Raw genomic sequence first — 1,116,498 nt, 5'->3', positions numbered from 1 at the left:
AAGTTCAAGGCAGCATGGAGTCTTCTAAGAAAAGGAACCTAAGGTTCACCCAGCAGGGCTGCTTTTCTCTGAACCTGAACCTACCCTGATCCTATGTCTTCCCATAATTGTCTGATGGGGCCCTGAGTCTTCCCTTAACCTCCTGAACCTGCCCAGGGTGTTTAAAGATCAACAAAGGTGCATCCCAAAACGGGGGGTAGACAATGAGGACAAGGAATTCTAAGCTTATTCCAATATATACCCTGCTCTTGACTGCCCACGCCACTCTTATGGAAAATACTGGTTTCCAACAAGGAGGAGTTACATTGGGTTCCTCAAACCAGTATAGGAAATACATAGCCACGTGGAGCCAGTGCCAAGAGTTTCCAATCTTCCTCTGTATAGTGGAGAGAATATGCCTTCTTCATAAGCATTCTGTGACAGCGTAATGTCTGAAGTCCTCCGCACAGGAAGGTCGTTCTACAACAGGGATCTGTTTTCTGTGGGAGCAAAGGCTGGGGGGAGGGGAAGGGGGCAGCGCTATAGGCAGGCATACAGGCTGTCCCCGGGACATTGTCAGAGAGGCAGTGGACAGCCCCATCTCAGGGACTCTGGGGAGATGCAGCTTCCGTTACTCAGTCAGTAAGGTCTGTCTGAGGAAGCGAGACACCTGCTAGGCTCCCCACCCGGGGGGCCTATTGCACCTGCTCTTGTTCTCTCACTGGGCCTGGGCTGGCGCGGCTCTCTCCCGGGCTCTGGGAGGCAGCACTGTGCAGAGGAAAGCAATAAAGAGCTGGAAAGGCAGGAGGTCTGAGTTCCCGGCATCTGATCCATTAGGCATAGTAGGCGCAGTGCCGAGTGCCAACAGTATTTTTAGGGGCCCACAGAAATGAATTTCTTATAAAATCAGAGGCAAAAAATAAACCTTGAGGTCAAAGACAATGTTTTCGTATATAATATTAATATTTTCTTCCTTAGGATAGAAGCTGTGGTCTAGAAGTTGAGATGCCAGTTACAGACTCAGAAGGGAGGGTTAGGAACTACAGCACAAGGCTGCTGTCATCTGGTCTCTCCACTTCATCCTTGTCTCTTGTGGACTTCACAATGGGATCCGAGTTTCCTGCCTTCCTCCCTTAGGGATATTTCTTCCTACCTATAGTTTATAAACTGCCTTAAAGTGGACATATCTTCTGTTTAGGGGTAGGGCCCGATTTTTTTATCCTCTTATCATAAATGAGGATGTCAAGGCTCGAGAGGGTGTATGGTTTAGTCAAGGTTAGACTGCTAGTGAAGACAAAATGCTGTTCAGGCTCAGGTCTCCTGGCCTCCCACCCTAGGTCCCTTCCATCTGCACCAAGAAGAAGTCAAATAAAATCAGGTGTGTAGAGGACAGAGCAGTCTGCTGCAGCAGAGGCCCTAAAAATAGCATCTGGAGCAATGAGTGGGTCCCCTGGCTTTTCACGGGGAGAATGTCAAGACCGGCGTGCCGCGTTGCGAGCAGCGACGGGAAGGTGAGCGCAGGGGAAGGTAGGCATGGAAATTCTAGCTGTGGTGATTCAAGTCCAGATTGGCGATGGAGGGACCCAGAGTCTGAAAAAATGTGTTGTGGTCACGCACACTGAGGACTGCCGGCCTCCCTCGCCTTTTGTCCTTTCTAAGCAAGGGGAGCAAGGCAGAGCCACTTGGTGCAGGCAGAAGTCCATTTGAGTTCAGACTCCACATCCTTGTTTATTTATTTGAAAGGCAGAGCAACCAAGAGAGAGAGACCTGGGAGAGAGAGAGAGAGAGAGAGAGAGAGAGAAAAGAAGAAGAAGAAGAAGAAGAAGAAGAAGAAGAAGAAGAAGAAGAAGAAGAAGAAGAAGAAGAAGAAGAAGAAGGAGAAGGAGAAGGAGAAGGAGAAGGAGAAGGAGAAGAAGAGGAAGAGGAAGAGGAAGAAGGAGAAGGAGGAGGAGGAGAAGGAGAAGGAGAAGGAGAAGGAGAAGGAGAAGAAGAAATGAGAGAAGAGAGGAGAGAATCCATTTGCTGGTTCCCTCCCCAAATGCCCTTAACGGTAGGGGCTTGGCCAGGAGTCAGGAACTTCTTCCAGGTCTCCTATGTGGGTGACAGGGGCCCAAGTACTTGAGCCTTAATCTGCTGTTTTTCAGATGCATTAGCACGAAGCTGGATCAGAAATGAAGGCGGGACCAAATCCCAGGCACTCCAAAATAGGATGCAGGCATCCCACGTGGCATCTTAACTCGCTGCACCACAACAACCATCCTTGGATGTCTTTTTTTTTTTTTTTTTTTTTGAGATTTACTTATTTATTTGAAAGGCAGAGCAACAACAGAGAGAAGGAGGGATCTTCCAGCTGCTGGTTCACTCCCCGCATGGGCCAGACTGAAGCCAAGAGCCTGGAACTCCACGCAGGTCTTCCACACGGGTGGCAGGGATCCAAGTACTTGAACCATCACCTGCTGCCCCCCAGAGTGTGCATTAGCAGGAAGCTGGAGTCAGAAGCAGAGTAGCCCAGACTCAAACCAGGCACTGTGATACGGGATGCTCGTGCCCCAGGCAGCAACTTAATCCCGAGTCACACGCCCACCCCCACGTTGGATGTCGCAGGCAGCTCATTTCACCATTCTCAGCCCATTGCCTCATCTGCCAGATGGAAATGGCAATAACACCCAGACAGCTGCTTGTTGGTTGCAAGAAGAAGGTGGTGCAGTGAGGTGCTTCGCATGGCAGGCGCATAGTACACGGGAGTAAGTGGCAGAAGTGCCATACTGACATGGAAAGCCCCTCCCACATTTAGGCAGTTAATGGTCGTTCTTGCCCACCACTGGGCAGGGAAAAGAAGAGTCTTCCAAGCATCCTGTTAGCCGCTATGGTGCCTTGAACATGTTACGTGCTTGGACAAATTTGAGACAAGAATTTTCTGCCTTTCCTCCCAAGCAAACCATCCACAAAGGGGTTGCTCTTGTCCTCCACCGTAAGTAATTTTCTTGATGACTTTCAAAGGGAATCAGAAAGATCTCTTTCTGCTTGTTAGAGAGGATTGGTTCCCTGGGGGTTGCCCTCTGACCAAAAGCCAGAAGAGATATGGCTCAAGAGAGTGATTCCGCGGAGGGACTGGCCGGCAGCCAGGTCAGAAAGGGTCTGGAGGGAGCTGGAGTGTGGAAACCGGAGATCAGGAGGAGAACACGTCCAGTCTGCTGCAGATGCTTTGATAAGACAGACAGGAGTGAGGCAGAAGCAGGAGAAAGATCGAAGGCAAAGGCAATCTCAATGTTGAGATCACTCGGATCTGCTTGATGGGAAACAGCTAATCGGAGAGACCTGGAGAACGGGGATGTGTGGCTATGGTCTTGTCGGGAGGAGGTCAAGGTAATAGGCTGGCATTTGAAAATAGGGGGACTTTGCGACAGCCCCTTCTTGAAATAGGGAGGAAAGGAGACATCAAGAAGCTAAAGGGTTGAACCTCTGTCATTTAGAATTCTGTGACCGTAAGCTACAGAAATTGACTTGAGCTATCTTAAGTCTAGAAGAAACTTTCTGGAAGGATATGATCCAGTGGCTCACGTAACTGAAGGGAATGCTGGCGTAAACAAGCTTGAAAAGGCGAAGATCGGGCCAGCTTTGGGAGCCATTGAGAAGCTCACCAGGGCTTTGCTGCCAGAACCAGCAGACCCCAATTCTTCTTCTATTTTTTAATCACTTCTTCTCAACGTAAAGAGCCCAATTTGCTTCCCTCTTGACCAGGGAAGGGTTCAGTAGGAGCCCCCTAGTGTAAGCCCGGCCAGCACCACACATCTTGAATGAAAGAAATCAGGGATGTTGTCAAACGGAAAGGCTGTTAAAAAGACCCCAAAGAACTGGCACCGCGGCTCACTTGGCTAATCCTCCACCTGTGGCACAGGCACATCGGATTCTAGTCCTGGTTGGGGCACCGGATTCTGTCCCAGTCACTCCTCTTCCAGTCCAGCTCTCTGCTGTGGCCCAGGAAGGCAGTGGAGGATGGCCCAAGTCCTTGGGCCCTGCACCTGCATGGGAGACCAGGCTCCTGGAAGCACCTGGCTCCTGGCTTCGGATCAGTGCAGTGCGCCGGCCGCAGCGTGCCAGCCATAGCTGCCATTTGGGGGGGTGAACCAACGGAAAAAAGGAAGACCTTTCTCTCTGTCTTTCTCTCTCTCACTGTCAAAAAAAAAAAAAAAAAAAAAAAAAAAGACCCCAAAGAGCAAATATTCACGAAAAGGGCAAACAAGTGCTTGGGCATTCACAGCGGACTCAGAACCGCTGTAAGGGTCTTCTTTCTTTTCTTTTCTTTTTTTTTTTTTCCAGACTTTATTTTGCAGAGTGGTTTGAGAATTATAGAAAAATTGAGTAGAAGGTACAGAGGTTGCCCATGCACCTCCAGACCCATAAACAACATTCCCTACCCGAGTCTTTGTAACAGTTCACAAGCCTGCATTAACACATCGTTATCACCTGAAGCCTGTAGTTCACATTAGGTTCACTCTTGTTGTATACTTTATGGGTTTGGGCAAATGTATAACGGCATGTGTTCACCATAATAGTATCATACAGAATCGTTTCATAGCAAGTCTGGCACTGTGGTGCAGCAGGTTAAGCTGCCACCTGCGACCCCAGCATATCGTACTGAAGCACTGGTTGGAGTCCTGGCTGCTCCTCTTCCCATCCAGCTCCCTGCTAATGCACCTGAGAAAGCATCAGAAGATGGCCCAAAAACTTGGATCCCTGCCACCCATGTGGGAGACTCGGATGGGCTTCCAAGCTGCTGGCTTCTGCTTGGCTCAGCACCAGCTGTTGCAGCCCTTTGGGGAGCAAATCAGCAGATGGAAGATCTCTGTATGTCTGTCTGTCTGTGTGTGTGTGTGTCTCTGCCATTCTTCTTTCAAATAAGTAATTTTTTTTAATAAAAGGCTAGTTTCAGGGTCATAAAAATTCTCTCTGCTCCGCTGATTCATCCCTCCCCTCCCTCCACCCACCCCAGGCAGCCACTGATCTTTTCACTGTCTCCGTAGTTTTGCCTCTTCTGGGATGTCATGCAGTTGGGATCAGACAATTTATAGTCTTTCCAGATTGGCTTCTTTCCTGTCGTAATATGCACTTCCATCTCCTCCAGGTCATCTCACAGCTTGGTAGCTCATTTCTTTCTAGCACTGAGTGGTATTCCATTGTCTGGATGTACCACAGCTTGTTCGACACTCAAGGACATGGTAGCTGCGTCCAAGTTTCGGAAATAAAGAATAAAGCTGATGTAAACTGGGGGCAGGTGTAGGTGTTTGTGTGCACACACATTTTGAGCTCCTTTGGGTAAATATCAAGGAACCTGCTTGCTGAACTGTATGGTGAGAGTATATTTAGTTTTATAAGAAATCTGCAAACTGTCCTCCAAAGTGACTGCACCATCTTTGCATTCCCACGAGTAATGAATGAGAGTTCCTGTTGCTCCATATCCCCACCAGCATTTGGTGATGTCAGGGTTCTGGACATTATAACAGGTCTGTAGGCCAGCTCATTCTTCCTTGTAACCTTCTTGGCTGTGAGAAATGGTGAAAGGACCGGGTAAGCCCCAAGAAAGCAGCAAGAGGCTCTACAGCTACAGACAGAAAGACAAACATTGCCGGATAAGATCACTTCTCATGCTGGGGTTGGTGTAAAGCCGAGTGACACTTCATTGTCACCCAAAGTCTGTAATTTACATGAGGGTAAATCCATATTGCATTACAAGGGCAGACTTTGTGTGGATTTTCTACAGCTATGAGCAATGCTCAGGAATGGGTAAATTGTGCCAGGGAAAGAAATGCAAAAGAAACGATATCCTTGAATGTTTATAAAATGTTGCAGAGGGATGGAAAGAGGTACCAGTGTAGGGAGAAGAGGCATTAGGCCTTGGGGAAGCAATTCAATGACTGCAGGTTTACCAGAAGGTTTGATATCGACGTGTCCATGTGGGAAAGGGAAAGAGCTCTCAAAATAATGTGTCCTGCTACTTTGGGGATATTTAAAAGTCATGCCCTCTCCCCTCTCTCCCTCTCTCTCTCTCTCTCTCTCTTTTTTTTTTTTTTTTTTTTTTTTTGGTCATCAGAAAGAAAATGCAGTGGTTAGGGCTTATGCAGTGACTCACAAACACCTTGAGTCAGAAAATAAAGAACTCACGATTCAGTGATTATGTGAATTCATCCATAAAGCATCAAGACGTTAATGTGAGTGCACCAGGACAGCCCAGAAAATCAGCGCAGGTTCAGGTTCATAAGTCCAGCGATCTGTCACAAGGGTGAAGGCCAGTGCTGAGGAAGTCAAAGCAAGAACGTGAACACACATTGAGACCACACCACATGGTTGTGACTCTTTTAGGGAGTAGAGTTGGCTCTATTCCCTGAACCCTGGGGAGAGCCCAACTCCACCCCCACCCCTGACTCTGCTGCTCCCATTTCCAACTCAGCAGTCAGCCCTGATGCTGGGCAAATGTAAAAGAATTTCTGCCTTGGAGATTAAAACCCGAAGCCCAAGCTGGTCACCTCCCGTCTGTGCCTCCCTTTGCCGGGACACAAGGAGCTTAGCAGTCTGAGAGGGACAAAGGAGTATTGTTAAGGCGCGCCTGGTTATGAGAAGGCTTTGCAGCTAGAAGCTTTTATGCGGCTATCTAAGCCGTTCTCCCCCCGGGGGGACACTGTGTGCCTGTCCCAACCTCACCATATCGGTTCAAAGAGAAATTTCAGCCAGACGCAGCGATTGCACCGGATATCTTGGGACTTGGCAACATTATTAAGTTAAGAATTTCTATCGCAATGTCTCATCCAAGCCCCAAGCCCCAGCCCCACTAGGTCTGGGATTGGGTAGAGTAGAAAACTTTTTTGGAGAGTTGAGTCCAAACGTTTCTCCCATAGAAGCTGGCAGAGGAGCAGCCCAGGGTGGGGTGCGGCGGTGTGAGGACTGTCGCAAGGGTCGGGGGCAGGGGGTGAAACCTGTCCCAACTCCTTTTGCCCTCTCAGTTCTGGCCTTCTGGGAGAATTCTGCCACCTTCTGGAAGGGCTGCCTCAACTCAGGTTGAGGACCCCAGCCATTCCACCTGGTCGAGGTGTCCCATTAGTGTCTCAGATGCTAATTAACTAATCAGTGTGTGGGGGGTGTCTTCTCTTGTCTAGTATTATGCTGTTTTGAGGGCTCTCAACTTCAAGGAACTTGTTACGTCAACAGCCTTTAAGGTATCAAGAGCTGGGCTAAGGTAACAAAGATTGAGACCTACAATCAGAAGAGTACTTAAAAAGTTTGTTGGGGTGTGGCCGGTTGGGGTGTGGCTGGCCCCGTGGCTCACTTGGCTAATCCTCTGCCTGTGGCGCCAGCACCCTGGTTCTAGTTCCAGTTGGGGCACCGGATTCTGTCCCGGTTGCTCCTCTTCCAGCCCAGCTCTCTGCTGTAGCCCGGGACTGCAGTGGAGGATGGCCCAAGTGCTTGGGCCCTGCACGCGATTGGGAGACCAGGAGGAAGCACCTGGCTCCTGGCTTCAGATTGGTGCAGCGCGCCAGCGGTAGCAGCCATTGGGGGTGAACCAACGGAAAAGGAAGACCTTTCTCTCTGTCTCTGTTTCTCACTGACTAACTCTGCCTGTAAAAAAAAAGTTTGTTGGGGTGCAAATTTTTGAAGTCTATACAGTTTTTGTTCAAAATATGCATTTTCCATGAACTTTCTCGTGCCTCCTGCATGCATGGATTTCAAAGATTTTGCACCAAACTTATCATTGATTTGTTTTCATTTTATTTGAAAGGCAGAGAGAGAGAGAAGGAGGGAGAGGTCATCCATCCACTGATTCACTCTCCAAATGACTACGACAACCAGGATGGGGCCAACATAAAGCCAAGAGCCCAGAACTTGATCTGAGCATCCCACACACACCATCACCTGCTGTTTCTCAGGGTGTGCATTTGCAGGAAGCTGAATGGAAAATGGAGTAGCCAGGACGCTAACCAGGCCCTTGAATGGGAGATGCAGGAGTCCCAAGCAGTACTTAACCACTGTGCCAAACGCCCACCCCTAAACTTATCTTTTATTTCCAGTCCTCATGAACTTTCTGAAGTGTCCTCGTGTGGTGGATGAGACCCATACAAGATGGTCTATAATGAAGTGCTACCCCACGCTCCAACTGGTGCCTTGAAACTCCACATCTTCTACGTGAGGTCTCTGATTATCTGTGTTCTACAATGAGGCCAAGTCCACGGCCAGGCTTTATTTCCACCATACTTTATTTGTAAATTAAACTCAGGCTTTGGCTCAAAATTGACCAGTGTTTATAAATTTACCCACTTCTTTCTGTCAAAAGACTCTAGCCCCTCCCTCTTCTTATCCACAGCTTAGGTCAAAGCCTGCTTTCTCTTATGTCCTTCAGCAAAGGCCAGACATGGGAAGGAAACAATGGCATCTTTGGCAGAATTTTTTCATATTTGTGAGCAGGGTGGTCAGGCACAGTTATGACTTTCCCAGGGAATATGAAAGGGACTTCAAAAAGTTCAGGGAAGATGGAATGAAAAGATAAGTTAACCCAGCTGCAAATAAAATTTGAAATCCATTCATACCATACGAAGGGTCTTGAAAAATTTCAAGGAAAATTGTATTTTGAAACAACAGTGCATGGAATTAAAAATATTTTATACCTAAGTAAACTTTGATTCCATTTTTCCACAAACTTTTTAAAAATAGATAAGAATAGTTTTTAAAAGATATTTATTTATTTTGAGAGACAGAGACATACAGACAGACAGACTGACAGAGATCTTCCACCTGCTGGTTCACTCCTCAAATGCCCACAACACCCAGGGCTGGGCCAAGTGGAAATCAGGGGCCTGGAGCTTGATCTGGTCTCACACAGACGGCAGCCAGGGCTGGGCGAGCCTGAAGCCAGGAGCCCGGAACTCCATCAGGATCTCCCACATGGGTGACAGGGACCCAACTACTTGAGCCATCACCTGCTGTCTCCCAGGGTGATTAGCAGAATGCTAAGATTGGGAGCAGAGCTGGGACCAGAACATAGGCACTCTGGTGTGGAATGTGAAGGTCCCAGGAGTGTCTTAACCACTTTACCAAATGCTTGTCCCTTTTCACGAACTTTTGAGAGTATACTCTTGTAGAGTAAAAGGACCAGGGAGTAGGGAGGGGAGAATAGTGGGGTTTCCAATGACACGAAGGGAGAACTCAGAGGGGATGAGTCCTTCGTCCTGGAACTGCATGTCTGTGTTCAGAGTGGACTGGCTAAGAGGGGAGTGTTGCTCAAGGGCCCATTTTGAGTAAGGTGCTGTGTATGAGTGCCCTGTGGTTGTATCATGGGAGATTAATACTCTGTCACATCCTTGGACTCTTACCATTGAAGTCCAAGTTCATGTTCCAGTAAGAAATTGGACCCATTGGGTCCCAATTCCTACCGTAATGGCTGACTGATCACCAGGCTGAATTGAGCTGGCCAGTGCCCCAGTATTCTCTAAGAAGGTTCAAGGAGGTCCTGGTGCTGCATTTAGGAGTGTGGATACATGTGGTGGCTGTGGAGGAGTGACCAGGAGTAGGGAGAAGGAAGACAGGAAAGACTTCCCTCTCGAAATCACTCGCGATGTTGCTCCCACCCAACACAGTCAGGCCTCTGGACCACACCGGCTCTGCATTCCTTCTTTCTTTAAGTGCAGAAAATGGCTGAATACATCATTTCCCTTGCAGGATGTGAAATGGGCTTGGATTAGAAGTATGGGCCCAACTTAACTCTGTCCCCAGACTTGCGTCTGTTCCTTCAAGACTTGGGCAACTTCCAGACCACAAGAACATACTGTGTAATAGGAATCCGGTAATGCTCTTGTGGTCATCACTTAATTGCTTTGAGGAGGGATATATATAATGGAGATCCAGACAACATCAAGAGCATGTGTGTCCTCTCTGATCTGAACACTTATCCCCCAACTCCCCTCAGTCCCTACTGCCAGCATCAGTATCAGTCCCTACTCCCCAGTATCCTAACCAGGATTCAAAGTGCGGCATTCAACTTGAGGGATGGGGGGGGGGGGTAGAGTGGCACAGAATGGCCCTTGCACTTGCTGGTTGTGGTTTATTGAGTTAGTTGTCAACTTCCCTGAGTCTCAGCTTTCTGCCTTACTCATGGGATCAATACTTTTGAAATATTTTAATAGTTTTATTAGAAAAATGATTCATACTCCTTGTAAAATGTTGATATGATATAGAAAAGAACGAAGCAGAAACTGAAAACACTCTACTAAATCCCTACACCCAATGATAGTCACTGTTAATGTTTGGAAAAGTATTTATTTACACATAAAATTATATGTATATAATTTTATATAAAATAAATGATATGTTCCATACTTTTCTCTCTTTAAAAACATTTATCTATTTGTTTATTTGAGGGGCAGAATGACAGAGGCAAAAGAGATCATCTATCTATTGGCCCACTCCCCAAAATTCCTGCACCACAATGCCAGTCCTCATTCCATAATTTTATAGAAATTGTTTCAGTTGACATTAAGTGGTGATATCTTTCCATGCTCATAAAATGTAATTCTTAATCATAATTTTTTAGATTGCTATTTATTGGCTTAATTTCAAAGACAGAGATTTCCCATCTACTGGTTCACTCTTCAAATGCAACAACAGCCAGGAATGGGCCAGGCTGAAGTCAAAAGCCAGGAACTCAATCCAGGTCTCCCATATAGGTGGAGGGGCCCAAACACTTGAGTAACCATCACTGCCTCTCAGGGTATGCATTGGCAGGAAGATAGAATTGTGAGTGGAGCCAGGACTTGAACCCAGGCACTCTGACAAAGGACATGAGCATTTCAAGGCTGCATATTAACCATTGTGCCAAACGCCCATGCCAGTTCTTCGACATAAAGTTTAACAGCTGCATAGTATTTTACCCTCTAGATGAATCATAACAATAATACTTTACTTACTAGATCTCAATAGGTATACACTTAGGTTCTATACTTTTTTCTCCCTTTCTTTTGTCATTATTTCTGCTTTAAATATTGGGGACACTGCTTAGCCTTCTCCTAACATGGATGGTGAAAAATATTCAAAGATGTAACTCAAGGAAGGACACAAAAAATCTAAAATGAGGGTGGATGGAGAGCCTAGTTAGGATGTCCCCTGTCCCATACCAGAGTACCAAGGTTCGATGCCTGCCCTCCATGTCCTGACTGGAGTTTCCTGCTAATGTAGACCTGGGAAACAGTGGTGATGCTCAAGTAATACACATGAGGGAGGCCTGGATTGAGTTCCCAGCTCCCGGCTTTGGCCAGGCCCAATCCCAACCTTTGCGGACATCAGAGAATGAATCAGCAGACGGGAACTCTGTCTGTCCTTCCGTTTCTCTGTATCTTACTCTCTGTCTGCCCAATAAATAAAAAGCTTTTAAAGATTTCATTATTAATCAGAGATGCAGAGTGACACAGAGAGAGGGAGAAAGAATCTTTCAACCTCTGGGGCTGAGCCTGGCTGAAACCAGGAGCCAGGAACTCCACACAGATCTCCCATGTGGGTGGTAGAGACTCAAAGATTTGAGCCTTCATCAACTGCCTCCTAGCGCGCACATTAGTAGAAAGCTGGATCCAAAACAGAGGATCCGGGACTTGAACCAGGCACATCCACAATACAGAGTGTGGGCATCGCAAGTGGCAGCTGAACTAACTGTACCACAAAGCCAGTCCCATAAAACAAATATCTAAAAATTGGGGCTGATGCTGTGGCGTAGCCTCAGCACCAGCATCCCATATGGGCACCTGTTCAAATCCTGACTGCTCCTCTTCTGATCCAGCTCTCTGCTATGGCCTGGAAAAGCAATGGAAGATGGCTCGAGTGCTTGGGCCCCCTGCACCCATGTGGTAGACCCAGAAGGAGCTCCTGGTTCTTGGCTTTGGATCAACTCAGCTCTGGCCATTGTGTCCATTTGGGAAGTGGGCCAGCAGATGGAAGACCTTTCTCTCTGTCTCTCCCTCTCTTTGTCTGTAACTCTACCTGTCAAATAAATACATAAAATCTTTTTTTTAAAAAAAATTGCCATGTCAGTAGAAGGAGGAATTTGGAGTGGAGAAGATCTTAGACAATGTTAGAATCCCTCCCCTCTGTACATGGCTTCCACTCTCATGTCCATTGTGTTGCATGTCCACTACTATTCCACTGGCTTCAGTAACAAGGACATCAGGGGAAATTTATTCTGAATATTCCAATGGATTTGTTTCAATGCTGGAATTTTTGCTCTGCAGTAGAAGCACACTCTTCTCAAGAGCGTCTTGTTCTGGAGATCCTGAGTCCATACCAGCAGGATCCCCTGGGCCCTGGAAACTTGTCCCCAGGATCAGCTTGTTCCAGAGGCTGGGGGTCTCTGACATGGCCAATGATCAACAGGAAGTGTTTGAAAGGAGCAGGGACCCTGTGTCACATCCCCCTGCTCCCAGCACTGTCTGTTAGTTTTCCTGCCTAGGAATCTGCCTGTTGTGCCCCATCACCAACCTCCCCGACCTTTTTTTTTTTTTTAAGATTTACTTATTTATTTGAGAGGTAGAGTTACAGTCAGAGAGAGGGAGAAACAGAGAGAAGGGTCTTCCATCCACTGGTTCACTCTCCAGATGGCCACAAGGGCTGGAGCTGGGCTGATCCAAAGCCAGGAGCCAGGAGCTTCTTCTGGGTCTCCCATGTGGGTGCAGGGGCCCAAGGACTTGGGCCATCTTGTACTGCTTTCCCAGGCCTTAGCAGAGAGCTGGATCAGAAGTGGAGCAGATGGGACTCGAACCGATGCCCATATGGGATGCCTATACTGTAGGTGGAGGCTTAGCCTACTGCAGCTTAGTGCCGGCTCCCAACCTTCCTTCTTAGGCATGCGACGTGTCTATGTGCTCTACCTGCTTGCCTCGGGTGGACCCACTCCGTAGAAGGAAAAGGACTTGTGTTCCCTCATGTGGACCTGGACCTGGATATGCAGAAATTCCTTTCTGGGAGATTGCAGTGTCCCAGTCACCTCTCTGAAAACGCCTAAGCTTACGTCTACACAGAGCACAGAGTCACACGGTGAGGTTCCGACTCCGTGGCCCACTACTTCATCTGTGGCAGAGCACAGATGATCCTTAACCTGCATCTTGGGCATTGTCAGAGGAGTCTCCTTCTGCCTCCACCTGGGTGACGTGGCCCAGCAAGGTGTCTGCCTGCAACCTGTGCCAAACTGATAGGCTGTGCATGCTGCTTTGGGTCTTGCACAGTGCAGAGAAGGTATGCACTGATTGGAGCCAGGGACTGGGGCGGGGGGGGTGGCGGTGTTCTTCCCATTTGCCCTGTTACCCTAGTCTTTAATGCCACTAAGTTTCACTGAAACGATGCAAAATTGAATAGGAACATAGTATGCAGTGGTTAAGGTTTCCCTTTTAGGCAGTACATAAAGCTCTATTAACCACCAGATGACCAAAGCACACAGAGGTCAGGCCAGAAGGACACAGGAGTGGCCTTTTGACACAGTGGTTAAGATGCTGCTTAGGGGGCTGGCCTGTGGTGCAGTGGGTTAAAGCCCTGGCCTGAAGTGCCGGCATCCCATATGGGCGGCTGGTTCAAGACGCAGCTGCTCCACTTCCGATCCAGCTCTCTGCTGTGGCCTGGGAAAGCAGTGGAGGATGGCCCAGATTCTTGGGTCCCTGCACTCACGTGCAAGACCTGGAAGAAGCTCCTGGCTCCTGGCTTTGGATCAGCGCAGTTTCATCCGTTGCAGCCAGTTGGGGAGTGAACCATCAGAGGGAAGACCTCTCCCTCTCTCTCTCTCTGACTCTCCTCTCTCTGCGTAACTCTTTCAAATAAATAAATAAAGATGCTACTTAGGGTGCCTACATCTCATAGGAGGGTGCTTGGGTTCGAGTCACCACCCTGCTTCCGATCCAGCTTCCTGCTAATGCACACCCTGGGAGACAGAGACGATGGCTCAAGTTGTTGGGTCCCTGCCACCCACCTGTTTGACTTGGCTTGAGCTTCACACCCTGGTTTCAGTCCAGCCTCAGCTGTTGTATTGGAGGAGTGAACACGGATGCACAATCTCTAAAGAAATAAATTTAAATTTTTATTTAAAGAAAGAAGATCGGGGCTGGCATTGTGGCAAGGCAGACTAAGTCACTACCTGCAATGCCAGGACCCCATATGGGTGCCGGTTCGCGTCTTAGCTGGTCCACATCAGATCCAGGTCCCTGCTAATGTGGCTGGGAAAGCAGCAGAAGTTGGCCCATGTCCCTCCCATGTGGGTCCCTGCCACCCACATGGGAGACCCGCATGAGCTGTTGTGGTCATTTGGGGAATGAACCAGCAGATGGAAGATATCTCTCTCTTTTCCTCTTTCTCTCTCTTTTTGTATGTCTCTCTCTCTCTCTCTCTCTCTCCCTTTCAATTAAATAAAACCATATATTTAAAAAAAAGAAGTAGGGGCCGACGCTGTGGCTCAACAGGCTAATCCTCCACCTTGCGGCGCCGGCACACCGGGTTCTAGTCCCGGTTGGGGTGCCGGATTCTATCCCGGTTGCCCCTCTTCCAGGCCAGTTCTCTGCTATGGCCCGGGAAGGCAGTGGAGGATGGCCCAAGTGCTTGGGCCCTGCATCCGCATGGGAGACCAGGAGAAGCACCTGGCTCCTGGCTTAGGATCAGCGTGATGCGCCGGCCGCAGCAGCCACTGGAGGGTGAACCAACGGAAAAGGAAGACCTTTCTCTCTGTCTCTCTCACTATCCACTCTGCCTGTCAGAAAAAAAAAAGAAGAAGAAGAAGAAGTAGAAAGGAGGTTGGTGATGGAATGAATAGACAAGGTAGATTGCTAGGGCTCAGGTTTCCGGGAAACAAAACAAAACGAAAACCCAAACCACCCTGACCACCAGATGGCGCTGAGAGACAGCCTCCCACCCCCTGGTGGGACGTGCCCAGGATTTCAAGAGGCTGTGCTACCTGGATGAACCCCCTCACAGGGAGGAGCCGGCAGACTTCCCACAGGTAGGAGGCCTGACCCCCCTCCAGGGAATCCCTAGGTTGGGCGTGGCACGGTGAATTCCTGAGCGTCAGAGGAGATGACGCATCCACTGATTTCTGGCCAAACCACTGTGGGGAAAGAGAGGGGAGCTGACATGGCCAAGTCCACTCATTCTGTCCACACTTTGCCTTTCTCCGCTTTTCTGTGAGTCCTGGGGCTCTTGGGGCTCACTCATGGTGACCACTCGGCCTGGTCGCTGCAGGTGAACACTTGCTGCACACAGTCAGGAAGAACAGGGTCGAGTGCTGACTTGGTCGCTTATTTTCTTCCTGAGCTTAGCCGTGTCACTTGGCCTCAGTTTACTCATCCATAAAATGGAGATTAAAAAGAAAAGCTTTGGGGCAGGCCTTGTGGCACACCAAGTCTAACCCCTGCTTGGGATGGCTGCCTCCTATTACCAAGAGCCTGGTTTGAGTACCCCACTTCTCTGCTTCTGATCCAGTTCTTACCAAGGTGCACCCTGCAAGGCAGCAGATCATGGCTCAGATACTTGAGTCCTTGCCACCTACATGGATTGTGTTCTTGGCTCCTGGCTCCGGCCTGGTGCAGGCTCTGCTGTTGCAGGCATTTGGGGTGTGAATTGGGGAGTGAACCAAAGAATAGAAGTTCTCTCTCTTTCTCTACTTCTCTATTGCTCTGCCTTTCAAACAAATAAAAATAAACAGACAATTTAAAGAATCAAGATGATCCCTTATAAAATGTCCAGCATGTTCCAGGACAAAGCCAATAAACATTGGCTTTAAATGCTTTATTTTTCAGTTAAGGTGTTGGAGAGTTTTCACTTGTCCACAGCACCGTGCAGTGGCTGGCTGCATCCCAGGTATGTTTGGTTAATATGGCCAGGTCCTCTCATGCTGTCCACACATTTCACTTCTCCTCCATTCCCATCCCACAATTCTGACATCAGCCAACCAAGCCAACCTTGTGTTCTGCACGGTAGCAGCCCGTGTCCCAGATCATGGACATTGCGAAGCGTCCATCGACTCTCTACCCCAGGCTGAGGGCAGCCACCACGCAGGCCCTGCTCCTGTTTTGGCGTGGAGCAAACAGAGGCACCAGGAGTTCCTAGACCGTCCTCAGACCACACAGCAGTGGTCAAGCAAAAACTCACACTCACTGCCCCTGGCACTGTCTCTTTCTGTTGGGGAAGCAGCTGCCTGGAGTGGGGTGGTTCAGGGCCCTAGAAGAGGCTCTCTAAGGTCCAGATGCCCCGGCCTGAGCCACCTGCTCCTCTACACTCCTCCTCTCCCACACTCTGGCCCACAGCAGGCATGCAACACACATGTTGTCCAACCCAAGATGTCCCCTGTGGGGACACAGGCGCAACCGGTTTTTAGGGATCAAGTCAGGGTGGGAGAAAGACTTTTTTCTTTCTCTCAGCCTGGATCCTGTCATGAGCTGAAGAGGAAATAATAATGGCCAGCATCTATGGAGTCCTTACTAAGAACTGAGCTAAGTGCCACAGCTGGAATCTGAGTTTTGGGAGTGGGACCCCAGAGGCCACAGCCGGTCACCCTGAGTACCCGTGTGTCTGGAGCTGCCAAGCACATGTAGCAGAAGAAGAGCAATGCCCTGAGTGTCTCTGGCTTCTTGGAACTCCCCAGTCTCTCGTCACGCTGGCTCCCCAGGTTACCAGAGGACCTGCCACCTGCTGGGAGCTGGTGCCTGCCCGGCTCCTCCTTCCCCTGGTTGTGAGCAGCCACTGTATCCACCTTTGATGAAAGGAGAAATCAGAGGACTGGATTAAACTGATGATGTTATGATGTTATATGATATTATGATGTTATATGATGTTATGATGTTACATGATGTTATAATGTTACATAATGTTATGAGGTAACATGATGTTATGATGTCACATGATGTTATGATGTCACATGATGTTATGATGTCACATGATGTTACATGATGTTATAATGTTACATAATGTTATGATGTAACATGATGTTATGATGTTGCATGATGTTATGATGTTATAATGTTACATGTTGTTATGATGTAACATGATGTTACAAATTCTCCAACGCTCAGGAATTCCAGTTAGACAGCTGGACTGACCAGGTCCTCATTCCCCAAGCTCCACCAGCTCCCAACTTGCCCTCACTTTTCCTCCCTCTCCTGCTCCCATCCCTTTGAGTCCCCCTCCACCTGGCTCTCTTCTGCCCTGGACAAACCATTTTGTCTGCTACATACTGGCACAGCATCTGTTCCACCCTGTTCACCCCTCACCAAGCTGCCTGGCACACCAGTCAATACCGGTCAATACAGACCCTATAGAGGGCATGAAAACACAGACCTCCAGGCCTGCTGAGCCCAGTGGCCAGGGTGCAGCCTGCAATGCATATTTTCAGTCAGTGCCCCGGGGATTTTATGATGTGAGGGTCGAGTTGGACTTGCTGCCTGCCACTTCACAGGAGTCCTTGCTGACCAGGCCCTCCCACTGCCCGGCCCCTCCCTGTTAGCTTCCACATCCCTAACCTTCGGGCACTCAGCAAACCATTTACTTCTTTGTAGCTTCCAGTGCCTTCCTTATTTAATAATAATCCCTAGGTGTCTACAAACTGCTTGGCCCCCTTTATAATAACCCTCTAAGGAAAGAACTCCAGTTACTGCTTTACCAAGGAAGAGCCCCCTGCTCTGCTCGGCTCTCTGACTCCACAGCCGCCATGAGCTTGCGTGTATGTGATACGTGTGCTCACTGCCTCGTGTCTAGCCCCCTCTGGGAAGAGCCGGGAGTCCAGGGAAGGCAAATCTCTTTGTGTAGATTTAATTCACTGCATCACACTCGCCACACTTTCCTTCCAAGCACAGGGCCTGGTAAACAGCAAACAGTAGCTATTTGGCAGCCAGTGACCGAATGACTACATGAGCGTAGTTAAGACATTATCCCCGACTCACAACACACACACTCCCACTGAGGGGTCTGCCTCTAGGCTGCCCCGTGTCCTTCCTTCGGCACACCTCCCTGCACTTGGACGGGGCCTCTGAGACGCTGAGCCTCTCTGCCCCAGACCAGGGTAACCCCGCTGCTACCACACAATGCACGGTAAGGAATGGCCTGACTGCCCTGACAATCCAGGGGCTACAGAGCTCTCCCCGCGCTTCTGACGCAGAGGCTGGACTGGGAACTCCTGGGTGTCTGAAGCCCCCTCCCTGTTTTCCTCTCCCCTGCTCCCTTCTTGTCTGTGTATCAACAGCTAAGAACCAGGCCCAGAAGGAGAAGAAGGGGTGCTTTGATTTGGGGGAGTTTTGCTGAAGCAAGAGGGTCCATTCTAGAGCCCAGGGCTCTGCTCAGAGAAGAGAGGGGAGGTGGGGAGGTGGGGTTTCTAGAAGGAATAGGCAGAGGTGAATTGCCAAACATTCCGCCCCTTCTCCTAGAGTTAATCCTGACATCTGTTTATCCACTGCAATCTTGCAACAAAGGGAGCTCCTGGAGAGCAGATACAGTGTCTTGGCCATCTTTATCCCCCAGGAACCTCGCAGTGTCTGGCAAACATCAGACCTCCAGCAAATATTTGTTCAGGGAATGGGTAACAAAGGCTACCTTTTGTAGATCCCTTGCTACGTGCCAGACACCATGCAGTGTCATTTACAAGGTGGGTTTGGCACACAGGTAGCCCTGGATCAAAAATACTTGGAAAAAATTTCAGGAAAAAAGTTGCATCTGTGCTGAACAGGTAGTGTTATATTTTTTTTGTCATTATTCCCTAAGCAATAGAGTATAACAACTTCAAAACAGCACTTATTTATTTATTTGTTTGTTTATTTGAGAGACAGAAAGAGTTCCCATCTATGGGTTCACTCCTAAAATGTTTGCAATGGTTGGGGGTGGGGTAGGGTGGGGGGAAGCTAGGAACAGGGACAGCCCAGGTCTCCCATGTGGGTGACAGGAACCCAGTCACCTTAGCCATCACTGCTGCCTCCCAGGCCCTGCATCAGTAGGAAGCTGAAGTCAGGAGCCTGAGCCAGGAATTGAACCCAGGAACTCTGACAAGGATTCTAAGAGGTGTCTTAAATGCTAGACTAAATACCCATTTTTTAAAAATAGTTTTATTTATTTATTTTAAAGTCAGAGTTATGCAGAGAGAGAGAGAGAGAAGAGAGAGAGAGAGAGAGAGAGAGAGAGAGAGAGAGAGAGAGGTCTTCTATCCACTGGTTCACTCCTCAATTGGCCACAACGGCCAGAGTTGTGTCAATCTGAAGCCAGGAGCCAGGGGCTTCTTCTGGGTCTCCCACATGGGTGCAGGGGCCCAAGGACTTGGGCCATCTTCTACTGCTATCCCAGGCCATAGCAGAGAGCTGGATCAGAAGTGAAGCAGCTGGGTCTTGAACCGGCACCCATATGGGATGCTGGCAATTCAGGCCAGGGTGTTAACCCACTGTGCCACAGCACTGGCCCCTAAACACCCATTTCTATGACAACGATTCAGAGAGCATTTACATTGTATTTTTATTGTAAATAATCTAGAAGTGACTGAAGGTATACAGGAGGATTGTGCAGGTTATATACAAACACTACTCCACATTATATAAGGGACCAGAGAATCTGTGGATTTTGGATGCATAGGGAAATCCTGGAACCAACACCTGCCGATAATGAGGGCTATTGTACTTCTTTCCACAAACCCCAAGGGACAAGAATAATTACTATCGTCATTTTACATGTAAGAGACTAGCGTAGAAAGTGTAAGCACTGAAGTCCAGTTTCAAGGGACGGACACTTTCTTTCCCACAGCACTGCCCAGAGAACCAGGCCTAAACCAGGATGATGTTTTACTGACTGTATAGGAATTTAAAATGTTTACTTATTTATTTATTTCACTTATTGAAAGGCAGAGAGAGACAGAGACGGGGACAGCCAGAGATCCTCCATCTGCTCATTCACTCCACAAATCAACCTACAACAGCCGGGGATGAACCAGGCCGAAGGCAGGAGCCAGAAACTCGATCTGGGTCTCCCATATGGGTGGCAGGGACTCCAGTGCTTCAGCTGTCACCCACTGCCTCCCAGGAAGTGCAATAGCAGGAAGCTGGATCAGGAGAGGGGCTGGCACTCAAACCCAGGCACTCTGAGATAGAATGTGGACGTTGCAAGGAGTGTCTTAACTGTTGTGCCAAATGCCCAGTCCCTTAACCATTTTTAAAAATATTTATTTATTTATTTATTTGAAAGGCAGAGTGAGTAAGAGAGAGAGAGACAGAGAGACAGAGAGACAGAGAGACAGAGAGCGATCTTCCGTCTGCTGCTTCACTCCCCAAATGGCTGCACTGGCTGGGGCTGAGCCAGGCCGAAGCTGGCACTCTGATATGGGATGCTGATGTACAAGCAGTGGCCTAACTTGCTGTGCCACAGTGCTGGCCCCCTCTTAGCCATTTTTGATAGCCCACTTGTAGAAGGTTATAGGCAGGCGGACATAGGGCCTGTGCTCACCTCTCAGGCCCTGTGACTGTGAATACAAGACCCTGCCCGTTGCCGCAGGGCCAGCTTGGTTCAGACCAGTTGACAATGGGCGCCCACGCAGGCCTCACCTCCTCTCACAAGAGTGCCCTAACTGATCTTTAGCTCAGAGCACAGGAGGGCTTTCTCCCCATCTTTCCACTCCATCCTCTGTTTTCCATCGTCAGACCACTTGTTATAAGCTTGTATGGTTTTAATGTGACTTGGCTCCAGAGCCGGGGCAGATGTTTAAACTCCAAAGATATAAGTTAATGGTAATCAGAGGGTTGAGGTTTAATCCAGTTATGGTGTTTAGGAGGTGGGCCGTGGGAGGTCCTTAGATCACTGGGGGTGCACCTTTGGAAAGTAGTTCTTGCCAGAGGGTTGATTATAAAAGCCAACTTGGGTCCAGCCTCTCTCTCTCTCTCTCTCTCTCTCTCTCTCTCCTTTCTGGCTCATCATGCAATCATTCCTCCACCCAGACTCCTTCTTGCCATGTATAGCTCTGTGGCACCTCGGGACTCTGTCAGCAAAGAGGCCATCCCCAGAGCCAAACCAATGGGGCCGTCCAGTCTTGGACTGTAAGCTCTCAAAACTGTGGCCACAAGAAGAAACCTTCTTTCTTTCTTTTTTTAAAAGATTTATTTTATTTATGTGAAAGACAGAGTTACAGAGAGAGGTAGAGACAGAGAGAGAGAGGTCTCCCATCTGCTGGTTCACTCCCCAAATGGCCACAATGGCCAGAGCTGCTCCAATCCAAAGCCAGGAGCCAGGAGCTTCTTCCAGGTCTCCCATGCAGGTGCAGGGGCCCAAGGACTTGGGCCATCTTGTACTGCTTTCCCAGGCCATAGCAGAGCTGGATCAGAAGAACAGCAGCCGGGACTAGAACTGGTGCCCATATGGGATGTCGGCGCTTTAGGCCAGGGCTTTAACCTGCTGTGCCACAGCGCTGGCTCCCAGAAACCTTCTTTCATAAGTAGATTGTCTTAGGTATTTTGTTGTGACTAATACATAAGCTAACATCCCACAGAAATGAGCTTTAGGTGTTTGGGGGCCTTTTCCCCTGGGATCCCTTGAGGATTCTTGGGGCCTATCCAGCAGGTCTCTGAGGCCTCCAGCCCTACCTGCTCTCCTCCCTCTCGCACCATTGCTCCAGCCAAAGATGGGGCCCAGCACAGATTTTGTGGTGACTCACTTAATCCTGCCTGCTTCTCCAGCTCTCAAATGTTTTGACCTCAAATTTGCTATGCTGGGAAATAATTTTCCCATTTTTCATTAGGACAAACTGAGGCAGGAAGCAAAGGGCCTACCCACGCTTATAGTCAGGGGCATCTAACAGAATACTTGATGGAGCAACTTAGAAGTCAGTTACAGTGAATGAATGAATGAATGAATGGAAGGGAAGAGGGATGAATGAATGAGAGAGATGACTGTGTCATTGATGCTATTACCTGAATTTGGCCCGTGGCCACCGTACCCACAGTGTGACCCTCATTCTCAGTTCCATGGGCAGGAGGGAGCTACACAGAAAATGTCTTGAGACAGATTATCAAGGAAGAGAGTGCCTGAGATATCCCGATCCTTAATCCTACGGTCCAGCCGGAGGTGGGCCAGCCTGGGGATCCATAGGGAGTCATCCTATGCTGTGGGGGGTTGTGGTTGAGGGGCCCCCAACATCAGGCTCTCCTAGAGCCACAGCAGTCTTTGCTGTTTGAGGACCAAGGGGGTTGGGGGTGGTGGAGGCACCAGAGACCCTAGCAGAGAGGCAGGTGGGACCCTTCCCGGGTCGCTAGCATGGGGTGGCCAGGATCAGGCAGAGGGGACAACGTCAGCCAAGAAGGCTGGTAGGACAGCCCCTAGTGTTCCATGGGAGGCTCCATTCTGCCCACAAGTGACCTGGCTAGTGGCCTGGTTACGCCAGGATCCCTCATTGTGGAAGTCACTCTCTCTGAAGCAGGCGGGAGGGGGATGGCCCATTCTCCTCTCCAAATCTATTCACTCTGTGAGCACTAGGCCGGGCTAACAATAATAAATAGAGGAGCTACAACACAGGGCTACAGAGGACGCTATTGGGACAACCAGGGAAATTTGAATATGACCCATGTATAAGATGACAGTATTCTATCCATGCTAAAGTTCCTGACAATATAATATTAGGACACTCTTGTTCTTAGAATGTTCCCGCTGAAGCACTCAGGGTAGAGGATCATGCTATGTACAACTAACTCAAATAGTTGAGAGATGTGTGTGTGTAAGCAGACGGGAGAAAGAGAAATTTGACAAAATGTTAACAAGTGGTAAATCTAGATGAAGGTTATATGGCTTTTTAAATACTATTTTTGCAACTTCCGTAGGTTTGAAAATTTCAAAATAAAAAGTTGAAAGACCACTTATTGAACAATCATTGGATCCTAAAATTTAAGTAACTTTATTATCTGATTTAATCTTCAAACCAACCGTGAGACCTTGTGATTCTCACATTGCAGACAAACAAACTAGAACTCCAGAGAGACTAAGAACTTGCCAGCTTTACAGAACTGGGCTTAAAGCAGAGCCCAGGGGCAGGCATTGTGGTGTAGCGAGTTAAGCTGCTGCTTACAATGCTGGCATCCCATATGGGTGCCGGTTTGGGTTCTGGCTGCTCCACTTCCCATCTAACTCCCTGCTAATGCACCTGGGAAAGCCGTGGAGGATGGCCCAAGTCCTTGGATCCCTGCATCTACATGGGAGACCTAGATGAAGCTCCTAGCTCCTGGCATCAGCCTGGCCCAGCCATTTGAAGAGTGAACCAGTGGATGCAAGATCTCTCTCTTTAACTCTGCCTTTCAAATAAATAAAATAAATAATAAAAAAAAAAAAAGAAAAAAAAATGAAAAAGAGCCTGAAGCAGGAGAGGTCACATGAGGATTGCTGTTGGGACACTGAGGGCCAACACTTGCTTGAGCCCTTCTGTGTGCTAATGGTATTTAAAAATCTTCCATGGATGTTAATTCGTTTAGTTTTCCTTTCCTAAAAGATTTGCACTTTTGTGATAGATGATTTTGTTGGTGCAGGTTGGAGGGAAGGGAGGGGAGCTTAAACACAGGGACGAGGGTGTCGCTTGGTGCAGTCTCTTTCGCCGGCCATTTGGCAGTATCTACTGAAATTTAAAATTCACATTGTATGGGGCCAGTGCTGTGGCATAGTGGGTACATCTAGGGAATGAACCAGCAGATGGAAGACCTTTCTCTTTGTCTCTCCTCTTTGTCTGTAACTCTACTTCTCAAATAAATAAATAAATAAATAATTCACATTGTGTTTAGAGCCAGTGATTCTACTTCTAAGGTTTATTTTGTTTAAGATTAGTTTAGGGGCCAGCGCTGTGGCTTAGTGAATAAAGCCGCCGCCTTAGTGCTGACATCCCATGTGGGCGCCAGTTTGAGTCCCAGTGGCTCTACTTCTGATCCAGCTCTCTGCTACGGCCTGGGGAAGCAGTAGAAGATGGCCCAAGTCCTTGGGCCCCTGCACCCACATGGGAGACCCATAGGAAGCTCCTGGCTCCTGGCTTCGGATTGGCATAGCTCCGGCTGTTGTAGCCATCTGGGGAGTGAACCAGCGGATGGAAGACCTTTCTCTCTCTCTTCTCTCTCTCTTCCTGCCTCTCTTTAACTCTGCCTTTCAAATAAATAAACAAATCTTTAAAAAAAAAAGATTTGTTTATTTATTTGAAAAACAGAGTGACAGAGACAGAAGGAGAGACAGAGAGATTTTCCACCTGCTGGTTCACTTTCCAAGTAACTACAACAGCCAGATCCAGGATATACTGAAGCCCATAGCCAGGAACTCCATCTGGGTCTCCCATATAAGTGGCAGGGGCCCCTAGTACTTGGGCCTTCTTCCACATTAACAGGAAGCAGAGGAGCCAGTACTTGAAACAGCAGTGCAATATGGGATGCAGGTGTTGCAAGCCAGCAGCTTAGCCCACTGTGCCATAATGCCTGTCCCAACACTTTTAAATTTCAGACCATAAAGACAGGCACATATATGGATTGAGAAGTACACACAATGGTATTCAGTGTAGCAAGGTATATAAGAGTCAAAGATGAGAAACATCTTGAATAGCCATCATGAAGAATATTAGGAAACTTTAAAAAAAAGAAGGCAGCTCTAAGACTGTTGATATGTCACGCTTAAAGTCAACAGAGAAAAAAAGAGATGCTTCCTTTGTAATAAGTGTGAACGTGGATACATAATGCGCATTAACATACATGTACAATTTGTAAGAGGGTGCTTCAAAAAGTTCGTGGAAGAATAAAGTCAGATAGTTTTATTTTCATGCAAAAAATGTGAAATCCATGCATAGTTTTTTCATAATAAGCATTTTCACAAACTTTTGAATGGTCCCTCCTATGCATGGATCTCAGAATTTTTTCCATGAAAATAAATGTATCTCGTAATTCCATTTCCCACATTTGGAAGTACCCTCCTATTATGAAGACATAATATTTCTATATGCATAAAATATCTTGAAAGGATACAAAGACTCAGAGCGGAAGCTGGGTCCTGGAGGAGTTACATGGGGGCAGGAGGGGAGGAAGCCTGGTATTTCACTGCTGGCTCTTCCGTGTTTGAAATCTAACTATGTGCACTACCTGACCTAAGTGAATGAATGAACGGGTGGGTGTCCCTTAGCAAAACCCAGAGGACTTGCTGTTGGGCTTCTTAGGCGACTCCTGGACTGGTCAGTGTCCCACCGAATGGGGCTAATCTATCCCGGAGGTACGAGGTCCTGGTCTCCTGCAGGTCCACCCTGGGCCTCCCGCACCAGCAGGAACAGCTCTCCCAAGGGCCTTGGCTCCCAAAACCCTGCCTGGGGTTGGCCAGGGGAGCTTGTCAGCTGTGCAAGTCCCCCAGTCCGCGCACAGAGCTTCAGTTTCCAACTTGGGGTGGGGACAGGGGGCGGGGCGGGGGGGGCTTCACCGGTGCTTGGGGTGAGTCTCACCAACGCCCACTTGGGGAATGGGGTATTGCTTCCCTTGCAGCCTGGGCTGAGAGGGGCTTGCAGGACTGGAGAGAGAAATCTCAGCGCTCACTGCCCTCCTTGGGCATCTAGCCACCTGAGCAAGTGCTGAGTGTCCCCGTGCCCTCAGGGTGTGGGATTATATTGGGTGAATGGAGGAACAGCGAGATAAACACTCTCTCTCTCTCTCTCTCTCTCTCTCTCTCTCTCTCTCTCTCTCATACAGGTTCTTCCAAAAACGTGTATGGATCTCAAAATCAGTTTCACACCAAAATAAGCTTATCTTTTAATTCCCTCTTCCCCCTGTTTTTGCAGTCCCCTCCGGACGGCGGGGACTTTTTTTCCCCCCCTTTTTTTCTCCTCCAAATTACAAACCAGTACGTTTGGCCTCCCAGCGGGACGCAGTGAAAACAGGGGCTGCCAAACATCCGGGCGTAACAGGTCTCGCAGGTGGCCTCGAGGGGGCGGGGGAGGGTCTGCGTCGGCCCCCACCCTGCGCGGGTGCCGCGCTGCTGGCCCGCAGGTTCCCTAGGGCGCGCGGCCCGAAGCAGCCCCCGCAGAGAGCTCGGGGGCTCGGTCCGGGAGCCCCTGCCGCCCCCGGGGACCCCGCAGCCCTCCACGCCGGCCGCGGCTCCAGCCCAGCGGTGCCGAGAGGTGGGAGGCTGGAGCCTGCTGAGGTCATTTCCTGTGCCTGTCCGCGAGCCCAGCCCGGCGCTCGGCCTTTAAGGAGCGGGAGGGGAGCCGGGGGCGGAGGGAGCCCGGCGCGGGCGCTGAATGGGGCGCTCGGAGGCACGGCCGAGCTCTGAGCCGCGAGCCTGCGGGCAGCCCCACGGCTCCAGCCTCCCCCCGCCCCGCCCACCGCGACCCCTGCTGCCGGGCAGCGGAGACCCGGCGGCCGCTCGGGACGCCGGCGGGAGCGACGCAAGGTCAGCGGCGGCGGCGGCGCGCCCAGGGCGCGCGTGAGCCCAGTGCGCGGCGGGGACGCACGCGAGCTCGCGGAAGGTGAGCCGGCGGGCGTGGGTGTCTGGCGGGGCGGCGGGGGCCGGCTCCCCCGGGTCGGGAGGGCAGTTCCGGAGCAGGTGCCTCCCTGCCTGGAAGCGAGCGCCCGGCGGCGGGGAGCGCCGGGCGGGCTTGCGGCGCCGGGAGCGTCCGGGCACCCGCAGGGGTAGCTTTGCGGGGAGAGGGACCTGGCGCTGGGGACTGGAGCGATCCAGCTGCTCTGGGAAGCAGACGCGCAGGCTTCCACCTTGTGGGCGCTCGCTCGCTTCCAGCCCTCCCACCCCTTCCTCTCCTCCTCTTAGGTTATTTCTCCTGTGCTTTCTGGATGGTTCTCTCAGGGGTCCTCATGGGTCAGGCTGGACGCCTAGGGGCAGGTCAGCCGAGCGGAAGAGAAAACAGGTTGGGCGCCGAATGACATCAGGGCTTTGTGCCTTTTGAGTTGGAGAGAGGAATCGGTCGCGGGGGCGGCAGAGGCAGTGACGCCCCCCACCCCGCCAGGACTCCCCGTAAGCTTTGCTAGGAGTCCACCCCGTGGGCTGAGCCTGGGCGCTGCGGACCGGGGTGGAGGGTGATCGACGGAGCTCTTGCTGTGCAGGACTCCTCAGTTCCTTCGTGAAACTTTTCGGACTGGGTCTGCGCTCCAGGCACAGTGGGTGGTGCCGGCGCCGCGACTTCTCGCTTCCTAGAACATCGGCGTATTACTGTTCCCCTCTTAAAAAGAGGAAACCGGGACTCCGGAGAGTTGCGACTGGCCCAAGGTCATTACAGCCGAAGAGAGAAGAGGCAGGACTCTAGGAATCCTAAAGGCGGAGCTGGGTCCACTGCCTGCTCAGAGCTGGCTAATGGTCAGGTGCTCCCTGTGGTGCCTAACTGGAAACTAGCAGCTGAGCTGGGAAAGCGTGGTGGCCCTTTGCCAGCTATGGGGGAGAAGTGTGCCCCCACCACTCCACTCTCCCCTGGTGCATTCCTGTCTACTATCCCCTCCCTCTCTCTCGATTTACTTATTTGAGAGGCAGAGTTAGAGAGAGGGAAAGAGATCTCCCATCCTCTGGCCCTACTGTTCCTGTTCTTACCTCTGTGAGGCCACGCACCTGTGTGCTGAACTCTGGATTGCTTATATCTGTGGCGGTTACTGCACCGGGATTCCCTGGCCCCGGTTTCAGTGGACTTCCAGCGGGCTAGCTGTTGAGCCGACATCCTGCGTTTTCTGGGCAGTCCAGCCGAGCCATCTTGGCCTTTTATCCAAAGCTGGTTCAAAACTGACCTCTTGGCTAATCCTCCGCCTGCGGCGCCGGCACCCCGGGTTCTAGTCCTGGTTGGGGCGCCGGATTCTGTCCTGGTTGCTCCTCTTCCAGTCCAGCTCTCTACTGTGGCCCGGGAGGGCAGTGGAGGATGGCCCAAGTCCTTGGGCCCTGCACCCGCATGGGAGACCAGGAGAAGCACCTGGCTCCTGGCTTCGGATCGGCGTCGCGCCGGCTGAGGTGGCCATTGGGAGAGTGAACCAATGGAAGGAAGACCTTTCTCGCTGTCTCTCTCTGTCTATAACTCTTTCTCACTGTATAACTCTGCCTGTCCAAAAAAAAAAAAGCTGACTTCTACACTGCTGACCCAGGTGTGACTTGGGATGGCCTCGGGGGAGGGCGGCTTGGCTTCCTGGAAATTTGAAATCACATCACTTAACCCTACCGATCTCGTTTCTAGGACTGTCCTTTGGGTACCCTCTGGTGTACTGAGAGGATGTGTATTCGTGGATGTTCACCGCAGCATTGTTTATTTAGCAAACGGCTGGAAACCACCCAACTATCTGTCAGTAAGGGAGCCTTAAATAAGACATGAGAGAATACATCACAGCTGTTACACAGCCTTGGGGGTAGGAGGTAATGACATTTGCCAGAGTGGGACACCTGCCTCATATCAGAGTGCCTGAGTTTGAGTCCCCTGCTCTGCCCCCAACTCCAGCTTCCTGCCAGCGTGCACCCTGGGAGGCAGCAAGCAATGGCTCAGGTAGTTGGATCCCAGCCACCCATTGTGGGAGACCTGGATGGAGTTCCTGGCTCCTGGCTTTGGCCTGGCCCAGCTCTGGTTGTTGTGGGCTTTTGGGCAGTGAACCAGCAAGTGGGAGATCTCTCTGTCTCTGTCTTTGTGTCTGTCTTTCAAATAAAATAAAAATTCATTAATTGCATTTTTTAAAAAAAAAAACTTAAAAACCACTTGACCTTTCCCAAGTGAAGCTGATAGTGTACATATCTATGGGCTGTATCTCCTCCATGCCCAGGTCGTGGTTGGTTTTCCTTATGTTCACTGATAGTCACAATACCTATCTTTTATTGAGTGCTTACTGTGTGCCTGGCTTTTGTAATATCTCCATTATTTCTCAAAATAATTCTGTATGATGGAGTCCATGAAATTGTCATTTTTGAAGCTCAAAGAAGTGGCGCCATGCTGGCATTTTCATATGGTTCCATCGAATACCTTTTGCCCTCATTTTGAAACATTGCCCTCCATTTCTGACCTGAGGGTCAGAGCAGTTAAAGAGATGGTGCGCCGGCGCCGCGGCTCAATAGGCTAATCCTCTGCCTGTGGCGCCGGCACACCGGGTTCTAGCCCAGGTTGGGGCGCCGGATTCTGTCCCGGTTGCCCCTCTTCCAGCCCAGCTCTCTGCTGTGGCCCGGGAGTGCAGGGGAGGATGGCCCAAGTGCTTGGGCCCTGCACCCGCAGCGCGCCGGCCGCGGCGGCCATTGGAGGGTGAACCAACGGCAAAAAGGAAGACCTTTCTCTCTCTCTCTCTCTCTCTCTCTCTCTCTCTCTCTCACTATCCACTCTGACTGTAAAAAAAAAAAAAAAAGACGGTGCAGTGTTCACATCAGACCAGTTGGATGCCTGAGTGTGGGGTCATAGGTCCTACACGCTGTTCCTCTGTGCTGTTTTTATTCTTGAGGGATGCTGTCTCTGGTTGTCCTGACTCCTTTTGGTATTTAAATCTTGAGTCCTGGGACACACTCGCTGTTTCCTTTGTCCCTTCCCGTCGTTGTGTGCAATGTGTCGCTGACCCCCAGTAGAGGTGGAATGTGACAGTGGTGAATTCAAGGGCCCCTGTGCAGGGGCCCTGCGCACACACTCCCCCCTGCCCAGAAGGAGGCTCCTTTCCCAGCACTGGGGCAGGTGGTCAGCCTCGTGCAGGTGAGCACTGTTAGAAGATGCTGGGAGCTCAGCACTAGCAACGTGGCATAGCCAACAGGTGTTCACACTCAGGGCGTGAACACAGGAGAGCGTGGTGGGAATTATAGGATTGTACCCACCTGGAAGCCCTGTTACCGTCTAATGCCCCCTCCATCATCCGAGTGATGTGCTGTCCTGGGGCCTGTCAACCTCTTCAGGGAGATCCTAGGATGTGCAGACTTGGACTTGAGGCTCGTGAGCCGAAGGGTCTTTATCCATCATTTGTATCTTCAACCTTCCTTGTCGGAATCGCGTAACAAAAGCTGCTTGAATTAAATTGAATTTCAGCCTTTTGTCAGTTTCTGGTCGGAGAGCTCCCAGGTCAAGTTTGTGTTTTGCTGATGTTCCCCCCCACCCCCCGTGTGAAGTCACATCCCTGCTGACCTCGGTGGCATTTCAGTCTGGGTGCTAGAGGATTTGGGGAGCTCCAAAGCCAGTGTCATGGCCATGGCAGCCGTTTGATTCACCTGCCAAGTGGTGTAGCGTCTGGGCATCACAGGACTCCAGAGAACAGGGATCACAAGAGTGGCCGTGAGTTGATGAGAGCTGGGGCTGGCCAGGGGCACGGAGGGATTTATCGTACTATTCTCCTGACTTCTTGTGTGGGTTGGAGCTTTCCAGAATGAAAGATGAGGGGGGAAAAATCAATTGAGCTGTAAAACAACTTTGTTTACTTGAGGTGTAGAAAAACAGAGAACTCCTGTTTGCCGGTTCACTCCCCCAAATGCTTTTATTGACCGGGGCTGGGCTCAGCCAAAGCTAGGAGCTGGGGATTCGGTCCCCTATCTCCCACTTGGCTGGCAGGGACCCAGTGACTCGCACCATCACTGCTGCCTCCCAGGATCTGCGTTAGCAGGAAGTTGGAATCGGGAGCTGCCGCTGGGCTTCAAACCCAGGCGCTCCGTGTGGGGTGTAGGTCTCATTTCCCCATCTGGTTCTGCCTTTAGTAGTCTGTTTGTGATAGGCTCGCCTTGGGGCGTGAGACATCTGCTACCACTGTAGCACCAGCATCGTGGAAACAGGACAGTTCTCCATAGTGGGAGATCAGATTGACGGCCCAGCTCCGCGCGCTCTGCTTCATGGCTCTAAGCGGGCCACAGATGCAGTGAGTTTTCCTCACCTGTTTGTTGTGAACGCAGAACTTGTCCTCTAAAATCACACACACGTGACAGTACTTTGTTTGAAGTATTAAAACCATTCTGCAAATGGAAGGGTTTCCCTCCTGTGCAACCTTGCATGTCTTTGTGGGAGGTCGGAGGGCAAGCTGCCTTAGCAGGTGAGGTTCGACTTAACTGGCGTCTGCCCTTAATATCCCTGGTTTTATAGCTGTTGCTCTGACCACCTGCAGCTGTCGGAAGAGCCTCTGGGCCTTGGGCTTGGCAGCAGGCACCTTACTCCAGATCTGTTTCCAAACCGCTCGGCTCTCCCCACATGCCGCGGCAAGCTGTGGAACCTGCCAGCACCTCCAAGGCGGGCAGAGGATTAACCAGGCCACTTGATCGGTTCAGAAACGTGAGGTCATGCAGATGCTTGGCTGGAGAAAATGCTCCCTAAAGCCCGAGTGTCAGCTAAGCTATCAGGACGAGGCAGAGACCAGGGACAGATCTTATTTCCAGAGATGTTTGCTAACTTGGGTTTTCCCTCTGTCCGTGGAACTCGGGCAGCAGCTTTGGCCATCAGTGAGAGCGAATTACGGTGAATCAAACTTAGCTCTGCAGTTCCCCGGCCCTTTGGTTTCACTGGGGTACTTTTATTGGGATTTCTTAGCCCTGGGGATAGGTCGCAAGGCTCCCAGGTCCTTGTCTCAGATCTTTAACTTCTTCTGTTTATGCAAGGAAAAGCAAAGTCTCCTTGAAGGATAAAGAAAATCAAACACGGAGCTTCCCGCCCCAAGGTTTTGTTTTGTCTCTCAGCTGTGATCCTAGCTCAGCAAAGGTCATGCTTTGTTTTTGTCTTTTGTCTTCCTGTCCGTCCCAGTTGGTCCCAGTCTTTTGAGGTGGGGATGGCCGGGAGGCCACAATGTCGGGATTGTTTGGGATGACAGCTCTGGGAGAGCAGGGCTGAGGTCATGTGTCCAGTGTTCGGAGGAGCCCAGAACTGAGTGCCTCAGCCACCAGACCCATCAGTGGCTTGATTGTTGGGCTGTTGTCTTCAGGCCCATGGGCCCTGTTTGCTATTTTGGTTTTATTTGATTAATTTTGAAGCTTGTGATTTTTATTTTTTAAGTTCATTTACTTATTTATTTGAGAGACAGAGTTCCCGTCTGCTTGTTGGTTCCCTGCCCAGATAGCCACAGTGGCCTGGGATGAGCAGGGCCAGGCTGAAGCCAGGAGTTGGAAGCCCAGCCCAGGTTTCTCAGGCGAGTGGGGGGACCTGAGCACGTGCTGAGTGCTGGCTGCATCAGCAGGAAGGTAGGCGTGTGGGGGGACCTGAGCACGTGCTGAGTGCTGGCTGCATCAGCAGGAAGGTAGAATCGGAATGGAGCTGGGACTTGAACTCAGGCACTCTGATGTCCAAGAGGCATCTTAACCACTAGGCTGAACACCCACTCCAATAGACCTTTTATTATTATTATTTATTTTATTTATTTGAAAGGCAGAATACAGAGAGTCAGAGGCAGAGAGAGAGAGGTCTTTCATCTGCTGGTTCACTCCCCAGATGGCCGCAACAGCAGGAGCTGGGCCGATCCGAAGCCAAGAGCCAGGAGCTTCTTCCGGGTCTCTGCAGGGGCCCAAGGATTTGGACCATCCTCTACTGCTTTCCCAGGCTGTAGCAGAGAGCTGGATTGGAAGTGGAGCAGCTGGGACTTGAACTAGCCCCCATATGGGATGTTGGCACTGCAGGCTTTACCCGTTAGACCGCAGCGCCGGCCCCGACCTTATGTTTTTTTTGTTTTTTGTTTTGGTTTTTTTTTGACAGGCAGAGTGGACAGTAAGAGAGACAGAGAGAAAGGTCTTCCTTTGCCATTGGTTCACCCTCCAATGGCCGCCGCGGCCGGCGCATCATGCTGATCCGAAGCCAGGAGCCAGGCGCTTCTCCTGGTCTCCCATGGGGTGCAGGGCCCAAGGACTTGGGCCATCCTCCACTGTACTCCCGGGCCACAGCAGAGAGCTGGCCTGGAAGAGGAGCAACCGGGACAGAATCCGGTGCCCCAATCGGGACTAGAACCTGGGGTGCCGGCGCCACAGGCAGAGGATTAGCCTGTTAAGCCACGGCGCCGGCCATTCATTCTTCTTTTCTCATCTTCCACCCAGTGTGTCTTCTCTGAGACCTATCCAGAGGGCATCTGGGTAAATCTCCCTTCTATTTTCTTTGCATTCTTACCCCAGCTAATGTCTGTCGTGGTAGTAGGGTCAGAAGTAAGCAGGAAGCAGGGGCTCTGCCCCCAGTTAGCTGTATGACCCTGAGCGATTCTGTTACCCCCCTGGAGCCTTCCCCAAGCACCACCCCCGGCACACTTCCCTGCTTCCGTTTATGACCACATTGTCATGACCAGTTGTGGTGGAGTTGCACTTGCTTATCTTGTCCTCTCTCACTTCGCTGGTTCCTAGGCCTCCTTGGAAGATCCAGAAGTTGTTTCCATCATGGCGGAAGTCAAGGTGGAGTCGCGGGCTAGCGTGGACTGGCAGAAACGCTGCCTGGCCCTGGAAACACAGCTTTTCCGGTTCCGCCTACAGGCCAGCAAGATCAGGGAGCTGCTGGCTGACAAGGTGAGTGCTGGCGGGCAGAGCACGGCCTCATCTCCTTGCAGAGGGGGCCGGAGCCAGAGGGGAGAGTTGGGGAAAGTCAGCGTTTAATAAGATGCTTTTGCACACGTGCCGGTGAGACCCGAGGTGGGGCTTTGGTTTGAAGAACAAACTCTTGAGTGATTTGCCAAGCTGTCATCTTGCATTTTTCTCTGCTCTGCCTCTTCTTGGGACACACCCAAGAAATGAAATAGATCTGAGGCAGGCGTTTGATGCAATGTTTGAGATGCCAGTTTCCGTATCTAAGTGCCGGAGTTCAGTGCCTGGCACCGGCTTCCTGGTAATCCAGACCCTGGGAGGCAGCAGCTCATGACTCAAGCAATTGGATCCCTGCCACTCGTGGGGGAGGCCTGGGTTGAATTCCCAGCTTTGGCCCCAGCCCTGTCCCAGCCGTTGCAGGCATCTGGGAAGTGGACAAGTAGATGGAAGCTCTGTGTCTGCCTCTCAAATAAAAAGACTAAAAATAATTTTTGAAAAAAAGGTAGAGATCATCTTGGTCTTCCATCACCTGCTGAGTGGCTGTGGCTCCAGCAGAGGTTCTGTCATTCCTTTTAAAGTTTCTCCCTCCATGTGGGGCAGAAGAGAAATCTTCACCCTGCTGCTTGCCAGTTCGTCAGCATAGCAGCCACAGAAGGCAGCCTGGTTTCCTGGTGACAAGGACACAGGCTTCGGAGCCAGGCCTAGCAGGCCCTGCTGCGGGCCAGACCCCGCAAGTCCCTTTGCCTCTAAGGCAGGGACACAGAAATCTACCTCTCAGAGTTATGTTGAGAATGAGATCAGATCTCATATGTAAGGGTCCTGGGGTGGAACAGGTCTTTAAGGGGACGGTTACTATCTTGGCATGCCTGGATGGGCGGTTCTGGCACACGGACCCCCTTCTGTATGTTTCTGTGGGGAACTGCTTTCTAAACAGCTACCTGCAGAAGCATTTTGGAGAATAATCCATCTAGAGAGTGGAGATCTGCTCTTAAAGGTATGTGCATACCCACAAACAGCCTTCACGAAGTTCACAGAAAATGTGACGGGATGCCATATGGGATGCCATATGGGATGCCGGCACTGTGGGCTGTGGCTTCACCTGCTACACCAGAGCGCCGGCCCTATGGCTGTCATGTTTAAAAGTACTTCATTGACTCAAGTGTGGCACGTGACAGTTTGGAAGAGGAAATGAAGAAGTGGTCAAGAAAGCAGATGCACAGAAATGAATGATGAAAAATCACACCTGATAATAGCTTCTTAGTACATTATGTAGAAAAATGCATACTTTTGATTGCTGGACAATAAAGTCTTAGAACAGTTGCCAAAAATAAATAAATAAACAACCAACCAACCCCGAAGTGGAGACTTATATGTAGGATCTGGATTTTCACGTGGCAGGTGAGATTTGGATGTGCGAGGCAGGGGAGTGCGTGGCTAACAGTGCCTGGGACTATCCCAGCTTTGAATCTCACTGTGACCTGTGACTTGACCTCTGTGCTGCAGTATCCTGCAGGAATACATGTAGCACCTGCTTTCTGGGATTGTTGGGACATCTTAGTGGTTAGTACGTCTAAAGTGCTCCCAACAGCAGCCCCATGGGCTCTACGCACAAGTCTTTCCTCTCTAGGCTTGTGGTCAGCATCCTCTGGCTTGGACCCATTTTTTTTTTTAAGATTTATTTATTTATTTATTTGAAAGTCAGATTAACACAGAGGAGAGGCAGAGAGAGAGGTCTTCCATCTGCTGGTTCACTCCCCAAATGGCCACAACGGCTGGAGCTGTGCCTATCCAAAGCCAGGAACCAGGAGCTTCTTCTGGGTCTCCCATGTGGGTGCAGGGACCCAAGGACTTGAGCCATCTTCTGCTTTCCCAGGCCATAGCAGAGAGCTGGATCAGAAGTGGAGCAGTCAGGTCTCGAACCGGTGCCCATATGGGATGCTGGTGCTTCAGGCCAGGGTGTTAACCCGCTGTGCCACAGTGCTGGCCCCTTGGACCCGTTCTGTCTCAAGGTGAATTGTCAGTGAGATGACCATGTGATCTGTCCGCTAAACCAGGACACCCTGGAGAGAAAGGGAGAGGAGGCTTTGTCGCTCATTATGCCGGGACAGCAGGTGAGCAGCAGATTGTCTCTGGCCAACTGGTCTGCCCCCTTCTAAGTGTCATCTTTGTGTAGGAACAAGTCAGCAGGCAGCTGCTCGTGAACTGCAAGGCCCAGGCCTGGGGCCTCACATGTCGTGTTCACGTCAGCCCCAGGAGGGGGATGCTACCTTGCTCCCCTCCTTGGTGAGGGAACTAAGGCACAGAGAATTGAAGGGGTTTTTCTCGAGCCACAGAGTAGTGGGGTCAGCGAGGTCCCGAGCCTTCGCTGTCACCGGTACCATTCTCTCCACTGGGTGCCAAGCAGTGGGAAGACGCACCTCCTTGCAAAAGGGAGAGTTGAAACCCGGGATGGCGTGGCTCTTAGCTCAGGCCCCTGCTTGGCGTGACGGGACTCTTCTGGGAGGTGTAGGAGAATGCCCGTTGCTCCTGTCACCGTGGGGCTGATGATTCACAGCGTGGCCGCATGTGACAGGGAGCTGTGGACATGGGGTTAACTGCCAGGTGGTGCCAAGGGCCTTTCATCAGGTTGCTGCAGCCAGTTCTGGGACGCTTGGGAATCTGCTGTGCAGCTGCTGAAAGTGGATCCCGGTCAGCCGCCGGAACCTGACACTCCCTCGGCTGGCACGCCGCCCCAGACCCACACGCCAGAGGACAGCTGAGGACGCGGTCCTAGGGAGCCCTTTGAAGGAACCCAAACACGGCAGCCCTGGCCATAGCACCAGTGTCTCAGGGCTGAAGGCGTGGCTCTTTATTTGTTTATTTATCTAAAGATTTACTTATTTGAAGGGGAGAGGGATACACACACACACACACACACACAGGATGGTCCAGGCCAAATCCAGGGATCCAGGCCAAATCCAGGAGTCCAGAGCTTTATCCAGGTCTCTCACTTGGGTGGGCCATCCTTTACTGTTCTCCCAAGCACATTAGCAGGGAGTGCGATCAGAAGTGGAGCAGCCAGGACTTGAACTGGCGCTCTGATAGGGGATGCCAGTATCTCAGGTGGCAGCTTAGCTCCCTGTGCTACAACATTGGCCTCCAGGTGTGTGACTTTTTTTTCTTTTTAGGATTTACTTGAAATGCAGAGTTACAGGGGCAGGTGGGCATGGACAGGGTGAGACAGAGAGATCTTCCATTTGCTGGTTCGCTGCCCAGATGGCCACAATGGCTGGAGCTGAGCTGATCTGAAGCCAGGCAGGAGCTTTTTCTGGGTCTCCCACGTGGGTGCAGAGGCCCAAGCATTTGGGTCATCTTCCACTGCTTTCCTAGATGCACCAGCAGGGAGCTGTTCAGAAGTGGAGCAGCTGGGACTTGAACCCGTGCCCATATGGGATGCCAGCACCACAGGTGGCAGCTTTACCCACTATGCCAGAACACTAGTCCCTGGGTGTTTGGCTCTGTAAGCAAGGTTACAGAAGAAAGATATGCCCTTAGGGCCAGCGCCTGCAGTGCCAGTATCCCATATAGGGCCAGTTCACGTCCTGGCTGCTCCACTTCCAATGCCACAGCCTGGGGAAGCGGTAGAAGATGGACCAAGTCCTTGGGCCCCCGCACCCATGTGGGAGACCTAGAAGAAGCTCCTGGCTCCTGATTTCGGATCAGCCCAGTTCCAGCCGTTGCAGCCATTTAGGGAGTAAACCAGCGGATGGAAGACTCCTCTTTCTCTCTGACTGCCTCTGCCTCTGCCTCTCTGTAACTCTGCCTTTCAAATAAATAAATACGTCATTTAAAAAAAAAAAAAAGAATACTTCAGCTTAAAAATGCATAAAGCGGCAGGCATAGGAGTTAAGAACTTGGTGCGTCTGCATCTGTATCCTATATTAGAGTGCATGAGTTCGAATCCTGGCTCCACTCCCAGTTCCAGCTTCCTGGTCGCATAGACCCAGGGTAGCAGCAGCAGGTGATGGATCAGAGGTTGTGTTCTCGCCTCCCACATGGGAGACCCAGATGGAGTTCCTGCTTCTTCATTCTGTCTCCTTTTTTCTTTTTAAAGGTTTAATTATTTACTTGAAAGGGGTGGTAGTGCTGGGTGGTAGGGGAGAGGGAGAGTTTGCATCTGCTGATTCACTCCCGAAATGGCTGCAACAGCAGAGGTTGGGCCAGGCCGAAGCCAGGAGCCTGGACCTCAGTCTGGGTCTCCCATGTGGGTAGCTGGGACTCAATCACTTGAACCGTCATCCATTCCCTCCCAGGTGCATTAGCGGGGAGCTGGATCAGGAGTGGAGGAGCTCGGACAGGGAAGGGCAGCTCCTCGATGGGATGTGGACGTCGTAGGTGGCGTCTTAGCCTGCAGTGCCGCGCTGCTGGCCTCTCCTCCACTCACGGACTCTCCCCACCCCCGTCACTGACTTTCAAATAAAAATAATCTTTATTTTTAAAAGAGCAAGTTTCTTTTGGTGCAAGTTTTGAAAAAAACTTTTTTTGAAAGTTTTGAAAGCATACATGGGAGGATCTTCAAAAAAAAAAAATCCATGGAAAATACATATGATGAAAAAACTGCAGAAATTTCAAAATTTTTCACCAAAATGAAATTACTTTTTCACTTCATTTTTCCCCTAGTGTCCTTTTCCTGGCCTAGGATCCCACACACTACACTTTCGTGTCTCCTTAGGTTTTTCTGGTCTGTGCTAATTTTCCAGACTCCTTATTTTTGTCATTGTCATTGTTTTCCCAGGACCTCGATGGGCTTTTTGTGGCACTCCCATCTGCTAGTTCATTCCCTAAGTGCCCACAATGGCCGGGGCTGGGCCAGAGGCAAAGTTCCAAGCTGGGAACTCAGTTTACATGGGTGGCAGGAGCCCAGTTACTTGAGCTATCACCAGGGCCTGCATTAGCACAGAGCTGGAGTCAGGAGCCTGAGGCAGGAATTGAACCAGATACTCTGATGGGGGACATGGTATCCTAGTCACTAGGTTAGCCTCCTGCCCCATCCCATTTTCCACAAGTTTTTCTGAAGCCCTATCTCGCCAACCAGCATGCCCGATGCCACCCTGCCCACCACCGCCAAGTAGAATTCTTTTTGCAGTGGGCAGCAACCCCTGTAACTGTAAGATTGGTTTGCACTGTGCTGTTATCTGCCCCGTAGCTGCCTAGCAACTGTGTGAAGGTCAGGAAACTCTTCTAGGGCAGGCCCAAGGACTGTTTGACCTGAGAAAGTCCACCTGCCGCTGATGGATACATGAATCTGGCCGGTCCCAGCATAGCCCTGAGCAGGAGCTGGGAAGGAGATCCCGACTGTGAAGCCCAGTTGAGGAAGGGGAGGAGAGGGCATGCAGGTGCACACCAGTGCCTGGCAGAGGCGGTCTGGCTGCTGGGAGCGCCAGGGGCAGTTTGTCCCAGGAGTTCTGAGCCTTGAGTTTTACTTGGGATCTGCAGATGAACATGGCTCCAGCTGTCGCTTAGAGGGACATGAACAGAAGCTCCTATGTCTCCCCAAGCCCAGCGAGGAAGCAAGGACACAGGACGTTACCTTAGGAGGAGAACTCTGAGACCTGAGGTGCCGTTGGCCAGCACCAGGCTCGTGCTCGTCCCCCCCCACCCCCCCACCCCCCCATCCAGGGAAGCAGGATTGCAGCTGAAAAGAGAGCAGGGGTTGCTCTTCACCAGTGAAGCCAAGGCCTGGTGCGGGCCCAGGGGCGGAGGCTGAGGGGCTGGCGAAAAGGCCAAATCCGCAGAGATGAGAACTGGGCGGGAGCTGGCACAGCGCCGGACTCTGGCCCATCCAGCTGGGCGGAGGACTGGGCGGGAATACTGTGCTTCTGGTTGGTACCAGGGCAGTTCAAAATTGTATGGAAACATGAATTTAAAAATGTTAATCTTGTTACAAAATTTGGAATCCATGCATATATATTTTCTGTGAACTTAATTTTTTTTAAAAAAAAAATTTATTTATTTGAAAGAGTGAGAGAAAGGTCGAGACAGAGACGAGAGGTCCTCCATCCACTGGTTCACTTCCCAGATGGCCACAATGGCTGGAGCTGGGCCGTTCCGAAGCCAGGAGTCAGGTGCTTCTTCCGGGTCTCCCGCTTGGGTGCAGAGACCTTAGCACTTGGGCCATCTTCTACTGCTTCCCCAGGCGCATTAGCAGGGAGATGGATCAAAAGTGGAGCAGCTGGGACTTGAACCAGTGCCCATATGGGATGCTGGCACTGCAGGCAGTGGCTTTTTCCTGCTATGCCACAGCACAGGCCCCTTCTGTGAACTTTAAACCATTCATTCATTCGGAGGGAGAGAGACAGACAGAGATCTCCTGTTTACTGGTTCATGCCCCAAATGCCGTCAACAGCTAGGACTGAGCCAAGTGGAAGCCAGAAGCCAGAAACTCTGGGTGTCAGGGATCCAAGTACTTGATCCATCACCTGCCGCCTCCCAGAGGTGTGCCTTAACAGGAAGCTGGAATCGGGAGCGGAGTCCGGACTCGAACTCAGGTTCTCCGAATGTGGGAAGTGGGCATTGTGACCACTGGCTCTGTTGCCAGGTCACATGTCGCTCCTTCATGAACTCTTTGAAAACCCCTCGTGTGCGTGGATTTCAGAATTGTTTTACATGAAAGTAAACTTAGCTTTAGCTTTTAATTTCGCTTTCCGCAAACGTTTGAAGTAGCTTTTTGCATGCACGAGGAGTACATAGTGTTCTGGGACAGGGCTGGGGAGGAGGAAGCCGTGTGGCTGCCGTGAGGCCTAGAGTTGGCTGTGAACTTGGCCCACCTGTGCAGGGCCGCCATGTGACGTTGCGCAGTGCAGGCAGCGCATGGTGGTGGCCTGGCAGCAGGAGGATGGGCGCCGACGTCCAGCCCACATTCCACCCACCCAGCCATGCGCTCCTGAAGCTTACAAGAGATGTCGTGTGCGCTGCGGGCTCCCGAGCAGCCCTCAGGGCCGCAGCTGAGATCTGGTCTCTGGCGCTCCCCTGTGCAAGGCCGTCGCTGCCTTTGCGTGGGCTGCGTGATAGGAGAACCCAACACTGCCAGGCTCCTGCGGCCTGGAGGCCACAGCTCTCCTGGCAGCAAGGTGGAATTCTTTTGAAACATGTCTTGAGCCTCTTTCTTTTTCTGTAAGATTATAGACATCAAATGAGGTGGCCCCATGCAGTCACAGGCAGCGATGTCTCAGAGTGGTTGAGGGAGTATTTGTCCCAGCCACTGAGATAGTCTGAGTGGAGAGGAACTTTTCTTAAAAAAAAAAAAATCTGTCTATTAAAAAGGCAGAGTGACAGAGAGAACGAGATCCTGTATCTCCAGGCTCACTCCCCAAATGGCTGCAACAGCCAGGTCTGGGCCAGGCCAAAGCCAGGAGCCAGGAATTCCATCCTGGTCTCACACAAGAGTGGCAAGGGACCAAACACTTGGGTCATCCTCTGATGCTTTCCCAGGTGTGTTATCAGGGAGCTGGATTAGAAACAAAGCAGCCAGAATTCAAACTGGCACTTTTTTTTTTTTTTTAAAGATTTAGTTATTTATTTGAAAGTCAGAGTTACACAGAGAGAAGGAGAGGTAGAGAGAAAGAGAGAGAGGTCTTCCATCCACTGGTTCACTCCCCAGTTGGCCACAATGGCTGGAGCTGCACTGATCTGAAGCCAGGAGCCAGGAGCTTCTTCCTGGTCTCCCACGCAGGTGCAGGAGTCCAAGAACTTGGGCTGTCTTTTACTGCTTTCCCAGGCCATAGCAGAGAGCTGGATTGGAAGTGGAGCAGCTGGGACTTGAACCAGTGCCCATATGGGATGCCGGCACTGCAGGTGGTGGCTTTACCCGCTATGCCACAGCGCTGGCTGCTTGAACTGGCACTTTGGTAAAGGATACCAGTGTTGCAAGCAGCGGCTTGCCCCACCGTAGCACAACACCAGCCCTGAAGAACATTTATTTACTGTTTACTCGAAGTGGACTCATGTAAGAGCGTGGTCCATGGTGGCACATGGGCAAGCCGCCGTGTAGTGCGGCCTGCGACCTGGAGCTGAGAGGAACAAGGCCTTGGGGACAGGAGGCTGAAGGCAGCATTGGGACTGCAGCGCTCAGGGAGCATGGCCACCCCGCTGCCCTGCACGAGGGTGAACGAGCCAGCAGCGTGGGCAGCAGCCATGCCCCCTCCTCCTGCCACATGAACCTGGCGTCAGGGAGCCGAGGAGTGCGTGGAAATCCTTAGCCTGACACCTCTGAGCCCCTGCAGACGGGTGGTGGCGGAGCCTGGCTGTGCACAGCGTCTGCACGGTAGATTCCGGTGCACTTGATGACATGTCCACAGGAGGGCACCCCCAAACCCCCTTCCTCTTTGAGCAGATGCAGGAGCTGGAGCAGAGGCTGCTGGAGGCGGAGCAGAGAGCAGAGAACGCGGAGACCCAGGTAACGGGGGAGGGAATGGGCAAGACGTGCAGGCAGAAGGACTGTCAGCCTCTCCCGGCCCTTCCCTGGGACACACGTGCACACACGCACGCCACGGAGGTGCCCCTTCATGGATGAGAAAAAGCAGCAGTCATGTTAGATCTGAACAGAGCAAGGTGTGCAGAGCTTTCTGGGGGAATGAGGAGCCTTTGCATGGGAGTCAGTGCCGAGTGGGCGTGGGAGTCCAGGTGGGTGGGGCTATGTGCCGTAGCAGATAGGTCTGAAACCTCAGTGGGTTATCTTGTTCCTTCTCACTCATGGTGCCTCTCCACCGAAGGTCAGCTGGTGGAAGATGAATTCTTTCTTTTTCTTTGAAAGATTTTATTTGTTTGAGAGGTAGAGTTACAGACAGACGGAGAGACAAAGGTCTTCTATCCACTGGTTCACTCCCCAAATGGCCACAACAGCCAGAGCTGAGCTGATCTGAAGCCAGGAGCCAGGAGCTTCTTCCAGGTTTCCCACGTGGGTGCAGGGGCCTAAGGATTTGGGTCATCATCTTCTGCTTTCCCAGACTATAGCAGAGAGCTGGATTGGAGGTGGAGCGGCCAGGACCCAAACCAGTGCCCATATGGGATGCTGGCGCTGCAGGCAGAGGCTTCGTCCAGTATGCCACAGTGCCAGTCCCCCCCCCCTTTTTTTTTTTAGATTTTATTTATTTATTTGAGAGGTAGAGTTACAGGAATTATAGACAGAGAGAGGGAGAGACAGGAAGGAAGGATGAATGAATTCTTCCAGTCGGGCCTGGGCAGGGGGATGCCCCATCTTACTGCAGAACATGTGGAACTCACAGCCACGTGGTTGCTGTGGCAGGGCAGGAGCTGCGTGCGTGTGTCCAGGTGTGGATACTTTAGCCAGAAAGGATGTGCCATTTCCACCCAGATCCCATTGGTGGGGTGAATGACAGGGCCTCGTCTAGTGATAATGGGGTTGGGAAGCAAGGGGCAGCCCGTGGATAGCCAGCGAACAGCAAACATCTCGCCACAGCAGGGTGGAAAGTCACCCGGGAGGCTGCTGTTTGTCCTCCGCTCATCCCAGGCTTAGCTGGTTTCTGCGGAGTAGCCCCAATGAGTTCCTCTGTTGCCCACATAAGGGTTTACTAATTGCCCAGACCGCCCCGGGTTAGGGCTCTGTCTGGGAGTCATGGGCTGGTGCAGCAGGAGATATGGTCCCTTTACCAGCCGTAGCCCCCACCGCAGGCGTGGTGGGAGCCCCTCGTGACGTCGTGGGTACTTTGCAGGTGGGCGTGATGGAGGAGAAGCTGAAGCTGTGCAGCCTGAAGAACGTGGACTGCACAGGCAGCCTGCCCCGCAAGTACCAGGAGCTGCTGAAAGCCGTGCAGTGCAAAGATGAGCTCATTTGCCAGCTGCAGGCCCAGCTGGAGGCGCAGGTAAGGGCTGATGGGCACAGGGCGCCAGCCGCCTCTGGCAGCCGCACCAGCTGGCCCCCGAGGTCCCCCTGCTTGCGCCCTCAAGTAACGGGGAAACTCCCTGTCTCGGGTGCTCTTTTATGTGGAGATAGAAAGCCTTTCCCTCTCACACCTGTTCTGTAGAAGCAGGGCACGGGGTGTGGCAGGAAAAAGGCCTTGCAGGCAGACCCCCTGGGCCTGGATCCCTGCCGCTGTCTGGCTGTGGGCATTTGCTAAGATGCTGCTGGTCATCTCACAGACTTAAAAAACAGGTTCTAAAACTTCATAGAGAGTCGGAAGTGGTCGCCCAGGTCAGTGGCGTGTAGTGTCAGCCGTGGTCAGTGCTCAGCAGGGGAGCCGCGCTGTGCCCTGCCAACCTGTGGCACACGAGGCTTGTCTGCTGAATGACCGGAGCGGCACAGCTGGACGGCCAGACTGGGTCATCTGGTTGACCAAGTTTCTCGGTGAACCTGAAAAAGCAGACCAAACTTGCCACCTCTTCTGGGATCTTGACCTCTCTGAGCGAGTGGGAGCCCAGAAGAGGCCGCCGGCCAGCGTTTCAGCGCCAGTCAACCCCTCTGCTCCGGTGAGGACTTCTGAACTCGGCCTCTGCCCAGCCTTCTGGCAGTCGCCTCAGATACCTGCTGGTTCCGTCCCGTGCCCCTGCCACAGGTCTTACCTACCCAGCTCTTCCCTGGGGCCAGAGCCCCATCCCTTTCCAACAAGGGGACCCACAGTATGGTCAGATGACTATAATCACTTAATTTATTTGAATGACAGAGACTGACAGTGCATTCCCCAGATGGCTGTGAGAGGTGGGGCTGGACCAGACCAAAGGCAGGGCTGAGAGCTCAATCCAGGGCTCCCACCTGGGTGGCAGGGACCCAATGATTTGAGCCATCACCTGCGTCTCCCAAGATATGCATCAGCAGGAGGCCTGAATCAGAAGCTGAGTTGGGACTCGAACCGAGGTGCTGTGGCATGGGATGCTATGCCAGATGCCTGCATGGTCGGGTGATCTTTAAGTTCCCGTGTCAGTGTTCTCCATCCTGGCAGATTCATGGGCACTCACTGTGCATTCCCTCGGTGGTTGTGCCATTGTATGCTACGGAGCACTGTGTATTCCCGAAAAATCACGGGGGAGTTTCGGCCTGCGGAATCTCTCCTCAGTTTTCCTGTCTTTCTCTTCTCTCGTGATTGGCTCTGAGAAGTGGCAGCATCCTGGGGATTGGTGGACAAAAGGATGCCTGCTAAAGCATCTTAAGCTAGGGAAAAAATCGTTTTATAGTTGCCATCAGTAGATCAAGATTAGAAGAGAAGGAATGCTGAATACATGAATATAAGAAGCCATGAATATAAGGGATCTTCAGGATGGGTGTGGGGAATGAGTGTCATGGAGATACTATGCAGAGGTTTCAAAATGTTTTTTTTAATGTAAGAGGGAAAGACAGCTGCCATCTGTAGGGTCACTCCCCCCAGATGGCTGCAGTGGCTGAGGGGCCAGTGCTAGAAGGCAGGAATTCAACCCAGGTCTCTCATATGGATGGCGGGGACCCAACGACTTGAGTCGTCACCACTGCCTCCCAGGGACTGCATTAGCAGGAAACCAGAGTTAGGAGCTGGAGCCTGGGTTGAACTCAGTTACTCCCATGTGGGGTGCAGGGATCCTAACCATGAGCTAAACCCTTTCCTGCTATGAATTTTTAAAGTCTGCTCATTGTGGAACTGATGGCACTGTGCAGTGCATTTGCTGTTTTAGGGGTGGCCTGGAGGCTCATGGGGATTAGATTGCTTTCCTAGTGTCCCACAGCAAACAAGCCCCGTGTGTAGGATCAAAGTCTATGTCCCACTCTGTCCTAGGTCACTCTTTCGATTCTAACCCCCTTTACAGTCATCTTCCACCCTTGATTATTCTGATGGACCTACTTCAGTATGTGACCATTGAACCTTGTTTTTACTTGTTGTCTGTACAGTTAATACAAAGATATTGTGCCTTTCAAATAAGAAATCAAAATTATTTAAAAGTTCATGGAGAGGCCAGCATTGTGGCGCAGGGGGTTAAGCTGCCACCTTGCAATGCCAGCATCCCTTATGGGTCCTGGTTTGAGTCCCGGCTGCTCCACTTCTGATCCAGCTCCCTGCTAATGTGCCTGGGAAAGCAGCAGAGGATGGCCCAAGTGCTTGGGCCCCTGCACCCATGGGGGAGACCTGGATGGAGTTCCAGGCTCCTAGCTTCAGCCTGGCCCAGCCCCAGCTGTTACAGCCATTTGGGGAGTGAACCAGTAGATAGAAGATGTCTCTATCTCTCTCCCAGTCTCTGTAATTCTGCTTTCCAAATAAAACTAGGTAAATCTTATTTAAAAAATCAAAACGGATTTATTCTTCTGTCGGGTCACTCCTCCCGCCCCAGTCACTTGCTGCTTCTTCCCAGGACTTCCCGCCGGTAGCTCTTCACTCTGCTGGTGGCTCCTGGCTAACTCAAGGCCCTCTCTTTCTTCGCAGAAGCAAATGAGAGCTGAGGAAGCAAAAATCGTTCAAGAAAAAGCTGCAAAGATCAAGGAGTGGGTGACACTAAAGTTAGCAGAGGTGAGTCCAAAACTCCCCTGGGGGCTGGGCCTGGGAGGGGGATGAGGCTGCCCCTGGTCCCCAGGGCTCCCTGCCGCCCCCTGCTGGTGCCCGGATGTTCACCATCTGCCCTCATCAGCCTGGACACAGAAGCTTGTCCGTCTGCCTTGATTGGGTTTTCCTATAGCTCCTGATGCACTTTGTGTCGCATGGAAGCTGGGTTTCCTTTGAGTACACAGACACCCCCCCCCCACTCCTACTTTCTCCTCCATCTTCTTCATCTTTTTATTTATTTATTTTAAAGAAATGTGTTTATTTATTTGAAATGCAGAAAGAGAGAAAGAAAGAGATCTTCCCACCACTATTTTACTTCCCAGATGGTCGCAAGGGCGGGCTCTGGATCAGGCTGAAACCAGGAGCCTGGAGCTCCATCCAGGTCTCCCATGTGAGTGCCAGGGGCCCAAGCACTTGGGCCATCTTTGGCTGCTTTCCCAGGCACATTAGCAGGGAGCTGGATCAGAAATGAACCAGAGCTGCAATGTGGGATGATGGTGTTGCAAGTGGTGGTTTCTGCTGCGCCACAGCACCGGTCCCTCGGAGAACCTTGTGAAATGCTCTTCTGTACACACAGTTTGCCATTCTGTATTTCAAGTGTACGCCTCGGCCAGTGGTGTGAAGTACGTTCTCAGTGTCCTGCGGCCATCATCACTGCCTGCAAAACTCTTCACCCCACACAGAAACTCTGTGCCCACCAAATGCTGATGATTCTCCATTCTTTCTCCCCACCAGCTCCCCAGGAACCTCTGTCTCCCTTTCCCTCTCTATCCATTCATTGCTTTTTTTTCCTCCCTTCTCTTTTTTTTTTTTTTTTTTTTGACAGGCAGAGTGGATAGTGAGAGAGAAAGAGACAGAGAGAAAGGTCTTCCTTTGCCGTTGGTTCACCCTCCAGTGGCCGCTGCGGCCAGTGCGCTGCAGCCGGCGCAACGCGCTGATCTGAAGCCAGCAGCCAGGTGCTTATCCTGGTCTCCCATGGGGTGCAGGGCCCAAGCACTTGGGCCATCCTCCACTGCACTCCCTGGCCACAACAGAGAGCTGGACTGGAAGAGGGGCAACCGGGACAGAATCCGGCGCCCCGACCGGGACTAGAACCTGGTGTGCCGGCGCCGCAGGCGGAGGATTAGCCTAGTGAGCCGCAGCGCCGGCCCCCTCTCATTTTATTTTTTGAAAACTTTGAATTTGGCCAGTGCTGCAGCTCAGCAGGTTAAGCTGCAGCCTGAAGCACCTATATACCATATGGGCACCGGTTCAAGTCCTGGCTCATCCACTTCTGAACCAGCTCCCTGCTAATGCGCCTGGAAAAGCAATGGAGGATGGCCCAAGTTCCTGGGCCCCTGCACCCATGTGGGAGACCTGGAAGAAGCTCCTGTCCCCTGACATCGGCCTGGCACAGCACTGGCTGTTGGGGCCATTTGGAGAGTGAACCAGCAGATAGGCGAGCGTGCTCTCCCACTCCTTTCTCTCTCTCCATAACTCTACCTTTCAAATAAATCAGTCTTAAAAAAAATAAAAACTGAATTATGGGGCCAGCATTATCCATATGAGCCCTGGTTCGAGCCCCAGCTGCTCCACTTTGATTCCGCTCCCTGGTGATGTACCTGGGAAAACAGACAATGGCCCAAGTACCTGGGCCCCTGCCACTCGCGTTGGAAACCCAGATGGAGTTCCAGGCTCTTGGCTTTGGCCTGGCCCAGTCCTAACCGTCGTGGCCATTTGAGGAATGAACCAGTAGATGAAAGATTTTCTCTATCTGTGTGTGTGTCTTCCTCCTTTCAGTAACTCCGCCTTTCAAATAAATAAATATTAAAAAAAAAAAACCCATTCCAGTTAACATGTAATACTTACATATTTGTACAGTACAGTGTTCTAGCATTGTATAAACAATGTAAACCACTCCCGTGGCAGCCAGCCTTTCCAGTTCCTTATCTTTTCTGTCTGTGTGGAGCCTGCCAGCTCCTCTCTTGCAGTTCCTCACACAGGATAGAATACAGTATTGTGAACTGAAGTCTCACACAGCACTTGTTACTTCTTCCCGACCATTGTGGGCCTTCTTGTCCAACTTCCCTCTGTCCCCCTTCACTGCTTCCCACCGCTGGAGACTGGTTTTCTAAGTTCAGGGACCCAAGTACTTAACATTTTTCTAACTTCTGCAGCTGAGAGAGAACAGAGAGTGGTTTTTTGTGTCTAGCTTATCTCGTTTAATGATTTCAAGTTCCATCCATTTTGCTGCAAAAGTCAGATTTTTGTTCTTTTTGTGAGTTGATAACAGACTGTTGTGTTTATAACTGCGTTTCCCTGATTGGCTCATCCTTGGGTGGACACTTAGGCTGATTCCGTATCTTGCTGCAGTGAATGTGGGAGTGCAGTGCTATGAACAGACGGACGGACGGAACAGCGTCTTTCTGGAGTGTGTGTTTGGTGCAGCAGTTAAGGCACCGCTGGAGATACCCATGTCCCTCATCAGAGTCCTGGGGTTGGAGTTCAGCTCTTTACCCACCTAGCCTCCTGCTTACGTGCACCCTGGGAGGCAGCAGATGATGGCTCAAGTATGTGAGCCCCTGCCACTCCAGCCACCTGGATGGAGTTCCTGGCTCCTGGCTTCAGCCTGGCCTCACCCCAGCTTTTTTGGGCATTTGAGGAGGAAACCAATGGATGGGAGATCTCTCTGTCAGTCTTCTCTGTCTTCCTGCCTTTCAAAGAAATAAAACTAAATAAACAAAAACAACCAGCCTCTTTCTAAATAAAAGGAAAAAGGTCACAAGACTGGAAAAGGACCGACGTGATTCTTTGCTTCCTCTTCCTCTTGGTCAGGTGGTTTGCACCTGCAGGGGGCGTGGCCCACTTTGCTGCCCTGTCCTCTCTTTCAGTGCACCTCTCAGGTCACCTGCTGGAGTGCAGATTCCTGGGGACAGAACTGACACCTGCTTTGCCTCCACATTCCCTCAGCACTGACTCCTGATACTCGATGCTCAATAAAATGTTGATTTAATGTGGAGGTACCTGCAGGCAGGGCAGTGAGTCCAGTAAGCTTAGAAGCAGGCTGCTGTTAGCACAGAGAGAAGGATTTGTGATTGCACAGGGGCAAGGCAGGGAGTTATCTTGGCTGCTGGCGAATTTCTGTTTCCTAACCTGGGTGATGTGCCCGTGAGCATTCATTTCAGAGCACATAAGCTATTCAGTGACGTGGGGTGCAGTTTTCTGTGTTATAGGAGGGTTTTCCGAAAAGTTCGTGGAATATGGAATTCAAAGATAAATTTATTTGATGCAAAACATTTTTAGAAATCCATGCAAACCAGGGATCTTCAAAACATTCATGGAAGCAGATAAAGAAAAGCTATACAAGCATTTCAAAAATGGAATTCCAGTCTCCACCAACTTTTTGAAGTACTCTCATATAACACGATTTTATTAAAGGTTAAAAATAGCTAGAAAAGGAAGTGTGGGGGCTGCCAAATGGAATTCCATCCCCACGCAAACCAGTTGGCAGAGAGGGAGGGAGGAGGCCAGACTCCCCTCAATGATAGGGGGGTGGGGACACCACCTGTTTTGTTTGTTTTAGAGACTTGGGCTTTTAACCCTATTTTGAATTATGTGTCTGAATTTGTAGGATGGGTATTTTTATTTTTTTAAGATTTATTTATTCATTTGAAAGGCAGAGTTATAGACCGAGAGGAAGAGACAGAGAGAGGAGAGGTCTTCCATCTGCTGGTTCACTCCCCAGATGGCCACAGCGGCTGATCTGAAGCCAGGAGCCAGGAGCTTCTTGGTTTCCTACATGAGTACAGGGGCCCAAGTACCTGGGCCATCCTCCGCTGCTTTCCCAGGTACACCAGCATGGAGCTGGATCAGACGTGGAGCAGCCAGGACGTGAACTGGTGACCCATACCATATGGGATGCTGATGCTGCAGGCAGTGGCTTTGCCTGCTACGCCACAGCACCAGCCCCAGGATGGGTATTTCTAAATCTTCATTTTTCTTTTTGCTTAGCTTGAAACAGAGAATCAGCACCTGAAAAGTTGTAATCGGCACCTGGTGGAGCAGGTGGGAGCCCTTCAGGATGCACTAGAGGGTAGGTGGGTGTGCCTGTGTGTGTGTGTGTGTTGTGTGTTCAGGATGCACTACAAAGTAGGTGGGCCAGGGTGTCTGCATGTGTGGGCAGGAAGCACTAGAAGGTAGGTGGCCGAGTGTGTGTGTGTGTGTTTGTATGTGTACACGTGTGCAATGTGCTTGCACACACGACAGGTGGGATGTGGGGCTGAATCAGAGGAGTTCTCAATATGCCTGGTTTTGTTCCAACCACAGCTCTTCGGATGGCGCCTTCAGGGAAGCTGATGTCCTCCCAGAAATCCCCAGAGCAGGATTCTGTCCCTTCTGAGCCAGGCCCCCAGCCTGTGGGGCAGGACCCTGGTCCCCAGGCTCAGGGTTTCAAGCTGTCTGTGCCTGCAGATTCTCCAGGGGCCCTGCAGAGCAAGGACCTTGTTTGTGAAGCAAGAAGCCCCTCGGACGATTCTTGTCCCAGTGTGATCCAATCTGGGAAAACAGCAGAGGCCCAGACCCTTCAACCCCACCTGGGAAGAGAAGGCTCTCCCAGTCGGCTGTGCGTGAAAGCTCGCGCCCCGAGATGCGGCTCAGCCTCCTGGGGTGAGGGCCTGTTCATGGCTCGGGGAGGGCTGCTCCCTGGAACCAAGACCTCTGTCAGGGAAGGTGGTCCTGGCAGCAGCCTGACCCTTCCAAAGGCACGGGCTCCCGGCACCCCCCGGGACAGCATCCAGCTGGCCAAGAGGCACCACAGCCAGCCCCAGGTGGGCCCTGGACACTTGGACCACACGGTGCGCATTGAGATTGGGGTCCTCCCGGTCCTCCATCCTTCTGGCCTTCCGAAGCCGAAGACTCCAGCTCAGATCTGGGAAGAACCAGAGAAGATGGAGATGGAGGAGCCGCCACCAGCAGGGAAGAAGGAAATAAGAGCGAGCCTGAAGGCCTCCGGAGCCGAGCTGGAGGAAGTGGAGCTGGGGAGCAAGCCACCCACGCCGCCCCTGCACCGGTTTCCATCCTGGGTAAGAGACCACCTTAGGGCTGGGCACAGGGGCAGAGCCGGTGACGGGAGCACCATGCCTTGAGCATGTCCACACGCTGGGCACATGAGGCTTCCATCCTCACATGGTCCCGGGAGGTGGGGCCGTGGGACCTGCCCCTGAAATGAGGTGGGCAGTGGCAGCTGTCACTTCCTGAGTGCTCATTGGGTGCCGCCCATCGAGCTGGGTCCTCACGGACTGTGCACCTTTTTTTACGCAATTCATCTTTGTAGTTCTTTTGAGTGGTGTAGTGTGGTGGTGAGCACAGGTTCCAGGTGCCACCTCTGGGGCTGAATTGCTGAGTGACCCTGGGCTTGTTATTGAACCTCTATGCCTTAGTTTTCCTTGCAACAGCAGTTCCCAGTGAGTGGTCTGTACACGCTGGCTGTTTTAATTTCCTTACTTTTAGCATTGGGTGAAGTGACACTCAGTGGAATTGCTTCAGAATCATTGAAGAGGGCTGGCGCAAGGGAGATAGGGATGACCTGACTGGCTAAACTGGGCGGGGCGTGGTCACATGAGGATGTTCTGACATCACGAGATGTCAGCTGCTTTCTGGCTTGTGGTCTGTCTTGATGCTCCAGTAGCATCAGGCAGTACCGCAAGGAACATGTGAGTGCCCACGCCTGGCAATACAATAACTGGAGCAGCCTGGGGGAATGAGGGTTGCAGCAGGTGGCACCACCCCACACTGCTCCTGGGAAGCCTGCATTGCAGCAGCACCCTCGGGGCCTTCCCTGGAAGGGCTGCTTCGGGGACACTCTTGGCCCCTGTAGGCTTGGGACATGGGAGAGTGCAGCGGCTCCAGGGCCAGCCAGTCTACAGGCCATGGCTGCTGGCTAGCTGCTTTCGTAGTCAGAGTCCTAAAGAAGAGACGCGGGTGAGCCGGGGACAAAGGATGTGGCAAAAGGGCCATAGTTGTCGTGTTCTGTCGAGACAGAATAGGATGTGGATAAAGGTCTATGCAGGTGGGTTTATTAGAATTGGCTTGTGTGATGACAGGGGCTAAGAAGTCCCACGACAGGTTCTCCCTAGGCTGAGACTGTGTCTCGGACCCAGCCAGGGCCTCAGAGCCGGGAAAGCTGAGGTGTAACTGCGTTCAAGGCCAAGGGCCTGCGTCCAGGAGTGGGCCGCTGGTGCAGGACTTGGAGCCCAAAGGCTAGCAGCTGCCGTCCAAAGCGGGAGTCGAGCAAGCCCCAGCTGCCGGAGTATTTATTCTGTCCAGACCAACCCCTGCCTGTCCACGGGGTCGCCCATGTCGAGACCGGGCCTCCCACCTACTTCTTACGCACTAGTCTGTCACACTGGGAAACACCCTCACAGACACTCCCAAAACAACGCTTTTCCAGGTTCCTAGGTATTTCTTCATCCAGTCAGGTGACAGCACAAAATTAACGTCACTAGGGCGCAGCGGCTATCACCGGAAGTGTGCTGCTCTCGGCCGCCATTTTGCCGGAAGTGGTGCTGGTCCTGCCCTGTCGGGTCCAGAGCTTGGGGTGGGGAGGGGAGAGAGAAGGACCCGGATAAATGTTCTGGCGAGGCAGCGCGCATGAACATCGGCCGCCGCAAGGGGCAGCGTCGAGCCTTGCAGTTGAAGGAGAATTTGTCTCCTGTTTTTGATCTTCTGTTTGCCCCTGAGGGAAAACCAGAGGGCGTGGGGAGGACAGCCGGGTCCCTGAGGATGGATCTGAGCCCAACGGTTCCAGGGAGGCAGGTTTAGCTGTTTGAGGACCCTTTTTTCTGAGGGTCCTTTGTTTTGCTTAACCTGAGCCCCTCATTTCCTCTGCGAGGTCAGAGGCCTGCCCTGAGTTTAAGGGCAGAAATCATCATTTTGATGCCCGCTTCCGTGCACTGGCCCAAGGCAGGATGCCCTTCCTCTGCCTGGTCTCCTGTCCCGAGATGCCTCCGGATACCGGCCCCCAGCTGGGAGCACCCTGCCTCTGGGTACCGGCCCCTGGCTGGGAGCACCCTGCCTCCGGATACCGGCCCCCAGCTGGGAAGACCGGTGCCTCCCAGGGCCTGACCTCCCCTGTGTGACTCACCCGTCACCTGAGCAGGCTTTGTATTCCTGCCTGGAGAAGCCTGGATGGTCTTTGCGGGTTGTTTGGGAGAAATCAACTCCCTGGGGCTGTGGGGCAGAGTGTGGAGGGAAGGATTCTCTCATAGAAGCATCCTCTATGTTGAGGTTCTGGGGTCCCTAGCTTGACCCTAAGACCCAACCAGAGTGTGTTCTGGGTTCCAAATTGCCAGTTTCCAAGGGAACCTCAGCCTCCTAGCCATCAGCACCCCCAGCAGCTGGAGTGGCACCTGCTACTCCAGGTCTCTGCAGTTGGTGCGATTCTGATCTGCTTGCCTGCTGACCTCTTTTTTGTTTTTTTATTTTAAGATTTTATGTGAAAGGCAGCATTACAGAGAGAGGGAGAGACAGATTTTCCATGGGTTTTGTGAAGTACCTGCCTGTATCTCGGGTGTTAGATGACTGCTTGTTTTATTTGACTCTCACAGCAACCTGAATGAAGGGTCAGTGTTGTTGCCTGTCTTAGAGGCTCAGAGATGACAGAACTTGCCCAGGGTTCTTCTGCTAGGAACTGGCCAGGCCTGTGCACTCACTTCTGCCTGCCTCCAGAGCCAGGCTTTAACTTCCAAGTGCCAGATGGGGCCGGGGCCTGACCCTCCTGGGGCCTCTCATTCCAGGAGAGCCGGATCTACGCTGTGGCCATGTCAGGCATGCAGCTCTCGGATGTGCCCCCCAGAAGTAATGCTGCCTGCTGCGGTGAGTCCCAGTGAGGCTGGGAGGGACTGTGCTGGGTAAGGTGGGGAGATTCTGGAACCTACTCCTTCCCCAGCAGGTATAGTCGCATGGCAGGGGCTCCCTGGGAGGGGTAAGGAAGGCAGATCCAGCATCAGTGACTCTCTGGGATGGGGAAGAGCTAGGGGGACTAGGGCAGCCATCAGGGCTGTAGCATTCATGGAGCTGGGAGGTGTCTAGGGGGGTGGGGGTCCTCCAGCCCAGCTCCCCACCTGCAGAGGCTTCCCTGCTGCAGGGCAAAAGGTTGTGGGGCAGGAGGAGCCCCAAGTGCCTGACACGGGTGAACGCCAGCCTCTGGCCATGGTGGTGGGAGTGCCCTGTGGGCGCAGCATTTGTAAGTCACCTCAGAGAGGGAGGCCCTGTGCAAGCCTCGCACAGAGAGCAAACTGGTTAAGGGACAAGACTTTTGGAGTCCAGTATGGTGGATCCTTGACTGTGTGGGGACCGTTGTCCCCTAAGGAAGTCAGTGGGGAAGGGAAAGAGGGAGAGGCCTTGGCCCCTTCCCGAGGTCTGCCACCCAGGGTGCTCCTGAAGGGCCCCCTGGCAGTACTGATCCGCCAGCCCCTGTCCTCTTTTTTTTTTTTTCTTTGACAGGCAGAGTTAGAGACAGAGAGAAAGGTCTTCCTTTGCCGTTGGTTCGCCCTCCAATGGCCGCCGCAGCTGGTGCGCTGCGGCCGGTGCACTGCACTGATCCGAAGGCAGAAGCCAGGTGCTTCTCCTGGTCTCCCATGGGGTGCAGGGCCCAAGCACTTGGGCCATCCTCCACTGCACTCCCGGGCCACAACAGAGAGCTGGCCTGGAAGAGGGGCGACTGGAACTAGAACCCAGTGTGCCGGCGCCGCAAGGCGGAGGATTAGCTTATTGAGCCGCAGCGCCGGCCATTCCCTGTCCTCTTACAGAGTGACGCCTTTAAGTTCATCTCTCCCTCTTTCCCCACCTCAGCTTCCAGCCCTCCTGCCCTCACGTCTCCTGGGCCTTTCTCTGGCCTTGTCTACAAGAATGTCACTGTGCCTGTCTACACAGCTCTGAAGGGGGTAAGAAGCCACTGTACAAAGCGGGGCATTCGGGGAGGGCATTTGGCATAGCTGTGCAGACACTCACATCCCATGTTAGACTACCTGGGTTTGAGTCCCAGCTCCTGCTCCGGGCTCCAGCTCCCTGCTAATGCAGACAGACCCTGGCTCAAGTGATTAAGTTATTGTCACCTGTGTAGCGATCCCGGGTTTGGCACAGCACAGGTTGTTGCAGGCATTTGGGGAGTGAACCAGTGGTTGGGAACTCTCTTTCTCTCTCCCCCCCAAATACATTTATTTAATTTTTTGAAGATTTCTCTATTTATTTGAAAGGCAGAGCAAGAGAGAGAGAGGGGGAGAGAGCAAACAGGTAAGCATGAAAACTTCCATCTGATGGTTCATTCCCAAATGCCTGCAATGGCCAGGGCTGGACCAGGCTGAAGCCAGGAACCCAGAATTCTATCCAGGTTGCCCACGTGGGTGGCAGGGGCCCAAGCACTTGGGTCATCTTTCATTGCTTTCCCAGGCCCGTTAATAGAGCTGGACCGGTACTGGCTCAGCCAGGACTCAAGATGGCATACCCATCTTTTGTGCCATAATGCTGTAATGACTGTGGTGGGGTTCAGGGGTCAGGCTTCTGCACACAGTGGCCCTGGTCAGGGAGCTCAGTCACCCACCATGTGAGTTTTGCTTTGCTGTTTGTTAGATTTGTATTGTAAAAATTGTATCTTGGAATTAGTATGAACATGGGCAGAGTATCCCCCTCCTATCTTCTCTCATGTCTGTGGCACCCCTGGGTCCCAGAGCAATGTGGCCCCTTCCGAGCTTGTTCCTGTATGTGCAAACACATTTCCAAACATCAGCTATAACCGCAACACAATGTTTTCATACACATTTTTGTTTTCTCATGATTAGTTTTTGAATCAAAATAGTAATACTTGATACAACTCTTTATAGAATAGAAAAAAAAAAAAAGCAAATGTCCTCTCACATGGCTTTTCCCTAATTCATAACCCCAGAGGCAACTTTATGAATGGCTCGGTGCTTATTCTGTAGATCCCCTGATGCGTTTCCAAATACGCTGTTTCTCTGTCACACACAGGGGTGGGGGGTGGGGCATCATAGTATACATACAGTTCTGTTAATCAGCTGTTCACCCAGCCGTGTGTCAGGTCATCCTGTGACTGTCCACGCACAGCCCTGCCCTGTCCCTTGTATATACACTGCTTGCTTTAGATCCAGGGTGGGGAGCATCCAGCCCGCAAAGTCATTTGGTCTGACCACATGCAGGACTCGAAATTCAATAAGACTATGGCAGGCTAATGTTTTCAGTTGATCATTGTGTATGGCCCATGAATGATGTTATCAGTGTCCAAATGGTCCTTGGCAGAAAACAGGTTCCCCAACCCTGTTCTAGATGCACCATAGCTACTTTGAGCTTTCCTGCACCAATTACAATTTCCTGTTTCTGTCTAAAATAAACATTGCAGGGGGAGGGCAGAGAAGAATAAGTGGTGCATTGAACATCGTGCAAATATCCCTGTGCACTTACATACACATATTTCTGCAGGACAGTTCTAGAGGTGGACTTCAGGGCAAATCTTACGGATGTTTTAGATGTTGACAGGTGCTAACAAATTGCCTTCTAAAAACACCTTGTTTCCCTGCAGTATCCTGTTTGCCACATTCTCCAGTTACCCTCTCCAGCGTTGGCATAATTGACCTTTTTAAATGTTTGCCAATCATGATGGTCTCTCACTGTTTCATTAGTCCCCACCCAGTGGTAAAGCTCCTGCTCCACGCTTGGCCCCCTAGTGACCAGGAGCAAGGGCCAGAGCCATCAGATGTTCAGTCTGGATGGGGCATTTCCTTTGGGGACCGCAGCAGAGGACATGTGGGGGAGGCAGGCCCGGGGAGGTGTAGACACCAGAGTGAGGACAGGAAGGGGCCCGTCGCTGTTTGGAACAGTTGTGTGTCAGTGCTCCAGCTGGAGGGTGGCCTTGATGCACCTGCAGGGTGGGAGGGGCCTGTCTTGCAGCCTGGGCTGCAGCAGGTGAGGAACCTGCCTTGCAGAGAGCCATGCAGATCAGCAGTGTGCCCTTCATGGACGAGTCCTCGGGCTCCGACGATGACTGCAGCTCTCAGGCGAGTTTCCGGATGTCCGTCCCCTGCTCTGAGTCGCGGAAGACCAGTGGGCTGGGCAGCCCCCGGGCCATCAAGAGAGGTAGAGAAGGGGAGTGGGAGAGGAGCTACTGGGGGCTCCTTGCTTCTTCCCAAGGGCATTTGTACACGTGGTTGGGGGAGGGGTCCATGCTAGATCTGTATCCAGGACCCCCAGCAGCTCCAGCCTCAGCCCTAGCCTGGTGATGCTATAGGGGAGGGGCAGGACCTGGCCTTGACTCCTCCTCCTGTGGCAGGTGTCTCCGTGTCCTCACTGAGCTCCGAGGGTGACTATGCCATCCCCCCTGATGCCTGCTCACTGGACAGTGACTACTCGGAGCCTGAGCATAAACTGCAGCGCACCTCGTCCTACTCCCCTGACGGGCTGGGCCCAGGCACGGTGAGCTGGGGGCACAGCCCCTCCTGGTGGGCATGGCAGGGTGGAGCAGACCACGGCTCCGGACACTGGTGGCAGCTGCGTGAAGTGGGGGCTCCCTAGGGTGGGCGGAGGGAGGGGGGAGGGGGTATGGGGTAGGGAGTGACAGTTGTGGTCAGACACACAGACCCCCAATAGGCAGGACTCCTTGGCTAGCCAGGAAGGGCTGGTTACTGAGAGTCCGCCCCCAGCCCCATGGCACGTTTCACAGGTATGAATAGTACCTTTCTGCACCCCAGCCCTGGGATGCTAACCACGTTCCCATCTATTGAGCCCTTGCTCGGAGCTTCTCGTGCTGTGTCTCATTTGTCCTCAATCCTCTTGGATTAATGCTCCATTTTACAGATGGGAAGCGTGAGGCTCAGAGACATGCTTCTTCATGCCAGGACCAGCAGTAGTAAATAAACATCTGTCTCACTCCCCAGCCCTGGCTCCACACATCCCTGTCCTCACCCCTGCATCCAGCTTGGCTGTGCTGCACGCTGTGCCCCACACCTGCCTGTCCTCGCTCCCTCCCTCCTCTGCTCATCCTGGAAGAGAGGCTGACCTTCCTTCCAGAAGCTCTGTCCTAAAGCCCGCCCAGGCCAGCTTCTCGCAGCCCCTGGCGCGGTGACCCTTCCACAGCAGGTCCCCGTGCTTTGTTGGTCCTCTTTATGGTCGGGCACAGGGCCCTGAAAATGCACAGTAGGTGCTCAGGCATTTTTTAAAAACTGATGACAAAGACAGGACTCTGCTGGACCCTTGTGGCCAGGAGCCCCAGGTGATGTCCCCGTTCTGCGCCCCCGGCCCCCTCTCACCCCTCAGGAGTCGCTGGAGAAGTCGGGCTACCTGCTGAAGATGGGCAGCCGTGTGAAGACGTGGAAGAGGCGCTGGTTTGTCCTGAGACAGGGACAGATCATGTACTACAAGTCCCCGGTGAGACGCTCCAGGCCCAGAACTGTGCAAGAGGGGTGGGGAGGCAGGAAGCCGGAGGGCAGAGGTCTGGCAGGTGGGAGAGCAGCACGCGGGCCCAGCAGGCAGGCAGCGAAGGCCGTTCCAGGCCGGTTGGCCCGGCTCCCTCTTCAGAAGCTGATTCCTGCCGTGCCTGGTGCTGTGTGAGAGCACGGCTCTCAGGCCGCCCTCCTGTCGTCTGGGTTGCTGCAGCAGGCAGGGCCATTGCCTCTGGACCTCCCTCCTCTGCTGTTTGGAATTAAGGAGGCTTGGAAGCTGGCAGCTAGTCTGACAGGACCTCCCTGGAAAACCAGTTTTAGTGTCTTAACGAAGGCAAGAGGGCTTGCCTCTTGTGCAACTCCGTCTAGTTGGTAGTGGCTGTCTCCAGTGCCATACTATAGATTCTCAGTCTGTATTGCTCCATGAGAAGTGTGCCACAATTGATTAGTCATGTCTGTAACGGCGCTGGAAAGAATCACTGAGATAGATGAGGGAACTTCAGAAATTTCATGGAAAATGGAATTAAAAGGTGTTTGGATGTGAAAAAAATTTTGAAACCATGCATGTGTTTTACTTAATACATGTTTTCCACGAATATTTTAAAAAATACCTTTTGACACACCACTTATTTTCAATATCTGATATGATGGATATAGTAGAAAATTTAGTAGCTTTATAATTCAGTAATAACTTGATGACTTCTGACTCAATTTTTTTATTTTGAGAGAGAGAGGCAGAGAAACTTATAGAGAGACAGCTCTCATCTGCTGGTCCACTCCCTAAACACCCACAACAGCCAGGAGGCTGAGCCTGGAGCTGGGCCCTCGGCCTAGGACGCCCACGTGGGTTGCAGAGCCCCAGCCACCTGAGCCATCCCCGCGGCACCCAGGCTGTGCGTTCTCAGGAAGCTGGAATTGGGAGCAGAGCCAGGACCCAACCCGAGGCACCCTGATATGGGATGCTGGCATCCTAATTGCTGTCTTAGCCGCTAGGCCAAACGCCTGCCCCTGCCCCCGACCCGATTGTAAAGGCTCACTCTGTCCTCTCCGTGCCTGTGTCAGGGGGACTCACGTTTCTAACTGTGGCTCCACTCAGCTAGACCCGGAATCCAGGGCGGGTTGTCCACCACACTGTGGCTTTTCCCCTTGCCTGTGACCTGGAGTACGACGTGAGGGCGAGTGACACACAGTGTCCACGCTCCGGCCGCTATCCCCGGTCCTTCCTTTCCAGAGTGATGTCATCAGGAAACCGCAAGGTCAAGTGGATCTGAACTCCCGCTGCCAGATTGTCCGAGGCGAGGGGGCGCAGACGTTCCAGGTGAGCGTGCCCTAGCAGCCGGCGTTGCCACTGGAAGAGGTGCTGGTTCTGACCATGGCTGTGGCTATGGCTGTGACTGGGACAAGGATGGGTGCACGTGATCAGCGCCAGTTTGGGAGTGAAAGGGGAATGTGACAGGTGTGAGAGACGAGCACTGGGGGCAAGGCAGGGAAGGACATGTGGAGGGGGAAAGGGAGGGAGCATCGGGAAGCAGGAGGGCCCTCCCCACGGGTCCCTGACGCGTGCTGCCCAGCGCCGCTGTCTGCTGTCTCCCTGGCCTGATGCCTCCCCCTACACAGCTCGTGTCCGAAAAGAAGACTTACTACCTGACGGCAGACTCGCCCAGCCTGCTGGAGGAGTGGATCCGCGTGCTCCAGAGCCTGCTGAAGGTGCAGGCCACGGGGCCTCCAGCCCTGCCTCAGGGCGGCACCAAGCCCACCGTGAAGGGCTGGCTGACCAAGGTACGGGGTCGGGGCCGCGGAGCGCCGGGCTGCTCTCTGCAGGAACGTCCTCCCGGCGGTGAGCCGGTCGGCCTCAAACACCGGCTGACCTGGCGGCACGAGGTGACCGCGGGTGACTCCCAGCAGCTGTTCTAACAGGGGAGGGGAAGGAACGCCTGTGCCCCTGTGGGGCTCATTGCAGGCTGCCCAGCCACCACAGCACAGAATTCACAGCGGGAAGGAGAGACCTAGGTGAGGGAGGGAGGCAGGGAGGGGCACTTGAAGACTTGGCGTATCCCAGGCCTGCCCTAGAGGCTTTTTATTTAGGGCCCTTCTGGTTGCAGAGCGCGGAGGTGCACTCGTTAGCCCTAAGGTGAGGGAAGTGAACCAGGAAGCGCCTCAGCTAGACCAGAGCACCTGCAGGAACTCGCAGGCTCTCTCTGCCACTCCCCCCACCCCTTCCGCCGGTGCTCAGGTCACCACTGCCAGTCTGCAGCTTCTTTTCCCTCTTGATCGCCCTGGGGCTCAGCTTCCTGGGGCCCCGCCCGCCCTCTGGGCGTCCTGTGATCTGTGGCCTCCACCAGCCAGCAGGTTCCTCCTATTTTCCTATTCACAGAGGGGCCATCTGATTGGCCTGGTTTATCTTTTTTTTTTTTTTTTCTTTCTTTAAGATGTATGTATTTATTTGAGTTACAGAGAGAGGGGGAAAGACAGAGACAGATCACTCCCCACACAGCCACAATAGCTGGGGCTAGGTCGAGCCGAAGCCAGGAGCCCAGAATTCTCTCCAGGTCTCCCACATGGGCACAGGGGCCCAAGCACTCTGGCCATCTGCTGCTGCTTTTCCCAGGCCATAGCCGGGAGCTGGATCAGAAATGGAGCAGCTCGATCTCCAGTTGGCCCCCATATGGGATGCCGGCATCGCAGGTGGTGGCTTTACCCACTATGCCACAGTGCCGGCCCCTGGTTTATCTTTTAATTTATATAAAGTAATCACGCTTATCTGTTGGGCACAGTGTGACATTTCGGTGCTGTGTACTGTGCGTGGTGATCAGATCAGGGTACTTAGCACATTTATCGCCTCAGATGGTCGTCATTTCTTTGTGTGGAGAGCGTTTAACGTCCTCTCTACTAGCTGCTTTGAGACAGTCGGTTAGTTGCTGTCAGCCGCGGTATCCTGCTGTGCTCTAGAACACTGGGAGTTATTCCTTCTTTCCAACTGCACCCCAGTACCTGTTCACTAACCATCCGTACTCCTACCCTCCCTCCTGCAGCCTGGATAATCTCTTATAACTCATTTTCCATGAACTTTAAAAAATCTCTTACTTATTTTCAATTTTATTTGAAAGGCACAGAGACACAGATGGAGGGAGCGCTTCCATCTGCTAGTTGATTCCCCACATGCCTGCAACAGCCATGGCCAGGCCAACCCAAAGCCAGGAGCCTGGAGTTCAGTCTGGATCTCCCACACGAGTGACCGGGACCTAAGTATCTGAGCCGTCATCTGCTGTCTCCCAGGGAGTGTGTTAGCAGGAAACTGGATCAGAAGCGGGGCTTGAACCAGGCACTCCACTGTGCGCTGCGGGCATCCCAAGTGGCACGTTAACCACTGTGCCAAATGCCTGCCTCCTAGCTCATCTTTTAATGGCAGATCATGGGTCACAGAGTACCCCAAGGAGAGCTGGGGTGCCACCTGGTACCTGCACGGCACCCTTGTTGTGAAAGGAGGTTTCAGGGGTGCACGTTTGGCCTAGCAGTTAGGATCCAGTTAAGGAGCGTGCGTTAGGTGCAGTGGTTAAGATGCTGCTTGGGACGCTCGCATTCCATAGTGGAGTGCATAGGTTCAAGTCCCAGCTCCGCTCCCACCACCCTCCTGCTAACGTGCACCCTGTGAGACGATGGCTCCAGTACTTGGGTTTCTGCCGTGTACACGGGAGTCCCAGATGCAGTTGCTGGCTCCTGGCTTTAGCCTGGGCCTGACTGTTCTAGGTATCTGGGGAGTGAACCAGTGGCTGGGAGCTCTTTTTCTGTCTCTGTCTCTCTGCCTGTCCAATAAATAAAAATGTTTTAAGGGGCTGGTGTTGCACAGCAGGTTGGGCCACCACCTGCAATCCTGGCATCCCGCACGAGGGCCAGCTTGGGTCCCAGCTGCTCCACTTCTCTCTCTCTCTCTCTCTCTCTCTCTCTCTTTTAAGATTTATTTGAAAGGCAGAGTCACAGAGAGAAAAAGAGACTGAGAGACAGAGAGATCTTCTATCTACTGGTTCACTCCCCAAGTGGCCACAAAGGCCAGGGCTGGGCCAGACTGAAGCCAGGAGCCAGGAGCTTCTTCCAGGTCTCCCATGTGGGTGCATGGGTCCAAGAACTTGGGCCATCTTCTACTGCTTTCCCAGGCTGTAAGCATGGAACTAGATTGGAAGTGGAGCAGCCAGGACACGATCCCACACTGGGATGCCAGTGTCGCAGGCAGTAGCTTTTACCCACTATGCCACAATGCCAGCCCCTTCTTGCTCCACTTCTGATCCAGCTATTAACGCACCTTATAAGGCATTGGAAGACGACCCCAGCGCTTGGACCCCGCTACCCATGTGGGAGACCAAGATGAAGCTCCTGGCTTGGGCTTCGCTCCACCCCTGCCATTATTTGGGGAAAGAGCCAGCAAGTGGTTCTGTCCCTCCCTCTCTCTAACTGCCGTTCAAATAAATAAATCATTTTTAAAGATTTATTTATTTTATTTGAAAGTCAGTTACACAGAGAGAGGAGAGGCAGAGAGAGAGAGAGAGAGAGAGAGAGAGAGAGGTCTTCCATCCGCTGGTTCACTCCTCAATTGGCCACAACGGCCGGAGCTATGCCGATCCAAAGCCAGGAGCCAGGAGCTCCTTCCAGGTCTCCCACGCAGGTGCCGGGGCCCAAGGACTTGGGCCATCTTCTACTGCTTCCCCAGGCCACAGCAGAGAGCTGGATCAGAAGTGGAGCAGCCGGGTCTCAAACCGGCGCCCATATGGGATGCTGGCGCTTCAGGCCAGGGCGTTAACCTGCTGAGCCACAGCACCGGCCCCAAATAAATCACTTTTCTTTTTCTTTTTTTTTTTTTTCTTTTTTTTTCTTTTTGACAGGCAGAGTGGATAGTGAGAGAGAGAGAGACAGAGAGAAAGGTCTTCCTTTTTTGCCGTTGGTTCACCCTCCAATGGCCGCTGCGGCGGGCACATCTCGCTGATCCGAAGCCAGGAGCCAGGTGCTTCTCCTGGTCTCCCATGCGGGTGCAGGGCCCAAGCACTTGGGCCATCCTCCACTGCCTTCCCAGGCCACAGCAGAGAGCTGGCCTGGAAGAGGGGCAACCGGGACAGAATCCGGCGCCCCGACCGGGACTAGAACCTGGTGTGCCGGCACCGCAAGGTGGAGGATTAGCCTGTTAAGCCATGGCGCCGACTTTTTTTTTTTTTTTTTTTTTTTTTTTTTTAACTTTTTGATAGGCAGAGTGGACAGTGAGAGAGAGAGAGAGAGAGAGAGAGAGAGAAAGGTCTTCCTTTTGCTGTTGGTTCACCCTCCAATGGCTGCTGCGGCCGGCGCACCGCGCTGTTCCGAAGGCAGGAGCCAGGTGCTTCTCCTGGTCTCCCATGGGGTGCAGGACCCAACCACTTGGGCCATCCTCCACTGCACTCCCTGGCTACAGCAGAGAGCTGGCCTGGAAGAGGGGCAACCGGGACAGAATCCGGCGCCCTGACCGGGACTAGAACCCGGTGTGCCAGTGCCGCAAGGTGGAGGATTAGCCTGTTGAGCCACGGCGCCAGTCATAAATCACTTTTCAAAAAAAGATTTAAAATCCATGGGGCCAGCACCATGGCTCACTTGGTTAATAATCCTCCACCTGTGGCGCCAGCATCCTATATGGGCGCCAGATTCTGTCCTGGTTGCCCCTTTTCCAGTCCAGCTCTCTACTGTGGCCTGGGAAGGCAGTGAAGGATGGCCCAAGTGCTTGGGCCCCTGCACCCGCATGGGAAACCAGGGGGAGGCACCTGGCTCCTGGCTTCGGATCAGCACAGTGCCGGCGGTAGCGGCCATTTGGGGAGTGAACCGATGGAGGGAAGACCTTTCTCTCTGTCTCTCTCTCTCTCACGGTCTATAACTCTACCTGTCCAAAAAAAAAAAAAAAAAGTTTTAAAATCCAGAGTGTCCTGTTAGGAGCCAGGTGGCATCTCCACAAAGGACTTGAGTTTGCCTGTAAGTGAATTCTCTCCTGTGGCTCCTCTTCCCTGGTCCTGGGTTTAGTTCCAGGGCCGTGAGGTTCTGATAAGGCCAGGTCGTTTCTGTCTTACAGGTAAAACATGGCCACTCCAAGCTCGTCTGGTGTGCTCTTGTCGGGAAAACCTTCTACTACTATCGGAGCCATGAAGACAAGGTAGCCCCTCGGCCTCCCACCAGCACCTAGTCTCCTGCCTGCCCCAAACCACTGGGCTGCTGATCCTGATGGAGACGGCCGGCCTCACCCCAACCCAGTCCCACCCCACAGCAGGCACAGAAGCCAGCCTTCTGGACCCCCACCCCCAGCCTGCATGGCCCACGTGTGTGGCCTGACCCAGTGCCGCAGCCACGGTCCCCAGCCCTACAGAGCTGAGAGAGACTTGCCCACCCCGCGCCGGCTCTCTGTTCACGGAAGGCTGTGTCCACAGCGACCCCTGGGCCGTCTGCCCGTGCGGGATGCGCGCATCGCGGAAGTGGATCGCTCGTGTGACTCAGATGAGGACTACGAGGCTGGAGGGACTGGCCGGCTGCTGTCTTCCCACTGCACGCTGGTGATCCACCCCCCAGAGCACAGCCCCACCTACCTCCTCATAGGCACCAAGCATGAAAAGGTGAGGGAGGGGCTGGGCCTCCACAGCTTGGCCTGTGGTTCTCCTCTTCCTTTCTCTGACTCCCGAGCTTCCTAGAATTTGAGTTTATTTCCCTCTGAGACACGTGGGCAGTTGATATTATTATTTGAATGGGAATGTTCCATTATACTGAGTTCTCTGCATTGAGTAGCATCTCTTTCCTGGGGCCGTGAGAAAGAACCACAGACTTGGAAGCTTGGATTCATGTTCCCTGGAGACCAGTGGCCTTGACTCGTGCCCGTCCCGGGACGCCTCCCCGGAGCCCTTCCTGCACTCTTCCCGCCCTGTCCCCATCCTGTGGTTCTCACCCTCTTCCAGGACACGTGGCTTTACCACCTCACGGTAGCTGCAGGCGGCAGCAGTGCCAAGGTGGGCACTGCCTATGAACAGCTCATTGGGAAACTGATGGATGGTGAGGGGGACCCAGGTAAGGTGAGGGTGGCCATTCCTGCTGGGGGTGGAGGAGGGTGGTTGTGTGCTTGCTGCTTCAGAAACCAATCAAGGCACTGTTGTATCCTGAGGCTGCCTGAACAACATCTGAGCTGCAGAAGGACGTTCGCCTCCCAGGCTCCAGGGCCCTCTGTCTGTGGCCAGCACACGGAGGTCACCCTGCATGGGGTGGGCGGGTTTGACCCGGGAAGCAGATTCTCCAGTGACCTGGGTAAATGTTTTACTTTGTTCAGCCGGCAGCTTCGCCGACTGGGCGGAGGGTTGAGCAAAGAAGGTAGCTGGTTAATCTGCAGTTGGAGTTTGTTAATCAATAAATGAAGGATACATTGGGATCAGGCTAACCTGGGCCTGGGAAGTTTGGGCTCTTTATTTTACTGCTGATGTCTTGGGGCCCTGAGGAGCTAACCCAAGGCCCACGCCCACATGCTCCCTGCTGCTGCTCCCGGGTTTGTTGGCTCCAGGCCGAGCTCGCTGTGCTCCAGGCAGACGTGGTGCTGTGAGGAAGCGGCTGGCCCTGCACACACATGCGTGCACAGACACTTGTACCACCCAAGCCCCCCGCAACTGCAGCTCTCTGTGCAAAGCAGTGGCTGCCTTCCTGTGAGCCATGATGTGTGTGTATGTGTGTGTGCATGCATGCGTGCGTGCTCACTGCAGTGCCCACTGCATAGCCACCGCCAAGGATGACAAGCCAGCACAACCCAGCTGTCCCAGCCTTCCCCATGGTGTGAAGTGGCGGGAGGGGGGGGACGGGGTGGCAGCAGGCTCGCTGCTCGGCAGTAACTGCGCCTGGCTTTGGCAGACTCCCCACTCTGGAGGCATCCCACGCTGTGCTACACCAGACACGGGCTGGCCGCCTCCCTCACCACCCTGCCCTCCGAGGCCCTGCAGACCGAGGCCCTCAAGCTCTTCAAGGTAAAGTGGGAGCGTGGCCCACGCCCCTCGGCTGGCAGCAGCCTCGCTGTGTATCCTGACTCTGCCTGCAGGGGCCGTGGGTGCCCCAGTGAGACGCGGGTGGAGGAGACGCACACAGTGAGGGGAGCCCACAGGGGGCTCTGGAGAGGGTGAGAAGGAGAGTCCCACAGGGTGCCTGGAGTGTCGTCCTCTCACTGGCAGGTGTGGGGCACCTCTGCCTGGGAGCTCCCCTCCTCTGTGGGTAACGGCAGGGGAGTCCAGGTCCGTGTTGCTCTGGACACAGAGATTCTGACCTATTTCAGAATGTTCTTTGTACCCATCTGAATTTTCTATTTTTTATTTTAAAAAATTTGCTTATGTAAGCATGCTTATGTCTTGCTTATGTAATGGAACCATCTGAAGAAGGGAAGAGTCTATCCCAAAGTCACCGTTTTCAGCAAGCACAAATGCTCCCCAGCACGAAGGGTGCTGGCTCTCTGAAGGGGCTGTCTGCCCGTGAACTTGAGCCCCAGGGTAACGGCCTCCTCTGTCCACCCCTCTTGGAGCAAGAGACCCCATTCCTGTATGAGGACAACAGCAAGGGGTGTGGGTCTGCCCATGCCCACTGTCGCCCTCCTGCCAGTCTTGCCAGCTCTTCATCAACGTGCCCGTGGAAGCTGCCTCGGTGGACTACCACGTGTCCCTGGCCCAGACGGCGCTGCAGGTGTGCCTGGTCCACCCCGAGCTTCAGAGCGAGATCTACTGCCAGCTCATGAAGCAGACCAGCTGCCGCCCCCCTCAGAAGTACTCCCGCATGCAGGTGCGCATCCCCTGGGCACGACAGTGGCAAGGGCTGCCCAGGAGGCGCCTGGGCCATGGTGCTCTGAGCCTCGCCAGTGGGCAGCCTCTGTGCCCCGGGCTGCCCCAGTGCAGTGAGAGTGTGCATTTTCCATCCTGGAAGAGCCTGACCGAGGTGGCCTTCCCAGAACCCGTGAGGGTCGGGTGGAAGGCTGGGGGCACACGGACCCAGTGCTCACCCCCGCTTCGTGCCCTGGCAGTGCTGGCAGCTCCTGGCTCTGTGTGCCCCCCTCTTCCTGCCTCAGCATCACTTCCTGTGGTACGTCAAGCAGCAGCTGCAGCGCCACGCAGACCCCCGGTGAGTGAGCACCATTCCCCTGCCGCGCCCGCACTACAGCAGGGACAGGGCGGGGCCAGCCTGTGGCACAGCAGGTTAGGCTGCCACCTGCAATGCTGGTGTCCCCACGTCAGTGCACCTGCTGCCTCGCTTCCGATCCGGCTACCTGCTAAGGCATCTGGGAAGACAATAGAAGGTGACCCAAGCATTGGGCCCCTGCTGCCCATCTGGGAGACCAGGATGGAGTTCCTGGCTCCTGGCTTCAGCGTGGCCCAGCCTTGTGGCCATTTGGGGAATGAACTAGCAGGTGGAAGAACTCTTTCTGTCTCCATCTGGTTTTCAAGTAAATAACTAAACCACTGGAGAGCAAAGAGGGGCCAGGGATACCAGGACAGAGCAGACTGCTCCTCACGTCTGCTCGGGGTGCAGAGACCTCCCCCAGGGGTGTGCATCATAGGGCATGTGGAGGTGGGGCGTGCTGAGGGATCGCTGCATACCTACCATGTGTCCATGGGCGTTTTGTGGGGCCCCTCAGGTGAAGCCACGTTGTCCCAGAGTATCCCCAAATGTTCGTTCTGTTGCCACGTTCTGGCTTCTGGAAGAAAATGATCCAGGTCAGCAAGCTGCCACATACGGGTCCTGCGTGGCCAGTTAGCACCCGCAGAGCAGCGTCTTCCGGGCTTTGCTCACAACCTGTCCCAGCTAGTTTTCTTCTAGCTAAGTCTGGGTGGAGACCTCAGTGCCTTGGTAGAGACTCCAACATACCCCTCTTCCCGTCCTGTGTCTTCAGGAATGAAACTGGCCAGTACGCCACCTACTGCCAGCGGGCAGTGGAGCGGACCCTGCAGACCGGGGAGCGAGAGGCCAGGCCGTCGCGCATGGAGGTGGTGTCGATCCTGCTGCGGAACCCCTTCCACCACTCCCTGCCCTTCAGCATCCCCGTGCTCCTGGCCAATGGGACTTACCAGGTGAGGGCTGGGTGCACCCCCGCCCCGCCCCGCCCCTGTGCCAGAGGAGAGTATTTCTAGGCCTCGTGGGTGCTGCGCCTCCTTAGAAGTGATGGGTTCTTCACAGGCAAACCAGCACAAGCGACAGGCCTGGCTTCTAGGCCTGGGAGGAGGGTGGTTGGAAGAAGAGAGCTTGACACAAGCGTGTCGTTGTTGGGTGCCCCGGAAGTAGCTCTTTAGAACCCATTGCGTGAACAGGAAAGCAGTGACGGTGACCATGGAAGGGCCCCCCGCAGACTGACAGCAGAGGAGGAACCAAGCCTAAGTCTGGTCCAGGGCGGGCAGGCTCAGGCTCCTTGCGTGCTGGCCCTCGGCGTGAGCGTCCGGAAACCAGCTTGCTCCTGCCTGAGCTCAGGGCCCTCCACGGCCTGGGGGCTCCTCGGGAAGCCGGCCTGGGTGAGAACGTCTCTCCCCGCCAGGTGGTCGGCTTCGACGGCTCCTCCACCGTGGACGAGTTCCTGCAGCGGCTGAACCAGGAGATGGGCATGCGCAGGCCGTCGCACTCCGGCTTCGCCCTCTTCACGGATGATCCTTCCGGCAGAGACCTGGAGCACTACCTGCAGGGCAGCGTCAAGGTGACGGCCTCCCCACCGGGCGCAGAGAGCCACACGGGGGGGTGGGGACAGAGCCCGGCGGGCAGGCGTCCGCTGTGGAGCAGCCCGTGTGGCGCTGAGCCCAAGGTGCTCCCTGGGCCAGGACTTCTGTGCCGTCCAGAGCTGCTGTGTGCTCTTGGCTTAGGAGACGAGCTCTCTGTGGCCCTGCCTCCCCGAATGGCTCTGTAGCACCCAGGGCATAAGTATGCCCCTTTCAGCTCCAAGTATGGACAGGCAGACCCCACCAAGCCTGCCGCCCGTCACGTCCACCTGCTCCCCAGCGGAAACTCTAAGCCTAGACCCACAGGCGTGGCACTGTATGCAGGCCCCTCCCCTCTGCCCTGCCAGGCCCATGCTTACAGGTGCAACCATGTTTTAAGGAGGTGGGTCTTTATGGTTCTTCTCTATAAGTAAAGGCCCTTGACTGGGATGTAAGGCTGATCCCGAGTGTGGCCTGGGTTCTGGGGCTGGGAGGGTGCTGAGTGTTGGTGGGAAGGTTCTGGCAGGTGTATTTGCATCATCTGCCTTCTTCCCTGCAATGGGACAAAGCCTTCTATAGTCTTTTCCTTGCCTGGGAAAGCCACGCCCCTCGTCTTCTGAGTGCCGGGGGCATCTATCAGGCTCTGCTGCATGGCAGCCTGTATGTGCATCTGCTGAAGCGGAAACGGGCGGTCAGCGGGATGGAAACGGAGCTCCGTGAGCGGCCGTGGTTGCTGACTGGGGCTGCCCCCTCGCCAGTGGCAGCCGCCTGCCTCGCTTTGCTGCTCCCCTGCCCAGGGCTCCCGCCCCCTGTCTGTCTGCAGGCACCCCGGGTGGGATCCTGGAAGCCTGAGGCCCTGTCAGGGAGCGCACAGGCCAGCCCTGCTCTCCCACTCGCTCCTCTCATGAGGAACTTTTCCTTTGCCTCTCCAAGATCTGCGACGCCATCTCCAAGTGGGAACAAGCGCTGAAGGAGCTGCACCCCGGAAAGACGGAGGGGGGAACGCGTGTGGTGAAGCTGATGTACAAGAACAGGTCCTGAGCACTCTGGGGGGGGGGGGCAGGCATGGGGGGCCGCTTCTGGGTGCCAGTCCACCTGCCTGGATGGACGGTCTCCCCTGTGGGCTGAGGGGTCCACAGATACCTGCTGCACGGTGGTCACAGGTGGGGCCCAGGCTGGCCCTGCTCCCGAGCCCCGCGCACTCCTGGGCAGCTCGGACATTGTCTCTGCACGGCCGCACCCATGCACGTGTGCACACACCTGCCACGGAGACACGCTGTGTGTTACCTTGGGAACACACGAACCGCGCGTGCCACCTTATGAGAAGGAAACCGGGAATGAGCACCAGGTACTTACAGCTGAGTCAACAGCTCAGATTCCAGGGAAAAATGAGAGGTCTTTAAGAGTTTATGGAAAAGTGTGTATTATTTAAAAAAAAAAAAAAAACTATGTTTGCATTTCAGGGTTTTTTTCCACCAAAAACCTTATCTTTTAATTGCATTTTCCACCAGCTTTTTAAAGTGCCCTAGTAGGAAGTAGACACCTTGACTTTCTATCAATTAGAACAGAAAATTCCATCCCGGTGTATCTAGGCAAGCACTGTCCATTCGTCTGTTGGATCCGCACGCCTGCAGTGCCCTGATGGGCTGATCCACGCACCCGCTTCCCCACAGCAGGTGCAGCAGTCCCGTGGTATACGCAGAATCAGCCCCGGGAGCTTCACGGCCCGTGTCGCTGTCCCCCTGTGTCCCAGCAGGAGCAGGAAACCGGCTCACTCATGATCCGATTGCTGCTTGTGTGCATCGGGGAGGCAGAGCCCTCATCCGGGTTCGTGTCCCGTGGGGGTCCTCACCACCCCGCTCCTCCCCGCAGGCTGTACTTTCGGAGTCAGGTCAAGGGGGAGACGGAACGAGAGCGGCTGCTGCTCGCCTGCCAGACCAGCGGCGAGATCGTGGCCGGGAGGTTTCCTGTCAACAAGGAGTTGGCTCTGGAGATGGCTGCCCTGATGGCCCAGGTGAGAAGGGAGGGTCAGGACCGCCTCTGGGGACTGAGTCCCTGCGGGGAGTGCGCCTCCCAGGCTCAGACTGGCGGTTCTGCAGAACCCACGGTGCCCAGGAGAGGGCGCTGTTGCTCCTTAACCCTGCGGGGCTCCTCACCCACTGCAGACAGATGCGCGCCACATGCGGAGTGCTGGACCTGGAATTCAAGTGCGCAGTTTGCGCTAGCCACCTTCCGCTGCGAGAGCTTAGCCACATCACCTTAGGAAGGTCTACATACTGAAAACAGACTTCCCTGCCCGCCCACAGGGTTGTCCTAAGTATGATAGTTGGGTAGTGTGTGTCGCATGTCTGTGTTAAGCTGTATAAACCACCCAACATCACACGTGGAATTAGGAAGGGGCACACACATGCAGCCTGTGCCGCGCCCTCTGTTGCCCCTGGGAGGCCATGTTGTCACAGGTACCTTCAAGGTGCCTCTACGGGAGTCTGGATCGGCGTGCTGCAGCCAGGGAGCTAACAGTGGGCCTTCTCCCGTACAAACACCGATACGAATCACCTGTCGTAGCCCTGTGCGAAGAAGCAGTGTCATCCAGGCACTTCTCATCCCCAGTTGACAGACAGGGAAACCGACGCTCAGAGTTTAACTCCGTCAGGAACACAGAGCTGGGATTTGAGCCATGGGTCTGCCTCCAGAGGCCACACTGGGAACACTGCTGTCCACCAGGATCGGCAGCATCCTTCCTCCCGGGCCCCTGTTTTGGGGTTAGGACCCAGGATCACCAGTGTCTCCCTCACCTGTCTCTGTCTTTGGATGAGGCCCTTGACCTCAGCTGCAATGGGCAGGTTGGTCTAGACAATCCCTGGTACCCCAGGACTGCCCAATTGTCTGGTGTCTGTGAAACCTGAAGTAAGGGGTCTCTTCACAAGCGTTTCCCACGTCCGTTCATAGTTTGCCAATGAGGTGGCTTATTGCAGACCACCAGCACCGTCCACTGGTGACTCCTGACCGCTCTCCTCATTGCTTCTGCCGCAGGTGGAGTATGGAGACCTGGAGAAGCCCGTCCTGCTGGGCTCCGGGGGCACACCCCCAGCCAAAGCTCAGCATCTCCTCCAGCAAGTCCTAGACAGGTTCTACCCACGGCGCTATAGACACGGGGCCCCCCCTGAACAGCTCAGGTAGGGGGGCTGCAGGGCCTTGTGGGGAGGCCTCAGACCTGCCGTGGGAACACGCAGGCCCTCCACTGGCACCTTTCTCTCCACCTGCCCACACCAGGCACCTGGCAGATATGCTGACCACAAAGTGGGCAGCCTTGCAAGGCTGTTCCGCTCCTGAGTGCATCCGCATCTACCTGACTGTGGCCCGGAAATGGCCTTTCTTTGGTGCTAAGCTCTTTGCTGCTCAGGTAAGTGCCTGTGGGAGAGGGGCTCACATCCCCCACCCCATGCCCATTTGTCAACACTGTAGCTCCTGGCTTCACCACAGTAACCACAAGGGGTCGCTGTCCCCGCTGTATCTGACCCGTTTTCCTCAGTCTGTCTGTAGCTCCCGCCTCCACCACAGCAACCACCAGGGGTCGCTGCCCTACTCTGTCTGACCTCCAGATTCCCATGGTGCAGAGCAGTCGTGATTCATTGCTTATACTGACTTCTTAGTGTTAGCCCTGAAAGGAGAAATAGGAACAACTAACTAATTTACACACAAAAGGATCCAGCCTTATACATTCCTCTCAAGATTAGTGCTTTAGGCTGGCACCGCAGCTCACTAGGCTAATTCTCCGCCTGTGGCGCCGGCACCCCAGGTTCTAGTCCCGGTTGGGGCTCCAGATTCTGTCCCGGTTGCCCCTCTTCCAGGCCAGCTCTCTGCTGTGGCCCAGGAGTGCAGTGGAGGATGGCCCAAGTGCTTGGGCCCTGCACATGCAGGGGAGACCAGGAGGAAGCACCTGGCTTCTTGCTTCGAATCGGCGCAGCTCCAGCCATGGCGGCCATTTGGGGGGTGAACCAATGGAAAGAAAACCTTTCTCTCTGTCTCTCTGTCTAAATCTGCCTGTCCAAAAAAAAAAAAAAAAAGGATTAGTGCTTTATTTATTTTTAAAGATAGAACAATGTATAACCTAAAAAATGTGAGCACATTTCCACAGTGTTGGGGAAAAGTTCATTTCCCTTCTGCATGAAGGCCACGTGGCAAGTGCTCATTTGAGCTGGAACTTTTCCTTATGGGCACGTGGAGTGCATGAACTTTGTGTAACCACAGGCGTCATCCTGTGCTCAAGCAGGATAAGAGCCTGTTCTACTGAAGCGACAGATCAGAAAATGGACATTCTCTCATACACCCAAAAAATGGTGGTTAGGCTCCTATTCTGTCTGGTGGTAGCTGAGGTTGTAATGGGTGAGTGGTTCGATCCTTGCCTTCCGGAAGCTTCCCATCAGGCTGGGGAGATACATGTGCATCAGATAATGGTATAGGAGAGTGCTTCAGAAAGTTCATGGAAGGAGCTGGTGCTGTGGTGCAGAGGTTCAAGTCCCAACTGCTCCACTCTGGTCTTCCCACTACTGCACCTGGGAAGGCAGTGGAAGATGGCCCAAGTCCTTGGGCTCCTGCACCTGCATGGGAGACCAGGAAGAAGCTCCTTGCTCCTGGCTTCAGATCAGCATGGCTCCAGCTGTTGTGGCCAATTGGGAAATGAACCATCGGATGGAAAATATTCTCTCTCTCTCCCTCTCCCTCTCCCTCTCCCCCTCCCACCCCCCCCCCCGCCTCTCCTCTCTCTATGTAACTGATTTTCAAATAAAGAAATAAATCTTTAAAAAAACAAAAGTTCATGGAAAAGTTGGGCATTTGGCCTAGGTAAGATGCCTGTGTTCCATATCAGAGTCCTTGGGCTTGACACCTGCCCCAGCCCCTGACTCCAGCTTCCTGCTAATACAGACCTTGGGAAGCAGCGATGGTGCAGGCAGTTGGGTTTCCGCCATCCACGTGGGATTGAGTTTCCAGCTCCTAGCCTTGGCCAGGCCCAGTTGATATGGGCATTTGGGGGTGGGAGTTCAGATAAATATATAAAACTTTGGAATGTTCATGAAAAATAGAATTAAAAGTGTTTATTTTGGTGGAAAAAATTTTTGAAACCCATTTGTAGTTTTTTTAAATAAAGATTTATTTGTTTATCTGAAAGGCAGTGTTACAGAGAGAAAGAGGAAAATCTTCATCCACTGGCTCACTCCCTAGATGGCCACAATGGCTGGGACTGGACCAGGAGGAAGCCAGGAGCCTCAGGAGCTTCTGCTGGGCTTCCCACGTGGGTAGCAGGGGCCCAAGCATCTGGGACATCCTCCGTTCCTTTTTCCAGGCCATTAAGGGGGAGCTGGATCGGAAGTGGAACAGCCAGGATTTGAACTGGCGCCCATATGGGATGCCAGTGGCACAGGACTTCACAGGCAGTGGCAGCTTTACCCACTGTGCCACAACACTGGCCGCCGTTTATAGTTTCTCCATAATACGTATTTCCATGGATTTTTTTAAAGTTTTTTTTTTATTTTGTTTTTATTTGAAAGACAGACTTAGAGATCTTCCATCTGCTGGTTCACTCTCCAAATGGCTGCAGTGGCCAAGGCTGGGCCAGGCCAAAGCCAGAAGTCTGGAACTCCATCTGGGTCTGCAGTGTGGGTAATAGGGGCCCAAGCACCTTGGCCATCCTCTGCTGCTTTCCCAGCTGCATTAGCAGGGAGCTGGATTGGAAGTGGAACAGCTGGGACTTGAACTGGCGCTCATGGGATGCAGGCAGTGGCATAACCCACTGTGCCACATTGCAGCCCCTCTATGAATTTTTTGCAGACCCCCTCATATGCATGGATTTCAAAAAAATTTTGTACCAACATAAACATCTTTTAATTGCACTTGACCCGCATTTTAAAGTACCTTCGTGCATGTTCTACCCCGCCTTCCCTTCTTATAGAAATTGTTTTATAAGCTGTCACAGGCAATGCAGGGACAGTACAGGGGTATTATAAAGACATGTAACTGGTCTCACTTGGTCTGGGTGTTGGGAAAAGCTTCTAGAATAGGTAATGTGTCCGTCTCTCTCCCCAGCCTTTTGAATAAGAAAAAGACGTGGATTCTCCTACTGCAACCCTAGCAGGGAAAATTAGTTACTGCAGGGAATGCCACCCTGTAGTCCCTGTCTCACTGCTGGGACCCAAAGTCCTTAAGTTTGCATTCTTGCTTTCCCATGTAGTCTCTAGGAAATTGGCTGAAACAAGATGTACTTCAGCCAGGAGAAGCCTTGGGTGGAATTCAGCCCAGAGCCTGCAGCAGCAGCCAGGCTGGCCTCTGTTCTGAGCTCCCAGTCCAGCTTCTGTGGCAGGATGGGTTCTGGGTACACCGAGGCTGAGCCCCCCCGACCCTGGGATGGATGATAGGTGGCCAGAGCCCCAGGCCAAGTGCTCCTGCCACAAGCAGCCTTGTGTATTTCCGATGCTGTACAAATGCCATTGTGTTCCCCAAGATGAGGGCTCGCTGCCTCAGGTCCCTGCACACGCCTTCCTCCTCAGCAAGCTCTTCGGAGTTCAGAATCTCTCGGCATGACTGATGGCGTTTTTCTGTTTCCCCAGCCTGCCCAGCTGTCTTCCAAGGAGGAGAGCCCTCTGGTCTGGATCGCCGTGAACGAGGACGGCGTCAGCATCCTGGACCACAGCACCATGGTAAGGACGGGTGGTTGGCTGCCTCTGCCCCTGCTCTGAGCACTGCCTGCTCTCTGGACTCCAAGGGCCCCTGCCCCAGCCCGCCCAAGCCCTGCTGCCCTCCCTCTGGACAAGCTCCTTGACCTTCAACACGCAGACCTCCGAGAGGACCACTGTGGGTTCTCCCTCCTGGTTGAGGGTGCCTGTGCCTGGAAGAGACGGTGCTGGCTCCCTGCTCAGGAGACAGGTGGGAAACTGCCCCAAACTCACTGGCTCCTCTCCACAGCAAGTGCACGTCACTTACCCCTACACTGCAGTGACAACCTTTGGTGGCTGCAAGGATGACTTCATGCTTGTGATTCGATCCACTCCAGACCAGAGCTCTGGGAAAGGTCACATTGAGAAGTTGACCTTCCGGATGGCTGCTCCCAAGGTGGGTCTGCTGCTGCTTAACCATTTTACTCTGCCCTGGGGTGGTGGGCGGGGCTTTGGATGGTGCTGACAAGGGCCCTGCCCCCCTCCTTTGTGGCCTTGTCTGTAACCAGTAGTCGAGGGTTCAGGCAGAGTTCCCTCTTCGTCACTGCTGAGCTGGTAGGGAGAGGGCTGGTGGGGAGGAGGTAACTGGTGCAGATACTGCACTGTCTTTCCTTTGTTTTTGAATTCAAGCCCCAGCACGTGCTACTCGAGCTTAGCGTCCACTTGCTCTCCTCCTTGCAGCAGGCCCAGGGCAGGGTAGCTTCCTCTTCAAGGTGCCTGGGTTCTGCTGCGCCAGCACTGGCCACAACGTGAGACGGGCTCCACACTGTCCCTTTGTTTGTGGCCCCGAAGACAGCAAAACGGCCTTTGCTGTTAGGGCTCTGTACAGGAAATGGTGACCAGCAAAATAACAAAGGCTCAGAAACCAAAGTTCTGATTTCTTGTTCTCTTTTGAGAGTAACTAGACACTTGTTCTCCTTTTATTGTTTCTGTAGCCATTTAAAAATGTTCTGTTTATGAATTTTATGTGAAAGGCAGAGACAGCATTCTGCCATCCACTGGTTCACCCCCCCAAATGCCTGCAACAGGTGGGGAAGAGCCACGCTGAAGCCAGCAGCCCAGAACTTCCGTACGGGTGGCAGGGAGCCGACTACCTGAGCCCACACATGAGCAAGAAGCTGGGATCTGGGGCGAGCCAGGGCTCGAGCCATGCCGTGGATGCAGGAACCCCACCCAGTGTCTCCACTGCTCTGCCGACACCTGTCCCCGAGCTCCACTTTATCTGCAGAGAGGAAGCTGGCTCATTCCCCGGATGCTGCAATGGATGGGGCTGGGCCAGGCTGGAGCCATGAGTCTGGAACTCTATGTGGGTCTCCCACGTTGCACACTCGGGCCACCTTCTGCATTAGCAGGGAGCTGGATCACTGGTGTTCTGATGTGGGGTCCCAGTGTCGCAAGTGGCAGCTTAACCCATTGCACCACACCACCACCCCCCACTTTTAATTCTGAAGTTTGTCAGACCTCCTCCCTGTAGTGCCACCTTCGCCAGAGGCAAGGCTGTGCAGATCTTTTCCCAGGAAGGCCCCTGCCTTACTGAGAGGGAATGTGGTTCTCTTTACCTCAGGAGGGCTCTGTGTAGCTCGGAGGGCCTCCAAACAGGTGTCCAGTTCACTGGGCCTCTGTACCTCACAGGAACGGTCCCTTTGGGCTTTGCTCTTGGATGGCTATTTTAGACAGGAAGATTATGCACCTTGTACGTGGAAGCCCAAATTCGAGCCCAGGTTGGTTTACTTCCTTCGCTCTGCTCTCTCCTTAGATTGCAGAAGCTACCTTCATCATGGCCAGCTACATGAACCATCACTCTACAACTGTGAGCCCCCCCACAAACCCCCCTGCCGCCCACCAGCCCTGGGACCTGGATGGACGACAGCTCTTTGCCTCTGTTCCCTGTGCCACCAAGGGGCCAACGTTGCTGTGACTGTTTCTCCTGCCTCCTCCCCACCACCACTGGTGCCTCTGGAATTGGACATGTGTGTCCTGGGGTGCGATACTACTGTGATGGGTCTCACGCCCGGCCTCACTTTGTTCTGTGACCTGTGTATCTCGTGTCTGAGAAGCCTTTACTCTAGGTGCCTTACTTGTCTCAGAGCCCAGCTTTTAAAAATCCAGACCCAGTGTAAGAACCAGTTAACCTTTTATTCCCCACGAGAATACTAACTCTGTATGCTGCCTGAATAGAGACCTCGACAGGCTGGTGCACCGTTAGCCAGGCCTCAGTGCCGACGTCAGGGCAGCTGGTATTTCTCATGCACGTGGTTGTTACGTAGGGGTTTATACTTGAAGTTTTCTCAACATCCCTAAACAGGATAGGACAAAAACTCTGATTTACCTGAACTGACAAAAGCCTGGAACTCACTAAAACTGGACTTTCTTTCCCAAGTGGGAAAGGGCTAGCAGGGCTGGAGAGAAAGAAAAGCACTCCCTCTCCCCCTTTCCTGGAGTACAGGCCGCACTACTCAGAGGGAAGTGCCTCTCCCCGGCCCCGCACTGTCCCCAGTGCCACACGGCCAGAGCGAGGGCAGGGGCCGGCAAGCCTGGCCTCATTTAACAGCTGCACCGGGCTCAGGGCTGCAGGATGAGGTGGTCAGTTTTTCCTGCCCTTCTTTTGCTGCTCTGTGAGGCTACTGGACACACAGACTCACTGCGCTCAGGGGCCTCGAGACTTCCAGTGAACTTGCGCTGGGAATTAGTTTCCGGGCAAGGGCGTGTGCGTGGTACCTGCACATGAGCATCAGGTGAGGAAGCCAAGTTGCTTTCACCTTTTCCCTTCCTGACTACACTGTGACCCGAGTGCAGAGGAGATGGTCTTTGTTTACACCCTCCCTGACAGAGGAAAAGAAAACGAGAGTTCATGCTCGGATTTTCCAGCATCTGAGAAAGTTTTATTTCCAAGCCCTAAGACAGCCTTAGCATTTGTCAGTAAGGTGCTGGAAACTGTATGGGTTTGGCAGTAGCACCCAAGATCCACGCCTTTACCCCCAGCAGTGTGTGTGTGTGTGTGTGTCTGTGACACTGGCTGGAAGTTGCTTCCGCGAACGCCTCCGCTGCTCAAAGCTCCCTTCTCACCCACACACTGACCAGGCAGATGGAAAAAGAAACGTGCCACTCTGACTCTTGTACATGACCCTGACTTTGCAAGACGGGTGGTTTTAAGGCCATCTTTGTTCCCATCTTTCCCTCTCAAGATTTGGGGATCTAGCTGGGACATCTCTACCTCGCACAGGGCACATGTTCCACTGGCTCCCAGATAACCCCCTCCCCCAAAGCCAGCATAAAAGGCGACGGTTCTGATTTTATAGTATCTTGAGTGTCTCTTAGGCCAGCAAGGATAATGTTGTATACCCATGGAGTTTCAAAACCAGGTTTCCAAAGATAGGGCAAACATAAACGAGGCAGTGCTCGTACTGAACTTGGGGGTCGAACTATTTCTCCCACCCTCTGCTTCCCAGCCCTTCAGGAGACACTGCCTTGGAAACAGAGGCTTCGATTGTTTGCTTATTTATCCAACGTTGACGCAAGGATTCCACGTCTGGAAACCAGAGTCAAATTTCCGTCTTGCCTTTGTCTCACCTGTCTTGGCAAAAGCAGCTTTCACAATGGTAAAAAATGCTGAGTAACAGAAAAGTGTTAATGTGCTTGACACCCATGACTGAAATGCCAGGATCATGTCTGTCAATAAAAAGCAGCTGTGACCCAGGCGATTGTGGTGAATGTTTTGAACAAAGCTGTTTATTAAGAAAATCACGAGGTAACTCGGCCCAGAACACAGGAGCCGGGTGACAGAGGTTCGTGTTGGAGGACATTGCTTCCTGCTCACCCATGCCCGAGGGTCTTGGCTTTTTCCCCCTTAACTTCATACAGGGACCATTATGAAACTGGAAACTATACCTCTCTCAAGAGATCTGATGTCAGCTTCCCGTTGTCTTCACAAATCTCAACACAAAGTAAGACTGAATGTGCTTAGGAATTTCACAAAGTGCTCTCTCCTGAATCTGCTTTTGCCACGCACGTCGGAGTCAAGATCTCCCCTGAGCTGGGGAGGCAGGCAGCGCCTCACCGGGGGAGCACTACGAAACACAGATACCGAGCGGTGTTTGCATCACTTGCTCTGCAGCGAGCGATCCACTGCATCCATACTGTTTCCGTGGGCTATGTCCACTTGACGCTTTGAGGACAGAAGACACAGTAGCCGACCTGGCTTAGGAGTCTGCCCGTGGGAGACAAAGTGGCCTCTCAATGCTGGGACTCACGGGCCTGTGGCTGTGGCTTTCTGGTGTGCCAGGATCTCCTGGCAGCTCCTGTACACCTCAATCAAGCAGTCGAGCCGAGGTTTGGCACTCTGAAATCCAAGGGGAGAAATGCACAGTGAAGACGGCCCTGCATGCCAAGCGGTGGCCACCTGAGTGCTGACAGGTGTCCTCTGCCCTTCAGCCAGCACAGTGTCAGCTCAGAGACAAGAGTGCAGGCCTTGGAGAGTCAGGCCAGCAGGGGTCCCAACTAGGCCCTCAGCCCTACCTGCAAACTACAGATTAAAAGACAGCTTTTCCAGCTAATGTCATGACCTCCATCTTAACAAGCAAGCAGCCATAGTAACAGGGATAGACCCTCGAGAAATGTCATAAGTTGTGAAGTAGTTCTGAGACAAGAAGTGCAGTTTTACATGTCACTATTGAAAAATATTTTACACAGTGAAATAAAACAAAGTTAAAAGCCACAGAATGGGAAAAACAGATGTGGAGAGTGTACATAGTAAAAGTTTGCTGCCCAGTATACAGAATTGTTACAGGGGTACAAGGATAATACAAGTAAATTTATCATTTGAAGAGAGAAAAATTCAAGGCCAGCATCATGATGTAGCAGGTAAAGCCCATGATGCTAGCAGTCCCTATGGGCACTGCTAGTTCAGGTTCCAGCTACTCCACTTCAAGTCCAGTTCCCTGCTAAGGGCTTGAGAAAGCAGAAAATGGCCCAACCACTTGGGTCCCTGCACCCTCGCGGGAGGCCCAGATGAATCTGACTTCAGCCTGGCTCGGTCCTAGCGGTTATGGCCATCTGGGGAGTGAACCAGCAGATGGAAGATGTCTCTGCTGTTTTTTTTTGTTTTTTTTTGTTTTTTGTTTTTTTTTTCTGTCTCACTCTCTGTAGCTCGTTCATATATACAAATAAGTCTTCTAAAGAGAGATATAAATTTAATAACTTACAATGCCTTTCCTATAACTGTAAATCCAGCATTAGCCAAGACAGTAGAAAAACAAGGACATTCTTAGCAAAAGTATGCTGAAGTTGTCCAATCTCTGAAGCCCAATCTCACACTTGAAAAATTTATAAAGCTATTTGTTAGCTGTAACAAAGTAATTTTGAACCCTAATGCAAAGGAAATTTTTTAGCTTAGTCTTAAGTCATCTGTGAGAAAGGAAGGACAGTAAGGTGAGGTGAACTATAAATGCCTGCTGGGATTTATTATAATCATGTTCATGTGTTTTTTAATAAAAACAAACTAATCTGGACATGATGTTAAAAGCCCAGTCACAGGAGTGAGTACTTGGCATAGGGGTCAAGATGCCACTTGAGACACCAGCATCCTACACCTAAATGCCTGGATTTGAGTCCCGGCTCTGCTTTCAATTCCAGCCTCCTGCTCATGTGCACCCTAGGAGGCAGCCGGTGATGGCTCAAGTACTTGGGTCCCTGCTCCCACATCAGAGACCCTGATTGAATTCTGGGCTCTTGGTCTCAGCATGACTTAGCCCTGGCTGTTGCAGGCATTAGGGGAATGAACCTGTGGATAGAAGCTCTCTGTTTCTTCCTGCTTTTCAAGTGCAACAGATAAACCTTATGGGAGGAAAAAAAAACTAGCAATAGTATAGCTAAATAAACTGATACTTCAACATGATCGAATGAAACATTATTTAAAATAGTAACTATAATGGCCTTTGTGGAAAATATGCATATTAAATGATTTAAAAAACCACAAAACAGCATTATACATGTGGAACAATAACATCAATGTAAAACTAGATGTTGGTAGACAGCAAATTACTGTTGAGTTGTAGGCAGAGTTGTTATATATTTTTTCCCTAAAATGTGGATTCATAATATTTTTGAGAGCTTATATTTGCCTCAGAGAGGAACTTCTAAAATAACTAAAAATCTTAATTTGCACTAAAAATAACTGTCCGGCATCTTACATGCTCTGACCACAGAGATTTCCATCTCTACTGAAGAAAAGTCGCAGTGGGAAAGCAGAAAGAACAGGCGGAGGGTTGCACTGGAGGGAGGGCAGGGGCTCTGTGCTCACCTGGAAAACAGGCACTACTTGGGACACCCCCTGCGGCTCCACCGGGTCCTTCAGTAAAATGCAGAGGTAGTAAATCACCTTCTGCTGCAAGACAACAGACAGCTGACAGAGGTCTGGGAGACGCACTGGTGCCCCTTTTCTTCCACGGAAGCCGCAAAGCCTCACACACGCTTCTCTCGAAATAGGCCTGCACTCAATAGCTCTGGAAGTGGGGGATAAGTATATGCTCATCCTTTAGGTAAAAAATGGCAAACCCACAAACTAAACATGATTCTGAAGCTGGGCTACAAGGTACAACTGAAATGCTGACTCTCTCCCCATGAAAATCTCTCTCTCTTTAAAAACAAGAGGACTTGGCCGGCGCTGTGGCTCAACAGGCTAATCTTCCGCCTTGCGGCACCGGCACAGCGGGTTCTAGTCCCGGTCGGGGCACCGATCCTGTCCTGGTTGCCCCTCTTCCAGGCCAGCTCTCTGCTGTGGCCAGGGAGTGCAGTGGAAGATGGCCCAAGTGCTTGGGCCCTGCACCCCATGGGAGACCAGGATAAGCACCTGGCTCCTGGCTTCGGAACGGCGCGGTGCGCCTACCGCGGTGGCCATTGGAGGGTGAACCAACGGCAAAAGGGAGGACCTTTCTCTCTGTCTCCCTCTACTGTCCACTCTGTCAAAAATAAAAAAATAAAAATAAATAAATAAAAACAAGAGGACTCATCTTTTCAACATAAGTTTCACTTTTCTGGTTTATTTATTTGAGAGGCTGGCCAAAAAGGAAACTGGAATAAAGAACTAGAACAGAGGGTCCCCAAGTTTAATTCTGGGACATACCCCATATTTTAGGGAGTAAGACTTAGTTTAAGGGCCGGTGCCGTGGCTCACTTTGGTTAATTCTCCGCCTGCGGTGCTGGCATCCCATATGGGCACTGGCTAGTCCTGGCTGTTCCTCTTCCAGTCCAGCTCTCTGCTATGGCCTGGGAAGGCAGTGGAGGATGGCCCTAGTGCTTGGGTGCCTATACCTGCATGGGAGACCAGGAAGAAGCACCTGGCTCCTGGCTTCAGATCAGCGTAGCTCCAGCCATGGCGGCCATTTGGGGAGTGAACCAACGGAAGGAAGACCTCTCTCTCTCTCTCTCTCTCTCTCTCTCTCTCTCTCTCTCTCTCAACCAACGGAAGGAAGACCCCCCCCCCCTAACTCTATCTGTCAAATAAAAAAAAAAAAATAAAAGTTAAAAAAAAAAAGACTTAGTTTAGATCCAGGATCAACCATGGGCTGGGGACCCCCGAAGGAGCCTGGACACCCAAATACTCACCATGTAAATAGCCTCATTGATGACAATATCCTTGACCTTGCTCATCTCTATGAAGGTGGTGCTTTCTTTGCCTGAAGCATAGGATGAGGTCATCTGGATGCCAAGGGAATCGATGATTAACAGAGTCTCCTGATCGATCTTCACAAAATGAAGATAACCGAGCAGGCCTACGAGGGTGATGAAGATGGCGGCAGAGAGGATCATGCTGTTCTGAAGACAGAGCCAGACACAGGCATAAGATTACCAAGCAGTCTCGGCATATACTCGTATTTGTGCTGTACAGCACGTCAGCTCTAGGCCAGGCAGGAGAAAAGCCTTTGTTCTGTGCGCTGGGCTCTGAAGTGCCACAAAGTGACCCAGAGCAACAGATCACAGGATAAGAGAATAGGTCTGGAGAGAAAATCCACGAGCCAAATTTCCACCGTCACACCAGTTCAGACATGGTCTTCCAAAACTGCAACATAAATACCCGGGTCTCCTCTCTTACTCTCAGCAGAATGTATAGTACAGAATCATAGCCTGGACAAGTGCAAAGGGTTTACAACGAGCAGATACTACTCTTACCTGATACACAGCCATCCACCCTCCCTAACAGAACCTGGACGAGTCACCACTGGTTCCCACTCCTGCCAACGACTGGTTTAGAAACTGGCATGTGGGGTCGGCGCTGTGGCACAGTGGGTTAATGCCCTGGCCTGAAGCACCGGCATCCCATATGGGTGCCGGTTCGAGACCTGGCTGTTCCATTTCCTGTCCAGCTCTCGGCTATGGCCCAGGAAAGCAGTATAAGATGGCCCAGGTCCTTAGGTGCCTGCACCCATGTGGGAGACCCAGAAGAAGCTCCTGGCTCCTGCCTTCGGATCGGCACAGCCCTGGCCATTGCGGCCATCTGGGGAATGAACCATTGGATGGAAGACATCTCTCTTTCTCTCTGTGTGTGTCTCTGTCTCTCCTCTCTATGTTTAACTCTTTCAAATAAATAAATAAAAATCTTAAAAAAAAAAAAAAAGAAAAAAGAAACTGGCATGTGACACAACCCTGGCCAATGAAACGTGAGGGGAAGTCTGCTTGGCACAGCAAACTTAGTCCACCTTAAAAAGAGACCCAAGGAAGAGAAGTTTCCCTCACTGTGAGGTTTAGATGTTTGGAACTATTGCCCTGGCCAGACCAAGTGGAGAGCCATGCTGAGGACAGAGTACACTGAGAGGGTATGGGGGAAAAATCATTGATGACCTATAATTAAAGGAATTCAGTAATTCTGCCACACATCCCCGGAGGGCAGGGAGTGTGTTACTATTCTTTATACTAACAAGATGCTCCTCTAAGCCACCAACTCTGGCTGTTGGGCCTTCACTGCCCAGATGTAGCAGGAACCTTGGTTCTCACTAGGTCTTGGTGTCAGTACCCTGCCTGCCTTCAGCAAGAATCCTGTCGAGTCCTTTCAGCTAGAATCCCACCTTGTCCTCTAAGGCACTGTAACCGCATTAAGTTTCCAGCCTCCTATCAATTAATTCATGACTTTCGGGTTTAAACTTACTGGTTTTAGGGCTTTGGGTAAATTATTACTCTTCCAGAGTCTTGGTTTTCTTCTAAATTGAAGTAAGGAATTCAGTAAAGAACCTGGCACTCAGTGGACACTTAACAAATATCTGTTCTCTCTTCCTCACTTGATCACATACTAGGCAGGACTCAGGCTAGTATTTAACTATATCAAAAACTCCTGTTTGGGGGGAGGTACTGTCAACTTAACCATCATTTTAACTGACTTATGAACAAACTTTTAGATACAATTTGATACAAAGCTGGGCAATCTTAATTCTGTGTATTTTTTTATTAATTTTAAAAAATTTATTTCAGGGGCTAGCACTGTGGCGTGATGGGTTAAACCGCCGCCTGCAGTGCCAGCATCCCATATGGGCACTGGTTCGAGTCCCAGCTGCTCCAACTCTGATCCAGCTCCCTGCTGATGGCCTGGGAAAGCAGCAGAAGATGGCTCAGGTGCTTGGGCCACTGCCACCTGATAGGAGACCTGGAGAAAGCTCTTGGCTCCTGGCTTCAGCCTGGCCCAATGCTGGCCATTGAGGCCATCTAAAGAGTGAACCAGCAAACAGAAGATCTTTCCCTTTCTCTCTCTCTGCCTCTCTGTGTGCATGTCTCCCCCGCTCTCTCTCAAATAAATAAATAAATCTTTAAACAATTTTATTTTATTTCAGAGGCACAGAAAAGAGGGAAAGGGAGAAGAGGAGAGAGAGTGAGAGATACTGGTTCCCACCTGCTGGTTCACATCCCAAATGCCCAGGACAGTCTGGACAGGGCAGGAGGGACTGGATTCAGGTTTCCCACTTGGGTGGCAGGGACCCAAGTACTCAGCCACCATTGTGACATCTTCCGGGGAGTGAATTAGCAGAGAGACGGAATCAAGAGCCAGGCCCGAGACTTGAGCCCAGGTACTTCCACATGGGATGTGAGCATACCACGGGGTACCTTCACTGATGTGCCAAACGCCTGCCTCAATTCTGTGTTTCTGTGTGAAACTACCATGCACTGAAATATGCTTTGATGGGGGGGGGAAAAAAAAAGGTAGCAATGGAAACAATATCCAAATTACAGAAATAAACAGGCTTGCAGTACTTTGCCCTGATCGGATCACTGCTGAAATAATATACGCAGTTCAGAGCCCTACAACTGGAAGTCACTCTGCAAATGTCAATCAGGATGCTCCTTCGGATTTGACTCCCCTCTGTGAAGCTGGCATGGCAGATACTAACTCCACTCCAGAGAAGGGAAAACGGAACCTCGATGAGTCTGGAAATTGGGCATAGACAGCATGCACACAGGGCAGGCACTGCGGAGCCGCGCGTGAAGCTGTCCTAGCATCCCATATCAGAGCGCCTGCTCAGTCCAAGCTGCTGCACTTCAGACCCGGCTCCCTGCTGAGCGCCTGGGAGGCACTGGGTGAGGCCAAGTACTTGCGTCCTTGCCTCCCACGTGGGGTGGCCCAGTCTGGGCTGTTGCAGGTATTTGGGGAGTGAACTAGCAGACTGAAGATCTCTGCCTCTCTCCCATCTCTCTGCTCTTGAATAATAATCTAAAAAAAAAAAAAAAAAAAGCATGCATGTCTCAAGTTTAATAATTCTTTAGAACTTGAAATTGGAGGGAGGCGCTGGGAGGAGGGAGGGTTAAACTGCGTTGAAACACAAGAGATTAGGAAGAACTACAGCTGGCGCCATGGCTTAACAGGCTAATCCTCCACCTTGCGGCGCCAGCACACCGGGTTCTAGTCCCGGTCGGGGCGCCGGATTCTGTCCCGGTTGCCCCTCTTCCAGGCCAGCTCTCTGCTGTGACCCGGGAGTGCAGTGGAGGATGGCCTAGGTCCTTGGGCCTTGCACCCCATGGGAGACCAGGAGAAGCACCTGGCTCGAGAAGCACCTGGCTCCTGGCTTTGGATCAGCACAATGCGCCGGCCGCAGCGGCCACTGGAGGGTGAACCAATGGCAAAAAGGAAGACCTTTCTCTCTCTCTCTCTATCCACTCTGCCTGTCAAAAAAAAAAAGACTAAATAAAAAATTTAAAAAAAAAAAAAGGAAGAACTACAATACTCCATTCACAGCAGATGCACACGTGCTTTGGGGACAATGACGTAAGGTGTCAGCAGTGACACCTCTGAGCGTGACGGAGAGAGGGAGCCTCGCACAGGCTGCACAGTTCTTGCAGCTCTCGGAACTTAATCGCAAGGACACGCAGCACACAGGGCACGTGCGAGGTACAGTTCCAAGCTTGGGGACCAGCTGCGGGCGGGGGGCCCCTCCAGAGCACAGCGATGTGGGAGGGAGCAGGGACCCCAACACAAGGTTCCCCGGACGCTCGGCGCAGAGCCAGCGACCTCCCGCCCTACGGCCCCCAGGAGGGCCAGACCCCAGGCCCGAGCCCCAGCAGAGCCCCCCAGAGACCCTTTCGAAGCCGATCCCAGCTCCGAGGTTACCTCGCAGAGGGTGAAGAGCCCGTAGGCCGCCAGCCACACGGAGCAGGTGACAGCCGTGAGCGAGCGCAACGAGAGCCGCGGACAGCTGAGGCAGAACTCCCGGCAGCACGGCGAGTAGTAGCGGCGTTGCAGGGCCAGGCGGCCGCCACAGATATCCGAGAAGCTCTGCTCGTCCTCCATGACGCGACCGCCGGGGCCCGGGCAGTGCCGCTGCTCTCGTCCGCCCGCCAGTCCGCGGCGTCCCGACCGCGCCAGGCCCACTTCCGGCAACCCTGGCGCCAGGCCACGCCCCCGAGCTCTGCGCAGCCGCAGTCGCGCGCCGGCCTCGGTGCAGCGCTCCCTGAGATCGCGGCTCGGCTTGGTTCCTTCCAGAGGCTCTTAGGGGGCGAATTCCGGGGGAAGAAGGGGGCAGAGGGGGTGAAGGGCCACGCTGGCTTCGGGGGGCCCTGGAGGAGGGGTTTGCCAGTAAGGACCAGGAAAACCGAAGCCGCCGAGACCGGAACGAGTGGGGCAGAGAAGTCAGGGGTCGGATCTAGAAGGTTCCTGTAGGGCCGGCATGGGCCTTGGGTTTGCCGCTTGGGAGTTCTCGCTCCCAGACAGCCGCCTGGGGCAGTAACGGGGTGAAGGGGCGGGTAACAGCGTTCCGGAGCGGTAGCGCCGCGGTCTGGGGCGCCCACGTTGCGGCGGCCGTGGCCCGGGAGGGGCTCCGGGGCTGTTAGAACCCTTGTGTTGCTTCAGCCCCGTGCAGCGCCTGTGCCTGGTCCATGTGTGTGTAAGAGGTTCGTGGAGCTTTCAGTCCTGCTAAAAGTTGTCCATCTTCCTGCAGGAATCCTTTTTTCCCAATGGATTTTCTAGAAGCATTTGTTTTTCCCATTTCATCTTGTGGGCCCTGAATCGGATCACGTGATATACCCCTTTTGTTTTTGTATATACCATTTAATATGTTTTTTTAAGTATAAAAGTCAATGGTGCTTGTTGTAGGAAATTTGAAAAATACAGATCCGTTTTTAACCATCTGTATTTCCACCTCTTAGAAATGAACAGTTAATGTTTTGGAGAAACATTTTATTTTGGAGTTTTTTAACTCCATGAATAGAATCAGAGTTTTTGTCTTTGGTTTTTTTAACTTGTTCTTTTAAAAAAATATATTGATATTCATTAGTTATCTGAAAGGGAAACAGAGAGAGCTGTCTTCTATCTGCTGGTTCACCTCTCAGTTGCCTGTTAACAGCCCGGGTTGCGCCAGGCTGAAGCGGGGAGCCAGGAACTCAGTCTGGGTCTCCCACATGGGTGGCAGGAACCCCACAGTTTGAGTCATCACTGCTGCCTTCCAAAGTCACATTAAGCAGGAAGCTGGAATCCATCAGAAGTGGAGCGAGGCCTGGAACCCAGGTACTGGGATATGAGTTGTAGGCATCCCAAGCATCTTAACTACAGAGCTAAATCCCTACCCCTCCACTCACTTCCAGTTGAAATTCAACATTTCTTGGATTATGAATTAACAAACTAATTAATATTGTTACAGTTAACTCAAAATTGTAATGGTTAACTCCAAATGTCATTTCTAGTCATCACTACTTCAAAATTGCAGTAATTATCGGACCCATTCCTAGATCTTTTTAAAGTGTCAATCAAAAGATATGTATTACGTATTTTTATTTGAAATGCAGAGAGAGATGGAGAGAGACCTTCCATCTGCTGGATCATTCCCAAATGCCAGCAACAGCCAGGGCTGCGCCAGGCTGAAGCCAGGAGTCCAGAATGCAATCTGGGTCTCCAATAGGTAGCGAAGATCTAACTGCTTGAGCCGTCATCTGCCTCCCAGGATATGCATTATCCTGGAGCTGGAAACGAGTGGGGCCGGGACTCAAACTAGACACTCTGATGTGGAATGTGGTGGAATGTGGGTATCCTAAGGGACATCTTTTTTTTTTTTTTTTTTTAAGATTTATTTATTTATTTGAAAGGCAGAAGTACAGAGAGAGGAGAGAGATATTTCATCTGCTGGCTCACTTCGCAGTTGGCCACAATGGCCAGAGCTGTGCTGATCAGGAGCCAGGAGCTTCCTCCAGGTCTCCCATGTAGGTGCAAGGGCCCAAGAACTTGGGCCATCATCTGCTATCCCAGGCCATAGCAGAGAGCTGGATTGGAAGTGGAGCAGCCGGGTCACATACTGCCGCACATATGGGATGCATGTGCTTCAGGCCAGGGCATTAAACCTCTGCACCACAGAGCCAGCCCCAAAATAAATAAATCATTAAAAAAATTTTTTATCTTTAGTTTTTACAAATTTGACTATGATATATTGGCATACATTTCTTTGGGTTCATACTGTTCAGTGTTTAATCAGCTTTTTAAAAAAAACTTTTTCTTAGCCGGCGCCGTGGCTCAACAGGCTAATTCTCCACCTGTGGTGCTGGCACACCGGGTTCTAGTCCCGGGCGGGGCGCCGGATTCTATCCCGGTTGCCCCTCTTCCAGGCCAGCTCTCTGCTGTGGCCTGGGAGTGCAGTGGAGGATGGCCCAAGTCCTTGGGCCCTGCACCCACATGGGAGACCAGGAGGAAGCACCTGGCTCCTGGCTTCAGATCAGCGTGGTGCGCCGGCCATAGCTCACCGGCCACGGCAGCCATTGGAGGGTGAACCAATGGCAAAGGAAGACCTTTCTCTCTGTCTCTCTCTCTCTCTGTCCACTCTGCCTGTCAAAAAAAAAAAAAAAAAAAACACGTTTTCTTGTTTATTGGGTCCAGCACTGTGGTATAGCAGGTAAAGTTGCTGTCTATGATGCTGGTATCTCTTACGGGTGCCATTTTAAGTCCCAGCTGCTCCACTTCTGATCCAGCTCCCTGCTAATGGCCTGGGAAATCAGTGAAAGATGGTCCAAGTGGTTGAGATCCTGCCATCCGTGTAGGAGACCCAGAAGAGGCTCCTGGCTCCTGACTTTGATCTGCCCCATCCCCTGCTGTTGCGGCCATTTGGGGAGTGAACCAGCAGAAAGAAAACCTCTCTCCTCTCTCCCCTCTCTCTCTGTCACTCTGCCTCTCACATAAATCAATAAATCTTATGTGTTGTCAAGTTTGAGGAAATTTCAGCTAATGTTATTAAAAAGATTTATTTTAGGGCCGTCATTGTGGCATAGAGGTTAAGCCACCACCTGCTACCATCCAGGTGCTGGTTCAAGTCCCAGCTGTTCCACTCCTGATCCAGCTCTCTGCTGTTGGACCTGGGAAAGCAGTGGAAGATGACCCAATTACTTAGTCCCCTCCCATCCATGTGGGAGAACTGGATGAAACTGGCCAGCGCCGCTACTCACCAGGCTAATCCTCCACCTGTGGCACCAGTACACAGCTCACTAGGCTAATCCGCCACCTGTGGCGCCGGTACTCCAGGTTCTAGTCTTGGTTGGGGCACCGGTTCTGTCCCAGTTGCTCCTCTTCCAGTCCAGCTCTCTGCTGTGGCCCGGGAGTGCAGTGGAGGATGGCCCAAGTGCTTGGGCCCTGCACCCCATGGGAGACCAGGAGAAGCACCTGGCTCCTGGCTTCGGATCAGCGCAGGGTGCCAGCTGTAGTGGCCATTTGAGGGGTGAAGCAACGGAAGGAAGACCTTTCTCTCTATCTCTCTGTCTTAACTCTGCCTGTCAAAAAAAAAAAAAAAAAAAAAACTGGATGAAACTCCTGGTTCCTGCCTTCAGCTTGGCCCAGCCTGTTGTGGCCATTTACAGACTGAACCAGCAGATGTAAGTTCAGTCTTTCTCATCTCACTCTCTCCCTCGCTCTTTCTATATCTTTCTGAATATTTTACTTATTTGAAAGGCAGAGTTAGAGGGGAAAGACAGGCACACACACACTCACTCTCTCACACACACAGAGAGAATATGTTTCATCTACTGATTCACTTCCCAAATGGATGCAACAGCCAGAGCTAGGTCAGACTGAATCCTGGAGCCAGGCACTCCAGCTGGGTCTCCCACGTGGATGCTAGGGGCCCAAGCAACTCAGACCATCTTCCACTCTTTTCCCAGGTGCATTAGCAGGAAGCTAGATCAAAAGTGGAGCAGCCAGGAGTCAGACTGGCGCTCACATGGGATGCTGGTGTTGCAGGTAGGTGGCTTAACTATGTTACAGTACTCGACCCATGAATTTGTTTTCTTGAGGCCTACTCGCCATTCAGTAAAATGCAGTCTGTATGTTACCTTTTTATCTTGTTAATAGTGTCTTTTGATGAAGAGGGGTTTTAATTTTAATGACTTACAAATTATCAATCTTTTATGGTTAGTGGTGTATTTTGTTAAAGAAATTGGGGCTGGCATTGTGGCATAGTGGGTAAAGCTGCCACCTACAACACTGACATCCCATGTGGGTGCTGGTTCGTACATTAGCTGCTCCACATCCGATTCATTAGCTCCCTGCTAATGGCCTAGGAAATGCAGTGGAAGATGGCCTGATTGGGCCCCTGCCACCCACATGGGAGACCTGGATGAAGCTCCTGGCTCCTGGCTTCAGCCTGACCTAGCAGTGGCCATTGGCAGCCATCGGGGAATGAACCAGCAAATGGAAGATCTCTCTCTCTCTCTCTCTCTCTCTCTTTCTCTTTCTCTCTATAATGCTTTCACATAAATAAATAAATCTTAAAAAAAAAAACCTTTGTCTGCCTTAGAAATTTTGCTTGCGTCAGGGTTGTGAAAATATCCTATTCCTTTTTTTTTTTTTCAGAAATTTTATTTTTTACCTTTCATATTTGAGTCTGTAATCTATTTTGAATTAATTTTTGCTTGTTAGGGTTTAGGACCTTTTTATTTCCCAGCAACATTTGATGATAAGACCACCCTTCCTCAATTACATTGCTGCAAATTTTGTAAATCAAATGACCATTAAGAGTGACTTCAAAAAATGCATGGAAACTGTACATTGTTTTGAAAAGTTCATGGAAAATATGCATTCCACTTTCCATTAACTTTTTGAAGTCCCCTATATTATGTATCAGTCTGTGTCCAGACCCTGTAGATGACCTGTTCTGTTTTGTCTTTCCTTCTGTTGTTAGCAACCTGTCTTAGTTACTGTCACTTTGGTAGCAGTCATATTTGTCCCTGGGCTGCAGGCTGGGCTGCCAGAAATGATGGTGCCCTGGTCTCTGTAGTCATCTGGAGAACTTAGGAAACCTGGAGAGGACCTGTACCTAAATTGGAGTGTGTTTGCAAGTGTGTGGCTGCATTGGCCCCATGTTAGAAGGATCCTAATGAAATTCCTAGGGGTTGTTATTCAGAATCCCCAAGGATAGAAATTTGTTTCCCCATGGGAGTGGGCCCTAAACCTCACTCAGTCACATTATAGGAGCCAGTTTAGCTGTGGAGTTTTCTGAGGAACTCAAGCTTCATAAAACATTCATGTTTAGGAAAAGAAAATAAAAATGATGTTTATTTTTTATAGTCACTAATAAATGTTGTACTTGGTGATGGTCAATCATATAACGTGTCAGCTTTTTGTTTTTGTTTTGCTGGTTTTGTTATTTATATTTCAAAAAATCTAAATCAATATTTTTAAGTTTGAAAAAATAATTTTTGAATTTTGAGGTGCTTTGCTCTCTCTCACAAGACCTGATTGTTCTCTGGAACTTTGGGGAGAGACGTGAGCCCTGGAATTGGAGTCTGCAGCTCTGGAGGTGAGGAAGGAGGTACATTCAATTTTTTTTTTTTTTTTTTTTTTTGACAGGCAGAGTGGACAGCGAGAGAGAGAGACAGAGAGAAAGGTCTTCCCTTGCCGTTGGTTCACCCTCCAATGGCCGCCGCGGTAGCGCGCTGCGGCCGGCGCACCGCGCTGTTCCGATGGCAGGAGCCAGGTGCTTATCCTGGTCTCCCCTGGGGTGCAGAGCCCAAACACCTGGGCCATCCTCCACTGCACTCCCTGGCCACAGCAGAGAGCTGGCCTGGAAGAGGGGCAACCGGGACAGGATCGGTGCCCCGACCGGGACTAGAACCCGGTGTGCCGGCGCCGCAAGGCGGAGGACTAGCCTATTGAGCCACGGCGCCGGCTTACATTCAATTTTTTTAAATAGAAGATTTATTTATTTGAAAGGCAGAGGAACACACTCACACACACACACAGAGATTTTCCATCTGCTGGTTCATTTCCCAAATGGTTGTAATGGCCAGGACAAAGCCAGGAGCCTGTAACTCCTTTTGGGTCTTCCATACGGGCGCCAGGGGCCCAAGCACTTGGGCCATTTTCTGCTACTTTCCCAGCCCCATTATAAGGGAGCTGGATTGGAAGTGAAGCAGCTGGGAACCAGCACTCATATGGGTGCCAGTGTCACAGGTGGCTGCTTAGCCTGCTGCACCAAAGTGCAGGCCCCTGATATGCGTCATTGTAGAAGGACAGCTCCGTGAAACACATGCTGAGGACGGGGCTGGACTTCAGCCGGGCGCTGTGGATGGGGCCAGTCTGGCCAGGGTTGGTGCATCAGAATACAGGATGGGGGTTAGTGGTGTTTGTAGTTGGGAACTTCCATTTCTGTGTGAGGGCAGAGTTAAAGAGAAGTATTTTGTTCCAAATTTAAATTCTGCCTGGTACTCTATCTGATGTAAACTGTCTGGTGAATTTGTTTGGACACTTAACCTAGAGTAAGACTTAGGTCTTTGCATTCTCTACAAGTTGATGTCGTGACTCTAATGCATTTTAGGAGCTTCTGGACATCAGATGATCAGGTATTGCAAAGTCTTTAAGAGGCCGGGAAGGAACAGATGAAGCTGTTGCAGTAGACCCTAAACTGGATAGGGAGGAGATATCCTCAAAGTTGATATGTTGTCTAACTAAGCTTGTTTCAGAAGACATAAGTTCTTGAGGTCAAACCCCTACCCTTCTTTTTTAAATGTACCATGTTAATAAAAGTTTTCATTTGGTTGGGAAAAAAAGAAATAAATACCCAAAGACCATATGTTTTTATGTTTAGCATCAAAGGAGGAGGCACAGCTGGGCAGAAATGTGATTGCACCAAAGCAGTACGATCTGATGGCGATATACTGAGGTGGAAACCCAGCAAGGCCTCTCCGTGTGGGAGTCCCTTCCTGTTTGTATGGAACAGAACATTGGTCACATAAAGTCTTCTATGGAGAAGTTTTATGGCTTGCTTTGGTGAAGAAGAGACTAGTTTCTGTGACTCACTTTCAAGAAGAAGAATTCCGGTTTCTTTTTTATTTATTTATTTAACAGGTAGAGTTATAGACAGTGAGAGAGACAAAGGTCTTCCTTTTTGCCGTTGGTTCACTCCCCAAGTGGCTGCTATGGCCGGTGCTGCATTGATCCAAAGCCAGGAGCCAGGTGCTTCTCCTGGTCTCCCATGCGGGTGCAGGGCCCAAGCACCTGGGCCATCCTCCACTGCCTTCCCGGGCCACAGCAGAGAGCTGGACTGGATGAGGAGCAGCCAGGACTAGAACCCCGCATTCATAAGGGATACTGGTGCCGCAGGCAGAGGATTAACCAAGTGAGCCACGGCGCCAGCCCCAGAATTCCGGTTTCTATAACTCCCTACAGGGAGTTGTACTTGTCAGCTTCTCATTACTATAATGAAATTCCTGAGACAAGCCATTTTTTAAATTTATTATTATTATCATTATTTTTGACAGGCAGAGTGGATAGTGAGAGAGAGAGAGACAGAGAGAAAGGTCTTCCTTTTTTGCCGTTGGTTCACCCTCCAATGGCCGCTGCGGCCGGCGCGTTGTGCTGATCCTAAGGCAGGAGCCAGGTGCTTCTCCTGGTCTCCCATGCGGGTGCAGGGCCCAAGCACTTGGGCCATCCTCCACTGCCTTCCTGGGCCACAGCAGAGAGCTGGCCTGGAAGAGGGGCAACCGGGATAGAATCTGGCGCCCCGACCGGGACTAAAACCCGGTGTGTGTGCCGGCGCCGCAAGGCGGAGGATTAGCCTGTTAAACCACAGCGCCGGCCCAAACAAGCCATTTATGAAGATAAGAGGTTTACTTAGCTCACAGTTTTTGAGGTTCAAGGTCATGGCACCTGCATCAACTCAGCTATGGTGAGGGCCCCATGGCAATGGCAGTAACACATGATGGTTGCAGCCAGGAATCATTTAAAGTAAGGAAGAGTAATGAGGAGAAAAAGAAACTAAACATGAAAGGAAAAATAGAAATTTAAAGAAACAAATACTGGCACATTAAAAGATAAGTTTATTTTGGTGCAAACAAAATTTTGAAATCCATGCATACAAGGGGTCTTTAAAATTTATAAAATGCAAGACCAGCATTGTGGCGTAACAGGTAGAACTGCCGCCTGCAGTGCTGGCATCCCAAATGGGAGCCAGTTGGAGACCCGGCTGCTCTACTCCTGATCCAGCTCTCTGCGATGGCCTGTGAAAGCAGTGGAGGATGGCCCAAGTGCATGGACCCCTGCTTGGGAGACCCAGAAGAAGCTCCTGGCTCCTGGCTTCAGATTGGCTCAGCTCTGGCCATTGTGGCCATTTGGGGAGTGAACCAGCGATGGAAGACCTATCTCTCACTCTCTCTCTCTCTGTCTCTCTGTCTCTCTCTCTGTGTCTCTAGTTCTCTGAAACTCTGCCTTTCAAATAAATAAATAAATAAATAAATAAAATCTAAAAAAAATTTATAAAGTGCATATTATGGAAAAAGTTATGCATAGGTTTCAAAGTTTTGCCCCAAAATAAAATTTATTTATTCATTCATGCATTCATTCTTGCTTGAGATCTTTATTCACTGCTTCACTCTCCAAATCCCCACAACAGGGCTGAGCCAAGCCAAGGTCAGGAGCCTGGAACCCACTCGGGTGATGGGTGGGGACCCAGTAGTCAAGCCATCACCTGCTGCCCCCAGGATGCTGAGTCAGAACTGGAACAAAGATGTGAACCGAGGCACGCCAATATGGTGTCCCGTGCAGCCTCCTAACTGCTGCACCACAGTGCTGGCCCCAAACTTAGTGTTCTTTTTCTTTTTTTTTTTTTTTTAAAGATTTATTTGAAAGTCAGAGTTAGAGAGAGAGAGAGAGAGGAGAGAGGCCTTCCATCCACTGGTTCACTCCCCAGTTGGCTGCAACGGCCAGAGCTGCACCGATCCCAAGCCAGGAGCCAAGAACTTCCTCTGTGTCTCCCACGTGGGTGCAGGGGCCCAAAGACTTGGGCCATCTTCTACTGCTTTCCTAGGCCATAGCAGAGAGCTGGATTGGAAGTGGAACAGCCAGGACTCAAACCAGTGGCCATATGGGATGCCAGCACTGCAGGGGTGGCTTTATCCATTATGCCACAGCACCAGCCCCAGGATATATATTTTATAACATCCCAGGTACTAATCCCATTCATGAGGCTCTACCCCCATTATCTAATCACCTCCCTAAAGGCCCCACCTGCTGACAGCATCGCTTTGGCAATTAGGATTTCAACAAATGAATTCAGGCCATAGCCCTTACCTTAACTGTCTCCTGGTGTTAATTCTTCCCAGCTCCAGTATCAAAGAGCAAGAAAGAAGGGAAGTTTTACTAAGTGCCCAATGTGGTTTCAGACTAATTGTTCTTCTGGCTGTGTGTAAAAAATTCACAATCTGGGACTGATGTTGTGGTACAGTGAGTAGAGCTGCTCCTGCAACACTGGCATCCCGTATGAGTAGTGGTTCGAATCCTGGCTGCTCCACATCCAATCCAGCTCCTGCTGCCTGGCAGGCAGTGGAGGATGGCCCATATGCTTGGGCCCCTGACAACCATGTGGGAGACCCAGATGGAGTTCCTGGCTCCTGGCTTCAGCCTTGCCCGGCCATATGAGGAGTGAACCAGTGAATGGAAGATTCTCTCTCTCTAACTCTGCTTTTCAAATAAATGCAACAAATCATTAAAAAAAGAAGTCGCCCTCTGAAGTTCACGCTCTTTGGTGTTGCCTCGGTGAGCTGGTGGCTTCCTACCTCCCTGACTCCCCCTGTACCCGCCTTTGCTCTGCGTGTTTGGGCTGCACTGGTATTCTCATTCTGCCTTGGATCCACAAATGCACTTCCACCCTAGGGCTTGTGATTGGCAGTGTTCCCTTGGTCTGGATGTCTCTTCTCCCAGATGAGCTGGCTCCTCATCCTTCAGGCCTCTGACTCCATTGTCATTTTGGAGAGGTTTTTTTTTTTTTTTTTTTTTTTTTTTGACAGGCAGAGTGGACAGTGAGAGAGAGAAAGGTCTTCCTTTGCCATTGGTTCACCCTCCAATGGCCGCCGGAGCTGCCGCGCTGCAGCCGACGCACCGCGCTGATCCGAAGCTAGGAGCCAGGTGCTTCTCCTGGTCTCCCATGCAGGTGCAGGGCCCAAGCACTTAGGCCATCCTCCACTGCACTCCCAGGCCACAGCAGAGAGCTGGACTGGAAGAGGGGCAACTGGGACGGAATCCGGTGCCCCGACTGGGACTAGAACCCGGTGTGCCCGCACTGCAAGGTGGAGGATTAGCCTATTGAGCCACGGCGCCGGCCAAGAGAGGCCTTTCTTAGCATCCCATTGAAAATAGCATCTCCTCCCCCATTGCTCGGCTTTGTTTTCTCCATTGCATTTACTATGGGCTGAAATTATTCATCTGCCTGACTGTCTTACCCACTAGAATGTAAGCCCTGTGAGTGATGAAGTATTACCTGCCTTTGTTCCTATCCACAGAACATATAGAACAATTCACACTCTAGGTGCTTGGCAAATACTGGCAATGAGTGAATGAATGAATACTACTTTTTTTTAAAGATTTATTTGAAAGGCAGAGTTAGAGAGAGAGAGAAACACACACACACACACAGAGAGAGAGAGAGAGAGAGAGAGAGAGAAAGAGAGAGAATGTTTCTATCTGCTTGTTCACTCCCCAAATGGCAGCAACGGCCAGAACTGAACCAGACCAAAGCCAGGAGCCAGGAGCTTCATTCAGGTCTCCCATGTGAATGCAAGGGCCCAAGTGCCTGGGCCATCTTCTGCTGCTTTCCCAGGTGCAATAGCAGGGAACTGGATCTCAAGTGGAACAGCCAGGAATCAAACCAGCACCTATATGGGACGCCAGCGCTGCAGGCGGTGGCTTACTTGCTACACCACAGCACTGGCACCATGAATATGTTTTTAAAATGAAAGAGAGGTTTTCAACTTTAGATCTAAAGTTGGGATTGATATCAGAGCCATAGAACAAAGACCGTGAGTCTTCTAAGACTGGAAGCCTTGTGTAGTATTGACCGAGTTCCTGCTATGTTCCATGCACTGTCCTTGGGACTTGGTGAAGTGGAGCTCAGAAAGAGTCATGGTCCCTGCCCTTGGAATTTTGCTCTTTAGACTTTTCTGGGTTCCTTTGAATTAGCAGTAAACAATGATGTACTGCTGATGTCTGTTCTTAGCACTTTGCAATTTTCAGGAATTTTGCCAGCTTTCATTAAAAATCAGATTATAGGGGCTGGTGCTGTGGCACAGTAGGTTAATCCTCCGCCGGCATCACCTGTGTGCAAGGATTCTAGTCCTGGTTGCCCCTCTTCTGATCTAACTCTCTGCTATGATGGCCTGGGAAGGCAGTAGAAGATGGCCCAAGTTCTTGGGCCCCTGCACCCATGTGGGAGACCCAGGAGAAGCTCCTGGCTCCTGGCTTTGGATTAGCTCATCTCCAGTCGTTGTGGCCATTTGGGGAGTGAACCAGTGGATGGAAGACCTCTCTCTCTGTCTCCCCCTCTCACTGTCTGTCACTCTACCTCTCAAACAAATAAATTAATTTTAAAAAATCTTTTAAAAATCAAATTATATAACCTTAAACTAAATTATATTAAAAACAAAGATAGTACACTCAAAGCTTAGCACTGCCTAAATATTTTACTGTGCCTACTATTATGTATGCCCTTGGGGCTCTCTATGGTGACTGGATCTGTACAGTGAAAGTATTCCATGATGAGCACCTCTCCCCAGCTTCACGTTCAACCTCCTCGTGATGGGAACTGGAGTCAGCCCTGGGGGTGGATTTACATAGAAAAACTCTACATGGAGATTTTACCCACTCTCATTCCTTCGCAGCCTCCCTACCACCATTCCCAGCAACATATCAAGGGATGAGGAAGGGGGAGGTGTTGCCAGCCTCAGAGGATTGGAACCCAGGCACTCCAATATGGGATACAGGTGTCCCAAAGCAGCGTGTTATCTGCTGCACCAAAGTCCCACCCCTAATTTGAATTTTAAAGAATACTACTGTGGGGACTCTGTACCTGAAACTCAAGAGCATAGCACCTTGGTGGGCTGAGTAATTTGAACTGAAGGACTTTGTGAGGGCCTTTGAAGCGAACTTTCTGACCATCTTCTGCCTTTCATTCTCCCCTGAAGCAAATCATGGAAACCGGAATTCCTGTTCCTCAAGGTGAGTCATAAAAACTAGAAATCCGGGGCCGGTGCTGTGGTGCAGAGGGCTAACGCCCTGGCCTGAAGTGCCGGCATCCCATATGGGCGCCAGTTCAAGACCCGGCTGCTCCACTTCTGATCCAACTCTCTGCTATGGCCTGGGAAAGCAGTAGAAGATGGTCCAAGTCCTGGGGCCCCTGCACCCATGTGGGAGACCCAGAAGAAGCTCCTGGCTCCTGGTTTCAGATTGGCACAGCTCTGGCCATTGCGGCCAACTGGGGAGTGAACCATTGGATGGAAGACCTTTCTCTCTCTCTCTCTCTCTCTCTCTCTCTCCTCTCTCCTCTCTCCTCTCTCCTCTCCCCTCTCTCCTCTCTCTGTGTAACTCTGACTTTCAAATAAAAAATAAAGAAAACAAAAAACTAGAACTCCATCTTGAAGCAAGCCGTACAACCCAGAAACCAAAGCAACCACTCCTGTTAGGAAATTCAACAAATATATGAAAAAATACTCAATATCATCATGGAATTCAATTCCCATCAGGGAAATGCAAGTCAAAACCACAATGAGATGTCACCTGACCCTTGTCAGAATGGCTGTTACGCAAAAGACAGCTACAACTGCTGATGATGTAGAGAAAGGATAACTCTTATGCACTGTTGCTGGGAATGTAAGTTAGTGCAGCCACTGTGGAAAACAGTATAGGGGGCCAGCACTGTGGCATAGTGAGTCAAGTGGCCACCTGCAGTGCCGGCATCCCACATGGGCACCGGGTCAAGTCCCGGCTGCTCCACTTCTGATCCTCTCTGCTATGGCCTAAGAAAGCAGTGGAAGATGGCCCAAGTCCTCAGGCCCGTGCACCTGTATGGGAGACCCGGAAGGAGCTCCTGGCTCCTGGCTTGGGATTGACTTAGTGCTGGCCATTGCGGCCATCTGGAGAGTGAACCAGCGGATGGAAGACTTTCTCTCTCTGCCTCTGCCTCTTTGTAATTCTGCCTTTCATATAAATAACTAAATCCTAAAAAAGAAAGAAATAGGCCGGCGCCGTGGCTTAACAGGCTAATCCTCCGCCTTGCGGTGCCGGCACACCAGGTTCTAATCCCGGTTGGGGCGCCGGATTCTATCCCGGTTGCCCCTCTTCCAGGCCAGCTCTCTGCTATGGCCCGGGAAGACAGTGGAGGATGGCCCAAGTGCTTGGGTCCTGCACCCCATGGAGACCAGGAGAAGCACCTGGCTCCTGGCTTCGGATCAGCGTGGTGCGCTGGTTGCAGCGCGCCGGCCACGGCGGCCATTGGAGGGTGAGCCAATGGCACAAGGAAGACCTTTCTCTCTGTCTCTCTCTCTCTCTCTCTCTTTCACTGTCCACTCTGCCTGTCAAAAAACAAAAAACAAAAAAACCAACTTGACAGTAGGGACTCCATTCTGGAGAACCTGAGACTCCATTCTGGGAAGGTACCCCCACCACCACCACCGTGAGACTCTGGTCTGAAACTATGATCTAAAACAGTCGAACAATAGCAGTGTACTACACCACACTTGGCAGAGCATAGAAACCCCCTAGCATGATCGCTCAAGCTTGGAAGTGGATAGGCTACACCTGGGTTAATGATAAAAATGTACTTTGTCTATGCTCTACATATGATTAAAACCAGTACCTGGATTAATGTCAACATTATAATTGAAATTGTTAAGATTGTAACTGGTATTGTCAAGATTATAATTGATACTAGTTTCGCATAGGTTTTAGGTCAGCTTGACCCCGGTAACCATGTATTCCCCCCTGATCCTAGCAACCATGAATTCCCCTCCCAATTTGGTGGTTTTTGCCTTTATAAACCCTGTTACTTTGGGCTTCAGGGTCGAGAGTTCTTGAGGGCATGAGCCCACTCTCCACTGCCAGCAATAAAGGACCATCAGATTTTATCAGTGTGTGGTGCTCCTTTGTTTACACCTGCTCAGCTACAACAAATCCAGCTCTCTGCTATGGCCTGGGAAAGCAGTGGCAGATGGCCCAAGTCCATGCCACAGCACCAGCCCCTGCTGAATATATTTTCATTTGGCTATTATTTGTAGCCTGCACTTATTTTCCTGATCAGTGACTATAGTCTTTTTATTTGTTGAACTCTATTTATTTAGTTGAGCCATTAAACCTTTAACTATAATGTAAATTAAAAATAGACTATAATGTAAATGAAAATATGTTATTTCAAAAAATAAATAAAATGCCATAAAAAAAACAAACCAGAAATCTCACTCTCTCCCTTCTCCCATGAAGACCCTCTGCTCTGCCCCTATGCAGAGAAGTTGAGAAGAATCTGGACAGGCCTCGCTGAGCTCCCCCTCCATCTGTGCCATAGGGCATACCCTTTTGTGCAGGCACGGTCTACACAGCTGTCCATTCTTCATTGAGTCTAAGCAGAAAAACAGGTGGTTTTCCTTGTGCCTTTTTTTTGGTGGTGGGTGAGGGGATGTCTCCATTTCTGCATTTCTGAAGGCTCTCATGTCATATAGAACTTTGATTAAATAAATTTGCTATGATTTTTTCTCTTTTAAAAAATATTTATTTATTTGTGAGGCAGAGTCACAGTGAGAGGCAGAGACAGAGAGAAGTCTTCCAACCACTGGTTCACTCCCCAAATGGACACACTGGCCAGAGCTGGGCTGATCCAAAGCCAGGAGCCAGGAGCTTTTTCCTCATCTTCTATGTGGGTGCAGGAGCCCAAGTACTTGGGCCATCTTTTGCTGCTTTCCCAGGTGCATTAACAGGGAGCTGGATTGAAGGTAAAGCAGCCAGGACTCGAACCGGCACCCATATTGAATGCTGGCACTGTAGGCAGAGGCTGAACCCACTGCACCAGAGCGCTGACCCCGATTTTATTTTATTAACCTGTATTTTGCTTTAGGAATGTCAGCTATGACCCTTCACTGTTCTTGCAGTAGTAACAATGCAATCTGCTGTTCACGGCTCCTGGGCACAGTATATGGAACTAGCTGCTTTCCACTAACTAAACCACACATTGTGGAGACCACGGGAAGTGATATGCATGATTAATATAGTGTTTTTGAAAGGCCGGTGTGGGGACCCATAGTAGGTACTCAAAAAGCAAGAAGGAGGTGGGCGTTTGGCCTAGCGGTTAAGACACACCTCCTCTATCAAAGTACCTGTGTTCAATACCTGGCTCTGGTCCCTTACTCCAACTTCCTGCTGATACAGACTGTGGGAGGCAGTGGCCATGGCTCAAATAACTGGGTCCCTGCCACCCACATGGGAGATGGACTTCCTGGCTCCTGGTTTTGCCCTGGCCCAGCCCAGGTCACTGCAGGCATTAGGGGAATGAACCAGCAGATAGGAGCACCCATGCATTTCTCTCTCTCTCTCTCTGCTGAATGAATGAATAGAAAAGAATTTTTGCAGTAAGTGAGGAGGGCCTGAGACAATCAGTATCAGTTTTAGAAAAAACACAGTACATATAGTAAAAGGGAAAAAAATCGGAAAACAAGAATGAGAAAAGTCCCAAGATAACTCTAGTGTACTGAACAAGTGTGGCTGTATCAGTGACTGAGTCTTGGACCACACGCTCACCCATCCTGCTCTGGTACCAATTCAGCATATTTGGGGGTGGGATACGAGAATTTGGATTTCCTTTTCTTTTCTTTTTTTTTTTTTTTAAGATTTTATTTATTTGAGAGGTAGAGTCACAGACAGTGAGAGGGAGAGACAGAGAGAAAGGTCTTCCTTCCATTGGTTCACTCCCCAAATGGCCACAACGGCCGGAGCTGTGCTAATCCAAAGCCAGGAGCCAGGTGCTTCTTCCTGGTCTCCCACATGGGTACAGGGGCCCAAGCACCTGGGCCATTTTCTACTGCAGTCCCAGCAGATAGCCGGCTTGGAAGAGGAGCATCCAGGACTCGAACTAGTGCCCATATGGGATGCCAGCGCCGCAGGCAGAGGATTAACCTACTGCGCCATGGCGCCAGCCCCAGATAATTTATATTTCTAACAAGTATCCAGGTAATGTTGCTGCTGCTGGTCAGGGAGCCCAGCTGCCTCACAGCAGTGCTATGCTTATTTTGTTAAAGCCACAAAGACATCTTTGTTAAAGCAGCAGGAGGAGAGAAGTATACAACACGCTCACTAAAAATAAACTGCCTTAGAATACCAGTGCTCCTTGGAGATACGGTATTGCCATGGAGACGTCTGAGCTATGTTGGAGAGCAGCCTGAAAACTGGCATCAGGTGAATTCAATCTCAGTTGTTTAAATGCAAATTTCTTTTGGTAGGAATAGCATCTCCATGCCTGCCTACCTTCGTGTCACGGTCAGGAAACTGGAACAGGAAGTCAGACAGCCCTGCCACTCACAAGCTATGTGACTGTGGGAAGGTTGCTCATCTTCTCTGGTCTTGTTGTCTCCCACTTTAAACAGGTGGCCCTGCCTCACCAACTGTCTGCTATTCCCGCCAGGAACTGTGGTACCCGAGCAAGTGCAAACAAAGGAGCACCATACATTGATAAAATCTGATGGTCCTTTATTGCCAGCAGTGGAGAGTGGGCTCATGCCCTCAAGAACTCTCGACCCTGAAGCCCAAAGTAACAGGGTTTATAAAGGCAAAAACCACCAAATTGGGAGGGGAATTCATGGTTACCGGGGTCAAGCTGACCTAAAACCTATGCGAAACTAGTATCAATTATAATCTTGACAATACCAGTTACAATCTTAACAATTTCAATTATAATGTTGACATTAATCCAGGTACTGGTTTTAATCATATGTAGAGCATAGACAAAGTACATTTTTATCATTAACCCAGGTGTAGCCTATCCACTTCCAAGCTTGAGCGATCATGCTAGGGGGTTTCTATGCTCTGCCAAGTGTGGTGTAGTACACTGCTATTGTTCGACTGTTTTAGATCATAGTTTCAGACCAGAGTCTCATGGTGGTGGTGGTGGGGGTACCTTCCCAGAATGGAGTCTCAGGTTCTCCAGAATGGAGTCCCTACTGTCAAGGTGCTACTTCAGAACAAGTAGATCAGGAAGCTGGGCCACGGCCATGGCTTTTTTTTTTTTTTTTTTTTTTTTTTTGGACAGGCAGAGTGGACAGTGAGAGAGAGAGACAGAGAGAAAGGTCTTCCTTTTGCCGTTGGTTCACCCTCCAATGGCCGCCGCGGTAGGCGCGCTGCGGCCGGCGCACCGCGCTGATCCGATGGCAGGAGCCAGGTGTTTATCCTGGTCTCCCATGGGGTGCAGGGCCCAAGCACTTGGGCCATCCTCCACTGCACTCCCAGGCCACAGCAGAGAGCTGGCCTGGAAGAGGGGCAACCGGGACAGGATCGGTGCCCCGACCGGGACTTGAACCCGGTGTGCCAGCGCCGCAAGGTGGAGGATTAGCCTACTGAGCCGCGGCGCTGGCCCATGGCTTTTCTTTTTCTTTTTTTTTTTTTTTAAATTTTTTGACAGGCAGAGTGGACAGTGAGAGAGAGAGAGAGAGACAGAGAGAAAGGTCTTCCTTTTGCCGTTGGTTCACCCTCCAATGGCAACCACGGCCGGCGCACTGCACTGATGCGAATCCAGGAGCCAGGTGCTTCTCCTGGTCTCCCATGCGGGTGCACTTTTGGCCATCCTCCACTGCACTCCCTGGGCCACAGCAGAGAGCTGGCCTGGAAGAGGGGAACAACCGGGACAGAATCCGGACCCCAACCGAGACTAGAACCCGGTGTGCTGGTGCAGCAGGTGGAGGATTAGCCTTGTGAGCCGTGGCGCAGGCCATGGCCATGGCTTTTCAACATATCAGAAAGATGCCTGTAGACCCAGGTTCACCCAATTAGCACCACCCTGAGCAGCCACAATGTCATATCCCTGAAGGTGTGTGCTAGCTCCATCAGAGGAAAGGAAAAGAATCTCAGCGTGAAAGGAGCAGTTCAGATGTCTCCTGAGACCGTGAAAATCACCGAAGAAAAGAACGCTGTGGTGAAGGCTCTCAGACGGGGGATGGGTTCCAGGTGAGACTGATAAGCAGATTACTTCCAGAAGTCCAGGTTGCAGACGCCTAAGCCAACTACTTAAATATTTTATAAGCCAACTATTTTTCTTTTTTTTGACAGGCAGAGTGGACAATGAGAGAGAGAGACAGAGAGAAAGGTCTTCCTTTACCATTGGTTCACCCTCCAATGGCCGCTGCGGCCTGCAGATCGCGCCGATCCGAAGCCAGGAGCCAGGTGCTTCTCCTGGTCTCCCATGCGGGTGCAGGGCCCAAGAACCAGGGCCATCCTCCACTGCACTCCCGGGCCATAGCAGAGAGCTGGCCTGGAAGAGGAGCAACTGGGTCAGAATCCGGTGCCCCGACCAGGACTAGAACCTGGTGTGCCGGCGCCGCAGGTGGAGGATTAGCCTAGTGAGCCGCGGTGCTGGCCAAGCCAACTATTTTAATACACTATCTATTGTTAAATAACAGATGGTGTGGGGAAATTAGGCACAGGAGGCAATTCAAAGATGGCACCTGTGGGGAAATTAGGCACACGAAGCAATTCAAAGATGGCGCCCAAAGGAAGTAAGGTGGGCGGTACCCAAAGGTCATTTACCACCAAAGCTGATTGGCTGAGCAGCATCAGGGGAGGTGACAACAACTGATGACGAGTGTACAGGCATATGGCTGGTCCTGTAAGAAGTAGCCCAGTAAAATGACCTTTTAAGTAATTGTTGGTCTTGGCCGGCGCAATGGCTGGAGCTGAGTCGATCCGAAGCCAGGAGCCAGGAGTTTCCTCCAGGTCTCCCACAAGGGTGCAGGGGCCCAAGGACTTGGGCCTTCTACTGCTTTCCTAGGCCATAGCAGAGAGCTGGATTGGAAGAGGAGTAGCTGGGACTCGAATGGGCGCCCATATGGGATGCCAGCATCACAGGTAGCAGCTTTACGCAATAAGCCGCAGCGCAGTCCCCCATCAAATTTTTTTTAAAAAGAATTTTAAGATATAAACATTATTATTAAAACCCTAATTAGTGGGGCCTGCATTGTGGCACAGCGGGTAAAGCCGCTGCCTGCGATGCCCGACATCCCATATGGGCGCCAATTCTAGTCCTGGCTGCCCCACTGCCAATCCAGCTCCCTGCTAATGCACCTGGGAAAGCTGCAGAGGATGGCCCAAGTGCTTGGGTCCCTGCACCTGCGTGGGAAACCAGGTGGAAGCTCCTGGCTCCTGGCTTCGGGCTGGCCCAGCCGTGTCTGTTGTGGCCGTTTGGGGAGTGAATCAGAAGATGGAAGATTTCTCTCTTGTCTCTTCCTCTGTGCAACTCTGACTTTCAAATAAATACATATTTTTAAAAAAACCTAACTAGTTACTTAGTATATTTAGCCCTGGAGCCTCCCTAAAATTTTGAAATAGCCCCAGTGTCACTGTATTTGGTTTTTAGTGGCCAATACTCCGTTTTCCAGGTACATAGTTGAAAACATCTGGTCTCCCCGGCCAGCAAACCCAAGGCGGGTGGATCTTTATTAACTTGCCAGTGCAGAGGGTTCTGATCTGCATCTGACCTCCCAGATGTCCACGCCCAAAGTGAAGGCCACAGTGTTTTCCGGACTTTGAGCTTTGAGATGGAACGGAGCAGATAGATGGTCCCGGCCTTGTCTGCACCTGGGGGCTGGCCCGCCCAGCAGCCCGGCGGTGCAGTTAGCACCTCCAGGGGCGCACGATCGGGAAGACTGACGGCTCTCGCCGACTCGGTGCGGCGTGGAGACACACCTGTCCGCCACGGCGCTCCCATTGGCCAGACCGCGTCCCCCCCCCCCCCCCCCCCCCCGGCCTCAGCCAGCTGCAGCGGCAGCACCGAGCGCCCAGAGCAGACGGGGACGCCGGCGGGGCGTGTCCCGGGCCCGCGGAAGGTGTGCCGGGGGCCGGCTGGGGGCGCGGGGGGCGGGGCCTGGCGGTGACGTCACGGGGCGGGGCGGCCGCGCGCGCCTGTAGGTGAGCGCCGCGGCGGGGGTCCGCGCTCGCACTCCAGGCTGCGAGCCGCACGGAGCTGGTCGCGCCTCGGCGTCCCCGCGCGCTGCTAGACCATGTCCTACGGGAGCTGCGTCTCGCGTCTGCTGCGGACACGGGTGCAGTCGGTCCTGAAGAAATCCGTCCACTCTGTGGCAGTGATCGGAGCCCCGTTCTCGCAGGGACAGGTGAGAGGCACCCCCAGCCCAGCCCCGGCGCTGGAGAAAAGGGCGGTGGGGTGCGGGGCACCGGGGCCGGGGGAAGAGGATGGCGAGAAGCGGCGCGGGGAGGGAGCCGGTCGGCTCCACGACTGGGCGCCGGGGAGCGGGTGGGGTTCCCGGGGTGGAAGACGGGCAGGGAGAGCGCGGGGCGCGGGGCGCGGGGCGGTGCGGGCGGGAGCGGCCCCGGGAGGACCGTGCGTGATGGAGCCGAGGAGGAGGAGGAGGCCGAGCCGGCCGCAGTGCTCGGAGCGGAAACCCGCGGGCTGCGGGAGCGGCCGTTTTGTTCTCTCCTTAAGGAGAGGACCCGCGGCGGCGCAGGAGGCGCTCGCCGGCCCCACGCGGGGCCTCTGCGCGCTCTTCTCACAAAGAGGGGTCCTGAAGCTGGAGTCCCCGGCACGCAGGCTTTGTTCCCTCTCGTCTCCCGCAGTGGTTAGCTGGAGCGGCCGGGCCTCCGCGGGGAGGGAACGCGAGCGCTGATGCTGCCGCACGTTTGCACCGGCTGCGAGCTGAGCGCCGCCGATTGCTTGGGGGGGGGGGGGGGCGGGGCGGGGCTGAACTCCCCGGGCCCCCCGTCGTCGTCCCTCGCCCCTGACTGTGTCATTTGTGTGGCAGAAACGGAAAGGAGTGGAATGTGGTCCAGCTGCCATTCGAGACGCCGGCTTGGTGAAAAGGCTGTCGGATTTGGGTAAGTGGTCGCGGTGCAGGGCCGGGGGTCGGGAACAGGCTGCCACGTCTCCCCTTCTCCTCTGGGTTCCAGCTGCAGCCTCAGACCCCCGGAGGCTTCGGGGAAGTCTTGCCGTGGAGAGTGGCAGGCGGGGCGGTGGGACGCGGCGTGCGCGCCCCGGCTCGGGCTGGGTGCAACCCCCACCCCCCAGTCTTGCTTTCCTGGCTCACCCTGAGGTGCTTGTGACTCATCAGTCTGGGTGGTTTCCGCTCGTGACAGCGTTCATTTCCCCGACAGGGTGACAGCTTGATCTCATCTCGCTGTAAGCAGGGCTTCCATCGGTGGCTTTCAAAGCTGCGGATCATGACAGTCCCCTGTGTTGCTTGTTAAAAATACAGGATTCCTGGGCTCCTTCATTGGGTCTGAGATAGGACCCAGGAACGTGTGTTTTTACAGGCATCCCAGGTTAGCCAGAATCAAAGTTGCGTTCTTGTAATTAGGATCCTACACTAAGTTTTCAGAACTAGAAGTAGATAAATGCCATTTCTAAAATAACAGAGGGGGCTGGCGCCATGGCGCAGTAGGTTAATCCTCCGTCTGTGGCACCGGCATCCCATAAGGGCGCCGGTTCTAGTCCCGGCTGCTCCTCCTCCAATCAAGCTCTCTGCTATGGCCTGGGAAAGCAGTGGAAGATGGCCTAGGCTCCTGGGCCCCTGCACCCACGTGGGAGACCTGGAAGAATCAACGCAGCTGAATCGGATCAAGGCAGCTCCAGCCATTGTGGCCACTTACTAGTGAAGGGAGGACCTCGCTCTGTCTCTCCCTCTCTGTCTGTGACTCTGCCTCTCAAATAAAATATTTTTTTAAAGTAACATTGAGAACCCTTTTAATTACTTGAGAGTGCCGCCATGCTGGTTTACTTCCCCAAAGCCTGCCGTGGCTGGCTGGGCAGAGAGACTCGATCCAGGCCGCTCACGGAGGTGGCAGGAATCCAGTTACTGGAGCCTTCACCACTGCCTTCCAGGGACTGCAATAGCAGCCGGCTGGAGTCGGGGCTGGAGCGGGGCCTTACACCCAGGCACTCCCGTGGGGGATGCAGGTCTTAACCGTGGGCTTCCGACCCCAGGGAACCCTTAGTAACAAGGCACCACTTCTCAATATGTTGATAGGAGGAAGGCTCTGCCTTATATCGAACCCACATGTTTCTGGCTGCAGGTCAACGCTGTTTCCTCCACTCGTCCATGTATTTTTTTTTGGCACTGTAAGTACAGCGCCTGTGGAGGCAGAGAACGGATACAGGATCAAGGTCTATGGCAGCTCCCTTCCTACTGGCTCTGAAATCTACTCCATCCTAACAATCTCCTTCCAAAAACCACAGGAATAAGGAAGTCATTGGAATCACCTTGAGTTGAGGCTTTTTGTGTTTTAAGGCTTATTTAATTGAAAGGCAGAGTTAGAGCGCGGGCCTCGGAGTGCTTCCATCTGCTGGTACACTCCCCGTGCAATCTGGCATGACCCCTTAAAATCTATACAAACATGTGGCCCTCTAAAGTTCCCCAGAAGCACCATCTGGGTGCCACATGTACTGTTAGGAAACTGGTGCAGTTTTATCTATGGCGCGATCTACACCCTGATTTACATCCTAGGCCCCGGTTCCCGCGGCCATTGCTGAAAGCCAGGTAGCCACATGGCTCAGCCACCAGTGCCAAGCTCCACCCCCAACCTAATGGGATTGGCTATTCCTGCTTCCTTGCCCGCCCTCCGGCAAAGTTTTAAAAGGGCCTGTTCCTGAACACGTGGCTCTCTTGGCTCCTCTCCTCTGTCTCTTACTCTCCTTCTCTCCCTTTTTCCGTTTTCGCTCCTTCCCTCCAGTCTGCTGGATTTTCCCCAATAAACCCTTCCCCTTACTCCAGTGTTTGTGACAGCATAACACTACCGGAATTTGGGGTGCCATACGACTTCACCATATGCTTATTAATAAATCCCCAATATTAATAAGCCCAAGAGGGTTCTTGCCTAATATTTAGAGAAGAATTCTAAATACCAGCACAGATAAATGAGGAAGCATGGTACATTTTAAGCTTTTATTTAGTGCGAAGAGTACCTAGGAAAGTGAGGGCTTTAGTTCAGGTTGGAGAGAGGGGAAAGTCTGGAAACTATGGTAGTGTCCATACCAAGTGCCTTGAGCTGCTATCCACCGGCAGCCAAGCAGAGGCAGAGAGCCTTTTGCAACACTCCTTGCCTTTTTATATATTTTCTACAGGGGCGGGGCTTGTGGGCAGGTGGGCGATCAGGTATGGTCAGGTAGATGTCACATGGGGGCGTGGTGAAGGTATCAGGTAGGGCGTGAAGTCACACAGGGGCGTGGTGAAGGTGTGGTCTCCCAGCTCACACACCTAATCAATTTTAACCTATATGCCTGCCTACCTCACCCACATGGCTGCAACAGCCAGGGCTGGGCCAGGTGGAGCCAAGAGCTTCATCTGGGTCTCCCACGTGGGTGGCAGAGGCCCCAGCACTTGGGCCATCTTCCTCTGCTTTCCCAGTGGGAGTGCATGAGCAGGGAGCTGGATCCCAAGTGGAGCAGCCAGGAGTCCAAATGGCACTCCCATGAGATGCTGCTGTCTCGCGTGGCAGCCCAACCCAGCTTGCAACACTGGCCCCAGCCAGAGGTGTAGTTCATGTTTGTCCGCTTACACGTGGGTACGGTGACTTGGATTAAATACTCAAACCTCTTGTCTCTGGTAAATTAACTCCTTCAATAGGGCGTTTCTCAGTCATTTTAGTGCCCCTTCAAATTCGCCAGCAGAGATCAAAGATGAATGCTAGGATTCCGTCATCTGTGAGTGTGTCACAAGTTACCTAATGGAGGTTTTGTTCGTGCTTAGTAAAGAAGATAGGACTATGGTCCCTTAAAATAGCTTGTACGTGAAAGAATCATTTGACACTGAAGACAACAATCTCTGTAATCACTATTTTTAAATACTGGACGAACGTCTGTGGCCCACTGATGAGCTGGGCCAGGCACTGCTCAGGTTGTCTCTGGCTTCTGCCTGAAGCAGCTTCAGGCTTTTACAGAGGGGACTTTCACGCCATGCAGCTGAGGCCGAGGAATGTGGGGGTGGGGGAGGGGGAGGGCTTGTTCCCAACAGCTTCTCTTACTCGTGCTCTCCTGTCACAGCTCTTGGTAATTTTCCACTCTAACCTGGGGTAGCCACGCTCCCTTACAAACTATCCGTCTTCCTCTTTAAACCCCCAGCCTAGCGTGACGGTGGAGCTTCAGCTTATCCCATTGTCCCTTTTTTTTTTTTTCCCAAATATTTCTAGTTGTGCATTTATATCCTCATCCTGTAGCTGATTGGTCGCCCAGTGTCCACAGCTGTTTGAAATAGAATCTCATTGCATATTAATAAGATCAGCCCATGTCTAGCGTGAGGTTTTGGCCAAATCTCCTGGAATATGCTGGAGAAAGGTACCAAGAGAAGTTTCCATCGCTCTCTTCCCAAACAGTACCAAAATAAGTCCTTCGAGCACTTTCAAGTAAGTAGCATGGGTCGGATTTCAAGGGAGAGAAAGCCCGCAGGAAGGGCGCTCTCTCTTGCAAATCTTTGCCTTTATTCTGTGCGTTGCAACAGAGGCTGAGGTGTTGCCATGGCATCGGTTAAGCTTCCTGTTCTCCTGCATGAATGTTTTTAATTTGTGCCTGGGCTTGTTTTTTTCCATCTCCCTGTCCTTGGTGAGGACATTCCGTGCGTGGTTCTCTCAGGTAACTGTTTGTTTTCGTTATGTAAAGAGGGCCTAGGAGAGATGAAGAGGCATTGCTCCAGCGAGGCTCAGGAGCAGTCCATCTGCTGTGTGGTCAGCCCTGACAGCCACGGCCACTGGCCCTCTTTCCCCTTGAGAAGCAGAACATGTGCTCTTTGGGTGACGGTCAGCCCTTACCTGAGATCAGCACCTTGAGGTCTCGATCTTTGACTGCGGTCACTTGATTCAGCCGTGGTACTGAGGAAGCCCCAGTTACTGGGACCAGGCCAGGGCTGTGGGGTCCAGGAAGCCATTGGGAGCTGCTCTAGTTCCTCTCAACTACACTGAGCACATGGATTCTTCCATGTGGTGCTCTGTCGGATAGCACAGGAATCCCCTTGGTTGAGATCCAAGAATCTGCTTGACTTCCCCAAGGACTGCTGATGGAGGGCCTGAGCAAGTTGTTTAAACTTGGGATCTTCGGTGAATAGATCGGCGCGTGAATTTAGGGACCTGTATTGGCTTTGGTGGCTAGGAGTCGCCAGTCTAGTTGGATGGACAGTGATGTTTTAGCCTGGCTTCCGTCCCATCATCCCACTGACATTACCTTGAACGGGTTCACGGATTCGCAGCCTTCGGCTGGCTGGTCTTCATCACACAGCTATGTTCCTGAAACCTGCTCCTCGGTGAGCCAAGGCTCTGCTCTTTCTTGGGCCTCCTTCCTGGTGCCTTTGTGGGATCCTTCTCTTCCTGACCCTCAAATGTTAACGTCTCCAGTGTCCCATCACTGGCATCTTCTCACAGATGCCCTAGGTGGTGGAGCTCATCCACTCTCCATGTGTACAGCTTTGCTCTGACCTTCAATTAGGATGCCAGGCGAGTTCCTCCACCTTTGCCCTAAGTAGCCTGATCTCATTCTCCCACTTCAAACTTATGCACAAAACAAAGATCATTTTAGCTTCTCTGATCTTCCTCCTGCTCTCTCCCATATTGCTAACACTGGTGCCCATGATCTGGTTACTCTTAGCTGAATTCAGACCCTCAGCCTCTTCCCTTTCGTCCCTTACATCTGTTGCCTGTGAAGGCTTGTTGGTTTTACCTCCTAAATGATTCGAGTTTTTTCGATAATGGTACTGCTCTAGTTTTGTTCCTCTTCTCACATCCAGTGATAACTTTCAAATGATATCCTTTCCCTTAATTCACTTTTTTACTTTTATTTTATTTTTGACAGGCAGAGTGGACAGTGAGAGAGAGAGACAGAGAGAAAGGTCTTCCTTTTGCCGTTGGTTCACCCTCCAATGGCCGCTGCGGCCGGCGCACCACGCCGATCCGATGGCAGGAGCCAGGTGCTTCTCCTGGTCTCCCATGGGGTGCAGGGCCCAAGCACTTGGGCCATCCTCCACTGCACTCCCGGGCCACAGCAGAGAGCTGGCCTGGAAGAGGGGCAACCGGGACAGAATCCGGAGCCCCGACTGGGACTAGAACAGAACTCGGTGTGCCGGCGCCACAAGGCGGAGGATTAGCCTGTTGAGCCACAGCGCCGGCCTTAATTCACTTTTTTAAAAAAGATTTTATTTGAAAGGCAGAGTTAGAGAGGCAGAGAGAGAGAGAGAGAGAGAGAGGTCTTCCATCCACTGGTTCACTCCCCAAATAGCCGTAACTGCCGGAGCTGGGCCGATCTGAAGCTAGGAGCCAAGAGCTTCTTCCGGGTCTCCCATGTGGGTGCAGGGGCCCAAGCACTTGGACCATCCTTTACTACTTTCCCGGGCCATAGCAGAGAGCTAGATTGGAAGTGGAGCAGCTGGGACTGCTATGCCACAGCACCTGCTCCTAATTCACTTCCATTGCCACCACAGTGATCTTTCTAAAATGTTAATATGTCTGTATTTTTCTATTACTTAAAATCTTTTCAAAATTTTGTTTTGAAAGATTTATTTGAAAAGCAGAATGACAAGGGGGTGAGGGGGAGAGACAGAAAGAGAAATATCTTTATTTACTGGTCTACTTCCCAAATAGCCACAGCAGCCACATCTGGGTTAGGCTGAAGCCATGAAGTCCATCCAGGTCTCCCATGTGGGTGTCAGGGGCCAAATCCCTTGGGATACCTTTGCTGCCTTCCCAGGCACATTAGCAGGGAGCTGGATTGGAAGCGGAGCAGCTGGGAGTCAAAACCGACATTCTGATATGGGAGACTAGTGTGGTGAGCGGTGGCCTAACCCACTGTGCCACAACCTTGGCCCCCATTTTCATGAACTTTTTTTTTAAAAAGATTTATTTTATTTATTTGAGAGACAGTTACAGAGAGAAGTAGAGACAGAGACAGAGGGAGAGAGAGGTCTTCCATCTGCTGGTTCACTCCCCAGATGGCTGCAACGGCCGGCCGGAGCTGAGCCTATCCAAAGTCAGGAGCCAGGAGCTTCTTCCAGGTCTCCCGTGTGGGTGCAGGGGCCCTAGGACTTGGGGCCTTCTGCTTTCCCAGGCCATAGCAGAGAGCTGGATCAGAAGAGGAGCAGCCAGGACTAGAACCGGCGCCCATATGGGATGCCAGTATTTCAGGCCAGGGCTTTAACCCACTGCGCCACAGTGCTGGCCATCATGAACTTTTGAAGTTCTTGTGTTTGAACACTATTAAGTTCTTGGAGAACAAAGCACATTCCTGTTGTCGTAGAACTCCGATTCTAAGGAGACAGAAGTGAAACATACAAGCACGTCAGATGGTAACGAAGAGGGAAAGCCAGGGGTGGGCGGTGACAGGTGTTGGACAGTGCCAGCATTGCAGATGTAGGCAGGAGTCCTGGTGACGAGCTGCTTTGTGGGCGGAGCTTGAGGAGGGGAAAGAAAGGCATTTCAAACACAGGGAACGGTACATGCAAGGGCCGTGAGGCAGAAATGGGCCTGGATTGGGACTAAAAACCAGTCCTGGGCTTTAGTCAGTCGCTGCCCTCTGGGAACGGGTGAGCCTTCTCATCTCTGCTGTTTCAAGGAAAACCAGAAACCCGCATGTTGTTCGTGGGAACTCCGAGTTACTTTAAATTAAATAGCAATGTCTGTGAAAGTGATGGAGTAAGATTGCCTAAATTCTCTTTCCTAAAAGGAATGAGAGATAGACTCAGCTTTTTCAGAACTCTGGAAAACAATGAGAGGTTTGCAGCGATCTGGGGAGCGTTTATCAAAGAGGAACAGCTGAGTCTAGAGAGAACAGCATGCTTTGTGGCACCTGCACTTGCTCTCCCTGTACGTGCCCTGCCCAGCTTGGCTGCAGCCTAGAAAGCCCAACAGCCGGTAGCCACAGGGCAAACCAGGAGGGGGGGGGTGTGTGTCTTCGAAGAGGAAGACGATCCCCAGGGAATGTCACTTGGCTGGTGTGGCGCTCCTCTAGCAGGCCCCACTTGCAAGGCTGTCTTTATTTGGCCAATTCAAGTCAACAGGAAAAGAATACTCTCAAGGGAATGGTTCTGGGCCGATTGGAGATCCACTTAGAACACCTGAATGGGATACTTGCCTTGTACCATATATAAAAATTAATTTAAAATGGATCAAAGTCCTAAATATGATGCTAATAACCATAAAACTGTTTTTAAAAAGTAGGAATGAATCTTTGGGACCTTGGGTTATGCAGCAGTTTCTTAGATAACCCACCAAAATCACAAGTGACCAAAGAAAAATTGTACTTTGTCAAAATTTCAAACTTCTGAATTTTTTTTTTTTTTTTTGACAGGCAGAGTGGACAGTGAGAGAGAGACAGACAGAAAGGTCTTCCTTTGCCGTTGGTTCACCCTCCAATGGCCGCCGTGGCCGGTGCACTGCGGCCGGCGCACCATGCTGATCCGAAGGCAGGAGCCAGGTGCTTCTCCTGGTCTCCCATGGGGTGCAGGGCCCAAGCACTTGGGCCATCCTCCACTGCACTCCCGGGCCACAGCAGAGAGCTGGCCTGGAAGAGGGGCAACCGGGACAGAATCCGGTGCCCCAACCGGGACTAGAACCCGGTTTGCCGGCACCGCAAGGCGGAGGATTAGCCTAGTGAGCCACGGCGCGCCGGCCGCAAACTTCTGAATTTCAAAGGACACTATCAAGAAAATGGATAGCCCATAGAGTGCAGAAAATATTTGCAAATCATATCTGATAAGGTTCCGGTGTCTTGAATACTTAAGTAATTATAATAATCTGAATTTAAAAATCGGCAGTAGATTTTAATAGACATTTCTCTAAAATTATACAGGTGACTGGTAAGCAATCATTAGAGAACCGCAGATAAAAAGCACAGTGGGATACTTCACAGTCAGCAGGAGGCTGTGAGGTACACAATGCCGTGTGCTGGTGAGAATATAGAGGCTGGCACCCTTGGGCACTGCTGGTGGCAATGGAAAACTGTGGCCATCTTGGGAAACGGTCTGGCAGGGCCCAAAATACGGTTACCACGTGATCCAGCAATTCCACGCCTATGTTTATACTTAACAGAAAACATGAAGGAACTCCACAAAGTTCATGCAAATAGAATTAAAAGGGAAGCCTATTTTGGTACAAAAAGTTTTGAAGTCTACGCAGTTTTTTTTTTTAATGGTATTCATCTTCCATGAACTTTCTAAAGTCTCTTATGCCTGAATTTCAAAACTTTTATACCAAAAGTAAACTTTCCTTAAAAAAAAATCATTTGAAAGAGTAGCACAGAGGAGAGAGAAAGCACGACCTTCCATCTGCTGGTTTACTTCCCAGATGACTGCCATATTCTTAATTGCACAAGGGATCGTACTGTGAGGGTGAGAGGAGACAGGTTATTCTGTTAGGAGAGCCTTCATAAAAGGTTTAATGCTGTTAACACTGTGGAGTTGGGGATTAAGTTTCCAACAAGTGCCCTTTGAGGGGACATATTCAAATTATAGCAGGGATTCAAAGAATGACCAAGCACTCCACTGCTTTGGGCCTTGTCTGTGCTACACTCTCCTTGGGGGATGGGCACCTGTTGGGGAGGAATAGGAGCTGAGGCCTGAGCTGAGAAGTGGCATCTTTTTTTTCTTTTTAAGATTTATTTGAAAGTCAGAGTTTGAGAAGGAGAGGCAGAGAGCGTAGAAGTCTTCCATCACTGGTTCACTCCCCAAATGGCTACAACGGCTGGAGCTGTGCCGATCTGAAGCCAGAAGCTTCTTCCAGGTCTCCCACGTGGCTGCAGGGGCTCAGGGACTTGTGCCATTTCTACTGCTTTCCCAGGCCATAGCAGAGAGCTGGATGCGAAGTAGAGCAGCTGGGACTGGATCTGCCACCCATTTGAGATGCTGGCACTGCAGGCAGCAGTGTTACCCACTATAAGTGGTGTGTCTTTAGGCCTCCATCCTCAGTCTCACCAGGAAGGTCAGTAACAGTGACCAGTGCATTGGATTTGGCTTTGTGTTCCTGGCCTCCTTTATATTGCAGATTCTTTTTAGAAGATTGTTCAGTAATCTCCCAGTGCCGTAGAAAAAGCTTCCATCGCTGATGATGCCCCTGGAACCATGCTGGGTCCATAGCAGGCTCTGTTGGGATTTGGCAAATTTCAGTGTCTTTGTTTATAAAGGCAGCAAAGCAGTTACCTTACCCTCTTAAAAGTTACTTCGTATCTGACATTCAGCATGTTCTAGATGCTGTGCTAGACACTGGCCATTATCCCATTGTATAATTTGCAAAAAGCCAATTATGCCTACCTCACACGCATTAGGATGGCTACCTTCAGAACAAAACAAAAGTCATTGTTGAAGTGTTGGTGAGGATGTGGAGAAACTGTAGTAGGAACATAAAATGGGGCAGCTGCTACAGACCACAGTATGGTGTTTCCCGAAACATTAAATACAGAATCACCACACGGCGATCCCACTTCTGGGTCTCTACTCCAAGGAGCTGAATGCAGAGCCTTAGAGACTTGTACACCCAGGTTCAAAGCAGCACGACTCACAGCAGCCAAAAGGTGGAAGCAACCCAGTGTCCACTGAGGCGTGAATGTGTACACACACTGTGGCACGTTCAAGGGAGTATTACCCAGTGTTAGAAAGACAGGAAATTCTAACATGTGCTCAATAAGGGTGAACCTTGGACATTGTGCTGAGTGGAATATAAATAAAATATAAATATATTATGTATAAATAGTCTCAAAACGACAGACACTTCACGATTCCATTCACTTGGGGTCTCTAGAGACGGTAGAGTGGTGGTTGCCGGGGGGGGGGGGGGGGGACTTGCAGGAGGACAGTGAGGAGTTACTGCTCCATGGGGACAGGTTGGCTTTGCCAGGTGAAAAGTTCTGGAGGTGGTGGCGGGGATGGCTACACAGAGGTGTGGAGGTACTGTGTGATGCTACTGAACTTCCCAGGGAACAGTTAAGATGGTAACTTGTATGTGTATCATCACACTTTTTAAGAAATTAAAAACAGAATTTACAAGGGGGCTTCAGAAAGATCATGGGCAATGCATGTGCTCTTTTGAGTCCCTCTTTCCAGAAACTTCTTGAAGTCCCCACATACTAAGAGCAAGGATGGATGGTCACTCGATGATTGGGCTCCTTGGGGACGCGACAGCACTATGGATTTGGAAAGTTCTTTCTACCCTGTTTCGGCATGTTGTTTTGAACTGTAAATAAAAGTGAGACTTAAGAAAGGTAGCATAAGATGTGTTCCAAAGTCGTGGAGGTGGTGGAAAGCCCCACTTCCTGCCATTTAGAACCTGCACCCTGGCTTGGCCCAGACGGCTGGGTTCTCGGCTCTGACCAGGACTACGGCTACTTGGAGCAGCGCTGCCTGACTGTGAGCGGTTTCTTGTTAATTTTTTGAAAGATGCAGTGAGAGGGAAGCACAGATATTCCATCCACTAGCTCACTCCCCGAATGGCCCAACGGCTGGGGCTGGGCGAGGCTGAGGCCAGGAGCCAGGAAATTCTCACTCGTTGGTGGCAGGGGCCCAAGCATTTGAGCCATCATCTGCCTTTTCAGGCACATTAGCAAGGAGCTGGATTAGAAGAAGAACAGCCAAGACTTGATACGGGATACTGGCATCCCAAGAGGTGGCCTAGCCCACTGCGCCACGTCAGCCTCAAAATATGTGGTCCTGAACTCCAAACATTTGCTTAGTGTCTTCATCTTCACCTTCCTCATGGTGGCCCTTTGAGATATTTTCCCATAATCCTCAAGTCTGTTTTTCTTTTTTTAAAGATTTGTTTACTTGAAAGGCAGAGTTAAAGGGGGAAAGGCACACACACACACACACATCCACATATCTTCGATCCTCTGGTTCACTCCCTAAATCCTAAATGGCCTCAACAGCCAGGATTAGGCTAGGCCAAAGTCAGGAGCCTGGAACTCCATCCGGATCTCCCACGTAGGTAGCGGTTCCAAGTACCTGGGCCATCTTCTGATGCCTTCCAAGGCACGTCAACAGGGATGCTGGGTCAGAGGTGGAGGAGCTAGATCCAATGTGGATGGGCCAGGACTCGAACCAGCACTCATGGGATGCTAGCATCGCAGGCAGCATCTTAACCTGAGGCCCACCCCCAGTCTGCGGTTTTTTTTCCCAATCCAGTGTGAACTCCCTTCCTGTTGTCTCCTTAATTAGTTGCGTCAACAAAGCATACCCTCCTCCAGTCTCCTTTTTTTTAATTTATTTATTTTTTATTTTTTTATTTTTGACAGGCAGAGTGGATAGTGAGAGAGAGAGACAGAGAGAAAGGTCTTCCTTTTTGCTGTTGGTTCACCCTCCAATGGCCGCTGCGGCCGGCACATCGTGCTGATCTGAAGCCAGGAGCCAGGTGCTTCTCCTGGTCTCCCATGGGGTGCAGGGCCCAAGCACTTGGGCCATCCTCCACTGCCTTCTGGGGCCACAGCAGAGAGCTGGACTGGAAGAGGGGCAACCGGGATAGAATCCGGTGCCCCGACCGGGACTAGAACCCGGTGTGCCGGCGCCGCAAGGCGGAGGATTAGCCTGTTAAGCCACAGCGCTGGCCAGACTCCTTTTAAGATTGCAAATCGGAGTCCAAAGGTATGATGGGTTATGGAAAACGGATCATCTCCCTCTCAGGTAGAAGGTAGAGGGATCCAGAGCTGTTTGGGTGGCTCTGTTTCTTGAAGTTCAGGTCTAGATTCTTGTGTTACTGCAAGGCCTCCGGCTTGCTGGCAAAGTTCCCTTCCCCAGTTGCTGCAGGGCACCTGTGCTTATCCTGTTGGCCAGAACTGGTCATGTGGCCACTTCCACTAGAATTTAGTTTATTTTACATCATGTTCCACTTAAACATCTTGTCTCTGCAGAAGAACAGATAGTGAACAATTAACTTTCAGCCACCTGAGGGTACTCAAAAGCTTCGTGGAAGAATAGAATTTAAAGATAAGCTGATTTTGGTGCAAGAAAAGTTGAAATCTATGCTGGATAAGGGTTCTCCAGAAAGTTCTTGAAAAATGAGTATTAAAAATTACACGTGGCTGGCACCACGGCTCACTTGGCTGATCCTCTGCCTGCAGCACCGGCACACCGGGTTCTAGTCCTGGTAGGGGCGCCGGATTCTATCCCGGTTGCCCCTCTTCCAGGCCAGCTCTCTGCTGTGGCCTGGGAAGGCAGTGGAGGATGGTCCAAGTGTTTGGGCCCTGCACCTGCAGGGGAGACCAGGAGGAAGCACCTGGCTCTTGGCTTCTGGCTCCTGGCTTCGGATCTGCACAGCTCACCAGCCGTAGCGGCCATTTGTGGGGTGAACCAATGGAAGGAAGACCTTTCTCTCTCTCTTTCACTGTCTAATTCTGCCTGTCAAAAAAAAAAAATTACACATGGCTTTGAAAACTTTTTAATTTTTATATGACAGAGCAAGGGAGCTGCTGTTTGCTGGCTCATTCCCTAAATACCCACGATGACAAAGCCTGGAGCTGGCAACCCAGTGCAGGTCTCCTATGTGGGTGGCAGGGACCCAAGTACTTGAGCCATCACTGTTGTCTCCCAGGGTCTCTATTAGCAGGAAGCTGGGATCAGGAGCTAGAGCTGGGATTTGAACCCAAGCACTCCATTAAGGGATGCCCATGTCCTAGCTACTAGGCTAAACGATTGCTCCCTCAAAATATTTTTGCGAGGGCTACACCGTGGCACAGTGGGTTAAGTCACTGCCCGTGACACCAACAGAGTGCCAACCGGAGTCTTGGTTGCTCCACTTCTGATCCAGTTCCCTGCTAATGTTATCAGGAGAGCAGCACAAGCCTTGAACCCTTGCTTCCCATGTGGGATACCTGGCTGGAGCCCCTGGCTGTTGTGGTTTTCCTTCCGTGTGGTTCATTTGTAAAGGAATTGATCTCACCTGTCTATAGGGTTTCTGTTGGGGTTTTGCGTTCACATCCCCAGATGTCCTGGGACATTTGTCTTCCCTGTTTCCTGTAAGCAGGTCATGAGATCCAGACCCCTGATCAGGTTCAGGTTTGTGGGTTGGCTGTTGGCAATTCTGCATCAGAAGGCGGCAGTGTACACTTCCATCTGTGATCTTATCGGCCACCAAGTGTCACCTAGAGTTGACCCGTTCACGGTCTCCATGTGTTTTCAGTGGGATCGACCTAACGCCTCAATGCCAGCGTAGCCAAATGTGAACTTAGCATCTCTTCCACTCCCTTCCCAATCTCTAGCCAAGCCAGAAAGCAGAAGGGCAGGCCTCTTGTCTTTCCCCCGTGCCCCTCCCTGCTGCTGTCTGCCCTACTGTTTGATCTAGCACCCCGTGGAGCTCCAGGCCTGTCCATTCCCGCACTGTTCTGGGTGGTCCGTCTGAGATGCACATGAGTCACCACTTCCTGACCTGACAACCTTCGCAGCTCCCCAGTGCATCTGGGCCCTGCCTGTGTCCTCTTGCCTCATCTCTCCAGCCCTCTGCAAGCACGCTGGCTTTGTTCTGCAAGGCTGACGCTACCGTGTGCCTCTCTGGCAAGCACTCCTCCTTCCCCTTTCCTTCTTGGCTCAGATAGTGCCTCTTCTGAGAAGTCCTAGCGCTTCCTTTCCGGGTCCGTTCCCACCATACCCTATGCCAACGGTGGACTATTGGTTTTCCACCTGTCTTCTCCCACCCGTCTGCTCCGTGAGGCTGCCTCTAGACCTTGTCTCTGGGTCCCTCGGACTGAGCGGGGCGCTGGGCAGCACACAGCAGCTTTTGTTGGGACCAGAGTGGGCAGAGCTCACTCCTGCAGCCTCAGACACATCCTGACTCCTGGGACACCCCCCCCCCCCCCATTATGAGTTCTTTTCTCTCAAAGTGATTTGCTGGAAACCACGTGGTTTCCCAGATATTTAAGAATGAATGCTTCCTAGGGTAACTTTCTCATTTCCAACTTTAACTCTTGCAAGGCGACTGGCTATCAGCTGGCAGATCCAGGCTAGATGCTAGTGGGATAATAATGAATGGCCAGTTATCGCCCCTTTTTGAAACATGTTTTAAAGCCAGGGCAGGACTAAGGCTGACTTCTGGTCACTTCCCACAGAGGCTGTGTCATCCCTTCAGAGACAGAAGCTGAGGGCTTGGTTTCAATAATTCAGCCTTTGAATATATTTACCTGTCGCTCTCTATTAATGACCAAACTCTCGTGGTGTCTGAGGATATGTGAAGCGTGTATGGGAATGCTCGGATGTGAGAAAATGTTATCTTCCTGGCTCCCTCTCCCTTGCAGAGAGAAGAGAATAGGAAAGAGGCGGAAACCCCTTCCTCTGTGACCTGGGTTGAGTCCCAGCAGGGAGTGAGTGGCCTTGTGGCTGTGCTAAGGGAAAACTGTCCCTAGGGACTGCTGCAGATTCAAGTTGTGAGTGACAGCTGGACTCTAAGAAGATTTATTTTTACTTATTTGCAAGGCAGAATCACAGATTTCCATCTGCTGGTTCACTCCCCGAATGGCTGCCAGGGACAGAGCTGGGCCAGGCCAGAGCCAGGAAGCAGGAACTCCATCCGGGTCTCCCATATGATTGCAGGGGCCCAAGCACCTGGGCCATTCTCTGCTTCTTTCCCAGGCGCATCAGCAGGGAGCTGGAGCAGAAGTGGACAGGCAGGACTTGAATGGCACTCTGATTATGGGATGCCACAATGCCAGCCCCTGAGGGCTCGGCTCCTGACGAGCCGTTTCAGTGAGATCAGTGGGCTTAGAGTAGTACTTTACCCCTAAGTTGCTGCTCTCTCTCTGGTTACATACTGGAACAAGGAAGTTCTGTCATTGTGTTGACACTAGTAGGCCTTCGGTGTTCAGAGCCGCTCAGCAGTCTTGTCCTACTGACTTAGAAAGCCAGCAAAATCCTTCTCTTGCCTCCATCCTGCCTGTGCCAGAAGCAAGCCGCTCAGCTGCCAGTCGAAGAAACTGCCCTGGCTCAATAAGTGGTCCAGAGGGCTGGCATGGGTGTGGGTCAGAGGGCCACCCGTTCCAGAGCTCATCTTTAGAAGATGACACCACCTGATCGCCTGGGGCCAGGACAGATGTAGCTGGAGGACCAATCAGTAGAAAATGTAACTGATGTTCCAGGTCCGCTGTTGCTGTCTTCAGCTAAATCCTCAAGTATGGTTTGCTTTGGTTTGGTTTGGATTTGTTAAAACTCAAGGATCAGAGTCATGCTAAAGCATCTACTGACACCATGTTTATGTCTGCTCCTGAGATTAACTTTGGTGGATGTAACACAGACAGATCCCGTGACTGGCCTGGATCCTCAGGTCCTGTCCATCCTGGAGCCCCCAGTGCCGATCTTTGCCTCTCTTCCTCAGTCATGGTCTTCGCTGCCTCCAGGAGCACCTGCCTGGGGCGGAGACAGGAGATACGGAGCCGGCCCCATCTCCTCTGGGACGCTGAAGAAGTGTCTGCTTCCTGGCTGTGCTCTCCTGCCCTAATGCACCTGGTTTCCTCTGCAGACAGGGCTAGGGGAGCAAAGCGCTGACTTGTGGATCGTTCAGAACACCTGGTTCTTGCGGTTGTACAGCCTGTGGACATGAAATGCCCTAAGTCTAGATCTCTGCATCTTGGTGGTGGTATCCCAATGAGTGCACCTCGGTGACAGTTAACAGAGATGTTAGAGATGAGACAAAATTCTGGTCCGAATTACTACTGCGTTTTTCCAGGTTTAGACCTCCAGTAATACTGCAACTGTTCTCAATAAGCTGGTGTTGCAGGCTCAACTTTGACATTCTAAGGATTAGCAATGCATCCCTTTAAATGACCAGGAATTCTCTTTACCTAGTTCCACATACGGTAGCTGAATTTGTAACTTTAAAAGCCATCGGTACCTCTCGGCAGGAAATGAGATCAGTCTTTTTCTTCAGGTTTCATGCTGTTACAATCTGTGACAAGTCCTGAACATTTCCGTCCTGAACCAGCCGCACACTAAGAGGCACCTTGCTTTTCTCCTAATCTGTTACTCTGCCCATGCTCACTCTCAAGACGGCCACTTTCACGCCCAGCTTTCTGAACCTGCTGAGTCTCGGTAGCAACCGGAGCCACCTGTGAAAGTCAGCACGGTAGTAAGAATGGGGTACATTGATGCTGTGGGAAACTCCTGCTCATAACACTGTCTTGTGTGGGTCTCTAACAAAAGGGTCATTCAAGCTTGCCCTAAATAGCTGGAGCGATTTGGCTTGTGGAGTTTCCTCTGTCACGTGTGGACAGTGGTGCCAGTGGAGGATGAGGGGGCCGACAGGCGTCTGTAAGGTGCCCAGCATGGCGTGGTGTGATGTGTGGCAGTGGACACCTATGACATCCCGCTTTCTTTCCTGTCCCTGGCATCTTTCTGGGACTCACTCGCTGGCCCCAAAATAGAAGTGCCAGTCATAGATACTGCTAAGGTCGGGCAGGGCTGTTTTGATTCCTTCCCCACCGCCTGGTTGCATCATTGTGTCATGTACCTGTGTTCTCTTTCCACTGGAGTCCGGAGAGGTTTATCAAGGCCCAAGGCAATGTCTGGGCCGGGAAGAGCGGAGTAGTAGTTGGTGTATTTCATTACCAGACTTGAGACAGGACTAGTGAAGCTGTGCCAGTGTATAAACAGCAAGTGAAAAACAAGAGCCCTTTCAGACTGGTGCCAGATCTGACATGAGAGCTTCCTTGGTTTCAGGCTCATCTGATCTTAGAAGAAAGAACAGCTGTGGAATACCAGGTCCCACCGGCCCTGTATTTGCGGATGCATTGGGCTGAAGCAGAACTGGAAGGCACAGCTTCCTCAAGTGTGACAGGCAGACACCGGGGTTCCCTCCCTATCAGTGCTGGCTTGCATTATGGCTCCAAGAGTCTAAATCAGTGAGCCCATTGCTTATGCCCCATGGACCAGAAGTTGCCCTAGTGTTGTGGCCAACAGGGCCCCCAGGCGGGCTTATTCTAGGCTCTTGTGTACATATGTAAAAGAATTGAAGTAGATGTAAGGTGTGCAGGAAAGCAGAATTTATTTTTATTTTTTTAAAGATTTATTGTATTTGAAAGGGTTAGAGGGAGAGACAGAGAGCTCTTCCATCCACTGGTTCACTCTCCAGATGGCCACAACGGCCGAGCTGCGCCAATCTGAAGCCAGGAGCTTCTTCCAGGTCTCCCACATGGGTGCAGGGGCCCAAGGACTTGGGCCATCTTCTGCTTTCCCAGGCCATAGCAGAGAGCTGGATTGGAAGTGGAGCAGCCGGGACTAGAACCAGCGCCCATATGGGATGCTGGCACTGCAGGCAGCAGCTTTACCCGCTACGCCACAGTGCTGGCCCCAACAGGATTTATTTTTAAAGGGATAGTATACACTCAGATGTGAGAGTGGACAACCTCTTCATGAGGAAGAAAGGATGGCTGCCCCCACCAAGCTAGGGTCATCCCTTTATAGGGCAGGAGGTGGTACGCTAATTGAATATTCAAGTAGGGCAGAGTTTGGGGGGCATGAATACCACTGGCCTCTGTCCCCCTTTTTGGGGGGAGGGGAATCTCGGAAGTTTCTTGGTGTTTTCAAATGGGGCTGCAGCATACACGTCATCCCGGCACCTTGGGCGTGATGGGGAATGGGTGTGCTGAGCCTGCAGCTGTGTTGCGTCGGCATGAAGGGGCTGGGGTTGGTGCAGTGCTGGGCTGCAGCACGGAGCCTGCTGGCCGTCTCCCAGCTCCTCTGCTCTCTAGTTCCTTGCCTGCCCACATCACCGGCACTCTGATAAACCAATACCTTTTTCTTTTTGTTAGGAAAAGATTTATTTATTTATTTATTTATTTATTTGAAAGTCAGTTACACATGAGAGAAGGAAAGGCGGGTGTGTGTGTGTGTGTGTCTCTTCCATCTGCTGGTTCACTCCTCAGTTGGCCACAATAGCTGCAGCTGCGCTGATCCAAAGCCAGGAGCTTCTCAGGCTCTCACATGGGTGCAGGGGCCCAAGGACCTGGGCCATCTTCTTCTGCTTTCCCAGGCCACAGCAGAGAGCTGGATCGGAAGTGGTGCAGCCGGGACTCGAACCAGTGCCCACAGGCGGCGGCTTTACCCGCTACGCCACAGCACCAGCCCTAAACTAACACCTTTAATGTTACTCAGTTTATCCTACTCTTGGAAAAAATTAACCTCCCATCAGCCTCCCTTCTCTCTCAAAAAACTAGTCTACTGGTTACAACTCACGTTCTCAGCAACCTCATATCACATTGTTCTAATATTAAAACATTTTATCTAAGGGAGAGGGGGAGATGAGTGAGCTGACTTACCCCTCAACTACTCAGAGTGGGGCTGCGCCAGGAGCTGGGAACTCAATCCAGGTCTCCTGTGTAGGTGGCAGGGACCCAACCACTTGAACCATCACTTGTGGCCTCCCAGGGTTTGTACTGATAGGAAACTGGAATTGGGAGCAGGACTAGAACTCAGACCCAGGCACTCTGATATGAGGTGTGGGCTTCCCAAGTGGCTTTGTGACAGCTCTGGCAAAGGCCCACTCCACTACTCAAACTTTTCATTCCTATTAAGTTGGCCAACTCTAGTCTTATGGGTGTCTCAATGCTGTTGGTACAGTGAGCACTGGAGGAGCAAACTCCTGAGAGCTACATCGTGATGATATAATGCATTTGGCAATTCAGCTCTGTAATGAACTAGAACAGTTAAAAAAACAGTAAACACTGGTAATCCTGGAGCAACCAAGGTTTCAGTGTTTTGAGTTGTTAATTACTTAAAGGGTTACGGCATTAGAATTAAACAGTCCTTGTTGGGCCAGAGTTTTTGCCTATCCACCGAAATCCACATTCTGCCTCTTCTGGACATAAGCTAGATCTGCATTTGCTGGCCAGTGCCACATGAGCAGGGGCAATGTGCCCCTTTAGGCCACCAATGCTTTCTTCCCCTCTGCAGCTTTGAGCCTGGGAAGCCCTAGCCTTAGCCACAAAGCCCTAATCACCAAAGCTTCCTGCTGACCTGGAATGCCTGTCCTGGGTGTTCGACTTTGGGGTGGGCGTGCTGCAGCCGTGCGTCACGCGTCACGTTTACACATAAAAGTCTGTGAGAGAGCAGTGTGTGGGGAGCAGGAGGGCTTTCCACCATTACATATTCAGTTTCACAAATAATTCCTGTTGCCAGTAACGAGGGTGGGAAACAGCAAAACAGCCCTGATAATAAACTTAGCTTGCTGTAGGAGTCGTCACCTGACACTTACAATTATGGCAGCTGCAGGACAGATGGAGTCCTGTGGGGTGGGCTGGTTGGCCAGGCCTGTCAAGATAGTCCCTCAGCTCTGCGGGTCCAGGAACACAAGGCTTGCTGTGTGCAGGGGTCGTCAGGTGTGCAGAGCCTGAGGCCATGCTGCATAAACCCAAGTACCCGTGCATAGCTATGTGCAGCAAATAGTTCTTCTAGCACCCATGGGCTGGAAGCTCTGGTTGGCAGGAAGGCATCTGGGAAATAAAGCAAATAACCAGGGGCTGTGTGGTGATGGTGAGAAGGAACCCGAGTAAATGGGGTTGGATAATCTTGGGGGAATCCACCATCCAAGCTGTGATTCATTTGGTGAACAACCCCAGGGCAGGGTTGCACATTAACTGACCAAAATCCTTTATAAAACTCTCCTTTGGAGAGTTTTGACCATGAGACAACCAGATCTCTGGTGACTCCTTTTTAGGCTTTGTGCAGCTTTCTTCTGATAAGTGTGACAGAAGATGGTACTCTGCTAACTTGTCTTTTACTTATCAGAGTTTATATCTTAGTATCTGTGATTGGACTTGAGTGTTCCCCAAGTTCTAGTACTTATCTTATCACTTTAATTTCCTGCATTTCTTATTGGTCATGTGTGGTTTGGCAAGTTCAAGTACCTGGAAAGTGGTTCTGAAAAGTTAATATTCACATAATTTAATTAGATTATAAAATCTTTCATGACTGTAGATCTAAAAATATGACAACACCGCAGACATGCTCTGGTGTCTTCTATCTAGTGAGGCCTCAGTGTTGATCTGGTCTAAGGAGACTGCTGATAACTGTGGAAGCAGGACGCCCTGGGATGAGCTGCACTGTGCTAGATGCGCCCCGTCCAGGAGCGTGTCGTCAGCAGAAGCAAGACCTGATGGTGACTTGAAGTTAAAGCTGCTTTTCCCTGACGTCCAGAGTATCCTCCCAGATTTTAAGACTGGTGAAGTCTATTATGACTTGCACCTTTTTTCATGTCTTAAGAATATTTTTATAGATGTTTTATTTGGTCATTTTTCTCTTGGTACCCCATGTCTTTGGCCTGTTGTCATATTCTCCCACCTCCTCCCTCCCATTCCCCCTTCTTATTTATTTAGTTCTCGGGATCTTTTCTGGTCTGGGGCCTTCCATATGATTATTTCTTACAATGCAATGACAAAGACTGCAGCTGTAGGTGTGTCTTTCCTTCAGTCAAGAACAGGATAAGCGTTTCTATTTTGCTTCTAAAATTCCTTTTGGTAGCAGTCACCTGCTTGGGTTTACGTTCCTTATTATTGCTTCTCAATTTGTCACATTCCTTTAGAAGTTTGGTTCTGGACTCAGTTTGGGTTCAAGAGTTAGAGGTCAGTCTGATTTAAATTCATGATGAGTCCCATGCTGGTTTTAACCCTTTACGTCCCATCCTTCATATATATACATATATATATATATATAGACACCCATAAAAACTTTAACTGAGCAATAAATATACCACCTACTACTCTGAAGTACTGTTTTTAGAATTCTTTTTTTTTTTTTTTTTTTTAGAATTCTATTGAGAAAAGTGATAGGTGAATGATTACAGCATTTGAAAATTTAAAACTCACTGTGACAGTGGCATAGCTATACTGCAAAAGCTAGGGATATAATCAATGATAACATTTCCTGATAATTCAAATCCCTTTTTGATACAGCTGAGTTATTTATACGTCTACCTAAAAGTAGCAGCCAAACTGGGTAGGAAAATATTCAAAGCTCTCAGAATACTTATTAGTTCTTAATGTGCTGGAATCGGGAGGGATTCTTTGGGAGACAAAATATAGTAAATACAAACTCTGAAGCCAGCTGGCCTAGGTTTAGATCCCCGATCTGGCACCTAGCAGCTCTGTGTGACCTTCAATTTTCTCACTTATGAATAGGCATATTTTAGTGCTTTATACAACTGTCCATAACATGAGTAAGAGTTTGTTGAGGGGCTGGCGCTGTGGCATAGTGGGTAAAGCCACCACCTGCAGTGCGGGCATCCCTTATGGGCATCGGTTCGAGTCTTGGCTGTTCCACTTCCGATCCAGCTCTCTGCTATGGCCTAGGAAAGCAGTAGAAGATGGCCCAAGTGCTTGGGCCCCTGCACCTGCATGGGAGACCTGGAAGAAGCTCAGGCTGTGAGGCCATCTGAGGAGTGAATCAGCAGATGGAAGACCTTTCTCTCTCTCTCTGCCTCTGTGTAACTCTACCTTTCAATGAAATAATCTGTTGAACAGACTAGTGCTTTGGATGATGTAGTTAGGTGAATGTTAAGATATTTCCCTTCTACAGTGCTTTAGGTTCTCAGATTTACTTTTTATTTAAGAAACAGTGTATAAGAATTTGTGTTTTTATAGTAAGTTCATAGTAAATTCTTCAAGTCCTATTTTTTCTTGGTATTTTACTTCCACCGTATAACTGGGGTATCTGAAGTCCAACTGCTACTGATTTCATGATTGTTGGCTAAGTCAATTAAAATCTCTGGGTTTCACTTTCAAAAGCCTAGGTTCTTTTGCAGAATGGTGTTCCCAACAGGATCCACCTCTAGGGGTTGCTGGGAGGAGCCAGATGATCCTGCTGCCGTCATGGGCCACTCATTACAAAATGAGTCTGTCCGCGCTTTGCCACAAGTGACTACTTTGGCCCAGGCCTGTCGCAGTTGGAATAGCACATACAATTCATCTGTCCTCGTTTGTTTTCAGGCTGCCGTCTAAAAGACTATGGAGATTTGAGTTTTACTCCAGTCCCCAAGGATGATCTCTATAACAACCTGATAGTGAATCCACGCTCGGTGGGCCTTGCCAACCAGGAGCTGGCTGAGGTGGTTAACAGAGCGGTGTCGGGTGGCTACAGCTGTGTCACTGTGGGAGGTGATCACAGGTAAGCTGGGAGCCTAGTGGAGGGCTGGCTCACAAGATGCTTTGACTGTCCCTCAGATCCTCTAGCTGTTTCTTCACGTGGAGGAAAGACCCCATAGAAAACTTAGGGTATGATGTACAAGTATATAATAGCATTTTGAAAAAAGATTTATTTATTTGAAAGGCAGAGCAAGGGAGGGGAGAAGAATCAGCTCTTCCATCCACTGGCTCACTCCCCAGATGGCTGTAATAGCCATGCCTGGATCAGGCTGAAGCCAGGAGCCAGGAACTCCATCCAGGTCTCCAACATGGGTGGCAGGGGTCTCAACTACTTGGACCATCTTCCACTGCTTTTCCAGAAACATTAGTGATCACAAGCAGTGGCTTAACCTGTGTGATAGCATTTTCTTTTTAAACTACTTTGAGGGGCTGGCACTGTGGTGTAGCGGGTAAAGCTGCTGCTTGCAGTGCTGGCATCCCATATGGGCACCAGTTCAAGTCCCGGCTGCTCCACTTCCGATCTAGCTCTGCGATGGCCTGGGAAAGCAGCAGAAGATGGCCCAAGTGCTTCGGCCCCTGCACTGGAGAGACCTGGGGGAAGCTCCAGGCTCCTGGCTTCAGATTGGCCCAGCTCCAATCATTGCAGCCTTTTGGGGAGTGAATCTGGATGGAAGACCTTTCTCTCTGCCTCTGTCTCTCTGTAACTCTGCCTTTCAAATGAATAAATAAATCTTTAAAAAAAAATCTCTTTTGAAAGAGACAAATGGGGAGCTCTGATCTGCTGAATCACTCTCTAAGTACTTGCAACTGTTCTGGGGCTTGGCTGGGATGAGGCTGGGCCTGAGAATTTGATCCGGTGTCTCATGGAGGTGACAGGTGCTCAGTTACTTCAGCCATTATGGCCACCTCTCAGAGTCTGCATTAGCAGGAAGTGGAGTCTGGATCAGAGCCAGTTATCAAATCCAGGAACTCTGATATAGGGGGTGGGCATCCTTACTGGTCTTAACCACTAGGCCAAATGCTTACCCCTACAGTAGCATTTGTTTTTTAAAAATTGTTTATTTGAAAGGCAGAGTGGCAGAGAGAGGGAAAGAGACAAACACATCTTGTACCTGCAAGTTTACATCCCAAATGCCTGCGATAGCCAGGGACAGGACAGGCAAAACCAGGGAGCCAGGAATTCTATCAGAGTCTCCCATGTGGCTGGCAGGAACCCATGTGCTTAGGCCATCATCTGGTGCCTCTCAGGCACATTAGCAGAACCTTGTACCAGAAGCACAGAATTAACTGGGACTCAAACCAGGCCCAGTAATATGGATGCCGGTGTTCCAAGTAGTATCTTAACCTGCTGCACCAGAACGACCCGCAATAATAGTATTTTTATGCCCAAGATGATGAGCTACTGAAACACAGTGGGTTTTCCCTGTACAACATGTTGTATCCACAGCAAGAAGATATGCTGTATTTGTGCGTATCTAGTGGAAAGGTTTCTTAGGTCTTTCACTTAGCACTTCTGAAAACTTGGCAGTGCCCATCAATAGGCTGAATGTAGGCATTTTTGTTGGCATTTCTGCAGATTAGTTTGTTAAAGATTCCCTCTTGGCATGTCAAAAGATTTTCTACCTCCACAATATGTCTCCTAGGTGATTAATGCAATCCTGCGCTCCTTGGTCTCTTAGTCGATCAGTGTGTACTTTATCAAGCACTGTTCTGCTTTCTCAACAGTACTAGGGATTGTGGGAAACTGATCTATTAGAACTAGATGAAATAAGTCCATATGGAATGAGGGGGGAAAAATCTCTTAATACTGAGTTCTACAGAATTTGAGAAGGGATCAGGAAGACTTCATAGGGGAGTGTGATCTGAGCCAAGTGATGATTTTTGGTAGACGAGGCATTGAAGTAATGAGTACTTCTTACATATTTTATTATCATCCTAACAATGCCACGAGGTAGATGTGGTTTTATCTAATACATTTGTTAGACAACTTATCCAGGGCCTATAGCCAGGAAGTAGCAAAGTGGGGAATTCAAATCCAAAGTGTCCCCCATGGCAATGAACTTCCTTTTCCAGATCCAATTTAGCAATTTCCACTGAAGCTCTCAGAGGTTTTCAGATCTCTAAATAGAAGTCAAATCCTTGTTAGAACTGGAGAGGCAGGTAGATTCCTCATTAGGAATACAAATCAGGCACAATAAGAGTGCTCAGACCCGGCTGCAGGACTATTGTCTCTGGAAGTTTACAGTCTTTCTTCTGATCAAGTCTCATCCCCTGGGGATCTCTTAGCAATGTGATTACCACAGGCCTTGGTTCTTTTTTTGCCTGCAGCTATCTGTACTGTAGCCATGTGCTATAGTTTGGATAACTGAGTGTGCCTCAAAGTCCCATGTGTTAAAGGCTAGGCCCCCAACATCTTATGGTACTGGTACTAGGGGTGGAAACTTAAAATTCAAATAAGGGTAGGGCCTTTGGGAAGTGATTTGGTTGAACTAGATTAAACCGAGCACAGCCCCAAGGGATCGAGTCATGGTGGCTTTTCAAGGAGATCACAGACTCAGATGATGAGCTTGCTCCCTCTTCCCACTTCCTGGCTGATCATGTATTCCTTACTCTGCATACATTCTGCCAGTTAGTACCCTCAACAGGTGTCAGACCAATGAGATACCCAATCTTGAACTGTCAACCTCCAAAAGTGTGAATCAAAACAAACCTCCTTCTTTCATAAGTAGCCTGTGTCAGGGATTTAGTTAAGCTAACCAATACACCGTGTTACTATTTGCTTATTTCCTATTCAATGCTAAAAACTAGGCAATCGAAGATTCTAAAGAGAAAGGGATAAGTATATAACTTGAACAACTGTTAAACATTTTAAAGGAAGAGATTTTGTAGGTTACTGCTTCTTTTACATAGTAAGTATATACTGTCACCTTAATCATCAAACGAGCTCTGATATTATCAGGCTAAAAGTTTTATTTCCCTACCTTACAGAAGGGGAAACTGAAATCCAGAGGAATTCAGTGTCTTTTATCACACAGCTCTTCCTGGACCAAAACTCCAGTCCACTGCCTTTAGTGTTAGATGGTAGTACCCCTGAAAAAGGCCCAGTGTGGGGGACATGGATCCTAAAATGCTACCTCATGCTATGTGGACCAAGGAGGATGGTTGCAGTTAGTTCCTAAATTGCTTAAGCTACATTTCTTATCCACGTCCATGTATTAGCTTCTGTTACAATACCTCAGGCAACTAACTATACAGAGAAGATTTATTTATCTCACAATTTTTGGAGATGGAAGTCCAAGATAAGGTGGCCCCTTTGGTTGGGTACCCAGCAGCAGATAGTGATGGCAGAGCTCACACAGAGGAAGCATCACAATGGTGACCCAGGAAGCAAGGAGGCTGAGCCAAACTCAGGCTTTGATAATAACCTTCTCGTGCAAATTATCTTCTGAGGGCAAACCCCCCATGACTGAAGGACCCCGCTACTAGGCGTACCTTCTAAACAGCATAATAGGGTTCAACATCACCACCTTCCTCCCATTATTTTAGGACTTTGGGGTTCAAATATCTAAGACTTCAGGAACCAAATCACAGCAATCTAATTCCTTGGTTACTAGGAAGATGGACAGCTTGCTAATGTAGACCAGAGTCCAAGGCCAAAGAAAGGCAAAAATAGACACTTAAAAGATGTTTGAATATTAATGCTAATATGCAACCAAATAAACTTGTGTTATTCAGTGTTCTAAGTAATCTTTGATTGAGTTTTCCTGTTGCTTTCATATCTTTACAAGCCATTTCAGGTTTAAGAAGTATCACATAGAAGCTTCCTTAAAACCTGTAATGCTTTCTATTTTTATCCTTAAAAAGTTAATATAATTCATTGTTAGTAAGGTAGGTCTTCCAGGTCTCCCTTAATATGTTGTAAAGACTCCTCATTTTTAGGGGCCAGCAATATGGTGCCAGCATCCAAATGGGTGCCAGTTCGTGTCTTGGCTGCTTTACTTCTGATCCAGCTCCCTGCTAATGTGCCTGGGAAAGCAGCAGAAGATAGCCAAGTTCCTGAGCCTCTGCCACCCATGTGGGAGACACAGAAGAAGCTCCTGGCTCCTGGCTTCAGCCTGGTCCAGCCCTGGCCATTGCAGCCATTTTGGGAGTAAACCAGCAGAAGGAAAATATCTGTCTCTCCCTCTCTCTGTAACTCTTTCAAATAATTTTTTTTTTAAAGCCTCATTTTATTTGAAAGGCAGAGTGACAGGGAGACAGGACTTCGATCTGCTGGTTCACTCCCCAAATGGCCGCATGCATTGGAGCTGAGCCAGGCTTGAAGCCAGGAGCCAAGAACTCCATCTGGTCTCCAGTGTGGATGGCAGGGGTCTGGGTAGTTGGACCATCTCCCACTGCTTTCCCAGGCACGTTAGTAGGGAGCTGGACTGGAAGAGGAGCAGCCAGGACTCAACCAGCTCTCTGATATGGGATGCCACTGTCCGAGCACCAGCATGACCCACTGTGCTACAACGCTGCCTCCCCACCCCACCCTCCAACATGCTTTAAGCACTAATTTTTGCTGTTGTTGAGTTGCTGCTTATAGACCACATCATTTAACTGGACTTCATTCACTGAACAAATACTTGGTTCCTTTTCTAGGACAGGGCTAATGGATGACAGTAGAAAGATTTGGAGGCAGCACTCACATGTGTCAGGGCACACTGCAGGGCAAGCATCAATCAGCTTTGAATCTTAACAGCTGTACATCTTGTGCCCTCAAACTTGCTCAAGGTTAACCTTTGGGAACTACAACCCCCAGGACTTTTGTGTCACCCAAACCCAGCCTCAGTCTAGCCCCCGACTTTGCCCTAAGGACAGAGTGTAAGCTGTGTAATGCTGATGTTTGCCAAGCAGAGGACCTTGAAGATTGTATTTGTTCTTTACAGCCTGGCAATTGGTACCATTAGTGGCCACGCCCGGCACTGCCCAGACCTTTGTGTTGTCTGGGTTGATGCCCATGCTGACATCAATACACCCCTCACCACCTCATCGGGAAACCTCCATGGCCAGCCAGTGTCATTTCTCCTAAGAGAACTACAGGACAAGGTTAGTGGACTGAAATAAAAAGCAGGGTGAATGACTTACAGGGTTGTCCTGGGCCTCTAGGGGTCTAGTTCAGGAAGACTTTGGTGAAGGGTGGGTTGAGTGTAGCTCACTGCTCCTTCATTGGTCATTAAATGCTATTAAGGGCCAGCCAGTCTGCTAGATGCTAGGGGCGTGAGATCACAAGGACAGGGTCCCTGTTCTTAGGGGACTCAGTATCCTATAAGAAAGGCAGGAGAAGATAGTAGCTGTAGTGATTGCTACATCCACAGGACTTCCTGGCTAGAGCTCCTGGGCCACCATGTCAGACAGCTGGGTCTAAAAGACAAGTAAGATCAGGACTGCCTGTGGGTAGTGTTTTCCTGAGCTGTTTGTTTGGAATATACTGGGAATCCATGCTAGGCACAGACTAGAATCTGCACTAGGACCATACAAATTTGTGATGTGGGGGTTGGCAGGTTGAGGTGGCAACTGAATTAGCTCAATAATGTTCACAAGGATGGAGAAGGGGTATGCAGCAGTACTCATGCTATTTAGGTTACTTAATGGGAAAGTGAGGCCACCTCAGGAGAGACTGTTTTATTCTTCTAGAGAAAGCTGCCCTTTTCCCACTCCTGTCAGCTCTCATTCCCAAATCAGGTATTTTCCCTGGACACATCCTGTGCATAAGATGAGAGTGCAGACTGTATACCCTGGGAAGAATTCACGCCTAAGAATTCTTGATTAATCTTGTTCATTCCCCTCTTCATAGGTACCACAACTCCCAGGATTTTCCTGGATCAAACCTTGTATCTCTTCTCCAAGTATTGTGTATATCGGTTTAAGAGACGTGGATCCGCCTGAACAGTGAGTTGCTGCCTTAGGATTAAGCCTTGGGTCTGTCTGTACTAGCTACTTATGTTCCTGTTGGAAAGGAACATCATTTAATGCTTAACTTAATGGGCTGTAAGTCATTATATAAAGGTAAATTTCTCCTAAATGTACATTTGTTACAAATGCTGGTGCAGCAGGTTAGGCTGCTGCTTGGGACTCTGCGTTGCGTACTGGAGGGCCTCGTTCCATTCCTAGCTACTTTGCTCCTGCATCTGATCCAGCTTTCTGCTAGTGTGCCTGTGAAGCAGTAGATGATGGCCAAGTGCTGGGTTCTGCATCTCCTGGGAGACCCAGAGGTCCTGGCTTCAGCCTGGCCTACTTCTGGCTCTTGTGAGCATCTGGAGAGTGAACGGAAGACATTTCTGCCTCTCCCTGTCATTCTGCCTTTAAATAAATACATTTTTTAAAAAGAAATGCTATTGAAGGTAAGGACTCTTCCTTCATCTCTCACCACAGTTTTATTTTGAAGAAGTATGATATCCAGTATTTTTCCATGAGAGACATTGATCGGCTTGGTATCCAGAAGGTCATGGAACAGACGTTTGATCTCCTGATTGGCAAGTAAGTAACTACAATGGATGTCTACTTCTCCATCCCAAAGGGCAATGGGGCAAACTCCCAACAGGCAGTACGCTTTAGCCTGTCCTTGAGAACAGCTCTGCTTTTAAAATAAAAGCAAAACATGTATATAGCAAAACTTCAGGTAGTTCAGAAAGGCAGAATATGAAACTCGGGTCATTCTTCCTCCTGGGCTCCGGGGAGTGGCTTCCTTTCAGTTGCTGACTGGATCCTCTGTCTCTCAGGCGTTTCTTTTTATCTCCACTGTAAAGCTTATCTTTTGATGTCGGTCCAGCTGTCCCATTCTTACAGTCTTGCTATTGCTTCATTTGAGTTTTTATATCAAGTAAATCCTGGGAGCATAGAAAGATGGCAAATGAGGCCGGCGCTGCGGCTCACTAGGCTAATCCTCCGCCTTGCGGCGCCGGCACACCGGGTTCTAGTCCCGGTCGGGGCACCGATCCTGTCCCGGTTACCCCTCTTCCAGGCCAGCTCTCTGCTGTGGCCAGGGAGTGCAGTGGAGGATGGCCTAAGTCCTTGGGCCCTGCACCCCATGGGAGACCAGGATAAGCACCTGGCTCCTGCCATCAGATCAGCGCGGTGTGCTGGCCACAGTGCGCCTACCGCGGCGGCCATTGGAGGGTGAACCAACGGCAAAGGAAGACCTTTCTGTCTCTCTCTCACTGTCCACTCTGCCTGTCAAAAATTAAAAAAAAAAAAAATTAAATTAAATTAAAAAATTAAAAAAATAAGAAAAAAAAAAGATGGCAAATGAATGCTAAAAAAAAAAAGCTTCAGTCTCTGCTTCTGGGTGATTAATGTCAGAACTGTCATCTGTTAGTATGTCATTTCTTAATTAAGCTGTTAACAAATCAAGTTACTTGGCATGTAGATATTGTATGCTAGTTTCAGCCACTGGAAACCTGGGTTAAACTTAACTCAGAAGATAAGATGCAGACATAAAATCAGAATTAAGTCCAGCTGCTGTTATCTTAGAGAATAACTGCAACTAGAACCTAGATCAAGCCAACTTAAATTAGAATGTGTCAGGCCCCAGTGAAACATGGAAGTGAGGAATTCTTTCTCCTGACAGTTATTAATGTAAAAGGTTCCAATGCCCAGGGTAAGCCAGAAATATACAGTTTGAGGCATGTGAAACAGTATCACAAAGTGGTATACAGAAGCAAATATGATAGTAATAGGATTATTAATAGTAATTAATAATGGCCAAAATTAATAGGAAACCTGGAAATAAGCTGTAATAGCAGCAAAGTACCAGGACCAACAGCAACAAACGTAAGGTGCTGAAACCATGGGAAGAATGTGCATCCCAGCACAACTGAAGTATTCTCATATCCTCTTCCTTTCCAGAAGACAAAGGCCAATCCATCTGAGTTTTGATATTGATGCATTTGACCCTACACTGGCCCCGGCCACAGGAACCCCTGTTGTGGGGGGGCTGACCTATCGAGAAGGCATGTACATTTCTGAGGAAGTACACAATACAGGTATGTAGCAATGAAGTCTGAAGCCTAGTAACTATGATGTAAAGACGCTGAAGTCTCCCAGCTGCAGGCGATCTTTTCTAACACTCCGTGCCACTGCAGACTTTTCGTTTTTGAGCTTTTATAGATAAAAATCCTAAGGCTGGCCTAATAAAGGATGTATTTAGAGTCATGTTTGAATCTGAGCTATATCAAAAACTCCTATGTCTTCTTGAACACTTTTTTAAGATTACTGATTTGAAAGGTGAGTGGCAGCTATCTTCCAGCTGCTGGTTCACTCCCCAAATGGTCACAACAGTTGGGACTTGGCCAGGCCTCAACCAGGAATAGAATTCCATCGGAGTCCCCAACATGGGAGGCAGGGACCCAGGTGCATGGGCCATCATCTGCTGATATCTCAGGCACAAGAGCAGGAAGCTGGATCAGAAGCAGAGAAACCAGGATTCGCACTAGTGCTTTGATATGTGATGCAGCAGCTTAGCCCACTGTGCCACAGCACCCATCCCTACTTAAACACTTTACTTTTAAAGATTTATTTTATTTGAAAGGTAGAGAGAGACTTTCCATTTGCTGATTCATTCCCCAAATGGCTGCAATTGTTGGAGCTGGGCAGATCCAAAGCCAGGAGCTTCATCCAGGTCTCCCACATGGGTGCAGGGCCCCAAGCACTTGGGACATCCTCTGCTGCTTTCCCAGCTGCATTAGCAAGGGGCTAGATGGGAAGTGGAGCAGCTGGGACTTGAAAAGGCACTCTACTACGGGATGCCAGTGCTGCAGACAGTGGCTTAACCTGCTACGCCACAGCACCAGCCCCAAATACTTTTTTTTTTTTTTTAAAATATTGATTTACTTGAAGGCACATAGGGAGAGATCTTCCAGCCACTGGTTCACTCTCCCAATGGTCTCAAGGACACCCCTAAACACTTCTTTTAAAGATTTATTTCAAAGGCAGAGTTAGGGAGAGACTGAGAAGTCTTCTATCTGCTAGTACACTACCCAAATGGCTGCAACAGCCAGGACTAGGCCAGGAGTCTAGAATTCCATCCAGGTCTCGCATGTGGGTGCAGGGGCCCAGGTATTTGGGCCATCTTCTGCTGCTTTCCCAGGCACATTAGCAGGGAGCTGGCTCAGAAGTGGAGCAGCTGGAACTTGAATTGACACGCATGTGGGCTGCCAAGTGGTGCGTGCAGGTGGCAGTTTAACTTGCTGCACCACAGCACGAGCCCTTTAAACATTTATTTATTTACTTATTTATTTTTGACAGGCAGAGAGAGAGAAAGGTCTTCCTTTTCCATTAGTTCACCCTCAAATGGCCGCTATGGCCGGCGCACTGCACCGATCCGGAGCCAGGAGCCAGGTGCTTCCTCTTGGTCTCCCATGCGGGTGCAGGGCCCAAGGACCTGGGCCATCCTCCACTGCGCTCCCGGGCCACAGCAGAGAGCTGGACTGGAAGAGGAGCAACCGGGACAGAATCTGGCGCCCCGACCAGGACTAGAACCCGGGGTGCCGGTGCCATAGGCAGAGGATCAGCCAAGTGAGCTGTGGTGCCAGCATCTAAACACTTCTTAAACCCAGTGGTGAGGTTCTTGCCACCCACATGGAAGACCTAGATAGCATTCCTGGATGCTTTGGCTCCTACATGGGCCTTTTTTAATCAACAGCCAAGAGCTTGGTTTACTGGAAGTTGGGAATTTAGAATTATAGCTGGTCTAAAAATTTGCAAAGTGGACTGTATCTTGGATCTTTTTATGTAGGATTAATATCCTATGAGGGTACTTAAAAAAGTTTTGTGGAAATTGGAATTAAAAGGTATTTATTTTGTGTCAAGAGCTTTTAAAATCCATGCATACAGGAGAGGTCTTCAAAAATGTATGTTAGGAAAAAACAATGCATGATTTCATAATATTTTATACCAAAATCTTTTCCATTTTTTTCCCTAAATATTTTGAAGTACCCTTGAACTATGCTTATTTGATAGGAGCTTTAATAAAGGCAGATAGGTGAGCATTTGGCACCCAGAATCCCAGCTCCACTCCTGATTCCAGCTTCCTGCTAGTACATACCCTGGGAGGCAGCAGGTGATGACTTGAGTAGTTGGGTCCTTGCCATCTACACAAGAGACCTAGAATGTGCCTCTTGACCCCCGGGAATTTAGGGGAGTGAACCAGCAGAGGGGAGCTGTTTCTCTCTCAACTAACAACATTAGGTGACTGGCTGACACAGAGCCAGTCTAGGGTAGGCACAGAAAGGATAGAGGTAATTACAGGGTAAACACAGAAGGATAAAGCACATATTTAAAGGTTAGGGCTACAGGGAGCCCTTGACTTGTGAGAAACTGTCTCCCTGACTCTGGAGCCTGCTAGAACCGAAAGCAACACAGAAAAGGAGACAGTGTTGGTCCATCAGATCGGATAGTGGCCAGTCTAATTCTGAGTCACAATCTTAAAGTGTTGCCAGTGATCCTATGTTTAGTGAACAGATTCCAAGAGTTCAATGTCACACTTTGCTTCCAATAACCACTCAGAGCAGGGGTCAGGCCTTGGCCTTCCCTTCCCTCGCTACAATATTTTATTCCAGAAGACTGTCACAACACTGTCGGCTAGATACACACAGCAGTTTGCTTAAACTAATTTAAAGGGTAGCAGTAGTCTGGAATCAGGTAATACATTAATAGCACGAACATTCTGATTAGTTTTAAGATATGTTCGGTTTAGCCAGTGGAAATCCAGAGTGACAAATCATCAGGGACACAGGTCCATGTGCAAGAAATGATAGGAATGCTACCGTACCAAGCCTGCTCATTCTAAGTTCACACAGTACACTCGTATGCACTGCTAACGAGGGAAGACACTCTGACACTGAATGGATGCAATGGCACTAAGCAGTGGGGAATGTCTGGCCCATCTGGCAACGACAGATGGAACTCAAAAGTCAACAACTATACAGCAGGTTAAATTTTAGGCTGATAATTTTGTATGGCCTGCGAATGATGTTATAAATATCCAATGGTCCTTGGCAGAAAAAAGGTTCCTCACCCCTGTAATAATGTATTGTCAATAAACCATTAGGGACACCTAGCCATGGTTCTAGACTTTGATGCTACCCTAAATACTCTGATACTTGTATTTTTGAACAGTATTTGTTCAAATTACTCTAGAGGTAGATTAGCTTTACCCAGAAAACCAACTAAACGTAGGAAGTAGAACATGTAGGGTACAGAGGACAGGTCTAGATAGGTTCTGGTCTAACCTTTCCTTCCCCTCAGCGTACCTCAAGCCAAAGGAATAGTGCTGGGAACTTTGGCACCCGTCTGCAAAACCTCATAGAAGGTAACTGGAGTCCAAATTAAACACATGGCTGAATCCCAACCAAGTGCAAGATACTGGATCAGTCTGCTAGGAGAGCCTGCACTTAGAGCTCAGGCCTGCAGGGGTGAGAGTAAGGTTTGTAGTAATGACCGTGGTTCAGGGCACATGGCCTGGTGCTGTAAGAGATACACACCACTGAGTTCCCAGAATGAGATTTCCTCTGCCCTGATACTTCGAGGGCATCTGGAAGGTTTTTGGTCATGCTGGAAACAGCACACATTTCCCCAACAAGCAGGTGAAACACCATTCTGTCCCCCTTTGCTTATTCAGAAAGCCTAACGGCTACACTACTACGTTAACAGAAAAAGAATGATTTATTTCCTTAAAGTCATGGCCAAGAGGTGACTTTACAGTAGAAAATGCTTCTCGTTTTCCCCGGGCTTTTCTTCCTGCCCAGGCGCGATGACCCGCATGAGAGTGGCAGCCAGGGGACTTTCTGAGGTTCTGTGCACTTTGCTCCCCCAGGGTTGCTGTCAGCACTGGATCTGGTTGAAGTCAATCCTCGGCTAGCTGCTTCAGACGAAGAGGCGAAGGCTACCGCTAGCCTGGCGGTGGATGTGATTGCTTCAAGTTTTGGTCAGACAAGGGAAGGAGGACACACCGTCTATGAGCAGCTTCCTCCACCCAGCTCACCACACGAATCGGAAAATGCAGAGCGCGTGAGAATTTAGGAGACACTGCACTGACGGTCTTTCACAACGGGCATTCCAGAACCGCAGCCATTTGAGGGGACAGACTGACGGGGCTGTCTGGGTCAGCACTGCCTTAATGAGCACGTCTGTGCATTCTCACAACGGTACAGGTGCCCCTCTGCATTTTGGTGACCAATAATCCTACTGCAAATGTATTTTTCCCAGTCCACAGATATGAACATGTTATGGTACTATGTACATTTAAAGGGGTCATAAACAGCATTTATTACCTTGGTATATCACTCGTCTTGTCGCTGTTCTTCCCCCCTCCTCCCACATTCTGGCTACACAGCATGTTCACAGCCGCAACATACTTCATTCACAGGGTCAGAGTTCTGGTCCACACTCCTCCACTTAGAAAGTTCAATGCTTGTGAAAGAATTTGTAATAGATCAGGACTCCCAGGATGACCAGCTCCAGCAGGATGACAATGGAAAGTAGCAGCTTGTTGGTTATCACTCTATGAAGAGAAGCCCAGAGGGGAGCAGTCAGAACCCTCATAACCTTATTTCTTCCTATCTGAGTATTCTGGGGTTGTAAGGCCCTCGAGTTTGATCATGCAGCCACTTAGTGCTAAGTACTTCAAAGGTTCTTTAATGAGCAGGCAACACCTCATGAGGCTTGTTAGCCATAACTTAGGGATAACTTGTGGTCATGAGGTAGACAGCACTAACAAAACACAAGAATGTCTTTTTTTATATAAAAATTCTAGGAACTTTAATTTAAAAATTCCTTTTCTGGCGCTAGCACTATGGCATGACGGATTAAGCCACCACCTGCAATGCCGGAATCCCATATGGGTGCCTGGTGCTACTCCACTTCTGATCCAGCTCCTGGCCTGGGAGAGCAGTGGAAGATGGTCCAAGAGTTGGGCTCCTGCACCCACACTGGAGACTGGGAAGAAGCTCCTGGCCCAGCCCTTGCCATTTGGGGGTGAACCAGCGGATGGAGAATCTGTCTCTCCCTCTCAAAATCTTTTTAAAAAAATTGCTTTCCTGTAGGGTTCTGTTTTAAAGTCTAGTTCTTGCTCATAAGGCAAAACTTTGAGAAAAGGGGCCAACTCTCATGAAGGGCAAGCAGAGCCAAAAACAAGGACTTAACAGTAGCAATGAACACTTTTCCAATCAAGCTGTCACACATACAGAGCTGTAATTCCCAGGTGTCATCTTCTGTGAGGAACATAAACTGGGACTTAAGTCCCGCCAGCAGTCAACATGTACACTGCTCCAAGTCCGAGTGGGTTACTTTTAATACAGGATCTTATCCTGGGATAGCAGACTGCACAAGACCACAGCCCCTACTTTCTCATGAACTGCTGGTGGTACTCAGGAGAGGGGGACTACATGGCATCAAGTCCGAAGATGCTTTATTTGTAAGTTACTGTTTTAAGCTTTCTTGGTTGGAAGGTAAGAGTTAAATTGTTACTCCTTATTTTAAAACTTACTTTCTGGACATTGAACGGAGAATCTTTCGACTTTTGCTCAGGTTTTCACTTGTGTTTACCAGCTGAGAAGAGAAAATAGCAATTACTTCCTTTTCAAAAGTGCGTGCTGTAGAACTGAATATTCCTAAACTAAGAGTAGGCACTACAGGATTTATGTTAAAATCCCACCCCCAAAACAACAGTAAATAAATAGCCTGACTGCCTCTGAATACCGGCCGGAAAACCTGGACAGGACAAGCTGCTCCAGTGCTCATCAAGGAGATCCCAGTGTTGCTGAGGGGGTGGACTAAGCTAACCCCGTGCCTTGGCTCTTCAGAACAGGAAGGTTTCAATGTACCCAGCCAGTGACTGATGCAACCTGTGAGCAATTTAAGATTTGAGTTTCATCAGCCAAATTCCAGGAAAGCCTACTGAGTGATTTTTTTTTTTTTATAAGTTGGTGGGCTACCACTTTTGGAATCTGGTTTTCCTATTTTTTTTTCTTTGCCTCTTTAAGATAAAGGTGCACTGAACTATAAAAGGAACTGGCTCCAAGAACCTTTCCCTTTCAGCTACCGTTCCTAGCCCAGAGAGCAGGAGGGTGTTTAAATGGATGCCATTTGCCACCTGTTCCCATTCCCAGTAGCTTTGGTAAGCTGATCTCAGATTTTAAATCCAACCAGTCCACACAACCTGTAAGCAAGCTGCATTCCCCAAAGCTTGTGAATTTTCACTGCTCTAAGAATGGAGAATTGTAGGTAGTACGGAGATATTTTCCTGTCCAAATCTTGGCTACAATTATGTTTGTTTGAATTTTCCTCATGCTATTAAAAATTATAGCATTCCAATGGCACTAGTTAAAATTCTGTATGGATTGGCCGGCGCCGCGGCTCACTAGGCTAATCCTCCGCCTTGCGGCGCCGGCACACCAGGTTCTAGTCCCGGTCGGGGCACCGATCCTGTCCCGGTTGCCCCTCTTCCAGGCCAGCTCTCTGCTATGACCAGGGAGTGCAGTGGAGGATGGCCCAAGTGCTTGGGCCCTGCACCCACATGGGAGACCAGGAGAAGCACCTGGCTCCTGCCATCGGATCAGCACGGTGCGCTGGCTGCAGCGCGCTACCGCGGCGGCCATTGGAGGGTGAACCAACGGCAAAAGGAAGACCTTTCTCTCTGTCTCTCTCTCACTGTCCACTCTCCTGTCAAAAAATAAAAAAATAAAAAAAAAAATTCTGTATGGATTAACTTGTTCGTGGAAAGGAAGAAACAAGTTATTTTTCAGAGCTTCTTAGTAACAGATTAGAAGTCCCTGAAAGTTTTTGCACCAAAATAAATTCATACTTTGACTTTCAAATAAATAAAATCTTTAACAAAAAGGGAGTTCAGAGTTAAAGATTCTCTATCCGCTGGTCACTCCCCAGAGGGCCACATTGGCCAGGCCAAAGCCAGGGGCTTCATCTAGGACTCTGGTGTGGGTGGCAGGGGCCAAACACTTGTGCTGTCTTCTGCTGCTTTTCCCAGGCCATTAAGCAGGGAACCGGATCAGAAGTGGAACAGCTGGGACACCAACCAGTGTCCATATGGGATGCTGGTGTTACATGTGGTGGCTTTATCTGCTACTCCACAATGCTAGTCCCTTTTTAATTCCATTTTCTATGAACTTTTTGAAGCAGCCTTGTAAAGTAGATGTCTTCATAATAGCAGGCTATACCATCAGATGTATAAGAAAATAAGGATTCAAAGCTACCTATCTGAGATTTTTAAGTACTTTTTGACATTCTTGTCAAAGACAGACAATACAGAAACTATAGATATAGATGGAGTGGCTAAGATTTTTATAAATGCAGAATCGGGTTCCTTCCATCTTTTTCCCCTTCTATAAAATGATTTCCAGTGACATCTAAATATTAGGGGTAAAATTACTCCTCAACTAAACAAAGCCAAGCTGAAAAATTAGTACCTAAAAATTACTCCCTAAATCTAAAAATGTACATCCAGGTGTACTGCGCCCACCCTACATTCCCCATCTGCCCAGACTTACTCTGCCTTTGGTACGTTCCAACTGCTCTCGTTGCTCCCCCAGCTCTTCTATGATCTCTGAGCCGATCTGGTCAGTCTCTGTGGCAATCCGATGAGAACGCTCAATACTTTGGGTGGCTCGGTTCAGACTTTCAGTGCCTTGCAGAAGCAATGCCCTTTGAGACTGAAGCCGATTCTGACAGGAGTAAGGGAAAGAAAACTTACACTTTTTCCATTATAAATTAATGCCAGCACATTCCTTATGACCTTCCTTGTGTAAGAAAGGATACAGTGAACAATAATTTTCATTACCCTGACGATGGAATTCAAGATGCTGCTTCTAATGAACTATAAGATCCTGTTCAAGGTCACAGCTAAAGCAGAACCTGGAATCCAATCCACAGGATCACAGTTACCTGCTACTCCACTGCTTGTTACACTTACAACACAACTGTGTCTGTGATGAGTCTGAACTGGTTCACGTGTCGCCTGGACCAGCACCTTCTGAGAGATAGCAGCCCAGATCACAGAGGTACAGGAATTACCTGAGAACGCATGGAGCCTGTTAACTTTAATGGTGCCATAAACAAACCAACTAAATTCTGCAGCCCTAGAAAAATAATTCACTGAGGATCCCATGGCCATGAGTGAATTATTCTCTTGCACATAAAGAAATCATTCAGAAGTCTGGGACACTCCCACATTCTAGAAAATTATGTGGCTACACTCTTGGTGTGCTCAAAAGTTTTACCTCAGGCCAAACAACAACAAAAACTTGGGGCTGCAACTGTGGTGTAGTGGTTAAGCTGCTGTCTGCAGAGCCAGCATCCCATATGGGAGCCAGTTCCAGTCCCAGCTGCTCCACTTCCAATTCAGCTCCCTGCCAGTGCACCTGGGAAAGCAGTGGAAGATGGCCCAAGTGCTTGGCTTGCACTCACATAGGAGCCCTGGAAGAAGCTGCTGGCTCTGGCCTGGCCCAGCCCTAGGCATTATGGCCATTTGGGGAGTGAACCAGAGGATGGAAGACCTCTTTGTAACTCTGCCTTTCATATAAATAAATCTTAAAAAAAAAAAAAAAAAAAAAAAAAAGGAGTTACAGAGGCAGAGAGAGATCCTCCATCCACTGGTCCACTCCCCAAATGGCCAGAACTGCCGGAGCTGGGCTGATCCAAAGCCAGGAGCTTGCTCTGGGTCTCCCATGTGGGTGCAGGGGCCTAACCACTTGAGCCATCTTCCACTGCTTTCCCAGGCCATAGCAGAGAGCTGGATCAGGAGTGGAGTAGCAGGGTCTTGAACCAGCATCCATATGGGATGCTGGCACTGCAGGCAGCAGCTTTACTTGCTATGCCACAGTGCTGGCCCCTCAAATAAATCTTAAAAAAAAAAAAAAAAAATTTCAAAGCTGCCAAACAGTGGATTTGTAAGCTCACATAAGTTTCCCCAGCTGCCCTAATTTCTCCAGTGCCCTCAATGAAGATTTTCTCTATCTATAATCCAAAACACGGGCAGCAAGAAGACAAAAGTAGCCTTTGTCAGCCAGAATTAACCACTGACCAAAAAGGGTGCAGCTCTAAGTCTTTAGCTACTCAAAGTGCAGTTAAAAGGAGCTCAGCTCACAGGGCCTATTACAGAGCAGGTGACAACCAGCTGAACACCATCTAGAAGCCAAAAGATAAGCCCAGAGCAGAAGGGACAAGACGCATTTTCACACAGGAAAGTACACAGACCAGTGGACGAGGAAACCACTGAATCAGGTCCAAATAAGCCACGTTATGTTAGCTCAGAGGAAGAAAAAATTTTAATGAAAGACAGATTTGGAACAGTTTTGGGGCCGGCATTGCAGCAGAGCGGGTAAATTAGTATTATTATTATTTTTTTTGACAGGCAGAGTGGATAGTGAGAGAGAGAGAGACAGAGAGAAAGGTCTTCCTTTTTGCTGTTGGTTCACCCTCCAATGGCCGCTGCGGCCGGCGCATCTCGCTGATCCGAAGCCAGGAGCCAGGTGCTTCTCCTGGTCTCCCATGCGGGTGCAGGGCCCAAGCACTTGGGCCATCCTCCATTGCCTTCCTGGGCCATAGCAGAGAGCTGGCCTGGAAGAGGGGCAACCAGGATAGAATCTGGCGCCCCGACCGGGACTAGAACCCGGTGTGCCGGCGCCGCAAGGCGGAGGACTAGCCTGTTAAGCCACGGCGCCAGCCTACCAAAGTCACTTTAACAAGTTCTACTTGCCCACCTCTTCCCAGTTTCCTAGGTCAGCTGCTGCTGCTTTTTAAAAAAGTGTTACTTTGAGGGGCTGGCACTGTGGCACAGCAGGGTAAGCCACCACCTGCAGTGCTGGCATCCTGTATCAGCGCCAGCTCCAGTCCCAGCTGCTCTGCTGTCCTCCAGCTCCCTGCTAATGCATCTGGGAAGGCAGATGATGATGGCCACACGGTTCTGGGTTCAGCCATTTGGGGATTAAACCAACAGATGGAAAATCTCTGTATCTTTCAAATAAGGGCTGGGTTGAAGCCAGAAGCCAGGAACTCTATCCTGATCTCCTGTGTGGGTGGCAGGGACCCAAGTACTGGGTCATCACTTCTTGCTTCCCAGGGTGTGAATGTGTAGGAAACTGGGTTGGAAGCAGAAGCAGGACTCAAACCCAGACGTCCAAGATTGACAGCTTAATCCATTGCACCATAATGCTCATCCCTCTAGGTCAGTGTGTGATGCCTTGTGCATGCACTTAAAATTTCTACATCATTCTCATAATGTCTTAAAAAGTGTATATATTTTGTGGCCGGCGCCGCGGCTCACTTGGCTAATCCTCCGCCTGTGGCACCGGCACCCTGGGTTCTAGTCCCGGTTGGGGCGCTGGATTCTATCCCGGTTGCTTGTCTTCCAGTCCAGCTCTCTGCTGTGGCCCGGGAAGGCAGTGGAGAATGGCCCAAGTGCTTGGGCCCTGCACCCGCATGGGAGACCAGGAGGAAGCACCTGGTTCCTGACTTGGGATCGGTGTGCTGGCCGTAGCGGCCATTTGAGGGGTGACAACAGAAGGAAGACCTTTCTAACTCTGCCTGTCAAAAAAAAAAAAAAAGTGTATAGATTTTTGAAAGATTTAGAGAGAGAGAGACTGAGACTTCTATCTGCTGGTTCACTCCCCAGATGGCCACAACGGCCAGAGCTGGGCCAGGCTGAAGCCAAGAGGTTCTTTCAGGTCTCCCACGTGGGTGGCAGGGCCCCAAGTACTTGGGCTATATTCCACTGCTTTTCCCAAGCACATCAACAGGGAGCTAGATCAGAAGTGGAGCAGATAGGACACGAACTAGTGCCCATATGGGATGCTGGCATAGCAGGCAGAGGCTTTACCCGCTATGTCACAATGCTGGCTCCACAATGTCTAGTTTTAACAATAGCAGTGTCAAGACAGTATCATTCTGAATGTCTCAAACTACAATCCGGATGCATTATGAAATGTAATTTGTTTATAATTACATTACCAGCCTTTCTACACATGTTCAGTCTGCATTGGTGGACTCCCTTTTCCATTTCTACTCCATGCTACTTGCCAATTTCTATCCTGTACTGCATTTGTAGAAAAGAATCCAACTGTCCAGAATCTCTGGATGGTTTTAGAATACAGATTTTTCAATGAGTCCAATTTTATAAGAATTTTGAAGGCAAGAAAGGCAATCTGGTTCACTTCCCATTACAACAAAACGAAGTATTAGTCCCTCCTTAGGAAGCATCCTGCATTCTCCACTCTATGTGTCATCTTGATATTAATGTGAAGGAAGGCTTGGATTAGTTTTATAACAATACTCTGATAAAAACCTAAATGAAGCAGGTGTTTGGTGCAGTGGTTAAAATGCTGTTTGGAATACCCATATCCTATATCCAAGTGCTAGATCTGAGTCCCGACTCCCCATTCCAACTTTCTGCTAATGTACACACAAAGGCTAATGCATGAGACGGGTCGTGTGCTTGGGTTCCTGCCCCCCACATGGGAGACATGGATTCAGTTCCTGGCTCCTGGCTTTGGCACGGCCCAGCCCCAGCTGTTGCCAGCATGGGAGATCTCTGTCTCTCTGCCACTCAAATCATTAACATAAGAGAAAAAGTCTAACTGAAAATTTTTTGGCATATTTGAGAAAGTGACTCTAAAACTCATTTGAAAACATAAAAGCTCAAGAAGAAATTACGTCAATGGGTCAGGGATACAGAGTCCAGATATAACAACAGGTAACACTTACATGCTGCTACACACAAAGCATTGTTTTATATATATGTCTTCAAAAAGTTCATGGAAAGCACGTACTGTGAGAAAACTAAGAAAACTTTTATTCATTGAGGGGCGGCACTGTGGCTCACTTGGCTAAACCTCTACCTGTGGTGCCGGCATCCCAAATGGGCACTGGGTTCTAGTCCTGGTTGCTCCTCTTCCAGTCCAGCTCTCTGCTGTGGCCCGGGAGGGCAGTGGAGGATGGCCCAAGTGCTTGGGCCCCTGCACCCGCATGGGAGACCGGGGGGGAAGCACCTGGCTCCTGGCTTCGGATTGGTGTAGCTCCAGCTGTAGTGGCCATTGGGGGAGTGAACCAACGGAAGGAAGACCTTTCTCTCTCGCTCTCACACTAACTCTGTCAAATAAATAAATAATAAATAAATCTGAATATTTTATATACATATATATATTTATTTTTTTGACAGGCAGAGTGGACAGTGAGAGAGAGAGACAGGGAGAAAGGTCTTCCTTTTCCATTGGTTCACCCTGCAATGGCTGCCATGGCTGGCGCACCGCACTGATCTGAAGGCAGGAGCCAGGTGCTTCTGGTATCCCATGCGGATGCAGGGCCCAAGCACTTGGGCCATCCTCCACTGCCTTCCCGGGCCACAGCAGAGAGCTGGCCTGGAAGAGGGGCAACTGGGACAGAATCTGGTGCCCCGACAGGGACTAGAACCCGGTGTGCCGGCGCCGCAGGTGGAGGATTAGCCTATTGAGCCGCAGCGCTGGCCTTGAATATTATATTTTATAAAAAGAAAACTTTTATTCCTTTGAAAGGCAGAATTAAATCTTCCATCTGCTGGTTCAATCCCCAAATGTCCCCATCAGCTGGAGTTCAGATAGGCCAAAGCAAGAAGCCTGGAACTTCATCCAGGTCTCCGACATACGTGGTAGGGACCCAAACGCTTCAGCCACCATCTGCTGCTTCCCAGCGTGTGCAGGAAGCTGGGTCAGAAGCAGGGTAGCTGGGACTCAAACCAGGCACTCAGACACGGGACGTGAGGACTTCACTGCACCACGACTCCACTGTTCATGAACTTATTGGAGATCCCTCATACACGAAGCATGGAGCTAAAAGGATATGTGTATGGTTTAGAAAGATTTGTTTAGGTGGGGACCCGTGGGGAGGAGGAGACTGGATACAGGAAAAAGGAGAAGGGTATACACAACAATCTAGTTCATATCATGTAGGCTATGCTCTACAACGTGGTTCATTCTTGTCTCCCAGACCCTGATAAAGAACAGCTGGAGCTTACCATGTGCTCGTTCTCTGTGGCATATGTACCATACTTCATGTCTCCTCGGCCCCCAGGCGTGGCTGTCAAAGGTGTGCTTCTCACTTCCCGATGGAGTTTGGCAAGGTCTTTCCGGTAATCTCGAAGCTTAGACATCATCGGGTTACGGAAAGACAAGGGTGCGTAACGTAATTCCTCTTCCATCTCTGCCAGCTGGGAAGGTAAAAAGTCAGTCATGAGTAGATGGCCTGGTTCATGGAGGGATGTGCCTGGTTTAGAGTAATCAAACCACAGAGTGCCCCGAGTAAGTCCTCAGCCAAACGCTTCATGAGGCAGAACTGTACGTGGCATGTTTAACTCATTCTGAGTATCTCACAAGCATAAAAAAATCTGATGGGAGCTGGCGTTGTGGCGCAGCAGGTTAAGCCACCTGCAGCATCGGCATCCCACTGGATACCGATTCCAGTCCTGGCTGCTCCAGTTCCGATCCAGCTCCCTGCTAATGCACCTGAGAAGACGGAAGAGATGGTCCAAGTGCTTGGATCCCTGCCACCCACATGGGAGATACAGATGGAGTTCCAGGCTCCTGGCTTCTGCCTGGTCTAGCCTTAGTGGTTGTGGCTGCTTGAGGAGTGAACCAACCGATGGAAGATCTTTCTCTCTGTGTTGCTCCCTCTAACTGTGCCTTTCAAGTGAATAAATCTTAAAAAAAAAAAAAAAAAAAAAAAAAAATCTGATGAGAAAACAAAACAGAAGCACCTCAAATGGCCAAAATGCTGGGCTGGGCCAGGCCGAAGCCAGGTGCCCAGAACTCCATCTGGGTCTCCCACAAGGGTGGCAGTGATCCAAGTATTTGTGCCATTTTCTATTGCATTTCCAGGCACATTAGCAGCGAGCTGGGTGGGAGGCAGACTGGCTGGGATGTGAACTGGCACTTCGATATAGGATGACAGCATCATAAGTGGCAGCTCAACCACTGTGCCACAACGCTGGCCCTCCTACAGCTTACTAAATATTATTTACATTTTGTCATTTAATCCTCAATAAATCGATTCAATAGGAAATACTCTCTCCATCTCACATATAAGACTTTTAAAAAAAAATCTGCTCAAGATTACACAATAAGAGGAGTCAGGAATCAAAAATCAACTTTCTAGCTCTTCTCAAATATACTAGGTTTTCAGCCTGGTTGGCTCAACAGTGCTGCCTGCAATGCCAGCATACCATACCAGAGTGCCAGCTCAAGTCTTGGCTGCTCTGCTTCTGATCCAGCTCCCTGTTAAGGTGCCTGTGAAGACAGCCAAAGATGGCCCAAGTGCTTGGGACCTGCCCCGATGTGAGAGACCAGGATGGTGTTCCTAGCTCTTGGCTTTGGACTAGCCTAACCTGTTTTGGCCATTTTGGGGGGGTGGGAGAGAAAATCATGAACCAGCAGAAAGATCGATCTCTCCCTCTTGCTCTGCTTTTTAAAAATACGTTAAAAAGAGGAGCACTTTGCGGTCTACAGTAAAAATGACAGGGTTTGGCATCTGCACTATTCACTTCCTCCTATTTCTGAAAAAGTTATGTTTGTCTTCATGTAGAAGATAACCAGGGACCACAGAGCAGGCTGCTTTCCCCTTTGTGGGACAGATAAAACACCTAGCTAGGTTCACAAGAGGGCCTATATTATTCATCAGCCTGGGTGACCAGAGTAGCTTTGTTAATTTTTCTAAGTTCTGAGAAATAAAGCATCTAAGCACCGAACAGAACAGTGGTAGGGAAAAGATTTTTTTTTTAATGCTACCAAGAAGACTGGTCACAAAACAGGTATTACGGGTATATTCACCTGTACTAGGAAGGTATTAAGAGATTCTAGTACTCCCATTATAAAGGAGATGGTCTCCACAGCCTGGTGGCCTGGTCCTTTTTAAAACTGATTCAGTGATCTTAGGCTGGCGCCGCGGCTCACTAGGCTAATCCTCCGCCTTGCAGCGCCGGCACACCGGGTTCTAGTCCCGGTCGGGGCACCGATCCTGTCCCGGTTGCCCCTCTTCCAGGCCAGCTCTCTGCTATGACCAGGGAGTGCAGTGGAGGATGGCCCAAGTCCTTGGGCCCTGCACCCCATGGGAGACCAGGAGAAGCACCTGGCTCCTGCCACCGGATCAGCGCGGTGCGCCGGCAGCAGCGTGCTACCACGGCGGCCATTGGAGGGTGAACCAACGGCAAAAGGAAGACCTTTCTCTCTGTCTCTCTCTCACTGTCCACTCTGCCTGTCAAAAATAAAAAAATAAAAAAAAAAAACAAACAAACAAAAAACTGATTCAGTGATCCAACATGGGAAACAGGCCACACAGCAGACTTACAGAATGACAAATGCCCTAATTAACACTCTGACCTCAGGATCAGCCCCTAAGGCATTTGGATCTGGCTGAAAAGCCCATGAGAGCATTTCAGACATGGAAAGCCAAGACACTGTGGTAAAAAATGATCTACATGAAGGATCTTTGTGAGTGAGATCCCAGGGGAAAGAAGGAGCCATCAAAGAAGGAGGTACCTTTCTCTGAAGGGAGGAGAGAAAGTCCACTTTGCTTATGGTCCCGTCTAAATACTGATGGAGTTTGTGGACTCAAAAGGCTTCCATAGCCTTGGTAGCTCATGACAAAAGCCTTAGGTGATCACTGATGTCACAAATAAGAGTGTTAATTGTTAAATTAATAACGCTGTGCACTTGCTCCATATTTAGGACCTCTGTCCTTAGTGAGTTGTACTATGACAAGCTTTGGATCCTATCTGGGAATTCGTCCTATTAAAGAACCACATCTGGCTACTACTTTGTCTTTCAGGAAAGGACGGAACATGGCTAGATCCACCTGTGGGCCACAGCGTCTGTGACAGTAAAAGTTTAACAAAGAACAGTAACTGTGGTACACTGGGTTAAGCTGCCACTTTCGATGCCAGGATCCCATGCTGGAATGCTGGTCTGAGTTTCAGCTACTCTGCTGCTTCCAGTCCAGCTCTCTGCTTATGCTCCCATGCCACCCACATGGGAGACTCCGATGGAGTTCCTGGTTCTGGCTTTGGCCTGGCCAGTCTAGCCCTGTTTATTACAGCCATTTGGTGAACCAGAGGAAGAAAGATTTCTCTGCCTTTCCAATAAATCAATTTTTTTTTTAAAAAAAGCACAAAAACAATGTTAAGGGGCTGGCACTGTGGCATATTGGGTAATGTCACTGCCTACAGTGCTAGTATCCCATATGGGTGCCAGTTCAAGTCCTGGCTGCTCCACTTCCGATCCAGCTCTCTGCTATGGCCTTGGAAAGCAGAAGAAGATGGCCCAAATCTTTGGGCCTCTGCACCCACATGAGAGACCCAGAGGAGGCTCCTGGCTTTGGATTGGCGCAGCTCCAGCCATTGCAGACATCTGTGGAGTGAACCAGCGGATAGAAGACCTCTCTCTTTCTCTCTCTGCCTCTCTTTCAAATAAATAAATCTTAAAAAAAGAAGAAGAAGAAGAAGAAGAAGAAGAAGAATAGTCACCATCTTAATGGCTACAGATTTAAAGAGACCATGCACATAAACGCTTGAGAATACCCTTACTACTCACATCAGGAAGATGTTATCAAACTCTACTTCAGGAGAGTATTCAAGTTTCACCCTTTTGTGTTTGTCAACTCCTTGACACCCACCCCCTTTAGTTGCCTCACTAATTTAGTAAGAAACAGTAAAAACCAAAATCAATAGATAGTGACAGTTAATCTGCAATCAGGTCATAGCATTCCTTCTGGAAATATCAGGTAGAAAAAGAAACAAGGACTTGTTCTTACGGTTTCATTTGCTTCTTGCTGCTTTTCATCAAAATCTCTGATCAACTTCTTCTTCTCTTCTAGAAAAGACAGGTAAGTTTCTAAGTCTCATTACTGCTTCCATACATTTGTAAAGGTCATTCCTTTAGCTTAGAATAAACTTCCCATTCCTGGCCTGGTGGGGGTAGCAGTATTTATTCACCCCAACGGCATTTAAAAACCTATGATTGGGGCTGGTGTTGTGGCATAGCAGGTAAAGCTACCCCCTGCGATGCCAGCATCCCTTATGGGTGCCAGTTTGAGACACAGCTGCTCCAGCTCTAATCCAACTCCCTGCTATTGCACCTGGGAAAGCAGCAGAAGATGACCCAAGTGCTCGGGCCCCTGTACCCATGTGAGACAAGGAAGAAGTTCCAGCCTCCTGGCTTTGGCCAGGCATAGCCCTGGCAATTGTGGCCATTCAGGGAGTGAACCAGCAGATGGAAGACCCCTCTCTCTCTCTCTGCTTCTCCTTCTCTTTCTGTGTAACTCTTTCAAATAAATAAAATAAATATTTAAAAAACAAAAAAAACTCAGTTACTGCTTTTCTGCATGTCTGCGCCTTTGGGAGGCTGCAGGGTGTGAAGCTTGTCTCCCCCTGGTGGTGGCATGGGTAATGACATGCACCATGAGTGTCATTCCCTTTTTCAACCCTAAGTTATTTTGGTGCTGGTATGTCTTCATATGTAAAATTACTAATCTCCTCCTTTAACAAATATAGGTTCCAGCTCCAGAGCAGTAACTAAGTAAAACAGTGTTCTTTTGCTTTCACTGTAATTTTTCTAATAAGATTATACAGATTTTCCATTTAAAATATGATAGTTTCCTTCTAACTTTACATGTTAAATAGATGTGTTTTATGTGAAATAAGTTTATGTAAAGAAAACAATTAGGCCGGCGCCTCGGCTCACTAGGCTGATCCTCCACCTGTGGCGCCGGCACACTGGGTTCTAGTCCCGGTCAGGGCGCCGGATTCTGTCCCAGTTGCCTCTCTTCCAGGCCAGCTCTCTGCTGTGGCCCCGGGAAGGCAGTGGAGGATGGCCCAAGTGCTTGGGTCCTGCACCCGCATGGGAGACCAGGAGGAAGCACCTGGCTCCTGGCTTTGGATCAGCGCAGTGCACCGGCCACAGCGGCCAATGGAGGGTGAACCAACGGTAAAAGGAAGACCTTTCTCTCTGTCTCTCTCTCTCACTGTCCACTCTGCCTGTCAAAAAAAAAGAAAGAAAGAAAGAAAGAAAACAATTAAAAGTAAAAATGGTACTTGGACATGGCAAAAATACGAAGAGGATACTGGAATGCTGTTACCCAGGAAACATCTGGGGAGAGTGATCAGTCACAGGCTTAGGTTCTGGTACTAGCTTTGGGCCTGCCTCAACATGTAGGCTTGGATAGTTTTCTTCAGCTCTTTGGAACCTGACCTCTTTACCTTGGCTATAAAATGAGAGGTGGGCCATCTCTTTATTCATGGGCACTTCAAAAAGTTCATGGAAAATACGTATTATAAAAAAACTATTCATGGATTTCAAATATTTTTTGCACCAAACTTTAAAAAAAAAAAAAAGATTTATTTACTTGAAAGAGTTACAGAGAGAGGCAGAGACAGAGAGAGACGTCTTCCATCTATTGGTTCACTCCCCAGACAGCTGCAACAGCCAGAGCTGCGCTGATCCAGAGCCAGGAGCTTCTTCTGGGTCTCCCATGCGGATGCAGGGTCCCAAGGACCTGGGCCATCTTCTACTGCTTTCCCAGGCCACAGCAGGGAAATGGATCGGAAGTGGAGCAGCCAGGTCTTGAACCACCGCCCATATGGGATGCTGGCACTTCAGGCCAGGGCTTTATCATGTTGCGCCACAGCGCTGGCCCCTAAACTTATCTTTTAACTCCATTTTCCCATTTAATTACTGATGTACCCTTATATTAACAAAAATCAACCCATTGCGACAGGTGTTTAGCCTAGTAGTCAAGAAGCCATTTCCCACACTGGAGCATCTGGGTTCAACTCCTGACTCCAGCTTCCTAGAAATGCCAACCCTGAGAGGCAGCCATAATGACTCAAGTGACCCTGACACCGTGTGGGACACCTGGCTTGTGGCGCTGGCTCCTGGCTTTGTGTCTGATCCAGCCCAGCATCACTGTGGCTATCTGGGAACCTTCTCTCTCTGCCTCCCAAATAACAATATAAAGGCAGCCCATTTAGAAACAGCTGTGTATGTTCTTTTTTAAATGGACACATTCAAATCTAAGTTCTCCCTGGAAATCTACCCACAATCTACTTATTACCGCAAAGTCACCTTCGCTTACAATGTTTTTTGAACTCATCCTTTGGAATTACCTTCACAGGTTTTTATTTTCTTAATGGTACTAAGACTGACCACTATGACCATTAAGTACATAACTCAGTGCAACTGAGTACACATTTCTGTGCAACCATCCCCAATTATATGTATCTCCAGAACTTCTTCACCATCTCAAACTAAAACGCTACACCCATTAAACACTAACTCTGCTCTATGAAAGACTAACCTTAGGTCCAACATATTAGTGGAGTCATTGAGACTTGTCCTGAGTGTCTGACTCATTTCATTTAGCATGCCTGGAAGGTCACCCATGTTAGAGCAGATACAGGGTTATAGTCTTTTAAGTTATGGATTTTTCTTCCAGTGTGACTCCTAAACACATGCCAGCACAGTCACCAGCTGAGGAGCAACCGATGAGCTGGGCGTATGGAGAGATGGCATGTGGGTAACTGTGCTGCTGTCCTGAGACTTTTCTTGGATAATTTTGCCTATCCTGATTTCCATCTTAGGCCCTGACTTTTGAACCCAACCCTACATAAGAAGTAATGCTTCGTCTACGGCCATACCACCCTGAACGCGCCGGATCTCGTCTGATCTCGGAAGCTAAGCAGGGTCGGGCCTGGTTAGTACTTGGATGGGAGAAGTAATGCTTCATACGAGTGTACATTTTGTTAGTCACAACAGCAACTAACAGGCCAGCTGTCTGCTGGTTTTCAAATGATCACAAATGATTTTGGGTATATTTGTTTTATATTCTCAACTTGACATCAGACTCCTCCAGAACAGGGACATCTGCTCTGTCCACAGTTCTGGAACTTCAAACCTCCTTAGATGCTGCTGCTCTGCGAGAGAGCCTTTGGCCCTGTACTCTGACCCACTCATCGTCACGCGACGCTGCCTGCACACACACAAGGCGCTCCAGGTGTACTATCTCTTTACACTGCTTACAAACCCATCACTTCCTGGTTTTTTTTTTAAGAAAACAGAAGAATGTTCAGCCAAGGCAAGTGGTACATATCAGCAACACAGCCATTACCGCTCCTGACGGGGCTGGGTCCTCAGCCACCAGCAATGAAACAGCGACCCCTGCAGTCCCGAGTGGTGACTTCCAGGCTGCAGCACCCTAGCGTTCTGCAATCAGCTGTCACGGCAGCGACGCCGACTGCCAGCACTCTGAATCGGCACACCTCTGAACGCCAGCAGTTGCTCTCCCGACCCAAGCCGATCAGCACGAAGCAGTGCTGCACACACACTCTCCCAGGCTCAGTCTCCTACAACTGTTCCTGAGAAAGTCTCCTTTATCTCCTTTGTTCATGGATAAGAAAATCGGCATTCCACAAGGCAAATTCTAGAAACTCTCCTTGACTGGCCGCCCTGTGCCGTCTTCTGAAAGTTGGAAATATTCCGCTTTCTATCTGATTTTACAGAACACACACTTCCTCCTCTGAAAACAACACGAAGAACGTCACATTTATGGGATCCTTTATAGGCGCCTAAGATTTAAAAGAAAAAACAGATGATGGCAAACCATCTTGAGTTTTGTACCAAGAAGACTCAAGCTGGAGAAACAGAGTGTCGCGGCCACAGGAGTGAGTCTACAGCAGCACTGGCTCTCAAAGGAGACTCTCCTGACCCCCACGCCCATGTTTCTCCACGCTACGGCACACAACTGACAGGCACGTCTGTGTTCCTGGGATATAGCTTTTAGAAACTGGTATAATTTATTAAAAAATAACATTAAAGAACCTTTTACTTTTTTTTAGAGAATGAGAATTAAGGCTGCAATCAACTTCTAAACAGCAAGACTCCATGCTGGGCGGCATGGACTACGCCAAACAGCACCATCTCCTGCCCCACAGGCCTGGCCAAACCAATTATGTGTGAGGGACTCACCCTGGGAACAACTATCTTGTTTGGTAAACTGGGTGCATCTCCTGGATCTGGGATAAAAACAGAGCTACAGAAAGCCTACCGAAAGGCTTGGCCACGTAGGCAGCCTGTCTTCCTTGTGGAGATTCGAATTACCAGCTCAGAAATGCTCTCGTCCCTTTCGACTCGTGGAAATAACTTCAGTTCCACAAGGAACTCAAACATACGTGGTTTTTTGCTGTTGGTGCCCCACTGGGCATTTCTAGGGCCTACATCCTCTCTGTAGACCACAAGAGGTTACTTGATCTCTCCCACCACACAGGAGTTAAAACCACCAGGTCTTTCTTAACCTGTTTCCTCAATCAGTAAAAAGGGAATATAACAAGGTTATATAACCCTGACCTTACAGGGTTGTTTGAAAGGGTTAAAAGAGAGACCACACATAGCAAGCACTTATCAAAGGCCAGGCATGGTAAGGGTTCAATAAACAGGAGCCACTGATTTTGAAAGTAAATCTTGAGGGGCCGGCGCTGTGGCGTAGCAGGTAAAGCCACTGCCTGCAGTGCCGGCATCCCATATAGATGCCAGTTTGAGACCTGGCTGCTCCCCTTCTGATCAAGCTCCTTGTTCATGGCCTGGGAAAGCAGAAGATGGCCCAAGTGCTTGGGCCTCTGCACCCACATGGGAGACCTGGAAGAAGTCCCTGGTTTCTGGCTTCAGATCAGCCCCATTCCAGCTGTTGCAGCCATTTGGGGAGTGAACCAGCAGATGGAAGACCTTTCTTTCTAATTCTACTTCAATTAAAAAAAAAAAAAAAAAAAAAAGAGGCTGGCGCCGTGGCTCACTTGGCTAATCCTCCGCCTGCAGCGCCAGCACCCCGGGTTCTAGTCCCGGTTGCTCCTCTTCCAGGCCAGCTCTCTGCTATGGCCCGGGAGTGCAGTGGAGGATGGCCCAAGTCCTTGGGCCTTGCACCCGCATGGGAGACCAGGAGGAAGCACCAGGCTCCTGGCTTTGGATCGGCACAGTGCGCTGGTTGTAGCGGCCATTTGGGGAGTGAACCAACGGAAGGAAGACCTTTCTCTCTGTCTCTAACTCTGCCTGTCAAAAAATAAATTAATTAATTAAATTAAATAAAAAAGAAAGTGAATCCTAGGCAGCAAGACCCAAGAGCAAAAACAAAATTCACCAAAGAGGGGCCGGCACTGTGGCATAGCGGGTAAAGCCGCCACCTGCAGTGCCAGCGTCCCATATGGGCACTGGTTCAAGTCCCGGCTGCTCCACTTCCAATCCAGCTCTCTGCTATGGCCTGGGAAAGCAGTGGAGGATGGTCCAAGTCCTTGAGTCCCTGTACCCATGCAGGAGACCCAGAAGAAGATCGTGGCTCCCAGCTTTGGATCAGCTCAGCTTCAGCTGTTGCAGCCAATTGGGGAATAAACCTAGCAGATGGGAAGACCTCCCTCCCTCCCTCCCTCCCTCTCTCTCTCTCTGCCTCTCCTTCTCTCTGTGTGTAATTCTTTCAAGTAAATAATCTAAAATAAATTTACCAAAGAATATGAAGAGAGTAATTAAAATTTGGGGCCGGTGCCGTGGCTTAACAGGTTAATCCTCTGCCTTGCGGCGCCAGCACACTGGATTCTATCCCGGCTGCCCCTCTTCCAGGCCAGTTCTCTGCTATGGCCCGGGAAGGCAGTGGAGGATGGCCCAAGTGCTTGGGCCCTGCACCCACATGGGAGACCAGGAGAAGCACCTGGCTCCTGGCTTTGGATCAGCACAATGCGCTGGCCGCAGCTGCCATTGGAGGGTGAACCAACAGCAAAAAGGAAGACCTTTCTCTCTGTCTCTCTCTCTCACTATCCACTCTGCCTGTCAAAAAACAAAAAAAAAAAAAAAAAAAAAAAAAAAGGCAGGCTATAAGAAATTAATGATTATTTCTTCTGGCTCCCAAAATAATGGGGTCCTGGGTAGAGATACTGAAATGTAATTGAATGAAAATGTAAAACGTGTAAGGATATTACCATATTCATAAAGACGGGCAGAGAGAAGTCTTCAGAAACTGCAAAACCAAAACTAGATACCATGACTATAGGCACTTAACCTATTAATTAGATTAGGGAATTACAGCACTGGGCCGCAGCTGTGGTGCAGTGGGCTGAGCCTCTGCCTGCGGCGCTGGCATCCCATGTGGGCACTGGTTCGTGTCCTGGCTGCTCCACTTCTGACCCAGCTCTCTGCTTATGGACTGGAAAGCAGTGGAAGATGGCCCCAGTGCTTGGGCCCCTGCACCAGCATGGGAGACCCAGGAGAAGAAGTTCTTGGCTTTGGACTGGCCCAGCTCCAGCCATTGCAGCCATCTGGGGAATTAATCAGCGGATGGAAGACCTTTCTCTGTCTTTCCTTCTGTCTGTAATTCCACCTCTCAAATAATTAACTAAATAAAAATAAAAAAAAAAAAACAAAAACAAAAAAGTGCAAGAAGAAAAACAAAAAATAACCACAAACAAAATAAAAAAAAAAATTACAGCACTTAGATATATGGAGGGACTTCTTCAGATGTTGCAAAACACTAGAAATGACAGCTGTGGGTGCTTACTGTAATAGTAAATGGATTGACAATTATCACACTAATGGACCGGCATTGCCGGTGTCTTTTAAGCAAAGACGACTTTATTTTAAGGGAGACAGAATGGGAAAAGGGGGAGGTTAAAGAGAGACTGGGGTTGAGCCTGCCCGGGCAGAGGGTTTGAATCTGGGCTTCATTCCCCAGTCTTAATTACCCTTCAAAGGCACAAACTGAATGTAGACTATGAGGGAAAAAATCTCTCCTGTGGTTTTAATGGGTTTAGATGTCCGTCTTAACAGTAATGAAAACGTGGGGCGGAAACAAGTCACTGAGCCTCAGCAGTCATAACTGAGGACCTTCTTCGCAGCAATTATATAACCAACTGTTCACAGCTATTTACGGAGCATCCAGTAGGCACCAGACACCGCTTTAAGCGCTTAGGACACATAACACACGAAACACAGCACTGACTTCACACAGTGACTCAGTGGTTTGCAAACAGGAGCTTCCATCAGAGCTCACCCAGCGGGCCTGCTCCACCGTGCTCATCACAGCAGCGCTCCCGACAGACAAAATAACGACTCAAGCAAGGTGTCCGCCATCGGACGAATGGATAAAGAAAATGTGGAATGTACATACACTGAAATGTCACTTTTAAAAAAGAATGAAATCTTGTCATTTGTAGCAAAATGGTTGGAATCGGAGGACATCATGTTGTGTGAAGTAAGCCAGACACAGACAGATACTGCATTGTTCTCCCTTGTATGTGGGAGCTAAAATTTAAAAAACCAACAAAACCAAACCAAACCTCTCAATCTGAACACAGAATGTTGATTACTAGAGGCTGGGCATGCTGGAAGGGATAAAAGGAGTTTGGGTTTAAAAACGAGGGAAACTGGGTATGAGCTCTTTAATTCTGACAAATATAGTAATAAGACATGTTCACAGGAAAATGGAAATGGAGTGAGAATATGGTAACTTCTTGGGGCTACTACACAATTTTTCTTTTGTAAATTTAAAAAATATCCCCAGGTGGGTGGTTAAAACAAACTGCTTGTTAAAACGGTTTCTAGGGGCCGGCGTTGTGGCGCAGCAGGCTAATGCCCTGGCCTGAAGCGCCGGCATCCCACATGGGCACCGGTTCGAGACCTGGCTGCTCCACTTCCGATCCAGCTCTCTGCTATGGCCTGGGAAAGCAGCAGAAGACGGTCCAAGTCCTTGGGCCCCTGCACCCACATGGGAGACCCGGAAGAAGCTCCTGGCTCCTGGCTTTGGATCAGCGCAGCTCCAGCCGTCATGGCCAGTTGGGGAGTGAACCATTGGATAGAAGACATCTCTCTCTGCCTCTCCTCTGTGTAACTTTTTCAAATAAATAATATTAAAAAAAAAAAAAGTTTCTGGGGGCCACATTGTGGGGTAAGCCACCACCTGCCACACATCCCAAATGAGCATGGGTTTGAGTCCCGGTTGCTCCACTTCTGATTCAGCTCATTGCTGTGGCCTGGGAAAGCAGTAGAAAATGGCCCAAGTCCTTGGGCCCCTGCACCCACATGAGAGACCCAGAGACTCCTGGCTTTGGATCAGCTCAGCTCTGGCTGTTGCAGCCACTGGGGGGTGAACCAGTGGATGGAAGACCTTTCTCTGTCTCTCTAACTATGCCTTTCAAATAAATTAATTAAAAAAAGAAAAAAACTACTCTGGGGAAAGAAGACAACATACTGTAACTATCACAAACATGCCGAGTGTCTAGGCCGCTGTTAGAGACTAAGCGATCTGGGGGAAAACGCAGAGCAAGCTGAGAGAGGTTGTGTACAGGGCTGGTAGTCTCGTCTTGCACTCACACGAAACACTCAGTTTCCCACCTATTAATAACAACAAACTGTCTACTATCGTCAGGGCGTTACCCTGATTCACGCATTTATTCCTCACAAAAACCCTAGAAGCAGATAGTACAGTTTATCCCCATTTTGCAGGGGACACTGGTTTGGTTAAAGAAACGCGTCCGCGGTCACACAGCTGAAGTGGACCTGAACCCCGGGCAGCTGCTCTAGGATTCCTGCTGTTAACCGCTGTTAACCCACGGTCTGTTCGTCCCAGCGGCAGACCAAGTCAGGCGCCCCCGTGACGCGTGCTCCACAGGCGCCCCCACGCCCTCACGCACACACCCCGGCAGGTGAGCGCGCCGGGCGGCGCCCCGAGCCCTGCACGGCGGCTCCTCGCTCCAGCCGGTCAGCTCCTGCTTCCGAGCCAGCTTGGATGCGGAACTCCCCAGAAGCCCGCGCACCCCGGACGCCCGCCACCAGGGCTCCCAGCCCGGGCCCCTCGCTCTCGTGCCTCTCCTCTGTCCAGCCACCAGCACCCTCTTTCCAAAGTAAAATCCGCATTAACCAGCCGCCCGACACGCTTCGCCCGACTCTCCACATCAAGCCCAAGTGTCTGGCGTGGACGATCCGCCCACGTCCTGGCTGACTCCCTCTCCCCCACGCACCCCCGACCCCACAGCTGGAGGACGCGATTCCGCGCTCCCTCGCAGCTTCTTCCTCCCTCTCCCCTTCTCTCTGCAAACGCCCGTTCCACCCCCCCAAATGCCAGACTGATAGAAACGACGGGCCTCCCCCAAGAACAGGGCCTTTAAATGCGTAAAACAATACACAGGGAGAGGGGGCACAGATTTAAAGACCTCTCCCCCCCACCCAAAATGCGAATTTTAAGAGCCACAGGGGGGTCCCCGGGAGGCGCGTCTGATGAGGGGCGGCGAGACGGGCGCCCGGTCCGCACGGGGCTGCACTGCCCACGGTCTGTCCCGCCCCTGCCTCACCGGTCCCTGCCGTCCCCAGCAGCCGCCCGGGCACCGCTAGGAGGTCTTCATGGAGGCCCCGGAAGATCTCGTGCAACTTTTCGAAATGCTCCGAGGAGGCGGCGGAGGCAGCCATCACGCAGGCCGAGCCACGGCCGCGGCCGCCGAGGCTCTGGGCTCTGAGTTTGCTCCCGGCCCGGCGGTCAGCCTCCCAGCCCCACGGCCATCACGGCGACCGCCGCGCCCCCGCCGCCGCGGACGAGGCGCTTCCGGGGCCGCGGCGGGGTCCTCCCGCGCCGGCACGCCCACGCCCCCCGGCCCAACGCTGTGGGAGCGCCGTGCGCGAAAGCCTGACGGAAAGTCGGGCGGGTTTCGCTGCCGAGCGGGTCCTGAGGGACAGCGGCACCGCGCGTTAGAGAGCGACATTCCCAGAGCGCTTAGAATATCCGGTTCGCTGCTGGGGGAAGTGGTCACAGCGGAAGGGCCCGATGGCCCGCGGGTCGGGCAGCTCGGCCGCCTCCTAGACGGCCCTGCCCGTGAGGGCGGCGCCGCAGCGCATGCCGGGAGTTGTAGTTCGGCGCAGTGGACGCGCCGGCTCGGGCGTCACGTGTTGCTTCAGCTGGCGTCTCCTCGCGCCCACTTGCGCAGCGGTTTGGTATCTACTGGATGTGGGGCCTGCGCGTGGCTGTGCTACCCGGGCTTCCACAGTTAAGTGTCCTCATCAGGTGTTAGCTTTCAGCCTGGGAGAGACAGCCGGGCCGGGGTCCAGCCTGCCCTCGGACTGGGGAGAACTTTTATAGGGGATGTCAGGTGGCTAGGGTCACGAAACCCCGGGCAGTGGACCCCAGAGTGTGTGTTCTTGGTCTCTAGGTTGGGCCCGCCTAGTTCACTGGGCGCGTGTTGGTAAACAGAACGGACTTGCTCTGCCCTCCGGGGCCACCGAAGGCGGGGCTTCCCCAGCTGGTCCACCACTAGGCGGACAAAGCCCTCTCCGGCACTGCGTGCGTGCAGGTGCCCCTTGGCGCCGCCTTCACGCTTCGCTCTCGCTTCCTGGGAGCCCAGTTTAAACGCACGCGCGTTGTAATGCCCGCGAGTGCTGAGAGGATAATGTTGGTGACTTGCGTCTCCCGAGGCCTTATTTCTAGTAGATTTGAGGCTTGGTTTAACAGACACTTGCGGAGCTCTCAGTGCGTGGAGGTGACACCCAGCACGGAGATGACAAGAGCTGAGGGTGGCGGTGGCAGCACTGTGCTACAGCACACCGCGATCAAAACACGAGGACAAAGTGACCTAGGCCGTGTCGGCAAAGCAGGCAGTGGGAGAGCCGTCAAGTCAGCACACAACCCAGGTTACTATCATCTGCAGATTGTAGCATTACCGCTCAACTCCGGGCTAAACTGCCCTTAACATGAGAAATAACTGCCACGCTGTGACGACGAAGTGTTGTCTTCTTTCGACTATAATTAAGCTTGTGCTTAATTCTTACGGTTCTTATTCTCATAAATAAAAACATGACAAACAACTGAAAAGGATTTTTATTTGTTATTGCATGTTCAATATAAATTAAGTAAACTATTAATTCATCTGTTCTACCGTATTATCAAAAGTTTGCCAATTTTTCCTATAAAATGACCATTTCTAAATATATACAAGTTTAGCGGTCAAAACAAGTGCAACCGAAGATTTATATTTACTTACAGACAGACGTGAAGACGGTAGTCTTAGGACTCTTTGCCCTACCAAGGTTAAAATTCTCAGTCCAAGAAAATCACAAACTCTGTTAGAATAACATACTCCAAGCAGGAGATGGCAATGTCACCAATTCTTTAGACTTCCTTGAGCAGCATCATTCTAAAAAATATTTATTTATTTGAAAGGCAGAGATATAGAGAGAGAAAGAGAGAGGTCTTCCATCCACTGGTTCACTCCCCAAATGGCCCCAATGGCCAGGGCTGAGCCAGCCAAAGCTAGGAGCCAGCAGCCTCCTCCAGGTTTCCCACATGGGTACAGAGGTCCAAGCACTAGGACCATCTTCCACTGCTTTCCCGGGCCATAGCAGGGAGCTGGATTGGAAGTGGACTGGCACCCACAGGGATGCTGGCACTGCAGGGGGAGGGGGTGGGGCTTAACCTCCTAGGCCACAGTGCAGGCTCTGTAGTATTACTTTTGGTAAAAGTTCTCCAAATAAAACACAGAATGTAAGCACATAATCATTTAAATCTTGTCCAGATACCATAAGGAAATGCCCTGGAAGGCTGCTAGACCGGCTGGAATTACCAGTCGGAGGTTTTAAGATACCACACTGATGGACTGGTGTTTTTAACACAGTGCCTCATCAGTCCTGCCAGCCCCGGTGCTGTCTGCCTTCCATTCATTTCAGTCCTTACCCGACCCCCGCATTTCATGCATCATTCCCCAGATGCGGGTTTGAGGGTGTCCTCCCCACAGGGCATGCGCTTCTTGGTGAGTGGTCACCAACATCTGTGAGCACGGAGTCTGCCTCCCTCTGCGGCTCCATTCACTGACATCAAAGACTGGTTTGCTCCATCCCTGATCAAATACCTGAAGCACGGCCTGCTTTCATGCTGTTCTTTGTGGCAGTTTGAATTTCCTGCAAACACTACCAATTAGGTAAAAACACAAGGAAACATGCAGAAGATACACACAATGACAGTGACCAAAAAAGCCTGTCCTTTCTTTGTCTGGTCTTCTAAGAGAAACTACGGCACGAAAGGGAGGCCTCCGTGGGCCTGCAGCAGCCTCGGAAGTGGCCTGCCTTCTCAGAGTTCACGGCCTCTGAATTGATCTGAGAAACAGCAGGAAAATGAGCCTGAGCTTGATATATCTTTTTTTTATTTCTGCCTTCCCAAGCCCCATACACGTCTTAGCAGAGGAAGCCCCTCCGCAGTCCAGACGGGGAAGGGTCCTCTAACGGCACAGGCTTTGGGCTGTCACAGAGAAGGTCGTGCCACAGTCCTCCAAGAATCCAGATGCTGGCGCCCTGACAGGTGACGAGACGAGGGACGAGCCACGCTCTGCACATGGCACTGCAGCCATGGTGTTGGGCAGAGGCTGTGGCGTGGCCCTCTCTTCGCGGGGATCCGGTGGAATGGGAGGAAGGACGCTGTGAGCGAGCAGAGTGAAAAAAAAACAAGTAGCTTAGCTTCCCCGGGGTAGGAGCAGCTCCAGGGCAGGTCACGTAAGGGTCCTCACGTCCTGTGATACAGCCAGCAACTCTGCTAGCCGAGTCAGTCCAGGCCATGAAAGGTGTTTAGGCAAATGCGGCAGTGGATGGGGTGTAACCGGAGGCCAAGCAGGGAAGGCTGGAAAAGCTTTGCTCTCTCCGTGTTCAAGGCCTTGGTCACCTTGAAGGAGAATCATTTTGGCAGGGAGTACTGCACAGTCTCCAGCAGTCTTCTTTTGGGTCCAAATGCCCTACCTGTCAGTCCGTGGGGAGGCCCAGCAGGTCACAGCTGACATCCCACAGCCGCCTTGCTATCGTCTCGTTCCGAGCCTGGGCAGAGACCCACGCCAGATGGCAGTCGCTGCAAGGGAAACAGAGAGGCGTGAAGCAGAGGGTGAAGAAGAGAGTCTGCTCTCAGCCGGGAATAAGAGATATGACAAAAATAAACAAAACAAAAACCCCGGGTCCCAGGGCCTCCAGGGCTGCGCAGGGCCACTGCTTGTCTTGGGCCTTCCTTCTGCTATATTTACCCCAGAGAAAACACAGACGCCTCCTTAGATCTGCAGTGTGTCTGAGATGTGCCTGTATGTATTAAGCTCCAATATCAACACCTGCTGACGCCTGCGCAAGCCCAAACGCCTCACCTAAGTCCATAGGTCCATTCTACTTGGCCTTGGACAGCGTCATGTTAACTGAGATCCTGCACTGGCCACACAAATGCTTGGAGTAGGGAAAAAACACCAATTAGTTCTGGACCGCCTGAACTCATAACAGTTTAAACTCATATTGATAAGCTGGCATCATAAGCCAAAGGCGCTAAACATAATAGAAAAGATGTGGTAACAAGGGACTGCATGTGTCCTAGTCCCTTTTGTGCTACCGTAACAGTACCACAGACTGGGCAATTTATAAGGAACAGAAGAAATGTGCTGGTCCACGCTTATGGAGGCCCAAGATGCAGGAGCCAGCATCTGGTGAGGGCCTTCTTGCTGAGTCATCACACGGCAGAAGGCATCCCGTGGGCCACAGAGAGAGAGGGAAGGATCCCACTCGTCCCCCAATACCTTCTATTTATTTATTTGAAAGGCAGAACAACAGAGAAAGACAGAGAGATCTTGCATTTGCTGGTTCTCTCCCCAAATGGCCCCAACAGCCAGGGCTGGGCCAGGGCAAAGCCAGGAGCCAGGAACTCCATTCTGATCTCCCACATGGTAGCAGGGATTCAAGTACTTGGGCCAGCTTCTGCTGCTTTCCCAGGTGCATTAGCAGGAGTTGGATCAGAAGTGGAGAGGCTGGGACTCAAACCAGCATTCTGATAGGGGATACCAGCATCACAAGGTGCAGCTCAATCCACTGGGCCACAATACCGGCATCCCCAACTCATTCTTGTATAGGGAATCCCCTCCTGAAATAATGGCATGAATCCATTTATGAGGCTGCCCTGGTCACCTACTCACCCGTCTCAGCTGCAACACTGCGTGGGCATTAAGTTTCCAACATGTGAACCTTGGGAGATGCAGCCAAACCATAGCAAGGCGTTTCATGTGCCCCTGCTTCATTGTTGTAATTCAAGTATTAAATGCGGGAGGGCTGTCCCAACTCCACACCACTCAGAAAATTCTCTGACTCATGTTTTAATTTTCTGTATCTAGTACACAGTAGGTATTCAATGAAGATTTTTTCTTTTTTTAATGACTGAGTGGACCAGTCTTTAAAAGTCATGTGAGAAGCCTTTTTTTTTTTTTTTTTTTGACAGGCAGAGTGGATAGTGAGAGAGAGAGAGACAGAGAGAAAGGTCTTCCTTTTGCCGTTGGTTCACCCTCCAATGGCCGCTGCAGCCGGCACGCTGCGGCCAGCGCACCGCGCTGATCCGATGGCAGGAGCCAGGTGCTTATCCTGGTCTCCCATGGGGTGCAGGGCCCAAGCACTTGGGTCATCCTCCACTGCACTCCCGGGCCATAGCTGAGAGCTGGCCTGGAAGAGGGGCAACCGGGACAGAATCTGGTGCCCTGACCGGGACTAGAACCCGGTGTGCCGGCACCGCAAGGCAGAGGATTAGCCTGTTAAGCCACAGCGCCGGCCGAGAAGCCATTTTTAAACATACACTATTTCAAGGAAGCTGTGCCCTGGATATTTTAAACAAATTCTGAAGGCAAAAGGAGACTGGACAAGTCTTAATTAACCATATAAAGCAAACTCCTAACACTATGTCCATTAAGACGCTGTTACCCTGTGGTGTCCTGCAGAATCCCTTCTGTGGAATTGCGTGTTCTCCCTGGATGTAGGTTCATGAGACTGTTCATCAGCTGCGTGTCTTCCCTTGGCCAAGAGAGGGGAGGCAAAGGGATAGGAAGGAAGGGGAGCCAACGCATCGCCCTTGGAGAGTGGACGGTAAGCAACAAAACCAAACTAAATCGGGGCAGGTGTTTGCCATACGGTGGAGACGCCACTTGAGATGCCCACATCCCATCCGGGAATGCCTGGGTTCAAGTCCCAGCTCCTCGACTTCTGCTCCGGCTTCCTGCCCACGAACACGCTGGGAGACAGCATGTAATGGCTCAAGTACTTGGGTTCCTTCTACCCACATGGGACATCCAGGTTGGGTTCCAGGCTCCTGGTTTGGCCTGGTCCAGCCCTGCTGGTTGTAGGTATTTGGGGAGTGAAGCAGCAGAAAAAGACCACAGACAGCTGGCACTCACTCCAGGAAAGTGCCAGAGTCAGCGGACTGGCCAATCCAATCTGACGTCCCTTTGGCCCCGCAGGCACCCTTCTAATCAAATTTTGATACATTTTCTTCTTAAGTTACCCAGAAGCCATCCCCACTACTTTGGAATCACCTCAGCCACGTTATTTTCCTGTGTCCGCTGTCTCAGTTGAGGTCATCACCAACCTCCTGGTGACTCAGGCCTGAAGCCCAGGTTACCAAATTCCTCCTCCACCCTCAATTAGTGATGAGCCAGGGATACAATGCCTGCCTCTTCAGGGCCTCTCTCAAACCATGATTTTTATCTAAACAAAGTCACCCAGGAATGCCCTGAAACTGTGGCTTCGCCGTAAGTCTGCCAGGATAGGTCTTCCACACCAGAGTTGCCAATCCCAAGGCTGCTACAGCCCTTCCTCCAAGACTTCAGGTCATTTCAATAACATCTTCAAGGTAGAAGTCAAAACATGGTAAAATTTTGATTTTGTGTGCCGTATGGGCTTTGCTTTGAAATACAAGAGAAGAAAAACATGAGAGGGTGTAGGGTCCAGGGGTGGGGCAGGACTGGACATGGTGGCTGAGGTTGGATCATTTGACATTTTCTTCACAAGAAGAGGTTTGAAGTCCTGGGGTGGTAGAGTGGGCTAAGCCACTGCTTGTGACACCTGCATCTCACATCGGAGTGGTGGTTTGAGGCCTGCTGTTCCACTTCCTTTTTTTTTTTTTAGAGATTTATTTGAAAGGCAGAGTTACAGAGAGGACAGATAGAGGTCTTCCATCTGTTGTCTGTTGGTTCACCCCTCAAATGGCCACAACGGCCAGGGCTGGACCAGGCCAAAGCCAGGAGCCAGGAGCTTCATCTGGGTCTCCCATGTGGGTGAGATGGCACGTGGGCCATCTTCCACTGCCTTCCCAGGCACAGTAGCAGGAAGCTGGATCAGAAATGGAGCAGCTAGGACTTAAATCAACGCTCATATGGGATGCCAGCATCACAGGCAATGGCTTGGCCTGCTGGGCCACAATGCCAGCCCCCTGGCTGCTGCTCCACTTCTGATCCAGCTTTAGGATGCTAATGCATCCTGGGGAGCAGCAGGTGACAGCTCAAGTGCTTGGACCCCTGCTACCCATGTGGGAGACAGAGGTGGCGTTTCTGGCTCCTGGCTTTGGCTTGGCCCAGACCTGGCTGTTGTGGGCATCTGGGTAGTGAACCAGTGGATGGAGGATCTTTCCCTTCCTACCCCTGCCACCCCACCCCAGTCAATCTGCTTTTCAAGTACGGGAAAATAAACATTTAAAAACGTTTTAAGGGGCTGGTGCTGTGGTGCAGTGGGTTAGGCTGCCGCCTGCAACACCAGCATCCCAAATGAGTGCTGGTTTGAGTCTCAGCCACTCTGCTTCCAATCCAGCTCCCTGCTAATGTGCCTGGGAAAGCAGCAGGGGATGGCCCAAGTCCCTGGGCCCCTGCACCCATGTGGGAGTCCCAGATTGAGTTCCAGGCTCTTGGCTTCAGCCTGGCGAAGCCTCAGCCATTGCTGCCATCTGGGAAGTGAACCAGTAGATGGAAGATCTCACTCTTTCTCTGTGTAACTCTGCCTTTCAAATAAATAAATCTTAATAAAATAATTTTAAGCCGGCGCCGCGGCTCACTAGGCTAATCCTCCGCCTTGCGGCGCCGGCACACCGGGTTCTAGTCCCGGTCGGGGCACCGATCCTGTCCCGGTTGCCCCTCTTCCAGGCCAGCTCTCTGCTGTGGCCAGGGAGTGCAGTGGAGGATGGCCCAAGTGCTTGGGCCCTGCACCCCATGGGAGACCAGGATAAGCCCCTGGCTCCTGCCATCGGATCAGCGCGGTGCGCCGGCCGCAGCGCGCCAGCCGCGGTGGCCATTGGAGGGTGAACCAACGGCAAAAGGAAGACCTTTCTCTCTGTCTCTCTTTCTCTCTCACTGTCCACTCTGCCTGTCAAAAAAAATATATATATATATAAATAAATAAATAAAATAATTTTAAGTCTTTACTTATTCAAGGCAGGAAATTCATATGTAACATTTCAATCTTGAAGACAAGAAAAAAATAGATTCAAACTCTTTTTAACATAAAAAAAAATAGAGCTAAGAATCCAGAAAGGAATAAAGAAAGCTAGACTGACAAAAAATAAATAAATAAAAAGAAACAAACAGAAAGCGAAATTATCAGTATAAAAAGACAACATGAAGGCCTGGTTCTGTGTGTAGGAGGTTGAGCCTCCGCCTGCAGCACTGGCATCCCATATGGGCTCCAGTTTGTGTCCTGGCTGTTCCACTACCAATCCAGCTCCCTGCTGTGGCCTGGGAAAGCAGCAGAGGATGGCTCAAGTACTTGGGTCCCTGCACCCATGTGGGAGACCAGGAAGAAGCTCCTGGCTCCTGGCTTCTGATCAGCCCAGCTCTGGCCATTGAGGGGAGTGAACCAGCGGATGGAAGACCTCTCTCCCTCTCTCTCTCTGTAACTCTACCTCTGAAATAAATAAATAAATCTTGGGAAAAAAAAAAAAAAAAGATGACATGAGAGAATCCAACTTTAGTTATCAGAACACCGTGAATGGGTGAATGGATCAGTCCGCTCCCAGTGATTCCACCACTGGGCTCAGGTCCGAGGGAAGGAAGTCAGCGTGTTGGAGACACCTGCACCCTCATGTGTCTGCAGCATTATTCACAGCAGCCAAGATAAGGCGCTAACCTCAGTGTCCGCAAATGGGTGAGCGGACAGAGAAAACATGGCTTGATATACACGATGGAGCCCTAGCCAGCCATTCGTGGCAACACGGGGAAGCCTGGGGAACCATAATGCTAAGTGAAATACTCAAGGCTCAGGAAGACAGCACTGCGTGTCCTCACTCCTGTCTGGAAGGTAAAGATGTCGATCTCACGCATGCAGAGGCTGAGGTCGGTGAGGAGGGAGACAGGCAGAGGCCAGATCACACGGCACACAACTGCATTTAGATGGGAGGAATAAATTCTGGTCTCCAACAGCACAGTAGGGTCAGTATAGTAAGCTACAACTTACTGTATGTTTCAAAATAGCTACAAGAGAGGGCTTTGCTCCCAACACAGAGCCGACACGCGCCTGGGGAGACGGCTGAGCTAATTACCCCGATTTGTCCGTTACACATTGTGTGCATGTTGCAAAATATCACCCTGCACCCCACAAACAGGCACAATTCTTCTGCATCCATGCAAAAATAAAAGTCCTAGAGTCAGAGACAAAGCTCTGTTAGGCAAGGTCCTCTCACACCAGACAGATCCAGGTGACTTCCCCCGGGCCACGACATCCCCTCTTCGGGAACAGAAACGCCCCTACCTGAAGTGGTTCCCGCTGAGACTCTCCAGCCCTTCGGTCAAGGCGCAGTACAGGCTGGTCTGCGCCCCCTGCTGGGGAGTCTTGATGAAGAAGGAGAAAAGCCGCCACATCCATCTCATGAGAGCCGAGTGCCGGACCAGCTCCGAGTTGACCGTGCCCGGGTGCACAGAGTACGCCGTCACGCCAGAGCCTGGGGGGGGAGGAGAGGACATGCCTTGATGTTTTGCTGAACAGCCAATCAGAACAAAGGACGTGAATAAAGCGGTGACCCCCACATGCGGACCCCTGCCCGTGGCAGCGCTGCTCTCAGGGGCTGTTACAAAGCAGCAGAGCCAGGGGCCAGCCTCTCAGGGGCACGGTACACAGCTGTGGCTTTAAAGGCTTCTTCTTCACTGGCTTCCACAACCCCACCCCTCTCCTGGTGTTCCTAGCCTTTCTGGCTGCCTTGTCTATTTCCCGGAGAGTCCATTATTGTTTACCCAAATTTTAAATAAAAAAAAAATTATTTGTTTATTTTCATCTAATTTAAAGGTAGTCAGACAGACAGACAGAGGTCTTCGATTTGCTGGTTCCATGCCTGCAGCAGCCAGGTCTGGGCCAGGCCAAGGCCAGGAGCCCAGAACTCCATCTGGGACTCCCACATGGGCTGCAGGAACGCAAGTACGTGGCCCATCACCAGCTGTTTACCCAGGGTGTGCATCACAGGAAGCCGGACTGGAAGTGGAGTAGCCAGGGCTCAAGCCAGGCTCTCAGATATGGGGTGCTGTCAACCAGAGATTTAAGAGCTGCACCAAACACCTGCCTCTCTTCTCAAACTTTAAATTCTGTTTGTGCTACATGGAAAAGCTGGAATTTCAGTTCCTCTGTGTGATGCACACACATGGAAACGAATGGAAAGGGGCACAAGAAGTTGCTGATGGTGCAGAAAGAAGTGGAAAGAGAGAAACGGGGAGAAATGAAGGGGGGGGGTTCACCTTTAACTCTGCTTCCACACTATTTGTGCTTTCTACAGTGAGACTTGTTCATGTACTGCTGGACTAGTTTTACACGTGACACTTAAAAACATGACTTGCTAGTTACAGTGAACAAATCCAGGGACCGATCGTACCTGTCCTGCTCACCATCGCATCGCCAGTCCCCTAACCTGGTGCATGGAATGGCATGGGTGCTGACCGCGTGCCTGCTGGAGAACTGCATGAGTCTCCGCCACGCCTGGGTTCTTTCCCGGCACCATGGCTATCTTGCACCTGGTCCTCACAACTCAGCGAGGCTACCTCCCTCGTGTACAGCCTGCTCGGATCTGCTTCTCACAGCTGGGCCCACCCATGCACCTCCAGATGGCCCTCGTTCCCTGACCACCTGTGGGGTGGGTTTCATCCCTCAGTGACCGCCGTCTGCTCCGCCAGATAGGAGATGCCAAGGCCTGGACACAGACAGGGCTATCGGCGGCCCTGACCACCAGCTTCCTTCCTCATCTTGCAGCTGCCTACGTGGCCTGGAGGCCTTTTTCCAACAGTGGCTCTCCTGTGCCTGATTCCTTGACCATGACTTTTGCCTGGCTAAAGTCCTAAGCACTGCCCAGCCTTGATTTCCCTTCTCTTTATTGGAAACCCAGAGGAGGCAGCGCTAAGGCCCTCTGTCTCTGACAGGAGACTCCCTTCTCAAGCATATGTTTCCCTCTATTCAGCCCTTTGCTACTGCTTAGCCTCCCACCTGTGTCCAGAGTTTTAGGCTAATAGTTGTGATGGTGCCATCCCAGGTTCCCCCTCCTCCCTTCCACTCAGTCTTGCTAGGAGTAAAAAAAAAAAAAAAAAAAATCCCCTGTGTTGATACAAGGCTTGAATTAATTATGACAATAACCCTTCAGATAGTCTAGTTTTATATATAAGAACTCATAGAAAAGTAAAAGTTTACTGTGTTTCAAAAAAAAGGCGGGGGGGGGGGATTTGTATCTACGAGGGGATCTTCAAAAAGACCATGGGAAATGTGCATTAAGAAAAACCTGCATTATGGATATCACCAAAGCAACACGTCTTCTCACTCCATTCTCCGTGAACCTTTGAAGCCACCCTTGGAGGAGGATGTAAGCCTTGAAAGCTAAGCAACCTGCTGCAGGTCACGCAGCTACCAGTGCCTGTCCCCAGTCAGCCACCTCCTAAAACCACCTTGCTAAAAGCATACCCACTAACAGTCACGGGGGCAGGTCCTGCTTCCACTCCCACGGCTTTCAGCGACCCCCACCGCCTCCCGGTCTCCACGCTCGTGCCCTGCAATCCCACCTTTCAGCCTCCGGGCCAGCTCCCGGGTGAAGAGAATGTTGGCCAACTTGCTGTGGCAGTAGGCCAGACCCGCGTTGTAGAACTTCTCGCCCTGCAGGTTATGGAAGTAGATCCTTCCCAGGTGATGTGCCAAGGAAGACACATTTATGACCCTTGATGGGGCTGATTCCTTTAGCTTTGCTAACAGCAGATGGGTCAGGAGGAAGTGACCTGTTGAGAAAAGCCAGAATTAACAGAGTTCAGGGTCAGTGTGGGGGTGTCAGGAGTGCTGGTGAGTGGGGCTAGGCTCCAGGAGGCAGAGAACCCAGGAGTAACGTCTTAGAACCCAGCTTTTCATTGTCAACTCGGGAGTAAGTTCGGTGAGGGTTTGGGGAAATGGGAACAGCCAAAGACATGAGCCACCGTCATACGCGGTAGGTCTGGACTGTGTGAGTATGAAGTCCTATCTTATTCCAGCTTTGGTCAGCATCACATGGCCTCTGGCCACAGGATCATTACTAAGAAAAGCAACCCAGTGCCAAATCCAATTAGACTGTTCAAGATGTCCCAAGAATGCATTTGGCTGGTTCAGGTGCCTGCACCCCATATCAGAGTGCTTCGGTTCAATGCCTGGCTCCAGTCTCCAATTCTAGCTTCCTGTTAATGCAGACCACGGAAAGCAGCAAGAGATGGTTCAACTAGGTGGGTCTTTACCCACATTAGAGATAGGACTCAGTTCCCAATTCTTGGCTTTGGCTCAGCACAGTCCTGGCTGATGCTGGCATTTGCAGAGTGAACCAGTGAATGGGATCTATCTCTGTCTCTCTGCCTCTTGAATAATTTTTTTAAAAACATGCTGCCATAAGCCGGCGCCGTGGCTCAACAGGCTAATCCTCCGCCTTGCGGCACCGGCACAGTGGGTTCTAGTCCCGGTTGGGGCGCCGGATTCTATCCCGGTTGCCCCTCTTCCAGGCCAGCTCTCTGCTGTGGCCCGGGAGTGCAGTGGAGGATGGCCCAAGTGCTTGGGCCCTGTACCCATGGGAGACCAGGAGAAGCACCTGGCTCCTGCCTTTGGATCAGCGCGGTGCGCCGGCCGTGGCGGCCATTGGAGGGTGAACCAACGGCAAAGGAAGACCTTTCTCTCTGTCTCTCTCTCTCTCACTGTCCACTCTGCCTGTCAAAAAAAAAAAAAACAAAAACCATGCTGCCAGGTAAACTGAACCTAATCACTGATTAAAAAGTGGGCAGAATCTGGGGCAGCCCTCATTTATTTCTTAGCTTTCCGGCAAGACCAAACTACTTACTATTCACACGTGGTCTGTTATGGGCCTGACGTTCAGTCACACCATAAAGTCCCAGTGTGACCCTAACTTTCCCAAGGAGAACTGTAGGCCCCTCTAGCTTTGTGATGGGGCCAGATTTCTTACCCAAGTGGTTGACGCCCATGTGCATCTCAAAGCCATCTGCTGTCTTGGAGTAGGGACACATCATCACTCCTGCATTGTTGATCAAAATGTGGAGCTGCTTCTCTTCTGCAGGGAAGAGAAGACGGAGTGTGGAGGTGGCCAGCCACAGCTGTCCCATCTTAGAAACCTGCCTCACCCAGGCCAGCACTGAGGCATCGCAGGTAAAGTTTAAAGCCTCCGCTTGTGAGGCCAGCATCCTCTATGGGCAACCGGTTTGAAACCCGGCTGCTCCACTTCCAATCCAGCTCCCTGCTAATGTGCCTGGGAAAGCAGCAAAAGACGGTCCAAGTGCTTGGGCCCCTGCACCCACGTTAGAGATCTGGAAGAAGCTCCAGGCTCCTGGCTTCAGCTTGGCCCAGCCCCAGCCATTGCAGCCAGTTGGGCAGTGAACCAGCAGATGAAAGATTCTCTTTCTTTCCTCCTGTCTAACTCTGCCTTTCAAATAAATAAAAAATAAATCTTAAAAAAAAAAGTGCAGAGGCTGGGTTTTCATCTTCCTGTACTTCTCCCTCACCCTTACTCTGTGGTGTTTCTCACTGTAAGACTTAAGCTGAATCCCATCTACTTTTACTACAAAAGCTCATTGTCAACTACCGAGTGGCCTTTCCAATCCTTCCAGTCTTGGCGCTACGTACGGACTGCTTTGGGGAAGTGTTCTGTTTACCTCTCCCGACAGAAAGTCTCATTTCTTGCCAATGACTATTTATCTATCTCTGTCCTGTAAGCTTCCATGTCATGTCCCTTAGCTGGTGGCCAGGGTTTGTTTTTTGGCCACTATACCATGGACCAGATGGTTCCTTGTGAACCTCAAGCTCACAGGAAGCCTCAGATACGAACAGACCCAGCTCTCAGGGGCCCAACGGCTTCACCTCCTACCCCTGTATGGGCGTTTAAGACCCTGGACCTGAAAATGCCCACAGTGAGTTCTGATTTTCCCGAGAGATTTCCAGCTTCAGCTTTTGCTCGCTGCAAGGGCTTTTCAAATTCCCTTTCTGTTTCTGCCTCCGGAGGATGTGCCTTTGACAAAAATCACATCCCAGGTGGTCATAGTGAGTTCAGCTAGGTCTCCAAAGTGCTCAGGTGTATTTTTTTCACCATTCGTATGTATTAGCAGAAGAGCAGGGTTTTTCCTTTTAGATGGGCCTGCCATGCCGGTCACGACTCACAACGCAGTCTCTGGCTCTACACTTACCTGCTAAGAAGTCCTCAGCAAAGGCTCGGATAGACTTGGTGTCGGCCAGGTCCAGTTTCCGCACCAGCACCTGCTGGTTCCCTGTGGTGCTCTGGATTTCTCTGGCCACCAATTCCCCCTTCTGCACATCCCGGCAAGCTAGGTACACGCGGGCTCCTGACAACCAACATTCCAGAAAGAACACTGTCAGCTCCATTTTTTATTTTCCTTGTAGGCTCGTGGCAAACATTATTTTCTACTGATTTCTTAAAAGACAAGAATTTTTAACCCCTACTTTTATACTAGAGGTATCTAAATGGGCAAATCAGGGAAGAAAAAGAAATCACTCTTATCTGTGATGTGACAGTGTTATGTAGAGCATTGGACTAGGCTCAGACTAGCCAATCAATGGGACATTTGGAGCGTTCTTGAATTCCAAGACTGGGAAGACACAGCACAGTCCCTGTGAGTAGCAGTAGCAGGAGGGGGCAGAAGCACACGACTTGCCTCTCTGAGCCAGCTCTTTGGCTGTCTCCTTGCCGATGCCCGTGTTAGCTCCGGTGACCACCACCACCTTCCCGGGAAGCTGGACGGTTGACGTACACACCCCACTGGATAGCATTTTTCTGCAGACAGGGAGAGCTCATCAGTTCTTCATTGCTCAGCTCAGCCGGGCCCTTCTGTAACTCCCTGCGTCTTCAGATCCCAAGGCCCAGGTTTGCTTTAGTTCCTCCCACTGTCATCATTTCAGTGGATGCAAGTTTAAAAAGAGTAGTTTTAAAAGGCAATGACAGTTTTCTGCTCTTGCTCAAAAACAAAACTGATGTTCTGTTACAAAGGCAATGCCTAGAGGCCCTCCTTGCAGTACCAAAACTGGATGACTATTTCATTATCCAGGCGCCTGACTTCGGTTTGAGCTCCCCATAAGGCACTTTGGCTTAGGAAATCACAAGACTCAGCTTAGAACAAGAAAGAACTGGCCTGTGCAAGGTCAATCTGCCCACAACCGGCATGAGGAGCCTTGAGAAATGCTAACGTAACACACGGAGTGAAATTAACAAAGTTCGGGGCCAGCTCTGTGGCGTAGCAGGAGAAGCTGCCGCCTGCAGCGCTGCCATCCCTTGTGGGCGCTGGTTCCAGTCCTGGCTGCTCCTCTTCCAATCCAGCTCTCTGCTATGGCCCGGGAAAGCAGTGCTTGGGCCCCTCACCCATGGTGGACACTTGGAGGAAGCTCCTGGCCCCTGGATCTGATCAGCTCAGCTCCGGCCATTGTGGCCATCTGGGAAGTGAACCAGCGGGCGAAAGATCTCACTCTCTGTCTCTCCCCCTCTCTAACTCTGCCTTTCAAATAAATAATCTTAAAAAAAGAAATTATGAAAGTTTGTACACCTGTGACGAAACATACAGAACCACCTCTCCCCAACACACACTCACGCACACACACACTTAAAAATTAGATAAAGGAGAAGCAAGTGTTTAGCCCAGCGGTTAAGATGTCAGCATCTGCAACAGAGTGCCAGGGTCCGATGCCTGCGTCTGGCTCCTGAGCCCAGCCTCCTGCTGATGTGCACCTGGGAGACGGCGGTAACAGCTTAAGAAACTGGGATCCCAGCAGGCGGCGTGGCTTAACAGGCTAATCCTCCGCCTTGCGGCGCCGGCATACCAGGTTCTAGTCCCGGTTGGGGCGCCGGATTCTATCCCGGTTGCCCCTCTTTCAGGTCAGCTCTCTGCTATGGCCCAGGAAGGCAGTGGAGGATGGCCCAAGTGCTTGGGCCCTGCACCCCATGGAAGACCAGGAGAAGCACCTGGCTCCTGGCTTCGGATCAGCGCGATGCGCCGGCCGCGGCAGCCATTAGAGGGTGAACCAACGGCAAAAAGGAAGACCTTTCTCTCTGTCTCTCTCTCTCTCACTATCCACTCTGCCTGTCAAAAAAAAAAAAAAAAAAAAAAGAAAGAAAGAAAAAGAAACTGGGCTCCCACCACCTATGTGGGAGACCTACACTGAGTTCCGGTTCCCAGCTTAACCCTCAGCCCCTCTGTCACTGTGGGCATTTGGGGAGTGAACCAAGCGCCTAGCTTTCTCCCTGCCTCTCAAATAAATATTCTAAAACTAAGACAAAGAAGAGTTAAATAAGCACAAAGGGGAACTGGAATCGAGTCCTGGTTCCTCTAGCCCTTGTTCCTCAGCACTCCATTCACCACACCACCTTTCCAAGCGAGTGAACACTGATATGCGGGGACTTCAAACACTTCGTGAGGGCTGGTGTCGGGGCACAGTGAGGCCAGCAGCCGCTTGTGATGTCAAAATCCCACACCCTAGCGCTGGTTCAAGTCTCGGCCGCTCTGCTTCTGATCCAGCTCCCTGCTAATGCACACGGCAAAGCAGCAGCTGATGGCCCAAGTCCTCGGGCCCCTGTCACCCACGTGGGAAACACAGATGGAACTCCTGGCTCCTGGCTTTAGCCTGGCACAACCCTGACTGTTGAGGCTGTTTGGGGAGTGAACCAGAGAATGGAAGATCTCTCTCTGTCCGTTTGTCTTGCCCACTCTGTCACTGCCTTTCAAGTAAATCTTTTTTTTTTTTTTTTCCGACAGGCAGAGTGGATAGTGAGAGAGAGAGAGACAGAGAGAAAGGTCTTCCTTTTTGCCGTTGGTTCACCCTCCAATGGCCGCTGCGGCCGGCGCATCTCGCTGATCTGAAGCCAGGAGCCAGGTGCTTCTCCTGGTCTCCCATGCGGGTGCAGGGCCCAAGCACTTGGGCTATCCTCCACTGCCTTCCCGGGCCATAGCAGAGAGCTGGCCTGGAAGAGGGGCAACCAGGATAGAATCCGGCGCCCCAACCGGGACTAGAACCTGGTGTGCCGGTGCTGCAAGGCAGAGGATTAGCCTGTTAAGCCATGGCGCCGGCCTCAAGTAAATCTTTAACAAAAATAAGAATCATGCTTTTAAATCTAAGTTTAAAAAAGTTCATGAGAAAATGGAAGTAAAAAGTTTATTTATTGGTGCAAAAATGTTTTGAAACCCGTGCAGTCTTCTTAACACACATTCTCACAAACATATTAGCTGCCCACAGACTGTCCTTTCTCTTCTCTGCAAATTTGGGCCAGAAGCTATTGACCAGGAGATGCTTTAAAAAAAAAAAAGATCTGGCCGGCACTGTGGCTTAACAGGCTAATCCTCCGCCTTGCGGCGCTGGCACACTGGGTTCTAGTCCCGGTCGGGGCGCCGGATTCTATCCCAGTTGCCCCTCTTCCAGGCCAGCTCTCTGCTATGGTCTGGGAAGGCAGTGGAGGATGGCCTAAGTCCTTGGGCCCTGCACCCCATGGGAGACCAGGAGAAGCACCTGGCTTCTGCCATCGGATCAGCACGATGCGCCAGCCGCAGCGGCCATTGGAGGGTGAACCAACGGCAAAAAGGAAGACCTTTCTCTCTGTCTCTCTCTCTCACTATCCACTCTGCCTGTCAAAAAAAAAAAAAAAATTATTTATTTGAAAAGCAGAGAGGCAGAGGCAGAGAGATCGAGAGAGGTCTTCCATCTGTTGGTTCACTCCCCACATGGCCACGACAGCCAGATCTGTGCTGATCCAAAGCCAGGAGCTTCTTCCAGGTCTCCCACATGGGTGCAAGGGCCCAAGGAATTGGGCCATCTTCTATTGCTTTCTCAGGCCATAGCAGAGAGCTGGATCGGAAGTGGAGTAGCTGGGATTTGAACCAGTGCCCATATGGGATGCCGACACTGCAGGCGGTGGCTTTACCCACTATGCCACAACACTGGCCCCCAGATGCCTTTTTGAAAGGCATTTCGGTCTTTTTCACTGAACTTGAAATTGCATGGTACACACAGCTAGCCACTGAAGCCATCTGCTTAATGCAAACAGGCTCATAAGGATGCAAACAAACTCACAGGGCCCATCAACACAACTGATACCCCTCTTCCCGGGGCTGTCTCACTTCCCTTCAGCTTGAGCTCCTGGACCCATGGCCACATAGAGGGACCTGTGCTTGGCTCCTTCTCCTTGACCAGCAGGAAGGAGAAGGAGACACTCAACTGCACAGTCCAGCTGGGGCCAGCTCCCATGACCCAGCTCCCACGATACAGCCCTTGGCATAGGATCTTCCTCCGAAAAGGCTCCCTGCGTTAGGAGCACTCTTTTCGGTTCAGCTTCAGCTCACGTGGTAAGAGGACTTCGTGGTGAAAAGAGAAAAGTTGGGGTTTTCATCTGAGGGTGAGCACCAGCGTGTGCCTGGAGTTGGGAGTAGTGTCTTGGGGGGAGGGGGGGAGTACCAGGGAGGGAAGTAGTGAGTCTGGAGAGAGAGACAGAGAGAGAGAGAGAGAGAGAGAGAGAGAGAGAGAGAGAAGGGTACCAGAGAGAACAGCGCGACCCAGCCACGATCCAGCCTGGCTACAAGCTCCACGCGAACCGTGACCCCACCTCCTGGTCCCCCGTCACTCCTGGTGACTCATTCAGCACCAACCAGCAGGCGGCCCGCCGTGCAGGCGGCCGCTGATTGCCAGGCGGGCAGGGGCAGCCTTGGGCCGATCTATCGCCTGCTCCGCAGACCCCACCCCTACCCGGCTCTCCCACGCGGTTCCCGCTCGGATCCCGCGCGCTCCAGGGCGGAAGGCAGCCCCGGCTCACCATCACACACTTGCCCTCTTTACTTCTCCCCTTCTCGGCGCCTAAGCAAACCGACAGCCCGAAGTGGGGCCGCCCCTTCGAAGCCCCAAAGGCCGGGTCAAGGCGCAGGGGGTTGCGGGGGACACAGTGTCGGGAGCCGCATCCCCCCCACTCCAGGGGTGAAACTCGCCAAGCTGCAGACCCCAGCATTTGAGGCAGTCTTGCTACGGGGTTCCCGGGAGCCATATCACATGTCAAAAGGGGGCTACGGGGGTGGGACCCTGGACTCGCGGTTAGGACGCTCGCATCCTGTACCAGAGTGCCTGGGTTCGAGTCCAGCGCCCACCCGACGCCAGGAGGCAGCAGGTGATGATGGCTCGTGTGCTTGGGTCCCTGCCACCCACGTGCGAGTCCCGAGGGAGCTCCTGGCTCCGGCTCGGCCCAGCCCTGGCTGCTGCCGGCATCTGGGGGGTGAAGCTGCGGATGGGAGCGCTCTGCCTCTCAGGTACATACATTTTTAGAAAAAAAAAATAATAATAATTTAAAGGAGAAAGGGGGGTCAGGGAGAAGCAAAAGCGGGATGCCTCGGGCTGCAGCCCCTTCCCACAGCCTGGGGCCCCTGGACTCGCCCTCCTCGCATCCAGGATCGCTACGCTGGGCCTCCAACCCACCCAACTCCCGGCCTCGCCATCTTGGAGCCCCCCCAGGGGAGTTTTCCCTTTCCCTGCTTTTGAAACACGAAGGCGCGTCCTTGGAGATTCGTGTGCCTCCGAGATCTTGCAAGAGAAGGCGATGCATTCGCACAGACCTGATATGGGGCGCCGCCAAGAACAGGAGCAAGGGGACAAGGAGGAGCAGCAACAGGAGCGCGACCATCTCTGCCGGTGGCGGCTGCAGCAAGCTGAAGCCCTGGCGAGCGCCGCGGACTATGGCTGCCCCGCCCGGCCACGCCCCTATGCAAATAGCCACGGCCCCGAGCGATGCCCTCTGGGAAATGTAGTCCCGGGCTTGGCCGGCGACCGCCAGGCTCCAGGGAGAGCCTGGTGAGAGGCGAATGGCGCCCGACCAAGCTCCGGACAAGGGTCTGGGGGCTGTGGGGTCGTCCAGCCAACTCTCCCACAGCCCCAGGCCACCAGCGGGTCTTGTGAAATCTTCCCTGTTCTCTCTCTCCCCGGGGCCCAAGTCCAGTCCCCGGGTCAGCTTCCCCCATGGTGACCAGGCAGTTACCGCATCGTTTCTGCTGGAAATACTGGCATCCTGGGAAATGTCCCAAGGTCGATGGCACCGCAGGGGAGCCGTTGGAATCTGACGGTTGGTGACCCTTCCTCCGCAGGAATTCCTCGACCCAATGGAGAGGAAGCAACCATTGGTCCCTGAAGGCATTCCCAGGACTCGCTTTGTGCTGCTTTGAATTATGATGGCCACTGCCATCGTCTTGCTGGTGTCTGACTGATGGTCGACTACAGTTTTCCTCCTGGCTTGGCTCACTCGTATGCTAAGTGCCTTGCTCAGATTGGCACCGTTGGCTTTGTCAGCTCACCAAAGTATTTAATCCTGTCTTGACCGAAAGCCATGAACACGTTCTCTGGGAACAAGCAGACGCCTGCCCAATTATTCCTTTCATCTGAGGCCTCTTACCTGGGGGTGAACGTGGAGGCTGTATTATCAAAATATTGTCTGTGATTCCCTGAAAATATACTGTAAGAGCTGGGGTTATTTTTGCCTACCTCTTTTCCATTTGATTGAATGACACATGTTCCAGTATATTTTATAGCAATTAGGGTTACCTTCTTACGATAGAAATTCCTACTGTTTAAATGTTAGGTTGTCTGGTAATCGGCAGATTTTGTCACACTCTTATTATTGCCACTTAAACTTTGTATAGGATTTTACAACTTTTTTTTAAAGATTTATTTGAAAGAGTTACAAAGAAGGAGAGGCAGAGACAGAAGTCTTCCATCTGTTGGTTTGCTCCCCAGATGGCTGCAATGGCTGGAGCTGGGCTAATCCAAAGCCAGGAGCCAGGAGCTTCTTCCAGGTCTCCCACGCAGGTGCAGGGGCCCAAGGACTTGGGCCATCTTCCACTGCTTTCCCAGGCCACAGCAGAGAGCTGGATTGGAAGTGGAGCAGCTGGGACTTGAGCCGATGCCCATATGGGACGGCTGTGCTGTAGGCGGCGGCTTTACCTGCTACCCCATGGCACCAGCTCAAGGATTTTACAACTTTATAAGTGCTTTTCATCTGTTTTTCTCCTTAATTGTGTGACTAGTGTTTCTGCTTTTACTGTGGTGTACTGGGCCCTGTGCTAGTTCTGGGGTCCAGTATAGAGCCAGGCAGACACTACCTCTGCACCCCCAGAGCTTCTGGGCTCTCAGGGAAAATCTTAGATGAGAGACCACTGTAAATAAATCATGATGAAGAAGGGCAACAGAGGCCGGCGCCGTGGCTCACTTGGCTAATCCTCCGCCTGCAGCGCTGGCACCCAGGGTTCTAGTCCTGGTTGGGGTGCTGGATTCTGTCCCGGTTGCTCCTCTTCCAGTCCAGCTCTCTGCTGTGACCCGGAGAGGGCAGCGGAAGATGGCCCAGGTGCTTGGGCCCTGCACCCGCATGGGAGACCAGGAGAAAGCACCTGGCTCCTGGCTTCGGATTGGCGCCGGCTGTAACAGCCATTTGGGGGGTGAACCAACGGAAAGGAAGACCTTTCTGTCTATCTGTCTGTCTGTCTCTCTCTCACTGTCTGTCAAAAAAAAAAAAAAAGGAAAAAAAGAAAAAGAGGGGCAACAGAAAGCTTTGGCAGTTACAGCAAGGAGGGCTCTCCTAGTCTAGAGTTCAGCATTTGAGCTGAGGCCAGGGGCAAGCTCAGGAATTAGTGGACGAGGAACGCACAAGGCAAGAGTGCTCTGAGCAAAGAGCCCCTTGAGGGCGCAGAGAGGGCAGGTTTGGTAGAGCAACAGGTACTGTTGGTCCAGCTGGGGTCTAAGGGCAAGAGGGAGAGCCAGAGATGGTAACGATACCAACTCCTATATAATGCTTTTTATGTGCCAGATCGTGTCCAAGTGCTTTACATATTTTAACTCGCTTTATCACCATGACAGTAGGGTGAAGAAGGAATTCTGCTTTTCCTTTGTTTTATAGGCAACAAAACTAAGGCACAGTGAGCTTAAGCAAGTTAGTCCAGTCATAATGGCAGACTTAGGCAAGTTGTCTGTCACCAGGATCCGTGCCCTTAACTACTAAGCCATATTGCCAAAGGATGAAGCAGTAGGGAGAAGGCATTTAACCTAGTGACTGGGACACCCATGTCCCACATCAGAGTGCCTTGTTTGGTTCCTAACTGCTAATGTGGACCCTGGGAGGCAGCAGTGATGGCCCAAGTGGGTTCCTGCAGCCCTGTAGGACACCTGCGGTGCGTTCCTGGCTCCTAGTCTCAGCCTTTACCCAGTCCTGGCTATTGTAGGCATTTAGGGGGTAAACCAACAGCCGGGAGTGGGTGTTTGTCAACCTGTTTCTCTCTCTCTTCCTGGCTTGCTTTCTTTTTTTTTTTTTTTAAGATTTTTTTGTTGTTGTTTATTTATTTGACAAGTAGAGTTACGGACAGTGTGATAGAGAGACAGAGAGGAAGGTCTTCCTTCTGTTGGTTCACTCCCCAAATGGCCGCCACGGCTGGCGCTGCGCTGATCCGAAGCCAGGAGCCAGGTGCTTCCTCCTGGTTTCCCATGCGGGTGCAGGGCCCAAGCACTTGGGCCATCCTCCACTGCACTCCCAGGCCACAGCAGAGAGCTGGACTGGAAGAGGAACTACCAGGACAAGCACCTGGCACCCATATGGGATTCTGGCACCGCAGGCAGAGGATTAACCAAGTGAGCCACAGCACTGGCCCCTCTTTCTGGCTTTCTAATACTATATATATATATATATATATATATATATATATATATATATATATTTTAAGATGAAGTAGGTGCCAGCACTGTGGTGTAGCAGGTAAAGCCGCTGCCTGCAGTGCTGAAATCCCATATGGACACCAGTTCCAGTCCTGGCTGCTCCATTTTGGATCCAGCTCTCTGCTATGGCTTGGGAAAGCAGTGGAGGATGGCTCAAGTCCCAGGGCCCTTGCACCTGCGGGGGAGACCTGGAAGAAGCTCCTGGCTCCTGGCTTCAGATCGGCACAGCTCCAGCCATTGCAGCCAGTTGGGGAGTGAACCAGTGAATGAAAGGCCTCTCTCTCTCTCTCTCTCTCTCTCTCTCTCTCTGCCTCTCCTTTTCTCTCTGTATAACTATGACTTTCAAATAGATAAATCTTAGAGAAAAAAAAAAAAAGATGTAGTAGGGGCTGGCTTTGTGGTGTAGTAGGTTAAGCCTCCATCTGCAACACTAGCATTTCATATGGGCATTGATTCAAGACCCGGCTGCTGCTTCCAATCCAGCTCCCTGTTAATGCACCTGGGAAAGCAGCAGAAGATGGCCCAAGTCCTTGGGCCCCTGCACCCATGGGGGAGACCTGGAAGAAGCTCCAGGCTCCTGACTTTGGTCAGGCCCAGACCTGGCCCTTGTGGCCATTTGGAGAGTGAACCAGTAGATGGAAGACCTCTCTCTCTCTCTCTCTCTCTGCCTTTCAAATAAATAAAAAATGAATCTTAAAAAAACAAAGAGAGATGAAGCAGGGACCTGCCTCTGACGTGGCATCCCATATGGGCGTTGCTTCAAGTCCCAATTTTTCCATTTCCAATCCAGCTCCCTGCTAATGCGCCTGGGAAAGCAGCAGCAGATGACCCAAGTGCTTGGGCCCCTGTACCCATAGGGGAGATCCAGATGAAACTCTTGGTTCCTGGTTTCCCGGCCCAGACTGTTGCAACCATTTGGGGAGTGTGAAGCAGTGGATGGAAGATCTCTGTCTCTGTAACTCTGACTTTCAAATAAATAAAATAAATCTTTAAAACAATGAAGCAAAATACCTTATTCCAAAACATATGCACATTTGTTCTCTGCAGGAACTTTGTATGTAATTTCCGGTGGTTTATTGACACATTGGAGTTATCCACAGAACAAAAAGCCATTGGTTAAGCCCAGTAGTTGAACACTGGTAAGCAGGTGCTTAGCGAGACCATTCCAGAAGCAAAGAGAAGAGTCTGAGGAGGACTGATGCTATAAAATAGGCAGAAGAAGGAGGACCTGAAAATGGACTGCGAAAAAGGGGCCACAGGGGGTCAGGATAGACCTGACTGTGTTCACCTCGGGAGAGAGACCTCACAGTAATCTGAAGAGGGAAGATTTAATATAAAGAACTACTAATTAACACAGGGTGTTGTCATCATGAGGGGCTCACACAGGAATTGCTAAACTTCTTCTGTAAAGAATAATAAGTATCTTTGGCTTTAGGGGGGGGACCATATGTTTCTGTTGCAATGACTCAGCTCTGCGCTCATAGCATGGAAGCCTCCAGAGGTGAAATATAAGTAAATGAGTGTGGTTGGGTTCCAATAAAACTTTATTTAGGAAAACAGGCAGTGGGCAGGATCTAGCTCGTGGGCCATGGTTTATCAACCTATGGACTAGGAAAGAGAAAAGAGAACTCTAAAGAAGACAAAGGAGCAGACAGAGATGGAATGCTTGGGGTATGATTAACATGCCTCTTGAGACACCTGCATCCTATATCAGAGTGCCTGGGTTCAAGTCCTGGCTGTTCCAACTTCCTGTTTATGCACACCCTGGGAGGTAGCAGTGACGGGTCAAGTACCTGGGTCCCAGAATCCATGTGGGAGACCCAGATGGAGTTCCTCACTTCCAGATTTGGCCTAACCCAACCTGGGTTGTTGTTGTGGCCATTTGGGGAGTGAACTAGGAGATGGAAGACCTCTCTCTCTCTCTCTCTCTCTCTCTCTGCTTTTCATATAAAAACAAATAAGGAAAGATGACAGCAACAGGTTTTTAAAAAGAACAAACAAATATAATAGCACATTAATAAAATAGAATAGTATATATATATATATATATATATATATGAACCTCCATTTGGAACTGTGAGCTTGGAAGACTCCTTCCACTTCTGGACTGAGGCCCAGATCTTGCTGGAGAGGGCACAAGGATGAGACCTTCAATGTCAGTTGTCAAGTAGTTGTGACGCTGCCTCGGTGGAACTTGTTGGAAACCCATGGTTAGGGTGGCAGAAGGAGGCTGCTACAAGGAGGGGCTGTCTCACTAGAGACCCTGCCTTTGTAAGTCAGTATCGGGGGAAGTTGCTCGCGAATGGAGCCAGGCATTGGAGAAGCTCTCTGCACTGCAGGAGCCTAGTGGTGGGGAAGCCCAGCTCGAAGCAGAAGCTGAGGATCCGCGGAAGTCTGCTCAGCTGGTGAGCAGAATCCGGAATAGAACCGAATAGAGCAGCCTCTCCACTCGTGTCTCTCCAGCGCCATCTATTGACAAAGTTTAGCATTGCGCCAGATGTCCATCTACGGACAAGAAAGACGACTTGGAATTGAGAGGCGCATTAGGCAAACTGGAGAATATGGTGCAATACAGTGCATTTAAAAACTATCTCAAGAAAGTAGGTACTTACAATGCAAAAAGAAGAGTCTGCAGAGGAGAATGTCAATAAGCTAGAGTGTAAAATAGTTCTCTTCAGAATGTAGTGGAAAGAAACCAGACTAGAAGAAAATATTTGCAAATCATATATCAGAAAAGAATTTGTAGGCAGAATATATGTTAAAAAAACGGGGCCGGCGCTGTGGCTTAATAGGCTAATCCTCCGCCTTGCGGCGCCGGCACACCGGGTTCTAGTCCCGGTCGGGGCGCCAGATTCTGTCCCGGTTGCCCGTCTGCTGTGGCCCAGGAGTGCAGTGCGTGGGCCCTGCACCCCATGGGAGACCAGGAAAAGCACCTGGCTCCTGGCTTCGGATCAGCGCGGTGCGCAGGCCACAGCGCGCTGGATGCAGCGGCAATTGGAGGGTGAACCAACGGCAAAGGAAGACCTTTCTGTCTCTCTCTCTCTCACTGTCCACTCTGCCTGTCCCAAAAAAAAAACCGCTGGCACCCCGGGTTCTAGTACTGGTTGGGGCGTCGGATTCTGTCCTGGTTGCTCCTCTTCCAGGCCAGCTCTCTGCTGTGGCCCGGGAGTGCAGTGGAGGATGGCCTGGAAATAGAAGGAACTAGATATCTTCCACCCAACTGTTTCACTCCCCGAATGCCTACAACAGGCAGGGCTGTGCCAGGCTAAACCAGGGAACTCCATCCAAGTCTCCCACGTGGCTGGCAGGAACCCATGTCTTGAGCTGTCAGCGGCTGCCTTCCAAGATGTACAAAAGCTAACAGGAAGCCAGAGTCAGGAGCAGCCCTGAGCCTCCAACCCAGGCATGCGTCTCAATCAACACCCTTACAGGAAGGGGGTGTTCTGTAAATACGTAACAGCCTGAATGAATTCCCAATCACCATAGTTATGCTGAGTGCAAGCAGACAGACATACTGTACGATTCCATTTAAATACACTTTTAAAAGTGCAAATTGTAGGGTGTAGATTGTGCTGACAGAAAGCGGATCAGAATCTTCTTCAGGACGGAAGTGAAGAGAGTTGAGATGATGGGGATTACCAAGGAGAATGAGGAAATTCTTGCAAGTAATGAATTTGTTCATTGTCTTGCCTGTGGTGATATTTTCATTAGTGTATATAAATGTCAAAGCTTATACCATTGTGCTCTTTAAACGTGAAAAACATTACACATCAATTCTATACTGCAATAAAGCTCTTAAACATTTAATATTAATTGTTGTCATGAAAAAATAAATTTGCAAAACTGGTGAACGTAGGGCAGGCTGGCAGCCAGCACAGGGGTTAGGGTACTGATTGGAACTCCCACAGTCCATATCAAAGTGCCTGGCTTCCAGTCTCAACTCTGACTCCAATTCCGGCTTCCTGCGGGTGCACGCTCTGGGAGGCAGCAGGTGATGGTCCAGGAAGTTGGTTCCTGCCACCAACATGGGAGACCTGGATTGATTATTGGGCTCCTGGCTTTAGCTTGGCCCAGCCTCAGCTGTTGCAGGTATTTGAGGAGGGAACCAGTGGATGAGAGATCTCTCGGTCTCTCTCTCTCTCTGTCTCCCTCTCTCTCTCTCTGCCTTTCAAATAAAATGGAAAATAACCCACAGCAACTTAGTGAATACAAAAATATAATCATTCAAAAAAGAAGAAGTGATGGTAAGAGGGGCTTATCGTGGTTCTGAGCGCCCCTGCGGCTAAGGTAGTGCCATGTTGGATTCTCGTCACAAGAGCGGGGTGTGTGGTCTCGGTGTGGGACGGCAGAGGCTGCCGGCTCCAGATGCCGGCAGACTGGGGGGCAGGGATGAGGGCAGGACTTAGAGGAGAATGTTGCTGGACCTGGGGCTCCAGTGAGCTTCTGGCTTGTTCATGAAGGCAATAAAGTCGCCTGTTGCTGGCAGGCCTGGGATGAGAAGACTGAGCGCTGGGCCCCAGAACCTGCAGTGAAAGATGAGCGTGAGAGGGAAGTGAACACAGGAGCTGGACAGGGGAGAGCTGGCCTCAGGACTTGGGCCTCCAAGGAGCAGGGTGGGATGGACGCTTGCACTGGGGTTGAAGATGCTGCCTAGAAGCCCGCATCTGGGAGACAGCAGCAGGTGATGGCTCAGGTACTGGGGTCCCTGCCACTCACCTGGGAAACTTGGATGGAACTTCTGTCTCCTGGCTTCAGGTGCCCAACTCTGGCCACCTAGGAAATTTGGGGATGAATTAACAGATGGACGATCTTTCTCTCTCTTTTTTAAAATTTTATTTATTTATTTTTATTTATTTGTTTGAAAGTCAGAGTTACACATAGAGAGAAGGAGAGGCAGAGAGAGAGAGAGAGAGAGAGAGAGAGGGCATTCATCTGCTGGTTCACTCTCCAATTGGCTGCAATGGCCAAAGTTGTGCAGATCTGAAGCCAGGAGCCAGGAGCCTCCTCTGGGTCTCCCATGTAGGTGCAGGGGCCCAAGCACTTGGGCCATCTCTGCTGCTTTCCCAGGCCATAGCAGAGAGCTGGATTGGAAGTGGAGCAGCCGGGACTTGAACCAACACCCATTTGGGATGCCGGCACTGCAGGCGGTGGTTTTACCCACTATGCCACAGCACTGGCCCCTAAAACACTATGTGAAAAAGAAGCAGTGGTTTCACACAAGGTTGGAGTAAGGGCCCAGAAGCAGGAGCGGGTGGTGGAGCGAACAGGGAGCCAGCCGCTGGAGGCTGAGGCATGCCGGGTGTGGGAACAAGCAGCCCCCATTTCAGAAACTGCAAACAAAGCGGGGTCCTCAGGTCTAAGCAAGTTTCAGCTGAGGCCAGGACGTGCAGGGGATGTTAGATACAAAGGTGAAGATGTGCTGGAATTTACTGTTCACACAATGGGGATTCCAGTGAGAAGTCTGGGAGAGGATTGTAGGCTTAGTTGGAGAGAAGACAAACGGGTGTCCGTCTGGGGACCTTCACAGAGCAACACTGAGGGCAGTGGTGTGTTTGCTCTTTGACCTTAAAGGCAACTGGTGGTGCTGATGCAATGTGATAGAGGCTGCTGTTCAGACAGCACAGGGCATTTGGGGGCCAGAGAGAAGCTGAGCACTCCTGGGGAGGGGCACATGGCTCCAAGTGATGCAGGAAAGGGCTAGGCAAGGGGACAGGAGGAGGGAGAGTTGACCCAAGTTAGCCGGCAGATGAGGTGGAGGGGAAACCCAAGCATTTCAGGCATAGACGCAAGCCACGGCGAGGGGCGGGGCTCCGACTGAGAACTTGGACGCCGGTAGGAATGGGTGAGGGTCGGTAGATAAGTTCAGAGGCACAGGCAAGGGTGGGCGTTCAGCCTAGTGGTGAAGACGTCTTTGTGCCACATTGGAATGCCTGGGTTCAATCCCCAACTCTGGCCCCTGACTCCAACTTCCAGCTCCTGTAGATCCCTGGAGGCAGGAGGCGATGGCCCAAGTAATTGGGTTCCTGCACCTGGATTGAGTTCCCAGCTCCCAGCTTCAGCCTGGCCCAGCCCCAGCCATCACAGTCATTTGGGGGAGTCATCAGGCTGATGGGCATTTTGTCTCTCTGCCTCTCAAAATAAATTAATTAATTCATTAATCAATTTTTAAAAAAAGCACAGTGTTTGGATTATGAAAAGCCTTACATGCCAGGTTGGAGTCCAAATCAAGCCTGTGGAAAGTTCTAAAACAGAATGAAAAAAAAAAAAAAAAGAGCACCTAGTATTGGGTTAATAAAAACCATAATGTCATTTTCTGGTATTTGTGGCAATTGTTAGATATTTCAAATGTGTAGAATGTATTGGTTTTTTTACTTGTAATTGATTTATATTTATATGTACTTTTTCTTAAAATAGTCCCTTAAATTTAATAGACTTTGGGCTGCACAATGTCTAAATCCACTTCTTTTTTTTTTTTTTTAAGATTTTATTTATTTATTTGAAAGGTAGAGTTAGAAGCAAAGGCAGAGAGAGAGAGAGAGAGGTCTTCCGTCTGCTGGTTCACTCCCCAGATGGCTGCAATGGCCGGAGCTGTGCTGATCTGAAGCCAGGAGCCAAGAGCTTCTTCTGGGTCTTCATGTGGGTGCAGGGGCCCGGGGACTTGGGCCATCTTCTACTGCTTTCCCACAGCAGACAGCTGGATCAGAAGTGGAACATCTGGGACTTCAACCAGCATCCATATGCCATGCCAGCACTGCAGGTTGTGGCTTTACTGGCTATGCCACAGCGCTGGCCCCAGACATTTTTAAGTAGTCCAGGAGGCATTTGTTTTATCTTCATCCTCATATCTATGTCCTTGACTTTGTTGATTCTCATGGGCACCCAGGTCTACAGAAGCTTTGAGTGCCTTGGTCCCATTCAAACTTGATACTTCATTTCAGTGCAGGTCTAAGCTGTGGGCTTATTGGCTCTCTTAAAAAAAAAATCCCAACATTTATAGCAAAAGCTCCTGGTACCCAGCCTGTTCTTTTTTTTAAAATTATCCTCTGTAGGAGCGAGTCACAGTTCATTTCTATTGGAACCAAGATTTTGCAGTGCTCACTAAACTGTGTCAACTGAAATAATAATCAGAGAGATTTTCTCCAAAGAGGAACTAAATTTATTTGAGAATAGAATTGCATTGTGATGGGAATACACTTGCCATAGTGAACTGTGAACTGTTCAAGGAGGTTAAGGCAAGGGAAAGTTTTTAAAGCAGAGATAAAGAGGATTACAAAAGGTATTTTGAAACAGTAATCCTTGGCTACAAGGATTCAGTACAAGGCTGATGCCAGTCTGAGGTGGAACAGACAGTTGCTGGCCAGATATCCTTGCAGAAATATTTTTGCCAAGTGGCAGTGGCCTTTGTGAATAGCTCTTGTTATCAGACACACGTGCGTGAGTTCCTCTCCTTCATAGCCTTCCTATTTTGTTAAAGTTTTTGTTGGGGAGGGGGGGGCGGCGCTGTGGGGCAGCGGCTTAAGGCCCCAGCCTGCAGCGCTGGTATCCCATATGGTCGCTGGTTCTAATCCTGGCTGCTCCTCTTCCTATCCAGCTCTCTGCTATGACCTGGGAAAGCAGTAGAAGATGGCCCAACTCTTTAGGCCCCTGCACCCACGTGGGAGACCCGGAAGAAGCTCCTGGCTCCTGGCTTCAGATCAGCTCAGCTCTGGCCGTGCGGTCATTCAGGAAGTGAACCAGTGGAATGGCAGAACTCTAACTCTCTCCCTGGCTCTACTTCTCTCTGTTAACTCCTCTGTTTTTTTGTTTTATTTTTTAAAATTTTTATTTATTTATTTATTTTTATTTTTGACAGGCAGAGTGGACAGTAAGAGAGAGAGAGACAGAGAGAAAGGTCTTCCTTTGCCGTTGGTTCACCCTCCAATGGCTGACACTGCCCGCGCGCTGCGGCCAGCGCACAGCGCTGATCCGAAGCCAGGAGCCAGGTGCTTCTCCTGGTCTCCCATGCGGGTGCAGGGCTCAAGCACTTGGGCCATCCTTCACTGCCTTCCCGGGCCATAGCAGAGAGCTGGACTGGAAGGAAGAGGAGCAACCGGGACAGAATCCGGCGCCCCGACTGGGACAAGAACCCGGTGTGCCGGCACCGCAAGGTGGAGGATTAGCCTGTTGAGCCGCGGCGCCGGTCCCTGAGTCCAACAACTTTTACAACTGCAACAATGAAATTACAACATTCCAGAGTGTCATGGTCACAGGGCGCTTACTGCGGACTGAGCCACGCTGGTCACTGTTTCCTGCACATCAGCTGTACGTCCTCTCAGCACCAACATGCAGCTCCTGCTTCTCCCCCTGAGCGGGCGAGGTAGTAATTTGCATAAGTGAGCTGCCAGTCAAATTGTGGTGACTTTCTTGCAAGAAGGACATACAGCGCATGGGAGCAAGAGAAGGGGATGGTTGATTTGGATGGGGGACAGCTTCTGAGAAGAGCTCAGACTGAAGCCAGCTCCCCAGCGAGGATGGCAGGGACCGACTACTTGAGCCATCACAGCTGTCTGCCAGGGTGAGCAGCCAGAGGGAGCTGGACTCAGATGCAGAGCCAGGACTGGAATCCCGGCACTCCAATACGGGATGCAGGCATTCCAAGTGGCACATTAACCATTGTGCCAACCCCCCACCTCAGCTTTCCATTCTGAGAAGTAATGATCTTGCTTGTCCATGACAGAGATGTGCATGTGGGTTTGTGTGTATGCATATATATTTCCATTGTGTTAATCCGAAAATTTTCATACTTTCATGAAACTTTTCGAAGAATATATACACCCATATATCCATCGCTTAGATTCTAGAACTGTTCATTTTGCTATATTTGTTTTACTTCACATATAATGCCCATTGCATTTTCTCTGCCATTCCATCTTATTAATATCCTTCAAAGTACATTGTTGCCATCAGAACACTTTCCCTCTAAAAACTTCAGCATATATATCATTAACTAGAATTCAATATTTATTTACAGTGTTTTCCTTTTGATGTAAAAGTACACACAGGGAAATGCACAGGTATTACAGGTGTAACTGCTGTTTTGACAAATGCATAGCCCCATGCAACCCAGACCCTCACCAAGACATGGAGCATTCCCACACCCCAGAAAGTCACTCATGCGAGCTATGTTTCTGAAGTATATGTGTGCACAGATCCCAGCCATAGTAAACTAACAGAGTGACCAGAGGAAAAAAGAATTAACCTTAGATAAGGAAGGTGAGATTTTGAAGGTCAAGAAGGTTAACAGATGGCCAGAGGCCCTGAGAAGGTACTAACAATTTACTGTGGACAGTAAGCAGATTAGCTTGGCTGGAGCCGTGGAGCACTGAGTGAAACATTGCTGTGTAGTAATCCTTTCAACGCCACACACACCAGAGTTACGATGTAGGCCGCAGGCCTGGTGGGCAGTGGTTTCCAAATGGGGATGACGTTGTCCCACAGTGGAGAGTGGCAATGTCTGGAGCTGTCTTTGGTTGTCCGAAGGAGGTAGGATTGCTACAGGCATCTTAGTGGGTGGAGGCCAGGGAGGCTGCCAGCCATCCTCCAACACACAGCAATGAACCATCTGGCCCAGAAGGTCAGTAGTGCTCGTTGCAGGTTAAAGGTGAGGGTTGCTGACCTCTAGGGGGAAAAACATCAATGCAAGTGACACACTGGCAGCCAGCTTGTTTCGTGCTCAGAAAGCTGATGTGTGTACTTCGAGACAGGATAGAAACAGCATTCACAAAATCAAGCACCTCCCTACCAGGCTGAGTAGCACCATATGCCCCCTCCCCCAGCTCCAAACCAATAAGCAGTAAGGAGACTCCAGGCCCTACCTGCAAGTGAGGTTGCAGAGCCACTGTACTTCTTAAGATTTATTTATTTGAAAGTCAGATTTACACAGAGAGAAGAAGAGGCAGAGAGAGAGAGAAAGAGAGGTCTTCCACCCGCTGGTTCACTCCCCAATAGCTGGAGCTGTGCTGATCTGAAGCCAGGAATCAGGAGCTTCTTCTGGGTCTCCCATGTGGATGCAGGGGCCCAAGCACTTGGGCCATCTTTTACTGCTTTCCCAAGCCAAAGCAGAGAGCTGGATCAGAAGTAGAGCAGCAGGGACTCGAACCGGCGCCCATATGGCTTTACCCACTATGCCACAGTGCCGGTCCCAGAGCCACTATGTTTTCTTTTTTGAAAATCATTACTTCAATAGGGTTGTTCCTTTTCTTTTTGATTTCTAAGAGTTGCTTGCATACCAAGTAAATTAGACTCTTGTTTGTGATATGTGTTCTGAATGTTCCCCCAGTTTCTTGTTGCCTTGCCTTGCTGTAGATGGTGGGTTTTGTCAGGAAGAGTTTTTTTTTTTTTTGGTTTCTGGGTTTTCCATCTTACTAGCAAGTTCTTACCATTCTAAAATTATTTTAAAATTTGTCCAATGGGTCTCCTCATTTAATGGTTTCATTTTTCATATTTACAACTTCGATCTGTTGGAATTTTGATGAAAAGAGTACAGTAAGTATCAAGTTTATTTTTTCCTAACTGGACACCAGGTGTTAGAATACTTTATTAAATAATCCATCTTTCCCCCACTGATCTGAAATGACATTTCATATCTAAATGCCCTTATATATGAGGATCTATTTCTTGCCTTTCCATTCTGTTCTGCTGACTTGTATTTCTATTCACTTACCTGTACCTCTTTGTTTCAAGTCATTACAGCCTTAGGCAGCTTTAGTGTGGTGGTTAAGGTACTGCCTGGGACGCCTGCATCCTATTTTGGAGTGCCTGGGCTCAAGTCTTGGCTTCACTCGCCGTTCCCGCTTCTGCTAACGCACACCCTGGAAGGCAGCAGGTGATGGATCAGGTAGCTGTGTCCCCAGTACCTACCTGGGAGGCCTGGATTGAGTTTCCAGCTCCTGGATTCAGTCTGGCCAAGCCCCAGCTGTTGTGGGCACTTGAGAAGTAATCCAGAGAATGGGAAAGCTCTCTCTTTCTCCCTCTCCCTCTCCCTCTCTCTCTCCTTTTTCAAATAAATAAAATAAGTAAATTAAAAACAAATTAGTAAAACTTTGTAATACTCATAGATTAACATTTTGGTAGCTTTAATCAATGATCTGATGGTGATCTTTGGGATTATAATATTTAACATTTGTTTCTAGAAAACGATTTGTGTGTTTCCATAATTCTAGATGCCTTATGCTCCTTCTAATATCTTCTCTGCAAAAGACTGCATGAGATTCTTAGAGCTCTCTGACTTCCAGACAAACTCAAGACAAGTTGAGGGCAGGGCATCTTGGATCTGAGCCAAGAGAAGTTCCCCCTGGGAATTATCTGATGGCTCCTTGTTCAGTTGATCAGGTCCAAGGGACAGGCACTGTGCCTTCCTAGTACTTGGTGCAATGCCTGGCGCTGAGACATGCTCACATGTTGCTGGACGGGTGGATCGATGAGCACAGGAGTGAACACCTGCTGCCCCAGGAGCCTTCTGTCATGCATGAGTCGTCTGCAGGCTCCTCTGGCTTCACAGGCGAGCACACGAATGGGGCAGGATTCCTGGGCCCATTTCCCAGCTCCTTTCCCGGAGAGCAACGTACCTCACTTCTCCTTCTCTGATCCCCTAACAGGCAGCCAGAGGCTCAGAGCTTCTGCTACTTTTTTCTTGTGTTTCCCCTCATCTTTCACAACATTCAACTGAAACCTCACCCTCCTTCATCACCTCTCTTTTTTTCTACAGCACACTGTTGGGGAAAGCAAGTGGGACAGCAGGGGATCAGACGTCAGTACAGCTGACCCTAACAGCTGACTTACATGCTCACTACACACTAGTATCTGTCTCAGGTCTCCTATTTAATTACGGTGTGCTTGAAACAGTGGGCATATATTTTTCCTATCATGCCCATTGTACAAGGGAAGGAAATGCGCTTTAGTAAGTTGCCCCGGGGTCACAGAGCTTATAAGTAGATGACCTGGAATTTGAACCAGCAAGTCCAGCTCTAGAGGCCAGGGTACCTACACATTCCTTGGCACGTGCGAGTGTGTGTGTGTTTCACTGAAGTGCGAGATAAGATGCAGAAAAGTGCACAAATCGACAGATTTGACTCAACAGATTTTTTTTTTCCCCAAAGTAACTGCAGGAGGGTGTGCTAGCACCCAGCTAAGGATCAGGACACTGCCCGCGCCCCAGGCGCTCCAGCCACGCCCCTGCCTAATCACTCTGCCAGCTTCCCTAAGGCAGACCTCTCTCCAGACTTCTCCCACCATTCCTCTGCCACGTTCTTCCTCATCCTGCTTGAATCACGCGTGTATTTCAAGCATCGTGGAGTCTGTTGCTAAAGTTAAAAATGTTCTACCTGCAGGAGCAGAGGCGGGGAAATCGTTGATGGTGCGAGAATTAGGAGGCAGGCATTCCGGTTTCCCCCACATTCTCTCTGCCCGCGAGTGTCAGGTTCTAATCTTGCCTTCAGCCCCTTCCCGCCAGGACTACATCTCCCAGGAGGCTGTGCTCTGACAGCCTTCGGATTTAAATAGGATTCTGGGCGCTGCTTGGGGCCAGGCTGTTGCTGAGCACCAGGCGGGCAGGCAGGCAGGCAGGCAGTGAGAGGACGAAGAAGCAGCCAAGAGTTGGAGCCAGACCAGGAGCCTGAGCCAGAGTTGGGGTGGAGGCTGGAGCAGCAGCAACTGAAGAAGTTGAAAAGATGTTGGTTGTCTTGGGACTGCTCACCTGCTTCCTTTCTGTGTTGTACGTGACAGCTCCGTCCATCAGGTTTGTCTTAATTCAACAACTCCTAACAATTGCTTGCAGAGTCCTGCGCAGGGAGCCTGCGGGAGGAGAAAGGGAAGGGAGAGAAAGTGAGGGAGAGAAGAACAGGAAAGAAGGAGGGGTAATGGACACCATGGTGGAAGAGAAGAAGGAGGCACCTGGGGCTGAGAGGGGTGAGGCTGATTTGAATTCTGGTGCTGGTGGCTGGCTGAGTGGTTGGCTTTGCTCAATGTAGCTCAACAGGCAACTTAGGTGGAGCCCTGGCTCTTTCACTCCATTGCCTTGGTTTCTCTGAAGAGCTGTCTTCTGTCCCTGACCGAAGAGATGACTCTGCTGGGTTGTCATGGGTGGCCTTTGTTGAGGGACTCAGCTTGAACAACAGTACCAGGCACTTTGGGAAGGAAACAGACAAGCTGTGTTCCCCTTGTGACGACCCTCAACTGATGTCCTGAGATGGCTCTTTTCCTGTGGGATTTGTGGAGGTGCCGAAACCATGTGTGTTCTGCATGGAGAATTTAAAAAAATGACTGATGATAAAGAAGCTAAAGGGACACATGAGGGACAGGGGGTTCCCTAGGTCCTGGAATAGAGACCTAGGTTCAAATCCCGGTTCTACCGCTAATAGAAGTGACTCGAACTTCTTTTCGGTCTTCTCCACTCTCATGTGGAGACAATACTGGCAGGTGCCTAGCCCAGTGCTTGGCAGTAAGATGGCTCAGAAATGTCAGTTCTGTTCCCCTCTGGTCTTTTTTTGGAACCTGTGATGCCAGCTTCATGTAAAGGGATGCCACATGCACAGAGGTCCAAACGAGGGAGGTTTTTCTCTCTGTGTGCTGATGGCCAGAATAAAATCTCTGGTATGATGGCACAGGGGCTCAGAGGATGCCCCATCGTCTAAAACTGGAGAGGCAGCTCAGGGTGGATGTCGTCCCCCTCCAATCCCCAAGTGCTGTTGATCAGGTACTCCCAAGGATGCTTTTTGAAGACCTAGGACTCTGGGGGCCGGCGCTGTGGCTCACGTGGTTAATCCTCCACCTGCAGCGCCAACATCCCATATGGGCGCCGGGTTCTAGTCCCGGTTGCTCCTCTTCCAGTCCAGCTCTCTGCTGTGGCCCAGAAGGGCAGTGGAGGATGGCCCAAGTGCTTGGACACCTGCACCCGTGTAGACCAGGAAAAAGCACCTGGTTCCTGGCTTTGGATCGGCATAGCTCCGGCTGTGGCGGCCATTTGGGGGGTGAACCAATGGAAGGAAGACCTTTCTCTCTCTTTCTCTCTCACTGTCTAACTCTATCTGTCAAAAAAAAAAAAAAGACCTAGGACTCCGGACCATTGAAGCCACCAGTGTTGGTCACACATATGTCCTGGATGTTGGCTGGAGGAGGAGGCTGACCTCCTCCTGGAGAGAGAAGAGCCAGATATGCCGGGCACCTAACAAGGGAGGTCTCTGTTGGCCTTGGCTCAAGAGCACTTACTGATTTGCCTAGATGATCGTTTGTAGCTTCTGGGTACATGACCGTCTAACTTGTGCTGAAGAGCTAGTGACAACCTTGTCCAGTGGAAATCCTTGTCCCAGGAGCTGGTGTTTGGTGCAGTGGTCAAGTTGTCACTTATGAGATGTCTACGTCTTTTCAGAGTGCCTGGTTCCAGTCCCAGTTCCTCCACTTCCAATCCAGCTTCCTGCTTCCTGGGAGGCAGCTTAGGTGGTTGGGTCCCTGACACCCATGTGGGAGAACTGGAACAAGTTCCTGGCTTCTAGCTTTGGCCTAGCCATGTCTGGCTGTTGTGGGCATTTGGGAAGTGAACCAGTGGATCAAAGCTATCTCTGTCTGTCTGTCTGTCTGTCTCTCTTTCCTCTCTCCTTCCCCTTCTTGTTGTGAAAATAAATATATACATAAAAAAGTCTTTGTCCCATGAAGATTAGCTTTTTTGGGCCTCCTTGATCCACCTTGAAGATATCACTTTTTTTTTTTTTTATTTGAAAGACAGAGTTACAGAGAGAGGAGGTGAGGCAGAGAGAGAGGTCTTCCATCCGCTGGTTCACTCCCCAGATGACCTCAACAGCCAGAGCTGCGCTGATCCGAAGCCAGGAGCCAGGAGCTTCCTCCGGGTCTCCCATGCAGGTGCAGGGACCCAAGGACTTGGGCCATCCTCCACTGCCCTCCCAGGCCACAGCAGAGAGCTGAACCGGAGGAGGAGCAGCCGGGACTAGAACCAGCACCCATATGGGATGCCAGTGCTTTAGGCTATGGCGTTAATCTGCTGTGCCACAGCGCCGGCCCCGAAGATATCACTCTTTGAGCCTGGATGGCTTTATTTTATGTATCTCAGTGTGCCGCTGGGAAGGGAGATACGTGATGCTCTTGTTTCCCTTGCTGCTAGGAAGTTCTTTGCCGGTGGAGTCTGCCAAACAAACATACAGCTTCCCGGGAAGGTGGTGGTGGTCACTGGCGCTAACACAGGCATCGGCAAGGAGACAGCCAGGGAGCTCGCTCGCCGAGGCAAGTTTCTCGTCTCCCGTCTCTGTGGGGTGGTGCCTCTCACCCTTCTCCCTGCGGCCTCTACCACATCTCCCTGTCTTCCCTCCTGGACTTGGAGGTTCTGATCAGGAATTCAAGGACCCTGGGAATTCAGGCTCGAAGTCGACACCAGTTCACTCTGCGGCCTTCAACAAAGATTCCTTCTTCCTTGCTCCTTTGCTATTTGATAGTCAGGAAACCAGGGAGGCGTGCGTATGCAGTGACACTTCAAAAAGTTTGTGGAGATCGGAATTAAAGGCAAATTTATTTTTGGAGCAAAAAGATTTTGAAATTCATACATATCAGAGTTTTATTCCCCATGTGCATTTTGCATAAACTTTTGAAGATCCCTTGTAATATTGGTCAAGTCGGTTATTCTAAAAGGAGACACTAAGCAATGTGAGATATTGGAGTATAAAACCAGGTTGCCAGCATGACATTAAGCTGCCAGCAAGACTACTGAGCTGGGCAGGCGTGGGGGCACAGCAGGTTAAGCTGCTGCATGCACTGCCCACGTCCCATAGCCGAGCGCTGGTTTGAGTCCTGGCTTCTCTGCTTCCAGTCCAGCTTTATGCTATTGCACTCTGGGAGGCAGCTGGTAATGACTCAAGTGCTTGGTGTCCTGCCACCCCTGTGGGAGACCCGGATGGGGTTCTGGGTCTCTGGCTTTGGCCTAGCCCATCCCTGGCTGTTGTGGGCATTTGGGCGGAGTGGACCAGTGGGTAGATCTCTCTCTCCCTCTCTGCCTTTCAAGTAGCTGAAAATCAATAAACATTCTTAAAAACCCAGAATCCTGAGCAGTCCTTCCCTGGGAGTCCTGCACTGAGAATGTGGCTACTCACAGCTCTAGGCATGGCTGTTAGAATGCACTGAGCGCCAGCCCCAAGCCCACTCACTCACGCCCGCTCTTTCTCAGCCTAGGAGCCGAGCACGTTGTCCTCTCTTTGTTTGGCCGCAGGAGCTCGAGTGTACATCGCCTGTCGAGACATACTGAAGGGGGAGTCTGCTGCCAGTGAAATCCGAGCGGATACCAAGAACTCCCAGGTGCTGGTGCGGAAATTGGACCTCTCTGACACCAAATCCATCAGGGCCTTTGCTGAGGGCTTCTTGGCAGGTGAGGCCCTGGTGGATAGCTGGAAAATCAGGAAACTGGGCAGGGGAGCGGCCACCCCACCCTGGACTATCTGCAGCCATCATCAGAACCGCTGTGGATCCCACTGGACAGGTTCTGCCACATGAACCTGCAGGACAGAGAATTGGCAAGGGCAGGGTGGGTGGACGAGCTGGGCAGGATCCTTATTGCCTCTTTTTGCCTCTGCAGTGGGAATGTTGGAGGTGTCAGCTCCCTGTCTGGGCTTGCCCCCTTGGCATCAAGGTGTGGCCATGGTGCCACTCACTTTTATTTTCGTTCTCAGAATCAACCTTCTGTGGCCACAGGCACTACCCGAGGTTGTGCTGCTCCCAAGAATTTTCTGGCTCTTAGAAAATGACCAGCTTCTGCCAGGAACCATGAAATCCATAAAGGACAGGGACCAGGTCTGCCTTGCTTTACCGTGGGGTTCCCAGTGCCCCAACAGCGTGGTCTGGTCCAGCGTCAGTAATAAGAACGTATTTGCTGAAAGCATAAATTGGATGAACAGTATCCGGGAAGAGATGAGCAACTAAGATTAGAAGCCTAGTGACAATGGTTATGGAATCCCACCGAGTGTGAGGTCCATGTGGGGGACGGTTGCTGACGGTGGAGGTGGTGATACCTATCACCCCAACAGAGAGCTCACCCACAAAGGCAAGGGGTAGACACTCAGCACTCTGGCAGGCAGCTGGCGGGCTCCTTGCTAACCACGGGGTATCCTTGGTTGTACTCCATAGAGGAAAAGCAGCTCCATATTCTGATCAACAATGCGGGGGTGATGCTGTGTCCGCAGTCCAAGACGGCCGATGGCTTCGAAACCCACCTGGGCGTCAACCACCTGGGTAAGTAGCTCTGGGTGACTGCAATGTGAGACACACCCCGTGTCAGTGTTTAGAGGAGATCCCTGTATCGATGTGGAGAATCTCCAAGGGTCCTCAGAGGGCTTGTCATTCACTGTCCCTCCCCTGAGCAGTCAAAAATAGTGACAGGCTACCCATGCCATTAAGAAACTCCAAATCTCAAGGGATGCCAGGGAAGAGAGTGCTGTTCTTGCGTGGGACAGCGGCAGTGCGACATGTTCTATTCTGGGCCAGACCCAGGGGCATGCAGGAATCTGGGCTTGGCTGGAGGGGGTCACATCCGGAAGAGGGCCAAAGAAGCCCAGGGTTGGTCTGTAAAGGTAGACAAACCTTGAGAACTTAAAGTCCGAGACATGCTAGGGTTCAGAGAGGAGAGCACGGCACATGTTCCACTCCCTGGGTGTCAGTGTGCCTGGTCCCACGGTTGTGCAATCATGGCCCTACAGGGGAGCTGGAAGCCAGCAGGTGGGTGTTTCTCCTGACTGGGGCAAGGGCAAATCAGTATAGATTAGGTATTGTTGCCTTCCTTGTAGTCTAGATCTGGACCTCATCTTGGGGAATCTGAGACTAACTGACCGTTAGCACTCTGTTACTTGTGGCAGCAAAATTTGTTCACGCCCAGAAGACAGTGAGCTAACACTGAAGTCCTGTCGTGAGCTCCCACACCCTGAGCCCGGGCTGCCATCTCCCCCTCTGCTTCTCCTTGTAGGCCACTTCCTTCTCACGCACCTGCTCCTGGAGCGGCTGAAGGAGTCTGCTCCCGCACGGGTGGTGAACCTGGCATCGGTGGCCCACTATGTTGGCAAGATTCGATTCCATGACCTTCAGGGTGAGAAGTACTACTGCAGCGTTTCTGCCTATTGCCAAAGCAAGCTGGCCAATGTGCTTTTCACTCGTGAGCTGGCTAAGAGGCTCCAAGGTAAGCCTGAGGAAAGGGCCAGGGCTAAAGTAGTAAAAACTGGGTTCCCTGACCACACGAAAGGTTCATAGACACTTCTGAACGCACTGTTAAACACGCATTCCTCTGGACACTATGGAGAATGAGGTTATAAATAGAATAAAACAATGGAGTCCTTGCTTTCTTCTAGGAAACTTGATATTGAATGGGAGTTAGGAATCTCATTGTTACCTTAAATTTATGGATTTATGGCCCATCTTATCTCATAGCTTTTACCTCATTTAACTTTCACAGTCTTAGCAATGAGCAGAGAGGGTATTATTTTTAAATTGTTATTTATTTATTTGAAAGAGAGAGAGAGAATCTTCTAGCACTGGTTCATTCCCCAAATGTTCACAACAGCCTGGGCTGAAACCAGGATCCTGGAACTTGATCCAGGTCTCCCACATGGGTGGCAGGGACCCAACTGCTGGAGCCATCACCTGCTGCCTCTCAGAGTGCACATTCGCAGGAAGCTGGAATTGGAAGCAGAGGAGGGACTTGAACCCAGGCACTCTGGTATGGGTTATGGGTGTCCCAAGCAGTGGCTTAGCTGCTATGCCAAATGCTGCCCCTCAAGTGGGTGTTTTTATTCCTGTTTAGTAGGTCAGTACTGAGGTGCATGGAAATAGCTCAGGGTTATACAGCAAGAACTGAAATACGGGTGCTCTGCTTCCAATCCATGGTGCATGCACCTTCTATGTTCCATTTGCTGAGCTCCACGTAGTGAGCTAAGCTACAGAACTGCCAGTGCCTGATTTCAATCCCTAATACTTGGGCCATCACCTGCCACCTCCCAAGGTGCACATTAGCAGGAAGCTGGAGTCAGAAGTGGAACCACGGGGCTGGCGTTACAGCACAGCAGGTTAAATTACCACTTGCAACATTGGCATCCCATATTGGAGTGCCAGTTTTGAGTCCCAGCTGCTCTGTTTCCAATGTAGCATCTTGCTAATGCACCTGGGAAAGCAGCAGCAGAGTATGGCCTAGGTACTTGGGCCCCTGCCACCCATGTAGAAGACCTGGATGGAGTTCTGGACTCCTGGCTTCAGCCTGGACCAGCCTCAGATGTTGCAGCCATTTGGGAAGTCAAACAGCAGAGGGAAGATCTCTCTCTCTCTCTCTCTCTCTCTCTATGTCCTCTCTCCCTTCTCCCTTGCTCCTCCACCATCACTCTTTTTTTAAAGATTTATTTATTTATTTAGAAGTCAGAGTTACATAGAGAGAGAAGGAGAGGCAGAGAGAGGTCTTCCATCCACTGATTCACTCTCCAATTGACTGCAATGGTCAGAGCTGCGCTGATCCAAAGTCAGGAGCCAGGAGCTTCTTCCGGGTCTCCCACGTGGATGCAGGGGCCCAAGGACTTGGGTCATCTTCTATTGCTTTCCCAGGCCACAGCAGAGAGCTGGCCTGGAAGAGGGGCAACCGGGACAGGATCGGTGCCCCGACCGGGACTAGAACCCAGTGTGCCGGCGCCGCAAGGCGGAGGATTAGCCTACTGAGCCGCGGCGCTGGCCTATTTATTTATTTATTTTAAAAGCAGAGTTACCAATAAGCAGAGGCAGAGAGAGAGAGAGAGAATTCTTCCATCCGCTGGTTCACTCCCCAGATAGCTGCAATGGCCGGAGCTGTGCCAATCTGGAGGTGGGAGCCAGGAGCTTCTTCTGGGTCTCCCATGCAGGTGCAGGGGCCCAAGGACTTGGGCCATCTTCCACTGCTTTCCCAGGCCATAGCAGTGAGCTGGATCGGAAGTGAAGCAGCCGGGGCTTGAACCGGCCCCCATATGGGATGCTGGCACTGCAGGCAGCAGCTTTATCAGCTCGCCACAGCACCAGCTCCTATTTAACCTCTTTGTGACCCAGATTCCTCACCTACGTCACAAACTTCTTTAAGAATTAAATGAGACGGTGCCTATCAAACAGGTAGCATAGCCCTTGCACAGAGTAAGAACTGAAAACAGGTGTCTTGGGGTGGGGTGGGGTGGTGGGGCGGCATATTAACCTCTCAAAGTCTCCGTCAATGCCCCTCAATCTATACCTCATTACATGTGCCTGCCAGACAAATGCAGCTCAAAACCAAGTCCTAGACCTGCACTTTCCAACCAGGTTGCTACCTCTAAGCCTCTTCCATAGAAAAAGCAGTGACACCACTGTCAGCACTTGATAATGCTACCTACAGCCTGGTTTGGAGACAGAGCGAGAGGTCTTCCATCTGCAGGGAGCTAGATGGGAAGTGGAGCAGCCAGGACTCAAACCGGCGCCTGTATGGGATGTCAACATTGCAGTCTGCGGCTTAACCCACCATGCCACAGCGCCACCCCCCCCCCCACCTGTTGCTTTGATTATTAGTACTTAAGCCACAGTCCAAAGATGACATTGAAGTAGAAGGACCTTGAACATGACACTCTGGAGCATAGGAGCCTGGAAAGGCAGGTTCTGGGACCTCCTAGGCCCCGGGGTTAGCTTTCCTGGCTCCCTTCTTCTCCCTCGCGTGTTTGCTGTAGAGCTGTTTTCCCAGGCTCCGAGCGGGTTCCTGGTCTCACTGTGCCCTCTTCGCCCTAGGCACGAGGGTCACCACGTACGCGGTGCACCCAGGCATCGTCAGCTCTGAGCTGGTGCGCCACTCCTTCCTGCTGTGCCTGCTCTGGCGCCTCTTCTCCGTCTTTGTCAAGTCGGCGCGGGAGGGGGCGCAGACCAGCCTGCACTGCGCCCTGGCTGAGGGCCTGGAGCCCCTGAGCGGCAAGTACTTCAGGTGCGTGGGGGCCGCGCGTTCTCTGCTCCACCTGCGCACTTCCCGGGGCTTCAGTCCCCAGAGCTCTGTGCCTGCTGAGGGAATCCAGGTTTGGCCTGGGCCGGTGATCCGAATGCTGTTACTTTTCCAAGTAAACTTACGTTGGCAACTCATGTTAGAAAGAGTGGTTTTATGGTTGTTTCATGTCCGTGTGCCAGTTTCCCTATAACCGATAGTTTTCTGAGAGCTGTCCAGACCGCCGGTGGCGGCATGTTGTGCAAAGACCATCAGCACGCCCTCTGGATCCGTTTTCTCCTTCTTCAAGCTTCTGGCTGACTTGAGCCATGAATTTTTTGTTTTAAGATTTATCTTTTAGAGAGGTGTAGTTACAGAGAGAGACCGAAGGAGAAACAGAGAGAGGAGAGAGAGAGAGAGAGAGAGAGAGAGAGAGAGAGATCGTCCATCCACTTGTTCACTCCCCAAATGGCTGCAGGAGCCAGGAACTTCCTCCAGGTAACCATGTGGGTTCAGGGCCCCAAGCATGTGGGCCATCCTCTGCTGCTCTCCCAGGTACATAAACAGGGAACTGGATCAGAAGTGGAGCAGCCAGGATTTGAGCTGGTGCCCATATGGGATGCCGGTGCTGCAGACCATGGCAATAGCCTGCTGAGCCATAGCACCAGTCCCAAGTCATGAATTCTTTAATACCACCTAGCACAAAGTGCTGGGGGAGGTCTCCCCAGTGTGAACTGTCTCCCAGTGCTGTCAAGATTGCCATTGTCTGTTAGAATAAAGCAATAGAAATTTCAGTGCTGAATATATATATATACTTATTAAAATATTTTTAAATTATTTGTCTATTTGAGAGGCAGAGAGAGCGAGCTCCCATCCACTGATTTCCTCTCCAAATGGCCACACCACCAGGTCCGGGCCAAGGCTGAAGCCAAGAACTGGAAACTCATTCCAGGTGTCCCATGTGGGTGGCTGAGACACAGAGCCATCGGCACTGTGTCCCAGGGTGTGCGTTCGCAGGAAGCTGGAGTCAGGAGCCAGAGCTGGCATTGAATCCGGGCAATCTGACAGGGGAAGAGAGCACATCTGCCAGTAGGCTAAATGTCTGCCACCCCAAATATTTTTAAAAAGAGAAAGATATCCTCACCATACTAGAGACAGTATGATGCCAATTTTGTATAAAGGACAGACTACATGTCTATTTGTATATAAACAAACAAGACTGCAAGGAGGGGCCGGTGTTTGCGGCAGCTTGCAGTGCTGGCATCCCCTGAGTGCCAGTTTGAGTCCTGGCTGCTCCACTTCTGATCTCTCTGATAATGTGCCTGGGAAAGCAGCAGAGAATGAGCCAACTGCTTGGACCCTTGCCACGCATACGGGAGACCCAGATGAAGTTCTGGGCTCTTGGCTTTGGCCTGGCCAAGCCCTAGCCCTTCCAGTCCTTTAGGGAGTGAACCAGCAGATGGAAGATGTTTCTCTTTCTCCCTTCCCTGTCTTTCCCCCTTGCTTGGTACCTCTGTTTTTCAAATAAATAGAAATAAGTCTTTAAAAGAGGAAGACTGTTAAGAAAGCAGCTGAATCATAGGCTCATCTTCTTCTCTTACTGGCATTTTCCAAATGTTATACAGGACTTCAATGATTTTTAAAAATGCGATTAACAAGCCCCGCCATTAGAACTGTGTTCTCTCTCCACAGCATTATCCCCCTAGTCCCCAGTTCCTCCCCACCCCTGTGCTCATTGCAAAACAAGGCAGGGAGGGGTACTTGGTCTGAGGTTCATGGCACACAAGCAGCTCTGTGCATAGAATATTCAAGGGGTCTGTGAACTTGGGCGGGAAAATAATTTCGTTTTTAGTTTCTCACATGTCCAACTGAAAGCATTTTCTTCACTTAGGAATGTGGGCAATGAACTGCAGTAGTAGTGATTCCTGTGACTTTGTCACAGTAAAATTTAAATATTTTCGTATCACACTGCTGTTGCAGACATTTCAAACTGCATCTCTACTCGCCTCTACTTTGACTGTGGTTAGTCCTGGTGGTGGACTTATTACTGAATATATTCATAAATAAGTCTATGTATTGCTGTTTCACAACTCTGTTCTTAAAATAGTTTTAAGGTTTATTTTATTTATTTGAAAGGCAGAGTTTCAGAGAGAGAGGGAGAGACAGAAGGGGAGAGAGAGCTTCTGTCTGCTGGTTCACTCTTCAAATGGCTGTGATGGCTAGGGCCGTGCCAGGCTGAAGCCAGGAGCCAAGAGCTTCTGGGGTGCAGGGGCCCACATACTTGGGCCTTCCTCAGCGGCTTTATTAGGCGCTTTCCCTGCTAATGCAGCCACTTTACCTTTACCGCTACTCCACAATACCAGCTCCTTATTTTTTAAAATATTTTATTTATTTATTTTACAGGCAGAGTTACAGACAGAGAGACAGAGAAAAATATCTTCTATCTGCTGGTTCCCTCCCCAAATGTCTGCAATGGCCGGAGGTAGGCCGATTTGAAGCCAGGAGCCAGGAGCTTCTTCTTTTTTTTTTTTTTTGACATTTTTTTATTTTTATTTTTATTTTTTTTTATTTTTGACAGGCAGAGTGGACAGTGAGAGAGAGAGAGAGAGACAGAGAGAAAGGTCTTCCTTTGCCGTTGGTTCACCCTCCAATGGCCGCCGTGGTAGCGCGCTGCGGCCGGCGCACCGCGCTGTTCCGATGGCAGGAGCCAGGTGCTTCTCCTGGTCTCCCATGGGGTGCAGAGCCCAAACTTGGGCCATCCTCCACTGCACTCCCTGGCCACAGCAGAGAGCTGGCCTGGAAGAGGGGCAACCGGGACAGGATCGGTGCCCCGACCGGGACTAGAACCCGGTGTGCCGGCGCCGCAAGGCGGAGGATTAGCCTGTTGAGCCACGGCGCCGGCCCAGGAGCCTCTTCTAAGTCTCCCACATGGGTGCAGGTGCCCAAGGACTTGGGCCATCTTCTACGGCTCTCCCAGGCCATACGCAGAGAGCTGGATCATAAGAGGAGCAGCCAGGACACAAGCCAGCGCCTATATGGGATGTTGGTGCCATACACAGGCAGAGGCTTAGCCTACTAGGCCACGCGTCATCTCCTACCCTTAAAATATTTATAAACTAGATGAGTGTGGTGGCGCTGCCCTGCTGCTTGGGAAGCCTGCATCCCACATCAGAGAGCCAGCTGTTCTGCTTCCAGTCTGGCTTCCTGCTAGTTTGCATGCTGGGAGGCAGCCAATGAAGGCTCAATTACTTGTGCATGGGAGACCCGGAATGCGTTCCAGGATCCTGCCTTAGGCCTGGGCCAGCAGCCCTGGCTGTTGTAGGGATTGTGACGTGAACCAGCAGATGGAAATTCTATCATCTACCTGTTTATCATCTATCTCACTTTTCCTCCCTCTGTTGCTCTGCCTTTCTAGTAAATAAAAAAATTTTTTTAAAAACTGAATTTCAAGATATTTCATTTCTTTAAATGTCAGCATATTATATGTATATTTAGAAACATATAAACAAAAGAGACCATCCATGTCTCTAGGCTTCCGAGTCTCACTGTGGTACTCACCCTCTTTCTCTGCCCTGCAGTGACTGCAAGAGGACCTGGGTGTCTCCGAGGGCTCGAAATAACAAAACAGCCCAGCGCCTGTGGAATGTCAGCTGCGAGCTCCTAGGAATCCAGTGGGAGTAGCTGGTGGAAGGGCCATGTCTCTATCAGGCCCAATTCGCGTCCTAACGAGAGGGGCCGAGAAGGCCAACTGGCTGGCTGCTGCTCTGGGTCCTGCCCGCTCTGATCCTCCTCACCTTTCTGGAAACCTTTGTGCGCCCAACGCTCTCATGAGGCTGACTTGCGGCATGAGCTATTCACACATACAGAGCATTCTTTGCCAGGATTTGGAGAATTGGCAACCCTCTGTGGGCAGCAGGACTGGGAAGAGTCCAGGCTGGGCATGGGGGTGGCAGAAGAACCTGGGAGATGGGGTTGATTTCCTACCACACATCAGACCAGCCTGAATGTTCAGCCGAGGCGACAGGAGCATCAGTATTAATATTTTTAGGGACCGTGGACCCCAGCTCTTGATGGATCGCTTCCTTTTGAATGCCAGACACAACCCTGGAGTCTGGACCAATGCGGGAAGATCTTGGCTAGCCCTGGCCACAAGTGGTTCCTTAGTTTGAGTGTCCTGGAGCCACTGTGTGAAGCTAGATCTGGTCATGCAAATGGTTTCTCTCTCTAAGGTTCCCTCTAACTCGGCTGTTAAGATAAAGATTTGCATTGATCTCCTTGCCTTACTTGTTTTTTTTGGGAAACAAAGGGAAAATGAAGCAAAGAGGAGAAGCCAGCCTCCTGGTTTAGTGAATAGTGTCTCATCCTGCCCACCCATGGCCTTCTTGGAACACAGCATCTGGGTACAAAATAAATTGTCTGGTTGCCTACTTTTTCAGATTTCTTCTAGTGCTAGCCTTTTGTTGTCAGAGAAGTGACAGGAGTGGCTCAACTTACAGAGACTCTGAGCTCCACCGTGGATTAAGGCCAGAGGTAGGACTTTGACTTGATACATAAATGCAGACAATTCAGATCCTGATCATCTCTCTACAGAAATTCATAACTCTTCTCCCTTCTGGCCTCCCTGACTTCCTCTGCTGTGGCCCAGGCAACCTGCTTCTTGCCCCACGCAGGAAGGGCACCAGAAAGAGATGGATAGGAGCGCCTAACCTTTCAACCAAGTGAACTGACCCAGTTCTAAGTCACTCAGTGGGCAAAGGTGATTAAACGCTCCTATGCTCCTTTCTTTAACAGTAAATAGACTTAAAAAAAAAAAAACTCTTTTATTACGGACATTTTCAAATAGATAAACCCAGAGCAGATAATGTCATGAATCCCCATGTACTCATCATCCAGCTTCAACATTATTACTCTATAAATATATATTTTGAAGCTGGAGTCAGAAGTGGAACCAGAAGCAGAACTCATGTGCTCCCGTACCGGATGTGGTCATCCCAAGCAGTATCTTACCCCTGCACCAAGTGCCTGCCTTCTGCTTATTTTAAAATATATATATATATTTTTTGACAGGCAGAGTGGATAGTGAGAGAGAGAGAAAGGTCTTCCTTTAACCGTTGGTTTACCCTCCAATGGCCGCTGTGGCTGGCACACCGCGCTGATCTGAAGCCAGGAGCCAGGTGCTTCTCCTGGTCTCCCATGGGGTACAGGGCCCAAGCACTTGGGCCATCCTCCACTGCACTCCTGGGCCATAGCAGAGAGCTGGCCTGGAAGAGGGGAAACCGGGACAGAATCCGGTGCCCTAACTGGGACTAGAACCTGGTGTGCCGGCGCCGCAAGGCGGAGGATTAGCCTGTTAAAACACGGCGCTGGCCTGCTTATTTTAAAATATTTACAATGGTAGTTCCAGGCCTTACCACAGACTCATATTTAATTGTTCGTCTTGGGAAAGGTTTTTTTTTTTTTTTTTTTTTTTTTTTTTTTTTAATATTGGAGGTTACTTTACCAACTTAATATATTAAATCATTTTTTTTAAAACAAAGATTATTTTATTTATTTGAAAGACACAGAGAGAGGGAGAGACAGAGAGAAGTCTTCAATTCACTGGTTCACTCCCCAAATGGCCAACAATGGCTGGAGCTGAGCTCTCCCAAAGCCAGGAGCCAGGAGATTTCTCCAGATTTCCCATGTGGGTGCAGGGACCCATGTACTTGGACCATCCTCCGCTGCTTTCCCAGGCGCATCAGCAGGGAGGTGGATCAGAAATGGAGCAGCTGGGACTTGAACCAGCACCCATATGGGATGCTGGTGCTTCAGGCCAGGGCTTTAATATTTTTTAAAAAGATTTATTTATTTTATTTTAAAGGCAGAGTTACAGAGAAGCAGAGAGATAGGTCTTCCATCCGCTCGTTCACTCCCCAAATGGCCACAATGTCTATAGCTGGGCCGATCTGGAGCCAGGAGCCAGGAGCTTCTTCCAGGTCTTCCACGTGGGTGCAGGGACCCAAGGACTTGCTTTTCCAGGCCACAGCAGGGAGCTGGATTGGAAGAGAAGCAGCCGGGACTCAAACCAGTGCCCATATGGGGGCTTTACCTGCTATGCCACAGCGCCAGCCCCAGGCCAGGGCTTTAACCTGATGTGCTTCAATGCTGGTCCTGGGACAGTGTTTTTGAAGGTCAGGAGATTCTGACATGCTGCTGGGTCCAAGGTAACCTTAATGATCGTATTGCCCTTGCAAGTGACTGGTCACAGAAAAGAGACGGGACAGAGGCACAGCCAATGGATGTGGAACGTGTCCCTGGTAGTTCCTAGAAGAGGTTTCTTCATTGATTAAAAAATGATGCATAGGAGGAAATTTTCTGCCTTGTGTTGGAAGCTGTCAGGGTTGAATGCGACACCCTCCGCTGGCACATCATCTTGCATCCACAAGCAGGAAGCTGAACTGGCCCAAAGACCAAGCTCACATGCTGAGGACGGTGGAGGGAAAGTGAGCAGGAACCTGGCTTACTGATGATGCAAGAGTGAGTCGCTGCATTAACCAAGACTGGAGCTACCTTCCCTTGAGCCATCTCGTTAAACGGCATAATAAATTGTCCTCTGGTGTTTATAGCTATGCCCTAACTGGTACAATAGCATTATGCGGATCCCTTTATACAGTGCGGTCATCTAACACTGCTGCTCTCAACCACTTTTGACCCATTTTATTCACCTTCAATGCTTGTCTAAGGCAGATTTTTTTCCTGGCCTACTTTCAACACCCTCATTTCCTCCTCTGCCCAGAGAAATGTTGACATCTGCTTTGTTTTATTTTTCCTCCACCCACAAGACCTTTCATCTTCACTTGATTTCAGCATCCACTGGAATAACTGCCCTTCTATCCCAGTACAGATATTCTTTTTAAAAATTTTTAAAGATTTATTTATTTATTTATTTTAAAGGCACGGTTACAGAGAGGCAGAGGCAGAGGTGGGGGGTCCTCCATCTGCTGGTTCACTCCCCAGATGGCCACATTGGCCAGAGCTTGGCTGATCTGAAGCCAGGAGCCAGGAGCTTCTTCCAGGTCTCCTTGTTCATAGCCTCTTCATCTGCTCAGGCCACTCAGCTCACCAGTTCCCCTTAAACTGCTAGCAGGTGGTTTCTCCTGACTTCATGGGGAATATATGAGAGTATGTCAGAAAGTCTGTGGGAAACTGGAATAAAAAGATAAGCTTATTTTGATGCCAAAACGTTGAAATCCATGCATAGTTTTCCCATGAGAAGCATTTCTCTATGAATTTCTTAGACCCCTCATATGCATGAATTTATAATGTTTGAACCAAAATCAACTTAAAAGACTTATTAAAATTATTTATTTTTTTCCTTTTTTTTTTTTTTTTTTTGACAGGCAGAGTGGATAGTGAGACAGAGAGAAAGGTCTTCCTTTGCTGTTGGTTCACCCGCCAATGGCCGCCGCAGCCAGTGCGCTGCGGCTGGTGCACCGCGCTGATCCAATGGCAGGAGCCAGTTGCTTCTCTTGGTCTCCCATGGGGTGCAGGGCCCAAGCACTTGGGCCATCCTCCACTGCACTCCCTGGCCACAGCAGAGAGCTGGCCTGGAAGAGGGGCAACCGGGACAGAATCCGGTGCCCCGACCGGGACTAGAACCCAGTGTGCCGGCGTCGCAAGGCGGAGGATTAGCCCAGTGAGCCGCGGTGCTGGCCTAAAATTATTTATTTTTATTTTATTTGAAAGGCAGACAGAGAGAAAGAGAGAGGAACAGAGAGATAGATAGAGTTCTTCCATCTACCAGTTCACTCTCCAAATGTCTGCAAAAGCCAGCGATGGGCCAGGAAGAAAACAAGAACCCGGAATTCCATCCCATATGGGTGGCAAGAACCCAAGTACTTGAGCCATCATCTGCTGCCACCCAGGGTGTGCATCAGCAGGAGGTCGGACTTGAAAAAAGAGCCTGGACTCAAACCCAGGCACTCTGATATGAAATGCAAGATTCCCAAGTGGTGACTTAGCCACCGGGTCAAATGCTCACCCCTAAACTTATCCTTGAATACTGGTTTTCCATAAATGTTTGGAAGTACCTTCATAGAAGTCAGCAGATATAAACTCCTTCATCTTTTTGTCACCAAACCCGCACAGTTACCTGGGTCCACTCATCACGCCTTCCTTTCCATATCTCACAGCAGCAGAAGGGCCACACCACCCACTTTTTAGTCTTCTATTGTGAATCTTCCTTACCAATTGTCTCCTGGTGTCATCAAAGATGCACTTTCTGTTTCTGTTGATATTTGTTGGCCTTGTTGGTTTTTGAGAGTAAAAGGAGCTGTATGGAAACCAGAAGTCAACACTTTCTCAGTTGGCTTCCAGGACCTCTGTTCTCCCGATTCTCCTCCTCCCCCTGGGACCTCCCTTCAGGTTCTTCTTCCTCTGCCTGTCTCCTAAATTGTAGATTTCGGGACCAGCACCTGCAGTGCTGGCATACCATATGGGCGCCATTCATGTCCTGGCTGCTCCACTTTCGATCCAGCTCTCTGCTGTGACCTGGGAAAGCAGTAGAAGATGGTCAAAGTGCTTGAGCCCCTGTACCCACGTGCAAGACCTGGATGAAGCTCCTGGCTCCTGGTTTCGGATCAGCACAGCTCCAGCCATTGCAACCATTTAGAGAGTGAACCAGCAGATGGAAGACCCCTCTCTCACTGCCTTTGCCTCTCTATAAACTCTGCCTTTCAAATCAATGAATAAATCTTTTAAAAAATTGTAGATTTTCCTGGGAGCACCATCAGATTGCTCCTTTATTAAAAAAAAAACTTAGTAAGTGCTGGGAATTTGACCCAGCATTTAAGATGCTGGTTAGACACATAGGTCGTATACTGCAGGGTCTGGCCTCACTTCCCGCTCCATCCTGACTCCTGCTTCCTGCTGTTGCAGACCCTGCGAGGTAGCAGGTGACATTTCAAGTCTAGGTTCCTGCCACGCATGTGGGAGACCTGGATTGAGTTTCTGGCTCCCAGCTTTATCTCATCTCTGCTTTGGCCATTGCAGGCATTTGGGGAGTGAACCAATGGATGGGAACACACACACACACACACACTCTGTCAATAATAATAATAACATGGGGCAGGCATTTGGCCTACTGGTTACAATGCCAGTTAAGAACCCCCATTCCATATCAGAGTGCCTAAGTTTGATTCCCAGCTTGGGCTCCTGACTTCAACTTCCCTCCAATGCACCTGGGAAGGCAACAGAAGATGGAACAAGTGCTTGGTCACCTACTACACATGTGGGAGACCCCAACAAAGTTCCAGGCTCCTGGCTTTGGGTTGGCCCAGACCTGGCTTTTGAGGATATTTGGGGAGTGAACCAGTGGATAGAAGATTTCTGTCTCTTCCTCTCTCTCTGTTGCTCTGTTTTTCAAATAAATCATTAAAAAGTAGAACAATTACAATAATCTACTGAAATAGAATTTATGTGAGGGACCAGCCTTGTGGTGCAGTGGGTTAAGCCAATACCTGCAATGCTGGCATCCCATATGGGTGCTGGTTCAAGTCCTGGCTGCTCCACTTTCGATACAGCTCCCTGCTAATGCACCTGGGAAAGCAGTGGAAGATGACCCAAGTGCTTGGACCCCTGCACCTGTGTGGGAGACCCAAAAGAATCTCCTGGCTCCCCCAGCCCTCCATGGCAATTGTGGCCATTTGGGAAATGAACTAGTAGGTGGAAGGTCTCTCTCTCTCTCTCTCTCTCTCTCTCTCTCTCTCTCTCAATTCTGCATTTCAAATAAGTGAATAAATCTTAAAAAGAATATATGTGAATGTTGTCTCAATACATCTTGTACTATACTCGCCCCTTCATTATGTGATGATGTGAGACATTGCATTGCTTATGTGGTGAGATACATTAAGTGAGGTGACTGATGGAGCCTCTGTGACATCGTGTTAGGCATTACATAAAGGCTAAAAGCACAGCCAAACAACAACAGTCCATCTGGGAACAGGCAGGTGCTATAAACAGTGTGAGTTTGCTGGACAAAGGGACGATTCCCATCTTGGCAGGACAGTGAGATGGCAGCAGGTTTCACCATACTCAGAATGCAGTGCAATGTAAAACTTGTGAACGGATGGGGCAGCGCTGTGGTGTAGAAGGTTAAGCCTCTGTGGGGCGGTGGTGTCGCCACCGACCCCCAGCCGAGGGCTCTTCCCTGCCTGATGGGACACCTTGCCCCCATCCCTGTCGCCGGCCCACACCTGACCCCCAAGCCTGGGGGGTGGCGGTGGCGCAGGCTGCCTTCTTCCGGCAAGGACTTATTTATTCGTGCCCGTGCCCCTGCTTTGCTCGCTGGGGGCGCCTCACCACGCCCCTGCCTCCCCGCAGCCTGAGGTTACCAAATTGAAGGGCATCTGTACGAAGAAAATGTAACTTCATTTTTGGTCAATTTGTTTTAAGCTCTTTGTCACCAATAAAATATTGATAAACAGAAAAAAAATTTAAGCCTCCACCTGCAGTGCCAGCATCACCTACGGGTGCTGTTTTGAGTCCCCACTGCTTTACTTCCAATCCAGTTCCCTGCTTATGTGCCTGGGAAAGCAGTGGAAGAAGCCCAAGTCCTTGGGCCCCTGCACCCACGTGGGAGACCTGGAAGATCCTGGCTCCTGGCTTCAGATTAGCTCAGCTCCAGTCCTACAGCCATTTGGGGAGTGAATCAGTGGATGGAAGCATGCGCGCTCTCTCTCGTGCTCTCTCTCTCTCTCTCTTTTCCTCCCTCCCTCCCTCTTTCTCCTTCTATTTCTGCCTTTCTTGCTTTGGCCTGGCCCAGCCCTGGCTGTTGCAGCCATCAGGGAAATGGATGATCTCTTTCTCTCTCTTGACTCTCCTCTCTCTCTATAATTCAGACTTTCAAATAAACAAATCTTGAAAAATTAACTTATGAGCTATTTCTGGAGGTTTCCATTTAATCTTTTCAGTCTGTAGTCGGCCAAGGGTAACTGAGTGCACAGAAAGTGAAACAGCAGATTGGGGGTGGGGGTGGGGCTCCTGCGTCTGTCCTGGGTGAACCACACCCCGGGAAAGCCTTCACTGGCCTCCCTGAGCCCTCATTACCATGCTCACTTCCTGCTATAACATTTACTATATAGGACTACAACAAGTGACCAGGTATATGCCACCACTGTAAGTTCCAGGAACATACAAACTTTGTATACTTGATCATCTTTCCATCTCCAGTACGCGACACACAATATAACCTTAACCAATATTTGTTGAATAAATAAATGGATGAAAAAATAAAGTAAGGCAGGTATTCCATGGACTTTATGATCACTTCTGGCTCAAAATATCTATGGTTCTCTGGAGGACCTGTCTGATGTAGGTGGCTTACGAATGATTTAACAAGTTACTTATAAGAAGACAGCAGGAGGGCCGGCGCTGTGGCTCACTTGGTTAATCCTCCACCTGCGGCGCCAGCATCCCATATGGGCGCTGGGTTCTAGTCCTGGTTGCTCCTCTTCCAGTCCAGCTCTCTGCTGTGGCCCGGGAAGGCAGTGGAGGATGGCCCAAGTGCTTGGGCCCCTGCATCCACATGGGAGACCAGGAGAAGCACCTGGCTCCTGGCTTCGGATCGGCACAGTGCCCGCTGTAGCGGCCATTTAGGGGGGTGAACCAACGGAAGGAAGACCTTTCTCTCTGTCTCTCTCTCTCATTGTCTAACTCTATCTGTCAAAGAAAAAAAAAAAAAAAGACAGCAGGAGTCCAATTTCCATTCTGGGAATTCCTCTTTTAATTATGTTGCAGAGAAGTGGGTGTTGTGGCTCAGCTTTTCTTAGCATCTTTTTTAAAAAAAATATTTATTTATTTACTTGAAAGAGTTACAGAGAGAGAAGGAGAGGCAAAGAGAGACAGAGAGAGAAGTCTTCCATCTGATGGTTCACTCCTCAATTGGCCACAACAGCCAGAGCTGCGCCAATCTGAAGCCAGGAGCCAGGAGCTTCTTCCGGGTCTCCCATGCAAGTGCAGGGGTCCAAGGACTTGGGCCATCTTCTACTGCTATCCCCGGCCATAGCAGAGAGCTGGATCGGAAGTGGAGCAGTCGGGACTGCAGCCAGTGCCAATATGGGATGCCGACACTGAAGGCGGCGGCTTTACCCGCTACACCACAGTGCCGGCCCCTCAGCTTTTCTTTAAAAGTGTTCCATCTTACCCATTTTCTGTACAGAGAAACTTTTCTTTCCTCCCAGGAAATCACTTCTCTATTGGGTATTTCCTTAAACAAGCTGCTCCCACTGGTTCAGTGCGCTTTCACGGTTCAGGTAAGTTAACTGAGAGCCAGCCATGCGACAGGTTTAGTCCTGGGGATATATAAATGAGATATGGTCCCTTCATCTCGAAAATCTTGCAGTCTGGTGGTGGAAAAAGGCTCTTAGATAACTTTAAAGTGTTTCACTATTTATGCTTTGGGACATACTGCTTCCATACAATGTACTTCAGCAAATCTTTGCTTGCTGGGAAGGTGTTAAGAGGTGGTTCTTGACTTTAAAGAGCGTATGGTCTATGAGGCAACCAAAGGATAAGTAAAATTGATTTTAACAAGGACACAGAAGGGTTAAAAGAGTAAGAACCCACATCCAGCAGAGAGAGGAGGAGAGGGAAGGAAAGGAGGAAGCTGACAAAATAAGATTTTACAAGGAGCCTTGCATATCTGATGGAACTGCTGGTATCTGTAACATCTTTGCAAAGGAGGGGAAGCATTGACCAAGAATGGCTGGCCAGTGCCAAGAACCACTGAAAGGCTGGCGCCGCGGCTCACTAGGCTAATCCTCCGCCTTGCGGCGCTGGCACACCGGGTTCTAGTCCCGGTCGGGGCGCCGGTTCTGTCCCGGCTGCCCCTCTTCCAGGCCAGCTCTCTGCTGTGGCCAGGGAGTGCAGTGGAGGATGGCTCAAGTGCTTGGGTCCTGCACCCCATGGGAGACCAGGATAGGCACCTGGCTCCTGCCATCGGATCAGCGCGGTGCGCCGGCCGCAGCGTGCCTACCACGGCGGCCATTGGAGGGTGAACCAACGGCCAAGGAAGACCTTTCTCTCTGTCTCTCTCTCTCTCACTGTCCACTCTGCCTGTCAAAAAAAAAAAAAAAAACAAAAACAAACAAAAAAAAAACACTGAAAGCCCCGCACCACCTGTACTCACTCACTTGCCCCTGGGGCACAGGTGTCATCGTCCTCTTCGTAGATGAGGACATTGAGGCACAGGGACATAAAGTGACCCAACCAGGGCCACAGTTCCTGGCAGGACAGTGATCGGAATGTGTGTTCTTCAGGCTCCCTGGCTTCTACCCGCAGTCACTCTGTCATCCTCTGTATGTATCCCCATTCCCACAGGCACTATTTCTTCTTGCAGAACAGTAACAAAGAAAAAAAAAAAAAACAGCTTATAATCCTCTTGTCTGGCAGTGGTGAGTAGCCTTTTTTCTGCCAAGGGCCATGTGTGTATTTGTAACATCAGGCACAGGTCACACAAACTTGTCAACTTAAAAATTAGCCTGCTCGAGATTTAATTAACTTTGAGTCCTGCCTGCGGTTGCCTTGGCAGGGCCAGACCAAATGTTTTATGGGCCTTATATGGCCTGTGGCCCGGATGTGTGCCAGGGAATGCTTGTCAGCATAGACAGTTCAGTATGTATACAACCAAGGCTGGAAAATACATGTGGTATGGAAAAACAAAGCAAACAAAGTACAGAATGCAAAATGAACCTCTCTCTCCTTATTTTTCTGTCATCTCACTCCCAAAAGATAACTATGGTGAACGTTTCTTATGATTCCAGAAAACTAAAGAGGTTTACATGAGCTGGATAAAACCAGTGCAAACGGTTAAGCCTTTAACTTCCCTCCCCCATTAATCCCCGCTATTTTTCTTGAATTTTTTTCCCCTAAGATTTATTTATTATTTATTTGAATGGCAGAGTTACAGAGAGAGAGAGAGAGAGAGGGAGAGAGAGGTATTTTCCATCTGGTGGTTCACTCCCAAAATGGCCACAATGGCCTGGGTTGGGCCAAGCAGATGCCAGGAGCCAGGAGCTCCATGAAGTTCCAACGTGGGTGGCAGAGACCCAAACACTTGGGTCATCCTCTACTGCTTTTCCAGGTGCATTAACAGGGAAGTGGATTGGAAGTGGAACAGCTGGGTTCCAATTGACGTTCATATGGCTTGCTGGCATCACAGGCAGCCACATAACCTACTATGCCACAATGCCAGCCCCTGTTATATAGAGTTTAAGATTATATATCTGCTTATATTATACTTCTAATGATGAGTCAAGGAAATTTACAATGAACTTTAATAAATGTAAATTTATTTAATTTAAATAAATTTAATATGCACAATCCCATGAACTGTACTTCATGACCATTTCCCCATGTTCTTCTGTGACAATGTTAACAAACTTTTTGATCTTTACCAATTGCTGATAAATTGCATTTCATGTGGCTCTTTTTTTTTATTATGAATTTAACTCTTTCCATGTTTATTGGCCAGGCATTTCTTTTTCTAGAAACTACTTGTACCCACGGTTCCCTTGTTTTTCAATTAGATTGCTGCTACAACTGACTTGTAGGAATTCTTGATAAATTATGGAAATTAGACCATTATTAAGTAGGCTGCAGATACGCACTCTAGGCTTTGACGAGCTTTTTATATTATTACAGTGCTTCTAAAATTTCTTAAACATTACATTTGGAGACATAAAAATCCTTTCCATTATGCTAGAAGAGACACAAGAGGAAAATACTAAAGGATTCCACTTTTACGAACTACCTAGAAGAGTCATTTCCAGAGGCAGAAAATAGAGAGGTTACCAGAGGTTACAGGGAGGGGGAGATGGCCGGTTGTTGTCAAACGGTTCCAGACTTTTGATTGGGCTGATGAAAGCCCTGGAGATGGGTGGTGGTGACCGTGGCACAACATTGTGGATGGACTTAACACCACTGAGCTGTACACTCAAAAATGGTTAAGATGGGGTCCAGCGCTGTGGCATAGTGGGTAGTCGCCACCTGCAGTGTCAGCATCCCATGTGGGCGCTGTTCGTGTCCCAGCTGCTCTGCTTCCAATCTAGCTCTCTGCTAGGGCCTGGGAAACAGCAGAAGATGGCCCCAGTCCCTGCGCCCCTGCACCTGCGTGGGAGACCTGGAAGAAGCTCCTGGCTCCTGGCTCCGGATCAGCGGGGCTCTGGCTATTGCGGTCATCTGGGGAGTGAACTAATGATAGAAGGTCTCGATCTCACTCTCTCTCTCTAAGCCTCTGCCTCTGTGTAACTCTGTTTTCCAGATAAATAAATCTTTAAAAAATGTTTGTATTAAAATAAACCTACATTTTAATTTCCCACTATCTTTTAAAATATTTATTTTCATTTTATCTGAAAGCTGGAAAAACAGAGGAAGAGAGAGATGTTGATTCACTTCCCAAATGCCCAGAACAGCTGGGGTTGGGCCAGGCCAGGAGTTCAGAACTCAATCTGGGTCTCCCTTGTGGGTGGCCTGGACCAAGAACTTGAGCCATCATCATGAGCCTCCCAGGGTTCATATAGCAGGAAGTTGGAATAGGGCATTGAGTCAGGACTTGAATCAGGCACTCCAATTTGGGATGCAGGTACCTCTTAACTGCTGTGCCAAACTCTGGCCCCTCCATAAACTTTTTCAAGAGCTCTCATATTTCCTGAAGAGGAAAGTGAGGTTTGTGGGTGGACTAGCAATTGGACACGCTACTATTGTTAGGTCCAGGTCAGCTATGTCAGTGGGTTCCAGTTGGCAGTCAGAAGGCTAGTGTGACGTGGCAGAATTAAGGGGGACCAATTTGGTTTAGAACTGAGCCAGTCAAGATGATTACTGAAGCTATGGGATTGCATGGGAGCACTTCAGAGTGTTGAGAGGGAATTTCTAGAACCTTGAGGAATTTCAGTCTCTAACTGGGAGGAAGAGGGAGTAGAGTAGATATAGAGAGAAGCAAATAATTTCAGAGGAGACGGCACTGGATGCGGGGTTGAAGGAAGAGTTTTGACAATGGAACACTGGGGAGAGGGTGGGGCTGTAGGGTGGTGAAGGATTCCAAGCAGAAATAATAGGAAGAAATAGGGGGCAGGAAGATATTTTCCAAAGAAGCTATTTGATGACCAGGTGTTGAATGAGTTTGTTGTAGAACTGGGCGTTTGAAGGAGGGACCAGTCAAGATTTTCACTGTGGAAGAAATGATACAGACCAGGAAAGGCCCGTGTCCCCCAGAGCTGTGTGACTACTGATGCTTGGTTGCTTTAGCATTGAAAGTCTCATGGCCTTCGATCTACTTTGCTCACACTCCGAAGAGATCAGTAGCCCTCTGGTGTCTCAGGTTTCCAAACACAGTCAGCAGTCCACTATCCTAGATTGAGAATGAGTGTTCTAGTTTACTGTTGTGACTCCTCTCTGTGCCTCGCTCACCGTGGGTGGTTTCCAGGTCTGCTTTCAACATGATTGTTTGTTGTGTTCGTTCTTAAAGTTGCTTTATTTTCCTTTTAAAAGCAATTGGGTATCAGGTTTCTGGGGGAAAGAAGATAATGACAGTGATATCCCTGTACACAGCTCAGGTAACAAACTGCAACCATATGCCCTAGGAGGGTGGCGAGAGAACAGTTTGGGTTTGAGCTCTGCTTTCCCCAAAGACCCCACAGTTGGTTTCGATGATTAACAGTGGCTGGCACAGTGGTGTAGTGGGTAAAGCCGCAGTCTGCAGCACCGGCATCCCATATGGGCGCTGGTTCAAGTCCCGGCTGCTCCACTTCTGATCCAGCTCTCTGCTTTGGCCTGGGAAAGCAGTAGAAGATGGCCCAAGGCCTTGGGCCCCTGCACCTGCATGGGAGACCTGGAAGAACCTCCTGGCTCCTGGCTTCAGATTGGCACAGTTCTGGCCATCGCAGCCATCTGGGGAGGGAACCAGCGGATGGAAGACCTATTTCTGCCTCTGCAACTCTGACTTCCAAATAAATAAATATTTTTGAAAAAAAGATTAACAATTTTGGTTGACATTAAATGGACATACAGAGCTTTAAAATGACAACTACCTTTTAAAAAAGTTCTAGAGTAGCATTTTCCACCCATCAGATTGGCAAAGATCTAGAAAGTTTTTTTTTTTTTTTTTTTTTTTTTATGACAGGTAGAGTTACAGACAGTGAGAGAGAGAGAGACAGAGAGAAAGGTCTTCCTTCCACTGGTTCACTCCCCAAATGGCAGCCACGGCCGGCGTTGCACTATTGGGAGCAAGAGTGTGGGAACAAGGCATTCTCTACACTGCTGATGGGAGAGCTAATTGCTACCACCTCTGTGGAGGGTGCTATGGCTTGAATAGACAGGGCTCTTGAACCCATGCAGAGGTATAACATTTAAACCCCAAGGTCTTATCATTTCTGCTACGTACAGGGGGCAGAAACTTAATCCAATTATAGCGTTTGGAAGGTGGGTCTAATAAGGTCCTTCAGTCACTGAGGGCGTGCCCTCAAGCCAGTTTGGCTGGTGCCGCGGCTCACTAGGCTAATCCTCTGCCTGCATCGCCGGCACATTGGGTTCTAGTCCTGGTTGGGACGTTGGATTCTGTCACAGTGGCTCCTCTTCCAATCCAGCTCTCTGCTGTGGCCCGGGAGGGCAGTGGAGGATGGCCCAAGTGCTTGGGCCCTGCACCCCATGGGAGACCAGGAGAAGCACCTGGCTCCTGGCTTCGCATCAGTGCAGTGCGCCAGCCGCAGCGGCCATTGGAGGGTGAACCAACAGGAAAAGGAAGACCTTTCTCTCTCTCTCTCTCTCTAACTATCCACTCTGCCTGTCAAAAGAAAAAAAAAAAGCCGGTTTGGGCCTCACCACTCTCTGCTTCCTGGCTCACTCTGTGATCATCTGCCGCTGTCACTCATCCTCTGGCCTCCCCAGACCGCTGAACCAGTGGGGCTCACCTGATCTCGGACTGCTAATCTTCAAAACCATGAGCCACAAGAAACATCCTGCCCTATCTTAGGTACTTTGTTACAGTGATGAGAAGCCAATACAGAAGGTAACTGGTGATACTTAGCAAATGCATACATGCTCTGGCCGACATCCTGGTCAAGGTAATTCATTGCAGAATTATTTGTAGTGGCAACAACCTGTGTCCATCAGTAGAGACAGGTTAAATAATTCCGGAATGTCTTCACTACAGAACACTTTTGTCATTGATGCTTTTTTAGGCAGGAGGGTACTCTGGAAATGCACACTAGAGACTGGCAGCCTCCAGGAGGGGACCAGGCTGGAGGTCAGGGATGGGGGGACTTTTTACTCACCTTTCATACAATGAGCGTTATCTTATTTTCACCTACCAGCTCAGCTGAAGCCAAAATAAATTTTCTGGTGGAGCTGGCATTGTGGTGCAGCAGGGGAAGCTGCTGCCTATGATGCCAGGAACCCAAACAAGTACCAGTTTGGGTTCTGGCTGCTCCACTGCTAATGCGCATGGGAAGGCAGTGGGTCCCTGCCATGCTCATGGGAGACTGGATGGCGTTCCAGGCTCTTGGTTTTGACCTGGCCCGGTCCCAGCCATTGTGACCATTTGGGGAGTGAACCAGCAGACAGAAGCTTGCTCTGTCTCCTCCTTTCCACCTGTAACTCTGCCTTTCAAATAAATAAATAATAAGAACAAAACCAAACAGTTTTCTGCTGATACAGGGTACATGAATAGCTTTTAACACATAGGAGACTTGACATAAATCCCAACCAAAGAATCATCAGTCACGATGGGAATCATTTAGAGCAGCTTTGAGATTTGAAGGCCATCTGATCTTTCCCACTCACCTTTTTTAATCTGGAAGGCAGAGAGAGATCTCTTATTTACTGATTTCACTCCCCAAATGCCCTCACTGGCTGAGGCTGGGCCAGGCAGTCAGGAACTCAATCTGAGTTCCTTACGTGAGTGGCAGGGATCAAACTATCAGAGCCATCATCTGCTTCCTCCTAGGCACACACTGGCAGAAACCTGGAAGTGGGTGCTGGAGCTGGGATTAAACCGAGGTAATCAGATATGGGATGCAGGCATCCCAAGCAGTGTCTTCCTCACTAGGCCAAATAATTGGGCTACCACCTCAAGTCTCTTTTATTTTTCTAGAGGATACAAGGAAAAAGGATAGAAAGGGTAAGAACAAGACAGCCCAGAGAAGTCGGGAAGCCGAGAAACTTGTAGGACACTTTATTGTGACTTGCTTGTAAGACATTGAACGCCTCAACATGTACAGTGGATTTGGTGTTGCTGTTGTTTGCTGGAGACCACAGCATAATGCTCAAAGTTCTATTGCCTCATCTTATGTCAGTCTGGCCAATGGTTGCCCATTTCATAGCTCAAACAGAGAAAAAAGTCAGGAAAAAAAATCTGGTCTTAATATCCCAAATTAAGGGCTGCAAGAGTTGCAACTCATTCATAAAGTGCTTACGTTCAGTGCAAAAAAGGCAGACTGAGGAGGGCAGGCTGCTGCCCGGGGAGTGGACGCGTTCTGTGGCCCAAGGAAGGGAAAGCTGCTTGTTAAGCTCCACCCCAAAGGGATCTAGAATTTTCCTTACAGCCTTTCTCCTAATAGGGCCCAAACTTTTAATGTGACAGCTGTCCACAATAGTTGCTCATTTTACTCCTAAAACTCTTGGTTCAGTGGGAATTCCACAGGGTTTCTAAGCACCAGGAACACTGACTTCAGCTTCAGCCCCCGCTTATCTCAGCATCAGAGTGGAGATCAACAGGCTGAGCTCCGGCTGGTGGGAGGCCCAGGCTGCTCAGCTCAGTTGCAAATCCACAGCAGAGTGTGACGGACCCTTTCTCAAACACTGTCCCATCCTGGGCAGGGAGACAAGCCAATGCATATCACAGGGGCACCCTTGCTCGTTTCTTGCCAGCTGGATGCGACCTAGTCATTGGCCCCTCTCTGACTCCTTCCTACGAGCCCGATTCTGAGCCGAATGCCTGAATGCTACGGTTCAGACAAAGATGTGCTGTGCCTTCCCACTGCCCCACTGTGGGCGTCTGCGTATTCCTCCCAGGGTTAAAAAAAAAAAAAAAAAAAAAGACTGAAGGGAAGCAGGCAAGACAAGACGAGGAACAGTTTCCTAAGGAACTGAAGGGCACCAACAGGGCTGGCGCTCCAGCAGGCAAGATCTAGCCTTTCAGTCCCGGGACCCTGGCTGCCCTTCCACTCCCTGCACCTCCCCAGAGGGAGCTGTGCTTTCTACGGCAGGGCCACTACTGAGGGCCAGCTCCGTGCTGTGCGCCACGCCGCTGCACACCTGCTGGAGAGGCTCACCTTTCACTCCGCTCCCCTCTGGACGAGCGTGCTGCGGATCGTCCTGCCCACGGGTCTGCCTCCCAGACCTGATCGCGTGCACACGCAGCCTTGGCTTTGACGCCAGCCCCTGAAAACTCTCCCAGTCAGCCGACCTTGCAGAGCCTCTCGGCTTGACCCCTAGGGCCCGTGAGAGGAGACTGCTGGCAAATGGCGCTACTCCACAGGTGGCACGTGCCCCAAAGCCACGTCTGAACTTAGGCCAGTGAAAGAAGGGACAAGAGGCAATCTTTGTGGTGTTGCTCTATGCTAAGAGGAGCCACTAAAGCGTCTCCACGCGGAGGGGGCTGTGTACAAACAGGACGACCCGGGTTAAGAACCAAAACGCAGGGGCTGGGGTCAGACCGGCCAGAGCCTAAAGTAAAGTGCCTCTCTTCAATGGGGCAGGGTTTCATTTGTTCAGAGACGCTTGGGCGTAAACACGAGTGTGCAGGTGCATGCACACACGTGTGCACGGGTGTGCACACACTCACTCTGAGGTAGAAGGAAGCAGCCATCTCCAGCCCGACACACAGAGTCCACAATGCTACGGAAACATGGCACTTGCGTGAAAGGTCCTGTCCTTGCCCGAGACGGCAGGCAGGCCCCAATCTAGCTCTTTCCCATCTTGGGCAGAGCCAGAGAAGTCCCAGTCTGCTGGAGGATGGCGGTGGGGGGCATCAACCCCCACTCTTGTGGCCATAATTCCCAGGCTACGTTTTGCTGGCCCTGCTGGCTCACGGTCACTTCCTGGAGCCTGAGCTGTGGGCACCGCGGGTGTGGCTTGTCAGAAGCCACTGGGCACAGATGTCCTGCACGACCGCGTCCCCACTGCTCTTGGCAGCCTGCTGCACCTGCTGGACGAGCGTCGTGGCCCGTGAGTGTTCTTGTTTCACGGCAATCAGGTAGGCAGAACGCAGCTTGCAACACGTCAGGTAGGCCTGGACCTGGCAATTGAATACAAGATCACCATCACCGAATCACCAACCAACGAGCGGGCTGCACCCGGGAGCTCAGGCAGAATGATATCACTTCTCTGCCAAACGAGTAGCTGGGGGCTTGCCTGCTACTGTCCTATGCTGCTCCCTGAGTTATCACAAATAAGCTAAGGCTTTAAAAAGGAAAGCAGGCAGGCTCAGCCTCACATCTGTCCACTCCCAAAGCTCTCCTCCCGCGTCTGTCCACTCTCTAGGCTGAGTCCCGCGTCTGTCCACTCCCAAAGCTCTCCTCCCGCGTCTGTCCACTCCCAAAGCTCTCCTCCCGCGTCTGTCCACTCCCAAAGCTCTCCTCCCGCGTCTGTCCACTCCCAAAGCTCTCCTCCCGCGTCTGTCCACTCCCAAAGCTCTCCTCCCGCGTCTGTCCACTCCCAAAGCTCTCCTCCCACGTCTGTCCACTCCCAAAGCTCTCCTCCCGCGTCTGTCCACTCCCCAGGGCTCTCCTCCCGCGTCTGTCCACCCCCAAAGCTCTCCTCCCACGTCTGTCCACTCCCCAGAGCTTTCCTCCCGCGTCTGTCCACTCCCAAAGCTCTCCTCCCACGTCTGTCCACTCCCCAGAGCTCTCCTCCCGCGTCTGTCCACTCCCAGAGCTCTCCTCCCACGTCTGTCCACTCCCAAAGCTCTCCTCCCACGTCTGTCCACTCCCCAGAGCTTTCCTCCCGCGTCTGTCCACTCCCAAAGCTCTCCTCCCACGTCTGTCCACTCCCCAGAGCTCTCCTCCCACGTCTGCCCACTCCCAGAGCTCTCCTCCCACGTCTGTCCACTCCCAAAGCTCTCCTCCCACGTCTGTCCACTCCCCAGAGCTCTCCTCCCGCGTCTGTCCACTCCCAAAGCTCTCCTCCCACGTCTGTCCACTCCCCAGAGCTCTCCTCCCGCGTCTGTCCACTCCCCAGGGCTCTCCTCCCGCGTCTGTCCACTCCCAAAGCTCTCCTCCCGCGTCTGTCCACTCCCAAAGCTCTCCTCCCGCGTCTGTCCACTCCCAAAGCTCTCCTCCCGCATCTGTCCACTCCCAAAGCTCTCCTCCCGCGTCTGTCCACTCCCTAGGCTGAGTCCCGCGTCTGTCCACTCCCCAGAGCTCTCCTCCCACGTCTGTCCACTCCCTAGGCTGAGTCCCACGTCTGTCCACTCCCAAAGCTCTCCTCCCTATTACCCCAGGCTCCCAGCCTCCTCCTGGATTCACAGCCACACTGTCACCACCCCAGTCTGTGATTTTACAGCTGTCTGGCTGATTATTTGATTGATACGTGTCTCCTTAACTAGACTGTAAGTTCCATGATGGGCAGGAATAGTGTCTGCTTTTCCTACCCCTCAGATTCCTGGCGCACCCCCCAAAGGGACTGGCACATAGTAGATGCTCAATAAATACGTCTTACATGGAAGAAACAATGAATAAACACTCTCATACCCTCCTCCCGCAACAGACACAATCTTCCTTCTCTATTCTTCTGTATTCAACCTAATGAATTTAATTTTTTTTTTTTTTAAACATGAAATCCGGGGAGGAAAACACACACCATCAGGAAAGCTGAACTTGGCTTCTCTTGTTTGGACTGGAGGCACGGGTATCTCCCACGCTCTCTGTCTCAAGAATCCCAAGCCTGGTGGAGGCGAGAGCCCCTTCCTGCCCTGGCCTGGTGTCAGCAGCATGACCCTGGGGAGCCGTGCTCCGGGATGGTGAACAGTGAGGCCCTCACGGGCTGCCCTGTTCTGCCCTGGCAGTAGCCTTTCGGCCGCACAAGTCCCTCTGGGTTAGCAGGTGGGACTCTGCTGGCTTAGCATAGCAAGGCTCCATCTGTCTTTTTTTTTTTTTTTTTTTTTTTTGCATTTTTTGTCTTGGTCCCAAAACTCTTTCTTTCTTAAACTCAGTTACACATGGGCTCCCAACAGCTCTGGGTCTGGCAGGTCCTGAGCCCAGAGAAGTGACCCGGTCCTGCAGTGTGGGTATCTACTTGATGGGTGCTCTCACGGGGGTCATCAGCTCCACCTGGCATCTATGGTGCTACACAGATTTCACAAATTGGCAGGCAGAATTCCTACCCAGAGAAGAACAATCTGCCCAGAGAGTCTGGAATGGAAAGTGGCTGGAGCTGGTTTTTGGTAAGACTCTGGTCTGAGATCACTTCAGGTCCGCTGAAGGGAAAAAAAAAATCTGAGAAAGGGATGGCGATGGCCTAGACTTGAGTGCGTGTCTTTCCCAGGCTCCAAGCCTCTGTTGATGGGAAGCTCAGTGAAGGCTGGGGAAAGAACCACATTGTCTGGGCATCAGGAGAGCTGGGCAACTGTCGTGCTGTCGGGGTCTCACTGTGGTTCTAGAAAAGTAATTCTCCACCTTCCAGGCTCCTCCCAGGCTGCTACAGTAATAACAAAGGAGCATTTACAACATGTGCTGCTTACTCCTCGGCCGCCATCCCATTCCGTCCAGGGATCTCTAACGGGGAGCGGCCCTGCGCTCCTGGAAGGAGCTGTGTGCCTGACATCAGTGTTCACTGTGAGGGACCCAGCCACCAGCTCATCCCTCTGCAGACAGCCGGGGCCCCTCAGCCTGGCCACGCCTTTCCTGGCCTGGGGGTTTTCCTACAGATAGGAAGGTGCTGATCCTGTGGTCGGCCAAGATGGAGACCACTGAGAGTACTTTGAGTCTGGCTGGCACTCCTCACAAAGGCAGTGGAAGCCAAGGCTGGCCAGTTTCCAGGACAGGGAGGAGTTCACGGACCCCGGGGAAGAGGCTCATTCTGCAGAATGAGACACCAATGGACACTGTTGGCCTAAGGGGTGGCTTTTTTTTTTTTTTTTAAACCACTGTACCTTTGCCCCTTCGGGGAAAAGAAATGCCTTTCTAGTCTGGGAACCCCATTCGTTCAGTCAACCTAAGGATGGAAGTGACGGATCGCCAGGGGCTCTCTGTGGAAAGACCTTGGTAGATGGCAGCTCCAGAGTGGCCTGGGACGTGCTTGTCTTGGGGAGGAGGAAGTGGCAGCCATTGTTCACCTGGTTCCCATCGACTCCCTCCCTTCTGCACCCTTCTATCCAAGCTTAGCTCCACCTCTGGACAGCAAAGACACTGAGATCCAAAGTTGGAGAGAACCAGTGTAAGGACCAAGGGATCATGGGCATTGCCAGGGTAGGAGACACTGGCTCACCTTGTTGTCATCATTATGTATTGCCTGGATCAGGCCCTCCAGCTCCTGTGCAGAACACAAACAAAGCAGTTAAGAAAGGGAAAAGGGTCTTGTCCAGTCTCAGCTCAGCCATTTGACTCCAGGTGGGCAAGCCTGCCTGACTCCTCTTTTTTTTTTTTTTTTTAAGATTTATTTATTTATTTGAAAGGCAGTGTTACAGAGAGGGAGAGAAGGGGAGACAGAGATCATTCATGTGCTGGTTCACTCCCCAAATGGCTGCCACAGACAGGGCTGGGCTGGGCCAAAGCCAGGAACCAGGAGCCAAGAGCTTCTGCTCGGTATCCCAGGTGGGTGGCAGGGGCCCAAGCACTTGGGCCATCCTCTGTTGCTTTCCTAGGAGTATCAGCAGGGAGCTGGATCAGAAATGGAGCAGCTGGGACTTGAACTGGTGCCCATATGGGATGCTGGCATGGCAGGCCATGGCTTTAACCTGCTGAGCCACAGCACCGGCCCCTGACTCCTCTTTTTTATTTTTTTTTACTTATTTATTTATTTATTTATTTTTTTGACAGGCAGAGTGGACAGTGAGAGAGAGAGAGAGACAGAGAGAAAGGTCTTCCTTTGCCGTTGGTTCACCCTCCAATGGCCGCCGCGGCTGGCGCACTGCGGCCGGCGCACCGCGCTGTTCGGAAGGCAGGAGCCAGTTGCTTATCCTGGTCTCCCATGGGGTGCAGGGCCCAAGCACTTGGGCCATCCTCCACTGCACTCCCTGGCCACAGCAGAGAGCTGGACTGGAAGAGGGGCAACCGGGACAGAATCCGGAGCCCCGACAGGGACTAGAACCTGGTGTGCCGGTGCCGCTAGGCAGAGGATTAGCCTGTTGAGCCACGGCACCGGCCTTCTTTAGTTTTTTAAAAAAATATCCATTTATTTAAAAGGTAGAGGGACATGTGGTGGGAGGGTAGACAGACAGATTTCATCTGCTGGTTCACTCCCCAAATGGCTGCAATGGTCAGGTCTAGGCCAGGCTGAAACCAGGAGCCTGGAATTCCATCTAGGTCTCTCATGGGTGGCAGGGGCCCAAGCACTTGAGCCATCTTTCACTGCCTTCCCAGGTGCGTTAGCAGGAAGCTGGATCAGAAGCAGAGTAGCTGGGATTGAGCCAGCATTCTGATAAGGGATGCTGGCATCCGAAGTGGCAGCTTAATCTGCTGTGCCACGCCAGTCCCTTCCTTTTTAGACTTAGTCCTGCTGGAAGAGCCACAGAGGGAAACTAACGGTAACAGCGAGCTCGGGAATTTCCAGAGCAGGAACAGCTCCCGAGAGGCCTGCCTTTGGCCTCCACTAATGGATGCAGCTCTGCTCACCCCATGAAGAAATCACGGCGGGAGAGAGGCTTCCAAGGTCACCTGCTAGCCCACCCTGACCTCTAGGAAGTCAGGGAGAAGCGCAACTCCATCAGCAGGGACACGTGCAGGCACACATCACATCAGACAAAGGGACACTGAGGGACACCTTCTGGGGACAGAGGGTCATAACCATTAATTCTCTTTACAGGGAAGGGTTGATCAGAGTGAGGCCATAATTACTGAGGAGGTACAAAGATAAAGGCATCTTGCAGCGTTTCAGGCACAGTATGGGGAATGGCAACATAAAGAGGGGGATAGGGGTCGGCACTGTGGCGTAGTGGGTAAAGCCACCGCCTGCAGTGCCAGCATCCCATATTGGCACTGGTTCGAGTTCCAGCTGCTCCATTTCTGATCCAGCTCTCTGCTATGGCCCAGGATAGCAGTAGAAGATGGCCCAAGTCCTTGGGTCCCTACACCCACGTGGGAGACCCAGAGGAAGCTCCTGGCTCCTGGCTTCAGATCGGCACAACTCCTGCTGTTGCTGCCATCTGGGGAGTGAACCATTGGATGGAAGACATCTCTCTCACTCTGCCTCTCCTTCTCTCTCTGTGTAACACTGGCTTTCAAATAAATAAATAAATAAATAAATAAATAAATAAATAAATAAAAAAGAGAGAGGGACGTGCAGACACCGAAACAGAGGGAGGGGATGCGAGGCAGGGGACGGAGCACCTGGGGCGGAATTCTCCGGAATGCGTCCAGGCAGTTGAGGAGGATGGTGTCCCCGTCACTCTTGGCCGCCATGCCTGACTCGCTGACACACTTGAGCAGCTGCCGGATCTCGCTGTACTTCTCCTTCTCCACCAGCTGCCGGGCAGCCCTGCAGTAGGTGGCGGCAGCATCCAGCTGGAAGTCCTAGGGTGGAACGTGGGAAGACGACTTGAGGACGATGGTGGTGGGTGGCGTGTGCAAACTCCTCTGAGACACGCACGCTGCACACAATGCCCAGTGCAGCTCCTGGGGTGTCTGTGTGGTGACAGGGGCTTGGGGAAGCCACCCCTTGGGGTCCTAGTGCCTGTTCCAGCTCCTGCCCCAGTGCCACAGCCCCCCTTGTTCCTCTTATCCCAAGAACAGAAAATGTACTTCAGAGCCAGCTCCTGTGCAGACAGAGGATTGAGGGGGAGGCGTTGGGGCCAGTGGCAGCCACGCTCTCCTGTGAGGGTGAGCAGTGGTTCTGCAGGGGAGCAATGGTAAGGAACTGTCCTAAAGCTGGCCTCGGGGAGTTATCTGATAGCCTTTGATCAGTTTGTCACTGGTTATTTGGCTTTTGGCGAGGTGGCCTAGAGCCATGAATTTGACGCAGTTCCCTACCGCCCATCTCCTGGATTTCCCCCTTAAGAGACGTGTAAATCTGCTTTTCTTAGGGTAAACATTTTCTGAGGAATAATTCCTCACAGAACAGTGGCCGGGCACTGACGGCCCACGGCGTAATCCTGGATAAACTGGGTCACACCTGCAGAACACGGAATGCGATTCCAAAGCCATCTTCCACGTTTTTCCCCCCGAGCATGACCTGAAAAGAAGAGGAGGACATGCTCAAAGATGCAAGAGTCATTGCAGTAAGCCCTGGAGCAAGGACAAGCACGCCTCTGTGTTCAATGATTCAACCAATATGTACTGAGTTCCTACTCAGTGCCAGGTGCTAGGGATCCAAGAGCCAGCACGTGCATTTTATATCTGTATGTATTTTAAAGAATGTGGCCAACATGCAATACTTGGTACCTTGTTATGACGGAGAAAAACTAAAACCAGACTTGGTGTATAGTTGAAAAACAAAAATGCTTCCAGATTAAATCAAAAGCCCCACGTGAATGATAAAGCACCTACACACTGAAGTATAAAATGCATCATGAGAAAAATGAGAACCATAAAATTAAAAAAAAACAAGAAAAGGCTTGGTCCCAGCTTTCTGTGGCTCACATTGCCATGGTGAGGAAGCCACCCAACAACTGAAGCAGGGGCGAGGGGCTGGCAGGTGGGGAACAGGCTACTTGTGATGCCTGCCGCTCATATTGGAGTGCCCGGGTTCAAATCCCAGCCCCGCTCCAATTCCAGCTTCCTGCTGATGCGCACACTGGGAGGCAGCAGTGATGGCTCAAGTCCCTGGGTCCCTGCCACTCACGTGGGAGACCAGACTGAGTCCCAGTCTCCTAGCTTAGCCTGACCCGGTTCTAGCTGTTGCAGGCATCTGGGGAGTGAACCAGCCAGATGAAGATCTCTGTCTGCATCTTTTCTCTTTCAAACAAAACAAAAATAAATAATACAAAGTTAAAGAAAAGCACACAAAATCTAACTGTAGTAATTCCCAGACAATCACAGTTGCAGTAAACGTTCTGAAAGATGAGAACATCTGCCTGGCGTCTGAATCTGAGCCATCGCACGCACCTTGCAGGCAACGTCCATCTTCATGTGGTTATTCCCAAACAGGGTTGGCAGAGGCAAAGTGGTGACTTCAGAGGTCCCTGCACTTTCGCACCGATGTAAGAACCGGGTCACCTCCATCTGCAGCTGAAGTGTATTCATGTGCCTGTGGTGACAGGATAGCACGCGCCAGCCTCGTGAGGGGCTTCCAGGGTGGGGTGATACAGGCTGGGTGACCGAGAAGTCATAAGAAGAAGCTGATGGGAAAGGGACCCAAACTACCCTCGCAGCGGTTATGACAAGAGGAAAAGAGGTGGCCTGGTGCCCTGTGTAGACAATAGTTAAGGTGCTCCAGCCACCGGATGAATCGCTGTCTACTGAGCACCTAGAAGCCAGGACAGCAGCAGAGGGCAAGACAGATATGAACCTAGGGGAGAGAGGAACTGTAAACAAACATCAAATAGGTAGCTATTCAAAGTCTGGGTGGGGGGCAATGCGTGGGGTGGAGTTTTCTTTAGATCCTGTGCTCAAAGCAAGGGGCCAGCCAGCATGAAAGCCAAGGACGGACTGTGGCGCTACTAGCAACTGAGCTTAGCAAGGGAGCAGAGAGCAGCAGGAGGCAAAGATGGGGCCCGGCGACGCAGGGTACTGGTGGGAGTTTGGAGTTCAGTCTGCTCCACGGCAGGCTTTCCAGCTGTGCCAGATGCCACAACTGGCCCACAATGGCTCCTTCTGGACTCTTCTTATTCAAGGGTTCAGGGAATGGGCCAGAGCAGCTTCATCACCGACCGGAACACCATGAGCTCCCCGTGCCTCGAGTACCTGGACACGTCAGCTGCCGTCATCTTCTTTCGGAAGAAGGTCGTTTTCTTCCTCCCAGGGCCGCGGGATGTTTCTTGGAGGTAGATCTTCAGGTGGTCCTTGGCCTTCAGCAGCCATGAGAGCTTCTCTCCCAGCTCCGTGTAGGACTTTGCTTTGTGACTGAAGAACCGGATGCAGGTCATGGCAGCCCGGACTTGGTCCTAGACAGGAAAATGAAGGCTCAGGTCAGCGGAGATCAGGGATGCCAGAAGGTGGGTCGTGATGGAAATTCTGATCTGATTCCCAGCCATGACGCCTGGTTGCCAGTACCCACTCTGAGCCCAGCTGAACTGCTATTTCGGTCAGTCACTCCAAGGCCCAGGCAGTCCTAACATGAACTGATTGGCTGGGCTCTTGGGTAGGACATTGTTCCACCACCAAAGACATCTGAAACAAGCATACTTTACAAACATTTAAAAATATTATTTGGGCCGGCGCCGTGGCATAACAGGCTAATCCTCCGCCTTGCAGCGCCGGCACACCGGGTTCTAGTCCCGGTTGGGGTGCTGGATTCTATCCCGGTTGCCCCTCTTCCAGGCCAGCTCTCTGCTATGGCCTGGGAAGGCAGTGGAGGATGGCCCAGGTCCTTGGGCCCTGCACCCGCATGGGAGACCAGGAGAAGCACCTGGCTCCTGGCTTCGGATCAGCGAGATGCGCCGGCCACAGCGGCCATTGGAGGGTGAACCAACGGCAAAAAGGAAGACCTTTCTCTGTCTCTCTCACTATCCACTCTGCCTGTCCAAAAAGAAAAAAAAAATTATTTGGAAGGGAGGAAGACAGACACAGACACGGAGAGAACTCTCATCTGCTGGTTCGCTCCCAAATGCCTGTAAGAGCTGGGGCTGAGCCGGGTGGAAGCCATGAGCTGAGAACTCCATCTGGGACTCCCCCCTGGGTACTCGAGCCATCACCTGCGCCATCTCCACTGCCTCCCAGGCTGTGCAATAGCAGGAAGATGGAAGGAGAGGGGCCAGGACTGGAGCCCATGCACTCTGATGGCACACGTGGGCATTCCAGGCAGCGTCTTAACTGCTGTGCCAACCGCCTGCCCCTGCCAAAAGGATCTTTCTGGTTCTCCATCTAAACAGCTTCCCTCTCACTCTGGCATGGAGCAACTCAATCTCTCTGATTTAGGATGGGCAACCCTCGGGCAGACGGGGAGGAACTTGCTCCTTCTCCCTCTATACGTTTTCTCCAGAGATACTTTCCCATCATTCCTCGTGGGTTCCGCACTCGTGCTGTCCCCTCCTGAAACTACCAGACTTCTTTTTCAACCTTAGCATCTCCTGACTGCTGAAGAATGCCACGAGTGACAAGATGACAGCCTGCCTTAACATTTAGGATGAAAATGCTAATTCTATTCAACAACGCTACAGAGCAACGTGGATTTGCTCTGGGGTCGGTCACATTGCAAGAACAGGGACCAAGTGATAGCCTCAGCTCCCTCATCTCGCACAGCTCAGCCTCCCACGCACGGCACGGCATCGGGGACACGAGACGGGGCCGCTGTTACCTTCATAAACTGCTGCAGCTCATACAGAATGTGATAGTAGTTCTTCTTCTGCAAATGTTGGCAGGCAGCGATCAAGTACTTTCCCCAGCTCTCCAGCGTCGGATCGATGGATTCCAGCAAGTTTTCCAAAGTGTGCAGTTTCCCACTCTTATAGCTTGGCTGGAAAATGCCTTCTATGAAGACTTCCGGAGGACTCTCCTAGAGCAGGCCAAGGAGAGAAAACGAGGTGTTGGGCCCGGCTCTGGCACTGTCTGGGACCCTCTGCAAGTTTCCTTCCACTCATGCCCCTCCAGCAGTGCTTCTTGACCTTGAGGGCAGCACAGGAACCTTCGAGAAACCCCCTCTAGTGACTGCCCCCCTTCCCTCCTTCCTCCTACTCTCCAATTTCTCTCCTGGGACATTCTCCTGACCCGACTCTAATCTAGCTTCTTGTGCCTATAGTGCCACTGAAACTGCCCCTCAGGTCACCAGTGACCTCCAGCCGGTTAAATCCAACAGGTAACTCTTGGTCCTCAACAACTGAGGATCTTGGTCTATTGACAGCTTTTGATATGGGTGATGGTTTCCTCCTCCTTAATACTCTTTTTTGTGCTTTTTTGTTTTTTAAAGTAAATTTTAACTTTTAACTGAGAAAAACATTCTTTACTTGGCCTCCAGGTTCTCTGTCTCCGGCTGCTGCTTCTCAGTCTGCTTTGCTGATCCCCCAGCGTTCCCCGGGCTTCAGAGGAGCCTGCCCCCTTTGCTGTCTGTGCTCACTCTCTTGGTGGTTTCATCCAGTCTCACTCTCTATCAGCTGATGACGCCTCAATCCCCATCTCCAGCCGGTTCCCTCCCCCTGAACTCCAGAGCTGCATATCCAGCTTAGATCAAGTGACCTCCTCAACGTGTCCTCTTGGTACCTCCCAGACTTAATATACCAACAACTGCCTTCCTGGTTGTTCCTTGAAATCCGCTTTTGCCATGCTCTTCCCCTTCTCAGATGGGAACCCCATTCTCCCAGTTGTTCAGGTTAAAACTTAGCCTCATCTTTCCCTGCACACTCCAGCATGAAATCCACCAGCAGAGCCTAGTGGTTCTACCATTGAATTACACTCAGCCTCCGACGACTTCTCACCACCTTCACTGCACCATGCCGGCTCACGCCAGCATCACCACTTGCCAGGATTAGTCCGAGAGACCAGTCCTCCCTGGTCTGCCATCCTCTGCTCCTGCCTCTTTTCTAAGTTAAACACCAACAAGTCAACCTGAGCAGTTTTGTTAAGACCTAAGTCAACTGCTCCTCCTGGGCTCAGTCTGGTTCTCATGTTCAGGGCAACGTCCAAGTCTTCCCAATGTCTATAAGCCCTGCGTGATTTGACCTGTTACCTTCCTGACCTTGTCTGCTATTGCCCCAGCCCCAGCCTTCCCTGCTCAGCCAGTGGCCTTTGCCCTGGGCACTCTTCCATGCTGGCCTGTGCTCCACCTGCCTGCATGACTCAGTCCTCACAGCCATCACTCTTCACTCTGGTCTTGCCTTCCCTGAGTTCTCCATCAATAACTTCACAACCCACCCTTGCCTTTGCCTTCACTTTATTTTCGTCTTGTTACTCACCAGCTACACAGTATATTCTATTTATCTCATTTAGTGTCTTTCTCCCTACCATACTGGGAGCTTCATGAGGGCAGCTATGAGCATGCCTCAAAAGCTTTGTGGAATATGGAATTAAAAGATAAATCTATTTGAGTGCAAAAAGTTGAGGCATACAAGGAGTTTTAAAAAGTTCATGATGAAAGTTCATGATGAAAGAAGCAGACATGAATTTCAAATTCATGTCTTTTGAGGCTGGCATTGTGGTATAGGGGGTAAAGGTGCCACCTGCAATGCTGGCATCCTGTATGGGCACCTGTTCATGTCCCAGCTGCTCTACTTTCCATCCAGCACCCTGCTAATGGCCTGGGAAAAGCAGCAGAACATGGCCCAAGTGCTTGGGACTCTGCTACCCACATGGGAGACCTGGAGGAAGTTCCTGGCTCCTGGCTTCAGCTTGGCCCAGCCCTGGCTATTGTAGCTACCTGGGGAGTAAACCAGTGGGTGGAAGATTCTCTCTGTCTATTCCTCTCTCTAATTGTGACTTTCAAATAAATAATCTTTTTTTTTTTTTTTTTTGACAGGCAGAGTGGACAGTGAGAGAGAGACAGAGAGAAAGGTCTTCCTTTTGCCGTTGGTTCACCCTCCAATGGCCGCCGCGGTAGCGCGCTGCGGCCGGCGCACCGCGCTGTTCCGATGGCAGGAGCCAGGTGCTTCTCCTGGTCTCCCATGGGGTGCAGAGCCCAAACACTTGGGCTATCCTCCACTGCACTCCCTGGCCACAGCAGAGAGCTGGCCTGGAAGAGGGGCAACCGGGACAGGATTGGTGCCCCGACCGGGACTAGAACCCGGTGTGCCGGCGCCGCAAGGCGGAGGATTAGCCTGTTGAGCCACGGCGCCGGCCCAAATAAATAATCTTTTTAAAAAAATCATTTAATTCCATCTTCCACAAACCTTTTGAAAGATTTTTAAAATTTTGTATGCCCCCCTGCTCTGCCCCCCAGTGCTGTATGCCTTCCTATTGCTCAGAATAGTCCTTGGCTATTTAAGAAATATTTGTGAGCCGAATGGATAAACGCTGAACACTCCAGACCAGCCCCTCAGGAAACTGTACACACATTAGCCTTTCTGCTTCTGAGGCCCATTTGTCATAGAGACCCTGAGTCATAATTCCTAATCCATAGTCACAGTAAAGAAAGAGAAATCATCTTGGCATTGAGGCTTTTAAGGACAGGAGGAACTACTGGAGACTACAGGATGACTCGACTCAATGGCAGTACACCATGCCGGCCGAGCAGCACTGGGTTTGCTGAGCTGTTTAGAAGTGGGCAGGTCTGGGCTTTGACAACATCCACAGTGGGTGAGGGTCAGGGGCCCCTGGGGCCCCTTCTCTGATATTGGCTATTCCTCCCTGAGAAGCTCAGATCTAAGCTGAGCATTGCAGGCCACACTTTAAGGAACAGGGGCATCAACTAAGCAGGAAAGGCACAAGTCCTCAGACAGTAGCACCTAAGAACTTCCATTTCACCCACGCATCAAGCTGCTCGGTCATTCATAACTGGGACCAGGCCAGGGGCCTCGACACACAGATGAATAAAATGAGGGCCTTCCCTGGTCCAGCTGGGAAGACTCAATCATGAACGAACAGCTACAGTCCTTACACAGTGGGACAAATACAGTAACAGATACAAAGGTAGTGCACAGGAAGACGTGATTACTGCTATCCCATTGTTCTGTGAATGTTCAACAGAGACTGAATTAAAGGATCTGAGAAGGGGTCAAACAGGAGTTTTCCAAGAAAACCAGGAGATGTAGAGAAATCTGGATAGGCAAGAGAGCACATGAAGACATGCGGAGATAAGATACTGCATGGCACAATCAGAAAAGTGAAGTAATTGGATGAGCCTGGAATTTAGGATGTGCAGTGAAGATATAGTGCAGAAATAAGGGACAGCCCTGTAGTGAGTTTAGGGATACGGACTTTGTGCTGTGGCCATGGGAATCCACTGCAGGTCTCTGAGGGAGGGCAAGAACATGAGTGTATTTACGTGTTAGAAAGTGCGGGCCAAGAGGCAATAACAGAGGGAAAAGGCTGGCTCCAGCACACCTTCCACGCCCTTGGCAAGCAGGTGCAGTTTTTACGATGTTTTTATTCCTGTGTCTACCTGTTTGAGAATAAAGGTAAGATACTTCAGTTCAAGGGTGACTGTGATTACAGGAGATAAAAGGAAGGCTTCATTCCTAGCTCTGGCCAAAGCAAAGCAGGGGAAATGCTGTTGTCAGCTTCTACCGAGATAAGCAAGTAAGCAGCTTAGCACTGCACGGCAGGTGCCAGAGAGAAAGGACTGGGCGATTTCCAATCTCGATTTGTGTTTGAGGGAGCATCTTTACCTCTGAACTCATTCATAAATTGAGGAAAAGGACGTATGTTAGTAATTAAACTCCAAACAACACGGCTTCCGCTGTGTTCTTGAGAGCTGGCTAGCAGCTAAGAGAAGGCAGCTGGGCATTCACTGACTTGGAGGGGGACGGTTATCACGAATCTGAGAGCTGTTGATTTCACTTGGAGCAGTCCTACAAGATAGGTGGGTATCACAAAAAGTTCTTGGAAAATACAACTAAAAGATGTTCATTTTGGTGTAAAAATATAATTGAAAATCAGTGCACATCTGTTTTATAATATGCATTTCCATGAACTTTTTGAAGACCCCACATTTGCACAGATTTCAAATTTTTTTTGTGTCCAAATAATCTTTTCATTCCATTTTCCACAAGTATTTCTGAAGTCCCTTTGTAAGGTCAGTCTGTAAACTTCTGATGGCTGCTGTTTTGATTCAGGGCATCTGAATGATACAAGTTGACTTAGAGTTCCTTGTTGTTTCCTATGAGATCTTACATGCATGAGCAATTTCTCAGAAAGTTATGGAACTTTCAGGTAAAAATGGAATGGCCAGGGTCACTGTGAAACAAGAGTCCTGACTGCTCACCAGTGGCTCTCAAGAACATTAGTGGTGTCTGCCTCCCGTGGGATGGCAGAGGATGTGAGAGGAAAAAAATAGTGCATGTTTTCCTTTTGTCATATATATGGGGCTCCATTGTGAGATCTGTGCCTTGGGTACTTTCCAGCCCTTGAGGTAATGACTCTGGATGCCGTCCCTGGCCAGGTGAAATACAGTGTGGTCACACAAGGTTATGCTACACGCCCGAGTCTACAGAAGGCACAGATGCCACACCGGATTCCAGAGAACACACTCTTGACTACTACTGACATCAATGGTCGAAGACTGAATTTTGGAGCATTTCAGAAATCAGATTTCTAGATGCGGGATGTTCAACCGAGGAGGTCTATGCAAACATTTCCAAAACCCACAACAAACCTGGTCCCAAGCAGTTCAGATCAGGGCGACTCAATCTGTACTCCGTTCTGCTCTGTGTTATGAGAGAAAGGATGACGTTTGCCCTTGCCAGTCAGGGAGGGGATCTGGGATCAAGGTCATGACTTCACACTCATTGGATAACAGTTGTGTGGGCAGTTTTCCACTGTGACCCGACTCTGCCAGAGCTGCTCTCACAGCCTCACACTGGGTTAGGGTTGAGGGGGTTCCCAGCCCCCCCCCGGAGCGCAGAACAGGTGAGTGTGCCAGGTGCATGGGGGGAGGAGCCCACCTTGTTGAGCAGGTGCAGCAGGGCTTCTCGCAGGCAGCTGTGCCTCATGTAGAAGCTGATGATGGCCAGGTGGGTGCTGTAGTTGTGCAGGTAGAAGAGGCATTCTTGGTAGTAGGTGTTGTTCATGAGCTTCCCCTCAGGAATCACCTCCAGGGAGAGGCTCTGGGTCCGAAGAGTGGCCTCCAGCTCCCTCAAGGTGGCAAAGTAGTCGTCATCCTGCTGAGGGGACGGCAGAGAGCCAAAAGGGAACTTAGCTTTCAGCAGCCACTTCCAGAGAAATCTAACGGTGTGCACAGGCGCTCACAGCCCTGTCCGAGGACGGGAAAACAGGCAGAGCTACAGAATCCTGTATGCTATAACCTAGTGTAGCTCCAATCTCATTCAAAATCCTAACACAGAAAATTCATCAAAATCCTAGTATTGATTAGTCTGAGTATGGGACTGTGTGTATGTGATTTTCACCTTTCTAAAAATGTTTTCTGTCACTTCTTTTTTGGTTTTCAATTTGGCTTCATTACTTATCTAACCATATACAGCTACTTCTCTAACTGTATATAATGAGAAAAGACAAAATGGAAGCCTGGCAGCTCTGAGCCAGGACCAGCACTGTGTGCTGGGTGTAAACTGATCCTCTTCCCCAGGTCATTACTGTTCCTGGGTCTCTCTGCCAGAGTTGGGCATCCTGCCGGCTCTGCTCTTACCAGGGCTATGAGTGGCCTCACTGTGGACTCCAGGTACTCAACCACATCCTGTACCAGCCTTGAGCCATGACTCAGCTGATTGAGGTCAAAAGGGGGCTTCAGACAGCGACTGAACTTCTCCCGTGCAGCGGCGAGGTTCCCGGCTTTGAGGCAGGCCATGCCCCAGGCATGCCACGCTCCCGTGGAATCAAGCCCCGTTTTTGTGGAGACCTGGAGGAAGAACGACTCGTTTTAGCGAGAGGCATTTACATCCAGGCCTGGGAGTCCCAAGGTACAGCCTATCCCCTTGCTGCTAATCACCTTCCTGTCTCCCCTCAAGGCCCCACCCCCACCCCCACCCGGCCCGGAACACTGCTTATGCCCTGGATACCTCCCGATGGTCAGGCCTGTGAGACATGGCAATATCTATTTGCAAGGCTAACCAAGGACAACTTCCTGCAGAGGGCAGAAGCAGCTTTCGTCTTTGCCTCACCTCAACGCCCAGCTGGTAGTACTCAGCCTCCAAAAGCTGGTTCCTTAGCCTGGTTACGGCAGCCGGCTGCAAGATCTGCTCCAGAGACGGCACGTAGCGATAGGCAGCAGTGACTAAGATACTGAGCACGTCAACCTTGCTGATGTAGCTACAGGGGGAGAAAGGGCAACGAGGTGTCACTGGGTTGCTGCTTGAAGGTTTTCCATTTCATTTCCCATGTGAAGTGTGACCGGGAGAACTGACAGGTGCATGGCACACACACTGTGGGTGAAGGCTCTGAAGTCATGACTCCTGACTCCCAGCTCCGTCACTCAGCAGCTGTGACCTAGGGCAAGGTAGTGTCTGTCTCCCCATACTCATCTTTGAAAAATGAATATAACAACAGGGAACTTCAAGGATAAGATGAAATAACCCAAGTGAAACTGCTCTGGAGAGTGGCTGGAACGTTTTTGGCATTGGTTAATGGTTAGAGATTACTGTTTGGTGCAGGGGTGCCCTGAGCAGGGCTTCTATCTGAAGGCCTCTAAGTTCAATACTGGGGACTCACATGTTACCCATTTGCTTTCTGGTCCTTTGGGACCCTGCTTGCTTGAGAGAGCACAGATTCGGTACTGATGGCCTCTATTTCTGGTTGGTACAGAGGTCCTAGGGGGTGCTGTGGGGCAAGGATGTCCTGGGCCTTTGCTCAGATTCTGGTCTCTTGAACTTGACCTCCTCTTTCTGGGCTAAGCACTGGTCTTCATTACAACCCACTAGGACTGCCTTCTGTGATCACACTCCTGACACCTGATGACTGTAAAAACTCACCAAGACAGAGCACCCAGAGGGCTGGGTCATTCTGCCTGGTGTTTTCTGAAACAAGCCTTCAACCAAGGTTCCTGGTGTTGTCTGATAATTGCAGCAAAAGCCCTTGTGGATCCTGACTTGACCACTGATATCCCTGGAAAGGGGTCATGTACCTTCGTGGTTATTTATTTATTTGAAAGGTAGAGTGACAGAAAGAGGAAAGGAGGGGGTGTGAGTTTATGTAAATGCCAGGATGAAGAGAAAGAATGTGTAATGTGGAACCGCTGATGTCAACTGTCAAAAAACCAGGACAACTGTCGTGGGTGAGAATCCTACTGAAGTGCTAATCGCCCTCGTTTCTGCCACCTGCGGCCTGAAGCCAGTATTTCCTCTCTGTGTATTAGAATTGAAGGAAGGTACTGGACTTGATGTTAAACTGTGTTCTCCCCAATCTAAGCACCCTTTTCTTTTAATAAATAGATTTTTAGCTGATTTACATGGTTGACATTTGGAGTATGCTTGGATATATTTTTACCTTTGCCTTAAATCTTTTCTCATGTTTCCTTTGCTTTCTACCTCTCACTAGATTGTCAAGTTTTTATTTTTCTCCCCTCCTTCCACTTCTTTCTAGTAGATTTTTGGTTCTTCTCATGGTTATTTGGAAAACCTGACTTAACATATACCTATTTCTTCATTTATCAATTGAAAACACAATACAGAATCCATAGTCTCGACACAAAAGAGCAGCATTGGCTCCTTTTCATTGCCTTCCACTTCTCATGCCATGTCCTGCTTTCCTGACTTCTTGCTTTTGTTAGTAAAAAAAAAAAAAAATCACTAATACTTTGGGCATGCACGGTATGTCCCAGACTCAGTTCTCAGCTCTTTGTTTGGATGATCTCATTTCATCTCTACCACGGCCCATTATTTTTAATCCCCATTTTACAGAGGAGGAAACTGAGACCCAGAGGGGTTAACAGACTTCTCCAAGATTACAGAATTAGGACTCGGGGTTCTCCGCACTCCAGGCTGCCTAGTGAGTTTGCAGGCAACTCCCAAGGTAGGCATTTACACTTCAAAGACAGTTACACTCCTTGCTCCCAAATCTGGTTAGGACCCAGAGCTGGGGACACGTAACCTGAGTCACGAATCTGGGTGGATTAGCAGGGACCTGGGAGTTTTCATTGCTAAGTTAATGAATGGTGTTGCGTAGGAACCTGCAGGAGGCCTAAAAATCATGCCTTTCTCACAGGTGCTTCCACTTTATGATCCAGATTCCTACCTGGACCAGGGAACAGACCACTCCCAAAGGTGCTTTTATAGATCTATTATCCGGAATTCCCTGGGGTCAAGGCCACGCTGGAGTAGAGTTCCTACAAAATTAATTACTGGGCATTTTGGGAGGATACATTTTCTTTAAAAGACAGGGTACAGCTAGAGGGAGTCAGCTCCAAGGATAGATCCTGGGAAAGAGGACATGGACCATCAAGACAGGGTGTGGAGGATCCCTTGTGATCCGGTCACAGTGTGCCACCAACTCAAACTGTCATGCAAAACTTTTGCAGCACGCTGTGTCAGGCTGGGGAGCTGAACAATCAGAGCGGTGTCAGGAAGAGCACTGGACAGAAACCACAACCACAGAAATGCACCTGTCACACAGCGCCAAGTCCTGGCTCCGGCCGGCCTTGACGAACATCATCTTGGCGCTGAAGAGCAGCTGCTTCATGATGTCTGTGAGCAGCCCTGCGTCCACCTCTGGGTTGCTGAGGCCCTTGGACAGTCTGCAGCAGTGCTCAATCAGCTGGTGACCGCACGCGATGCTGTCCCGGTGCAGGTTCAGGATGGCAATGCACAGGGAGGCACTGGGGGCCTGGCCGTGGTAGAAGGAGGGAAAACCACACACTGACTTCAGGGACCAAAGCATTCTGGACGAACGCAGCTGGGCAGTAGGAATTATCCTTCCTGTTTCAAGAGACTGGAAAAAGACTGGAGGAAGGAGCCACAGATTCCACGGTGAGCAGAAGTGCAACTAAACAAGTGTCAGGGCACTGTCAAAGCTCTGGTTGCTAGGTTTTGTCATGTACCTGGGAGGAACGTTGCCATGACCAAACGCTCCTAACATTTTGAGAATGTCCACGGGTCTCCTCCTTTTTATGGTCTACTGTCCCACTAGACAAGCTCCCCTTATTGCTGGTGTGGATTGTGGCAGGCCCCTTGCTCATCTGACCACCTGGAGGACTCTTGCTTCAGGCCCCAGACACATTGCTGCTGAATCACTTGCAAAAGCATGCTGGGAAACCCTTTCGCAGGTCCTGGTCACCTACCAAGCTGATGTTCCCTACTGCAAAATTCAAGGTCCAACAGACCAGCAGGCTTCCTCAATCCTACTTCCTACTACCTCACAGGAAGCATTCTGTCCATTTTAAACAAGGCCTCATTCCTCAATCATACCCCGCCTTTTTTTTTTTTTTTTTTTTTTTTTGAGAGAGACAGAGAGACAGAGAGGGAGAGAGCTAGTCCCATGTGCTAGTTCATCCCTCAAATGTCCACAATGGCTAGTGCTGGGGATGGACTAGAGCCAGAGCCAGAAAACCTCAATCCAGGTCTCCTACATGGGTGGCAGCTTGGGCCATCACCACTGCCTCTCAAGGTCTGCTCTGGGAGGAAGCTGGAGTTAGGAGCTGGAGATGGGATTCAAGCTCAGGCATTCTGACATGGGATGTGAGTATCTTAACTGGGTCTTTTTTTTTTTTTAGTAATTATTTATTTACTTGAAAGGTGAAAGTAAAGAGAGGCAGAGGCAGAGAGAGAGAGGTCTCTCATCTGCTGATTCACTCCCCAAATGGCCACAATGGCTTGGGCTGTGCCAGTCCGAAGCCAGGAGCTTCTTCTGGGTCTCCCATGCTGGTACAGAAGCCCAAACACTTGGGCCATCTCCCACTGTGTTCCCAGGCCTTAGCAGAGAGCTGGATCAGAAGTAGAGCAGCTAGGACTTGAACTGGCTTCCATATGGGATGCTGGCGCTAAAGGTGACAGCTTAACTCACTATGCCACACTGCCAGCCCCTTATCTGGGTCTTAACTGCTAAGTTAAACACCTGCTTCCTGTCCTGCAATTTTGCATACTGTTTTTGCTCAGACGTTTTAGCTTTGTACTTTCTGTTCTTCCCCTCTCTTCACACTCCTCACAAACCCTAACCCTCTCCTTTTAGGTGTCTGCTACTCTTCCAAGCCTTCAGTGCTGCCTGGTCCATGAAGCCTTTCCTGATCTCCACTTAGGCCTATGCTCCTATTCTTGGCCTTCCCTGGCCCACTCTCAGCTCCCACGTTATGGCGCTATAAGCAGGTGGAGGCCAGGCTGCCCTCCCTGCCCCCCACCTCCGTCTCTCCTGTTACACAGCATGAAGAGATGGCAATGACTGTTAATGCAATTACCTGCTCGTAGTAAAATTCACTCCGCACCAGCTCGTTTTCCTCTTCACTCAGATTCAGAATCCACTCCACCTCAGCTGCCTTGGGGACCCTCACCACAGCCGAGTATGGTGGGCTTTCACTCTCGGAGCTGTCTGGTGCTGAGAAGACAACAAAATTGCCATTCACACATCAGTCACTGACGGGCAGCTCAACCTGGTCTCGAGCAGTGGGTTGGTGTGAGATGCAGGCAGATGCTTCCCTGCTACTGGAGGGCCCCCCTTTCTCCGTCCTTGGTCCCTCTTATTTCCTTTAGGAGGCTCCACAAAGTGCTGCACATCCTCAGGCATACAGCTGGGATGAGTGCTAGTGTTTGTCACACAACCCTGTTGCTTCACCTGAGACCCCTGACAAGTGCAGGTTTCCTAAATAGATGGCAGGGCCATTGAACACGCCTAGAAACTAACCTGCGGCAGAAGGATACAGGCCAAACTGTTACCCGTGATGCCCTAAGGGAAGCGATGTAGGATGGTGGGGAAGAGGAACGGAGGGGGTACAAAGAGGAACAGTCTACTAAAAGCTAAGGACCAAACTCTTTGGTTGCTGGTCTTCTCGATGCTAGAAGCAAATGGGTCCATGTGATAGCTTAATATGATGACTGTGAGAGGAAAGAGGCTGATAGAAAGGCTGAGAATTTTTTGGCAAGCAAGTTGGATAGAGTTGAAACGGAGTGTGTCCGCTGCAGCTGATACACTGAAGGCAGAGCCGACCTGAACGTGTAACCAGGGTTGGGGAACCTTTTGTCTGCCAAGGGTCATTTGGACATTTACAACATCATTTGTAAGCCATACACAATCATCAGCTTCAAAATGAGCCTGCTGTATGTACACTTACTGAATTCTGAGTTCCATCTGCAGTTGCCTTGGAGGGCCAGACCAAATAATTTTGCAGGCCTTATATGGCCCACGGGCAGGACCTTCCCCATAAAGAGTCAGAGAGAACGAGATTCAGCCTTACCTTCGGATTGGCCTGGATTCTCCTCTGGTGCACTGGAAATAGAAAGAAAAAGGAATGCTTTGATCACGTCTCCTTTTTTTGTTTCGGGCTTAGCATGCAGCGTTGACATCCACTCTGTTATCTGAGTGAAGTATCAGGGGGTCATTCATGATTCTTTTCTCTCCCTCACCACGTCCTGTCCCTTCCCTCTCCTAATGTCCCATGCTGCTTCATCCCTGCCTCAGGAAGAGCCACCATCATTACTGCTAGAGGAGGCACCAGCTTCCCAACTTGTCTCCTGTCAACAGCTCTACTCTGCAGCTGCACCAAACTTTAAAAAAATGCCAATCTGGTCACATGCCGCTCTTGCTTAAAATCCCTTGGTAGCTCCTCAGGGTAACGATATCCCACATTCACACAGTTCAGCAGACAGAGCCTTTTATAACTTAGCCCCATTATCTCTTGAGGTTATCTCCTGCCACCCATGATCTGTACTCAAGCTATAAACCCCTGACCTACTCTCCACCGGCTATGGTCAACTTCAGCTGACACCACCGTGCACTAAGCCCCAGTGCCACAAGCCAGAGCCTAGGCCTCTTATCTGCATCAGGTGGCTGCTGGTTAATCCCAGCTCCTGACACCAGGGCGAGCCCCAAGCCTTTGTGCCACTTAGACACCAGCAGCTGGGTCCAGGGTATGCTGGACAGACCCTTGGTCTATTCCCAGTCCCTCAGACAGCCCACATCTTTTCCTGTCCCTACCTTTGCAGTTGTTCCTCCCACCTCTGGCCATGCTTGCTTTTGTCCTCTTTTCCTATCAACTCCTCATCTTCTAAGGCCAGCCCTCCAAGAGGAGTTTTCTCTTTAGGAAAATCCTGATCATTGGACCACAACGTGTATGCCTCTACCACTGTACCTCTTCAACAGTCTTGTGGTCTGTTTGTGGGCTGTCTCCCTGTTAGATGGGGGTACTTTGAGGATAAAGTGGTCAACGTTGAATGATTGTTGCTGAAAGAATCCCCATCAATACGAACTGGACATTTCAAATCTCAGCAATCCCTGTCCCCAGCCCCAGGGAGGGGGCAGTGGAGTCCCAGGTCATAGAAACTGTAGAGCTGGCTCGATATGTCTTCCTTTCTATGAGATCAGTAATTATCATGATGAATGTTGACCAAAAAGGTTCAGATTAAAACAAATCTGGGGAGGGGGCTGTTTGGCACAGTGGTGAAGACACTATTTGTGAGGTCCACATCTCACACGAAAGTGCCAGGGTTTGAATCCCACCTCCACGTCCAATCCAGCTTCCTGCTAATGTGCATCCCAGGAGGCAGCAGGTGCTTGGGTCCCTGCCATCCATGCAAGAGACCTGGATGGAGTTCCAGGCTCCTGGCTTTGGCCTGGCCCAACCCTGGCTCTTGTGGGCATTTGGGAAGTGAACCAGCAGATGGAAGATCTCTATCTCTGTCTTTTTGCCTTTCAAATAAGATAAAAATTAATTTTAAAAAATGAACATGCATCTATTCAAGTCAGTTAGTTAAACATGGAGAATCAGCAATTCTGTGTTCAGATGGTTGCTTTGGCTCATGTTCCCAGATGCTCCAGGAGTCCTGGATTTACACTCTTTAGAAAAAACTGTACAACACTAAGCCAGCAAAAATGGTCTTGTTCTGTTTGCCAGAGGAATGAGCAGTTTCTGAAGTGTGCTCCTAGGTGAATGCTTTGCAGAGAAATATAAGGGCTCTTTCAATTGTGGCTAATAAGGCAGGACAACTATCTAGCTTAGAACTGATTCAAGTGTTGTACACTCAGTAGAGGTGAACTGGTCCCCTGGGTCCAGATGAGAACAAATAAAGTGAGAGAGGCTGGAAACAGGTGAGCAGACAAACTCAGATCCATGGCCCCTGCTGTGAGAAGGGCTGAAGAACCACGTGTCTTGGTTTCAGAGGGAACATCATATAAGAACTTTGAATACCACTTCCTCTTGCCCCTACTTCCTCTCTTGGTGGTTTCTCTGCCCAAGGTTGGTCTACAAACAGTTCACCGTGGAGCTGATGGTGATTCAGTGTGAATACTGAATTACACAATTTGGGGAGTGTTTCATATTTGAAACGGAGTGTCAAGGCAGGCGGCAGGGGTCAACAGCAGTGACATCCTGCTGCAGGACACTCACTCTTTGTGGAAGTAGCTGTAGCACTGGTCACACACGCGAGCGGGGTTCTCTCTGCAACCTTCCACCACCATCTTCTTAGTGGAGCAGGAGCTGCACACGAGCCGGCCACAGCGGCGACAGTGGTGCCGCCTGTTAAACTAAGGAAGGCCATGGGGAAGAGAAGGGACAGAAGGTGAGACTGCAGGCCTGTGAGGACGCCACCATCAATCCATTTACACTTGGTATAGCCACTTGTGGCTTATTCAGAATACCAAGTGCATAGGGCTTTATTGAAAAGGAGCACCTGGGCCAGCGCCGCGGCTCAACAGGCTAATCCTCTGCCTTGCGGCGCCGGCACACCGGGTTCTAGTCCCGGTCAGGGCACCGATCCTGTCCCGGTTGCCCCTCTTCCAGACCAGCTCTCTGCTGTGGCCAGGGAGTGCAGTGGAGGATGGCCCAAGTGCTTGGGCCCTGCACCCCATGGGAGACCAGGAGAAGCACCTGGCTCCTGCCATCGGATCAGTGTGGTGCGCCAGCAGCAGCGTGCCTACCGCGGCGGCCATTGGAGGGTGAACCAACGGCAAAAAGGAAGACCTTTCTCTCTGTCTCTCTCTCTCACTGTTCACTCTGCCTGTCAAAAAATTAAAAAAAAAAAAAAAAGCGCACCTGGTCCTTAACTTTAAGACACTGACATCTTTAAGATATTTCTTGGGTGATGGCAAAAGTGCCGAGTCATAGACAATTTTGCAGTAATTCCTGACAAGCTCCATCGTGTAGGGAGGCAGTAAAAAAAAAAGCAGTAGGGAAGAAGAGACTTTCTCAGCCAGGGAGGATCACACTTCTATATTGTATTGCTGCTGATGATGAGCAAGTGTGGTCTACAAAATGCTTTTGTTGTACTGCCTCATTTTGTTATGAGACGGTGGTAGAGATCTTGCACTTCTTTTACAGAAGAGGAGGAAACAGGTCAGAGAAGTTACATCACCACTGTTTTTATCAGCACTAAGCTCATATGCCAGGTAGGCACTGTGGTAACATTTATGACTGCTAATAGCTCATGAGACAAACAATATGCATTTCCTCCCTAGTTTACCTATGAGCGTATGAGAGGGAACAGTTGATAGTCACTTTATTATTAGGAGGCAGAGCCAGGATTAGAACCCAGGTCCTCTGCCTCCTGAGCCAGCACCCATAACCACTGCCAGCTCATTTCCCTTACTGTGAAGACACAGGAGGTAGAAACAAGACCCTCTGACGCCTCCGGCCTCTTCCCTCATTATCTCATGAGAATGGCAAAGACTTTAGAATTTAAGGCTATCCGAGGGGTATCTACTACCTGTCTGAATCCACAGAAAGTATTGTGTTCAGGTCAAAGATCAGCCTAAGTCTTGGGTAGGGCAGTTCTTCTGGAAACATTACTACACTTTTAGAGACAGGAGATAACAATAAACTCAGGCTCCTGGCCTAGGGCAGGGGCGCTAGGGACAGGTGCTGCTTACCATGGTGAAGTGCTCCCTGTGGCAGACCATGCAGATGCTCTCAGTGTCATCTGGTACCCACTGGTGCCTGGCAGGGGGCACTGGTGGGGGCACAAATTCCAGCGGAGGCTGACTCTGTGGAAGGCTCCTCGGACTCGGGGAACGCACAATGGAGACAGCTGGGAGCCAGAGGCCAGAACCAAAGGTGATCAGTATTCCAAGTCATAAATGAAGAGGGAGTGATGGTATTTCACCACTTTATCATGCCCCACTGAAGCATTCGATCTAGGTAATGATCATCAATGGCTGTTTAAATTACAAAAGCAATAACTGGAAGGCAACTGCATGCCTCCTGGTGGGAGTGGACGCCACCTCCCAAATACACTCAACACAAATCAAGTTTCTAGATCTGACCAGCAGCATACTGGAAGTTCACAGGACAGAGACCCAGAAGGCCACCAGGAAGCAACAGTGAGAGGGACACTCTATGGGGCAAATGACCTGGCTTCCTCTACAAGAAAAATCAGGTGTGTGTGTGTGTGTGGGGGGGGGCAGATAAAAGACATTAGAAGGGATTTAAGATATATCTCAACCAAAAGCCATGTGCAGATATTATTTAGATCTCGATTTTGAAAAAAAAATTGTAAAAAATCTTAATAAAACAGCTGGGGAAACCTGAATATTGACTGGTTTTTAGTTATGATAATAGTGTTATGGTTTTAAGGAAGTTCTTAACTTATAGAAATTTATAGTAAAATATTTATAAATGAAATAATATCTGGGATTTGCTTCAAACTAGTCCAGTAGGATAGGCGTGTAGACAAAACGAGAACAGTCATGAGATGACAATTATTGCAGTTGGGTAATAACCATGTAAGGTGTTACTACATTCTCTTGTAAAATGCTTACACACACACACACACGCCCATGGCTGTCCAGGCTGCCTGAAGCAGAAGCATGAAGCTACTCATAAACCTGCAGGTTTACGCCTTCCTCTCAGGTCTGTGGATTACCAGGAGTCATGACTAATTATCAACATGTGACCAGGGAATGCCAGGCTCTTTGCTTTAAGGTATCTAGGGAACTTTCTTGTTATCTAGCAGAGCAATGTTGGTTGTCACAGAAAAAGAGAACTGAAAATGCAGTGATTTTTAGCGACACCCAGAAGGGAACCTAGAATCCTGCTCCCTTGACCATTTGGCAAAACAAACAGTTGTTGAGCTTCTCCTGAAGGAAGGCCACTGTGCAGGGGCTGGAGAAGGGTGTGTGTGTCTATGTATGGGGTGGTGGTGCTGTAAAGGGTGACTAAAGCCTGGCTGAGGCCTTCAAGGAGTGTGTACCTTGTGTGAGTAAGAGCATTAAAATGAGAGCTAAATACAGTAGGTTATCATTAGTAGATTCTGTAAGGCACTTTAAAAAAAAATTAAAGAATTTATTTTTTATTGAAAGGCAAGAAAGAGAGAGAGAGAGAGAATGAATGAACGTCAGAGACCATGTACTGGTTCACACCCCAAATGCCCACAACAGCTGGGGCTGGACCAAGATGAAGCCAGGAGCCAGGAATTCAATCTGGGGCCCCTACAAGGGTGGCAGAAATCCTACTAGTTGAGCCATTATTGCTGCTCTGCAGGGTGCATACCAGCAGGAGGCTGAAATCAGAAGTGGAGCTGGGCCTTGAACTCAAGCACTTCGATTCGGGATGTAGGCATCCCAAGTGGTGTAAGTAACTGCTGTGCCAAACACTCGCCCCATGAGTCACTTCTAAATGTCTTCCTCTTTTGTGGAATAAAGAAAAACAAGGATACTTCAAAATATTTGTGGAGAGTAGAATTAAAAGACAAGCTTATTTCAATGCAAAAAATTTATAAATTCACGCATATGTGAGGTCTTCAAAAAAGTTCACAAACAATGTGAACTGTGAAAAAACTATGTGGATTTCAAAAACTTTTTGGCACCAAAGATAAACTTATCTTTTAATTCAATTTTCCCATGAACATTCTGAAATACCCTTGTAGAATCTGCTAGGATGAGTTGTTTTTAAGATTAATATCTGGGAGCCAGTGCTGTGGCATTGTGTGTAAAGCCATGGCCTGCAGTGCTGCCGGCATTTCATATGAATGATGGTTCTAGTCCCGGCTGTTCCACTTCTGATCCAGCTCCCTACTAAGGCACCTGGGAAAGCAGAGAGGATGGCTCCAGTCCTTGGGCCCTGAACCCACCACATAGGAGACCCATAGAAAGCTCCTGGCTCTTGACTTCGGACTGGCATAGCCTGGTCATTGAGGCCATTTGAGGAGTGAACTAGTGGATGGAAGATCTCTCTCTCTCTCTCTCTCTCTCTCGGTCTCTCCTCTCTCTCTAACTGCCTTTCAAATAAATAAGTCTTAGGAAATTACAATCTATGTGAGTAATGTACGTGTGTATACATATTTCCCCTACAGGCAATAGTTCAAGATTCGTTAATTCAGTGTTTGTAGAGATTTTATAGATGCATTACTGCAAATAATGACAGTTGACTGTTGAACCTCCTGAGATATACAAAGCTGAGATAAACCAAGAAATACAGCTGATAAGAATGTCGTAAATGGAAAAGAAAAAAGAAGCAAAATAAACAGAAAGTGAACTGAAAAATGCTGTTTCTCAAATCCAGTCCTTACCAGGAGCAGTAGCGGGAGAGAACTCTGCTGATGATGATCTAGACAGGGTTTCAGGGTCTGAAGCCTGATGGACAATTTCCTGGAGGTGAATCACAGAATCTGTAGGGAGGGAAGATGCTGACAAAACATCATCCTACCATGGGTGCCCTTATTCACTGCGCTAAGCATTTGGCTCAAAGCTCTATAGGCTTGGCTGATTTTTAGAGGGCAATTCAACTATACATAAGAGCACAGTAGAAGCACTCCCAGGCTAAGAGCATGCATGTTTTGTAAATTCTTTAAAAAAAAAAAGAAAGAAACACCATGTTTAGGTGCATGATAGTGAAGCAGTGTTAGGATTTTACAACATTTATCTAAAAAGGTCAAGAGACTTGGAAGACATTTAAATGACGCCCCTGGAGGGTAGGGAGTAAGAAGAAGGGTATCTGGGCTCATCAGCTCATTCTGATTTACTTTCCTCCATTCTGAATCAGGCTGCGTCAGCTCACGTACAAGCGACGTCTGATGGCATCCTGGGAATGTGGCGAGCTCTCAGTAGGAAATGACACTTCATCAGGGCCAGAGCCCGTTCCCAGAATGTACTGTTTCCCAAGCCTTCACGTTATCATGCATGCAGTGGGCATCTAACAGCTCTTAATTCTGGTTGGCCTCCTTTCACTACCAAGAGTTCCCCCATATAACAAAGAGCTGTCTCCCCTGAAGCATATTCCTTTCATTCCCAACCAAGCCAAGAAAACAAGAGAGGAAGACATTAAGACTAAGAATGGTGTTTCTTCTTCCACGTAGAATCCCCATCCAGGAAGCTGCCAGGTGGGTACCTGATCGTTTCTCCCTCAGAGAGTATGGGAAGTCCAGGGCCTTCCCTGCGTATGTGGAAAGCAGTGAGTCAACCTCATCCATGGTGAAGCCGATGTCCTGGTCGGTGAGCAGCTGGTGCAGGGTCTGCACTGCCTCAGTGGCCCAATCCACTTTCATGTTCATAAGCAGCTGCTCTAGCATGAGCAGGGGGTTAGAGGACAAGTGGGAATAGCTGGCCCGGTGCTGCTCAGGCAGGGTCAGCAGAACCTATTTGTGGGGTAGATGCACAAAGAGAATAGTAAATTGACATGGTGGTTAACATACTGGGGTGCCCACATCCCGTACTGCAGTGCCTGGGTTTGGGCCTCAAATCCAACTGTTGCTGATTCCAGTTTCCTACTAATGGGCACCATGGGAGGCAGCTGGTGATGGCTCAAGTAGTTGTGTCCCTGCCACCCACATGGGGAACCTGGACTGATTCTCCAGCTCCTGGCTTTGGCCTGGCCCAGCCCTGGCTACCTGTGGGCAATCTGGGGAGTGACCCAACAGATGGGAGATTTCTCTGTTTCTTTCAGTTTCTCTGCCTTTCAAACAGATAAAGTTGACAGAGTTAGACAGTGAGAGAGAGAGACAGAGAGAAAGGTCTTCCTTCTGTTGGTTCACCCCCTAAATGGCCGCTACGGCCAGAACTACACCGATCTGAAGCCAGGAGCCAGGTGCTTCCTCCCGGTCTCCCATGCGGGTGCAGGAGCCCAAGCTCTTGGGTCATCCTTTACCGCCTTCCCGGGCCACAGCAGAGAGCTGGACTGGAAGAGGAGCAACTGGGACAGAATCTGGTGCCCATATGGGATGCCGGCGCTGCAAGTGGAGGATTAGTCAAGTGAGCCATGGCGCTGACCCCCGAAAATTTTTTTTAAAAGAAAATAGTACATAAATTTCAGAGGAAATCTGAGTTCATAAGCTTTTCCTATGAAGTGTCAAATAGTAAATATTTTAGGCTTTATGACCCATAAGGTCTCTGTTGCAAGTATTCAACCTTGCCTGTGTAGCATGAAAGCAATCATGCAAATATGTAAGAGAATGGATGTGCCTGTGTTCCCATTAAAACTTGACTTAGGAAAACAGGCTGAGGACAAGATTTGGTTCACAGGCCGTAGTCTGCTAATCCCTAGTCCAGAGCCTCCAGGTGTGCTTGAGTTCTGCTTGACTTTGCCTCCACTTTTTTTTTTTAAACATTTATTTATTTTATTTGAAAAGCAGAGTTACAGAGATAGTGAAAGACACAGAGAGGTCTTCCATCCACTGGTTCACTCCCCATATGGCCACAACAACTAGAGCTGGGCCACACAAAGTGTCAGGAGCTTCATCAGGGTCAAGTCCTTGGGTGCTGGGGCCCAAGGACTTGGCCCATCCTTTGCTGCTTTCCCAGGTGCATTAACAGGGAGCTGGATTGGAAGTGGGCAGCAGGGACTTGGCAGTGCCCACCTGCCAGCACTGCAGATGGCAGCTTAATCTGCTGTGCCACCAAGCCAACTCCCTGCCTGAATCTTCTTTTTTTTTTTTTTTGACAGGCGGAGTGGACACTGAGAGAGAGAGACAGAGAGAAAGGTCTTCCTTTTTCCATTGGTTCACCCCTCAATGGCCACTGTGACCAGCGTGCTGCGGCCGGCACACCGCGCTGATCCAAAGCCAGGAGCCAGGAGCTTCTCCTGGTCTCCCATGCAGATGCAGGGCCCAAGGACTTGGGCCATCCTCCACTGCACTCTCAGGCCACAGCAGTGAGCCAGACAGGAAGAGGAGCAACTGAGACAGAATCCGGTGCCCCAACCGGTACTAGAACCCTGGGGTGCCGGCGCTGCAGGTGGAGGATTAGCCTATTGAGCCACATCGCTGGCCTCCCTGCCTGAATCTCAATGCACCATTCTATTTTTGAAACTTTACTTAGAATGAGCAATACCAGATGTAATGTCAGTGGGATACCCAAACCTGGCACTTCCTGTGTCCCACAGATAAATGATGAATCTAAACTCTCTTTATGGGACTGGTGCTACGGTGTAGAAGGTTAAGCCTCCATCTGCAGTGCCAGCATCTCATATGGACACTGATTTAAATCTTGGCCACTTCACTTCCAATCCAGCTCCCTGCTAATGTGCCTGGCAAAGCAGTAGAAGATGGCCCAAGTCCTTGGGCCCCTGCACCTATGTGGGAGACCCACAAGAAGCCCCTGGCTCCTGGCTTTGGCCTGGCACAGCCTTGGCCATTGTGGCCATTTGGACCTCTCTTTCTCCCTCTTCCTCTTTCTGTATTTCTGCCTTTCAAATAAATAAGTAAATCTTAAAAAAATAATTCTCTTTAGAGGTTATAGTGAAATATGTTTACTAGCTCAGCTCATTGCCAGTTTTTAAGGATTCTCTCACTTAGGTACAATGCATCAAATGGAAAAAAGGGTGTATCTTATTTAGGAATATTTTATGTGGTTTAACTCTTAGCAAGGATACCTGAGGTTTTACTCATTGCATTCTCAGGACTCAATTCTATTTGTGGGGCAGTATATATGATGGCCAGTCAGAATAATGAGAAGAATGCCAGAGAGCCCGTTTCTCCCCAATCTTCCTTCGCTGGACTTCTTTCTCTAACCCTTAATTTTTTCTGTTAGTGTCTCCAAGGTTACACATTGAAGGAAGGACCAACCTTATCTAATGACCTAGGAAGAATTCCTTTCCATTAGCACAGACCAGTTTATCAAGCAGTAGTTTTAACTCCCTTTGGAAGATACTCAGTTCCTATTCTGAGACCAGATTTGATTGAGCTGGGAGGGGTTCAACTACTGGCATTTTTAATTAATTAATTAATTTTTAAAGATTTATTCATTTATTATTTGAAAGGCAGAGTTACAGAGAGGCAGAGGCAGAGGCAGAGTCAGAAAGAGGTCTTCCATCTGTTCGTTCACTCCCTAGATGGCCACAATGGCTGGAGCTGGGCCGATCTGAAGCCAGGAGCCAGGAGCTTCCTCTGGGTCTTCCATGCAGGTACAGGGGCCCAAGGACTTGGGCCATCTTCTACTACTTTCCCAGCCATAGCAGAGAGCTGGATTGGAAGTGGAGCAGCCGGGACTTGAACTGGTGCCCATATGGGATGCTGGCACTGAATGCTGGGGCTTTACCAGCTATGCCACAGTGCCACCCTGAACTACTGCCATTTTTAAAACTCCAGGCATATCCAGTGAGAGCTGAGAAGCACTGATCCAGCACACCCCAGGAAGCCTAGGGACAACTTCAAAGGACCAGGAACAACTGAGCCTGGAGGTAGGCAGTAAGAGAATGACACATTTCTAGAGACTCACGTAGCACGTGGTGAACTGCTAGGGTGAAGATTCTGTATGGCACAGGCTGAGGAGGGCAGGGGCAGGCAGAAGAGCTCTGAATGTTGTAAGTGGGAGCGGGGCCACCAGTGCCCCCGAGGCATGCCTTCCCACTGCCCTCTTTTCCTCCTTACCTTGGAGCCCATGTACAGCGCCTGGATTTCACGGTGTCGGGTGGCAGTCAGTTGTCCATAGAAGTGGGTGGTGAGGTAGTTGGCCAAGAAGTGGGAAGTGGCCAAGCCAGGGTGCTGGTCGAGGGACTGCTCTGTGACTTCAAGGCACATGGTGGGGTCAGGGATTCTCTGCAGAAGCTGTTGGACGAGAAGGGTAGGAGAGGAAGGTGAGGCCTCTAGAAGAATTCTTAGGCCGGCTTTCCTTTGCTTTGGAAAGAAACATGTACTACATAATGATATTTTGATCTACAATGAATCACATCTATGACAGTTGTCCCGTAAGATTGCACAGTCCAGTGATAGTGTGGCTGTTTTTAGTTTGTGTAAGTATACTCTGATGTTCAATAACAAACAAATCACAAATGACACCTATCTCAGAACATGTCCCTTTCAGTAGGCAATATGCGAGTGTATTTAGGTTTTCTCACTTTGGACTAACTCTTTCTCCATACTCATTTCACCGCCCCTGCGGCTTCACAAACGAGCCGTGGGTTTGATAGGACCATCTGGCACCTCGGGCAGGGCTTGGTGCCTTCTGCTCAGGTTCACTATAACTGGCTCCTAATGGACACAAAGGGGCTAATAGGAGATTGTGAATGCTTTGCGTGGGATTCAGCTTGAAAAAACTCCTCTGATTTGCCTCCTCTTCTTGTCCCTCACCAAAAGAAAAATGGGAAGAGTTAGAGGCTTACTTGTAGAGCCTTTTCATGATCTCTTCGTTCTAGAAGGTGGAGAAGGTGCTTTTGATGGAGGCTGATTAAATGTTCTCTTGGAATGGGGTACAGGCGGCCCCACTCCTCACACAGTTCATAGTCCTGGAAGGAAACACACTCATCTTCAGTCTTTAAATTACTGGCCCTATCACTCATCGGCTTTGGCCTGGTTTTTCTCAGCAGTCCAGAGTCTGCTAAGCCCTGGGGATGTTTGAGAATTGCTGATGGGACTTCATTCTGGGATTAAAGTGAGATCATACACTCAAAGGGGTACGGTGGCAACGTTAAGGTATGACAATGATGGAAGCAGGCTTACTGTTACTATCACTTTCCTCTTGGGTCTACCATAACAAAGACAAGTAGAAGATGTGGAGACTGACGCTGTAGTCAGCTGCAGGAGACTAAGGAAGTGGGAAAGACTGAGGAGTGAGGCTGGTGTTTTGGTGCAATGGGTTAAACTGTGGACTGTAACCCATAGGAGTGCTGGTTCTAGCCCGGGTTGTTCCGCTTCTAATCCAGTTCCCTGCCTATGAGCCTGGGAAAGCGGCACAAGATGGTCCAAGTGCTTGGGTCTCTGCTACCCACAGGGAGATCAGGATGGAACTCCAAGTTCCTGGTTTTGGCCTGGTTCAGCAGCTATTTGGGGAGTGAACCAGTGGATAGAAGATCTCTCTGTTTCTCCCTCTTTGTAACTCTACCTTTCAAATAATCCTTTTTTGTTTTTCAAGATTTATTTATTTATTTGAAAGGCAGACGCAGAGAGAGAGAAGTCTTCCAGCTGCTGCTTCACTCCTCAAATGGCTGCAACAGCTGGAGCCTGGCTGATCTGAAGCCAGGAGCCAGGAATTTCTTGTGGGTCTCTCATGTGGGTGCAGGGGCCCAAGTACTTGGGCCATCTTCCATTGCTTTCCCAGGACACAGAAGAGAGCTGGATTGGAAGTGGAGCAGCCAGGACTTGAACTGGTGCCCATATGGGCTGCTGGCACTACAGATGGTGGCTTTACCCACTATGCCACAGTGCCAGTCCCTCAGATAATCTTTAAACAAAAAACAAACAAAAAAAACCCCAGCATTTACTCAGCTGATTGTAGCCACAAACATATGAAGACCTAGACTTAAAAATTAAAAAACATTTTTTTAATTAAAAATTTTTGGCACATGCTGGGGGCTGGACTCTACCCATGCCCTCCATTTGCAATCCTCCATCCTTAATCTGTGAACTCTGGATTAACGTTTCAGAGAATGGAGTTCCAAGGGCTTTGTCTAAATATCCAGGGTGGTGGTATGTGGAATGCCCTCCCTACCACTCTGCCAGGGCTGCCTTAATGTTTCTCAGCTCTATTAGGTGCCTGGCTTGGGCTCCCACAATCTAGGCTTTTCCCGTCACTGGATATATGAGGGTATGTCAAAAAACTCATCGCAAAGTGGAATTAAAAGTTTGGAAAAAACTTTTGAAATCTCATGATACGCATTTTCCACGAACCCTTTAAAGACCCCTGCTATGCTGCAATCACCTACAGACGTGTCTCACATCACTCCTCTCCCCAAAATGTGAGCTAGTCCTGGGCAAAAACCAGATGAATTATCCTTGTTTCACTATCAGCAGAGAGACTGGAAAATAGCAAGCACTCAATGAATGTTTCCTGAATGAGCAAATATTTGAATGAACATCTGCATTTTGAACTATGGGGAATCAGCTACTTAAAAGATAGGTAAAATTCTGTTTAGCACTTACATGGTCAAAACACCCATGAAATGGTATTTACATTCATTAGTAATCATGGCAATTTAAATGAAAGCAACAATAAGACACCATCCTATTGGTAAAAAAAGGAAAAGTTGGACAATAAAAAAGCTGTCACAGATATGGAACAGGAACTCTGAAAGGGAGGGTAAGAGGGGACTAAAAAAATTCATGGAAAAATGAAATGCATGCATGTTTTTCATAATACACATTTTCCATGATTGGAAGACTCCTCTTATGCAATGATATCAGAATTATTATTTTTTTTTTGCAGCAGAACTAAATCTTTTAGTTCCATTTTGTCTATGAACTTTACGAAGTATCTCTGTACCTGGGACAACCTTTTTGAAGAGCAACTGGGTAACATCTTAGTAAAGCTGAGGCTGCTCACGCCTGGTGACACAGCAATTCCATTGTAGGTCTACATTCCACACCCAACGTATCCAGTGGAGATAATCTTAGACACGAATGCAAGGGTGACAGCACAAAAGCGTCGGCAGTATTATTGTCTATGCTTATCTGTATGTTGGTGAACTTCACAATTAAAGAAAAAAGAATGTGGTACAGTTATGAAAAAATATAGACGTTGCTCCGTGGAAAGGGGTCTACACGACCAGCTAAGGAGCTGCCGTGCTGGGAATGAGGATGAAGCGACATGCCACTGAGGGAGAGTACCTGTGCTTCCAGGATCGTGTTCATGACAGCGGATGGGGCCTCCACACAGCAGCTCCTCAAGGCCTGCCAGTCACACCATGCTGGGGGAGTCTGCAAACCCAGAATCTGAGAAGAGACAGGGAAATCCAGCAAACCACACTGCAGCTTCTCCCTCCAGCAGCAACTCAGCAGTGTCCAGGGCCAGCCCGTCCCAATTGGCCAGGAGAGAGGGAGAAGAGACCAGGTGGGACAAAGATCGTTTAGAGAGGAGAATAAGCCTGCCTGGGAAGTTTGAGAGGACTGCAAAAAGTTCATGGAAGACGAATTAAAAGACAAGTTTATTTACTGCAAAACATTTTCTTGAAGTCCATGTATTTTTTTCCCCCATAACATGCACTTCCCACAAACTTTCTGAAGATCTCTTGTGTAATTAGGGCGCAAAGGTGAGGCAGACAGCCAGGGTGGAGGCCTTTCACTGATGAGGATGGTTCTCAGAGACTTCCATAATTTGTTTTTTTAAAAATATTTATTTATTTGAAAGGCAGAATTAGAGAGAGGGAGATACACACACACACACAGAGAGACACATACACACATACAGATAGATAGGCTGAAGCCAGGAGCCTGGAACTTGATCCAGGACTCCCACATGGGTGCAGGGACCCAAGCACTTTCGGCCATCTTCTACTGCTTTTCCAGGTGCATTAGCAGGGAGCTGGATTGGAAGTGGAGTAACTGAGACTAGAAATGGTGCCCATATGGGATGCTGGCCTTGCAGGCAGTGGCTTCACCTGCTGTGCCACAATGCCGGCCCCTTCCATGCCCTCTAAGGTCACTTGCACCATGCTCCTCCAACTCAGAATTCTACCTCAGATATCCTCCTTGCTTGTGGGCTCACTTTCATAGAGCTCTGCATGAAACTGCTGAGAAGGAGTGAGAAGAAAATCTTTCCCACTTGCCATTTTCACTGTTGCTAGTGGGGCTCTGACACATGGGAAAATTGGCGCATCTTTCCCGTGTGTTATATAGCTGTGCCTTTTTTTTTAAAAAAAAATTTATTTTTGACAGGCAGAGTGGACAGTGAGAGAGAGAGATAGAGAGAAAGGTCTTCCTTTTTGCCGTTGGTTCACCCTCCAATGGCCGACACAGTAAGTGTGCTGCGGCCAGCGCACCGCGCTGATCCGATGGCAGGAGCCAGGTGCTTCTCCTGGTCTCCCATGGGGTGCAGGGCCCAAGCACTTGGGCCATCCTCCATTGCACTCCCGGGCCACAGCAGAGAGCTGGCCTGGAAGAGGGGCAACCGGGACAGGATCGGTGCCCCGACCGGGACTAGAACCCGATGTGCCGGTGCCGCAAGGCGGAGGATTAGCCTATTGAGCCGCGGCGCCGGCCTAGCTGTGCCTTTTAAATCTGTGAAACACATCCTGTAAGAATCTTGTCCTTTCAAAATGGCTCTGCAAACTTATGACAGTCTTCAAAAAAGACACAATACACATAAAATGCACAGAAACACACACGTGAAGAAGCCGTTGTGCATGGCACAGCACCACTCCAGTGTGAATTTTGCTACTTTTACCCTTGCTTAATGCACACATGTTTAAAATCCTAAGAAACTGATAGGAGGCCTCCTTGTTGTCCATCTCAGAACAGAAGCAGAGCAAAATCCAGGCCCAGGTTTCTGTTTCTTTAAATCCTCCATTGTATGAAGAGGCTGTTTCCTTCCTCTCGATGCCATGGCCCTTACCTTCTGATACACCTGCAGCTCCGCCAGCTTCCTCTGCAGCTCACACTTCAGTCCCTCTTGGACAGCTGTGTCTGAGATGCAGTAGGCCAGGATCTCCAGGCAGAAGTCCAGAGGCCACCTGTCCACAAACAGCAGGGCCAGCCGACTTCTCAGAGCTGCGTCCTTCACAGCAAACAGATAATGCCAACCTTCGTTGTCTGTAAGACAAAAAAAAAAGACACCCAGAGGCACCAACTTGGTACCAGGACAGCTCAAGGACTCAGGTTAACTTCTTAGAAGGGCTTGGTGGCACAAGCCTGCGATGCCAGCATCAGAGTCCCAGCTGCTCTGCTTCTGATGCAGCTCCCTGCTAACACACCTGGGAAAGCAGCAGGAGGTGGCCCAAGTGACTGGGCTCCTGCCACCCATGCGGGGGACCCAGATAAGAGTTCCCGGCTCCTGGCTTCAGCCTGGCCCAGTCCTGGCTGTTGTGGGTATTTGGGGAGTGAATCAGCAGACAGAAGATCTCTCTCTCTCTCTCTCTCTCTCTCTCTCTATATATATATATATATATATATCTGCCTTTTAAATAAATGATTTTTTTTTAAAGAGCAAGGCTTTGTTCAATTTCATAAAATGGAAGCTTGGAGGATCCTTAAGATCCATGTGACCTTATCTTGTTTTTGCACCTGGGACCATTACACGACAAGGGGAAATGCTCTACCCTGTGTTTCCCTTTGTGTAAACATGAGTCTAGGGACTTTCAGAAGGGAGAGAAGGCAGGAAGGAGGAAGGAGAGGAGAAAGAAAAGGAAAGGAGGAAAGAGAGGGAAGGAAGAGACGAAGCTCTCTGCCTTTTGGCCTGCTGCAAGTACAGCACCGACTGAGGCTCACCTTGGTGGAAGTTCAGCTTTCCTGCAGTCTCTATTCTGTGCCAGGTATGAACGTTATTTCGGGTAAATTAGTCCCACCCCCTGGACATCCTGCCATCATGACTTAGGAGAGCCCCCTCAGCCCACTTCACAAATCTGATCCTGGAGCCGACTCCACGGAATGAAGCCCACGCAGCAGCCAGCGGACTTCTCCACCTTCTCCAGGAGGGATTTGCTTCTTTCCAAGGGGCAGCCAGGCCCTAACCCAAAGGCAGTCCCTACAGTGCACTTGACTTGCTGTCCTGGCAGAGTGCTGCAGCTCATTGGCTTTCCTCTCTAGTTAGACATCAAGATCTCCTGGGGAGCTTTTAAATCAGGGTTGTGCAGCAGGCCCACAGTCTGTTTTTAGAAGTCTTCTTTTGAACGGAGCCATGCTCTTTGCTTTATGTAGCAACTGTGGCTGCTTTCACGTACAATGGCAGAGCGGGGCACTGCAATGGAGTTTGTGTGACTAAGTCCTGTACAGAAAAAGGATGCAGGGCCCTGTTTGAAACACTTGTCTGAACCCCATTCTGACCCTCTGGGCCTGGAGTTCAGATTATTTGTAATTAATAAAAATTTCACAGTGATTCTGAAATGCAAGATTGAGAATAGGAACACACTTCAAAGAGCTTATAGAAAAATGGAATTGGTAACTTTGTTTTGATGCACAAAAGTTTTTGAAATCATGTAGTATTTTCATAATGCATATTTCCCATAGGTCTTAATAAAGATCCCTTTTACGCAAGAATTCCAAAATTCTTCGTGCTAAAATAAGCTTATCTTTTAAAAAATTTAATTTACTTATTTTTATATATTTGATAGGCAGAGAGACACAGAGGGATCTCCCATCTTCTGGTTCATTCCTTAAACGTCTGCAATAGTGAAGGCTGGGGTCAGGCTGAAGCTGGGAGCCAAGAAATCAATTTGGGTTTCCCGTGTGGGCGGCAGAGAGTCAAAAACTTGAGCTATTACCTGCTGCCTCCAGGGTGTGCAGTAGCCGGAAGCTGGAATTAGGAGCAGAGCTGGGACTTGAATCCGGGCCCTCTGATACGGGATGTGGGCCTCCCAAGCAGCATCTTCATCACCACAACAAATGCCCGCCCCAAGCTTATCTTTTACTCCGTTTTTCTGTTAGCTTTCTGAAGGCCCCTGGTACTGGTTATCCGCTGAGTGCCCACTCTGAAGTTCCCCTTAGTTCTAAGCTCCAGCCCACCGCAGCAAGTTCCCTGCTCCCCCTAAGCCTTTGTCACAGGAGCCTGTGGTGGTACTCTCCTCTAGAGTGACTGTGAGGGCTGCACGCAGGGCTGGACGTGGTTTCTCCTGCCTCTAGGGGAGGAGGGAGGCACAGCTTTCTGCTCACCACAGGCCGCGGCACAGCTCAGCACGGCATCGTCGATGCTGCTCAGATCGTCCGAGTCTCGCCCGTACACTTCCGTGAGCCGAAGGGCCCGGGGCCAGTCTCTGGCCACCAGGGCTTCCTCGAAGGCTTCAGTGAGTACATCCAGGGCAAGGGGAGAATGCAGGCCCAGGAGGACAGGAGACAGACTGGGCCGACCACAGAGACTCGCTGCCAGACTCTGTCCCTGCTCGGAGGACTCTCGTAGGGGCTCCCAGGCGACCAGGAGTGCGGCCTCCAGCATAGGGAACTGTTCCAGAAGGTGCTCGCACTCTCGGGCGACCTGCTCTGCGGTCAGAGGCACCTCCCTGCGGCCGCGAAGTTCCTTCCAGGACAAGGTGGGCTTGGTGACCTTTAACCCCCGGGAGGCCCCCAGGCAGGCCACCGTCGCCAGGAGCTTTGAGCGGGACTTAAGGAAGGCCAAAGTGGAGGAGGTGAGGGCTGAGGGCGAGGCATCCTTTGGGGAAGAGTGAGGCTTTCTCTCCAATGGGGGGTTCTCGGCTGGCTTCGGGGAGCTTGGTGTGGGTAGCGGGAGATCACCCAGGCAACGGGACATGTGCTGCTGGGCCAGGGCGCCCAGGTGGGCCAGGAGGGATGACATCTGCTGGCTTTGCTGGGAAGAGCAAAGAGCGAGGGGCTCGCAGCAGCAGCTGAGGATGACCTGCGGCACACTTAGGCCGAGACCTTCTCCGGCCAGAAGGGCAGCCAGCCTGCAGGGAGTGAAGCAGAGGGCATGCAAGGTCTGAATATGCAGGCACAATCACCCTATCTTGCAATTTCTTTATGATGACACAAGCAAATGACAGTAAGTGCTCTTTCTTTTTCTTTTTTTTTTTTTGACAGGCAGAGTGGACAGTGAGAGAGAGAGATAGAGAGAAAGGTCTTCCTTTGCCATTGGTTCACCCTCCAATGGCTGCCGCGGCTGGTGCACCACGCTGATCCGAAGGCAGGAGCCAGGTGCTTTTCTTGGTCTCCCATGGGGTTCAGGGCCCAAGCACTTGGGCCATCCTCCACTGCCTTCCCGGGCCACAGCAGAGAGCTGGCCTGGAAGAGGGGCAACTGGGACAGAATCCGGCGCCCCGACTGGGACTAGAACCCGGTGTGCCGGCACTGCAAGGCGGAGGATTAGCCTATTGAGCCGTGGTGCCGGCCAGTAAGTGCTCTTAAGAGTTCTTATAAATTTAGTCTATTAAACACATCCTCTGCCCCTTGCTTTTTCATTTAACAACAAATCTGGGAGACCCATTCATGTCCCTCTACAAAGAGGATCTCCATTCGATTTTATAGCTGTGTAGTACTCCGTCACGTGGATGAAAAATAAATTGTTTCCAATTAGTCAACAACGGATTTTCTGATATAAGGCTGTAATAAAATGATTTTGCACATACCTCACTTTTCACATTCATAATCAAACTGCATGATAAATTTCCCAATATATACTGGCAGGTAAAGGGGCACACGAGTTTATAATTTTAGCTGATACTGACAAATTGATTTCATACAGGGGCTGTAATAATTTATACCCCACCCTCCATCCCCCAGCAGTTTCTGGGGAATGCTGGTTCTCCTACAGCTTAACCAACTTTGGTGTTATCAAGTGTTCGAACTTTTGCCTTTCTTGATGTGAAGATTCACCTTTGATCATCTACAATACACATGTCAGAGATGGCAAGAGAGACAAGAAATGAAGCAAAAGCAAATTATGGAAGAAACCCAGCCTCTGTGCTGGCCCCAAGCACAGCCCCACTGAGCCTTTGGGATTACTCCTTAATGGAGTAATCAGGGAGGCCCCTGGCCAGCTCCTAGAGGGGTGGCTCCTACCTGTTTGGGGGAACTTGTCTTTGGAGCAGGAGATGTGACACCAACTGGGAGGAGCTCTGTTGCAGGAGAACAAAGGGATTTCCTACCCTGACCTCCACGTGACCTGTAAAGGTAGACAAAGTGACCTTTGTTGTGACAACACAGAGCCCTGTTACCCAGCATCAGTTAACAAAAAGTGAGCCTTTCTGTTGATTCATTCTATGTCGAGGGTGTTTTCAACACAACCCTGACTACAAGTTCATGTACACCTTACCACTGCTCTGAGGACCTCCCACCCAGATGGCCTGTGGTGGGCAGGTATGGCCACAGACAGCTCATTCTTGCTTTCTTGAATGGGACTGAAGTGCACGTAGTGCAGGCTGAGTATCCCATATCCAAAATGCTTGGGAACGGAAGTGGTTTTGGATTTCAAATGTTTTCAGATTTTGGAATATTTACCTATACATAATAGGGTATCTTGGGGATGGAAACCAAACTTAAACATAAAATTCATTTATGTTTTAAATACACATTGTATGTGAGTACTCCAAAAAAAATCTGTGAAAAATGGAGTTAAAAGGCAGAACTTTTCAGTTAAAACTTTGAAATCCATGCATAGAGGTCGTCAAAAATTTCATGGAAACGGCATTTTAAGAAAAGATGGTAGGGGAGGGGCGGTGCTGTGGCTCAGGGGGTTAAACTGCCACCTGCAGCGCCAGCATCCCGTATGGGTGCCAGTTCTCGTCCTGGCTGCTCCCCTTCTGATCCAGCTCCCTGCTAATGCACCTGGGAAAGCAGTGGAAGACAGCCCAAGTGCTTGGGCCCCTGCATGCATGTGGGAGACCCGGAAGAAGCTACTGGCTTCAGACTGGCCCAGCCCTGGCATTACGGCCATGTGGGGAGTGAACCAGTGGATGGAAGTTTCTCTCTCTTTCTCTGTCTCTCCCTTGCTCTGACTCTGCCTTTCAAATCGATGAGTAAATCTTTAAAAAAAAAAAAAAAAAAGAAAGAAAGAAAGAAAGAAAAAAAGGAAAAATACAAAAATATGGGGACTGGCTTTGTGGCACATCTGGCATCTCATGTTGGAGTGGCTGCTGTTTCCAGTCCAGTTCCCAGCTAATGCACCTGGTAAAGCAATGGAGGATGGCCTGAGTACCTGGGCCCCCTGCCACACACGGAGTTTTTGGCTGCTGGCTTCTGCCTGGCCCAGCCCTTCCCATTATGGCCCTTTGGGGAGTGAACCAGTGAATGGAAGCTAACTCTCTCTGTCACTCTGCCACTCAAATAAATAAACAAAGCTTTTAAAAAAAGAAATCTAACTTTAAAAAAAGAAAAAACTACACAAAGATTGAAAATTTTTGTGTACCACAATAACATTATCTTTTAATTCTATAGCTTTTAATTTTCCATGAACTTTTTGGAGTTCTCTCATACACATAGCCTGAAGGTAATTTTACATAATATTTTATTTATTTAAATAATTCGAAAATCTTATTTGAGAGGCAGAGAGATAGAAAGAGACAGACGATGATCCCACTTTCCGGTTTACTCCCCAAATGCCCACAACAGTTGGGCCTGGGCTGGGGCAAGAGCCAGAAGTTGGGATCACAATTCACATCAGGGTCTGCATTGGTAGGAAGCTGGAATCAGGAGCCAGAGATGGGAATTGAACCCAGGTTCTCCAGTGTGGGATGTGAGTGTCATTAACAGTTGGCTAAGTGCCTGTTCCATCACATGTCTATAGCGCACCTGTGTTTTGATTGTGACCCATCCAATGAGGTCAGATGTGCAATTTTCTACTCATCGCATCATATTGTCATTCAAAAAGTCTGGGATTTGGGAGCATTTCAGATTTTGGATTTTCTGATTAGGAATGCTCAACCAATACTTGTTCTGTGGATTCAAGGGAGCATCTGGTGCTCACGCCAGAGTCTGCATTCCTCCACTGGGTCTTCAAACCCATCAGGGTCCTCAGGTCTGACAGACAGCTTTCAATCACCAATTCCATCCGAAGTGCTGAGTACTCTTGTGTGCCGTACAAGCGTACTTAGTGCAAAGCCGAACAAACAGAGCTGGGTGACAGGGTGTCCTCGGCCGCTGCAGCACGCAGGACCTCTGCATCGAGCACTTGCTCTTCCTTGCCCTAAGCACCTGCAGCACGCTCATGACTCCTTCTCCTCTTTCTTGCTACTTACCAGGCTCAGAGCTCAAACTCCGCAGGAGAATGGCAGCCAGGGTGCTGCAGTAACTGAAGAAGGTGCCCACGTAGTCAGTCTGTGTGCTGCCCGCTTGGGTCTGTTTGCTCAGGTTTTTCTGGAGGAGTTGAGTCTGGACATGCACAGGGTGGGCTTCGGCTTCAGAAGCTTTTTGGGCTGCCTGCTCCACCAGGGAAGAGAGTGGAGTACCTCTGGGCTCTGAGAGGAGTAACAGCAGAAGCGACATAAGCGTTCGTCTGGGCAACCAGCTTTGGGTCCATTTCTGACCTGATATGTGAACCAGGCCTCCTACACAGCCCACAGACCATCTTGGGAGCTACGCTTACAAGGCAGATAGAAAACCCTAAGGTGGTTCTCGCCCAGGCAGAACTTCCAGTCTGGGAAATCACAGTGCACGTTCTGTTTGCACCCTCTGGTGTCTCTGGCATGGAACCGTTTTCGAAAGAGGACAGCCATCTTTGGGGGGAATTGTTGATCAACAGCTACCGTGTGCCTGCTGGGTGCATTTCTCATTATGAATGAGAAAAATGAATCAGCAGATGGAGTGAGAGGTGCAGAGCCAGGTGAAGTGATGAGCTATGCTCTGGCCAACAAAAAGGCTGGCTGAGTCCAGTCCTAAGCCTCCGTCCCCAGTGCTGCTTCACTCTTGGGTGTCCCCCCCCCCCCCCCCCTTCTGCTTTCCTTTCTCCAAGCCCACTGCCTTGTACCTGGCAGCTCTAGTGCCTCTCGCAGTGACTGTAGGCCCTGATCCAGCTGCTGGGACATGGTGGTGTGGTTGGCAACACAGTCCTCGGTGAGGCTGGGCCAGCACATCTGAAGCAGCTCCACGACGCTGTGCCGCAGAGGGCCTCCTCCCTTTTCCTCTGGGTTCTCTATGGAAAGCAAGTGAGAAAGACACAGTGTGGTCTGCTGCTGGCTTTTGCGTTCCAAGTCCGGGGGTGGGGGGGAGGGAAGAAATAAGGGAGCAACGCAGCACACCTGACTTAGCTTGTCCAGCTGACAGAATTGGGTAGTTGAGAATCTTACTGATGTGCTGAAGGACGAGTGGAAAACCTCGAATGCCATCCACGTGGAGAACGTGGTCTGGCCGTCGGCCTGGAGACAGATGAGAGACAAAGGGATGCAAAGAAAAGTAAGTTCCTTTCAGAGACAGATACTCAGTCCTAGATTTTTGCTAGAAGAGTCTGTCTGTCTGTCTATCTATCTATCTATCTATCTATCTATCTATCTATCTATCTATCTGAGAGGCAGAGAGACACAGAACTGCCATGCACTGGTTCACTCCCTGAATGCCTGCAGTGGCTAGGACTGAGCTGGACTGAGGTTGGGAGCCAACAATGCAACACAAGCCTCCCATGTGGCTGGCAGGGACCTAGCTGCTGTCTCCCAGGGTGCACAATAGTAAGAAGTGAGAATTGGAGTGGAGCCAGGACCTGAACCCAGGCACGGTGATATGCAATGCAAGTGTCTTAACTGCTAAGCCAACACTTGACCCTCTGTCCTGTCTGTGATTATCTTGTCCTCTATTAAGGAGGAAATGGATGCTCCATTTTGGGTGTCAACCACCACACCTGGCCTACTTCATGCTTGAGGTCCCAGGACTACCTCTGGCAAGAAAACCCATCTGTCAGCTGGAGCAGATTCAGACTCTGGCATCTCCATGAGATTGCTGCCCCCAGCAAACTGGGCATTTTTTTTTTTTTAAGAAATGAGGTTTACCAAAGAGAGGACATACAATCTAAAGGCACAAATTCCATTAATGTGATTTTTAACTTTTTCATTCTTGTACTAACTTATATACTGGAAAAGAGCTTTCTCAAATCACTCCAGCTGGCTATTTCTATTAAGAAAGTGGAGGTGGAGTGGAGTGGCAGTGCTGTGGCACAGTGGGTTAAAGCCCTGGCCTGCAGTGCCGGCATCCCATATGGGCACTAGTTCGAGTCCCGGTTGCTTCACTTCTGATCCAGCTCCCTGTTAGTGCGCCTAGGAAAGCAGCGGAGGATGGCCCAAGTCCCTGAGCCCCATGTGGGAGACCTGGAGGAGGCTCCTGGCTCTTCTGGCTCCAGATTGGCTCAGCTCCAGCTGTTGCGGCCATTTGGAGAGTGAACCAGCAGATGGAAGATACCTCTCTCTCTGCCTCTGCCTCTCAACTAAATAACTAAAACTTAAAAAGAAAGAAAAAAAAAAAAAAGCAAGCAAGCAAGCAGGAAAACAAACTGTGGCATAGTGGGTTAAGCCGCCACCTGCAATGCCAACATCCCATATGGGCACTGGTTCATGTTCCAGTTCTGCTCCACTGCTCCACTTCTGACCTGCTCCCTACTAATGTGCCTGGGAAAGCAGCAGAGGACAACCTAAGAGCTTAGGCCTCTGCATCCATGTGAGAAACCCAGAGGAAACTCCTGGCTGCTGGCTTTGGCCTGGCTCAGCCCCGGCCATTGTGGCCATTTGGGGCGTGAATCTACAGATAAAAGGTCGATCTCTCTCTCTGCCTTTCAAATAAATAAAATAAATTAAAGAAGGAAAGAGGTGCTCTCACCTTCACATCACGAGAAATTTAATTGACCCTTCCTCCTTGTCCTCCTACCCGCCCCCCCCCCCCCCAAACTACTTTCTTCCTGTACGAGCTGGCAACTCTCAGACACCCACTCCCTGTCTGAGAAGTAGGGACGCAGCCGGAGCAGCACACTCACCCCGGCTCTCGAGGCTGCTGTTCAGGCGCCGCTCGGCTGTTTCCAAGAGCTGCTTGCAGGTTTTCCAGAGCTGGCATTGACAGCAAGCCAGGTCAAAGGCAGCCATGGCGCGGGGGCTGAGATCCTCCAGCACCTCTCTCAGGGGAGCACTGGGCTCCAACAGAGTGGTGCTCACCCAAAAGTCCTCTTGGAGCGTGGGGATGGGGTCTCCCGAGGTGCTGAGCAGCTTGTCGGTCACATCAGAGATGGAGTAAAATACCATCCCTGGACACCCAGCAGTGAAACAAAAAGCAGGGGGTTAGAATGCCTCTAACTCCTGCTTCTATCAGGAGAAGGAGTTGCTTAGCCCTGTCATGACAGCCCTCTCTCCCAGCCTCAGAACAGCGGCATGGAGAGGAAGAGCAGGAGGGGTTCAGTGGTCAAGATGGGGGTGTGGGGACTGCTCCCCTGTGATGTGGGCATTTCTCCCCTCCCCCCCGACCCCAGGAGGCAGTAGGGAAGCCTGACCTGCGGCTGCTGCGCTGCCAATGGCCTGCAGAGTTGAGCGGCCACTGCCAGTTCTCCGAATGGTGCTGCCACCCCCATCTGAGCTGTGGTTTTCAATCTTGTGTTCTACCCGGGCCAGCTCCTGGATCACCTCCTGGTAGCGCTCCATGAACATCAGTTCCCCTGAGCTGGGCGAGGACTTCAGGTTGAACATGAACACCACCTGTCACGGATGGGGAGGAGCGTGGGGCAGATTGGAGAGCTTGCCAATCATTAAACCCTGGTCGGTCCTACGCTGTCTATTTTATAGGGCCAGGTGGGCAATGAATGTTAAAATAGTAGGTCAGTCATAAAAATAACTCATAAAGGGCAGTAGGAAAACCCCCAAAAGCCTAATGGAAGACAGGCAGACACACAGGTGATTTTAGAGGAAATTCATGGTACATTAATGAGAAACTTACATAACCAGTAATCTAGGTGTGTAAGGAACAATACTATTTTGCACCTATCACAATAACAAAGTGTCAAAATAAATGCCTGGGGTCCGATGGAAGGAAATGTCTCAATTGTGTGAAAGGCTGTCTGGTAACCTAGAAAACTTTAAAAATGTCCACTCTGCCGGTCAAAAAAAAAAAAAGTTTCTATCTTTTGTCCCAGTAATTTTTAAAAAAGATTTATTTATTTGAAAGATACAAAAAGAGAAAGAGAAAGAGAGAGAGAGAGAGAGAGAGAGAGAGAATAAGAGAGAGGTCTTCCACCTGTTGATTCACTCCCCAAATGGCCGCAATAGCTGGGGCTGGGCCAGCCCAAAGCCAGGAGCCAGGAGCTTCTTCCAGGTTTCCCACATGGGTGCAGGGGCCCAAGCACTTGGGCCATCTTCCACTGCTTTTCCTAGGTGCATTAGCAGGGAGCTGGATTGCAAGTTAGGCAGCCAGGATTTGAACTTAAAACTTTAGATGCTAGTACCACAGGAGGAGGCATAACCTTCTATAGTACAGTGCCAGCCTCTGTCCTAGTAATTTTTAAAGAAATTGTCATTTAGTTATTTTTTATTTGAAAGGCAGAGAGAGACAGAAACAGATGAAAGAGGTCTTTCATCCGCTGCTTCACTCCCCAGATGCCTTCAACATCTAGGGCTGGGCTAGGCTGAAATCAGGAGCTAGGAACTCAATCCAAGTTCTCCCACGTAAGTGACAGGGACCTATCACTTGCTGTCTCCAGGGTGTATATTACTAGGGAGCTGGAATTGGAAGCAGAGTTGGGACTTGGACCCAGTCACCCCAGTGTGGGATACGCGTGGTTTGAATGGTGTCTTAACTGCTATGCCAAAAAGCCTCCCCCACCACCAGTAATTTTTGTGAAGAATGTTCTTAAGGAGATAATTCAAAAGCCATATGCTTAGAGGTCATCACTTTGGCATGATTTACTCCAACTATTAAATGGTTGAAAACAATTTAAATGTTGAGCAGTAGGAAAATGGTTAAAAACAGCTATTTGATCAAACTATTATAAGGTAACTAAATTCAAAGTTATAAGGCAAATATTTATATCATAATGTTTTCGACTTAGCTATACCAAAAGTCATACAAAAAATCTTTAAAAAGTTCCTGGAAAATGCATATTATAAAAAACTCTGCATGGGTTTCAAAATTTTCGTGTGTAAAATAAACTTATCTTTTAATTTCCTTTTCCCAGGAACCTTTGTAAAGTCTCTTTGTATATATTTTGGAAAAATATTGGCCAAAAATAAACTTTATCTTTAGTATTGGTTGTTCTATATAACAGAATTTTAAAAAACTCTTGATTTCCTTGTTTCTATTTTCTGGAATTTTCTCATATCATGCACAAATTATTCTGTAAACTGGATAAAAGATAAATTTTTTATTGAAAAAAAAGAGAAGAGAATAAAAGCCCCAGGAAAGGCAGAGAACTAGAGGACACTTGGGGAAAAAGAATCATGGGAGTCCAGTCAATTTCCTTTGGCTTTGGGTTCCAGAAAGGTTGGGGAGGTCCTGTCTCTGCAGAGGATAACAACTAACATCATCATCAGAGTGATTTTAGTATGAGATCTAAAATGATCAGCGGGAGTTAAGCGAAGAATATCCTATCATCCAAGTTTCTCCCAGATTTATTTCTCAACCACTGACCTCATATGACAGGAAATGTTTTACCTACAAGTAAAGGGACCAGTGTAAGTGTCACCAATACAGCAAGAGGGTTTTCAAAATTAGAAGGGTGGTCTTTCACGTGATTAAGTTAAAACAGCAGTAGACGATTCTTGTATTTCTCAGAACTCGCGTACACTCCTCCTGGCATTGTCACAAGCCAGGAGAAGCAGGTATTATATTCTATTTCACTCCGGTTTCAAAGGCGGATATCAGAGCTCAGAGAGGTTACGACTCATTCTGCTTACTGCTCTGGTGCTATTTCCCCGACACAACATGGACATCCTAGCCAGCTAGCTCACTAGATTTCTTGTATATTGCCTGGGTGCTCTACTGACCTTCGTCATGATTTTTACCTTTATAAAAATGTGAGAAGGAGTACAAGGAGAGAAACAAAAACAGTCCAATGTTTTGAAGTGGTAGGATTCCAGCTGAATTTTTTTTAATCTTGTTAAAAGACATTGTTTATATAAACAACACCAATGATTCAATGTCCCTGAACCTGCAGTGCTGAGGACTGGGCTTGCACACACACTCTCTCCTGCTCCAGGTGGCCCCTCAAGTGCTCCCAATGGCCCTGGCTGCACACATACCCAGTTCTACGGAGGCTCGGCAGCCACAGCCAGCAAGGGGCTGGCTCAGCAATCTTTACTATGACAAGTGCCGGCTGAGGGTCCTCTTACCTGATGGGCTTCTGCAAAGTTCCCGCGAAGGATGCAGGAGGCGAGCAGGGACTCCGGCGGGGAGAACATCATGGGGAGGAGTGAACTTTGAGGTTGGGGCTGCAGCCGGCCATCCAGCTCATTCCGCCCACTCACGGCACTCAGACTTCCCTCTGTGGGGACACAGGGTTGTGGGGGGACAGGGAAGCTACAGAAATGGAGCAGAAACTATACTTCTACCACCCCCTGAAGAGCGCTTACCTCCTCTGACTCCCTCTAAAAGGTCTGTAAATGGGTCTTGCTTATTTTCCCCCTCCAAATGAAGGGGAAACTCATGCTGCCATGTTTGGAAATAAGACTTAAGTACCGACTCCCACCCTTGACTCGTCCCCTTTCTCTCTGAAGATGGCTAACTCCACTGGGAGTGAAATAGCCCTTTCCCTTTCCCCAGCTGGTCTGCTGGGCCACCCCAGCATCAAGTCACTTGAACACAGACATGAGCTGCTCAGTCCTGGCTTTACATCTTGGTGCGTGGCACCTCTGTTTCAGGGCAAAGATGCTGTAAGGTGGCAGCTGGCTGGGACCTGCATACCTGAAGTACTGGTGCTCAGCTCACTGCTTGTACTTTCCAGGGATGGGTTGGAACTTCTGTCTCGGCCATCTAGACGTATTAGAAAGAAGAGAAGAAATCAATTACCACGTCTTTAGAGTGTAGGAAGCATAAAGCTGGCTTCAAGGCCAAGATCTGGGCAGAGTGAGAGACTAACAGGTGGTTATATACTCACTGCTCCTTCCACAGCAAGGGCCGAGGGTGGATTTAACATGGCCCCAGTGCTGACCGGGCACAGCCCATACCAGTAGTTTCCAACCTAGGGGTCTCAAACCCTGGCAGCTTTCAAATGATTCCTACAAGTCAGCAGCTATCCTCTGCTCACTAAGTGCTAGAAATATTCTAAAAAAGAACAGCACAAACAACACCTTCTGACACAGAAGATGAGGGCGGGCATCTGGTCTCCCAGTTAAGACGCCTGCATCCCTATCAGAGCACTTGGGTTTGAGTCCTGCCTGCTCTTAATCCTTGCTTCCTTGCTGATGTGGATCCTGGGAGGCGGTGGTGATGGCCCCTGTGGCTGGGTCTTTGCTGCCCATGTGGGAGACCTGGATTGAATTCCTGGATTCTGGTTTTGTTTTAGGCATCTGGGGGTGCGAACCAGTGACTGGGAGCCCTCCCTAGTCTTTCTGCCTCTCAAATAATTAAAAAAAGTTGCATTTGCTATTAAAAAAAAAAAAAAACAAAACCAAGACTAATGATTATGTTCACAATGAAATGAGCAAATAAAGCATCAACAGAAAACAATGTTTTCATATTTGAAAAAGTGGAGACTGAAATTTTAAATCCCACCCTGCCAAGGACCACAGAATTCAAAGCCCTGGAGGAAAAGTTTGTCAACATCAGCTTTCCTTCAGTGCTAGGAGGCTCATTTTCCCTTGCCACGGTCATGAGGGCTAGATTGCCCATGAGTCCCTTTGGCTCACTGGGCTGCTTTTCTTTTTCTTTCTTTTCTTTCTCCTTCTCCTTCCCTCTCTCTCTCTCTTTTTTTAAAAGATTTGTGGGGCCAGCACTATGGGTGGCATAGTGGGTACAGCTGCTACCTGCAGTGCCTGCATCCCATATGGGTGTTGGTTCAAGTCTCAGCTACTCCACTTCTGATCCAGCTCTCTGCCACAGCCTGGGAAAGCAGAAGATGGCCCGACTGGGCCGGCGACGTGGCTCAACAGGCTAATCCTCCGCCTTGCGGCGCCGAAACACCGGGTTCTAGTCCCATTCGGGGTGCCGGATTCTGTCCCGGTTGCCCCTCTTCCAAGCCAGCTCTCTGCTGTGGCCCAGGTGTGCAGTGGAGGATGGCCCAAGTGCTTGGGCCCTGAACCTGCATGGGAGACCAGGAGAAGCACCTGGCTCCTGGCTTCGGATCAGCGCGATGCACTGGCCGCACGTGCCAGCTGCGGCGGCCATTGGAGGGTGAACCAACGCTAAAAGGAAGACCTTTTTCTCTGTCTCTCTCTCTCACACTGTCCACTCTGCATGTCAAAAAAAAAAAAAAAAAAAAAAAAAAAAAAAAAAAAAAAAAAAGATGGCCCAAGTCCTTGGGCCCCTGCACCTGCTTGGGAGACCTAGAAGAAGCTCCGGGCTCCTTGCTTTGGATTGGCCCAGCTCTGGCTGCTGCGGCCATTTGGGGAGTGAACCAGTGGATGGAAGACCTCTCTCTCTTTCTCTGCCTCTGCCTCTCTATAACTTTGCCTTTCAAATAAATAAATAAATCTTAAAAAAAAGTGTATACACTTTCATCTATATTTAAAAAAACAGATTTATTTTATTTATTTGAAAGGCAGAGATACACAGGGTGGGGGGAGGTCTTCTATCTGCTGGTTCACTCCCCAAATGGCTGTAATGGCCAAGGCTGGGACAGGCTGAAGCCAGGAGCTTCTTCTGGATCTCCCACATGGGTGCAAGGGCCCAAGCACTTGGGCCATCTTCTGCTGCTTTTGCAGGTGCATTAGCAGGGAGCTGGATTGGAAATTGAGCAGACAGAATTCAAACTTGCACCCACATGGAATCCTAGCATTACAGGTGGTGGCTTTACTCACTATGCCACAGTGTCGGCCCCTAGCCTGCCCTATTGAGGGAAAACTGCAGGAGAGAGATGATAGGTTGCATATTCTTAGGCTGGATGGGTCAAGTGGATGCAAACATTGCCTTCTGACCCAAACCTATTAACTCAGCAGTTTAAGGATCTCAGTGACTCAGCCTTGAAGCTTCCCAGGTTTCTGGCAGGGTCTCTTCCACTCTACCCAGTGTGATCCCCTTTCTAATCGCCACTTAGCTAGAGCCCACTTAGGCTTCAGTGGGGTTCAAGTGTCAACTCCTTTGCGAAATCTGTTTCCCTAACTTTTGGGAACCAGGCTAATATCCCCTTCCCAGAGATTTCTTCTGTTTCAGTCTGTGCCTCAATTCAGGGTAAGTTTTTCATGTTTACTGGTTATAGAGGTAAATTACAAATTCTTTGAAGGCAAAGGTTTGGTGTATGCCTCATGTACCTCCCTTGAGAGACTTAATAATGCTTAGCACATAGGAAACTAATCATTTAGAAGATCAGCACCAAAGACCATAGCAGAAAGGTGATTATCTACAAATTTAATACTGTACTCATGCATAATGCTCCTGTATTAAATTACTTTAGGGAAAACCCATCAACAGTCAAAAAGTAAAACAGGGAAAAACTACAGCACATAATCACAAAATATTTTCCTTACTGTTTATAAAGATGCTTCTGTAATGCAACAAGAAAACTCAAAAGAAAAATGGTCCTTAGACGTGATCAGACAGTTCACAGAAAAACATAAATGCCCAATAAATATAAATGTCCAACAACATTCATTCTCAATCTAAAAAAATTATTAATGCAATATTGCAGGATTATTGTGTTAATGATACTGGCAATGACTTAGAAAAATCTGACACTACTCATAGATGATATACATGGAAATGGGCAATAACACACACAGCTGGAGAAATATAAAGTGGCCCACCTTTTTCAAGGCATCATGGAATATCTATTTATATTTTATACCTACATACCATTGACCTATGAATTCTACTGCTGGGAACCTATTCTATACTCATATAAGTTTGTCCAGATAGGTACAAGGTTGTTTACTGTAGCACTGTTTATAGTAACAAAACAACTTAAATGTTTATGCACAAGGTCTATATGATAATGGAACACTAAAACTTTAAAATGATAAGTGAAAGAAATTCTCAATATTTCATATGATACATCTGTAAATAGAAGGATACTTCAAAAAGTTCATGGAAAGTGTGAAAAAACTATGGATTTTTGTATTTTTTCACCAAAATAATTAACTTTTAAAATCTAAATTTAAAAAGAAATAGAGAGGGGCTGGTGCCGTGGCTCACTTGGTTAATTCTCCGCCTGCGGCGCTGGCATCCCATATGGGCGCTGGGTTCTAGTCCCGGTTGCTCCTCTTCCAGTCCAGCTCTCTGCTATGGCTTGGGAGTGCAGTGGAGGATGGCCCAAGTACTTGGGCTCCTGCACCCGCATGGGAGACCAGGAGGAAGCACCTGGCTCCTGGCTTCAGATTGGTGCAGCGCCCGGCTGTAGTGGCCATTTGAGGAGTGAACCAACAGAAGGAAGACCTTTCTCTCTGTCTCTCTCTCTCTCTCTCTATATTTCTACCTGCCAAAAAAAAAAAAAAAAAAAAAATAGAGAAAGAGAAATAGAAAGAGATAACCAGCTAGCTAGCTACTTAGATATTCTAGGATGTCCTGGTTTACTCCCACAAATGCTTGCAATGGCGGGGCTAGGCCAAAGCCAGGAGTCAGGAAATCAATCCAAGTCTCCCCTGTGGGTTTCTGGAACCCAATTATTTAAGCTACCTATTACCACTTCCTCCCAAGGTATGCCTTAATAGGATGCTGAAGTCAGGAGCTAGAGCTGGATTGCAAACTCAGGTACTCTGATATGGGAAACAGGTGTCTTTTTTTTTTTTTTTAACAGGCAGAGTGGACAGTGAGAGAGAGAGACAGAGAGAAAGGTCTTCCTTTGCCGGGACAGAATCTGGCGCCCTGACCGGGACTAGAACCCGGTGTGCCTAGTGAGCCGCGGCACCAGCCGGAAACAGGTGTCTTAACTGCTTGACTAAACGCCCATGGCTAAACTTGTCTTTTAATTTCATTTTTCCAGGGATACTTTGAAGTAGCCTCATATAAAGTAAGTGAGTGAAATGAGTTCTTGATATTTATAGTATGATGCATCTGTACAAATAAAAGGATATAAGTGCATTGCCTGGAAAATCTCCAGAAGGGTAGGTTAAAAATTAACAAGGTGTGGGACTAGGGTAATTTCACAACATTTTTGTTTGTTTTGACCTTGTGTTTTGTCTTACAGAACACTGGCCACGTGGCAACAATATACCACTTGTCTAGGGTATGGGAGTGAAGCATGACAAGATTACCTGTCCGGTTCCTCCTCGTCCGACGACCCCGGCGGAGACTCGGGTGCCGCATGGTAATGGGCCGGTATCTTCGAGAAGGTTGCTCCTCTGAAACAGCAAACCCAGTGGGACATAAGGAGAGTGGTCAACTTTGATTGTACCTGCCTCTTGGGGGAGCTAGAAGGAGATCTACACTGGACTCTGAGTTCCCTGGGGATCTGACACTGGTTGCCATGGTGAAAGCTCCTGAGTTATGCTGGTACCCACGTGCACTTCCAGCTCTCTTCTGAAATCCTGGGATGTTTGCCCCTCCCCACTGTCTGCACCTACCAGTGCGGCTCCCTCCTCTCACCTGAGCCCAGGTTGCTTGTTACCACCTTGTATCTCCACTGGGCCTCGGAGAGAACCTTGGAGAAGCGGTGCAGGCGGCTCTGCAGTCCGTCTCTGTTTCCAGAGCAGCTCTGGCCTTCTGGCATCTTTGGCTTCTCAGGGGGCCCGTGACTGCAGATCTCATCCAGCTGTTCCTGGAGAAGCCCGAGGAAGGCCCCTATTGCAAATTCATCCGCTAAGAACCCACTGAGCCCACTGGTAAAGTGCTTTAGGTCCAGGAAGCTGTGGCTCTGAGGCCCTGGGTGACTGTCTTTTGGCTCTGCCTTCAGACAGCTTGGTGTCGTGCAAGCAAGGCTCCTGGGGCCTCCCAGGGAACCTCGTTCCGACTTCCTCTCGGGCTGTTCTGTGTGCTGGGGGCTCTCTGATGGGGACCTCAAGTCCAATGGGCCCTTCCCCTCTACATCATCATCCTCAGCATAGTCTTCAGGCAAGTGAGGCTCTGGGTGGAGATCAGCAGAGGTGATGAGCAGCAACGAGAATATGTTTTCTAGAAGTTCCAGGCACAGAACGTCAGGAACACTGCGCAGGTACTGTTGACACCTGGCCAGGTACGTTGAGAACAGGTTTGAGGCACCTAAGGAGGCATGAAGAGGCCAGTGAAAGAGAAGAGAAGAGAGAGAATGCAAGCATGAGAAACAGTGCCTGCCACACTCGAACATTCCCACAACATCAGTTCATTTTTTTAGCCTTTCGTGACTAAATGGTCTTGTGTTACAGTTTGGAGAACAGAAGAGAACACTCAGCCATGTCTCTTCGTGACTGGCGGAAAGATTTAGTTTCTTTAACTAAAACTCCACCTTACTAGGCACTTATTTTGTTTCCACTTTTTAAATATTATATTATTTCTCATCTCTGACAAACACCCCATATATTTCAGCTCCAGGGATGAAGATAGCACAGACTCCTCACTCCTCCATTCTCTTGTTACTTATTGTTACATGAAAGGTGATCACAGCCTACCTAGATCTCTTAAGAAATACTCAATAGTCAAAAAACAGGATGTGGGCATTTGGCCTGTGGTTGACATTGGCCTGTGGAGTGCCTGGGTTAGAAACCTGGCTCTGGCTCCTGACTCCAGCTTCCTACTAATACAAATCCTAGGAGGCAGTGGTGATGGCTCAAGTAATTGGATTCCTGCCATCCATGTGGGAGACCTGGATTGAGTTCTGGCTCCTGGCTTTGGCCCTAGCTGGGGCACATTGTGTGTATATGGAGTGTGACGGTCATGAGCAGAGGTAGAAGTCTATCCCAAAGCTAGAAAGGAGAGCGAACTGAATGCTAATTACAGAAGGCCAGTTAGGGAGTTACAAGTTATTATGAAAAATGAGAGAGGACACAACATTGGGTTGGTGTTTTTCACACTGTAGGCTATGCCCCTTCAGGATGACTGAATGGACTGCATTAAAATAATCAAATTGAACTAAAAAATACAGGACAGTACATTCCATGTGGACGAGTAAATATTGTTTCTTAAACCTAGTTTCAGTTTACATATCACATATATACTCATACACGTCTAATATATAAATACACAAATTATATACGTAGCAGCAAACTGGAGTGTGGATATGAAATGCCATTCTTATCAGGCAACTGCAGTTACCAAAACCAAAAATGTATGGAAGACATTGCAATAGGTGATCAGACTCCATTAAAACTTGGGTAAGTCGCTTGCTGTCTTCCATGGCCCTTTGATTCATGGAGGTTGATAAATGGGTGAAATGATTCCTGGGCATGATGAACCAAGGAAGCCCCCCAAATCCTAGTGCAAAAAGGGTAAGCACACAGCATTCATGGGAACTGGATGTTACTAGCTTCTGCCAGGGATGAGGGGAGCTCTGTACCTGGGGGAGAGACGGTGTCATTCGCTGGCTCCGTGGCTGAAGCCAGGTCCTCAGAGGGGCCATCTTTGCAGTCCTGGCATGAGGAGTGCTGGTGTGAGTTCACACAAAGGGCATAGATGGCATACTTCATGGCACAAAAGCCCTGGTAGAGTGTCAGGTTCTGACACCGGCTCTGGTGCTCAGGAAGTGGAGCATCAACTGAGTCTGCATTGTGGAGAGAAACGGGCAGACCTTCAGAGTTGATTCTCTCCTGCGTGGGCTCCAAGACTGGCTGAAGAGGAGACACCATATATGCAGGTCCAACTTGTAGCTTCTTACCTTCTCTTCTTCCTGCCAGTCTGTTTCCCTTTCAGGCCTTTCCTTCAGCCCCCATCAACTTCCTTTCTACATATCTCACGACCTGTGCAGGGCAGTACTGGGATACTAGTCAGGCCTAGGTCTGGCAAGCATCAGAGTGAGGGCCTCCTTCAATTCTGCACCCTGAAATGCCTCTCCTGCCTCACTCTAGTCCCGGCCTTGTTAATGCTCTTCTTTTGCCTCTTCCAGTTTAGGAACCAAGCGTATCTCACTGGGTCACCAGGGGTTAGGTTTAAAACATTGGAAGGCTTTTTTTTTTTTTTTTTTTTTTAATGTAGAAACCAGAATTCTGAGTCCTTAAGGCAATCTGTTAATGACTTGCCTGTCTTTCTGGAAAAATATATGGAATATGCTATAACACTGGTTTTTGGCCGGCGCCGTGGCTCACTTGGCTAATCCTCTGCCTGCGGTGCCAGCACACCGGGTTCTAGTCCCGGTTGGGGTGCCGGATTCTGTCCCAGTTGCTCCTCTTCCAGTCCAGCTCTCTGCTGTGGCCGGGGAAGGCAGTGGAGGATGGCCCAAGTGCTTGGGCCCTGCACCCACATGGGAGACCAGGAGGAAGCACCTGGCTCCTGGCTTCAGATTGGCACAGCATGCTGGCCATAGCGGCCATTTGGGGGGTGAACCAATGGAAGGAAGACCTTTCTCTCTCTCTGTCTCTCTTTCTCACTGTCTAACTCTGCTGTCAAAACAAAACAAAACAAAACAAAACAAAAAAAACACTGGTTTCCAATTAGTGATAGATCCTCCTAAAAGTCAATCAAAGCAACATGTAGGCTGGGAAACATCTATTGCCAAATAAGAAAGATTTTTTTTCTCAATGGCAAAACTCCCTGGCCTGTGTGGCAGGTTGTGGCTAGACAATGATGGGGTATTTTTAGAGGCACAAAGGGCTTGCTGATGGGGCCTTGGATTTGATGCAAAGATCTCAGATTAAAACAAGGCTTCGTTACTGGTTGAGGCAAGTCTTTAGTGTAAATCTTCATCTCTTCATCAGAACACGAAGACGACGTGGGAGGGAAGAAAGGTACAACAAGAGCAAAGAGAGAGCTTAGGAAGCATGACGCACCTCACTAAGAACTTACCCTAATACTGACGATGACAATGCTGCGAATTCAGAGGGCAGCTCTTAGTTCTGGGTCGCTGGGATGAGGATGTGCTCATGGTTCCTGAGATGGCTCAGGACAAGATGTGGGTCTGTGCTCACAGGATTCCCCAAGAAAAGAGGAGGAACACCCCTACATCCTAAAGTCTGGTTGGGGCGAACAGCCCTAAGTTAGAGGACACTTGCTGGACCACCCTCTTGACACGTCCCGGCAATCACAATATCACAATAACATCCAGATAAACCTGACGCTGGAAGAGACACATGAAGGACAGTGCTGAGAGGGACTCCTGGCCAGGTCGTTCCCTCACCACTCACCAGGCTCCTGCTGGAGGTCCTTGGCTGGCACCTTCTGTAAGAGTTTGAGAACCTCCTCCTCCCTGAGGGCTGGAAGGTTTGTAAGGTGATGGAGAGAGTAGAGCACTGAGTGGCTGTCTCCAGCATGCAAATGACACAAGAGCTCTCTCTTTGGTATGGGGCTGCTGAAAGGGAAAGTTGGGAGGGTGGAAGGGGAGAGAGGTTCTTTTATTTCCTTCTTGTTCTTTTCTGGCCCGTACACCCCAGGTTTCACTTCCCCAGATACCACGTTTAGTTAGTCTGGAATAGAGTGTGACATTTCTCTTCTCTCAGGGAAATACATCCATCAAGTCAGATCTACTTATCTAGAAAGGACCAGGAAGTGGTCTGACTCCACCCTTTGTAGCTTCTAGCTGACACAGGCTTCTCTGGCTTTACTTTGAGTAAGGGGCCCTTGCTCTCCTCTCTCTGCCCACTCTATTTCAGGAAGTACTGGCAGGGGAGATAAAGAACAAGGTAGATCAAGGCTAAGTTTTCAGGGACATGTGTGGCCTTGCATACAGTTCAATAAGCATTTGTTGCATCAAAGTGTGATCTGGGATAACACACAACGTAAGAACACAGATGACGCTTAGCTGTGTGACCTTGGACAAGTTACTAACACCCTCGGACTTCAGTTGTTCCATCCTTAAAATGAAGGTAATATTGGTATCCGATCACAGCGTTACTGTGAGGATTCAGTGGTATTATTCATGTAAAGAGATAAGAGTAACGCTGACATCCAGGAAACGGGAGCTATTACTCTACTGTTGTCCTGCAATTATCCTCTAGTTCTGACTCAACGGCCTCAGCAGAGATAAACCATTATTCAGGTTTTTTTCCCTGGTTTAACAGCTGGTCAACTAAAAACATCTGTGTGGACGATGTCCTGAGAAGACCACAGGGCCAGAGCCAAGCGTGCCTGACGGCAGGAAGGGGCCTCACTGCACAGGGCCATACCTGCTCTGCTGTACACACCAGTCCAGGACCTCCAGGTGAGCACTCAGTCCATCACAGGCATCCCTGAGGAGCTCATCACAGCCCTGCTCCTGCGTCGATATGGGAAAAGACAGAGATGCTGTCTCAGGCTCTTGGGGTGAGAGGCTGTGACCAACTTTAGGACTCTTACTTCTGCTTACACCCAAAGGTGCAGGCCACTCACTCTCTGGGCAGCCTGGAGAACAGAGTGAGAATTACCTGGGTCCCATGGAGTGTCTGCAGCAGCTTCCTGGCTGACTCCAGGCTCTGGCAGTGCGTCCAGCCCAGGAGCACAAGCAGGTGACGCAGAGGCCTGAATTCTCTATCCAACAGGCAGCCAAGACTTGGGAAGTCCTCCTCTTTCAGTAGTGTTAGTGCTGTTACCTGTAAGCCAAAGATGGTTGCTACAGGCAGCCGTGTGGATGAGACGGAATGAGTTCTAGCTTGCTGCTCATTAGGGAAAGAGCTTCTTAGTACAGCAGGGAGATTTCTGACAATGATGGAAGTGGCCAGCTGAACAAAACAAGTGTTCACGACAACCGTAGGGACTCCCTAAAGGAAGCAACTGACTTTGGTTGTCACCCCAGCTCCTAGCATAGCCCATGGCCCATAGGATGAGGCTGACGAACCTGCTACATTGAACTCAGTTGCAATCTGGAAGGAAAAGTGACAGTAAATAAGCTCCCTGTTGGCCAGGCCACACATAGCTGCCATTGTCTTTTCTTTCTCCCACCCTCCAGAAAGCTTGTACACATTCAGCGTTTTTGTTCTTGCTAAAGGACCGTCACAAAACAATGGCAGATGTAATTCTGAATGGTCTGTTTGCAGAAACTCCTCTCTCCTGGGGCTGCAAGATGGACAGAGCAAATGCCTCGCCACTAATGAGACCGCTTTGTGATAAACAAGAGTGAAAGAAATGGGGAACGAAAGAACGTAGAGAGTCCCTGGATAGTCCTATGCAGAGAGTTTTAGGCTCGACTTACCAGGATCTGCTCGAGGAAGTGCTTGCTGTTGCTCAGGCAGTAGAAAAAGGTCACTTTCCAAGCCTGCGCTGGGTCAGGGTCGGAGAACAGGGCTAACATCACCCGCTCGGGATCTGCATGATCTGGGGAGACTGAACATCAAACCAGATAGGGTTGTTGGGAAACCAAGAGTTCTTCTTTCCTAAGCCAGTGCCCATTTAACAAACCAACTGCAGGGTTGGCATCTGGTCTAGTGGTTAAGACATACACCTGCATCTCATGGCAGTGCGCTGGGTCGGGGTCCTGGCTCTGCTCCTGATTCCAGCTTCCTGTCAATGAGCACCTTGGGAGGCAGCAAGTGACTGGATTCCTATCATCCACATGGGAGACCCAGATTGGGTTCCTGACTCCCTAGCTCAGCGCTGGGGAGTGAACCAGCGGATGGCAACTCTCTCTTTCTGTCCCTTTCTCAAATAAGTAAAAATTACATTAAAAAACAAAACAAAACAAAACAACAACAAATTGAGATAAGAGTTTGCTCTTTAAACACTTAACCCAAGTTCTCTACATTTTATTTTAAAGACTCTTCTTTCAACCTGCTATTGCTGTCACTTTATTTTCCCCCATCGCCCCTGTCTTACACTAGGAATCTGTGCTTTTACAAAAGAACATCTTCGGGCCAGAGCCGTGGTACACTAGGTTAATCCTCCACCTGTTGCACTGGCATCCCATATTGAGTGCTGGTTCTAGTCCCGGCTGCTCCTCTTCCAGTCCAGCTCTCTGCTGTGGCCTGGGGAAGCAGTGGAGGATGGCCCAAGTGCTTGGACCCCTGCACCAGCATGGGAGACCAGGAGGAGGCACCTGGCTCCGGCCACTGCAGCTACTTGGGGAGTGAACCAACGGAGGGAAGACCTTTATCTCTGTCTCTCTCTCTCACTGTCTGCAACTCTGCCTGTCAAATAAATAAATAAAATCTAAAAACAAACAAACAAGCAAAAGAACATCTCCATTTTTCTTGGTTTCTGCTGTTAGATGTCCTGAGTGACATGGGAGGTGCCTGTCCAGAGGCACTTCAGAAAGGCTGGGCATTCTGGAATCACCGAAAGACCAGGAGGAGCAGCAAAGGAACCCACCTTTTCCCGAGGCTGTGGTCCTCAGTGGCTTCTCTGTGACCTTCTCCGCATACGTATGGCCGTACAGGGACACCAGGCCCCGACCAGCCTTGTGCAGCAGGCAGCTGAGCAGCTGCTCCTCCCGCAGGGGACTCCCCTCGGTCCTGCAGGCCTCCAGTAGCTCCTCGCACAGGAGACGCAACTCAGCCCCGGGTGGCTCTGCAGGGCAGCGCAGAGTCCGCAGTGCTCCATAGATGGCATCCACCACACCAGGAGGCCCGGAGTCAGGGCCTCGCAAAGTCCGTAGTGCCTTGCGAATGAGGTCCACCAGTGCCTTCTGCAGAGGCCAGTGCCAGAGGCCAGTGCCGTCCGCCTCTCCCAGCAGGAGCTCCAGCAGGGCCTGCGCTGGCTGGGGAGCCTGCCTCAGAAGGTCCCAGAGCACAGAGACAGCTTCGCAGCTGAGCCGAGGCGTCTGGCTCGCCCACCTCTGCTTTCCATCAGGGCCAGGGCCCACGGCACCTTGTGCTAAGGTCTCATACAGCTCCTGGACAGGGATGAAGACAGGAATGGCGGTGGGCATTTTCAGAATGGTATCACTTGTATGTGGTGCTGGTGTCCTCTTTCCCAGCCTATACATCATACTGATGGCAGGAGGACAGTTCTGTGGTCATCACTCTGGGCCAGACACTGTTCTGGGTCCTTTGCACAGACCTACCGAACTGATCCTTGCAACAACACTAAGAGGAAGATTCTACCATTCTCCCTATTTTACAAACGAAGAGACTGAAGTTGCAGAAGGATGAACTCAACTGCCCAAGGCCTCCAGGCTCAACCTAGTTCCAGCCCACTGTCTCTGAAATATACCCTGGCGGCCTGAATTGGCCTGCACACTCACAGACCAGGCAGGTCCAACAGTACGCCTAAAGGCATTTATATTCAGTTTTTAAAAGAACATCACACACTAGTTTTTAACCCCAATTTAAATCTTAGCCATATATTTTATGGTATAGGTCATATCCTACCTTTCTATAAAACCTTCTGTTATGGTTTGAATGTGTTCCCCAAGAAGTTCACATCTTGGAAACTTAATCCCCAAATTTACATGAATGGTATTTGGAGGTGGTGCCTTGAGAGTTAATTAGGATTAGTTGAGGTCATGAGGGTGGGATTCCCCTGATGGCACTGGTTGTTTTAAGAGGAGAGACCTTGTACAACAGCTCATGTCCTGTTATGTGATACCCTCCACCATGCTATGACGTAGCAAGATGACCCTGATCAGATGCCAAGCAGAGGCCAGTGCCATGCTCTTGAACCGCCCAGCCTCTAGAAGTATGAACCAAATAAATCACTGCTCTTTATAAATGACCCAGTCTGTGATATTCAACTATACAGCAACAGAAAATGGACTAAGCCACTTCCCCAATATCTCTAATCCTTAAAATTAGTTCATGCAGTTTAGCACATAATTGTCTCATGTGTGTATCTGTCCTTTCTTTTCAGCTGGACCATAAGCCTGTAAAAACCAGAACCTCTACAACGTATCTTCTGTTTGCAGGGTGAGGGTTGAGGGAGAAAGGGGGATGGGGAAGCAGGTTATTTCCCACATGTTAGCATCATTCCCATACGTGGTTTTCAGGGACATCTCTTCATTAACTGACTCAGAGACGGACTACAATACCATGTGTCCTTGACGTAATTCAAGTGAAAGTCCTCACTTAAAATTCTACCGTAGGGGCTGGCATTGTGGCATGGTGGGTAAAGCCACTGCCTGAAATGCTGGCATCCCATATGGGTGCTGTTTCATGTCCTGGCTGTTCCACTTTTTTTTTTTGGTTCCACTTCTGATCCAGCTCCCTGCTAATGGCCTGGGAAAAGCAGCAGAAGATGGTCCAAGTGTTTGGGCCTCTGCTACCCATGTGGGAGACTCAGATGAAGCTCTTGGTTCCTGGCTTTGGCCTGGCGCAATCCTGGTTGTTGTGGTCATCTGGGGAGTGAAATAGCGGATGGAAACTCTGTTTCTTCTTTCTTTGTAACTCTTTCAAATAAATAAATCTTTTAAAAATCCTCCTGTAAATAGGTCTTTTTTTAAAAAAAGATTTTATTTACTTATTTGATAGGTAGTTACATACAGAAAGAGGGAGAGAAAGGTCTTCCACCCACTGGTTCACTCCCAAAATGGTTGCCATCGCTGGAACTGGGCTAATCCAAAGCCAGGAGCCAGGAGCTTCTTCTGAGTCTCCCATGCAGGTGCAGGGGCCCAAGCACTTAGGCCATCTTCTACTGCTTTCCCAGGCCATAAACAGAGTTGGATCGGAAGAGGAGCAGCTGGGACATGAACTGAACCGGTGCCACCATTTGGGATGCCAGTGCCGCAGGCAGAAGCTTAGCCTACTATGCCACAGGGCCGGCCCCTGTAAATATGTCTTTAATTAACTAATGGCTGGCTCATTAAGAAAAGAGCATTGAGCCTCAGGACATACTGCAGGCCCGTAAGTGGTAAGTGATAAGTGATACTTGCTATAGAGACATAGTTAAGATTGAGTTTGAATTTGCTCCCAGAAACTGGTTGTGAGGATTAACTATATTGCATTCAGTGCATCTGTTATAGAGAAGCTATTCAACAAATATTAGTGTCCTTCTCCCTTCACATTCCCTGTTGTCTACTGGTAAAACCAACACTTTAGTTTAAATCTAAGTTATGGGTTCCTTCTGCATGAAATGAAAAATATCTTTAATCCCTAGCTAAAGTATTCTGGATAACCCAACTCAAAATGTTAAAATCATACGAATGTACTCCAACTCTGCACTTCCTTAGAGGGGCCTCCACCTTGCCTTGCCTCAACAAAGTACAGGCAACATCTTATAGGGTCCTGGGTCCCAGGAAGCTGGGTAAACTGAATGACTCCAACCCTGGGCAAATGGCCCCTTGAGGGTCCTCTCACCTTGAGGATGTTCTCTGGAATGTCACCTTGGAGGTCTTCAGACAGTAAAAGAAACTCAAGCTTTCTTCGGATAAAAGCTGGGAGTAACTTCTAGAAGAATCATAAGAAGGAAGCACAGAGATTAGGCATATGCTTTAGTGAACAAATTATAAGTAAATATTTCTCTCCAGATAGTCAGGTTTCTGCAATTTCTCTAGGATAAAATACTCTTAACCACTCAATTCCTGGGTATGTTCTGAGATACTTTCTTTATAAACAAAACCAGCTAATTGTGTCCATAACACTCTTCTTTGATCCTTGTTTGGTCCCAACCTTCTTTTTGATATTCATTATCCTTTGCAGTCTAGTTGGAAAGGAAAAGTGTGAGGAATACAAAGTTTATTAAACATTTATTATATACCACTATGTGCTATATATTTTTAATCTTTTTTTTAAAAGAGTTGTTTATATATTTGAAAGACAGTGTGACAAAAAAGGAGAGGGAGGGAGAGAGCAAAGAGAGATCTTCTGGGGCTGGTGTTGTGGCCTAGAAGGTTAAGCCTCTGCCTGTGATGTCAGCAACCCGTATAAAGGGCACTGGTTTGAGACCAGGTTGTTCCACTTCCAGTGCAGCTCCCTGCTTATGTGCCTGAGAAAACAGCGGAAGATGGCTCAGTGCTTGGGCCTCTGAACTCACATGGGAGACACGGAGGAAGCTCCAGACTCCTAGCTTTGGCTTGGCCCAGCCCCGGCAGTTGTGGCCAGTTGGGGAGTGAACCAGAGGATAGAATATTCTCTCTGTCTCTCCTCCTCTCTCTCTAACTCTGCCTTTCAAATAAATGAAAATAAATCTTAAAAAAAAAAAAAAAAGAGAGAGAGAGATCTTCGAACGGTTGGTTCACTCCCCAAATGCTTGCAGCAGCCAAGTCAGACTAAAGCCAGGAACTCCAACCAGGTCTTCTATGTAGATGGCAGGTACTCAAGCACTTGGGCCATTATGCGCTGTCTCCAGCCACATTAGCAGGAAGCTGGGTCAGAAGTGCAGAGTCGTCAGGATTTGAACCAGGTACTCTGACATGTGATATGATGTCCCAAGCAGTGGCTTAACCAGCTGTGCCACAATCCCTGCCCCTCATTTCATTTCTAAATCAAACAAACCTGGAGCACATAGCTCTGCATTTTCAAAAAAATTTTTTTGGTAGAGGTGAAATGGTTAGGAAGCCTTTCCCAATTGTTTCAAACATCAAAATGAAAATAGGATTCCGATGTTTGCTAACGAGACATCCACAAGGTCTAGCGCACAGAGATAGAGAATGCTTCTGACTTCCTGCACTGGTCTGTTTCACAGGAACTTCCTTTCACTTGCTCCTTGAACCTCGCCTTAGAGTCTTCCTTTTTCTAGCACAGATAAATAGGATTAGAGTTCGGGACTGATCCTGACAAATACTACTTTAAATCAGAGATATCTGTAACTAGAGAGACTTCTGGTTAAAGCTTCCCAAAGATGAGTTTTACTGGAAGGCAAGGGGTACCTGCAGGAAGGGGGTAAGGGAGAGAAAGAGAGACAGAGACAGAGAGAGAGAGAGAGAGAGAGAGAGAGAGTCTGTGATGGGGTGGGAAGTTTAGAACACAAGATCATACTTCCTCCATTGATGTGCCATTCACCACATCAGATTATTAACCTGCTCTAATGCATTCTGGGTCTAAAACCTTATTTCTTCTCACAATGCCCCTCCCTATTAAAGGGCACACCACTACATGAGAATGCTAGTATACTGCCTGTGATAGGAAGCTGGTGGAAGAAATCCATTCTGGGAAGCTTAAGGTTAAGAGATTTCGAATTTTATGGTTTGTAAGCAGCCTTTTTTTTTTTTTTTTTTTTTTTTTTTTAAGATTTAAGGTTTGATCTAGAAATCTAAAGACTGAATAGCTTAGGGGCCGGCACTGTGGCTCACTTGGTTAATCCTCCGCCTGTGGCGCCAGCATCCCACATGGGCAACGGGTTCTAGTCCTGGCTGCCCCTCTTCCAGTCCAGCTCTCTGCTGTGGCCCGGGAGGGCAGTGGAGGATGGCCCAAGTGCTTGGGTTCCTGCACCCAAATGGGAGACCGGGAAGAAGCAGCTGGCTCCTGGCTTTGGATCGGCACAGCGCCGGCCATAGCAGCCATTTGGGGAGTGAACCAATGGAAGGAAGACCTTTCTCTCTGTCTATAACTCTGTCAAATTAAAAAAAAAAAAAAAAGACTGAATAGCTTAAATTTATCTTACCAGTGAAATTATTACTTTTTTAAAAATTTTATTTATTTGAGTGGTAGAGTTACAGACAGCGAGAGGGAGAGACAGAGAGAAAGGTCTTCCTTCCAAAGGGACAAATATCATATGCTTTCCCTGATCTCTACAACTGAGCACCTAAAAGGAAACCTGTAGAAGTGAAACTGACACTATGAGAAGCAATGACTTGATCAGTCCTTGTCCTGACTGCCAAGGAACAGCTTACTATTTTATTCTTTTTATTATTTTCTTTTTCTACTTAATACCATTGGTTAACTCTTTACTTAAGACAGAATTATTCTTAGATGTTTATATCCAATTGAAAATTGAACTCTGTTAAAAATAAGAGAGGGAATAAGAGAAGGAGGAGATGTACAGTTCAGCACATGTTCCCTCAGACTTACCCCTAAGGGTAACACTAAAAACTTGCCATGGGACCCCAAATCCCATTAAGTTGGCAGGTACCAATGCCATCTTACTAGTTAAAGTGATTAATTTAAGTTCATAGATGATCATAAAGATAGGATTAAGTGACAAAGGAATCACATGAATAAGACCAGGTGTCTGCTAATAGTAACTGATAGAATTAAAAAGGAGAGAACGATCCAACATGGGAAGCAGGCCACACAGCAGACTCATAGAATGACAAATGCCCTAAACAGCACTCTGGCCTCAGAATCAGCCCTTAAGGCATTTGGATCTGGCTAAAAAGCCCATGAGAGCATTTCAGGCATGGAAAGCCAAGGCACTGTGGCAAAATATGACATAAATGAAATTTCTCTGTGAGTGAGATCCCGGTAGAAAGAAGGAGCCATCAAAGAAGGAGGTACCTTTCTCTAAAGGGAGGAGAGAATGTCCACTTTGCTTATGGCCCTGTCTAAATAATGTTGAAATTTGTGGACTCAAGGGGCTTCCATAGCTTGGCAGCTCATGACAAGAGCCTTGAGTGATCACTGACATCATAAATAAGAGTGTCAATTGTTAAATCAACAACTTGCTCCCCATGTAGGACCTCTGTCCTTAATGTGTTGTACTATGAGATTTAATGGTAAAACTAGTCTTCAAATAGTACTTTATACTTTGTGAATCTGTGTGGGTGCAAACTGTTGAAATCTTTACTTAGTACAGAGTTGATCTTCTATATATAGATAACTAAAAATGAATCTTAGTGAAGAATGGGATGGGAGGAAGAACTGCTATAATCTAAAAGTTGTACCTATGAAATTTATATTTATTAAACAAAAGCTTTCTATATAAAAAAAGAAAATCAGGGGTAAAGTTAACTCTTTTAAGAAAGTGATTCGTCTGAGTATAAAGTGGATTAATGATGTAGAGTTTACTAACACAGTGCATGGTGCCTACTAAGCCCTGAGTACATGTTAACTACTAGAAGCTTTACTACTGGTGTTTAAATCCTGGTGAGAAACAAAGACTTGTGCTGAAATGTAAGGGCTTTATGGAAAAGACCAGGAAGTAAAGGTAATAGAAGATAAAATATTAGGACAATAGTAAAAATAATCCTGGGTGCTTTGACAACATTCTGAGGTTCTTATATAGCTTTCACTTCCATTTCCTCATGGGATCCTGACAACGACCTCGTGCAGCAGAAATTCCCCTTCTATTAGGAGAGGAACCAAAGCTCAGAAATGATCAAAGACTTTCTGGAGGACATGAAGCTGTGAAATGTCAAAGTGCAGAGCATCTAAACCCTAGTGCAGGCCAAGGGTGCAGTGTGGTAATTAGGGCTCCTGAGTCAGGATGTTGGGTTAAAATCCCAGGGGTAAAGTTGGCAAACCGGTTCACCTCTGAGCTTTAATTTCTTCCCTAATTCAGCAGGGATAATAACAGTGCTTACCTCATTGTGTTTTGTAAAGAGTAAATGGAATAATCATAAAAATCTGAGATTAAAACAAAAAACAAAACAAAAAATAGCAAGGCACAAGGGCAGGCATTTGCTGCAGTGGTTACAGTGGGATGGACTGAGTTCCTGGCCTAGCCCAGCTCCAATGTTGTAGGCATTTGGGGAGTCGATCAGTGAATAGGAGATCTCTGTATGTCTCTCTCTGCCTTTCAAATGCATAAATTAAATTAATAAATCAATTAACGAAGATTTCTTTTGAAAAAGCAAAGTATGTTCAATGTTGAAACATTAGAATATGGAACTAAGAAAAGTAAATATGTAGATCATCATTTCCCATTGAAGAACTTTTAATTCTATGGTCTAAGGATCTGAGACCATTTTCTCTGAATATCTATTCATATATTATCAAAAGTACTCTTTTCTAAACTGCTTTTTTCCCGCTACACAGCAGAGCATAAGCATCCTGAAAATTCACTTGCCGCATACAGTTGGCTAGTGGCACAGTATTTTACAAATAGATCTACTGCCATTTGTTAACCAGTCCTGTATCACAGACAGTGAGTTGTTTCCCGTTTTCCTCTATTAGAAGCAGACTAGCAATGAACATCTCTATAGCTTAATCTTTGCACACCTGCTTATGCAGGTTGAGAGAACGCACTACAAGGTAAAAAGGCTGAAGGCAAAAGTGAATAAAGGAGGGGCAGGCAACTGGCACAGTGGCTGTATCCCACACTGGAGTGCCAAGGTTTGAGCCCTGGCTGCTAAATCCACCTGCCGCTGCTGCTGTTGCTTCTCTTCCTCGTTTTTAAAGATTTATTTATTTATTTGAAAGTCAAGAGTTAGAGAGAGGGAGAGAGAAAAGTATTCCATCCATTAGTTCACTCCTCATATGGCCGCAGCAGCCAAGGCTGGGCTGGGCTGAAGCCAAAAGCTTCTTCCAGGTCTCCCACACGGTACAGGGGCCCAAGCATTTGGGCTATCCTGTGCTGCTTTCCCAGGCCATTAGCTGGGAGCTGGATCAGAAGTGGAGCAGCTGGGAACTGAACTGGTGCCCAAAGGAGATGCTGTCGTCCCAGGTGGTAACTTTACCTGCCATGCCACAACAATGGTCACCATCATCTTTTTCATACACCTTGGGAGATAGCAGTGACAGCAATGATGGCTCAACTGGTTGTGTTCCTGCTGCCTACATGGGAGTCCTGGACTGAGTTTCAGGCTCACATGTTTGGCCTGGTCCAGCCCCAGTTGTTGCAGACATTTGAGGAGTGAACCAACAGATAGGAGAGCTCTCTCTATCACTTGTTCTCTTTCTGCCTTTCAAATTAAAAAAAAAAAAAAGTTTTTGGCAGACGTTGGGAATCTGGAAAAGATAGGCAACCAGGAAATTCCCAGAAGAAAAAGGTTCTTCTAGGATAATGTCTGGCCTTGTACAGCCCATCAGAGAAGATGCTCAAAGTCCCAGGGCTCATAACACTTTAAAATTCTCCGAGGAACACAAAATATTCCCACAACTGTTACAATAAGCAAGGCACTGGAGATCTGATATGTCAGGAAAAACAAGAACAACTCTTAGTCTAGGCTGAGGATCCAGAGAAGTGAAGTCCACCGCCTGATGGGGTTGAGCAACCACACAGAATGGAAGCCACCAATCAGGCATAAAGTAAGCAAGCAGCCTCCTTTTGAGGCAAAGTTCACTTGGTTTGACACATTCCATGTTTGTACTAGGGAGATCCTCAATCAGTAACAAAATCTGTCTCCTTGAAGGTTCTGTGGTATTACAATTTGAGCTCAAGTTTCCTCTATTAAATCTGAAACCATAGCCAGCGCTCAATTATCTCGTGTGTCACTGTTTTTCAGTCTTGCTTTTCTTTCTTTCCTCTCTGGCAAGTCTTCTTATCATTTCTCTTTGCTGTACACTTGGCTAAAGCCTGAGTAAGTGATACAGTTAGATCAGTAATTTCTGTGAGTTTCTGAGAGCCATGAGGCTACTTCAGGAAGCTTGTGGAGACAATAAAGTTTGTTATTGTACAAAACATTTTTTGAAATCCATGGTTACAAGGGGTCTTCAAAAGGTTCATGAAAAATGCATATCACAAAGAAATGATGCATGGATTTCAAAATTTTTATACCCAAATAAACTTATTTTTAGTTCTATTTTTTCCTGAACTTTTTGAAACCCCTTCATGCATGAAGAATAAATGTTATGCAGAAATGGAACTAAAGACAACATGGATTCTGATGGACTAAGAGAAGCAAAAACAACAAAAAATTGGCAAAATTATAGACATTTGAAAAACAGAATTTGAAGTGTTTTACTTTAAGTCCATACAGGCTAAAAAAAGGATGCTGAGGCAGAAACAGCAGAAGACTGGGAGTCAGAAGACCTCGGTTTCAGTTCCAGTTCTGCTGTATTACTTAATAGGATGCTCTTGGGCAGATCATTTCTATTCTGAGTCAGAGGTTCCTGACTTCAATCATAAGGTCTCAGGTGCAGTATGAAATTGTCTCCGAGAAACTCCTTTAGTGAATATCAATTCCTGATGATTAAAATATACTTTTTTTTTTTTTTTTGAGAGGCAGAGTGGACAGTGAGAGAGAGACAGAGAGAAAGGTCTTCTTTTTGCCGTTGGTTCACCCTCCAGGGCCGCTGCGGCGGGCGCGCTGCAGCTGGCGCATTGCGCTGATCCAAAGCCAGGAGCCAGGTGCTTCTCCTGGTCTCCCATGGGGTGCAGGGCAAGTCCCATCCTCCACTGCACTCCCGGGCCATAGCAGAGAGCTGGCCTGGAAGAGGGGCAACCGGGACAGAATCCGGTGCCCCAACCGGGACTAGAACCAGGTGTGCCGCCACCGCAGGCAGAGGATTAGCCTATTGAGCCATGGCGCTGGCCTAAAATACACTTCTAAAAGGGCTTATAGTGGAAATTTTTCTTTAAAATAAGAAGTATGGGGCTGGCCTATGGGTGCCGGTTCGTGTTCCAGCTGCTCCACTTCCAATCCAGTTTCCTGCTGTGCTTCCTCCAGGTTTCTCACGTGGGTGCAGGGGCCTAAGCACTTGGGCCATCCTCCACGGCCTTCCCAGGCCATAGCAGAGAGCTGGATTGGAAGTAGAACAGATAGGACTTGAAGTGGCATTCACATGGGACGCTGGCATTGTAGGCAGCATCCTTTACCCACTGTGCCACAATGCTAGCCCCTCAGTGGCATCTTAACAATTATGCCAAATACCTGTCTCACTCTCTATGATTCCACAGTTGGTAACTTTCATGTGAATTCTAAGTTACTCTTTAGTGGAGCTGAAAGCTGTATGAGGGCCAGCACTGTGGTACAGTGGGTAGGGCCGCTGCCTGCAGTGCCAGCATCCCGTATGGGTGCCGGTTCAAGTTCCAGTTGCTCTACTTCCAATCTAGCTCTCTGCTATGACCTGGGAAAGCAGTAGAAGATGGCCCAATTCCTTGTGCCCCTATACCCACGTGGGAGACCTGGAAGAAGCTCCTGGCTTCTGACTTCAGATTGGTGCAACTCTGGCCATTGTGGCCATCTGGGGAGTGAATCAGCAGATGGAAGACCTCTTTCTCTCTGTCTCTCTGCCTCTGCCTCTCTGTAACTCTGGCTTTCAAATAAATAAATAAACATTAAAAAAAGATATAAGATTTCACTATATTGGATAATGAAAATAAACTTGTTAGAAGGAAAACTAAGTATCAGATCAGCCCATTCTTTTATTTGGGTGTTGACCAGATCCCAATGCTATGGGCTCATATTATTATTTGCTATCTTGTCACTTCTACAGAGTTCTGCAAAGTTCCCTTCAGGCACAAGACTCGTCGTTGTATTTAACAAAATGGAATCACTTTAAATGGTATTAAATGCCAATGTAGGTTAGTGAATTAATGTAAGGAGACAGCAATAAAAACTTAAGCACTTCTTACTATCAGTACTGAGAAAAAGTATGACCAATTTCATAATAGAGGAAGTGCCAGACAGAAGGGAAATCTTATAACTACTTCTCAGTCCTGGCCTTGGGAAAATTTAAAAGCAAAATTGCTTACCTTTTCCTGGGCCAACCATTTTTCCAATACAAGAAGCCAGAACCATGCTAATCTTTGAGGGTTAATGTCTTGGCCACACCTGAAAAAGGTGAAAAGAAAAACTTTGTAAGAAAGAATTCTACTGACCTTTTCTTGCTGTCTATGACTTGGGCTTCACTGCTCAGTCTATTTTAAATCCGAACAAGCAAGTTCTAATGAGAAATTTCAGAAGTATGTGACAGTTCAACAAAACGTTACAACCAGAACAAAGCTACTGGCCTTCATTAAAGGGAAAAAAAAAAAGATCTCACCCAGATGGAGCTCCCGGCTCCTGGCTTTGGCCTAACTCAGCCTGGGCCACTGTGGCCATTTGGGAGGTGACCTGGTGGAAGGAAAATTTCTCTCTCTGTCCCTCCCTCTTTCTCTGTAAATCTTTCAAATAAATAAGTCTTAGGCCGGCGCTGTGGCTCAACAGGCAATCCTCCGCCTTGCGGCGCCGGCACACCGGGTTCTAGTCCCGGTTGGGGCACCGGATTCTATCCCGGTTGCCCCTCTTCCAGGCCAGCTCTCTGCTATGGCCCGGGAAGGCAGTAGAGAATGGCCCAAGTGCTTGGGCCCTGCACCCGCCTGGGAGACCAGGAGAAGCACCTGGCTCCTGCCTTCGGATCAGCGAGATGCGCTGGCCGCAGAGGCCATTGGAGGGTGAACCAATGGCAAAAAGGAAGACCTTTCTCTCTGTCTCTCTCTCTCACTATCCACTCTGCCTGTCAAAAATAAATAAATAAATAAATAAGTAAGTAAGTCTTAAAAAACAGGTCTCTATCCCTTCTTTACTTCCCTATCTGGTCTATTTTTAAATAAAATATATAGAAAAATCCATAATAGTTGATGCTATTTAAAATATATTATTGAATAGAAACCAAATCAGTCTTGAAGGAAAAAGGAATTTTATTTTAAAGAGTTCTAAAAGATTTATTTATTTATTTACTTTAAAAGGCTGAGTGATGTGGCGGGGGTTGGGGCGGAGAGACAGAGACAGAGAGAGAGATCTTCCATCTGCTGGTTCACTACCCAGATGCTCCCAACAGCTGGGGCTGTGACAGGTCAGCTGGAAGCCAGGAGCCTGGAAACTCCATCTGGGTCTCTCATATGGACGGCATGAACCCAATCACCTGGGCCAGCATCCTGCCCTTCCAGATGCATTAGCAGGATGCTGGGTAGGAACTGTCTTGAAGTGGCACTCCAGTGTGGGATGCTGCTGTGCCACCATGACTGCCCCATTCAAAAAAAAAAAAAAAAACAAAACAAAACAAAAAAAACTTTTTTAAACGTGTACTGAAAATAGGGTTATGGCCGGCGCCGTGGCTTAACAGGCTAATCCTCCACCTTGTGGCGCCGGCACACCGGGTTCTAGTCCTGGTTGGGGCACCAGATTCTATCCCGGTTGCCCCTCTTCCAGGCCAGCTCTCTGCTGTGGCCTGGGAAGGCAGTGGAGGATGGCCCAAGTGCTTTGGCCCTGCACCCGCACGGGAGACCAGGAGAAGCACCTGGCTCCTGGCTTAGGATCAGTGAGATGCGCCGGCCACAGCGGTCACTGGAGGGTGAACCAATGGCAAAAAAAAAAAGAAGACCTTTCTCTCTCTCTGTCTCTCTCTCTTACTATCCACTCTGCCTGTCAAAAAAAAAAAAAAAAAAAAGAAAATAGGGTTATAAAAATTCATAAGATTTTCTTTGAAGTTAGAAATTTAGACAATAACTAGTTAGAACCCAAACTTAAGGGAGAAAAATAAGCTAAAAGAAGGAATCATTTTAGTTTCTCTAGTCCATATGTGCTAACACAGTACTCACACAGTATAACAGAACAGTCAAAGTAAGGACAAGTCAGGGAAAGGCTAAAATAGTGAATGCAACTCCCAAACCACTAGTTGTTAATAGCACTGCTTGTTATCAATCTTGGATGGAGAACTGTGGTTGCCAGGAGACAAGGAGGGGTTGTAGCACAAAGACGAAGAGGTAGCATGAGCGAGTGAGGCAGTTTTTTGTGGTGATGGAACATTTCTGTGTCTTTATTACAAGTGGATTGCATGAATTTATGTATGGATAAAACTATATAGAACTGAAAATAAAAAATAGATGAAGATTTTTTACAATGGTGAAACCAAGTGAGGTTTGTAGTGTGGTTAGCAGTAACACACCAATGGTAATTAGTTGTTTTTTTTTTTTTTTTTTTTGACAGGCAGAGTGGACAGTGAGAGAGAAAGACAGAGAGAAAGGTCTTCCTTTGCTGTTGATTCACCCTCCAATGGCCGCCACGGCGGGCGTGCTGGTGCACCGTGCTGATCCGAAGGCAGGAGCCAGGTGCTTCTCCTGGTCTCCCATGGGGTACAGGGCCCAAGGACCTGGGCCATCCTCTACTGCCCTCTTGGGCCATAGCAGAGAGCTGGCCTGGAAGAGGGGCAACCAGGACAGAATCCGGCGCCGCGACTGGGACTAGAACCCGGTGTGCCGGCGCCACTAGGTGGAGGATTAGTCTGTTGAGCCACGGCGCAGGCCTAATTAGTTGGTTTTGCTACTGTATTTGAATGTCATAATCAGGGAAGTTAGGAAAGAGTATAGTGGACTCCATTGTTTTTGCAATGTCTTGCGAGTCTATAATTGTTTCAAAATAAAAAGTTGCCAGGAGGGCATTTGGCATAGTGGTTAAGATGTCCCTTGGGATGCCCGCTCAAATACTTGGGTCCCAGCCACCTACACGGCAGACTTGGAATATGTTCTTGGCTTTGGCTGGCCCAGCCCTGGCTGTTGTGGGCATCTGATGAGTGAATCAGAGGATGAGAGATCTTTCAGTTTCTGCCTTTCAAATAAATAATGAAAATAAATAAGTAAAAAATTTAAAAGAAAAAAATTTAAAAAGTCGTAAAGAATTCACTTTGAGTTCTTTGCTAAAGTTACAGTATTTGCAATAAACTCATAAGGAAGAAGAGAGCAGGGTGTGCTTTTTTTCTTTTTCTTTTTGGAAGGCAAAGAAAATGCATTTCAAAGCAACTCCACCATCCACTTCAAATGACAAAACAAAAAGGTGGTTTCAGGCACCTTTTGGTGGCCAGGCTCAAATCCAGTTCCGGATGACAGCCTCAAGCCAAGGCTGACTAATGGGCTTTTTCACAAATGGGAGATACACTCTGCTTCTGCTAATTCTTCAGAGGGGCGCTTGATCAGAGCCCCAGTATCCAGGAGGTGTCTCCTGCCCTGTGACTCCCTGGCAAGACGGGAGGAGAGTCCTTACCTCAGCAGATTTGGACACACCACCAGCGCCTGAAGTATGTCTTCTACCCTCTTGGCGACATCCCCTTGTCCCTCGTGCAGTTGAGGTACGCATGCCCGTGCCAGCTCCCAGTCTCCTCTCCGCAGGCACTCACAGAAAAATCCAAAAAGCTGTTTCTGGCAAGCAGCTTCCTCTTTTCCAAAGGGATGACTCATTTTTCCCAGCACAGAGTGCAGGGAGATTAAGGGATGAGTTACGCCAAACACATTTTCAATGTTCTCATTCGTGGAGTGCCTCCTAGAAACAACGCACACACGAGAGTGACAGGCAACGGAAGGAACTCCATTTAGACAAACCAGGAATTACTGGCCTGCCTGGGGGAAAGGCACCGTTCACTTTCCTCATTACCGTTTTAACTTGACACGCTAGATGTCTTTTTGAGAACAGCTACTTTCTCCAAGGGGTAGATCCCGCCTCTCTGCGAGCATACTTATATTGAATAATATTAATCGTTTTATTAGCCTGAGGCACAGACCTGCAAGCCCATTTCCGAAATCCCTCCTCAACTTTACGCGCAGTCTGGCTCCGGATCCCCAGGTGGTCGCCTCCGTAAGCCGGAGAAATTCAGCAGGGACCTCCCCAGGTTGAGCCTCCCGTTAAGGCAGAGGATTGAAAATCAGGAGAGGCGTCTATATCAAAACTGGAGAGAGGTGGAGGGGGCGGGGCGCAGGGACGCTCCCCAGCGAGGGTCTTGGGGTGCGCTCCCGCCTGCCCAGGGTGTCTGACACTCACCTGTTACCGGCGCCCAAAGAAACACAGCTCCCAGCGCAGCCATGTTTGAGCCCAGTCAGGTGACCGCATCCAGCTCGGTAAGGTGGTGTGGGGGCGGTGGCCACGACTGAGATCGCCATTCCTATTGGCCGAATAGAGCAAAGATGCAAATAAGGTGCCATATTTGTTTGAATCACGTGACGCCGCCTCTTAAGACCACGGAACTCTAAGCAGCTCAGAGCTACCGCGGTACGAAACTGTCGCTCTCTATCAGTCCTGTCTTGGTGGAGCAGGTGGAAAGGAGAACTGAACTTTTTCGTTTTATTTTTTCTCTTTTTCACTCCTAGCATTTGAAGCCATTTAGCACCGAGTAGGGACATGGCGTGGCCAGGCTCTGGGGACACCCAGAGGCAGGAGGCCTGGGTGCTCTTTCCATATTCTTCTGTCAACTCGGCGCTCGCACAATCCCCGAACTCTGCAATCTGAATTCCGTTCGTCTTCTGCCTCATTCTATGCTTTTATTTGCTCTGTCACCCGAAGACTGTTAAGTGAACGGTGTATTAGACAAGTTGAATAATAGGCGGGCCCTCTCCTCAAGTGAGGGGTGCCGGCCAGTAATTAGGACACAGTAGGCTAAATGATAAGATACAGGTATACACGGGGGAGACGTGGGCAAAGGCTTTTCACAAATGTTATCGTCTGAAACCAAGGCTTAAAGCAATGATTTATAGATTTCTTCATCATAGCTGCCTTCCCATCAAATTTTGTTTGGTTTTGATGGTCTTCTTCAATTACAATTCTATTTTCCCCAGTATGTTTGTTTCAGTTTGAGCAATGTCTTTAAGTATTTCCAAAAAATGATTTTGTCTCCAAAAGGGCGGTGAGAAAAGCAAATTAAAACAAACAGAAAGCTCACTTCCAAAAACTTCTATGGCAGGTGGTTGTCATTTATTTTCTAGAAAACTTAGAAGATTTTGTGGTTCATCAGAAAATTTTTAAGTAGTGCTCCAAGAAAGAAAGGAGAAAATGCCAAGCAAAGGTTTCTCACGGTTCACACTCTCCTTGATCATCCCCCTATCAAAATCCCACAGGATTTTGGTAATCACTGCATTGACAAACTGACTTGGGTTCCCAGCGAATAGGCCGATTCTAGAGCGCGAACTACATTTCCCAGCAAGCAGCGGAAGCAACCCCGGCCAGCGTCTGCTTCTGATTGGACAGGACCCGAGGGGGCGGCCCAACCACTGCCCCGCTTGTTGCTCTGCGGCTCTTTCCGCGGGAACTCTGTAAAGGGCGGGGGCAACTTTGAAAGTTGGATGCTGCAGACCCGGTACTGGACAGTTCGGCGTGTGTGTGTGTGTGTGTGTGTGTGTGGAGGGGCAGGTGTGGGGAAGTGGGGCGCCCTCGTTATTTAGTGCTCGCTCCTCGGGCCCGTGGGTTTTGCTTCAGGGGGACGGGGAGTTTCTCCTGGGCACGCCCCCTCCAGCTCCTAGGGCTCGGACTAGAGCGCCGCCGCGGAATCGGGACTTCGGGCTTTTTTGGGGATGGGGGAAGATACCGGGAAGCTGCCGTTTGTTGGAGAAAGAAAATCTTTAAAAGTTGGAGGACTCCAGGTGATGTCTTCGCCTGTTGAGCCCCAACTTAGCCCGTTTCCTGTTTGTCGCAGTTTGGGGACTAAGCAGGGGACTGGGTCAGGACAGGTTTAGGTTCTGTCCTACTCCAGGAGGTTAAACAGCGTGGAATGCGGAATCCGGCCCCTGGACTCGAACATGGGCCCCGGTGTTAGCAGCGGCCTGACTTCGCACACGTTTCTCAGCTCAGTGCCCGAGGATTCCGATGTGAACTGTTGGAAGCCCTCGGAACGGGGTCTGGCCCGTGGGGAGGCGCACTCGAGATGAGCTGTTATGGTTACTTGACAATCTTCGTTGCACATCTCGCACGAAGATTGTTCTTTTTCTTCGTGGAGGGGGGAGAGGGTTCTATTTCCAGGGCGGAGTATCTTCCCTCACTTCCAACGTGCGCATTTACACAGCAGGAATTTGTACGTTCTAGTGGACAAGACAACCCGCAAGCCGTGATAATGCGTTAAGATTCTCCAGCAGATGTGGCTAAGTGTGATGAGAACCTTGGAGCGGGAGCGGGTGACTCTGGGCAGGCAGTGTGGCGGGGTGGGTGCTTGACCTGCCTGGAGCGCGGGTCCTGTTTGCTGAGTGAATCGTTAGCGGTCGTGAGTGCTATGGTTGAGCCCAGTGTGCCTGCCACCACCCGGCATACTGAGCCCTTATTTCAATCCTGTGTAGTGGGTATTAGGACCATCCTTGTTTTATAGACGGGGAAAGAGGATACCAGGAGGTAAAGTAACTCCCAGGAAGGCTGGGATCTGAACCTTGCAGTCTGATGTGTGAGTGCCAGGGGAGTGAGGGGTCAGTATGTGAAGGGTTCTTGTGTGATCTGAAGGAGTTTGGAATGTATCCTAGTGTCCAGTGGTTCCATGGGAAGGGTTAAAGGATGAGCTTGACTTCTGGTAGGATTGTAACTCTGCTGGTGTGAGGCCTGCTCCCACTGCACATTTAAACAGTATTTACATTTCATTGCGTGGCTGTAGTAACTTGTGTCTGTATCTCTTTGCATCTTGACTGGGAATCTCTAAAAGGGAGAGAATATGTGTGTTTCAGAGATGTCTGTGGAAGGAATAAGTTAAGGAACAAATGAGTGGAGAATGGATTTCTTTCAGTGGGGTGGGGAGTGACAAGGAGCAGTGGACAGTAGGTCAGGCAGGTAACGGAGCGGTGCTAGTAAGGCAGAGACGGCAGGAATTGTTACTGTAATTTTGGAATTTACAGTTCTTTATTTTTGATTGAATTTATCAGTTTAGGTGGTGTCGCTGCCAGGAACTAAAAAAAAAACACTGTGCAATGCTCTAGCAGTTGTCACTTGATCAACCATCTGTTGGGGAAACAGAAATCAGTACTAGTGAATTCCTGGGGCGCGCCATTGGCACAGCAGGTACGCCTTCTCTTGGGACACGTGCATCCCACATTGGAGGGCCTGGGTTCCAGTCCTGGCAGTGCCCCTGACTCCAGCTTCCTGCTGATGCAGACTGGGAAGTGGCAGTGATGACCAGTGATCGGGCTCCTGTCATCCATGTGGGAGACTTGGATCCCACTCTCAGCTTTGGCATTTGGGAAGTGCATCAGTGGATGGAAGCCCTTTCTGTCTCTCAATACGTGAAAATGTTAAAACACAGTAACAAAAGCTACCAAATTTCCATGAAGAGAAGTGAGTGAGTTTTGCTCTGATTCGGAGTGCTTAGGCATTAAATGGAAATTTGGGCCGTAGTATAGGAACTAAACAACTCTACATTCTCAGTGTGCACTTTTGTTTCAGATGTTACTTCTTTGTTAATTCACTCTGTTGCCTGGACCAAGGAATAATTTTTACTCTTTGGGGAAGATACTTTGCCAGCTGAGTGAGGCCCACAGCCTCCAGTTTGAATACTTTATTGGGGGAGTCCTGGGGATTCTGTTTTAGTTCTCTAAAGACAAATATTTCATGAACCTCATTTGCCACTAGCAAGTACCACAGCAAGGGTGGAATTTAATTGCATGTGGGAATGCAAGCAGCTAGTATAATAAGGAACACTGTGAGTTTATAAATAACTCTGTAGTAATAAAATCTCGTTTCATTCCGAAGGTTGGTTCTGACTCCTAGAAAAAGGCAAGGTTAAATATGATATGCACTTGCAATAGACTGTGATAATTAAGAAGATGGGTCTCAGAGCCAGGCTGCCAAGCTTCAAATTCTGAAACCTTTTCTGGTTTTCCTTTTTCTGAGTAATAATGGACCAGTTAATCTTGACCAACTTTTAGTTTTTAGTTTTATGTAAAAAAAGGATCAATAATGTATTTTCCTATGGGGCTATTGAGAAGATTAAATGTGATAATTCAGGTGATGTTTTGGAACCGTGGCTGGCATGTAGTAGGTGTTCAGTAAATTTTTTTTTTTTTTTGACAGAGTGGACAGTGAGAGAGAGAGACAGAGAGAAAGGTCTTCCTTCCATTGGTTCACCCCCCAAATGGCCGCTACTGCCGGCGCACTGCGCTGATCGGAAGCCAGGAGCCAGGTGCTTCCACCTGGTCTCCCATGTGGGTACAGGGCCCAAGCACTTGGGCCATCCTCCACTGCCCTCCCGGGCCACAGCAGAGAGCTGGACTGGAAGAGGAGCAGCCGGGACTAGAACCCGGAGTACTGGCACTGCAGGTGGAGGTCTAGCCTAGTGAGCCGCGTCGCCGGCCAGTGTTCAGTAAGTTTAACCAGTATTGTTACACTGCAATGAAAGAAAGATGTTGTGGGAATTGTTTGGAAATACGCCCTGAAAGATTCATTCCAAATTCAAAAAACTTATCAATACATTGAAAATATTTAAAAAAAAATTATTTATTTACCCAAAAGACAGAATTAGAGAAAAAGAGGGAGAGACAGAGAGACAAAGAGATCATTCATCTGCTGGTTCATGCCCCAGATGGGCCACAAGGCCTGGGGCTTGGCCAGGTTGAAGCCAGGAGCTTCATCCAGGTCTCCCACGTGGGTGCAGGGGCCCAAGGACTTGGGCCATCTTCTGCTGCTTTCCCTGGTGCTTTATCAGGGAGCTGGGTTAGAACTGGAGCAGGGCCCAGTGCTGTGAGGCAGGTAAAGCTGCCGCCTGCAGTGCCAGCATCCCATGTGTGCGCTGGTTCGAGACCCAGCTGCTTCACTTCTGATCCAGCTCTCTGCTATTGCCTAGGAAAACAGTAGAAGATGGCCCAAGTCCTTGGGCCCCTGCACCTATGTGGGAGACCCGGAAGAAGCACGGCTCCAGCCATTGTGGCCACTGAGGAGTGAACCAGCAGATGGAAGGCCTCTCTGTCTCTCTCTGCCTCTCTGTAACTCTGCCTTTCAAATAAATAAATACATCTAAAAAAAAAAAAAAAAAAAAAGTGGAGCAGCCAAGACATGAACTGGTGCCCATATGGGATGCTAGCTGCCTAAGATGGTATATAAATGTGAAGTGGTATTGTACTCATGGAATGCATATCAAAGAATCGTGTGAAATGTGTATTCTGAAGTTGTCTGTTTCCCTGTGGGAATGTTTGACAAACCCTTGTCTCTCCTATTTAAAGCATTTGAAAGAATTCTATAACTTTCCTATATTTTACCAGTAATGTTTTAAATACTGTATGATTCCTTTTGCATATGGAAATGCTTGAAGAATTTTTTAGTTTGTAAGGTATTTTTAACAGGCCAAACACCATGGTTTATGTTATTTTTGTATGTTTTTTTTAGGGTTGATTTTTTTTGCTGGATCTGGAGGCATGGCTAGTAAGAAACTAAGAAGAGTGGGTTTATCCCCAGAACTGTGTGACCGTCTCAGCCGGCATCGCATTGTCACCTGTCAGGTAAAATTTATGTGATTTTTTTCACTGAGAAATTTTATGGACAAATAAACTATTCCTTAATAACTCTTAAACTGGAAGTATGAAAACTTATGTTTATAAAAAATTAAATGATACTGCTTTTCCATAGGCTAATTTAATTTTTAAAAAATGTTTACTTGATGGCTGGCGCCGTGGCTCAACAGGCTAATCCTCCGCCTTGCGGCACCGGCACACCGGGTTCTAGTCCCGGTCGGGGCGCCGGATTCTGTCCCGGTTGCCCCTCTTCCAGGCCAGCTCTCTGCTGTGGCCAGGGAGTGCAGTGGAGGATGGCCCGAGTGCTTGGGCCCTGCACCCCATGGGAGACCAGGATAAGCACCTGGCTCCTGCCATCGGATCAGCGCGTTGCACTGGCTGCAGCGCGCCAGCCGCGGTGGCCATTGGAGGGTGAACCAATGGCAAAAGGAAGACCTTTCTCTCTGTCTCTCTCTCACTGTCCACTCTGCCTGTCAAAAAAGTAAAAAAAAAAAAATGTTTATTTGAGAGACAGAGATACACACACACACATATTCGGAGAGAGAGAGAGAGAGAGAGAGAGAGAAGGGGAGAGAAAGAGAGTGAGAGCAAGAGAGAGTGAGTGCTCCCACCTGCTGGTTCACTCTCCAAATGCCCACCTTGGCTGGGCCAGGGCTTGAGCTGGGAGCTAGGAACACAATCCCAGGAGCCCAAGGACTTGAGCCATCACCACTGCCTCCCAGGGTACACATTGGCAGGAAGGTAGAATCAGGAGCAGAGCTGGGACTTGAACCCAGGCACTTGGATAGGGGGTGCAGGCATTCCAAGTTGTGGCTTAACCATTAGGCCGAATGCCTGTCCCTGATTACATTTTTTAAATATTTATTTATTTATTTAAAAGGCAGAGTTATAGAGAAGCAGAGGCAGAGAGGGAGAGAGAGAGGTGTTGCATCTACTGGTTCACTCCCCCGATGACCACAGTGGCTGGAGCTGTGCCGATCTGAAGCCAAGAGCCAGGAGCTTCTTCCAGGTCTCCCATGTGGGTGCAGGGTCCCAAGGAATTGGGCCATCTTCTGCTGCTTTCCCAGGTCATAGCAGAGAACTGAATCAGAAGTAGAGCATCCGGAACTTGAACCAGCACCCATATGGGATGCCGGCACTGCAGGTGGTGGCTTAACCCACTATGCCACAGTGCCGGCCTCCTCCCTCCCCGTTTACTTTGAAACACAATAATGAGAGCAAATTTCTCTTAGGTTAAATAAGATTTGAGGTTTTACCTTAGGATTTTATCCTTAATAAAATAGATTTTTCAGAGCATGGTACTGTTTTAAAAAATTCTGCTGTGCATTAAAGGTATTTTTGGTTCCTCTGTTCCTAGAAGTATGAAATTTAACATTATGTTCTGTGGTCAGTTTTATTCTCTCTCATATATCAAATTCCTTGTCTGAGTGAGCTGCTCTTCGTTTAAAAAGGAACACTTTTTTTTTTTAATTTTTTTATTTTTTGACAGGCAGAGTGGACAGTGAGAGAGAGACAGAGAGAAAGGTCTTCCTTTTGCTGTTGGTTCACCCTCCAATGGCCTCCGCGGTAGCGCGCTGTGGCCGGCGCACCACGCTGATCCGATGGCAGGAGCCAGGGGCTTATCCTGGTCTCCCATGGGGTGCAGGGCCCAAGCACTCGGGCCATCCTCCACTGCACTCCCTGGCCACAGCAGAGAGCTGGCCTGGAAGAGGGGCAACCGGGACAGGATCGGTGCCCCGACCGGGACTAGAACCCGGTGTGCCGGCGCCGCAAGGCGGAGGATTAGCCTAGTGAGCCGCGGCGCCGGTAAAAAGGAACACATTTTGGCCCTCTAGGTGTGTATCTGGGCCCGGACTCTGGCCTGAGTGCAATGCTCGGATGAACCTGGCTGCGGCTGCTCCGGGGTGTTACTGGATGTGTCCTGTGTAAATGCCAGCTCAGCCAGAGTGAGCAGGCAGGGCCATGCTGTCCTGCCTTTTCTAGTTAAGGCATATTTGGGAGGAAATACCTTACAGGACACATACATCCTTGACTTACAATTATCACACTTTATTTACTCACAGATAGTATCAATATCTTTGTTACATATGAGTGTTTAAAATATTCTCTTTATGTCTGTTTAGGACTTTTTATGTCTTTCTCCGCTGGAGCTCATGAAAGTGACTGGCCTGAGTTACCAAGGTGTCCATGAACTTCTGTGTATGGTCAGCAAGGCCTGTGCCCCACAGATGAAAACGGTATCTATGTATCTGTCTATCAATCTATCAGTCATCTATCTATCATTTTCTTTCTTTCTATTCTATTCTAATATGATTTGATTATGATGCTGATTTTGTCTCATTTAAAAACTTTTTGGGATGAGACAAAAGCAAAAAATAGATGAGCACTTCAGAAATAGTTGAATTTTCTACTATAGTATATAGTGATTGCATATTTGAAAATATAATGATAGTATATTTGAAAAATTCTTGTAGTTTATAAGCTCATGGGAGACAGTCTAAATATGGGAATTAGCAAGCAATAGGAAGTTTTGATTTTTTTCTGTAGCCAATTGTGATATTTCTTCCTATTTATTTATTTACTTGTTTGAGAGGCAAGGGACAGAGACAAAGATCTACAGATAAAGAGATCTCTCATCTGCTGGTTCACTCCTCAAATGCCCACAGCAACCAGGAGCTGAAGCCAGGAGCTAGGAGCTTAATCCAGAGCTCCCATATGGGTAGCAGAATCCAAATATCTGAGCCATCACTGGTGCCTCTCAGGGTCCACATTAGCAAGAATCTGGCTTCAGGAGCCGGAGCTGAGAAATGAACTCAAGTACTCCACTGTGGGACATGGGTATTTTAAATGGTGGCTTCGCCGCTAGGCCAGACACCTAGTAGTGATATTTCAAAAGACTGCCCTTTACCTATGTTTGGGTAGAAAGTATTTGAGTGCTCATGATTAAATTATAATATTTTCCAATTTTTAAAAATCTTAAATATTTTTGAAACTTATTTTTGTTTGAAAAGCAGAGAGAAAGAGAGAGAGAGAGAGCGAGTGAGCTTCTGTGTGCTGGTTTTCTCCTCCAATACCTGCAACAGCTGGGGCTGGGGTAGGTCAAATATAGGAACTTGGAACTCAATCCAGGACTCCCATGTGGGTGCCAGGGTACAAGCAGCTTTGAAATTTAGTGACAATGGACATTACTTAGCTTGGGAGTCCAAGAAGCCTCCCTGGGAAGCCACACTTCAACTAAAATGTGAAGAATGGGTAGGTAAGAGATAGGAAAAGGCATGGGAGGGAGATAGGGAGGACATCGCGGGTATTGGGAACAGCTACTGGAAAGGCCTGTGTGGGGAAAGGGAATGGTGCTTGTTTGGTGATAGCACTAAGCCGTGTGACTGGAACGCAGCCACGAGGAAGAGAACGGCAAGAGAAGAAGCCAGAGTCAGGTCCTTAGGGCCTGGCGGACCATGTGAAGGCTTTGGGACTCCATTCCTGGAGCGATGGGAACTCTTATCAAAGAGTACAATCTAATATGTGTGTGTGTTTTTAAACAACAAGAAAGCAAGAACATATTCATGAAGACTAGTCAGATACTTAATTATTCCAGACGAAGGGACTGTGACTTGGATTATTAGTGTAACATTGATGCAGAGGATATGATATCCTCTAATATGAGAGAGATTTAGGGGCAGGATTAATAGGATTTGGTGATCGTTTGGCTGTAGGTGGTGACATACAGGGAAATGTCAGAGATGACTCCCTGATTTTGCTTTGGGAAACAGGGTGCACCCTTGCCGAGGGAAGGGATACGCATGAGGGAGGCATCATGGATTCTGTCTAGTACTTGAGCAGGTGCTATGAAACATCTGGTGCAGCTGTGAGGTCGGCAGTTGATTATGTGGTCCTGGACCTGGAAGGGGCGGCCTGCTCTACAAGTGTGCATCTGGGACTCGTGTGTGTGAGTGGGGCTGCTGAGGCTGTGGGAATGGGTGAGGGACTGCCTGGAAGACAGATGAATCCAAGGCCAGTTCCTGAGTGATGCCAATATTAGAGGTCAGATTAGACAATGCTGAGTGTGAGAAGCAGCTAACAAAACAGGAGAAAAACTAGTATAATATCATATTCCAACCCTCCTTTGTCTCATTTATGAATGTTCTGTTATATATGGATATTGTTTTATCTGAAGTCTTTTCTGAATTTTTATTGATATAAAGAGAACAGATTTTGTATTTTTCATATATAGAATTCTAAGAAGATAACCATGCTTTCCTTCCTTTCCCCCTCAATCCCCTCTCCTTCCTTTCTTTTTTTCTTTAATCTTTGCAGTAACATACTTTCAATTTACTTTATAATCACACACTTAATGCACCACTAATCATAATGTTCAACAAGTAAAAAGTATTTCACAGAATAGACAAGGGCTATAAACAAAAATCATAAGATGTCAGTTTCATTCATATTTTTTTTTTTTTGTATTCTATATTAACTATCACTTACCAGGGAAAATATGATATTTGTCTTTCTGGGACTAAGCATAATGGTCTCCATTTACATCCATTTGTTGCAAAAGATAGAATTTCATTCTTTCTTTCTGGCTGAGTAGTATTTCATTATGTATATATACCACATTTTCTTTATCCAGTCATCAGTTGATGGACATCTGGGTTGATTCTGTATCTTAGCTATTGTGAGCTATTCCTTTTATTTATTTATTTTTTGAGAATCACCAAATCTATTCAGGTAATTACACTTATAGTTGAAATGAAATACTTTAGTATTGCAATATTGGATTGCTTTGCTATGATTGATCAATGTTTCCAAATGTGCTCATGTTGCCTGATGGTAAATTATAGATAAAAATGTCTGTGAAAGCACACTCACTGAAGTAGTTCTTGTATTCAGAATATCAGAAATAGGGGCAAGCATTTAGCCTAGCAGTTAAGATACCATTTCCTACATTAGATTGCCTGGGTTTGATTCCCAGTTCTGGCTCCTGAGTGTAGCTCCCTACTAGAACCTGGGAAGCAGTGGTGATCGCTCAAGTAATTGGGTCGTTGCCTCCACATGGGAAGCCTGTACTGAGAGTTTCCAGTTCTGCCCAGACATTGTGGGCCCTGGGGAGTAAAATGGGAGATAAAAAAAAATGGAAACAACCTAAATAATCCACAGTAGTGAAGATAAATTTTATTATGTGTGATGAAATATTATGTAGGCATTAAAATACTTGAGAAGAATTTTTTTAAACAATTATTTATTTATATTCGAAAGTCAGAGTTACACAGAGAGAAAGAGAGGCAGAGAGAGAGAGGTCTTCCATCCGCTGGTTCACTCTCCAGATGAGTGCAATGGCTAGAGCTGTGCCGATCCGAAGCCAAGAGCCAGGAGCTTCTTCTGGGCCTCCTACGTGGGCGCAGAGGCCCAAGGACTTGGGCCATCTTCTACTGCTATCCCAGGCCATAGCAGAGAGCTGGATCGGAAGTGGAGTAGCCAGGACTCGAACCGGCGCCCATATGGGATGCCGGCACTGGAGGCGGCAGCTTTACCTGCTAAGCCACAACACTATGCCCCATTGAAGAATTTTTAATAACTGGAAATGCTCAGGATATACATACTTAGCAAAAAAGTAGGCTATAAAATTGTAAATAGTGAACATGCCAATTTTATAAAAAATAAAGTCATATATGTGTATCATTATACATATATGTATACTTTATTATTATTAGTGGTTATTCCAGTTATTCCAGGATTGTAAAAGTTACTGACTTATGTTTCAAAATTTTTAAAAAATATTTATTTATTTATTTTGAAAGGTAGAGTTACAGAGAGAGAGAGCAAGAGAGAGTGAGAGAGAGAGAGGTATCTTTCATTTGTTAGTTCACTCCTCAAATGGCTGCAGTGGTTGAGGCTGGGCCCATCCAAAGCCAGGAGCTTCTTCCAGGTCTCCCATGTGGGTGCAGAGGCCCAAGGACTTGGGCCATCTTCTGCTTTCCCAGGCACAATAGTAGGGAACTGGATCAGAAGTGGAGCAGCCGGTACTTGAATCAGTGCCCATATGGGATGCCGGCTCTGCAGGCAGCAGCTTTACCTGCTGCACACCACAGCACCAGCCCCTCAAAAATTTTTTTAGTGGTAAGTGTGATAGGAAAGTTTAATTAAGAGAAATATTGAGGGGAGAACACATGACAGACCAGGTGGGCACCTCAGTGAGGAACTGAGAGCCTCAGCTTTTGTTTCTTTCCAAATTTCCCATGGGCAAACTGTGTTCTCTAAATAGGAAAAACCTAGCAATAGTTCTTGCTGACCCCTGTGGCAAATCTCCTAGTCTCAGTTTCTTAGCCTCTTTGAAGTGGAGAAAATTTTAACTCTGTGAAGTGAATGGATAGGGTGCCTGTGTGGAAGAATGTCAGGGTTAGATTAAACAATATATGTAATGTACTTTTAAAAAGCACATGGTATATGGGGGCTGGCACTGTGGCATAGCGGCTAAAGCCGCTGCCTGCAGTGCTGGCATTCCATATGGGCACCGGTTCGAGTCCCAGCTGCTCCACTTCCAATCCAGCTCTCTCCTATGGCCTGGGAAAGCAGTAGAAGATGGCCCAAGTTCTTGGGTCCCTGCACCCACATGGGAGACCTGGAGCAAGCTCCTGGCTCCTGGCTTCAGATCAGCACAGCTCCAGCCACTGTGGTCATCTAGGGAGTGAACCCGGTAGGTGGAAGACCTCTCTCTCTCCCTCTCTCCCTCTCTGCCTTTGCCTCTCTGTAACTCTGCCTTTCAAGAAAAATAAATAAATCTTAAAAAAAAAAGCACATGGTATAGACATGCACGAATGTTCACTACCTTCCTGTCCTTGTCTTCTCCTGTTCATGATTCCTGAATCGCGGCATTGCCTGGCAGAAGCTGGTATCATTTGCTGCACATCCTAGGGTAGTGATTGTACAGGTGAAACGAGACTGAGATGTAAAACAGACCATTACAAATGAGAGATGCTCTGTAAAACTCTTGTTAAAAAAAAAAAAAGAAATTAGAAACTAGATATCTTTTTAGAATTAAGTAAAAATTGTAATGTTCCAGAAATTTAATTAAAGTTATCTTAAAAATGATTTTCCTGGACTGATGTGGTGCAATGGGTTAAGCTGTTGCCTGCAACGCCAGTATCCCATACGAACACTTACTTGAGTCCTGGCTGCTCCACTTCTGATCCAGCTCCTTGCTAAAGTGCCTGAGAAGGCAGTGGTGAATACTTGGGCCCTGCCACAAGGCAGGAGGCCCAGATGGAGTTCCAGGCTCCTGGCTTCAGCCTGACCCAGCCCTGGCTGCTGAGGCCCTGTGGGGAGTGAACTGACAGAACACCTCTCATTCTCTCTCTTTCTCTGTAACTGTGCTTTTCAAATAAATAAATAAATCTTTAAAAAAATTTTCCTTGTAGAGTATTAAATTGGATTGTTCTACATAAAACCAACAAGTACAATCACCAGAATCTTCTGCGTAATTTCTCGTGGATAAATGCCTAGGATAAGAAAAAGACTTTCAGATTGTTATTGTACCAGAAAATCTTCAGATATCCCACGTACCTGGCTTGGATACATTGGCCAGTCCCGGAAGTCAGGGAGTTCTCATCCGCTCTACTGCCGCCCTCCTGCAGCCATTGCTCTTTGCCTTTGGAGTGGCTGCAGCAGCTTCCAGCATCACCCACCTTCAATCCATTGTTCACAGACCAACCCAAGCATCTTTGAAGTGAGGATTGGCTGCAGTGTCAGGGTTCCTGGGGCAGCTCTAACAGGAATCACCGCAGCCTGGGTGGCTCCTAACAACAGCAGTGCATTCACTCCCAGTTCTGGAGGCTGCAGACCTGAAATTACTGTGTGGGCAGAGCTCCGCGCTCTCTAGAGGCCTAGGGTTTAATCCATCCCTTGCCTGTCACCCCTTTTGCCTTAGCTTGTGGCTGCTCCTTTCTCTGCTCCACCTTCACACTGCCTTTTCCTTTCTGTGTAGAATCTCTCTGCACCTCTCTTATAAGGATTCTTCTGGTGGCATTTAGGGCCCCCCAGGATAATGCAAGATTATTTCTTCATCTCAAGGTCCTGCATTTAATCGCATCTGCAAAGACTTTTTTTTTTCTTTACAAAAAAAGGTGATGTTCATAGAGGTTCCAGAGATTTGAGCCTGCCACACCTGCCTTCCGACTGTTTTCACAAGCCAACCTGAGCTGGAAATGGTGACTTGGTTGTGTCATGCATTGGCGCTGTCAGTGTGAACTGCACATTTCAGCAAAGCTCTGGACAGCGAGGCCTCTGCTGACAGCGGCGGCCCGTTGCCTTCCTTTCTAAACAAACTCCGTTTACTTAGAGCGGTTTTCCTCGGTTTCCATTTCTTCTCCTTATTGTTTCTTGACCTCTCTTTGTACATTCCGTCCTCTGTCCTCATGTTTCCTTCGCTTATCTAACAGCTGTTGCAGACTGTAGCTCAGTCATGCAGCTTGCTCCTTTCTGGAGCCTTCCTGGATCAAAAACATCCAGATCAGGTATACTGATGTCTCCACTTTCATGGTCACAGTCTCTCTTGTTAACTGTGTTGTTTTGCCCAGTTTCTAGTCCCAATTCTGTGGTTCTGGTTGACTATAAGACCAGGGAGAGGCCGGCGCCGCGGCTCACTAGGCTAATCCTCCGCCTTGTTGCGCCGGCACACCGGGTTCTAGTCCCGGTCGGGGCGCTGGATTCTGTCCCGGTTGCCCCTCTTCCAGTCCAGCTCTCTGCTGTGGCCCGGGAGTGCAGTGGAGGATGGGCCAAGTGCTTGGGCCCTGCACCCCATGGGAGACCAGGACAAAACCTGGCTCCTGCCTTCCGATCAGCGCAGCGTGCCGGCCGCAGCGCACCAGCCGCGGCGGCCATTGGAGGGTGAACCAATGGCAAAGGAAGGCCTTTCTCTCTGTCTCTTTCTCTCTCTGTCCACTCTGCCTGTCAAAAAAAAAAAAAAAAAAAAAAAAAAAAAAAAAGACCGGGGGCTCTGATATATCACATCCCCTCTAGCATAGTCCTTGGCACAGAGTAAATATTAGAGCAGGGGAAAGGATGAATTAGAGTTACAGTTTCTACAGTTTGGAGGCTTGAGGCTTAAGTTTTCGAATAGCTACAGAGGTTGAAAGCAGGTAATCTGTTTCTTGTGTAGGCATATGCAATGAAGACGCAGAGATGTGCTGCTCTCTCGCCGGCTTTCCTACCTACGACCCTTCCTGCCCTGGACGAAGCCCTGCGTGGCGGTGTGGCTTGTGGATCCCTCACAGAGGTAAAGGAAGAACTTTCCACGCCTTCTTCCACTGCTCTGTAGCCTTCAGAGCCAGGGGGAAAAGCTCAGTGGAAACATGTGGATTAGTTCATGAACGTTGATCTGAATTAAATTCCAAGTTCTTCAAGGGTGTAGTTTTCCACTCAGAGCCTAGTATCATTGTTCTGCAAATGAAGGTATTTAAAAAAAAGTCCTTGCTGACTAAAATCTGTTTGGTTTTTTAAAATTAGAAAGTAATGAGTATTGTGAAATAATATTATGAGATATTTAAATTAGATAATTTAAAAAGTGATCACTCCTTACTGTATTAAGAAGGAAAATTTGAAATGTTGTTAACCTGTGAGCAAACCACAGTGTGAAACCCAAGCTATTTTTACTTCCTGTTGTAGATAAAATGTGGATTCTTGGAAGTAACATATTGTTACTTAGTATTGTTACATAAAGAATTATCCCAAAACGAAGTGACTTTAAATAACAGTGGACATACTTTACATCTGTTTCTCTGGAGTGGCTTGGCTCAGCAATGTGGGGAGGAAGGTCCCCATCTGAGACTTGGTTGTGGCTGGAGGATCTGTCTCACTCACAGGACTGGAAGGTTGGTGCTGGTTGTCGGTGCTCACCGTGCCGGCTCTGCACAGGCTGCTTGGGTCTCCCTTGCCATGATGGTCCACAAGAAGGCAAAGCGGAAGTGGCAGTGCCTTTGATAACTGAGTTTTGAAACTTCCACACCACTGCTTCTGCCACGTTCTTTTGGAATCATGCCATTGAGTCCTGTGCATGTTCAGGGAAAGGGAAATTGAGCTTCAGTCTTTGAAGGAAGAAGTGTCAAGAATTGGAGGACATTTACCAGCCACCCAGTTCTTTCCCTTGAAAACTGTGTTGCTGTGCTTATGGATGCGACTACTCTACAGACTGCATTTACCAGTACACTCCTGAGGACCTCCTGCCTGAAGGTCCTAGGGACAGAGAGAATTTCAGCACATATCCAAATAAGAGCAGATTCTTGGGGCTGGTGCTGTGGTGTAGTGGATAAAGCCGCTGCCTGCAGTGCTGACATCCCATATGGTGCTGGTTCGAGTCCCAGCTGCTCTGCTTCTGATCCAGCTCTCTGCTATGGCCTGGGAGAGCAGTAGAAGATAACTCAAGTCCTTGGGCCCCTGCACCCGTATGGTAGACCCGGAAGAAGCTCTTGGCTCCTGGCTCCTGGCTCCGGATTGGTGCAGCTCCAGCCGTTGTGGCCAACTGGGCCCCTGCACCCGTATGAGAGACCCAGAAGTAGCTTCTGGCTCCTGGCTTTGGATCGCTCCAGCCATTGTGGCCAATTGTGGAGTGATCCAGCAGATGAAAGACCTCTTTCTCTCTCTCTGCCTCTTCTTCTCTCTCTGTAACTGTGCTTTTCAAATAAATAAATAAATAAATAAATCTTTAAAAAAACAAAAGAGTAGATTCTTCTCTTACATCCAGATAGTCATATTTAACTGTAGATTGGGATGGGTATTTAGCTACATCCACCTTCATATCAAAGGGTCTTCCCTTCTGGGTCTTCCAACTTACTTCCAGGACAAACCCTGGAAGGCAACAGTTGGTGGCTGAAACAATGGGTTCCTGCCACCCACATGGGAGTCCTTAATGGGGTTCTTGGCCTTGGCTTAGGCTTAGCCCCTTCCTGGCTATTTCTGGCATTTGGGGAGTGAACCAGTGGGAAACTCTTTTTGTCTCTTTGTTTCTATTAAAGTAGTTTTTTCCTCCCTCCTCGGTGATAGACTCTTTTTTAGAAATCATACCTTATTTTATTTTCTATCTAATAAGAAAGATTTAAAGACATATATGTTTCTAGAAAATGCCCATTAAAAAGTAAATGGATCAATGAATTGAAGCAGGCACACACACACACACACACGCGCGCGCGCAAAGACTGTTGTTACAGTGTACTGCCACCAGATGGTGTCACAATCATACTATCAAGTTGGAGGAGCTCAAATAGAATTTATAACAATATGATACACAGTTATAAACTTATATAAGTAGCAAAAAATTGTACTTAAGGAAAGTTAAATGCTTTTTGTTTTTGAACTTTTGGGATAATTTTCGATACTTTTCACTTTTATTAATATTTTCTGAATCCAAGTTTAAGGTTGGTAGGTGTTTTGTCATGATCTACTTGGTTGATCTGGACTAGACAGTGATTGGATTTTATTTCTATTCTATTACCAGGTGGCCTCCTTAATATTTGTGAATTTTTCAGCTGAGTAAGGGAGGTTCTCAGTTTACCTTCTATTCAGAAACAAAGTTTTGAGGTATATATGTGTATATATGTGTATATATATATACACATATATACACATATATATATACACATATATACATATATTATTTATTTGAAAGAGTTATAGAGAGAGGTAGAGACAGAGAGAGAGAGGGAGAGAGAGAGAGAGAGATCTTTGATCTGCTGGTTCACTCCCCAAATGGCCGCAACAGCAGAGCTGAGCTGATCTGAAGCCAGGAGCCAGGGACTTCTTCTGGGTCTCCCATGTGGGTGCAGGGGCCCAAGGACTTGGGCCATCCTTTACTGCTTTCCCAGGCGCATTAGCATGGAGCTGGATCGGAACTGGAGCAGCTGGGACTCAAACTGGTGCCCATATGGGATGCTGGTGCTGCAGGCTGGGGCTTAACCCACTGTGCCACAGTGCTGGCCCTTAGGTATATTTTAAGTACATAAAATTAATGATAACCTGCATGTATATGTTATGAACTGTTATGAACCTATGACCCAGCAATGCCAAAAACCTTTGAAGCTAACTGTGGGCTTTTCCTTGACGCTATCTTTGGCTTTTTTTAGGGAGGTAATCTTTCTGAATTTTAATCATCCCGTATAATTCTGATACCTATAGTTTTCTTTCTACTTTACTCATACTTACATAGGAGATCTAACAACCTTTTATGTCATTTTGCTTATTTTTGGCCTTTATTAAATCATACATCTGTGTTTAGATTCTATGTCATATGTCTTCTTTTTTTTTTTTTTTGGACAGGCAGAGTGGACAGTAGAGGGAGACAGAGAGAAAGGTCTTCCTTTTTGCCGCTGGTTCACCCTCCAATGGCCGCCGCGGTAGGCGCGCTGCGGCCGGCGCACCGCGCTGTTCCGATGTCTGGAGCCAGGTGCTTATCCTGGTCTCCCATGGGGTGCAGGGCCCAAGCACTTGGGCCATCCTCCACTGCACTCCCTGGCCACAGCAGAGAGCTGGCCTGGAAGAGGGGCAACCGGGACAGAATCCGGTGCCCCGACTGGGACTAGAACCGGTGTGCCGGCGCCGCAAGGCGGAGGATTAGCCTGTTAAGCCACGGCGCCGGCTGTCATATGTCTTCTATGAATTGCTATTGTCACTTAGTACTGTTTCTTCTCTTTTTCTCCCAGAAACCTTTTATTTAAGGTATACAAACTTCATAAGTTTCATAAATACAACTTTAGGAACATAGTGATAGTGATTCTTCCCACCATACCCACCTCCCACCCCCACTCCCACTCTTCCTCCTCCTCCCTCTCCTGTTCCCATTTTAATTTTTACTAAGCTCTATTTTCAGTTAGCGTTATACACAGAAGATTAACTCTGTACTAAGTAAAGAGTTCAACAACTGGTATTAAAAAAAAACCTGTTCCTGGACAGTTTTTTTAATTTCTCCCATGACCCACTGTTCATTCAGGCGCATGTTGTTCAGTCTCCATGTGTTTGTTCTAGAGATTCTTTTTTTTTTTCTTTCAAGCCAAACTGTATCCAGCTTATTAAAGATTCTTTTCATAAACAATCCTGGTATTTCAGGCAGGACATGGGCAGACAATCATGAACAGCATACAACTTTGAACTCCCTTCTTCAATGGACTTCCAAAATCAGAAAGCTGCTATAAAACCCAGAGAAGTCCCCATATCATTTCTTCATTTTTACATTCTAGTATTCAAGTGTTGTTATGTTCCTTTGGGGGCATCATGTTGTCTTCCTTATTCTTGTTTCTTGAATTGCTGCATTTATTTTTCGGCATTTGTGGAGATACTTGTTGATTTTTTATTATTTTTTCCCTGTGATGGCTTTTATCTTTGGACTATCCCTCTGTGGGTTAGTGGAGTGTCCGCTTGTTCAGTGAATACCTTGAGGTGTGTGCTGGGTGTGGCCTGGGAGCACTGTTCAGTGCTCCAGGGTGAAGGGAGTGTCCAAGATGACTCCCAAGTTGGGCATGATAAAACTTTTTTTTTTTTTTTTTTAAATCAGACAGGAGATTCATTCTATCTTCCCCTAGACTGGAGCAGTAGCTCTCTCCTTCTTCTGCTTTGTTGAGGTAGTCTTACATTCACCTCCTCTTCTCAAGGGAGACCAATGCTTAGGTGCTAGCAGTACCAGTGGGTACAATATTCATCCACGCTGCCACAAGAACCACAAAAAAGGATCCATGCACCCTCGGTGTGAGCACAGATCCTGCAGCAATGACCCTCACCAGGGAATCAGGGAGCCCCCAGCATGTGGACCTGTCCACAATGACTGTCCAAAGTCCCAGCCACACCCTACACTCACACATAGCCACAGCGTTTTCACAGTCCTAGCACACAAGACTCCCACAGTCACCAGCACCCAGCTCCTGTCAATGCTCCCGGCCAGACTCAGGTGTCTCCTCTTGGCTGGTTGCTGGCGCACTGGCGCAGCTGTTACATATGTCCAAAATAGTGCCCACCCTCTCTCAGCTAGTTATAGGACACCAGTGCCAGGTGGTGGGGGAGAGAGAGAAATGTGCTCCCCCTTTTTTCTCTAGGTTGGCAGGTACACTGTCCCCAACAGGGCCCCAAGCCAGACTCACACCAGGCTCTTTCCAGTGGCTTGACCTGCTGCAGTCTGGTCTCGACTCACTCTCCAAAGCTGGTGCAGAGGCTCTCGGCTGCTGGGGTCCTGAGTCGTAAACGTCCACACCCTCCATGTGGATCCACCATGTACTTCAAATTTGTGTGGAGTTTCCTCTGCCATTTTCTGCCTAATTCTTCTTTCCACTTTTTTTTTTTTTAAACTATCTTTCCCTAGACTAGAGCAGTAAGTTACCTCCCTCTTCCGCTATCTTGGTACCTTTCCTTAGTACTGTTTCTAAGATTTAGCCTTGTTGTTGCAGGGAAGAAGAGTATAATTCACTTTCACTGCTGTACCATATTCCATTCTGAAAATATGCCACAATTTATGTGTCCATTTTCCTGGTGTGTATTTGGGTTGTTTCCAGTTTGCTGCTAATAGGAACAAATCCTGTGAAACTCCTGTACTCGTCTCCTAGGTATTATGTACACGTATTTCTCTTGAGGGGATTGGCAAACTATGGTCCAGTGCTCACATTTTGTTCACTGCCTATGTTTGTAAGTAAAGTTTTATTGTAACACAGCTGTGCTCATTTGTTTACATTTTGTGTTTGGCTGTTTTGTGATACATGGGCAGAGTTGAGTTAGTTGTGACATAGACCAGGTGACTCACAAGCCAGCTGTCTACCTTGGAGTGACTCAGTGGTGACAGGGTGTCCACATGGGTTCCTGCAGCGTCAGGACAAATTGTGTTCCATGGTAACCACTGTGTCCTTTCCCACTGGTGGTGCACGGCTTCTTCTTGCCCCATGGCTTCTTGCCTTGGTGTTATCAGAGTTTTGCCTATCTTTGTGATCATAGTTTTCCTTTTCCTGATTACTAATAAGCTAGAACATCTTTTTGCAAGTCATTGGGTAGTTTAAAAACAACTTTATTAGGGTATAATTTAACCACCATAAACTTAACCATTATAACTGTATAATTCAGTGGTTTAAATAAATTTATAGTTGTGCAACCATCACTACCAGTAAGTGCTAGAACGCTTCCATCATCCTCCAAGGTTCCCTTGTGTGCATGAGGAGTTAATCACTACCTCCATCGTCAGCCCTAGGCAACCCCTGATCTACTGCTTTCTGTCTATGAATCTGGGTTCTCCAAACATTTGGTCTAGATGAAATCATACCACACGTAGTCTTTTGTGTCATTGAGGTAAGCACATGTTGAAGTATGTATTAGTAGTTTGTTCCTTTTAGTTGAATAATATTCCATTGCATGGATATATCAAATTTTGCTTATCTATTACTTACCTGATATTTAGATTATTTCTGGTTTTGGGCATTCATGGACATGTCTGTGTAGAAATGGGTTTCTGTTCCTCTGGGGCAGATTCCTAGGAATGGAGTGACTTGAACATGTAATCGTATTTTTAAAAAATATTTATTCATTATCTCACAGAAGAGAGAATGAATGATATCTTCCATCCACTTCATTTGGTTCATTCCCCAAATGCCCACAATAGCCAGGTTTGGCAGCCCAAAGCCAAGAGCCTAGAACTCTATCACGGACTCTGATGTGGGCGGCAGGTACTCAGTACTTGAGCCATCATCTGCTGCTTCCCAGGCGCAAGAGCAGGAAGCTGGATCTGAAGCAGAGGTGGAGGTGGGACTTGAGCACAGGCACTTGTGGCTTAACCCAATGTGCTACAACACCTACTATGTCTTAAATTTTCAAGAATCTACCAGACATTCTTACCAGCAATACATGATGGTTTGCTTTTCCCATCCTCATCATCGATTCTTATTTGTTTATCTTTTTGATTTCTGCTCTTCTAGTAATGATGTTTCATTGTTGGCGTAAGCAGTTTATTTGACTTTATTTTTATTTATATGAAAGGCAGAGAGGCAGAGACAGAGAGATCTTCCATCTGCTGCTGCACTTCCCAAAGCCCACAACAACTGGGGCTAGGTTAGGCCAAAGCCAGAGCCTGAAACTCAGTCTGGGTCTCCTGTGTGGGTGGCAGAGACCCAACACCGGAGCTCTCTCCTGCTGCCTGCATAGGATGTGCATTAGCAGGAAGCTGGAGTGGGGACTGGAGCCAGGACTGACTTCAAGCACTCTGATGTGGGGTGCAGTCATCCCCAAGTGGTGTCTTAGCCACTGTGCCATTGGGGTTTTACTTTGCATCTCCTAATACCTATTCATGTGTTTATTAGTCAGTCTTATGTTTTCTTTGCTGAAATGTCTATCCTTTGCCTGGGCCAGCACTGTGGCTCACTAGGCTAATCCTCCACCTGTAATGCCCGCACCCTGGGTTCTAGTCCCCGTTGGGGCACCGGTTCTGTCCCAGTTGCCCCTCTTCCAGTCCTTCTCTCTGCTGTGGCCTGAGAGGGCAGTGGAGGATGGCCCAAGTGCTTGGGTCCTGCACCTGCATGGGAGAGCAGGAGGAAGCACCTGGCTCCTGGCTTCGGATCAGTGCAGTGTGCCGGCCGTGGCAGCCATTTGGGGAGTGAAACAACGGAAGGAAGACCTTTCTCTCTGTCTCTCTCACTGTCTAACTCTGCCTGTCCAAAAAAAAAAAAAAAAAAATCCTTTGCCCAGTTTAAAAATTGATTGTTGTTTTCTGATTGGGAGAGTGCTCTATATATTCTGGATACAATTCCTTTATCAGATGTATGATTTGCAAATCTTTTTCCTCAGTCTGTGGCTTGTCTCTTTATATCGTTAATGATAAATTTGAAGGGCAAAAGTTTTAAATTCTAATGTAGTCCATTTATCAGTTTTTATCTTTAAACTTGTGCTTTTGGTGTCATCTCTAAGATGACTCTTTGGCTAGCCAAGGACGTGGAGATTTTTGCTGTTTTCTTTTAGAACCTGTAAAGTTTTGGATTCTACATTTAGGTCTGTGATTTACTTTAAATTAATTTGTGTGTGTGGTGTGAGGTGAGAGTCTGAATTTTTTGTTGTTGTTGGCATGTGAATGTCTAATTGTCTTAGCATTGTTATTGAAAAGACTAACTTTTCCTAATTGAATTATCTTGGTTTCTTTGTCAAAAATGAGTTGGCTGTAAATGTAAAGATGTGTTTCTGTACTCTCAATTGTTTTCTGGTGATCTATATAAGTTTAAAAATATTTTTTGCTATTTTTATTTTTTGTACAATGCTTATTCATGTTTGTTCACTTTTAAAAAGTTAGGTTTATCTTGGGCCGGCGCCGTGGCTTAACAGGCTAATCCTCGGCACCAGCACACCGGGTTCCAGTCCTGGTCGGGGCGCCGGATTCTATCCCGGCTGCCCCTCTTCCAGGCCAGCTCTCTGCTATGGTCCGGGAAGCCAGTGGAGGATGGCCCAAGTGCTTGGGCCCTGCACCCGCATGGGAGACCAGGAGAAGCACCTGGCTCCTGGCTTCGGATCATCACGATGCGCCGGCTGCAGCGGCCATTGGAGGGTGAACCAACGGCAAAAAGGAAGACCTTTCTCTCTGTCTCTCTCTCTCTCACTATCCACTCTGCCTGTCAAAAAAAAAAAAAAAAAAAGTTAGGTTTATCTTTTTTTTTTTTGGTTGTTTATATGTGTTGCAAATATATTTTGCATGTCTTTCTATCTTCTCTGTTTTTTTTTTTTTGATTGATCAGTGTTATTTTTAATGCAGTTGAGTGATTCCGCTTCATGATTAATACTTTTGGTGTCCTATTTAGGAAGTTCTTCTTCCCCTGAGGTCATAAAGATATTCATCTGTGTTTTGTCTTCAAAATCTTTGAAGTTTTACTTTAACATTTTAATCTTAATCTATTTAGAATTAATTTTTTATTTGGGGTGAGATTAGGATTTCTCTTCTCCTCCATAATTAACAACAACACCTGGCATGACAATAATAATCTCTCCAGTGTTTTTCAAAGTGGGATCTCTTTAATACTTGTATATACTTTTTTTTTTTTTTAAATTATGACAGAGAGAGAGACAGAGAGAGAGAGAGTGAGAGAGACAGATAGACAGACTGAGCTCCCATCCTGTTGTTGAATTCTCCAGGTACCAACAATGGCCAGGGTTGGGCTGGGCTGGAGCGTTGGGCTGTGGACTTGATCCAAGTCTCCCTTATTCCTTCTCCTTTCAGTGGCAGGAACCCAACGACTCGAGCCATCACTGCTGCCTCCCAAGGGTCTGCATTGGTAGGAAGCTGGAGTCAGAAGCCAGAGCTGGGAATCAAACTCTGGCACTAGGAAATGAAATATGAGATGTGGATGGCTTAAATGCTATGCCAAATTCTAGCCTCTGTTTATCAAGTTTTGGCATAAGTGGCTCTGTGTTGGATGTTTGTCTATCCCTGTATCATTAACTTATTTTTTTTGAATTTTAATTGTATTATTAACCTTCCCATGCTGACTTAATTACAATAATATCATATAATATGTCTCAATATCTGATAGGGCAGGTGTTATCAACTTCTTTTTGAGTGTTGTGTGTGTGTGTGGTTAGCTAGGTTGTTCTTTGGGAATTTTAGAAATACCTTGTCAAATTCCATAGGAAGGAAAGCATATTGGGATTAATATTGAAATTTACTTTTTCATTGGTTCAATAGATCAATTTGCAGAAAGAAAGGATATGTTTGTATGTCCACAGTATTAACACTTATAGAAGACACTTAATAAATATTAGCTGAATGCATGCATTTGCTTTTATTTATTTATTTTTAGCACTGACATAATACTTGCTTACTAAGGTTTTTTGGTTCCTGCTGCCTTTCCCGTTTGGTCCTGGAATAAACCAGGCTTTAGGACTTTCTAATGTTCGTGCTAGTCCAAGGTATAATACTTAGTTTTTGAGTATTTTCACTTTTATGTCATTTTTAAAAATTATCAAAATGCACATTCAAGGAACTTAATTTTTCTGTCCAGTTGATTTTTTATTCATTACTATCACTGGTGATTCTTTTAGTTTTTTCTTATGTTCCTAATGCTGTATATCTCTAATACCTAAATATTTATATCTAAATTTTTATTATCAGTTGTTTAACAAATCATCCCAAAGCTTAAAACAACAGTAAATATTTATTATTTTATGTGGTTTCTGTGAGTCAGGAATCTGGGAGCTGCTTATCTGGGAGTTTCTGGTTCTGGTCTCAGGAGATTGCAGTCAGGATGTTGGCTGAGGCCTTGGTCAGCTGCAAACTCATGTGGAGCTGGGAAACTGCTCCGAAGGTGACTTCCTCAAGTGACTGGGAAGTTCAGGCCGGCTCTTGGCGGTTCTCTGGTGCAGGAATCTCTCACAGGACTGCTGTATGTCTTCATGATGTGACAGCAGGCTCTCCCTGGAGAACACGATCCAAAAGAACAAGGTGGAAATGGCGATGATCTTCTATGGCCCAGTCTTGGAAGTCACATGCCGTCATTTCCTCTGTTTTCTACCTGTCACACAAGCTTGATATCATATGGACAGGGACTACAAAAGGATATGAATACCAAAAGTGGGCATCATTGGCTCCATCTCAGAGGTGGCCATCACTAATATATTTATATAATAATATGTGTCTGTATAATTTTTGAAAAACCTTCATTTATTACCACTCTATTCTGTGGTAGCAGAATTTTAGGATAGCCTCTCAATGATGTTCTGTCCTGTATTTGTTTTTTACAACTATAATGAAATACCTGAGGCAGGCTAACTTTTTAAGGAAAGGAAATTTACTTGGCGCACAGTTTTGGAAGTTTAAGGATGTGATGCTGGCATTGACTCAGCTCTGGTGAGGGCCATTTGGCTATGTCACATGCCAAGAGTGTTATGTATGAGGAAGAGGTCATATCACTCAACAGGAAGCCAGAGAGAGCTCGGGGGCCCCCAGTCCCTTCCAAGGGTGGCTCCTCCAATAACATAAAGGCCTTCCACTTAGGATCCACCTCTTTAGGGTTCACCATCTTTTACCACCACACATGAACCTTTAGGGGATGAACTACATACAACCCTCGTGCGTCCTAATCCCTGAAACCTGTGACTGTGATGAGGCGGCACTCCTGTGATTATGTTGTATTGTATGGTGCGGCAGACTCTAAGAAGGGATATTATCCAGATGAAAGCACACGAACACTCAGAGGCGGTAAGCCTTCTCTGGCTGACCAGAAGGGGAAGATGGAAAGAATCAGAATATGAGAAAACTGAAGATGTGGTTGCTGCTTTGGAAAGGGTTGGCACTGAGTGAGAAAAGTGGTAGGGGCCCTAGGAGCAGTGAGATGCCCTGAGATGATAGTAAGAAGGGACTTCAGACCTCCAACTACAGAGAAATAGATTCTGCCAACAGCCTGAGTGAGTTGGGAGTTGGTTCTTACTCCCATCCTTCAGGTAAGAGTCTAGTTCAGCTGATTGACACCTTGGCTTTAGCCTTGTGAGACCTTGAGCAGGAAACCTAGCCAAGTCCATCTGGACTACTGACCTATAGGATTTTGAGATACTAAATGGTGTTGTTTTAATCTGCTAAGTTTATAGTAATTTGTTATACAGCAATAGAGAATTAATAAATGTATTAGTGAAGTATCTAATTAATTGCATTGTATAATCTTTGTAGTTACAAGATCAAACCTAGCATCCTAGATATCAGGTAGATCTGGTGAAGGTAATTGGTTGAATATACTTAGGCTGGGTCTGGAGTTGATTGGAATAGGAATAAATCTGGAAACATTCTGCTGTCATTTTTGTAGTTGCTCTTTCCTGACATTAACTTCAAAATTCCCTAATTTATTTATCATCAGTTTTGATTTATATGCATGTCACTGGATGTGGATATATTTACATATTGGGTTACGGCACCAAGATGAACAGTGAGGTTAGAGAGCTGCTGCTCAGGCCAAAAGCAGAAGCAGCAGAGAAGTCAGAGACAGCAGCTCTGCGGAATTGCTAAGGGTGGAAGCTGCAGGCTTTGTCCTGTCTCCCGAGAACATTCCTTACTCATGGAACATATAAGCAGATAATTCTGAATCTATTGTAAACGGAAATTAGTAGTAAAGATATATATATATGTATATATATATATATATATATATAGGATTTATTTACTTATATGAAAGTTGGAGTTACACAGAGAGAGAAGGAGCGGCAGAGAGAGAGAGAGAGATCTTCCATCCGCTGGTTCATTCCTCAATTGGGCATAATGGCCTGGGCTGTGCCGATCCAAAGCCAGGAGCCGGGAGCTTCTTCCAAGTCTCCCATGTGGGTGCAGGGGCCCAAGGACTTGGGCCATCTTCTACTGCTTTCCCAGGACATAGCAGAGAGCCAGATCAGAAGTGGAGCAGCCAGACTCGCTGGCACGCATATGGGATGCTAGCATTGCACGCGGCAGCTTTACCTGCTACACCGCAGTGCCAGCCCAATGTATTGGGTTTTAAACTTTAAAGGTTTCTATTACATGGAGATCCAACCTGTTAGAGCCTTCTCATACAAGATAATTTATGTTTGGTGTTTCTCAATTATTTTTTCCTTATTATTCTTGAATCTTTTAAAGCCTTTTTTTTCTCCAGCCCTCCTCCATTCCTATGACCCGGCAACATTTTATCACAGATCTACTGTTTTTAACTATTTATTTATCATCTTTTAAAATATTTATCTATTTATTTGAAAGTGAGAGTTACAAAGGGAGAGGGACAGGTAGAGATATCTTTTCTTCCCTGGATTATTCCCCAGATGGCCACAATGGCCAGGGCTGAGTCAGGCTGAAGCCAGGAGGCAGGAACTTTTTCTAGGTTTGCCACGTGGGTGGCATTTGGACCCAAGCACTTGGGCCATATTCCACTGCTTTCCCAGGCCATTAGCAGGGAGCTGGATTAGAAGTGGAGCAACCAGGACTCAAACCCACACCCATATGGAATGCCAGTGTTGCTTTACTTTTTATGCCACAACACTGGCCCCTATGTATACTATTTTGTACTGGGTCTGTACCTTAAGCATAAGGACAAAATTCTACCCCTCTTCCCCCCAAATCAAGTTTCATCCTTGGGGGGTCAATGGCACTATGGCAGAGGATGTGTAACACAGATGCTGTTCAGACAGGTGTAATTAAAGTTGTATTCACAGGGATCATCAGAAGAGGTATTTCCATACTGTAATCTGGAGATTGCAGGACTTGAGAACTGGCCAAACTCAGGTTAATACAAAGAGGTGTTACACCTGTAGCATCTGCCTGTCTTAGCTGAACAGCGTGCCCAGCAGAGTAGACCTGTGAAACCTCAACAGCACCGAGACGCTTGCTCTGTGTAATGAGAAGTGACAGCGCTCGTCTCCTCATTACTTGTATTTCCTGAGTCTGTGAGCCTGTGTTCGTATGCTTCGTTATGAGTTAAGCAGACGAGCCGTTCTCCTTGAGTGAGCAGTTTTGCTTTGGGAGTGACTCTCCTGCCCCAAAAAGTACACAGGAAGCCAGAGTCCTATTTTAGGATTCTAGGTTTTCTTTGAAGCGATTCATATCACAGTTCTGTTTCTTTCTCATTGGCAGGGTTAGCTGTGGTCTACAAGATCACAAGAGGTAAGAAAGGCAGAGGTTGTAAATGCAAATACCCTTAAGGGCCAGGCATGTGATAGAAATGCAGGATGCTGTGAAGTATAAGACATAAATGCTTTGTTAGTCAAGTTGAGCCCCTGACAACAGCCACAAGCATTTGTTTTTCTTGTTCATGGCTCTACAGGTCTGCAAATGTCTTATCTTTTTCAGGCTGTGGTCAGGTACAGATCTGTCCCATATGCAGCAGCAGAACAGGGAGAGATTTCAAGTGGGCGTCTCTGGAATTTAATCTGTTGACATGTTTTGTTTATCCTGCCCAATGTTTTGAAATGCAAGATAACCAGATCTCTGTTTAATATAGGAGTTTAACATAAATAGTTGATTAGATCATTGTTCCCCAGGCTTCACTCCTTAATTTAGAAATGAACATACTTCTCCATGACATGGTTCCCTAGGGTCTTTTCTGTGGCTTGTGCTGGATAAGTGCCATTAAAGGAATAATTATCTTCCTTGATACTGTTTGATTCTTGTTCTCTGTGCAGCTTGGGGTATTTGTCATTTCTGTGTCCTCTTGCTTTTTTTCTGTTTTGTTCTCCCATCCCTCTCTCCCTCCTTTCCCTTTTACATTAAAAAAAACAAAAGAAACAAAAAAAAAATAATAATGGCAGCTATCACATGTGAACTAGGAGGCAGTGATGGAGAGAATCCAAGAAATAAACTCTTCCACATGTTGATGTAAAGTAATTTAAGATCAAAGTTCTCTTCACAGGGTAAAGTGCAACGTGGACTTTCTGAATTTTTTTTTTCTTTTTTCTTTGTTTTGGTTTGGTTTTAGGATTTAGAGAGTTATTTTTGAGGCCAGTTCTGTAGGTCAGAAGATCTAATCATATTTCTACATAATTGAGCAAATGGGGACAAGTAAATGCTGGGGGTCATTAAAAAATAGTCTTCACACGCTTTCTAGTCTCAGACCAGAGCCAAGCAGTTTTTGCATCTTCTCCTTGCAGAATTGCCGCATCCTGTTGGCCCTGCCTTGAATGTGGGGAGAGCTAACTTGATAAGATCTTAGCTCCTCACAGGTCCAGGGTTCACATCCCTCACATTTGCAGTGAAAATGAGTAGGCTTCGTTCTTTACTTTAGTACCATTAGACTTCTTTTTCTTGGCAATAGTTCTTTTTTTCCTCTTCCAATCAGTTCTTAGTCTTTGCTTCCATGCTGATATTTGAGTGATCTTGACTACTGGTTTTCATTCAGTTCATTTCCATTTCTCAGGCTGGATTGGTGAAACTTCAGCTCAGACCCTCTGAAGCTAATTGTATGTCATTGGTGTTTTCCGTGTGTAAAGGTCGTATTCACTCTGCGTTTTCAAGAAGCAAATAGTGCACACTGTCCCAGTGTGGCATGTCCTTTCTTTATAACCACCACTGGGGCTGAAGCTGAGAACAGAACACAACTTGAAATTTTGTGGTTTAGGTGCTAGAATTCAGAGCTAAACTATCTGAAGCTAAAAATTACTAATGTTGAAATGTTTTCATCCACTAAGTAAATATGAAAAAATAATGAAATTTAACTCCAGGCAGTCCATAAAATTGCACATGGTGTAATTTTTTTTGAGTCTAGGAAGAGAATATTTATGAAGATCTGAGATTCCTAAATAATTAGAAATTATTATAGCTTAAAATAAATGTTACTGGCCAGTGCCGCGGCTCACTAGGCTAATCCTCTGCCTGTGGTGCCAACACTCCGGGTTCTAGTCCCTGTTGGGGCGCTGGATTCTGTCCCGGTTGCTTCTCTTCCAGTCCAGCTCTCTGCTGTGGCCTGGGAGGGCAGTGGAGGATGGCCCAAGTGCTTGGGCCCTGCACCCGCATGGGAGACCAGGAGAAGCACCTGGCTCCTGGCTTCGGATCGGCGGGGTGCTCCTGCCGCAGTGCGCTGGCTGCAGCGGCCATTGAGGGGGTGAACCAATGGTAAAGGAAGACCTTTCTCTCTCTCTCTCTCACTGTCTACTTTGCCTGTCAAAAAAATAAATAAATAAATGTTACTACTCAAACTGTAATCCAAACTAAAGAAAACAGGAACAAAAATTCAGAAATCAATGTTATTAACATGATGTTCTGCTGTCACTAGTGAATTAATTGATACATAAAAATAATAAAATAGAGAAAGTGCCAGTTGTAGTTTTTTTTTTTTTTTAATTTATTTTTTATTTGACAGCAGCCGGCGCCGCGGCTCACTAGGCTAATCCTCCGCCTTGCGGCACTGGCACACCGGGTTCTAGTCCCGGTTGGGGCATTGATCTTGTCCCAGTTGCCCCTCTTCCAGTCCAGCTCTCTGCTGTGGCCCGGGAGTACAGTGGAGGATGGCCCAAGTGCTTGGGCCCTGCACCCCATGGGAGACCAGGATAAGCACCTGGCTTCTGCCATCTGATCAGCGCGGTACGCCGGCCGTAGCGCGCCTACCGCGGCGGCCATTGGAGGGTGAACCAACGGCAAAGGAAGACCTTTCTCTCTGTCTCCCTCTACTGTCCACTCTGCCTGTCAAAAATAAAGAAAATTTATTTGACAAGGTAGAGTTGTAGACAGTGAGAGAGAGAGAGAAACAGAAAGATCTTCCTTCCATTGGTTCACTCTCCAAATGATCACTATGGTCGGCGCTGCGTCGATCTGAAGCCAGGAGCCAGGTGCTTCTTCCTGGTCTCCCATGCGGGTGCAGGAGCCCAAGCACTTGGGCCATCCTCCACTGCCCTCCCGGGCCACAGCAGAGAGCTGGACTGGAAGGGGAGCAACCGGGACTAGAACCCGGCGCCCATATGGGATGCCGGCGCCACAGGTGGAGAATTAGCCAAGTGAACCACAGCACCGGCACCTGTAGTTTTTTAACTTTTCGGATTTTTCCCATGTTTTCTCTAAAGATTGATTATTAAGTGAGTACCTTACACATTCATGGTACTTGATACTTAGTGCTTCTTCCTGTGTTTTCAGTATATTGGATGAATTGCAGGTCAGCATGTGCCTAGTTAGGTGGATTTATGGATTTAAGTTAAACAGATCTCACAAAGCAGACTTGTGGCACAAAAAGATTCCTGCAAAGAAATTGTAGATTGAGGACAGTACTAATAATGTAGGCAAAAGTGAATCACACACACACAGAACATCAGAGATGATGATTTCCTGTGAGCAGTAAGGTCAACATTAATGGCAATCTAAGAAGATGTCTGAGAGATTGAAGTTATAAAGAAGATAATTTGATATATGGAACTACATCTATTTTTAACAAAATTTTTTTTTGGCCTTAAAATCCTGGCTTATGATAGTAGAAAACCATCATAATTAGCAGACCATATGGAACAGGAAGACAAACTTGTACCAGTTTTTCACTGATACTTTAAAGTCATGTGATACGTGATTCAATATCCAGAAAATTTCACTGAAATTCATGACAGATATGTAAAATCCTCTTTTGAATTTTTCTTAGTGGAAGACCAAATGTAATGTATCAGTAGTAATCTTAGGGGCACACTGCAAAGTAATGAAATAAAACAGGAAATAGCATGACAACAGCTTATATGGATTCTTTTTTGAACAAATACTTTCAGAAGATATATAGAGATCATTGCAGATCATGAGCTAAAATAAATTACTCAATATGGGAGGTTGATATATACTGGAATTTAAAGCACAGATGTTTCTAATCGAAGCCCAGATGATCTTAATAGCTAGGTTGTTTCAATAATGAAATACATGAAGAGCTAATTTTTTGTGCCATTGAATATATCATGGAAGAGAAATGCCTTAAAATAAGTGAATTTCAGAGTATAAAACAGTGCACGTGAGGGAATTTCTAATGGTGATGTTTTAACTTGATAGGATTTTAAAGTACATACATATATGAAATTGTTGGAAATGGCAGACTTAAGATTTGTACATTTCATTGTGTGTAAAATTTACCTCAAAAGGAAAAAAGAAAACCAAGCAAATAAAACACAATTTAATGATGTGCATAGTGTTTTGTTAGGGGAAAGTGTACTGATATCTTTGACTTAACCTTGACATGTATGAAAAAAAACCTTGAGATGAATCAATGAATTGATTATTATAATATAGGGTAGTAGTAGTATATAGTCTAGTATAATAGCTATAGGAAAAATGTCAATTGCTGAATCTCTGTGGTAGGTATGTGGATATTCCCCATATAATTCTTTTTTTTAAAAAAAGATTTATTTATTTTACTTGAAAGTCACAGTTACAGAGAGAGAGAAGGAGAGAGATACAGAGAGACAGAGAGAGAGGTCTTCCATCTGCTGGTTCACTCCTCAATTGGCTGCAACGGCCAGAGCTGAGCCCATCTGAAGCCAGGAGCCAGGAGCTTCTTCTGGGTTTCCTACGTGGGTGCAGGGGCCCAAAAACCTGGGCCATCTTCTACTGATTTCCCAGGCCATAGCAGAGAGCTGGATCGGAAGTGGAGTAGCCGGGTCTCAAACTGGTGTCCATATGGGATGCCAGCACCACAGGCAGCAGCTTTACCCATTACGCCACAGTGCCAGCCCCCATGTAATTCTTAGATATTTTTTGTTGCAGCATTCCTAGGAAATCTGTTGCAACACAGAAGTTTATATCACATGTTCAAAGAGTATTTTAGGATGATATTGCCATTATTTTATGAAAACTTGATTGTTAAAGTATAGAAGCTTGATGGTACTCTGCAATGACAAGAGGAGTAACCATGAAAATCATTTGAATCACAAGAGCTTCCCTCATAATATTGTAAAAGATTATTGAACTTAAAGACAAATGAAGCATTTGTTTTTTATGAAAAGAAAAATATTCCAAACATTTTTTTAATGAAAAGACAAAATGAGCCAAATTTGCTGACCCTTTTTGCATATATAGTAGATTAAAAACCAATCAACCCGGGAAAGCTATTTGGCCTAGTGGTTAAGATAGCCTCAGCCCAAATTAGAATACCTGGATTTAAGTCCCAGGTTTGCTCCAAATTCAAGCTTCTTGATATTGTGAACTCTGGGAGGCAGCAGATGATGGCTCAAAGTGTTTGAGATTTGGATTGAACTTCTTGCTCTGGGCTTTGGCTGGCCCTCTACTTGCCATTATAGGCATTTGTAGAGCAAACCAGTGGATGGAAACTCTGTTTCTTTACTAAAATAAATTAAAAAAAAGGGTTCTTTTTTAAAAAGATTTATTTATGTATTTGAAAGTCAGAGTTACACACAGAGAGAAGGAGAGACAGAGAGAGAGAGGTCTTCCTTCCTCTGGTTCACTCCCCAGTTGGCCGCAGCAGCCGGAGCTGCGCCAATCCGAAGCCAGGAGCCAGGAGCTTCTTCTGGGTCTCACACGAGGGTGCAGGGGCCTAAGGACTTGGGCCATCTTCTGCTGCTTTCCCAGGACATAGCAGAGAGCTGGGTCGGAAGTGGAGCAGCCAGACATGAAGCGACACTCATATGAGAGGCTGGTGTGGCAGGCAGAGGCTTAGCCTACTACGCCACAGCACCAGCTCAGTAACCAGGGCTATGAACCAACACTCTGATGGGATGTGGGTGTTGAATGGGAGAGCTTAACTGGCTGTGCCACAATGCCTGCCCCTCTAACAGGTTTTTTTTTTTTTTTTTAAGATTTATTTAATTATTTGAAAGAGTGATGGAGGAGGGGTTGGAGAGATAACTTTTATCTGCTGGTTCACTCCCCAGGTGGCCAATGTCTGGGGCTGGTCCAGGTCAAAGCCAGCAGCCTGGAACTCCATCTGTGTCTCCCATGTAGGTGACAGAGGCCCAAGCACTTGGGCCATCTTCTGCTGCTTTCTTAGGAGCATTAGCAGGAATCTGATTAGAAGGGGAGCAGCTGGAACTCAAATTGACACTCTAATCTGGGATGCCAGCATTGCAAGCATTGGCTTAGCCTGCTATGCTACCATACTGGTCCCTTTTAGTGTTCTATGGTACTGCATGGTGACTATAATTAATAATAGTGTATTGGATTTTAAAAATTATTAAAAGAATAGATTTTAAACATTCTATCAAAATAATCTGTGATCTGATTGTTGTTAATTAGCTTCATTTAAAACATCACATTGTACCACATAAACACAAACAATTACTACTTGTCAATTATATAATTTTTTATATCTGGTAGCACCTGAGTATCTTGGTAAAATTTATCAAACTGGTCATATGTGATTTGTGTACTTTTTTGGATGCTTCTGCTTCAGTAAAAATAAATAAACGTAACCAGAAAAAGAAGTTCCAGTGAATTTTTGAACCAAGTATGTATGTGTGTATATATTTATGTATGTATTTGTGAGACAGAGAGCTCCTATCTACTGGTTTACTCTAAATCTCAAAAATGGCTGTGGCTGGGAGGGGTTACTCATGCCACTTGTCTGGGTGGTAGGAACCTAATTACTTGCACCATGATGGTTGCTTCTTAGGGTTAAGGTCTACATAGGTAGGAAGCTGGAGTCAGGAGCCAGATAAGAGTTGAACCCAGGTACTCTGATTTGAGATATGGCTGACTTAACTTACAGGTTAAATGCCTCTGCTTGAGTTGTTAAAGATGTTGGGGCCAGTGCTGTGGCGCAGCAGGTTAACACCCTGGCCTGAAGTGCCAATATCCAATATGGGCGCCAGTTCTAGTCCCAGCTGCTCCACTTCCGATGCAGCTTTCTGCTATGGCCTGGGAAAGCAGTAGAAGATGGCTCAAGTCTTTGGGCCCCTGCACCCATGTGGAAGAAGCTCCTGGCTTCGGATTGGCACAGCTCCAGCCATTGCAGCCAATTGGGGAGTGAACCATTGGATGGAAGACCTTTCTCTCTCTCTCTCTGCCTCTGCTCTCTCTGTGTAACTCTTTCAATTAAATAGATAAATCTTTTTAAAAAATGTTAAAAAGCTACATCTTTTGATTAGTTTGTAAGAAAATCCATTGACAAGAGGGAAGATGGAAATTTACTCTCCATTGTTCAACAAAACTTTTTTTTTTTAAAATTATTTATTATTTGAAAGGCAGAGTTACAGTGAGAGACAGGAAGAGGCAGAGAGAGATCTTGCATCCATTGGTTCAGTTCTCAAATGACCGCAAAGTCAGGAGCCAGGACTTTCATCTGGGGCTCCCATGTGGGTACAAGAGCCCAAGCACTTGGGCCATCTTCTGCTGTTTTCCCAGGCGCATTAGAAGGGAGTTGGATCGGAAATGGAGCAGTTGGAATTTGAACCGGTGCCCATATGGGATGCTGGTGCCACTGGCACCTCTACTCCACAGCAGTGGCCCCTCACCAAAAACTTTTGATAACTGCTGGGTGTATTGAAATTACAGTAGTGACAAAGTCCAGCCAAAGATGTAATTATTCTCCCCTCTCCCTTTTCCTGCCCCTCCCTCTCCTTCTCATCTTCCTCCTTCTTCTAAGATTCATTTATTTATTTGAAAGAGTGAGAGAGAGAGAGGGCGAGCGAGTGAGCATGATAGACCTTCCATCTGCTAGTTCACTTCCCAGAAGGCTGTAATAGCTGGGACTGGGCCAGGTTGAAGTCAGGAGCTTCATCTGGGTCTCCCATGTGGGTGGTAGGTACCCAAACACTTGGGTCATCTTCTTACTGCTTTTCTCAGGCCATTAGAAGGGAACCAGATTGGAAGTGGAGCAGCTGGGGCTCAAATTGGTGCCCATATGGGATGCTGGCATTGCAGTAGAGGCTTTACTTGCTATGCCACAGTGATTATTTCTTTAATTTCAGTCCTTGCACCTTTACAATTATCCCTCTCACCTATGCAGTCATTATAACTGAAATATGAATTAGGACTTAGCATGTTGATCACTGAATTTAAAAAATTCAACCAATATTAATAAATTATTGTAATTTCATTTTAAGATTATTGCTCCACTAAAAATGTTAACAAATTTTTTTTTGAAAATTAAAAATCTTTTGTGTTATAAAAAATAAAATATGAAACTTTTTGATGTTTATAACCTCCACTGCCTTCCCAGGCCACAGCAGAGAGCTGGACTGGAAGAAAAGCAACTGGGACAGAATCCGGCGCCCCAACCGGGACTAGAACCCGGAGTGCCGGCACCGCAGGCGGAGGATTAGCCTAGTGAGCCGCGGCGCCGGCCTACGGTTGTGTTCTTGATAAGTGAAGTTGGCCTTCAATCTGAATTGGAACACGGTGGTTCTCAAAGTAGAGAGCAGCACCTGCCTGTCCTGGGAACTTACTAGAAATGTGACTCCTGGGCCGGATCCCAGACCTGCTGACCCAGGCACATTGGCCACCAGTCTGGCCAGGGGGTTCTGAGGCTCACTCAAGTCTAAGAACCACTTATGGACATGCAGCCTTGCTGGCCACCCCTTCTTTCTCCTTCCTACCTCGTCACGTATCTGAGATGCTTTCTTTGAGCCTATAGAGTGTCCACGTCTTAGCTCATACTTTTTTTTAATCTCCACCTCAGATTTTCTTCTCATTTTCTTCACTCTTCTTTCTATTGTGAAACATTGCTTATTAGTGTGATATTTCCAATGTCATTTAACAATGCAGATGCATATATAAATTAATGAATCCTCCAGATGTTTTTGATCAAAGTTTCTCATCTGAACTACGAAACAAAGAGGATGATTTGAGTGAAGGTTTTCTCAGCTTCCCCAAAGGTAGTACATCGCTAGTATCAATCCAAATGGGCAGGAGAGGAGTTCATTCAGTACACACAGTGGATGTTCTATGGTCAAATTCTCTCTGGGGAACCCAGGTTATTTGAACTGTGGACGTAGCAAGTTCCTAAAAGTTTTTGAGTTGATTGGCTTGTGATAATTATACAGGTAACATTTATTCATTTATTTATTTTAGATTACAGGCCCACCAGGTTGTGGAAAAACTCAGTTTTGTATAATGATGAGCATTTTGGCTACTTTACCTACTGACATGGGAGGATTAGAAGGAGCTGTTGTGTACATTGACACAGAGTCAGCCTTCAGTGCTGAAAGGTAAGTTTTACCATTTTCCACTATAATCCTTCACTTTTGTGACATATACAACATGGGATATTTACAAATAGGTTAACATTCTGGGTTAAGAGGATTATTTGATTTGAAAGGTAGAGAGACAGAGACAGAAGGAGGTCTCCCATCAGTTGGTTCACTCCCCAAATGTCCACAACAGTGGAGTTGGGCTGGGCAGAGTTGGGAGCCAGGAACTCCCTCGAGTCTCCCCTGTGGTGGCAGGGACCCAACTACCTGAGCCGTCGCCTGCTGCCTCATGCATTAGCAGGGAGCTGGAATTTAGAACAAAGCTGGACAGGTGAAGCCGCCACCTGCAGCACCGGCATCCCATATGGGCACTGATTTGAGACCTGGCTGCTCCACATCCAATCCAGCTCTTTACTATGGCCTGGGAAAGCAGTAGAAGATGGCCCAAGTCCTTGGGCCCCTGCACGCATGTGGGAGACCCAGAAGAAGCTCCTGCTTCCTGGCTTTGGATCAGTGCAATTCTGGCCTTTGCAGCCATTTAGAGAGTGAACCAGCGATGGAAGACTTCTCTGTCTCTGCCTTTACCTCTCTGTAACTCTTTTAAATAAATAAATAATCTTAAAAAAAAAGAACAGAACAAAGCTGGAACTGTAACCTAGGCACTTTGATAGGAGGTGTGGGTGTCTCGAGTGCCAGCTAAACCATTGCATCAAGTGGTGGCTCCCATCATTACAATCTTGATGCGTTGCTTGGGCTTGGCTGATACTGCTGCCTGCACAAAACTGGGACTCTCATGACAGCCTAATGGTTAAGTCGCTAATGGTTTGGTTTCTGACTCCAGCTTCTCGCTAGTGCAGACCCTGAGAGGCAGCAGTGATGACTCAAGAATTGGGTTCCGGTTACTCACACGGGAGAGCTGGATTGAGTTCCTGGTTATCAGTTTCCGCCTGGCCTAGTCCTGGCATTCATGGACATTTGCAGAGTGGGCTTGGAGATGGGAGCTTCTGTCTGTCACTGTCCCTCTTCCTCTCAGATTAAAAAAATTTTTAAAAGATACTAAAAAAATAAAATTGGAGGTCCCTTGGCAAGGAAGAAGTGGAAGTGGCTATTGGGTTGATAATTAACAGTGTCTGGCACAGTTGGAGTAGTCTCTGGCCTTAGAGAAGAGGTGGAAGAGACACATGGGGCCTAAAAAAGAATATGTTTTAGTTCTCCGTGTGTTTTAGTATAATCTTCATTTTGTACTTAGAAATCAAACTATCAGATCAGCACAGGTGAGAAAGTGCTTGAAGGAATAATATGAGGAAGAATTAGAGAATATAAGGTAAATGTTTAAAAGTAGAAGTAATTTGTAAATTTGTAGATTTTTTTCTTGAGAGAAAACAGAGAGTAAATAAAAAACTACTTTATGTTTAAAATGCATAAAGGAAAAAAACCCAGATTTCTGCTTGTGATATACTTTAGAAAGATTAGTTACATAAATGTATATGTATATGTATTTAAAAGATTATTTATTTGAAAGGAGAACAATAGAGAGAGATATCTTCTATCCACCAGTTCACTCCCCAAACAGCTTCAACCGCCAGGGCTGTGCCAGGCCAAAGCTAGGAGCCAGGATCTCCATCTGGGTCTTCCACGAGTGTCAGGGACCCAAGTACTTGAGCCGACATCTGCTGTCTTCCAGGATGGGTTAGCAGGAAGCTGGGTCAGAAGTGGAGGCAGGACTTGATCCCAGGCCCTCCGATACAGGATGCATGTGTCTCCAAAATTGAGTGTATTATGAAGACCATGAACTGACTAGTTTATTTTCCATGTCATTTAGGAAACAATAATGAAACTGTATGTTAGTTGTGCCTGTTCATCATAGACTTTGGTTGTGTATCTGGGCTGTTTAACAGTTAGGTATAGTCTGGTACTGATCCTGGGGTGCTCAGGGACTGCATTGGTCAGGGAATGTGAAGCAGGCAGAATTCTGGATCCTCTTTGGGGTGTTTCACAAAAGTTCTCTTTTGATTTGTTTTGCCTGTTGGACTTCTGCTTAAGATGTCATACAGTCTTAGATACCATATGCTTATATATGCCTTGAGGATGTGGATAAATAGGTTAATCCAGTGACCATCCCCATATTTTACTCTATGGAAATTTTGGTGTCCATGAGGACTCTAGTATGTATGGATTGAATGAATAATATGTTGTTTTTACGAGAGATAATTAGAAAAATATGGACTTGGGGGTTGAGAATAATAAAAGAGGAAAGCAATATGGATGGGAAATAGTAATAGAATTTTTTAATGATTTATTTTATTTATTTGAAAGGCAAAGTAATATAGAGAGAGGGAGAGACAGAGAGAGAGAGGTCTTCTATCCACTTATTTACTCCCCAAATGCCTACAATGGCTGGGGCTGGGTCAGATTGAAGCCAGGAGCCAGGAGCTTCCTCTGGGTCTCCAACATGGGTACAGAGGCCCAAGTACTTGGGCCATCTTCTGCTGCTTTCCCAGGTGCATTAATGGGGAGCTGGATCAGAAGTGGAGCAGAAGGAAACTGACACCCACCTGGGATGCTGGCATTGTAGGTTGCGGCTTTAGCTGCTGCACCACAATGCTGGACCCAGTCAAAGAGGTTTTTGAAATAAAGCTTTGGGAGAATAAAATAGGTAAAGAGAAATAAGGCTGGGTCTTAGAATGACCAGTGGAAGAGAGTCCATAAATGTGTGAGAAATGGCCAGATACTGGGAAGCAAGAGGTGGGACCCAGAACCCTGGAAACTGGGGACCTGAGGGGCTAGGATGTAGGACTGGAATTTTAGGTGGTGAAGTGGACGTTTCTGAGTATAATGAAATCAGAAAAGCTTTGAAAACTGGAAGAGAGATACAGTCCAACAAGAGAGGAAGGCATTGATAAAATAAACCCTAAAATATAAAATGATAACTATCATAAATAGGTATACAAAGGAGAGGTACATATTGTTTTGGTAGGGAGTGGAAGCCACGTCTGATCTTACACCTGCAGAGGCTGCTGTATTTGGTGTGCATGTCACCTCTCAGGCTGCTGCGTTGCCCCACAGTAGTGCTGTCCAGTCCTACCAACTGTTTAGGATGTCTTGCTTTATGAGTCAGAGCATAACATAAAGATGGAGGCCTGGCAGGCAGTGGTGCTGGCCAGCCGTGACTTTGACTGACTTTGAAGGCGACACCAGTGCGTTCTCAGGACCGCTGGGAAAAATTCCCTCTTCCCATGTTTTTGAGACGGTCCCTATTGTGGGTAGGCTTTCCTGCCAGTTCTAGCTGCCTTGACATTTGTGAATCTAGATGAATTAGGAGGGAAGGGGTTGCCTGAAAGTTTTGTAAGATAAAAATTAGTCATAAGAGCTTGTTATTATAACAAAACATTGTAATTTTCTGGAATTTGTAAGTAACTCATAGGTTCATATTATTTTATTTAGTAATGCATAGGAAATGAATGAACAGGAAAATAGTATGTATATATGTATAAGAAACATTGATAAGCCATTAATTTACATCTCAGCACAATTTTAAAAGATTTATTTATTTATTTGACTGGCAGAGAGAAAGAGAGAGAGAGAAAGAGAGAGAGAGAGAGAGAGAGAGAGAGAGAGATCTTCATCTGCTGGTTTGCTTCCCAAATGACTGCAGTGACTGGAGCCGGGCTTGTCCAAAGCCAGGAGCCAGAAGCTTCTGGTTCCTTTACATGGGTGCAGAGGCCCAAGTATTTGGGCCATCTTCCACTGCTTTCCAGGTGCATAAGCAGGGAGCTGGATTGGAGGTGGAGTAACTGGGACTAGAACTGGCGCCTAAATGGGATGCCGGCACTGAAGGCAGTGGCTTAACCCACTATGCCACAGCTCTGGCACATCTTAGCACATTTATGATGCTATATTTCAACTGAAATTTCAGAAAACATGAGGGTTACTGAGACAATGAAGTTGAGAGCCACTGCTAAATAACATTTTATAAATAAGAGCATTTTCCAGCATAGTACAATTGACATTCATCACGCAACAACATTGTGAGATGAGCAGGGTGGGTGTTATGATATCCTCCTAGAAATAAGGAAAATAGGACTCAGAAATCGTGCAGTTTGCCCAAGATCATTTGACTAGTAAGTGAGAGGTGAACTCACATCCTTTTTCTTCTAAAGTATGCTTGGAAATAATGCTTGACTCTCAGAAAGGATTCAGGTATGTTTTCTTTCATTCATTCAACAACACTTGTAGACAGGTGAGCTTTCTATCTGTGAATCCATCTTTGCCTCATTTCCCATTGGGCATTAGTCTTTTTCTTCTTAATGTCTAAGTATGTATATATTTTCTGGATGATGTTTGTCATTTTTGCACATTACAAATGCCTTTGTCTGTTCAGTTATTTGTCATATTTATCTGTGGTGTCCTTTGTTCAGCAGCAATTTGTAATTTTCAAGTTGTTGCCTTACAGTTTTGGGTTTTGGATTTGAATTAAGTTTCCCATATCATTAGATAGAAAAATATTGTCATACTTTTTAATAATATATTTATAGTTTTCTTCCTAATTATATCTTTGATCTGTCAAACCCATTAAAGACGCACTTATATCAAGTTTTTGTATAACTACATTTTCACCCATAAATACTGTACACCAATATTGTAAATATTGCATATTCCATCAATAGTAATTTAGAGCCTTTATCAACATTCCATGTTTTTAGCTTCCTTCTTCAATTTTTATCATACTCATGGTAAAAAAGTGATCTATCATTGTTTTAACTATTTTGGACCAGCATGTTTTCATGTGTTCATTGTCCATTTATATTTCCTTGGCAAATTTCCTAGAAATACACTTTTGCTATTTTTCCTTGTCTCTTTTTCTTAGGGGTTTATAGAAGCTCTTTTTGTGATTTTTGTTTTCTGGCTTTCTTCTGCATTGATTTATCTTCTTTATTATTTCCTTTTCTTACTTTAGGTTTCATTTGTAAATAGCTAAAGGCTTGGTCATTGGTTTTTGAACTTTCTTCTTTTCTAGTACAAGCACCAAATGCTATATAATCCTGTTTCTCAGTACTCCTTTAGCTGTATCCTGCACATCTTACTGTGCCATATTTTCATTTTCATTTAGGTAAACATATTTTCTAATTTTATTTGTGATTTATTCTTTGATTGAAGTGTTTAGATGTTTTAAACAGTTTTCAACTATTTGAGGTTTTTCTGAATATCTTTCTTTTTTTTCTTTTTTTTTTTTTTGACAGGCAGAGTGGACAGTGAGAGAGAGAGAGAAAGACAGAGAGAAAGGTCTTCCTTTGCCGTTGGTTCACCCTCCAATGGCCGCCGCGGTAGGCGCGCTACGGCCGGCACACCGCGCTGATCCGATGGCAGGAGCCAGGTGCTTCTCCTGGTCTCCCATGGGGTGCAGGGCCCAAGCACTTGGGCCATCCTCCACTGCACTCCCTGGCCACAGCAGAGAGCTGGCCTGGAAGAGGGGCAACCGGGACAGGATCGGTGCCCCGACCGGGACTAGAACCCAGTGTGCCGGCGCCGCAAGGCGGAGGATTAGCCTAGTGAGCCGCGGCGCCGGCCTGAATATCTTTCTATTGTTAATTTCTATTTTAGTTCAAAGGTCATATTCTCCATGACGTCAGTTCTTTAAAATTCATTTTATGGCCCCCATTATGATCTATGAGGGTGAATATCCCAAGTGCACTTGAAGAGAGTATGTATTCTGCTGTGGTTGAGTATTTTATAGATGATAATTAGGTTTAGTTGTTCATTGTGTATATTCTTACTGATTACTCTGACTAATTTTTTGTCGCTTACATAGAAAGGAGTATTGAAAATTTCCAAGTACAATTTTGGATTTGTATTTTTAAATTTTAGGCTTCAGGTTTTTGAAGCTCAGGGTTTTTTTTTTTTTTTTTTTTTTGGTACATAATGAGGGTACTTTTTAAAATTTCATGCAAAATGGAATTAAAAGATAAGTTTATTTTGGTTCAAAATATTTTGAAATCCTTGCATAGTTTATGTTTATAATATATGTTTTCCGTGTGCTTTTTAGAAGATCCCTAGTACAATAACAAATATTTTAGACTTCTTTTTTTTAAAGATTTTATTTATTTGAGAGGTGGAGTTACAGATGCTGAGAGGGAGAGACAGAGAGAAAGGTCTTCCTTCCATTGACTCACTCTCCAGATGGCCAAATCGGCTGGAGCTGTGCTGATCTGAAGCTAGGAGCTAGGAGTTTTTCCCCGTCTCCAATGTGGATGCAGGAGCCGAAGCACTTGGGCCATCCTCCACTGCCCTCTCAGGCCACAGAAGAAAGCTGGACTGGAAGAAGGGCAGCCAGGACCAGAACCAGCACCCACATGGGATGCTGGCGCCACAGGTGGAGGACCAACCCACTGCGCCACAGCACCAGCCTCATATTTTAGACTTCTTGGGCCATAAATCTCTTGTTTCTTTTGCAGCTACTCAATTCTGCTGTTGTAGTGCAAAAGTAGCCATAAATAGTACATAAAAGCAATAGTTGTGGGTCTGGCGTTGTGGTGTAGTGAATTAAGCCACCGCCTAAAACACCAGCATCCTATGTGAGCACTGGTTCAAGTCCCTGCTGTTCTACTTCGGATCCAGCTCCTGGGTTAATGGACCTGGGAAAGCAGCTAAAGATAGCCTAAGTATTTGGGCCCCTGTTCCTTTGTGAGAGACCTAGATGAAGCTCCTGGCTTCAACCTGGCCTAGCTCTAGCTGTTGTAGTCATTTTTGGAGTGAACTGGTGGATGGAAGATTTTTCTCTCTTCCCCACTCCCCTTGTCTCTGTAACTCTGCCTTTCAAATAATTTTAAAACAAAAATTAAAAAAAAAAAAGGTGTGCCTGTGTTCTGGTAAAAGTTTATTCACAAAAATGAGCAATAGGCTGGGTTTGGCCTACATTCTATAGTTTGCTTTATTTACCTCCTTGAGGAAATTTGTGAGATTAATAGCTGCTTTGAGTTTTTATTAATCTGTGTAATTTTTGGTCTGCTTTTGTTGATCAATTTTTTCTCCTGGTTTTGCATCTGTGGATGGTTTCAGTATTAAAGTGGAGTCACTTATGTCAAATCCAAACAAATTGGAGCTGGGAGGCCACGAAGGCAGGCCCCTTGTGAACATATGCTCATGCTAAGGGCTATGGGGGCAGGGGTAGACATTTGGCACAGTGATTAGTTAAGTTGTTGCTTGGGATACCCACATCCCATAGCTGTGTGCTTCTGATCCAGTTTCCTGCTAATGCACACCCTGGGAGGCCCAGTCCCTGCCACTCACGTGTGGGATCTGGATTGACTCTTGGGCTCCTGGCTTTGGCTTGGCCCTTCCCTGGCTGTTGTGGGCATTTGGGGGTTAAACCAGCATATGGAAAACATCTCTTTCCTCTCGTTCTCCCTCTCTCTCTCTCTCTCTCTCCCCCTTTCAAATGAGTAAAAAATTAATAATAAAAAAGGAGAACTACTGAAGGACTCTGATAGCAGAAAACATTCCAGGTACATTGTTTCTGTAAGGACAGAAGCAACCATCAGTGTTGCCAATGAGTAAACTCCAAGTCCTGTAACAAGCCTTGCAGCCCATGGTCTTTGGTTCAGAACAGCTTTTGTGGACATAACCGTTTTTGTCTTTAAAGCCTCGGCTCTGCCCCAGGCCCCCCAGATGTACATATAGTCCCCTACAGCATATGTGTCCCCTGTAGCACGTGTGTCCCCTACAGCATGTGTGTCCCAAATTGCAATCTGAATTGTCGAATGAACAATTGCTGAATACACTCTTCCTCTGGGGAGTCTGTCCGTCTCTGTTGTTATTTTAGGCTGACAGATCTTTTCCTCCTTTCTATATGTCTGATTTTTTTTTGGTTAGCTGTTATGTATTGTATTTTGCTCTGCTGGGTTCTGGATTTCATTGTATGTTGTTGAAGAATGCTAGATTTTGTTTTAAGGTGCAGTTACATATTTGGTTCTTTTGGGGGCTTATGGCAAATCCCACATACTCTAGTTGGAGACTAATTTTTACCCTGCTACTATGGTGAAGCCCCTCTGAGAACTGTACCTAATGCTTGGTCCTTTTACTCTTCACTCTTGTGGGAGCACAGACTATTCCCACCCTGTGTGAACCTTAGGAGTTGTTAGGTGTTTCACTTCTTGGTGGATCATGGGTAGTTTCCTTTCACACATAATGCTGATAAGTTCTGGAGCCCATCCCTTTTGAGATTTCCACAGTGCTCACCCTGTGCAACTCCCTCTTCTCTGGTCCTTTGTCCTGTAAATTCCAGACACCTTGGCCTTCCAAAACTCTGATCCCCATATTCTCAGCTCACGTTGTTTGTCAAGCTCTGTCGGATTTACCCTTGTTGCAGCCTGGACTCTGCCTTTGGCAACAAGCTGGGAAAATTATAGACTCACCTTAATTTGTTTTCTTTCTCTCAACGATCATAGTTTTGAGCTGTCTGTTGTTCAGTGTCTGAAAACTGTTTTTTCAAATATTTTTCTTTTAATTTTCATTTATTTGAAATATGTGTGTGTGTATGTGTGTGTATGTGGGGAGGCGGAGAGAGATTTTACATCTGCATTTTCACTCCCCAAATGCCCACAACTGCTGGGGCTGGGCTGGTCTGAAGCCAGGGGCCTAGAACTCCATCCACATTTTCCATGTGGGTCCCGGGGACCCCAAGTACTTGGGCCATTATGTGCTGCCTCCTGGTGTGTGCATTAGCAGGGAGCTGGAACTGGAAGCAGAGCCAGGACTTGAGCCCATGCATTCAGTTATGAGATGTGGGCATCCCAGTGTCTCAACCCCTGTGCCAAATGACTATCCCTGTTTCATATATTTTGTCTACTATTTTAGTCATTTATGATAAGAGTGCAGTTCCCACACCAGTTGATCCTTTGTGGATAAAGTAGAAATTCCTCTTTTTCATTCTCTCTAGAATTCACTCTGGTCAGGCTTTGGTTCCAAGGCCTATACTGAAACTGATTTTTAAAATCTTATACAACCTAATAGCAGCATCTGAAATATAGTCATGGATCGTCTTGATGGGGACATGTTCTGAGAAATGCATTATTAGGTGGTTTTGTCATGCGAACATCATAGAGTATAGTTAAACAAACCTGGTTGGTGTATGTCAATCACTGGCCATGGTCTCTTTAGGCAATCAAGAGATGTGGTAAACATATAGACACATGAGGCTGCTTGTGGGTGTCACATGGCATATTGTTTTACAGTAAACTCCTTTTTATCAGTAGAAGGAGTACACTCTAAAATAGTGAAAAAAGCATGGCAAATACATAAACACTAGCTTAGTTGTTTATTATCAATATCACGTTTTAGGTACCATACATAGTCATGTGTGTTCTACTGTTACACGCCTGGCAGTGCAGTGGGTTTGTTTACACCAGTGTCACCACAAACATGTGACTACTCTGTTGTACTTGGCCTTGACAAAGGCTCAGACATCAGCAGACGAGAGGAACTTTTCAGCTCCGTTCTTTTTTTTTGACTGTTTAAGGAATTTTCATTAAAGCAAGAATTTTATAATCCAAATTACGTTTCCTCGCTCAGTTATCAATTCTGTTCCTTAAAACAGAGCTGACATTCTGAGCTATTCCACAGTAAAGAATTACAAAATTAAAGAAAGGAATGCTTTAAATTTTTGTACTTTGCTGAAAATTCTTTTTTCCAGGGTCTATAAAACATTAATTTGTTTTTATATTTTACTTTTTTTTGTGTTTTTTTTTTCTTTCTGTTTTTAAATCAATAGGTAATCTAGGACTAGTATGACCTAAGGGACCACCATCATACATGTGGTCTGTCAGTGACTTAAACATCATTATCTGGCACATGACTGCACTTGATCACTTCCTTTTTCTTGCTAGACTTTCTTCACTTGGCCTCTTGGAACCACTGTCCCTTGATTTTTCACCTACTTCTAGACCAGCTCTACTCAGGGGCATTTGCTGGATCCTCGTCCTCTTTCCAACCTTTAAGCCTTGGAGAACCCCAGAGCTCAATCCTGGGACCTTTCTCCTCCTGTATCTATACTCAGCCCCTGATACCATCTAATCTCATGATCTTAAAACCCATTAGGTTGATATCTGAATTCTGAGCTTTCCCATGAACTTCAGATTCATGTCCACTTGCCTACTGAGGTGGAACATGTATATGTGTATACACACAGTTGTCTTACTGTGTCCACAACTGCATTATGGATTCTCTCCTAAGAAACAACAATAAGAACATACAGACAGCTAAGAACCAAAGTCCTGATCTGAATCCAGTCTCGTCTCCATTTCAATAAATGATAATGCCATCGGATACTCAACAGATTAGTCTAGAGATCCTGTCAGTCCCTCTTTTGAACTATATCTTTTTTTTAAGGATTTATTTATTTATTCGAAAAGCAGAGTTACAGAAGAGGGTGACACACACAGAGTTAAAGAGAGAGAGAGAAAGAGAGAGAGAGTGAGCGAGCGAGCTTCCCATTTACTGGTTCACTCCCCAAATGGCTGTAACAGTTGAGGCAGGGCCAAGCTAAAACCAAGAGCCTGGAACTTCATCCAGGTCTCTCACATGGGTAGCAGGGTCGCAAGCACTTGGACTATCTTTCCCTGCTTTCTCAGGCACATCATCACAGAGCTGTAGTGGAGCAGCTGGGACTTGAACTGGTGCTCATGGGATGCTGGCATTGCAGGTAGTGGTGTAAGCTGCTGAGTCACAGCGCCAGCCCCTTTCAAATAAATAGAGTGACAGAGAAAGAAATCTAACCACCCACGTGGAAGACTCAAATGAATGGATGGAAGATCTCTCTGTCTCTCCCTCTCTCCATCCTCTGCCTTTCAAATAAATAGATAAATCCTTTTTAAAAAAATTGTTAACTGAATGAATCCTAAGTGCATCCTCTAAAAGGAATAACTTTTTTATAAAAAGATGTCCACTAGATGGCAATGTTTTCAAACTTTAGTTATTGTGTGGGGGCAAAAGATAGGCCTTTCTCTGTTGCTTTCTCTAAACAAACAAACAAACAAAAAAAGGTATTGGTGTTGAAGATTGTCCTAGAAATTGCTATGATTAATGCAAAGCATACAGAATACTATATTTTACTTGGTTGTGATTTATATTTTTTCAGATTAAAAAAATAAAAAAAACATTTGGAGAAACTCAGAGAATTGCAGCATGTTGGTGTAAACTACCATCAGTAGAGTTACTGAGTGTGGTAACTGAATGAAGGTGGCCCATGCTCTGATGTTGCCCACTGTTCTTCTGAGAGGCCCTGATGGAAGGAGACTGTAGCAATAGGTTCCAGAGCCATTCACCACTCAGGTTACTTGTTGATGCTAGCACTTGAGTACATTTGTCAACCATTTTACTGTTGCCAGTGACTTAGCTACCTTTTTTTTTTTTTTTTTTTGATTTATTTTATTTACTTGAAAGACAAAGTTACAGAGAGAGAGAGACAGAGAGAGAGGTCTTCCATCCACTGGTTCACTCTCCAGATGGCCGCAATGGCCGGAGCTGTGCCGATCCGAAGCCAGGAGCCAGGACCTTCTTCCAGGTCTCCCACATGGGTGAAGGGGCCCAAGCACTTGGGCCATCTTCTACTGCTTTCTCAGGCCAAAGCAGAGAGCTGGATCGGAAGAGGAGCAGTGGGGACTAGAACCGGCCCCCGATATGGGATGCTGGTGCTTCTGGCCAGGGCTTTACCCCTTTGCGCCACAGCGCTGGCCCTCGATTTAGCTACCATTAGTCTTGTTGCTGATCCATTGGACATGCAAATGTTGAACAACTTCCATGGTGGTTTCTGGTTGGTGTTGGCATATCTGTCCTGTTAAAAATTTGTGGGTTCCAGGTGCCAGAGCTATCTTTAGCTCACTTCTCTAACACTAAGCTGAACAAATAGTTGCTCTAATCAGAAAATTTACATACTTCCGTCAGATTTTAAGAATTTGACTGTTTTGCCTCCGTCAATGACAACATATTTCATCTTGCTTTTCTCGCTCCCCTCATGGCCGTCTGTTTCAGTCTCTGTGCCTCTTGCAAATACTTCTGACTGGTGTTAGATTCATTTTGGTTTTTTGTTACACATGTTTTGATTTTGTTTCTTGCTCCTTTTCTTGTTCACTATACTGACTTTTTTTCAAATTAGTCAAAATATACTTTCACAAAGTTGTTGATTGGTTCTCTTTCTCTTCTCTTTTTCTGTTTTAGATCTTTCCCTTTAATTCCTGATGATAGCATTTGTAAGGAACTTATTTTGTTTATCTCTTTAAAGTTCTCAGCCTCTTCTTGGAGCTCTATTTAGGCATTGAAAACACTGTTCTTTTGTACTTCTGTGTCTGAATGGAACATAAAATATAGGATGTTTTTAGTGTTTACAGTCTCTCCTCCCAGTCTCCCTGTGATGGTTAAGTACTAGGGCTGATAAAATTTCATTTTAAATGGGAAACAGTTACACTCAAAAAAATTTTTTTAACCAGAAATGATTGAAATTTCTAATAATGCTCTTTGTGCCTTAGACTATGAGTGGCAATCCTTACTTTGTTTCAGCCCATTGCTCCCCTGCACCTGTTAGAGAGTACTTCAGAAAGCTTGGGGAAAAGAGAATTAAAATTGTGAAATCCATGGGGGGAGGAGTGTTCAAAAACATGTATTATGAAGAAACAGTGCATGGATCACAAAATTTTTTGTACCAAAATAAACTTATCTTATTCCATTTTCCATGAATCTTTTGAAGTACACTTAGATTAGTTTTAGGTTTGAGGGAGCAGGTGTTTGGCCTAATGGGGAAGATGCATACATCCCACAACCACATTGATTCTCTGCTTCAGCTTCATGCCAGTACACTCCCTGGGAGGCAGTGGTAATGGCTCAAGTAATTGGATTCCTGCTTCTCATGTGGGAGACCTGGATTGAGTTCCTGCTTTCTGGCTCTGGTTCTAGAAGTTGTGGGCATTTGGGGAGTGAACCAACAGATAGGAGCTGTGCTTGCGTGTGTGTGTGTGTGTGTGTGCACGTGCGTGTGTGTGTGTCTGCCTTTCTCTGTCTCTCAAATAACAACAAAAAAGATTTAGATCTAGCTTTGAGGCCAGAATTCACCATTTAGAAAATGGTTTTTTTGTTTATAAGAAATAATTGGATAGCATTCATTTGCTTAGATAATTTTCTGTTTACTAAGAAACTACTGAGTAACATTTATTTGTCTGAATTAAGTTTTAATTGAGAAAGCATATTTTTCTGGAATGAGTCATGGAGACTTATATGATTATATAATTATATATTAGATATATGATTATTAGATATATGATTACTAGAAAGATAATAGACTGTTTTTGTTTAAAAATGCTTTTTGTTGAAGAAAATAGAAGTGATTTTCTTATTTACTAAATATATGTTGTGGCTGCTAGTTAAAACATAATTTATGAAAACCATACTTATTCTCAGAGTTAAGTCTTGGAGACACTGTTGCTTACTCTTAGGTGAGAGGTCCCAAGCCCTTGCTGGACTCATGCTCCAAAGGCTACCCTCTGATAGTGCTCAGGAAGGAGAGCCCATGTGCGAATTGGGCAGACTAAGCTCTTGTCCTGAAACCTGCTCCGTGCTCAAATTCATTAGAGCTTTGGCAGTGTGGCCCTAAATATCATTGATTGTTTCCATTTGTGCTCTCTCTCCCTCCCCCAGACTGATTGAGATAGCAGAATCCCGTTTTCCCAGATATTTTAACACTGAAGAAAAATTACTTTTGACAAGCAGTAAAGTTCATCTTTATCGGGAACTCAGCTGTGAGGAAGTTATGCAAAGGTATGCTGTTTCAGATTTTGATGTTTCAGGAAAAATACTTTGAAGATAGCTTTCAGCTTTTGAGTAAAAAAAGTATCCTGACATATTACATTTACAGGAAATAATTATTTCCATATTCTTGATTTGCTATAGCCTTTTGGTTGAAGTGTTTCTTTAAAAATGAAAAAAAAGATGAAATGAAAAAATGTTTTCAATTAATTATTGAAGTGGTATATTTATTATATGTTGACATATTAACAAAGTACCTCAGTGTTTACCAGCTTAAAGTGGCACACATCTATTATCTTGCACAGTTTCTGAGGGTGAGGTACAGGGAATGGCTTAGCTGGGTTTTTCTGGTTCAAACTCACTCCAGAGGTTACCCTGAAGCTATTTGTCAGGGATGTGGCCATCTCAAGGTTTGATAGGGGCTGGGGTATTTATTTTCTTCTCTTTCTAAAATTTATTTGAAAGGCAGTGTTACAAAGACAGAAGGAGACAGAGGGAGAGAGAGCGAGCGAGCTCTTCCAACCGCTAGTTCACTGCCCACCTGGCCATGCTGGCTGGGTCTGGGTCAGGCTGAAGCCAGCAGCCTGGAACTCCCCTGGGTCTTCCACATGGGTGCCAGGGGTCCAGGCACTCAGACCACCTTCTGCTGATTTCCCAGCACATTAGCAGGGAGCTGGATCAGAAGTGGAGCATCCAGGACATGAAGTTGTGTCGGCGTGAGGTGCCTGTGGTGACTTAACCTGTTGCACCACAGTGCTGGCCCTGGCGCCAGAGTACTTCTTTCCAAACTCACTCATGTAGTTGTTGCAAGGCCTGTATTCCTTGCTGGCTGTTGGCCAGAGGTCTCTTCTTCGCCATTCCACTGAATGACAGCATAGCAACTTTCTTCCCTGAGAGAGAGTGGGCAAGGAAGGAGTGCCCAGGATGGAAGCTGGAGTCTTCTGTGGCCTACTCTCAGAAATGGTGTCACGTGTTAGTGGGCGCTTGGACCAACTCTCTCTGGTCCAGTGTGGGAAGAGACTGTTCGAGGATGTGAACTGACAGGAGGTTGGAGGAAATGGGGGCCATTTTGGAGACTGGCTCCCACAAGCAGTTTAACTCTACAACTGGAACTTGAGAAGTATAGAGGAATCATGGAATTCTGAAACTACATGAAAACACTTTGCTCTATTTCTGCAAGAGTACAATATGTGTACAGGAGCTGAAAATAAGTTATGTTTACTGAATTTTTGCAATCATTCATGTAACTCAGGGAAGAACATTTTGTGGTTTAAACCTTTGCAATACCCTATTTTGTTATTGCAGCTGAGATTTATCTATCATTTTACAAATTCTGCTTTTATAGGATCGAATCTCTGGAGGAAGAAATTATTTCCAAAGGAGTTAAGCTTGTGATTATTGACTCTGTTGCCTCTGTGGTCAGAAAGGAGTTCGATACACAACTGCAGGGCAATATCAAAGAAAGGAACAAGTTCCTGGCCAGAGAAGCGTCCTTGCTGAAGTACGTGGCGGAGGAGTTCTCCATCCCCGTAAGTTTTTCTTCTTCCCTGTTTTTTCCTTACACTTCTTTTCTTTCATGTTAAATTCACTGACATACTCTATTAAAGGAAAACGTAAAACAAGTGTTTTTTGTAAGTAGTGGTTTCATTGCTATTACCCAGTATCACCATCTTCTTAAATTAGACCATCTGCTGAGATTATTTTATCCTTTTCATAATTTGAACCTGGACAGATTTAAATGTTGTTTTCAGAAGTTCCTAAATTACTCTTTTTCTTCTTTCTCATTGTTTGCTCTTTGTATATATTTTGTATCACATTGAGGTGAACATTAAATACCGGAACTCCATGCACTTGCCTAGGTCTGTTTCTGGGCAGCTTCTTGTTTACTGCAGTAGTCGTTGGTTTTCCAAGGATTCTGAGGTTGAGCGGCAGTGTGACTGTGTTCAGTGCTGTTTTGTACACAGTAGCATTTGGTTTGCTCCAGATGGCCAGAGAAGAACCATTAAGGGAGGTTTGGTATGGTCAGTAAGAAAAACCTTGGAAGACTCTCTTGGCCTGGCTTTTGTTAGTAGGCATTGTGGTCAGGAAGTCTGAAGACGGTATTGCAAGAGTTGCTGGTGTGTGAGCTCCGAGACTCGAGCACTGTAGGGCTTTTCAGTTGCAGTTGTGCCTCATCTCAACAGGAGAGATAAAATGTGCTTATGGTTTTAGAATTTTTACACTTGATTTTGGAAAATTAAAACCTTGATCTTTGCAACATACAGAATATGCAAAAATTGTGTAAACTATCACACAGCCTTTGAGACTTGTAAAGCTGGGAGAGAAGTCAAGGGGAAAATGGGGCATATGAAAAGTTCTACACATCTTCATGTCTTTTTAATTCATATTTGGATTAAAGGGCAGTGTTGTAAAGTTTATCTTGGATGATGCTGATCTCAGGTGACTCCTCTTCCTGGGTAAGGAAGGGTCTCTGCCTTTTGTTGTTTTGAATAGAGCCATCTGAAAAAATAAGTACCTGGTGTTCTCTCTCTCTTTTTTTTTTTTAGTCTTTGCTTTTGCTTTTCTATTTATAAGTGCAAAATATGCTATTGCTTATATAACAACTTTGTGGAATTGATTTTTTTGTGACCGGTAAGTATTGATTTTAAAAGGCTTTTTTGAAAACTACTTCCTTTAGGAAATGTCAGAATTTTCCTAGTCTAATTGCCACATTTAAATGGAAAATCATGAACTTTCAAGTTTTGGTACTATACTTTGAATAAGTGACTTGAGCTAGTATGTTGTGTTCAGGAGTGACGGACCTGGTGCCTGCTTGCGGTTCCTCAGACGCCCCTGCCCAAGGGGTACTTGCTGCTCCTCCTCTGGGGAGTCCTGCTCTCAGGTCACCTTCTGGTGAGGAATTCCCTAACCACAGAAGCACTGAGTGTGCCCTGCCTCTCCCGCTCTGCTATTGTGCTTTGTGTTTCTCCATCACAGGTTCACCCTAGCGTGTCGTATTTTGTGAGTTTATTGTTTGTGTCCCCCTTCCAGTCCACAGAGTGATTACTGGGACTCGGTCTACTTTCAGTGCCTAGCAGACAGCAGGCATTCACTAAATAATTCTGAATGTGTGAACTGCAGACACTGCTTTTCTCTTTGATCTCGGGCCAATCTTATATCTATTGGTACTAAACTTATTATTTTTTCAAAAGTCATAGTGTGTGGTTTTAAAAATTTATTTGTGCTTGAGAGAGACGTTAACTGTTTGATTCACTCTTTAAATGCACAAAATGGCAAGGCCTGGGCTGGTACTGATCCTGGAGTTCAGGTCAGGTCTCCCACATGGGTAGCAGGGACTGAACTACTTGAGCCATCACCACTGCTTCCAGAGGCTATATTGGCAGAAGGTGGAATCTGGATATGGTTAAAACCCAGGTAGTGAGATGGGGGATGTGGATGTCTTAACCACTAGGCTAAATGCTGGCTTCTGTGAACTCTGTTTTCAGTATTTGCGTTTAGCCCTAATTTTAACCTGTATTCCCTGAATACTATTTATTTTAATAGTAATAAAATGTAACGTTAGGTGGCAGAATGTCTTATATGTGAACTGTACTCAGATTACACCGGCATCTTATAGGAAGAAAAAGAGGCCAGCACTGCGGCTCACAAGGCTAATCCTCGGCCAGTGGCGCCGGCACCCTGGGTTCTAGTCCTGGTTGGGGCTCTGGATTCTGTCCCGGTTGCTCCTCTTCCAGTCCAGCTCTTTGCTGTGGCCCGGGAAGGCAGTGGAAGATGGCCCAAGTGCTTGGGCCCTGCACCCACATGGGAGACCAGGAGGAAGCATTTGGCTCTTGGCTTCAGATCGGTGCAGTGCACCGGCCATAGTGGCCATTTGGGGGGTGAACCAATGGAAGGAAGACCTTTCTCTCTGTCTCTCTCTCTCTCCCACTGTCTAACTCCACCTGTCAAAAAAAGAAGAAGAAGAAGAAGAAGAAGAAGAAGAAGAAGAAGAAGAAGAAGAAGAAGAAGAAAAAGAATCCTAAAGATATTTAAATTTGGAAAAGGCTTTAGAGATCTACGCAGAGAGCCAGACAATAGAAGAGATTTTTGTCTCAGTCTAGCAAAACTATGAGAGGCGAACGTCTGATGGCTTCTGCGGACCGGGTGGGAAGCTATGCATTCCAGCTCGCTTTCTGACCTTGGATCTGAGATGGTGGAGAGGACCAGGATCCTGCCTGGCACGTTGACACCCTCCAGCTCTCTCTTCATTCAAATAAGAGTAGGGAATAAAGTCACCTTGGGTGATGGATAAGTACTTTTTTGAATTTTTAAATTTCTCTACACTGGGCATGAAATACTTTTGTAATATGGGAAAGAAGCTTAAAAACTAATTAGTATGTAATTTTGCTTGTGATGTTGTATGTGTTTGTGTACTCATGTATGCATATTTATTTTTGTATGCAAGCATGCTTGCATGCATGGAGATTTCAACCTCCTCTCTCAGTGATTGACAGAACTGGTAGATAGAAAGACAGTAAAGATGTAGAAGGCCTGAGTTACATAGTCAACAAACTTGAGCTAATTGACTTTTTTTTTTTTTTTTTTAAAGAATTATTGATTTGAAAGAGGAGTTACAGAGAGAAGTAGAGCCAGAGAGAAAGGGAGGTCTTCCATTCCACTGGTTCACTCCCCAAATGACTACAACGGCCAGAGCTGAGCTGATCCGAAGCCAGGAGCCAGGAGCTTCTTCCAGGTCTCCCGCACGGGTGCAGGGGCCCAAGGACTTGGGCCATCTTCTACTGCTTTTGCAGGCCACAGCAGAGAGCTGGATCTGAAGAGGAGCAGCCAGGACTTGAACTGGTACCCATTTGGAATTCCTGCACTGCAGGCTGGGGCTTTAACCCACTATGTCACAGTGCCAGCCCATATTTATTCCTTTCAAGTACACATGGGATCTTCATTAATATAGACCCATTTAAAATGTTGAAATGGTACAAATGTTGACCATCAGCAAATCAAACTATAAATCAATAACAGTAGAAAATATTTGGAAATTAAACAAAGCCTTCTAAATGATCCATGTGTTATAGAATAAATTGCAAAAGAATTTAGAAAATATTTTGAAGCAGATGAAAATGCAACATCAAAAATGTTGCAATACAGAAAAAGCAGTGATTAGAGGGGAATTTGTACAATTAAATGCTTATCATATAAAGGAAAAGATTTTAAATTAATGATTTATTTTCTTATAAAAAGCAGAAAAGAACAAATTAAATCTAAAGTAAGCAGAAAGAAGGAAATAATAGACTCAAATAGACATTAATGAAATTAAAAACAGAAAAACAATAGAGGAAATATATGAAATCAAAGATATATAGAAAAAAATCAATGCAATTCATAAAACTCTCCCCAGATTTATCAAAAATAAAAGGAACAAATTTGCAGTATTAAGAGTGAAAAGGGGGATATTATTATAGACCCTACAGACATTAAATGGGTAGTAAGGGAATGTTACAAAAAACTTTCATCCAGTAAGTTTGATATTTTAAATGAAATATACAAATTCCTTGAAAGACACAAGCTTCCTAAGTTTCCTGAAGAAGAAATAGATAACCTGAACAACCCTAAATCTGTTAAGGAAATTGAATTTGTAGTTAAAAATCTTGCCACAGAGAGGGAGCGGGAAAGGGGAGGGTTGCGGGTGGGAGGGAAGTTTGTGGGGGGAAGCCATTGTAATCCATAAGCTGTACTTTGGAAATTTATATTCATTAAATAAAAGTTAAAAAAAAAAAACCAAACAAACAACCTTCCCACAAAAGAAACCCTAGGTCAGAATGGCTTTACTGGTGAAATCTACTAAACATTTAAGGAAGAAATAATACCAAGTCTATAGGAATTCTTCCAGGAAATTTACAAGAAAAGAAAAACTAGAGGGCCAGCAGTGTAGCAGCAGTTAAGCTGCTGTTTGGGTCTCTTTCATCCTTGACTGGTCTGCCTGCTTCCACCGCTGTGCGCTCCATGCCTCCAAGCTAGATTCTGGCTAGTGCACCTGGCGGCAGCCAGTGCAGCACATGGTGGCCTTGCCAGGCTGCTGCTTTGGCCTAACTCAGTCCTGGCTGTTGGGGGCATTGGGGGGTGACCCAGCAGATGAAGGATAGATGTCTCTCTCTCTTCCTCTCCCCCTCCCCCCATCCTTTGTCATTCTGCCTTTAAGACAAATAAATAAATCTGTAAACTAAAAAAGAAAAACTATATCCCCCATGAATATAAACACATAAATCCCTAACAAAATATTGGTAAATCAAATCTTGCAATAAATAAAAGGATAATATATCATGACCAAGTGGAGCTTATTTCAGGAACACCAGTGTTGATTTTGAATGCAACATGCAACTATAAAAATAAAAAAAAAATTAAAAAAACCTCCCATCTGACCATATGATCATCTTAGTAGATACAAGAAAGAAATCAATGAACAGAATTCAAAATCTACTCATGATGAAAACTCCAGCAAGCCAGGAGTAGAAAGGAACCTTCTCAACCTGATAAATGGTATTTACAAAATTCCTACAGCTAGCATCGTATTTAGAGGTGAATTATTGAACACTTTCTTCTTAAGATTGAGAACAAAGCAAAGATGCTCCACTCTTACCACTGATTAACAGTATACTATAGGTTCCAGCCAGTGTAATATGGCAAGAGAGAATTTAAGTACATGCACATTAGACAACAAATAAGACTATCTTTATTCACAAACACTATGATGTTCTTCGTTCAAAATTCCAGAGACTGTATCCCCTTAGCCCCTCCAAACAAAGGCTATTAGACCTAATAAGTGATTTTATCAAGATTGCAAGATACAAGTATCAATATATAGAAATCAATTGTTTTTTCTGTGTGTGAGCAAGAACAATTGGAAATTGAAAACAGCTACTGTAAGAGCACTAAAAGATGAAATATTTAATGATCAATATAATGAAATATATGTAAGATTTTTATGTCTCAGGAGTCTTTCTTTCAGAAATGTATTTACCAAAGAAATGATGGCATATATCCACACAAAAACCTGTATATAAATGTCTACAGTAGGTTTATTCATACTTATCCAATACCAGAAACAACTCAAAGGTGCATCAACTGGTGGAGTGGATAGAGAAATTGCTATTTGTACAATGAAATATTCATACACTGGAATGCTACTACTCAGCAGTACAAAGAAACAAGCCACTGATGTAATTGACAGGGATGAATCTGAAAAGTATTATATTAAGTGAAAGAAACCAGACTCCAATGGCTACATTTTGTATGATTTGTTTTATGACATTCTAGAAAAGGTGTAACTACAGAACTTACAATCAGGTCAGTGGTTGCAGGATCTCAGGGTCAGGGGATGAGGGCATTGAATACAAATGAGATGGTGGGAATGTTCATCATTTTGATTGTGGTGGTTACAGTATACTTAAGTTTGTCAAAACTTGTTGCACCGTACTCCCAACGAGGATGTTTTGATATGGAACATAAGCTTTACCTCAAGAAACAAGAACAGAAACCAAATAAAGGAGTGGACGTTTGGCTTAGCAGTTAGTGGGTGAGGCAAGCATGTCCCGTTTTGATGCGTCACTCTGCTCCTGACTCCAGCTTCCTGCTATTGCAGACCCTGGGAGGCTCAAGTGATCGGACTCCTGCCACCCTGTGAGAGGCCTAGATTGAGTTCCCTGCTCTTGGCTTTGGCCCCTGGCCTGGCATGAAGTAAACTAGCAGATGGGAGCACTCTCTCTCTTAATTGAATAAATTAAAAAAAAAATTTAGGAAGCAAATGAAACACTGAATGCTAAACGGATCTCTTATGATTCTTATTTATTCTCTGGCTTTAATTCTGTGTAACCTTGAGGAAAGGAAAATTGCCAAGTTTGTTTACACAGTGACTTTATTTCAGCAGTTCAAGGTTTGTCCTACCAGTCTTCTTTTGAAAAAAAAAAAATTACTGTTGTCTTTGGAATTTGTGTGATAATACCAAATTGTTGAAGTTTATTTCATGTTGTATCATAATAGCCTGCTTCAAAATTAATTTCAAAGTTTTTTTCCCCAGTGAGTTATAGAAGCTTTAATTTGCTGAGGGCTTATATATAGGTAAGAAGCATTGTGTAAATGTTCCTGATCCTCTTGTTACTTGTTGCCTTTTTTAAACTTTCTTTTCCTGTTTTCTTTCTTAACCAATATTTTTGTTGATGAAGGTTGTCGTCTTTGGGCAGCTTGCACACACAGTGAGCACAGTCAAGGTTGCTAGAAATGCCATGAGCCTTAGTGAAGACACTGAGGCAGGTTTCTAAAACCTGGACTGTTTCGTTTTCACCTCCAGAAGTTAGCCAGAGAGTTGTGTCTGAAATGCGTGCCTGCTTTCCAGAGATGATTTGTCTGCTGCAAGCATCCTTTCTCAAGGTTGAAGAAAAATGCACCTCGGGCTCTTTGCTTTGTCTTGTCTTCATTGGTGGTAACGAGATGTTATCATCTCAGTCAAGATTTAGATCTAGAGACTTTATTTTATTGGCTTTGTGGCAAGTGAAAAAAAAAAAAAAGAGCTTTGGAGTAGTTTATATGAGGAACACTTTTTACTAGTTTTTGTTGTTAAGCGGGGTAGGGAAGGCGTAGTGTTGGCACATAGAATTCTGCGTTTTCGGGACCTTCAGGGCCCCCACAGTCTTCAGGTCCTGCGTCTGGCTGCCGTAGATGGTTTGGATCCTTCCTCAGAGTTCTGAGATGTTCGGGCACTGACCTGGGGGGAGGACACCGGTACTTACTTGAGTCACATGGGAGTGAGGCAGGGCTCTTTTCCCTGTCACAGTTTATTATACTCGTTTATCTTTTTAGAGCTTTTTCTGATGGGATCACATTAAGGAGTTACACAGCTTTTCCTTTTATGATGTTTGTGAAATGTTTGATTTTCAATGTATTCAACATGTTTATAAAGTTCAAGGATACTTCAAAAAGTTCACAGAAAGTGGAATGAAAAGAAAGTTGATTTGATCACTGATTACTAAAGTAGGTTGTGCATTGGGTGGACCTATAGTACTACATTTGGGAACTAGAACAAAATGTTAGAAATACCTTTTTTTTTTTTTTTTTTGCAAGAACCGAAACATATTTTATCCTCAGCTATTGAGGATTGTTGTGCTAAATAATTAAATCACAGGGAGACTCTGCCTTGCCTCTGAATGAATGAAAGGACAGAATTGAGAAGGCAGAAATTCTTTCTACCCTTCTTCCCCTCTTTTCCTCTTAAAGATGGAATGTAAATGTAAATCCTCTTCTTGGAGACAGCCTTTGTCACCCCAAAGACAGCACCAGCGGAATACTCCAGCAGATCTTAGCCCATTGGTTTTTTTCCCATAGTTTTAGTTTTCTTACCTGTAAAACCCTGGAACTGCTCTTTTTTTTTTTTTTTTTTTGTCTTGCCATTCCTCTAAAATTTATTGCTTTTTGTTAAAATACTATTTTTTAAAAGATTTATTTATTTATTTGAAAGTCAGAGTTACACACAGGAAGGAGAGGCAGAGAGAGAGAGAGAGAGAGAAAGTCTTCCATCTGCTGGTTCACTCTCCAGATGGCCACAACGGCCGGAGCTGCGCTGATCTGAAGCCAGGAGCCAGGAGCTTCCTCCAGGTCTTCCATGTGGGTGCAGGGGCCCAAGGACTTGGACCATCTTCCACTGCTTTCCCAGGCCATAGCAGAGAGCTGGATTGGAAGAGGAGCAGCTGGGACTAGAACCGGCGCCCATATGGGATGCTGGCACTTCAGGCCAGGGCATTAACCCGTTGCACCACAGCACCAGCCCCGTTAAAATACTATTTAAGATAGAGTTCTGGGTCAGCGCTGCGGCTCAATAGGCTAATCCTCCACCTGTGTCGCCTGCACACTGGGTTCTAGTCCTGGTCAGGGCGCTGGATTCTATCCCGGTTGCCCCTTTTCCAGGCCAGCTCTCTGCTATGGCCTGGGAAGGCAGTGGAGGATGGCCCAAGTCCTTGGGCCCTGCACCTGCGTGGGAGACCAGGAGAAGCACCTGGTTCCTGGCTTCAGATCAGCGCGGTGCGCCAGCCGCAGCAGCCATTGGAGGGTGAACCAACGGCAAAGGGAGACCTTTCTCTCTGTCTCTCTTTCTCACTGTCCACTCTGCCTGTCAAAAAAAAAAAAAAAAAAGATAGAGTTCTGATCCACTGCCTTCAGAGAATTGCTTTTCTCCCACATGTTGTACACTGCGTGCATTATTGATCTTGCTTGTTTTTCTCTTGTTAATCTGTCTTGTGTTACAGGGATCTGTCCTAGACTTGCATTTATGAGGGTTGAAAAAAATCATGTAGTTCTCTGCTTCAACTTTTTACATTATACTTAAGAATTTCTATTTTATATGTATTTTTACTGTATCAAATATATTAGAACTGTAGATACAAATATACATTCACACACACTAATAGATTTATATTAGGAGTATTTTTTTGGATGTGTGATTGTAGTAGTAACCATTGCCCTTGTTCACAGAATTTCAGGTAAGCAGAGCTTTTTTAAAATGTCATTGAGACCTTCTGTCTCTGCAAAGCACGCTATGCTGGAACTTACCTTTTAAAAGACAGTTTTTACTTGCTGAAGGGTTTTGGGTTAGAAGAATTTTCTCCTGAAATCAGGCAGCTCTGAGTTAGCAGACTCCTCCACTTACTACCTCAATCACTGCACTTAATTACTTTTCTGCTTCTCAATTTCCTGATGTATAAAATGGGGATAATAATGCTTAAAACAGTGGCATGGCACCCATTCCCGAATAGAGGCTTCAGGTCTTAGAGGACGATGTTTTAAAGAAAAGTGTTTATGCAAGAGTGGAAACTGCGTCCTCTCCAGTACACTTAGCCTCATATACGTCTTGATTCATATACGTGATTGATTCAAAAGAGCTGTAAGGGACGCTTTTGTCCAATAGCAGCTGTCTCACCTCCCTTCTAAAACATCAGTATTTTGTTGCCCACTTGTTGGCTCTCTAACTTTCAGGTGCTGGTGAGGCTAGTCTCATTTTGTTCTATTAGCTCATCTGGGCCAGGGGTCAGCAAATGTTTTCTGTACAGGGCCAAAAGAGCAATATTTTAGGCACAGTGGGCAGAATAGTTTCTTTGGCAACTACCTGGCTTTGCCATTGTATTGTGAAAGTAGCCATAGACAGTTTACAAATGCATGAATGTGGCTGTAGTCCAATAAAACTTTGTTTACAAGAGCAGATGGAGGGCTGGGTTTCACCCATGGGCCAGTCTGCCAACCCCCGTCTAACCCATCTACTTTCTCTCTAAACTCAGGATCCCATAGTTTGCTACTATAAAAGCTCAGAACCTTAAGAAATTAGAAAAAGAGGTAAGAAAGGAGACTGTTCATAAAAGCAGTGTTTTCTCAAACTAGTTTAAGGTACTGACCCCTTTTAAATGCTAATCCTTGTGGACTGCATTACTGACTTTATTATAATATCACAGAAATATATGTAGCTAAATAGCCCTTTATATTAAGTCATACATACAAAATATAAAGGTAGGTTTCATTGATTAGCAACACAATACTATTCAAATTAATTGTTAATTTAATGTTATGGATGGTAATTTGCTAAATTAAGTGATTGCGTATAATATCTGATAGTTCCTTTCCAATTAAATACGTCCCGACTGTGGTTTCTGTGATGACTCAGCTTTTCCATCTCCTTCGTCTGTTTGACCTACCATGAAGCTTTCTTCTGCTGGGGAAGGGTGACGTCGTTTGGACCTCTGTGGCAGAAATCCATTTAAATCTTAAGCTTGCTGTTGCTCTTTTCTACGTGAGTCCCTGACAGCTAAACAGGCACTGACTGATACTTGGTGGAAAACAGATATAATGATATTTTGTGAACGTTTTTAATTATGCACTGCTTGTACTAATATTTTGAGGCTCTCAGTAAAATGAAAATATAAACTTAAAAAATTCTTAGAGAATTTTATAGGCCCTTGAATATGTTCAGATTGCTGGTTGAGGAACATAGTTGTAAAGTTTGGTGGAGTCCTTTTCCTCAAGTTTATGGGTCTGTATGAGGAACACTTTGTTACAGGGATAGAAGATGCTGAACTTTTGTCTTTTGAAAGCATGTTCACATTAGTGTTGGAAAAATAGTAGGCTCTGAAACTGTTTAGAGATACTTGATGAAAATAACATAAGAAAAGATTCAAATATGCACATCGCCTGTATAAAATAAATTGTGGTTATGGTTATAATGCCTGTTTATCATTGACTTCTAATTACCATATGTAGAACAGTTATTATACATATTGTAAATTACATTGTATCAGATTAAAATAATAGGATTTTCTTGCCAGGAAGGACTTTAACGATAACTTAGATTAAGCCCTTCATTATACAGATGACCCCGAGGCTTAGAAGTGACTTATTCAAGGACACTTCAGCCTGCAAGAAGATGGATGAATGTGTAAATGCAAGATGTTGTGGATGCTTTTCTGCTGCAGAAATTATTTATTTTCTGAGACCTACAGAGCAATAGTGGACTATAAACTTTTTATTTCTATTTTTAAAAAAGATTTGTTTATTTGAAATGCAGGGTGACAGAGAAAGAGAGATACACCTCCACAAACACATACACAGAGAAATCTTTCATCTACTGGCTCACTCCCAATATGGCTTCCAAGGGCAGGATTGGTCCAGGTCAAAGCCAGGAGCCTGGAACTCCATCTGAGTCTCCCAGTTGGTGGCAGGGGCCCAAGGACTTGAGCCATCTTCCTCTGCTTTCCTGGGCACATTAGCAGAGAGCTGGATTGGAAGTGGAGCCGCTGAGACTTGAATCAGTGCTCCAATATGGTATTTGTTTTGTAGGCAGCGGCTTAACCTGCTGTGCTATAACGTCAACTCCTATTTTTATTTTTAAAAAATGTTTGTTTATGCCGGCACCGTGGCTCAACAGGCTAATCCTCCGCCTTGTGGCGCCGGCACACCGGGTTCTAGTCCCGGTCGGGGCACCGGATTCTGTCCCGGTTGCCCCTCTTCCAGGCCACTCTCTGCTGTGGCCAGGGAGTGCAGTGGAGGATGGCCCAAGTGCTTGGGCCCTGCACCCCATGGGAGACCAGGAGAAGCACCTGGCTCCTGCCTTTGGATCAGTGCGGTGCGCCGGCCGCAGCGGCCATTGGAGGGTGAACCAATGGCAAAGGAAGACCTTTCTCTCTGTCTCTCTCACTGTCCACTCTGCCTGTAAAAAAAAAAAAAAAGTTTGTTTATTTTCATCTACTTGAAAGGCAAAGCGACACACACACACACACACAAAAGGAGAGAGAGAGAGAGAGAGAGAGAGATTGTCCATATGCTAGTTCTGTCCCCAAATGTAGCTGCAAGGGGTGGGCCAGGCTACAGCCAGGAGCTAGAAACTCCATTAGGGTCTCCACATGGGTATCAGGGGCACAAGCAGTTGAACCAACATCTTCTGCCTGTCAGGATGCATTAGCAGGAAGCTAGATTGGAAGTAGAGGTGCAGGAACTCAAATGACCCTCTGATACAGGATGTGGGCATTTCAAGTGGCAGCCCAACCCACTGTGCCACAATGCCTGCCTCCCTTTTATTTACATTTTAATTGACACACAGTAATTGTATATAGTTATGGGGTACAGCGTGACACTTCAATACATGTATACAGTTTATAATGGTGATATTTACATCAGGGTAATTGGCATATCTGTGACCTCAGACATACATAATTTCTTTGTGTATTGACAACATTCAAAATCATTAATTGTTGTCAATCATAGTTGTTCTACTGTGCTGTATAACAATAGAAGTTATTCTGCCTGTCCAGCTGCACCCTGTACCTGTTGATGATCCTTTCTCCATCTCCCCCACACCCTTCCCAGGCTCTGGGTAACCACTATTTTATTTTCTTCTCCTTTGAGATCAACGTTTTGGCATACACATATAAGTTGAGAGCATCTATGTTTGTCTTTCAACACCCGTATGTCATTTAACATGGTATTCTCTAGTTTCATCCATGTTGCTGCAAACCACAGGATTTCATTCTCAGTGACTGACTGATATTTTATTGTGTATATGTACTACATTTTCTTTACCCGTTGATCCGCTGATGGACACCTGGGTTGATTGCATATCTTGCCTATTGTGAATAGTGAGTGTGGCACTCATTGACATACTAATTTCAATTCCTTTGGATATACTCATATACCTGGTAGTGAAATTGCTAGGTCGTATTGTAGTTCTATTTCTAGGTTTTTGAGGAGCTGCCATACTATTTTTCAAACTGGTATATTACTTTACTTTCCCTCGAATAGTATGAGAGTTTCCTTTTCTCCGCAAACCTCACCAGCATTTGTTATTTTTTCTGTTTCTAATAATATTCATCCTTAGTAGGGTGAGGTGGCATCTCATTGTGGTTTTAACTTGCACTTCCCTGATGATTACAGATGTTGAACATTTTCAGGTACTTGTGGACCCTTTGTATCTCCTCTTTGGATAACTGTCCATTCAGGTAGCCCCTCTTTGTTTGATGCAGTTGTGGGCTGTGACGTTTGTTTGTGTCTAAGGGCTTTGCAGAGATGGGCTGCACTGGAGGACCCAGATAGGGTACTTGTCTGCGGGTCAGGGCTGCCCAGGCGACTTCAAGAAGACTCTGGGGGCCTACCTGCTCAGGGAGCCGTGCCTAGCTTCTTCTGGGGCCAGGAGTGGGTGGACGGGACGAGGCCTCTGCTTCTCAAGGCCTCAGTGGGCCCAGCTTTTTCTGACAGCAGCTACTTGACTGTTTCTTCAGGCTACAGGAAAGTGGCAATGATTGCTTCTTGCTTTCTGAGGTCCTCAGTGGTTCAGGCCATTCAGGAAAGTCTGCTTGGCTGCTTCCCAGGGTTGTTGGAGGGCTGGGGAGGCCTGAGTGTCCGCTCCTCTGGGCCTGCACGAGCTGAGCTGCTCGGATTAGGCTGTGTGGCTTTGTTCTGGCACTAAGGGTTGGTGGCTTCCTGGGGTGAGGGTGCTGGTGGGCCACGTGACTGCTTCCAGTGAGCAGAATGTGGGCAGGGCTGCCTACCTGTTTTCTAGAGGGTCTCCTTAGGGTGAGTGAGTCGTTCACCGAGCTGCCTGGGTGCTTCTAGAGGCCAAGAGGATGGGTGAGGCCACCCTGGCTGGTTCACAGGACTAGGTCAGCAGAGCTGCTGGGGCAACTGCCCAGTTGCTTTATAGGACCTGGATTACAGGACCTCCAGGTGGCTCTGTGCAGCCAGAGGCTGGCTAGGGGAGGGCAGGCCGGGCTCTTTCTCTGGGTAGAGCCGTGGGTGTGATGACCTGGCAGCTCTGCAGACTGGTCTTACTATGTGCACGGACCCCAGAGTTCTCCCATGGTAAATGCTTCAGCCTTCTGTGGTATGGGTGGGAACTGTGGGGGGCCTCTTGCTCACCTTCCCTCACTGAGTGAAGATGCTCTTGGTTCAGGGTTGATCTGGAAAGATGGGACAGTAGATGGGGTGTGCCTAGTTCCCTTCCTGATAAGACCGTCGTGTACTGTTGTGCTCTAAGTGTCCTGCCACATGCCCCCTGAACTCCAGTGCAGGGAAGGAGCTGTTGTTTTCCCCTAGTTTTGGTTCTTTGTTGTGGAGGGAAGCATGCCAGCACCTCTGTCTTAGCCAGGATTGTTATCTCTGCCTCTCTGATTCCCAAGATAATATATAGGAATTAATAGCTAATAAAATCACAATTAAGGCTTGTGAAAGTATACTTCCTATCTAAGGCATATTTATATCCATTTAAATATTTTAATTATCTTTTTAAGCATAATTTGAATTTTTTATGCTTGCTGTTGTAATTCTTCCATTGTGGGGGCTAGTGCTGTGGCACAGTGGGGGGTTAAACTGCCGATGAACAGGCCAATGAAGGTACAATATTTATGTATATACATATGTACCTATAATAATATGCCAATATTTAGAGAATTAACAAATTAATTTTAGTTGTTTCTAAATGAGTAGTATTGGAATTTTTTGTTTCTTTCCCTATCTTCTACTTCTTCAATTTCTTGATTCTGTATGAATGTTTTCTAGTGTAAGGGGACTAATATTAGGTCACAGTATTTAGAAAAGTGGTATCTCAATAAAAATTTGGGAGTGTTATTAGACATTCTAAGAAGGAAAAAGCCCTATATCCATTGAAAGTTGTTTTTTAAAATCCTAATTATTTTACTCACATATGATTATAACCAGTGCTTCTGCTGGTGCCATCAGTGTTCTTGATTATGTGGCTTTTGAGACTATTCATTGCTCTAATTTATTGCTTATCAAGATTGCCTTTGAAACATTCATGCTCATTTTTATGTTTAAAGTTATTTAGGCAAATGAATTAAAATATGTGTATTTCTCATTTGCTGTTTTAAAGGCATGAAGGTTTAAAATCATTAACGAGTAGAAACTATTTGTTCTTGTTTTTGTTTTAAGTGAGGAAAATATTATAAACTTTTTATGTTATTTGACAAAAGCATCAAAATATGCTTTATTTTCTCAGTTTAATGGTAGCTTTAATGGTCCAAGATTTAACTTTTATCTTTAGCTGTCCTGTCATACAAAGTGGGTTTAATATTGTAGAATGACATCTTAGATACTCATATTTTAGATATTGATATACCTTATTTAGATACAAAAATATTTATTTATTTGAAAGGCAGAGCGACACAAAGAGAGAGAGAGACAGCCGTCTTGCATGTGCTGGTTCACTCCCCAAATGTCCATAATGACTGGGGTTGGGTTAGGCTGCAGCCAGGAACCTGGAGCTCCATCTAGGTCTCTCACATGGGTGGCAGAGGCCCATGTACTTGGGCCATCTTCTACTAATTTCCCAGACACAGTATCAGGGGAGCTGGTTTGGAGCAGCTGAGACTCCAACAGGCACTCATATAGCATGCTGGTGTTGCAGGTGGCAGCTTGATCAACAACTTCAGCCCTACAATTTTTCTATTTTGTAGGTACATTCTGTTTGCCCATTCATATTTCAAATCAGATTGTATTCAAGCTTAACTTTTTTTCTTTTTTTTTGACAGGCAGAGTGGACAGTGAGAGAGACAGAGAGAAAGGTCTTCCTTTTCCGCTGGTTCACCTCCCAATGGCCGCTGCGGCCAGTGCACCACACTGATCCGAAGCCAGGAGCCAGGTGCTTCCTTCTGGTCTCCCATGCGGGTGCAGGGCCCAAGCACTTGGGCCATCCTCCACTGCACTCCCGGGCCACAGCAGAGAGCTGGACTGGAAGAGGAGCATCTGGGACAGAATCCGGCACCCCGACTGGGACTAGAACCCGGGGTGCCGGCAGGTGGAGGATTAGCCTATTGAACCGTGGCGCTGGCCTGAAAACATTTTATATGCATGATTTTCAGAAGTATTTTTGTGCCCAAGTAAACATTTTTTAGTTCCATTTTCCTTTTGAAATGTTCCTGTATTGTCAAAATGGGTGAGGTAGCTGAGAAAGGCATCCAGAGTTCTGCAGGAGAGGGGTAACTCCGCTGGTGTGGGATGCTCACATGCAGCACATTGGTAAGAAGGGCCTCTTCAGGACTGATCCTTGGCTGGTGTCTGGGTGATGAACTCTGAGCCCTTGGAATATTCAGCTTGAGGAGAGTGCTTTTGTATTCTGGAGGCCTTGGGTCACAGGTACCAGTTTGATCAGGTGTTTTGCTCTGGGGACTAGAGCCTAACTAACTGAGGTCAGTCAGGTAGGTGCTGCATACCTTGTTATTAAAAAAAAAAGCTAGACTTCAGGCTGTGGGTAAATTTGCCTGGTTGAAGTTGCTTTGTCCGTATTATACACATCACTGCTGGCACACGCAGCATCCCACTGAAGAGGAGCCCTGGAAGCCCAGGTGGTTTCTCCTGGACTTTACTCCTCCTCCTTTTCTCTTTGCTGATTTTAATCTGTATCCTTTTTGCTGTAACAGTCATAACTGAGTGCAAAAGCTTTCTTGAATCTTGTGAGTCCTTCTAGCAAATCATTGGCTCAGAGGGTAATCTTGAGGACCACTGACTTGGGGGCACCAGTAGATATGATGCCAAGAGTATCAGAGGTGGCTCTATTTTTTTTAAAGTTTTCAATTTTTACTGTATATTGATAATTCATAATTGTATTCCTGGGGTACAAAGTGATGTTATGATAGCTGTGTTTGTAGTTGGGAAAATTTAATTAATAGTATTATATCAACCTTTTAAAAACATTTATTTCTATCATTAAAAGGCAGAGATAGAGATAGAGGTGGTGGGGGGAGAGAGAGAGAGTGAGTGGGCCTCTATTCGCTGGTTCACTCTCCAGTGCCTGTAACAGCCAGGGCAGGGCCAGACTGAAGGTAGGAGCCTGGAACTCAATCCAGGTCTCCTATATGAGTAGCAACTACTTGAGCCATAATCTGCTACCACCCAGGGTGTGTGTTAGCAGGAAGCTGGAGCAGTAGTAGAGACAGGTGTTGAACCCAGGCACTCTGTTATGGCATGTAGGCTCCCAAGTGGCATTGTAACCACTGCACCAAATCCCAGCCCTCAAATCCTAATTCATTGCATTGAGGATTGTACTCTGGTATGTAAGAAGGTATCTTAGGAGAAACTGAGAGGAGCGTATATGGTAACTCTGTATTCTTTTTATAACTGTGGTAATTAAAATTATTTCAAAATACAAAGATAAAGATCTATAATATATCTGTAGATTATCTATCTATATGATGAGTAGGGTGGTGCTTTTTTGTGTTCAAGTTGGCTCTTGGAAGCTCAAAGAAACTCCACTGGCTATGTGCAGGGAAGGGGACTTGGTTGGGATGCTTTGGCCCTCCTCTGTTTAGTCATCTGGTCCCATAGCTGTTACCCAGTAACTTCTTAATCTAAGTACCGGTCTTCATCTTTCAGCAAATCCTGTTTGACCTACTTTCAAAATGTATTCAATACCTGATGACTCCCACCACCCCCAGTGCTGCCACCTTGGTTCCTAGTGGGTGAGACTACCATACTGGCTTTGGAGTTAGATGTTGATTTGAATCATAGCCAGCCCTGCTGTTTGCTAATTTTATGATCTTGACTAAGTTATTTATCCTAGCTCTAACTCTTAGTTTCCCTGTTTGAAAAATGGGGATAATAATACCTGACTCATGGGGATGTGAGGATTAAATGAGATAATGTCCATGATGTTCCTCACACAGTGTTTGGCACGTTCTGTAAGAGAGAGCCTTTAATTATTTATTTTGGTAGTTACCTCATTGCAGATGCCTCTCTCCTCCTGATATTTTTTATGACATGGCTGGAAGTCCCTCCAAAGGGAAAATGACATCTCACTCGCTGTTGTATCCCCAGGTCTCTGTTTTGTTGATGGATGTTACTACTGAAACCTCCTGTACTGGTTTAACTCATATTTATTCTTTCGATCTTATACTCTTTTTTTTTTTTCCTTTTTAATTCCATCTTCTGCGGTTGTGTCCAAAGCTCCACGCTAGGTACTCTGAGATCATCAAGTTAAGTAAAATATAGTCTTTGCTTTGTATAAATAAGCTAATCGCAGATATAGATAGCTTTCTGTGCTCCAGTGGAGAGTAAATATCTTGTCTCCTATCCTTTTTTCTATTCCTAGTAAATATGCAAGTGGCCTGGTACCCCCCTCTCTGTCCTGTACTTGGAATAGCAGATTACACAGAATTACAAGGGGGTGGCACAGACTTGCCAGTCTCTAGTTAAACCCGTTGTTGTCTGTAGCCTTGACCCTTACTGTTCCGTTCTTATTCAGAGAGTAGTGCCCTTTGGAGACAGATAGGGAGTGGTGAAACTGATAAAACACACGTATCTCTCTGTCCACTCTGCCTGTCAAAAAATAAAAAATAAAAAAAAAAATAAAAAAAAAGAAAAGAAAAAAGAAAAAAGAAAAAACACACGTATCATTCTGAAGTTGTGTTGCTAAGAAAAGGTTAACAATGAGAACAAATTGTAGCTTTTAGTCTTTAGTGTTGCTTTATATACATCACACAGTTGCTTTGATGTGTTGTAGTTTTCCATTTGAAGTTGTGACCCAGGGGCTGGTGTTGTGTTTCCGTATAAGCCACCACCTGCACTGCTGGCATCCCATATGGGCGCCAGTTCATGTCCTGGCTTCTCCACTTCCTATCTTGTTCCCTGTCAATAGCTTGGAAAAGCAGCCAAGGATGGTCCAAGGGCTTGGACCCTTGCCACCCATGACGGAGAAGAAACTCCTGGCTCCTGGCATCCACCTGACCCAAGCCCAGGCATTGCAGCCATTTGGGGGGTGAACTAGCAGATGGAAGATCTCTGTCTCTCTCTCTCTCTCTCTAACTCTGCCTTTCAACTAAATAAATAAAATTTTTTAAAAGATTTATTTATTTAGTTGAAAGGCAGAGTTACAGAGAGAATGAGAGAGAGAGAGAGATCTTCCATCTAGTGGTTCACTCCATAAACATGTGCAATGGCTAGAGTTGGGCCAATCCAAAGCCAGGATCCAGGAGCTTCTTCTGGGTTTCCCACATAGGTGCAGGGGCCCAAGGACTTGGGCCATCGTCCGCTGCTTTCCCAGGCCATAGCAGAGAGCTGGATTGAAAGAAGAGCAGCCAGGACTAGAACTGGCACCCATATGGGATGCCAGTGCCACAAGCAGAGGCTTAGCCCATTGTGCCACAGTGCTGGCCCTAATAAATAAATTTTTAAAAAGAAAAAAATAGAACACAGCTGTGGCCAGATGGCATCCTTCAGATTTTCCAGTGAGAGCAGGGATGCAGGGAAAACAAGATGATTTGGCTAAGACTGCGCAAGAGCTCATGGGGATAGCTGAATGTCACTTGTCACTTCTGTCCTGGACTATTATTGGAGTATCTTACAAACTTTTTCCAATTTATTTTTTTGAGTGGCAGAAAGAAAAAGAGGGATGAGGGAGGGAGAGGGGGAGAGGGAGAGAACCCTTATCCCCTGAGAGAAAGCAAGAGAGCCCAGGGGGAGTGCTCTCATCCACTGATGTCTGAAAATGGCCTTGACTGACGCTAAAGGGCAGAGAAGTAGATCCAGTTTCCCACGTGGGTGGTAGGAACCCAGTTATTAGAGCCATCACCACTGCCTCCCAGAGTCTGTTACATTGCCTTAGCCGGCCTTCTCTGTAGCCTTGTAAGTTCTCTGTCCAAGAATAGACCCCTCCTTTCACTTCTTCTTGTTGTCTTTGGGAATCACACTTTGAAGACTGAACATTTCATAGACACAGTATGATGCAGTAGAAGTTACCTGGAATTTCAGACCAGAAGGTAAGAGTTTAAAATCAAACACACTACTCTTAGCTATGTGATCCTACACCAAACAGTTCTTTCTGAGCCTCAGTGTACTTATCTGTAGAAAGATATAAAAGTACCCACTTCATAAGGCTTGATATTATCACTAATAATCATATTAATAGATGAATAATATATTGCTAAATTACCAAATTTTATAGAGATTTTTATAATTTACAGTGTACTTTTACATATGGGATAACTTACAATAATAAAAATGGAATTTAAAGGTAAATTTATTTAGCTGAAAAATTTTTGAAATCGATGTATATGAGGCATCTTCAAAAATTCATGGAAAATGTATTTTATGGAAAAACTATGTATAGATTTTAAAATTGTTTTACAGCAAAATCAATATGCCATGTAGTTCCATTTTCCCAGAAGTTTTGAAGTACCCTCATATCTTATAGAGTGATATCTCCCTATCTATCTATCTGGTCTATCTACCTCTGAAAGGACCCTGTAAGTTCTGAAATACCATATGATTATTAGCTGGTAGTTTCATAACCAGCTAAACCTGAATTTATGGCTATTTTCATCTTTAGTTATTTGAATGATTAATCAGTTTTCTAGCTTTGATAACGTACTTAACCCAGTTGTTGTTAAGCTATAATAAAACTGTTGGATTTTTTTTTTTTTTTGACTGGCAGAGTGGATAGTGAGAGAGAGAGACAGAGAAAGGTCTTCCTTTTTGCCTTTGGTTCACCCTCCAATGGCCGCTGCAGCCGGCGCATCGTGCTGATCCGAAGCCAGGAGCCAGGTGCTTCTCCTGATCTTCCATGCGGGTGCAGGGCCCAAGGACATGGGCCATCCTCCACTGCCTTCCCGGGCCATAGCAGAGAGCTGGCCTGGAAGAGGGGCAACCGGGATAGAATTTGGCACCCCAGCTGGGACTAGAACCCGGTGTGCTGGCGCCACCAGGCAGAGGATTAGCCTGTTAAGCCACGGCGCCGGCCTAAAACTGTTGGATTTTTTAAAAAAGATTATTTATTTGAAAGGCATATATATATATATATATATATAGAGAGAGAGAGAGAGAGAGAGAGAGAGAGAGAGAGAGACCTTCTGTGTGATGCTGGTTTGTTTCCCAAATGGCTTCCAATGGCCAGGGCTGGGCCAGACCAAAGCTAGGAGCCAGGAGATTCCTCTGGGTCTCCTTTGTGTGTGCAGGGGTGTAAACATTTGGGCCATTTTCCTCTGCTCTCCCCAGGTGCATTAGCAGGGAGCTGGGTCAGAAGCAGCGCAGCTGAGACTCCAACAGGTGCCCATATGGGATGCCAGCACTGCAGGTGGAAGCTTAACCCACTGTGCTACAGCAGTGGCCCTGCTTTTTTTTTTTTTTTTTTCCTTGATTGGTGTCTTAAAACTCAGTTGCAATAACATCTAGTTTCTATATATTATTATTGTTATTATTGAAAGGAACAGATAGTGACCCAGAAAAAAATCATGAGTGATCAGGAGTTGGAGACTAATGTCCTTTGGGGGAGCAACAATGAGTTTCCCTCACCACTAAGAGTGAGTAAGATTATCAGGTAGTGATAAACCAGTGTGGTTATTGAGAAATAAAGAGGGGCAGGTGTCTGATGTAGTGGTTAAGAGACACTTGGGACACCCTAAGTCAGAGTGCCTGGGCTGAAGTCCTGGTTTACTCCCAGTTCAGCTTTCTGCTAATGTGTACCATGAGAGGCAGCACGCGTGTTGTGGGTGGCTGGGTCTGCATTCTTGTCTTTGGCTCAAGGAAGAATTTGTGGATGAGATGTAGGTGAAAGTCAGCAGAGGAGCAAAGTTTATTTGCTTGCGAGTGAAGTGCGCACTCGAGGGAATGTGGGCACACTTGAAGATGAGCTACACTCAGCAGGGTTCAGGGTCTTCCCTTTATGTGATCTGGAGGAATAAGGGGCGGTGTCTGGGATGGGGCTTGATTGAATATCCAAAAACAGAGGAATGTGGGAGTGGACTTTGAGTACTACCCATTTCCTTGCCCCTTTTTGGAAATCTCAGACGTCTCACGGAATCAGGTACATGATGGGAGCCTGAGTGTCAACCATAGTAATTTTATTATAATGACATTATAATTAGTAAAAGGTCATTTTGGGGATATACCTGGCAGCCATTTTGGTTATTTTTGGCTAGCACTGGTTCTCAGTGGTATTTCTGAGGAAACTGGTTTGTTTTCTTTCACAATGCAAGGTGGGGATTTGGTTAGAGGGGGTGAGGGTGCCGGGAGGGGCTGGGACTTCAGCTCCTTGTTGCTAGCTGCCTTTCAGCCAAATGAGTTGAGTTCCTGCCTCTCATATGGGAGACCCAGATTGAGTTCCAAGCTGTTGGCTTTACCTGTTTCAGCATTGGCTGTTGTGGGAATTTTGGGAGTGCTGTGCCTTTCAAATAAAAATAAAATTAAAAGTGTTTAGTACTTTATGTTTCCAGATCATCTGATGATAGCCTTGTATAATAATTTGTCATACACCACTCTGATTTTGAAATAAGAACTTTTCCTTTACAACGTTAGTACTGAGTAAAAGAAATAGTGAACCCAATATGTAAATTACTCATACTCCTAAAAAATATTTCATCTGTTAGTGATTTATAACTGAGACATTTACCACGACTTTTAAGAGGTGTCTGTTGTGCAAGCTTTGAGTCCACAGAGTTGACTGCAACCTTTGCTTTTTGTTTACTGAAAACATTACATTTCTTAAGCAACATTAGTTTTGGTGTTTCTTGTAGGGGTCTCTGATACAGTTTATATAGCTGTGATTTTTGTTTAAGTTAAATAGTTGGTGTTTGGCATTTGTGATATATGTGATCATATGCCTTTTAGACATTTCTCTCTATTATTCCCTGTTATCAAATGAAAAGATTTTATTTTTATTATTTTGCTTATTTGAAAGGCTGGGTGACAGGGGGCGGGTCAAAGAGAGAGGGGTCTTCCATATGCTGGTTCACTTCCTAAATGGCCACAATGGTTAGGACCAGGCAAGGCTGAAACCAGGAGCCAGGAGCTTCTTCTGAGTCTCCCATGTAGGGATAAGGGCCCAAGCTCTTGGATTTCCTCTGCTGCTTTCCCAGGCACATTAGCCAGGAGCTGGATCAGAAGTGGAGCAGCCAGGACTCAAACTGGTGCCCATACAGAATACCAGTGTTGCAGGCAGCAGGTTTATCCACTATGACACAGTGTTGGATCCCATGAAAATAATTTTTTAAAAAGATTTATTTATTTACTCGAGAGACAGAGTTATAGAGGGAGAGACAGAGAGAGGTCTTCCATCCATTGGTTCATTCCCCAAATGCTGGGCCGACCCAAAGCCAGGAGCCAGGAGCTTCTTCCAGGCCTCCCACACAGGTGCAGGAGCCCAAGGACTTGGGCCATCTTCCACTGCCTTCCTGGGCCATAGCAGAGAGCTGGATTGGAAGAGGAGCAGCCAGGACACAAACTGGTGGTCATATGTGATGTCAGCACCACAGGCAGATACTTAACCTACTAAATACAGCCCAGGCCCTGAAAAGATTTTTTAAAAAATGAGTTGTTTGACTTTATTGAAATATAATTTCCATACCATAAAACTTATCCTAGGGGCTGGCGCCGTGGCTCACTAGGCTAATTTTCCGCCTGTGGTGCCGGCACCCCGAGTTCTAGTCCCGGTCGGGGCGCGTATTCTGTCCCGGTTGCTCCTCTTCCAGTCCAGCTCTCTGCTGTGGCCCGGGAGTGCAGTGGAGGATGGCCCAAGTGCTTGAGCCCTGCACCCTCATGGGAGACCTGGCTCCTGGCTTCGGATGGGTGCTGCGTGCCGGCCGTGGCGGCCATTTGGGGGGTGAACCAACGGAAGGAAGACCTTTCTCTCTGTCTCTCTCTCTCTCACTAACTCTGCCTGTCAAAAAATAAAAAAATAAATAAAAAACAACAAAAAAACCACTTATCCTAGGAAGAAATTTTGCTTCCATGAAAAGATCAATAGATTTAAAACCAAATCCCACAATTCTTCATCCATTCACTTATGTATCTCACAATATGAATTTATTTCTTATTTTACTTCTGGGCTACTTGATGCTGTTGTTTTTCTTATGCTACAATTTTATACATTCTAAAGCAATAAACTTTTCTAAAATATTATATTGGCAAATTATTTCAAAGTTTTTCTTTAGTTGTCCTCTGTGAATTCTAATAGATGAAGGAACTTGAAAAGCCAACTTATAGAAAACAGTAAAGATTTTAAAGATGTCTCAATACAATGGGATTTCCAAAAGTAGAAACAAGTGATGCAGTGTATTCAGAACTAAATGACAGCATTGTTGGGAAGAGGGAGAGAGATGTTGTTTACAGCCTGCAGAGCGTCTATTCCCCTTCCTTCCTTTCTGATGGACTCTTTTTTTTTTTTTCCAGAATTCTTCCACTTCCTGTAACCAATGTGCTTTAAGAAAGCTGATCCCACTCTCAGTCCAGAGATGGGCATGATTACTTCAAGGGTTATCCCATCTCCCTAGCCAATCAGTGGTTCAAGGCTTTAAAAACACGATCTAATTGTGGCAAATGGGATACAAGGAAAAGACTTGTAAGCATCTGGGAATGTTCTCCCTTGTTCTTGAAGAGATTTATGTAAAGTAACTGTGTATCTTTTGTATGACATAACCAATAGCCCTGTTTTCTGTTATCAGCAACATGGTAGCCAAGAAGATGGAACCAATCTTAGGATAAAGCTCCCATTTTGGAAGGTAGAGCAAAGAGAGAGAAACAGTATGGATCCTTGATGACATTATAAAACAGTCTTATCTGTGCAATTCCAGATACATTCATCTAAATATTTTCTTGTGGGTTTTGTCCTTGGTGAGGAAGTGTGGTCTAGGGACTGCCGGTGTCAGCAGTCCAGTGGGGAGCTTGTCGGAAATGAGCAGTTTCAGGCCCTGCCCTGCTCCTACTGAATCAGAATCTTCATTTGAACAGATACCATAGGATTCAAATGCATCAGGAGTTTGAAGGGTGTTATTTTAAGCCACTCTGAATTGGATTTTGATTTACTTGCAACTTGAAGTATCCTGATATGACATTTTAGGATTCCTTCCTATACCCACCTGAGAAGGTACAACTCTGTTATGTATTCCGCGGAGAAATAAAGGAGGAGATACCATTACTGTTTGTAAAGAGACACTATTTATTGGATCATCATACAGAGTTTAAAAAATTATCCTACTTTGACTGATAAGTAGGATTTTTGGGGTTGCTTTTATACTTATTTTTAGATGAAAACTAAATCTGTAGTCCTTACTCTTTGTGTTCAGAAAAACCCTGTTGTTTTTGGCCAGTCAGGAGATGTGGGTTTAGCAGTGTTGGTTGAAAGCCAGATCTGAGGGTGCATTTTACCTCCCCTAGGATCCTGTCTTCCTGCTCTTTCCTCGGCTGTATTCCTATTTCAGCCAGTTAGAGTTTTACATTGCACCTCTCTTCCAGAACCCGTAAGCTCTGGGGACTGACTTTTGCAAACTTATAGACCAGATGTGTGTTTCTGCGACATGCAGAGAGAAAAAGAATTTCGTTCCCTAGTTGTACCTGTGTGTATGAAGTCTAAAAATCACATGAATAAATTCAGTATGCCAGCAACATCAGAACTCTGAGAACTTTTTTACTTGGGCGTGAAACTCCCAAGATGCCTCATTCTAAAAAAAGCCTAACATATTTAAAAACTTGGGGCTGGCACTGTAGAGTAATGGATTAAGCTGCTGCATGCAACACCAGGATCTCATTTGGGCACTGGTTCGATTCCTGGCTGCTCCACTGCCTATTGAGCTCCCCTGCTGATGCACCCGGGAATGCGGTGGAAGATGGCGCAAGTGCTTGGGCCTCTGCACCCATGTGGGAGACCCGGATGAAGCTCCTGGATCCTGGGTTTGGTCTGGCCCAGCTCTGGGCGTTGTGACCAATTGGATAGGGAACCAGTGGATGCAAGATCTCGACCTACCCCGCTCTCTTTCTCTCTCTCTCCCAACATCCAACTATGCCTTAAAAAATAATTATAGGTCTTGCTGGTCCATTTTTAGAGGCTTTATCGAGTCTGTGATGGAATAAATTGGTTGACTCAATTCACAAGCTAGGTTATTCTTTAATTAATTGAGAATGAACTGTAACTCAGGTTGCTGTACAGTGAGAATTGCCAAAGATCTCTGTTCATTTAGAAAGATCTTAGCGAAAGTGAAACTATGGGGGCCGGCGTTGTGGTGCAGTGGGCTAAAGCCACGGCCTGCAGCGCTGGCATCCCATGTGGGTGCTGGTTTGAGGCCTGGCTGCTCTACTTCTGATCCAGCTCTCTGCTCTGGCCTGGGAAAGCAGTAGAAGATGGCCCAAGTCCTTGGGCCCCTGCACCTGCATGGGAGACTCGGAAGAAGCTCCTGGCTCCTGGCTTCAGATCAGAAAGTGAAACTATGCTGACTGTTTTTATTCTTGTTATCCTTTGAGTTTTTACCATGTGTGAGGGATTACACTAGGTACTATGATAGTTTCTCTCGAGTTTCCATTTTAGACATAATAAAATTAAGGCTGGAGATATGAATAACATGTAAGAACCCAGGAGTGGTTCTGTCATTTAGCCCCTCAAGGAGTTTAAGTTTCACTGAGTGGAAGACTAAAGAGTAAACAGTTCATTGTAATATCCTGTGGATTGAAGTAAGATTTAAAAATAGAGGTAGACAGTGAAAGCATAGAAGAAGAAGGGATGAGTTCTGAAAAGGGGATCAGGACAAACAAATTAATATTCTTTCTTTCCATCTCTGATTCCTTAATAGATTTTTCTTATTTGTCTGATGGTATCACCAGTTTTCAGTAATCAAGAGTGATTTGACTTTTTTTTTTCATATTTTCAATTTAATCAATCTGTAAAGCCTTTTAGTCTTTATTTAGTAGAGTTTCTTGCTACCTATCTACTTCCATACCTACTGTGATCATGAATTTTAACTATCACTCTACCTTCTAGGCCAGTGGTTATCAACTTCAGTGGACCTGAGAGTCGCTAAGGATGCTTTGTGAAAGCACCAAGAGGTTTTGATTCATTCGTTTGACACAGATGATTTGAATGCACATGAAAGTAGAAAACTGGGGCCGGCGCTGTGGCATAACGGGTAAGGCCGCCACCTTCAGTGCTGGCATCCCATATGGGCGCCGATTCCAGTCCCAGCTGCTCCTCTTCCAATCCAGCTCTCTGCTATGCCTGGGAAAGTAGTGGAAGATGGCCCAAGTCCTTGGGCCCCTGCACCCGCGTGGGAGACCAGGAAGAAGCTCCTGGCTCCTGGCTTCGGATTGGTGCAGCTCCGACTGATGTGGCCATCTGGGGAGTGAACCAGCGGATGGAAGACCTCTCTCTCTCTCTCTCTCTCTCTGCCTCTCCTCTCTCTGTGTAACTCTGACTTTCAAGTAAATAAATAAATATTTAGAAAAAAAAACAAAAAAGAAAGTGGAAAGCAACTTCTCCAGGGCAGTGATCTTCAAAATGGGACCTGGGGATTACTGGAATGTCTCTGGGGCTCTACCAGGAAGCTGCACAATCAGACTATTTTAAAGTTATATTAAGATGTCATTTTCCGGCCGGCGCCGCGGCTCACCAGGCTAATCCTCCGCCTTGCGGCGCCGGCACACCAGTTCTAGTCCCGGTCGGGGCACCGATCCTGTCCCGGTTGCCCCTCTTCCAGGCCAGCTCTCTGCTGTGGCCAGGGAGTGCAGTGGAGGATGGCCCAAGTCCTTGGGCCCTGCACCCCATGGGAGACCAGGAGAAGCACCTGGCTCCTGCCATCGGATCAGCCCGGTGCACCGGCCACAGCGCGCCTACCGCGGCGGCCATTGGAGGGTGAACCAATGGCAAAAGGAAGACCTTTCTCTCTGTCTCTCTCTCTCTCACTGTCCACTCTGCCTGTCAAAAATTTAAAAAGAAAAAAAAAAGATGTCATTTTCCCTTTCATTACATTGGATTTTGCCTTGATGGAGAAGAAAATAGTAATAGTGAAAACTTGCAGTACCTTAGCATAACTTAAGGCAGTGGTACCCAATTAATCAGTGCTTCCTTCATTGCCACACATTTGTGGGGGGAAAAATCCAGTTTTGTTTAAGTATTTCCTTAAAGAGTCAGTTAAAATGATTAATTTCATTGAATCTTCACATGGAGTATATTCTTTTTATTTTCATTGCTTTTTTTTTTTTTAAGATTTATTTATTTGAAAGAGAGAGAGAGAGAGAGAGAGAGATCTTCCATCTATTGGTTCACTCCCAAAAGCTTTCAGTAGCTGGGGCTAGGCCTAATCTAGGAGTTTGCGACTCCATCAAGGTCACCCACGTGCATGTCAGGGACCAAGAACTTGGGCCATTGTCTGCTGCCTCCCAAGCACATTAGCGGGAAGCTGGATAGGAAGCATAGAGTAGCTAGGACTTGAACTGAGGCACTCCAGTATGGGATGTAGGCATCCCAGGTAAACTTGTCACCTCGTTATGGGATGCATGCATCTCAAGTGCAGGCTTACCTGGCTGCGCCACAGCACCCACCTCCATGCTTTTGAATATTCTCTATTTGTCACCTCGTTATGGGATGCATGCATCTCAAGTGCAGGCTTACCTGGCTGTGCCACAGCACCCACCTCCATGCTTTTGAATATTCTCTATTTGACAGTGTGGAAAATACTCAAAAGGCAGTTGTGCATTCTGCAGCTCAGGGATTGCTCAAGGAGTGGTACTTTTGCAGTTGAGTTGTGAACTAAACTCATTTTTTTTTTTTTTTAATGGAACACTATTAAAAAAAAGACTGGTAGACAAACTGTGGTTAACTCTGGCTATTCAGACTTTTATATTTGGCAGAAATTTCTCAAAAATGAACAAAAAGAATTTTATCATTGCCAATGATGAAGTTTAAGTTTTCAATAAAAATCTGGAAAACTTCCTAACACTTGAGAGTTTTCTAATGCAATTGGTGCTATTTGAAAGGTGATACTATTGGGAAGATATGTATAACCAACATTTTCCATATGATTAACCTATCATAGTATAAAATAATGCATGGGTAAAGATCCATTCAAAGTGCATGGTAGAATAATGGATTTTAGTGTTGCAGAGCATGGAAAGTTCACTGATACAGCTTTACAGTCATATTTCAGTTACCCTTTAAAATTAGTACTTGTTGAGTTCTGGTGTACTTTCATAAGAAGAGTATCTATAGTTATTTGAAAAAGCCACTGACACACTTTTTTCTTCCCCAACTGTATCTGTTTGATGCCAAATTAGATACTTCAGTGCAATACATTGCATCAGATTGCAGAAAGTTATGGGTAGGAGAATATTGCTCTTACATTCTGATATGCAGATACTTAAAACAATGCCACTCTTTACACTATTTTTATTTATTTATTATTATTTTTTGACAGGCAGATTGAGACAGTGAGAGAGAGAGAGAGAAAGGTCTTCCTTTTCTGTTGGTTCACCCCCAAAGGCCGCTACAGCTGGCGTTGCACCGATCTGAAGCCAGGAGCCGGGTACTTCCTCCTGGTCTCCCATGCGGGTGCAGGAACCAAGCACTTGGGCCATTCTCCACTGCCCTCCCGGGCCACAGCAGAGATATGGACTAGAAGAGGAGCAACTGGGACTAGTACCCAGTGCCCCAACCGGGACTAGAACCCCGGTGCTGGTGCTGCAGGCGGAGGATTAGCCTAGCGAGCCATGGCACCGGCCTATTTACACTATTTTTTGAAAATACAGCTTTTCCCCCCATAAATGTGTTAAGCCAGTGTACAATGAGTTTATTACTTGTTATTAAAGAATACTTCAGAGAGTATTTAAGCACTTAGTTTTAATTTCTAATATGGTAATTATCAAGATGTAACCCACATATGCAAAAACTCTTTGGGAACTTCAGTGATTTTTAAGAGTATAAAAGGACCTGCAGTGGATTGAATATCCCTAAAAAAGATGTGTTCAAGTCTTAACCCAGTGGTATGTATGAACGTGACCTCATTTGGAGAGGTCTTGGCAGATGTACTTGAGTTAAAAATAAGGATGTTCTGTTTTAGGGTTGGCCCTAAGTGTAATGACTGCTGTCCTCAAGAAAAAGGGAAAGGTTTATAGAGACCCAGAGGAGACATATAGGAAGAATGCCATGTGAAGACAGACAAGACTGGAGTGAAGCAGCCATGATCTGAGAATCCCAGGGGCCGCCATGAATTGGGGATAGACAAAGAACGATTCTTCCCTAGACTCTTTCTAGGAAGTTTGGTATTGATTTCAAACTTCCAGAATCCAGGCTGTGAGCAGTTAAATTTCTTTTATTTTTAAATCTCCCGGTTTGTGGCGCTTTACTATGGCAGCCATAGAAAATTAAAGTCTTGGTACCAAAAAGTTTGGATGTTTCTAACCTCGACTATTGTAATTAGCTTCCCATCTCTTTGTTCTTCCAGACTTTGTCCTATCGGTATATTCTGCTCACTGCTGCTAGGTTACTTGTCCTAAAACAGTTCTTATGCTTCTCTTATTAATATGATTACCCATCAATTAAAGTTCAACCTCTAAGTTTGTATTCAAAGCCAACCATAATCTGGCCCCGACATATTTTGCCAACTTGTCTCTTACATTTCTCTAAGATACACTCTTTGGAATATTCACTATAGACTTAATTATTCATTTGTATAATCATTTAACAGACAAAAATGCCTGATCTCATTGAGTTTTTATTCTAATACTGTGTTGTCTAGTATGGTAACCACTAGGCACAGGTAGCTATTCATTTCAACTTAAATACATTCAAATAAAATGAAAAACTCATTCTTTCATCTCAATGGCTACATTTTAAGTATTCAATAGCCACCTGTGAATAATGGCTACTGTGTTAGCTGAGATACAGAACATGTTCGTGTTGTAGAAAGTTTTTTTAGATAGTGCCATTCTTACAAAAAGTCTACTCTATTTATCTTTCTCCCAAATAACCTTACATTTTCATTTTTTTCCTTAGCATTCCTAATATGCCCCTAATATGCTCTGTTCATCACACTCACAGCCCCTTTCCTGCAGGTACCTGGCATGCTTTCCTTCTTATTTATCAAAATCACCTTTTGCATCTGACTCAAATACTAAATTACTCTAGCTGGTGTTGGACCTCTCAGTTGCAGAGATGCCCACTTGCTCGGGAGGATGCCCAAAGATCCAGACTCCAGACCAGTTGATGCAAAAAGCACAAGGTTTTTATTGAACGTTTGCGCAAACGGGCCCCCACCTCAGGCAGTGAGGAGCCCTGAGCAGCAGTTTCACACAGGTTATATAGGCAACGAATTAGCATATTCCTAATGCGCATGCGTAGGATTGGTCAGTTCAGAGGGACCATTAGCATATGGGAGAATGCTGGCGAAGAATGCTGGTGGAGAGTGCTGGTGGAAAATGCAGAGGTGGCACGGGATTGGCTGGCTCGGAGGGACAATTAGCATACCGGAGAATGCTGAGGGAGAGTGCTGAGGTGTTACAGGATTGGCCGGTCACAGTGACATCATAAGTGTGCACCTAGAGACTCTCCGAAGGTGAGGGACAGCTCTGCTCTGGACGCGCCCAGAGGTTTCCTGGAGGGGAGGGGCAGCTCTGCTCTGGGCGTGCCTAGGGACTCTTTGAAGGGGATTGACTTTTCCTTCCCAGAGAACGTCCTGCCCGCTAGACTCTGGGGAACATCTAAGCTCTTAAGAAGCCCCTGATATTTGCCCAGGCCTAGTTTCTTGTCCCTCCCCCCATAAGGGTCCTTCACTGGAAGTAATCCTTATTTCTTGAACACTGATTTTATTCTGTCATATGTTTGTCTTGTCACCTGACATGTTAGGGCCAGCTACTGTGTCTCACCTACAAATCTCATTGAAGGTAGGGACCTTGTTTCATAGACTGGTGCATCCTAACAGTCATAATTAGAAGAAAAACACATGAAAAAGAACAGGGACAGATGAGGCAAATATTTGGTGAATATGTTTTAAAATCTTTGTTTATACTAAAACATCGTTCTGGCATCCCTACCAGATGGTTAGGGTATCTTCGGGTAAAGAATTACATTTCTGTAGTTCTAAAAAAATCTCTATCCAGGGGTAGGCACTGTGGCATAGTAGGCTGAGCCTCCGCCTGTGGCGCTGGCATCCCATATGGGCACCGGTTCGTATCCTGATCTTCTTTGAATCCAGCTTTCTGCTTCTGGCCTGGGAAAACAGTGGAAGATAGCCCAAGTGCTTGGGTCCCTACACCTGCATGGGAGACCTGGGAGAAGTTCCTGGCTTCTGGCTTTAGATTGGCCCAGCTCCAGCTGTTGTGGCCATTTGGGAGTGAACCAGCAGATGGAAGAACTTTCTCTGTCTCTCCCTCTTTCTGTTTGTAACTCTGCCTCAAATAAGTGAATAAAAATCTTTTAAAAAATCACTTTCCAATTTCAGAACTTATCCAAGGTGTATCTTCTTGGATATCCATCCCTTAGACTCCTCACGTTCATTGTATCCCAAAGTGAACTTTAAAGGGTGCGAATGCCTCCTACTGGCCAAAGATGAAAAAACTGTGTCTTAAAAAAAAAAAAAAAAAAAAAAAAAAGGGACACATTGATTGAAACAGATTTAACACATAAAAATATATATTGTAATGATAAAAGAAAAAGTAAACAACATGTCATTGGAAACCCTTGAAGGAATTCTTTAGCCTGAAAATTGACAATTTGAGGGAAAGAATTAAACATTTATTCTATCTTCTGTATTCACTGTATTTCAGAGAAATCAGGTAGTGATCCTTTACAGAAGAATTCCAGCTAAGAATTTGAAAGGAATAATAGATCACTTTGCAGCCCCTAAAATATTGACTTAGGCAATAATTATCAAGGGAGGAGTGTCCTTGTCCATACCTAAATATAAATAGTAACTGTTTATCTAGACAGGTCTGCCTATTTACCTAAGGATGCAACTGAAGAGCAATATTTCCCCCCAATTCCTTCTCATAGCTTTTCCTCTTTAGTGTTTTCTAGCTATTTGTGAATTTTTATTTTTTTTCAGGTGAATTATATGGTTTTATAGCTCCTCAAAATGGTTATTGATATTTTATTGGGATTGCATTAAATGTATAGGTTTATTGACAAAGAACTGACAACTTCATTTATTTATTTATTTTATTTTATTTTTTTATTTTTTACAGGCAGAGTGGACAGTGAGAGAGAGAGAGAGAGAGAGAGAGAGAGAGAGAGAGAAAGGTCTTCCTTTTGCCATTGGTTCACCCTCCAATGGCTGCCGCAGCCGGTGCGCTGCGCCGATCCGAAGGCAGGAGCCAGGTGCTTCTCCTGGTCTCCCATGGGGTGCAGGGCCCAAGGACTTGGGCCATCCTCCACTGCCTTCCTGGGCCACAGCAGAGAGCTGGCCTGGAAGAGGGGCAACTGGGACAGAATCCGGCGCCCCGAGCGGGACTAGAACCCGGTGTGCAGGCACCGCAGGCGGAGGATTAGCCTAGTGAGCCGTGGCGCCGGCCAAGGAATTGAGGAAATCTGGAGTGCTCTCTCTACGCTGTCTTCTCCACTGTCAGACACACTCTGTCACCTGTTCCCATACCAAATGTATGGGACCTTGTCCTCAAAGGCCAAGCAAGTCCCCAGTGGACCTCAGCTGGTATCCTTTAGTTCACTTCAGTTCTGGTACTGTCTGCCTTGAGATAGCATCAGATCACACAGGTTGAGGGCTCAGGCTTCAGACCAGTTGTGTGCTCTGATGGACCTTCAATAAATTGGAGTTCCCATATCACCCTCTTTCAGTTAAATTAATTTCCTAGGGTGTCTCATAGAATTCAGGAAAATACTTTATTTGTGTTTACCCACTGATTACAATTAATGTTTTAAAGGATGCAAATGAGCAGCGAGATGGAAGATTTGCATAGGGCAAGGAGTGTAGGAAGAAGCATGAAGCTTCCACGCCTTCTCCAAGCCTGCCACCCTGTAGACACCTCCGTTTGTTCATTTATCTGAAAGTTCTCCAAACCTGCTCCTCTTGGGCTTTTCATGGAAGCTGCATTACATAGGCATAATTGATTACAACACTGGGTGTTGACGATCAACTTAATCTTCTACCTGAGGTTGGGTGCTGAAGCCAAAAGCCCCAACTCTCTAATCATGCCTTGGTCTTTCTGGTGACCAGCCACCATCCTGAAGCTATCTAGGATTCTCCAGGCACTAGTCATCTCATTTGCACACAAAAGACACTGTCATTTTAGAGGGTCCAGGGGGTTTTAAGAGCTATATGTCAGGAAACAGGGAGGACGACCAAATACTCCTGTGTGGTTCACAGTATCTCATTCTTCGTAGCTCCTTACAAGTCTTTGGGATTCAACTGATCAGACTAGCCTGGATCCTTTTTCTGCTGTGGCTGGGGCATTTGTTGCTCCTGTTGGACCAGCATGGCACTCCATTTCTTGTTTTGGGAGATGCTGCCTTCTCCAAACACATGGCCTGAGGATATCCCGGGAGAAATGGGGTCTGTTTCCAGAAGAAAGGCAGATTATATGCCAGTTAGGCAGAAGCAGCTATTTACTGCAATACCTCAGTAAGGTATACTGAATAGACTTGGGCTGGCTTACCGAATGAGTAGATGGTGGTATTTTAGAGAGAGGGTCTGAGCGAATTCTTTGGGAAGAGACTCCCTACTGCTTGCTTTCCCTCTATTTTGGCAACAGCTCACCATGTTTTCAAAACGGATTCCTCTGGCTTCATTGGCTCCTGTCGTCTTTGCTGGAGGAAAATGACATCAGGTAAGTGAGTGTGAAGGAAAATAAGCACCTGGGGCCTGTTTGCCTGCAGCTGTGGTCCTGCCCACCAGATCTGCTGCCAAAGACACATAAAAGGCTTTCTGGCTTTCCTCTTGACTTCAGGGGCGAAATGTGTCCTTCTTACATAATACATAGGATAGATATCAAATTACACACTGTGCCGCAGAAGGCTGGTTCTCTTTGTTAGTGTTGTCTGAAGTTACAACTTGTAAAAATCCTTGCTTTCTAAGCATGCCAATACAAAAGGAAAAAGTAATGTTTCCTTTTGGAGCCTGAAGCTTTTTTCCCCCACTAATTCTTATTTAAAGAGAATGTATAATTCAGACTTTTTGAATAGGAATAGAGGAAGTAGCCAAAAACTTTTCAGTAGTCTGGTTAAAATGTGTAATAGCATGTGTTTAAAGTAAGTCTTTGGCAGATCCTAGGTAAGGTCACAGACCATGTACCATCGGAGACATGTGCTGCCAAGTCCAAGTGGGAGGAAGCAGTACACATCCTACCAGGGGCTGGGATTCTTGGGTGGACGTGTCTCTGGCGGTGTTCTTCCTGTCTAGGTAGCTGCTGGCATTTGTGTTGAGTTAAATGCCATTGCGTTCCACTGCCTCACCTATTTACATAACACTTTCCATCTGAAAGGAATGTGTGTCTTTTTTTAAATTATTGAAATATATGAGAAAAACAAAAACCCAACTTGGAAGTCTTTGGAGGATTTCCCTCATTGTAATCACAGACATGGATGAAGAGGAGTCCAACTTAAATGTCTGGGCTTTGGTACCAGGCCAGCATAGGTTCTAACAGGTTTTCATATTTTGGATGTGTGACCTTAGATGATGATTTCTCTAGATCCCACCTCCCTCATGTAAAGTAGTTATCCACTCATTCATTTAGTCAAGATTTATCATTAGTCACTCTTCTGTTTGTTGGGGACACATACAATGATGATGGTCTCTTCTTCTGTACAGCTTGCATCCCTGTTTGTGTGGGTGAGAAGAGAGGCAATAAATAGAGAGTGCGTGTTAAAAGTAATAGTTGGGGGCCGATGTTGTGGTAGAGTGGGTTAAGCATCCCATGTGGGTTCTATTTCGTTTCCTGGTTGCCCCACTTCCAATTCTACTCCCTGCCAAAGTGTCTAGGAAAGCAGTGTAAGACGGCCCAAATGCTTGGGCTCCTGCCCCCGACTTGTCAGACCTGAAGGAAGTTCTTGGCTCCTGGTTTCTGCTTGGCCGAGCCCTGGCCATTGCAGCCATATGGAGAGTGAACCAGTGAATGGAAGACATCTCTCTCTCTCTTCTCTCTCTCTCCCTCTCTCTCTCTCTCTCTCTCTCCTCTGCCTTTCAAATAAATAAATATTAAGAAACAATAATAATTACTGCAGGAAGCAAAAAGGTAGAGCGGTGTAAAGGAGATATGGAGTAGTGAGGAGAGCAGGTGCAGAAGTAGGGTCATTAGGATTGGCATCATGAAGAGCAGACTTGAATGAAGTTTGAAAAGGTTTGCCCCAGGGCTGATGTGGTACAGTGTGTTTGGTTGCCACTTGAAACACATGCATCCCTACTGGGCTGCCTGGGATCAATTCCTGCCTCTGTTTCTGATTCAGCGTTCTGCTGATGTGTCTGGGAGGCAGAAGATGATGGCCTACGCACTTGGATTCCTGTCTCTAATGTGGGAGACTTGGATGGAGTTCCTGGCTACTGGTTTTGGCCTGGTCCAGCTCTGGCTGTTGTGGCCATTTGAGGTGTGAATCAGTGGATGGATAATCTCTCTGTCTCTGTTTCTTACTCTCTCTGTGTCATTCTGCTTTTCAAATAAATAAAAGGCTCTCTCTGATGTTGCTAAGTTGAGAGCAGACTGTTGGGGTTAAGAGTAAACTAGGGAGAATTGTTATGAGGCTTTTGTGGTTACCTGGGCAACAGATGATGGTGACTGAACCAAAGTGAAAGTGGTGAGGAATGATTAAATCTTGTATATGTTTTGGAAGTTCAGCCAACAGGATTTCCTTATGGTTGGATATGTTATGTGAAACAAAAAGAGGAAACTAGGATTTTGGCTTCTGGAACTGGGTAGATGAAACTGTTGTCAACTGACAAAGGGTGGGAGATTCTGGGCTGAGCGTGTTTTGGGGGAGGATCAGGAGTTCAGGCCTGTAGACACTAAGTTTGAGGGGTCTGTTAGGCACTCACACAGGAATCATGACACCTGCCAGTAGGCTGATTGTGATGGTCAAATATGGAGGATGGAGATCACTTAGTACAGGACCTGACATACTTATCTCTGTGAGATCAGACAATGTTATTTCTGCATGTGATGAGAGTAAGAGATTGCAAAAGGGATATTCAAAGAAAAGAGTTCACAGAATTTGATGGCAGATGTTTTAAAAATAATAGGTTGGAAGGTAAGATTGAGGCTATCTCCTGGAGAATAAAAGTCAAAGAGATGCAAAAATATTAGAGAAATATTAAAAAACATAGTAGAGGATCCATCCAGGAGATTCAACTCCTTTTTTTCTCCCTAAGATTTATTTATTTATTTGAAAGACAGATTTACAGAGAGAGAGAAAAAAAATCTTCCATTTACTGGTTCACTCCCCAAATGGCCACAACAGCCAGGGCTGGACCAGATGGAAGCTAGGAGCCAGCAGCTTTTTCCAGGTCTCCCACGTGGATGCAGGAACCCAAGCACTTGGGCCACCTTCCACTGCTTTCCCAGGGGCATTAGCAGGAAGCTGGATCGGAAGTGGAGCAGCAGCCATAGGGGATGCTAGCATCACAGGCGGTAGCTTTACCCGCCATGCCACAACACCTGCCCCTTCCCAACTCCTTCTAATTAGATGTTCAGAGAGACAAACCAAAGAAAATAGGAGGGAAGGGATTATCAGCAAAACAATATAGGAGCACTTTCCAGAATGGGAGGACTTGTGTTTCTGGAGAAGTGCTCAGCTCCAGGAGTGGGGAAGCACAAAAGGACACATTACCAGGGTGTTTCAGAGTTCCAGAGAGCGCAGTCACAAAGGAAGCAGAATCAGCAGCGTGTCAGACTTCTCCAAAGTAACATTGGAAGCTGGTGGGCAAGGGGCAATGCCTTCCAAGTTCTGAGGGAAAACAATCACATAGGCTTCTGCGTCTAGCCTGAGTCACTTATGAGGATCGAGCAAAAATATTTTTCAGCATGTCTCCTGTCAAAAATTCTGTCTCCCATGCATCCTTCCTCAGGAAGCTGTGAAAGTATCTACTACATCAAATGAGAAATAGGACATGAGAGAGGCGCGCCGTGAAGTCCAGGGAAAGGAGGACCGTAACAGTGGAGAGAGACAGACAATCGTGGGGGATGACGAGAGCTAGGCCAGGGTACCAGCTGAGCAGCAGGCCTCAGGGACAACGCAGGCCTGAGCAGGAGGGAAGCTGCAGGGAGGATGTGTCTAGGAAGCAAGCTGGACTGGTGAGGGGTGTGTCCCACCTTTCCCAAGGAGGTTCCTGCCCGACAGGAGCTCACGCTGTCAAGGGGCTACCTGCAAGAGGGCGATGCCAGTTCTGCAAAGGCTCCCAGTGTTTTCCCTCCTGCTGCCAACCACCTATAAAGTCTAATTTTTAGCTTCTTGGGCAGCTGTCACTGAACTGGCACACCAAGAGCTTGGGGCCAACTCAGATAGTCCCAGCCACACTCCAGAAAATAAAGCTATTTTCCCATTTTACAGATTTCCTTGGGGACAAGTAGGTAGAAACCATTATTTTACTTAAAATAATTTAGTTTGTATTATATGGGCATTTGAGAATTTTAATCTTTATATATATGATACTATCATCTTTTTAATAATATCTTGTTTTAAAATGCCTTTGGAGGGGTGGGGGCTGATGCTGTGGTGCAGCGCTGGCATCCATATCCAAGTGCGTGTTCCAGTCCTGGCTGCTCTTCTTCCAGCCCACCTTTCTGCTAATTCACCTGAGATAGCCCAAGTGCTTGGGCCCCTGACACCCACATGGGAGTCCCAGATGGCATTCCTGGCTCCTGACCTCAGCCTGGCCCAGCCCCAACCAATGAAGCCATTTGGGAAGTGAACCATCAGATGAAAGATCTCTGTCTGTGTCTCCCTTTCTCTTTCATTCTGCCTTTCAAATAAATAAAATAAATCTTTTTAAAAAGGGTAAAATAAATTACTATGTAAGCAATTCAGTTACTTTTTGTACCTTAAGTTAAAACATAGAGTAGTGCAAGGAAAAAAAAAAAAACACATTGTGTTAACTTTAGGTACAAAAAGCAATTGAATTTCTTTTTTTTAAAGTTATCTTTTTTTAAAATGTTTTATTTATTTGACAGATAGAGTTAGACAGTCAGAGGGAGAGAGACAGAGAGAAAGGTCTTCCTTCCATTGGTTCACTCCCCAAATGGCTGCTATGGCCGGTGCTGTGCCAATCCGAAGCCAGGAGCCAGGTGCTTCTTCCTGGTCTCCCACGCGGGCGCAGGGGCCCAAGCACTTGGGCCATCCTCCACTGCCTTCCCAGGCCACAGCAGAGAGCTGGACTAGAAGAGGAGCAGCTGGGACTAGAACCCGGTGCCCATATGGGATGCTGGCGCCACAGGCGGAGGGTTAACCAAGTGAACCATGACGCCGATCCCCGCAACTGAATTTCTTACATAGTGATTTATTTTACCCTCCAAAGAAATGTGCTGTATACCCTGTTATGCCAAAAAAATAATGTTCTCATATAATGATGGATTTTTTCCTTGTGGAATTCTACAAATATCAAATTATTTTGTTGTTAGGATCAGATTAAAAGCAATTATAATTTTCACTGTCTAAAGAATGCTGCTTAATTATAAGTCTATTTGATTTAAACTTTGCATTTTTGCTTGTATACTTTGTAATATAGAATGTGGCAGAATATAGTGTGTTGTGTCAGTTTTTCTATCATCTAAAAATGGCCTACATTTATGTGTAATCTCATTTTTTATTTGACAAGTTGATATATATATATATATATATACATATAAAAAGGTACAAAAATGCAAAGGAAGAAAAGATAATATAAATGAAGATTATTACTTTAAGGTTTTAATAGGTAAGATTTTATGGCAGTTTAGTTCCTATAATCCATCAGTTAATTTGATCAACAGGGTTTATGCCATATGTCAAGCTCTGTGATAAGTCCCAGGAATACAGGACAACATAGGACATCATTCCTGCCATCCAATCATTCTTAATCCCAAAGAAAGAAATTTGAGCTATAAACAAGTAATCATAATGGAATAAAGGGGTAAGGGTGCTATACATGACATTTACCAAATGAATAAAGAGAGAAGGTCATTACAAGAAAAACCTGTGGTGAGAAGAAAGAGGTGGGGATGTAATAACTTCGGGGGGATGCAGCATTGCTGTTTGGTTGAGTGTCGAGTAAGAGGGCGGGCAGGGGAACTCCAAGAGCCCACAGGAGAGCAGGTCTGCTATGCTCAGGAGTTTCTGTCAGTTTCTCCTGGAGCAGCGTTTCCCAAATTTCTGTAGTAACAGTCACTTAGAAAGGTTGTAACAAACAGGGGCAGCGCTGTGGTGTAGCGGTTCATTTGGGCACCAGTTCGAGTCCCGGCTGCTCCACTTCCTATCCAGCTCTCTGCTATGGCTTGGGAAAGCAGTAGAAGATGGCCCAAGTCTTTGGGTCCCTGAACCCACTTGGGTGACCCGGAAGAAGCTCCTGGCTCTTGGCTTCAGGTTGGCATAGCTCTGGGCATTGTGGCCATCTGGGGAATGAACCAGTGGATGGAAGACCACTCTCTCCTCTCTGTGTAACTCTGACTTTCAAGTAAAATAAATAAATCTTTAAAAAAAAAGTTTGTAACAAGGATTTTAAAAATCCCAAACAAATTCCTGAACTTCACCGCACACCTGGAAAGTCAGAGTCCTCACAGGAGAGCTAGAAATCTCTTTTTCACAGTCACACATGCACTTCTCTGGTGCCCTCTTTCCAATCCTGTGCTTGCCTCTAGAACTCTCTTTTTGACAGGTGCCCAGTTGTAGCTGATTTATTGAACAAGTCCCATTTATTGGAGTATAAGCACGTATTTTTTCCCCATATCATCTAGTCTGTGTGAGACCTTCCTTTGGCACCTTTTAATGAAAGCAAAGAACTACAACTTTTGTGTGTGTGTGTGCACATTGATTTGCAGGGTAGTATGAGTGCATGTGCAAATGCCTGTGTATTTTGTTATTAAAACAGTCTACGCCAGCCTAAAACATTGGGAATTGTATTTTCTTGGTCCAGGTCAGAGCTGGGATGCAGGCTGCCTGTGGTCTGACTCAGACATCCTTGTGCTGCTTTTCCCTCTTCAAGAGGGTGACTGCTCCTGCTGATGAGGACCTCTGCCATGACTTCCCTCACTGCTCTCTGTTAATGTCCATTCCTCTTAGGTAGAGTGTGTCTCCTGGGCTCCCCCTTTATGCATTCCATATCTTAGTTATTGTGAGTTGAGCTGCTATAAACATAAAAGATAACTCTTTCATGTGCTGATTGCATTTCCTTTGGGTGAGTTTTCAGGAGTGGAATGGCTGGGTCTTATGGTAGGTCTATTTACAGATTTCTGAGCTATCTCCCTACTGTCTTCCACAATGGTGGCACCAGTTTACTTTCTCATCAGCACTATTACTAGGGTTCATTTTCCCCCACGCCTTGCCAACATTTGTTATTTTTTAATTTTTGGGTGATAACCATTCTCACTGCAGTGAGGTAAAACTTCCCTGTGGTTTTTGTTTGCTTTTCCCTGATGGCTAGTGATCCTGAGCATCTTTTCATATGTCATTTGGCCATTTGTAGTTCATCCTTTGAAAAATGCCTGTTCATATCCTGAACTCACTTGTTAACTGGATTATTTGTTTTGTTGTTGAGTTTCTTGAGTTCCTAGCATATCCTGGATATTAATCTTTTATCAGAGGTATAGCTTGCAAGTATTTTTCTCCCATTCTGTCAGTTGCTTCTTTGTTGAGTGTTTCCTTTTGCTGTGCAGAAGCTTCTTAGCTTGATGTAATCCCATTTGTCTATTTTGAAAATGTATTTGTTTGGGAGTCAGAGAAACAAGGAGAGACTTACCATCCACTCACTCATTCAGGTCCCAGATGCCCACAATGGCTGGGGCTGTGCAGGGTCACAACCAGGGCCAGGCAGGCCCGAAACTGGGAGCCAGGAACTCAATCCAGTGCTCCTTCATGGAGCATCTATCACCTACTGCCTCCCAGGGTTTACACTAGCAGGAAGTTGGGGTCAGGAGCCAGAGCTGGGCATGGAAACCAGGTACTTTAATATGGGCCACTGGACAGCATCTTAACCAGCAGAGGGAAAGAGGGAGAGGGAGAGGGAGAGGGAGGGAGAGGGAGAGGGAGAGGGAGGGAGAGAGAGAATGAGAATGAATTTTACATCTACTGTTTCATTTCCCAAGTGCCTGTGACAGCTAGGGCTGGACCAAGCCAAAGCCAGAAGCATTGAACTCAATCCGGTCTACTGCATTGGTGGCAACGACACAAGCACTTGGAGCCATCACCTGCTGCCTGTCTCCCAGAGTGCACATTAATAGGAACCTGTACTGCAGAGCAGAGCCAGGACTGGGACCTAGGTACTTACATAGGATGCAGGTGTCCCAAGCAGCATCTTAATGGCTGCACCATATGTCCACCCCTGAAGTGAAAGATCTTGATGAAATTTTATCTTTAATTCTGTCACGATTGAATTAATGCACTTTATCTACTTTAGGATAAGGAACAAAGTTGATCCATGTCTAAAGATGATCTATGTTGATTGTCAAATGTTGTAACTCATATCAGAGGTCTAGAGTTCATTGTGTCTAATGCTGCTATATGACCAAACTGATGCAACAACAGAAAAAGAGCTGGTATTCATTAGTTTAATTAACTTTTAAGTGTTCTAGTCCCCTCAGGATAAAGGGAACTTTTACCACTAGGTGGCGCTTTTTAATTAGAAAACCCAAGTACCTAGTTGCCAACACCATGGTCAGCATGGCCTGCTCAGCAAAGTGGTTGCCACGGAGGACAGCAGGTGGCAGTCCTAAGGCAGGTTTCAAATAGAGAGAAAGGAAACAAGCAGATAAAAAGAAGAAATATTATAAACAGAAAAGGCATACGCAGGCCCACGGTGAGGGAAGTAGTCAAGTGCCATCAATAGTTACCGCAGGAAAGTGGAGCCTGCTGCATTTGTTGCTCACTGTCGGTTCAGTTCTTCCTTCAGTCACTTACTGGGCACTTATTTAGTGATAGTCAGGAATTCCGGCCCAGGACACTGTGGTTATCATGATGCTGTTCCTGACTGCTGAGCACTTATAGGTGAATTTGAATTTAGATGTGGGCCTGAGATCTAGCAGCTAAAATTTCAGTTAGGACACCTGCATTCTATGTCGGAGTGCCCGGGGTGTGAGTCCTGGCTCTGCTTCTGATTTCTGCTAATGACCTGGGGAAGCAGCAGTGATGGCAAAAGTCACTGGATTCCTGCCACCCATGTGGGAGACCTGGACGGAGTTCCCAGCTGTCAGGTTTAGCCCACACCTGGCTGCTGGGGCATTTGGGGAGTGAACCAGTAGATGGGATCTCTGTGTCTGTCTCTCAGTCTAAAAAAGAAACCTAAACTTAAAATCTCGACTCATTTTCTTTGTAGAATGTGTTAAATAATATGGGGAAGGATAATTTTATTTCATGTAGATGAGATTTTTCCTGGAATTAAAACAAAAGTTCTTACTGACATTCTTTGAAAATTAACTCTTAGAGACCAAGTATGCATTATACAGGAATCTGGAGCGTGTAGTTTACTACCTTGGCTCTTGTTAATGGGATGGTGGTGGTAGTAGTACTTGTAGTGGTAATAGTCCGTGTGTGTACACATTAATGTGTTGAGTGAAAAGTGGGGTCACATGGAGAACCTCAGCAAGGCTCTCCTGATTGTAATTTACAGCCTTCCCAGATCTTACAGAATTCGGGTTTCTGACTCTGAAACCTTTCCTGATAGCACTGTCCTTCCTCCTGCATTCCGCGTATCACTCCGATAGCCTGTTCACAAGCATTCTGTGTTGTCTGTGATGGTGAATTCTGTTATGAGGAGTCTGCTTCATTTATGCGATTTCAGGGTTTGGTAGTACTCAGTAAATTTGGTTGGGATGAATGAACTTGACTAGTTGTACTGTAGTTGGTAGAAGATAGCTTTGTATAGGAATCCCTTCCGAGAGGGTCAATTTTTGGATGTACCAGAAAGATCTTCCTTTAATACTTTTTACATATATTAGAAATTGTAGGCACTTATGTTGAAGTGTAAGTTTATAGTGCGTCTTCAGATGTAACCAGTAGATACATTAGGCCTAAGATGGAGATGGATTTGTAGTGCCAATTCTGCAAGGACAACTCTTTTAAATGTTAGCATAGATTCTATTGCTGCTTCTTACATAAAGAGTGCAGCTGAAGTCTTGTTATTTATAAAGTGCTAGGGACTGATGACTTGTATTATTTACTACTTCAGGAGGTAGGACCTGCCACAGACTTCATCTTGCAGGGCTGAGTGTTGGAGCTTAGTTGAGGTCAAGCAGAGGAGTAAAAATGGGTGGAGAGGAGTTTTCTTGTAGCTGAATTCTACCACACTAGAGGTTAGTGTCAGGAGACCAGAATGTATTTATTGAATGCCAGAACTTTTGATTCAAGAATTATTTCAGTTCTTAAAAATGCTTCCTGTTGTATAAAGAACCATTCCAAAAAGCCTTTAAAAGGATATTTTTTTCAAACAGTTATATTGAGATAGAATTCACATGTCATACAATTCACCCCTCTATATACTTCAGAATTTTTTAAAGCGTATTTACAGATTGTGCAACCATTACCACTAACTCCAAAATGTTTTCCTTACCTCTTAAAGAAACCCAGAACCCAAAAGCAGTCACTTTCCATTTCCAACTCCCCTTCATTTCCAGCCCCTGGCAACTACTATTTTCTGTCTTATAGTTTTGCTTATTCAGGAAATTTCATGAAAATGGATTCATATAGTACATGCTGTTTTGTGACTGGCTTCTTTCACTCAGCGTAATGATTTCAAAGTTCATTCACGTATAGCATGTTATCAGTACTTCATTTCTTTTTGTGGCCAAATAATTTGCCATTGTTTGAATATACCTTATATTGTTTATCTGTTCATCAGTTGATGGACATTTGATTTATTTTCACTTTTTGACTATTATGAACAATAAAATTATGAGCATTGAGGCACAAGTTTTTGTGTGGACATTTGCTTTCATGTTCTTAATTGTATATTTAGAAGCGGCGTTGCTGAATCATACATTTAACTGTGAATTTAGCATTTTGGGGAACTTCTAAATTGTTTTCCAAAGTGACTTTACCATTTTACATTCCCATCAGCCATGAATTAGGATCCTAGTTTTCTTACATCTTTGCTAAGTTATTATTGTATTTTCTTAAAAATTGTGACCATCTTAGTTGTGGGTGAAGTGGTTATCTCACTGAGATTTTTATTTGTATTTCCATAATGGCTAATGATGTTGAGAATCTTTTCATGTGCTTATTGGCCATTTGTATTTCTTCTTTGGGGAAATGTCTATTTAAATTTTGTTCCAATATTTGATTGGGTTTTCTTGTTATTTTGGTGTTGTAAGAGCACTGTATGTATTCTAGATCCCCTACCAGATATTTGATTTTCAAATATTTTCTCCATTCTCTTTTTACTTTCTTGATGGTGTTCTATGAAGTGGGCAATATTTACAAATAATGAGATACAGTAGTTTAGAGTTGTTTCAGTGTGTCTACCTGGTTGTATTAGTTGATTTTCCTTTAAGGGGATAATAATTATGTTATATTAAAACACAAAGTTGTGCCCTAAATCCCTGTGTAATATAGGGGTTTAATAAAATAAATATAATATAACTATAAAAATAATATAAATATATATAAGTATAATAAAAATATAAATAATAAAAATATAAATATAAAATAGGGATCCAGGAAGAAGTACACTACTAAGGGTGAAATTTGGCCCCTTATCTCTTCACATACTTTCTTCCTACTGTTTTTGTGTTATCCCAGTTATAAGCCAGAAGAGAGATAATAGGAATTGGAATAGTGGGAAAGGAATAGTTGTTTCTTCCTTTTGTACCTCAGGCAAAATATACTGTAAGAGAAATAGCTAAAAAATAGGAGCAAAAAAAACCAATAAAAGACCAACTGATTCTAACAGGGATGACAATAGCTCTTCCTTAGTCACGTCATCATTATAGAGAAATGCCTTCATAATTGGTCAGTGTCTTACTGCTGCAAGCTGTTGTCATTCTTTTACCTTAGGTGTTGTGATAGTAACCCATTGGCAACAAAAATTCACCTTTACATGGAAGGGTAAGGTAGGTAGAGAAAATGGACCATGGTTTTGGCACAGCACAAATGAATGTATTTCCTCAGCAGTAACTGAGCAGGTACACTGCTTCTTTGAACATGTAATGACACACATGCCCGCCTGTTGGCTAGTCTCTCCCAGTATTACATTTGAGAACATTCTTAGTCTTTGTATCAGACCTTCAGCTTGATACCAAAATGCAGTGATAAAGTGAGGAAATCTTTAACACCAATTGAGGTAAATTTAAGACTGGATCATATCTGGCAAATTATAGGCACAGATGAGTGTTTTTTGTTTTTGTTTTTGTAATAGGGGTTTGGAATAGAGCACCAATAGCCTTCCAAACAGAAGTCTGTCTCTCAAGGCCTGTCCTGGAGTGGCCTGTCAGTCAGTGTGGATCCTTGGCCAAGGGTTGTCAGCTGGCACATGTGAAGAGGTGCGGATTTTGTAAAGAAGGCTGGCATGTGCTGCGGTGCTTTCTCACTAAAATGTTCTTTTTCTTTTTTTACAACATAAAAACTGATTCCAGGCTATTGATAGCACTTGTTTCTGTAAACAGTACCCTAAATTTTGTGCCCTAAACTGTAACTATTAAAACATGACGGGACTCGAAATTCAATAAATCTATAGCAGGCTCTGATTTTTAAGTTGATAATTTTGTATGGCCCATGAATGATGCTATAAATATCCAAATGGCCCTTGGCAGAAAAAAGGTTCCCACCCTGCTAGGTTGTTGCCTTGTGATTGCCGTAAATGCTTCCGGCACTTTCTCTCCTGACTCCTCTCCACACCTAGAAAGGTATTTTAGATCTTCTTCATCTTCATCTTGTGCTTTGAGCAGAATGAAGAGATGAGGCAGAGAAGTTTTCTAACACGAGAACTTCGGGGGAGGTCATACAGCTTAATTTGGAATCTGAAGCGCACTAAATGTCAATTTTTCTCCTTCAGGCTGATGGACTCATTTGTAATCACGAGCTTGTTGCATCATTGTGACCTCGCTGAGGGTGTAGGCCTCTCCTGTAGAACACAGTCCCCGAGAGACTTGTGTAGATGTATGTTGAGCTGATTGTGAAACTCCTTGCTGTGTGATAGCAGGTCAGCTTGTGTTGAGTTTGCCCTGTAGACAGTGCTGTCCTTGAGTGGAAAATAATTGCTGTCTCAGTGTCAAACTGGCATCTGTAGTTAAGTTTGAGTAGTAGTAATCAAAACTTTCATGTGTGATAATGTGCTCACAGAGGCCGAGGAGTCAGCTGTGTGATTCTTGAGCAACTCTTGTCATCTGACAACTTCAGTGCCACCTAAGGTTTTCAGCTAGTGTGTGGTGAGGTGATAGAGTGACTGTTATGCTGATTAGAAGTCTTAGGAGATAATTGGTAAACTTGGGCCTGGAGTAAGGAACAGGTCTGTTATGAAGAAAAGCAGTGATCAAAAGAGCAATAATTGTTGACTGACTGACTATGAAACGTTTGAGGCATCTGGACTCTTATTTTGAGAGATTAGTTGGCAAATTATTGATGTGGCACTTTGCACTAAGCTGGGTCCTGGGAAATTAGCCCAAGATAATTACTTCTTTTTTAAAAGTTTTTTAAAAATATAGGTTTTAAGAAGTAGTCTTTAAAAGTTCTTTTTATTTTATGAGAGAGAGAGAGATTGATTGATTTAGGGAGAGAGCTGGTGGTGCCCTCTCTCTACCTTCCCTGCCTCTCAAATAAATTAGAAAAAGAAAGCTCCAATAGCTGTGGTAAAATTATTTTTTGGGAAAAGGCAAGAAGGAAATAAATGCACAGTTCCGAATAGTGATGACTACTGAGAGAGAGGGAAGAAGATGGGGTTACAGAGAGGTCTGTGTATATGTTCATGGGATTGTCTCTTAGTTTGGGCTGCTGTAACAAATTATCATAGATCAGCTGGCTTACACAAAACAAAGGCTGGATGTCTGGAGATCAGGGTGCCAACGAGGTTGGGTAGTGAGGGCCCTCTTCCTTGTTATGTCCTTGCATGGCTGTTCCCATCACAGAGATTCTTCCACCCTCAAAACCCTAATCTCAGAGTCTCCAAGATCAGATGCCATCACACTAGGGATTAGAGTTTCAACATACAATTTTAAAGGGAGACAAACATTTAGTCCACAGCAGACTGGAAATATTCTACTCTGTAAGCAGGATGGCAGGTTCATAGGTATATATTCTATAATTATGCTTCACAACCTGTATAGTTTTGTGTTTTTCAAATGTTACATAATTTTAGAAAGTCAAGATAATGCCTTAAGTAAACATTTTCCAATGTGAATTGCTTAAACGCTTTTGTTTAAGTTAAGTTGCAGGAAAAGGAAAACTGAGCTCCCCAAGTTAGCTAAACCATCTCTATGTCTTCTACCTTTGTACTTTATTAACTCACCCATTGATTTTTTCTTTAACTTTTGAAACACAATCAGACAATAATGCGGACGCCTTTTCACGTGGCCTTGACTGTCCTGTTTCTCTGCCTGTTGCAGTTCCATGTACTCTGTCCAGAGCCCAGCTTGCCGGTCAACAGGATTCTGTCTGGGCTACCCAGCCAGAAGCTCAGTATTCACTACCTCAGTGTGCGTGTGCGTCTGTGTTTAATGATGTTTGTGCTTGGCTTTGCTGGGGATTTTGAAATCTTTGTAGGGTTTCCCCATTTGCTGCACAGTTTTTAAACCAAGGGTCATCAGCGGAAAAAACCCAAACAAATAGAGAAATACTCTTTCATCTGTGTCCCATGTTATACAGACGTCCACTGAGAAAAGCTCCAATTTTCTGGGAAAAGTCCTGATGGAGACTTTTCTCACCCTTTACCTCTACTCTCCAATTCATGTTTCTTTCTTACAACATGGTCATGTGCTTGCCCAAAGCCTGGCTTATGAACCGTGTAGACTATTTGTGGGGTTTTGTTGTTTAAGCCCTACAGTGTGCACATGATGCAGTATTTAATTTGGAATGAGCTCTCTGAGTTTAGTCACACGTGCTTTGTGTGGTGTTTATCTTGGAAGCTCCAAGTAGAAGGGAAGTATTTTTGCATTTTCTACATCTGGACATTGTGCATGGTCCCTGTGTGAGTTGGGAATTGTGTGTGGGGCAAAATCCAAGAAAACAGTATTAAAAATAAGATGGGAGTTATAACGACATCTGAGTAAAACCCCTCAAGAATAGCCTTTGGATCCCAGCAGAGTCTGATTTGGAGGTGGTGAACTTTCTCAATTGTGTGGGTCACTGTTGGCCCGAGTAGATTGCTGGGATTATAAGGTTACCTGACACCCTCACATGTAGGCTGTCCGACTGCCAGACATCCTGGAAGTCTATAGCAGATCTGGTTTTTGAGGGGGAAAGATCTTGCCTTGGTTTTGAATGGGGTAAGATAAGTAAATTTTGCTTTGCTGCTGCTATGCCTCTGCCATTCTCTTTTTCCAGAGTATCTTTTTTTTTTTTTTTTAGAGATTTATTATTTTATTTACTTGTTGACTTGAAAGACAGGGTTACAGGAAGAGAAAGCAGAAGAGATAGAGGGAGAGGTCTTCCATCTGCTGGTTACTCTCCAAATGGTTACGACAGCCAAAGCTGGACCAGACCAAAGCCAGGAAGCCAGGAGCTTCATCTGTGTCTCCTACCTGGCTGGAGGGACCTAAGCCTTGCGCTATCCTCTGTTGCTTTTCCCAGGCCATTAGCAGGTAGCTGCATTGGAAGTGCAGCAGCCAGGATGTGAACCAGCATCCGTATGGGATACCAGCTCGACATTAACCTGCTACACCACAATGCTGACCCCTAGAAGCATCTTAAGAGACCCTCACAGGGTCACTTGCTTGATCCTGCCTCATTTCATCCAGTTTAGAGCTAAAAGATGACCATGAGAATACTGCAGGCTATGTGTCAGGACCAGAGTGTGTGTCTGTGTGTCTGTGTGTCTAGTAAACTTAGCCTTCCCCTGGTTTCACATGAGAACTTGTTGTTTTAGACAGAATTAGACATGGTATAGAACTGCACCTCCTCTTTTCTTGGTGAGGGACTGGCTAGAATGGAGAAAGTGGCAAGGGAGGTGCAGAACCTGGCTGTTCTTAGAGTGAGTTTGCATATGGACAGTATTGCTTTTTGGCCCCGACCTAGTTTTCTTTTCTTCCTGCATCTCATCTTTTATGCAGCTGGAGAGAGCAGGCTGGGAAAGCAGAATGAAAGCTTCAAAAGGATTTGCACTTGAATAAAAGAGTGATTTCTCTTGTTCAGAGTACAGCCCAATTTGGGTAGAAAGCTGTTTGCTTTTTTACTTTCTGGGTAAGGACTGTTTGCTTTTCTCTCTTTAAATGTAATAAAGAGTGGAAAAAGCTAATAAAGTAGTTGGTCCTACTGGTTATACTTCATATAGAATTTTCAAGTGTATTTAATAAGCTCTTTCATAAGATTATAACAGAAATAAATAATCGAGGGGAAAGGTTAAAGTCCTATCAGGTTTTGAGAATCAGTTGAATATGAGGCAGCATGAGTGCTTAATGGGATATCTCAACTAGGGGGTGGTTCTCATTGCTGATTTTTCTTTTCATTTTTCTTTCTTTATTTGAGAGGCAGAGTGATGGAGAGAGGAGTGAGACACACACACACAGTGTGAGAGAGAGAGAGAGAGAGAGAGAGAGAGAGAGAGAGAGACAGACCACTGGTTTACGTCCCAAGTGGCTGCAATAGTCCGGCCTGGGCCAAACCTAAGCCAGATGCCAGGAGCCAGGAACTCCATTCCACACGGGTGGTAGGTACCCAAGTACTTGGACCATTTTCCTTGGCCTTCTGAGGCACATTAGCAGGAAGCTGGGTCAGAAGCAGAACAGCCTGGATTGACTGACACTCTGATATGGGATGTCAGACCACAAGTGGCAGCTTGGCAGCCTAACCACCCTGCACCACAAGGCCTACGCCCCCTTGTTGCTGATTTCGTTGGCCTTTCCTTTGGGATTTTTTTCCCCTTGAACTTTTGTAATGCATTTTGCAACTTTCAGTTACAAAAATATCCTTCAAAGTTTAAACTTTTAGCAAATAAACACAACCTAGTCTTATGATGGGAATCGCAATGAAGCCGGGAATGGGCTAGGTTTCAGCTGGAGAGAGGTTAATGGTAGGAACCCCAAGGCTGATACCAGGATCGTGCTTGTGTAGTGCTTTCATGACTGCAGAAGTAAATGGTGAAATCTGATGACACCGAACTGTTTTTGCTGATCCAAACAGGGGTTTCTGGGAAGCCTCTTCAGAGTATTCGGAACAGTAGAAGAATTGGGTAATGCGGTAGCAGACAGAGCTTGACGTGAAAATTTATGTGAAGTAGCAGGAGTAACATCAATACGTTGACTCACAAAGCCAGACAAGTCTTCCGAGAGGAAGACCGTGGAGTTTCTGTAAAGGATTTGGCTTTGATTCATTTTCATGAAAGGAACACTTAAGACAAAAAACGTTTTGATATATAGAAAATGAGGGGCAAGCCTTACAGCTAAGTCACTGGCTATGATATCGCATCTCAATCTGAGTGTCTGGGTTTGAGTCCTGGCTCTGTTCCCGATTCCAGTTTCCTGCTAACGTGTAGCTAGGGAGGCAGCAGGAGATGAATCAAGTGGTTGAGTCCCTGTCACCCGTATGGGGACCTGGACTGAGTTTCTGGTTCCCAGCTTTGACCTGTCCCAGACCTGGCCATTGTGGATGTTTGGGGAATAAGTCAGTGGATGAAAGATCTCTCTCTCTACTATAAAGTACACTTATTTTAAAATACGGCATTTGATTTTCTTTTTTAATACCAGCGGTAGTGTATCTAAATAGGCATTGTTTCCCTCAAAATAGTCTTGGAATATTATACTCATTTTTAAAATGATTTTATTTTCTGATTTGAGAGGTAGAGTTATGGTTAGAGAGAGAGAGAGAGACGGAGAGAGAGAGAGGTCTTCTATCTGCTGGTTCACTCTCCAGCTGGCTACAACGGCCGAAGCTGGACCTATCCAAAGCCAGGAACCAGGAGCTTCTTCTGGGTCTCCCATGTGCGAGTGGGGGCGCAAGCACTTGGACCACCTTCTACTTTCCCAGGCCATAAGCAGAAAGCTGGATCGGAAGTGGAGCAGCCAGGACATGAACCAGCACCCATATGGGATGTCAGCACTGCAGGCAGAGTCTTAACCCACTACGCCACAGTGCTGGTCCCAATTATACTCATTTTATGTATGCATCTTTTCAGGGGGCACCAGTTCCTATTCTATTTTTTTGACTATTTTCTGTGGTAGCAGATCCTCATTTTGTAGGCTATTTTTGATTTTCGAAAGAGCCAACTGTCATTTCGAGCCAAGTGTGATGAACAAAATGGGTGAGTAAGCTAAATAACAGATTTTAAATATCAATGAAATGTAAAGTAATAAAACTAATTTTTCTTTTTTGATTTCAAAGCTGATTCTGAAGAAAATTGCCAATGAAAAAATGTGAAACATATTTGTGTAATAGTAGTGTTAGATTGAGTTCTTGGTTGATATATTTCACAAACATCAGCCATTTAGGTGTGTAAATTATAGAGGCTTACTGAAACATCCAATTCATTACATTATAGACATGACATGTTTATAAATGATCCTCTCTTTTTAAATTTCTTTTCACTTTCCCCCAAGTATATTCTTAGGTATGAAGTAATTGGTGATTCCCTTAATATTTTGTGGCTACTTTTTATGTGATGAAAAAGGCCCTGTGGGTTAAAAACCAGATAGGCACTGTCACGGGAGGTGTGGACGGTTCTCCATGGCTGGCCATCCAACCATCCATCCATTAATTATTTGTCCATGCATTCATTTATTTCAAAATAACAGTGAGTTGCAGTCCCTTCCCTGAAGATGGTTGGTTTTATTTGCATGGGGCTGTATCCCTGTGAAACAAATAAACAGCAGTCAGACACCAGTGTGAGTGGAGCAAGTCAATGGTTTTCGATCTCTATGTATGGAACTTTTATTCTGATTAAGAGCAGAAGGATGGGAATGTACTGCTTCCTTGCCTTCTGCCCCTATCCTCATGAGAATCCCTGGGGTAAGTTTTGAAAACCAGTAGTACCAAGAATAAGTTGTCTGACTGGTCGGAAAATAGTTTGTATACAGAAGCAAGAAGGGTGCCTTAGTTCATTTCTTTCTTGCTCTTCTGAGATTATTAAATGAAAAGTAAAATTTTGCATTTACCAATCCTTTTTTGAAAGTCATTGTAAAGGTACAAATTCTCGTAGCTTTTAAGTTTATGACAGACTTCTGACTTCATGGTTTTCTGTGTTTCAACACAAGAAACAACTTTGATCTAAAAGCAGAGAAATTCCTTTTTCTCACAAAGTGGTCATGTGTCAATCAAATACAGCTCCCTGGTTCTGCGACAAGGCCTTAGATGGCCTCAAAATCGTCTGGGCGCTAGAGCAGCACTTGTTTAAAAACAGACTCTGGATTCCAGTTCAGACACAGAGAATCAATCTCCAGAGTAGAGCTCAGGTATTTTTTAATAAGTTTTTGTTTGCATAAACCAATACTTTCTAAAAACAGATGTAACAAAAAGCCTAAAAGATAGAATAATGTTAGAATATATTGAAATAAAGTATGCTATTGGGATTGTCTTAATGCAGCTCTGATGGCAGACATGTGATCAATGATTTTGAACCTAATGACAGTAAGGAGGCTTGGTGTCATGGTTAAGAAGTGGTTTCTAGAGCCGGAATGTCTGGTTGCTAACTGGCTGTGTTGACCTGCACCAAGAATTTAATGATCCCTCTTACCTGTGAAGTGGAGATGACACCAAAGCACCTTCCTCAGAAGCTTTTGTGAAGATTAAGCGAGACATTGAACGGAAAAGCACCTGAGGTCATGTTAGTGCTGTAGAAGGTTAAACTGCGTGGGAGGCCTGCGTCCTGTATCAGAAGGCTGGTTTAAGTCCCAGCTACTGCACTCTGATCCACTTTCTGCTAAGGCATCTTGGGAGGGAGCAGATGAGAGCTCAGCTGCCTGGGAAGCTGCCACTCACAAAGGAGACCAGAATTCAGTTTCTGGCCCCTGGCTTTGGCCTGGTCCAGCCTTAGCTCTTGCAGGCATTTGGGGAGTGAATCAACAGATGGAAGATCTCTCTGTCTCTGTCTCTTTGCTTTTCAAGTAGATGGAAATAAATAAATAAACATTGAAAAGAGAAAACCACTTGGAACACCATTTGGCAATCAATAAAAGTTTGGTGGCAATCAGTAAAAGGCTCCAATAAAAGTTTGCTATTATTATTAATGCCCCTCTAATGATAGAGGTAGACATTTTGTTCCCTATGGTGGTACTTTATGATGAGTTCAGGCCTACTTTAGAAGAAAGTGAGAAGAAAACAGGCAAATGGCTGCTCAGATACATGTGGAGTGAATATGTATAATTTGTTTGTGTGAGTATGTGTGTGTATAGGTATTTACAACCAACTATATTGTGTAAAAATATATAATTATGAATGGGCATTTGGCCTAGCAGGTAAGACGTCTGCATCTCATATCAGAGTGCCTGGGTTCAGGGTCCATCTCCAGCTTCCAATTCCAGCTTCCTGCTATGAGGACCCTAGGTGGTAACAGGCAATGACATACATAGTTGGGTTGTTGCCAGTCGTGTTGACAATCTGGGCTGAGTTCTCGGCTCCCAACTTCGAACAAACCTGGCCCCAGCCATTGTGGGCATTTATGGGAGTGAACTAGTGGAATGGAAACTCTGCCTCTTAAAAGTAAATAAATAATAATTTAAAAACATGTCTAATGGAAAAAAATGAACACTTTCTTCATTTCTTTGAAATAGGACTTTAAAGTGAGAGATTTAAAATTTGCTACATTTGTTATTTCTGCTGTGCTCGGGGTTAAAACCAACAAGCGATAGGAACAACAGACACACTAGATGGCGCCTTAGACTTAGTTTTTATAGAAACCAGTACTAACCGGAAAAAGACAACTAAAGCACATTTTAATGAGTCTTTTTTTCTCACCATTAAAACAGTTTCATCTTAGAGTGTGTGCCTCTAAGAAATAAGAACTTTTTTGACAGAACTGGAGGAAAATTTCAGCAAAAATAAATATCCTACTTGCTAGGTTTGTGCTTGGAAAGTATTAGTTGTGTTTTAAGCCACAAATGTATAAGGAAGTTATTTTCTTTGAAAACATTGCCTTATTTCTGAGTGTTTTTTTCCCTCTTTGTGTTTGTAATTTTAATATTTCTACTCTTTCAGTCTTTTGTTGTTAGTTTCTAAAAATATGGTTGTAAAGTTAATTTGAATCACATCAATTCCTATTGTAGTCATATTTTAAAACTTATGTTTGTATAAAAATATTAATTTAACCAATATTAAAGGATATCATGTGGATATTTCAAAAAGTTCATGGAAAATGCAATTAAAAATGAAGTTTTAGTATAAACATTTTGAAATCCATGCATAATTTTTTATTCTTTTTTTTTTTTTAAAGATTTATTTATTTATCTGAAAGAGTTACACAGAGAGAGAAAGAGAGGCAGAGAGAGAGAAAGGTCTTCCATCCTCTGGTTCACTCCCCAGTTGGCTGCAACGGCCGGAGCTGCGCCAATCCAAAGCCAGGAGCCAGGAGCTTCCTCTGGGTCTCCCCCGCGGGTGCAGGGGCCCAAGGACTTGGGCCATCTTTCACTGCTTTCCCAGGCCATAGCAGAGAGCTGGATCAGAAGTGGAGCAGCTGGGACTCTAAGCGGTGCCCATATTGGATGCTGGCACTGCAGGTAGTGGCCCCACCTGCTACGTCACAGCACCCACCGGCCCCTAATTTTTTCAAAATATCCAATTTCATAAACTTTTTGAAGTCTTCTGTAATAGTATTTTCTTTTTTTATAAAGTTTATTTTATTTATTTGAAAGGTTGAGTGACAGAGAGAGAGAGAGAGAGATCTTCCATCTGCTGGTTCATTCCTCAGGTGGCTGAAAGTAGCCAGGGTGGGTCCAGACTGGAAACCAAGAGGCAGGAGCTCCATCTGGGTTTCCCTTGTGATTGGCAGAAACTCATATACTTGAGCCATCATCTACTGCCTTCCAGGGTGCACATTAGCGGGAAGCTGCATTGGAAGTGGAGCTGGAACTCAAACCCATACTCCAGTATGGGATGTGGATATCCCAAGAGCAGCTTAATTTGCTGCACCACAGGGTCTTTTTTTTTTTTTGACAGGCAGAGTTAGATAGTGAGAGAGACAGAGAGAGACAGAGAGAAAGGTCTTCCTTTTCCGTTGGTTCACCCCGCAAGTGAACGGCTGGTGCTTTGCGGCTGGCACGCTGCACCTATCTGAAGCCAGGAGCCAGGTGCTTCCTCCTGGTCTCCCATGCAGGTGCAGGATCCAAGCACCTGGGCCATCCTCCACTGCCTTCCCAGGTTGCAGCAGAGAGCTGGACTGGAAGAGGAGCAACCGGGACAGAATCCGGCGCCCCAACCGGGACTAGAACCTGGGGTGCCGGCGCCGCAGGCGGAGGATTAGCCTAGTGAGCCGCGGTGCCGGCCAGGGTCTGGGTTCTTAGAGTATTTCTGATAGTACTGTACCTTGCTTCATGCACTTGGTCTTGTTTACTCTTGTTAATAACGCTATAAAAATTGCATTCCTTTTATCAATAAATAAACTATCAGATATTTAGTACCTTCCCAGCCTTATGTACTTAGTAGTATTTATGTACTTGACTGGTAGTTGCTGCAAGAGTTTCATCAATGCATTAAAATTGTATTTTTTGAGCATCTATCATATACCAGGCATACTATAGTGACTTAAAGTTGCTTGGGTCCTGACTACTTGGACTTTTATAATTGAGAGATACCTGATAGAATTTTTTTGAAATCTGCAGGTTTGGTAGTGGGTCAAAGAAGATACACAGATGAATTTCATTGTTGGATAGACCAGGGAGACTTTTCACTACAGAAAGAATGATACCTAGCTATATTCCTGCATTAAAACATTTAATCAGGTATACTCATTGTAGCCAAAGGAGAGGCAGTCCTCCCTTCTCTCTGAGACTCTGACAGTTAAATCATAAATCAACATTTAAAAACAATGTAAACTAAACTGTCTTCTAGATAAGAATCAGATAGAGTAAGGAAAATCTGGCTATGCTAGAATGTCAAAATTTTCCACTGATGAAGAGGTATTAAAGTATCTAAAGCAAAGTGTTCGTAGTGGGAGTCTGAGAAGTTAATATAATTTTTGCAGACTGGTGATTTCTAGATGGCTTCCCTAGTGCCATTTGTTGATACCCCTAATTGTCATGTGCCCTTTTTATCTTGGGACATTTAACATTTTTTCTTCAGCTGATTTTTCTTTAAAAGCTTAGATTTTCTTATCAAGTTCTATGCTATTGAAGGGTATGTGATGAGGAAACACAGACCAGAGTTTGAAATTGAAGTCCTTGACTGGGCTACAGTAAGTCCATGGAGCTCCTAACATTTTGTGAAATTCATGTATGTATGTGCTGTATTAGTCCGTCTTCAGTCAGTATAACAAAATACCTGACGCTGAGTAGTGTGTAAAGGAGTTTATTTAACTCAGGGATTTGGAAGTTGAAATTCTAAGATTGGGTGGCCCCATTACCCTCCTGCACTGGCGTGGATGTATGTGGAAAAGGCCCCATGGCAATACAGGAAGCCAGGGAAAATCAGGGCCCAGGCTCACCCTTTATAACAACCCACTCTTGCGGGAATTAACTGGGGTCCCGTAAGCCTCACATGAACATCTTCCAAGGGTGATGCCTCCAGTGACCTAATTACCTTCCAGTCGGCCCCACCTCGAAAGGTTCCAGCTTCTCCCAGCTCTACTACAGTGAGACCAAGCTTTCAGCACAGGTACCTCTAGGGGAAATGCAAAAACCATAGCATATGCTTAGTAGTATTTTTTTGGGAAGGAAGTCCATAACCTTTGTAAGGTTCTTGATGTGTGTCATGACCCTTAAAATGTTAAGAATTGTTGTAATTAGGGTTTTATCCAAAGAGATCTTCAAGATTTCGTATAGTTCAAGACCATGGTTAGAGAATTCTGTTCCCTAACAGGCATCTTGGAGAAGGAGGAATTGTTTTGGCTCCTTTCAAGAACTATAGTATTGGAATTCTGAGTGAATTTGGGATTTGAAAGTCTATGTTTAACAATAGAGCTTTGGAACTCTCAACTCTGATAGTATATAGTTTTCAGTTTAAGGATACCCTTTGGGGAATTTGAAAATGCTTCTTTCTAATTCAACCTTTTAGTTATAGGAATTATTATTTTTAGAAAATGAAATATAAAGGAGTAGGAAAAGAGAAAAGTTGTTATATTTTCTCAACGAAATAAACAGTTGAAGAAATCAATTTATAAATCTTAAATTTAATCATTTTAAGAAGATTACACAGAAGTCTTTGGTATGAGTACTTTGTATTAATAATACAAATTGATATGGTGCCTTTTCCCCCCTGGACGTAGGTTGGGAGCTTGGGGAGTAGACATCCTCTGTCGTCCCTTGTCACCTGCCATATCTCAATTTTTGCATATACTCTGCTACAGAGTAGGATGGTTATAACTTAAGCTTGCAGCTATATAGTTCTGGTTAAGCTATTAAAAATGGTTCCAGATAGAAGAATGAAGAAGTAAAATTTGATATTTGAATTTGTTGTATTTAAGTCCCTTATAGGTTGTTTTTTTTTTTTTTTTTTTGTTATGAAACAGTAGATCTTTTAATACTAGCCCTGTCACACATAGTATTAATACTTGCCAAATAAGGTTATGGTGAGGACTACAAAAAATAGCAAAGTGTTTCTTGCATGTCAAGAACATCACAAGTACTTAATGATATTAACTTATCATCCTTAACAACATCCATGTTACCTGGCCTCATGACTGAATGTACAGCATTACGTATCAGTAATAAATGACCCAAAGACACAGACAAAAGGGAAGATCAAGTTGATTAGACGCTTGCTTAGAGGAGCAGATTATTTCAGAGGTTGGGAGATAGCTTTATGCAAGCATGTTCAGCTTTCATTCATTAATTGATTACAATATAAATAACTCTTCTGGGAGAAAAATATAGTAATGACATAAATTCAGTTGTAAGCTTCATGAGCACAGGGACTGTTTCTGTTTTGTTTACCTTATATCGTTAGCTCCATTTTAGTGTCTGGCCCATGGAAGATGTTCCATTAAATATTTGCCTTCATCCATCCATATTTTCTTCTCTATCTTCAGTGTAATTTGCTATGTTCTGCAGAAATATGTGTGGGTATATCTCTGTTTCAAAAGGGGGCTCTCATGAGGCCATCTGAGATTGAGCTCAGATTAGGGGACATTTTGACTTTTCTGGTCATAGAAATACTATCTTCCTGTTTTCTAGAATATACAATGCACTTTAAACATCTTTGGAATACAGTAAAAACTAGTGATGACCAGCGCCACGGCTCAATAGGCTATTCCTCCACGGCTCACTAGGCTAATCCTCCACCTGCAGGCTGGCACATATATGAGGAGTCTTCAAAAAGTTCATGAAAAATGCATATGAAAAACTGCGTGAATTTAAAAATATTTTACACTGAAACATACTTATTTTGCAATTCCATTTTTCCATGAACTTTTTGAAGTACCTTGTATATGCTACTCAGCAGTACTATCACAGTATATCTGTTTTGGTAGCAAATTTACTTAGAGTACATACAATTGGTAGTCTCCGGTTTAGTATCCAATGAAATATATTGTCACCCATTTGATCTGAATTTGGGTGAGGGTCGTGATAACCATATTGTCTGGTAGTCAAAGGGCTTTTAGCATTTTTCTTTTTCTCTGCAGTACTTTGTTATGTCAAGTGAAATTATTATGATTTTTTTCAGGACGGAAGTTGAAACATTAAATGGTTTATCAACCAAAATAAGGCAACTACCTTTCTTAGCCTTCAATGTAGTATCCAGTTTTCCTAAAGTTTATTGTCCTCCTGGTCTAATAGGCTTAGACTGAGAGGAGTAACAACATGGTTAAAAGTTCTGAAATTGGAGACTTGGAACCTGTCTACTCTCAATAATTTGAGTCATGGAAGAATAGGCAAAAAATTTACTATTTTACCAGGAGAAAGCTCAACTGTACTGAGTTTAGAATATTAAATATTTTAACCAGTCTAGCATGTTTTTTATAATTCATATAAGTCAAAATTGACGTTATATGATTCTGTTGTTTTGTGATGTGTTCTCATGTGTGTGCGAAGTAGTTTATAGTTAGTCCTGAAGGAGCTTCGTTGTTATAAGGGCACCCTCTATAGCTTGGTGTTTATTTGCAAAATCAAGCATTTTTTGTCTTATTAAACTAATGGAATCTTTTCTAGCATATGGAAACATTTCTGTACCTCATATTCTTTTGAGCAAATAACCCCAAGTGACTTAGAAATGTTGAAAAAGAAATAGATATTTCCAAATGCTATTAGAATAGTAAAATTAATATATCCCACAAGTATTGAAAAGTTATTCACTAGGATAAAAGAAGACTAGAATGAAATCTAATCACTGTTTTCACTCCAATTCCAGATTCTTTTAATTTTTGTTGCTTATGCAGCACTAGTATTACCATAAAAGATTCAGGAGTCATGCTAGGTAGCCAAATGTTGCTCAAACCATATGTAGAGCATCCTTTCTGGCTTCTTTATCGAGAAAATGATAACTGAAAGTTAAAGACAGTTGTCCAAACTTTTGAAATTAGTCATCTATTTAGAGTATCATTGTCCTTAGCAAAATATGTAGCAGTGTGAGATATCACGCAGTAATAAAATCTGTGCACAGACGAGTCAGTGACGTGTTCCTGCAGTATCAACGAATGGACAGACGGATGCAGAGAAGTGATACTAAACTTCTCGTACATCCTGACAATGCATGTAAGCAGAGCTAGGTGCTTCTAAAGAGGAGTAACACATCCCTTCGATAAGATGTGCAATCTGTGGACAGATTTGTTCCTAAATGACATCTTGAAGTTTGGCCTTTTGCAAAAAACATCTTTTGAGGAAGAGCAGATTATAGCTCCTGTTTTCAAGGGGGGAAAAAACAACATTGCAACCTTATATTAAACTTAGCAAGGTGAAATAAGGATGTCCTTCGAAAACTGACTGGAAGGAGAAGAAAGAGTGGGAGGTGGAGAAAGAGCAAGGGGAAAAGCTCTTTAAGAAGTGGGAAGAGTTGGAACTCTTAGGATATCTGATATTGTCAGAAGTACTGCATGTAAGAGAATGTTGGCATAGTGCAATTTTAGAGCTCCCTGAGGATTCTAAAAGCAAAAGAAAAAAGTTTCTTCAATACTTACTCTTTCTGAATCATATGTTCTTTGCCATCTTTAACTGAATGCCTGGATTCCCATCAGCTGTCTTGTGAAACTATTAATCCAGTCCTGTGTAGTACTGAACACTACGCTAAGCATAGCAGAAACAGCAAGGTGAGGAAGATACTGTCTTCAGGGAACTTACTGTCTAGCAGAGAAGAGAACAGACATACTCACATCTCTGTAGAACCAGGCTGAATGAGTCATCTGAGAAGATGGTGTGGACAAGGCAGGACCCAATCTTTGTTTCATAAACATGAATGTTTCATGAAGGAGAAGCATGTGAACTGGTTATGGCTGTATGTATAGTGTGGACAGATTAATGGGATTAGAGTAAGAGTTTCATTTTTGGCCAAGACATAGCATGAACAAAGATGGAGTAGAGGTGGAGATGTGGGATTTATTTGGGAAGAGGGGATAGCTGAGTTAGGGAGAATTCTAGATGGTTTTTTAAGTTTATGGTACCATGAAAAATTATTAAAATTTACTTATTTTTACTTTATTTGAAAAGGAGAGGGAGAGAGAGAGGACGAAAGAGAAAGAGAAGGAGAGATAGAGAGAAAGAAAATAAAAGTCTTCCATCTGCTGGTTCACCTCTAAAATACCAGGAACAACTAGGACTGGGTCAAGCTGCAGCCAGGAGCCCAGAACTCTGTCCAGGTCCCCCAAGTACTTGAGCCATCACCTTCTGCTTCCCAGGGTGCACATGAGCAAGAAGCTGGTATTGGCAGTGGAACCTGGACTCAAACCAGGCACTGCAGTTTGGGATTCACCATCCCACGTGATGGCTCTACTGCTGTGCCAAATGACTGCCCAGAAAGATAGACTTTATGGAAGAGTAGTGGGAGATAAAATGGCAGGTGCAGCTTGGAGCCAGGTCATGGAGGGTCTAAAAGTGAGAGTGAAGATTTTAAACTTTCCTCCCTAGGCAGTAGTGGGAATTTGTGGAGGGTGAACAGCTTGTAGCTGTGCTTGAGGATGATCAATGGGAAGGATGCCATGAAGAGGGGAACAGAATAGACCCAAGATTGAAATTAAAGGGCTGTTGCCTGCGCCCTCCCACGCAGAGGCCCAAATGAGACATGGCATAAGAAATGGAGAAGAAGGGAGAAGAATTTGGTAGACAGAGTCAGCGGAAGTGAGCATTGGCTATGTGGGGAAAGTGAGGGAAAGGAAAGAGTTGGAGCAAGATTTGCATCTGGATAACTACGGCAGTGGTGGTGCCCTTAACAAGGAAGAAAATTCAGAGGAGCTGATCTGGGGCATTAGGGAGCACTAAGTGCTTGAGAGGAATGTGTAGAGGCACCTGAGGATCACAAGGAGGGGAGAGAATCAGCAAGAGCAGATTGAAGATAAGGGCTTCAGAAATTAATGGATTTGGGAGTCTGACTAGAAGAAAAGAAGCAAAGAGGGAGGAGGCAGCCAGCTCAGCATACCATTACAAAGCTGCCCTTGGGGTCACGGCCCTGAGCCCCTTGTGGTGGCAGCCCGTATCCGAGTGCCAGTTCGAATATTGGCTGCTCTGCTTCTGATCCAGCTCCTTGCTATTGTGCCTGGGAAGGCAATGGAAAATGACCCAGGTGCTTGGATTCCTGCCACCCAAATGTGCGTCCCAGATGGAGTTCCTGGCTTCTGACTTTGGCCCGGCCCAGCCCTGGTTACAGCCTTAGTTGCAGCTACTTGGAGAGTGAACCAGCTGATGAAATATTTTTTCCTCTCTCCCTCTGTCTCTCTCTCCATCACTCTGCTTTTTAAATAAATGAATAAATAAACAACAAATAAATAAGTAAATCTTAAAGAAACAATTCACATAGACGACAACTTAGAAAAGTGTTGTGAAAGGATAGACTTTATAGTATGATTAAAAATACGGGGACAGTTCTGTGGTGTAGCAGGTAATCCCATAAGGGCGCCAGTTCGAGTCCCAGCTGCTCCACTTCCAATCCAGCTCTCTGCTATGGCCTGGGAAAGCAGTAGAAGATGGCCCAAGTCCTTGGGTCCCTGCACCCGCATGGGAGACCTGGAAGAAGCACAGCTCCAGCCATTGCAGCAACTGGGGAGTGAACCAGCAGATGGAAGACCTCTCTCACTCTGCCTCTGCCTCTCTGTAACTCTGCCTTTCAAATAAATTAATTAATCTTTAAAAAAATACAAATACTATTTAGATACCATTGATAAGAAATGTACTTATTTTTTTAAAAATTCAAATGATGGCATTGTCTAGAAAAATGTAACAGGTTTATTTATGACTGTTATAAAGTTGACTGTGAAACTTGTTAACTGAAACATTTTGACTTGCCGTGATGTTTTACATCTCTGTATTTATATTAAAATCTACAAATGAAAATGTAGAAACTGCCAATATCTGATTTATGTCTCCTATTTTTCCACCCATAATCGTATACTTAGGTACATTTTGATCCCAGGGTGGGAGGAAATCTAACATTCAGAACTCCTATTAAGAAGATAAGATTTTTTTATTTTTTTGAGAATGAAATTCTTCCCTACTGGATTGTTACTTACATTCCCCGTGTATGCAGCATCCTAGCCGATGTCTTTTGGCATACTTGTTGCATGTTTGGCATGGATAACACATAAGCTGGTGTCTTCAGAGAGACCAACCAGATAGGCCTCACTTGTTTTGGACAGAGCACCAATAGCTGTGCTCTGGAAGCACAGATCTGTTTTGAGTATCAGTTTTGGATCCAGAAATGTAAGTGATGATAGTACTGTTAGTACTTATGTTCTTTCTCTCTCTCTCTCTCTCTCTCTCTCTCTCACACACACACACACACACACACAAGAAATACTTAGGACTTGAAGATACTTTCAAAGGTTATAAGAAAGCAGCATCTTTTTAGGGAGTTGTTCCAGGGTTGTAGCTTGAGGTTTCACCAAGTGTATCTTTTCTGTCACTCAGTAGCGTGACAGCATCTGACTCTTCTTGTGTCTGATTTCTTCTGTTTCCTACGAAAGATATCTCTCAAGGTTTAGATAAATCAAGAAAGAGCCTTTTATGTAAAAGATGTTTGAAGACTTCTAATTTTCAAAATTTTGTGTTGACAAAAATGAAGCACATAGAAATTGCTGATAGTTCAGAAAACTGAGACACATTAACTTCCATGTAGCTAAGGATGATTTTCTTTAATGGGCTTGGTAAACCTCTAGGGAACCAAGCGATGTTAACCATCAGAGCAGACTGTTGACAAGACAGGTCCTCTTTTTTCTGTTTTGTTAACATGAATTGCTTCATGAGGGAGGGCTGTGAACTGGACATTGTCTAGAATTTGCAGATTAAGTTGGATTAGGATGAGGTTAGGGTTTTGAGCAAAGATGGAGCAGAGGTAGAGAAGTGGGACATATGTAAGAGCCTTCTTTCTCTGGTCCTTTTCTAGAAGAAAGACTTTTCACAGCTACTTGAGAGTACAGAGAGTAATGCGTCTAGAAAACATATTTTTTGTCTTGCTTTGCTTTGATGTTGGGTGTCTGTTTTTTGGTTTCCGCCTGTTGCTTTTAAACCAGGAAGAAATGAAAAACAGACTCCAGAGTCTTTACATTTGAATGGCAGTGTCTCCCTTCAGTGTAACTGGATGTCAAATGTTTTAAAAATGTTTTTAAATACTTGCTATATGTAAGATGATGACGAACAAGATAAAATTCCTGCCTTCAAGAAGTGTGTAATCTGTTCAGAGAAACTTCACTTAGGAAATTTGGGTTATTTCCATAAACTGTTCTTTCACTATGTATGGGATAATATAAGTAAACCAAATCATGATTAATATTTTATATTCTCAGTGGGATTTTAGAGCTATACTGTCCAATAGATTAGTCGCTAGCCACATGTGGCTATTTAAATAGGTGAAAATTAAATAAAATAAAAAATTCAGTTGCATTGATTACATTTCAAGGGCCCAATGGCCATACATGACTAATGGCTATCGTATCAACCTGCGTGGATATGAGCATTTCCATTATTGCAGAAGTCGCTGCTGGGAAATGCTTCCCTAGAGGTTTAGAACATATTTTATGTGTTTTGTTCAGGTGATGCCTGCCATGTGCCAGGTGTTGTGCTAGAGCCAGGTGATAAAGTCCTAGTTCCTGCCCACATGATCCTTTCAGTCTTGTGGGGGGATCAGGATAAGTAGATGGGTGAATAACATAGGGTATGATAGTTGCCACTGTAGGAGGAGAAGTACAGGAGGCTATGAAAGAACCTAAGGAAAAGTACAGAAGCAAAATTCAGAGTTTGGGGAGAGATATGTAGTTGCTTGCTTGTTTAAGTTAGGGAGATGAGTGAGAGAAAGCATGATCCAAGCAGTGTAAAACCCTGGGATGTGAAAGAATACAGCACATGTGAGGCCTGAAAGATGTTTAGTGTGACTGGAGCCCAGGTACTCTAGATCTCTTAGTTCAGAATCTTTCTGTGTTATGATATGTTTGATCTCCTGAAAAAAACCAGAGAGGAAACCGTCCCCGCTCCTTTCCACTATTTGGGAATCTTTTTCTACAAGGGCATTTCAAAAAGTTCATAGACATGCATATTATGAGAAAAGCGTGCATGGATTTCATTTTTTTGCACCAAAATAAACCCATGTTTTCATCCATTTTTCCACAAACTTCTTGAAGCATGTCATAATTATCTTACATCTGTGGATCCCACAGTAAGAGAAGGACATGAAAAAGATGAAAAGAAAAGGAAATTCAGAGAAGGAATATCAAAGAAATGAAGATGGCAGGAGGAAATTTGACAGAAATGAAGCAGGGACATTTGGTAGGGAATGACAGTATCACTTATGACACAGATTCTCTGTCTCTAATCAGAAGTTCACATCAACCATTTCAAAAGTTAATGCCCTCAAATGATTGACTTGGTATTATAGAGTATGTTATGTGAGACTGTTTTTTTCCTGAGGGATTCAAAAATTGAATTTCTTCTTGACTCAATCAAAAATCTTAATAAAATTTACTGTATTGTGTTCTCATGATTCTATACTCCTCTTCTTAAAAGGATAAACTGTTCATTTATGTGAAAGATAGGCAGAGACAGACAGACACTGGTTCATTCCCCAAAAGCCCACAACAACCAGGATGAATCCAGGAACCCAGAACTTAATCTGGGTCTTTTCCATGGGCAGCAGGTACCCAAATACTTGAGGCATCACCTGTTGCCTCCCAGAATCTGCATTATCAAGAAGCTGGAATCGGGAGCAGAGCCAGCATTTGAATCAGGCACCACAATGTGGGATGTGAGTGTCCCAAACAGCATCTTATCGTCCTGCTAAGTGCTTGCCCTATACCCTTATAATGTATACAACTGGGAAGCTATTTAAATTTCTTTTGTTCCATTTTTATAGGACAAAAATAGTTACTGTAAGATTAAGACCTGTAGTTATATAAGAAGTCAAAGACAGAGTAGGATCAAGAAACAAAAGAATTGTATCTTCCTTCAACCCCCACCAATTTTAGAGACTGTTATATGCATTATACAAAATACATTGCACACAATAAATCTCTCACATTTTGTAAATATTTAGCTACAGTTGATTTATTTCTGCTCCACTGGCAGCCATCACGTCTCTGTTCTGCATTGTGAATGTCTGTTTACATGTCTGTGCCGCCATCATCTGCTCCAGTGTGGAGGCTTCTGGAAGGCCGGGATCCTGTCTGTTTATTTTGCATAATGGTAGGCATAGAGCTCTGTGCATGAAGCTTTATTTTTACTTGAAGCTGCTGCTGCTGATTTTCTTTATGAATTTCTTTTCTTTCCTGTCTTCAGATTGACTGAATCTTCTGATCACTCTTAAGTCTATGAAACACAGAAGTGGAATTAAATGTTGAAAGCCTCGCCGGGCCAGGCAGCAAGCTTTCTCCCGTAGCTCTATGAGGTCTTATGCCACCACAAAGAGCTACTTTCTTATAAAAAGATGAAGAATGTAGAGCAGCCACCCACGTTGGTTTTCATGAAGAAGTTTGGTATCTAGTCTTAACCACCAAGTGCTTGTCAAATAAACCTGGTATGAGGTCAGGGCTGAATACAGTAAACAGAAGACCCACATAAGAGCTACAGTGAAAATTATTCCTCTTAATATGCATCTCTATTCTTATTTGGGACAGGCTTTAAGTTTTAAAAAAATTACTGGTTTATTTAGGTATTTTATTTGAAAGGCAAAGAGACAAAGTCGAAGACAGAGACAGAAAGATCTTCCCAGTGCTGACCTACTCCTCAAATGTCTGCCAACAGCTGGAGCTGAGCCAGGCAAAACCAGGAGCTTGGAATTCAATCCAGGTCTCCAAAGTGGGTGTTAGGGACTGAACCACTTGAGCTATCACCTCTTGCTTCCCAGGGTGCCCATCAGCAGAAAGGTGGAGTTGGGAGCTGAGCTGGGACCTGAACCTAGGTGCTCCAAGACATGGCCATCCTAAGTGGAATCTTAACTGTTACAGCAAAACAGGGGACAGCAAAAAATCAGTGTTGGGACTGGGGACGGAGTACATTTGTTGAGGTTGTGCTACAGCCAAATGAATAAGGTCTCAGTGCTTTGTGAAGATGCTTTAGCTCTAAACAGGTTTTCTTAGGTATCTTTCCCACAAAACACTCATCTTTGTTATTTTTTTTTTTTTGTTTGTATCATGAAATTACAAAACTGGACATCCAAAGTCATTCATGTGGAATAACTATTAAGTTTAATTTTCTTTATTAGAATCTCCAGATACTAAAAAGAAACTTCCTAGGTTGCTAGGTAGCTTTTAAGCATTTCCTTTCTACTTCTACTTTGCCTATTCTGCCCTTTCTCAAGATTGCTCATGAATTTTCTATTATGTTTTAAGAAACTTTAGGGGTTACTTGTCATGTCTTTTATCTTAGTTTTTCCCATCATTTTTTTTTTTGTTTTTAACTTGCTATAAATTATATGTTATTTGATTTCTAGATTCCTCATTTTTAATGTTGTATTCTGTAAACTCTTGATGTTTATTCATGTAAATAGGAATTCACTGCCAATATTGTCAATCCTGAAACTTAAATTATGATTTTTTGATGTTCAGAATATTTCTGTTTAATTCTCTTGGTTTTATTTGGTCAATACTTTCTCTGGAAATTTATGTTAGCATCAAAAATTAAAGATAACCCAGGGATAAATATCCTGATGCATCTCTAAATGTTGTTAGATACCTAATGATGAAAGTTTATCAGTCAAAAGTTACCACCTTCTTTCTAATGTGTGTATATATACTTTTTGACAACTCAGATTTTTCTTATTAATTACATATTTGCATTATCCTGCCAAGAACAGACATCCTTGTAAAGCATTTTATAAACTCTATATATAAAGTATGCAAATATTTAGCATTCTATATTAGATCTGTAAATACACTACTTAAAAACTAGCTATCAATGCTACTTAACAATTATCTTTTTTTAATTAATTACTTTATTTAACAGTCAGAGTTACAAAGAGAGTGAGTGAGAAACAGAGAGAGAGAGAGAGAGATCTTCCATCAACATTTGCTGGACTCCAAGAGGAGGGGTTTCCTTCTTTTATACAGGTTTGATGGCGTTTTCTGAGGCCTGTATTTGCTTAACCTCTGAAAGAGAAGAACAAAATTGGTCATGAAGAAAGCAGGAGAGGTTTCTGTCCACATCTCTGTATCTCTGTCTCCAGTGCCTTGTAGCTGGCAGTTAGAATACCAACATAGCTCACTTTGCCATTTTTCAAGACTGCAGTATACTCATAGCTTAAGAGAGAATATTGTTCTTGAAAACTTAGATATTTGGTATAATTGACATAAATATGTTTAATCCCTGGCTGGACACTTAAGTACTTTTAAAGCTTACATCTAAACTATCAGACGTGAACACATTGCAAACGATATGGTGTAGTTGAAGGGAACAATGCTACCAACTGAGTTGTGTAAATAAAGGATTTCACTTCTCAATTTTTTTCAAACTAGAAATATGCTTTTTTCAAGAGTTTCAAACAGTATTTACATATGTTGTATCTACCTATCAACATCAATGTAGAAGTAATATATATGTTTATTATAAAAAATTAGGAAATTCAGATAGGCAAAAAGAAATCACTGGTTGTAACAGAAAACTACTAACATTTTCATATGTAGCCTTTTAAGTGTTCATAGTTACATATGTTATCCACACATACACATAGAATCACACATATATAAACAATAAAGAAATTTAAAAATCACTTCATGTTGGTGAAAAATGATATTGTAGAGCTAAGGAAACAAACTGAAGACTAATTCCACCATTGCAGAACTAATAAGTGATAGAGAACCAGTAAAGACCAGGATAGAGTTGGCTGAAAATTTAATGGATTGGAACAAAAGCTTGACATAATCACAGTCAACACAGGGGTCAAAGACAAAGGTTAAAGCTTTTTGTTAACAGTGATGGAAATGCCACAAAGACCAGTCAACCAAAAGATCACTGGTGTGTGTGAGGAAGAGGACCCAACAAGTTGCACTTAACAAATATTTAGGGAAGTGATACAGCTAAACTTCACTGACCTGAAGAACTGACTCAGCAACTCAAAAGGATATATTGAAAATCAGTTGAGAAGTCTCACCATCAAATCATATCCTGGTTGTTAGTGAATGAAATAAAACCTTTGGTTGATACAAGCAAAAGCAAACAGTATCTGAAAGGAGGCTTAGACGGGTCTTATTTCTGGGCCGCGGTGTGCAGTACTAGAGGAGCACTGTCAACACAATTCTGATTGAAGAACGTTGGACCCAGCCAGATTGTTGAGGTGCAAAGTCAACAGGTATGTATTCTCAAGGGTGAAAGACCTTTGAAAGGTGAAAGAGTCTAACATCCACGAGACCTCTGAAAAAACTTGTGATCAAAGTTAGCTGACCAAGAGAAGAATCAAGTTCAAGACTGTTGTGATATTAAATGCATTGATATATAAAAGTGAGATTTAGAAACTATAGAAACCAACAGAACAGATTCTGAACTATATACAATGCAAAGTAAAACTAATAAGTACAACAAAAATTGGGAGATAGTTGAAAGGAAAAAGTGATGAGATTATTAATCTCTTTATAGCAGCCATCCAATCACTACTGTCTAAAACTTAAAGTAGCTTTTTTTTTTTTTAAGATATATTTATTTACTTGAAAGACAGAGTTACAGAGAGGCAGAGGCAGAGAGAGAGAGAGGTCTTCCATCTGCTGGTTCACTCTCTAGCTAGCCTCAACAGCCAGAACTGCGCCGATCTGAAGCCAGGAGCGAGAAGCTTCTTCCGGGTCTCCCACGCAGGTGTAGGGCCCAAGGACTTGGGCCATCTTCCACTGCTTTCCCAGGCCACAGCAGAGAGCTGGATTGGAAGTGGAGCAGTCAGGACTCAAATGGGATGCTGGTACTGCAGGTGGCAGCCTTACCTGCTATGCCACAGCACTGGCCCCAAAGTAGCTTATTTAAAAAAATATTATTTATTTATTTGAAAGAGTTACAGAGAGAGAGGGAAAGACAGAGGGAGGGGAGAGAGAAAGAAAGAGAAAGAGAGAGAGAGAGATAGTATCTTCTATCTGCTGGTTCACTCCCCAGATGGCTGCAATGGCAAAACTAAAGCAGGCCAAAGCCAGGAGCCAAGAGCTTCATCCAGGTCTCCCATGTGGATGCAGGGGCCCAAACACTTGGGCCATCTCCTGCTGCTTTCCCAGACCTATAGCAGGGTGCTGGACTGGAAATGGAGCATCCAGGACTAAAAACCAGCATCCCTATGGGATGCCAGTATTGTAGGCAGTGGTTTTATCCACTATGCCACAATGCTGTCCCTTAAAGTAGTTTAAAAGTAATATTAAGCCACTCTCTCTCTGAGGTGTTAATTATTTTTCTTTGAGGAACTTTTCACAATTAATGTTTCTTAAGTGAAGAAGCATTAATCTAAAATTTCTTCAGTTTCAGTTAAGCTTTTATTAATTTCAAGTAAAATTGGAATGAATTATTTTTAAGAATTTTTATTTATTTGGGGAGCCAGGGAGAAAGCACACACTAGCGCTTCCCCATCCACTGGCTCAAAAATGCCTGCAGTGGCCAGGAGCGAGTTGAGGCTAGGAGCAGGAACAATCCAGGTCTACCGCGGGGTGTCAGGGACCCAGTCACTTGAGCCATCACTGCTGCTTCTCCTGGTCTTCATTAGCAGGAAGCTGGAGTCAGGAGCTGGACATGGTTACTGACCATGGTGACCATCTTTTATCCCCCCATTCATTTGATTTGAAAGGCAGAGAAAAAGATCCAGAGAGACAGAGATCTTCTACATGCTGATATACTCGCTAAATGCCTGCAACAGCCAGGACCAGACCCAGCCGACACCAGGAGCTGGGAACTCAGTCTGGGTCTCCCACAGGGGTGGCAGGGATCTGAGTATTTGAGCCATCATCTGTTGCCTCCCAAGATGTCCATTACAAGGCAGCTGGGTTGGGAGTGGAACTGGTGCTTGAGCCCAGGCACGCTGACATGGAATGTGGGCATACCAACTGACTTCTTGACCATCGTGCCAAATGCCCACCCATGATGTGGGGATCTTAACCGGTATCTTAACTACGAAGCCAAAACACTTACCTCCCAGAATTGATATTTTTATTTTAAAAAGTGACTGTAGGGATGGGTGTTTAGTACAGTGGGTAAGTCACCATTTGGGACACATGCATCCCGTATCAGAGTTCCAGTGTTGTGTCCGGTCTCCTTTGCTTTTATTTTATTTTTTTTTTTAAAGATTTTTATTTATTTTCTTCAAGGCAGAATTATGGAGAGAGAGAGAGGCAGAGAGACAGACAGAGGGATTCCATCGGCTGGTTCATTCCCCAGTGGCCACAACAACAGCCAGGGCTGGGCGAAGCTGAAATTAGAAGCCTGGATGCTGTGCCACAATGTTGGTCCCTATTTATTTACTTTTAAATTTTTGTTCCTCTGCTCCTGATCTAGATTCCTGTGAATGCATACCATAGGAAGCAGCAGGTGATGGCTTAAGCACTTGGATTCCTGCCATTTGTGTGGGAATTCTATGTGGAGTTCTGGGTTCCTGGCTACAACCTGGCCATCTGGGGAGTGAACCAGCAGATGGAAGATCTCTCTCTGTTCCCTTCCACCCTCCCTCACTCCCTCCCTCTCCCTGTCACACTGCCTTTCAAATAAATAAAATAATATACATTTTTTTAAAAAGTGACTATAATCTGTTAAATTATCCAGGGAATAATAAATTTATATCTGTCCACCCATCTATCTTTGTATGTGATTGGTTGTCTGGAATGTTGCTTATTAAATGTTAACGCTGAATTTTTTCCCAATGGTGAGATTTTTGGGTAATGTGTTGTAGTTTTCGTTCTATTGAATTTTTATTCTGAGAGTTGAGGGAGGTCGCCCCAGGGCAAGAATGTTTTAATCAAAATAGTACTATGGATTTAGTACTCTGAAAAATGAATTGAGACTTATATAGTTTTATATCCTCATTTTTATAAGTTATCATGATCCTTTTCCTGTTGCCATCATGTTTAATAGCTGCACGTTATTTTATGGGTGTGCTTTATGTATTTCTGCTTCCAGTCCCAATCTCAGTTTCTTCATCGGTATTGACAGAGCTAGACTAAATTAGTGCATCGCGGTCTGTCTCTAAGCTGTGGAATCCTACAAAAAGTACAGTTTCCATCTCCTCACGTGGAGTAAGTTTCAAAGCTGTGCAGATTAGGTAATTTCGGAGGTTCATTCCATTTTACCACTGGAAGGTACTTTTCTTTAGGATTTTATTTTCTTTTTTTAGTGACTGATTTCCTCATGTTAAAAAAAAGATCAGATAATAGCCATGACCTTAAAGATTCAGAGTTTTAAAGTAAAAGCAGCCTTTGACAACAGTCTGCTTTCCCTAACTTTATATGTGAAGAAACCAAATTTAAGTTGCTTAAAACTCAATTATACAGCAAACTGAAATGAGTGGGGCTCAGGCCCGGATCCCTGACTTTTTACGCTGTTCTTTCTCCTGCAGTCCGCATACTTGTTTTAAAGTGACGGGCAAAGAAGATGACAGTTTTATCTCAACCCATTTCACGCTTGTGAGTGTCAGGAAACACACGGAATTTATTAGTGTTTATTTTCTTCTCATGAAGAGAGATAAGCCACACGGCCGTATTGAGCTCCTGAGCTTGAGTTAGAAAGGAGAGCGAGTAAGATTCTGGGGAGGAGGAGGAAAGCATTTACTTGTCAAAAATTTGGAATTTACTGTGGTTGCCGAGATTCAAAATAAAGCAAAGACTTCACTTGGCACAGGATGAGAAACAAAGCCGCTGCAAAGTGTGTGCCCGTCACGGAGAAGATGCCGGCGCTCCTACAGGCACCCAGTGCGGGAGGGGGCCGGGGGGAGTGTTGTTTCTTTGTGCCTGTTGCCTGAGCTGATTTATTTAGTTATGATTTCAACATGCCTGCAAGGCAAACCCCAGAAAACATTGCACAACATTAACCAGAACAAATGGTGTTTTTTCCCTTACCCATCCCCCCAAGGTTTTTAAAATAAAACAGCCGTGGATTTCTTTTCTATTTTTTTTTTCTCACATTGTGTAAATGGCTCTGATTATGTTTGGCTATTGGGTGTGTCCAGTTATAGAATCTTAAGTGGCAGTGCAGGTTCCTGAACAAGAAAGAGAATTAGAGGTGATGTGGCTTGATTATTGGAATGTGTAGAATGTAAAGTTGAGAGGTACCTTGGTCTACCGCAGGCTGCACTCAGTAACAGGCCTTCTTGTTAAAAAGCCCTATTATTATTGGAAATTTATTTGGAAGCTGCTAAAGAAGGAATTTGACAGGAAAGGAAACAAGTCATCTGGTCTCTTATTTCCTCCCTGCATGGCACTTTGAAGAACTATCTTAAGGTCTCAGTCATCCTGGCGTGGGTTAATGTCACCATTCTCACAAACTTGAATTGAACGCACATGGCATTGCACTGGGGGGAGCACAGAGAAGAGGGTTGATATCCTATCAAGCAGGTCAACAGAATCCCAAACTCCTTTTCCCACACATACTCCAAGTACACTCTGTCTTCATGAATGCCCCCGCCTCCCGTTCTCTTAGCTGGGAGCTCACGTTTGTCTCCAGTCCTTGTACTCCCTTAGTCTCCATAACTAGTCCATCAGCAAGTCCTGCGTCCTCTGTCTCCAAAATCGCTTTTGACCCTGTTCATTCCCTTTTCCCCATTCTCCTAGTCCTTTGCAGTGCTACTTGTCTACTTTCAGTCTCTCTATTTTCTAATCCGTCTTCCATGCTGCTGTCAAATCTCTTTCTTTAAAGACAGATCTAAACATATTATCTGGCTGAAAAACCTTTGGTGGGCACCCATTAACATGTAAGAGATTCAGTCTAAAGTTCGTAGCTTGTCATGCCAGAGTTTCATAGTCTGTCCCCAACCTACTTATTCTTCCTCATTTTCTGCCATAATTTCCCTTTGGTCCTACTCCCTGTTGCCAGACACAGATATATATCTACACTGTGTCCAGCAGCTTCCTCATTGGTCTTGAGCTTGCTGTGTGCTTATGCTGTCGATCGTGCCATTCCCCAGGCACATGCACACAGAATACGTCTCCCTGACTGATAAGCTACTGCTCATATGGAAAAATGGAGGAAGCAAGGATTTTCCCCTGAATACTCTTTGTAAAATGGGACAAAAACAAATGAATAAACAAATCAAAAACCAAGTGTGCAAAGCTCCAAGCAATAAGAATGACTGCTAGGATAGTGTTCAGATTACTTGCCCCTGGGCAAGCTAGGAGGAAGCACTTGGTTCTGGAAGGTACTGGAGTCAGAGTAGTGATGAAACTAGTTTTTAACAGTATTAAATGATTACCTCCTTCCTATTACTGCAGAGAGTCAAGGGCTAGCTCTTACTTTTATAGCTGGAGGGTAGAGGAAAAAGAGGCACAGTCAATTCCTGGTGGGGTAAATAGGTTCAAGAATTAAGAGAAAACTCTAATTATCCTTGACTACCTACTACTATGACCATCTCTCACTTTTCAGGGAAGTGAAGGACTGATAGGAATCCACAGGACAAAGAGCCTTTGCACTGGTGTGGTTTAAAAATCACCAGGATAGAGTCAGAGCTGGTGGGTTTAAGAGAGTAAACTGAGCAAAGGAAAATAGCAGCTGTCTACTGAAAATTAATAAGGAAGCAGAGGTCTTTCCCACATGGGTGCTTATCATGCTTCTCCCCAACCTTTGCGTCTTCCTCCTGCTCAACTTCTGTTCTGTTCATCCATGTCTGATTCTTTACAAAAATTACTTTTCATTATCTAAGTAACATCTAGGTTACTGTATTATCTTCAGAACATTCAGAGTATCTGTAAAGGCTGCTTGGACATTCCCCTCATTGCCATCACCCCTTACCCCAGTAGGTCCCTACCAACACCAGAATTTGACCATTGTTTTCAGTTTGGTTTTCTACATCTAAAGCCCTTTTTCTGTGCATTGATTGTGAGATACATGTGTGGGTAAATAGGCTTATGAAAGACATATAGTATTTAGGTGTGCTGGATTGGAGCAGAGTAACAGGTGCTCCAGTATGGGAGGCCAGTGTTGTGGGCAGCAGCTTAACACAGTCTGCCACAGCACTGGCCTCTGCATTATCTTCTAATTCTATTTTCCATGAGCATTTTAAGCCCCCTTGTAGAACTTGCACATCTTTCCCTATTACATAGGTGATTCATCACATCTTTTCAGCTTGTGACACGTGGTGTCATCATTGAGACTGGCTTTAACCTTTCCTCTTCTCATAGAAATCCCATGTGGACAATTAGAAGGTGAGAGAGGGAAAAAGAGGAGGAAGCAAGTATTGCTCCTGATGCCTGATGACAATTAAATATGAAAAAGGTGGCAATTGCCAGTTTGGAGAAGAATGTTTTCCTTACAATTAGACTGTCTTAGAAATGCTGGTGGACTCAGTTCCCAGGGCATAACTGGCATTAATACCCACATCCTTCCCTAAATTACTGGCATTGCTAGGAATTAATGCCACGAGGGCTTCATGTTATTTAGACATCTCTTTTTCCTGTTTCCCTGTGCTTAAGTCCTTTCTCCTCCATTGCTTCTACTTATCACTTAAATTGCCAGATTCCAGAAGCAAATTTGCAGTCTAAAATGAGGGGGTTAGGCGATCTTTTAGGGCTTTTACAACTCTCAGGTTTGTTAAATTATTGAGCTAGCATATTTTTCAGCAAATACATTTTTGACCAACAGAAACTTTTCTTTGCTTGATTAGTTACTTGTGAGTATAGGAGAGTACTCCCCACAGTTCATGGAAAATGAAAATAAAAGATACAAGTTTATCTTGATGCAAAAAATTTTGAAATCCATGCATGGATTTTTCATAACATATTTTCCACAAACTTTTTGAAGACCCCTCATAAATAACTTATTAATATTAAAATTGATGAAACTTGCACTATTTATTTTTCATTCTTCCTTGGAGAATATTTATAATGTTCATTTAATGTTTAGAGTAAATTTCTTAACTTGATGACTGTCAAGTGTTACTACCATCAGACTATAGGCTTAATTAGATTAGGCCACTATTATCTGAGTTTCTTTGCTTTTTTTCTTTTTTCTCTATAAAGCTAAGAGTGCATAACTGAGTCAGTGTGAAAGGGAGCCTCTGAGAAAGTATGTTGAAGATGTTTGCACTTATTCTACACTCTGTGTGTTCAGAGATTTAAGAGGTACCATCATGTGCCAGGAGCAAAGGGTTGGGAGTCAGGAATTAAGGAATTAGTCCCTGCTCATCACTGTCTCCCTTTGTAATTGTAGGAGCACTCCTTGCTCTTAAATTTTCCCATCTATAATATGCAGTAGATTATTTCTGACTCTCAACTTCCCCAGGGATGTTTTGTGAAATAATAAACTGGTGCCGGTTATTTTGTGCTCCACAGTAAAGGTCTTGTACAAATTAATGGTAGTGAGAGGGTAGTTATATTGTGTTATTTAATAAAGTTCTTGAAACAGAGAAGCAGTACCCAGAGTAGGTCACTTAAAGGTTTTATTATTTCTCTTAGGCCAGCAAAGAATGTTCTGTGTTAGGCAGAACAATGCAGAAAACACGAAAACCAAGGTCTTTAGTGTGGTAGGAGCCATGCCCTGCTGCACGTCGTTCTTCCCAGCTCTGATGTTCTCCATCACTGTGACTCTGCCAGAATTCGGACGCCGTCTCTGCAGCCGCTCTGCCAGACTCTTTCTTTTTTTTTTTTTTTTCTTTTTTGACAGGCAGAGTGGACAGTGCGAGAGAGAGAGACAGAGAGAAACTGCCAGATTCTCTCTAAACTGGACTTCTCACCTTCTTGTTATTTGTTATAAAACACGTGAAAGACTCTGCCTCCTTGAAAAATACCTGTTACTATTTTTGTTGATGCAAAAACACCAGTCAACTTCTTCTTTAAAGGAAAAACAATTGTAGATAAAAGGAGTTATTTGTTTGAGGGGACAGATTAAGGAGACTCATTCTTTCCTCATTGTCCTTTTTTTTTTAAAGGAGTTTTTTTTTTTAAGATTTATTTATTTATTTGAAAGAGTTACACAGAGAGAGGAGAGACAGAGAAAGAGAGGGGGGGGAGGGAGAGGGAGGGAGGGAGGGAGGGAGAGGGAGGGAGAGAGGTCTTTCATCCGATGGTTCACTCCCCAGTTGACTACAACGACCAGAGCTTCGCCAATCTGAAACCATGAGCCCGGAGTTTCTTCCGGGTCTCCCATGAGCGTGTAGGGGCCCAAGGACTTGGGCCATCTTCTACTGCTTCCCCAGGCCACAGCAGAGAGCTGGATCAGAAGTGGAGCAGCCGGGTCTCCAACCACAGCCATATGGGATGCCGGCGCTTCAGTCCAGGGCGTTAACCCGCTGCGCCACAGCGCTGGCCCTATCTCATTGTCCTTTCCAAGTTTATGTCACGCCAAGTGCTGTGAGAATTCCTTAGAAACTTAGTGTCCGGTTGCTGCATAAAACTGACTTGATAACGCACAGTCCAGCCGCATTTGTTGTGGATTTTCTGCATCTGGCGATTATTCTGTTCTGATGTAAAAAGTACTAAACAATTATAATTTTTAAACTATGTATGTCATTATCAGAGATTTGCAAGCACATGCAAAACTGGTTCTAAGTACAGCCTAGACTTGGAATGGATTATGTTTATAACTCAGTAGGTAAGCTACTGTGGAATGCTTCAGACCAGGTGCAGCCAAGCAGGATATTTTGTTCTGATACTGTAAGGAAAGATCTATTCCTTTATTCACCAGTTTCATATGAACTTAAAAAAAGGTGACTTGTGTTTGGTTCATTCCAAATTTAAATTTGTTATATTTCTGATGCCAGCAGAATATATATTTTTTTCTGTGTGCTCATTTAGTAGAGTTGGTTGTGGAATATGGTTTTACCAGTTTAAAAAGTTTACTTTTTGATTCTTCTTGAAACTGTGGAATTCAAATATGTCAAGTAACCAAAAAGGGCAACTGGAGAGGATACCATTGGTTTGTTTTGCATGTTTGTTGTTTTTCTTTTATTGCCTACAAACATAGATTGATTTGTAGCTTTGTACTTAAAAATCTAGTTTAATAGCATTATAGAAAATTTGGAAAATGGAGAGAGGAGAATGAGCTGGTTCTTGATCATGACATAGTTCTTGGATTTCACTGCCCCTGGACATTTTTTGTTCTGTGTGACTGTTGTGTGTTACACAACTACTTAGGCCATCGTGCTTGGTGGATAGACTTGGCTGTTTATTCTCTAGTTGCAATGTAATCTTAACACCTTGTATGAGTCACATCACCATAATTCCTTCATCTATAAAATGATAACAAATATATAATTTGAGATTTATTTAATTTAGTAGAAACAAACCTTTTTTAAAAACAATTATTTAGTTAATTTAAAAGAGTTAAAGAGGAAGAGACAATAAGGGAGACAGAGATCTTCCATCTCCTGGTTTACTCCCTAAATGGCCTCAATGGCTGAGGCTGAGCCAGACCATAGCCAGGAACCTGGAACCTCATCTGGGGCTTCTATGTGGGTGCAGGGGCTCAAGCACTTGGGACATCTCCCACTGCTCTCCAAGGCACATTAGCAGGGAAGTGCAGCAGCCAGGACCCAAACCAGCAGATATGGGATGCCGGCATCGCAGGTGGTGGCTTAACCCACTGTGCTACAACTCCAGCCCCAGAAACACATCTATTAAAGTTGTGCAGAGGTGGCTTTCACTGTGAATGATTTAAGATACAGGATAGCATTGTCACAGTAGTGCCTTCTTCTGCCTTTAAGAATGATGCTTGGCCGGCGCTGCGGCTCACTAGGCTAATCCTCCGCCTTGCAGCGCCGGCACACCGGGTTCTAGTCCCTGTCGGGGCGCCAGTTCTGTCCCGGTTGCCCCTCTTCCAGGCCAGCTCTCTGCTGTTGCCCAGGAGTGCAGTGGAGGATGGCCCAAGTGCTTGGGCCCTGCACCCCATGGGAGACCAGGAGAAGCACCTGGCTCCCGGCTTCGGATCAGCGTGGTGCGCCGGCTGCAGTGGCCATTGGAGGGTGAACCAACGGAAAAGGAGTCTCTCTCTCTCACTGTCCACTCTGCCTGTCAAAAAAAAAAAAAAAGAAGAGTGATGCTTTATATGTATGCTTTGCATGTTTTGCCATAAAACAGTGAGTATGCTTCTGAGGTAGTTTGACCGCCTTCTGCATATTTTAGCTGGCAGTAATCTTAACCATCTTGTACTTCACATCTGGTTTATTCATGAGAGACCTATAATTAATTAACAGTTCTTCTTGGTCTTGTTGTTTAGGGAAGATTTATAATATACCCTAGGTGGTGTCAGATAGCAGGCAGAAAACTGAATAGCTAAGCCCTCTTAGTTTAGAAAAATTGTGTCTCCTTGCTACCAGTATCGTTCAGACAAAATATGATTTTTAAAAAATAGTTTCTATTTTCCCTTGACACAAATGACAGCTATATGTCTGAGCAGCCTAGGATGCTTGTTCTTCGGTGTGGCTTCTGAGTTTTAGGACAGCTGGGAAGAACGCAGGCTTTAAAAAGACAGGCTTCTGGAGCATTCGGAAGGGTTATGCAAGGAAGAATTATTGGGCCAGGTACCTTTCATGTCTGTATCTGCCAGAGTAAAAACTGTAGAGGCAAGAATTTGTTTGAGTGAAAATATGCATATGTTATATTCCCAGGGAAAAATGATTTTTGGATGCATGCAAGAGTCCAAATACTTGATAACCAATATCAAAAGACGGTTAGTGTTTTCTGATTGGTTGTCAAGTTGCTACACACTCTCTATTGCTGTGTTCTACTTGAGATGTCATTATCAGAGAAACCTTGTGAAATAAATTTTCTAAAATGAAGCCTCTTTAATTACATCACACTCTGGTTTTATGTGGAAACTATCATGGCATGAATTGAAAGCAGCTGGGACAACCTACTCATCTGGAAAATTCTACACTTCAGATATTTTTTGAGACCTGGCTTCTAATGGAAAAGGCATGGTGAGAGGCTACACTCAATTTCTCAAAATCTAAATTTCCTTAAAAAACCTTCTGCCTTGTCTGCATAGATCCCAACAAAGGTTAGGTTGGTTTCAGGACATTTTATCTGAACATTCTTCTAGGGGCAGGTCCGGCTAGACCCATGGAATCAAAATGATCAACCAGTGATGACAGTGTAATTGGCCATCTCTATCAGCAGTGGGTAATCACCATATCTAACTAAGACTGCTGGAAGGCCCAGGAGGAAAAGCCTGACTCTTCTCCCTTCACTCTCATCAATGACCCTGAGACTTAGGGACAGCACTTTATAGGTAGGCGTGAACCTAAGCTGAAATCTCCTCTGTGCTTCGAGGCAAACAGTCTGCCACATTAGGAAAGAAGACCAAAATAAAACTCACTTCACAGCTAAGAGAAACCGTGAAAACTGGCAGTAAGACCTTTTGGTGAATAGGACCCTCAAAGGAAGCTTGAGAAGTGCTTACTGCCATCAGACCTACAACAACCACCACCACGCACACACACACACACACACAACTCAACTTTGTCTAAACTGCCAAGGTGGATTTTATGTCAATTGCTCATGTGAAACATATGCATTATATATTCTTACTCCTTTGTACTTGCCATTTGATGAAGTTCTCAAACTGTGCTTTGCTGGAGGGGGAAAAGAAGCCCAAACCCCAAACCACATAGGACAAATTGAATTACAAACCTGGTGTGGTCCTTTAACTCAGTTTCATCCAATTTGTGTTATTTTAGTCATCCTGGGTGGCAGCTGTTCTGTGTAAATGCCCACAAACATTTTCAATAGAATTTGTCCTGATTACAATTCCTTATGATTTGTGGTAGCCTATTTATATTTTAAGTGGTAAAGTTATAGATTAATTTGGTGTATCAGGACCATGTTAAAAGTTGAAATTTTAGTTGGTTTCTTTTTTGAATAGACTTTTAAAAATTGAGCATCCAAAGTGTATTTTAAATGTTAAAGTTTTTAGTAAGTTCAGTATTTTCCTACTTGTGTGCTTAAGGCTCTTCTAAAAATAGCTTCTTAATTCTCTTATTCAGGCAGTTATCAATTTGAGGGCAAGGAAAAAATGGAAGTGTAGATTTTGATATACCAAAATAAATATTTTGACATTCTAACCCCAAATTTGCAGTGATCTGGCAAGAGAAACTTGAAGTAATATGAATTCAGTATTGTTTAGTTCAGTATAATTGAGATGGAGGCTTGAATTAGGATTGAGAATAAAATGCAGTCAGTTTACAGGAATAAAGATCTTAAAACCCAAGCAAGTCATATAACAATTGACAGGAATCAGAGGATGTGATTGGTGTCTACTAATTTATCTTCCACTCTGTCTTTAATTACTCATGTTATTTTCTGGGGTTTAATTTTTTGAACAAAATAACTCATTGAGTACTACAGCTTTACTAGGAAAAGGGTACTTAATGGTGTTCTTTTCCTTCTCTTTTGACAACTTTTAATTGACACATTAAAAATTGTACTTTTTTGAGGAAGGCGGCAAGATGGCGGAATAGGCAGGGAGCACACTTAGTCCGGGGCGAGAGAAAGTTTAATATAAGTGGAGATACTGCAGGGTCAAGGAAGAGTAGGGGATGAAACAGCAGAGGAAACTCTTCCGGAACTAGTGATTCACAGTGGACCTGCGTGGAGAGCGGGGAGCCCAAGTTCGGGACACCAGCGGCAGACTCAACGCACCAGCGCTGGAATGCGAGGTGAGCCGAACCTCCATAGCCCGAGATACCAGCAGGCAAGCGGAAAGAGGAGGCTAGAGGGAACGAGGCTTGAAACTCCGTGGGGAAAAGTTCACCAGGCTAACTAGAAGAGAGAGAAAAAAAAAAAATAAAAAAAGTGACTGATACGGACACAAGTTTCTCTCTCTCCGCTCACCTCTCAAAGGCGAGCAAGACAGAGCAGGCGCCATTTTGGACATACGTCATAAGCAGGGCGACCTCAGGTCTGCACCAGCCCTGAGCCTAGCAGAAAAACCTGACTCTGGGGGGAGGGGTGAAATAACAGGAGATTAGCATCTAACTTGGCAACCCAGTGGGAGACTGCAGGAGAATTGGAGCTCACACTGAGGGCAGCAGAGATTCCCTGTGTGGTCCTTGGGAAAGAACTTCTGATCTCTGGCTCCTGTGGGTATGTCATTCGCCTGCTAACTACCTCCAATTACGTTCAGCTGTGCGGAATTACTTCCCTTTTAAATCAAAAAAAGAAAGAGAGATTTACCACACCTAACCTGGGAGTGTCATCTTTGACACACCCTCAACCCTGAGGAACCAAACACAGCTCTCAGTCCACACTCATGTCAAGCCTCTAAGGCTCCACTGAAAGCAGACAGTCCACTTAATATAGAGCCATAGTGTAACAAGAAAAAGCACCACAGTGAAGAAACCAAATATCTCCAACATGCCAAACAACAAACGCAAAAACCAAGCTAACAAGAACAAGGAAGACACTATGACGCCCCCAAATGAGAAAGACACCCCAATTCAAGATTATGAAGATGATGAGATCGAAGAAATGCAAGAAGCGGATCTCAAAAAATTGATAAGAACATTAAGAAGTTCTCAAAAACAAATTCTTGAACTACAGAAATCCTTCATGGACAAGATAGAAAATCTCTCTCGTGAAAGTGAAATATTAAGGAGGAATCAAAATGAAATGAAACAACTACTGGAACAAGAAACTCTGATAGTGACGAGAAATCATAATGAAATGAAGAGTTCAATAGATCAAATGACAAACACATTAGAGAGCCTTAAAAACAGAATGGGCGAAGCAGAAGAGAGAATATCAGACTTAGAAGACAGAGAACAGGAAAGGAAACAATCAAATCAAAGAAAAGAAGAAGAAATCAGAAATCTAAAAAATACTGTCAGGTATCTACAGGATACTCTTAAAAAACCCAACATTCAGGTTCTAGGAGTTCCTGAAGGCATGGAGAGGGAGAAAGGATTAGAAGGCATTTTCAGTGAGATACTAGCAGAAAATTTCCCAGGTTTGGAGAAAGACAGAGGCATCTTAGTACAGGAAGCTTATAGAACCCCTAATAAACATGACCAAAAGAGATCCTCACCACGACATGTTGTAATCAAACTCACCACAGTGAAACATAAAGAAAAGATCCTAAAAGGTGCAAGAGAGAAACGTCAGATCACTCTTAGAGGATCTCCAATTAGACTCACAGCAGACTTCTCATCAGAAACCCTACAAGCTAGAAGGGAATGGCGAGACATAGCCCAGGTACTAAGAGAGAAAAACTGCCAGCCCAGAATACTATATCCTGCAAAGCTCTCATTTATGAATGAAGGTGAAATTAAGACTTTTCATAGCAAAAAGAAACTGAAAGAATTTGTTGCCACTCATCCTGCCCTGCAAAAGATGCTTAAAGATGTCTTACACACAGAAACACAGAAACATGGTCACCAATATGAAAGAAGGTAAAGGAAGGAAACCTCACAGCAAAAGATCACAGGAAGCTCAATTTCTCTTTGACATAGAATTAAACTCTGATGCTCTGTTAAAGCAATGTGTTAAAGTAATCTATTATGTTCTCTTGATATCTGTTAAATTCTAATTGTTCAAAAACAGCTGAACTTTTATTAAGAGCTATGGGTTATTTAAATATGTGCTTTTTTCAAAAATTTGAATAATCACCTTGTAACAATGATCAAATTTGGTCTATGTTATGTCATGATTTTAAGAAATCTTATTTCAACCAGATATTTTGGATTTTGAGCCTTCTTGGCATTCTTGACAGGCATTCAAAAAATCAAAGTTTCAAACAATCCGGTCTCTAAAATTTCCAGTAAATCCTGGACTTTGGTTTTTCCAGTTTGGGCCCAACTGAAAAAATCGAAGGACCTATGTCTCTCATCTTATAGAGACACCAACTAATCAGTCTATTTGGAGTATATTAGGAGTACTGTCAAGATGTGATGTGGTACCAGACTTTAAGTTTCTATAATGGAAAATGCTATTAATACAAATGTTTGAGAATTAAAAAGTCTAATGATCTTGTGTTACTAGACATGATAGTTATCTTAATGAGAAAGCCCCAGAGGCTTAAAGGGTTAAATACTTGTAAAATCCTACAGGTGCTTTCAAAAATACTGTGAAGTAAGCAAGTGTCTATTGTTGGTTGATGAGTTTATAATTTTAAACATGGCGACTTAAAGTCTTTTGTCATCCATAGTTATATATGATGTGCTGCTCATAAAACTAAAGCGTTGTTGGTTCTGTGTTTAGCTGTCCTCCTATAGGTTCCTATGGACTTTTTCCAGCCACTTTTATTGTATTCAGTACTTTGGGATGGCTCTGTAAACAGATGAAGCCAATAAAGTATTAACAGTACCAACTGAGAGAAAGAATGGTTAACTGAGGTTACTAAGAAGAAAAAGCAATTCAAATCAATTGGCAATCTACAAAAAGAGTTAAAGATTTTAAAAGCTATTATTAAAATTGCTATATTGGTCTATTATGTTATGTTATATGTGTGTACATATTGTATGTCCACATGGGAAAATTTTATTAAGAATTTTAATTGGCTTATAGATAAGATTGTCCACAACTTTAAGCTGCTAAAATCAATCAAAGATACATTTTAATTTGTGGGACCTGAAGCTGTGTATCATATATTTTAGACTTGTTGGTAGAAAGAAACTAAAAACATTTTAGATGGTTGTGCTTAAGTTTACTGGCTAAACAAACTACACCATGTTAGATATTTAAGAGGTGTTTTCAAATACATGATTCTTAAAATTTATAGAAGGCATTGGACGTTCTGGTAAATGTTTTCTTAAGTTGTTATCTAATTGTTGAAACGGTTTGCTAAGTATTCATGTAATATTGCTATTGTCAGCAAGCGATCTAGGACTTGCTCCCTCATTTCTCTATTCTAAGCCCAACTTGTTCTTTCATTTCTCTATTCTCTTCAAGGTAGGAAACTAATTCTATTATGAAGGAATCTGTAGGATGCACAATTTAATCTTTAGACCTTATAAAAGAGATGGCTAACATTTTTCTGCAATAGCATAGCCAAAATAAGAACTTAAATAATAATCTCATAGCTAGATTCACTTCGCCATCAGCGAAGTATACAGTAAGTAGAAAAAACCTCCCTTTCAGACCAAAGGGAAAGAAAGTTTTAAAGTGAGAATATAATTTTCCTCATGGGCATTGTCTACCTTAGAAAAACTACTACAGAACATGCCTGTGACTATAGACTTGTAGTTCAGGCCACCGAAGATTAGAGATGGGAAACGGGTACTCCCTTGACTTGCATCCTCTGGTCTGCTTTAACACAAACCAGGAGGAAAAGAAAGCTCGGCATCAGAAGCAATGGGTGGCAGGCCTATTAATGGCTGATCTGTACAGTGATCTGCCCTCAAGGAGACCCAACAGGCCAGTCCACTGCAGTGGCTTTCAATGTGGTAAGCCTGGGCTTCAGCAGAAGTCAGCTTGTGAAGAGCCCTGGCAGCTCTGCCAAGAGTTGGATCACTGGAAATGGACCTGCCCTGGAGTCGAAGGATGCCCAGGTCAGAGCCACAGATCTTATTGGCTCTAAGCTGAAAAGCCCTTCACTCAGCCCAACTTCCAAAGTGACCACTGCAGCTGAGGGGATGGTCAAGTAGGGTCAGCAACATTGCAGGCAGAACTGTACATTTCTTGTTACAGATGCCCCCTGCCTTCACCTGGCCAGCTCTCCTCCCAGGCCAGCCAAGTAATGAAAGTCAACAGAGTGCCTTCCCCTAGGAGGTTCACACCTCCCTTAGGATATACCCCATGTGAAGAGATAGATAGGTCTGGGCCTCTGAATTTACAAGGCCTAAAGCCCACCAGATTATTATCAAGCCCCTTCTATCAGGTTCTATTTGCCTCTCAATCAGAAAACTTAATTGTAGCTTAGACAGCACCTTTCTTAGCTCCTCTAATAATGACTCTGTCCTTTGTTCTAGGCCCTGTCTAGTGTACTTGGGCCTCATTCCTTCGTAATCATAACCTCTACTCTACCACCAATGGCTCTACTCCCAACCTGTGTGTACTGATGGTCCTCTTCCCCACTTAATGCTGTATAATTGTTCAAACCTGGTAAATGCCACTCTTAGGATCATTGGTTACTATCCTCACTCTGTCTTTTATGACCTTGTCTAAATATGATCAGAGTCGGCAAACTTGGAATGCTTCCATAGCCTTGGCAACTCATGACGACAGCCTAGGATGGTTACTGGCGCCATAAACTAGAGTGTCAATTTGTTGGGTCAACAACAGGAGCCACTGTGCACTTGCTCCTCATGTGGGATCTCTGTCCTTAATGTGCTGTCCATTGTGATTTAATGCTATAACTAGTACTCAAACAGTATGTTTCACTTTGTGTTTCTATGTGGGTGCAAACTGTTGAAATCTTTATACTAAATTGATCTTCTGTATATAAAGAGAATTGAAAATGAATCTTGATGCAAATGGAAGGGGAGAGGGAGCGGGAGAGGGGAGGGTTGCGGGTGGGAGGGAAGTTATGGGGGGGGGGAAGCCATTGTAATCCATAAGCTGTACACTGGAAATTTATATTCATTAAATAAAAGTTAAAAAAAAAAAAGAAAATAAACAAAAGGGGGCCAAAAAAAAAATTGTACTTTTTTTTATCAGGTACCATGTGATGTGTTGATACACATGTACATCATATAATGTTTAAATGTCTTCTTAGTATCAGAGGGTCCTTGACTAGCTTCCCAAGGTGTACAAATAGGACAAAATTGAGTTCTAGGGAATTACAGCGAAGAGGCACTGTATCAATCAGCTTTTCAGTACTACAATGAGATGCACATGAGAAGCTACTTTTGAAGGAAGGAGGTTTATTTAGTTTCACAGCTTTGGAGGTTCATAATCCAAGGTCAAGTAACTCCTTTGCTTTGGTGTTTGTTGAGGATGGAGGTTGGTAATGGTGGAGCGTGTGTAGAGGGAGGACCACATGGTGATCCAGGAAGCAGATAGAGGGCTGCTGGGCCTGATTCAGGCCTTTATAATAAATTTGCTTGTGAGAACTACCTTCTGAAGGCATGCCTGCGGTGAGCAAAGGACCTTTCAGTAGGCCCCACTCCTGAGCACCGGAACTGGATTACGTTTTCACCCTCTTAGTACCATTAAGTTTTTTTTTTTTTTTTTAAGATTTATTTATTTTTTAGGCGCTCTTGCATAGTAGGTAAAGCTGCTGCCTGAAGTGCAAGCATCCCATATAGGCACCTGTTCAAGTCCCGGCTGCTGCTTCCGATCCAGCTCTCTGCTGTGACCTGAGAAAGAGTGGAAGATTGACTAAATCCTTGGTCCCCTGTACCCACTTGGGAGACCCAGTAGAAGCTCCAGACTCTTGGCTTCGGATTGGCCCAGCTCTGGCCATTGCAAAGAGTTACACACACACACACACACACAGAACGAGTGCGTGAGTGCACTTCAGCTTCCATCCAGTGGTTCACTCCCCAAATGGCTGCATTGGCCAGAGCTGGGCTGATCTGGAGCCAGGAGCTTCTCCTGGGTCTCCCACGTGGGTGCAGTGGCCAAGTACTTGGGACATCCTCTACTGCTTTCCCAGGCATATTAGCAGGGAACTGGATTGGAAATGGAGCAGCTGGGACTTGAACTGGCACCCATTTGGGATGCCAGCACTGTAGGTGGCAGCTTAACCTGCTATGCCACAGCACCGGCTCTAGTACCATTAACTTTGACTTTGGGGCTTAAACATATGAGTTCTGGAGCCAAATATTGTTCAAACCATAGAAGATACTATTCAATAGAGAGAGAAATGGAAGAAAAATATTGATATCTTGAAAAAAATCAATAACATGAGTATGTTTAGAAAGTCACTTTTTTTTTTTCCCACTAAATTCAGATTTCTCAGTGATTGAACACCTGCCATGGGCTACGTATTGTTTTAGGTACTGAAACTTCCAAGATGAATAAACTACAGGTCTCTTTGGAGGACGTACAGTGTAGCAAGGGTGGCAAACATAAATAACGACTTACAGTATCGTGTGGTATGTGATATGGTAGCGGTTTGGATAAATTCATGCTTCTTAGTTTGTTATGGGGAAGAGTGTAGGAGGAAAGTTGGATGTTAGATCAGAACAAGTGAATTAAAAAGAGCTTCACATTGTTTCTAGTCATTTAATCAGTTACTGGTTGACCCATGGACATAGGAATAGAAATTGTTTAAATTTGCATTTCCTGGGCTGGCACCGCGGCTCAATAGGCTAATCTTCCGCCTGTAGTGCCGGCACCCCAGGTTCTAGTCCCTGTTGGGGCACCTATTCTGTCCCGGTTGCTCCTCTTCCAGGCCAGCTCTCTGCTATGGCCCGGGAAGGCAGTGGAGGATGGCCCAAGTCCTTGGGCCCTGCACCCGCATGGGAGACCAGGAGAAGCACCTGGCTTCTGGTTTTGGATCAGCGCAGCGCGCCAGCTGCAACATGCTGGCCGTAGTGGCCACTTGGTGGGGGTGAACCAACGGAAAAAGGAAGGCCTTTCTCTCTGTCTCACTGTCTGACTCTGCCTGTCAAAAAAAAAAAAAAAAGTTTTTTTTTTTTTTTTTTTTTTTTTTTTTTTTTTGCATTTCCCCTCCTTGGCCTCATTCTCTTTTTAAGGAAGTAACAATTTGACAATTTGATCACCAATTATAATAAACATTGTCTTAGACATTATCAAATTTTAATTAGTTGTGAACTAGACCAAGTTCAATAACGTTTTAAAAATCTTTCATTATTTTTACATCTGACACTACCTATTTACTACCTGTAGAAACTTTTTTTTTTTGGCATCTTTAGTGGCAGAGTACTGTTTTGTTTCCTCCCCTACCTTTCTGCCTTCTTGATTTTATTTGGTGTCCCCTTGCCAGCTTCAAGTTTATATTAGTTATCTATTGTCATAAAAAGTCTTTCTAAAACTGAATGACTTAAGATAATAAACTTGCATTGTCTCACAGTTTCTGTGGGCCAGTAATGCTGTATCTGTTTTATCCACATAGGCATGATAGTCATTCAGACACTTAGTACATATTGCTGAATGGTTAATACATGCATGCTGCTCTTCAAGTTGAGACTCTTAACCATTACTTGCCTAAATGGCTCCAGTGACTTCTTTGCTTCCAGTTTTTACCCCGTTCTGGTTTTTTTTTTTTATTTTTTAATTTTTTGACAGGCAGTTAGACAGTGAGAGAGAGAGAGACAGAGAGAGAGTTATAGACAGTGAGAGAGAGACAGAGAGAAAGGTCTTCCTTCCGTTGGTTCACTCCCCAAATGGCCGCTACGGCTGGCGCTGTGCTGATCTGAAGCCAGGAGCCAGATACTTCCTCCCGGTCTCCCATGCGGGTGAAGGGGCCCAAGCGCTTGGGCCATCCTCCACTGCCTTCCTGGGCCACAGCAGAGAGCTGGACTGGAAGACGAGCATTCAGGACAGAACTGGCGCCCCAACCAGGACTAGGACCCAGGGTGCCGGCGCTGCAGGCAGAGGATTAGCCAAGTGAGCCACGGCGCCGGCCTTCTATTCTGTTTTTTTTTTTTTTTTTAATTTTTTATTTTATTTTTTTGACAGGCAGAGTGGATAGTGAGAGAGAGAGAGAGAGACAGAGAGAAAGGTCTTCCTTTTTGCCGCTGGTTCACCCTCCAATGGCCACTGCGGCTGGCGCATCTCGCTGATCCGAAGCCAGGAGCCAGGTGCTTCTCCTGACCTCCCATGCAGGTGCAGGGCCCAAGCACTTGGGCCATCCTCCAACTGCCTTCCCGGGCCACAGCAGGGAGCTGGACTGGAAGAGGGGCAACCGGGTTAGAATCCGGCACCCCGACTGGGACTAGAACCTGGTGTGCCGGCGCCACAAGGCGGAGGATTAGCCTGTTAAGCCACGGCACCGGCCCTTCCATTCTGTTTTTAACACTATCCTTCTGCAGGACATTCATACTGCTGCTTTCCGTAGCAATAACCAGTGGAGATTCTCATTAGCCTACTTTTCAAGTTTCTGTTGGTCTCCAGGACACTCAAAGCCTTCCACAAGCCAGCCTCACTCTATTTTGTCAGCCTTGTTCCTTTACACCTGGTTCACTTAAACAGGGTAGAGCGAATCCCATCCCCACCAATAATACTATGTTTCATTTTACTTTCTTATTCTTATTACTTCTTTTCCTTCACCGTCTTTATTCAAATCTTACTTGTTTTCTCCTTCTGCTTTAACCTTAGGCTGTGAAGTCACTTTGTACTTTTCTGGTCCCCTTTAATTTTTAATCTTTGAATTCCCCTTGTAGTAATATACAGTACCAAACAATGTATTTCTTTATTTTTAATTAGTTTAATTGTGTTAATTTCACTATCCAACAGGAATTCCAGTTTCCTGAGACCAGTTCTTTCATGTCTTGTGTCTCTCTTAAATTGTGCTGTGAGCATATGTTGGTTGATTGAAAAATTAGAAATCTTGACTTTCACTTTCAACAGTTCTCTTTATGATGCTGCTGAATGAACTTTAACTCCCAGAGCCATTCATGAGGATGAGCTGGGACTTCAGAACAGTCTGGAACTACATTTCGTCATTTTCTTGAATAAGCATTGCTGTACAGAAAGATTAATATAAGAAACTATTCCCTCTGGCCAACTGCTCAGAATTGGCTTTTAGCCTTGAACTATCAAAGTAGAGGTTTCAGAGTTGCCTGGAGCAGAACAGGTATTAAATAGCAGTAATTTAAGGTCTCTGATCCCTGGCCTGCTTCAGCCCTGGGGTTGGCCAAGCCCTTTGGCATAGATAAGACAAAAAAAAGAATTTACTTTTATCTTCTCTTTCTTGAAAGTTTTATGGATTTGATTCACAATGAGAGGACAATAATTGAAATTTTATGTCAGCAACTTCTCATTACTCACTGAGAAAGGTTAAAGTCAGGTAATAATATTAGTATCAAAATATGTGTACACATACAGTCTGAAAGTCATACTTGGCCAGTTGTGCTCCATGGTATTCTCCATGTAGTTTGTACCAGGCGAGGAGGATGAGGCCTGAGAGCCGGTGGGAAGTGAAGATCTTACCTTTTGGTAACTCTGTGCTTCTGCTGAGATATGACTGTATTCACAGTATTGATTTCTACCAGCATTCCCGTGTCTCTTCTGAGGAGTTTGTGTTCTCCCTTTTCCTCTCTTCCGATTCCTTTTCCTTATTTTCCTCCCTGGAGTCGCTGGTGGAATGTTTGGTCATAGAGCGAGGCCTAACTGTTGGGGGCGTTTGGCTTTTCATAGCAGAGTATTACATAGATGTTAGGAGCAGATTTGACTTGTTGTCACAGCCCTGTCAAATTCTATTTAGGCTGGATTGTAGGGTTATTTGTTATATCAGCCTGTGATTTAGCTTCTTCTTTGCACATTTTGAATCTCTCTGTGGTTACATCACCAGCATTTATCAAAAAAGGTTTTTTCCCCTGTTACTTGTGTGGGTGGGTCTTTCAGCCAGGATTCCTCCTGTAGTGCTGGAGAACTTGATTAGAGAAATAAAGGAAGTGGAAGAAGTTAAAGCTTTTGACTCTTACTGTTTATCCTTACAACTAATGGCTCTTTCCTGGTGAGATAAAGACTATCAGCTGTGAACTTATCCGGTTCCTGCCCAGATCACCTTCGTGGACTCCTGCTCCTGCAGTCTGGCCCTAATGCCCTGCACCTGCCAGGGTCCCCCCACCTCCCCACTCCAAACCTCATGAAGCCCACACTGCCCAGCTCTGCATCCCGAGGCCTCACTGCTGTCCAGCATCAGGGTGGAGAGTTATCTTTTCAAACTGCAGTTCTGATTTGTATATGGTTTAAGGATAATTCAATGCAGCTAAAATACAATGGTAAGCTCCAATTTCAAACACATCTGAGCATTTAAGGGAAGTAAGTTTTGTCTTCAAATTATCTGTATATCTTGGGCATTTTAACAGCCACTACCCTGGCGTGGGCCCCAAATCCTTATGCCTGGGTTATGGAGTATCTTCTCTGGATCTCCCTAGCATTACCTGTTCTCCCGTTTAATGTATACTACCTGCTGCTACAAGGACAGTCTGTCTTAAATCACATGATGCCTTTTTTCTGTCAGCTGATCTCATTTTTCCTAGTGTCACTAGTATTTCTCTCAAAATCTGACTGATGGTTTCCTTTAAGGAGTCTTCTTAGTAATCTTATCTGGCCCTATTTTCCCACAGCACTTTCAAATGAAGCTCTTCCTCTATTATTTTTATGTTGATTTATTGAACAGTGTTTTTAAAAACATTGTTTCCTATCTGCTCTTTTTTTTTCCCCAAATGGATATCAGTGTGATAGAAATACTATTTTCTACTTTCTTTTGCTAGAGTCCAATACACTTCTGAGCACATAATAGATGTTAAAAGTATACTCAGTTCTTGCATGTTATCAGGTTTAGAATTGTGGGTGTTTGTTTAAATCACATAAATTATCAAACAGAAGAGCTGAGTAATGGGACCTGCACAATGCTTAACACAGGGTGGAGACTATAAATCCTGCGGCAGTCTGTACTGGGTATCCTTTCAAGATTTGTTGCTTGGCTCTTAGAATTGATGGTTTTATCTTAAATAGAAAAATAGGCTCTGGAGTTGATGTGGTTGTGAACAGAAATTCCTGTATTTCATTTCCATCACTGTAGCATCTTAGAATAAAAATAGAATAAGTAAGATAAAAATGATAAAAAGCAGCTTTCAAAAGAAGGTTTCCTTAGAGGACTAACACTTCCTGATTCTAAGATATTTAAATCTAGAGCCATTGAGGCAGGATAGTACTGATGTGAGGATAGAGAAACAGATCGATGGAGCAGCTTGGAGACTCAAAAAACAGTTCACTTGTATATAGGCAGTTGAGTATTGACAAAGGTATAAAGACAGCTCACTGGAGAAGAAGCTCATCTTTTTAACAGAGGCGCTAAAACGATTGGATATCCATGTGAGAAAGAAGATTCACATCATATACCATCCAAAAATTAACTCAGGATGAATCAAAGCTGAAGTGTAAATCCTGGAATTATCGCACTCCTGAAGTAGTAAGTAGAAAGTTTTTGTCACCTTGAGACAGGAAATGATTTCTTACATATGCCTGCAGAGGCACAGCCCATAAATGAACATATTGATAAATTGAACTTCATCAAAATTCAGAAGTTCGGCACTTGAAAGAGAATGAAAAGATAAGCTACAGACAGGGAGGTAATATTTGCAAAGCAAATGTAGAGGACTTATAACTATAGTAAAGAACTCTGAAACTCAGTAAACAACAACAAAAATAGACCGAAGATTTGAGCAGACACATCACCAAGAAAGATATCTGGATGTCCAGCACAAGTAAAGGAGCTCTGTATCATTGGTTGTACATTAAAACCACAGGGAGATAACACAATTAGTAGTATGTCTAAAATGGACCACTTTGACCATACAAAGTGTTTTGAATCAATGGAGGAACCCAAACATTCCTTCCTTTGCTGGTGGGAATGTCAAATGGTACAACCATCTTTAACAGCAGTTTAGATGTTTCTTAAAAATATTAAACATATACCTACCATATGATCCAGCCATTCCACTTAGCTTTTTGCCCAAGGGAGTTGAAAGCATATGCCCAAAGACTTTTACATAAGTATCATAGCATCCTTATTTGTAATAGCCAAAAGCTGCAAGTCACCACTTGTTCATCAATTAGTGAATGGATAAACACATGGTAGTATATCCTCACAGTGGAATATTATTCAGCAATAAAAAGCAATTTATTATTGGTATAAGAGACAACATGGATGACTTTTAAAAAATTATGCTGAGTAAAAGAAGCCAGTCCCCGCCCCCCCCCCCAAAAAAAAAAAAAGAGAAAGAGAGTACATACTGCATGATTTCACATATATAAAATTCTTGCAAATAGAAATAACCTATACTGACAGGAGATCTGTGCTTGCCTAGGAATGGGGATCAGGAAAGGAGGAAGAGATTACAAAGAGGCACAATGAAACTTTCAGAGGTTAGGGATGGTTCACTGTCTTTGATGCTCGTTTAATAGGTATAGACATAATTTAAAGCTCATCAAACTGTGCACTTTAAATACATGCAGCTTTTTTATAGTGCAATAAAATTATACCTCAATTTTACAAAAGAAAAATTTAATAATTTTGTGAAGTTATAAAGGCTAAAACTCACTAGCAAAAGAAACACTCTTTAAACATAAACATAAATTTATATAGTATATAAATTTAAATATATCCTATGTGTTTATAGATGAAATAAAGCAATTAACATATTATTGGAGAGGCACGTATGTTATCTACCATCTTTGGTTTTATAGAGTTGCTAGGATGTTATCAAGGAGAACAGCGTTTTCTAAACAGTTATACCCTGTCCATCCAACACTTCAGTCTTTCCTGGTGCATCGAAGATCTGTACCAGTCACGATGATATCCATTTGAAAAAGGACATCAAGCTGTTTTTTGTATATTGATGTCAAAAGGTTGAGATACTCTACCACAGTTTAAAACTTTGTGTATTGTAAACTATGGTAGGGCACCTTACTCTTTAGCTATCAGTATTTTCTTGATAAAGCCTTGCATTTTGTCGCTGCTTTTCAGTGTGTTCTGCTAAACCAAAGAATTACTGGACAGGCACTGGAGCTGTAGAAACCATGTGGTACTGTTACTACTGTATTGCTGAAGTAGCTAATGTACAAAATAACTTGGGGAAGGAAATTTATCACAGGTGAGGACTCTGAACAAAGCTGTAGTGGTTAAAAGCCAAGTAGGGTGTTAAGGTTCTTTTTGAATTTCATGTATTGTGTTTAATTTATCCATTATGAAAGTAAGCTCAGCCCTTATTCGTCTCTACATAAAAAGAAAAAAGAAGAAAGAAAAGAAATACAGGAAAAAGAATTAAAAAAAACCAGTGATCTTTAGGCTTCCTTATGTATCAGCGTTAGTAAAAGGAAATAAAGAATTTATGCTGAGGTGCAGTGGCAACATTTGGACAACTCTGTATTAACATGTAACAGTGTACAAAAGGTATACAAATTTGTGACACTAAGGATGTTTTTAAAAATCATTTACTTATCTTCATCTTATTTGAAAGGCTGAGAGACAGAGATCTTTCATCTGCTGGTTTACTTACCAAATGCCCATGACAGTCATGGCTGGTCCAGGCTGCAGCCAGGAGCCAGGAGCCAGGAACTCCATTGTGGTCTCTCGCATGGGGTGGCAGGGACTCAAGTACTTGAACATCTGCTTAACCATCTGCTGCCACCCAGGAGGTGCATTAGCAGGAAGCAGCTCAGGTACTCCAATATGGGATGCTGATGACTTAAGCTGCTGCACTAAATGCCTACCCTTAGGGATGGTTGTTGCTTTCTATCTGTGATCATGTTTAAGAGATACTTGGGATAGGCTTGGCCAAATGGTTAAGATGCCTGAGTCCCACATTGGAGTTCCTGGGTTCAAGTCTCTGCTCCCAATTTCAGCTTCTTGGCTGAACCTGGTAAGCAGCAATATGGCTCAAATGATTAGGTTTCCATTACCTACAAGGGAGACCTGGATTGGGTTCCTCGTTCCTGGCTTTGGCTGGCTGGGCCTAGTCCCAGCCCTTGAGGGTGTTTGAGGGAATAGCTAGTGATGAGAGTTCTCCATATTTCTGCCTGTCTCTCAAATAAATAAAGTGTTTTTACAAAAGGGAGACTGAAACTTGATTTAAAAGCTCAGCAGTGATTTGTTTAAGATAAGCATACAGGAGCTGGTGTTGTAGTGCTGCAAGTTAAGCAGCCATTTGCAATGCCAGCATCTCACATCAGAGTGTCAGCTTGACTCTGAGTTCTAGCTGTTCTGTTTCTAATCCAGCTTTCTGCCAGTGTGTCTAGGAAGGCAGTGCAAGATGGTTCAAGCACTTAGGCATCTGCCACCTATGTGGGAAACCAGGATGGAGTTCCTGGCTCTTGACTACGGCCTGACTCAGCTCTGGCTGTTGGGGTCATCTGGAAAGTGAATTAGGGGATGGGATATCTCTCCCTCTCCCTCTCTCCCTCTCCCTCTCCCTCTCCCTCTCTCCCTCTCCCTCTCTCTCTCCCTTTCCATCTCCCACTCTCCCTCTCTCCCTCTCCCCTTCTCCCTGTCTTTCAAATAAATAAATGAAGCTTTAAAAAAAAAGATAAGTCCACATGGCTATTAGTCCTTAGTTGTTTGGTTTTTTTTGGTTATTGTTTTTTTAATTTCTGGATGCCGGCATTGTGGAGTTGCAGGTAAAGCCACCACCTGCAATGCTGGTTTCCCCTATGAGCACTGGTTATGAGACCTGGATGTTCCACTTCCAGTCCAGCTCAGGGGAGGATGGGTCACATGCTTGGGCTCCTGCACCTATGGGAGATCCAAAGAAGCTCTTGACTCCTGGCTTCAGCTGACCCAGTGCTGGCCATTATACAGCTACCTGGGGAAGGAACCAGTAGATGGATCTCTGTGTGTGTCTCCATCTCTCTCTGTAACCCTAAGCCTTACAATGCTTCAGGTATCCTCTCAACATCAGAACTTCCCGGACATTCTAACTATACTTATTTATTTATTTTTTTTGACAGGCAGAGTGGACAGTAGAGGGAGACAGAGAGAAAGGTCTTCCTTTTTGCCATTGGTTCACCCTCCAGTGGCCGCCGCGGTAGGCACGCTGCGGCCGGTGCACCGCGCTGTTCCGATGGCAGGAGCCAGGTGCTTCTCCTGGTCTCCCGTGGGGTGCAGGGCCCAAGAACTTGGGCCACCCTCCACTACACTCCCTGGCCACAGCAGAGAGCTGGCCCGGAAGAGGGGCAACTGGGACAGAAGATACCTCAGAAAGTTCATGGGGAGTTGTTGCCGTTGAATTCTCAACAATGTTGCAGTGGGTTCATTTCTGAGAGGAGCAGCGTGGTGGGGGCAAGAGGCGCGGAGTCAACACACAGAGCCCGGGAGTCGGGTGAAAGCAGGCTTGAGGTGAGCAGCCGGCAGACTCGTTTATTACAGTTGGTACAACAGCTTATATAGCCAAGACCAGCCAATCTGGTCAAGGGGCAGTCTATGCCCCAACCAATCACAGCCTGTTACCAGGCAGTTTCCAAAGCCATCCAATCACAGCCTGTCGCCAGGCAGTTTCAAATCCATCCAATCACAGCCTGTTGCCAGGCAGTTTCCAGAGCCATCCAATCACAGCCTGTCGCCAGGCAGTTTCAAATCCATCCAATCGCAGCCTGTTGCCAGGCAGTTTCCAAAGCCAGGTGGGTTTCAAAGCCATTCCTGACTAACTGACGCTCACTTGCCAGTGGCCACCTTCGCATGGCCTTCTCATTCCGGGAGTGGTATTAAAAGATATGTTTATTTTTGGCAACTTTTTTTGAAACCCCTGCATAGATTTTTTTTCAGAATGTACATTTTCCATGAAGACCCTTCATATGCAGTTATTTCAAAATTCACTTGCACCAGAATAAACTTATCTTTTGATTCCATCTTTCATGAGCTGTTTGGGGGACGTGCACATATGCCTCATTGGGGTTGACTGTGCCACTGGCCAGGAAGATGAAGGCAAGGGGAAGGATGCTCGGGAAGTTCCACCATGGTGTGGGAAGAAAAGGTTAGAACGTGACCTGTGCTTTTATCTCATCCTATATAAATTCTGAGTGTGTGTGTGTTAACAATATACGTGATAAATTAGTATCCAAATAGAAGACATAACATAACTAAAGCACTTACATTGAAAGGGTGTGTGTCCAGAATGTTTACTGATGGGATCAAAAGTCAGGAGGCCATTGATCTGTGCTATTAATCATATGTCAGATTGTCAAGTCTGTTTCTTATACTTATAAAGTAAGGTCTAGGGTTGAGTTATATAATTTCTACAGTCTTTTTAGCTTAAATATACATTAAGTTAAAACATAAATTTTGAAATAATTTTGAAGTATACAGAAAAATTGTAAGTATAGTACCATCAGGTCCCATAAGCCATTCAGATAGATTAAAAAAAAAGATTTATTTCTTTGTTTGAAAGAAGAAGAAGAAGAAGAGAGAGAAACAGAGAGAGAGAGAGAGAGAGAGAGAGGTATTTTTCATCCACTGGTTTACTCTACAAATGCCAGCAACAGCAGGATCTGAATTGGGTCAAAGCCAGGTGCCTGGAACACCATCTGGGTGTCCCACATGGGTAGCCGGGGCCCACATATGTAGGCTATCTTCTTTTGCTTTCCCAGGCTCATTGCCAAGTGTTGGCTTAACCCCGTGCCACAGTGCTTGCCCCTATTCTGCTAGTTTTATTTATCGTTAATATTTTGTCATATTATTCTTTTCTCTTAAATACACACATGTACATATTTTTATATTTTTGTTCAGAACCATTTGCTAGTAAATTGCAGAAGTTGTGGCTAAATATTTTAGCATGTATGTCTTTTTTTTTTTAAAGCAGAAGTTGTTTATTTATTTTAAGATTTATTTATATTTGAAAGTCAGAGTTAAACAGAGAGATGAGAGGCAGAGAGAAAGTGGGGGGGGGGTCTTCCATCCGATGGTTCACTCCCCAACTGGCCGCAACAGCTGGGGCTGCACTGATCTGAAGCCAGGAGCATCTTCCTGGTCTCCTACGCAGGTGCAGGGGCCCAAGGACTTGGGCCATCTTCTACTGCTTTCCCAGGCCATAGCAGAGAGCTGGATCAGAAGTGGAGCAGCCAGGACTTGAACTGGAGCCCACATGGGATGCCGGCACTCCAGGCCAGGTCATTAACCCGCTGTGCCACGGCACCGGCCCCAGCATGTATGTCTTTTAAGAACAAAGACATTCTCCTACATAACCATGGTTTAAGGATGAAATTTAATATTATATAACAAACCAAGTGTCATATTCAAATTTTGCCTATTGTTGCAGTATGACTTTTGTAGCAGTTTTTTCCCCAGGGTAAGATATTTCCTTATCATGTCTTTTTCAGGTTTATTTAATAGAACAAGTATTTAAAGCTGTTCTTTGTCTCTCCTGACACTGACATTTTTGAAGTATATAGGTTCTTATTTGTTTGGTGCCTAATTTGGGCTTGCATAGCACTTTTCCCTCTACCTGGATTTTTTTTTCCCCCTTTGGGTATTTTAATTCTCTGTGTGTGGGCACCTTCATTTTACATGCTTATGTTAACTCTTCTTTTTTTTTTTTTTTTTTTTTTGTTTTTGACAGGCAGAGTGGATAGTGAGAGAGAGAGAGAGAGAGAGAGAGAGAGAGAGAAAGGTCTTCCTTTTTGCCGTTGGTTCACCCTCCAATGGCCGCTGCGGCTGGCGCATCTCGCTGATCTGAAGCCAGGAGCCAGGTGCTTCTTCTGGTCTCCCATGCAGTGGGCCATCCTCCACTGCCTTCCCGGGCCATAGCAGAGAGCTGGCCTGGAAGAGGGGCAACCAGGATAGAATCCGGCGTGCCAACCGGGACTAGAACCTGGTGTGCTGGCGCCGCCAGGCGGAGGATTAGCCTGTTAAGCCACAGTGCCGGCCTCTTCTTTTCTAAATCAGATGATGAGTTCTTTGTAGACAGAGATGCCTCACCCTGTTACCTTTCATTCACCACAATTCCAAGCACATGTAACACACAGCTTATAATAAAAATTTGATAATTTATGTCAAAAGTTCTCAGATGTTCTGTAGATTAAGGGGGTGACTTTCAACATACAGAGGAGATACCAGATTAAAGAACTCTCAGAATGCCATGATAGCAGTAGAAGTTTTATGTTTTGAGAGAAATCTCGGGGGGCCGGCGCCGTGGCTCACTTGGTTAATCCTCTTTCTGCGGCACTGGCATCCCATATGGGCACCGGGTTCTAGTCCCGGTTGCTCCTCTTCCAGTCCAGCTCTCTGCTGTGGCCCGGGAAGGCAGTGGAGGATGGCCCAAGTGCTTGCGCCCCTGCACCCGCATGGGAGACCAGGAGAAGCACCTGGCTCCTGGCTTCGGATTGGCTCAATGCCGGCTGTGGCGGCCATTAGGAGAGTGAACCAGCGGAAGGAAGACCTTTCTCTCTGTCTCTCTCTCTCACTGTCTGCATCTCTACCTGTCAAATAAATAAAGAAAAAAAAAAAAAGAAAGAAAGAAATCTCGGTAGTACAAATGTAATTATTATGTACAAAATGCACAAAACATGCCAACTCTATACTAGTTTATCTGTATTGTTTCCATCATTCCTCTGAAGATACCTTTTACGATAATATTTGACCTCTTTTCCATACAGAGATCAAAAATAGTATTTCTGTCTGACCTGGTGTTCAGTGGACAGTGAAATTAACATGAAAGGTCTTTAATTCTTTAAGATTCATTTCTCAAGAGTGGAAATGTTCTATCTTTTCAAGGAGAAAAGATCTTTTGTTATATATTTTTTATTAAAAAAGCATTATTATAAGAAAGTGACTCATTCAGAGATTTAAAGGCGAGAACAAGTCAGAGGTTTTCTGTGTGGAAGGCAGCATTTGAAGAGAGCATTGTAGCCTTGCAGAGATGCCGATTTCCCTGAAGCCTCTTATTTACAGTTACTTGTAAAGGTCCACAGGAAGCTTGAATTTATTTTATTTTTTAAAGATTTATTTATTTATTTGAAAGTCAGAGTTACACAGAGAGAAAGAGAGGCAGAGAGAGAGAGAAAGAGAAAGGTCTTCCATCTGCTGGTTCACTCTCCAATTGGCTGCTGTGGTCAGAGCTGTGCTGATCTAAACCCAGGATCCAGGAGATTCTTCCAGGTCTCCCACTTGGGTGCAGGGGCCCAAGGACTTGGGCCATCTTCTACTGTTTTCCCAGGCCATAGCAGAGAGCTGGATCGGAAGTAGAGCAGCTGGGTCTTGAACCAGTACCCATATGGGATGCCGGCACTGCAGGCAGTGGCTTTACCCACTACACCACAGCGCTGGCCCCTTGAATTTATTATTTAGGATTTTAAATAGGCAAGCTTTCAGAAAGTCTTAGAACATTGTTCTCTCCCGCTTCAATGGGAAACACTTACAGTACAGATTCCTTAGTATAGACTTCCATAAGTGTCGTCCGAGGCGGGTACTATCCTAGCTGACTATTTATCTCTGACGGCCTATTCTGAAGCTACATTTATCTGGACTAACTGAATAACTCCTCATTACTCAGCACATACTTCAGTGAAGAGATTCCTAGGAGTAACGGCTGACATTCTCCATATTGTGGTTTTGTCTGTGTGTATGTGCCTGTGGATAACTTGGCAACCACTTCTGCAGCCAGTGTGGTTCAGCCAAAGTTTAGAGGAATATAATAACTGAAGTGGGAGTTTTTTTGTACAATGCCGAGTGATAATGTCCTCCATGCTTTCTTGTTGAATCACTCTGGTAGTAGGTAGTGTTTCATTGCCATGGTAAGTATTAAAAACAAGAGAAAACAGAATGAAGCAAACAAACAAAACTCAACAACAGCGAACAAGTGGGAAATACTAGATAATTTAGCTGATCTACCCTGTTGCCACAGTATGAATCTTAAGATTTCTGTTAGTAACTCATATATGTATGCTTAGATCACAATCTCATTCAGAGGATGAAAAATAACATCTTGTCTGTCTTTTCCAGGATCAGGTTTAATTGAAAACTAGTGATGTGCAAATTTGTTTACAGGCATGGCTTGAGAATATTTTCTATGCTTGACAATTCTTTAAAAATGAGACTCTTTGGGTCTTTTTCTACTGCAGCAAAAGTAGGCACTGTGATTCACTAAATTGTGTGAATTAAAGGCTTGATCAAGGGATAGGTCATTGAAAATGAAGGCCCTGCAGTGTTAGAAGTGCTTTGATCTTCTGTTTTGACACATTGAGTTTATCTTTAATTATATGTGATGACATTTGATTACTATACACTTAGCCTATTATAAAGCGGTTTGTAAAATGTAGTTGGTAGTATATAATAAGTTCAACACCCGTATTTCTGTAATTATGAGTTTACAGAGCAATATTTTAGTTTTAAGTGAAAACTATTAGACTTTTGAATTAGCAGACTTGTAAAACGTAAAATATTTAGCAGACAGGCAAAGTATGCAATTCTTGTGCAATCAGAATTAGAAGTGTGCACTGTGAATCTAGTGTTTTATTTTGCAGAGGTTAGCAGAATTATGTGTGGTGGTTCCTTGATCTATCCAGTAACTGGCTGCCTTTCTCCAGGCAAATCACTTACCATCTCTGAACTTTTGCAAAATGAAAGCCTCAGACAAGGTGATATCCAGGCTTTCAATCCTGAATTTCCCTGATTCTTCCATTCTGTGATATCTGCTAATGCACTTAATCCAGTAGAAATGCCTGACATATTTTCTAAAAGGAAGATAGTTTTAAAATATTACATGAGTTAATGATTTTTGACCTCTCATTTTGATATGGAAATGAGATACTTGACAAAAACAAAACGAAACGAAACAAACCCTGACTTTTTCATCTTGGCAGGGAGGAGCAGTGGGTTGGCGAGCAGCTCGGCTGTAGGCCACAATTGTGGAGACAGCTTTCATGTGGAGTTTCCTGTATTGTGCCAGTACATTCGCCTTGAGGATACGATGCCTATCTTTGAAATCGTCTGCTTTGCTTGCATTTACATGCCCAGCTCTGGATTTTTCCCCATTGAGGCAGTTACCTGCCCCACCTATGAAAGGTGCTTAAGAGTTTGAACCTGATCCTCGTTCTCCAGGGGAAATTACAAAGTTATTATTTCTTTTCCAGTGCTACCTAGATCTGTTGAGTTTGCTTTTATTTTTTCAAAACATGTCTTATTTTATTTTGAGAGGCAGAGAGAGTGAGAGAGAGCAAGGTCCCATTTGTTGGTTTACTCCTCAACTGCTTCTAACAGCCCCAGGACCAAAGCTGGGAACTGGGAGCTCAAGTCCAGGTGGCAGGAACTTAATTACTTGAACCATCACTGCTGCTCCCCAGGGTGTTCATCAGCAGGAAGACTGAGTCAGGAGAGGAGCCAGTACTTGAACCCAGCCACTCTGATAGGGGAAGTGACATCCCGGCCAGCACCCCCACTAGGTGAAACACCTGCCCGGTGATTTGACTTTTAGCACCACTGATTCAGTTTTGCCAGTTGTTCCTATTGGAACAGTCAGGCAAAACACAAAAGCGAAAATGAACAAACTAAAAATCCTACAAGGCCGTTGACTTTTTATATAGTATCATTAAGAAGCATAATATTCCATGTGTTTTTATAATGAATTTTGCTTATGTTTGCCATATGGCCAGTTCTTTACTTGCTGGGAGGATGTCTTATAAAATATCTGTTCTACACAATTTTAGGTAAAATGGTTTATGGCCAAAGAACTAAAACTCAGTGCTTTGATTTAAATATTCATAGTATGTTTTAGCTATAGTAAGTACTTTGGGTTTTTTTTTTTTTTTTAACAAAAGCATACAAATATCTAATTGGTGGTGAGTACATGACAGTGAAAAGCAAAAACCAAAAAGTGTGATCCTGCAGCTCCTATTAAGCACCAAAACTGTGGTGATTGCACTGTAGCTGTAAGAAGATAGTACTATGAAGTGAATGGACACAGGTACATCAGGATAACAGGTTCATTGTTTTGTCTGCTCATTTGTTCTTTTATTTATTCATTAATTTATAAATTTTTTTGGCTACCTGGCAAGCGCTGGTCACTCTGAGAGGTTGATGCACTATAATTCTCTGATACTTTGCCTAAAAAATCTGATATTAGGTCCTATTTCTTATTATCGGCCAAGAAACCTCATTAAAAATAATAAGTAAATATTCCTCTTCATTTTTAATGATATAAACTATAGAAAAGTATAAGAGAAACTCTAGAAAATCCTGATTTTAACTCTGTATGCTCTTACATGTATTCATGCAAGAATCACATCACTATGTACATCTTCAGTTAACACAGCTTTGAAATTGAAAGAGAGGTAACATGCAGTTTTCCAGAGTTCTCTTCATTTAGTGTTAGTTCTCTAAGTTTCCCTTGTTTTTACATTCTGATTCACGCTTTGAAAGGAAAAATAAAATACTGTGGAAGGAGCTTAAAAATACATAATCACTACTACTTTTTTTTTTTTTTTCCAGAAAAGCAGCCATTCTTGCTCCCTTGGCTAAGTATGTTTTTAGCCAGTCTAAATTTTTAATGTGCATCATTGCTGGGTAGACAAGAATGATCATGAAAAAGAAAGCTTTTGCAATGTTAACCAACAAAGGCATTGCCTGCAGGATAAGTTAATCATCGAACATAGTCACTGGTTACATGGCCAAGTTTTATCTTTAATTTATTTTAATACAAGATGGTTACTCTCTGTCTTTCATCTCAAGAATATACCCTATTAACACTGGCTTATAAATCATTATCAGGCCCATGTAGGGTAAAGTTAGTGGTGTCTAGTTTTACAGTTAGAAATGTAAAATGAGAAGTCAGTGCTCTTTTGTGTGAGTATAACCAGGCAGGAGTTAAGACAGGGAAGGGTTACCACTGGTTGATCTTCAACTCTTATCTAAACATGCTGAGACCATTGCCCGTGCAACATTGTCTTTCTCTGTTTTTTTCCAGGGTTTTTTTGGGCAAAATGTTAGCTCCTGTCAATCATTCTGTTCCCAGCTCATTGTTCTTCTCTTCATAATTATCTCAAAGTTGCAGAGAAGTGGAAGACACACTTGCACACCCACGTTCACAGCAGCAGCATTCACAGTAACTGAAAGCTGGGGTCGACTGAAGCACCCATTCACAAATGAGTGAATAAGCAATATTGCTATATAAATATAATGGAATATTATTGAGCTTTACAAAGGAAGGAAATTCTGACAAACACTACAATATAGGTGAGCCTTGAGGACATTATACTAAGTTAAATAAGCCAGTCACAAAAGACAATTAATGTATCATTCCGCTGTGTGTGGTATCTGGGGTAGTGAAACCCACATAGAAACAGAAAGTAGGGTGATGCTTTCCAGGGATTGGAGGGAGTGGAAGTGGAGAGTTATTGTTCGTAGGTACGGGGTTTTAGTTTTGAAAGAAGAACCATTCTTGGCCGGTGCCGTGGCTCACTAGGCTAATCTTCCACCTGTGGTGCGGCACCCCGGGGTTCTAGTCCTGGTTGGGGAGCCGGATTCTGTCCTGGTTGCTCCTCTTCCAGTCCAGCTCTCTGCTGTGGCCTGGGAAGGCAGTGGAGGATGGCCCAAGTGCTTGGGCCCTGCACCCGCATGGGAGACCGGGAGGAAGCACCTGGCTCCTGGCTTTGGGTCAGTGCAGCGCGCCAGCCGTAGCGGCCATTTGGGGGGTGAACCAACAGAGGGAAGACCTTTCTCTCTGTCTCTCTCTCACTGTCTAACTCTGCCTGTCAAAAAAAAAAAAAAGAACCATTCTTTAGATTGATTGTACAATAGCGTGACTCTACTTAACCCTACCAAACCATATGCTTTAAAATTGCTAAGCTGGCAAATTTTATTACAATTTAACTTTGAGAAGTAGTCTAAAAGATTAGCTAGATTAAAGTGAACCTGTTACATTAACAAATCGTGGAGAAATGAAAAAAAAAAAAAAAAAAAAAAAAAAAAAAAAAGAACAAAATAGCCCTTGCTCCTGAACAGACTGGTTACCAGATTAGACTCAGTCCATCAGATTTAGTACACAAACTCATGAAAGGATATAACCAGGTCCTGCATTCCACGCGTCCATTTGTCCACTGAACTTGGGGTCTTTTTCTCTCAAATTCACCCTTGTTCCTTCTTTCTACCCCAGAAATATGGATGTCAACCCACACCTCTGTTTTTACCTTTGACCTCCAAACTGTTGATAGCCGAGTACTTCTAGTTATATATTTGTCACTTTTATTTTACTGTACATTATTGGTACAATTCATTCATTCAGGGACACTTAGTAAGCAGATACTATGTCGCAGACTATGTTCTGCTTGACTGACATGTTCCAGTGAGCAAAACAAAGCCCCCTGCCTTCATGAAGCTATAGGACACACAATAAAGAACAGATGTAAGAAATACATTAATTACACAGTACTTTAGAAGGCAGTGGTTCCATGAAACAAGAGATCTTCCATCCTCTGGTTCACTTCCCCAATTGCTACAACAGCCAGGACTGGACTAGGCTGAAGCCAGGAGCCTGGAACTCTCCATCCAGGTCTCCCACATGGATGTAGGAGCCCAAGGACTTGGGCCATCTTCTGCTGCCTTCCTAGCAGGGAGCTGGATGAGAAGTGGAGTAGCTGGGACTCAAACCTGCACTCTGATACAGGATGCTGGCTTTGCACTGGGCAATTTAACTTGCTGTGCCACAACACCTGCCCCCAACATGTGTTTCTGATAGATTAGATGTTATATATAAGAGTTGAGGGACAATTTTTTTTTTTTTTTTTTTTTTTATCCTGAGAAAGTGCATTTCCCATGAACTGAGACTGTGGGTAAAACAGGTTTAGAGGGGGAAGAACTGGAGTTGAATTTTGGGACTTGGTAACTTTTTTTTGTTGTTTTTAAGATTTATTTTATTCACTTGAAAGAATTACAGAGAAAGAATGAGAGAGAAAGAGCTCTTCTGTCCGCTGGTTCACTCCCTCCCCAAATGGCAGCATTGGCCTGGGTTAGGCCAAAGCCAGGAACCAGGAGCTTCATCCAGGTCTCCCATGTGGGTGGCAGAGGCTCAAGCACTTGGGCCATCTTCTGCTGCTTTTCTAGGCCATTAGCAGGGAGCTGGATAGTAAGTAGAGCAGCCAAGACTTGAACCAGTGTCTATATGGGATGCAGGTGTCACAGGCAGTGGTTTTACCTGCTACCCCCCAATGCTGGCTCCATGAGACTTGTTAACTAGATATCTAAGTAGAAGCACTGAGTAAGCCATAAGATTTGCATTGAGGATTAGAGTAGAAATAAATTGAGGAGTCATATGAAAATAAATGGTCTTTAAAATCAGACTCGAGGCCAGCACTCTGGCATAGCCATATGGGTGGTGGTTCAAATCCCACTTCCAATCCAGCTCCTTGCACCTGAGAAAGTGGCAGGAGATGGCCCAAGTGCTTGGGCCCCTGCACCCACATGGGAGGCCCAGATGAAGCTCCCGGATCCTGGCTTCAGATGGGTGCAGCTTCAGCTGTGGTGGCCATTTGGGGCGTGAACAAGTGGATGGAAGATTTCTTTCTCTCTCTCTACCTATGCCTATGCCTCTCCCTGTCTGTAACTCTGCCTTTCAAATAAATAATAAATAAATAAATCTTTTGGAAAAAAAAAGTTAGATGGGATCTCCAAGAGAATGAGTAGGTAGAGAAAAAGCAACAGGAATGGAGGCTGTGGCACTTCAACAGAAAGAAACGTGGACTGAGGCAGGGGTGGGGCAGAGAGGAAATCAACAAAGGCAGTGGAGAGGAAGCTGCCAGTGAGATAGGGGGACATCCAGAGTGCAGTGTCCTGGGAGGCAAGGGGAGGCAGTGGTCAAGGAGGAGGGTGTGACTCATCATTGGCCTGTTCAGGTCTTCCTGGTCGCCTCCTGAGTACCAGGGGATCTTTTGGTTTCCCTGATTCTAGTTCTGTCCCTAAACCCTTCTCCATGCTCCATCCTTTCCCTCTCTCTGTTAATCAATGTGTTCTTTAAATCTCTCTCCCTCTCTCTCTCTAAGATACAAAAACACCAAGAAAATATTATTCTGCAATTAAAAGTTTGTCAGTTACTTCCAGTTGTCTGTGAAGTCTACACTGCATTTCATCCAGGTAGTTTTGTGATCCACCCTCCCTGTTTCTCCAGTCTCATCCCCATTCCCTTTCTGCCTTTTGCTTTGGCCTCACTCAATTATTTCCAATGACAGAGAGAGAGAGAGAGATAGAGAGAGAGGGAGAGAGATCTTCCATCTGCTAGTTCATTCCCCATATGCCTGCAATAGCTGCGGCTTGGAAGCCGAAGCTGAGAGTCAGGCAGGTGCTCCATCCAGGTCTCTCACATGGACGGCAGGAGCCCAAGTCCTTGAGCCAATATCCATGGCCTCTCAGTGTGCACATTAGCAGGAATCTGGGTCACAAGCATGGAGTAGCCTGGACTTGAAACAAGCACTCTGATGTAAGTTGCAGGCATTCCAAACAGTGGCTTAACCTGTTCAACCACACACTTGCCTTCTTAGATTTACCTTTTTCTTTTAAGATTTATTTGTTTATTTGAGAGGCAGAGTTACAGAGAGAGGGAGAGACAGAGAGGTCTTCCATCCACTGGTTCACTCCCCAAATGGCCACAACAGCCAGAGCTGGACTGATTTGAAGCCAGGAGCCAGGATCTTCATCTGGGTTTCCCACATGAGTGCAGGGATCCAAGCACTTGGGCCATCAGCAGAGAGCTGGATCAGAAGTGGAGCTGCTGGGACTTGAACCAGCGGCCATATGGGATGCCGGTGCCACAAGTGGAGGCCTAACCTACGGTGCTACAGCACCAGCTCCCCTTAGATTTCTCTTTAAAAGAATTAAATAAATGCTAAAATAATTATTTTATATTTAATCTCATATTAAGTATTATTAAATTTGACTTATAAATGTATTAAAGTTAGTCTATAACCAATATTTTAAGTAACATTAAATATAAATGAAATCATTTATAAATGATAATTTAACATTTATTCTTAAACACTAAATAGTTAAACTAAATATTAGTGTTAAATCCTGCATATTTGTCATATTCTTCATTCTTGGGGTAGATGCTGGCTTTTATCTGGCATCATTGAAGTTCATCCTGAAAAACCTCTTGAATTTCTTTCATGCTGCAAATGTGCTTGCAGTGAATTCTCTCAGCCTTTGGTTTTCTGAAAAAGTCTTATTTTCACCTTTGATTTTGAAGGATGTATTTTCTTGGTAGATAACTTTTTAAATGACACATAGAAAATTTACTAGGTTGACAATGTTTCATGTTTTTTCCACTTAAACTTTGAAGTCATCATTCCATTGTGTTCTGACTTGCTTTGTTCAGTGAGCTCTCAGTGGTTTCCTTAGCTTCATTCTTCTATATAATGTCTCTTTTTATAACTGCTTTTAGATGTTTTTCTCTTTATAACTGGCTCTTACCACTTTGATTATGATGTGCTTGTTTTTGTGTGTTTAACTTGCTTGTCATTTATTGAGCTGTTTTTAACCTTTTTTTTCATTAAATGTGGTAAATTCCTGGTTGTTGTTGTTATTATTATTATTATTTTTGCTAGGTAGAGTAAGACAGTGAGAGAGAGACAGAGAGAAAGGTCTTCCTTTTCTGTTGGTTCACCCCCAAAGGCCGCTACAGCTGGCGTTGCACCGATCTGAAGCCAGGAGCCGGGTACTTCCTCCTGGTCTCCCATGCGGGTGCAGGAACCAAGCACTTGGGCCATTCTCCACTGCCCTCCCAGGCCACAGCAGAGATCTGGACTAGAAGAGGAGCAACTGGGACTAGTACCCAGTGCCCCAACCGGGACTAGAACCCCGGTGCTGGTGCTGCAGGCGGAGGATTAGCCAAGTGAGCCACGGCGCCGGCCCTGGTTATTAATTTTTCACATACCATCCCTTCTGCCTCACCCACTCATGGCACTCTAATTACATGTATATTAAGCTAATTAATATTGTTCTACAGGTCAGTCTTTATTACTTTTGTCTTTTCTTTCTCATTGCCCTAATCTGGATGATTTCTATTGTTATGCTTCCAGTTCATGATCTTCCTTGCATCTAATTTGCTATTAATTATATTATTAGTATGGGTATTGTAAATATTGTGTTGTTGAATGCTGAATTCTATTGTATTTCTATAAAGAATGCTTGGCTCTGTGCTAGCCAGTAGTTTGAATTAACTCTGAATCTCTTCAACCCTTGTGAAGTTTTTTAGAGTGTGTCTAGGATTGCCTTTACGCCAGTGTGGAGGTTCTCAAAATGTGGTACCTGGACCAACAGAATTGCTGTCACCAAGGAACTTGTTAGAATGGAGCATTGCTCCAGAACTACTGAATCACAAAGGCCTAGGATGATGCTTAGCAGTTTGTGTTTCAACAAACTCTTCAAGTTATTCTGATACATTCTTTTTTTAAAAAAGATTTATTTATTTATTTTAAAGATTTATTTATTTATTTGAAAGTCAGAATTACACACAGAGAGAGGAGAGGCAGAGAGAGAGGTCTTCCATCCGATGGTTCACTCCCCAATTGGCTGCAATAGCCAGAGCTGTGCCAATCTGAAGCCAGGAGCTTCCTCCGGGTCTCCCACGTGGGTGCAGGGGCCCAAGGACTTGGGCCATCTTCTACTGCTTTCCCAGGCCACAGCAGAGAGCTGGATTGGAAGAGGAGCAGCCGGGAATAGAAACAGCACCCATATGGGATGCCAGCACTTCAGGCCAGGGCGTTAACCCACTGCGCCACAGCACCAGCCCCAAAAAGATTTATTTATTTATTTGAAAGGCAGAGTTAGAGAGAGGCAGAGAGAGAGAGAGAGAGTGAGAGTGAGAGTGAGAGAGAGAGAGAGAGAGAGAGTTTTCCATCCGCTGATTCACTCCCCAAAATGGCCACATCAGCCAAAGCTGGGACTATCTGAAGCCAGGAGCCAAGAGCCTCCTCGCCCCACACAGGTACAGGGGCCCAAGGACTTGGGCCATCTTTTACTGCTTCCCTAGGCCATAGTAGAGAGTGGGATCAGAAGTGGAGCAGCTGGGTCTCGAACCAGCACCCATATGGATGGTGGCACTGCAGGTGGTAGCTTTACTTACTATGCCACAGTGCCTTTTTTTTTTTTTTTTTTAAGACATTTGTTTATTTGAAAGGCAAAGAAAGAGGCAGGGAGAGACAGAGAGGGAGCTGGCTGGGACTGGGCTAGGCCAAAGCCAGGAGCCAGGAACTCCATTCAGGTCTCTAAAATAGGTGGTAGGGACCAAGTACTTGGGCCATCTTCTGCTGCCTTCCCAGGTGCAATAGCTGGGAGCTGGATGGGAAGCAGAGCAGCTGGGGAGGACAGCATCGGGAGCAGTTGTTTGACCTGCTGCACCACAGTGCCAGTCCCTGGCATTCTGACCTAAAAAGCCACTATCCTAGAGCTAGTTCAGCTTTACTCCAGGATGTGACCCTCTGGAGTCTGTTAATGCTCTGGATGCTCACTAGGGTTTCAGTAGCTGGTCAGAATGTCTCACTGCCTGGTATGGATTCTGGAAATCACTCAGATTACCATTCATGACAATGCTTGGCCTTGTGGAGTTTATTCACGTGCTCAGGTTTAATGCATAGTCTCCAGAGGATCCTGCTCCAAGCTCTGGAGCTCTCCTCTGCATAATGCCCTCCTCTTTAGTCCTCAAGCTTTAAGATTCTGTCCCCATCCTCCTCTTTAAACTCTGACCCCTGTCACCCTCACACAACGAGACTTCTGTACGCTGCTTGGTTTACAGTCCCTGTGTTGCATTCCAGAAAGATCGGGAGCAATCCGGGGGCTTACCTTGTTTATTTTCCTTTTCTTAGGGAGCACAGTACTACACTGACTTTTGTCCAATGTATGATAATAAGTCCTTTGCATATTTTGTTTAATTTTCCTATTATTTACGGTAGGAGGAGAGGTCTGGTCCCAGTTACTCTGTTATGGCTGGAAGCCCAGCTAATTATTTTTTATGGTCATGAGATCACATAGAGACTAATTGTATGAAGAAAATGACCGTTGTACTACTTTCTCTACATTATTTCAGGCACCCCTGGAGTGCAATATGGGACATATTGACACTTTGCTAAGACAGGAGGCTGTAAACCTTAACAGGATAGGACCTTTGTCTTTGAAGATCTCATAACTTCCAAGAGTGAACTGGTGTAGAATAACTCATTCTAACTTAGTCTACAGAGATTGGTGTTCTGGTACAGGAGGTTAAGTCACCCCTTGGGATGCCCACACCCCATATGGGGGTGCCTGGTATCGAATTCTGATCCATTTATCATCTGGCTTCCTGCTAATGCACACCCCGGGAGGTAGCAGATGCAGATCAAGTATTTGAGTCCCTGCCACACATGTCGGGGACCTGGACTGAATTCCTAGCTCCTGGCTTTGGCCTGGTCCAGCCCCTGCTGTTGCTGGCAGTTGGGGAGTGATGGAAGATCTCCTTCTCCCGGTCTCTTCCTCTCTCCCCCACCCCTCTGCCTTTCCCATGTCTCTCACACCAAGCTGCATACCATTTTCACATCCTGTCTCGTGGCTTCAGTTTCCCGTGTTCCAGAAAGGAGTAAGCAAAGAAGATTAAAATGAAATGCTTGTGTCAAGCACGTGGCACGCAGTAGAGGTTCCTCCAGTGTTGGTTTCTTTCTCCTTAGAGTAAACATGGAATGGAGGAGCAATTTTTTTTTTTTATTACTGTAGAATTCTTCAGGGAAGAAATGACATTTTAATTGCATCTTGAATGCTGAATAGGCATTTGACAGATGTTAGATGGCTTCCAAGGAAATTCTACTTTTAAGCAACTTAGTGAGCAGGGGCTCAGAGGTACAGAATGTAGAGAAACCTGCAGGTAAACTTAAGGAAGTTTAGCATGCTCAAGATCCTTCAGGAAGCTGTTTAAATCTGTGGGAAAAAAAAAATCCTAGTAGTAGGAATGTAGAAGTGGAACATGAAAGAATCAACAGAAAAACCTAACCTGTGGTTAAAGTATAGTTCCTTAGGCTATTCCTATTTACTGCCATAACTAATAAATTCGGGACGGCCTGCAGGAAATTCCTGAGGGCTGATCTTTCCTTACCCACTCTTCCAGAGTGCTTTAAATTGATATTCTAAGCTGATCACTTCACTAATAGTAAACTACAGAGTTGTTCCTGGGTTTCCATGAGTTTACTGCATTGTTTTTCTGTGTTATCTGTTTCCTTGGGTTGCTTCCAGTTTTTTTCTTGGCTTGTAAAAATCGGTTGCCTGGGTTTTCTAAGTGATCGAGAATGTGAGAGTACCACAAAGATCTTAGACTCTGGCGTGTTTGCTCTTAGTACAAATTCTGCGGAGGACTTTGTTAAGTATAGACCTAAGACACTTTGTACAAGTCTTTTAGTGGAGAATTCTAAACTTAAGTATTTTATTTCATTGTCTTGTTAGGATTTTTATTTGTTTTTCCAGGTATTAGTTTTTTGGTATTAGAAATTGGCTGGCTTCCTGATTGAATTTACTTCATTTCTCCAGCAAATAACTTTTATTTGAACTTTAGGTCTGAAATATTTGGTTTGTTTTTGAAGCTCTGCAATGTTTTAGAAAGAATAAGACCCATGTAGAAGAGCCCTTCTCCCTAAAAATGATGAGACCAGAAATGAGAACAGCAAATATCAAATTTTACTCTTGAAATATGGATTTTAGTTTTTAAAAAATTCTTCTTCTCTGATCCTTATACCTGTCATTAGGAAGTCTATCTCTGCTTCTCTATGCTCTGCTTCTCTGTGATAAATTCTTGCAAAAAATCTTCTTGTATTCATGAGAATTACATTGACTTAATAAACTGAAGAGGAGTGACATATTAATAATACTGAGTTATCTCATTCATGAAAATTCTTTGTATTATTCATTTAGGAATTCTTCCATAATATCACAGAGCTTTATCCCCAATGATCTTACCCATCATTTTTTGTTAAATTTATTCATGGGTTTTTAGTATTTCTTTTAATGGGAATTATTTTTATTGCATAATCAAATTGGTTATAGTGTCAGAAAACTGGTTTTTGTATATAGATTTTGAGTCCAGCAAACCTCATTCTACTTGCTTATTAAAATGATTTGTAGGCTTTTATTTTCCATGGAGAGAATCATGATTCATCCTGTGGCAATTTTTTTTTTCTTTCTTTATTCTTGAATAGAAGTGACAGTAGTGGGACTTTGTCTTGGTCATTATTTAAAGATATTCTAATATTCATTTTCCATGTTAGAAATGAACTTTGTTACTGAATTGGTGAAGTTTTTCCCTTAAGTAATTAATCAATACAGATTTTACAAATGTTTTTCTATATCTACTGAGATTAAATTATATGGGTTTTCTCTTTTACTGTATTGGTGTGAGAAATTATTTTAATGGATTTTCTAGTGCTAAATTATTTTTGTACTCCCAGATAAACTCAGCTTGGTTATTTCAAAAGGATACATTTGTGGATTTCTTTTCTTAATGTTTTGTTTAGAAAATCCCTAATATTTTTCTATGACTCTTCTCATGGGACTCCAAATCCCATTAAACTTGGTGGTAAAAATGCCATACTAATTGTTAAAGTAATATTAAGTGTTAAAGTGAACATATAAATAGGATTAACTGTAAAAGAGATCATATAAATAGGATCAAGTGCCTGGTAATTATAATAGAATTAAAAAGGAGAGACTGTCCAACATGGGAAGCAGTCCACACAGCAGACTCATGGAATGACAATTGTTTTAAGTAACACTCTGACCTCAGAATCAGCCCTTAAGGCTTCCTAGTCTGGCTGAAAAGCCTGGGAGAATATTTCAGGCATGGAAAGCCAAGATACTGTGGCAAAAAATATTCTACATGAAGGATCTCTGTGAGCGAGACCCCAGTGGAAAGAAGTGGCCATTAAAGAAGGATGTATTTTTCTCTAAAGGGAGGAGAGAACTTCCACTTTGCTTATGGCCTCTCCCAGATACTGTTTATGGACTCAAAAGGCTTCCATAGCCCAGGCACCTCAATTCAAGAGCCTCAGGAGGTCACTGATGTCATACATAAGAGTGTTAATTGTTTAATTAACAACAGGAGTCACATGCACTAACTCCCTGTGCAGGATGTCTGTCCTTAATGAGATATATTGAGAGTTAATTGTAAAACCAGTTCTCAAACAGTGTGTGTGTGCAAACTGTTGAAATCTTTACTTAGTATAGACTTGGTCTTCTGTGTACCAAGTTAATGGAGAATGGGACTGGCAAGGGGAGAGAGAGGAGGAGGAGGGGTGGGAAGGCTGATATGAAAACGAATTACATTAAAGAAACCCCAAAAGATTTATTTATTTACTTATTTGAGAGGCAGAGTTACAGAGAGAGAGAGACAAAGAGAGAGATCTTCTTTGCGCTGGTTTATTCCCTGAATGGCTGCAGTGGTGGGAGCTGTGCTGATCTGAAGCCAGGAGCCAGGAGCCAGGAGCCAGGAGCTTCTTCCGGGTCTCTCACACAGGTGCAAGGGCCCAAGGACTTGGGCCATCTTCCACTGCTTTCCCAGGCCATAGCAGAGAGCTGGATGGGAAGTGGAGCAGCCAGGACTAGAACTGGCACCCATATGGGATGCCGGTGCTGCAGGCGGCGGCTTTACCTGCTATGCTGCAGAGCCAGCCCCTTCAGTGACTCTGCCTTTCCAGATCATGTAACAAGTTTGGAGACTTTTGCTAGTGTTAGCTCTTCATGATACACAGTAATGCTTATTTTTATCTCTGTACTTCATGGCAGATGGGAGTTTTTTCCCCAGTTTTAATAATTTATTGAAGTATATCAAATACATGGACAATACTAAAGTTATAAATGGACAGCTTAAGGATTTTTTTTATTTATTTGAAAGGCAAAGTGACAGAGAGAGGTCTTCCATCTGTTGCTTCACTCCCCAAATGGCTGCAACAGCCAGGGCTAGGCCAGGCTGAAGCCAGGACAGCTCAAGGAATTTTCACAAACAGCAGTCTGATGTAGTGAGTATCCAGTTCAAGAAAACCAAAAGTCACCAGCACCCCAGACTCCTGTGTCATGTGCCCTTTCACCCCTGCCTTCCACAGTGGTTACCACTAGCCCAATTCCTAGACCACAGATTCAGGGATTTTTGTTTCTTTTTGAACTGTATACAAATGGAATCAGGATGATTTACCTTTTTTCTATTGGCTTCTTTCACTTAACAGTATGTGTGTGAGATCTATTGTGTTTTTTTGTGTAGTGTGGTTCCTTGATTCTGTTTGCTGTGTTCTGTCGTGAATAGTCACACAGCAGAATACAGCAGTCCCCACTTTACCCTCGAGGGATGTGTTCCATAATCCCCAGTGGATGCCTGGTAATGTGGATGTACCAAAACCTATTATTTTTTTCTACATGTATGTACCTATCATAATATTTAATGTATAAAATATGCACAGAAACATATTAGCAATAAAGCCCAATAATACAATACAAGGAGACCTCTCCATTTTTGTAATTTTCCCTTTAATATTTTCTGACCATGGTTGACAGTGGATAACTAAAACTGTCAGTAAGCCACATTTTACCTATCCATTCTACTGTTAAGGCTTTTGGGGTACTTTCCAGTGTTTAGCTGGTATAATTGGGCTCTTTGAACATTTTTGTGAACATATTTACATGTTCTGTTCATCCTAGGAGTTGAATCATTAGGTCATAGGGTAGGTGTATGATCAGCTCTAGTGATAATGCCAGTTGGGTTGTCAAATTAAGTTACATGCTCACCAGCTTGATATTTAACTGTTCCATTCTAGCCATTTTAGTGGATATGTTTAGTATCTTAATATGCTAATATTTGCCTTTCCTTGATGATTAAGTACACTAAACATTTTTCTTTTCATGTGTTACTTGGCCATTTATATATAATCTCTTTGGTGAAATACCTATTCAAGTTTTTGTCCATTTTTTTTTTCTAATTTTAGAATCCTTTATATAGATGGTCCCTGACTCAATGATGGTGTTCCATTCTAATAATCTCAACTTGAGTTCAACATAGGGCAGGTTGAAAATATTGTAAGCTGAAAATGCATTTAATACACAAACCCCACCGAACATCAGGTCTTAGGAACCCAGCACACTGTAGAGTGGAAGTGGTTTGCACCTGTAATCCTGGGGCTGGCTGGGAGCTGCAGCTTGCTGCTCCTGCCCAGCACCATGAGAGCGGATTGTACCTCATTCTGCTGGCTTGGGAAAAGTCTAAGTTCAAAACTTGAGTCTAGTTTCTACTGAATATGTGTCTTTTGCAAGGCCATAAAATTTTTAAAAAATCATAAATTGAACCATCTTGAGAATCATCTGTATCTTATAAATACCAGTCTTGTGTTTGATTTATGTACTATAAATAGCTTCTCTTATGAATAGATATTTTATTATTCAGCTTTAGTAGTTATTCAAGTTTTCTATTTCCTTTTGAGATCATTCTAATAATGGTTTTCTAGAATTTTGTTGATTTATCCAAGATTTAAATCTAGTTATGTTAGACTATAAGCCACTATATCTTTACTGTTCTGTATATAAGAATCTATGATTCTGTTTGCATACTGGTAGCATGCTTTACATATTTTTGTAGGTTTTTTTACTTAACATTTCTTGGAAATTCTTACATTTCAGCATATATGGAACTCCTCATTAAAATTTTTTTTTTCTAATACTTTGTACTATGATATAGTAAGTTACCCAAGCCTGCAGTAATGGGCATTGGAGTTATTTTCAGTCCTTTAAGAAGCAAAGCTCTCATAATGATAAATTTATAAAGTCTAATTTCTGGTCTCATACGCTCTTGGACTGGTATAGAATTAACTTTTATGTTTATTTTTCTGTTTTCAATTTGTAAAATCTTTTAAAAAATAAGACATAATTCAAATGCAATAAAACTCACCACTTTAAAGGGTACAGTTTGGTGGTTTTTGTTCACAGAACTGTAGAGCCAGTACTAGTACCTAACTCCAGAGTATTTTTCATCCCAAACACAAATCCTGTACCCTGCCTCCCTGCCTCCCTCCAGCCTCTGGCAGCCACTAATCTACTTTCTGTCTCTTTGTATTTTTCTCGTCAACATTTCATGGAAAGAGAGTCACACAAAATGTGGTCTTTTGTATCTGGCCTTTTAAATTTAGTATAATGTTCATCCATATTAGAACATGTACTTCATTCCTTTTATGTTCAAATAGTGTTCCGTTGTGTGGATGTAATGTATGGTAGTTGATAGGTATTTGTTTCATTTCTGCTTCTGGCTATTGTGAATAATGCTGCTATAAATACTTGCATGAAGTCTTTGTGTGCACATGTGCTTCCCGTTTTCTCGGCCTACACCTGGGAGTAGAGTGGCTGGGCTGTACGGTCACTCTGTGAGGAACTGCCGAACTGTGTCTTTCAGCAATCACTGTATTTTATGTTCCCACTAGCAATGTGAAAGGGTTCTAGTTTATCCATGTCTTCATATCCTTGTTTCCTTTGAAAACTTCGGGACAAATTTATAGCTACTGTCCTGATGAATGTGAAGTGATGGCTCATGGTTTTTATTGCATTTTCCTGTTGACTAAGGATGTTGGGCAGATTGTCACGTGCTTATTGGATATTTGTGTATCTTCTTTGGAGAACTGTGTATTCATTTTTTAAATAGGGAATTTGCTTTTGTTGTTGAGATGCAAGAGTTCTTTATAAGGATATTTGTGGAATGTATGTTGATAAAGCACAAATAACTGTCCGTATCACCTGTTCATTTAAGTCAGTGTGAGGAAAAATGCTACCTCCTAACAGAAAAATAGTCAAACTGTTTTAAAAAGTCACAGAATAAGAAATACAAGTGCCTAATAGTAAAAATAAAAGGAAAAGGAAATTTACACTAATGAAGTAAATGCAGATTAGAAAAATGACCTGTCATTTTTTTGCCTATCACATTTTATAAAATATGGATGAATTTAAGGGGAACTCTGAGATAAAGAAGTAAAAATGTAAATTGGTACCACCTTTGTGGAGGATATTTGGAAACACTTATAAAATTTGATATAATTAACACTTCTTGGAATATATCCTGAAAAACTGATCATTTTGCATATATATAAGTACATTGATACTCATCCAATATCATCTTTTGTGAATTTGGAATCAACAGCAAAGGATGGTTAACTTACATGTAGTAGAATTATAACCATTATTTAAATTCATATTTTGAAACATGCACAAACTTCTCTTTAGTTAAATGAAAAATTCTAAGATACACAGTTGTGAAAAAAGATGACAACAATTTATAAAAAGCTACAGTCACCCACAAAAAAATCATCAAACAACACACACTGAGGACTGGGGAGCTCTTCAGGAAGTTCATTAAAAATATATATTATGGAAAAACTGCATGAATTTCAAAATCTTTTGCAACAAAATTTACTTGTCTTTTAATTCCATTTTCCTAGAACTTTTTCAAGTACTCTTGTACAAAGTCAAATAAAAGTGGAAAGAAATATGCCATCTCTTTTTTTTAATAGAAAGCTTTTATTTAACAAATACAAATTTCATAAGTACAACTTTTGGATTATAGCAGTTTTTCCCCCAATACCTGCACTCCCACCCCCAAACCATCCTACCTCCTACTCCCTCTCCCATCCCATTCTTCACTAAGATTCATTTTTAATTATCTTTATTATATACAGAAGATCAACTCTATACTAAGTAAAGATTTTAACAGTTTGCACTCACCCAGATGCACAAAGTATAAAGTACTGTTTGAATTCTAGTTTTACCATTAATTCTCATAGTACAACACATTAAGGACAGAGGTCCTACATGGGGAGCAAGTGCAGTGACTCCTGTTGTTGATTTAACAATTGACAGTATTATTTGTGACATCAGTGATCACCCGAGGCTCTTGTCATGAGCTGCCACGCTATGGAAGTCTCTTGAGTTCACAAACTCTGACCTTATTTAGACAAGGCCATAATCAAAGTGGAAGTTCTCTCCTCCCTTCAGAGAGAGGTACCTCCTTCTTTGATGGCCCCTTCTTTCTGCTGGGATCTCACTCAGATCTTTCATTTGGTCTTTTTTTGCCACAGTGTCTTGACTTTCCATGCCTGAATGCTCTCATGGGCTTTTTAGCCAGATCCAAATGTCTTAAGGGCTTATTCTGAGGCCGGAGTGCTGTTCAGGGCATTTGTCATTCTATGAGTCAGCTGTGTGTGGCCTTCTTCCCATGCTGGATCGTTCTCTCCTTTTTAATTGTATCTATTATTATTAACAGATACTTGGTCTTATTTATGTGATCCCTTTGTCACTTAATTCTATCTTTATGATCAGTTATGAACTTAAACTGATCACTTTAACTAGTAAGATATACCATCTTATTGACAGTGATTATCTTTGGGTGGTAGAATTAAAGTTGATATTTTCCCCCATTATACATCTCAGTTTTCCAGATTTTCAAGAATAATTTTGTGTTGGTTTCTAATTAGAAAAAATTATAATGATTGTGAATAGGAATGTTTGCATCTAGATTAAACAGATTATTATGTACAGCATGACTTTTTCCCCTATGACTCCAGGATTTTCTTCCTTTGGCTTATGAGTACAAATGTTGACAGTTGTGAGCTAGTTCATTAAAATATTTCATCTCAAAGCTGTTTCCTATCATTTAAATTGTAAAGATTTACAGGAGAAATACTTGAGTAAGTAGTGTTGATAAGCCCTGTATGTATTTCTGACTTGTCACTAGTTTGGTTAACATCTATGTAATGATAGTTTTGTTTTTCCTTCCTCTTTGATACGGTCTCCCAACCCACCATTTATTTGCCAAGCCCATGTAAGTGGTTCACTGCTGTAGGTGAGGTCAAGCTCCAGGCCAGTTTGAATAGTTCTCTTTCACTCTGATCTCCTTCAGAAACCTATTACTTTCACCTTTAAATGACACATTTTATTTATTATGGGAGATTTGTTTTTGTGGGATTTCCCTAAATAAGGAGAGGCATCTCTCTGGTTTTAAGATCATGGTCTCTTTAATTATAATGGAGTTTTCATATTGTAGCTGGAGTGAACATCTGAGTTAATTCTGTATGCCGTTGTACAGATATTAGGGTTATAGCAAAGAATGGACTGCCATCTTGCTATTTTGTGGCTCCAAGTAGAGTCCTTGTAGTGTGTGTGTGTGTGTAGAGAGAGGCATAGTAATAGAAAGAATGAGCTTAGACATAGACTTTGTTGCTTAACTGCTCAGTATTCTCATCTATAAAGCAGAAATAACAGCACTTTTTTCTATGACTCTATTTTCTTATCTTTCCCCCCTTCCTTCACTGAAATTTTCACTAATAAAATATTATTTTTGTTCATTAATTCCCAAAAATGTGAAATTCTGGAGGAAATGTACATTTTCAGGCTCATTTATTTAGAGCCCATGCATGAGCATCGCAAGTGGCACCTTAACTGCTGTGCCAAACACTGTGCCCCTGCTTTGTCTTATTGCCCTCAGCACTACCAACATCATATTATATGTGTGTTTGTTTTCTTGTTTGTCTTTTCCACTACAATGTAAGATCTGTAACTGCAAAGACTTTGTTTACTTTTTTGTGCTCAGTATCATACCAGGCACATTAAGTCTTCTTGAATGAATAAAACTAGTGAGTGTATGGTTGAATAAGTTAAAGAATATTATTTACTTGAAAGTGTTGCTATGAAAATACAATGAAAAATTCAAATGTTACACTTCCACAGTGGCTGATATGTCATTGCTATAACTTAATAAAAGTTAGCTACGTGATAATATTGCTCAGAATTTCTAATTCTTACAGCAAATTTGTAAAATCAGTTTTTATTAGTTTTAGTTATTAGTTTTCATTAGCTCATTTTACTTTGCTGCACTGCTCTCAGGAAAATCAAAGGAGTCTTCATGGAAACGGTAACATTGGGACTGGCTTTGGGTGATGAGTAGGAGCCAGCTTGGCACACAATAGGGAGGGAATGGTTCTAAGCAGAGGGACCACCATGAACAATGCCAAGAATCAAGGTCCTGCAGGTATATTTGTGGGATGGAATATGTCTCTGGCAAACTTGCTGCAGACTGAGCTGTCCAAAATGGTAGCCAGTAGACATGTGTGATCATTTAAGTTTGCCAGTGGCTACCATATTGGAACATATCTGTCACTGCAGAAAGTTTTGTTGGAGAACATTGTTATAGACAGTTAATACAATAGCAGATGAGCCGACCCTTGCAAATCATCTACATAGAAAAGAAGAGTAAATAAAAAAATTTAAAAATTCCCAAACTATAAAGTTTAGAGAACTTAGAACTTTGATTTTTAGAAAGTTTGTTAAAGGTGCCAAGAGAACTTAGAGTATCTGGTTAGAATTCCTTAACATTCTGAAATGACAGCCATTTATTTAGGGTGATTTTAACACCTTTAGACCAGATTTAATGATAATGATATTTAACATAGCTTTTTAAGATTTAATGTTTTTTATCAATCTAAACTTAACAGAGACAGTAGAGTACATAATAGATTACCTTGGCAGAACATGAATTTTAGGTCTCTTGTTGTTGAATAACCAGAAATAAAAACCTTGAACATAAGAGCACACGAAAGCATCACATAACTTAGAACTATTTAACAGAGTCAAAAAGAGCTTACAGGACCTAAATCTAGAAATGGCAGAGTAACCAATTAAGTAGACACTGTTAAAGAGACGTTACAGTTTTTTGCAAAAACAGATCTGTAAAAGAAACAAGTTTAAAGCATATTAAGGACATGTAAAGACTTGTATACACAGAATATAAGACCACTTTAGCTGGAAAGCAAAAACATACATACAACATACATCTGACATTATTTTTAACATTTTAATACACTTTGTATAATTTGAATTGACTCAAACAGCTGTTACTTTAACAAATTTAGAGTCCCATCCTTTGAGAGTTCTAGGGATCCGACTGGAAGTCCCAAAGTTGGAAGACTTCATTTAGAATTTAAACTGTCAGAGAGTCAAACTGTTTAGTTAAAAATTAGTACGCTTAACCTGAGTATTTTAACCAAGGCTGTGGGGTAGATCTGATCAGAGTTAGATAATCACTCAAACATTAAAGACAGGCAAATAACAAACTTTGCATTGTAGTTTTTCCAATCAAGACTCACTCAGTACTAGTAATAGGAAAACAGGAAACCTTCAAGACTCATGCAAACTCTCATCAGATAAGTTAGCTACAGCAACACAGAAAAGAGCTGATCATCAGCATAGGAGCCCATTGCTTAGGTTTCCATTAACTGTAAAGAGAAAGACCCATCAGGTTGGAAAGGGTTAATAGATTAAGGTTCTGGCTACCTTAGGTAAGGCCAGTAGTAGCCAAAAGCATTTTTCCTTCCCCCTCCGAGTGAGGAGGGCATTGAATTGTAAATGGAGAGGAAAAAAGCAGCCCTAGGGAGCACTCTCCCTAGAGATATCTGGCCATGCCTGCATGGGTGCGGCAGGCCACGTTGACTGGAATAGAGTGCAGAGAAAGGCTGTGGTCCCCCATCTACAGGGAAGACTGCACACACCGGGGCCCAGCAGGACTGGCTGTGGGGCTGGGTAGGCACGCTGTTTACACAATGGTGGCGGGCGATCCAAGGAAGGGAAATATCCATAAAGGGGTAGCCACACGGGCAGCACTAGGCTGAACTTCCCCTCTGTAATTGGAGGCGTGGTGGGTTGAGGCAGTGTTGGGCCTTTAGAGGTTACGCCACACCTGAAGGCTTTACCCTAATTTCAACTGCCTCTGGGGATTTATGAGCCTCCTGAGGTTCCTCATCAAAGGCCACCAGCTCATCTGTTTCATATCAACCAACTTACTTGTTGGGGTCGGTGGACAGCAAGCCTTAAGGGCAGACAGGGTGGGGTAGGTCCCCAATGGAGGAACAGTCCCGAGACTGATCTCCTGTTTTTGAACCAGCTGTTCCACCCGGTCCCATGTGGACCAGTCAAAAAGATTGGCAGCAGCGAGCCATGGCGCTGCTTCAGTAAGGGCTTCCCAAACCTCCTCGTCTTGAAAGTCAGAAATTTCTAAGCCTTGAGTCTTTAGTGTGTATCTCAGCGCCATAGGCACTGGGTCATCAAACTTAGCATGAGATTGCCCAGTCCTTTCAGGGATACCTTACCTCGAGCCTCGCTTAGCCGCGTCCACCGGTACTTTCACTTAGGCCGCAGTCAGTCCTTCCCTCGGGCCGGAGTCAGTCCTTCTTTAGGGCTCGTTCGAGTCCGTCGTGCCCCACGTTGGGTGCCACTTACTGGGGTCTCAAGCCCGAGACTGGCCCCTAAGCCAGTGCAGACACTCCCCAACAAGGCGAACAGGAGAGGTAAGGTCCACGGGTCAAGCACACCTCAGCAAGCACCCGTGAGTTCTGTCGAAGCAGGGACCGCTTTATTGAGGAAGCGTACAGGCTTATAAAGCTTACGAAGGACATGCGCAGTAGGGGAGCCAATCAGAGACTAGGTCACGCAGGCACAGGTGGACCACGCACAGGGGCACCTTAAGTAAAGTATAGGGATCACGCACTGTCCACGTGTCCGGAACTAAAGCGGACCTATCCCTGCCTGTGGTCTGATCTTTTGTAGGCAGCGGCAGACATGCCCCTCGAACATCACCAGGTGCCATATTGTAATGGAGATTTTAGGCAATGCCCAACACATAACCAACTTGCTTTGCTGTGAGGAGCAACCAGATGAAAGATTGTCTTTGGTGCTGGAAGTCTCATGAAAAAAATGTAGGCGAAACATGACCAGGTCTTGGAATTAGTAGAAAGAGATTTAAAGAGGTGGATTAAGATACATTTAGAAGAAAGAATACACAGAATTTGGCAAAAGTTATATTAATCTAACAGCTACTTGACTGAAAATGCTGGTTTTCTCAGCTCTGAGAATTTCATTGAGCAACCCTCTGGACTGATAACATGTTGTTTATACCAACTTTATAATATTCATTATTTTCACGCTTCATTATATTTATGGACATTGTTTTCTTCTCTTACTAGATTCTGTACACTTTGAGAGCTGAACTATTTTCATATTGGTAAAAATGTTTATTTGTGTGCTTGCATTGTGGTGTAGCAGGAAAGGCTGCCTGCACCTGCAATGCCGGCATCTCATATGGGTTCTGGTTCAAGTCCCGGCTGCTCCACTTCTGATCCAGCTCCCTGCTAATGTGCCTGGAAAGCAATGGAAGATGTCCCAAGTGCTTAGACCTTTGCACCCACATTAGAGATCTGAAAGAAGCTTCTGGCTCCTGGCTTGGCCCAGCCCTGGCCATTGCAGCCATTTGGGGAATGAATCAGCAGTTAGAAGATCTCTCTCCTCTCTGTCTCCCCCTTTCTCTCTCTCTGCAACCCTGAATTTCAAATAAATAAATAAATAAAAATTTTAAAGCTTATTTATGTAGTATTTATTTTTATTTATTTGAAACACACACACCCAGAGAGAGAGAAAGAGACATCGATCTTCCATTTGTTAGTTATGGCCCAAATGGCTACAACAGGCAGGGCAGGACCAGGCTGAAATTGGTATGTTTCCCGTGTGGATGCCAGGGGCACAAACACTTGAACCATCACCTGTTGCCTCCCAGGATGCATTAGTAGGAAGCTGGATTGGATTTGGAGGAGTTGGGACTGGAATTGGTACTCTGATATGGGATGTGGGCATCCTAAGCAGTGGCTTAACTCCTAATGCCATAATGCCTGCCCTTATTTTTATATTTTTGAGTACCTTGCCCGATTTGGGGACTTTATCAATGTTCATTGAACTGAAACTAATTATCTTTGGCCATTATTTGTATTTTATTCTCACATTTAATACATTATCAGTTTATGTGTTTATTTCTAGGCCCCCTCAGTCTAGTCATTTGTTTCATTTTCACTTCATCCTCACTAGTTCAGATACCTACCACCTGTTTTATAAACACTAGAATAATCTCTTAATTTTGTTTTGTTTTGTTTTTCCTCTAGTTCCTCAACTCTAACCCAGCCTGCACAAGACCTCTATCTTATTCTTCTCCAAATATTCCTATCATCATTTGACTTTTATCAGTGGCTTGCCATGGTCCACTGAATTCAGTGGTATTCAAAGCTCTTTATGTGCAGTTGGAAACCACTTTTCTCCATCATTAAGGAGAGTTGTAAGGAGGGGAATAGTTGCTACAGGAGCTGCTTAAAACAATTTAAAAAATATAGAGCAAAATAAGAAACTGTTGGAGAATAATGCTAACCAATATTTAATGAACTACTTGAATGCGATTTCTGCAGATTCTCTAGAAGTTTAAGGGAAAAGATCCCTGAAACTTTGGCCTTCAGATAGAGCTTCACTGGAAGCCGTTAGCTGTTTGGGGGGTCTGTATCATTTATTAATCTATTCACTTTAATTATTTAGACCAACTCCCTACTGTTTTTCTTAATACAGATATTGAGATTTTAGAGTAATGAGTTCTTGGGGATCAGGCATTTGACGCAGAGTTAGGGCACCGCTTGGGATGCCTGCCTCTCATGTTGGAGTGCCTGGGTTTGAGTCCTGGCTCCTAGCTTCCTGTTAATACACACCCTGGGAGGCAGTAGTGATGATTAGAATATCCTTGCCATCCATGTGGGAGACCTGGATTGGGTTCCTGGCTCTGACCCTGTCCCCATTGTTGTAGACATCTGGGAATGGACCAATGGATAGAAGATCTCTCTCTCTCTCTCTCTCTCTCTCTGTCTCTGTATTTCAAATAAGTGAAAAAGTAAGAATTTTAAAAAAGAGTATGGGTTCTATTTTGCCAATATAAAAGCATTTCCTATGGCAGAAGAATGCTTATAAGTAGATATGTGCTTGTTTTTAAATATCAGTATTTTCAATGTTATGGTTTCCCTTTCCAGCATTTTGAAAGTATATACAATTGAACTGTTTCTTCTGGTTGGCTTCTACTGTTGTCACTCAGTATGAGGTCATATTAGAAGAATTTGAGGAAAAGTGGAATTTGGCCGATATTATACCATTTAAATATTTATAATAAAATTCATGTTTCAAGCAGGGTGTGGCATTATTTAAGCTCAATTTTTAATAAATACTTGTCAAAATATAGTAATATGGGTTCAAAAACTGCTATTTTTATGGGTCACAGGTTTGTTTTCTGTATTTAGCTGTTCTATTTTGCCTGTATTTATACTACAAAGAAATGTGTTTCTTTGTATTTTGGATGATCTTTTGGATAAAAGAACTATAGAGAGTAATATGAAAGAGTAAAGAAAAAACCAGATGCCTTGAAATAATCTAATTTTTCAAGGTTTCCAAAAATGGAGGAAGTAAATTGACTAGGTCTGAATTTTTAATGATTGGATTGGTTACTTCTATGATGACTGTTTTAACAATAGTTAATTTTACAAGGCAATCTTTTCTTTCAAAATGGCATGTGTAGAGCCTTTCTCTCAGTAATCAATTCGTATGTATTATCAGTCTCTAAACAGGACTGTCTATGAAAGCAAACTCATGATTTTGCTTTTACTTACGTACAGTTTTTATAGTTACCTAAAATTTGTGTACTCCTACATTCCTGAGCAAAGTGAATAAAGTGTTTTATACACATGAGTTCATTTCCTCACTCCCCTGCCCATTCCAGTTTCTAAGGACCTTCTGATTTACAGACTCTCAAAAATCCTTTCCCTTCCAATTTAAGTAATTAGCTTCTTCCTAATTTGGAACCTGTACTTGAATGCACATGTGTTTGATTTGGCATCCGATAGCATATAGTCCTTTAAGTGAGATCATGCAGCTTTGGTTTAGATGATCACAGAAGAGTCCACTGAGCAGCATCTTCGAAGCTTTGAGGAAACAAAAACAACTTTTCCACCAAGATAATGACGCTCTTTGACAGTCGCTTTAACTACAGTTAGGTACTGGCTGTACCAATTCCAGTTTCAACAACTGAACGCGAGACCTGTTTTTGTTCCGATTAAGAAGTTTATTTATATGTTCAGGAATACAGAGGCACAACCTGTTAACAGCTGTAAATTTTGGTGATTAAAGCTGTGTGTAGACAAATTTACTAGGGGGGTACTGTTTCCTAAAAATTCCAGTTCACTTACTTATGAAGGTAGTCTGGCTAATGCTTACTAGTTTCCATCGCTTCCTGCCAAGAATAATAAACATTTCTTGTAGAACATTGACACTAAAGGTTAGAAGTGTTCAGTATTCTGTCAATCACAATGGGCTGTTGTGAATCTCAGCAAACACACGTAGAGATATCTACATAGGTGCCCACGGAAGCAGTTAGACCCTGGGGAGAGATTTTTTTTTTTCCAGACACTGATCCAGACTTTTTCAAAATAGGTGAGTTTCAATTATGAAGGGACATTTGTTGACTTGGAAATGATAGCTGCTGCATTCTACATTTTTACTTACAGACACAGTTCAGGGAAGCTTATGCTTTTAGTGAATAATAATATGCTGGAGCCAGAAAGTATGCTTTCTTAATTTAGCCTATCTGTAAATGCTGTTATACCTATCATAGTAAAAATTGGTTCATGAACTTGAACTTATACTATTGAACATTTCCCTATTGAGGTCTTTCAAGCAAATGGTGATCCAAGGGCCAGGTCACAGCATGGTTTTGTAGTACCCACAAGTTAAGCATGTTTTTACCCTTGTATTTTATTTTTTTTAAGTTTATTTTCATCTGCTTGAAAGGCAGAGAGAGAGAGAGAGAGAGAGAGAAGGAGAGAGACAAAATGAGATAAATGAGATCTTCCATTTGCCTTTTCAATCTCCATATATCTAGAATAGCCATGACTGGCCAGGCTGAAGCCAGGAGCTGGGGCTCCTCCGTGATCTCCCATGTGGGTGACAGGGTTCCAAGACTTGACTCATCATCTGCTGCCTCCAAACATGTATGTGTAGGAAGCTGGATTGCAAGTAGGGCAGCTGGGACTGGAACTGGCTCTGAGATACAAGATGTGGACATCCCAATTCTTAGCACAACACCTGCCCCTGTACTCATATCTTTAAATAGCCATAACAAGCAAAAACCAAAAAATAATATGCAGTAAAAATTATATATATAGACTATAAAGACTAAAATATTTATCCTCTGGTCCTTTAAGGCCAAGTTTGTCAATCTTTCATCTACATTAGTAATAGTCATGAAGATGATTTATTACGAGGACCCAAAATGTGTCACCAACAAAGCAAGATGCAAATGTTTTCTTAGTTTTACTGTCATGGTCTTTTATTCCTTTTTTGCATATGATTTATAAAATAGAGAAAATATGAGTATATATAATTGCTAAATAATGGCTTTTTGCTGTGCCTTACATCTGGAGGACAGGAACTATTAGCTGTTGCTGTTGTTACAATTTGCTGGAAGGCTGAAAGTTGTTTCTGCTTTGTTTAACGCTTTTCTGTTTCATCCATGCCATATTTGCCTTATATCTAATTTTATAAGCCCCCTTTAAAATCTTTTTTATTTTAGTTGAAATGTAAACCTTTAGTTTGGGAGTTTTGTTGTTTGTGTTCCTGTGGCCGTGTAACAGATAACACCAGACTTTAGTGGCATAAACCAGGCCTTTCATGCTCCTGGGTTCTAGGGGTCAGGGATCTGGACTGGGATTAGCAGGGATGTCTTCTCTTTGTTCCGCAGTCTCTGAAGCTAGAGGCTCAAGGTCTGGGAGCTGGAATCATCTGGAGACTCATTCATTGTGCCTGGCAACTGTCTATGGCTGTTGGCCTTGGTTTCTCTCTGGATCTCTCCTTGTGATCTCTCCTAATGGGCTAGTTCCAGCTTCTTTCAGCTGGGGTGTTTGGGTTCCAGAAGGAAGCAAAGCAGTGGGGAAGCTGTATTGTTTCTACGACACAGCTCTGGAAGCTGCAGAGCATCCTTTCTGTCCTGCTCTGCTGGTCAGAGCAGTTGTGAATCATATTAGGATGAATTTAAAAGAGGCACAGTTTCTAGTAAGCAGTATCTTAAAGAGTGCAGTGATCAGCCTACTAATTCTCTCTCCCTCTCTCTCTCTTTTTTTTTTTTGACAGGCAGAGTTAGACAGTGAGAGAGAGAGACAGAGAGAAAGGTCTTCCTTTTTCCTTTGGTTCACCCCCTAAGTGGCCACTACGGCCAGCCAGCGCGCTGCACCGATCCGAAGCCAGGAGCCAGGTGCTTCTTCCTGGTCTCCCATGCGGTGCAGGGCCCAAGGACTTGGGCCATCCTCCACTGCCTTCCCCGGCCACAGCAGAGAGCTGGACTGGAAGAGGAGCAACTGGGACAGAATCCGGCGCCCCGACCAGGACTAGAACCTGGGGTGCCGGCGCCGCAGGCGGAGGATTAGCCTAGTGAGCCCTGGTGCCGGCCCTTATCTTCTAATATGTAAGATTCCATTCTCACGTATTCTTAGAGCTGGGTCAGAATTTCTTTGTGCATCAGAGCCCAGATGAAAGGTTGTTATCAGGCTGGTGCTGTGGTGCAGTGGGGTAAAGCCCCCACCTGCCGTGCTGGCATCCCATATGGGTGCCGGTCTAATGCCTATCTTTTTTTTCATTGGTATTGAAATAAGAACTATTTATTGGTAATATTAGTAATTTGGGTTATCACAATGTATAATTAAAAAATAATTTGAAAGTGAGACAGAGAGCTCCTGTTCACTTTTTACTCCCTATGTGCCCACAGTGTCATGGTGAGGCTGGGCTGACGCCAGAGTTGGATTCAGGAGCTGGGAATTCAATCCGGCTCTCCCATGTGGGTGGCAGCCATCACCACTGCCTCCCAGGGTCTGCATTTGTAGGAAGCTGGAGTCAGGAGACAGAGGAGGGCACTGAACCCACAAACTGATGTGTAACTGTTAGGCTACACTCTCACTCACTGAGTTATCTTGTAGTCTCCATTATTACTAAAGTATATATCAGGGGCAAAGCTGGATTTTTCCTTCTTCCTCTCAAGCCGCTCCCTCTTTTCTATCTCTTATTAGCTGTGGATGGGGAAATATAATTTTATATGGGTGTTTTTTAATTTTTTTTTAATTTGCTGATTCTGCTTTGGAGATTTCTCAGTCACCAAGCAAGTTGCTTAAGCCTTTTCAGTCTCGTCTCTCAGCGCCTAGTCTGGTTTACGAGTGAGCCAGTTTGACCTTACCTTGGTGTGTTTGTGACACAGTTATACTGTATCTTTCGGTCTCTGCACGTAAATGTATAGCAACTACAGAACTCACAGATTAACAAGGATATTCTTGTTAGACTACCAAAACTCAGATAGATATCTACATCCTTTTTGAATCTATAAATGATATTTTTCTTCTTTATTGGAAAATTTGGGGTATTTTTTAAAAACAATATTTGACTAGGAGTGTATACAGAAATTTGCATGATCGAAACTTGTCAAATATGAGACTCACTTATTTGTTTAAATTTAGGGATCTAATTATGTACATGTTAATACAAAATAATTTTTAATAAGTAAATAAATTTAGAGATCTAAGATAGATATTGTTACTACTCTGAATGTAAATGAACTGATTGCAGTACATAATTTAGAAGCCTGCATTATTTATTCTTGATTTGGAAATAGTATAAACTGAATGCAAACAAATCAAGGAGTATTTTCATTTTCTAGCTTGTTAAATCGTTATTTGTTCCTCGTTTGCCCACTTTACACAAAGACTGAAACATTTCTGTCACTGACAGTGACCTGACATAGTACTCATCAAAATGCTTTGTAAACATTTACTGAGTGACTCAAGTAGCAAAAATTGATTAAAATAATGAAATCAGCCTTTGCTTCAAATTTTTAAAGGCATAAGTAGGTAGAAAAACTAGGCAGTTTGAGGGTGAAATAAATGAGCTGCATGTATAGCTAACCAACTTAGGAATCTGGGTGATTCTCTGGGGTGCTTTGGGGATCAAAAGCCCCAGTGTAACATCTCCCAATTTCCATGGCATGAATACTCCCACCATATTCCCATCACATCCATGATGTTGCTACTTAGGCCACCAATAGGATGTCACTGAATGTGGCGGGGGGAAGATATGCACAGTGGAACACCTACATACATATTGTATTTCCCCCAAATAGATGACGACAGCTGTAAGTGACCTCAAGAGCAAAGATAATAAAATATAGTAACATAATTAACAATGATGAGTTTTGAGTATTATTTTTAATAAAATTTATTTAAATTTTACATCTGTAACATGTAACTGTTACTGATGGTTATGTTTGGCAACTGACTTAGAAAATTCAGAAAATGTAACAGTCAGCATGCATGAACCAGTACAAGCTGACTCTGCCTTGTCTCTTTCCCCAGGCTCTTTTGTTAGTAATTTCACTGCTGTATTAAATTGGGCTAGAAATTTCACTGCTGGAATCTATGCTAAGGAATTATCTGCAAGTTATAAAAAGCACAAAGATATTCATCATAGCATCACTCATAATAGCAAAAAGTTGGAAGCAACCTACTTGTTTAGAGTGAATTGTAGGGGCCAGCATTGTGGTGTGGTAGGTAAAGCCACTGCCTGTGCTGCCAGTGTCCCTGATGGACACCAGTTCGTGTCCCAGCTGCTCCACTTCCTATCCAGCTCCCTGCTCATGGTGTGGGAAAGCAGCTGAATCTAGCCCAAGTGTCTGGGTCCCTGCCACTCACGTGGGAGACCTGCAGGAGGCTCCTGGCTCCTGGCTTCTGCCTGTCCCAGTTCTGGATCTGGTGGCCATCTTGGGAGTAAACCAGCAGATGGAAGAGCTCTTTGTGTCTCTCCCTATCTCTGTACCTCTGACTTTCAAAATAAATAATTTTTTTTTAATTGTAGCTAAGTAAATTCATTGGAATGTTCCCTGAAATTAAAAGTGACATCTTTGAAGGCCTTATAACAACATAGGGAAATGCCATATGGTTAAATGAAAAAGAAAGAATGCTATCTAACTTATTTATGCACAAAATTTAAAGTATAAGCATATGCTAATAGAAGAAGCAGTCATAGTGTTTGTGTAAGGGTGTGGCTTTGTTCCACAATTCTAATAATCATATTTTATTTTCATAAGGAAAACATAGTATTTTGTTACAAAGGCAAATTCTAATAAGCAGCTCTAATTTTGTTGAATTAAAAGACATTATCAAAATAAGTACTTTAGAAATTAAATCTTTTGCTCTGACAACCAATAGAACATAGATAAATTAAATTTGCTTTTTACGATTGGTATTTGATTCCTTTTTGTAGAGGTTACCATGGATTTCCATGAAAAGTTTTGAATACTTTTTCAAGTCTCCTGCATTAAAAAGTGAGTTTTAATGCCAGAATTACCTATTTTAAAAACTGCCAAGTAGTTAAGGAGTTAGTTGTCATTTTAAACAGATTGAAGGTATTTTGTACTAAAATTAAATCTAGGTCCTGTGTGTTCCACATTCCTGTCTAACCTGTCTATTGTTAAAATTTTATTTGCCCTGTCTCTGTTCATTCTGTTTCCTTTTTTCTTTTGCTATTATTTATAGCTCGTCTCAGTTTGTGAAGGAATTTCTCAGACCTTCCCGGATTGCCTTCAAACACAGCAGATAATCTAATTTCATACATTTCCAGGGAACTTTTTATTTCCCCGTCTCTGTTTAGTCAATAATCGGTTACATTTAGTAGACAATTTAGACAAGCTAAGCTGTGTAACTTTTCCCCCTAAAGATTAAGTTGTGATGAAATAAATCACCTGCGGCGTACCTTGTAGAAGGAAAATGCTTTTCTGGTGATTCTGAAGGTATTAATTTAAATGTCAAAGCAAGTCTGTAAGATTTTTTACCTTTATCCCAAGGTTGTAATATCTCTTGCTTTCTCTTCTTGGTGTGCATGGGTTTTTAAAGTTTTTGAAGGGTAGAAACTGAAGCGTGGACTCACCTCTCCCTCCTAGGACCTTCTAGGATTTCCCATTATTCCTGCTGTTTGTATTTTTGTCATGTACCATTATTAGCTGTTGAATTATTCAGCTTTTTGTCTGTCTGGACTGTCTAAGACACCATGAACTCCTTGAGTCAAAAGACTTGTGTGCGCCTTGCAGTATACCATGAGCAGTGGATTGTGCTGTAAATAAGCAGGGCTTGAAGTTTGGTCCTTTGGCTTCTCAGCTGTGAGGCCTTGGGTACCTGTTCTCTAGGCCTCAGGCCCACCTCTCAGCTGAGTGGAATAATTCCTACTTTGTGCAGTTACTGAGAGGATGGGCAAGGTAAAAGATGTAACGTTCCTGGCATACAGTAAACAGTCAACACATGGTTTGTTATTAGGCATTCGGTGATAATTGAGTGAACTCTGATTGCTGTAACATTCAAAAACTCTAACTCCTGGTCAAGCCCATTTAGAGAGATTGCCAGATTTTCAAGGAGCTTTGCAAGGCAAGGAGGGAATACAGAACTGTGCACAAAGCCTGCCAAGTACCACCTCCATGCACTAGAGAATTTCAGACGAAGGGGAAGTTGACAGAGGTGGATTCTATGGAGAGTTCAAGGTTGAGGGTTGGCCATCTTTGGATCTGGTTGTCTTTGTTATTTACCAGTTTCTATTGCCGTTCTTTTTATAATAGTTTTTGACAAAGATATAGGACTGAACAGAAGACATCCTGGCACGAACATGATTTAGAAGGTAATCATCCTAGTTAAGATTAACATAACTGAGTATAATTTTAAAAAGAGAGGCATCTTTTTTTTTAAAAAGATTGATTTGAAAGATAGAGTGACAGAAGAAGGGAACGTCAGAAAGAGGTCTTCTATCTGCTGGTTCCCTCCCCAAATGGCTGGGCTGGACCAAGCTGAAGTCAGGAGCCTAGAACTCCCAAATGTGTTTCCCATGTGGGTGCAGGGCCCAAACACTTGAGCCATCTTCCACTGCTTTCCCAGGCACATTAGCAGGGGGCTGGATTGGAAGCAGAACATCTGGGACTCACATCAGTGCTCCAGTCTGGGATGCCAGTGTCACAGTTGGTGACCAAACCAGCTGTGCCACGACATTGGCCATGAGATATTTATCCTAAGACTCACTCAATCTTAGCCTGTTGCCTCGTGGCCCCAGGTGGCTAAGAGTTCTGCTATTGCATCAGTATTGCAGTTTGCAAGAAGAGGAGTAGAGCAAAAAGTGTGTGCCCTTTCCTAATGAGGGTGCTTCTGGGAAGTTAAACACAACTCCTCTCTGGCTAAAATTCAGTCATGTGATCACACTCAACTGCAGGAATAACAACCAGGAATGTATTTTTTTCTGGACTTCAATGTACCCAGCTATGAATTGGGGTTTTGGAGCTGAAGCTGTGGCACATTGGGTTAAAGCCGCCACCTGGGGAACCGGCATCCCATATGGGCTCTGGCTTGAGTTCTGGCTGCTCCAATTCTGCTCCAGCTCTCTACTATGGCCTGGAAAAGCAGTGGAAGATGGCCCAAGTCCTATCCCACCCATGTGGGATACTTGGAAGAAGCTCCAGGCTCCTGGCTTTGGATCAGCTCAGCTCCAGCCATTGCAGCCACTGCGGAGTGAACCAGCAGATGGAAGACTCTCTCTCCCTACCTCTGCCTCTGTGTAACTCTGACTTTCCCAAATAAATAAATAAATAAATCTTGAAAAAAAGAGAATTGAGATTACTAAGAAGGGGAAATGAGGCAGTAGGGGACAATTAATCATCTATGATACAATATTTTTTTTCTCTTCAAATATTGTGATATTAGGTAATTGATAGTGCATTTTTTTCATTCTAAAAATTATCTACCAAATTTAAATTACTTGGAATCATTCATGGAATATGTTTTAGTCACTAGTCCAGATCAAAAGAATATGAGCATGATACCTTATCCTGGTTTTTTTTTTTTTTTTAATGTTTGAACTGTCAATGTCTTTTAAAAAACCATTTAAATTATTTAAATGCACTTCCTTTTGGGAAAAAAAATCAGGAAATGCAGAGAACTAAAAAATAGAAAAAAAACTACCTAAGTAGAACTTTTCACCATTAATATTTTTAGTGTATACCTATTCAGGCTTTTTTTATTAATGTGTAAAATTCATTGTGCCTATTGAATGAGCTTCGGTTTGGGGGAATGAAAAAGTTTAGGGGTCTGGGTGGTGGTGTACACTGAACTGTGTACTTGAAAATGGTAAATCATATATATGCGTAATTATCACAGTAAAAAGCTTTTTTTGAAAATGAGATTAGACTCAGTGTTTTCTATGCTAATTTTTATACTCAATATTGAAAAGAGAACACCTTTGCATATAAATAAGTGTATTTCTGCAGCATGATTTTTATAGCCAAATATTTTGTTATCCTTTGGAGGTACCACCTTTTATTGACGGGAGGCTGGAGCAAATAAAAAGGAGCATTAGCTCGTTCCTTGTAAAGTGGATTCACAGGGAACTCTGTGATGCGTGGCAGAGGACCTGGGGAAATAAGCAGATGGTGGAAATTCAAAACCCCCCCAGGTCCGCTTGTTCAGAGGACTCTGAGAACTCTGCAAACTCTTCTACCGTTCTGTTGTCCACAGGGCAGCTTTGCTTTCATTGTTTTGCCCACGTACAACTTTTAAATTTGTTTGAAAGGATGTATATTCCAGATTAGTGGTTCGCTTGTATTTCTTCCTGGCTTATTCAATGTCATATTAGAATCCAGGCAAGGCCCAAGTCCTTGGGCCCCTGCACCCACTTGGGAGACCCGGAGGAAGCTCCTGGCTCCTGGCTTCGGATTGGCGCAGCTCCAGCCGTTGCGGCCATGTGGGGAGTGAACCAGCGGATGGAAGACCTCTCTCTCTCTGTCTCTACTTCTCTCTGTAACTCTTTCAAATAAATAAAATAAATCTTAAACAAACAAACAAAAAAAGAATCCAAGCAGAGGAGAAGCATGGATAAGGAACATCCTCACACCCTGAGGGGGGGTTTTTCATACAGGGATCAGATGGCAGTTAGGGTGGGTGTGTCTGAAGTTCCAGCCTTGGTGAGCCACTCCCTGCATGGCTTTCTGGGTGTTTCCACCACAGCCTCTCTGAGATGCTACTCATCATTTCCCCATACCTGCACTAGCATCATCCTCGCAGGTCCTTCCTGCCACTGGTACACCTGCTGTGCCATGTTGTCCCCTAACTGCCTTCCACTTGACTCCCTCTTCCTATCCTCCATTTCTCCTGAAATTCTTCTTCCAGTACCCACATCTCCCTCTGTATTGTTGTTGTTGCTTTTAATCCCATCTTTCAGATATTTGTTTTCCATGGTACTATTCTACCCATTTTCAATCATTATCTTTCTAGCTTATATGTCAACTCTTCAGCCTTGCAGGGCCTCGTAATTTCAATGGAACAGGTTCCTCACTATCTTTTCAGTTTAGTTTCCATGGACCATAATTCTAACATCCTCCTAGTCAGCCAATTAAACTTGTGCTCCCTTATCAGTCATACTTGCCTGATAAATTCCCAAATGTGGGGACTGAACTTTTTCTGCAGTTGCTTTTGAGCTGCTAATTTCATTTGAAGAAAGTAACAGAGCGAGGCAGATTGATTGCACCATAAGTGCATGGACACCCACTTCATCTAGCTTCAGCATTGCCAAGAAATATTGTTTTGTTTCCAGATAACTCTCCCCAGTCTCCATGAAGACAAGCTTCCTTGGGGTTTCTTCTGTCTCCGCTCATGTCCCTGCCTCAGAGCACCTTCTCCAGAGCTCCTCATTTAAAGTAGTTCTACCTGAACACTCTTGATCCCATGGCTCTGTTTAATTTCTCTCAGTGCAGTGGCACAAAGCAAAAGTATCTTGTTTACTTGTTCATTGTAAATGTTCCCCTACTGTAACGTAAGGATCATGCAAACAGGAAGCTTACCTTTATTTTATTTTATTTTATTATTTTAGAGATTTATTTATTTACTTGAGAGGCATAGTTACAGAGAGAGAAGTCATCCATCTGCTGATTCTCTCCTAAGTGGCCACAATGGCTGATCTAAAGTCAGGAGCTTCTTACAGGTCTCTCACATGGGTGCAGGGGCCCAAGCACTTGGGCCATCTTCCACTGCATTCCCAGGCCATAGCAGAGAGCTGGATCAGAAGTGGAGCAGCCTGGATTCAAACCAACACTCATGTGGGATGCCAGAGTGGCTGTCAGGTACTTAACCTACTATGCCACAGCCAAAGCCCCCTTACCTTTCTTTTTTTTTAATGCTGTAACCTAGTGCCCTAGAATAGTACATAGGACATAGTAGGCACTCAAAATTATTTTTTCAGTGAATGAATGACTTAGTTTTAGTCCTTTTCCACTCTTCTCCAACATCTTATGTATCAGTTTTGTCTTGTAATATCTTGTCTTACGTATCAGTTTTGTCTTGTAATGTCTTGTCTTACGTATCAGTTTTGTCTCAGCAAATGACTACTGCTAGTCAGCAGAAAGAATATAAAACTTCATATGGAAACCACCTTCCTCATTTCCCATCAAAACTAACCAACTTCCTCACATGGTTATTTTTCCTTTGTCCCTACTATTTTGAAAGAAAATATTTTCCTTCTTTTCCTTAACTTCTTCTGGACTCCATCTTCTTCCACCTCAGAGAGAGCTTTATTTTTCTCTAATGCTCTCTCTCTCCTATATCCTATATGTAGACTAATGGCCAGGAGCATGGATTTTGCAACCGGACATACTTGGATTCAAATTTGAGGTCTGTTACTATGAAATCTTCGGCAAATGCTATATATCTCTCAGCCTCAATTTCCTTGTGTGTTAGTTGGAGATAATAATATCACCTATATCATAGAATTGTTGTGATGATTAAACAGATACCTTTACAATGCTAAACACTGTGGCAAGTACATGGTAAGTACTCAAAAGAAAGGTCTTAGGGTTGTTATTACAGGTTGAGTGTTCTTTATCAGAAACGCCTGGGACCAGAAGTGTTTCTAATTTCAGATTTTCTCAAATTTTGAAGTACTTACATATATGTATCTTGAATCTTTGGCAAATTCATTGGTTTCATATATACCTTAAACACGTAGCTTGAAGAGAATTTTAAGAATATTTTAATGATTTTGGGCATGAAATGAAATGTATGGGGAATGCAGTTCTGCACTTGTGGTGTCACGTCTGCTCTCAGTGCGTTTTGGGGACTAATGTTTGGTACAGCAGTTAAGATGTTCCTTGGAACACCCACTTATCAGAGTGTCTGGCTTGGGTTCTGGCTTTGCTCCTGATTCCAGCTTCCTGCTAATGCTGTTGTGGACATTTTGGGAAATAAAGCAGACCAATAGATGGGAGTTCTCTATCTCTCTCTGCTTCTCAAATAAAATAAATGAATAAATTAAAATTTAGGAGCAGGAGTTGTCAAGCCATTGCTTGGACATCACATCCCATATCAGAGTGCTCCTTCAAGTTCCAGCTACTGTGCTTCCTATGCAGCTTCTTGCTAATGCCCTGGGGAGGCAGCAGTTGATAGCGCCTTGGGTCCCATCACTTATGTGGGACACCTGGGGTTGAGTTCCAAGAGCCTGGCTTTGTCTTGGTATAATCCTGGCTACTGTAGGCATGTAGGGAGTAAACCCGTGAATGGAGCTTGCTCGCTTCACTCTCTCTCTCTCTCTGCCTTTTGAGGAGATGAAAGTAAACATTTTTAATCATTTAAAAAGCACTGTAAGAAAAGGGTTTTGGATCTTGAAGCATGATGGATTTTAGTTTTTGAATATGGATGCTCAGTCTGAACCTGCTTTCTGCTGGCTCCTAACCTTGTTCAGTGTCTCTCCTCTTAAAAATGGTTTTATTTCAACTACATATTTAGCTCTCACTCTCTCTTCCTTCTCCATCATAACTGTTCTCCACTTTTCGTCTCCTACCAGTGGCACAGGCATCCCATATAGGCACTGTTTCATCCCAGCTGCTCCTCTCCTGATCCAGCTCTCTGCTTGTGGTCTGGAAGAGCAGTGGAGGATAGCCCAGGTGGGAGACCTGGAGGAAGCTCCTGGCTTCCGATCGGCCCAGCTCCGCCTGTTGCGGCCCAGCTCCGCCTGTTGCGGCCATGTGGGGAGTGAACCAGCAGATGGAAGATCTCTCAGTGTTTTATATGCTAATTTTTATACTCAACATTGAAAAGAGAACACCTTTCTCTTTCTTTTTCTGTAACTCTACCTCTTAAATAAATAAATAAAATGTTTAAAAAAAAAAGTCTTTGAGATGTACCCTGTCTCCTTCAGCTCTTGCAACATTTCATCGGCAAACATTCTGGTAATTCTACCTTCTAAATAGTTTCTGAAATTTTCTATATGTTTCTTTTGTATGCCACCGCTGTAGGCTAAAGGCCCTGTTGTCTCTTCCAGGACTGTGGCAGTAGCTTTCTACCATGCCCCCTATGGCCACTCTGTCTGCACCTCACCCTGTAGAGTGGTCTTCCAGACGATGCAGAGCTGAGCACGGTGCTCCCCTTTCTGAAGATCCCTGGGGCTTCTCACTGCCCTGCTGGAGCAGCCCTCCTTGGGGAGGCTCTGTGTACTGCTTTAGCTCTCTGGCATGACTGTTTCCCTGTCCCTGTCTTGGCTCTACTGAATTTATTTTCTTCCTGTTTCATTCAGCTCTCTCTCGCCTCTGAGCTTTGTCACATACTGTTCCTCTGCTTCTTTCGTCATCGCTTTGTCTTATTCCTGCTTAGCCTCTGATTTCAACTTAAACTGCGCTTCCTCAAGGGACCTTCTGTGTAGGTCAGGTGTCCTTGTTGCAAGCTCCATGTTGCCCTGTGGTCATAGTGCCTGTTCCTGTCTCCTCCCCAGATCCTCTCTTTAAAAAGTATTTTTTTTTAAATTTTATTTTATTTCATTTCATTAGAAGAGTAGCGAAACAGAGAGAGACAGACAGAGAGACAGAAAAAGATCTTCCATCCTCTGATTCACTTCCAAAATACCTGCAACAGCCGAGGCTGGGCCAGGCCAAAGCCAGGAGCCCAGAACTCAGTCCAGGTCACCTATGTACTTGAGTCGTCACCTGCTTCCAGGATGTGCGAGAGCAGGAAGCTGGAATTGGAAGTGAAGCAGGAATTTGGACACAGGCACTCCGATATGGCATGTGGGCATCCCAAGCAGCACGTCAACTACTGCACAACCGACTGCCCTCCAAGATCCTTTTTGTCCATCCACGTATTCCTTGTATTTTCTAGCACAGTACCTGGCCTGTGGAAGATACTTGGTAAGATTTTGTTTAATGTTGTTGTCAAATAGTTAATTCAGTTGAGAGAAAAACCATTCTATATAATAGCATATGTTAGGCTTTAGAGCTGCATGTGGTATTCCTATATTTATCTTTGACTGTTTCTTTAAACATAAGTAAATGTGGACAGCAGGGCTGCTTTCCAGCACATGCTCTTACATTTCTGTTCCCACACGTTCCCTTATTTTCAATTAAAAGACTTAACATGTTTGTTTTTCTTCTGCACTACAAACACCAAATCTTTTTTTCCCCAATTTGGATGCTTTTAAGTGTAAAATGCCACTTAACGTCAGCACTTCTGCCAGCTCTCACGCAGTCTTCCAGCTAGACTTGGATGACATTTACAGGAATAATTCTGTGAGGTTTTTTTCAACTACAAATTGGGTTTAAATCATGCATTCTTTGCTTCAGAGCATCCTGAGAGCTTACGAAACCCACTGAGCTGCCTGGTTCTCCAGCAGGCTAAATAGAAAGCCCTGGGAGGGCGAGGGCTGTGGCCTACACTATTCTGGCCACTTACAGCCCTCTTCCCTGCAGGCTTTTCCAGGCATGGAGGCTGCCCCAGGGGAAGCTGTTGGTGCCTTCATGATATTCTTCTTTCCCATCACCATTGAGCTAAAGGAGCGCTGGGGTTGAATCATTGTGAATTGTGAATATCAGGGAAAATGGATGCTCTGGACAGACCTGGTGAATGTCCTCCTGGGCTCAGGAAAATGGTACCGCACAGACTGGAACTCCAGCAGGCTGGGAGGCCCTGGACCCTGCCTCGGAATCAGGCTTCCCTGGACCATCCTGTCCCAGCACCAGAAGAGGCTCTGTGCAGAGTGCCCTTGTCCACCTGCCTGGGTTTGCTTTAGAGGACCACAGCTGCCTGCCGTCTTACTGAACCTTGTTAACCAGAGAAGTCTGAGCTCAGGTCACAGGAAGAGAGACTGAAGGCCCTTAACTCTCCTGGAGAGACTTTTGTCCCACACCATGATCTTCTGCCGGTTCCCATTCAGTATTCCAGACAGAATCATGTACAAACCATTGCCTGGTCTGCAGGCCAGACAGACTTTGTCCCAAGACATTTGATGTTCTCCAAACCCATTGTATTTCCCGGAAGATCATTTGCTGTCCTCCTAAAAGTTGCCTATAGTCATACTCCCTTCTCCTATTTAAAAAAAAAAAAAAAGCTTGTAAGTTTTTAAATTATGTTGGGCAGGTGGGTAATCATGTTTCTGTCATTTTTCTCCTGTGCTGTGATGTTTCCTCTTGCCAGTTCATAATTTCAGTTCCCTTTCTCCTATTCCGTCCGTCTGTGTCAGTTTGTTGCAGCAAATCCTCAGAAGATAGGGAGAAAATGTCCCTTTGCCCATAAATTCAATGTCCTTCCTTATCTGTGGCTTTACTTTCTGCAGTTTCAGTTACCTACATCCAACTGTGGTTTGAAAAGACTGGGGAGAGTTCCAGAAGTAATTCCCACGTGTTAAACAACTTCATGACAGTATGTTGTTATAGTTGTTCTGTCTTATTGTTAGTTATATTGTTGATTTCTGACTGTGCCAAATTTATAAATTTTTATCACAGGTAGGTATAGGACAAAAGACAGTGTATATATAATGTTTGGTACCAAGTGGTGTCAGGCATCCACCGGGGATCTTGGAACAGGAACCCTGTGGAGAAGAGGAGCTGCTGTATCCTGTAAGCTAAGCAGCATTTTCATTTTTTTTTTTTTTTTTTGACAGGCAGAGTGGACAGTGAGAGAGAGAGACAGAGAGAAAGGTCTTCTTTTGCCGTTGGTTCATCCTCCAATGGGCGCCGCGGCTGGCGCACAGCGCTGATCCGAAGGCAGGAGCCAGGTGCTTCTCCTGGTCTCCCATGGGGTGCAGGGCCCAAGCACTTGGGCCATCCTCCACTGCACTCCCTGGCCACAGCAGAGAGCTGGCCTGGAAGAGGGGCAACTGGGACAGAATCTGGAGCCCCGACCGGGACTAGAATCTGGTGTGCCGGTGCCGCAAGGCGGAGGATTAGCCTGTTAAGCCACGGCGCCGGCCGCTAAGAAGCATTTTCTTCAAGTGTATTTATGAAAGGTACTTTATGGAAAGTAGTTAATAGTGTGTTTGTATTGTCTGTGAGAAGGCTTTATTTAAAACAATGTATGTGTTTATTTTTATTTGAAAGATAGACACACACAATCACTACTCACACACATACACTTAGAGAGGGAGAGAGAGAGAGGGAGGGAGGGAGGGAGAGAGAGAGAGAGAGAGAGAGAGAGAGAGAGAGAGAGAGATCCACAACAGCCAGGGCTGGGCCAGGCTGAAGCCAGGAGGCAGAAACTCCATCCAGGTCTCCCACATGGGTGTCAGAGACCCAACTACTTGAGCCACCATCTGCTGACTCCTAGACTGCTTGTTAGCAGCAAGCTGGATGGGAAGTAGAATTGGGCCTAGAGCCCAGCACTGGGATATAGGATGCAGGTGTCCCAAGGGCTGACTTCACAGCTGTGTCACAATACCCACTCCTCCTTTTTCTTCTTCTTTAATCTGAAATACAAATGCATCTCTATAAATTAGTTTTACTTACGTTTCTTATATGGCCATGGATTGAATATTTGATAATGTAGTTGGAGGGAGATTTTGTTTATTTTTTGGTTTACCTTCAATAAGAAAAATAATTAGAAATATTGCTAATTTTGAAATTGCTGGCCTTTCATACACTGGAAGATAGAATTAGAACTTTTACCTGGGCCGGCGCCGTGGCTTAACGGGCTAATCCTCCACCTTGTGGCGCCGGCACATCAGGTTCTAGTCCCGGTTGGGGCACCGGATTCTGTCCCGGTTGCCCCTCTTCCAGGCCAGCTCTCTGCTGTGGCCCGGGAAGGCAGTGGAGGATGGCCCAAGTCCTTGGGCCCTGCACCCGCATGGGAGACCAGGAGAAGCACCTGGCTCCTGCCTTCAGATCAGCGCAGGGCGCCGGCCACAGCGGTCATTGGAGGGTGAACCAATGGCAAAAAGGAAGACCTTTCTCTCTGTCTCTCTCTCTCACTGTCCACTCTGCCTGTCAAAAAAAAAATAAAAATAAAAAAAAGAGAGGACATTATATTTATGTAATCTCATTTAATCCTAAATTGACATCAAAAAGGGTTAATTAAATAATGAATTTTCCTCTGCATCATTTCAGGCAGAACCAGATACCACTTTTAGCAAAAAAAAGTACATCTCTTACAGTGCCCCCAGAGGAAGGCTATGTACATGAAGTTACCAAAGCAAAAGCCTTTTGGAGAGAAAGAGGAAATCATTTCATTTTTTTTCCAGTCTTCTGGCAATTGTCTATTCCCAGGAAAAACTTGGAGGGTAAATCTGCAGAGCCTAGGATACCTAGTATTGAGATTTAGGCTAATTTACTGTCCTGGATTTCAGGCACCTTGGATTTCAAGCAGAAGGAAGAGAGAAGTCACCTTGGGTGTCTGAAGTTAAATACTCCTGTGGTGTAAGCTCACATCTGGGAGTATCTATTTCTCCCTTGTAGTATGATCTCTGCTTCTTTTGGACTCTACTTATTTTAATGTGCCCAGTTCTTTTGCTTCATATAAATTAGAATGTGGAGCATCTATAGGCATTGCTTTATTTCAAATCAGACTTAAAAAATTTTTTTTGTCTCTTTAAAAAAACTTAAGGTAATTGTTTGAAAGATTGGTAGAATATCAGAGGTATAGTGTTCCAAAATAAGCTGTTTTCTGTCAATGCTCAGGTACTCTGAAGACATCAACTAACACAAGGATCTTTACAAAGTGAACTGTTTTCTTGTAAATTAGCATATCCTGAGTTACATTCTTGAGTGAGATCTGAAAATAAGAAAGTGTGACACTGATCTTCCCATTGTTGAGCGCCACCAATCTGCAAAGAAGGGTTTCCCTTGTTACCAGTTTAGAGCTTTAACATTTCAGAAATGTGAGTCTAGCTGCCATTTATACCCGATTTCTTCGGGAAAAATAAAGCAACAGTTCGACAGGGAGTAGCCGTCAGGGCAGTTTTCCTCTCTTACCACTTGTTTTAAATTCTTCCTGTGAATGCAGCTCTGGAGTCATCCAGTTCAGTTACTAAGTTATTAAATATCTGGCATGTGCAATGTGTAGCTATTGTGAAATCAAACTTCTAGGGAAAATAGCAGAAGTAAGCTGTTGCCGTCCTTCTATTTCCAATAGTTAAAAACTAGAAATTGGGGCAGGGGTTGTGGCACAGCTGGTTAAGCCTCTGCTTGAGACCCCCTATCTGCAATTCTGATCCAGTTTCCTGCTAATGTGCATGCTGGAGGCAGCCCGTGATGGCTCAGGGACGTGGGTCCTTGCCACCCATGGGGGAAACCTGGATGGACTTCCTGGCTCCTGGCTTCCACCTTGCCCAGCCCCAGCTGGTGGAGGCATTTGAGGAATGGACCAGCAGATGTAAGATATTTTTCTCTCTCCCTCTCTGGCTCTCAAATAAATAAAAATAAAATAAATGAACTTTAAAATTTAAGAAGGAAAATAAATATATATAAACATATATAAAAATATATAAACATATATATATATGTATATATATGTATGTATTACAGACATGGGAGCCTTTAGAGATAAGATTCGATTCACTAGTCCTTTATAACGTAAATACAAAAATCTGGCAAATATCCAGGAACTAAGGTTCAATTAAGTGCAGTTGTTTCATCTTACAAAGTCATTTTCCACCAAGAAATCTTGGCAGCCATATTGATGACTTCTCATGAAACAGGAAGATGGGGCTATAAAGAGGCCCAAAGCCTATTTTTTATGCTAACCTTCTAATTCCTCTATTTATTTCTTAATGTCAGGAGCCAGGCCTGGAAATCCAGTCCCCTGATTTTTCTTCTGGTTTTCTAATCTGAGTCTAGTTATTCTGGTTGCCTCCTATCTGTTTAGAAGTTATTATCTGTCCGATGGCCTAAGTGGCTCCTATAGAAAATGAAATTAGGTGTGATCTAGATGGCAGTTTAGGGGCTGAGTTTCAAAGACCATTTCTTCCTGGAGGGGTGGCAACGTTTCCTGTGATCAAGGGTTGGTTGGTTTTTTTTTTTTTTTTTTTTTTTCTTTCCAAGATTTATTTATTTATTTGAAAGTCAGAGTTACACAGAGAAAGAAGGAGCGGCAGATAGAGAGAGAGGTCTTCCATCTGCTGGTTCACCCCCAATTGGCCACAATGGCCAGAGCTGCGCCAATCTGAAGCCAGGAGCCAAGGAGCTTCCTCTGGGTCTTCCCACACGAGTGCTGGGGCCCAAGGACTTAGGCCATCTTCTGCTGCTTTCCTAGGCCATAGCAGAGAGCTGGACTGGAAGTGGAGCAGCTGGGACTTGAACCAGAACCCATATGGGATGCTGGCACTGCAGGCAGCAGCTTTATTTGCTATTCCACAACACCGACCCCGGTTGGTTCTTTGTTCTCTTCCTTGACCATACACTGGTATACTAGGAATCTTTGAACCTCTTTTGCCTATGTCAGAAATCATTTTTTTGCCCCCCTAAAGAGGAGCTTGGCAGAGCTTGTGTGGCTCCTTCTTTATCTTTAAAGCCAGGTGAAGAACAGATAAATCCATTCACCGAGGTGGCGGCAGAAGCAGACTCCTGGCTCTGGCTCTTACGTTGAGGGGGACTTGCCTGTTTGGCCTTTCTCTGATCAGGCCTTTGGCTTTAGAGCGTGTGGAAAGTATGTGCTCCTGTCAGGGTTGTGCTGTGTAGTTATTCTTTGCCTGTTAAAGTAATGACTTAGAGAACTGAAGAAAATAAAACACCAAGCCTAGTTCATGTGAGCTTTGGAAAGAGACTGCTTTTATGTCCTGGGAATTACTTTTCAGGCTTTAGAGTTAACTTAGAATTTTTCTGCAGGGGACGACAGAGAGTGAGTATTTAGTAGGGCGAAGGGAATTTTTTTTTTTTTTATTAAAGCTTTAGATGCAAAACAAAACTGTTTTAAAAAATAATTAGTTAATTAATTTGTAAAGCAGAGTTACAAAAAGAGAAGGAGAGACAGAGACAGATCTTCTATCCCCTGGTTCACTCCCCAGATGGCCTCAATGGCCAGGGCTGGGCCAGACCGAAGCCAGGAGCCAGGAGCTTCATCTGGGTCTTCTACATGGGTGCAGGGGCCCAAGGACTTGTGCTGTCCTTCGCTGCTCTCCCAGGTGCATTTGCAGAGAGCTAGATTGGAAGTGGAGCAGCCGGAACTCAAACCCACATGGTGTCACAGGCGATGGTGGCTTTACCCTCTATGCCACAACGCCAACCCCCAAAACAAGACTTTTGAAATAATATATATTCTATTACCAGACCATGTTAAAAGAGAATCCGGAGGTACAGACATTTAGCCTAGCCTGGGTTTGATTCCTGGCTCCTACTCTTGATTCTAGCTTGCTGTTAACATAGATCCCGGGAGGCAGCAGTGATAACTCAAACAACTGGATTCCTGCCACCCCTGGGGGAGTCGTGGATTGAGTTACCGGTGCCTGAGTACCACTGGAGACACCATACAGTGGGCATTTGGGAAGTGAACCAGCAGATGGAAGTTTTCTCTCACTCTGTTTGCAAAAATGGATTAAGCTTTAAAATTCACTGAATTTACCAATCTATTGCCAGAAAGTTAAAAAAAAAAACCAACTTGTTTGCATTGTACTAAGTATTTTCTTAACATTTTTCAATTGTGTTTTCATTTGAATATTTATCACTCAACAGTTATTTTACCTTATGATTTTGGTTGTTTCTTTTTTTTTAAAGTATTCATAATACTTATTTGTAATTTTCAATACAAGACAGGAATTGTTTTTTCTTCTCCCCTTTTTTACAACGCTGCTTCTCAAATTAACCCACATGTCTAAGCCTGTGTTATAATTCAAAAGGAACAGCTGAATCTATACATATAATTTTTCATAAGGCTCAGGTTAGCACCAGTGGCCTCCTGATGTCTTAAACATTGCAATTTTTGTAAACTCTTCCATGTGCTGCCAGCATCTCCAATTTGTGAACGAATCTCTCTATATTTATCCCTGTTGTGTTCCTCCACATGTTTGTTTTGCAGTGTAATGACACTTGACAGCTGTAAATTTTTCCATATGCTCCATCTTGCAGAGATAAACAATGTGCGTGTTGTGTGTTTCCCTCAGCTTTGAAGATTTAACTTTTGAAATAAACAATTCTGTAGGATTTTACAGTAGGTTTTTTAAAGCCTTCACATGAGCATATTCTCCATTGATGGGAAGGTAACTGCATCTTTCATCCCTTTAATATAAACTGGTTAATTGAGCTTTTCCAAGGAGCTAAGAACAACTTAACTATTTTTAGTGTTTCAAAGATTTACCAGGGCAGTGCAGACTGTGTTTCTTTGAAAGTGCTTGTTAACATCATAAATTACCATTTCGTGGAATAAATTCTCTAATTCCCTGAGTGGTTTACTTTGGTAGAGGGATTAGTGAAATGGCTTTGGATTTGCTTGTAATTTCCTTTTATCTTTTACAAATTAAAAAGTTGTATTGGCATGTAATGACGGCATCTGAAGCATTTGTGTTGTGGTGGTTGTCTCCAAGAAAGAAGCTTTATGATTCATTTATAAGTGGCCATTTCTTTTATTTTTGGATCCTTTAGCAAATCGAATTTTACTGACCAGGCTTATTTGTGGAAATCAGTGCAAATGTCTTTTTCCTTAGTTGATGTCCTGTTTGTTTTTCTGAGTATCTACTGCCTACCAAGATGCAAAAGTGCTTTACTATTTGATTTCCCAAAGGCAAAAGGGCAGACCTGTTTTATAAACTTTCCATTGTTGGGGCCAGCATTGTTGCATAGTGGGTTAAGTCACTGCCTCCAGCAACAGCATCCCACATAGCTGCTCCACTTCCCATCCAGCTCCCAACTAATGCACTGGGAAAGCAGTGGAAAATGGGCCAAGTCCTTGCGTCCCTGCACCCATATGGGAGACCTGGGAGAAGCTCCTGGGTCCTGGCTTTGGTTTGGCCCAGCTCTGGCCGTTGCGGCCATTTGGGGAGTGAACCAGCAGATGAAAGATCTCTCTGTCTCTCCCTCTGTCTCTCTGTAGCTCTGCCTTCAAATAAAACAAATAAATATAGCCACTAATGACTATATAACTTGGCTATGTAAAAAATACGAATTGCAGTATCTGTAGACTTAGTTTTCTTGTTGTTATTGTCATTTAACATAAAATTTACCACATTTATCAGATTTTTAACTTAGAAAACTCAAAACTGATGTGCATGTCTGGTGGTCTGAACAGCCAAGTGTATGTGGTTCTTGGCTGATGTGCTAAAACCAGCCTCTGCCAGCTCGCCAGAGCCAATGATGACATTTTCAGAAATTTTGAGGACTAGTTATCACTAAATATTAAACTATACACACTTAAAATTTAAATACATTATTTAAAAACAAAGATAATAAATACCCATTAATTCCTTATAATTATTTTGTACTACATTTTATTGTGATCAGTGCTCTTGAGATCATATATGTCTGCTGTCCCTGGAAATACTATGTAATGTGTAGCATAAACTACTGTACAACTCTTTACAGCTTCATGTTCATGGATATCATGTTGGTAGCTCCTATCCATGGGATGAACACCATGGAAAATGGCAAACACAACAAATCAGGAGTTGATATATTTTTTGTTGGTTATCTATACTTTAAAAAGTGATGGAGATAATGTCAATAATGTGCATTAAACTTTGAAGTGTCTTGCCTACAGCTATTATATTGTGAATAGCAAACAAAAAAAAATATTCTTTCAGAATTTGAAACCTGTTATCCAGTTCACTGGAGAAGTGGTTCATGTCATAGACAAGTGCGCAAGTAAAGTTCTGGCCTGTGTTTGCGTTCATTTTCTTTTTACTCAATAAGTAGAGCAAACCCATCAACGATCGACAGCAAAATTGTAAGAATATGTTGCTCCAAGTATATCCGACATCAAATGCTAACTACATGAGGCACCCTTTAATGGTTCTCTTTTGCACTTGATCCTAGCCAGAAGGCCAAGAAGCAATTAATGGTTCTCTTTTGAAAATCATGCTACTCAAAACTTGCTGCCTCTTTTCTAACTCATACATGCCCTCAGACTTCCTTTTTGCTGTGGATCTTGCTGCTGAAATGACAGATTCAGGCCAGCGCCGCGGCTCACTAGGCTAATCCTCTGCCTGTGGTGCCAGCACACCGGGTTCTAGTCCCGGTCGGGGCGCCGGATTCTGTCCCGGTTTCCCCTCTTCCAGTCCAGCTCTCTGCTGTGGCATGGGAGGGCAGTGGAGGATGGCCCAAGTGCTTGAGCTCCTGCACCTGCATGGGAGACCAGGAGAAGCACCTGGCTTCGCATCGGCGCAGCGCGCTGGCCATAGCGGCCATTTGGGGGGTGAACCAACAGAGGGAAGACCTTTCTCTCTCTCCCACTAACTGTTCCTGTCAAAAAAAAAAAAAAAAAAAAAAAAGAAATGACAGATTCATTTGTAAAGTGCTCACTTGTCCACACCTAAGAATGATATTTAAGCCGGCGCCGTGGTTCAACAGGCTAATCCTCCACCTAGCGACACCGGCACACCAGGTTCTAGTCCCGGTCCGGGCGCCGGATTCTGTCCCTGTTGCCCCTCTTCCTGTCCAGCTCTCTGCTGTGGCCAGGGAGTGCAGTGGAGGATGGCCCACGTGCTTGGGCCCTGTACCCCATGGGAGACCAGGAGAAGCACCTGGCTCCTGCCTTTGGATCAGCGCGGTGCACCGGCTGCAGTGCGCCGGCCGCGGTGGCCATTGGAGGGTGAACCAACGGCAAAGGAAGACCTTTGTCTCTCTCTCTCACTGTCCACTCTGCCTGTCCAAAAAAAAAAAAAAGATATTTAAAGCTTTTGTGGGAAAAAGAGAGATATCATAATACGGTATACATGAAGCCATAACTTTCCTTTTCTTGGGGGAATAATTGTATTATTTATTCCACTGTTGGAATGTAGTTTAGACTGGTTAATTTAAGTATCAAAGAGGAACTGGCTGTATTCCACAGAACTTATTTTCCTTAATCTCATACATAGTAAGTATGGGTAAGAATATATATAAAGATTTGTTTTTATTTAATTTGAACAGGAGAGTTACAGAGAAAGAGAGGAGGAGACAGAGAGAGATGTTTCCATCCATTGGTTCCCTTCCCAAATGGCTGCAATGGCCAGGGCTGGGTCAGGTCGAAGCCAGGAGCCAGGAGCTTCATTCAGGTCTCCCACGTGGGTGCATGGGTCCAAGCACTTGGACCATCTTTTGCTGCTCTCCCAGGTGCATTAGCAGGGAACTGGATTGAAAGTAGAGCAGCTGGACTCAAACCAGCACCCATATGGGATGGTGATGCTACAGGCAGTGGTTTAACTCACTGTATCACAGCTCTGACCCCAAGGATATCTTTTGAGTAATGAGTGGTTTGTAAGACTTGAATGATCAAAAGGTATTGAAATGCGCTTAGAATTTCATCATATACCTGCTCCTTATAATAAAGATAATCTGGCAAAGTCCCTGACTTCAAAGAGCTTGATCCCCTCTGTTGATTTTTCCCAAACATTAGTCAGTAGAACATCACTCATTATTTTTCTGATATCCATATACCTCTTATATTTTAATTTACTTAGTTTTTTAATTGACTATTTTTTACACTTAGCTTTGTCCTAAGTGATTATACCCATGGATTATTGGGTCCAAGAAGACAGTTATCTAATACCTATTAAAATATTACTGTTCTAACAATTGCAAATTTAAAAAGTTTGCCTGTGTCTCACTGTTGGTATGTGTACCACACTTTGGGAAGTACTATAGGGACAGTCAAAGCTCCACATAAGGCTAAACAGTTTTGTCTGGCCAGCGCCGCAGCTCAATAGGCTAATCCTCTGCCTGTGGCACCGGCACCCCAGGTTCTAGTCCTGATCGGGGTGCCGGATTCTGTCCCGGTTGCCCCTCTTCCAGGCCAGCTCTCTGCTGTGGCCAGGGAGAGCAGTGGAGGATGGCCCAAGTGTTTGGGCCCTGCACCCCATGGGAGACCAGGAGAAGCACCTGGTTCCTGGCTTCTGATCAGTGCAGTGCGCCAGCCACAGCGGCCATTGGAGGGTGAACCAATGGCAAAGGAAGACCTTTCTCTCTGTCTCTCTCTCTCACTGTCCACTCTGCCTGTCCAAAAAACAAACAAACAAACAAACAAACAAAAAAAACCATGGAATCTGTTCTCTTTACATAAATAAATACATCTATTTAAAAAAAAAGGCTAACAGTTTTGTTTATTCCAAATGTCAATGTTGTGCGTTAATAAGCATTGCTATTTCCATTTACTAAGTGAAGAACTTGGGGCAAGAGTTTGGCCTAGGGTTAACCACTATTTAAGGTAGTGGCATCCCACAGTCAAGTGTCTGAGTTCCACACCTGCTTCTGGCTCCTGGTTCATTTCCTGCTGTGTAGATCCCAGGAGGCAGCAGGGATGGCTCAGGTGATTGGGTTCCTGACCCTCGTGGAAGACCTGGATTGAATTCTCAGCTGCTAACTTCAGCTCCAGCCAGAAGCTCTTGTGGAAATTTGGGGAATGAACCAGTGGAAAGGAGTGCACATACTCTCTCAAATGATCTCTAAAAATAAAAATTAGTGACTAAACTGAAACATCAGAGGAATGACTTGTACTGGGTCATGAGGGAAGCCAGAAGTTATATGACCAAGATCTATAATAACCCTTGCTACTCTTAGCAGTATTAGCATCACCAGGGAGCTTGCTGGAAACACAAAGTCTCTGGCCCCATTCCAGACTTCCTGAATCGAAATCTGCATTTTAACAAGATCCCCAGATGACTCTGATACACGTTGAAGTTGGAGAAGCCTGAACTAGACCCAGACTTTCTGCTTCCCATTAAAGAGAAGAGGCCAATGAGTTGGTCATCGGTTTGGTCTCCTTTTCTCTATGCATGTTGTATTCTTCTTGCCATGCTGTTTTGAGTTACAACTATTTTTAAGAAAGTTGGTATTGATAGGAAGGTAGGAGATAATAGTCTCTCCTAAAGTTATCTTTTGTCTCCTTTCTCCTTTTCTTAATTGGCGGTGTCAAGACTAGGCTAGAGGGTCAGTATTTTCCTTCTTTTCTCTCATTATTTCCTTCCCCAGAAGTCAGCGATTAAGTTCCAGCCCTTTGGCACAGCCTGGTCATTCTTTTCCCGCTTACCACAGACCTGAGCACTGGGGACAGCCTGCAGCCCCATGGCTAACGCTCAGTTATTCCTGGATGGCGTTAGTATGAGGTGTGGCATTCTGACTTCTTCTGGTCCAGCTCTCTACCACACAGCAGCCTCAGGAGATCCCACTAAGACAATCTCTGGAGATGGTCAAGGTGCTGGGAATCTGAGGGTTGAGCCTGGTAACACCTGTGATGTTTGTGACTGATGAGTGTCAGCTGTCTGTAGATTTCAGAGCATTCTCGTGCGTCCTCAGCATTTCCGCTGTGTGTCGTCTTTGTGGTTTCTTCGTAGAGTTTCCCCGCAGGGTTTCTAGATACTACATGCTGTTTGTACAGTTCCAGGCCCCCTTTTTCAGTGTTTATGTGGTTGTTTATTGGGTTTCAAAGGTGGTTAGTTATTTGAGTAGAAGTTGGATTTATTCACGAGACCAGAGCTTGCTTTCTTGCTCATAGTGGCCAGATACAGGTTATAATAGTTTGCTATTTTCTTAACTTGGAATGGTTTTAAACGGAGTTGACTCATTTGGATTATAGAAGGTAATAAAAGAAGACTATATTCATCTCATTTTGCAAAGCAAGAGACAAAGAGGAATAGTTGTTTCTTAAAGATTTATCAGCCAACTCTAGACTCACACCTCTCCTCGACCCAGATTTTTTTTTTCTCATGGTCTTCAATTTTGCAGTCATTTAGAAATGAAGGGTTTTTTTTTTTTTTAAATTTTCCTCCTTTCTGCCACATTTTTTTGTACACACCCTTCTCCCCTCCCCTTTGCCATACTTTTGTTTCCTTGAGAAAAGGAGAGTCCCTCTTAAAGTGTAGAATAAACATTGCTTTGTCAAATGTGACTTATTTATGCTGCAGGGGTTGTCAACGTGTACACAATAGAGAGGGTGATGGGGGCTGCTAGGCATGCCAAGTCAGCACTCTGTGCGTGTCGGGGCCAAAGAGCATGTTAAGGAGGCCGAAAAAATTTTAACAAGTCAGAACATTTTACAATTTCCATATTTATCAAACATGTCAAGGGCTGGGATCACAAAGCCTTCCAGGGATTAACTGCCTCTGGGATTTGAGCCGTTTTATTAAGATGGAGGAAGCCAAGTTCTCAACACTCTGTGATTTGCCCTAATAACCACAATAGTCAGCGTGTAGGTGATCCCTGCTGAATGAAAGGTAATCCTAAGGCTAAAATGCTCTTTGAATGGAAAAAACGAAAAAAAGAAAAAAAACTTCTTTCAACAGATGAACTACGTGTGAATCTTTCTGACAGTGCTCAGGAGTTTGAAGTTTGTTTACGAAGGGCTTGGTTTTATTAATCCTCTGGTTGTTGGTTCTTGACCTTTGCACCTGAGGACTGAGACCATCAGGGACAGGCTGGCATTCCCAAACAGAGGTGGCCCATTGGCTTTTGGGGGCTGGGTAAAATATCCTAGAGTTAGTCTTTGTTTCCGGATGTTTGGCAGATCCCAAGATGCATTTTGCCGAGCCCTTTCATGTGAATCCTAGTACAGGGGTGACCTGGGTGAGATTCAGTCGGTGATTCATCCACATTAAACTGATCAGAACGCAGTTCTGGAAGAGATATTCACCTACTGAGACATATTAGGAGGTTTGTAGGTGTTTAGTACTAAGGTTTTCTTAGATGAGAAGAAAAATGGAATTCAAGTCCCAGATATTTTCCCGAAGACTTGGAACCTGAAATACTGAACTAAGTAGTCGTTTCCGCATTTGTCTGTAGCACTTTCTCCACTAAAGCAGACCAGACTCCTCCGGCTTGATATGCAAATCTTTAGAAGGGTTACAGAGCTCATCTGCAGCCTGGGACCAATGCTTAAGTTAAAAATTAATGGAAAAAAATAGTTTTCCACGAGTGAGTAGAGGGAGCAGCTCTGTTCTGGGGAAGTAAGTTGGAATTAGAAAAGAGAGAGAGAGAGAGAGAGAGAACTCAAGCATAAGGTAGATCCTTGGCTCTGGAGCCAGATTGCCACAGATGACAAAACCCCGGAGAGGACTAAAGTTCTATGAAGTGCCATGAGGTAGCTTTTCCATTACGGTTTATAGGAAAGGCTGTAAAGAAGGGAGCCTGCTGAGACTTTACAAACGAGAACGAGGCCATAAACTTTTAAAAGCACAGGGAAAGGACGCGGCTAAATATGGCACCCAACTCTTGCCCATCAGGCTACAGCAAGGCCCGATGATAAAAACAGGTTTCTTCTTGTTTACCGTGGCTTCCCATCTTTTGTTCCTGGCCCAGAAAAAGCCATACCAGCAACTTGATTGCCTGTGTCCTGGGGAAGACAGCAGTGCAGATAAGCACCCAGCAGCAGCCTTCTAAACACATGCACGAGGACATTGTCCTGCTCAGCTGATTTTGAAACCACCCAGCAGGACTTGGGGGTGAATTCTAGTTCTGAATTCTGCAGATGAGTCCCAGCCCAAGGACAGAGTGGTAGTCTCGTGTCCACGGCAGCGGGTGGAGCGGAGGAAGATGTAAGCATGTTGTGAGGATCCTTGGGCCAGGGCTGGTGGTTTTCTTTTCTCTCTCAATCCAGAAGGTCTTCAAACTGCTTAAAATGCCAACGCGGCAACATCTGTTTTGAGTCCTCACTCTTATATCCTTACGCTGACGTAACTGGTTGGTAAAGACCAGGCGGTCTTCAGAGATCCATACTGGTTTAGGTCACCATTGCATGTGTTTCTGTCAGAAGAGGAAAAAATCCACGTTTTTCTTCTTCAGTTTAGTTATTGGTTATCTTGAACAGGTACCTTATAGAACAGATAGCCTCTTCTCTTTTTATCCCTGCACCTCTTTCTCTACTTGTCCTTCCTGCCTTCGCTTTCTTCCTGGTTTAATAAGTGGGTGCTTATAATGACCCGTGGGAACATTGTTGCATGTTATTTTTACCTAGCAGTCATGATGTATTCTGTGTTGCAGCAGGCAGGAAAGGGTAGATCCCATGACTCTGATGCTATTACTTTTTAGAGAATGGAAATGACTTGTTATATTATTGAGGGCTGGCCTGGGTTTGGATAATAGAAAACTTGGGTAAACATTTTAACAGCAGTTCTTATTTTACATATTTCTTATTTCCCACAGAGCCTTTTGCACTGCAAGGGCTGAATAAAATTGTTACCAAATTTAATTTGGTTAATTTTTGAGCGTGAGGGACGAGCGTTTAATTCTGTGTCTGAATATATAATCCAGGAGCAGTGGATGATATTTTCTGCCAAAAACCCATTAACTTTACAGGAAACATGCCAATGAGGAGCATACAGGTAAAAAGGAACTCAATTTAGTTTTTACAAGTTCTCTTTTTTAGAGAGAGAAACATAAAATGCTCTGCACATCTGCATTTGAAATTAAAATCCATAAGCGAAGCGTTCTCAGGAGTAAAAATGAAACAATAATTGGAAAATACCGTAGCTCTGTATTTATTACAGTTTTGCAGTAGATGTTGGTGAGCTGGGGAGAAGCCAGGGTGTCCTACGGGGTCGGGGAAAAGAGAGCAAGGTGAGCAGACCCTCAGGGATGATGATTTAAGTGCTTAATGTCGTTGAAAAAAATCTCTGAGTCTTTTCTTCTTATAATGCTTACAATATTAAGTTTTAAAATATAAATATTTTAATGCTTTTTTAAAAAATTTGTTTATTTGAGAGGGAGAGAGAGACAGCCAGCCAGCCAGCAACTGAGAGGCCTCCCATTCGCTGGTTCATTCTGCAGATATCCACAGCGGCTGGAACTGGATGGACCAGGCCTGCCCCACGGGGTGCACAGTAGCAGGAAGCAGGAGTCAGGAGCTGGGAACACAGTCAGGACTCGAACCCAGGCACTCTGATATGGAACACAGGCACCCCTACTGCATTTAATCGCCAGGCCAAACTCCTGCCCCTCAATTCTTCAGTTCTTTCAGATTGGAAGTGGAGGCTTTCCTTGATTTTCTCTTCAGGTGCAGCAGCAGGACCTGCACAGTCCTGGCTCCTCCCCTGGAGATCCCAGAATATCCTGTCCGTCGCAGAGAAAAAGGTTCTGTGGCATGGTTTGTTCCTCTGGTAACCTTTTAGAGCGTTGCTCTGCAAGACTTTCAAAACCACCCATGCATTCTATGGCTTTCAGTTTAAATTGGACTGATTGTTGACACTTCTCCATAAATCAGATAAAATTATTTTGAGGTCTAGCTTAAGCTCACTGGATGTGTTTATAGCAACTGTACTTTTAAAAGTGTTTTTAAAGAAAGGCTCTTAGGGCTCTAGATTTTTCTTTTTTGGATTCTAGCATTTCCCATGTTTCCGTTAAGAGGCATGCTCACATCATATACTCACTTCAGGAGGCTTTTATTATAATATGTGTCACATAAGTAAGGTTTATTTATTTATAGCTATATAAATAAAAAGCTTACTTTTAAATAGAAACCTTAAGTCTTTTTATTACATTTAAAATTTGTATTCTTTTTTAAATTAAGATTTATTTTATTTTATTTATTTGAAGAAGAGTTACAGAGAAAGGTAGAGAAAGAGAGAGAGGGAGAGGTCTACCATCCTCTGGTTTGTTCTTCACGTGGTTGTAATAGCAGGAGCTGAACCCATCTGAAGCCAGGAGCCAGGAGCTTCTTCCGGGTCTCCCACATGGGTGCAGGGGCCCAAAGACTTCGGCCATCTTCCACTGCTTTCCTAGGCCATAGAAGAGAACTGGATCAGAAGTGGAGCAGCCAGGACTTGAACCTGTGCCCGTATGGGATGCTGGTGCTGCAGGCAGTAGCTTTACCTGCTATGCCATAGAGCTGGCCCCCCAAAAATGTAATTTAAAGAATTGACATTTTGAGATCTGATGATTGTTTATAGCCCTTGTCTCTATGTCGAGCAACAGTGTTTTTTTTTCCTTATTATTTGTTGAACTCTTTACTTAGTATAAGGTTAATCTTATGAGTATAAAGTAAACTCAAAGTAGATCATTGTAAAAATTAAGAGAGGGAATAAGGGAGGAAGGAGGAGGAAGGGTACGAGTGTGAGTGGGACAAGGGTAGGGTGGGAAGTATTAGTATGTTCCTAAACCTGTATATATGAAATGAATGAAATTTGTATACCTTAAATAAAATAAATAAGAACAAAAAACAAGATAAAAAAAAAAAAACAGAGATGGGTAGGCATCTAGCCAAGTGGTCAGATGTCCATGTACCATGATGGAGTTATTGGGTTTGATACCCAGCTCCAATCCTTTTTCTGTTGTTGTTAAAGATGTATTTATTTATTTATCTAAAAGAGCTATAGAGAGAGAGGGAGAGTCAGAGATATCTTCCATTTGCTGGTTCACTCCAGCCCACATGGCCACAACAGCCAGGGCTGGGGAAGGCCAAAGCAAGGAGCCAGGAGCTTCATCTGGGTTTCCCACATGGATAGAGGGACCCAAACACTTGGGCCATTCTCCACTGCTTTTCCCAGGCCATTAGCAGGGAGCTGGATTGGAAGTGGAGCAGCTGGGACACGAACCAGAGCCCATATGCTGGTACTGCAAGTGGCAGCTTTACCTACTATGCCACATTGTGGGCCCCCCAGCTCAGCTCCTGATTCCAGTTTCCTGGTAGTACAGACCCTAGGAAGAGTGGTGATGGCTCAGGCTGTCATGTCCCTGCCACCCCTGTGGGAAGGAGATTGTGTTGTAGAGGTTAGATTCCTGGCTCCTGGCTTTGACCTATGCCAAGTCCTGGTCTCAGCCCAGTCCCAGTCCAGGCTATTGGGGAATAAATTAGTGGATAGGAGCTCTCTCTGTGTCTCTGCTTTGCAAATAAATTAAAAAGTGTGTGTGTGTGTGTGTTTTTTTTTTTTTTTTTTTAAGAAACCACCTTTAAAACAAAGCGAACAGAGAGAGAATGAAAACTATGGGTTCCTTACCAGAGACAATAAATCCCTCTACCACCCATTCTGTTCAGAATTCTGCTAGTGTTAGAAAATGTCAAAGTATAACCATAAAACAAGCAAGTATCTTTTGTACAGAATTTGAAAGGAATGAGGAAAGGAAAAATAAAGGGCATCGTCTGGCACACAATCACCCCGAGAGAATGACTGCTTTTTCGTATACTTCTGCCTAATCTTTCCCATGTCTTTGACATCCTTGAACTCCTGTGATGACTGAACTCTTCCTTGGGCTGCTGCTGTTTCCATCAGCTAGTACTTTACGTTGTCGTTTTGACAATTCTAATACACCAGTCACTGTGTTAAATATTTAACAAATATGAAAGTACTTCAGAAAGTTCATGGAAATGCAGCTAAAGGTAAGTTTATTTTCTGTGAACACTTTTGGAATCCACCCATGCGAGAGGTCTCTCCAGAATTTATGGAGCATGTGTATTATGAAACCCTATGTGTGGGTGAGGGTGAATATTCTTTAAGTGGGCTTCAATGTAGGAATGGAGTGGAGACCACAGTGAAGAAAACCAGAAAGCTTGAGTGTGGGCTCTCTTGTGTTTGGTCTGTCTTCTTGAGGTTTTGTTTTGGAGGGAAGAAAGAGGAGCTTGACCTCTTTAAAGAATGAGCTATTTTTAATTGAAATTTTATCTGCAGCATTAGTGTGTCAACAAGTTTGAAACAGTGAAGTCTTATCAGAGGAAAGGCTGCTTTGAAAATGATATGGAAATATTTGTTGGGTGTTCACTCCTCCAACGCCTAGATGAAGTATACAAGGGAGTGACTGAATTTTACAATATTTAGCTAGTTACACCGTGAGTAATCAAAACATTCTTTAGGTGTTTAATAAGAGGTTAAGATCAGCCTACCCAGAGCTCATAGGATAGCACTGGACCCAGAATCAGTGGCTTGGAGACTCTGATAGTGTTAGAGGCCCAGGACCAGGCCAACTCTTCCCTGTAAAGATGCCAGGACACAATGGAGGGAGCAGAGTTTGCACTGACACCTGCCCAGGAAAACCCATTCAACTAAGGGCCCCAATGCGCCCACCAGCCCCAGAGCGTCTCCCCCAGGCCTCCTCTGAGTCACTCCTTGCCTGTCCTTCATCTTCTAGGTTCCAAGCGAGTCCAGCTTCCCTCCAGGCAGGCAATTGGTGGTGGCTCCAGGGTGGGCCCTAGGCCTTCTTGGAACTGCTATAAAGAATCCGAGATGTTATAGCAAGAGTTGCCAAACAATCCTTCAACATACCTCTTGGTTTTGCCCTTGTGTGTCCATTGCCATGCCAAGATTCCAATCCAGGCCTTTGTGACTGTCAGCCTGCTAATCCTCCCCCTTGCTTCTTCCTCCATGCCTCATCCTCTTACACGCCATCTCCAGCTTTGTCTTTCTGAAATGTTTTCCTCCTGTCACTCTTCTACTGGAGAATGCCTCGGGAATCTGCATTTCTCAGCTAGTCCTTCAGGGGCCTCTGTGATTTGCCTGCACCCTGCTGGTACACTTTAGCATGAAATTCCTTTGCGCCACGGTATGTATTTCTACTTGTATACCTTTAATTGTAGTTTCTCACAGGCCTAGAGAATCCTTACTTTTTAACTATTCAAAGCATTCTAGCCCTCAAGTCCTCTTCCTCCTATCGCATAATCCTGATTCCCTCCAATTAGGTCTTTCCTTTCTCAGCACTTCCCCCGAAAGACAGTAAGACAGCATCACACAGATGAAGCCATGATTTTATGGAACCTATTTTCTCAACTGCATTACAAACTGTCATCACAGAGGCCATCACAGTAAGGCCAGTACCCTTCAAAAGCTGATTCCTTTGGCTGGCATTGTGGGGTAGTAGAATGCTGACATCCCATGTGGATGCTGGTTTGTGTCCTGGTGGCTCCACTTCTGACCCAACTCCCTGCTAATGTGCCTGGGGAAAAGCAGCAGCAGATGGCCCAAGTGTTTGGGTCCTGAAACACATGTGGGAGACCTTGATGAAGTTCCTGGTTCCTGGCTTCGACCTCGTCCAGCTCTGGCTATTGTGGCCATCTAGGGAGTGAACCAGCAGATGGAAGATATCTCTCTCTCTCCCTTTCTCCATAACTCTGACTTTTTTGAGTGTCCCTATAAAAAATGCAAATTTTTTTTTGAGAGGAAATTTATCTTCCATCTCCTTCCTCACTTTCCACCATCTCTTTAGGCATACCCATGAACAAGCTGTGTGTCTCTCTAAATATTTACCAGGCCCATTGAGTCATACATAAGTATACCGTAGTTAGTGATATAAATGAGAAGGGAGTGTATTTTTCTATTAAAATCCTGCCAAGAGAATGCTTATGGCAACTATAGGAAAAATATTTTTAAAAGATTTATTTATTTGAGCTGGCGCCGTGGCTCAACAGGCTAATCTTCCGCCTTGCGGCGCCGGCACACCAGGTTCTAGTCCCAGTCGGGGCGCTGGATTCTGTCCCGGTTGCTCCTCTTCCAGATCAGCTCTCTGCTGTGGCCCGGGAGTGCAGTGGAGGATGGCCCACGTGCTTGGGCCCTGCACCCCATGGGAGACCAGGATAAGCACCTGGCTCCTGCCATCGGATCAGCGCGGTGCGCCGGTTGCAGCGCGCCAGCCGCGGCGGCCATTGGATGGTGAACCAACGGAAAAGGAAGACCTTTCTCTCTGTCTCTCTCTCTCTCTCATGTCCACTCTGCCATTCAAAAAAAAAAAAAAAAGATTTATTTATTTGAAAGAGTTACAGAGAGGCAGAGGTAGAGAGAAAAAGAAATCTTCCATCCCCTGGTTCACTCCCCAAATGGCTGCAACAGCAGGAGCTGGGCTGATCTGAAGCCAGGAGCTGGGAGCTTCTTCTAGGTCTCCCATCTGGGTGCAGGGGCCTAAGAACTTGGGCCATTTTCCACTGCTTTCCCAGGCCACAGCAGAGAGCTGGATTGGAAGTAGAGTGGCCGGGTCTCAAACAGGCACCCATATGGGATGCCTGCACTACAGGGAGCAGTCTTACCCATTATGCCACAGTGCCAGCCCTTGTAGGAGAAATATTAACAAGGGAAGGGAATTAAGTAGAAAAAATTTGATTAGAAGTTAAATTATCAAATATATATATTTACAAATATATTTACAAGTAAATATTTATATATATAAATTGCTTTTCTCTGCACCATTAAATAACCAGCTATAAACAGAAAGAATAACTGCCTCCTTCACAGATTGCCAGAAATCTTTGAAATATTTAAGAGTAAGCTAAAAGGAAGCTGTTACCAGACTTCTAGAATCCCAGTTTTCTTAAAAAGTAGATAAAGTAATGTTAAGGTTTATATAGAAAAATTAAAGCATGAAAAGACCCAAGAAATTTATGAAAAAGATGATCTGCTTTTTAAATTTAAATAAAAATACATATTGAACATTTTCTCTGTCCTACTAAGTTCTTCTTCAACATGATTTTTAATGGCTGCATGATATTTAAACAAATATGCCATCATTTATTTCAGTGTCAATTTTTGAAATTTAGGTTGTTTCCTCCTTTTCAGTATTTTTTTTTTTTTTTTTTTTTTGCTACCACAGGTGTGCTGTAGGGAATGTTCCCATGGGTAAATTCCTATGCACAGCCTTGATTATTTTGGCAGATAAACAACTAGAAGTGAAGTTGCTAGATGAATTTTCACATTTTGAATAGTTTCTTTAAAAAAATTTTATTTATTTTGAAAGGCAGAGTTGGAGAGGAGAGAAAGAGACAGAGAGGAAGAGACAGAAATCTTCTGTCCGCTGATTCACTCCCCAAATGGCCACAATGGCTGAGGCTGGGCCATGCTGAAGCCAGGTGTCAGGAGCTACTTCTGGGTCTCCCGTGTGGGTGCAGGGAGCACTCAGGCCATCCGCTGCTTCTTTCCCGCACTCTTTAGCAGGGGGCTGGATCAGAAGTGGAGAGGCTGGGACTCTAATTTTCACATTTTTAAGACCTTTACCACAAGAGTGCTCTTTCCTGCACTTTGCTCACAATGTGAGACTTTGTTATTTTAGTTACTAATGGAATTTTTCTTTACTGGAGAGAGTGAACAGGGTTTTCAAGTTGATTTGATATTTAATCATGTATTTTTCTTTTCTGGTAGCTCAGTGTTTCTTTAGAGTAACATAAAAGGAGTCAACTTAATAGCTTAAAATTAAGAAGGAAACTGCTAAGGTTTAAGGCATTTTTAAGGTGTAAATGGTACACACAGGTAGGCAAGTTACAAGAGATGAACAAATAAGGTTCCAATTTTGTTGAAGATGACCGGCAGATCTGGGTTCTCCTCATCTCACTCTGCTTCAGCCACTAGGGCAATTAGAACATTAACTATCACATATATTAGTTGTCCCATCTTAAGGAAATAAGTCACGGGCAGCATTTTGACATCTGGAACATCCTATACCAGAAATCTCTCAAATTAACATTTCTTCTTAGGTCCAGCTTGGATGCTACTAATCAACAATAATAGTAATAACTAACATTTCCTGTGTCTAATGTGTACTGTGTGTTAGGTGCTGTGCAATGTACCTGAAATGGATTATTACGTTTTTTAGCCGACGAGGAAGCTCACCTGCTATGCCGTCAAGTGAGAGAACGGAACCCAGGAGTCGGCCTCATTACTGCCAATTATAGTCTTTCCTTTGGCCCAGCCTTTGTTTCCCTGCTCTTGACTCTTTTGCCTTATCACCTTTTGTCACTTACTCTGTTTCTGTGTTGGCACCTTCCTTTTATCTGTCTCCCTGCCATGACTTCTGTTACAGGGAGAGCAAACTGTGCTATTTATTCCTTATCTTGTTGCCCATTAGTTTTTCAGGTAGCCATATTTGTATTTAACGTGCATAAGCTTGATCTACATCTTCTGAAAAAGGGAATAAGTTCTGCTGCCCATTTAGTTGGAAAGAATAATTATTTATCTTGATGTTTAATTGTGCTGTGGGCTTTGTGTTTTAAATGTTGATTAGTTCTCTAATGAAACAGTCCTTTCAGAACTGGGAAGCTAGCAGAATAGTCTAAGCAGAAAATAGCAGAAAAGATCTAAGGACCTTTAGAATACAGGTTCTTTTTTCTTGAGTGGGTCCTTGAGTTAGTTTTCTAATCTATAGTCTCCTTTCCAACTTATCTGCATCATGGGTGGTTAAGTCATTCACTTGAAATATAAGGTTTATTCATTTGTTCCTGTTGATATTTAATTTTTATAGCATTTACTCCCATCCTTGTTGACTGTGTGTGTTTAAAACATCAACAATTTTGCAAAAATCAGAACTGTACAGTAAAGTATACTTAAAACAAGTCTCACCTCTCTCTTTTCCATTCTCGTCCCTACATTTTTTCTGCTTATGTCACCTCTAAGTATCCCGTCTCTGCAGTTTCTCTTTTCTCCTTCCTGTGTTTTTTTCTCGATATTTATGTATTTCGGATTTGAGCGTGTACGTATCCTGTTTGTTTACACAAAATGGCATAGCTTGGATATTCTTCTGCACTTTCTTTTTAAACTTAATGCGTCCTTAATTGTCTCCATCAGTTCATATTCTCTCCATTTTCTTTGCAATCACATAGGATTTCATTGTGTTAAATACTGTGAGATTTCATTTTTGAACCAGTCTTTGATTGTTTTTTCCCTCTTGCCTTATGACCAGGTTGAAGAGCTAGTTGTATTGCAGTGACAACAGTGTATTATACTCATCCCCTAGACTCAACAATTTAGGAATAAACTAACATTCCTGATAAGTGAACAGAACTGGTCTAAATATGTGATCATTTTAGGCTTTAGTTTACACATTTATAAAAATGAAGTCATTGTTCTAGGTGTTCTCTAGTGTCCTTTTCATCTCTAATTTTTTTTTTTAAAATCTGACTTGTTCAATACAGCTAATTTGAATATGTGAGTATTAATTTTTAAGTTCTTTTCAGAGCCGCTTTTAGGGAGAGTTTTTTTCTTTTTTGCCTTTATTGATAAAGTATATAAACTACTACTGTTTATTTGCAGATCAGCAAGTATTGTGAAGATTCTTGAATATTCTTGTTCTATATCAATGCATAAATAAACCCATGGATTTTCACTCCTGCAGGATTTGTTAAATGAGAACAGTCATGTGATAGTGGCTGCAAAAATTCAGTATGGAAAGATAGATACAGAAATCTTTAAATATATATCTGGATTTTGGCCCCAGCTTCAGTTATCTCTTGCTTGTGTAACACATAACTTCAAAACGTAGTGCCTGAACACAAGAGGAATATAGATCTGCTCTCATGGTTTCTGGCTGCGTGCTTCTGGCAATGACCGTCTCCTCAGGCTGCAGGCTGGCCAGAGCTGCAGTCCTCGGAGGGCTGGCCAGAGGATGGTGGCTCACTTTGCAAGCTGGTGCTGGCTTTAGTGCTGGCTGTCCTTAGAGTGAGCCATCAAGGGTCTGGCCCTGGCAGTTGCGCACCATCACTTACCAAGTGGGATTGGTCACGCAGATCAGCTGGGAGTCCGTGATCAAGAACAACTCAGAGCACGAGCACCCAGGATCCCCTTGAGTCTGGCTTCAATGACCTTTTCCGTGCCCTTGAAATACTGCTCACGTGGCCCTCAGTGTGATATACTACCCTTTGCATTGACAAGGATCCCCCCCCCCTTTTTTTTTCTTTCTGCTTAGTTCTAAAGCCTGGCATTATTTGCTGAGAAATATATACATATTTAAATATATCTATTGATTTGGGTGGAGTAAGCTCAAAATCATTGATGCTGCAAATGACACTAGTTGGATCAAATCTGTTTAATCTTATTTAATGGCAAAAGCAATGACTGGGAAAAAAAAAAAGCCTTTAAAGAGAAATTGTAATGGTTCTTTGCAGAGGTCCTTGGACTTTTTACCACAATCATCAGAGTTGGCTTTCATGATTTTTTTTTTATTTATATAAAGAGAACGATTTCATGTATTTCAGATATACACGTTTAAGGATATGATGATGCTTCCCACACGCTCTCCCTCCTCTAAGAGTGGATTGTATATTATGTAAACTTAAGTAAATATGGTTTTAAATGCCAGTTACAGACTTCAAATGTACCTTCAGAGTGAGTGTTTGGTGTGGTGGTCACTCCACTTGAGGTGCCTACATCCCATATAAGAGTGCCTGGGTTCAAGCCTCTGCTCCATCTCCATTCTTACTTCCTGCAGATGTGCACCTGGGGAGGCAGCAGGTGATGGCTCAAGCGGTTGAGTTTCTGTCATACACGTGGGAGACACAGACTGGCTTTGGTCTGGCCAGCTCTGGCTGTTGTGGACCTCTGTTGAGGGAACCATCGGATGGGAGCTCTCTCTAAGCCTATCTGTCTGTCTCTCTTTCTCTAGTCTCTGCCTTTCAAATAAATGGAGTCAGTGAATTAAAAAAACAAACAAAAAAAAGTAATGTATTTACAACTATGAGGCTGTTTGAGCAGAAGTTCGTGGAAAGTGGAGTTAAAAGATAAATTTAAAATCCATGCATAATTTTTAAAGATAACTATTTTCATGAACTTTTAAAAGTGCCCATGTATATAATGTTCAAAGTTCTGCAGAATTTTCTGAAAATTCTTGCACAAGTCAATTTAGATAAAGGTGATAGTATTTGAAAATAGGATCAGATTGTAAATATTGGCAGTCCGAGGATTTCTATTTAATTTATAAAATGTCAAAATGCATTTGCAAGCATCTGAAAAAATAACATAATTTGAGAGTCAAAATTCCATCTCATATCAAAATTTGTTCAGTCTCATAGACATACATGCCCTTTCTTATTAGAAAAATTGCCAGTTTTTTCTTTTCCTTTTAAGTTTGTTATCTAAAAAATTGTGCTAATAGTGAAGAAATATTTAAATGATAATAAAGTCAGCCATCTTATCAACTTGAAGTTATCTGTGGCCTTTTAGTTCTTATCACATAATTTACTTTTCAGTTGTCTGTCTTCTACATTTTTGTAAGCACTAGTAATTGATGGGGTAAAGAATATGTGAAAAGTTGGTGTGGAACTCAACAATTTCTGATATATTTAGTTTTAGCTAGAGTGCATTTTAAGAAAAGCTTCTTTGTTAATTAACTCAATTTGGATAGAATGACTTTTGAGGAGTATAATCTGATCATTTATGCACAACTGGTTTACCAATTTTCTGACTTTTCTGTGCCCTTTGTGTATTTTGTTGTACACCTTTGACCTTTTTTATGTGGCCTTTCCACTAGAGGGCAACCACAGGTGGGGAAATCATTGACTTCATCAGTTGCTTTCCAGTTTAATTAGTAGAAAAGGCAGTCCATGCACATGTTTTGTTTGCTTGTTTTCAAGTCTCTTGGCCATGCAATCCCCTAGAACCTTCTCCAAGCATTGTTACCAGTTTCCAAAGATGCTTCCAAAAGTGTGTGTATCTACTTTTCTTTTACACTCTTAGTTGAATACGTTAGTTGCATATCATGCATAATTTTGGTACCTTGCTTTTTTTCACTAATACAGCTGATTTGTTTTAAAAGCTTACACAATATACTATTGTATCTGCATACTATCACATATTTAACCTAACTCTATTGGTGGACATCTGTATTCCTTCTAATTTTGGCTATTGATAAATACTGTATGTATATCCTTTCACTTTTTTGTGTGCAGGGTGGCCAAGGTGTGAAGCAACAACCCATTATCAGAGTGCCTGGGTTCAAGTTCAAGCCCTGGCTCCCAATTTCACCTTCCTGCTAAAGCAGACCCTGGGAGACAGCAGATGATGCCTCAAGTAGTTGGGTCTCTGCCACCCAGATGGGATACCTGGACTGATCCTGACTCTGTGTTTGGTCCTGCCCAGTCCCAGCTATTGCAGGCCTTTGGGAAGGGAACCAGTAGATGGCAGCTCTCTGTTGTTCTTTCTGCCTCTCAGAAAAAATAATTTTTAAATAAAATCTTTGTGTAAATATGTGAGTTCTGTGGGCTGGATTCTGAGAAATGGAATTTCTATTCAAAGCACTGTGTGCATTTTACGTTTTGATAGATTTTGTGAAACTGCCTAAGAGGTTGAGCCAATTTATACTTCTGCCAGTAATATATAGGTGTATCATTTCCCTCACACTTGGCAACTGAAGTTATTTCTAATGCTGGCCTATCAGGCAACAGACATAAAACATAGCAGTTAACAAAATAACACTTTGTCTTATCCCAAACAAAGTCACTGTTAATTTCTGAAAGCCTTTACCTTCCCATCTTTTGATTCTCTCGCGGGTTCTCCTGGCCAGCATCCTCTTCCAGAGAGCCCAAGTCAGTCTCAGGTTTCCCCTCGACATCAGCTGTGCATGACCCCAATTTGATTGGCCTCTGCCTTTCATACTTTGTTTCCAGTTCTTTAATTTATTTACTTATTTTGATTTATTTGAAAGGAAGGGAGAGAGAGAGAGAAGGAGACACAACCACCCACCCACCCACTCACACTGAGAGAGAGAGAGAGAGAGAGAGAGAGAGAGAGAGAGAGAGAGAGAGAGAGAGAGAAATCTGAAGCCAGGAGAGTGGAACTCAGTTCAGGTCTCGCACGTGAGTGACAGGAGCTCCATGCCTGAGCCATCACCTGCTGCCTCCCACGACGTGCACTAGCCAGAAACTGGAATCAGAAGCAGAGACGGAGTTTAAACCCAGGTCCTCCACCATGGGATGTGGGCATCCCAACAACTGCACCAAACACATGCCCACTTCCTTTCCATTTCCAGTGCTCCGGCCCTAACTGAAGTCCTAATATGGGCTCCTGGATTGTTACAAAGCCAGCTAATCTTCCACGTAAGAATTTCCTCCTACTGTAATTCCATCTTCCAAGCACTATCGTCAGCTTCACAAGATCTGATTATGTAAGTCTAAACTTTTTCTTATCCACGCCTAGACTTTTTACATGACCTTCAAAATACAATTGCCTGCCTCTACCTTTCCTTTCCAATTTGTTTCCTACTGCCCTCTCTAATGCTTGCCTTCTCATGCACATGTCACTGTAGTAATTGTGGATTGGCATCATTTCCTGAAACTTCTCTATTTTCCAGCTCAATCCCTTTGCTTCTGCTGTTTGTTGCATCTGCCAGTCACGGCTCCCCTCTGCATATTTGCGAAGTGAAATTCTACCCATTCTTTAAAGCCAAGGCTATTGGCAGGCTCTTCCACGGAACCCTGTTTCCTCAACCCAAAGGAGTTTTTTTCCCCCAATGTTCTGGCTAAGAATTTATTTTGACATTGTTAGTATTAAATATATTTCTCATGTGTGCTTCAGTTGTACACATCTCGTGTCCCTCGGATCATATCACGTCTATCTTGGTGTGCTTCTCTGTCCCATACATACACTGAGTTGTGAATGCTGAAGTCAAAACCTTTTATTTTGTAGTGATTTTAGAGTCCTCCTCTTTTTGGTTTTAGAATGCTTTAAAAATTTTGCAAATACAGAGAAGAAAAACTGAATTAAAATGGGATATATTGGTCGGCGCCGTGGCTCAATAGGCTAATCCTCCACCTGCGGCGCTGGCACACCGGGTTCTAGTCCCGCTCGGGGCGCCGGATTCTGTCCCGGTTGCCCCTCTTCCAGGCCAGCTCTCTGTTGTGGCCCGGGAGTGCAGTGGAGGATGGCCCACGTGCTTGGGCCCTGCACCCCATGGGAGACCAGGAGAAGCACCTGGCTCCTGGCTTCGGATCAGCGCGGTGCGCGCTGGCCGCAGCGTACCAACTGCAGCGGCCATTTTGGGGGTGAACCAATGGAAGGAAGACCTTTCTCTCTCTCTCTATTTCTGCCTGTCAAAAAAAAAAAAAATAAATAAATGGGGCCGGCGCCGTAGCTTAACAGGCTAATCCTCCGCCTTGCAGCGCCGGCACACTGGGTTCTAGTCCCGGTTGGGGCTCCAGATTCTATCCCGGTTGCCCCTCTTCCAGGCCAGCTCTCTGCTGTGGCCTGGGAGTGCAGTGGAGGATGGCCCAAGTGTTTGGGCCCTGCACCTGCATGGGAGACCAGGAGAAGCACCTGGCTCCTGGCTTCAGATCAGCACGATGTGCCGGCCGCAGCGGCCATTGGAGGGTGAACCAACGGCAAAAAGGAAGACCTTTCTCTCTGTCTTTCTCTCTCACTATCCACTCTGCCTGTCAAAAAAAAAAAAAAAAAGGGGGATATATCTTGTAGGATTGGTGACAGAAAGGTGGGATATTGTCAGAGGAAGAACAAGCTTTTGGAAGTCATGCAGGTGTAGCCAAATATTCAGTCGCTTTTTAAGCTAATTATATAGAACCATAAACCTGTTCTCTTATCTTTAAGGCAATTGGAGTAGGTCAGTGTTCCTAATCCTACTTCTGTCACAAAACACATGACAGGTTGTTACGTGTGAACAAGTTTCCATCAGTATACTTAAACTTTGCTGGGAGAATATGAGTCTAATTTGAATGCTTTAGTTTTTTTTTTTTTTTTTTTTTTTAAATTTTTTGACAGGCAGAGTGGACAGTGAGAGAGAGACAGAGAGAAAGGTCTGTCTTTTGCCGTTGGTTCACCCTCCAATGGCCACCGTGGTAGGTGCGCTGCGGCCGGCGCACCACGCTGATCCGATGGCAGGAGCCAGGTGCTTCTCCTGGTCTCCCATGGGGTGCAGGGCCCAAGAACTTGGGCCATCCTCCACTGCACTCCCTGGCCACAGCAGAGAGCTGGCCTGGAAGAGGGGCAACCGGGACAGGATCGGTGCCCCGACCAGGACTAGAACCCGGTGTGCCGGCGCCGCAAGGCGGAGGATTAGCCTAGTGAGCCGCGGCGCCGGCCTGAATGCTTTAGTTTTAATTAGATTTCACAGTTGCCACAGTGATTCCTGGTGTACGTGGTATACCAGGAAGAGGTACACTGCAGGCTACAGCCTGGCAAAGAAAGGCTGCAGTCGTGAGCTAAAAGAAACGTGAGCCTCTCTCTTGCTTCCCGTGAGCTGTAACTCCTTTCTCTGAATGCGTGTTGGTTAGTGTGAGGTTTTTATTGGGATACCTTTGATGTAAATAAAATTATACAAACATCAGTCAAAACATTAACAGTATTTTAGTCATTTGTGGGGACAAATTGTGACTTATAATTGATTCTGACACTTGATCTTATCGAATAGACAAGAAGTTCTTAAAGTTCTTTTCCAACTCTTCTGTTCTGATTAATTCCCCTTTCCAAAGGGTGGCTGGAAATGAGAACAGTGAAAGTTTTTAGAAGTTCCTTGTGACCTGGGCTTATGGTAACATAAGAATAGGGAAAACAAAGTTTTCACTTAATGTAATTGAACATCCAATGTGTATTTCCTACGTGGGGCTAAAACATCCCATGTGAAAATAATTTGGTTTTATGTGAGGATCCTTTCCACCAGATTTATTTTAATCTATCTAATGACTTCAATCGTATCGGCATCGGCCAGCAGCAGGATTAAGAAAGAATTTGAGCAAGACCCTGGAAGGTGCGTAGCATTGTATAGAACAGGGAGGTGAGAGTAGGGGATTCGGAACAAAAGAGGATCAATCACCTGGAGGGGACTTGGACTTCCAATACACCTGTCACCTGACTGCTGGTCTCACTGTGGGAATGCGTCTTAGAGAGAAGAAAGGTGCTCCAGGCAGCTTGTGCTTTGCAGGGAGCAGCTGTCTTTCCCACGCTCTGTAGAATTGTCAGGACTTGTCGTTCTGGGTTAGGACAAATGATGGGCCATTCTCCTTCTATGAGTTTTTTTCTTTGATTGTTAGCCCATTTTATTTACATAAAAAAACTAAGGTTATCTCAGTTGAATTTTATCGAACTAACTATAATGACTTTTTTTATGTGAATATAACTTATTAGAGACAAAAGGCAGGATGAATGGTCTGAATGGCTAAGAAATTATTTAGAATTTTATTTTTGGTATTCTTTCATGGCTGTTACAATGATTTTTTTTTTTTTTTTTGGCATTCCTCATTCCTGAAGATGATGGTTTAAAATATGTTAGATGGTGCTAGATTCAGAGATAATTTCTTTCATCACTGTATTTGTACCAACTCATTTAAAAAAGAATCAGCTTTATTAGGTATAATTCATGTGCAGTAAAATTCCCATTTCAGCATAAATGTCATTGACTTTGACAAGTGTATAAACCCTGTAACCATCACCACAGTCAGATAGAAGACTTTTCCATCTTCCTGGTACCCCTGTCCCCAGGCAGTAGTTGACCAGATTTCTATCAGAGTAGATCGTTTTGTCCATGCAAGAATTTCATACAAATGGAATCACAGTACATACACTTTTTGTATCCATCTTCTTTTGTTCAGCACAATGATTTTTTTTTTTTTTGACAGGTAGAGTTATAGACAGTGAGAGAGACAGAGAGAAAGGTCTTCCTTCCATTGGTTCACCCCCAAAATGGCCGCTAAGGCTGGCACACTGCACTGATCCGAAGCCAGGAGCCAGGTGCTTCTCCTGGTCTCCCATGCGGGTGCAGGGCCCAAACACTTGGGCCATCCTCCACTGCCTTCCCGGGCCACAGCAGAGAGCTGGCCTGGAAGAGGGGCAACCGGGACAGAATCTGGCGCCCCGACTGGGACTAGAACCTGGTGTGCCAGTGCCGCAGGCAGAGGATTAGCCTATTGAGCCGCGGCGCCAGCCCAGTTCATCACTTTCTATTGCTAAGTAGAATACAAGTAGAATTTGTCCCTGTATCTGCTTTACTGATAGGCACTTTGGCTAAGTTCCATTTTAGAGATATGAACACAGGTACTTGTAATTTGCACCCATATCTTTCTATAGAGATATTTTCACTTCTCTTGAGTGAATATCTAGGAAAAATTGCTGAGTCACAGAGTGAGTGAATGAGTAATTTTCCAAGAAACTGCCACAGTGTTTTCTAAAAGGGTCACACTGTTTTGTAATTCCACCAGCAGTCAAGGAGAGTTCCACCGCTCTACATCCTCACCAATGCTTGGTGTTGCCTGTCTTTTTAACTGAACCCCATTTAGTGGGTATAAAGCAGTTTCCTGGCTTCTAGCTTCAACCTGGTGCAGACTTGACTGTTGTGGCCATTTGGGGAGTGAACCAGTCCATGAAGAGCTGCCTCTTCCTCTCTCTCTCTTGTTCTGCCTTATTAAATAAATAAGTAAATAAATAAATAACTACATCTTTTAAAATATGCTAATATAGAATATATTTAATTCCAAAGCCATACAAAACCTAGCTTAAAAAATACCATGAAAATATAGTTTTTTATTTTTTATTTATTTTGTTTAGAGATCATGTCTACTGCTGTTTATGTGATGGGCACTCTCAAATACCTGTCCCCGATTAGGAGTATAAAATAACATAACTTACCTGGAATGTAAACTGATGTTACAATAACAGCTTCTTTAAAATTGCCTGTATGGTTTTCCTGATTCCCTAATTATATTATCAGAAAGAAAGTCATACATGTATCTAAACACTTACATGCAAATATCAAATATAGTTTTAACCCTATCAAAAAAAGGATCAATTAAAACTGACTTCTTCAGTTTAAACAGTTGTTATCATGAGCCACTTAGAGAGCTTAGCCAAAGGGATTCCTGAGTGGGAGAGAATCTGAACTAACAAATCCAAGGACCCTTTTTTCCTTAAACTATAATATAGCTGGGGCCGGCACTGTGGCGCAGCGGGTTAAAGCCCTGGCCTGAAGTGCTGGCATCCCATATGGGTGCCGGTTAGAGATCCAGCTGCTCCTCTTCCGATCCAGCTCTCTGCTGTGGTCTGGGAAAGCAGTAGAAGATGGCCCAAGTCCTTGGGCCCCTACACCCACATGGGAGACCCGGAAGAAGCTCCTGTCTCCCAGCTTCAAGATCGGTGCAGCTCCGGCTGTTGTGCCATCTGGGGAGTGAACCAGTGAATGGAAGACCTCTCTCTCTGTCTCTACCTCTCTCTGTAACTCTCTCTTTCAAATAAATAAAATAAATCTTAAAAAAAAAAAAAACAAAAAAAACCTGTAGCTATAGTATTGTACATGTGTTGAAACTGTTGTTCAGAGATGTCACTTGCCCCAGGTTCTTGCTTAAATAAGCTTTAGTTCGTTTCTGTTGCTTCCCCCAAAAGTGAATGTGTTTCCTTTAAGAATATAAAGGGTGTGGCCTTTCAGAATTCAAGGAAAAGTTGGAGATATTGGCCTCAGAAAGCAACTGGGATAATTCAGAGACTCAGCTGAGCCTTTGGTTTAGTGCTCTGCCATTAAGACCTTTTGCCCCCAACTGCCAGTCTGTGCACCCCTAAGTGCAAATTCTACATGAGAGCGACTTTATTTACTTTCCCTGAGTAGTGAGCCTACTATAGATTTAATCAGCTATGGACAAGGAATAAGGGCCATATTATGGCAGCAAGTTTTTTTTTTTTAAATATTTATTTATTTATTTATTTGAAAGGTGGAGTTACAGCAAGGCAGAAGCAGAGAGACAGAGATCTTCCGTCTGCTGATTTACTCCCCAAATGGCCTCAGTGGCTGGAGCTGGGCCAGTCTGAAGCCAGGAGCCAGGAGCCTCTTCCTGGTTTCCCACACAGGTGCAGGGGCCCAAGGACTTGGGCTACCTCCTGCTGCTTTCCAGGCCATAGCAGAGAGCTGGATCGGAAGTGGAGCAACTGGATCTCTAACCGGCACCCAAATGGGATGCCTGCACTGCAGGCAGAGGCTTTACCTGCTACACTGTGGCACTAGCTCTAGCAGCAAGGTTTTTTAAATGGGTAAGGAATAGGTTTTCTCCTCCTGATAGTGGTCAATAGTTTGAAAAGATGGACTAAATCATAAACTATAAATAAAAGATGTTTATTACTTTTCCAAAATGTCAGTGGTAAAAATAGGGCTAGGATTTAGGCTGTGTCTGTTTCAAACAACCAGTGTTTTTGTATATCTACTATATGTAAAGCACCATGTTAGATTATGGGCAAAATGAAGTTATATGCTCTGGTTCCTGCCCTAGGGGTTTTTACAATTATTCTGTACAGTAGACTGCTCACTTTTAATAGGTTATACTGTTTAGGCTTCCCCTTGAGAGGACCAATCTACAATTATGTAGAAAATCTCTATATAAACTTTTGAAAAAAAATTCAAGCTGAATATTAGGGGCAAGCATTTGGCACAGTAGTTAATTCACTGTTTAGGATGCCCGCATCCCATATCAGAGTGCCTGGTTCAAGTCCCAGCTCCTCTGCTTCCAGTCCAGCCTCCTGCTCGTGTGCACCCTGGGAGGCAGCAGTGAGGGCCCAGGTACTTGGGTGCCTGCCACCAAGGGGGAGACCCAGACTGGATTCTAGGCTCCTGGCTTTGGCCTAACCCAGCCCTGGATTTTGCAGGCATTTGGAGAGTAAACCAGCAAATGGAAGATTCTCTCTTCTCCTCCTTTCATATCAAATGAAAACAAATAAAATTTAAAAACGACTATCATAAACTCAAACTCTAAGATGCAAACAAGAATCCTAATCTCCCTCCCAAAATTAAAATATGAATTTTATGTTTTATATTGCTAGAAATTTATTATGTTGGGGCCGGCGCTGTGGTGCAGCATGTTAACACCCTGGCCTGAAGCGCCGGTATCCCATATGGGCACCAGTTCTAGTCCCGACTGCTCCTCTTCCGATCCAGCTCTTTGCTGTGGCCTGGGAAAGCAGTAGAAGATGGCCCAAGTGCTTGGGCATCTGCACCCAGGTGGGAGACCTGGAGGAAGCTCCTGGCTCCTGACTTCGGATTGGTGCGGCTCCGACCATTGTGGCCAACTGGGGAGTGAACCATCGGATGGAAGACTTCTCTCTCTCTCTGCCTCTCTTCTCTCTGTGTGCAATTCTGACTTTCAAATAAATAAATAAATCTTTAAAAAAATAAAAAAATAAATGTATTATGTTAAAATGTGTACTTATTCTTTGCATGTACATAGAATGGAAGACAAACATGGTACCTATCTGTGAGCTACCCATTTTCCTAGATATGTCACATATGTAGCATAAATATGATGTTCAGATATTTATAGAGTATGTGCTTATATATTTTAGGTCTACTCTTTATTTTCATTTTTAAGGATGTATATTGATTTCAGTTAGATGGTTAAATATTTTTTTTCCTGCCTCTGTTTAAGCTGCACTTGGGTATGCATGTTTGAAAGGCATCATTTCTAGTTTAGATTCAGCCCTTGTTCTTTCTCCCAGTGGAACAGTTTATCAACAGAGGATTATAAGATAAAAATAGAATGACATATATGTTAGGCTTTAAGCCCTCTGCCTTTTTATTTCCTTCCAAATAAGGGCAGAGAAGGTTGTCTAGGTGCAACGTCATTTTTAAAATCCTATAAAGATAACTACCAGCTGACTTAGCAAATTCCTTGGATATTTCCTAAGAGACCAACTGTAGCTATGATGTAAGAGGTACCTGATTTGTACTTAAATAGATTATTTGCTTTATGTTAAGACTGCATGTTTAACTATAACCTGGTCTACTTAAAATCAGGAGTTTATTTTAAATGGCTTTCTAAATTTTCAGTCTATACTGTTGGGCAAGCATTCAGCACAAAGTTCAGAGCTCCTTGGGACACCAGTGATGTATACCTACTGGGGAATCTGGGTTTGAGCTCTGCTTCCAGTTCTAGCATCCTGGGAGGTATTAGATGATGACATAAGCACTTGGATGCCTGCTGGTCACACAGGAGGCAAAATTGAGTAACTGGCTCCTGGCTTTGACCTGGGCCAGCCTTAGCTGTTGCAGGCATTTGGGGAATGAACCAGCAGATGAAAATTCCCTGTCTCTACCTCTCTACATTTCAAATAATGGAAATAAACAAATAAAAACTAAATATAAGTGTTTATACTATACCTTCTGGTTTTTTGATTCTCTCTGATCTTAGAAAGTAACAAACTTGTTTTGGATAGTTCTCTGAGCTTATCTTTGCAAATAATCATAGTCTTTATAGAGTCTAGTGTGCATTTTAGTTGTTTCCCATTGTTCACATATTGTGAACTCTTGTGCTATTATGATTTCAAGAAAGAACACTTAATATATGATTAATGAGGACTTCTACAGATAAATTATTTCTCCTCTCCTTTTTTGTTTCATGTAGTTTTCCTAAGTTATGTTTAAATTGTGGACAAAATCTGCTTAGAAACTTACTGTTTAATTTGCATTATACTTGTGGCCATTAAAAAAATTGTGCATCAATACTGAGATCTGAAGCTCTAGTTGACACTTATATGAAGCATTCTCTTCTCTCTAATCTCTGTTTAATTTGAGGAGGCAAATGATACCATAGTAGTGCTTTCCCCTTCATTACTAGGTGTAGCACGTGTTACTAGCAGTGAAAGTAAATATTTTAGAATTAGAAGAAGCCTACCTATCTCAGTGAAATCTAAGTCTTTTTTTTTTTATTGCACCCAGTATCATCTGAGTATTTAAAGCATGTTAACATTAAAGACACACGTTTTTGGAAGTGTTTATGTATTTTTTTCTACTGTATATGATATTATACCTTATGCCATCTATTTAAAAACTGACTCTCTTCATCCCATTGTTTGCAAAAGGATTTAAGGCAGTGCGTGTGATCTCTCTCTCTCTCTCTCAATGCCTAGAAGTCAAAGATCATGTCTTTCTCCTCCCTCTCTTATACCTGGCTGAAATTGCATTCTATATGCATGAGGGTGATAATTAAATATTACCTGGTAGTGATTAGATGGCTCACAAATTTCCTGAGGAAAAACTGAGACTCTTCTGTGATAAGGATTAGGTAGTAGAATAGGACATCTGGAGCCTTGGCCTGCGTGTTCTTACTCAATCATTCCCTTGTAACTTTTCCCCCATGTTCATTTTCTGTTTCATGCCTTGCTTCTCCCATTAACTAAAAGAAGATAGAAATGGTTGTTTCCTGTTTTCTTCATATGGAACTCAAGGATGAACAGGCTAGTATTTCCTTCCCCAGATGTATAACTTAATCTTATTTGTTTATTTTCTGTCCATACTTCTGATTCCATAATGTCTGTGTGAGTGTGTGTGTATGTGTGTGTGTGTATATATATATATATATATATATATATATATATATATATATATATGCCATTCCTTTATTTACATTCTTTTCCTTCTCTGGAATTTTTCAAAAAATCAAAGCATGTTAATCACATTTCATAATGCCCTTGAGTACCCTAGATACTCTTCAGATACGGGCAAATGTTTGAATAGCTGCATTTGCTTTTGAGTGTCTATCAGAACTTGGGTCCTAGATAATCAAACACATGACAAGAGGGCTGCCCCAGTCTGAAATGCAGATCAGTTTCAAGGCATTTCAGCCTTTTCTTAAAGCCTCTCTCTGGTCTATTCAGCTGCCTTCTTCTCCCCATTCCCCTCTTTTTACACCTGTATGATCAGCTATGAAGCGATGTTTTGAATGGTAGTTGAGTTTGGTCAGTGTAGGCTTCTCTTCAAGAGCATTAACTGGAAAATCTACTTTCTCACCCGAGAACCAGATGTTTTACCATGATTCTCAGCATGCATGTGCCTGGTTTGTCTGATATTGATTGAGAAAACAAAAAACAGTATAGTAATCAATCAATAGCTGGTGTCACCATCAATTTTAGATAAACTGTTAAGGGTCAAATTTCAACATTTTAATATGACTCCCACAGAATTTAAAAAAAAGTCCTATAATGAGATGTCTAAAGGATGCAGTTTTTAATGCTATTTGAATACTAAAGAGAGCCTTGCAGGGACAGGTGTTTAGCTTGGTTGTTGAGACGCTGGTTTAGACTCTAGGGTCCCATATTGGAGTGACTGGGTGCAGTGCCTAGCTTCAGCTCCTAACTCCAATTTTCTGCTAATGCAGACCTTGGGAAGCAACCAGGATGACTCACGTGGTTGAGTTTTGGCCTCATCATGGAGGACCTTGATTGAATTTCTGGTTCCTGGCTTTAGCCCCAGCCCAACCTTGGCTGTTGTGGCATTTGGGCATTTGGATAGTGAACCAGAGTACTGTCTCTCTGTTTCTCCTTTCTGTGTTACTCTAAGATTCCCCAAGTGGTGAGCTGACCTGCTATGCCCCAATGCCTGCACTGGGATCATAATTTTTAAAATAGGTCCTTACTGATAGATAATTATGTTGCCAATCTTTTATTTTTGATAAAATATTACTGTTGTTTTCTGCTTAGTTTCCACTTTCAGATTAATTTCCTAGTTTTTCTGTTGAAATCTTTCCTTAATATATACTAAACTGATCTTCTGTATATAAAGAGAATTGAAAATGAATCTTGATGTGAATGGAAGGGGAGAGGGAGCGGGAAAGGGGAGGATTGTGGGTGGGAGGGAAGTTATGGGGCAGGGGAAGCCATTGTAATCCATAAGCTATACTTTGGAAATTTATATTCATTAAATAAAAGTTTTAAAAAAATAGAAAAAAAATTTCCTAGTTTTTGTCAAGGGCTAGACATTAGTGTCAAGAAATGAGATATTCTATTCTGAAACATCTGAGCTTTCTGTGTACAGATGTCTGGATGCATGTGTACACTGCTGGACGGTCTAGTTCCAATGTCTTTTCTGAACATTCTTGCCTAAATTAAAATCTGTCTCTTGGAATCCTTATGATGCACAAGTGCAAGATTATAGCTCCTACTGACTAACTAGAGAGTTCCAACAAATAACCTGTGATTTTGATAACTGTGGTGAGTCTTTTGTGTTTCAGTTAGAAGAGACAGCCCTTATATGGCAAGACTCAAGTAGTGTCAATGAAAACTATATCATTGATAAAAAGAGCTAAGAAAGTAATATCTGTCCAACGTCTTAGGATGAAATGAATACAGATTGTCAGAATAGCTTTACTCTTTCCTTACAAGGACTCTAAATATGATTTCAGCCTATATTAGTTGACACAGCTGGTACATTTGATGATCAAAAACTCTGAAGATAGCAAGCAATGGGTTTTGCTATTTAATCACTACGATATTCTTTCCCCCTAAAATTTGCCCTCTTTGTGTCAAAACTGCTGGCCTCTCAGCTTACTCTGATTTTGTGCAATTCTGGGGAAGGTGTTTGGCCTAGTGAAGATTCCAGTTAAGATGACCATGTCCTCTGCCAGAGTGCCTGGGTCTGATGCCCCGCTTCTGCTCTCAATTCCACTTTCTTGCTAATGCGGACTGTTGGTGGCAGAAGTGATGGCTCAAGTGGATGGGTTCCTGCCACCAACATGGGGGATGTGAACTGAGGGCACAGCTCCCAGCCTCAGCCCAGGCCAGACCCAGCTGTTGACAGCATTTGAAAAGTGATCCAACAGATGAGAATGCTCCTTGTCTCCTGAATAGTCAATCTGTCTCTTGAATAGATAGATAGATCTTTAAAAAGTTGTTCATTCCTTAAAATATGGTCTCTTAGAAAGTTAACAGAAGATAAGCTGTTAGAATTATTATATATTGACATTGGTTTGATGGTTACTTCTTTAAGATAGAAATGGAAATTGTTTCTTATTTCTTTATTTCAGGAAAAAATTAGTTGCCCTTCATACAAGCAAAACATCTTGATTTCGGTTTTATGTTTTTGTCTTTTTGCTTTCTGAGACAAAGGATCCCACTTATTTATGTTTTAGTTGGGAATAAGGAACACATCAACATGTATAACATGATACTGATCCCAAGTTCTTTGCCTCACTTGCAAATAGCAATTGACAAGAGACCAATCTGCAGGGCTTAAAATTGAGCACAAAGGGAGATGGCACAGTGGGAAGAGGTTCTACTGAATGGCTCTCAAAATGGAGGTGAACAGATGCTTTCCTTGGGGAGAGGCCTGATACTTCCCTCTCAGAGCATGGCACTACAGTCTGCAAACAGCCTGGGTTTTGGCTTGTCCCCATGGCACCCAACACTTTGACTTGCACCCAGCTTGGTGTTGTGCAAAGATACTGTTGGTTTTGTTGCACGTGACACATCCAAAATGCTGGTGCTGCTACCACCACATCAGGAAGGTTATTCATCCGTCACATGAGGCTATTCTGGGCATGCATGCAGGTTGGAGGAGTCCCTCACAGGGCAGTAGGTGGTCTTTGCCATTATGGTCTAGAAGCTCCTTGCTTCTGATTGGTTGGGAGGTGGAAATGGCTACATGCAGGGTTGAGAGTCGCTGGATTTAATGACCTTTGGTTCTGTCCTGTCTCAGACAGATAACAAAACTTACTCCCTGAGTCATTGTGGCATAATGGATTAAGCTGCCATTTGGCATGCCCACATCCCATTGGATGTACCTAGGATAGGGTCCTGCCTCTGCTTCCAATCTAGTTTCCTGCTAAAACACCTAGGAGGTAGCAAATGATGCCACAAGCACCTGTGCTCCTGTCTCCCACATGGGAGACCAGGAAGGAGTTCCTGGCTTCTGGTTTTGGCCTGGTCTGGCTTTGGCTGTCGCAGACATTTTTGGGAGTGAACCAGTGGATGGAAGGGGTTTCTCTCTTTCTCTGTCTCTCATTCTCTCTGTCACTCACTCTGCCTTTCAAATAACAAACAAATAAATAATACATAAATAAATATTTTTAAAAATTAATCATCAACTTCAGTTAAATAAAGATAAGAGCCAGTATGAGCGAGAAACAATCATATCGTTTCCTAACACTATGAGAAGCAAAGATAAAAACATTGTGTGAGTGTATGTGTGCATTCAGGCACATGTGCGTATTTGGTATTTTGTTTTTGATGGGCATGAGTACAGAAAGAAAGGAACCATCAATAAAGAAACTAATAAATATTATTAGAACTTGTTATATACTTTTTTTATTCGTAGAATTGGAACGCTAAGTTCCAATCATTATTTAAATTTTTTGCCTCCACTTTTTTAAGCTTGGGAAATCCATTAACTTTTACTATAGAAAGTGGAATGCATCATGTCTCATTTTATGGGGGAAATAGATAGGTTTATCATCTTGTTTTTTTTTTTTTTTTTTTTTTTTTTGGACAGGCAGAGTGGATAGTGAGAGAGAGAGAGACAGAGAGGAAGGTCTTCCTTTTTGCCGTTGGTTCACCCTCCAATGACCGCTGCAGCCGGCGCACCGCGCTGATGCAATGGCAGGAGCCAGGTGCTTCTCCTGGTCTCCCATGCGGGTGTAGGGCCCAAGGACCTGGGCCATCCTCCACTGCCTTCCCAGGCCATAGCAGAGAGCTGGCCTGGAAGAGGGGCAACCAGGATAGACTCCAGCGCCCCAACCAGGACTAGAACCCGGTGTGCTGGTGCCGCAAGGCGGAGGATTAGCCTGTTAAGCCATGGCACCGGCCATGTTTATCATCTTGTTGTAACATCCTAGTCATGTGACTTCTTGAAATAGTGCCGCTGGATATTGCCTTATTTTTGTAGCTGTAGGCTTGGATTTCACTGACATTTTGGACTAGCTAATTGATGGTTGTAGAGAGATGTTCTGTATGTGGTAGGGTATTTAGCAGCATCCTGGCTTCTGCATACACACCAGATGCCCGTAGCAGTACCTTCCCCGGGGACAAAGTTATCTCCAGTTGAGAACAACTGTTGTAGACATGTGGTGTTCCTGTGCGGCCAGGGTTTCAGTGTGGATCTGCACAACATTCAGCCATCTATGCTGCCCAATATTTGTGACTTGGAGCAACAGAGCAACATAGAGGCATCAATTTATTTGAAAGGCACAGTGACAGAGAAGCAGAGACAGAATAGAACAAAACCTTCTATCCACTGGTTCACCCCCCCAGATGGCTGCAACATCTGGGTCTGGGCCAGGCCAAAGCCAGGAAGCTAAAACTCCATCTGGCTCTCCCATGTGGCTGGAAAGGGCCCAAGTATGAGAGCCGTCCTCCACTGCTTTCCCAAGGGCATTAGCAGAGAGCTGGATAGAAAGTGGAGCAGCTAGGACTGTAATGAGCATTCTGGTGTAGGATGCTGGCATTGGAAGTTGTGGCTTAACCTGCTGTACCAGGACACTGGCCCGGGAGGTAAATTTTTTCTCCCAAGACCACCACTCAGTTTTGGGAAGATTTTTCAAGAACTGTCAAAGCCAGTTCGTGTGCTCTGGATTGATTGGTTGGTTGATTGATTAGCCGCTTGATTGCTTCAATCATTTGGCAAAAAAAAAAAAAAAAATTAAGAACTGCCATGTGCTGATCACAGTGGTGATGATATGTTTGTTGGTATGTGGTTCTGATGGGAAATAAGCCTGCAGATAGACCAGTTGCTAAGATGTTGGCTTCAATACTGGTGAGAAATTATGGTTACTTGGTTTTGGGTAGTGATGGTGAGATGCTGAGAAAAAAATTGTTTCTAGGGGTGGAAAGAGGTTAATTTGGATGTGTAATCTTGATATTCTTCAGGGTATAGCTGGTTTGGTTGAAATCAAGGAAGCAGACGGACTTGTCTAAGGATCGTGCATAGAGAGAAGAGGCTCTAGGATAACAACATCATAGCAAATCTATTCAAAGAACCTTGGAGGAGGACTCCAGACATGTGAGGAAATCAGGGGTCCAGAGAGAGAGTTTCAAGAAGAGGAGGTTTTGGATTAAGCTGAGAATTCCCTCCTGGTGATTCTTGGTAATGTCTAGCTTGCACCATGGTTAGAATCACAGGTCATATATATATATAGTATACTGTTGTTACTAAACAATAGGAGCCAATAGCATTTTAATGATTTAAAACCCATTAAACAATTATTTAAAAATTACATGGCCCTTGTTGAGTGTACTCTGAATTAATTGTTAGAATTGCAAATGAAAATTAAGGCTCTGGGGCTGGCATTTTGGCACAGTTGTGTTAAGCAGTGCCAGCATCCCATATTGGCACTAGTTTGAGTCCAGCTGCTCTGCTTCTGATGCAGCTCCCTGCTAATACACCTGAGAAAGCAAGGGAAGATGACCCAAGTACTTGGGCCCCTACCATCCACATAGGAGACCAGGATGAAGCTCCTAGCTCATGGCTTCACCCTGGCCCAGTCCTGGCCCATGTAGCCATTTGGGGAATGAATGAGCAAATGAAAGATCTCTTTCTTACCTCTCTGTAACTCTGCCTTTCAAATTAAGACAAAAAAAGAAGAAACTTTAAAAAAAATTAAAAATCAAGAATCTCATTTCTCCATGGGTCTAAGAAGGTTATTGGTGATGTAGGAACAGAGGTTTTGTAATAATCCTGGACCAATTAAAAATACTGTTTATTGGGGCCGGCGCTGTGGCACAGCAGGTTAATGCCCTGGCCTGAAGTGCTGGCATCCCATATGGGCGCCGGTTCGAGACTCGGCTGCTCCACTTCCAATCCAGCTCTCTTTTATGGCCTGGGAAAGCAGTAGAAGATGACTCAAGTCCTTGGGTCCCTTCACCCACGTAGGAGTCCTGGAGGAAGCTCCTGGCTCCTGGTTTCGATCGGCACAGATCTGGCCATTGCAGCCAATTGAGGAGTAAACCATCGGATGGAAGACCCCCCCCCCCCCCGCCTCTCCTCTCTGTGTAACTCTGACTTTCAAATAAATAAATAAATCTTAAAAATATATTGTTTATTAACCTACTTATGATCATAATAAATAAAGAGGAAGATAAAATTCTAGATTTTTGAGATATACAGAAGTAAATAAAATTTATCAGTGACATGTGTATATCTTATTTAGAAGGTTTGTTTTTTCTTTGTACAGAATTAGCTTCTTCCATTTGTCCTTCCGTTGCCTACTAACTCTCTTTCTTTTTCTTCTTCTTTGTCCTTAGATTATTGGCAATTTTCTCATATTAAAGCATTTGCCACTATCACGTACGTCTGGTAAACTCCTTGTGTGTGTCCCAGCAGTGCTGTGAGGTGGAGGAGGACAAGATGGAGATGGAGATGAGAGAGAGGGAGAGAGAGAGGGAGAGGGGAGGGCCAGAGCGGGGAGGGAGAGAAATAGTGCGGGGGGGGGTTCCTTCCTGCTTGAGATGAGCAGCTTCTCAGGTCGGCTTGCCTGGCTCGGTGGCTCTCTGGGCATAACTGAAGAAAGAGGTTGCAGAGGGGCGAAGGCAGTAAAAACCTTGAGCACTGTCCATGGAGAGTTCCTTCTTAATAAGCTTTACTTCTCTTCTCCCTTTCTAAGTCTGCCCAGGGCCTGGAGTGCATGTGTTTTAGAAAGGACAGAACTTAAAAAACCACGACTGTTGAAAACAAATAGAAAATGTTCTTATCTCTCTCTGCCTTTGTGCTTTGATCTCCCCCTCACCTCCAGCCCGTCCCCCGCCCTGCCTCTCACTCGGACTTTGAAGCCACCAGTTGTCTGGGGTGCTCATGGAGGCAGTTCAAGTACCTGACTGCTGGGTTTCCTTTGTTCAGCTGCTCTTGGTCCTTGCTGGGAACGGCTCTGAAAGCTGAGCCGGTGTTGGGCACAAAGTCCAGGGTGTTGGCCCTCCCCCTGAACGCACTGTGTGGTTTGTCCCCGCCTCCTGTTCACGACTCATTAGTCCCTAAGTACTGAAAAGGTTGCTCCTTTGGAATAAAAGGAATGGGCCCGCCTAGGAGTCCTCTTTCGCCTTTTCCTGTGTTTTATTTGGGTGCACTCACAGTCCTCCGTCTTCATTAGTGACCCTGCAGGAGGCTGGCACAGCGCTGAGCGAGCTGTGCTGGCTCCCTGGGGTGTATCAGAGACCTCAGAACTCAATACCCTACTATAAAAATAACAGTGCAATACCGCGCTTCAGCAGACCTTCGCAGGGAGCAAACCCGCGGGGCCCAGGCCTCTCAAGTTGCGTTTTGCTCAGGCCCTCCCAGCCCCGGCTTCTTCTTCGCCATCCTAGGAGTATGGTTCTTTGGGCAGCCGCTGTGGCTGTGTCGGGTCAATGGCTTCGGCAAGGACCTTTTGTATTCCCAGCAGCCTCCAGGACAGCAGTTTCCTGTGGGAGATGCAGCAGAAGACACGTGTAGGCTGTATTCCCCAAGTGATACCATTTCAGATTAGAGATGCTATAAAAAAACCAGGCTACCTATTTAGAACCCAAGTTGTTTTTCTTGACTTTCCAGAATGGCCAACTTACCGTCTTATTTAAAACCCAGGCACCGGGAGACCTTTCCTTGCCCCCAGAACCACTGGTGTGGGCACACACTGTTGTGAACGTGGTGCCCATCAAGTCTTTCTGTGAGCACTTGGACCCCGCAGACCGATGTGTCTTGTTGAACTGCCAGCCTGTAAGTGCTCTCCGTCTTGGGCTGTGGTTACTACGCTTATTTTAAAGCAGCACGGGAAAATAGAAACAGGGACCCCTGGTTGTTGAATGGCTAGCATGCCTTTGGAAACCCAACTGTTTCACCCTCTGACTGTTAACACATCCTAATAGGGAAAGTTCACAAAAATAGAGTAGGATTAGCGGCTTTAATAAATTATTCTGAATACACACTGCTGTTACATTTAAATAATACTTTTATGACTGTATATGTCAATATGCACAGCCTTACCGTGCAGGGAGTATTCAGTAATTTAAGAAAAATTCCTTTTGATTCCATAGGAAAATAATACATGTGCCAGTGTGTGATGATGCTTTTGGTTTATTCTTCAGATTTGCCAGCAGGCCCCCTTTTCCCTGGAATACGTATGGTAAACTTTTTTTTTTTTTTAAGTTTATAGAGATAAGAAATACATGTTTTCATAGCTTGAGTCTACATGAGTTTATATATTGCTTAAAAAAGTTAGTTCGTCTCTGCCATCCCACTCCCCCACACTGGTGCCAAGAACATCCTAGTACTCTGTGGGGTGTGTTCTGGGGAGCAGGGTTGTGAGGTCATTAAGAACACACATTCTGAAGGTCAGTAAGTACTGCCAGATCGCTTCCTGGGGTGGCTGCGTCGTCTGTGTCCCGCCAGCAGTAAGGAACACGCCTGCTCCCCACGTCCTGGCCAGTGTTCTTCATAGACTTCTTCATTTTTTTCAAACTGATGGGTGTAAGGTGGTATTTAATTTTTAAATTAAATTTTCAATTTAAATTAATTAACAAATTAAATAAAAATTTAATTAAATTAGTTTTTTTTTTTTTTGGTTTTTGGTCACAAAGTTGAGAGGCTCTGTATTTGCTAGTTAGCTGTATGGCTTTTTACTGTTGTGACTTGAATTATAATTTTGTGGTGATATAGACCTTAATTTTGAGTAAAATATAGCACTTTTTAAAATTTTATAGTTTATGCTCTTAGGGTCCAGGACAACAGGGCTATTCTCTGGCTTTTTTTTTTTTTTCCTTTTTAGCCACCTTTACAGTAGACTTTAAATAGCTGGAGGTCATCTTTAGGTAGAGTAGTATTGGTTAAGGTGGCAGATTGACACTCTAGACTCCAAGACAACAGTTTCGTGTGAAGTAGAGGGCCGTGTTACCATCTAGTTATATTCTGAAAAGAGCATTTAGTAAAAAAAAAAAAAAAAAATGGCTGTGCATAGTACATTTTAAGAAATGATAATACATACACATATACAAAACCACACCTTAGGGCCGGTGCTGTGGCACAGCCGTTTGGCGCCCTGGCCTAAAGTGCTGGCATCCATATGGGCACTGGTTCAAGACCCGGCTGCTCTACTTCCGATCCAGCTCTCTGCCATTGCCTGGGAAAGCAGTGGAAGATGGCCCAAGTCCTTGGGTCCCTCCACCCTCGTGGGAGACCCGGAAGAAGCTCCTGGCTCCTGGCTTCGGATCAGCTCAGCTTCGGCCATTGCAGCCATTTGGGGAGTAAACCAGTGGCTGGAAGACCTCTCTCTCTCTCTCTGCCTCTCCTCTCTCCGTGTTACTCTGACTTTCAAATAAATAAATAAATCTTTTAGAAAAAAAACACAACTATATCTTTTAAGGAAATAATCCCAGTCCAAAGGCAGATGCCAGATGCTTTCTTGCTTCTGTAGGAGAAGGGGAGAATGGGGAGTGGAGATAAAGAGAGAAAGAAAATAACTGAAGTGGCCATCGTCAGATGAATGAATCAAGAAAATACGAATACACACGTAGTGGGATATTATTCAGCTACGATAGAGATGCAGTTCTGTCTATCATTTGCAGCAGAATGGTTGGAACCAGAGGACATGATGTGGAGTGAAATAAGCCAGATACAGAAAGATGAACAGTGCATGTTCTCCCGTATATCTAGGAGCTAACATTAGGGGAAAGAAAAAACTCGTGTGTATCAGTTTTGTAAATACAGTGTTTTGACAAACTTCGTTTTAAGTCTTTGTCAAACAAAGTGATAGGAATTATAGCTACTGTGGTTCTAATGATTGTGTGAATGTTTTAAAATTTACTTTATGTGTGTGAAGTTGAGCACTTTTTCATTTGACTGCTGCTGTTAGTCCTTGCCTCATTTCCTGCTGAACTATGGTCTTTTTACTTTTTTTGTTGTTGTTGAATTCTTTTCTTTCTTTAGTGGAGCCATTATGACTTTGAGTATAATGTAAATTAAAAATGTTATCTCAAAAAAATTAACTTTAAAAAAAGAGAAAGAAAAAATAATAAAACAAATGGAGAGAGGCCTTGCACAGACTGATAGTAATAGTCTACCCTGGGCTGAGGCCTGTGGTGAGCCCAGTGCTCCTGGGGATGAAGTGAACATAATTTAGGAGAGGTAACCAGAAAATAGGTAGTGATGAGCCAAAAAAGGCTAATGGAAGCAAAATAGAAGCACAGGGTTTCAGAGTTATGATTCATAAGCAAAATGCCTGTAAGGAATAAACATGCTCTTAAATAACTACATCTGGCCATTCTTTTTTGGCTTTTAAAGTGTTTTGTGGGAGAAACAGGAATTTCTCTTTTTTCCCCCCCCGAGAGGTGAAGATAAGTGTAAGAAGGAAAGCAGACGTTTCTTTTCAAGTACGTGTGTACACCTGCCATCAGACAAAACGAGCAGTTGCTATTAAGAGCAGGCTCTGGCTATTTTTTATGTTGCTTGTTAAATTAAAATTCTTTTCCTGGCAAGTATAGGTTTATAATTAAGTCATTTATCGTAAGTGTTCTTTTGGCTACGTCTTAAATTTGATGATATACAGAAGCAACATGTGGGTGGTTACTTAGAAATTAGATGAATGAGTTATTTTATTGTCATTTATCATTTGATGTGCAGGTTATTCCTATTTATAACAAACACTGAACACTAATTATATGCAACTGAAGGAAGGCCAAAAAAGGTCTTGGTTTTGAAAATAAGCTGAGAACTGTGTTATTTTCAACCCTCCAGCAGTCTTGAGGAGTAAGCGTGTGATACACTCACATTTACAGAATTTGTAGTCAGGATTGTACTCATTCTGTTTCATTATAAAGAGATCTTTCTTTGCCATATACGATTTCGTGTTACCCTCTCCCCAGTTTTAAATATACTTTTTATTTTTCTGAATGAATTCTGTAGGTGCTGTCCCTGTGATTTCTATATCTGTGTACCCAGCACTGTCCTGGCACCTCATGTTCATCTGGGTTATTCTTCATTACAAACCGCACGTTACAGATGAAGGAAACAGGCTCAAACAGGTCAAATGATTTTTCTAGGTCTGTACAGCAATAAGTAATAACCAGGATTTGAAGCCAAACCTAACTCTTCAAAGCTCAAAGCCCCCCCGCCTTTTAAATGACTGTACTCTACTTTTTGTGGGCTGTATTCTACAGTATGTGTATTTGTGCGGAGTACAATGTCTTCATTTGGCATTTCACTTTTGAAAGGCACTTGAGCCTCTGCTTTGGCTGTTGACGAAGAAGGTAGACACCTTTAAGTCACACCACGGAAAACCTCTTTAGGTTCCTTTTAGAGATGAGGACTTTGAATTCTCTGCCAGCCAGTTGCTCAAAAATCTGCTTCTGAGAAGTGATATTTATAGAAGATTGAGTGAAATGACACGTTCTCTGTTCATTTCTCTGGATTGCCTGCATTGTTTTTCGGCCAAGTCTTCCGGTCAGAGACAAGTGTGAATCCAAGTACTTAGCTATTTTTGCCCCCTTGCAGAAATCAATCTCCCTCCCTCCCTCCCTCCCTCCCTCCCTCCCTCTCCCATTTTGTATTGAGTCATTGGCCTTTGATAGTAAACAGCTGGATAGCGTAGCGGTGGAATTCTTACTGAGGAGGCTACCTAGACACCACGTCAGATCATCTTTGAGACAACGTGGAGATGGAGTTGCTCTCAGGTCTCAGGGTCAGGAAACAGTGATTCATTGAACCCAAAGTCGTGTTGTGATTATGGATCTTAGCTGCATGTTTTTCTTCTACCTTGGTTACTGGGAGGGTTAGTGCCAGGGTTGCACACCATTGCTGCTAACTGTGTTTGAGTGCTTATCTTAACTCCTGCCTACTAGTGTTTTCTTGTCTATATTTCTCTGTAGTCTCATGGTTGTTAGATATTCATCTGTTTGTAGTGAATGAATCTTCTTTTCTAAAAAAAATAAATAAATTATTGGAAAAGCAGATATACAGAGAGAGGAAGAGGGAGAGAGGTCTTCCATTCACTGGTTCACTCTCCAAATGACCTCAACAGCCAGGGCTGGGCCAGGCTGAAGCCAGGAGCCTCATACTGGTTTCCCCATGGGTGCAGGGGTACAAGCACTTGGATCATCTTCCACTGTTTTCCCAGGTGCCTTAGCGGGGAGCTAGATTGGAAGTGGAGCAGCTGGGACTCGAAGCAGTGCTCATATAGGATGCCATTGTCACCGGCAGCGGACCTGTCTGCTGCACTACAGTGCCGGCCCCTAATGAGTGAATTTTCAGCCGGCGCCGCGGCTCACTAGGCTAATCCTCCACCTGCAGCGCCGGCACTCTGGGTTCTAGTCCCGGTTGCTCCTCTTCCAGGCCAGCTCTCTGTTGTGGCCCAGGAGTGCAGTGGAGGATGGCCCAAGTGCTCGGGCCTTGCACCCGCATGGGAGACCAGAAGAAGCACCTGGCTCCTGGCTTCGGATCAGCGTGGTGCGTTGGCCGCAGCGCGCTGGCCGCGGCGGCCATTGGATGGTGAACCAACGGAAAAGGAAGACCTTTCTCTCTGTCTCTCACTGTCTACTCTGCCTGTCAAAAAAAAAAAAAAAGAGTGAATTTTCATAAACTGCCACAAATCATCTTGCTGTGATGGATATAAGTACACAGATGGCATGTAAGGACATTCAGCTCCCTGACTTGATGGTTAAATTGGAATTCCTCCTAGGAATATCATATGCACACATCATCTGCCTCAACTATTCCCCTCTTTTCCATTTTACCTCCTGCTCATTTTCCATTATTTATCATGGGTCTATCACTTGACTAACACGTTAGTAGAATTTCAGAATTATTGAGTAACAATTTATAGAACTATTTTTCTGAAAGAAATTTAGTCTCCTTTTGATTTGGATTTCCCTATTTACATTTTTTAAAGATTTACTTGTTTATTTATTTGAAAGACAGGTCATCAGAGACACAAGGAAGACAGAGAGAGAGAGAGAGAGAGAGAGAGAATATGAGACAGAGGAGCTACATCTGGTCAGTCACCCCCCAGATGGCTGCAATAGCAAGGCCTGGGCCAGGCCAAAGCCAGGAGCCAGAGCGCCATCCTGTTCTCCCATGGGATGGTAGGGGCCCAAATGCTGGGGCTGTTTTCTGCTGCTTTTCCACTGCTTTCCCAGCCACACTAGCAGGAAGCTGGATTGGAAGCAGGGAAACCAGGACTCGAGTCAGCACTCTGTTACGGAATCGCAAGCTGCGGCTTCATGAACTGCACCGCAATGCCAGCCCCTCTCTGCCTACATTTTTTGGCAAAGGCATGATTCTAATTTTCTAACTAATTTGAATATTTTCATTTGGGGATGGGAGAAGGGAAATTTGGAGTCTCAAATGTTTGCCATTTATAGAGCTTCTTGAGAACTTAGCTAGAATGAAGTAAGTTTTTCAGTTTGTTCTCACAGTGGTAATGAATTTCCTGTTTAGTGCCTAAAGCACATCTCCAGTGAGAAGTTCAGCTGGCACTTCAGAGCATCTGAAGCTTTACATATCCTCCCCTAACCCTGCTCTGCCAATGTTACCCCCACCATTCCTGCCCCCCCCTTCCCATGTGGTGATTGGCACCACTCTGTCTTGGTCGCTCAGTCCGTATCCGTGCCAGTCATGTTGGACTCCTGCAGTCAGTCACCCAGTTCTTTGTGTTTTGCTTACTCCCACTTTTAAAGCTGACCACTTTCCATTCCCACTGCTGCTATTTCAAGTGCCTTGTGTACTGCCTTGCCTGAACAAGCATTAAGAATTCCTGGTCAAGAAAGTGAAGAAAACAATGAATGGGTGCAGGATCGGATTGTCTTAGTTTCATTGCGTCTCACTGGACTACTGCAAAATTCCTATATTTCTCTCTTCTGGCCCCTTCTAACCCATGATCTACAGTGTTCTCAGATTGGTATTCCTGGAGGCAAATCAGATCCTGGAACTCTTCTGCTTAGAATCTTCCATGGCTCCTTCCAGCTTCCAGGATTAATTTAGTGTTAAAGGCCTTCGTGCTAACTGAAAAAGTCCTCTACAGCTTAACTGGCCTCACCTGCCACCATTTCACTCTACTGACCTTGTCATCCCGTCATGTGGCTGCATACTCTGTCCCCCCTCTGATGCTGTTCATTGTGCAGGACACCCACCTGGAGCTCCACTGGGAGACGGTCACTGACGCTGCCAGTGTGACCCAGAGGCCTGTCTGCTTTGTTCTCACAGCCTTTACACATAGTCTCATGGCTCTTCTTGTGCACCATGACTTCCTCATCCAAAATTATAGCCAGAATCATCAGTAATTATTTATTGACTGATGACTGAGTGAATAAGGAAGAAATAGCTCCATAAAGCTATAATCCAGTCTAACCATTCATTCACTTAATAATTGTTTATTGAACACTTACTATATGCCAGGTGCTATTTGAGAGGCTGGAGACACAACAGTGAACACAATGGCACCTGTCTAGACATTTAAAAGTAAACAGGTAGACTTACAGTGCTGGCTGGCACCAATTGTTTTGAGGAAAATGAAGGCGGCTAAGTGAAGTCTAAAGCAGAAGGCCGAGCAGTGCGTGTCTAAAGGGGAGATCTCTGAGCGGAAACCTGAAGGAAGCAAGAGGAGCCATGTTCTTGAGCTGGTGTTGGGGAGCAGTGGCTCTAAGCAGAGAGAAAACATTTCTGGGTACCTGTTAGTACCAGGCTCTATTCTGGGGTCCCCGAGGACAGCAATGGACAAGACTACTAACCATTAGCATTGCTGATTGTTTAGTTGTGCAGTCTGTTCTTTTCCAAATTATGTTTCCTAATTCAAACCCCTCCTTTCGTTTTTATTTTTTAAGATTTATTTTATTTATTTGAAAGAGTTACACAGAGAGGTAGAAACAGAGAGAGAGGTCTTCCATCCGATGGTTCACCCCCCAGATGACTGCACCAGGAGCCAGGAGTTTCTTCCGGGTCTCCCATGTGGGTGCAGGGGCCCAAGAACTTGGGCCATCTTCTACTGCTATCCCAGGCCATAGCAGAGAGCTGGATTGGAAGTGGAGCAGCTGGGACTAGAACCAGTGCCCATATGGGATGCCGACGCTTCAACCTGCTGCGCCACAGCGCTGGCCCCCCTCCTTTCTTTAATTGCTTGATTTTCCGAGATTGGAAAAGCCCAATTTGGGAAAGTACTTTTGTTTTCCCTAATTGCCTATCATTTCCTACTCTTTTCTATGCAGGAGAACCCATGGGCTCCTAGTAACACAGTAGGTTACTGGTTCAGGGGACTGCTCCCCAGTGGATCCACATTTAATCATGGTGCTCAGCGTTGCGTGCGATGTAGTAGATGTTTCTGGCTTGGCTTTGACCAGGTGGGGGATGTTCCCTTAGTGTAATGATGTATAGGTACTGGCTGAGCTCCTCTCTCCACTCCCCCAACCCAGCTGTGGCCCAGAGGAAATCTTCTTAGCTCATTTAGCTTTTGTAACACACAAAAATGTTAACTTTGGATCCTCTTTCTTGCCCCATCACCTGCTTTACTGCACTGAAGTTTGCTTGCTGACACAGTTTCCCGCTTATAAACAGGGCACCTTTCAAAAGTTGCAAAAAATGGTGTTTAAAAAAGTTCCCCCAGGCTGGCAGTTTGGTACTGCAGGTGAAGCCGCCAGCTGTGATGCCGGCATCTCATATGGGCATTGGTTGGAGTCCTGGCTGCTCCACTTCTGATCTAACTCCCTGCTAATGGCCTGGGAAAGCAACCTAAGATGGTCCAAGTCCCTGGGCCCTTCCCTCCCATGTGGGAAACCTGGAAGAAGCTCCTAGCTCCTGGCTATGGCCTGGCCCAGGCCGGGTCATTATGGCCATTTGGGGAATGTTCCAGTGGATGGAAGATATCTTTCTCTCTCTCTGTCTATCTCTACTTCTCTCTCTGTGACTCTGACTTTCAAATAAATAAATAAATCCTAAAAAAAAAAGTCCCCAAGCCCTCACAGAATAGGAGGTAGTTACAGAAAAGACAGAGAGACAGAGGGAGGGAGAAAGAAAGGGAGAGAGAGAAACACACACACACACACACACAGAACATTCCTAAGGAAACTGTGTAAATCTGAAAATTCGTTGTCCTCTGATGGCAGCTGACAGGTGGAGTGACAACCCCACTGAATAACACTGGGGCCATTGTGAGGGAGGGAACTTAATATTGTTATTGTTCCGCTTCGGTGACGTTTGCGTGAGTCCACGCCAGCTCTTGTATTTGGAAAACCCAATCGAGCAGAAGAGTTTTTGGTTTCTGCATTCAGAGCTGCCAAACAAGTGAGGAAAACCGATTAAATCTGGAAGGTGGCAGCTCACTCGGCAGGCTTCTCCAGGCACCTTTGAGGAGAAGCAAAGATAAATAAAGACTACATGTTGTGAGAGGAGTGCGGAGTGAGAGGGAGTGCCTGGACAGCAGTTAGAATTTCAAAGGTGAGGGACGTTCTCTTTGACTCTCTTCCTGATCAGCCTCTTGTCTCATGACTTGGTTCATGCCCGGATTAGAGTCCGCCCGTGTAAACACGTGGGAGTCTGATGGGAAAGGAGGAAGATAGAAGTGCATTTGCAAAGCCCTTGATTGTAGAGGGAAATATGAGCCAATGCAAATTTCTGTATTAAGAAAGAAAGTGGCTTAAAAACTATTTTACCAATCATATCGGGTGCTCATTTGCCTGCTGAGCCTGGAAAAACTCTGGCCTGTCGCACAGAGGTCTAATTTGGGAAGTCTATAATTTGTTTCTGGACTCTTTAAGGCCTTTTTGTGTGGCCCCTGCCTGTGGCTCCCTGGAGGTCCTGTGGGTCTTGGCTCCTCTTGTTTACTAGGTTTGGATTCTGGTCTCTCCTCCTTCCATTGTGCCTTGTTTTTGTTGTTGTTGTTAACTTTTATGGAAGTCATTTACTTGAGCTTGACATACCTCAGTGCAGCTATGGCCATTTAATTGACTAAAAACCAACTCATCATGTTTGTTAATTTATAGAGCCTTACAGATCAAGTAAGCTTCACTCCCCTCGCTGCCATTTTGCAAAGAGCAGACTATAGGCCAGGGAGGTTCAGCCACTTCCTTGGGGCCTTCAGCCAGAAATAGGTACTTTGTCCCCCTATTCCAGTGCATGGTTTTTTGAGCTGCTTAGGGCCCAGTGTTTACATGCAGGAAAGAAAACTATAGCGGTTTACTTTGTTGCCTTATAAACAATGAGTAATAAAATTATCTCATGATTTTCCTGTATAATAAAAACTCCCTGAGCCACCTTAATAGTTCTAGTCTCTTTTCCTATCAACTTTTAAATAACAAACTAGGACATGAATCATCACACTGAGTTTGAATTATTGTTTTTCTTCCTGTCATGGTGGATATGGTGATAACAAAATAAAGACTGAAACTAGCATCAAAGTACCATGGTTTACGTTGCTGGCATCCCATACAGGCTTCAGTTACAGTCCCAGCTGCTCTGCTTCTGATCCAGCTCCCTGCTAATGCACCTGGGAAAGCTGCGGAGGACGGCCTAAGTGCCTGGGCCCCTGCCACCCATATGCAAACTCGATGGAGTTCCTGGATCCCAGCTTTAGTCCGCTCCACACCTAGCCATTGTAACCATTTGGAGAGGAGAGTGAGCCAGTGAATAGAGAATTTCTCTCTCTCTCTCTCTCTCTCTCTCTACCTTTCAAATATATAAACAAATAGTTTTAAGAATTAATGCAACCAAGTGGCTCAAAGGTAAACAACCAGAAGATAAAAAAAGAAACCAAAGGTATTAGATTATCAGGTGCCAATAACTGAGTTTCTAAACTATTACTCCTATAAATACAGTGCGGATCGTTGTGACTAATGTAGTATTTTATGCCTGTCCCTACAACCTGCAGTTATTTCTCATTGCCTCTTTTCTTGGTGTGAAAACCAACTTACAATGTTAATACAGACTGAGAAAGAGAAGCTTCTCTAGATTTGGGTAGAGGAAAGTTGAATAAGGAGAGGAAAATATATTATTATTTTTATTAAAGATTTATTTGAAAGGCAGAGTTACAGAGAGGCAGTGACAGAGAGAGAGAGAGAAAGAGAGAGAGAGAGAGAGATCTTCTATTTGCTGGTTCAATCCTCAGATGGCCGCAATGGCTAGAGCTGTGCTGATCTGAAGCCAGGAGCCTGGAGGTTTTTCCAGGTCTCCCATGTGGGTGCAGGGGCCCAAGGACTTGGGGCATCTTCTACTGCTTTCCCAGGCCAAAGCAGAGAGCTGGGATCGGAAATGCAGTAGCCAGGACTTGAACCGGCGCCCATATGAAATGCTGGCATTGCAGGCAGCAGCTTCACCCACTACCCCACAGTGCTGGCCCTGCAAATATTTTATTGACTGCCTCTGACAAGGAGCAAACACTTTTGAAAAAGGTAATTTAGGTTCAGGCATAGTGGCACAGAGGGTTGGGCTGCCACTTGGGATGTCTTCATCCAAGGTTGGCATGCCTACTTTAAGTTCCAGCACCTCTGTTTCCTCTCCAGCTTCCTGCTAATGTGCCTACCAAGCAGCAGAAGATTTCTTAAGTAGCTGGGCCCCTGCCAGTCATGTGGGACTCCAGGTTGGAGTTCCTGGATCCTGGTTTCAGCCTGGCTCAGCCCTAGCTATTGTGGGTATTTGGGGAATGAATCTGTAGAAGGAAGATATTTTCTCTCTCTCTCTCTCCCTCTCCCTCTCTCCCTCTCCCTCTCTCCCTCTCTCCTTCTCTCCCTCTCTCTCCTTGCTGTCATTCTCGTTTTTGCTCTCTGTTGCTCTGCCTTTCGAGTTAATGAAAGATAAGTAAACATTTAAAACATTAATTACAAAAGAGTCATTGGGATCAAATAACTTCCCCAAAGAAAGGTGCTTTAAGGGTAAAAAAAAAAAAATACAATTAATGGCTTTTATAAAAATGTAAGGAATTTTGCAGGTTTGATCTGCTTTGATTCCTGTTGGGAGAGCGAGTTAGCATTTGTCAGTCTTTGGGTTGCTGGGCCTACCTTCCTGCTGTGTTTGTTCTCCGGACTAGAACTCACCCAGTCCCCATTTCAGAAAGGCTGAGGTAACCTCCATCAATGTGACACGGGCACTGTTTATGTTGGAGACGAATCCCAGAAACTCAAGGTAACCGCATACACAGAGTGGAAGAGTATATCCGGGCAGTTTTTATTTGGCATTTTTACTGCTAACAATCTACAGAAGTTTTAGTATTTAGTGCCAGGTCAGGCATAAGGGGCAGCTTCTATTTTTGGATGATCTCAAAAGCTTTAAAGAATCAGCAAATGAATTCTGTAGTAGAGAATACGGATGAAGATTCTGGCTTCTGTCGGACCTCGCCAGCGTGTGCAGGAAGGCAGACAACTGCTTCTGAGCGCGTTGGTGTTTTGTTTTTAAAGAACTCAAGAAAAAGAAAAACCTAGAGGATTCTTTGCGCAGGCCCTTTCATTGCCAAAAGCTTCCGAACTCCCCAAACCCTTTAACACTTTGGTGACCGACGGGAGAAGAGCGCTGAGAAGGGAGGCCCATGGTGTCGCGGTGTGACCGCATCAGAAGCCTGTGTCTGGACGCTCAGGATCTGATCTGCCCACTGCGTGACTACCAGCAGTCAGCCAGGAGAGCACTTTCCAGCGCTGCGAGTCTCAGCGAACACAGTGGCCCTGGAACGGGGCTATCTCTAGACGCTACTGACATCACGTCTCTGCTCACATACCGGCTGGGCGAATGCTGGCCCACATGATTCTTCTAAGTGCCTTGCAAGAAACCCACGCTGGCTTTCATTCACTTCCGATGAACAGGGACTTTCCCTCTTGAGCTTCTTAATGAGATATTGTTTTCTGTTTATTATGCAGGGTACAGGTTGGGGCTTGTTAGCACTCTGAATTCTTACACATTCCGCCAAGAAAATCAAAGCCATGAGTTTACCGTGCTCGCACAGGAATTAGCTAAATTCATAAGGGTCACACTTTATGTGTCCTTGTGTTTTAAGAATACAGATGTGACTAGAACTGTCCAGACCGGAACAGTCTGCCCAGAAGGCCCTGTTGTTGTAGGCAAACCCCACTGACCTCATAGAGGGACAGAAGCTTTTAATAGTTTGTAACTTCTTTAAACTTCAGGATTCTTTTTTTTTTTTTTTCCCCGAGAAAAGTGTTCTAAGGCCTATGAGAAAATCTTTAAAATCATGCAAAGAACAAAATGCCAGAACTTCCAAGTGGTAAGAGTTAGGAATGGCTGTGGTGGTAACTAACTTTGGACAATTTGCCTAATTAACTTAGCATCATATTCCTGAAATATATAAGAAGGGGATCAATAAATACTCTCCAACGTCAGGCCCCTATGTTCTCTTATTACTCTGCTATAATCATATGCTGACAGTAACAACTTTAGATATGTGCATAATTTTATTTTATATTAAAAAGATTGCTTTCATTTGTCAACAGTAGAATCTGAGTTTCTTTCGTGTATGTATGATTGATTGGTGATCCTTGCTTATGCATGGAAAATTTCAGGTTGTTAATAAGAAACAGTAGTTTCTTTTGGAGAAGAGAATTGTAGATCTGTTGGTCAGGAAGGGAGAATTTTATATTCATTTAATACTTTTGCTTGATTATTAAATCCATGCATTGTTTAAATTTTTAAAAATGGGCTGATTTTATTGTTTTTAATGACAAAAAGAAGACTTTCAAATCATTATAGAATGCATAGCAGGCTAACAATATTTGGAGTTTTATTTCAGACTCCACATATTACATTTAACCCTAAAGAATTGTTTGCAATCATAAATAGACTGTTGCTTTTATTCTAGTAAGAAAGGTTTTTTAAACCCTGTCGGTTGATGGGAACAACCACTTTTGTTTGAGGAAACAAGCAGCCTTTAAAGTGTGGAAGACAGGCTTAGCAATGTTAGTGGTAGGATGAAGTAGTTTCTATTTATTGGATCCTCCAAAAGATCTTACCATTTCTTTATCCTATACGTGAGAGTTTTTTAGAATCATCTTTCTTTGATTTGCAACTATGGGAATGAAATAGAAGTGAAAAAAATTGGTTTTCAAACCAATTAGTAATGACCAGTGCCAAGTTTGGAGTGTTTCAGAGTCTTATTGCCATGCCTTAAATGCAAAACAGTAGCTCCCTCTTAATCTTTTTAGAAGATAAAACTACAGGAAATGAAAAAGCAGTCAGCTGAAACACCAAAAGACATTTCTAGGGGCTGCATATGGTAACTGGACTTGAATTTTGGTTTGTTTTTTTGAATTTAGTTTTTGTTCTATTTTCCAATTGTTATAGATGTTTCTGTGAAGTTTTCCAAAAATATAACTGCCCAGAAACTAGATGTTCTAGCCTGGTGTATTTGTAGGGTTCCTTTTCTTTTTGTCTTTTCTACTTTGCTTTAATTTTTTTTTTTTTTTTAAGATTTATTTGAGAAACATCAGCAGAGGGAGAGAAACTCAGGGAGAGATCTTCCGCGTGCTGGTTCACTCCTCACATGGCCACAACAGCCAGGTCTGGTCCAGGCCAGATCCAGGAGCTGGGAACTCCATCCTGTTATCCCACGCCCGTGGCAGGGGCCCAAGTACTTGGACCATCCTTGCTGCTTTCCCAGGGAACTGAATTGGAAGCAGACAGAGAAGCGGAGACTCAAACCAGCACTCTGATATGGGATGCCGTTATCACAAGTGATGGCTTACCATGCTTCACGACAACACTGCCCCTACTTTTCTTTTCTCCCCTCCCTCCCTCCCTCCCTCCCTCCCTCTCTTCCTTCCTTCTTTCCTTTTTTCCTCTCTCTCTCTCTTTCTCTTCCTTCCTTCCTTTTTCCTTTCTTCTTAAGGAAATTTAGAGAAAAATAATCTAAGGAAAACTTATTTTGTTTTTGAGAAATTAGAGTATCCTCCTAACATTGTAAATATACGTATATCATAATCAGTAATAACTTGACATGGTAGAGTTTTTATCTCCAGTTTTCTGAAGGTTTGAACATTTCTTCTGTCTGGGACCATGTTTTCTAGCCTTTCTCATATTCAGCAATATAAAGTAAGCAGAAGTTAATTTACTGATGAACTTCAATATCTGTGCCACATTGTTAAAGTTCTCCTTTGTTCCTGTCAGAATCGCATTACCTCAGGCTAAATGTATTTCTGCTTCCATCCCACTCAGGGTATAGTACTACAGTAATGCAGCTTGTGAATGATTTCATTGGAACATTAGATTATTTATGCGAAAGCCAGTAATATGGTGATGATTGCTACCACTTATTGAGACCTTATGTTTGCTAAATACCACATTGGACATTCTATTTTTTTTTTTTGACAGGCAGAGTTAGACAGTGAGAGAGAGAGACAGAGAGAAAGGTCTTCCTTCCATTGGTTCACCCCCCAAATGGTCACTACAGCCGGCGCGCTGCATAGACCTGAAGCCAGGAGCCAGGTGCTTCCTCCTGATCTCCCATGTGGGTGCAGGGCCCAAGCACCTGGGCCATCCTCGACTGCCTTCCCAGGCCACAGCAGAGAGCTGGACTGGAAGAGGAGCAGCTGGGACTAGAACCTAGCACCCATATGGGATGCCGGTGCCGCAGGCAGAGGATTAACCAAGTGAACCATGGCGCCGGCCCCGACATTCTATTTTTTTTAAAAAAGATTTATTTATTTATTTGAAAGGCAGAGTTACAGATAGGCAGAGGCAGAGAGAGAGAGAGAGAGAGAGAGAGAGAAAGGTCTTCCATCCTCTGGTTCATTCCCCAGATGGCCACAATGGCTGGAGCTGCGCTGATCCAAAACCAGGAGCCAGGAGCTTCTTCCAGTCTCCCAAGGGGCTGCAGGGGCCCAAGGACGTGGGCCACTTCTACTGCTTCCCCAGGCCATAGCAGAGAGCTGGACCAGAAGTAGAGCAGCTAGGACTCGAACCAGCACCCATATGGGATGCTGGCGCTGCAGGTGGCAGCTTTACCTGCTATACTACAGTGCCGGCCTCTGGACATTCTATTAATTCACTGGATGAATATGAAGTGCCTGCTGTGCCCAGACATTGATCTAGGGGATAGGGATGTAATGGTGAACAAGACCAAGGTCCAGGCCTTCAGGAGCTCCTGGGTGTTGTTTCCACTCGGCATAAAATCACTCACGGTGGAGATTTCAGTTTCACAGATGAGAGAGCTGAGGCTGGTGAAGGAGAAATGTCCTGGTGTTCTGCTGCCTGCGAGTGACCTTGTTTTAGTTTGAACCTATTTAATCCCAGTCTACTCTGCTCTGTTCTACACTTCATGATAGATCATAGTGTTTGTGTCTTTACTGAGACGTTTATAAAATCCAGGATTGGTCTGAACATGCTTGACTATGTATATAATTAAGCTGACAGGGATATGGCCCAAGATATGAAGTCCATAAGTATTTATTCCTTTTTAAACTTGGTGCTTCCAGAGAGTTAAAAGAGACACTAAAATCTAGCTAGTGCTTTGAACTTAAAAAAAATGCAACACTTAAAGGAATAAATTTAACCAAAATTTCACAAGATTTGAACACTGATAACTAGAAAATACTACTCAAAGAAACTAAGGAAGCCTAGATAAATGGAAAGTTGTCCTTGTTCATGAACCAGAAGACAACATTATTGTGATGGAAATACTCAATTGGATTGATCTATAGAGTCCACACAAACCCTAACAAAACCCCAACTGAAGCTAAAATTCACTGGGACCCAGATTAGCCAAAGCAATCTTAAAAATACAGAATAAGCTTGGAGGGCTCAAACTTTTAAATTTCAAAAACCCACTATAAAGCTACAGTAATTTAAACTGTGTGATACTGTCACAGAACAAAAATACAGATAAATGGATTAGAATTAGGAGTTGAGGAGTAAACTTTCCTATATGGTCAGTTGGTTTTTGACAAGGGCGCCAACTGATGAATGGATAAACAAAGTGTGATACAGCCTTACCATGGAATGTTATTCTGAATTGAGCTCCTGCACTAGCACTTGGGCACCTTCTACTGCTTTCCCGGGCTGTAGCAGAGAGCTGGATGGGAAGAGGAGCAGCGGGGACTTGAACCAGCCGGCGCTGCAGGTGAAGGATTAACCCGCTGAGCCACAGCGCTGGCCTCCATGGGATGTTATTTAGTAAGGAGTGGAATGAAGTACTGATAAACTCTTTAGCATGAATGAACATGATGTTAAGTGAGAGAGGCTAGTCGCAGACAGACATATTGTATGAAATGTCCAGAGTAGGCAAAGCCACAGAGACACACAGCAGACTGCCGGGCGCCAGCATCTGGAGAGGAGGAGGAATGAGCAGTGACACTAACGGGAGCAACGTTGCTTTTCAGGGTGATGAAAATATTCTGGAATTAGATATTGGTGATGGTTACAAAACTCTGGGTATACAAAAAAAAAAAACCCACTGAGTTGTATATTTCAAACAGGTAAATTTTATGATATGTGAGTTGTATCTCAATAAAACTGTTACATGTGTTTAAAAACACCTATTACTTTTGCTTTGGGCGTTTGGATTCAGTCTACCACTTCAATTATCTGTTTGTGTCTGGGTTATTTCAATCCAAATACAGTATACTCTAGACTCTTGTCTAGGACAGCCTATTCTAACTGACTTTATTTTTTATCTGTTTTCCTATTCCTTTCCTTTACATTAGGTAGCCCTGTTCCATGAAGGCAAAAACTTTACAGAAATATATGATGTCATATTTCCTTTTGGATCCTTCTTTAAAAAAAAGAAAAGAAAAGAAAACCTTAGCATTATATTCAGTTTCAAACCAAGAGTGGCATATTGTTGTAATTACATCATTTGGAAATGTGTTTATTTTCAAGAGTACGGATTTGATTTAGAAACTGCTTTTCCTGAATTCTCTGTTATTCATGGCACTTGATGACCACACACTCGAAATGCTCCCTGGCCAGAGCACAAGAGTCTTGGGGGGTCAGTGTAGAAATGATTCACGGCTTGATAGAATGCAGGCAAGTTAAATATGACTTTTATAATGTGGCTGGGAGCCCAGCTTATGGTATGAATTGGTACATGTCCCTTTCTTTTGTAAACAAGGGACTGAAGTAGGTTTTATTTCTGGAATGCCGTGGCATGGTGCTAGTGAGAAGTATGAGTGTCTTACTCAAAGCCTTATATAACAGGAAGCAAAATTTTCTGAGGGAAAAAAGGAGCTTGGGAGAAACAGAAGATAAAATCTTTGCTGGGGACAGTTCTTTTCCATTGGCGTTCCCCGTGCATTTTCCCCAGGGTGTGCCTGGGGATTCTCTGCTGCAGTTGCTACACAACATTTCCCTCTTCACTGGGTGGTTGGATAAAGAAACCCGTTATTTGGGGCCTGGGGTGTAGACTGCAAGGAGCCATGGTTCTGAATGTGGTGTTTGGCCCTGGCACTCCGGCTGGTGATGGGAACACGGGGTGAAAGGGGAACGAAGGGGCATGCTTGATAACAGAAGGTATGGGCACCATCAGCATCAGGTCTCATCTTCCCTTTTAAAGCAGGTCATATTTTAGCCTCTCGTCAAAGTGAAGAGTGTAGGTAGCTGCAGCCGATGCCTGCCAAGTTGCTGGCATTCCTGGAGAGAATTCCATAATAGACCCTCATTTTCCAGCCACTTTTGACTGTTAATTTTAATTAACTATTTTATACTTTGGCCCTACTCACCGGCAGCTTTCCAAACTCTCTGTCCCTTAGTCATTTCTGTCCAGTTCCAGGGATAGCAACCTCCAAATTTGGCTTCCTTAATCCTGGACTAACCTAGATGTTGATTTTGATGGCCCCATGGGGAGATGGCATATTTTTAAAAGCAATTTTTTTCCTACCCTTCAAAGCAGGTTTGAACTTAGATGAACAGTGTGATCCATCTTGCTTGCACTGGAAGAGATTGTTCAACTGTTAAAGGCAGCGGGAGTGGGTATCTTAAATAATGGCCCTCTGTTCACCTGAGGTCCTAAGAACAATATCGTTTCATGTTAGAAAACAATTTTTTAAAGATCTATTTATTTATTTTAAAGGCAGGCTAAGAGAGAGAGAGAGAGAGGGAGGGAGAGAGAGAGAGAGAGAGAGAGAGAGAGAGAGAGAGAAAGAGAGAGAGGTCTTCCATCTGCTGGTTCACTCCCCAAATGGCTGCAACGACTGGAGCTGGACCAGTCTGAAGCCTGGAGCCAGGAGCTTCATCTGGATCTCCCAAGTAGGTGGCAGGAGCCCAAGCACTTGGGCCATCCTCTGCTGCTTTCCCAAGTGCATTAGCAGGGAGCTGGATCAGAAGTAGAGCAGCCGGAACTCGAACTAGGGCCCATATGGGATGCCAGCACTGAGGATGGTGGCTTTACCTGCTGTACTGCAGCTTGAGACCCAGAAAACAATTTCAATTATCACCCCATCTTGGGGTTAAATGGTATATTGAGGAACCATCATCCCCTTCTTCCTAACAGAAAGCTTTAGCTAAAAACATCCTAAGCAATGAACAATCTTAAGTAATTTTAAGATCCTGTTAAACGAATGACTTCTTATACCCAAGTTCAGCCATTTTCACTGTATAGGCAATTGTGCTTTAAAATTTCCTTGTTGATTTCTTTTGACAGGGTTAGTTTTTCATTAATTTCTTCCTTATTATATTAGGTAGGTGCTGACTGTAGTCACCCTCAATATAAAACAAGTCGTTTTCCTCTATTTTACCATATGTATTGCTCCTCCTAAATAAGCCATAAACCTCTTGGATGCGTGAATTTATGGTCACCATTGAGTTATATCCTTCTTGAGTTAAAGCTGTGGCTGAACATAGAAAGCTCACAAAGAGATCTTCCACTCCATTACCTGGAAGATGCTGACATGTCAAGTCCTATTGGTAGATGGAAGATGCTGGGCCCGGATTCCCCTGAATTTCATGTCAGACACCTGCCATTTCCAAAGACCTTCACATGCAGGAGTTCATGAGAAGCTGGACCGGTGTGTTTAGCATGTCTAACGTGAAAGGTGGGCATTTAAGTTAGGGACAACACTGTCTGTAAGGGATCACAAGCCAGTTCTTTGTGGCCCCTGTGGCATTCAGGATCATGTTGGTTTCGAAGCTCAGAAAATGATGCAGTGAGCGTAAGAGGGGTGAAGTGCAGGATGAGGTCATAAACTGTGTCCAAAGAAATTGAAAGATGTTCACAGTGTCCCATAATCCCTTCTTCTTACCATTACTACGTAGGTAAAGGGACAGAACGGAATCTTCCGTTTCTCAGGTGTGTCTCAAGCTGTTTCCTGTCTTGGATGGAAGGGAAGTAAGGAGGGAACAGAGTGGCTTTTCTTATTCTGGTTTCCTGTTTCAGGTCAAGTGGGCACCAAAGTCTTATTGCCGGAAACTTTGTTTTTTCATGAACAAAAGTGGGAATAATAATTATTAGTATTTATTGAACACACAAACTATGCTAAGCACCTTGGGAATGTCATTTCATCTATACAAATAAATTATATAAACAAGTTTCAATAAATTAATGTATGAAAAGCATCTGGATGAGTGTCTGAAATACAGTAAGAGTGAAATAAACATTGTTGTTAATACTCATTTTGGAGACAATAGGACTGTACTTCGAGTGGCATTGGTAGAATTTGAGTTCCTGGTCATTAAACGCTAAAGCCCATGAGTTAAACCATCATGCAGTATGTCTCTTTCTTTCAAGAATTCAGTGAGGGCCTGGCATTGTGGCATTGTGAGTTAAGCCACCTTCTGCAATGCCGGCATCCCTTATGGGTGCCTGTCCAAGTCCTGGCTGCTCCACTTCTGGTCCAGCTCCCTGCTAATGTGCCTAGGAAAGCAGCAGAGGATGGCCCAAATCCTTGGGCCCCTGCACCCATGTGGGAGACGCAGATGAAGCTCCTGGCTCTTGGCTTTGGTCTGGCCCAGCCCTAACTTTCGTGACCATTTGGGAAGCAGATCAGCTGATGGAAGATCGATCTCTCTCTCTCTCTCTCTCTCTCTTTCTGTTATCTCTTCTGTTATCCCTCTCTCTCTCTCTGTTAACTCTTGCCTTCCTAATAAATCTTAAAAGAATTAAGTGAAAAAGTCTTCCCTGACATTCTCCCATATATGCATTCTGGAATCAAACTAACTTTTTACTTCTATATTCTGACAAGTTCCAGTTTGTGAGTCCTAAGTAGTCACCTCTTCTTGCCTCCTTACCCTCCCCCCAATACTTATCCCTAGGGGAAGTACATTCTTCAAATTATCAGGATCTGCACCAAATTTATTTAGTGAGAATGTGGAATTTTTCTTAGAAGATTTAAAAAAGACAAGTAAGATAATTACATGAAAGGATCTGTTTAGGCTCTTTTTGCCTGGTGGGGTGGACAAAATAACCTTTGGATCACTTCCACTTGTGTAATTCACCATTTCGGCAGGACAGCAACATGTCAGGCCAAAGTTCAACTTTTTTTTATTATTAAATTCTTTTATCGTCGCCAGGAAACTAGAGAAAATGAATTCTTCACAGTATGTTTGTGCACGCAACTTGAAACGGTTTGCACACTAAATGAAATTAAATGAAAGACAGCTGTTTGGGAAAGAGCTGTCAGAAACCGATTGGATTCTATTAGAACAGAATAGAGGCTGGGGCTAAGTTTTCAGAAACAGGATATCAGTGTTTTCAAAAGCAAGCACATTTACGTACACAAGGGCTCCCATGCGGTTGTGCTATTGTGTGGCTTTTCGGTTCATCCAGCCTAAATGATTGTTTGCTCTCGGTGAGTAGGTGCCTGCTTCCGAGGTTCTTTTCACATGTCAAATGGGTGGCAGTTCTTTCTTTCCTGAGAAGGAAATACAGCACAACCCCAGTACAATGCCGTCCTCAGTTCTCTGGTTTTGGTGATGTTCACCAAATCACTTCTGTGACCCAGTGCCTCTTCTGCTCCTGCTGCAGTACAAAGAGCAAAGGACCACCATGGGCTGGTTGCCCGCTGTGCCCCTGTGTCTCCTGACGTGGTGCCTGCGCGAAGGAGCGTGCACGTCCCGTAACAGACTCAAAGCAGACGGACACTTTGGTGATGACACCGCATTCATAAGCCTTTCTTTTCCCCCTAAGATTTATTTCATTTATTTGAAAGGCAAAATTACAGACAGAGGGACAGACAGGTCTTCTCTGCGCTGGTGTACTCCCCAGATGGCCTCAGTGGTCTGGGTTGGGCCAGGACAAAGCCAGGAGCTTCATCTGGGTCCCCTGCATGAGTGCAGGAACTCAAGCACTTGGGCCACCCGCCATTGCTTTCCCAGGTGCATTAGCAGGGAGCTGGATCAGAAGTGGAGCAGCCAGGACTCGCATTGGATGTCAGTGCTGTAATTAACCACACCTCTGTAAGCCTTTGGCTTGTGGTTGTGCTTCTTGCTTTTCAGGCATCCAAGCTGTGGCACCTGAGGTGCCCCCTCCTGCCGCCACATGTGTCACGTGTGCCCTGGCCCTTCTGCTGTGCGGCTTCACTTTGCTCATCTAGTCCTCCTGCAGAGGAGGGGACTGTCCAGCCCATGGTCATTTAAGCCCTGTGACATCACTTGGTCTGGCCCTGTCAAGGCAACTGCAGGCAGGATGCAAAACTCAGTAATCTATAGCAGACTAATTTTCAAGTTGATAATTTTGTATAGCCCTCAAATGATGTGATAAGTACTCAAATGGCTGTTGGCAGAAAAAAGGTTCCCCGCCCTGTGAGGGTAGCTGTTAGTAAGATCTCTGCCAGGCCCTCCAGCAGCAGGGATGCTGTGATGCCTGGAACTGCCTTCAAAGGAACTTTTTTAAAAAGTTGCTTTAGGATTTTACTGTTGAAGCAAAGCTAACCACAGCATCGTATGGGGAGGTCAGTATCAAGGTTAGGAATCCTGCCGCACTGTTGCATTCATTTAACTTTAGCCCCTGGAGCCTTTCATTCCTCTGAATTTTGATGTTTTTGATTCTATTTAACAATGGTCGTCTATAATTCATCGAGGCCCAATCTCAGATGTCTTCGTTTGAAATCTGGCTTGCTGTTCCCTCTGCACATCCTTTATTTTTTATGATTCAGAATACAGACCCATCATCTCTCCATTGGCCAAGATTAGGAGTCACGTGTTTCACTGGGTGCTCCCTGTAGCCCCCACACTCCCCCTCTACCCTCCTAACCACAGCGTAGATCCTATCAGCACTCCTGAAGTCTGAGCCCGGGTCTCCAGGCAATGGGGCAGATGGCACCGTATCCATTCTCACCAGCCAAACACATGGGTACATTTTCAGGCTGAGTCATAAGAACATCCTTAGGGATTCCATAGTCGTCCATTTATAATGCCGCCTTTGGAAATAAGAACAAAAGAGTGAAATGTCATGAGTCCCTAGTGTAGACCTGGCCTTTGCTGTACCCAGAACCAGTGCCAGCAAAAAGGTTCGTCCTGAGGGTTGTCTCCCCACCTCTGATGGAATTCACATGTGCTCTCCCAGGGATGCCAGCATGCTCTGCAGCCTGTAGCCCTTCCGTGGAGCAGGCGGGCAGGTGCCAGGTCAGAAGCACCAGCAAGGTCCCACTGTTGATATGACATCAGTAATGATGTCAGTGTTGAAAATAAGCTGCAGAATCACCAGTGCTTTTTGTCGGTGAGAATACTTGCGTCTTAACTCAGGCACAGCTGCTGCTAATTCCTTTGAATACTTTCCTCCGGTTATGCTTGAGATAAACGCTGCAAATAGTCTTCTTTTAGCTCTGGAGTGCTCATTCCACAAGCCGTGTGGCTGAAGGGGCAGAGTCCGTGGAAAAGAGGAGTCTCCTATCTCTAATTTTCCCTGAATCATGCATTGCCCATTGTCACAACTGTTTGTGTACCTTATTTCATTCACTCCAAAAACATTTATGGAGCAACTGTTATGTGTTGGGCACCACGCTAGGACAAACGTCAGAAAAATTGGCAAGTCACGGGACTGAGGGTCTGGTGAGCTGTAAGGAGAGCCTTTTTCTGAGTATAGTTCCTTGCTGTTGATGGCACTTTATAATAGGCCACTACAATTTGCTTCTCTCCTGATTTAACCATTATAACCTTTATCTCCTGCACACTGTGATTAGTCCTTTTTGTCTGATCTAAGATGGCAAAGTATGTGGAGATATAGGAAGACACAGCTCCAATTCTTTATGCAGATAGTTTTTCTAAATGCTTGCCAAGTTTTAATTCTTAATGTTGTGGGCCTTTGCTGTAGTGATTCAGATTTAATTATCGTGTGCTCAAGCCGGAGTGCTTGTTTTTAATACAGCGTAGGAAATCAAAGCCGGCAGCCGGGCTGCAGCTGTGTCCCAGCTGGTTTGAGCTGAGCTGAATTCAGACTCGGCTGCAGGCTGCCCAGGCTCCCTCACTCAGGACACAGTCTTCTGTGGTCACGCGAGGTGATACCTGCCACATGCGTGAGAAGCCACTGTCATTAACACTCAGGAAGTGAGACTTCAGTGCAGCGGTATTAACAACACAGTGCACATTTAGCAGTCATGTCATCACTGTCTTCCTCTTTACCAATTAAATAAACTCACCGCATACGAAGAATATTTACCTTCTATCATTGGGTAATATTTTTCTTCAGTTATAAAGGCATGCTCTTTAGGTTGGCTGTCTTAAAGTTCTCTGAACTCTCATTAAATTTTGACCTGTGATACCTCATTTTTTTCTGAAAATATTTTAAAGATTCCATGGAGTAGAATGACATATCCATGTTCAAAGTATATTCCGTCAGGAGTGGCTATTTGGTCTAGTGATAACGTCACTGGTTAGAACACCTGTGTCCCACATCAGAGTATCTGGGTTTGTTACTTGACTCCAGCTTCCTGGAACGGCAGGCTCTGTGAGACAGCAGGGGCAGCTCAAGTAGTTTGGTCTCTACCACCCATATGCGAGAGCCGGATTGAGTTCCTGGCTCCTGGCCTTGACCCGGCCTAGCCCTGACCACTACTGGTATTTGGAGAGTGAACCAGTAGATGGGTGCTCTCACTCTCTCTCTGCTTCTCAAATAAGTAAATAATAAAAATAAAATATATTTAATTGTCTTACTGAATTCATTAATTCTTATTTGAATTTGCATCAGCTGCTTTTAACTCTCAGAAGAAATATATTATTTATAACTTAATAGTATTTCTATTATAATGAAAAGCACAAGAAAATTTTTGCCATCCATAGCAAACAGTGGCTAATATCCATACTCTATTAAGAAATCTACAAATCAATGAGAGAAAACAACTAATAAGAAAAATCAGTAGGAGTCTTGGACAAGTAGTCAATAGATGAAAAACTTGGTTTTGCCAATAATAAACTCCCTGATAAAGAAATGCAAATTTAAGTATATTTTACAGAGAAGCTCTTCTTCATGCATTAAGCTGTCAATATAAAGGTGTGAATTCGATGAAAACGGTACCATAAGGAAAAGTTCCTTGATGGCGGGCAGTCTGAGAGATTCTCTTGGGAGTAAGTTTTCACAGCATTAAGTAACTTCTCGTTCAAGGCTTTCCCATGGAAAACAGTCATACAATCTCTACAGAATGAGTCTCTGCTTTGTAATTAGATCTGACGCCTGTGACAAGGCTTTATGACTTCCAAAAAAACAAGTAAGCTTTTTTCTCCCATGTGCACGCTCTGTTGCATGCTGCCAATTGAACATCTGGGTACCGCAGCAACTGGATGGAGCCCCTCGCACAGTCACTGCATTGATGGGCCTTGTCTTAACTACGAACATGCTGGGGCTTTTGCACGTTGACTTGCTAATGCTAGTCTCTCCATAGTTTGTATATAGAGTTCTCTCCTCTATGAATTATATGACACAGATGATACCAACTCCTAGCTAAAGAGCTCTGCGGTTACTACGTTCATGGGATTTCTCTCAGCATGAGTCTTGTCAGAAGGCCACCAACAAGCAGTACAGAATAAGAGAAGACTTTCTATTTTGGTGAGAATTCTTGCATACTGAATACATGTGTATGATTTTTCTCCTGTGGTGACTCACTAGTGCCCTAGAAGTTATGGACCCTACTTGTTTTATTAATCCACTCTAAATACTTGTGTTTATTATTAGTGACAATGACCCGATCCTGACTCAGTAACATGCTTTGTACTCTTTTTTTTTTCATTTTTTATCAGAATCCATTAAGTGGTAATAGGACTATTTTTATTATATAATTGGAATTATTCCAAATGATATTATTATAAAACCATTTGTTGTATACTGATTACATACTGATTTGCTATATAATAAAACTTACTTTCCATTATGCAATCTGATATAATACAACTGAGTGATAGTTATTTTCTTAGCTAATATCATTATGTGATAGTCACTTTTTTAAAAAAAATATAGTCTTTAAACTCTTTTATTTTTATTTGTTTATTTGAAAGAGTTATAGAGAGGCAGAGAGAGAGAGAGAGAGAGAGAGAGAGAGAGAGAGGTCTTTCATCTGCTAATTCACTCCCCAGATGGCTGCAGTGGTAGGAGCTGAGCCGATCCAAGGCTAGGAGCCAGGAACTTCTTCCAGGTCTCCCATGTGGGTACAGAGGCCCAAGGACTTGGGCCATTTTCTACTGCTTTCCCAGGCCAGAGCAGAGAGCTGGATGGGAAGTGGAGCAGCTGGGACTCCAACTGGTGCCCATATAGGATGCCGGCACAGTAGACCTGGACTTCAACCCGCTATGCCACAGTTTCAGCCCCAGTAGTCACTTTCAATCAAAATTTCTAATAAATAAATTTAGCATTTTGTTACTAAACTTATCCAGTTATATCTTATGGTTTCTGTATTATATTTTATAGTGCATCAATGTGCTAAAATTGTGATACCTGTTTTCTGTTTTTAAAATTTTAAAACAGAGACAGAGAGAGATCCTCCATGTGCTGGTTCACTCCCCAAATGCCTGCAACAGCCAGACCTGGGCCAGGCCACAGCCAGGAACCAGAAACTCCATCCGAATCTCCCACATGGGTGGCATGGGCCCAACTGCTTGAGCCATCAACTGCTGCTGCCCAGAGTAAACAATAGAAAGGCTCTGGAATTGAGAGTGAAGCTGGATTTGAACCCAAGGCTCTAGTGCGGGATGAAGGTGTCCCAAGCTGCACCTTAAGCACTATGCCCCTGTCTGCCCAGAGTTATTTCTCCTTTTCTCTTCCATTCTCTCTTCCTTCTTCTCTCATCTCTTCTTTTATTCTTTTTCTTTTCCATTTTTTTTTAAAAAAAGGATTTGTCTTTATTTGAAAGTCAGAGTTATAGAGAGAGAGGGAGAGACAGAGAGACAGAGATCTTCCATCTGCTGGTTTACTCCCCAGGTGGCTGCAATGGCCAGGACTGGGTCAGGCCAAAACCAGGAGCCAGGAGTTTCTTTCGGGTCTCTCATGTGGGTGGCAGGGGCCCAAACACTTGGGCCACCTTCCACTGCTTTCCCAGGCCATTAGCAGGGAGCTGGATTGGAAGTGGAGCAGCTGGGACATAAGCCGGCACCCATATGGGATGGTGGTGTTGCAGGTAGCAGTGTCTTTACCCACTAAGCCACAACGCTGGCCCCTCTTTTCCATTTTTAGAAAGATTTATTTATTTTTCTTGGAAGGGCAGAGTTACAGAGAGTGAGAAACAGAGAGAGATCTTACATTTGCTTTTATACTCCCCACATGGCCCCAACAGTCATGGTTGGACCAGGCCACAGCCAGGGGCCTGAAATTCCATCTAGGTCTCCTATGTGGGTGGCAGAGGCATAACTAAGTACCTGAGCAATCTTCCAGTGCTTTCCTAGGTGCATTAGAAGGGAGCTGGATTGGAAACAGAGCAGCCAGAACTTAAACCAGAGCTCATATGGAATGTCCTTGTTGCAGGCAACAGCCTAACCTGCCACAATGCCAACTTCCATATTGCCTCCCTCCAGCCCCCACACAAGATTTATTTATTTGAAGGGCAGAGTGACAGAGAGAGAGGGAGACACAGAGAGAGAGAGAGAGAGAGAGAGAGAGAGATCTACCATCAGTTTGTTCACTCTCCCTAATGCCCACAAAAGCTGGAGATGGGCCAGGCCAAAACCAGGAGCCACAGACTCCATCAGTTCTCCCAGGTGGTTGCTTGGACCCTCATGAGCTGTGTCCCAGACACATTAGTAGGAAGCTGGATTAGAACTGCACAGTAGCTAGAACTCGACCAGGCGCTCCCATATAGGATGCAGGTGTCCCAAGTGGCGGCTTAACCTAGTGTGCCACAAGGCTTACCCGAATATTTGTTTTCTTAATCTTGTTCTCTCATTATGATAAATTTCTTATCAAACTATGGGCTAAATATTTATCAACTTGTGTTTCCTTGTCATGGGCTTAATGTGTAAATGGAGATACTGGTATATTTAAGTCTTAAATAATTTCATGTTTATTGGTCATCAAATGGTTTGTCACAGTTTATTATTCCTAATTTCATATTATTTTTGTAAGTTCTATTTGTCAAGCATTCATACATTACCAGAGAATACGAAGAATATGTCATGTACTATTTCATGTAATCATCTTAGTAATTTTCGGTGTCAAGTTGGCAACAGCTTCAGATTGGCTAGGTAGAACAGAAGTTGCTACAGTTTGAAGTGATTTATTGATAAAATGTATAAAACTACAGCAACAGAGACTAAATTACTTAAATCTTGTTAAGATATAAAATTTTCAGCCGGCGCCGCAGCTCACTAGGCTAATCCTCCACCTTGTGGCGCCGGCACACCGGGTTCTAGTCCCGGTCGGGGCACCGATCCTGTCCCGGTTGCCCCTCTTCCAGGCCAGCTCTCTGCTGTGGCCCGGGAGTGCAGTGGAGGATGGCCCAAGTGCTTGGGCCCTGCACCCGCATGGGAGACCTGCAGAAGCACCTGGCTCCTGCCATCGGATCAGCGCGGTGCGCCGGCCGCAGCGCGCCTACCGTGGTGGCCATTGGAGGGTGAACCAACGGCAAAGGACGACCTTTCTCTCTGTCTCTCTCTCACTGTCCACTCTGCCTGTCAAAAAAAAAAAAAAAAAGATATAAAATTTTCTTTTAGCCCCCACAGAGTTCTGCCCTTTGAACAGAGTGAAAATATGGCCTTTTGAAGCACAGAATTTGAAAGTCATGGCCTTATTTTGTGAACTTTAAACTTTTGCTGACTATCTTACGTTTCTCTTGTGTTTCTCAGATGGAAATGCTGAATGAATGGGATTAACTATTACCAAGGTTCATTTTGTATGTGCACAGCCTGAGAGCATCTGTGAATATAAGTGGGTTTCTGGTTAGCCGTGTTTATTCCTGGTTCTGTGTCCTATTGGATTGGACTTTGCTGACATAAAGAAAAGTCTGTAAAGCTATAAGCAAGAAAAGTTGGAATGTCTTCCTTGGGGAAATCTCAAGTGTAGGGTTATAAGCAAATATTAAGGTTCAAAGTGGATAATATAATGAGCACATTCAAAGAATGAGTAAGTATTTATGTAACACTTCGTGTTTGCAAAATGTTTTACAACCATATTCATTAATTTACATAAGTCCCCTGGAAGGTAGCAGTGTTATTACATCTGTTTTATAGGCAAGAAAGGCAAAATATAGGCAAATTAAGGACCAAAAAGGAAGGGAATTAAGACATTGATTCTAAGGTTTAGGCCTATATTCTAGGCCTTGCTGCTTCATTAGGGAAATAAAGAAATAAAATGCTTCTGTTTCATTGTAGTCTTAGGCATGGTGCCTACTTGGTAATTGTTTATATATATTTATGTAGTTTTAGATACTACTTTATTTTAGTTTTTGGTTATGGGTTCAAAGGCCTTCCAACACAAATTCCAAGGCCTGAACATCTGAGCTGATTAATTGATAGATAAGATCTCAAGTGATTAAAGTCTCCATAAAATGTTGCAGATGCCATGATCAAGAGATTGATGCGTATGTCTGGTGGATGCTTCTGGATAGAATGCCCCGTGAGACAGACAGAATCATGACCTGGGAGCGCTCACCTTCATGCCCACACAGCGTCTGTAGGCTGCTCTGTCTCTGTCGCTCTGTTTCTCTTGCTGTTTTCCTATTTCCTATTTACTATTGCTAAGCAATAGTAAATTTGCACAAAATCTTAAAAAGGCAGAGTGAGAAGATCTTCCATTATAGAAGAGACTGAAAATAACCCAGACTCTTGGACTGGAGAGCAGAGGGAGACATGATAAATTATTGCATTCAATTAACTTCTTTTTTCACTTACTGAGTGCCCAGAAACTGCTTTCACACCCTGAGGTGTGACCATAAGGTAATGAAGAGTGATTTTTTTTTAAATAAATACACCATAAGGTACACTGTTTAAATGAGTGCTGTTCTTCAACACTGCCACTCTACACTAACCCAATGATGCTGTCATTGCAAAAAATATTTTTAGAACTCGTCCTTTTCAATTGCCTTTAGAAACCATTTATGAACTGTAAAAGAAAACAGTCTCACATTGGCTTTGAGCCACACCATACTTTTTTAATCAGCTCCAACCCTGAAAAGAAATTCATAACCCAGATAGATTACTGGCCTTTTCTGAAGCCGTTGTTCTGCATTAATTTTTCTTGTCTGTTTTTGTTTTCAAAATTGATTTTATAATTAAAAAAACAATTTGCCATCAACAATGATTTTATTTTTACCTCTTAGTTTGGAATAATTTGTTCTTAAACAAAAGTTACGAAGATAGCACGGAGAGTTTCCATGCATCCTTCCCCCAGCTTTCCTCGGTGTCCAACAGAAACACAATGCAATTTTCAAAATCAGGACAGTAACATCAATAAACTAGGATTTGGTAATCGACAGCCATTATGTGAATCCTCCAGTTCCCCCACCATTATCCTTTTTCTTGCTTCAGGATCCAGTCCACTATGCCACTTTTGCATTTGGTGTTCATGGAGCACTGGTCTGTTCCAGCCTGTCACAGCTCCCCAGTGAGGATATTAAACACAAAGCACCCCCCACCCCCCACTCCACCACTGCCTGGCCCGCCCCCCAAGAGTAGAGAGATTCTGAATAAAATTCAGAAGGAAAACTGTCTCCGATCCAGTTACATTCTCATCAGTCCTGTCGTTTATTTGGTCTGTGGTGAGCCTAACTTCTGTGGGTCACTGCAGTGAAGAGTCCCACATGCCTAGGTACCACAGAGTGTACAGTGCATGGCACCGTGGGCCCAGCCACAGCCACACTGCAAGTGTGCTCCATCTCTCACATCTTTTCCTCCGCCATCGTCTTCATTTAAGCTGTCACCACCTCTAGCCTTTTTTTTTTTTTTTTTTTTTTTTTTGACAGGCAGAGTGGATAGTGAGAGAGAGAGACAGAGAGAAAGGTCTTCCTTTTTGCTGTTGGTTCACCCTCCAATGGCCACTGCGGACGGCGCATCTTGCTGATCTAAGCCAGGAGCCAGGTGCTTCTCCTGGTCTCCCATGTGGGTGCAGGGCCCAAGCACTTGGGCCATCCTCCACTGCCTTCCCGGGCCATAGCAGAGAGCTGGCCTGGAAGAGGAGCAACCGGGATAGAATCTGGCGCCCCAACCGGGACTAGAACCTGGTGTGCCGGCGCCACAAGGCAGAGGATTAGCCTGTTAAGGCACGGCGGCGCCGGCCACCACCTCTAGCCTTATCCATTACAATAGTCTCTTAGCTGGTCTCTGTATGTATAATCCTCCTCCCTCTTCCGACACCTGGAACACCTCTTTCTGTGTATCATCTCTCTATGCAATAACCATGTGTATCTCTTGCCAGGTGAAATTTCATAATATCTATTTTCTTACCTTGGCAGCTCAATATTTCTGTTAAAAATTGCACGAATTACTCTAACATTCTTAACAGATGAGCTCGTAGCTGCTCTTGTATCCTGTTACTACAGGCAGAGTGATATTTTTCCAAAGGTGAATCTGGGCACATTGTTTCTCCATTCAGCAGCTTCTATTGTCCTTAGGTCACCATCCTAAACCTTTAGGAAGACCTTAGGTGAGACCTTGCAAGAGCTAAGTGACAGCTACCTTTTCAGTTCAGCTTCTTTCTCTCTTTTCAGTCCTTCCATCAATAGGATTCTTTGAAATCCTCATGTACGCCGCACCCTGTCTCTCCCACTTCAGGGCCTTCACATGCATTGCTTTTTGTACCTGGAGAATCCTGCAGTGTATACCATTTTCTATCTCAGCAGTTCTCTTGTGGAGGCTGGAGTGGAACAGTTGCAAGCAAGAAGGGCAAAGGAAACATTTCAAGGATTTACTGGATTTTCTTGATGATGTGGCATGGTCAAACAGTTCGATCCTGGGTGTTGAAAAATATCCCCTCATTTTAGTGTCTTAACACAGAGTTAACTTTTTGTTTACATAAAGTCGAATGAAGATTCTTCTGGTTGATGGCTCTTTACTGCTGCCCTTCTAGGGACAACCAGGGCTTTGGTTTCCTTCCATTTGTGGTCCAACTGCCAGCTCTTCTGCATTCAGCCAGCTGATCTGAGGAGAGAGCATGGCAGATCATTTCGGGTGTTTTCCTATGTACCATTTTAATGTCATATATAACTTTTTTTTTTGAAGGTTTATTTTATCTATTTGAAAGGCAGACCAGAGGAAGCAGGAAAAAGAGGACTCTGTGCTTAAATTTTCTTACTTGGAATTGATTAACTTTAAAGCATTTGTAGAGTATTGATATATCATCTGGTTGTTATACTAAAAGGACCTAAAAGCCATAGTAGCACTTCACAAATTGTGCTCTCAGAATTGTGCTGTGTGCTAAAGTGGTTAACGAAACAGCCTTGGTTCTTGTCACCATGTATTCACGTTCCAGCAGGAAAAAAGATACAAAACAAATAATTGCGCAAACAATTGCTAAAATGTAGTCATGAAAGTGAAATTAAAATTAATATATCTAAAAGAATGACTAGAGAGTGAGGGACCAGCCTCAAAATTGAATACTACAGGTAAATTTTACTCAGTATGGATGTAAACATCCTAAATAATATATTAGCATAAAGAATTCCACAGCACCTTGAAAGAATAGTTGCCACACCCAAATTAGATTCATAGTAAGAATGCAATGGTAATTCAATACTAGGAAATCTGTTAATATAACTTACCCCAAAAGAACATCAAAAGAAAGAATTATATTGTCGGCTGGCGCTGCGGCTCACTTGGTTAATCTTCTGCCTGCGGAGCTGGCACCCAGGGTTCTAGTCCTGGTCAGGGCACCGGATTCTGTCCCAGTTGCTCCTCTTCCAGGCCAGCTCTCTGCTGTGGCCCGGGAAGGCAGTGGAGGATGGCCCAGGTGTTTGGGCCCTGCACCCACCTGGGAGACCAGGAGGAAGTACCTGGCTCCTGGCTTCAGATCAGCGCAGCGCGCCGGCCACAACACACCAGCCACTTGAGGGGTGAACCAACGGAAAAGGAAGACCTTTTTCTCTGTCTCTCTCTCTCTCTCATTGTCTAACTCTGCCTGTCCAAAAAAAAAAAAAAATTATATTGTCACCTCTAGATGTGATGAGACATTTAATAACCTTTCCACCTGTTATTTATTAAAACTTAAGTAAGAATACACTGTATTTTTATTTACTACTTACTACATTCTAGACACTTTCTAAAGTACTTTATGAATGCTCATTTAATTCCTTCCACAACCTTATGTGACAGTGTTATTATCTTCAAAAGCACAGAAAGAAAATAGCTTGCTTGCCCAGACCACACAGTTTATATGTAGAATAATTTATAGAGTCTGTACTTTTTAAAAAAAAAAGATTTATTTTATTTTATTTGAAAGGCAGAGTTACAGAGAGATAGAGACACACAGAGAGAGAGAGAGATAGAGGTCTTCTGCTGGGTCACTCCCCAAATGGCCGCAATGGCTGGAGCTGAATTGATCCAAAACCAGGAGCCAGGAGCTTTCTGGGTCTCCCACGTGAGTGAAGGGGCCCAAGGATTTGAGCCATCCTCCACTGCTTTCCCAGGTGCATTAGCAGGGAGCTGGATTGGAAGTGGAACAGCTGGGACTCTGAAGTCTGTAGTTTTACTACTATGACCCATTGTATTCATTGTCTTTCAAATAAGATACTCCTATATATGTAAAGTATAAACATTGGAAGGCCAGCATTTTTTTAAAGATTTTATTTATTTACCTGAAAGAGTTACAGAGAGGCAGAGAGAGAGAGAGAGAGAGAGAGAGAGAGAGAGAGGTCTTTCCCAGGCCATATCAGGAAGCTGGATTGGAAGTGGAGCAGCTGGGACTCAAACCAGTGCCCATATGTGTTGTTGGCACTGCAGACAGCAGCTTTACCCACTACACCACAGCACCGGCCCCAGGAAGGCTAGCATCTTGCTTAATACGGAAATGCCAGAAGCATTTTCATAAATTTGTTAAGACAATGATCGTCTTATTTCTACTGTCATGTAATACTGTTTTAGATGTACTAAACAAAGGAGTCTAACAAGGAAAAGAAATTAAAAGTAAAAATTGTAATGGAGGAGCATTAATCATACCTTCTAGCTGTTATGATTGTCTAGCTTTAAAACGCAAGTGATACAACTTAAAAAAAAAAAAACTTAAAGAAAATTCATAGTAACAAATTCCAAGAAGAGTATTGAGATGTGTTATGTTTTGAATGTGGTTTGAATATCCCAGTGTCCATTGTGGTTGGAGACTTGGTCCATGGGTTCTGGTAATGGGAGATAGTAGGATTTCTTTAAGAAGTGGGGACTGGGGGCCAGCATCGTGGCATGGTGGTTTAAGCTGTTGCTTGTAATACTGGCATCACATATCAAAGTTCAAGTTCCAGTGCTGGCTTTTCTGTTCTGGATCCAACTTCCTGTTAATGGGACCTGGAAAAGCAGTGAATAATGGTCCAAGTACTTGAGACCCTGACATCCCTGTGGAGACCAGAATGGAATTCCTGGCTCCTGGCTTCTGGCTTTGACCTGGCCCATACCTGACTGTTGTAGCCATTTGGGGATGAACCAACAGATAGAAGATCTTTTCCTCTCTCTTTTCTCTCTCTCTCTCTGTCAGTCTTTCAAATAAATAAATAAATCTTAAAAGAAAAAAACCAACCATCATGCAAAGAAATAATGTTGAACCCAAGCTTTAAGCCTTATCTCAAAATAAATGCCTGGGAATAATAATGATTTAAATATAAAAAATAGTGGGCTGGGGCTGTGGTGTAGTAGGTTAAGCCTCCACCTGCAGCATTGGCATCCCATATGGGTCATGGTTTTAGTCCTGGCTGATCTACTTCTGATCCAGCTCCCTGCTGATGGCCTGGGAAAGCAGTAGAAAATGGCCCAAGTGCTTGGGCCCCTGCACCCATGTGGGAGACCCAGAAGAAGCTCCTGGCTCCTGGCTTTAGTGCGGCCCAGCTCAGGTCATTGCAGCAATTTGGGGAGTGAAACCAGTGGATAGAAGACCTCTTTCTCTGTCTCTCTCTCTCTCTGTCTGTAACTCTGTCTCTCAAATAAATAAATCTTTTTGAAAATGTTTAAAAAGCAATAAATATAAAGAATAAAATCAGGAAAGTATTAGAAGAAAACATTGGAGACCGTTTAAGATAAATCTCTGCATAGAAAAATCTTTTTCTGGAGTGGGTGTTTGGCACAGAGATTAGAACACTGCTTGGGACACCTGTACATATTGGAATCCTTGGGTTGGCATCCCAGCTTTGCATTCAAATTCTAGCTTCCTTACAGTGGACACCCAGGAAGCCAGTAGGCGATGGCTCTAGTAGTTGGGCTGCTGCCACCCATATAGGAGTTTGAGTCCAGGCTCCTGGCTTTGGCCTAGCACAGCCCAGCTGTTGCAGGCATTTGGAAAGTAAACCAGTGGATGAAAGATCTCTGTCTCTACCTTTCATATAAATTAAATTAAAATAAAAATTTTTATAAAAGAATCTTTCTGAGTATAATACAAAATGCAGAAGTCATGAAAGAAGTGATAGCAAAGTTAAGTGACGAATGAAAACCTAGAGAAAATATTTAACACATATCATAGATCAAGACAGAGAGAGAGAGACAGAGAGAGAGGTCTTCCATCCAATGGTTCACTCATGAGATGGCTGCAATGGCTGATCCGAAAGCCAGGAGCCAGGAGCTTCTTCCGGTCTCCCATGCCAGTGCAGAAGCCCAAGCCCTTAGGCCATCTTCCACTGCTTTCCCAGGCCATAGCAGAGAGCTGGATGGGAAGTGGAGCAGCCAGGACTTGAACTGGTGCCCATATGGGATGCCGGCACTGCGGGCAGTAGCTTTACCTACTACGCCACAGCACCGGCCCCTACAAGTGACTTTTATACTTAAAAAAAAAATATATATATATATATATATATGTGTGTGTGTGTGTGTGTGTGTGTATAGCTTTACTCATAGTGAAACTTAAGTTGCATGGCATTATTTATCTTTTAGATTATTGAGGATAAAGAACTTTGATCAGAGCTGGTTTGTCAAGGGTTTGAGGAGGCAATTGATCTCAAACTTTGATAGAGTGAAAAACTCATCCAATTTCTGTGAAGGGCAATCCATGAAAAACTTAAATATATGTATTGTTGCAAGAAGCAATTCTATTTTTAGGAATTTTCCTATAGTTGTATTCTGACTGGAGCAAAATAACTGCCCTGAGCATAGTTACTATGTTATGATTTCTAATAACATAAGATTGGAGACAACCTCAATGTCTATCAATAGGGGCTTGATTAGATATGTTATGGACATCGTGGCTTATACAACTTTTAAAATGAATTAGGGAGTTCTCCAGTGTTAACAGAACAAAATCCAACATGCATTATTAAATAAGGCTTAGTGAGAACAGTATGTCTAATATGCTATCATTTGTATAAATTAAACATGCGTACATAATTTAACATGAATAGTTTATTGTAAGATTGTTTCCAGGGGGAGGGAGGGATTTGTGTTTCAGAAACAGGAGAGAAGAAGACTTTCACTGTAAATGCTCTTATATTTTATATCATATTCAGGCTTTTCCTGATGTACAAAAATAAAATTAACCATATAAATGTCAGGAACTTAGTCTTCTTAAAAGTGACGTTGTATCAATTCCTGGTTGCGTTTTGAAAATATTGAAAAGAACTTCTTGCGCAGGAAGCTGATGGAATTTCATTTCCCCATCTCGAATGGAAAGCCCCGTCGGACCTGCCGTGATCTGACTCTGCTTCTGTGGGCGCCGAGTATTCCAAAGCGATGCATTAGCTCTCAGGGCTCTGTGGCTAGCGGTCCTCGGGTCACAGAACGCTGTGTGCTGTTTAAATCATCTGGCAAGTGGATGTTTGTGGGTGAGGGAGGGGAGGGGAGAACTCTGTCCTCTATGTCAAACAAAGAAGGTGAATGCTGTAACAATGACACATCATGCCAGAAGCACATAAGGAGAGTGGAGCAATCAATTTGAAAATGTCTTTCATTAGAGGAAGGGATGGTGAACTCTACACCCCATCCAGCAGTGTGGGTTCAGTTTCATCCCATTTCCCCTCAAGTCTTTGGGTTACTAATGGAAGAGTGGTAGAATTGGTATTTTTCTTTTGCAGAGAGTGGGACTTCTCTTACAGCTTCCTGCTAGCCAAAAATACGTGTGCACATGAGGCAGTGTGATTTGGGCACTGAGAGAGCTCATGCGATGATTCTGTTCTTTGAGACTGTATAGATTTTTTCTTAAAATGAAGCAACTGACTAGCTGCTGGATGTCACTGGGTTTGCAAATTGTTTCTGTTCATTTTGAATAATGAATAGGCCTCAAGGTTAATAAGAAACACAAAAAGGATAGATTTTTCTTGTTCTCATTTTAATGATGAGAAAAAGGAGCAGTTGAAAGACACTATATAGCTCTCCCAGGTTCGTGATAACCAGGTGACATGGCTACATTTTCCCACATAATGTCATTTTGGATGAGAAATGTATCCTTATTTAAAATATTGCATCAGTGAGTCATGTGCTTTATGGCGCATTGTGCCAGCAATAACATTGTTAAGCTCTAAACTAGGCACACGACGAAATGGTTTGAAAATTAGAGAGAGCCATAGAATTCATTTACACAGCGTTCAAAACACAGTTAATTCTGAGTCAACCTATTGGAGCTGCAGCATTTAAGGGGGTGAGAAATCGATTGTCTTGTTTTCTTCTTTGTGCAATATTCTCATTTTCTTTAGTTGATCTTCTTCTCAGCTGCCAGAGGCCACTGGTTGTTGCCAGACAACTGGGCTCTGCCAGTTCATCCAGGGACTGTGGCAACGCTTGTTTCCATGAGAACGGGCCGAAAAGATGCAATGGAAAAAGCACATGCAGTCGTTGGTTGAGTCGCTTGGCTGTGTGATTCTCTGAACGTGAACTTAGCCTCAGAGCTCTTACAACTGGGGCTTCATGAATACCAATTGCCATGCGTGCGAGCTGATCTGTAGTGTTTGTGAGCTGTGGCAGAGCCCTCTGGTGAGTGTGTACACATCCAGCTTTGTAGGAATGGTCTGTGAAGTTTGACTTGGGTCAGTGTGGTTGCCAGGAGGATAGGATATTCCTGGGAAAAGGAAAAAGTGCTTCATTTCTGGAGATACTATAATTATTCAGGCATTTAAGAGATTTTTTTTTCTAGGGAAAATCCCTTTTGGGATGATCAGCTAGTTGATCTTAAATATCATGTAATCTGCCATGAAATGTGATGGTAGGCTCTGTTGTTGGAACTGTGGTACCACTGAAGCCCTTTCTCATGGTCTCACTTAGAAGCATAGTAAATATAATAAGGGACCAAGGTCCTGTGGGGTCACATGGAGCCAGGGTCAGTAAAGAGGCCGTCTAAAGGATACCTATGCAGCCACAGCCGTTCTTCCCAGACCTGAGCTTCCTGACTCTGTGTGTTAAGTTGACGGTCACGCGTTCATCCTCAGGCTGCCCCATGGTTGCTGGCGGCTAGAGCCAATGTGAGTAACTCAGGTTGGGGTAATTGTAATGAAATGGGGATTGAATTATATGCACACATACGTTGTAGCCATACAGTTTGGTGATAATAATGTTTGTCTCATAGTAACAACAACAAAAAGTCATTCTTTTCACCAGCCTTTAAATTTTTACATTCATACTTAGCGCCTTTCTTAGTTTATGGGGCCTTGTTCCCTGATCACTCTTTTGCCTTAGCTCTGTCGTGGTATTCTCTTTCTTTCCCTGAGAAAGCTCTTTAGCTCTTGTGTTCTCTGTGCCGAGAAAAATCCCATGTTCAGCGCTCGCAGAGCCACTTTTCATCTTTCTGACTTCTTCTCTGTTCACGTCTTCTCATCCTAAATCATTTAACACCCCGAGATTCGAAGCAGCAGTTGGAAGTGTTTCTACTCCCTACAACGGGTGTATCAGAGCCCAGGTTTTGTGGTGTGATGCCGACGTGAGTGTGAAATTGCCGCTGAGCCAGAGGAGGCTGCGCGGTGACTCTTGACAGCAGAGGTGTTTTTAGTCCCTTCGTGCCTAAACTGCAGCATCTGGTCCATACCCAGAAGCGAGCAGCTTGTTTTCCAATCAAAACGGGTTCTTCTGCAACTCGACCTTTTTTGGAAATTAGGTACTCTTTCCAATGTGTATGTCTTGAGGCCCTTGGGTATTTGAACCATTTCCTAGTCTACTTTCCCAGACATAAAAGATACCATGTGTGAAATACGTGAAATGAGAATGTCAAGGTGTTTGGGTGGATTCTTTCTACAGAGAATATATTTGCTTATTGCATTTTCTCTGTGAAGATTTTAAAGTAACTGAGGGAAAGTCTAAAATCACCTCTTCAGCACTGAAATAATTTATGTCTGCTGGTATAAATAGAACCTTCCAGAGTATTAGCCAACGAGCCACTTCAAATACCACCTCCTTTATGAAGCCTTCTTCAATGCCCTTGTTAAAAAGAGTAGTCATCCTCTGTTTTGCTTCTCCAAAGCACTTTGACCTTCCATGAGAGCACGCACCTCGCATCTCAATCTACCTTGAAGTATATATGTATATTTCGTTTCTCTTCATTTCATCTTACTTTTTTTTTTATTCCCCCGACTACTATGCCCAGGCCGTTGAATGTGGTCACAGATCAAGCATCTGCCCCCAACCCACCTGGTTTTCTCCTCTGAGCGGGTCTGCTCACTCCCTCCTTTCTGCCAGGATTATATGCTCTTAAAAGCCCTATTCACACACTATTCCAGTGATTTGTTTATGTAGCTGTCTCTTCTATTAGACTGCAAATTCCATGGGGATAGGAACATGCCCTCCATCTGTATTTCCCCAGGGTCTAGCATAGTGCTAGAACAGAGAGAGCACTCATTAAATTTCTATTGAATGAATGTTGGATTTATTCAGTGAACCATGACCTTGAGTGTATGAATGGGAAAGCTAGGGGCCCCTTCCCCAAACTTAGCTGTACTGCATAATAACAATAAGGCACAAATAGCAACTGCATGTTCTGGTACATATCCATGCTACACATACCCATGCAACACATACACACACTTTTGATCCCTGGAGAACCACAAGTTCCAATGAACTGTTCTGCTTGACTATGTTCTGCTTGACTATGTTTGCATCATGGCAGTAAGGATATGTTACTTATTAACTCTTTATTTTTTATTTTTTTAAAAAATATTTATTGATTTATTTAAAAGAGAGAGAGAGAGAAAGAGAATCTTCCATCTACTGGCTCACTTCCCAGATGGTCTCAATGGCCAATGCACTTGGGCCATCCTCCACTGCTTTTCCCAGACCATTAGCAGAGAGCTGGATTGGAAGTGGAGCAGCCGGGACTTGAATCAGTGGCCATATGGGGTGCCTGACCTACTATACCATAGTGATGGCCCTTAACTCTTACTTTAAAACCTGCAGTTGGCAATCTGTCATCATTTAGCGTGTTAAATACGATTGGTTTTTATTTCTTATTTTCTCATAATTGTTACCAAATAGACTTGAGTTTTTGAGTTTTCATTGTATTTAGCAATGGAATTGCCTGTTAGTATGTTTCCTGGCAACAGATGAGCCCTTACCTGCAGGCTCCATGCCTTTTATGCCCAGGTTCTGACCACAGTGCATGAAAAGCATTGTAGGTGATCAAGAAATACCTGTCAAATTAAACATAACAATGGGTGCATGATATCATTAGAAAAACCTATGGAAATTATTTCTATAACTTAATGTGAAAATTCTGTTTTACTACTTGGAAAGAGTCACTGGGCCCAAATGTCTTTTAAGAGCAGTGTTGGGCCTGATGCTGTGGCATAGTGGGTAAAGCTGCTGCCTGCAGTACCGGCACCCATATGGGCACCAGTTCGAGTCCTGGCTGCTCCACTTCCCATCCAGCTCTCTGCTATGGCCTGGGAAAGCAGTAGAAGATGGCCCAAGTCCTTGGGCCCTTGCACCTGTGTGGGAGACCCAAAAGAAGCTCCTAGCATCTGGCTTTGGATCAGCACGGCTCTGCCTGTTGTGGCCATTTGGGGAGTGAACCAGCAGATGGAAGACCATTCTCTCTCTCTCCCTCTGCCTCTGCCTCTCTGTAACTCTGCCTTTCAAATAAATAAATGTGAAAAAAAAAAAAGAGCAATGTTTACACCTTATAAAGATGGTGGTATTTGGAAGCTGGAATATGACATGTCTGGTGTTGGTTGTTTTGAGAGTCTTCCTTAATCTTATTTGTTTCACTACCTTTATCTTAGATTCTCACCCAAAGATATAGACCTTCAAAAAGATAATGTGAGAAGAAATCATTTAGATCACAAGAGTTAAGTTTCTCAGTAAATTTTCTGCAACATTCGATAGAAGTGAATGCTTCATTCATAGACAGTCGTAGATTCTTGTATGTGTCTATTCTTGCATGAAATAAACTTGGTAAAGAAAAAAAAACTCAAATGCAGCTCTTAGCAAGTAATTTCCCTTACTCTTAAAATTGCATTGAATAATTTTTTTTTTTTTTTTTTGACAGGCAGAGTGGACAGTGAGAGAGACAGAGAGAAAGGTCTTCCTTTGCCGTTGGTTCACCCTCTAATGGCCGCCGCGGTAGCGCGCTGCGGCCGGCGCACCGCGCTGTTCCGATGGCAGGAGCCAGGTGCTTATCCTGGTCTCCCATGGGGTGCAGAGCCCAAACACTTGGGCCATCCTCCACTGCACTCCCTGGCCACAGCAGAGAGCTGGCCTGGAAGAGGGGCAACCGGGACAGGATCGGTGCCCCGACCGGGACTAGAACCCGGTGTGCCGGTGCCGCAAGGCAGAGGATTAGCCTATTGAGCCACGGCGCCGGCCCTGCATTGAATAATTTTAATCTCAACTCTCACGCTAGTTTTGATAATCTACTGTTTTAAAAGATATCATGAGGTTTGTCATTGGCATTAATTTTTCCTTACTTCCAAAGATCTAAAGATGGAAGGGTGGCCGGTCTTTCCCTCTTCTTGTAATATACAGACTAAGCCACTGGCTGTGTCCTTGACTGCTGTGCGTCCTTGTAGCCTAGGGCGCTGGTCTCGCTTCTGGAGGAATCATCCTGAATGAGAAAGCCCAAGACGGAGTTAGCCGTGGGCGATCCTAGCATCCATCCATCCATTATGGGCTTCTTAAATTTTACCAGTGGGGAAGCTGAGCCTCTGAGCTGTTAGCTGATTTGTTGGTGACTACACAGACCATGGCAGGGCTTAAACTGAAGCCTAGGTTTCTTCACTGCTTGTTCGAGATGCTTCCTATTGCGCTGTGTGGGTTTTCTTCATCCAGCGAGGATGCTCTCTTCCAGGCAAACACTGACTGCTGAGCTGACTACCAGAATTCTGTGAGTAGAGTTTAGAGTGACAACACATGGCAGAAATGTAACAACTAGTTCACATTGTTTTTTAATTAGACAGTCAAACGTGAGGTACAGTGTAGATGCCACAGAGAACAGCAGTGAGGTGCTCCTCACTTAATGATGAGGGCAATGAAGTTGTTCCCTGGAGCACTAACTAGTGATAAGGAATGACTGGATCATGGTGGATACTCACACAATTGTCCTAGAGAGAAAGAGGTCCGAAAACAAAAATGACTTGACCACACAACTAAGGAGCAGGTATTCATATGCCCAAAGAAAGTCTGTCATCAGAAAAGATGTGGGTCAGCCAGGGAAGCGTAGATGAAGTCAGACCACAAGGTGTGGGTTGCCTGTGTCTACTGAAGCAGTGTGTACTTCGGTATGCTTTCGGAAGTAGCTGGAAGGCTTCCGAAATCCACACTGCATTCTCATGGCCCACAGATTTGCATTTCCAACAGTTTCCTAGATGATGCTGATGCCGATTGGGGTCCTACAATTTGGGAATCATTGCCCTAGAGATGTATGAGTTCTCTATTGCCGGGTAACCGCAAACGTAGCAGTTTGCAACACCACCCACTTGTTCTCTGTTCTGTAGATCAGAAATCTGAGATTGTATGGCCAAGTTCTCTATTCAGACTGAAATCAAGGTATTGTCTGGCAGTGTTCCCACCTCGCACACAGGGTCCTCTCCCAAGTGCATTCCCATGTTCTTGCTGTGGCCTGGATCTGCTGTGTCAGCCCCTGAAAGTTACTCACACAGTTCCAGGGAGGCCGCCTGCAGGGGAGCAAACAGGCTGCTCTGGCGACTCAAGTGTTCTTGGTCCGCGTAGCAACTGAGTTTCCCTCAGTAATGAATCAGTCTGTATTTTGATGATGTAAGTCAGCCTCTGTGAACCTATTTAATGGGGGGGAGCTGTCTCCTCTTATTTAATGGGCTGTCTCCTCTTGCCATATTGACCCAGTTTTGGGACTGATTAGCTGAGATTCAAATCCTGGAAGAAGATAAATTCACCAGGATGCAAACCAACATAGGAGATGAGAGTGGGCACCCAGTCTACCCTCCTAGGCATCATCTCCCTGTTGCTTCCGAACTGTACTCATCCTTCGAACTTCTCGTTGTATAGCATGTCCTGGATGAAAGCCACGCTTAAAATGAAAATGGAAAAGTTCTCAAAATTCAAACAAAATGTCCAGTGAAATTTTTTTTTTTTTTTTTTTAGCCAGTCTATTTGTGTGGGGATTGTTTTGTTTACTAAGGCCTGGATATCTCTGAGCCATATGAAAGTTCTGAACTGAAGAAGGGTCCTGAAAATAAAATTCTAAAGGGTGAAACAGGGAATTCCTGAACCCTTCAGAGCCTAGCTCATGACAGGTGCGGGTGGTCGAGTTATCAAGTAAGGCCCCATGATCTATTGGTTTTTGGTGTCTGGTATATATGCCCGATGTGTGTGTGTGTGTGTGTATTCCTTCTACTCATATTTGCCTAACTTTGTTTCTTCATCCTTTAGCAAAAACCTAGCTTTGTTTGTTTATCACCCAGCTCAGAGGTTCTTTTATACAAATTTACTTAACTGATTCCTTTATGCAATGCGAACTTTCAGATTTAGAGTTCTTACATTCCTTTAGGGAAGGTTAATAAACAGTATTATTCTTAGTTCGTTCCTTTGTCAGATCAGGATAGTTTCGTACTGTCAGAGAATAAAACTCAATCTTGGGTCTGGCACTGTGGATTAGCAGGTAAAACCACCACCTGCAGTGCTGGCATCCCATTTTAGTGGCAGCTCAGGACCGGGCTGCTCCACTTCCTATGCAGCTCTCTAATATAGCCTAGGAAAGCAGTAGAAGATGGCCTAAGTACTTGGGCCCCTATACCTGCATGGGAGACTAGGAAGAAGCTCCTGCCTCCTGGCTTCAGATGGGTTCAGATCCAGCCACTGAGGCCATCTGGAGAGTGAACCAGCAGATGGAAGACCTCTCTCTGCCTCTCTGTAACTCTGTCTTTCAAATAAATAAATATTTTTATTTAAAAAAAAAAAAACTCAATCTCTGTTGGAGTTCACCTCTAAAATCAGAGTTAGCTGTATCAGAACATTGTAAAACCTTTGTACATTTGACTGAAGCTACATGAAGTCTAACAGGTCGAAATGTAACAGATTTTAAAGAGCCAACTATATGGATAGGCATTTAGTACACCAGTTAAACACGGCCTGCAATGCCTACATCCCATATTGGAGTTCTTGGGTTTGAATCGTGGCTTCACTCACAATTTCAGGGTTCTGGAGTGAGCACCCTGGGAGGTCATGATGCAAGTAGTTGGGTCCCTGCCATCCATGTGAGAAACCCAGACTGAGCACTGAGCTCCAGCCTGGCCCAGGACTTCCTGTTGTGGGCATTTGGACAATGAACAGAAGATGGAAGATTGTTATTTGTCTGCCTCTGTCTGTCTCTCTTTCAAATAAATTAAAATATTAAAAAGCCAACTCTATAATGTAGGGCAGAAAATATTTTATTTTATAGATGTTAATATGAGAGAGACTTAAATGTTTCGTTGTCTGTAAACTCAGAGACTGCTATCAGTGTCATGTGCTTGTGACAGAATTTGGAGCTGCTTTAACAGAAGCACATGTCCAGATCAAAGATGGACTTAGTCTCCCTATCTCTGTTCCGGTCAGACCACTTTTTGTTTGACTTCCATGTGCCCAGAGAGATTTAGATAAATAAGTTTATTTAGGAGGAAACCAATCAGATAACGAACTGAAAATCAAGTCACATGAAGTATAGTTCAACAAACTGGGATTACTTTAAAAAAGAGAAAACTTTTGGGATACAGTTAAGTCAGGAATTTTTTTTATCGCATTAATTAATTAACTTCAACAACAGCACACGTCATTGGAAGGATTTCAGAGAGCTTGCAGAGTCAGAGGGAAGGTGGAAGAATGAGGCCTGGAAGGTGCAGAGGCCAGAATAGCCCATGAAGTCTAGTAAATCCAGGGATCGCATTCTGTAGGGCCTTCCTGCCGGAGTGATCACACTCCAGCACTTGTGTCGAGATCCAAAACTAGTGGGTCTGGCTTGGGTCACATATTCCCCCTTTGGTTAAAGAAAGACTTGGCACAGGACCCACCAGGCTGCATTCAGTAGGGCAGAGATAATTTCCCTCAAACCATGGAGGAGCTACTATCAAAATAATAGGGGAGTGTATGCTGTATAAAATGGAGCAAATATCCGCGACAGGTTACCAAATGACCTTCACATATTTGGGCAAGGGGTGCGACTTGGTAAGGATGGAGGGTAGAGGCTGGAATATCCAGGGAGACTCCTGCATTTCAAAGTGAGGAAGAATATTCTAACAGTCAGTGCTGTGTGTAGACCAGCTGCATTGTGAGACATGGGCTTCCCACTCATAATAGGGTGTTCTTTTGGTTGCATGTGCTAGGAGCTTAACTTGACCTAGCTTGGTAAAAAGAAAAGAGTGTTAGAAAGGTATTAAGAGTATCTTAGCCATACTGTGGAGAGGGCCGATATTGTGCTGGGTCTCAGAAACAACTAGAACCAGAGCCTCTGATGCGGCTGGACCTTTCCCCCTTTTCCTCCCCTCTACCCCTCTCTGAGTATCTGCCTCTGCAGACATCACCTGAAATATGGTTGCCAAGACTGCCCAAGTTTCACTTCTAACAAAACTGCTGAGAAATTCTGCTCCACATTTAGTGTGAAACCGTCTTCGGAAGAGACTGTGGTCCACCTTGGGCCAAGCGCCCAACTGTGGGCAAATCAGTGAAGACCTTGGCACAGGGAAATCAGCTTGGTTCCAGTATCTTCTTATGAACTGACCTGGGGTCCGGGAAAAATTGGGTCTTGGTAGAACCACAATTTGAAAAAAGCAGTTGGCAGAAAAAAAAGAGAAATGGAAGGGAATGTGGTGGCAGGCAACACAGTAAGTGCGATTCCATTATTCTGTTACTGCGTGTGTATCACGGTTGGGTGAGTCAGAGCTATTATAGAAAGGATTTTTATGTCGGTAAGAATTTGAACTGGAAGTCCCCCAAGTTCTTTCCAACTCAGAGATGCTGTGATTCTAACTCTTTTCCAGGTAAGGCAGGCACATAATGGTTTGGGGTTTTAATTGATATTTTCTGTGTACTTCAACTCAAGGAATCTTTGATGACTTACTTTGGAAGCCAAGGGATACCTATCCAGATATTTTGGAATTTGAGGATGGAGGAACAATTTATCATCTGAAAATGAGTGTCTGATGAAGAACTCATACATAACGTTTAAAAGATGATTTCTGGGGATTTAAGTTCACATAGATTACCTTAGAAGGGATAGAACACTTTTTAAGTTTGAGTGACCTGCTTTAAGATGATTTTGTTAGTGTTTAAAATTTTTTTATTTTCAAATGGTTATCTATTCATAGCAAGGTACAAAGAAATGTACAGGGAGGTCATGTGTACCCCTCACCCAGTTTCTCCTAATGCTAGCATCTACATGACTCTTACAGTGTCAAAGCCAGCAAGATGACATTGGTAAAATCCATGTAATTTGTTCAGTCTTCACTAGCTATACGTGTAGTCATTTGTGTATGTGTCTGTGTGTTTGCAGTCTTAACAAGCTTTGCTTTTTGTAACCACCATTGCCATCAAAGCACTTATTGTACCAATACACAAGACTCTCTGGAACTACACTTTTATAGCCACACTCACCCCATCCCCCATTTCCTAGCCTCTGGCAGCTGCCAAACTTGCTCCCCATCTCTATAATTTATGTTACTTCACAAATACTACAAAAATGGAATAGGATGGTATGTCTCCTTTTAATATTGGCTTTTGTCACTTAAGGTTCATCCAAAGTGTTGCGTGTGTGAATTTATATAATTCATTCCGTTTTATTGCTAAATAGTGTCTTGTGGTGTGACTCCACAGTTTGGTTAAACAAATCATGTTTAAACATTCACCTTTTAAAGGATATTTGGGAGTTGCCACTTTGGGACTAGTATCCATAAAGCTGCTAGGAACATTTATGTAGAAGTTTTTATGTCAAAGTAAGTTTTCATTTGTCTTGGATATATGCCTAGGTGTGCAATCTGGGGTTGTATGGTAAATCCATTCTCAGTTTTAAAAGAACCTATCAGAATATTTTCCAGTTTTACATTCCCCCCACCAGTGTGTGAATGACCATGTTTTGTTCATCTTCCCTGACGTTTCGTGTTCATACTCACCTTTGTTTTAGCCCCTCTGCTAGGTACTGAGTGATATTTCATTGTGATTTCAATTGCATTTTCCTGGTGGCCAGTGAGGTTGAGCACCTTGTCATGTACTTACTGGCCATCTCTGTATTCTCGTCAAGTCTGCATAGTTTTTGCTCATTTTCTAATTGTATTGTTTGGATTTTTAACCTTGAGTCTGGAGAGTTCTCTTCATATTCTGTGTAAAAGGCCTATGTTGGTTGTGTGGTTTACAAAGATTTTCTCCCAATTTGTACATGGTCTTTTCGTCTTGACAAAATCTCTGGCAAACCAAAGGTTTTAAGTCTGATGAAGATAACTTTTTAAGTAATGCAGAATATTTGTGATTGATCTAAAAAATTTTAAATTGCCCAATTTTCTGATCTACCTTCTTTTCAAATACAGGCATGTCACCAGTGTGAGTACAGTTAAATTTATGGTGTACAAAATCATTCAGTTTACAATGTTTAAGTGTAGTGGGATGCCTGTGTGTTTGACTCTATCCTAACACCTGTTTTTCTCTTAGTAGTTTTTTTAAATTAAAGGAGAAAAAGCAGATCCATCTGTATTAGGACATAGTGTCATTTAATCAAATCAGTGAGATTTCATTACAAACTAGGAAATAGACCTACGATTCTACCCCTACCGCTGACTTTTGTAATTGGGTCCCTCTTGTTGCTATTATTTTCCTGTGTGCACAGAGTCAAAGATGGCAGGCAGTACAACCATTCCTTGTGACTGTGTTGATACCCATTTAGCTTTTAGCTTCTCATTTTGGCAGTCCCGTTGTTCGTTCCAGAAACAGCACCCATCTGTAAGAATTGCGCTGTGTTCAAGGAATAACATGGAACGTGATAGAGGTACTGCCTTCAGGGAGCTTACAGTTTAGCTCTCATTTCTTATTACCATCGGCTTGTATTGCCTGTCAAGTGCTTCATCGATTCAATTACATGTTCTTGTTTTTCATCTCTGGTCAAATAATTTTTCTTGCTTATCCAAAGTACAGCATGTCCAAGTCATAGTGAATGGGCTTAATGCTTTGGGAGTGGCTGCATTCCATTGAGATGAAAACCACGCCATGCAAGTAATACTTATAAGCATACACATGAGAATATGTTATGAGGAGAAAAATATTCATTTTTAGTTACTTTCTTGCCAACAGGGGAAATTTTGGCAGAGCCTTAAGTTACCTCAAGGGTGTTTGAGGATTCTCAGTATGAGAGCCCAAATCCCGCCATTCCCTTTGTTCTATAAAGAAGAGGCCCAGCCCTTTGAGTGAGCCAGTTAGCCAGTTGACTTTGTCATAGTTTGCATTTTTAAACAATGCTAGTCTTCTATCATTTCTGAAATTTGACTCTATGTTAGTTTTGTGGCATAAGTGAGACACTTTTCCTCTCTATAAACTGGCTGGCCTATTTGTAGTCTGGTATTAAAAGTGACTTGTCCAAACAGAGAGAGAGAATTCTAAAACTGGATCTCAACCATGTTATTTGAAATTAAAATTAGCTAAGCATCAACATTCTAAATAGAAAATTTAATTTTGAATCATCCAATAGCGTTCAATATTTTGTTCTGCCCTATGTAGATTCTTATCTGACAAATTATAGATAGACAAGCCACATATGTCTATTTAAAAGTTTATTGTAGGAAACACATACTTCTTTCCTTGTACATACGTGTTTTATGTGCTCTGCAAACATTAACTAATTAAATGCTCACAATAAACCTATAAGGTAGATAGTATTAGCCTCATTTTACAGATGATGAAATGGAGGCACAGAGAGGCTGGGTAGCATAACTGATGTCATACAGGTAACAAGTGGCAGAGCCAGTGCTCAGCACAAGCCCATCCGGTTCTGGAGACTATGCCCCCAAGCCATTACACCGCAGTCCCATATCGTGGCATTGAACTGAGATCTTCCTGTCTTTGAGAAGGCATCACAGAAAAAGAAGTAATAGACAGAGGTTTTTGATTTAAGGAGAATAGGAGTTAAGAGTCAGAAGATTTGAATTCTGGGTACAAACTGGGTCATTTGGGAGAAAACTACTATATTAGTTTTCCTTTTGCCACTGTCATGAACTAACACAAATTTAATGGCATAAAATAATACAGATGTATTCTTCTATAGTTCTGGAGGTGAACATTTAATGTCAGAGTGTTGGGGTGGGCACTGTGAAGCAGTGGGTTAAGCAGATGCTTGGGAAACCCACATCCCATATTGGCACGCTGGTTCAAGTGCCAATTATTCCACTTCCAATCCAGCTTTTTGCTAACATGCCTGGGAGGCAACGGGTGACAGCTGAAGTGCATGGGTCCCCACTATCTGTGTGGGAGACCCAGATGGAGTTCCTGGATCCTGGCGTCAGCCTGGCCTAAGCCTGGCTATTGTGGGCATTTGGGGGAGTGAACCATCAGGTAGAAGATCTCTCTTCCCTGTCTCTACCTTTCTGTCACCCTGCCTTTCAAATAAAAAATGAAATAGATCTTTAAAAAACAAAAAACAAAAAAAAAAAAACCTCGTAGTCCTTTAGAAAAACTAAAGTCAGAGTGTTGGCAGGGCTGCTTCCTTCTGGGAACATCAGAAGAGATTCCATTTCCCTGCCTTTTCCAGTGTCTAGAGGTCACCTGCATTCCTTGGCTCCTGGTCTCTTCCTGTCTTCAAAGTGTATTACTCCAATCCCTGGTTCCATAGTTACATCTCACTCAAACAGAGTTTTTTTTGTTTGTTTGTTTGTTTGTTTTTGGTTCATTTGTTTGTTTTTCCTTCTGGTTTGACCCTCCTGCAAGGTCCCTTATAACTAAATCAGGAAATCCCCCACCTCACAGTCCTTGATTTAACATACCTGCAAAGGTGCGTCTCCCTTTGTCTTCACAATGTCATTCTGATAACGGGTCCGTCTGGGAGGTTCATTTGGAGATAAACCAGCCAATCAACTAAATAAGTCAAACCATGGTGCACAGTAACAATGGCTAAGCGACAGCATCTCCTAGGTGAAGGCATAAAGCAGGATGTCATTATATGCCGGTATAAGCCAGCACGTGGCATGGTTGAACTCACAATGGAGATTTGACTGGGACTTAATCGGTTAGGGACTTAGTCGCCATTAGGAAGCTGGTTTCTTTGTCAGTGATGTAAACAGAAAATGACAGCTCCAAAGCCTGCCACTCTTGATCGTACAGCTAGGGAAATTTAGAGTCCGCAAAACGTTCTTGGAAACTCTGTATTATTAAAGAAAAGAAAATATGATAGGGGCAGGTGTTGTTGCACAGCAGGTTAAGCCACCACGTGGAATGCCCACATCCCGTATCAGCATGCCTAGGATTAAATCCCGCCTCTGCATCTGATCCAACTTCCTGCTAATGTGGCTGGAAGGCAGGAGGTGATGCCCAGATACTTGATTTCCTGACACTCCTGTTGGAGACCCAGATGGAATGCTTGGCCTTGCCCAGCCTCAGCTGTTATGGGCATCTGAGTAGTGAACCAGCTGATGGACAATCTCTCTCTCTCGCTCTCTCTTGGTTCTCTCTCTCCCCTCCCCCTGTTATTCTTTCAAATTAATTAAGTAATCTGTCTTTAAAAGAAACTATAGATAGATCTCAAAAAATAAACTTATAACTCCATTTTTCTATGAACTTTGTGAACTACCCTCATAGATGGCATCTGGGAGGATCCATCCATCCAATATTTCCAATCACTTGCCAGGCACCATTGTAGGTATTGCAAAAGACAGTGAATAAGAAAAAGTCCTTGTCCTCGTGAAACTTAGAATTACTGCAAACAATTAAGTAATGCAATTTCAGATTGTGAAAAGTGTTAAGAAGAGAATAAAGCAAGGTTATGGCATAGAGTGAATGAAATAAGCCTAACAAATGGCTTAATCTGTGACTGTCTTATCAAAAGCTCACATGATTTCAGTGAGGTTTCACTCACCCCAGTTAGAATGGCTCTCATGCAGACATCAGCAACAGTGTATGCTGGCAAGGATGTGGGGAAAAGGTACCCTAATCCACTGTCAGTGCAAATGTGGTACAGCCATTGTGGAAGATGGTATGGAGATACCTCAGAAAGCTGAAAATAGATACACCACATGAACTAGCAATCCTTCTCTTGGGAATTTACCCAAAGGAAATGAAATCAGCATATGAAAGAGTTATCTGTGCCCCCATGTTTATTACAGCTCAATTCACAATAGCTAAGATATAGAATTAACCTAGATGCCCAACAACTGGTGAATGGATAAAGAAATTGTTATATATATTGAATATACTGAATACTACTCAGCTGTAAAAAAGAATGAAATCCTGTCTTTTGTGACAAAATGGATGCAACTAGAAACCAGTATACTTAGTGAAATAAGCCAGCCCCAAAAAGACAAATGCCCTATGTTTTCCCTGATCTGTGGTAACTGAGTACCAAAAATGTAATGTGTAGGAGTGAAATTGACATTTTGAGATGTGATGATTGTTGATTGCTCTTATCTCTACTGTTGAGGAACAGTGTTTTTCCCTTCTTACTATTTGTCAAACTCCTTACTTAGTGTGGGGTTAATTTTATGAGTATAAAGTAAACTGCAAGTAGATCATTGTAAAAATTTAGAAAGGGAATAAGAGAGGAAGGAGGAGGAAGGGTGGGAGCGTGGGTGGGAGGGAAGGTAGGGTGGGAACACCATTATGTTCTCAAATCTGTATGTATGAATTACATGAAATTTGTTTATCTTAAATTTAAAAAGGCATTCATTGAGTCAAAAGTAAAGTTGATGATTAAATGAAATACACAGAGAGGCATCAGTTTTAAATTGCACTGTAACTTCTTCAGCAGTTGAAGAAGTTAAAGCAAAATCTTACAGCAAAATCCATTCAACTAAATTTATAGCCCAAGGCAACAGAACTAAACAGACATAATTCAAAAATTTCAGAGTCTGGAAACTTTCCATCTGATAAATTTTTAGAACTTCTTGATTAAGGATATTTCTCAGAATACAGAAATGGTTAAATTTTATTTTATTTTGTTTTTACTTAATAAATGATATTATTTCTTTTTTTAAAGATTTATTTTATTTATTTGAAAGACAGAGTTACAGAGAGAGGTAGAGACAGAAAGAGAGAGATCTTCCATCCAATGGTTCACTCTCCAAATGGCCACAATGGCTGGAGCTGCGCTGATCTGAAGCCAGGAGCTAGGAGCTTCTTCTGAGTCTCCCATGTGGGTGCAGGGTCCCAAGGACTTGGACCATCCTCTGCTGCTTTCCCAGGCACATTAGCAGGAGCTGGATTGGAAGTAGAGCAGCTGGGACTTAAACCAGCACCCATATGGGATGCTGGCACTGCAGGCCAGGGCTTTAACCCACAGTGCCGGCCCCTATTATTTCTTTGATAAATTAAAAAAAATTCACATGATTTAAATTTTTCCTATGGAATGAAGACATTTAGTTTATAAGCTTATTTAGTTTCACAGCAAAATAAATAAATAAATAAATAAATGAATGAATGGAGTGTGTTTGTGTTTGCTAAAAAAAAAAAAAAAGTTCCTAAGAAGTTCCTGTTTTCTCTGCTATTTGAAAATTAGATTTGCCCAGAGAAGTTATGGTGCACATTGCAAGGCCCAACAATAAGATGATGTTTATTTCTAGTTTGATCATGTTTCCCTAGATCCTTTGTCTTATCTGGAGAACTTTGACTATCTAAAATAAACTTCTGGCCTTCAACTTTCTCAACCATAAAGTGGGATTATTAATAGTAATTATGAATCATTTGGTTCTGGAAAAAAATCTGCCATTAATCAAAATAATTATAAAATGTTTTATAAAGCGGTAGGCCAAAGGAAACATGAAGGTTTTTAAAAAGATTTTCTTTTATTTATTTGAAAGGCAGAGTTACAGAGAAAGAGAGAGAGAAAAAAAGAGGGAGGGAGAGATAGAGACACACACCCAGAGAGAGAGAGAGAGAGAGAGAGAGAAAGAGAAAGATCCCAACTGCTGGTTTACTCCCCTAATGCCTGCAACAGCCAGGGCTGGGTTAGGTTGAAGCCAGGAGCCAGGAGCTTCATCTGTGTCTCCCACATGGGTACAGGGTACCAAGCACCTGGGCCATCTCCCACTGATTTCCCAGGGGTATTAGCAGGCAGCCGGATGTGAAGTGCAGCAGTTGGGAATTGAACAGGTGCCCTTATAGGGTGCCGACGTTGCAGGTTGCAGCTTCACCCACTGCTGAGACAACATCTTTTTTAATTAAAATTGGGCAAGTTAGTTAGCTTCTCTGGGTCTTAGTGTCTCTATAACTAACGTAGATGTAAGGTTATCAAAAATTTTAGGAAACAGATCTTTTTTTCAGCGATGGTAGAAATACGGAAAGGTCTGTCCTTCCTGGAAAACCACTTGGCAGAATAATCACAAATTCTTTAAAATGCACCTGCCTTTTTGCCTCAAGGGATAAAATATTTAATCATTGGCTAAAGGTACATATTTAGGGGCAGTCATCATACGGTTGTTTATAACAAACAGCTTAAGTGTTCAACAACAGGAGTTTGGTTTTGTAATGGTACATTCCGTGTGGAATTCTATGCAGCCAATAAAGGCATTGATGATATTAATCAATAGTAATAGGATTGGAAAGGAGTTTACAATGTGCTAGCATTTACAGTGATCTCTCTCTCTCTCTCTCTTTTTTTTTTTTTTTTTTTTGATAGGCAGAGTGGACAGTCAGAGAGAGAGACAGAGAGAAAGGTCTTCCTTTTGCCGTTGGTTCACCCTCCAATGGCCGCTGCGGCCGGCGCATCGCACTGATCCGAAGCCAGGAGCCAGGTGCTTCTCCTGGTCTCCCATGCGGGTGCAGGGCCCAAGCACTTGGGCCATCCTCCACTGCACTCCCGGGCCACAGGAGAGCTGGCCTGGAAGAGGGGCAACCGGGACAGAATCCGGCACCCCAACCGGGACTAGAACCTGGTGTGCCGGCGCCACAAGGCGGAGGATTAGCCTATTGAGCCGTGGAGCTGGCCACAGTGATCTCTGCCTCTTCACTTTGGGGTGCTACAATCAGGGGTGATGATGATGATTACGTTTTAAAGACAAATCTAGCCTTCTCAGCCTGCACTCGTTGAGCTCCACGGTGTCCTAGGCACTGTGCTTCCCTCTGTTCAGGTATTATTGCACGGAAGTTTGGTACCAGGCCTACTGAGCAGGCACAGTTTGGAACCTAATTTTCAAGCTGAAGAAACCAAGGCTCAGAGAACTAAATTAACTCACCTGAGACCTTCAATTCAGCGATGGCAGAGTTGGAAGTTTTACTCTATCACTTGACTCCAGAGCCTGTATCCTGAAACTGTGTGCAGCCCAGCTGTCTCCTCCCAGACACCTCTTCAGGTCCTTTCCTGTTGTGCACCCTTCTTTGGGAGAACTTTAGCCCAGCTGGGTGGCAGGCCAAGAGGCAGTCCACCCTTGAAGGCAGAGACCAGCCAGCTCTGGCCTGGGCCGAAGCCAGCCCACCCTTGTTTTGTAAATCCTGCTGGTTCATTTCTCCTTTGTCTGGGGCTGCTTTTGCTTTGCAAGGGCTGCCCTGTGGGGAGCCCGAAGCCTACAGTTGATATTATCTGGTCCTTTACAGACAACATTTGCTGACCCCTGTCTTAATACATCAGAAATCTGGAAGGATGTGTTTCCTTTTACAGTGGCCACTTTTCTTTCCTTGAAGACCATGGTTTTTTAAAAAGCCAAGCAATAGTGTAAGGCGCGTCACCCTGCAGCCGTGGGGGTCGGAGGAGTCCAGGTTTGCTGAGGAGGTGAACAAGAGCGGTCTATTGGAGACCTGCTGAGGGCCGCCTGTGCCTGGCTGTCAAGCACTCTCCCAGCTTGGCCTTCTGCGCTGCCCTGACATTCTGCCTGCTGCTGCTCCTCTGGACTGGAGTGTGCATTCACAAACAAGGCACTCCATCAGTCATGGTGCATTTCCTGGGCCCTGGAGACACAGGCATGACATCACCAAGTGCCACTGAGAATAGGTCCTCTGTAGCACAAGCCCACCAGCCCTCAGACCTCTTGAGAGAATGTGTGTTCTGCTGCTAGCCCTCAGGGTGTGATTGAGCACGCCTTCCTTGCCCAGGCCTATTCTGGGCACAGAAGTCTCGCTTCCAGACCCAAGAGGCCAGGGCAGGCTTGAAAATGTGCAGAGCTGGAGGCAGATTCCCATTGAGTATTTTTTTCCAGGGCTCAGGTTTTTATTCCCAGAGTTTTCCACTCCTAATGACGTTGTTGCTTCATGTGGTGAAGGGTGGGTGGTGAAGGGTGAAGTCTGCCTTAGATAAAAGACGCTTGGCAGTTGAAATTTCTGGATAAGTATAGGTTGGTAGCATAACAAAATCAGAAGCGTATTTTGCTACATTGCTTTTGTGTGTAGTTTGACATAATAAAACAACATCTTTTAACAGCAAAGGCTCCTAGCAAAATTAGTGTGGCTTAAAATAGGGCAATTACCAAAGGAACTTCAGTAAGGGGATAAGTAAGTCATTAAACCTTTCATCTTTAAGAAGAAAAGAAACTTTTCCCCTCTACTCTTTTTTCTTGGGATTTAACCATTTTAAATAAAAATTTCTGTCTCTGTCACTGTTTCTCTCTCTCTCTCTGCTTTAGAATTTATATATTTACTCATTTATGAAAATGATTTGTGGCATTTAGTTGTAGGGGTAACTGTGAACTCTGTCTACCAGAAAGTCTATTAAAAGGCTTGTTTTCTAATCAGTGCAATCTTTGCTAACGAGTCATAATTGTAAAATTCCCCATTTAAAATATTTTCAAGGAAACTGAAGCTCAGAACTCAATGTGGTCAGAAAAAGGACAGATTTTCAGTAAACGAGGCTGGGAAAATTGGCTACCACAGGCAAGGGAGTGAACTAACTCCTCCTTCCATCTTTTACCATATACAAAAATTATCTCAAAATGTCTGAGCACCTTACAGTAAGACCTGAAATTATGAAACTATTAGGGAAAAACACTATTAGGACATTGGAGTAGACTAGGGTTTTGTGGATAAGACCCCAAAAGCACAGGTAATAAATCAAGCTAAGATAGAAATCAAACTAAAACGTTTCTGCACAACAAAGCAAACATCGTTCAGATTGAAGAAACAACCTATCAAACAGGAGAAAATATTTGAATACTATGCATCTGACAAGGGGTTGCAGACCAGAACATGGAAGGAACTCCTAGTAGCACAGAAACAAAGGATCCTATTAAAAAACGGGCAGTAGATCTGATTAGACACTTACCAAAGGAAGAAGATGTACAGGTGGCCAGCAGGTACATGGAAAAGTTATGCACATCACTGATCATCAGGGTAATACAAATCAAAAGCACACCGAGATAGCACTTCACTCCTGTTAGAATGGCTGTTATCCAAAAGACAAGAGGTGACAGGAGAGCTGGCGAGGAGGATGTAGAGAGAAGGGGGTGCTTGTGCACGGTTGGTGGGAACGGAAATTAGTACAGCCGTTGTGGAAAACAGTACGGAAGTTCCCCAGAAAACTAAAACTGGAGCAATGGGATTGCTGGCTATGTAGCTCGAGGAGAGAGGATGGATCTGTTAAAGAGAGACCTGCACTCTCAAGTTTGTTGTAGCTCTAGTCACAATAGCCAAGAGATGGAGGCAACCGCAATATGCAGCAAATGATGAGTGGCTAAAGAAAATGTGACATTTGGCCGGCGCCGTGGCTTAACAGGCTAATCCTCCGCCTTGCGGCGCCGGCACACCAGGTTCTAGTCCCAGTTGGGGCTCCGGATTCTGTCCTGGTTGCCCCTCTTCCAGGCCAGCTCTCTGCTATGGCCCAGGAGTGCAGTGGAGGATGGCCCAAGTGCTTGGGCCCTGCACCCACATGGGAGACCAGGAGAAGCACCTGGCTCCTGGCTTCGGATCCGCGCGATGAGCCGGCCGAAGCGGCCATTGGAGGGTGAACCAACGGCAAAAAGGAAGACCTTTCTCTCTCTCTCACTGTCCACTCTGCCTGTCCAAAAAAAAAAAAAAAAAAAGAAAAGAAAAAGAAAATGTGACATATACACATCATGAGATACTATTTGTTCAGGGTACTGCTCCCCAACAGGGATGAAATCCTGTCATCTGTGACCACTTGGAGGTCATTATGTTAGGTGAAAGTAGCCAGGCAAGGAGTGACAGGTAGTATGAGATCTGTCTCATAAGTAAAATCTCAAAGAATTGAGCTCATGGCAATAGAGAATGGAATGGTAGTTATCAGAGGCTGGGGAGAGCAGGGGATTCATTGGCAGGAGAAAGAAACATTGATTAACAGGTATTGAGTTGTAGTTAGATTGGGGAAACAAGTTCTGTGTTTGGTTGTATAGTGGAGTAACTATAGATAGCAATAGTGTACTATACATTTCTAAAATAAAAAACTAGGAGGCCAGGAAGGGGAATTCTGAATGTTTTTATCAAGAAGAGATGATTGATGTTTGAAGAGTTGATGCTGATATTCTCCCCAAATTGAACATTGCAGAATGTATGTATTGAGAGACCACATAGAAACTCATAAATATGTGCAACTTTTGTGTATCAGATATAAATAAGAAAAAATTAAAATATTTATGTCATATGTATTGCACAAAATAAAATATATAGGCATGTAGGTCTAATAAAAATTCTTAAAAGAACAAGGTTGGGCATTTGGCTTTGTGGTTAAGTTGCCAGTTGGGATGTCTGGATCCCATGTTGGAGTGCCTACTTTGAGTCCACAATCAGCTCCTTATTCAAGCTTCTGGTCAGTGCACACCCTGGGAGGGAGAAAGTGATGGCTCAAGTGGCTGGGTCCCACCACCCATGTGGTGGGTGAGTTCCTGGGTCCTGAACAGCTATGGCTATTGGGAGAATTTGGAAAGTGAACCAGTAAATGGGAACTCTCTCTCTGCCCTCCATCCCACCTATCAAATAAATAAAATAAATAAAAACTTTAAATTGTTAGTTTATAATGAACAGATTTTTATTGTTAAATTAAGTAATCAAGCCCCAAAGTAATTTTTTTTCTTATCTTCAGAGGCAAAATACGGTTGATGGGAATGGTTCATGTATTTTCATGTTTGAATCCAGCGTGATAGAGAAATTGGGAAAAGCAGCCATCATAATTAATTTATCTGTAGCTCTCCATATACCACAAAAAATCCTAACTCTACCACTTAAAATTTCCTTGTTTCTGCAAGATGACGATGATTTTTTGTGTGTGTGTAATTTTAGAGGCTTTTTATTTAAAAAAGATCACTTGAAATCTTAGGGAGTCATCCTGTTTTCTAAGAACTGGTGACTAAAGCAGTTTCTCCTAGAATTGTATAGTACACTATAATAGGGACTTTTTAGCATGTCAGAGATCCTAAAAAAATCTATGTAATTCAAACCGTTAATTTTTAAATTTCAAAACATCTCCTGGAGCTATTCTATTGGTGCCTTTGTTTTAAGCTTTTAGAGATGAGGGAACAGGTATAAAAAGGTGGATGCTTCTGCCTTGTGTCATTCAAGAAACAGAAATTCAATGCACATATCGTATCCTTCTTGTATTGAAACTCTTATGAGGACTATCCTTTGTGTCTATGTGACATTGTTACTGTTTCCCACTGACAGCTTCAAGGTTTGCCTCAATAACAGCGATGCTTATTTTTCACAACTCTTTGGAACCAAATAGGCTAGTCTAGCCTAGGCAAAATTGGTGCAAGCCCTGGGTGAGTTCTCTCAGGGGTTGGCAGTAGAGGGGAGCCTGGGCTCTGAGCTCTCCCACTGCCTCGCTCTTGGCAGAGAATTTCATTCTTCTTAATCCTCCCTCCACCCCCAATTTTCTCCCACCTGAACTAATATTTGCCACCTCTCTCCTCAGAGGGTTGTCATGACTACTGATGAGTTCATGTTGATAAAATATCCCCGGCCTTTCTGGAAGAAAGGTTTTAGAGAGGTGCACAAACAGCGCTGGCCCCGACAGCAGTCCCGAGCCGCAGGAGTGGGCCCTGGGCAGCCTTGGATCAGGTTAACCAGATCCCTGATTGTGATCCACTGCAGCCTTGAGAGTGCACACCTGGTTTGAGATGTTGGAAGCCAGGTAATCCTTATAGCAGCCACGCAGTGATGTCTCCTCGCTGCTTCTGTTTCCTGCTAATCTGAGGAGCTGCAGATGCCTCGCTTGGAAACCCTCCCAGAGGCTTGGCATGCCATGCTGATTATCTCACTAAGCCCTAAATTTTTCCTGCAGGAAAAATCTCTTGAAAGGCTATTCCAAAATATGACAGTGAGAGGTCATGACAGATAATCAGATCAGTTTATGAAAAGTTAAGGATGAGTCATGTCACTCCTAAAGGGGTTGGCACCAATTTATTACACAAAACCCAACACTGAAGGAAGAAAAAGCCTTTAGTCTCATTAAGGAACCCAGACAAAAATCCCACTTAATCCATCTTGCTTTTCCTTTTCCTCCAGTTCAGCTGGTGTGCAGGTGTAGGACCGCTTGGCAGAAGCTTTGAACATTTGGAAAAGGGAGTCATTACTGAAAGTCACTGACACACACTTCCCTTGGAATGCTGCTGATGTCATGGAAAACCAGGACCTTAGCAATAACCCCTAACAACCAGAGCTACAGTAAACAGTAAATGTTACCTCCACCAAGGCATTGGGTTTTAAAGAGTTTTAACAGGCAAGGGCTTGCCAGCCACAACTCATAAAAATGTTCTTATAATTTTACCCTACTCTCTGAAAGCGCTGGGTAACTTGCTGAGGTTTCCCTGCCACTTGGAGATGCAAAGCCAGATTCACATCAGTTTCAAGGTCCACTAATCAGAATTTAGAGCACTTCTTTTCCAGTCTTCTTCATACCCCCTCCGCAGCCCATGGGGTTAGGTCTGGTAGATTTAATACCTTTGCAAATAAGTCTCTTGTCTTACTGAGTTGCTTCAATTTCTGCTGATGGGGTGAAGTGATGTGCAAGATTTTGCCTGGTGTTTTATTAGTCTAGTGGTTAACCCAATCTGGTTAATTGGTAGTCTTCAATCTGTACATTACATTCTAACCATTTTTAAACAGTTGGGCCAAAGTGACATCCTAGAGTTGAAACTCCGGACTAAGAGCATATCCAGAAAACAACAAGCGTTTGCTACCACCATGTAAAACCGTTCAGAAAACAGCTCCAGGTAGCAAAAGCAGGCACAGTAATCAAAAGGTGTTGGGAGCATTTTCTCCCAGAGTAAGCTGACTTTGAGTAGAAAAGATTGATTGGCTATTTCTTCGTAAACCAAACCCAGCGTGGCTTTATTTAGACCTGTCCACGCTGTGGGAAGAGGTAGAAGGCTAGCAGTTCTTTTAAAAGACATTGTCAAGGTGACTGTATTGTTTGTCATCAAAGCTAGGATACTTTTGAGAATGAATGGGCTCTGTTACTAATTATTAGCTCTGCTATAATAGGAATTAGCTGTGACTGTCCCTAGCAAATGGGGCATATGGTTGCCCTCATCATTGTGCCAAGACCTTCCCAGCCCAAACTCTTCACAATGCCAGAGAGACTGGACCCATTCACACTACCCAGTTTGTCTCAGTTACAAGAAAACAAGTCCATTTGGGGTGATGAACTCTGTTACTGCAAGATATTTTAAAAACCACAGAAAAAATAAGTTTGAATTCATACTCTCCCCAGTTTTGTGCATTGTTATGATTCTTAACTTGTGGTCTGGGGACTCCCAGAAAGAGTCTCTGAAGGATCCTGAAAGGTCACATTATTTTCATCAGCATCATCGAACATTATTTTCCCTTTTCATTCTCTTTTTCTTACCATCATGTAGCACTGCAACACCTTGAAAGCAGAACCACATATCAGAATCCAGCTGTCAGTATTTATGAAATCAGATATTAAAGAGATTTCCAAGAATATAAAACAATGGTATTATTATATTATATATAATATATATTATATATATTATATATTATTATTTTAGAAAATACAGTTCTTTTTAAATAAAAATGTTATTTATGATAAGATGTTCTAGGTTTATTAGTGTTTACTTGAATGAATTAAATGCTTTCAAAATCCTTGGTTTTCACATCTAATATAGTAAACATAACTTGCATAAATAAGAGCTCTGCAGATCCTCTATAATTTTTGATAGCAAAAAGGGGTCCCAAGCCACAAGATTTGAATACTGCTCCTCGAGTTCTTTCTGTCTCCTTGGGAAGGAATATGTTGATGAATCGAGATGGTCACCCCCCTAGTGAGAGAGACCAGCTTTTTCATTACTGTGTCTGCTACAGTACCTAGAAAAAGGTCTTGTCCCTGGTTGGAGCTCTGCATAAATACGAGGAGATGAGGCTGCCCTGCTGACTCTGGAATGTGTTCTCTGATGTCCGGGCGTTATCATTTGCTTTGTTTCTAACCTTTATCTTTTAATAGTTACTGAGTTCCAGTACTCTTTGTTAATCTTATTTCGGCATAACAATAATGATGTCATTTTCTTTGGAAAGTTTTATGGAAAAAAGTCAAAAGAAAACATAGCGAGTGATTTTTGTCCTTCCTCTCCGGTTCATCTTCGGTTTGCTCTCCCAGGGGCTTGGCCAGTGCCTTCATCACGACGCTTACTGCCCTAGGTTGCCCTATGCACGTTGTGGTTTCTCCCAGTTAATGTTGGGTACCTTTATTTCAGAGACAGAGTCTTTAATCTCCTTGTACCAGAATTCAGAGGTCCCCGCTTATCTCAGAGCGTATGTTCCAAGATGTTCCATCGATACCTGATACTGCAGATGACCCTGGTACGAAACCCTCGTGTGTGTGTTCCTGTGCAGCCATACCTATGATAAAGTTTAATTTATAAAGTAGACATAGTAAGAGTTTAATAACAATATCCAGTAAAAAAGTAGAACAGTTATAATAATACACTGTAATAAAAGTTATTTAAAATTTATGTATTGTTTATTTCTGGAATTTTCCACGTAACATTTTTGGACTGTGGTTGAGCGATAGCAACCATGTCTGTGGAAAGCAAAACTGAAGTTAAAGGGGAACTACTGTAGTGTTTGGTAAAGATGTTAAAGAATACCTGTTAGGTTGAAATGTACAGAAGGATGGAAAAGTTAGGTAATCTAACTAGCTAGTGTTGTTGTTTTTTTTAATGTCATAAAATATGGTTTCCATAGTACTGAACCAAAGGTGTTTTGGAGTAAAAGAAGCCACAGTTTGAGAAAAGAAGATAATTGCTTTATGGCCTTGCAGGTAAACCAATGTATATTCCCCTCCCTGTCTACACTATAAACTCCTCTTCAGAGTTAGGTTCCTTTAAGCTCTTGGAAGGCTGCCTTTTCTGAGTTTGTGCTTTCCCTTGAAATCAGAGTGTTCTTAGTCATAGAAGTCTCTTAGCTCCTTTCTTTCTTCTTTCTGCTTGGTGACTGATTGGTTTAGATAATTACTGTCCTTATATGCAAATTTTTTATCAGAAAGCAGACAGGGAGAAAGAGGTCACAATTCTTATCAAGTCCCCATTAAAAACTCGATTTGGGGAGGCTTATTGTGTTTTCCGAGGTACAGCTACAGGACACTGGTTTTTGTGGACAGGTCCCTCACTGGGTGGGAGGGCAGTTACTGCAGCTTCATCAGCTGCCTTATTTTCCTTGCCTACTTTGGTTTTCCCATCTGTGAAATGAGGCTGCGTGAGATGACCCCTAGGGTCCATTACAGCTCGTCTCAATCTACAGCTCATTTTGTACTCTGTCAGGATTTCATATTTCCAAGGTCCCTAGCTGACAAACAGGGTGTGGGAGGGGAGGATGCCCAGCCCGGTCCCAGATAACCACAATGGATTTTGCCCACACATATGTGCTAATCTCCAAAGAAGAAGAAAATACAAGTGGGCCAGGGACCGAACATGAAAAGGGTGACAGTGAGCAAAACATTTCATAGCAGGCGCTGAGCGCTTCATTTCCTGGCCCGCCTGCCCTGGGAAGGGCTGTGCCTGCCAACTCCTTCGGGCCATCAAGGCCAGAACTGGGGCCAGCTCTTAATTGTGAGCTCCCCTCCCCATACCACACACGCAAACCACACAGGAAAAGTGTCTCTCTCCCTTCGTATTTGTGCCTTTTGGCTACACTTCTATTTATGCCAAGTCCTTGCCTAATCCCCTTCCTTCCAGCTGTCTCTCGATTCTGCCAGTTGCTTTCTGGGGGCTTTGAAAAGCAGCTGCAGGCTTCAGAGAGTCTGGGGGTGGAGGCGTTGGTGGCGGTGGCTACCGGGGTGTGGGACTCTGTCAGGACCAGCGGTCACTCTTACCTGGCTTAAGGGCCATCTGAACAGTGTCCTCACTCTCTTTCCTTGGCACATGGTAGAACCGATGGCTTTGATTTTTTTTTTCCTCTCCTCCCTTCCTCTTGGGGGAGTTCTTTTCCCCCTCTACATTCCCCAGCCTTTTTGCCTGTGAACATCTTGTGAAAGATTTGGTTTGTCTTGGGTTATGTGGCCAGGCTATTCATCATCATCTTCTTCTCCCCTCCCCCTTTCTTTCCACATAAAAGATTTATCTATTGAACGAGTGTAAAATGGATAGCCAGAGCCTCTGTACTCTCTCACAGCCTAGAAATTCGACCCTGTCTCAGCTCTGACAGTGCAACCCAAATATAGGTCTCCCAAGACCCAGAGAGCTCTGGTCATCTGTGGTCTGGCGGAGAGCTGGGTTTGGTGTCTTCACCCCTGGCCTGTGGTGTTTTCCCGCAGAGCTGTCCACATCCCGCTCTGGTTGCCTTTTACTAATGGCAGCTGAACAAAAAAGCACTTGGTTCTCATCATTTTGAAAACCAAGGGGAAAAAAAAATCGGGAAATGGGGCTGAAGAATCTTGGCTGACTATAAGGAGAAACCATGTGTTAGGAAGGTTTTAAATCCTTCCACTATGCGCAGACTGACTTTGCTGGCCCGAATACAGCAAGCAAAACAAAACAAAAGCCCTACACAGCCATTGCCTTTTGTAGCAGAGCACTGTCTTTGTTGGTGAACAGAGCTTTCTTAGGTACAATGGCCTGTTCTTCTCTGCCACTCTTTCTGGAAACTCCGTAGACTATCCTGCCCGTACCTGACAGCGCCAACCCACACCCCTGTTTATGTCAGAGGAGCTCAACGTAGTCTTCTGAACCTTGTTGAAAAAAAAAAAAACAAAAACAAACCCAAGGCATGTCTATATTGGGGTTTGTCTCATATTTTCTCATGTCTGTATTTTGTATTTTATTTAAAATAACTAAAATGTTACATGGAGTTCAATTCAAACAGTGAGTCTATTTGATAACATTCTTTGGTGATAGGATTCATACTTCTTATAGAAGTGTTTTTATTCACCTTGGGACTATGGTGCTGTGCAGCCACTTGTCTTTCATTTTGGTCTGTGCAGCTTCCCCAGTCCCTAACATGATAGATTATGCTGTTGCTAAGGCTAACTAACCCTTCTCCTGCTCTTCCTGTCCCCGTTTCTGCGTTGTCTACGCTTCATAGAATCTCAGTATGGTAAAACATCAGAGCTGGAAGGGTCTTTATGTGTTAGCTATCCAAGCTCCTCATTCATAGATGAGCAAAATAAAGCCCTACAGAATGAATTTGATTAGATTAAGGTCACATACCTGCTAGGACCCATGCTCACAAGCCTTTTTTTTTTTGGACAGGTAGAGTTACAGATAGTGAAAGAGAGAGAGACAGAGAGAAAGGTCTTCCTTCTGTTGGTTCACTCCCCAAATGGCCACTATGGCCAGAGCTATGCCGATCCAGAGCCAGGAGCCAGGGGCTTCTTCCTGGTCTCCTATGCGGGTGCAGGGGCCCAAGCACTTGAGCCATCCTCCACCTCCCTCCCGGGCCACAGCAGAGAGCTGGACTGGAAGAGGAGCAACCAGGACTAGAACTGGTGCCCATATGGGATGCTGGCGCAGCAGGCAGAGGATTAACCAATGGAGCCAAGGCGCCGGCCCCCAGCTCACAAGCCTTTTGACACGTGGCCCAGTGTTTTTCTACTAAACCACCCTGGCTGTATGTGTCAGGAATTGTCCAGGGCGCTTGTGATACCTTCTTTAAAAGACAGGGCGAGCATGCTATTGGAAAAGGCTCAGGCTTTGAAGCCAGACGGATTTAGGTATGAGCATCTTGTTCTGCCACCTACTGGCAGGGTAAATTGGACAGGTAACTAAAGATTTTTTTGAGACTATTTCTTCCTCTGTAATATGGGAATAACAGCAATAATACTTTAGGGTTATTTGAGTATTAAATTATATAACCTACTTAAATGCCTAGTAAACAGTTATTATAAAAATCTGCGAATCAGAGGGGGATGTTACGTATAAATAACTTGAATGTGTATTTTATAATTGTGTACTCTGAACCTCTCTTATCCAAAAGTGTTTTTTTCTAAATTCCGTATTAGTGTATGAATGGAGTGAGTTGTCTGGAAATGAATTCCTGAAAGTTATTTATACTGTGACTGTGATTCAGGCATTTTCCTTTTCTTTATGGCTTTCATCTGTACTTAGCTGGAGTGCCTGTTGTCCAAAAACTTTTGTACAAGTTGAACTCACCCAAAGAAGACATCTGGAGTGTCCTTGGGTTTGGCCTCTGCTTTTCATTTAGCTAAACCCTAGGATATAAATCTAGAATATAATCTGTGGAGAATGTCATATTCACATTTTTTTTTTTTTTTGAGAAATCTGAGATGTTTGGTGTTACTCTGAAACTTACTGAACAGCTTCCATGTAACATTACCTCTACCTGTTTGGAGTATAGGCAGAAGTTACCTTCAACATGAAGGGGCTTCCTGTCAGAGGACTACCTTGTTGAACCCAGGGTTATGGGGAGAAGGAATGGGTCAGGAAACAAAAGCTAAACTGGAATTAGCAAAGGCCAGAAGCAAGAAGAGGAAGTTGGGAAGCTTCAGAAGCAGAGACTCAGGGGTTCTTTGTTGGGGAGCTCCCAGTGTGCCTGGGTGTTGCAGGTGACTGGAATGCCCTTACACCCGAAGTGGAGGGAGGTCCTGGGGAGGCTGCGCAGGAAGAATGTTGCTTCTTGAATGAAGAGAGGGCTCGGGAGAAGAGCTGTGGCTTAGGTTGTAGGCAGAAGTACGTGCCACGAGGGTGAGGCACTGTATGTCTGTCACAGAGGGGTCCTCCTTGTAGAGCCCCGAGTTGTCAGGGGGCTTTCAAGGTCCTATTGCCTGACCCATGACTGGTTAGATGGGTACAAGCTAGAAACACTGTTAGGGAATTTTGAGTGTTTCTCAGTAAGGTGAAAGTAAAAGGTTAGAGAGGATGAAGAGTGGAATATATGTTCCCTGTACCTTTTTCTACCTAATGTCATATATTTGATTATAAGTCTTAGGCCAGTGGTTTCTTAAAGATAAAAGCAGGCGTGATTTTGGAGGGATATTGGATAATCAAACATGGCTAGGAAGTAGAAGGTCCTACTTTGCTGTATTTTGGGTTCATCCAGATGGGATCAGACCAGAAGAATTTGGCACGCATTGGGACTCACCACTTAGAACCACACTGAAATAGTTGTGGTGGCGGAAGAATTTCTGAAGGAGTCTTACTCCACTTGAGACAGATTCTTGGCTCTGAGGAGAAATTGCCAAAGTTGATAAATTTTAGAAAAATCAACGGAGTCCTGTAAACTCAAGAGGGAGAAGTGGTTCAGCCGAATGGTACTGGGACTAAGTGTTTCTGTAATTTTCATACAGAAGACATGCTCTTAGTAAATGTGTCCTGGAATCCATTTGTTAAAATCAGCTCTTTCCTAATCTCATGTTCTCCCACCAAGACTTAATATATTGCAGTTTAATAAATGAGATTTTAAAAGAATTTATCTTTCAGAACTTGTGTTTGGCTTCTTTTGTATTTTGCCTGAAATTCTGACATATTAACCCTGCCATTTCTTAAAGCTCTCTGGCAGGAGCTTTTCGTGAACCTAAATTTGCCTTCCTGTTTAATCACTCCTTGAGCCTTTTTATATGCTAGCAAAGTAAACTCTACCTGCCACTATACTTCATCATCAGTGCCATTATCCCTAGTAATCTGACATCTATCCGATAGCACTCAATTATATACTCTTCAAGTGCCCAAGTCCACTGACTTACACGCATTAGATTTCCAGTAAATATTTTTGATTTAGTGACAAATGAAGAAATATTCTTTATATGTCAAACAACTGACTATTATGAAGAGAGATTTAACAACACAGCAAGAAGAAACTACTATGATTAAAGAGTCAATCAGAGACCCACAAATGATAAAGCCAGGGAACTTTAAAAATGTTTCTAATGGCTTTTATTGAGTTATAGCTGCCATCCAACAAACAGCACATGTTTTGTACAGTTTGATACATTTTGATATAAGTTTACACCCAGTAAATCATCACCACAATCAAGATAATGAACATATATATTGTCCCCAAAAGTTTCTACCTGACTTTTACAATCGATCTCCTCTAGCCTTCTCCTACCTTACCCTCGTCAAGCAAACTACTATTTTTATTTTTGTCACTACAGATTATATTGCAATTTTAGAGTTTTGTATAAGTGAAGTAATATAGTCTAAACTCTTTTTGGCCTGGCTTTTTATCCAGCTCAATTGTCTTGATATTGATCCATGTTGTATGTATCAGTACTTCATTCCTTTCTATTGCTGAGTACTGTTCAATTGTTTGTATATACCACATTTACTTATCCATTTATCTATTGATGGACATTTTGGGTTCTTTTTGGTTTATGCGGTTTATGGTTATTACAAATAAAGCCACTATGAACATTTGATCAAACATGAGCATGCTTTCATTTTCTGGGTAACTACCTGGAAGTAGAAGGATTGATTTGTGTATAGCTTAGTAAGAAACTGCGAAATTGCAGTTATTGTCTTGTGATTCCAGCAGCAATGAGTGGTGGTTCTTGATGCCACATGCCCTTACTAGCATTTGATGATGTCATTGCTTTGGATTTTAGCCATTCTAATAGGCATGTAGTGATATCTCATTGTTGTTTTAATTTGAAGTTCCCTAATGGAATTAGGAAAGCAGTAGAGGGTGGCCCAGGTGGATTGGAAATGGAGCAGAAATGGAGCAGCCAGAACGCTACCTGGTGCCGATATGGGATGCCAGCGTCACAGGTGGTAGCTTAACCCACTACACAGAGTTACAGCCCCTGTTTTCAGGTTTTTTTTTTTTAAGTTGTTGCTTCACTATATTTTCACCTTTAATGTTTCCAGCTAGACTCTATACTCATCCTTACTTTTGATTCTCTGTACATAATATGATTTTTTTCTTTTGTTGCTTTTGAGATTTTCTTTTTTCATTTGTTTTGAGCAATTTGATTATGATATACCTTTGTGTGATTGTCTTACTTTTTTATGCTTTTGGTTTTTGAAGCTTTTTTAAAATGTGGGTTTAGAATTTTAATCAATTTTGGGAAAAATCTCAACCTTTTTTAAAGATTTATTTATTTGAAAGGCAGAATTACAGAAAAAGAAGAGAAGAGAAGAGGAGAAAAGAGGAGATCTTCCATCCAGTTCACTCCCCAAATGGCTGCAATGGCTAGGGCTGGGTCAGGCCGAAGCCAGGAACCAAGAGCCTCTTGCAGGTCTCCCACATGGGTGCAGAGGCCCAAGCACTTAGACTATCTTTTGCTGCTTTCCCAGGCACATTAACAGGGAACTAGATCAGAAGTGGAGCAGCTGAGACTCAAACCGGTGTCCATATGGGAGCAGGCTCTGCAAATGGCTGCTTAACTCACTATGCTACAGCTCCAGCCCCATCAACTATTATTTTTTAAAATATTATTTCTATACTTCCTCTCCTTTTGGGCTCTTACAACATATATATTAAGCCAACTAAAGTTGTAAAGTTCATTGATGTTCTCTCTCTCTCTCTCTCTTTTTTTTTTTTTTTACTCTATGTGTTTCATTTTGAATAGTTTCTAATTGGTAGGTCTTCAAATTCATTGTTCATATCTCCTGCAGTGTCTAACCTGCCTTTAGTGCTATCCAGTGTATTTGCCAGCTGAGACATTGTAGTTTTATCTCCAAAGTTTGATGTTGGGTCTTCTTCATGTCTCTATGTAATTTTACAAGCATACAGGCTGTAGGAATAATAATTATCTTAATATCTTGTGTTATGTAGCTTTGCAATGATTCCACTTACTTAATTTGCTACATGAATGACATATGTTTCACTGTGACAAGACCATGAAATGTAATTGCCCTCCCTGCAAAGATGCCACACCACACTGTACGGGACCATGTATGTGAGTTATTGGTCATAGCTATCGGACTCTGAAACACATATAAACCCTTGAATTGACCAGCATATTGGAGCTTCGGTTTGTGACAGGTCTGCTCTCGGTCTTGCTTCAAAGCCCAGGAGCTTAGGCTCTGGCAGGGCTTCTTTCTACCAGCCTCTGGATTGCTCTCCAAAGCCTTGACCACCAGCACCGGCACCACTCACTAGCATTGAGGAACTTCCCTTGTCTTTGCAGAACACCACTGTGTCAGGCAAACCACCCCTTCCTTCAGACTCTCACGGAAAGGTGTGCTTGAACTTTCTGTTAGACTTTGCAGAGAACGGCTATCATAAAAACTAGAGTTTCATGATTGGACTCTAGAAGAAATTTAAACTCATTCACTTTGTGGTTAATTGACCGTGGAATGTGTATTCCCTGTGAGTTTTTTTTTTTTCCTTGTTATTCTCCCCCTCTTTGGACATTGTGGAAAAAAGAATCTCTTTGTATGGCAGTAAACCATATGATTCATGAATCATGCTTTGACTGTCTGCTTATTTAACCATACAAAGCACCTTGTCTGCCAGTTCCAGCATCTGTGTGTCTATTTGGAGTCTGTTTCAATTGATTGATTTTTCTTCTCACTATAGGTCACATTTTCTTGCTTCTCTGTGTGCCTGAATATTTTTGGTTGGTTGTTGACATTGTGATTTTTACCTTCTTCGTAATTCCTAACAATCTTAATCTCGGGATGCAATTAAATTACCTAGAAATAGTTTGATCCTTTTGAATCTTGCTCTGAAGTTTTTTTAGGCAGGCCAGAACTATTTAGTTTAAAGGTTAATATTACTGTCTATCAAAACAAGCCCCTTCTGAGTACTTTTGTACCCAGTTCTTCATGAGTTATGAAGTTTCGCAGTCTGGCACTCTTCCCTTGCTCCTTTCAATCATTCTAGCCTCAGTAAATTCCCTCACGTATGTGCCCTGCTCAGTACTCTGCTGAACGTTGGAGGGGGATCCTTCCCAGTGTTCTCTGTGAATTTTAGCAGCTGCCTTCTCCCTGGCTCCTCAGTTTCATCTGTGCAGCTCAGGGAGTGCACACAGTAGCACCTGAGATCCCTCTCCCTGCATCACCAGCTGGAGGCTGTTTCACAGGTGGCTGGGCAGTTAGGGAGCTCTCCTCTGTTTTCCATCTCTCAGGGATCACTATCCTTTTATTGCCTAATAGTCAATGTCTAGGGGAAAATGGTTGTTTCGTATGTTTTGTTTCTTTAAAATTATTTTTGATTGTTTTAGGAGATAGGGTAAATCTGTTTCCTTTTACTTTATCTTGATTTAGGATTTCAGTGATAGTTACAGAATGACCAGTAGCAAAACAGGGGATCTCCAATTAAAATATCCGTGATGTTTCACCATAAATTGAGAGGAAAGAGTTCATTTCAGAATTATCTATTATCAATTATTCTTCCCATTTACATCCTCCACAAACTTTTGCCTATTAAATTTCCTTATATACTTTGTTGACCACATCAATGGGTGTATTATTGAGTTGTGGGATGGGAGACATATACAGGTTACTGGAATGATAAGTTTCATTGAACATGTTATGTAAAAAGGAAATGATGAAGAGGGAACTGGGATGATAATATGATACACTATTTTATTAATTTCTTTAGAATAGTAAATATGCGATTTTTATTTTTGTTTGGCTTGCTTTGTTATTTGGGCTTCACTGGGGAACCAAATGGTTTTTGGCAAGAAAAGAAGCAAAGAGAATAATAAAAAGCTAGAGAAAAACAGATTATCTCCCTTCCTGTTCTTACAGGCCCTATAATGTCAGCCAAGTCAATAAATGTTTGCAAAATCCAACTAGTCTGATAAGGTAGTTACTGCAACTGCTTTATCCTTTTATAAATAGTTTGAAAAGAAGAAAAGTTCATGGTTAAACAGTAGTGATCAAAAGGCAAATGTGAATCCAGGATGCAATACACAAAGGGTTTTTGCAGTTTGCAAGCGTGAGTTTCTGACTCACTAAGTCCTCGGAGCAGAAAGCGGCCCTTCTAAGGTCGGGAACACGCAGGCCTGGAGCTCACCTGTGTAGTTCATGTGGCTCCTTAGCACCCAGTTTCTTCAGCAGAAGCCAGTGAAGTGAGAACAAGTGGTGTCCTGGAAGATCTTTTTAATTGTTGTTGTGTGTTGGCCTTCTTAGAAGGGGGGCTTACACTGTCGGATTGGAATGGAACAGTTAAGTAGATTTTAGATTACGCACTAGCGTGCTGGTTGCTCCGCCTGCTCTTTTGGTCAGTGCTGGTTCCAGGGAGAGAGAATGTTGTGTTTGTTTATTTGTTTGTTTCCAGACCATTTCCTGGGTCACCACATTTTTTTGTGAGCCAAATGTTTGAGGCTGGTGATGTTGACGGGATCTGTGCACAAGGAAAGGAGTTTATCCCCATAGGGAAAAGTTTTTATGTTTTAAGTTTTAAAATCCCAGAATCTCTTGCTATTTTGTTGTTATTTTTAGTTTTTTTTATGTTTCTCTGGGGAAAATTGGTCTCTCTTTTTCTAGCTTTTTAAGAGATCCCTCTTTTAAGTCAAGAAAGCACTTTTGGAAATAAAAACATTTTATGAAACTTTATTTTTTTAAAAAGATTTATTTATTTATTTGAAAGTCGGAGTTACACAGAAAGAGGAGAGGCAGAGAGAGAGAGAGAGAGAGAGGTCTTCCATTCCAATGGTTCACTCCCCAAATGGCAGCAACGGCTGGAGCTGTGCCGATCTGAAGCCAGGAGCCAGGAGCTTCCTCCGGGTCTCCCGTGTACCATCTTCTACTGTTTTCCCAGGCCATAGCAGAGAGCTGGATTGGAAGTGGAGCAGCCAAGCCTCGAACTGGTGCCCACATGGGATGCCGACACTTCGGGCCAGGGTGTTAACCCACTGCGCTACATGAAACTTTCAGCAACACAATTTGCATGTAAATGTTGACGTACTATGTAGAATTGATAAAATTAAAGGCATGGAGGTTGTAATAAGATTTTTATTATTTACTTACTTTATTAGAAAGACACACACACAGAAAGAATGAGAGAGAGACAAGGAGAGACAGAGATCTCCCATCTGCTGATTCACTCCTCACATGCCCAGATGGGGCTAGGCCAGGCCTAAGCCAGGAGCATGGGCAATCCAGGTCTCCCATGTGGGTGGCAGAGACACATGTATTTGCCCCATCACCTACTGCTTTCCGGACTGCTTGTTAACATGAAGGTGGACTCAAGTGCGGAGCCAGGACTTGAACCCAGGCACTTGGATATGGGATGCAGGGGGTCTTAACCATTAGAGCAAATGCCTGCAATTTATATGTTAAAACAGTGATTTAAACCTATTTGTTTATTTTTTGTTGGTTGATTTTTAATTTATAATTGGTTTGTCAGAAACCCACAGGAGCCAGGTGTTGAGTGGCTTGTGGCTTCTAATACTGCAGTCAGAGTTGGAGAGAAATCACTGGAGAAGAACCCTTTTCTGTAAACTTTGAACCATTCCTTTGAGTAATGAGGGAGTTGTGATCTCAGGTGATGGTCCAGTGCTCAAGCCACAGCTGACTAGTCTTGAGGACAGGGAAGGAGGAAGAAGAGCTTTGAAGATGTATCCCAAGAAATGAGTAATAGGCAACAATCAAGGAGACTAGCCCATGGCAAACTACTCTCACCACACCCTTCACACAGCCGTTTTTCCCTTCTCTCATCCCATCTCAACCTGCCTTGCCTGAAGTCAATGAACGGGAACCATTGTATGAATCGGAAGGAAAAGTCTTAAATGTATGAAGTTATAATGAGTTGGTAAGTGCTGTAAAAATACTCTGTAACTGAATTGGAAGTTGCATCATCCATGCCTGTAGCACTATGGCCTGGGCCCAAATGGTGTAATTATTCAATGTAATACTGAAGTAATTTTTACATCTGCCAAGTAAATGGTTTAGATTTCAAACCTATGAAATGCCAAGCTATAATTGTTCAGTGCCAGTAAACCACAGGTGTATTTAATTTCCTTCCCTTACTTCTTGCTTTCTTCTTGAGGTGAACTAAACCAACGAAAGAGTGTCCTTGTGTGAATCTACAGAGTAGACTTGAAAGTCAATCAGTTAATGTATTTGAGCACCTGTGTATTCTACAACACTGTTCTTTTAAATGTGTACCACTCCTTAACAGAACATAAGTCTATTTTATTTAGATAAAGCAATCACTCTCATCCACGTATGTTGTAATAACAGTAGAAGTAGCATATCGTAATGACAGAACATGGCCAGAATATCTGGATTTATTTTTGCCTCCACTGTTGATTCTTCATTCATTTTGTCTGCCTTGAATACTTTTCTTTTTCTGTAATTTCTGTATCTGGCAAAGATGAGTAACAATTCTTCCGGCCACACCGAGGTGCTGGGAAAATGAAAGGGAAATTCTCCCAAAAGTTGATTCTATTTTCTATCTTGTAGTTCTTACACTCCAATACCACAGTGTTAGATAAGCCTCAAAGAGCCTAGTTATTTTTCATAAATGCACATAAGGAGGTTAGTATAATTGCCTGTATTTTAAAAACAAGAAAACTAAAGTCCTCAAAAGATTTGTTTACTTGGGGGCTTAAAATGAGTAGCCTTTTCTGGGAATAGGGGGTTTTGGTGGGAGTAAAGATACAATAATATTAGCCATGAAATTATAATTATTGAGGCTGATAATGAGAGTGTGGGAAATCATTTGTATTATCATGCCTACTTTGTGTATTTTTGAAATTTTACATAATAAAAAGTTAGAAAATTAATATTGACTTTACAAAAGAATAGTTCCTGTTTTCTTTTACAAAGTTCTTTTTAAAAGCCACTGAGTTCATTTATCTTTCAGGCATGGAGACTTCTTTACTTCTTATAGTTCAGCAAAAACTTGCCAAAATTTTTTTAAATATATGTGCACCCTAAACACAGAGATTTTAGTTTTCCATATTCAGTTGCATGTTCAGTTTTTATCATCTGTTTCCCATGCATTCTAAGACACTTGCTACTTCCAGCATTTTTAACTTATTATGTTCTTCTTTAGTTAGTAGATGGCGTTCCCCCCTTTATTTCTGTTCCACATACTTGTCACCTCCTCTTTGCTGTCAGATTTCCATTCTCCCATTTCTGGAAACTGTTAGGAATTATGAGTGATGACTTATTAACCTGATTCCTTTATGCTTCAGTGGATTTGTCAGTGGGTGGCCATGTGAATTATTTCAGCTTTTGGAGACACAGATCAGCCTTGCTCCCCTGTAGCCACAGCAGAAAGCTGCTGACTTCCCCTTTGGAGGATTCCGTACTTGAGTGGCATTTGACACATGTGAAAACACCACTGTTTAAAAACAGCACGCTCAACCTGCGTTATTGGCATCGGTAGGCCCGAACTGAGGGTTGAAGCTTGTCATTTCATAAGCTCCCAGATAACACAGATGCTGAACTGGAATTACCACATACTTGGCCTGAGTTGTTTTTAGACATCAAAGGCAATCCATTTTACATGGAAATGGGAGAACTTTAGAGTCCACAAAGATCTGGTATAGGCTGTACAATTTATTTGTAGAAAATTGAAGATTAAAAAAGCCAAGTCATCTGCTCAGTGTTATAGACCTCAGTACTGGAAAAGCTGGCACCTGGACTTCCTGAACTTTCGTTTCAGAGTGCTTAACTAGGTTTCCTCTCAGGTACTTCTGGGTCCTTGATGACGTTTTTGAGCACTGGAATCTGTCTGTACTTCTTCAAACCTTGGGGATCTTGCCCCATTTTGTAATGCCCAGCCAAGCCTTATTGGAACCAGAGGCAAAAGGAAAGACTGATGATACTGATCCTGTCTTTATTTGAAATTCTGACATTTTCTTCCTCATGAGTCTTTAGCATTAATTTCTATTTTTAGCGTATTGTGTGAAAATATGATTGATCTTGATTATTGAGTCCTCTGTTAGCCGCTGAGGTGAGAGCCTTGCTGGATTCACACCAGCCCCAACCCTGTTTTGCTTTAGTCCCCACTAACTATAAATCCTTTCTTTCATCCATCTGGCACTAAAATATAATCAACCTATGGAACCTTCATACGCAAACCCATACTGTTGGCTACCCAACAATGATTGTAGCAGACCAAGCAAGTCCGTGTATAACTGCCGTTCACAGACTTCATTGTAAGTCAAGTTAAAGCATCGTAATTTTTAGCCCCGTGAATTTAAACTGTCTCACAGCGCATAGCAGTTTGTTGAGAAGAGCTCAAAGCTAAGTCATGGATTCTGTTGTTTGATCGTTCACTGTGTTGTGTTTTCACTCAGGTATAATTGTGTTTGTTTAATTATCTATAAATTCGAACTTGGGAAAGGAAGCCTTTTACTGGCCTGTTGCATTCGTTATTTTACTTGGTTCTCTCAACAACTATTTGAGGTGGATGTTTTATTGGGTAGAACTGTTTTGGTTCCAGGAAGGAAAACCCAACTCATGCCAGTTTAAGTTAAAATAAAAGAAATTCACTTGCTAGCCTATCTGACAAGTCTGAGGGGCAGGTCTGACTCCAGGTACTATACATCATTTCGCCAGAGCCTCGCCTCTCAGCTCTGTTTTCCTCTGGGCTGGCTGTGTTATTGCTTGGGCTTTTCCCACCCGGTAGCTCCAAGCTTTTCCTTTCTGAGCTTACCAAATTTAGCAGAAAGGGAATGAATTTTTCCTGATTGCTCCAGCAAGAATCAGAATCAGGGCCGGCACCGCAGCTCACTTGGCTAATCCTCTGCCTGCGGCGCCGGCACCCCGAGTTCTAGTCCCGGTCAGGGTGCCGGGTTCTGTCCCCATTGCTCCTCTTCCAGTCCAGCTCTCTGCTGTGGCCCGGGAAGGCAGTGGAGGATGGCCCAAGTGCTTGGGCCCTGCACCCGCGTGGGAGACCAGGAAGAAGCACCTGGCTCCTGGCTTCGGATTGGCACAGCGTGCCAGCCGTAGTGGCCATTTGGGGGGTGAACCAACGGAAGGAAGACCTTTCTCTCTGTCTCTCTCTCACTGTCTAACTCTGCCTGTCCAAAAAAAAAAAGAATCAGAATCGGTTCTAATCATCCCAGCATGGGTCACGTGCCCATCCCTGCACCAGACATTAAAGCCTGGGGGTACGGTGATTCCACTGGTGAAGCCTGGTTCGTGTGCTCCACCATGGAGCCGGGTATGGAGTGAAATGGAAGAGAGCCACACCCTCTGTGGAAGAGAGGACATCTTAACCCTCTCCCCAGAAGGGGACTCTGGACAGAGATGTCTTCTAGAATTTTATCATTCCCTGGTCTTGCATGAGGAAGCTGAGGCGTAGTTGGTTTTCACAAGGCTACACAGCTAATGAATAATGGAGTTTTGACCCCCATCTGCTGAAATCCAAAGCCCATTCTCCTATCTTTATAACGTGTATATACCATGTGCCTTCTCCTAAATGGGAAACTGTGATGGTTACCATCCCTTTATAGCAGTGGTTTTCAAAAGCTGGTGGGTTTTGCCCCCAGAGGAAACTCGGCAATGTCCAGAGACATCTTTGGTTGTCCCAGCCATGCAGGGAGGTAGGAGGAGTGTGACTGAGCTGGGGCCAGGGATGCTTGTCAGCAGTCCACAGGACCACCCTTACAATGAAGAATTGTTCAGTCTGACATGTCATAGCCCCAAGGTTACGAAACTACATGAGTTTGGGGCCGGAGCTGTGGCACATTAGGTTAATCCTCTGACTGTGGCACCAGCATCCCATATGGGCGCCGGTTCTAGTCCCAGCTGCTCCTTTTCCAATCCAGCTCTCTGCTCTAGCCTGGGAAAGCAGTAGAAGATGGCCCAAGTCCTTGGGCCTCTGTACCAGCATGGGAGACCAGAAAGAAGCACCTGGCTCCTGGCTTCAGATCGGCACAACTCTGGCCATTGCGGCCATTTGGAGAGTGAACCAATGGAAAGAAGACCTTTCTGTCTGTCTCTCCCTCTCACTGTCTGTAACTCTACCTCTCAAATAAATAAATAAAATCTTAAAAAAAATGTATAGGTTCTGTTGCTAGGCTTTTACCATTAACATAAATTTTGAAAGAAAGAAATAACATAAAGCAAGGTGGAAAGAATTTAACATTGAGGTACAATACGGAAAAATTTTATTTAATTTTCATAGCAACCAACTTTAGAATATCGAATTTTCATATTTAATGGGTAAGTTGAAATATAACATAAATCCCTTTTTTAAAAAATCACTTTATGCAAGTTTTAGCTAATTTCCCAAGTATAGATTTTCATCCTAAAATAAGTCAAATAACTTCTCCCCTCAAAATATCATTTTGTGATATTTTGAATTGAATACTGAATTCTTTTGAGACCAGTATGTAAGTTTATCATGAAAGACTTTAAAACATTTGAAATAAAAGATTTTGTACCAGGAAAATAATTATTTTGAAAATTCTCAGTGAAAGCACTTTTTAAAATTTAGATAGAAGATTTTATAATAGGAAATGTGCAGAAATTTTCTTCCTGTAAGCAAGTGTTTTATGAAGTCCAGTAGGAAGATCATGTAAGCACCCAAGCTAAGGCTGAGCCTGGAAGCAGGTGCTCTGTGAGAGTGTAATGAAGACAGAAGAGTGTTTTTAATGCTTATAGATGCTAGTTATTGCGTTTGACACTTCAAGAAATTAACCTTCTTGTGTAACGATGTGAGAATAGCTTGAACCATCTGCCTCCTTGAAGCTGCAGGTGGTGTCTGGAGAGTGCATATATGAAGGGATCCTAGGAAAGCCGTGCTATGGTCAACCCACAGGCAGTGTTCCAGTAGAACAGTTGAATGATTAGAGTGATGCTAGATGGGCGTTCACACGAGACGTCCTTCACAAGCCACCACATCCGATTCATTCCTGGAGCTGGAAGACTTCCTCAGAGCATCTCACTTCGGCAGTTTTTTTGTTTTAAAGATTTGTTTATTTATTTGAAAGTCAGAGTTACAGAAAGACAGGGAGAGGGGGCGGGGGGGGGGGAGAGAGAGAGAGAGAGAGAGAGAGAGAGAGAGATCTTCCATCTATTGGTTCACACCCCAGATGGTTACAAAGGCCAGGGCTGAGCCAGGCAGAAGCCGGGAGCCAGGAGCCTCTTCTGGATCTCCCATGTGGGAAGCAAAGACTCAAGTGCTCGGACTATCTTCCACTGCTTTTCCCAGGTCAATAACAGGGAGCTGGATTGGAAATGGAGCCGCTAGGACATGAGCCAGTGCCCATACGGGATGCCAGCATTGCAGGTGGCTTTACCTGCCACAGCACAAGTCCCATTTTGCCAGTTTTATATAAATATATTTGCAGTGTTATATCTAAGATCTTCATGATGCTGTGCATGCATGGAATTATAGATCTATTCCTTACTCTGGTTTAAAAAAATTTTTTTTTTAAATTTATTTGACAGGTAGAGTTTATAGACAGTGAGAGAGACAGAGAGAAAGGTCTTCCTTCGTTGGTTCACTCTCCAAATGGCCACAACGGTCGGAGCTACGCTGATCTGAAGCCAGGGGCCAGGAGTTTCTTCCTGGTCTTCCATGCGGGTGCAGGGGCCCAAGCACCTGGCCCATCCTCCACTGCTATCCCAAGCCACAGCAGAGAGCTGGACTGGAAGAGGAGCAACCGGGACTAGAACCCGGCACCCATATGGGATGCTGGCACCGCAGGTGGAGGATTAACCTAGTGTGCCATGGTGCCGGCTCCCAAAAATATTTTTTTAAAAATTTATCTTTCCCTTTATTTGAATGGCAGAGAGACAGAGACGGGGAGCCAGATTCTCCCAAATGCCTACAACAGCCATGGCAAGAACAGGCTGAATCTAGGAGCCTGGAACTCCATCCTGGTCCCCCATATGGGTGTCACATGCTGCCTCCCAGGGTGCACATCAGCAGGAAGTTGAACCAGAAGCAGAAGATCTGGAACATGAACCAGGCACTTTGATACCGTATGTGGGCATCCCAACTGATGACTTAGCTGCTATGCCATAAGCCCACCCCTCTGTTACTTTCAATCTTACCGGACCCAGCCTAGATCAACTAACATTTCCTCTGAGTTCAACTGAATAATTCGCACTTGCTTTGCTCCCTCACACAGATGACTCTTCTGTGTCTCCTAACCTGACTCAGACCAGTCGTCGCCACAGTTTGGACTTCCTTTTTCCCCTGACCGTACCACCTAATCCCATACTCATTGCCTTTTGCATTTCCTCCGGTTTTCTTTGGCCTCTCTTCCCTCTCCTGTATTAAATTTCCTCCCCACCTATTACTCCTACTTCCTCTGTTCCCCAAGCCCCTGTTTACTGGCTCCATAGCCATAGACTTCCCTGTTTCTTAGTATAGGTCCTCACATCCTGATAGCTGATGTCCCCCCACCTAGTATATTGTGGGAGACATTTGGGTACAGATAGGCCGTCAGCTGCTGGATCTCCAGGTCGTTCAAGGTCTTAATCACTAGAATGCTAGATCCTTTGCACAGTGGGGGATGGCAGTAATACAAGAGTACTTTAAAAAGTGTGAAAAATGGAATTAGAAGTTTATTTTGGCGCAAAAAATGTTTGAAACCCATTCATAGTTTTCTCACATTTTCCACAAAGTTTTAAAAGACCCTTTGTATTTATTAACAAAAAGGTAAAAAACAAACAAACAAACAAACAAACAAAAAAACCCTAGGTAAATGATGTGGGCGTACATGCTCTAATTTATGCTTAATTTAGTCCTGTTATTTTCTTTGAGAAGAAATGTTCGTGGAGATTTGGAATTTATCTGTCTATTTACAAACATTTTCCTGGCACTGTCAGAAGTTTACTTATCCCTGCAAGTTTGTGATGTGGTTTTACAGAGCGGAGAAATAAGAGGTCACTTGACTACACAAGGGACTTGTTTATAATTTCACAGCAAGCTAATTTTAGAGCCCTGGAGTTTCCTATCTATTTATTCCCGTGACGTAAATATCAATCAGTGTATTTTGCATTCCTCATTTATATGTATGCCTTTGAGCACTTCTTTCTTTTAAGTGACAGCTACTACCTACTAAAGAAATTGTTAGAATGAAATGGAAACGAATGAGGCACCATGTACCTGAATTTGACTAGTTACCTTTCAACTAATAGGTTTATTGGTTCCCAGGCTCTTCTGAATTGTGAAAACTGTACTCACTTTATTCTATGTTGTAGTTCCTTAATGTCCTTAAAGAAGCAAACAGAATGTAAAGTACAAAATGCGATTGATAAATCTGCCCTTGTTTGCACATCTCCCAGTACTTGATGGATCAGGTGATCCTGTTGGTGAGCTCAGGAAGTGTGGTGGGAACCAGCCATGTCTCAGTGATTTCTAGAGTTATTTTTCTGTTAGCTTCAAGTGGCGAAAAGCTTGTGGAACTGCTTTTGGTGCTTCTATGAGTGTGTTTGGAATAAAGAGTGCATTCCAATAGTATGTTAGGAGGATGTTAGCTGTTCAGGAAAATAACCCTTACTAAAGGTAATGGCTCCCACTAGCATTTTCAGTAACATGTACCAGATGTGGGTAGTTAATTATTCTCAGATCTGATAAGTACCTGCCAGCCAGGGCTAATTTTATTTTCAGTAAACAGTGGCCAAAGGTCTTAGCTGTTCATTTGATAGGATAGGGCTTGTTTGCACTCATCTATTAATAAAAGCACAGCACCCTTTAGTTTTCCTTTCCCAGGGCCAGATAAAACATTTCAGACACTCAACGTATTTGTCTTAGTAAATCAGACAAAGTAAACAAATCTGGTAGATTAACTTGGTAAACAGAGAGTGGTTAAGTGTTACCTTTGGGGTTTAATTCAATGCCGTATAAATAGCCTTAATCGCGTGGCGTTTTCTATAACTTCGTAGAGTAAGAGGTCCCCCCCCAACTTTCTTTTAAACACCAGGGATATATTTCTTAAGTACTTTCAGATGTCTTTCTATAGGGAGATTTGAAAATCACTTTAAAATGAAATGTATTCTTTTGTCCCGTTAGTAATTCACTGGGAACTTTACTCTAGTTGACATAGTGTATAAACCTGGAAACCTCTGGCTTACACTGGCATGCGGCCTCTGCCGGAGAGAATGCCCACCGAGAGGATATTGATTTGGATAGAGCAGTAAAAAAGGGGTCAGCTTTTATGGTGGAAACAGGGGTAAGGAGGCAGAAATTCAGACTTTATTCATCCAGATTTTTTTCCTCTTGAGTAAAGGGTCCCATTAGAGTTAGAAGGGCTTCTTATTTTGTGACATGGACACGTATCTTGTGAAGGCTGGCATGAAACAAGCCCGTCATTTCACACTGGCCAACAGAGCACTATGAAATCAAAGGAACTTGCAGTCAGTCCAAGGCTGGATTAGATTTGTACTGGGGACCTGGTGGCCACAGGTCTCATGCCAGCTCTCTGTGTCATCTTATCTTCATCATTTTACTTTTTTTTTTTTTCCCAGTGGTGATCAAAACCAACCCTCTTTACCAAAGTATGTTATCTTTTGCATTGGCTTTATACTTGAGGTTGCAATACTTAATATAATTTTTTTTAGTTTTGCATGCTATGTAAGAATCCACTTAATCTGGTAAACATAGTACATAAAAGAAATAGCTGAAAGGCCTTTGAGAAAATCCCCTACTCATCTTATTCTGTGAGGTGGTGGCCTGGCACTCTGCCATGAATACCGTGCCAGGTACCCAGCGGTAATATCCTAAGGGTGATTGATAGTGATGGTGATGATGATAAGGCAGGGCAGAGAGTTAAAAACAGGAGTTAGGAGATTTGTATTCTGTTTCCAGCTTCACTTCAATGAGTTACTGGGAGACCAGGCACATTATTACTACTTTTATGTTTTAATTTCTGCTGCAGTATCACGAAGATGAAAGACCTAGTCCATTTGCCTGGCTGATAGGCATGTTGTTAAAATTAATGACAGCAAGTGCGAAGTTCTTATGGTCCAGATGATAAAAGGTGCTATAATCAATAGGCACAAAATACTATTATTATTTAGACAGTCCAGAAGTGTCAAACTTTATAGTAATCTTTTTTCTATTATATTTACTAGTCTTGCTTTTAACAGACACTTGTTATATTTAATTATTTTTCTCTTTTAATTAAACCCAAATTATAGTGAAATTCCTGGCATGGCTTTCAAGAGGAGTTGTGTTATCTGTATCAGCTCTTCAATGAAAGACTTTAGCTATAAATCAAGTTGCATCCTCGAAGTGTCTTTGATTTTAAATGATATGAGAATACTTATCTCGTGGCATGGGCTAATTGAAGTACTAAAGCAGAGAGTGTCAGAAAAGTGTTGAGTTTACAGTTGCAATTAGCAACAATCTGCTAATGATTCCCAAATCTGTATTTCTATGCCAAATCATTTACTGAGCTCTAGACCCATAAATCCAACCAACTAGTCAACTTCTCTACCCAATGTCTTATAATAATTTCTGGTGCAAAACTTAAGTTAATGCCCTGTTCCTGAATTTCCTCTTTCTGTGAACAGACTCACCAGCCACATCATCTCTTCAGCCAGAAAACCATCACTCCATTCCGTCCATGTCTGTAGATTTGACTTCCTTAGTATTTTATGCCCCTTCCCTCTATCCCTGTTAATACCTTTATTAAGCTCTAACTCTCTGTCTTCCTGCCACAAGTCTTTGTCCTACTGTGGTCTACCTTCCATACCATTTCCAGATTAAACTTTCCAAAATGCATATCATAAAGTATTGATATCTCACTTAAAATTCTTTAGTGGCTCTTTGTGTGCCACAAGACAAGATTTTTTTAAAGTATTTTTTAAGATTTATTTTATATTTCAAAGACAGAGTTACAGATAGAGGTAGAGACAGAGAGAGAGGTCTTCCACTCGCTGGTTCACTCCCCAGATGGCCGCAATGGCCAGAGCTGCACCGATCTGAAGCCAGGAGCCAGGAGCTTCTTCAGGGTCTTCCACGTGGGTGCAGGGGCCCAAGGACTTGGGCCATCTTCTACTGCTATCCCAGGCCATAGCAGAGTGCTGGATTGGAAGAGGAGCAGCTGGGACTAGAACCAGCACCCATATGGGATGCCGGCACTTCAGGCCAGGGTGTTAACCTGCTGCACCACAGCGCCAGCCCCAACACAAGACAAGATTTAAACTCTGTGTATTAGTTATTGACTCCTAATAATCTTTACCTTCTTTCTAGCCTTGGAATCCTCTTGTAACCTCAGTTCCAGCCACATTGAGAATTTGTGGATTCTGAAATGTGCCATTCTGGTGTATACTCTGCACTCTCTCCACCCACTTATTTGATAAGAAAACACCTGTTTTCTGCTTGAATACTTAATTCAATCAATTCCAATATGAAGTGTTTTGTAACTCAAATGGATTTGATCATTCCCTCCTTGTATCCTATTCTACCCTGTATATACTTCTTAAATGGGTTCTATGAAACTATTGTACTTAGAAATATCTTACATATATTCCTCTCTTCCTACTTGATTTTTGGAGAGATTGTACCTTGTTCATTTTTGCATTTCAATTTCCAACTCATTGGTTGGCACACAGACAGGACTTAAGGTTAGATGGCTGGCTGGCTAAAGTCAAATTCTATGGCTATCTTCCTGTTTAAATTATACTCACTCTTCAGTGTTGCAATGAAGTATAGTTAAAAAGTACTCAGATTAAGATTACATATGTTGACTAGGTCTTTACTTACTTGGTGTGATTGAAGGACTAACAGAAATTTTTCTAAAAAAAGAAAAATAGAAAGATGGAGGGTAGGAGGGAGGAAGGGGATATCATTATGTTCTTAGACTTTTATCTACAACTCATTGAATCTGTAAAAATTAATAAAAATGAAAATAAAAAATAAAAAAAATTATATAACCCGTGTATCTACCCAAAGAGGTTACAGGCAAACTGGAATTTTACCATGAAGATTCATTTATTAGGATATTCAACTTACACTCCCTGCTTTCTTGAAAAATTTATAGTTACAAAGTCCTTCCCTAAGCATTATCTTGTTTAATTTTGAAAACAACCTTATGAGACAGATTTTTATTATGTGTATACTTCAGAGATAAAAAAAAATATGACTCACAGCACTTCACAGATCCGTCTAAGGTCACTTCATTGGCATGATGGAGCTACGGCTAGAGCCTGGATCCAACAGCTCTAGCACCATTGTCTCCTGGGTGCCTTACCTTAGAAGGAGACATAAATCTATCTGCAAGTAAGTACCTTAGTGTACATTAGTCACATAGACAGCTTTCTTCATGCCAGATCACCAAGAGCAGCATTCTCAAGAAATGAGAGTTTTTATTGCTATATTGGGCAGGAAAAATAGTACAGAAAGAAGATGGAGGATAATGTTAGATTCTGGGACAACCCCAGAAAACTTTGACTTGTGTTAGATGTGACACTGGACCTAGGATGGACACTGTCATGATATAAATGTACCAAACTAATGTTTCTTCATTCATCACTCCATTACTAAACTACATTCCAATTTCACATTTGAATGTTCATAGAATGCATAGAAGTTTCTATCATCACTATGTTGATGATCCAGGCCTTATCAAATTATAAGATACTGAATATCAAAAATCATATCCTTACAATCCCCAAAAGTGTTCTTTAAAAATCTGTCACATAATTGTTTCAATGGGAACATAAGCTGTTTTTATGATATCATTAATATTGGTGAGGTTATGAGTTGCTCTGTCTTTCATGTTGTTGGAGGTTTTCTTCAGAAGTCTGGTGATCTTTGATAATCCATTCATACAGAAGAGCAAGAGGTACATGTACACACGTGTGCACATACACATTGGAAGCTTGGTTTATCAGGACAAACCTGTTGATTGGTGTGTTCGTTAGACAGTTTTGGCCAGGGATTGCACTATTTTGTGGGAGGGTCTCCAAATATCCATATCTGTTGTCATTTCATCTCTGTATCCAGAGAGGAGTCTTTCATTTTTTTTTGGGGGGGGGGTTAAACTGTTGGTTGCCAGAGTTTGGAGAACTAAGGATAGAGGCTGGAGATTGGAATATTTTCTCTCCTGGGATGTAGACTTTTGCCTAACCTTTCATTTCAGTTCAATGCAATTCATTTCAGCCCCTCCCCCAGTCTCAACCCTTTCTACATCTGGTGTCTTTGAGGCCGGAACCCCTTTAGATCCATTCCTGCAAAGAATAAACCTGTGAAACATGTGCAGGATGCAACATCTACACTTAATAAAGTGCAGGTAGGATTTGAACACAAAAAGGTGAGGAAATCTTTCTACAAAAGGGATAATACAAAAAAAAAAAAAAAAGACAGGAAGGTGGAGGAGAAAACGGAGTGAATGAGAAATCACCAATAATTCAGTGAGCACACATGATGAGCTGGATAAATGTCGGGACAGAGCCTGGAACTTCAAAGACAAAACCAAAAAGCCTAGACTTTTTATGATGGTGTTAGAGAGTCCACTCCTGCACACACACTTCTTGATTTACTAGACAGTTTCTGAGTCCCCAGGCACTAGTGGCTAGCTGAAAAATGAGTAAGACCGGGCTGCCACTGTCACTTTGACACAGCCCACTATTTCCAGTTGAGGTCTTGAAATAGAGGAGACCTAATACATCTGATTTTGGGGCCCACACAGCCCAAGAAGTTTATCCTGCGTGCAAGTCTTGCTGTTCTGCTTTGTGACCTGTTCCACTTTGGTAACGGAACTGCTTTGTTAGGGTGAGAACCTGGAAGTGTCTCCCAATGTTTTGGCTCCGGATGTTCTTAGCTACAGTACTAACGTCAGTTCTTGACTTGAACCATGTAGTCATGGAACCAGAGCCATTCGGATAGAAAGGGGCTCTAAAAGACATAATCACCTTGTGTATGGAGTTTTATTAAATTTTACAGAAATGGATTTATAGGATTTTACTCCATCCAAGTGAAGACCAAAATGTGAGACAAAACTTGCGTGTGTTGCCTTTAAGGCTTTGGTGATGATGGTAGTTAGGATTTAAAAGCAGTTTTTGCACACATATGTGTACCACGATAAAGTCATTTTCTCTTTTAACAATCTAGGAGGAACATTATTTTTACAGACCTCAGATACAAATGTTCCCCCCTCAGACTGTTTGCTGGAGCCTTAAAAACGTGGCATGATTACACAAGCGCTCTGGAATGTAGATTAAACAGCATTCAATTTGAAAATCTAATCACATCATCTAAATATCATTAAGTTATAATAGGCTGATTGATAGGGGCCAAAGCTGTTTTTGCCTGGTGCTGCATGCCTTTCACTCAGCCAGCCTTTTCAAACCAAGATGTTGATAAAGAGGTCTATAAATCTTAATAGTTGGAGACAGTTTAAAAGCATAGTTCACTGGGTAGGGTCACACCCACTTAAGTGACCTATTTTGTATACTTTTCAAAAATAGGTTAATTAACTTAATAGAAATAATAGGACTCTCGTATTGATGTGCAATTACTACTAAAACAGGTTTTTTTTCTTTCCAAGTGAACATGAGGTTCATGAAATTGAGGGCATAATCGCTATGACAAGAAGCAGGCTTAGCAAGGCAGGTCATGTTCAGCGAGTCCGTTTCGGACTTGCCCTTTAAAAGATCCCCTTGTATTCCAGGTCCCAGGACATGGGCAGACCTCCACCGAAGCATCCTGTTCCTGGCACTCTCCTGTTTCAGTGTTTAGGAGGGATTGCTCTAGCTGTTGTTGTTTTCCTACTCACTGGAACAGCAGTTTATAGAGTGCCTGTTCACTGAGGCTTCCAGCATGGTCTGGAAGCTCCATGAATTCTGCTCTCTTTTCTCTTCAGTCTGAGGTGGTTTTATTCACTCTTCTAAGAGGTGATTCACCCGCCACCCTGGAAGCCGCCTGGTGTCTGAACAGGATGCAGGGTAGATGGGCAAGTTCGTGCCCAGATCAGAGTCAGACTTGGGACAAGTTTTATTCTCTTAATGTAGCCTGGTTTCATCTATTTGTTTAGTGCCTGATTCAGATTTTCTGCTCTCAAACTATGTTATTCTGCTCTTAGTCCTCTTCTTGATAGTTATAACCTTCTTATTCTATTATTGGTTACTAGCTGCATAATTTAATTTTTCTATTCATTTGTTCCTTAAAACATAACCTCTTCATGTTTTTTGTCCTAAGTTGAGTACCTTGATGTTTATTATCCTTTGGAACTTTTAAATATGTTTTAAATTGCATATTACATTTAGAAAAAATTAACTGCTTCCCTCCATCTGATATGTCTCTAGATATTGCTGACTCCTGATGGCTTGAATTTTCCTGTGGCCCAGGTGGCCTGAGTGCAGTTAGCAAAAACACATCCATGGGAGGACAGGTTGTTTTTGCAAGATTGTCAGCATGGATGTATAGACATGATAGACCGTTGAACCGATGGATACATTTTGAACTAGAGGTTCAGAGTGGATCCCTCACCCACCTTGCTTTTTTGCACTGTCTGGCCAATACATCCTTTCTAAATGAAAGAAGATGCGTATGTATGTGTGGGTATATGTGCAGAAAATAGCAAGTGTTACTGATGTAGGGAATCTTAGCTGTGGTGGGAAGAACCAGTTAAAATCTGTCTGCTTTAAGTTCCCCACTAGGATGATGCCTTTCTTACAAAGGGCCATCATGATTGTGAAGGTCAGTTTTCTGACTCTTGGTTGGGCCATCGGCAGATGAGAGGTCTCTTTGGTTTCAGGTTGAGTGGAATTCTGTGTTGAACAGAAGAGTGGTTCACTCTTCAGTGCAGGAGGGAAGCTGCTGCACTTGAACTTGTTATATTCTTCTCTTTCCTATGTTAGTGTTGGTGGGTTTTTTCTTCTAAATATTCTCTATAGAGTTCAATAGCATCTCTTCCTTAAAAGCAAAGATCTCATTTTCTATTTACTTCTGTCCTCTAATTTGCCTAGTTCAGGGTCCAGTTCTGAGCAAGTATTCATTAAAGACATTTTCGTTAATTAACTACAAAATGTCTGGCTAGAGTTTAGGGGAGAATAAAAGAGTAGAGGAAGCATGGGTACTTAAAATTAAAATCATGAATATACCTATTTTCATTGCTAATTTTTTTTCCAATGATAATAGTACTATATATTCCTTGTAGAAAATTTGGGAGTATAAAAGATTAAAAAAAAAAAACAAACAAACACCTATCTGCTTGTAGGTGCATTTCTAAGAGAACTGAAAATACATTGTACATAAGTGTTCTTAGCAACATTATTCATAAGTAGAAAAAAAGCAGAAGCAACCTAAATGTCCACCAGCAGATGAATGGAAAAACAAAATGTGGCATACCAAGCAACGGAATGTGAATTTAACAAAGAAACCAGTTGAAGTATGCATGTATGTTACAATGTGGCTGAACCCTAAAAACATGTTGAAAGACATTTATCTGAGAGTGATACAGACACACACACACACACACATATGTATATACACACACAGACACACGCACAAAAAGAGAGATGTCTTCCATTTCCATCTGCTGGTTCATTTCTCAAATGGCTGCAACTGCTGGGGCTGTTCTAGGCTGAAGCCAGGAGCATGAAGCTCCATCTCTCCCTCGTAGGTGGCAGGGGCCCAGGCACTGAGTCATCTTCTGCTGCCTTGTCAGGCACACTAGCAGGGAGCTGGATTAGAAACAGAGCAGTGGGGACTCGAACCAGTACTCTGAGAGGTGGCAGCTTAGCTCACCACAACGCCAGCCCCCCAGGCTTTAAAAACAGTATGTTAAATGAAGATGCTACCCACAAAAGACTGCATATTACATTCGTGTGACCAAGGTCAGTAGTTGCCTACTGCTGAGGAAGAAGGGCTTATGGGTGACAGCTAAAAAGATATAGGTGGGTATGGTGGGAAGAATCACTACATTCCTAAAATTGTACTTAAGAAATGCATGAAGTTTGTATTCCTTAAATAAAAGATTTCTTTGGGGGAGAAAAAAAATAAAAAGATAGGATTTCTTTTTCAGGTAATGAAAATATTCTCAAGTCGATTGCTGAAGTGGTTGACAGTTCCGAATGTATTTTAAAAAATTGCTGAAATGTGTTAACAAGTGAATTGCATAGTGTGTGAATTATATCTTAATAAAGGTGTTGGAAAAAATTAATCACCTGCAACCCTGCCCTGAAATGACTATTGTTAATAACATTTTGTCCTGTTTCCTTCTAGTCCAATCTCAGATACATTGGCAGTTTTTGCATGGCTCAGCTTATATTTTACATGCAGCTCTTATGTAGTATTTTTCATTTATCGTTTTATCATAAACACTTTCTCATCCTATTACAAACTTTTCTGTAAACAGACCTGCAGTAGCCACAGAGTGGTTCGTATCTCACAGTTGTAACAGAATTTCAAAGCCATTCTTCTAAATGTTGAATATTTAAACTGGATCTGTTTCATTAGAATTATAAATAACAAGTTGCATTTGGGAAAGGCTATGAAGTTTTTTATTTTCAATCCTGAACATAAAAGATTGATGTAAAAGGGGTTTAAAAAAAAAAAACAGATAGAAAATATTGCCTTCATTGAGTTTTAGACCAGGGTTTCTGGAAATAAAAACTTCATGTCTTGGTTTTGGCCTTTGAGTAGAAAAATGATTTAATTTTAATGATTTATTTATTTATTTGGAAGAGTTAGAAAGAGAGAGAGAGAGAGAATCTTCCATCCACTGTTTCATTCCCCATATGGCCAGAGCAGATCAGACTGGACCAGGCTGAAGCCAGGAGCTTCCTCCACGTCTCCTACGTGGGTGGCAAGGCCCAAACACTTTGGCCATCTTTCACTACTTTTCCTGGGCCTAGAAGGGAGCTGGAGGGGCCGGCACTATGGCATAGTGGGTGGGGCCGCTGCCTGCAGTGCTGTCATCCCATATGGGCTCCAGTTCAAGTCCTGTCTGCTCCACTTCCCATTCAGCTCTCTGCTATGATCTGGGAAAGCAGTAGAGGATGGCCCAGATCCTTGGGCCCCTGTCCCCCTGTTGAGGACCTGGAGGAAGCTCTTGGCTCCTGGCTTTGTAACAGCCCAGCTCCAGCCGTTGTGGCCAATTGGGGAATGAACCAGTAGATGGAAGACCTCTCTCTTTCTCTCTTCCTCTGCCTTTCTTAACTCTGCCTTTCAAATAAATAAATAAATATTTTTAAAAAAATGAAGAAGAAGAAAAGGGAGCTGGATCAGAAGTGGAGCATCCCAGACTTGAACCAGCACTCATATGGAATGCCGGCATCACAGGCTGTGGCTTTACCCACTGTGTCACAACACCAGCCCCAACAAAGTGACTTTTCATCAGGGATCCCCAAGGAGGCAGGCCCCCACCGTTCAGGCAGCTCCGGCTCCTCCTCGATACCTCCGGAAGCGTCAGAGAACTCTTGATTTCCTGTGCAAACAGGTGGATAGGTTCTCACCCTGGTTGAATTCACTATGAGATGCTAATTACTGTTACTAATAGTCTTTTTTTTTTCTGTAATTTTCTCTTATTTATAACTCTAGAACCTGACTCTGGAAAAGCAATAAGGCTTTTCTGTTGGGAATCTTCTATCTATCCCTCTCCCTTAAACCATCCAGTTCTGATAGAGAAGAGGTGAGGACGTGCTTTGTCGGTTGTGGGGCGAAGGAGGTGGGTACTGCATGTGTTTCCGGCATTGCATTCTTAGCCTGTTACGTGTGTATTTGCCCTATCCTCCCCAGCTTGGCCTCTGATCACATTGCAAAGAACAAACATATTACTCGGGGAAAGGAGAGCCGGGCACTCATGGCTTTGTCCCCTTCGTTAGCCAGTGCCCAGTTCATAATTTCTTTTTTTAAAAAGATTAATTTATTTATTTGAAAGGCAGAGTTACACAGAGAGAGAAGGAGCAAGAGAGGTGAGAGAGAGAGAGAGAATCTTTCATCTGCTAGTTCACTCTCCTTTATGACTGCAAGAGCCATATCTGAGCCGGGCCAAAGCCAGGAGCCAGGAGCTTCCTTCGGGTCTCCCATGTGAGTGCAGAGTCCCAGGCATCCCTCCGCTGCTTTTCCAGGCACACCAGCAGGGAGCTGGATTGGAAGTAGAGCAGCTGGGACTCGAACCTGTGCCCATATTGGGGTATCAGCACCTCAGCTGGGACTTTAAACCAGTGAGCCACAGCACCAGCCCCCCAGTTCATAATTTCTGTTTTCTAGCTTGGGAGAATAAGAAGCTTAACTAGATTAAGACGCTTTCCTAAATCACATACCTATTTGACAGAAGCTAAGAACAGACTGAAGAACTCTTGCCAAACTCTTCTACAAAAATCCATAAGCTTGTGAGGGCTCATTACTACATTGCAGAAGAGATGATATAGACCAGAAAAATAATTGAATCTCTAGATATCCATGTTGAACTGAATATATGCCAGATTGCCAGTGAGGAGAGAAAGACGCTAAAAAGAAAGAACTTCAGAAAATTCAAATGATGTGACCCGAGCCATGGTTCCTTTCCCATTCAATTATTTCTGTTTAGCCACTGACGGCTTTTTGTGCTTGGCTGGTCTGTTTTCAGCAAGTCAAGCCTATGTTATGAAAGAGAAACAAGACACTTAATCCCGTGAATGATTAACCTGCATTGGCCTCCCTCCCCAGTAGCTTGCCCTTCCTGTATTGTAGTCTGTTTACTCATTTCTGGGCCAAATCTCCAAGGTCTCTTGTTGTTGAGTGTAGGGACACCTGGATCACAGGGAGCTGGTTCCTTGTTTTAGTCTGAAGATGATGGGACTGATTATACAGCTCCAGGCTTCAAAGGAGTTTCTGAGTTTATTGCTTGTGAGAACTGGGTTCATAAAATATCATTTTTTAATTTTACAGATAAGGAAGTTGAACTCAGGCTAGTTTCACTTGCCAAGAGTTCCACAACAAGTCAGTGGAAATATTCAAATGAGTGTACACTCTTATATACTTAGCTCAGTGTCTAACTCATGGAGGCATAGTTTTATTTCTTATTCATAAAGCCAAGTAGCTCTGGCTGCAACCATTTGTAGTAATACATTTATGTGTTTGATCTGTTGCTACTGAAGCCTAGATCAGACTTAAAGATAAAATTTTATTCCCTGTATTCTTTGCAAAGAACCAATTGGAAATCTTGTTGTACTGTCTTTGGGAGAATCCTGACTTTATTACCCAAGACTTTATTCTCTAAGACAGTAAGTGCCATGAGACCTAAGTGGGGAATTCAGCTTTGGGCTTAACATTTTAAAAAAAAAGATTTATTTATTTATTTCAAAAGTCAGAGTTACAGAGAGAGAGAGAGAGACCTTTCATCCTCTGATTCACTTCCCAGCTGGCCACAATAGCCTGTGCTGGGAAAGGCTGAAGCCACAAGCCAGGATCTTCTTCTGGGTCTCCCATGTTGGTGCAGGGGCCCAAACACTTGGGCCGTCTTCTGCTGTTTTTCTAGGCCATTAGCAGGGAGTTGGAGCAGAAGTGGAGCATTTGGGACTCCGGTCAGTGCCCATCTGGGATAACGGTGTCTCAGGTAGCAGCTTTACCCCACTGTATCACATCGCTAGTCCCTTTAATAGGAAGTCCGAACCCAGATCTCAGAGGTGACAAGAACAGAGTGATTACTCACTGGTTTAGATTCAGGCTGGGTCCAGGGTCAGGCATGCTGCGAGATAAGAATCCCTTGGAATACGAGTAATTTAGTGTAAAGGTCTCTAGGACTTGGTCCAGATGTGAAGACTTAGTTCCTCGGTGGGGGGAACTTAAAGAAACAACCCCCTCACTGCATACTGAAGAGCAGTTGTAGAATATGGGGAAGTATCCACATTTCTTGGCATCTTTCCTCTGGCTGTAACCACAAACTACACAGATAAATATTTACTCACTGAAGAATGCATACCTTCGAAAGAGTGAAGTCTTAAGATGGGTAAAACACACCAACTACTCCTACATAGGTCATTATATTGACATCTGTGGCCACATAGTGGTCCATGAAGAGGAAACTTACAGCCACTGAAACCTTAACCACTAGAAACTTACTCCACAGGGCGTCTTTGTAATCATGGTCCTGACTAGCCCAAGTCTTAGATTATTTCATCATGATGTTTCCAGTTTAGGCTCGACTGTATTTTGATTAGCAGCTGCCTGTTAATTCCTACTTCCTGACCCTTGTCTCTGTAATGGTAAATTTTTAGATTTTATAGTCCAGGATAATCAAGGGATAAAGGTGGTTTTAAGAACGATGGGAAAGAGAACAACATCATTTTGACTAACATAAGGATATATTTGTGATGGACTTCATTGTCTCCCGGCTAAGAATAACTTAGGTAGAGTACCTTGAGCCCTTTCATGAAAACTATTTAAAAAGTGTATGACCATACGTCGAAAATACTACACAATGCTGGATTAAGCCAGCAGCACGTGGGTGAGATGCTACCTAGTGGGACCGAGACCAGAGAGGCGGACACTGAGTTGGATCAAAGTTGATTAAAATGCTCTTTCCCTGATATCCACATGAGTCACTCCCTCCACCCCTTCAGGTCTTTGCTCAAATGCTACCTTCTCCATGAGGCCTGCAAACCGATTTGGACACGCCCATTGAAATTGAGTGGTTTAATTGAAACCTCATGCTGATGAATCCTCCTTTCAGTTACTGACTTGACTTACACAAGAAAAGTTAACACTACAGCTGAAGAGCTCGGAAGTTCAGTGTACATCTAAGTTTTAAGCTTTATTCTTTTTGCAAGTAACAGTATCAAACTAGTATAAATATTAATATCTGTCCATGAGAAAGGAACAGAAGGTTCTCTTCCTTTCTCCAGCTGTCCTTTGATCCTGGGGATAAGTGCTTTCAGGAAGATTAAACTGAAAATGAAATAAAGCACGAGATTTAATAGTTGGGATACTGATCTCTTTATCTATACTGATATACCACATTCTCCCTCCATCTGAGGTTGGCAACTTCAAACTTTTTTTTCCCCCATTCTTTCACTGTTATGAAGAGAGAAAGAATTCAAGGTGCTTATACTGACATTAAAAAGAGGTCTATTATAATGTTTATAATAGAAATAGAGCATACTAAAGAGGTACAGTGTTTGAGATTCAGCAATCATGCAGAATATGTTAAGTATTGGGTGCGTCAGGCTGATTATTTCCATTTTACTCACTGACTCCGTAGCTTATAAAGACTTGGCAGGTGCACCTGTTTGTGGAGGTGAGCTCCTTGTATCTCACACGCATAACTGGCCTGGGATGGTCTTTAGATGGAAAATAGCTAAGAAATACCTATTTTAGGTTGCATCAGATGAGCTTATTGCTGACATACGCTGCGAGGCTTTTCTTTCTCAGTGAGTGCTAAGGCATGATACTAAGCATGCCGGTGCTTTTATGGTTCTCCAGCTAGCTTCAAGTTCTGTAATTATGGCGTCTGTTTAAATTCCAGGTGGCTGAGATAAGTTACTCTTTAACATTTATACATAGGATCACCATCCCCTAGTAAGTACAGTGTATCAGTAAAGTGCAGCTTAATCTGACTCAAGTTCAAATCTTTCTGCTAGCCTTTATTCCATGAATTCTCTAGATTGAACCTCTTTGGGCCTGCTGTTGCTCAACTGTAAAACCTGATAGTTCCAAGTCACTGGCTTCATGGTTTCTCACCCACGTATTCACTTTGTAGAAGAGATGCAACAGAACCTGCAGTATCTATCAGCAAGATGGTGTCTGTTTCCCTTCTTTCGCAGAGAGTGACCTAGAGGCTGTTTACTGCGGAGACGTTGACTAACTTTTTTTTTTTATTTTATTTTTTGACAAGCAGAGCGGACAGTGAGAGAGAGAGACAGAGAGAAAGGGCTTCCTTTGCCATTGGTTCACCCTCCAATGGCCGCAACAGCTGGTGCGCTGCGGCCGGCGCACCGCGCTGATCCGATGGCAGGAGCCAGGTGCTTATCCTGGTCTCCCATGGGGTGCAGGGCCCAAGCACTTGGGCCATCCTCCACTGCACTGCCTGGCCACAGCAGAGAGCTGGGCTGGAAGAGGGGCAACCAGGACAGAATCCGGCGCCCCTACCGGGACTAGAACCCGGTGTGCCGGCGCCACAAGGCGGAGGATTAGCCTAGTGATCCACGGCGCTGGCCTAATGTTGACTAACTTATGTAAGATCTAAAACAGTCAGCAGCATTGGGATTCAACCAATCTCAAAACCTGCATTCCTCACCACTATGCTGTTCTCAAAGAGTGAGCTTTCAAATCCTTAGCCACTTCTAAAAAATAAGATAGTAAAATCTAGTGCTGAAATAGTGGATTAGGAAATTCAGATTTTACTCTAAACTCTAGCAGTGATTTCGCCTCAAGCAATGCCATGATCATTAGGTGATTTCCCTATCAGGAAACGAGGATCCTGATGTCTGTCACACAGGGTACAGAAAGCATTGAGAACTAAATGAAGTAGCGCCTGTAAAAGCCCTTTGATGTTCAGAGACTGTGCATATTGTATGAATTTTTAGTGTCCATATTTCATGTTGAAAACTTCTGAGCAGGTTCATTTGAAAATAAAAAAGGTAAATTCTGGACCTCGCATTTCCTGATTCTGGGAATTAAATGGTGACCAGCTCTGAAATAAATAGTTACAGCAGTACCAAGAGACGGTAGGATAATGGAGCAAGATCACCCAGGTAACTACCAGAGAAGGCTTCTGGATTGTTTCAATTAGCAGCAGGAGTATGTATTTCATGGACCTGGGGCATATTAATCAACTGCACTATGCCAAGACTGAGTTCTGTTTTTCACTAGAGCTCTGTTCTAAATCACTCTGTTCATAATATTGTCATCAAGTTTGCCATCCACAATTGAGGCACATCACAAAATGAGCAGAGGAGGTTTTTTTTCCCAGAATGTAACTACCAGGACGAGCCAAGAAAGATAATAATGGGGATTAAGACTTGTTTCTGTGAAAGGTTTTTCTCCCAGACTCCACAATGCCACTGAATATACAATGCCACATTGACTTGAAGGGCAAACAACGTGTCATTTGGTGCAGAAGCACACTCACTGGTGTTTTCCCCTAAAACTTTTAAAAGCACCACCTTTTCCTGGGTGCCAGAAAGGCATTCAACCTATCCATTGCTGCCTCTACTGGTGCATGTATGCACATGTTTGTTTGCTTGAGTATGCACATATAGGCATCTGAGTATTTTATTCTTGGTGCCTTTTTTAAAAAAATTACAGCACACTTTTCAATTTATTTAAAAGGTAGAGAGGGAGACAAAAACAGAGAGAGAGAGAGAGAGAGAGAGAGAGAGAGAGAGATCTTCTATACACTGATTCACTCCCCAAATACCTATAACAGCCAGGGCTGGGCCAGGTAAAAGTCAGGGGCCAGGCCAGGTCATAGCCAGAAGCCAGGTACTCCATCCAGGTCTCCCAGGTGGGTGGCAGGGACCCAAGTGCTTGAGCCATGACCTGCTGCATCCCAGAGCGTACAGTAGCAGGAAGCTGGAGTCGGAAGTAAAGCCAAGACTTGAACCCATCTAATACAGGATGTAGATGCCCCAAGCATCATCGTAACAACTGTGCCAAATCCCCACCCTATTCAAGTCTTCTAGAATGATCCTTGTTGCTGGCCAGTGCTAGAATGATCTAATTGTGTGGGCTTTACTGACCCCCATCTATGAAAATCCATTGTTTAAGTTTAACTAGGTTTCCTCAGGGAATTTCTCTCACTAGGATAGAGTTCAGTTTCACTCATAAGTAGAAAATATGTGGAATTGTTTTAGTTTTTTGCAATATCAGTGCAGCTTTTCTAAGCAACTCTAAATTGATGAGGTGTGTATGGAGAAGGAGAAAGAGAAAGACGAGAAAAATGCAAATAAAAAGTAATTAAGCTTTCTAAAAGCAATCTATGCAATCTCCTGGAAACATAAATAAATTTGCTTTGAGAAAGCCTTCCAGGGCCAGCGCTGTGGCATAGTAGGCTAAGTCTCCTCTCTGCCTGCTGTGCCGGCATCCCATATGGGCACCGGGTTGTTGTGTCCTGGATATTCCTCTTCCAATCTCTCCTATGGCCTGGGAAAACAGTGAAAGATGGCCCAAGTCCTTGGGCCCCTGCACCCACGTGGGAGACCTCGAAGAAGCTCCTGGCTCCCGGCTTTGGATCAGCTCAGCTCTGGCCATTGCAGTCATTTGGGGAGTGAACCAGTGGATAGACGACCTCTCTGTCTCTCCCTCTTTCTGTAACTCTACTTCCCAAATAAATAAATAAGTCTTTAAAAAAAGGAAAAAAAAAAAAGAAAGAAAGAAAGAAGGCCTTCCAAGGGTTAGAAGAGTTTAATTCTCCAGCCAAGAGGTTCAAACCTCCGGCCTTTGACTAACCTTTTACCCTGTCTTATCTATTAATCATTGAACCACTGTCAAGATGACCAGATGGTCAGGTGCTAAGCGTACTTTAAAGAAAATTACCTAGCCGGCGCCGTGGCTCAACAGGCTAATTCTCCGCCTTGCGGTGCCGGCACACCGGGTTCTAGTCCCGGTTGGGGCGCTGGAGTCTATTCCGGTTGCCCCTCTTCCAGGCCAGCTCTCTGCTATGGCTCGGGAAGGCAGTGGAGGATGGCCCAAGTGCTTGGGCCCTGCACCCGCATGGGAGACCAGGAGAAGCACCTGGCTCCTGCCTTTGGATCAGCGAGATGCGCCGGCCGCAGTGGCCATTGGAGGGTGAACCAGCGGCAAAAAGGAAGACCTTCCTCTCTGTCTCTCTCTCTCTCACTATCCACTCTGCCTGTCCAAAAAGAAAAAAAAAAAAGAAAATTACCTTGCCTGGAAACATTTTCCTACTTCGATATCTTCAACAGCTCAGTGCACATGACCTTGGCATTGCTTGAAAAAGGCAGCTCATCCAAGTAGGCAGAATATCAGACCATCTCAGCACTATTTTCATAATACCCCTTTTCTGACATTGGGCTGGTGACCATATTGCCTTCATCGTTTTACAATAATCAGGGTCTTCTCCTTACTTTCCTGTAAGCGGAAAACCGTATCTGTTTGCAGAGCAAACACCAGCGTGAATACTAGCCTTGTCTAGCATTTAGCCCTTAGACACATTGCCATCACAATGCTGTGAGCATTTAAAATTCTTGCTCCCTGGTGATCCAACGATTTGAAATATTCCTTCTAAAGTCATACATAGGAGAAAGACTATTATTGTTGTTTTATAAGATTTAGCATTAGCTCAGTTATGTACCACTTAAAATCTTGCAGTGTCCTGGGCGTACTTTCCTTCCGTCACTGTTCCTTCCAGTTTCATGAATGAAGAAATGGGGTTAGCGACTTGACAGTAACCATGTGAAGAGCTGGCATGTGATATTGGATTAAGACTTCTATCATCCAAGTAATTGGGCTATACATAGCCTGTTGAATCACATTCCTTCTCAAATCCTTCTTTGTTAAAGTTTGAAGGCCAGACTTTTCAATGTAATCCTTCTTCCTTCATATCCAGAAAAGAATTTATAGGCCGGGTTGAAGGGTTGTGACTTTTCCCCAGTGCAGGCCGATAGCTGGCATGTTGGAAGATGGTGGAATGCAGAGTCAAGAGAGAAGAGAGATCTCACTAAAGCACTGCGAAAGTCTCTCCCCTCTTGAGCACGTCGATTTTATTGCCCCTGTTTTATATGGCTGGCGACTGACAGTGTTTGGGTTGTACAAAAACAAAAATTCCCCTAACTCATCTTAGCTCACTCTTCTAGGCAGACTCAAGACAGGATTCTTTGGGGTCAGAGCTAGAGCAGCATGTTTGAATTTGCTGCAGAGGCTGATAGTGGGAGCATTTTGAAGGAGATGTGTAGATAAAAGTGCTGCTGTGATCTGAATCACGGCAGGCGCTGAGTGTTTGGCTGTGGAGTGGATGTGGGAGTGTGTTTGCATGTTGGTATTTTGACATGGAAGCAGGTGAGATCAACGCCACCTTCCTGCACAGTACGCTGAAGCCCCTCTTCCTTTGGTAGTTTCCATCTGAAGATAAAGTAGCTGCCTGCAGTATGTGTCAAACATGCCTTTTGTGGTTAAATTACTGTTTACTGGTGTGGAATTTCTTTGCTACACTTGTGTGTGCTAGATATTTTTCATTTAACCCTAAATTTCAGATTTTATATTTAGCATGAAGCTCTGTTATTCTTCCTTTTTTGGCGAGAATCTTATTGGGGATATGATATGTTTTATGTAACAAATTTAAAATGATATTTAAATTTACTTTTCCTTTTTAATCTCAAAAGTTCAAATCCCTTACAGCTATAATTACCCTGAAGTCATTCCTCTGACACATGTGTATTTATTTTATCCCTCACCTACAGATAGAAATCAAAGCACAGAATATTAAAGGCAGAGAATCACATGTCTTATATTTAATAGGTGCTCAGTAAAACTTTTTAACTTACTGAATGGCAGATTTCTTTCTATAGCAATGGCCCACAACATTCCTTAAGCCCTGTTGCACATGGAAATTAGTAATATTCATGTGGCATGTTGAATGTGATTTTCAAAAATATGTCTAGTATTGACATAATTTAGAGAGGTGTACAAGTTGAAAAATGCTAACTCCCATTACTATTGTATCTGTGGGTAAGACCACCAAAACAGCATGTATTGGGGTGCTTGTCTGTGACACAGGTTAATAGAGACCACATTCTTCAGGCCATCATAGCGGAGGCCTGTCACACCTTACATCACACTGGAGGGCAGATGACTTAGAAGGGGCCCCAGTCTTCAGTCAGTCCACATTTTAGGTTGAGACAACAGGCTCTGGTGCAAATGGTAGAAAAGAAAATATATCTGCGTATGTGTGTGAGGATCGGTTGCTTCACGAACTCCCACCTCGTATTCCTACCTAGCATTCTGGGACTACAGGTTGTCCTGCGGCACTGATAATCCCTCGGTGCTAAAGAACGTGTGGCCCAGAGCACAGCCTAACTCCCGGTGCTCTGTGAGCCGTCCTAATGGTCAAAGTTAGAAGTGTCATTACCAGCCACCTTACCATGCTCTACCTTTGAGTGGACTCTGAACTACAGCCAGTGTGTTAGAGGATTTAGTTTGCTGGAGAACAGACAGTTTGGGGAATTCTCTCATTCATCTTTGCTCTGCCTTTGTGCAGTATTTTGCTGTAGTGTGCTTGCTAATGACTCAGTTTGCTCTAGTTGTGATTTGGGAGGAAGAGGTCATCCAACCCACTGTTAGGTGAGAGGATTGTAAATGTTAGGGAAGGCCTGGGTAGAGGAGTACTTTTTTTTATTTTTGGGAAAAGTGCATGACTTTTGATTATGAAGGTATTGTAATTGATCACCATCTTGCTGTTGAGTATCTTTGCAACACTTCAGGCACTGTTCTAAGATCATATATTTAAGCCGGCGCCGCAGCTCACTAGGCTAATCCTCCGCCTTGCGGCGCCGGCACACCGGGTTCTAGTCCCGGTCAGGGTGCCGGATTCTGTCCCTGTTGCCCCTCTTCCAGTCCAGCTCTCTGCTGTGGCCCGGGAAGGCAGTGGAGGATGGCCCAAGTGCTTGGGCCTTGCACCCCATGGGAGACCAGGAGAAGCGCCTGGCCCCTGCCTTCGGATCAGCGCAGTGCGCCGGCCGCGGCGGCCATTGGAGGGTGAACCAACGGCAAAGGAAGACCTTTCTCTCTGTCTCTCTCTCTCACTGTCCACTCTGCCTGTCAAAAATAAAAATAAAAAAGAAAGATCATATATTTATTCTTTACAGCAATCTTATAAGGTAGTGCTACCACCATTGTCCCAATCTTACAAAGAAGGAAGGTGAGGCTAAGAGAGGCTAAGTAACTTTTCCAAGGTCATATGGGCCATGAATTGCAGAGCCAGAATACAAAACCAGAAAGTCTGGCTCTAGAGCCTGTGGCCTGGCCCTGGGAGGCAGCAGATGGTGGCTCAATACTTGGGTCCTTATCGCCCACAAGGGAGACCCAGATGAGTGCTGAGCTCCTGGCTTCAGCCTGGCTCAGCACTGCTGTGGTGGGCATTCTGGGGGAAATCAACCACTAAATGAGCTCTCTCTCTCTCTGTCCCTCTGCCTTTCACATAAAATAGAAGTAAATAAATAAAAATAATTTTTAGAAATGATACACAATACAGAGATGGAGAAATGTGGGGTGGTGAAGGGTTGTTGTGGGCAGAGGCAACTACCCAGGCCATCGTGGTGAGGTCGGAGCCTTCCTGGTGGCGCAGTGAGATTTCCTCCCCATACAGGATAGGGGCCACTGAAGTGGGAAGCTGGTAGAAGAAGCCAGCATCCTCTCCACAGGGCAGTCTGAGTGCAGGGAAGCAAACAGCTGGGGCATTGGGTGACTATGTAGCCTAATAGGAAAGTGCCTACAGAAGTACCCTCAGATGCTCTTTGAAAGGCATCCTGGGAGAGATATGAGAATGACTGAGGGTGGGTTTTGGTCTTGACCTTGTGCCACAATAAACAAAACGAAACTCTCTTTGAGCACCAGGTAATCAAGATGAAAGTGTGTTTACAGAGATGAGCACTGGGATTTATCCAGGATCCTGGAAGGTAATCCCCAGGTTCAACACTCCATGAATACCCTGCCGTGTTCCTAAGCTGGTGAATTACTGTGAGCTTTTATGAGAACGGATTGTGGGAAGCATCTAGATGAAATCCAGCCTGTTTCACCTCCAGTCCAGGGTCCTCTAATGCACTCCAGGTGCACAGGCTGCCCGGGCTCTCTGCTTTAGGAGCCTCAAAGAAGAACTTTCATCCCCAAGGGGAAGCTTTGAAGCGCACCAAGGGCCTTTCTCTCTCTCTCCTTGTTTTTTGTATTCTTCCTGCCCACTTTCGGTAATTGGAGATATTTGTGGTGTTAAAGCCGGACTTGTTCGCTCTCTGCCTGCCCCTCCGCAGTGAAATTTTAAGCCTGTGGCTTCGATTGTACACAGCAGTGATTTTTCTGCAGTGTCCCTCAGATGTAAAAGGAGAGCGGCTGAAATACTAGAAAGAGGGTTATAGGAAATCACCAAACAACAATTTTCCACGTCTATAGATCCTTTCATCTTGAACACAAAAGAAGCTGGAGAGGGCGCCTCCAAAAAGGAGGGTGGGGGGCGCAGTTGAAAACTCTCTGGTTATAGGCTAAGGAGCTAAAGATCAAAGGGTTGTGCCCCCAGAACCACAAAGCGGGTCGCTGGAACGGCTCTAGTTAAAGTCAAGCATCCTGTTCTCCTGTGTTCCGTGGGTTAATAAGTGCAACTGGCTTTCGAGCCGCACTTTTTTTTTTTTTTTCCACCTAAATCCAATGCTGTCCTAAGGAAACTGATCATACGTGCGTTATAGATTACAGTTCCCAAGGCCTTTCACAGCATTATGGGTATTTGCCACCATAACCCAGCGAGTGAGGTGAAAAGTCCAAGAAGCCCTCCCATCTAGTGTGTGGTCTCTGTGCTCCCATGGGATCTTGGTCTCCCATTGAAACCACTGCTCCAGCACAGGCCATCTTGTGGCTTCAATTTAGAAGTTCTCTTCCCTAAGAGAGATTTTCTCCCAAAGCTAAATGAACAGCTAGGCAGCGTCCTGGGTAGCTCTGTGATTTCCTTTTTCCAATGTTAGCTGATTCCAGCATTTCAGTGTGTTCCCTACCAGTTTAAATCATTATGTTGGTTTTTAAGTTTATCTCCAAATGTAATGATGTCACATACGGTAATGTGTTTGCAGAGGTAAGGGCACCAGGATTGGCTTGAATAGAAACTATGTGAGTTCATTGATGTTTTAATATTCTATGCAATTTGGATTCTTTTTCCTGTTTCCTCTGTATTTGTGCCAGTTTCTGATTATGGGTGACCTGGCTCAAATGTCAGGTGACTTGAAGTGAAGATGATTAAATTGTGTATATACATGTGCATACCTGGGTATGCATATGGTAAAAGAGAGCTAGAGAGATGCTTAATATTCTTACCACCTGCTAGAAGTTGAAAGAAACATGTACTGTAGAAATTAGTGCTATGCTACCTTCCCTGGGAGGTCAGCTGCCAGGGAAAATGTTGAGACATTTGCAAACATGCTTTGTTTCTTTTAGATTTAAGGGGCATGGATTCTGTCACTACACCTAGAGATATGAGACACAAAGAAGTTATCTTTGGGGTAACTTAGATCAGGGAAACTTTTGCGGATCTCTTGAGAGTATGCAAATGGCAAGGTAGTTAAGATACAGTGAAAGTAATTTAAGTTTTGAGCTGAATAGACTAGGGCTTACTGCTGGCCTCCCTATTTCTTAGATGCATAACTTAAGGTTGATTACTGAATTGTTGTGAACATCAGTTTCTTTTGTAAAACTGAGGATGGTAATAACTACTACATAGATTTATTATGAGGATTAAAAATATATATGTGAAAGCTTCTGGGATGTAGTAGACATTCAACAAATATTTAGTTTTGCATTCTCTCTCTTACCTCCTTGCCTATCTGATTTGAAAAACATATATACAAGTACTTATTGGGATTCTTTTTGATTATGCCTCCCCCACTATAAAACACAAAATCTTAAAAACTTGAGTTGGGGTGGGCACTCTGGTGCAGTGCTGCCCGTGTCCTGTATCGGAGTGCTTAGTCTGAGGCCTGCCACTGTTTCTGATCCAGTTTCCTGCTATTGTGCATCTTGGGATGCAGTGGTGATGGCTCACGTGCTTGGGTCCTTGCCACCCATGTGGGATACCCAGATGGAGTTCCCGGCTCTTGGCTTCACTGTGGCCCAACCTTGGCTGTTACAGACATATGGAGGAGTAAACCAGCAGATGAAGATATCTCTCTCTCTGTTTTTAAAATTAAAACAAAACAAAACAAAAAAACCCAACAACTTGAGTAGGCACTAGATTTTACTAAGTCTTTTCACTATTTGCTTATAACACATATTCTTAACCTAGGTGAAATTTAGATAGAATAAGGGTACATCGACAAAAAATAATCTAGTATGATTTTTTTTCACCTGTCTCTTAAAGCCTGCACAGCAGGCATGGCTTTAGCTTGATGAAGGCAGTCTGATCCAAAACTAGGTAGGACTGGGTCCTGTCAACACAGTATACCCATTTGTCACCTGACAGGGAACCTGTAACACTTGTGCTATAATACATAAGTCCTCAAAATTCAATGACTTAATAAATACAAATTTATTTTTTGCTCCAGTAAAGTTTAGTTAAATGTTCTTGTTGTTGAGAGACTGTTCTCCAGATAACAGTCCAACACCAGGCTTCTTCTATTGTGTGGCTCCATCGTCTTTAAAACAAAAAAAGACTTCCAAAGTCAGCTTGGAAGAAGAAAGAGCAAAAGGGAGGTTTCTAGGAGCCCATCTGGAGTGTCTCATGTCATTGTCACCCATATTCCAATGGCAAGGACTTACATGGCCGGACTGAACTACAAGGAAGAGGAAAACTAGAAAACACCATCTAGCTGTGTGTCTAGAGGGAAGAAGAAACAGGTGCTGTGATCAGCCAGCAGTCTCCAACAAAGGGATTTGTTGTTCAGCCTCACCCTTCAAGACTTCTAATCCTTTCTTTCACTTGGCTGACCCTTGTTCCAACTTACGAAGTTGGTTTATGATTTTGATTTTAATTTGGTTACCTCCTTATTTGGGGGCGGATTTTAGCTTACTTGGCCTGGTCTGATAGCCCATGGATCCAGATTCTTGACCCCTGGCCACAACTCCAGAGATTAGAATTGCTTCAGTGAAAGAGAGTTTAGAGATGATTAACTTTGACAGTCATTTTTTTATACTGGAGGCACTTCTTTCCAAAGACCATTGATAAATTTACTTGTACATGGAAATACAGCATGAACATCTCAAAATCAGTGTTTCTGAAGCTTTCTTCTTTATAATGGTTCAACATTTAGAAAGGATTAGTAAGAAGGAAGGGATTTGCTCATGTGATTGGAAGTCCATGGCTTCTGTTTAACCCTAGTTTACTACCCTGTAAGAATACTCTCATATGTTTAAAAAAGACATTTATTTGAAAGGCAGAGTGACAGAGAGGGAGAGACAGAGAAGAGAGAGATCTTCCATCTGCTGTTTCACTCCCCAAATGGCCACAATAGCCAGGTCTGAGCCAGGCTGAAGCCAGGAGCCAGGAACTTCACCCAGGTCTCCCATATGGATAGTAGGGGTCCAAGTCCTTGAGCCATCATCCACTGCCCTCCCAGGTGCATTAGCAGGGAGATGGATTGGAAATGGAGCAGCTGGAATTCAAACCAGCCACTCCCATATGGGATGCCGTGTCCCAAATGGTGGCTTAACTTGCTCTGCCACAATGGCCACCCCAATATTCTCATCTTTAAACCCATATAATGGAACCTGGAGAATAATTAGAAATATTGAAAACCTATGTGGGGACTGGCACTATGGTGTAGCAGGTAAAGCTACTGCTTGCAGTGCTGGCATCCCATATGGGTGCCAGTTCAAGTCCCGGCTGCTCCACTTCTGATCCAGCTCTCTGCTATGGCCTGGGAAAGCAGTAGAAGATGGCCCAAGTCCTTGGGCCCCTGCACCCGCATGGGAGACCTGGAAGAAGCTCCTGGCTCCTGGCTTTGGATCGGCATAGCTCTGGCCGTTGCAACCAACTGGGGAGTGAACTAGCAGATAGAAGACTCCCTCCCCCCACTGCCCCCAGTCTTTCCTCTCTCTGTGTAACTCTGACTTTCAAATAAATAAATAAATCTTAAAAAAAGAAAAAGAAAAAGAAAACCTAAATGCCCCAGGTGGTAACAATGTTGTATCTTGTGGTGGGACCATAAATGATATTTGGGTTTTGCTTGATTTTACTTTTTTTAAAAAATATTATTTCCTTTTGTCCAAATGTGATGCACTAGGAAGGTACCCCTTTGTATTTCTCACCCCATTACAAGCCCAATATCTTTTAAAAATGCAGAAATTATGAACAACAAAAAGGATGGGGATGATTTCCCCATCCTTGCTGCCTTACAGGATTTCTTTGTGAATCAGATGAAACACTGTGTAAGAGTACACTTTGAAAATTGAAGAATAACTAGATAATGAAGTGTTGCCAGCATGTTATCGCCAGCAGATTAGATTTAGGCTTAAAGAAATTCAGAGTTTCTGACTAGGGTGATGGAGTGGCATGTAGAATTCTTTAATCTCTTGGATTTGCTGCTCCTTCAAAAGGAGGGAATTCCACAACTTCACATGTGTGTTTGTTTCTCATAAACGCAACAACTGAAGATTATTTGCTGCTAAAACAAACAGCAAACTCATCACATTAAAATAATCATGTTAAAGGCCATGGGAAAACCCAATCTTAGCAAGCAAGGACATTATGTTCTTGGATAAATTGAGGGGGAGAACAGAGAGCAGGTGGGTGAGGTTTGCCTGGTGCTCTCCGCACCCTTCCTTGGCTGTGTTGTATTGACCACAGAGAAATGTGTCCCCGCTTGTTAGTGGTCACCCTCACATGGAAGTGCTTAGTGTGCTTATCGGGCTTCCCACAGCACTTGTGATTATAGGCCACCATCAAGAGATTTTATTTAAATTGAATTGGTTCTTCATGTGTTTTTCAGTTTTCAGAAGTAGTACATACTCATTAAATTTAGACAAGAACTGGTGGTTCTTGTGGAGAAAGGGAAAAAGTCCTCCCTAACCTTAGACTTAAGTGCTTTGGGATGATTGGTACCATTTTTTAATACATATATTAACATGTTTATTATTCATTTGCTGAACATAGAATGCAGTTATATGTTGTGTATTGTTTTGTACACTTCTTCCCTCTTACTGAATTGGACATATTTCATAGGATTTTCAACACCAGCTTTCTTATTTTCCTCATATTTTTTCATAGTCCCTTAGCATATACTTTACCAAGTTAAGAAAAGAACTATGGATAGTAGTTTTTTTGTCTTTAAAAATTTATTTATTTATTTATTTAGAGAGGGTGTGCCAGAGCACTCCCATCTCCTAGTTCACCCCCCAGATGCCTGCAATGTCTGAGCACCAAAGCTGGAAGCCAGGACCTCAGCCCACATCTCCCATGTGGGTGGCAGGGAAGCAGTCACTTGAGCCATCGCTGCTGCCTCCCAGGGTCCGTGGCAGCAGGAAGCTGGAGTCAGGAGCTGGAGCTGGGGATTGAACCCAGATACTCCGTGTGGACTGCGGGCATCTTTACTAGATGGTTACTACTTAACCACTAATCCAAATACCTGCCTTTTTTTTCTTCTTTTTTTAAGATAAGAGCTTTTTAGACCGATCATTCGTAAGCAATTGTTATAAGCAACAGTGTAAGGTTTGGCCCATGGCTCTACTTTCCTGTTAGCTGGCCCATTACTTGTGGTTGTTGTATTGATGGTGTGAACTGTGAATTAAGAAGTTTAGGAAGGTAATCTCTCCCCCCCAACACACACACACACACACATTCTTTCTGGCAGTGGGCTTGGGAAAGTGAATTGGATTTAGGGATGATGTTGCTGTCTTCTGGGAAGGTAGAATGAGTTATTCACTTGGAAACAAACCTGCTCCAGTATTCTATTCGAAAACCTCTTTCAACTTCTTTTCTGCAGACCAGAGCCCAGATTCACTGGAGCCTCAGCTCCCAGCACTGCCCCAGATGCTTGCCCTGGCTCCTCGCTGCTCCTCACCTGTGCATTGCTGCGACTTTCCCCGTGTCAGGATGGGCTAGCCAGCCCCTCTGCCTGCTGTCACTCTCTGGTGACGCCTTGCTAGACCTCCCAGGCAGAACTCCTCCCTGTTTTCTAGTTCTGCTAGCATTGGTTCTGCTGCTAGGTGGATCTTACCTCACCTGTCTCAATCTTTCTTTTAATATTTTTATGGTATAATTCACATACAATAAAGTGCACAAACCTTAAGCATGCAGTTGATAAATATATTATATTGGGATTTTTATCTGCACTGTAAGCCTCCAGAGGGCAGGAACCTCATTTAATTCAATCTTCCATTTCCAGAGGTAGAGAATAAGTGATTGAATGAACACGAGTAGCCACTGGATCATTTTCTCAGCCAATCCAGTGTAGATTTCTTTATGGAAAAGGGAGCATTGTGGAGTATTGCTGTGTGAGAGTCTGAAACCAAGTAATGTTTTCCCACTTTCTTGTCACTAACCTTAAAAATTAAGAGATACAACCTAAAGTGTTTATTTCCTCAATGGCAGTTATTGATCAATCAATAAAAATAAGTTTCATCCATTTTCTACTCATTTGAAAAAGGGGTGGGCATTGTAGCAGAGGGTGTTGAACTGCTGCTTGAGATGCCTGCGTGCTAGAAAGGAGAGCTGACTCAAGTCTCAGCTGCTCTGCTTCTGATCTGGCTCCCTGCTAATGCACCTGGGAGGCAGAAGATGATGGTCCAAGTACTGGGGTTCCTCCCACTCATGTGGGAGATCTGGATGAAGCTCCTGGCTGTTGCCAGCAAGTGGGGAGTAAACCGATAAATGGAAGATCTTTCTCTGGCTCTTCCTCTCTGTCGCTTTGCCTTGTAAGTAAGTAAGTAAATGAATCTTTAAAGAAAAAAAAGAAACATGCATCTTGAGACTTGAGATATAAAACAGCAAAGATATATGCTAGCATCAAACTGCCTTTTCTTTACTATTTATTCCTTAGAGAAATAAGCAACTTTCTCTTCTCTTAAATTCCTAAATCTAGATTAGGCTACTTAAGAAATGAAATGATATTTAATTTCAAAATTACTTCTCCTGGTTTCCAGTGTCATGGCATAAAGGATAAAGTCTCTACCTGTGATGCCAGCTTCCCATGTGGGTACCAATTTGAGTTCTAGCTGTTCCACTTCCAATCCAGCTCCCTGCTAATGCACCTGGGAAAGCAGCAGAGGATGGCCCAAGTACTTGTCCCGCTGTCGCCCACATGGGAGACCTAGATGAAGCTCCTGGCTCCTAGCTTCTGCCTGGCCTGGCTGGCCCTTGTAACCATCTAGGGAGTGAATCAGTAGACAGAAGATCTCTCTCTCTCTTTCTCTCTCTCTCTCTTTCTCTCTGTAAACTCTCCCTTTCAAATAAATAGATAAATCTTAAAAATGAAAGAGAGAGAGAGAGAGAGAGAGAAAGAAAGAAGAAAGAAAGAAAATAAATAAATCCAGGCCATTGCTTTGCACTAATACTGATTATAAACTCTTCTTTGAAAGTATATATGGGGGCCAATGCAGTGGCGTAGCAGATAAAGCCGCTGCCTGCCATGCTGGCATCCCATATGGGTGCTGGTTCGAGTCCCGGCTGCTCCTCTTCCAATCCAGCTCTCTGCTATGGCCTGGGAAAGCAGTAGAAGATGGCTCGTCTTTGGGCCCCTGCACCCACATGGTAGACCTGGAAGAAGTCCTTGGCTTCTGGCTTCATTTTGGCACAGCTCCGCTCGTTGCGGCTAATTGGGGAATCAATCAGTGGATGGAAGACCTCTCTCTCTGTCTCTCTGTCTGTCTGTCTCTCTCTCTCTCTCTCTCTGCCTCTCTGTGTAACTCTGACTTTCAAATAAATAAATAAATCTTTTTTTTAAAAAAAAAAAGTATATATGGAACCAGGAAAGTAATAGCACCAAATGGGCATGTTTTTTCCTGTTACATTCAATGATCAGCATGGCCTTACCCTGTCTCAACTTGTCACACTTTTATTATGCAAATTCCCTTCTTCCACTAATTAATTAATCAGCTCATTTATTCCATAATCTGTCATTGTTTTTGCCTGCTACTTACCAGGCCTCTACACTCTGGAGGTTCGAGATAAAAAGTTCATATTAAAATTTTATCTCGACTCTCTATCTTGAAAAAATTAGGTTTTATTCTTTGTGGTTTATTGGCTCAATTTAGCATGTGTCCATTTGGGATCTACTCTAGGCTCAGTACTGTTCAGGATCATAATCCACAGTCTCTCTAGCATTTTATCCTATTGATTTAAATAATGGCACATGAATTTTAGATTCTGCTTGTGGTTCATGGTACACATTTAATTAGTAATAATGAAATGAAAAATGCAAGCAAATGCCTCTGGCCTGGGAAATATGTATCTGTTTAGTTTTCAATATTAGTTATCTAAATATTATTAGTTAATGCTATATTACTGCAGACCTTTAAAAATTCCAGAAAGGATACAGTAAATATTTTTTAAAAAGTGCTAGATAGATGTTATTGTTCATTTTTAAAAGAATTGCGTGGTTTGTTGGCAGAGTTGGGAATGGAAATGTGATTGCTCAAATCTTAAATTGGGTACTTATCCTTGGAAACCCACTTCTAATATAGTGTTAACATGTGAATTAGCCATGGGCTGTCAGAGTTAAGTATGTGAGCTTGGATCGTGATGTTAAAGGGCCATGCATCTGCTTAGGGAAGCCTGGCTTTCTGTATAATCAGTGTTGCAGTGTTGGGAACCATTAGATGATGGGGGCCTCTGATAGGAAACTGGGTACTGAGTGATACAATTACTTGGCAGTTGACTTGAGAAAGGCCAGGCTCTTCCTTTAGTTTTCATCTGTTTTGGCCATGGGGAAATGACTCTCAGCATTAGATCCTGAACCCAGCTAAAACCTGGGGGGCTCTTGACAGCTTTCCAGAGCATACTTTCTAAGGAGAGAGATAATGGAAGACTTTCTCTTTCTGTTTTCTATGGTCCCTCTTTTGAGAGCCCAGATAGCTCACAGGAATAGGTTCTCATAGTCAGAAAAGCTCAGATTAGTCTGGTCTTACACTGTAAATCAAGAGGTGAAGCCTTTCTGTTCTCCTTCAGAAAATGCTGTCCTCCGTAGAGGGCAGAGAAAGAGTATGTGTCGTTAATGACTTGAGAAACATTTGCCGCTGCACCTGCCCAGGGCAGGACATAAAGTTACCTTGGTTGTGTAAGAATAACCTGAGTGGTTTACTTAGACTGTTCCCAAATGTTTGGGCCTTATTCAAGAGCTTCCAAGACCGACCAAATAGTTTTACTTTTCACTGCTCTGTTTAGATTTACCTTTACACCATCCAATCACAGAGAGAGGTGTGGGAGTTGCTGCAGTTACAACATGCCCTACTCCCCAGCCATGTGACATAGCTTTTCAGACACTGAGTTAAACTTCAACCCAGACATCTCTCTTCAATTCAGGTCACCTACAGGCTAGACAAAGCCAAGGTCGTCTGTGGAGCCAATATAAGGAGTTCCGTTGGTTGCAATAACTATAATGGTATTCACTGTTTGAAATACTATACCGTGGTTAATCATAAGTCGCAGCTGTGGTGTCCCTTTATTTATGAGCCCTGAATCGAGAGGACACAGCAAGACCCACTGTTTGAAAGGAGCCTTTCATGAGGTCTTCCTTTTGGATGCTGCTTCGTCTTTTGTTGTGAAGAGGACTTCGTGTTCAGTTGCACAAGTTAGTGAATAGCGTACATTGGCCTCCCTGAAAGCAGATTGTTGTGCTCCAAACTTGAATGACCAAATTGTAAAACGTATGTTTCTACTAATGACTGTAAAAACACACTACGTCCCTGAGGATTCCTTTTAATTGGCCACAATCTTGATTAAACCTTAATTGTCAGGCATTCAAAAGTTATTTATGTTCTCTCTGAAAACAGACTTTTCTATCCAGAATTCAAGTTGTCTACTTGCAGCTATAGGTTTCTGCTGATGTTTAGGTAAACGGACCCAAGCTCTTCACTCCAACCTGATGGATGAGATCTGACATGTCAGCTGCCAACCCTCCCCCCTAACTTTTTTTAATTTTTTAGTTTAATGTCCTACTTTACTTTGTGAGAAATCATCTTGCGAGCTACTCTTGTTGAACAAGGGGCATTTCCAGGTTCCTTTTATTAATAAGTTTTGGAATAGATTATTTAGATGAATGGATTTCTTTAATCAAAGAATTTAGTGATGGGCGATCTTTTCAGGTCTGCTGATTTGTCGCCCTCAGGCCAACCTGGATTTGTCCCACTAAAACTGGTGTGGCTCCTTCTCATTGAGGCACTCAGAATGCTTCTGTACTTCCCATTCATGTTGACTTTTTAGTGGTACTATTTCTGTGGAATTCATTTCATGCGAACTTTCACTCTTCAGTGGATAATGCCGTGTGGACTGTCCACTGCCACGCAGGTTTCATGTGGTTCCTGTAACGCAGCGTGCTTTTACCCACCTTATGCCTTGGAGGGTGTTGTTAGCCCTAGCATTCTTCCCTCATCTCCTCCTCAGACACTTGCCATCTTTCAAGATAAGACTTTGTTGTTACTTCCATCATTAAACCCACATCCCATCACCCACCCAGTTCCACTTGGATTAAATACTTCTCATTGCACGTTTCTCCGAACGCTAACTGGCATGCTTAGTTCACTCCCTCTTGTGTTCTAATTGGTTGTGTTTTCCCCAGGATGAGGCCGTATCTTCAAGCTGCCTCCAGGTGATTGGCACAAAGTTGCTTACATCTCTTGCTTTCTTGTACATTGGTGGGAACAGTGTTATTTTAGCTTCTTAGAACTGTTATCAAGAAAAGAAACTGACAGTAAAACACTTGGCCAAATTCAAAATTCTCCTAAAAGCTGTGAGCGTTATTCTCTAAATGAGTACCTTGAGTTTCGGTTGACAGATGCATGACAACAATCTGCATTTTGAACCAAGAGACCTAAAAACCCAGATAGACAAAGCTGACATACCAACCCTCTATTTCCAATCTGTTCTGACCAAGTCAGATGAAGGCGGAAGTTCTGGGGAGTGAGCTTCTCTTTGTGGAGATGTTTGTTTAGGCCTCCTTTGAGCTTCTTAACCCTTGACTCCGTCTCCACTGGTGTCCACCTTTCCAGTGCTCTCTGTGTGCAATGGCAGGTTACTTGTTGGAAATCATTATGCCAGCCATGTCCTAGTGTGGTCACGCTCGACGCACTGCTTATTAGCAGGGACTCCAGGTGAAATGGCATGGGACCTTGAAATAAACAGACACGCTGAGAGGGCTGTCTAGACCCAAAGAAACAGGGTTACTGGATTTGTTTAAAGAATCATGCTTGTGTGTTACACTTTCCCCCTTTGCAGCCCAGATAAAAATCTTTGCTCGAGGTACATTTCAACATCCCAGTTGCAAGTATAACTTACAGTGGAAAATGCTTTTTGTTTTGGAAAGAAGCAATTGCCATCCTGTTAGAAGACATGGACAGCTGGAGATAAAACTTGCGTTCGAGACCAACGCAGCTTGAGGAAGGGGGCAGAATCTGGTTTAACAGCCTCTACATGAGAAGATCTCCATTTTAATCTCACTGCTAGTCCAGTCAAGAAATACTAGGCGGCTGCTGTGTTCGGGACTGCTAAGCGTGACGGACAGAGCAGTAACAGTAGAAGACATGCTCTCTGCCTTTGAGGGAGTGAAAATTGAATAGACAACCCATATGTACCAGAAGCAACAAAAGAATGCTGTTAGTCTGGGTGTAATCAAACTACCACATGGCTGACTACAAACCAGAAGGCAAGGGGGTGGGTTACTGTGGTCTCTGCTGCTAGGTAGCTTTAGGTTTTCTTGGATATTTTCCACGTCCCATTTTTTTTTTAAACTATGGATTATCTATCCCTGCCCTCTACCAAGTACACAGCAATAATCTGAGTAATGTTTACAACTATAAGTTAAGAACTTGAACCTCTTGGAAATCTGTAAGCAGAATGAGAAGGAGACATGCCAATACGGTGGAAAAGCACTTTGGAAGATGTGTGAATATTCTGTAGTGTGTTTGTAATGTGATTATAGTGTTAAAGATAAGCTTCCTTTAGTTTTATAAAATGTGACTTTTGATTATTAAGCTGCAGCTTTTCAGAAAAACCTGTCCCAAGTTGACTTACTCTTCTCTGCCTTTAGGAGACAGAGAACACTTCATTTCCCTAAGACTGGCTACTTTTTCACTTGTATTTTACTGCATTCAAGACATGACTACTGAGCATGTACCAGCTGACAAGTCCCATAACTGGGCCTGGGGATTTAAAGTTGAAGACATGGCCGATGCTGTGGCTTAATAGGCTAATCCTCTGCCTTGCGGCGCCAGCACACCGGGTTCTAGTCTCGGTTGGGGCGCCGGATTCTATCCCGGTGGCCCTTCTTCCAGGCCAGCTCCACTGCTGTGGCCAGGGAGTACGGTGGAGGATGGCCCAAGTGCTTGGGCCCTGTACCCCATGGGAGACCAGGAGAAGCACCTGGCTCCTGCCATCGGATCAGCGCCTACCGTGGCGGCCATTGGAGGGTGAACCAACGGCAAAAAGGAAGACCTTCCTCTCTGTCTCTCTCTCTCACTATCCACTCTGCCTGTCCAAATAAATAAATAATAAATAAATAAATAAATAAAAATAAAGTTGAAGACATGAGACTGTTCTCTAATAAGCTTATGCAAAGGGGCCAGCACTGGTATAGTGGGCTAAGCCTCTGCCTGCGGCACCAGAATCCCATATGGGTGCTGGTTTGTATCCCGGCTGTTCGTCTTCTGATCCAGCTCTCTGCTATGGCCTGGGAAAGCAGTAGAAGATGGCCCAAGTCCTTGGGCCCCTGTACCTGCATGGGAGACCCAGAAGAAGCTCCTGGCTCCTGGCTTCAGATTGGCCAGCTCCGGCCATTGCAGCCATTTGGGGAGTGAACCAGCAGATGGAAGACCTTTCTCTCTGCCTCTCCCTGTCTCTGTCTACAACTCCACCTCTCAAATAAATAAATAAATCTTGTTTTTAAAAAAAGCTTATGAGGAGAAACCAAGGGTAAAAGTTAGTTCCTGGTGTTTTAAATACAGGCATAGATTTGTTTTTTAATAGTTAAATCTAAAAAAAACTAGAGTGAAGCTAGATTTACTGTGCGGTCTCCACTTACTCACTTGTTCACTCGCCCGTTCATCCGTTTTTCAAGTTAACGGCTGCTGGTAACCTGAGTCTTCCTTGACATCTCCCTTTCATTTGTCCTCCAAAGGCAAACGGTCACTGTGTCCTTTGGAATGTCCATCTCCAGGGAAAGTGTTGAATCTGTCCACTTCTCAGTATACTTACCATCTTAACTATTCCTGTCACCCCCTAGCTGATCTCCCCATTCCTACTCCTGCTTTCCTACAACTACTGGTTTTTGAAGTTTATTTGACTATGTCCCACAGTAAAAATATTTTCAGTATACCCCCAGTGTGTGCACATGTCCTATTATGATTCTGTAAGTAAATCTGAAATAAAAGATTCACAAAATAATACATACCATTACTCTGTGTGATGCATTTTGATATTTTTGAAAATTCTGTGCCTTTTCCTTTTTTTCCTTGCTGGGCATGCGTGATCAGCTAAATTCATTCCATGACCCATGGGTGGTTTGAAATACACTGTTTCAATCCTTTCCAGTGCAGCAGGCTGGGGGATAATTTCATGTTGTTTCCTTGCTTAAAAATGTTCCAGTGTCCTCTGATTACACTCTTAGGATTCAACCTAAAAATAATAGTGTGGCCTACAAGGTGTCCATGGTCTGCCTCCCACGTTGTAGCACCTGCACACACGCTCTTGTTTCCCTCCATGGCAGTTTTCCTTCCCCCAGTCTACCTGGCCAACTCCTATTTTCCTTCCGGTTTCCATGTAGAGATCACTTCCTGAGAAAATCAGACAGCCACTTAATTCCTCTTCCCCTATACGTTTTCTGCATTATAGTTGTTATAATATTTTTGTTGTGTGTTTCTTTTTATTATTTTTTTTTTGTTCAATATTGGTGGTTTTCTCTAGATTATAGGTTCCGTGATAATTAAGACCCACTCTGTTCTGTTTATTTCTGTATCCAGAGGGCCTAGTACAATCCTAGTACAGGCAGCAAATATTTTTGGCTCCTACCTGTTGCCAACTACAATGCTTGGCCTTCGGAGTATAACGGTGAATAGATTTGGACTCCACCCTTAAGGAGTTCTGCTTTTTGACATATGATATCTGAAGATAAGGTGTCCAAAAGGCAAAGCAGGTTAATAATCATATTAGCAATGGTATTCGAATCCTGGATTTCCTATAAACCATGATTTATTTCGCTTGAGACTAACTGAAGGGGAGGTTTCTCTTACACTATGAGGCAACTTTGAAAAGTTCATGGAAAGTGAGATTAAAAGATGTTTATCTAAGTGTCCAAACACTTTGAAATCCACGCACAGTTTTTTTCCTGATGTGCATTTTAGGAACTTTTTGAAGACCCTGCATACCAGCTCAAGGAACTGCAATGGTATTGTCAAACAACTGTGAATGAATTTCCCTCTGATAGTATAGGAGGATTCAAGGCAACGAGAAGTAGCTTTTGTTTCTAGTGCTGTTTCTATGTCGTTATGTAATTCTCAGGCTCAGAATCTTAAATTTGGAAAGAATCTAACGAGGCCTTGAGCCTGAGCTTGCATTTTCTGCTGGAGCTCTCAATTTTAACATCCCTGACAGATGCACATCAGAACTCTTCCAATGCTGGAAAAATAGCCGTTACAGAAAACAGCCCATTTCATTTTGAGACAGTTCGAACTGTTAGACAAATGCTCATTTTGTTGAGCTAGTTCTCTGCCCATATATCTGCCCTTTGGAGTCCTAGCGATAAGCTGGCTCTCTCTTCCTTGGAGCCATACTCTGTTTGTAGCCAGCTGACCTCCCAATCCTTTCTTCTTTCCCAGTTGAAACAATCCCAGGTCTCCACTTATTTTTCATAGGACAAGATTTCCATATCCTTTCTCTCCCTGTGACTCTTTTGACATACTCCAGTTTTTTTGTATATTCTTTAAAATTTGGCACTGACAGTAGAGCTGAGTCCAGCTGTGTCCAGCCAGTGCTGATCACAGGGAGCCAGTTTTTTTCTCCTTACCCTGGACGCTATTCTGCTAATCTGGACTTAAGATGCACTGGATTTTCAGCAGCCAAGTCACACGGTTGGCTCATGTAATGTTCACAGTCCACCAAAACCCCCAGATCCTTTTCACATGAACTCTGGGGCTGCCTGGTCATTCTCCCATCCTGAGCATAGCCATGGACTCGTTTTCTTGCTTGTGTCCGTGTAATAGATTTTTACATTTATTCCCATTCAGTCCCATCTCATTAACTTCAGACTAATCTTCCAGGCAGTCTTTTGTGGGGTCTACAGTCTTGGCAAAAGAAAAAAAAAAAACCCCAAACTCCAGTGAATACCACAAACAGTTATTTGCTTTAAGTTCAGGAAATGAAAAGTTGTGCTGGTTTTAAGTTTCTGGAGTTCGCCTCCCTCCCCTGACCCTTCCCCCAGCCAGCTTCAGTTCTTTGGTCTGAGGCCCAGGAGGGGATATGTGCAACTGGACTCCCTTCAGGGAGGGCCTCACTCTCCTCCTCCGCACTCTGCCGTTCAGCGAGCGCTGGGTCTGCCCAGCTGAAGCATCCTCTGGTCCCACTGCGCAAATCGCTGCCCAGTGATGTGCCAGCTGCTTGCACCCCAGCATTGTCTGGAAGTTTTGGCCCATTGTCCCCTAGAGGAAACAAAGCCACACCCACTCCCAATCTCTTTTGTCCCCACAGCCAGCTCTGGAAAATATCTGAAGGCCACAGAAGTGGGAGTGCCCTTTGATGTTTATATTGGCTGGCTCCTTTTCCTTTTTACTTCTTCTTCTTCTTTATTTTATTTTTTTTTAAATAATCAGCATAGTAGAAAATGTGGAGAATTAACCGCATGACAGCAGCAGAGGAATTCATTAGAGAAACTGAGATGAATTCTGCTCAGGTTTCAGACTTTCAGGCAGGAGTCACAAGGGAGTAGTCTTCGTCTAGTTGTTTTTTAATCATTTCTTCTGTGGCACCTTGGTTGTCCATGAAACCAATCTCGGGGTCCAGCGTGGGGGAGCCTGAGAACACAGGCTGATCCAATGGTGGCTTGGATTTGGGGATTGCTGTGGCAGTATGAGCCACTTCTTTCTCACTTCCCTCTGTGAAGATGGAACTTGTCCATTTTGGAGAAGGCAACAGATGATGCCATCTCTCTGTGTTTATTTAAAGTGTTACTCATTAAAACTCTGTCTTAAAATTATAAAAAAAAGCATAAAATTTTACTATGGAAAATTCTCAAATAGACTAAAAAATGCTGAGGAACGAAATTGTGCAAGTGTGTTCTAACTTAACATCCTTAGAAACCACCCTGCCACCACCACCAATTTTCAGGACCCTGAAAGACAGCTTCAGTGGTGATGTGCTGCCCATGGCTTTGTTAATTCATACATAAAGCTTTACTTGAGAGAACTTTGTGCTGTGATTTGAATAGAATATGACTCCTGAACTCCTGCAGGTGGTTAAATCCCCAAATCATGAGTGACTAGTGCAGGGGGTGAAGAGGTAGAGGTAAAAATTTGATCCAATATATTTAAGAGGTAGGTGATCCTCAAGTCTTTGGGAGTGTGCCCCTGGAAGACAGTTCTCCTGAGTGGGGCCAGTTGTTCTCTCTCTGCTTCCTGGTTTGCTGTGGGATCCTACCTCTGCCATATGCTGTGTGTTGCCTTCATCAAATGGCTGAACAATTGACATCCACCCGATCTTGGACTGTGAACCTCCAAAACCATAATAAACCTTTCACAGGCAGCCTCTGTTAAGTAGTTTGTTACAGGAACAGAAAGTTGACTAATACACTCTGTAAAATAAAACAACAATTTTCTCTATAAATGGGTAAAGATAGCAGCTAGATCCCCCAGAAGCTACCAAGATTTCACTCCCTGACCCAAAATAAAGTTGAATGCTTAGCTTAGTGGAGTTTCATTACTATTCTAACTCATCATGATTCTTCAAAACAAATAATATTGGCAAGTTTCACATTGCAATTATTTAAGAGAAAATATCTTCTTAAATTATTTTTTAAGAAAGTATACTTTAGGGGCTGGCACCATGGCTCACTTGGTTAATCCTCTGCCTGCGGCGTCTGCATCCCATATGGGCGCTGGGTTCCAGTCGCGGTTGCTCCTCTTCCAGTCCAGCTCTCTGCTGTGGCCTGGGAGGGCAGTGGAAGATGGCCCAAGTGCTTGGGCCCCTGCACCCATGTGGGAGACCAGGAGGAAGCACCTGGCTCCTGGCTTCGGATCGGGGCAGTGCCAGCCGTGGCGGCCATTTGGGGGATGAACCAACGGAAGGAAGACCTTTCTCTCTGTCTCTCTCTCTCTCTCTCAATGTCTATAACTCTACCTGTCAAATAAAGAAAAAAAAGGAAAGTATACTTTAAAAAAAAGATTTATTTTCTTATTTATTTGAAAGTCAAAGTTACAGAGAGGAGAGATGGAGAAATCTTCCATCCATAGTTTCACATCCCAAATGGCTGCAACAGCTGGGCTGGACAGATGGAAGCCAGGAGTTCTTCTGGGTTTTCCACGTGGGTGCAGGGTCCATTCTCTGCTGCTTTCCCAGGCACATTAGCAGGGCGCTGGATTGGAAGTGGAGCAGCTGGGACTCAAACCAGCACCTGCATGGAGTGCGCTGTGCCACAGCGCCAGCCCCTACTTTAGCCTAGCATTTTGGATACCCATGTTCCACATCAGAGTACCTGGGCTTGATCCCCACCTACAGCTCCTGATTCCAGCTTCCTGCTGCTGTGGGTCCTGGGAAGCAGCAGTGATGGCTCAAGTAGTTGGATTCTTGATACCTACACAGGATAACTGATTTGAGTTCCTAGCTGCTGGCTTCAGCACCAGCCACTGTGGACATTTGGAGAGTGAACTAGTGGATGGGAGAGCTGTGTCTCTCCGTTCATTTTTTTCTCTCTCTGTATCTCTCAAATAAATATGTTTTTAAAGTTTATTAAAAATAAAGCTTCATATTCACATATAATTTATTGTTCTTATGAATGTAAATTATTTGCCTCTATTAAGCAAATTTTATTTATATATATATATATTTTTAAAGATTTATTTATTTATTTATTTGAAAGTCAGAGTTACACAGAGAAAGGAGAGGCAGAGAGAGAGAGAGGTCTTCCATCCGCTGGTTCACTCCCCAATTGGCTGCAACAGCCGGAGCTGTGCCAATCCAAAGCCAGGAGCCAGGAGCTTCTTCCAGGTCTCCCACGTGGGTGCAGGGCCCCAAAGACTTGGGCCATCTTCTACTGCTTTCCCAGGCCATAGCAGAGAGCTGGATCCGAAGTGGAGCAGATGGATCTCTAACTGGCACCCATATGGGATGCCGACGCTTCAGGCCAGGACGTCTCTATAGCGCTGGCCCCTATTTATATATATTTTTAAAATTTGATTTAAGGTATACAAATTAACTGTATTTCATATATACAGGCTCAGGAACATAGTGATACTCCCTCCTGCCCACATTCCCACCCTTCTTCCTCCTCCCACTCCTATTCCCATTTAAAGCAAATTTTATAAAGCCTCTTGTTAGCTACCTTTTTAGCCTAATTCTAGGTAAATACAGTTACCTGAAAATAATGGAAAAAAAAAAACAAACAAGTTTTGAATCTTTTCTTTAAAAAGATGATTAACTAGAAGAACAGATTCTTTTTTTAAAAAAGATTCATTTATTTATTTGTTTGAAAGTCAGAGTTACAAAGAAAGGAGAGGCAGAGAGAGAGAGAGAGAGGTCTTCATCCACTGATTCACTCCTCAAATGGCTGCAACAGCCAGAGTTGGGTCAGGCTAAAGCCAGGAGCTAGGAGCTTCTTCTGCATCTCCCAAATGGGTCTGCAAATTCTTGGACCATCCTCTGCTGCTTTCCTAGGCCATAAGCAAGGAGCTGGATCAGAAGCGGAGCTGCCCAAACTTGAACGAGGGCCCATATGGGATGTCGGCAGTGCAGATGGAGGCTTTACCTGCTGCACCACAGCGCCAGCCCCAGGTTTTGAATCTTAATGATATTTATGAAAAGAAAATTCATTACCCTGAAATACTCATGCATGTAATTAATTTTAAAATGATTTGATTTAACGTTAGGCTAGTCCCGTCAACTTGTACTTTCCTCAGACATTTTGGGCCTGAATGGCAGGCCAATGTCATGAGAAATTTCCCAGGGAATACTCTTCTTATGGGCATACTCATCTTTGGGCATAGGCTCTGGAACTTACTCAGAGACTCAGAATCAGACCATGGGTAAGTAGGTCACCCCCCCCCCCTTTATTTTTAAGATTTATTTATTAGAAAGTCAGAGTGACAGAGAGAAAGATGGGGAGTGGGGAGTGAAAGAGCGAGAGAGAGAGAAATCATCCATCCATCAATTCACTGCCCAAATGCTTGCAACAGCTGGGCTGGGGCCGGGCTACCAGGAGCCAGGGAGCTCATCCAGGTCTCTCACATGAGTGGCAAGAAAGCAAGGGTTTGGCCAGGAATTTGCTGCCTCCCAGGTGCATCAGCAGGAAGCTGGATCGGAGGTCAAGGCTGGACTGCATCCCAGGCACTCTGAGATGGGATTTGGATGTCCCGAGCTGTGCCTCAACACCCACCCCTAAGCCATTTTTTCATGCCTGTTTCCTCTACCTCCAAATTGGAAATTGGAGACATAGGTACCTGTCACCTGCTTGTCAAGGAGAGAAAATATATCAGTCCTTTTTGTATCAGTGATAAGCAGGAAGAAGTGATAACGGAGGCCTATAGAAAGGCTCTGTGGAAGAAGAGGGCTTGAAAAAGGCCTGAACTAATATACAGGATGTTAGTTTTTCAGGGACCCTTTTTTAGGAATTCAGAGATGTCTATAACATGTTTCTTGCTTCTGATTTGGATTGGCATAGAGCAGACAAGATGGCAACACGCAAAAGCAGCTAAAAGCGTGGGACTAAAAGATAGTGGTGTATTTTGTATATATTAAGTCGATGAGGATGTGATTCACTTTAATTCTTCTTTAAAAAGCCATTTGTCCTATGAACATTATTAAGAGATGAGCACAAACACACACATACAAATATTTCACTTGGGTTATTTATAAAAATGAAAAATTGAGAAAAACGAGGACTGATTAAGTAAGAACACAGTGCATTGCTGTATACCTTTTAAGAATCGTGTTATAGTAGAACATTATTCAGTCATAAAAAAGGATGGAATCCTGTCATTTGTGGCAACACAGAGCTGGAGGATAGTGTTAAGTGAGAGAACCAGGCACAGAAAAACAAATATCCTATGATCTTACTCATTTGTGGAGGCTAAAAAATTGATCCTACAGAGGTAGAAAGTAGATTAGTGGTCGGTGAAGTTGGAAGCATTGGGAGTAGGGGTTAGTGAAAAGCTTCTTACGGGATGTCAGAGCACAGAGTGTGGTTGCTCTAATGTCATATAGCACATTAAGGTGACTCTGTTCTATATCCATTAACTATAGATTTCAAAAATAACCAAAGGAGATACTAAAGGGTCCCAGCCCATGAAAATGAGTATATATGAGGAGATAGAAATGCCAGTTACCCTGAATGGATCATTTCAAGTTGTATGCATGTTGAATTATATTACAGTACCCCACAGATAATATTAATTTAAAATGTAAAAAAAAATGTTATATAAAAATATTCAAATGAGGAAACATTCATAGTATGGCGAGAAGTGAAAAGGTTAAGCATCCCATATTTTAGCACTGGTTTGAGTCCCAGCTGCTCCGCTTCTGATCCAGCTCCCTGCTAAATGCACCTGGGAAGACAGAAGAAGGTGGCCAAAGTACTTGCCACACACATGGGAAACCCAGGTGGAGCTCCTGGCTCCTGGCTTTAACTTGACCCAGCCAGGCTGTTGTGGCCATGTGGGGAGCGAACCAGCAGGTGGAAGATTTCTCTCCCTCTCTCTCTGTCTGCCCCTTTCTCTGTTGTTCTGCCTTTCAAATAAATAAATGAATCTTTTAAGAAAACAGGATGAGAAAAAAGTCTACAACATAGTGCTCATTTTGTGAAATCTATTTATATCTATGGCAGGGGAAAAAACAACAAGAGATGCACAAATTGTTAGTAGTGATTAAATATCCTTCTGAGCCTATGAGTTATTTTGATTTCCTTCTTTAGTTTCTGTGGTCTTTAAATTGTTTTCCCTTATGAAAGTACATAATTTTACAATTAAAAATGTTGAAGTTCTAGGAAGTCTGGCACTGGTTGATGAGTGGATTTTATGTCATATGGATTCCATTGTCAAAATCTGAATAGATGATTGACAGAATGAAAATAATATTTTTGGGAAACGAATGTGACAAATATGTGTAAAGTGTTTTGGATAGAAAGCGCTTGATTTAGGAATGACACATCTGCAGATTGCAGCAGCAGTTTATTGTGAACTGATGACGTCTGGAATAGGGTGGTGGTAGTGGGAGTTCAGAAGGAGCAGGTGTGATCCCGAAAGAGAAAAGAGCAGAGAGTGGCACTGAGTTTTTAGACATTAAGAAGTTATGGTAGAAGAAGAAGGAGATAAATAAAAACAGCCTAGGAGAAGAGATATAGAAAGCAAAGACAAAGAAGTACAAGGCCGTCATGGCCGTCAAGATTGGAGAGAATTTCAGCAAATACTGCTGTGTGGTCAAAGAAAATTCATGATGGAGACTGGGCCTTTGGATTTGCTATTTGGTTACCAAAAGGTTTTTAAATCTAAATCTAGAAACCCACTTGAGATTTTTTTTAGGAGGCTATAACTTGAACAACCCAGCTCCCATTAATTAATATTCAGTGTTTGGGGGACATTTCCATTTAGTTTATTTTTTTTTTTTGCCCTTTTAGATATGTTCACCAAATATTATTTTATTCCTAATTGCATGCTAAGCAAGTTATGCTCTGTGTATAAAGTGCTCAAATTTAAGAGGCATTGTAGACAGGCTATTTTTAGGGGACTCATGTTTTTCTTTAAAAGCTCAGTTAGCATTTGGAATCAATATACAGTATAATATTTAAAAGAAAAACAACATATTTCCTCATCCCCCAAGAGGTTTCTTAAAATAGCATGTAATCTTACCTACAGTGGGAAAAGCCTCCATTTTTATAAATCGGGTTGGATCTAACCCAGATTACCTGGCCAGGAGAACCCCCAAGAAAAACAAGGTGTGGTAAAGGTTATAGTCATGGTAATTAAGAAATTTGTGTTGTGCCCGCTGGGCCTCAGTACTGACCCCGCCTGTGGCTGCTGGCACCATTCCCACTGCTGAGACATGCTGTCTTTTTAGAGAGAAACCCAAACCAAACCTTTGCCCACTTTGAAAGCCAAAATATTCTTCTCCTTCCTTTCAGCCACAGAGAGGGCTGAGCTTGTGCTAATAGGATCCATGTCTCTGTGACCTGTGGATGCATCAACCTGTCTCCTGTGCAGTATGTAAGCTTCCCAGTGTCGTGGATTCTTACAAATGTTAGAAGCCGTCCTTGGGGTTATCGTCTTTAAGCCTATGACTTTCCTAAGGAAAGCATAAAGCAGGCAGTTAGCCTGGCACTGCCCAGGCAACCACAGGTGGAACTCCAAATTCATTAACTCTATAGCAGCCTAATTTTTAAGTTGACAATGTTGATTGGCCTGTGAGTGATGTTCATAACATCAGAAGCCAGAACCCAAATGGCACTGGACAGAACGAAGCTTCCCCACCCCCGCACTGAAGGCTCGGAGAGGTGAGATTAGGTATCTGCTGCCCCACCATGGCTGAGCTTGAACTTGGGCCACCTGACCCTCCACCCAGGTCTGCAGCTGTCCCATACATTGTAGCATCTCTATTCAATGACAAAACCTCTTTAGGGTTGTAGGCACTAGTTCAGATGTTGGGTACCAAATCTGTACCATGACCAGCTGGACTCCAAAAGTTGCACTGTGCCCAGCAGCGGTTTAACAGGCCGGCAGCCACAAGCAGACTGTGTGGGCAATCGGCAAGCAAATCCCTCAGCGAATCTGCTGGAACCTGTGGAGGTCCTTGAGGCGAGTCCTGTTTGCTGAGAAGTTTCCAATGTCTTCTAGGCGGTAGCACTTTGCCGAAGCTCTCTCCTCTTTCCTGATGATGACTCGGTTTCAGGACCCTGATGAGCCAGGAGGACTTCTTGATCCTTCACGTTGCAGGACTCGAAGACGTGAGATTCAACACAGTGTGATCTGCTCTGTTCTTCTGGTGCGGAACTGTTCCCCTCTAGTACTTCAGCGCCCAGTTCTCTGAGACATGTAGAAGCCCGTTTTTCATTGCACCTGATCTCACTCAGCAGTTGTTCTTAGAACTCTGTGTGAGCCAGGCGCTGTGCTGGACCCTGCGGGGCTAACCAGGCTGTCTGTCCTTCCTCGGTCCGGCCAGTGACAGCACAGCAACCCCTGCTTTGACCTCTGTCGGGTTACACCTCTGGCTCCTGGCACCTTCTGTTTTCACAGCTTCGTCGATCCCATCTCAGGCAGAGTTATTCCTCTTTTTGAGAAGGTGACTTTTTTTAAAAAATGAGATTAAAAAGCTTTTTTTGTTGTTGTTGCCTTGTTCCCTTAATTTTTCTTTACCATCTAATAAAAGCTGAAATGAGGAGAAGGGAAGATATTTCAGTCTGAAAAATGGAAATAAAGGTCTCCTGTGCATCTACTTTTGAGAAGGGATTTTAAAATATTCTGTACCCTTAGGGATCTACTGCCCTTTGGATACACATGTCTTAACCAGCGTTATGTTGGAAGAGGCTATGCTTCGGCATCAGAGAAAGGAATCACACTGGGAACTTTGACTGATACTTCTTTGACTTAACCTTGTTTTACTTCCTCCTGGTAATCTTTTGAAATGGACGTTGAAAGGAGTTCCTTGTCTGTGGGCCTGTGATATCCCTCCAGGGAGTGGGCCACATGATATTTTTCCTTATCTGGTATTGGTATTTTCCTCAGGCTAAATTAATCTGAGTGAAGTATAGTCTAGGAATAGCTTTAGAATAGTTCCAGAGTTAGAAGTCCAGATAATTAGGGTCTATTGGATGGAGTTACCATTTTCATACACATCCCTGAACCCAGCACAGGGGGTCAGTACTTGTGTTGAGTATTTGCATACCCGAGGGTCAGATGGTTAAGACTGCCTTATTAATGTTCTTGTGCACATAGGTTTTGTTTTAAAGATGTTGGGGGTCATAACCAGCTTCCTGTATATAAACACAGCTAGGCCTTGGCTAAGGGAAGCAAAATGATCGTTGTGCGTCTTGGCTGCTGTTGTGCTATTTCTGTGTGACCTTTATTGTTGCAGTTCCTACTCTGGGCTGCAGTAGCAGCTGCCACTGCTGAGGTTTCCTGGAAAAAAACACTGAATTTCAAACAGTGTCCTTAACCTGTAGGGAAGCAGTCACGAGCCCTTACCTCCCTGAGTTTGTGCATGGATTAAAAGAGAAAATACTTGGGAAAGTGCTTTGAAGTCTCAGAAGCACTTGTAAAAGCAAGGAAATGGGCTGTGATCGGTATCACAATGTTACCAAGTGAGTTATTCCCCAGATGTTCATGATAAAGTCCTCCAGGAAGAGTGGGTGGGTCACTTTACCAAACAGTTCTGTCCGTGTTACCCAAACTCCCAGTTTGAGTCACCAAGTAAAATGAAAGGTAGTGAACAGTGTGCTCTATTTAAAGTCTTCATTTCATTTCCACCTTCCATTCTTTACCAACAAAACAGTTTCACTTCATTTCTGGTCACTTTCACTTTCACGTTCCCGAGCCTGGTGTAGATTCAGTGGTGTTTCCACAGTGAAGCATTTGCATTGTCTTCCTGTAGTCTACTTCTCTGAGTGATGCAGTGTGGTCAGCGTGCTCACATGCGTCTCCTGCGTAGGAACATCAGCAAGTGGCCTAGCTCAGAACGCTCTCTGTGACCTTTTCCTCCCTCCCCTCCCTGCCCATACCCAGTTACCCTAATTTGCTAGGGTCTAGGGCTACTTCAGGGTCAAGGACCTGACTCCCTATGTGCAGAGAATGCTCAGATCACAATGGCCTCCCTCCACTCCCTTCCCCATTGAAACTAATATTTAGAAAAGATAGAGTCGTGAAAAGATGATGGCGAATCTTGTTTATGTACTATTTTTATTGTTACAGTATGTATTTTTATTACCAACTGAATAATGGTTCACATACCATTAACAAACTTTTTTTAAAAAAATTTATTTATTTATTTATTTGAAAGGCAAAGTTACACAGAGAGAGAGAGATCTTTCATTCACTCGTTCACACCCCAAATGCCTGCAGTGACTGGAACTGGGCCAGACTGAAGCTATGAGCCAGGAGCTTCTTCTGGATCTCCCACTTTGGTACCAGGGGCCCAAGGACTTAGACCATCTTCTGCTACTTTCCCAGGTGCATTAGCAAGAAGCTGGTTTGGAAGTGGAGCAGCCGGCATTTGAACCAGTGCTCATATGGGATACCGGCGTCACAGGTGGCATCTTTACCCTCTATGCCACAATGGCAGCCCCCATTATCATAATGGGAGAGCTTCTAGCTGTCTTGAATACATTTAAGGCATGGGCCTTAGGCTAGAGTTTATTATATTGTACAGTCTATACTAGATGTAGAATTTACTCAAGAATTTAGAGAAAAATTAATACATATATAAAACCACCAGAGAATGTATCAGAGCAGAATATGGGAAAATCACCTAAAGAAAGTGATTCCCTCTAGGCTGAAGACTGGCAGCATCGTAAGTAATGCTCATCTGTCAGAAAGGGGTTGGTCACCATGAGAAGAACCCAGAGATAAATTCTGATTGTCCTCTGCCATCAGTGACTGTCCATAGACGTGGGAATGGTAGCAGCATGCAAAGTTCCAGTGCCACAGGCAAGAATCCTCTGTTGAAAATTCAATTTCATATTCAAAATCTATAGCAAACTCCTCTCAGCCTGACACCTTGTGTTTACAGTTTGCATCTATAGGTACAAATGTCTAAAAGGGAAAATGCCCTGGTCAAAATGTTAGGAGTATCTGGGCTGTGTTATAGACATGTGACTGCTATCCATCAACCAATTGGCATTCTGCTTTACTACAGTAGCTAAGTGTGAACTTTGTTCAGGTGAGGTACTGTGCCTCAGTCTGGTCAACTCTGGGATGTTGACAGTATTGAGTTTGTGTGCTGCAGGACTGGGACTAGACCCCAGCTGGATCGTTCATAGCGCCACATGGTACCACTTAGTAAAAGGGGGAGGGACTAGTCATTTGATTTCAAGTTTAAGCTCTAGAATCTAATTGACCTTGCTTTGAATCAGCCCTTTGCAAACTGTAGGCCCTACACCCCCTTCCCTCTGTAAAAAGATTATCATAACACCAACCGCAAAGGTTTGTTTTGAAGGCTTTAGATAGTTCATGTGAAATGCTTGGCTCAGAGCCTTTTGTACACCTACTATTACTGTCATCAGCAACAGCAGCAGCAAGATAAATGCCATTTTCTGTGTCCTTCGGGTAGTCAGCAAATTGGTCTGGCCTAGAACTCACTAACTTCTGGGGTTTATCAAAATCTTCAAATGCCCAGGATGGCCACTGGCTGGGTGGAAGCCAGAATTGAGGAATTCAGTCCAGTTATCTCACATGGTTGCAGGAACCCAATTACTTGAGCCATCACCACTGCCTCCCAAAGTCTGGATAAGCAGAATGTTGGGAGCAGAGCCAGGTATTGAATGGGCCACTTGTGTCTTAACTGCTAGGCTAAATGCCAGTCTCTCTACTAGGGCCTTTCAGTTGGAACCACAGCACAGGTGATGATCACATCACATTATTTATGAGAAATTAGAGCAATAAGACACACTACTAAAATATTGAAAAGGGCAGATAAAGATTTATTTGTTTATTCAAAAGGCAGAGTTACAGAGAGAGAAAAGTCTTCCATCCACTGGTTCACTTCTCAAATGGCTGCAACGACTGGTGCTGAGCTGATCCAAAGCCAGGAGCCAGGAGCTTCTTCCGGTTCTCTCACACAGTGTCGAGGCCCAAGGACTTGGGCCATCTTCTACTGCTTTCCCAGGCCATAGCAGAGAGCTGGATAGGAAGTGGAACAGCCAGGAATTGAACCAACACCCATATGGGATGCCGGCACTGCTACGCCTCAGCGCCGGCCCCCAGATGCCATCTTAATTTTGAAAAATGGAATAAGGAGAAAGATGGCACATTTTAGAATTAGAATTAAACAGTATTGATCTTTAGCCAAATTTCAGAATATATCATTAAATGATTGCTTGTGAGAAAAATATGATTATTAGGAGCCCACTAATGTTTGTGAGGTTCTTTTTTAAGTTGTTTGTGAGTTTTTGTTAGTTCATTCAAAACAAAGCATTCCTGTTTCTAATGTCTTCATTCTTTCACAGTTCATCTAGTAGGTTATGCGAATTGACTTTGAGAAGTGTTGATATTTACTTCTGGGAGGAGTTGGCAGAGATTTTTATGATAGTCTGTTGTCTTATTGAGGTTGATTAAGGAGGTTCGGAGTTGTTTGAACAAATGTCCCCTGGTGGTTTTTGAGCTGATTGATGGATTGATGTCCATCTGGAGGTCAGCATGGTAAACCTCAGGACCTGCTGGCTGATGTAGTTCTGACCAATAGTCTCATTTAAAAATTTTAATGGAAGAACAAAAGATGTACTTTTGAAGCATATGGTTGGCTCAAAGTTGGGAGAGAGGCTAACACAGCTAAGAAATGGGACAGGATTTCTTTTTTTTATTTTTTATTTATTTATTTATTTTTATTTAATGAATATAAATTTCCAAAGTACAGCTTATGGATTACAATGGCTCCCCCCCCAATAACTTCCCTCCCACCCACAACCCTCCCCTTTCCCACTTGCTCTCCCCTTCCATTCACATCAAGATTCATTTTCAATTCTCTTTATATACAGAAAATCAGTTTAGTATATATAAAGATTTCAACAGTTTGCCCTCACATAGCAACACAAAGTGAAAAAATACTGTTGGAGTACTAGTTATAGCATTAAATAACAGTGTACAGCACATTAATGACAGAGATCCTGCATGATATTTTTTAAAAAAAGATTGATTAATTTTCTATGTAATTTCCAATTTAACACCAAGGTTCTTTTTTTTCATTTTCAATTATCTTTATATACAGAAGATCGATTCAGTATATACTAAGTGAAGATTTCATCAGTTTGCACCCACACAGAAACACAAAGTGTAAAAATACTGTTTCAGTACTAGCTATAGCATTACTTCACATTGGACAACCCATTAAGGACAGATCCCACATGGGATGTAAGTACACAGTGACTCTTGATGTTGATTTAACAATTTAGCACTCTTGTTTATGGCGTCAGTAATCTCCCTAGGCTCTAGTCATGAGTTGCAGAGGCTATGGAAGCCTTTAGGGTTCGCCGACTTCGATCTTATTCCGACAGGGTCATAGTTAAAGTGGAAGTTCTCTCCTCCCTTCAGAGAAAGGTACCTCCTACCTTGATGGCCAGAAAGGGGACAGGATTTCAAAAAGATCTGCGTATATTGGTGGATTTGCTAATAAAGCCATAGATATGCGTACTTACAGCGTGCCAGGCAGGATGTTCTCTGTGTTATGTGGATTGCCTCATTAATCCTCACAGTGGTCTTCTGAGGTGCATATGATTAATGCTCCATTCTACAGGTAGACATGGGAATACAGAGATATTGAGCCATTTACTCTAGTCTCACAGCTGATAAGAAGCACAGATGGAATAACCAGCTGTCAACACCAAAACCCATGCTGTTGTTAACCACTGTGTTATGCTACTGGACTTAGTAAGTAATACATATCCCCAGAATCAGGTTAACAAAGTAAGTCCTAAAAGGAAAAGGCAAGCGGGAGCTTAGCTCAACAGCAATGAGAACAAAATTTAGGGATGTTAGTTGGTAGGACTCTCAGTATGATTTAATAGTGCCATGTACTTGATTAAAATATATATATATGCACACACACATACACACCTGGGCAGTGTTGTGGCTGCCGCCTGGGACACCAGCATACCCTATGGACACCAGTTCCAGTCCAGGCCACTCCACTTCCATCCAGTGCCCTGCTAATGTGCCTCGTAAAGCACTGGAGGATGGCCCCTGTCACCCATGTGGGCAACCCAGAGGAAGCTCCTGGCTCTGGCCTGGCCCAGTGTTGGCTGTTGTGGCCATCTGGGGAGTGAACCAGTAGATGAAAGATTCTCTCCCCCACCCCCATTTCTGCTTTTCAAATAAATAAATAATTTTTTAGAAGGTGACTAGTATGAATCTGAGGGTTCATTATTAGAAGGTAGGGCTATGGGTCAGGAATGGCAATAGTTCTTCTCGAATACTCTGCCCAGAGGGTTAGATGAGGTCAGTTGTTAAGGGGTCCTTGACTATTACAATCAGGAGAATAAGAGATCTGGGTTTCTGTACTAGGGTGAACTCAAGAAGTTGGTCTGGAAAACAGGAAATCGAAGACTACAAAGATCACCTTCAAATAGTAACAGAGTCATATGAAGTAGGAATAATAGTCTATTTATGTTTAAAAGTACCTAAGTCACTTTCTCCCCATTCCCTATTGAGAAATAGACTCAAGCATCAGATTGATGTGGAGAGCAAAGACGTCAGCTTTATTCTAGTAAAACCATAGTAGAGAAGGGGGCTTGATTATTTTTTTTCCATCCCTTTTCCCAGTTAAACACTCTTAGAGTCCAGCATGGCAGCTAGGCACCTGCAGGGCAGGCCAGTTCCTGATGGAGGCAGAGGAGAATCCATGTATCCTTAAGTCAGGGCTCTGTCTGACTTCTCTACTCTGAGTCAGAGAGAAGAGGTCTAATTTCCTATTTGCACAAAAATCCTTGGAATCCTTGAAATAGGCCCCTGAAAAGGTCAGAATGTTAACAGGAAGTACCTCCCAGAAACCTTAGGGCACTTGTCAGCTGTAGCTCTGTGGGGGCAGCCAAGCCAAGGGGGCACTGTTGTGTCTGAAGTGTTTGGCCTCTATAAAGAGAATCGTGTGAAAAAGACTACTGGCTTTGGAAACATAGAGGTGTGTGTGTGTGTGTGTGTGTCCGTCCAGATGTCTTCTGAGGTCTTCCTCCCTAGCATTCTCTTGAGATCAGTTAAGACACACATTGGTAAACAACAAAAACTCCAAGTTGAGCAAGGCAGTAGTGTAAGGGCGTACAGTCAATGTTCTGAGGGCTGTGGCACGTTGTGTTCCAGGGGTGGCTTTGCTCCAGCTGTTTGTCCGGCAGTGTTTTGAGTTAAAGAGAATAACAGTCTACAAATTTATGCACATGGCACTTCACAGAACGGGAGAGGCCACATTCTGGCCTCTGACATCACATGCAATAAATATAGCAGTGTCCTTCCCCCTGGACTCAATTTGTAATCCTCTTTATTGCGTTGTGCTGTAGTAAGTTTCCCAGTTTTGTGGGCAATCTGTGAAACCAGCCTTCCCTTTATTTCAACTTTGTCGCTCTTATTTGGTCTTTTTTACTATGAATTAAATGGATCCTTAGGGGTTCCAATTATATGATGGAAAAAGGAACTTGGAGTTCTGAGAACCTGAAGAACAATTTGTTTTCCTCATCTATTCAAGACCTTTAGGATTTGGTTATCATTTTCAAAAAAAATTTCAAGAATAATCATTTATGTCATTTGAAGTGGCATAGGTAGTATATTCGTCTCTTTCTTGGGTTACCATCGTAATAACCCCTTATTCCCCTATGATCTTTTACAGTTTACAAAGTGCTGTTTTGCACAGAATAATCATCACAAATAATTGAGGGCACAAGTGAGCACAGGTGTTATTGTCTCCTTTTCAGGGACAGGTCGTAACAGATGTTTTCTCAGCACCAGCTCTGTGCCACCTCCCTGCAGGAGTATAGCACTCCTGGTTCTTGTTCCAGGAGTCAGGCACTAGGAACCACATGGTGAGATGGAGAAGCTGGGATTCAGAGAGTCACCCGCCCAGGATCACACAGCAGGGAGAAAAAGAACTGCAGTCAATCCAAGGGCTTTCCCATTCTGCAATCTGTGCTCTTGATCACTAGATAATGACCAGAGAAGTTATGAACCTGTCCAAGGCCACTGGCTGCTTGGTAGTGTAGGCTGGGCCAGGACCCTTGTCCGTAGGCAGCTCAGCACGTCGTCAACATCGGCCGCTGCCTCATTGGTTTTCATTAAGTTTGGATTTTTAATACATAGACAGAAAACCAATGAAAGGTGAGCCAGGTTTGGCCCTAGGAACGTAGAGGGACCTATCCAGTATCAAAGGGAACTTCAGGCTCTTATGGGATTTTTAAGTGCTGAATGTTCTCTTCGTAGTTTGTTTATTCTTAACCCTCATCATCAACTATTGCAGATGGCTCTTGTCCGACAGTGATTCACACGTGGGCCTTTGCCAGGTATACCTATTTTACTACTTTTGGCATTGAGAGAGGCAGTATGTTTCTCAACTGGCTTGGGGGAAATAAGTTCTCATATTACTGCAGCAGAAAAACAAGTCAGCCAGTCAGTGACTTGAGTGCAAAGAGCTCAGACTGACCTTGGGCATCAGCCACGCAGAGTTCACAATCGCTGCTCATCCTCTCCTTGAAAGAAGGGTCTTAAGTGAGTCACTGAATCCCACTGGAAACCTATTCCTGCCTTTTAAAAAGAGGTAACACCTGACTCCTGGATTTGTTAGAATGAATGGGAAAAAAAAAAAACAAAACACCAAAACATTTATTGGGAATGAACTTTGTGGTTAGGGCTGTTCATGCATTTGCCTCACTTAATCCTCAGCCGTGGGTGATGGGTTTTATTTTCACCACTTGACAAATAAGAAAACTGAATCTTGGGGCTGGTGTTGTGGCTCAGTGGGTTAAGTCGCTGCCTTTGTTGCCAACACCCCATATCAGAGAGTCAGTTAGAGTTCCAGACACTCTACTTCCCATCCAGTTCCCTGCTGATGCACCTGGGAAAGCAGCAGGAGATGGCTCGAGTACTTAGGCCCCTGCACCCACATGGGAAACCTGGATAGAGTTTCTGGCTCCTGGCTTTGGGCTAACCTAGCCCTGGCTACTGTAGCTATTCTGGGAGTGAACCAGCAGATGGAACTCTCTCTCTCACTCTCTCTTGTTCTGGGTGTGTGTGTCTGCCTTTTACATAAATAGAATAAATCTAAAAAAAAGAGAAAAGAACCTCAGGGAGATATAACTTTCCCAAAGTGAACTCTACCTTGTTGTTTTGGAAAAGTTCAAAGGGCATCAAATCAGATATTACTATTTCAGTTTCCCCAAAGTCATGAGATATCCCTAAATCTTCCAAAAGCTTCCCCAAATAAGACTGTCAAAGACTTAAAGAATTCTGTTTCACGGGCAGGAATTTGGCATAGCAGTTAAGACACTGGTTGGATGACCCACGTCCCATATTTGAGTGCCTGGGTTCAGTCTCCAGCTCTGCTCCAGATTCTACCTTCCTACCAGTGCACACCCTGGAAGGCAGTGGATGATAGATCAAGTAGCTGGGTCCCTACCACCTATGTGGGAGACCCAGATTGAGGTTCTGGCTCCTGGCTTTGGCCTGGCTCAGCCCCAGCTCTTGATGACATTTGGAGGAATGAACCGGTGGATAGGACATCTGTGTCTGTCTAGCTCTCTGTGTCTCTTCAAAAAAAAAAAAAAAATCTCATTTTAGTATCAGTTCCATTATCATAGCAGTTCCTTCATCTTTTTATTGGTTGCTATACAATTACATCTAGAATAACAAAGATTGTAGAAGGTATGTGACATCCCTCTGCTGTATGGATTTGTATGTGACCTTCTCCTTCGTCAGGGACCAAGAGGGTTGTAAAAACTCGAGTCAGACCTCTCATCCTTGGACTTCCTCACCTCCATCAGCAGGGGTCAAGGAGGAGCCTCGACAGTAATCCCTCTGACTCCACTCCCTAAGCCTGATCAACAGGAATAGCCTTGAACAGTCCAATCTCATCAGTTGTTTAGATTAGTCACTGCAAGAAGCCAAACTTGTAGGAAACCCTTTACTTATCAAAGTCCAAGTCCTCTGCTCCATTCCTCTTCAAGTTCTCTGTCCCCTGGAATTCCAGAATCTGTCAGCAGCAAAATTTCCTATGTCCCCAGTCCCTTCTAACTGTAACAGGATTTGGTTCTCTCCAAGAAGCAATGGCAGTGTTTTCTCCTACAGCCTCCTGCTGGGGTAGGTCCTACCAGTTTCCCACTGCTGCAGACTCCTGTTTATCACCTCCCCCCAAACCTCCAGCTTTGAATATCATTTTAACAATCATGGGTCCGTCTCAGAAAGCTTAGTCCTACACCACGGAAAGACACATGGAGTTGGTAACTCTTTTGTAAAGAAAGTGGATCCTGTCTCCTTGATGAACATAACTTCTGTTTCAGTTGGCCAGTGCTAGATGGCAGGATGTGTGCGGGTACAGGGAAAGTGGGCTCAGCCTCCTTCAGGGCAACTGGGAGTTGAGACATTTACCTTGCTCAACGTTGGGCGGTGCTGTATCAGAGGAGGGAGATGTTGTCTTAGCATCCTATAAGGATCTATTCTGAACACGGCAGCAGGACAGTCCCTGCCCTGCAGTGGTATTCACCAGACTTTTTCTTTGGTAAGACTTTGTGGCTGTGGGCCAAAATGAATGCGATAGGTCTCCCTTTCATAGTCTCGGGCCAGGCCAGAAGGCTGCAGGACAGAGAGCTGGGCACGCACATAGAAGACTATTTTTTTTTCTAAACAGAGGGAGTCATGGAAGACTTAGGGTCCAGAGTACAAAGTGTTTGTCTGCTTACTTTTGAAAGGACAACTTTGTATAATTTAGCAAGGCCCTCATGTTTAAGATTAGTCTCAAGTAAGTAAGAGGTCCTTGTTGGATTTCTCTATAATTCGCAGTAGTTCCTGAGGTCAGAACTATTCCTTATCTGTAAGTAATGGGTCTTTCGATTATAGACCTTTGGGGGATATAACTTTAATGTTGCACAGCTCAACCAACCTCACACTATTTACAAGACATGTCATACAACACCAAAAACACGAAATTAGAGTATGTGGAAACTATGCTACTAAAATTAAGCAGCATGAGGAAAATGAATGTAAGCCTGGAAGTCAGCACCTCACTTCTGTTTCAGCAGCTGACGCAGGGCACTGGAGCCAGAAACAATTTTAAGACCTGTTTTGTTCTGTCTTGTAAAGAGTATTTGATGTGGTCCACCCTCTGCCCCCATCCCACTTCCAAGTAAGTAGTGGAGTTAGGGAAAAGATTGTAACATTGCCTGGCTCCTTTCTGGCCTGACTTGGATTCTGGCTTCAGTAAGGTGAGATGAGATGTCTACTCCTCATTAAACAACACTGGCAGTTGACAAAGTGCATTTCGTAACCATCTATGTGGCTGCCAGCTGCATCTGTGATATTCTAAGGATGGGCACTAAAGAAGGATGTGCTTGTTGAAAGCATAATCTCTAAGTGATAAATTAAGTTTGCTGTGACCTGAATGTGAGTGCTGTTGATGTGGCATTAACATTGATTTCATAGCTATTTAAGGAAAAGACAAATTTTGAATGTATGCTTATGATGACATCAGTATATTGGTCTTCTCTTGGAGGTGCAAAGCACAAAGTTGGGGCTCACATTGTGGTGCAGTAGGTTAAGCCATTGCTTCTAATGCCAACATCCCATATTGGAATATTGGTTCAAGTCCTGGGTGCTTCACTTCTGATCCAGCTTCCTGCTGATGTGCCTTGGAAGGCAGTGGAAGATGGCCCCAAAACTTGGGCCCCTGCCACCCATGTGGGGAACCTGAAATGGAATTCCTGGTTCCTGGCTTTGGCCTGGCCCAGACCTGGGTTTTGCAGTCATTTGGAGAGTAAACCATTGATGGAAAATCTGTCTCTCACTCTGCCTTTCAAATAAATAAATAAGTCTAAAAAAACCCACACTGCGTTGATTATATCAGAAAATTCATACAGCTAACATAGTTTACAATATAACCCAAAACTTGAATTTGTGGAATTTTCAATATGAAGATATGATGTGTTGAATGTTGGGTGCACATATATAACCAGGGTACAATATTGCAATCTGTTTCTTTAGACATGGTAGATTACAGAGAGAGTGGGACATTTTGCCAAGAAGTTAAGATACTCATGTCCCATATCAGAGTACCTGGGTTTGACTCCCAGCTCTGGCTTCTGACTCTAGCTCCCTGCTAAGGCAGACATAAGGAGGCAGTGGTGGTGACTCAAGTAATTGGATTACTGCCACTCACATGGGGGCATTCCCAGCTCCCAGCTTTGGACTCAGTTGATGAGGAATTTGGGGAGTGAACTAGCAGATGGGAGCTCTCTCTCAGTCTCCCTCTGCCTCTCTAAGAGATAGGTAGATAGACAGACAAGACAGACAGATGGTAGAAGTTGTTATGGATAGTCTTGGGGGAGCAGGAGTGGCTCAGTGAAATACCAAGTTGGGTGATAGAGCGATTGGAAAATTTCTACACTCTAGCAGACTGGATAGGTTGTTGAAAGGCTGACATCACAGGTTTCAGAATTAGGGAAAAACTACTAAATAATGCAGAGATTGATAAAGACAAAAGGAACTTCTAAGTAGCTGGAACCCCCCAGCATGAGTGCTGTTGGCCCAACACCTGAATCTTGGTATCTCAGAGCTGCTCGGTTCATTTGGAGCAGGAGGACTCGATAGTTTTTTCTCTCTCAAGAAGGCAGCTTTATGAAGGAAACAAATAGGAAACTGGAATTATTTTAAAGACATTTGCAGTAGCGTTAACAGCCTGCCTGGACTTGGTCTAGCCCACCGTGTGCCTTTCCCTTTATCCCACTCCGACAGGGCTTCGAGTCTCTTCTGGATGAGTCCCGGAGCCTCTGCCTGCCTTTTGGCGATCATCAGCGACGTTGCTTCGTAGTTAAGCTCTCTCTCTCTCTTGGGTTACTCTTCCTTGGGTCTACCCTAAATCCCTTATACTATCTCTCGAGCCTCCTCTTTCTGCTGTGTCTTCAGAGACAGTAGAAAGCAGCTGGTTACTATTTCCTGCTTGAGAATCCTCCTGTCCTTGAAGAACCATTACGAGCGCCCCTTCTCTGACTTGCACTGTTTAAGCAGAATCGTTCCCATCACTTTATATTCCATATAGATCTGACTTTCCAAGTCTAATCAGCTTTGGGGCCCTTCTTTAAACCATCTGGATACCAGAACTTGATGCTCTAGTCCAGTTCTTTAATAAAAACATTGTCCCATGATCCCTTCTTAGGAATACTGTTGTCTTGCTTTAATTTTTAACTTGTGGCCGGCGCCGCGGCTCAATAGGCTAATCCTCCGCCTTGTGGCGCTGGCACACCAGGTTCTAGTCCCGGTTGCCCCTCTTCCAGGCCAGCTCTCTGCTGTGGCCAGGGAGTGCAGTGGAGGATGGCCCAAGTGCTTGGGCCCTGCACCCCATGGGAGACTAGGAGAAGCACCTGGCTCCTGCCATCGGAACAGCGCGGTGCGCCGGCTGCAGCGCGCCTACCGCGGCGGCCATTGGAGGGTGAACCAACGGCAAAAGGAAGACCTTTCTCTCTGTCTCCCTCTACTGTCCACTCTGCCCGTCAAAAAAAAATTTTTTTTTTTAACTTGTAATTTTAGTTAGGGTACAGTTCACATACCATCAAATATACCTACTTGAAGTGGTTCAGTGGTTATGGCAGCTGTCACCACTAATCCCAGAGCACTTCATAACCCTCCCCCACCTAAAAAATCTAATTCCTATTAGCAGTGACACCCCATTCCCTCTCTCCCTGGTTCCTGGCAGTCAAGAATCTATTTTTTATTTTATGAGCTCATAAATTGTGGACATATCCTATAAATGGAGTCACATACAATATGTTGGCTTTTATACTTGATTTCTTTAGCATGATGTTTTTAAGATCCCTGTTGTAGCATGAATTAGGATTTTCTTTTTAATAGCTGAATAATGTCCTGTTGTATGAACAGCCTGCAATTGTTTATTTTTTGCTTGATTTTTTTTTTTGACAGGCAGAGTGGACAGTGAGAGAGAGAGAGACAGAGAGGAAGGTCTTCCTTTGCCGTTGGTTCACCCTCCAATGGCCGCCACGGCCGGTGCGCTGCAGCCGGTGCACCGCGCTGATCCAATGGCAGGAGCCAGGTGCTTCTCCTGGTCTCCCATGGGGTGCAGGGCCCAAGCACTTGGGCCATCCTCCACTGCCTTCCCGGGCCATAGCAGAGAGCTGGCCTGGAAGAGGGGCAACCGGGATAGAATCCGGCACCCCGACCGGGACTAGAACTCGGTGTGCTGGCGCCGCAAGGTGGAAGATTAGCCTATTGAGCCGTGGTGCTGGCCAATTTTTTGCTCGATTTTTAAAATCAGAGTTACATTAATGCCAAATCCTGCCCTCCAGGAATACTTCATAAAATTTGAGTTTTTGAATCTTATTTAATTTTAAAAATATTTTTTTCTTTTATTAAACAGGCAGGAAGAGACAGTGGTGGTGAGCAAGCAAGCTCACATTCACAGGTTCACTCCCTAAATGTCCACAATGGGCCAGGGCTAAGCTGGGGCTGAGCAAGGAGTCAGAAATGTAATCCATGGGCCTGTGCCGTGGCTCACTTGGTTAATCCTCCGCCTGCGGCGCCGGCATCCCATATGGGTGCTGGGTTCTAGTCCCGGTTGCTCCTCTTCCAGCCCAGCTCTCTGCTGTGGCCCGGGAAGGCAGTGGAGGATGGCCCAAGTCCTTGGGCCCTGCACCTGCATGGGAGAGCAGGAGGAAGCACCTGGCTCCTGGCTTCGGATCAGTGCAGCGCCAGCTGTAGCGGCCATTTGGGGGGCGAACCAACGGAAGGAAGACCTTTCTCTCTGTCTCTCTCTCTCTGTCTATAACTCTACCTGTCAAATTGGGAAAAAAAAAAAAAAAGAAATGTAATCCGGGTTTCCCTCATAGGAGGTAGGGACTCAAATATTTGAGCTGTTACTGATGTCTCCCAGGGTCTGCACTGGCAGAAGGCTGAAATCTGGAGCCAGAGCCAGGACTCAAACCCAGGCACTCTGATATGAGCCATGGGCACCTTAACCGGCATCCTAACCACTAGGTCATATGCCTGCCCCAGATTTTAAATTCTTTATTTAACAAGATCTCTTTGGATCCCCAACTTCACTGACCAACATGATATTATTTACCAACTGAGGGAAAGGCTAACCTTCAAATACACAAAACATTATGCGTTCCATTTAAAAAAATTGGTATATCAATTATTTCACAGCTATAGACACCCCATTCAATAGATCAGGTTTTAATTCCCCAAAAAGTCAGTTTATTAAATGGACTAAGAGAAGAACACTCAAAGCATGGCAGCTAACTTCCTAAAGTGATCCCTGGAGTAGGTGGAGGTGGATGGAGGTATTTGATGGCAGGTGCCTGGTTATCCTAAACCATCTCTCCTGCCACTGAGGATGTTCGTTCCCTGTGCATGAGGAGGGAACAAAAGAGACAGCCTTTAAGAGCCTGCCTCTACCACTGTGAAGATAAGACAGATTTGGGTCTGTATGTTGGCTCTGCTGTTTGCTAGATTGTACTATAATGATGGCATCTATGCACTAGAGTGGTAGTGACAAATTGCAGGACTGGTGTGAGGTTTCATTGAAGGAATTTCACTAGAGCACTTAGAAGTAATGTCTGGGGGACAGCCGTTTGGCACATCCCATCCCAGAGTGCCTGGGTTCAAACCCCAGTTCTGCTCCCGATTCCAGCTTCCTGCCAATGTGTACCCTGGGGGGCAGCAGGTGTCGACTCAAGTGATTGGGTCTTTGCTACCCAGATTGAGTTTGGATTGAATTCTCAGCTCCTGGCTTAGGCCTGGCCAAGCCCCAGCTGTGGGCATTTGGGGAGTAACAGCAGGTGGGATCTCTCCCCCCACCCCTTCTCTCCCTCTCTCTCGCTCCCTCTCTTTCTCTCTTCCTTTCAAGTAAAATAAATTAAAAAATAATCTAAAAAATGTAATGTCCGGCATATGACATGTGCTCAATTACTGAGAGCTATTATTCTCATGTAAAGTCTGGAGAATTTAAAAAGAAATAAAGGGTATGAGGGGCTTCTGACTTCAAGGAACATAACATTCTAATGGTAGAGACAGAATTGACTGTTGATAATCCTAAATTTAAGAACAAAATTAAAAACAGAAGAAAATGTACTAAGAAGACAGAATATACAACATGGTATTGTCTTATGTCACTTTAGTACATTGGGGGTGACCATAGTGAAAGTAACACTGATATCAAGAAAGGAATGCTTCTCACTCAGACACCCATAGGAGCAGGAATCTGGAAGACTGGAACCCCAGTTTCTTCACCCGTTTCTGCAAGTGAAAATACCTCACAACATCACTGTACAGAGGGGTTACTCAAGAGGCGCTCTCTCTTTTTGTTTTTTTTTTTTTTAAGATTTTATTTGTTTATTTGAAAGAGTTACAGAGAGGCAGAGGCAGAGAGAAACAGAGAGAGCGAGGTCTTCCCTCCGCTGGTTCACTCCCCAGATGGCCACAACAGCCGGAGCTGCACTGATCCGAAGCCAGGAGCCAAGAGCTTCCTCCGGAGCTTCCCATACTGGTGCAGGGGCCCAAGGACTTGGGCCATCTTCCACCGCCTTCCCAGGCCACAGCAGAGAGCTGGAAGAGGAGCAGCCGGGACTTGAACCAACGCCTATATGGGATGCCTGCTATGCCTATATGGGATGCCTGCTATGCCACAGCGCTGGCCCCAGAGTTGTTGTCTCTTATGGGATTCGAGACTATCCTTTGTTCTGTTCTTACGGTGCCTTTTGCCTGGGCCAGCCCTGACTGATGCCTAGGAAGCTGCCCCTACCCCAACCAGTGTCAGATCTCTCCACCCCCAGCCCAGACTTCTGTCCTAACCTCCAGGCCCAGGTGTCCATGTATCTTCTGGGAACCTGCTGGATGTTGTGTGGTTACCTCCAGCTGAGAATGCCCACATCTACACTGTCAGTCTTGCCTCCCAGAATGGCCGTCTCTCATCTTTCTCCCGTGGTGATGAGTGGGAAAGATCATTATCTACACAGTTGCAGGCATCACAGTTTGGGGCCAAGAAACTCCCTCCCCCTTACCCCCCTGTCCCTTGACTCTGCTTCCATTGCTTGTTCTCCTTCTGCCTCAGATCCCCTCCAACACTTGGTCATTTCTTGTTGTCCCTGCCTAGCCCAAGGCTTACTTAGGATACATCTGTTTTTAATAAATATCTAGTGAATAGGATTTTTTTTTTTTTGTCTATAGCTTTTCGTGTTCTACTGAGAGGACACACAATGCACACACACTCAGAAACACGTATGTGTGCCTGTGAGCACATCCGTGTGATGGTCACGGTGGTCCTGCAGGTTCGCCGGCTTCCTGTGCAGTCCTTTAGTGTATTGGTGAGACTGTAGTGTGGCACGAGCCTCCAGGCACGTGTGAGTGGTAAGGGGATGTGGACCGAGGACTCTGCCGTGATAACCCACGCTTCATTCTGGCAACTTGAACCACACACTCCTTCTGCCAAACCATTGTCAGGCATTTCTCAACCACTTTCTTTCTTTTTTGTTAACCATTTTCTTTAAGTATAAAAAAAAATTAATGAAAGAAAAGAAAGCTCTACCCCAAGAAATGATCTTGGGCTCACTGCGAATCTCCTTTGGATTCCCGGTTGACCATTTTCCATTCCGTCACCACGATGTATTTAGAGAACAACAGCAAGTAACCCCCGAGCCCTGCCATTGTTTCTTTAGAGTTTAAGGTTCATGCTCTGTTGCTCACCAGGGAGGGAGGGAGGCTGAACCCACAAACCCAACTTCTGTGGCTGTGTTGATATCCTCGCCCTTCCAAAGCCACAGTGAAAAATCACAGATCAACCTCAGCCACTTTTTGTTTGGTTGGTCTTCTTACCGAGAAACACACATGAATGTATAAGGAAGTTCCGTGTTTGCCAAATGAGCACCCCCAAAATTCCCAGTGCGGAGAGGAGAGAAAAATAATGAAACCGTGGAGGGTGAAATTATGGAAACTGTAAAAAGTGAGCGACTCTGTCCCCCGGCATCGCCAGACCATTAAATCGCCTCCTCTGACTCAGGCTACATTCTGTGTGAAGCCTCTGGTGTTAATTAGTTGTTTACTTGTCCTGAGATTGCACCAAAGTGGCCTGACCCTGTTACAGGACTTGGAGAGCTTCTCGAGAACAGCTTTTAGTTGGAAAAATTATTGTAAAAATAGCATCTCTCCAGGACCCAGCTCCGTTCTTTCCCAATCCCTTCCTTGGCCAGTGTCTCGTCAGCTGTGCGAGGGATGCTGCCCTGCCCTCCTCCGCTCACGCCCTGCCTCTGCCGGCTTCAGCTTTGCTGCTCAGTCCCCAGTGCCCCACTGACACGGCACCTGCTCTAACAGGCCTTTCTGCCTCATGTCATGCTCTGTTCCCATGTGTTCCTATGTTTTCTAGTTCTCTAAGCACTGAGTGTGTGCATAGTACATATCCCATACGTATTATGAAGTTGGAGTTAGCAAATGGCTCAGGAAATGGCTTTTATGCTGCCATGGTCTTATTTGGTTATGTAAACAAAAAAAAATCTTATTTTATTTTTTCTAAAAGATTTTTGTTTCTTTACTTATTTGAAAGGCCAAGTGATGGTGTGTGTGTGAGAGAGAGAGAGAGAGAAGAGAGAAGAGAGAGAGAGAGAATTCATTCATCTGCTGGTTCATGCCTCAAATGGCCACAATAACCTGGCAAGCCAGGAGCCTGGAACTCCATCTGGGTCTCCCATCTGGGTGGCAAGAGGGCCCAAGCTCTTGGCCCATCACCCACTGCTTTCCCATGCACACTAACAGGAAGCTGGATCAGAAGCAGAGCAACCAGGACGTGAACCGGCACTGTGATATGGGATTGCAAGTGGCAGCTTAACCCGCTGTACCACAATGCTAGTCCATTATTTTCTTTTTAAGCCTTAACAGCACACATGGAAAGCACAGGAGAGAAGTATGTTTGTGAAACGAAACAAAGCAAAAAAAAAAAAAATTTTAGACATATTGTGCAATTTAGAAAAATATTTTTTAGGAAAAATACTATAAATTTGGAGAAATTGGGCAAATAAACTGAAAGCAGGTAGAGACAATGCATGATCGGCAAGTTGTGCCTTAGCAAGTTTGCTTCCGTGATGCCTGTGAATTTTCGTGCTTCTGGAGGGACAGCAATACACAAACCCAAGACTACTTATATTTATGCTTGACACACATTTTTAGGTTTCCTGTTCAGCTTATTTACTTTCTCAGTCACCTGGATTCTTATTAAAGTTAGTTTTCCCTCATTGCTTGGAGAAGAGGCAGTTAGAAACGTGCTGAGAACTGGGGAGTAGGCAGTTCAAGTTCAAATTTCTATTGAAAAGCTGCAAATACTCTTTCAGTCTAAATTAAGGTAGTGCATGGTTCTCCACACCAAAGTGTGTTCCTCGTGGGAGGTTAGGTTAGGGAACCGTTCTGAAGGAACCGTGACGCAATCAGCTTGCTGGTAGCGTTCGGAACCATAGTTGGAAACTGTGCCCAGTTCTATAATTTGTAATTAACAGGGAGGGGTTGAGTCCAGAGGTGGCTGAGAGTACAGCCACAAAAGTGATTAAAGGATTGGGAAAGAACCAGGAGGGAATTTAAAGAAACCAGGATTAGTCAGCTTGGAGAAAAAGGAGGATAAAGAACAATTTAATAGCAATCTTTATGTACATAAAGACGCTTAGTAGAGCACAGTGACCAGTGTTTTCCATTTTGCCTGAGGACAACACAAGAGCTGAAACTGGAGTATGAAGGATTTTTGGATAAACATAAGGAAGTGTCTACACACAAGCAAATTGGTGTGAGGACTATTGAGAAATATGGTAGAATTTCTGTCTCTGAGGATTCTATTCTTTGAGCGTCTTAAGATGGGTCTTGCTCCAGGACAACACTGTGGACTGAGAGCTTCCTGGAATCCTATCCATTGTGTGGAGTTATTTTTAAAAGGAGGGAGCACACTGCTCAAGCCAGGAGGCCGTGTGATGCCCGCTGTGGGCCAGCCCTGAGCTAAGTAAATGCTTTGCACACACTCTATCTGATTTGCACAATAGCCCTCTTAAGTAAGTAGTTTTATTCCCATTTCATAGATGAAAAACATTGAGATTAACAGAGAGTGAGTGACTTGGTGGAAGTCACCAACTAGTAAGTGGCAAAGCCAGAATTGTGGTTTACATCTGGGTCTCTGTAGCCCCTTTGTCACCATCCTAGACAAGACTAGGGCTCTTGCTAGGAGGTGGGATTAGCTTAGTGAAGATGATCCCTATTATTGGCAAAGCAATTCATATGCGGCTTAATTGATGTTGGATCATTATTGTTACTGGGTTTGAACTTAGTTCATTCTCTTGCCTTTACTGAAACAATTGAGAGGAATCAACTTTAGAAACCAGCTTCTTTGATTTTTTTTTCCTATTTATCACTTTGCTCCCATACCCATAATAATTTCTGACATAGCAGACAGGCTTGATAAATTTCTGTTGAATTGGATGAATGAATCAGAATTTAGAATTGGTTAAAACCAGATTTATTTTCAAGTACTTGATGTAGTGATATGAGCTCTGGACACAAGTCAGGTAATTTGTACTCTAGATTTTGCCTGGCCACTGACTGCCTGTGTTATGACAGGTCCCTACTTTGATACTGGCCCTCATATGCAATTTTTCCTTTCTAAAATGATGGAATTTAACCTATGTGACTGCTAAGGTCCCTTCCATATCTCAGGTTTGTAGCTTTCTGTAGACTATGAAAATAGGAATAAAGTATGATTGTCTTCTACTTTTTAAAAAATTTTGTTTACTCATTTTCTGTATTTTTATTTATTTAAAGAGGACATATACAGTGACCTCTCATTTGCTAGCTTATTCCTCAAATGCCTACAACAGCTGGAACTGGGGTAGGCCAAAGCCAGGAGCCTGGAACTCAATCTGGGTCTCCCCATGTGGGTGATAAGGATCCAACTACTTGAAACATTACCTGCTCTCTCCCAGGGTGTGCATTAGCAGGAAGCTGGTATTTGAAATAAGCTGAGGCTCAAACCCAGGTACCTTGAGAGGCTGTGGGTGGGATGTGGGTATTCTAAGTGGTATCTTAACTGTTACACCCACTGCCTGCCCTGGTGCTTAGGGTTTCTTACAAAACTCTTTGTTGGAGGAACTTTTGTGGATAGGATGAGCAGCACTTTGCATTTAGAATAGCATAAGAAATAATATCTGAGATTTTTGGACAATTCTCACTATAAGTGAGGCATGAAGGTGCCTACTCATCTCCACTGTAGTAGGAATTGGCCATTTTCAAGGTCTCATATGTTGCAGGATGAGAAATAAATGTGGAGTAGACATCTACAGTAAAAACTAGGTTAATCTGCTCACTGCCCATTACAGAGTAGGGCTGTCTTCAAGGTGCTAAGAGTAGCAAGAATCTAGTCTCCAGTCCTAGGCCCAGCTATATCCCTGCAAGGCTATTGCCATATATTGGACAGTGCTCCTTCTCCAGTTTATCATTTGCCCTGTTTCCAAAGAGGCCCTGAAAACTGGAACCAACTGGGCAGTTTCCCCACTCTGATTTGAGGCTTGCCTGTGTGTTTCTTGTTGGGTAAACCAGAACTGTGTCATAGATCTGCTGAATCTTTGTACCCGTGCAGCTCTCACCACTCCCTCACCTCTGATTCAGGCTCTGATACAAAGGTCGTGAGCCATTTCTGTGGCCATGGTGGCAGCTTTCTCATCTGACACCAGAATCTCAACTTGAACTGCGTTGAACACATCTCTGCGTTCTAACCCTGCTCTTCAGAATCATTGTGACTTTTTCAACTGGTGTCCAGGGCTGAGAGCCACAGAGGAGATCAGATCTGTAGCCAGTGGAGAGATTACAAAGGCAGTAAATTACAAGACTAAATAATACAGGTGACTTTCTCTTTTAACATCATGTGGATTTTATTTAAGGCTTTCATTACAACGAATAGAAATTAACCTTGACTAATGTAAAGGAAAAAAGAACAATTTTTGAATGAATATGGAGTGGGTCATGAAATTGAATGAAAAAAAAATGGAAAATAAAACAGATTTCCAAAGCAAGACAACTCCAGAAACACAGGACAGAAGCTAATACACAGTCTGATTGAAGAACCAGTGCGGGGATGTAAATAATGCTGACATTTTCGGATCTCTATGGTTTGGCTAGTGATTCAGATTCTCAGAAGAGAATCTCACTGCCTGACTTGGGTGATGAGCCAGCTCTGGGCCAGGGGAAAGCCCCGTGCCTCAGATGACAGTGTAACCAACACTGCCCTTAATGAAGGCTGAGCCAAACCAGAATGTCCCACCAAAAGAAAGGGAAACGCAAAGACAACAGGTGCCCCACACCGAACCTTTCCTCTGCAGGGCGGTCCTGGGAGGGAGAAAATTCAGCCTCACAGCCGAAGAAACTGGTCCCTGGACAGGCATTCTCCCCTCCCTCCTTCTCCCTCTCCCTCCCTCCCTCCCTCCCTCCCTCCCTCCCTCCCTCCCTTCCTTTATTTCCTTCTTTTTTTTAGATTTATTATTTATTTGAAAGGCAAAGTTACAGAGAGAGAGAGAGAGAGAGAGAGAGAGAGAGAGAATCTTCCATCCATTGTTTCACTCCCCAAATGGCCTCAACAGTTAGGGTTGGGCCAAACCAAAGCCAGGAGCCAGGAGCTTCTTCAGATCGCCCACGTGGCTGCAGGGACTCAAGGACTTGGGCCATCCTCCACTGCCTTCTCAGGCACATTAGCAGAGAGCTGGATCAGAAGTGGAGCAGCCAGGACTGGAACTGGCACTCGTGTGGGATGCTGGCGTTGTAAGCGTCAACTTTACCCGCTCTGCCACAATGATAGCCTATGGCATTCTTTTCTTAACAGTTGTCAAAAAGACCCACATCCAGGGCCAGCCTTGTGGCATAGCAGGTAAAGCTGCCATCTTTGACACCTACATCCCATATGGAATGTTCCACTTCCAATCCAGCTCCCTGCTAATGGCCTGGGAAAAGCAGCAGAGGCTGACCCAAGTGTTTGGGCCCCTGCCACCCACGTGGGGGACTCAGATGAAGTTCTTAGCTGCTGGCTTCATCCTGGCACAGCCCTGGCTATTGTGGCCAGCTGGGGAGTGAACCAGCGGATGGAAGACCTCTCTCTCTCTCTCTTTCTGTGTGTGTATGTGTGTGTGTCTCCCCTTTCTCTCTGTACCTCTGACTTTCAAATAAATAAATCTTTAAAAAATAAAAAAATAAAGACCCACACCCCCCTAGGAGGGTTCTTGACTGTGATTTCAGCATTCCTTTTGTCTCTAATGCCCAGTGTACTTTTAGAATTGAAGTCAGTAATTAGCAAGGAGCATCTTTGATTATTGTAGCTGCCTGCAGTAGAATGCCCCTTACAAATCACTTGAGTGAGATAAAATGTGGGCCAGTCATTAGCAGTAAAGGGTCAGAAGAGCGTCCTGGCCACTTTCTCCCTTGTGGCTGTATAGACCGACAGGATTGGAGTCTTTGAGGGCTTGACTGGAGTGAGTGACTTCAAAGGCTTTGGCAAGAGGGATATTTCTGCTTCTATAGGCTGAGGGATTTGTAACAAGAAGCCATATTGTGGGGAGTAGATTATAATAACAAAGGGGGTTTTCAATGAGGATGACACATTGATTTGGAATGTTTTCTCATCTGTATTTACTTATTCCTAAATATTTTCCCTTCATGCTTTCTTTTTCAAGTGGATAACCAGCTGCATGCCACCTTTTTCTTCTCTCTTGGCCTCTGTTCCTGATTTCTTTCTCTCCCTTAACCACTCTACTTTCCTCCCTCCAATCCTGTGTTTTTCTCTAAATCTTTTTCATCTCCCCTCTCTTTTCCTCCTGTGGTTGATTCATCTGTAGCTTCTGTTCCTCTTTCCTCAAATTCCCTTCCTTTTCCCTTCTCCTCCGAACTACCATTTGCCTCTCCCCTGTCACCCAAGCGTCTTATCTCTTCTGCTGTTGGTCCTCAGTGTACCTGACCTATGTGCCAAAAGGCAGGATCCCCAGGCCCCCTCCATGCCATTGCAGTGAAGTGCAGCAGCTGTCGTTGCCCAACAAGAGATAAAGAACCCTCGCAGTGGCTGTTTGCCTGTGTCTGTTCCTGTGGGTTCATGAGACTTGAGACAGATGACAGTGTTCCCTGGAAGGAGAGGGACTTCTATCCCTTCAGGTCAGGAAGAGAATTGAGCAGAAAGCTTTGCCTAAGCTTATTTCTTTATTAAGTTTGTGGGCAAGAACCCAAGATGTTATATAAGGAAAATAGTTGATATTAAAGAGAGAAATGGAGACAGGAGGCCAATAAACAACCAGGCACTAGAGTATCCTGCTGACACATTATTGATAGCAGACACAAGGAATGTATTATACATGCAATGATAGAACAGAAAGCGGCACTAGGATAGAAAGAAGTGGTAATAAAATCCAAGTGATTCATATGTTTAAATGAAAGAAGAAAGAGAGCAGTGCACTTCACGCAAAAGGGCAAGAGAATGGAAGCGGAGGCGTAACTGGTGGAGAAAAATGAAACAGAAATACAGGAAGCCCTCCCATCGATAAAATATACCTGTCAAATAACAAACAAAGGGAAATGCAACCACGCTGCTCAGATGCATCGCCTGTAGTACTCCTGTAGTGCTTTGGGTGTAAACACTGGATACTACTAGAGTAATGTCTTAAACACATCAGCGGTCAAGTCTCCCAAAAAGGGAATGGTAAGAATTGGATTAGATGAAGGAAGGAAAATGCTATGTGACGCACATCTGAAGGGGGAAAGGGGATTTTCAAAGGCACTGGCAGGGTAGCAACTGGCACGGAAGAAAAGCAAGATGGCGCTGCCTCCCCCGAGCGCTGGGAGACCGAGCTGGCCTGAGAAGCAGCAGACCCACCTGACTGTCTGCCAAGTACCGTGCTAGGCGCTTTGCATTCACTTCTAATTTAAGCCTCACATACGTAAAAGTGAAGCCAAAGGCTGAGAATGATATCCATGGGGAGGAAAAAGCAGAGGGAATTTTCTGAGCCACTTCCAAAGTCACGAGGCTCAGGGGGAATAACTTTGATTTTGTCAAGTCAGAGAGAGCAGCCAGAGGCAGCAGACATAGGATATTGTCAGAGGTAAATCACCCAGCTCGGTCTGTTCTGTCTTATTGCAAGGTCATAGGACCACGGCAAGCCAGCCAAATGTTTCAGCTATGGAAATCCCCTAACTTTCCAACTGCTGCGGTCCCACAGCTCTGAGCTTTTACTCACAGGATGGCTCTCGTCCAGCTTTCAAATCTCTCCAAGTTGATTAATCATTTTCTTGTTCTGACTCATTCAGGCCTCAAGAAAATAGCTGTGGGTTCTGGATAGGCTGTGTAGATCAAGGAGGTCAGATAAATGGCTTGATGTTGGTCTGTAGAAAAACCTAGAAAATAATGCCAGAAAGCTTTTTAAGCCCACCGTCCTTACATGCTAGTAAGTGGCTCGTCAGTGTGTGTGAGGCAGAACATTTCACGGGCGTTAGCAAACGTGGGCCTATGTGTGTATTCTCCTTCATAGTGTAAGATTAGGTCTTCTAGAGGGTCTACTGTATGGTGACAGCTACTTTTAGGTCTGTTTAGCTAGACCGTGGGCTGATCATAAGCCTCTACCAATAGTATCAGTGAGCCCTATGCAGTGCTGAGTATTTCCCAGACACTGTTTGTAGGCCTGAAGGGACAGCCCTGGTTGTCTAAGTCAACGCCGTGTATTGCAGACTACATCTTTTGAGGTCAGGCTAACAATCCTCATAGTTTGTTATAGTTTATTACAGAAGAAGTGTTCACATTTAGGTTCTTTTATTTATTTATTTATTTTTTGACAGGCAGAGTGGACAGTGAGAGAGAGAGAGAGACAGAGAGAAAGGTCTTCCTTTACTGTTGGTTCACCCTCCAATGGCCTCTGCGGCCGACGCACTGTGGCCGGTGCACTGCGCTGATCCGAAGCCAAGAGCCAAGTGCTTCCTCCTGGTCTCCCATGCAGGTGCAGGGCCCAAGGACTTGGGCCATCCTCCACTGCACTCCCTGGCCACAGCAGACAGAGAGCTGGCCTGGAAGAGGAGCAACCGGGACAGAATCCGGCGCTCCAACCAGGACTAGAACCCAGTGTGCCGGCGCCACAGGCGGAGGATTAGCCTAGTGAGCCGCGGCGCTGGCCCACATTTAGATGCTTCATTATGCTTTTAATCACACTGAGAAGTCTTGTCATGCTTTAATCTCGTGGTGTATGCACTGAATTCATGGACATTGATGAAGTACCCTAGTGCAAATCACTGAGATAAAATAGTAAATAAGAAAGCACCCCAGACATTGCATTAGCCGCAGTGTTAGTGCTTTGTGATTGGTATGAGCAAAATACTTAGGAAAGCACATGAGAAGCAACAAATATTTCTACAAAGGAGATGAGGAAACTTTTGGGCTGGAACTCGTAGAATATAAAGGTGTTTTCCAGATTGACAAGGATGGGAGGAACATCATCAATACAGGGAACAGCATACGCAAATGCAAAGAGGTGTGGAAAGAGTAGTGTGTTCAAGATAAGGTAAGACATTTCTTAAGCACTTTTGGCAAGAAATGAGGCTCGATCCGTTAGTTGAAGTAGAAATTGTGGTGGGCCTTGTATTACATGCCAAGGCCCTACTCTGTAAGACTGAAAGGGCTTATGGAGGTTCTAAAGAGAGTAACTTCATTAGATTACATTTTCCAAAGGAGAATTCTGATGATGACATCGGCTGGGAGAAAAGGATCACACGGAGACCAGCTGGGAAGCTCCTGCGTGGTCTAGAAGTGGTAGCAGGAGGGGAGAGGTGAAAGGACAGATTTGAACAGCGTTTGGGAGTTGGATGCAGGGACTGACGTTTGGAGGATTCCCCCACGTAGGGACGGGGGCATTGGGTGGATCACGATGCCTTCAAGAAATTCAGAGGACAAGCAGCCTTGGAGGAACTATAAGGTCACTGCATAGCATGTTGAGCTTAAATTAGGATACTACTGAGATGATACATTCAGGAGTAGAAGTCTAATAGGTGACCGTGGTATGACTCAAGAAAGACAGCTAAGAAGTACCTAGAATCCTCCAAGTCAAGACAGTGGATTAGGTCAACCAGGCAGAAGAGAAGGGGGCCAGGTACAGTGGAGGGTATATTCCATCCATACTGTCTATCAAAGAACCCCTCATGCTGTGAATAGAGTTTTAGGGATCACCACCTGGTTGTTTGGTAACCATGTTTATTGTTTCTATAGCAGAGCACACTTTGGATTCTCTTAATGAGATGTGACGTCTCAGTCCGAGGCTAGTAAGACGATGACCCTTCTAGGCCGTTACCTTTGTGCCTCCTTTGGGGAGGAGTAGGGGAATTGTTCTCTGAAACACATTAACACATGCTCCTGCTTAGCTCTCCCTGGCTGATCTGGATTCCCAACAACTGCTGACGCCACATAGATTTGCAGACGTCCACACAAAGGAGTGTGTCATTTGTATGCAGCCCCTTAACTGATTGTAACAATCTGTTCCTTAAGTCTCCGAGAGAGCACACAAATTGATTCCCCAGTGCCTGTCCGTTTTCAAGGACACCTGTATGACCCTTCATCAAGTCACCTATCCCCCTCCCCTTTTATTCACCTGCTATTTCAATTATGTGAACAGTAATGTGTCTGCCTCCAAAGTCCATGTCCTGGGAAATTTCTTCGTAAGAGGATTGTTGGGAAAACACTCAGCTGCGCAGCCAACTCCGGGATTTAAATCTCTTGCAGCCTGCAGCGCACCTGGATTCAAGTGTCTATTCCCTCCTGACATTGGAAGAATGAGCTGCGTCTTGCCCTGAAGTTCATAAGCATATTGAGAGGCTGTGAGTCTGTTTCCTCCCGCTGTTCACTGCAGCAATGAAAAATAAATGAACTCAGATAGTCCAGAGCCAGTGTCAAGTATCACAAGACGAGGCCTCACGGTGTTCTGGAACTTAGGAGCCTTTATGCACGCCTGTTGTACAGGCTGCTGGAGCCTGCCTTCCTCACCAATGGGCACTTTCCTTTTGGGAGAATTGTGTTGTCCTGGCTCCGGCTCTGGTTCCAGGCTGCGCCTACCTTCCAGTGCCTTTCACTGAAGAGCTCTGTGTATTTGTTATCAGATTGGATTTTCTGGGTGGTGGAGGTTACCTAATGTTTAAAGCTTTCTGAGCTCCTTGGACGTATTTCATTTTATGTACTACAGTGTTCAGTAGACGAAGGAACCGCTGAGCCAGAGCCAGCCCGTACTTACTACAGTATTGACCCTGGGTCATGTGCTAGCAGCCATGGGCTCTTCTACTTCACAGGCATGTTTTACTGGATTCTCCCAATGGTGTCTTTAAAAAAAAAAAAGAAAAGTACACACATACATTCATGATTCAGTGTCACCGTTTAAAAACTGAGAGAAAAGCCCAGGTTTCTGACTTCTCTTCGGGATTGGAAGAGATATCAACATTGGTCCATATTCTTGCAAAGTTACAAGTCTTAAACCCGAACAGCTGTAAAGGGTACACTGGACAAACATTTTTTTAATTGGCCAGTGTTCATTACCCCCTATTTTTCTTACATCAGGCCCAACCTCATTCATATATGTTATATGTCTTGCCTCTGTAGTCTATTTATAGGCTCTGGTAGCAGAATTATTTAGATACTTACAATTCTAAGATTTTGTTTATTTTATTTTATTTGAGAGGCAGCGAGAAAGAGAGAGAGTGAGTGCCAATGAGCAAGCAAGCTTCTGTCTGCCGGTTCACTCCCTAAATGCCTCCAAGAACCAGGGCTGGATCAGGCCAAAGCCAGGAACTGGGAACTCAGTCTAGAACTACACGGCCAGCAGGGAGCCAAATGCAAGAGCCATCAGCACTGCTCCTAGGGTGCACATTAGCAGGAACTGGAATGGGAGGCGGAGCTGCAGCTTGAACCCAGGCACTCTGGTATGGGCTCTGTGTGTCCCGTGAGGTTGCTCAACCATTGTGCCACATACCCGCCCCAGCACTTCCAGTTCAACATGACATTTCCAAAACCTTGTAGATAGCCTTATGAAGATATAATTCACGTGCCATAAAACTCACCTATTTAGTGTGCAATTCAGTGTTTTGTGTTTATTCAGAGTTCTGCTGCTATTGCTACAGTTGAATTTTAAAACATTTTTACCCCAAAAAGAAATCATGTGCCCATTAGCAGGAACTCCCTGTTTCTAACCCTTAATCCCTGCCCCAGTTTTAGGAAATCACCAATCTACTTTCCATCTCTACGGATTTGGGTTGTTTCTTTGTATTTTTAGCTATTTCATAAATAATGCTACTGTAGGGGCCGGCGCCATGGCTCACTTGGTTAATCCTCCACCTGCGGCGCCAGCATCCTGTATGGACGCTGGGTTCTGGTCCCGGTTACTCCTCTTCCGGTCCAGCTCTCTGCTGTGGCCCAGGAAGGCAGTGGAGGATGGCCCAAGTGCTTTGGGTCCCTGCATCCTCGTGGGAGACCAGGAGGAGGCTCCTGGCTCCTGGCTTCAGATTGGTGTAGCTCCAGCTGTGGAGGCCATTTGGGGGGGTGAACCAACGGAGGGAAGACCTTTCTGTCTCTCTATCTGTCAAATTAAAAAAAAAATAATGCTACTGTACACATTTATGTACATGTTTTAGCATGGATATATGTTTTCTTTACTCTTGGAATATACCTAGGAGTGGCATCGGTGAGTCATATCTTAATTCAGTGTGTTAACATTTTGAGGAACTGCCCAGTTGTTTTCCCAAATGGCTGCATCATTTTCCATCCCCACCAGCAATAGATGAGAGTCCCACTTTCTCTCCATCTTTGCCAGCACTTTTTATTGTCAGACTTTTAGCCATAGTCATTGTGAAGTGATAGTTCATTGTAGTTTTAGTCAGAAACATTTTTTGCGAAATAGAATTCCTTAGTTTTTATAAGAATATGTTGCTTTGCTAACCCTTACTCATGCCCGGGACTCTCAATTTAGTCTCAGCTCTTGAAGCCAGACCACAAAGTCTAGGTCGTGGTTTGGGTAGCACCTGCATTGAATTCCATCGACTTGAGGTTGATGTGACGCTTGTTAGAAATTCAGATTCCTGGATCCCACTAGGAAACGGAATGTCTGGGGTGGAGTGTGACCTTGAGCAAGTTGTGCTGCTCCTCTTAGTTCCAGTTTTGAGACCTACATCAGGGCACTGGACACGATGTTACCTATGGTCCCTTTCAACTGTAATGTTGAGTAGCATTCTGTGAGCCACTATTAGAAGACGCTAGTTCTGCAGGAATCTTGGCACCCTAACAACAACAACAAAACGACAAACGTTTACTGAGCAGTCATAACATGTAAGGCGCCGTGCTGGCTGCTTGGGCCACGTAGATGACTAAGTGGTGGCCCTCATCCTTGGAGAAATGTGGTCTCTTGGGGGAGCCTCATTGCAGATAAGAGACAATAGTTGTCTAGGAAGTGTCCCCACTCTTCTGTGACTTCCCTCTGGAGCACCTGGGAGCTATGGGTGGACTCTACTCTGCTGGGACCCTCCCAGTGCCCATTCTCCTGCCCATTGCCTCCCTTTCACAGCCACTCTTGGTGGCATCAAGAGTAGCCAACACCGAGGAGTCCTAAGTGTATAATGACAACCTGCTCTCTGTCTGACTCGGAGAAGGCACAGCTGTTCCCGTCATACCTTCACCCTCCAAGGCCCTGCTCCTTCTCCCCGGGTTCTCCTCCCAAGGAAGTTGTACTTCTCCGTAGTCTTATTTCTCACTGAGCCCCGGGCTCCATCCTAGCACGGACTCTACTGTGTTTTCTTCCCCTCACTGTTGTCTTCCTCTATCCACCGCGCTCTCTCTCCTTTCCCTACCTCTGACTTCCACATAGCCCAGCCCAGAGGTACTGAGCAATTTTTGAGACCCATGAGCCTCCTTTATAATCACCACCATCAGAAGAGCCACACAGATGCTCTTAGTCCAGCGGAATCTGGTATAACCATCAGATGTCCCACTGATCACATTTCAATACTCTTGAATACTCTTGTTTCCTTGTCCCCTTAAATGTACTTTACTGGCAAGAGCCTTGGTTCTAGTTCAGAAAAATGTGGCTACTCTTAAGTGTAATTCAATATCTGAATTTTAGAAAAAGAGAGAGAAGAAAGGTCTTAGGTTGTACATGAAAAAACTACATTAGTTTATATTAGTCACACTTCTGACCCAGAACTCTTCTTTATATAAACAAGGACTTGGGAAATTTGTGGAAAGCAGAATTTAAAGATAACAAAGTTTACTTTTGTGGAAAAAAATTGGAATTCATGCATTGTTCTTTCATATTATGCATTTTCCGTGAATTTTTTGAAAACCTTTGTCGTCCATCTACCCGAGGGCTGGCATTGCCATGTAATGGGTTAAGCTGCCACCTGTGATGCCCACATCCAATGTAGGAGTGCTGGTTTGAGTTCTGGCTCCTCTGCTTCTGATCCAGCTTCCTGCTAATGCATCCTGGGGAGGCAGTGGATGATGGCTCAAGTTCTTGGACCCTGCCATCTACATGGGAGATCCAAATGGAATTCCTGGCTCCTGGCTTCAGCCTGGACAAGTCCTGTGTATTGCAGGCATTTGAGGGAATCAACTAGTGGATCGAAGATCTCTCTCTCTCTCTCTCTCTCTCTGCACCCTACCACTGTCTGTCTGCCTGTCTCTCTCTCACTCTGCCTTTCAAGTAGATGAAAATAAATAAAATAAATATAAAAATAAGTTTATAACATTTAAAATAAGAACATCCGTGGAGGCATGCAGAGCCGAGAGACTTTTCCCTACCATCTTCCTGACGTTGTCCGGGAACCTTCCCCTCGCCCCCTCTGTTTCCGCAGCCCTGGTCTCTATAGAGCAGCCTTATTACCTTGGGTGTCGGAGCAGCAATGCTCAGGGCTGCCTCAGTGTGCTTCGTTTCAGGACAGACTTCCTCCTCTGGATCCAGAGCCACGTCCCATGCCTGTTCTATCTGTAGCATGGGGGATCAATTCCAACAGCACCCTCCCCACTAGGATCTGGAAGCCTTTAACAGCCTCAACTCACTTCCATACACAGCCACTCAGGGACAGATGGACAAGAAACAGGAACTTCTGGTGATTGTCTGTTCAGGGAGAGGAGAGAGTTGAAGAAAAATCCACCAGTAGTGGGAGTCTTTCTCCTTCGGGCCAGGGTCATCCTTACGGCTCCTGATGTGAGCGACCAGAATGCATTTCCTACAGCACGTGTGTGTATAGGACTCGGACTTCTCACTTACTCTCTATTGCACTAGAAGTGCTTTTCTCCTCCATTGCTAGGAGGCTGCGTGGTGATGGAGGGTGACTGTCCCTAAGCAGAGAACACACTGAGGTTTCGACTGGCACAGGAGCTTGCTCTGTGGTGAGTCACCAGCAGAGTAAGACAAAGTGTCCAGCGTACAGGAGCCCCTTGTGTGCGTGCGGCCTGACGCCGGGCCATGTCCCTGCCCTCGATGACTTCTCAAGGAAACAGCTTCTATTCCCACAGCCACCCTGACGCACTCACAGGTGATGCCAGCACGCAGGGACTTCAGCTGGTGACAGCTGGCCTTGGTGTTTCGCCTTCTGCAGTGTGCTAGGGCTACTTTCTGGGTTTCCAAGTTGAGTGATCCAAGAAGGAAAGGTGTCCTTTTCCTTGTGTTGAGTAGTTTGGGGAAAAGCCGAGAAGGAAACGTAAGGAACAGGTACTTGTTTGTCTCCAGCACTGTACCGGGCACGTTACCTACACTGTTAAATGAAAATGACAGCAGCTTTACATGGGCATTGTGCCTGCCATCTTTGCGTGTTTGTTATTTGTTCTATGGGCCAGCAGCTGTTTGTATGTTTTCTTGGCGTTAACCTCAGGTACTCTCCCCAGATAGCCTCTCCTATGGCTTCTAGTCTTTCCCTTATAAATGCACTTCAAGGACACTGAAAAACCCAAATCACATTCTCTCCCCTCTTGGAAGCTGCTCTCCAGGGTTGGAATCTAGCATCAAATAACCTTCCCTTTTCCTTTCTTTCTTTCTTTCTTTCTGTTTTTGTTGTGAGAAAAATCTACTGGGCTGTTTTTAAATTGTCAATCATAAACTCATGATAGCATATTTGGTTTCATCATTTCAGCTTGAATTCTCAGGGTTTATTTTATTGATTTTTTTCGAGTGTGGTTTCTGCTGGCTTCCCCCCCGAGGCAGGCCGGGCTGTGTGGTTTTCCCCCACCAGTCCCAAGATCAGCGTGTGATTCCCCAGCCCAATCGCGTCTCTGCTTACGCCTCCTGCAGCCTGTCCCTTGGCCCTGGCGTTCTGAACTGCACAGCCTTGGGCACAGACCGCCTCACTTTCCCCGTGAGAGCGCAGGCTGTTACCAGGATTGAATGACTCTGGCCATGCCCGCCCTGCCTCCAGCTCCCCCTGCCCTGGTCCGCCCTGCACACAGCTGTCGGAGCAGTTTGTTGCAGCCCGGCCAGCCTTTGGCTGTGCGGCTTCTCTGGTTTCCACCACCTGTGTCCTGGCATCCGAGGCGCTTCCAGGCTAGTCCACACTGCCCTTTCCACCCCCACCTCTCGCTGCCCTCCAGCATAAGTCCCAGGCTTCCAGGCGGCCGGGGCTCACCACCACTCCTTGCCTTTGCCTTGCTTTCTTTACTTGACGCTTGGCTCATGCCATCCCGTTTGCCCAGAGTGAACCTTGTTCTCTCCTTTGCTAAAGGTACCCTGCCTAGCTAGGGAGTGGCTGGAAGTGACCACCAACCTCTCAACTCCTGGATGGTCTCTGCTCTGTTTCTGCCCAGACTGGCCTTGGCACAGATGGCCTGGACTAGGAGACGTGAAGGCTTGTTTCCCTTCTAGGATGTCAGCCCTTGAAGGCAGAGAGTCCAGTTTTTCTTATGTGTCAATGCTTAATAAATATTTGTTGAGCAAATACACAACAAAGCCCCTTTGGGTCACCTTTTTGTCTCCTCAGCAGGAATTCAGCGGTTTCTTCTCGGGAAGGTAGAGCACACAGCCATCAGGATTTGGCCTTACTTGGTCAACATACACTCTTTGGAGTACCTGCTAAGTGTTAGAAACTGCTGATTTTCTGGGTTGAAAATAATAATTATAATTGATTTATTGAACCCTAGGTGCTAAGTACCATGCTAAATAAGTACTCTTCATCCATTTTCTCACTTGGTACTCATGACAACCACTTAGGGGAAGAAATGATTATTACTATTAATTAATTAGCATATTACTAGTAAACTGTAGGTCAGCAAACTTAGTGACTGCCCCAGCTCGTCAGTGGGTGGTAGAGCCTCTTGATTGCAGGATGTGACCTGTTCCTAGGGAGGCGTAACCTTGGGCAAGGAATCTCTGTAGCCGAGGCCGACCCTGGAGTTGCTGATGCCAGAGGCCTGGCTGCTGATGGAATTCCTGTCTCTGGGCAGCAAATCCTTCCTTGAAGGGGGCTCTGGCCAGTGCATTTTAGTATCTACTGCACTAATGCCCATAAGTAGTATCTGTTTCAGATGCATGCTTCCAAATTAATTTACATCTAAATGCTGGGACTATTTATACCACAAAAAAAGGATTTTTAAACACAAGAACTCTTTTTGCAAAATTTTTATTTATATATTTGAAAGGCAAAGAGAGAGAGAGAAATCTGTCACCCACTGGTTCATTCCCCAAATGGCTTTAATGGCCAGGGCTCTGTCAGGTCGAAGCCAGGAGTGAGAAACTCCGTCCTAGTCTCCTACATGGATGCCAGAGACCCAAGTACCTAGGTTCCCTCCACTGCCTTCCCAGGCACATTAACAGAAAGCTGGGTTGGAAATGGAGTCGCTGGTGTTACACGTGGCAGCTTAACCTGGTGCAGCGTAACGCCAGACCCTAAACCTGATCAGTGTTTATTGCCTTTCAGTTCCCTGATTGCCTTGATTCACATGGGTTACTCGTTTTAAAAATATTTTTGATATCACAGTGTTTTTGAATTATGATTTTTGGTATTATGAGTTTTTGTCCCAAAAACTTGCCTGTATTATCATGCCTGTTTTCTAGTTAGGGACATATCTTCAAGCTGATTTAACTGTTGTAAGTTATAGGACAAGCTTTTTTCTTTCTGTAAGGCATTATTCTCATTTTTTTTTCCTGTTGTAAGCTTCCTTATATTATACAAACTTTCAGCCAAAAATGGCAACTTTCTGCACACTATTCAATATTTCTAAGAGTTTATCTTTTCAGTTAAGTCATCCAGCATGTAAGAACTGCTGAGTAGCATCACTGTTAAATTGTCACGATTAGAATCGTGTTTTATTTTCTGAGGTCTACAACTTGCTGACCGGGGGGAGGGGTGCCCCCAGCTTTTCCCTCCTTTGGAGCGTTCAGTTTTCCTTTGTTCACTGAGGAATAGTTCAGCTCTGACATGGTTTGGAGCCTTGAATTTTACTGCTTCAGTTGCTCCATAGTAATGGACACAGCATACACATCCCAGGTCACACGTTCCGTTTCTGTGTGGACGCCACAGCTAGACTTGGAGGAATTCTCTGTGTTCTGGGGGTAGCTGTGTTGGTCTGTTCCCCTTTCGCGTGGTACACACAGCATCACCTATGGGAAACCGCTTGTGTTTCTGCTGGCTTTTCATCACCATGGGTGCATCCCAATCTGATTATACGTTGACTTGTAATCAGCAGAGGCTTCCTCTCATTTAATTTTCTGTTGACTTTATATTCCTCCAGTTTAGAAACCTCCGAGATTATTGTATCAGTTTCAGCTTCGTTAAACAAGTCTCCTGTCATGATGGTCTGCTTTCAGTCAATCACTTTTCTGTTCAGTCACTCTGTCAACCCATATTATCTGTTTTGAAAACAAAGCAAAACATGCCGATATGTTAGTGAGCTCCACGCTGCCATCTAAAATGGCGTGGGAAGAACTCAGTCCTGACTTAATCCAGCGGGTCATGTCACTAGTGAGATACTTGATCTTAGGAGATGAAAGAAAGACATCTTAACCAGAGTCTTCAGTGGTGTCTGATTGGGGTACAAGGAGAACTCATCAAAAACATAGAAGCTGCATTTCCTAGGAAATCGAGGCTTTTTCCTGTATTTGGGAGTGGTGAAGGATACGCCCAAGAACTTGGAACAGATACAGCATTGGCAGACAAACAAAAGATCTGTAGGGCAGGACTTCCTTTTTATTCCCATGAGCTCTCTCTCCTATTGTCTCCAGGAAGATGGAGCAAATACCCAGACAGAAGCTGCTTCAGTATTGTCTTGTTGAGAGGCCGCTGTCTTCAGGGACTCCTCTGGTCCACAGTGTCTGCTGGACAGTTGGAGGCTTTTTTAAGCCATTGTATTGTTAGAGAATAATTAGGGTGAGTGAAGCAGGGGGTAGGGGTTAACAACAATTCTTTGTTGCAAGCAATTGCTAGTCTTGGCATCAGTATTGGTAACAAGGGCAATCTACTGGAAGGAATGGAAACAAAGGATGGAAAGGTTGCGGTTGGTTTGTCTAATCCATCCAGCAAATCCACCCATGTGTAGCCATTATGCCCCATGAGCTATCTGGAAACGCCTTTGGTCACACTGCATTCCAAGCCACTGGGTGGGTGATCTCTGGGCAGTCTTGTACATGTATTTCCTAGAATGCTTCCCATAGCCCAAAAGGGGATGCACAGGTGTTGCCTTGGCAATTAATCGGCGTACTTCACAAAGAAAATAATCTCCTAACACTGGGCATGGCGTGAAAGGCTCACGACCTTTCCCTTGGAAGGGAGAGTTAGAGAACGTCCCAACATAAAACAGCCGAGATTGGTCTCTCGATACCAAGGCAAAAAAGCACCTAAGCAGAACCACAGCCAGTGTCCTCACTGTCTGCTCCAACGCCTCTGGGCCAGTCAGGCCTGCCCTGGTGTTTGGAGTTATAATCCTGCTTGTGTTGTGATCTACAGGAGGCCCAGCCAGGGTGGAGGCCAGCAAACTGGGATGGCTGTCAATTTCCTGCTTCGAAGATAGTTGTGCTCCTTGGAAGGTCATCCCTGTCTCCCCTCGCTGATTTGGGGAACCAGAAGGCTGCTAAATCTTGAGTCAAGAAGTCTTGCCACTATGGCCTCCGGGCTCTTGATGCATTCATAATAGACAGCAGGGGCCTGGGTGCAAGTTTTCTCATATCGCCGTGGTCCGCTGGTGGGTATTGTTTCGTAGGTCCTCCTCCCAAATCGGCTTTCCACCAGAGGTTCCCAAACACAGACGGGCCTGCCTCAAATATTTGGTTCAAACGATGCAACCCAATTGACCCTGTATCCCGTTTCCTGTTGCTTATCAAAAAGGACAGAGACACAGAGGCAACTGAGGTGGGCGTGTCTCCAGGGAGACTTGTGACTTTAGGTACGTATCCCTAAAAGGCAAACGCCTGCTCTCACATGGTGAGCAGAGCACCAGCCCCACAGTGTGACTTAGACCAAGGACGGCTTAGGTCTGAAATCCCCGAGTGGACTGTTCAAGAGCAGTATTACCCTCTAAGCACTGCGGCAGAGGTGGGTCACCTACATGATTCCCTGGGGCCCGTGTGTGGGGAGTGCTGGTTGTCAGGGAGTAGGGGAAGGAGGTGTGGGAGGGAGGGAGCCAGGGGGACAGCACTGTGCTTATTTTCAGTTTGTCAGCTGCTCTGGAAGGGGGCCAGAATGAATGAGATACAACAAGCCTTCAGAGTGGTTAGGAGCCAAGGACAGGCAAGGCGCTTCCTTTTTAAAAGCTTTGTGGAATTTAAAAGTTTCACGTGTATTTGGTTTGGGGAAATGTGAAAGCTTTGAACTTTCCCCAGGAAAATGTTCACCCCAGGGAACACACAGTAGGTCCTCAGGCCCCAGACAGACATGTGCCTTGAGGGAGAAAAGAGAACCCCTACCCTTCCATTTAGCATCCTGGCTCTGCTGGGCCAGTGGAGAAAGATTGATGCAAACCTTGATTAGACCTGTCTCCGCTGCCTCCAGCACGTTATTGGAAAGACTTCAAAAAATCCTGTTGATGTGAGTGGGGTGCAAGTTCCAGTCGCTGAGGGTAAGGAAGAGGCTCCATCTTCAGGACCCCAAGGTGCCAGGATGTGCACAAACATTAACAGGCAGAGAAAGCAAAGGGCACCAGGCACCGGCATCCTGCGAAAGGCAATCTGGGAGGTTCAAAGCTAGGCGACCTCCGCACGGGAAGAAGAGCCGATGACCCTGATGTGCCCGTGGTGTCTGCAGCAGAAATCAACAGTGGGGTTGTGTTTTTGTAGGCGTGTGGTATATTCGTTCCTGGCAGTCATACTCCCAGTTTGATCCCTCTGCGTGTGACTGCTCTGACGTTCACTTCATGAAAACGCCAGGCTGTTTTTACTGTACTCCCAAGTAATGTTGACATTTGCTAGGGAGAGGAAATCTGGATAAATAGAATTTCTTTTCTTGGCATTGTTAAAAGTATTACTAAAAAGAGCAAAGGGTGTTTTCAGAGCTAAATGGAAGTAAAGTCTTTCTTTGCAATTTTGAAAGCCCAGGTAGGTGGCTGGGTAAGCGTTTTCTCGCAGCCTGTTTATTTTAGCACACGCTGGCTTCTGAGCAGCTCGAAGAAATCCTGATCGAGGACACAGACACCCACGCAAACCCTGTGGCCTTCTCTCCCAGGGCTGCCTTTTGCTGCCTGAAACTGACAACGTATACAAGTGTTAGGGCTTTTCTGAAGAAGTAGGTTGTATCTGCTCTGTCCTGAATCTTCTTTGAATTTCACTATCAAAAGCAGAACAACAACTTTGCATCCCAGAACTAGGAGCGTCTGTTTGGTTTGTCTCTTTGGCCCATTTGGAAACTGAAATCGAGAGCCACTACGTGACGTGCCTGGGCACACAGCTGGTTAGTGTGGGAACAGAACTGAAAATCCCCCAGTGTGCTGAAGCCTGGTTTGTTACCACAGTGTAAACGCTGCCCACGAGGAGGAGGGTTCAGTTCAGATTCTCTGGCAACTATAAGAACTTCCAAAAATATGCCAGTTTTGGTAGAAATAGTTAATCAAGGTAACCTTTTCACTGTCAGTGAAGTGTAATTTTAAGGGGAGACATTTAGAGTCGCCTAATTTAAACTATAATTTGGGGTGGGTATTTGACAGAGGGGTTATGATACTGCTTTACATATTGGAGTGCCTGGGTCCAAGTCACAGCTTCACTCACTCCCAAATCCACTTCCTGCTGTTTGTGCACCCTGGGAAGCTACAGTGACGGCTCAGTAGCTGGGCTCCTACCACCCGTGTGCGAGACTCACACTGAGTTCCCAGCTTGCGGCTTTGACCTGCCCCAGCCTCGGCTGTTGTGGGCACCCTGGGGAGAGAACCAACAGATGGGATATCCCTCTGGGTCTGTCTGCTTTTTGAATAAAAATAATTGATTATTTTTAAAAAGCTATAATGTTCATTCTTCATTAGCTTGGGCAGTTTTTTTTTCCCACATGTTTCATGATCTACTTGAATATTTTCTTACTTAACTTTTAACACTAATACCTGATATTTGAGAATGAATACTAGCACTCGAGGACGAATTCAATATAGAAGCCCTTTCTACAAAGGGTCACACACATGTAAGTGACAACCGTAAATCAGAGGAGGGAATAATATATGGGGGGAAATAGGTTTCCTGGTGCCATGGAGTGCTTTGTAATATGAAAAATGCCTTGTCAGGCAATACATATGTAAAGATAATTCAAAAAGTTCATGAAAATAGAATTATAAGATAACTTCATTTTATTTTAGTTTTTTTTTAAAAGATTTGTTTATTTTTTATTTGAAAGACAGAGTTACAGAGGAAGGGGAGACAGAGACAGGGACGAGGGGAGAGAGCTCTGTCTTCTGATTCACTCTCCAAATGGACCCAAGGGCAGGGCAGGGCTTGGAGGAGGCCAGAAGTTTTATCTGGGTTCTCCTGTTGGTGGCAGTAGCCCACCCTCCACTGCTTTCCCAGATGCATTAGCAGGGAGCTGGCTTGGAAGTAGAGCAGCCAGGACTTGAGCCAGAGCTCATATGGGATGCCGGCATCACAGACGGCGCCTTAGCCCATTGTGCACAACACCAGCCCCAACAAGAGAAGTTCACTTAAGTACCGAAAAATGTTGAAATGCCTGCCTTTGATAACACCCATTATCCATGAGCTTTCTGAAGGCTGCTCAAAGCATGGGTTCAGCTAAGTTTTGTACTAAAATAAACTTATCTTTAAATCCCCCTTGCCGTGAACTTTTGGAAGGTCCCTCACACAGAACAGTTCTGTGAAAGTAGGAAGAGCACATACACAGATGCCCAGGAAACAGGATCGAAGCCGCGAGATCTCAGAGAGCAGCTCAGAGGTCCTGCAGGGGCTGCTAGCGCGGCCAGGAAGCTGCTGAGTGGGGCGCAGACAAGCCCACAGCTCCTTCAGTGCCTCACAATGTTTTTGTCACATAAGTGACGATGCTTTAAAAACCGGTCCCTGTTGACTTTCGCCTCTCTCCTCTCCGCCGTGGCTACACTTTGCCCAGTCCCAGCCAGTCTCACTTTCTAGTTTGCCTTACTGTGTGCGTGCTGCTCACTGTACACATGGAAGGCACGGGCCTCTTGAAGAGGGTTCAGAAGGGCTGTTCTGAGGTTCTGCTGCTTCTCCGGTCCACGTCCTGACCTGCAAGCTCAGCGCTCTCTGGAGGCCCCGTCGCAACGAGAGGGACCTGTTGGCCGTGCGCCCCCCACCCCCTGCAAGCTGCCAGTGTAAACAGAACTCTGAAGTTTTAGACAAAAATGCAATTTAGCAAAGGTCCTGATTTTTCTTTCCGCTCTCCTCACACAGCATGTGTTTTTAACAGCTGTTACGCGTTTTCACCTCCAACACTAGGTGGCAGAATAACTACACCGCAAAGTACCGTGTCCTTTGTTTCTTGCCAGTCGGTGGGGAGCAGGGACCAGAACAGTGAGGCATAAACCATCTGTGGCTGCGTGAGATTGCAGCAACCGACCTGGCCAATATTTTCTTGACAGGGAACTGGCTGCAGTGATTCTAAAACATATGCTTCCAAGATCCTGTCTTTAAGGTTTCCTCCCCCCCCCAGCTCCCCTGCACTCTATTTCTTCTGCCCCATTGCATTCTGGTAGCAGAGGGCAGACATGGCCTAGAGGCAGCTGCTCTGAACCGACAGGTTGGGATGAAGGCACCCAGTGGCACGGGCACTCTTGCCTTCGTGTGCCAGCGAGTTCCAGGGGTTCTGGGGGAGAAGCCCCACACCGCAAGGCTCTGGGGGTTCAGCTCCAAATGCCGCCTTTGGCTCACTACTCGGGTATGCAGGACAGGTTTTTGTTTTTCAAGGACAGCCTCTTCTTGACTCAGTTCTTTAGGAGTTGGGAGTGTGGCTGCGTGGTCGGTGGGGCCGCATTGCCTCCAGTTTCTTCCTAATGATTCGCTGGCGTCTGCGACCCTGGATGCCTCACATGCCACGGGACAAACAGCTAAATAAAGCTGCAGCACAGGTTTTGTCCTTTCGTGTTGTGAAGAGAATGAACTTGGGTTACAGAACTACTTCTACACGCGGGGAGGGAGTGGAAGCCGTTGCTCAAAAAGTTCTTGGAAAAAAATGCTTATTAGGAAAAAAAAAATGATGCCTGGATTTTCAAAATTTTTTGCACCAGAATAAACTCATTGCAATTTCCACAAACTGTTTCAAGTACTTTTGTGCATACCAACTCGTAATAATACTCTAGTACACCCCACATTAAGGATCGCCAATAAAACCAAGGCTAAATATGTAAAATGGATCCAACAGAAAGATATTATTTTAATTACAAAAGGATTCTTTACAACTGGAATCACAATCAAGTTTCATTAAATAGTGAGTTCCTGATGCGGGCTGTAATTGATCAATCTACAAAAATATAAAAAAAAATTAAATCTCGAATTTTCAGGGACCTGCTTGTCGCATGAAACAAACCCAAACCAACTGGCCTCAGCTGTTCCATGCGTGCTCCCGTCACACACTGCACCACTTTCCAACTGGTGCGCTCGGGGCATTTTTTTTTAGTTTTTAGCTGGGGTGATAGGTAGTACCCTAATTCTGCACACACAGCACAGTTACTTGAAAAGGTCCTGTTGAAGAGACCACGAGTGAATCACGTACTTGGCGTCCTCCTGTAGGGTAGGGATGTGGGGGATTTGTTTATTTGTTTGCCTGATGGAGCTGCAGTTCTTTCATTAAGAACAAACTCCATGACTTTTGACAATACCCTAAACGTACGAGTACATAAATCAGACCAAGGCCATGAATCGCAGATCACCACCATGGTGATGCTTTGAAGCTGGGAGAGGGTGGGGAGACTTTCTTGTTTGTTAAGAAAGAAATGTCATAAAAATTCCAAAGCAGAGCTCAGATTTCCAGGGGGAGGGGGCCTCTTTATTGTTTCCTCTAATAGCTCCTTTGGCACTTACTGAATAAATGTGTTGCACAAAATAACCCTAGATTCAGTCTCTGAGCTGTAGCCTGGCTCTGCTCCCACTTTTGTGTTTAGCATCCATTCTGAATTATGTATTTATCACAGTTTGGCTCTTGTTTGTCACCCCACCTTCCTCTCTCCCCACCCTACCCCCCCATTTGTCCTGTCTTTATTTTCACACTCCTCCAGTTAATTGATATCTTCTGCTCCGAGGGCCGTAGCAAATGTGTGTGTGCATTTTTTCTGCGGATCTTCACCATGTAGGCCATGCTTTTAAGCGTCTGGAATAGAACGATGGTAAAAATGAGTCACGGCTTGTTTCTATATTTGTTTCAGAGTCAAGAAGCTTAGTTTGCTCACTGTAGTGCCCGGAGTATAGAGCTTTACAGTTTACTTTTAAGGGAAACAACCAAAATTTAGTCAGTGCCTTTAATTAGAAGTTTTCAAATGTTACCGAATTCTTGGGATTTATATGTCCAGATTGAACAACACAGTGGAAGTGGTTTTATTACTTCGATCCACAGGGAGAAAATGCAGATCCAGAAAAGGCACAAAGCCTTCCCCCGGTGCTCTGGAAATAGACCTTTTGGGTGTTGTCCAGGCCTGCTCGCAGCCCCAGGACAGCCATCACTTTTAATTCGCTGAGGGCCTCCTACCTAAACTAAATGACGGTTCAAACCAATGACCTGAGGGGCTGGGGTCCAACGGTAAGCAAACAGGAGCGGAGAGCTGGGGGTAGGGACATGAGCAGGAGGGAGAAGAAAATTGGCGGTTCACAATGGCTGCCTCTGCATAATGGTAGGGACGCAGGCAGCGGTCACCAGGAGTTCTGGTGTCTCTACTCTTAGGCTCACAAGCTGCAAATATCAGCTTATTATGGTTTTCTACATAAAAAAATCAAATAATGTTCTTGTTTTAAAAAATTATTTATCTGAGAGGCAGATAGAAAGGGTAAGAGAGCGAGCTCCTCTCCTTATCCACTTGTTCACTCCTCAAATGCTCATGATGGCTGGGGCTGGGCCAGGGCCAAAGCTGAGAGCCAAGAATTCAATCCAGGTCTCCCACGTGGGTGGAAGGAACCCGATTCCTTGAGCATGATCACTACCTCCTAGGTTGTGCATTAGCAGGAAGCTGGAGTCAATAGGCAGAGCCAGGAACCAAACCCAGAAAACTCCAGGTTGGGATATGAGAGTCTTACCCAGCGTGTTCCCCACCAAGCTAAACGCAATCTCCCAGCTAACGCTCTGGAGTGTCAGTTCATTGAGCTTTCCAGTGCGGTCTCATAACTTCTATTAATTGGTAGGAAAATACTTCCAGGGAAAAGAGAGATACTGGACAGAACAACCTTGTCTTTGGTTGTCAAGGCCCTGCCCTTTGGAGTCACTGACAAGGCCTTGATTCTTGTATGACAGGCCCAGGGGCGGAAAGAAGTGATTCATCTTCTTCTGTTGTACCTTTCAAGGAGGAATTTTAAAAAAAAAAAAAAAGAAGAAAAAGAAAAACAGATTTTGTTTATGGACTTCACATCACTGGCCAGGGGCAGTGGGCTCCAGCCCTTTGTAAGGTATTATTTACTGTTGTGTACCTCCCTCCGAAGTTTGTGCACCTCCAGGAGCGCCGGCCCCATTAAAATTCCTCCTTAAAAGCATAAGGTGAAAGAGCCAAGCATGTGTTGTTTTTGCAGAGGGGAGTGTAGCTATAGACGGGAAACAGTTCCAGGCCTTTTTCTATTTTAAATGCTGATAAATAACTTGAAACCCGTGAAAACTTTTGAAAGAATGTAGAGGAGTTGTCCTCTTGACTGTGATGTTCAGGAAAACAAAATAAAGGAAAAAAATGCAGTGGGCTGTGTTCCATGGAGAGCTGTGCACTTGTCCCAAGCGCCCTTCTCGGTACACAAGCGAGGTTAGCTCCTTCCCTGTCTGTGGGTCCACCGTGTTTGCTTATCACTCTACTGCATTTTTTTCACACTTGAATGGTCAGCCCTTTAGAAAATATCAAACACCGTTCTTTTTGACAGTGAGGGAGAACACTGGTGTTTAAACGTGACACACCACCGCGTGCACGTTGTAAGGTCGTAGGACAGGCAGCAGCGTCGTGTATGGCTGAACACAGTTCTCCCCCAGCAGGTTAAGTGCACATGAAGCTTGCCCAGTTTGCCTTTTGGGGAAGGCTTCATAACCCTCAAGGCGCAGGAAGGAGCTGGTTTTTATTGAGATTTGAAAGGAATGTTTTTCACAGCCAACAGCCTTTCTTTTTGCGTCCCTTATTCCGAGAGGGTCTTTTTGCAGCTTCTACTAAAGAGAAAGAGCTCGAATTCCTATTTTAATCCCCCAGCCTGCAGGGATGGAGCGTGTATATATATATCTACCAGCAGGCAGCTCAAGCTTGCAAGCAGCAAGATGGGAGCCTCTGAAGGTTACATCTTAGCTGTGGAAATTTTGAGCTTCTGAGAATGGTTATTAGGTCCTGGTTTTCTTGGAAATATCCTGTGTGTGGACCCGAATACAGGTCTTGTCCCTTACCCCAACTGCCTGAGGACCATATGATTGGGGGAGGGAGGAGACATAGGAGCTATTTAAAATAACATACATCTGGCTAGGGTATAGTCTTTAAGTTTACAATTAAATATGATGCAAGCTTATATTCTGGAAATTCAATATACTCCCTTGGTCTGAATCTGTTTTCTTCTCCTTTACACCCCTTCCCTCACACACACAGCACCCATTTTGCCAAACAATCAAGAAATATAGACAGTATTTTTGATAGGGTCATGCTTGCATAAACTGTTTTTACAGCTTTTTTCTTTTCTATTTTTAAAAATTAATTATTTTATTTAAATTAATTATTTGTCTTGTTTTAAAGGCAAAGAGATGGGAGAGAGGGAGGGGAAGAGAGAGAGAGAGAGAGAGAGAGAGATCTTCCATCTACTAGTTTACTCCCCAAATGGCTGCAATGGCTGGAGCTGGACTGATTCAAAGCCAGGAGCCAGGAGCTTCTTCAGTTCTCCCACGCAGGTCAGGGGCCCAAGGACTTGGGCCATCTTCTACTGCTTTCCCAGGCCATAGCAGAGAGCTGGATCAGAAGTGGAGCAGCCGGGACTAGAACCGGTACCCATATGGAATGCTGGCTCTGCAGGCAGCAGCTTTGCCCATTATGCCACAGAGCCAGCCTGGATTTATTATTTTTAAAAACATTTTTAAAAGATTTATTCATTTACTTATTTGTAAGAGTAACAGAGAAAGAGACGGGGCTAGGGGAGGGAAACCCAGAGACAGAACTTCTATCCTTTGATTACTCCAGATGCCCGCCATATCTGGTGCTGGGCCAGGCTGAAGCCAGGAGCCAGGAGTTCCGCCTGGGCCCCCCATGGGCAGCGGGGACTCAGGTGCTAAGCTATCACTTGTTACCTCCCAGCCACGGTAGCTGGAAGCTGGAAGTAGGGTTCAGTCCTAGGCTTTCTGAAATGAGATGTGGAAGTCCCAAGAGTAGCCTAAACTGTAGTACCATAACTCCTGCCCCATTTCATTCTTTTTTAACAGTTTTATTTTCTCACATCCTTAAATCTTTCATTTGCAAATGTTTTTATGCATGTTTTATTTTGTCTTTTGTGACTATCCATTCGTTTCTTTTATTCATGTTTCTATTGAAATGTAAATGTGTGTTTTATATTGATTTGTAAGAACTCTTTACATAGTATGGCTATTAATAGTTTGTCTCATTTTTTTTTCAAGATTTATTTATTTATTTGAAAGAATTACAGAGAGAGGAGAGGCAGAAAGAGAGAGAGGTCTTCCATCTGATGGTTCACTCCCCAGATGGCCTCAATGGCCGGAGCTGAGCCAATCCAAAGCCAGGAGCCAGGAGCTTCTTCTGGGTCTTCCACGTGGATGCAGGGGCCCAAGCACTTGGACCATCTTCTGCTGCTTCCCAGGCTATGGCAGAGAGCTGAATCAGAAGTGGAGCAGCCAGGTCTCGAACCAGCACCCATATGGGATGCAGGTGCTTCAGGCCGGGGCATTAACCCACTGCTCCACAGAATTGGCCCCTTTTCTAATCACTTTCCCCAGTTTTTTATTTGCCTTTTGTTTTGTGTATGGAATCACTGGTATCCAACAGTCTTGTGTAATCAAATACGTTATTTGTATTTTCATTTAAACTATCTTTTTAGATCCAAAAGCATTTTTAAAGATGCCTTAATAAAAGTAATAGACACATCTTTAGGTACCATTCCAAGTGTTTTATATTTAAAAATTCGTATCTCCCAGTTTACAGCAGCTCTCGGAGACAGGTAGAATTAGCTCTTTTTTCACTGAAGTGGAAATTAAGACCTGGAGAGTCAGACAGTGTCACAAATGAGATTCCAACCAGGCAGCTTGTGAGCCTGTACTCTTGCCTACTCCTTTTAGTTCTGTGTTTTACTAACATATTTGTTTGGTACTGTGCAAGTCCTACTCTGTCTCAACAAATTCCAAAAACAAAAATGAAAAATATCCATGTTTTCTTGTAATTTTCTGAGGAGTTTTTATTTTATTTTATTTATTTACTTGAGAGGTAGAATTACAGTGAGAGAGAGAGACAGGGAGAAAGGTCTTCCTTCCGTTGGTTTACTCCCTAAATAGCTGCAATGGCTGGATCCGAAGCCAGCAGTTAGGTGCTTCCTCCCGGTCTCCCATGGGGTGCAGGGCCCAAGCACTTGGGCCATCCTCCACTGCCCTCCCAGGCCACAGCAGAGAGCTGGATAGGAAGAGGAGCAGCCAAGATTAGAACCAATACCCTTATTGGATGCAGGCACCACAGGCGGAGGATTCACCTACTGTGCCATGGCACCGGCCCCAGGGAGTTTTTCTTTTTTAAGATTTATTTGTTTATTTATAAGAGCAAGAGAGAGAGAGAGAGCGCGAGTGAGAGGACTTCCATCTGCTGGTTTACCCCCCAAATAGCCACATGGTCAGTGCTGAGCCAGGCTGGAGCCAGGAGCCAACATCTTAATCCAGGTCTCCCCCATGGGTGCAGGGATCCAAACACTTGGGCCATCTTCTGCTGCTTTTCCCAGGCTGTGAGCGGGGACCTGGATCAGAAGCGGAGTTGCCGGGACCTAAACCAGTGTCATATAAGGTGTCAGCATCGCAGGCGGCAGCTTTACCCACTGTGCCACAATGCTGCCCCGAGTAGGGTTTTATATTTAAATCTAATTTGTCCAGATCTTACCTTGAGGTGTAATGAGAGACGTAGCTCATATCTAATTTTTTCAATTAGCCAGTGTCCCCAATATATTAGCATTCTTTAGGAACTTGGAAAGTACTTGCCTTTATAATTGATGCCATTTTATGTTAATTTCTTCAGTTATTTATTTCTCAGAGTTCTTAGTTTGCATGATTTTGGAGAATCTCATATCACTCCTAGATCAAAAGATTCATCAAATTAGAAGGCCTACCTCTCCAAGTTGTTTCACTCTTTAACTAAGAATAGGATAGGAGTTTCTTATCCTAGGGTCAGTGGATGCCCAGACTTCCGATTCCGGAGATCTGTGAATCTGGGTGAGGAGAAAACTCCGTTTTCACTAATCTTCAGTTGGAATTGAGTATTTCCTTCAAATTTTGAATGTAGGCAATGAACCACAGTGTGATTAGCAATATCGAGATCTTTGACATTTCAGCTGCTCCCAATATCTTTAAATATTCACTACTGTGACATTATAGTAGTTATATTAGACTCATTGCTGGATTTGCTGTTTAAAAACATTAAAAAGCACATTTACTAATATTTCAAATATTCAAAATTACTTTTGAAGCTGCATTTCTAAAAACTCATTTTCTTTATAATCCTATGCATTTTTTAAAATGTATTTGACAGGTAGAGTTATAGACAGTGAGAGAGAGAGACAGAGAGAAATGTCTTCCTTCCATTGGTTCACCCCACAAATGGCCATTACAGCCGGTGCTGCACCGATCCAAAGCCAGGACCCAGGTGCTTCTTCCTGGTCTCCCATGCGGGTGCAGGGCCCAAGCACTTGGGCCATCCTCCACTGCCCTCCAGGGCCACAGCAGAGAGCTGGACTGGAAGAGGAGCAACTGGGACTAGAACCCGGCGCCCATATGGGATGCCGAGTGAGCCACAGCGCCGGCTCCAATCCTATGCATTTTATTTTATGCCCTTAAAAACAGTTTTCTGGGCCAGCTCCGTGGCTCACTTGGTTAATCCTCCTCCTGCGGTGCAGGCATCCCATATGGGCACCGGGTTCTGGTCCTGGTTGCTTCTCTTCCAGTCCAGCTCTCTGCTGTGGCCCGGGAGGGCAGCAGAGGATGGCCCAGGTGCTTGGGACCCTGCACCCGTGTGGGAGACCAGGAAGAAGCACCTGGCTCCTGGCTTTGGATCGGTGCAGCACCGGCCGGAGCGGCCATTTGGGGAGTGAACCATCAGATGGAAGACAAAACAAAACAAAACAAAACAAAAAAACAAAACAGTTTTCTGAGAAGGAGTCCTTAGGTTTCACCAAACCACCAAAGGGACCCGTGGCCCACACCTGGTGAGCAGCCTGCATCTCCCTGAATTCCTGGCGTCCTATTGTGTGTCGTGAATGCTCACTGGATCCCAAGTAAGCAAGAGGAGAATTGGAGGAGCCGGAAAAGTGGGCAGCATCTCCCGGTTCTTTCACGTCTGTGATAACTCCCTTCCGAGTCCTGTCTGCCTCTCTGCTCTCTCCTTACCCCTCACCCCCCGCCCCCCGCCTTTCACTTGTGCCTGGCTTTCTTCCACTCTCCCTCTCTTGTTCCTTTGTTTCTCATTCTCTTCCTCCTCACTTGGTTCTTTCTCCCTCTCTCTTCCTTTTCTTCTCTCTCCCATAAACATGAATATCTTAAGGAATGTTTTGGCTACATTCCAAAAAACCTTTCCTCTTTCTGGTCTAAGAATGAATTCGAGTCCAGGGATAAAACAAAGGGGTGGATGGAAAGAGTTAACAACATCAACAAGAAGTTGAAAGCAAGATTTGCGACAGATAAGCACGAGGTCATTACCTGGAGATCCTTAAGGACTGGACTCAGTTCTTAAGCACCTGCCTGATGTGCTCACCCGAGCCCAGGAAAAATCCTTGTACCCTCGTTCTGCTCCCGTAGTTCCAAGTCCTGCTTTCATACTTGATTTTCCCAACCCCGTTTTATAAATTGTTTCCCTCGTAACATAATCAGTCACCACTTTCCAAAGTTCCCACAGGCAGGGTTTTTGAAAGAACGTCATAATTAGACCGTGCTGTTGAGTTACAGTCATTTCTTTGGGATTAGTTCAAAAGTGTACATGTTTATGGACAGAAGGTACCACGTGACTTCCTCACCTGCAGTAGAACTTCTGAGGCCTGTAGTGAGTGAACTGTTTTGTTTCTGAGCTGTTCCTACCACGGGCTCCCCTCTCTGCCACGGTGTGGATGCCTGTATGCAATCCGTGTGGCTATAGAATTTTTCTTTCTTATAGTAATTTCAGTGTGTGGGATAATGCCATTTTCCTACAGTAAAAACATTAGCTCGTCTTACAGCTAATATAAGCTGAAAATTAGAGGTGCCTGGGGGAGGGAAATGAGGCCGATGGATTGTTTACATGGGAGCTACAGTTTCACTTTTTATGCACCAGTCACCTTGGAAGAATTAATGCCCTGTAAGTTTGCCAATCAGATTGCCCCAGTCATCTCTAAACATTCCATTTGGTTTATTAGAATAATAAATACTGTGCAAAAAAAAGTTCCTCTGGATCCAGGATATTACACTGTGGTCAACCAGAGAAATTATGTGCTACACCTTACCCCCGACTAGATTTGGTCAGGTGACAACAGTGAGTTTGACAAGTGGATACACATTTACCCTATTTGGGTTGAATTTGAGGACTACTCTCTTGGAGTTAAACCGCTTAGAAGTCTTTGTCACCCATTCTGAGCCAGTGCAAGTGCCCACCTCCCTGGCCATTTCTGTTATGTCCCTTGTCTTCTGATGTCTGCTGAGTGGTGGATTTGGAAAAGATTAAGAGGTGACTCTTCGTCCTGCATTGTGGATGTGGGTGTCTGTAGTCACCCTCCCAAAAAGACTTAGGGAAAAGTGTTCACTGCTTCATCTAATCTGATGATTGTGACTCTGGGCTAACGGTAGTTGGGGTAGTTTCAGTTTTCATGTCTGGCTGTCAGGTCCTTCCACGTCTGTCCCTTCTCGTTCCGGTTTGTTCCTGCTGTTCCCAGCAGCGGCTCTGCCGTCCCAAGGGATATATGAAGCTACTTCAGAGAGTTCATGGGGCAGGCATCGAGCACAGCAGCTCAGCCACCACTTGTGACACCCACATCCCCTATCAGAGTGCCTGCCCGCTTCCAGTCCCGCGGCCTCACTTCAGACCCCACTTCCTGCCGACAGCTGCGGGGGGATGACGGCTCAAGCACTCGTGTCCCTGCCACACGCGTGGGGCACTCAGATGAGATTCCAGGCTCCTGGCTTCCGCCTGACCCAGCCCTGGCTGTTGAGGACATTTGAGGAAGGAACCAGCAGATGGAAGATCCCCGTCTTTCTCTGGTTTAGTCCCCGGCTCTCTGCCTTTCAAATAAAACTGGAGGGAAAATGTTCATGGAAAAGTAGACTCAAAAGATAATATTGTTTTGGTGCAAGAACATTTTGAAATTCATGCACAATTTTTTGTAATGTGCATTTTCTGTGAACTTTTTGTAGACCTCTCGTATTATTTACAACAACAGAAACTTAATTTTTATGTCCATTTCCTGCAAACATTTTGACATGCCTGACAGCGGTGGAAGTCACACTGCTCAGTCATTGTGGGTCACCTGGATTGATCATTACACCTCAGCCTTTTTGTTCACGCCCTTTTCTTTTTTTTTTTTTTAAGATTTATTTATTTATTTGAAAAACAGAGTTACACAGAGAGAGAAGGAGAGGCAGAGAGAGAGAGAGAGGTCTTCCATCCACTGGTTCACTCCCCAGTTGGCCACAATGGCTGGAGCTGCACTGATCCAAACCCAAGAGCCAGGAGCTTCTTCCGGGTCTCACACCCAGGTGCAGGGGCCCAAGGACTTGGGCCATCTTCTACTGCTTTCCCAGGCCATAGCAGAGAGCTGGATCGGAAGTGGAGCAGCTGGGACTCAAACTGGCACCCATATGGGATACCGGCACTGCAGATGGAGGCTTTACCTGTTAGGCGACAGCTGCGACCGACCGACCGTCAAGCCCTTTTCTTATCTGTAAAATTTCTCTTTGTCTCTGAGGCAGGCCAGTCACTATTCTGCTGTATTTCTAAGGCCCGGGGCAAGTTCTGCTTCCTTCCTGAGACTTTCTTACTGTCCTCATCATTCACCAATCTCTCCTGCTCTAAGCTGCAGATCAGCTCTCAGTAGAGCCAGATAAATACCTCAGTCATCCAACAACATTTGATTTTGTTCATCAGGTATGTGAAAGAGATCATAAAGAAGTGGTATTTCAAAGAACAAAGTTCATATTTTAGCATTTTATTCCTGGGGTGTAGGTTCTGAGGAAAAGGATGAAAATCTAAAATTTAGAAAAAACAATTATGATCAATGCACTAACCAAATTAATTATAATACTATTTAAAAGGGAAAAATTCCCTCAGTGTCTACCAATGGAGGAATTAAACTATGATATGCACACTAAGTAAATTATTTCTACTTAGATTGATAATTTAAAATTAAATATGCCTTTGAAGACTTTGCATTGATCAGAATTTTTATAGCAGTAAAAAAAGACTATAGAATTATAAGAATGTTTATATATGGAACAAGTTGAGAAAGGAACGTAGACAAGTGAAAATAGTTGATTTGTTAAGGCAATAGGGTTCAGAATTGCTTAAATTATAAGATTTCAATTGTACAGTATCATACAATCCTAAAGTGTTGTTTTGTTGTTGTTATAAAGATTTATTTGTTTATTTGGGAGGTGGAGTTACAGAGAGGGAGAGAGGCAGAGGCAGAAAGAGAAAAGTCTTCCATCTACTGGCTCACTCCCTAAATGGCCACAATGCCCAGGGCTGGGCCAGCCCAAAGCCAGGAGTCAGGGAGCTTTATCTGGGTCTCCTGAATGGGTGCAGGGTCCCAAAGAGTTGAACCATATTCCCCTGTTTTCCCAGGAACATTATCAGGGAGCTGGCTTGGAAATAAAGCAGCCAGGACTTGAACTGGGGCCAATATGGGATGCCAGCGCCACAGGTGGCAGATTAACCCACTGTGCCACAGTGCTAGCCCCCAAATCCTAAGTTTATCATACAAATATATTAGAGTTTTAAAGTATTGTTTTCTGTGACCACTTTTGGCATCTTTTTTTTTTTGAAGGTTTATTTATTTGTTTGAAAGGCAGAGTGACAGAAAGATGGGCATGGGGAGAGGGAGAGAGAGAGACTCTTCTGTCTGCTGGCTCACTCCCCAAATGACTGTAACAGCCAGGTCTGGGAGCTCCATCTGCATCTCCCCATGGATGGCAGGGACGTAGGTACTTGTGCCATCCTCCGCTGCTTTCCCAGGTGCGTTAGCAGGGAGCTGGATCAGAAGCAGAGTAGCCGGGACTTGAACCAGCGCTGTGATTGGGGTTGCTAGCATTTCAAGTGGCAGCTTAGCCCACTACACCACACGCTGGCCCCCCGTTTTGGCATCTTAACTCATGGTAAACTCTGTTAATGTGGGCTCCATGTCTTTTATTCCGTTCTCATACTTTAAAATGGTGGAGAATCACAAGTAGATAATTAATGCATTTGATATTTTTGAACATTTACTGAGTGCCAGATAATGAGGTAGGTGTTTATCAGAGTTTATTGCATATAAATATTTATGAAATCTTGAGAGAATGTTATTACTACTCACTTTTTAATAATGAGGTGTCTGAAATGCAGAAACATAAGTGAGCTGTGTGAGATGATTTTAGTGGATTTAGATGATTTTGGTACGATTAGAAACCAGATGTTTGTTTTTGATTATTTTTTTTTTTAGTCCAGAAACATATCTCTTTATGAAGTAAAATATGCAACCCTGGGAAGTTCCCACAGGTTTTGTGTCTTAGTAAAAGTTAAAGGCACTGGATTCACTGATAAAATCGTGTGTGTGTGTTTGTGCATGTGTGTGCATGTGGGTGTGTGTGTGAGAGAGAGAGAGGAGCTGTGAATGCTGCACCTCTCCCACCATTCCCCACTCACAGCTTTCCCACAGATGTCCCGTTTGATGACAGACAGGTCATGACATCTCCACGACACAATTTACTGAACAGCATTCTCCCTCCTCCATCACTCACTGGTCCTGGTTGAATTAAACCTTTGTGGTTCTGAGGAATAAAGACTCAAGCTAGCTCAAACGACGAGCAGTTCAACTGCAAAGGAAGAGGAACGTTCTGGAAATCCAAGGACAGGAGCCATGGCCGTGCTGAGCGTTGTAGAGGCTGGTCCTGGAGGGTGAATGGCAGCCGCGGTAATCTCTGGCGCCTCATTCAGGCCATGTGTCGGCTTGGATCTGGCCGCTTTCGCCCCGGATCCTCCTTCCGCTGATAAGTTCCCCCCTCACTTCCTGCCCTTGATTGAGTTGCTAAACTCCCGTCTCCTCAGCTTTGACTGGGGGGTCTGTCACTTTAATTTAAAAAATGGCTGCTGGCAGGGGCAGGCATTGTGACATAGTAGGCTAAGCCTCTGCCTGTGGCACCAGCATCCCATATGGGTGCTGGTTCGTGTTCCGCCTCTATTCTTCCAATCCAGCTCTCTGCTTGGCCTGGGAAAGCAGTAGAAGATGGCCCAAGTGATTGGACCCCTGCACCCACGCAGGAGACCCAGGAGCTCCTGGCTCCTGGCTTCAGATCAGTGCAGCGACGGCCAAGGTGGCCATTTGGGGGAGTGAACCAGCGGATGGAAGGCTTTTCTGTCTCTCCCTCTCACTGTCTGTAATTCTATCTCTCAAATAAATAAATAAAATATTTTTTAAAAAATGGCTGCTGGCAGTGGAGGCTCCAGAATTTTTGCATGGGAAAGCTTCAGAGCCTGGTTGAGGGAAGAGAGGATTTTAGCTCTTGGAGGCTGCATTTTTCAAACACTAAAAACAATGTACAGAAAATTTTGTATGTCTTTGAATCACTTGATGGAACTGTGTGTAGGTGTCCCCCTCTCAAAGGAGCCAGGGTGGCGGCAGGCCGAGATCAAAGTGTCCAGTGTAGGAAAGAGACTGTCACTTGTTCAGACCCTTCAGATTTGTTTTTAATAAATTACTGATGCCAGACCCAAATTTAGCCTCAGAGGTAAAGGTTAGGTTCCAGGTAGAGATGGAAGATAAATAAAAGGCCTAACCTGGAAGAAATCAGACATACAAAATGTCAATTTCTTAGCCACAATCACTGATCATATTCCTGTGCTCTGCTGGGCTCCTAACTCACGTTCTCTCCACATTCTTTTTTTTTTTTTTTTTTTAAAGATTTCATTTATTTATTTGAGAGGCAGAGTTATCGACAGTGAGAGGGAGAGACAGAGAGAAAGGTCTTCTGTCCATTGGTTCACTCCCCAGTTGGCCGCAATGGCTAGAGCTGTGCTGATCTGAAGCCAGGAGCCAGGAACTTCCTCCAGGTCTCCCACGTGGGTGCAGGAGTCCAAGGACTTGGTCCATCTTCTACTGCTTTCCCAGGCCATAGCTGAGAGCTGGGTTGGAAGAGTAGCAGCTGAGACTAGAACCGGCGCCCACATGGGATGCCAGCACTGCAGGCGGAGGATTAACCTACTGCACCACAGTGCTGGCCCCTCCACGATCATTCTTGATGACCTCATTTTCCATATAAGTCATCTGTCCAACCTACTGACTTCCCAGAATGAGCCCCAAGCCCTATGGCTCTTCTCTGTCCATTCTACTTCAAAACTCTACTCTTGTGGTCTTACCTTAAGCCAAACACTACCAATTACACCATTCCCTCCTCCAAAGTCATGATTCAAGTATTGTTTCCTCTAACCATCATCTCCTATATTTAATAGTGCATTCATTCTAATTATATCTGCACTAATGATGCTTTGAACACATCAGAATCTCCAAACCAGTGATTATACCACTTTATTTTCCAGTCCTCAGTTTGTCTTCTTATTCCAAACGGAGTCCATGGTTCAGTGCTCCCATTGCTACCATGTGTGTACCCTCAACATCTTTTCTTCATCGTACTCACTTACCAAGACCTCCGTACTAGGTAAACCCAACCCTTTGTCCATTCTGTGTCTTCAATAAACAAAAATCTGGTTTAAATCTATATATTTTTAAAGGTTTACTTATTTATTTTGAAAGTTAAAGATGGAGAGAGAGAAGGAGAGAGATCTTCCATCCACTGGTTCACTCCACACAAGCCACAGCAGCCAGTGAACCAGGAGCTTCATCAGAACCAGGAGCTTCATTGGAGTCATCTTCCACTGCCTTTCCCAGGCCATTAGCAGGGAGCTGGGTCGGAAGCGGAAAAGCTGGGACCTGAACAAGCATCAGTATGGAATGCCAGTGTCACAGGCAGCAGCTTGAGCTTCTAGGCCATAGCGCCATACCCTAAATCTGAATTCTTTTTTTTTTTAAGACTTATTTATTTTATTTGAAATGCAAATTTACAGAGAGACAGAGAGAGAGGTCTTCCATCCACTGGTTCACTCCCCAAATGGCCACAATGGCCAGAGCTGGGCCAATCCGAAGCCAGGAGCCAGGAGCTTCTTCCGGGTCTCCCACGTGGGTGCAGGGGCCCAAGCACTTGGGCCATCTTCCACTGCCTTCCCAGGCCACAGCAGAGAGCTGGATCAGAAGAGGAACAGCCAGGACATGAACTGGTGCCCATATGGGATGCCAGCACTGCAGGTGGTGGCTTTACCCGCTACGCCACAGTGCTGGCCCCAAATCTATATCTATATCTATATATATATATTTTATTTTGACAAGCAGAGTGGACAGTGAGAGAGAGAGACAGAGAGAAAGGTCTTCCTTTTCCATTGGTTCACCCTCCAATGGTTGCCACAGCCGGCGCATCGCACTGATCCGAAGGCAGGAGCCAGGTGCTTCTCCTGGTCTCCCATGTGGGTGCAGGGGCCAAGGACTTGGGCCATCCTCGACTGCACTCCCGGGCCACAGCAAAGAGCTGGCCTGGAAGAGGAGCAACCAGGACAGAATCTGGCGCCCCTACCGGGACTAGAACCTGGTGTGCCGGCGCCGCAGGCGGAGGATTAGCCAAGTGAGCCATGGCGCCGGCCCAAATCTATACTCTTAATCTTAGTTGAACTCCTTCAATCCTGCGCAGGACCAGTTCTAATCTCCCCTCTCTGAAATCATCATTCCTCACCTTTTCCTTTCCCTAACCTCTAGTACTTCCTGCCTGCTTCTCCCGGAAGGCCTGTTCTCATTTCACTAGAAGATGGAGGCAGAGAGTCTCATCCTCCCACCAACAGATCTGTCAGTTCCATCCACATCTACCTTCTCCCTTACCTATCTCAGGCCACCCACTCTCAGACACTTCTTCTCTGTAGTTGTTTCCTTTCTCCCCACATTAATTTATCCCTTTCCCATTTCCTGTTGGCATTGAAACACCCTGGGGTGACTTTCCTCTTTAAAATTTACGCGACATGTCACGTTTCCCCTCTAGCAGATCAACTCAAAGGACTTAAGTCCTCACTCAGCGTCTTCGCTTCTGCACTGCTCATTCTTCCCCACCCACTGTGGTCAGGCTTTTGTTCCCACCACTGCCACACAGAAACCATTCTTGTCTAGGTCACTGTATGACCTTTGACCTTGGCCTTGCTGACTCCAGTGTCCAGTTTTTATCCTCCATGCATTCTCAGTCGCATGTGGCACAGTTGGTCCTTGGTGCACTTTCTGCACACTTGTCTTCTGGAGCATCGTGCTCCTTGTTAGTTTTCCTCAATGGTTGTACCTTTCTGTCTCTCCTGCAGGCTCCCCCTCTTGCAAGCTCAGAGTGTGCAGTTTGGGGCCTTCACTTCTTCACTTACACTCTGTCCCAAGGCTTTAAGGTTACAGTCAACTAGACTGCTGATTCCAATTCTGGATTCTCTTTTGGGTTCTGGATTCAAATATCCAAATGCCTCTTGATACTGCCATGTGAATGTCTAACAGGCATCTCGAACTTGATTCTTGCATATTCAAAGAGCTCCTAACTACCCTCCAAAGCTGCTTCTGCCATAGTCTTTGTGAGCTCAATTAATGGCACATAATTCACTCAGTTGCTTGGGCCTAAGATCTCAGAGACATCTTTAATTCCTTTTTGCCTTACTCCTCCATTGAGTCCATCAGCAAGTTGGTCAGTTGTTTGTCCTTCCTTCCTTCCTTCCTTCCTTCCTTCCTTCCTTCCTCCTTCCTTCTTCCTTCCTTCCTTCTTCCTTCCTTCCTTCTTCCTTCCTTCCTTCCTTCCTTCCTTTCTTCCTTCTTTCCTTCCTTCCTTCCTTCCTTCCTCCCTTCCTTCCTTCCTTCCTTCCTTCCTTTTTTTCTTGATTTTACTTATTTGAGAGGTAGAGTTACAGACAGAGAGAGGGAGAGACAGAGAGACAGCACTTCCATCCGCTGGTTCACTCCCCAGATGGCCACAACAGCTGGAGTTAGGCTGATTCAAAGCCAGGAGCCAGGAGCTTCCGCCACATAGGTGCAGGGGCCCAAGGACTTGGGCCATCTTCCACTGCTTTCCCAGGCCATAGCAGAGAGCTGGATTGGAAAAGGAGCAGCTAGGACATGAACTGGAGTCCATATGGGGTGCCGGTGCCACAGGTGGAAGCAGCCCCTCAATTCTACTTTCAAAATAAGCCCTGAACTATCCAGTTCTCACTCCCGTCATGTCTCTCACCCTAACCCAAGTGACTTTCGAGTGCTCTGAGCTGCTCCACCAGCCTGGCTTCCTGACTCTTCTCTAGCCCTCTGAAGTCTGCAGCAGGTGCTTCCTTCCGGAACATTCATCATGCCACAGCACTCCCTCGCTCAAAACCCTCCAGTGCCTCTCATCTCCCCTGAATGAAAGCCAAGCTTCTCGCCATGGCCTCCCGGCCCTTACCTGCTCTCCCATCTTTCCAATTGGACTTCCCTCTGAATTGCTCCTGCGCCTGGCTGTTTGCCACCCTTCCACCATGCCAGGCATGTTCCCATTTCCTAACCTTTACCCCACTATTCTTTCTTCCTCTAAGGCTTACTTCTCAGGTTATGTCTGGGTAAATTCCCTTCATTCTACATGTTTATTCAAATACCATTTCATTTTTTTGATATCCTATCTAAAATGCACCCCTGTGCTCTGTCCATTTCCCCTCTTACGTGTCCATAAGAATGTGCTTTTATTGCTGGTGATGGGGCTTTCATAAAAACATTACTTGGTATTATATTTAATTTTTTAAAGATTGATTTATTATATTTAATTTTTTAAAAGATTCAATTGAAAGTCAGAGTTACACAGAGAGAGAAGGAGAGGCAGAGAGAGAGAAAGAGAGGTCTTCCACCTGCTGGTTCACTCCCCAATTGACCACAGCAGCTGGAGCTGAGTTGATCTGAAGCCAGGAGCCAGGAGCTTCTTCCAGGTTTCCCAAGTGTGTGCAGGGGCCCAAGGACTTGGGCCATCTTCTGTGCTTTCCCAGACCACAGCAGAGAGCTGGATTGGAAGTGGAGCAGCCAGGACTTGAACCAGCGCCCATATGGGATGCTGGCACTGCAGGTGGCAGCTTTACTCACTACACCACAGCCCCAGCCCCAGTTGGTATTATATTTCATACTTACTTGTTTATTATTTGCTTATATCCCTGTTATCTACTACTGGGTCACAAACCACCTCCAAAACAGAGGTTTAAAGTGGTACCAATGATTTATGTTACCCAAGAGTTGGAGTTGAGTAGACTCAGCTAGTAAAGTTTACATACAGGGCCTCCCACTCAATAGAGCCAGTCAGTGCAGGGCCCAGAGTGTTTTTGAAGACTTCTCACAGATCTGGTGCCTGGGATAAGAAGACTCAAAGAGCTGGCACTTCTCAGGCAGTCTCTCTCTCTCTCTCTCTCTCTCTCTCTCTCTCTCTCTCTCTCTCTTCTCTCTCTCTCTCTCAGTCTCCTTGCTTGATCTCTTCACATGGCAGCCTTAGGATAGTCAGACATCTTATATGGAAGTTGTAGGTTCCCAGAGTGAGTGTCCTAAAAGAAATCAGCAATGTTTTTTTAAACTTAGCCTCAGAAGTCATGTAGCATCACTTCCACTACATTGTGTGTGTCAAGATCTACCCAAGTTCAAGGGAAAGATGCTTAGACACCATCTTTTTGGGGAGTTGTGTTATAAGATTTGCAGACACAGTCCAACACCAACATAATCTACCTACTACAATTGAAGCTCCATGAGAGCAGAGGCTTTTTCTTGGCCACTGGCATAATCTCAACACCTAAAACAGCCTGACACGTGGAAGCTGCTCTGTGAATATTTATTGAATGAAATAAATTATCCTAGAGCCTCTTCTCTAAAAGGGGACAAGGGTGCTAAACGAACATGCGAGTCGTCCTTTCAAAGTATGGGATTCGTTTCCCTTTCCTTCTTTTCAGTCTGCTGTGCCTAGCAATTGTGTGATTGCATAGCCCAACCAAAATTCTCGATTTTCTCAAGGAACTTCAAATGTTACTTTTAGATGCTTGTGAGTGGATTTTTAAATGTTGGAAATAACATTCGAAGGAAACATCAGGATCTCGGGGGTAGAAGTGAGGTCAGTGTGCTGGTCTTTCCCCGTCTTAATTTTATCCTGTTGGGCCTGTTGAAAACTCTGAACAAGACGCAAAGCAAAGGAAGATGATTGAAAAACGCTCAGAGCACAGAGGGAGTTCTTAAAAGGCTTTTGCTTGGGTCATCATGTGTGAGTCAGCAAGAAGGCATTTGCCTTTTTTAGAGACTAAGACAGAACTGGACAAGGTGAAATTTGTAAGACCAGTTGTAATCTGCCATGTGTGGTTGAAAGTGGCCATAATTTTACATGATTCCAAAGCGAGATGGGGGCGGCTCAAGAGTAAGTACAGGCTTCTGGAGGATGCATGCTCAGAGCACCGTTAATTTTATTTTATTTTTTATTTTTTGCCTTAGCTCAGGTCTATTCAAAGACACTGTCAACATATTTTATGAAATAATCTCTGTTAGTCATCATGGAAAATTTTGGTAAGTGGTCAGTGATTACATTTATTTTAGTCTTTTCCATTTTCAATTAGATATTTTCCAATGGCTATTTAAATAAAAAATTTTCTTCTTTTAAAACGGTTGATTTTATTTATTTGAAAAGCAGGGTTACAGAGAGAGGGAGAGAGAGAGAGACAGAGAAGGAGGGAGGGAGGGAGGGAGGGAGGGAGAGAGAGAGAGAGAATCTTCCACTCACTGAATCACTCCCCAAATGGCTACAATGGCCAAGGCTGAGCCAGGCTGAAGCCAGGAGCCAGGAGCTTTTTCCAGGTCTCCCTCATGGGTGTAGGGGCCCAAGCACTTTAGCTGTCTTCCATTGCTTTCCCAGGTACTAATGCAAGGAGCTAGATCAGAAGTAGAACAGCTGGGACTCAAACTGGCACCCATATGGGATGCTGGTGTTGCAGGCAGGGGCTTAATCTGCTGTACCACAATGCTGGCCTCTTCAATAAAAAATTTCTCAAAAATAAATGGTATAGCCATGCATTGATGTCATCACTTTTATTGTTATCTTGAGAAGAAATTACCTTCTGGGATCTGTAGCTTTCCCCAGTTATATCCTTTTTTCGTCCTGTTTGTTTTCAAGTTGGAAGTTTATATAGCCTTCACCAAAAAAAGCTAGATCCAGAAAACTCACTGGACATGTATTTTTCTATCTCACCAACATGAGCTGTGTGATGGCTCCCTCAAGGAAATGGTTGTGGAGAAAACAATAAAGACTGGACACCAGTGCTCAGTATTTCAGTTCCAATCGTGATGTCCACATCATGTCCTTTATCTCATCCCTCTGAGTTCTTGTGTAAGCAAGGGTGGATATAGAAATTATCTGTGGACATTTGGCACAGAATTTGTTAAGCTGCCACTTGGGGTGCCTGGATCCCGTGTCATGGTGCCTGAGTTCAAGTCCTGACGTTGCTTCCGATCCAGCTTCCTGCTGGTATGTACTCTGGGCGGCAGCAAATGATGGCTCAAGTGCTTGTGTCTCTGCCTCCCACATGAGAGACTTGGATGGAGTTCCTGGCTCCTGGCTCCTGGCTCCTGGCTTCAGCCTGGCCCCAGCCTGGTCCAGCCATGGCTGTTGCAGGTGTTGGGGAACTGAACCAGAAAATGAAAGATTTCTCTGTCTGTCTGTCTCTGTCTTTTTCTCTCTGTGTCTCTTTACCTTTCAAATAAAAAATAAGTAAATAAATTTTATGGGCTGATGTTGTGACGTAGAGGGTAAAGCTGCCTTCTACATTGCTGGCATCCTGTATGGAAGCTGATTTGAGTCCCTGCTGCTCTGCTTCTGATCCAGCTCTGTGCTAATGGCCTGGGAAAGAAGTCAAAGATGGCCTAAGTGCTTTGGCCCCTGCACCCACATGGAAAACCTGGAAGAAACTCTTGGCTCCCGGCTTCGGCCTTGTCCAGCCCTGGTCATTGTGGCCATTTGGGGAATTGAACCAGGAGATGGAAGATTATTCTTTCTGCCTCTCCCTCGCTCTCCCTCTCTAACTATGATTTTAAAATAAATAAATAAATCTTTTTTTAAAAAAAAAATGCAATTTCTGGTTGGCGCTGTGGCTCACTAGGCTAATCCTCTGCCTGCGGCGCTGGCACCCTGGGTTCTAGTCCCAGTTCAGGTGCTGGTTCTGTCCCGGTTGCTTCTCTTCCAGTCCAGCTCTCTGCTGTGGCCCAGGAGTGCAGTGGAGGATGGCCCAAGTGCTTGGGCCCTGCACCCACATGGGAGACCAGGAGGAAGCACCTGGCTCCTGGCTTTGGATCAGCGCAGCGCACTGGCAGTAGCAGCCATTTGGGGGGTGAACCAACGGAAGAAAGATCTTTCTATCTCTCTCTCACTAACCCTGCCTGTCAAAAACAATGCAATTTCTGCCTTATATCATTATTATAAGAATTAAATAGCCCATACAGGAGTAATTAGGATAACTAAGATTATACCTTAGAAAACATTTGTTTGGGGCCGGCGCTGTGGTGTAGCGGGTAAAGATACCACCTGCAGTGCCAGTATCCCATATGAGTGCTGGTTCGAATACCTGCTGCTCCACTTCCAATCCAGCTCTCTGCTATGACCTGGGAAAGCAGCAGAAGTGGCCCAAGTCCTTGGGTCCCTACACCCATGTGGGAAGACCTGGAGGAAGCTCCTGGCTCCTGGCTTTGGATCGGCCCAGCTTCAGCCATTGTGGCCAACTGGGGAGTAAACCAGCAGATGGAAGACCTCTCTCTGTCTCTCCTTCTCTGTCTGTAACTCTGCCTTTCAAATAAATAAGTAAATCTTTAATCATGATGTGTTACTCTCATGCCAATGTTGGGGCTCATACTTTGGCATGCTGAGTGTTTTGAACTAAAGGAGATTGAATGGCCTCAGAGGCAAAGTATCTCTGACCTCCTACCCTCCTGTCTCCTGCCTTTCCTCTTTCTCTCCCAAAGTGAGCCATAGAAACCAGAATTCTCCTCCCCAAGGCAGGTCATAGAAACTGGAGCTCCTCTCCCCAGCAGCCAGCCATAAACCCAGAGCTATTACCCTAACCTCCCTCCGCCTCTCCGTGTAGAAGCTGGTCATGAAGAAATTATGGCCCACCTTGTCCGTCTCTCATTCCAGAGGGCCCTGCCCTGCACCTGGGAGGACCAGGAATGATCTGAACAGACAGGCCTTACTGGGTTCCCCCATTTGCTATCATCAGGTCATACCCTTTCATCCACTCCTGTCCATTCTTCATGGAATCAATGCATAAAAATAAACAGTTTCTCTCCATCTTTGGATCTTCGTTTCTGAAGGCCCTGGGGTCATGTGAAACTTCGCTGACATGAATTTGCTGTGCTTGTCTCTTGTTATCTTTTCTTTTGTTGCAGAAATGTTGGCCATGGCCTTTCTGCCCCTGTACTTCTAAATCTTTGATTCTCCAGTTAGCTATTCCAGAGTCATTCACAACCCGGGTTGTAGGTGCACACCAACTTGATACGATTAGATCCCATGGCCCATATACTAGTATCCAAGTGGACTGTTACAAAGAGTTGTAAGTGAATCTGAAAGCAGGTGTTCCCTCCAGCCCTGTGTATTTGTTTTGTTCAGGTTGTGCCTCCTGCCATTGTGTTGTTGGTACTGAGCTCACTTTCTCGTCTCAGTGTCTTCTCTGTAGTACCTTGTGCAATGTCTGCTCCACAGGATGTGCTCAGCAGAGATCTTCCGAGTCGTATTTCAACAGGTATCATAAAAGGAAGTGGGTGTATTCTCTCGGTCATGGAAGAAAGCATGGTGAGTGTCATGGCTGGGCCGTCACCATGCCTGCGTCTCCTGTAATTCGCAGGGACCGCATCCCTGTGGATTCACTGAGTCTGGCTGGGCCAGGTGGAAGGAGCCTGGATTTTAGTTGATGGCGTGGGGGCTGTTCTGATCACAGACCAGGATGCACCTGATGTTTCTGATGGGGTTGGTTCTGCATTTCTGATCTCCATCTCCTGTTTTCAGCAGGCAGAAAGGGAAACTGGGACAGAGAGAATCCTCAAACCGATCCATGCTGTGGTCATTCCTGGCTGTCTATAACTTCAGGCTTGTAAGTTGAGTTCTTAAAGCTTTTTTTCCTTCTTAGCCCCTTGCCTGGTGCTGAGGGTGGCAGACAGCAGTTAAGACTTGGGGCCTCAGCCACGATGCTGTGGCCCGAGCAGGGTGGCTCTGGCTCTGTGGCTGCTTTGCTGAGAACCATGTATTCTACCACCAGGTATTTATCGGGCACCTGCTATGGTCCAGGCTTCTGCTAGGCGTTGAGGAGAATATGCTGAGCAAGACAGTCTCAGCCTCAAGGGGCTTGGAATCCAGTGGAAGAATTCAGACGCCAGGCAAAGTTACAAATGTGTGAAGTATTTCCAGAGTGAAAAATGCAACAAGAAGGCCTAATGCTGAGGCCTGGTGGCTAAGGCCACTGCCTGCAGTGCTGGCATCCCATATGGGTGCCAGTTTGGGTCCTGGCTGCTCCACTTCCGATCCAGCTCTCTGCTATGCTCCGGGGAAAGCTGAAGATGGCCCAAGTCCTTGGGACTCTGCACCTGCCTGGGAGGCCCAGAAGAAGCTCCTGGCTCCTGGCTTTGGATCGGTGCAGCTGTGGCCATTGCACCCGCTTGGGGAGTGAACCAGCAGATGGAAGACCTCTCTCTCTCTCTCTCTCTCCCTCCCTGTAACACTGCCTTTCAAATAAATAAATCTTTAAAAAAATGCAACAAGAGAGCTAAAACTAGGGTAGATGATAAAGAGCGCAGTGGGGGGATTGACTGCTCTGAAATGGTGGTCAGAGAAGACTTTTTTGAGGAAGGGCTGAGCTGAAACCTAAATCATGAAAAGATCCCCATAGTTATGGGCAGAACTGAATCATACATAGTCAGACAGACAGAATAGCTGGTGCAAAGGCCCTGGGGTAGGAGCAAACGTTAAGTATTCCAGAATAAAAAGAAGGCCCTTGGGGCTGAGGCATCGTATGTGTGTGAGGAAGGGAGAAGGAGAGTAGGGGTAGTGAATGTAGCAGAGGAAAAGTAATAGCTTTTGTTCACCCATCACAGATTCCCAAGAGAAAAGCACAGTCAACTTATTTACCCCAAGTTTTATGTGACACAGGGGCCTTCAGAGATGAAGACCCAGACCCAGGGGAAACTATTTTTATGGCTAGGTTTGAGGAAAGAGCGGGCAGTCAGGTAGAAGTGCGATGGTACAAAGAAGGGGTACGAGCTGATGGCAGTAAACTTGGGGAGACTAACCAGGGCCTGTTTGTTCCGATTCTTCTAAGCCTCTCTTTAACTTTCCTTCCTTCTGAGTACAGGGAGATGCACCTGTCACAGGAGGCATTCAAGAGAGCAGATCAGAGAGAACTTATTGCCTCTGTGGGTTTCTTAATTTCCTTCAACTTAAATCGTGCACTCTGCCAAGATGTCGTATTTGCAGATAGTATGGGTTAGGAAAAGAGGCACAGAACAGAGAGGAGGCAGTGTGCGAATTTACAGCCAGACTGAATTTATTCAGGGAAAATAAACCCATAGAGGTGGCTGACCAACTGCCTATGTACACACTGATGGAAATGTGGCAGAAGGCCCCGACCCCCAGGGGCCAGGCCTTTTTATATTTTAGGGGGGCCGGGGATGGGGGTGGAGTAGGGGGCAGCAGGCAGAGGGGGATTCCTGGAACTGGTCTTTCAGAGCAGCTGGTCTTTCAGGTGGCTGTAAGGGGTGAGGAATGAAGGCAATAGGACGTGAGACCCAATTGAGATTCAAGGGCAAGGAGTACATTGCAGCGTTTATCTCTTTTGGGCAATGAGGGAGAATGGCTGAGGCTTATGTCCTTGTTCCGTCAGTACGTCCGTGTCTATCATGCTATAGTCCTTTTTCTCACATTGACAGAAGCAGTCAATGGTAGCACCACTAGCTGATAGGATACAGGGTTTAAGGAGATGCTTTGCAAATACATTCTTTAAAAGCAGTAAGCACACTTGTAAAAATTGTTAATCTTCTTTAATTCTTTTTTTTAATTTTTTTTTATTTGACAGGCAGAGTTAGACAGTGAGAGAGAGAGAGACGGAGAGAAAGGTCTTCCTTCCGTTGGTTCACCCCCCAAATGGCCACCATGGCTGGCGCGCTGCGCCGATCTGAAGCCGGGAGCCAGGTGCTCCCTCCTGGTCTCCCACGTGGTGCAGGGCCCAAGCACCTGGGTCATCCTCCACTGCCTTCCCGGACCACAGCAGAGAGCTGGGGTGGTAGAGGAGCAACCGGGACTAGAACCCGGCTCCCATATGGGATGCCGGCACTGCAGGCGGAGGATTAACCAAGTGAGCCACAGCACTGGCCCCTAATCTTCTTTAATTCTAAAGTATATCATCTGACTTTTAATTTTTACTGCCAGACGTTCACTAGAATGTTCCTTCTAATCCACCCCACAGGGTTTTGTAGAATCAGCCTTCTCTTCGGTAAGGCATGACTTGGTTCAAAGACTGCAGGCCAAGCGGTCAGGAAGGCCCGTGGGCCGCCTCAGGGCTGGGGCTGTGGGTGCCGCGCGTGGAAGTGATTGCCTGCGTGTTACAGTGGCTTGCTCTTTCAGAAATCTTTTGTTCCTGCCACAAGGCAAAAACAGGAAAAGAGATCTATGTGAAAGAATGCTGTCTCTTGGCCTTTTGTGACGATTGTGTTCCTGGAGCTGTCTGTCTTTCATGTAAATGGGGCCCTTCAGCCTACGTAGAAGTAGGCGAAAAGGCTGTGGGAGTTGAGGTGGAAGATACAGAGAAGTAGGGTCCTCCTCGGCCCAAGTAATTTCTTCAAGTTCAACTATGCGCACTTTCTTGTATGTAGTTTAAAACGTTTCTGCACTTAAGCTTTTAATTATATGCAATGCATATGACTGCATACACATATTACTATGCAGCACAGGGCCACAAAACCATGTATTTTGTACTGAGAAGCTTCAGGGATTTTCCAGGGTAATTTTGACGATGTAAATTTTGCCTTACATACCAACTTTAGAATGCAATCTTCATGTGAAATGTAACCCTCTGTATTAGAGTTTTTTGTTTTTAACTTGAGAGACAGGCAGATAGAAAGAGCTCCTATCTACTGGTTCACTCCTCAGATGCTCTCAACAGCTGGGGACAAGCCAAGAACCTAAAACTCAATCCAGGTGGCTGACTGGAACCCACTCTGCGCCCTCACTGCTGGCCCCCAGAGTCCACGTCTGCAGGAAGGCAGAATGAGTAGCCGAGCCAGAACTTGAACCCAGGCGCTGGCTGTGGGCATCCTCACTGGTGTCTTAACCCCAGGCCAGACATCCGAACATTAGCGATGCTTAAATCCTTGTTTATCCCAGAGCAAAGGAGTCAGCAGTGAGCCAGCAAGGACGAAAGCCTTAGATCTATTTTAGTCCATTGCCTACGTGACTGAGAGCAGACCCCAACCCCCTGCATTCTTCCTCAACCAGTTCAACCCAGCCCTGTTAGCCCAAAACCCTCCCAACTATCTCAGGAGCCCGGCCTAAGCCCAATCCCTCCCTGTCTGTAAGAGAGCTCTGTGCTCTGCCATGTGTTGCCCAGTGAGCCCCTCTCAGGTTTATCTCTAAGTAAACATGTCCTGGCTGTGAGTTCATGGTTTCTGTCTCCGCTTCGTCTTGCTCTTCTAACCTTACAAGCAGAACTAACCTTACAAGCCCCATACCCCAAAGCAGGGGGGCTATAGGATTTTGGATACTGGATTTTATGAGACGAAAAGAGGTGGGGCAGAAGGAACTTGTGAGACTCAAACAAGGAGGAAGGGACTCCGAGGCAGGAGACCATAGGCCAGGAGTGCTTAGGTCAGGCAAGGAAAGGGCTGGTGGGCACTTCCTGGGTGAGACCGTTCCTCTAGTGAACGCAGGGCTCAGAGACATGGCAGCCATGGGGTCCGTAGAGCACTTGTAAGTGGCAGTAGCTCCTGCTGGGGGTGACTCTTAGCCCCTTTTGCTTAGAATCCCTTTATTGCATAGGAAGACTTACTCATGCAGTGTTGGATGTGAACGTTGCTCTCTGTGTGTGTGTGTGAGAGAGAGAGAGAGAGAGAGAGATTGTAGACAGTGTAGAAGGGAAAAGCAGCAATACAGGAAACAGGAGATAGGCATGAGGATTTAGGGTCTAAGGTTTTAGAAGCAAGTTCTGCCTTTGTGTGTCTGGGCAGTGTCAGATGGGGGAGCTGAAATACTGAAGCTTGGGGGTGGGTTCAAGATCAAAGCTCGCAGGCCTGGTCTCAGCTGCCCTGGAGACCCACCCCTTCACCCCCTTCCTGCCCACCGCACCACTCCGAGGCCAAGCCTGTTGAATCAGACACAGAAAACATCCTGATCTGATCGCAAAGGAAGGTCCACAGCCCACCCCGACACACACCACCCAACTAAGTGCAGCTACAAGAGTGCTCGTGGCCCCCTGTTCTGGGCTTTTCACCACCTTGCTGACCCGACGGATGGACTCTGGGTGGCTTCTGCCTGGCTTGGAGTCTTTTCCACCAGCACTGCTGTTAGTAGTGGTGTGGCTCAGGACACACGACCCTAAAACATGGCCCCTTGGCAGAAAGGCCAGTCTTTCCCTTTATCCTCAGCCTGCAGCATGGCATGAGCCCCTCATCTGAGAGGCGCCCTCCCTGCACCCCAGGAGAGAAGCATCATCGCCTGGAAGACACGGGGACTCAGGAATCAACAGGCAGGCCTTGCTAAGTTCCCACCTGTTTGTTACCATAAGATCCTACTGTCTTGGTCCAGTTGTGTCCGCCGCGACTGTCCACTGTTCATCAAACCGAAGCGTCAAATGGCATAAGTTTACCTGTTTCTTTGGGTCCTCCTTTCTGAAGATCTCCCACGCCACACCGAGCTTCTGTTAAATGACCTTGTGCTGCTTTTCTCTTCTCTGTCTCTTGTTAGAAGGCCTCAGCTGTGGACTTTGCAATAGGTGAGGAAACACTCGATGGTTTCCTGTGCTACGGGCACTGTTCATGTGTGAGCAGACCCCCGAGCCTCGGTGTCCTCCTCTTGTGTTGAGAGAGTAGAAGAGAACCAAGTCCCCACCAGTGCTCCCCAACATTGTTGCCGAACACCTGTAAACAAGCTGCCGTACCGAGAGGGTAGACACAAAAATTCTTACACGGAACATAGTGTTTGAAGTCCCTGTCGTAAGTGACAGAAACTCAAATCCAAGCAGCTTGAGCAAAAAGCAGAATTTCTCGTTTTGTAGAAGCCAGGCAAGACCTCAGGTGTGAAGAGCGGGTGTCGCGATGTGAATCTCTGCTTAGACGGGGTGGGACGAGAGAGGGTTCCCGGGGCAAACGGTCCCGTGGTACTTTCACATGTTTTCAGTAAAAAGTCAAAGAAGGCTTTTGAACTGACATGTTATTTCATACTAACAGTCATTGTGAATATTCAGCTCTAACTTTACATTTTTAGATCTGTGTTAACGTCGGCTACATCTCCAGTAAAGAGCAGGAAGGCTGTTTCGCAGTGCTTTTTTGTTTCTGTTACCCGTCCTTGTGTGAACACACGAAGCTAAGCCTTACTGTAAGCAAAAACCAGATCGTCAAGCTTTCAGTTCGGAAACCTGAGTCAGATCAGCGTTCCCTGGGAGGAGGAAAGCTGTGAGTCCTACGTTCTTTCATAATGGGCTGAGCCCTTCCCCTCGTCTGACATTTTCCCGTGGAAAACATCTGGTTTAAATAAGCCCTAATGGCAGCCTTGAACATCAGAAACCAGAACAGAATGCAAAAATCACAAACAACGTATAGCAGGTAGAAGGGGTGCCAAAACCCAGTGTGTTAGGAGCAAGGCACAGCAAATGTATCTGAGATGCAAATTTCACCTTTAGGGGGCCTTGTCTTCCAGCCGCCTTGTACTCCTCCCTTCTGGGAACAGCCAAGGCCCCCAAAACACAGGGGTGGGTGGTCACCCTTCTTTGCCAGACCGCTGAGAGGGCTCTGTAAACATGCCCCATGAGCCAGGCCCTTCCTAATGCTTCATCAAGACTCATGGAAAACAGTGGATGGAGCTCGCTCTGGGGCCCCTGCTGCTTAGAACAGGTTGAGGAGTGTGCTTCTTGAGGACCACGACTCCCAGGTTAGGCGGGCAATGGTGACTAGCTATCCTGTGCTGGTAATTAGGGCTGGGGTCGTCATATTGGTCAACGTACCCACCCATTTTGGGACCACTATAAAGGAAGTCTGTATGCATAAAAAGTTCTTAGTCTCCTGCGAATCCTTGACTGGATGTGGATGACTTAGAGGCAGGGGTGGAGCCAGTCCTGACATAGTAGTAGAGGTCTGTGTGCTTGGTAATGGAACTGACTAGAGTGGGAAAGTCAAGAAAGTCTTGTGTGGAGGTAGTGTTGTGTTTTTTTTTTTTTTTTTTGACAGGCAGAGTGGACAGTGAGAGAGAGGTCTTCCTTTACTGTTGGTTCACCCTCCAATGGCTGCTGTGGCCAGCGTGCTGCGGCTGGCACACCATGCTGATCTGAAGGCAGGAGCCAGGTGCTTCTCCTGGTCTCCCATGGGGTGCAGGGCCCAAGCACTTGGGCCATCCTCCACTGCCTTCCCGGGCCACAGCAGAGAGCTGGCCTGGAAGAGGGGCAACCGGGACAGAATCCAGCGCCCCGACCGGGACTAGAACCCGGTGTGCTGGCACCACAGGTGGAGGATTAGCCTATTGAGCCGCGGCGCCAGCCGGAGGTAGTGTTTTGGATGACCAGAGGTTTGTGAGAAGATTTTTGGATTATCCAGTGAGAGCATCTAGAACCTCTTCCATCCATGGGGAGCTCTGGAGGTGCAGGAGGCATCTTCCAGAGGGGTGTTTACAGCTTTTCGGAAGCTAGGCAAAGGCGGGAAGGGTTAAGTGGACATGAGTTGACTCCTATGACTTTTGTGGAGCCGTGAGACAGTTCTCAGAGGTAGGGGTTGAAGCAGGGATTAGTTCTATCAGAGAAAGGGCTAACAGATACTAGTTTGGAGGGAAGGAATTGGGGTGCTGAACAGGATGTCAGAAACTTTCAGGATCCAAGGAAAGTGGGTGACAGAGGGTGAGGAGAGATTAGCTTCATGTTTAATTTCCCCTGTTATTTCTCATTTGCGTTGCCTGGGTGTTACGGATGCCAAATTGACAGGAAGTGTATGGTGGTTTATATATATATGCATGCCATGGGGTCTGAAGACCTTTACTTCTAAAGTGGCATATCATATCGACTGCCATGTGTGGTGTTTATTGAGTGGTATAATCTGGGTCAAGTGGGTTAGGTAGAATATTGGCCAAATGACCAGATGTCTTGGAATGAGTAGGATAGTGTTAGATTTCAGCTTCCTATCCTGTATCCAGTTCACTTTACTGTTAGGGCTTCCTATTACCCTGATGTCTGATGTCTGCAGTGTGTAGACCCATATGAACCTACATTAACATTTATCAGTGGTTGAAATAAGAATTCTTAAACTGGACTCAGAAGTAGGATTATAAGTGGCTCAGTTACTGTATGTTTGGGACAGTGAGTTATCCTTAGCAAAGTTTAGTTTTCTAAGATGTATCATTCATTGATGGCTAAGTCTATCACAGTGACTGGTAGAATTCAGCAGTCATCTCCTCAAGATCTACTGTGTCCCCGATGCTGTGACAAATGAGACATTATCTTTATTTTAAAGATATCACTAGATTAGCAGGACAGTCTGGTGTGAAAGTGCTGATGTAATAGAATGAATGCTGTCCTGCCAGTATGAGCCAAATAGTCCCAAAGGAGAAAACAGTTCACTCTGGAGGATCAGAGAAGACCTGGAAGAGGTGAGAGGGGATGGCTAGCATTCTGAGGAATGAACATGGATGTGCCCGGCACATACGAGTGTTCACTGTAACAGTGTGAGAGATGCACAGTTAACGAGAAGATTTAATGCCACTGAATTGGAAAAAGTTCATGCACTGGGTTTACAAATGAGTAACCCCACACATTTGTTCTTTATCCATTTTCTAATTCATGAAGAAGTCCTTGTCCGAACAAGTGGCATGTGCACTGTTAGAAATAGGCCTTCGGTCCCTGCGTGGGCATCAGGAACCATAGGGGAGGAAAAATTATCTTTTCCCTCTCCATTTAGAGGTTCATGGCTGATTCCCCTATAATAATGACACGTTCACAAATGAGAAGCATTAACAAATTTGTTTGAAAGTTTTCTGTTACACGGTAGCCTTCAGAAATAAAGACGGAGAGACCCAGGGCAATCTCTGTATTTTTATGGACAGCATGACTGGAGGATGGAAGGGTATGCTTTCATGGTAATAAACGAGGGGGAGTTAGCAGGATCTATTTGCTTAACTTCTTCTTGGCCTCCAGGTGTAGGGCGGAACCCCCTGGAATAAGGATCTTATGACCTACTTTCAGGAAAAGAGCAGACAATGCTTTATGGCCTGCTTCAAGGGAAAGAGGTGGGTGAAGGGCAGAGGGTGACCTTCCAGCTCCTGCAGTTTTCTCAGTTTCTTTTAGCTTAAAATTCTCAGGGTACCAAGGGGCCATATTTTGGGGTGTCATGTTCTGAACGCTGACAATTCTCTTGAAGGCATTTGACTTTCGATCTAAGTGAAGTTATCAGATGCAGTGTGGTCTAAGTCAGTAGAGGACAGACTACGGAACCAAATTCTGACCCCAGTACTTAAGAGATGAATAGCTTTTGACGTATTACATATTTTACAGGGACACTGATATGTCTATAAAATGGGGCTGCTGGGGCTGCGGGGGTGGACCCTGCGGCAAAACAGATTAAGCTGCCGGTTGCAATGCCCACATCCCACCTCAGAGTGCTGGTTCTAGTCCCAGCTACTCCACTTCCAATTCAGCTTCCTACTAATGCATCCTGGTAGACAGCAGATGATGGATCAAGAGCTCTTGCCCTAGCCACTGATGTGGGAGACCTGGATGGAGTTCCAGACTCCTGACTTTGGCTGGTCCAGCCCTGGCTGTTGCAGGCATTTGGGGAGTAAACCAGCAGTTGGAAGATCCCTCTTCCTCTCTGTCTTTCTGTGGCTCTGCTTTTGAAGTAGATGAAAATAAATAACCATTAAAAACACTGGAATGGTAATACTACTAGCCTCATAAAGTTGTGCTTGAAGTACAGGAATAAATCTAAAGACACTTTGGAAAGTACTGTGAAAATGTTGGTTTGGTTTTCCTTTTTTTTTAATTTTTTTTTTTAATCAAAAACTTCAGCACGGCATTTCAGCAGCCATCTTCTAGGCAGACAGAATCAGAATTCTGCATCCGCCCCACCGGAGGAGCCAGACCAAGGCCAGGAGTTCACGCTGGTGCTGTTGACCCTGAAAAGTGGCCCTGGGAGTCTTGGTCAGCACCGGGCCTCTCTTGGCCTGGTGCTCCTCAGCTGGGCTAACAGCAATTTGAAAAGGAGAAGAGTATTGTGCCTTCAGCAAAGACACTCCTCTCTCTCTCTCTCTCTCTCTCTCTCTCTCTCTCTCTCTCTGGAAACTTTTGCTCTTTTGGTTCTGAGCTCTGCAGGTGAACAATTCGGCTGATTCAGATCCCCAGTCTAGCCCTAATAATAGCAACACCGTGACAGACACCGCTATTAAAAACATACCTCGACTTAGGCAGCCAAGGTGAGGAAACTATGTAGTGTATTATATGGAAAGAAAAATTCCCCTATGCAAACCTAGAAACGTAGTTGAATGTCATTGCTGTGATCATCAAAGAGACGATGACAAAGAGAACGTGTTTACCACCAGATGGTTCTAACCAGAGGATTAGTCGTCTAGACTAAGGCAGTAGAATGCGAATAATGAAGACTGGTGATTTCTCTTGCTTAGGGGAGGGGAAATTGGAAGATTACATTAACACCAGATTTTTCTAAAATTTAATTTACATGTAGTGAAGTATGTCATTTAGTGATCTTTGGCAAATATGTACACCTACTAACCTTATTCCTTTCACCTCCAAAATATTCCTTCATGTTGCTCAGTAATCAGTCACCTCTCCTATCTCTGGCCTCAGGCCAGCAGTGATTCGGTTTTTGATGCTAGAGTTTTGCTAAAGTTTAATTTTAATTTATGTTTTGCTGGCTAATTGAAATTATGATAGTTAAGCATAATCTACATTTAAGGATGGAATCCTATCTCCTTTAGAAAGCAATTCTTGGGGCCAGCATTTTGGTATAGCAGGTTGAACCGCTGCCTGCAAAGCTGGCATCTCATATGGACACAGGTTCAAGCCTTGGCTGCTCTACTTCTGATTCAGCTCCCTGCTAACACACCTGGGAAAGCAGCAGAAGATGACCCAAGTACTTGGGCACCTGAACCTCTGTGGGAGACCTGGAGGAAGCTCCTGGCTCCTGGCTTTGACCTGGCCCAGCCCTGACCATTGCAGCAATTTGGGAATAAACCAGAGGATAGAAGATTCATGTCTCTGTCTCTCCCTCTTTCTCTGTAAGTCTGTTTTTCAAATAAATAAAATAAACCTTTAAAAAATAGTAAAAATAATTTCAGTAACTTCTGAGCTACAGGTTTCTCACTTGCCAGTGAGGATAATAACAACTTTTCTAGAAATTTGTTGTAACAACAACAACAAAAAAAAGCCAGAGAAATAATGGGTGAGAATTAGTTGTGTACGATTTGATGGGTTATTTGGCAAATGTTACTGTTAATCAAAAGGATAGTATTTCTAGATATGAGCCATTGTTAGAGAAGTTACACCAGAACTCCCACAGTACCTGTGTAGACCCTTGAAGGAGAATCTGCAAACATGTAAAAGAAGTTACCTTTGAACTCTTTGGGTTAGTGGGCTAGAATTCAGTCTTGTGTCTTGCAAGCTGACATTGGAGGAGTCTTATCTTTTTGACTGATATATCTGACTTAACATCAGATCAATCCTATCACTCTGGGTGTAAATATAATATAAAAATGCCCTCAGTGCCTGCTGTTTTCACAATGTTTTATCATAATCAGACAATTAATTTCATGTGCAATCGTTCTGATTTTAAGGATTGTCAGTTTTATGGGTCCCATTTTACACAGATAAATCTAAACTTTTCAGATGTCCCAAAAATGTAACAACAGCTTCCCTGTAGTATATCAGCAACTGCGATAATAAACTGCTATTGTTTCAAGCAAGTGACCTAAAGCCATTTTTATTGGAAATTGAGTAGAGCAGAGAGACTAACATAAAGCCTCAGATAGAATTCGAATATTTCTCCTGGAGCAGCAAGAAGAGAATCGAGAACTGCATTCCTTGCTAGCCAGGGAAACCAGGTCAGATTTATCTTCCCTCTCGGTGAGATGTCACCGTGGATATTCCATAGACACACCGTACGTATGCAAGTCTCGCTTAGTTTTCTTGGCTGAGCTGTTAGCATTACATATTCATTATTTTGTCTACACACACGCGCATACACACACACACAATGCTGCCGTTTGCCTCTCTGTGTGCATATGTCTCATTGTGTAGAAGGCACATTTTCAAAAAAGACAGCTGACTGCCAGCAAGCCACTCTCACTTCCCCCCGTGTACATTCTGCAGCTTCCCCAGGGGGAAGTGAAACCAAGGGTGGGTTGGAAGAGATCGAATTTGCTGAAGTGGAGTCTGCCAAGTGGCTGTTTACGGTGACCTTTGTCTTCCTGGGGGTAATCGTGGGCGTTTCAGACTTTGGGAGGAATCCCTGATCACATCACATCCCAACTAGAATCATGATCCAGGGGCTTTGTGGGTCCGTCCACCTGAGACTGCGATGAACCAGGAGTCAGAAGACCTGGGCTCTGTCTCTGAGTGTCCGCAGGTGCGAAGATGGCTCTGCTGTACCAATGTGGCTCTCTCTCCTTCTCTCTCTGACCTTCTCAGGAGACTTTCAGATCCTCAAAGGCACACTGCATCTTTAGTTTATATGGTATTCCCTTTCTCCTCTCTGTTCATATATACTGCATTTAGTAGAGATGTAATAAGTACTTGCTGACTGATAGAATGAGACGACAGTCCTGTGTTGGATGACTGGATTTTACTTAAAAGTGTTCCCAGCTAGAAACACTCTCCCTTGGTGCTGTCTACTATTTTAAAAAATATTTATTTTTATTTTATTTGAAAGACAGAGTTACAGAAAGAGATAGAGCCAGACAGAGAGAGAAAGGTTTCCATCCACTGGTTTACTACCCAGATGACCATAACAGCAGCTGATCCAAAGCTAAGAGCCAGGGACTTCTTCCAGGTCTCCCATGTGGGTACAGGGGCCCAAGGACTTGGGCCATCTTCTACTGCTTTTCTAGGTCATAGCAGAGAGCTGGATTGGAAGTGGAGCAGCCGGGACTTGAGCCATTATCTATATGGGATGCTGGCACTGGAGGCTGGGGCTTTAACCTGCTCGCCCCTGGTGCTGTCTACTATTAAGATGCAACTGGAGCAGCCACACCTTCTTCCCTGGGTGTCTGTCGTGTCCATCCTGAGAGGCTGTGAGAACAACCCCCTAGCTCCACCCAGACCCCTTATGGATCTGTCCCCCGCTGTGTCCTTGGGGCCCGATGTCCCAGTCTCTCCACTTCTCCTGACTCTGGGAGGTCTGAAGAATGAGAGAGATTTTCTCTACCCCACTGCACCCCCACCCCAGCCAAAAGGCGCTTGCACAGTCGTGAGTATTTTCAGCAGGTGACACAGAACACGGAAGCTGACCACGCAGATGAAAGGTGGCACGTGTAATTCCTCAGAACCAGCACACTGGAAAACATAGCCAGACAGTGTCAGTCTCTGCTTCTAGCCTGCTGGTGGCCTCCCAGCAGCTCGAAAACCCAACCCAGTGCCCTTGTGCCTGCCCCCTCTCTGCCCCCTCGCCTCCCTCACTACCTCGAGCCACACACGCATCTTCTTTGGGTTCCCGGGAATCCCATGCTTGTTTCCTTAGGCCCTTGTTGCCTGTGTCTTCTGCCCTGGGACTCTGTGCCACTCCAGGGTTGTCACTCAGATCTTAGCCTAAGCGTCCTCTCTCAGACAGGCCTACCCTGACCAAACCGTCGCTATCCACACTGTGTTTTTCTTTCCCGTTTCCCTCATGTTGGAAATTGTTTTGTTCATCTCCTGGTTTCCTTGTTTACTGTTGGACCCCAACTTGGGGTCCCACCACAAAGGCAGATGGAGGCTGTATTAGGCCTGCTCTGTCGTGTTGCCCCAGTGAGAGCTCAGTGAACCTGTGTGGTCTCAGCAAGGGATGGAGTCTGAGGTTATGACCTCCCTCCTGGCTCTTTCTTTCTTCTCTCTCTCTCCCTTTCCTTTTCTCTCTCTCTCTCTTAAATTTTTTTTTTTCCATTTGTGGAAAAGCAGTGTGATCTTTTTTTTGACAGGCAGAGTGGACAGTGAGAGAGAGACAGAGAGAAAGGTCTAGACAGAGAGAAAGGTCTTCCTTTTTGCCATTGGTTCACCCTCCAATGGCCGCTGCGGCCAGCACTTTGTGCTGATCTGAAGCCAGGAGCCAGGTGCTTCTCCTGGTCTCCCATGGGGTGCAGGGCCCAAGCACTTGGGCCATCCTTCACTGTACTCCCGGGCAATAGCAGAGAGCTGGCCTGGAAGAGGGGCAACCGGGATAGAATCCGGCGCCCCAACTGGGACTAGAACCCGGTGTGCCGGCGCCGCAAGGCGGAGGATTAGCCTGTTAAGCCACGGCTCCGGCCGAAGCAGTGTGATCTTGTAGTGGAGGCCAGGCCTTGAGTTAGGCCCAGGGTTGACCTACCCACTTGGTCAGGTGCTTCTGGTCACACACAGTTGCCAAATGCAAACAACTGTCACAGAACCATCCTCTTTCTCTTGGGGCCAACCAGCAAATCAAGAGTAGAAATTCATTTCAAATAATTATGTCGTACTTTATTAACATTTGAACTTTCATTACCAACTGGACAGTTCTTCCACAGAAGTTTTTATTCATTTATTTTCACTTTATTTGAAAGGTAGAGAGAGAAGGAGAAGCAGAGCTGGGACTGGGGCAGGCTGAAGCCTGGAGCCCAAGCTCCCCTCTGAGTCTCCCGCATGGGTGCCAGGGGCCCAGGTGCGTGAGCTACCACCTGCTGCCCTCCAGGACGTAGACGAGCAGCAATCTGGAATGAGAAGCAGAGCCAGGACTTGAATTCAAGCGCTGCGATAGGGAGTGTGGGCATCCAAGTGGCATCTCAGCTGCACCAAACACCCTCCCTCAACTGCACAGTTCTGCCCCTTCAGTTCCCTGGCTTTGCGACATCCCCCGTGACCCAGGAGAGGCCCTGTAGACTAGACATTGCCGGATCCTCGCGACAAAGAAGGGTAACTGCAAGCTGCAAGGGGAAGATGGTTCGACCCAGGGCTATGCACGGAGGAGACCATGCAAAAAAGTCAGTGTCTAGCCTGAATTCTGCCTTACTAGGACATCTGAGTGGAAGGATGAGCTCTTAGGTCCCCCCCAGGAGAAGAGTTCTTTTTGGATCTGGGTGAAGCGAGTGTCCCTGTAGCTTCCCACAGCCTCAGGCTGAACTCCGCGGCGACCCTTGTGTCGTCACAGCTCTCACTGGATGGTCCGGGCTTTGTGTGCTCACGGAAAGTGCAGCACAGCTGGCCCCGCTGGTTTTCCTGCAGATATCACGTTTGGGTCACAGGGGTTCAGCCAGGCTTTGGCTGTGATGGAGTACAGTTTTATGGGAATAGTTGTATAATGTTAACAGCTGTAGACTGAGCGCTTGATGAAGACATCACCCAGATTGCCTGGGGAAGGCAGGCTGCTGACTTGGGCAGCTAATTCTTGAGGGGTAAGATAATTTAGCTCTCTTTTTACTTTGTCTAGCATGGCCACCTACATGTGGCATTTTCTTCTCTTCTTTTTTTAAAAAAAGTATTTGAAAGACAAAAAGAATGAGAGGGAGGGAGAGAGAGGGAGAGAGAGAGAGAAGTCTTTCATCCACTGATTCTCTCTGCAAATGGCCATAATGGCTGGGTCTGGGCCAGGCCGATGCCGGGAACCTGGAACTCCATCTGGATCTCCCTTGTGGATGGCAGGGTCCCCTGTACTTGGGCCATCGTCTGCTGCCTTCCTGGATGCACTAACCAGGAGCTGGGTCAGAAGTAGAACAGCTGGGACTTGAACTGGTGCTCCTGTATGGGAGGCCAGCATCACCAGTGGCAGCTAAACCCACACTGGCCATTTTCATCCCTAAGGCAGAGGAGCAGTGGGCACATTTTCTTATCTCCTTGTTGTATACTCATAGGCACATTAGGGGGAAAAGCCAAGACCCTTCGCTTTCTAACTTTTCTGCTTCCATGGCATTTCTACATGAGATATTAAATGGTTAAATGTCTCCTTACAGATTTCTAGTGAGGAAATATAGAAAGATAGTCACAGGCCAGCTGGACTCAGCTCTGTCAGCTCTTATCCATCTCTCCCTTTCTGTGACGCCTCCCTTGCCCACTTCAACATTGCAACCTACTCCATTCCCTATGCTAAATCCTTCTTACCCTGGTTTATTTGTTTCCCAAATCAGTGATCACTTTTTTTTTTTTAAAGATTATTTATTTGAAAGGCAGCGTTACAGAGAGAGAAGGAGAGACAGAGAAACATCTTCCATCAACTGATTCACTCCCCAAGTGAGTGCTATGGCCAGAGCTGGGCCAGGCAGAAGCCTGGAGCCAGGAGTTTCTTCTGGGTCTCCCTGCTTGGGTGTAGGATCCTAAGCACTTTTGCCATCCTCCACTGCTTTCCCAGGCACATTAACAGGGAGGTGGGTCAGAAGTGGAGCAGCTGGGACTCAAACCAGCACCCATATGGGATACCAGCATCGCAGGCACTGGCCCCAGTGATCACTTTCTAATGAACTATATCATTTATTATCTGATTGTGTTTACTGTCTATTTTTTCATAGAATCCCACAAGGCCAGGATTTCTGTTGGTTTTATGCACGGTGTATCCTAAGTGTCCAGATCAGTACCTGGAGTGTAGTAAGCCCTCGATCAATATTTGTTGAATGAATGAATGGGCAGTCCAGTGACAAGAGAGGAAATGCAGTGTAGTGGTTCAGAGCTTGGGGTTTAGGCTGAAACGACCTTGCATTTGAGCCCCAGCTTTGCCGTGTAGCACCTGTGTGTCTTCAGAAAGTGACTTACGGCCGGCGCCATGGCTCACTAGGCTAATCCTCCACCTGCGGCACTGGCACCCCAGGTTCTAGTCCCGGTTGGGGTGCCGGATTCTATCCCAGTTGCTCATCTTCCAGTCCAGCTCTCTGCTGTGGCCCCGGGAAGGCAGTGGAGGATGGCCCAAGTGCTTGGGCCCTGCACCCGCATGGGAGATTAGGAGGAAGCACCTGGCTCCTGGCTTCGGGTTGGCGCAGTGTGTTGGCCGTGGCAGCCATTTGAGGAGTGAACCAACGGAAGGAAGACCTTTCTCTCTGTCTCTCTCTCTCTCTCTCTCTCTCTCTCTAACTCTGCCTGTCAAAAAACAAAAAAGTGACTTACCCTCCCTGAGAGTCTGTCTTCTTGTCTGTAATGAGGATCATAGCACTGACCTTGCAGGTGTGTTGTGAAGATCAGCAAAGAGAGAGACAGTGTGGCATGGAGTTAGGAGGCAAGGCTTCCTGTTCTAGTAGCTCTGGCTTTAGCTTCAAGTTCTGGCTCTCCCTTTATCGTGTGCAGTTTTTGTAAACTCTCTAAGCTCACTTATTTTTTGCCTGTCGGATGGATATGATCCTGTGGCCTGCCTTGCTGGGTTAAAGGAGGTGATCTCTCTGACGTGGTTAGCAGACTAACTCACAATAAGGGCTGGGGAGGGCAGTGATGCTAGGTACGGTGCATACCCTCACTGTGCACATATAGTAACTGCTCACTAAATGTTTAGCAGCTTTGAAAACAATAAAGAACCGTTTTATTCAGTCTCTGGGAACCTCCTAATGTTCTTCTCTGCCTTCTTCCTCCTGGGGAGCTGGGTGCAAATGCCTGAGGTTATCTTTGTGAGAAAATTGTTTCAAATGGAAAATGGAACAGTAAACTGTTTTTAGGTGCCATTCTCCTTTCTTTGTCCTGCATCAGAGAGTCCTGTTTTGACTTCGGGGGTTAATTTTTTTGGCTCAGTTGCTACAGAACTTCTGCACCAGGGGGCCACTCGGGGGGACTTCTATAGCCTAGAGGTTTAGCCAGCTGCTTCAGAGCTAATGGAATTGGCTCACAGTGGCTATGGCTTTGGGAGACTCTAACCTCCCGAGGGTCCCATTTCCTCCTGCAGACACGTAGTAGGAGATGAGAGAGGTGCCTCTTCTGGGCTCTGCTCTTTGTCATGTGAGTCCCAGCAAGACGGGCACTGTTACCCAGAACCAGGTCCTGTGCCTGGATGGCTCAGGTGACCACCTTGCTCCTCTTGCTATGTGTGTCCCTGGCCAAACTACCCAACATTGCACTGTCTTATTCCCTTTCTTTGTTAATAAATAAATAGGAATGAAAACTAGAGTGATCCTACACCATAGGGTTTTGTGAGGATTCAATGAGATATTACATATTTTCTTTAGAAGAAAATAAAAATGTCCTAGTACTGTGATATTTTAAGTTTATGAGCACTTTCTCTGTTTCGAAAGTTCTGGAATGTCAGCTTTTGCTGGGTGTCCTAGGGGTCCTGAAGGCACCTGGTGGAGATTATCTTGACTTGAAAGAGCCACAGGCAGCCCCTGTGTCTTCCTAAATTGGACAAACACAGTTGCCTCTCAATGACTTAGTGTACTCTACTATAGGGAAATAACTTGGAGGTGTGGTGGTCTCCATGGCAACACTTGGGGAGAGGGTTACTAGCTAAGGCCAGGAAGTCCCATAGTGGGTGGTTTACGTGATGACCAAGACTTTTCTTTTTAAATTTCTATTTATTTATTTGAGAGACAGGGAGAGAAAGCTTTCGTATGCCGGTTCATTCCCCAAATACCTGAAACCGCCAGTGAGGGGCTCGAGTCAAACCTAGAGAACAGTACCCCAGCCAGGTCTCCCATGTGGATAGACAGAACTCAATACCTGAGCCACCACTACTGCCTCCTCAGGTCTGCATGAGCAGGAAGCTGGAGTCAGGAGCCAGAGCCAGGAATCAAACCCGGCACTTTGATTCGCGACGCTGGCATCTTAACTGCTGGACCAAACACCTGCCCCCTGGTGATCCAGTTCATCATGCTCTAGTCAATGTGACCCTGTTCTAGGTCCCAAAGCTCAGAGGCCAAACTGAGCTATAAAAATAGGATGCAAAGTTACTGACTTTATGATGTAAAATCCAGCTGTTCCGTGCATGGGATAGGCATGTCTATCTAAATCCTTCCCAAGCAAAATTAAATGAGAAAGCAACTTGTTAGGTGGTTGCTCAGTAAGTGTGGAATTTGTGGGAGTGGAGTTAAGGGATTCAGATGCTCATGGTCTCTGCTGCTCCATCCCCACAGTGCAGATCTACCTGCCGGGTGACTCAAGTGCCCACCTGAGTCCCACAGTGCTCCCTGGCTGCCCTGGCTGGCTTTGCACAAGCACTACCTCCATCTGCCTCTCCTTTATCTTAAAATGCAGCTGACAAACTTCCTGCCCACGCACTCCTGAAATGCATACATCTTAAGATTTTTTTCAATTTTAATTTTGTTTTCATCAAAGTAAAGCCTTTGTATTGTTTCACACATCTAATAATAGTATAATACTTCAACCGAGAAACAACAGTTCCCTGCCCCAACTCTCGCTCTCCCTTTGCCTCTTACTCTCTGGAAACGACCGCTTACAAAGCTTTTATTGCTGATGGAGCTAGCTAAGCCCACGTTTCTGGATGCTTGAATTGCTACTTCCTAACTTTTCTAGTATGTTCTATGGAAGGTGACCATCAAACACTTATTGCATTCTCCTTCAGTGTCACCTCTGTCTTTTCTCCACTATGGTTAGAGCTTAATATTTAGGTAGGAACACCAACAGCATTCCCATTACTGTGACAATGTCGTGCGCACGGCGGTGCTGCAGAAGGTCCCTGCGCTGTGTTCTCTTCTGTTCCCTTCTTTCTAATCTCTCTGCAGCACACATTCTCCACCCCTCCCCCATCTTTAAATCAATAAGGGCATTTGGAACCCTAACAAAGATATCTTTTCACAGTCGGTTAGTTTGGATAAGAATCGCAATGAGGTCTGCTGACTGCATTTGGTTGTTATATTCCCTTTGATTCTGGAACACATCTCCACCCTTCTTTTATTGGCAGTATTGATTTGGTGGAGGAATTGGACGCAAATGGCCCCACATTCTGGATTTGGCATGGTCTCCTCGCCATACCCTTTAACTTGTTCTGCAAGAAAATGCCCAGACTTCAAAAGTTGCCCCCAAAATAAGTTTATCTTTTAATTCAGTTTCCACAAACTTTTTGAAGTACTTTTGTATCATATTTTCCATAAACTGTTGGTTACAGGTAGAACCTTGATTAGATTAGGACTCAGCCTTTTTTTTTTTTTTTTTAAAGGCAAATTTACTCTATAGGTGGTGCTGTGTACTTCCTATTTGATCATGTCACGAGGCAATAATGTCTGATTGCACCAGCTTTAATGATGATTGGATTGATTGGAGGGCTCGATGGTGACTGCCTAATCCCTCCATGACCAAGTTCTCAGTCGACTTTTCACCTCCTGGTTTCAGTATCCATTGGTGATTGTTGTTTGGAGCCATCATCTTCTGTCCTGAGCCAAGAAGTGCTGATTACCCAGTAACTCCAGAAAGCCACCCGATTTTCCTCATTTGTGAGTCCAGGTTAGAGTCAGGGGCTTCTCTGTGACCCCATGCACTCCCTAATACCTGGCTTAATTTACATGAAAGTAATATCCTTGTAGATGTATCCGTTACATTTTAATTTGAACCTGTACTTGAGCTTTGCTGTTGCCTTTGAAAACAAATGGAAATGTGCAAAACTCTCTTGTCAGTCATGTTGAAAAGTAACTAGCAGAAAAAAATAGACTTTAAAAAAAAACCGTGGAACAAATAAGGGGACTCCGCTTTGACTTATAATGCCTCCTTTCTCTGAGGTAGGAAACTCTGAAATCTAGTAGGGGGTCTCCTCTGCCTGGGAGGAAGCTGGAGGGGAGCTACCAGGATGGGGAAGGGTGACACAGTCGTCTGAAGACTTTTTGGTGGTGGTTTTCTGTTAGCTTTTACTCCCGTGGTTTGCTAAGAAATCTCTCTTAAAGATTTTTCCCAAACCCTGTCACAGAGGAATTCCGTTTTTTTCAGTTTGGAGCTTGGCTCTGCGCACACTCCTGCCTTATTAGTATTAGCGTTGTGGTGATTCTCTGCGGCTTGTCCTGGGGGACTCAGCCTCAGTGGCAGGAGGAGATCACGTGAAGCCGTTGCTTGAGCCCGCAGACAGGTTCGGTGCACAGATGTGAGAGCCTGAAGAGGAGGCGGCCTCTCTCCCATGCTTATCACAGAGCTCCTTTTAGAGACGGATGGCGTTCTGCTATGAATGCCTGCTCTGTTACAGTGGAAGGAAGCAGATGGGTCAGCTCGTTACTGACTTCCAGTCTCCGGAGTCTAAGGTCCTCTGAAATATTCTGCACGTCTGTCTGATAAGGTTGAGGCTGGGGGCCGGCGCCATGGCTCACTTGGTTGATCCTCCGCCTGTGGCGCCGGCGTCCCATGTAGGTGCCGGTTCTGGTCCCGGCTGCTCCTCTTCCAGTCCAGCTCTCTGCTGTGGCCCAGGAGGGCAGTGGAGGATGGCCCCGGTGCTTGGGACCCTGCACCTGCATGGGAGACCAGGAGGAGGCCCCTGGCTCCTGGCCTCTGATTGGCGCAGTTTTGGCAGTGGTGGCCATTTTGGGGGTGAACCAATGGAGGGAAGACCTTTCTCTCTGTCTCTCTCTCTGTCTGTAACTCTACCTGTCAAAAAAAAAAAAAAAAAGAAAGAAAGAAAGAAAAGATTGAGGCCTTGGGGCTGGCATTGTGGCATGCAGGTAAAGCCCCTGCCTTCACTGCTGGCATCCCATTTGGGTATGGTTCGTGTCCCAGCCATTCCACTTCTGATCCAGCTCCCTGTTAATGGCCTCAGAAATGCAGTGGAAGATGGCTCAAGTGCTTGGGCTCCTGCTACCCACGTGGGAAACCCAGAAGAAGCTCCTGGCTCCTGGCTTTGGCTTGGCCCAGCCCTGGCTATTGTAGCCATGTGGGGGAATGAACCAGCAGAGGGAAGAGAGCTCTCTCTCTTTCTCTCTCTCTCCCTGTGTAACTCTGCCTTTCAAATAAATAAGTAAATCAATCAATCAATAAATCTTAAAAAAAATAAATAAAAAGAAGACTGAAGCCTCTTCTGCCTTTTGGAATGACCTTGCACCTAAAAGGACCTCACTGGATCCTTTCAAGGCCCAGATGCAGTGGTGGCTCCTTGTAGTCCCTCAGGGAGCTGCTGCCTCTTCCCATCGCCTGGACTCCCCTAGTTCTCTTCTTCTCTCTCATGACAAGGGCTATGTTCATTATGATTCATTCACATGCCCCTGTTACTGCTTTATTATACATTTTTCGTTGACATTTTAGATTTTAATAAGTCAATGCATTACTCAAATAATTTAGTTTTTATTGGATATTCAGCTTCTATTTCAACTGTGCTTCAACTGTCCATGGGATCTCTGTCAGTTAGACTTCCTATTTCAAAAGAGGGAAGGGAGAATGTGTAGGGGAATTCATATGGATCTGGAGCCAGGAGAACTAGATTCAAGCCCCATCTCCACTCCTGCAGAATCACCGCCTTGGAGCTATGGGCAGGTCGGTAGGGCTAGGCCCTCTTGATGGCAAAAGTCAGGTGTAAGACTTAGTTCATTGCAAAGAAATCAGGGAAGCAAGGACTGTGTTGGTTTATGGGTAGTAGTAAGAGATGCAGGGATGGGGTCGGATACAGGCATGAGGTCTTGGGCTCCCAAACCCCTTCCGGGTAGTTCTGACTGGGGAAGAAGATCAGGGAGGAGTCCCATGTTAGTTGCCCTGGGAAGAATAAGTGTACCAAGTCCATGGGGGGTACTCAGAGCAGAGAGGACATGGTGGGTGTTGCTGGGGGAACCCTAAATAGGAACTTTGCTAACTCTCTTGCAATCTTATCCTGAACCTACCTAGCACTAGATACAGCTTTCTCTCCTTTCTTGCTTCCACTGCCCTCTCTTGGGAGCTCCTTGGTTGAACCGGTGAAGGGGAGCTCTTCTAATGAACCAGAGCCAGCACCGAGTGAGCTTTACGTTGGCCTGGAGGAGCAGCCTCAGAGACAGCATAGGTGCCAGTTATTCACGGTGAAGACACCTAGAGAAAAAAGCGAAGGTAAGATCCAGCTTCCCAGTACACAAGCAGCTCCTCCTTGTGTCAAGAAGGCATCGGATGTGGAGCTTATTCCTTTATCCTCAGTCTGCCGTGAGATCCCCTTCAGGGTCAAGGGGTATGAAGGCCATGGATTTGTGTCCACTTGTGTGCGGTGAGCTTTAGGCAAGTCACTTCTACTCTCCCAAGTGCAGAGATGAGACGTCTGCCTCGTTGTTGGTAAGGGGAAGGTTCAGATGAGGTTTTATATTCAAAAATATGTGTGTCTTAGACGGCGCCTTCATTATTGTAAAGCAATGTGAAGAATTCTTCCCCACTACCAACTTATTTCAAAGGCCACATCTTGACTCAGGTGAGAACCACAGTCACTTTATGTTCTAACGGCTCTTCTGCCTGCCAGCGTCAGCACTTCCCTGCACCTCTTGGCACCTTGCTTTTCTCTCCTGTGAAATGGGCACCAACACTAGTTATGCTAAAGAGGAAACTTATCTGGAGAAGAAAATGTGCACGGTTGACACAGGGCCTGTGGATTGCCTCTACGCTCTTCCCAGTGCTACCCATGTCTTTTCTTCCAGTAGTTCTTCTGGAGCCATGCTTGAATAGGGGTGCTGCAAGCTAGGCACGTTACTTAATACTTTCATCCTTAAAGTGGAGGCAAAATGTCCCCGATCTCAAGGGTTGCAATGCTGATGAAGAGAAGTTATGTACAGCCCAAGTGCTTGGGCCCCTGCCACCCACCTGGGAGACCCAGGTGATCCAGAAGTTATGTAAATACGGCACTGAGTATGGTGTTGGGCACCCAGTGGGTGCTCAGTAAATGTTTATTTTCTTCCTCTAGATTCTGCATATGGTGTTCTTCAGCTTCATCCTCATCAAATAGCTTTATTTAAAAATGCCAAATAAGACTGGGTGCCGGGTGATTGAACTTTAAATAAAGGAGTGCTAAGAGAAGGTCGGCTTGGGTAGAAGGCCGCAGGAGCCGGTTGTATGTGGTTGTTTGTTGTATAATACATTGTGGTGGCTTCTCGTCTCTTCCCCTGGTGTAGAGCCTGCTGAGTCACGTTGGCTGCCCCTGGGCCTACGATCCCTGGCTGTGTCTCTGGAATACAGCAAAACCCACAAGAAACCAGCACTGATAACGGCAGATCGGTTTGAGGGATTTTTGTTTGCGGTCTTGTGCTTGCTCTCCTGGTGAGATAGGAAACCTTTAATAAGACTTTTCCTAAATGATGTTGCATGTGAAATGTGGATTTTTTCCCGCTCTGTTCTCCTTACAAATGACCATTTCATGAGGTTTCTTTTCATTTTTTTTCTTCTTCTTTCCTGCTTCTCAGTACATTCCACAAAGTGTATATCCCTCTGCTGGTTACTGATTGATGGTTCCACTCTGTGTGCCCTTTAATTTTGCAATAAACCAACAAGGAGTTGAGACCACAAACTTAAAGAGCATTGACTTATTTATTTGACTGGATCCACTGGAGCAACAGGCAGATTTGGTCATTTCAGTGTGGTCCTGGGGAGGGCAGGAGGAGCCCGTGAGAAGGAGCCCTGTGTGGTCAATAACCAGACTGGAAAGAGCTTGCTCGTCCTCTCAGCTCTTCTCAGCGGCAGGCTCTCTCTGGGCCTGGGTGGGAACAGGAAGTCTTTCACAAGACTTGCCCACCGCTCCAGGATTCTGAATTCAGCGGGACTTCAGATCCGTGGACATAGATCGTCACTGCCCCCAGGTCTTGTGTCCCTTTTTGCAGATCATGGAGCACCTGCAAGGACTGCGAAAGCGGCCACTCATCCTCCTGCACTGCCAGGTCTTTCAAGCCCGGGCTTTTGGCTGGAGGACCTCAAAGATCAAGGTCAGACCTTTGCCCCTGCCCCTCCGTGCCAGCGGAGCCTTCAGCCGAAAGTCCAGGGCTCCATCAGGATGCAGAGGCACGGGACACACTTCCTAACTCAATTTCCAAACACTTGAAAAGTCAACTAATTTTTTCTTATGTAGCACTACCCTTGTACAAAATAACCAGTCTGAAAAATAAATATAAACGTCAGTTCAAGTTAGGAAAACAAGAACAAACTTCTTAAATGGTTCAAGTGGATCCTACGTAAACGACAGATAGCTCTTGTAGGGTGTTTATAGATACCATTACCATTTACATTTAAGGATTGCTCCATACCCGGTGCTGCTCTCTGAGGGCTGAAGGGAAGCTGGAAAGAGAAGTGCCCAGATGGAATTTGTCCCAGCTGTGAACTCCTTTTAACAGAGCCTGGTGTCGTTTGTGGCCCTACCACATTGAGGCAGCTAACTGCCCGTTCTGATTCTGTTCTTGTGTAGCAATCTTTCTTCTGAAACTGTCGTCATCACATTTTAGCAGAAGTGAAAATATAACAGAGGGGTTCGTGGCCAAGACAGAAATAGCATCCAGGAATCCGAGTCCGTTCCTTTGCCATACCTACTGGAGCATGGTTCCTTCCCGGCCTCGAGACTAAGTGTTTCCAGGCCTACCAAACACTTGACTGGTTTTTTTCTCGCCACTGCAGAATTCTGTTTTGTACTAAATATTTTGTAACATTTTCCTTTCCATGAGATTTTGCATTAAGCAACACAGGACTGGGATCCGTCTAGTATCAGGAGCTGCCTGGCTCAGAGGAAATTGAGGAACAAATAACTACCCACCATCCATGAGTTCTCATGTGGTAGAACTAGTGTGGATGAGAGAGCCAGACAGGCCTGGTTTGAATCTGGCTGTCCCGTGTGCTAGCTGTGTGATCTCAGAAAATTGCTCAACTTCTCTGAACTAAGTTTGTTCATCTTCAAAACTAGGATAATAATGTTTACCTCCCTGAGTTCCGAGGATGAAGTGAGCTCATGTATGTTAAGTACATGTGCTTGACTTTAAAGACAAATTTTTTTGATAGCAAAATAAACTCCTCTTTTAATTCCATTTGTCCACAAACTTTTTGAAGTACCTGCATACTTGATCCGAAGTCGGTTAGAAAGTGTTCAGGAAAGACTTTTAGAATGGGGGTGGGACTTAAGACAGGTGGAAATAGTCACCTGCCCACAGGTTTTGTATCTCTTTAGAATGAGGGTCAAGAATCTAGAAACACACAGACTGTCTTGAAGTGTACACTGTAGGTGGAAAGAGAATAACACACATGACATCATTAGAGGAAAAGGCTGGTACTAAATAACTTGGTGTTGACTCTAAGATAGAAGTGCTAAGAACTGAGAGCTTAGCTGGGGCAGGAGAAGCTAGGGAAGATTCCGTGGAAGAGGTGGGACTTACACTTGTCTCCAAAAGGCGGGACCCTGAAGCAGAGTAAAGCAGGATATTTTGGACGGGCACATTTGAGATGGGGATGACAACCAGAGTGAGTGAACCATGGGAAAAACAGGTTGAAAACGAGAACGTCGCAAACACCAATCTTCCAGTGGAACAACTGAGAAGTACAGAATGAGAGGCACCTGTTAGACACTGGCTTAGGTGCTTTATAAACTGACTCAGATGTCCTCACAGTACGTACGGGGTATGATCATTAACTCATGTATCCAGTTAAAGAAAGTGAGGCACGGAGAGCGGAAATGATCTACCTGAGTAGGCGTATCCTTGGGAATCAAAGCTAGCAGGCAGCAGTAAGTGGGACTCCAAGGCCCACCCTCCCAACACAACATCGGCGGCTTCCTCCGAACACTAGTGTGGATCAGCTAAGACCATTCTGTGAGCGCGTACTCTGGAAAAAAAAACCAAGTACCCTACACACGCAAAATGATGTATCTCATTAATGATGTCAGATGACAGGTGACCAGTAGCCACGTAAAAACCAGGAAGAAAAGACACCAGAGGGCAAGTTCAGGCAACCTGCAGCATGCGTGCCTTGCCGTCTTCTCCGGAAACTCTGAGGCACGACACAGCCTCCTGGGCTGTGCTCCAGGTGACCAGAGTGGGTTTCAGAGGTGAAAAACCTGTCTGTTGTCCGGCATTAGGACTTGCGCCTCAGGGGCCGGCGCTGTGGCACAGTGGGTTAATGCCCTGGCCTGAAGTGTTGGCATCCCATATGGGCGCCGGTTTGAGACCCAGCTGCTCCACTTCCTGTCCAGCTCTCTGCTATGGCCTGGGAAAGCAGTAGAAGATGGCCCAAGTCCTTGAGCCCCTGCACCCACGTGGGAGACCAGGAAGAAGCTCCTGGCTCCTGGCTTCAGATTGGTGCAGCTCCGGCCGTTGCAGCCATCTGGGGAGTGAACCTGTGGATGGAAGACCTTTCTCTCTCTCTCTCTCTCTCTCTCTGCCTCTCCTCTCTCTGTGTAACTCTTTCAAATAAATAAATAAGTCTTTAAAAAAAAAAAAAAAGACTTGCACCTCAAGTGGGTCAATAGTGCATGATGAAGAGTTGGCTTTACCATGACCGTGGTGGAAAACCTCTGCTCCCAAGGCATTGCCGTGGAAGGAAGCCCGCCCCTACCCCATGTAAATATTTAACCACTTTAATTTATTTATTCTGGACCTATTCTTCTTGTGTCTCTCCTGTGTTGACTCTGTTTAATTGTAGGTTATTATTGTTTGTCCATATTGATGTCATTTATTTAAGGATGGACACAGCATTGCTTCAGTGCCCTCTCCCTCCTTTTTTTTTTTAAATTAAAAAAAAAGCACAATATTGTCCTTCCTTGGGGACATCAAACAAATTTTTGTTCAAGAGCATATCTGATGAGATATGAGGAATTTGTTGCTAGGCTGCCCTTTTGATCTCCTTTTGAATACAGAGTGAGCGACCTTTGCTCCCATTTTATGCCCCAGACTCATTCCAGAGAGAGAATTGGTTGCACCTGCACAGTCGTGGGGTTTGGAGAGCCATTTGTGTCCGTGGCATGGAGATACAGGGGGTCAAGGCCAGTGTTGGCTCATCCTCCGTGGGAGGTTTCTCTGAGCCTGCCCTGTGCTCTCTCCACCAGTAGCCACTGGCAGTGTCACTGGGACTGGAGGGTACCAAGTTGGTGTTTATCACATTGGACTCCCCTGGGAGCTGTATTTTTTAGCACTCCCCCCCCCCCGCCCTCCCCAGGGAGCAAGTGACTCAACAGTGCTGTTTCTTGGTCTCACATGAGACCAAGGAGGGGAACTCAGTTAATTCCAGCCCTCTGTGATGGACGGATGCAAAGCAGAGTCTTTCTAATCCTCCTTGCAAATCAAAGGGAGGGGAATCCCCAAGCCCCTGTGGCACACGTGAATAGAAAGCACCATCAAGTAACAAAAACACCTACAAAGGTCAGCAGAAACTCAGGGGACTGTTGGAAATTCACCTCCCCTGCCTTTCTGTGGGGCGCGGTGGACAGCAGTGAGGGAGTGGGTGAAGGCAGCCCAAACACACTGCATGCAGAAGCCGCCTGGCCACAGAAAGTACACGGTATAGCTGGAGGCTGCTAGGAAAGTTCCCTCCACTTCCGTGTGAGCCTCAGAGTCATCTGACAATTGACCTGGTTCTGTTCGCCGCCCCGGCTGGCCAGAGACTTGGGAACTGCACACAGTTGGCAGACACACCCTTGGAAGTCACAGTGACTGCCTTGTCGCAGTTCACCGGTGGTGCGTGGGATTTCCTGTGGACAGGGCCGGGTGGAAGGTGGGAACAGCACACCAGCCTGCTGTTTGTGCCTTCCTTACAACCCTTGGCCCCATCTGAGACCCGGAACCGACATGTGCTAAGCTCAGCCTGTCGGCCTGTGGAACCAGAGCTGTCCACACCTATGTTGACCGCAAGATAGCTGCACACCCCCCCCACGGAGGCCGCCCCCTGCTCCCCGGAAGTAGGCCACCCTGTGGTGCCACCCAGTTACTCCCATGCATTTATTTTGGCCAAATGCAGACACAGTCTCCCTCAATGCATTGCCTTTGAACTTAGTGGCGGAGGCAGTGGTATCTGCAGACCCTCTGTGACTGAGTGAGCTAAGGAGATGCTTCCTCTTCCTGCATTTTCATTGCTTCACACTGAGCTTCTCTCATCTTCCAAGATTCTCCCACCACGCCCAGTGGTCCTCTAGCTTTGGGGGTTGCACTGTGAAATCCACAGAAAAGATTTTTCTTCGCCTGGGTGGATAAGAAGAGGTGAGAACTCCATTCAGATGGAAGGTGTTCTCACCATAATCACCAATGACTTCCATTTCACTTCGCTCCCTCCTGTGTTTCCTCCTTGCCTGCTCAGCCAGCCGCTGCCCGCCCCTTGCTTCCGGGTAGGGCAGACTTTCCGAGGTTGGAGGTGACAGCAGTCAATGGCAGTGGTGCAGTTTGGAGCTCAGCACGAATACTGGTGTGAGTTGAGACCTACGGAAAGTTTTTCTTAGCTGCCTGCTACATCAGCAGTCACGCATTCTCTTCATATTTTTTGTGGATTCAACACTTTTAGGTGCCGAGGGGTTGGGGACAATTCCGGAATTGCACAGGAGGTTAGTGAGGGGGCCAGAAACAAAAGGCAGGCCCCCCACTCCCACACCCGTGTTTTCTTCTTCTAGCCAAACTGCAGCCTGGTCCTTTCCCTACAAATATTTCAAGAGGAAAATCCCTCACAGTCTTTCAGATTTTCCCAGAAAGCAGTTGGCGTGCAGTCCTTCAAAATGGAAACAGACTGGAATGGTGAAACCTTATCAGTCCTCCATTCTGTGGCTGAGCTGAAGCTAAAATTTAAAAAAAAGAAGTTTTTTTTCATCATGGAGTGATTTATAATTTTCCAGAGCTTGGCAAAACTAAGCCAGTGAATAGTAGAACCAGATTTGTTTTTCTGTTTTCCTCCCAGCAAAGGTGGGGTATTTCTTTCCAGAGCTGGAAGTGGTTGGTAGGGGAATGAGCCGGGGAGCCACTGGGAGCCCTACAGGTCTGCTCTGGGGGAGACCTCCCTTGTTCTCACCCTTTTCCCTCTACCTCTTGCTCTCCCTCCCCTCCCCCTTCTCTCCCTGGCTCCCGGATCCCTCTTGCCCGCGGCTCCTGCCACAGCAGACAGACGGGCTGGGGCAGACACCGTCATGGTTGGGAAGCAAGGGGAGACCATGGGGAAAACCACTCCAGGCCTTTCTCTCAAGGCTTGGCGATGAAAGGACTCAATGAACCTGAACAATTTCTCACAGGAAAGTTCCGGCCTCTGTCGCCTGGAAGCAGGTGGCATTCAGCAACTCTTGACGGAGCCAGGATCTTACCCAAGGCCTCTGTTGGCTAGACAGGCTAGGTCACTGTCGTGTCTGGCAATTAGAATCATTGTAGATACCAAAAGGAACACTTTTAAAACTGTACCTTAAGCAGATAGACCATAAGAAAAGAAAAAAAAGAATTCACTCTGCCTTCCAAACTGCTGAGAGGAGGCAGTCTTTTGCATTCTCTTCTTGCTGCTCTTTCTCTGGCCAGCAGGTGACCCAGTGGGTGCCCTGCTTCCTGGGGAGCTCGAATGGCCAGGACAATCACTGCACCTCATCCCACTGGCCCAGTTAAAGTGATTTTGAAACTTCTCAGATAATCTGTGTTGTGACAGGTTTCTGCCAGAGAGTGGGCAGGAAGAGGAAGTGGGAGTTTTTTCATTGGCATAAAAATGCTCCTGAGAGACGCACAGTGGTTAAGATGCCACTTGGACATGCACATCCCATCTTGGAGTGCCTGGGTTTGAGTCCTGGCTCTCCTTCCAATCACAATTTCCTGCTGATGCACACCCTGGGAGGCAGTGGTGATGGCTCAAGTGCTTGGGCCCCTGCCATGACATAGGAGTCCTGGACTACGTTCCTGGCTTCTGGCTTCAGCCTGGCTGAGCTCTGGCTGTTGAGGGCTTTTGGGAAGTGAACTGAGAGATGGAAGCTCTCTCTTTCTCTCTCTCTCTCTCTCTCTCTCTCTCTCTCTCTCTCTCTTTCCCCCTTTCAAATAAATAAAAATAATTCATAAACATTTTTTCAAAGAAAAATACCCTGGGATGCCTAAGGTAGTTTCATGATTTCTCTAGTCCAGGCAACCTGAGTTCTATGAAGAGCTTCCATTTATCAGGGGCCACTGAAAACTACCAGAAAGATTGACAGAATTCACGTAGGATCGCCTCGCACACTTGGCTGTCTTAGAAGTGGGAGCTATTTACCTATGTGGCTTGTGGTTAGTTATTGGCATTAGAATCCACAAGGATCTTGTTACAGGATTGGTCCTATTACAGTTTCGTGTATTTCTAAACTTTATAACCCTTTGCTCGTTTGTGGATCAAACGCTCTAAACCTGGACATCGAGGCCTGGAGAAGTCACCCATGAGTGGGTGTGGGCCGAGAGCTCCTCTCCCTTCTCTGCCTGCTGGTGCCTCGGAGGGAGGGTGGGCGGGGAGACCTACACAGCCCAGTTCTCATCTGCACTATTTCTCTCAGGAAGGTGACTCTAGTTCTCTTGGCGGAAGGTGGAGATTATAAATCCCACCTCCCGCAACCCCCCCACCCCCAAATAAGAAGATAAATGATGACATTGGCCATATTCATGGGTCTTGAAATAAATCTTCCTTGTAAATACTGAGTTACTGTTTTGCTGACCATGAATCTTTCTTTTGCTGACCAGACAGGGCCAGGTATCACATTCCAACCTATTCTATCCCCAGCTGACCACAAATTCCCTCTTCTCTGTGTCACCTTCTAAGAGTCCGGAAAAAGGAGCTTCTTCCATTAAAAGCTGTGCCTTCAGACCTGGTAGCTCCCCACCTGATTTCTCCAGTGCTGCCCCATTTTCTCTGCATTCCAGTACTCACTGTGGGCTCCCATACCCTAGATGGTTACCGAAGCAGGCACCCAACCCACAACGAGGCTTCTAATCCTTTAACGTATGCTGGATCAGACTAGATACATAGAGATCCCTGAAGGCAGAATGTATTCTGGGCCAGGGGTGAGTAGGGTGTGGATGTGGCCTTAACGTGGTCTTAGTTGTAGCACAGTTGAAGAACAGAGGCATTAGATGAAGTCAGGAAGGCCTGCACTGGACACATAGACCAGCAAAGAGTCAAGCTCAGTTGTCCCAGTCCCAAGGCCCTAGGGCCAATGACTAGCTTATCCTGCTTCTACTCTCTTATCTCACTATTTGCTCTCCTAAGCTCATTAACACTTGCTGGAAATGAGTCATAGGTTTTTGTTTGTGTAGTGGTTCATCTCATGCCCAGGACCTCTGCCTCCTGACCAAAGTCACATTGATTTCCCAGGCACCTGCCGTTACCAGTTCATCTCATCTTTGACTGGCTTGTTCCCACCTTTCCATTTCTTTTCTCTAACTTACATGGCTTGCTCTCTGTGAAGGTAGGGCCCGTTGGGTTGTTTATGAATCTGTATGCTAGATTTCCTCCTTAGAGGTCATAGCTGTTCTCTTAGGCAGTACGTGGGAGATGTGCTACAGCACTCAGATAGGTTGCAGAAGATACACTTAGGGAAGCTGATGACGCAGGGGAAAACTTGGAGCCCAGAGACATGCATTAAAAAGAAGGCCAGAGGTCTACGTGACATTAGAGGAGGGGCCGTTTCACAGCCAGGTGTACTTCCTTAAGTATCCTACAGACAAGCAAACAGCTCAAGGAAGCTTTGGAAATAAGTGGTCTCTCCATTTATAAAGTTGAGTCATGACAGTAGTTACTTTATACAGTTTATAGGGCTTCTTTTTTGCCTGTAGGTGAATGGTATTCTTCCTGAAGAGTAAACTTTAACCTGGATTCTGTCTCCTCCTAGCTTTAGAAGTAATCATGCCGGTGCCGTGGCTCAACAGGCTAATCCTCCGCCTTGCGGCGCCGGCACACCGGGTTCTAGTCCCGGTCAGGGTGCCGGATTCTGCCCCGGTTGCCCCTCTTCCAGGCCAGCTCTCTGCTATGGCCCAGGAACACAGTGGAGGATGGCCCAAGTCCTTGGGCCCTGCACCCCATGGGAGACCAGGAGAAGCACCTGGCTCCTGCCTTCGGATCAGCGTGGTGTGCCAGCCGCAGGGAAGGAAGACCTTTCTCTCTGTCTCTCTCTCACTGTCCACTCTGCCTGTCAAAAAAAAAAAAAAAAAAAAAGAAGTAATCATGACCATTGAAGTATATATAAAAAAATACATGTATTCACCTTTCCCTTTGTCTAAGAGTCCCACTCTGGCCTTTGGATTTATAGTTGGTGGGAGTGGTGGTGGTGGTGGTGGTGGGGCTTACTGTATGTTTTTGATTACCCATATTTTTAGGGAAATGGCAAAAATAGCAAGTTCCTTTTCAATTAAATGTTATTGCTTTTGAACATATAAACAGCAAATATGCATTCATTGTCAGCAGCAGGCTGTATGCAGTATGAAAGAGAATCAGGCATAGATTTTCTATCTGAACAAGCAAGAAACAAATCAACAAAGCATAAGCTACTGACAGTGAAGGGGGTAGCATTTACCATCGGCTGGGTACTGTGCTATGGACTTTCAATGTCCAGTTTAATCCCTCAAGCCCTGTGAGTTAAGTATTATCATACCAAGAAAGGTTATGGAACTTGCCCCTTGTCACACAGCCAGTGAGTGGCATCGTTAGCAAGCCCAGGATCTGAACTCCGTCTGATTCCAAAGCCATTGTCCGCTATGCAAAATGCTGTCATGCAAACTTAGTACCAAGCATCCCAGCCTTTCCAGTGGAGCAAAGCAGCCGGAAAGCCTCTCTCAAGTACGGCTTGGAACTCTTAAGACTGTTGGTAACACGTAGTGGTGTTTTGTTCCTTATTTTGAGAGCATGGCTTTCATGTCCGTAGATTGCCTGAAAGGGAAGCAGAACACATCGGTAGGCTTCTGCCCAAGTTGTGATTATTTGTAACCGATGCTTTGGGAAATGTTTCCAATCTGTCATTTTGGTGAGCACGATTTAGAAAACCACGACAATTCCCTAAGAGGATGTGATTAGCAAACCCCTGAGCTTGGTGGCTGTGTCCCTTGGCCTTCAGTCTCACAGTAACAAGGGCAGAGGATGATCAGCACAGCCACACAGGGCTCGATCGTTTGCCGCTGAAGAGTGAAGAGATTTTCTTCTCTGTCTCGTCTTCCATCGGAAGTGGAAATGCGGATGGGTATCTTTTGAAGTTCTGAAATCCGTAGTTTGGTTTTAGGTCCTACAGGGCATCATTTCATTAGTTCTGTGCAAGAAAGCCATCATCTTAGCACAAGTTTCCGTTTCAGGACAAGTGAAGTCATAATCAAATTGAGAAAACGCGGTTTAAATATTTTAGTCAATTCCTTATCATATAATTTGTAAGTTTCTAGAGAAGACATAGAGCCCCTTTGTCTTGCTTCTTTCTCCCCGGAAATGTGGTGCCACACTCCGGGTGGTAGTTTCTGTGTTTGGTAAATTGTCTTTGCCGTTACTGTTACTGTTTCATTGGAGTTCTGGTCATTTTCTTTTCTTTTCTTTTCTTTTTTTTTTTTTTTTTGACAGGCAGAGTGGATAGTGAGAGAGAGAGAGAGAAAGGTCTTCCTTTTTGCCGTTGGTTCACCCTCCAATGGCTGCTGTGGCTGGCGCATCTCGCTGATTCGAAGCAGCCAGCTGCTTCTCCTGGTCTCCCATGCGGTGCAGGGCCCAAGGACTTGGGCCATCCTCCACTGCACTCCCTGGCCACAGCAGAGAGCTGGCCTGGAAGAGGGGCAACTGGGATAGAATCCGGCGCCCCGACCGGGACTAGAACCCGGTGTGCCGGCACCGCAAGGTGGAGGATTAGCCTGTTAAGCCACGGCGCTGGCCAAGTTCTAGTCATTTTCAACAAGCCATAGTCTAGAAGAATCCCATAGTTGTAAACTCTAATTAGATTTCTCAGAAGTGTCATAATATTTTTCCTAGGATAGGTTATTATTTTGTTCATCAGCAGATAAAGCAAATGGTTAAAGGAGACTTCAAGACATTCCTGGAAGATGGAGTTGAAAGATCAGTTTATTTTGTACAAAACAATTTGGAAATTGTGCAGTCTTTTCGCGACGTGCATTTTTAATGAACTTTTGGAGACCCTTCGACTTTTCAGAGCAATGCCAATATCTTGTTGGTCTTGCTTTAGATAACTGCTCTCTTTTCTTCCTGAGGTTTTTATACAAATTAAATAAACTTGGGAAAGACTGAAATTGGAAGACGTGACCAGGCATACCAAAATATGTACTGGTGTAGAAGACTGTGATGTAGTTATATTATTAAAGCCACTGATCTGAATTACGTAGTAAATACCAGTTTATTAACCTGTATATCATCGTTCTGGAGGAAAGACTAACAGTAGGGACAACAGTGGCTTCCATTTATTGAATATTTACCATGGGCCAGACGCTGCTAAGTATCTCATCTCATTCTTGCAACCGTTCCATAAGGTAAATATTATTTTACCCACAAACAAAAACTCAAAGGCTCTGCAGCTTTCCCAAGGTATACAGTTTCAGAGTCAGAATTTGAACCCAGTTTTATTGAACTGCAAAGCTTATACCCTACGTTATAAAGAGAGAAACGAACACAAATCCTGATTGACACTCTTCACTATGAATAGTTGTTGCGTACCAGAGCAGGCTCTTTGACCATTTCCAGCCATTTTAATTGAAGACATAGCTTATATGATTCTCACCAGCCCTTGTGACAAGTGGCAATACAAAAGAATATGAAAAATAAGTAAGACACGCTGAGTGGAACCCTGCAGATCCGATCGTTGCTGCAAAGTAACTGGAGGCTCTTGCAGCCAGCTGACACACAGAGGCTGGAGAAGGTTGTCTCTGCTCATAGCGCACTTCGTTTCTCTGCCTGACCTTGCCATCCTGTTCCCGTCTCAGCCCTCAATTAAGCTGCCACGGGTGCAGGATTTATAGTGTGTCGCTGGTGCACTCAAGAGGCAGTGACAGAGGTGTGGCTGAAGAGCGGGGTCATGAGGAGTGGGGATGATTTCCACTTCCGTTCAAATCAAAGTGGCGAGAAAGCCAGAGCTTTGCGTGGGACAGACGAGAGAGGCAGCCGCATGCGTATTCCAGGCCCGGGGTTGTGTGACCAGTGCCCTTTACAGGAGGGAGACTTCCTCCGAGTGACCGGAGTGCTCAGTTTCTATCCTGGTCGGGAATACCCGAACGTTGGGACGCGACTGTGGAGTTCATCAGGAACGAGGATTTGTAGGGAAAGGAATGGTTTCTTGACTGTACCAAGAGTGAAAACATTGTGTGGCATTGAGCCATGGGAATTAGGTAGTTTGAGAGTCCTTTCCAGGAATCTTAAATATTATGGCCTGTATTTTGTGTGGGTAGCATTATGTTAATTTGTATTTTAAGCGCATAGTGATACTCTGGATTTCCTTTGTATGTAACAGAAGAATATTATCTTTATAGAGGCAAATATTACTCCTGTTTCACAAATTTAGAAATACAGCTCTGACTGAGATTTCTAGGAAAGAAGCCACAAGCATCCAAATTTTAAATTATTGCTTTTATTTGGCACCAACAGTATCTTAGGTTATAGATACCATTTTCAAAATTAAAGTTTTATTAAGTGTGTACATGTGCATCTTAATTCTGGTTGGTCTTCTATTTTTTTAGTTCATGTGATGATATCTTTCAGTTCCAAAGTACTCAGAATTTAGAAAGAAATGATTAGCAGTTAGCCTATGTCCCCAGTGTTCTGGGTTTTGAATGACAGATAGGCCTTGCCCAAAGATAAAGTTGGTGAAAGCCAGAGCTGGGGTTTTCCTACCTGTGTCCTTATCTGTCTTCCCATAAACCACAGTCTGCCTTTTGATAGCCCTCATAATTAATTTGGTCTCTCTCTTTCTCCCCCCACCCCTTCTCCCTGTCTGTTCACAGGTTATCTTGACGAATCAAATTACAACCCATCTGAGCGGAGCCCTCACTTCTCAGGCAGACCTGGTGTCTCCAGCTGATGATTTGTCCCTGTCTGAAGGTAAGGGATCTGTCCTGGAGAGGCTGCAACTTGACACTGACGTACAGCCCCACAGCCTCTCTGCCTCCTGTTGAGAGCAGGGAGACCTGGCTGATAGCCGCTGCTCGGTGAACCCAGCCAGAGCCTGCTGATTTAGGCTGGCCATCTTCGCGGGCCTCTGATCTCTCGTATTTGGAGAGTCTCCCACCCTCTCCCTATCAGTGAGTCCCCTTTTTCCCTTGACTGAGTCATCTGCATGGGCAGCCATCACTCTTCTGGTCCTTAGGGTAGGGGCTGGCAACTGCTAACAACTGACTCTGTTTTTGAGATTAAAACTCCAAGGTCCACTTCACCAATGATCTCATAGGCATCTAGCCTTTGGCTTGTGCTGAGTTCCTTTGGATTGGCTGAAAGCATCCACCAGTTCCACATGGCACGCCTGATCAGCTTTGCAGAGGGACTGCGGGGTGGGGAATCTCTGCCTTGGTGACTCTGTAGCTCTTACTTCAGCCCTCTGCAGCTAGCAGAGACCTGCCAGGCTATGGTTTCGGTGGCAACAAGCTTGATGTGGCTGGGGGAGTTATAACAGCCGCCAGAGGGAAGTCTCTGGTTTGATTGAAAGTTCTTACTTGGCATCTCGGAGTTCTCGCTGTAGTCTGATTTCCTTCAGGCACCACGCCATGGGTCTGGGTAGATGTGCGTGACTCTTCTCTTTCCACTTCCTGGGGATTGTGTGTGATGAGCTCTGGGGGACTTCGGCCAGCACAGAGCTCCTGACCGACTACCCGGCTGCTCTTCCATGGATGGTCTTGGTGTCTGGTCTCAGAAGTTGTTAAGAACCGCGCTGCTCCTCGGTGGTATCTTTTGGAATAAGAGATAGTGACACATTGACCTACTGGTAAAGACTCAAGTGCTCAGGGGACCCCCATTCTACATCCAGCACTGCTTTATCATCTCTCTGTTACCGAAGGAAACCCCCAAATCACCTGGTAGTCCTGCCTTCTCAAACGGCTCTTAGCATCTAATCAGCTTATTCTTTCCAAACCTCTCTTTCCTTTATCCCCTCTTTTTTTGTAACGTATGATGTGACCAACTGACTTTAAATTCAAAATTGCATTATTTTAATAAAAAACAAAATGGCCTTCCCAACTCTAGCCTCTTGTTGGGGTCTCAAGCCCAGTGCTAGCCCCTGGCCAGCAGTGGCAGTGCAAGCACTCCCCAACAAGGCGAACGGGAAGGGTAAGACCGATGGGTGATGAACACACCACAAGCACCCGTGAGTTCTGTCGAAGCAGGCACCGCTTTATTGAAGAAGTGTGCAGGCTTATAAAGGTTATGAAGGACATGCACAGTAGGGGAGCCAATCAGCGAAAAGGTCATGCGGGCATGGGTGGAGCACGCACTGGGGCACCTTAAATAAAGTATAAGGATCATGCACTGTCCATGTGTCCGGAACTAAAGCGGACCTATCCCTGCCAGTGGTCTGATCTTAGGTAGCTTAACCGCAGCAGCTACAGACACGCCCCTTGAACATCCGCCAGGAGCCGTATTGTAATGGAGGTTTTAGGCAATGCCCAGCAGCCTCTGCCATTTCTATTCTGCCACATTAACCCAAGGAACCTTCCCCGATCTGACTTCTTTCTGCTGTGTCACTCTCCTACTTGGAAATCTTGGGCTAAAATAGTCAAGAATTTGAGGTTTGTTAGTTTGAAATCAACCAGAATAGAGGTATTTATGCCATTATTGTGGATATCAACACAGGCGAAATCAGAGCTATTTTTGTTGTTGTTTATTTGTATTCCTTTTGGGTGGACTAGTTTCCAAAAAAAAATCACTAAATTTAATTCTTCTTCTTTTTAAAAATATTTTATTTATTTATTTTAAAGGCAATTGGCAGGGGCAGGGGTGGGGGGAGAGCTTCATCTGCTGGTTCACTGCCCAGATGGGTGCAATGGCCAAGGCTGGGCCAGGGAGAAGCTAGGAGTCTGGAACGCCATCTGGGCTTCCACATGGGGGCAGGGGTCCAAGTAGTTGAGCCATCCTCCACTGCTTTCTGACAGGCAGAGTTAGAGAGAAAGGTCTTCCTTCCACTGGTTCACCCCCCAAATGGCTGCTATGGCCGGTGTGCTGTGCCGATCCTATCAGAAGCCAGGAGCCAGGTGCTTCCTCCTGGTCTCCATGCGGGTGCAGGGCCCAAGGACTTGGGCCATCCTCCACTGCCTTCCTAGGCCACAGCAGAGAGCTGGACTGGAAGAAGAGCAACCGGGACTAGAACCCAGGGTGTCGGCGCCACAGGCGGAGGATTAGCCTAGGGAGCCGCGGTGCCAGCCTCCAGGTACATTATTAGCAGGGAGCTAGATATGAAGTGGAACAGCCAGGACTTGCACCTGTGCCCATACGGGACACCAACACTGGCCCCAAGTTAATTCTTCCTAACTCCTCAGTCTGTTCTTTCTTTCCTAGCCAACTGTGGTTCCTGCCAGTGCCTTCCATGATACTCCTGCGCCATGTGCACCGGTCGGTCCTCTGCCCGCCCCTCTGCACTCTGGCCTCTGGGCTTCTGCAAAGCAGACGGACCTAATCCAGCAGACTGGTTCCCTCTGCCACTTCTGCCACTCTCCCAAGCCCACTCCTTCGAGACCTAGTGACCATGTCTTCCAAAAACCCATCTTGTCAGTTCAGTTGGTGTCAGCTCACTTCCTCCTCTGTGGTCTCTCTACCTGCTCAGCTCTATAGAGGAAGGGTTTTGAAAAATTAATTTACTTTTCCTGTTTTTCTGACTGCACTGGCAAGCTTTTAAAAACACAGGCTGTGGCCAGCGCCGCAGCTCACTAGGCTAATCCTTCGCCTTGAGGCGCCGGCACACGGGGTTCTAGTCCTGGTCGGGGCGCCGGATTCTGTCCCGGTTGCCCCTCTTCCAGGCCAGCTCTCTGCTGTGGCCAGGGAGTGCAGTGAAGGATGGCCCAAGTGCTTGGGCCCTGCACCCCATGGGAGACCAGGAGAAGCACCTGGCTCCTGCCATCGGAACAGCACAGTGCGCCGGCCGCAGCGCGCTACCGCAGCGGCCATTGGAGGGTGAACCAACGGCAAAGGAAGACCTTTCTCTCTGTCTCTCTCTCTCACTGTCCACTCTGCCTGTCAAAAATTTAAAAAACAAAAACAAAAACAAAAACAAAAACAAAAAAAAAACAAAACCACAGGCTGTGGCCAGCGCTGTGGCTCACTAGGCTAATCCTCCGCCTTGCGGCGCCGGCACACTGGGTTCTAGTCCCGGTCGGGGCGCCAGATTCTGTCCCGGTTGCCCCTCTTCCAGGCCAGCTCTCTGCTATGGCCCCGGAGTGCAGTGGAGGATGGCCCAAGTCCTTGGGCCCTGCACCCCATGAGAGATTAGGAGAGGCACCTGGCTCCTGGCTTCAGATCAGCGCGGTGCTCTGGCTGCAGCGTGCCAGCCATGGCAGCTATTGGAGGGTGAACCAACGGCAAAAGGAAGACCTTTCTCTCTGTCTTTCTCTCTATCACTGTCCACTCTGCCTGTCCAAAAAAAAGAAAAACACAGGCTGTGTCTTTTCGTTGTGGATGTTGTTGTTGTTGTAGTGGTGTTGCACCCCAGTGAGTAGAAATGTAGGCACAGAGTGAGCAGTAAACGAATGCTGAGTGACCATCATAGTAAACACTTCGGAAAAGCAGCGACCGTGAGAAGCACGTGGAGCATCTGTGAAAATCATTTTTAAAATGTTAGTAAAATTATTAAATTATTACACAAATTTTTTTCATCTCTGAGATGGAGAGCAGAAGAAAGTGCCTGCCTTCTTTTTTGATAACCAATAACTAATAATACTTTTCTTTGTCTTGGCTTCCTGCTCCATCTTAAGCAAAAAAAAAAAAGTAAGACAGAGGGCAGGCATTGTGTACAGCAGGTTTCGCTTGTCACTTGGTATACCTACATCCTATATCAGAGGCCCTGGGATGGAGTCCCACCTTTGATTGCTTCTGATCCAGCTTCCTGGTAAGGTACCCCTGAAGAGGCAGCAAATGGCGACCCAAGTCCTTGGGTCCCTGCCACCAGTGCGGAAGACCTGGATAGAGTTCCTGACTCCTGGCTTTGACCAGGCCCCTCCCTGGATGTTGCCAGCATTTGGGGAGTAAACCAGGAAATGGACGATTAATCTCTTTCTTTTTTTCTCTCTCTCTGCTACTCTGCCTTTCAAATGCATACATACATACATAAAACTTGTAAAAAAAGCAAATAAAAAAAGACTTTTTGGGACTTCAGTGTAACTGCTAGGAGAGGATGGAAAGGTTATGGCCATAGGAAAAGGAAAGTTACCAGCTCTTCCTTGGACAACTTTTCCTTATTATAAAATTTAAGAGAATGGAAACAATTGGCTTTTCGTGATCTCTTTCTTAAATAGTTGAACAAGTAAAAAGGACATAGAAACACTTTTCTTGAAGCTATAATGACACTCCTTACCAGTTAATTAAAATGGCTAATTTTCTTAAAATATTTATACTGGGGCCAGCATTGTGATGTAGCACGTTAAGCCGCTGCCTACAGCGCCAGCATCCCATATGGGCACCGATATGAGTCCCAGCTACTCCGCTTCTGATCCACATTCCTGCTAAAGCACCTGGGAAAGCAGTGGAAGATGGCCCAAGTGCTTGGGTCCCTGTACCCACACGCTCCTACCTTCGGCCTGGCCTAGCTCCAGCTGTTGCAGCCATTTGGAGAGTGGACCAGAAGTTGGAAGACCTCTCTCTGTCACTCCCTCTCTCTTCTCTCTCTGTAATTCTGCCTTTCAAATAAATAAATCTTTAAAAAAAACACACATTTATACCTATGCAAATATATGGCAGTGATCATTTAACTTCCTGTAATGAATACATACAGATGAGCATATGTCAAAAAGTTGGTGGAAAATTGAAGTAAAAGATTTATTTTGCTGCAAAAAAAAAAAAAAATTGAAAGTCATTCCTAGTTTTTTCATAATATGCATTTTCCATGAATAGAGACCCCTTTTATATAAAAATTGCTCTGTTATTATTTCAAACATCTGTTCTCTCAGCTTTGCCATTATGCTATTAATTGTGATCTTGGGCAGGTCTTTTAATCACTTTGGGCCTCGTTTTTGTTGTCCTGTTAGATGTTAGGTTGGATGAACAGAAGATTACTGGAATCTTCTCCAGCCCTGGAATCCAGTGAGGTGAGCCTGGTGCTCAGGAGCATTCAGCCAAGGATGGGGTTTTAATCCTGGTTTCCAGAGTCCTGTAATAGATTTCAGCTGCAGAGCGGGGGACCCTGCTTCAACAGTGCTCCCTTGAAGACGGTTGTGGGGTAAGAACACGCAGCCAAGAGCAGCCAGCAAGAAAATGAACCACGCTGACCTGAGAGGGGTACCCAGCAGGGGCCGAGGCAGGGAAATGAAGTCCCTTCTGCTCTGATGCAGGGGAGGGAATGCAAGTGACCTGGCCCAACCGAGCGAGATCTCCTCTACCCTGGATCCTGTACTATTAATATCTGCCAGCTGCAGGCCCAGAGCATCCCCCTGCTGAGATCAAAGGAGCCCCTATCTTAGCTGAACCGAGGTCATCTGCACAGGGCTGTAAAAGCGAGTCCTGGCGGGCTGCAGGGACAGGCCAGGGGGGAGGAGAAGTCAGGAGATGGGGAGGCGCTCTCTCACGCTCCTTTAATCTCGGCTGACCAGCTGTTGCCCTCCCAGTGTTTGTAAAGTGGAGAGTTCTTTGTTTTTGTGTTGCTGGGGTGCCCCCCTCCTTATTAAATTTGCGGCTGGTTTGTTGCTTGGATCGAGTGGACCCATGTTCACTGCTTGAGTCCGTGGTATAATTCCCTTCATGGAGGTTTCCTTCCACTGTTGAGTTAGCCCACCTCCCAGATGGGAGAGCTAGAGAGAAGTTAAGCCCCTGAGGCCACAGACTTCTCTGACAAGAGGGCAAGTTAAATTTTCCCTGTTTAGTTAAAATAGATCCTTATATGTCCAGGGTGCTTGTCAGTTTTCTGCCTGCCTTTTACAAACATGCTCAGTTGGGAGAATGGAACTTTCAGGAATTATGCAAATTGGCCGGAGTGGCAGTCACCATCCTAGTGTGTTTCTCTCCCTGGTCTGTGCACACTCTGGTTATGTACATGTTCCTGTCGCCAAGAGATTGAGAGACAGAAATGTACGTGGAGTGAGAAGAAGACACTAGTCAAGGAAAGGGGGGGCTACTTTAAGGGTGCCCCTGAGATTTCTGAACATTCTTCTTACTATGTTTATTCTAGGGCAACGTCATCAGCAAGGTGATGGTTCCCATTCTATCAGAATCGAACTTCTATTAGTGGGTGTGTACTGCTGACCTTAGCCCAAGCGCGTGTGCCTATAATGTCAGAGCTGGACGACTTCAGCAGCCTTCTGTTCATCTGATTCAGCATTTTATAGAAGAGATAAGAGCAGAAATAAGGATTTTTGGTTCTATAGTCTATATTTTTCTAGAGCAGGCACTGTGAACTCAAATATTTTCTTCTTCAGTTTTTGTTCTGTTGACAGAGACTCAGGGCCGTAGTTTATCATAGAGATCAGTGATTGGTATTTTGTGACTGTTCTCTGACCAAGAACGTGTTTCTCGGCCCTTGCTAGTTCTTCCTTGTGGTCGCTGAAGATTGTGGGGCCTCAGTCCTAGGCAACATCCCTTTTCCCCATACTGACCAATAAAGAAAGGGCCTTATCAGTCCAGCTGCCTGGAGATGCCAGATCCTATTTTGAAATCACACCACAGTTTGAGCAAGAGAACTGGCTGAGTCCCCGTCTACCAGAACACACAGCTGATAGGTGAGATTGTGCTACAGGGCCAGTCAGCCTTGTGCAAAGCTGAAGCTCTGCTCCACCTAGACCATTGGCTTGCTTTTTTCTGATGACTTAACAAGGTGGCAGTTTCTTCAGGGTGGGACCGTGGTCCACTTGAGCCCCAGCGGGCTTTCTGGTGAGGAAGGCATTATTGGCCGCCATCCTGGTATTTGTGGCATCTGGCTTATTAGTACTGTGTGATCCATAGCTTTGATAGTGTTGATAGAACAGAACACATAGAAGCTAAAAATGAAAGATTCAAGGATGGGTCAAGGAAAGAACACACACACACAAAAAAAGCAGAGCTTAACTAGAACCAACAGTGGTTTCTAGTTTTAGTGTTGGAAGTCTTTCTATTCTGGTTGGAGTCAGGGGAATTGATGGCTGATTTCATGTGCAAGAGAAAGTATTTTTGGATTCAGATTCTCTAACAAACCATCCCTGCAAAAAGCTGGAGTCCATTTGAAAGATTATATGCAAGTGCGTAGCTTGTGTCTCTTTTTAAAATAAATTCAACAAGCAAGAGCAGCTCAGAGTGGTTGCGGTGGCTGGGGGACTCATGGTTGTGAAAGAGGCAGACTTCAAAGCGTGGTCTGAATTTTCGAGTTTTATTTCCATGCTTGCTTTCCAGCTGGATCTGCTCTGGATTTACTGCAGGATGTTTGAAAATGTGGCTCCCTGCTAATCTCAGACAGTTGCTATGATCAATGGTTTCTTTCATTTCCGATAAAAAACACTGGTGTTTCTGCTTAAATTGTGTGTACTTTCAGCTTTATTATTATAGTTGTGATTTATTGTCCTGTATTACCCAAATTTGTAATCCATTAACCACAAACGTTGGGATGGGTTGGTCAAGTTAGCAGAGCTCTCTCGACACTTTGACTGTGAGATTCTTCACAGCCCAACCTTAAACGGAATGTTCACGGGTTTGGGTAGGACCATGTACAACGGGATATGGGTGCAGCTGCTTTAAAGAACTGTGCCTCAGGGGTGGGGTTGCAGGGTGGCTATAATTAGTGCCTTGAAAACATACCCTGTCACCATGTGACTGCAAGGTTAATATTAACAGCTATGATCAACATTATCAACACTAGCATTTCCGTAGCATTTTAGAATGTTTTTCAAAGATGAATGTCTTAATCCACCTCGAGCAACTGAAGCATGAAGGAGAGAAGAGAATTGCTCAGAGGCCACACAGTGAGTGAGAGGTGGTGTGGGTGGGAGCAGAAGTCTGAGCCCTTCCCAGAAAACCTTGGATGTGGACACTGCTGCCTCCTGGAGTGAGTTCTGGGTAAATATGCTCAGGTGTCCTGGGGACCGTTCAGTGTTTGACTCCCTGGCCCCAGCCACATCCACACACATGACTCCACGTGCTCTCTTCACAAGACACATCCACCTACCATGCCTTGTTGGTCAGTCCTCCACAGCACTGGACTGAGCGTATGTGACTTCCAGCAAATGTTCAGATGCCATGAAAGGCTTGATTTATAGAAAAAGACTAAAAGCACCAAAGGAAGAAAGAAAGAGTGGTATTTGGCTTAGGAAAGTCTAAACATTATGTGGGATGGGAGAGGCTGGAGTTGAGAAGCAATGGGCACAGCCTACAGATGTCTGAAAAGCTGTGAATCACAGGGAGAGGGACTCGCTGAGGATTTTCTTTTTTTTTTTTTTTTTATTAATTTTTTTGACAGGCAGAGTGGACAGTGAGAGAGAGAGACAGAGAGAAAGGTCTTCCTTTGCCGTTGGTTCACCCTCCAATGGCCGCCGCGGCTGGCGCGCTGTGGCCGGCACACCGCGCTGATCCGATGGCAGGAGCCAGGTGCTTCTCCTAGTCTCCCATGGGGTGCAGGGCCCAGGGACTTGGACCATCCTCCACTGCACTCCCTGGCCACAGCAGAGAGCTGGATCAGAAGTAGAGCAACTGGGACTCGAACCGGCGCTCATTTGGGATGCCGGCACTGCAGGCTGGGGCTTTAACCCGCTGTACCACAGTGCCGGCCCCAAGAGAATTTACATTTCCAGCAAATCCTCAGGAATTGATAACACCGTTGGACTAGATGGCACACTTAGAGAACCGCTGGTTTATTCATTGAGTCCCTTTCTCTGTTCGGCACCACAGATACCGAGATGAATGTGTGTCTAAGAGAGGAGGCACGTAATGCAGCAGGCTGCCTTTAACACTCATGGCAACCATATCCCTCCACTGTGTCAGCAATGGTATTTTCTGTAGTTGTTGTCTCAAGACTGGGATAGAGTAGTTCCTGGAAATTTTCAGGACTCCTTTGGTAGCAAGAAACCAAAGCCACTCCAGTTTGCTTGCTTGCTTGCTTGCTTTTTTAAGATTTATTTATTTGAAAGTCAGAGTTACAGAGAGAGAAGAGACAGAAACAGATTGATCTTCCATCCAGTGGTTAACTCCCCAAATGTTCTCAACAGCTAGAACTGAGCCAGTCCGAAGCCAGGAACCAGGAGCTTCTTCCAGGTCTCCCACATGGGTGCAAGGGCCGGAGGCCTTGGTCCACCCTCTGCTGGGAGCTGGATCAGAAGCAGAGCAGCCCAGACTCGGACCGGCACCCTTATGGGATGCCAACACTGCAGATGGTGGCTTAACCCATTGTACCAAAGTGCCAGCCCCTCAAGTTTGCTTTTAAAAAGGCAGGCCTATTAATAAAGGAAGCTAACTTTTGTGGGCCACATATTGTGTGCCTAGTATCCACGTTATCACATTTAATCCTCACAACAACCCTCTGAGGATCTTATGCATTATCCCCCTTTCAGATGAAGGAACTGGGGTGTAGCAGGTGACACGATGAGTGGCAGAGCCAGGATTCCAACCCACCGAGATCTTCTGTAAGAGTATGATCAGGATGCTCACAGCTACGTGTAAATAGGAACTGAATCACAGCCACATCCCATGGAATTAGAAAGGCAGACACTTGGGTCATTCTCCCCTTTTCTCATAGCCACCTTGGCTTCCATGGTACTGACTCTTGTCCTTTTGATCTGATTGGCCTTGTTGTCCTTCACACCTGGTGATTCTGTGCATGCGTTGTCCCTTTTACCCAATTGGCCACATCCAATAGGTCATATGGCAAAGAGCAGGGCCAGTGCCCCTCTCCTTTCAGCAGGGTTCAGGGATGGAGGCATTTTCTCCCTAAGTGGTTATATATGCAGGACAGACTCGTTAGAAAGGAGTACCCATGGGGTAGTGTTACGGCATAATGGATTAAGCGGCTCCTACAATGCTGGCATCCCATATGAGAACTGATTCATGTCCTGGCTGGTCCACTTCTGATCCGGTTCCTTGATAATGCACCTGGGAAAACAGTGGAGGATGGCCATTGGTCCCACGTGAGAGACCCAGAGGAAGCTCCTGGCTCCTGGTTTCAGCCTACCCCAGCCTTGGCCGTTGTGGCCATTTGGGGCATGAACAGACAGATGGAAGATCTCTCTCTCTCTCCCTCTCTATTTCTGTAACTCTGCCTTTCAAATAAATAAAATAAATTTTAAAAAAAGAAGGTGTACCTATGGTATCCCAACCTATCATCTAACGGAGGGACGTTGCCCAGCTGAGCGATGTTAGTACAAGTGTCCTCAGTAGGACTGTGTGCCTCTGTTGATTCCTTCTTAGCATCCCTTCCTTCCAGATCAAATTGTTGGTATTAGCTACCCATCACTAGTCCACGCTGGGAAACCTATCTACTGTTTTGTTTTGTTTTTTAATAAGAGTTAGACAGTGAGAGACAGAGACAGAAAGAAAGGTCTTCCTTTCCATGGTTCACCCCCCAAATGGCCGGAGCTACGCCAATCCGAAGCCAGGAGCCAGGTGCTTCTTCTTGGTCTCCCATGTGGGTGCAGAGGCCCAAGCACTTGGGCCATCCTCCACTGCCCTCCCAGGCCACAGTAGAGAGCTAGACTGGAAGAGGAGTAGCTGGAACTAGAACCCGGCGCCCATATGGGATGCCGGCGCCACAGGTGGAGGATTAACCAAGTGAGCCATGGAACCGGCCCCCAATCTACTGTTTTTTTAAAACAAAATTTTATAAGAAAAACATGTTCCTTTTAGCCCCAGCTAACCATCTGGCTCCTCTTCGGTCTAATTTCTTTAAACCTACATCAGTTGTAGAGTTTGTCTTCATGAGGGAAGAGAGGTCTCTTAATCGGGAATCCACTGTTTTCTCTGAACTGTGATTCTCTGATGAGACATGAGGCCTGCACTTTGTTCCATGCCGGTGTAAGTTATGTCCCATCCACACATAGAAGCACTTTGGCACAGACAGTATCCCATGACCAGCCTTTGTCTATCAACTGCTTAACAACAACAACAAAAAAAAACCAGAAGCCAGTGTGGCAGCTGCTTAACAAATGTATTTTATAGAGAACTCTATCTCCAAGTCACATCCTGTCCATAATTTACAATATGCTGGAGCAAAATTACTCTGTACCCTAAGGAAGGGGTCTGAGTTTTATGGGTTAAATGCAAATGTGATGAGTGTGTCTGATGTTTGTGTCTGTGTGGGTAGGGGCATGTTCAGTAGAAGACAATATCTTTTTTGGCTGTGATGTCGATTTTTTTTAACCACATTGCTCTCAAATAGTCCCATAAAATCAGCTGAGAGAACCAAATTTCCTGTCAGTGTCCCCTTCAGCTATAAAGGATATATGCTACTTCAGTGGGCAGGGGATTAAGGAGACAAACTTTCCTTGGGTTTTAAATATGATATGTAGATAAAATTAGAGGGGCTGGCATTGCAGCACAGTGCCTAAAGCCACTACTTGCTGTCCTGGCATCCCATGTCAGAGCGCTGGTTTGAGTCCTGGCCATTCTGCTTCCAGTCCAGCTCCCTGCGAATGTACCTCAGAAGGCGGCGGACAACAGCCCAAGAACTTGGACCCCTGTCCACATGCAGGAAACCAAGATGGAGTTTCTGGCTCCTGGCATTGGCCTGGCCCAGACCTGGCTTTTGCTGGCATTTGGGGAGTGAACCAGCAGATGGAAGCTCTCTCTCTGTGTGTGTGTCTCTCTCTCCCTCCTTTCCTTCCTGTTTCTCTGACATTCAAATAAATAAATTTTTAAAACAAAAAACATGCTGGGGAAGTGTCAAAAGACATAGTATCTGAGTTGAATGACAAGGCGAATAGGTCCCCAAGACAGCTCTAAACCAGAGATACAATAAGTAGTCAAAATCTTTAAAAACAGGCTGGCGCCGTGGCTTAACAGGCTAATCTTCCACCTTGCGGCGCCGGCACACCGAGTTCTAGTCCCGGTCGGGGTGCCAGATTCTATCCCGGTTGCCCCTCTTCCAGGCCAGCTCTCTGCTATGGCCCGGGAAGGCAGTGGAGGATGGCCCAAGTGCTTGGGCCCTGCACCCGCATGGGAGACCAGGAGAAGCACCTGGCTCCTGGCTTCGGATCAGCACAATGCGCCAGCCGCAGCGGCCATTGGAGGGTGAACCAACGGTAAAAAGGAAGACCTTTCTCTCTGTCTCTCTCTCTCTCACTATCCACCCTGCCTGTCCAAAAAAAAAAAAAAAAAAAAAATCTTTAAAAACTAGGACCTATGTTGTGGCAAAGCAGATTTAAGCCACTGCTTGCAAAGCCAGCATCTCATATCGGAGCACCAGTTCAAGTCCCAGCTGCTCTGTCTCTGATCCAGCTTCCTGCCAGTGTACCTGAGAAAGCAGTAGAAGATGACCCAAGTTCCTTGGTGGCTGCCGTCCGTGGGAAACTTGTATGGAGTTGTAGGCTGCTGGCTTTGACCAGGCTCTGCCCCAACTGTTGTGGCCTTTTGAGAAATGAACCAACAAGTGAAGGATCTCTTTCTCTCTGTCTCTCCCTCTCTCTGTTGCTCTGCCTTTCAAAAAAAAAAAAATCTTAAAAAAACAAATCATGAAAAGTTAGACCTGGGAAACAAAGTTTGGTGAATAAGTGTGTGTCAGAGTCCCAGGCCTAGAACCAAGGCCGGCCAGGAGGAACGACCTTGCTCTTTTAGGGGACCCAGCTGGACCCGAGGGGAGTAGCTGACCCTCTGACTAGGAAACATAGTACAAAATTAAGATCAGCCTGCAAGAAATCCTTTCAGAGTTGTTAGAACATCAGTTCCTTGAGGACAACAATAGTTGTCTTTTTTCTTGTTCACTGCTGGGTCCTCAGAACATGGATTGTCAATGGCAGTGGTAGTTACTCGATAAGCATTTGATGAAGGAATGAGGAACCTGCCTCTACAGGAGTGACAATCCAAGATTTAAAGCTTCATACCCCCATGCACCCCCAAACAAGCAGGAAGCCATCATCGCAATTGTTCTCACCCAGTCATCAAGTCTGCTCCACAGTCCCCTCACTCCTGTGTGTGATGGTTGACAATAGGCTATGCAGGGAGAGTGGCAGAAACGAAAGAACAGAGCCTAATGGCTCGGCTTTTGAAGGAAGAACCTCCCATGCTCACACAGGGTGGTGACTCAAGTAGTTGGGTCTGACACACACTAAGGATATTTGTCCAGCACCTACAGTCTACTGGGTCTTGTGCTAGGTGGCTGCCGGAGGTACAGGAACACGAGCTGGCACACCTGCTCTTTGGGAAGCTCCCGGTCTAGGCTGGGGAAGGGGGAGTGTGACGGAGAGTGAACAAAGTGTGCTCAGGGCGGTGATGGTGCCCGATTTGGGATGTTGCTGGCGGACGCGCATGGGGCTCTAAGCAGCAAGAAGACACTGGAGCTGGATGTTGAAGGCTCAGCAGGAGTTCCCAAGAGGAGAAGGGGAAGGACAAGGTGCTCCTGGCAGAGGGAAACACCAGCGTAATGGAACAGAGGCAGGGACCAGATGGTGAAGGTCTCATCCATGCTGCTCATCAGTTTGGGACACAGAGAAGGGACAGGGTTATTTCGTAATTCAAGAAGGTTTCTCAGCCGCAGCTTACAGGTTACAAGGGCTCGTAGGGATAGGAAACTTGGATTTTGATCTCTTTGCGGGGTATCATTTTGGGTTGGGGGTAGCCCTAAACATCTGACAGCAATGAGAACTTTCTAAGGTCCTGGGTATCCAGCCCTGGTTTCGATTTCCTAACTCAACAACCTGGGAGAGAATTGTGTAGTGCACCAGGTTTCTGAGTAATGTCAGGTGAGCGCTGCGTTGATAATGCTGCCTCGTGGTTAGAAATGGGGCCAGGCTGTGTGCAAGACTGCTAGGAGGTGCGAGAAAACAAATGCTTTAAAGTATGAAATGACACTGTGGTGATAAATTCATAGTTTATATTCCTTTTGCTAATGATTACCGGATAATAATATTGGGTATCTCCTATATATCAGGTACTAGACTAAGCACAGTAAAACTCAAATATGTGGGGTTCAGTTCTTTATTTTAGAAGCAAAGAAATGGAAGCACAACGCATGTACGTAAGTTGCTGATGGTCCCATAACTAGCAACTACTTGAGATTCAAGCCTGGAGCCTGACTTGAAAAAGTCTAGGTCTGGCCGGCGCCGTGGCTCAACAGGCTAGTCCTCCGCCTTGCGGCGCTGGCACCCCGGGTTCTAGTCCCGGTTGCTCCTCTTCCAGGCCAGCTCTCTGCTATGGCCCGGGAAGGCAGTGGAAGATGGCCCAAGTCCTTGGGCCCTGCACCCGCATGGGAGACCAGGAGAAGCACCTGGCTCCTGGCTATGGATCAGCGCGATGCGCCGGCCGCAGTGACCATTGGAGGGGGAACAATGGCAAAGGAAGACCTTTCTCTCTGTCTCTCTCTCTCTCTCACTGTCCACTCTGCCTGTCAAAAAAAAAAAAAAAAAAAAAGAAAAAGAAAAAGAAAAAGTCTAGGTCTTAGCCAGTGCGCCTTTGCTGGCTCTTCGAGAGGATACTGCGGCTATCTCGGACAGCGTGTGTCTGTGTTTCTGTCGCTGCATGAGAGTCCTGTGCTTCCACTTGGTCACGGCTGTTCTATGTGCAACCCCGGACCCTCTCTACAGACAGACCTTGGGGAAGCATGCGATTTAACAGAACTGCATTTGGAACCAGACTTGTGTTGAAAGAGTCCCTGTTTCACAAACCATGTAGTATATATTTTTTTAATTTTTAAAAGAGGTTTATGTATTTATTTGAGAGGTGTAGTTACAGAGAGAAGGGGAGATAGAGAGAGACAGGGGTCTTCCATACACTGGTTCACTCCCCAGATGGCCACAACATCTGGAGCTGGGCCAATCTGAAGCCAGGAGCCAGGAGCTTCCTCTGGGTGCCTTAGATGGGTGCAGGGGCCCAAGCCCTTGGGCTGAGTTCTACTGCTTTCCCAGGCCATAACAGAGAGTTGGTTTGGAAGAGGAGCAGCCGAGACATGAACAAGTGCCCATGTGGGCTGGCACAGGCAGAAGCTTAGTCCACTATGCCACATTGCCAGGCTCACCATGTAGTATTTTGAACAAGTTGTTCCACTTCTCTGGGCATCATTCTCTATATGCTATACATGGAGGGGATTGCATTTGGTGCTTTTTCTATTGCATTTTGACTTCGGTGAGCAAATTGATAGGTTCTCTGTCCAGCCACAGACAGGCATCTCTGTTCATCGTGCACAGATTATCAGAGCAGGCTCCAAGCTGGACCAACTGGCCCCTGAGCGCTTCAGCATATCCCTTTGTCACTGCTATTATCTGGAACAGCAATCTTCACATTTTTAAAATTTACAACCCAATATTTTTGAGCATGTCACCCCAAAATGCATACAATTGCTACCTGTAAAATATAGTGTTACTGTTCTATTAAGTTATGTAAAACACACCACCAGAAGTAGGCTTTTTTTTTTTTTTTTTAATGAGGAAAGTTCTTATATTTTCTTCCCACATCCCAGTGAATCATCATATGTTTGCCACTGGATATAATTCACATTCCTTCCTCCTTGTTTGCATTTCTGAGCTTTTTACTGTCCCAAGAAGCGTGAAACTAAGCCCCATTCATCCAATCGTTCATTCACTCATTCAGCGAGTACAGAGCACCTATCGTGTGAAATGCTTGCCAGGTGTTCAGGGGGTAACAAAAGCAATATTAGGTTCGGCCCCTGCCTTAGAGACCATAAAGCTGATGCGGAGTTTTGTCACCTTTGCCTGGTTGGAAGCCTAGAAGCCTTGCATACTGTAATGAAGCTACACCTTCTGTCTGAACTGGCTGTGTGTTGCTATGACTGCAGATAACACAGGAAAAAGACAATAAGGAGAGGCCAAGAAATGAGGGCCTCACACGTGGAACAGGTAAAAGTCACGCCATCGTAGCATGGCACCTAGTGAATCTCCAGTTCGAAGGAGAGGGGTTTCCAGTGCCAAATGCTCTCACACCGTGGAGAAGGCATCGTGAGCTTCAGGATGGTGACTTGGGTCCACCACCTTCGGATATCAGGTTAGAACCAAGCCGGACTCCCTGACTGGCCTGGCCCGAATCACAGTGTATGCTGTGCCCTGGATGTCAGCCTGTGGACCACCTCCCTCACTGGGTTAGACCTGTCCATAAAGTGGCAGGCTGGGAATCAGCCTGATGTTTTACTGGGAACTCACCGCCAGGCCGGCCAAGGGAGCTTGGTGCCGTTCAGCACCTGTGGCCAGCTGTTTAACGAGCACCAAATCAGATAAACTGCCCTTTGGTTCCCATGCTCTCTCTAGACAACAAACGATTAGGCATGTGCTGGTGGGATGGCTGAGTTAGGGAGCCTGGCCGTCCTGTGCGGGTCATCTGGTTTTCCTGCCCCTCCAGGCTAGAGGAGGAGGAGGAGCTGTGAGGAAGCTCTGAACCCCTGAGAGCTGATGAGCTCTGTTCAGAAATGTTTGCAGCCAGCGCCCTACTGTCTATGGCCGTTTTCAATAATCACCCAAAGTTTGATTCAATCATTTTCCTCCTCCCTTGGGATTGGCTTAGAGCAGTAGGAGATTGGAACTGACAAGGCTTATTCACATCGCCCCGCTCAGTTCATTTGTCTGTGACCTGGGCAAAGTTGCCCGTGACTCTGGTGAAGCTCACAAATGAAATCTTAACCCTGTTGGGTTTCTGATTGTAGGAGGAATTTTTTTATTATTTTTTTTATTTTTATTTTTTGGAATTATTTTCTTCACAAGCACATACAGATCAGCTGGGAGTAGCATGCCTGATCCTAGACTTGCATTAGAACAAGCCTAAGCTGAGCAGCCCTCCCAGGGAAATCATCTAACAGGGCTAAGTGTGACCCAGGATGGCCTTTGGCCAACCTGCGTGAGAACCACGATGGTACGGAGGAAATATAATCTTGACCCTTTGATCTACACATGAACACTCTTTTTTTTTTTTTTTTAAGATTTATTTATTTATTTTAAAGCATTACAGAGAGAGAGCAAGAGATCTTCCATCCTCTTGTTCACTCCCCAGATGGCTGCAGTGACCGGAGCTGGGCTGATCCAAAGCCATGAGCCAGGAGCTTTTTCCGGGTCTCCCATGTGGGTGCAGAGGCCCAGAGACTTAAGCCATCTTAGGCTCATTAGCTGCTTTCTTCAGGCTCATTAGACAGCCGGATGAGAAGTGGAACAGTCGGGACTTGAACCGGTGTCATATGGGATCCCGGTGCTGCAGGCGGTAGCTTTATCCACTACATCACAGCACCGCCCCCCACCCCCCTCTGGAACACTCTTGCAGTTCTAGGAGCACCTGGAGTTTGTGATGAGTGTATGCTGGGGGAAAGCTTTGCGATCACGTTAAGTTAGTCATGTTGTTTCTTTGGGGAGAGTTCAGTGGGGGAAGGGCTGGTGGAGAAAGAGCAGAAGAGTGTGTGTTGATCCCTGGAAGACAGTGTATGTGTGCCAGGCGGTGGGTCACGCCATCAGGAAAGGTATTGAGAAAGGCAAGGAAGCTGATGAGAGAGGAGGTGACTTGTGTTTGCCAGGTCACTGTTGTTCAGACCCAAAGTGGCTGAGAAAGGAAATCCAGAAGCCTGCATGACAGCTCCTCTTGGATTGGATGAAAATATTGATTTGTTTTCTTCCTAGCTGGAATTTGACAGGGCCAGTTCATGTCTGGGTTTTCAGCACTTCACACAGGGCCCTTTTGTCTTGAGAGGCGGCTGGACTGGTTTTTCCTCCAGGCAGGTGCACAGAGGGCGTTCATTGTAGCCTGAAACACGAACACCAAACCCCTAGGCCCCGATCCACACCCTCCAGCGTGGCTCAAGGAAATAAGGCGGACAATGATTCTTGCGACAAGGCCAGCACTGTAAATGCCACTCCTGAATGAAATATTTCTTCAGACTTTCTGTCCGTAACCTGATCGTCTCTTAAAACTTAATTATATGTCAGGAGAAAGGAAGCCATTGGCTTCTCCGGCTGCCCAGGGTGGAGGAGAGTGCACAATGGGGTATATCCGATTCGCGGCCTTACTTAGGTAATCAGATGAATATCTCCCGAATTGAATTTACCCTTTTGATACGGAACCTTTCAGCTGCCTTGTTTCACATCTCAAATTCTGACAAGGCTGCACAGCCTTTGAGTCATTTCCCTGAAATCGTCATGCGGGAAGCCTGGGCTCTTTCGAGCACTTTTTGGGACTTGTACCAATTAAATCTGTTTCTGGCACACTTTTAATGGCATACTTTCCCCTGAGTCAGCAATTGCTCCAGAATCTGAGGTCATCTGTTTAATTTAAAAGCAAAGGTTAAGGAACAACCATTCCAGGCTTCGTCAGCCAAGCCCCTGTGGCTTTGAAAGGGGGTGATGAGGTGGGGGGGGGGGGAAGGCTAATAAACTGGATGTCTTATACACAAGATAAGTTAGTTACCATCTTTCTGTTCACTCAGTATGGAACCAGGTCTGCCCACACCCTCCCTGCCAACCTGGACCTGGCTCTCCCTTTCTCTTGTCACTCACCCCTTTGTCCTGGAGCTGTCACACGCAAGACGGGAACCTCTCCTTCTCCCTGTCCTTGCAAAACAAGCATCTGGACTGGATTTTTGTCAGCTGGGGTTGAGAGAAAGAGAACTGTAAATGATGTGGTGACTTTTTAAATTTATTTATTTTTGTCCTTATTTATTTATAGCTATTCTTGAAGGCAGAAAGCAAGATGGAGCCCTTGGTTGTAGGGTCTGGAAGAACGTACAGGGAGTGGTGTTTGCCTCCTATTGTTTTCTAAATCATATCAAGGAGAGAATTACATAATTCCCAGCTTGGGTGTTTGGTTATTGTTGTTGTTGTTTTTCCCTGAAGGCCATTCCGTGCGTCAGAATTCTTCATTGTGTTAGCTTATTCAGCATGCCCTCTGTCACTGAGAGAGAAGGAAATGGGGCTGGCGGTGCTGGACAGTGAGCTGCTGGTTGGTGGAGACTGAACCCCTGGGCTGGGGAGGGGGAAGGCGACTGAGCCTTTGCCAAAGGAATACCGCCTGGCTCCCGTTCCTGCAGTGCCCACTTGACCTCTCCGATCTTATAAAGCCCAAAGAATCCCATTCACTTTCTCATTGTTTAGGATAATAGAAGGCTCCATAAGAGGCATTTATGAAATGCTTTGCTGTGCCCTTAGACCTTACGAAGGACCAGCGCCTTGGGGTTCACGTAATGGTTTCAGAAACACCACCTTCCCGAAGAGGCCCAGTCACACCACGGCTTCTTGAGGCTCCTTCCCGGCCTGTGGTTTGAAATGACTCCTTGGTTTTCTCTCACTGACATTTGTATCTGTGTTTTTTTGTTTTTTTCTCTCTTTTCTTTCTTTCTTTCTTTTTTTTTTTTTTTTAACGAGGCTGTTTGGGAATGAGGTTTCCTGCCCACAGGCGTTTTCTTCCCTAGGGAAGAGACTGGTTGGTCGGCTCCCTGCCACCCAAGCCATCTTCCTCCAGCCGAACAATGAGCTGAATGTTCTCCTTCTTGCTAAGGGTTAGTCTCTGTCGTGATGAAAGTGAATTGGAACCAAATGCATTTTCTTTTGGAAAAGCTGCCGTGGGTCTCAGCTCTTAGACAAGACTGCGAGGAAGGCTTTGTGAAAACAGAGGGGGGACTCTGCTGTAACATCACAACACCAGTTATTTCACTGTCAGGTCTCTGAACGTACCTTGAATGCAATGCAGCCCTATTCTGTGATGCTCCTGTGTCACTGGAAGATGGGTGTTTCCTGTGAGGCCTTCGGAATGTGAACAGATTCTTTCACAAGTTATCTTGCTGTGGCCTGGGGAGCTATTCTTACAGCAAGACCCCTCATTAACTGCGAAGGCATAAAGGATAGCTCATGTTCTCCGCCAAGAAAGGCGGCTCTGTTTCCATGGGCCTGATAGGAGCATTTGAGACAGAGCAGCCTCATCGAGAGTGGGTGTCTGCTGCCCACTCTCCAGTTGTTAGAGTAAAAGCCAAGTCAACGGCACTGGTGCTGGCGGTGAAATGAGCCACAGAGAGGTCATTACTCATCACTGTCACAAATCAGGGCTCTGGATCAGGAAGCGGGAGGCCTGAGGGTAAAGAATGTTTATTTTCCAAGAGGGAAGAAAGGAGACTCACAGAGAGGTAGAGAAAGGTGAAGGGCAAAGCATGAATGTAGCCAGACATTAAGCAACCCTGCATCTTGCAAGATCACAAAGCCAAAGCGTTCCTGCTAGACTTAGCTGTAATTAGCGAAGCCATGGAGGTCCCCAACCTGCACTTAGAACCTTCCACAACATAGCCACTGCTGAAACAATAACAACTTTCATTAAACCTCCCTCAAGAAACACCTTTAAATGCAGTGTTGTTTGCTGTGAAACATTCCAACTAATGGGAGTCGGGATATTTGCCAAATGTGGCAGGTGAATTGACCCAGAGCTGCTAGTACGGGACCCTGACAGTTCTTCTAACACAAAGAAATGAGAAACCGTGGGGAAACGCTTATGCTAGCCGTGGTGCTTAGGGAATTTCAACAGAACACGAAGTTATTGTAAAAGGAGTATTGAGAGACAAGCCGGGATGCTGTATGTGAATAAATTGACTGGCTATCTTGGAGAAACAGCTCAGTGAAGACGTAAGATTGTTTGTAAGTTGTTGTTTGATTCTGCTTTTTTATGTTAGTTTTTGGTGCCATCGTCGGGCATGTCAGTCCTGTCCTTTCTATTTCTTACACCTCAAGGTCTTAAAGGTGAATTAGTGTTGAAACAGCCAGCAGCCTGATAGATGGCTCTGGGTGAGATCTGTAAAGCCTTGTGGGGATGCCCGCATGTCTCCTGTGTAGAACTCCTCTTCCTCTGGCGTCTTCAGTCGCAGGTGGTCCTGGGTGGAGGTAGGATCAGATGCTCTGTTGGCTCTAGGATGGAAGGGATTACATCAAAGCTTTCTGTGCACTTTTCCCTTCCGGCACCCAAACCTGATTTCCTCTTATCACCGGAAGGATTTTCCATTGTTGCACCTTGTCATTCCCTGTCCCTGTGTTCCTTACACAAAGCCTGTAGACCGCCTGACAGATGTGGTCCCAGCAGTGTTGGGGGAGAACTCCCTGCTGGCGTCAGGACCTCCATGAGAGGTATGAGTCCTGGAGATGAGACCCATCAGGCTGGGTGCAGCAGGTGAAGAGAGCAGCCTTTTGAAAAAGGAGGTTACCTGGGGCCCTGGCATTGTAGTGCAGCAGGGAAAGCTGCCGCCTGCAGTGCCAGCATCCTACGGGGGCACCGGCTTCTGTCCCAGCTGCTCCACTTCTGATGCAGCTCCCTACTAATGACCTGGGGAAAGCAGTGGAAGATGACCCAGGTGCTTGGGCCCCTGCATCCACGTGGGAGACCTAAAAGAAGCTCTTGGCTTGTCTTTGGCCTGGCCCAGCCCTGGCCATTGTGGCCACCTAAAGAGTGAACCAGTAGATGCAAGATCTCTCTCTCTTTCTCTCTCTGTAACTTTCAAATAAATAAATCTTTTTTAAAAAAATGGGGAGCACCTTTCTTGGGGTGACTGTTTGGTATGGCAGTTACATTGATGGTAAGAGGTCCATGCCCCATATTGGAGTACCTGGGTTTGAGTCCCAGCTGCTACTCCTGACTCCAGTTTCCTGCTAAGGTGCACTCTGGGAGAAAGAAGATGATTGGCTCAAGTATTTGGGCTCCTATCACCCACAGAAGACTTGAGTCATGTTCCTGGCACCTGGCTTCAGCCCTGGCCCAGCCCTAGCCATTGCAGGCATTGCAGTGGGGGAGAAAACCAGTAGATAGGAACTCTCCATCTTCCTGTGCCTCTCAAGAAAAAAAAAAAAAAGCAGATCATCTTTCTGCTAAAAACTGCCAGTTTGAAACCAAACTGCTGGTTCACTTCCCAAATGGCCACAATAGCCAGGGCTGGGCCAGACATCAGGAACTTCATTCTGATCTCTCATGTGGGTGACAGGTGTCTAAGTACTTGAGCCACTGCTTGCTCCTTTTCCAGGCACATTAACAGGAAGCTGAATTGGAAGTGGAGCAGCTGAGACTGGAATCAGTGCTTCCAGACAGGATGCCAGCATTGCAAGAGACTAACCTGCTGTGTGCCAGTGCCAGTTCCCTGCTGAAGTGGCTGTTTAACCTGCTGTGTGCCAGTGCCAGTTCCCTACTGAGAATGTTGTCTCTCCCAGAGCGCCTGGCAGCCATTGCACAGTTTATTGTTGATAAACCCATTTAGACAGTGGTTTTCCATCCATTGCCTCTTTTCTACTCATCTCCCATTTGTCCAACCCTGCCCATCTTGTCTATTTTTTTTCAAGATTTATTTACTTATTTGAAAGGTGGAGTTACAGAGAGGGAGAGGCAGAGGCAAAGAGAGAGAAATCTTCTATCTGTTGTTCACTTCCCAAATGGCCACAGTGGCCAGGGCTGAGCCAGACCAAACCAGGAGCCAGGAGCTTCATCCAGGCCTTCCATGCGGATCCCAGGGCCCAAACACTTGGGCCATCCTCTGTTGCTTTCCCAAGTGCATCAGCAGGGAGCTGGATTGGAAATGGAGCAGCCAGGACTCGAACCGGTGCCCCTATGGGATTAACCCCAGTCTTAATCCAGTACACCACTGCTCCAGCCCCACCCGTCTTGTCTTTAAAGGGATGAATCTTGATCTCTCCAGAAAGCTTCTGTGAGTGGAAGATGCAGAACAGGTGGTTGGTACCATGGCTACCTTGGTAACTGCAGCCCAACACTTAATCTAGTAAAACAAAGAAAAAAAAAAAAACCAATAAAATCAGTTTTAATAGAGTACCCCTAGGCAGCTTTGTCTGAAGAGGAAACACATGAGAAAATGAGATTTAATAAGCAGGCCATGTGGGAAGCAGGTAGTGGGTATTTTAAAGTCTTGAGGCTTGAACTTAAGAATATGCCTCCTACTGCCCATCTCTTTCAAATAGAGAGTGGTGTATATACAACATCAGGAGAAATTTCAAGAAAAAAGCCTTTTTCCTTAAATTTCTGGGAAATCTGGCCACTGTGTTTCTGCGGCCAGTGATAAATGACAATGCCACCAGCAATGACCTGGGACATCCTGAATTCTTGCTCTTATGAAGAGCTTGAACTCTCTTTCCAAAGGGTATCCTGTTCCCATTGCAATCCTCAGGCTATCTCCACTCAAGATCATCTTTTCCCCTTCTCTTCCTGCTGTGTGGGAGGCCTTACCTATGGATGTGGACCTCAGCTGGTGGGCAGGCAGGCAGCTGGGTGTGCATTGTACCGCAGTGAATCACCCCTGGGAAGCTGGTACTGTTACTTTCACCCATATGGCGCAAATCAACTCTGTATTATTTTGACCACTTGCAGGGATAGCTTGGTGTTCTTCATCCACAGAGGCCCCAGGAACACCATGGAGAAGAAATGTGGTTTAACAAAATCTAAAAAGAAAGTGTTGGCAAGAGATGTTTAGGTTCTGAACACCAAGTACAAAGATGGAGTTAGTCTGCACTGACACTATCTAAATGGTGGGACAAGCAAAATGCGATTTCCTGGACCCTCTTAGTTGTTTGGTGTGTTTGGTGTCCCTGCACCATCGAAGCAGCATATAGAACTGCTGTCTTCCAGCTGAAAACCCACTGCAAATTGAAGTCCACAGGGAGCTGAGTTTACTTCTTTACCTCTGTCCCGTCCAACCATCAAGACAAGGTTGGTAGGAAGCATCTGTGTTGGACCACACAGATTTCCCAGTCTTAAACCTGTTATTGTTGGAGGATAGCTGGGTCAACAGGTGCACACCCCAGCCAACCTCCATTTTCCCTGTACCAAGGCAGCCGGACTTTAAAGAACAACAAAAATCCAGTCCTGGTAATGATTCAAGTACACAGGTACTTCAAAAAGTTGATGGAAAATGTAACTAAAAGGTACGTTTATTTTGGTATGGAAACCTTTGGAAATCCCTGTAGGCTTTTTTCAAAATACTCACTTTCCATGAACTTCTTGAAGATCCTTGTAGTTCTCAAAGCCCGATTAAACGAAAATGTCTTGTCAGCAGTTCCTTTGCCTGGTGTATGGGTTTTGCCAGCATAACAACGCCTTCATGTTTCTTTTTTCCCCCACTGTCTTGTTCTTTTTGGTTCACTTGGTGATAGCCTTTCTCTCTGAAGAATTAGTGGAAGATAAAATGTTGCTAAGAGCCATTTGGATAGTGCTGAAAATATTTGGAAAGAAATGGAGGGCGCAGGCATTGTTAACAAAACAGCCTGGTTAGAAGTAGTAGGCACGGAAGAGAGGAATTAAGGCCATTTGTGATCCCACAGAACAAACAACCACAAGAACCCACCGTGGCCGAGACCAGTGGTTGAGGACGCCGGGGCCTGGTGCGTCAGCCACCACATGATTCTAGCTCTCAATGTTTTGGAGGGAGGCGTGTGCTGAGTTTTGAGGCCTCTGCTGGTTTCTTATTCAAAACATTAGTTCAGGCCCAAGCCCCCGATCACACCCGTGACTGCTTATACCTGGCGAATTCCGCTATGTGTGTGGGAGCCGCGCTGCATGTCCGGGGGGGCTTCCATCTGCCTGCTCTATGACTCTCTTCTCCTTTCAGTGCCTCCAGACTTGGGCTCCAAAGAGGGACACGGCAGCTGGGTGTCACTCTCTGGGGCTGCAGCCCAGACACGCATCTTTCTGGAAGGATGACTGAATCCCCTTCTCAAGTCAGAGCTCCTCTTGATGAGCGGCTCCTTTTGTTTGTTGTTTTTAGCAGCATCACTGTCTTTCACGGGTAGCTTACAGCGACGCGTCTGAAAGCCCCTTCCAGCTGGGAAGCTGCCCGGCTCCCACCAGCTGAGTTGGGGGATGGCGTCCCTTTAGTTCCGCTGCTGCCTGTGGACTACAAGGGCTCCACTTCCAGCCCTGGCCACAGTGGCCCTTGTCTGTCGTGCAAACTTGGCTCTGTTCTCCGGGTTTTCATTCTCCAGCCATCTGGGCGTTTTGAGCACCCCTCTTATCTCAGTACCTTGGCACTCAGGACCGCATGGCATCCTGTAGTGGAGAGGGAAACGAAGACTTGCAGTTCCCCTGGAACCCTCATGGGTCGAGTGACAGAGGGACTGTGGGGGCTGGGCACAGGGGTGGAGTGATATACATAAATGGCTTTTCTGATAGAAGGCATAAGGAATGGGGTGAGAATAGCTAGGAGTGTTCGGTGCCAGGGTTCTTAGTCCCCTCCTTATTCCCTCAGCTAGTTTGCAGACTATGGAGAAGGAGCACAGAGACCCCCATGGCCCCTGATGGCTGTAGTCTAAGCTCTGAGGCCAGCAGCTATAGTTGCCAGAGGAATGACCCCAGCTCCCTATTCAGAAGTTTGTGTTTGTCACCAGCTTTTTAAAGTCTTCCTTCCACCTCAACCTATGCTTTGGGGAGAGTTTGATCAGAGTCATTGACCCCTCAGAGAAGCATCTGGAAAGATTAGACCAAGGGCGCTGGCTGCACATTCTCTGTGATTGTCCTGCCTGGAGGAAAAGAAGCATTTGATCAAAGGGCACTGCAGCTGCCCAGTTCACCCCCTCCCCACGGGGTCCTCTCCTGTGCCTCCCCCACCCTCAGCCTGACTCTGTGCACTCATCTGATACCTCCCCCTGCCCAGATCTCGCTCTCCGAGGTACTCATCAAGGCACCAGCTAGCCAAAGAAAATGCAGCCAGACAGTGTTCAATCACTTCTGTTGAGACTCAGTGGGCAGGTGGGGCTGCAGCTCATTGCAGCATGGACCTGCCGTGCCTACCTCTGCAGAGAATCTGGTTTCACATTTGGTTGATGATCACATGGTCCCTGGCACTCATTCATATATCGGAAAGCCCAGGCTTCCACACACTTGATCCTGCAGAGCAATGCAATATCAAGACCTGTCTTAGTTATGGAGCCCAAAAGGGGATGCCAGGCTTCATTTCACACCGAAGTGCCCATGTCTTATTGATTTCATTTTTTAGTAGTCGAGGCAGCAGAGACACAGGGAAGGTCAGCAGTTCCTTCAGGACCATCCATTGGGTGCAAGTTTTGATCCTCTCACCCCTGTGCCAGGCAATGGTGACACTTTCCTATAGAGCGTTTGGCCAGTTTAACTGGAATCATGGGTTCTAAATTATGGCTTCCTCTCCCCCACCCACTACCACTGCCATCCAGTTGCTAGAAGCAACCATTTTTGTCAAAAAGCAGCTAATGACAGTTCGGTGTGGGTTCACCAGAAGACCTTCCGGCCTTTGTCTCGTTTTAGTTGTCTGTCTCCACCAAGATCAGCTGTCCACAGGTAAAATGAACTTCTGGTTGTCACAGTTTCTTTCCAAGAATCACCCATTGTGAGTCCTCTGGCAGGCTCCTAGAAACAATGGGAGTCAGAGTTCGGGCTAATTGCTGCCCTGCAGCACGGGAGTGATGCATGGATGCGTGATGTATCTGTAAACGAACAGAGGAGTGCGTATTCTCTGGCATGAGCTGGCTCCACCACATGGTTTGAAGTAAATGGCCATTCTATGTCCCGTTTGGAAGAGAAACTTGGAGAAGCTTGGCAGCAGATCTGTGGCCGGGTAATTAATCTAAGAACTATAGCTTTCCTCTGCATAGGAGATTAAATGCCCGTCTTTGGCCAGATCAAAGCGGGCCTCTTGGACTATCTGATCATGTTGGGCTGGTGCAGCAGTTTTGCTCCCTGTGTTCAAAAAGAAGCCCATGTTTAGCTTGGGTAAATAATTAGATCTGCCAGCATCTGTAGCTCTTTAGGTTCAAGGTCGAACTTCATTTTTGCATTGTTATCAGCCTTCTCCCCTAAAATAAGTCATTCTCTCCCAGAGTTGAAAGAGACGTAAATATTAACTAGGGATTTTCTGAATGCGAACAATAGCATTTGTTGTTCTTTGGTGCTACAATAAATACATTCTTAGACTTACATGGCATTTCCTTTAGAGCATTCCCAACCAGATATTATATAACCTATCATTTTTGTTTACTTGCTACCTCTTTGAGACAGTTTAGGTCTTGGTGCTACGGGCCCCATGTGTCAAATGGAAAGAACCAGAGTGTTAGGTTCTACTTTGATGGATTACAAGAAAGAATGACCTGGGTTGCCAAGATGCTGCCTGGAGCTTTTAAATTTTGTAAGCTCCGCATTTCACCTACCCAGGGGAGTCTGAATGGTGTATAATTTGGGCCAGGATACAACAGGCTTACGGCCAGGTTGAACTGGACAAACAGATGGAACTGGTTCCAGTTTACCAACCTGGCACAAATTATGTGCTGGTCAAGGAAGTATTTTTCTAATCCTGGGGAGCCACTAGTGAAAAATCCATTGGTGCTTTGATGGTGGCCTTTGGAGATACTTTTTATAATTTGAAACCATTCCCATGGCAGGCCCAGGGAGAGATCTTACTTTAGCCAACACGCAACATTAGGCAGAAGGAACGAGGCCTTTCTGGCTGATTTGACCCGTGGGTGGGCCCTCTTCCACATGTTTCTAATTAGGGATGCAAGCGAGAGTAGATATGCTGTGGTGACTCTCCTTCCCTTCTCAGCTAGGAGACGGAACAACAGTGCCTTTGTGATGACCTCTGCAGGGCTGTTTACGTTTGGTGACCTGCGCAGGCCTCCTGCCAGAGTGGATGCACCTCCTGGCTAACGAGAACCAGCCCTGCTATATGTGACTACGGTAGATCTCGGAGGTCACCGTGAAAAATAAGAAGTTCCCCTGTTGCTGAGTGCTCTGTTAATTTTTCTTGTTTAGAGATTTATTGAGGTGTAATTTACATACCATAAAATCCACCCATTGTGAGTACACAATCCAATGATTTTAGTAAGTGTGTAGAGTTAGGTCACCATCACCACAAATCCAGTTTTAGAATTTTAGTTGGATTATTTTGAAAATACCAAATCATGCTCATAAGTGGTATGCAGGTTATGCTGAAGTGCAAGATAAAAATTTGAGGCTATTTTGGGTTAGGAAGGAGGGCCACCCAGGAAGTCAATTGGGATATTTAGTCTCAAGCTTCTCAAAGAGCATACAGTCTTGAGATTTGCACCCTTGTTTAGGAAAATTTTCCATTTTTTAAAAAGATTTGTGTATTTATTTGAAAGGCAGAGGCAGAATTAGAGAGAGAAGAGAGAGAGAGAGAGAATCTTCCATCCTCTGGTTCACTTCCCAAATGGCCACAACGACTGGAGCTAAGTCAGGCCAAAGCCAGGAGCCAGGAGCCAGGAGCCTCATCCAGGTCTCTCACATGGGTGCAGGGGCCCAAGGACTTGGGCATCCTCCACTGCTTTCTAAGGTGCATTAGCAGGGAGCTGGATTGGAAGTGGAGCAGCCAGGACTCAATCTTGTGCCCATGTGGCATGCCAGTGCTACAGGCCACGCCTTAGCCAGCTGCACCACAGTGCTGTCCCCAATTTTCCATGTTTTGGCTCACCAAATAGTAGACCTACTTGAAAAAATATCTGAGAAACTGTCAGCTGCAGAACATGCCTCACCTGTCAATGCCAGTTAACATTTCTTGATTATAAAGAGAAGGTTGGGGAGATAAAAATATAAGTTTGCCTCAACAGGCTCATGGTCCCCAGTGAAGCACCTCATCAGATATTTGCTTACATGCCCTCTCGTCTTCAGGTAGTATGTTAGGCACTGCAGACACAGAGATAGGAAAACAAGGTTCCCACCTTTATGAACTAACAGTCCAGTGACCTATGTGATCATTTCAATACAATGTCGTAGTCCTCTGGTAGAGATAAGCACCGTGTGGTATCAGAAAGGTCATCAGTAAGGGCTTGGTAGAGGAGGAGATTTTACAAAGATAGAAAAGCGCAGTTAGTAAGTGCACCAGTCCTGCTGACACTGGTAACATACCTGCCCCTGCACCATTTGGAGGATGCTCTGGCCGATCCGGCCCTTGCCTTCAGGGAGCTTTAGGGCTGGTGAGAGATACAAGTCCATCTCTACTTCCAGTTAGAGGTAATAACTGTGAAGATTAAAACTCGAGTAAGCTGGGAATTTGGAGAAGCAAGAGAGACCATTTGAAGTCGTCTTTGAACTGCATCTTGACCAATAGGTGGGGTTCCAGCAGGTGTGGCTCGGAATGGGAAGCAGTGCAGAAGACAAATCTGAGCAAAGACTAGAGGAGGGGAGCTTGGGGTGTGCTCTCAGAGGAGGGGAGCTTGGGGTGTGCTCCGAGAACGCTGAGTAACCCCATACGGGTCAGGACGTCGTACGGCACAAGATGCTGGGACTTGGGTCAGAAGCAGGAACATCGAGGGAATCACAAGCTCTCTCTCCCCTTGCCTGTATCAGGAGGGGCCTCCCAGGGAAGCACTCGTCCCACTCTGCCCAGCCTGCATGCTTTGGGCCAAGGTTGACGTGATGATTAGTTTTCTTCTTCGGGCTCCGCTTTCAGGATTCATCGTGTGGTCATCACCCACTAGGCCCGTATCGAAGCACCGTGGGTTTTCAGTAGTGATTCCCCATGCTCTCAAAGGCATGTAGTCTGTGCTAGTTAGGTAAGTGGAACCACCCCATCTGCATTTGCAGTTCAACCTGCCCGTAGGCCTGTTGTGTAGCCTGGCCTAGAGGTTCAATGTAATCATTTCAAAAAGATTAAAAAGTAAAAACCACCCCCTTGAAATGTTGGCTTCTGACTTTTGAAAGGGCAGTCACTACACCTGAGTAGCCCAGGCAAGTGGATAGGAGATGTGATTAGGGAAACACAAAACATAAGCAAAACAATGCTATCACTTGCCTGAAACCGCCAGCGTTCCCAAGGTCCAAGGGGGGCAAACTTATTTCTAAATTTAAGTTGCTAGAGACCTTGAACCTGGTGTTGTTTGAGAGATATTTTGCAAAACAAAGAACACTGTTGGCTTTCCGTCAGAAAGGGAAGAACTCATTTGGTTTTGATGACAGCAAGGAAGAGGGAATTTTTCGTGAACAGTCTACCTACTGTGTGGCCTTGTTCACGACATGGCTGGTCCCTCTCTGGGTCAGCGTGAATAGCCAGGCTGCAGCTGGAGCTAAGGACAATGGCCAGCACTGTTGGGCTTTGCCCTTTAAGCCCTGAAGGTTAATTTCATAGTATTTAGTGGCATTGAACCTGCCCCCCCAAAAAAAAATGCTGCTTCATTTGGAGGGAACATAGTTTCTGTATATGTATTTTTTTTCTTCATGAAGAATAAAGAGAAAATTTTGGAAGAACATGATGTAGCCTATTGGCCTTTTTAGGCTGAAAAAGCAAGGGGTCAGCACTCTTCCGACTGTCAGCCTCCCAATAATTTTTTAGATGCCACCACAGGGGAAGTCCCCTCCCGTTGTTTTTTTTTTTTTTTCCCTCTAGACTGAGATGCTTAAAAAAAAAATTCCTGTGTGGGGAAATGATCTTTAAAAAGCAAACAAAGAAGCCTGTGAATGTTTGCTGAGAAGTAACAGGCCTAGAAACTGTGGGTTTTTTGTTTTTGTTTTTGTTTTTCTAGTGCTGTGATTCCCAGTGCAGTACTAATTATGGACAGGGGCTTTGCCATTCCGCACGTTAGAAAGGGCAAGTTCTTGGCCACCGTGTAGGGTTGCCAAATGAAACCCAGGACGCCTGGGTAAAGTAGAATTTTGGATAAGCAACAAATAACTTCTTAGTATAAATACATACTAAATATTGCACTGGCACCTACTTGTTTTTATTGTTCGTCTGAAAATTTAAACTTAATCTCTTAGCTCAATCTGGCAACTCTGTGTACCCTCTACAATCAAAGGCCTGTCCCAGGAGCTACAGCTTCTGTGATTACAGAAGTCACTATCAGTTTGAAACTAAAGCAGAACAATGCATGAGGTAGAGCTTTGGGGATCCAATCAGGTCCGTGCCACCACCTTTGGCTTCTTGGAGCAAGGCTGCTGTGTGTTGGGAGTGGCCCTCCCAGGTCTCCTGTAGCTCAGACCATCTGGATGTTCCAGCCCTAGCTCAAATGAGCAGGTCAGGCCTGGGGCTCCCTTTGAAATCCGAAGTACTCGGCCTGCCTCCTAGGGTAGCTCTGGGCCTTCTGAGGCGAGGTCGCACAGATGTGTTCTGAATGTTTCCAGAGTGCCTATGGTGTGCTGGTGCTTTGTGTGTGTCACCCACATCTGCCTATCCGAGTCCAGACTGCCTCCTGGCATTTTTGTCATCTCCACTTTGCAAACGAGGAAACAAAGACCCCAAGAAGCCGAGTCACTTGCATGAGGTCCCGGAGCTGGAGTAAGTATTCAGTCTGTCTGACTCCAAAACTCAGAGCCCCGCCTCTCCACTCCCTCCCCAACTCCCAGATTGACAGGATATGAGCCATCCTTGTTCTCTTCTGGTTCCTTACTGCCTGGAGCTGGTAGAGAACTTTCCTCCTGAAATGGGCCCTGAATAGCCTTAGTTCATGGTGTGTCACACCGAAACACGACAGACACGGAAATCTGGGCGCTAGAAGATATTTACTTTGGATGCTTTCTACTCTATATGAAAACGATTAGACCAACGGGAAACGAAAAGCCCAGGAACTTTATTACAACATTTTCAAATGCGGCATCATTTATGATCTTTAAATAGCCAGAAGCTCCGAGATGAGCTTACACAGGAATCACGTGGTATTGGTATAACCCCGGCAGCTCAGCCAGCTGTCCTGCCAACTCTCCACCCACGGCCTCCTCCGGATAGAAGGAGCAGAAATATACCGCCCAATGCCATTTGCTTTTTGAACCAACTCATGCTCTTCTGGGTTCACTCCTTATAGAGGATGGCTTGTCAGCATCTCGGTCTCCTTAAGACGTTTTACTTGCCCCTGCTGGGGTAGGTACGCCTGCAGCCACTCCATCCCAGAATCTGCCGGGACCGAGTAAAATTTCTCCTTGGGTGTGGTTTACCAAGTATTCCAGTAGCACTGCTTAAACTGTGGGCTATGGACCCGAGGGTCTGGGGGAACTTCCTTCTTAGGGCCAGAGGAGAACAGTGCTTCCCAGCCTTTCTCCTCCGACTCTCAGCACAGCCCCAGTCCTCCTGCCCCCTTGGACGTGGGCAGAAGCAGCTCCTTTTCCTCTGTGCTCTCTTCACCGGCCTTAGTCCCCGTTGTGCTACAGTCCTGCTTCCTGTTTCCTTGAACCACGAACTCCCCCACAGTTTTAAAGATCAAGTCCATTCAATTCTAAACTGAAATTTAAAACAAAAAATGGAAAACTAGGGGGTAAAATGACAGCAGGATGCATAATGATATCTTCTTCTCGCTTAGCCCTACAGGCCATAAACAAATAACCTTGCTCTACTCCCCAAGACTAGGGCAGCCCCAGCCACCCCTCCCCTTCATCCCCCTCCCTCACAGTCCCTTCCTTTTCTAACTTGTCTCCCCACTTTGGAGCGAATTGAATCAACCGATATACTCGGTAAACTTCAGACTTTTTGTTTCTCTCCTTTGGGATGGCTCAGTGCTGGCGCCATGGAGTCTTTGAGGAAAAGCTTGGTAAGTGGTCATCTTAGAAGGTTTTAAAAGAAGCCCTACCCTTGGCATTTCATTGTCTCCAAGAGGCTCGGCAGACAGCAGCTTGGGCTCCATCTGCTCTTTCTTGGTAGCAGGGGAGACTGCACAGGTGTGGTCCCTGAGCAGGTTACTTAAATGCTGTGCTTCAGGGGTGGGCGTTTAGTGCAGCTGTTAAGTTGCCATCTGGGATGCCCGCACCCCCTATTCCAGCGCCTGGTGGGAGTCCTGGCTCCTCCACTTCTGATGCAGATCCCTGCTAATGTGCATCCGGCGAGGCGGCAGATGGTGCTCAAGTAGTTGTGCCCTGCAACCTGCATGTGATATTGGATTGAGTTCTGGGCCCCTGGCCTTGACCTGGCCCAGCCTTGGATACTGTGGGCATTTGGGGAGTGAACTAATAGATGGAAGATCTGTGTGTGTGTGTGTGTGCGTGCTGTTCAAAAAAAATGAAAATAAGTAAATTTAAAATTTTAAATGCTATGCTTTTGCTTTTCCATAAAAAGGGCAAAATGATCATTCTGACGTCAGAGGGTTGCTGTAAGGATTCAATGAGTCAATATTTATAAGTCATTTAAAACTGTGCTTAACACTTAGTGAGTACTGTATTAAATAAACACACAATATGAAGCAAGAAATAATATCCCACATCGAATCCATGCCTGAAGAACTATATTCAACTTCTGTATTGGGTCCAAGATAAATCGGAGTGACGGTTTGGAAGGACTATGAGATAACAAGTTCCATAATTGCATTCAAGGATTTTGAGAACCAGCTGGGCCTCGATTTACCTCTCCTCACCTGTATTTTGGCCAGACTGATTGATTATTTCCCAGCCCACTCCCCATTCATATCTCCTGCCCTGTCCCCTCTACCCTAATTGTTCTCCCTGCCTTCATCTCCAATTGGCTGTCCACAGGTGTGGCCCTGTATTACTGGGTACTCATTCAAGTACAAGGCCTGTCTCCTCCTCTCGGTCGGTCGTAAGCGTCTTTTTACATTTCAAATGGTTGTGTATCATTCTCCATGCCTTATACATAAGAGGTTCTCTATCAGTGTGTTTTGATTGGTCACTGTGAGCTTTCGCAGACTAAGAAACAGCTGGTCCAGAGCTAAGTGGCACCTATTAGAAGCTTGCCTCCAGGCCTCATAGATGCTCTGTTGTAAAGCTGTCTCCCTTTGTGCTGGAGCAATTTAGAGCCTCCAGGGTAGGCCTACATGGAACCAGCCACCCAAGGGAGGTTTGTGGGGAGGATGCTAGGGTTGGACATTGATGTGAAAGGAAGAAGCGCCTGTGTACTGACAGCTCAGGGCCTTGCCTCTGCCCAGTTCCAGAGATGTTTTTAGGTGGCACCTTGAAAGGTTGGTTTAAAGGAGACACTTAAAATATGCTTTTCATAATGCAAAGGGCTGCCCCTGAGGATGCCCCAGGTTTGCAAGCCTAGGGGGAAGGGGGCCAAACACAGAGCTGGAGAAATCGCAACACCACTGCTGGAAGGCTTGCAGGCTGGAGCAAACCGAGAAACCAGCATAAAATGCGTTAGTGGCTCTCTACAAATCAAACGGCAGTGTACAAGTGTTTGTATCCCGTGCCAGTTTTGATGGATGGATAAATAATATCACATGGGAAAGATGGTTTCCAACGGTAAATTCTGCCCCAGTACATGGGCACGGTCTTTCTCCCTTTCATAAGTATACTTAGGCAAATGCACAAGGCCATGCAGATCTCATATGTTGGACATGAAGTTGGGAAGTACAGTTGGAAGAATCTAAATAGTACTGTGTTTTCCCCTCCCATCTTGGGAGTAGCTTTGATGTTTGCTTGGTGTGTTGTCTGGATCACTTTGACCAGGAGATACGGTATCTGGGAGCATTTCCAAAGGCGAGGCGAGGACCCGGGCAGGAAAGCGTCTCCAGCCCGTAGGGGGCATTCCCAGCAGCACTGAGCCATGAGCTGTTTTGCCTCCCAAGAAAGCACAGGAACAAGACAATAGACTTTGGAGACTTGGGACCTGGGAATGGGATCAGACTGAGGGAGAGACTGGTACTGAGTCTGGGCTGGACACTCCGTCATTCTGCCCGTGCATCGGAGGGCCGGGCCCCAGGGAGGCCCAGGAGGTTCGCGTTCATTCATTTGTCCCTTCTTTCTTCAGCAAGCCTTTACTGTGCGCTGATTGTGTATCAGAGGCTGGGCTGACCTTGGCGGCTGAGGGTGGCGTCCTCGGAGGACTGGGAGGCCTGCCAGACAGGAGGCACAGAGCAAACAAGAAAGCACCAGGGAGCCGTGGCCCTGCACTGGAGAAAGTGATGTGCAGATTCTCGGCACGCCCGGGGGCGGAAGTGGAGCAGAGACATTTGTGTAGAGTTCAAGGCTGACCTTCCACTGTGACACAGAGATCCTAAGAGACCGTGGAGAGAGCGAGCGTTCAGGGGCCCTGCTGACCAGGACAGACCACTCTGAGCCCTTTAGAAGCTCCACAGAGTGTCGGGAGCAACGGGAAAAGCAGCTGAAAACAAGAGCTGGGAGTCAGGTATTCGGAGATGCTAGTAGCTAGAAGAGTTCGCTAACGTCTTAGAGAATCATGAGAAAGACCTCATCCGCTGCTGTAGTTTGTTTTACACACGACCGACATATCAGTCAATTGTAGGTAGTTTACTTATAGAGCTGTTTTGGTGGCTTTTGAAAGTCTTATTTTCTGTTCTAAAGTCCACTGAGATGTATTAGAGTGGACCGCTTGAGCCCAGGTGGATCCAAGGAGCCGTCTGCTCCCGGCTCAACACATAGTGAGCCTTCCAGGCCTCCTCCTTCGGACTCTAGCTCATCCCTCATGATCGTGGGCACTGCACGGTTTTATGGTACACTGCAGAGTCGTTTGTCTTTTTCCAATAAACCGTGTGCTTCTTGGTGGGAGGTGCCCTCGCCCATTTATTTTTCTGTCTCAGTGCTGGCTCAGGGCCTGGCACTCTGCACTGTCCGGACGGGGACCGTTCCGTTTGGATGTGCTGGCCTCCTACAGTCCTAGGCCGACAGTGGACCCCGCTTACTCACACTGGCTTTCCAGCTGCAACTTCTCATGATACGAAAGACCTCATTATCACTTGTTTCCCTTTAAGTCATGTAAATAGCATGTTTAAGGCATGAGCGTTTGCGTTTCCTGTTGTAGATTAATACTGGCCAGAACTCTTCCCTCTAGGGGGTGGCTGCCTTTTGTACCAGTGCCTTCCCGTTCTCCTTCCTCCGCGTTAGTTTACAGAGTCTGGATTCCTATTCAAGTGGCCTTTTCCTTTTTACCTCTGAGGCTGCCTTGGACCCGTCCACTTAGGCCTGACCCCAGCAATACTTGTGCTCTGCTCCAGTTATTCCTCATCTACGGGGCCACGGGGATTTAAATGCAAATGAGGCATTATCTGCCCTGCCTTCTCCAGGGAAAACTAACTGCTGTGTATAGCTCTGTTCTCCCATAGCAATGAACACGGTGTCTTATTTTCAGTGAAATGAGTAGTTAGTGGTAGAGATGAACTACTAATGAGGGAGCCAGAGAAGACTAGTTAAGAGCTCTGCCTGAGATGACCTGAGTTCTAATCCTGACTCCATCACTATGTGACCGAGCAATCTACTAAACATCCATGTGTTTCAACATCTTCATCTTTTTTGTTAAAAAGATATACTCAATTAGTTCATTTTGTTTATTTGAAAGACACAGATAGAGATCTTCTGTTTGCTGGTTCACTCCCCGAACTGTCCTCAACACCCATGGCTGGACCAGGCTGAAGCCAGGAGTCTGGAATGTAACTCCCTCATGATTGGCAGGGACCCAACGACCTGGGCTATCACCTGCTGCCTCCCGGGGTGCACACTGGCAGGAAGCTGGGATCAGAAGCAGAGCCTGAACTTGAACCCAGGTATTCTGATATGAGGCGCGGGCATCCTAAGCAGTATCTTAACTGCTGGGCCAAAACACCTGCCCCTTCTTCATCTTTCGAAGGAGGATAATGGTAGTAATAGTGCCTGACCAGTGGGGGTGGTACGAAGGTCGAATGGGTTAGCCATATCCTATCATTATCAGCAGCCTCCACCACGGTATTCCTGATCAGAAGTTAGGAATTTGGATAAAGAAAATTCTCTCTCTCAATCTCTCTCTCTCTCGTAAAAATGTATTTATTTATCTAAGAGGCACAGAGAGAGAGGGAGGGAGGGAGAGAGACAGCCAGACAGACAGACATCTTCTATCTGTGGTTCATTTTCCCAGTGCCCACAATGGCTCTGGGTCAGATGACACTGAGAGCCAGGAACTCAACCCAGGTCTCCTGTGTGTGTGATAGGAACCTGGTTACTGGAGCCATCACCACTGCTTCCCAGGGTTTGCATTAGCAGGAGGCTGGAGTCAGGAGCTAGAACTGGTATCAAACCCAGGCACACTGATCTGATCTTAATAGCTCGGTCGAGCACCCGGCCCAGGAAAGCAAGCTTTTCTAGGTTATGTTCTTGTGAATCTGACCTGGAACAAACCTTATCAGATTCCTTACAGAGTACTTTGTGCCCTACCCTTTTTCTACACTGGGGCAATGTCTACTTCAGTATTATTTAGAACATTTTGATTGAGTGTTCTAACCTATACTTCTTGTCCTATATTTATCTCTTGGTACAGAGCAAGTATTTTATTTCAGTTATATTATCAAAGGGGAAGTCCATGACCTAAAATAGGTTAAAAACCACCGAGGAAGACAGTGATGATATTTAAGAAGAGTGAGAGGGAACTCTCAAAATACACAAGTGTGGGGGCAGGTTTTAGTGCTGTGGCTAAGCTGCTGGTTGGGACAACCCCGTCCCATATCAGAGCGCCTGGGTTTGAGTCCCAGCTTAACTCTTGATTCCAGCTTCCTGCTGATGTGCACCCTGGGAGGCAGCAGGTGATGGCTCCACATTGTAGGCCTACATTGGGTCCCCAGTTCCTGGTTTCAGCCTGGCCCAGCCCAAGCCAGGGTGAACATTCTGGGAACGAACCAGTAGATGGGTTTTTCTCTCTGCTGCTTAAATAAATTATATATTCATGTGTATGTGTGTATTCATGTGTATGTGTATATTTGTGTGTATGTGTATATACATATAAAACTGTGGCTACCCATAGACCTTACCATCCTACGCTACCTTAGAATTGATAACATTGTTCATCTCCAGGGCTAGAAAGTGAGTGAGACATGGTTTCTGCTGTTGAATTGCTCAGAGTTACTACAGTCTCTTTTCATCTGTTATTAAACACCAATTGAAAAATTTTATCATGTGTTTATCAGTGAGACTTATCTCCCCCACTGAACAGTGTGCTTCAAACTGTCCCAGACCCTCCTACCTACAATACTGTTCACCCCAGGGCTACCCAGCTACCGATGAGAAGAAAGACTGACAGGCTGTAAGGACTGGTAGGGATTGGGGGAGAGTGGGGAGGAGGCAGAAGGCTTGTATCTGTGTGATGAAGGCTCAGAAGTTCCCGTCCCAGCCCACTGTGTGTCTGTGATTCGATTGCGAGTGGAGGATTGAAGGCTTTTTTGGTCATAAAGCTCCTTACGCCTAGGCTTGGCGTGCATTCGACTGTGGTAAGAATAATAGTAAATATTAGGAATAGACATAAACTGAGGTGCAGGATGCCATTAGAACCTTTTATATAACCTAATTGCCTTTTCTTCAACCAAGTATGTTTTATGTCCTATCAGCTAGAGGAAGGAGATGGTGCACTTTAATTAGGGTGATGTGGGGGACTTTGGTGATCAAAGGGGTACTTCCAGCAGAGTGGGTAGGACACAAGGGGCTAGTCAGAGTTGGGGCTCCTTTAGGACCTCTAGACTGAGCGTGAGGGGAGGCTGGTTCTGGAAGCAGTAGATGGAGGGCTGTGTGGACAGGACTGCCCAGCAGGATCTGAGACCTTCCATCAAGAAGTGCAGCCAGCTCAAGACCCAGTGCCTTCCTTCCAGTCTCCTGCGATGCTCCCAGTGGCCAAAGCCAGGAGAGAGTCCTATGGGTGTGATCCACACAGGCCAGGTTCCAAAAGCTCAGAAAAGGTTGGAGAAAAGTCAAGAGCAGATCTGGAGGGACACACCGGAAACACGTTTTCACACTTGATTTTAGAGGTGAGGGCGTGGATTGCAGTGTTCACTGTTCGGGCAAGCTACATTTTTCATGGCTTATAAAATATTTCAGCCACGGTTACTACACCATCAGTTTTGTGATCTCCCATATTTGTCTCACTGTCTTATTTATTAGCTTAGCTTTCCCCTGCCCTCTTTCTGCACAGAGAAAATTGTGTAGACATTAGCTTGTTTTCCTCCGGAGCACACAGAGAATAGCAATGCCATGTGCAGAGATTTTTCTTTTTACAACGAGAGTCAGTTGTTTCATTTCCCCTCTCTGTTTCTCTCCTTCTGCACGTAGGCCAAGGGTATATTACATTTGGAGACATCTACTGTGATGCTTCCCCAACTTTCCTCAAGCAAAGACTCCTTTGGGAATCCAGCTAAATTTCCTGGTTCCCTTTGGCTTTTAATACCAATGCCCATATTGCCCAGTGAGGTTATTTTTATTACTCACAAATATTTTTATAATTAACTTAAGACTCAACAAAAAACCAAAGGTAAACAGACTGTAATTATTTCAAGTTCCAACCACAAGAAGTGGATATTAATCTTTGAGAAGGTATTATTATAACACAGTATATAATAGCCATAAACCAAATATCAGCTTATAATTGCAAAGGGATATCTGTGACTACAAAAGGCAAAATAAAGTAGAATTTAAAAGCCAATCACCACGCCTCAGTAAATATGACTGTGGCACACTTCAGCTCAGTACTTGTAAGTTTCAGAATAGGATTTGTCTTCTCATTATTCGCTGATATGCATTTATTTTGCTCTCATATTTAACAAGAGACCCCTTAAATCACTTTGCAAATGTAGGCAGGTTTCTAGAACAGCTAGCCTACCTCTGCCTTGAGCTTCATTGGCAACATTGCCCTTTGGAGGCCCCGGTCCCTCCCTCCCTCCCTCTGTGTTTCACGAACCTTTATCCAGCCTGATTCTGAGGCCACTCTGCTTTCCTGAGCTACCCTGAAGTCACCAAAAAATGTCAATCAGTAGTATCTTGAACCAGAAGACAAAGACATGATCATTAACGCTAAGTACATGTTCCTTCTTAGGTCTATGGGAATAGTTTCTCTAATTCTTGGGTTCCCCTCCTTCAAATTACATGGAGAGGACCATACTTCCTCAACCCCTTCCCAGCCCCATCCCCCGACCTCCCTACCCCACAGACGTGTCCCTGCATCACCGGGCAATGCAGCCATTGTCTTGAAGTGGCTGAGCTCCTGTGCTGGTGATGAGCCGGGGGATGGGGCACAGAGCTAGCCGGCAAGTTCGTTCTTAAAGTCTTTGCTGATTCCATCCTGGGTATCACAGACTGTGCCATTTATGGACCGGAAAGCCACAGGGAGACACGGGGTGGGTGGGTGGGGGTGGGGGGCTCTGAACAGAGGGACGCTGAGCTTGCCCCCTTAGAAACAGCTCCTTGGCTTTCCTTCGGGGAGCCGGCCATCTTCCTCCCCAGCCACAAGCTTTTCGCCGTGCTGACCCCACCTCCCGACTCTAAGTGCTTGGCTCTGAACCGGACTCAGACCAACCTGAGTTTTTGGGATTGGTTCGAGAATGAGGATGTGACCCAAGCTGCGAACCTGAGAACCCTCCAGAAGAATCCGGCTGGGGCTACTGGAAAGGGGAGCCTCTGCAGGGTCACTGTAGCCACACTTCATGGGAGCCTGCCCAGAACGTGGCGACACACTGCAAAGCGGAGGCAAACTGGGGAAGGAGGATTCTCACCATCGTTTGAGCACTGAGGTCCAGTGACCTGCCGGTGTGACCCGTGAAACCTGCCCCAGCCCTACCCGTTCTTTGGCCTGTTTTGCCAGTTCACGTGTACACTCCATCACTTCCTACCCAGATTCCTGAGTAAAACGTTACACATCCGAGAATCAATGCTTTGTGCGATCCACAACCCCATCCAACACTTTCCGAGGCTTCTGCTGCTTAAAACAGAATAATAGAGAAGACAGAGAGCTTTTTCTTTTTCCTTTTTGATAATCCTAGAAAGCCCACTGATGCACGTGGAATTTGGACATTCCAGGAGGAATCTTGGGTGTGTTAGCAGCTGTCTGGCATCTGTGATTCAATGTGGCCATCTCCTGTTATCTGAGGGGTTGATTCCCCTTCAGACAGGAACATTCATGATGTGCAAGTCCCTTACATAAAAATAGCACAGTATTTGCATAGAGCCCACATACTTTCTCCCATATCCTTTAAATGGCCTCCAGATTACTAACAATACTTAATACAAGATAAGTGATGTGTAAATGGTTGTTGTCCTGTATTGTTTAGGGGATAATGACAAGGAAAAAAGAAATCTGTACCTATCCAATATTATATATATATACTCCGATTATATATATATATATGTATATGTATGTATATATATATATATATATATATATATATATATATATACTGCTGAGTATTCATATCTATCCTCCACAGTAGTTAAATTGGCTGATGCAGAATCTGTAGATTATGGAGGGCCAACTATGTTAAAATACTGTTTTCACAGGGGTCGGTTGTTTGCTTTACAAAGGACCATTCCAAATGATTTGAGGACTTCTCACTTAAATAAATGGCAAAAATGTTTTCTTTTGGATGACAGAATTCAAAGTAAAGAATCAATTATGTTTGAAAAGATATAGGCCGGCGCCGCGGCTCACTAGGCTAATCCTCCACCTGCGGCGCCGGCACCACGGGTTCTAGTCCAGGTCAGGGCGCCGGATTCTGTCCCGGTTGCTCCTCTTCCAGGCCAGCTCTCTGCTGTGGCCAGGGAGTACAGTGGAGGATGGCCCAGGCGCTTGGGCCCTGCACCCGCATGGGAGACCAGGAGAAGCACCTGGCTCCTGGCTTCGGATCAGCGTGGTGCGCTGGCCGCAGCGGCCATTGGAGGGTGAACCAATGGTAAAGGAAGACCTTTCTCTCTGTCTCTCTCTCACTGTCCACTCTGCCTGTCAAAAAAAAAAAAAAAAGATATAAGTTTCACACTACTGTGATGCTAGACTACAGGAACAGAGGCCCAGCTCCTGAGTCAGCATTTGTAAGATGCTTCATGGCAAAGTGCTCACGCAGCCCCAGGCCCGGCTTGGACTCCTGCAGCTCCAGGGGATGTGGCCAGCGATTGAGATGATTAAAAGCAGGGAAAAGCTGGTCCCTGAAGAACGATGGGAGTGAGCGATTTAACTGAGAAAGAAGAAGATGGAAGGGAGAAAATGAGTGGCATTTAAGTAGAGAAAGAGTTTGTGGCCAGAAAAAGGTGGCCAGATGTTTTCTTCCTCCACTGAGTACAGTAAGAGAAAATTGCCTTTGACGTTTCATTTGTACACAAGAGGTGGCTTGTGCCCCAAGCAGATCGGATCCTGTACTAGGGGAGAGGCTGGCCTAGATGACCTGGAAGACTCCCCTTCACTAAGATGCTGTGATTAGCAGATTGTCGATTTACCTCTCAGAAGCACACACACACAAAGTATGTGTAGAGCAGGGAGCAGGGTGTAGTGCCACAGTGACTAAACAGCTGCTGAGGATGCCCACATCCTGTGTCACAGTACCCAGTTTCAGTCCTGGCTCCGTCGCTTCTGATCCAGCTTCCTGCTGAGCCACACCACGCACGGGAGGCAGCAGATGATGGTTCAAGTACTTCAGTCCCTGCCACTCAACACAGGAGACGTGGATGGGGTTCTGGGCTCCTGGATTTGCTTTGTCCCAGCCCAAACTCTTGCAGTCATTTGAACCAGCAGATGGAAGATCTCTGTGTCTCTGTCTCTGTCATTCTTCCTTTAAAAAAAAAAATACATGAAACACCTTTTTGAAAAAAGAGAAAATCAAAACAGAAAAAACAAACTAATGGTGAAGTTATGAAATCTGGAATTTCTATTTTCTGCTCTTTCAGTTTAGCTGTTAGCAATTGACAGTTAGTTTCTCCAGTAACAATATTAATGAGGAAAATCATGGGCTAGCTTAGCATTCGTGGGCGACCATGTCTTTGGAGGAGTAAAATTGAGTGTAGGTTCCATATTGAGTCGGATCACTGGATGTCAGGTCTCTAGTGTATTTCCCAGTGTCACTTGCCTCGATTAATTTGGTATTCATAAATTCCAGGCCAAGTCTCAGGAACATGGATTTTACTTTAGGGAAACAATTCTAGTTCTATGTATGAAAAAGCCCTGCTAAAGAATAACAGTGTTGGCATTGTTACTGCTTAGCTGGCTCCAGGCTTTTTTTTTTTTTTTTAAGTTGAAGTAATAAAAGAGAAGCTATATGTTACTGTACGTGTTTTCTGTACTAGTTGGGCCATTACATTCAGCTGTGAGTGACAACTCAGGATGCTGTGGACGAATCTAAGTACCGGCTCGTCTGACGACCATTTTTAGGAATCCACACATCTACTAATTAGCTCCACAGTTGGGTTCTGCAATTTCCTGGGCCACATGGTGTAGACAGTTTCCGCCTGCTCCACACCAGCAGTCACTTCCCCACATGGTCGCTTAGGAGTGATTTATCCGGGAGACTTTCCAGCCCTTAAGTGACTCTGCTAATAACCGAGGGGCACTGACTTCACATTCGGCTGTTCCACGTAGAGCCCAGCGATGATTTCTAGGTTTGTAGCTTGACAGAGAATGCCTGGGACGGAGAAACCTTCAGTTCTACCAACGTGATGCATACTGGGGCAAATTTTGCCCAAGAGGGTGGTGGTTTTGATGAGAAGGGCTCTAACAATGCCCCGTTCGCACTCACTCTCCAACCAAATTGTGCAAGAAAAAAAAAAAAAAAAAAAAAAAAAACAGCCTAGAAACAAAATCAAGCAAACAGAACACCGCCTAGCCCCTCAACAGCAGCAATAGTGAAGAACATGACCAAAAGAGCTCCCATTATGAGTTCAGTTTTTAAAACTAATCTGCAAGCGAGGAGCCGGTTTCTAAGTTTATTTCCACACTTGCCCTCCGAATCCTGTGTTGCTGAAAGGTTCATGATATCGGATTCTCTCCCAAGATTTCCTTTCAACAGAACTTACTGTGTTACCCACCCATGCGCTGAATAGAAATGGCTCTTTCACTCCTGGTTCTGCACACACAAACACAAATGAGACGCACACACACCTATGGATAATATACATCTCTGACACACTTTAGTCATTTATTTTCTTAGCAGGATAAAGGTAATTAATCAAAATATAATTCATTTTAAGAGTCGAGGCTTGACATGAGATCATTATTTCGAGAAAGCCCAAGGAGACTGAGCTGCTTTTCACAGTGTTGTTTGCTTTCTGAACCTCTGTGGAGGGTAGGACTCCTCTCCACTGGGGAGTCAGGGAGCAGGCTCGTGGGCTACATGATATAAGGGCCAAGTTCTCTTGGGGCAGGAGCTTATACCCTCTGAGGGTACTTCAAACTGGAATTAAAAGGCAACTTTATTTTGGTGCAAAATTTTTTTTTTAAATCCATGAGTAGAAAGGTCATAAAATAGTTCATGGAAAATGTGTATTATGACAAAAATCTGTACATGAACCTTGAAACTTTTTATAAATATGGCATTTCTCTCTTTAAAAAAAGAGATTTATTTAGTTATTTGAAAGACAGTGACAGAGAAACATATTCCCCATCCACTGGTACACTCTCAAAATGGCCACAACAGCCAGGGCCATGCCAGGCGGAAGCCAGGAGCCAAGAACTCCATTCGGATCTCCCGCGTGGGTGGCAAGGATCGTCTGCTGCCTCCCACACATTAGCTGGGCTCTGGATCAGAAGTGGAATAGCCAGGACGTGAACTGATTTGGGATATCAGTCACCCAAGCCGTAGCTTAACTCACTGCACCACAAACGCCAGCTCCTGAAATTCAACATTTTCTTGCACTAAAATAAACTTGCTTTTGTGTGTGTGTGTGTGTGTGTGTGAGGCAGAGTGACAGTGAGAGATCTTTGTTCTGCAGCTTCACTCCCTAATTGTCACAGCAGCCAGGTCTTGGCCAGGCTGACGCATCCTGGTGTCCTACATGGTGTCAGGGGCCCAAGTACTTGGGCCACCCTCTGCTGCCTTCCCAGGCACAGAGCAGGGAGCTGGAGCAGAAGCAGAGCAGCCAGGACCTGAACCAGTGTGGGATTCCAGCGTAACAAGCAGCAGCTGAACCTGCTGAACCTCAGTGCCCACCCTAAACACAGCTCTTAATTCCATTTCTTTCCTGAACATTTTGAAGTACCCTTGTCTATCCATTCCACTCCGGGAAGAGAAAGTTTTTTTTTTTTTTTTTTTGACAGGCAAAGTGGATAGTGAGAGAGAGAGAGACAGAGAGAGAGAGAGAGAGAAAGGTCTTCCTTTTTGCCGCTGGTTCACCCTCCAATGGCTGCTGCAGCCGGCACATCTCACTGATCCGAAGCCAGGAGCCAGGTGCTTCTCCTGGTCTCCCATGTGGGTGCAGGGCCTAAGGACTTGGGCCATCCTCCACTGCCTTCCCGGGCCATAGCAGAGAGCTGGCCTGGAAGAGGGGCAACCGGGATAGAATCCGGCGCCCCATCCAGGACTAGAACCCGGTGTGCCGGCGCCGCAAGGCGGAGGATTTGCCTGTTAAGCCACGGCGCCGGCCTCATCTGTTCTTTTCTTTAATATTTTGTAAGCTGAGAAGAAACATTTTAAAATCATCTCAGCTGTTAGAAATCTCAAGAGAGTCCAGGTTTTTTTATCCTTTGCCATTTCATAAGAGATAATGAAATGACTGGTTTATACTTCTCCTTCAATCTCACTACGGAAATAGATGTGGAGAGAAGCCGAGGGACCGGGAGAGATGGGGCAGATGAAGAGAGTCTGAGAACCCTGTCCACAGCCTGCCCACCCTCTGAGCAACAGATCAGCTGGTTCCTGCATAGAGTACCCTCACCCTTTCTGCTGCTCCCTAAAGGCCTGCAGTGAAGCCAGCCAGTAGATGGGGTGTTCCCAAGGCCCAGAGGGGTTCTACAACCTCTGACCTCCCAGTCTTTAGAAGTTAGGCATGGGCATTCCATAATACGTAAAGAATGCCCACGATTCAACAAGCAAAAATCAACCCAATAGAAAAATAGGCCGAGGATATAAACTGGCATCTCTTAGATGAAGAAGTCTGGGTGTTCAGTTTTGCCAGTCATTAAAGAGATACAAAGGAATACAAAAATGAGATGCCACCAGTTTGGCAAAACAAAGCAAAAAGCTCTCTGTGTTGGGGAGCATGTGAGGAACCAGGAACGCACACTGATGAGAGTCTGCTTGACTGGTGCAGTCACTGTGAGGAGGGCTCTGGCAGCCTCCAGTTAGTGTGAAAAACAGTAGCACTGTGGCCCAATGAGTGTGTGCCTTAGAGATACTCCATGCTTCACAGGTAAGGCCATGTACAGCAAGGATTACAGATTTTTTTAAGACAGGCTAGGAGGCAGGCGTTGTGGTGAAGCAGGTTAAGCCACCACTTGGGACACCCACATCCCATATAGGAGGACCTGTTTGGGTCTCTGCTGCCCCACTTCCAATCCAGCTTCTTGCTAAAGCATCCCAAGAGGCAGCAGATGATGACTCAAATGCTTGGGCCCCTTCCATCCAGGTGGGACACCCAGATGGAGTTCCAGGCTCCTGGCTTTGACCTGGCCAGCTCTGACTGTTGCAGGCATTTAGGGAGTAAGCCAGCAAATGGAAGATCCATCTCTCTCTCTCTCTCTCTCTCTCTCTCTCTCTCTTTCTCTTCTGCTCTTTCAAGTAGATGAAAATAAATAAACATTAAAAAAAAAAAGAAAAAAGAAAGATTGGGAGGATGAACAGTAAATTCTTGATAGTGGATGTCCCTAGGGTAAAGAATTGTGGTTGAGTATTTTGATTTGTTATATATGAGATTATTTATATATATATATATATATAAAAATATAAAATATGTATATTTTATTTTTTAAAGATTTTTTTATTTATTTGATACACAGTGTTACAGAGAAGCAGAGGCAGAGAGAGAGAGAGAGAGAGAGAGAGTCAGTCTTCTATCTGCTGGCTCACTCCCCAATTGGCTGCAATGGCTGGAGCTGGGCTGATCCGAAGCCAGGAGCCAGGAGCTACTTCTAGGTCTCCCACATGAGTGCAGGGGCCTAATGACTTGGGCCATCTTTTACTGCTTTCCAAGTCCATAGGAGAGAGCTGGATCAGAAGTGAAGCAGCCGGGAGTCAAACTGATGCCCATATGGGATGCCAGCACTGCAGGCGGTGGCTTTACCCGCTACTCCACAGCACCAGTTCCCAAATATGTATATTTTTAAAACAAAAAACGAATAATAGACACAGTGTCTGCCATATTTTTCTCTATTTTTTTCTGTATCTAATCTTTTTTCACAAATAAAATAGTAACTAGCCATCCATGCAGTTGACTAGTTCTGATCAGCATATTTGAGTCCTTTGATAATTTTCTGATTTGCATCTTTCCAGTGCCAAAGCCATTGACGTTCCTTTACGGTACTAACAGGTTTCACCAGAACTAATGCACCTGCCCGGGACCGGCTGTAGCCCTGGGAAGGAGGTGCTGCTGAGGCCTGACATCGTGAGCAGTCATGGCAGAGGCCTGGGGTCCTTTCCTTTTTCCCAGAACATTTTACAGAGTGGGGCAGGCGCCCCAGGGATCATCTCCCTTAGTACTTTTCTTTAAATGAGGTTGCTGAGGCCTTGAGAGACTTGTTCAGATTCACCTGCCTAATTGAAGGTAAAGTAGGGACAACTGACTTTCTAGGAGCCAGCGTTCTGCCCTGTGGGAGCGAATGAAGGTGCTGCAGAACCTTTGTGGAGCACTCACTGTGGCCTGGCAGGCACGCGTTACAAGTTCACTATTGCAGAAACTGCCATTAGGCCAGCAATACTGGAGGAGACCGGAAAGAGAGACAGGACACGTCTGCTTGGGCACTACCTTCAAGAAGCACTATAGCTTAGAAGTCAAAAGGGCTGGCGCCGGGGCTCACTAGGCTAATCCTCCACCTGCGGCGCCGGCACCCCGGGTTCTAGTCCCAGTTGGGGCGCCGGGTACTAGTCCTGGTTGCCCCTCTTCCAGGCCAGCTGTCTGCTGTGGCCCAGGAGTGCAGTGGAGGATGGCCCAAGTGCTTGGGCCCTGCACCCGCATGGGAGACCAGGGGGAAGCACCTGGCTCCTGGCTCCGGATCAGTGCAGCACCGGCCGTGGTGGCCATTAGGGGAGTGAACCAACGGAAGGAAGACCTTTCTCTCTGTCTCTCTCTCACTGTCTATAACTCTCTGTCTCTGTCTCTCACTGCCTAACTCTGCCTGGCCAAAAAAAAAAAAAAAAGAAGTCAAAAGGGCTAGCAGAAGCCATACTCGCCTGTGTGTATCTCGGCTCTTCCACATCCAGCTGTTTTACCTTGGATATGTTATTTAACCTCCGGGCCACTGTCCCTTTAACTGTAAAAGTGAGAATAATAATAGTACCTATGTCAGGGGCTATCTGACGGCTAAAAGAGCTCACGTAATATGTACCAATGGTGTCATTTATGACGTGCTCAACGAATGTTAGCTATTTGTATTGCATCATCTGTAGAACAAACTATGGAGGAAATTGAATACTTAATTATTGTTCTGCCATCTTTTGCCTGAAACCACACACTTCCATGTCAAAACTGTCGTTAATGACCTCCTTGTGTTTGACTTGGGTGAGTCTCCATTTCACATCAAGAAAGCAGAATCAAAAAGGTAACATTGATTATTTGTCCCAGGTTGTCCTAAACCTGTGCTGGTGATTGTAGTTCCTTCTCACTGTGTCCTCACAGCACTTCCTCTTCCCCTTGGGTGCACATGGGCTGCAGATGAGGGATGCGGGCAGTGACATTGACCAAAGCGAGCGGAGGGCTCAGGACTCAGACTGCTCAGTTTCCAGCAAGTTCTTGAAGTCATTTTGCTGAAGTGCCTTGAACCTGAATACAAGACGATGACAGAGTTCCACTCTCAGCCAGATTTGCCTCTAGGATACAAGGCGGTTTCTAAATTCCAAATCAGATTTTCTTTCTGAAACTAATGTTATTTTATATTATCCTGATGTGCCTTTCAGACACAACCCATCCACTGGCAAAGGGTTTACAAGGGAGCTATCTTTATTTGATCCCTTGCTTCGTAACCAAATAATGTAGTTCTTAGAAGATGCATTTCGATAGTGTTGTGGTTGTTTAAGAACATTCTTTTACAAAAATTACCGTGATTTTTCACCCCCAAGGATGAGTTCCTTTGTCAAAGTAATGAGAGGGTGATTTCGCTCTTACTAATGTATTAATCTTGCTGTCAGATGAATACAATCAACTTTTGGACAGAGTTTCTTCCTGTGCAGGGGAGAATTTCTGTACTAAGTTCCCACGTAATTGCCTCTTTTACACACACCCACCTCTTAATTTCATTTGGTCTTAGCCTAACCCATCATGACCTATAATTGTCTGGCCAAATATGTTTTTCCCAGATTTGATGCTTCCAGGTACCCAATGACTTAGATGTAAAACCACAGGGGATTGTTATTATATGGGAATCAAGTCTGAACTTTTTGGGCTTCTGGGAAACTGCCCGCTCTCCTCCAGCTCAACACTGTGTTCGGTGTGAAAGCTGGGGTTAAGATTGTCCTCACAGCAGGCAATGTTGCATCCTGTGCTGCCTTCTTCTGTACTTGCCATTGTTCTCTTGGCCCCAAATGTCCATTTCACTTTGGTGCTGATCATTCTGCTGTCCACCCTTGCCTTTCTCTGTCCCAGAGCCCTTAGCTGAGCTGTAAAATGTCACCTGTCCTGGGCTCTGTCCCGGGCCTGCTGAGTGAGAATCCCTGAGGGCAGGACAAGGGTTTGAATTTTTAAAAACCTCTTTAGGGCATTCTGATGCTTAACCTGCGCTAAGAACCACTCTCTTACTGCCCAGGCTAGAAATCTCCTGTTTGGGATCAGCGCTTGTGGCATCGCAGGTTAATATTCGAGTGCTGATTGGAGTCCTGACAGCTTTGCTTCTGATCCAGTTCCCTGCTAATGTGCCTGGGAAAGCAGTGCAAGATAACTCAAGTCATTGGGCCCCTGTCATCCATGTGCAAGACTCAGATGTACTTCCAAGGGCTTGGCCTGGCACAGATCAGCCATCACTGCCATGTTGGGTGTGAACCAACGGATGGAAGACCAATCGATCTCTCTCTTTCCATAAAACAAAACAAAAAAAACCTCATTTGTAAGTAATTGGAGCCCACTCAAATTATTACGGGAATATGATCTTGGTGTTTGTCTCACGTCAAAGACTTTCCATGCAGACAGTGAAGAAAGCGAGATTTACTGAGGTGACAACCCTGTGACAGCAGCGAGGAGCCGAGGAGCCGGCTCCAAGGGAGGAGCTGCCAGAGAAGCCTGCAGGTATTGGCTGTCTTCTGCGCAAAGGGACGCTCTGGTTGGCCGTAGGTTTAGCCAACCAGGGGAGGAGCAGACTAGCAGCCACCAACCCATCAGGAGGCAGAGAAAAACCCAATCAAAGAGCTGGAATTGGTAATCCTGTCTACCCTACGCTCATAAAACCAAGTGTTGCTAAAGGTAGCCTCTAGGAAGAAGCAAGCATTTTGTCCACTCCTAAAGGGACTCTGTCCCTTTTCTCATTCTCATAGGGATCTGACCTTACTTGCCTATTTGCCCGTCTAACTCCTCACAAAACAACCTTAACAAAAAAAAAGAAATTTACGGTGAGGCGTCAGGAGTCTCTCACAGAACCCAAGGACATAAAATCCTTCCCAGAGCCCGGAGCTCACAGTGGAGCACTGCCCAGGTCCCGGGCAGCCAGTGCCTGCTCCCTGCACGTCTGTATAATTTGCTTTCTTCCTTTGCTCTTTCTCAGCTGGCCACTTTCACTGCTTGGTGAGCACACAACCATGTATCCCCAGTCCCCAAGTTTACAGCTCCTAAGTTCAGCGTCCCAGCCCAGGTAGACCAGCGATGGTGATGTGCTTGTCCGTAGTCCAGCCAGACGGCGCGGCTTAACTTCCTGTGTGGAAGTGAAGACTGTGGCCTTACACTTGTCCTGCTGTCTGTCGTGCCCTCTAACACCTACCCCCCGATAATTTCGTTGCTGATTTCAGCTTTATTGATGACATTTTCACCTTTAAAGAAGGTGAGAGCAACAGTTGGCACACAGGAGAGGTGATGTAACCTGGCATGGCATGGAGATGAGCTGGGCAGAGACGTTAAGGTAGAGCACAGTGCTAAGTGCTAATGACTAAATTAGAACTGAAGGCCGGCGCCGTGGCTCAATAGGCTAATCCTCCGCCTTGCAGTGCTGGCACACCGGGTTCTAGTAGTCCCGGTCGGGGCGCTGGATTCTGTCCCGGTTGCCCCTCTTCCAAGCCAGCTGTCTGCTGTGGCCCGGGAGGGCAGTGGAGGATGGCCCAAGTGCTTGGGCCCTGCACCCCATGGGAGACCAGGAGAAGCACCTGGCTCCTGGCTTCGGATCGGCGTGGTGCGCTGGCTGCAGCGTGCTGGCCGCAGCGGCCATTGGAGGGTGAACCAACGGCAAAAAAGGAAGACCTTTATCTCTGTCTCTCTCTCTCTCTCACTATCCATTCTGCCTGTCAAAAAAAAGATTAGAACTGAAAATGAATTTGTTCTCTTTAAAGGACAGTGAGACTGAAGGTGACTGTATTTCAGTAAACTGTGGTGGAAGGAAAATGCAAAAGATAAAATAAATCAAGGGAGCCTGGTGAGGGCTGAGCTAGAATTATAATAGGAAAAATTACAATAGGGAAAGAATGGCTGAAATGACAGTGATGAGTACTGTGTCAGAGGAGTTCATCCCTAGACGTCGTCGACGGGATGCCGGGCCATTCCTAGAGCACTTCTTACAGCATCAAAGCAGTACAAGTCCTCCTCGACTTTTGTGGAAGTCTGCACCTCAGTATCTTCGGGTGAGGGTACAGGGGAGGCAGTCCGTAAGGGGTGTTTTAACGGAATCTGTAGGTGCATGACGCGCGTAAGGAGTGCGTGGGGGATTCCACCGGGCGGATGTAGCCAGACTTCCAATGCCGTCATGGTTGCTTCCACGGCTCTCTCCATCTCTTGCTCTGTTTTCCTCCTGTTGGTTTTATCCCTCGCAGGTTTTGCCACAGAGTAGCAAGGCGGCTTCTCCCGCCCTTATTACCTGGAATCTCATCAGGAATGAGGTCCTTTTTCTTTCTTGTTCCAAGTCGCTATCCTCCAAAGGGGCAGGCATTTAGTCTGGCTGTTAGATGCTGATTAAGAAGCTGCTGTTGTCCCGTGTGGGAGTACCTGGACGTGGGCTCCTGTTTCTGTGCATGCAGGCGGTGGTAAGGGCTCAAGTAACTGGGCTCCTGCCAACCTCGTGGGAGACCTGGATTGAGTTCCCGCTCCCAGCTTCAGCCCAGCCCAGCCTTGGCTGTTGCAAGCATTCGGGTCATGAACCAGCAGATTGGCTGGCTCGCTCTCTCTTTCTCTCTCTCTCTCCTTGTTCTCTCTCTCTTTTTTCTCTTTCTCTTTCTCTCTGCCTCTTAAGTAAAATTCTAAAAACACCTCCCAACCAAAAGAGTCCCCCTGGCACCCGGGATCACTTATCTACCTCTGAGGCTGGACGACAGAGCTCCAGAGACCCGGCTGGGGCATTCTCCAAGGAAAGGAAGACTTCTGTTATCAGGAAAGGGGGAAGGGACATTGGTGAGGAGAAAGAACACCCACCCACCAGCACAGCACGTTACACAACTGTGCATCATATTTTTGCCTCCCTCAGGAAACTAAAAGCCTTCCCCCAATGAAAAAGAAAGGGTTGTTTGAAATCCTGCATGTACTTACTGGGAAGAAAATGTTGAAAGTGCCTGTGGTATCCTCTCCAGCCCTCCAGATTGCAACTGGTTATTACTTCTTCCTTGTTCCTGACATATTTTGCCCATTCTTCTATCCTGTCACAACGACCTTCCTTCTGCAGGCCTCTATACAAAAGATTTGAACTTGAAAGGACTTTGTCTTTCATCTCTTTAATCCCAGTGCCTACATCAGTACCTGGAACAACCTGACACTTGTTAAATGGAATTGAGGTCTGCTGAAAGTACTGCTTAAGTTAGTTAAAAAATCAAAATGAAATCCATGAGACTGGGGCACTGGGGGAAGCATCCTTATTTTCTACGAGAAAGGGCTTCCCCTAAAACCACTCACGGCCCCTCTCTGCTTCTCCATCGCCCCTTATTGGCGAACATGGAATGGCTCATCTGATGGGTGTGTCTGAGATAAGGAAGAGCTCAGATCCCAGTGTTGTCTCTCCCCAGCCGCTGCAGCATGGGGACCTCTGCCTGATCCAGGCTGGGGGAAGCCCACGGTTGCTGTGCACCCACACCGTGTCTCTTACCTCCTTGCTCTCTTTTTAAATGAAGAATACTGTGCTTTTTTGTTGTTGTTGTTGTTGTTTTTTAATATAATCCTTGCTCTTTTTAAAAATATTTATTTGAAAGGCAGACAGAGGAGAGAGACAGGGAGAGATCTTCCATCCACTGGTTCTCTCCTCAAATACTTGCAACAGCCAGGGCTGGGTCAGACCAAACCCAGGAACCCAGAAATCAGCACAGGTCTTCCACGTGGGTGATAGGGACCCAAGTACTGGAGCCATCACCTGCTGCCTCCCAGAATCTCATTTGCTGGACCCTGGATCAGTGGTGGGGTAACTGGGCCTTGAACCAGGCCCTCCGATATGGGATGTGGCATCCCAAGTGGCGACTTCGGTGACTGTACCAAATGCCTGCCCCAGAGAACAGTGTTCTGAATGTAATGAGCAAAAGATATCTTTAGCGTAAAATGCAGCCCATCAAATGAGAGCAAGAAGTGGAAGGACACTTTGGAGAGCGGATGATTTAAGAACAGGCAGTATTCATGCCCTCTAAGTCTCAGAAACTCTTGAACGTCCATGTTTGGCCTGGTGATATTTGTAGATGTTTAGAAGTGCTGAGTTTTAGGTGAATACTAGCAAATGTACAGGGTTTCTTTCTCATCTTTTGGATGCCTACCTAAAACTTGCTTGGGCAGCAAATCTTGGAGACTTTACTTACTTTTGGTCTTTGAAATACATCTAGCTTTGGCTCTCCATGTCTTATGCCTTTTTTTCCCCTTAGTTGTAAATTGACAAATTATAGTTCTTCATATTTATGGAGTAGAAAGTGACATTATGATTTATGAATACAATGTGGAATAATTAAATCAGGATACATAAGATATCTGTCGCCTCAAATACTTTCCTCTGGTGAGTACACTTAAAGTTTATTCTCTTAGCAATTTTGAAATACACATTTACTATCGTCACCATCCAGTGCGTGTGGTAAATTAAGTAACCATCATAATCTCAAGGCAAAAAAAGAAGCCCTTATTCCTCCTCTCTGATTAAGGCCTTTCTTAAAAAAATTAATTACTTTTTGTTTAAGATTTACTTATTTATTTGAAAAGCAGAGTTACAAAGAGGTAGAGGCAGGCGGGCGCCGTGGCTCACTTGGCTAATCTTCCGCCTGCGGTGCCGGCACCTCAGGGTTCTAGTCCCAGTCGAGGCGCTGGATTCTGTCCTGGTTGCTCCTCTTCCAGTCCAGCTCTCTGCTGTGGCCCGGGAAGGCAGTGGAGGATGGCCCAGGTCCCTGGGCCCTGCACCTGCATGGGAGAACAGGAGGAAGCACCTGGCTCCTGGCTTCGGATCAGTGCAGCGCGCCGGCCGTATTGGCCATTTGGGGAGTGAACCAATGGAAGGAAAACCTTTCTGTCTAACTCTGCCTGTCCAAAAAAAAAAAAAAAAAAAAAGACAAAGAGGTAGAGAGATAGAGGTCTTCCATCCACTGGTTCATTCCCTAATTGGCCACAATGGTTCTAGCTGCACCGATCCGAAGGCAAAAGCCAGGAGCTTCTTCCAGGTCTCCCATGTGGGTGCAGGGGCCTGAGCATTTGGGCCATCCTCCACTGCTTTCTCAGGCCATAGCAGAGAGCTGGATCAGAAGTGGAACAGCCAGACTCGAACCAGGCGCCCATATGGGATGCTGGCATTGCAGGCGGTGGTTTTACCTGCTACACCACAGTGCTGGCCCCTGATTAAGGGCTTTGACTGTCATCTCCCCAACCCCCTGGCATATGGTAAACACCATTCTGCTTTCTTCTTCTGTGTCTGTGTGTGTGTGTGTGTAAGATTTATTTATTTTTTTGAAAGGTGGAGTTACAGAGAGAGAGAGAGAGGGAGATCTTCCATCTGCTGGTTCACTTCCTAAATGGCCAGAGCTGGGCCAATCTGAAGCCAGGAACTGGGAGCTTCTTCTGGGTCTCCCACATGGATTCATGGGTCCAAGGACTTGGGCCATCCTCTGCTGCTTTTCCAGGCATTTTGGCAGGTAGCTGAATTGGAAGTGGAGCAGCCAGGACTCGAACCAGCGCCCATGTGCGATGCCAGTGCTGCAGGCCATGACTTTTCTTCTTTGCGTTCATTTTTATTCCACATGTAGGTGAGCACATGTGGTATTTTGTCTTTCTGTGCCTGTCTTCACTTAGTACAACATTCTCCATTTCCATCCATGTTGTCTGTCACAAATGACAAAGTTTCTTTTTTTTTTCCCTGAGGCTGTATTGTATTCCATTGTTTTTCTTATTTTTATTTTTGACAGGCAGAGTGGACAGTGAGAGAGACAAACATAGAGAAAGGTCTTCCTTGGCTGTTGGTTCACCCTCCAATGGCCGCCGCGGTCGGCGCACTGCAGCTGGTGCACCGCGCTGATCCGAAGCCAGGAGCCAGGTGCTTCCTCCTGGTCTCCCATGCAGGTGCAGGGCCCAAGCACTTGGGCCATCCTCCACTGCCCTCCCGGGCCACAGCAGAGAGCTGGCTTGGAAGAGGGGCAACTGGGACAGAATCCGGCACCCCGACCGGGACTAGAACCCGGTGTGCTGGCGCCGCAAGGCGGAGGATTAGCCTGTTGAGCCGCAGCGCCGGCCCCATTGTTTTTATATACCTCATTTTCATGATTCACTCTGCACTGATGGACATTGAGGTTGATTCCATGTCTTGGCTATTGTGAATAAGGGTTATACTCATTTACATTTCCACCAATCACGCGCTCTTGTCTACACATTCCTCACCAACACTTACCTTTCCTGTTTTTAGAATAGCCACTCTGATAGGCGTGAAGTGGTGTCTCAGTCTGGGTTTAATTTGCTCTTCACCAATTTGTGATGTTTAACACTTTTTGATTCATATATCTGTTTGCCATTTATGTCTTCTTTTAAAAAAAATTTATTCAGGTCTCGATCATTTTTTAAATTGAATCAGTTATTTTCTTTCTGTTGAGTTGCGTTTCTGAAATATTTTGCATAATAACCCTTTATCAGATGGCTTGCAAATATTTGCACATATTTTCCCCAATCTATAGGTCTTTTCTTCACTTTGTTAACTTTTTTCTTTGTTATGTAGAAGGGTTCTATTTTTTATGTAATCCCGTTTGTCTCTTTTTGCTTTTGTTGCACACATGTTTGGGGTCAAACTTAAAAGAAACATTGTCCAATTAGTTTTTCCATTCCTTGTCTCTTTTGACAGCTTCAAAATTCAATTGTGGAAAAGGTGTACAATTTAATGGTCCCCTCAAACCTCACAAAAGAGTTTCAAGAATATATCTATATTTGGATATGTGCAGCGAATAGACTAAAAACTAAATATTTTGGCATTTTCTATATTATTTCTTTATATCCCATCTTTTTTCAAAACAGATGTAAGATAGCTTCATTTTTAGCGTGGTAATCCAACACATGACATTCAAAACCCACAGGGACAGCCAAAGAATTTCCCCTGAAGCACAACTTCATTCGATACGGTTTCCTAGTCTACAATATAGTCAGCAAGATATGGATGCATTTTTGTTGTTGTTTTTGAGCACAAAAAGTCCCTGTTCCCCCTCATCTATTCCTTGTCATGCTCATCAGCCAAAAACCCAGGAGTTCGACTTCCTCTACCCTCTGCCCCTCCCGTCAAACACCTATGCTGTCATCAAGATTGGCTCCTCGAAGCCTTTCAGGTCCAGCCCTCCGTTCAGTGTCTCAGTTCGCCCCTGGCTCTCTGTCGCCTGCACTAGGCCAGCACTCTCACTCTTTCCCTCTCTGCTCCCCGGCCGCCGTGCTCTTTCTCATGTCACAGTATGACTGTCTTGCTCTTGGACTTGCACTTGAACTCCCTCAGTGTCTTATCACTGTCGAATCCAGACTCCTCAGCTCACACACAGGGACCTCAAGGGTCTGGCAGCTGCTGAGTTTCCCAGCCGTGGTCTCTGAATGGTTTCTCTTGGGGTCTCATTTCTCCATCACACCCTCCCCCAAAACACATACTGTTGTGAATTTCTCAGAGCTTCTCTTTTGGTCTAGGCTGTTTCACAATTTTGGGTTGCTTTATTTGTCTATAATTTACCCCTTCCCATCTTCCTTTCCCGTCCACCCTCCAAAGCTAGCTCAACTTTCAAGACTCAGCCAAAGTGCCACCTCCTCTCTGAAGCCTTTTCCACAATTCACCCTCATGCAGAGTGGAGCATTCTCTTCTTTGTGTTGCCTTCTGTGCCTTGTAGACCTCAAGACATTTTTTGTTTCTTTTGTAATGCTGCTCTCCCTCATTAGATGAAAAGATGATGGGGGACAAAGTCCAAGTTGTGCCCTCTCTGTTGTCTGTAGCATATAGCATCGTACCTGACACTCACCGGTCTTTCATAAATGTTCGTGGGCTGGATGCATGTTTATATGCATGGGAGAGTAGCAGGTAAGAGATTTTTGCTAGCAGCATTCCTTACTTCCTGTAACTTCAGGGAAACAAAGCCAACTGTTCCTATGAAATGGTTGGAGGGGAGGCGCTTGTGTTGCAAAGATTCAGCTTTAAAAAGCAGGCTTGTGAACAGCAGCAGCCTCTATCTACGGTAGTGTGAGCAGCGGATGTTAGCTGTCTTTGTTCCTTGTTGGGTGCAAAGGGCTGTTGGTCACTTTGGGTCTTTGTTGTAACTCCCACACAGAGAAAGACTGCATGGGAATGGAAGACAGGATGTGTGTGTAGTTTAGGAGAGGACGTTAAAGCTCATCTTTCTGGAGCAGTTTCAGAATGCACCTCTCCAGGGCAGGCATGAAATAAATGAATTGCTTGATATTGCACACAGGCTCTGAAAATCAGCAGTGCGAGAGAGGGGTCAAGAAGTGAAGAGGCCGGCGCCGTGGCCCAACAGGCTAATCCTCCACCTAGCAGCGCCGGCACACCGGGTTCTAGTCCCGGTCGGGACACCGGATTCTATCCCAGTTGCCCCTCTTCCAGGCCAGCTCTCTGCTGTGGCCCAGGAGTGCAGTGGAGGATGGCCCAAGTGCTTGGGCCCTGCACCCCATGGGAGACCAGGAGAAGCACCTGGCTCCTGCCTTCGGATCAGCGCGGTGTGCCAGCCGCAGCGCGCCAGCCGTGGCGGCCATTGGAGGGTGAACCAACGGCAAAGGAAGAACTTTCTCTCTGTCTCTCTCTCTCTCTCACTGTCCACTCTGCCTGTCCAAAAAAAAAAGAAGAAGTGAAGAAAGGGGGCAGATGTCTGGACACCCATATCCTGTATGCAAGTGATTGGGTTCAAGTCCCAGCTCCACTTCTGATTCCAGCTTCCTGCTGATGCACACCCTGGGAGGCAGCAGATGATGGTTCTTGCTACTCCTGGAAGAGGCCCAGATTGAGTTCCCAGCTCCTGGCTTTGGTGGCTCAGCTCTCGATGTTGTCAGTATATGGAGAGTAAACCAGCAAATGGGAGATCACTCTTTCTTGCTCTCTCTCTTTGTGTATCTCTGTCTCTCTGCCTTTCAAATGATTTTTTTTTCTTAAAGTGAGGAATGCTGGATAAGTCAGCAAGTTTCATGCTCTGGGAGGGCAGGGATAGAAGTTAAGTGAAAAGGGCATTCCCTCGAAGACTTTATAGTCCAAAGCTAATGTCACTTCTGTGACAGGTTCTGATGGTAAATGTAGACCACTTTCATCTTTGTTAAATTATTTATTTATTTATTTATTTGAAAGGCAGAGTTATAGAGAGGCAGAGAGAGACAGAGACAAGAGATAAAGGTCTTCCATCCATTGGTTCACTCCCCAAATGGTCACAATGGCTGGAGCTGGGCCAATCGAAGCCAGGAGTCAGGAGCTTCCTCTGGGTCTCCCATATGGGTGCAGGGGCCCAAGGACTTGGGCCATCTTCTACTGCCTTCCCAGGACATAGCAGAGAACTGGATCAGAAGTGGAACAATCAGGACTTAAACCGGCGCCCATATGGGATTACCAGCACTACAGACGGCGGCTTTACCCGCTTTGCCACAGTGCCGGCCCCTCATTTTTAAATATTGTAAGTCTAAAATACTTTGCAAAGCACAGACAATTTTCTTAGGCCTACCATGTAACATGATTAAAAAGTGAAGAGTCAGGTCAGAGATTGAAAACTAGTGTCTGCTGAGCTAGAATCAGACAATATTTTCAATTCAGGAAATTTTTAAATGAAATTTAAGATTTCTTACTTACTTGTGGTTTCCCTGTGATCTCAGGCCTAAATGGCTCATGCATGACTTGATAGCTTAAGGGAAAACTGTACAACAGGCATCCAACTTTGGGATGGGATACGTGGATTCTAGATTCTTAATGCAAAGGATATTTAACTCATTTGTCAGCTCCTACATGTAAGTTTGCTTAAAAAACAAAAAGTAATTGAAGATTAATACTGCCTTCGACTCCTAATGAGATCTGGAATCAGCACTCCTTTTCTGTAGAGGACCAGAAAACAAATTCGTTAGGTCTGGAAGGTCATATGGTCTCCGTTACATCTATTCAACTCGGCCGCTATAGTGCAGAAGCCATCAGAGACAATAGATGAACATGTGAGCACAGTGTGTGCCAATAAAACTTTATTTATGGTCGCTGAAATTTGGATTTCACATAATTTCCATGTGCCATAAAATATTTTTCTCTTGCCTTTTTTTGGAAGTATTTAAAGATGTAAAAGCTACGCTTAGCTCATGGGCCATATGAAAACAGGGGGCAGACCTCATTTGGTGTACAGTGTGAATGGGCATTGGCTGATTGTCACTGCACAGTACTGGTCTGAAGGTTTTCAGATGTGGTTAACCCAAAAGAAACAAGCGAGGATGTTCTGTCCTTGGTGCAGGGTGAGGGAATTCTCCTGCTCCTACTTTTTCATGCTCCGAGGGAGCTGGGTTGATAACCTGCATGAACTTGGGACAGCCGAGCTGCTCACCTTGTGTTTTCCAACGCTTTCAAAGCTGGGCTCCCTTTCCGGCAACCCAGGTGATGAGTGAGCCTTGCGTTTTCCGGGAGGAATCCTATCCCTTAAGCATCTGTATCCCAGTCCTACTTATGTATGGAAAGGCTAAGTAAAAATCTATTAATATCTGAGCTAGAAAGAAAACTATAAAATTACACATATATGCAAGCTTGTGTGGATTCTGCAGTTCAAAGTGTAGTCAGCAAAAAAAGCATACACGCTGTTGCACGGGGAGGAAATCGGTGTCTTTGAAATCAAATACCCTGCCATTGGCATATCCAGGCTTGAAGCCCGGCTGCAGCTTTTAGCTTCCACCACATGTTTACATTGGAAATCTCTCTGTGCGCATATAGAGTTTGTTCTCTTATGAAATCATGTCTCTAGGGAAGGATAATTTAAAGCCATTTCCGTTTGTTATGTCTGAGCTGAACTAGACTATTAGGGCTTGTTAACGCTGGATAAACTTGAGCCCTATAACTGCCTTCATCTGCAGATTATAGAATCTGTCCAACAAATTGCATTCTGATGTCTTCAGAATGACGGCTAAGCAAGCAAGGGCCTTTTAATTTATATTCTATCGCCAGGGTTGTCTTAGGAATCACAGTTTTGACTTTCATGCTTCCTTGGTATAGCAGAGGAGCCTTGGCTCTCGAGTGGACCAAGTCCAGGAGTAATTGAGACACTGAGCGACATCTGCACGCTGCTGTAGCTGAGCAAGCGAAGCCTGGCAGCAGAAAATTGCTGGCAAAGCATCTTCCTTCAGCACGTCTCCCTTCCCCCAGTCCTAGCATAAATCAACGTTGGGTCCACCGAAGTACCGTGTGTGGTCTGCATTTAGAAATTTCATTTGAAAATTATATCGTGGCAACCATGAGACAGATGGATAAGCTGCAACAAGTTTCTTTCGGCTAGTGTTAAATAAATAGAAATAAGTGGAGATCAATGGTTTCCCTGATGCAGGGAAGGGGAGGTGATGGTTGCCCCAGGATACAGAACTCCTTCTACCTCCATGCATCAAACCCACTGAGCACACTCACGATGGAAGTGCATCTGTTGGACCTCTTCTCTAGCAAAACTGCCAGTACAGCTTCAGTCAAGCCAGAAGTAGGATGGCCCCAGGCACTGGGGTGACCATCCACATGGCGTTCCCTAACTCTGCCTTCATGACTCCGGCCTTATTATCAGAGGCACCCCCAGATTCAGTTGTTGCCAGCAAACTTACAGAAGCCACCATTCTAAGCCCTGAGTTTGGGGGCAGAGGTAGTGGTGGGATACAGAGACAAAATAAGACATAGCACCTGCCCAAAAGGTAACTGTCTATATAAGTCACCCAAATCCAAACAAGACTCAAAGAATGTCGGCCAGGCGAACAGGACAGTGGCTCTTTTGGATGGGAACCAGGGTTTTAACTGGCCAGAGGAAGAAGAGTCTGCTAGATTAAGGCAACAGCAACACAGCTCCCCAGGTGGAAAAGTACAGAAGAGAGCGTTTGGCCTGGTGGCTAACATGCCAGTCAGGGTGTCCTCACCCCACACTGGAGCACCTGCGTTTGCTGCCCAGCTCTGCTTCTGACTCCGGCAGACCCCGGGAGGCAGCAGCGGTGGCTCCAGTGACTGGGCCTCTGCCACCCATGTGGGGGATCTGGCTGTGGTTTCTGGTTCACAGCTTCAGTGCCACTCCCAACTGCTGTGGGCATGTGGGGAGTGAACCAGCTGATGGGATCGCTCTCCCTCTTATATGTAAATACGGGATGTATTGAGGGAGTGTGAGAATAACTCCTTCCTCCCTCCATCTCCTTCCTGGTGGATTCACAGACGGTGAAATCATCTTCATGGGAGAGGACGCCAGCCAGTAGGGTGGCTGTCTAAGGATTTGGTCCCAGAAGCTGAACTGGGCTTTTGTGTATAGATGTAAGTAGGCGAGTGAAGTTGGCGTGAGGATGTCGCCCCAGCTGGTATGCCTGTCTTTTCTCCTGTCCCTTCCTCGCTCTACAACTGGATCCTCCATGGAGGATGCAGACTGGCACGTGGGCGAGATGGGATCAAGGACCAAGGTTGAGAAAGGTGGCTTTCCAGGGCAGCTATGAGACCAGCATTGGAGCAGATAAAAATCTGAGGTGGAGGTGGAGCCAGGTGGTAACAGCACAGATGGGACTGGTGAGGATGGGCCAAGGCCCTTGTTGCCTGGTTGTTGCAGCCTGGGGTAGGGAATACAGTAGTGTCCACGTTTCACGTAGTTTCTGAGAAGCTACCACTTTGGGGAGTGGCTTAGGAAGATCTTCCCTATGTCCACACATAGCTATGCTTCTGTTAGAGGTTTTGAGCAGCTTGGGCCACCCAACTGGTGGGACCTTGTGGGGTACCCACCCCCCAACCCGGAACCCGCAGGTCTCTAAGGGATGTATTTAAATCACATGTGCACACCATAGGAACCACCCATGGTGTTAAGCAAATAAACACATGGCCCTTCCTCGTTACCCAGTCCATGAAATGGCGATTTGGAAGTGTTGACTATAGTGGTCATGTTTGCTTGACAAAGAGATGAACTTGGAACTTGTAAAATAGAGAACATTAGAAAAAGGAACCGTCGTGGCTGCTATGTGTGTGCTGTAAAAAGACTGTGCCTATTATAAGAACTTTTGCATTTTCTGGGGCTGGCATTGTAGTGCAGTGGGTTAAGCCCCTGCCTGCAACACCAGCATCCTATATGGATGCCTTTTTGAGTCCTCGTTGCTCCACTTCTGACCTAGCTCCCTGCTAATGTGTCTGGGAAAGCAGCAGAAGATGGCCCAAGTACTTGGGCCCTTGCTACCCACATGGGAGACCTGGATGGAGTTCCTGGCTCCTGGCTTCCGCCACCTGGGGAGTGAACAAGCAGATGGAAGATCTCTCTCTCTCTCTCTCTTTCTCTGTAATCCTGCCTTTCAAATAAATAAAAATAAATCCTTGAAAAATATTTCGCATTTTCCAGTAAAGTTGTAAACTAGAAAAATGAGGTTTGTCACTCCTGAGTATTCAGGAGCTTAAATATCCAAGGGTCTTGTGCTGCTTAGTGGAGAAGGTCAGTTAGGCTGAGCCTTGGGAAGCTGTGGACTAGCCTTTGGGTCTTACTCATGAGTCAAGTAAGAGTAAGAAAAAATAATGCACTCAAAATGGAATTTTGAACTGAGATCCCCATTTCAAGCTTTGAGATCCAAAATGCCTATATGAAAATCTTTGTCCTCAGAGTGACTTAGTCTCCCCCCCTCCCCGCTTTTTTTTAAGATTTTATTTATTTATTTGAGAGGTAGAGTTATAGACAGAGGGAGAGACAGCAAGAGAGAGGTCTTCCATCCGCTGGTTCACTCCCCAAATAGCCACAATGGCCAGAGCTGGGCGGATCGGAAGCCAGGAACCAGGAGCTTCTTCTGGGTCTCCCACATGGGTGCAGGGGCCCAAGCACTTGGGCCATCTCTGCTGCCTTCCCAGGCCATAGCAGAGAGCTGGGTTGGAAGTGGAGCAGCCGGGACATGAACCAGTGTCCATATGGGATGCCAGCGCTGCAGGCAGAAGCCTATTGTAGACAGCACCGGTCCCTAAAGTTATCTTTTAATTTCATTTTTCCACGAACTTCCAAGTACCGCCTATTAGATTCTCTAATCGTAGTCCACTTGTCTGTCTCCTGGGCATTTTCATCCACCCTCTTCCTTTCCCGGCGTTAACAGATCTTCCTAGTATCAGTTGAGCCATGGTTCCCTGGCTAGAAATGTCTCCTCAGACCCAGATTTAGGAAAATGCATGAGACTTGCTGGTCACACTTTGAGATTAGTCCAGTGGTGCGAGTTTGTTTTTCCTCCAAAATGAAAGTGGATATATTGTCATTCTCTTCTAACTTTTTAAAAATGCTGAAAGCAAAAGGGAAAAATCAGTTTAAATCGTGCTGCTGAAAAAACATTTTGGCGAGCAACTCTATAGAGATCTTTTGGAAAGTGGGTATTGTACTCAGGTGTCACTTTTAAATAATGAGACCATACTGTGGCTTTCTTTAGTCACTCAGAAGTCTGTTGTGGGCAAGTCTACGTTCATAAAGAATGTGGTGATACTTAATACTCCATTAATTCTCTGTGCCACAATCCATTTATGCATTTCCCAATTTATAGTCATTTAGTTTTTTTTCTATGTTTTACTCTTATGTAAACACTTGGAATGGAATTCCTTTACATGCAGATTTTCAAACTTGTCTAGTTATCCCCTTAGGCTGCACTCCTGAAGTGCTAAGGATGGGTCTTATGTTTTAATTTTTAGATCTATGAGGATTTTGAAACCCATGCATTTGTGGGATCTGCAAAAAAAATTCATGGAAAATGTACATTATGAAAAAAAACTATGTGTGGGCTTAAAAATTTTCCCACCCAAAAAAAAGCCTTTTAATCCAAGTTCCCATGAACTTTCTGAAGGCCCCTTGCTTGGCCAGACACTCTCTCAGGAAGCCCTGAGTTGTCTTCCCCATCAGTGGTGTTTGTGAAGTCCTGGGCCACCACACCATTGCCTACCCTGGTAGTTAGGTCGCTTTTCAATCTTTGTAAATCTCTTAAGTGAAAATGCCCACGTTTGCTTTACCTGGGCTACGGGCGAGACTGGCTGTCTTTGGATATGCACTTGCCTTTGGTGTTTCTGCTGTGGTGACCTGCTTGTTTGGTCCTGGCTGGTCGGCCCATGGAATGCAGGATGTGGCCTGCACGTCAGTCCTCAGTTACCGGGTACGATAGGAGAGCCTAGAGGAGGGCAATGTAGACAGCCACCGAAGGCGTAGCCTGCCCTAGATGAGCTACCTGGTGGAGTTTGGGGACGCCTCAGCCAAAGCAGACATTCTCACCTCTGATTAGAGATGCGCCAACCCTGGAGAAGGTGGGGCAGGCCTGTGCCCTCCCGGTGCAACCCCAGCCGGTGGTGCAAGGACCCCTGGAAACCTCTCCAAATGCACACCCCTGCAGAGGAGCCTGCGGGTGCGGTGCACACCCCACCTGCCCGCGCTGCCCGCGCTGCCGCGGGCCGGCCTCTCGGAGCTTTATGGCGCCTCTGAAACGAGGTTTTACTGCCATCCTCCCTCCCCCTCACCACACACTACAGAGGAGGAGAGTGAAACAGAACCCACCAAGAGGAGCGAGCAGACCTGAGGGTGGGGAACTGGCCACTCCACAAGACAGCGGGAGAGTCAACTACAAAAGACATAAAGCACACCTCGCTTTAGTCCCTTCCATCCACCCAGAGCTCCCAGAACTCTCATAAACTCCTCCTTTCTGGGTGATCGGATTCCTGTAGCTCAGGGGCAAGCGGAGCTGGTTCTCATGTAGGGGAGCGGGCTCTGGAGAGCTGGGGACGGGGAGATGGCCGTCACCGGACAGTGGAGGCGGGAGGGCTGGGACCGAAGGCTTCTCCCTTCTTGCTTCAAGGTAGCCTGTGATAAACCTAGATGCTGCTGCACACACAGGGGCGGGCCGGGGCTGCCATGCAGGTGCCCAGCAGTTCCTGATGGCACTCACCGCCATCAGAGGCCTTGTGCGCATGCAAGCTCGCTCCCCTGCTGGGCTCCTCGTGGCCGACTCAGAGACTCAGAGGAATCCTTCTGATTGCTGCTGGCCGGAATGTTGCTGGAAGTTGTGTGTGGTGGGCGGTGCATTTGCTCCCTCTCCAAAGAGGGTGCTTGTTCTGCTCTGCCAGGGTGCACAAGCTGGACCTGTCAGGGTTTTATTGTTTAAATTAAAGACTTTAGAAACCCGTCCTTTCAGATCCCGAAAGGAGAAAGAAAGGGAGAAAATTTCCTGCGGTTCACCTTTGGACTGGGTACTTTTGCTTTTGACCTTTTGACCTTTTGCAGTGTTTGTAGGGTGCAGGGGAACATCGCCCAGTCACCGGCCTGGGCTGGGCTTCTGGGTCCCAAACCGCAGTCGCTTAGATAACCAAAACCATTTATTTGGCAGTAAAAGGAGAATCTCCTACGCATGTGTCTGATCTTCCTCACTTCTGAGCTCCTGCTGAAGGCGGAGAACGTGCCCTATTCTCCCCGGTCCCTTCCCGAGACACTCCTAGGTGAGCTCTGGCCCAACCCCAAGCCCTCCCTGCACCGTCCCAGCCTCTCTGCCATTGCAGGCGCTGCCTCCTCTCCTGGAGTGAGCTCTCCCCACCCTTCTCTGGGGGAAGTCCTCCTGGCCACGTGGGCTGCCTCCCTGGGCACATCGGGCCGCTATTAGTCCAGTTGCTTCCTTTCATTGGAAGAAAGCGGGGCCCAGCTTAGGCGCCTGGCACAATGCCTGTGGCGGCCACAGCGGCAGAACAAGCCGCACAGTCGTTAGCAGCTGCTGTCTAAGGTCCTGTTCCGTGTGCTGGGTAGGCCCCGAGCTAGGCACGTTCCTGGGTGGTGTTTCTCATAGATGATATTGTCTCCACTTTGTATATCAAGAAATTGGGACTTAGACGCTAAGATACTTACCCAGGTTCTGTAGTGAACAAGTGGCCGGGCCAAAGCCAACACTTCCACTCTGTTTCAGGATCCCTTAGTAGATGCTCAGTAACTACCCACTGAAGGAATGAATGGCACTGAAATAGTTTCCTGAGCCTTGAGAAACCTTGCCAGGAATGTCAACAAGCAGCGCTGCTATGCTCGATCCGTTAACTTTGTCCCCTGTTGCTGTAGCCTCACCTCTGCTATGCCTGGTATCACCTGGGAGTCACCCTGTCACCGTGTGTTAGCAGGGAGGAGGGGGGGATTAGTCTCCTGGTCCTTGTCCCAGGTAGCTTCTTTCCTGGCCCTGGCCCTTGTTCTTAGAATGTCACCCCAGAGAAATTAAGCTAAATGAGGTTCCTGCTTTTATAGATCTAAAATGGTTGACTATCAGCCATATCATGTGGTTCTTTTTTTTTAAACAAAAATTTATCCATTTATTTGAAAGTCAGAGTTACACAGAGAGAGAAGGAGAGACAGAGAGAGAAGAGAAAGAAAAAGAGGTCCTCCATCCACTGTTTCACTCCTCAGTTGGCCGCAACAGCTGGAGCTTGTGCCAATCTGAAGCCAGGAGCTTCCTCCTGGTCTTCCTATGCAGGTGCAGGGGCCCAAGGACTTGGACCATCTTCCACTGCTTTCCCAGGCCATAGCAGAGAGCTGGATCAGAAGTGGAGCAGCTGGGTATTGAACCAGCTGCCCATGTGGGATGCTGGCACTGCAGGTGGCAGCTTTACCCGCTACGCCACAGCGCCGGCCCCCTCATGTGGTTCTAATACTAAGACAACACCTCTGTCAGAGTCCATGAGAAGATGCTACAGACTTCCCTATGGATTGTTGGGAGAATCAAACATAACACATGGGGAGCTCTCAAAAAAATGTAATTGTTAGGTCTTGCATTATTTCAATTAACCCTTAATGTACTGGGGTAATAAAATTCCTCAATGGGAAGGAGCCAAAAGAAATGGATTACTATTCATAACTATTACAGCACGTAGTGTTTGTTACGCCATGTCTTCATATAGGAGTACCAACCCATTTCATTAATGCTCCTTGCAATCGGATTATGTAAGTATCATCATTTGCTCTATTTTACAGGCGAGGAAGTAGAGACACAGAGAAGTCAAGGTGTGGAGCTTGGTGTGCCAGAGCCTACGTTCTTTATCATAAACATTGCTCTGGAAAGAAAAAAAAAAAACATTGGCGCCTAAAAGCAACATAATAGAAATGTCATGCAAGAGGGTACTTTTGGGGCCGGCGCCGTGGCTCACTTGGTTAATCCTCTGCCTGCGGCGCCGGCATCCCATATGGGCACCGGGTTCCTATCCCGGTTGCTCCTCTTCCAGTCCGGCTCTCTGCTGTGACCCGGGAGGGCAGTGGAGGATGGCCCAAGTCCTTGGGCCCTGCACCCCATGGGAGACCAGGAGGAAACACCTGGCTCCTGGCTTCAGATCGACGCCAGCGCCAGCCACAGCGACCATTTGGGGAGTGAACCAACGGAAGGAAGATCTTTCTTTCTGTCTCTCTGTCTGTAACTCTACCTGTCAATTAAATAAATAAATAAATAAAAGAGAGTACTTTTAAAAGTTCATGGAGAGATGACATAAAAAGATAAGTATATTTGGGGGCACAAAATGTTGAGCACCTGGACACAAGTTGCCTCTCATCCTTATCTCTGGTTTGTATTCTCGGGGCAGATGAGCACGAGGCCAAGGCCTCTGGTCTTTCTGCCCCCTTCCAGCACCACTGAGGAGGGGGAGGGCAGCCCAGAGCCCTGAGTGTCCTTGGTGAGCAACTCAAGAAGAGCAAGACCTCTGGGCACCAAACCCGACTTCTGTCAAGCCGGTGTTTCCTGGTTCCTGACGTGGCCCCAGAGCCGCATTGCCGCCGTCAAGGCTGATTTGTGAGGAAAGACTTTTTGGCACAAGATAGTTTTTCATGTTCGGCAGACCTGCTACCCTTGAGACCAAACGATGCCATGTCTCTCCTTATTTTTACAGAGACCGACAGAAATTCAGTGGATAAACAGAATTTCTGTAACTCTAATATTTTTTAGAAATTGACAATGTACATGAAGTGAATGTTGGGTAAATCAACATGGGTGAGTCAACAGTTAATAAAAAAAGAAATATGGGGCTGCGTGGTGCAGTGGATCGAGCAGCTGCTTGTGATACCAGCATCTGATATTGGAGCACCAGTTCCACTCCTGGCTGCTCCCTGCTAATGCGCCTGAGAAGGCAACAGATGATGGTCCAAGTGCTGGGGCCCCTGCCACCCACGTGGGAGACCCGGATGGAGTTCCTGGCTTCTGGCTTTGGCCTGGCCGAGCCCTGGCTGTTGTGGTTATTCAGGGAGTGAACCAGTAGCTGGAAGACCTCTGTCTTTCTGTTTCTCTGCCTTTCAAATAAAATGAAAGTAAATAAATAAATTGTTTAAAATTTGAAAAAAAAAACCACAAATGTTTATTTCAGTACAAAAATTTTTGAAATCCATGCCTGTTTTTTTCATAATATACTTTTTCTGCAGACTTTCTGCATATGCTGCTTTTCAAAATGTCTGTGCACCCACATAGACTTTTATTCTTGTTTTCCATGAATTTTAAAAAGTTCCCTCGCATATGACTCTGTGAGTGTGTGTGTATGTTGAAAATAGCGATCCTGACTTAGACTCAGAGCCCATCCGCAAACACAGTGCCTCTGCGTGTCCCTGGGTAAGACAGAAGTCATGTCCATTGGTCTGTTTTCACAGGGCTCCCAGAACAAGAGTCGCGTTCATACCGTTGGACCTGCGTTGTGACACAGCAGGTTAAGCCGCAGCATGTGATAGTGACGCTGGAGACTCATATCACAGCACCAGCTCTTCTGCTTCCAATCCAGCTCACTGCCCATGCACAAGGGCAGGCACCTTGTGGGTGCCAAGTACTTATGCAAACAGGAGACCCAGATGGAGTTCCCAGCTGCTGGCCTTGGCCTGACCCAGCCCTGGCCATTGCAGCCATCTGGGGAGTGAACCAGTGGAGGGAAGATCTCTCTCTCTCTCTCTCTCTGTCTCTCTCTCAATCACTTACTCTCTCGTCGCTCCGTCTCTCTGCCTTTCAAATAAGTAATTAAAAAAAAAAGATTATTTATTTGAAAGGCAGAGTTACAGAGAGAGAGAGAGAGAGAGAGAGGGAGAGACAGAGAGAGAACTTTCATCCATTGGTTCACTCCTCAAATGACCACAATGGCTGGAGCTGGGCTGATCAGAAGCCAGGAGCCAGGAGCTTCTTCCAGGTCTCCCACGTGAATGCAGGGGCCCAAGGACTTGGGCCATTTTCTACTGCTTTCTCAGGCCATAGCAGGGAGCTGAAGCGGAAGTGGAGCAGCTGGGACTCGAACTGGCACCCACATGGGCTGCTGGCACTGCAGGCAGCAGCTTAATCTCCTAAGCCACAGCACCAGCCCCAAATAAGTAAATCTGGAAAAAAAAAACAAAAAAAACACCAAAACCACAAAAACCCACAAGACTGTTGGAGTGCACCAGAGGAAGTGGTAGATGGGAAGACAGGTTTCCACGCAGGTGCTTGCTTTTCCACAACCGAGCAAGGCCAGCCCCCGCCGCCACCCTCTCCTGCCTGGCGTGGCTACTAGCAAAGAGGAAGTCTGCTCAGTATTTACCTCCTCTTTGTGCCGCCGCCTTCCCTCTCCACTGCCTCTGGCTTCCCTGTTCTCTGCCCTTGTGTGCTTGTCCCCAGCCCCCAGCCTGCCTGGCCGTCCCTTTCTGCTGGCCTCCCCCGCCCAACCCCACCCTGCTCGCTCAGAAGAGCCCTCTCTGGACTCCAGACGCCCATGCACCAGAGCGAGCCATGCACCAGCGAGCCAGAGCGCGGGAGCGGCGGGCACTTTGTGGGGAGGGCCAATTATCGGCCGGCCTGACCCGGGGTGGGCAGCAGGCCGTCCAGAAAGACGCTTTGGTGCTGGGAGTGGGAGCCTAATCCTGTTACAGGCGGGGTGGAGACTCCTGGGGCCTCCAGGCCTCCTTCCCGCTGTGCCCAGGGGCATCCCTGGCTGGGGAGGGCTCCGCGCCCACCGCCCCCCTCCCCGCAGCCTCTGGATTCTCTTTTCTTTCGCGGTGACACACACGGCAGTGCCTCTGAGGTCATTTGTTTCCCACAGCCTCGCAGGGCGCTGTGGCAACCAGGGGGACAATGATCTCTCACAGAGTGATGGGAGGCCTCGCTCTGCCTTACATAAGGCCCTTCAAGGCGGCAGTGAGGCCTGTTGTGTGTGTGGTTTGTTGTTTCAAAAAATGCTCTTGCACGCAGTTCCAGGCTGAAGTACTCCGGCAACTTCAATCGCAGACATAAAGAATCGTGTGTGTGTGTGTGTGTGTGTGTGGCAGGGGGGAGGGCTGCATTTTAGTTTTATGGCTGCTTTGAGACCAGGACTGTGTTTTCCCTCGGAGCGGTTACCCTCTTCCCGCCCTGCCCCGCCGACTGCACATTCTTGGACTGGCTGTAGGCAGGAGCCGGCAGGTGTTGGGGGCACAGGGATGCCCAGGGCTGTTGCAGGCCTCAGAGTGCCCCCGACATTGGGGAGGCAGTGTGGCAGGCATGTAGCTCTCGTCTAGTCCTGGGTCTAAGGGAAGGCTTGATTGCAAGCAAACAGCTCAAGGTGCGACACCTCGCAGCACACCAGCCGCGGAAACCCCAGGGTTTAGGGGCCTCGGCTTCTGTTTCTAAAAGTTTATAGAGAGATGGAATTAAAACATGAGTTTATTTGGCTGGGGAAAAAAAAAGTTGAAATCCATGCATGGGTTTTTTCATAATATACATTTTCCATGAACATTTTTTTTAAGATCTATGCATGGATTTCAAGATTTTTTTTTGCAGCAAAATAAAAATCTTACTGTCCTGTTTTCCATGAACTTTTTGAAGTACCCTTGTGTGCAGAAAGCAAAGGCCTGTGTATGGAATAAAGAGGAGGCAGGTTTTGTGCCAGGCTTAGCTGTTCAGTCGGGAGAGATGCGAGCGTAGAAAACAGAGAACCGGCCTGTTTGTCTTCCCGTCTTCCTGATTCCCAAACTGCCACGCGCAGCCCCGCCTTGGAGCTTGCACGTGCCGGCAGCACTATGCGTGAAGCTTTCTGTGTCATGCTGTATCACATACTCTAAACATTTCACCTGGGGAAACTGAGGCTAAGCAGATTAGAGTCTTCCTCAAAGCCACACCATGAATTAGTTTCCAGGCTTGAGATTAAAACCCAGATCCTTCAGTTCCCAGATCATTAACCAGTCGGCGTGATCCATGGATTCTTTGTCCTTCTTACAAAAGGAAAAAAAAAAAAATCAATACAGTCTCTCATCTGAGCAGGACCTGTCAGAAAAAATTCATCTGTATAAACTGTCTAAATTTTATTTTTAAGCATATTTTCTTCCTTTTAATAAATTGTAGCTCCAATGGTTTACAAAGTTTTGTCACTTCTTGGACTATCAGGACTCAAAAACTGCCGGGTTTATGCTGGGGACTAGAAAAATGTAATATTTTGCCACTCACCTTTTCATTTCCTGACTTTTCTTCAGTGACAATTTGAATATGTTTGTGAACTACTCAGGCAGGAAGCAGAGCTTTCCAGATGTTTCTGTTGATTTTTGCAAACACAGGACAATTCAAAGACTGGTTATCACTTTTGGGAAAATTAAAGAAGCATTTTTTTTTAGATAACTAGCTGTCCCTGAGTTTGAGGAACATTTCAAAGATTGGCTCTCAGCAACTTGAGTATCAGTTGAATTGTTCACGAATTATAAGCAGGGGCCCTGGAAGTTTTCACGAGTGGATTGACATATTGCCTTATTTCCCCTCGACCATCTGTTAAGTGCTTATGTCCCACTGAAGCAGTGTTCATGAGCTTCAAGCAACAAACACACCACAGTCCGCCCGATCGCCTGTGTCTCTGACGGTGATAGGCCGTTGACCACACAGCCTTCTCTCTCACTGCGACAGAAATGTTCTCAGCTAAAGCTAGGCTGGCTCAGGCTTCAGCATCCATTGTAAAAGAAACGACAACAACGGCCAAATAAATAAATAAGACCGTGAAAACGAGGCCTGTGCCAGATGATGACTGGCGGAAGAAAACCCCTGGTCCACCGTCATGAAAGAGCTGATCTGGAAAATGCCTGCCTCTTGTCCCCGCACTCAAACGCCCTCTCTCTGGGCCCTCCCCTGCCCATCGCCGTCCCCCTGCCCTGCCCCTGGAGGGTTCTTGCCCCCTGACAACATCTCCAGATGTTCAGAAGAAAGTTTCATCAAATCCAAAATGGTAACCAAAAAATGTTGACTAGCAAGAAACTGGCCGTGGTGGCTTTGGGAACTGGTAAATAAATAGCAGGCTTGTTGTCCCACACCCCAGCTTAATGCTCTCAAGAGGTTCTTATGTTGCTCGCATTAGTGGGCATGTAAATGAAACCCCTGTTGGCCTTGGCAGATAGTGGCCTCTGCTGTGACCTTGTTTGACTGAAACAAAAAGTCATTGGTGGAACAAAAATTCAGAGCCCTGAACTTGGTTGAAAGAAAAGGGCAGTTCTCTGAATTGGGTAATTGGATCACCCTCCCAAGTGCCCCCGGGCTTATATCAAACATATAAGAAGGGGATTAATAACTGCAGTGTATAAATGAGCTTCAGGCGGCTGCCAACTGTAACGGTTCGCTGTCAGGAGCTTTCGGACAGAACAGATTTTTTTTTTTTTCCAGAGCGTTTTGAAGTGCTCTTTATAGAGTGCAGGAAGGGACTGCAGACGACTGTGGAATCCTGGTCATGTGGATGTCCCAGGCTGGCGAGCGAGGAACCCACAGCCTGTGTTACATGGCCACTGAAGAACACCGCTCATGGGGTGTATTATGGGGTGAAAGATGATGACAAGTACATATATATATATATTCCCGATTGTGCCTGATGTCCCCTTCCTTAGTTGGGATTTTATGATCTACACAGCACCAGCAGTAACGTGGAAAGCTGACCATTTTCCTGTCCCTATGGTTGCATCTGAGGACTGCAGGACTTAGGGCAGACCTAGGTGCTCCTGACTGTGAGTGGTTGTAAGGTTACCTGGAAAGCTCATGACTTTGGGGGATTAATTCATGTATTTATTTGCTTGAGGATATTTTAAAAAGCATAAAATAAAGCAAGACCCTTGAATAGACATTTGAAAAACAGGTTCATAAGGATTGAAAGAAGGAAGGCATTCCTTCTTAGGAGTGGGGAAGTCCAGAGAAGACTAACAGAGGTTACAAGAGATGAGCTCAGGAGGCAGAAAAGTGGGAAAGAATATTCCAGGCAGAGGAATTAATTAGATGTTGCTGATTAATCTGGCCCAGATGAGAGATGCAGGCTACAGTTATTCTTCTCTTAGAGGACAAGTTCCTGAGCAAGTGGGATTCTTGGCGATGGAAACAGACTTCTGAGGCCACAGTCGGTACAAAAAGGAGGAAACAGGAAACATATATGAGAAGTACATTTTTTAAAATGTATCTTGAGGCCGGCACTGTGGCATTGAAGGTTAACCTGCTGCTTGCAGTGCCGGCATCCCGTATGGGTGCCGGTTCATTCCCAGATGCTCCACTTCTGACCTAGCACCCTGCTAATGTGCCTGGGAAGGCAGTGGAAGATGGCCCAAGTCCTTGGGCCCCTGCTACCCATGTAGGAGACCCGAAAGAAGCTCCTGGCTCCTGGCTTCAGCCTGGCCCAGCCCTGGCTGTTGGAGCCATTTAGGAAATGAACCAGCAAATGGAAGATCTCTCTCTCTCTCTCTTGCTCTCTCTCCCTCTCTCTCTTTGTATCTACACCTTTCAAATAAATAAATATATATATATATATATATATCTTTATGAGAGTGGACATTCTGAGACCTCTGGCAACCACATAGAAAAGAAGAGCTCGTGGAGGAACATTCTAGAATTGATTCTCTTTTTAAGATTTATTTTTATTCATTTGAAAAGCAGAGTTACAGAGAGAGGTAGGGACAAAGAGAGAAAGGTCTTCCATCTGCTGGTTCATTCCCCAAATGACTGCAACAGTTGGAGCTGAGCTGATCTGAAGCCTGGAGCCAGGAGCTTCTTCCAGGTCTCCCTGGGTGGGTGCAGGGGCCCAGGCACTTGGGCATCTTCTACTGCTTTCACAGGAGCATTAGCAGGGAGCTGGGTTGGAAGTGATACAGCTGGGACTTGAACCAGTGCGCATAGGTGATGCTGGAGCTGCAGGCCGGGCCTTTAATCTTCTATGCCACAGCTCTGACCCCTCTAGGATTGATTCTTAACTTAAGATCTCTCTGGATGTCAAAAAGATTAGTGGAATCCTGCTATTTACTTATTGTTACTTCAGTTCATATCTGCTATTTTATTACTAAGGAAGTAGTATCAAAGCTGGGGAGCGTTTCTTCTAAGAACTAAGACACCAGAAAGCTTATCAAGACAAAAACTGACTTTAATCCTTCAGTGCAGTGAAAAAGTTTCATTTTTCTCTCATAATTTTTAGACACCCTATGAGGCAGGTGTTTTACCTGCATTTTCACAAAGAGCAAACCACCCCGGAGGAGGTAAGAAAGTCTCTTAGAATCCCACAGCAAAGCCCAGGTCCCTTCGTTTCTCCAGGCTCCCACCCATCTTCGTTAAACCTTGCTCCTGCCCTCCTTCCAGAGCTGAAGCAGAGAATTTGGACTCTCTTACTTTCTGTGTTTGGTGTTGTCATAGACCATTCAGCTCCAAAAGCTTGCTGGTGGCTGCTTGGGCCGCTGCATTGCATAGCAGTACCCCCACGTGGCCTGTGACAGGGGAGTTGTGGCCCTCTTGCTGCTTGTCTGTCAGAAAGACTATGTATAGTATTCTCCACTCATTCCTGAAAGTGACGGATGAGAGAAATCATCTAAAGTCCTGTACAAGAAAGCCACGCCTGTCTCCCAAAGTCGGAAACACTCTAGTGCCGCATAAGGAAATGAAATAGAGAGATGAGCTTATAAGCCTTGCAGTGTAAAATTTGAAGAGGGGGTGGGGATGGGCAGTGCTGTGGCATCGTGGGTAAAGCCACTGCCTGCAGTGCTGGCACCCATAAGGGCGCTGGTACATGTCCCTTCTGCTCCACTTCCCATCCTGCTCTCTGCTAATGAGCCTGGGAAAGAAGCGGAAGTTGGCCCAAGTTCTTGGGCCCCGGTACCCACGTGGGAGACCCAGAGGAAGCTCCTGGCTCCTGGCTTCAGATCAGCCCAGCTCTAGCAGTTGCAGCCATTTGGAGAGGGAACCAACAGATGAAAGATCTCTTTCTCTCTGTCCCTCCCTCCCTCTCGCTCTCTCTTTGTAACTCTGCCCTTCAAACAAATAAATAAATTTTTAAAAAGAAGAAATGAAAGGGAACATTAAGTAAACTATAAACATCTGAAATGTGTCTACAAAGTCAGGTTTGGATTTTGAGGCTCATTTTCAGCATAGTTGCTTGAATCTGTTTGTTGTTGTTGCTGTTCTTTTTTAAGGCTATTGTATTTTTCTCTCTCTCTGTCTAGTGAGATGGCAACCACAAAAAATGAACAGTCTTGGCTGTAAAAATTCTTGGCTGCAGAGTCTTGCCAGTACCCAGCTCTCCTCCCTGCAGCCAATGCTGGCTTGTCCAGAAGAGGCCCAGTGATTCATCCCCCTGGGGACATGGTTCTATGTTGATATCTCCCATTGGGTTGATTGCCTGGATCCTCAGCTTGTTCATGCATTTGTTGACTTTTGGTCTAAAAATAAAAGTCACTTAGGGCAAACAGACTAGTACCAGTGGGTTTGGCTGTTTGTAAAATTTGGAAACCACCATCAGAAATTTCATGGCACTGTGTCGGCTTGGGCACATTGCACTTCAGTATGCCAGCTCTTGGCACAAATTGGGTCCACCAAGCTGGGTTACAGAAAATCAGCCCTTGGGAAGTGGTGGTGGTGATCCACAAAGCACGGTGGTGTCATCTAAAGCGTTCTGGCCGTACCATTGTTTCTTCTCAGCTGAAACGTGAAGCTGGAGTGCTAGCCTTCTCAAGGAAACAGGTGTTAGCTACTTGGCTTTGGAGCTTTGATGCAGCACAGCCAATGGCATTGCGCTTTCATGAACTCCTTTTCTTTACTGGGTACCACCCACTTCATTTGCCCTCCCAAGACAAGGTATGTGATTTCTGACTGCTCAGCTGTATTCCGTATCTCTTGCATTTAAATGATAGATGGAATAATCATAATGACTAGCAGAGTACAAGCCGCAGAATTGGAGACCATGGCCTATTCCTCTCTCTAGGTCACGTAGAAGTCGTTTCTGGACAAAAAGTGCTATCCAAATATATATGTATGATCTTTCCTCTACTCTGTGCTATAAAAACAAACTTCGAGGGGATGATTCTCTCACAGGATATGGAAATGGCCTTGGATCATGTCCAAGGTTAGTGGCACAGCTGCTGTTTCCTGCAGGGGACATCCCACATCCAGAAGGGAAAAAGACACAGTTAAATATGTAGCAGGAGGATAATGACTGAACCTATTAATGGGAATGAAAGGATTTGCCTGTTGCACAGTCTGTCTGTAATGACATAAAGCCAATGACAGGAATTACAGTTTACATTTAGAAGTCATGTTTAAAACTCTTTACCAAAGGGCAGCTGATCCAATAATAATGATAGTAACAACAACATCTACTTATGGCACCTAATAATTTTAAAGCTGCTGGGTATATCTAGTTTTATATTCACAACAACTTGGCGAGGCTGCTACACTGGTTGGTGAGGACTAGGGTATACACAGCATGGACTGAGGTATGTAGAGCCAGGCAAAGAGTTTGGGTGTTATCTGAAGAATGATGCTAAATCTTAAATCAGGGATGGACATGACTTCATCTCTAGTTTAGAAGGATCATTCATTCAGCCTGCTATATGGAGTATAGACCATAAGTAGATCTGGTAGAAGCTGTGACACCCATCAGGAAACATAACTCTCACCTAGGAAAGAGGGTGCTGGACCAGGGGATGGTGGTGGCCAGAGTCAGATAATTTGGAAAATTATTTTCAAGACTGCTGATGGATTGCATGTGAAGCATGAATATAAAGAAATCAAGAATAATCTCCAGATTTGGGTGCCTATATAACTCTGGGCATGGTATGATATATTTATTTTTTCCATTCCTGGAGTTATTTAGGCCAAAGAATCTAGGAACACTGGGAAGAAGAGCAGGTTAGGGTGAGGGGAACAGGGTACAGATTAAGGTTCTGTCCTGGAAAAGTTGGGTCTGAGATGTCATGCACTGGAGAACATCAAGGCCACTCAGTGTAGGTGTCTGGAACACAGGGAAATGGGAGGGGGCGAAGGGCTAAGGATCTTGGGGTGCCTCCACTATTTAGAAGTGGAGGAGAGTTTATCCATGAGCTGAGTAAAAACAAGCATGTCAAGAAAGAAGCAGCTGGGCCCCGTGCTGCAGAGAGGTCGAGTGGGATGAGGACTGAGAACGGACCCTTCAGTTTGGCGGTATGAACGGAGTCCATGGTGACCCTGACAAGCTTGGTTTCCGTGGAGTGTTGGAGACATAAGGCCGACTGGAGTAAGGTAGAGAAGCAGAGGGCTTGGGCAGCTCTTAAGGTGATTCTTCACAAACAGAGGCAGAAATGGAGTGGTAGCTGAAGAAATTAAAGGAAAACTTTTTTTTTAAGTTTCGTGGGTTTTTTATTTTGTATTTTTATGTTGATATATGTGACACAGTAGAGAGTGAAAGTGTGATGATGTTCAAGGGGAAAAGGGTAACTACTGTTAAAGACCTGGATGATATAGGAAAAGACTGGGATACAGGCTGACCTGGGGTTGAGGCAGGAATGCTTATCCACTACACTAGAAAAGAAGGCAGCCGTGTGTAGTCCATACATGCCAGCAGGCTAGTAGATTTGGTGATGTAAGGAGGAGCTAGTTCTCTTCTTAGGGCTTCACTTTGCTAAGTACAGTAAGACATGAGGTGGCCAACGGAAGATGAAGAAAGGGTAGGGAACCTTAGAGATCGGCAAAGATACTCCATAGTCATATAATCGTAATATTTTGCCACTACTGCCTTTGACTCCTTAATAATCTCATCAGCAAACAGATCCCAGCTCTGCACTCGGTAATTTACTCAATATAGAGAGAATCCAGAGAAAAGATCAGATTCCAAACTTGGCACCAGCTCTGTGTGCTGGAGGGAGCTGGGTATGTCAAGGAGGGCTAAAATGTTGGCTGTCTCAAGCAAACCTCCCTGTGAGGACCCCCTGGTACCTGTCTGCATCCCCTCGTGCCTTCCAGGATGCCCCTGTAGCTTGAGGCAGGTCCTCCAGCTCTCCCAGAAGCAAAGCCGACCCAACCTGATCCATCCCTTGCTGTGGTGCTTAGAGGCACTTACCTGACAAAGTACACCATCACCTTACACCTTACATCACCTTACACACTATGCCTCTTTCGTAATTGTGAAAGAGTTCTTCACACCTGTAGGTACTACAGACCCAACAGTGACCGCTGGGGGAGGAGAATGTTGACTAGAGAAATTCCCAGATGGTTTTCAGGTGTATGTTTTCCTGGCATATATTTGGATTCTACTCAGATGCTGTTGGCTTACCAGGGTTAATCAGAATTCTGAAATTCTGCAGTCCTTGCTTAGTTCTAAAACTAGAAAGTTTAAAAAGTTGAACTTGTAGGTGATTCAGGAAAAATAACAGTGAAATTAAAGGAGGTAGCTACTTTTTTTTCCCCCTTGAAGTCCCTGAAAGAATGGCAACGCGACAGCCAAAGAAAACTTTCTTTCCTCTTAAGGTGGTGACATTCTTTTTCATGGCCCTTTTCACTGCTTCTCTCCAGGAATCCTGCTGTGATGGACTCCATTCTTAGGATAATGATATTTACTTTTGTATCGTGAATCTCACCAGTGAATGGGGAGGGGGGTTTATAAGTAGCCAGCTCCCTAGAGTCTGTGTGTGTGTGTGTGTGTCCCCATGTCCCCATTATTTGCTGATCAATTCTTATTTGCCATTGCTTCCTACTTGCTGTTTGTATGCCATATTTATCATTGCATCTAATCCTCAAAACCACTCTATCATTGCCATTTTATAGATGAAGACAGGGAGGCCCAGAGGGGTTCAAGGTCACATAAACACTAAGTGAGAGAGTCAAGATTCTGACTCTGGTCTCTTGGTGTCCAAAGGCAGAGATCTTCCCAGTGTATTGCACAGCTTATTACATAAGCAAAGATAATGATGACCTGATCATTTGCATTTGTGAAGGAACTTTTCTTTGAAGAGCTAAAACTCTAAGCATTATCTTCCCTGTTTGTGATTTAAAGAGAGGAAGGGAAGAACCAACACTTGTTGGACCTTTATATGTGTCAGGTGTAATTTTAGGCACTTCGACGTGTCAGGTTATATTCACCGTCTTCGTTTTACAGTTGAGGAAATGAAACTTAGCAGAGAAATGAAGTACATTGCCCTGCAGTGGAGTTAAGAATCAACCCTGGGAGCCAGCGCCGTGGCTCAACAGGCTAATCCTCTGCCTTGCGGCGCCAGCACACCAGGTTCTAGTCCCGGTTGGGGCGCCGGATTCTGTCCCGGTTGCCCCTCTTCCAGGCCAGCTCTCTGCTGTGGCCCAGGAAGGCAGTGGAGGATGGCCCAAGTGCTTGGGCCCTGCACCCCATGGGAGACCAGGAGAAGCACCTGGCTCCTGCCATCGGATCAGCGCGGTGTGCCAGCCACAGGGCGCCAGCCGTGGCGGCCATTGGAGGGTGAACCAATGGCAAAGGAAGACCTTTCTCTCTGTCTCTCTCTCTCACTGTCCACTCTGCCTGTCAAAAAAAAAAAAAGAATCAACCCTGGGACTTTCCCTCAGCAAACTCGAAGCTCCCCTGGAGCAGGGAGCAGGTCTGTCTTCAATCATTGTATTCCTAGTGCCTAGGACAGGATCTGACTCTGGTGCGTGGTAGATGCCCAGGAAAAATCTACTGAATGATGAATCTGTTGTAAGGTGCAATTAGAATATTGAACCCTGTGCTCTCCTTTCTGGAGTCTTCCTCGGGATATCAATGTGATAGAAAGAGAAGGTTCTGAGAATTAGTCAGCAAGCGCCTGCATGTTTCTGGTTGTAAAACTCTTGTTTTTCTCATAACTGTACAATCTAAGTGGTGGTATTGCTTTTCTATTGTGGGGAAGACGGAGACGTGGAAGGTACGCTGCCAAAGACTTTGCAGGTCAGGGGACACTTTGTGGCTCAGCTGAAATCTTGGGATTCTCACCTTTGCAGCCCAAACCGCTTAACGACCCCGTGGTCCTGGCGGGGTTATAGCTATCTGTAAATCTGGTGCTTAATCACTTAAAGAGATGGCAATTTGTCTTGAATGCATGCCTCATTATAGATGTGACACACTCACTTGCATGGCCTCCCTTACCCTAACAGTATCGAGTATGTTAATGTCAATATTAGCTTTACTGTTTTAGGTAACTTCGGTATGCTTCTCATTAGCTCGAACCGTAAGAGCTCCGTTTTACCTGCGCTGAGGGATCGCTAAATTCCTGTTGGCATCTGAACACGCAGTCCCATGTCGAAAGTGAGGTCATGTTTCTCCTGGATTGTGCCTGTATCTGATGAGCCTGGGCTGGCGTGGATCCGAGACAATGAAATAATCACACCCATTAGCTCACCAGGGCCCTATTAAGATGTGGCCTGGCTTTCCATCCGCTTCTCCTGCTTGGAAAAACTGACACAGTCATGGTTTGTGAAGGTTAGTGGAGATGGAACCGCTTCAACAACCAGAATTTAACAGTGCCCTGTTTACACTTGGGACGGGACCACGGCCACATCTCAGGAAACAGCACTTCAGGAGTTCGAGTGCAAGAATCTTTTTTAGTCTCTGTGTATGATGGTAAAGCTGAATTTCCCCAACACTTCTTATCCTCTCCCTGGTTCCAGGGGCCAGGGGGTCACTCTGGAGCAGCGGTTTTCCAATTTTATTATATTTCTCTTCCCAGAACCCCACGTTTTGAAAGTTGGGGTCTAGTGAACAAACAGTAATGGCTAAATAATTATTTCTCATTGACATGTAGGGTCATTACGCCGCCTCTCCTGCCTCAATCCTTCCTTCCGTGCCTGTTCCTGGCTGGTGACTGCCAGTTATGCTTCCAGAGTGCCAGTCCCCTCACTCACAGAGCTCTTTCCGCGGCCATCACCAGCTCCTTTGTGTCACTGTTTGGTTGTCTGGGCTGTACAGCCAAGTCTATCTCGTCCATTGCCTGTTTCTCCAGTGCCCAAGCCTTTGCTTGATCCCTACCTGGCATCTAACATTTGTTGAATGAATTAGTGAATGAGCTGTTTTAATTCCAATCAAAACTCAAAGAAATTTGACCCTTGACCAGCCTGGGGAGGCTTTGCCTGTGCAGATTTGCTAGGATTTTTGAAATACTGACAACAGCTTGAGTGTAGATCACTAGGTTTAAAGTAAGGAACAACTGGGTGGGAGAAGGGAGATGCTGTTGGGAAGGTTCCAGAATATGGAGAATGTCCTGTTTCTTGAGCTGGCAGGACCCCTAGAGAGCCAAAGACCCCAGACTTGCTCCTCAACTTGAGGGACATGACAAATAAGCTGCCTGATATTCATTTCAGGCACACCCAAAGCAGAGATTTCATCAAAGGGCACATTAAATCAGCCTTATTACTTTACTGCTCTCCCAGTTGTTCACCTCACTACCTGTTTTCCCCTGTTCACATCTTTGGAGACATGCAAAACCCATCTTATCCTCTGAACCGCATATTGAAACCAATCCAAACTAAAAGCACCTACTGTGTGCTTTGTGTTATAAGAGTAATTAGAATGTCTCAAGTGTTGTCCTGAGCTTCATGGGGCCTTCTGGTAGATATTCGTCATGTAACTAGGACAAAGTTATTGGAGAATGATCCGATGTCACAGCACTTCCTTCAGTCTTTCCTAAAGATCAGATACCCTCCGTGTGGGTCACAGTCTTTGGAAGCATCAAAAATTTCTTGGCAGAGTCACAAGACCTGCAAACCCAGTAGGACAGAGACCCACGTGAGGTGACTCGGGCTGCATTGCTCCCTGGTATTCAGAGACCACGTAATGCCAGCAGCGTGGTAGGCCCAGCTCTTGGGGAGCTTCCACAGGACAGGCCCGATCAGTCCTCTCATCAGACTGCAATCAAAAGTCGCTTGATAAATCAGTCAGGCTGAAAACATCCTTGGCAGCTCACACAGGCAGTGGTAAGCACATGCTCTCTGTAGTTACAATGAGTTCATTATCCAAGAGCCGGAAGTGAACGGAATCGTGGATTGGCTAATGACACGTAATTCAAGGGTCATAGTGTGGGAATATTCATGGAGCACTCGAATTCAGTTCCAACGACGAGGGGCAAGGCACCCAGGGAAACTGCAGGGGGAAAGTCTGGGGATGTAGATAGTCTAGGATGTTCCTGATCTGAAATGGAAGGCTTTAATATATCATTGAGTTTTGCAAACAAACCTTGGAAAACAGATTCCTTGTCTTTCCCTGGCTTGCAGAGGGGATGTAAAACTAGAGGCTTTAACTTGACTTGTGGTTGTCTAAAAATCTACCCTATTTTTCTTAGGAAAGGGAGCAGTTGCCTCAACACCCTGGCCCGATTCCCGACGTGTACAGGGTGGCCTCTTTAAAACAGGCCTGCAGATGCCTCAGAGTTAGGGAAGGGGTTTGCTGTAAAGCGCCCTGTGTATGTGGGTGTGTAATGAATATGAGCTGATTAAATTGGCCACCCTGATTATAACCTCATACCTCCTGTAGTTCCTCTCCGGTTTTTAGCTCGGGACCATATTCTTCCTATTTTTCTGCCCACACTTGCCAGGCAGAAATGTTTCTTTGTTTTGATGATCAGCAGAAGAATCCATTCTTGGAAATATCGTCCTTTCGAGTTGCTGGCCCAGCTGCAGGGATGTGCTGCTCGGCCACACCCACCGCACTTCCCCTTGGAGCCTGCTCGCCTCCATCTGCTTCCCTGTCTGGGGGCTGACACAATGCCGGGATCTGTCTGGGGCAAATAGAGAGCTCTGTCACAGACAGAGGCAGCCTTGTGCGAAGAAGGAAAAGGCTCTGCTCGAGAAATCAGGCGACCTGGGCCTCTGGCTCGTTTTCTGCTAAGAGCCATCTGTGGGGCTTCGGGGACTCACTTTGTCATGATAGGGCCTGACTTCCTTTATCTCTAACAGGAAGGGGTGAGACAAAGTCAATATTTCTCAAACCCAGTGAGGGGTCAGGGGGAGGGGTTTGCTGGGCTGCCGTGGATCCTTGGGGTCTACAAATTTTATGAGATTGAATTTTTTAAAATCGAGTGGCAGACAAAGATGGAGACAGAGTTCCTGTCTTCTGATTCACTCCTCAAATAGCTGCAACAGCCAGAGCTGGGCCAGACAAAACTGGGAGCGGGGAACTCAATCCAGGACTCCCACATGGGCGTCAGGGACTTGGCTACTTGAGCCACGGCCACTTGAGCCACAGCCTACTGCCTCTTAGGGTGCACAGAAGCAGGAAACTGGAGTTGGGAGTGGACCCACTGTTTGAGCTGAAGCGTTCCACAGGACGGGATTCAGGCATCCCCAGCTGCCTTCTGACTCCTAGGCCAAACACCCGCTCTGAGATTTTGAGGGTTTTTTTTTTTTATGTGTTTTACTCTGAAGATTTTTTTTAATTACAAAGATAACACTTTGCAATTTGAAGCTGTTTTCAAAAAGTAAGTCTGCATTTTCTGAAGTTGTTGATTCTGAAACTTAGTCTAAGGTCTTGCTAGACATTTAAAATGTGTTTGGAGGTCTCAACTAAAATTTCCCCTTTAAAAAGACTCCATGTATCATCCGGTTTGAGAAACACTGGACCGTTTCCATATACTCATAAACTGGGTCGAGAAGTGGGACGAAGCATAGTTTTAACTTTCTCATTCTCATCCTACTCAGCCTAATCACTTTTTGGACCACCCCAATTTGTTTAAGTCTTTTAACATATGGGCTTCTTTAGTTTTCATAACTGAAATATTTCCTGTTTGCAGTCCCTATGTATTAAATTATAAAGAGCACGGTACTCCCAACAGCGCCTTCCCTCTTCCTTTAACACTCAGATCATTTACTTTCTTGGCGACCACTTGGTTGACTGAAGCTGCCTTCCTATGTAAAGGTTTCTGTGCTTGTTGACGTCAAGGATTGTAACGCTCCCATCAGTACGTGCAGGGCCGAGCAGTCACCACACCGGCTTATGTATGCAGTCTGCATATGTGAAGAGCTTTCATCCACGTTACCTGGATTGCCACTGCAGTCTCATCTAGCAGGGGAAGCAGGTGGCTTGCTCCCCGACTCACACGCCAGGACACTCAGGCCCAGAAAAGCTGCCTCGTGTCTTCTGCCTCATTCTGCTTACTGGTTCCTCCCAATGGTGCTCCTCATCCCATAGCAGGAATACCTGCCATGTGCCGTGTTGTGTAGGGCCACCATGATTTGTTCCAGGAAATCATAAATAAGGCTTTTCACTCCAGGGTAGATCAACGCTGCCAGGCCTTGCTCGGCCTAACGTGAATTTACATGCCGTTATTTACTAAGATACCTAGTTAGTCTCGCCCAGTCCAGTTCCCGGTACAGAAAGGAAGGCAAGAATATTTATTGGATGATGAGTCAATGAGGGGATAAATCTTAAAAAGAAATCAACCATGTGATTCAAAGCGACCCATTGCAAATCATGTTTTTATCTTATTTAAGGAGATCATATTTTGTCACACAGATTTTTATTTATTTTTTTGCTGACACTTTTTCAATCACTAAAGTAACAAGACTTGTTCAGAAACTGCTCCATGCTTTCAAGGGGGAGAAAGGTGAGGGCAGTGCTAGGCGCGGGGGAGGCACCAGGCCCGCAGAGGAAATCCCCTGTCCGGCTCTGCCTCCCTTCCGGTCCGTGACTGGCCCACTCGCTGGGCCTCACGGTGGGCATTGGAAATGGTCTCAGCGCTCTGTGCCTGGAGCCCTAAGTGCTCACTCTCCCCACGGGGAGAGGAGGGAGTGGCAGGGCCGTGTGAGAGTGAGTGCAAAGGCAGCTGGCTGTAACCAAGTCGCAAGATTGAGATGGAGCGCAGAGGAGTTGCCGGGGAGACGGGTTCTGTGGTCAGCGCATGTCTGAGTGGCCGGGGGAGAGATGTTTGGCCTGCCCCTCCCATCTTGTGGCTTGGCCCCTTTCCCTCTGCTTCCAAGGGAACTATTAGTGACCAGGGGCATCACTTTTAATCAAGGCCACTCTTGCGGGCTGGGAAGCTGGGCTCCCACGGGTGTGGTGAGCTTGTAGCAGGGAGAAGGGGCAGGCGGCTGGGCACAAAGGGACCCACTCGCCCTCTTCCGCCGTTGGCGGCCGCGGTGGTGTCTGTAAACACACAGTGTGGACTCGCATGCTCATAAATGCTAGTTACTGCCATATGACTGCATTGTCTATGAAAGTGGATTGCCTGGAAAAAGTGATTGCAGCTCATTTTTATATACTCATTGTTCCTGGAACCACTTCCTGAAATTCCAGGCTTTTATTTTTCTGTCAGGCCCTTCAATTGCCTCCTTCTCAAAGCCTCGGGGTTCTGGAGAGGCTTGGTGCTCCGAGTGTGTTTCTAGCAGCTTCTGGGAACTCTGCTTAGCCTGGCCCAGGAGAAGCCGCCTCTCCCCCGGCTGCCCCCCTCTGTGCCGTCAGTCACCCCTCTCTGACAGGGGTTTGAGGCCGTCTGGAGGGGACCAAAGTGAAATTGCAGAGCACATCCACACAGCCCAGCTGAAACACGCGTGATTAACTGGCCACACACGTGGTCTCAGGATGACGTCTCCCTTGGGGAGTGAGAGCCGAGGGCTGTGTGGTTAGGGCCCAGCAGGCCCCAGCTGGTTGGAGTTAATAGACACCTATGTTTTCTGCCAGGTAGTTTCCACGGGATGTCAGTGTGTGTATAATTAAGAGTATTTAATCATATTCTAATTCCCTGCAGAGAGATGGAGAGGGGGGTGGGGTAGTCTCCGTGAGTGTGGAGAAGGGTGTTGGGGGGGGGGGGTAGGAAGGGCAAAACAGAAAAAGAAAGATCCGAGTCCCTGGGCAGCTCCTGTGCCAGAACTCACTTAGAAGTCTGGTCGGCCCCACCGCCCCAGTGTCGTTTCAAGGCAGATGTCATCCCGGGTCTTCTGTCTAGTCTCAGGGTTCTCACTGTGTCGGTATTTGCTCCAGCGCTCGGAGTGCAGAGGAAAGCTGTGTGTCCACGTAAAGGCAGGGATTTGGGTTCATGCACGTAAGGCGGCCCTCAGTGTGAAAGAGAGATGACTGCAGACTGTCAAAATGAACCAGGTGGCCGCGTCGGTCGTTCCAAGGTGGATGGGATCAGCAGGTGAGCACAGTCAAGCTGGCCTCTCTACAGAGACCTCTAGATTAAAGAGCAGCGTACGGGGCCCTTGGTCTAAGCCATGACATCATGTCCATGCTCATTCCAAATCATTCATTCTCTCTCATTCGCCTGTGTATTCTGTTTTCTACGTCCTGTCAGTCATCAGTCATAGCTGCTGGAAGGACTCTGTTAGTTTAGTTGAAGAAACCAAGTCCAGAGAGCGTCACCGACTCCTTGGAGTCACATGACTGGTTTGTTAGGAGAATCCGGCTCACCGGAACTTCCGTCTTTCTGCCTTATCAGATCGTCTTCCCTGGGAAACACATTTTCACCTGTTTCTTAGAATAAATGACTAAAATTAGCTTCCCTTCATGCGATAGATTTATTTCCTAATTCTCCTAAACTGATCATGCTGAATTTCTGTTCCAAAGCCATACAGCCGAGCTTCTCTGTAATTAAGTTCTAACCCCACTTCTTCCCCTCTCTAGACTGGATGAAAGACGTATTTATTTAATTATTTGAAAGTCAGAGTTCCAGAGAGAGAGAGGGAGACACACACACACACACAGAGAGAAAGAATCTTCCATTTACTGCTTCACTCCCCAAATGGCTGCAGTGGCTGGGGCTAGGCCAGGCCAAAGCCAGGAGCCTGAAACCTCATCCCTGTCTCCTACATGGGTGTCAGGGACCCCAGTACTTGGGCCATTTTCTGCTGCCCTTCCAGGTGCTTTAGCAGGAAGTTGGATTGGAAGTGGAGCAGCCCAGACGTGAACCAACACTCCCATCATGGAATGCCAGTGTCACAAGTGGTGGCTTAACTCACTGTGCCACAACATTGAACCCAGTAGACCAGTTTAGAATGGAAACCACCAATTGAGTCTCTACCCAGAATTCCTTGTTAAATTACTGCCTTGGAGTCATGTGGCTTTTTCTGGGCCAGTTGGGCCCAGCCCTGGGGGGATTCAGACCACTGTACTTTCAAACACCACATGGCTGTGTTCATGGTCATCGTATTTCTTTGGTTAGTTCTGATCCCTCTTCCTAGATAAGAAACCATAACTGGAAAAAATCAGTTGCTTGTTAACTTGCTGTTAACTTCTTTTCGAAATTCTTAATCTTTCTGGAAACATGAGAGTTAGATTCTCATTAAATAAGATAAAAATGTATTTTACAAGCTAATTATTTAACTTTTAAGTACAAAGATACTTCAGAAAGCTCATGGAAAGGCAATTAAAAGGCTAAGTTTGGGGCCAGTGCTGTGGTGTAGTGGATAAAGCCACCGCCTGCAGTGCCAGCATCCCATATGGGTGCCTGGTCTCAAAGCCAGTTCTTGTCCCGGCTGCTCTACTTCCAGTCCAGCTATCTGCTATGGCCTGGAAAAGCAGTGGAAGATGGCCCAAGTCCTTGGGCCCCTGCACCCACATGGGAGACCTGGAAGAAGCTCCTGGTTCCTGGCTTCAGATTGGTGCAGCTCCAGCCATTGCAGCCATCTGGAGAGTGAACCAGTGGATGGAAGACCTATTTCTCTCTCTCTTCCTCTCTCTCTCTCTCTCTTTCTGCCTCTGCCTCTCTGTAACTATGCCTTCAAATAAATAAATAAATCTTTTTTTAAAAAAAGGTTAAGGTTATGATGGCACAAAAAATTTTGAAATTGATGCTGTCTTTCCAGGACATGCATTTTCCACAAACTTTTCGAAGACACCCCACCCCACCCCCATTGACCACAGGATTATAACATCCCTCATTCAAGCTTTTTCAGAATTTACCTTGGGTACCAGTTGTCCTCAGCCTAGAACATTGTTGCCCCCAGGGGACAGTTGGCAGTGTGTGAAGTCATACATAGGTGATGGAAATTTTGTCATAGTGGGGGAAGAAATATCTTTGTAAATGTTGGTGGAGGTTATGATAATTGTTAAGATTAAGATAATTGTGAGACAATTATAGAGACGCGAAATAGATTACTTTGGAGTTGCACCAATTATTTTGGTTCACGTCTGGGGGGTATCATTGGCAGCCACCTAGGAATACTGCGAACCACCTTTCAGTACACAGGGTAGCCCCTCCAGCCAAGACTTACCCAGCCAACTCACTGTCAGCCGTGCCGAGGCTGGGAAACCATGCGGTGTACAATATACCTACACCCATCATAGCAGACACCAATGAACACTCTCCGGTGTTGTCTCTTCAGGACGTCCTCCTCTTCTTACAAGGAAGTGTGGCTGCTACTTCCCACAAAAGGCAACTGAACCTTACACCTGTGTCCATTCCTATCAACGTGAGTGACCAAAAAATCCATAGTGACTTTCCACCTCCCAGAATGTTCTGCTAGGCTCCCTCACAGTGCGACTTGGCACACAGTGCTCAAGGTCACCACCAGCTTGTGTGACTGCCCCTGATGACCAGACATAGGCTCAAGAGCACAGCAGAAATGTTTCCGCAGGTATCATTTTGTCTAAAGTTGGCCATGGCTGCAAGGAAGCTGGGGAGTCTTCAAACTGACCACTTAGTCTCCAAGCAGGCTCTATTCTATGGGAACAGAAGTGAGGAGGTTAGCTCCTCCAGGGTCAGTGGGTAAGGAAGTTCTGGGGGCTGGAGGGAGAGCACGCTCTGCCTACAAGTTTCTTTGTGAACGCCTCGGTAGGGTCATATTCTACTGAACAGTTCAATGAACACATTAAATTCCTTCTCCTAAGTCAGCTTTTCACTTTGCAAGTGCAAAACCCATTTGCATCAGTGAACTTTAGCTTATTTTTAAGTTTCTAATGACCTCATTGAGTGAAGTAACTAGGTAGAGCAGGGGGAGAAAATAAACTTTTTACCCAAATGCATAAATCAGGCATTTGTTTTTAACCTTCTTTACTTCCTAAGAGTCTTGTTATTTACCTGGCTGGCATTTTATTCATTAACACTCAAAACTAGGAGGCAGGATTTTCCCCAGTGGCTGTGTCCTGGCCGGCCTCAGTGCCAGGTGAGCCTCATCGCTGGGAATTGGCACCATCCTGCCACCATGGGAAAGGAAGCTGCCGCACAGGACGGTGGACAACTTGTAAAGCAGTTGCTTGCCTCGCCAAGTGGTCAAGTCGGTGTGCCTGGCGTAGGCGTGCACTGCAACCATTTAGCACGTTGTTTGTGGTGGCGCCTCTCCCGGTAGCCATGTAGAGGAAATGGTTGCACAGTCTAGAGCTCTGACCAAAGGAAACTTGTTTTAGGGTCAGAATAAAAGTTCCTTTTTCTTGTTTTCTTCCCTGGGCTGCAGGTTATACCCCATTTTCTCACTCTCATAGTCCACCTTGTAAGCAACTGTTACAAGGAATTATCTCACAACTATAATATAGCAAGAATTCAGCAAAAATCTCCTGCTTACCCTCTAGAATCAGAGATCAGTGTCTCCCCAAAGCTGATCTGAGAGTCCCCCTCCTCCACGCCCGGCCACTCCCACACCCCAGGTGCAGGTTACCCTTGTGTTTAGAAAGTGGGATTATAGCTCTTTCTCCTGCAGGATGATGACACCGTGGCCATGACCTTCTGGAATGGACGGAAAGGGCTGGGCAGAGTTAGATAGCACAAGGACAGGGGAGAAGCTTGTGGGAGTGCATTGCAAACAGAGATGGGCGAGTTAAGTTACTCAATCGCCATCTGTCTCTGTTTTGCTAACTCATTAGCTCGGACACCACATTGTGTTAATCCCCACTTCCCCTGGCTGCGAGCTTGATCCAAGTCTCAGGGGAACAGTGGGACTGCTCAGCCCAATTCTGCCGTCAGCTGGGCTGCAGCTTCTCGGAGCCGGGCATCGTGCCAGGCCTGCCACCCCCCACCGCCACATGCCATGGAGGTGAAGGCTTCCCCTCAGTTCCCGCAAAAGAAATGGAAGCCTCTGCACTTCGCTCCTTCTTCCAAAAAGACTCTTCCAGGCACTGTGATAGGTTTTGCCCTTCACTCCCTAGCACTCCCTCTCCCCCCCAGCACCCACTCCGGGCAAGGGGCAATTTCAAACTGACTCCCTTGTCCATGGCACCGGGTCCCACCACCACACAGATGCTCCTCTGTGCCTCTCAGAAGGAGAGCGTGTCCAGCAGCTAAGAACTGTCCGGCAAGCCTGGCTTGTTCCTCAGGACTGTCCCAGAAGAGCAGTCTTACTTCCGTGTTCATCTAGCGCCAGTGATGGCGCTTACAATGCTGTCTGGGTATAGCTATGTAGAGACCTCAATCATTGCCTTTGCTGCTGAGCTGGCGGGAATGTGCAGATTGTTCCTGTTGACTTCCTGGTCCTCGGTTTTCTCACCTGTGGAAGGATATTTTCTTAGAAGGACTCGATGTTTTTGAAGTCTTTTTCCCTTTAGAAATGAAGGTCTTGTGTACCTATTGATAAACAGATTTGCTAACGTTGACAGGTGTGCCAGACACGGCTCTAGCTATTCAATGTACAAGAACCCGTTTAGTGGTATAGATGGATACTACGAGTGTGACTACCTCCCATGTACGGATAAAGAAACTGAGGCAGTGAGAGGTTGAGTTGTTTGTTCAAATGTCGTAAGTGGCAGAGCCCTAATCCAAACCCGGAGGTTCGCTCCAGAGCCTAGTCCCTGCCTCAATCCATGGTCACTCGCGGTGTTCCCATGATCACATCATCACTCTGTTTCGCTGGTGTCCTTTCCAGATTTTGTGGATTCTCAGATGTGATCTCATCATCGTTTAGGGGGCCAGTATCCTTTGGGGGGGCCAGTATCCTTTGGAGGTTGTTACCACCCCCTTTAACAAATGGGTACTTTGAGATAAAAGCAAAGACTTACAGAGGCCACCCATGGGATATTGGCAGAACCCAGGCATCCTGCTTTTGTGCCAGAGGCCCCATCTACTAAGCGTCTCTCCCACCCAAAGTTGGGGATGAACAGGAAATTCAGATATTAGAGGTGAAGCATTCATTGACGTGGTTAACCCTTTCAACAGGGCAAATCAAGAACGCTTTCATTGTCCGTTGGCTTAAGTTTCCCCATTGCAATGCTGAATGACCTCTGGGGGGTATAAAGGCATTTACAAGCCCGTGGCTCATTCAGAGGTAGCAACAATATGCCATTCCCACTCCTCTCTGCTGTAGGGCACCTAATGGATGTCTTCACCTCTCAGGGTGCCAGGAAGTACAGCAGAGTCTGCAAACCTCCTCCCATATTCTGCACACGCTTGGCTTGGTTAGGAATTCTAACAGCAGGAGATGATGGAGAACTTGCTCTCTCAGGTCCTTGTCCTGATTCTGCCTCATACCCTGGTGCCTTTTCCTTTCTCCTCCAGTTCCACTGGGTTGCGTGGGCCTTTTAGCATGGGAGATTCTGAACGCCCAGCAAGCACTCCTCTTCCTGGCATTTGGTATCTCTCTTTTTCCAGTCCCAATGCAAATGCAACCCAGAGGTTGGCTTGTATGTGCAAGCATTGGAACCATGATGCAACTGGTATCATGTCTCCCATACAGGTCTGGACCTAGTAGAGAGGAATGAACAGCAAAACTGAAATGCCAGACTCACTCATGGTACTTAAATCACAAGAATTTGGGGTTTTGATATCAGTAGTGGCTGCTACTTTTCCCTCAGCAAAGCGGAACCACTGATGCAGCTCCCCTCCAACTCCAGTTCCACGTTTAACTAGAGACACCCAGGAATGGATGTGTGTCAGCAGGCAGACTATGCCAGAGATGAAGCAGGAGGTGTGTTGGCTGATGGGAAGACTACTATTTTAATGTCTATTACATTGCAGCAGTCTCAGATGGATAGTATCCAGGTAACTTGTAGCACCTGCACCTTATTAAACTCCTGTTTGATCCAGAATTTACAGCTAAAATGCACCTGGAATACTTCAAGTTGGAACTAGACTTTGGTTCATTTGTTATCAAGAGGGACATACAAATTGATTATGCAATCTGCAACAGGTGACATAAAGGGTTTACCTTCAGAATGCCGTGGTGGCACAGTCTTTCTTGCTCCATAAATTCAGTAATACCGATTTGGGGATCTCTTATCATATAGGCCGGAGTCGTAACAGCAGGATGCACCCACAGCATGTTTTCTGCATGGCTCGCTCTCTTTATTGCGTATGACAGAAACCATCCTCAAAGTAGCTAAGGCACAAAGTTAAATTATCCTCAGGCTGCTGGCGTGTCTATGGCAACTCAGGACTGGACTACAGCTGGCTTCATGAAGAGATGGAACCGGTGTTAAGCACCATCAAGTTAGACAGTCTCTCTCTCTCTCTCTCTCTCTCTCTCTCTCTCTCTCTCTCTCACACACACACACACACACACATGCACACACATGCACGCACACACACACACCACCACCGCCCAGTGGATGTCCCTCTAGATTTGTGCTGCTGATATAATAAGCACCAGCAACATGGGGCAGTCAAACTCTTGAAATCGAAGTGCTAGATTCCGAAGACTTAGCATGGGGAAACATAATGTAAAATATCTTAATTTTCATATTGATTACCCATTGAAGCAATAATGTTTGGGATATTTTAGGCTAAAATATATTATTGACATTTACTTTGTCTCTCTTTGTATTTTTTTTTCCATGTGGCTACCAGAAAATTTCAAATTACATATGTGGCTTGTGTCATATTTCTTCTTGGACGGTACTGGTCTTCTAGATGGTTCTACCAAAGATCCACCGTAACACAGATCTCCTCATGCCTTAGCCTGACTTAGCTTAGTTGAGGAACACAAAAGGGAAGATCAGTGACACCCCACCAATCAGGTAGAGGCACATGTGGCCACACCCCATCTTTTGCCCTCCCTTCTTCCCTGGTGGGAACTTCTCCTTGAACTGAAACAATGTATTCCTCCTGAAAGCAGACTCACACACTCCCGCACTTCAAAATATTTATCGAGCCCACTTCTCTGCCATTTCTTGCATCAGGCATTGGGGGTATAGGGTCCCTCTGTCACTGGGCTTCCTTCTGGCAGCTTTTAGCTTGTCTTTATGAATGGAGGAAAATGCAGATGGGCAGCGTCACCACTGGCAAGGGAGATTGGGGGCGGGGTGAGATGGGGGCGGGGTGCTGACCTTCGTGAGTGAGGCAGGACCCTTCCTTCCGTGGAATAACTGTGCGTTCATGTTTTCATGGAGCCAGATTCCAGAGCCCCTTTCTCAGATGCAGAGCCGGGGAGACATGGTGTCTCCTTGTCACTGCCTCCACCAATGGGAGACAACTACAGGACTGACTGACAGTGCGGCTTGGAGAAACTGTCCCAGTCCCAAAGGGGTTGCACCCTCCAGGCTTCCTGACAGACGGTGTGGAGAAGCCTCTGGGTTCAGTTTCCCATTATTTATTTATTTTTATTTGAAAGGTAGAGAGACAGAAACAGATCAAGATCTTCCATCTGCTGGTTTACTCCCCAAATGCCCATAACAGCCAGGGCTAGGTCAGGCCAAAGCCAGGAGGCTACAGCTCAACCCAGGCCTCCTACATGGGTAGCAGTGACCCAAGTACTTAAACCATCACCTCCCAGGGTATGCATTAGCGGGAAGCTAGACTAGGAAATGGAGCCAGGACTGGAATCCAGGCACTCCAACATGGGCATCCAAGGCAGTGCCTGAACTGCTGTGCCAAATGCCCACCCCATTTTCAAAAAGTAACTTTTTGGCTGGCGCCGTGGCGCAACAGGCTAATCCTCCGCTTAGCGGCGCCGGCACACTGGGTTCTAGTCCCGGTTGGGGCGCCAGATTCTGTCCCGGTTGCCCCTCTTCCAGGCCAGCTCTCTGCTGTGGCCCGGGAGTGCAGTGGAGGATGGCCCAAGTGCTTGGGCCCTGCACCCCATGGGAGACCAGGAGAAGCACCTGGCTCCTGCCTTTGGATCAGTGCGGTGCGCTGGCCGCAGCGCACCGGCCGCAGCGGCCATTGGAGGGTGAACCAATGGCAAAGGAAGACCTTTCTCTCTGTCCCTCTCTCTCACTGTCCACTCTGCCTGTCAAAAAAAAAGAGTAACTTTTCAAATAAAATGAACAGAGAATACAAACAAGGGGCTGGCACTGTGATGTAGCAGACAAAGCTGCGGCCTATTACGCCAGCAACCCATATGGGATCCGTTTGAGTCCTGCTCCATTTCCAATCCAGTTTCCTGCTATTGTGCCTGGGAAAGCAGTGGAAGATGGCCCAAGTTCTTGGGCCCCTGCACCCATGTGGGAGACCTGGAAGAAGCTCCTGGCTTTGGCCTGGCCCAGCCGTGGCTGTTGCGGCCATCTCAGGACTGAACCAGCAGATGGAAGATCTCTCTCCCTCTCTGTCTCTCCCTCTCTCTATGTAACTCTGCCTTTCAAATAAAGAAATAAATCTTTTTTGAAAAAATTACCAAAAAAAGCATATACATCATATGCATACAGCTCCATGGCCTTTTTCATTGAACACACATATTCAGCTAGCACCCAAATTAAGAAATACAACATTCATGTTACCCCAGACGCTCCTCTTTCCTGCCTTATCCCATTCCACAGCTCCGCTCTCATCCCAAAGATAACTAACCACCATCCGGACTTCTGCAACCCCAGACCAGTGTAGCCTAACTTTATACAAATGAAGCCAGGTAGCCGATTCTCTTGGTATTGCTTCCTTTTGCTGTTTGTGTAGTCTTTGCATGTTGTTTTATGTACCAGTAAAAATAGAGGTAGCCAAAAAGCAAAGTAAGGATTATAAATGTACTATAGAAAGACACTATCAGTGTTTGTAATTTTAGTTACTTTTCTGTGTATACAAACATGTTGTTTTTTAATTACACCTTAATGTACATACTTCCTTGTATTCTGCTTTTGTGTTTAATACATCAGATCTATCAGATATCCTAAACATTGGTGTGTCTGAAGGAGGCTGCATTGTGAACTGACCCGAGAGGTAATACAGAAAAACAGAATTTTTTTGCTTTTTCTTTTTTAGGTCAGTCACACAAATTCGTATTTATGTTAATCATTTCTGAGAGATTTAGCTTGGTCCCTTCTGGTCAGGCTTCCAGATGTTCAAATAAAGTTGCGAAGCCAATGGCCCACTGAGTTGCTAGAGAATTCTGGGGTTCGGGCCCAACCTGGGCCTCTTGTTGCTCAATGAACCTTCTGAGTTTCTCTCTACCATTTGCAACGTAGGTCAGCTAATGTACAGCACATCAGGAACTGGATGATTCTGAGAGTGGCTCGCTGGAGTCCGTTCAAGCCCTAGCTCATTCCATAACCTGAGACAAGTCTGTAAAATGTTCCTTATTCCTCAGATGGGGAGTCCCATCTCCACATCTGTTTGGGATCATAAGAAATAATACTTACATAACATTTTGGAGGCCTTGAATGAAAAGTTCCTTGGAGCTGCTGACGGTTCTTGAATTTTTCGCAGCTAACATTGTGGAACCCGTTGTTGTGGATATAGTTGCTGAGCTGGGTCAAAACTAGATTGCAGATCTGGGGTAGAGGAAAAAAAATATCTATGCCTTGGTATTTTGGTGATTTGTTTAAAAAGCTACCCATGTACTTCCTAGAAGTTTGCACTGTGAGCTTAACCTGTTATAGGTTTGCTTTGCTTGTGAAATCTTGATATTTTGGGAGGATCTAGGTTCTTACCCACACAAAACTATTTTTCAGCATATCCCAGTGGGTTTTCCTGAGTGAGGGCACCTGGAACACTGCTATTCTATTAGTCACTTTGCCCTGCTGGAGTGAGAGAAGTAATATTCCCATTAGCCAGTAAAGCTCGGATTGCTGATGCAGGAGACTCCTCAGATGCTGGCCAGTCCTGTCTCTGCCTTGACCGCTGGGCCGTCTCTCCAGAAACACAGCCGTCACAGGGCGTATCCGAGGGGGAAGGAATTCCAGAGGCCCCCTAGTCCCGCATCCTCGTTTTCCAAACAGGGAAACTGAGGCTTACGGAAGTCACCGAACCAAGCTGGAAGCTCACTCTGGTGTGTCACTGCCTCCCGAGATGTCTGCCCTACTGAGGGGATGGAGGAAGGGTTGGGGCGGCCTCTGACCCCACCCTGGTGCGGCCCTGGTAGGATCCAGGGCCTTCCTTTTCTTCAGCCACCTGACAGTAAGTTCAACATCGTGATTCCTTCTTCCCCAACTCGGAGAGAGAGGGATTTGGCATTTTACTCATCAGTGCTGGAACCTTGGCCTCTGCTGGAGCATTCCGAAGTTCGGTTCAGGAGATATGCGTAGGATCCCTTCTTCCAGAGTTATTGGGTGGCAGAGATCAATTGTCATTCAGTCTGCCAGGCTGGCTGGCTGGCTCGCTGGCTCGCTGGCTTTCTTATTGCAACATTCTTTCCTGTACTTGTTTCTGATGACCTCTTAACCCCTGCTTTTCAGTTTTAATTACATGTCTGTTGTCACACACATATCAGTTGTGGAGCCGTTAGCACGCAGAAATGCTGGAGCTCGCCCTTCCAAAATCCTTCCGGGTTCAACTTACATCAGGCACTAGGTCCAGGAAATGAGAATGTCTCCAGCTCACTGGGGACCCTCTTGGCCCTGAGCAGACGTGGGGGCTGAATCATTCCCTAAGAGAGCTTTGTAGATTGTCACAGTTGGCAGCCTCGGGACTTGAGCTAATCCTGGAAACTCTTGAACTTCCCAGAAAGAAGGTTCCCCAAGGGCAGGCCGAGGCCCTCCGAGAGAGCAGATGGAATAGAGCTTGCAACCGGTTGCCTTTACAGCTGGACGTGGAGATAAATAAAATTCTGCCTATTGTTATTATTTTACCTTTGACTTGCAGGCGATACTTATCCTCTATTCCCTTTACCCTGCATTGTGGGTGGGGGTGGGGAAGTGGGGAACATGCAGTATAATCACCGAAAGAAAAGCAAGCAAACTTGTTGATTCAGTTCCCATGGCGAATGCAAACAAGGCCAGGCCAATAGACACAACTCAATTATTACAAAAATGTGTTTCTTTCTGGCGGCTACACAGTCAGTCCTTTATATTCAACTGCGTTCAGCCCATCACCCAAAACCCTTCCTTAGGTCATTATTCTGGTTTCATAGACTCCTACAAACAAATGCTGGTTTTACTCAGTGTCCCGTCTCTAACTCCCTTTGTGGCAAATGGAGAGTAGCAAAGCGTCTTTTAGGCAAAGAAAGTCTCGGTCAGAGAGGTGAAATGCTACAGGTTGGTCAGGGAGGTGAAATGCTACAGGCTCAGGCATCACAATTTGAAAACCATGCAACCAACCACCCCCTGTAATCCGGTTTTAATTAACTTGAAGAAGGCGCATCCCTGTTATTTCATTAAAATGAAATTCTGTTTCAATGGAAAACCCCCGCTACAGGGGACCTGGGGGCAGTGCATTGTTCCCATAGGTTTGGGGGTTGGCAGTGAATCCTGTATCCAGAGAATCCCAAGCAAACGCTGTTTCTCTGGGTCCTTCTTATGCTTTGGGAGAGTTGTAGGTTCCATGGAACGTAAGGAGAGCCCTTGTTTAGCACGGGGACGGGGGCACAGCCAAGGCAGTTGGCTGCCTGCTCCGCCTTTGATGACCTCTCTGTCCTCTCTCCCTGACCATGTCAGTCTCTCTCCTTAGTCCTTTGGCCTTGATGCCCCAGGGTTACCCCTCCGCTTTGCCATGACTGATCCTTGCTGAACCCTGGGTCGCTCGTGGGCAACACAAAGAGCTCCACAGAGAGACAGGAGCGCTATTTCCTGGCCAGGAGGGACTTGGCCACAGAGGAGACCCCCCTCTCTTGAAACGCTCACTGCCTTGGCTCGCTAAAGAGCTGGAGGGAACCTTCGAGATTCCGTCATCTGAACACCTCTTTCCCTGGAGGGCGCCCAGGACTCTGAGGCAAGGAAACCTGTCCGATGGACGCGCTAAGACCCTGCTCGAGTGGGGCATCTCCTTTTCTGTGTGCCCTTTGCCCCAGCTCCGCAGACCTGTGGATTGCAACACAGCCCAGAGCAGGCGGATCCCGCGCTGTCCACACTGTCAGCAGAAAGGCCACGTGCACACTCTGCTGTTGGGAGGATGGCTGGGTTTCCCTCCCAGTCCGGCCTCTGCTCTGCTGGCCTCAACAGTCACTTCTTCTTCCTTTGTCTGTTTCCCCTGTTGGTAAGGAAAGATAATGAAGCCTTCCACCTATCAGGCTCACTTGAGTGCTATAAAGAATAATGAGGTGATATTTGTAAAGTGCTTTGAGCCGCTGGGAAAGAGGAGGGCCGAGCTGAGTAGAAGCCATTATTAGCTGGAAGCACTTATCAATGGAGCTGTTTCACAATAGTGGAGAGTAAGAATACTCAGAAATGAATTCCAGGGCCTAGCCCTGCTTTGAATTTCGGAGGAGGATTAGTGGGGACCTAATAGGTATCCCACTTCTCCAATTTCTTTAGTGCACCGTCAACCCAGGAAAGGTAATTACATTCTTTCTATGTGGGACCCAGACTGGAGTTTCAATTGGGATGTCAGAGTGTGCTTGTCTTCTGTTCTCTCCCGAAGCTGTGTTACGTCGTGATTGTTAAAGCCTTGGGCATCTTCTCTCCCACAGGGTAATTTCACTTGGGAGCTATACAAAGTAATTCTATGCAGAGGCTGGGCCTGCTGTTTATAAGGTTGATTAGTGGAGCTTCTAAATCGAAAGCGCCTGGGGAGCGATTTGGATGAAGCAGGGGGAATGAAAGGCAAGGTCTTTATCATGGTTGATCTTTTTTTTTTTTTTTTTTTCTGTGCTGCTCCATGGGAATTTTCTGCCTGACTCAAATGTATGTGCAGTGCAAAGTGGGGGCATCCTCTTTCATCCTGGGGAACGAAGACCTAGTCTCAGGTGAAGGCGAATCTGCCAGGTCACTACGTGTAGTTAGAGCCCCTTGTTTTTCCCCCTCACTCCCACAAAGGGGTCAGGTGAGAGATGTTGAGGGGCCTGACCCGTGTGGAGGTGCTTCCAAGTGACTGTTCTGACCAGGCTTCTGTTTCTCCAAACCTGTGCCCACTGTTGCAAGACCCTCTGCCCCAAGTTCAAGTCTCTCTCATCTCCAGTGCCAAGGAAGAAGAGCAAGGAGAAAATCAGAACCAGAGAAATGTTTTGAGTTTGTGCAGCCCTCTGTGGGCCAACTGGTCAACCAGGAAGAAGGTGGCTCCTTCCCCATGGGTAGCAGCAGTACTGAACTTTCTCATGGTCCTCTCTAAAAGGTGTAAGGTGAGGTCAGAATGCCGTGGGGCACGATCGTGTTCTGTGGACTGTTCCCAACTGCACCTGCCCTGCATGCCTCTGTCTCTCCCTGTAGAAGGACAGGCTCACCAGCTGGTCCCAGCAAGTGCTGCCGGGCAGTGACTCGCGTCTCCAGTATCAGCTGTCCAGAGGGGCATAGCTGCAGACAGCGAGTTCCGTCCCCATGGGCACAGACACAACGCCTGGCGCCAGGGCCCCATCTGCCCCTCTTCTGCCCTGTCCTGCCAGGCCAGCCCACCTGGAGATCTGCACGTCTCTGGGGGCGAGACCCACCCCTGAACCCCTTCCCGAGTCTGCCACCAACTCATTTTTGCGTTTTTCTCCAGCCAGCCAGCCAGCCAGCCACTCCTCTGTCCTGAGACTCCGCGAAACAATAGGGGATTTACTTGGCGGGATTCTCTGACCTTTTCCCCGAGCCCCAGATTTCTTGTTTATTGTAGTTTGAGCCGCTCGGTTCTCTGCAAACATTCGGAGTCCTTCATTTCCCTCTCCCAAGGTTTGTGTTTTTTCCCAGACGTGCCTCCCCCAAGGGGAGGATGCCGAGACTTCGGGGCCTGGCTCCTGTCCCTTCCTTCACCTCTGCCAGGGCAAAGACCTCCCCGGGCTGGGCCAGAGAGAAGGCTCTGGACCCCGCAGGTCCCTGCTGTCACCCGCAGTGGGCACAGCTGCCTGCCTCCCCGCCCCGCCGCTCCCCAGTGAGCCGCTGGGAACAGAGCTCTGTCCCCTGCACTGGCCTCGGCTCCCCGCACCAGAACATTCAGGCGGCAGTGGGAAACAGCGAGATCTGTCAGCACGGCCCCTTTCTCAGAGCTCTGAGGGCCACATTCTCCACGGCCATCTGCTCCTTTTCACCTCTCTGGACAATGTTGCTTTTTAAAACCCTCAATTCCTCCTCCTTTATCCCCTCCTCCCCTGCTTCCCCTCCTTGTGTGCGCCCATCCTTTCTCCCTCTCATCTCTCCCCTCTCCACCCCCGACCCAGATCCTATGAAATGAGCCGCATAAAACTGGCCCCTCCCGCAGACAAAGCTGTTTTGCAACCACTGGGGGTTTTTGAGGTTTTATTTTTGTAAATTTATTTTTGAAGAGAGGGCCTCCTCCTTTCGGAGTTTGTGATTATCCGGGGGTATTCTTTTCGTAGGGAAGGGGAGGGAGAGAACAGAAAGACACTTCCGTGTTAGGCTGCTACTGGCAGCCCCCGGCCCCTCTGATGAGGAAGCCCACCTTCTACCCAGCCCCCACCTGGGCGTCTTAACATCCTCAAAGTCTCTCCACCACTCATCACTATTATTCTTTTGTTCTTGCTGCCATGATGTCGTTGTTGTGTTGTGTTTTAGGTTTTTACGCCAGAGGCAGAGAGAGACAGAGCTCCTATCTGCTGGTTCCACTGACTCCCCAGTTGCCCACCATGGCCAGGACTGGACTGGTCTGGAGCTAGGCTGAAGCCAGGCGCAGGGAACTCAGTCCTGGTCTCCCACATGTGTAGCAGGAGCCCAACTACTTGAGCCATCACTGGAGGAACCTAGAGCCAGGAGCCAGAGGCAGGTATAGAGCCTAGGTACTCCCATGTGAGATGCAGGGCTGGGTCGATGTCTCGACCACTAGGCTAAACGCCCACCCCCGTTGTGCTGTTTTTAATTTGGGGCCAGGGCTGCTACGAAGCTATCCATGTTGAACAGAGCCATAGACAGCATCAGAGGTGGCTGGAATCAGGCAGGGGGGTCTCCAGTGCTCCCTGGGTGAAGCCAGGATCCCAGCTCCAGGGCATGGATGTCGGGGGGTGTTTGTCCCAGTGACTTAGTGACCTTGGGCACAGCATTTTCCTTAAGAATAATGAGGACAGAATCTTTTACTTCCACAATTTCTTAGCACACAGCTCTGTTTCTATCAAGATGACTCTGTGGCAACGTCATGAACACTTCATAGGCCGTCCTTGGTGCTCCATTGTCAGAGTGAAGCTCGGGGGCCAGAGCAGTTAAAGTAGCCATCTGCAATGCCAGCATCCCATATGGGCAGCAGTTTGAGTCCTGGATGCCTCACTTCCGATCCGGCTGCCTGCTAATGCGCCTGGGAAAGCAGCAGAAGATGGCCCAAGTCTTTGGTCCCCTGCACCCACGTGGGAAACCTAGATAAAGCTCCTGGCTTCAGCCTGGCCCAGGCCTGGCTCCTGTGGCCATTTGGGGAGTGCCAATGGATAGAATCTCTCTCTTTCCCTATCTCTCTCTCTCTCTCTCTCTCTCTGCCTCTCCCTCACTCTGTAATTCTGCCTTTCAAATAAATAGTAAATCTAAAAAATGAACAAAAAAACAAAGGTCGAGCTCAGCTGCTGACCTGAGGACCGTCTGGAACCGAGGCTCCCAGCCTTGGCTGCTCCTCACGGTCGTGGTTTGCATCCTGTCCCTACCCTTTATGAGCTCTGCCAGTGTAGCCACAGCCTTGTCATCTGTGAAATGGGCACAGATCGTATCTACTTCACATTGTTGTTAAGCTGAGAAGAACTGCTTGTGTCGAGCTCTCAGAACAGCGATGGCACACAGCGCATGCTTGTAAGGGCTCACTGTGCCAGTTGCCACCTTGCCATCCCACCGCCGCGTCACGGAGGACAAGACGGGCCAACTGGCTTCGCGGGGCCCTCCTCACTCTGTCCTGTCTACCTTCTGCTGCCTTCATTTTTCACTGTAGAGTTAACACTGATAAAAGAAATCATGTAATTTTCAGTGGGATTATAATGATGATTAACATAGCAATTCTACTTAGAAATGTCATAAAATAAGGAAACGTCCTAAGATATATAATCGCGGACTTCTGGCAAAGAAAGGAACCAGATGTGGAGATTATAGTCACAGAGGGAAAGGCGGTTGGGATGTTGGCAACTGGGGTGATTTTACATATTTTCAGTTGGAGAAAACCTGGAGATTCATTTTTCTTTGGGATCAGTTTCTAGAAGCTTATCATATGACAAAGAGTTTCCCAACAACTGAGGGAGAGCATTGTTAACGTGTGCTTTTCTAGAAAGACAGAGATGACATTGACTGTTACGATTTAACTTAATGAGGAAAAGAAAATGAGTGGGTGTCTGCAAAACGGGGTAGGGGTGCGACACCATGAGGTCGCCCTCCCAGACAGGGAGACCGACGGTCGGTCTTGCAGTGCTTGCTTTTGTTCAATTTTTATTTATGTATTTGAGAGGCAACGAGACAGAAACAGAGATCTTCCATCTGCTGGTTCGCTCCCCAGATGCCCACAGCGCTCCCTGGGAAGGCTAAAGCCAGAGTGGGAAGAAGGAACCCAGTCAGCTGAGCCCTCATCATTGCGCTAGCAGAGAGCTGGAGTGAGTGAGTGAACATTGCAGCGCTCCGACCCCGGATCAGGGTGTCCCAGCAGCTAGGACTCCCAAATGTCTGCTCCACTCTTTTTTTTAAGATTTATTTTATTTATTTGAAAGGAAGAATGACACAGAGAGAAAGAGGGAGAGACGGAGAAAGACATCTTCTATCTGTGCTGGTTCACTCCTCAAATGGCCACAAGAGCCCAGCCTAAAGCCAGGGGCCAGGAGCTTCATCCGGGTCTCCCACATGGGTAGCAGAGGCCCAAGGACTTGGGTCATCCTCCGCTGCTTTCCCAGGCCATAGCAGAGAGCTAGATGGGAAACAGAGCAATAGGAACTTGAACTGGTGTAGCTAAACGGGATGCCCACCTTGCAAGCAGTGGCTTAACCTGCTGCACCACAATGCCAGCCCCTGCCCTGCTTTTGTAATACTTTCTAAATGGGCCCAAAGAAACAGAGAAAAGAGCATTAATGAGTGAGAGTGCAGGGTTCAAATCCTGGCTCGGCCATTCGCCAGGTGGCCTTGGGCAAATCACTTTCTTTGCAGTTCAGCTTCCTCCCCTCACAGAGATAATGTATGTGAGGTGTTTAACCTAGCTCCTGGAACCTAGTGATTATCCCCCAATGTGACCTTGTCATTCTTCCCTGCAATGTTCGAGACGTGGGACACACTACACCGAGGTGGACGGCTTGATCACTTGGCCGATGCTAGCCGCTTTCAGTAAACCCATAGTTCCCTTCCAATTTCTGGATGAACGCTGGCCTTCAAGGAAGAAGAAAATTGATTGGCTGAAGGATTCATATTTTTGCAGAAGTGTCTTGACTGCCTGCTGCCCACCACAACCAGTTCCCCCACATTAAAATAGCCCTGCTGGCATCAGCACGTTGTGTTCCTTAGTTCCCTCTCCCACCATGAGGAGGCTGCCTGAAAGTACTTGACTGACAAGACACTCTTGTGAATGGACACTTGGGGAAGTTCGAGGAAGGTCATCTCCAGTGCCTGAGACACCTGCCCTTCCCTCCCTCCCCCACTGCTGTGGGCAGTATGCAACCTGATGGAACCAGTTGACTCGAGGTCTGGAAGCCACCATACCTTTCTGTCCCAAGTGGAATTCTCCTCCCTCCTGTGATTCCCAGCTTGTTGTGAGCTGCCTTATCGGGCCTGGTGCCCATGGGGACATTGCGTGTGCACACACACGTGTGTGTGTACCCACGCACACCCCAAAAAGCAGAAGTCTAGCAGCTTCTAGTCTTGGCTCAGGAAGCCCAGTTCCAGATGTCAAGGAAATCCAAGCCATGCAGAAGGAACTCAGCAACCAAGATGAATTCGTCAGCATGGGAAAACCTTTGGGGGTTCTTGTCCACAGCTCAGGGAGCCCAAGTCACCAGGGGCACCTCCACCAAACGATTTCAGCATCCTGCTTCTCCCCTCTCCCCTGTGCAGAGCCTGCAGGGCCCTGAGCTGTGTGACACGAGCCTTCCATTCCCTCCCAAGCATGCCCAAATATATCCTGATTGCTATCATGATCCTTTACCTACCCAAGGGGGCAGTTGAGCTGGGGTGGGAGGAAGGCATAGCAATAGTCTGCACACTCTGGGCAAGGTGGGAATTAAAAGCATTCTGCACCACGATGTGTTCTCTGATGCCAGGAGACCAGAAAGTCCTAGAAGGCCTGGGCTCAGGCCCCAGCTCTGCTGCCTGCAACGAGGTGGGTTTGGGTGGTCAAGTCTCTCCCTGAGTCCCCGACACAGGAATCATGACTGCGCAGTGCGATCAAAGGCAGCCCTCCATTCCTTAGGTGCACGCACGTACTTCGGAGGTTCAAGGTGGCGCAAGACTTCTCTCCCCTTCCCCTTTACCCTCTTTCCTGCCTGACTCAGCTCTGCGCTCAGTGAGGAAACAAAGGGGAGCTTGAACTCCGAGAGCCAAGCCATGTTTGGTGTCTTGAAGACGTGCAGGTCAAAGAGCATGAGCGAGGAGGGACTTAATGAGGGTCGGGGAATGAGGCCCTGCCCTGTCACCGGCCCTGGCCTGTTTCATGCCTGGGGCTGTCAGCCGCCCCTCCTCCACCAAGCTTTTTGGAATCAGTGTTTGCGTGGCTCCTGACAGCAACTCCAACCAGATGAATTATGGCAGCTCTAAGAGCATTTAAGTCTCCCCTCTCTGTTCCCCTGGGGAGGAGGGTGGGTGATAAAGTCAGCAGATAGGAGTCTTAAGCACTGGGCAAAGGGCATTCTCCAGAATGACATCTTCCGAGATGCGAGGAAGTGGAGTCGCACCGCTAGACGCTTCGTGGAGATGTTCCAGTGCAGGAGCGTCCGTGACTGTTCTCGGGTCTGGGGAGTCCACACGGGCAAGCAAAACAGCAAGTGCCCAACACGTGGGTATTTTCCCCAAAACTTTAGTGTAGTTAAGCATCATCAGAGAGAGCTTTTCAAAAATGCATATTCCCAGGCACTGCCTCCAGAGACTATGATTCATTGGGTTTGGGAAGGGACCCAGGATTCTGCATTTTAAAAAGTTAACCAGGGCCCAGCACTGTGGAGCAACTGGTAAAGCTGTGGCCTGCAATGCAGGCATCCCATATGGGTGCTGAGCCAAGTCCCAGCTGCTCCACTTCCCATCCAGCTCCCTGATAATGCACCTGGGAGAGCAGTGAAAGATGGCTTAAGTCTTTGGGGATAGAATTCCAGGCTCCTGGCTTTTGCCTGGCCCAGCCCTGGTTGTTGTGGCTATTTGAGGAGTGAACCAGAATGGAAGATATCTGTGTGTGTGCGTGTGTGTGTGTGTATCTATTTGTCCCACCCCCGTGTACTCTGTAACTCTGCCTTTCAAATAAATACATAAATCTAAAGCAAAAAAAAAAGACACAGGGCCAGGATTTGAACCCAAGCACTCCCGAGTGCTGTCTTAACCACTGCACTAAACCACCCACCCCTACAAATTTATTTTTATCACGTTAATATGTTTTCATCTTAGTTCTACCAGTTGAGAGTAGGTTGAACATGACTTCTCTTACATAACCATAATACAGTTATTTCACTCAGGAAATTAGCATTGAAACAATACTACTATTTCATACACTGGCAACATGCAGTCTTTTCCAGGTGTCAGGACAATGTCCTTATGGCAGTGTCGTCCAGGATTCGGTCCAGGATTAGACGTTGTGTTTAGTCGAAATGTCTCCTTGCATTGATGGTTTTTTTTTTAAGCTATTGAGGCTTTCAGAGAAATATTTTTCTTCAAGAACACACATCCTGATAAACAGCAGCATTGCTCTTAATCCGCTGTCCTTGCTGCTTGCCGAGAGCCAGTGGTCAGTGCGGGCCTGAGGTGAGACCACCCCTCCGCAGGCCAAAGCCCACAGCAGCCAAGGCCCTTGGTGGGCGGCAGCTTCCAGTCCTGGTTGTGCCCTGGGACCCGACTTCCCGAAGGCAGACCGCATGACCCACAGTGTGACCCCTTGCTTTCCGGTCCACTGGGCTGTCACCTGGCTTTCCATTGCCCAAACTTGGATAGGCAGAGCCACCAGATCTTACTCCACTATAGCTGACATCTCCCCAGGAGGAGCGACCAGTCAAGGACATCCCATTTTTCATCCTTCCTGGCTCTCTCTGCGTGCAGTTGGCTGGATGCACACATTGGAGGGTGATTTTTCTTTTCCTAGCAGTCGGGGCTGTAGCGATCTGAGACCAGAAGCAGCAGCTGTACGCCTCCTGCCTCAGCCAGTGTCCCCTGAAACAGATACCAAATGGTCAACAGATGAGATGGATGGCCATGTCTAAAACACAAGACTCGCTCCAGCTCTGGCGTCCTCCTCCCGCCTCAGAGGCTACATGGGAGAGAAGAGTGAAGCTCACACCGAGACAGCTGATTGGTATGTTGGAGGAATTCACAGAGAGCAGACAGAGCACACTGTGGAAAAAAAAAAAAAAAGAAAAAACACATCATGTATGCATCTTCCTGGCTTAACTTGAATGAAGCCTAAATGCAAAAAGAAAATGCTTTGGATTTCTTTCAACGGTTGAGGTTTTGTTTCCTTTGTTTTATTTTTGCGAGCATTTGCATTGGGATGGTATGGGTTTTCTCTAAGTTTATTTTTTAATTAAAAAGTGCTTTTCAAAGGGTAGGAGACTTAGCTGCAAATCACTATTCAGAGTCTTCCCCCCCCCCCCCCCCTTAAATAGAAGTTAGCAGGAGGGAAGTTGATTTATTGGAAAAAGATTCAGGGACATGGCGCCCTGGAGAATGGGGAGCTGAGCTGGTAGAAGGAGATTGCTCGCCCTCCCTCCCCCTCCCCCCCCTTCCTTCCTTCCTCTTTTCCTTTTTTTTTCTTTTTTTTTTCTCTTTTTGACAGGCAGAGTGGACAGTGAGAGAGCGAGAGACAGAGAGAAAGGTCTTCCTTTGCCATTGGTTCACCCTCCAGTGGCCGCCGCGGCCGGCGCACTGCGCTGATCCGATGGCAGGAGCCAGGTGCTTATCCTGGTCTCCCATGGGGTGCAGGGCCCAAGCACTTGGGCCATCCTCCACTGCACTCCCTGGCCACAGCAGAGAGCTGGCCTGGAAGAGGGGCAACCGAGACAGAATCCGGCGCCCCGACCGGGACTAGAACCTGGTGTGCCGGCACCGCTAGGCGGAGGATTAGCCTATTGAGCCGCGGTGCCGGCCCCTCTTTTCCTTTACAGAGAGAGTCAGAGACAGTGAGACAGAGCTCTTCCCTCTACTGGTGCATGCTCCAAAGGCCCACAACAGCTGGGCCTGGATCAGGCTGAAGCCAAGAATCAGGAACCCCATCCAGGTCTTCCACACGGGTTGCAGAGACCCGGCTACTTGAATCATCACATACTGCCTCCAAGGGTGCACCTTAACAAGAAATGGGATCAGAAGTGGAGCCGGGACTCAGACCCGTGCACTCCAGGGTGGGATGTGGGTGTCCCGAGCAGCATCTTAACCACTATGCCAGATGTCCAGCTGCATTGCTGCCGTCTATTCAGGTGCTCCAGCTCTCTCCTCAAGCCAGCTGTTGTTCTTAGCTGGAGATCCTGACTGTCACTGCGGACACGTCAGAGAAGCCACTAGGATGCTCTCCACACTGAGTGTTTTCTTGAAGAGTGGGCATCCTCACTCCGTGAATCTGCGCCGTTTCTACATGGTATCCCTGCAGGGCAACCATACGCTGTGGTTTGTCCACAACGGTCCCAAACGATCTCTGTTAACCCAGAATACTTACGGAAACGTCCCCATGTCATATTCAAGTGTCCTGGTTGGATGATAACTTGCATAATCACTCTAAGACTCTGGGAAACTTAAAGTATTTTCTTCCCATACCAAAGCTAGTGGAGCTGTTTGGATGATTTGTGCTGGTGCATACCAACTTTATCCTAGTGATTAGCTCACCCCAACCTGTGCTCCACCTCCTTCTGTGGGAGATTAATCCAGTTCCCAACCCTTGTATTCCGAGCTCCCTGGTGGCCCCCACCTTTTCTTGTCTTCGCTTCGTGTTTCTTACCTTCCTCTGTAATGAGTTTTGCTGAGCCTTGGATTGGCCTGGGTGTGTTGTACAAGTAAAGACTGGACTATATTCACCCCCTTTCACCTCTTGCCAAGAAACACTGGAAATGAGGTTTTCTTCTCTACCAAAGGGAAGCAGTGAATACCTTCCCTGGTGGGCAGATGGTGTCGGGCGAGGCAGTTACTACGTGGTTTTATGCCTCAGATCCTTTATTTGTAAATCTCAAAGCAGACTAATAGCTTTAAAATATTTTGAGAATCTCAAAGCTGAGGAGATTATAAATAACAAAAGATGTATTTTTTCTCTCATCTAAAATGGTAGCACAGATACTGCGGTTACTTATTTAATAGATAGCGTGTGGTCCCGGGGCCATTGCAGCTGATGGGTTTTTTCCAGTGCTCTATTTATAGAGCTAGGTCAGAAATATAACTTCCGTTGGAACTTGACCTACAGACCACTGTCAATTTTAGAGACCCAAGGAAGTAGAGTATGCACTAAATACAGCTGGCTCCCCATCCCAGTGAGTGAGCTGCGAGCCCCCAAGGAAATTAATTTGCTGGAGGATGGATGTCTGAGCCCATCCCAAACTCTCATTTGATCCCTTTGCCCTGTGGCCTCCTGGAGCATGTGGATCATCTCAATCCTTAATAGTAGCCTAGCCTAGCCAGTCCACCTCCTTCTTTTGTAACCTACTCATCTGCTGTACCTTTGATGGCTAAAATTCTGTCTTTCGCCATTGAATAGGACAAGAGCTGGCGGTCCACCCACAGAGGTAGCATAGACCACTCTGGGAACTCTGGGGAAGAACTGAGTCCTTTTCCTACTTCCCTTAGAGGTAACTAAGATTCTCAGTCACTTTCCCAGTGCAAATGGTTGACCCAATAGTAAACAAATGCTCAGCTCAGCAACCTCCATGACCTGGTTTTAAACAGGAGGAACTGGAGCTGGTATGTGTGGTTCAGCAGATTAAGCTGTTGCTTATGGCACAGGCTTCTCATAGCAAAGTGCTAGTTAGAGTCCTCGATGTCCAGTTTGTGATCCAGCTTCCTGCTAATGCACCTGGGACGTCAAAGGAGAATGGTCCAAGTGCTTGGGCCTTGGCCACCTACATGGGAGACTGGGATGGAGTTCCTGGCGCCTGGCTTCAGCTTGGTCCAGCCCTGAGGCTCTGGTGGCCATTTGGGGAGTGAACCAATAAATAATATATTTCTTTCTCTCACTGTCTTTCTCTCTCTCTCTCTCTCTCTCTCTCTCTCTCTCTCTCTTGCTCTGTCTTTCAGATAAATGAATAAGAAATCTTAAAAAAACAAACCAGGAGAATCTGAATTTAATGGATGATAATCCCTTCTAATCTTTACTCTCATGCTCAGACTCCCATCTTTAAACTTTGTTATTAGGAAGTAGTGTTTGCTGGGACGTGGCCACTGGCCAACAACTGTTTATCCATCCTAAGATTTTCACAGGCAGGATGGGCTAAGAGAAACCCTAGTCTGGAAAGAAACCTGCTCCCAGGAAAAGACCCACCTGTCTGCACTCTTACACGGGCGCTGGGTGGGGCAGCACACGAAGTAGAGAACTCCCAAGCTCCTTGGGGAAAGTGAGGTCCTGCATGAAGAACCCTCTGTCATTCAAGTACCATAGATTCAGAGCTTTTAGTACAGGAACCCTGGAGATTGTTTTGAACAACTCTCTCTTGCCACGGCTAAGAAAACTGATTCTCAGAGAGGTGACGTAAGCCGTGGATCCTGGGGCCCACACAGATGTTCTTCGTTACCCCGTGCTCCTCTGCCCACCTGGTCTCCGTAGACACCCACGCTGAGTCAGGAGCAGACCTCTGGGGTCTTGGACCAGTGCTGTGGTGCAGTGGGTTAAGACGATGCCTGGTTTGCCAGCACCCCATATCGGGGTGCCAGTTCGACTCTTGGGTGCTCCACTTCTAATCCAGCTCCCTGCGAACACACCCAGGAGGCAGCAAACGATGATTCAAGTACTTGGTCCTCTGTCACCCATGGGGGAAACCTGAATAGAGTTCCTGGCTCCTGGCTGCTCCTGGTTTTGACCTGGCCCAGTCCTGGCTTTTGCTGCCTTGTGGAGAAGGAACCCTCAGATGGATTTCTCTGTCTTTGACACTCTGCCTTTCCTGTTCCAGGAGTCACTGCTTTGTTTTCTTCTTCTTCTTCCTTTTCTTTTTTTGGAAAGAAAGTGGTGGTGGGTGGTTATTGGCTCCTACAACTAAGCATAGGCCACCATGCATTGCATAGAACTGGAGGATAAGAGATAAGAAAAAAAAAATGTCCACCCAGTGGTAACCTACCCTCTTAATCTCTGGACTTACGCCAGTTCTGGAAACATTTGTAAGTATTTTTATTCTGTTTTTAAAATTTCCTCTCTCTAGTCCCAATAAATTGCTTTTCATCTGAAGGGACAAATATTCACAATATTCAGTCTTCTGTGGCCATGAACTCTTCCTTCCCTTCTGTTCCTAATCTGGGAGTCACGGATTTGTTTTCTTCATTTTTTTTTAAACATGGAAAAGTCTATTCTTTTAAAGCTGACCCTTTTGCTAAGGGCAAACACTTTTCTGCAATGCAATGGAGATTCAGTCTGACCGCCCAGAAATGCTTAGCACAGGAGTCATAAATTGAGATGTTTTCAGAAAAGGAGCTTTCCCATCAAGGGCTCTCCACCAGGCCCTGCTACATACTGACACAGGATGGTACCAGAGGCCTTGTACCTTGCTGGAAATCAAGGCTACATAGCAACCTGCCTCTCCTCCTACAGTGTGATTACACGAGGACTCCGCCCTGTGTGTACAGAGCGGGGAGGCAGCTCCTTGCCTTGTCAGAGATTCGTCTTCATAACTAACTCCCACTGCAAAGGAGTGGAGAGTGGGATCCAAAAGCTATCAGTCATGGAAGAGTCCAGAATCCAAGGCCTGTTGTTTTAACCACTTCATTCCTAAACTTAGCCGTCTTGCCTAATTCTTGATAAAATGCAAAAATGGAGAAGGTGGTGATTAGACTTCTTTTCCCTGTAGAATTCCCTCTTGAGTGTTTGACCGGTCCTGCACCTGTCATTTATACAGATGGAACACCTTCATCTCAGGGTCCCCGAGAACCTTCAGTTGCCTGGAGGCAAGAATGGCTCTTCACATTTTTCAGATGGGTGAGCAGACACAGAGAGAGCGTGCTTTGCCTCACCTAAAAGACTCTCTGAGAGAGCGAAGAATCCATGTTCCCACAGCCTTTGTTAGAGAGCCTGGACTTCAGTGTAAATAAATTAGGTTTGCCCCATGTCACTCAGCGAGACATTCCTGTAGGCTCAATTCAGTGACGAGGGAAAAAAAAATCCCCAATAATGAAAATATTTTCAAAGCCCAGTTCATTTATTTGATTTTTAAAATTTGTATTAGAATCAACCAAATTCCAGATGATGAAGTCATGCTGTCTTGGCAGGTATAAATATCTCAGTCATCCAACAGGAGGGAGGAGAACGTGCCCCAGTTTTTAGAACTTGCACCGAATATGAGCATACGACAGATTCACTTATCTGTTTCCTGGCCAATTAGGTCATTGGGCAGGAAATCACCTTTTCAGAAAAATCAGTGAGCAGATTCCTGCTCCCCTAAATTTCCCATAAACCACATTGTTGATCGTCTGTGCCGGTGTTCTCATAGGAATGCTGGAACATCAAAAGACCACTAAGTTTTCTGGTTGAAAATCTGGTTACAAATTTATACTAAGTGGTAGCATCCCCACCTTCTTCTCTCGGGTGATCCTACTGCCATGATCACCTTCCAGTTATTTGCCCATATCTGAGGCCCTCTGAAATGAAATGTCTTTACAGTCCCAACCCAGCTTTTTTAGGCCTCCAACCAGAGAGGGTGAGTTCCAGGCCACCTGATTTGTGTGAACACAGCTGCTGGGCCAGTTGAGCAAGGCTAAATAGCTTGCCAAGCCAGGGCATGTGCTGTCTTTCTGGAAACCCCTTGGCCAGGCTTATCACACTGTACATCAGAACAGAGGAAGCCAAGTGTGGGGCCTGAGTGACCCGCAGAGTTCAGATGAGTGATAAGACGTTCACAGCATTCCTCCATCAGTGTCAGCCCAGAGGTGGGTCCTTGGGTTCCTTGGGCCCTGTCTAGGCATCCCCTGAGGGCTGGCAGAGGTACAGGCCATTTGCCGTGGGAGAAATGATGAGCCCAGAGACGGCTAATTGGAGTAGCGGTTAAGACTCACTTGGCCTGGTTTTATCATTAACCTACCATGTGACCTTGAGAGAGTGACTTAATCTCCCCTCCCCTCAGTGTGTCAATAGGGATGATAATGTTATGTATCTGGTAGAGTTGTTGCAAGGGTCAAGAAAGATGGCACTAAGATATGAAGCCCAAACAGGACTTAAGCCTTCCCTGCATCAAGGGCTTGCATAGTGCCTAGCATATACTACTTGAAAAAAAATCCTGTGTTAACTTAGTTGACTTTCAAGGCTTGCTTGGTTTAATGGTGGTTTAATGTTTGTAGGCACTTTTGAAAGTGCGTTTTATAAGCTTGCTCACTCACAATTTCCATTGGATGCTTCTCCGTGCCCATTAGCCCTCATGATGCTCCATTAGGACCGGAGCTTACCTGACCAGAAGATGGTCAAATACCAGCATACTTTTTTAGACTGTTCTCATTTGTTTAATTACATGGAGTTATTTAGTCACTACTGGCCCAAATGTGGCTCCAACATCTGTGTCTTCCTTAAGACCTGGAAATCTCCCATAGTTTTATGATCTATATTACGAGTGGTAAAAAGAAAAAAAAAATACACACACACACACACACAAATAGCATACTATAGGATATAAAGTGGCAGTGATCTAAGAGGGTGAGATAAAGGATTATGGAAGTTTAGAGGAGGAAAACTCTGTGATGAGTAGAGAGGTTGGCATTTAGGGTGCGGCCTTGAAGACAGCAGAGTTTGTAAGTGTGAAAATAGATATTTCAGATGAGGAGAGACTTGGAGGAAAGATGATTACGTTGAAGCAAAGGCTAATTTGAAGAGGAATAAAGAGAAGACGTGTGGACAGGCAGATTGTGCACAGGGTGGCAGGCCCTTCGATGCCTGGCTTAGGATTTAGAACTCCTTCAAAGCACTTGGGGGCCACCGCGAGTGTGCTAGTTGTCAGTGCTTGAGTGTGTGCCTGGAGAGGGTTAATCAGGCGGTAGGAATAGAGGATGGGCTTTAGCGGGGAGGAACTGACAGAGCGTGGACCCCAAGCCAAAGCCAAAGCAGGCATCCCCAGGTGAAAAGCTAGGGTTGGGGGTGGGAGGACTGGAGTGTGGAGAGTGGATATCGGTGAGGGCTTGCAGTTCAGTCAATGGGACCTTACAGTGTATTGGAAGTGAAGAACATGGGATATGGAGAAATGAGGCGGGTGGGGAGGAAATGAAACGTTGTCAGACCAGATTTACTTGAGGGTCAAAGAAAGAAACAAAGAAAAGGAGTACTTTATGTGGGCAGCGAGGCGCTTGATGTGAAGATAGGGAACTGGAGTTCATTTTGATGCAGTTCTTGTGGCTGAGAATGGAGGACAAGTGGTGAGCAAAGTCCGGAGTGGAGTCAAATGCTTAGAAATCATCCTTGTCAGCAGTGAGGCCGCGCCAGACAGAGCAGGCACTGCAGGCTTGGGAGTGAGGCTCGTTTGGCTCACAAGCATGTTTTTGTGTGTTTTAAAACAATTAAACTAATATTTTAAAGTCAAGAGATTGCACTTAAAATATTGATTTCTGGCTTCTCTTTGAAAACATCAGAAAACGTGGCTGACTACAAACACATCCCACATCACAACAGCAGCTGGAGCTGGGCAGGCGCTGCTCCCTTAAGAGCTTGGATGAATTCTGGAATTCACCACAGTCCCTACTACCCCCTATCATCTCCTAACAAAGTCAGTTACTAAGCCCATAGAGATTAAAAATGCATTCTTTGTTCTGTGTGGGCGGATAATGGGGTGCTGGGGCCAGGTGGATAACGGAGATGGGATTTTTTTTTTTGGGAGGGGTTGATGAAATGCTCTAAAGTTTATTGTGGTAGTGGTCGAAGAAATTCTGTGAGTAAAGTAAAAGCCATTGAACTGTGTGCTTTAAATGAGTGAACTTATGACACATGAATTATCTCAACGAAGCAGTTTTTAAGAATGCAAGCGTAGTTCGCCATTGCCCTCGCAGTACGGGCTTTCTGATAGCGGGAGCTATTTCTGTAGGTGCGTGTGTATCAGAAAGGGAGAAAATGAAAGTAGACTGAGAAGATTGTATCTTATAAGAAAAATGCAAGAGGCCAGCGTTGTGCTGTAGTGGCACTAGTTCATGTCTGAGCTACTCCACTTCCCATCCAGCTCCTTGCTAATGGCCTGGGAACACAGCAGAACATGGTCCAAGTGTTGGGATCCCTGCACCCACAAGGGAGACCTGGATGAAGCTCCTGGCTCCTGGCCTCAGCCTGGCTCAGTCCTGGCTGTGGCTGTCATCTGGAGAGTGGCCCAGCAGATGGAAGACCTCTGTCTTGCTCTGTCTCTCTCTCTGTAGCTCTGACTTTCAAATAAATAAATAAATAAACCATTTTTTTTAAATGGAAGCAAGCACATCTCTTTGTGAGAGTAAAGGACTTTTACCTATTCATGTCAAATACCTGGCTTCTTTACTAATGTGTATTACCTCCCTAGCCACTGCCAGCATTTGTTATTAGACAAAACACTTTGGTCCTCCCTGAGGTCCGTCCCCAAATAGGAAGAGAGGGAGAACAAAGGTGGAGGAGGGAGAGGAATAATTAACGTGACAGAGGAGAAGCAGAAGAGGCCAGGAGATGGTTGCCAAGGAAGGGGGTGCTCTATCAACTGCTGACAAGAGGTCAAGGAGTTTGAGGACAGAGAGGTCAGGAGGTCAGAGTGAACCATTCAGTGAGAGGGCTTAGAGAGAGGAAGCCAGGGAGTGATGCAGACAGGTGACAAAGGGCCCAGAATGCATTGTTCAGGAGTTAATATTCTATCCTCAGGCACGGAGGACTGTTGAAGGGTTTAAAGGAGAGGAATGATGTGATCAGATTAGCCATCCAGATGATTTGTTTTTGCATTATTTTGGACATGTTTTGAATTGTGTGCGTGATGAACCAAGGTCACTGCAAATTTCATTCTTCCTGCACTCAATTCTCCCTCTATCTGAAATTCCTAGCCCCGTTGAAGCCCCAGTTTTTGATGAACATCTAACTCATCCCTGTACCTGCTTGAACTAGGAGAAATACATCTGGTTGGTGCTGTGCAACCCACGAATTCTCCATCTCATGACTGTTATATTTGGGAAGGATAACTGCTGTGGAGCTTTCCTGTTCATTATAGAGTGTTCAGTGACGTCACCGGTCTCTACTTACTAGATGCCAGTAGTACTCCTAGTTAGGCATGGCCAAGAAAATTGCCTCCAGCTAAGAATCACCCAACCACGGTGGTGCATGGTAGCATCTGAGCCCAGAAGCTTAAGCCGTATGCATGAGTGGTCCACCCTGAAATACGTCTGGCCTGGGAAACAAACAGGACCAAATGCTACTCCACACTGAGGGGTGCAAATCAGGTGATCTGGTGAGGAGACAACAGATGAGAAACTCGAGGTTTCATTTGGTTTTAGCTAAATCCGCAGCCTTCAGCCTCTCTGCACTGAGTCTTCTCGTTGAAAAGAGACGGCATCTGCACCCTCCAAGGCAGCATAAACGTCCAGCTGTGTCCCTCGAAGGCTAGGATTCCTGCTATGACCAAGGCCAAAGTGGGCACATCCAAACCTCAAGATGTGCTTGATAGGGTAGTGGGAGCTGCTTCTAAAGTGGCTGCCCTGGGGGGAGGGGGGCTTGCCTCCCTAAGGTGAGTGAAGAGGAGTGGAGGTGTCAAGGGGATCAATGAAGTCTCACAGATGGAAAATGGTAGCTGAAGTGCAACTTGGAGTTGAGTAGGAGCTCAGATAAAGTATCCTTCAGATCCTCCTCCTTATCGGAGAGTCTGAGGAGGTAAAGGAATGTTTCTCTTGGCATAAGGATGTCTAAACCAGATTAGATAGGACCTGTTGAGATCTTCCAGAGTTCTCTGTTGGGTAAGTGTGCATATGAGAGCTGGGAGGGCAAGAGTGTTTTCTATGTACATGTCCCCATTTCCACATTGGTAAGAGAACCTGAGATGAAGACTCTTATCAAGCTGATAGTCTAACAACTCCATCAGACCTCTTTGTAAGTGGCTCTTACTCTGTGGAGTAGCACTGTGCCTGTCTGCCTTGGACGTCGAGTGTCTTGATGTGTTGCTAGCCGAGCCGTGGCCCCAAACTGCCTTACAGTGCTGCTGCTTGTTTGTCTGTAACTGCGTCATTGTTCAGGCCAATCGTGGCCACTTGCACAGAGGCAAAAGGAAACCCATGCTGGTTTTTATTTTGAGTCTCATAGTCCTTAACTCCTCTCCTTCTTCCCTAACTCATCCACTTTTGCGGGAATGAACTGAGCTGCGAGTGATAACCGGACTTTGTTCAGTGAAACTCCATCCCGGAAAAGGACAGCCGTGACTGTGGCCTTGTCTGGTCTCATTTCAGGCTCTTCTGGATCCAGCTGTGTGACAGCTGCACTAGGAAACACCTGGAGTCACAACGTGAACACCCGGCTAATTCTGCAGTACCTTGATTCAAAGAGAAGGCAGGTGAGTGCTTTGAGAGTGCGAGTGCACCAAGCAGTCTGAACATCTTCTGGGAGCGTTGGCTACACTGTGCTGGGCCAGCCCACACGGGGGGGGGGGGGGAAGGGGGGCTAAAGAAACTAGCATCCCTGCTTGCTACAACGGCAGTTATGATAAAGTAAAAGGCAAGGCATATACTGGGGAAAAAACAGATGCCGCAGTTAGCATTCTCCGTGGTATTTATCAGTGGCCAGTGACCCTACCTCTAGGGATCTCACATTCTCCATCTCTAAATGATCGTTTTGCTTAGCTGATTTTTTTTTTGAGGACTGCATAATTTGTGTGTCAATTAAATAGTGATCATGCTTTTTCTTGACCTATGTGTGCTCTGAAAGTCTTAGGTCAGACAGAGGCTGCTAAGTGAGTAGACTGTGGCCTAGCATCTGGGACTTTTACATTACTGTGTGGCCAGTAGTTTCAAGTACTTAGTGATGCTATTGGGATTTCTGAAAGCAAGAACACCTCTCAAAGTGCCCTATCTGTGGTTTCCATCCTGGTCTCAAACGAGAATCCCACGTTGCTTCCAGAAAGGCCTGCTTCCTAACACTTCTCTGCCCTTCTTTCCCCATTCCTAAGAAAAAGCCGCTGCAGCCTGAGCTCTTTGGTGAAATGTGTCATCGTCAGGAGGGTAATTGTCCCCAGTGTGGAAGCTCAACTTTATCCTGCTTTGTGGCCAGATCTCATGAGAATCTCTCCTGCAAGCAGGAGGAGGAAGAAGACAGGGTGACCATCCTGATTGTTGTTGTTGCTGTTGTTTGGAAGTGGCAGAACAAATCCAGGTTATTAGTGAAAGGTGTGAAACACCACATGGTGGTCCTTTCTGGAGGAGACAGCAGGGAGGTGTTACTGCTCTTACCTGCGTTAGGTAAGAGGGCTCCTCTTCAAGGAGGCAGGAATCAGCACAGACATGAGCCTTCGCCTGCTGCAGACACAACTTTCCCAAGGCCTTGGTTACAGACCAGAGGATTCTTCCGGGCTTGTCTGGGACTGCGTAAGCAGCATTCCAGCCCGGTGGTGGAGCCAGCTGTGTTGAGATGGAGCTGCTTCGCGTGGGTTCAGGCAGATGTTCCTGAGTTGTCAGGCCCTCACACATTCCTTACCTCCATGGTACCTTCTCCTTGACGCCGCGCTCTGTCGCTGTCCCTTCTCAGTGTGCTGGAACACAACCAAAAATACTCCTGGAGAACCTCATGACCTTGGGTCGGTACTCTGGTTAGTAAGTCATGTTAAATGAATGGGCTATCTCTAAGGACTGCCAAGAACTCCTATCTAAACCACCTTGGAGGAAGCAGAATTCCTTGTGAATCAGTATTGACTTGTGTAGTTTCATGGATCATTGACCTACTTGAAAACTCACAGTTTATCTGTTATTTTAGATAGCATTTTTACTGAAATACACAGATCCTGTGATTTTTATATCATTTACAGTATTCAAGGCTCCCAAATCCTACTTTTACTAACTCCAGTTAGAATTTATAGGTAAATAAAGAAGTTAGAGCCACATTTTTCCTTTTTATTTTTTAAAGTTTGTATTTTTGTTAGTATCTACAAAAAGTAGCCAGAAGAGCAAACGCTATTATTCCGCATCCCTTTGGTGACTGGGTACTTCGGGGGCTCTGGCTGATAAGGTCACATGTAGACCCCCTGGTCACAAGAAGCACCAGGAGCAGGGTGTGGATGGATCAGTGACAGTCAATCAGCTCGTATCCTATTAGACGGGTCAGTGGTGTTGTCTTAATCTACAAAGGACAACTCGTTACTATCATTACTAATCAATCAGAGGCAGACTTAAATACCCATGAGTCAAGTTTCCAAATAATAATTAGAACTTAACATAAAATACGGTCAGTGTTAAAATGGCAAACCCAGGCAAAAGAGGGTCTATTTAATTACCTATAGAAATGTACATGCCTTTGGGGACCAGTTGGTAAGTTTGTGGCCTAATAAGTAGGATAAAATTTGATATAGAAGACATGTCTCTGTGATGACCAGCCTTACCTCCACAGAGGGGTGCTCCTGGCAGTCTACTGAGTCTTCTGTGGTCCTATTGCATAAGGAGGTATAGAAGCTGTATGAGAATAACCCTTTTGGGGGAATATTTGCACAAAACAAAGCTAGCCTTTTTTTAATTGCACTAAATAACACTTTTTCTTTTTTTATGAACCAAATGACGCTTTTTTATTACACTACTTAGTAGGAGAACATACCTGGATCCTTCTAGCATGGTTAGGCTTATGGAATACCAGCCACTGGGAGAAGATACCTAGTTTTTTGTTTTTTTGTTTTTTTTTTTTAAGTGTTTTTTTGGGGGTGGGGTGGGGAGGGGTTTCACAGCGCAAGCAGAAGCCGCTCTCCTGAGGGATCAAGGCTATGGAATGAGGATTATGTTGGATCCTGTTTCCATGACATTGAACTCTCCGCCAGGGCTCTTGCATGTGAGGCTTAGTCTGAGATCACAGGGCTGGGCGGGGTCAGGTCCAGCTGAGATCTCTGAGCTGATTAACCCAAGAGCTGAATTGGATTGTCAGAGGGAAGGCGTCCTCCCCGGCTGATTATTTTCCTTACACCCTGGAAAGTTTGTAAAATTATATAACTGAGAAAGAAATCTCCTTATCAGGGCACAAGCCAAGTTCATTCTCTTGTTTATCCTGCTGTAGTGTTTGCAGAGACCCTCTTAGGAAGCTGGGAAACATTTTCTTTTGGATTAATTTAGCTTTTTTTCCATTTGACTTTTATTTATTCTTCTCCTACTCTGCCTCAGCCCTGCCCCACCCTTTTTGCAACATTTTTATTCTTACCAAAGGCATGTCCTTAGCGTAGGATGAAAATGGCCTCTACTACCGTTTTGTTGTTGCCGCTGCTGTTTTTAAATCATCAAAAATGTGTTTGGGTCTACCATGTGCTTGGCATGAGGCTGAAAAAAATCAGAAGGCATAGTTGCTGCCCTTAGGGTCCTCTGGTCTAGGATGGAAGCCTGTGTGTGCGTGTGTGTGTGTGCGTGTGTGTGTTTAATTTTGAAAAGTCCACAAAAAATTTAAAAATAAGTTTATTTTAGTAAAAAAATAAATTTTGAAATCCATGCTTAGTTTTTTCATAATATGCATTTTCCATGAACTTTTAAGAAAGATTTATTTATTTGAAAATTTAATTTGAAAGAGAGAGAGAGAGAGATCTATCTTGCATCCACTGGTTCACTCCATCAATAGCTGCATTAGCCAGGTCTGGACCAGACCAAAGCCAGGAACCATGAACTGCATCCAGGTCTCCCACGTGGGTGGCAGGGGCACAGGTACTTGGGCCATCATCCACTGCTTTCCCAGGCCATAGCAGATCAGATGGATGTAATGCAGCCAGGACTGGAACCAGCACTCTAGCGTGGGATCCTGGCATTGCAAGTGGTAGCTTAACCCACCGCACGTCAACAATGAACTTTTTGAAGACCCTTTGTATATATGCATATGCTTGTACTCACAAAAACACTATGAATAATCAACATGCGATATTGTCACAAAACAATATTTGGTTTCCTATTTAATAATTGGTTAAAACAACTGCTTTAAATCCAAAGGAAAGTGAAGTCATCAGAGATGCAGCAAGTCCTTTCAGGGTAGGGTGGAACTTGAGTGTCACCTTAACCCAGGGGTTCTCAAGCTGGCTGCACTGTAAATTCATCACAGGAACATTTAGGAAATACCCACGCCAGGGCCTCACCCCAACCAATGCAAAGTCATTGCAGCAGTGAGTTGGGCCGTGGTAGAGGGAAGGCATCTGTGTTTATTTGTAAAGCTCCCCCGAGTGATTCTACTGTGTAGCCCAGGTCAAGAGGCTCTGCCATAAATAATAGACAGGGTTAGGGTCATCAGAAAGGGGAGATACTGCGGTGGGCGACAGCAGCCGTGGAAGACCGTCTCCCATGAGGATGGCACAGGCTGGGTTTGCCTTCTGACAAGGACCGGGTCTGTGCGCTCATTCACCTGACAAACCTTCGCCTAATCACTTCTTCTCTGCCTGTTATTGTGTAAGATGCTGGAGACTCAGGGGTGGGCCTTATGGCAAAGCAGATTAAGCTACTGCCTGGGATGCCTGCATCCCGTTTCAGAGTGCCTGGGATCCACTTGGGATCAAGACTGGCTTCAGCTACTGACCCAGCTTCCTGCTAACGCACTCGGTAGGCTGCAGATGATGGCTTGAGTTCCTGCTACCCATGTGGGGTACCAGGGTGGAGTTCCTGGCTCCTGGCCTCAAACTGGCCCAATCTCAGCTGTTCTGGGTATTTGGGGAATTAACCAATGGGTAGAATACTCTCTCTCTCTCTCTCTCTGCCTTTCAAATAAAAAAAAGTTTTAAAAGATGCTAGAGATTCAAAAGATGAGTTAGAGATAGTTGATACTGTCTAGTTGTTCACTGTCTACTTGGGGAAACAGATAAATCTGGAACCGTTATGTCTTGTAAGAGCATCATGAACTAGTAAGCAGGGAGGCGATGGAGCCCCGCAGCCCCCAACCTGCTAAGGAAGGTTCTGGAGCGATTAATGAGCAGCTGCATACAGAGTGGACTGGCCGGACCCTTCATCTGGAGAGCTCTTACTGTAGCCAGGGACCTTGTAACAATGGACTGGAAACACAGGAGTGAGGGTGGTTATATTTGAAAGAATGATGGAAAAACACGATGAAACATTCATTCTCTTTCTCATCAAATTCTCATGAAGTCTGATCCTAGAAGCCACATATGGGATTATATAAATTTTCAAGTGCCCTAGAAGGAGTCATGAAGTAAATTAATCCTGACTAAGCCTCACACCCCCTTGATGAAATAAATATTATGACTCTCTTATTTCAACAAATTGGAAAGAGGTGACTTCTTTCATATAAGAGGTTTATTTAAGTGAACTTTATAATAATATTTTCATCTTCTATTTAGAGGGCACCATGAAGTTACAGAACACTCCAGGGATGAGCATTACATCCTAGTAAATTGTTGACAAGACTGGTCTTATTACCCAAGCTCCCGATCCTCCCTGGAGTCCATGGGCTTTGCTCTGAGTCCTAAGTTGTTTTGCATCCTGGAAGCTCTCAGTGTTTCCTTTCTGGGGATCTTCTCTCAACGTCTCTTCTGTATTTTCAAAGACTTGAAGCCTAGTGCTGTGAAGACAGCGTGTTCCCCAGCCTTAATCAGTCTCTCTGCTCAATACCACAGGTGCGCTTGCCTGTTGTTTCCATACTTCTCCTTCTGAGCTCTGACTTAGAAGCCTCTGGAGGACTGTGAGTCAATTCATCAGTGCACCTTCAGAGGCATCGGCAGTGCTTGCCACTTATACTTTCAATACTTTTTTTTTTTAAAGAAGTAGACAAAAAGAAACACACTTCTGTGTCTATATGGGAACCCAGTCTTGAGAAAGAAGGACATACTGCATATTGAAATCACCCTTCCCTACTGGAATTGAGCTTTGCAGTTTAACAATTCCTTTAAAGTATTGGTAATTACTCATTGAAAAAGACCAACAATCAAACCTTGACAATTACATGCAGATACCACTATAGATGTGCTGTAAGAATACTTTCTTCTAAACCAGCCTCCTGGGGGCTTATGAGAGAGTGCAAGCCAGATTTCCCCCGGAATCCTAATTTGGATTCCTTTGTATAAGCAAGCAGAGCACTACACAGACCCAGGGCGAGTGGGAGAGGCTTCTGCAAGGGCTCTCAGGAAATAGGCGGCATGAGGACTTTGGGGGGAGGGTAAGAAGTCTTTGTTGCTTAACTTAACTTCTCTCAGCTACAGCTGGAAGGCTTAGCAGGGGGACTAAAGGACCCGAGAGAAAATGGATACGCAGAAGGGTAGATCTGGGGTAGAGCATTCGTCTCGTTATCCATATTCACCCAAAGAAATACATCCAAGATGGGGTTTTGCCTGATGTGAGCCACATTGCATGTCTTCCTACTCCCAAATGAGTTCCAGGCATAGATGCCCTAACTCAGAAGCGAAGCGCGTCCCTCTCCTTCGCCCTCAGCGGAAGGAGCCCAGGCCATCGTGTATCCTTGTGTTTTCTACCCCAGTTCATCTGCTGTGTGTGTGTGTGTGTGTGTGTGTGAGAGAGAGAGAGAGAGAGAGAGAGAGAGGATCTCGTCAGAGGAGAGGTTTGGTTGTACAGCAGGGGTGGGAGAAAATTCTTTCTGAGCACGAATATCTACCAAAAACAAAAAAAAAGTAGCCACGAGAACACAGACTGCTGGCCAAGTGCATTCCCCGAGTGTAGACGTTCCCTCCCTCTTCAGAGCTGCTCAAGTGTGAATTCTGAGCCCTGGGCCACGCTCTGCCATAGCAGCACTCTAACAGGTATTGGAGAAAAGGAGCAGTCACAAGGGCAACTTTAAAGGGATTCCTTTTTCAGATCACCAGGGAGGTGATTTAGAATTGAAGGACATCACAGGAGGTTTTTTCCAATTGGCAGTGTGGCTTGTGCCAGTCTCAGCACACGTTGCCTGTGCTCCACTTGGTTTACGTTCTCTTTCTAAGGTAATCAAGTCTATGTAAATTATAACAGTTTTCTCATAATATTCATGCCAAAAATTACATTGAATCATCTAGCATCAGTGTCATCACTCTCCTTGGCAGGTCATATGTTTTATTGTTTTGTGAACTCTATTGAAACTCCATATTTACCTTTGATTTTGGAAATTTTCAAAAATCAGTTATTTAAATAAGTGTTATTTCTCAAATGTATTCAGCCAAGGTACTTGAAATATTCTTGATTTAACTTGTGTTGACTTTATTATCTTGTGTAACTTTATATGTGAAGGTCTATTTTCCACATAATTCCTGTATACTGTTTTGTCACTCCCATTGCTTCACTTCTCCCAATAGCAAAATGCATGCCATGATAGTCCTGAGAACATTTGCTCATCCTAGCCAGCATTTTCATTTTGAAATCATAAAGTTGTTTACATTTCTCCAAGTTGTGTTACTCCTTCCGTGTACATTGTTTTGTGAAGTTATGTCACCAAAGTGGACACTTTCAGGTATTCATGTTAGTGTATTCTCTTTGTATTTTCTTGCTTTTTTTTTGTAGTACTCAAAATTAAATATTATCTATTAAAAAAAAAAAGAATTGAAGGACATCCCACTGGGAGTTTGTAGTGACAGGAAATGAGTGTGGCCAGTTGCTACTCACAGAGCATAAACACAGGCTCCACTTGAGAAAGAATAACCCATCCCCGAGTGGACACGTGATATTTGCACCTCCACATTTGCTAACAATGTTGATATCTTTCCTACTCCTTACAAACAACTCCCTGGACCTTCCTTTAAAAAAAGGCAGTGTATGCAAGAAATCAGCATTTCTGAATGGGCTCAAAGTACAACTTCCTCTTACAGAGATTCCATTGGGAATTACCGGTTAAAGATATGTGGGTGTAATTGCTCCCCGGCTTCCTCTGTGGGCTCCCCGTCTTCTAATGCTGTGGCCATGGTAGCCCAGATATCTTCGCTAAGGGGAAAAGCCATCTCTCTCCGTAGAGATTTGGAGTGCTATGAGGCAAATGAAAGTTCAGATATAAATAAAAAACGAGGGTGGAAGAGCTGCCATAGAGGTTTCAACATTTTTTATCGAGTAGTCATGAAATTAATTGTTACCACTATTTACAAAAAGAAAAGGCACTTTAACATCAAAGAGTCAAAAGGACATATCTGTTCATAACGAATTCCTTGAATACATTAATTTTTATGGCAAACTTAGCACCTGTCCTTATTTTTCTCCTTGACTATCACAGGCAAAATGATCTGTCCTCTCACAGAAGATTGAGTTGGTATCTTTTTTTTTTTTTTTTTTTTGCTTTTGAGAGAGAGAGAGAGAGAGACAGAGAGAAATGTCTTCTTTCCATTGGTTCACTCCCCAAGTGGCCGCTACGGCTGGCGCTGCGCCGATGCGAAGCCAGGAGCCAGGTGCTTCTTCCTGGTCTCCCATACAGGTGCTTGGGCCATCCTCCACTACACTCCTGGGCCACAGCAGAGAGCTGGACTGGAAGAGGAGCGACCGGGACTAGAAACCGGTGCCCATGTGGGATGCTGGCGCTGCAGGCAGAGGATTAACCAAGTGAGCCACAGCGCCGGCCCGAGGTGGTGTTTTTAATGAGCCACTTTTTCACTGGTGTTTTCTCACCTCTCTCCTCCAGCTCTGACCAGTTTTATTTTTACGTACTGTTTGTCTATTACCAAATCCTCTTATGCAGTGACCCTCTCCCAGCTCTGACTTGCTAAGTAAACCAGGCCAAATACCTGGGCGAGAGATTTCTAGAGAAATCTGAGCTGTTACAGGAAGTCGAAGAGACCAGGGTTTTGGGACCACACTGAAGACGCTGTGATCCAGCTAGGAAAGAAAAATGTTTGCCATTGGGAAACAACATAGGAAACAGCTATGAGGTCTCTTGAACGGGCAATGACCTGAGAGTCAAGGACGTTGAAATTTACTTGGCTCAGTTAAGAATGAAGGCTGGACAGGATGTTGTGTGTTAGCCTTGGTTGGTTAGCCATGAGTGAGAAGGAAAAGGGGCAATGTCCTTGGCTGGGGAAAGACACAGGTTCAATGTCTGCATTCACGATGACCTGATTTGTGAGTGAATCAGCACTTTGACTAGGACAAAAGCATTTGGAGTACGACAGGGTCCCTCTGATGCCTTCTGGAGATCTTATCCAGTGAGTCTCAACCACAGTGAGCACAAGTGGGAGGCAGATGTTTGGTGCGACGGCTGAGACGCTGCTTGGGATGCCAGTGTCCCATATCAAAGTGCCTGGATTTGGGTTCTGGCTCTGCTTCCAACTCCAGCTTCCTGCCCGTGTGCACCTCGGAAGGCAGCAGGTGATGGCTCAGGTCGTTGAGTCCCTGCCTCCCGCATGGAAAGTTGAATTCCTGGCTCACGACTTAAGCCTAGCCTGTCCCTGAGTGCTGGGAGCATTTGGGGAGTGAACCAGTGATGGGAGATCTCTTTGTCTGCATCTCTCCACCTTTTAAAAAAAGAAGAATAGCAGATGTTTGTGTACAATGAAGACCACTGGACCAAGCTCCAGTGTTGGATTCCATGAGGTCAGGGCCAAGTCCGTGGTCAGCAGTTTTCAGCAAGCACTGGGCATTGTTACATAGGTGGTCCTCAGCCCCGTACCCAATTTCAGCACCTTCATTTATAGAGGGAAGTAACCAATTGGTGTTAAATAATCTGTCCAGGGTCACACAACAGTAAATAGCAGAAATAGAACTTGAGTCCCTTTCTCCCAATTCCTCATCTGGTGATGTTTTCACTCTGGTGAATTTTAGTGGGAGGACTCTGGGCAGAAAAAAATCCCCCAAACCTGATCAAATTATTGAGCTTACAGAGGCTATATTTCTATCCCCAAAGATTTTCAGTAGCTCATAAAAAGATTCTACAGAACTCTGTAGAAAATCATTTTTGAAAGGCAACCTCTCAGCCAACATTGCAGTGAGTTACAGTGTAAAAGTCCACTTTTTAAGTGTGTGGGCCCAAACACAATGAATAAGTGACTTTTGCCAACTTGAACTTCCTGGTTAAGTGATTCGCCTGATAGACAGCATCCTGGCTGGGCTGCCCCTCTCCTGCCCATGTTCGTCTGTGCTCAGGAAGAGTTCCTCTTGTACCCTGTGTTCCTGTCACCCAGCTTCGTAGACTCAGAGGGTGTGATGGTTCGAAAGAACCAGAGTTTTCTGGTCTTTGGTTTTGCAGCATGGGAGCAACTTTGCGATGTTCATCTTCTTAAGTCTCCGGAAAAAAGAGGCAGGCGGCTGCCTGTATGGGACCCGTTTCCTGCCTTCTAGGGTCCTGTAGCTGCTTGTGAAGAGTACCCTTGCTCCACTCCTCTGCTCCAGGCAGTGCTAGTGTAAAGTGTCCTTCCTTCTCTATGGGTGGAAGGGAATTAGCCTTTGTCTAGGACCTGCAGAGTTACACACATCATGTCTGACCCTGCCATATGCATTCTTCCCCTTGATGTCCACACACATAGACCTTATCATCTGCATTTTTACAATGAGAGAAACTGGGCTATGAAGTTTATTACTGGCATTCAATGGTAATAACAAGATTTGGAAACAAGTTTGTATTGCTCTGGAGTCCCAGTTCTTTTCGCTACACCATGCTCTCTAAGATAGAAGGTTTTATTGTTATTAATTTTCTAAATTTAAGAATAAAAGGAGGTGCTGGAAAAAGGAAGCCTTGACTTAGTGGAGATTCTTTCGGCTTACAGTGACTGATCCTTGCTGTCTTTCTGTCTGACTTGTCCCCAAGGATGGCTGGCTCTAGAGTGTCATTTAGCTGACCTGCAAAGCCACTGAGTTATGTGTTACCATGGCATCTCCCACTCTGGAGCAAGGACGGGAAAGGAAGGAGATGATGAGCTGGCTTCTTCCCCTTGCTGATGGCACTATCTGCCTCTGAAATGCTACCAGTGCTCCTTCTCTGTGTGTGTGATTTGAAAAGCACAGCTGGTCACACACACATGGCTGAAGCATTGTCGTCTGCTCACTCTTGGTAGGGGAGTGTCCCAATGGGCCTGTGGCCGCTGTATAAAGGCAGAGTGAAACAGAGAGAAAAAAAAGAGAAAGAGAGAATCTTCCATCTGCTGGTTCACTCCCCAAATGGCCACAATGACCGAGGCTGGGCCAGGCTGAAGCCAGGTGCCAGGAGCTTCTTCCAGGTCTCCCATGTAGGTATTAGGGACCCAAACACTTGGACCATTTTTTTGCTGCTTTCCCAAGGCCTTTAGTGGGGAACTGGATTATAAATGGAGCAGCCAGGATACAAACCAGTGCCCATATGGGATGCTGGCCCCAACTGGTTTGCATTTTAAGTACTATCTTGAGGTCACTGGTTGGAGCAGTAGGTGGAGTGAGCTGATGAAGTTAGGGGTAGAGGAATGGGAAGCAGACAAGGGATTTAGTTCCATGATGGAGGTGTTGAGGGAAAATGATCTGATAAGTCTCTGGCATTCGGTTTGAATTTATGCAAGGCTGATTATGTTACCATAACATTTTAGTATATGCTACACATTATCCAACGTATGATTGATTGTCAAATGCAATATAAGTCATTAGGCTTTCTTGATCTCTGCTACCTTAAATAATTTGAGGTTTTCAGTTACCATAGAGTGGACATACTATACTCCCTCCTTCTCTTAACTTCCGCTCCCTCCTACCCTGTTGGCTCTCTCCCTGCCCCCTACCTTTTCTGGATTTCAAAATCAGTCAGTGGCTCACGGCAACCATCTCAGAATTAAAATGCTGGAAGCAAAGATTTTTCCACCAAGGGTCTCTTTCTAGAAGTTTCCCTCCTTGGCTTGGCAGAGTTTAGGAGTTCTGGCATCTCAGACAAAGACCATGTGTGCTCGAGTCTTGGACCCTTGTTTTATTGTTACCAAAGGGACTGTGATTTTTGAGAACACCTTTGGAGAGCCAAGCTGCAGTGGTTGTACCCTGCTGCCTGTTTTCTGAGTCCTTAACTCAGATTTGGCAATGAGAGATTGAGCTAAAACGATGATCCATGTCCCTCTAAAAGAATCCCATGAGTGTCAAGCCTCCAGAGAGAGGTACATCTATGCGAACCTTGGATGATCAGAAAGGAGATGCCTGGTATGTCTCGGAGGGATTGAGGAGAATCTACCCAAAGTCTCCACTTGCCTGGCTCTCTGGTGCTTCACTCTGTCTCTCCAGCCACTCACTGCAGTCATCCTTAATGCCAGTTAGCCCTGCTAAGTGCTGTATGGGCATTATCTGCGCAAGCCTCACAACAACCCTTATGAGGTAGGTACTACTCAGTATACTTTATGGATGAGGACGTTGAAGTTTATAGAGCTTTAAACATTTGCCCTGAGGCCGGCGCTGTGGCACAGCACATTAAGTCACTGCCTGCGATGCCAGCATCCCATACAAGCTCTGGTTTGAGTCCTGGCTGCTCCACTGCTGATCCAGCTCCCTGCTAATGCACCTGGAAAATCAGTGGAAGATGGACTGAGTGCCTGGGCCCCTACCAATCATATGGGGAACCCAGATGGTCGACTCCTGATATCAGACTGGCTATGACCCTGCTGTTGCAGCCATTTGGGGAGTGAATCAGCAAATCCCACCCCCTTCTTTTCCCTCTCCCACTCTCTCAGTAACTCTGCCTTTCAAATAAATCTTTAAAATTTTTTTTGCTCTACTCACATGGCTTCTAAGAAGCAAAGACAGCTGTTCCCTTCTTTTCCTCCCCACACCCAACCACGCATAAACACCCCTCCCCCTACATCCCTGGGTTCTTAACATTTGTCCTGCACCAAACCCCACATTAATATAAGATTATTCCTGCATGCTGCTTGGAATTAACTGCACAGAGATCTCTTCTTCACACTGTGGTGTGTCTACCTTCAATGGTTCTCCAAGCGGGAATGCTCCCTTCCAAGGACTTAATGAGCTGTTATCTGAGAGAGCTGTTTAAGTCCCTGTCTAATATTCAGTAGTTGCTTAGTATCACTGTGTGGCAACAGAAGACTTGAAGAAGACTGAGTGCCAGGCAACATGGTCCCCTAAATGTGGCCATTGGGCCAGGGGACGTCTTAGCCCATTCTCTTTCAGCCTCCAAATACTCATCTTCCCAGCTAGCATCTTTTCCATGTTTTGGATATGACTCCAATATCCTAACATTTGTTGTCAGAGAAGAAGCCGAGTGTCTCTGTGGAGTCTGTCCCGTGGTGGGGTTAGATCTGATCTCCTGTGTTCATGGTCTCCTCCGCTGGGAGCCTGCAGGGCTTCGGCAGTATCATGGTATACCCCAGAGATGGAGAGCTTCTCCCACGGATGATTCACAATGACTTAGGACTGATACCTACCCCTTTACTTTCCGCTTGGAATGTAACTTCGTCCACAAAGTAGTCAATTCCATGGTTTATCTTTCCAGACTTCCTGTGTTGCTGGATCTTTTCTGAAAGTTTTATCCTAGCACCATAGTGAAGCTTTGCTCCATGTCTAGCAAAATGGGAAGACAGGCAGTCCTCTGTGCCTTCTACTGGTGCTTCCTTAAGACAAAGAGAGTCAGTGGATCTTTCTGCACTTTCTGTTGTCTCTTACTTGTAGCTGTTTAAGACAATGTTGTCTGCACTCACACTGTCTGGACTGCCCTGCCCTGGAATGTTGGGCTTTATTTTGTAGCTGATCTCTATTTCCTACTTGGGGCTCAATTCTAGCCCCGGCCTTGCCTTTTTATGCCAACCTCATCCTTTTCCCACTTAGAAAGCTGCTCCAGGATCCCCCAGATGCCAGGATTCCCGTAACTGGCTCTGCCAGAGAGTCTGTCGGCATTTAGACAAGACTGGTAGAATTCTTGGTAATTCTTGGTTTTGGACACCCTTCTTTTCGCTCCATCCCTCTCCTCCTCCTTTTTTTTTTCTTCCTTCAGATCTTTTCTGGGCGGATATGTTTGCCAAACACTGGAAATGTGAAGCCAAGTAAAGCCCAAGTTCCTGCCCTAAAGAGCTGTACATTAGATGTGAATACTTAGTAGAAGGAAACAGATGTGTAAATAAATACAAGATGGTGCTGAAGGAACTGTGAGAGAGAACGGTATGAGCAACAATACTGAGATGGTCAGGGAGAGGATGGTCAGAGAGCAACTCAAAGGAGGGTATGGTGCTTAAGACAGGGCGTGAAAGGTGTGTTTGTATTTGCCCGGTGGATGGTACAGGAAACCAAGGAAGTTATATGAGCAAAGGTCTCAGGGTGGAAATTATAAATGGTCTCTTTTTAGTATTAAGGGGGAGGGTGTCTGTACTCATAGGTGGGGGAAGAGGAAAGTGTGTTTGGCACATAGTTACAAAGATAAGGCAAGGAAAGGAGGGGTGAACCAGATGTGTTCCAGAAGGGTCTCAGGAGCCCCACCAAGGGACTCCCAGCAAGGCTGTGACATCAGATCTGTCCCTTACAAGGCTCCCTGGAGTTGACGGGATTTGAAATAGCACGGGATGAAGGGAGAGCCCGAGCTACATCAGGGGGCATTGAAATGGGGAAGAGGAATGTGAGAAGCCATGGTGAGGAGGCAGGATCTACAGCACAGAGAGGAGGGAAGGGCGTGTGGGAGAGAGCTGAGAGAGGGGGTGCCTTTGATCTCACTGAAATGGACTAGTGTGGGAGAAAGGACCAGCCTGGGAAGTAAGCAAGAGCTGGCCTTTCTTGGGACATGGGTAATTATGGCATAGTATGTGGCTGCTCCCATTCCTCCACACAGACCCCCAACAACTGCAGAGTTTGGAGATGCCTTCTGGGGAAAGGATCGTAAGAAGTCCAGGGGTGTAACATCAGTAGCTAATTTGGGAGCTAGTAGTTTAGCCTTTGAACTTTTCTAAAAGTTCCTCATCTACAAATTGGGAATCAGGACTTCTTACCCTAGTGGACAATGCCCACTAATAGCTTATCTGCTCTCAGATACACTCCCTGGCTTTGTCCTATTCGGCTTGGTACCACAGGGAGCTAACCACTGCAGTTTTCACTTCCCAGGCTCCCTGTCTACTGATTCTGCTTAGTTTGGGGCCCTGCAGGGAGGATGAGAGAAGCCTCTTATTTCTATCACACTCTTGCGGCTAATGCTGTCTGTGACAATGACACCAGCTCCTCCCCCTGATCCTTTTGTTGATGCAGCCCCAGTCGAGCAGGTGCAGCCTCCAGGCTCTGGTGACAGCCCCTCTTCCAGTTCCTCCAGCCCTAGAGATGGTGGCAGCTTCCTCTTGTTCCTAGTCTTGGGGTTACCTCACCCTCCCCTCTTTTCCTTCAATTCTTTCAACGCATTCATAACTAGTTTCCACGATTAAATTCTTTCTCTTGAACTACCTGGGATGAATCTTGTTTTTCTGATGTGACCTTGACTGATACAGTTTTACATAAACTCTCTGGTTGGTAAGTGGTTAATAGAACGCCCCAAATCTGTTCTCTGGTGCCTCTGGTTCCCGAATGACTCTTCTGTCTACCACAGTTCTCCAGCCCCAAGAGCTGGGCTGCCTTGGAGGGCAAATGTTTTCCTGTTCAGTGTTTCCTGAATGGCATGAGAAAAGGCACTCGCTTGGCCTAGTCTCCTTCCTGTAGGATTTTCCAAAACTTTCCAGATGTATCTAAGCTCAGGAAATATTTTAGTGGCTGGAAATAATGTCTCATGGGGATTTGAGGGTTTAAAACCAACAGAAGCTCCTCTAAAAGAGGTGTGTTGAAATACTCCAGGGTCTGTGTGTGCTCATCCACACCCTGCCCTCCCCTTGTTGAAAGCATGGCAGGCTCCCATCCTTTAACTGGTTTGGGTCATAGAAAAGTTGGCATTCTTTGGATGCCCTGATGACCCAGAGGAAAAGAACAGCTCTAAAAGCCAGAATTTACTCGGGGAGGGAAATGATTATTAAGTGGTCAGAGTTGTATTTGTATTTTAAATACAATGCCACCTCAGATTCTATAAGACTCATATAACCCTCTTCTTTTGACCTTGTTTGGCCAATAATTATGGTTATAAGATTGACCAGATTTTTTTTTAAACGTTCTTTTTCAAGATTGCTTTATTTATTTGAAAGGCAGTTACACAGAGAGAGAGAAAAAATCTTCCATCTGCTGATTCACTCCCCCAAATGGCTGCAATGGCCAGGACTGGGCCAAACTAAAGCCCAGAGTCAGGAAATCCATCCGGGTCTCCCATGTGAGTGACAAGGGCCCAAATATGTGGGCCATCTTGGTGGGTGCATTAGTAGGGAGCTGGATCGCAAATGGAGCAGCCAGGATTTAAAGTAGTACTCTCATATGGGAAGCCAGCATCATAGGCAGCAGCTTAAACTGCTGTGCCACAGTGCCAGCCCCCTAACAAATCTTCACTAAGGCCATTATTGCTGACAATGAATTGAAACATAGAGATACTTCTGAAGATATGCATCATCCAACCATAGAATGCATTATTGATTTTTTTTTCCCAAAAAGACCATGATTTTCACTTTGCTATGTTGCCTACCTTACATGGCAATGTTCAGAAGGGAGTCTGTTGGGATGAAGATCATTGCTGTCTTAAAGCATTTATTATCAGGGTATGCACACCTTCCATATCAGAGTGCTTGGTTTTGAGTCTCGACTCCACTCCAAAGTCCAGCTTCCTGCTACTGTGTACTGGAAGGCAGCAGGTGGTGGCTGAAGTGGCTGGGTCCCTGCCACCTAGATGAGATACTCAGATTGAGTTCCACGCTCCTGGCTTTAGCCTGTCTCAGCCCTGGGTGTTGACAGCATTTGGGGAGTGAATCAGTGAATGGGAGTTCTCTCTCTCTCTCTCTCTCTCTCTCTCTCTCTCTCTCTTCTCCCTCCCTCCCTCTCTTTCTCCCATAATTCAAGTAAAAACATAAATACATTTTTAAAAGCATTTATCAAAGGAAAGTAGACGAGGAAGAACTGTACTTACATGCCTTGTTGGGTTCTTCAGCATTGGACCAAGAAGTAGAAAGCAATCAATATTTATAGTCTGTGGGGCAAAACCCCAGAAATTGCTAAGAGATTATTGCATGCTCCATCACTACAGGGAACAGCTGAAATTCCATCCTTTTGAAAATAACTTGAATCCAACCCCATCATTAATTTATTTGGGTTGTGTCTAGGAAGTTCCCAGATTCTTTAATACAGTAGTCATTAGCCAGGATACTTATGTGGTTATTTGATGACGCATGGAGCTTTATAGAACTTGGGGTCAGGTATATGTTTTATATTAAAAGAGCAAGCACAGTTTTAATGAAAAGGAAGCAGGTGGTGTACAGCAACACAACTGTAGTTTCTAGCGTCTCTAAAATGTTCAGCATCGTAGGCCTTGTTAGTCTCTTCTTCAGATCAAGTCTCCTTCATTAGCCTACAAAATGACAGCCCCAGAAAATGACATGAGAGGACTTTAGTATTTGAGTGTATCAGGATGCTTTTTTAATTCTTTCAGAGGTTAAGATTCATTCGTGGATTATATAACATAGATATATCAACCAATATATGTATTTCTACATACCTCAAAAAAAGGAGTTCCCCTATGAAAAATAAAATGATATTTTAGAGTTAAGTTCCAGCTCTGTCTCTAATTAGATATGTGATCTTAGACAAGGGACTCTGAGTCACAAGTTCCTCTTCTATCACAGTAGTTGAGTGATCTAGGAGATGCGTGCCTTCCCTGCCTCTATGAAGCAGTGCCATGCAACACCTCACTTACTTTTTGTACAATGGAAACACTCCTCATTATCTGTGGGTTCTTTGTCACTTCATTTGCTTATGCTAAAGAGCAGCATGCAACCCTAACCCTCTACTCAGTTAGATATTTGGCTGATCATATCCCTTTATAATGCTTCTTTTTTAAAGATTTATTTATTTGAGAGGCAGAGTTGCTGACAAAGAGAGGGCAAGAGAGAGAGAAAGGTCTGCAATCCACTGGTTCGCTCCCCAAATGGCAGCAACAGCCAGAGCTGGGCCAATCCGAAGCAAGGAGCCAGGAGCTTCTTTCAGGTCTCCCATGTGGGTGCAGGGGCCTGAGCCCTTTGGCCATCTTTCACTGCTCTCCCAGGCCATTAGCAGAGAACTGGATCAGAAGTGGAACATCTAGGACTCGAACGGGTGCCCATATGGGATGACAGCCCCACAGGAGGAGGCTTAGCCTACTGCACCACAACAGCAACCCCAGAAGTGCTTCTTGACGAATAGAGAAATCCCTCTAGGAATCCACCTGCAGAGCTTACGAAAACATTCAGATTCCTGGGCTTTCCCAGTCTGAATCAGAAGCTCTGGAGGTGAGGCTGGCAGCCTTCACGTCTACACACCCGGGTGATTTTTACAGATACAAAATCAACCTGAGGTCTGCTGTCACCTGACCTCACATGGAATCTCTTATGATGTGAGTGAAATCCAGCTCTACTGTCTGTACCCTGTCTGCAGGGTCCTGTCCCCAGGCCTACAGCTGCCTGGATGATGTGGTCACACTCTTCCATCTCTCAGGACTGTTCCCTTATTTATAAAGTATAGGGGCCGGAGTGTTACTATTACTCTCTAAGGAATTGTTTGCATTCTAATGGCCCATCACAACAGTTCCATAGTGACCTGTAAGAGTTAGTGGACCTATCTTAACAAATCCCATTTCTTGAGTGCTACTATACGCATGGGCACTGTGCAACTTCTGTGTGTGTTTCATATATTCTTTATGGTAGCCTATGATATTACTATTATTGTTCATACTTGACACTTAAGGACCTGAGGCTCAGAAAAGTTAAGTAATTTGTCTGAGGCGACTCAGTGAGCAGAGCTGCAGTAAAGGAAGCTTAAACTGAGATCATAAACAGGTAAAGAGCTGCCTGGGTTGCTGCTCCCCCAAAGCTTCTAAAGGGCCAGTGGCTCAGCTGGTGTGCTGCTAAGTCACCCTGTGTTCTACTCTCCCAGCAGAGGAGCCTGGCTTGGGTTTCCTGAGATGTTTACTTGGCCTCTTGCTTAAGCCTTTGCCTTTGCCACTCAATAGCAGTGAAAGCACACCCCCCCCTCCCCCAAAATCCCAGGGCTGGAAACATTTTGTTTCCTACAAAAAGAATATTTTGCAGCCAGCTCTGTGGTTGAAAGTATTTTTCCTGTGGTCTAGGGATGGGTTGGATCCCATCTTTTCTTGGCCAGTGTCTGAGAACCTAGCCCATAGCTTCCCATCAAGTCGGCACACAGTGTAGTTTTTAAGCAGAGTGTCTGACAGTGCTGAATGTATGCACGAGGGGACAAGTGGGTCTGTCTGGGGGTGTAAGAATGTGTGCGTGCCTCTGGCCCTTTCACAGCAGAGAACCTGGGAGTGGTTTCCCACATGCTGTACATATCAACATAGCTTTTAAGTTTTCATCACTCACTTGACAACCAAACAAATTCAGAGGCTGACAAAACTCGAGAGGAGTGATATGTGAGCCTTGTGTGGATTTGCAAGGAATCAGAAAGCCAGGGAATCTGAGATTCTGACCTGTCACATTTCTTTCCATTTTCAAATGCTCAAAACCGAGACATGGGATTGGTTTTCTTGGATGGCAGGGTGGTCCGATTAGAACACAAAAGGCAGGAATCGTGGTGTCTGCCTCCATGTCCTCCACTTTTCAGAGCTCAGGGCACTGACCTCAGCCCGACCTTGGATAAGTCCCTTCTTCTTACGGGCTGCCACTTCCTGCATTTAACAAACACGGATTTGTTAAAACAAAACAAAATAAAACTTCGTATTTCTAAGGAGGAAAGCTCTTGTAGTGAGAGATGAATTTTGAGTATTCAGAATTTATGGGTAAGATGCTAGTGCTAGATACCTTTTCTTTACTCAGGATTTAGTTTTTGTTCACAATTGATATGTTTCTAGGAAGGCTTTGCAGTATGTGGTGGTGCCTAGAACTTTGCAATTTTGTTCTCTGTGGCCTGCCCTTGGTGATCCCATCCCTTTACCTTTCTTGTCAACCATCACGAACAGGTGCCTGGTTCTGGGCTCCCACTACACATGGTTTTAAGTGCCCACCTCTCTGTCAAACTAGCTGCTCGGCTTAAAGTCCTAGCCCGGTGCCTGGCCAAGAAGAGATGCCCCACATATATTTTGACTTAAGTGAAGTAAACATCTCCAAGGATGACAAGCTCCTATTTGTAACATCAGAATTTCTCTTGTGTGAAGTCCTCTGAGTAACTTTCCAATTGGGGACATTTTTAAGAACTCAAATCATCCCAGCTTCCAGGCAGAAAACATGTAGTCACTGAATTTGAGGGCACCATTTGAAGAAACAAGCAAGTCCCTTGTATGGGAAGAACGGCGACTCCTTTTGTTTGTGTGTTTGAAGGTAAAAGACATTAGGGAGTATCTGAAAAGCTATTGGAATACAAATGAAGCCATCTCTAGGGAGGGTTTCATTTTAGAGAGGCTGGGGTGGAGACAGACTCAGCATTGGCCACAGGGCTGCACCTACCCTGGAACGCAGATGCTGGCCCTTCCAAGTGAGCCCTGTGGGAAAGAGTGACCGCAAGGAAATCAGGGATCATCAGTGGGGAAAGCTGGGATTTTCGCTGTTTGGTCGCACAAGACAACAGAGCTGTTCTCACCATAGGGGCTGGGGTAGGGCTGATGTCCTCGTAGTGATTTTAGTAAACCAGTGTTCTGATGAGTGGAGAGGAGTTTCTGTTTTTACCTTTTAACAATGAGACAGCAACCCAAATAACAGCTTCCTCAGTGGGTTGAAATGCCAAGGCTAAATGAACTGGTGGAACTTTGTGGTTTTGGCTGTTGGCTTGCAGGCATATCCATGCATTAAGGCCATGGCTTGGCAGTAAACAAAGTGGCTGTGAGGTTCCTTGTGGAGCTCTTTGTCTCTGTGGCCTTCTTTGATATGCAGCTGAACACTGGCAAGTTATTCCCCTCCTGGCTCTGTTGCTGAGGGCCAGAGGTAGGCAGAGAGCTTCATGATGGAGCCCAAAGTCAACAGCCAACTAGAAAGACAGAATGTCTTCTCGTGTTCACACTGTGTGCAGGCTAAAGAGTTGGCCCACAAGGCTTACAGCAGAGGGACAAGTTAGGAGAAGAGACCACAGAATTCTCTTCCCAGCCTCCTGTGGCTTGCAATCTGTAAGATCTCTTAAACTCTCCTTCTTTGAGAAGGAAAAGACCTCTTACTTGGAATTTGCACATGACTACTTTCCACATTTCCAATGCAATGTAAGAAAAATAACATTTGATCAAGTCTTTAACCATTTGTGAGGTACTCAAGTGATATGGGTATAATAATCCATTTGATCAGCACACTGTTGTGAGATATGTACTGTTATCCTCATTTATACTTGGAGGAATTCAGTCACAGTGAGGTTTGCTATTGGTTGTTGTAGTTCTTAATTATTATCTACCAATTTAAGGTGTAATTCTGCAGATACACCTTCAGATTGACTGGCTTTCCTGCACCTGTAACATTTGGCCACAGTTAACAAAAATAACAGCAATCAGCTGAGCCACCTTAAGTTGTAACGGCCTCAGCCATTTTCAAGTCACGTCATTTGTATTTGGGAAACGTGGAATTAGGTCTTTGCCAAAGTCTGAACGGGTGTACAGAAAGTGATTAACGTAAGGAACCAGAGGGACCATCCATCCTACCATACTCATGCAGTACAGCAGAGCACAAATGCCAGGTAGGACTTGGAAGCGTTCAAGGAACTGGATGCAAGGATTCTGTTCAAGTGCCAAGATCAAGCTGATGGACTCCAAGGGTCCAGAACAGTGAGGCCGTGTGCCACGGGTTGGCATCCAAGTGGTGGCCGGGCAGGTCTTTCCTCCTCATTGCCACTGTAGCCTTTTTGCTCCCTATAGCTGTCCCAGGGCGTGCTGACAATAACGCGAATAGCTTCCGGTTTTGTGCCAGACCCATGGTAAGAGCTGTTACAAACATCATGTTTACCACATGCTGTGAGGTGGGCTTTTACAATCCTGTTGTGAAGTCTTATTACCCCGAATTCACGGAGAGGGAAATAGGCAGAGAGATTGAGGGTTCTGAAGCTAAAACAACTAATAAATGCTAGGAGGAGAAGGCAAAATCAGGACTGTAGCCTGGCTCCTGGCTTCTAGGCTGTGTTGCTTCAGCCACAGTGTGGTAGACACCTGGTATTTGTGTTTGCCCTTGGTCTCTGACCCTGTGTTTTAATACCTGCACCACGATTTCCCACCGCGTTCCAATTTTTGGCCTATGCTGTCTGCGCAGGGCTGACTACACCCACTGGCTCGGTGTCCGGCCAATGGAAGGATCTTATTCCCTTTCTACAGAGGAAGGTTGGTTGGCAGTATGGGTTAACCCAAGCGAAGCGCGTGAGAGTGAGCTCGGGACTTTGCTGAACAACCACGGTTGCTAAATGGGCACCGTGTAAGCCTGGAGCTGCGGCTGGCTGTGATCACACCACACAGAGGGAACCTGCTTGAGAATGACGATGCCGCCAACCCGAAGTCAGGCAAAACCAAGATAGTGAGAGAGAGGTTCCAGAGGGGAGGAAGAGGAGGTTTCCTCAGGTCATCGGATCCAGCTGTGCCTGAGGTTGACTGCCCCTAAACATTCCGTTATGTGAGTCCACAAATTCCCTTTGTGATCTCAATTACATCTCTGTTACTTACAACAAAAAGAGTATAAAATAATACTTGCTTTAGATGTTTATAGTTCTCTAAAATGGGAGGCAGTGCATATCTTATTCTAATAATGAGCTTTGTCATTGAATCGGTGGCTACCGATCTTCCCACTAGGTAGGAACAAGTTTCGATTAGTTAGGTCTACCTCTTTCTAGATTATTCCATCCCTTTGTTTCTCCTTCCCCTCTTCCTCATGTGTTTTCTTTTTTTCTCCCCGGCTTCCTTTTCATCGCTCACTCCCACCACAGTAGAGAGGAAAAAGCAGGGAACTTACATCAAGGAGATTTTCTGGCTTATAAGGTGCTTTGAAATGGTTCGGATAGTTAAAATACTGACTGAAAATAGCAATTAAAAAATCATGCGGGAGTTTTAGTTAGCCATCCTATCCGTGGCTTCTTCGCCACATTTGCAACTTGATGGAAATCCTTGAAGTCATTGCTTCCACTACAAAAATGCGACTTTTTCTGCCTTGGTCTCACTTAATCATTAATGATGGGCTGTAAAATATTCTTTCCAGTTCAAAAGTGGCAACAAATAAGTATGATGACATTAGTAAGAATTTTTGGAAATGTGGTCTGGTCATTTAGCAAGCTGATGTTTACTGATCATCTACTGTGTTCTGGGTTAGGCTTGGGAAAAAAAGCAAAGACAAATAAAATATAATTTGCAAAATCCAGCTGGATTGGCAAATCCCAGCCACAGGCAGTGTGATGGCCAGGAGGGCAGTAAAAACATTTCATGACTGGCGCTGTGTAGGAAAGTACCAGACAGAGCAGGTGCCAGGCCTGGCGGAAGGGGCATCAGTTCTAGAGCCGCCGCCCCCCCCCCAACCCGTGTGGCACCAGGCAATCAATACCCCTTAGTCGCTGGATCATGTAGGACAGTTGTGGGACAGATGCAGCCATGGGACACCTGGGGGACTCAGGGCAGCAGCTGTTTGCCAAATGGTCTTGTATGTTTCTGTATTTGAACACCTGGAATGGCTGACCGGATGCAAATCTATAATTGAGGCTCCTTCACCATGCATGGGGTGATCTTGTGTGAGCCTGAGAGAGGGGTGAAGCGCAGCTCTGCAGAGGGAGTGGCTTTTAAGCAGGGCCCTGTCAGAACTCATCCAGGGGGGAGAGAGTAGGGGTGCCTCGGCCAGCTGTGCTCAGCAGGCTCAGGTTTGGCAGTGTCCTGGAGGGGTGAGGTGGCAGGTGAACCCAGACTGATGGGTTTGCAAAGCCGGTGTGAGAGAGCCAAGAATGTTTTTCCAGAAGTTAAAAACATGGTTCCCTCTAAGATTATGTAGTGATGTGATCCACTTACCCTACTGGGACATCTCTTTTATGCATTCATCAGATTAATCTGAAGAAGTATAGAAGTCCAGGCATTTAAAGCATTGGAGCCTTGGGCTGCTGTTTCTTCTCCCAAGCCCTGAGTGGGGACGGGAGTGTTTTGTAGCAAGTGTCATCGTCTGATGCCCCGGCCTTCTGGGTTACCTCAAAGCTGGGCCCTTTAGCTTCTTATGGGCAGGGACCTCATCATATTCATCTTTGTTTTCCCTAATGTCCAGCTCAGCACCTGGGGTATAGGAGCTACTCAGTAAATATTTGTTGAATTAATATAACATTTAATAAGTCATTCAGTTCTAAGTAATCATTGCTTATACGTGTTGTAAATATGGTTTTATATAATTGCAAAGTGTGTCTGCCCTTTTTAGGCCTTGTATTTTCACTCTGGCATGAGTGCGTCCAGTGGCTCTCAGCTACAGTCTCTCCCTGCTCAGCAGAATCTCTCTGGCAATAACAAACTGCACGTCCTGGCTTGATTGCTGACCGAGTATGGCAGAGACTCACTCTCCCTTCAACTTGACTTTCCCTGCCTATATAAGGCAGAGGATGTTTTTGTGTATTTTAATTTTTAAGAAATTTGTTTGAAAGGCAGAGAGAGAGAGAGAGAAAGAGCTATCTCCCAACCTTTGGTTCACTCCCCCAAATGCCTACGACAGCCGGGGTTGGGCCAGGTCAAAGCCAGGGTCTCCCACTTGGGTGGCAGTAACCTAAGTCCTTGGCCGTTGCCTGCTGCCTCCAGAGTACGCGTAGCAGGAAGCTGGAATTGGAAGCAGATCCAGGACTCAAACACAGGCATCCCAAATGGCATCTCAGTCCTCGCTGCTCTGCCAATGCCCACCGTTGTTTATTGAGGAACAAAAAGTAATGCATTCCACGTGTGACAAAGGGGATAAGCAATATAAAATAATGGAGCAGGAGGGAAAACTGTCCAGTTATATAACTTCTAGACAGTTTCTGTGCATTTATGAAAAAATGCATTACTCACTAAGTGTAATGTTATGTCAGCTGTTTTTTAAATGATCCATGCATTGTGGGTAATCTGTTCATGCAAATATCGTGACTGACTCATCATTTTTCCAGAGCAGCACCACAGCCCATGGTATGGACACATAGAAATGCAGTCAAAGCTCCGGCTGTTGCGCCAATTGGGGAGTGAACTAGCAGATGGAGGACCTCTCTCTCTCTCTCTCTCTCTCTCTGCCTCTGCCTCGCCTTCTCTCTGCATAACTCTCACTTTCAAATAAATAAATAAATCTTTAAAAAAAAAAGAAATGCAGTCAAGAGGAGGATGCTCTTAATGTGGGTGATACTTTGTGTTCCTTAAATTCATATCACGAAAACATAATGTAAAAAACAAAAAACACCAAAACTTGGGATTCAGATGAGGGGAGTTGCAGTATAGGTTCACTTCAGACATCACCAACTCACTCCATGAATGCTGTACCCGTGCTTTGCTTCATCATTAACCTTGCTTAACCCCTCTGTCTGGGGACTCCAAAGAGCACAGTAAACATTTTACAAAGGTTCCATAAAAGGTGTCTTCTACTGCTCCACACTGAACAGATCTTTAAATGTAATTGTTGTTTTTAAATGTTTTAGGAAGTAGAGCTCGCCTTCATTGGGCCTCTCTGTTATGATCCCGACTGTACAGGTGGCTCAGGAAATTGTCCCAGGTCCCTAAATAAATCCCAGTGGAGGGCAGTGAGATGTCTGCAGGCCCATCTCCCCGGCTGTGCCCAAGGCCACGCATCGTCCCTCACCATGGCACGTGTGCCAGTCAGGGGTCCTGCCGCCGTGCCCAGGAAGACACAGGCCTCCAGGCGCTCACCTGGCCCGGTCTGGCTTGTGTTCTGGGTGTCCACTGTCTGTCACTCTCTTTGGAGTCTCATGACTGGCTCCCCTGGGGATGCCTCTGCCGCCTTGGTGTGCGGGAATCCACAGTGTCGTCAGAGTGGTTGTTGTCGTTCCTCCTCCTTACTCTGCCCGAGCGCTGGAGAGAACTCGTCTGGGCTCTTTCCTTGCAGATGAAAGCTTTTGTTCTTTGGTAATTAGGCAGAGCTCGCGTTTACATCTAAAATATGATTAACTCCTAGGGAAGGAGGGGGGAAATTGAGAGTTGTTATTTCAGATGGGAACCTTAGCAGAGCAAGACAGGCTGGTCACAGGGCTGCACCTGCTAATTAGGCCAGGCCTGAGGTTGCCATGTCCACCCCGGGAAGGCGACCGCCTGCTTGGTTGGCAAGCCCAGCGAGTAGTGACCCACTGAAGCTGACATTAGGAAGGCACCAAAAGACTTTAGGACTTTTTAACTTTTACTTTCTAATTCATTAAATGATTTATTGGAGAGACACAGAGCTCTCGTCTACTGGTTCACTCCTTAAATGTCCACACAGTGGCTGAGGAGGGTAGGCCAGGTCAAACCTGGGAGCCAGGAAACCAGTCCAGGTTTCCTACCTAGATAGCACAGACTACTTGAGTCATCACCTTCTCCTTTTCAGGGTGCACATCAGCAAGAAGCTAGAAAAAAAAGCAAAGGCAGAGACCGAGAGAGAAAGAAATCTTCTATCAGCTGGTTCACTCCCCAAATGGCTGCAACAGCCAGGGATGGGCCAGGCTGAAGCTAGGAGCCAGGAGCTTCATCCAGGTCTCCCACGTGGGTGCAGGGGCCCAAGCACCTGGACCATCCTCTGCTGTTGTCTCAGGTGCATTAGCAGGGAGCTGGATCAGAAGTGGAGCAGCTGAGACTCCAACTGGTGCCCGTATCAGATGCTGGTGGCAGTTTTACCCTCTGCACAACACCAGCCCCTTAGCTGGTGTCTTTATTACTAGGCCAAACACCCACTGTGAATTTAGGACTTTTTAAGGCCAGATTTTCTGGACTGTTTTCCTGACTCCCCATCTGTAGGGCCCTAGTGAGAGAGGGAGCTTGAACCCCACACTCTGCTTTGTGTTTGCTGACATAAGGAGAATCTCATTGCTTTATTCCTCATGCCTCCATATTGCTTGACTTATTTGGAGTGAACGTGTGCTCTTTGTACAACCTGAAGTCATAAACCATTCTCATGAGATAGGGAGGGGGAAAGAAAAAAACAATCGCTTGGTAGGCCTGGCATATCCTCTGGTGTAGTCAACATTAACAACAGCAAGGACTGGTTGGATGATGATAATGTAAAAGGGCACTGGAAGAGGTTCATCCTTAGCGTGATGGCAAAATGGCAAGACTCCCACTTCCCCTACTACCTTTGCGATCTCCAGGCTAGGCCAACTGGGCCTCGTAGGACCTGCTCTAGACTTCCTAGACCAGGGCACATCTTAACACTGGACAGTATCTGACCCCTTTGATGGTCCATACCCAGCTGTATTCTCAGCGTCAGGCCCTATGTTTCAGGCAAGATAATCTATTAATTCATTCTACAAAGCATGCTCCTCTTCCACGTGGTGTTACACTTGTGTTAACCAAGAAGATTTCCTGGACATGCAGAAGACTTTGTCTGTATGGTTCTTTTTTTTTTTTTTTTTTTTGGACAGGCAGATTGGACAGTGAGAGAGAGAGACAGAAAGAAAGGTCTTCCTTTTTGCCGTTGGTTCACCCTCCAATGGCCGCTGCAGCCAGCGCGCTGCGGCCAGCACACTGCGCTGATCCGATGGCAGGAGCCAGGTGCTCCCTCCTGGTCTCCCATGCGGGTGCAGGGCCCAAGCACTTGGGCCATCCTCCACTGCACTCCCTGGCCACAGCAGAGAGCTGGCCTGGAAGGGGGGCAACCGGGACAGAATCCGGCGCCCCGACCGGGACTAGAACCCGGTGTGCCGGTGCCGCTAGGTGGAGGATTAGCCTGTTGAGCCACGGCGCCGGTCATATCTGTATGATTCTAATGAGAATTCCAGGCTCTGCCACGTTAGTGGGGGAGGGGAGATCTTGACCAGGGACCTTCTGTCGCCCCTCAAATCAGACACCAAATGTGGGTGCCTGGAGGTCCCGCTCGTTCTCAGGCTTCTGAAAGTGAATGTCCTAGGCGTGAGCAGCCCTTGTTTGACCTGTGCCAGTTTCCTCATCAGCAAAACAGGGATCATAATAATATTTACGTCACAAAGTTGATACGAGGATCACGCATCTCAGAACAGTATGCCTGGCACCCAGTCCGGGCTTAATTAAGAAGTGTTAGCTCATATCACTGTTGGTATTATCCCAAGCCTGCCAAGCGTTGTGATGTTTGAATCTGGTGGATCCCCAAAGAGCTAAGGCAGTTCTTCAGCTCCCTACATACCCAGCCTGGTTGCCCTTAAGCTCTGCTTGCCAGGTCCCTTCGAAAGTCCCCCTCGTGCACATCCTCATCTCTTGAGCCCGTTTCTCTGGGTGAAAGATATGTTCATTCCCCAGCAGTTCTTGGGAAGTGAGTCTGTGCGTATGTGGTGGGAGATGTCAGCACGGTCACATTAAAAACGCAGCAGACTGGGCTGACAGCGTCAGCTTGTGCCCTGACAACACTGCAGAGAGGACGGCATAGGTTTCCAACTCTCCCAGCGCACTGTGCTTGTCTCGGAGACTAGTTCCACCTACCTTTGGTTTGTACTCCAAAGGAAAGGCTGGGAAGACTCCCTGCCGTCTCTCCGTGGCACCCCCCAACCCATCTGAGGTCCTACTGTGTTTCCCCCTGTGCTTTGCCCTTTTTTCCACGGCAGGAGGACTTTAGAGAAATAGGGAGGAGCCTGCAGGAACAGCAGGAATCACCGTGACCGTGCGCTGAAGGAAGAGCGTGTCGATTTCTTACTCGGTGTTGGTTCCTCCACCCATCAGAACAGGGCCAGGGATGTGGTACATTACACAAACCATTCCCACTTGACCAGCTGTTTTTGGATGTGTCAAGCCCCAATTTCGGCCTCTTTACATAGAAACATGTTGCCTTCCTTGAATCGGTTCCTGTGAGACTAAAGGAAATCCCATGTGGCCCAGGCATGATGTAACAGGGATGTGTGCTTCAGAATTCAAGACACACCCTCTGAGTTCCTGGCATCCTCTGACCGTAATAATCACACAACCACAGCCTTCCTTCTGTGACCCTTGAAGTCCAGAGCTGCCTCGGCTTGGCTATGTTTCCTTGCAGGCCTGGACAAGAGCATCCGGCTCTGCTTCTCTTGGGTCTGTGAATGGTGATGGGACGCCAGGCCTGCCTAACTGGATGTTTAGAGAGCTCAGAATTTACAGCTGGACAGGGCTCCTCAACATCTTGTTTTTCTGGTCATTTTTATACTCCTGGTGTAGGGCAGAGAAAAGGAAATGGGCTTCTGTCACTTGGAATTGTCCATTACAGTATTTGGTTGCTTTCGTTGGCGCTAGGCTGAAGTTTCTGAATGCAAATGACAATGAAGCTGATTCATATTTATTAAAAAGTTGAAACTGGCAATCCTTATGTTAACTTTTTACTTCAAAAATAAATAAAAATAGAGCTTACCAACATCCCTACATTTTTACCACCACAAGATTTCCCCCACCACAGTGGACAAAAGCTAACATTTTTTAGTTGTTTCTTGTGATGCACCACATTTTTTATTAATTTCTTTCATCTAATGAATCCATACAATAAGCCTGAGGTCAGTACTGTTGTGCTCATTTTAGAGATGACAGAAATAAGGCTTAGGGAGGGTGCAGTGCCCAAATTGAGGTGGTATCAATGCAGACTACATTGTTGTAAGTCAAAATGTTGATAAAATTTTCCAGGGAACCACTAAGAAAATAACTCAGAAATGTATAGTAAAACAAACAACAACAGAATTAAAATTATGTAGTAGAAAAATATCTCACACAAAAAAGGCAATAATTGAAGAACAGAGGAACAAAAACCAGAGGATACACAGAAAAGGAACAGCAAAACAATAGGCATATATCCTGTCTTATCAATAATTATATTAAATATAAATGGATTAAATGCTCCAATCAAAAGGCAAAGATTGGCAGAATGGATAATAAGAAGCCATGATCTAACTGTATCCTATCTACAAGAGACACCTTTCAGAGATAAGGCACAAAGAGTAAAAAGCAGAAAGATGAAAAATATATATCATGCAAAGAGTAAGCAAAAGAGAGCTGGATGGCTATAGTAATATCAGACAAAATTGACTTGAAGACAAAAATCGCCACTGGAAACAAACAAAATAAGATATTTTATAATGATATAAAGGTCACTCCACCAGGAAGATATAACCATTATAAAAATATATGCCTAGGGGCTGGCACTGAGGCGGAGCAGGTAAAGCCGCCGCCTGCAGTGCCGGCATCCTGCCACTGGTTCAGGTCCAGGCTGCTCCACTTCTGATCCAGCTCTCTACTATGGCCTGGGAAAACTAGAAGATGGCCCAATCCTTGGGCTCCTGCACCCGCATGGGGGACCTGGAGGAAGCTTCTGGCTCCTGGCTTCGGAATGGTGCAGCTCCGGCTATTGCGGCCAATTGGGGAGTGAACCAGAGGATGGAAGACCTCTCTCTCTTTCTCTGTCTCTCTGTCTGCTTCTGCCTCTCTGTGACTCTGCCTTTTAAATAACAAAATAAATAAATCTTAAATATACATACATATATATATATATGCCTAACAACTGAGCCCCACAACACATGAAGCAAAAACTAAGAGAAAGGGAGAAATAGACAATCAAACAATAATAATTGTTGATTTCAGTACCCCACTCTCAATAATGAATAGAACAATCAAATGCAAGTTCAACAAAGAAATAAAAGACTTGGTCAACACTATAAGCCAACTATTAATTAACAGGCATCTATAGAACACTCCACTCAACAAAAGAAGATAGACATTCTTCTCAAGTGCATGGGAACATCCTCCAGGATAAACCATATATTTGGCTATAAAATGAATCTTGGGGCTGGCGCTATAACGTCACAGGTAAAGCCACCGCCTGCAGTGCTGGCATCACATGTGGATGCCGGTTCGAGTCCTGGCTGCTCCACTTCCAATCCAGCTCTCTGCTGTGGCCTGGGAAAGCAGTGGAAGATGGCCCAAGTCCTTAGGCCCCTGCACCCATGTGGGCGATCCTGAAGAAGCTCCTGGCTCCTGACTTTGGATCGGTGTAGCTCTGGCCATTGCAGCTAATTGGGGAGTGAACCAGCAGATAGAATGCCTCTCTCTCTTTCTCTCTTCTCTCTCTCTCTCTCTCTCTTCTCTCTTCTCTCCTCTCTCTCTCTCATCCTCTCCTTCTCTCTCTGTGTAACTCTGAGTTTCAAATAAATAAATAAATCTTTAAAAAAAGTTAATATATGGGGTCAGGGTGCTAAGGCTTATGGACTAGGTAATAAATTTAAAAGCACTGAAATCATACAGACTTCTTCACTCACAATGGAATGATTGAACTACTAATTAGTAATCACTAACGTGAAAATTTGGGAAATTCTAAAATGTATACAAATTTTAACATATACACACCCAGACACACACACACACACACACACGCACGCGCGCGTGCTCCTAAATAAGCAATGGGATGAAGAATAAATCACAAAGGAAATTAGAATAAACTTTGAGAAGGGCATGGATTGTGGTACAGCAGGTTACACCACCGCTTGGGACACCCAAATCCCATCTCAAAGTGCCTGGTTCTTGTCCTATCTGCTCCACTTCCAATACAGTTTTCTTCTAATGTGCACCCTGGGAGGCAGTGGATGGTGGCTCAACTACTTGGGTCCTTGCCACCCACAGGGGAGACCTCATGTAAAGTTCATTTTAAAAAACTAACACGGTTTTTAAAATGTGTGACAGATGGCTGGCGCCGTGGCTTAACAGGCTAATCCTCCGCCTTGCGGTGCCGGCACACCGGGTTCTAGTCCCGGTCGGGGCGCCGGATCCTATCCCGGTTGCCCCTCTTCCAGGCCAGCTCTCTGCTATGGCCCGGGAAGGCAGTGGAGGATGGCCCAAGTCCTTGGGCCCTGCACCTGTATGGGAGACCAGGAGAAGCACCTGGCTTCTGCCTTCGGATCAGCACAATGCGCTGGCCGCAGCGGCCATTGGAGGGTGAACCAATGGCAAAAAGGAAGACCTTTCTCTCTGTCTCTCTCTCTCACTATCCGCTCTGCCTGTCAAAAAAAAAAAAAAAGTGTGACAGATGTTAAGCTTAATTGTGTACATGCTGAAGAATTTAGGGAAAAACGTTCTGATGTTTAGTTTGCTTTGAAATGCAACAACAAGGAAGCTGAGTTGATAGATGAGTGGATATGTGATAAGAACAAATACAATGAAACATTAATTGTAGAATTAGTTGATAAGCTAATTTGATATTCAGCATTAATTGATATTAGCATTGATATTAGCATTAATTTATATTCACTTTAATTGATAAGCTAAGTTGATATTCACTATAAAATATGTCAATTTTGTTATATGTTTGAATATGTTCATAATAAAATATTGGAGAAAATTGTAAGCCCCAAATGCCACTCTGACCCTAGCTGTTACTCTCTCATCATTGGCTAGATTGATATCCTGTTGATCTGAAGAAATTTATGCTTTTGGTAAGGAGTAAGCTGTTTTTTTTAGGTAATACCTTTGTATACTTTGAGAACCTGATGCATTTATTATAGGCACACATTTGGAAAACAATCAGCAAAGAGGTTACACGAGATCATAATGGTCATGTTGGAAGCCCAAGATCGTGTAGCCTCAGAGTCAAACCTTCTAGGCGAATCTCCCCAGGGTTTAGAGTTAGAAATCTTTCGAGATTCAGGTCTGTTTATATTCTGACCCCCAGTTTCTGTAGGAAACGTTGTTAAGTTGGCCACTGACAAATTCCTGCCTGCTCAAATACTTGTGCATTTCATTTTTCCATCCTACCGCTTCCCAGCGCTGTATTGCTTCTGCAGATTCTGCTCCCTGTTTGGGGATAGCAGTTTGGATGCCATAAACTCATTCTCTGTTCTCCTTCCATAACCCTGCGATGCCGTTGGTGTTGGGGCTTCAGTGTTCCATGGAGAATGATTTTTCCAAGTGATGAAGCAGATTCTAATCAGTGCAAGATCCAGATACGGACTGAGACCTGGACCTCTGCCACCTTTCCCTCCAACTCTCTCAACACAATGACTAGGGAATTCCTGTAAGAATTACTGGGTCCACTCCAAGCCCCCTGATCCTATGGCCTCCTTCCAACCACAGATCTTCCTGTCTGAAGCATTTCCGGCCCTTCTGTCCCTTGGCCTGAAGAGTTTGGCTCAACCTGGGGAAGGGACAAGAAGACTCAAGGTTATCAAAAGGCTGTTGAATTATCTGATGCAAGACTAGTTGGTTTGTTTGCCTCCCTGGCTCTCTTCCTGGGCTTCCAAGCAGCTGAGAAAATAACCTTTCTCTAAGACTTGGACAAGGAGGAAAAACCCTGGCATGAAGGATTTCTGTTGCAGACACTTGGCATCGCCAGAGGAAAGGTTTGTTTAACTTAGCAATGGGTTTTATTAGCCCACGGTTCTAGTTGAAGTGAGATAATAGGGTGCCTGTTGAAGGACATTTCGGAGTCAGTGGGTTTCCTCCCTAACCTCTCAGCAGGACCCTCGCATGCGGATGAAAGTATCAGATGCAATCAAGAACGGCATCAACAACCGTGCAGTCTCGCTGGTGGTGGGGAGAACGGAGACCAGGTTTTAAAACGAAGAGGACAGGAGCTTGCGATGAATGCGAAGGCAAATTTCTGGGTTATCCACCTCAGAAACTTCTCACTCCCGTAACTTTGAATGCAGAGTCTTTGGGCCCTACATCTTTATGGCAGAGAGCAGGGACAGAAAAAGCCAGACCTACCCACCTGCATCTTCAGCAGGAAATCCTGCTCACCGTTCTCCGCCAGCTCATTCTACTGTGTCCTTCACCCTCAACTACCGTGAGATTTGGGGGAATGAGCGGGAAAGGGAAGAAAATAGAAGAGAGGGAGGATTCATGACCAGGGTGAAAGAAAGCCTTCCTGGCACTGGACTTGGGGAAGAGAAAGTGGAAGGATTGGTGCCAGCTTGCCCTCGGCGTATGGCTGCCCATTCATAGCTGCTTTCCTGGGCCACAAAGGCGTAACTCACTGTTTCCTGAAGTTGGGGCTCTATTACGGGAACTCATGTAACCTAGCAGGACCAGAACTCCATAAGAGCAGCCTCCAGAACAGCCCGGATTCCAGGTTCCTGACATCTTTGACTGGGCCTCTCTGGCCACCCATGGAGAAGAGCTGGCCCAGGCTCTGCCTGGAAAGGGTCACACCCAAGCTCCAAAAGGAAGACACAGATACCATCCCTAGAAGGCGTCACCGTCCTGGGGTTCCCCTGCCCAGCACCTCCTGTTCTATGGCTCCTTTTCCACTTTCTGAGCCTCTTACAAGTGGGATCAGGCCAGGAAAAACATGTGATGCTATAGCGCGCTGAAACCAAGGACTTGACTCTGGGCCTGCCCAGGCTGAGAGTCTTGGCAGTGAGTGATGGGCAGCCTGCCCTTCTCTGGGGCATCTCCGTGCTCTGCCTTTGGGAGGAGAGCACCAGATAAGTCCTCAAAGCGGGGATGAGTCAGTAGAGTCTCTGCAGGGCACCAGTGTGTCCGTCTACTCACTCATTCCTTCTTGCATCTCACTATCGAGCTTCTGTTGTTTGTGTGGCACCCTACTGGGGCTTGTCGGTCCAGGAGCAGCAGCAACAATGATGAGGGTCCCTTCCTTCAAAGAGCTGAAGGTAAATTCAGGTAAAACAGGGAGCAGTGCAGGAATCATTATTTGGAGAGGTGCAGATAACATGTGATGGGATTAGAGAGATGACCCCAGGCTGCAGAAATCCATGTAAGCTCCTGGGAAGGGTAGTGTTTATACAGGATGGAAGGCTCAGTAGGATTCTGGACATTCAGTGATGAAGGTCAGAAGGGAGACTGCCACTGTGGAAACCCAGGAGCAGCTGAGGCCAAGAGGGGGAGAGAGAGGGAGAGGGAGAGAGGGAGAGGGAGAGGGAGGGAGGGAGAGAGAGAGGGGGAGAGAGAGGGAGAGGGAGAGAGGGAGAGGGAGGGAGGGAGGGGGGGGAGAGAGAGAGGGAGAGGGAGGGGGGGAGAGAGGGGGGGGAGAGAGGGAGAGGGAGAGAGAGGGAGAGAGAGGGAGGGAGAGGGGGAGAGGGAGAGAGGGAGAGGGAGAGAGAAGGAGAGGGAGAGAGAGGGAGAGAGGGAGAGGGAGAGAGAGGGAGGGAGAGGGAGAGGGAGAGAGAGGGAGGGAGAGGGGGAGAGGGAGAGAGGGAGAGGGAGAGAGAGGGAGGGAGGGGGAGAGGGAGAGAGAGGGAGGGAGAGGGGGAGAGGGAGAGAGGGAGAGGGAGAGGGAGAGAGAGGGGGAGAGAGGGAGAGGGAGGGAGAGGGGGAGAGGGAGAGAGGGAGAGAGGGAGAGAGAGGGAGAGAGAGAGAGAGGGAGGGAGAGGGGGAGAGAGGGAGGGAGAGGGGGAGAGGGAGAGAGAGGGAGAGGGAGAGAGGGAGAGAGGGAGAGAGAGGGAGAGGGAGAGAGAGGGAGGGAGAGGGAGAGAGAGGGAGAGAGAGAGAGAGAGGGAGGGAGAGGGAGAGAGGGAGGGAGGGAGACGGAGATCCCCTTTTTGTCTTGAACCCTGCAATATCCACCTGCAGAAATAAAAGCCCTTATTGCTGCTGTGTGTTGGGAAGTGGCTTGATCTGTTTGTGCCAGATTGGGGGCTGCCATTTTGGAAGTTCGAAGCAGGCAGCCTGGGTTGCAACCTGGCTTCAGCGCTTGCAGAACACCTACCTCAATGGTTGTGGAGATCAGTGTCTGTTGGCCGCTGCTCCTCTCATCAGCATTATCGCTGTGGAGCCCTGGAAGCCTTTCCCAGCCATCCCAATCCTATGGCACTGGCACTGCCCACTGTTTCAGATCCACTCCACTCCTCTGAGAGGCTTCTATTCAAATGGAAACACACCTGAAAAGGGTAACCCTGGGGGCTGGCACTGTGGCGCAACAGGTAAAGACTCCTGGTCTGCGGTGCTGGCATCGCATATGGGCACCAGTTCAAGTCCCGGCTGCTCCACTTCCAATCAGCTCCCTGCTGATGTGCCTGGGAAAGCAGTGGAAGATGACCCAAGTGCGTGGGCCTCTGCACCCACGTGGGAAGACTGGGAAGAAGCTCCTGGCTCCTGGCTTTGGTTCGGTGCTGCTCTGGCCATCTCGGCCATTTGGGGAGTGAACCAACAGAAGGAAGACCTTTTTCTCTGTCTCTCCCTCTCTCTGTCTGTAACTCTACCTCTCAGATAAATAAAATAAAATCTTAAAAAAAAAAGAATTCTAAAATACTGATGACCATTTTTGTAAACAGAGGAGGAAGTATACTCATTAGAGTGCAAAGTTGAGCTGGTCTGATATGAAAGAAACATTGAAGAGAAAACAGCCTGGTTATTTGTGGAAGGTGAGAGTAGCACCTCATAGTCCCATGCATCCACCATGTGGAGCTGCAGTCTTCCTAAGCCCCACACATCTACACTCATTTTTTTAAAAAGATTCATTTACTTATTTGAAAGAGTTACACAGAGAGAGAAGGAGAGGAAGAGAGAGAGAGGTCTTCTATCCACTGGTTCACTCCTCCAATTGGCCGCAATGGCTGGAGCGGCACTGATCTGAAGCCAGGAGCCGAGAGCTTCTTCCCAGTCTCCCACATGGAGCGGGAGACTTGGGCCATCTTCTACTGCTTTCCCAGGCCATAGCAGAGAGCTGGATAGGAAGTGGAGTAGCTGGGGCTTGAACCAGCACCCAAATGGGATGCTGGCACTGTAGGCGGCGGCTTTAAGTGCTAAACCACAGCACTAACCCCCTACACTCATTCTTGCTCAATTATATTTTTCTTTGACCCCCTCAGAGCGTTCCAACGCCAACTTCACACTCTGCCCGCAGGCTAAGTATCATCAAAAAATTCCGCACTCCAGAGCATCAAGGCCTCCCTGCAGGGCATTGCGGATTGCAGAAGATAAAATGTCACTTGACAAGATACACAGCTTAGAATACTTCAAATTTATGGGATAGCTGAACATATGAAACATCATAGCCTGAAATATCTACTGGAGGGTGGGGGGTGGGTGATATAGTTTGTTTTAGAATAGGGCAGTTTCTGGTTTGAATGGTAAAAGGCCCAAGGGCATGGGATATTGATTCAGGTCCAAAAAGGGAGGAATCTATGCATATTCACAAAGAATCATGGCAGGCGGGCGCCGTGGCTCACTAGGATAATCCTCTGCCTGTGGCACCGGCACACCGGGTTCTAGTCCCGGTCGGGGCACCAAGTTCTGTCCCAGTTGCTCCTCTTCCAGTCCAGCTCTCTACTGTGGCCCGGGAAGGCAGTGGAGGATGGTCCAAGTGCTTGAGCCCTGCACCCTCATGGGAGACCAGGAGAAGCACCTGGCTCCTGGCTTCGGATCAGCACGGTGCACCGGCCGCAGTGGCCATTGAAGAGTGAACCAACGGTAAAGGAAGATCTGTCTCTCTCTCTCACTGTCCACTCTGCCTGTCAAAAAAAAAAAAAAAAAAATCATGGCAAACATCATTTTTGCTCCTGGAATCTACTGGGCTACTTCAATCGGGTGAACACTACACTGTCTTGATTAGAAAACCTGTGTGTACCTTTGCCCCAGTCCATTGATGTGTATGTGGGCATCGAACCTCCTTGATGGTTCTCTGGTTGTTCTCCGGTTTGTCATTTTCTCTTCTGGGTCCTAGTTCAAACACATTGCCTCAGCCATGTTTGATCAGGAGAAGAGGAGGATGGTCACCTCCCTTGTTTCACATACCGGGTCTCCATGGACATAACCTGTGAGACCACACTAGAATTTTGAGAATCGCATCTCACAGCCAATTCACATTTTTTAAAAAGTTATTATTTTATTTATTTGAAAGACAGAGAGAGAGAGTGAAAGAGATAGAGAGAGATAGAGAGAGAGAGAGAGATCTCCCATCAACTAGTTCAGCTCCCCAACTGGCCACAATGTCTAGGACTGGGCCAGGCCAAAGCCTGGAGCCAGGAACTCCATCCAGGTCCCCCACCTGAGTGTCAGGGACCCAAGCACTTGGACCATCTTCCGTTGCTTTCCCAGGTGCATTAACAGGGAGCCGGATTGGAATCAGAGCAGCCGACACTTGAACCAGGGCTCCAATATGGCAAGCTGGCGTCACAGGCAGTGGCTTAACCCACTGCACAGTAACACCAGCCCCAGAGCTGACTTACAGTGAATTGTAGCCAACCAACACTTCTAATCCATTTTCTTCAGACTAAATCTCATCTTCGCCATTCTGCAACCAATAGCTGATGCTCTGTTCTCAAGGACAGGGCTTGACACTTATTTCAATAAACTCACACCCTAAAAGAGATGTAAAATCTGTCCCGACAGCGTAGCCAAATTGAAATGTCTTTGGCTACCAAGATTGTCTCATCCCACATAATGAACTTCCTCTGCGTGTTTTGTCTTCTGTGACTTCCCTTCCGTTCAGCATCCCGTCAGTGGGTTTAATTCCATGGTCCTCAAGTCCAGACCCCACCTCCTTAGTGAGGTCTTCTCATTCACTGACCCCTCCTCTGACCAGTGCACACAATCATCTAACACTTTTTATTTTATTATCGTTTTGCCTCCTTACAGGGTAAGCTTTACCAGGGCAGCAATTTTTGCAGTTCTGCTGGGTTCCATTTTTGGTGTATGGCTGAACTACATAAGTGCCCTCATCCAGGCTGGGAAGTGTTGACTGAGACAGGGCTAAGGCTGGAATCCGGTACATTCTACTAGAGAATGCTGCCCCTCACCAGTCTGCTACCGACCCTCTGGTCTCTATAAATCCCCTCTCTGGTATTAGTGTCCAGCTCAACTGCTCTTCCCTTTATCCAGAAGGCTGTCGAGAGAGTTTGTAACATTTTTTTTTGCTGAAAACAGATATTTCATGTTGATGGTAGCCCTGTGATCTCTCAATCTGGAAATTCCTTCCCCAAAAATAGGGCAGTGGGATTCATCTGACATAACTGATCACTTCCTCTTTTAACTGCACACAGATCATCTCTGTGATGACTCATGTTGAACCCAGGCTCCAGCAGGGTGTTGATGAGTGACCTGTCCGACAAACCCTTTGAGTTCCTGGAGAGGGAAGTCCCTCCAGCTAAGCGATCGTCTTGGCTGGGGCTCAGGACAGTGGGCAGTAGATGGTCAATGGAGGACGACCACATTGGAAGTCCAGGCCCAGACGCCACTGCTGTGTCAGATTGGAATGTCACATTTCTTTTCTTTCACATTGAAGTACCACAGTCTTTCTGGGTCTCAGCTTCTGCAGTCTACAAAATAAAAATTGTAGTATAATATTCAGAAGTATAGTATAATACTTTATTGATTTGCATTTATTTGTACTCTCTGCTTTCATGTCTAGTTGCCACATATAGATCATAAAGATCTGAGGCTGTAGATATGTTTGGTTTCCTTTTCTTGCTATTCCATCCAGAGGACTTAATCTTTCTCTTGTCTGTTTCCTTTTCTCCCATTCTTTCTGACATGGTTTAGGCTGTTGTCATCTCATCGCTGCTTATCGCAATGGCTTCCTGACTGGCTCCAGTTCTCCCATCTCTTGCTATTCTGGCTTAGACTCTTCAGTCAAGTTAATTGCCTGGAACCTGGCTACTCAAAGTGTAGTCCTTGGGCTTGCATTGGTCTGCTTTTCGTTACGTTAACTGAAAAGAGCTTCTTGGAAAAGAAAAGGTTTATTTCAGCCTACAGTTCAGAGGTTACAGGTCACTATTGGAATACCCATTGTATAGCATCTGACAGAGGCTGGTCCTGACAGGTGAGGAGGAACCTTCATGTGGTGATCCAGGAAACCCAGAGAGAACCTAAGCCAAACTTGTACTCAGATAATAGCTCTCTCATGGGAGCCACCCTCGGAGGGCATGCCTCCAATGACCTAAATATCTCCCACTAGCCTCATCTCCTACCCCCCACACCTCACCATCAGTCCATCAACCACTAACATTAACATGTCAGAGTTTAAACGTCTGCATGAGTTTTGGGGAGACAAGTCATACTGTGCTCATAACAGGGCGGCAGCATCAGCCTCTCTTAGGAGCTTGTTAGAAATTCAGACTCTTGGGCTGTACTCAAACTCACGGAGTCAGAATCTGCACATAAGCAGGACCCACCGGTGATTCATACCCGCTTCAGAGTTTGGGAAGCACTGTGCTACCATGCCATCTCCCTACCCAGGGCATCCTTAAAACTTCAAGTCGCACTGTCCCCAGACTATCTCATGCTGAAAAAGAATCCACCTGAATTAATGGTTTTGACATAAATGTGGAAATATCCACCTGCACTTTCTAATCACTGGTTCTGAGAATGCTCAACAGGTTCATCTGGGTAACTTTAGAGCCGTTATACACATTACCGAGATGCAACTTCCTCCTGTGAAGGCAAATCATTATTGGCTTTTTGGTGAGCAAGGTTAAGTTTCACTTGAGAAGCCTATGTGATGGGCTGATTGGAACCGTTCCCGTTACTTGTTGCACACTTCTGTGCAGTTGACACAGTGACAAGCATCTTCTACATTTAATTTCAGCCTCACAATAATTCCACATAGGCTGATGTTTGCATCCCCATTTTACATGTGAAGAAACTGAGGCTCCAAAAGCTTCGGTGGCCCCGAGTCACAGCACTGGTTAAAGCTCAGGCTGTGCTCTAGTGACAGCCATCTGAGAGGCAGTGGCTGGGAAGCGATGCAGAGTACACAGGTGACCCTAGGTAGGAGGAACTGACGCTCTCCCACTTTGCTTCATTGTCACCAGGCTGTTGTCTACGTCCACGTGGTTGGAGCTTGTGCGTGCCCTTGATAAAGGAGAACGGAAAGAGCGTGCGACTTTCTCATGAAAACATTGCCCTGTCATTTGTTCCCTTAGTCAATGATTGGTCACAGAGCCAGAGCCACACCTGGTTGCAAAAGAGGGCAGAGAAATGTCGGAATGTGGGGAGTTATGTACTAAAAGGAAGAAGGGGGATGAGTGGTGGGGACATTGCAGGCTCTGCTATAGGCACCCAGCGGATTAGGTGGAAGAGCTGGATTCAAAGCCCGTGACGGAAGCCTGCGCTCTTCCTCCCTGGCTCGTGGTTGACAGTCGGTAAATGTTTGTTGAATTGAGATACCTGATATAATATGTGTGCACCATTTGGTTACTTGAAATGATCTCTCCCTTCTCCCTCTTGCCTTCCGGCTTACCTAAGTGATTCTCTGCCAAACTGTCACTATTTTTGATGATGTTATTTTAATTTGTCAAACAGGAAACTGATAATTCATGTCCCATCGGTAGAAATATAATGAAACAATACATCAATTCTTGGGTGTTCTATAGAACCATAGGAGTTGTGATCCTGGGTCAGGGATGATGGTTTTTGATTTAATAACCAAATGACCATCTCATTACAAGTACATGTTGTCGGAGGAGGATACCGTCATTCAAAACATTTTTTTAAAAAGATTTATTTATTTATTTGAAAGGAGGAGTTACAGAGAGCCAGAGGCAGAGAGAGAGAGAGATTCCATCTGCTGGTTCACTCCCCAAATGGCTGCTATGGCCGGAGCTTTGCTGATCCGAAGCCAGGAGCCAGGAGCTTCTTCTGGGTCTCCCACGTGGGTGCAGGGGCCCAAGGACTTGCACCATCCTCTACTGCTTCCCCAGGCCACAGCAGAGAGCTGGATCGGAAATGGAGCAGCTGGGACTTGAACCAGCGCCCATATGGGATTCCAGCACTGTAGGCAGTGGCCCCACCCGCTACACCACAGTACTGGCCCCTCCAAATATTTTTGATATCTTGTTGTGGCTGGTGTGTCAGTCTAGTCCCAGAGGGATGAAGTGACATTTAACTCATGTGCCTGTAGTTCTCCTGGCAGGTCAGTGATGTAGGCTGAGCCTGGCAGGGCAGCTGTGTTCCAGGTCTCTCACTGTCCCTCTGAGATAGCAGACTGGCTTGGACGTGCTTTCCACTGGCGATGGCAGAAGCATAGGGAATCAAGTGGAAACGCAGAGGCTCCTTGAGGTCCAGGCTTGGAACAAATAGGTTCAGCCTCTTGGGGAGCCCAAGAAGTCACGTGGCCAAACCCACAGTTAAGGGCTGTGGAAAACGTGCTGCACCTGCAGAGAGAATGTAGCCATGTGGTAAGGGGGTGAAGACAACGTGGAAGAGCTGTACTGGTGAAGGATCGAGGCCAACAAAGCAGCAGACCATTCCTCTGCCTTTAGCAACTTATTTTCAGAATTTGCAATGGCAAAAAAAATTTTTTTACAGTAGCTTTTTTTTAGTAAAATAATGAGGCTTATGAATAAAATTAAAGAATCAGACTTTATCTTTGAGCAGAAAGGTAGTTATTTAAGCATGTGACATAAAATAATGAGGGCTCTTTCTAGAAGAATTGGTTCAAGAAGATGTTATTTTGTGTCAGAGCATTTGTAGTACATACACAGCACAGCCTTCGAAGATGAGCACTTTGAAAGGTGACCACTCATTGGAAAATTCGGTTCTAAAACAGTGTTTTTTAATCAGTTTTATGGCTTGCAGCCATGTGCTGCCACTTGTCTCAGAGTAGGAAGAGGATGAGCAGAGACTTGGCCTTGATCTTTTCGTTAACCCAGGGAAAATGTGATCTTTCTGGTGCAGATCCTCATTGCCAAGTCCCCTGTGGCTCCCTTCGCATCGTTTGTCTACACCATCAAGGACGAAGGCCTGGTTCTTTAAGGTAAGATCCTTGGATTAAGCCATATCTTCAGACTGGTTGTGCTCCGTGCTACGTGAGCATTGCTAGGGGAAGTTACGGCTGTGATCCTGCCAGAAGCAATTTCAGACAGAGTCACAGGCCAAGAGGAACCGGCCAGTGATACAGACCTGGACGAGATCAAGATCAGAGACCGGCCACTGTGGTGAGGGTTTGACAGAAGGTGGAGGTGAGGATGGAGGAGAGCTACCGAATCCCAGAGCAGGATGAGCCGGCTGAAACACTGAGGTGAAACACGGAAGCTGGGAGAGGCCACAAGTCTCTGCAGAGGTGCGGGGGAGCCTCAGGGCGCTCCCGCTTAGCAAACCCAAGACCCCTCTCGCCAGGCAGCCCGGGTGCACTGTGCCGTAGCTCCCTGGCCTCATTCTAGCTACTCCAGTGCCTTTTCCTGTGCTCACACCCCACAGAGCCCTCCTGCTGGAGAGCAGCCTCGCCGACCTGCACCTTGCGACGTGGCCCTGGGACCCAGGAGGCACTGAGTTCCTTGCTTAGGGTGGAGGACCCCAAAAACCGCAGCCTGGAACTCACTGGCGGCTCATCCCCAGGGGTTAGGAAAGGCGCCGGGTTGCAGGCCTTTCCAGAGAACAATGAACATGAAAGAGTACATTCAATCCACCATTAAACCTAGAAAAGAATCAGCCCACAGGGTCCGATGTCAAAAACTGCCCTGAGAATTAAGAAGGGCCCCCAGAGAAGCGCTCAGATACGCATCTGTGGGGCAGGAGGCCCCATCCACAGAGCGGCCCAGGTGACCAACTGGCCTGGGCCATACAGGAGCATATTGGCCCTTGCTCTCTGTGGGAGGCCTGTCTGCCTTGTAGAGTGTTGTAGGCTGAGCGCTCTTCTCAGGCCTGCAGTATCCCCAGGGAGACCCTGTTTTACAGAGCAGGGATTCTCTGGGGGCAGCCTGGAGGGTCCTGCCCCTGCTTCTCATCCAGGAACGGGCTGCAGCCTTCGCCTGCCTTCCCCTTCTATAGCGCCAGCTTCTTAATGGGCTCGCAAAGCAGCCTGTTTGGCGCAGCTGATCCCCCCCCCCCCCCCCCCCCCCGCCAGGGACTCTCAGGTCCACAGAAATTTGGGGTAAGAACGACTGACCTTTGGCTCTTAGCCTTTGACTTCTGCAATCCAAGTTCCTGGGTAAATATTATTTTTTTACAATTGCAAATATTGTTTTCTGACAAAGCAGCAGCGACTTGAAGACGAGATTAAGCAAGACAAACAGTAGGCCCCTTTGTTCCGCGCTCTCTAAGGGTGTGTAACTAACAAGCAATCAGAAAGCCAGACTTGTGTTTACCCAGCGCACAGTGCGGCTCTGAGCTCTTCATTTTCAGAGGCTTTCTTAGAAGATTAGAGGTCTAGCAAACAGCCAGCGTGGATGAAGGTCTCCAGAAATTCTATGGAAGATAAATGCGGGAGGCGAAGAGGCAGTTCCACCCACCCGGCCGTGATACGATTCTTGTGCCTGGATCACTGGCAAACAGCCTTTCTAAGCCTGGTCTGCTTTGAGTAACCTGGGAGACAATATTTGCAGGAACAAGATGCGTTGAGTTACCTCTCTGATGTCCATTGCTAGGATCATGTTTCTGACAGGGAAGAGAAAGGAGAGACTAGAAATAAAGCCAACTGGAAGAGGTTTTTAAAAAAATGGACAAGAAAGGAGTATCAGAGGAAAGTCGGAAAACAAAGGAGAAAATGGGTTGTTAAGGGAGACTGACAAGAAGCTGTGTGCCCAGGAGGGAGACTCAGGAAAACGTCTTCTGGTGCCAGAACCCCAACCTGGAAATAAAGTTGCCTGGGAGACCTCGAACCTCACCTGGGTGCTGCCTGAGCTCTTGATTCCAGTCCCCGCCCCCACCCACACCCCCTCTCTGAGCGCCTGGACACTCAGCCATGCTATGGCACAGGGACCTCTGCCTCCCCCCACCGCACCCTCTTGCTTTGTGCTGCTAAAGAGTTTGGGGAAACAAAAAAGGAGTTCTTCTACCCCCAGAAAAACGAGGGTCTCTGCTTTATCCAAAAGAACCCTTGGGTTTCAGTTCCAGCTCTGGCAGGATCTCAAGGAAATCTCCCAGGACCTAGTTTTGTCAGCTTGAAAATGCAAATGGTCACCTTGATTGGAGGTGTTCAAAGCCCTGTTGCAACCCCCCAGTGGGTCATGAAATGAAATTGATGAGTCACCACTGGCATTGGGGGAGGTAGGAAGGAAGGAAGGAAGGAAGAGGAGGCGTCGGGAGAGGGAAGGAAGGAAAGAACAGAAAATTTCGGATTAGATCCGACACATTGTGTGGCTTCATAGAGCATCGAGTGTGAGTGTGTGTGTGTGTGTGTGCCCGTGTGTGGGTGCGTGCGTTCTGAGTCCGTGTCTAGGGCTCCGGTGTTAAATGTTCTTCCTGCTCGGACTGTAGTAGCCGGCCTGGGTGATCTCTGTCCCCCCCTCCCAGCTTTATCTGCCTCCCCCAGATGAGGAGCCCACCCTTCTCTCAGCTCAGTACACTGGTGCCCTTGAGGTGTCCACACCGGAACATAAAAGCCAATTCCCCACCCATCCCTCTGCCGCCCCCCCCCCCCCCATTCTTGCCAGATGACCCAGCTAAAAGACACCTGCACCATTCCCCAGGTTTAAAGTAAAGAAACCCTTGAACCCTGGGTGGTGGACTTGGAAAGGCACCAGCAGTCAAGGCCAAGGAGCTTTCCTGGCATGAGAGCCCCGGGGCTGGCGGGGAGGCTGGTGCAGCAGCTCTGGGTGGGGTGGGGAACGCATGTCTGAGACGTGTGCAGGCTGCGAGGGGACTGGAAGGGGCCGTGCAGCTCCTGGGCGGGCGAAGAGAGACACTGCCCGCCTTGACATCTGTTCTTTGTGATAGGGCCTAGCGGGAGTGAGGAGAAGGAAGGGTCCGGGGGCGGGGGCTGTCAGGGAATGTGGGAATGCTCCCCCAGGGTCTTTCATCCCCAGCGAGCCCCGCCATCCCGGCCGCCTGAATACCTGAAGAACTCCTGAGTGCAGGGCGCAGGCAGGGGATAAAAGGTGAGGGCGGAAACAATTCACAGGCTCCCCAGGCCATCCCCCCTCTCCAGGATTAGGCTGCTGAGACCAGGCAGCAAGTGGGGGCCTTCCTCCCTCCCCTGCCTTTGTTCCCTGGGAGGGCAGGGGACAATAAAAGGGCAAGCCGGGGAGACCGAGGGGCTGGCTGGAGATTTCTCAGGCCAGCTTTTTGAAACACTTGAAGGAGCCGGCCCATGCTATTGTCATAGTAAAATAGGAAGCGGAACTATTCTCCTTGTGCAAAAGAGAAGAAAGAAAGAGAGGGAACGTAAAAGAAAGTAAACCCAGCCTTCCAGCATCTTCAGGAGGCCAGGGACCCCGGCCATTAACATGGTAATAGGGTCGCGTGGGCATCTGCTTTGTCTGTCCCCACTCCTGTGCAGGTCCTGGCCTTTCTCAGCTGGGCCCAAGGCCCTGGAAATACTTGGTTCCCAAAGAAGAGGAGAGCAGCTCACAGCCACCAGCTTCCCGGCAAATCGGACTCAGAGAAGGGGTTCAGGTCCCAGGCGGAGGCAGACTTCAGCCCCTCTGTGCAATCTAAGTGGGAGAGGGGTGCATGGGAGTAGGGGGTCCCATGAGTCCATTCTTCCTGTTGCCCGCTGGGTTCAACACGGAAGTCCAGCGTCCACCAAATGGAAAGCTTCGAGGGCTGGGAGGGGAGCAGAGCCAGACAGTGAGCGAAGAGCAGGTGTAGGATCTGAGGAACAGCTTAAATGGGGCGGCACGCCTACTGGGCTGCAAAAGGGAAGCAAGTGTTCACAGGGAACCCCACATCTGTGGTCGTCATATCTTTTGTTTCCTCAATGAGCTCCACATGTTGTGCCACCAAAAATACAGCAGGGACTCCAGGCCGGGCTGGTTGCTGACGCTACAGGAGGCCTAGGGGACGCCCGGGGCCTGTGCTCCCAGAAGGAGCCAGACCTCCATGGGGCTCAAGAGCCGAACACCTGTGGACTCGGTGCAGCGGTCCTAAGGAAGGGACCGGCCTGGAGGGTGAGCGACTGGTTCAAAGGGCCCCTTGCTGAGTTCTCGTGCTTTTCCTCAGGAATCTAGGGGAGCGTTCAAAAAAAGCCAAAGCCAGGCACCGGCGTTTAGTAGGCGGCTGAGAGGACCCTGTCGCATATCTGAGTGTGAGGGTTTGAGGCTCCACTTTTTGAGTCCAGCTCCCTGCTAATGCAGAGCCGGGCAGGCAGCCGTAATGGCTCAAGTAATTGGGCCCCTGCCACCGACATGGGAGACCTGGGCTGAGGTTCCAGGTCTCAGCCCTTTGGGGCATTCAGGGAGTGATCCAGCTGATAGGAGCTCTCTTTGTCTCTCTGTATGCCACTCAAATAAATACAATTTTATAAAAATCTGACTATTTTCAACAGGACAGGAGATATCTTAGCTTCTCAGTAAGACAGAAGTGTATTATTTTTATAAAATTGAGAATCCAGTGGATTCTGGTGCTAGGTTAAGGTTTGCATGAGCAGCGTGAACCTTGGGATGGGCCAGGGAACCTCAGAGGAGACCAGGGCACCTTGCAGAGAAGGTGCTAGAAATGAAGCTAATTTCTTCTTTCTACAGGCACTCAGCAGCCAGCAGAAAACCAAGAAGCTCTGTGCTTCGTCTTTCTGGCTTTGCCTTTGCCATCAACACTGGTTTGTTTGATCACCTTTTGAGGCATATTGGGGGAGGCATCCTCTGTTTGTTCCCTTGTCACAAAGTTGCGGCGAATTCTTCCACCCCATTTTCTTAGTTTCTAAGCCAACTGGGTGATTTATTGAGAAATTCTTTCCCCCCAAATACCACCCTCTGAGCTCATCGGATTTCAGTGTTTCTGCCTCAGGGGTTCACAGTGACCCAGGAGATTCCAGTCTGTTTCTTTGCAGGTACGGAGGAGTCTGTCTGGTAAATACACCCCCACACCCCCCCCACACACACCCCCACACCCCCCCACAGCTGGCACCTGTGCGGGAGCCAGGACAGAGAGCCCTGGAGATGAGTGCAGCAGAGAGAGGAAACTCCTCTCCCAGAGATCACAGGGAAGAGGACAGAGGGCACCGCTCATGTTGTCCCCAGCCGACCAGGTGCCACTGCAGCCCCAAAACGCTCGTCCAGGCTACGACTCTGTCCCTTGCGGCTGCCTCTTGGTGTGAGGTTTCCCAGGGGAAGTGAAGAAGGGCTCCCACCTGCCCAGTGCTGGCTCCTCCTTGTTATTTTGTTTTAAGGTTAATTTTATTTATTTGAAAGGCAGAGAGGCAGAGAGGGAGAGAGAGAGACAGAGAGGGAGAGAGAGAGACAGAGTGGGAGAGCTATTCCATCAGCTGGTTCACTCCTCAAATGGTTACAATGGCTAGGCTGGGCCAGGCCGAAGCCAGGAACTCCACCCTAGTCTCCCACATGGATGGCAGAGGCCCAAGCACTTGGGACATCACCTGTTGCCTTCCCAGGTACATTAGCAGGGAGCCGGCTGGGAAGCAGCGCAGCCTGGATTCTAACTGGTACCGTGATAAGGGATGGATGCCAGCATCACAGTTGGTGGCTTAATCCACTGTGCCACAACACCAGCTCCAGTCTCCTCTTAATACTCCCTTTCCATCCCCTCTCCAGGACGTCTTCCCCCGCTGGTCTTACACTTCATTTATTCTTTTTCCTCTGGCTATTAGCCTCAGAGAGATTTTGATATCAGTGTGGAAAAGTAATTTTTAAAACGGTTTTGATGTATTTATTTTCATTTTTATTTGAAAGGCAGAAGACAAAGAGAGGCAGAGATTCCCCGTCTGCTGGCTCACTCCCCAGATGCCTGCACCAGCCAGGGCTGGGCCAGACTGAAGCCAGGAGACAGGAACTCAATCCAGGTCTCCCACATGAAGTGGCAGGGACACAAGTACTTGGGCCATCACCACTGCCTCCCAGGGTGCTCATTAGTAGGAAGCTGGGTCACAAACAGAGGAGCTAGGACTCGAACCAGGCACCCTGATTTGGGATGGGAACATCTCAATCTATATCCTAACCACTGTGCCAAATACCCATCCCAATATAGGAAAATAATTTTAGTATAGAACAGTATAGAATACCATAGAACAGGAATTTTATAGGAATTAAACACCCAGAATTAACAAATGTCAAAAATTTTGTCCTATTGGCTTCCTATTTTTTTTAATTACAGCAGTAAAACTTGACAGTCTAAAACCCCTTTGTACCTTTCTCTACTCCATGTGCCTCTGCCCCGCCACACTGCACAGAAGTCACAGCTCTCCAAGGCGTGGGGTGTCTTCCCCTCCACCCTCAAAACCCGCCCTGCGTCGCTGTGAAGGCACACATCGGAGCAGGGTTTGTTTAGCGTGCACTCCGAATCTGCACAAACGGTTTCCCATGCACACCCTCTCCCAGCATGCCTCTGTCACTAACCACAATGTGTCTGTGATGTGTCTGCATTGACCCCCACATTGATCTTTCACTTGACTTGAGGGATCCACGTGCATTGTATGACTGCACCACACGACACTCACTTCTCTGTGTCTGCAAATCCTGGTCATTTGTACCACTGAATTCCTACACGTGCACGTGGCCGTGGGGTTGCTTGAGGGAACCCTCAAAAATGGGATGGCTGGTCAGAGGACGTGCCCCTTCTCACCTGGACCGTGTATTCCCCAAATTGTTCTCCAGAGAGTTTTACTAATGGACCCTCCCTCTGGAGATGACAGACCAGTTTCTTTCTTTTTTTTTAGAAAGCTTTTATTTAATAAATATAAATTTTATAGATATATGGAATATAAATATAATTTATATATTATAATTTATATAATATACACTATATTATAATTTACATATAGTATATATTATAATTATATATTATAATTTACATAATATAAATTTCATATTCATTGGAATAAGCGGTTCTTCCTTCCATACCCCCAAACCATCCCACATCGTACCCCCTCTCCTATCCCATTCTTCATTAAAATTCATTTTGAATTATCTTTATATACAGAAGATCAACTCTATACTAAGTAAATATTTCAACAGTTTGCACCCACACAGACACACAAGGTATAAAGTACTGTTTGAAGACTAGTTTTACTGTTAATTCTCATAGTACAACTCATTAAGGACAGAGGTCCTACATGGGGAGCAAGTGCACAGTGACTCCTGTTGTTGATTTAACAATTGACACTCTTATTTATGATGTCAGTGATCACCCAAGGCTCTTGTCCTGAGCTGTCAAGGCTCTGGCAGCCTCTGGAGTGGTAGACCAGTCTCTGTCCGCTGTGTGTAACTGCAGGTTTATGATCACGCTTCCATGGGTGATATTCTAATGCATTCTTTTTGGATGCCTCTTTTGTCTCCACCTTTAGAGTGTGAGCTTTCTGTAGCCTCATAGCTCTAGAAAGAGTTTCTGCACAGTGTGTGTGCTTTATGCATGTGCTTCGGGGATTGATTGATCAAAATCACTTTGCTCGTCCCAAGGTTAACATACACACTCCTCCTGGAGCCGGTGCTGTGGCACAGTAGGTTAATCCTCCGCCTGCGGCACCGGCATCCCATATGGGCACCGGTTCAAGTCCCAGCTGCTCCTCTTTTGATCCAGCTCTCTGGTATGGCCTGGGAAAGCAGTCCTTAGGCCCCTGCACCCACATGGGAGACTCGGAAAAAGCTCCTGGCTCCTGGTTTTGGATCGGCGCAGCTCCTGCAGTTGTGGCCATCTGGGGAGTGAACCAACGGAAGGAAGACCTTTCTCTCTGTCTCTCCCTCTCACTGTCTGTAACTCAACCTCTCAAATAAATAAATAAAATCTTAAATATATATACACACTCCTCCCAGGGAGAAGAGAGTCTCCCCCAACACCCTGATTTTCAAGTGAAGGACCTGAGTTCCAGAAAATGGACTGACTTTCACAGCCTTAAAATCAGATTTGTAGCTCTTTCCAAGTATTTGACCTGGACCCCTAAGATTTTAGGAAATCATAAATGTTTTGGGACCCCTCCTTTTCCAACATGGCAACTTGTCTTTCAGGCTCCATGGACCTCGACTGAGATATTTTAGTTGTCCTGAATGTTGAATCTTGGGATTCTAGGCTAAAACGTATGTGTCACACTGATAGAATGATCCTTCAAGAAACTCCCTGATGGGGCCGGCACCATGGTTCACTTGGTTAATCCTCCGCCTGCGGCGCTGGCATCCCATATGGGTGCTGGGTTCTAGTCCCAGTTGCTCCTCTTCCAGTCCAGCTCTCTGCTGTGGCCCGGGAGGGCAGTGGAGGATGGCCCAAGTGCTTGGACCCTGCACCCGCATGGGAGACCAGGAAGAGGCACCTGGCTCTTGGCTTCGGATCAGTGCAGCTCTGGCCGTGGTGCCCATTTTGAGGGGTGAACCAGCGGAGGGAGGACTTTTCTCTCTGTCTCTCTCTCTCACTGTCTAACTCTGTCAAATAAATAAAAAAATAAAAATAAAAGAAACTCCCTGAGTATACCTGGGTTGTACATTTGGCTGTGTTTAGATGCTATCGAAACTAACGATGGCACCATGGAGGAACACAGCCAGTCCAGAGCTGGCATGGCAGCTCAGCTCTGAGTGTTTGTCCAAGGACCGCAGCTACTGGCTTGTGGCTCCGTCAGGCCTGGGGTGTCGCTCTTGTTGTCACGGCCCAGGATGGCTCAGCATCCCAGTAGCAGGATTTGTGTGGGATGCAGAATGGTGGTGGGAGGGAAGTCATCACATCTTCCTCCTCCCTTTGAGGTCACTGACCAGCAGTGACACACATTATTTCTGTCTATATCCTGTTGGCCAATCTGTGTATTTGTAGCAAGAGAGACTGAAAATGTAGTTTTTAATCTAAGTGGCCGTGTATCCAGCTGAATTTGAGGGAGTTCCGATACCATGAGAGAAAGGAAGAAAGTGGGTATTTCATGGTTCAGTCTTTGCTGAGAAGCGTAATGTAGAGATTAGGCCCCAGGGTGCAATAGTACAGACCCTAGGGCTGGGCTGGTTGTGCAATAGAGTGATAACTCTTGAAATGCAACAGAAATGCTGTGTGTGTTAAAAATGCTGTCAGGTTCCCTCTTGGTTCCAAAATGTAGAACAGAGAAGTAGGCTCTCACAGCTCAAGGATCAACACCCCGAAATCTTGTTCCTTGCTCCAGAATAGACTTTCCTGTAGGTCAGGACTTTACGTGTGTTTTGCTGTTATGCAGTATGCAAGAAAGAAACTTGGATGGGAGCCACGAGTGCTTATGGCATAAGGCAAGGTACGAACTAGTATCCAAAGTCACAGACTAAACATATTTTTTTTCCAAAGTGTTTTTTCCCATCTGCACTTTTATTTTTCAACATGGAACAAAATGTTATTTGGAACAAGGTCCTAGAGAAAAACTTTATTCCGTGGCCTGAACCGTCGTTAGCTTGGAGTCACACTTCTCTCTCAGAACCTGGAAGCCATTTGGCTATCTTCACAGAGTTGACAATTTGCATTTGTGAAAATGCCCAGGTAATAATAACACTAAAACATGTTAAATCGATTCAGGTTGTGGATTTCCTTCAAAAATCTCTTCCAAAAAGGACTTGGTGTTCTTTCTGGAATATGATTTAAGCTCCATTTCAGTGAGTTCAGCTCAGCAAGTATTTATTGAGCATCTACTGTTTGCAAAGATTAGTTCTCAGAGGCGAGGTTGGGGAGGGGAAAGAAGGGTCCTTTTGGTAACTCAAAAATCTAGTTGGAGACTATCTAGTTGTATAATCAGGTGCCAACGGTGACAGGTCATATCGAGGTTCAGAAATGGGATATGGGAAGAGAACGTTCCATCCAGGGTGGCCGCGAGGGCTCCCGAGCGTCCGCAGGACTTGACTTGGACTTCAGCTCCGGAGGACGGACAAAAGCCACAATTCCATTGTCCCCTGACACAGGCCAATTTCTTTCGCCATTTGAGGATGGATCTGGGGACCCTGGGGAATGCTGATTAGTTCCATCACTAATGCTGATTAGTGACAAATGTTGACTCATGCTGACTAATGTGTTCTAAATGGATTGCATCAACAATAAAGGGACCATTGAGAGTCAAGAGTTCAGATCCTGAATTTCACCGTGTGACCGAGCGTAAACGAGTGCTCCGCTTAAACGAGGAGACTCCAGTAAGTTCCCTTGACTAATAAGGTGCTTTACGGACCCGGAGCATAACAGAAATGCTAAATAACAGCCACCATAACGGGCCTGTGCAACCTTGGGTTATTCTCAGCGCACATTGCGTCGGGCCAGCCATCAGGTGCCTCCCGCCAGCCCTGTGAAACTTGTGTTTCCTCACTCGAGCCCTGAGAACCGACACACAGCGAACTGCGCTCACACAAAACTGACGGATCGAGGAGCTTTTGAAAAACAACAATCTTCCTTTCTACCCACTGGGGCGTCCTTGTCCCCACAGGACCGTGAGCTGGCCGTGCGCACGCTGCCCTTTCTCTTTGCCGACGTCCGCCCTGCTAGGCTGCTTGAGAACCTGGCCTTCCACGTCCAGATGTTTGCTGAATTCTGAAGCCCCCCCTCCCCAGGGCCAGCTTCTTTTGTCGCTCTCCAAATCGTTTCCCACAGTGACTGACCCATGTCCTGAAGGCGCGCTTCAATGGGAGGATAAATGAAGGCCAGGAAGACATGCCCCCCGGGGCTCGCCCACAGCCTCGCAGACAAAGCCCGGCTACGGCTCTCCCCCGCCGAGCAGCTTTCAATGGTGGCCATCCTCGTGGCAGGCTCAGGCATCTGTGAAGGGCCCCGGTGTGCTAGGTGTAGCACAAAACATCCAACTCAGGGCCAGGGCGGCCTTTGTGAGCGCTTCCTGGCTGCGGAGGGCAGCTGGCTTTCTCTGGGAAGCCCAAGAAGAGCGCCTGGATGACCTCTTCCTCCCGCTTTGTCCACGCTCTCAGCAGTCAAGCCAGGGCCTTGGGGCCTTAACCCACGCCCGTCCTGTTTCTGGGCGGCTGTGATGTGGGAGGCCGTTGGCTCTGCGGGCCATCAATGTGGAGAGGGCTGCTGCTGCTTCAGATTGCTGGCAGGAAGTTGGGGCAATTCGTGACAACAAGTTTTTCAAACTCTCTCTCTCTCTCTCTCTCTCCCAACAGAGGCCACAGGGATGCTGTGACCTTTGTCTAGAGCTGCCTGGAGCTTGATTTGTGAAATGAAACAGGACCATGCTGCTTAGAAGAGGGACCGGAAGCCAACATAATGGGGATTAATTAGTTGGTTGCTGTTAAGATGGTAACAGATTTGCTCCTGGACCATTGAGCCGGCGATTTCAGACCTGGCAGGGAAGGTGAAGAGGAAGAAGCCTTTGTCTCTGGACTCTAGTGTGTAGGGCTGAGGGCTTTGCGACCCTCAGCCATGTCCACAGGCATAATAATATAATAATTTGCACTTACATAGCACCTTTTAGCCAGGCACCTCAAAGCAGTTTAACCCCATTAATTAATTAAAGTCCCCAGTCCCCCTGGGGAGAGGAGGAGGAGAACTAACAAGATTTGTAATTACAGGAGCAGACATTTCCCAATAAAGTATTGTCCGCCAAATAAAAAGAGTGGGTGTAAAGGAATTGGGGGTCTCCAAAGAGTAACGGATTCAGAAAGGAAATCATGGAATGATAGGGAGAGCGGGGGTGGGCATGGGCGTGGGGGTCTGCTGCTGTGTCAGAGGGAGGTCAGAGCCTCAGAGTTCATTGACAGCTTCAGAGCCAGTGGAGAAGTTGAGCATGTATGGTGTTAGCGGCATTTGGAGGGTCATTAGCGCCATAACTATTGTAGTGTAAATTCAAGTTTCATTGGTATATTGTGCGCCCTGCAGAACAAAGAGTGAGATTCAATAAGGGATGATTTAATAAAGGATGAAATGATTTCTTTAGATTTAAAGCCCAAAGCTGGGCCAGTCAATTAGCAAATAAATCAAGTGTTGACCCGTAGGATAATTTAGTCGTTTCCAGTAGAACACCCTGCCTACCCGCTCCTGCTGCCAGAGGCTTGTGACTGAGGCATCAGGCAAAGGCTGGGGCTTCAAGCCAGGCATTGAATCTTCTCAGCCTTTGCACTGGGCCCCCCCTACTAGAATCAAGTCCTTGCTATGTCCTATCTCCTGTTCATGCTCCAGAGTGCTGTGCACACAGCGGTCCACTTTGATCAAAACTGAACAACTGATCCCACTGGCTGTTTCCTCGTGGGTCCCGTCTCCTTGTTTGCGTCCCAATACCTTAACTGTCTGCTTCTCAGGGTTTGACTTGAGCAGGCAGGCAGCCTCATGTTGGGCCCCCCAGGAATGTAAGAAGACAGAAATGGGGGTTGTACCCCCATGCGAACGGTTTCCAGCTTTAGGGGAGAAGCTGTCTCTTGTGTCCATGGTTAAATCATAAAAGCCTTACTGGTTTTGGTTCTGAGCTACTATCAGATGGGTCCCTTTGGTTTAAAAGAAGAAAAAGGTATTCATATGTGTATATGCTTTTCTGTTGTGGCTCCATCTGTTGTTATGGGGTCTCCGTTACAAAACTTGTGATGAATAAAGAAGAGATATTACTCTTCCTCCCCTACTCTGGGAAAGAGGTCATTTGTTCTGGGACCTCTTACTGCAGTCCGTCTCCATGTTCATCATCGAAAGAAAGCTAAAGAGTTCACACGATAGAATGTGTCCGTGGAAAGTGTCTAACAGAGGTAAGACGAGTGCACGCGTCCATCCCAAATGTCCAGGGTTCAGTGGCTTCCCCCCCCCCCCCAGCCCGATACTGCTCCTTTGACCCTGGGAAACACGAGGCCAGTGCTCTACCCCGTGCGACTGACACGCACACACCTGGTCCTCTCCTGCTGCAGGACAGGCCTCTCGGACCAGGCACGTGGCCGAGGCAGCCAGAAGCACCGCCTGTGTGTGCTGAGCGTGGCCTCGTGCCTGACACACACTCCACACGTGCACCTCGCCTGCTTCTTCTAGCACGCTTACAGGCAGCACCCCTCAGTATTCCTTCTTCATAGGTGAGGACTGCAGGCAAGAGCAGCTGTCTCTGGCTCGAAAGGATGGGACGGAGGTTTGAACCCACGCAGCCCTGACCTCTTCTCTCTCTCTCACCCTCTGTGCTTTTTCTGTTCCCACCTCTCTCGTCCATCCTCAGTTGGCCAAAGTACTGAGAACGAAGCTGTATACACAACAGTACAGTACTCAGGGGAGTTTTCCAAGTGAAAAAGAAATCACCCAGAGGAGCACACGGGGGACGATTGTCCACTGTGACCAGTGGCTGCGGGAGGCGCCGCCGCCTTCTCCGTTCACCAATATGAAAGCGTAGGAGACATGCCCGGGAAAGCTGCCGCAGGGAGTGGTCACGGGAAAGAAGACACAGGAGGCGTTCTTGCCACCAGCCGAGAATCCGCCAAATGGGTGCCACCCAGGGATGGAGTGGGGCATGAACGGTGCAATCGGACTGGGGCTTTTTGTTTTTGTCTTATAGGCCAGAGGGCTTTTTTTTTAACCCATACGATGCCATGAATTCAGGAGACCAGCTTCCAGCAGCTCCAGCTCCTTTCTGCTGGTTTGGGCAGGGCAGGCTGGCACTTGCCTGGAACCCAGGTACCTTCCTCTGTGGCTTCCTTCTTTCCTGACATCGTCCTTCTCGCGGTTCAGGAAGCTGTCTCGGCTCAGAGAGCTTACCACACTCAATGCTCACATTCATTTTCTTGGCAAGAACCTTGTCCTTGTTTGTTTACAGAGCCAACAGCATGCTGGGTAATGTTGCAGCCTCTTCGGTGTTACCAGAGCAACCTGTGCATTCCCTCAGTGTCTGTAAGGCCACCTTCCTTGCAGACTCACACGCACGGAATGCTTCAAAAAGTTCGTGGAAAATGAAATGAGTTTATTTGGGTCTAAAATATTGAAATGTATGCATATGAGAGTCTTCAAAAAAATCATGAAAAAGGAATATTATACAAAAAGTGGGCATAGATTTTGAATTTTTTTTTTTTTTGCACCAAAATGAACTTCTCTTTTAATTCCACTTTTCCCTGAATGTTTTAAAGTCCTCTCGTATGTGGCAACAAAACAACTCCATGTTTCCTACAAGGCCTAGAGAATGTGTCAGGTGCCTCCTTCCCTTTGTGGGCATCATTTTGCCAAGTTACTGGAGGATGGCAGTTCCGGCCAGATGCCTACTAAAGGTGTTTCTTTTTCTTTTAGATTTTTAAACCATTATTTATATGAGAGAGACAGAGAGATCTCCCATCTGTTCATTCACTCCCCGAATGCCTGCAACAGCCAGCGGCAAAGCCAGGAGCCAGCAGCTCAATCTGGGTCTCCCACGTAGGTGGCAGGGGACCCGACCACTTGAGCCCCCGACCACGTGATCCATCACTGCTGCCTCCCAGGATCTGCACTGGCAGGAAGATGCAATCAGGAAGTGGAGCGAGGACTCAACCCCCCGGGAGAGGGGTCCCTACCACGGGGTTATCTGTATGCAAACACTCCCCCCCAGAGTCCAGCGTCGTCTCCCCTACTCTGCCAGCCTCCTGTCTGTCCTATTGAGGTCCCGCAGTCTCGGGGAAGACTCAGAAGCACGGACTCCCTGCCAGCCCACAGAGTGAACATTTCTGGATCAGCTCAGTGATGCTGAACTCGATCCATAATGCCTTTCGGGTTCCCTACTGCACCCATCGCAGTTCCTGCTCAGAGTCAGGACTGTAAAGGTTTGGCCAGCAAAACCAGGATTGCCAAGTGAGAATTCTGGAAATGGAAGAGAGGGATTAGGTAATGGAGGAGAAGTCGGCGAAGGCAAGGGAAAAAATGTGGCCTGAGAATGATTTGGCAGGCTCGTTTTTTCCAAGCTCTGGTTTCGGTATCGTGGCCATCACTTTCGTCCCGTGGAAGGATTTTCTTATTCCCACTACAGAATCCAGAGAGGCAGCTTCTGCTCAAGGGAAGAAAGGAGCCCATCACCCTTCAGGTGAAGCCACCGCACCTGTCTCTCTGAGTTGCAGGGGGGATGGCGTTGGGATGAGAACAGACCTTCCAGAACTCCAGACAGATCAGGGAGGAGAGCCAGTAGATCCCTCGGTATAGGTCTGGATGCTGCCCGACAAACAAGCCCTTCCCAAATCCCCATGACCTCGGGTGAAGTCTGTGCACGTCTCGCCCGCTGTGTAGTGACACAGCCTTGTACTCCGGGACGAGCACGCACTTCCACAGCTGTGGAGAGCGATGGAGTGTTGACAGTTAAACTCTCCCTCAAGAAATGACCCACGCCATGTCCACTGTCATGGCCGAGCCATCACAGAGCCCCCACCTAACTTCACACTTGTCCAGCATTCAGAAGGCAAGCGGAGCTAGATAGTAGTGAACACTTGTTGTGCCTGCCACATACGAGGTATTTTAAAATGCTAGTGGGAAAATAGAATTAAATAAGTTTAGAGCTGCCATTGTGGCATAGTGGGTAAAGCTGCCGCCCTCAGCTCTGGCATCCCATATGGGCAACAGTTTGTGTCCCGGCTGCTCCACTCCTAATCCAGCCCCCTGCTGGATTAGACCTGGGAAGAGCAGCAGAAGATAGCCCAAGTGTTTGGGCCCCTGCTACCCACATGGGAGACCCAGATGAAGCTCCTAGCTTTGACCTGGCCCAGCCCTGGCTGTTGCAGCCATCTAGGGAGTGAACCAGTGGATGGAAGATCTCTCCTTTCTGTGTGTATGTTTGTCTCTCTCTCTCGCTATAAATCTTTCTTTTTTTTTTTAAAGATTTTATTTATTTATTTGAGAGGTAGAGTTACAGACAGTGAGAGGGAGAGACAGAGAGAAAGGTCTTCCCTCCGTTGGTTCACTCCCCAAATGGCCACAACGGCCGGAGCTGCGCTAATCCGAAGTCAGGAACCAGGTGCTTCCTCCCAGTCTCCCATGAGGGTGCAGGGGCCCAAGCACCTGAGCCATCTTCTGCTGCTTTCCCAGGCCATAGCAGAGAGCTGGATTGGAAGAGGAGCAGCTGGGACTAGAACCAGCGCCCATATGGGATGCTGGCACCGCAGGCAGAGGATTAGCCTACTGCACCACGGCGCTGGCCCCAACTCTTTCAAATAAATAAATAAATCTTTTAAAACTTTTTAAAATATAGGTTTATTTTTGTACAAAAATGTTTTTAAATTTTTTTGCATCATTTTTTCATGGTAGGCATTTTCCATGAACTTTTTGGAGATCCCTCGTACTGCTAGACCCAACGAGCTGGCAAATGTTTCCTTCTTTCTTATTTGCATCTGATTTTACCTTTCCTTTAGCTTACCTGGTCTACATCAAAGGTCTATGGGGTAGTGTGAGTTGTGCAGCCCACTGTAGTCCAGAGGTGACCTTGGAAAAGAGGAGGAGCCAGGAAAGACCAGTTAACCCTGCGGCTTTCCCCTTGCAGCTGCACCAGACAGGGCGAATGCTGTGAAGAGGAGGCGTGGCCCGATCCCAATAATACATTTAAGAGGGAATAACTAGTGGGTTTTTAAAAAATAGATATTTGTATTTATTTGAAATGCAGAATGACAGAGAGAGAGGGAGAGACATAGACAGAGGTCTTCCATCCACTGGTTCACTCCCCAGATGGCTACAATAGCCTGGACTGGGCCAGGCCAAAGTCATGAGTCCTGAATTCCATCTGCATCTCCTACATGCATAGCAGGGGCCATCTGCTGCCTCCCAGGTGCCATTAGCAGGAATCTGGATCAGAAGTGGAGCGGCCGGGACTCGAGCCAGTGCTCAGGTAGGATCCCTGCATCGCAGGCGGTGGCTAAACCCTCTGCATCACAGCGCCAGCACCAGGAGCAACTAGTTCTGAGTTGCCCGGGACCATCATGCTTTGTCTGAAAAATCTCCCAGAAATGTACCCTTCCACGTCTCCCCGTGTTAAAAGATGTGACTCAGACTCCCTCTAAGCCCTTCGGCGTTTCCAGAAAGCAGCTCTCCCTGCAGCAGACAGAGAAAGAAAAAAGAAAGGGATTGGGGGGGAAACACGTTCCTTTATTGTCCCTGCATAATGGATTCCTCCTCGGAGTGGGCCGGCCACCTGCAGGTGTTGTCAGTCAGGTGCCGATGTCGGCCTTGTGGGGAGGCAGGAGTGCAGGGGGACATCTCCAATGGCTGTGCACATAATAGAGGAGACCCTGTATTGACACGAGCTGCTCTGTTTCCCTCCTGGTTTAGCCCCTCAGAGAGGAGCAAGAATTCGCGAGATCTTGCTGGTGGCTGCCACACCTCTGCGCTCCTTTCAACTAGGTAAAAAGTGGTGGCTTGGAAGCTCTCCCCGAGCCACCTGTGGACCTGGATGTTAGTAATTGACAAGGGTCTTCATTTTCTCAGACCAACACTTGTACAGGCCAAGACCGCCTTTCTTTCTTTCTTTCTTTTTTTTTTTAAATTTTATTTTATTTATTTGAGAGGTAGAGTTACAGACAGTGAGAGGAAGAGACAGAGAGAAGGTCTTCCATCTGCTGGTTCACTCCCCAAATAGCCACAATGGCCGGAGCATCATTGATCAGAAGCCAGGAGCCAGGAGCCAGGAGCTTCTTCCAGTTTTCCCATGCAGGTGCAGGGGACTAAGGACTTGGGCCATCTTCTGCTGCTTTCCCAGCCCACAGCAGAGAGCTGGATTGGAAGAGGAGCAGCCAGGACTAGAACCAGTGTCCATATGGGATTCTGGCGCTGCAGGCAGAGGATTAACCTACTGCACCACAGCGCCTGCCCCCAAGACCTCCTTTCTTCAGGGTGCAAGCGTAGTCTTGGCCCACTCTGACATCTTAAGAATAAAGGGAGAAATGAGGTCATGCCACTTCCTGCCCCGGTCTTGTATACAGGTTGCTTCCACGTGAGCTGGGGGCGGGGACTGTGTTGGCAAAGAGAGCGAGCACCGGTCTCTGTCACTCCTACAAGTGGCTTTTCATAATCACTCTGTTTTCTGCCTACCTATGTGGAAATGGCACCAATGCTTACTTAACATTGTGCTCTTTTCACGGGGAAGAGGAGACCTGGTTACCTCGGGTGAAAGGTGTTCAGGATACAGGTAGCAGAGAACGAGCCAGCCTTTAGGAGAAGAGCCCTGGGAGTTCATGATCCCGGCGTCTCTGCCTGGCTGCCCAAGGCTGCTCCCTCAGCGGACTTGTCCTGCATCCCAGAGTTCTGCTTATGGAAAACTCCAGAAAGCCTTCGGCTCATCCTGGTAGCTCGAGCTCCCCTCTCCACCCCTTTGTCTTTTTTTTTTTTTTTTTAACTTGACAGAGTTACAGACAGTGAGAGAGAGAGAGAGAAAGAAAGGTCTTCCTTCCGTTGTTCACTCCCCAAGTGGCCACTATGGCCGGCGCTGCACCAATCCGAAGCCAGGAGCCAGGTGCTTCTCCTGGTCTCCCATGCGGGTGCAGGGCCCAAGCACTTGGGCCATCCTCCACTGCACTCCTGGGCCACAGCAGAGAGCTGGCCTGGAAGAGGAGCAACCGGGACTAGAACCCGGCGCCTGTATGGGATGTCAGTGCCGCAGGCGGAGGATTAACCAAGTGAGCCACGGCACCGGCCCCTGGGTTTAAATTCTTAAGAGACAGTCCAATTGCCTCAGAGTCATCTAACTGCTTTGTCTCCAGCCACCTCTTTGGTCAGCAGCCAACTAGCCCAGCTGTGAGCTGAAGACGCCACTGAAGACATGGCTACCTGAGCAGCAGAAGGCATGGGCAAGGCAGCTTCTGTCGGAGCCTGTGCGGGGTGAGGCCATGACACACGCTCCTGTTCCCCTTACGTCCTCGAACTGGGCTCCTGCAAGGATACCCATTCTCTCTCCTGCTTTTCTCCCCTTTCACCTCACCACAGAGCCCTACACCCCCGCAGCCTAGGCAGCTCCCACCTCTGCTCACGGCCCAGCCCTGACTACGGTACCTCCTTCTTGCCCTGTTGAAGTGCCCGGGCACAAAGGTGTAGGCCTAGCGAGGGGGAGGAAGCTCTTGGGACTTAGGTAAACTGTGAAGATGGAGGAAGGTGTGGCATGGAAGATGAATGGAAAAAAAACCCTCTCTGCTAAAGAAAATCATACTCCCACCGTAGGACACAGACAAGTCTTTGGAGCAATTCCCCTTTCCCCAAAACCAGGCATCAGCAGAAGCAAGAGAATCTTCCCCCGAGGACCCCTGACCTAGCAAGTCCCTCAGACCTCTGATCTCGGTGAAGATCGTTAGGCCCCTCCTCTCACACCTGCCTTTTCCCAGCAACCACCCTGGAGCCTGATGGAGCTCCAGCCCCAGGCTCTTGACCAACAAGTCCCAAACAATTTACTTTCAGACCAAGGTGAAGAGCACAAAGGAAGGGCTCGGTGGATAGAGGTTTTGCCACTGCTGTTCCCTCAAGGTGCCCACGGCGCTTTACTGGACACTATTCATACATCTTCATGATGGTTTTAGAAGATAAATCACGGGTAATGCCATCCTGTTTCAGATGAATCAGAGACTGTGTTTTGTCTGAACTCACGTCAGCCAGAAGACAGGGATACGTTGAATTGTAACTCTAGACTTGACCACTTATGCATTAGACACACTACCTTTGTACCTTATCAGGTGGTTATAGCCTAACCCAAACCACCTACATTCAAGTGTTGGGATTTCCATATTCAATGGAGTGGATGGGAGGCTAGGAGGGAAGTAGAGGCAAATCTAACCAAGTCTGTGTTTCCCTCTCCTTTCCTGCACCCCGAGTGTGTCCACATCAGTTAAGTCACTGGCCCCACTTTGTCCCATGACTGCCACTTTCATCCACTGACCAAAATCGCAATGCCCCCCTCTGAGCCTAGCGAGGCAGAGAAGGTAACTCTGGCGCCGCTCTCTGAGCCTGCCGCTGGGGGATGCGCGAGTCGGTTCCTCTGGCTCACTTCCAGATCCCTGCTCATTCCATTTAGCATCTACGCTTGAAGTCTATTGCCATTGGCTGTCCTCTGGGGCCAAGAACCCATCTGGGGTTTGTCCAACCTCTCACGCCAACACCATCATTCAAACTCCACAGTCATTACCAATCTGACAGCTTGAGAGTTGATGCGAAAATGAAGCAGGAGTCAGTTTGGCTTTGTCCCAGTTCTCTGGGCCCCTCTGGGGCTAATCAGCAACCACCTATCTTTGTGTCAATAGCATAAGCCTCTCTAACTCAAACACCTGGTGGAGGCCCAGAGGAAGGCTTAAGATGAAGCAAATTTTGCAGTAATTATTCTGACCATCGCTGTTTAAACCAGTCTCGGATACTCCAGAACCCCCCCCTAAAAAAAAAAAAAAAAGCTTGTTGAACTCAAGCAACTAAATGGATGGACAAATAGCTCTCAATGCTCCTTAAGCTATCTTGGGCTTTGCTAATATTTTCCACGCCAATATTTCGGCTCCAGAGTCTCTTTATGCTATGAACTTTAACCACTGTCTCCACGTGGCAGACCCACAGTGTTCTGTGCAATGACCTGAGTTCATTTCTTTGGTGGAATTCTTCAGTGGCATCTGGCCGGCCCTTTCTCCACCCTCACAGCCCACCCGGAGGCAGCCATCACACTACAGGAGCGCTCACAGACCTTCTGAATGGAATTCATGACGACGTCTCTTGGTAGCTAATCCAGGCTTGAGTGTTAGGTGATTGCCTATGCAAGGAGAAAGCGGGGGTGAGAAATGCTGAAAGGTGGGGAGGAGCACATGGAATAGAGCTTCCTGCTCTGTGACTCTGCTCAAGGCGCCTGAATGCTATGGCACAGACTGAGTGGCTTAAGGAACAGACATTTATTTTCCAGAGTTCTGGAGATGGAAATCCAAGATCAAGGTGCCTGCAGGTTTGGATTCTCCTGAGGCCTCTCCTTGGCTTATTGATGACCACCTTCTCTGTGTGTCTTCACATGGCCTGTCTTCTCCCAGCATCACCTTCTCTTATAAGGACACTAGCCCTGGGGCCGGCACTGTGGTGCAGTTAATCCTCCGCCTGTGGCACTGGCATCCCATATAGACACTGGTTCAAGTCTCGGCTGCTCCTCTTCCAATCCAGCTCTCTGCCATGGCCTGGGAAAGCAGTAGAAGATGGCCCAAGTCCTTGGACCCCTGCACCCATGTGGGAGACCCGTAAGAAGCTCCTGGCTTCGGATCGGCGCAGCTCCAGCTGTTGCTGCCATTTGTGGAGTGAACCAACAGATGGAAGACCTCTCTCTCTGTCTCTACCTCTCACTGACTGTAACTCTACCTGTTAAATAAATAAAATAAAATCCTGTAAGGACACTAGCCCTACTGATCAGGAGTCTACCCTTATGAACTCATTTAACCTTAATCACCACAGTTTAAAGGCCCTGTCTCCAAACACAGTCACATTGGGAGTTAAAACCTCAATGAGTGGATTTTGAGGGGACACAGTTCCAGCTACAGCACCTGCCATACTGTTTTTCTCTGTAGGTCATCTCCCAGCCTCTGATGCTGCCCTTCTGAAAGACTGAGAGCGAGGATGTAGATGTTGGTCAAGAAATGCAGATGGCGCTCTGCAGTCTGAGAACGGCTAAGCCAGGTGGAGAGGGTGCATGAGCTGGGAAGAGTGAAAGGTTGTACGGTGGATGGCTACGAGAATGCATGGTTGGGTGGCTACATAGATGGGTGAATAAAGGAGTCTGGTAGTACGTGGACAGCACCAGGACACAAATGATCTTCTGCTTCTTTGAGGTAGTAGTTTCTTATTGTCTAGGGGTTGAAAACTCAAATGTCCATGAAAATAGGTAACAAAGTTGTCAAAAGAGCCAGGTATAATAATGAATGGGAGTAGTGGGGGGCTGACAAAGAGGAAAGCGAGAGCTTATTACAGCCCCACCCCACCCCGAGCAGCAGCAATTACTCAGGAAGGCTCTCTCCTTGACCAAACTTGAGTCAGGCTCCTCTGAGCTCTCTTTCTGACGACGCCCTGACCTTGGGCTCTGTCTTTGGCCAACTTTGGCCTTTTTTTTTTTTTTTTTTTTTTTTTTTTTTTTTTTTTAGCAAGACTCCTGCTGAGTCAGCTTATCAGAAATCCCCAGCATTGGTATCTGATCGCCCTCAAAATCTGATGAAATTCCTTATCACGCACACCAAGATACGATCATGCTGGCCTGCCATTAGTAAGAATCATGTCAAGTGTGTTTAGCCACAATCCCCCCAGCCTTGATGTTTCCTATTAGTAATTTTCCATCCATGATCCCTGGCTGTGAAGTCTCGCTTTTCCTTCCTTTTTTTAAATAAAAAAATATTTATTTATTTGAAAGTCAGAGTTATACAGAGAAAGAAGGAGAGCCAGAGAGAGAGAGAGAGAGAGGTCTTCCATCCGCTGGTTCACTGCCCAGTTGGCCACAATGGCCAGAAATGCACCGATCTGAAGCCAGAAGCCAGGAGCTTCTTCTGGGTCTCCCACACAGGTGCAGGGGCCCAAGCACATGGGCCATCTTCCACTGCTTTCCCAGGCCATAGCAGAGAGCTGGATCGGAAGTGGAGCAGCCAGGACTCCAACTGGCGCCCATATGGGATGCTGGCACTGCAGGCAGTGGCTTTACCCGCTATGCCACAGTGCTGGCCCCTCACTTTTCCTTCTAATATTCACAGTTGAGTCCAATCTCTCTCCTCTACTGTAAAACCCCATTGCAGTAGCTCCTTTTTGAACAAAGTCTTCCTTAATGTCTTTAACAAGTGTCATGAAGAATTGTTCTTTAACAGTACTTGACTCCAGCCAATTGTTACCTTGGGGGATGGTGACCTTATCTTGTCAGAACTTTTGGTTTTTCAAGGAAAGCTAGAAGCCTGATTTTTTAGATGAAATATTTCTTTTATTTAAAAGTTTATTTATTTATTTATTTGACAGGTAGAGTTACAGACAGTGAGAGGTAGAGACAGAGAGAAAGTTCTTCCCTCTATTGGCTCACTCCCCAAATGCCCGCAATGGCCGGAGCTGCGCCGATCTGAAGCCAGGAGCCAGGTACTTCTTCCTGGTCTCCTATGCAGGTGCAGGGATCCAAGCACTTGCGCCATCTTCTACTGCTTTCCCAGGCCATAGCAGAGAGCTGGATTGGAAGAGGAGCAGCCAGGTTTCGAACCGGTGCCCATATGGGATGCCGGCACCACAGGCAGAGGATTAACCTACTGCGCCACGATGCCGGCCCCTGAAATATTTTTTAAACAGAACTTGAAATTTGTTTTAAATTTTAAAATATATAAAATACTGTGCATGTCAGATAAACACATTTATAATCCAGACGCACCCTCAAGATGGCCAGGTTTCCACTCTTGGATACTAGAAAGATGTCTCTGATGTCATCACATGAACATATGGGTGTTTACAAGTCCAGGCTCAGGAACAGACTGCCTGGATTCATATTCTAGGCCACCACTTACTAGCTTTGTCATCTTGGGTGATTACGCGTGTAACTCAGAGTTGTTGTAAGGATGAAGTTAATATCCGTACATACCTAGAACAATGACAGCTACTTAGTAAGAAAGCAGGAACTATGCACTGATATTGTTGGCTAATATCACAAAACCTCGCAGTCCCCTCATCTGTAAAACTGGACATTTGCCTTTCCTATCCCCTAAAAGAACTATTGTGAAGAGAAAGAAAGACTGTTAGGAAAGACGTTGGAAAAGTATGCACATTACTAAGAAATAAACCAGGCGTTCCTTTTGCTACTCTCCCTATAAATGAGGCACAAACCTTCCCAGTCCAGGACAGGGGATCCCTAGTGAGAACAAAGTGCCCCTCAAAAGCCTGCAAAGCATTCACGAGAAACCCTGAGCCCGGCTGGCGCGCATCCCGCAGACGGATTAACCTGACCCACCAGGTCAGTTTGACTCGGGAGATGTGTGCCTGGGGTCTGTTTCATCCTAGCCATCTGGAGCAACCTTGAGCAATCCATTGCGCTTCCTTTATACATTCCTGTCTGTTCCCAGCTCGCCTTTCTTACAGTGACTCAGTGGCCTCTCTGGAGCCAGCGGCCTCCCGTTCTCTGAAATCCCATGGAACCGCTCATGTTTGTAGGAAGGTGAGAAACCTGCCCCAGCTTCTACAAAGCCCACCTGTCCGTGCCACGCCAATGCAGATTCACCACTGAATGGTAAAGGAAAACTTACTGTCCCAGAGTACACAAATCTGGACTAGAATTTGACCCCTTTGAAACTCTTGCCAAGACTCACGACAAGTCAGCGGGCTCGCGTCTCCTGGGCCTAGGCCCTCACACTCTGCCCTGACTACACCTCATCTTCACCTCTGGACAGCGCTTGCTGTTTGCGTCGGCACCACGAGGAGGACAGCAGCTGCTAGACACACCCCTTACTTTCACGCAACCGTCATATCCTGTTGTGCTCTTCTTAGAGTTTGGTGAATTTTTGTTTCTGCTGTGAAAATGTTAAAACTTCAGAAAAGTAGAGGAAATAACACGGCAAACACTCAGACACACATCTCTAGATTTCGTCATGGCTCACGAGGCCCCAGGTGCAAGGCTGGCTGACTCTGGAATATGCCAGAGGTGTGGTGAGGCATGGGCGCCTAGGGCACCCTGGTGCTCACTTGGAAGACTGAGAAATTTGGAACCTCAGTCAGTAGTAGTTTTTCTTTAAGATTTATTTACTTATTTGAAAGGAAGAGCTAAAGAGGAGAGCAGGGGGTTCCATCCACTCCCCAAATAGCCACAATGGCCAGGCAGAAGCCAGGGGCCTGAACTCCATCCAGGTCTCCCACATGGGTGGCAGAGACCCTGCAAGCACTCGGGCCATCTTCTGCTGCCCAGGGGCATTAGCAGGGAGCTGGATTGGAAGGAGAACAGCCGGGACTGGAACTGGCGCTCCAGTATTGGACACCAGCACTGCCAGCGGTGGCTTAATCTGCTGTGCCACAACACCAACTCCACTAATCATTTCCTTTTTTAAAAAGATTTATTTATTTATTTGAAAGTCAGTTACACAGAGAGAGAAGGAAAGGCAGAGGCAGAGAGAGAGGCGGGGGGGGGGGGGGGGGAGAGAGAGAGGTGTTCCATCCACTCATTCACTCCCCAGATGGCCACAACAGCTGGAGCTGCACTGATCCAAAGCCAGGAGCTTCTCCTGGGTCTTCCACGTGCGTGCAGGGGCCCAAGGACTTGGGCCATCTTCTACTGCTTTCCCTGGGCATAGCAGAGAGCTGGATCAGAAGTGGAGCAGCTGGGACTTGAACCAGAACCCATATGGGATTCCAGCATTGCAGGCAACAGCTTTACCCGCTGCACCACAGCGCTGATCCCCTAATTATTCCTTTTTCTTTTTCTTTTCTTTTTTTTTTTTTTTTTGAGTGAGAGAGACAGAGAGAAAGGTCTTCCTTTTCCATCAGTTCACCCCCCAATGGCTGCTGTGGCTGGCGCACCGCGCAGATCTGAAGCCAGAAGCCAGGTGCTTCTCCTGGTCTCCCATGTGGGTGCAGGGCCCAAGCACTTGGGCCATCCTCCACTGCACTCCCGGGCCACAGCAGAGAGCTGGCCTGGAAGAGGAGCAACCAGGACAGGACCAGCGCCCTGACCGGGACTAGAACCCGGGGTGCCAGCACCGCAGGCGGAGGATTAGCCACGTGAGCCGTGGCGCCGGCCTAATTATTTCTTACAGACAACAAAACCCAGTCAGGAGAGTCAGGACAGGAGACCAGAGAAGGGATTCTGTGCAGCATGGTCTGTTACAGGAATCTACTGTTGCTATGGCTTCATTATTACTAAAATTGAAATTCACTGTGACAGTTTTAATTCTTTTGCAAAGAAGAGTCTATGTCTGCATTGCTCGTCAGTGAAAATGGGAAACATTTCCAGAGAGACTTTCGATGTGGCAACGTCTCTGTGACCAGAACGGAGGAGCTGGGTCTGGGGCGAATCTGTGAACGAAACGGAAGGTTTCCAGGGAGGGAACACTGGGCCTCACAGAAAGCACACGCTAATCATAAATGGCTCCTGTCTGCGCAAGCCAGAGCGCCTCATTTCGCAACCTCTGCTCTTCGGGCATTTCAGGGCTGGGGCTTCTCCCAGGAAAGGATGTCTCACCACGGGACAGCAAGGCAACTCCACTTGAAAATGTCCAGCCTCCTCATTAATGTAAGCTGACATTCCTTCTCAGTTGGGGCAAATCATCAAAGCTTTGTTGTATTGAGAACCTTGAATTCAGCAACCAACAATGTGGGGGAAAGGAGGGAACAGGAGGGGGGCTTCCATGGCCAAAAGAAGGAAGTGTGTGTGTGTGTGGGGGGGAGCCGGGAGGGAAAAGTGCACACACTTAGGGAAGCCAAGGGAAGAGCGGAGCAGAGTGGACAGGGCCAAGCTGGGCAATGGAGAGGGGCGCCCAGGGGGCTTCCGCCGGAAAACCAACCCCAGAGGCAGAACCGGCGGCAGCTCTGCTCGCAGCATCTCCTACAGCAAGAGGCTACAAGGGCGCAGGGAAAGGGGAAACATTCCCCGTTCCCTGACTAAAAGTGCCGCACAATCTCCCTTCCAGGGCACCTGCCCAGCGGCTCAGTGCCTGCCCCCTGCAGCCCCGAGCCCCCCATTCCCGCTCATGGGTTGCACCTCCCTAGGGCCCCCTCAGGGCACTCTCCCTGCCGTTCTGGTGTGATTGGCTCTAGCAGGTCTGATGTGGAATCATTGGGTTCACTGTGGAGGCACAGGGCAGGGACGGGTGAGGGTGAGGGCCTCATGCCCAGACCGTCATTGACCGTCTACAATTGATATCTAGAATGGAACAAGATTTATAAGGTGAACTTTAAAGCTTCAGGGAAAACTGGTTCTTTTCAATATGCAACTTTAATAAAATATTCATTTCAAAAACCAAAATAGTCCCAGATGGTCCTTTCTGTGCTCCAGAACAAGAATCCCACACGGACACGAGGAGGCAGACAGCTCCTACCGCCCAGCAACCCAGCCCAGATCAAGGTGCAGGCGGGGTTGCAAGAATTCAACCCCCAGCAAGAATTCACCACCTTCCAGCCCTAGGCTCTCAAAAAAACACCTGTGACCTCCTGAGTCACTTTTGCTCAATGTATAAAATGGTAGAAGAAATAACCAGCCTAAGGGCAGGCATCCGTTGAGCTGGCATCCCATATCAGAGTGCCTGCTTTTAGTTCCGGCTCCGCTACTTCCGATCCTGCTTCCTGCTAACGCAGACCCGGGGAGGCAGCAGGTGATGGCTCGAGCCCTTGGGTCGCTGCCACCCAGGTAGGAGGTCTGGATTGAGTTTGGGCTCCTGCATTGGCCTGCCCCAGCCCTGACTGTTGCAGGCATTTGGGGAGTGAATCAGCAGCAGACTGGATAAATGGGTAGTTTTCCAACTCTCACTCCCGGGCTGAGCCCAGACACTGCAGCGACCGATTCTCCAGTTGCAAGCTCTGGACCATGCCATTTCTTTACTCAAGACACTGCAGTGACCCCTTCTCACCCAGACTGACAGCAAGTCCCACCCCCGGCTTTTGAAGCCCCGCCCATCTGGCAGCACCTGCCTGCAATCTGACTGCCCCCACCCTTGCTCCCCTGCTCAGCCATGCTGTCTTCCTCCTCTTCCACTCCCACCAGGCTCACCTTCCTTGGGGCCTTGGCACTTCCTAACTCTTGACACCAATGCTTTCCCCAGAGTCCCAGGATCGGCCCCTCCCCTTCTTCCCCCAGATATTGGTGTGACTCCCTTCCCTGAAGTCCACCTGCTCCAACCCTGCCCCGTTTAACACTTCAGCCCACTCTCCTCCCTGCCCCCAGCACTGCTGCTATGTTCCCCAAGCGCCTGTCCCCGTGCAGCACACCAGGCCGCTCACCCGGTTTACCACTCATTGGGTGTCTTCCCCGCTACAAGAAGGCTCTGGAAGGGCAGGCATATCCGATTTGTCCACTGATGTCCCAAGTCCCCAAGGCAGTGTCAGGCACGACAACGACACTCAACAAACAAGCTGGGTCTTTCTTGAGATCCAGGACATAAAACTGAAAACAGAGCTCTTCCCGTCAGTGGGAAACATGAGCAGAGTCCCTCGGGCCATTCCCACGGGTTCTCCAGGAGAGAACTCTGGCTCCAATGACCAAGTGTGAAAACGCCTGCCATTGGCCCTGATGCAGGGAGCTGGTTTTGAAGCTGTAAAGTGCTGTGAATGTCTGGTCCAAGGGCTTGGGACAGCAGTTTGCACATAGTTGGTGCCGTTGGCCATAGGTGCAAGGTGGGGAGCAGGACTAACATTGGTTGCGCAGCTACTGTGTGCTAGGCAGTGTCTATGCAAGTGATCACATAAAACTGTCCGATCTCTCTCCGTCCTCTCTCCTGTCCTCATACCAGGCCGGGCGCTCAGTTAACGCTCATTTATTCCTGTTTCCCGGAGGGTCTGAGACAGGCACCCTCCTCCCATCTCACAGGTTTAGGTCGCCTGCTCAATGTTGCACCACTCATGCGAGGTAGAGCCAGGATGTAAATTTTTCTCAGACGAGCTCCAGCCCCTCTAATTCTGAGAGAGGATGCAGTGTAGCCCCTCCCTGCCATCTTCCCTGGAGCAGAGCTGACCCCAGGCTGCACCGGGAGATGACGGGGGGGGGGGGGTGCTCTTCCTCCACCTGGGCTCACCTCCCCGCTTTGTGCAGTTGGCTCACCTGGCGAGGTCTCCTGCTACCTTCAGATGAACAGGTCTGTCTTTCCCACCCTCGTGACTGGATGGCCCCAGAGTTAGCAGCAGTTCATCTCGCTCACCAGTCAAGTTCTGAAAGACAGTGCAACTTCGTACTGAAAAGCTCCCTAGAATCCCAACGCTTGGCGAAGTTCGTTGGCTTAGGAGTCTCTCCCTTTCAGAAAAACCTGGATGATCTCTGCTGGTTTTCTCCATCGCCCTTCCCCAAGTGTAACAGCCCTCGTTAGTCTATTTAATATAGCTCAGTTCTCCCTAAGGACCTTACGTTCAGTTTCCATCCCGGCCATATGAAGGAAAAGTCCCAATCATGCAGCCACGTGACATAGCTGTATTTTAAGTAGCATGTTCTTGCTGCCAGTGCTGTGGCGTAGCGGGTAAAGCCGCCACCTGCAGTGCCAGCATCCCATATGGGCACCAGTTTGAGTCCCAGCTGTTCCACTTCCAATCCAGCTCTCTGCTATGGCCTGGGAAAGCAGTAGAAGATGGCTCAAGTCCTTGGGCCCCTGCATCCACGTAGAAGACTCGGAAGAAGCTTCTAGCTCCTGGCTTGAGATTGGCACAGCTCCGGCTATTGCAGCCATCTGGGGAGCGAACCGGTGGATGGAAGACCAACCTCTCTCTCTCCCTCTCTCTACTTCTGGCTTTCTGTAACTCTGCCTTTCAAATAAATAAATAAATAAATTTTAAAAGAAAAAAAATTAGCATGTTATTTATGCTTTCCATATACCACTACTAGCTGGGATTTTATTTCTTAGCCATTGCTGAAGTGTTATGTGCCAGCTATTTTTACTGCATAGAGACAAAAGTGCTTAATATGTACCTCAGACCTGTTTTGCGGGTGCTGAGAGGCAGCATCCAAATCTGTGGTTCCCAGATCTGTAGCTTCTGGCCAAAGCATCTCCATGAATCTCCTGCAGGTTAAATTTTCTCTTGGAAAGGTCGGCATGTGGCACAGTGGGTTAAACCGCCACTTGTGATGCCGCATCCCCTATCAGAGTGTTGGTTTAAGTCAGAGCTGTCCCACTTCTAATCCAGCTCCCTACTGATGTGCTTGGGAAGGCAGCAGAAGATAGACCGAGTGCTTGGGCCCTGCCATTCACGCAGGACACCTGGATGGAGTTCCAAAGTCCTGGCTTCTGCCCAGCCCAGCCCTGGCTGTTGCAGTCATTTGAGGAGTGAACCAGTGGGTAGAAGACCTCTCTGTCTGTCTTTCCTTCTCTCTGTCACTCTGCCTTGCAAATAAATAAAATAAATCTTAATAAGTAAGTTCAATTCAAAAAATTCTTTTGGGAACTTTTGAGTGTGTTTTAGAATTGCTTTTAGAGGTGAAGAACTGTGGGATCTTGCTCTGCTAGCAAAAGGCTGGGTAGTTCTTCATTTGCATGGGGCTGGCCCATGTGCTGGAAGACATTCATCCTTCCAGCCTCATCTGGGCAATGCCTGCTGCTTCCCCCAGTCACCGTAGCAGCCACAGCTACCAGTGGGCAGTGTCCCAGGTTCCCGTAGATAAAGCACCAGTGACACTGTCTCTGAAAGCTGGGGACCTGGGGGGACAAACAGCACTCAGTCCTGCCACCAGGGAGGGGGCAGGCACCTCTCTTCCCCGTGGAAACTGCCTCCCGCCCCTGCTGACCTTGCAACCTTTGCATTCATGTCCACCTCCGATTTCTCCCATATGCAAAGCCAAAGAAAATACTGACATTTTTCCTGGACCCATCTCCTCCTAAGAGGGATTCTGCTCTGTGGGATGACTTTGAAGTCTTTGTCAAGTTGATGATTGGGAGCGCTCACTAAATGGAGGTTCCCACAGCCAGAGAGTGGGGTAAGAGACAGAAAACAACGGATTCACCAGGACCCAAACCAACGGGCCATTTCCAGCTCCGCCCCTTATCAGCTCCAACTTGCCAGTCCACTGCCCTCCAAGGCACAGAGATTTCTAGAAACATCAGCATACGCTGCAAGGCCAATGGCCAAAGTTAGGATGGATATTTTGTAACTCCTTGGGCCCTGAAAGAGCCTGCGTGTCTATCAGGAACCATCCAGGGAGGCTGGCAGGTGTGACTGTGTGTGTTCTTCTTGCCCTGCCCTTGTTTCTCTTGGGCACAATCGCCACAGCTGCCGACGCCCAGGCTCCCAGCCCAGCATCCTGCCTGGCCCTGGAGCTGGGCAGTGCTCTCTGCAGCGCTCAGAACATCCTGTTTGTTCAGACCCCTTTGTCTTCTACTGCGGCAGCGAGGAGAGAGGATTCCTCTGAGCGCCTTTGCTTTTGGCTTTGAAATCAGATCCTGGCGCACCTGACTGCACTCAATAGCTGGAAACAGCAAGGATGTCCGATGGCCGCGGGCCCTTGTTTTAAGCCCTGCACGCCAGGAAGGCAGAGGCCGGGGTCTGCTCGTGGGGGTTGCGCTGGAGGGGGCAGGATGCTCCAGCAGCAAAAGCAAACAGTGTTCCTGAAGGGAAACTCAACTGGACGGGGACTCGGAATACCGTCCTGTCCGTCAAGGGCCTCCCGAGCCTCCCCGAGGCACAGATGGGCTCAGACTTCTTGCTCTCTTACTTCCAGGGACCCTCTGCCCAAGGGGCCCAGGAGGGCCAAGCCCACCTCTGCTGCCTCTGAGGCGGTGACGAAGTGCGATAAATAGCAATTTACCCAGCATCACGGAGAATAACGCAGCAGGATCAGAGCAGCACTAGAGAGCAGCTCCAGTGCCCCCAAGCCGCCTGGGCCTCCACCCACTGCCCCCTCCTCCACACAGTGGCTCCCCCCTACACCCTGCGTCATTGTGAACACTTCACACAAACAGAACGGCCGCAAGACCACCCAAGTGCCCGCACCCAGCTTACAAACTGACCCCCAAGCCTCGTGGGGTTTCCTAATCCCAGCCTTGCACCCCTGCCCTCCCCAGCAGTAACGGCTCGGTCACAGCCATTGCCTGAGAGTACTGTTCCAGCAATGTGTGTGCCCTTCTTTGGGGTCATTGCTTAACCTTTTATGAACCTCACTGTCTTCATCTGTTTAAAAAAAAAAAAAACACTGTAGCAGGGATTAAAGGAAATGATTTGTGATAAATATTTAGCTGTTGTTGTTACGAAAAGGAAAAAGTCAGCAGAAAGAACTGGGTCAAAGGCGAGGCCCTTCCCAGGCTGCTCTGTGCAGCGACAGGCCCAGAGAGGCCTCCTGTATCCGTGCCCCAGGCCAGTGCCCAACTCGGCTTACTAGCCTGCCATGCCAGTCCCCCTTCCAGCCTCCTGCAAGCCTGGGCTCCAACGTCCCCAACCCTGGGAGGCCTCTCCCGACGCCCCAGACAGTGACTCCGTGGCGCTTCCACAGCCCAGGAGCCGTGTCTGAGCACTCTGGCCACCACGTTTCTGTGTGCCTGCCTGTCCAGCCTAGCCCACTGCCTGCTGGCCAGTCTTCACGGAGCGAATGAGTGACAACCTAATGATTGACAGTCAACAGACTCCAACTCTCCACCCGTTAACACAAGGTGGTCTCCGTGGCCCTACTTCCCATTAATAGGCATTTTTCTCTTCGGTGTCCCAAAGGGAAAGAGACTGGAACAAACAGAACAGGAGGAGCATGGACTGACGTTCCCCAGAACTGACAGCTTCAAGGAGACCGCTTCGTGCCTCTTGAACATCTTCTTCAAGGCCTCTCGCCACTCTGGTTCTCCTGCTCTCAGCTGTAGAAATTCTTAAGGACAGAGAATGGGCAAACCTGGTCCTCCCGCCGAGAAAATCCGCTTGATTGCCACAGACCCAGAATATCGGGCAGCAGCCATCTGCTGTTTGGTGTGCTCCCCCACACCCGGCGCTCTCTGCTGAAGAAGTTGTTGGGGCTGCGTAGCCCCCGCTTTAGTCACAGACTTCACAGGATGTGTTTCAGAAGCAGGAGCTAGTACCATCAGCCAGTGTGTTTCCATGGCACTGAAAGGGGCACTCGGGCTTGCCCAGAAAGGAAATGGAGAGTGGAAAGGAGAGCAGGGCTTGGGTTGTGAGTGCAAAACATGCAGGTCAGGTTTTGTCTTGTGCTTCCTCTCTTTTAACAATATTTTTAGTTGTTATCAAGGTGAAATTCACATCACGTGAAATGAGCCATTTGAAAGGGACTGAGCGGTGATTAGTACAAGGACCCTGTAAAACTTTGGCAAAAATGGAATGGAAAGGTAACTTTACTTTGGTGCAAGAATGGCTGAAAGCCACACGTCCAAATGCTCTTCAAAACGTCCATGATGTCACTTAAGACTCCTGCGACCCACGTGAGAGTGTCTGGGTTCTACTCCAAGCTCTGGCTCCTGATTCCAGCTTCCTACCGGTGCAGACCCTGGGAGGCAGCAGGTGATGGCTGACCAAGAACTTGGATCCCTGACACCACAGGGGAGACTCACAGACTCCGGTTCCTGGTACAGCCCCAGCTGTTGCAGGCGTTTGGAGAGTGAACCAGGGGACGAAGACCTCGCTGTGTCTGTCTCTGTCTCTTCCCCCCTGCGTCTCAAAGAAACAATCTAAAATTGTGTACTAGGAAAGACCTCTGCGTGGATTGCAACTTTTTTACACCAAAACAAAATTATCTTCTCATGTTTCCTTGAACTTTTTGGAAGTACCCTCTTATACTCACTACATTCACAATGCTGTGTAATCCCCACCAATATCTAGTTCCAAAACACATTGATCACCCCAAAAGGAAACCCCATACACACTGCTTCCCTTCCTCCCAGCCCCTGGAAACCACCAACCGGCTCTGTCCCTGTGCATTTACCTTTTCTGGCTATGTCACACAAATTAAATTGTATGGTATTCAACCTTTAATGTCTGGCTGCTCGCACTAGCATGTTTTCAAGGTTCACCCACGTGGTAGCAAGTGTCAGCACTTCATTTCTTTTTTTTAAAGATTTATTTATTTATCAGAAATTCGGAGTTACAGAGGTGAGAGGCAGAAGCAGAGAGAGGGAGAGGCAGAGAGAGAGAGGTTTTCCATCTGCTGTTCATTCCCCCAAATGGCCGCAATGGCTGGAGCTGGGTCGATCTGAAGCCAGGAGCCAGGAGCTTCTTCCAGCTCTCCCACGTGGGTGCAGGGGCCCAAGTACTTGGGTCATCTTCCACTACTTTCCTAGGCACATTAGCAGGGAGCTGGATCAGAAGTGGAGCAGCCAGGACTTGAACTGGCACCCATATGGGATGCTGGCACTGCAGGTGGTGGCTTTACTCACTATACCACAGCACCGGCCCCACTTCATTTCTTTTTATGGCTGACTAATATTCCGTTACAAGGCTATAACACCTTATGTAGTTTATGCATTCGTCTCGAAGTGGGTATCTGGGTTGTTTCCACCTTTGGGCTGTTGTAAATAGTTCTGCCTGTGAATCTGCACATCCAAGTATTTATGTGAGTACCTGTTTTCAGCTCTTTTGAGCTTATACCGAGAAGTGGATTAACAAAGCCACATGGTGATTCTGTTTAACTTCTTGCGTCACTGCCATACCATCCTCCACAGTAGTTAACCCATTTTTACCTTCGCATGTGCAGTGTGTACACAATGGCCACATTTCCATCTGTCTGGGAAGCACAGTGCAGTACGAGGACCTTCTGAAGGGCTGTGTCCCACGCACACAGAACGCATGGTCTGTATGTAAAGACACGGGTTTTGCACGAACTCACAAAGAAAGGAAGGAGAGTGGAGTCTGCAGCAGGCAAGTCGAAGGATGGTTCAGAGAAGTAACAGACTGCCCCCTCTCCTTGCTCTGCTCTCCTTAGCTAAGCACGGACACACGGGAGATTCACTGTCCACTCCACCTCATTTTCACTTCTTTCCAGTTTGTCTCCACTCCTCTTCTATGCCCAGGACTGGAAGGTCACAGTGACTTTCCCACCCATGGCCAGGTTCCAGCAAACACAGCAGACTCTGTTAGCAGGTGATGTAGTGCACACAGCTCCCAAGTCTGCACACACTGAACTCTATGCAGGCCACTTGTCAACACTCATGAGCCAGAACCAGAAGGAATACCTTTGCAAAGAAAACTACAAGCACGACGTTATTAATAGTAGCTGTGGAAGAGAAAAATGAAGCACCACCAGAGCCCCATGCAGTGAGACTTGGCCAAAGGAAAGAGTCCGACACTGGCTTTTTGCTTAAAACCATCTGGAAGGGAGCTGAGATCTATGTTAAATTCATATTTAAGGGGCCAGAGCTGTGGCGTAGCGGGTAAAGCCACTGCCTCCTGCAGTGCTGGCATCCCAAATGGACACCCGTTCAAGTCCCAGCTGCTCCACTTCTGATCCAGCTCTCTGCTATGGCCTGGGATAGCAGTAGAAGATGGCCCAAGTCCTTGGGCCCCTGCACCCGCGTGGGAGACCCGGAAGAAGCTCCTGGTTCCTGGCTTCAGATCAGCCAAACTCCGGCTGTTGTAGCCATTTGGGGAGTGACCCAGCCGATGGAAAACCTCTCTCGCTCTTTCTGCCTCTGCCTCTCTGAAACTCTGCCTTTCAAATAAATAAATAAATATTTTTTTTAAATTCATACCTAAGTATTCTTTGGCTAGAAGAAGGAAAACTACTACTGTCTTTCGTCTCCCCTCCCTCACCATTGGAGAGCTGCAGAATCAGCCATTTGGGGGCAGGGGAGACACTCAGGAGAAGGCCCTTTCTTTTGGACATGACCAAGGGGCTGAGGGTGGACACAGACAAGAGGGCTCTGGCAGCTAGGTTACAGGAGGCAGATGAGAGAAGGCGAGGCAGGGGCCAGTGCTGTGGCACGGCAGGGGAAGCTGCCACTCCTGATGCTGGCCCCATAGCAGAGTGTTGGTTTGAGTCCCAGCTTCTCTGCTTCTGATTCTGCCTCCTACTTACGTGCCTGGGGAGACAGTGGAAGATCCTGCCACCCACTCGGGAGACCTGAATGGAGTTCCAGGCTCCTGGTTCAGCCTGGCCCAGCTACATTTCACTGTACAAATAAATGTAGTCATTTGGGGCATGAGCCAGTGGATGGAAGATCTCTCTCTCTCCTTCTCTCTCTGTTTCACATAAATAAATAGAGAGAGAGAAAGAGAGGGAGGGGGAGGAAGAGGGAGAGGAGGAAGGAGAGGGAGAGAGAGATGTCAGGGTCAGGTCTCCTGGACATTTTCAGAGTTTGGGGCCTCAGGGGAATGACAAGAGGAGAAGGCGAAGGGCTTGCCCATGGGAAGAACTGGGCTCCTTGTGGCTTTGCAGGAAGGAGGCTCACCCCACAGGATCCTCCCAGTTCCCTCATAAGCCTAGGGACAGAGTGGGTTTTGAACTCCCAGTGTATCTGGCTACAGACAGGGGATCCTGGCACTCAGCACAAATCTGAGCCCTAGCATTGCAAACTAAGGGGGCCATGTCTTCACCCGGGGAGAAGAACTCGTCTTCACTCCCTGCCAGTAAATACGACTGAAGAGCCAGACTTGCCCTCAAGGGCGGCAGATCACGAACTGTGATGTTGTCACTTAGAGAAGCGAACTCCCTCACCAGCCACAGGTCAGGGTGCCTGTCTTGACCTCTCAGTCATGATCCAACAGGACATTCTACAGGGTTCTTGGGTGTAGCAGATGGAGCGGCAGCCCCCACAAATATATGTCCAAATCCCTAGAACTTCGGAGTCCGAGCTTCGTTGTAGAAAGGGTCTTTTCAATTGTTTATTTACATAGTTATCTGAAAGGCGGAGAAGAAATCTCCCACCTGCTGGTTCACGCCCCAAATGTCTACGAGAACTGACGCTGGGCCAGGCAAGCCAAGAGCCAGGACTCAAAGCACAGGTGGCTGGGACCAACTACTTGAGCCACCACCTGCTGCCTGACACATTGTGCGCCAGCAGGAAGCTGGGACTGGGAGCAGAGCTGGAATCCAGATACTCCAGTATGGGACGCGGGCATCCCAAGCAATGTCTTAACCACTATGTACACCAAATGCCTGCCACAGAGCGCTTTGCAGATGTCACAAAGGACCCCGAGATAAGACCACCTGGGTTACTCAGGTGGACCCTAAATCCCTTGGAGGAACAAGTATTCTTATCACAGTCACATCCGTGCAACCACAGCGGCAGAGCCGGCAGCCCCGAGCCAAGGGACACACAGAGCCACCAAGAACTGGAAGAGGCGAGAAGGATCCTCCCCTGAATGTCCCATGGGAAGCACAGCCCCGCCGAGGCCTGGACTTGGCACACCTGGCATCTGGAGCTGAGAGAGAATGAGTCTCTGATTGAAGCCACCCTCTTGGTCACCCAGCGAGGCTGGGCAGAGCAGTGACGAGGCGGGACAGACAGAATCGGGTCATCCAGAAAACCGAGCTTGGTCCCTGGGCTCACCGCTGGCGTCCACAGTGAACCTTCTTATCCTTTGGACTTCTGGGTCGGTTTCCTGTGGTGATCCTCACGCGTTCCTTCCTCGTGGCAGAGGGCAGAGCCCACCATTCCACCACGACCAATGATCTTGTTCCCATCTTACAGAAGAGAAAATGGAGGCTCCGAGAGGTCAGATGACCTGTTCAAAGGCACTCGGTGAACGCTGGTAGTCAGACCTGAGCCTTGAGCACAGGCCTATGCTCCAGCCACAGCATTACAAAAGCCTCAAGCCCCAGAGAAACAGTTGCCCCAGTGCCCCATGGGGCGTGGCTGCCTGATGGGAAAGAATTGATTATTGATCTGCGGAGGATAGCAGCACTGGCAGGGAGGGTTGGAGCGATGGACTAAGATTCAGCTGGCCGAACGAGGAGGGTAGAGCTTGCTGACAGCAGGTGCATGACAGAACATGGGCACCCAGGAGCCAATGTCCCCAGAACGGGAGCCCACGGTTCCTCTCACCCCCGGGGCCTCGAGTCCTCGGCCAAGAAGAGGGGACACAGGCTGGGCAGCAGAGCTCTGATGAGGTGGCGCCTGGGGCAAGCTGACGTCATTTGGAGTAGTCCCCTCTGTAGGGATGGCCTCAGGCAGGCTCTGACAGCCAGGGTTCCCCCTGCCTCTCAAGGAATCCGCTTTTCAGAGCTTGGGGAGACCCGGGCTGCAGCCGTGGCTTGGGCTGGGGTGTAGACAGCTGTCAGCTTCTTCCCTGTCCTCCCCCTCAACCCCGTCCCAGGTTGGAGGGAGTTCAGGGGCAGGGAGGCAGCCGCCAAACAGCCTGCCAGATTTCCTCCTAGGCAGCCCTCTGTGCAAGATCAAGTCCCGGGAGGCTCGGCCACGGGACAGCAGCACAATAACCCCCCTCCGCCTCCTCCCCGGCTCATTGTTCTACGCGGTTGTTTTGAGTACGATCAAAAGGAAGGAAGAGCACTGCGCTATCAGGCCGAGGAAGAAGGATGCTCTCCTGACCGCTCCCGCTGCCCTCGGCCACCCTCGTTTTAAATGCGAGGAAACCAAAGGGCAACATGCAGGCTAACCCCGACGCCGCGGGAGGAGAGCGAGCCCCGGCCTTCGGGTGGGCCTGCAAGCTCTGTCCACACTCGCTGCCCCCGGCACCCTGGGTGGACAAGCCCTGTCCCTTAGGCCAGGCCAGGAGGGCGTGGAGGCCCGCAGCACAGGAGCGGCGGCCGGAAGTAGGCCCTGCAGCCGCCGGAAGTAGGCCCTGCAGTGGCCGGAAGTAGGCACTGCACCGGCAGACCTGTTTGTTGTTTATCCCTGGCACTGCCAGCCGAGGCGTGGGGTTAAAAAATAGGCCTGAAAAGGAGCTGTCCGCGCCCGCCTGGCCTGGGCTTGCTTCTCGAGACGCTGGGCAGCTCAAGTTCCCCGAGGGAAATGTGGTCCCCCTGGGCACTCGGGGCCTTTGCTGCGCTCAGCCCGGGGTTCAGGCGCTGGCAGGGGCCGGTTTGCTCCGGGAGCGGTCAGCAGGCCTCGCCGGAAGCTGGCACCTCCGAGGTGGGCAGGACAGGGCCGAGGGTCCCCCAGGGCAGCAGCGCGGTCACCTTTGTGGCTGAGCCGTCAGCAAAGGCTCAGTGGGAGTGGAGGTCAATGTGCTTCCTCAACCAGAAAGGTGGTTTCAGCGCGGCCCGAGCTGCCCGCGCAAACAAGCAGAGGCCTGCCAAGGGCGGGCTGGGGCTGCGGGGAGCTCCCACTGCAACCAAACGGGGACCATTATCAGCGGCGGCCCAGCCCCGAGGAGGGCGAGCCTTTGAAGGCACAGCCGGGCTGTCCGGAACTTTCCACCTGAGAGACGCTGGGGCCTGGGGGTCAGGCCGCACGCAGCCCTCACAAGGCCTGATCAAAGGCTGCTACCGAGGGGAGGGGACCCGCAGCTGCGGCCCGGCCGCCCCCACGGAGCCGCCTTTGCAGGGGCCTGTGGGAAAACCCAAGCACAGATGCGCCGTGCGTGCGGCCGAAGCCAGGCGCTCTGCTGGGAGAGGGAATATCCAACCCCTCAATGGTGCTGAAAAGAAAGGGCGCACACACACACAGATGCAAAGACCACCCACCTGATGCGCGCCTACCTTTCCGAAACAAATGGCTCCTGGCTTCCAGGGCCCACTTGTGAAAGAACAAACGGGCTGAGCGCTCCCACTTGGCTGCAAAGCTGCCTGCGCGCATTGTGGGGGTGGGGGGCAAGTCTAACCGCCGGAAGCTTAAAGTGCCTATTCCAGGGCTTCCTTGCATCCCCTTTCCTCCTTGGGAACCTGGGAGACAACAAAAAGGAATCCTCGTTCGGCGAAGGCTCACGGCCCTATGTGGACGCCGTTAGCACGGTTCTCCCAGACTGCACTGCCTGGCGCACCAGGGAACTGTACCCGGAGCGGCTTGTGGGCACCTGCGGGCAGGCTCCGCCCTAGCCAGCTGTGCGTGCTGCCCCACGCTTGCGCTAGGTCAGCTCCGGCCCTCTCAGCCCTGCACAGAACCCCACGCTTCATGGGAGCTGCAGCGTGATCTTGCCTGCAGTGGGTCCAACATCGCAAGCCACTTCCTCTGCACCTCATTCCTTTTCAAAGGACTGGGAGAGCTCTTTTCTTTGCCTTCTCGGGGATGGATTTGGAGAGAGGGTGGTGACCGTGGGCGTAAGTGGGTGCAGGAACTGGGCTGCCCAGGAGCCCTGGGGGAAACCAAGAAAGTTCCAGAACCGCGGACATGCAGCTGAGAAGGGGGTACCCCCTCTCCGCCTTCTCTGCCTTAGGGACTATCTAAGCTCCCTGCCCAGAGATTGACAGCTTATTGCTTTGTGACATGGATGGGGTTGACCCCATTCTACAGATGAGAATACAGAGGTTCAAAGGGGTGACCCAGGTTCCGCAAGGTCACGTATGGCCCCCGTCCAGCTGGACTCCAGCTGGCAGGGAGGCCGACTCCCCAGTGCCCAGCCTTTCCCACTTGTTGCAGCCCTGCCCTGCCTCTCAGGCCCAGGAAGATGTGAGTCAATGTTCCATAAATATTTATTAAATTGAACAGCGCTGAGCCGCGGAGCACACGTGGGCCTCCTCCACCCTGACCAGCAGGAATTCTTTGAGGGTCCTGGTTATGGAAAGAAACTCTCTGAGGAACCAAATAAAACTCTACTCGGAGGTGCAAGGAGGCCATTTTGGAAATTAATACCTAATAAAGTTTATGCGGACCCCCAAAAGGAGAAAACCCTGGAACAATAAAAGCAGCAGAGTAGGTGTATAATAAAACTCCGCAGTGCTGTCTCTCATCCAGGAAGCACACGGCATCTGCGGGCTTTAATCACATCTCCATCCCTTCCCGAGTCTGTAGGCGCCCGCTCACGGTACCCCTTGTTGTAGGCATGGGCTTATTCGGCAAACAAAGCTTTCGCGCATCTCACCATGAGCAGAGTACAGAGCCAGACCTGGCAGCGCAGCCTTGTCCCTCAAACCAGCACTGGGGGGTGGGGAGGGGCCTGCAGGGGCATTTCCTGACTCAGCAAAGGAATCCAAGGTTTTTGCTGAGGGGGTGTGGGTGGGGGTATGGGTGGGGTGTAGGAAGGTGGGCACAACCCGGGAATTAGGCAGGCAGACCTTGGCCTGCACGCAGTATACACCCACCTCCATGCACACTGATGAATTTATGCACGCCTCCGTGTGGACGCCTCCGTGGGTGTGCTCCCAGGAGGGCCTCTCTCTGGACGTAAGGCCACACCAGGCAGCAAGTGCCTTTGATGATGAAGGCTGCAGGAAGGTGTCCGGGCAGGTGTCCACCCACAAAGGCTGGGAGGGAAACTGCTGCTAGTGGTCCGTAAGACCTGGATGTGGAGGCTCAGCCAGCCAGAGATGGGAGAGGCAGCCTAAATTGCAAACAAGTGATCCTGTTAGTTCATTTCCAGTCGAGTCAATCAATCAACCGACCAACCAATTAGCAATCAGCAAGTGCATGGTTTTTGACTGGCTCTCCTTTGCCAAATAGCATTAGGCACGCATTCATTCATTAGCTGCTGGAGCCCACCGAGATGGTGGCTCCACCTGGGGACCCTGGTCTTATTTCCTGCTCCTCTCTTGACTGTTGTGCTGTTATTTCCAATGTGTGCGCTTCTGTTCTGCGGGAAGCTGTGGAGTTATAGCAAGGAACCCCGAAATCCATATGCCAAACTTCGGACTCGCTTAGAAAGAGCGGTCAGATTTCTAGCAGGCACTCGTCATTGTGCGTTTTCCTGGGCACTAAAACTTATGAGAAAAGGCCTGCCTTGTGCTAGTGGTAACTGGGGCAACACTGCTTTTATCAGATTTGGACACTGGGCTCTCTAGTAAGATTTTATCTGAAGGGCTCTGGAGGGGAGGAGAGTAGGATGTGGAGGTGGACAAAGTCCACAGACTCCTAGCCAGCCCCTTGCCACTGTACTGTGGGACATGGCGAGGAACCTGTCCACGGCCACTGTGTGTGCACCGTGAGAACTGTGTGTGAGGGATGCCACAGCAGGCATTCTCTCTACCCAGGTCCACCCAGCCAGAACGCGGGGCTTGTTAGAGCTGTAGATGCAGTGAGTCCGTCTGGCTGTGGGAAATAAAAAATGAGCTTGTCCGTGAGCCAATCTTAATTTCAATGCAAAGACAGCATCCGCTTTGCTCTGGAGACACTGAGAGCATTTGCAACTGTGGTGATGGCGTGGGGGAACCTTCTATCCTGTGGCCAAAACCCCCAGATGGGGTAGTGGCCTGGGGGCCCCACTTTTGTCTCCTTAATTTTCTCCCCTGGTTTGCCTTTGCTTGTTTGTCCCCAGCAGCCTGGGCCTAAGATAATTGGAGCCATGAGAGGCTGACAAACAGGTGGCTGAGATGGGACTTCCAGAGAGCCTTTAGCAGAGGCTCTGTCCTCCCAACCCAGCCCCAGACAGGGCAACAAATAAAGAACTCCCGTGAACAATCCAGAATTAGCCAGCGAAACTCGGGCAGGGGACCGGAAGGGAGGCCTTTGTCCCTGCGCTTCACCCTGCCACCCACACATGATTTTAAAAAGCCACCTTTCCAACACGCATGCCCAGGAGAAAGCCTACAAAAACAGTGTGCAACCCTCTCGTGACCTCCTCTCTGCGCCATGAATGCCCTGTTACAGGCGAATGAAAAACAACGGCAAACAGACCTAAGCCTGTCAGGGCTGCGCCGGGGCCGGTTAGAAGGTGACTGTGTGTGCATTTGTGTGTGTGTGTGTGCATGCGTGCATACACATGGCAATGTAAGCATCCTTGGCTCCCAAGTTCCTTCGTGCTGGGGGTGGGGGCAGGGATGAGGGGGCAATGGTCCCATGTGTCTGAGAGGGGGATGGGGAGCACAAGTGCACCTCGGTTCTCACATTTACAAAGGGGGGAGGGGAAAAATACGGGGGAGGCTCCGGGACTGGTGGTGTGTCCCTGTAGGGGCAAATCCCTCTGCTGGGGGGGGGGGGCATTCAGTGCTGTGGTTAAGTCCTGGCTCTGCATTTTTTTAAAAAGATGTTTTTATTCAGGAGTGAGGGGTGGGGGGAGAGAGAGAGAGAGAGAAAAAGAGAGAGAGAGAGATCTTCCATCCATTCCCTCTCCAAATGGCCACAAAAGCTGTGGCTGGGCCAGGCCAAAGCCAGGAACCAGGAGCGCCATGTAAGTCTTCCACATAGGTGGCAGGAGCCCAGCATCAGCTGCCTTCCCAGGTGCAAGATAGCATTGCAATCAGAAGCTTAGCTCCCTGTGCCATGACACAGGCCTCCCCTGCCACCAGCTCCTGCTGTGCTTCCGATTCCAGCTTCCTGCTAAAGGGTTCCCGGGAAGGCAGCAGGCGATTGCTCAAAACCCTGGGCCCCTGCCACCCACATGGGAGACCTGCATGGAGTTCCCAGCTCCAAGCTTTGGCCTAGCTGTTGTGGGCATTTAGGGACTGAGCTAGTAGATAGAAGACCTCTGTCTCTCTCTGTCTCTCTGTCTCTCTCTCTCTCTCTCTCTCTCTCTGTGTGTGTGTGTGTGTGTCTGCTCTTCAAATAAAATGAAAAATGAGAAAGTTTAAGCCTCTGTGTTCCTGGGGGAAACCGAGGGGTGTGTGGGCACGCATGGCGGGCACCCACATTCAAGCTTGCAGAGTGGAAGGTGGGGGCGAAGCTAATGGAAGTCGTCGTGATTCTATGAAAATCCCCATGCCCCAGGCTGGTACACGCTGGACACTCGTGAAGTTCAAAGCCCTCGCTCGCACAGGACCCCCCTATACTGAAAGCGAAAGTGCAGGTCTCAAGCCAGGAGGCGGAGCGTGTGTTGCCCTGGCGGGAGCCGCTGCCCTGTTCATTCTTGAACGACAAATGGAATCAATTTTCGGTAGAATCCACAGTCCCCACATGTATGTGCTCAGAGGGGAGAGGGGGCAGAGCCCTCGTTAAAAATTCTGCCCTGCCCCATTGCTCCGAAGCCCCCTTAGCACCAGCTCCGGGCGCCAGACCGCAGCTCAGCATTCTGGTGGGCAACACGACAGCTTGCTTGGGTCCGAGCCTCAGCCTGGGAGCCCAGCCCCAGGAAGCGTTCGCGAGCTTTTGCATAGGATTTTCTCCTGGCTCAGCTTTGGTGGCACAGAAGGGTCAAGCTTGGCTGACATGCTGCATCCTCTGTGGGGGCCCCCCATTGCCCGCGGTCCTCCGACCACATCCGACAGCCAAGCAGGGGAGTTTGGCCAGGCGCAGGCACTGGGGCAGGCACTCCTGAGCACCTGGACAGGAGGAGGAGCTGAGCGAGCAGATTCCTTGGCACATGACCTGCTCAGAGGCCACCTTGCCGGTACCAGGGTTTTCCAAAAGTTCATGGAAATGCATGTTATGGAAAATTACATATAGAATTCATTTCTTTTTTGCATCAAAATAAACCTTTTAGTTTCACTTAATGTGAACTTTTTAAAAGATTTATTTATTTGAAAGTGAGAGTTACACAGAGAGAGGAGAGACAGAGAGAGAGAGAGAGGTCTTCCATCTGATGGTTCACTCCCCTATTGGCCGCAACGGCTGGAGCTGTGCCGATCTGGAGCCAGGAGCCAGGTACTTCCTCCATGTCTCCCACATGGGTGCAGGGGCCCAAGGTCTTGGGCCATCTTCCACTGCTTTCCCAGGCCATAGCAGAGAGCTGGACCGGAAGTGGAGTAGCCAGGACTAGAACCAACACTCATATGGGAAGCCAACAATGCAGGCAGTGGCTTTACCTACTGCGCCACAGTGCTGGCCCTTAACATGAACTTTTTAGAAAAGATGTATTTATTTATTTGAAAGGCAGAGTGACAGAAAGAGATCTTTCTTTTTATTTAGTTGAAAGGCAGAGTTACAGAGAGAGGAGAGACACAGAAAAAGAGAAAGATCTATCCACTGGTTCATTCCCCAAGTGGCCGCAGTAGCTAGGGCTGGGTCAGGCCAAAGGCTAGGAGCCCGGAGCTTCTTCCAAGTCTCCCAAATGGGTACAGGGGCCAAAGAACTGGGTGCTGTTGGAAGCAAAGAGTATGGGGGGGGGCAGGCACCAGAGGCTCCCTGGGAGGCTGAGGCCAGAGGTGCCACTGCTACACTCTCCATCAGGTCAGGTCTAAGCGGGATCACTTCCCAGCTTTGCCTTGGCTCAGCGCAGGGCTCTGGGTCTTCACAGTGCTTAGGGTTTGCCTTATACTCAATCTCCATCCCCCTCAAGCAACTCACCATCTCTAGTCACCTGGAGACAACGGCAGGTTTCTAAAGATCAGAACCCATGACCCCTGGGTGAATTCTGAAACTCCTTGTGAAGTTCAAGAAGCCGGCCAAGGAATAGGGACCTGGGGACAGCAGTGCCATTGGAGACAGTGAGGTACAGACCATTGTCCTCTCTACAAAGGTTAAGCTGCTGTTAGCTGGAGACTAACTTGGCATGGCGCTACCTTTCTACACCAGCTAGTGAGGCCTTCTGCTGCCCTGTGGCTCTGTTCAAGGCCCACACGTGACCAGTCTCCAGAGAGCTGCAGCCTGGGAGAGGTCCTGCCTTGGCTGGAAGGGTGTCCACCTGGAGCCCAGGCTGGCCCTGCAGGAAGCATGTTCCTGTGGGAAAAACCCTGCTCTTTCCTCTCTTCTCCACAGCAACAGCTATCTCAGTGTCATCTGTTTACATAACAATCTCTGGAGGGACATCGGTTTCTCTTGTCCCCCCCGTCTGGCCCCAAGATGATCCCACCATTTAGCACTGAAAACCTTGGAAGGGCACATTTGCATCGGCCACACTTCACAGGGCAGGAGTAGGGGCTTTCTGGAAAGGGCAAGGCTCCCATGCTTTGTCCCCCCAAGCACCCCGCGTGCCCGACCACCACTGCACCTGTCACCGAATCACAGTCCCCCAGCTTAGAAGTGCCTGAAGGTCAAGAGCAGTCTTCGAGACACACTTCAAGGGAGACTTGAGGGGCAGACAGGGGTCTGGGTCGAGGGAGGGCCAGCCCGGGACCCCGGAGGCTGTTGGGTGCCGGGTAGGGGTGCCTGTCGAGGGGTGCGTGTAGGCTGACTCTTCTGATCCTCGTGCCCACTCCCTGATCCTCAGAGCTTTGCCCCCCAGGGCTCCTCGCTGGATTCTTCACAGAACCACAGGGGAAAGGAGGGGCCTTGTAAAATGGCCAGTGGGACATGCGTAGGGAGGGGCGTTGGGTGGGAGCACCCAGCAGCTCTCATCATGGTCACCACTGTTCTGGTACTCAGGGGCCTGCCTCTTCCTTTTTAAAAAAATTAAGATTCTTAAAAATGTATTTGAAAGATATATTGTATGTGTATGTGTGTGTGTGTGTGTGTGTGAGAAAGAGAGAGAGAGAGAGAGAAAGGGAGCTTATTTACTTCCCACATGCCTACAACAACCAGGACTAGGCCAGAGCAAAGCCAGGAACCTGGACCTCTTGAGTCGGTCACACGTGTGGCAGGAACCCAAGCACCTGAGCCGTCATCTGCTGTCTCCCAGGGTGTGTTAGCAGGAAGCTGGATGATAAGTGGAGGAGCCAGGAGTTCTGATGCAGGGTGTGGGCACCCTAACCTTGACTTAGCCTTCTGGGCCACACCCACCCCCTACCCTAGTTCTCCTGTCCCTGCTGTTTCCCGCACGCACCTCAGTGAGTTACTTTATCTCAGCGACTCTGTCTCTTCATCTGTAGCTTTGTAGGCTATGGGATCTGTGCCGCAACTACTAAGGCAGCCATGGACAATACATAAACAAACGGGCATGACTGAGTGCCAATAAAGCTTTATTTATACAATCGGGCTGCAGGCTGGATTTGAGCAGTTTTCCCTGGTTTGTTGACCCCTGCGTTAGCCTACAGTGGCTGTGGGCAAACGGCTTGGGAAATTGGGGCTAGGAGTGCGGCACAGCAGGTTAAGCCCACACTTGTGACACCAGCATCCCATGTCAGAGTGCTGGTTTGAGTCCTGGCTGCTCTACTTCCCACCCAGCCCCCTGCTAATGGGCCTAGGAGAGCAGTGGAAGATGGCCCAAGTGCTTGGGCCCCTGCACCCACGTGGGAGACCCAGATGGAGTTCTGGCTCCTGGCTTCAGCCTGGCTTTGCACCAGTTGTGGCCATTTGGGGCATGACCAGTGGATGGAAGATTTCTCTCTCTCTCTCTGCCTTTCAAATCAACAAACAAATCCTTTTTGAAGAGAGAGAGAGAGAACATCTGAGAAACTGATTTGTTGAAAGTGGGTGAGCAGCGGCCCTCACTCTCCAGATTCTTTAACTCCATGTACACAGCACCAGGCCGGGTGTTGCTGCCCCGGTGGTCACAGCAGACACCCTCACTTCCTCCCATTCCACCCTCAGCCTGGAGAGCTCACAGCCCCCCTGGAACCTGAAGAGTTTTTGTGCCTCTCAGGGTCTGTGGTCCCGCCCCGCCCCTCCATCGCGTTTGTGCGCCATACAATTTGTAATCTCCTTAAAACCAAAGAAGCAAAGTCTCTGACTCGTGTAGATGAAAATCAGCTGCGACCTATTAATGGCCCAGAGTCCAAGACAGAGTTTAGGAAACGCAAACACTGGACCAAATTAGACTGAAACGGCCGGCCTCTGTCTCCAGGGGCGAGGGGCGGGGAGGCGCAGGCGGCTGGGGGCAGGGGCGGGGGTGGCGGCCATGTGGTTTCAATTCATTTGGATTCTCTTCCTATCGCTAATTCCCCCCAACACAAAGCATGTGCAGCCGGGCCCGGCCCCGCGAGCCTCCCCGGGGAGCCCCCGCTCTCCCTGGTGGCAGCCTGGGTCCTGGTGAGGGGCCGGGGCTGGTTGTGTGTCTGTAATTAACAGGTTTCAAAGTGGTTCTTTTGGAAAAGAGAATTTCAGTGGCGCGTTAAAGTCCTTTCATCAGCCATCAGCTGGCGGCCCAGGGGCTGCGCGAGGCCCTGGCCACTTAAGGCTTCAGAGAGCTGTGGATTCCCAGGGTCTCGTTGGAGAGTGCGGAGGCTTTTCTGCCATGGGTTTTATTAGGCCGATAGTTGCCATGATTTGCATTATGTTGTTTGGTTACCAGCATCATAAAAATGTTTCTCTCGTCCTAGAGTCCCTTGGATCATTAAAAAGGAGAAGCAAAGACAAGGAAAGCCCTGGCCTTGGTAGGAGTTACATAACAGCGAATGGGGTCACCCGCGGGGGAGTGGGGCGAGGAGGGGGCCCGGGGCGAGGAGGGGGCAGTGAGCAGCGCCCCCTCCTGCCTCCCCCCCCCCAGGCCTACAGAGCTTACCCCCGGGGAAGGCCTCCTTCCTCTTCCTGGTGAGCCAGGGCTGGGAGGGCTGCAGAGGGGGTCTGGACTAGGGCTTTGCAGCACTCCTAGGAGTCGAGAGAGGCAGCCTCAAGTCAGGTGGCCTCTGGGTTGGGGCCGGGGGTCTCCTCAGGGGCTGAGTGCCTGCACAGAGGCCCCGTGAGCACGGGGTGGGGAGGGGGCGTCCCTGGAGCCTTCCCCTGGCACCACCAGCCCCGAGCTGTGGGAAGAGTGGAAACACGTATGGAATCCTGCAAGCCACAGAGACCTTTTCAAGCCTCTGAAACCTGGTGGAGCGCCCAGAACCGCCGCAGCGGGGGACGGGAACTGCAGTGAAACCTGCATTATCTGATGAATGGAGCACCAGCCACTGGCTTGGCTTCCTAGCTTGATGGTGGCTAACTTCCAGAACTTTCTTTCATGGTGGACATGAAAAATATTCGGGGAGAATTGCGACTGAATCACCTCTGGTGCTTCCAAACAGTGGCAGAGCCGCAGCGCGGCAGGCTGTGCCCTCGGCGGGACACGCGTTGGAGCGGGGCCACACAAAGCTTGGGGCGCGTGTTCAGAGAACCAGAGCGCCTTCGTGCTGGGAGGGACGTCGCAGTCCTGCTGGGCCAGGCTCTCTGTGCACAGAGAGAGACCTACAGGCCTCGGGCCCAGCCAGATTCCGTAGCTGGAGTAGGGAGTCCAGCCCAGGGTTCCCGACTCTAGGCCAGGGTGTGCTTGACTGTCACGTTTGTCACTGGACCACTGTTGCCCTTTTGGCTTCTCCATCCATTCAATATTTACTTTCTTCTTTCTGTTTCTTTAAGATTTATTCATTTATTTAAAAGACAGAGTTACAGAGAGCTAAGGACAGAGAGAGAAAGAGAGGTCTTCCATCTGCTGGTTCATTCCCCAGATGGCTGCAATGCCCGGAGCTGCACCGATCCGAAGCCAGGAGCCAGGAACTTCATTTGGGGTCTCCCAAGCAGGTGCAGGGGCCCACAGACGTGGGCCATCTTCTACTGCTTTCCCAGGCCATAGCAAAGAGCTTGGATTGGAAGTGGAGCAGCCGGGATTCGAACCAGCACCCATAGGGGATGCTGGCGCCTCAGGCGGCTGCTTTGTCTGCTACGCCACAGCGCCGGCCCTGAGCGGAGACATTTCTATGAAGTGCATTAAAGAAGACAAAGAAAATCCTGCTACCCTCTGCCCTCCAAATTTTAGGAAAGTTGGGTGGCCTCTGGGAGCCTGGGACTTCCTTGAGAAACACCTGCCGTTCTGGGTGACCCTTTCAGTGTGAAATATGGTCCCATAGGGGCCGGCACCGTGGCTCACAAGGCTAATCCTCCGCCATGCGGCGCCGGCACACCAGGTTCTAGTCCCAGTTGGGGTGCCGGATTCTGTCCCAGTTGCCCCTCTTCCATGCCAGCTCTCTGCTATGGCCCGGGAGTGCAGTGGAGGATGGCCCAAGTGCTTGGGCCCTGCACCCCATGGGAGACCAGAAGAAGCACCTGGCTCCTGCCTTAGGATCAGCGCGGTGCGCCAGCCGCAGTGCGCTGGCTGCGGCGGCCATTGGAGGGTGAACCAACGGCAAAAAGGAAGACCTTTCTCTCTGTCTCTCTCTCTCTCTCACTGTCCACTCTGGTCCCGTAGGATCCCATAGGATGAGACTTACCTAGGCTGCCACCACCTGCAGCAACACCCTCACTCCCAACAGCCACCGGGGCAGTGTGGCCCAAAGGATTCTGGGAGTGGAAATCAGCAGGGTCTCTCTCAGTTCAAGTTTGAGCAAGTGCTGGTGGGAACGCAGGCCAAACTGGCCTGCGTGTTTGCTCGGCCCCTCGTCTGTTTCCCATCACTCTCCTCCTACGGTTCACTTGTCAGTCCTTTGCTCTTGTTTACCCCTGAATGAATTATTCCTCGATTATAAATCAGACAACTTGGCACTGAGCTTTGGATTATCTGTGATCTTTAACTTTCCCAAGGCAAAAGAAATGAAACTAGCAAATCTCTCTGCTTCTCATGGCCCAGTATCCAGATCATGGAAGTGCTGATCTGGAGGGGGTGAGCCAAGCCAGAGCCCCACTCCCTGCCCACGCACCTTTCCCCACTTCCTGCCTCCCCCCCGCCCCCCCGCGCTGGAGGGGAACAACCCTGCATCTCAACAGCTATGCAGGGAGCACCTGGGCAGCAGATTCTAGTCCAGAAACCAGAGACACAGGGTGGGAAAAGACACTGTTCCTCTTGATCCTGTTTGCATCTGAGTGTGGGTGACGGACAGGAAACCAACCACATACAGAGTGCTTTGGTATCCACAGGGGAGTTGGTTCCAGGACTCCCCTGCCCATGAATACCAAAATCCAGAGAGGTTCAAGTCCTTCACCCACAATGGCATAAGGTTTGCAAAGGACCCACCCACATCCTCCCTTTTACTTTCAATCATCTCTCGAGTAACACAGTGTAAGTGCTAGGTAAATCGGTGTTACTCTGCATTGTGTAGGGGATAATGACAAGGACAAAAGCCTGCATGTGTTCAGTACTGGTGCAATTTTTTTGTTCCAAACATTTCGCATCCACGGTTGGTTGACTATGCAGATGGGGAACCCGCAGCTGCGGAGGCCCCATGGAGCTGGGGCGAGGCGCCTTGAGAAAGAGAAGCAGAGTGGGAGATGGCAGTGCGGGGTGCACACCAGTTGACACTCTCGGGGGTCAGGAAGAGGCAGCTCTCTGAAGAGGAGACATTGAGCAGACAGTGGATGAAGGGAGAGCAAGCCACGTTCAATCTGGGAAGATTACTCCAGGCAGAAGGAATCCCAAGCGCAAAGCCCGGGACAGGGACGTGTTTGAGGTACAGTGAGTGGAGTGTGAAACGGAATTGGGGGGTGGGGGACAACCATGGGCCCTAAGGTCAGGCAGTGGTGGCCTGGGCCAGCCATGGAAGCGGCCACTTTGGGTTTCATCCTGAGCATCCTGGGATGGCCTAGGAGGCCTCGGGGCAGGGAGGAACCTGCCCGGCTGTGCAGGATACACAGAGGCCCAGCTCAGCCTCAAGGTTTTCATGGAGGCACAGGGCAGAGGGCAGGTGCACCTCCAGGGTGGGGCCTGCCGTGGAGACCTTTTCGAGTGACCTGTTTTTGGCAGGGTGGTGTGGGCCTGGGAGCGTACCACCTCTCCACCAATGAGCCTTAAGCCCAGAAAAATGAAATGCTGGTGTTTACTCAGAGGGCTGGGACCTCTGTGTCAGAACCCTTTGCCGACCGGGCCACTGTGGGCTCGGGCAAGTTGCTTGCGCAGGGCCTCAAACCCCCAGCTGGGCTGCTTGTCTACCCACTGGGGCCTCCTTGTGGACCCCCAGACACACTCAAGAAGCAGGCTCAACTCCAGCCCCTGGCTTTAGGGGGGTCTGGCTTTATTTGTGCCTGGCTGTGTACTGTCTGGCCGGTTTCCTTCCCAGCGCCTTTCACTTTGCAAAAGTCAGGCCCCCTCACTGGGGAGCAGAGGGGGAAAGGGCAAAGGCATGGCCCACGATGCAACTCTCACCTGCTCCCTTCACTAGCTTTTTGGAAACCTGCTAATCCTCTTAGAACTGTGCTGCCCAGCGCAGGAGCCACTGGCCACAAGAGTGGCTATAGACATGTAAGTCCATTAAGATGACATAAAATAAAGGATTCGGATCCTCAGTCTCCACAGCCACATGGGGCTGGCTGGCGGCCACCGGATTGGACAGTGCAGAAATAGACAACAGGAAGTTTGGTTGGGCAGTTTCACTTCTTCAACAAGAAGGCAGAACATGTTAAAATGCACACAGCACAGGGCTACTTGGCCCATCTCATTCTAGGTGCTCAGTAAATGGTAGCACCAGGATTTATTCCAGCCATTTGCCACCTGCTAACTGTCCCTCGACCTCCCTGAACCGTCCTTCTGTGACAGTAGTGTGCAGAGTGAATAACTGCTGTGCAGTTCCTCATAGCATCGCAGGATCCTTCTTTTTCTGGGCCCTCTGGAACCATGAGAACTTCCTCATCAACCCACAGCTGACGTCACTAGACCAATTTGGAAATTCTAGTCCTGCCAACCCCCGCGGCGTGACACAGGGTGGCTCGAACATGGATTCTGGAGATAGATCAGCCATTTTCAAGAGCTTGCCCATGGTCGCTGGCATGCACGGGTCAGATGAAACAAGGGAACACGTTTGATCAAGAAAAAGAATCACTGTGACTCAAGCCAGCTATGTACCCTGCCCCAGTGCAAGAAACCGTGGCCTGGGCCCCTGCTTCCCTGATCCAACTTTCCCCCTATGTGCAGCTCCCCCAGAGGCCCCCGTCAGCTGATTGGTATCTTGGTCTTCAATCAGTCTTCCTTTTTCCACTTGGGCGTTTTGTTGTTGTTTAACGTTTATTAACTACAGGCGTTCGGTGGGTGGAGGCTGGGCTTTGCCTGGGGCTGGAAGGAAACTCTCTGCCAGGCCAGGATAAGGTGTGGTTTTCGAGTCTAAGTTGGAATCCCTTCCACCTGCTTAATGCATTTCAGGAAAGATTTGTTTTCAACTCCCAAATTACCTGCTGGGATTTCTAGGCCTGAGATCCTATCTCCTCTGCTGTTTTCTTTCATTTCCGATAAGAAAGACAAAGAGAAAAGAGAGGCCCAAGAACAACATTCTTGCACTCCTTTGAATAAAATTACACGCAGGGAGTGATTTTCTCTGTTGTTTTCTATCAAACAGGCAGCAAAAGGATCTACCAGCCTCAGAAGCTCTGCTCCTGGGGAGGCACCTGAGGAGAGCAAGTGAAAAGGGATTTACCAAAAACTCGAAGGGAGCAGCCCCTACTCAGCGAGTCTGATGGAACTTTCTAAACCTCTATGGTATTCCAACTGCTCTACCTTTCTTTTCTCAAGCAATAACAACCCCAGCCAGCTAGCTGTGTCTCCAAGGAGTCACCTTTCTCATGCACCCCACTGCTACACTGCTGGGGAACCCTTTGGGCTCCACCTTTGCACAGTCAGCTTGCACCACCCCTGCTGGCATAAGCCATGGCCAGCTCTTCCCTGGTCAGCTGCACCCATCTCCTGACAGTGTCCTTCCACCAGGTCAGATCACATTCCCCCTGTTCTTTTTTAAAGATTTATTTATTTATTGGAAAGGCAGAGATACAGAGATGGAGGGAGGGAGGGAGAGAGGGAGGGAGAGAAATCGATTAATCTTCCATCTACTGGTTCACTCCCTGAATGGCTGCAACAGCCAGGACCGGGCCAGGCCAGGGCAAAACCAGGAGCCAGGAGCTTCTTCTGGATCTCCCACATGGGAGCAGGGGCCCAAGGACTTGGGCCATCTTCCACTGCTTTCCCAGGTGCATTAGCAGGGAGCTGAATAGGAAGTGGGCAGCCAGGACTTGAACCAGCATCTATATGCGATGCTGGTGCTGCACGTGGAGGCTTAACCTTCTACATCACAGCACCGCCCACCCCCTCAGACCCCTCAACATGACCTCAATGTGGTTCCCATCTCATTCAGAGTCAAAGCCACAGCCCCTATTGTGGCCTTGGGGGCCCTACGTGGTCGGCCCCTGTCAACGCTCCGACCTTCCCTTCCTCCTCTCTTCCCCCCTCCCCCATTCCTCTCCAGTTACCCTGGCCTCCTTGCTGTCTTCAAACTCACCAGTTGTGTGTCCACCTCAGGGTCTTGGCCATGGCCGTTCCCTCTGGCTAGCTCCTTGACTTTCCCAAGTCTTCACTCAAATTCTCACTTCTCAGTGAGAAGGCCACTGGTGAGTGGCCACTCTGGTTCATCTCTAAAGATTTCCATACCTAATTGGAAATGGCATAGAAAATTAATTAATTTTTTTAAAAAACTATTATGTAGGATCTCTGTCTTTAATGTGCTGTACATTGTTATTTAATGCTATAATTAGTACTCCAATGGTAGTTTTTTCACTTTATGTTGCTATATGGGCAAACTGTTGAAATCTTTACCTAATATGTACTAAACTGATCTTCTGTATAAAAAGATAATTGAAAATGAATCTTTATGTGAATGGAAGGGGAAAGGGAGCGGGAAAGGGGAGGGTTGCGGGTGGGAGGGAAGTTATGGGAGGGGGGAAGCCATTGTAACCCATAAGCTGTACTTTGGAAATTTATATTCATTAAATAAAAGTTTAAAAAAAAAAAGATTTCCATACCTGCAGTGCACCCCACACCCACCCTGACCCCACTCTGCTGTGTGTTTCCATGGCAGCCATCACTGCCCACACATAATGGAGCTTGGTTATTTATGATGCTGTTGCCTCTCTCTCTCTCTCTCTCTTCCCTTTTCTAGAATCCTACACCTCAAGAGGACAGGGACCTTGCTCAGTTTAACTCACGGCTCCCTCTGTAGTGATTAGAAGCACTTGGCTCAGATCTGTTCTTCTGTGCCCATTATGAGTAGATATTGGACGAGAGCTACATGGAGAAGAACCAAGGTCTCCTATCAACAACCAGCAACACTGGCCAGGCTTGTGTGTGCTACCTTGAAGGCAGGTACTCCAGCCTCCATCAGACTTTCCAATGGCTACAACCTCATACGAGACCCTGACCCAGCCCAGGCACTTCTCAATTCCAGAGCCACAGCAAATGGAGATAGAACAAATGACTATTATTGTTGTACTCCAACAGGATTTTGGACTTCACAGCAATAGATACTTCAATAATTTACTGTTTTAAAGATAAAAACAAAAATACTTAATATGTATTTGCTAGTTCATTGAATAATTTATTCATTTCATGAATAAATTAATATTTAGAAAGCGATTAAAATGCATTACTTCACTTGAAAGTTTTAAAATAACATATTCTATTGCAAAAATAGCGGTGCTTTCCAAAACAAACAAAATTTAATGAGAAGAGTGACAGTGTTTTACATTTTTTGCAAATCTCTTTAATGTCTGGCTTAATAGAAGACAGCTGGGTTCTCATAGCTACTTCTGCATTCAATCAGCTGTGATAATGTTGTTTTGGTTGAAGTATGCGAAGGAAACCCAGCCTCAGAGAGATAGGTTGCTGGGAAAGAGAGGAATGTATTAACAGTCTTTCCAGATAATTGTGGTTATTCTTCCCTGACACTATACCAAAGCTCAACAAATGCGAGTTTATGAAAGGTTACTTGCAATGTGGAATCTGAAACTATAGCCCTGAACTTTTTGTACTCAGTTATGTTAAAATCCATTTGGTCTGGCTTGCACTTCGAATGATCTTTTGCCCATGCTCGATTGTGTAATACTGTGCATGGGGTCATTTGGAAAATATTGCTTCACTGAGTTGTGCCGATCCTCTGAATTTGGTTGGCATATGTCATGATGAAAGCCGAAAATTCACATTTCTTAATAGCACCACTGAGCTCATCAGACACTTCCGTCTGTCTTGGGAAGGTGTCAAGCTCACTGTGCCAGAAACAAGTTTTCAAAACTCTGGATTGGTTCTGGAAGCTTCTATCTTGGCCATCAAAAGTGTCAGTTGTCTCTCTTGACGTGACAGGCTCAGTTTGTTCAGTTTTGAGAAAGTCCCCAGGCTGAATAACGAGGCTGTTTGGTCCTTTGGAGTTAGCACGGTGTCCCAGGAACGTGGCGAGTTCAGCGCACGGCTCGGGCGCTCCACGCGGGTGCTTTTCCTGGAGGTGACTGCACACTGCAGGATGCCCTGGGAGGGCCGGATGCCTCTTCTCCAATCCATCCTGCAGAATGGAAAAAAAAAAAGTGTATGCTTGGGGCAGAGTTTCATAAAATTAATAATTTTGCCCACTTAATCCAGGACATTGTTAAGTGAAACTTGCTCCCTTTATTTTTTCCTGTGAGTTTGTGGTGAACAATACTGTGACTGCCAGTCTAGTCTAGTGCCAGCAATCTGACCCAAATGTCCACACAGCAAAGAGGGCAAAATAACACCTTGGTATTGTGATGCAGACAACGGTCAGGGTACCTCACCTGCTTTAGGAAAGCGAGAACCATTCCATGACTGGGTGCATTTATAGGAGACTGTGCTGCAGGCTGGCACATAGGTAGCACTTTGTGCAAAATCATAATGGCCACCATTGTTGCCTGAGCTAGAAAACATATTATTAGACATCAGCTCTTCTTGGGGCGGGACTAGGTATAGGAGGCGTTGTTTAATGAAGGGCTATTAAGATCATCTTGATGCTTTTGTCTGAGTTGGAAGGCTCTGAGAAATTCATCAGACTTCCAGTGTGAATAAACGAAGTAAACGAGGACGCTTACACGTGCCCCACTTTCCCCGCAATCCTTCTTCTTCCACTCAGTAAGCAGAGAGCTCAGCGGCCCACAGAACAGTGGATTTTCTTCAAGCTTCAGACTAAACATGGACAAAGCTCTGGCATCGTCAGTGCCTGCGGTGTAGGACCCAAGACGCCATGGGCCTCAGGCTGCGTTTGTTCCAATGGTCCCGGCCCCTGTTAGCGTTGCACCGCTGTGGAAGAGCCGAGGGCGCGGCCTTTCCCCCAAGTGCCTCCGAATTCCTAGGATGTGTTTAGCAGCGGAGACTTGTGTGTTCCCTCTTAGGGTACCTGGGTTCGATTCTCAGCTCTGGCTCTGATTCTGGCCTCCTGCTATTGTCCATCCTGGGAAGCAATAGGTGATGGTTCAAATAGTTGGGTCCCTGCCACTCATTTTGTAAACCTATTATTATATTATCTATATTATATTATCTATCTATATTATTATATTATTATTAATTATCTGCTCCTGGCTTCAGCCTGGTTCTGGTCCCAGCAATTATGGGCATTTCAGGGATGAACCAGATAATAGGAGATCTCTCTCTCTTTCCACCCATCCATCTCTCTCTCTCTCTCTCCCCTTTCTGTCTCTCAAGTTTAACAATTAAAAAAAAAAGAATTTTTCTAACGTGGACTTAGAGCAGGGAGGTAGTTGTTTTTCCCCCTGCCACATCCTCTCGCTGCAGAAAAAGCAGAGTAGCTTGGGGCCCCCACCTGGCTGGGCCCTGCTGCACAGGGAGTGAGGGCAAAGCTGCTCTGACCGGGACAGCAGGCAGCACTCAGAGCGGCCCGTAACGAATGGCTATGTCCTGGGCCCTGGGAACTGGAGACCTCGCCACATCTGTTCACCCAGTCGGGGGCGGGAGGAAGCCGCAGAAATCTTCATGGGACCGGTGCGTGGAGGCAGAGGGGCAGCCTAAAACCACAGCTGACCTCTGGTCTGTGACCACTGCTCGGTCCTCCCCCACCCCCAGCCTTTCCTCCTCCTCCAGGTCAGTGGGGTCGGGTGGACGTGAGCCGGGCAGGAGCTTGTTGAATGAAGGCAGAGGCAGGTGTCTGAAACCCCTTCCTGCTGAATGCTGGGCTGAACCAGGTGGACGGGACGGCCGAGGCCCACATCCTACGCTGTTGGCATTTTCTTTCCTAGACCTCTTTCTGCTTTGTAACCCAGAGAGGTCTCTGGGAACCGGTCACCAGAACAAACTTTTCAAAGAGCTAAGGGTTTAAGGGGGGAAAAAACCCCAGGGAATGCAATATCCTAGGCTAAAGAGTAGCCTTCCGTGCCATGGTCCCCATGCCAGCATTTGGAGGCGTCCAGAAACTTCCACCCAGCTGTGTGCTGGAACCAGCGCCTTGTGAGAATTGGTTTCACCATCTTTTCCCAACTTCACAGTCATGATGCCACGTGAGTAGCTTGACCATGGAGGCAATATTTACACCACTGCCGTCGGCAGAGCTCCAAACCAGGCCCGCCTTGCTCCAGGGCTGGTTGCTAGGCATTTACCTGCTCACGGATGCCTCCACTGTGGCAAATATCACTGTAGGATGAGTCGCAGACTAATCACATCGGATTTCCCTGGGAAGGGGTGGGGTGGGGGAGGGTGGCGGTGGGACAGGTGTGCAGACTACAGGACCTGGCTCACCTGAGCTAACTGAGTCAGAGTCTCTGGAGGTACAGCCTGGGGCAGCGCGTTTTTAGCAAGTCCCTGAGGTTATTCCTAAATTCGATAAAGTTTGAGACTTCAGGCTTGGGGATGGGAGAGACGAGTGGGTGTGCTTCTGGCTCTTGGCATCTGGAAGCAACAGCTGGCTTCAGTCCCAGTTGGCCTGAGAATGGACAGCTGTTTTCCCTCGAGACAGAAACTTCATGGCAGGAAAAGGAGGTGGGAACTCTGGGGTCCCAGCTACTCCCTGACAACATGATTGGTTTTGCCTGGATCTCAGGATGTCTCCACTTTCTAATCTTGAGACGTTGACCCCAGACAGCATGAGCAACTGCCCGGATGTTTGCATCAACGGGAACAAAGTCAGTATCATTCACACCACCAGCAGGCATGGTAGAGCTCCGAGAAAAGCCACAGCCAGTGTTCCACATTAGTTTCCTCGCGACAGCATTTTACTCTGAGATGTAGACATTAGCAGGAGCTTGCACCGCCAAGCATGATTTGCGAAGCAAAGTCTTTGTTTTTTTTGTTTTTTTTGTTTTTTTTGTTTTTTTTTTTTCCCACTGAGCCTGGACGTGAAGGTCCTTTAAGGCAGGAGGTAAAAAAGAAAAGGAAGAGAGAAATCCTCCTTCCTCCAAAAGTGAAACAGTTTGTAGGGAGCCGACTCAGCTCAGACTTGTTTGCACCTGCCTGGGCGAGTGGTGCAGATGCATTTTTTCCTGAGAGCTCAGCTGTGTTAGGTAGCAGTCCTGGGAGGTAGGTATTGATGAGAAAACAGAAGACCGTGCCAGGTTCTGTGAACGCAGAGGTGGGAGGGAGAAGAGCCGGAGTTCGCACTCTTAATTTTTGTGACCAAAAAAAACCAATGCAGTTTCCCCTCCAGCACGATGCCTGTAGCTGGAGCCCAGAGGAGTCCTTAGCAGGCAGCCGGAACAGTGACCCTGGACTTGGGAACTCCAAGTACTGTGAACTCCTAAACCACCAGAGCTCCTTGGGTCCTGCTGTAAATTCAGATACGTAACCCAAAGCTACCTCTACGCCTTGCCGGGTTACAAACCTTGAAATTACAACTACTCAATTCTTGGCCGTTAGACCATCCACCGGAATGGTTATGCTTATGCATAGAATTTAGGCCCTCCCATATTAGACATTTAAACTTGCTGCAGTTCACTAAGTTTGTGATCACACACTGCATGTTTGTCCTAACTGTTCAGGGCCTTTATTTTTTATTTATTTTTTTTAAATTTTTATTTATTAGAGTTACAGACAGTGAGAGAGAGAGACAGAGAGAAAGGTCTTCCTTCCGCTGGTTCACTCCCCAAATGGCCGCCACGGCTGGCGCTTCGCTGATCCAAAGGCAGGAGCCAGGTACTTCCTCCCGGTCTCCCATGGGGTGCAGGGCCCAAGCACTTGGGCCATCCTCCACTGCCTTCCCGGGCCACAGCAGAGAGCTGGCCTGGAAGAGGAGCAACTGGGACTAGAACCTGGTGCCCATATGGGATGCCGGCGCCGCAGGCGGAGGATTAGCCAAGTGAGCCACGGCGCCGGCCCCCAGGGCCTTTATTAAACATGCAACTTCATTAAACAAGAGGAGAAAGAAGCCAGATGGCCAGCTTCAGGAAAATAAGATGTGATCGCAGATTTTTTTCTTTGTGAGGTTTCCTGGCCTTCTTTTTGATGTGTGTGTTTGCCTAGAACTGCTCCTCCTGGTCCAGGACCTATCTCTACTTTGAAATCATTCCTCCAGCAAATATATGTGAGGACTTAAGTTCCTGGAAAATGCATATGGTAAAAATGTATACTATGCATGGATTTCAAAATACCTCGCACCAAAATTAACTTATCTTCGAATTCCATTTTTTTTAACCATCTTTTTGAAGTACCGTCTTTAGTGAGGACTTCCTGCATGTATCAGGCGCTGGGCTGGGTGCGGGGAAGTAGAGGAGACAGAGAAACCTCATACTCGAGTTTACAGTCTCCTGGGAAACAGATATGCTGCAAATACGTGCGACAATACATATGTGATGTGCATTGTCTTCAAGGCTATGGAGGAAAGTGCACGGCACAAGCCAGCCCTTTGCAGCAGGAGCGTCCACAGGGAGGCTGTGTGGCTGGGTTGGTTTTGGTGGCTCTGCTGGGAGGAAGGGGTCCCTGGGAGCTCTGATTGAGATACTTGCGGGGGGATGTCAAGTGTGAGACTGTGAAGAGGGAGGTGGGTGTGGAAGTGAGCCTCAGGGGGGCAGGGGCCTCACCTGGATGCCGTGGCCTGAGCTCTGCCGACAGGGGGGCGCTCCCAGAGGGGCAGGCATCCCGGAAGCCATTTCTAGAGGGTGCCATAGGAGAGGCCAGTGTGGCACCCCCCAGGGCACATCTGACTGCGCGCTCAGCTCTCCGCCTGCCTGGGGCCAGCTGGGAACCAGGCTGGCTCCCGGGCTGAGCAGCTGACCTGGTCCTGCACACAGAGCTTGCGGGCTCTGAATTTTGCCTTTCAGCTGAGCGTGCGGGAGTTAAGAAGAAAGCAAGCAGACCTGCTCACAGGGACACGCGCATGGTGTTTGAGCCGTGAGTTCTGGTCGAGATGTTTTGTAGAAAAGGAGCAAACCTGCCTCTCTAATCTGTGGAATTCAGGCAACCCGATAAGGGCCAGCGATGGCCGTGGCGGGCTCTCAGCCTGCCCCTTTCCAGATACTTCCTTCCCGGCTCCTGGGCGCTTTGTCAGAGTGGTTCCGTGGCCAGGGGCCGTGCCTCTGACAACCGCAGTCGCTAATGTGGATTCAGCCCCGACTGGGTTCTGTGCCGAGCCCTTGGCTCGGGGCCGGGCACCGCATGTGGTCTTCACAGTCACCCTGTGAGGTCGGCTGCATCACTGCTTTCATTCTCTGGGGGTGGGGAGGGTGGACACGGAGGACACGAGAGGTTGGTCCAGGCCCGTGGACACCTGGCTGGTGGGCTGAGGTCTCCAGTGGGGCCGCCCTCGCGAGTCCACGTCAGGGCAGCATGGCAGGGCCGGAGGCCTGGGGCAGTTTGACCCATTCTGAGGCTTATGGTTTGTTTCGTGTTTTAAAGATTTAGTATTTATTTGAAAGGCAGAATTACAGAGGTGGGGAAGGACAAAGAGAGAGAGAGATCGATCTTCCACCTGCTGGTTCACTCCCCCGGTGGCCACAGCATCCAGGGTTGGGCCAGGAGCCCTCTCCGTGTCTCCCACGAGGATGGCAGGGGCCCTGTCACTTGGGCCATCCTCTGCTGCTGTCCCAGCCACGTTTGTAGGGAGCTGGATGGGAAGCAGGGTCGCTGAGACTCACATGGGATGCTGGCATTGTAGGTGGCCGCTGAACCCGCTATGCAAGGCCAGCCCCCTCTCCTGAGGGGTCAAACCCGCAGCAGCTGTTAACAAACAAGATGAGGGGAAGAGGTGTCCGCTTCAGTCTCTTGAAAAACACAACTGCAACATGCCTCCTGGATGGTCATGTTTCCAGGCCAGACCTCTTGGACAGACTTGGAGAGCCTGCCCAAGAATATGGCACTGTTTCTGACATGTCTGAATTCTTCTTTCTCCAGAGCAGAGCTGTGGAAAGTTCCAGAACCCTCCCTCTCCCCAGCTCAGAGGCCCAGCTGCCTCTATAAAATAACCAGAGCTGTCTGATTGGAAGCTTGTCCCGGCTCGTGTGTGCAAGACGGTAATGACCTCCAGTGCCAGTCAGGAAAGCTGAGCTGCCTCCTTCATGCCTCAAACGATGACCGAAGTGCCTGCTGAAACTCTAGATAGCGGAGCAAAGCAAAACAAACCAGAGCCAGTTGGGGACCCGGGGGGTGGTTTAGTTTTGTGCAGTGGGACTTGGGAGGAACTGTGGGAGAGGGTTAGAGGTCAGCCCGGATCTCAGCTGCCAAGCGGCTTTTGGCTGTGCCAAAAGAACCAGTCCTTTGCGTATGAAATCAAGGTTCCGGCCCCTGGCTCACCATGTGCAGGAACAGCCCCCCCTGCATCAGCTGTGAGGAAGGTTCCCGGATTAGATAAGGCCTGGAATGCATTTGATGTTGAGCAAAACAGTTCCTTACTTGCCAGGAGAATGTTGGCCCCTCAGCTGAAATGTGGTGATATAAACGGAATCCCTGGGGACTGTTTCCCTCTCCCCCGCCCCGGGGTGCGTGTTTGAGGAAGGTGTGTGGCCCAGGTGTCATTTGGACTTGAGTTTCTTGGGTCCTGAGGCTCCTCTGGGCTTGCTTGGTGGTGGGATCTGGCTATTGGGAGGCAGGCTGAGTGCTACCGGGAGAGTGAGAAGCGGGGTAGCAGCCCGAGGTCAGAGGGCAGCAAGCCACTGGGGGGGGGGGGCTGAGGTCAGAGGGCAGCAAGCCACTGGGGGGGGGGCTGAGGTCAGAGGGCAGCAAGCCATGGGGGGGGGGCTGAGGTCAGAGGGCAGCAAGCCATGGGGGGGCCGTAAGGCAGGAGGTTTGGCTCTCGTTTGATCCGTTGATAATGGCAGCAGCAATGAGGTATCACACCTTGCGTTCTGACTCACTGCCCTGCTAGCTAGCCGGCTAGATATGCCCACGGGCTCGGGTGGTTTATCTGTAAGTCCTGCCTGACAGATCCAACACACATGACTAAGGAGCAGTTTCAGGACCAGCTCTGTGGCACAGCGGTGTAAGCCCCTGCCTGTGGCCCTGGCATCCCATATTGACACCAGTTTGAGCCCCAAATTCTCTGCTTCTAATCCAGCTTCCTGCTAATGTGCCTGGAAAGGCAACAGACGGTGGCCCAAGTTCGGGCCCTGTCACCCATGTGGGAGACCAGGATGGAGGATGGAGCTCCTGGCTTCTGGCTTTGGCCTGGCCCAGACTTGGCTATTGCAGCCATTTGGGGAGTGAACCAGCAGATGGGAGTGTGCTCTCTCTCTCTCTCTTTCTCTCTCTCTCTCTCCACCTTTGAAGTAAATTGGGGGAAAATAAAGGAATGTTCTGGATAAATCCTTTTGAGATTTTCGAACTGAGTGACAGTGGAGAATGTTCATTTTCTCTAACAAACTCTTTTAGGAACAGTGCTAGGGAAGATTCAGGCTGTCTGTGTCAATGGCCTGACCCTGCGGGAGGTTCCTTTTTAGATTCTAACAGGGCTCAGAAATGTGCCAGCTCCGGACTTGTGAGTTTTCTCAAGAACACGAGTGCATCTGTAGCTCTCCAAAATCCTTTCATGTGGTTTCCCAACCTTTCCTGTCAAGCAGGTTCCAAAGGATTCTTCTCCAGCCTGCACCAGAGACCACCAGCTGCTTAGCAGGTCCTCGGGTGGGCTGAACATGTCCACGAGAGGGGCTCTCAGCCTTTCGGTGTGGAGAATGCGATAGAGAAATGGACCCCCAAAGATGTCCACATCCCAAGCCCTGGTGCCTGTGGCTGTGTTGTACGGCTGAGGGGGTTAAGGTAGCAGGAGGATTCAGGTTACCGGTCAGTTTACTTTAGCATGGGGGATGGGGTCGTCCTGGACTAGCCGGTGGGCCCAGTGTGGTCACAAGGGTTCTTAAATGTGGAAGAGTGGGTGTCTGGGGGATGGGATGTGAGAAGGCCTCAAAGGGGCCATGGGCCAAAGGATGTGAGAAAAGACAGAGAAATGCATCCTGCCCTGGAGCCTCAGCAAAGGAGCACCTGCCTGCATCACCTTCATTTTAGCCCCCAGGAGACCCACGTGCAACTTCGTGTTGGGGTGGATGGGGACACACAGACACACAGAACTCCCATTCGCTGGTTCCCTCCCCCGATGCCTGCAGTGGCTGGGGCTGGGCTCGGCCAGTAGGTCTAGATAGACCTCCCACTTGGAGGCGGGGGACCCGAGTGTTTGAGCCATCACCATTGCCTCCCAGGGTCTGCATGAGCAGAAGGCTGGAGTCAGGGACCGGAGCTGGGACTCTAAGCCAGGGGCTCCAATGTGAGGCTTGGGTGAAATGCTGACCTCCAGAGCTGTGAGCTAATGAATCTGTGTTGCTCTCAGCTACTGCATTGGTAGCAACTTGTGATAGCACCCACAGGAAATGACTTTGGAATTATCAGCATTTTCAACCCCCAGCTCACAACCTGGGTTTGAAAACTAGGATGGCGCCTCAGCATTCTCTGAGGGCCATGCAGGATCTCTGCCCAGCCTTCTGAACCAACTCCATCTACATACGGGCACTTTGGGGCTGGGTCTCCTGCTGGTAAGCCACATTCTGCTCATAGAAGGGTTGCCCAGGCCTCCCCTCTGTGTGGACCAGACCCTCTATGATGTTACAATGAGCTCTTCTTCAGGCCCACCTGGAATACGCACCATTCTGCCAGCCCAGGGTCCAGGGGACTTGTCTCCCCTCCTGGGTGGCAGCCACAACTTCTGTGAGCTATGGACTATGGAGTTCGCATGGCAGAACCATGGGGCTGGCACTGTGGAGCGGCTGGTTAAGCTGCTCTCCGCAGCACCAGGATCCCTGATGGGCATTGGTTCAAGTCCCTGCTGCTCCACTTCCTGTCCTGCTCTCTGCTATGTCCTGGGAAAGCAGTAGAAGATGGCTCAAGGCTGGCGCAGCGGCTCAATAGGCTAATCCTCCACCTTGCGGCGCTGGCACACCGGGTTCTACTCCTGGTCGGGGCGCCGGATTCTGTCCCAGTTGCCCCTCTTCCAGGCCAGCTCTCTGCTGTGGCCCGGGAGTGCAGTGGAGGATGGCCCAAGTGCTTGGGCCCTGCACCGCATGGGAGACCAGGAGAAGCAGCTGGCTCCTGGCTTCGGATCAGTGCGGTGCGCTGGCCACAGCGCGCCAGCTGCAGCAGCCATTGGAGGGTGAACCAACAGCAAAAGGAAGACCTTTCTCTCTGTCTCTCTCTCTCACTGTCCACTCTGCCTGTCAAAAAAAAAGAAGAAGAAGAAGAAGATGGCTCAAGTTCTTGGGCCCTTGCACCTGCGCGGGAAATCCGGAAGAAGCTCCTGGCTCCTAGCTCCGGCCTGGCTCAGCTGCAGCTGTTGCGGCCATTTGGGGAGCAAACCAGCAGATGGAAGCCCTCTCTCTCTCTATCTCTCCTTCTCTGTCTGTAACTCTGCCTCTCAAATAAATAAATAAATCTTAAAAAAAAAAACCCTTTTCATTCCATTTTCTGTGAACATTTTGCAGTCCTCGAATGTGTATCAAGGGCTTAGAGAACTGTCTAGCCCACGTTCAGTGCTGTAGAAGTGTGCATTTATTGTTGCTCATCGTCCTTGCTGTTGTTCCTACTAAATGAGTCTCCAACCTTGGGGCAAGGTGTCTGGCTCACCAGGAAAAGGAGCTGCTTCTTCCTGGCTCTGTCTTTTCTCGCACTTGGAGCCACTGGGCGGAGTTGCCAGCGCGCAGCGGGCTGGGGCGCAAGGGTGACAGCCTCTTCTGAAACTTGTCTTCCCACGAACATCCCCTTCAGGAAGTAGGCTCTGGTGTGCCACGGCCAGATGAGTAATGGTTGGGGAAGACAAAGCCCGGGTTGAGAGTTATGCAAGCGCAGTGGGGAGTGAGCGTCACTGCTGCTGACTCACGGCCACTGGCAACCCAGCCCGATTCTCCCAGCTGCGGGCACGGGCACTGCGGCTCAGAGCATCTCCGCTCGCCGGCTGGCCCAGCAGCAGCCGTTGGCATTCAGTCCTGGTCCTAGATCCTAAGTTCCTGAAGCTGGTGCCGGAGAGGAGAAAAGATGGGCTCACTTTTGGCCAGCAGGTGCCCCTGGTGCCCAGGGCACAAAAGCTGCTCACAACAGCTGCTCCCTGTGGGTGTGGCAGCCACCCTGCCCTGACTTGGCCAAGAGAGGAGTCTGGGGCAGATCAGGAGGTTCAAAGAATGTCACATCTGCACCAGGCGTCAGCTGTCAGCCACCGTAAGCAGGGCACACACGTGTGATTCGCCACGTCCTTCAGTATCGCTTGGGACTGAAAACAACAGCGCTGGGTGTCTTGACTTTCTCTTGACTTGATCCCCATGAAAGAGGTTTGAGTGACAATATTTTATCACAGCGAAAACCATCAGAACAGCTGCCGGAGCGGATCTGGGAACCTCAGCAATTTGCCTTCTTGATCCCTAGTATGTGGGGAAGGGGAGAGAAGGAGGGAGGAGAGGGAGTGTGGGAAAGAATCTGCTCCTGTTTTCTGTGCTGGCCTTCTGGGGCCCGGGAGCCAGCTGCACCCCTGTCAGGCTCAGGCACTCCCCCCCGTCCAGGGGGGCAGAAGAGCCGTGGGGTCAGGGAGCGGCCGGGTCGCAGGGAGCCGCCGCCGCCGGCACGCACCTCATGCTTGCTTCTGCTCCTCCTTGTGCTCTGTGTGATTTAGACAGATTGCATAACTCTCTGCAAATAGGGAAAACTTCCTTGTGCCTGTTGATCTTGGAAGGCCTGGAACCACATAGTGCCCCAGTACGGTGTCTGGAATACATCAGGCGTGTGATGATGTGAGCGGGGCTATTTTTATTATAAATACAAGCGCGCTTCAAAAAAAAAAAGTTTATGGAAATGTGTATTATGAAAACAACTTTGCATGAATTTCAAAATTTCCTTTGTATCCAAATAAACTTACCTTTTAGCTCCATTACTCCACAAACGTGTTGAAGCGCTCTCATATACATATTACAGGCACTTGGGCCAAACGCCACCAAGTTTGTAGAATCGTCTAGCTAGGAGACACTGCAAAGAGTCACCTAAACTGAGTGTGCATGAAAACAAGCCTGAAAGGAACCTTATTAAGCATCGCCTGCTTCCAAGCAAAGGGATTGGGGGATATTTGTTTTCTTCTTTATACTTCATGGTATTTTCTAAGCCCTTCTAAATACATGTTTTATACCTGAAATTTTAAAAATTCTATTTAAAAAAAAAAGTGTTTGGTCTCAGTGTGCTGGCTCTGCTCAGAGTCGCACTAAGGCATCCACAGCGAGAGACGTCCAACCTGTTGCTGAAGCCACGGAGAAGGACTCTACTGCCGACCTGTAAACTATTCCTTCCTCTTTCGCACCACGCAGCTTGCGTGTAGCGTGCCCTCGAGTGTCTTCTAGCCCATCACAACCTCCTGCACCATCCAGGAGAAAAGCTTCAGCCATGGCTATTATGTCACCCTTCACATTTCCTTTCTTGCCTTTAGCTGCCAGGAAGCCTTGAACAAATTTAAAGCTCAATTACTGGAACAATTAACTCAGGTCTTTGGCATGATTATTTTCCCTTCCTCCTCTACGGTTTAAATTTCTCCTTCTTATTCAGCTAACTTACTGTACATGTGTCTTTTATTGTAAACTGCCTCAAGTACACTTTGAACATAAATCATAAAGTATAAACAAAATAAATGAAGTTTTACTCAATCTCCAATGGGAACCTGTGGTCAGTCTGAGCATTCCTGTTGCCAAACATCCCGACCAGTGAGTTCCAGCATGGCCACATGATGAGCAGGAAGGAGAAGGCCTTAGAGTCAGGGTCCCTCCTTTTAGTGGAAAATGTATCCTGGCAAACAGAAATTCATTTGGAACTAATTATTTCACCTTTTAATGATTGCACAATTACTCATTCTGATATGTGCTGTGAGCCTCTATCGGGTGGCAGACATTGTTTTAAATTTTATCTCATTAATCTTATGAGGTAGGTATCATTCCATGTTTTTCTCTTTTTAAAATATTTCTTTGTTTGAAATAGAGAGTTACAGAGAGATGGGGACAAAGAGAGAGAAGAGAGGGGGAGAGAGAGAGAGAGAGAGAATGAATCACTGATCTGCTGGCTCACTCCCCAAATGGTCACAGAGCCCTGCCTAGGTCTAGCTAAAGCCAGGAGCCTGGAACTCCATCTGGGTCTCCCACTTCAGCCTAAACACTTTGGCCATATTCTGCTGTTTTCCCAGGTGCATTAGCAGGGGGTTGAATCAGAAGTGGAGCAGCTGGGACTTGAAACAATGCTTATATGGGATGCCGGCATTGTAGGCAGCGGCTTGACCCATGGAGCCACAGTGCTGGCCCTGGTATCTCCTTCTAGTTGATGAATGAGAAAACTGGGTCTCAAACATGTTAGATCACTTGGCCCCAGTCTCCTAGCTAGTAAGCAGTAAGTCTGTGAAGGAAACTCTGTTCTGTCCAACTCCCAGAGAATCCCCTACCCTATTGTGCTTCATCAAAGCCAGCTGTGCATTCTCTAGGTGGGTTTTGTTGATCAGGTGGACAGGGATGAAGCCCCTGGTTGACTGAGTTCCACATACAGAAGCAGGACAAGAGGCTCCTGTGGAGCCTGGGGTTACTGTTGTTAGACTCCCTGTTTGAAATGAGACGCTGGGGTGGAACTTTCTCATCAGGGACAGGAGGTTGAAAAAAGCTGCCTGCCTGGGGCTGTGGCATCTACAGAACTACAGGCTGTGGAGGGAGGAGGAAGCAGTCACAGCCCAGCAACCAGAAGCCGGGATGCTTTCGCTTCTCAGGGAGAGATCACAGATACGATAGCCTGGCAGGTTCTCAAACCACCTCTGGGTTCTGAACCAGAGACCTCTACAAACGCTGCGGCATAGAAAACCATAAGAAAGGGGACTTCGCTCTCCAGATGAGCAACAAAGCAAAGATACCCCCAACAACCAAGAAAAGTAGTCAACAACATCAACATGTTGAATGAATTTTGTCCAAAAGAAATGAAAACAATAGAACAATCTGATAAAGACTTCAAACTAAGCATGTCTAAATACTCAAAAAAGAATAGCAACTATTTTTAAAAAGGGATTGGTAAAATAGAGCAGGCACAAATTAAATAAGAACTGGAAAATTTTTAAAAAGAACAAATTAGAAAAGGAATATATATAGGTTGGATAAATTCGAGACAGGATGTGTATGGACAAGGGATTGATGAATGGGAAAGTAGATTGAGGAAGTTACCAAAATGTAGCCCAAAGTCAGAGTGAAGGGCATGGAAGATAGATCCAGAAGTTCCAAGTATATGTAGCAGGAATTCTGGAAGAAGAACATTGAGGACATGATGCCGAAGTAACATTCAGACATTTTAAATACTGAACAAGATAAGTAAAAATAAATCCATTTACATATGTGTGTGTATAGATTTACCTGTATAAAATACTGAAACTATAGAAATTCTAGGATAAAAAGGACGATATTTAAAGTCTTCAGAGGGACAGGTCTCTCTTCTAGTGGTTAAGATGCCACTTGGGTTGCTCACCTGTCATATCAGAATGTTTGGGCTTGAGCCCCAGCTCTGCTTCCAATCCAGCTTCCTGCAAGGCATCCTGGGAGGCAGCAGGCGATGGCTCCTGTAGTTGTGTCACTCACGCGTGAGGCTGGATTGAGTTCTCAGCTCCTTACTTTGACCTGGTCCGGCCCTGGTGTCCCTTGCATTTGAGGAATAACCAGGGAGTGAAAGATCTCTCTTTCTCTCTCCCTCCCTCTCTCTGTCTCTGCTTTTCAGATGAATTAATTTTTAAAAATTTCTTAAAGAAATAAAGTTACCAGAATGAAAAGACAGGTTATTTATAAAGGAATGCCAACTACATTGCGTGTGGACATCTTGTTAATAGCAGTACATTCCAGAAAACAATGGAGTAGTAGCTTCAAAAATCTGAGGGGAAAAACTGTTCATCTAGAGTTTTAGACCTAATTAAACTAGTGTTTAAGAGAAAGTCACAATAAAAGGCATCTTTAAAAATAAAGAATAAAATTTGGGACTGGCATTTAGGCTGCAGCTTGCAACACCAGTGTCCCATATGTTGGAGTGCCAATTTAAGTCCTAGCTACTCATCTTCTAATCCAGCTTCCTGCTAATATGCCTGGAAAGGCAATAGAAATTGCCCCATGTACTTGGTCCCCTGCCACACAAATGGGAGACCAAGAAGGAGTTCCTGGCTCCTGGATTCAGCCTGACCCAGACGAGGCTGTTACAGCCATTTGGGGAGTAAACCAGCAGGTGGAAGATATTTTCTCTCTCTCTCTCTCTCTCTCTCTCCTTCTCCCTCTCCCTCTCCTTCCCTCTCCCTCCCTCTCTCTCCCTCTCTCCCCCTCTCTCACTCTACCTTTCAAATAAATAAATAAATAAATACTAAAAATGAATAAAGTTTATTTAAATATTGAATCCTTAGTAAAAGAACCATTGAAAGATGCATTATAACAAGATGAAAACTGAGTCTCAAGGTAGGATTCAGCAATCAAGGAACTATAACAGGTACAGATACATTCACTAAAATGCCTTTATTAGAACTATATAAAAATAGCCGTTTCAAATAAAAGTTCAATCAACACATTAGTTGAGGTAGTGTTGTGGGAGCAGTAATGTTCACTGGGTGGTTAAAGTGTGCTAAGAGTGTTGCTTTGTTTGAGAGATAAGATAAATGAAAATTTTTAGGCTTTGAAACACTTATGGCTGAATGTGTATGGTAAAACTTCAGGGTAATTATGAATAGAAAGGAACTTCAGTGTATGGCTTCCAAACCAACAAAGAGGAAAATAAAGAATACAGAAAATCTTATCAATCTAAAAGAAGACAGGAAAGAAAAATAAATAAACAGAGGACCAAAGAAGGAAGACAAATAGAAAACTCTAAGTAAAATGGAAGAAATAAATCAAACATGACAGGAACCACAACTGAGAGAGGGTTAAATGCATCTATTAAGAATCAGAACTTATCAGATGATAGTTATTTAAATATACAGCTATAGGCTATTTTCAAAATTTACACCTAGGCCAAACCACAGAGGAACTTAGAAATAAAGAGATCGCCAAGGAGATGCTACAAAATACTAACCAAAATAAAAGTGGTGTCACACGCTCAGTGGCAGACAAATAGCATTTAGGGCAATGTACTTGAAGAGGAAAAAAGGGAAACCCGATGGTAACAGAATCCCCATCCACAAAACAGCCATCATGAACCTGTATGCCCCTAAAAACAACCTTGAAACCTCAAAACATGTAAGGCAAAAACTGAGAGAGCTGCAAACTCCACAGTCATGGTGGGGGATTTTAATTCATTTTTACAAAAGCTTATTAAAGGCATAAAAATATAACCACAAACTGATATACCTTTTACTCAGAATCCAACAGTAGAGAACTTATATTCTTTTGCAAGGCCACATTGAACATTTACATAAATAGGACAATAGGTCGCACAAAGGAAATATGAACAAATTTGTAAGAGCTAGTAATATTTAGACATATTCTCTGGCCATATTAGACATATTCTCCTAATTAGGAGATTGGACTCTAAACATATTGTAAACTGCCTTATAATTTTTTAAAAACTTGATTCCAAAAGACAGTTTACAATGTGTTTAGAGACCAATCTCCTAATTAACTAATATTAAAAAAGAAATCTCAATGGAATTATATCAAAACGTACTGCCTGCAACACCAGTATCCTATGTAGACACTGGTTCGAGTCCCACTGCTCCACTTCCGATCCAGCTGCCTGCTAAAGTGCTTGGGAAAGCAGTAGAAGATGGCCCAAGTGCTTGGGCCCCTGCACCCATGTGGGAGGCCTGAATGGAGGTCCAGGCTCCTTGCTTCAGTCTGGCCCAGCTCTGGCCATTATAGCCATTTGGGGAGTGAACCAGCAGATGGAAGATTCTCTCTCTGTAACTCTGCCTTTCAAATAAATAAATTACAAAACAAAACAAAACAAAACAAAAACAACAAAAAACAAAAACCCTTAAAGATGTCGCTAAAGCAGTACTTAAAGGGAAATTTGTAACCTTAAAATTCATTCCTAGAAAATAGTAGGGTGAATACAAGGAAGCTAAGTGTTTGAAGCTAGGGAACAAGGAAGTGTGACTGATGAGAGATGTTATTGGGGAGGAGACGTCTGGGAGCAGGAGTCTGAAGCATGAGTGGGAGGATGAGAACAGCGGCTGGCACGTGACAATTGCAATCTCCACGCGCAGCTGGCAGGGACAAGGCCTAGCCCATGGCCTGTTAACGTAGCTGAGATCAGTGGACAGACAGATGGTTGGAAGTGAGGTGGCCGGGCAAGTCAGCAACAGCGATGCCAGTGACGGCTGTGGGAGTGAAAGGGAAGAGGGTGAGGCGAGTGCCCGAGTGTTCAGTAGGAGGTGTTGTTGCTGATGGCAACAGAGCTGGCAAAGGGCCAGGGAGGCCACAGGGAGGAGCAGCCAAACAGTGGGCTTCTCACAGGACACAGGAAGGGAAGGGGCTTGGAAGGAGCACTGGGAGGCGAGGAAGCCAGGGGGCCTGTCTTCAGCTTCTGGGCTGAGTGGCAAGTGGGGGGCAGAACAACCCCCCTTTTGGGTACTCTGCGGGAGATGGTATCCTAAGGACCAGCCAGGGTTCCGTGACGGCGCACAGAGGAACCGAATGAGGATTTCAGGGAGTTCCAGAAAGCTCAGTGGAGTAGACGGATGTCAGGCCAGTTACAAATAACACTGCCACGCTCACTGTCTGTCCCCACTCCCACCCCTACAGGGACATAAGTCTACCAGGGCGGAGCTCTGTGTCTGCTGGCTCACGAACGTACCCCAGGGACCTCAGCCGAGCCTGGGTGCCCAATACACTGTGGATGTTCAATAAATACCCTTAGATCAAATAGTAGTAGCTAATATTTACTGAGAAACAGTGTGCCAGCGATAGGAATAAGTGATTTAAATGTGCTACTATTACGCCCATTTTACAGATTAAGAGCAGTTAAGTAACTGGTTTAAGGTCATGGGGCTAGCAAGTGGTAGAAATTCAGGTGCACTGGAACTGTGGTTTGCTGTAGAGCCTCTGTATCCTTAATTTCTTGTTTTTTTTGTAAATAAGATTTATTTATTTGAAAGTCAGAGTTACACAGAGAGAGAAGGAGAGGGAGAGACAAAGAGAAAGGTCTCCCATCTGCTGGTTCATTCCCCAATTAGCTGCAGTGGCCAGAGCTGTGCTGATCCAAAGCCAGGAGCCAGGAGCTTCTTCCTCGTCTCCCACACAGGTGCAGGATCCCGAGGACTTGGGCCATCTTCTACTGCTTTCCCAGGCCTTAGGAGAGAGCCGGATTGAAAGTGGAGCAGCCGAGACTCGAACCTGCGCCCATATGGGATGCCGGCACTGCAGACAGCGGCTTTACCTGCTATGCCACAGTGCCAGCCCCTGTTTCCTTAGTTTCTAAATCAGCCCACCTCTGATTAGTGGGAGTACAAGAAGTCTCCAGGTAGGAGCCCAGGTGTTGGTAGGTGACCAAACAGGCTTAAATGTTATACAGCATGCACAGGAGGACTATAGCTAACAATAAGGAACTGCATATTTCAAAAGCTAGAAGAAAGGATTTAACATTTTTTTTTTATTTATACAGTTTCACTTTTTATTTGAAAGGCAGAGAGGTAGAGACAGAAGACAGAGATGTCTACCTGCCGGTCGCCAAATGCATGCAGGCTGAAGCCAGGAGCCTAGAACTCATTCCAGGGCTCCGACATGGATCTCAGGGACCCAGCAACTTGCGCGGTGACTGCTGTCTCCCTGGGTGTGCATTAGCAGGTCGCTGGATGTGATCACAGCGCTCTCTGATATGGAACTCAGGCCACCCGAGTGGCACCTTGGCCACTGGGCCAAACGTTTGCCGCGAAAGCTAGAAGAGAGGATTTTTAATGTTCTCACCACAAAGAAATGATAGACATTTGAGGTGATGGGCGTGCTGATGACTTGAATTGATTACACAATGTATACGTGTGCGGAAACACCACAGAGAACCCTTCATCTGTATAATTATATATCTGTCAAAAAATTTCTAAATGCTTTTAAGTTGAACAATAAATATGAACACTAATTCCGAAAGCGTCTATACTCTCATCCATTTCTCATTGACACCCAGGCACCTTCTATCAGTTCCCAGAACTTTTTACTTCCTTCTACCTCATCCTCACTCCCTGCATCATCTCCCTTTGTTATTTTTAGTTTCTCCATATCCCCACCCAGACACCTGGCAAACCCTCGGCTAATCCCGCTAACATCTTTCAAGGGCAGTCAGGCACACCAGGACCTGATTTCTAACCGTGTGAGATGGACACATGGGTCTCACAGCAGGCCCTGGAGCACCGGGCTGACTCACTGTTGCACTGATTCCAAAGAAAAACTCCTTCTGGGAAAGCTCTTTGAAGTGCTGGAATTCTACTGACCTTTTAAAGGATGGCTCATGCTCTGACGTGGAACATGGAATGCACGTTTCAATGTTTCAGGAGCACCAAGACAGAAAGTGAATATGTGGACCTGGGTGGGGGAAGCCTGGGCTGGTGCCCGCGTTTCTGGGCTAAGCCTCTGTCACGCCCCACCGTGGGACGTCCGCTCCCCGGGTCAGGGCACGTGGCCCCTTTGGTGAGTTGGACCAAAGGTCAGTACCCACAGTGCACTGGTGCTCTTACATCCATCCAGGTTCTCTGGATGCTTCCAACAGCAATAGCTGGCCAACATAAGCCAAATGGAGTTTAAAAGAAGGAAGTTGGGGCCCCACTGGATTAAGGCAAGACTGGAAATGGGTAGAAGCAAGCAAGCTCCAGAAATTAGAGAAACAGACGCACAAGAAGGGTCCGGTCAGGATACTCCACTTCGCATTAGGATTAAATGCCTGCACTGCCATTCTCTTTGCCACACTACTCAAGGTTCACTTTCTGTTGAAGGAGCATCTGACGGGCTTCACTTGGGTCACCAGCTGCCTGCTCATGCAGATGAGATCCATAGATGGTTTCCTATGGGGGAAAGATAACCCCAAAAGGAAATGAGAGTGACGGGAGGAAGGCGACATGGGTGCTAAGCATTCTGGTGCAGCAAATACCCACAGTCCCTCCTCCTCTATGAATCGTGAAGAAGACCCAAAACCTTGCCTATCCTTTCTTTCTTTTTTTGTTTAAGATTTTATTTATTTATTTGAGAGGTAGAGTTACAGACAGTGAGCGGGAGAGACAGAGAAAGAGGTCTTCCATCTGCTGGTTTACTCCCCAAATGGCTGCAACAGCCAGGGCTGCACCAATCCGAAGCCAGGAGCCAGGAGCTTCCTCCAGGTCTCCCATGCGGGTGCAGGGGCCTGAGGACCTGGGCCATCCTCCACTGCTTTCCCAGGCCACAGCAGAGAGCTGGACTGGAAGAGGAGCAGCTGGGACTAGAACCAGCACCCATATGGGATGCCGGTGCCGCAGGCGGAGGATTAACCTAGTGAGCCACGGCGCCGGCCCCTGCCTGTCCTTTCAAAGTCAGTCCTGGATTGCTCTGATTAGAAGGATGCCTTTGGGTGTCAGGCCAGGCGAGCTTGCACATAGTTATCTCCAGCAAACAATCTTTCTTTGGGAGGAACTCGTAAATTTACTGTTGGGTAAATGTTTCCTGCCAGCCCAAGTTCCCCTTCATGCAATTTTATCTTCCTCTATGGTTTGAGTTTAATTTTCCTTGAGTCTTAAATAATTCTTGGCTTGCTGTGGATTTAGATCCTTATGGAAATTTTCATGAGTTCTTCCTCTTTTCAGTAGCCTTATTGCCCTTTGCTGCTTTTCCCATTTTTTGTTAAAAATTGAGACCCAACATTTCTAGGAGGACTGTCACAATGATCCACGTGGATCCCTAAAATGAGACCCCACCTTTATGGCGAGTTGAAGGGGTGGGAAGGTGCTCTGAATCACTGGTATCTACAAGTTTTTTGTTTGGTTTTGTTTAACGTCTGAAATATCGTCCCAAGATCAGTAGGATAGATGGCCTAGCCTTAGAGGATTGTTGGAAAAGAGGAAAAATCCTCAATTGAAAGTATTATAATTTCTGTTCTTCCAGACTAAGCCCATATCTTGGCATATTTAATGAGATATTTTAAGTGAAACCTTCATCTTCAAGTGTACCTCAAAAGGTTCATAGAAACATGGAATTTAAAGGTACATTTATTTGAGCGTAAGAAGGCTTGAAACCCTTGCATAGTCTTTTCATAATATGCATTGTCCATGAACTTTTCAAAGTCCCCTCGTATGTGTGCCCTTTGACCGACAGTTATTTTGTTAGTCATCCTTTTTATTTCACTGTCTAGTTATTACTTTTCAAAGTATTTTCACATGCATAATTTCAGGCTGTTTCTCGGATGAATTGGTTAGAAGAGGTATTTTGTCTCCATCTTATTCATGTAGAAACCGAGTCATTGAAAAACTATTATTTCCACCTAGGTCACAGAGCTAGTTTAGTTATAAAACTACACCAAGAACCAAGACGTCTTCACTTCTAGAAGTTTGGTTAGTGAAGTCCGCGGGTAAGACACCCAGGTCTTGTTAAGAGGGCTCCTGCCCTTGTACTGCACACGGACAGGGCCTTACCCTGACCTTTTCAAGTCTCATGAGCCAAAGAGACATGACCACCCTGAACCCATGCTCCCGGGACCCCAGAATCCCTTCAGATGTGGCCAAGTCCATTGGAGTGTGTCCTCATAAGAGCAGTCTGACTTCTGACGTAGTCCTTAGCCAGAGAAGCAGTCATGGGTAGCTGTTGGCTGCTATAGGGAAATAGAGCTGGCCTTGTAGACTGAGATGTGCCCCCCCCCTCCCCGGCCGTGTAGGCTGGAGTCAGGGTGGGAAGAGGAGGCCTGGGGGCAGGAGCCACCCCTCCCCTGCATCTTTGTTTCTCTGAGCAGCTCCCTAAGGTGTCCCAGAAATCTACATTCACACCTGGCTTCCCAATCGTAGGAAAACATATTTTTTCATTGTAGGCAGACAGAGCATATTTTGTTTAACAGTCAGTGAGCTTGATTTATACCTTTTAAATATTTAGACATGTGATACGGAGCCCTCCATTTCTGCTCCTGCCCCGGGGCCCTGCAAATGTTGGGGGTGGGCGTGCAGTGGATTTTGTTGGCCCATGCTGGCATTTTTTTAAATCACAGCTTGCATTAGTCTCCAGCCTTAACAATTGAGAGGTTTCATAGAATAGAGATTTCTGGTTTCTCTTGAAAAGCAAACACGGAAAAGAGACACTCACACGATTCAGGGCCTGCCTACCTGGGCAGCAAACAGGAGCTGGGGCTGAGCAGCACCCACCGGCTCCAGATGGGGCGGAACCGCTGTCTTCTAATTGGCCACAGTTCCCACCTGTCTCCTTTCACTCACCCCGTGACCTCCGACCTCTCTGACCCCTGGGGGCGCTTGAGTTTGTCACCCTGATTTAAGTCCTGTGTGAGATACTTCTTTCCACGTAAAATCACCCTGCTATCTCACATTTAATGCATTGCTTTTGCCTCTTTTCTCAAACTTCCTTTCAAGACAGTTTTTTTTTTTTTTTTTTTCCCATTAGCTAAATCTCAGTCCTAAAATGTCCATGGAGGTAAATGCCTATAATTTGGGCATCTTCCTCCCTGACTTCGGAGTCTTGGGAACTCATTAAAACCACAGTAAGGGATTGCAAGAGAGCAGTCTGAGACCCATCCCCTGCACTCCCGCCAACCAACGCCTTTCACCGGCCCATGCCAACTGGAAACCCGATGGAATGGATTTTCTTGTTTTGGCCCCTGGTGAGGGAGGGAGATTTTTGATACCCAACAAAGAGCCTTTGTTCGGGTTTGCGTCAGGACAGAGAGCAGTGCACCCCCCCGAACTCGGCCCCGGCTTCTTCCAAGTCTCATCTTCCCTTTTCTGCCCCAGAAAAGCACCCAGCCCTGCCTCCACTGGGGCCTCGCCTTCATGTCGCCGGCACTCCACCCCCGCCTCGGCCCGCCTGTGGCTCTGGAAGCCAGCTTTGCACGTTAACCTCCAGGGGCATTCACTGGGTTTCCTACGGGGTCTCCAGCCCCATGGGGCTGCCAATAGGCTCTTTACACTCCATAGATGGGAGAGAGAAATCTGCTTGTTCGGTTGCAACTGTCAAGCAAAGGGCGTGCTGAGCTCAGATAGAAATAGCAGCGGGGTCAGGGCAGGGCAAGGCCCCAGCATTTCATTAGCTCGCCCAGCTAAGGGTGATTAAATGCACACAGTGGCCCAAGAATGGGGCCATGAGGGCAGCCACACAGTGCCGCACAGAAAAATCATTCTTTGGCCGCTGTCAGATGGCTGAATGGGACTTAATTATCGGGATAATGAGAACTGATTTTCATTGTTTTAATTTGGGGGAAGGGGTGAGAAAGGAGGAACTTTTTTCTCCCTCCTCTGAGTAAAAGGATGCTAAGCTGTAGGCTGCAGCGGTCCCACATCCTCCTGGCTGGGGTTAGCTGAACTTCCTGTTTGCAGCCCTTTACCGAAGCGGTAAGAAAGAGTGATAGGATTGTCTTCTGGGCTGGGTTTTCCTCTAGGCCCTGTAATCCCGACAGGATGTGTCCTCATAAGAGCGTGTGTGTGTGCTGGCATCCACCCCTAGCAGCTGCACCAGAGCAGCATGGACACAGAATCCCTTGGACAGATCTGCCTGTGCTTGGCCCCTTCGGATGCTTCCAGCTTATGAGCGAATCCTGCCCTGCTCCTGGTTTCTTTTTTTTTTTTTTTAATACAAGATCTAGAACATTCAAATGATCAGAACTTTGAATTCCTTGCAGTCCGTTTGAGGTTCAAGAGCCCAACACTGTAGGGATTGTAAGACTTGCAAAGCCAGAAGCCCTTGACAATCAAGACAAGCTCTTAACTCTCTGAATCACGGGAGTCACTCATCCATCTGCTATTTCCTCATTATTCAACCCAATTCACCTGCCACCCTCCCAAGGCCTTGCTGTTCACACAGAAATGAGAGAGTTATTTGTTCTCTAACTTGATGGCTCATTGCTCTGTGTAACACATACCACTAGTTGGATGATCAAATAATAAGTATTGGTTAAGTTGGGTTTGACATGGCTCTAGGTGCTATGGGAAAACAGGACACACCCACCCAAGAAAGTCTGCTGGGGTCACCCAGAACAATTCGAGAAAAATGCAAGGGATCCCTAATTTAATGTGAATTCCTGGCTAACCAGGACAAGGAAGAGAGGGTGGAACAGTGAGAGATGAAGGCTTGTGATGTCGCCAAAGTCAAGTAGAACATCAACCAAGGGTGAGCAACAGAATAGAATGGTGTTGTCTGAGACAAGGGAGGTGACATCATTGAAGAATCCGGGTGGGCCATAAAACTGAACCACAGAGGGGCCCGTGTAGTGGTGTAGTGGGTAAAGACATCACCTATGACATCAGCGTCCCATATGGGAGGGCCAGTTCATGTCCCAACCGCTCCACTTCTGCTCCACATCCCTGTTATAGGCCTGGGAAAAGCAGCAGAGGATAGCCCATGTGTTTGGTCCCCTGCCACCTAGTGAGAGACCTGGGAGAAACTCCTGGATCCCAGCTTTGGCCTGGCCCAGCCCCAGCCATTGTGGCCATCTGGGAAGTGAACCAGCAGATAGAAAATTCTCTCTCTCTCTCTGACTTTCAAATAATTTTTTAAAAAGAAGCCTGAACTGCAGAGAGGGCCAGATGAAGTGGAGCCATGAAAACCAGACAGAGTGTGCTTCTCAGCTCCGTCTCTGGCCATAAGAAGTGGCCATTGCTGTCATCTGCTTTTGCTTTCTTCTCCTCCCTGCAAGTTCTGCAGAGAGCCAGGCGGGAAGGAAGAGCAGCTGCCCTCCTGCAGAGAACTTTCTGGTGCCTACAGGGCTACGCTCTGGGCTCCAGACCAGTGCTGGTGCCCTCTCTGGGGCTGCCTGGCTGTGCCTGCAGGACCTCCCAGGGATCCTCCCTCTGTTCGGCTCAGTTGAAGCTCATTTTTCTTGAAGACTTGACAGGACATAGGTTAAGTTCTTCAAACATGGCAGTCGAGTTCCTTGTGGCGAGGAATAGATGGCCAAAGAGAAGCAGCTGTAATGGGTTAATGGCCTACCTTGGCCCCTGTCCAAAGAGACAAGCTGTGGTCCTTTTCAGGAGCCACATCCTAAACACAGCCTTCACGGAAGGTGGCTGCCCATCAGAATCGATTAGCCATGCCTGTCAGGAGTGGGAATGGCCTCTCTGGCCGAAACAGGGGCTCCATCCCTCGGCTCCTTTGCCCTGGAAGCTCATGTGGGTCATAGGGGAAAGGTGAGTTTCTATGGCATGCAATATGCCTAGGGTATGCTCTTCTCACCCCTGACATTTTCTGTGACCCAGCGAACTGCTCATTGCAAAGTCAGAGCAATCCTTTGGGTTTTTGCCTGGGCCTAAAGCCATTCAGATCAAAAAAAAAAAAAAAAAAAAAAAAAAAAAAAAAAAAAAAAAAAAAAAAAAGAGAGGGCTGACAGCTCTTGTCTTGGTATCTTACTAGTTGCACCTTTTGTTTTAAGATCTGTGGATGCTTAAAAATGGCTGGAAGGAGCCACGTCGACACCTATCTTTCCCTTTCCCGTCTTTCTTTCCCACGGCAGCCAGTGGGGTCTTCCTTAGAAGCAAAACCCACCTAATCTCCTCCTTCACTGAGATCCCTATTGGTTGTCTACTGTCTATAGAAATGCTCTCCACATTTTCTTGCGAGAACTCCCCGTCAGTGAGCCATTTCTGAACAGGTACTCCTAATATACATAGCTTATTTTTACAGGATGCACATGTATTAATTCACTGATACGTGCATCATAAACTCCTTCTGCTACTCTCATTCATGCTCTCTCTCCATGACTGTTTGCAAACACATCTCTCCCAAAGTTGTCCTTGAAGTCCATGACTTTTATTCCTTTCAAAATAGCTTGAAAAATGTTTGCGGCTTTTGAGTGTTCCTAACACAAAGAAGCGATAAGCGTCTGAGGTGCTCACTATATCAGTTACTGTGATCTAATCATGACACACATGTGTTGAATGTCTCAGTGTATAAATATATGCAGTTAGTGTGTGCCAATAAAAAATGAAAGAATAGGCTTTTTTTTAAAAAGATTTATTTATTTATTTAAAAGGCAGAGAGGCAGAGGCAGAGAGAGAGAGAGAAGTCTTTCATCTCCTGGTTCAATCCCCAGATGGCTGCAATGGCCAAAGCTGTGCCAATCCAAAGCCAGGAGCCAGGAGCTTCTTCCAGATCTCCCATGTTGGTGCAGGGGCCCAAAGACTTGGGCCATCTTCCACTGCTTTCCCAGACCATAGCAGAGAGCTACATCGGAAGTGGAGCAGCCGAAATTCGAACTGGCGCCCATATGAGATACTGGCGCTGTAGGCAGTGGCTTTTCCCCCTATGCCACAGTGCCAGCTCCAAGAATATAGTTTTTTTTTTTAAGAATATAGTTTTAAATAAGGTTCTTATTTGTATTCTGTAGAAACTAGAACTCTGGGACATAGAAACCATTCGATACATGTATATTGCTGATTGTCAACATCATGTTCCTGGTGGGAAAATGAGTTACGTCTAAGAGCTATCTAAAATGAAAGATGGCAACACAATACTAATTAGTGAGACTGAAGCATTTAGCTGGAGTGGGAACCAGCCTTTCTAACGGAAGCCAGCGTCCCACTCCCATGGCCACTGTGTTTGCCTCTTTGTCACGTTGTTTAGCCCACAGCTTTGATAGAATCTGAAGAATCATTTCATTTTCATGCACACAGCCACTGCTGAGGCCAACCCCTTCCTGTGTTTGTTTGAGGCTTTATGGTTTTCAAAGCAAGTAGCGTGACTCCTCTTCTGTAGATAACTTAATGGAGACACAGTAAATGACCTGCCCTGGAATGATACAGCTGGGACTTCTGATTCCCAGCCTAGGACTCTGCCCAACACCAGACAGCCTCTCAGAGGGTTGGAACAAAATGACACAGCACAATATTAAGTCAAAGAACAAACACATGTCACTGGAAATTCCAAGGAGACCTTGGGACCAATGTCTACCAGAATTTCAACAGTATTTGCTGCCGTTGGCCCCATGGATGTGTAGACATCCTGCCAACTGTGCCCAAGATACATACATCTCAAAATCAATTTAACGAACTTTCATTTATCTTGGGAACGCACATGTAGACTAGAACTTGGCTTGGATGAAGAGATTCACACCAGGCCCATAGCTACTCTTGTAAAGTGTTTCCCGAACCCCAGTGTTGAAGACCTCGCTGTCTTGTTTGACTGTGCAGGCCGCCCTGCCAGTGAAAGGTTAGTCCTGACTCAGAAACAAGAGGATCAGTGACTGAATCACCCCACTTACTATAGCCTCTGCTCTGTATTCCTTGGAAACCTCTTGCCTCAGTTTGGGCTTGACCCAACCCACTTAGAAGGAGAGAGAGCAATTTTATAGCCCGGCGTGGAGTGACTCCAAGCCAATTGTATCTATTTCCAAATGATCTGACGCAGCAAGTGGATCATATTTCCCTTGGAGGCTTGGCTGAGAGTGGTCGGGCTGGTGACATTGAACCAGAATGAATAAAATAAGACTGTCAAGAAAAATCCGAAAACGGCCCCTAAGGAGGTAGAAGGAATGAAATGTGCAGGGGTGTGGTGCTTTCCGGGGAGATGGGACAAAGGGAAGAGGGCTAGGTGATCACGCAGGAAATCCGAGAGTCAGCGATGACTCCAGGGAGCCAGGAGATTGGCACATGCCCAGTTCCTTTAATGGGAGCAGATCCCAAATTTCAAGCCTAAAATTATTCACCAAATGTGCCTCTTAGTTTTGTTTTGACCTTTAATCAGATTTTTTTATTGGCATTTTTTTATGGTTGGTTACCTGTCCACTTTCCCCCCCTTTGTCACCAAAGGAGGCCGGGACTCCGAAGGCATTTGTCAAAGTCCAACCCATCCCTGTGTTCAATTATTCTGGTCTTAGGGAATAGTGATTATGGAGTTCCAGGAACGGGATGTGGGAACAGCAGAGAAGCTAGATTTCATTTAAGGTTTCTGGAAAAAAATAAATACCGTGTTGCTAAGATGAAAATAGAGTTGGTTCTTCACAGATCACGGGCAGGGATCAGCCCAGCCCTGGAGCCAACTCCTAACCCAGATGAGTTTCTGTTTGGATGGACAAGGCCACATCTCTGAGCACCAGATTCTGTGCACGCACATCTGGTTCGTTGTTCTCTGCTTTGGTTGTGCAAAACATTTTCAAAGGCCAAGACGCCGTGAGAGCTGAGCTCTTTGAGGCTGTCCCTTGAGCGAGAAGAGGTGTGTGCCTCTGGCTGTCCGCTGGGCAGTGGGCACCTTCCTGCTTCTTTCCACCCGAATAGTATGGCCATTGGGCTTGTTAGCAGGAAACAGTCTTAAAAGGACCCCAGTTGCTTCCCTTTGCTTCATGCTCTTTGCCGACATCTCAACTGGCATGTTGCAGGCACTTGTGTGTGCCAGGCACTTTTTCAGAATGGAACAAGCCTGCCTTTGCTTGTCCTTATGTCTCAGCAGCCTACCAGGTAAGGCGGTGTGGTTAAGTGCCAGGGGCAGAAACAGCAGTGCCAACCACTGTGGAGACTCAGGGGAAGGAGCCATGGTAAGGAGCTCCATCGAAGAGCAGACATGAGAAGGGGGAGAGAGCGTGCTATAAGGGGAAGCCCACCTGCCACTCACAGGTCCCTGTAGCCTTTCCCCAAATAGTCGTTATCTGCTTGTTACTTACCAGGAACGAGGGGCTGGGATTCAAAGAGGAATAGGACGTGGAGCGTAGGGTGGGTGGCTGAGAGGAAGGAGGTAGCAGCAGGAGTAGGGGCTGGAAGTAGATGAGGCCTCCCAGGGAAGGGTTTTGCTTGGCCAGCTGAGTTTGGGCTTTGTTCTGTAGATAAGGTCTTTATGCAAGTGGTGGTGCAAAACCCCGTCCCATGCCTTGACTTCCTACCCTAAGAGTTAGAAGTATTTGATGTGTGTGTGTGTGTGTGTTCTGTGCTTCCTCCCCATCTGGTTTCTGAGCTGCAGTGGGAGCCTCGTGAGGATGGGGAGCCTACTGGTCACAGTCACCATTGCATTTCCAGTTTTGGGCACGAGTCTAGCAGTGGTGGGCCCCTGGAAAATATTTACTGAATCGACTATCAGATCTGGAGGGGTCTACATTGTGGCACACGTGCTAAGCTACAACTTGTGACACTGGCTCCCCATATAGGAATGTAGGTTCTCAGCTGGTCCACCTCTGATCCAACTCCCAACTAATGTGTCTGGGAAGGCAGCAGATGATGGCCCAGGGACTCGGGCCCCAGCACCCTCGTGGGAGATCCAGGTGGAGTTCTGGGTTTCCTGGTTTCATCCTGGTCCAGCTCTGACTCTTGAAGCCATTTGGAGAGTGAGCAAGCAGATGAAAGATCTCTCTGTCTCTGTCATTCTGCATCTCAAATAAATAAATCAATCTTTAACAACATCAGATACGTGTGGGGATAGTTGTACAGTTTGTACAGTGGAGGGAGATCCAAAGCTGGGTGGTCCCCTAGGAGGGATTTGCAATAGCAGAGAGATGCTAAGAGCCTAGCCTGGGCAGGAGTGGCACAAATGCACAGCAGATTTAACAACAATATAGATGCAACTTGGTGAGGGAGAGGGAGTCACAGGTGGCTTTAGGGCTTCCATTTGGGGGTCTGAGTGGCTGGTGGTGGTGTGGATTGAGAGAGCAAAAATAGAGGAGCCTGTCTCACCGTGGGAAGCTGGAGAGCGTAGCTAACGAGATCAGTTTTGGACATGTGTGGCTTGAGACAAACGCACAACAACCAGCTGGAAGTGCCCACCAGCGGGCAGTTGGAAATCCATGTGGGCAATTTGGGAAGATGGTTGGGGCTGAGGCCACAGAATTTTGGTGACAGCAAGGAGAGTAGGCAGAGTTGAAAGAGAAAGCAGAAGTGCAACGCTGGAGGAAACATCATTTGATGGGAGGGTGGGAGATGGAAGATGTGATCAGTTGAGATGGGGGAAGATGTTGTCAACTCTTGAGAGATCTTGGCCCCATCCAGGACAAGGCAAAAGTCAGTGGGAGTGCGAGCTGCCATCTAACTCCTCCTGGTTCTTTTCTTAAGATTTTATTTATTTGAGAGGCAGAGTTATAGACAGAGAGAAAGGTCTTCCATCTGCCGGTTCACTCCCTAAATGACCACAATGGCCAGAGCTGGACCTATCTGAAGCCAGGAGCCAGGAACTCCTGTGTGGGTCTCTTACATGGGTGCAGGGGTCCAAGCACTTGGCCCATCCTCCACTGGTTTCCCAGGCCACAGCAGAGACTGGATTGGAAGAGGGGCAGCCGCAGGAAGAGGATTAGCCCACTACGCCTCAGTGCCGGCCCTCTGCCTGGTTCTTACCCCACCAGTGTTCACGGGGACTCATTCCAGGTGAGGGAGAAGAGCAGAGAACGTGGCTGAAGGTGGCTTCTGGTTCCAACTCCCAGAGGGAAAGAGTCTTTTCGGGGGGGCTGGCTCCAGGTTAGTGCTGGTCTTGGCCCCTGCTCAGGTTGCACCTGCTGCCCAGCTTCCGCTGCCCTGTACGATCCTATGTCTACAAACAGCTCACTCCGCCTGCCCTCCAACCTCCCCCGCACCTCCGTCCCTTCCTCTCCACTGGTGCAGGCCAGGGCTTTCTGTCCTTATTTTACTAAAAATGTTTGGAAATGAAATAGAAACTTAAGGAGAAACCAGTGCACAAATCAAAGTGGAGATGCTCCCGCGGAAGGAAGGGGTGATGGGGTCCAGGCCTCACATCCCTCTCACTCCTCATCCCCCTGGGAGCTCCTTGGAATCTCTAGTGGGCCCCAAGGAGGGGAAGCCGCCTGGGTCTTGGGCCTGTGAGCCTCAGCTCCTCATCCCGCTCTCTTTCCCATGCTGTGTGGTGCTTCCCCCCCCCCCCCCCCCCCCAGCTCTACAAGCCTGGTGGACACAGTCAGCAGATCAGGAGTTCCTGCTGTTTCTCCATTCTGCCTCCCAGGTGAGACAAAGCGGTCTGGGACACCCTGACACAGAGCCCCATCCCCATCACCCCCGTCTCCCCCAGACCCTCAGGCTGTGTTTGGGAACAGAGTCATTTAGTCTCTGTGGGTTGACCCCTGGCATCCCTGGAACAGGCTGCTCACGAAGGGGACTCCCAAGAGGTAGGTGCCAACTACGGGGAGAGGCCCCAGCTAGATCCCACTGGAGACCCCCGCTCCCACCCCAGATACACACAAGGGACCCTGTCTGGGAGTCCCGAGGTTTCCTCTTGGAGAGTTCAAGAGGAGATGGTAGATTAGGAAGGAGCAAAAGCCCTAACCCGCGGCGTGTGCCGTTAATGCACTTTCTAGAAGGCTGGTCTACTGAGGCTGCCTCAGCTCGCGTCCTCCTGGGCCCAGGTGAATCCTGTCCATCAGGAGCCTGCCTGGCTCTGTCCTCGCCCTCCCCCAGGGGCTGCCTGGCTCCAGTGCCAGCCCAGCCCTGCCTGCTGCATGCTTGCGTGCCGGCTCGTGCGTCACGGCTATTCATCTTGTTTAGTGCTTGGCTTGGCTACAGATGCTGTAAATACGGTAATTTTAGACTCTCTGATTGGAGAGGATTGCGGGGAGGGCGGGAGAGGAGCGTGGATGGATTCCCTGTGGTGGAGCTGGCTCCCAGAGGGCTGTCCCCTGTGCAGTCCTCTGTGGGCTGCTGGGGCCCTCAGTGTTCTGTGTCCCTTTCCTGGGGTCTTAGGCCAAGCGAGAGCCACAGAGCCGATGTCTCTGGGCTCTTGCCTGGATAGCTGTGGGTTAGTAGCCGGCACTGCAGCCGCAGGGCCACAAGCACGGTTGGTGACGCATAGGGTGAGGGTCCTGGCCCCACCGAGACAATGCTGAGGGCAGGGCCGACGGCCTAAGGTTAGCCCCCCACCCAGGTCCGCCTTTGGTATGTGCTGGGGATGAAGCGGGGGTGCCCAGGCCTCTGACCCTTTCTGAGCCCTCTCCCTGCCCCCCTTCTCTCCTGACCACCCACACAGGGCCACCTCTCCCCTGGGCCTGCAGCCTGGCACTCCCTGGGTTGTCAGCTAACCCCTCCTCTCACCCCTCTGCTGCATAAAGACCTCATTTGCATCTGATGACAGGACCCCTGAGCACTGGTAGGGAAAGATTCCAAGCCCTAGGGAGTAAAGGCAGCCAAGCTGGCATCTCAGAGCTCCAAGGACATGTCACAGCCTTCGGAAGCCACCGGTCATAGGCCTGGCTGGCTGTCCCACCTCTGCAGGTCAGCCTACTTCCAAAGCCCTGGAGTGAGGCAGACTTGGAACCTCCCCAGCTGTGAGCCACAGGCATAGCATGTTGGAGCCTGGGGGAGGTAGAGAGGGACTGACTCTGATTTCTTTGAGCCTGAATCTTCATTCAACCAATGAGAAGTGGGCCAAGTCCCAGGTACAAGTAACCACAGGATTGTTAGCCCGGAGCCGGTGTGTAGCCCATGCCTGGACATATTTTTATATAAGGACACAGAAGATGGGAGGAAAGGTCTAACAGGTATTTCCTGGCTACGTGAGTCGTGGAGGTCACCTTGTTGAAATCTTGCTGCTGTTTCCATCCAATGATGCTGAGCTTCTGTGTGGTGGCCCGTGGTGACAGGAAGCTTGTCACCTACAAGGCAGCCTGATGAAACTGTGGTTTTCATGGTGGGTCCGGCCTGGAGGGGGCTAAGGGGGACTTGGACCCCTTAGTAGTGTAGGCTGTGCTACTGCAGGACAGGGACTGCAGGGCCTCTGCACAAGGGCACGACAAAGAGAGGTTGGCCCACCCCTCTAGAGATGGGCCTGCCCTCCTCTCCCGGGAGCCAGCCCCTGCTTCCTGGGCACAGCTGCAGGGGCTCCCTTCTGACCCACCACACTTTTGCATGAGTTGAGTTTTCCTTGCTGGAAATGTGGGAGTACTTCAACACATTCACGGAAAATGTCATTAAAAGATAAGTTTATTGGGCCCGAAAAAAATTTCTGAAGCCCATAGGTTTATTTTGGTGCAAACATTGTTGAGATCCACGCAAAACTCTGTTTACGGGTGGATCTCAAAATTCTTTTGCACCAAGACAAATTTACCAGTGAAGTCTTTTTTCTACGAACTTTTGGAAGCACGTTCCCGGGTGCAGGAGGGCATTGTCTGTTCCTGAAGGAGCCAGTGGGCCTGAGGTGCACGCCCCCTGCTAAGAGTTGTCGTGTGGCAGTTGTCTGTGGGCGAAGCGCGGGCGATCACAAGGTGGCCTCGTTCCTGCTCACGATGCATTGCTGTGAAACTTCTCTAGTTTGGACTCATTTAGGTGATGATCTGAAGAACCTCAGGCATCCAGCTTCCCCAGCGGCATGGTCCTATTTCTTTCCATCCCATAAAATTCATTCGCATCACAGCTGCCTCCCTGGGAGAGGTGTTCCCTGTAGAACCAGATGAGCCTCCTGTGTGAACCACATTTCACCTGTTGAAATGTAAGCGCATGTGGAGTAGGATTCTGTATCAGCAGGGACACAGGGGTCAAAACTCTAACCTCGTAACCCTAGCAACGACCTCTGTTCTAGAGAGGCAGGGGCGAGGGGCCGGTGCAGGTTTTCTGCAAAGACTGGGAAGTAACAAATTGGAGAAGGAGGAGTTGTTTCCTCACATTTCAGGAGTAGTTTTAAGAGGTGATCACAGCCACGAGGAATCATTAGGAAAGAAACAAATGTGCTAAGAGAGGAACACCGGGGGCCGGCACTGTGGCACAGCGGATTAGAGCCCTGGCTTGAAGTGCCGGCATCCCATATGGGCACATAGTCCCGCTGCTCCACTTCCTATCCAGCTCTCTGCTATGGCCTGGGAACGCAGTGGAAGATGGTCCACGTCCTTGGGGTCCCTGTACCCGCGTGGGAGACCCAGAAGAAGCTCCTGGCTCCTGGCTTTGGATCAGTGCAGCTCCGGCTGTTGTGGCCATCTGGGGAGTGAACCAGCAGATGGAAGACCTTTCTCTCTGTCTCTACCTCTCTCTGTAGCTCTGCCTTTCAAATAAATAAAATAAATATTTAAAAAAGAGAGAGAGAGAGAGAGAGAGGAACACCTAGCTGGGGTGGGGAGGGAGGTCGGGGGCAGCTCGGAGGTGTCCGGAACAGGTGTAGCATATTTCCTATGATGTAAAATTCTCTCTGTCCCCGCGGGAAAGTTTTGCCAGCTCCTGCCCTGGCCCAGCCCAGCCAGATTCGAACGTCACAGCACTGCCCATCCCATTCCATCCCATCCCACACCCGGTGCTACATCCCCCCTCGTCTCCAGCCCCCATCTCCACTTTGGTCCTGTCCTGTGCCCAATCCCAGATCGCTTGCCCCTACAAGCCTCTTCCCTGTCTCCTCAACCCCACCAGCAAGCCCGACGCTCACTCTCTGGCCTGGCGTGGCAGCACCAGTTCCTCCCGTGCTGGGGCCCCAGGGGCGGGACCACCCCGCGGAGTACTCAGAGAGCGCCTGGCGCTCTGTTGTTATCATGCTTTTATAACCCATCTCCTGGCTTTCGCTCAGGCCACTCATCACCCTCCCTCTCTGCCTGGCGGCCTCCACCTGCCCCGCTCCCCTTCACTGCCTGCCCTGGTCTGCTGTGTCCGATGGTAGTCACCTTCTTTTATCTTTTCAGCTCACTCATTTACATCCAGAGTTTATCTCTCTGTTTCCAGAACAAAAATACCTTCAGGTCAAGGGCTTTCTCTCGCACATATGGGTATTTATACAGCACCTAGCACAGCATGTATACAGTAGGTGCTTATTTTGAACTGTGCTATCCTTGATATTAGCAAGAGCCCTGCTCTACTGAGCATTCCTCACGGGCCAGGCCCTGGGGATCTCTTCTCCCTGGATTAATCTTCATAGTGACCCAGTGACTATTACCTTTTGTCCATTGTATGCAGTAGGAAAGTTGAGGTTCAGAGGGTTTGTGCTGGCCTGAGAGCAGAGGTAATGAACCCAGCTTTGTCCGTTCTAGAACTTGAACTTGAGCTCACAAAGGCTGTGTTCTCCTCTGGTGAAGACAGGGACTGTGTCTTTCCCTAAGTTAGGACTGCACGTTGGCAACACGTGGGCCCAGTCTGGCCCATGGATGTGTTTGGGTTGGCCCGTGCAATGTTTTTTAAAAATTAGGAAATTTTACATCATCTCTAAATTCCTGGCTTCTCTGGAAAGCCTGCGAGATCCAGGAACTCTTGAGTTTCAGCCTGGCGACACTGGGCTGCTGCCGAGAAGCCCCTGTCCCGGCTTCGCCACAGCCCCTCTGCTCGGCCCGGGGAGCCGGGGTGCAGAGGGGTGGAGTTTGTGTCTTTTGCACCTGCCCATCTAGTTCAGTGCCCACTCCTGAGGGGTGCTGGCATTTGGGTGGGCCAATTCTTGGCTATATTTGAATAAGACCGCCCCACATGTTGTAGGGTGTTTGGCAATCCTGGTCCCCACCCACTGGTCAATAGCACCTTACCTGTGATCATTTACCCATCAAACATTTCCCAAGCATGCCATTGCCTGGCAAATAACCTTGTCTCCCCAGTGCTGGTACACACCAGGGTCTCGAGTAAACACACTAAAAAGACCTAAACCGTAACACCCTTCACTGAACAATTCCACATGTTTAAACTGTCTCAAGGGGGCTGGTGTAGTGGCACAGTGGGTGAAGCCTCCACCCGTGACAACAGCATCGCATACCAGAGTGCTGGTTTGAGTCCCTGCTGCTCTGCTTCTGGTCCAGCTCCTTGCTATTGTGCGTGGGAAGGCAGAGGATAGTCCAAGTGCTTGGGTCCCTGCACCCATGTGGAAGACCTGGGAGAAGATCCTGGCTCCTGGCTCTGGCCTGGCCCAGCCTGGATCATTGTGGCCATTTGGGGAGTGAACCAGAGAATGGAAGATCTTTCTCTCTGTCTCTCCCTCTCTTTCTGTCATTCTGCCTTTCAAATAGATAAAATAAATCTTTTTTAAAAACAGTTTCTCATGAATGTGGAGGCAGAAAAATACAGTATTTTTACTTTTATTTTTGAAAAGATTTACTTATTTGAAAGTCAGGGATAAGAGGGGGGAAGGGGGAGATACAGAAGCAGAGAGATCTTCCGTCTGCTGGTTCACTCCTCAAATGGCCACAATGGCCAGGGCTGGGCCAGGCTGAAGTCAGGAACCAGGAGCTTCTCCCAGGTCTCCCACATGCACTTGAGCCATTCTCTGCTTTTAAAAAATAAACTATCGGAGCAAAATTAGCACATTCCCCTACACACCTGTCCCAGGGTGGGAAAATAGAGTGCTAATAGGTTCCCATGGAGGAGTTTCCATTCTGCTCGCCTCAGCCGGTTGGTTCCAGTTCTCTTTCCTCCGAGCCCTCTTGTTATGAGAGTGGCTATGCAGCTGCCCACCGGCCACCAGCCAGGAAAGGCCACACTGACAGGGACAACAAGGGGAACTGAATCACGCGCTGTGTTCCAGGGAGAAACCTCACGCGATTATTGCCTTTGTTCTGCCTATAAAAATACTCTCTGCTGATGTAGAAGTTTCAGAATATACTAAAGTCTTAAAAGTCCAGAATCACTTCCAATCGCATCACCAGAAAACAATCACTGTTCGTAGTGTTGTGCGTTTCCTTCCAGTCTTTTCTCCTTGTGTGCACACATGGGCATTTGTTGGTGCTGATTTTGTTGTGCTTCTAACAAAATTGGGTTTGCACAAATCAAAAAGCCTCCCCTGCCTTCCCACTAGTTATGGATTCACTGTCATCAGTTTAGCCAATCCCACTCCTCATTTTTTTTCAAGATTTATTTTATTTATTTGAAAAACAGAGTTACAGAGAGAGGAAGAGACAGAGAGCGAGATCTTCCATCCGCTGGTTCACTCCCCAGATGACTGCAACGGCCGGAGCTGCGCCGATCCGAAGCCAGGAGCCAGGAGCTTCTTCTGGGTCTCCCACGCGGGTACAGGTGCCCAAGGACTTAGGCCATCTTCTACTGCTTTCCCAGGCCATAGCAGAGAGCTGGATTGGAAGTGAAGCAGCCAGGACTCGAACCGACGCCCATATGGGATGCCAGCGCTTCAGGCTGGGGCTTTAACCCGCCGTGCCACAGCGCCGGCCCCCACCCCTCCTCTTTTTTTAAAGATCTACTTTATTTATATGGAAGGCAGAGTTACAGAGAGACAGAAAGAGAGAGAGACAGAGAGAGAATCTTCCATCCTCTGGTTTGCTCCCCAGATGGCCATAAGGCTGGGCCAGGTCAAAGCCAGGAGCCAGCTGCTTCTTCCAGGTCTCCCACATGGGTGCAGGGGCCCAAGCACTTGGAATGTCCTCCGCTGCTTTCCCACATTAGCAGGGGCTGGATTGGAAGTGAAGTATCCCATATGGGATGCCTGCATTGCAGGTGGCAGCATAGCCACTGCACTAAACACCGGCCATGCCGATTCTCTTTTGTTGGACATATAGAGTACTTCAAAGAGCTTATGGAAGAATGGAACTAAAAGACACATTTATTTTGGTGCAAAAAAAATTGACATCCATACGTAATTTTTCATAATATATATTTACCATGAATTTACTAAAGATCCCTCATATGCATGGAATTCAAATATTTTTTGCAGCAAAATAGACTTATCTTTAAAATTCCTTCCCAGGGCTGGCGCAGTGGCGTAGTGGGTAAAAGCTACCACCTGCAGTGCCGGCATCCCATATGGGTGCCAGTTTGAGTCCTGGCTGCTCCACTTCCAATCCAGCTCTCTGTTATGGCCTGGGAAAGCAGTGGAGGATGGCCCAAGTCCTTGGGCCCATACAGCTGCATGAGAGACTCGGAAGAAGCTCCTGGCTCCAGGCTTCGGATCAGTGCTGCTCTGGCCATTGCTGCCAATTGGAGGGTGAATCAGCGGATGGAAGACCTCTTTCTCTGTCTCTCTCTGTCTCTGTCTCTCTCTCTCTCTCTGTCTCTCCTTCTCTCTGTGTGTAGCAGGGACTCGAACCAGGCACTCCGATATGGGACGGAGGCATCCCAAGCACTGAGCTAACCATTGAGCCAAATGCCTACCCATGAGCATCTTAATTCTTTTCCCCATGAACTTTTCGAGCTGCCCTCATGTAGTTGCTTCCCCGTGTATGCTCTTATACACACTACAGCAGTCAGTTTCCTTATTCGCGAATCTTTGGGGCCATTCTGATTATTTCAGAAGTGAGAAGTGGCAGCTAATGTGGAAGAGCTGTCCCCTCTTCCCTCTGCATGGAGAGATAGCTCTGGCTCGGCCCGGAGGAGACGGGTGGAGTGGCGGATGGCCTGAGGTCCGGTAGGGAATGTCCAGGCAGGAAGACGTCAGGTTGCCGATCTTGCTCCTCTTAGTACCGCTGAAGGCAAGCGTGTGCTGAGAGCCAGCGGAGGCGATGCTGGGTCGGGTGGAGAAGGTTTGGGGCGCCCACCGCAGGAAGCGAACGGGGCCTTCACCGAGAGACGGGAGCTGCTCGGCAGCACGGAGAACCCAGTGGAGCTCACTCATCGGCACAGACAGGCCGCTCTCTCCAGTGAGGCTTGGAGACAGAGCAGAGGTGGGCTTGGGGGAGAGGGTGGGGAGACCTGGGTTATCTCAGCTTTGGGAAATGGACTGGCACACCCAGCTAAGAACCAAAGGGGCTGGGAAGAGCCCCACGAGGTCTTTCCCCCCGGAAATAAGAAGGTTGTTGTGACACACGAGTAAAAATCATCTTTGCAGCCTAGGCCACAGCGCTGGGAGACGGTCTTTGCCCAGTAGTGCGGCTTGATAGCCTCTTTGGGAGTGGGCCACAGACCTTGAGTTACCTTTAAGGCAAGAACGACACCAGTGGACACTTTCTATGGCACATGGCGGTTACGTCGTACACACCCCTTAGGCCCATTCCCGTGGGTGCATATTGATGAGGGGCTCCCCTGTTTTGTAGACAAAAAAACGAAGCTCATGAAGGGTGATGGGTGGGATCAGGCCGCAGACCAGCTCCAAGGTCAGGCTTGTGAAAGTTAACCCATTCTCTGTTCCCATTCCTTCTGTCCTTGCTAGATTACCTATTTTTTTTTTCTTTTTTCTTTAAATGATATATATATATATATATATATATATATATATATATATATATATCTCATCCACTGGTTCACTCCCTTAAATGCTCACAACAGACAGGGTTGGGCCAAGTCAAAGCCAGCAACTAGGAACTCAGTCCTGGTCTCCCACACGGGTGGCAGGGACCCAAGTACCTGAGCCATTGCTGCTGCTTCCCAGGGTCTGCATTAGCGGGAACCTGGAGTCAGCAGCAGAGCTAAATCTTGAACCCAGAAACTCGGATATGGGGCTCAAAGATCTTAAGCCACGTCTTAACCAGGAGGCCAGAAGCCTGCTCCCAAGATGGCTTTGCTGGCAAACAAGTGTATCAGACGCCCATGACCTTGACCTCCTTAACAAGCAGAATTAACTGGGTGAGCTAACAGGAAAGTCCAGTTCTCGCCGTGTGCAGAGAATGGTCTCAGTGTTCCACCTACCAGACTACTCTCCTGACTGTGCCCAGAACAGCTTGCCGGCCCTGCCACAGCGGCTGTGGTAGCTCCTGTAGCCTGAGTCTTCTCCCCCAGATGTGGCCCCCACTCTTTCCCTGACCTCTGCAAGCCGAAGTTGTACCCTTTCCACCATGAACCCCAGCTTCTGGCACCTCCTGTCTTCTTTTCACTTTGTTTGCTTCTAAGCATTCATCACTTTCTATTATATGAGGATGGTATTCATTTCCTTTTTAAATTTTTCATTATTTTTTGAAAGAGACAAAGACACAGAGAGATCTCCCATCTACTGGCTCACTCCTCAAATGCTCACACCAGGAGGGGCTGTGCCAGGCCAACACCGGGAGTCTGGAACTCAATCTGGAATTTCCACGTGGGTAGCAGGGACTTAAGCACTTGTGCCATCACCAGCTACTCCCAGGGTCTGCATTGGCAGGAAGCTGGAATCAGCAGCAGAGCGGGGAATCAAACCAGTCACTCTGATATGGGATTTGGGCGTCCCAAGTGGTGACTTAACTGCTGTGCCAGACACACCCCTTGTTTTCTTATTTCTTCTTCTTTTCCACCACTGTGTGATTGTGACAGGGTAGGGTAGCTGTCTGTTTTGTCTCCTGTGGCTTCCCTATACTTAGATATGCTGGAACATAGCAGGTGCTCAAAAGGTAACCATTGAGTGAGTAGTAGAGCAGGCGTTAGAATAAATCAAGTCACCAGCGCCGTGGCTCAACAGGCTAATTCTCCGCCTGTGGCGCCGGCACCCCAGGTTCTAGTCCCGGTCAGGGAGCCGGATTCTGTCCTGGTTGCCCCTCTTCCAGGCCAGCTCTCTGCTGTGGCCCAGGAGGGCAGTGGAGGATGGCCCAGGTCCTTGGGCCCTGCACCCCATGGGAGACCAAGAGAAGCACCTGGCTCCTGCCTTCGGATCAGTGGGGTGCGCAGGCCGCAGCGTGCAGGCTGCAGCACACCGGCCGCGGCGGCCATTGGAGGGTGAACCAACAGAAAAGGAAGACCTTTCTCTCTGTCTCTCTCTCTCTCTCACTGTCCACTCTGCCTGTCAAAAATAAGTAAATAAAGAAAAAAAAGAATAAATCAAGTCTTCTAAAGCGTTAGCATGGTGGCTGGTTCACAACAGGCTGGTTCCCTTTCTCTCGTCCCTTTTCCTGTGTTTAGGGTCATCTGCTCAACGTCATTTCTTTAGAATTAAAATATTTGGGGAAGACATAACTCGTGAAGCTCTAATATCCAGTCTACATGGCAGGCATGGGAAGGAAAGGCCCTCACAGTGGCCCAGCCAAGACGTGGGTGCATCGAACAGGGAACACACCAAGGTCTTCTGGTCTGCCCAGTGTGGGCTGGGGACCATGTGCTCTTGGAGGACGTTTGCTGTGCTGTCTGATTCCAAACAGCTAAGGAGCAGGCTGGGCAGAAGATGGCGCCCAGGGGGAGTGTAGCCTCCCACTTCTACCTGCTGGCCTTCCTGCCTTCAGGGACAGCAGCGCAGGTGTCTCCTGGGCTGTGTGCTCCTTGATCTGCCGAAGGCTGCAAAGGGTCCCTCCTCTTTGGCTGGGGCAGCGCTGAGCTACCCATTCTCAGTAGATGGCATTGCATGTCCACCGTGTGTCCAGGGCTGTGCTGGCACACCCCTGCTCAGGCCCGTCCTGGAACCAACAACCTCCCAAGTGCTGTGCTTGTCTGCAGCCTGCTTAGCTGGCCTGCCCTCCCACACAGCCCCCCAGGCCGGCCTGAAGGCCAGGGTCAGGTGGAGGAGGCTGGCCCCAGAGGGCCAGCCTTGGGAGCCCGTGTGCGGAGAAGGGGCTCACCCATCCCGAAGAGCAGGTGAGGGGAGGCTGTAGTGAGCAGGGAGAGTGAGAGGAGGGGACCCAGGGGGGACTGGTGTGGCCTGAGGAGCAGAAGGGGCTGGAGAGAGAAAGTGAGGAAGACACAGAGGGGCGATCGCAGCAGGGCACCTGAGGGAGGTTTGCCGGGAACCGCTCGGCAGGAGCCTCTGGTGGCTTCTCACGGAAACCCAGTGTGGAGACCACAGTGAGGCTGAAAGCACTTGCAGTTGCACGTGTTTCTCTGAATGCCAAGGCCGAGCGGAGGCCCCACCCATGCAGGTCACAAGCCAGGGTCAGTAACCTCCCTGCCGTCATCTGCATCTCCCGAGGCGACCCAGGGCAGGGCTCCCCCTCCCCTTCCCAGCCTCATCTCCTGCCCCCCACCCTGCTCTTCTGCTCACACCCTGGGCTTCTCTCAGCCTTGAATAAGCCATCTGCTGTCTTGTCTCCCACTTCCCCTTCCGTAACATCCTCAGGAGTCCCCAGCTCCTGCAGCCGTCCTGGTCACCAGGGAGAATCTTCCGGTCCTCCCACAGCTCCCAGTGAACATTTCCTGCCATACTCCCATGTCTGAGGTCATTATCTTTTCCCATTTATTTATTTAAAGCGGAGGGAGGGAGGGAGGGAGAGAGAGAGAGAATCTTCCATCTATTGGTTCACTTTCCAAATGGCTGCAGCAGCCAGATCTGGGCCAGGCCAAAAGCCAGGAGCCAGGAGCTCCACCATGGCCTTGTACATGGGTGTCAGGGACCCGAGCAGTGGAGCCATCTTCCACGGCCTTCCAAAGTGCATTAGCAGAGAGCTGGATTAGAAGATCAGCATGGGATGCCAGCTGTTGTAAGGGGTGTCCTGACCCACTGGGCCACAATACTAGCCCCTGGGGGCATTGTCGCTATGAACATGGGTTACTATGGCACTAGCTAGATATCAGTTTCTGAAAAATGAGGACTCGGGATTGATATTCCTTGAATCCCGTGCAGATTTCCCGTGCAGATTTTCCCGTGCAGGAGGAGCCCCTCCATGCTTGTGGGCTGAAGAGACTTCCCAGAGAGGTTGCCCAGGGAAGGGACTGGTAGAGGCGACCGCCAGCTTCCCTGGCGCCTGCCGCCTGTGTCTGGTCCCTGCAAACCCACTCCACTGGCCTTGAAGCAGTAGGATTGCCATCAGAAGGGCCTGCCCTTCAAAGGAGCAAGTCCTGAGCCTGCTGGTTATATGCAAAGTGGAAAAGGCACTGCGACTGCTCCCCGCATTTCCTGCCTTTCAATTGAGTGCAGACAGACACATGATTTATTGGGCATTTCCTAGCCTTCCATTCACGGTAGGAAACCAGCCTGAAAAAAAAGGTGCAAATTTTAAAAAGATGTGTGAGCGTTTTGAGGGGGCTGGGGGAGAATTCCTGTGTACCATTAAAGCAAAAAGAAGAGAGCTCTCAAACAGCAGGATCTCTGATCTGGGGCCACACGGATCATAAATTCACGCCACCCTCTGACAGCTCAAAGCTGCTTGTGTTGCTGCTGGGAGCACGGGCAGCGAGAGGGAGGCTGTGAAGTCCTCTCCAGGACCCCATTTACAGGTGATCAAGCCTGGGTCTGGAGGGTGGCTGTCCCCCAACCCCAGGCAGGAGCAGAGAGTCCTGGGGGTTGGGAGGGGGTGGCCTTCATAGCCTTTCAAGCATTGGTTTCAGAGAGAGAGAGTGTGCGAGTGAACCAGAGGGTCCAGAACTAGGGGATCAGCAGATGCAAGCTGGAGCAAGCGACGTGGCGGCTTTGCTGCATTGTACCCTGCCGTGTGCTCTGTTCAGTCCCATGGCTACCCTAACGAAGAACCGCAGATGGGGCCTGGGCTGGGTGGCTTCCAATGGCAGAGGTTCTGCGGGCCCGAAGTCTGAAACCAAGGTGGCAGCAGGACCGTGCCCACTCAGGGCTCCAGGAAGGGGCCATTTGACCCTCTTGCTGGCTCTGACGGTCACCTGCAGTCCTTGGTGTGTGGGGGCATGGCTCCAAGCTCCCCCTCAGCCTCTACCTGGCTTCCTCCCCGGCATCTGTGTCTTCTTGTGTTGCTCTCCCTGGGATGTCTGCCCCTGGGTCTCTCTCCTCTTCTGGAAGGACCCGCCCGCTCTGGTGTGACCTGATCTCAACTTAGCTCTTAATGGTATCTGCAAAGACCCTCTTTTAAAAATAAGCTCATAGGCCCAGTTACGAGGGGTTAGGACTTCTGCATATTTATTGGGAGGGCACAGTTCAGTCCACCATAGGAGTCAAATGTTTCTTGCCCATGGCCTCATGAAGAACATGTAAGTTACACACAGTTACATGCAGTTACTCTGTGTGTGTGTGTGATAGCTTCCTGTGGTTTATATTTAGATAGTGTCACATGTACACACACGAATACACATGAGTACCTATACATTTACATGTAGATATACAAGGGGACTTCAGAAAGTTCATGGAAAATGAGATTAGAGGATACATTTGTTTTGCTGGAAAAAAATCTTGACATCTATGCATATGAAAGAGGGTCTTTAAAAAGTATAATGTATGATATAAAAGACATTCTGCATGGACTTTGAAGAATTTTTGCACCCCAAATAAGTTAATTCCATTCTACATTAACTCTTTTTCCCTAGCGATTTATTTTATTTATTTGACAAGCAGAATGAGAAGAGACAGATGATCCATCCATGGGTTAACTCAACAGGTGGCTACAACGACCGGGGCTGCGGCTAGTCCAGCTCAGCACTAGGAGCCCAGAGCTCCATCCACGTGGGTGGCAGGGACCATCTTCTGCTGCCTTCCCAGGCCCATCAGCAGGGAGCTTTAGCAGAAGCGAAGCACCCAGGTCTCCAAGTGGCACTTTGATACAGGATGCTCGCATCACAAGCTGTCGCTTAACCCACTGCACCACGATGCCGACCCCTTCCACAAACATTTTGAGATGCCCTGGCACCTATAGGAGATATTTATAATGTTTATACATATATCTATACAAATACCTGTCTTTTGTATTTTAGACGTTTTTTTAAAAAAATTTGAAGCTCAGAGAAGAAAGAAAGAAAGCTCCTTCAGCTGGTATGCTCCCCAAATGCCCGCAATAGCCAAGACTGGACCAGACCACAGCTAGGAGCCAGGAGCTCCATCCTGGTCTCCCACACGGATGGCAGGAGTCCAACTACTTGGGCCCTCACTGCTGCCTGAGTTTGCATTAGCAGGAAGCTGGAATCAGAGGGCGGAGCCGCATATGAACCCAGCTACTCTGATGTGGAATGCAGGCGTCTTAACCGGCATCTTAATTGCTAGGCCAAACACCCACTCCTATGTTTTTATAGTGTCACATTATGACATATGTAGTCATATAATGTGACACTTATAAAATATATGTGATGCTACATAAATACAAATCACAGGTGCAATTCTCTGTGAAGCCCTGATTTTATTAATCGCAGGAAGAAGGTATACACCTTTTTCTGTGGTTTCCCCCCTACATAGTTGGTGGCAAGGGTCTGTCTTTGCCACAGACACAAGCACCTGTATGGAACTGGACCTCAGGAGAAGACTGGCACTTGGGGAGTGGGCAGAGGCCCCGTGCATCTGCCCAAGGTATTCCCCGTGTGGCGGTAGCAGCTCTGCTGGCCCCGCTGTTCTCTCGCCCTGGTCTCCCATAGGAGTCAGAGAGCAGCTTGGCCGCATCCAGTTCACAGTCTCCGTAGTTCTCTGTGCTTATGAAGGCTGTACATGCGCTGAGTGTGAATTGTGTTTTTATGGTGCCAAAGAGGGTTGGATTCTTAATGTGGGAACATGTTCAGTTCGGTAAGAAAAACTCTTTGGAAAATGCAGCTTTCAAAAAAACACTGTTTCAAGGCTGTTGCTGTGGCATAGCAGGTAAAGCCACCGCCTGCAGTGCCGGCATCCCATATGGGCACCGGTTTGAGTCCTGGCTGCTCCACTTCCAATCCAGCTCTCTGCTATGGCCTGGGAAAGCAGCAGAAGATAGCCTAAGTCCTTGGGCCCCTGCACCTGCTTGGGAAACCTGGAAGAAGCTCCTGGTTCCTGGCTTCAGATCAGCTCAGCTCTGGCTGTTGTGGCTATTTGGGGAGTGAACCAGCAGGTGGAAGACCTCTCTGTCTGTAGCTCTGCCTTTCAAATAAATAAATAAACAAATAAACCACTGTTTCATTCCCATTTCACCTCACTGCCTGCTTTGTTCTAATGAGGGCCATACATGCACGAAGCAAACAGTCTGGCCTACAGCACAGTGAAGGCTTTTCAACCAGCGAGGAAGACCCAGAGCTGAAGGGAAGCTTGCCCAAGTGGGCAAGGGTACAGACAGTTCTAGAAGTAGAAGTCTCACCTCCCTGCACCCAGAAAAGGCTCCCTCCACTCCAGCCTTCCTTCCTCTAGCTCACTCTTGTTCGACGTTGCCAGTGAATCATCCAACTGTTCATTTGAGTCTCTCCTGCTGAGCCTGCCTGGATGTTGTAGATGGTCACAAGAATAGCACTATTTTCCCTTCCAATGAGGTCATAAATGATTTTTCTTTTGTAACTAATAATTTTTATCTATTTATTTAAAAAGCAGAGAGAGCGAGAGAGGGAGAGGAAGAGGGAGAGAAAGAGGGAGAGAGAGAGAGAATCTTCCATCTGCTGGTTCACTCCCCCCAATGACTTTAATAGCTACAGCTGGGCCAGGCCAAAGCCCAAACCTGGAACTACATCCAGTTCTCCCACGTGGCCGTCAAGGTCCCAAGGACTTGGGTCATTACTGGCTGCCTTCCGCGGTGCACACTAGCTGCCATCAGGAATGGACCTGACGCAGGCGACTCCAGTGTGGAAGCAGGCGTTCCAACCACGTCTTACCCACCGCCCCAGCAAGGGTGTTTCCTGGAGGTCGTGCCGCAGGCCGAAGCTGAAGCACTTTGTGTTCAGTTGCTCTGGAGTCCTTGGTGAGGTGGAAACAAGCGAACATCTTCCCTTGTCAATTTTAGAAGCAATTTTTATTTTATTTTCTCGAACTCCAAAGTAACTGACCAGAAGCTGAGTCTCCTGTTCCCCACGCAGGGTCCTGCCTGCAGAGGTGTCATGCATGAAGAAATCTGTGAGGCTGGGGTCTCTCAGGGGCTGCCTCCCTCTCGCCCCTCTTTGTAAGTGACCTTTAGAGGCTCTGAAAGGACCCCCACTGCCCACATGCCCTCGTCCACCCTGGGTTCCCCATCCTTTGCACCCCCTCCCACCACCGCTCACTCCACTCTCTCTCTCTCTTTTTTTAATTTAGACAGTGAGAGAGAGAGAGAGAGAGATCTTCCTTTCCATTGGTTCAGCCCCCAAATGGCCGCTATGGCCGGTGCACCATGCCAATCCAAAGCCCGGAGCCAGGTGCTTCCTCCGGGTCTCCCATGCAGGTGCAGGGTCCAAGCACTTGGGCCATCCTCCACTGCCCTCCCAGGCCACAGCAGAGAGCTGGACTGGAAGGGGGGCAAGCGGAACAGAACCAGCGCCCCGACCAGGACTAGAACCTGGGTGCTGGTGCTGCAGGCGGAGGATGAGCCTAGTGAGCTGCGGCACCAGCCTCATTCCACTCGCCAGGGTCTCTGACTTCCTTGTGCAGTGCGCTCCAGTGCTAGCAGCCGGCTCAGGTCTGGGCTGGGTCATCCAGCTTCTGTCCAGCAGCTCTGGGGAGGGAGCACCTTTCGCTTTCCCCACAGAGGCAGTACCGCTCAGTGGTGTTGGAATATCCTCACCGAGTTTCCATCCCTGGGTGAACCTGAGCCGGCTAGGCTGTATCGCTCTGCACCTCGGTTTCCTTGTCTGCAGGGCGCAAGTGCCAGCCCCGGCGGGTTGTTGAGAGGGTTGAATGAGGTAATCTAGGAGAAGGTCTTAGCACAGCCCCGGTAGCAGTGCGGACTCCATGTGCGTTAGCTGGGGTCTCCAAAGGTTAATGGAATATGTCTATTTTGTCTTCTAATTCCATTTTCCCACAAATGTTTTGAAGCATTTCCCGGGGCCTCGTTCTCCTAGCTGCTGCCATCTGCCTCCTGTGTGCACCCCTGAAGCTGTTTTTGCAGAACGAGACCACGTGACTGGTTTGGAACCTCCATAAATGTCCCATCTCCCTGTTTCCAGAAAGCTCTGTGCTTTTCCCTTCTCTCCCCCTGAAAGCCTGTAGCAGTCTGCACCTGCCGGTTCATAAAAGGCCACCCTTACAACACATCCACCTTCTTCTCCGGGAGGCGGGGCTCTTAGCAGCCCATCCCGCGAGATGGAAAGAACCGCTCAACAGATGGGGGCCAGACCTTTGCAACTGAAAACCCCGGTTTTGAATTCCAAACCCCAGCCTGGTGAAGGCTGTGTGATCTACAAGGTGAGAGAGGGACTTCAAGGTTGGAATCAAAGGCTCCGGGGCAGATGGGGGAAGGAAGTGCTCACGGGCAGAGGCACAGGCAGCACCCAGTCAACCCTGCACTTGCCAAGTCCATGCCCATCTCCACCGCCCGGCACTCTGCCTTGGTTTCCCGTGGGTGTGTTGGGTGCTGGCCTCTCTTCTGCATGCTGCAGTGTTGTTGTTCACTGTTTGTTCTAGCGCCCAGCCACCAGTACCTGAGCACATGGGAGTGTATGATCACTTTATGGAGAAAAGACCCCGGCTTGTCCCCTTCACCAGCCGTTCGCCACAGAGGCGCCTTCCCCCACATCCTCAAAAACACTGCCTATCTAAATGATATCCTGTTAACGAAACCAGTGTTTTACGCTGGTCCAGTGCGTGGCACACACATCACAAGGCCAGGAGGGACACAGTACGGGAAGAGCGCGGCTCAGAAGCCACTGAGAGCTTTCCAGATGGAACCCTGAGCCCGCACCTGGATCCTGCCTGCCCATCCCGCCAGAGGTCATGGCGGGGCTGCCCCCGTGGCCGTGGGAGGGCTGAGGGAGGCTGGCAGGGAGGCTTCAGCACGCCTTGTTGACTCTACTGGGTTCAGAGAGGGCTGCACATTGGCTTTGGTGGAGGAGAAGAGTTCTTTATTTCCTCCAGCCCCGAGGCCTGCCAGCCCCAGGCGGAGGTGAGCCCTTTCTCCTCCTGCAGGCCCCAGGCAGCGGGGCCAGGCGGGTGGGCAGGGGGCTCGTCTGACCCTCCGTGCACGCCCGTTCTTCCTCCTCAGTGCTACCCCCAAGCTGTTTTTCCTTTCTCCTCTCCACCCCCAAGGCCAGTGCCCAGTTATTTACCCAAAGAAAACAGGGAAGTGACACGGTAACAGAGTATACATGTTGTGAAAATCTGCAGGCTGGGGCTGAAGAAAAAAAAAAAAAAACATTCTTCCATAAGTAGCTGCCTTGTTAATTCATTTTTTTCTCCAGATTAGAACCAGCCATTTCTTGTGCTCCTTCAAGCACCTTCTGTGGTTTCCTGACAGCTGCCTGCGAGGGGTGAGACTTGGCTTGAAAAATGGGCCATCGGTCATGCTTCGGCGTGGGGCGGGGGACAGAAACCCCAATTGCCCGGCTGCTCGGATTCACTGCTCTCTTTCTAAACGGGGACGGAAGAGGGAGAGGTGGCGGGAGCGGGCTGTGTAAACGCTGAGGCGTGACCTGATTTTCCAGAAGAAATGACAGCCCGGTAATGAACGGTCCTTGGAACGTGGGTTTTTTTTTTTTTTTCCAGCCTCCTCTTGAAGTTGGTTTGCGATCCTGGCAAACCCGAGCTCTATAGCCTTGAGTAACAGTCCCAGGCTGAATCGTGGCAATTAAAAATAATACTGGCCCTGAGAGAGAACTCTTGGGCACGCCCCCACATACACACTCTTTTCATGAGGTGTCAAAGATCCCTCTCCCAAACCTGCTCCGGAACAGCTGGCTGCGTCAGAGCAGCGGGCTCCAGCCCCGTGCACCCCACATGCGCTGGGCACAGGCTGGACTCACTAGTGGCACTTGCCCAGCCTGGGGTTGGGGACAAGAAGGGGGCGGTCTGCATCCTTCTGGAAGGCGGGACCCTAACCAGTTTGGTGCCCGATTGTTCTTTGCTGGATTCTTTATACTTCGGAGAGAAGCCTGCAGCCGCCAGTATCCCTCGGGGGCCAATCTCCCTGCTCCTCATTTTTTCCCTTTGTCCTTGACGGCTGTCTCCCTTGTGGCCTGCAGGTGCCGGCCCTGAGTTTGCCCGGGGCTGCCCTCAGGAGGGGCTGCACCGCAGAGGCCTGGACGGGGCCCCCGTGAGCCTTGCCGTGGTGTCTGTGCCAGCCGCCGGCTGCTAAGGGACAGACACTCCATCCAGGGCCGGGCAGGCCTGGGATACTGAGTGCTGGGTGCAGGCCCAAGCCAGAGCTTGGCTTGCACGAAACTCCCAGCCCCTTAAAACCACACAGTGTGTCAGTTCCCCATGACAGCACCGGGCAGCCTCAGCGTTCTGCTGTCGCCATCTCAACAGCCCCGGGCAAGGCTGGGCTTCGGGCCTGCCACGGTCCTGGTGACCAAGCAGCGTGGAAGCTAGGGTGGAGAACTTGGGACCAAGGCAGCACGAGTCAGAAGATAGGTTTTGGTATCCAGGTTGGACCCTGCTCACTGGGAGAGTGGGGTGGGCAGAGGGTGCGCCCATTGGAGCCGGTGGCCTGGTGGAACGGGGGAAGCTCAGGGCACCCATGTTGAAGGCTGGGCAGGGCTGGCCCACCCTAGGCAGCACTCTCACCGCAGACCACCAGGTTCCCAGGGGTGAACACAGCCGCTCCCTGCACTGGGCCACGTTCCAGCCTCTGGCTGTAGGTGAGCAACTCGATTTCCGACCATTGTTTCCAGAGAGTCTACCCGCGGTGCAGGAAAACTCGGCCCACACACACCCCCTAGAGAGGTGGCCCCGTCCCTCGCCACGAGGAGGTCAGAGAACCCTTTTCTCATCCCAGGCCTTGATGTGGATCCAAGGGAAGCAGCTTCTTTGAAGTCGGCTGCGAGCACAGGGCCCAGCTGCGAGGGTGTGGACGGGAGTCAGGCAGGATGCGCGGCCGTGTCGGAGGCCAGCCGCAGGCCCTCCCGTGAGGACCGAGTTTCCTCCGGCCAAAGGTGACTTGGAGTCGTCAGTTCGTGGTCTGGAGGCGGTGTTGCGCGTCAAGGCCGCTGGGCTCAGGCTCTTGTGTCTCTGTGCAGCCCTCAGAAGAAACCGCGTGTGTTCCAGACGAGTCTCTCCCTTGCTCTCAGCCCTTGGCTTTTGCATTCTCCTGTCTTTCTTTCTTTTTTAGATTTATTTATTTATTTAAAAGTCAGAATTACAGGGAGAGAGAAGGAGAATCAGAAAGAGAGAGAGAGGTCTTCCCTCCGCTGGTTCACTCCCCAGTTGGTTGCGATGGCCAGAGCTTTGCCGATCTGAAGCCAGGAGCCAGGAGTTTCTTCCAGGTCTCCCATGTGGGTGCAGGAGCCCAAAGACTTGGTTCATCTTCTACTCCTTTCCCAGGCCATAGCAGAGAGCTGGATTGGAAATGGAGCAGCCAGGACTCGAACTGGTGCCCATATGGGATGCCAGCATTGCAGGCGGTGACTTCTACCACTTTGCCACAGCGCCAGCCAGGCATCTTTCAAATGCCTCCAAGCAGCAAGCATGGCCCTTGCAGATGGAGACGCACTAGGGAATGAGGTCTGTGGACGTTCAGTTTTAGGAATCAGAATGGGACTCCTGCGACTGTGGCTGAAATTTTTCCTCTGGGTTCTGGGTCAGGACGGCTCTCAGATTCCTCCTCTTCTCGCTCAGGCCTCGGCCTGCTATTACCAGAATCCGAGGTGTTAGGCAGGGGAGGAGTCCCGCAGCCCTGCTGATAAAGGGTGTGCAGACAGATGACCACGCTGGGGTTTGAACTCTCCTGGGACAGGCTACTCACTGATTGTCTGAGCCATTGTTCTAGAGGCTTCGTCCTCAGGCAGTTCCCCCTAAACTGGGTGGAATCCCGTGCACTGTGACTTTGATCAGCTGGCCCAGTTTGCAATCATTCCCAGACTCTGGGCAGCAGTGTAGCTAGATTCCCAAACCTGGGAGAGCAGGTGCATCATAAAGGCTGAGCCCTTTCCCCCCGAGCTGCTGGGGGACTCGATCTCATGCCTGATGGTGAGTATTTTGGTTACACGATGGACAGACTGACTCTTGTCCTATGTATGTTCGTGATGGGCTTAACACCTCCATGTCACTGTTGTCTTGTGAAACACGGCGGCAAAGGTGCCGCTGTCGGCCAGTGGTGTCTCCCTCCACCAGCGCAGCCTGGGAGTGCAGGTGGCTGTCTTCCGCCCAAGGGTGTTTGGCTGCACTGGTCAGAGGCCACTCTTGCAGATGGAAGTGAGCCCATTTGCACACCCTGTTGGGATGCTAGAAATGTGAAGACCACTCTTCCAGAACAAGGTGAGCGCGCGAGCTCTGGGTGCCACCTCCTCACCTTGCCCTTGGTTTTGTCACCTTCACCCTCTCTCTGGACGTCAGCAGATTAAGTAGTTCTAGGACTTCTCTGGGCCCGATGCACACAACCTGATGTGCTTCTGACCAGAATGCAGGCTCTGTGAGGGCAGGGAGTCTGTCTGGGTTTTGCCTCTCTGTCCTTAGAGTTTATAATTGATTAGCTGAATGACTGACTAGTTTTCCAGATGCAGCCAAAAAACAAAACTATTTCCAGCTCTCCTACTCTGTGTTACCAAGTGAATCTGGCCTTTTCCCATGGAACCACCTCATTTATCACTGCGTTAGATGTTAGAAAAACAGCATCAAGGTCCAATAGCAAGCAGCAAGTGCTACAATTTGAATGCGCCTTCCAATTCTCATGGTAAGAGTTGGGAGAGATCTGTAGGTCATAGGAGCTCTGTTCTCATGGATGAATTAAGGCCCTTATGTCAGGAGTGGGTTAGTTAGCACAGGAACGGGCTCCTGATATTGTTTGTCTTTTATTATTATTTATATATTTATATATTATTTGAAAGATGGAATGACCAGGTTGGGGGGAGGGCGAGTGAGCAAGAGAGAGAGAGCGAAGTCTTCCATCTGCTGGTTCACTCCCCAGATGGCTGCAGCAGCCAGGTCTGAGCCAGGCTGAACCCTAGGGTCAGGAACCCCATCCAGGTCTCCCCCATGCGTGACTGGGGCCCACGCACTTGGGCCATCTTCCAGTGATTTTCCAGGTGCATTTGCAGGAAGCTGGATTGGAAGCAAAGCAGCCAGGACTCTAATTGGCACTGTGATATGGGATGGCAGCATCACAAACCGTGGCTTAACCTACTGCACCACAACACAGGCCCCTGGCTCCCGATGAAAGGATAAATTCAGCGCCCTTCTCTCTCTCTGTCTCTATGCTCTCTCTCTGGCCGTGTGACGCCCTCTGCCACGTGGTGTCACAGCAGAAAAACCCTGGCCGGGTGCTGTGCCATGCTTTTGCATTCGCAGCCTCTAGGATGGTGAGAAATGAATTTCTTTTCTTTGTCATAACTCAGTCTGGTATTCTATTCTTGCAGACTAAAGACAGCAGGTGAGCATTCAAGGCTAGGCAACCCCTCAGGCTCGCGTGCCCCTTGTCTCGTACACCCTGCCAAGCCAGCTTCACTCGTCGTGTGATTTGGATCCAATTATAGGGAGCTCATACTCGTGGGCATGGTAGAAGCTACCCCTGTTGCGAGATCCCCGGCAGCCTCCCTCAGCTGCGCTCACAGCCACAGGATGATAGCTTTCCCCTGCCCTGCTAAGAGAAAGCCCCCAGGACCTCGACGATGGGGCTGTGTTCTCGTCTCTTCTCTGGACACTCAGCAAGTCCTGCTTCTACAGACACTACTTTCACTACATCGTTTCTTAGCTCTGGGACCTCGAGGCCTCCTTGTGCTCGCCAGCATCCCGTTCCCCACTGCTCTGTTTGGCTCTGAAGAATCTTTGTCACCGGGCCCCACCTTGCTTATCCAGCTGAATTTCTGATCACTCCGCACTGTCAGGCCGCATGGTTTTTTGCTTTCTCCGCATAGTTTGCTTGGTACTTCTTCAATATCCGTATTTTAGTTAAAATCTCATAGAGGCTCATGCCTTTTTCTTTTTTTTTCAAATAGATTTTATTTTTTAGAGTAGCTTTAGCAAAGTACAGGGTTTCCCTATACCCCCTTGCCTCTGCCAGCGTCAACATCCCACACCAGAGTCCTGCATCTGTTACAGTGGTTATCTTTGACACATCGCTGTCACCCAAAGGCCACTGTTTATATTTGAGTTTGCCCTTGGTGGTGTCTGTTCTGTGGGTTAGGACAAATGTGTAATGACATGTATCCACTCACAGTATCTATCCTATGGAGCGGTTTAATCACCCTAAAAGCCCTCTATGTTCATACCCCTTCTTTTTATAATTATCATTCCATTTTCTAGTTGTCAGGGATAGTGCAAGTTCCACCTTGTTCACGGAGCCTCTCCCTTGGGCTCCAATCCACAAAGATCTCCCTTTGCCAGTTCTCCTTCAGCACCCACAAGCAGGGCACCTCTGCCTGTGCCATTACTGCCTGCTTCCATAGTAGCCCTGTCTCTGTGACTGGAGTGTAAGTGCCGGATAACTGGGTTCCACCACAGGGCCTGGCCTCCGGTAAGAGTTCCCTAAGGAGGGCCACTATGTTGCACAGTTCACATTGCAATCTTGCCCGCGGAACCCCTGTAGTCATGTGACTCCATAGGCTTGCCAATGGAATAAAACCCAACCCAAGACTAGAAACAAAAAAATTATCCCGACGATCACTCATTGCAACTCTTCAGGTGATTATTGAACAGCTTCTATGTGCGAATTACCAATGATACCAAAATAAATAAGATGGTTGCTCCTACACTCAAACAAACTATCGTGTTGTGACACAGGATCATAAGTAAGCAGATCACCTTAATACAATACGAAAAGTGCTCAGATAGGCACAGGGACAAAGGATTTGACATTGGTATAGAGTCTGAAGGATCAGTGGGAATCTGGCAGGTGGAGGACATTCCCGCAAGAGGGGACGACTTAGTAAATCAATGTCTAAGAGAGTACTTGCCAGAGAGTTGCGAGGGGTACCACTTAGATCCTGACGCCAAGGCCAGAAGCTCAACCGTTAAGTGAGTGCTTGTGTACCACCCCGAAGCCAACCTGTACGGAATAACTAGTGGAACAGGATTCAGTCACCTTCTGGAGTCAGAAAAGAAGGATACAGCCCTAGCCTGCTTGATCATTGCCTGCTCTTCCAAAGGCTGGGTGGAGACGAGCTGTGGACACCAGCGTGTATTCTCACCTAACGCTGCCCTGTGTTGCTCTGTTCTCATTGGGCTGTTCCAGGTAAGCAGTGGAGTCAGAGCCTTCTAGAACTCTCACTGGCCAATCTCTGGAATGAGCAGCCATTTTCCGTAGCCTTTGCTTCAAACCTTGCACTGTTCTTGGCCCCCCTCATAAATTCTTCTTCTTCCTCTCCCTCCTTCTCTTCCTCTCCCTCCTCTTCCTCTTCTGTCCCCTTCTTCCTCTTCCTTCTGTCTCCTTTCGCTTTGCTGGATATCAGAAGTCTGGTTAATTAGATGAAGCCCAGAGTCAGCAAAAATGGAGCCATTTCCTTCTCCATGCAGCTTCCTGTCCCCAACTGAATTGCCAGGTGATCATTGGCTGCCGTGATGGGGCTTGCATGGGGTTGGCTTCTGTAACGCCTAAGTGTGTAAAGGATGCTAGTGTCTGATTGGAGAGAGGGCTGAGACCGGCGTTGTAGTTCTGGGTCCCTCTCACTTCCTCTTTTTTCTATTCTTTTCTGCGTCATCAGCGGGGGCCGAAGGCTTCTGGAACTTGTCTTTGTTTCACCTGGGAAAGTCCCAGCAAGCGAGACGCGCTGAGATCTCCCAGGAGGGGTGGGTAACCTCCCTCACCCAAATTGTTTGGGCAGAGGGGCGAGGAGGATGATCAATTGGCAACTTAAGGAGTCAAAGCCCCTCCTCCCTCTGCTTATTGTGCCCAGGAGGGCAGCGGGGTCAGCTGTAGCACACTGAAGGGCCAGTTAGCCGTGCCATGAAAGAGGCTCGTTTTGTGTTTCGGTAATGAGCACTCTTTCTCCCCTTGGATGCACTCAGATTTCACAAGTTGCAGGGAACCTGTCAACTGCTGTTTCCATTGTGTGGGGCTCACAGGGAACTTGGATACAGGGCAAGCTTGTTTCAAAGAAAGCAGGGGAAAGAACGTCTTGAATAGCTGCAGTGTGCTGTCATATGCAGATCGCAGCTCCAGTTGCCACGGGACACCTCTGCCCGCCGAGAGGGCAAGATGCCGCACGTCCTTTGCTGACGCGACTGCCTCCTTGGAGATGGAAAGGCTACTGCCGGGCGCTCCCTTTTCCCAGCAGCCTCTGGCCCCCCACCCCCCGCTGGCTGCTCATCGGGAGTCTCCTAACCCCAGGGGCCAAGGGAACAGCGAGGCAGGGGATATGGAAGGGTCCTGCTTTATGGGACGCCAAGCGTTGGTCCTCAGAAGGGCTGCTAGGGCCCGTGATTAGAGATTGTGGTCCTGGGTTCAGGCAGGGTTCACTTTCTTTGTTTATCTTGCCCTCTGAAGACACTGGGCAAAAGCATTCCTTTCCTGATGAGTTCATTTTGTAGCTAACATTATTTGTTTTCCTTATCTATCTAATGTGGCCCAGAGAACCAGGACAGGCCATGCCAATGAAAGGAGAGAGCTAGCTTGCCCTGCTGTCCTCCTGGGGTCCCTGCAGCCAGGTCTCTCTGCTCTGCAGGTCCTTGTTGTGTGTCTCCTCCCACACGGTGGGGACAGGGTGTGTGCACAGCGCCCAGCCAGGAACCATGTACAAGCCAGACCCGTAGGCGAGCCTGGGATTAGGGGGAGAATGAGGATTCTCCAAGGGGTCCTCTAACCATGAGGATGGGGAGACGTGGGATCAAACAAGGCTGTGGGCAGCGAGGCCAGAGAGGAGCCAGTGGGAGCCAACACGGCAAACCCTAGGAGGAGGTCGTGGTGGAAGCTGTGATGGACCGGGGGAAACTGTGAGGAGTGTTTCCAGCGCTGTTCGCTGGTCACCCTAGAAGTGTGGCCAGGTCTGTCGTCAGGGAGGCTGAGTCTGAGGGTGGAGCCAGTACCTGGGGCAGCCTGTGGCAACTTCCTGCCCCTCTGCTTTCCAAGCCCCACCCCCGTCTTCACCACCAGCTAAGCCACTTCTCTAGGGAAACACTGGTGCCCAGAAACCTTTCCTCGAAGAGGATGTAATGCTGGTAGGAGAATAATGTTTGCATATGACAGGACTTTTTAAAAAAGATTTATTTATTTATTTGAAAGTCAGAGTTACAGAGAGAGGGAGAGAGACATCTTTCTGGTTCACTCCCCAGATGGCTGCAACAGCCAGGGTTAGCTAGGCTGTAGCCAGGAGTTTCCTCTGGGTCTCCCATGTGGGTGCAGGGGCCCAAACGCTTGGGCCATCTCCCACTGCTTTTCTCAGACCATTAGCAGGGAGCTGGATCAGAAGTGGAGCAGCCAGGATACGAACCAGCGCCCATATGGGATGCCGGCATTGCAAGCAGTGGCTTAACCTGCTACGCCACAGCGCTGGCCCCAACAGATCTTCAAAATACTCATGGAATAGACATGTTATGAAAAAACTATGCACCAATTTCAAAATTTTGTTGCACCAAAATAAGTTTATTTTGTAGGTCCATTCTCTGTGAACTCTTTGAAGTTCCCTTGTATGAAATAATTTAATTAAAAAAAATTGACTTGGGAAGCAAGGAGACAGAGAGAGACAGAGAGGGAGCTTCCATCCACTGGTTCCCTTGTTAAATGCCTGAAATGAGCAGGGGGACACAAGGCGGGTAGCTAAGAACTCAATCCGAATCTCCCATGTGGGTAGCAGGAACCCAACCACTTAAGCTAAGCAAGCTGGAGTCAGGAGCCCAAGGCAGGAACTGAACCCAGGCACTCTGCTATGGGGTACAGGTTTCCTATTCAATATCTAGCTAAGATATTGAAAACTAACTAACTAAAGGCAATGTGACCAGTGTCCACTAGGAAAAGCCCTGAAGGCATTCAAAGGCCTGAGGTTCAAAGACTAGACACACACACACACGCACATGCACACGGACTCACACACACATGCACACACACGCACACACACATGGACTCACAGCCTAGTTCATGTTCATATTTACTTTTCAGTTTGCAAGTCACTGACATGATGGCATTGCCTTATTTAACCTTGCCATGGTTCCATGAAGGGGTTCTGTGTGCCTGGAAGTCTTAGGCAAATGTAAGATCTAACGACCCTTCCGGGAAAAGCATAGAGCATCCACAGAGGTGAGGGGCAGGGACTGTGAAGCAGCCGCGAGTTTTCTGATTGGTGGGCACCCAGGGCAGGCTGCCTTGTGAGCTAAGGCTAGACCACCAGGCTGTGCTGCGGCTGTGGGCTTTGTCAGCCAGAATGGAGAAGGGGTCTGGCTGGTGTTCCTAGCTCTGGGGCTGCTGGACGAGATAGCATAGGCTTATAGCCTCTTCCATCTTGGCAGTCTAAAGTGGATCTCACGGAGCTAAAATCCGGGGCCGGTCAGGGCTGTGCTCCCTTCTGGGGGCTGGGGAAGAATCGGTTTTCTTGGCTTTTCCAGGATCCAGAGGCTACCTTCATGCCCTTTTCTCTTAGGCTCCGTCTTCTGTCGTCAAAGCCTGAGACCTTGCATCTGTCACCCTCCGTTCTTTCATAGTCACCTCTGCCTCTGCCTCTTGTTCCTCTTCTGCCCTCTCCTCCGTGTTTAAGGTCACTTGTGGTTGCAACGGGCCCACCTGGATGACATCCAGGACAATCCAGGTTAGGAAAAGAGCAGCCTTAACTCCCTTTTCCACGTAAGGTTCCAGGGATGAGGACATGGGCATTGTTGAAGAACCATTATCCTCTCTACCACATTAGATCAGTGGATTGGGTTTTGGTTGTTGATCAGTTACTGGCTGTTCTATAGGTTTTTGGTTGTTAGTTTGTCAGTTGATTGGTTGTTAAGTTGGTTCTTAGTTGTTAGTTGGTCGGTTTTTGGTGGATCGGTTGGTGTTGGTTGTTGCTTATTGGTTGTTCGGTTGGCTGGTTTTTCAGACTCCCCCGACCCCTACTTAGGTTGTCAATCAAACTCCCAGCACTGACGTTTGTTAGAAGAAAGGACACGTGTGCAAAGGGCTGCAGGAGGTAGACGTGGAAAATGGATGTCCGACTTTATCCCATTACCAGCCAGAATCAATCCATAAGGCACAATCCCCCAAACTAGGGGACGTGACATTTTCTGGGGGAAGTACTCGCCCACACACCCCATGGAGCCCAATGCATTGCTCTTTTATTTCCATTACCAACACCTGTCCTCACATATTTGGCTTCTGTCTTGTGTCCTCTGGCTTAGGAGCAAGGAAGTTTGAAACCCACTTTGAAATGTCTGCTCAACCTTTGAGATCTTATCTCTAATCCAAATACACTGGCGGGTTCTGCTAAGTGTCTGTTGGCCCCCTGGAGCCTCTCAAACCCACAGTGGGTCTCAGCCTCTCTCACACACATCAGCCCAGCCCTGCGTGCTGGACCCTGCCCAGCAGCCTCCCAGACTTCGCATTGCAGACTGGACTCCGCCTTGCTGGCAGCTAAAGCTTGTTCTTCAAGAAGTGCATCAAAACTCTCCAGAAAAGACGGGGCCATTGGTCACCGGCTCCGAGCTGAGCCTGCAGCTGGCCAGTTCCTCGGCTAACCTCTTGGCAAACCTGCACTTTTTGTTCCACCTGAGGCTCAGCTCCGCCCACCCCGCCCCTTCGTCCTGGGGCAGCCAGGACAGATGACCACCGGGCATCTAGAGGGGCTGCCCCACTATGCGGGATCCCACCTCATCCCGGGACATCCACCCGTCCCCAGCCCATAGCTAACCCTGCCCTCCCCAAATGTCCTGGCTCTTATGACTCACCTCCTAGTTGCGACTTCAGTCTTGACACTCTGTGCCCAGTCAACCGTGACTTCCTGTCTCTAAACCGCCTGTGTTGCCCCTAGAGCACCAGCAGTCCAGAGTGGCTGATGCCTAGTGGCCTCTTGCTGTGTGCTGGGCGCCATGGATGCATTCACCCTCCTAATCCTCCTACAGTCCTTTGAGGAATGGATGCGAGTCCATTTTACAGGTGAGGAGACAGAGGCAAGAGAGATTCTGTAGCTTACAGCAGGCCCTAGAGTGCCATCATCCCTCACCTGCATTGCGCTGACAGTCTCCGTCTTTCCACTCTCTCCTATGTATAGTCAGCGCCCAGCAGCTGGGGGCCTGTGCACACGGCACCGCACACCACCACCTGCCTACATCCTCCAGCGGGTCTCACCCAGTCGAAGCCAGAGGCTCCCAGTGACCACTGGCCTGCAGGATCCAGAAGGGCTGCAGAAGGGCTGGGCCTGTGTTCATGGCTGTGTGTCCAGCCTCGTGAATGGTGCCAAACACATATCAGGGCTTTTCAAAAAGTTCATAGAAAATGCAAATTATAGGGGCCGGCACTGTGGTGTAGCAAGTAAAGCCACCACCTGCATTCCAAATGGGTGCTGGTTCAAGACCCAAAAGCTCCACTTCCGATCCAGCTCTCTGCTGTGGCCTGGGAAAGCAGTAGAAGATGGCCCAAGTCCTTGGGCCCCTACACCCACATGGGAGACCCGGAAGAAGCTCCTGGCTCCTGGCTTTGAATCGGCCCAGCTCCAGCCATTGCAGCCATTTGGGGAATGAACCAGCGGATGGAAGACCTCTCTCCCTCTGCCCCTGCCTCTCTGTAACTCTGTCTTTCAAATAAATAAATAAATCTTAAAAAAAAAAAAAGAAAAAAAGTATGAAAAAACTATGCAGGGATTTCACTTTTTTTGCACCCAAATAAACTTATGTTTTAGTTTCATTTTTCTACAGTCCCCTCATGAAGTCCCCTCATATTTGCTGAATGCCTGGATGGCGCCCCAGGATCCCCTCCGGAAGCTGCGGGCCCAGGGAGGCTCCAGGCCACCACCCCGGCTGCGTGTCCCTGGGCCAAGATGGAAACCCTTCCATGGCTCAGAGGCTGACTCCAGCTGCACCCTGGTGCTTCATCCCCCACAGAGCCCGGCAAAGAAGACCCTGTGGCACGTGCTCCTGGGCTGGCCTGGATTTTCCCTGCGCATTAACTGCCCCCCCCCCCCTTTGGTATGCACTCACCTGCTGGAGGAATGCCAACCGTGTCTTCTCGGCCCCCACCCAACCCCAGCCTGCTGAGGGGTGGAAGCAGCTACTTCTTCCATCCCGATCACACAGATCTTAATTCTCAGCCCTCAAAACCCCATCCAGGGGTGGCCATGAGGAACGTCCACACCACGTATCACAGTGGCTGGATTCAAGTCCCGGCTCAGCTTCTGACCCAGCTGGGAGGTGGCAGGTGGTGCTTCAAATACGTGGCTCCCTGCCACCCAAGCAGGAGACCTGGACCGAGTTCTGGACTCCTGACTTTGTCCTGGCCCAGCCCTGAATGCTGTGGGCATCTGAGGAGCAAACCAGTGGATAGGACCCTCTCTTTGTCTCTCTGCCTTCAAATAACAAATATATAATATTTTTTTAAAAAGATTTGTTTATTTAGTTGAAAGTCATAGTTACACAGAGAGAGAATGAGAGGCAGAGAAAGAGAGAGAGAGAGAGAGAGAGAGAGGTCTTCCATCCACTGGTTCACTCCCCAATTGGCCGCCACAGCTGGAGCTGCACCGATCCGAAGCCAGGAGCCAGGAGCCAGGTGTTTCTTCCCGATCTCCCATGCGAGTGCAGGGGCCCAAGGACTTGGGCCATCCTCCACTGCTTTCCCAGGCCATAGCAGAGAGCGGGAATGGAAGTAGAAGCCAGGTCTCGAACCCATATGGGATGCTGGCGCTGCAGGCGGCGCCTTTATCCGCTATACCACAGTGCCGGTCCAAAAAAAAAATAATAATTTCAAAAACTCTGTCCAGTCCACTGGACATTATTTAAAATAACAAAACTGAGAAATCTTTGTGACTCTCCCCCTAAAGACACCTCTTGTCCTCCTACCTAGCGCTTGAGCAACCTACACAGGGGCACCCTAGGGCTGCCTCACCACACCCGGGGCACTGAGTTTTGAACCCCCCCGAGCCCACTCCAATGGGGCGAGGAGCCTAGCCACTTGACAGTACGCAACTGACACGGGCACATGCCCCCGGCACGGCTCTGTGGTCTGAGAGCCCTGGTTCTGGGCGCGCGCCCCCATCTCTGCTGCGCAGGTGAGAACAGTTGGATTTTACTTTCTCATGGCTGCCAGCAAGGCAGCACCTGTGGTAACCTCATTAGTCAGTTCCAAGAGCTCCTTGGTGGATGGTGAGAGGCTGCCAATATAGCAAAGGTTTTTTTGTCTCGGGTTTCTGGTGTAGGGCGTTGTGGGGAAAGAGACCAAGAGAGGCAGAGCCAGGCCAAGCCTCTGGTCCAAAGCTGCTCTCGAGTGCGGGAACAGGAGAAACGTCTTGCACGGGATTTTCTGACCGCTTTGATAACTGAAGTCCTTGGCTTTGAGCAGCGTCTCGGGAACCACTCTTTGTCCAGTGACAAAGCTTGCAGGCAGACGCGGAGTTAAGTGGTTTTCGGAGCACCTGTTACATGCCCAGCCCTTTAGATGCGTCTCGGTGGGAAACGCTCGCCAGCAGCATTGTGCCAAAACCACGGGTCAGCAGTACCAAGAGAATAGATAGATTTTTTAAAGATTTATTTATTTATTTGAAAGGCAGAGTTACAGAGAGGCAGAGGCAGAGAGACAGAGAGACAAAGAGGTCTTCCATCCGCTGGTTTACTCCCCAGATGGCCACAACGGCCGGAGCTACACCGATCCGAAGCCAGGAGCCAGGAGCTTCTTCTGGGTCTCCAATGCAGGGGCCCAAGGACTTGGGCCATCTTCTGCTGCTTTCCCAGGCCACAGCAGAGAGCTGGATCGGAAGTGGAGCAGTCGGGACTCGAACCTGCGCCCATATGGGATGCCGGAACTGCAGGTAGGAGCTTTACCTGCTACACCACAGCACAGGCCCGAGAATAGATTTTTTTAAATCCCAAGTTGGAAAATGAGGAACTCGAGTCTCTGAGGGGTTACGCAGCTTTCCCAAGTTTATAAAGATTCCAAATTAGCAGAGCCGGGATCTCAACTCAGATCTGCCTGACTCCAGAGCTCCTACACGGTACTTCAAAAGTTTGTGGGAAATGCAAGGAAGAGTTTATTTTGGTATAAAGCATTTTTGAAAACCATGCATAGTTTGTTTCTTATACTACGTTTTTAAAATGAACTTTTTGGAAATTCCCTCATATATATGAATTTCAACCTTTTTTTTTTTTTTTTTTTTTTTTTTTTACCAAAGTAAACTTATATTTTGTTCCATTTCCGAGAACTTTCTAGAGTTTGTTCGTACTAGCTCCCTCTCTTGCCTGAAGGCCCCTTCCCCCATCTCTCCGGATGTCGAAGGACTTCGTTCTCACCCAGGGTGGGAATGAATCTGTGACGGCTGGAGGTCCAGCCGTTTTGGAGTGAAAATGAACTCGGTGGGTTCTTCTTCGTGTCTTGGCCCCGTCTGGTACATTGAAGTTGACCACTGAATCCCCAAATCTTGCCTCGTAGAGTCCAGAACTCAGATGCCCTCTGCTGCCCATCCCCCGCCTCATCTTAATGCACCCAGCCATGGTGAGCTGGGATTCTCCCAAGGGAGGCTCACGGGCTACGGGGCCCTCAATCCTGCTCATTCTAGAATGTTCCCCAGCAGCAGTCCCAGCCCAAAGACTGATTCCTCACCACCACCCACGCTCATGCTGTAGGCACCAACAGTGCTTCCAAAGAGCCCATGGCAGAGAGCCTGTACTTACTTTCTGGTTTAGGGACAACGTCTATTTTGCAACAGATGCCGGCACAGGCAGATGTGTTGATTAGGGTCCCAGCAGGAAGCAGGTGTCTTTTGGAGAACAATGTAGTGAAAGACCAGTGTCCAGGAATGGGCAGGCGGAGTTCGGGGAAGCCACAAGGAAAGCTGAGGCCCCCCCTGGGACTAACAAAGAGTGGGAAGCTGTGGCCGCTCTGGCCCTAGAGGAACCCTGGGAGGAAACAGGGGTCTGGCAAGAGCCACGACCACAGAGGAGGCCGCCTGGTGGGAGAGCAATCCCAAGGGACACCAAGGCAGGGACACACAGAGCCAGCAAGAGATGAAGAGACGTCCCTTCCTCCTCTTCCTCCTGCCAGCACCTCACAGGGGCCGAACCCCAATGCGGACCAGAGGGGGAAGGTAGCCGGTGAACCAAAGCTTGGAGCTCAGCCCCCAGGGGCACGGAGCAGGGCAGGTGGACAACAGGACTCCAGGGGCACCATAATCCTTTTGGTGAGCAATGCAGGTGAAGCTTAACCCATGTCCTTTTCATACACCTGGTGATGAGGAAAGAGTCTTGTGGCCCAGGAGATACTGAGGCCATGGGTGTGGCCAGTGCCAAGAGATGCTGTGAATGTAGTTAGGGAAGGATCCAGGCTTGGTGCTTTGAAGACGAATTCATTAGCTACTCGGGAAGAACAACAGAGTGGGGGAGAGAGAGAGAGAGAGATCTTTGATCTCCAGGATCACTTCCCCAATGTCCACCACAGCCAGGAAGTCTGGGCCAGGCTGAAGCCAGGAGCTCGGAGCTCCATCTGGGTCTCCTACCCGGGTGGCAGAAGCACTTGGGCCATCTTCTGCTGCCTGCCCAGACACATCAGCAGGAAGCTGGGTTGGAAGCAGAGCAGCCAGGGCTGGAACTGGCGCTCGGAAATGGGCTGCCAGTGTCGCAAGAGGCGGCTGAACCTGCTACGCCACAAGAGCAGCCCCCAGGCCCTGGTGCTGGGAAGCTCCCGGGCAGAGGCATCCTCTCCTCTGAGCATTCCAGAGACGCCCTCGGAACCCCAAGGCTGGAAGGGCTGTGTTGGAGGCAAGAGCCCGTCCGGACTTGATCTGGGGCAAGCACAGGAGAAGGCGTAGCCGTGGGCCACAGGTGGGCCTGGGCTGGGGGCTCTGCCTCCTGACTGGGGTCTGGGTCCTCACCCAGCTCTCTTCTACGGCAGATCCCAGGGCGTTCGACAGCAAGAGAAAACATCTCCTTATCTTATTCAGAACACACAGGAGAGACCAACGGGGCAACTCTGCTGGTGGTTCGCCGAGATGCGCTGGAAAGCAAGGTGGGAGGCCAGGGCCTGGGTCAGGCCCGAGAGACCAATGCCCTCTCCTAGACTGGTGTAAACAGGTGGCGCTGACAGCTGAGGCGGAGTTTAGGGGTTAGGAAGTAGAATTTCTGGTTTGACTCCAAGTCTTTTCCAGTGCTGATCTTTAACCTAAAAGCAGAGAGCCGAATTAACCCCCACGATTACTGCTACTCCAGAGAGGGTAGCAGGGAGAGAGCTGGGCTAGCACGTTCAGGCCTCCTGGGACCCCAGGGAACTGCACCTCTGCGGGATTGCTACAGCACAGCCCCTGGACCCCTTGTCCTGCGGCCAAGTCTGATTTTGCTCATTCTGAAGAGGAGGTGCTGCCTCAGACAGGAGTAGCTATGGGCAGGCAGGCAGACTGGCTGCTCAGATTGCAGTCAGGATGCCCACGTTGCACATCAGAGGGCCTGGCTTCCACCCCGACTCTGGCTCCAGGTTCCGGCTTCCTGCTCATGTTGGCCCAGGGAGGCAGGATTGACGGTGCAAGGGGTTGGGGCCCTGCCTCCTGTGTGGGGCACCTGGATGGAGCTCCTGCTGCAAGCTTTGGCCTGGCCCAGCCCAGCTGTTGCAGGCACTGGGGAAGTGGGGAGTGAACCAGTGATGGGAAGATTCTAGGAAGATTCTCTCTCTCTCTCTCTCTCTCTCTCTCTCTGCTCTGTCTATAACCCTGCCTTTCAAATAAATCAATCTTAAAAAAAAAAAAACTTATTGTTAACAAAAGAAATCTTCCTTCTGTCTGGGCCTGTACAGGCCCCGGATGTGGGCAGATTGTTCTAAAATCTTGAGTGACGATTACAGCACCAGCACAGTGCTCAGGTCTCTGTGGACCACGTAGTTTAGTAACTCGCCAAGGAGTCACGGCCAAGTCCAAATGACGGTAGAGCCCTCTCTTAGCCTCTACACAGGACGGCTATTTGTCTGCCTTCTCTCATTGCATCTCCCCGGGGCACCTACCACCCCTGAGCACATCCAGCCTCTTGGAACCCACTTCATTAGACATCGCTTGATTCCCAAGGCCCCGGAGCTGGTCGGCGGCGCACGGACATCTCCACGTGGCAGCTATGCCCCAGGGTCCCCACCCTGCAACCCCGGCTCTCCTGCACTTCAAGCCATGCCCTGGGTGCTCCTTGAGTCTCAAGGCAGCTTTGCTGTGTGCAGCCCCGAGTTAGCTCCCGAATCATGTTTACGCACAGCCGCTCTTACGACTCTTATGCACTCTACGTAATGTGCTCTTACGCACATTACGACTCCAAATGTGAGGGTTCCCACGGGTTGAAGGGCTCTGTCCCACGAGTCCCAAGCTGCCATCTGTACTTCTGACCAACCTACTATGGATCTGAAGGTTCCCACAACCCCCTTCTCAGGTTCAGTAATTTGCTGGAGTGACTCACAGACCTCAGAGAACAATTTACTTAGGATTTCTGATTTCTAGTAAAGGATTCAACTCAAAGCGTTGCACTGGAAGGGGCGGGCCGAGGGGTCCAGGACTCGCACGTTCCCTCCACCTCCACCTCCCCCTCAACCTGCTGGACCTGCTGGGCCGTTCATGACACACGGACAGGACCGGGCCGTTTGACGTAGTGGTTAGCACATCACTTGGGGCATTGCATCCCGTACAGAGTGCCTGGATTTGAGTCCCAGCTCAACTCCCATTCCAGCACACTGGAAGGCAGCAGGTGGCGGCTGGAGGTCTCCCGGCACAAATGTGGGAGACCCAGATTGAGTTCCTGGCTCCCAGCTTCGGCCAGGCCCAGCCCCAGCTCTTGTAGCCCCTTGCAGCATGGAGCAGAAAAGGAGAGTTCTCTGAAATGGAAAAAGACAGATAAACAAAACCTCGTCTGAGCTAGGCCCATGAATGCCTTTGGATAATGTGCACGCCACGTCCAGCAAAAAAGCTCACAGGTGCACCCCAGGTCCAGCAGAGAGCCTGGGAGGGGGCGTCAGGAAGGGGGGGTGTCTCAGGACAGCAAGGAGCAGAATCTCGACAGGAACCCAGGGGAGGCAATGTGGATGTAGACCCCGTGCCTGGATCCACATGCCTTCCAGCGTGTGTGGTGGCCACCGGGGTGACGCGAGAAAGGAGCAGAGGCCAGAGCACCCATGTGGCTCTGCGAGCGGAGGCATTTGGTGGCCCGATCACAGTCCACTGGGTGGACCTGGATGGGCGTGAGGCCTTCTCCACCTGCCTAGCAGCCTCTTCTCTGGTCTCCTCTGTGTTGTGTGCAGAGTAGACAGGCAGGACACATCACGGGGTCTCTGGACTCCCTGTGCTCATGAGACCGCTGCCAAATGCCCTTTGCACACCGAGCTCACCCCCCCCCAGCCTCCCAGAAGCCCACACCTTCTGTTTCAAGTGCTTTGTCTAACAGTTTCCACTGCCCCTTCCGTCCACAGAAGCACAGCCCCTGCCGGAGCCGGCCTGAAAAGGACCTCCTGAGTTCTCAATGAGCTGGGGCGGCTCAGAGATGCCTTTTATTCCTGGAGCACAGGACGCAAGGCAGGTTTGCAGGATCCAAGGCGGAACAGCACCTGGGTTTCTGGGGTGTTTGTATTTGAGGGTAGAGGTGCCAGATTCTGCAAATAAAAATACAGAGCACCTATTTAAATCTGAATTTCAGATTAAAAAAAATGAACACTTTTCTCGTATAAGTACGTTCCATAAAATATCTGGAACATATGTGTATTGAAAAATGAGTCCTTGCTCGCCTGAAAGCCAAATTGCGTCGTGGGTTCTGTGTTTTATCTGGCAACCCTCCTTGCTTGGTTCCTAAACACCAGCAACTCCCAAACCAGCCGGGCTGGCTAGAGCTGAGCCCGCTGTGGGGGGCACAGCTAACAACCCAATTCCTGCTCCTCACCACATCCTTTCCAAAAAAGCTGGCTGGCCCAGTCATCAGGGCACCCAGGAAAGAAAAGGGAGTGAAAGCCACCAGCGGCCCACGGGCACTGTGCCCCCTGCTGTTGGGCCCCCCGAGGCCAGCGGCCACAGGGGACATTCAGCACGAGGGAGCAGGGACGGTGAGGGGCCTCAGGGGGCAGGAGGAGGCGTGGGAAGGGTCGGTGCCCGGGACAGGAAGGGACCAGCTGGGCAGCACTGGGTTTTGAAGGGTCAGAGGGAAGAGCTGATCTCTTCTAGAACGTCCACTTTCTCTGCGGCTTCCACTGTCCCAGGACAAAACAGGACCTGGCTCCCCGCTCCCCACACTTGCCCTTCATTCGATGCATGTCCTTGCCTCCTTCAGCCCCTCGGTGTTCTAGAAGGTACTGTCAGAGAAGGAGCTAGTTGTGTGGCTCCAGGGTTCTAATCCCGCTCCTGCTTTTACTGGCGAGGTGACCTGGTGCTTAATGCTCTGCACCTCAGTCTCCCAGGCTGCACTTGGGGACCTTGTCAGGGTTAAATGAGTGAGAAGTGTGGAGAGCAGCCAGCACTGTGGAGCAGACGTTGTTGGATTCAATGTCTTCAAATAAGCAAGTGCGTGTTCTGGAAAAAAAAAAAAAAACAAAAACCTATGCATGGATTTCAAGAACATTTTACACCAAAATAAATACATTTGTCTTTTAATTCTGTTTGTCCAAAAACCTTGCGAAGTGACTTCCTACAAGAAGTGGGCTTGGCTTGTTTGTTTTGTTTGTTTGTTTGTTTCCTGCTGCTGCTCCACTGAACTGTTGCCTCCATCGGCTGCATTGACTTGGTTCTGAGTTCTCGGCCCACTGCCCTGACATATACTGGTCCATGTTTTATTTTAAAGATTTATTTATTTATATGAAAGGCAGAATTATAGAGAGGCAGAGGCAGAGAGAGAGAGAGAGAGAGAGAGAGAGAGAGAGAGAGAGGTCTTCCATCTGCTGGTTCACTCCCCAAATGGCTGCAACGGCTGGAGCTAGGCGGATCCGAAGCCAGGAGCCAGGAGCTTCTTCTGGGTCTCCCACGTGGGTGCAGGGGCCCAAGGATCTGGGCCATCTTCTACTGCTTTCCCAGGCCATAGCAGAGAATTAGATCAGAAGTGGAGCAGCCAGGACTCGAACCAGCACCCATATGGGATGCCGGCACTGCAGACAGCGGCTTTACCCCCTACACCGCAGGGCCAGCCTCGGTCCATGTTTCTTCTCCCCTCTTTGATATCTCTGCTTCCTTTTGGTTTATTTTCCTTCCCCAGGCCTGTCTAACAAGGCTCGCTCCCCCAAAGGTCCTAGTCTCATCTCTGTCAAGTTATTTTTATTTATTTGAAAGGCAGAGAGGAACAGAAATAGAGAAATCTTCCATGTGCTTATTCACTCCCTTGCAGGCCAAAGTCAGGAGCTGGGAATTTAACCCAGGTCTCCCACGTGGGTGTCAGGGATCAAAGCACTTGAGCCGTCGACTGCTGCCTCCCAAGGTGTGCATTAGCAGAAAACTGGAATCTGAGATCCAGGTACTCGGGTCTGGGATGCAGGCATCCAAGAGGCACCTTACAGACTGTACCACACCCGTGTCCCTCTCGTCCCCTTCCCTGGAGACATCTTGTAGCAGATAGGAGGCAGCCTTGGGGGCACACAGATGTCTCTGCAAGGGTGGGCGTCCCTGCAGGAGGGAGCCTGCGCTCAGGACGGGGAGGACGCATCCGCTCTGCACCTGCTACCTCTGCATGAGCATCGGCCACGTTTATAGTGACCGCTGCCCAGGTGGCATAGATCGGCTCAGGAGGAGGGGAGGGGACTTTCGGTTGGGATCTCTGCCTTCTTTGCTGGGGAGTCCGCCTTTGAGATGGGACCTGGGGAGGCATTCAGAGTAGAGCCCGGTCTGAGCGGAGACCGGAGTGGGAGACACGGAAGTGAAGAGAGGCTTTGGTGCTGCAGGGAACGCCCAGGCCTCAGCAGAGGGTGCGGTGAGAAGCAGGTATTTTGGCAGGGACAAGGGGGGACTCTTCCGGGTCTCTCAGAGTCAGCCAGGGACCCTCCCCTGCCTGCTTGCCCCCAGAAGGTGCCAAGGACAGTGAGATTCCTGGGAGGGTGTGGGGCTCTCTGCTGGCCTCCTAGGACAGGCTGGGGGAAGGGGTGGTACAGAGGCGCAGGCAGGCCTGTGTGCACTGGGTCAGCCCTTCAGGCGTGGACGGCACCTGCAGCCCTGCAGGAGCCGCTGGGCCCTCAGACACAAGGTGACTCTCACTGGTGAGGTAAGAGGGAGCAGAGGCTGTAACACGAGCTTGGAAATGTAGGCTCCACCCCGTCACGTGTGAGCGCCCAGGAAAGAGCATCACGGAAACCAGCTTCCTTATGTCCAGAACAGTTGAAAGTTACACAGCGAGCCGACACGCCACGCGTGTCTTCAAAATGTTCACGGAAAATGCGGATCGTGAAAAAATCCACGCACTGGGTTTCAAGAGCATCGGCGCCGAATGAGACTTTTCTTCTAATTCCATTTCCCAGGAACTTTTGGAAGCATCTTTTTGGCTCTTTCCTGCTACCTTAGCAAACACACCATCATGGCACGCTGAAGGCCAAGAGTGAACTTGGGAATCGCTCCGAGCCCCCTGCCCTGGTGTGTGATGCTCTAAGAAGAGCCAGCCCCAGGCTGGCCACAGACGCTGGCTCCATAGCCCAAGGCCGGGCTTTGAGGCCACAAGTGGGCACTCAGTGCACATGTCCAGGCTCCACACTGCCCCCAAAGCCACCCCGAGGGCACATGTGGGTGGCATAGTCCACCCTTGCTAGCCACAGAGCTTGGGGATCAAGTTCAGGAACAGGCCAAGGTACACCAGGGTCTGAGTACCCGACAGTGGGGCCTGTGCAGATTCTTGGTGGACATGGCCTTTTTCCCTGCAGATGCTTTGCCCGTGGCCTGCTATGATGTGCAGGCCACAGCACAGGCCCCTCCCGTCCGCAGGTTGGCTGGGACTGGGTATGCGCCGAGCAGCTCAGGCCTCGGGTCATTCACGTCTTGCCCCACACGCAGAGGGAAGCTCACTTTCCTCTCTCACACTCCCCACCAGCCCGCGCCACTTGGCTGGCCTCCTTGGCAGAAAGGTGACAAAGGGATGTGTCTCGGGAAAGTGGCATCCCTGGGCCGGCGGAGCCAGGAGCCGCCTTGGAGCCATGACCTCCAGCTCCTGGCCCGGCTTCCTTTCACCCCTCGGAGCTCAGGCAAGGGCAGGGGTCCCTCAGAGCAGGACCCTCACAGGGTCTGACATGGCTGTGACCAAACCTCCTGTCCTCCTGCCTGCACTCATGGCCCCTGGACCAGCTTCCCCGCTGGGCCCTGCCTGCTGTTTCCAGTCTTTACCTCACTGCAGCCAGCCCGCCTTCTCCACTGTGCTCCCCCCGCCCCCCACATCTGCCCCTGCCCTTCCCCCATCCACTCTCCTTGTTTCTATCCAAAGCCCTCTCATCCGTCAAGGTGCACTCGCAGCCTCACTTCCAGCGAAGGCTCCCAAGGCGCCCATCCGTCCTCGGCCAGCTTCCTCCCCGGGCTGCTCCCCACCTGGCCGCCACATTTGGTTCCCGCATGACGCCCGTGCGAGGACTTCACACCATATGGCCTTTCGCTCTTTCTGAGTTACCTACGCATCACGGCACCGGCAGAGACCAAGAGCACCTCTTCCAGCCCTCCCACTGCATGGGAGAAGATTTTGAAACTTAGGAAGGGCAGTCACGTGACGTACAAGGGAGTTCAAAAAGTTCATGGAAATTTGGGATTGAAAGGTGAGTTTATTTTGGTTCCCCAAATTTTGAGATCCATGTGTACAAGGGTCCTTGGCAGGTTCATGGAGGGTGTGTAGGGTGGAAAAACGCATGGATTTCAGTTGGTCTTTTTAGTCTCATTTCTCTGAGAACTTGTTGAAGTTCTCTTTTTGGGCAAATGGTGCCTTCCTATTTCCTGGCAGGACAAAGCCTAGTGCTGCATCACACCTGTGCCCACCTGTGGGTCTCGAACTCCTTGCACTTGCATAACGAACCAGGCCAAAGAGAGATTCGCAGAGGTCCTGCAGATTTTCTCAGGCCACTCTGCCTCCCTGCCTGTCCCCCCGCTCCCCGCCGCCGGGGAACTCCGGCAGTCCCTTCTCTTCGCAGGGAATAAGCCCAGTTCCCACTCCCTTGCTGCCCTACCTCTCAGCCCTGTTTTTTCACTTGGGAAGTCGCACCCAAGACGGACGAGAAGCCTGAGCGGGAGGCTGTGGGCAGGAGCAGGGAGGGGGTTAGGTAAGTGGCCACGGAAGGGCGCCCGGCCGGGTCTGAGTTAACACACGCGGGGCTTCAGCAGAGGGCGGTAGCAGTCAGCACCACACTGGGGGGCAGGGGTGGGGGTGGGGGCAGGGAGGTGGAGGGGACAGGGCAACCTGTCCAAAGCCAGACCCCTCAATTTCAACTCCCAGTAAACTCCTCGAAGCAAAAACAGCTGGAATAAGCCAGAGCCAACGTTTTTATGCTTTTTTTTTCCCCTTCCCTCTCTGGTTGTCTTGCTCACTGCAAGGAAGAGAAACAGAATAGCGATCCACGTCGGAGCGCGTCACCCGAGCAGCTCCGGAAAGACATGGGCAGACGCCCGGCCCCGGCGGCCGACTTTCTCTGTTTCTGGTGGAGATTTTATAAATATTCGGGGAGTTTGATCTGAGCCTGTCAGTGGGGAAGCTGCCGAGGGGGGGGGAGATAACTCAGCCCCCCGGGTGTTCCTGGACTCTCAGAGGCCTGCTTCTCATTAGTGTTGCCAAGGCAACGGCTCATCTGCTGCAGATCTCATCAGTGCCTGCAAAGCATCCCCAGCACGGTCCGCTTTGCGCTTCACAGAGAATCTGGGCCATCGGTCTTCCCAGCGCCCCTCCCCTCGCCCCGCCACCTCCTGGCCCGGGGAGGAGAAGACAACGAAAGCCAGGAAGAGGACCAAGGACCGCAGCCACCAGCCTGCTGCAAAGGCCACCGCGCAAAGCCGGGGCATCAGGGTCCCCGCGGAACCAGAGGGACTTGCAGCACCAGCTGCCCGGACTCTGGGCTCTCCCCTGCCTGGCCTGCCCTTTGCCCTGCACGCACACCTTCGTTCCTGACCAAGGCAAACATTTGCAGAGTTCCCAAGGTGCAGCCTCACCGGTCACTGGACTGATCAGTTCCAGATGCCCGAGGAAGCCCAAGCCTCTGTGTGTGCATGTGGGAGTCGGACCAAGGAGGAGAGGCAGGTTGCATGGCCAACACAGCCGGGGGGCAATGCGCACCCAGAGCTGGTTGTCGGCTCAGTCTTTACACACTCAGCTGTCACCCCCTGGAACTCCAACTAGTTGCCCAGCGGCAAATCACTTTCTCTGGCTCTGAGCTCCAGGGGGCCAGCAGCCAGGGAGTCCTGCTCTCTGCTATAGGCCAGCAGCCGGCACAGTGCCTGCACGTAGCACTCCTCAGCTACGTGTGTTGCAAGAAGCAAGCCCTATGCCGGCGACCAAGCAGGGGAACGTATGGTTAGGGCGCTGCAGGGCCTGGGTTGGGTTTTCTGGCTGCTTTTCTAGCCTGTCTTTGTGTGAAAACCCAGAGCCTCAGCCTCTCCCAGCCCCTCCTGTCTGTGGAATGCAGTTCACCCCAGCACTCCTGAAAGATTTGTACTCAAAGCCCTGGGGAGATGCAGACTCTCAGGCTGGAACTACAAAGCCAGGGGAGATTTCTTCCCTAGTGACAAACAGCAGAACCAGGAGCCCACGTCAGCTGGGCGCCCACAAACCAATCCCTGACCTCCTTGCTTCCCACGCCCACTTTTTCTCACCACGTTGGCCACGGAGGAGCAGACTTCCAGTGGGCCTGCTGAGCTGCGCAGGAAATACCCAGAATTCATCGCATCCGAGCCCTGAGACAGAATCACATCAAAGTCTTATCCCAGGGGTGGGGTTGTGGCACAGTGGGTCCAGGCGCTGCCTGTGACACCTGCATGAGCGCCGGTTCAAGTCCCTGCTGCTCTGCCCCCCATCCGGCTCCCTGCTAAGGCACCTGGGAAAGCAGCAGAGGATGGGCCAGGCCCGTGCCATCCATGTGGTAGACCCAGGTGGAGTTCCAGACTCCTGGCTTCAGCCTGGCCCAGCCCTGGCTGCTGTGGTCATTTGGGGAGTGAACCAGTAGATGAACAATATATATATATATATATATATATATATATATATATATATATATCTCGCTCTCCTTCTGTCTACCCTCTCACCCAACAGCTCTGCCTTTCAAATAAATAAATAATCTTTAAAAACAAAAGTTGGGGCCAGCACTGTGGCTTAGCAGGTAAAGCAGCCGTCTGCAGTACTAGCATCCCATATGGGTGCCAGCTCTCTGCTATGGTCTGAGAAAGCAGTAGAAGATGACCTAAGTCCTTGGGCCCCTGCACCCATGTGGGAGACCCGGAAGAAGCTCCTGGCTCCTGGCTTTGGATCAGTGCAGCTCTGGCCATTGTGGCCATCTGGGGAGTGAACCAGCGGATGGAAGATCTCTCTGTCTCTCTCTGTCTCTGTCTCTCTGTCTCTGTCTCTGTCTCTGTATCTCTCTCTGGCTCTGCCTCTCTGTAACTCTACCTTTCAAATGAATAAATAAATCTTAAAAAAAAAAGTTTGACCCCAGGCTGGGGCAGGGGCAGCACCCTCTGCGATTGGCTTCTGAGCCTCACCAAAGCAGGGCCCTACCAGCCTTTGTGAGCCCCACCTGGTGCTGGAGTTTGAACGCTCAGCCAAGTGATATGAAGGAAGTGACTGACAGCAGCTCAGCACACAGTGGAGCTCACCGGCCTGCACTGCATGGTCTCTCCATCAGCCCCGGTGCTCTGGTGGGAGAGCTGTACTGGTGAGGCACAGAAATCCCAGCCCAAATGGCACCGATAAGCATGGGTGGCAGGCAGCATCACGCAGATCCTTGCTTCTCAATTAGGGAGTCACCTGCGACCTTGTCAGAGAGGCGGAGCCCCAGGCTGCCCTGGAATCAGAGACCATGAGTCAGGGATAAAGAAGCTCAGAGACAGTGCACCTTTCGAAGCCCCCTCGCAGGTATTAACAAGGTGACCTAAGGACACAAGGCATGGCAGGGTGTAAGACATAGTGGAGATGCGGGCGCTGTGGTGTAATGGGTAAGGTCGCCTTCTGCAGCGCCAGCATCCCATACAAGCACCGGTTTCAGTCCCAGCTGTTCCACTTCCAATCCAGAACTCTGCTAATGCACCTGGGAAAGCAGCAGAGGACGGTCCAAGTCCTTGGGCTCCTGTACCCATGTGGGAGACCTGGAAGAAGCTCCTGGCTCTTGGCTCCTGGCTCCTGGATTTGGCCAAGCCCTGGCCATTGCAGCCATTTGGGGAGTGAACAAGCAGATGGATGAGCTCTCTCTCTCTCTCTCTCTCTCTCTCTCTGCCTCTGCCTCTCTTTCTCTGTTAACTCTGACTTTCAAATAAATAAATAAATCTTAAAAAAAAAAAAAGACATAGCAGAGAGCAAGACAGAAATGTGCCAGTTGCCTTCCCCAGCCTCAGTGGGTCCTCACTCCAGTGGGGCTACTGGGCTCCTAAACGACTTTGAGTGAGTTAAGCCCCCTCTCTGAGTTTCAGTTCGGTCACCTTTGAAGCAGAGGGGCTGTTATCTGTCCTGGGGCGGCGGTGGGTGGCCTGGGCCTGGTTGCGGCCGGCTCCTACCCTATCAACATTGCCGTCTTGGAGCTGGTTGCCTGGGGAACACTGGTACCTTCGCTTCCCCAAAGCAGTCACCCAGGAGACATCACTCAGCCGGTCCTCTCGCCGCTTCACTTCTGAGTCTCCCCGGGGGATTTATAGTCCCTTGGCCTCGATCCCTGCTGTTGGCCGTGGTAGCCTTTCGTCTCCAGTTACCCGACGTGAGCAAGGGGACCGGTGTGGGAGGGGGAGCTCTGGTGAAGGAAATGAGTGAATGTGGCCAGGCCTGCAAAGGGCATTCTGGGAAGAGGACGCGGGGAGGAGTGACCGTGACTTTCGGAATGGAGCCCTATGGGTGGCACTTTTGCATTTCCTGAAGAGCCGGCAGGATTCTGCTGTCATCCTGGGCCCTGGAGGTTGACGCTGTGTGTTCTGTAGCTGGAGTGCCTTCCCCCTTGCCCACGCTAACATGACAGAGCACAGGGACGGACAAGCCACGAGAGCCCGCAGGACCCTCAAGGGCTCCGTGGGTGCCGCCAGGCTGGTTTTGCAAAGCTCCTTTGTGGAGTGATCGGCTGGAGCTGCTTTTCACTTGAGTTTTGTTGGGGGGCAGGGCAGAAGGCAGGCCGGCTCCTTGATGCTCCTGGGGGTGTCCCAGCTGGGTGGCCTGGGTGAGTCACCTACCCTCCCTCAACCTCCACTTCCTCCCAGGGTGACGGCGCTTACACGAGCGCCTTCCTGAACACGGCCAGGCACATCCCTGCCCGTTCTAGAAACGTGGTCCCAACAGGGCTGAGAGGTCAGCGAAAGGTTGTTGTGCTGTGGTTCTTAGAAGACTGACCCAGGCTGAACATCGCAAACAAGAGAGTGGACGACGGGCGCACGCAGCCAGCGCAGCCTCCCACTCCTCCCCTCCCCCTGCCTCACTTTTTCTTTCTTTCCCTGTGGGAGTTGGGACTTGCAGCTCACCAGGCTGCCCCAGTGTGCGAAAGCTTTAAATAAATACATGCTGCAGACTGCTGTGACAGCCCTGCCCCCACAGCTGCTGCAGGCCCCTCCGGCCCCGGGGATGTCGCTCCCTCCCTCTCCCTGGCTTCCTCTCCTGCTGGAAGCCAGGCGCGGCTGGGCCCAGGAGAAGGTGTCTCCTCCACAAGGCACGTATGCTGCTCCCAGGGGCCCCGCGCGGGCGGCCCGGGGAGTCCTGATCCAGCTCACCCTCGCCTCTTCCTGGGTTTGTTAGAAGCCTGAGCAGCCCCGAGTCTTATGACTTGCACAGATGTTTCTGTTTAAGGAACCCTGGCATCTTTATGGCCTGTTTTTTCCACTCTTGCCTCTCTTCCTCTGTCCCAGCAGCCCTGAGTGCAATTTGGACTTTATTTTCTTTCTAATGGTTACAGGGAGAGAGAAGACATCCCCCCCCCCTTCCTCCTTAGCTCTTTAAATCTCTCTCTCTCTCTCTCTCTCTCTCTCTCTCTCTCTCACACACACACACACACACACACACCATATGCATGCAGATCTGTGTTCATGGTGTGCATTTCTTACCATTGCACCAACATTTACTCTTGTAGCAGACTGTGCCCTGTTCCCAAGGCCTTCTCCCTGCCTCCACTCACACCTCACCCCCATGCCCTGCCTGTCCCCACACAGGGCACCTGCACAGCACACTGCTGTGTCTGCCCAGGTGCGGGTTCTGAAAGCTTGTCCTTGTCCCGACTCTCCAGTGAGCCATGAAGAACCCTGCAGTCACTCAGGCCCTGTGTGCCCAGGGAGGTTTTGGCCACTTGACCAAACAAGAACTGAACCTGCAAAGGCCACATGTGGCCTTTAACACTGCCCGGCCAGCTGGTCTACCTAGGCTCAGGTGGGGCCAAGTTAAGAGTTGTTCAGGAATGGAGACTGTTGAAACCAGTCTGGCTACTCCTCAGATCAACACCTGTAATTCGCTCCACTTGCTGGCTTAGTAGAGTGCTCCCAGCCACCTCCCCTGCAGGGTGCAGGGCCACCTATCCCACGAGCACAGTTCCCAGGGCAAAGAAAACCTGGCGAACTCAGGTCTTCAGCTTATGGTCCGTGTGAGGCAGCAAAGGCTTTGGGGGCTGGAAGGAGGCAAGCACTCAGCGTGGGGGTTGAGATGCTGCTTCCCGCTCAGGGTGCCTGAGTTCGAGTCCTGGCCGCCTTTCTGATTCCAGCTTCCTGCTAGGGCAGCTTCTGGGGGCATCAGGTGATGGTTCAAGTGCCTGAGTCCCTGCCGCCTAGGTTGGGAGACCCAAGCTGAGCCCCTGCGTCCTGCCTTCGACGCGGCTCAGCCTCTGGTGTTGTGAGAGCGTCTGAAGGCTGAACCTACAGAGGACAGATCGTCTGTCTCTGTCTCTCAGCCTTTTACATACACATTCAATTTACCCTTTTTCTAAAAAAAAAAAGAACAGGTTTCTGGGTCTGACTCTGGAGACTTGGAGTGGACGTGGGTTTCTGCGCTGGGCTCCTGCTGGGGGTGTAAACAGGGCTGCCTGGCATCCTACCTGCCCACCTCCCGCTTGCCGTCCGTGGGGTTGGCTACACTGCTGGTAAGGGGCCATCCAACCTTCAAGTTCTCAGTGTCTCTGGGCCTTTCTCCCTAAGAGGGTGATGACATACACTGGCCTCCTGGGCAACGTTCATAATGTAACGGGCAGCTCCTCCCCACTGTCAGGACTGAGGGAGGGGGGTGTGATGGCATCTTTAGAATGTCCCACGTCTTTAGAATGTTCCCAGAGAGCTCAGCGAAGCCCCAGCAAGCACTCAGCAGATCGGGACTCCCCCACGGAGAAGGGCCAGGCGGCCGCACCCCCTCCCTGCCCTCCGCCTTCCAGTGCAGCAGCCGCAGGCGGCTCGCAGCAACTCTTCTCTCCCCTCCTTCCTATTGAACAAGTTCAAGCTCTGGGTCTTGTCTGTCCTTGTCCTGGAGGCTGAGTTGTAGCATTTCCCCCGCCCCTGCCCCAGTGGATTAAGGGGCTTTGCTTGGAAAGGCAGCCACAGCTGGATTCCCAGGAGCTCGGCGGCCTACACAGGCACAATGGGAAACTGGAGCTGGAGGAAGATCCAGCAGGGGCAAAAGGAAGCATCGTGCCCCCGGCTGGGTTCTGCAGGGCGGCCGGATGTGCTGAGGACAGCCACACTCTCGGAATCGCGAGGCCATCTCTTTCTTGTCTCACATTCACCCCAGAAGAGGGAGCGGGGAGCTGGCCTTTGCCTTGCCCATTGGTAAATAAACCCCTTGGGAACAACCCTCCAACATGCACGCTTCCCCAGAAGCCACCGCATGGCAATAGCAGAGATCCCGCTGGTGGCCAAAGCCAAAGAAAGGTCCAATCAGTCTGTGGGCATTTGCGCATCAGAGCCAGGCCCTCTGTGTGTGGTGATGGCGGTGGCATGTGTGTGTGTATGTGTGTGTGCGTGTGTTATAGGGGGTGCCCAGGTCATGGTTGCTGCTCCCCAGTGTTCCCTACAACTGCTGCACAAGTGTGTTTCACCCTCATGCTAAGGGGTGCTGGGTTCCTTTGCCCTGTGCGGCTCTGACCTGGGACCTGGAAATGACCTTCAGACTTGCAAGCCTGAGCCCTCGGGATGGGGAGGTGATGGACCAGCCATGTGCATGACCCACCTCGTCCTCTGTCCCTCACCTTCTCTTCTTCCACTACTGGATCCCACTGGGGAGTTGGAGCCTAGGAAACAGCCTTCCCACCTAGGGCTCAGTGGAGTCGAGGACACACTCAGGTGGCAGTGACCTTCGGGGGGTCACTCTCCCTGTCTCTGAAGATCCCATTCCCTGGCCAAGCCCTTCACTCCAGATGCTGTGATGTTGTGTCCCCTCATATCCAAGTGCACGAAGGGATGCTTTCCAGGACATCAGGCACCACAGAGACCACTGATGCCTCAATTGCACTGTAGATGTGCAGAACAGGTGCAGAGGGGTGTGTGTGTGTGTGTGTGTGTCAGGGAAGAGTACTGAAGGGCCCAAATGCTTTATTCATATGTACCCCAGGTTTTTATTTTTAGACTTATTTATTTACTTGAAAAGCAGTTACAGAGAGAGAGACAGACAGACACAGAGATCTTCCATCTACTGGTTCACTTCCCAATGGCCATAATGGTTGGGCTAGGCCAAGTGGAAACCAGGAGCCAGGAACTCCATCCAGGTCTCCCATGTGTGGGCAGGGGTCTGAGTACTTGGGACATCTTTCACTGTTTTCCCAGGCACTTTAGCAAGGAGATGGATTAGAAGTGGAATAGCTGGGACTCAAACGGCACTCATATGGGATGGGCGTGTTGTAGATGGCAGCTTGACCCGCTGTGCCACAACACCAGCCCCGCGTCCCACTTTTCAAATAGTAACAATTGGGGGGCTGGCAACACAGCACAATAGGTTAATCCTCCACCTGCGGTGCCGGCATCCCATATGGGCACCGGTTCTAATCCCGGCTGTTCCTCTTCCAATCCAGCTCTCTGCTATGGCCTGGGAAAGCAGTGGAGGATGGCTCAAGTCCTTGGGCCCCTGCACCCACATGGGAGACCAGGAAGGAAGCTCCTGGCTTTGGATTGGCGCAGCTTCAGCTGTTGCAGCCATTTAGGGAGTAGACCAATGGACGGAAGACCATTCTCTCTGTCTCTCCCTCTCACTGTCTGTAACTCTACCTCTCAAATAAATAAATAAAATATTTTTTAAAAATAAAAAAAAATAGTAACAATTGGAATACTTATAAGGTTTGTTTTTTAAGTATTTATTTATTTGAAAGTCAGAGTTACACAGAGAGAGGAGAGGCAGAGAGGGAGAGAGGTCTTCCATCCACTGGTTCACTCCCCAGTTGGCTGCAATAGCCAGAGCTGCGCTGATCTGAAGCCAGGAGCCAGGAGCTTCCTCCGGGTCTCCCATGTGGGTGCAGGGGCCCAAGGATGTGGGCCATTTGCTACTGCTTTCCCAGGCCATAGCAGGGAGCTGGATTGGAAGTAGAGCAGCCAGGACTTGAACCAGCGCCCATATAGGCGGTGGCTTTACCTGCTATGCCACAGAGCCGGCCCCAATTATAAAGTTTTTGACTATTACTTAAAATCTTTGTCTGTGCCAGGCCCAAGTCTTTGCATACATTATCTCATTCAATTCTCAAAAATCTCCTGTGAGTTACAAATATTAGTGTGCATCTTTCAAATGTGAAAACAAGTGCTGAAGAATTAGGTCAGTTGCCAATCATCATAGATCAGAGAAATGACAAGGCCAGAACTAAAATCCTAGCCCCTGGGCCTGTGTAGTGGCGTAGTAGGCTAAGCCTCTGCCTAAGGTGCCAGCGTCCCATATGGGCACCAGTTCCTGTCCCTGTTGCTCCTCATCTGATCCAGCCCTTTGCTATGGCCTGGAAAAGCGGTAGAAGACGGCCCAAGTGCTTGGGAGACCTGGAGGAAGCTCCTGGCTCCTGGCTTCAGATTGGCCTAGCTCCAGCCTTTGCGGCCATTTGGGGAGTGATCCAGCTGATGGAAGATTTTCTCTCTCTCTCTCTCTCTCTCTCTCTCTCTCTCTCTTTCTCCCTCTCTGTGTAACTCTGCCTCTCAAGTGACTAAATAAAATCTTAAAGAGAAAGTTTTCAAAAAAGTCCTAGCCCCCAGGGGTGGCAAGTTAGCTTAGCTTTTAGGACATCCATGTCCCACATCTGAGGGCCTGGATTCAGTTCCCGGCTCCGGCTCTTGACTCCAGCTTCCTGCTCATGCAGACCCTGGGAGGCCGTGGTGATGGCTCACGTAGTTGGGTTCCTGCCACCCAGGGGGTGAGCTCCCAGTTCCTGTCTTCAGTCCCAGCCTAGTCTTTGCAGGTATTTGGGGAATGAGCCAGCCAACGGGAAGGCTCTCTTTCTCTCTCTCTCTCCCTTCCTCTTTCCTTCTCAAAAAGAAAACAAAACAAACCAAAAAAGCTTTTTAAGAGACTCCTAGAGCCCAAGGTCTTGCCCGTGACGTCCTTCCATGCGCACACAGTGAAACAAGGACATCATGGACAACAGCGCGAGCAACCCCCGGGTGTGCATGCCACAGGCAGACACTGCTGTAAGCGCTCTAGGTGGAGTCCCTCTGTCCTTTCTCACAAAACTGTCTTTGCTGTTACTACCTCACTGTGTTGGTGACGAAACTGAGGCACAGAGCATTCTGGCGTCAATGCCCTTTAGTGACGGTCATTCGAAGACCTCCTGGGTGTCCGGCCCTGCACCGGGGCTTGGCATGGAACCCAGAGCTGAGGACATCCTTCTCCTCATCCAGGCTCCATCAGCAAGGTCAAGGTCATAGCCATCGGAATGGGCTCAGGGTGCGATGCCAGGACTTGAGACAAGGGTGGTAAAAACCGTATAGCCCAGGATTTCCTAAAGAGATGAGCACAGCAGGAGGCAGCCACAGGGCAAGACAGAATCTTGTTGTCCACCGAGGCCCAGGGTCAGAGCCAGAGCAGCAGCAGGGCTGACAGAACCGGAGCCATCTGATTCCTGCTGGGATGGAGCCTTAAGAGCCAGGTCCAAGCCTCACTCCACAACTCTTTAGCCGAGACCTTGGGCCAGTTAACGAGCCTCCCTGGGTTTCTTTCTTTCTTTTTTTTTGACAGGCTGAGTTAGTGAGAGAGATACAGAGAGAAAGGTCTTCCTTCCATTGGTTCACCCCCAAAATGGTCGTTAAGGCTGGAGCTACGCCTATCTGAAGCCAGGAGCCAGGTACTTCCTCCTGGTCTCCCATGTGGGTGCAGGGGCCAAGCACTTGGCCATCCTCCACTGCCTTCCTGGGTCACAGCAGAGAGCTGGACTAGAAGAGGAGCAACCAGGACAGAGTCCGGCGCTCCGACCGGGACTAGAACCTGGGGTGCTGGTGCTGTAGGCGGAGGATTAGCCTAGTGAGCCGCGGCACCGGCTCCCCCTGGGTTTCAGTCTCAATGGCAGTGCTTCCCCCACGTTGTGGGAACTAAGTAAGCTGCCCTGAGGCAGGGCCTGGCCCATAGGGGCTCTCTTGGGGGCTCCCCACCTCTCATCAGCCGTTGGCCCTGGGTGCTGAGGGGTAGAGGCCTCTGACCCCAGAGGTAGGACAAGAAAACAGTACGAGGCACTGATTAGGGCATGCCCCTGTAGGCTCAGGGAGAGAGCAAATGGGATGGGCCTACATCCTTAATGTAAAAGGTTGGCACATGGGCTGGAGCTCTTTTTCCTTAGTTGCCAGTTGCCAAGAGACAGGTGTCTTGGGCCCCTGGGCTGCCTGGAGATAGGGAATCTCTCCAGGCTGGCACTGGCTGTGGTGTCACTGTTGCTCAGTCTTGGGCATGGAGAGAGGCTTCTGCGCGCGTGCGCAGCTCCTCCACCATCCAGGACAGGGGGACTGGTCTGCCCCCAGTCTCCCCTCTATCAGCTTCCCCAGCTCCTGTCTGCCTTGGAAGAAAGCTGGGGGCAGGGGTGGCGAAAGGCAGCCGTGAGCCATCTCTGGCAGTGAATCCTGCTTCAGAGAGCAGACAGCTGAGCTCCCCAGCCAGGGCTGCATCCACTCGGAGACCCCTCCCACCCCCAGCAGCCCCCTCAGTGGCTTGGGAAAGGCATGGCTCGCAGGGCGCCTTGGCTATCAGACAGGGAGGGGGCCTGATGACAGACAACAGCAGCTGAGGAGAGAGGACGACCTTTGGAGGGTGGGACAAAAATGTTTCTCTAAGGGGACTCTTGTGATTCCTCTGCTCCGCACTGCTCACTTCTGAGACTTTGCCCCAGGGTTTTTATGTGTTTGAAACCACAATTTCCCCTCCCAGGAACCCCATTAAACTGAGTGAGAGAGAGGGAGGGAGACAGAGAGCAACAGAGAAGGTGTGTGTGTGGGCACAAGGGTTTTCATACAGAGCGCATGGAAAATGGAGTTAACAGATGTTTATTTTGGTGCAAAACAATTTTGAAATCCACACCTATGAAAGGTCCTCAGAAAGTGACAAGGACAATGCATATTTTGAAAGAACTATGCATGGATTCCCAAATTTTTGCACCAAAGAAAACTTAACCGGAGCCCACATTTGGCACAGCAGTTGGGTTGCCACTTGGGATGCTCACATTCCATATCAGAGTCCATGGGTTCGAGCCCTGGCTCTGCTTCCAATCCAGTGTCCTACCAAGGCGCACTCCGGGAGGCATGCCAGCAATGCCTGGGGTTGGGCCAGGCTGAAGCCAGGAGCCAGGTTTTCCACATGGGAGGCAGGGACCCAAGACCTTGGGCCATCACTGCTGCCTCCCACAGTGTGCAGTAGCAGGAAGCTGGATAGGGAGTGGCGTTGGGACTCTAACCCAGGGACTCCAGTGTGGGACATGAACATCTCAACCACCGGCTAAACATCTGCCTCATAAACTTGTCCTTTAATTCTATCTTTTAGAAAAAAAAATTTATCTATTTACTTGAAAGTCAGAGTTACACACAGAGAGAAGGAGAGGCAGAGAGAGAGAGAGAGGTCTTCCATCCGCTGGTTCACTCCCCAGATGGCTGCAAAAGCCGGAGCTGGGCTGATCTGAAGCCAGGAGCCAGGAGCTTCCTCCAGGTCTTCCCATGCAGGTGCAGGGGCCCAAGGACTGCTTTCCCAGGCCACAGCAGAGAGCTGGATAGGAAGTGGAGCAGCTGGGACTCCAACTGGCAGGCACCCATATGGGATGTCGGTACTGCAGGTGGTGGCTTTACCTGCTACGCCACAGCGCCGGCCTCCTTTAATTCTAAGTTTCGTGAACTGTTTGAAGTCCTCTCGCATGTCTTTCCTGCACATTTGTACCCTGATGTACGTTTCCGTGCCACTCTGCTTGAGCTCTTTCTCCCTCCTTCATGTCTTCCTCTGGAAACCTCAGGGTCTCCGAGAAAGGGGAGAGTTCTAGACTTTCCCCTCGTATGAGAGTTTCTTCTTTATTTTTTATTTTTACTTTTTGACAGACAGAGTGGACAGTGAGAGAGAGAGAGAGAGAGGGAGAGAGAGAAAGGTCTTCCTTTACCATTGGTTCACCCTCTAATGGCTGCTGCGGCCAGCACGCTGCAGCCGGCGCACCGCGCTGATCCGAAGGCAGGAGTCAGGTGCTTCCTCCTGGTCTCCCATGCGGGTGCAGGGCCCAAGCACTTGGGCCATCCTCCACTGCCCTCCTGGGCCACAGCAGAGAACTGGACTGGAAGAGGGGCAACTGGGACAGAATCCGGCACCCCGATCGGGACTAGAACCCGGGGTGCTGGCGCCACAGGCGGAGGATTAGCCTATTGAGCCGCGGCGCCGGCCTGAGAGTTTCTTCTTTAGCGATCTCACCTAAAGGCTGCTGAAACGTGTGCAGGGCTGCGGGAATAAAAGGGGGCGATGGAGCTGGAGGTGACCATTGACTGGCCCGCCCAGGCCCAGTGTCCCTGCACCTCCCTCCACCTTGCCATACAGTTCCTCGCTGGCTGGCTTACTGTGGGGCTCAAGGGGGACGGGGACGGGAGGCACACCAAGGCACCACCTGTGTGGCAGCTTGGGTGTCCTGAGGCTGAGCTGAACTAGGAATCCGTGGCCTAGATTTTGCCCCAGATTCTCAACTGGGAGTTTGCTCAGTGTTCCCGAGCCCAGGCAAACTACAGAATTTCAGCAACCTGCTTGGCTGGCTGAGAACCCTGGGCCTCAAAATCCACTCTCCTCCTGATCACCCTCTGTAGAACAGTGACACTGAGCATCCCGCGCGAGGGAGACGAGTGCACGCTGAGTCTCTCGGGAACACGTGCTTCCAGGTGCTTCCACAGATGCACCTCGGCAAAGGTGTTTAGCTTCCACTGCTTTTGCTATATACTGGCCTTCCTTGTAGAAAAGATGGCCGAGGTCAAGGGATCCTGTTTTGTCTGGAAAGAAATGCATCTATGCATACATCAACTGAGTACAGCTGTATTTTTGCACTGGTGGGTATTTCTCTGGAATTAAAAGCCCAGGCAAGGGGGCTGGTGCTGTGGCACAGCAGGTAAAGCCACTGCCTGCAGTGCTTGCATCCCATATGGACTCCAGTTTGAGTCATAGCTGGCTGCTCCACTTCTGATCCAGCTCCCTGCTAATGCACCTGGGAAAGCAGCAGAGGATGCTCCAAGTCCTTGGGCCCCTGCACTCACATGAGAGACCCAGAAGCTCCTGGCTCCCGGCTTCGGATCAGCCCAGCTCTGGCTATTGCAGCCATCTGGGGAGTGAACCAGCGGATGGAAGTTTTCTCTCTCTCTCTGCTCTGCCTCTGTGTAACTCTGCCTTTCAAATAAATAAATTAATTAAAAAAAAAAAAAAAAAAAAAGCCCGTGCAAGGCTGCTGCTAGCTTGAATAAGCCAAATTGCCCTTGTGTTCTGAGCAAAGATTATTACATGCCTTCGGCCCACAAAAATGACCAATAGCTTTTGCGGAAGGACAAAGTGACTCGTGATCAGAACAATGGAGCAGGCTGAGTTAGCCTTCCCAGTGTCTGCATGGAGTAATTTACAAAAGCAAAACATGAACACAGCCTAGATGTTCACTGTTCAACCTAAGTGGTACTGGCTAACTTGACATCCCTCTGATGGAATATTCTAGGCAGTCATTAGAATTGTGTGTCAGAAGAGGCTTAGTTTCATGGGAAAATGTCCACAACATATCATTAAAGGGAAAAAGCAGATTACAAAGCAGTATCTATAGAACATAGCACTTCTGTTAAAGAAAAAAAAGTATTGTGTACATTTTTAACTGGAAAGAAATGTGAGATCACTTGAGGAAGTTCTTGGAAAATGAGATTTAAAAGTAAGTTTATTGCAGTGCAAAACAATTTTGAGATTTGTGCATAGCTTTTTTTTTCATAATACACATTTTGTATAAACTTTTTGAAGACATCTTGTATATCTGCAAATGTTAGCAGGGCTCTCTCCGTGTCATTGGATTAGAGTTGATTTGTATATCCTTTTGGGAATTGTCTCTAGTTTCAAGTTTTCTCTCACGAACATATATCTTCCAAAGCCAGGGGGAGAGTGACATTAACAAAAGAGATTATCTGGAAGGCTGGCCGATGCATCTCCTGGTGCTTAGCCCACGCCTATTCTGTATTCTGCTTTGGCGTATCGTGGCGGAAATCCACCCTTTCCCATGACGGAAATTCACAGAGCAAGCAGCACAGGCAGTAGCCAAGGTCCTGAGTGCACCACGAGGTGCCTTTGGGAAGCTCTCGTTTCCACTGGCCCCCGGAATTGATTGTACCCAAACTGGCTGTTCCCAATCAGTAGTGAGCATCCTCAAAGCATCTGAAGTAGGCTCCCAGAGGTTCTCGGACGCCTATGAACCTTGGCAGCTGCTCCAGCCCCGGCCTAGGCCTTTGCGCAGCATCTACGGCTCGGCGTTTTGGGGATCTGCTGGTGCAGTGAGGAGCGAGGCTGGGAGAACAAGGGCCCTTCTCCTCTTGCGGAAGGAAGACAGAGTCGGACCATCCGGTGTTGTCTGCCTCGCTCGTGGGACGGTGCTCCCCGCAGACTGGCGCCCCGTGGGTGGCCGGGGGGCAGCGGATGAGTTCATGGAGGGGACAGTTGGGCCTCTGTGAAACCGCCATGGGACACGTAGACCTCAGCCGTCCCCTGTCTGTCACAGACCGAAAAGAACACATCCAGCTCAGCCACTGCTTGTCACCACCTCCTTCAGATCCAGACTCGAGATCCTATCTCTTCTCACCACAAGGAAAAGGCACCACAAATGCTCCAGCTGCCCTGAAGTCACTAATCCCGTCCGCGGCCGAGCTTGGCGACAGGACACACCCAGGAGCGGGGGAGGGGAGCAGCTGTCCTCCTCCTGGTCCGGTATTCCAGCCAGTCACCTCTGCTGTGCCAGGGGTGCCCGTCACCTCATTCTGGTACACGGGGAGGTGGTGGCCTTTCTCGGTCAGCCTGTCCTCGGAAAACCCATTCCTCTCTTGTATTGGAAAATTCCTCTTGCGCCTGTCATTGCACACATCAGGAGACCAAGGTTTCCATTTTCTCAGAAGAAATTAACCAGCGACTGTCATTGAGAACAAGTCTGTTCCTGGAATTTTTTTTATTCATCCTCTTAAAGCCATAATCCAGGAGAGGCCGCCTGAGGCAGGGGCCTGTGTTGTACCACAGCAGAGAAACAAGCCAAGATTAGGCCAAGGGCTGTGCACTGAGCCTGGGATGTGAACCCAGTAGGACACGGTCAGCTCAGCCCTGGCACCAAAATCATCTGTGTCGTCCACTGCTGCTTGTCGGGGGACATCTGAGTATGGCGGACTAGAGAGAGGAGTAGGAAAGGCCAACCAAGAAACATTCCCCATAGAGTGAAACTCCCATTACCCTCGCCTTTCATCAGACCCTCAGAAAATCCAAATGAAAAGACCTGCATTGGCCGATGGCAGGAAGTCTACCCCAGCCTTGCCGGGGCTCAAGAAGGCAAGCATTCCCTTTACAAATGATGGACAGCCCAACAGATGAGCGGGAGGACCCTCACTCACTGTTTTAGCTCCTGGGATTTGCTAAGGCAGGGCAGTGAGCTTGAAGAATCAGACCCAGGCCCCCTTTGCCCTGAGTCCTGTGGTGGTCTCGGTCTGATTTTACATCTGAATTCTCAAGTGCAGAGCTCCTAGGGAGCAGAGATGCACATACAAACTGGTGGCCAAGTGGAAACTCACAGGCCTCACAGTTTTGTTATCTGTGATGAAGAATGAGAAGTTTCCTGGTGATATCACTGTCAGACCATGCAAAACACACCAACTCAAACCTCAGCCATTCAACAAATATCTACCAACCCCCTCGGATGGCCGTACACCAAGTACCGCGCTCTAGAGAGAGGATTCCAAGGCAAGTTGGCTGTCATCACCCTCCAGAAGCCCCCAGACCAGGTTGGAAGAGCACGCTGGGAAACTAAGAAATTGCCACAGGTTGCCAACTCAACGTAAGACTGCTGGGTCTACCCACGGCCTCCCAGGCATTGCTCAGGAGGGGAGACTTGCAAATTAGCTATGACGAGGAGTAGGAGTATTCCAGGCAACTGGATGGATTCTTCACCACAGACATAAGTACATTGCGCTTGGCACTTGAGCTCCAGGGAGTCAGGAATGCAGTGGGTGACATTTGGGAAAAGATGTACAACATCCATCAGGAGCCATGGTTGTGCTCTTGGGCAGTGAGTCCCGAGGGCTCCTGGCCCCAAACAAGTTTTTGTTTGTTCTTTGAGAGAGAGGGAGGGAGGGAGAGAAAGAGACCTCATCTGATTTGATAATTCTCAAATTCCCACAATGGCCAGGCCTGAGCTGAGGCGGACTCTGGAATCCGGGAACCCAGGTGTCCCACATACATGGCAGGAATCTAATTACCTGAGCCATCGCCGCTGCCTCCCTGGGTCTGCATTAGCAAGAAGCTGGGGTCAGGAGCCAGAGCTGGGATAGATACAATGTGGGACACGAGCATCTGAACTTCTAGGCTAAATGCTGGTGTGATGGAACCAGACGAGCCCTGGGCATCAGAGTTCGGAGGCCAGTGGTGTGTTCATCACGCGGGGACTGCTCCTTCCCGGGAGAGTGAAAGCCCAGCTCTACTTAAGTGTGTACACAAAGATGCCTGGATGCAGATGGAGGGCTCCCACAATGGCGGGCAAAGCCTGCTGTGGCCTCAGGCCTCTGATTACACCCTTGCTCCCTCTGTAGCCTGCCCCGTCCACGCCCTCTCCCCCTGAGCACCTGGTGAACATTTACTCATAGGTCAAGACTCAGCTCCAATGCCATCTCCTCTAGGGGGACTCTGCCAACACCCCCAACCTAATGACCACTCCTTCCTTGCGCACCTCACCTTGGATTAACCGGCCACTGCACATTCATTTCTGTGTCTGTCTCTCTGAAGGCAGGAAGTGGGTCCTTCCTCATGCCTGCAAGGCCAATGGCTAAGTGCCTGCTGCAACTCCAGTGAAACCGATTCACGCTGCGCCAGTGCTGTACCAGTTTCCTCTGGGATCTTCTGATGGAGCAGGCAGCTGTCACCATTGCAAACTCCTTCTTGATAGAATCATGGAGTGGCTGATACCTCTGCTCACAGATAAAGAAACTCAAGGGTGCAGAAGGGAACCAAGTCCAGAAGTCAGTGAGTGGCAGATCGGGGGTGTTAAGGTGCGAGTGTGTAGTAGACCCCCATGAGCCCTACGTGGAACCCAAAAGCCCTCAGAGGTCACAGGCCACCCTCTACTCAGGAGCGAATCTCAACAAATCAGAGTCCACCTGAAGAGTTGCAGGGTGCCAGGTCCAAGTATGTTCTGGAAGGTTCTCCCATGCTGTGAAGGTGGAGAGGAGCCCCCACGGCCCCCCACGGTGTCAGGTTCCCCCTTTTGCTGTCAGCAGGCACGGAAGAGCCTTTAAGAAAACGGAGTATTATTATTTGTGTGTTTTTACAGTGACTCAGTCTGTAGTAACTGGGTTAAAGTCCACTTTGAGAAAAGGAGAACAAAAGACCTCCTGTTAGTGCTGGAAGTTTGCCTCTTAAGATATCACTGAGAGGAACGGGGAAGGAAAAAAAAAATCCAGCAGGGCAGAGGAAGCTGCAGGCCTTCGGGAACACAGCAGCCCTTCGCAAAGGAAAACACGGGCGCCTTTCATCTCAGCGCCCTCTCGGAGCTGGCCGCTCCCTTTGCCGCTGGTTTATGGCCCACGGCGGGGCCGACCGTTGGATGCAGGCTGGTGCTCTGAACGCAGGGAGGCTGCCGGGAGTGGTGGTGGTGCGGGCAAGTGTCCCCAGCCAGCCAGACCCAGGCTGCGGAGGGGAGCAGGAAGACGCGACCACACACACGTGACCGTGCGTGGAGCGCTCGGCTGCCGTCATGTATCCTGACTCGTTTCTAAACACCAGGGGGGCCCGCGCGGCTGCCCTGGCTGCAGCAGGAGGAGGTCACCGGCTGGCAACCCGGCCTTGCCCTGTTAAGGAACCCCGGGGGCTAGCAGGCTTTCAAGTGGGGTGGGGCCGGATGGCCAGGTGGAACCTTCGAGAGTGTAAACTCTAGTCCTCTGACTTCAAGACCAGAGGCTTACCCCTGCTTTCTTAAAATTATAGAAGAAAATAAGAGAAAACAGGATATGAAAGATACTCATGGGACAGGCATGTGGTGCAGCAGTTAGGATGGGGTGCCCACATCCCGTATCAGAGAGCCTGGACTCCCGTACCCCCTCTGCCTCTGATCCCAGCTTCCTGCGAATGCATACCCTGGGAGGCAGCAGGTGATGGCTCCAGTGCTTGGGTCCCTTCCACTCATGTGGGAGAGCAAATCGAATTCTCAGCTCCCACAAAATGCACTGAAAATCTCAAATTCTTCCTCCATTCAAAACTACTTCCCATCACCATCTTCCATCCCAGAGGCCCCCAAAGGTTGGGCCTTGGCTTGCAGGTCCCAGGCCCTTACACTGTAGGCTGGGCCTACTGGGTCTCCCAATGGAAACAGCCAACCCTAATCACTCTATTTCCTGAATAGGTCAGTTTTGCTGACACTTGACCAAACACCAAATGAAACTGTTACTGGGCCAATCTGTGCTCTGTCTCTCTGTGGGTGTCTCGGTCCCAGCGGATGCAGCAGGTGTGGTTAGGCAGCCCGAGGGCAGGGCTAGCCTCTGGATTTCTATGCTGGTGTACAGTGGCTTGAGAGGATCTGCACTCTTGGGCAAGGCCTCTGCCATCAGTGCAGCGAGGGGACCCCAGAGGCCAACCCAGTGCTCCTTGGATGGCCTCAGCGGGGGCAGGGGTCAGAATACTTGTGGAATCACTGGAAATGTAGGGCCTCATTAACCCCTGGCATTGGGCCAACATGCCTGTGGCCCCTTGAATTTCTCAGGTCCACCCAAGTGGCAAAAACACTAGACCGGGGATGAGGACTGCTTAACTGACCTCAGAAGAACCTCATTAGCTAAAAGCCCGAGTCTTGCCAGCTCACAGAGGTCAGTGGGGCCAGTGCTGGGAAGGGCCCTCTGGGGCCACCGTAAGGGGGCTTGGTGGAGCTCTTCCACGACCGGGGCTGTTAGCAGGCCCTTCCCTTCTTGGCCTGATAAAGCCCAAGCTCACCACCAAAGGGGCCTAAGTCATCCTCCTAGTGGGCCGTCCCTGGTATTCACAGAGAGACCATTTCGCTTCTGAGCACATGGTGAGGTCTTGCCCAGCCCAAAGCACAAGGACTGGGGTATTTTCACACTTTATAGCACTCGACAATGTCTTGGGTCAGGGTACTCAGGAAACACAAACTGAGAGACTGTGTGCTTCCTTGGGTTTGAAACTTGTGTTAGGGCTGGGGCTCAACGTTTGCTCATGGTCAATAAGTGAGCACACGTAAGCAACCTAAAATGGAGCGGACCAAAAAAACCCTTTTCCTGGGCCCCACACCTGCCTCCAGGATCCCTCTGGGATCATTCTGGGGCCACGTGCTGAAGCGTCGGACCCTGGAGCTGGTGTCATGGCCAAGTCTCCCCAGTGACTTTGGGGGCGGTCTCGGCAAGCTGTGGGTGATGAAGGAGAAGGGCCAGGTAGGACACCTCCCACCGCACACCGCCACTGTGACCCCAGCTGGCAGTGTCATTATCATTTCTGCTACAGTTTCGGTGCCCATAAACATAATGACCATCACTGCCACCAACTTTTCCCTGAAGGAGTCTGGCGGAGTGAGCTCATTATTGTTTACTGAGCACATGGAGTTCTTTGGAGAAAGGCCTTTGTAAATATGAGGCACGATTCAAGGATATCAGTTTGCTAACTCTCAGAGGAAGTGTTTAATGGGATCAGGAGTGAAGATCTTGATGACTGAGCTTCATTCTTTATTCAAATATGCACAGTGCTCCCTGGCTCAACTCTGCTGCTCATTCATGTGGCTATTACCCTATTTTTTCATTTCCATACAATCATAGTAGGGGTCCAGGAAGCACAGCCTGTGTACCATGCACACCCACTGCCTTCTCTCCCCTACTGTCAGGTGCAGTGGCTTTTGCTCATTCCTTTTTTTCCCTTGCCCTTCCATGACACAGGTGGCTACCAAAAACTGAAGTCCTCAGAGACCTCAAGCCAGCTCGCTGCCTTGACCACCCTATGTCTCGTTGCCACTGTGAAGGGCCCTCTTTGCAGTTCTTTCTCTCTGTTCATTGCCAATCCCTTCATGCAGACTCTTGCTGTCCCAACATGCTCTGTGCTTTGCAGAACCTGTCCCTGGGCAGCTGTGGCAGGTGTGGCATGTGCATAGCCCCTAATTGCCCCAAGACCTCTCTGTACCCCTTTTGGCCTCTGGCCAGGCTATTCCCAAACCTGCCCCATCTCCCACCTCTTTCCTGTGGGCTGCCCCAGCTCTGTCCACCATGTGACCAGTTTCCTGCTTGTCCTCTTTCTGCCTGCCTCCTAGATCCAGCTTTTCCTCCCCACCCCTCTCTGGTCAAACCACTTGCCCTGACGGAAAGCCCAGTAACAGATGTCCTTTTGCAGGGTACCGGGACTCATCCCCTGCCTGCGTCCCCAGACACAGATACTAGACCCTCATGTGGACAGACACACAGACTCATCTGCACATTCATCAACACACAGATGTAGACACAGACATCCAGGTAGACATGCACACATACACAGAGGGACACACAGCCAGATACACACAGACACTCAGGTCCACAGACACATGGACAGACTCCCGGGAGTAGCCTTCACCAAGCTCATGGTGTGGTAGGCATTGGGATTGGTAATGAAGACACCAGTTAAGATGCTGGCATCCCCCGCGTCAAGTGCCTGGGTTTGATACCCAGCGCCAGTCCCTGGCTCCAGCTTCCTGCTAACGCAGACCCTGGGAGGCAGCAGTGATGGCTCATAGAATTGGGTCCCTGCCACCCACAGGGGAGAGTTCCCAGCTCCTGGCTTCAGCCCCAGCTTGGGGACTTTGTGGCCATTGGAAAAATGAACCAATGGATGGGAACTCTGTCTCTCCCCTTCTCTCTACCTCTCAAATAAATGATTAAATACTTTTTGTAGTGTGAATTAGGAAGTCTGCAGGACCAGGCAGGACAGTAGGCTGGAGACTGAGAGACGAGCTGGGTGCAGCTCAAGTCCAAAGGCAGGCTGGAGGCAGATTTCCTCTTACCTGGGAGACCCCCGTCTTTTCTCTTAAGGCTTTCAAGGGGATGGATGAGGCCCACCACATCGTAGAGGGTCATCTGATCACTCGGAGTCTACCGATTTAAACGTCAACCTCACATCAGCCATACCTTCACAGTACTATCCAGACAAATACCTGAGTACTTGCGGCCGACCCACGGCAACACACAAAATTACCTGCCACTCCCTGCTCTGGTAAGCCAGTACTCACATCAATCTCCTGAGGCGCTCCCAGCTCCTAAAGCTCCTAGACCTACACACCCTCACACTGACCCAAAGCAAATATTTGTTGAGTGAGCAAATAACGAGTGGCCTTTGGGATGGGTGCCGCTCTGCTCGGCGCCGCACACACTGCGGGGGCCCCGTGGCTGGCTCTGCTAGGAGCTGAGCACAGAAACACAGTGGTCCAGACACGTTCCTCGCCTCGCCCTCCGGTCTCCTGAGGCCAGGGGCCTTCCCTCCAATCCCCCCACAGTGCCGACTGCAGCCCCTTGCACCAAACAGGCCCTCAAGCACCGCTGGGTTAATTATTCATCTACTTCAGGCTTTGGGGGCCTCCCTTATGAACTCACGAACCAGAGTGGCAAACTCTGTTTCCACTTTTATTTATTTATTTTTAATTGCATTTCTTTGGGAGGAAGAAACACACAGAGAGAGGGAGGGCTCTCATCCTCGGGATCACTCCCCACATGCCCACAGGAGCCAGGGCTGGGCCAGGACCACAGTCAGGAGCTGGGAACGCAATCCGGGTCTTCCACGTGCGTGGCAGGCACCCAATTATTTCAGCCACGGCCGCTGCCTCCCAGGCTCTGCATGAGCAGAGAGATGCAGTCAGGAGCTAGAAACTGAACCCAGGCACTTGGGTAAGGCTGGGGGCACCTTAGCTGGAGACTAACTACCCACTCCTACATCCGCACCGTTATTTTTAAGGCTCAGATGGGAAGAGCTATTTGCATCATCGACAAGGGTATCCACAAGCGAACTTTAACATGTTTGTGGAAAATGGCTTTAAAAGATAAGCTTTCTTAGTGCAAAAAAAAAAAGAATCTTGAAAGCCATAGTTTTCCCATGATACACACTTTCCATGAACTTTCTGAAGACCGCACACGTACAATATGATTTCAAAATTTTTTTGCACCAAAACAAATTGCATTTTTCCACAAACTCTTTGCACGGCCCTCGCGGACCCCACAACAGAAGTCTGCAGGGATGGCATTGTGGGCGGTGGCTGTTCTATTTCCTATACCTGTTGGTGCCTTCCAACTTGTCCCCCGACTTGGCACTCCTGTTAGAACCGTGTGTGTGTGTGTGTGTGTGTTCCAATCCGGGTTCTTCCGGGGATGTCGTAAAGGCTGGGGAGGTCGGAAAAGCCGGGGAGGTCATAAAAGCCCACCGAGGTCGGAGGTCGTAAAAGCGAAGCTAACTGCAGAGGGTTGCGCGGGACTTTGCGCTGTTTTAATGATGCTCGAGTGTCAGAGAACGAGGGCCTTCCAATAAAAGCATCTGGAGAGGGCGTGATGGCCGGGCTGCGGAGAAGGCCGGGCCTTCTGGCCCTCGGCCGCTCCTGCTGTCTCTCCGGCCGGCCACCTGTCAACATGTTGTCAGCCCGGGCCCGGACAAACGACGCCACACCAGCCGTGGTGGCAGCGCCGGTTCCTTAAACTCCGGAGGGAAGTGGGGCTGCAGGAAGAGTACAGCGGCCCCTGAACTGTGCGCTTCTGGGGCTGCTGAGCATCGGTAACTCCCAGAAACGCCGAGGGGAAACCGGAGGCCCTGGGACACCTGGTGGCGCGGGCTGGGGGTGGGTCCGTCTAGCAAGCCGCCTGTCACTGGTGGCCGGGAGCGCCCCAGAAGATGGGTACCCGTCGTGAAGAGGCCAGGCTGCCCCAGGAGCTCACCCAGCCCAAGGCCAAGTTTGTGAAATCCCCCTCCGACTGGAAAGGATCCCAGGCCAAGTGCTGGGGTTTCCAGTGTGGTACCTGCTAGGTATTCTGGAGATTTTCCAGTTGTGTCCAGTTAGCGGTGGCCACCGAGACCCCCCTCGCCCCCTACAGGGGCCTATGGTGGTGGCACCGGCCATACGGGGCCGATTTGTCCCTGATGCCCTCGGCCCTCCGGTGAAGCCCACCGCACCGGCAGGGCCTGCCGAGGGCAGCGGGCACCTGCTGCAGGTCCTCATGAGCTCAGGTGCCCTGCCCCCTTCCTCGGCCCTGTGTCTCCACAGCTGTGACCTCAGAAAACACCCCCGTGGTGGCACCACGGGCCCCAGACAGGCCTCCCTGGAAGTCAGCAAGTGTCCGCGCTGGAAGAAATCTTAGTGCTCATGGACCCCCCAATCCCCTCATTGGCAAGCAGTGGGGGCCTCGGGCCCAGGCTCCCTGAGGGCCGGGCAGGGCTGGCTCTGGTCTTGGGCGCTGCTGTGTCCCAGGAGGCTGGACGTGGCAGGGCTCCACGAGTAGGCGGCAGGTGAGCAAGTGAATGAAGGGCCATCAGACTCCTTCATTCTCATCGTTCTTCAGACGAGATACTTCCGACAGCTCACGTTTTACCCTTGGCTCATCTGTAAAACAAGTCCACCTGTGTGTGTTCCTGCCAGGCTCCCAGGTTCTCGCCTGGTGTGGCTGGGGACGAGGACCACAGTGCCTCTCGCAAGCATCTGGGGGAGGTGCACCCACATTGCAAGGCTTTGCTAACACTTTGTGTTGGCTTTGCAGGGCTGCTGGGACCAAGTACCACAGACTCGCGTGAGTGTGGCTGAACAGAAGTTGATTCTCTCATGGTTCTTGGAGGCTACACCAAAGCTGCCAGCAGGGTTGACTCCTTCTGGGCGCACTGAGCCAGAACCATGTCAGGCCTTCCTCCTACCTTCTGCTGTCCAACCTTGGTGCTCTTTAAATCACTTTCAAAACGTATTTATTTTATTTAATTGAAAGGCAGAGAACAGAGGGAGAGAAACAGAAAAAGAGATACCTCCCATGCACCTGTTCACACCCATTGTGGCATAAATGGCTGGAGCAGGCTGAAGCTGAGAGCCTGGAACTCATTCGGATTCTCCCGCGTGGGTGGCAGGGACCCAAGTACTTGAGCCGTCACCTGCTGCCTTCCAGGGCGCACTCGTAGGAAGCTGGACTCTGAAGCAGAGCCAGCACTCGAACAGAGGCACTCAGATGCGGGATGTGGGCGTCACAAGTGGCAGCTTACCCACTGTGCACCACGCCCACCCCAATCCTTGGTGTTCCTTATGAAAATGTCTCTGCAGTCCGTGCCTTGGTGATCACACGGCTTCTCCACGTGTGTCTCTCTTTCCTCTTCTCACAAGGATGGCACACATAGTGGATTAACCCCCGCCCCAGTATTATCTTAACTAATTGCTTTTATAATGAGCCTGTTTCCAAATAAGGTCACATTTGGGGGACACTGTCCCACACCGTACAACCTTCCTGCCCTTCCTAAAAGTTTGTCTTGTTCTCCACCTCCCCCCAGCCTCCCCGTCCTTCTCTTCAGGTGGGGGTATGGGATTCTGGAATGCAGTCTCGCCAGCACACTAGTCTAAGCATTTAGTTGGTCGGCAGAGGGTAGTGCTGTGTGTCTGACATTAACACCCGTTACCCCTGCACTCAGAGGACTGAATTCTGCCTCCGTGTTCCCAGCCTGAGCTACACGTTGCCAGCACCTAGGGAGCTTAAAAAACACACTGAGCCCGAAGTGCACAACCCAGGAATTGGGGTGGCCTTGGTCAAGGTGGGACCTTGGGGACTGGTGGCACAGTAGGCTAAGCCTCTACTTGCGGCACCAGCATCTTATATAGGCACTGGTTCCTGTCCCAGCTGCTCCTCTTTAATCCAGCTCTCTGCTGTGGCCTGGGAAAGCAACAGAAAATGGCCCAAGTCCTCAGGCCCCTGCACCCATGTGGGAGACCCAGAAGAAATTCCTAGCTCCTGGCTTCAGACCAGCCCAACTCCAAGCTGTTGGTGGCCACTTGGGGGAGTGAACAGCAGGTGGAAGACCTCTCTCTGTGTGTGTCTGTAACTCTGCTTCTCAAATAAATAAAATCCTTTAAAAAAAGTGGGATTTTGGCATGAGTGTGTTTTGAAAGCTCATCAGAGGATTCTGGGAACACCTGTGTCAGATGTGGTGCAAATACTCTCTCTTTGGGGGAGACAATGAGGCCACCTCACGTTTACAGCAGCAGGGGTTTCTGCAGATCATGACCTGGTGGGCCCCCGGTACCCCTCAGAACGAGCCACGCCAGGCTTTTGAGAGGGTCTTACCCTGGACGGAGTAGGGGGTGCCCAGGTTACACATCCCACGTTCCCACGAGGCAGGAGAAAGTAAACATATGTGAGAGGAGTTCGAAAAGTTCATGGACAAGGGGATGAAAAGGTGAGTTTATCTGGGTACAAAAACGGTTTGAAAACCGTGCGCGTGAAGGATTGTGAATAAGTTCATGAAAAATACACAGAAAAAACCAGGTGTGGAGGGGTTCCAAAATCTCCTGCATCCAAATAAACATTCTCTTTAAAAAGATTTATTTATTTATTTGAAAGGCAGAGAAAAAGAGAGAGAGAGAGAGCGCTCCTCCAACTGCTGGTCCACTCCTCAAATGTCTGAACCAAGCAGAGCCCAGGGCTCCATCAGGGCCTCCCACATCGGTGGCAGGAGCCCAAGCACTGGGGCCATCCTCTGCCACCTTCCCAAGCGCATCCGTAGGAAGCTGGATTGGAAGTAGAGCTGCCGGGACTCCAATCTGTGCTCCAATATTGGATGCTGATGTTGCAAGGGACGGCTTCACCCACTGCGCCAGACCACCAGCCTCCCAAATAAACATTTTTATATTCCATTTTCCGTGAACTTTGCAAAGTCCCTCCTCTATGAGAACAAGGCACTGTCATGGTGACTCCAGCCTAACATTGGAGACAAAGCACGGTGACGCCAGTGAGACTGACCTTTCCCGGGTGATGGTGCAGGCCACTGTCTGACCAGAAACCAGCGTGGGGATACGCCACGCCTCTGAGCCCACGGAGAGGTCCCAGGAGGCCCCCAGGGTTCCAGTTCCAGGGAAGGCAGAGGCCTGGGGAGCTCAGACCAGCGCTGCTGTCCGCTCTCCACCCGGCTAAGCCTCCATCTGCCCAGCCCCAGCCATGCTAACAGCCCGCTTTTCCCATTCTGAGAGGTAAGTCCCGTGTGGCCAACAGCAGTAGGCCCAGCATCTTCCCTCCCGACCCCTCCATCCCAGAGGAAGTGGCAGCCAACCCTGCCCCAGTGCCCTCCCTCCCTGGCCCAGGCCCCCACCCCCACCCCTACCCGGGAGGCTCCTCGCCCCCTCCACCCTTTTGTGTTTACACTGAGAGCTGAGCTCCTGCCCGGCTTAAGTGCAGTTCTGGCCCGATTGTTTGTTTTTAAGTGAAGTTACAACTTTGCTCCTGGATTTATTGCAAATTCCATTTATCTTCTTCTGCCTGGGGTCTCTGCACAAAGCCTGGAGAGCTTGCCTCCCCAGCTGCTGACCCATCCCCAGCGACTAAGGGGAGAGGATGGGGAGGAGGCGCCCAGGAGGAAGGGCCAGAGGCTGTCCCCCGCGGCACTGGGGGCACAGCAGGGGCCTCGGGTCACACAGGAGGACAGGTCCAGGGCAGGCCAGCCGCCCTGCCTCTGCCCATTGCTTACACGACCTCAGTGGGAGGAGAGCAGGCCAACAGGCAAAGACTTCGCTGCTTTGATTCCTCCCCTTCCACCCCCAGACACCACCGCCTCTATACATGGCTGACCAGGAGCAAACAACTCCCAGCTGCAGCTCACTGGGGGGAGGGAGAGAGAGAGAGAGAGAGAGAGAGACAATGAAACTGAGCTGAGCACATGGAGAATGGAGAGGCCAGGCCGGCTGTGCTATTGGCGCGGCCTTCTGAGCCAGGAAGTGCCCACGGCCTGCCCTGCCCTCACCGGAGTGTGCTGGCTAGGAGCCGGCAGGAAATGCTCGTGGCGGCGTAGGGAGGGGGTCCCAGGGCTGGGAAAGGGGAACTGCTGGGCTCTCCGGGTCTGAGGGTTTGAGCCCTGCCCGGCCCAGCAGAGCAGCTGGAGGGTCACCCAGCTGTCAGGGCCTCCTCCCCACGTCACAGCCCCGGGCCGTGGCAGTCAGGCCTTGGGTTCTCGGCCCAGGACCTCTAGGAATGGAAGTGAGGGGGCATGAACTGGGCAGGACTCTGTGGCACTGGAAGCCATCCTGACTTCCAAAGAGGCGCTGTGGCTGAATGAGAGGATGGACCCTCCGGGGCGATTTCACTGGCCAAGGCCGGGCTCCAGCCCCTCCAGAGCTGCTGGGGCCTGCTTCCCCACCCCTGCCTGCCTGTCACTCTCTTGCCTGGATCCCTCAGACCCCTCCAGGGGTCCCTGGAGAGCCCTGACAGCTGCTCTAGGACCACCGCTTCCTCCTCACCCCTCCCCTCCCTTTCCTCACTCTCACCCTTGTCTCCTGTGCTCCTACCTCTCCCCAGTCTCATCTCCAAACTCCCAAGCCTCTGCACCCCAAACTTTCCCTGGGCCTGCAACAAGGGGCTCCACATGAGGCAACCACCCCTTCCCTCTGCACCTGCTGGGTCCTGCCGGGGGAGGCACCAGCAGACCCCAGACTCCTCTTCGGCTGCGCCCCTGTCCCTGAGCCTTGCACCCTCCTCAGACCCACAGAGCCCACCTCTGGCTGCAGAAGCTCCGTCCACACTCCTTCCTCTCCTGTCTCCTCTCCCCCAGCTCAGGGCCCCCTGCTGTCCCCAGCCTGAGCGAGCCACCTGGGTCCACCCCTGACCTCAGGCCAGGGTCTGGAGCTGCAGCACAGCAGCTGCTCCTACCTCTCCTGCTCGGGTTCCCATTTCCTGTCAGGTCCCTTACACCTCTGCTTCCGCTTCCTGTCCTGGGGCCCTGGCCGTTGGCTACTCAGGGCAACTCTCCATGACCAACCCCTTGGCCGCCTCCCCTCAGCTCTTCGGCCCCACACCTGCCACTTGCATCACCTCCTTGGGTTCGCCCAGGTACTTCCGTCTGTCCAAGCACTCTTCTGCTCCAGTGCCTGCCCCGCCCACTCTCCCAGGCAGCCCTTCCTCTGTCTCATGCGCAGGCCACGTCGCAACCGTGACCTCCATGGGCCCCAGCGCTCTCACTACTAAAACCCCTACAGAATTGCTGCACAAAACCTGACCGACCCTCTCCTCCCTCAACCCCTCTCACCTCTCTTTGTCTCCACCTCCCGCACAACCCTCCTCACCGTCTCCTTCTCTACCCCTTCCTGTCGTGTCTGACCGGCCCCCAGAAGCTGGGGAAATCCTGGCTGGCGTTCTCCCTTACGTCCCTCCCAGCCCGCGGAGCTGTTTCAGCTCGAGCCCTCCTCTCCCTTCTCTCCCAGGTGCGTCTGTCCCTGGACACAGAACCCATCGTGGAGGTCTGTCTCCCTTGCAGAAGCCCAGATGGGCTCCCCAGCCAGGAGCAGGGCCTGGCCTGCCCTGCCAGCCCAATCCCCCGGCTGCCGCCGTCACTCAGCAGATAGTGACCGGGCAGCCACCATGGGCCAGGCGCCTTTGCTCGGATCACAGCCACCTGCTTCCTCTCCTCTCTTTCTTCGCTTGTTTTATATGCCAGAGGCATCGCCTATCCGCCCTCCCATATTAACCCTTTACTCAAGCCCTCTCAAGGCCTAGCTCCTCCAGGAAGCCTTATGAGGGGACTTCAAAAAGTTTACAAAAAGTGGAAATAAAAGGTAAGTTTATTTTGGTGCCAAAAAATGCTTTTAAATTCATACCTAGAAAGTTCATGAAGCATGTATATTATGGAAAAACTATGCATGGATTTTTTTAAAAAAATTATACCAAAAGAAACTATCTTTTAAATCTGTTTTTCAACAAACTTGTTGAAGTGACCTGGCATAAGTTTCCAAAGGTAGAATCAATTTCCTGCTGTCTTCATTTTCCTTCGTCTTGGGTTTGGTTTCTATAAGTGCATCTGATGTTGAGTGTGTGTGTGTGTGTGTGCGCGCACAACTCCATGGTTGTGGAGCCCTAGGACAGCCCAAAGAACAGCTCTTCTACAGCGCTGCATGCTGTGCACGTTTCATGAGTGTGTGCTGCGTTTGAATCCAGTCTTACTCCCTCGTTTCACAGTCGATAAAGCCGCGGGCAGAGCTGGCCCCGGGTCAGAAGGTGAGTCACTGGCAGAATCATCTCTCAGCCCCAGTCTGCTGATTTCTGACGCAGAACCCAAGAACATGGGCACATGCTCTCCACACGGGAACTCAACTGCCTGTTCCCCTGCTGCTCCTCCTACAAACCAGACAGGCTGGACTGAGAACAGCGAGACCTTGGAGGAGCACCCAGGGGTCACCAGGCCCGTTTTCCACCGCCACTTCCAAGTCTGTGCTTAGTATCAGACACCAAGAATGTGCGAGTATAACCTGTTGTGGGGCTCTCCAGGGAAATGGCTTCCTTGCCTCTCCCAGCCAGGGAGGCCACTGTCTTACAAGGTCTCCAGGGACAATCTCTGTCCTTGTCTCTGCGTCTCTCCCACCCTTCCACCCTCTGCTGCCCATGCTCCATCTCATTTCTCCCAGCTGGGTCTCCTCCATATAGGAAGAGCTGCTCCTGCCCTCCCTACAGCATTGTTTTTTTTTTTTTAATCATTTATTTATTTGAAAGGCAGAGTTACACAGAGAGAGGAAGAGACACAGAGAGAGATCTTCCATCTGCTGGTTCACTCTCCAGATGGCCACAGTGGCCAGGGCTGGGCCAGGCTGAAGCCAGGAGCCAGGAACTCCATCCAGGTCTCCCATGTGGATGCAGGGGCCCAAACACTTGGGCCATCTTCTGCTGCTTTCCCAGGCGCATTGGCAGGGAGCTGGATCAGAAGTGGAGCAGCCAGCACTGGAACTGGCATTCATGGGATGCTGGCATCACAGGCAGAAGCTTAGCCAGCTGTGCCACAACACCGGCCCCATGGTATGGTCTTTATTGTAGGATTTCTGAAGCTTGTGAAGTCTGGTAGCTGCTGGGAGGAATGGTACCTTGTAGAAATAATATGCATGAACAGACGGGTGTGTTTTGTAGAAGCTGAACAGGACACCAGCTCTGTATGTGAGTGTCTACACTGGGGAGCGGCACAGGCAGCCTCAGATGAGAAATTTGGAGAATGCTAAGCTTTGCTGTTTGGGCTGCTCTCAGCTCTCCATCACCAGATGTGCCCCGAGACATCTCAGAGCCTGTGTATCCCTTTCCTTTGCTCCCCTTCTTGCTTCCAGACTAGCTGTGGCCTTACCGCAAACCCAAGGAAGAATCTTCTTCTGCAATGATAAGGAACTGGCTCACAAAAGTCAGTGGCAGGATGATGCATGAGCATGAGGCTCAAGTCCTTGCTGTGAATGTCAGCAAACTGGCTCCGTAGAGAACATTCTCATGCCCACTCGACGCGGCTGCAGAACTGGACGCTTCGACAGGGCTGCACATCGCATCCTCTACAGGTGCGGAAGCAGCCATCGCTCCTACACAGCCAGCGATCTCCGCCAAGGCTAAGCTGGAGCAGGCTGACCCAGCACGGCGCGCTCGCACTTGGACGCTGTAGCTTGCGTGGGAAGTCCAGCTGTCTCGCTGGGGCCCAGGAGACGCACTGACGAGGGAAGAATGCCTGTGTTTGGGGCTGGGCTTGAAAAGTCTCCTGTTTGTGACACACCCCCGCAGAGGAACAGAAGGAACTTCCAGCTGTCAGCAGGGCGAGGCAAACCCTCCTGATTCTGTCAGGGGCTGTTTCCATACTCAGGTCTCTCCTGCGGCTCCTCCTGGCCACCACCTCAAACACCCAGTCCCATGGGCCAGCTCGGGAACCAGCTGAGCCTCTGCACTCAAAGACTTTGAGAAACAGGACAAAGCTCGTGTGATTCCGCTTGCAGGAGGCACCTACGGTGGTCACACACAGGCAGAAAGGAAGATCGTGTCGCCGGGCTTGGGGCGGGGCAGGGGGTGCAGAGGTGGGGAGTTAGTGGTGCATGGGTACAGAGTTTGAGCTTTGTTAAGATGAAAAAAGTTCTGGAGATGGCTGGTGAGGGTGAGTGAGGATCAGTGTGAATGTGTTTGATGCCCCAGAATTGTGCTTTTTAAGGAAAAAAGCAATGCCAATAACCTATAAGAGCACTGGTTCCAGTCTCAGCTGCTCTGCTTCCCACCCAGCTCCCAGATAACACACCTGGGAAGGCAACAGAAGATGGCCCAAGTCCTTGGGCCCCTGCCACCCCTATGCAACACCCAGATGGAGTTCCAGGCTCTTGGCCTCAGCCTGGCCCAGCCCTGGTCATTGTGGCCATTGGGGAGTGAACCAGCAGATGGAAGATCTCTGTCTCTCCTTCTCCTGTGTCACTCTGCTTTTCAGATAAATAAACTAAATCTTTTTTTTTAAATGATGCAAATGATGAATGTTGTTATGAATATTTTACCATACATTGTTTAAGGGAAAGGAAAGGAGGGAGAGAGAAGGGGGAGGAAAGGGAAGAGAGGAGGCGGGGACGGGGAAGAGAAAGAAGGGCCTTCGTCTCGTCTCGGGAAGGCCTGGGGGGAGAACTTTTCTTCATAATCTGCTCCGAAACACATTCTGGTTGTTCTAAGGAAGATTGAACGTTTGAGTCGGAGAAACTGGGGCTCAAGTTTAGGGCCTGCTGTGTGAATTCAGATATAACGTCCGATGTAAATGCCCAAGTTCGAACGAATGGCGAATGTGAAACTGGTTCCTGTAAACCGTAAAGTGCCCTACGACCCTCGGCCTTCCCCCTTTCCTGGAGCCTGGCCGTGGGAGCCACGTACCGTAGGCTGTAGGGCACTGCTACTTCGGAGACATAAGCAGAGATGTGAGCGCACGAAGCCGCCTCTGCTGCCCGGGGCAGGGCCTATCAGAGCTTGGGACAGCCTGGTAGCCCTCACGGCTGAGAGCAGAAGTCCTAGGAGCTAGACTTGCTAAGAAGATGGATCGCGCAGTCTTTGGGAGGAGGCATTGGCACAAGGTAACCCAGATGCCCCTGGGAAGATCCTCCTAAAAAGCCTTGATCCCTGATCAGTACGGAATAGCAGTCTTTTTTTTAAATCAGATCTTTATTTCTTTTCAATGAGATGAAATTAACATACCATAACAGCATTTTCAAATGCGTGGTTCAGTGGTTTTTAGTCTTGTCAGGGAAAAGGGGTTTGTGGTAATGATCTGACAACAGACAGGTTAACAGGAGAAAAAGGCACACGGAGTATTTAAGGAGTGAGACGTAGACACACTTGTACTCCCCTCTGGGAAAACGAATGGGCCAAGAGGACAGGCAGCAGCTGGCAAAGGATTCTCCTGGAAGGACCAATGGCCCCGGGGTGGGAAATGCACAACAGCTCCCAACAAAGCCGCACTGGCTGGGCTCCCACTCCTCCGGCTTCCTTCCAGCCACGACTTTAGCTAGCACAGCATCAGGCAGCTCTCTGACAGTCTGGGCTCCAAGCAGGTAAGGGCGTATGAGCCTACAGCCTCTCCCCGCACCTGCTGCTCTCCTAGGTCCTTGAATTTAAAGCAGTTGGCCGAGCAGGGGGCCATACTTCAGGGCGGCTGTCCCGGGGCTCCTGCAGTTTCTTCACATGGTTGGGCAACCAATACCACGAGCTCATTCAGAACATTCTCATCACCCCAGAAAGGAAGCCGGTACCCCTGGGCCGGCCCTCCCCTCTCCCCACTTCTCCGTCCCCCGCAGCTACTGCTCTGCTGTCCGTCTCCACAGACTGGCTGGTTCTCAACATTCCCTTCGAGTACAATCACACGATATGCGACATTCTGTGTCTGGATTCTTCTGGTTAGCATGACGTTTTCCAGGTCCTTCCATGATGTCGGATGCTCGAATCTCCTGCCTTTTATGGCTGAATACTGTTCCATGGGATGGACAGACCACGTTTTGTTTTTGCCTTTATGCATCCACCCACATGTGGGTTGCTTCCACGTGTTGGCCAACAGGAATACTGTTCCTAGGCCAGCGCCGCGGCTCACTAGGCTAATCCTCCGCCTTGCGGCGCCGGCACCCTGGGTTCTAGTCCCTGTTGGGGTGCCAGATTCTGTCCCGGTTGCCCCTCTTCCAGGACAGCTCTCTGCTGGCCAGGGAGTGCAGTGTAGGATGGCCCAAGTGCTTGGGCCCTGCACCCGCATGGGAGACCAGGAGAAGCACCTGGCTCCTGGCTTCGGATCAGCGCAGTGCACAGGCCGCAGCGGCCATTGGAGGGTGAACCAACAGCAAAGGAAGACCTTTCTCTCTGTCTTTCTCTCACTATCCACTCTGCCTGTCAAAAAATAAAAAAAAGGAAGACTGTTCCTATGAACGCTCATGTATAGTGTGTATGGACACGTATTTTCAAATCTCTTGGGTTCATTTGTAGGAGGGGAATTGTTAGGTCATAAGGTAACTCCTTGGTTAACTTTTTGAGAAACCAAAAAACTGTTTTCCAAAGCAGGGGCACCACTTTAGATTCTTTTTTTTTTTTTTTTTTTTTTTGGCCAGGCAGAGTTAGACAGTGAGAGAGAGAGAGAGAGGTCTTTCTTCCATTGGTTCACCCCCACAAATGGCTGCCATGGCCGGAGCACTGCGCCGATCCGAAGCCAGGGGCTTCTTCCTGGTCTCCCATGCAGGTGCAGGACCCAAGCACTTGGACCATCCTCCACTGCCTTCCTGGGCCACAGCAGAGAACTGGACAGGAAGAGGAGCAACCGGGACAGAATCCGGTGCCCCAACCGGGACTAGAATCCGGGGTGCTGGCACCGCAGACTGAGGATTAGCCTAGTGAGCCGCGGCGCTGGCTTAGATTCTAACAAGCGCTGGCTGAGTTTCCTGAGCTCTCCGCACTCACACTTGCTATTGTCTGTCGACTCTTACGACAGCCATCCTAGAGCGTGAAGCAGTACCTTATTGTGGTTTTTTTGTTCATTTGTTTTTTTTGGATTTGTTTATTTATTTAAAGTCAGACTTGCAGAGAGAAGGAGAGACAGAAAGATGCTGGTTCACTCCCCAGATGGCCACAAGGACAAGGGCTGGCCCAGGAGCCAGGAGCCAGGAGCTTCATCTGGGTGCAGGGGGCCCAAGGACTTGAGCCATCTTCTACTGCTTTCCTAGGCCACAGCAGAGAGCTGGATCGGAAGAGGAGCAGCCGGGAGCACCCATATCAGATGCTGGCACTGCAGGCAGATGCTTAACCTGCTATGCCACAGTGCTGGCCACCTCCCCTTATTGTGATTTTGATTTGCATTGTCCTAATGACTGAAAGTGTTGGCATTTTTCATGTGTTTATGGACCATTTGTATATCTTCTTTGGAAAAATATCTTCAGATCTTTTGCCTATTCTTAAAAGTTGAATCGTCTTTATTATGACGTTATAGGAATTCTTTATACTCATATATTCTGGATATAACTCCCATATCATATATGTGACTTGCAAATATTGTCCCCTTACCATCCATGGTATTTCCCTTTCTTGACAGTGACCTTTGACACACAAGCATTTTTAGCTTTCGTGATGTCCAATTTGTTTATTTCCTGTTGTTTTCTCTCTCTCTATGTCCTAGCCAGGAAGCCATTGCCTAATCCAAAGTTAGAAGTTTCACACCTGGGGCAGGCATTATGGTGCAGCAGGTTAAGCTACCACTCGGGATGCAAGCATCTCATCCTGGGGAGTCGGTTCGAGTCCCTGCTACTCCGCTTCTGACCCAGCTTCCTGTTGATGCACCTTGGGAGGCAGCAGATGCTGTCCCAGGTGCACGGGGCCCTGACTTCCACGTGGAGGTCTAGATGGAGCTCTGGGCCTCTAGCCTCGTCCTGACCCAGCCCTGGCTGCTGCAGTCACTTGGGAGTGAACCAGTGGATGGAAGATCTCTCTCTCTCTTTCTCTCTCTTTCTTTCTGTCATTATGCCTTTCAAGTAGATGAAAATAAACAAACATTTTATAAAATATTTATACCTATATTTCCCCTAAAAGTTTTAGATTTTATCTTTTATGTTTAGATCTATGACTCATGTGAGTTAATTCTTGTTTAGGGGATGAAGTAGGGGTCCAACTTCATTCTTTTACATATGGACATCCACATGACCCAGACACATTTGTTGAAAAGACTATTTTATACCTATTGTGTTGGCAAAATATCAAAAACAAGTCTTGCTTCTTTTCTGTTATAAACAATGAACACTCTAAAGCACCACCCAAATGCTCAATTGAAGAGGCTAGATGCAAAAGGACGTCTACTGGAAGACTCCGCTTACATGACACGTGCAGCACAGGCAGCTCCGTAGAAACAAAACTCAGGTTAGAGCTGTCCCGGTGATCACAGGAGGGGCAGCTGGGGTAGCCTAGGCATAGGTATGGAGTTTGTTCTTGAGGGATGAACATGTTCTGGAATTGTGGTGATTGTTGCACAACAAAATGAATACGGTAAAAATGATGTAAATCCATATTTAAAAATTATGTTTCCTCTTCATGCAGTTCAAAATAATTTTAAGTTGTCATTGCATTTTCTTCTCTGAACCATGCATTATTTACGATGGAATATTTAGCTTCCGAATATTTGAGTATTTGCCAAACATATTTCTATTTTTTACTTCTAATTTAATTATTTTTGATGAGAGTTTGAATTTTAAAAATTTGTTTAGTTTTCCTTATGGCCCAAATTATGGCCTATCTTGGTGAATATCCAATGAGAACTTGAAAAGGTATATGTATTGTATTCTGCTGTTGTTGTGGGAATTATTCCGTACATGTCAGTTAGGTCCAGTTGATTGCAGTACTGTTCCAGTCTTCTATATTCTTGCTAACTTAACTGATTTTTCTGTCTATTTGTCCTACTAGTTCTTGGGAGATGAATGATGAAATGTATGTATTTCAGTTATAATTGTGGATTTACCTATTTGTTCTTTCATGCTCCGTGACACCCTATTGTGGGAGCACACACACATTTGGGGTTGTTACATCATCTTCAGTTTTCTCCCTGTCATTACAAAATGACCCCTTAGATCTCTGGTGATATTCCTCATTTCAAGTCTTCTTTTTCTGTGATTAATATAGTAGCTACTCTAACTTTTTAATAATAAGTGTAGCATGATAGTTATTTCTTCATTCTTTTACTTTTAAAATGATTTGCATTTTTATATTTAAAATGAGTTTCCTGCTTCTTATCCCACACAACAATCTGTGTTGCTTAATTGGCTGTTTGGGCCATTTGTGTTGATTACAAACACATATACCTGTTTGGCTTAGGTGTGCCATATCACTGCTTGTTCTCTATTTGTCCCACCTGTTGTCTGCTACCTTTTGCTTTTCTATTTTTCTTTTTAATTGTTTTGAAAGGGGAGAGAGAGAGAGAGAGAGAGAGAAAGAGAGAGAGAGCGCATTTCCAGCCAAATGCCTGCAACAGCCAGGGCTGGGCCAGACTGAAGCTAAGAGCTTGGAGCTCATTCTTGGTCTCCCACATGGGTGACAGGGACCCAAGTGCTTGAGCCACCACCTGCTGCTTCCCAGGGTGTGTGTTAGCTGGGAGCTGGATCAGAAGCAGGACTTGGACTCAAACCCAGGGAATGCCTCTCCCCTGCTGCACCAAACACCCACCCTCTTGTTGCCTTCTCATTGTTCCCAGGGCTCTTTGTGATGACTTCATGTGATGTAGAACATTGCCTTTCAGCTGTGTGCTCTGATCTTCTATGCTAGTTTATGAATTTTATTTCTAGAGATGTTACGACCTCCACAGTACTGTTCTTATTTTTGCTTCAGTATTTTAAAGAACATTGGTATGAAAAAGGCCTTCTTACTCTCATATTTACCATTTCTTCATGCTTTTGTGTAGATTCAAATATTATTTCTTTAACATTTCTTGTAATTCTGATATGCTGGTGCTGAGTTCTCTGAACATTTATCATTATCCCTTCACGTTGAGTGAGTAGTTCCACTGGGTACAGAAATCTAGGTTGATCAATTTTTTTTTTCTTTCAGTCCCTTGATACTCTCATTCCATGGACTTCTGGCTTACATAGTTTTGATCAGAAGTGTGTACAATTTCTTATATTATCTATAAAGGTCTATAAAATCTTTTTTCTCAAGCTGCTTTCAAGATTTTATCATTAATTTTTAGTAATTTGATTACTATATGCTTTAGTATGGCTTCCCCCCACCTTGTGTTGTTATTTATTGTGATTCTTGGATTTGTGGTATTTATTTACAGTTTTTATCAAATTTTGAAAATTTTTGGCCATCATTTTGTCAAAAAACCATTCTTTTCCCCCCAGTTATGCATATATGAGACCACTTGATATTGCCCAGCAGATTGCAGACTGTTAATTTCTTTTTTTCTTTTCTTTTTTAACAGGTAGAGTTAAACAGTGAGAGAGAGAGACAGAGAGGAAGGTCTTCCTCCCATTGGTTCACCCTCCAATGGCCGCCGCGGCCGGCGCACTGCACTGATCCGAAGCCAGGAGCCAGGTGCTTCCTCCTGGTCTCCCACGCGGGTGCAGGGCCCAAGCACTTGGGCCATCCTCCACTGCCTTCCCGGGCCATAGCAGAGAGCTGGACTGGAAGAGGAGCAACTGGGACTAGAACCCAGTGCCCATATGGGATGCCGGCGCCGCAGGCAGAAGATTAACCAAGTGAGCCACGGCGCTGGCCCAGAGACTAAGTTCTTTCTGCTGATTTTTCTAAGTCTTTTTCGACCCTGTGATTCATTTCGGATAGTTTCTAGTGTTTTCAGTTTCACTTGTTTTTCTCCTGTAGTATCCAGTTTGCTTTTAATTTCACCCGCAGATTTCTTCTCTCAGATATTGTAGTTCTCATCACTAGAAGTTCGATTATATATCTTTATATATCTTTCAGTCCTTCTCCTTTCCACTTGTTTTTCTTTAACTCCTCCACATTGTGCATATTTATAATAACAGTTTTAATGTATCTGTCCACTCATTCTTTCAACCCGCTCACTTTTAGGTCTTTTTCTCATAGAATGGATCAGATTTTCCTGCTACCCGTTGAGCCTGGTGATTTGTTTTTCAGTTGGACGCTGGATATTTGGAAGTTTACATTGTTAGGTTTCTGTGGTTTTTTTAAGATCTTCTTTTAAAGAGTGTTGAGTTTTTATCTGGCAGACAGTTAGTTCCTCGCAGATAAGATACTCTTGTAGGGGCTTGTTTTAAGGTTTTTGGAGTGAGCCTAGTGCTTCTTTTGTGCTAGGGAAGTTTGGTCCTACTGTTTGGCCGTGGCCCTTGTTGGGCCTCTACTATATGCCCTGGGCGACCCCGCTGGTTGATTTTTGCTCCACCCATAGTCCCGTGCGAACTCGGAATTGCTGAGAGTACAGCTCCAAGCTCCAAGCCGTCTCTGCCCAGCCCTAGGGAGCCAGTAGGAAGCAAGACCCCAGCGGGACACATGGGACACACGGGACACACATGCAAATTTCTGGAGCTTTTCCCCAACAGCCCGCTCTTTCCCGGAACTCTGTAGAGCCGCTTCCATCCAGAGTCACCTTGACCTTTCCTTCTTTTTACTCCGCGAGACCACTGTGCGCTGTCTGGGATTCTTCTGTGCGGTGAGGTCCACAGCGTGTCTCTCACCAGGAGCCCGGATGATCACAGCATCGCTTCATTCCCTCCTCTCCGTCAGGGATCACAAGTCCCTGCCGCCAGTCGTGCAGTGCCTGAGGCCATGGGTACACTTACTTTGTCCCGTTTTCTTGGTTTTGTTTGTTTTTTTGTTTTTGACAAAAAGTGAGAGACAGAGAGAAAGGTCTTCCTTTGGCCGCTGCGGCCGGTGTTGCGCTGATCCGAAGCCAGGAGCCAGGTGCTTCTCCTGGTCTCCCATGCGGGTGCAGGGCCCAAGGCTCTGGGCCATCCTCCACTGCCTTCCCGGGCCACAGCAGAGAGCTGCACTGGAAGAGGAGAACCGGGACAGAATCCGGAGTCCCAACAGGGACTAGAACCCGGTGTGCTGGTGCTGCAGGCGAAGGATTAGCCTATTGAGCCACGGCGCCGGCCTACTTTGTCCCGTTTTCTAGTTGTTTGCAGTAAGAGAGCAAATCTGGGTCCTGTTGTTTCTCAGGACAGAACTGGTTTTGTTAAAGAAAAGATGGAGGTGGGGCTAGCATTGGGGAACAGTGGCTTAAGCCACCCTTGCAACACTAGCATCTCATATGACAGTGCTGGTGACCAAGTCCTAGTTCAAGGTCACTCTGCTTCCAATTCAGCTCCTTGCTAATGTGTCTGGGAAGGCACTGGGAGAGCCTGGGCCCCTGCCACCCATGTGGGAAACCCAGATGGAGCTCCGGGCTCCTGGCTTTAGCCTGGAACAGCTTTGACTGTTGCAGCCATTTGGAGAGTGAACCAGTGAATGGAGGATCTCTCTCTCTCTCCCCCCTACTTTCAAATCAATAAACAAATCTTTAAAAAAAAAAAAAAAGCAAGAGGAAAGAAAGAAAGAGAGAGAGAGGGAGGGAGGGAGGGGGGAAGGAAGGAAGGAAGGAAGGAAGGAAGGAAGGAAGGAAGGAAGGGAGAGAGGGAGGGAGGAAGGATGAGAAACGAGAAACGGCAGGTCCGGACACCAGCCACTGCTGCCCTGACTGGAAAGTGGAGAATCCCAGGTTTAGGAGGCAGTAGAAAAGCTCTACCACTGGGTAAACCAGGCATGGACAACAACAGGATGCCAGAGAAGGAAGCAAACAGAAAGTGGAGGGTCCTCGACACACACCCTACATGTGTTCCCGGGGGTGGCCCTCTTCCAGCGCTCCCGGAGACCCACTCCCCTCCTCTGCCCGCCCTGTGCCCTGGAGGGGTGACAGTAGACTGCACCAGTGGAGACCACTCCCCTCCTGTCGTCCTGCCCTGGGCCCTGGAGGGGTGGCTGTGCAGGCTGCACCAGTGGTACTCATTGACCTCTGGTCCCTAGTTTCTCGCGCTCCAGCAAAGGGAGGTCTGAACAGGTGACCAGAGGGTGGAGCGGCGTTCATTCCCTGGTTCCTGCCCTGACAAATCAGAGGGGTCATTTCTGTTCCCCCACTGCAGGTCACCCCATCCTGGAGCCAGCCCTCTCCTCACAGGCATACAGGCCTCCCCAATACTATTTTTTTTTGACAGGCAGAGTGGACAGTGAGAGAGAGACAGAGAGAAAGGTCTTCCTTTACCATTGGTTCACCCTCCAATAGCCGCTGCAGCCGGCACACTGCGCTGATCCGAAGCCAGGAGCCAGGTGCTTCTCCTGGTCTCCCATGGGGTGCAGGGCCCAAGGACTTGGGCCATCCTCCACTGCACTCCCAGGCCACAGCAGAGAGTGGACTGGAAGAGGAGCAACTGGGACAGAATCCAGTGCCCTGACCAGGACTAGAACCCGGTGTGCCAGCGCCGCAGGCGGAGGATTAGCCTATTGAGCCACGGTGCCGGCCTCCTCAATACTATTAAACCTCAAGTATTTCTCAAGTATTTCATTTGCCTTTGTCCCTTTAAATCCTGCCCATAGCTTGGGAACTGCCTTGTACTACATTCTCATCTTTTCCCATCAGAATTCTGACTGATACTAGTCCATCTATACACACATCCATGCCCCAACACATTCGTTACCGCCTAATGCCCAAGAGTTAGGGGATCACTTACCAGAGTCCAGCTTCAGTTTGCTCTTGGTCTAACGCTGACTAGTTGAGTCCTTACAAATCAGACACTGAAACTCAGGGGGCTATACCTTAGCAGTGCACCTAGGGCAAGAAATACCCTCTCCTATCTCCTGCCTTGTCTCTGTTCTCAGTCCTACCCTGGACTTTCATATCAGCTGCTCTGCTTCATAGGGTAACCTAATTCTCTCCGCATCTCAGCCACACATACAACCTGGTGAAGGCTGAGACAACAGGAGGGGAAGACCACACACATGGGGACTACCACCATTTGGGGATCACAGTCAAGGTCAAGTCCACAGAAGCGACTCAGCTTTTAGCCTTAACCAGTAGGGCTCGACATACAAGGAAGTGTTTTCCCTCCTGATACATGCTCCCTGGAGAAGAATTATTTTTATTTAACTAGATAGATCACTAGCATGAATAAAGACAAATATTAAAGATAAGGATTGACAATAATAACGAAAAGTCATGAGTTTTGAAAGGTCAGTCTTGTGTAAAAGTTCATCAAGAAAGGAAGTGAGACAAAGCTGGGTGCTGAAGTCGCTCCCAGACTGAAGCAGGATTTACAAATGGAAGCAGCAGAAGATGGCCCAAGTCCCTGGGTCCCTGCCACCCATGTGGGAGACCTCGGTGGAGTTCCAGGCTCCTAACTTCTGCCTGGCCCAGCCCTGGCCATTGTAGCCATTTGGGGACTGAAGCCCTCTCTCTCCCTCTCTCTCTCTATCTCTCTGTCTCTGTCTCTTCCCCCTCTCTATGACTCTGGCTTTCAAATAAATAAATACGACTTCTAAAAAACTTAAAAATATGGTGGAAGGAATCCACAACCAGAGCCAGAGTTGCTAACGTCTAGCCTGAAAGAGTTGGTGACAGTCTAGCCTGAAAGAGTTGGTGACAGTCTAGCCTGAAAGACTCATGGCCATCATTAGTGAAGATCCTAAAAGTGAGCACAGAACACCTCGAGTAAGCACCATGGACCCCCATGCTGAGAAAGGGAAGAGGAAGAGACCCCCCCCCCCACATCGTTGTGTGAAAACCCATTAAACCTACTTGCCTTCCTGGGAAGTGTATGTCTGGACAGGGTACCTTTGTGTCTTCCTTTGATCAAAGGAACACGTAAGCTCCTTGGAGGCCCTGAACATGGCAAATCTACTCACTCTCCAGGGGTGACTTTTGTCCTAGAGTTTCCCTGGCTCCTTGCCCCAAATAGAATGCCTCTTCCCTCTGCCCACATTAGGAGTCCGTGCCGCCAAAGCCTCCAAGGCCACTGCTCTCAGGCCAGCCCCAGCCCCCTCTTCTCCATGACTCCTTCCACGATCCCGAGACGGTCAATAGCTCTCCAGGAGTCAAACTCACTCTCATGCGTGGGCTTGAACGTGACACTGCATCTTTTTTTAGAGAAAAGGCCAGTGTTTTCCTGCTGGTTGTTGACATGAAAGACAGCCAGCCTTACCTGAGAACACACCCAGGCAGGCTGTTGGACTGGATCTGACCAGAAGTCAGCAGGCCCCCGCGGTGGCCTGAGAGTGACACCCCTTCCCTACAGCCCCTGCCTGACCCCCTTCTGACCTGTCCTCACGTCGGGCTGCTGCTGTAATCTGACGCATCACATGCCTGTGTAGGCTCCAGTGCCCGATAAGGACCTTTCCTGAAAGAAGAGCCTGGCTCACCTCGGAGCTAGCTCTTCACGCTATTGGCTTAGAGGGTGTGACCCTTTGGCCCCTAACCCTTAACCCTGACCCTAGTGGACTAAGCCCTCTGGACCTGCCCTAGGGAAAAGCCTGTACTTAACATTTTTTTTTTTTTACTAGAGGATAGAAGAGACAATCCACCCGGTGATTTGCGATTGTTAATCAATACCCCAAATCCCTAAGTCGGGATGACAGCAGGCTTAAAGCTCTTTAACTCTTCCTCTTCTCAAATGAATCTAAAGCTTATCCCACCCCTCACCCTTCATTACCCACCCCCTACTCCACCCCGACACATACTCCAATCAGATTTCAGGCCCTCACCTGTCAACAGCCTGAATTCTCTGGGTCTGGGATGAGCTTTGGGAAAACCTGACACAAAGCCTTGCAAGGGACTGTCCAGGGGCAGCTCTAGAGCCACTTTGTAAAGGAAGCACAGGAGGTGGAGGGTTGGGTGGCACAGGGGCTGGGGACGAGGCCTCTCTGCACTGTGTGGGCAGCAACCCCTCTGTTTCTGCTGGGATGGCGTGTTTACTTAGGACGGCTTTCTCTGAGGCCAAGGGAAGGGGAACAAGGCCCTCCCAACCCGCCCCTTGGCACCAGCATTACAAAAGTGGCCATCCCCTGCCCAAGACGGTTTGGACTTCTCATTGGATTCTCTCATTTCTCATTTTTTTCTTCCCCTTTTCACTCAATCCCTGGCAAATTCTATCCTATCATTCCTTGTCTCATGCATCCATCCATCCATCCATCTACCCACCCACCCATCTGTCCATCTATACACACACCAATCCCTCCATCCCTCCCTCCATCCATCCATCCATATACACATACATGCATCTATCGGCCCACCCACACACGCATACAGGAGGGCAGCTCCTTCTCAGTGGGAACCCTTATTGTTTCCCTCCAGGCCTTCAGTGGCGCCCACTTCGGCTTCATGTCCCCCAGGACCCCACACTGCTGCCAGGAGCACCTTTCTCTCCTCCTCTTCTCTCCCATCCCATTCTCCTCTCCTCTCAAGTTCCTTTCCTTTGGTCCCTCCTTCTCCTTCCTCTACTCCTGTGCTTTAGGGCCTACCCAAGGCAGCCACCATGGACATTCTGCAGCCATTCAAAGCCAAAGAGGGCAGTGGAACCGGAAGAGCAGAGAGCTTCACCCCAGCTGCCCCCGGTTTGCCTGGGAAGAGCTAAGTTGACCTTCTCCCTGGCCATCATCGCCTGGGTTAAGGCCTCCGGGGGTCCCCAGAGTGCGTCTCTGGGCAGATTGCAGTCCACCCTTCAAGAGCGAACCGTACGTTCCTGAAGCAGAAGTAGCCTCTCCCTCTATGCCTTTGGAAACGAGAGTCAGGATTCAGTGGCCCAACAAGAATAAAACAAGGCTGCCAGCAAACAGGGCTCAGGTGCTCTCCTCCCCCGTGCGACAGTGACTTGGGATCTGTGCTCAGGGAGGGGAAGGGAGTGTCACCGGACCCAGGGCCCTAGGGTGCAGGAGGCGGGTCCGCAGCCCTGGCGCCACCCTCCCTTCCTGGGCAGAGGCACTGGTGGCCGCGTGAGCTGCAGGTGCACCGTCCACTGAGGGCCCCTCTTCTTATCTTTATTTGTTTCCTAAGGAGGGATCAGGCCTGGGGCCTGAGCAACTGGAATGTGGGACAAGCCTGCCTCCAGCCCAGCCCGCCGCCTGCACTCCCGCTCCCCTCTCTGCCATCCAGGGCCCTCCTGTCCCAGAACCACAGGCTTTGTGCTAGAGGGGCCTTGGCCATCATCCGCTCCTGACCCTCTCGAGAGCAGGTGAATCCTCACCTGTGATTAGACCCCCCGCGAGGCCGGTGCTCCTAAATACAGTGGGGCCGGGGGTATAAGGAGAGGGAGCCGTGCTGACTTCCAATACACCAGGTGGGCATGGATTCAATCAGCCCGGCCCATGTGGGGCCACACTGTGGCAGCCCTCATGCAGATTTGTTTTGATCAGTATAGCCACGGCCCCTCTTCCCCTGAAGCTGAGCCTACTGGGGGAGGCAGATGGTCAAGCTGTCAAAAGCCAAGTGCAGGAGGGGACAGTCGGGGCAGGGCGAGGCAGTGGCATTTCACCTGCAGGCCAGAGCATCTTCCTCTCGTTTGCCTCCTCACCCAGAGCCTCGCTCAGGGCTGGCACGTAGTAGACACTCAGTAAATGTTTGTGGAATGGGTGAATGAGGAAGCGACCCAACAGCACTACCTTTCCTGAGAGCTCCTGGTTTCTTACGGGATTTGATGTTGTCTATCGTGTCCATTTGAGAAACAAAACAGAACACCTACCTAGGGGCAGGACGTGTGGCCTAGCAGTTAAGACAGCAGTGAACCTGTGGGTCATTATCGGGGTACCCGGGTTCCGTCCTCGGCTCCAGCTCCTGACTCCAGCTTCCTACTAAGGCACGGCCTGGGGAGCACAGACTTAGGTCTCTGCTACTCACGGGAGAGACCTGGGACAATGGCTTCCGCTCCTCCTCCTTTCCACCATGTGGGCATTTGGGGAGTGAACTAGCAGATGGAAACTCTCTCTCCCTCTCTCTCTCTCTTTCTCCCTTGAAAAAAGTAAATTAGCATTTTCTTTTTTTTTTTTTTTTTGACAGGCAGAGTGGACAGAGAGAGAGAGAGACAGAGAGAAAGGTCTTCCTTTTTTTGCCGTTGGTTCACCCGCCAATGGCCGCCGCAGTTGGCGCGCTGCAACCAGCGCACCGTGCTGATCCGATGGCAGGAGCCAGGTGTTTATCCTGGTCTCCCATGGGGTGCAGGGCCCAAGCACTTGGGCCATCCTCCACTGCACTCCCGGGCCACAACAGAGAGCTGGCCTGGAAGAGGGGCAACCGGGACAGGACCGGTGCCCCGACCTGTACTAGAACCTGGTGTGCCGGCGCCACAAGGCGGAGGATTATCCTAGTGAGCCGCGGCGCCGGCCTAAATTAGCATTTTCTAAACAACCTGACTGAACTCGACATCGTGAGGGCTGCTCTTGCTCTGGCTGAGCTGAGTGCTGTTGGCTGGGTTTCGGAGGTGCTCGTGCTGGGTCACCGCTGGGGAAGATGATACCCCTGGGATCCTGCAGAGTCTTCCAGACACGCCAGCCTCCACCTGCTCAGACCACACCATGGAGAACTCAGTAACTGGATTCATCAAAGCAGGCAGGCAAAGCCCCTTGACAGCTGATTGGATTTAGATCTGAAAGCAAGAGGGGTTAAAACTCCCTGTGCCCAGATGTCCTGACCACAGACCAGAGGCTCCGGAGGGCGCAGGGGGAGAGCAGTGCCACGGATCGCCTCTCTCTTCCTCAGAAGAGGGGAAGGGTCCTTTAAGGGAATTCTCTTAAAGCATCCAAATGAGCAAACCCAGAGCCGAGGGCTGTCAGGTTTCTGGGCAGGCTGGCCAGCTGTTCCATCCCCCGACACTGCCTCACCTTCAAAGACCTAGGAAGAGTGGGCCCTGCTGTGAAATGCCCTCAGACCTCAGGACATGCCCACAGCGACGTGTGGCTCTCAGGCCCCCGAGAACCTGTCTCTAAGGTGCGGCAACAAGGATCCTCTTCCTCCTCCCTCTTTCGCTTCTTTCCAAGAAGAGAAACACAGGGTAGAGGCAGGACCACCAGGCAAGGATGTACGTGTGAAGTTATGAGGCCGTTCACTGCACCAGGCTGACTCACTTAGAGGACAGCCTGGGCCTGAAATCCAGCCACCCTCTGCTTGCCAAGCCGTGCCCTGGCGTGGCTGTATCCACACAGAGGAAGGGGGCCTTTTCCTAACTTGGATGCAGGTGCCATGTGGACTGGTAGTGACCCTGGGTGCAGAGCCCAGAGAACTACACGTGGGCGGGAAGTAAGCATCATTCCATTGCCACTGCCATGTGCTCCTCAATGGATCAGGTATACTAATATGGGACTTCTTAGAAGGTGATAGAGGCCAGCGCCGTGGCTCAACAGGCTAATCCTCCGCCTTGTGGCGCCGGCACACGGGGTTCTAGTCCCGGTCGGGGCACCAGATTCTGTCCCGGTTGCCCCTCTTCCAGGCCAGCTCTCTGCTGTGGCCAGGGAATGCAGTGAAGGATGGCCCAAGTGCTTGGGCTCTGCACCCCATGGGAGACCAGGAGAAGCACCTGGCTCCTGCCATCGGAACAGCACGGTGCGCCGGCCGCAGCGCGCTACCGCGGCGGCCATTGGAGGGTGAACCAACGGCAAAAGGAAGACCTTTCTCTCTGTCTCTCTCTCACTGTCCACTCTGCCTGTCAATAATTAAAAAAAAAAAAAAAGAAGGTGACAGAATATGACAGATAAACCAATGGGACAGTAGGGCTTGCAGCTTTATTTTTCTATGTTCTGAGGTCAGGTGACAGTGGGAATTGAACTATTGAGACTACTAAGGAGCGATCAGATGTCTTCTTCCTGTTAAACTACTTGAAGGAGAGTAGAGATTTACAGCAAGTATAACCTGTCTGTGTTGGCAACACCGGGGGTTTGGAATCTGGCCCAGACACGGCTGTAGCTTCACTTACCGTGAGCCCACTGGTGAGGAAGTGGGCCCCTGAAAGATGAGATAAAATGGGAATTTTCTCCCAAAATGACTCTCCCCAAGGAGCTGCAGGCCCCTCAGCTCACAAGCCGTGTCCAGAGGAGTAGTGCTCGCTGCTGGCGCAACACGGCCATGTTGCCTACAGGAGTCGTGATTCCAGCGCAGGCTCGCTGGGTGCAGAGCAAAGGGTCGCAGTGGCCATTGCCAGCGGCTCTACAGTGGAGACTTGGTCGGCAGAGGCAGCTCACACCCCTGCCCCTCTCGGAAAGGGAGCCCCAGCATGAGCGCCCTTGGTGTCTGCCCATCCACCCTGTCTTCCTCACCATCCAAAACGGAGCTTTGGTTCCGGGGGGAGTTAAGAGACAAGATGGGAGCAGGCCTGCCTGCCATAGCTCCTTTAGCATTTCAGGGCCTCTGCAGACCAGAGTCTGAAATGCAGCCTCTACACCCAGAGCCCCAAGTCCTATGGCTCCTGGACCATGCACTTAGCTATGAGCAAGCCCTGGTCTTGCCCAAGGGAAGCCCAAGCTTAGCCCCAGATTCTGGAAGACGCGCCTAGGCTACCAGGACTGTGGGAAACTCAGAGGATGCAGGGGCCATTCTCAGTGGTGTGTCCCATGGGGGCACAGGGCCAGGAAGATCAGACCAGGGTCACAGGGATCGTGTCAGAAAGCAGGAGTCTGGAGCAGCCAGGCGAGGCCCTACCCTCAGGGTGTCCTGAGTTGTGTTAAGAAGAAAGGTGCTGGCCGGCTGGCCGGCGCCGTGGCTTAACAAGCTAATCCTCTGCCTGCGGCGCCGGCACACCAGGTTCTAGTCCCGGTTGGGGCGCCGGATTCTGTCCCGGTTGCCCCTCTTCCAGGCCAGCTCTCTGCTATGGCCCAGGAGTACAGAGGAGGATGGCCCAAGTCCTTGGGCCCTGCACCCGCATGGGAGACCAGGAGAAGCGCCTGGCTCCTGGCTTCGGATCAGCACGAAACGCCGGCCGCAGCGGCCAATGGAGGGTGAACCAACGGCAAAAAGGAAGACCTTTCTCTCGGTCTCTCTCTCTCACTATCCACTCTGCCTGTCAAAAAAAAAAAAAAAATGTGCTTGTGAAACGTCTGGTGAGCAGGCTGAGGTTTGAGTGCTGTTGTGCCAGGCACAGCTCAGGAAAAAAAAAAAAAAAAGCTGGGGTTGGAGGACTCAGGGACAGGAAAGGCTGACAAAGTGGCTGAATTCCCAGCAGGCCCTCACTTCTTCCACTCCCCACCCCACACCTCACCCCTGCTCAGCCACCTATCACTCTATGACAGATCACCGGAAACCCAGGGACTTCACACAATTTAGGATCTCACCCTCGGCTACCGGGGAGCTCAGCTAAGCAGATTGTCACTCGGGATGTCTTGCAGTACAGCCAAATGGTGGCTAGGGCCGGAGTCATTCAAGGTTCTGCTGAGCTGGACGTGCAAGACATACAGGATCCAATCACATGGCCGGCAGTGATAGGCTGAATATTTGGCCGAGAGCTCAGCCATGGTTCTTGTCTACAGCAACCATCCCCGGGCCTTCTGTCGGTGGCTAGGACTTCTCCCAGAAGGGTATGTGCCTTGGAGAGTGAGTGTCGTTGGAATGAAGGTTCTAAGAGGCAGGTACTGCAAGGCTTCTTCAAACCCAGGCTTGGGAGTTCCAGCATGCCGCTCCCACCGTATTCTGTTGGTCGAGCGAGTGCCTGTGGCTAGGCCGGACTGAGCAGGTGGAAGCAGACATGGAAGAGTGGGGAAAGGAGTGAGGGCTACCGTCGTGGATGCTAACACAGCTTCCTCCATATCAAGACAAGACGCCTCCATTGAGCTGAGAGAGAGAGCGAGGAAATGCGCTCTGGGCTGGGGAAGCCGACGAGCCTTTGTCCCTGCCTCTGGAAGAGGGTACCTTTTTGAAGTCCACCCCTGTTCTCTTACCTTGTATCCCAAGGCACATTCTTTTTTTTTTTTTTTTTTTTTTTTTTTTTTTTTTTTTTTTTTTTTTTTTTTTTTTGACAGGCAGAGTGGACAGTGAGAGAAGGAGAGACAGAAAGGTCTTCCTTGTGCTGTTGGTTCACCCTCCAATGGCTGCCGGTGCACCGCATTGATCCGATGGCAGGAGCCAGGTGCTTCTCCTGGTCTCCCATGGGGTGCAGAGCCCAAGCACTTGGGCCATCCTCCACTGCACTCCTGGGCCACAGCAGAGAGCTGGCCTGGAAGAGGGGCAACCGGGACAGAATCCGGCGCCCCAACCGGGACTAGAACCCGGTGTGCCGGCGCCGCAAGGCGGAGGATTATCCTAGTGAGCCGTGGCGCCAGCCCCCAAGGCACATTCTTAAGACTCCGTCCAGAATGTGGGAGAAAGTGCGAAAGCATCCTTGCATCATCCTAACTACACAGTCCCCATTTGAGAGTGAGCGGCGGTTGCTGCACACTTGTTTATCTGCCCTCGCTGCAGCTCAGCCTGTAAGGGTCGGGATCTGGTGCCAGTGACATCCCAGAGGCGGTTGCCTTGGAGATCTAGAGGTCAAGGCTGGTAGGGGAGTTCTTGCCAGGATGACCTCACGTAAAATCCCTAATAATGGAGTCCTAAGCTCATCCGATGTGTGTGCACAGGCAGAGCAGGGTGGCAAACGCACAGTCCTAGCACACGGGTCGTGAGACAGCTGAGTCCTTCCACTCCCTCTGACTTCCCGATGCGTGCTGTCCATCTAACCCACTGGACCGAGGCCCAGGAACCTCATCTGCAAGGCCAGAGGCATCTGGCTGATTGAGACTGCCCTTCCCAACCAGCTGGATAATTCAAGCCCAATAACTCACTTTTTTTTTTTTTTTTGACAGGCAGAGTGGACAGTGAGAGAGAGAAAGACAGAGAGAAAGGTCTTCCTTTTTGCCGTTGGTTCACCCTCCAATGGCCGCTGCGGCTGGCGCGCTGCGGCCGGCGCACCGCGCTGATCCGATGACAGGAGCCAGGTGCTTCTCCTGGTCTCCCATGGGGTGCAGGGCCCAAGCACCTGGGCCATCCTCCACTGCACTCCCGGGCCATAGCAGAGAGCTGGCCTGGAAGAGGGGCAACCGGGACAGACTCCGGCGCCCCGACCGGGACTAGAACCCGGTGTGCCGGCGTCACAAGGTGGAGGATTAGCCCAGTGAGCCGCGGCGCCGGCCACAATAACTCACTTCTAAGCTTGCAGTGAGTGGGCTTCCCCCACCTCTGCCTGTCACTCCCCCATCAGATACTGGGGGCAGAGTGGATGGAGTACTGTGCACACCACGCCCACCCTACGCCCCAGACCACTGCTTCAACCTCCATTCCCAATAGCAACAAAAGTGTGTTTTTATTAAGGTAAATATATTTATTTTCATTTTATTCGAAAGGCAGACAGACAGGAGGAGATCTTCCATCTGCTGGTTCACTCTCCAGATGCCCACAGTAGCTGGGGCTAGGCCAGGGCAAATCCGGGGAGGCAAGGACCCAGTCCAGTCTTCCACACCGGTGCCAGGAAACCAACTACTTGCCCATCACCTGTTGTCTCCCAGAAGCAGAGAAACCAGATTCCCCAGCCACTCCCCATGGGATGTGGGAGACCATGTGGCTTCCTCACTTCCCTAACTATTTTCTTGTATCTTCCTCTAGTACACAGAACTGGGTTTGTATTCCTGGATCCATGACACAGCCTCATCTTTGTACTGGTCACTGGGCATAAACAAGACACAAGCAGCCCATTCCTTTAAAAAGCTTTGGCTTTGGCTCCACAGAAGGAGTCTTTTCCAAATGCCTCGGCTTTTAGATGGCCCAAGTGAGCCATTATTCCGGGCCATTTAAAACCTGGGTTCCCAACTGGTATATCATTTCATTTTAATGATCTATGCTTCCTACAGAAACATGGAAAATGACTATTTCTCTTTTCAATTAAACACGTCACGGGCCGCAGATGAAAGCCAGCTCCTCTTTTAGCCGGCCACGGGGAGTGGGCGCGGAAGGGGTTAACCCGGCACCGGCCTACCTGGGCCAAGAAGCAGCCGGCCTGGGCGCAGGGCGCATGCGCCGGGCGGGCACGCACAAAAGACTGCTTTGTTCTCGGGGCTCTGTTTTAAATATCTGCCGAATATTCCCCGGACCCTGCGCCAGGTCCCCCGGCCTGGCTGCGGGCGCGGCACAAGGGCGCATTGTGGGTCCGAGCGAGGGGCCAGAAGGACCCTCAGGCCCTTTACCCCGCTGGGTCGTGGGGGTGGGTGCAGGGGACGCTCGTGAGAAGGGTCTCATCCCAAGAGTGAAACCTGGGACAAGGGAGCCAAAGCAGGCCCGCGAGGAGGTGTAGAGGCTTCGGCCGCGCACAGCCCACGTCCCCGGGGCGCCGGCCTTGCGTGTGCCAGGCGTTCTTATTGGGCCATTGCCGTCCTGTTTAGAAAGTGCCCGTCACTCAGACACGTTGAAAAGCGTGGCATTCCAGCGCAGATCAGCCCAAACGAGGTGGAGGTGGAGGGAGGAGGTCCTCCGGCCGCCCCCTCCCCAGGTTCATGGTCCAAGATGCCTGCAGCCAAGGCGCTCCCAGGCCCACCTGCGGGAGAACCACACCTTCCCTGGAATGTCCCCCCTGCCCTGCGTGATTGGGATGCGGGTCCCTGGGCTGGCAGAGGCGCTGCCCCGCCCGCCCCATCCTTCGTGACCACTCCAGGTAGTTTTCTTGCCCAGGTCAGGTGTTTGCTTACTGTTCCTGCAGGTTCTTCCTGCGTTGGCTCCCGGGAGGTTTGCAAAATAGGAATCGCCAAGCCCACCTCGCGTTCCCGTTTTCTCCTTTAGAGGGAGAGAAAGCACAGCCTTTCAGACCAGGTCCTGGGCGTCGAAAGGGAAAGGCGACGGTGGGCCTTGGCAGCCCTCAAAGGTGTGTCTGACCTGAAGGTTGAACATAAGCAGGTGCCCTTGGCCCAGCTCTGGACAGAGCCCACGTGCCCCTCAGAACCTGGAGGGGAAACTGGGCCTCCCGTGGGCAGGTGAAGGCGGAGGGGGTGGCGTGCGGGGATTGGATTCGGAAGTAAATGGCTTTGTAGTTTTGTTGTACTTGTCCTAGGCCTGACCGGGTGCCCCTCTTCATAGCACGGGTTGCGGTTTGGATAATAGTCTGGGTGTGAAGGGCTCGATCCCCCAGACTTTATGGATTCAGGTGGAAACATAATCCCCCCATGGCGTCTGGAGGTGGAGCCTCGAGAGGTGTTTGCCCAGGATGTGGCCTGGAGGATGGGTCCCGGTAGCTCCCTGAGGAGGGCACGTGCCTGCCACCTGCGGCGGGCGCCTTCCTCTGCAGCGCCAGACCAGAGGGGCCCCCAGTCTTGGGCCGGGACCCTCCCAAACAGTGAGCCGAAATAAACCCTCCTTCAAAAGTGTTTCCATTCTGGTATTTGTTACAGTGACGAAAAGCTGACTATCTATAGGGTCAGACTTAACATTTCCTAGCTGCAAGAAGCATAAATACCTGAAATACTCCCGGGACATCATTTAAAATATATCTATATTGATTGATTTGAAAGGCAGAATTACAGAGAAAGAGAGAAAGACAGAGAGAGATCTTCCATCCACTGGTTCATTCCCCAAATGCTGTAGCAACCACGGTTGGGCCAGGCCAAAGCCAGGAGCCTCTTCCAGGTCTGCCACATGGTGCTAGGGGCCCAAGCACTTGGGCCATCCTCCACTAGCAGGGAGCTGGATCCAAAGTGAAGCAGCCGGGACTTGAACCGGTGCCCATGTGAGGTGGCGGCATTGCAGGTGCAGCTTAACCTGCTATGCCACAGGGCATCTTTTCAATCATACTTTCTAATTTTTCACATTTCACATATGACCCCATTTTGCCAATACTCTGAAACCTGATTAATCACTGATGGGTTGTGAACCAACCTCCTTGTTTTGTAAATGAGGAAAGTTGTCCACCGACTCTCAGAAGGCCAGGTCTCAACCGCACACAGCTCTCACAATAGTTAGTCCTGGGCTGAAACCCCTTCCTCAGGGGGATTCTGGCTCCAGTCATTTGAGGAAAGGTTCTTGGCCATCAGGGGTCTCCGCAGTGTGTCCCCGAGAACGGCTGAGCTGGAGGGGGCCGGACATACTCTGCCCGAGTTCAGGGACAGGAGTTCCGTCTGCTGCCGGGGTTGCTAAGTAGCAGAGGATCCCTGGGTGTCGGCTTCCAGGTGCTCATCGGCCTCCTGGGAATTCCTTCAAGAAGACTTGAGCATCGGTTCCCCTCTCTGCAGCCTGCTCCCCCGGCTCTCACGCCCCCTGCCAGCAGCCCAGCCTGGAGCCACGTTGTGTGGGCAAGCACAACCCAGACCTTGGCCTCCCTCCCTGATGAGGGCGCAACCCCGTGACCGCTCCTGCCGTGGAAGGGTCCCGGATGCAGCCTTGCTGGGGGAAAAGCCTTCACTGACGGCTTCATGGCCTGGCTTGCCATCCTGGGCTGGGCTGCCAGGATTCACACCCCGTAGAGCCTCGGGGGGGGGGGGGGCACTCTCCCTGCCCGGCAGTGTGGACCTCTGACTGTGGCACGCCCTTCTTTTTGTACGCACTGCACACCGACCACCAACGACAACCACCCCGACCCCTCGAGCAGGCCGCTGGTTTCACGCTCTCCAGTTCCGTGAATGGACTCGCATTTTTAATGTCTTGTGCGGTCACACTGCCTGCCAGCCAGCAGTTCCATCTCAGCAACGTCAGCGTTTGACTGTTTAGCCGTGTTTGTGCAAGGATCTGAGTATTTTCTTGCATTTTGACCTTATTATTTTATAAGAATGAGTGGAAATGGGAAAAAGTGAAGTTCTGATGTTTGGTGATAAGAAGGGAAAGTCTCCTAAGCCTACATAATTGAGACAAAGATGGAAACCATTAGGCGCTCTGAGCGTGGGGAACATTTAGCCACGATAAAAATGCTCGCTGGACGGAAGCCAGTCAGCTGCGTGCTCGGTTGTGAAGGGAAGGAAGACGATCGCAGAGCATGTATGGAAATCTGAACGTGCATGATTGCAGCTCAAAGATGAGCGTGATCAGATGCCGTGTCCCCTCCGATCTGAGCTGCGTGGATTTGTGAGCGGTTTTTCAGGGCCAGGTTAGGGAGACGCTGTGAGGCTGGACATCGAGAAAATCCAGTGATGATACTGTTCCGCTTCGTGGGAACAGAAACTTCCTTCGCAGCAAGGAGTGTGCTGCCTGCCCTGTGCCCCGTAAGGCTTCAGCAAGTGTCAGGTGTGAAGGGGGGCGTGGCCAGAGGCGGGATCTCGGAGCCACCGCAGCACCCAAGCCAGGGCCAGGGCATGCGTTCACGGGCTGCAGAGGATGGGACCTGATCAAGAGAGGTTCTGAGCTACAAGGCTTTCACGGCTCTGTGTGCCTGGCTTCTAGGAAATCCTGAGAGTCAGCCGCAAAGGATACGGGGCACGCCTTTTCCTCTCTGGGCACCGGCTCCTTTTACAACCATTGTACCAGCTGTCCCTAAGACGGGGCGGGGGTGCAGGGGAGGGGTGTGGTGGAGGGACTTGCCTGCACCCACAACTTTTGCACAGTCTGTTCCCTGTGCCAGCCTTACCTGTCCCGCCTCCTTGGCTGTCTGCCCAGCCCTGGCTCAGCCTGGAAGACCCGGCCCACGTGTCCCCAGGCTCCTGTTCCTGGTCTGCTCTCTCTGCTCGTTGCACACCCCCTACCCATCACTGGCTGCCGCATCTCTGAGCAAGTTCACCAAGCAACCAAGGAACATGAGACCCCCTCGGTACCCTGTTGGTCTCTGCCCTGGGACTGGTGCTCCTGGCATGACCTGGCACAGCGCAGACACTAACCTGTCCTTATTCTCCAGAAGCCTAACCATTTGTTTCTGAATTCTCCTCTCTCTGCCGCCAGGTCCCCTCGCCTAGGGCCACTCTCCCGTCTCCAGCCCCAGGCCCCACAGCACCGCCCCTCCCGGCCCCTGGATGCCTTTCATTGAGAAAAGCCCCTGACTTTTCCTTCAACCGCGGGCTTCTCGCTGAATTCTTCCCCTCTCCGCAGGCAGAAAAACAACCCAGAAGTGCTCTCAGATCCAAAGCATCGCTTAGGGAGGGCAGCCAAGTGAACCCAAGAACTGCTCGGCGTCTGGGCTGTGATGTGATGTCTGAGCCGCCTCTCGGAAACACTCGGCCCCTTCCAGGGGAGCCGGCCGGCCAGGGACGCCCCGCTCGGTGGGCTGGGGGTCCTGGGGACAGAAGTGGGGAGCCCTGATCAGGGAATGGAGCCCACTTGGGTGGGTGTCCCTGGGCCAGTGTGGAGGAGGAGGGGTCTGCTCTCCAACTCTTTCTTGGCAGTACACACCCCACCTCTATTGCCCTGAGTGGTGGCCATGGGAGGAAACATCCAGAAAAGGCTATCAGAGGTCGGCTCTGAGAAGCCCACCCTTGGCCCAACGCCCGCCTCGTCCAAGCTTGCTGTGCCCCCCCACCCCCGGCCTCCTTTTGCGGTCACCAAAGCCGTCGTCGCCCCGTGGCTGAACTGCCCTCAGCACAGTTTAGCTCCCTTTGCTCTCTAGGCCCCGTGGCTCCTTCGAGCTCTCTGGGGCCGTGCCCAGAGTCCACTCGATAGAAAGCTGACTCTTCTCCTGTGGGGCCAACAGCTCTGATCAGGACATGTCTGTCCGGGGGTGGCTTGGCAGCGCCGCAGCCTTTTTTTGCAAATACGCCTACCTCCTTGCCCGCCCCAGCATTTGCATTCTCCCGGCCGGCCGTGTGTAGCAGGAGCCAGGAGCCGGGCCCAGCGAGGACAAGGCTTGATTGAGCCAGGCTCCTGTGACATCCCAACCGTGAGAGTGCAGCTGGGGCAGTGTATAAACAGTGTGCGAGTCCCAGGGGGAGATCAGCCCTGGTCTTGCGCCCACAAGCGGCTATTGTTCGCTTTCTTGTTTTGCTCCCGATGTTTAGATGTGCTCAGGGCACAGAAAAGCCTGGGCCGGGGGCCAGCAGCCAGGGCCAGCCTGAAGCAGGGAGACCTGTGGGCTGGGACCCCAGGGCCTTGCCCCTTTCCCTGAGATGGGCCGGGGGGGAGGGGTCTCTTCTTGGCCAGGGCTGTTTTGGACAGCAGTAAGCCTGGGTTGTTCCAGCAAGCAAAGTGTGAAATCATAGCTCAGGCTCACTCAATTGGCAGCTGGGCACAGCTGTCCAGCTTAGCTTGGGACTGTCCATGCCATGGGCTGGGGGAGTCTGATTCCTTGCTGCTGCCCAAGGCTGCTGAAGTTTGAGGGGAATAACTGAGAGCTAGGCCCCAGAGTGCATCAAGACCCTGGGCTCCAGGGTTCCGACTTCAGATTTGACTCCTGGCTCCAGCTCTTACCAGCTGTGCAAACTCGGCTCCTCTGAGCTCCAGCTGCCTCCTTGGTAAGGTAGCTCCTACTCCTAGAGCCGTTGTGGACCCGCCAAGGTAATCAAGGTAGAGGCACCTGGCACAAGGTGAGCCCTTCATACTTCTCGGTTCTCCAAACTGTGATCTCCAGTGATCACTATGACACCACCCTGAAGCCACCCCCTGCTTAGAGCATTTGTGTTTGCACCCGTGTGCAAGGAGGGCACTGCCCGGGGAGTGGGGAAGGAGATGCCTTGGGGGAGCAGGGAACCCTCCCTTCTCTCTCCCCCCCGGCCCCATCCCTCTCTTCCAGGGCTCCTGTTACCCGCCCCCGCACCCCTTACCTGGCATTCTTAGCTCACCACTATGGCCCTATGGCCCCAGCAGGCCCATCAAACCCTCCAGTCCTGCCCCGATGCCTGTCCTCCATGCACCCACCTTGGAGGCGACCACTGTCAACCATGACAGGGGATGGACACAGGACAGAGGTGGGGTCTTGGAAAATTGCTCAAGCCAGGGGCCAGGGGCATCCAGGCTTTGGTGTAAAGGGACGTGGGCAGAGGGGGAGGAGGAAGAGGAGGGAGGAGTAGCACGTTCGGGGATCCTGAGACAGCTCGCAGCCCTCTTGGGACTTTGCGTTTCTGCCTCCCTCAGATCCATGGACTGGATCCTTTGCCAGTAGGGCCCTGGAAGCCTGCTGGGGCAGGGCCATATGGTTTGCTTATCTTCCTTATCTCCAGCACTCACCTTCCATTTGGAATGTTTATCCCAAGAAGATAACGATCAGATTTCACTTAGGGTGATTGAACGGGGCCTCAGCGCAATTGCAATTTCAAATGAACGGGGGATCTGATCCAATAATAGATTGGCTGGTGGAGGCTCTGCTAATGGACACTCCCAGCCCCTCAACCTGCTTTCCTGCAAGTGACCCCTCTTCACTCCACTGCCTTTCTGAAGTCCAGCGAGCTCCGTGCAGGATGGCCGTCAAGCAAGATGGAACTGCCTCAAACACGGTTTTTTGTTTTTGTTTTGTTTTTTGTTTTTTGACAGGCAGAGTGGATAGTGAGAGAGAGAGAGACAGAGAGAAAGGTCTTCCTTTTTGCCGTTGGTTCACCCTCCAATGGCCGCTGTGGCCAGTGCATCGTGCTGATCCAAAGCCAGGAGCCAGGTGCTTCTGGGCTCCCACGCAGGTGCAGGGCCCAAGGACTTGGGCCATCCTCCACTGCCTTCCCGGGCCATAGCAGAGAGCTGGCCTGGAAGAGGGGCAACCGGGATAGAATCCGGCGCCCCAACCGGGACTAGAACCCGGTGTGCCGGCGCCGCAAGGCGGAGGATTAGCCTGTTAAGCCACGGCGCCGGCCTCAAACACAGTTTTAAAAACCAGAGATCTGACAGTAACCCAGGGATTTTTTATAGGAATGAAATGCAAGCCATAAACGCAAGCTGCACATATCATTGTACACTTTCTAATAGCCACACTAAAAAGGTAAAAATAAGAAGGTGAAATCAAGTGTAACAATACATTTTATTTATGACTTTTATATCTGCTGTATCTACTTACTGTAACCAATACAATCATATACACTTTATTCAACTCAAATAATATCATTTCAACATGCAACCAGGACAAAAATTATCTATGAGATATTTCACATTTACTTTTTTTTAAAGATGTTTTTTTATTTATTTGAAAGGCAGAGTTACAGAAAGAGAGGGAGAGACAGAGAGTGAGATCTTTCATGGGCTGGTTCACTCCCCAGATGGCTGCAACAGCCAGGCCTGGGCCAGGCGGAAGCCAGGAGCCAGGAGATTCTTCTGGTTCTACCACATGGGTCTGGGGGCCAAGCACTTGGACCATCCTCTGCTGCTTTCCCAGGCCATAGCAGAGAGCTGGATCAGAAGTGGAGCAGCCGGGACTCAAACCAGCATCAGTAGAGGATGCCGGAGTCGCAGGGGCAGCTTAACCCGCTACGCCACAGCGCTGGCCCCTCACGTTGACTTTTTGTACTTAGTCTTCAAGAGCTAGTGCGTTTTACAGGCGGGAACTCCAGAAATCCATGGAAATGGAATTAACAGATAAACCTAGATGCTGGCCTGGCACTTAAGTGTCTGGCCCAGCAGTTAGGGCCCCTGCGTCCCACCCAGGATGCCTGGGTTTGAGTCTCAGCTCTGCCTCTGACTCCAGCTTCCTGCTAATGTGCAGGAGGCAGCAGGTGATGGCTTAAGTGGTTGGGTCCCTGCCACCAGGTGGGAGACCTGGATTGCTTTCCCCATCCCCCTATTCAACCCTGTCTCCCTATTCAAGTGCCTCTTGTGGACACTTGAGGAAGCAAAGCAGCAAATGGGAGTTCTGTTTGTCTGTCTTGCTCTGCCTTTCAATAATAAAAAATGAGATAATATAAAAGAAAAGTATTTTAAGAAGCAAGTTTCTTTGGGTACAAAAACTTTTGAAATCCATGCCTGTTCAGTGTCATCAGTAAGTTCATGGGAAATGTGTGTTAGGCAAACACCACATGGGTCTCCACTCTCGCCTCCAAACTGAACTCATCTTTCAGTTCCCTTTGTCCACGAACCTCTGGAGTCCCCTGGCATCCGTCATTTCATCTGCTCGTAAAGTTGTCCAGCGCAGCCTCCGGCACTGGCCGCTCGGCGCTTATTCCTGTCCGCTGCTGAAAGTGAAGACGGCGTGATCGTCAACAAGTGTGGTGCCAGCGGCTCCACTGCGCTTTGTCAGATGCGGGGAGGGGAGCGGGCGGCCTGGCAGGACGGGACGGAGTCAGCTCTGGGGCAGCACTGCCCATGGACGGGTCCCGAGTCCAGGGACCAGGAGACACGCATCCGCTGCTGGTAGGGCGCTCGGGCAGGGCAGCCACCAGTCGACTGCACACCACATTTAAACAATGTCTGTATTCTGGGCACAGAACCAAGTCTGTGTCTTGGGGTTTGCATTTGATCTTGGTTTCTTCTGAACCTGGTAAGGCTTGTCTTTTTTTTTTTTTTTTTTAATATTTACTTTATGTATCTGAAAGACAGAGTTACAGAGAGGTAAAGAGAGAGAGGTTTTCCATCCGCTGCTTCACTCCCCAATTGACCGCAACAGCCGGAGCTGCGTTGATCTGTAGCCAGGAGCCAGGAGCTTCCTCCAGGTCCCCCAGGTGGGTTTGGGGCCCAAGCACTTGGGTCATCCTCTGCTGCTTTCCCAGGTACATCAGCAGGGAGCCGGATAGGAAGTGGAGCAGCCAGGACCCGAATTGGTGCCCATATGGGATGCCGGCATTGCAGGCTGGGGCTTTAACCCACTGCACCACAGTGCCAGCCCCCTCCCTTTTTTAAAATATTCATTTATTTGAGGGGCCAGCGTTGTGGCACAGTGGGTTAAGCCGCCACCTGTGATACTGGCATCCCATATGAGCTCTTTGCTAATGTGCCTGGAAAGCAGTAGAAGATGGCCTGAGTGCTTGGGCCCCTGCTA

The 1,116,498-nt window shown here is 47.1% G+C and overlaps 8 protein-coding genes and 2 long non-coding RNA genes across 20 annotated transcripts; 5 read left to right on the top strand and 5 right to left on the bottom strand.

The window, feature by feature from the left end:
* Positions 1-26,402: 26,402 nt before the first annotated feature.
* On the top strand, positions 26,403-79,420 carry PLEKHH1 (pleckstrin homology, MyTH4 and FERM domain containing H1). Its single transcript, XM_062181147.1, has 29 exons — positions 26,403-26,458; positions 33,226-33,384; positions 41,771-41,833; positions 43,110-43,259; positions 45,780-45,863; positions 49,887-49,968; positions 50,202-50,956; positions 53,669-53,747; positions 54,726-54,817; positions 56,870-57,020; positions 57,214-57,356; positions 58,197-58,307; positions 59,553-59,639; positions 59,939-60,100; positions 64,398-64,478; positions 64,750-64,932; positions 65,269-65,377; positions 66,203-66,315; positions 66,938-67,114; positions 67,353-67,450; positions 68,220-68,397; positions 68,856-69,011; positions 69,943-70,043; positions 70,882-71,023; positions 72,043-72,185; positions 72,283-72,412; positions 75,615-75,704; positions 75,970-76,116; positions 77,476-79,420. Exons 2-29 carry the CDS (start codon positions 33,259-33,261, stop codon positions 77,635-77,637), a joined length of 4,095 nt encoding a protein of 1,364 aa, XP_062037131.1. The 5' UTR covers positions 26,403-26,458; positions 33,226-33,258; the 3' UTR covers positions 77,638-79,420.
* PIGH (phosphatidylinositol glycan anchor biosynthesis class H) lies at positions 79,421-87,534 on the bottom strand. 3 transcript variants are annotated; one of them, XM_062181148.1, is made up of 4 exons: positions 87,304-87,534; positions 83,322-83,531; positions 82,018-82,101; positions 79,421-80,058 (listed from the first exon to the last, which is right to left on the bottom strand). In XM_062181148.1, the coding sequence occupies exons 1-4, from the start codon at positions 87,481-87,483 to the stop codon at positions 79,966-79,968; spliced, it is 567 nt and encodes a 188-aa protein (XP_062037132.1). In that variant the 5' UTR covers positions 87,484-87,534; the 3' UTR covers positions 79,421-79,965. The 3 variants fall into 3 exon arrangements, with proteins under 3 accessions (XP_062037132.1, XP_062037133.1, XP_062037134.1); XM_062181149.1 differs by having other exon boundaries at positions 82,018-82,098; XM_062181150.1 differs by lacking the exon at positions 82,018-82,101.
* Positions 87,535-91,321: 3,787 nt separating this feature from the next.
* LOC133751607 (uncharacterized) lies at positions 91,322-104,298 on the top strand. The gene is made up of 3 exons (XR_009864831.1): positions 91,322-91,401; positions 99,612-99,645; positions 104,052-104,298. It is a non-coding gene; the product is annotated as an uncharacterized LOC133751607 (long non-coding RNA).
* A 3,304-nt stretch (positions 104,299-107,602) lies between these two features.
* Positions 107,603-142,877, top strand: ARG2 (arginase 2). The gene is made up of 8 exons (XM_062181771.1): positions 107,603-107,783; positions 108,429-108,501; positions 130,535-130,712; positions 135,619-135,778; positions 136,527-136,621; positions 137,105-137,209; positions 138,578-138,714; positions 142,545-142,877. The coding sequence occupies exons 1-8, from the start codon at positions 107,673-107,675 to the stop codon at positions 142,748-142,750; spliced, it is 1,065 nt and encodes a 354-aa protein (XP_062037755.1). The 5' UTR covers positions 107,603-107,672; the 3' UTR covers positions 142,751-142,877.
* A 94-nt stretch (positions 142,878-142,971) lies between these two features.
* On the bottom strand, positions 142,972-165,306 carry VTI1B (vesicle transport through interaction with t-SNAREs 1B). The gene is made up of 6 exons (XM_062181772.1): positions 165,075-165,306; positions 155,513-155,571; positions 151,728-151,919; positions 146,233-146,406; positions 144,216-144,277; positions 142,972-143,231 (listed from the first exon to the last, which is right to left on the bottom strand). The coding sequence occupies exons 1-6, from the start codon at positions 165,187-165,189 to the stop codon at positions 143,135-143,137; spliced, it is 699 nt and encodes a 232-aa protein (XP_062037756.1). The 5' UTR covers positions 165,190-165,306; the 3' UTR covers positions 142,972-143,134.
* A 1,297-nt stretch (positions 165,307-166,603) lies between these two features.
* On the bottom strand, positions 166,604-184,703 carry RDH11 (retinol dehydrogenase 11). Of its 2 annotated transcripts, XM_062181534.1 has the most exons (8): positions 184,596-184,703; positions 179,676-179,794; positions 179,190-179,345; positions 177,959-178,063; positions 176,553-176,762; positions 174,274-174,463; positions 168,493-168,598; positions 166,604-168,177 (listed from the first exon to the last, which is right to left on the bottom strand). In XM_062181534.1, exons 1-7 carry the CDS (start codon positions 184,661-184,663, stop codon positions 168,496-168,498), a joined length of 951 nt encoding a protein of 316 aa, XP_062037518.1. In that variant the 5' UTR covers positions 184,664-184,703; the 3' UTR covers positions 166,604-168,177; positions 168,493-168,495. The 2 variants fall into 2 exon arrangements, with proteins under 2 accessions (XP_062037518.1, XP_062037517.1); XM_062181533.1 differs by having other exon boundaries at positions 166,604-168,598.
* A 15,614-nt stretch (positions 184,704-200,317) lies between these two features.
* Positions 200,318-212,935, top strand: RDH12 (retinol dehydrogenase 12). Its single transcript, XM_062181358.1, has 7 exons — positions 200,318-200,506; positions 202,883-203,001; positions 203,978-204,133; positions 204,889-204,993; positions 205,721-205,930; positions 208,510-208,699; positions 212,272-212,935. The coding sequence occupies exons 1-7, from the start codon at positions 200,439-200,441 to the stop codon at positions 212,372-212,374; spliced, it is 951 nt and encodes a 316-aa protein (XP_062037342.1). The 5' UTR covers positions 200,318-200,438; the 3' UTR covers positions 212,375-212,935.
* A 10,117-nt stretch (positions 212,936-223,052) lies between these two features.
* Positions 223,053-305,936, bottom strand: ZFYVE26 (zinc finger FYVE-type containing 26). Of its 3 annotated transcripts, none has more exons than XM_062181787.1 (42): positions 305,884-305,936; positions 305,113-305,388; positions 301,848-301,926; positions 293,690-293,779; positions 290,769-291,291; positions 289,657-289,787; positions 288,893-289,057; positions 288,656-288,744; positions 287,678-287,841; positions 285,898-286,101; positions 284,016-284,627; positions 283,685-283,771; positions 279,243-279,311; positions 278,672-278,823; positions 275,845-276,046; positions 275,338-275,601; positions 273,623-273,739; positions 273,352-273,516; positions 272,624-272,842; positions 270,450-270,552; positions 268,593-269,338; positions 266,341-266,537; positions 264,618-264,722; positions 262,178-262,300; positions 261,447-261,623; positions 257,972-258,218; positions 257,154-257,252; positions 254,518-254,675; positions 253,040-253,176; positions 250,892-250,923; positions 249,899-250,035; positions 248,114-248,334; positions 245,679-245,826; positions 245,207-245,416; positions 244,506-244,724; positions 239,273-239,470; positions 237,721-237,920; positions 236,923-237,064; positions 235,991-236,050; positions 235,210-235,392; positions 233,150-233,194; positions 223,053-229,961 (listed from the first exon to the last, which is right to left on the bottom strand). In XM_062181787.1, the coding sequence occupies exons 2-42, from the start codon at positions 305,304-305,306 to the stop codon at positions 229,758-229,760; spliced, it is 7,617 nt and encodes a 2,538-aa protein (XP_062037771.1). In that variant the 5' UTR covers positions 305,307-305,388; positions 305,884-305,936; the 3' UTR covers positions 223,053-229,757. The 3 variants fall into 3 exon arrangements, with proteins under 3 accessions (XP_062037771.1, XP_062037773.1, XP_062037772.1); XM_062181789.1 differs by having other exon boundaries at positions 244,506-244,721; XM_062181788.1 differs by having other exon boundaries at positions 287,678-287,838.
* Positions 305,937-306,063: 127 nt separating this feature from the next.
* RAD51B (RAD51 paralog B) lies at positions 306,064-942,818 on the top strand. Of its 6 annotated transcripts, none has more exons than XM_062181433.1 (12): positions 307,134-307,192; positions 308,733-308,868; positions 311,185-311,297; positions 313,433-313,546; positions 320,464-320,580; positions 342,721-342,857; positions 356,520-356,639; positions 357,973-358,156; positions 770,209-770,305; positions 887,841-887,944; positions 930,121-930,199; positions 941,364-942,818. In XM_062181433.1, exons 3-11 carry the CDS (start codon positions 311,214-311,216, stop codon positions 930,196-930,198), a joined length of 1,035 nt encoding a protein of 344 aa, XP_062037417.1. In that variant the 5' UTR covers positions 307,134-307,192; positions 308,733-308,868; positions 311,185-311,213; the 3' UTR covers position 930,199; positions 941,364-942,818. The 6 variants fall into 6 exon arrangements, with proteins under 6 accessions (XP_062037419.1, XP_062037416.1, XP_062037421.1 ...); XM_062181434.1 differs by lacking the exon at positions 308,733-308,868 and adding an exon at positions 309,877-310,165 and having other exon boundaries at positions 307,135-307,192; XM_062181435.1 differs by lacking the exons at positions 307,134-307,192; positions 308,733-308,868 and adding an exon at positions 306,064-306,111.
* A 74,705-nt stretch (positions 942,819-1,017,523) lies between these two features.
* LOC133751627 (uncharacterized) lies at positions 1,017,524-1,019,805 on the bottom strand. Its single transcript, XR_009864835.1, has 2 exons — positions 1,019,469-1,019,805; positions 1,017,524-1,018,036 (listed from the first exon to the last, which is right to left on the bottom strand). It is a non-coding gene; the product is annotated as an uncharacterized LOC133751627 (long non-coding RNA).
* Positions 1,019,806-1,116,498: the final 96,693 nt, after the last annotated feature.

Source organism: Lepus europaeus, chromosome 22, assembly GCF_033115175.1.
Source record: "Lepus europaeus isolate LE1 chromosome 22, mLepTim1.pri, whole genome shotgun sequence".
Classification (NCBI taxonomy): domain Eukaryota; kingdom Metazoa; phylum Chordata; class Mammalia; order Lagomorpha; family Leporidae; genus Lepus; species Lepus europaeus.
This window is presented reverse-complemented; position numbering and strand designations above follow the sequence as displayed.

Excerpts from the sequence above, each read along its gene's own strand:
- PLEKHH1 (XM_062181147.1), top strand. The coding sequence starts at position 33,259 with ATGGCGGAAGTCAAGGTGGAGTCGCGGGCTAGCGTGGACTGGCAGAAA. Across the intron at positions 41,834-43,109 it reads CAGAGAACGCGGAGACCCAG|GTGGGCGTGATGGAGGAGAA; the intron begins GTAACGGGGGAG and ends GGTACTTTGCAG. Across the intron at positions 76,117-77,475 it reads TCCGGATGGCTGCTCCCAAG|ATTGCAGAAGCTACCTTCAT; the intron begins GTGGGTCTGCTG and ends CTCTCTCCTTAG.
- PIGH (XM_062181148.1), bottom strand. The coding sequence starts at position 87,483 with ATGGAGGACGAGCAGAGCTTCTCGGATATCTGTGGCGGCCGCCTGGCC. Across the intron at positions 83,532-87,303 it reads GGCTCTTCACCCTCTGCGAG|AACAGCATGATCCTCTCTGC; the intron begins GTAACCTCGGAG and ends CTCTGTCTTCAG. Across the intron at positions 80,059-82,017 it reads AAGTAGTGCCTGTTTTCCAG|AGTGCCAAACCTCGGCTCGA; the intron begins GTGAGCACAGAG and ends CTTGGATTTCAG.
- ARG2 (XM_062181771.1), top strand. The coding sequence starts at position 107,673 with ATGTCCTACGGGAGCTGCGTCTCGCGTCTGCTGCGGACACGGGTGCAG. Across the intron at positions 135,779-136,526 it reads TAAGAGAACTACAGGACAAG|GTACCACAACTCCCAGGATT; the intron begins GTTAGTGGACTG and ends CCCTCTTCATAG. Across the intron at positions 138,715-142,544 it reads TGAGGAAGTACACAATACAG|GGTTGCTGTCAGCACTGGAT; the intron begins GTATGTAGCAAT and ends TTGCTCCCCCAG.
- VTI1B (XM_062181772.1), bottom strand. The coding sequence starts at position 165,189 with ATGGCTGCCTCCGCCGCCTCCTCGGAGCATTTCGAAAAGTTGCACGAG. Across the intron at positions 151,920-155,512 it reads AGCAAGAAGCAAATGAAACC|CTGGCAGAGATGGAAGAGGA; the intron begins GTAAGAACAAGT and ends TTACCTTCCCAG. Across the intron at positions 144,278-146,232 it reads TGGAACGTACCAAAGGCAGA|CTGGTAAACACAAGTGAAAA; the intron begins GTAAGTCTGGGC and ends TTCTCTTCTCAG.
- RDH11 (XM_062181533.1), bottom strand. The coding sequence starts at position 184,663 with ATGGTCGCGCTCCTGTTGCTGCTCCTCCTTGTCCCCTTGCTCCTGTTC. Across the intron at positions 178,064-179,189 it reads TGCTGAGGACTTCTTAGCAG|AAGAGAAGCAGCTCCACATT; the intron begins GTAAGTGTAGAG and ends TCTTCCCTGCAG. Across the intron at positions 168,599-174,273 it reads CTCAGCGGGAACCACTTCAG|CGACTGCCATCTGGCGTGGG; the intron begins GTAGGGGCGTTT and ends TTTCCCTTGCAG.
- RDH12 (XM_062181358.1), top strand. The coding sequence starts at position 200,439 with ATGTTGGTTGTCTTGGGACTGCTCACCTGCTTCCTTTCTGTGTTGTAC. Across the intron at positions 200,507-202,882 it reads GTGACAGCTCCGTCCATCAG|GAAGTTCTTTGCCGGTGGAG; the intron begins GTTTGTCTTAAT and ends CCTTGCTGCTAG. Across the intron at positions 204,134-204,888 it reads TGCTGAGGGCTTCTTGGCAG|AGGAAAAGCAGCTCCATATT; the intron begins GTGAGGCCCTGG and ends TGTACTCCATAG.
- ZFYVE26 (XM_062181787.1), bottom strand. The coding sequence starts at position 305,306 with ATGAGTCATCCCTTTGGAAAAGAGGAAGCTGCTTGCCAGAAACAGCTT. Across the intron at positions 283,772-284,015 it reads AACAAGCAACCTGGGCTCAG|AGGAGCAACCTTCTCGAAGA; the intron begins GTGAGAGGAGGG and ends TTGCTGTTTCAG. Across the intron at positions 250,924-253,039 it reads TACAGCTACTTCCACAAAGA|TGCACCAGAGGAGAATCCAG; the intron begins GTGAGTGTCCTG and ends TTCTATTTCCAG.
- RAD51B (XM_062181435.1), top strand. The coding sequence starts at position 311,214 with ATGGCTAGTAAGAAACTAAGAAGAGTGGGTTTATCCCCAGAACTGTGT. Across the intron at positions 320,581-342,720 it reads CTTGTGGATCCCTCACAGAG|ATTACAGGCCCACCAGGTTG; the intron begins GTAAAGGAAGAA and ends TATTTATTTTAG. Across the intron at positions 770,306-887,840 it reads TGATTTGTCCCTGTCTGAAG|GCTCTTCTGGATCCAGCTGT; the intron begins GTAAGGGATCTG and ends GTCTCATTTCAG.